At 33.4% G+C, this 982,540-nt stretch overlaps 2 protein-coding genes, 1 non-coding gene and 1 pseudogene across 6 annotated transcripts; 3 read left to right on the top strand and 1 right to left on the bottom strand.

Moving 5' to 3' along the window:
- Window positions 1-12,454: 12,454 nt before the first annotated feature.
- Window positions 12,455-965,447, top strand: trc (Serine/threonine-protein kinase tricornered). Of its 4 annotated transcripts, XM_089592302.1 has the most exons (12): window positions 12,455-12,750; window positions 160,357-160,481; window positions 204,853-204,984; window positions 242,907-242,983; window positions 309,889-310,122; window positions 373,656-373,863; window positions 391,576-391,693; window positions 440,993-441,132; window positions 571,623-571,826; window positions 713,881-714,033; window positions 848,066-848,224; window positions 965,203-965,447. In XM_089592302.1, exons 4-12 carry the CDS (start codon window positions 242,918-242,920, stop codon window positions 965,316-965,318), a joined length of 1,398 nt encoding a protein of 465 aa, XP_089448428.1. In that variant the 5' UTR covers window positions 12,455-12,750; window positions 160,357-160,481; window positions 204,853-204,984; window positions 242,907-242,917; the 3' UTR covers window positions 965,319-965,447. The 4 variants fall into 4 exon arrangements, with proteins under 4 accessions (XP_089448428.1, XP_089448427.1, XP_089448426.1 ...); XM_089592301.1 differs by lacking the exon at window positions 204,853-204,984; XM_089592300.1 differs by lacking the exons at window positions 12,455-12,750; window positions 204,853-204,984 and adding an exon at window positions 141,666-141,695.
- On the top strand, window positions 102,157-102,229 carry TRNAT-AGU (transfer RNA threonine (anticodon AGU)). The gene has a single exon. It is a non-coding gene; the product is annotated as a tRNA-Thr (tRNA).
- LOC149374672 (uncharacterized) lies at window positions 421,870-422,446 on the top strand (annotated as a pseudogene).
- Window positions 913,228-918,013, bottom strand: LOC149374671 (uncharacterized). Its single transcript, XM_089592388.1, has 3 exons — window positions 917,902-918,013; window positions 916,868-917,127; window positions 913,228-913,395 (listed from the first exon to the last, which is right to left on the bottom strand). The coding sequence occupies exons 1-3, from the start codon at window positions 918,011-918,013 to the stop codon at window positions 913,228-913,230; spliced, it is 540 nt and encodes a 179-aa protein (XP_089448514.1).
- Window positions 965,448-982,540: the final 17,093 nt, after the last annotated feature.

The following is a 982,540-nucleotide window of genomic DNA, read 5'->3' as shown; positions in this document are numbered from 1 at the left end:
TGTCCTCCATAGCCCGCGTCCTTTCGGCCTGGAAGTCCTGCCAGGTCACCTTGGACTTCGTGGGTGGCCTCGGGTCCGCTCTAGATCGGGAGTCCCGGTTAAACTTACTCCAGTTTCTAGCTGTCCGGAAGTCCTCTTGTTCCGACTCCTCCCCAGACAAATCCCTGGGATATTGCTCCCTGAGTTTGGGGCGCGAGTCCCTCAGTCCGGTGTCCATCTTCCGGCGTGGCATAGGAGTAGGTCTATTTGGTTCGTCCTTAGAGATCCGCGCACTTGTCCCTCCCACGGGTACGTCCGGAACTCCTTTTGGCGGGGCACGCGGATCCAACAGAAAGGCCGCACTTCCAGCATATACCGATGTCTGGGCCTTGAACTGGGAGCCCACCAATCCAGGGATCCCAGTGTTCTGCATCACGGTGTTTAGGTGCTGCATTGAATAATATTCCATCCGGGGAGGGACCAGGAACTGGTCTCCGATCACCCGAGGTTTGGGGTACGGTGTAGAGTGAGTGTCCGGGGGTTTGAAAAGGTCTCCGAACGAGCCTATCTGCTGTCCTCCTTGAGACGGAGTTGTGACTGGCCTGGTCATAGTGTATGTCGTCGTCGTGGCGGTAGACGTCGCGCACGAGGTTATGATCCCTGTCGGGGGGTACTCCCCTCGGACGTGGTGTTGGCCCTGCAGCTCCCTCACGCTTGTTTCTTCGCGTAGGCCCTGTCCCCGGGGGGGCTCTTCCCATCCCGGTAAGCCTAGGCTTGGTGGAAGGCGTCTTGTCCTGGATCCTGAGGGATCCCTTAAACTTCTAGGGGTGCCTCCGCCCAGAGGTACATTCCCCCTTTCGTCCTCCGAACCTATGTCCTCGATCCCTGGGGGAGAGTGTCCGGTATGCTGACTTCTGTTCCTCCGGACCGGACTTTGTAGGCTGGTGTGGCTGGAGTCTTCCTCACGAGATAGGGACTCATGTTCCTCCTCGGTGTTGCCATCTAGCTGTTGCGACATCATGAGGTCTCCGAAGTAGATCGGGATTTCCTCGCTGTGTGGGTACAACTCGAATAGCCGGTGCCTCAGTAGGCGATCTCGCACGGCGTCCTCGTCCCCACGGCCCGTGAGTCTTCGTGCACGCAGTTCGCGTTGAACCTCCAGGATAGACATATTCTGAATCGTGCGCCTTATAAACCGGCCCTCCCTAGATCTTCTCACAAATTCGTCCATGCCTTGACCTTGTGTCGCCATCTAGCGTCCTTCCGTCTAATAATTACCGGCCTTACGGAGACTCGGTGGACCAGCTGCGATAGCACAGTCGAACGGCTCACGTAAGTCCGTGTACGGAGAACTCGGGGATCCGCGATTCCTCCGCGAGATCAACCCGGCTCACGTACGTCCTGTTCCCTTCTCACTAGTCCGGGGATGTCACAACACTAAGGATAGTTTGGGTGTCCGCAATAGTGTCCACTATCAGCTTCTCACTTGGGAGCTACAAGGTCGTTCGCGACTCTATCGCGTTATCTACCGAGCTCACCGTCACGATTGTGCAGCTGCCCACACTAATGCGCAACTACGCGATTATTACTACTAGTCCGTATATTATTATTATTATATATATATATAAGTATAAATATAGTTACTACTTACTAGGGTCGCACTGTCGCTTAATTATTTTTATTGAAAATTGTAGGGCTCGCTCACCGTTGCCTGTGACACCTAGTCCACTAGCACACTTTTCTATCTACGTCCTGCACTACGCTCCCGCTATATCACTCACTCGCGCCACCTGCCGCACGCTTGGGGGAAGCACTTCCTATAGGGAGAAATCACCAAGTCCCGCACCGGTCCCCACACTGGGATGCCATTTTGTCACACTGCCTTTGTACCTGGAAATAAAAAAAGGGGGGGGGTACGCAAGAAGTGGATTGCCTCGTCTCGTACGTCCTCCGGGTCCCTCGTCTTCTTGGATTCTGCTCCTGAAAAGGGGAGTTTGTACGGGATTCTCCTCTCGTTCTACCGAGAGGAAATAATCTTGAGAAATGCTACCGTGTCAAGTAAGGAAATTGTTTATTGCACTCTCCACACGACTCTACACAACTCCTCGACGGCACTACAGCGATTCCGCCTCGCCGCGTTAACCGCGAGCGCACGTTCGGGGTCCTGAGACCAGGAGGGGCCGCTGCCCTAACGCTCACAGCCACGTCACGCACGCCTACACACGCGCACCCTCACACGTAACCTATCGTCCCTGTCCTTTCCCCCCCGCCCACTACACACCTGCTCGCTACTATCGCGCCCGTTTCTTCTCGTCCCTTGGCAACCTTTCTCACCCTGTCTTTCCCTCTCTCTCTCACACTATCACTGTCCCTTGTTAACCTGCTCCTTATCCCCCTCAGTCCCTAGTCCTGGTCCTCTCTCTCTCTCTCTCTCTCTCTCTCTCTCTCGTCCTTTCTGCACACCTAGAGCGGAAAACGCGCGAACACCCCCAAGATTCGGCACTCCCGAGCATGCACCCGCGACTTCCCGTAACCTGGCTCTCTCTTTCTCTCTCTCTCTCTCTCTCTCTCAGTCCTCTGTATACTCCGGGTCTTAGTCCCGGAGGTCTACCGGCGCTCGCGAGCCCTAGCACGACGCACAAAAAGAATGGAGGAAACACACGCTACCTTTCGGCTCTCTGACTCGCGACAACGGCGTATGGCGTCCGGCTGGGCCTCGGGCTGCCGGTGAGTCTGTGAAGCTGATGGTGGCGGTCCTACTCCCTCTATCTCGTCCTATAGCCGCTCTGCTTCTCGTCCTGCAGTCGCTCTGCTTCTTGTCCTGGGTCTTCTCCTCGCGGTGATGATCTCCGACGACGGGGACACAGCAGCTTCCTCTTCTCTCTCTCTATCTCTTGATCTGCCACAACTTTCTCTCGCACTTTCTCTCTCTCTCTCTCTCTCTCTCTCTCTCTCGCTCACAATCTGGCTAATCCGCACGCGAAGGCTCTCGACTCGAGACTAACTCTCCGTTCCCTTGCAACTGCAGCCCGTACCTCTCGACTCTTACTTTCCTTCTTTCTCTCTCTCATACCCGAGGGCCGCCGCCGCGACCCGAACAGTCGTGCGCGCGCTCACGTGTACTCTTCTCGCCGCTGTTGCTACTGTGTCCCGTCGTCGCATCGTCCTCTTCTTCTTCTTTTCCGGGAGCCAAAACAAAAGAAGAATTCCGGGAAGGTAAGTCTTTGCCGGTGATGTCATACGCGTTGCGGCAGCGAGAGCGACATGAGCCGGGAGGCTCAATTTGCCTCGTTACATATTTTTATAGATCAATTATATGTATACACACATAAATGTAGTACCAACTTAAAATCGGAGAAATAAAAATTAAAGGCTCTTTCTTATAATCAGTTTGAAAAGGCTCTTTTACGCCTATTACTCTGAGAAGACTCTTCATTATGCTAACGTGATAAATTATTTAGAATCAGGAATTGTGAGAACTAAAAAAATTTTTTAACTACAAATTTCTATATTAGTAAAAACTGAGTCTGGGTCTATTTCTGCTAGCAAAAACTTCGATTAAGTTACTGGGGATGTTGTGATATTTCATTGTTTTAAAAAATTTCTAAAAAAATTTGTATAGGTATGTTTCAGTATCATAAATAACATATTAAAATTTCAAAGAGCCTAGATACACCATTTTTGAGAAATAAAATCGCGAAGTTGGCCGCTTATACACATGCTTTTAGATGGACTTGTCGGAAAATGCACGTTTTCACTCATAACTTTTGAGATTTTCTTAAGAATCTTTTAAAAAATTAAATTGTTAGGGTTTATTATAGTTGAAATAAGTAAACTAAAATTGGGGAAGCCTAGCTTCACCGTTTTTTGATGGTTTATCTTATCAACTACAAACAATCGAATAAATTTATGCGAATCATAGTGTGTTGCATACGATGTAAAATTAATTGATCAATTGCGATAGTTAAAAGAGCAATTTCAATTGTGAAATTTTAATATTTTGTAAAGTTATTCATCTATTTAAATATATATAGTGCCACCTTCCAAACAAAGAAAAAAAATTTTTGTTAACTGTATATGATTTACGCACTGTCAAAAATTTTGGTAACTATTTCTGAAAAATTACAATTACAATTGATTATACGTAAAAAAAATAATTGTTTACACAGAATACAGATTTTTTTTTTAAACCATACTCTATACAACCATACAAGTGGTTGAAACTAGTATGTGTTGAATAAAAAAAGCTTTGTTCAGTCTCTGTATGACTCTTTAATTTAAAATACGCACTATTTATAAAACTAAAGAATCTACTTTCATGTTTGTACATATATATGTAGTACGAATTTTGTCAACGCAATAACCACAAGGTATTGATAAGGAATGTAAATATAAGCACAAAAATATAATATATGTACGTAGTTAAATATTCACGTATAATTGGATGTAAGTTGAACTTTTCTGATAATGATCATATTTGATATAATCGTAGTAAAAGTATGAGTTTTCTTCTGCCTTCGGCTTTTTTTTTGTCGTAAATAGGATGTTCACAATTTCTTTTAGGAGTTTTAGAATACACAAATTATGTTAAAATCCTTAAAAGTTATTTTAGTATTATAAAATTATAGAATTGCCTTGTATCAAAGTAACAATATTAATTTAATTTTTTTTGATGTATCCGAAAAAGAATGTTGACTACATATATATAAATTTATATTTTTAACGAAACATAAATAAAAGAAATGAAGACAAAATGATACATTGAATAAAAAAATAAAAAAAAAATAAAAATATCTACCATGAAGTGGATTTGAACCCTTAAGTGCGAAACAACCTACAAAGGGGCATAAGCCTTAATCATCTTACCTATCCGAAGAACGGAAGGTGATTCTTTCAAAGTCACATATGTTCATGGATACCCTCCGGAGCTTGTCCTACAGTTTACAGCAGTTAGGATGTGTGAAATTAATAAATTAGTGATAAATTTTTTGAAAACATAAATGGATTTGGGAATTTGAAGAGTACGGGAAAGTTAAAAAATAATGTTTTGAAATCAAAATTCTGTGTATATAATTAATGAGCATTTAGTTCCACGATTTAATTAAATAAGATTTATAGATAACATTGAAGCCAGAGCGAGAGCAACCCTACTGATTAAAATCACGTGATTTCTCACGTGATCTTTCACGTGACATCTCACGTGATTTCTCACGTCAAAAAGTCACATGACAAAAAACGTTCAGTCTTCAACGAGTTATAGAACTATAAAGTAACCGAAATCAAAATCCAGTACCACCAAAAATATTACTTGTACGTAATTAAAAACATTATATGTCCAGAAGCCGCAAAAAAATTAAGTGTCAAATTAAAAAAAATAATTTAAAAAAAAATAAATATACATCATTTGGCAATTAAAAGATGTTTCAACAAAGATGGAAAAAAAAATTTTTTTCCAATCAAGTACTCGCAAAAAATATAAGTCCTGCTTTTTGAAAAAAAATACAAGTCCCACGAGCGGAAAAAATTACAAGTCTTAGAATAAAAAAAAAAGTTTTTTCCAATAATTAATATAAGTCATTTAGAGCATTTCATGACGTTTAAACAAGGTTAAAAAAAAATTTTTTTCTATCAAGTACTTGCAAACTATACAAGTCATGCTTTTTGAAAAAAAATACAAGTCCCACCAGCGAAAAAAATTACAAGTCTCAACAAAAAAAAGCTTTTTTTAATATCAAATATTAGTTGCTTAAAGCATTTAGAGATGTAAAAACAAGGATGAAAAAGGACATTTTTTTCAAAATCAAGTACTCACAAAAAATTCAAGTCCTGCTTTTTGAAAAAAAATACAAGTCCCACGAGCGGAAAAAATTAGAAGTCTTAGAAAAAAAAAAGCTTTTTTCAATAATAAATATATGTCATTTAGAGCATTTCATGATGTTTGAACATAGTTAAAAAAAACAATTTTTTCTATTGGGTCCTTGCAAACTATACAAGTCATGCTGGTTGAAAAAAAATACAAGTTCCACGAGCGGAAAAAATTACAAGTCTCAACGAAAAAAAAAGCTTTTTTTAATATCAAATGTAAGTCATTTAAAGCATATAATGACGTTTTAACAAGGTTATTTGAGTTTTAAAAAGTCATTAGAGCAAAAACATTCACAAGTTATAACTCAAAATGTTGGTTTTTTAATAGAGGATAAACGTTTTTTAGGGTGTTATAATTTTGTTACAAGATTTGAAATGAATATCTTTAGAATTACGTTTCTAGAAACAGATACAAGCTCATGATCACGTTTGGAAAAACTTATCAGCTTGGCAAGTTGGAAATATTACAATTATAACCTAAATCCAACGTAATCAGTTAGTAATTAGACTTTTTAATATTATTGTTGGAAATCATAGCATTGTTACATAATATTATAATTACTTCTACATTTTTTAATATAAACAAGGCTTACTAAATGATAAAAAAAAATTTTTCAAATGTTACTTTCATAGAAAATTAATTTATTTAGTGTAATAAATTTTTGTAGGATATCGATTCGAACAAACATTTTTATTATAAACATATATCATTTCTGTTTTCTCAAATACTATTATTAAAACTTTCATTGATTTGTTGTTGCTGCTATCTTGCGTCGTCTCAAATCTCTTATGTAGGAGCTTAACTTTCGGACAGATTTTGTCACCATGTACTGCTTTGTTCTTTTCTCTTTACTTTTGTAACGTTCATCGTTGTTAAGATGTTCATTTATTGTTACTAGAATGATATACATAAATGTTACTGTCATGCTAGTGAACGCTAGGCAAGTATCCCTGCCGGGAAGCTGCTGCGCCAGCTTGTGGATACTAATTTTGATAGCGGGGTAGTCGAAGCTGCAACGATATATCATAATCTTATACAAAGTGCTAGTTTGTTTCAATCTTTGTCTAATTGTGTGCTGTATTTGTAATTGTTGAATCTGGCACTTTATGTTTTGTAACAGAACTTTTTTTCATTAAAGCTGAAATCACGTTACTCAGTCAAAAATGTATAGCTATAATTATAGTTATAAATAATAATTGTAATAACTGCCATAATCGCCTACAATTATAGCTATAATCACCTCCAAAGTAGCTATAAATGTTTACAAATTATATATTAGACTATAGCTACTCTGTAGGTCATTATAGCTATAATTATAGGCGATTATAGCAGTAATTACAGCTATCATTTATAACTATAATGATAGCTATACATTTTTGACTGAGTACTGGCATATATAGTACAATATCCACTTGAGCTCGTGCCAGCGCGAGAGAGAGCGTTGAGCGGCATTGTCCTTTCTCTTGCTCTTACGGGCTCAAATAGGCTCTACTTAGCCAGTCCATTTCATATGATTTCAGTTTCATAAAAAAATTTTCTTTTGAAAATATTGTTGTTTTCAATTTTTAATTACATCACTTCAATTATCAAAACATTTACATTCTTTAGAATCACGTATCATTCGAAAAGAAAAACATTACTTTTGACATGGTTTTACCATACCATTATAGCTTTGAATACCCTACTATTAAAATCTTTTTCCGATAAAGGGCGTTGGCGTTACGCACCTAGCGCCTATGTTATTATTGTAAAAATTCTTCTTAATAATAATATAATATAATTTTACTATCAGAAGATATGGAAGTTTTAGATGAATTTATCATTTACAGTAAGTATCCTTATTTTATATTCGCTTCGTGCAGCAATTTAAAACAACGCCACCTACGGGGGGAAAAATGTCGATACTAACTTACAAGAATACACAGTATCTTATGATCTGTTAGAAGTGTTTATTTCAACACTAATGTATCTTTAACAACTTAAGTACGTTCTTCCAGTCTCAAATATTATTTTAATGGTAAAAAATGCTATTCAAAAAACATTTTTTCAGTGCACTGTTAAATAGATATTTTCAGCTCGAAAGTATACTCAACACTCAAATAACTTACGTTAGTTTTGTAATATATAATATTGTTGAATCAAACGCTTGTAACAGATCATTGTCCATAAGATGCTGTGTATTCTTGTTACTTAGTATCGATATCTTTTCCTCTGCAGGTGGCGTTGTTTCAAGTTGCAGCATAAAGCGAGTACAGAAGAAATAGATATTTATTAAACTTACATAAGAACAGTTCCATTTTCCGGGGACAACACATTTTTATGGGTTTATCCAAATTATTTATTACCTTTGACTTATCAATACAGCTATAAGCTAATTTTCCTTGGAAAATTGTGGTCGCTAATTCCCTTATAAAAATTCCAAACTCCTTTTTTTGTATTAGGTCCCAAGTCTCTAAGTCAACTATCACATTAAGTCCTAGACATATCTAACAGATAGTAAACAATAATATATTTTTTCTCTGTTTTCAATAAATTCAATATGATTGTAGGATCCTACCTTTCCATTAGTTATGCTGTTTTTTACAGGCCATCGTGGATTATCTAAAAATATATAACTTGCATTTATGTTCCTTCCATTTGAAAGCCTAAATAATTCATCATCAAAAAAATCGTTGCTAAATGAGTGGCGTGTGCTTTTATTGTAGGACGTGCGAGCATGCGTGTGTGCAGTAAATGTGAGTGCATATGCATGCGCAAGTTTGTACATGTTAAAGTATATGATAATGTGTGTAAATATGTATTAGATTTCGGTAACAAAAAAATTGATTACAAAAAAAGCATATCTCTGAACCATAAAATATTTTACATAGGCTGTCAGTTGTTTGAGTCTGACGGTAGTGAGGTATAGAAGATGTTTATTGGTATATAAAAAATGGTATATTATGCTACGTGGGAGAAAAGTAGGCTCTCTCTTCTGCGTATGCCATCTAAAGCGAAGCCGATGAGGGTTGCATTTTCGCTGGAGAGGAGGCTTATTTTTATCCTGAGTTGCGTATACGATTTTCTTTTATATTCAGAGGAAAAGACGCACTACGTATTTGAATGATTATTATTTAATTGAAAAAGATTTAAAAAAAATTGCGGTCGCTCTACCGCTCCGTCTACTGGACTACTGCAAACTGCTTAGAGTGCGCATACGCGTCCATTGCATAGGTATGAGGATAAATCATGGACAAGCTTCACCAACAGAGGGCAGCAGGACAAGCTGCTACCATGAGATCATATATAGATAAATTATTTGAATACGGTTTATTTACATTGTTTCATAACATAACCTTTTAGGACTTGTTAACAACTCTTTGTTACTGCTAATAAAATGTAGCGTCTTAAAATGTAAAAATATCGTGAAATTCAAACTTCCAAAAAATGTTTCTACCGTTCTGGAGTAGAAATAATGCACTAGTCTACAGTATTAATACAATATTTCGTTAGGATAACTACTTAAATAAACAAGTTTTCAGCTCATAATATTAAATATAGCATAATCCTAACCTTCCGAGTACCTCAGATTTTCGCACAGATGTTTTGGTACTCTTATTTTCTTTTAGCAGTTTCTAAAATTAACTTATATTTAAAGTACCGCAAAAGTTCTCTTTGGAAAGTTGCTCAATCATTGATTTAAATTTAAAATCTCCCGCTCTCTCACATACAAGTAACAATGAAAGTGTATTGATGAGATGCCATGATAGATTAACCGATAAACCATGTTTAAATAATATATCTATATCTCTAGGTAACAGCTTGTCCTGCTGGTGGTTGAGCTTGCTCATAATTCATAGGCGCCTATGAACTCAGCAAAATACGAAAGATTCCTTTACTAAAAGCACGTTTAATACTGAAGGCCAAGACCATTTGTCATTTTGCACGAACGCAAGTAAAAGAAAATGAAGAATATTGTTTTGTAACACTACGTTAAGTAATATGTTAAAGATATAATGAAATTTTTATGTAAAATTCTCCGTAATTAAATAATACAAATTAGTTAATCTGCAAACACACACTCACATACAGAAGTATATAGATTGTGGCTGTATTTGATAACATTGCCAACATTTGCGGAATGCAGCCTGTATACATGAGTAGTTATTGTATATCTATACTAATATACGAAATTGTTTGGTGCGCATCCTTCAGCGGGTGAAATTGGTTTCTTGTCTCCCGAAAAATAGGGAGAAAAGGCGTCTCTTACTCTAGGGTACGAGAGAAAAAATTTTACTCACCATTACGGATTAGCGCTCCTCGTTTCAAATATTCATTATACAGCCTTCGATGATATTTATAAAGCATTGGAAAATCATTATCCACTTCTGCGTTGTCACTGTCAGTATCTATAAAAATAATACATTGTTATGAAAATCAAAGATAAAGTAAATAGAAAACGCTGCAAAATGCATTGTATAATTCACCTGATGAATCTGAATTTCCATGAACACCTTCAACATGTTGAAGAGGTGATCTGGGTAGGGAAAAAGTCGGAGATGCAGAACGCGATCGAGATCGTGACGGAGATCGTAACGGAGATCGTAACGGAGACCCTGATCGAGATCGTGATTGAGACCGAGATCGAGACCTAGAACGAGACCGAGACCGAGATCGTGACTGAGACCGAGATCCAGACTGTGACTGAGACCGAGATCGAGACCGTGACTGAGACCGAGATCGAGACCGTGACTGAGACCGTGATCAAGACCGTGACTGAGATCTTGACTGAGACCGAGATCGAGACCGTGACTGAGACCGTGATCGAGAGCGTGACGCAGATCTTGACTGAGACCGAGATCGAGACCGTGACTGAGACCGTGATCGAGAGCGTGACGCAGATCTTGACTGAGACCGAGATCGAGATCGTGACTGAGACCGAGATCGAGACCGTGATTGAGTCGGTGACTGAGATGGTAACCAAGATATATTATATTTAACTAGTCAGTTAAATATATTCATAGTACTCGGTTGCAGAGTCAAAAAACTCTCAAAAAAGAAAAACTCGTATCGTCGCTTGCTTTGGCTGTGCGTTCAGATATATACAGCTATATAGCCGACATTTCCACTCCTCTCCTCGTAGGCGCACATTCGGTATACCCCTCTTACGCGTCTCCAAAATGTTCGCCTATATGGACATTTCCACGCGAATCCACTCTTCTCATACCCCTACCGTGCTTCGCAAATAAAAAAAAATGTGCACCTGGTTCGGCCGCTTGGCCGCGGCGGGGCGCTCGAACCACTGGAAAAAAGTGGGCACACTTCGTAGCATGGCAGTCAGCCTTAGCAGTCAGCAATCTCCCTACTAATCTCTGGTTCCCATAAGGACCTGTGTATAAGGTCGTAAGTTTGCTATTTTTTTTTCTCAAAAACTACGTGACTATATAAGGTTTCTGAAATTTTAATATGTTGTTGGAACAATTCAAACGAATATATTTTTATTTTTTTAAGACTTTCGTAAGATTCTTGTGCATCGCTCTAACCCCCTTAAGAACTTTTCTGGGCCTTACTTAAAAAACTGAGCCGTACTCTCGTCACTCATCTGCCTCACTCTACGATTGCTTTCTCCCCACCCCTCTCCCCAACCTGATCCACCGGCATCTTGTCCCTCTTCCATGATGTAAGTAAATATCTACTTACATCATGGTCCCTCCTCATCTGCTCGTCTCTGTCCCTGTCTCTCGTTCGTCAGTCAGTACTACATATCCTCTCTGGCTCTCTGCCGTATCTTCGTCCATACATTTATACCACTTGCCGTTCCATCAAGACTTCAAGACCAGTTTATTCCTTCCTGCCTTTTCCTATCTTCGAAGCTTAAGTCCCTTTCGATAAAAACTCTACAGAGAAGTCCATATATAAGTATACAAAAATAGTATGATATGCGCGCGTGCAACACACATATAAATATATACATACAAACGTATATATGCCATTGTATACATCCAATATCAGTGCAGATGAAAGTGGGCGATTACTGGGCGAAAGTCATGCCAAGTCAGGTCAAGCTTCGCCCAAGTCAGCGCCGTATTACAAACGTACCTGCGGCCAGGCTTGGTTGCTTCATTTGGACCATGCGTTTAAGCTAGGCTACCCACTTTTAATTTCTACTCGGGTATTTGTATACTTATACATATAAACGTCTCTATATTATACTGATCTGCAGAGGAAAGTGGACGATTACTGGGTGAAAGTCAGGCCATGCTGCGCCCAAGTCAGCGGCGTATTACAAACCTACTGGAGGCTAAGTCAGGGGCCAATAAGCTACGGCCAAGGTGGGTGGCGTGGCAGCTAAGCTTGGGCTTAGTTTTAACCTACTTTCAATTTCTTTTTAAGAAATGAAGACTGCTCGTATTTACATGCAGCGCTGAAGCTAAAGCTCAAGTAGAAAGAAACACAACATCGAACTTGGGTAGCTGTCTCTCGCACAATTTCACTTTTAGCAAAGTGCAAAAGAGACAGACACCCACGTTCTATGTTGTGTCTTTTTCTACTCGCGCTTTAGCGCCGTACACAAAAACGAGCAGTCTATATTTCTTATATGTCTATGACGCAATCGCAAACATAAAATCAACCAACCTATAAGTTTTTTGATGTGTACGAATACATTTGTTGTTAATTGTTCATAAAGTGTTAATAGTAACATATGTTTAAATTGTTTGTATTCATCGAAAATTATTATGAATAATATGTAATTATCAATTTGTTATAATTTATCATTGTCATTGTGTTATATTTCTTCAAAAATTATTAATAAAGCATATTTTCTTCTTTGTCGTAATTTGTAACTTTATGTTGAAGCCATGTTCATATTTATGACATCTTGATACATGACGTACCGTAAATATATATTTATTAATTATTACAATGTAAGATGATGATTTTAGTTACATTAATTATTTAATATTTTTTCTGAGTATAGAGAAAATCATTTTTAGATGGGTCAAAAGATATTTTTGTTTATTCACATTCTATCTTCGTGCATCAATAAGTAAAGGTGCAGTGAGCTGGGAATTCTTAGAATTTTATGTAACTGAAAAGTTTTACTTCCTTATACATTATAATAATTTGGATCGAATTAAATTTTAGTGAAAGTAGTAATTTCTGAAGTTATTTTTAACGTTTGTTTAAGTACCCTGAATTCACTCATATTATTATATGCCTAGGTAATAATTTCCATGAAATATAATGATTAACTATTTAAAGTTATTCATGTTGTTCGAGTGACAAAATTTGTTACAATTTATTCCAATTCAACAATTTTGCAGGGAGAATTGATTTTCAATACAAGATCTTTTAGCTAAATCCTAACTTGTCAATTATGCAGTGATAATTGATTTTTAATACAACATTTTTAAGAATTCTCTTTTTTTATTTTTTATTTATAATACCATACAGTTGAAATATATGTTTGTAAGGTGCATGTATCATTTAGCAAAGTACAAGATGTTTATTGTAGACATATGTACGACATATCCCTGGGAAAAGAGATGAATCAGCAGTGTTGGGTCTCATCTAAAAAGTAAATGATTGTGGTGATATATAAAACCATTTTAATTGTAGAAATAAAACTTTAGTACATTTACTCAATTATAACGAATATTAATTACTTGAAGTGTATTATTTTTTTAAGTAGTTCTAACCAGTATTTTTAGCCCCGTTTATGCACATGCTCTTAAAAATTCATATTTTAGCTCAAACTCAAAATCGTGCTTGCAAGACTAACACTTTACCAAATCAACAAAATTTAGTTAGTCCTATCCAAGGAAAGACGTAGAAAAATACGTGTAGTACGTCTCCAAATATGTCATAGAAGACGTCATATCACCAATTACGTGTTACTTAGATCACTCCCATGTAAGTCTTAGTTAATATGAAAACATGGACTATATATACCTTTATTAAACCTAAGCTTTTATATTACGTATTTTTATATTATTCTGCTTAAAACTCGATATTTGCTGTTCTGTTATTCTATGAATCCATGTAAACAATAGCTTTCAGTGCTTCGTGTAGCAGTTCAAGTTCACACGTGCAAATATTCTACATTCATAATACATTCTTGGTCTACATGCTAACAAACCTTCTGTATACTTTTCGCTGCCCCATTCTCTTCCAAGCCCGCTTGGTCATATAATATAGTCAGTCTGTATATGGCTCATCTTGAGAGCGCATCTCTCTTGGCAATACCGTGCTTGGGCAGTGTGCGAGCAACCTCAGTCTTGTCATTACAGTTGTTAATAGATTAAATTTCATTCAGTTAGACACTCAGTTTAATTTATTTGCCGTTTTTGTCTTCCCTATAAATTACCTTCATACAGTCCACTTGTCTTAACATTAAACAGATAAGGTATTTTCACTTCTGACGTCGTCATGTAAAATGGTGAGGGCTGGGGGACAAAGTTTGAATTCATGCAATAAGTTTAATTGCGACTATAAAAATTATTAAGATATTTCAGTTACTCGATTTGATTACAAAAACTTTTCCTTTTCACGACCTATCGAATGGGTATCAAATATACGTCATTTTTCATTTATAAATAAGTGAAATCGATAAGTAAAGTTGTAGCGGTCAAAAAGTAAAGACAAAAAACATTTTTTTTAAGACCTTTACAAGCATCTGATTAAACCTATTTTGCATTATAGCAACAATCGTTATTTAATTATTAATTAAAAAATTTTACTGCATGACATAACATCACGTTAATAGCTTAAAACTCAGCTCAACTGAAGCTTATTTTTTGGTCCTTATTTCTATCCTCAAAAAATGTTGCAAATGGCATTTTAAATTTATTTTTTAGTCAGCTTTTTAAAGGTATGACTTGTAACCCAAAAAAATTTTATTTCTGACCTTATCGGTTATGTAAAAAATTTCTCTTTTCCTTTCTTCTTCATCTCAATGTTCCAATAATTTTCTGGCGTCTTCTTTTAGTTTGCTTCATAATTTATCTCGATACTCTTTGGTATTCACCTTTAAAGCTTTAATCACTCAACTTAAGAATTCCTTTTCTTAGCCTAACCACACTTAAAACTTCTATTTCTTTTGCATCTTGGCTTAGAACTTCTTTTATCTCTTTTCCACTTCTTGTTTTTCCACATATCCTCAGTATGTGTCTATGGTCCTCCTCTTCCTCCTGACACAGTCTACACACCTTTTCTTTTTCTGCTTTCCAGTATTCTTTTCCTATAAACTCCTTTTTTAGGTACTCTGGTTCTTCCTGTGTTTTGATGTATCTATATATCTTGTGTTATCTTGAATTTTCTATGTTTACCATTATTTTTTCTTATTCTTTCTGTTCTTTGCTGGCCATTAATTTTTCTCTTCTTGCTCCTTAAATTCTACTCCTTTCATGTATCTTGTTTTTTTTATATTTTCTTCTTTTAGAATTTTTAGTATCTTTTTTATCCTCTTCCTATATTTATTCTTACCGAGTCTTTGTCTTCTTTTCTTATACCTTCTTTCACTAATCTTACATTTGAGTCCCTGATTTTTTCTTCAAACTTGAGCGCTCTTCTTACTGATTTTATTTTTAATTTTTCTATTTTACACTCCTCTTCCACTATGCGATTTGGGGTGTTACTACCTAATCGTAGTATCCACTTGAGGTATCTTCTTTGCACACTTTCTAGCCTCTCATCTTCTTACCACCCCCATATTTCTGCTCCAAATAGTGCTACACTTTCCACAAGTGCTGTAAAAAGTTTCTTTCTCCTGTTAAAACTGTACTTAAATATTCTCTTACCTATACCCCATGCACTCTTCATACAAATTTTTGTTTTTCTCTTCCTCTCTTCCATGTACCCTTTTTGACTGGTGCTATTCTTCTGTAGAATATATCCAAGATATCTTATTTCGTCTACCTCTAAATCTTTTTCTCCCCACTTCCATAGTCTCTTTTTCTTCTTTCTTTTTTCAAACACACGGATTTCTGTTTTTGTATCACTTACGATCATTTTCTTTTTATCGGTATACTTTCTAAATCTTTTTATCGTTTCCTTCCTTGTCCACTATTAGCACAATGTCATCTGCATACGATAGGCACCACACTTTTTCATTTCCTATACTACATCCTTCTACTTGCCCTTTTCTCAGCTCTTCCTCCAGGTCTACCAAGTATACAGTAAACAAAGTTGGGCTTACGGGACATCCCTGCCTCACTCTTTTTTCAATCTAAAATTCCTTTGATAGTCCTTCATCTACTTTCATCACGTTTCTTGTTTCTTTATAAATATTCATAATTTTACTTTTTAATCTTTTAATAACCTACATCTCAACTAGTCTTTTACCTAGTACATCCCTACACACCCGATCACAAGCTTCTTTAAGATCTATAAAGCATGCAAAAACCTTTCCTTTTGGTTTGCTCAGTCTTTCCTCTACTATATGATTTAACGTGTGAATTGCTTTTAATACTCCTTTCCCTTCTCTAAATCTGAACTGACTCTCTGGTAACTTCTTTTCAATTTCTTTCCTCAACAATCCGTTTAGCATACTAACGCATATTTTATATGCCGTGCAAGTTAGTGTTACTCCTCTGTAATTACCGACTTATTCTTATCTCCTTTCTTATATATTGGACAAATTACTCTAGTTTTCCATTGATCCGGTATTTCTTCTTCTTTCCATACTTTTTTCATCAACTCCGATACGGCTGTCTCTAGCTCTGGTGGCATATATTTCCAGATCTCATTTTCCAACTTATCTTCTCCTGGTGCTTTCCTCAGTTTCAACTTGTTGATCTGTATTCTAAATTCTTCTTGGCTAAATTCTTCTTGCTCTCCTGTGCTTCCACTTGAAGTCCCCTCTTATTTTGTGTTGATTTTTCTAGTACCAACACTCCTTCATTCTTACTATCCAACTTTTCTATAATATGTGATCTCCAATCCTGTATTTTTATGTTCTTATTTATTCTTTCTTTCCTTTTCCTGAATTTTTGTATATACTTCCACACTTCTCCTTCCGATGTTGCTTTCCTCAATTTTTCCTCTTCTCCTCTTTGCAGCGTTATCCTTTTTGCTTCGCACCAATTTCTTTATTTTTTTTTTGCTTATGAAGTATGATCTTTCCACGTTCTGTGTCCTCCGTAGTTGCATTGTCTTTCTTAAATCTTTTTTCTTAGCTTTCCATTACTTGTCATACCATCTCCTTTCTCCCATTTTCTATGTTTTTCTCTGTTTTTTAACTATAGGCACTGGTCTTTCCACCATTTTTTTCCGCTCCACCTTTCATTTATTTCTTTTTCATTTATCTAGCAATTTTCGCATCTTTCTTGGAACTGATCAATAATTTCTTAAGACCATTCTGATAGTGCTTCTTGTTCCTCCTTCTTTTTCTCTTTTGTCGTTTCTAGTTCTTCCATTTAATATACTTCCATCGGTAGGTGATTTGACTCCGTTCTTTGTCCGATTTTCATCAGTTTAATTTGATCAAAAGCCTCTTGATTTCCTATAACATAATTAGTTACCGTTTCGCCTCTGCTGCCAACATGTGTGAACTCTCCTTTTTTCCCTTTTCGTCTGCTTACTTTTCCCCATCTTTCTTTTGTAATTTCTGTAATCAACCTTTTTCCTTCCACATTTATTATTTCATCTTTGGACTTCCTCATTTCTACGTCTTTACTTTCCCTGTCCGTTTCGTTAATCCATCCTCCTTTTCTTCCTGTTCTCGCGTTTTAATCTCCTACTTAAAACACACTTCCAGCATCTTGCTCTTCAATATTCTTATTATTTCTATCGTTTCCGTTACCTTGTGACTGTTTACTTTAATAATTTTCCACTCCTGTTTTCCATATTTAATCTCTTGCATTATTGAATTTTCAATACATACTTCAAATTTCTTGCTTTCCATCTTTTTGTTTAGTCCTGTAATTATTCCTTCTTTTGCTCTCCCTTTTTTATGTTCTATTACCACTGATACGAACTTCCATTCGAACTTTCTCTACATTTTACTTTCTAGATCCGACCATTTATCCTTTTCCAACCACATTTCCACCAACACTAACATGTCTAAGTCATTTAGATAAGTCCTCACCACACTGTCTTTATTTAACATACCTGCTATATTTCAAACACATACACTAATATTACACCTACTCCTTTCCACCACCTGTTTCTCTTCTTGTGCCCATCATTCTTGTGACTTTGTTTTGTTTTCTTTAATCTTTTTCCTATCTTCCGCAAATTCGCCGCTCCAGTCGTTATATCTAAACGATTGCTCGTTGATTATTATTTTTATGTAATCCACTTTTGTGATTTTTCCTTGTTTCTCTCCTTTTTGTATTTATCCAGTATTATTTTCTGAATTTCCCTTTCTCTTCAAGTCAGATGATTTTCAATGCATATCCCTTTTTTCAGCTTCTTTTTGTTTGCCATGACTCTATTTTTTATTTCATTGTTTTCTAGTTCTTCTATAAGCAATTTCTTCTCTCCTCTTCCTTTATTAATAACTATTTCATTAGCCTTCTCTATCTTATCCTTGACGCTTATTTTTTGTGCAATATATTCTTTCACTTGCTTTTCTAAATTGTCTTTATCAATAAATGTCCCTTTAATCACTGTATTCTTTCTTCTTTTTCCTCTTTCACCTTTTTCTTTTTCCCATTCTAATCTACTAACTCTCTCTTCTAGCGATTTCCTCTGTTCCGCCCATTCCTGTTTCTCTTTATCCCATTTGGTTCTCTCTTCTCTCCATTCTTGTTCTCTTCTCTTTAATCTGACTAATACTTCAAGTATGCTTTCTTATCACTTTTCCATTGTGCTCAACCTGTCATCATTCTCTTTTTCTTTACCGTCTTTCGGAAATTTAAGGTAGTCTGTGCGTTACTCCTCGTGTTTAAACTTACTCCCGCCTTTGTTGACATTTTGGGGATTTTCTGTCCTGTCGGTATTACATAAAATCTTTATCGACATCACTGTTGATAAATCATGGCCGTATTTACTGATACCAGTTAATTCAGGTATCTTCCTTATCAACTGTCTACGACAACGAGACCTTGTTTATTAGCTGTATATATTTCTGAGATTATCCCCTTTGTTGTACGTTCCTCTTCACTATCTTTTTATATATGTTCTTAAATTATCCACTGTTGTTCACGTAGAGGTCTTCCTTATTCACTGCTCAGCTTCTTTATCCACCTCTCTTCGCGACGTGACCTCTCTTTTTTTTCTCTCCTTTCGAACCTTTTTTTTTAAATTTTTTACCTGTTCACTGTTTTCTCGGTTCTTTCACTTTCACACTCACTTTTTACTTTTCGACTTCTTTTACTTTTTGCTTCTTACTGAATTGCATCTCTTCAAACACAAATCTTCCTATCTTTCACCGCCTTGCTGCATTCGTTTTCACACATTTTTGTTCTAACTTTCAATTACTAATCTCACTCCATCTATTTACTTTACTTTAACTTCTCTTCAATTTCTTACTTACACTTTTCCTGCTTACTGTTGACAACTCTATGCACCTTTATTTTGTTACTTAACACTTATTTAGTCTTTATTTTTCACTTTTCTTCGCCGCTCTCGAGCGGACACTTCCTGTCTCCTACGCGTACCAAACGGAAGCTCCTAGAACTGTATATATTATGGCACAAAACTTCAATGAGTCATTTATACAAATCTAATAAACAAATAAACGTTAAAATTATTTTTGTTGAATACAATAGTGTTACACAAGTAAAAAAACTTTAATTGTCTTTGAGGAGGTTTGGTCGTTTTTAAGGGGATTTATTCACTCGCTGAAAAAAAGTGTTGTACTTCAACATCTTGGAAGTACGTATAAATTTTTTTCAATATTTTTTATCAGCCGAATTTTCAAGAAAAAAATTCCTGAAATTGCATGATTTAACGATGCTCTCATGGGTGAGAGTGATTATTCAACCTTTGTTCCACAAATTTTGAGGCTAGAGATTAATTCATAATGAGAAAAAAGTTCGAATGGATAACTTAACTCCTAAGGAAGATTCTTGTATCAAAAAAGTGTACCTTATCACGCATTTGGAAAAAATATATTTACAAACGTAAACAAAGTTACGAGCAGGTCCTATGCTAAGTGTATGGGAGAGAACCGAGCATCATCTGCTGTCAGCTGGTCTTTTCACACGGAGTGAGACGTCTTTACAGAATTGCTTTTAGAATTTGTTACTTGAAATCATGATCTAAAACGTCGCCCAGCTTTTCATAAGGCATAAAACTATAATGCTGTGCAAAAAAAGTTTGTTTTTTAAAATTCATAAGACACTTTTGTTGATGGAAGTTGAGTTTCTTCTTATTTTTTAAGGTTATTTTTTATAATGCAAACAACATGTTTTCAAGTTTTTTTACTCAAACTATCGGAAACAAGCTTCTTCAAAGTATGTACCGTAATTAGTTCATAACATTTAATGGTTTAACTTTTGAGCACTGATGAGGTAAACACAGTTTAATTCACCGTGATGCAGTTGGCGGACGTTTTCGTGCACGGTTAGTACAACTCACATTAACACGGTGTCTTATGAGGCCCCCGCACACCTGCTCACCCCCAGGAAAAACGGCTGAACCTCTTTAAATATTACACTAAATTTATGTTTTTAAAAAAGTTTAATGAGTAGGAAGATAAATTTAAAACTATAGGTACAAAGTTTTATAATTATGTACATTTTGATCTTACAATAATTTTATAAACAAAGTCATTCAACAATTAACAACCATACGTAAAAATTAGTAGCATAATAGTCAATTTATAGTGCCCCAGTAAAATCTAAAGTTTCTACTATTGAAGCTCATGATTAAGGAAAAAAGTTAAATAAAATAGTATGATCAAATTAACACTTATAATAGGGACATTTACCTTACTGAATGTTTGCTATACAGATTTCTCTCCGTGTATTTTCCAACAGCTGGAAATTTTTTAAATTTTATTATTATTATTTACATTTTTTTAGCAAACAATGTGTACTTACATATTTGAAAATAAATCCCAGAAGTGTGTCTGTGTGTGTGTTTGCGTGTGCGTAGGTAGGTGGGTAGGTGTGCACGCACATATGTTTTGGCATGTATATGTATGTGTGTATCTACAGACATTATTAGTACAGTTTATGTCGGATACTGTTTCGCTGCCACATATTTGAGGCAGCTTGGCTTCTGTCAGAGGTCCTGAGACTCTTCACGCTTGGTTTTTGTACAAGATTCGTTCAAAGCAAATGTTAGTAGTGAATACATTTAAACTAGTATAAGATGAGGTATCAGTGTTTTCGCCTTAGTATGACTTGTAGAAGTTTTCATTTTAAAGAAATGCATCTCTTTGACGTCTCAAAACAACTGTTGCCGTTGTTATTTTCAAATGATATAAAAATTTCGTTGTACTAGTGAAGACTTGCAATATAAAATGCGCTATGTACGACTGGTTGGGGTGGTGTCATTTTATGGGTTGCCCTGATGCTGAACCACGGCTGAAATAGGATCGGGTAGTAGAAAAAATGGGATTGACTGTTTGTCAGATTTCACTCTCTCTCCTCCTCCTTTTATCCTTTTTTACTGTCTCAGACTTTTCGTTAAGAGAATGGTTACGTGGAAACTGTCAGTTGTTGGGACCGAAAGTCGTAATTTTGTAGAGTATTGCTATTTCATATTGAAACCATATGAAAGTTACACTGCATACCTGAACCTACAACTAGCCCCCGTAAAAAATGAAACATAACTCTATGAAAGAAGTGTCTATGGCTTCCTTTTGAGTCAAAGATATATTTTACGACTTTTCGATCAATCCTTAAAAACTTAAAAATCAAGGGACTGGCTTTACTTGTTATTCAAGTGATTTTTATACTCTCCTCTCTTTGCGTTTTTCTCAAGAGTAGGGTTAAAGAGGAGAAGATGCTGACTTTGTGAGGAACTTGAGACTAAAAGAAAAGTCAGTTTCTATCAGGCACTCGTAACCAAAACGGATTTTTTTAGCCGTTGAAAAGAACTAGCGTGTTCATCATGGATACAGTGATTGAAAAATTGCGCTCTGTGGTATTGCAGTGTGTTATACACGGATTTGCGTTTTATGACGCGATTCAATTGCACTATGCAGCGGATTGTATTAATATAGTGCTACTGAACACATCAGTGCAAGAACTTGAAAATTTAGTGTGGGAGTTATTTGGATTGTATTCTAAAAACGAGAAGAGTATATTGTATGAGATTTGTACAAAACATAGCGACATTGTTGTGGTTGTGGTAGCCGAAAGTTAACTGCTCAGCTCATTAAACAGTGTCTGTTTAAAACCATTATTTGACCACTATGGAAGAATAAGTCGGTAAATTTTAACACTCTAAATCCAAGTAATTTTTACAATTAAATTTTTTACATAGATTTATTGTTACCAATTTCAGTGAATACGAGAGCTGAGCAACCAATTTTTTTTTCTTGCTGTCACCAATAATAAGCCCTGTGACTTTTACACAGAACATTGAAAATAAGAAAAAAGACGCCGAGAACGATGCATAATTAGTGGCAGGTCCATTAGCAATACAAAAAAAAATTTGTTATCTTGGACCAAGCAAAAGTTAATAAATTTTCTAATTTAATCGATCATTATAAGTATAGTTCTTTGTTACAATAAAATGAAAAAGTTTTTTTTTAATCTGTTAGAGTTGACTCATTAGGAGCCATGTGATTCATAACCAGAATATGAAGTAGAATAACAATAACAAAAATAACAACAGCCTCAGCAACAACAAAAACAACACCGACAGCCTCAGCAGAAAAAAACCGCATACGACACCAGAAACAAGTGAAGTGAGTAAAAAAATCAATTGCGGGTGTGACTGTGATTGTGCTCTTGCTCTAAAAGGTGGTGGTGTTACTAACATGCAAGTAAAATAGTTATTTACGTAACAAGTGCGGAAAAGACGATTTCCCGCATGAGTCGTGATTGACTCGCACGAGTGGCCGGAGTTGACGGGAACGAGTGCTAGGTGAGCATACGAGTGCGTAGCACGAGTGTGATCGCACGGCACGAGTTACCGACACCGGCCACGAGTGCGAGTCTATCACACGAGTGCGGGAAATCGTCCCGCACGAGTTGCGTACAAGATTTTTTGCAAGAAGGGTGCGAAAAATAGGTGTTTTCCGCACTGATATTAGTGTGGAAAATTGATCTTTCCACATAGTGTGCAGAAAAGATGTGTGGCAAAAGTTTTTGTCGCACACCTTGTCCGCATACTGTGCGGAAAAACCTTTGCCACACACCTTTTCCGCACACTATGTGGGAAAATCGATTTTTCACCCTCACATCAGTGTAAAAAACACCTATTTTCCGATTTTCCGCACACTATTGCGAAAAAAGTTGTTTTCCGCCCTCGGGTGATTTTGGGAGGCTGGTACTTCCTCGGGCAAAAAAGCAGTTTTCCGATACTCGTTCGAAAAGTCTCCTTTACGAACCTCGTTACGGACCTCGCCTTCGGCTCGGGCCGCAAACCTCTCAGTTCGCAAACAAAGACTTTTCAAACTCGTAGGAAAACTACTATTTGGAGTATCATGGACTGAAAGGTAGAGATTTCATTAATATAATAAGCGATGTAGAGAAATATATTAAGGTGTTTCGATTAACAGGGCATCTGATTGCGTTTAAGATGCTAACACCGAATGAAAATTAATAACGTTGGGTAAATCAAATAGTTGGTCATATTTTATAACTTTTAGATGCAAGCCGAGCTACATGCTATCCTCTTTCAATAAAAAATCATTTATTGTCATAATCAATTATAATTAATAAAAAAAATTTTAAGTTGAAAAACAAATACTTATTAGCTTGAAAGTTTTTACTATCAGCCTCATTATTAGCAGAAAAAATATTTGTAATCACCCAAATAAATATCACATAGTAACCCTATTATGTATATATTGGGGTAATTATTTCTATTATTCCTAACAGTAATAGGGCTGACGGTCAATTATTTTGCGTTATCGAGTATTTTTTCCTTATCCTTAAACTTTTTCGATTGAATATTATTTTTGACGATAAATAGTTTTCAATTTAATTATTTGTTATCATTAGGTTCCGCATAAAAAGTATCTACTACAATATAGTATGTTTGGTAAAAAAATCATGTACAGCAGGAAAACCTAGGTCGTATAAGGTATTTCGAGTCAAGAGAAATCCAAAAAAAATAATATTACTCTTTACTGTCTTCATAAGTAGTTTATATATGAAATATTTTATTTTTAAAGTGTGAAAACTTTAATCACATTCAGTTTATCTTCAAAATAGAAAGGTACAAATAAATTAGACAGTTTAAAAAAAGTGAGTTCTATTATTTTCAAAGAAAAATTAATTTTTAATTTTGAAGAGAAATATTTTTGTCCGTTTTCTGTAGTTCGTTAGATAATGACAGAAAGAAAACAAAGAAAAATACATTCATGAAGTTATTTTTTTCAAGCTTAGAATAATTTTTCTCAAAATTTTTGTACCCACAACATCATAAGACATCTTTGATTGAGATGTAGTATTTTTCATATTGAAAAAATTGTGTACTTATTTATATGGGGCAAAGCAAAATAAAGCTAAACTTTTAATTTTTGGTGGCCATGTTGTATCCACCATCTTCAAATTGAAAATACAAACAAAAAATTCTTGATTAGAGACCTTAAAAGCCCCTAGAAACTGATTTTTGTATAAATATTTTTCGTTTGATCTGTTTCTCTTGTGTTTCCCGATTTTTTGAGGTTATGGTTTTGACTTTTGAGGAAAAATGGCAGTGACACACTAAAGCTTGTTACATAATAAAAGAAATAAGTTCGTAATCAGAGACGAAAAAGATCGTTTGTAGTAATTTATACAAAAAAACGTAAAATAAATCAGAATTTTTAGTTTTTGGCCGCTATTTTGTATCCGCCATTTAAAAACTGTATACACAAACAATAAATTCATGATCAAAGACCTAAAAAAACCCGGAAAACTAATTTTCGCAGAAATTTTTTTTTAAATCTGTTTTTTCTGTATTATCCGATTTTTTGAGGTTAGGGTTCGGACTCTTGAGAAAAAGTGGCAGTAACTCACTAAAGCTTGAAATCCCAGGAGCTTATAAGAGAAAATGGAAGAATTACGTCGAAAATTGTGGTGTCAGCAGATTTTTGAACAAAAAAAAGGCTTTTTTTCACTGTGTGCCGCCTTAGCCAACTCTACCGCTAAATTATTTACAACTATTTTGGCAACATGGCTGGTGCGAAAACAATGATATTCTGCCCGAATGTCAGTCTAAATTCAGTCGCGGAAGATCGTAAGATAATAACATTTTTACACTGCGAGTTAGAATTGGAAAAGAGAGCTATGCTTATCGCCATCCAAACCAAAAGGCAAGCTATATGCATTTATCGACTTTCGCCAAGCTTTTGATTCTGTGGTGTACTTGGCCCTCTGGAGTTTCCTGTACAATGCTGGAGTCAGTGTTAATTACATTAGAGTGCTCAGAAGCTTGTATAATGGAGTCGAGAAGAAAATTAGACTGGACGAAGGAAAATTTTATCCAACAACATCGAGATAACCAAGGTAGTGCTTCAAGGAGACTCTTTCGGCCCTCTTCGCTATCTTATTGCATAATGCACCACATTTTTTCGTGAAAGAGGGGTATACCAAAATCCAGAATTCTATGGATTTACAATTTTTTGCTGATGACCTCACCAATTTGGCGGAAAATCCCCTGGACTTGTAATAAAAATAGGATAATCTGTTGAAATATTGTAAAGAGAAGCAGCTGATAGTCAGCTCTAAGAAATTAGTAGTCCTAATAACAAGCAACACAACATATTAACTTAAAGAAAAAAACTATGAGTCACGGGACCCATGGAAAAAGCGAAGCTTCAATGAGGTTTTTTTTATAAAGAAACTCGTTTTTTAAATTATTTTATTTTTTATTTATTTATTTCATACTCCGTCCCTTACGGGTTTGGAGGGGTTCCGTAACATTTTTGTACATTTAATACATACTTAATCTACACTATATAATATATTCATTTTTAATTCAACTATTCTTAATATTCTACTTTTGTCTTTAGTTAAAATAATATTGAAATAAAACAAACTTAATATTACTACAATTCCAAACATACAAAACTCAATTCTTAAAATTCAAAATTACACACATGTCTATCAAAAATTCAAAAATTTCTAACTTAATTATCAAAATTATCAAAATTTCCCATATTTAACTCAATAAACAAATTTTCTAATACTACTTAACTATCAAAAATTTTAAAAATTAACAACTCTTTTCTCTAAATTGTCCATATATTTTCTTGTATTCTTCATTCTTCTTTGCATTTCTTTTTCTCTCTTCTTTCTTGTCCTACTAATCCTTCTTCTCTCTTTACTACCTTAACTTTCTGCATACTTTCTTTTATCTTTTAGATCTTTTCTGACTCCTTCCTTTTTCTGATTACTTTTCTAAGCACTTCTATCTCTTTTGCATCATGGCTTAGTATTTTTTCCATTTCTTCTTCATTTCTCGTATATCCGCAGATCTTTAGTATGTGTCTAAGATCTTCTTCTTCCTCCTTGCATAATCTACACTTCTTATCCTCCTCTCCTTTCCAGTATTCTCTACTTCTACATTTATTTCCGCATCTAAACCTCGCTACTAACTTTCTATCCTTTAATGGCATATCCTTTTTCAAGTATTCTCGTTCAGCTTCTGTTTTTATACCTTTCTATATTCTGTTGTACCGTGAATTCTCTATCTTTTCCATTCTCCTCTCTTTTTCTTTTCTTTCCTTGTTCATTAATATTTTTTCTCTTACTTCCTCCCTAAATTCTACTCCTTTCATAAATCTTGATTCTTTTACTTTCTCTTCCCGTAGTAATTCAGCTCTCTTTTTTGATTCCTTTCCTATTCTCTCTCTTTCCTTGTCCTTGTCCTTTTCTCTTATGCATTCTTTTACTAACTTTCATACTCATCCTTTCTAATCTACACTCCTCCTCCACTATATAATTTGATGTATTGCTGTCTAATCCTAATATCCATTTCATATGTCTTCTCTGTACACTTTCTAGTCTTTCTTCTTCTTCCCAGCCCCACACTTCCTCACCAAATAGCGCTATACTTTCTACTAGGGCTGTAAATAATTTTATTCTTCTTTTATAGCTATTCTTAAATATTCTTTTTCCTATGCTCCATGCATTTTTCATAGCTATCACTGCTTTCCTTTTCCTTTCTTCTATATGCCTATCGTTTCTCCCATTTTTCTGTAGTATATATCCTAAATATTTTATTTCTTTTACTTCTTCTAATTCCTTACTCTCCCACTTCCACCTTCTATCATTCCTCTTTCTTTTTTCGAACACTCAAATTTTCGTTTTTTTCTCACTTAAAATCATCTTCTTTTTATTTATGTACTTTTTGAATCTTTTTAACATCTCTTTCAATTCTTCTTCTCTATCAGCTATTAATACTATATCACCTGCGTAAGATAGACTCCATACTTTTTCATTACCAACTCTGCATCCTCCCACCTGCCCTTTCTTTAATTCCTGCTCCAGATCCGCTAAGTACACATTAAACAGCGTCGGGCTCAGTGGGCAGCCTTGCCTCACACCTTTCTCCGTCCTAAATTCCTTGGATTCCTCTTCTCCAACTTTAACTACATTTCTCGTTTCTTTATAACTATCCATAATCCTATTTCTTAGCTTTTCACTTACTTCCATTTCTATTAATCTTTCCTATAAAACTTTCATATCCACTCGATCAAATGCTTCCTTTAAATCAATAAAACGTGTAAATAATTTTCCTCTTTCTTTGCTTAATTTTTCATCAACAATGTGTTTCAATGTGTATATAGCTTCTATTACTCCTCTCTTTTCTCTAAAACCAAACTGGCTTTCTGATAATTTACCTTCGATTTCCTTTTTTAACATCTCATTCAACATACTTGCATAAATCTTATATGCTGTACATGTCAATGTAACTCCTCTATAATTTTCTAACATATCTTTATCACCTTTTTTGTGAATCAAACAAATCGTACCTTGCCTTCACTGATCCGGTAATTCTCCTTTTTCCCATACTTTTTTCAGCAATTCCCAAAGAGCTGCATCCACTTCTCTCGGCATGTACTTCCATACTTCATTTTCCAGCTTGTCTTCTCCTGGTGCTTTTCCTACTTTTAATCTGGCTATCTGCCTCTCGAACTCTTCCTTGCTCATTTCTTCCTGATACTCTGCGTTTGTTCTTACCTCTTCCTTTCATATCTCTTCTCTCACAATTCCTTCTTTATTCTTCCCATCTAACTTTTCCTTAAAATACCTTCTCCACTCTTCTACTGTGAACTTTTTAGTTATTTCTCTCCTTCGTTTTTTCCTGTACTTGTTTATATATTTCCACACTTCGCCTTCCGATGTTGCATTTTTTATCTCTTCTTTTTCTAATCTTTCAAACCTTTTCCTTTTTGCCTCACACCAGTTCCTATACTCTCTTTTTTTATCTATGTAATAACTTCTATATATTTTCTTTTTTCTCCACCTTTTTATTATTCTTTTTAAATCCTTCTTCTTCTCCTTCCATTCTTTATCGTGCCACTTTTTATCCCCCATCTTTCACACTTTACACTGTTTTTTCACCTTAGGTACTGCACTTTCTATTTTTTCTTTCAATTTACTCCATCTTTCTTCAACCTCTTTTCCCTTCCGCTCCCAGTCTTTACACCTTCCTCCATACTGATCAATCAATTCTTAAGTCCAATCCCTCCTTGCCTTTGTTCTCTCTTCTTTCTCTACAATTCCCACCTCTACTTTTTTTTCTAGGTATACTTCTAGCGGCATATGATCTGATTCCGTTCTTTGTCCTATCTTCATTTCCTTAATCTGATCTAACTCTTCTTAACATTCTATTGCGTAATCTATTACCGACTCTCCTCTGCTACCAACGTATGTGAATTCTCCTTCTTCTCCTTTTTTCCCATTAACTATACACCATCCTTCTTCTGTTATTTCTTTTATTAGTCTTCTACCTTCCTCATTGATCTTTTCGTCTTTCGACTTTCTTAACCTTACGTCCTTATCGTCACTATCACTCTCACTATCACTTTCATTAATCCAACCTCCTTCTCTCCCAGTTCTTGCATTCCAATCTCCTAGTATAAGTACACATCTACTTTCCTTCGTTTTTACTTTTTCCTTTATAATTTCCATCGTCTCTGCTACATTTTGACTATATACTCCTATGATCTTCTACTTCTGATTTCCGTGTTTGATCTCCTGCATTACTATATTATCGCTCCATACTTCATGATTTCTACCCTCCAATTTTTTGCTTATTCCTAATATTACTCCTTTTTTCGCTTTACCTTTTTATGCTCTCTAGTCGCTGCTATACACTTTCACTCATAACTTTTTGACAACTCACTTTCTACATTAGCCCACTTGTCCTGTTCCAACCATGTCTCTACCAACATTATCACATCAAATTCACTTAAATACTTCCACACTTCACTGTCCTTATTTAGCACTCCCGCAATGTTCCACGCACAAACACTAACATTTCTTCTTCTCACTCCCTCCTCCTCTACATCTTGTTCTCCTCATTCTTGGCTCCTTCTTCATTCCTCTGTAAAATCTCCTTTCCTTTCATCAAATCTAAGCCATTTACCATCGATTAAAATCTTCATATACCCAACTTTTGTATTTTTTCCTTTGTTCCTCTGCTCTTTTGACTTGTTTAAAATGAATCTTTGGATCTCTCTTTCTCTCTCTGTTGGATCGCTTTCTATGTAAGCTCCTCTCTCCAGATGTTTTTATTTCTCATTACTTCTTCTTTTATTTCTTTACTTGCCAGCTTTACTACCACCAACTTTTTCACATTTTGCCCAGCGTTTACACTTATCTCTTTAGCCTTCTCTATCTTGACTTTTACTTTTATCTTTTGTTCATTATATTCTTCGACCTATTTCTCCAGATTCTCTCCTTCAATATTTGCTCCTTTTATAACAATGTTCGGTCTCCTTTTCTCTCTCTCGGCTTTTTCTGTTTCCCATTGCAACTTGCTTATTCTTTCTTCTAACGCCTTCTTTTCTTCTGTCCACTGTTGCCTTTCTTTTATCCACATCTGTTTTTCCTCTTTGCAATCTTCTTGTCTTCTTTCTAGACTAGTAATCATGCTGTCCAACTTCCTTTCCAACCTGCTCATCTTATCGTTTAATTCTTTATTCTCCTGATTTTCTTGAAATTGAGCTATGCAACGAAAAGCAAAATTTTAATGCGGTTGTCATTGTTTAGCCAAGTTTCTGTTAATAACAATAAATGACATTGTTTAGTAACACAATTAATTAGATCTGCTGCATTATCTCAAATACTGACAGCTGTAAGTGCAAATAAATAAGGTCTTATTTCTTAAAAAATCTAAAAAGAAGTTAGATGTGGTCACATGATAAACCTCTCTCACTCTTGTGAGCTTCAATGGTAGTCTGGCAGACTCCCAGGCTCCATATGGATCCACCCTTATAATTTTTCAAACGTTCTACTTAACTAAGAGTATTTCTTTTATAATTTTACTTTCAAATTTTCTCGCCGTTTAGTATAACGTGTCACCCGGTTACATGTATTTTTCGATATTTTATCTTGAAAACTTGTAATAGCATTAATCAAACAAGTAACTTTAATGGAATAATTCAGTGCGCTCTGTTACTTTCATCTTAAATAAATCAAAATTTTCAACAATAAACCAGCTCTTATAATGCAATGACCTAATACGCTCTTGTCTTTTCATCTTAAATGAATTAGATTATAAATTAATAAACAAGTACTTACAACAAATTGACTCTGTACGCTCTAGTATTTTTATCTTAAATGAATTAAAATATTAATTATCAAATAAGCACTTATAACAAAATGATTTAGTCCACTCTAGTACTTTCATCTTAAATAAATTAAAATATCAACGAATATACAATTACCTTTAGCAAAATAATCTAGTGCGCCCAAGTCTTCTTGATTCTAATTTATTATGACATTTATTAATATCAAAGTGCTTGTAACAAAATGAATTAAAATAGCAATCAAAAACAAACACCTTATAATGTTGATTTATGTAAGGCACTTTTGTCTCAATAATGTAGTGTGCTCTAGTCGTTTAATTAGAAATAAGTACTAATACAGGTTAATAAACAGGTGCCTTGACTAATTGATAATTAATAACTGATGGTATGTTTCTAATTACCCAGCAAAAGTGATCGAATAATGCTGTGCGTTTTACTTTTTATTCATTATTAAATTTAATGTTAAATGTGATTTATAACTTCGGTATCAAACAAGTGTTTACACTACATAATACCCTACCCTCCCCCCTCTTTTTTTTTTACATTTTGAAATTTTATTTATAATTCGAAAAGTGCCCTGAACTTTGTAATGCAGTGCACTAAAATCCTTTAATTTGTATGGAAACATCTTTATACAAATATCGTAGTATACTGTCAAAATAACGCTGCACATCTAATTATTTTTGTTGGCAATAATTGCAAAAAATAATTAATAAAAAAATTGTAATTGAAGGATTTTTGTGCACTGCGTTACGTAGTTCTAGGCGCTTTTTTAATTATAAATAATTGTAATAACCAAAAAAAAAAAGTCTTAGACGCAGGACAATGTGTGGTTTAAAACACTTGTTTAGCATCGGAGTTATAAATAATAATCAAGATTAAAGTTAATAACCAGTAGGAAGTTAAATGCACAGAATTTCTCGATAATTTTTTATGGATAGTTAAAAAACATACCATTAGTTAAAAATTTTTATTTAATCTGAGCACCTATATATTAAGCTGCATTATTGCTTATTTCTAACAAAATTACATAAGTACACTACATTATTAGGATGAAAGAACTTTCGTATTAATTAGCATTATTGTTATTTATTAATATCTTATAGTTGAACAATAATTCTTTAATTGTACTTATTTATTTATTTATTGATTATTTGTAATATTTCTTACTGACGAAAAGAATCAAATGCTTCGTGGTATGTGGTCAAAAGCATTTGATTATTCATAAATATTACTAACTCTTTAAAACATAAAAACGTAAATGAATTACGGTATTTAGGTGAGTATTTGTCTATACAACATTAGCATTATTATTTATTACTAACATAAAGACTCCGACGCTTAACAGGATAAAAGTACAAATTAACATTTAATTTATTAAACATAGTAAGACTAAAACGTACTGGGTCATTGTATTATAAGCGCTTTTTTATCAATTAATGTTTTAGTTTGCTGAAGATGAAAAGACTAGAGCGTATTAGGTCATTGCATTATAATCGCTCGTTTATTAACATTTTAGTTTTTTTAAGATGAAAGTACTAGAGCGCACTGGATTACATCGTCGAAGGTACTTCTTATTGCTTGTTAGTGCAAGCTCACTGTGTTATTTGGTTAAAGGCGCTTGTTTGAAATTATTAATGTTAATTAGAAAATTCTGAGTATTGTTAGTTCTTAACTGACATAATGAACTTATCCTTTTTTTTCTTCAGAGTTATCGATTCATAGAACGTAAAGAAAAATTAGTACATTTAAAGTTAATTATCAATACAATTTTTTTAAACATCAATTTATTTAAATAAACATTTTAAAACGGTAACTATAGAAAAAAGAAAAAAAGACTGTAGATGCAAATCAAAGGTATGGCTAGCAAGAACGAAAATTATTCAATCCGATCCGCTATGGAGTATTATCCCATCAGAGGTATGGGGGTAAATGACCCAATTACTGTTCATTAGCCAATTATTTCAATACTGTTCCGTCGGAGCACGTTTTCTTCGCTATCGCTCGTTACCGCTACGCATCATCTATGCTTTTCTTTTTCTCTCTCTCTCTCTTTCCTATTTCCCTCTTGTTCCGTCTCTCTGCTACTATATCTCTCTCTACTATTCTTCCTATACTTTCTCTTTTCACGCACGACACTGTGCCTCTCTTGCAGTATCATCGTCTGCCTTTTTTTTTCATGGTCCTAAGCGTCGGTTGGGCCTAATGACGAGTAGTGGCTAATTGGGTGTCGCAACACCTATAAGGAGACTGGCAAGCGCGTCCGCGCGCGCTCGACACAGTTCAGTAGCTGATCTTGGAGAGTACACACGTTCGAGTGGTCTTTCCTTTGCCTCTGAGTTTCTCGCTTGTCTTGTCGCTTTGTCTCCGGTGCACCGGATATACTAACGTGCTTGTCGCGTTCTTTGCAATTGACCTTCTGTCAATTTTACGCGTGCTTCTTGCACCATCGAGCTGTGCTCGAACTTCGCCGGGTCGCCCCACCAACTCACACATATACACATTCACACATTAAACTCTGTAATCGACTATCGCATTTCATACGAGTTGTCCTTTTTTTCGAATAAATGGTTTTTTTCCTTTTGGTTTTTTTTCCCTGAAATAATAGTTTGTTTTCATTCACCCTAATAATCCTTCACGTCAATATCGATTTAAATTTAGTTCAGAATCAGTTCATTTTACGTGTTATTTGTTCAAATATCTTGAAGCTTGCTGCCTTTAAAAAAAATTAATTTGGACACGAAAATTAAAAAATACGTGGCTGTGCCAAATAGGCAATGTCGCGATAAAAACATCGGTGCCTCCTGTGAGGTTTTTCACCTCATCGCTTTCTTCATCATCTCGATAAATCCAAATATCTAAAGGCGCGCCGTCGTCCACGAGCGCGCACCAACAAGAGTGTAGATTTCTCGGAATACAACTTATGTCTACTACCACAACGCCGACCGCCACTCATCGTTCCCGCTGAAGGAAGTCTCCCGCCTGAGGCCGCCAACAACAGCGCATCTTCGACGTCATCGAAAAGCTTAGTTTTCTGTTTTTTGTGTTCCACAATTTCGTTTGTTGAAATAAAGACATTTTATATTATAACCAATTACATTATAGCCCTCATCAGATTGTCAGGGACTTAATTTTAATTTGTGTATTCTAATTTCCGTATTATTTTCATACTTAAACATTCGTGCATTTTTTCCTAACGTTTCACGAAAGTCGAGAACTCAGCGCGTGTGCTGGTGTTTCCTCGATCGGTCGGTGAAATCCCAAGAATTGTTTTCATAACAAATCCAACAACGTGCACAACTCGTGTTATTTCCGAACGAGACTAATACGTAGCTCATACGTTAGTGAAATTTCTTGACTGCCGCGTAGTTTCGCGCGAATCGCAATTCATTGAGTCTTTTATTTTATCTTAAAATTTGTGTTTTTTCTTTAGTTTTGTCCATAATTCGTTTTTATGGTTCCGAAATGGCGGGTAAAGCAACGCGTATCAATTACATCCTTACAAAGGGAAAGCCTTTAAAGACCAACTGTTGAATTTCGAGGCCGCACTGACAGAGAAGAAGTATAGTGCGAGTCAGGCAGACGTACGTTTAAAGCTGTTAGAAAAAATATTCACTGATTATGAGCGTTACAACGATGAGTTACGACAGGTCGATTCAGGGCATGCCAGGTTAGGCGATTTCTTTGACTTACAAGACCGATACATATTGATAGCTGACAAGGTCAACAGATTACAAGCGCCCCCTACTAGATCATCGGGAGTAGGTTTGAACGAGACATCTTTTCTCGAAAAACAAAAGCAATTGAAGTTGCCGGTAGCAAAGCTGCCTACCTTCGATGGTAGTTATGAAAAGTGGTTTTCCTTTAGTAATTATTTCAAGATTATGATAGATGAGCGTCAAGATATAGACGACCTAGTTAAATTTACACACTTGAAGAACGCCATGGAGGGAGAGGCAGCAGCGAAATTGAGCATTTTTAGTGCTAGCGCTGAGAATTACAAACTAGCTTGGGAATTATTAGTTGAGTCGTACGAAAGGCCGCGCGTTTTAACATCTCGACACATACAAGCTATTTTGCGTATAAAACCCATAGAAAGGGCTTCTTATTTTTCTCTGAATGCTTTACACGATGAAGTCCGACAACATTTGAGCATGCTAAAATCGATTAAGGTAACGCCTGACGATACTACGCTCATAGAGATCCTGTACGACAAGCTGCCCACAGGCACGCGTAGAGAGTGGGATAAAATTTTGAAACCCGACACGCTTCCTCCATTAGACGAGTTTTTTAAATTTCTTCGCAAAAATGCTCATTTGTTGTATTCATTCGTAAAGAATCCTTATCAAAAACCTAGTACGAATGAAAAACGTCAATCAGAGAAGATTACAACACCACCTTAATTTATACGCAATGAAACAGGGACACGCACGTTCGCGACGGGTTTAAATTCGGCTTGTTTGAAATGTAAGGCTAATCATCCTCTTTACGCTCGTTTGGAATTCGAAAAACTTAAAGTGCAACAACGCTGGGATTTTGTTCGCGAAAATAAACTCTGCTGTAATTGCTTGCGCTCTCACCTAAAGTTATACGAAAGCTAACACCGATGCAAAAATCGCAACAAAATGCATCATACAATTTTGCATGCCGATAAAAAATCCGAGTCGTCAAACTTTCACTCGGAATTCGAATCCAACAACTTTCCGAACAACAATAACAAACAGTCATGACTAGGTTATAGATCGCTCAATACTTACGCTACCACACCAAAATCACAACTACTCACCACAGCTATCGTTCGCGTTCAAGATAAGGACGGTAGGTACATCGCAGCTCGGGCATTGTTAGATTCTTGTTCTACTACGCATTCAATTACGGAAAACCTTGCAAATTCATTAAAAATTGCTCAACAAATTTGTTCGATTCCTATAGGTGGTATAAACGATACATGTACATTGTCTCGACATTGTATTAATCTAACTTTTAAATCACATCACAACGAATTTGAGAAAAAATTGAATTTTCTAACAGTGCCCAAAATAGCTGACTTCGTGCCCGACGAAACGTTTCCGCGAGAGTTAACAAACATTCCGAAGAATATTCAATTAGTGTACCCCCAATTTCACGTTCCTCGTCCGGTAGAGTTATTAATCGGCTTGGGTGCCATGCTTTCAATGTTATCTATAGGGCAAATTTATCCAAGCGAGTGCGTAACTGTAGTCTTGTCGAGCTTGGCTCGCTCATTGAAAGATTTTGGAAATTAGAAGACCTCAGCGCCAAGTAAAGTACTTTGTCGGACGCTGATCTCTGCGAGCGTCATTTTTTACAAAACACGACTAGTAATTCGAGCGGCCGATACGTAGTTAGATAACCGTTTCACGATGCAAATGTATTTTTAGGCAGCGCGAAGTCGCAGGCTCTTCGCCGTTTTCACTCATTGCAAAGACGATTGAATTGCGATTCGCATCTTAAGCTCGAATATAATAAAAACATGCAGGAGTATATCGATCTCGGTCACATGTCACGCGTAAGCGACGAGCAAGAAGAAGGCTACTATATGCCGCATCATCCTGTAATCAAGGCTCCAAGTAGTACAACAAGGGTGCGCGTGGTCTTTGATGTCTCCGCAAAGACAAACAACAACCAGTCCCTAAACGACAACTTGCTCGTCGGTCCCACGATACAGCCGACACTTTTTGAACACTTAGTCGGTTTTCGATCGCACGCATATGTTCTAACGGCGGACATCAGTAGAATGTATAGACAAGTGCTGATGCACCCCGACGACCGTAAGTTCCAGCGCATACTTTGGTACGAGGGAGACAAAATCCGAACGTACGAATTAAACACAGTCACTTTCGGTGTCTCGGCTGCCGCCTTCTTAGCTATACGCGCGCTGCATCAGCTGGCAGAGGACGAGAGGAAGAAATTTCCGTTAGCATGCGATATCTTGTTACGACATTTCTACGTTGACGATCTCTTGGTAGGCGCAAACACTCTACAAAAAATATTACAGATCCGAGATCAAATGATTAAGCTTTTAGACTTGGGCGGGTTTGTTATTCGCAAATGGGCGTCTAATCACAAACACGCTCTTGACAATTTAGACGAGAAAATTTTCGAATCCGAATGCGCTACCGAAACAAACTTGGTCTTAAAATCGTTAGGCGTTATTTGGAAGTCGATAGGAGATAAATTAACATACAAAACTCAACCACTAGCAACTTTAATCTCTTGCAGTAAGCGACGAATTTTATCGGAAATAGCGCGAGTTTTTGACCCTCTCGGTTTACTAGGGCCGGTCATTTTGCTTGCGAAGATTTTGATGCAGGATTGCTGGAAAGCAAAGGTTGGTTGGGACGATTCGGTGCCTCAGGATATACATTCTCGGTGGGTTTTATTTACAAAACAACTTCCTTCGATCAATAATCTTTCTATAGACTGATGCATTGTATTAGATAACTCGATTACAATAGACATCCACGTATTCTGCGACGCCAGCCAGAACGGCTACGGAGCCTGCATTTACGTTCGCTCAACCGACGCGTCGGGTAAAACATGCGTTAGACTGTTATGTGCAAAATCGAGAGTCGCACCAGTAAAAACCACAGCCACTATTCCGAAACTTGAACTTTGCGCCGCATTAGCGCTGGCGAGACTCTATAAAGAGATCTATCCGATACTAGCCTTAGAGATTTGTCGTCCTGTTTGCTAGTCCGACTCTACGATTGTACTGCACTGGTTAAAAAAATCGCCATCTTTATTAAAAACTTTCGAAGCGAACAGAGTCGCGGAGATTCAGTCAGTGGGGGGAGCGATAGAGTGGAGACACGTGCGTTCTGAGAGTAACCCGGCCGATACTTTATCCCGCGGCCAGCTTCCGTGTGATTTTTTGAAAAATCAAATTTGGTTCGAGGGTCCTGCGTGGTTGTCCCAGCCCGAGGTGGCTTGGCCGACGGGCATCGAGATTCCTCCGACCGATTTACCCGGATTGAAAAAGGCGACTTGTCTCATAAGTAGGGCTGCTCGCGATATTTTTTCTTGCACGTCTTCTTACAAACTTTTAATCAGAGCAACAGCTCGAATTTTGCGGATGTTTAGATATAAAAATTCTGTCGAGCCAATAAGCGTGCAAGAGAGAATTGAAGCCGAGACGAAGATTCTGCTACTCGTACAGTGAGATAGATTTTCGGTCGAGCTGCGCCGTTTATCCACGCCTCGGACGGTGGAGCCTGATACCGTCACCGTCCTTTATCGCAAAACTACTCGTTTCGACGAGTTAAATCATTTTATTGACGATCAAGGGCTCATTAGAGTAGGAGATAGATTAAGAAATTCTGATTTATCCTTCGGACAAAAACACCCAATTCTCTTGCCGACCAATCATCACGTTACCGATCTCATAATTAGAAAGGTGCATCATGAGACGTATCATGCGGGCATACAGACGACACTGCATACCATCCGTAATAAGTTTTGGATCATAAACGGAAAAGATCAAGTCAGACGTATAGTTAGGCGTTGCGTGGATTGCATTCGGGAGCGCCCGCGATTCTTGCATGGTCAGATGGCCGATTTGCCATCATGTCGAGTAAATAAAACGCCAGCATTTTTTCACGTCGGCACAGACTACTTCGGGCCATTTTTTACAAAAGAAAAAAAAGAGCGCAATCGCAACAGGGTCAAAACATACGGCTGCATTTTTGTTTGCATGGCTACAAAGGCCGTACATTTAGAAATTGTAAGCGATCTGACCACGGCGGGATTCTTGGGCGCGTTTAGTCGTTTCATGTCTAGACGAAGCACCTCGGCGAACGTGTATTCAGACAATGGTACGAATTTTGTCGGTGCAAACAGCCAGTTGCGCGAGCTTTACGCTTAATTGAACTCCGAAAAACACAGAGAGATGGTACATGCGTTTAAGACTGATAGAGAAATTGTCTGGCATTTCAACCCGCCCCTTTCACCACATTTTGGCGGGCTATGGGAAGCGGCGGTCAAGTCCTTCAAGCACCATTTCAAACGTGTGCTAAAAGACCAATTACTTACCTACGAGCAAATAACTACCTTAGTGAGTGAAATCGAGGCAATTTTGAATTCGCGCCCCCTCTGTTCTCTCTCCGCGGATCCAAATGATCCTTTAACTGTAAGTGCTGGACATATTTTAATAGGGAGACCCTTTACCGTACTGCCTGATCATGACCTGACTTTAATTCCAGATAATCGACTAACCACTTGGCGCTTTATCACCAAGGCCAGATAATCTTTTTGGCAAAGATGGCATAAGGAATATTTGAGCGAACTTCAGAAGCGTCAGAACTGGCACGGTTCGAATGGCAAGATCGAAATTGGATCAGTAGTCATTTTAATGGACCCGGATCTTCCTTGCTCACGCTGGCCTCTGGGTGTGGTCATCAAGACATTTCCTGGGAATGATAATGTGGCTCGCGTGGTCTCAGTCAGACCGCAAACGGAATATTCAAAAGAAACATCACGAGATTATGTCCACTTCCAAAAGAATGATTTGAATCATAAATATAAATATACCGATGTAAAAATTTACTACGTATACACATGCAGACACAACACACTTATTGCCTCCGCAATGCCGGGGGGAGTATGTTCCGTCAGAGCACGTTTTCTTCGCTATCGCTCGTTACCGCTACGCATCATCTATGCTTTTCTTTTTCTCTCTCTCTCTCTTTCCTATTTCCCTCTTGTTCCGTCTCTCTGCTACTATATCTCTCTCTACTATTCTTCCTATACTTTCTCTTTTCACGCACGACACTGTGCCTCTCTTGCAGTATCATCGTCTGCCTTTTTTTTTCATGGTCCTAAGCGTCGGTTGGGCCTAATGACGAGTAGTGGCTAATTGGGTGTCGCAACACCTATAAGGAGACTGGCAAGCGCGTCCGCGCGCGCTCGACACAGTTCAGTAGCTGATCTTGGAGAGTACACACGTTCGAGTGGTCTTTCCTTTGCCTCTGAGTTTCTCGCTTGTCTTGTCGCTTTGTCTCCGGTGCACCGGATATACTAACGTGCTTGTCGCGTTCTTTGCAATTGACCTTCTGTCAATTTTACGCGTGCTTCTTGCACCATCGAGCTGTGCTCGAACTTCGCCGGGTCGCCCCACCAACTCACACATATACACATTCACACATTAAACTCTGTAATCGACTATCGCATTTCATACGGGTTGTCCTTTTTTTCGAATAAATGGTTTTTTTCCTTTTGGTTTTTTTTCCCTGAAATAATAGTTTGTTTTCATTCACCCTAATAATCCTTCACGTCAATATCGATTTAAATTCAGTTCAGAATCAGTTCATTTTACGTGTTATTTGTTCAAATATCTTGAAGCTTGCTGCCTTTAAAAAAAATCAATTTGGACACGAAAATTAAAAAATACGTGACTGTGCCAAATAGGCATCGTCGCGATAAAATCAAATACAGTTTCAAGATTAAACATTCATCCTAATACTTAAATTCATTAAATATATATTTTAAAAGTTGTATGAGAATTCACGCTTTTAATCTACAAGAAATTTCGGTAATTTTTCTTTGTTTTTAAATATTAAACAGTTATGTAATATCGTTGTTATAATAAAAAAAAATTTTCAATCAAAACAAATGAGAATCAAGCCAACTGGTGCATTCAGAAAACCGGCTTGCATGATAAAATAACATTAAATTATTCATCAATTCCAATGGCTCCATCCATGCCTGATAACAAAACTTTGTTCGAAAAATACGCACCAACTTGAAACTCCAAGTTAACGTTGCTAATTAAGCAGCAATAAAGCAACAAAAAGCTCTGGCAAAGTAAATCTTTCCGTGCAAAACCAAGGTCAAAACAAAACACTTGTTTTTTTAAACGTGTTATCTGTTCCAAACGTTAGTTGAAACATAATTTCAGCTAGAGTGTGCGCAAAATCTGACTGCCAAGTAAAGTTTGGAAAAAAGAAGTGCTCCGTTTACTGGTCTACTGGTCATCAAATGGTATACATATCTTAGTAACAACTTATACAAGTTTAACGACAAAATTGTGAAGTCCATGAAAAACTCAAATTGCAATCTGCAAGTTAATTTAGCCTACTTGGATATGTATTTATGGCATAAGAGACTTGGGCATTTGAACAGTAAGTATTTAAATAAACTAAAATTTGGTGCTGCAGAAAGCAACTTCAACACCAAAGACAAACTTGAATGGTGTGATTCGTACATACAAGGAAAAACAGTGCGTGATTCATTTCCTTCGAGTGATGGCCACGTCAGCAGAAAATTAGAACTTGTACACAGTGATGTCTGCGCAATACTGAATACTTCTCATGATGTCTTCAAGCACTTTTTTACGTTTGTTAATGAGTACTTGAAACAGTTGTTTGTTGATTAAAAAAAAATAAAATCTGATGTACCCATGTCCTTAGCTCAATTTGTTAGTTTTGTTGAGAATCAATCTGACCATGAAATCAACGCCTTAAGAACTGATAACCGCCGTGAGTTAGTAAACGAACACGTAAGCGAATTGTTGACTGCCAATTGTATACAAGGTCAAACCAGTGTACCTTATACTTCTCAACAAAATAGTGTGTCCGAACGTATCATTAGGATGTTGCTTGAAAAACCAAAAACTATGTTGCTGTGTGCAATAATAAGAATTTTTTGGGTGGACGCCATCTCAACTTACTGCATACATCTGTAACCGCGCTCCTCACTTTAGATTGAATGGCCTCATGCCTTATCAACTGTGGCATAGGCACTCGCCAGATCTTTCGCACATGAGAGTTTTTGGCTGTACTACTTATGCGTTGGTCCTGGATACATTCACAAGTAAAACGAAGCCTAAAACGAGGAAATACATTTTTCTTGGATTTAGTCCCAATCAAAAAGGCTATAGACTTAAGGAGGTTCGGGAGTATCATTCAAAGGGACGAGGAAGGGGGAGTCCCCTCTGCCCACGCAGCTTGGCCCCCTTTACCGCGCACCCTCTCTTGCACCCCACAAACTCAATATTTTCCTTACGTTTAACGTTTGCATTGTTTAAAATGTGGATGTCACTCATGCAACTATATCAAAAACCACTCCAACCAGTACAGTTTTCCACCTTTATCTTCTAAACAAGAAAAACAAATGGATATTGGTCAGTATGATCTACGACTCTTCACCTCTGCTAAACCAAACATTAACACATCCGAGATTGAATCAACCTCAACACCCTTAAGAACAAAAAAGGAGCCACAATATCTGGAAGATTTCAAACTTTACTCTGCAGCTTTGGGTAATCTTAATATTTTAACTTATGGAGATGTCATCAATGGCTTGGAGGCAGAATAATGAAAACGTGCAACGAAAGAAGAAATTGCTTCAATTTACAAGAATGAAGTCTGGAATATATCTAACTTACCATCAAGAAATAAATCACTTAGCATCAAGTGGATATTTAAGAAGAAAATAGGAAAATCTGGCAAACCAGTCTACAAAGCTAAATTGGTCACACAAGATTATGCCCAAATCTAAGGTATAGATTATGATGTAACATATTCTTCAGTTGTTTGAATTATTTTCTCCTCATGTAAGTGGGTTCATTAAAATCGAAAATTCTTGTTTATCATGTGAACAGTAAATCAGCATTCTTGCATGTGATAATTAAAGAAGAGATTTATATCAGACAACCAATGGGTTTCCAGGATTCCGATTGTCCTGATTAGTTCTGTAAGTTAAATAAGGCTCTGTGTGCCTTGGAACAGGAGAGCATGGTCTAGAACCAAAGGCTCCACAATGTGTTTCAGACCATGAACCTTTCCAGATCTAAAAAACCATATCTGCCTGTATTATTTCATCTATATGCCATATCTTATCATTGTAAGAGCCTTCATTAATAATATATTGATTTTTAAAAAGAGTAGCTGCTGTCTTTTAAGAAAATTAAAATTAAAATATTTTTTCTAGTTAAGGTTTTAGGCCCTGTAAACAAGTTTTTAGGGGTAACCATATCAATCGATCCCTCCAACGAAACTGTTCAGCAGGATCAGCTAGATTATATAACGGAGGTTATATTCTATTTGAATATGCATGGTTAAAATCCTGTTGCAACCCCCGTACCTTCAAAATTTAATCAAGACTCTCGAGTTCAGTCCAATGTCACCGATGTCAAGAAGGATAGTGTCAATAATTCTTGGCTATACCATATAAAACTGCCATTGGATGTCTTCTGCACATAAGCTGCTGTACTAGTCTTGATTTGTCTTATGCCGTAAATCTTATGAGTAGATTTAATGATTCACTTACTCAAGAACATTGGAATATAGTCAAGCACATCCTAACATATCCCTGAGGTTCGTGCAACCTAGAGTTAATATACACAGGTAATGATACAACTCGGCTTGAAGCTTACTGCGATATTAGCTGGGCACTAAGTTTACACGACCGCGGATTTGTTCCTAGCTCTATATTCCTTATATATAGTGGACCTGTTAGTTGGAGTATGAAGACCAAAACCATTATTTCTCTTTCAAGTATAAAGGCTTAGTACCACTCCTTGACAGCAGCAACCCAAGGAACTTTGTGGCTGCGAAAGCTTATGTAAAAACTTCAGAAGGGGGATGGAGGCCCCACAGTTATTCATTGTGATAATAAGAAAGCGATCTACCCAGTGAAAAATGCTAATTATAGCCAGTGTATGAAGCAGGTAGATACTCATCACCAATTTTTCCAGGATTTGATCAGCAAAAAAGGTATGAAAGTGGAATCTGTCTTGTCGATTAACAGGTTAGCTGACAGTTTTATTAAAAGTGTTGATGAAGTGGTGTTGAAAAAAATCAATGTAAGAATGGGACTCAAAAGACTCTTCTTTTTTATTACTTCTGTTTATTATTTTTTAAATTCCTGTTGTTTGATCACAGTTCAAAAAAAAATTTCTTGACTTAATGAAAAAATTGATACCTGTTGTATTTCATTTTTTTAATGCGTATGGAAATTCTATTATTTAAATTATTTATGAAGGGATCGTATTGTAATTTATGTTGTATCAAATAAATATATTTAAGTATGTATGAGGATCACAAGAGTAGTGGTAGTAGCTTTGCATCAAGTTAAGGTACCTACTACCTTTATGCTTGGGCAGCTACATCAGCTACATTCTTCGCATAGTTAATCTGTAGTCGTCTGTCGTCTAGTTCAGACGTAAACTGCTTATGTGTCTGTGTTAGTAGATGTACCACACATGCTCGCTCTTTACATAGCAGTCAATATGTAGCTATAATACTGCGTACTTGTACTCATACTGTTTAAAAAAAATTTTTTTTTTCATTTATTTACATCAGTTAAAAGTTACAGCTTTTCAACTTTAAGTTTTCTTTATATCTGCACTACGTGACTCGCTAAAAGCTCTACTGTATTTTTTCTAATATCACTTTTTAATAATCAACTTATTAACAATACTCTCAGCTTTTTACACTTTCAGAGTTATTGTATTACCAATAATAGCTTTGATTAATAATAAAGTAACTGCCAAGCTGCAAAAAGTTGTAATCATTATTATTGAAATAACATTTCATAATTCATTGATTAGAAATGTTTCTATACTTGAGAATTTTCTAAAATAGATATCATTACTTGATCTTAACGTATATACATAGCAATATCATTATTTTCCTTTTTAATAATCACCTTTTTCACGTAAATAAGTGTATAAAATAATAGGAATATGTAATAATAGTGTTTCGTTATGAAAAGTCTCCCTGACAAAGTTTTTTTTAACTCAATTGAGAATGCCACCGCTTAAAAACCTTGTGGATCGAGTTTGAATCCCTGACATGTGCAACAAATTTATTTATATCTATACAGGTGGAATACTCAATCAGTCGTTCTTGTATAATTCAATACATGCTGTGATGGTAAAATAGATTTTAAAATGTAAACAAAAAATTTTTTTGTAATTTTTGGTTCATTTAAAAATATTTACTACTGCTAATTTAATTTTATACGTTTATATCTTTTTTGTTTGTCCAAAAAGTCTTATAGAACTCAATAAGAACTATTCTCTCATAACGGTACTTTCTTCATGGCCAAATAGAAAACAAGAAAATGTTCTATACTCCTGTTGTGTTAAAAAAAAATTACAATTTTTTTTTTTTTTTTTTTTTTTTTTTTTTTCGTTTGAATTCAAAAGGATGAGAGGAGGGGCACTTACGCATTTGGGCGAAGCTCGAAAAATTATAACTATAACTATAACTATATTTATGTGTTATTACTTGTAAAAGTATAAAATTTAGATTTTCGAACAAATTGCAAATCACTTACGCGTTTCAGGTGCAATATCATGATGTCTTTTTTTTTAATATTTCGTACTACAGGTTTTTATATGAGTTTTTAAAATTATACAAAAAAAACAAGATACGGTTTTATAAGACTTCTACTTGTGGCTTGCAAAGTTATAAAGTCGATTGTACAACAAATAAATAAATAACGCAAAAATTTTGGTTGTTCGGCGTGTCATTATCCATTAGCCATGTGTGACTAATTTTTGTTTGCGTGCTTCGTGCGACGTAATCGTGTGTTATCCTCGCACTTTTATTGCCCTGAAGAGGACATTGGTAGGATATCGAAGTATTGACTTTTGTAGATTATTATTAAAATACAGTCACACTGTATTCCCAAAATTCAAGCGTTATTTATTTATTATTTGACAAGATAGCAAGTGTTTGGGAGATTTTAAACTTTAAGATATTCGATTGTACAAGGTCAATTTTTTTACTACTAGTGGGGCTTAAATACAAAAATTTTTGAAAAATTAAAATTTTCCAATGCATTGATTTTACCACGAGTATTTTCTTGAACTAAGCATAACTTTTTCTAATAATCGTGATTAATATAAACAAAAAATAGTTCTTGTACATATTCATAGGTTAATAAGATGAAATGGCTCTCACTAGTTGAAATAAGTATACTGCCAAATATTATGTATCGTGAATCAAATGATATGTATTAGCTTTATTATATACTTATGATTTAACTTGACAGACTCTATTTTATAATTTTGTAGGAAACTAATTCTTTGAACTTTTACATGTGCACAAATTGCAATTGATACCTATGATATTAACATTGCTGCGGACAACTATCGATCACGTAAAAAATTTTTCGTTTATTTAGACAGTTCCTGTGTATGTTCGATAAAAGTGTACTTTTAATTTTATAATATCATTCACATTTGCCTTTAATTTCAGATGGCAATATTTTTTTCATAACCCAACCTACATACACTTCTAAAATTAAAATATTCGTTATAATTGGCCTGTTGGGGTGGGTGGCTTTGAACGCAGGGGAAAGCTGGGGGTAGCGACAATCGTCCTCAGGTGTTGAATCAGCTGTCGAGATTGACCACCTCAACTTCATGATTAGAAACTATTTTTATAACTAATTATTAATTAAATAGTACTGTGGATGGTAACAATCTAACTAGAATATGTTACTTTAAAAAAGCGCATACAAAGATTATCAAGTAGTTAATTTTATTTATCGCTTACATTACCAACACCTTAAAGATATACAATTAATACTCTACTCATTATTCATAACCATTCGGGTACAGCTTTTGAGATTATATTAAAAAATGCGAAGATCTTTTAACACGTGTCTTGCGAAATTTAACATAGAACAACTCTTTTACTGCTTATTCAACAGAGGTATAAAGGTTAAACATAAAATTAAAAAAAATAGAGCCTGGAAAGTTATTTCATGAGTAAATAATAAAGCTACTGCATATCGTTTGATTCACCATATATAATATTAGGCAGTATGCTAATTTTAACTCGTAAGATCGACTTCTTCTTATCTGCCTTTCAATATATACAAATACAGTTTTTTGTGTTGAAAAATAATTAAAGGTTTGCAAGTAATTGTGATTAATATGATGTTAAGTTTAAAAAAAAAATTTTGGTATAATTATTGTATTGGAGAAGTTGAAGTCACTCTAAGACTTTTTTTACATAAAACCCCACTATATTAGAAAAACCTTAACATTGTGTAATCAATTTCATAACGTCCTTGGTCAAAAATTAAAGTCTTATAAAACTGTTTCCTGTTTTTCTTGTATGATATTAATGACTAATACGAAAAGCTATTATAGAAAACAGATTATCGCAATTTTGCATCCTGAATGTGTAAACTATTTGTAATTGATGTAATAATATGAATTTAATATTATAATAAATATTAATACATAAGTAAAGTTGTATTTCTGTTAAAGGCAGCATGTGTACAGAAAGGACAAACGCATGATAAAAGTAACAATCATTTATTTATATATTTTTTTTTTTAATTTGTTTTTTGTTACTTTAACTGAGAAATTACAACGAACTAGAAATTTCTAATTATAGTTATTATTTCAAGTAATGAATTGAAAGTGTTAAACTTGCCTAATTTTCTCCTTTTGTTACGAAGTAAATGTGAGGGGTAAATCATTTTTTAGAAAATAGGATTTTCTTACATTTATTTAATATAGAGAATGAATTTCTCAATAAAAAAAATTTTTATTTCTTATGTATAAAAACATCAGCGCAATTAGATGCCACAAGTGACAAATAAAAAAAAAAGAATTAGTCTCGGAAGTATGGTCTTCTTTTACAAATTTGTGTTAAATAAATTTATTGATTATTTACTTAAACCTCTAAATTTTTAAGGGATCAAAGCAATGATTATTAGTACCTACCGATTTCAAAGAAGGAAATCTTGATTCATCGTGGTTTGCCAATTGTACGGGAAATTCAAATTTTAAATTAACAATTTTGTAATGAATAGCCATTTTAAAATCCCAAGATAAAACTGGATATGCAATTTTGACCACACTAACATTCTTTAAATTTCTAAGTTTCAGCAAATTTTGAGTAATTTAACATGTTTTGCTATATTTTAAATTTTTCGGTTTTTTGGATTTTTTCGCTTACTTAAATAACGAAAATTAATTTTTAAATTTTTCTTAACACTCAATTAATATTCGAATTTATCTTCTAAACATTTTTGGTACTTAAAATTTTCTTAAACAATCATTTTGTTTTAAGTTATTATAGAAAATTCACGAAAAAGCGGAAAAATAATGACGCAAAACCTATGACGCATATTTCGCTGTATGAAGGGACTTTTATGTATTGTCAAAGATTAAAAGGGCAATTGCTGACTGCAATGCTACGAAGTGGGCCCATTTTTTTCCTCTGATTCAAGGGCCCTGTGCCCTGTCGCGGTCCAGCGGCCTAACTGAGCTCACATTTTTGTTATTATTTGAGAAGTATTAAAGGGGTATCCGCATACGAGAAAGCGAGTCGCGCACATTTAGGAGACGTGTGAAAGGGGTGTACCGAATGTGTGCCTACGAGGAGAGTAGTGAAAATGTTGGCTAGAGTTGTATATAGCTTAGAGCATAACAAGAACAAGTGGTGACAATTGCGAAGAGTTTTTCTCGCTACTTATACTTTAACTACATGAGTATAAGTATAATATAGTATTTAACTAATTTACTTGATCTTATAATATAATGTTTTAAAAATTGAAAATAGAATAAAAAGACTTAGCAGATAATTAAAAAACAAATAATATTCTTTCCTTTCAAAATTCTTAAGACATATGAAAATTTAAGAGAGGCTAGCCCCATCATTTTGTTTTAACTTCTTTTACGTACGTTTTAAAATACTAAAATAGATTTAAAGGACATGGATATGATTTTTACGTTTTAAAACTCCTATGGAATAGTTAACATCCCATTTAAGAAAGAAAAAGGCCAAAGACAGAAAAAAATTATACTTTTATTACAATAATATCCAATATGATTATTACCAAAAAAGTACGACGCACGTCTAATTATACGTAAATAAGGTAAAATGGGGTATAGTGGGACAACGCAGAAATTGCAGAGTATAGTGGGACAGGAGGAGAAAATCATAATTGGTAAATTCATTTGTCAAAAAATGTCCTTTAAAAAATTTCCTAATATTCCTTTATCTTTTAGCTAGATAAGACTCCCAAAATTGATTGTGGTAAACGTTCAAGGGAAAATGAAAAAAATATTTTATCAAGCTGTCCAAGCACTCGTTTGATGCATACGTCTTAAACGAGGCATTTTGCCCATTTTAGATGTGACACTAAAGTTGACTATCAGGATAATATACCGAAAATAAAATCTTTTTCGTACGTTCAAATTACTTATACGTAATAATATGACACTAAAGAACAAGTTTTATCAATTATATCTTAAAAATAATTACTTTGTCATAAAATATAGCCTGTCCTAGTATACCCTTATTTTCTGCAAACACCATGTAGAAGTGGGATGAGGCTTATCATTGCCATCACACTACTGCATCCTTTTTTTTTTTAAACTAAGTAGTAGTGGGACAAGTACTTGACAAGACCTAATTCTATTTTTAACGACTGTGATTTCATGTTTTTTACGATAGTTATCGTGCGAGTGTCATCAGTCTAATCTTTAGTAGTAAAATTAAACTTAAATATATTTGTAGGATTAGTAATTAAGTAAATGAGCGCATTATTACCTGGTAAAAATATATTATTATTATTTTGCGGTAAATAGGCATAATCTTATACCTAACCTCAATGCAATCTGTATGAATCCATCCTACTCAAAGTAAAAAAATCAACTTTGTAGAAAATGATACATATTTTCAATAATTAATTTTCATCATACTAATATTGACAAAAAAAAATGAACAAAATCAATACCTCTGAAAATTGTCAACAGAAAAATACAGGTATTAGTTTACTCACATTATATTTTCATTTGGTATTTCAGCTTTTAAAACTTGCTTCTTATCTCCACAGAAGAATTAAATAATTCTCCTTTAAAAAATATATTTTCTGTAACCAATCTTAATTTTAAGATCAAGAAGGAAGCAGCTAAGGAAAATCGACCCGTGGCGGTTGTTATTAATTTGATAAATTACTTGAAAAAAAAAAAAAAAAAAAAAAAAAAAAACATTGAAAAAGCAGTAGATTTTAGTTAATAAACAAGAAAAATAAAAAATAAAAATGCTGTAGAGTACGAAAAAAATTAAAAAAATAAGTTTCAAGAGAGTTAAAAAAACTGTTAGCAACAAAAAAAGAAATTAACTTGAAAATTAAAAATTAAGAAACAATATTTAAATAAGAAAACTGGAATGCGAATAATGGCTCAATAATACAGGAAATGAAAAAAATGTTTATCTAAACTAGAAGACAATGAAAAAGCATTAAGTGCGTGTGAAGTTCATTATTATGGCAGAGCAAAATAAAAAGAAAAAATAAAAATTTTAAGACCTTAAAAACTAATATTATTTCAAACTTGTGTTCACTATTATTATTTTCGTAGTTTGTATTTTTATTAATTATATTATTTAGTTTATGTTGAATTAGACAATATTTGTTCCTTTATTATATTATATTACCGACATAGTAAGTAGGGATTTTGTGATATCGTTGAAAATAATATATATAAAAGAGAAATCCCTAATAATCTATTATTTTTAATATTTACATACTCTCAAAAGTGATGATTCACCTCTTATAAATAAAAAATTGTGTTCTTACATATGCAAATAACATTGTCATTTACTGTCCCACTACTACCACATACAGTGTCCTACTACTGCCGTAATCCTCAAAGAGTATGTCCCACTACTGCAGATTTGACGACTTATTTGAAAAATTATTCAATTAAATAGATAATGATAAGCACAGTCAATAAATATTGTTTTCTTAAGTAAAGACCTATATTCTCAGTTAAAAAAAAAATTTAGGTGAATTAGCATTGGTGGAACTTCAAAAATAAGAAATAAATATTTTTTGCTTAAAAAAGTGTCCCACTTTACCCCATTTTACCTTATTTGTCTACATATAGACATTATATTTTTTGGCTTATCTACATTCCTTAGTGATATTTTGCGGTATTTACATTGACAGCATACTACAAACTTATACAATAATTAACGTAGCTTCTGTAGTTTTTACAAATAGTATCTTTTTCAGATTAAAGAGTCGTACAGAGACTAAATAATGTTGTTTTCATTCAATACATATAAAGGTAAAAGCACCAGTACGTGAACACTTTTTCCATAAAGTCTTTGTTTTCTCATTTTTATTGAATTTCTTATTTGCATAACAACAAAACAGTCATTGCGCCAGTAAGTTTATATTTTTTCCTTAAAAAAAAAAAAAAAAGTTTTTCTAGGTCATGTGTACAATTAATAAATTAATTTTAAAGTTTTTTTACCAATGACCCAGTAGATGAACAGCTTGTTCAGGTATTGGTACCGATACGTATTTTTGACCGAGTACTTGAACATCCCATGTTAATTAAATGGGAGAGAGGTTATGTTAGCTGCCTTCTACTGATTTCTATTTTTATTATGTATTGCAAATAACCAAATCGAAAAATTTCTTTCTAATTTCATCGGTAACATATTATGAAAACTATAACGACTGGCTTGACATACTATTATTATTGATTAACAGTGATTTCAATCTTTTTTATGTGTTCGAGTACTGGGCATAGGTAAAACCTAATGGTACCAGTATCTGAACAGTCTCACAAGCCACCTCATACAAGTTACACGAATAAATAATTTTTTTCTCGTTGAGTATAAAGACTTACTGAAATATAAACTTTCTTTTATCTAAAGAACGATCAAAGGATATCAGAAACATTTTTTTTTATCCACTTAAATTGAAAATAGTTTATTCAAGCTGTTCAATCTACTGGTGCAATTTTAGGAAGTGTTCACGTACTGGTGCTTTTACATTAGTTTCAACCACTTGTTACTCGGAGTATAGATTTAAAAAAAGAAGCTGTATTATGTATGAACGATTAAGTTTTTACCTACAGTACATTATTACTGTAATTTGATAGAAATGTTTACCCAAAACAATAAATTATAAAGAGATAAAAATATATTTCAAAAATTATTGGTAAGCTCAGACATAATTTTCGTTAATTTATAGTATTTTGTTTTTTTCAAGATTATACTGTTTTACATAATAGTGCTTTTATTTAACCGTACAATCATCGTAACCTTCTGATTCAAAAAGACATTCCCGAGTTATAGTACATTATAATTGTGTAAAATACTTATTAACGAAAAACACCGCTCCGAATAAATTAGCATAAAACTTTCCAAACATTTATTTTCTGCCTTTTGTTGTAAAAAGTTTTTTGTTGTAAAAACACTCATTATATTAGTTTAATGAGAAATGTCAATTTTATTGTATATAATAGATGTTAATTGTAGAAATAACTTTTTATTAGTGTATATATTGAAACATAATTGCTTTAAAAGTTAAGCATTAAAAATCTGAACAATAATGAAGAAAAACAAATTGAGATTTATTCTGCGCTACTCAGCTCCACTTCGGAGATTACCTACACTTTTTGTTGGTCCTTATTACTGTCCAGTCATCAGTGACCGCCTACTTCAAATAAGTAAGTATTGAAATTTTGATCAGTAAAAAAATTTGATAAACAAAACAGAAAATAAATAAATAATACTCCAAAGGCTATAGTGGGATTAGATAGTAAAAACTGCACTTTTCTAGGTTTTATACTAGAGTGGACTTTTCAAAAGTACTTTAGTAAAAACCCCTCCAGCTAAATTTTTAGCCCTCTAGGTGCTGATGTAGACCTCCTCACCTAAAAAATGTGTTTTTGCCAAAAAAATCATTCTCGCTCTATCCGCTATTTCAAAAAAAATGGAGAAGTAAAAATATAAATCTTGTACCATTAAATACAAGACTTCAGTGTTTTAAAGGAATGAAAATCATTATTCCCAATGGAAATCGAGCTAGTGCTGAACATTTAATTACAAAATTTTTACAAACATTAATTTGTACATTTTTTATAACGACCTAAAACTCATACAGGTATACTAAATAGTCACACAGTAATGCTAGTTTTTTAACTGTAGATGAAATATGTTTATTTTTAAAGAAATTTACAGATAAAGCTTGAAAAACATTTTTAGATAGAATAAAACTATCAGAGCTTACTGAAAAACAAGTATTCTTTTTTACTAATCTTTCGACTGATCAATTGCAAAAGGCAAGTAAATTATTAGTTTCCATGAGATCATCAACTTTTAGAGATGTCATACAGGCTCTAGTTATTTGCTCATTTAAATTACGAACTGCATCATAGAATAATTTTTTGAAATAGAAGACGCAATACTAGTCTCCGATTTCTGTGAGTCAGTAATTAAGTCATTTAAAAAATATGTTACCGAAGTATATTGGTGTGAAAAGTATAAAAAGAGAGGCTTTTTTTTATGCTACTGATCATTAATGACGTTGAATGATATTTTCAAAATGCAGCAAAAGCAGTTTATACTATTAATTGTTAATTATAATTATGCAAACTTTTAGAAAATTGCGAGTATCAAAAAGAGTTTTGACTACAACTTTATTTATTAACGAAAAAGGAGCATTAATGAATTTTTGTCTGTAATAACTTGCACTAAAAATAAATATTTTGATGAAACTGAATCGAGTCGGTAAAAACTATCCACCAAATTGTCAAATACCAAATTCTCCTTCTTTAACCCCCAAAACTAGACCATGTACCTTTATAGTTAACTAAATTGAGAGGCTCTAGTTTTTTCCAGGTTTAGCTTTTAGGGTACACAATCCGTAATTTGGGTTCGACGTTGAATGGCTTGGATGACGTGGCTAGATTCAGTTTCATAATATTCTAGTGTTGAGGGCAATTTTATTTCATTCACTTTTTGCCTTTAACACTTGTACATTTATTTATAATAATTATCGCTGTTCTTGAAACAAATTTTTCATTTCACTTTTACTAGGATTGAAAATACTATCAAAAATAAAAAAATTGTAGTGTAAAATATTTTGTAATTCATATTTTATTGACACTCAGAATGTAGCTATTGTTAATTATGTTACTGCTTTCTCTGCATTAAAAAAAAATCATTTAATTATTGAATTACTTCGAAAATGAAATTTAATTGTTTAAGTCTTTACACTAGTTTAAAGTTTCTACAATTAACATTTTATAAATAAAATTGAAATTTTTCATTAAACTAATTCCTTTTTTTGTTTATTTTTTTTTTGTTTGAAGGAGTGAAGAGGGAAAAATCTTTATAGATACCCCGACTGTTCTGGTGGTAGTGTCAGATTCACACGGTGTGCCTACCGACTATAAAATAACCTCCCCGCATGGGACAGGTCCGTTGGGACCACTTCCCTAGAAGACAAAAAGGGCATAAGAGAAGAAAGAAAAAAAAACTAACGGAGAATTTCGGAGGCCAGCTTACTCTCAAAGAGATGTGAGGAGGGTCACTTACGCATCTATGCGAAGCTCAAATCTTGGCTTGCGCCGGAATAGTAAACTAATATAATAAATATAGCTGATGTATCCAAAAACTTTTTACAATAAAAAGCAGAAAATAAATGTTTAGGAAGTTTTGTGCTGATTTATTAGGAGCGCTGTTTTTTGTTAATAAGTATTTTACGCGATTATAATGTGTAACTCGAAAATGTCTTTTCAAATCAGAAAGTTGTTAAATAATTAATCGTACTTATTTAACTTTATCATTCGGGTAAAAGTGGATGTTTGTGAGTTTGGGTTACACACTTCCTGACGAGCCGCGGGAGTAGCAGACAGTCTAACTATTTATTTGTATACCGGAGAAAAAGAAGGAAAGTGTTTGGCTTTGTTAAATATGTATGTCAACGTACATTTTTTTTACTAATTTCAATTCTATACAATCCTTCAGCTCTACTTCTTTTGGTATTATTAATTTTTATTTGGTATTAATTAATGAGGTATTCTGCACTATTCCCTAAACTATTTTTTTTATTTATTATTACAATAAATTAAATCAGCTCAGATATAGAACCACACTCGATAAGCGGTGGCAGGCTACTAACTAAAACGCCGCGCGAAGAAATGCATTTTGTGCAGAGCTTTAGTTAAAACTTCTTTGTCTTACATGCTATGGTGACGGTACTACTGACTTTATGTGTTTAGGCTTAGTGGCTCGCTTCGGTTTTCACTGGATGAAGTACACGGTCAGCTTTGTTAGGTGATGATTTTCGTTAAGAGTGTTTTAAGAGTGTTAAAATTTTATTATATAGAAAGGAAATAAATATGAGAGAAAATGGAATAAAATGAAAAATATAATTATTCACTCAAGTTGTCACTTAACAGCCTCATCTTCTTAAAACTATCTCCGTCCCCAGTAAATGTACAAGTATAGTTACTTAACATAATATTGTGGTTTAACCAATTTCGATCTTTAAGCGTTGTACAAAACAAGGTTATGAACTAAATTACAAATATATATTTTTAGTGCTAAAAACTTATTCCTAAACAAGAATTATGATTTGTATTGGGTTGATGAGTTGGGTAATGGATGATGAAATGATTGTATTAGGTTTGATGATAGATATGTGAGTTAAGGTATCTTTATACTTCCGTACAAACGAAAGTTTGATTCTTCTCTTTATTTTCCACTTTTGACGTTTTTATTTTTTTCTTTGATGTGTTTTTCTTTGAATTACCTTTCAACGTTAGTTCGCGTAAACGTTTGAGATCGGTATCATGCCCTATTCTACAACACAGGTCGTGGTGCCTGTTATCATGACGAGGCTGACATTTTTATTGCGAATATTGCATCTTATTTCCATATCAGTTTGGATTGTGCAAAATATGCTATGCAATTGTAAATCGTATTTATATACATGATTTCCAAATGGCGTACGTATTGTTACACCTTGTTCTTGGTTGCTTGTCCATTTATTGTTGGCATACCCAACTCTATGGTTTTGAAGTTCGTTATATGCCCTGATGTTTACTCCTTCGGTGCAATACGTAATAAATGCCATATACAAATTCTTTCCATCATCTCTCTTGGCTTGAAGTTTTATGTAACTAATATCATTGAGTAAGCCAAAAGTCATCAGATATTTGTTACGTAATTTTTGAGTTTACCAATATAGTTTGAATACGTATTACCGTTATGTAATAGTTATGTAATGTTAATGGTAATAGTTAACTAAATATAAATTTGCTCATTGGTTTTATAAAGCTTACAATTAAAATTGTAGAACTAAGTAATGTATTTTTTGATGCAAGATGTACCTAGTTAAATGGTAGGGTTCAATTATTGGGTTTATTTTCTGCTACTATTGATTTTTCTCGTAAATCGATGATTTTGGTAAAGATTGGCTTTGTTTCTGAAATTTGTGTACATCGTTGTCTTCTGCATGTAATGACATGTCTTTGATATGTTATTAACTCGACTTGTTGTTGACATAAAGGGTGAGTCAATTACTTGGTCATTTTGTGTTTTGTACTCGTTTTGATTGGTTCGGCGTATCTCGTACGATATTTGGGTTCATAGTTCTGCAACGCTAGAGTAGTGCTTTCAGAATCCATCTATTTTACATATCCTTGGAATAATCTTCCTCGCCGATCTCTAACAGCATAACAATATTCTAGGGTATTGAATAGAGAAACTGTTAAAGACACCTTTTCCCTTTTCGTTTCTTCTGTATCCCCCGGTAGAAGACACATAAGTCTTTTCGGATCAATGTTTGGTATATCATTGTCACTTTTTGGCGATGTTGGTGAAGAAACATTTTCTGCTTGACAAATAGTGGATTTCATCTCAAAAGTAGAAAGTGTCTGAACTTTTTTTCCTATATTTAGTGTTTTATCAGGTTTCTTACTAAATGAATCACTATTGCAAAATGGCGGTGATCGCTTGATGTGGCAACTATGTAAATCCGGAAGTATGTGCATTTACTTGATGTTTCCTTTACTCTCTAGTTGTTCAATAACTTCATGTAATAGATGATCTATGTTGACTTTAGTTTTTATTATTATTTCATAGTCAGGGTTCATCGTGAAGCCTGAAAGGAAAATAGTATCAAATGACTATTGATTTATAAGTCTATTTCCCAACTTTTGTATGGACTTATAATATTTGTATGGCGTGGGAGCATCAAACTCCGTGTTTTCATTATAGGTCTAGTTTTGGATGATTTAGGTATTTTTTGTTTCTCTTCGATTTTGACATAAAATTCAGTCGATTAGTGTTTTTTTGGTTCTTGTTTTATAGTTTCTCGGGGTTCTGTGTTCAGTGAATTGATGGCGCATTTTATAAATTTTTCCAAGATACTACTTTTCATAGCCTTCTTGTAACAACTTATTGCTTTGCTGATGAGTATTGCTATCATAATAATAGCATTAATGACATTACGTACTAAAATAAAAAGAGAAGTTTGTTTCTCCTCCAACTTTCGTGTTCGTATTTTCTCCATTTGAGTCGATATGTTTTATAAATTTAATTCGTCATCTGTCGATCCTTGTTCATTAATGTTAAGTTCTCCAATCAATTTTATAGAGTCATGGAAGGCACCAGTGTCCTTTAAGGTAGTAGTCGATCAAAAACACTTTTCTTACGATTTTTCTAAAATTTTGTGTGTGCCTTAAGATTGCTATTATTTATCATGAGCCAAAATTTGAAGAGGCTTAGCGGTATAGTTTTAGAGATATTAAAGTTTTAATGTTGAACTTTTAACACAGGAGGTATAGGAAAGCGCTGGATTGGGGGTCGATTTGTGAACGAAATTGCTTATATCTCTAAAACGCTTTTTACAATGTTTCGTAAAAAATAGTATGATATAATTTATATTATAAAGCAACTGTGGTTCCAATCTAAAAGGGCTCAGCGGTATAGTTTTGTTGTTCGAGCTTTGCAAAGTTGATAAATTCAGTGAAATTCGCTCCTACAACGTTGTCATTTTTCGAGATAGTTGTCGAAGCGATATATATAGTATACGCATACGCTACAGCGCATTATGGCACGCACTGTAGAGTGCTCGACTACTACCTTAAGGGTTCATGTAATACAGTTGCGTTTAAGTTTGCTTCTACTTGATAGGTATATTGTATCTGAGGGATGATCTTATTTTTACCAGTTAAGGTTAGTATGTATTTTTACCGTACACCCATCACTCTTTCGTAAAAGACCTATACCTTTTACTCTTTCTTGTTGATCCATTTTATTAGGGCAGATAATGCTTGATTTTTCTTTATTAAGTGTCGAGAATAACCATGAATTATCAGCTGGTAAGTAAATTTATTGACTTTCCTTTTTCGGTGTAAGTATAATTTCACAGTATTGAAATACTTCTGTTCCAGGTCCTAATAACATAAGAATTTTGTAATTGTTCATAGAATAAGGTTCTTTTAACGGTTCCATAGTAGACCATGTATAACCATTTACCGTTTTATTACATTGGTTAAATGTAACTTTGTTTAATTTGCAAATACGAATTATGGTATGTTGCTTCATTCGCCATTTTCATTGCTTTTGTCAATATTTTGCGCTTGTAAAAAACGATAAATTGATTTTAAAATTAGTATTATTTTTTCATCATTTTTAAAAATTTCTTCTTGGTGAACATGAATATTTTAAAATATGAAAATTTTACCAGAATTCAAAATTTTTCCGCGATCTTCCAATTCTGTTTACTCAATTCCTACATGTTAACCTGTTTTCAGTAAAGATCTAATGAAGCTCGCGCACTTGCACAATTATACACAGGTATCCGGAAAGAGACAGAGAGGAGAGAGACAGAGAAAGTAATACACAAACGTACTATTAAACATATATATGTACCTACGTGTCGGTAGGTAGTTTAGATACTCTTTTCCGTGTATTGTTGTTCTTTCTTGTTCTCTTTGTTTATATGTTTATAAATAAAAAATACTCCAACATAATTTTTTATTTGCTTTTTCCTAACCTATAATATTGACTGATAAAAACACATATTCGTTAATGAACTATCTTTACAATATAAAAATATAAAATTAAAATTATTTAGGGTAAAAAAATAAATACTTTTTCATCATAGACAATTGAATATTATCGATATCAATCACGTGTTCATCATCATCATCATCATCATAATCATCATTATCATCATCATCATCATCATCATCATCATCATCATCATCATCATCATCATCATCATCATCATCATCATCATCATCATCATCATCATCATCATCATCATCATCATCATCATCATCATTATCATCTACATTGGTCTGCATCACAAGCTTTTTGTTCAATAGCTTTTTTGTTATCTAAAAGATTCTGATCCGTTTAAATACCCCTATCGCTATTGTATAGTACCTGACAATTTTTATGCAGCATCAGAGACCTGAACCGTCTAAACTTGTAAAATTTTTTGTTCTTCTGCTTTTTATTGAAATCAATCAGCTTGTTCAACGCTTTTGGCTTTACCGTAATTATAGGCCCAGCTTTCATTAATTGGTCGCAAATAAGGCATTTGTGCACTGGCTGCATCGGGTTGCTTGCCTCGCGTAACTCCAGATGCTCCGGGTCTGCCATCGTCCCCTGCTCCGAGTTTGTTGCCTGATGCAGCTCCTCCACCTTTTTACTTTTGTCCGACATGTTTTCAAGCAATCTATGATGAGAAGAGCTATATGTTATTGCAGGAAATGACAAATAGCACAGTCTAACGTGTCACACACTACTGAAGGATATAAAATTGTACTACACTTGACCCCCAACGAGTAATGCCATTAAAAGTCGACACATGCTCAGGAAAAATACATTTTTTAAGGTTAAGCTCATGCAGAAGACGGATTTGTTTAAATATGACAAATAAAGCACCCGCAATCAATAATAAAAAAATCATAAAAGTTATCATAGCAGCAAAAAACAGTATTACAACTTACCTTTATTTCGAAATAAAGCAACAATTGGAACACAATAATAAAGTCAAAACACTAACGGCTTGCTGACCATGTGCTCTCTACACTACACAGTTGAGAAGGGAGCAGAAGCAAAAAGTGGAGTTGCTGAGGACCTTAATGCGCCTTCTCTCCCCCCCCCCTAACCACACACCGGTACTGCCAGCGAAGCAGTGGGTGCCAAGTATGCTTCGCTTGCCATTGAGTTTCCAAATAATAGGGAGTGAATATGTTGTACTTGTATATTATTATCAAAAGTACACATATTAACCTAAAAACTCTAAAAATTTCAGCCCTTAATATGCAAAGGTGCGAGCACTAGATTTTTTCCGAAAAAAATAAACTGTTTCAGCTCCAAAGGAGCGTACATAATAGTTATTTACATAACAAGTGCGGAAAAGACGATTTCCCGCACGAGTAGTGATTGACTCACACGAGTGCCGGAGTTGACGGGAACGAGTGCCAGTTGAGCACACGAGTGCGTAGCACGAGTGTGACCGCAAGGTACGAGTTACCGTCACCGTCCACGAGTGCGGAAAATCGTCTCGCACGAGTTGCGTACAAGTTTTTTCGCAATGTGTGAGGAAAATAGGTACAAAATACGTATGAATTTTGATTACCAGTGTGTAGCAAAAGTTTTTCCGGTGTGGCAAAATCTTTTCCGTACACATTTTCCGCACACTGCGGCAAAAACCTTTGCTGCACACTTTTTCCACACACTATGCGACAAAACCCTTTGCCACACACCTTTTTCCGCACACTGTGCGGAAAAGCCTTTGTCGCACACTATGTCGGAAAATCGATTTTCCATACTAATATCAGTGCGGAAAACACCCATTTTCCGCACACTATTGCGAAAAACAATTTTTTTTTATGAATTTATAAAAAAATACGGGCTATTTAATACTGTTGTCAATAATTCAATAAAAAAAATTTTTTCAAAGAAAAATCATTTTTTAGATTTTTGAAAAAATACCCGATGTCTTAACCGATTCTTTGCCAATTACTGATTAATTAAAAAAGCAAGCAATAATAAACAGCATAACTTCATCATTTTAAGAAAATTTCAAGCTTTATAAGGAGTATAAAAATGCAAGCGTTCATGAGTTATAGAGCTTTTAAAAAAACATTATTTTTTCGAAAAGTTTAAAAAAGGTTTAAATTTTTCGAATATATAGTTTTTGAGTCAGGTAAAAGCTGATTTTTCCCCAAGTTTTGTGAAAAAAAATTTTTTTTTTGCAACGATATGGGCTTTTTCCAAAAACGCTTTTTGTCGGTTTTTTGCGAATTACAAATTAATTTTTTTATTTATTAACACAGGATTTGCACGGACTGGTCCGAAATCGATAGTTCTACAATTTTTGTTTAGAACGTTTTTTTGTTCGACGAGCCTGAAGAGAAACAAAGTGAAAAAATCGTACTTGGCACACTTTAGGCCCTATGTACTGTGGGTTCTCAGTGCACCAGTTGCTTTTATTTTAGTTTTTTAAATTCTACGGGCAATTCTCAATTTTTTCCGTATTTTTTTTTTTACTGTATCTCTGAAGTGAAAATAGACAGACTGCACTATTCATTTAGAGTCATATACTGGTCGTTGTGTATCTTCTCTTGACGATTCTTTAGTATCACTTGAGTCGTATTTGAAAAACACACTTGTCCTTAATTATGCACCAAAGTTAATTATATTTTTGATTAGTAATTGTGTCATCTTTTTATTTTCAAAACTATTAGGTTTTATTCCGGTGATTTCTGTATTCGTATCACTAGCGTGTAGTGCTGAGGCCACTGATTTTGAATACTTCACTTTGAATGAGCTAGAATCTTTTCATGTATTTTTAGTGAAATTTCTTAATACACTCGGTCGAGATGCAGATGATGTCTGTGGTCGTCGAAACGTTTTTATTCAAGTCCTTTGAGCAATCACACCATGATCTAACTTTGGTGGTTCCTTGTTTGTTTTTGAACCAAGGGGTCATCTAGGGCCCCTGGCCAATTAAGGTACATCTGTTCCTGATTCTGTTCTGCTCGTAGGTTTTGTGTTACTTGCACTGTCTCTTTCAAGGTTGTTGACAGTGCTTGAGGTTTGATAATCGTGAAATTAGATTTTCTTTAAATTCTTTTTCTCTGATTTTGTAATTCTATTTTACTCTTTCCCTCTATTTTTTTGCGACCCATCATTATAACTCTTAATAATGGTAATTCTTTATTTAAATTGTTTTCTGTACACAAAAATAGTCCTACTGGATTTTTAGATAATGCATCATCATTGATATTGAGTTTTTCTGGCTTGTATTAAAAAGTGTATTTATAATCGATGTGAACGTCCAGTGCATTAAAACGTTGCCCTATGTCTTTTCTTGTATGCATCTAATTCAATGGCTCATGATCAGCTACAAGAACGATTTTTATTTTTTAATAAGTACGAACGGAAATGATGCATTGCCTATAGTGGAGCTAAGCATTACTTTTCAATCGTGGAATAATTTATTTCTGCTTTATTTAGAGTTTTTGAAAGATAGGTGACAGGATGCGTAAACCCATCTTTTTATCGACCAATAAATACTGCTCCAAAAGCGTAGTCAGATGCATCTGTTGTTAACTTCAATAATTTACTAAAGTCGGAAAATTGTAAAATAGGCTCTTAACATAGACAGTCTTTTAGTATTTAAAAACTCTTTTCTTGCACTTCAGTCTATTCTAATTTTTTTTTTTTTTTTCATAAATCTTGTAATGGCTTATCTATTTTTGAAAAATCTTTAATAAAACGTCTATAGTATCCTGCCAGTCCTAAGAATTATCTAATATTTTTTATAGTTTTTGGTTGAGAAAAGTCTGTAACTGCTTGTATTTTTTTAGGGTCGGATTCAAATCCTTGTTGACTTACTATATGCCCAAGAAATATTACTTCTTTTTGCAAAAATTCAACTTTATCTGGCTGAAGTACCATATTCGCTGATCTTAACCGGTCGAAAAGTGTTTTTACTTTAATGTCAATAAAGCTTCTAATATGAGATCTATTAGTTGTTGGAACGTGGCAGTTTCGTTTTTCAAGCTTTCGGGCATTCGTCTGTATTGGTAATATCTATGGGGTGTCGTCAACACTGTTTTATACTTATCATATTCAGCAATAGAAATTTGTTGGAATCCACTTGCCTAACCAAAAACTGAAAAATATTCAGATCCTCCTAACTGATCCATAATATCCGCGATGTTAGGCAATGGATATGCATAACTAATGGTTTTTTCATTAAGTTCTCGGAAATTAATTACTACCCTCCATCTCGGATTTCCATGGCTATCAAATTTCTTAGCAACAATGCAGAGAGTTGAATTATATGGTGATGACGATGGCTCAATCACTCTATTATTAATTTTTTTGCTACATGGTTTTCTGAACCTTTTATATGTACCGGTGGGTGACGATATTGTTTAGTGTTGATGGGGATATTATTTTCTGTCGGGATTACATGTGCAACGAGATTAGTACAGTCATTAGTGCTTATTGCCATAAAATTACATTGACCTTTCTCATTTCTTACTACTTCTTCTCCTAGATACACATCATCATGTCTTATGTCGACTCGTGGAAAGTATTCTTCAGTTAAATTGGTATAAATCAAATTAACTCTTACTATTTGACGTGCTCAATCCTTGATCGTCTGTTTAGTTGATTTATTAGTGTCTCTTCGTTCCTTACTAAAGTAATGTGATGTTGTTCCACACTAGGAGTATTTTTACTCTGTTTAATGGCATGGGGTTAGAGTGGATCTTGGTCGTCTAATTCATAATTTTTACTGTGTATGCCACTTTCATCAGTTTTATTATCAGTGGGCTTCATAAAATTATCACCCTTCTTTGATAAAATCAATTTTTCATATTCATCTCGAAAACGCATATCAGCTTTTATGTCTCCAAATATTTCGTATTTAGGTTTATTCGAATTTTTGGGCTGGCTTACGATGTATTCGTCATAAAATTTTTGTTGGACAGTTGAGTCTAGGATACTCTGTTTCTTTGTGCGTATGAAGGGTTGTAGCTAAAATTTGATTTTTCTGCTCTTGTCTCTTAATTTTTCCTGCTTTACATTCTCTTTCATCTCTCTTTAATTGCTCTATTTCTTCAAAAGTTTTTAAAAGAGAAATGGAGTTCATAACGTCATCATATAATACTACAGCATCATGATGATACGATAACGTGGCTCGTCATTCTTCACGAAATTTTCGACCTAATAGACCGCCATCTTTGATGGGAAAGTCGTTAGGGATCACATGAAAAATTGGAGGTTTTTCTTGTACAATTATATACGTTGTTTCTCTAGTTACAACTGGGTAGAGTGTGATTCTGGTAAGACTTATAATTTCACTAGTCTCTACAGTTCAATACGGGTGCAACTGGTCTAATTTAATCTGGTGTCTGGTGGCGCCGTTATTGAGCATAAGTGTGATAAAAAGACTTCTCTCTTCTGGGACTGACAACCTTATGCTCGTAAGCTCATCAAACGTTTGGCACGTACCGATGTGGATGGTTTCGATTTTGTTGCTATGTTCATTTCTTGCGCTGAAAGATTCAGTGTAGGGGCTGAATTAAGTATTTGGGGGCTCACTTCTGAACGACGAGTGGGGTGAGCTGTCTAAGAGTTTAAACGATGTGGCAAACGCTCATCTCCTGGTTCGTACTGATTTTGAAACTTTTGATTTTGATAATTAGGTTTGAAACCTTGTGGCTTCTCACAATATTATAATTATTATCTTGGGGGTATCTACTAGAATTCTGATCGATGCCCTCATGTCCTTGATTATTTCTAGAATTACACTTAGCATTTCTTTGAATATAAAAATTTTAAGTGTTCTCATTATTATATCGTCCAAAATAATTCTAATAATAATTAAAATTTCTTGACTGATTTTGCTTCCTTTAATTATATTAAATCACGTTCGAGAGAAAAAAAAATTTACTATTCTATCTTAATTTTGCTTATTTATTTCAGAAAATATTTTATTACGTTTTCGCCGTATATCAGAAAAGACAGAAATTATAGAGAATTAATTAGATACATACACATACAATAAATTACGATACTCATGAATTTTATGTGCTACACATAATTTATTATGAATGGTACGTAAAAACATTTTTCTTTTTGATGCGTGTCAACAATATATATATATATATATATATATATATATATATATATGCCTCTGTGTCTTTCACATGTGCTTTTTCACCACGCAATGCTCCTCGAGGAGGGTTTAGGCGACCTTCTCGCAGCATCATTGCCTAATTCCCCCTACCCCCCTCCTGTAATGGGAGGCCTCCCATCCCTCTTCCCTTCCTTCTCCAAAGTGCTAAGTGCCCATAGTAGTGCCCTTATTAAAAAGGAGCCGGACGTAGAGCACTATAATATAAAAAAAAAAATATATATATATATGTTCCAAATTATATAATGATTTTCGAGAATCATTCGACATAACCCCCCTCCACCCCTCACGCCATCTTGTAGAATTCTAACAGTTTTTACGTTATTTTTATTGGGTTGAATTTTAGGTTTACCCCCTTTCACACCCCTCTTAGCCCACCCGCTCGATTTTGATGAGACCCCTCGTCAGCCCCCTCGTAACAAAGTAAAATTCTATCAGTTTTTAGATTGATTCAATTGGGAAAAATTTTTGTGTAGTGACCCCTTCTAATTTTATAACCCAATAACAGTATATCCCAACAATATGTTTAAAATATCCCTCCTGCCATTCTTCAGCCGCATCTCTGAGATAAAATTATATCGGTTTTTATGCCATTTTTACTTTTTGCATCTCCCCCTTAAGCACTCCTTGCAGTTTTAAGAAAGCTCCTACGTTTCTTTAGAATTTCTAAACACGTTTTCTTATGAACGCTTCAATATTTGTTCTAGCCCTCTTCAGCCACTTTCCACCACTATGTCAATATTTTTTCTATCTATATATTTTTTTTTTTTTTTTTTTCGTATTATAGTGCTCTACATCTGGCTCCTTTAATAAGGGCACTACTATGGGCACTTAGCACTTGGGAAAGGGACAAGAAAAGGGATGGGAGGCCTCCCTTTACTGAGAGGGGGGTAGGGGGAAATTAGGCAATTTTTGCTGCGAGAAGGTCGCCTAAACCCTCCTCGAGGAGCATTGCGTGGTGAAAAAGCACATGTGAGAATCACAGAGGTACTTGCCCGAAAAGTCGCACTGGCCGGGAATCAAATCATGGTCTCCCGCGTGCCAATCCACGACCTAGCCGACCGAGCCACCGCACGCTCTATGCCCTCTATCTATATATCTGTTAGCACATTTTTATACCACTTTTCAGGTAGTGGTATGACGCTCTAGTTTTTTTTTTAGTTCTTAAATAGTTTATCAATTGCATTATTGAATATGTATTGAACATGTATTATATGTTAAATAAATTATTTTGTAAGTTTTTCGTTATTTGCAGTAATCTAAGCAGATATTAAATTATTTACATCTTCAGGAGTGATTATTATATTAACAGAACTTTATATAATCAGTAAATGTGCATGCTGTAGTCTACGTTTTTAGAACTCTATTGAGCAAACATATTCTAACATATTACAAAAAATGTTGTTACGCGATATATCGTCTAAAATTAATTGTGATTTCGTGTAGAATAGCCAAACTATTACATTTGGTACGTAAATCGGCATTGTTTTTTTTTTTAAGTAAGCCAAAACCGTTTTCAATTATTTTGATTCAAGATTGCTCGTTACTGTTATAGATATATCTAGTCTACCGCATTTTTTCATGATAGCCACAGCATCTTAATAGTTTTGTTGCAAATAACGTGGTCCTTGAACATAACATAATGGCAGTATACATACGTTTCCAACTTTCTTTCTATTTTCAAAATTTTTTAATATATTTGACTCTCTACTACTTACTGCATCTGATAAACCATCATAACATTAAATTCCTAATTTTTTGTGAAGATTTCTTTAATAGTTTAGTCTATTATTTTTAATCATAAGGTATACATGTAATAAAACTGTGAAGTTAATCTTACAACATAATATATGATACAGGACTAAAAATTTTTATATTTAGGCTGTACGACAATCTAGATTAATAATATTGTAACATAAAAAGACAATATTTATTATTATTATTATTTTTATTGTTATTTTTATTATTTTGTTATTATTATGATTATTTTTAATATTATTATTACTATTACTATTATCATTATTATTATGATAATTTTTAGTATTGTTATTACTATTATTATTATTATTTATTGTTATTATTATTATTATTATTACTGTCAAAACAACGCTGTAAAAATTAGTACTCCATCCTAAATCCCCTGATGGAAATATCAGTGGGAATACCATTGGATTAACTAAATGGAAGAATTTATTTAGATTATTTCTTTTGGATCGTTTTTTTAAATCTGTAGGATGGGCACACAGATTAAAGTTTTCTGGTGATTCTCAGTCTGAAATAATGATTGCTCCTAATTTGTCAGTAGGTGATTTATTGTAGGTATGGTTTTTTTTACGTTTTCTTAAAAAAACCCATTTTATAATTAAGAATTATTTTTTTTATCAGCAATTTAATTCAAAAATTTATAGTTTTTAGCTATAGGGTTTTTTTTTAATAATAAAAATCAGGATTATAATGTGATGTTTAATCGTATTTTTGTTTTTACTTGAATTCAATCCTTGTTTAATCACTGCTTGATCTTCATATGCATTTAATTAATCATGTTTAAGTGTTTCGCCCTCATCTCATTTAAGAGTACTAGATACAACGTGATAAACGTGTCCTTGAGTTTTTATGTTATAAATAGATTGACCTTTTTTATCTATCTCAATACTTATAAAATATGCAAAACAAAAAATGTAACTGTAATATTGGATAAGTATTTTATCATAAAAAAGATGGTTTTTTAGTTTATTGTCATATTTAATAGAAGGAGTTGAAAAAATCTTGCCATAGTGACAACAACTATACTTCATACGTCTTTTTTCTCCAAAACATGGCCAAACAATACTTACATTTGTAACTTATTAGCAAAAAGTTTCTATTAAGGATTCATTACTATTTGTTTCACTGATACGATTAAAATTCTTATTACGATAATATTTTATTGTGTTCCTTACTTTTTTTTTTTTTTTTTTTTTTTTGATAAACCAAATGTATAATGTCTTACGTTTTCTTTATATTTAAATTTTAAAAAGTCATTACTTAACTCAATTTGAAATGACTACAATAATTACCAAAAAACATAACGTTTTTTAAATCTTCTAATGTAATTTTAATGTACACATAAAACAATTTTTTAAAACATTGAATTTTAATTGCAGTAGCAAAAATTCTACTTTGTGATATAAGATCAAAATAATTATTACTGAATATAATATTTTTAAAGTAATCATTTTCAGGAATATAGTTTTCATAATATTGCCACTTATTGTCAATATGTTTCACTATCATTAATCTTACTTTTATGTGATAATAATCATAATCATACAAGAATATTGAAAAATTTTTTGATAATTTATTTCCATCACTTACAATTACTATTCCATTAAAATGACTTTTAAGACGTTAAGTTCATCGTAATTGTCGTTGAAAGAATCTTTTTTATTTTTTTATTTTTTGATTGGCTTATTATCATATTTAAATTATTGTAAGTATTAGAACGTTGCAACTATAATATGTCGTAATGACCTGAATCAAGGTTTCCTGTGAAAAGTCAAATCAATTCAATGTTATTTTCAAAATTTCCAACCGTATTGATGTTTTTTTTTTTCATTATAAAAGAATACTTTAACATTAACTTCGTAAATTTTAACAAAACTTTTTATTCTGACATTTTGTATTTTTTTAACTTTAAAAGGCAAAGTGAAAAAATAAAGTATTTAACTCATACCCTACAATGTAGAAATTGGCGTGTAGAGTGTACAGAGGCGCGAAGCCCCACTGGTATCCATGTATATATGCTGCCAGTAAAGGCAGCATGACTTCAGACACATATCTCTAATGTAAATATTTGTTCGGTGCATGCATGTATAATGAAATTGCAGTTTTTTTATGGGTGTACGCCTGCCGATAAAACGGTCAGTATACTATGTGTGATGTTCAGAAATTAAAGTAAGAGAGTGCAATTAAGCGCGCATATACGAGTATAGTACTCTCTGCCTTAAACTAAAAAGAGAGTATACATTGCAGGGATTTTTAATACAGCATGTGCAGCTATATATCTAAACTGCTATACGAGCATCGTATAGTGCATAGTGTATGATTGAAGGCTCTTTCTGCACAGAAAGAGAGAGGAAGTATTTGACATTTAAGTTGGCACTTTATCCTTTTTAGATTAGGAGGGAGCGCGATGGTTCACGCTTGAACACTGTATTCACAACTTTCACATATTTGTGTGTTTGTGAGTAATCATCTGCTTATCTGTCTGTACGTTCTTGAGGGCCTTTCGGAAACTACTTGTGTTTTATATTTGTTATTATTTCTTAAAATAGTGTTTGGTTAATAAGAATTATAGTATTGTTGTTATTGGTTATTAATAGAATCTAATTTTTTTTCTAGAAAAATTATCTCAGCTAATAATTCTTGTTAGTAAACTTTTTGCCACTTTTTTTGTGATTAAGGGTGTTTAAAAATAAAAGTTTGACAAAATTTCTTACTAACTGTACAAGTATTATCTACCATTGACCCTCAAATTTTTATCCAACCTCAAAAAATATCTGAAAAACGTAGATTTTTGTAACTAACAATGATTGGGGGCACTTAGAACTAAAAAATTAAACTTGTTTTCATGCAAATTATACCTATATTTAGAATTATAGCTATTAAACTATTGTTGTTTATCATTATGAAACATTGTACCTAAGCTTAAAAATATACTTAATCAGTTTACTATAACCGTAAGTAATTAAAAAAAAAAAACAAAAAAAATGAAACTTTTCTTTTTTGCAGCCTCTTACAGTTATGATTATATCTCTCTTTCTCCATAGCAACTTATACTCAAACTTAGAAATTACTTTAAAAAGCAGTTCCATACAATTTATAACCACTTTTATTATGTTAAAAAACAGTATAACTATCAATCATAGTATGATTTTATTGCCCAACATAAATATGGCCACCCCTTTGGATTGACAGAAAACAAGATGACAGTATGGTTTTAATCTTGCACAAATTCAAAAACTTTGTTCTACATTGTTTTTAGTTAATCAAAATATTGTGACAATTGCAAGTTTAATTATCAACCCATCTTTAGCAATATTTTTTTGTTTAATTAAAAAACTTTGCATCGAAGCAACATCTTTGTACCTTTCAATAAAGGTAATTCAGCATCATTACCTCTTATTTTGTACAAATAGCAATGTCTACTAGTTTTAGCATTTGCTATAATGATTAATGAATTGCTAGGCCAAAGTTTAAGCACTGTAGATTTATTTTTAAGAAATATTTTATTTGACTTCAGATAATTGTATCTAGCATTATTAGAACTCAAAATTAAAAAAAGTATTACTTTTAAAAATGAATGTAGAAGTAACCATAACGTATCAGAATCTTATTTTGAACGACAGTTTTAATGAAGACATAAAGTTTAATTAGGAAACTTATTATTACCTTAAGTGAAAAACAAAATTTCTTTTGTAAACGTTAATGCAGAGGTCATTGGACATGCAATTAAACAAAAATACTTATTTAATAATGTATTACTGTTGAGTTATACAAAATTTTATAGCTCTGCCAAGTAAGAAAGTAACATTTTAAAAGTTAACATTAAATTTCACATCTTTAGATTTTACATTTTATTTAAAAGTAATGGATTCAAAATAAAAAATACGACTACTAGCCCGATCGGAAAGTTAGCAGGGCTCCCAAGCTAGTTAGCTGGGGCCTGTGTGAGTTGCTTAGGTGAGGTAGGAATAGCTGTATAACTGTGTATATTGCAGATTGCATGTGTGTGTTAAAAAGTAGAGCAGTAATTACTCATATTAAGTATTAAATACGAAGATTTAGTCAAGTTTGATTGTGTTGATAAATTACCATGGGTGAAAAAGAATAACATTTATTGTTGTTAAATTTAAAAAGAGTTCGTGAGTACATAGAATTTTGAAGCGTGGGAAAATAAATGAAATGGGAGCATTTAATAATGAGGGTGATTTGCAAATAAATGATGCTCATGAATGTCATTACGAATTAGACTTATATGCGTCGCTTATGTTAATTATTAAATGTTATTTTCAAATCCCTCTTTATTTTTCTAACCCTGTCCTTTATAGGTTAATTGGGATGCTGATATTGGCCCCATATAATCCCCCATTACACTGCGCCATCTACCTCTATGTATTTGCCCTGGTTGGACCTACATAGGTAACTGGGTAACCAATGTAGGCCCAACATGAAGTCCTCTCAAGCTTTATGATCGAGAGAGTACTCTGTACCTTAATGTTTTCTTGTTTACGTAATAATAATTTAGAAGCTGAGAACGAATCCTGGACAAGGTTTTTAGTTCTCAAATGATACCTGAAGTAAACTTAAAAATTTGGTTGTACAGTATTTTAAAATCCATTATTAAATTAAATTAAGATAAATTAATTTTTTCTTGCTCACGTTTAATCAAAATCAATCAAATCAAAAAGAAAGTTATTATAAACATTAATACGTTTTTATTTAGTAGAGGTATACTACATAGTACGTAATAATTCAATGACACAAATTTATTTAAAAAAAAAAGAAAAAAGAAAAATAATGACTCTTTAGCGCCTCTTATAACTACTTATTATAAACTTAAATAAGACATGTCATTTTACCGAAAACAGTCCACTTTGTAGTCTTAGTTGATTACAACGTCGTATAAGGAGATATTAGTCTGAAAACTTTTTTTAATAATTAAGGGGTAATTTCTGATAAAGCTATACAACAACATAAATGAAAACAATATTAAGCAATAAAACAGATCGAATATTCCTCGGTAAAAGTATAACTTGTCATACTCTTAATATAATTTTTGTACTGAATTTTGTATTATATTGTTGCAAGACCTAAATTTAGTCAGCAATCCCCTCCTTCACCCTTTCTTGCTCTCCCTTGACATCCGTCGCCCCCACCAATGTTTTGAATATCCTTAGCCCCTTCTCGAAATATGAAGCACTAAAAGAAATATATGTTTGCATGTGTATATGTATGTAAACATATAGTGTAAATGCTCTTGCGGTTAGTACACTTAAATAAAAAAAAAATATGTATACTTAAATTCAGAATATAAATGTGTCAAATAATGAGTGACTACTGGTATGAGAGTGAGCTAAGTTAGCACCGGAAAATTAAATCTGATTGCGTCCTTTTCTTTTCTTGCTTCGTGCTATGTATATAATTAATTGCTAGGAGAAGAAAGAGTGAGCATTTTTTTTACTGAGCGACGTGTGAATACAAATCAGATAGGAGCCAACTGTTGGTAAAATAGGTATTTTGGCGACCGTGACAATCTTTGTAGTATTTATTTGTTTAGTGATCGATTTTCCTCGGTGCGCAACCTGACTTAAGTTGTTTTTAAGTGATAATTGGCTTGTGATAAGAATATATAATATTTAAATAATTAAAATTTATTTCTTGAAAAGTGTCTATCCCAGTTAATCACTTTTATACTCACAATGCATTTTGACTAATTTTAGAAATTTATATTTGTGCGATACATTAGTGCTAATAAAAAAAAAAAACTTTTGATTACTGGAAATGTGTTTTTTTACTATTTTTATTGATAACATTATATTTTATTCGTGAAAGTAAGATGTTTTGCAAATAAACCTGGCTTACAGCATACTTTAAAGGTATTTATGCGAAAGGGCAAGACTAAAGGAAATGTTCAATTTTACCTTGTACAAAAAGCAATTTTTTCAGTATCAGAGTACTGTGATATTTGACCGGAAAGAAAATATTTTTTCATTTGTTATCTTTAAATAATTTCTTACCTTACTATATTGTCAATGTTTAATTTATTTTCAAAATCATTTTGTTCAACTATACTATTAGAATTCTTACACCTTATAAGCAATTCGCACAGTTTATCGTGAGAAAATACTTTTACAGTGAAATTTTAATTTATCGAAGCTTTAGCTCCGTAATTTATTTATTATTAAAGAAAAAGCTAAAATGAAAGGAAATTGTTTTCTGCATAGTCTAAACAGTAAAGATAAATTGTTACTCGTTTTTAAAGTGATTCTTAGTAAGAAAACTTTTTAGCCTGATTTTTCTCCAGTTATAATTCCTGCTTCAATGAAATATGTAAACGACTAAGTTATTCAAAATCTTGTGTAGTTGTCAAAACTTTCCAGTAAACTTAAGTTTCTTATAAACACAAATATTGCATTTACTCTTAAATTTCCAACATAGGTTAGCCTTTATATACATTACTGAGAATTTCTTCTGGAAATTTTCATAAATATATAAGAAATATAGACTGCTCGTTCTCATGTACAGCGCTAAAGCATAAGTAGAAGGAGACACAACATCGAACGCTGGTATCTATCTCTCGCACATTGCCAAAGGTGGGCAGGCCGCATAACGAAATCAAAACATTAATATTTAGTGAGTTAAGCGTCGAGTACTGATAATTAAAGTATTATTTAGTATTTAAAAATTACCAAGCGACACGTCTTGATCATTGTTAATGTAATTTACTATTACATTATTATGGTCGGTAAGCAACACTTTAATACATTAATCTGTCTCGAATTGCACGAACTTTTTTTTGATTGGTGTATCATTACTTACTTCGCTACAAGTATTTATTCTTGGAAATACGTCTCGTCGAAAAATAAGGATCGCCATAAAAGCTCATGCTGCAATTTCTCAATATTTTTCTGTATGTACTCTAAACACTCGACAAAAAATAGTAACAAAATTCATGCTGATTTCAGACAGTATAATTAATAAAATCTTTGAATTTGTAGGTGTTGTTTAATAACACCTTTTATAAACACCTTTTTTTCGCTCAGAGTATGTTTATGACAGCACGCTCTCTCTGTAGTTTCTCTGGGCTTGAGACTGGTACATTTACTGTGGCCACATTACGCGAGCGGTAATTTATTAAAATTCACGTACAAAATTAAAAAAAAAAAATTAATGAATAAAAATAAAGAAAAGAAGGTCTAGGCAACAAAATTACAAAAATTATTCAACATAAGTTGCAGAGTTAATTTAACGTCAAGGTAGCAACGTTAGAACAAAAACCATTATTCTTTTCGTAAACATTTTTAAACTGGAATTGAAGTTAGTTAACAAAAAAGAAGTTTAAAAAAAGGTCACATACAGGGTACTGTCGCTTACCGCTTACCGCTAAAATAATAAAAAAAGTTTTATTATTGGTTTTATTACAGTTTTTTTGTTGTAGTATTAAATGACAAAATAACTTATGAATTTTTCGATTTTTTGCTTGCATAAACATTTTCCGCGTTAATTAATTGAAAGTGTTGTTGAGACGCTTCAAAATTTAGAGAGTTTATACCTTTTACAGTGAAGTAGTTTCGTTATACAGATTGATATATAAATGTAGTTTAGATTATATGTATTATTCGCGGTAACGTATTCTGCAGATGCGAGACTTCAACGCATACTTGTATACTTTGTTTTCAAGGCTGTGAACTACTGGTCTTGTTTACTTTTTGCGCGTATTTAGCGTGAATCCTTAGCTCGTGGGCTCACGCGCACTTGATTTTTTTTTTAGGTATACAAGACCTATTTTGTTCATTCGTTAAAAACAAGCTGCATTTCTCGTTCATTTGCATCGTTGCTGCAAGCTCGCGCGGGTCTCTGGGCAGAAACTTCCATTAGCAGTAGCAAGATAAGAGTTTGTTGTTGATACATCGCAAAATTCGCACAACAGAACGGGTCGTGTGCGCGAACGTGAAAGTTCCAAGGCATCGCATTCTGAGAAGTGCAAAAAACTGAAGACTTTTAAAGTAGATTGGTTTCGTGATAAAAGATTTTACAATTACTTTTAATCAACTGATACTGATGGTAAAATTAAAGGCTTAGCTTAGAAAGTAGATATTTGTGTCAGTTTTAAAAGTGATTTGTTGAGGCACACTTGCACACAGTGTCATGGCAAAGCAATGTTAAATTTTATTGCACCTGTGATAACTTCTTTATCGAAAAAAGAACATGTGAATAGTCTGAGCTCAGCTTAAGCTTTTTTTTTGCTCACCGTAAGACTAGTATTGACGTTATAAATGACTTGCTTCCTTTAATTAAAAAAATGTCTGAAAATCCTGAAGCCACACAGTCTATGTCAGTTGGTAGTACGAAATGCTTGGGACTTATTGTTAATGTTTTAGCTCGTGATATTGAATTAAAAGTGGTAGAAATTTTGAAAAAAGTACCTTTTTCTTTACTGATAGACGAAAGTATAGATCGCAGCAATAAAAAAATTCTGTGGGTTGCAGTTTATTATTATGATTTTGAATTATATAAAATCGTAGGTCATCGTTTAACTTTCATTGAATTGGACGCAACTTTGGCTTGAGCAGAAAAAATTTTTGAGTCTTTTATAAATAAATTTGAAACGTTCGAAATTCCGTGGGATAATGTTGTTGGGTTAGCATGTGACAATGCAAATGTCATGATCGGTCGTTTTAATTCATTTGCTAGTCTCCTCTAGGCCCACTTTTCCTACTAACGATGAGCGGTTGGTTATCCAGAGAATGACCTGAATACGAGATATTCTTTGGTCAGCGGCGTACCTCCAGTACAGTCTCCGTACACAGAGACTCCAAGGAAATGAGTCAAGCTGGCTCTCCATTACCAAGAACAATAATAAGAAATAACTGGAAATTCCACCACTAGCCCTTTTCAGGGCCATTAGAAGTACTTATGTTCCCTATTTAACCACCAATCTCATCGGTTATTTTAAGGGTCACCTTACCATATAAAACCGGCCACTATTAAACCAAGTCAGTCATTCACTGGCAGAAGTCATGAGCGGAGTTGTTCATTGAAAAGCTGGGAACCCCGATGACCGACGACTCTGTATTACCATCTTGACTTTAAGTATTCAACTAGAAATCACTGATCTTCTCTAAGATCTGCGCTGAAAGAACCTAACGGCTATAAAAGAAAATTAAATTTGAGCCAACGGGGTAGTCTCCAACAAGCAAGCATCACGAACCAATCTCTCCACCTTAAGTCACCAAAACAACTGAGTCTGCAAAAAAAAAGAATGTGTTTTTAACACCAACGTCTTCGACTTCATACCAGAAGACGTCGGGAAAGAGCTCTAAAACTAGCTTCAAAGCTTCAAACATTGTAGTTTTTCTCCTAATTAATGTGATGCTACAATAACAGGCCAGAGAAGATCACCCTAAGGTATAAAGGCAATTACGTTTGCTGGAAACTTTAGTCAAGAATGAGTTTACTTAAGAAGCTGACCGGTCCTTTTCAGGGTTATCGGACGTCAAACTACCTTGCCAACAAATATATTACAACCTAATAAAGTTGAAAGAAATAGCCTTTAGGGCTCACAAAAGTCTTAACTATGCTAAAAGTCGCAAGAAGTCAGATTGGAAAGAAAACTTCATATGCATTGAACGAATACAATTTTAGGCATCAAGAAAATGACGCTAAATATTTATTAAGATTAAAGCAGCATCAAAATCGATTAATTAAGAAATTATTAAGTGAGAGATAAGCTTTCCACTATAACCCTCAGTAATCTCTTGAATCTTTTAGATTTTCAAATAGGTAGAATATGTATTTGTATCTTTGTGGCGATAAAAAGTGTAGAGATTAAGTTCTATGACTTTGTTGCTGTAGTAACAAAGTTGTGAGATAAGAGAAAAAACATTTTCAAATGTATATTTTTCGTGCGTTTTAATTTTTTACAGCTTTAAAAAGTAGCCCTGTTCATAAATTATACGGAAGAAACTGCAAATCAACGTCCTTTTAGGGCCAACGATTATTTTATGGCACAAGGAATGCACGGTACTTTTCTGTATAATTGTATTCTTTCCACTTTTTACAGCTTTTTTGATCTAAGAAGTGTCAGAAATAAATGTAAAATTTTTAACTGAAAACGTTTTACATTACATGTCAACACACTACGGTGTTCCATTTAATGAGTCTCAGGTGAAGCCAAGACGGGGGGCTGCAAGTTTATAGAATATTACAAGATTCAAGATCACACCAGAAATGAACAGGTGCAGGCATCGCATTTTTTTTGCTGGTGATTTTAGGCAGACGTTACTAGTGAATCCCAGAGGAACTACAGCTAAAGTTGTTTCTGCCATTTTATAATAATTATTTCTCTATCATTATGTGGGGTTCTTTTATTTACGTACGTATGTGAGAGCACATTTTGTGGACGAGACACAGAATTGCCAACACAGTTGTTACAATTTGGTAAAGGTACAAACGGAAAAAAACGGTTTTATCCCCATACATCAATAATTTCAGAATTTGTTTACAACTGTCGAAGACTGAGTTTCTAAAGTTTACTTAAATATTAAGAATTCATGCATTAAACCGTACTAATAGTGATGTGAGAGAGCGGTAACCTCACCAAGAATTTCTACAGCAGAGAAAACTAACAACAATAATCTTAAGTAGATTGCAGCTAATTCTCGAGAGAACCTCTCTGTTGATTCATTCGCAACTGAAGATATTGTTAATTATTCTCAGGAATTTTTAAAGCCTCTAACTCCATGAGGATTTCCACTTCATTAGTTGAGTTTGAAAATTGGATCTTCGTTTATGCCACTACGTAATCTTTATCCTTTGAAACTGTGTAATGGAACCAGGCTATAAATTAAAACATTGCAAAATGATTTTATAAAAGCTACTATTTTAACAGGTCCAGCATCAGAACAAATAGCTTTAATTTCTAGAATTTGGATAATACCAACTGATTAACCTTTTCAGTTTAAGAGCTTACAATTTTCTGTTGAAGTTTTTCTTGCTATGCTAATCAATAAGTTTCCAGTACAGACTTATAATTGTTTAGTGTGGATGTATGATCAGACTAATTTCTACATGGACAGTTGTAGGTGGGGTTTTTAAAAAATTTTGAATTACATCATTAGATTGTTTAATTTCTTATAGAAATAAAACAAGAATTGTTACACAGAAAAAAGTTTTGTAGTTGGTAAAATAAGTTAAAATTATATTTTTTATTAGTTTCGTATCCTTACAGTTCTCAAAAGTGAACTTTTCAATATATTTTAATGTGAGAAAGTGCAAATCCACGGCCTTTTTTATGTTGTGACGTAAGAAACGCACGGTACTTTATAGCATCATTATTTTTTCTTACTTTTATGTAGTTTATTACTCGACCAGAACGGCATTGATTCCGAGCAAAATTTTTTTCCATTAGAAATTTTTTATTTTGAGAAATAATTAAAATAGATTTTGATCTAAAAACGTTTGACATTACGTGTCAACACATTACGTTGTTCCACTCAAAAAGTCTCAGACCGCTATTATCCTATGTAAGTCATATCTAATGACTTTGCTACAATTCACTGAATGGTCACGTAACAGCTGAATATTTAAAATGAATATAAAAATATCTATAGTTTGTCAGACATTGATATTTTATTATCAAAGTGAGAGCTTCTTTAAGCGCGCCTTGGTTGGGGACCAAAACGGTAGAAATGTACGTATGTACATACGTACATACATATGTATATACTGCAGCTCGGTGGCGATCGAGTCTCATAGTTCGCCTTTAGATTCCGATATGTATGTGTATATATATATATATATATATATGCGCTCCAAACTACCCCTAAATAGGGTTGGAAGGCTATAGCGCGCCCGCATTAACTCGCGACGTTGCCACATTGTCATTGGACCTTAGTCAGTAATCAGTGAGAACTATATCCATGTGCGCATGCAAGAGCGTCAGCTACTGCTGGTAACTTGAAGGTTGGATGTAAAAAAGTAAATATTGTCTGCTCCTTATGTTGTCAGTTGTTTGTCCGCGCGCTTACTGTCTTTCTCACTCTCATGTTGGACAAAAAGATCTTTAAATTGATGTACTTATAAGTAATGTTACCTCAAATTAAAGTAAAAGACCATATCAGTAGGGATTTTTCCGCTCTACACTATAGTATTTTTGCAAAAATAGTCGACCTCTCGGTCAAACATATTGCTGTTAGGTATGTCTTGCTTGCGTTCCCGGGTATGCCGTCTGTACACGATTTACAACGAGTCCTTTCATAAATTGCAATAATCAAAGTATATTACAGTTGATATTGCTCATAAAAATCATTTATTTATCATCTAAATTTACATGCTTTAAAATAATACGTTTAAAAATGCTCTAAATACTATCTAATTATTTCATCAAAAATTATAGAACATCTATTCAAAAAAATCATAAACTTTACAGTGTATCGAATAATAATTTGAAAAAGTCACAGCGATAAAATGTAAGGTTGATGTACATTTTTATTTAGTTAAAACTTAACTATCAATATAAACTGACATAGTGCGAATACAAAATAGTTTACAATATACAGAATTTAAATTTAATCGAAATAAGAAAGCAACGAAAACAAATTAAATAAAAAACTTTAGTGTCCGAGAAGTACCCGCCCAGTTTACGCTTAGTGCCCGGGAAGTACCCACCAATTACCTGGGAAGTACCCGCCAAGTACCCGCGAAGTGCCCGAAAAGTCCTCGCCAAGTACCCGGTAAGTACCCGCCAAGTGCCCGGGAAGTGCTCGCCCAATGCCCGGGAAGTACCCACAAAGTGCCCGGGAAGTACCCACGAAGTGCCTGGAAAGTCCCCGCCAAGTACCCAGGAAGTACCCGCCAAGTGCCCGGGAAGTACCCGGTGAGTGCCCGGGAAGTACCCGCGAAGTGCCCAGGAAGTCCCTGCCAAGTACTCGCCAAGTGCCCGGAAAGTACCCGCGAAGTGCCCGGGAAGTCCCTGCCAAGTGCCCGGGAAGTACCCACCAAGTGCCCTTGAAGTACCCGCCAAGTGCCCGGGAAGTACCCGCCAAGTGCCCCATCTGTACTGAAAGAAGTGGTGGTGCTTTAGCTCTGTGCATTATTCTGAATTATCGCCAACTGTATGGGTAAAAACTTACTCACAAGAATAACATAGCCTCTTACGGGACATGACGCCTTTAACATTTTTTAAGGCATTAACGGATCTCTTATAACTAAGTTAGTTTTTTTCAGTTTTGTGATCAAGATTTGAGCTAGCAGTAATTTTTTTGCTGCTTTTTTTTTTTAAAAGTGGTCCTATTATGAATTTATGTGCTTTACTGAGTTAGCATGAAAAATTTTTCCCGTTGTTTCTAAGTGTTGCACGGAAAGTATAACACGAGTGCATCATGTATCATGGGCTTTTTTTGCAAATGCTACCAGCAGTTAAGTTACGTAGTTTGTGTTAACGCCGTCAGGCAGCGCTACTGTCAACGTGTACTAACTGTTAGTATGTTCCTCATGTCAACAAACTTCTATTTATGTTTATACTCCAATGCTACATCGATATTTTGGAGTTCGTTCACATGCTGAACCTACCAACAGTTACAGTTAGTACAGGTTGACACTAGCGTCGCCCGATCATGCGGCGTACCACGACCTACGTAACTTAACTGCTGGCAGCATTTGCGGAATACCGCACGGGCTCTAAATTAAATTTGTTTTTGGGTACTGTAAACGCATGTATGTGACACATAAAATAAGATCATTTTAAGTTGAGAATTCGTTTCATTCATTCTAGCATACTTGGGAACGCAAGCAAGACATATCTAACAACAATACTTTTGACCGAGAGGTCGACTATTTTTGCAAAAATACTATCGTGTAGAGCGGAAAAATCCCTACTGATATAGTCTTTTACTTTAATTTGAGGTAACATTACTTATAAGTATATAAATTTAAAGATATTTTTGTCCAACATGAGAGTGAGAAAGACAGTAAGCGCGTGGACAAACAACTGACAACATAAGGAGCAGACAATATTTAGCTTTTTACATCCAACCTTCAAGTTACCAGCAGTAGCTGACGCTCTTGCGTGCGCTCATGGATATAGTTCTCACTGCTTACCGACTAAGCTCCAATAACAATGTGGCAACGTTGCGAGTTCATGCAGGTGCGCTATAGCCTTCCAATTCTATTTAGGGGTAGTTTGGAACGTATTTTCAATCGGCTCCCATTTAAGAGCTATTCGCCCTAAAAAATCAATTCCAACGGGGTATGCGTCAGAAAAGATTGCTCTACACGCGGTTCTCGGGAAATGCCACCGTTACATATCATGCTGTATATATGTATATTCGCTGTGTGCAACTCCTCGGAGGGGGTAAAAAAAGCGATCTAAGAGCCCATGGTAAAAAAAATGTGCAATATTTCAGGACTCTTAAGGACTCATAATATTGTTGACTGCTTGTTATTGAGTTTTTCAATACTTCGAATTACCGGAAGTAAATACAATTATTATCATGATAAACTCATGGTTCGCAGCTTTTTTATTGAAAAGATATTGAATATTACAGTGGAGATGTCACTTACTGTCACTTACGTCATAGCCACGTAACTTTACGGTTGAGATAAGGCTGTTCTGCTTTGATACTACAACTTAAGCTTATGTTACTAGCTTTAGTGGCGTTTTTGTTTTAATAATTCAGATGTCAGTGTAACTTTTTGTTGTTACATTGTACATAACAGACAACTAGGATATTTAGGATTGTTGAAATTATTGTTGCTTTCACGTTTGCTGTTGTGATAAATCTGTAAACTTGTGATATTTGCTATTTGTAATGTATTGAATCCTTTGAAGTCCTGACGTTAAGCACCGTTTTACCATGAGATGGCGCCAATACACTTGCACCCAGTGAATAGTCTGCATGTAGTGTTATGCATATTCCTATTGCCGTACCGTAGTTGTTACTGTGTGCAGTGTCCATGTATACAATGTATAGTGTGTACATGCATGTATGTATGTGTGTGTAACTTGTTCACAGCAACAGAATCATGGATACATCGAAGCAACCATGAAAGTGTGCATGTATGATGAGTGTGTGTGTGTACTTTTTACTTTTACTGTGCAAGTGTGTAACTGTGTACATGTTTACCTGCGCGCATGTTTATAGAATATAGTAGTTAATATTAATACCATATTTACTAGTTAATATTACTATTTTAATGAAGTACATTAACAGATAAGTTTTGCGTGTATGGCAAATCGATGCAGATAGCCAGTATTGATTAAACAGGTTTTTATAATATTGTATAACCTACAAATATTACAAAATACGTCATATTTTTAAAAGGAAACAAGATAGAGCAAAAATAACGAGTTTGACGGGTCTTCTCAAGGCAACAAAAATATCGTAATGCACAAAAAGAAAGGTGTACCTTCATGAAATAAAGAGTAAAAATCATGGGAAAAGTTGTATTACGTTCACTACATAATAAAAATAGTGCAAAATAATTTTCCATGGTCATGCGTGCACATGAACTTCAAATATTAAAAAATACGCCATATCTTTAAGAAAAAGCAAGATATAGCAAAAAAAGAGTTTCATATGATTTTTTAAGAGGAAGAAAACATCGTGGCACCCAAAAAGACAGGTGTTGAGTTATGTGAAGGCATAACCTCAAATTTCAGTATTTCTAATATTTCTCTATAAAATCAAGGTAGAAAATTTTTTGTTAAATTATAAGATATTTGCAAAATTATTAAAAAATATATAGGATATATTTTTCGTTTTCTGGCCCAACAAAAACCTTAAAAATTATTTTAAAAACTCAAAATCGTGGACGGACAGAGAGATGGACCAAACATAACTACTTACATGTTTTCGAAGTTCTCACTGCAGCGGTGCGTCACATGTGACGTAATCCGTTTCTTTTATTATTGTTATTGTTATTCTTATTATTTTTATTATTATTACTATTATTACGATTATTATTGTTATTATTATTACTATTACTATTTTCATTATAGTTATTCTTATTATTATTATTATTATTATTTATTATTATTATTATTATTATTATTATTATTATTATTATTATTATTATTATTATTACTATTACTTACATCAACTTCAATAATGTGTTGGCGCATGGAGTATGCAGGGTATCGATGGCCCACTCATATGCGTGTTCATGTAAAGAGGGCTCTATCTCTCTTGCGCGCTTTTTGTCCAAATTCTTCCTTAGTAAATAATTGAATTACTTTTATGAATTTTTCTATTTTTACATCACTAAGCAATGAAAAATAATATAATTATTCATCAAGCTGTTGTATTCGTTCGCTATTAAACGTAACTTTATATTATTATTTACGACGTATTGTTGTAAAACTATTTACATTTTTAAGTCATTCATAACACTTTGATTGGATGGTGCGTTTTCACAGTACTTGTGATATATTAGTGTTAAGTATTTATTTATTTTTTTAATACAGCTTTTTGCGACTTTTTTTTCTATGATCTGATTTTTGTCCAATCTTATGAGGTACTGTTCATTGTTACTACGAGTTAACGTACAAAACCCCCTGTTTTTACCGCGACGACAGGGCATTGTAGCCTTTAGCTAAAGTTGAATAGAAGGCATAAACTTCACAAGAATTATCTAAGAAAATTATATATGTCTGGCTCTATCTTTTCGACTCTGGCCCACATGACAAAGATTTTTGTACTTTTTAAATTCAATGAAATGTATTCGTTAAGTAGATTATCTTTATTGATTGGATAATATAAAATCATTAGTTTAATTATTTTTCACTCTTTAATTTATTGTATCATTATTAGTTTAATCACTAAAAGTAATTTACCAAGTACCGATATTACCTAAAAATTGTTCTTATGTTGTGAAACGTCAGAAATTTTTAAAATAGACGTAAATGAATGTGAAAATATTCTTCTTAACAAAATCAGATTATTTGTACTAATTGCTTTTTATGAACACTATTCTGGTTTCTTTCCAATTGTATGTTATGGAAAAACATTTTCCTCATTCAAAAATACTGTTTCTATTTTTCCCTATAGTAAGAGTATAGAAGATGATCATTTTATTGTATTGTGTTAGACATTTATTGAATTCTTTCATTGTAATGTTTTTCTGTAATGGTATCAAATGTAATGCTTCTTCTTATTTATCATGATTTGACTTTTATTGCATTTTAAATATTTATTACTACACTAATATGTTTAATTTATTCATAAATTACACTTCAAATTTTTATTAAGTTTTCATCTCTATGAGTCATCAGACAGTATTTTTATTTCAGTATCTTAATAGATTTGGAAAAAAATTTTGTCAAATAATTGAGTTTCCTCTTAAAATGAATAATATTTTTAAATGTATGGAATATTGTCTCTAGAAATTAAATTTTATTGCATATTTTGTGGATATTCCACGTTCACTCATATAATTATAAATATCTTTACTTCTCCTCCATTAAAAATATTTACAATACAAATAATAATAATTTAATTGCTCTTGATGCTTTAGTGGACACAAGGAAACAAAGAACACAGCACTTATACTAACTAACAAACGTTTTTCAGTGACACAAAAATAGTTTAAGTATAAAAACTTTTGATCACACGAATTAAGGAATCTGTAAAGATAAAAGAAAAAAATGAAGTAGTGATCACGATTACCTATAGTTACAGGTGTTCGAGGTGGACTGCGCAACAGCAAGTGGCTCGTACAGAGCGTAAAATAAGATAAGCTGTACTATGAATACGTTGGCGATACGCATAGATGCCTGCGATAGGCTAAGTTTGCAATGCTTTATATCAACTAGGTACGAAGCTAGGATAAGTAGCATAAGTTGCCGACATAAAACTAACGAATGAGCGTATAATTCCAACAATTATCTTTATTTTCGACATATTCCTCGGGTTGATAAATCGAATTTTCTATGCAGATATATCAATTAACACAGTATTTCTAAGTGAGATTAAACCATTTAAGATTTTGCAATAAAAACTTCATTCCCCTTGGTTTGATCGATAACGATTTTAGTTAAACATCAAAGAATCCAGTAAATAATTTAATAACAATGAATAAAGGCAGTAGGGCTATCTAAATTTAACTTAGTATAATAGAGGAAGAATAATCATAATATTAAATGCAAATTGCATATTTACTTACATTTGTTAGTTTAGGTCTTATGTGTCACAGATAAGGTAATTAGCAACAAGATAGAATATTGATGCTCAATGTAAATTCAAAAAAATCTTAATAATTCTTATTTTGTTAACCCTTCCGGAGCCTTTATCGATTAATTCAACAAATATGGAGTATTGTTAGACCTCTTAATGTAAGTTCAATTAACTGATATAAGTTCGTTGACTTGTCTTAAGCTTGGCAACAGTGCGTAGCAATATAAGTTTGCGGATTGGATGAACTGTAAAAGAAGTGGCAGTTTTTTTTCGAGCAATTCTGACTAGGGATTTAGCGTCCTTATAGACATTGACAACTTTGCCTAACGGCATTCTATCCGTAGAGGTGGACTCAGTTTCAATAAGAACCAGATTGCCGATCTCCAAGCTTCTGTGAGAAAGCAACCATTTAGATCAACTCTGCGGAGCAAAAAGATACTCGGAGGACCATTTCTTCTACAAACACTGAAAAACTTAAGAGAATAATGTCCAACGTTTGAGAGGTCAGGTTTTTTCAAACGTAACATTTGGTTTAGGCAGATGATAGGATGTTCGAAAAATCAAGAAGGAAGCCAGTGTTAACGGATTTAGGTCTGAAAGATCAGCATTCAAACGAGACAAGGGGCGAGATATAAGAGAGGATTTAGTTCTGCAGAGCAGAATAGTACATTCAAGAAGTTATGGATTCCGTATTTTTTTTTAAAAGAGAGACGAATTTCAATTTCAATTGAACCTTTAGCGAATATTTCTTCAGAGAATCCGTATTCGAAATCGTTAAGTTAAATTTATTGAGAGTAAAGAATATCTTTGCATAATTGTTCATCAACCACAACTCACAAAATTTGATGTTGCGATGGCTCACAAAAAACTAAAGTAATTGAGAGTAAGTCATGTATTTAAGAAGAATTTTCCGACAAAGCGGTATCTACCAGTTTTTTTTTCTATTAATCATCATTTTTCAATAAACCAAGTGTATGGTAGGAAGCTCTGAAAGTTGTATAAGTAACACTATCAATGATTTTCAAGTACTCAAATGAAGCACTTCAATTGGATGAAATGAATCGTTTAAACTCTACCTGTAACTAAATTTTCTTCCACTTTTGACCAACCTGGAAAATTTTTTTCTTATTTTTTTTTTACGAATTAATTACTGTTTCATTGTTAATAGGCAACAACTTCAGAGTACAAAAGAGTGTAATCAAAATCATCTATTAGGCCAAGTTCAAAAAACGCAGTTAACGTCATTTTTTTGGATTTTTGAGAACTTATTGGATGTTTTGCTGATTCATGTTAAATCTTTGATCATTTTCAAGGTGGAATTCTAAATATAAGACTGTAGGATACCTTGCGTGAATCTCAAAATAAAAAAACGCCAAAATCCTTCAGAGGAACTAATGTAGCATCCATTGGCATATTTTGCAATTTAACAACTGAAAAAGTAGCTCGATTCGTTCTTTTGTTGATGTATTTAAAAGATACTAAAATGCTTTCACTGGATCCAAATTTGACATTTATGTGAGCTTTGAAACATCAAGATGAGATAGGTAAGTATGGTACACCCCAACGAGTGTCGATTGATACATCTTTACCATGAATTGTAACTACAGAATTATCCCCTGCATCTGCAGAATATCTTCTACATTAGGTATGGTAGCCGTTATCTGCAGTTTGAGTTGCTTTCACAAAGTTTCGAGGATACTGTTTTGTACATCTTCCGTTATCCATGCATGATGAAGCCATGTTAAATTAACCGCAAGACTCCATGAATTATAATTTTTGAAATAATATGAAACAGCAACAAATCTTGTTAAGGATCTGGTGATTTAGCTGGAATGATATTGTCGATTTTATCTGACTGAATTTTAGTTGTTAGTCATAAAAGTATGTGCCCGTGAAGTAAGCCTCGTTTGTGCTATTTGACACTAGATTCAAGCATGAATTTTACCGAATATTGCTTTCTAAGTGAGAACGTTTACAGTTTTTTTTTTATTTTTAATGGAAAACCCTTAAAACAATACCATGTCCGACTAAAGGTTTTTGATTTTTATGTAATTAGTTTTTTATTACAGACCATTCAGGAGAAAGGTGATAAAAAAATATGGTTGCCCACACGGACGTACGTACGCTATTTCATCTTGTGGTTGACACTGGTGGGTTTAATGTTACTGCTATTACTTACTGCATCTCGTGAATGTATATAATTTTCGGTTCGCAGTTGGTTTTCATATGCTCGCAAATAAATCAAATGCTGTGTGATAATTTTTGCCATCATATCAACAACAAATTGATTAAGTAAGTTGTTATGATAATAAAGGTAATTTACACTATCCATTCTCAACGTAAACTATAAGGAAACAAGATCGCACTGCAGACAGGAAGAGTAGAATTGCATGATTGCATGCAAAAAATAGCTTTGTTTGGAAGACTGTGAAGTGGTATATCTATAGAATATCTATTTTCTTCGATAACAAATATAAGAGGATATTGCAAGAAGTCGTATAATCGGTAGAGCTCAGAAATTCTCTCCAACTGCCCATGTCAACCACGAAGAACAATGTCCCTGGGATATTTTTCTTTGTCAAAAATTAGTGCAGCAACTTCATTTACCCTGGGCGAATTGTATCGTCCCCGATGCTCACCAACAGGAGTTCAGTCAGCATAAATAATAAATTGCAAATTTATAAGTTTATTTACTGTTCGAGATTCATACTTAGATTGAAGAGCTCTTATCAGGGGATTAAAGTCATGCGTAATTTTGTGTAACGATTTTATCAAAGTTTTTCTAAGAAGATTGTCTGACCAAACAAAAATTGGTGCTGTTTCAGATATGAAATTTGTCATTCTCTGGTAGTAAGATGCCCATTAAGTGGTACACTTGACCTTGAACTTTAAAAGTTGGTATACGGTTTTTTTTTCTAATCCCTTTGACTCCAAATAAAGACATTAAGAATTGAGCAGTACCGCAACGAAGAATGATGTGAGCCCTAGAAGTAATGTCCACGTCGGAAAGAAAAAAAAGGTTAGAAACTCAATGAATTTGAAACAAACTCTAACGATTAGAGATATTAAAGGTCGTATACTCGGTAAACCAGTGCGAGATGATCGAAATTAAAGTTAAACCTCACTCGTGAAGGGCCGTATGGTAGCAGAGGCGAACTTTAACCATCTACTCGACCGTTTGAGGGTAAAAATAAAGACTGTAACCTCGCCTTGTGGAGAACTGAGGTACCAAAAGCGGAGTCTACCGTTTGAGGGGTGACTATTAACTGTCCGTTTTTGGAGCCTCCGAGCCTTTTTATTAGAAGTAGTGGACCTTGGTCACGTAATGGCTCGTAAATGACGCAGGAATACTTGCTGAGAGAAAATCTTGAGAAAATACAATAGCTGAAAATTTAAGGAGGTTTGGGAGTATCATTCAGAGAGGCGAAAAACAGGGTGTCCCCTCGGCCCCCGTAGATGTACCCCCTTTACCGCGCACCTCCTCTTGCACTCTACAAACTTGAATCTCTACGACTGTAAAATGTTATATTTTTGAAAAATACCAGGCAAATCGTGATTTTTTTGTTGAGCATTTTTCTTTCGTACTACGGAATCTATAAAACCGTTTTCTTTTTTTCATTTTAACACATTTATAATAGACCCTAATTTCAATGAAAAGGTAACTTAACCTTACTCTCTCATAAGAGACCGTGTTAAACTGACAATATTTCATAATTTTTATCTTAAAAATTTCCCTGGTGAAAAATCTGAAAAAAATTTATGTACACTCCTGATATGCTCAAATATAGCATACATTTTTTTTGGCACGATTCTACATTATGAACTTTTCTCCCAAACCTCCTTAACTGGCAAGAGCTGCTCTAGTTTAGCCACTCAGAAATTAGCACTCTCTACATCAGGCTTGCTCACCTTTATGTGTCAAGAGAAGGGAAGGTGATTAAGTTACTCAGGCCCTTCTTTTCTCTTTTACTTTTGAATTTTATAGATTTTTCTTGTAACTTAATATTAACGTTAAGATAAAATATTACTAATATTTATCAATGGTAAGCACTGTTCATCGATTTAATCAAACTTATTGCAAAAAGAGTGGTAAAAATCGATCTTCGATTGAATACTTGGGTGAAAAAATAGCTGGTATGTTACAGTATACCAATTAGCATTAATATAGGTGTAACTGAGTTGGTCCAGATGTTTATGTATGTATATGTATAAACATCTGGTCATAACTCAGGTGCACCGGTGGCTAATTAACACTATGCTTGTGTAAAAAAATGCCATGTCTGAGCCTACGGGCGATGATGAATGAAAAAAAAAAAAAAAAAAAAAAAAAAAAAAAAATTAATTAGTAGTGACAGTGGTCGTTGCTATCATACTTATAGTTATAATATTAAAAATAGGAATAGTGACAATAATAATGACAACAATAATAATAGTAATAATGATAACAATGATAATAGTTATAATAATCAAGATAATGATGATAGTAAAAATAATAGTACCGTGTCAGTCACGAAATAACATAATTAGATTAACGGAAAGTTTCGACTGATTATGATGTTGCAAAAGAATGTTTGGTAGACTTTTGGTCAGCTTATTTTTCACTGCTAGTCGTCAGAGAAGACGGTTCATCGTGCGTTAGGGATGCGGAAATTCTGTCATTCGTGTTGGAGGGAGGAGTACGGACTCTCTCTCGACATATCTGAGTCAGGAGAAGGGAAAATGGCTATAATTTTCCTGTTTTCCTTTACATTAAAAAAAGTAACAAAATTTAACCAGATTACAAATTATGCTATTTCTGATGATTCATGAAATCGTTAGTGTGATAAAATGGAATTGCTTGGTAAATCATGAGTCTGCAAAAATAAACGGTATAAATCGGATAATTTCTTGAAAGTTAATAATGTTGCTCTACTAGGTAAACCGTAGTTGACACTTCTGCATGTTATATATTACTGTTGCTTATTGCAAGTGTAGCATGCATATGATTGTTTTTGCATCTTAACTAAATTTTTGTTTTATTTAAGTCTATACGTTTTAATTCTAAATTATTCTAGCATTTAATCTTATTTCTCAATGTAATGGTTCCAGCTAAATTTGTGCATCTATCCGTTTCTGAAGTTTATTTTATTTATTCGTATGAGGTAATATTATTTTTTTTGTTACCAGTTCAGCATAGGTCATCGTGCATATGCGTGAGACATGGTTGGTCGCAGTACCGCAAATACGAGCAAACTCGCAGGTAATTCACCACTTTTCAGATACACGTTGATCTCTGCTTTACATGCTCTCCAAATGAGCATGAGAAATTCTGAAGAAGTGAGCAAAAAAAAATTGTTATTAGTAGTAGTAATTTACTGACATTACAAATGAAATGGGAGTCAATAACGTAATTCTTGCACCTTATAATAGATAGGCACATTTTCAAATAATAGTATATTAATAATGATAACCAGAGGAAGTACAAATTATTACATATCAGATCATGCAACTACAAAGGCAGTTCCTAAGACTGATCATAATATTTATTGAAAATTTTTAAACTAAATATTTAAATTTGATTAAAGAAGGTCTTCCACCTCATGAAGTAAAGCTAAAAGTAAATACCATTTTAATGTTCCTCAGAAAGGGTGCAGTTGGTTAAGATAGGTGAAATACTCTCAATTTTTTCTTTTTCTTTTTTTTTAATAGTGAGAAACTAGATGTTTAGAACTACAAGAAAACTTCAAGGACAAAAAATATTTTTTGGTGCTCTGAACCTAAAAAATCTCGTTTTTAACGTTTTATTTTTTATCGGAGCTTCTTATGAAATAAAAAAGTTTTTTTTCATGTGCATAGTTAATACTACGAGTTTTACCCGAAAATCTGTTTGAAGTCATCAAAGTTTATTATAACCTTAAAAAAATTTATTTGAACTTGAAGTTGTAATTTCGATCATCAGCCAAAGCGTTTGCATTAAAATCAAATCAATAACCGTGTAAAACGAAAAGATATACAGTATTTATGTATTTGTAAAAATACTTTTGCGGTGGTACGCCACGTCCAAAATAAAAAAACCGTTAAATCAGCCATTTTTACTATTTAACCACGCCGTTGTATAAAAGTTCATTATTTTATCTAGTAGAATAAAAAAAAAAAAAAAACATTTTCATGTACTTAAAAAAAATTTTTCAGTTGCGGCGTCACGTCGAAAAAAGAAGAAAAATTCTAAAATCAGTCATTTTTAACACAAAATTATCGTTTTTTACAACTTCTCAATATCAAAGAAATTCTTAAGTAAATATAATGACTCTCACGATTAATTTTCTTCAAGACCATCAAAGGTTATTGCAACCTTTAAACACATTATTTCAACTCTAAATAGAGATTTTGACCATTACTTAATATGTTGCATGAAATTCTATTATATTAACTTCTAGAGGGGAAAAAAACAATTTTTGTGTAATTTTATATATTTTTTCAATTAGTGCATCGATAGATATATTAAAGAAACCACTATTTTGACTCCAAAAGAAATCAGATTTGCAAATGTAAGATTCTATTTTTTTTCAATAAAATATCAAATAACTCATAGATTTGAACTTAAATAAATTGTAAGGTCATTAAAAAGTGGCTGAAAAATGTTGTTACTACAGAAGCAAGTAGGCGATGCTCTTGTTACCCTGTAAAAATTGCTGTGACTCAGCCGCACACTATCTTAGTCAGCCACACACTATCTTAGTCAGCCACACACTATTATATTCAAGGTTATGCGTGTGCCCATCTTATAAGCATCTATCCACTTCTGGCATTTTTTTTTTCATACTTTGAATATCGCTGTACGTAGAATCCTTTCTTAAATTTACACTGAGAAACACTGCACCAATGCGTAGGCTGTTATCAGCTGTTTTTTCATTAGAGATTCAACTTTCTCTCCAATGGCGCTATCTGAGACATGTTAATTCGGTTTGTTTACCTGCCTCTTATCAGTTTCATTAATTGTCACGAGGGCGGAGCTACAGGCGGGTTCACATCGCGAATATGTACGAGTTCATGGTGTACAGTAAAGGCCGTTTAATTCGTTGAGCGGGAAGTATAAAACTGACCAATGACAGAGGTTATATGATCGAATCAGCCAATGGGAATTAAATGTTTGAATTTCCCGCTCAACGAATTAAACGCCCTCCACTGTACGTCACTATCGAATCACGTACTAAGGTACCGAGCTACCGAGGTAACTTTTAACTATGAGTAACTACGTACTATATTAGTAAATAGCTTTTTGCCATGTGTCAATGTGTGTACAGTAAACTGTATACTGTTCATGTTACTACAGTATTTCTGTAAAAGTGTGTAATGTATATCCAATAGTTTCAATTACCGATGCAAGTTCAACTGCGTATAATTTTACACGTGCGCGGCGATTTGTGGTGTATATACGTGACTAGTAAGTCACTACCGTACTCATACGCACAAACATATACATTTGCAATTAGTTGTCGTCACGTCCTCGCTCTTCGTTATTAATTAAATTATGCTTTATAATATCTTACATTATGCTAAAATTATTTTAACCTATAAAGGTATAATTTAATATTTAATTGCGAGTTTAATTACCTTACTCTCTTCCTTATAAAAATTTATGAGTAGTGATTAACCATTATTGTACAAATTATTTAATAGCCTTCTCAGAAAAATCAATTATGTATAAAAAAAAAATCAAAATAACATTTTCTTTTACGTAGGTGTTTAGGGTTCCTGCTGGAAAATCAATTCTATTATTTACAAATTGCATGTCGAGTATTCCACATAAATGTATTAAAAATGATAATAAGCCTACATCGAACGTCAATTATCTATGTTCTTCAATGAATCTTTTCTCACTCCTCAGTATCTGTTGTAATAAAATTTAAAACGAATATTTTCATGACAAATCGCATAATTTTCAGAATTTCCAGCTTAAGGAATATCTGTATTATCCTGTAATAAACTTTATAATTCATTATTTAAAATATGTACAATGAAGAGATATGCATGTTATCAAATGTATTATCACGACCCACATAATTGTATAGATGCCATAATTTTAGATTACTTATTTCAAAAACAGTAAATAATTTGAATAGCTACTAATTTATTCCAGAACTTAAGTAAAAATATAATTCATAGTTTAAGTTTTCACTTCTGTCAGCAGTCCCATGACTGACCACTGGTGTTTTCATATAATTTCCTTAAAACTTACCATGACGGAGTTTTTGCGGTCGCTCATTACAATTCTGAGGTCAGTATTTGTGGACTTGAAATGATCGATCCAATATATCACACGAAAATTGAAAATTTTAAAACAAGCTTAATTCGATTGTTGTAGTTGTCATTCTTTAAGTTTCTTAAAACAAATCCACGTAAAACTTGATTGTAATTTATAAAACTGCCTATTTAATATGTTTGACAGGATCATAAGTTTTTCTAAATTAGAAAAAAAATAAAATTTTTGCATTGGTAGAAGAACGAAATTGGTTATTTTCACATGCTGTTGTCTCCAATCTAAATATATATGTATGGACTGAACTGAGCCTTGCGTAATAATACGATTTTACTAGCATGGTGGCAATTGAAGGACGTTCATTACACTTTAAAGGGAAATGTAGAGAGTGCAGTGAAGGGGGACCAAGCATGCGGCAGCGCTGGCAACTGTTTTGCATATGTTTTTACACCTATATATAGAGGTCTGACGCTGTTTTTTTATTTAATTGTAAAATAACGTGTCAATCTCTTTGAAAATTGAATATAGTACCAGTACTATGATATTGCACCATGGCGTGCCACGCACAAAAAAAATTGGACGAATTCTACCAATCATTTTCTCAGGAATTCCATTTTTATGTGACTCTCCCATAAGGTTACGTGTTGAATTGAAGTTTATTCAACATTTGCTATCTAAACAACGGTATTGTGAAATGGTCTCAAATTTCATATGTTATTTTCTAACATCATTACAAATATCCTGTTGAAATTTCAGGAAGATTCTATCCAAAACGCTACGTGTAATGAACGTCCTTAAGTATATGGGTATGAGAAAAAACTTTTTTTCTATGGTTTTTATTAATGCATATTGATATGTTTTGATGAATGTGCATGAAAAAGTAAAAAAGAAAAAAATTTATATACCCTTATTAAACTAAATAAAACAAACAATTGTAGGAAAAAAAAATTATATTTTCACAATCATGTACTTAAACTTTCACCACGCTAGTAGGATTTTATTCAATCCCAAACTCATAAGCCAGCATACGATGGTAACGCAACTGATCTAAGTAGAGTAAGTAGAATAATTTTAGAGTAAGAATAATTTAGTTTTGCGGTACCATTTCGTCTTGATTGAATATTCTTACAATGAATATCTCATTATTCGCACTAGAAGTAAATCGAACAGTAATAATCAAGTTCTGCAATAACTATTGGTAGGTTACAATTTTCTGAAAATATCTTTAATAAATGATATAGTAACAATATGACCAATTCAGAGACTGAGTATGAATAGTACATCGACTGTTACTAAAATTAAAGTACTACTCACTCCTTCGGTTGTTAAAATATTTATTAAATAATAGATTTAGCTTTATTACTGCAGAGTATTTAATCTGCTTATAGTATGTGTGTGTGTGTGTGTGTGTATACTATTTGTGGGTAAAGTTGATGTTATAAATAGTTTTTTATAAATTTATGAGATAATTTTTTTTTCCTGTTTCTAACCTCAGCAATTTAGCATTTGTAGAAATAATGATTGTTGATGATGAGAATAAAGAAATTTTAGATAAAATTAAAAAGTATGTTAACGGTGACTACTTGAATCCAATGGAAGCTGCCTGCAGATTATAAGAATTTCCAATTTGTGGTAAAACTTATCAAGTATTTAATTTGACAATCTATTGAGACAACGAACAAAAACTTGTTTTGAAGGAAATAAAATTGAAAATATAATAGAAAAATGATAAACACCACTAACAGCATAGTTTAAATTAAACAAAATTTCGTGAAATAAAATATGTAAACATTCCAAACTATTACATTTGTAATAACCACCTTGAAATTCGGCAAGAACGAAAAAGTATACAATTAAATACACCAACAGAGAAATTAAACATAGTTTGTCCTAAAGGTCATGAAAAGTTCTTAAAAATTAATACTTAATCGAGTTAACAGGGCAAAATCATTTAAAGATTTGAAAGCATTCAATAAGATAATATATCCAAAATTTAATGATACTGCTATAGCCATGAGTTTGATGGAACACGGTAGCTAAGTAGATGATATTTTCAAAAAAGTCAGTATTGTTATGTTACCATATCAGTTACGATAATTTTTTGGCTTTATTTTTAATTTAAAAAACCTTCAAAGGAAATCAATTTAGAAAACATGCAAAAATCATTTTATGTAATATTTTATTAACAATAATCACAATCGTGCACTTTTAATAATAAATGAAATTTCACAATTTGAAGACAAATCATGTAAAAAATTGTAATCTACCCACACCAATAAAAATTAATATAAAAAAAAAAAAAAAAAAAACAGTACGGTTAAAGAAATTGTTTTTCGTACATAAATATTTGATTCAATGCAACATACATAAAATAAAGATCAAATTACGATTTTTAAAGTTATATGTGGACAAAAAAATTAAAAATTTTTTATCGATGACCCAGGAGATTTAGAAAAAACACTTATACTTAAAACGTTTATTAGTTTTTTGATTACTTGGAAAAGAAAAAATTTTATAATTTTATCTATGACATGGACTAGTACAAAATCAATATTACTTCCAAAAGAAACGACCTGTTATAAAACATTTCGTTTACCATTAGACTTCAACAATATAGAAAGTTTGTTCTTGGAATTTAAATCTGAAATAAAAATTAAGAAAAGTAGGTTTAATAATGATGGACGAGACTTTTATGATCCAAAAAAAATCTCAGAAATAGTTAAAAAAACATTACGTGATTTGTGTGATTCAAATATCCAGTTGAAAAATAAACTAATTGTTTTAGAAACAGATTCCTCCTGTTTTAAAGAATAGTAATAGTAGCATGACTATACAAAAAAGTATTGAATCATCATATCTTTTGCTATTGTTTCTTATTCAAAAACTTAATATTATTATTTATGCATGTCACAAAAGATTTTAAAAATTATTATTAGATATTAGACAAGGAAAAATTGTATTATAGCAAGGGTCAAATAAATGGAATACAACTATAGTTTGTTCCGATACTTTTAGTAAAGATATTAACTTTTCAATAAGTAACTCTATACCCATAACGAATATACTTACTTTTTAATAATTAAAATCTTAATCATGTAACAGAAGAAATGAACAAATATTACAGCATAGATCATGCTTCGTGCAAGGTACAAGGTTGTTTATAATGATAGTGATATTTACATAAATTTTCCAATTAAATTTCTAAAACAATATTCGAGAAGCCTTACCACCGCCTAAGCTTAATATTAATTGAAACAGTCCACTTTGTGAAGGGTAATTCGTGAAGGAAAGTGGATCGTGGTATAACGGCAGACAGAGGAGCTGAGGAGACACGCAACCAAAAAGAAACGAACTCAAAAATTAATCTTATTTAATTCTTGGTGTTTATTCAAATTTCTCAATTGACAGAAAAAAAAAGTCTTTAATATCAATTAAATAAAATCATAAGAAATTAAAGAACTGAAATCGATTATCTTCCCGGTGCGCGTCCCTTACAAATTCCATTCTCGCGCAGTCCCATTCTTATTTTACCCCCCAACGCTCTAGTGCACACACACACACAAGGTACCCCTATATGTGTACTCTCATAATATTTAATCAATTGTTATGTTGAAACAAAATTTTAAGTACAGTAAATGGTTTATGAGATGGTACAAGATTACAAATAACAAAATTACTAAAATGCCGTGTTGAAGAAAAAATTATAACTAGAGAAAAAATTAGAAAAAGAGTTTGTATACAAAAAATAACTTCAAAAACAGGAAATCATCATCATTGCCTTTTATTTTGTACAGAAAAGAATTTTCTTCAGTCTTAGCATTTTCCATGACTATAAATAAATTTCAAAGTCAAAGTTTTGGTATTATTGGATTATATTTAAAAAAACCCTTTTTTAGCACGGTCAATTATACGTCGCGTTATGAAGATGCAAAAATGATAATGAAATTTATATTTAATTATAATGTGACAATAGTTTGTACATAGATAACATTGTGACGAAAAAAATTTTTGATGCTAACCGATAAAAAGTAGATAAAAAAATAAAATTGTACTGTATTTTTATACGTAAATATCATTCTAACGAAGACTGTTGCGTTTTTATAAATATCTTCAGTTTAAAGATAAAAGAGTTTTTTTTAATACAGATTTATTTTTGAAAACTATATTTTTATTACTTAAACATTAAATTAGAACATGTGAATACACATATGTTAGAGTAATCTACAACAAATTTTAAAATAAGATGAAGTTTATTGCAAATAAATTTTTTGTCGTACGTTTCGCATTATCCAGGTTGAAGATAAAAGGGTAAACTTTATTCAAATATTTAACATATTTAAATGAAGAAAAGAAGATGATTTCCATCTTTTCGTGGTACATAGGGATACAAGCGAAGTCCAAGGTTTAAGTACTCTATAAGGTAATGCTTTGATTTGACATAAAGTATAAAAATATCATGTCATGTTTAAATACATATTCAATAATTTAATTACTAAACTCATTGAGGATTTATAAAAAAAAGAGCGCACCATAGCAGTGCCTCAAGGGTGATGTAGAAAAATTCTAACAAATCGCATAGAAAAAAAAGATTATTAAGGTGGCTCATTATTCTAGTGCTATCCGTTTGTGTGACTTTTGACTATTACATCTGAAAACATTGGATAACAGCCTCAAAAGACCAATGTTTAAATTTCGAATTTCAAATGTATTTTTTTTCGATTTTGGTTGCCAACATGATTTGAAATTTTAACTGTACATCCGTTGAGTGATACTTAACCATACATTTTATTTTGGGTGCAATGGCTTGACTTTTAAAAAGTAGATGAGCCTTTTCAAGGAAGTGGTAGAAAGTGGCTGAAGAGAGTTATAACAAATACTGGAGACTTGCTAGGACAATGTGTTCAGGAATTGTAAGGGGGCTGATAAGAGTTTCTTAAAAAGTGTTAAGAGCTAAGAGGGGGGTGCTAAAAGTAATTTAACTGAAAATGACATAATAGCTGATATAATTTTACCCCATTTAAAGATGCGGCTACAGGGTAGCTGAAAGAAATTCTTTATAATTGTGAGGGGGGCTTATTAAGTTATCCAGTTACTGGTTCATTTAATTGTGAGGGGAACTGAAGGGGGTGGATTGAAGCTACACAAAAGCTTAACCCAAAAAGAATAACGTAAATCGATAAAATTTTATCTTTTTAAGAAAGGTGTGAAGGGGTGGGGGTGGCGGAGGGGTTCAGGGGAGCTTTTAAAAATTGAGCAGGACCCGTGTGTTAGTGGATGGGGATTAATCAAAATTTAAACCCAATAAAAATAACGTAAAACCGATAGAATTATACGTTATTCAGATTTTGGCTAAGGGAGGGGGGGGGTCAGAATGACCTTTTAAAATTTCTATATAGTATAGGAAAAATATGTATATGTCTGTATAATTCGCCATGATAAACTATGTAGAAAAACTTTCTTGATCTTATAATTAAAAAACTCTAATTATTTCCGAGACCTTCTCTACACCCTATTTTTGTCATGTCATACTTAATAATAGATAAGTTACAAGGTTTTATAAAGTTTTACTTCATTGATACAAAAATCTAGTGAGTCTTCAAGTTACCAAGCAAAAGACGAATTTTAAAATGAAGAATTTAAATCTATGGTTATGCCATTTGAAAGAACGGTTACTTAAAAAGCACATTGTTTTTTATGTGGACAAAAACATTATATAATTGACACAAACCTTCAAGCTTGTCTTTAAATTTTCTTAAAAAGACGTTGTGTTAAACGTATAATGAAAGATCGATTCTATGAAAACCTGATACCGACGATGCTTGCTTATTCAACAGAAACTATAGTTGACCTCATGGAAGGTAAAAATTCATTGAAGTACTCTCCAACCAAGTTAATGTGAGACTACACGATGAAATTGGCAACAGTTCTTTGTCAAGGGAACGCGTAAAAGCATCTTAGATCAGAAAATTAAAATCCATAATTAACTACAATTTTAGAAAAATCCGAAAACACTTTCATTCATTTATTTAGTTCTGTCTCAAAGTATTCTAAAGAAGAAATGCTTTGAAAAAGTTTTGGGGTTGAAACTTGTAGCAAAAAAATTTTCTTTTAAGAACAGGCAAAAGCTGCAGGAATGTTTTATAATATTGATGATGCTTAAGTCATTATTTGCGAAAGCACAGATTTACGACTTGGGAAAAGTTCCAACAATGTTTATCAACGAAAATTGGATTATGGCCAAAAAAAAGTTCCAGTATGTAAGCTATTTACCATCTGCATGACGAATGGGTACATAATTGATCTTGCAGGACCATTTAAAGGAATAGCAAATAATGCAAAGATACTTGAATAATTACTACAAGATCCAAATGGACTTATGAGTATTTTAAAAATGATGATATTTTCATGTTAGGCCGCAGATTCAAAGATGCTGTTAGTTTTACAGAGAAAAAGGTTTTAAAGTTTTAATACTTGCTTTAAAAGGGAAAAAGAAACAAATCAACGAGAGGAATCAAACAAATCAAGATACTTTGCAAAATTTCGTTGGGTTGTAGAATCTATACATGGAATTATCGGGCAAAAATATAAACTGTTACATCACCAATTTCAAAATCAAGTTCTTTCAAGTGCTGCAACGTATTTTAGAGTTGCTTGTTTGATTCAAAATATAAGTGGAAATAGAATGAACTCAGACAATAATAAATTTGAATTAATTGTGGAAAGAATAAAGTCACAAAAAATCGTTGTAAGTTATTTAGCTAAAAAAGTAACTGATTTAAATTGCAATCAAAAATATATACCTTTTCAAAGAATATCTTCATCTGATATGCTGAAATTTTCAGAATTAACTTTGGTTGAACTAAAAATTTTTTTCACGAGATCTTATCGATTGAAACAGCCTATTTCGTACTTAGGAAAAATGCTATACGATTTCAATAGTTTGAGTATAAGATTTTTAAAAGCAAGTTTATACATAAAGAGATTTAAAGTGAAATCAAGACACATCCACCGAAGTTATGAATGCTATTAGATGAAAATACCAAAGTTATTTGATAGACTACAGATTTTGTTTTTATCTCAGAAGTGATACATTTAGAATATAAAGTAAAATGTATTCAAGTAAACTTAATGGATTTCTTCGAATTTCTTCCTATAAACGGAATATGAGTTCATTACAAATTTATAAACTCAACAAGTTATGTTCTAATACTAGAATTATAAAATTCATTGAGTATTCTCTAAATAAAAGAAAAAAATGAAATATTTAGAAAAAAATGCAGCCACTGAGTCTTGAACTCGAGCCCTCCAGGTGATAAAGTGCAGCTCTATCACTGAGACATAAAATATTTTGAGTATCCATGAAATCGTGTTCTCCTCAACATAAAACTAAATTTATGGTATCTTATTTCCTATAAAACTTACTAAAAAATTTAATTTTTTATCATAATATAGATTTTTCAAAAGTTATGATTAAATGTGATCCAGCATTATTGCATAATAATTGTTACCCATTGTAGTAAAAAGAGATTATGAAATAACACATACACTAAAAGTGATCTCAAAGTGTATATTAAGAATTTATTTTGTGCTATTGTATTGTCAGATTGTTGCTAGAAAAAATTTGTACTTCTTCAATAAGTTTTTCAATGTAAGTGATTTTGTCCGTATGATAAGAAATAAAACTGTCAAAATAAATTATCAGTTTTAGCGATTAAACAAGTAAGCTTTTATCATAACTGAAGTCAGGTCAAGACATTATCACAAGCACAGGGGTAGGCCAATAAACGTATGTAACCTTGTATTAAAATACTCGAACACTCATAGCACAGCGGTAGGAAGTTTGCTTCCATTTGCATAGTTTGTGGAGTTAATTCTCCGAGTCTTAAATAAAAAAAATTTTTTATTTAACTAGTCAAATCAACAAGTTTAAAATGATTGACTAAATAAGTATATGAGTGTACGCGTTTATTTTTAATCATAAGAAAAACGTTATTCTAGCAAATTTTCCAATTAGCAAGGTTCAAAACTTCATACATCCATCGTACTTTAGTACGAATATATTATAGACTTTTAGAAAACAAGTCGTTTTTAATACTTAACTTGTGTTTTTTGATTTTCGAACTTTATAAAAACTTAAGACTTTTGACCATTAGTATTTATGAATTTTTAAATAATATTAAATAGACAAAATTTATATTAAAATCTTTTCTTATAAATATCAATAATAACACAGGCCCACAAAATGTAAAAAAATGTCTGAACTTTTGACCGGTCGTACATATTTCCATGTATTTTTCGACGCTGAATTCGAATCTATAATAAAAATATAGGGTTTTCCAACGTTTTATCAGAGTTATTTTGAAAAAACCTCATTTTCTACGGTTTTTTTGCGGTTCTTTGAGTCTAGAAAAAACAAATCATGAGATACGGTTAATTGGACTTAAAAATCGAGTTCTACGGAAAAAAATACACGGAAAACCATACCTTCAAATTTTTTTTAACGCGATTCTAGTCCTCTGTATGGGGCTAAAAAGATGAGGAAATCGGTAAAAGTCGAAATTTTGCAAAAAATGGATTTAAACAATATTAAAATTTGAATTCAATACGTCCAATAGGTATACAAGCGAACGTCGATACACTTTAATCATTGCATCAATAGGCGCATATGTATAGATGGCGGTACTCTTCATACAAGCACTCTCTATTACCATCCATACATGCCCTTTCTCAATATATAAGATATAGAAATAATTTGACAATACAAATCCACATAATTTCTTTTTCAAGAAATTTTCCTTTGGAGAAAATAATTCAGAACGAGAAAAAATCCTCCCCGGGTGCGAATCGAACACACAACCTCCTGTTTACTAGACATTTGCTCTACCACTTGAGCTACCGAGGAGCTGTGCATTCACTCGCACCGTAAGTTTAGATTAGTTCTCGTTTTCAATTCTTAAGCTGTCTTTCACCTAAGCTTGATAATGTAGGCATGTGACTCTAATGCTTGTTGGTAAATTAGAATTCAATACGTCCAATAGGTATACAAGCGAACGTCGATACACTTAAATCATTGTATCAATAGGCGCATATGTATAGATGGCGGTACTCTTCATACAAGCACTCTCTATTACCACTTATACATGCCCTTTCTCAATATATAAGATATAGAAAATACTTGACAACACAAATCCACATAATTTCTTTTTCAAGAAATTTTCATTTGGAGAAATAATTAGGAACGAGAAAAAATTACCAACATGCATTAGAGTCACATGCCTACATTATCAAGCTTAGGTGAAAGACAGCTTAAGAATTGAAAACGAGAACTAATCTAAACTTACGGTGCGAGTGAATGCACAGCTCCTCGGTAGCTCAAGTGGTAGAGCAACTGTCTAGTAAACAGGAGGTTGTGTGTTCGATTCGCACCCGGGGAGGATTTTTTCTCGTTCTGAATTATTTTCTACAAAGGAAAATTTCTTGACAAAGAAATTATGTGGATTTGTATTGTCAAATTATTTCTATATCTTATATATTGAGAAAGGGCATGTATGGATGGTAATAGAGAGTGCTTGTATGAAGAGTACCGCCATCTATACATATGCGCCTATTGATGCAACGATTAAAGTGTATCGACGTTCGCTTGTATACCTATTGGACGTATTGAATTCTAATTTACCAACAAGCATTAGAGTCACATGCCTACAATATTAAAATTTAATCATGCATCTTTTGAAGAGTCGATAAACACTGGAAATACTACCCTGGGGGTTTTTCAGATTGCTGATCATGAATTTGAAGTCAGATTGTGTACAAACTTTTTCTAGAGGGCGGTGGCTAGAACTGTATATGGTAAATTTATCGATTTTTTAAAAATTTTACGTCTGAAATACTAATTTTAGAGTCTTTCACAGCATTGACTGTAAATTCAAGGTATTAACGTAGCCTATTGTGTACGTTAAACTTAACATTTTGTTTATGTTCGTCTCTCTCTCTCTCTCTCTCTCTTCCGATGTTTTTTTTAAATTGGCTTACGCTTACGTACACGTTTCTCTTCGAATGACCGATGTAGTGGATTTCTGACACGTTTTTGTCCTTTTTTCGCAGCTGTTTCTCTTTTTATCATCCAGCAGTAATCTGCTAACATGTTGATACCCCAGTTTCCTTGAAATCTACGTTCAAACTCCCTTAAATCTTGGTGAAATCGTTCACCATGCTCTTCACTAAAGTCTCCGTTATTTTCAGGAAACTGATCAACGTGCGAATCAAGAAAATTAAGTTTTAAGTTCATTAGACAACCCAATTTTTCAAAATTACGTACTATTCTTTCCACAATAGCTTTATAATTTGTGTCTTTGGCATTACCCAAAAATTTCGTCGATACCTCTTTAAAACTTAACCATGCTGCCTTTTCAACATCGGTCATGCTTTGTTCAAAGTTTTCGTCTCTAAATAAAGTTCGGATTTCAGGACCATCAAAAATACCTTCATTTAATTGAGCATCAGATTTATGGGGAAATACTTTGCTTATATATTGGAAGCATTGACCGTCCTTATCCAAAGCTTTAACTAATTGCTTTATCAATCCAAGCTTGATATGCAGAGGCGGTATCAAAATTTTCGAAGGATCAACGAGTGGATCTTTTATAACATTCTGTTTTTCAGGTTCAAACGATTCTCTTGATGACCAAATTTTCTTTTTATAGTGTTTTTTTCTATCTCTGCTATCAAACATGCATAAATAACATGGGTACTTCGTAAATCCAGATTGTTGTCCAAGTATCATAGATAAAATCTTTAAATCGCCACATATTTGCCATTTATGTTCTCTATATTTTATTTTCGTTAAAAGTAGTTCAAGATTGGAATACTCTTCTTTAAGTACTGTTGAATGTGCTAATAGTATAGAAGCATATTTATTTGTGATATGGAGGAGTACTGCTTTAAGGCTGCGCTTTGATGAATCAATGAATAGTCGCCAATTTTCAGGTTTGTATATGTTGGGTTTCAATTCATCAATAAGACCTTTCACGTCCGTGCAATAAACCATATTAGAATCATTCTTAAAATAATTTCTAAAGCGCTCTTCTCGATTACGATATGCACATACTTTAGTACCCTTTGTCAACATATTTCGTCTCTTAAACTCTAAAGCCATAAACTCTGATTGTTCCTTAGATAAACCACTCTTTCTAAATAAATTGTTCAGACTTTTCTGATCAAACTTTTCAACAGTTCGTTCTTCACCCTTAGGAATATACTCTTCATCACTATCTAGAGAATGTTCTTCAGGTGAACTTAGATCTTCTTCATTTGGTGTGTTTGTGTCAGAGACAATTTGATCTGTCAATTTTATATTTATACTTATTCTGTTGTAAAACTGGGTACTGTTGTTTAGAAATGAATTCGGTTTCATTTTAAAGCTCCGTTCAGTTAATCACTGTTGTACACTGTTATTGATCTTAAAGCATTGTTTATAAACGAATCGGACTTATGATTTTTTTCCAAAGCTATATATTTATATATCTATATATATATATATCAGTACTCTATAAGGGTAGCTAAAAAAAACCTGCTGCTGCAAAGTATTGGTCACGATGACAACTGCCCTGAAAATGGGATGTGTAGAATGATTCGGTGTACTCAATACTTTGCAGTAACGAACCCAGCGAAGGCGCGCTGTTCTGCAGGGGAGAACTAGGATGTGAGAATGATGCCGTAGTGTGTCCGACGACGAGTTGACATTGTCCTCATCAAAGTCGGAAAGCTCTTATACTTAGGCCTGGGGAGGTATGAGAGTTATCACCCCTAGGACGGCGGACTCACCTGCGATCGGAACAGGATTCTTAGTGTGTGGGGTTTAATTTAACATCATGGCTAATTCAAATTTTCAACCTTTTTTAAACTGCGCTGGTACGTCCAATAACAGTTTTAACCATACGTGTAATAGATCTCAAGATAATTTCTGTTATGTATGTTCAGAATATATTGGACAACTAAACAAAAGAAAAATCACAGATAATTTTAATTTTATCTATCAAAAATGTTTTGACATTGAGATTTCTCAACAGGATAAAAGTTTGGTTCCTTATTATATATGTTCTTCATGTTATGCCATAATGAATCGATACAACACCAGTCAGGGTAGGTCCAAATTAAAATATACTATACCTACAAAGTGGAAGGAACCAAAACATGAAAATGATTGCTATTTTTGTTTAACAAAGATACAAGGTTTAGACAAGATAAAGAAAAAAGGAATAGTATATCCTACTACTTCTTGTATGGAATTACCATCCAAGAATTTTATACATATTTTTGAAAATGAAGATTCGAGAGATAGTTTTACAACAGGCATAGGGAATATAAATGTAGATAAAAACTCGACAGATCAAACAACTGAGAATCTAATTGCCGCAGATGGAAGCTCATCAAATGAAGAAGATCTAAGTTCACCTGAAGAACATTCTCTAGATAGTGATGAAGAGTATATTCCTAAGGGTGAAGAACGAACTGTTGAAAAGTTTGATCAGAAAAGTCTGAACAATTTATTTAGAAAGAGTGGTTTATCTAAGGAACAATCAGAGTTTATGGCTTTAGAGTTTAAGAGACGAAATATGTTGACAAAGGGTACTAAAGTATGTGCATATCGTAATCGAGAAGAGCGCTTTAGAAATTATTTTAAGAATGATTCTAATATGGTTTATTGCACGGACGTGAAAGGTCTTATTGATGAATTGAAACCCAACATATACAAACCTGAAAATTGGCGACTATTCATTGATTCATCAAAGCGCAGCCTTAAAGCAGTACTCCTCCATATCACAAATAAATATGCTTCTATACTATTAGCACATTCAACAGTACTTAAAGAAGAGTATTCCAATCTTGAACTACTTTTAACGAAAATAAAATATAGAGAACATAAATGGCAAATATGTGGCGATTTAAAGATTTTATCTATGATACTTGGACAACAATCTGGATTTACGAAGTACCCATGTTATTTATGCATGTTTGATAGCAGAGATAGAAAAAAACACTATAAAAAGAAAATTTGGTCATCAAGAGAATCGTTTGAACCTGAAAAACAGAATGTTATAAAAGATCCACTCGTTGATCCTTCGAAAATTTTGATACCGCCTCTGCATATCAAGCTTGGATTGATAAAGCAATTAGTTAAAGCTTTGGATAAGGACGGTCAATGCTTCCAATATATAAGCAAAGTATTTCCCCATAAATCTGATGCTCAATTAAATGAAGGTATTTTTGATGGTCCTGAAATCCGAACTTTATTTAGAGACGAAAACTTTGAACAAAGCATGACCGATGTTGAAAAGGCAGCATGGTTAAGTTTTAAAGAGGTATCGACGAAATTTTTGGGTAATGCCAAAGACACAAATTATAAAGCTATTGTGGAAAGAATAGTACGTAATTTTGAAAAATTGGGTTGTCTAATGAACTTAAAACTTAATTTTCTTGATTCGCACGTTGATCAGTTTCCTGAAAATAACGGAGACTTTAGTGAAGAGCATGGTGAACGATTTCACCAAGATTTAAGGGAGTTTGAACGTAGATTTCAAGGAAACTGGGGTATCAACATGTTAGCAGATTACTGCTGGATGATAAAAAGAGAAACAGCTGCGAAAAAAGGACAAAAACGTGTCAGAAATCCACTACATCGGTCATTCGAAGAGAAACGTGTACGTAAGCGTAAGCCAATTTAAAAAAAACATCGGAAGAGAGAGAGAGAGAGAGAGAGACGAACATAAACAAAATGTTAAGTTTAACGTACACAATAGGCTACGTTAATACCTTGAATTTACAGTCAATGCTGTGAAAGACTCTAAAATTAGTATTTCAGACGTAAAATTTTTAAAAAATCGATAAATTTACCATATACAGTTCTAGCCACCGCCCTCTAGAAAAAGTTTGTACACAATCTGACTTCAAATTCATGATCAGCAATCTGAAAAACCCCCAGGGTAGTATTTCCAGTGTTTATCGACTCTTCAAAAGATGCATGATTAAATTTTAATATTGTTTAAATCCATTTTTGGCAAAATTTCGACTTTTACCGATTTCCTCATCTTTTTAGCCCCATACAGAGGACTAGAATCGCGTTAAAAAAAATTTGAAGGTATGGTTTTCCGTGTATTTTTTTCCGTAGAACTCGATTTTTAAGTCCAATTAACCGTATCTCATGATTTGTTTTTTCTAGACTCAAAGAACCGCAAAAAAACCGTAGAAAATGAGGTTTTTTCAAAATAACTCTGTTAAAACGTTGGAAAACCTTATATTTTTATTACAGATTCGAATTCAGCGTCGAAAAATACATGGGAATATGTACGTCTGGTCAAAAGTTCAGACATTTTTTTTCATTTTGTGGGCCTGTGAATCTATTATTGGACAGGGCTTAAATTCTCAATGAAAGTTTCAAAGTGTAGTGCAAAGTTATTGGAGAGCAAGCATTAGTAACGCAGAAGCCAATTGTTTTTAATTGTGTATAGTAGTTGAATAAATTTTGCAGTAGGCAAGTGCCGGTGCTGAACTATTATACATGATACAACAGTAATGACGTTTAAAGTTAAATGTTAAACTCACTCATGCCACACATTTTTTGAGATCAAAATTTTGAAACTCTAGCGCAAAACATGCCTACAGAAGTACAGCTTCAATAATTATAAAACTGAATTAATACAAATTACGAAATGTGATCGTTTAATAGAAAAAAAGTTTGATATAATTTCTCGAAATACGCTTCTATCTCCTACTACACTTGAAACCTTCTATCCTTTCTTGGAATCAACGTTATTGTATAAAATAATAAAGATTAATCCATGTGCTTTCTATGTTTAACGGAATTCAATATAATTAAATTAGCATAGAGTGTAAGAATTTCTTTTGGCTAGGTTATGAACGATAGGTTTTATTGTAAAATCATTTATCGCATGCATTTTTATTGATAGACTTCATTACCAGTGATAAGGTACTATTGTGACGCATTGATTATCTTTTTATTTGCACTCTTTGATATCTTCAGAGAAAATTAATTACAGGTGATTTCTGACATACAACTAACGTAAGCATACAGATTTTGGCTACGAGTTAATGGCCACTCTGTTGGCTTTAACCAATTTTAAGAGTATCATAATACTGATGAGAAATAAATTGTACATAATTAAAAAGTATGCATGCATGGGAGAGCAATAGATGCTTATTAACTAATAAGTGGAGTAACAAGCTTCAAGGAAATAATGAGACAATCGTAAGACAACGATAGGTCCGCTGCCATAAAATTTTTACGGGTTGCATTGAATACTTTACTACACTATTGTTTAAGTAGAAATGGCTGAGTAAGTAGAATCTGCTAAGAAGCTTTTTACAAATATGGTTAAATTCTTTAATTTTTGCAAAATTTCAACCCAATTAAATTTTAGTTGACCCTACTATTTGGTATACATGGCATAAATATTAATAAAAAAAACTTTAGTTACAGGACTTTCAAATAGCTAAGTAAGGATGTACTTATTAATAAGGTCATTAGACATATAATTTTTACCATCATTGGTGCTCCGCGGGCCCACCCCACACTTGAAACTTATAAAAAATAGTTATTTAGTAAAATCAGACACAATAATAATTTTATGTGCACAATTGTTGCTTTTTCCAAATAAGTTTATTAATTCGTAAACAATTTGATACTTTTACTGTTAGTTATTAATATTTATATATAATGATAAGTTGTATAATTTCATATAGGATACAAACTCTTATAAAATTTTTAACATATCTGCTTCAATAAGTAATAACTTCAATTTTTATAAAATAATAATTTAATAATAACTTCTTGCCAAGCTGTAGTTTTAATTGGTAAATAATTTTTTGACTCCATTTGCATATAATTGTTTTGATGTTTTTCACATTTAGACGGGTCATCGGTGGGGATTAATCGAACATACATAATATGAATAAATAATCAGTAGGTTATCTGTAGGAGAAAGTGGGAGTGAAGTAGAGGCTTGTAGGGTGTATGATGGGGAATCTTATTATTATTGCCCAGTTAAAAATACTGTGTCGTTATACATGGACAAATTATTGTTAGTGTTAATTTGGAATTAAAAAATCGTTGTTCTCTCATGGTCACGTAAATGTGAGTGTTTCTCGATGCAAAGATCCAGACAACATATTAATTTTAATAGAATCTAAAAATTATGAAAAGAATTGAAAATATTGTGTGGAAAAAAGCATGTGCTTTTAAATTAATGTTCTAACGTATATTGTAGAATCATAAAAATTAAAAATATAAAAATTATAAGATAGAACTAAATACAATTATTTTATTCTTTTATTTATCACGATTCTATTTTTATGTAAACTCAAAAATAATTATACCTTTACATCATAAGGTACTACTAATCATCATAAGGTAATACTAATATACACAAATTAACTTTATTCTAGAAATTTTTTCAGTTATTGCTGTTTTAAAGATACTCATTATAAAACTATTAGTCGAATGTATCCAATTGACACAATTAAATATTACAAATTTTAATTCGTTAAACTAATTTATAAACGTTACAACTGTACGCGAAGGGTTCAACGAATTTTAAAAACCAAATAATCTGTGGGCTTTTTTGGGTGGCGTAGAAATTAACTTTTTTAATAATTTACCGTTAATAAAATAGTTTCACTTTACAGATATTTTTATTACTTTTTTAATAACACCAACTGGAAGAAACAGTGGGGAAGTGGAATTCATTCTTTGAGAGTCAAAAGTCAAAGCCTGTGAAAAAAAATTTTTACCTTGTTTTGCGGTGGAGTAACCAGATACGCGTGGGGAAGCATGGAGTAGCATAAGGGAGCTCTTAAATGTATAGGTTTATATTTGCTCATTTTTTGATACTTTTTTAAAAACACCAAGTAAAAGAGATGATGGGAAAGCAGAATAAAACTTATTAGGGTTAAGAGAAAAAGCGCACAGTGGTCCCAAACGCTCGCAAAATTATCAAAATTCGTGCTTCCCGCGAGTTTTCAATCAATATAATCAATTTTAGGCTTATTTTACTCTTAAGATCATAACCTACAAGAATCTGTTTCCCTCAGTCCTGTGACGACTTTTTATATGTATGTTTTTTATGTATATATGTAGCGAATTTCGATAGTCACATTACTGTGTTTACATAAAAACGTTGTTAAAGTTAACTAATTTGTTCCAAATTCGGTGTACGGTGGATCTTGAGATCGCTGATCACAAATCTGTAGTTAAATTTGCAAAATTCAAAATGGTGGATACAAGATGATGGACAAAATTTTTAAACGTCAACCGATTTGTACCAAATTTAGTGGTGCAAGGGTCCGATTCCCTCCAAGGTGTCATCCATTATTATATGTATGTAATTAGGGTATGTATATAAAAAATCGTAACAATTCGCATAATTTATTGTTATAAAACAATGAAAAATGTATAAAAATGACCAAACACATGAGTTTCATTATTTATATCGATAAAAACATCCCAAATTACCACTTAGGTGGGCTACATATGAATATGTCTGTAATAATGGACACACACACACACACATCCATATATATGTACACTCATACCTATATATAGGAGCACAGTGCTCTCAAACTGGCAAACTTGCAGGAAATTCAAACTAGCTATATGCAATTTCATACATACTAAATTAATACACTAACTCCAAGCTATTTAAACCAATAACCCAGGGTGCTTACTGGTCACTGTATTAAATAATTAAATGTTGATTAATAACATAAGATACAATCAGCAGACGACCCGGGGCACTTACTGGCTACTCTTCTAAATAATAGAATGTTAATAAATAACATACGCTCCCATAACTAGACGACCCGGGGCGATTACTGGCCACTGTATTAAATAATGAAATGTTAATAAATAACATAAGCTCCAATCACCAGGCAACTTGGAGCGCTTACTGGACACACTTTTCAATAATAAAATGTTAATTAATAACATAAGCTCCTATCACCAGATGACCTGCAGTGCTTCATAACCACTCTTTTAAATAATGGAATGTTAACTAATAACATACGCTCCTACCACCAGACGACCCGGGGCGCTTACTGGCCACTGTATTAAATAATAGAATGTTGATTAATAACATATGCTCCTATGACTAGATGACCCGGGGCGCTTACTGGCCATTGTATTAAAAAAATAAAATGTTCATTATTAACATGAGCTCCTATCACCAGGCGACCAAGAGCGCTTACTGGCCACTCTTTCAAATATTAAAATGTGAATTAATAACATATGCCCCTATTACCAGATGTCCCGGGGCGCTTACCGGCTACTGCAATAAATAATAAAATGTTAATTCATAACATAAATTTCTATCTCTACACGAAATAAAGTGATACAGTAATACAGTGGCTAGTAAGCACCCTAGTTTATTGGTTTGAATAGCTTGGGGTTAATTTATCAATTTATTATGTATGAAATCGATCGTTTGGGACCACTGTGAAGCGTGGGGAAAAAAACTGTCTCTTGTTTCGTGAGGGCAACTAAAAATGCGTGGAAGAGCGTGGAAGAGCGTGGAAGAGAGACAAAAAAGCTTTTTGAAACAAATCACGTTACAATTCAAAAAATTCTTCCTTGGCTAATGGAGAAGTAACTGCTGAGTCATGGAGGGGCGTAAAGATGTGTATTTTCGTGGAGCTTCTTTCCCCACGAGCTTTTTATGCCAATCCTCCTCTATCCCGTTAGTACATTTTAAATAAATTTTGATTCATCTAAGCTATATTAAAAAAAAGAACTACATTTAAAAAAAACTTTATCAACAGAATTTTTAATTATGTAAGTAAGAATGTTTTATGTTAATAATGTAACTTAATAAAATTTAATTTTAATATTTCTCAAATCAATAATATTGCTAACGAAACAATTACTGCTTTGTTTCCTTTTTAAATAGAATTAATTTTTGGGTTATTGTTTTTTTTTTTAAACTGTTTAAAAATATGCAGTACTAATCAAGAACTAATAATTTCTTACACAAGATTTTGTTGATAATTAAAATAAACATGCTCTTTTACATATTCATTAAATTTTAGAATTAGAAACAACATCATGTTGATGGTTTATTTTACCTATGAAAAAAAAAATTAAAGACTTAAAAATATTCATAGTTGAAGAAATGTAACGTAGAAAAAAAAAGTTTGACTTCATAGAAATAAATTTTGACCATGAATCATAGAAAGTAATCTATACTATTTGTGAACAAAACAAAACAATTTTCTCTAAATGTAGTCATGTAAAATTTTTAGTCCAAACTGACGATGTCAAACTGTTTTCCATTGTGAAAAAGGAAGCGAATGTTGTGATAATTGAGAGAGATTACTCTGCCTTGTATACATGTACATACCAAAATCTGTTGTCTGTTAATGATTGCATGTGCTACGTCATATCTTAGCATAGGAGTCCTATGCCCTGCTTTGCCCACTATTTTATTGGCATGAACAACTTACGAGAGTCTACGAAATTTCGGATTTTGACATTATTGTTACATCTTCTTTTACTTTCTTCAATTATACAACATTGATTGTTTCCAAAGTTACTAGAATCCTGGGTTTCATTTGTCGTAGAACAAATGACTTTCACAGATCAGAATCACTGCACCACTTGTGTACTTCAATGGTGCTTTTTATTTTCACGTACATAATAAAACGTATGCATCGGTAATCAAGTGCCATGGTATTTGTAAGCGTTTATCATGAATCAATTTATTATGTAAATGTACGTTTTGGAACTCCTACATCACTTTTTTATCATGATCACAAAAACTTTTACAGGACTCTCAAAACAAATAAGCTTTCTCACTTATACTCATTATTAAAAGGAATGTTTCGTACTCAAAAAAAAGGCTAGAGAATTGATTGAATCCTTTTCATTAAACTTTTTTCTTATACTACAATTCAATCTTCTTGAAACTAAATATGGCTTTCAATCAAGTCCTGACTTAGATTCGAACAATATAGCTAATTGGTCCTTTCAAGTCTTGGTAAAAGCGTAAACTGAACCTTATATAATTATTTTCGTAGCTTGTTGTAAAAGGCAAAAATTTTTTATTTATATCTGTATATAGTTTTACACCATTGTCACATGCTTTTTTTATTTAGTTGCACGCGTCCTTAGGGTTATACACCCACGGAATATGTTTTATTTCTTTCAGAAAGAGCTACGTAGCTCATCTATATAAATGAATAATTAAATAGTCCTGGCAGGTAGGAGAAAACTTACTCGTGTAATATATTCGTTTGTTGGTTTATGTCTGCGTGTAAGAAAATTTTATCAATGGTTTTGTGACTTTAGAGCTCAGCCAGATACCTCTTATTGACTTATTTTCCAATAATTTATGCCTGTGTTATTAGTAAAGCAATCAGAGATCATAAAAAAAAATATAATGTTACTCACCTAGGCAGCCAAAGTAAAAAGTGTCTCTGATTTCATGGACTCGTATATTGTATCCTAAGGCAAAGAAGAGATTAAAGTAACTGCTTTCTTTCTGTAGGTCCAAGAACTCATTTGTTTTGAGAAATGGATGTAAGAGAAGAATAGAGAAAGTTTTGTAGGGAGTCTAACGGTGTCCTGGGTAGAGTGGGCAGTAGTAGAGAGAGCGTGGAATAGCAAACACCTGCTTGAAGTATATATATAATTGTGGGGCTTTGCCTCCTTGCGTGCTCTGCGTGCCAATCTCCCATTAACAAAGTAATAATATAGTATCAGCAGTAAATTGTTTAGTAAGAGGTGCTTGTATTGCCACTTATTTATTTAGAAGTTAATGAACCTATTTGAATTTAGTTAAATTTAGCTGGTTAAAAAAACTTACTTCGTGTGAGCTAAGCAAATTTAAAATCATACGACTATACTTTTTTCACTCTCCTGCGTGCTTAGTGTGCTGACTTTTCATTACCAGATTATAGTTCAGTTCAAAAACATTGTATTTTATACGCTAACGTTTTATTAGCTGAAACCTCAAAGCAATACATAAATGTTAAGAGCTAAATATTTTCACTTATTTATTAAAATAATTATTATACAATAATGTTTTGGAAGCACAAAGAATAAAGAATTAGTTTAAAAACCTACATACTATAATGAAATGAGTTTTGAGTATCAGAACTGTTCAGCAGTGTTTAGGAAAAAAAAAGAAAAAGATCGACTTGTTGTCATAATGGAAAAATTCGTCTGAGTTCCTTAAGTAAATAAGACAAAAATTTTAAAAGACTTCTTACTTTATAATGACAGTTTTAGAATTATTATAAAATATTATGACAATAATTTTAGTTTTGCATCTTTTATGAGTAACGAGCTAGAATGAAAAAAAAAGTCTATTTACAATATTAAAGTTCAAGGCAAAACTTGTCACGTGACTCCTAACACTTTAAAATGAGATCATGGCAAAGAACCACAGCATAGTCAGTTATATATATGTCGATCGATCAGGGATTAAACAAGGAATGATTTTTAGTTAAACAAATTTAAGGTTATTTAAGGAACATATAAAAACTTGTACTTTAACTGAAAAAAATCTTATAGCTAGAAGTTATAAGCATTTCAATTAGTTAACAAACAGTGAAGAGTTTCCAAATTTTTTTTTTTTTTACCGGGTTACCGTAACAGCTCTTAGACCAAGTTACCGAGGCCACCTACTCATCACCTGTGTGTAGGGGTGTATTAGTGCACCCATTTTCCAACCCTTTTACTGATGTTATACCTAATCAACGGGCACAGTGCGAGTATCTCTGGTACAACATCTTGCCAGTTAAGCTGACACTCTACATAATTTCAGGACGTCCACTCCTTGCCCGTTAACCCGGTGATATCTGCCGAAGCATCGGATCCAGACTAATTAGCGTCCCCCGAGAAGCCCCACGTTTCAGGTACCACTCGGTGCATCGGATCCGCTAACCCATACCTATAGCCTTAATACTGTTTCGCATTCACCCAGGCCCGAAGACCTGTGGGGCAAGGAAAAAACCCTGGAATTACTCTAAAGGAAAATTCCACGGAAAAATCCGCCCCTTAACAGCTGGGGTTACATAGGAACTCTTCCCGATGAAAACAGTTTTTTAAAAAATCTGCATTCACCGGGCCGCGAACCCACGACCCCAAGAACAGCATTGTATCAGTGACGAGCACAAGTATAAAATGTTTTTTTACGGAAAAATAATTATCAAAAACACCTATATAATAAACCGTATCGGCAAAATATGGTGCAATTATCGTTTTGGACTCGAGTTGGCCAGAAAACATTGATTTATGCATATATCCTAAAGAGTTACCAGACAATTACTTATCTAAAAGGAGCATATTTTAATTAATTGTCGCATTTCGTTTATCCCATAGTATTTTCTTTAATGTTTACTATAGGAGATTTAGGGTGGAACACTAATCATCCAAAGAATTTCTTAAACAAAAATTAAAAGCTCACTCTTCTGCAATATTATTCATAAAGACCTGAAACACTGAATTTTAATCCCTTGCTGTATGCCAGAAGATTGACACAACAATTTTTAATACATTCTTACATAATTATTAAACACAACTGTATAAATTATTTAAGAAGAAACTAAAAACAATTAGGAATTTAATGCTATGAAGGATTATTGGATGCAATTGTTAATAGTTCTTCGAACACTTAAAAAAATTTTGAAAAAAAAAAAAAAATTGGTAATGTTTTTATCTTACCATTGACATGTATTGGTAGTCATAGGTACATGCAACGGCATTACCGAGATGCACTGGCCATTATGAGAAAATGTGGTAGACCAGACTTGTTTATAACAATTACATGCAATCCAAAATGGAAAGAAGTGAAATTTATTTTATCCAAATTTTTAAAAAATACTACTTCTAATGATATTCCTAACACAACTGTTATGTTATTTCGTACAAAGTTGCATTTGAATTTGAATAACATTACACGAAAAAATCTTTTGAGGTAAGTTATAGCCTATGTTTATACTATAGAATTTTGAAAACGTTGTTTACCACATGTTCATCTTCTCACAACACTACATCCTAACAATAAAATAATTTTACCTTAACAGATTGATAAAATTCCATCAGCGAAAATACCTTCCAATAATAAGAAACTTGCAAAATTGGTTATTAAGCACATGCCTCACGGTCCTTACAATAAACAAAGCCTATGTTTAAATATATCTAATAACAAATGTATCAAAAATTTTCCTAAACCGTTTGCTGACATGAATTTTAAAAAATTAATGGTTAATAAAACGGTTATCCCAGATATATCAGAAAAAAATAATATTTTCGATAATCATGTATATAAGACTAAAAATAAACATAAAATTAAAGTTGACAATTAAATGCTTACACTCTAAAATAAAATTTTGTTCATAAAATATAGATGCCACATAAACGATAAATATTGTGCTTCTATTCAAAGCATAAAATACATATACGACTACATTAATGAAGGTGGTGCTAAAGCTTTCATTGAAATTCAAAGATTATGAAAAATGGCAGACCCATCTGACAGCTTGGCTTAAGTTAGATAAAATTGACAATTTTGCAAAATCTATAAACCATGGTAATATCTCTGAAAACTATATTTTTAATAATCAACTAAAAATTTGGCTAAAAAAAAAAAAAAAAGAAAATACTGCAATAAGTAGATTCAATACACAATCATCAAAAGGCCATGAAAAAATTTTTTTAATATTGATTTTAAATAAAAAAAATGAAGCAACTTTAACTAAAAATTTTAAAACACATTAGGATATAAAATATATAACATTTAAAGATGCTGAAATTGCTATGGTTTTAATCAAGTATAATTAACAGATTCATGATATTTTCTAAGAAGTTAGTACTACTATGCTTCCTTATCGATTAAGAAAATTTTTTGCATGGTTTCTAATATCAGAGCATATACAAGGCGATAAAATTTGTAATACGTATAAAAACTGTTTTTGTAAAGATTCCATTCGTTGGAAACCACAACTTAAAGGTTAATTATGTAAATCATTTAATTTACCTATAATGATTGAAATTAACTTACAAAACAATGATGTCGCAGAGAAAGTTGCATTATGTAAACACATATTCGATTTAATGTATGCTCAGCTAAACAATAAACCAAAAAATATTTTTAGAATTGTACGTAAGAACGTTAAGAAGATTTATTTTATAGATGGTCCTCGAGGATCAAAAAATTTTTTTTTTATAAAACATTAGTTTATTACTAAATATCACTAATAAATAAATTTTTGACAATGGCACGAATTAGCGTTGCGTCAGTACTTCTACCAAAAGGTATGACCAGTCGTATAACTTTTCGCTTACCTTTGAATTCAAATAATATTAAGACTGCATTTTTTGAATTCGAGTTTAAAAAAAGAGAGATTACGTAAAATCGATTTAATAATTTGGGACTAAACTTTGCGTGATATATGCAATATACACATGCATTATGGAAATAATTGAATAATGTTTAAAAATATGTAACAAAAATAAGCAACCTTGATTAAATAGTGTAATTTTAACTTTTTATAATGAATACACTATTTTTTCAAATAACATAATTTGAAATGGAATAAAAGAAAATGTGACAACTTATTACAGCATGAATCATGCCACGTACAAAGGTGTTGATAAATCGGATAATAACATTTCTCTATTTAAATTTTTAACAATATTCGTGAAAGTTTGCCACCGTATGAACTAAATTTAAAAGTTGGAGCAATAGTTATGTTAATAAGAAATTTGTGTATAGTAGACGGTTTGTGCAATGGCAGATAATTAACAAATCTCAAGGAGCGGCGTTGGCTCAGTGGTAAGCGTGCTTGTTACTGATACAACGCAGTTCTAGGGGTCGTGGGTTCGATTCCCGGTGAATGCAGATTTTTTCAAAAACTGTTTTCATCGAGAAAAGTTCCTATGTAACCCCGGCTGTTTGGGGGCGGGTTTTTCCGTGGAATTTTCCTTCAGAGTAATTCCAGGGTTTTTTCCTTCCCCACAGGTTTTCGGGCCTGGGTGAATGCGAAACAGTGTTAGGGCTATAGGTAGGGATTAGCGGACCCGATGCCAGGCGTCGGGCAGGGATCGCCGGCCTTACTGGCGAGGAGTGGCCCCTGAAACATGGGGTTTCTCCGGGGATGCTCATTAGCCTGGATCCGGTGCTTCGGCAGAGAGCGCCAGCTTAACCGGCGAAGAGTGGACGTCCTGGAATAATGGAGTCATCTCCGGGAAAAGGCTACACAGTGGTGAGTGGACCCGATGCACCATCGGTGCAGAGAGTGTCAGCTTAACTGGCAAGGTGTTCCACCGGAGATACTCACACTGTGCCCATGGATTCAGGTAGGATGCGAGGAAAAAAGGTTTAGAGATGGGTGTGGCAACACACCCCCACACATAGGTGGTGAGTGGGTGGACCCTGTGACTAGGTTAAGTAGGCTGTCGTGGTAACCCGGTATAAAAAAAATAAAAAAAAATAAAAAATCTTAAAAGAAAAGTTTCGATAAAGTCGGTATGTACTTGAAAAAGCCTGTATTGTCTCATGGACAACTATACGTATTGTTATCAAGATGGAAAATCAAAAAATCGATATTTATGCAAATTAAATGTGAAAATAATTTAGAATTGGAAAATGTTGTTTAATAAAAAATTTTTTATTAAGAAGAAGTTCACTCTTTTAAAAGAAAAAAATTGACTATTTTAAAGTTATCGCACAAATTAAAACATCATTAAGTAATAGCATATGGCATGATATGATAATGTTTTATTTTGTTACAATTTTGTTAAAACTTATTGGAGATAAAATTTTAATTTCGGATAACTGTTCATAATATTTTACTAAATAAGATTATTCTTTTAATTTTCTTTAGAAAAATTGGTTCAGTTTTGTGATTACTCTGTATTAATATAAAAAAAATAATTTAAAAAAATCAAATTTTAAGATTCTGTTCTAAAAATCTTATCTAATGAAAATTAGAGTTATGTATAGAATATTAACTTTTACATATTATATAGTTGTTTTTTAATTCATATTTATAAAAAGAAATATGTTTGAAGCAGATGGGTTTTCAACGAAAAAATTAATTATGAGCAAATGCGCATAAATATGAATAGACTATTATTCAGTTACTATATCTATTGATAGTTTTATTTTTCTTCAAATCAGGCATCGGTGGGTTCTGTCTCTTCGTGATTTTATAAGGCTACTGGCGATGACTACTACGGTTTCTATAATTTTTTTACTACTTGAGTAATAATAAATATGTAAGGTAATATCATGTCATACAATTATACGTATTAACTTAGTGCTCAAGGTAAGAAAAAAATTAAATTAACAAAAAAAGTTCAACGCGCCTCAGATTTTATACTGATCAATACTTATAAAAAGTAATAACTATATGCTGTGTTTTTTGTGCTTGTTGTTGATAAGTACAAAATCTATTTATTTGCCTTCAGGGTGGTGTAAAAAATAAGATAACTTTAAATAGCTAAGAGATTGTATACTATGAGTTGTAGGAGCTGCCGCTTGCGATTGCTAGCTACAGCTAGTTTCAGCTCATGTTCAGTTTGTACTTACAATAGCCTATCGATGTACTGCAGACTGAGCTGCTACAAGTCTGTGGCATTATATAACAGATTACAAGGGGTACTAAATCGGTAACATATAGTGGGGAGCCGCACAGGGGTGGTGGAGTGGCGGTGGGGGCACTTAAAAATGTGCTTGAGGTGACAGGTGAGCGTGGTAAGGAAGTTACAAAAAATAAAGAAAATTTTTAATGGGTCAAAATAACAGTGACATTAATGTTATTTTCCCTTATTTTCTAGAAGGGCTACGGGGGGTTGTGGGGGAAGGAGTTGTTGGGGTCTTTGAAAATTGTTTGAAGGGGATAGGGTCCAGGGGGCTCAGTAAGTCTTCGACTATTATTTTGTTGGATTAAAATATCATCGACAGTAATCAAATATTTCCTTATTTTGAGATGTGGTGGTTGCGGCAGGGCTGGGGGGAGGGAGGAACGGAACGGTAGTATAAAAAGCCTGACCTCACAACGATATAATATAGGAAAGTATACATGGGTAATTCTGTCGTTACTTGCTCCGATCGACTTACAAAATTGTTCAAAAAGAAGTTGGTTACAAAAAATTTTCTTCATCGTATTTTTTTTGTACACACTATCAGTAACAAGTATCTAAAAGGATGCAACTATAAGATTAACTAGTCACAAGTTATACGAAATTTTATAAAAGTCAGTTTTTATCGATTTATGCATAATTTTATCTCTTTCTAACACGTGTAGCTAAGCTCTTTCAACAGTTTGAGTGTTCTTACTGGGCTTAAATAAAAACTAGGGTCAAGACCTATCGATTAAAAAAAAATTTTGTTCGATTTTCTGCCTCCATTCAAAAGTAACAGCTGTTTTAATTAGAGCGTAAATATCGCTAATAATGTGATTTTTGGTAAAATTCAGTATTTTTTATAAAATTATTATAATTTTTCATTCGGAGCATAAAATTCAGAGATTTGTGTTTTAATCATTACGACTATGTTTTTGCTTTCATTTAAGCCAATATAAAGCCACCTAACAGAGTGCACCACTTGGCTACCAACGTTGGAAGTAGCACCACTGTTTTAGCATATATGTAGCGAAAAGAGGCCCATTAGACAACATCCCGAGATACGTGTCTCGTCTTTTAGCACAACAGTAATGAAAAAAAAGTTTGGCTAGGATTGATTGCTCTAAAATAAAGAAAAACGGCACTTTGAGCTGAGGTACGATCGGAATGGAATTTTCAAAGTTTACAGTGCTCGTACGACTCATAGACGTATTACAATGACTTGTCCACCCATCCTTTATTTACTATCCTCAAATGTAATAAGAAACTGTAGTTTGCGTACCTGCACACGTACATCAAGCGGTTGTTCCATGTGGGGTCGGAATGGAATGAAACGTTTGTACACCCGAAATACGCAAATATATGAGCTTGGCTATTCGAGACGTAACAACTTCTGGTACTGCTGTCGCAAGGATTTGTTAATTTAAGTCTTTTACTTTGAAAAGTGACCATGGGTTAGCATTTCTAATCCAAACAGTTACTGGTTTGAACTGATTTTAGTTAAAACCGTAATTATGATGTTGTTACGTTCAAACAAAAAATGCTTGACGAACGCGGGGATCTTAATATTGATTGTTCGGAAATTACTGAGGATCAATAAACTGTTGAGTGGTAGTAGTTTAAATAGCGTTTATTTATTAGCGTATGTATTTACGATAGTGGTTAGCAGAGCTCAGAGCGCAATTGATATTGGCTCTTTGCTTGTTGAGACGTATCTGATTTATTACAATAATAGCGGAAAGAATAACTGAAGTTAACTATACAAATATACACTGTAGTCGTTATATGAGTCAGAGTAAAAAAAAAGATAAGATAAGAAAACATAAGTTCTGAAATTAAAGTATGTATAAATGTAAAGTGAAAGTTATAAAATTGATACGTGTTACTTTTAGATAATAAAGCAAAGATAAAGCTAATACAATCCCAGGAAATATAAGTATTGCATTTAACGAATTGTGCTAAAGAAAATTAGAAAATGAAGAGAAAAAATTGAAAGTTCACGATTGGCGTGAACATACCGCCCGTCATTTTATTATAAAAAAATAAAATTATGATGCGTCGATGTTCTGGCGAAATTCAATGATAGAGTTGATGGCAGCTTAGATGGCCCGATCGGCCCGGATAGAATCCAACCCAATGCAGTCTGCTGAGCGATGGGTGCATCGGGACGCTGTGGTTGTCGAAGACCTGGTCGTATTATTTGGGCGTACACTGCAGCGCCTAGTAGCAGTTCAATTGGTTCATTAGATGGTGAATCAAAACGGTCGGCAAGCTGCAGGTCGCGTAGATGAGGCCATCCGTCGGTAGGCCGATGCACTCGAGGTTGATATGACGTGACCGCCTTGAGCAGAAGCACATCTACATCGAGAGAGTAGGGAGAACATCGAGACTTGACGGTGATCCTGCTTCGGCCAAAGGCAGCTGTAGGATGAATACCACCTACTCCATCGATCGATACACAAGCAGGGCTGCGTGGGAGCTGCAGTGAGTTGTCTAAGCGTTGCGACAGGAACGAGCACTGTGATCCTTGATCGATCAACGCTCGGACACAATGTTCCTGGCCATCCGCCCGCACCAGACTGACCCATGCTGTGGGTAGCAGTGTTGGCGCAAAAGATGTTGTTTCTCTTACCAAAACTTTGAGAGGCTCGTCGCATCGAATCGGCACAGAAGAATTCGCAGAGATTACAGCTACATGGGTGTTTGTTGAGGCGTCAACGTGTATAGACGTGTGGTGCTTAGTCCCACAAACAAAACAAGTCCTCCCAGAGTGACAGGTTGAAACTTCGTGAGAGCCCAAACAGTTCTTACATAACTGCTTCTCAAGCACTAATTTCCTCCTTTGCATTGGATTCCTGGCTTTGAAGGCTTCGCAAGTCCACAGCTGATGACGCAAGGAGCAGAGAGAACATACTGGCACCTTCGATCTGTATGATGCCTGGTGAGCATGCATGCCTATTGACCACTGCCCTTTTCTGTTGCTCGAGGCTACGCTTGACAGCGTCAGGATGCGTACCTCGAGAAACTCAATCAGCTGTCTGAATGCAGCCGGCTCTCTCGAAGTTTCGAGCGATTTTTTCCAATCGCGACGTGTTACGGCGTCCAGTGTATTTGCAAGGATATAAACTAAGACGTCGTCTGAAATTGTTGGCCGCTTAAGATTTTTAAGGCCTTCGACAAGTTTTTTAGCGGTTAAAAGAATCCGACGAAGGTCTGCCGCATCCTCACCACTGACACACTTCATCAAGAAGAAGCCTTTTAATAGTGCATCAACTTGCACGTGTGGCACCTCAAATGCATCCTTCAGCGCGTCCCAAGTCCATTGAAAATTGTCACCCTTAAGAGATGCCGCGGACGAGCTCAGCTGCGTCTCCGGTCAGACTCGATTTTAAATAAAACAACTTTCCAACGTTGTTTAATAACGAGCTGGAAGAAATGCCAGAAATAAACAAGTCATGAAACTCTGGCCACAACTTGTAGTCACCCGTGAAGGTCGGCAACTTGATCTCGGGTAGTTTGCGCGAAGATGACGAAGGTGCTGACGGAGCTTGTAAAGACGATGCGGCAGTCAGAAGTATCGGCGCAAGATAGGTCTCAAGTAGCGACAGCATAGTGGCAAGGGCAGTCAGATGAAATTCCTCGGTTTTTTCGTAGACATCGTTTTTGATATAATCCTGCTCGCTTAGATTTTCTTGTAGGCTAAGAAGAGTAAGATGATTGTTTTTGAATTTCTTCCAATTCGTATTTAGGCTATTCATACGAACTTTGATAACGGCGTTAGAATAATTTGCTGTGCCCAACTTAGTAAGGTTTGCCAAAGCATTTTTTATAGCGTTTCAAAGGTCTTCCTGGCGTGCGAGTAATGCATCAGCCCAACTTGCCATGCTGCCCGCCGTGCTAGAACGTTACACAAAACCAAAAGTTCACGGCACTGACTGGCACACAAACACGATGGTCACTGCACTTAGCGTATATTGTGTTAGTTTTTTAACAGTCAAATGTCACTCTTGCAATCCCGAATCACGCTCTGCTACAAAAATGTTACGTTCAATCAAAATATGCTTGACGAACGCAGGGATCTTAATATTGATTGTTCGGGAATTACTGAGAATTAATAAACTGTTAGGTGGTAGTAGTTTTAATAGCTTTTATTTAATAGCGTATGTATTTACAATAGCGGTTAGCGGAGCTCAGAGCGCAATTGATGTTGGCTCTTTGCTTGTTGAGACGTATCTGATTTATTACAATAATAGCGGAAAGAATAACTAAAGTGAACTATACAAATATTCACTGTAGTCGTTATATGAGTCATAGTAGAAGAAGAGATAAGATACAAAAATGTAAGTTCTAAAATTAAAGTATGTATAACTGTAAAGTGAAAGTTATAAAACTGATAAGTGTTACTTTTAGATGATAAAGCAAAGATAAAGCTATTACAATTTCAGGAAATATAACTATTGCATTTAACGTATTGTGCTGAAGAAAATTAGAAAATGAAGAGAGAAAATTAAAAGTTCACGATTGGCGTGAACAGATATAAATATGCGGACAAAATGTATGCAGTAAAAACTCACTCGTCTTTGTCAATTTTTGGTGGGGCTATGATTCAAATCCTATCTCTAATAGCTAAAGTATATAATGCTTACACACCCAAGTGGCAGATAAGCCTTATTTTTTACCGGTGAAAGTTTTTATTAGTGAAATTGAGTTGTGGACATGGATTAGAATGGAAAATTTGACTTTAAATAATCGATTATCTCAATGAAGAAATGAATACGTCGATATAAGGAAATATGCATAGTGAAGTTGACAACATTTAACACAAATTAACGTTCTTAAAGTTTTGGATTTCATTATGGCATGCGAGTGCGAGTACTGGACACAATCTGAGCAAGTTCCGACAGAATCACCCATATGTATCTTTCTATATTATATAGTCAACTCAATGATGCATTCCACACAAACCCCCTATCGCCCCCATTTGCCCCCCACCGCCCCCCACCAACCTCCTACAAAATAAAGTAAAAATCCGTTATTTTCTTGCTTATTTTGACATATTGTAGTTTTTCTCAAAACCTTCACAGCCCCTTACCGACCCCCCACACATTTTTTCATGGCCCCCCATCGACCCCCCACAAAATATTATATGAATAGTATAGAAGTATGGTATAAGTCTCTATTCAAGCCAGGGGGTTCAACCACGTATGGCTTCATGGGATAATAACAATGTATGTTTTAATATTTAATCAAATAGTTACAGATTACTGCACAATACTATAATCAGCTAAAATTAAATAAAATCAATTGTATTTCGATTTACTGGATCCGTTGGTTTCTTTGTAAGCATAAAGTTTTTGGTGGGCTGACTTTTTTTGTTAGCATTTTGTAACGTTGCATTTTGCCAGCCCTGTCAATGTGTTAAAGTCTATTACCACATTCCTACCAAATCACATAAAAATATTGTATAGTATTTTCTCTCAAAACATCCCACATTCCCCCACCTACCCCCTATGGCCCTCCCACTGACCCCCACGAATTTTTTCATGGCCCCCACCGCCTCCCCACACCACTTTTTTGGAACCTGACCGTGATCATACCGTCTTTACCTATCTTTGGACAAGACTGTCTTATTGCTATGATTGATTTCATCGTCAAGAAAAAATTAAAAGTCATAAATTAATTCATAGGGGGTTGTTGCGCAAAACATCATTATTTATACAACTAAGTACGTTTTAAAACCAATTTATGTGGAGTTAACAATATTTTAAAACCAAATAATATATACACATATATTAATGCGCATAATTATTATATCATCATCACTTATATAGTTCTTTACTACACAATTCTTCTTTTTACGTACATAAACTCAAGTTAAATTTAGGGTATCATTAATATAATTAATGAAAGTTTCGCATCACTTTATGAGTCATCTTATAAAGCCTAATGAAACCACGAAGACTTACGTCCATTTATATTTTGTTTTAAATTAATGCTGAAATTGGTACAATAGATGAACACGATATACATTTATGATATGTATTATTAATTTATAAATTTTACCTATACATAAAAAAATAATAATTAAATCATGTTATGAATATTAGATACATTATTATATTTAAAAATTTCTTTTCAAACTATATTTTTAATCTCTAAACTGTTTTCTCTATCGACTTGAACAAACATTCCATTTTTATTTTTGCATCTTGATAAAGCCACGTATAATTGACCATGAAAAAATAAAGGTTTTTTTTAAGTATAATTTTACATTATCAAAATTTTGACCTTGAGACTTATTTATAGTCATAGCAAATGCTACAACTAATAGGAATTGTTTTTTATATAAAATAAAAGGTAATGATAAAGTATTTTTAGTATTTAATGTAATTCTTGGAATGAAAACTTTATTACGAATTTTTTCTGCCGTTACTATTTCGCCTTCTACGTTATACTTAAGTAATTTAGTAATTTGCAATCGTGTACCGTTACACAATCCGTCTGATGTACTCATATTTCGAATTAACATTACTATTGTACTTATTTTTAATTTAAGTTCATGAGGTGACAAGCCTTTACGAATGTTGTCTAACATTTCTACGGGAAAATTTATATAAATATTATCATCTGATTTATCAACACCTTTATATGTTGCCCTATCGATGCTGTAATAAGTTTTAGTTTCCCCATGTAATTTACTTAAAATCTTATTGTTAAAAAAAAAAGTATATTTATTATGTGTAGTAAGTATCACGTTATTGTCAAAACAGCTGCTGTAATTACCAAATATTTTGGTACAGACATTATCTGTTATCCAGGATTTAGGAATGTTAAATGTTTCTATGTCTTCTTCTCCAATTCTTAACAATAATTCTTGAAATTCGTTATTACTAGAAAGGATATTATTTTGTAATCGTTAAATTTTGAAGAAGTTCCATAAAAATGATGATTTAATAGTTTCTTCTATTATTATAGTTCTATTACCGACTTTTATAACTGGAAAAATTTGTCGAAAATCTCCTCCTAATACTATTAATTTATCACGAAAGCAAAGTTTTGTATTACACAAGTCTCTCAGTGTTCTATAAACGATTTCTAGAGCTTTTTTCGGAATCATGGAAGCCTCGTCCCATATTATTAAATCAACTTCCCTTAATTTTACTTTCAGTTTCAAATTCTAAAAATACACTTTCGATATTATCTTAGTCTAGAGGTAAATGAAAAGTTCTATGACTGGTCATACGGTCATACCTTTTGGTAGTAATACACATGCAATTCCTGTCCAAGCTATTGACAAAATATTTTTACCTCTAGAAATATAGTAATAAACGATTGTCTTATATAAGTAGGTTTTTCCAGGTCCACCAGGACCATCTATGAAATATACTTTTTCATCTTGTTCACAAATAGTTTTAAAAATTTTTCTTTGATCTTCATTAAAATCTGTGTACATTTTATCGAACATTTTTTTACTGAAAGATATTTCTTTAATATTGCAATTATTTATATAGTTGCTAATGGTTGGTGTCGGTAAACTAAAAGACTCACATGATTTACCTTCCGATACCAAAATTTGATTAATATGTAGAAGAGCACGATTATAATTATCATTATCGAAGTCTTCCGTAAAATATTTTTTATATTTATTCCATATTTTATCTCCTTGAATGTTTTTTGAAATCAAAATCCAAGCAAAAAGTTGTCTTAACTAGTATGGAAACATAATTGTTATGGCTTCTTTAAAAATTTTGTCGATTTCAGAATCATGTTCTATTAAACCCATTGCAATTGCAGTATCCCTGAAATTTTTATATGTTATTTCATTATGTTTTTTAACGTCTTTAAACGATGTAGCCCCATGTAATTTATTTAAAATAAGTTTTAAAAAAAGCGTTCATGATTTTTCGGAGATACTATGTTTAATCTACCTATTGCAATATTTTTCAGTGTAACTTTTCTTTTTTTCCAAATTTTAAGTTTATCGTCAAAAATGTAATGTTCTGGAATGTTAACATATTTTAGCGATTTTGCACAATCATCTACTTAATTTAATTCAAACCAAGCTGTAAGGGGTGTTTGATAATTTTTTATTACATTTTTGATATTAATTTCTTCAAGTATAAGTTTTTGTTTATTTTCAAGATAAACAGCTAGATTTACAACTGTATGACTTCTACCACAAATTGGATATTCTTGAAGTCTCCAAGCTGCTTTCATTGGACTTACATATCTAGCATCTACGTAACTACTAATTGTACTTTGTATTGATACTGCTTTGTATTGATGCACAATATTCGGAAGTTGGGGGGTTGGCGCGCAGTGCGCGCAGAAGGGAGTGAGCTCCACTAGTATATACATATATATATATATATATATACAGTTTGTTAAGGTGGGGCTTATTGGTCTTACATATGTACAGTAGGGCTTTGCCCCCTGCCCGTTCGTTACAATACTCCCGTCACTTTTTTGAATATCAGTTTATTACCTCATTTTTTCGCTTCACCTCGTTAAGTTAAAAAAATACAAAATTTCAGAACAAAAAGTTTGGTTCAAATTTGCGAAATTAACGTACAAGCATTTTTTTTATAATACAAAAAAAAGTTTTTAAACAGTTGACAATTTTATAAAAATCATTAATCGGCTTTTTGCTGGAAACCTTTACCCAGGCCATTATAACATACAAGAGTATCAAAATTCTGATACTATCAATAATTTGAATATTATGATAAGCCAACCATTAAACTGAAATAAAAAAAAAACAGTGATACTTTAAACGACAATTACAATAAAATTGAAAAATTCATTAGTCATTCTGATAAAAGAGTAATTGTGCGTGATGAAAACAAATTATTAAAGGTTTTTTAAATATTTCTGTTCGATAATGATTATTATAACATGAGAGTAAGATTAATGTAAGTAAAACATATTGTCAATGAGTAGGAATATTACGAAAACTGCATTTTTTAATTGATTCCTTAAGAAATGTAATATGCAGTAATAATTATTTTGATTTTTTGTCACAAAGTAGAATTTTTGCCACTGCAATTGAATTTTGATGTTTTGTAAAAATTTCTCATAAGTACATTAAATAAACATTAAACGATTTGCGTAACGTTACATTCATTGGTAATTATTATAGTCATTTGAAATTGATTATATATTTTATTTTTATTTTTTTTTGATACCGGGTTACCACGACAGCCTTCTTGGCCTAGTCGCAGGAGCCACCCACTCACCACCTATGTGTGGAGGTGTATTGCCACACCCATCTCTAAACCTTTTTCCTCGCATCCTACCTGAATCCATGGGCAAAGTGTAAGTATATCCGGTGGAACACCTTGCCAGTTAAGCTGACACTCTCTACACCGATGGTGCATCGGGTCGACTCACCACTGTGTAGCCTTTCCCCGGAGAAGACTCCATTATTCCAGGACGTCCACTTCTCGCCGGTTAAGCTGGCGCTTTCTGCCGAAGCACCGAATCCAGGCTAATTAGCATCCCCGGAGAAGCCCCGTGTTTCAGAGGCCACTCCTCGCCGGTAAGGCCTGCCCGACGCCTGGCATCGGGTTCACTAATCCCTACCTATAGCCCTAACACTGTTTCGCATTCACCTAGGCCCGAAAACCTGTGGGGCAAAGAAAAAACCCTGGAATCACTTTGAAGGAAAATTCCACGGAAAAACCCGCGCCGAAACAGCCGGGGTTACATAGGAACTTTTTCCGATGAAAACAGTTTTTGAAAAAATCTGCATTCACCGGGAATCGAACCCATGACCTCTAGAACTGCGTTGTATCAGTAACAAGCACGCTTATCACTGAGCCAATGCCGCTCCAAAAAAATTGCTCCACGTGAGATTAGAACCCGGAGCTTCAAAACTAAAGTCTTCGCTCATGAGCCATCTGAGCCATCTGAGCTATCAAAGCATACAAAATTGATTGTATTACTTTTTAGTAACATTGATTATGTTATATTTACTTAAGTGACTTTTTAAAGTTGAAGTATAAAAAAAATTTGAGAAGTTATTCATTCGAATTATGGAAAAAAAAAAAAAAAAAGTAAAGAATATTGTAAAATACTATCGTAATAAAAACGGTTATCGTATCAGTCGAACAAATAATAATTAATCCTAAAAAAAACTTTTTTACTGTGGTGAAATACGTTAAAAATAAGAGTATTGTTCCACAATGTTATGGAAAAAAAAACGTAAGAAAAATACTTGTGGTCACAATGGCAAAATTTTCTAATGGCCTCTGTGTAAAGATGACACATAAGACTGAAAAAATTTTTATCCATAATAAAACTTTCAAAACACTTATCCGATAGTACAATAACATCTGTTGTTTTGCATTGTTTAAGAGTAATGCGATAAAACAAAAAAGTAAATATATTCATAATATAAAAATTCAAGGATACATTTGATACGTTGTATCTAGTTCTCTTAAATAAGATGAGCGCAAAATAACAATACATGGTTAATTATATACACATAACGATCAAGTACCGATGGAACAAGGATTGAATTCAAGTAAAAACAATAATCCCATTAAAAATTACATAATAATCGACTTCTATTATAAAAAAAACCTATGGCTATTAACTATGTATATTTCAATTAAATTGCTAATGTACAGAAAAATTCTACGTATAAAATGGTTTTTTTTTAATAAAAAAGTGAGAAAAAAAAAATTTACCTTTAATAAACCATTTACTGCCAAATATGAAGCAACGATTGTTTTAGACTCAGGATTGTCATATAAATAACAATAATAATGATAGTAAAAAGACTAGTAATATAAATAATAATATGACAATGTTACAATATTATTGATTTAGATTATCTTACAGACAAAATCTAAAAAGTTTATGTCTTCTATATATTTGTTTTCTTCAGCCTCCCTTTTAACAAGGTAAAATTTTATTGGTTTCTACCCCATTTTAATTAGGTTAAATTATTGTTGAGCCACCTGCCACCCACCTTAGTCCTTCGTTTAATTTTAAAGAGCCTTCCTCAGCCCCTTGCCACCCCTTATTCTTTCTTTCTCTTAATAAGGTAAAATAATACTTTTTTTATTGAATTTACATTTTGTTTCGTCCCTGATACACCTCTTCCCACCTGCCCCTTAGCCACGACTCACTGTTATTTAACCCTATGAGTGGATAACTTAATAAGCTTCTCTTACCATTTGAAAGAATTTTCTTCAGCCACCCTTCAGCCGCATCTCTAAAGAAGGTAAGAGTATATGGGATATGATCTTATTTTTAGTTAAACTCTATTTTTCCACTTCTCCTCTCAGCTTTTGCTATGCTTTTCAAGAAAACGCCTTAGCCTTTTACAATTGCTAAATTCATTGTCTAAGTAACGCTCTAATATTCATTATAGCCCTCTTCAGACAGTTTCCACCACTTCCATAAAAATTATTTCGTCTACATAATTTGTTAACATATTTTCTCATTACCGGTGAAATAGAGCGATGGTGTGCTTGTTTGGTTTATCTTTCATTTTCAGTAAGCTTGTAGGTTGCATTATTTTATATGAACATAATAATGATTTTAATTTTTAAATGAAGTTTTGGTGGAAATAAGCCTTTATTTATATCATTAAAAAATTCAGTTGAAAATTTATATAAATATCACCATCAGATTTACCATGACTTTTATAAGTAGCATGATCTATACTGTAATGTTCTCATATTTTTCTATACATAATTAAAAATCTTGTGATTTAAAAAGTTAGTATATTTAATATCAAAAGAAAGTATAACGTTTTGTACTGAAAAGTTAATATCCCTGCCAAAAACATCGAAATAAACATTAGGTGCTTCCCATTTTATTGGTACTTGCAATGATTCAATTTCTCCTTCTCTAATGTCTAATAGAAATTTAAAGAAGTGTTTTGTGAATCAAAGGTTTTTCGCTAATTTTTTCATGTATATATTTTTTGTTTTTTTTTTTATTCTTTTGTTAATTGAACTATCTGTAATAAACGATTACTTTCGTTCTTTTCTTAAAATCTTTAACAAAACTTATTTGAATTTTTTTCATTAATTTTTATGTGAATATCTTAAGGACTTAGGAACCACGCAAAAATTTCTCACTTGGCGTGGTAGCATAATGTTACATGCGTCTTCAAAATTGTTATGAATTTAAAAATTGTGCTCTACTTAGTCCAATGCAAGAACATCATCTTTAAATGTACTATGAAGTATTTCGTCAACTGTTCTTAATATGTCAAAAGATTCTGCTCCATTATTACGGTTTAAAATTAGTTACTTCTTTTTAAAGTATGAAATTACGTGACTCATAATTTAAGACTAAAAATAAAGTAGTAATGTTAAATCACCAAACTCTTATTTAAAGATAAAGTATTTATTTTGAGTGAAACCTTTTACTTCTTACTTCACAGCCTATGTGAAAGATCAAAATTCATTAATAGCATAGTCTGAGCAATGCTCCAATATTTTTTATGAAACTCTTTAGACATTTTTCATTACTTTCTTAATAATTATTTAATCTTTATAATTTTTTAATACATTTTCATCCCACTCTTGTGGTAGTGCTGTACCGCGCTGGTTTTTATTTCTGTTAAATTTTTAATACGTTTAATAATTGCTTATTAAATATGTATAGAAGCATGCCATAATATACTTCTACTGAATTAAAAAACAACAAATAATCTTATAGAAATTTAAGCCATAGATCTCGCTGGTAGTCCTATTTACTACGAAAACGTAGAAATCATCTGTTTCTTTTTATGAAAGAATGTAAAATATTTCAATAAAACTTACATTTTCATCTCTAGCTTAGATAATGTACAAAATTTAAAAAAATAGAATTTATGTGCAATAAAAAACCCTATGTAACTAAAAAATTTTTATGTACATATAAATTCAATACATATGTACTCATGTTCTCATTTAATGTTTTAATGTTAAAAATTTGATTTTTCAAAATGAATTAGTCATTTATTTTAAATTTTTTTTAATTAAAGGTGTACAATAAAACAAAACAGTATACGTAAATATTATTTTTACGTATAATTCAGTATAATTTTTCTAATAAGAGTAAGCAGCATAAGACAATTATTAAAACTTACCTTGTTATGTAATAAAACAATACTTAAATAGTGTCATGGATTTTATACATTAATTTATTGCTCAAATAAACTGAGCAATATTATTAGGTACAACCTTATACTTTTGTTAATGTATGAAAATAAAATTTTTTTTTATACCTCAAAATATTTAACGTCAAAAATTTTTTTTCGAACAGTATTTTTTGTTTCCAAACTATTATCTCGTTACATTAAAGTATAAATTCCATTTTCATTTTTGCATCTTGATAACGTTACGTATAATTGGCCATGCGAAAACAGTGGTTTTCTCAAATTTAATTCAATATTATGAAAGCTTTGGCCTTGAGATTCCTTTATAGTCGTGGAAAACGCTTGGACTACAGAAATGTTTTCTGAATAAAATGTAATGATGATGAATTAAAAAATGTTCTACTGATTTAACTAAAATTCATATTAGGTCTTAGAAAACAAAATAATGTTCAAAGATAAAATGATTTCATACTTATTTGTACAATCATGCTTCTATTACTATTTTTCGAAACTGGAAAAATCTGTCTGAAATTCCCTTCTAAGACAATTAGTTTATTACAAAAATCAATATTAGTATTACATCAATCACGTAATGTCCTTTTAACCATTTCTCAGGCTGTTTTGGGATCATAGAAGCCTCGTCCCATATAACTAAATCTACTTCTTTCATTTTTTTTTTCAGATTTGAATTCCAAAAACGAACTTTCTACATTATTTAAGTCTAATGGTAAATGAAATTTTCTATGACTGGTCATTCCTTTTTTAAGTATTATTGATGCTATACTCGTCCATGCCACAGATAAAATTTTTTTCCACGAGAAATGAAATAATAAATTAACGTTTTATACAGAAACGTTTTTCCTGAACCTCTTGGGCCATAAAAAAAATTTATCTGTTTGTTCACATAGAATTTTGAAAATCGTCATTTAATCTTTAATGTATTATACATTGAGTTTAACAGTTAAGTACAGAAAACAATTTTTTTTTTTTGTACTTTTTTCTTTCATATCAAATGTTTAGTGTAAGTTAAGGAAATTACTGCATGATTTGTCTTTTAATTATAACACTTCATTTATATGTAAAAGTGCACGTTTTTTGTATTTATTTAACTTTAAAAGGCATTTTAAAAAGATAAAGTATTTAACTGATATTAAAAAACTGGGAGTCAGCGAATGGAACGCGCACTTGTATACATATATATATATATATATATATATATATATATATATATATATATATATATACACAATACTTTGTATAAGGGGACTTATGAGGACACTACGTGCTTTTAGAATATATACTAATAACATTGAAAAGTTATGAGGACAGTCCGCATAAGTACGATTGTACGAGGCGTATGCGTTAGCACACACTAGGCTCGGATAGGGTGATTGGGAAGACACAATAAAACACAATAAAATTAAACAGCATAAAAATAACAACTGTTAATGTCACTCACAGGCCAAGAAAACACAGTTAATATTCACAAAAATTGTAAAGGTCAAACTTATACCGGAGAAAATAAATACTGTCTATAGTCTTTAAGCAACAAACTATTGAAATATATAAAGGTGAAGAATGCAGAAAGAAAAGGGTCAAGTTGAATAACACAATATGTAAACACGCACTGGCCTTGAGCTCGCAAGAGAGTTTGAAAGTTACATGAAATAAATGTGAAAATGAAAGCACTGATAGAGTATAACTGATTGAAATATTGAATAACTATAAACCACTCTCTGTTGAAAAATACACAATTACTGTCTGTGGAAAAGCACAAAAGTTTCACTGAGTCTTCCTGTTGATAATCACTGGTAGTTCGATGAGATTAACTATTTGAGCTGGTCTGCAAATGATGCAGTGATCAACTTAAACAAAGCACTAAGTGCACTGCACTGCACAACTGAGTTTTGTCCACTGTATAGCGAGAGTTAATCAGAAGATTTACTCTAGCATTTTAGGTGATGTATGCACCTTTGAATGCTAGAGTTTGGCAACGTAAATTAAGAGCGTCTTTCTTCGACGAGAGCTGAGTATAATCTAGCGCTTACAGTGTACAAAGCTTGCCGCGTGAATACGCACACACACACCTGCAGCGCGCCAAGTCGACCAAGCGCACACGCACAGAGCGTTGAGCCGACAGAGACTACAAGTGTACACAATGTATAAAAAAGCCGGGCCTACTGTTGGTCGCTCTTATTTCCAACAACGATTTTGTCCTCATAATAACCTTTTTTTACATAATAATGTCCGTGAAAGTAACTATATATATATATACATATATGTATGTATTTGAAAAAAGACAGTTATGCAGGCAGTAACATATATGAGGGTGGTAAGTATGAGAAACACGTATGTATGTATTTACATCTTAGTATACTATACAATGATTTTTTAAAGTTATTCCGCAGCCCCACCCCTCCTCCGCCCCCGCCATCGCTTCTCGAACCCTCTTAGCCCCTTTGCTAAATAAGGTAGAATTCTTACAGTGTTACTGTTATTTTTATTTGGTTGACTTTTTAGTTAACCCCCCCTCTGACCCCCCGCACAGTTCTCCTGATTTTATAACCCAATATCAGCATTACCCATTCCAATTTTAAAGATTTCCTTCTTTTCACCCTTTAGCCGTTTTTCTGAGGTAAAATTATGTCGGTTTAATCGTCATTTTCGATTATAATACTTTTTGCACCTCCCCCTTTAATACTACTTACAGTTTCAAAAAAGCTCCTAAGTTCCCTTACTATTTTTAACACATTGTCTTAGAATAGCTCCAATATTTGGTCTAGCTTTCTTCAGCCACTTTCCACCACTCTCTTAATAATTTTTTTTGACTGTATATATTTGTTAGCACATTTCTACATTTCCACATTTATATTTTTAGGAGTGATTATTTTATTATCAGAATGTAATGTTGTGATTACATGTGCATGCAGTAGTCCATGTTTTTGGAACCCGACTGAAAAAACATAAGCTAATATATTACCAAAAATGTTGTAAAGCGGTAAATCGTCAGAAATTGATTGTAAGTTTGTGAGGCATAGCCGAACAGCTACATTTGGTGTATAGTTTGGCATTTTTTTTTGGAATGTTAGCCAGAACCGTTTTGAATTCTTTCCATTTAGGACAGAACGTTACTGTTAAAAATATATCTCGTTTACCGCATTTTTCACTAAAGCCACAGCATCTTAATAACATTGTCCTCTAACATGCGTTGATGGCAATATACGTACGTCTGCAATTTTCTCTTTATTTTAAAAATTTTTCAATATATTTGACGCGCTTTTTTTACTGCATCTGATAAGCCTTCATAACGTTTAATTCTTACGTTTTTTTGATTTTTTCTTTAATAGTTTAGTTTATAATACACGACTTAAATTTTTTACTTTTAGTCTGTGCGATAATGTTGATTAATAGAGTTGTAACATTATTATTTTTATAGTTATTCTTATTATTATTGTAGTTATTATTATAATTTTAATTAGTATTATTAATATTATTATTCTTATTGTAATTATTTCTATTATCATTATTATTACTATTATTATTATTATTATTATTATTATTATTATTATTATTATTATTATTACTATTATTACTATCAAATTAATGTTTAGAGTAATAAGTACTCCATCCTAAATTGACTTAGGAAAACATCGATAAAAGAGCTATTAGATGAACAAACTAGGAGGGTTTATAAAATATGTTTCTTTTGGATGGTTTTTTGTTAAATCCTTAGGATAAACACATTGACCAAAAATTTCTCATAATCCTAACTCTAAAACAATAGTTGCTTCACATTCAGCAGATAATTTTTTATTGTAGGGGTGCTTTTTTTTACTTTCTCTAAAAATAAAACCATTTTAGAATGAGGAACTTTTTTCACGTTAGCAATTTGATATAAATATTTGTAGTTTATAGCCATAGAGTTTTTTTTTTATATTAAAAGTCAGGATTTTTATATAATTTTTACGTTGGTTATTATCTTTACTTGAAGTTAATGTTTGTTTAATCACTGCTTAATCGTTACATGTTTATAATTAACCGTGTTTAGGTATTTTGCTCTCGTCTAATTTAAGAGTACTAGATACAACGTGACAAATGTGTCCTTGAATTTTTATGTTGTAAATAGAATAATCTTTTTGTTTTATCTTATGACTTATAAATTTTTCAAAACTAAAAATGATAATGTAATATTTGATTAGTAATCCAAAAGTTTTATCATAAAAAAAGTTTTTTTAGTTTTTTGTTATATTTACTTCGAGGACTTTAAAAAATTCTACCGTTATGGCAACAACTATCTTTTCGACGTTCTTCTTTGTAAAACATTGCTGAACAACACTTACATTTGTTATTCATTTCACCATAGCAAAAAAGTTCTATTAAGGATTTATTATTATTGTTGCCACGGATACAATCACAATTCGCATTATATTAATATTTTATTATATTCCTTACTTTTGTTTCTTTATTTCTTGGATAAATCAAATGTATAATTTCTCTAATTTTATTTATTCTTCGATTTTAAATAGTCATTAAAGCAAATATAACAGTATCAATGTCACCAGAAAATAATGTACGCAATTTTAATTGACTAGAATTATTACCGAAAAATATAACGCTTTTCAAATCATCTGATGTTATTTCAATAAACTCATGAAGTATTTTTACAAACCATTAAGTTTCAATTGCAGAGGCAAAATTTTTACTTTGTGACGTAAGATCAAAATAATTATTACAGAATAAAACATTGTCAACGTAATGATTTTCAAGCATATACGTTTTGTAATATTGCTACTTATTAACAATATGTTTTACTCTTATTTGTTTTACTCTTATGTTATAGTAATTATAATCAAACAAAAATATTGAAAAAAGTTTTTATAATACCTTTCCGTCACTTACAATTACTTTTTTGTCAACAAGACTTATAAATTTATTAATTTTATTGTAATTGTTATTTAAAGTATCACTGTTTTTCTCTTATTTCGATTTGTTGGTTGGTTTATCATCATATTTAAATTATTGTTAGTATTAGAATCTTGATACTCTTATATGTCAAGATGACTTGAATCAAGGTTTTTTTATGAAAAGTAAAGTCAATTTTACATTATTTAAGAAATTTTTAATGCATTAACGGTTTTTTTTCATTATTAAAATATACTTTTACGTTCATTTCTCAAATCTTAACAAAACTTTTTATTTCGATATTTTTTATTATCTTAACTTCTCAAGGCAAAGTAAAAAGTGCAGTATTTAAACGATTTTCAAAAATTGCGTTATTGGATCACTGTATCGTATATATATGTATATATATATACATACATAGCAAATGACGGATTAAATAGACAAACTTTGAGTGTATGAACTTAGTGTAGTTTTTACCCTATAGAAATATCTTCAAACATAACTAAAAAGTTAAGTAGGTTCATAAGTTAAACTAAAGTTTTCCAAGAAATTTTTAAAGCCGTAATGTACGGGTAATGTATAGTATTATTTCAAAAAATATTTTGAGCCTTACAAAAATCTGAAATCAAAATATAAGAACGGTCAATTTTTTTTTTCGCTGCATCGTGCTTTATGTGATGCCCTTGTTGTATGATACTGTCTAGTAATCGTACTTGGAAAAAAATCTAATCAAATATTTTTGACTTTTGAATGGTATTGTGTGTAATCGTTAAATTAATAAGATTTAAATAAATCTCTAACGTATCCATTTACTCACAACATAGCGAGGCATTAAAGTATTTGATGTTAGGTTTGAATATATTACCAGTCGAAAGTCAATATTTCTTAGTTTAATTCTGTTAAAGTACGAATATTAGACAGCTTCATACTACGAGTGCCACACGAACATTATACTGCCCCCCCCCCCCTGAAAAAAACTTGATCATTTTCGTACTTAGATTTTAAAACTTTGCAAAACTAAAGATTTGTTAGGTGAAAACTGTTACCCTTACATTAAGGCTTCTGAAATTTCTAAAAACATATTGATTTGATTCATCAAATTTACTTAACCTTTTAGTTTTGTTAAAAGACATTTTTACGAGAATATCATAATTTTGAAGGGAAGTACTATTTTTTGTATTAATTTCAAAAATTAATTAAATCATGTATCGCTTACATTAGGGAGTACTAGATATGTTCCGTACAACGTAGCTACGGTGATGTAGGATACCCGACTTTATTTCTATTAAAAGTTGCTCTTATAAACATGCTTCAAATATTTTAGTACATGCAGAGTTGATTTATACAAGTACAGTTGTAGAAATTTTAATCTGTAATGCTTTTTTTTCTTATAATGAACTACTTTATCGTACAATTTTATCAAATTTTTCTGTACGCTAGGTACATAATTTTAATTCCTCTTTTCAACAAAATTTTTAGATTAAATACTTAAAAATTAAATGCATCAAAAAACCGAAATGTGACATTTATTCGACCAGCTTTATTCATTATGTATTTTATGTATTTTTATAAAATGACGCAATTCAAACTTTCCTAATGACAGTTACTCAATAACTAAGCAATCCTCACAATTAAAAATCTCATTCATAATTTACGGAAATCGTAAAAGCGATGTACAAGACACCCAAACAATTGTTTTAGTTAAACAATTTCTCATTTCACTACTTCTTAGAAAACTTATTATTAACGTACAGTTATTAACTACCCCAGTCGCTCAATTGAATGAGGCCTCAGTTTATTGTAAGTAGCTGTTTACGGAACAATAAAACAATTGCATAGTTTTAGTGAAAGATGTATTTATTTTAGAAAACAGATATAAGTTTTTTAGATGAAGACACAATTTGTTGTATCTTGAATGTGGTCTTGTTAAAATAAATTAAAACAAATTATTAAAAGAAAAAAGTTTTACCACACACAAAATTTTTTTTTCCTTGAAGGTTACGTAACTAACTAGAGTACTGTGAAGGATTTTAATAAATTCAAGATTGATAAAATGTATCAAAATAAAAATGTAGTGAGTGCTCAAAATTATGTCTTATTCAACATGCATAAGCGAGGAAATTTGCATACACCAGGAAATTTAAAAAATTTGCCTTTCATCTTTTCACCTATTAAATTAGATTTACCTATGGCTTAGACTTTTAACACTCTTTAACTTTTTTTTTCACTAAGCAACATTTAACTTTTAAGATTTTTTTAGAAAGATGATTATATCAACTGGCTTAATATAGTTTTTTTCTTATGTAGTACAAATTTAGACAAAAAAAAATATAATTTTTGGTACCAAATTTAACATTTCTCATAAGACCGATGTGAAAATTTCGCACTTTAGAAAAGTTTTTTCCTTGCTCATCTTAGGAGCATGTCTAAACATTCCAATCATAGTATGTCCAATGTTATTTTACCATGTTTTTTATCCTTAGTGCAATGGCTGAGCTTTTTAAATGCTGATGGGTCTTTTTAATAGTTCAGTCGGTTAAGAGACACAAAATGTAAGAAATTAAAATTTTTAGATGTCTTTTTAGAAGTGTTGTATTATTCGTATTTTTTCCAAACTTGGTCAAACTTTTTATATTAAAACAAGATGAGTACGTCAAGAAAGAAAGTGTATTATACTGAATTATCGTTCGGTCTCTTGCCTAAAAGACGCTCGAGTGCCCCGATTCGTGTCTCGCAGGGCCTTATATAAGCTCGTTTCCCCTATTGGTGTCCTTTACTAGCGTAGGCTTGTAGTTACTAGGGTGAGTCAGTATGATATGCCCAGCATATGGTACGTAACATAAGCTTATAATTCTAGAAGTTACACCCAAAATTTCAGAAATAAGTTTTTTCTACGGAAAGTTGAATAAGAAAATAGACAATCTTGTTCAGATAAAAAAAATTTATTCAGTAATAATAAGAATAATACAAAAAATTTTCAAAATACACAAAAATTATACTGTTCCGTATTTGGTTATTCCTTATCGTCTACTTTTTTAAGAAGTTTCATGACCATTTTGAAAGCCGAGCCATTGCATTTAGGTTGAAATCGATAATGAAATAAGAGTCAACGAATTCAAAATTAGAATATCGAAGCACGTTGCTAATAAATAAAAACTTAGTGAAGTATAAAATTATTACATTTGTCTTATAGAGCATTTTGAATTCTGTACTAGAAGTTTTAGCTTTTTTTAGTCACTTTCACCTGACATGTGACAAAAACTAAAGATACACAGTTGTAATAATTCACTATCGAACATAATCTCCTTATTTCATACGTATAATAAATCTTAAACTAATTTAAATCGACCATTAAACCCCTGTTTGTAACTGCATCATTGTAGTAAGCATCCTGAAAACAAACATGTTTTTATAAGTAAAAATTTCCTCTTTGTTATGATTTGTTTTTACTAACATCATACAGAAATGAATTCAAGGTACACAAAATTTAAATTTACTTTCTAATTTTAATTTCTTTTATGGAGTAAATTAACAGACATTCGATTTAAGTTGCTCGATTTTTTTGCACATGCTAAGATACATTTTTTCTAAATGCATGTTTAGAATTTAAGTATCATTTTTATATTATTTGCCATAAAAAATATGGCTGTGATCTAGTAATCCAAGTGAGATAAAAACTTATTTGTTGTACAAAATAAATTTAAAGGTTTTTTTAGATACGTATAAGCCGAAGGGTTAAATAAGAAACACGGTGGCTTTTATAATAAGATACGTATTATAATATGTGTACGCGTAAATTACTAGATAAAATTTGTTTTAACATTTAACATTAAAAATGTAACTAAAAGAAGGGATATTGGAGTTCTATCTCTTTGTGATTTGATAGGAATCTGTGAGGTGACTTATGAAAATAATCCCCCTTAGATGACCGATACTTCTATGGTTTTTACTATTACATAAAAGCTTATATTTGTTTATAAATGTGTATATTTTCCTCTTTAAATTTATTTTCTTTTGATATATTACACTTATGCACCCTCTTTTTGTGATACTTGAAGCGCTTAAAGAAACTTTTTTCTTATAATTTGATTCAGCTTCTTCTCCTCCGATGATGTCTATATTGTTGCGTAGCGTCGTCCTTTCATGAACCTCATAAGTTTTAGGAACAGGAATAAGTCACAAGGAGACAGATTGGGGAAAGATGCGGAGTACGGTCACTAAAGCGCATTGATTTGCGCGAATTGTGCATGAATTGCAGGTAGTATTTCTTATTAAGTATCCTACTCTTTAGCTAAAACTCATAATGTACCACGCCCCTATAGTCAAATAGTTATGACCTACCAGAGCAAATTTTAGACCAAGTTTTTCTTTGCTAAAACAATGGTAACACGTTGCTGTTGTTGAGCGAAATTGAACAATTTTGGCATGAATTTCGCGGTGACCATGTAACCAGTATCATGCTCAAGTCGTTGGTGAAAATTGAATGACACGAGCCAATCAATATAGGCCCTCTGCAACATCTCTTAGGATAATTAGATGATTGGCTAATAGTATTTCCTTCAATTTATCAATTTTTTTGTCTATTGTTGACGTGCTCGGGATTCCGGCACTCTCTGTGTAGTTTATACTTTTGGACCTCCTGAGAACATTTTGTTCCACCGATTAACCTTGCTTTTGTCCAAGGTACGTTTACTTGTTTTATGCTAAAACTATTCGTTTCAGTTACACGATACGGCCGAATTAATATGTTTAGATACTCAGCCACTTGTATCATGGTGATTTGGTGATTTGCCAATAATACGTACTTTAGTTTATTACTGTTTTTGTCTATTGTTGACGTGCTCAGGTGCCCGTATATTGTATTTGTAGTTATTATATTCTTTCGCAGGATATTTCACACTAATAAATATTGCATTTGTCTAAGATAGCTTCATCATATACAATACACATATGACTAGACAGGATAAGTGATGGATATGAGTATCAACTCAATGCCATAAAACAACTAGATCTTGTGCATGATAGGTGATGATGCAGACAAATTAAAATGGCAAACAGTATTTTGTTAACAACATTGGAACCATCCTAACAGTCAGAGTAATTTTTTAATATTTTATAATTATGTATCTTAAAAGTTTCTAAGGTCTGCAAAAGTTCTCTTATGGTAAGAGTCTGTGGAAGTAGGTTGGGGGTCGGTGGGGGTTCATCAACAATCGTGTGGGGAGTCGTAAGGGGTTGTATGAGATCGGTTGTACGAGTGTAATGTAACTGTGACAGGTCTAAAAAAATGGTCATAAGTCGAAATAATAGAGAAAAACACGGAATTTTCTTTAATTATGTGGTAGTCAGTGTCAAGCTGTAGAGGTTTGTGTGAAATGTCATTTGGAAATAACCATATATATATTAGTTCCTGCAAAATACCAGAGAATGAATTTTTAGCATAATTATTGTGATCATCGTCAGTAGCCTTGCACAACTACAAAAAAATTTCACTTCCTCGTACTCAATTTTATTAAAACAATAAAAATTGACACTAGCAGCAGCACCAATTGTAGCATCACTATTCGTGCAGTAGTTACAGCCATTATTTGACCAGCTACTGACTCTTCCACATGTTGAATGAATCCTGCGACATCTTTAACTTCTTTGGCTTTGAAAACAAATACCTTTTTTTGGTAGCAACAACACTGGACCACAGCTCCTGTTCCTTCAGAGTTGAAGCCAGTTTTCATTGACGTAAGAACCCTGGCAGGGTTTTTCCTTCCCCAACCTGTACCGGGACTTTTGTCATCGTATCAGGGATTTTCTTTTGGGCACTTCTATTACTAGGAGGAACCTCTTTCCTCTTGCCATCGCTTGTTCTCTTTTTTCTAGAGGTCACAGCTCTTTGCCATTTTTCAGAGGTTTCTAAGAAACTTCTTTTTTTTTAGCCTTTGTCATTAACTTCAGGGTTCGTTTAGAGTTTTTTTTTCTGAACACGCCATCATAAATTAACTCTTTTTTTCCCCTGTATTTTAGTGATGCAAAACTCTTCTTCCACTGTAGTACTTTATTTTGATACTTACGTCTTTTCTTATGATAGCTGCTGATTTTAGATGTGTAAAAGCAGCTTTAAGGCCATCTTTAACAACGTTGACAGTGTTCCCATACTTTTCGTTAATTGCTTCGTGCGTCTTTTCAATTTTTCTTATTGCAGATTAAACTTGCTCAATCTTTTGGTTCCACTTTGATCTTAGCTCTATATTTTTACTTATGACAGTCAGCATTGGTAAAAAATCTATCCCTAAAACAATTTATTCGTTTTCAAAATGTATGTTAGTTTTACATAGATTACACAAACTATCATTTACTATTATTAGGCTTTTGTTTGGCACTATAGAAGCCTCCTCTCGAGCTATTGAATTAATTTTTCGTAATCTTCTTTTCGAATTTCATCGCTGAAATTACATTTTCTATAACAAAAACAAAGGGTTCTATGACTGGTCATCACATTTGGAAGTAATATTAATGCAATGCCAGTCCAAGCCATTGGTGTAATTTTTTAACCTTGAAAGAAAAAGTAATTAGTTAATATTTTGCACAAAAAATTTGATCCAGGTCCTCCTGATTATCATTTAACTGAAAATGCATCGAATTAATCATATGGTTGTAGAATGCTAAGTGTTCAGTGTAATAATTTTATTTTAATAATTTTCATTTGTGATGGCTACTTGAATGGATAAGTATGATTTACCTTCAGATTAAAACATTTCAATAATGTGTTAGAGAGTACGGCTCTTTTTATGATAAACTAAATCTTTTGTAGAATAATTTTTCTATGTTTCCCTTCATCATCGCCATGAATGTCCTCTAAAATTAAAAACAACGCAAAAAATTGTCGTGATTACATTAGAAGGACAACAGTGCTAGCCTTATGAGAAGTTTTTTCGATCCAAGCATTGTAAATGATTTAACTTATAGCAATGGTGGCATATTTAAACGCTTCATATTAAATGTTGCTATGTTTCCCTCCACAGTATACGTAAACTTGTCATAGACCGTACTTTGGGACACTTTTGATGGGGCGAAATTAGTATCCTCGGTTTTTTATAAATTATATTACAATAGTATGCACGATAAATTTTAACGGTTAGCGCACATTTTTTTCTATTAATTAAAAAAAAAATTTCATAATGTCCTTTGTAAGTGTTTAAAAATTACATTTAAATGCTGGTGTGGCGTTGCTTGTCTTCCGTGACTGTGGGACTTCTCCAGTGTTGTGAGTGCGTTCTGCTGTGCGATGTCTGTCGGAAACACTCCAGAGAGTGGATCGCCTATTGGTTGGGACGTAAAGCTTGAAGAAGTGGAGATGGACTAGCATGGTAGATCGTACTATATCCCAGGATTATGTGCCCAGTCCGTTGTCATCTCTTACAGATATATGTTGGGGAGGCCGCGTTGGCTGTTATCTGTAGACAGGGAAGATCCCGATGGGTAGGTGTGCATCCTGGGATGAAATTTATTTGTTGCAGAAATGGATATTTAAGTGACAACTACTGAAAGGGAAGATAGAAAAGATAAGTAAGAGTGGACTGACTTCAACATGAAACTACTGATTTCTAGCTTTACTGGAGTTGGCATGCCTGATCGGAGGGCCCAACTTATGGAGAGTGCAGACTTTATATTTAAGACTCTTGTCAAGGCAATGTTGCAACTGTAGAAGCTTGTAACAATGTACAATAACACGGTGAAGACCATGAAGTACAACGTTGGGCTAACAGCAGCTGCGGTAAGCACTGTTCATTGCCACTAGGCGAAGCTTGAGAGAAGGGATGACTTATCTTTGCATCATACTTGAGCAAAGACGATGAAAAAGGCTAAGTAAAAACGGGGGTCCAGGAAGAAACTAACGTCTAGGCTGAAAAACGAGAATGGAAAAAGGTTCAGAAAAGGGAAAAAAGAAAAAAAGCCGAGGAGAACAAACCACTGTAAACGTCGATGGGCCAGGCCCATGGTAATCTTGGTGAAACCAGAAGGGGGCAAAAAGTATGGCAAGATCCCTGAAGAAGAAGATCGTTGTGGCCGGGCTCTGAGCAAGTATAGAATCCATAAGGAAAAGAAAAACAGGAACTTTTCTCGTCGAGTTGAAAAACACTACGTTAGCATCGCGATGTGTTTGCCAAAACATTAAAAAATAGGGGAAGGTTGGGTAGAATGGGCCCCCTTTTTCATTTTTTTATTGTACTGATAAGTTATAGTTTACAGGAGTCACTAAAACGGATTCATACCGATAATTACCCCAATTTTATCGTGTTACACTTTCCCAGCCATTCTTTCCATAAAGATTTCGTTGTAAATTGAAAAATTAGAGCGATCAAAAATGCTCATTGGTGCCTCACTATATTATATGGGTGAGTAAATTATGGGGCACAAGTACGCACGGAGACATTGCATGTATATTTATGACCAAGGTACACAATAAGATTATATGTGGAATACGAATACGACCGAACTAGATTAAATGTAGTAAAGTAAATGAAAATTTATTTTAGTCTTTTTTTTAAATTTTAAAAATTATTGCGTTTGTTTAAACAACATTTTAAATATAACACAAGACTTGTGTACTTAAAAATGGATTAACTATAAAACCTTTTTTTTATTTACATGGGTATAAAGCTTTATTATATAAATATCAATTACATTTAAACTTTTTAATTTTTCATTTTAATTCTAAATCATAATTTCTATCACGTTATCATTTATGTAGGTTCTTTTCATAGGTTAATTAATATTACGAATAGAACCGTAAATTATTTACGTAAAAATTAATATAGGAAGTTAAATATCATTTTCAAATATGATTAGAATATTTTCAACTTGCAGGAGATTTTTTTCAGTGACATTTGCATTTATAACACTTTTAATCTACTATTTAAGTACGTAACATTATATGCAGGTACGAATTAACAGTAACAAAACAATAACCCTAACCTATGATTTTTGACAGCTACAATATACGTAAGACAGCTGATACCTTTGCATATGTTTATAGGCAGTATAGTTATCGACACTACGGTTTTCTCATTTACCGTGCCTATTTGTGCCTCACGTAGGTGCTTATTTGTGCCCTTTGAAGACACATTATTTATTTAATCATAGCTTTCGCAATACAAACGGTACGGACAAAATAAAAAAAAAAAACTAAAGCTGAAAAGCTAAGCTTTTGAATGATGTCAATAGTAATTATAAAGGTAGTATTAAATATAAATTTCTGAGCAGTTAAAAATTTGAATCGGTGGTCATTGTTGTGCACAAATAATTGAATCATCTTATAGACATTTAAAGAGCTTATTTCTTTATGAATTTCTTGCAAGAGGAAAACTATGGATGCAATTGATGCCTATGTAACAAAAATCAGCTTAAAATACATTCTTGTTGTCTGGATATTTACGAGCCCATTTCAGCCGCTGTGTCCATTCAACCCAACCTTCCCCTACTGGGACAGATTCTGGTGGTATTAGGACTCTTGCATGGTGGCAATGGTTATCAATAAAAAAACTTATGTAACGTTGGGCTGCGTTAACTGCTGGATGAGGTTCAAATCTAGAGCTGAGTATTGCCTTAGGTGCCTGGGTTTCGGTTACATTGCTAAAGAGTGTGGTGGACTTGATAGTACTGGGGCGAGCTGTAGGTGTAGATTAAAGGGCCACATCACATGAGACTGCTCCAAAAAAGAAGTGAGTAGCTACCTGTGCAAAAACATGGACACCATTCTAAAGCTGGACACCAGATAACTTGAGAATTCTGAATGTCGAGGGTGCGACTCAGTGAAGATAGCATTGATCCTGCAAATGAACCTTGATAGAACCGTGCTCACGCACCATCTGTTCGATCAGTTTTTATGTGTCCGAAGTGTGGACTTGCTGTTTATAGATGTACCGTTCCCACATTACGGATTGGGGCTGGTACAGTAACAAGACCAGATGGGCGACCATCCTGGTTCGCTATAACAAGTTCCCTATATATTACACCGTAATTGGATATGGGTTCGTGTGAATTAGGTATGGACTTGTGATCTATGTGAGTAGCTAAATATCCCTTAACGTTGCAATTGGCCTCTTTAGAGAACGGCTAGTAAAACTTGTGGACGCTCTCTATGTGTATACGGAGACTGGTGCCATCGCTTGGAAGGAGCCGAGAATCGACTCCAGAAGGTGGTCGTTACTGAGGATGGCTGCAAGGCTAGATCTCATTGTCATGAACCCTAGTAGTTCAGCAAAATTCGGATAGCCCAGCAACTGGGGCACGATTATCAACCTTACGCTGTTGATGTCACAAATAGTGGCATGAGTGTTCGACTGGTAAGTTCTAGAGGACTACACAGCTAGCTATCACCAGTATGTTAGCTTTGTGTTGAACGAAGATCATAGTACAAGCTCACGAGAAGTAATCTAAAGGTGTCAGTGGACCCCAAAAATTGCTCACCTGCTTGGAAAGGCGTAGCATCGGCGCCACTACCATCTTGCACAGCGACACAAAAGTTGTGAAGATCCGGAGGTGGCTGTTGCTGTGTATAAGGAAGCAAAGAAAGCCTTGGTAAAGGTGATCAAAATGAACAAGAGCCAATGCTAGCATGAACTCATCGCTGAGGTGGGGAACCTAGGCTACCAGATCATACTAAAAAGACTTCGTGGCTCGGACTCCAGATGGGTTTTCTCTGTTCTCCCTCTAGTTTCTCCGGCTAGGAAGCTAGGATGGTAATCATTATGCCATCTAAGCTCAACTGTTTAGAATTATTTGAGAAAAAAACAAAGAATCTCATTTTAATCTAGAAATCTTTTATTTGTTTTTTTGAACAAATAAACAAATGAATCTTCTATTGAAATTGTGCGATAGTTTTATACATGGTAAGCTCCCATCACTTCATATAAATATAAAAAGTTTCACAGGCACATTACCAAAACCTAAATACAGCTGAGTATAGCCGAGGTAGCCAAAGTCTAGCTGCAGTCAAGCCCACAAATAGGTGTATATGTACACTTGGCATAAGTGTATCTTACATTTGGTTTTCATACGGTGTATTTCTTATTTTGTTAGTTATTTTGTCAGAAAAAAATTATCCATGCCTTTGACAAAAATTTTCAGAGGCAGAAAAAAATGCTTGTGAGTATATTGAATCGTATATTCAATACTATTCTCTCACAAAATTCGTGCATACCATTGTCAAGAAAATGGTGGCCGTACAGCTGTGCAAATTATTATCTCATAGCCGTTAAAAAAAATTTTGACTTTCTTCCTTTACAAATATCTCGAAAAACTGCCGCACAACCTGTACGTTGCCAAGTGGCATTAGAAAGAAGATGAATTTTTCTACAAGTACCATAAAATGTGTCTGCTCAAATATTTTAATTTTCTTTTGAAAATGCATGCGTACCTTATTTTTAATGCTGCTTCATTAGAGCTTGTGTTAAAAATTGAGACTTGGAGTAAAAGTTTCTTGAGATTTGTGCAGGCTTAAAGTATAAACAAAGATACAATTAGATTGAGTGTATAAAAATGTATTAAATTAAACATATGTCATTATGTAAATTTTTTTAAGGGAGTAACCTATCATGTTTTTTATTATTACATAAGAAAGTATAATTTAAATTTATGCATCTATTAGTAATTTGTCATAAAAATATACGGACACACACATTCACGCGCGCGTGCACGTGTGTGTGTTTATCAAAGGTGCTTCATGTGGACACTTATATGCATGGGGAGTAATTATCAGGACAAATTAGGAGTTATGTTGACGTTTGCACAATTCTACCGTATTATTAACATATATCTTAGAAGCACGTAAAATCTGCATAAGTCACTTTCACTAAACACACACATACATACCAATGGGGCTGCGTCCCCCTGAGTGCTCCGTGCACTGATCTGCCATTAACGTTTTTGTTGATGATCATATTATTTAAATAATTGGTTATATTGTCTTGCTTACATAATCCATCTACTATACTTAAATTTCTGATTAATATCATTACTTCTCTAATTTTTAAATTTAATTTATGAGGTAGAAGATCTCCAAAAACTTTATTTACGACTTTAAAAGAAAAACACATTGAGCAAGACATTTTAGAATTCATAATCAAGATCTTTACAAATTCATTTGTTGTAACTGAAAATTTTTTAAAATTACTTAGACAATTTAAAAGTACGTGATACTTTACATAATTAGTGTGAATATCGTTTTTGTCACATGTACAAGAGATTTTTACGTATGAATTTAATTTAAACAAATAAAAACGATAAAAATTAAAAACATACTTTCTTAGACTAATGAGTTTCAAGTTATACAAAGCTACATAAATAACTTCAAGTACGAATTTCAAAGGAATATTGGAGTTCTCAAGAAACATTTAGATACATATTTTACAATATTAAAACCCGTTTAATTATGTACTTTCAAGTTCCAAGCAATGTATACTGTAATTTAATTGTATTTTTATAAATTAAACTTTTAGTTAGGAAGAACATGGGCTACAAAATACCGTTATAGGTGGTGCGGTGTGTTGAGAGGGTGTAAAACAAAGGTAAAAAAAACTTTTAAAATAAGAAAAAATATGCATAAAATATTTAATAACTCTTAGAAGTTACATAAGGGAACGTGAGGAGGGGCTAGAGGGACGAAGACTGAATCTTAATGAATCTTGACTATATACATAGGAAGATATATACTAGCGGCTCGGTCATGGCCCGCGTTGACACGTAATGTAAAATATTTTCAGTTTAAAATTTTTTTACCTTTTTTTACACTTTTTGGTATCAAAAACTTTTAGGTAAAAAAATTTTCCATTGGAATCTATGAAATGCAGTTTTGATGAAATAATAAAGTGTAAAGATGTAAAAAAAAAAATCACTCGTGAGGGGTCTATGGACCCCCAGTCGGAACGAAGTTCTATTCGCTTTTTTGTGGACGTTGGCTACATACAGTCATAATGTATGGGATAAAACATAAAGTTAATAAAATAAAAAAATTAAAGATAAAATATATTCATCATGTATATGATAAATAACGATAACTTATAGGAAAGTTTGCAAAAAAATAATAACATATTATTAAGAGTGAATCGACTAATAGAATCAGTAATTTGAGTATGTATTAGGTTCGAGTACAGTAATAAATTTTTGGGTGTTCGCACATGTTCTACGAAATCAGAAAAAAATAAAAAAATGAATTGTGACTGTGTTAACGCAACAGCACAATTATTCTTATAAACTTACAATTAAGTCTGTAATAACACTTTAAAGTATCACTTTAAGAAATAAATAAAGAAAAACTAATAATTGTTCTCTAATTTTAAAAATAGCTTCTTATTATGCAACGTTATATCTATGTTTTCTCAGGGTTACTTTCAAATTCACATGTTAGTTTTTTTTTTTTACACCAATCAAAAGTTTTTTGGTTGAAACTTTACCGATAATGTGTTAAAATAATGAATTAAATAATGAATTAAACAAATAATTAATTAACAAAGATGTCTATTGTAAAAAAGAAAACTTGATGGCGAAAACATTGGCGGTCGTAAAATTTATCTACAAGCAATAGAAGTAGAAATAAAAGCAAAAATCTAAATGAAAAATTGGCAAGTAATCATAAATTTTCAAGTGAATAAATGAAGTCAACTTCGGATTTGGACAAAACTATTTTTCCCGTAGTCCTGAGAAAATTTTGTAGGGAAATAATGTATTTTTTTTTACTGAAAAACATAAGATTGAATTGTATTTTTTGTTTTTGGGCAATAAACTAAACAGCCACTTTTACAGCCAGTGAAATCCGTGCAGTAGGGTGGGATGCAGGAGCGGGGAGAGACTAATACGTTTTATGTTGAGTCAAGCTATATGTATATACTTACAGTTGACATTGTAAATGTGTATACGTAGTACTGATGGTATGCGGTGCGGGGAGGATGGCCGAGTACAACCGAAAAACAAGAAACAAAAGAGAGCCGTCTAATCCTTCGGTGCGCGCGCATGGAGAGAGAAAGAACTGCCTGCGGCAAGGTATATGGATTTATACACAGCTGTATTACTATAGTGGGGTAAGAAAAAAGTCTTGTTACCTTTTTTTTTGGTCTAGCCCCCATGAGCCCAAAACTCACAATGCAAGAAAAGCAGCTTCGTTCCAAAAAATAATATTAATGATGCTGTATAGTAGAGTGCGTCCCTTGCATTATAAGGAATAAAAAGCGATGAAAAATATACGATTTATAATTTCTTTTTCAATCAGAAAACCTTACGACCAGAGCAACAAAGTCCTAGAGCTTTATCTCTTATTTTTATTAACGCCACAATAAATATAAATACGTATTATTCCACCTATTTGAACAGCTGGAAGATTTTAGTATTCAATGTCGAAGTTTTAATAAAAAGCTAAACTACCACTTAATGATTTACGTATTCGTCGATTTTGACTCTGCTGTTCTAATTTCGATCAATATTCTTAATCAGTCTTTTAACATGTATCCATTAAAAGCATTTAAAGTTTTCCTTCCAATTTGTTCTTTTGCAGCTACCTACATTGTTAAAATCTTTTGTGAGTCTTAAAGGCTTTTTTTTGCCAACTTTGTAAAAGTAGTACATAATGTGACTGCAAAAAAACCCAGAGTGATCTTCTCTGACCTGCTGTTGTAGCACGAAATTAGTCGGGAGAAAACTCACAACGCCCTAAAGCGTTGGATCTAGTTGTAGTGCTCTTCTCCAATGTCTCCTGGTGTTATTCTGGAGGCGTTGGCATCCAAATCACCTTCTTTTTATCGTTATCAAACGTTTTGGTGGTTTAAGAAGGAGATTTTTTCGTGATACTTACTTGTTCAAGACTATTCCATTTGCTCAAGTTCGTTTTTCCTTTATAGCTTCGCTATTAGATTCAACAAATATGTACCTCAAAATAGATTAGTGATACCTGGTTAAAGTTTGGAGTCAATAGGATAATCAGAGTTGTCTGTGGCCAGAGTATCTAGTCTCGCAGTGAAAACGTCACTCGTAACAATAGGCAATGGGCTAGCAATCCATGCTTATTTCTGACCTGGATTACGAAGATGATCAAGTACCATGAAAACAAAGGCATTGTAAACACTGACGTCTCTGACATAACACCATGAGATGTGTGACTAGAGCATAATTTGCTTCAGTTCTCAAAACCACCGTGGCTGTTCTTCCGACCAACCTGGTGCTGCTAAAACACCTTTTGCAACGACAGCAAGCTGAGGAAAGTAACCTTATGGAGTTGGGATAGTCACATATGCTGGAAGTATTATTAGCCTCTGGACTGGAAGTATCACCACTGGACCTTTTCAAAGCCATCATAAATCTTGACGTTTACTAAACGACCAATAATCTTATAGGTCTTTTTTAGGGCCATCTAACGTTAAATTATCTTGCTAACAAATATTTTTTTACATTTATTTCTGAAAAACATTTAAAATATAATTACGACAGCAATTTTTCCACTAATAGAGTACATAAAGCCTGCCACTTTTTATCCAAGTTAGTCATTCTATCAGACATGATAGTGCCGTCGGTAGCCGGGATACCCAGCTGCATGACTAAAAGCTCTGTTTTTTATGTACTGTCAATAAATTATGATGGTAATGCATATTGTGTTGTGGAATATTACAACCAAACTCACTGATTTTGAATCAGTACGCAAAATTTTTATTAAGGTTGGTTGAGTGGTTTTACGGTCTGCGAATACAACGGTTTTTAGGATTTTTCCACTGAAAATAGCATATTTTTAAATTATTTATAACAAATAACCCCTTCAACTAAATATTTTCGAAATAAACGAGAGATGTGTGCTTTGATGCCATTAATAAGTGCCTAGTGACACTAATTAATATAGAAAGAAATTAATTAAGCGAATTTAAGAAATTATAGGGTAATAAGAGAATAGTTTGACACTAATAAAAACAGTTTTGACATTTACTTCAAATACATAAGCTTGGAGTTATACATGTATACATCTTCCTTCACTATACGGTTGTTTGTGAAAAGAATTACACACAAAACCCCTAAGCTCCTCTTAGACCCCCTCTTGACCACCACCAATCGGGCTTCCACTGCCCTAACTGATCGCCCATAACCCTCCACCTTCACCCAACTCAATTTTCCTTGACCCCATACCCCCACTAACAAGTCCTACATGGTTATTGTTTCCTTCTTTTTGACTTCTGCCAATTTGATGTAGAGCCACCACTGCCCTAACTGGTCGCCCAAAGCCCCCCATCTTCATCGAATTCAATTTTTCTTGAACCATTATCGCCCACTAACAAGTGCTACTTATATAGTGGACTCCTTATTTACTTCTGCCAATCTCCACGGACTTTGACATACCTATAAATAGTGTCAGAAAAATATCTGTTTGAGACCCCGTCTGACAAACTCACAGATACTTCAGTAAAAAAAAAAATATTTTCATATAAAAATAATATAGACTTTCGAATAACCGTCTTCAGTAACAGGTAAATTTTTTCAAACATTGTTAAAAAATTTTGTAAAGAAAAAAAAATTGGTTTCTTTTGAATAGTACAAAGAATATAGATCGCACAAAAAATTGGTTTACGAGTAAAATGTAGCTCTTGACAAGATCTACAAAACAAAACAAAATTTATTGCAATCGATAATTTTTTTCACCCACAAAGTTACAAGAATCACTAAAAATAAAATATTTTTTAAGTATTAATACCAAATAGCCCCTTCAACCAAATATTTCCAAAATCAAAAAACCTGTGTATTTTGATTGCATTAATAAATGCTTGAAATTTCAAATTGATGTAATGAATAGTTGTAACAAAAATTCATTTGTTTGTTGCAAAGATGCTTTCGTAAAATTGCTATTTTTTTTTTTTTTTTTTTTTTAAACAAATTACACTGATGATTTTGATTGAATTCTTTTTTGAAGATGTTACTTTATCTATATCATTTCTAACTCTGTTAATTTTATTAGAAAATGTATTTGGAAATTAGGTACGGCTTAACAGTATAAATATATAAAGTAGCCATTATATTTTCACTTGTACAACGTTAAGAGTAGGTGAAAATTGTATAGCTATTTTTCAATAATTAAAAAAAAAGTTGCTCAACTGACTCAGGGGCTAAAATAGTTTATGTTTGTTTTGATTGCATCTCTTCTAAAAATATATTTTTCTTTGAAATTTTTACAGTGTATATATCGATTGCTTATCTTCCTCATAAATAAATTTCATACAAAAATCTCTATGCCATTATTATAAAATGGTATTAAAATAGCAATGATTTTCTAATCGATAACGGAGGATCGTTTTGAGCGACGTTTTTTTTTAAATGTAGGGTAGCATGTAAAAAGAATAACATTTAACTCAATTTTAATTTTTCTTAAATAAGTGCAGAATATTTTTTTGATAGTTAATATTTTTTATTGAACGAAGACATCGTTTTTCTCGCTCTGCATTTATTTTTTTTCAATATGGTTCTGGATTTTTCCTTCTACTGGTCAAATAGAGGTATTAACATAAGGACTGTAGTTGGAAAACCTTGGAATTGTAGAAAACAAATTTAAAAATGAACTGGTGGACAGTAGATTCTTCAATACCTAAGTATGAAGTTGTACTTCTATGAAATTATATGGCAGACAGTATAATTGTGAATGTAAATTTACCTTCTATGAAACAATATTGTGTACGATATTGTGCAGTTATCGTTGAAATGAGTATACCTACGTTAATTGGGCTTAGTTTCAATAAATATTTTGATATTAATTAATAAATGATTATAAACAATATATTATGACACAATACCGTATAAACAATATGTAGGCTAGCCAGTATAAGACTGTGTACTTTAATCGAATCTTCCGATGATTTCAAACAACTTGCTACTACTTATGCTGATTATATCTCTAACGTCACGCTTACATCTGTCACATAAGCTCACGCACTTATTTCAAGTCCATATTGAATACTCCAAATATAATTATATTAAAAAATTAAAAAAACTATCTCGTACCGCTTTCATCAATAGGGTAGTATTACATGCTAGTAAATGTCTTTTCAGGACGTTCAGCACACATACTTTTTTTTATAGATGTTTAAATATTGAGTGCGTATTCGAAATCGCATTGAAAATATCTAGAAGAATCGCAAATCGTTAATGTTCTTTTTTCATATCTTTAATTTTAAAACATCGCCATTTAATATGTAACCTTATGGAAAAATCACTAAAAATTGTATTTATATGATTTGTTGAAGTCTCTTATTTTTTTGTACGAAAGATTACTTTTCGATGCATCTATTTAATTTTTTAATCGATCTACAAGTTGTTTTTTTGAATAACTCACGAATAAAGAAGTCGAGTATGCGTAAAAGCGTGTATGTAAGTACATTCCAGTGAAAAAAAGTATTTTCAGCTTTGTTGCGTTTATTTGCGGTATCCTTACCTCTGCAAAATTTTCTTCCATTAACTGTGATGAACTTCCTTAAGTCTCAAAATTACCTTAATTACAAATGAAAAAATTGTGAGAAAACGAAACGCAAGAAATATCACTTAATGTATTTATAGAATACAATAGAAATGCTTAAAAAATTTTTGAAAATTTTGAAAAAAACTGAGAAAATTGGATGAATAATTATTTATCTATTTATTTATTGTAAAAGTAAAAAAATTAACGATAAGTAAATAAATAATTATTCGTACGTAAGAATGCTTCTCTGCTAAAATATATTAATTTCTAAGTTAAAAAAAAATCATGTAACTACATAAATTAGTTCATTAAATAAACAATTTATTCATTAATCAAACCTGATTAATTAATGAATAGTAAATAAATATTTTAATTAAAAATAAGTTACTAACCATATTATGACGAGAAGTAATCGAGTTTTTAGTTTCAGGATTGCTCATAGGAGAGTGGGTAAGGGCCTCGATTTGGGTGTAGAAGAATTGCGGGTTCAAGTCTCGAGAAAAGTGTTGATTTACTCTTGGGTATAAGGCGCCTATAGAAATATAATTTTGGACATTTTGGAGACTCAAAAATAGAGAAATTAAAGCTAGAAATGAAAGCTAGAAAAATGTTTACCTGCAAATATTCTTTCTCAAAAAAAAAAAAAAAAAAACAAAAAAAAAAAAAAAAAAAAAAAAAAAAAAAAAACATGAATTATTAACTCACGTACGTGTAAATACTATTGCAATAAAACAAAGATAAAAATCTAAATATAAAAAAAGTATTGTGTAGGGGAAGTGCATGATATAAGATCTTTTTTAAAGAACACAGATACAGTGAGATACGCCCATCTTGACAATTAAAAAAAAAAATGGTTAGGTAAGGATCTGCAATAATTTCAAAGTCACATCAAAGCCGCAGATGAACATTGATAAATACCTGATTCCTTGAATTAAAGATGTTCTGGCTCCGTGAAAAGGCCATGTAGTTCAATCTTAGTTAGACTAAACGCAAGCATACCAACACATGAAACTAAATAGATTTAGTGTACGGTATTGCTTTGGCACTAGGTTGGTTTCAACGTGAAATAGAAAAATTTTTATTGGAAATTGAAGGAGTTGGTGTATTTTTGATGACATTCGCGTAGGTGGTCTAAATCAAGATTGATATGATAAGCATTGAAAACAAGTTTTAATGCGATGCAAAAGGGTAAGATTATCTTAAAGCATAAGTTAGTGCGATATATCTGAATCAGAAACGCAGCTCCTAGGATATGGAATTGATTCTAGTGGAATCCATAAGCTTGATTTAAAAATATCAGCAGTCACGCAAATTCTTAGGCCAAATAATGTCACAGAATTATAATCTTTTTTAAGGATGGTAAATTTTTGTTCAAAATTCATTCGTAATCACGTGATGGTTCTCAGTCCACTCTATATGAACGTTGCTGTTGTAAACTCTAGGGCAATTACCTCTACCCGGGATGGTATTGGTGGCTCCTAGACTGAGCGCGAATTTAAACCATTTTACCCTTTGCGCCACCTCTAGAGCGTAACTACCTTTACTCGTTACGGTATTGGTAATCTCTAGGTCGTGGACGGGATAATATTTTGACACGTCGTGCCAGATATTATTGACAAATCAGAGGCGCGCCGCGAACGAGTGCCTCGCACTACGGCTTGACAACCGATTTAACTCGATTAAATTTAGCTACCTTTTAACCCCGCGTCCCACCTACGCGCCCAGTGCGAATCCCGAGTTATTAAGCGCAAGCTTGGACTCGAATAATACGTTGCGCCGACATAACAGGTGATTTAATAGTTCATAGACATAAAGCATCAAAATTGGTTTTGGAAAATGGTTGTTTGCTATGGGGTCATTGGCTAATTGTTCCAGAATCTTTGAGAGAATGCATCCTCAAAGAAGTGCATCAGGTCTATATGGGCATTGTAAAAATGAAAGTGCTGGCCAGATCGTAAGTGTGGGGGCCAAGTATTGATGCTAATATCGAAAGTAGTGTAATTGAATGTGAACTTTGTGTGCGTCACGGTCATGATCCACCTAGTACTCCATGTATGGGACTGGCCCAAGGCTCAAAATATTCGTATTCGTGCTGAATTTTTTGGTCCTATTCAAGGCAACATGTTTTTAACTATCACCGATGTGCTTTTTAAATGGTTTGGTGTAAACATAGGGAAAAACATAAATGCGACTTTGATTATTAATGCATTTAGGGATTATTTTGCGACTTAGTACTGACCGGTACAGGTAGAAACAGACAATAGTCCTGATTTCATTTCTGCAGAATCTTGTAATTTAAAAAAAATAGAATACAAACCATCGTTTTAATCCCCTGTATCATCTTGCAAGCAATGGAGCAGCCGAAAATGCAGTAAAACCGTTTAAATCAAAATTTGAGTTGTATGTGTTAGGAAAAATAGATTTGCGTGATGCTCCTGCAAAATATTTTTTTGATTATCGTTCAACGCCTCACGTGACAACAGGAATTTCACAAGCTTAACTGCAAATAGGCAGAAAATTTTCAGTCAGATTAAATTTCCTTAAACTAAATATTTTTAATTTCGTTTACAAGTAGAACGAACACAAGCATTATTATCAAGGAAATATAATGATTGAGCTCAGAAGAGACAATTTGATAATGGCTAAAGATTTCAGAAATAAGGGCTTACATGAATAAAATAATTCAAAGAGGGACCAGAGTTTTCAGGTTATGAGAAGGAACAGTGCTAGGACCATCTAATGAGAACAAGTAGTCCTTCAAATCCCCAACTACCGAACCATTAAATAATAATGAAAATAAACTTGAAGTCACTTTATAAATCACACAGTTCAATTTTTTGTTCTCACTAATCAGATATAACTAGTACGTGCCCTAGGTTCAGCCCTATAAAAAAAGCAGCAGCAGGAACCGCCGGCTAGAGAGACCTGCAGGGCTTGGAGGCGGTGAATGTCAGCAAGGGCCTCTCGATGCCAAGTTCCACTGAAGCCAAACCCGCGTGAGGCCACGCTTAAAGTCGAGGGCACAACGCTGCAATAGCAGACCACTTGGTCCCACCAGAATAACGAAATGGTGGCATTGGTGATGGGTTTACTGGCTTGGCAAGCAATAACGAGTCACAACAACAACAACAGACTATATCAGCCCACAGTGTAGCCAAGTGGCCCACACACAGGCCATGATGGTTAGCAGCAGCAGAATGGAAACGTTGTGACTGCAAATTAAATAAATCTTTAAGTACAGAGCACGAGAGCTTGTTCTGAGAGTGCGTTTTCTTGGTTGTTCTTAAAGAAGCCAATATAGCCAACTTCCTCGTCTACTCGTGGCCTCATTAAGTAATGAAAACTTACTACTCGCACCGTATCCGGCTTGTTTAACTTTTTTCACAATTGTTAAATAAATTATCTCAGATTGACCTAAAGGTGGACTGTAGAATAGTGAGTCAGATGTTAATGAGAAAGAGAGAGAGAGAGAGAGAGAGAGAGAGAAGAGAGAGAGAGAGTAGATGCTCAAGAGGAGAAGTCAGAGTATGAATAATATTTACTAAAACACTTTTACATGTGATAAAGTACAGAGTTATCGTGTTTACTGATACACAATTGAAGATATAACAGCACTTGGTATAACATAAGGCATCAGATTCTGGGTGCTTGAACAAACAAGGAGATATTAAGAAGTGAGCTGGAAGCTCCTTAAAGAAAGAAAAAAGACACTTTAAATATTAATTTTGAGTCACGTGGGAAGCACAATTGAAAAATAAAACGTGCTTTTAATGGCAACAATACGCTCGTTGTTTTAAAGATGCAAAGCTCATACCATGGATCAGCTTGTTTTTTCTCGTGTGATCGGTGCGGACTGACTACAACCGAAGCACAGAGGTTATACCGAGTGAGCTGGAGAGCATCGCGTGCGGTGATGAGTAGTTTTGCAGGGCCTTGGAGTTACGCTATTGGCCGCATAATTCGACATTACGTTTTAGCCTGCGAGTATGTAAAATTTAAAAATCGTCTCGTGCGACTTAGCTTTTTGATGTTATACGTAAATTAAGTTTTTAGTTGTTTCAAATTGTGCTTTTTTTTATATTGTTAAGCACAAATCGTTTTTGAGTGTATGGTTGTGCTTTCATTCCTATATTCTGGTTTTTTTCTTTGTTTTGTTTTAAGGTTTAGTTATAGTGACTGCATCTTCATTTAACTGGTCCAACAAAAACACTCTTGACTATGCTTTTAGTGCAAGTTGAAGATTTTGTCTTATTATTATTTTAATCATAATCTTAGTTACTTAAATATCATTACCACGTATTTCTACATAAGGCGTTTGTTGAAACAAAGTGAGGGGGAAAACAAGGACCACGTACTGATTATATTAGATTTAAGGAACTGAATAAGAAAAGCAGATATCACATTACTACTTTTATGATTTTTTGTATAAAACAAAAACTTATGCTTTCAGGTGCGAAGATTTGATGAACGTAGAAAACAAATTGAATTTGAATATACATACAGTTGAAGTCTCAGAAACTGAAGTATCACACACTTTACGCCCCAATATGACTATTAACAACTCAAATTTTGAAGGTAATGATGAATTTCAATCCATTTTTGAAAAAATTTTATTTATTTTACATTTTTATTACATAAAAATTGTATACTTATAATTTATTTACCTGTTTTATTTTGATACATTATGAAAATAAAATAAATTTCGAAATAATAAGTTACCTGTGTTAAACAAGCCTATGGTCTGCCAATACAATTCGATAAAATGTCATTGACCTTAATCACAGTATTCCACTTTAACTTACTTCTGTCTTAAATATTCTGTTTGAAAAAAAATATTTTTAATTATTAGTTTGTTAAGTAAAAAAACGTATTATTATGCAAATAATTGTTAACATACAAGACAAACAACTAAACAAACCTTGAAAAAGTGTTAAAAAAACGTTTGCTTTATAATTGTACCCAGTAGCACATTAGACTAAGCTTATCTCTACCTCTACATAATGTGTTGGATACTGTATAATTGAGCTTTTCCTCAATTTTTTTTATTTTTATGTTGCTTAATGTAGACGCGACCACAGTAAATACCTTTTCATAGAAAAATTTGATTAGCTCTTGATGCAGCGTCTCTAGAAAACGTTTTATTTTAACTGTTAATTGATGAACGATACGAACTAAATACATTACTAGAATGTTTTTATTCGCTCAAATTTATCAAAAATTCAATATGCATTATAACATTTTAATGAAAAGGAATGCACTAATTTACAAAAGAGATAATCAAAAATAACTTATACTTAATCATAATTAATAATTGACAGATCTTGGAAGTTTGTGGTTAGGTGTTACGATCGAAGATGGGCCGCGAAAACAGCTACTTGCAAACCTGGTATACATTCAGTAACCTGAGCAGCTTACTAAACGCATTGAAAAATAATAAAATGTTAACTTATAACAGAGCTCATATCACTCAATAACCAAAGGCGCCTACTAACTACATTACAAATTAATAAAATATTACCTTATAACACAAGTGCCTATCACCCAATGACCCGGGGCGCTAACTGCCCACTGTATAAATTAATAAAATGTAAATATATAACCCAAGGGACTATCACCAAGTGACTCAGGTTGCTTACTGGACGCATTAAAAAATGATAAAATGTAGCCTTATAACACAAGCTCATATCACTCAATAACCCAAGCCGCTTACAGGCTACATTACAAAATAATAAAATGTAACCTTATAACACAAGTGCCTATAACCCGGTGACCCGGGGCGCTTACTGGCCACATGATAAAATGATAATATGTTAACTCACAACACAAGTGCCTATCATCAAATGACCCGAGCGCTTACTGGTTACTCTATAAATTAATAAAATGATGATCAATAACCCAAGCTCCTATCACTTTATAACCCAAGGCGCTTACCGGCTACATTACAAAATAATAAATTGTTACTTTATAACGCAAGTTCCTATTACCCGGTGACCCAGGGCGCTTACTGGCCACATGATAAAATGATAATATGTTAACTCACAACACAAGTGCCTATCATCAAATGACCCGAGCGCTTACTGGTTACTCTATAAATTAATAAAATGATGATCAATAACCCAAGCTCCTATCACTTTATAACCCAAGGCGCCTACTAACTACATTACAAATTGATAAAATATTACCTTATAACACAAGTGCCTATCACCCAATGACCCGGGGCGCTAACTGCCCACTCTATAAATTAATAAAATGTAAATATATAACCCAAGGGACTATCACCAAGTGACTCAGGTTGCTTACTGGACGCATTAAAAAATGATAAAATGTAGCCTTATAACACAAGCTCATATCACTCAATAACCCAAGCCGCTTACAGGCTACATTACAATATAATAAAATGTAACCTTATAACACAAGTGCCTATAACCCGGTGACCCGTGGCGCTTACTGGCCACATGATAAAATGATAATATGTTAACTCACAACACAAGTGCCTATCATCAAATGACCCGAGCGCTTACTGGTTACTCTATAAATTTATAAAATGGTGAACAATAACCCAAGCTCCTATCACTTAATAACCAAAGGCGCTTACTAGCTACATTACAAATTGATAGAATCTTACCTTATAACACAAGTGCCTATTATCAAATGACCCCGGGCGCTTAGTGACCACATTATAAAATAATAATATGTTAACTCAGAACACTAGTGCCTATCATCAAATAACCTGGGGGGCCTACTAGCCACTCTATAAATTAATATAATATTAATTAATAACCTAAGGGCCTATTACCACGTGACTCAGGTCGCTTACTGGACGCATTAAAAATTAATGAAATGTTGACTAAATAACCCAAGGTGCTTACTGGCTACATTACAAAATGATACAATGTTATCTCATAACACGAGTGCTTATTACCTAATGACCCAAGGAGCTTACTGGACACTCTGTAAATTAATTAAATGTAAATGAATAACCTAAAAGCCTAATACCAAGTAACCTAGGGTGCTTACTAGCAGAGATTAGTAGGGAGATTGCTGACTGCCATGCTACGGAGTGTGCCCACTTTTTTCTAGTGGCTTGAGCGCCCCGCTGCGGTCAAGCGGCCGAACCAGGCGCTCATTTTTTTTTTTTATTTGAGAAGCACGGTAGGGGTATGAGAAGAGTGGATTCGCGTGGAAATGTCCATAAAGACGCACATTTTAGAGACGCGTGGAAGGGGTATACCGAATGTGCGCCTACGAGGAGAGAAGTGAAAAGGTTAGCTATATAGCTGTATATATCTGAACGCACAGCCAAAGCAAGCGACGATACGAGTTTTTCTTTTTTGAGAGCATTTTGACTCTGTAACTGAGTACTATGTATATATTTAACTTACTTGCTCTCGCTCTAGCTTGAATGTTATCCATAAATCTTATTTAATTAAATAGTGGAACTAAATGCTCATTAATTATATACACAGAATTTTGATTTCAATACATTATTTTTTAACTTTCTCGAACTTTTAAAATTCCGAAATCCATTTATGTTTTCAAAAAATTAACCACTAATTTATCAATTTCAGACATCCTAACTGCTGTACACTCCAGAACAAGCTCCAGGGGACATCCGTGAACATATGTGACTTCGAAAGAGTCACCTTCCGCCTTTCGGATAGCTAAGATGGTTAAGGCTTATGCCTCTTGAGAGATTGTTTTGCACTTAAGGGTTCAAATTCACTTTATGGTAGATATTTTTTTTTTTTTTTTTGTTTTATTCAATGTATCATTTTGTCTTCATTTCTTTCATTTATGTTTCGTTAAAAATGTATATTTATATATATGTAGTCAAAATTTTTTTTCGGATACATCAAAACAAATTAAATTATTATTGTTACTTTGATACAAGGCAATTCTATAATTTTATAATACTAAAATAACTTTTAAGGATTTTAACATAATTTGTGTTTTCTAAATCCTCAAGAAATTGTGAACATCCTATTTACGACAAAAAAAAGCCGTCCGTTTACTGCTATTTACTTAATGTTAAAATTTTAATCAGTAAATGAAATTGATGAACACAATACAAAATAGTTGCGTAAATATTTTAAAATTGTTTGCAAATCTTCAATAAGGTGTGCTACTTTTATTTATTTTTGACAGCCAGAAGAACAATAATGAATAAAACAGTTCGATGAATAAGTAATAAAATTTATTCGGCAAGATTCTGAGACTTAACATTTTTTATAAGACCGCAGTATTTTGTTAAAAAAAAAAAAAAAAAAAAATGAATTACCTTTAAGGGTGATGATTGTAATAAACATATTTTTAGGCTGTAGATTATAAAGGAAGTTCAATCATTTATATTGAATGCAGGAAAAGCATCGTCATACTTTTAAGAAAGATACCATCGGGTGAGTGCAAGAAAGAGTTTTTTTAGAGTAAAAGTCAAGAAAGAGTCTGTTTAAATATTTGGGCAGAATAAAGTCCTCCTAAACTAAAAGAAAAAGCCTTTTTATACATAGGTACACTCGCACTGAGGTGTCGGTGTCGATTGGTATAATTAAGCCCAACGAAACGTCGCTCAAGATTATTCTTCGATATTTTTGAGTTCTCATTTGCTCTTCACCCCGCTCTCGGTTGATCTCGTACCCCTGTACGAATCCACACATTTATTCTTTACTGGAGAGCAAAACGAGGAGTTCAACAAACATATATCAATGCCTTTTTAACTAATTTGTTTACTTCTATTTTAAGGTAGTAATGTATATATTTTTATAGATCAATTATATATATACACACATAAATGTAGTACCAACTTAAAATCGGAGGAATAAAAATTAAAGGCTCTTTCTTATATTCAGTTTGAAAAGGCTCTTTTACGCCTATTACTCTGAGAAGACTCTTTATTATGCTAACGTCATAAATCATTTAGAATCAGGAATTGTGAGAACTAAAAAAATTTTTAAACTACAAATTTCTATATTAGTAAAAACTGAGTCTGGGTCTATTTCTGCTAGCAAAAACTTCGATTAAGTTACGGGAAATGTTGTGATATTTCATTGTTTTAAGAAATTTCTAAAAAAATTTGTATAGTTATGTTCCAGTATCATAAATAACATATTAAAATTTCAAAGAGCCTAGATGCACCATTTTTTGAGAAATAAAATCGCGAAGTTGGCTACTTACACACATGTTTTTAGATGGACTTGTCGGAAAATGCACGTTTTTACTTATAACTTTTAAAATTTGATTAAGAATCTTTTCAAAACTTAAATTGTTAGGGCTCATTATAGTTAAAATAACTATACTAAAATTGAGGAAGCCTAGCTTCACCGTTTTCAAAATATAACAGTTTAAAGTCCAGTTACAACGTTACTAGAATGCCTATATAGTGGTACAGTTCGAAGCGAAAGTTAGGTTAATTTGTTGTTTTAACGTTTGTGTTTACTTTCCTGGGCATTTTTCTGTTCCATTCACCTAATTTTTAAATTATTTACCTGTTTTGTTAAGAATAATCACAACAAAGACATTTCTAACACGAAAATTCAATTTTGAAATTGACTGTACCATGACAACCCCCTCAAAATAGTATCAATATATACATTTGTAGTGCAAAATCTTTAATAAATCTACAGTTTTCTGAAAAATCGACCAATTATTTATTCTAGTTTTCCAGTTTATTCTTAAAATCGTGAAGTATTCTAACTATTATTGTTTACTGTATTTGAGTGCATACTTCTTTACGATAAATTAATTCAGCTATGATTCTCAATAATACGTAGATTTATGAAAAAGGCATTTTAAAGATTTTAACGTTAAGCTACTCGTCGTGAAAGTTTCGCGAACTTTTTAATAAAAGCAACCTATGTCACGTGAATGAAGATACCGACAATGTGGTTGTTACTATGACTACAAAAAAAAAAAAAAAAATTAGCTGCCTTGCGTTGTGTGGCAAGAGGTGTTTTTTGATGGTTTATCTTATCAACTACAAACAATCAAATAAATTTATGCGAATCATTGTGTGTTGCATACGATGTAAAATTAATTGATCGATTGCAATAGTTAAAAGAGCAATTTTGATTGTGAAATTTTAATATTTTGTAAAGTTATTCATCTATAAAAATATATATAGTGAAACCTTCCAAACAGAGGAAACAAAATTTTTGTTAATAGTATGTGATTTACGCACTGTCGAAAATTTTGGTAACTATTTCTGAAAAATTACATTAACAATTGATTATAGGTAAAAAGATTAATTGTTAACACAAAATACAAATTTTTTTTTTTAACTATACTCTGAGTTACAAGTGGTTGAAACTAGTATGTGTTGAATAGAAAAAGCTTCGTTCAGTCACTGTGAGACTCTTTAATCTGAAATACGCACTATTTATAAAGACTAAAGAATCTACTTTCATGTTTAGACATATACATGAAGTAAGGATTTTGTCAACGCAATAACCACAAGATATTAATAAGGAATGTAAATATAAGCACAAAAATATAGTATATGTACGTAGTTAAATATTCACGTATAATTGAATGTAAATTGAACTTTACTGGTAATGATCATATTTAATATATTCGTAGTAAAAGTATGAGATTTCTTTTGCCTTCGGCTTTTTTTTTTCGTAAATAGGATGTTCACAATTTCTTTTAGGAGTTTTAGAATACACAAATTATGCTAAAATCCTTAAAAGTTATTTTAGTATTATAAAATTATAGAATTGCCTTGTATCAAAGTAACAATATTAATTTAATTTGCTTCAATGTACCGGAGAAAAAATGTTGACTAAATATATATAAATATACATTTTTAACGAAACATGAAGAAAGAAATAAAGACGAAGTGATACATTGAATAAAAAAAAAAAAAAAAAAAATATCTACCATGAAGTGGATTTGAACCCTTCAGTGCCAAACAATCTCTCAAGGGGCATAAGCCTTAACCATATCAGCTATTCGAAAGACGAAAGGTGACTCTTTCGAAGTCACATATGTTCACGGATGTCCTCTGGAGCTTGTCCTGGAGTGTACAGCAGTTAGGATGTCTGAAATTGATAAATTAGTGGTTAATTTTTTGAAAACATAAATGGATTTCGGAATTTTAAGATTACGAAAAAGTTAAAAAATAATGTATTGAAATCAAATTTCTGTGTATATAATTAATAAGCATTTAGTTCCACTATTTAATTAAATAAGATTTATGGATAACATTAAAGCCAGAGCGAGAGCAAGTCAGTTAAATAAATACATAGTACTCGGTTGCAAAGTCAAAAGACTCTCAAAAAAATAAAAACTCATATTGTCGCTTGCTTTGGCTGTGCGTTCAAATATACACGGCTATATAGCCGACATTCCCAATCCTCTCCTCGTAGGCAAACATTCGGTATACCACTTCCACGCGTCTCCAAAATAAGCGCCTATATGGACATTTCCACGCAAATCAACTCTTTTCATACCCCTACCATGCTTCTCAAATAAAAAAAAATGTGCGCCTAGTTCGGCCGCTTGGCCGCGGCAGGGCGCTCAAACCACTAAAAAAAGTGGGCACACTCCGTAGCATGGCAAACTCTCTACTAATCTCTGATTACTAGACGCATAAAAAAAATCATAAAATGGTGACTTGTAACACAAGCTCCTATTTCTAAATAACCTAAGGCGCTTACTATAAATCAACAAAATGTTAATTTAAAATCCAAAGGCCTATCACCAAGTGACCCGGGGTGCTTCCTGGCTACATTACAAAATCATGGAATGTTACCTTATTACACAAGAGCCTATCACCCAATGACATAGGGCACTTACTGGCGACATTATAATATAATAATATGTTAACTCACAACACATCAAATGACCTGCATCGCTAACTGGCCACGCTATTAATTAATAAAGTGTTAATTAATTACCCAAGGGCAAATTACCAAGTGACTTTGGGCGCTTACTGGCTACATTACAAAATGATGAAATGTTACCTTAAAACACAAGTGCCTATCACCCAGTGACCTGGGTCGCTTACTGGCCACATTATAAAATGATGATATGTTGACTCATAACACAAGTGCCTATCGTTAAATAACCATAGGCGCTTACTAGACGCATTAAAAAATGATAAAATGTAGACTTATAACACAAGCTCATATCACTTAATAACCCAAGGCGCTTACTGGCTACATTACAAAATAATAAAATGTTACCTTATAACACAAGTGCCTATAACCCGGTGACCCGGGGCGCTTACTGGCTACATGATAAAATGATAATATGTTATCTCACAACACAAGTGCCTATCATCGAATGACTCGAGCGCTTACTAGTCACTCTATAAAATAATAAAATGTTTACTCATAACAAAAGTGCCTATCATTAAATGACTCGAGGCGCTTATTGGCCACTCTATAAATTGATAAAACGTTAATTACAAACCCAAGGGCCTATTACCAAGTGACCCTGGTTAGTTGCTAAACGCATTAAAAAATAACAAAATGTTAACGTGTAACACAAGCTCATATCACTCAATAACCCAAGGCGCTTACTGGCTACATTACTAAATGATAAATTTTTATCTTATAACACAAGTGCCTATTATCAAGTGACCCAGGACGCTTACAGGCCACTCTCTAAATTAACAGAATGTTAATTAACAACCCAAGAGACTATCACTAAGTGACCCAGGGTGCTTACTAGACGCATTCAAAAATAATAAAATGTTGACTCATAACACAAGCTCTTATCACTTAATAATCCAAGGCGCTTACTGGCTTCATTACAAAATGATGAAATGTTACCTTAGAACACAAGCTTACATCATGAAATGACTCAAGGTGCTTACTGGCCACATTATAAAATAATAATATGTTAACTCACAACACAAGTGCCTATCATCAAATGACCTGGGGCGCTTACTGGCCACTTTATAAATTAATAAAATGGTAATCAATAATCCTAGCTCCTATTACTTCATAACCCAAGGCGCTTACTGGCTACATTACAAAATGATAAATTGTTACACTATTACGCAAGTGTCTATTACCTGGTGACCCATGACGCTTACTGGCCACATTATATAATGATAATATGTTAACTCATAACACAATTGCATATCATCAAATAAACTAGGGCGCTGACTGGCCACTCTATAAATTTATAGAATGGTAAAAAATAACCCAAGCTCCTATCACCTAAAAACTGAAGGCGCTCCCTTGCTACATTACAAATTGATAAAATCTTACCTCATAATAAAAGTGCTTATCATCAAATGACTCTGGGTGCTTACTAGCCACATTATAAAATGATAATGTGTTTACTTATAACACTAGTGCCTATCATCAAATAACCTGGGGGGCTTACTAGCCACTCTATAAATTAATATTATGTTAATTAATAACCCAAGGGCCTATTACTAAGTAACTCAGGTCGCTTACTAGACGCATTAAAAAATAATAAAAAGTTGACTTATAACACAAGCTCATATCACTCAATAATCCAACGGCGCTTACTGACTACATGACAAAATAATAAAATGTTACCTTATAACACAAGTGCACATAACCCGGTGACCCAGGGTGCTTACTGGCCACATGATTAAATGATAATATGTTAACTTACAACACAAGTACCTGTCATCAAATGACCCGAGCGATTACTGGTTACTCTATAAATTAATGAAATGTTAACTTATAACAGAACAATAGAACCTATCATTAAATATTCCAGGGTGCTTACTGGCCACTCTTTAAATTAATAAAATGTTAATTACTAACCCAAAGGCCAGCACCACGGGACTTTGGGTGCTTACTGGACGCATTAAAAAATAATGAAATGTTGACTTATAACACAAGCTTCTATCACTAAATAACCTAAAGTGCTTACTAACTACATTACGAAATGATAAAATGTTACCTTATAACACGAGTGCTTTTCACTTAATTACCCGGGTTGCTTACTGGCCACATTATACAATGATAATATGTTTGCTCACAACACAAGGGCCTGTCATCAAATGACCCAAATCGCATACTAGGCACTCTATAAATTAATGAAATGTTAATAAATAATATCACCAAGGGACCCCGAGTACTTACTAGACGCGTTGAAAATTATATAATGTTGAGTTATAACACAAGCTCCTATCACTAACTAACCGAAGGCGCTTACTAGCTACATTACAAAATGATACAATGTTACCTCATAACACGAGTGCTCATTACCTGAAGACCCAAGGAACTTACTAAACACTCTGTAAATTAATAAAATGTCAATAAATAACCCATAAGCCTAATACCAAGTAACCTAGGATGCTTACTAGGCGCATAAAAAAATCATGTAATGGTGACTTGTAAGACAAGCTCCTTGTACCGAATAACCCAAGGTGCTTACTCTAAATCAACAAAATGTTAATTAAAAATCCAAGTGCTTATCACCCAACGACATAGGGCGCTCACTGCCCACTCTGTAAATTAATAAAGTGTAAATATATAACCCAAGGGACTATCACTAAGTGACTCAGGTTGCTTTCTAAACGCATAAAAAAATGATAAAATGTAGACTTATAACACAAGCTCATATCTTTTAATAACCCAAGGCGCTTACTGGCTACATTACAAAATAATAAAATGTAACCTTATAACACAAGTGCCTATAACCCGGTGACCCAGGGCGCTTACTGGCCATTCTATAAATTAATAAAATGGTAATAAATAACCCAAGGGCCTATAACCAAGTGACCCGGGATGCTTACTGGATGCATTAAAAAATAATAAAATGTTGACTTATAACACAAGCTCTTATTACTTAATAACCCAAGGCACTTACTGGCTACATCACAAAATAATAAAATGTTACCTTATAACACATTACAAGTGCCTATCATTAAATGACCCGAGCGCTTACTGGTGACTCTATAAATTAATAAAATGTTAACTTATAACAAAAGTGCCTATCATTAAATGACTCGGGTTGCATACTGGCCACATTATGAAATGATGATAAGTTAACTCATAACACAAGTACCTATTATCAATTGACCTTAGGGGCTTTTTGGCTTCTCTATAAAATAATAAACTAAAAATTAATAAGCCAAGGGTCTATTACCAAGTGACCTAGAGTGCTTCTTGGCGACATTACAAAATAATAAAATGTTACCTTATAACACGAGTGCTTATAACCTAATAACCCAAGGAGCTTACTGGACACTCTGTAAAAATTGAATGTGAATAAATAACCCAAAAGTCTAAAACCAAGTAAGCTAGGGTGCTTACTAGACGCATAAAAAAATTATTAAATCGTGGCTTGCAACACACTCTCCTATTACTAAATAACCCACGATGCTTACTATAAATTAACAAAATGGTGATTGAAAACCCAAGGGCCTATCACCAAGTGACCCACGGCGCTTCCCGACTACATTACGAAATGATAAAATTTTACCTTAGAACACAAGTTCCTATCACTCATAAACCTGAGACGCTGACTGGCCACATTATAAATCGATAATATGTTGACTCATTACACAAGTGCCTATTATTGAATGACCATAGGCGCTTACTGGACGCAATAAAAAATAACAAATTGTTGACTCATAACACAAGTTTATTTTACTTAGCACCCCAAGGCATTCACTGGCTACATTACAAAATAATAACATGTCACCTTATAACACAAGTGCCTATCGTTAAATAACAATAGGCGCTTACTGGACGCATTACCAATGATAAAATGTTGACTCATGACACAAGCTCCTATTACTCAATAACCCAAGGCACTTACTGGCTACATTACAAAATAATAAATTGTTACCTTATAACACAAGTGCCTACAACCCGGTGACCCGGGGCGCTTACTGGCCACATGCTTAAATGATAATATGTTAACTAACAACACAAGTGTCTGTATCAAATAACCCGAGCGCTTACTGGTTACTCTATGATTTAATAAAATGTGAACTTATAACAAAAATGCCTATCATTAAATGACTCGGGGCGCTTACTGACCACCCTATAAATTGATAAAATGTTAATCATTTACCCAATAGGCTATCACCAAGTGATCCGAGTTGCTTACTAAATGCATAAAAGAATAATATAATGTTAATTTATAACACAAGCTTATATCACTAAATAACCCAAGGCGCTTACTGGCTACATTACCTAATGATAAAATTTTACCTTATAACACAAGTGCCCATTATCAAGTGACCTAGGACGCTTCCAGGCCACTCTATAAATTAATAAAACGTTAATCAGTAACCTAAGATCTTATTTATAAGTTACCCGGAGAGGTTACTGGATGCATTGAAAATAATAAAATTTGGACTCATAACACAAGCTCATATCGCTCAATAACCCAAGGCGCTTACTGGCTCAACTACAAAATAATAAAATGTTACCTTATAACACAAGTTTCTATCATAAAATGACTCAAGGCGCTTTCTGGCCACATTATAAAGTAATAATATGTTAACTTATAACACAAGTGCCTATTATCAAATGATCAGATGCACTTACTGGCCACTATCTCAGTTAATCAAATGTAAATTATTATTCCAAAGGCCTATAACCAAGTGATTGGGGGCGCTTGCTGGCCACATTTCAAAATAGTACTATGTGAATTTATAACACAAGTGCCTATCATCCAGTGACCCGGGTCGCTTACTGGCCACATGATAAAATAATAAGATGTTGACTCATAACACAAGTGCCTATCATAAAATGAACCAGGGTTTTTACTGGCCACTCTATAAACTAACGAAATGTTAATCAATATTCCAAGAGCCTATCATCAAGGGACTTGGAACGCTTACTGAACGCATTAAATAAAAAAATAAATAATGCCTTATAACACAAGCTCCTATCACTAAATAACCTAAGGTACTTACTGGCTACATTACAAAATGATAATATGTTAACTTATAACACAAGTGCCCATTATTAATTGACCCGAGGCGCTTACTAGCTACTCTATAAATTAATAAACTAAAAATTAATAAGCCAAGGGCCTATTACCAAGTGATCTAGAGCGCTTCCTAGCGACGTTAAAACGTAATAAAATGTTACCTCATTACATAAGTGCCTATCACTCGGTTACCTGGGTCACTTACTGACCACATTATAAAATGATAATATGTTGACTTAAAGCGCCTATCAAAAAATGACCCAAGGCGCTTACTGGCCAGTGTATAAATCCATGGAATGTCAACAAATAACTGAAAGACCTATTACCAAAAGACCTGGGACGCCTACTGGCCATTCTATAATTTAATAAAATGTTAACTGATAACACAAGTGCCTATCATTAGATAACCATAGGCGCTTACTGGACGCATTAAAAAATAACAAATTGTTGACTTATAACACAAGTTTATACCGCTTAATAACCTAAGGCGCATACTGGCTACTTTACAAAATGATAAAATGTCACCTTATAACACAAGTGCCTATTACCCGGTGATCCAGGGTGCTTACAAGCTATTCTATAAATTAATAAAATATTAACTAATAACACGAGTGCCTATTATTAAATGACCCCGGGCGCTTTATAGCCACATTATCAAATAATAGTATTTTAACCCATAACACTTGTGCCTATTATCAAATGACCTGGGGCGCTTACTGGCTACATTACAAAATAATAAAATGTTACCTCTTAACAAAAGAGCCTTTCACCCAGTGACCGGGGGCGCTCACTCGCCACATTATAAAATTATGATACGTGAGCTTATAACACAAGTGCCTATCATCAAATGACTCGGGGCGCTTACCGGCCACTCTATCAATTAATAAAGTGTTAATTAACAACTCAAGGGCCTATGACCATGTGATTCGGGTGCTTACTGGACGCAATTAGATATAATAAAATGTTAACTTATGACACAAGCTCATATCACTCAATACCCCAAGGCGCTTACTGGCTACATTACTAGAAGATAAAATTCTACCTTATAACACAAGTGCCTATTATCAAGTGACCCAGGGAGCTTACTGGCCATTTATAAATTGATAAAATGTTACTTAACAACCCAAAAGCCTATTACTAAGTGACTCAGAGTGCTCACTAGACGAATCAAAAAATCATAAAATGTTGACTCATAACACAAGCTCATATCACTTAATAACCCAAGGCGTTTACTGGCCACATTATAAAATAATAATATGTTAAATTATAACACAAGTGCGTATCATCAGAAGACCGGAGGCCCTTACAGGCCACTATCTCAATTAATAAGATGTATTAATAACCCAAAGGCCTATAACCAAGTTATTGGGGGCGCTTGCTGAACAGATTTTAAATTGATAATATGTTGACTTAAAACCCAAGTGCGTGTCATAAAATGACCCGAGGCACTAACTAGCCACCCTATTAATCATTAAAATGGTCATTAACAACCTAAGGGCCTATCACTAAGCGATTCAGGGTGCTGACTGGACACTTTGAGAAATAATAAAAAGTTGACTTATGACACAAGCTAATATCACTCAATAACCCAAGGCGCTTACTAGCTACATTGCTAAACGATAAAATTCTACCTTATAATACAAGTGCCTGTCATCAAATGATTTGAGGCACTTACTGGCCATCCTATAAATAAATAAAATAAAAATTATTATCCCAAGGGCCTGGTACCAAGTGACCAAAGGCGCTTACTGGCCACATTACAAAATAATAAAATGTTACCTCTTAATACTAGAGCCTTTCTCTCGGTGACCTGGGGCGCTCACTCGCCACTTTATAAAATTATGATACGTAAACTTACAACACAAGTGCCTATCATCAAATAACTTGGGTCGCTTACCGGCCACTCTATAAATTAATAAAATGTTAACTCATAACACAAGGTCCTATCATTAAATGACCTGTGGGGCTTACTGGACGAATTAAAAAATAATTAAATGTTGATTTTAAACACAAGCTCGTATTACTTAATAACCCAAGGCGCGTTTTGGCTACATTACAATATGATAAAATGTTACCTTATAACACAAGTGCCTATTATCTAATGACCCCGGGCGCTTAATAGTCACATTATATAATGATAATATTTTAACTAATACCACAAGTGCCTATCATCAGATGACCGGGAACACTTACTGGCCACCATCTCAATTAATAAAATGTTAATTAATAACCCAAAGGCCTATAACTAAGTGATTGGGGGTGCTTGCTAGCCACATTTTAAAATGATAATATGTTAACTTATAACACAAGTGCCCATCACTCAGTGACCTGGGTCGCTTACTGGCCACATTATAAAATAATAATATGTAAACTTATAACACAAGTGCCTTTCATCAAATAACCCTGGGCGCTTACTAGCCACATTATGAAATGATAATATCTTAACTCATAACACTTGTGCCTATTATTAAAAGACCTGGGGCGCTTACTGGCCATTCTATGAATCCATAAAATGTCAACTTATAACACATGTGCCTTTTATTAAATTACCCAGGGAGCTTACTCGCCACTATGTGAATTTATAAAATGTTAATTAACAACCCCAGGGGCCTATTACCAAGCGATACTGGTTGCATACTGGACGCATTAAGGAATAATAAAAAGTTGACTTATGACACAAGCTAATATCACTCAATAACACAAGGCGCTTACTGGCTTCATTACTAAACGATAAAATTTCCCCTTTTAACACAAGTTCCTATTATCAAATGACTCTAGGCGCTTAATAGCCCTATTGTATAATGATAACATTTTAACTCATAACACTTGTGCCTATTATCAAATGAGTCGGGGCGCTTACTGGCCACTCTGAGAATCAATAAACTGTTAACTCATAACTTATGTGCCTGTCATTCAATGTTCCCGGGCTCATACTGGCCAATCTATAAGTTAATAAAATGTTAATAAATATTCTAAGAGCCTATCACCTTGTGACCTAGAGCGCTCACTGGACGCATAAAAAAATTATGACATGTTAACTAATAACACAAGCTTTTATCACTCAATAACCTGTGTCGCTTACTGGCTACATTACAAAATTAAAAAATGTTACCTAAGAACACAAGGGCCTATTACCCAGTGACCCGGGGCGCTTACTGGCCACATTATAAAATAATAAAATGTTACCTTATAACACAAGTGCCTATCATCAAATGACCCAGAGCGCTTACTGGCTACTTTTTTAACTAATAAAATTTTAATTAACAACTCAAGGGCCTATCACCAAGTGACTTGGCCTGCTTCCTGGATGCATAAGGATATAATAAAATGTTTACTTATAACACAAGCTCATGTCACTCAATACCCCAAGGTGCTTACTGGCTACATTACCTAATGATAAGATTTTGCCTTATGACACAAGTGCCTATTATCAAGTGACCCAGGGTGCTTACTGGCCATTTTAAAAATTAATAAAATGTTAATTAACAACCCAAGAGCCTATTACTAAGTGACTTGGAGTGCTTACTTGACGAATAAGAAAATAAAAAAGTGTTAACTCATAACGCAAGCTTATATCACTTATTAACCCAAGGTGTTTACTGTCTTTATTACAAATTGATAAAATGTTACCTTATAACACAAGTGCCTATCACCCGGTGACCCAGAGCGCTTACGGGCTACTTTATAAAATAATAATATGTTAACTCATAACACAATTGCCTGTTATCAAATGACTTAAGGCGCCCACTGGCTACCCTATAAAATAATAAAATAAACATTAAAAACCTAAGGGCCTATTACCGAGTGACCAAGGGCGCTTACTGGCCACATTACGAAATAATAAAACGTTACCTTTTAACACAAGTGCCTATCACCAAGTGACTCGAGAAGCTTACTGGCCACATTTTGAAATGATGAAATAATACCTCATCACATGAGTGCCTGTCACCTGGTGATTCGAGGCGCTTACTGGTCACATTATAGAATGATAATATGTTATTTTACAACACAAGTGCCTATCATTAAATGACCCGGCTCACTTACTGGGCACTCTTTAAATTATCAAAATGTTCACTTATCACACAAGGTTTTATTATTAAATGCTCTAGGGGGCTTTCTGAATGCATTAAAAAATAATAAAATGTTGACTTTTAACACAAGCTCATACTTAACACTCGATAACCCAAGGAGCTTACTGGCTACATTACAAAATGATAAAATGTTACCTTATAACACAAAATCCTATCATTAAATGACCCGTAGTGCTTACTGGATACTCTATGAATTAATTGAATGTTGATTAATAACCCAAGGAACTATCACTATGGGACTTGGGATGCTTACTGGACGCATTAAAAAATAATTAAATGTTGACTAATAACACAAGCTCAGATCACTTAAAAATCCAAGGGGCTTACTGGCTACATCACAAAATGATAAAATGTAATCTTATTTCCCAAGTGCTTATCACTAGGTGTCCCAGAGCGCTTACTGGCCACATTATAAAATGATGATATATAAACTCATAAGACAAGTGCCTATTATCGAATGACTTGAGGCGCTTACTGGCTTCTCTATAAATTAATGAAATGTTAAATTATAACCTAAGGGCCTATTACTAAGTGACCTATAGTGCTTTTTGTACGCATAAAAAAATAATAAAATGTTGACTTGTGACACAAGCTTCGATCACTAAATAACCTAAGGCGCTTTTTGGCTACATTCCAAAATGATTAAAAGTTACCTTATAACACAAGTGCCTATCATCAAATGATTCGGGGCGCTTTCTGGCCACTCTATAAATTAATAAAATAGAAATTAATAACCAAAGGGCCTATTGCCGAGTGACTAAGGGCGCTTACTGGCCACATTACGAAATAATAAAACGTTACCTTATAACACAAGTGCCTATCATCTAATGACTGGGGTAGCATACTGAAAACTCTTTAAATTAATTAAATGTTAATTAATAACCCAAGGGCCTATCACTCGCTTACCTGGGGTACTTACTGGCCACATTATAAAATGATAAAATGTTACCTAATAACTCAAGTGCCTATTACCCGGTCATTCGTGGTGCTCACTGGCCACTTTATAAATTAATAAAATGTTAATAAATAACTCAAGGGCCTTTTTTCAAGTGAACTGGGGTGCTTACTTGACGCATTAAAAAATAATAATATGTTGACTTATAACACAAGCTCCTATCACTTAACAACCCAACGCTCTTACTGGCTACATTACATAATGATAAAATATTATCTTATAACACATGTGCCTATCACCCAGTGACCTGGGACGCGTACTGTCCACATTACAAACGATAATATGTTAACTCACAACACAAGTGCCTATCAACAAGTGAGCCGGGCTGCTCACTGGCCACATAACAAAGTGATAAAATGTTACTTTATATCACAAGTGTTTATCACCGGCTGACCTGGGGTGCTTACAGGCCACATTAGTTAATGATAATATGTTACCTAACAACACAGGTGCCTATCATTAAATGACCCGGGACGCTTACTGGCCTCTTTATAAATTGATAAAAAATTAAAAAGTAACTTGTGTGCTTATTATTCAATGACTTGGAACCTAGGGCGATTATTCGCTTCTAAAAGAAATAATAAAATCTCAAATAATATAAGTGCCTATGATCTGATGGCTTTAATCCCTCACTGGCAGCTCTTATTCTCAGTAAAACCCTGAATAATAACACCTGTAATAATAAGTGCCTGTTATTAAATGACCCTGGGCGTTGATAGGCCACCCTATAAATTGATAAAATGTTCATTAATAACACAAGCGCCAATCGCTCATTGACCTGAAGCGCTTACTGGACACTTAAATAATTAATAAAATCAGAAATAGTACAAGTGCCTATGACCTGATGACTCGGGGCGCTTACTAGTAGTTAAAATAAATAGTAAAATCCTAAATAATATCACAAGTGCGTATCACCTAATGACCTTGGGCGCTTACTGGCCACTAGAATAATTAATAAAATTTTAAATTATTTAAGGACCTATGACTTGATGCCTTAGGGCGCTTACCGGCCACTCTGTTTATTAAAAAACGTCAATGAACAACACACGCGCCTATCACCTGATATTCAAGGGCTCTATTTACAATTTTAAGAAAAAACAATCATAGACGAGTATGTAGTTGAACAAAATAAATAATAATCTAATTATAAGCACGATAGCTCACATTAGTTAATTATATAGGAAGATATTAGTATGGGCGATAGTCCATTATTTATTAATTATGTTAATTATTAGAAATGCAACGACTTATGATGCAACGTATAATAACGATTCAGAAATGTTAAAAAAAATTTGAAATTTATTAGTCATTAATTAATAGGCCTTTATATCACTGGAACAATTATCTGGTACATTTCTTAAAACACTTTTTCTTTGCACTGATATACGGTAATGTAGCGTCCAAAAGGTACTTTTTATAGGGTTGCGATGTCATCAATTAAGTATTTCAATTCATTGTAAAATTTGACAAGGATTTTTAGTAATAGACGCTTGTATTATTAGTTAATTATTTATTATTTAATAGTGTGGCCAGTCAATGCCCCGGGTTATTGGGTGATAAGTGCTAGTGTAATTATTCAGAATTTTACTATTTATTAGAGTTGCCAGTAAGCGCCCTGAGTTTTCGGGTCATAGGCTCTTGTATAATTTAAGATTTTATTAATTATTTTAGTAGCCAGTAAGCGCTTCGGGTCATTTGGTGTTAGGCAGTTGTGTTATGAGGTAACATTTTATTTTTTCGTAATGTGGCCAGTAAGCGCCTTGGGTTATTGAGTGATAGGAGCTTGTGTTATAAGTTACAATTTATTATTTTTTAATGCGACCGGTAAGCGCCCCGGGTCACTTGGTGATAGGCCCTTGGGTTATTAATTAACCTTTTATTAATTTATACCGTGGCAAGAAAGCGCCCTGGCTCATTGGTTGATTGGCGCTTGTGTTATTAATTAATAATATATATCGTTTAATAAAGCGACCAGTGAGTGCCCTAGGTCATTGGGTGATAGGTGCTTGTGTTAATAATTAATATTTTATCATATCATAGTGTAGCCAGTTAGCGCTCCGGGTCATCGGGTAATAGGTACTTGTGTTAATAATTAATACTTTATTATTTAATAGAGAGGCCAGTAAGTGCCCCGGGTCACTAGGTGATAGGCGCTTGTGTTAATAATTAATTTCTTTTTATTGAATAGAGAGGCCAGTTAGCGCCCTGGGTCATTAGGTGATAGGCACTTGTGTTATAATATTACAATTCTTAATTTTCGCGCGTCTTTGGCAATGCTCCTTCACTGATGTGCTGTCTGCTCGACGGAACATTTTCCCTAGATCGTATAGCTATATATACGATCTAGGGAAAAAGTTCCGATATTGAATCCGCCTAACTCAACGCTGGGTCGGTAGCAAAATTTTGACTATCGTGTCCAACGCTGTATTTACTACGAGCACATCATAGATGGCACTGCTAATGCTGGGACTCAGTACCAAATTTGACAGCCTAAATGCATTGCATCTCATGGTAATGTTTTTACTTGAATTAGTTACAATACTGTTTTTTGGGATATTCTATGGAATTAGTACTTTTTACTCGGCATTAGTATACTTTATCAAATTTACATTTTTTTAAAGTGATTACTTTATTCTCTTTGTTGCATAGATTAAATTAATCTCATACTACCCCGGAAAAATTAGTCACCTTATCAGACGTGCCACATGTATAGGTGTAGCCAATACATGCTGTTCCTATTAAGAGCCCTGTTAGTCCCATTAACTTTGTTTTTTTGTTTTTGTGCTGATTTTATTTGTGAGCTAACCCTCATTACCTAAAATTTAAGGCTTAATAGAGCTCCAACTAAAGCAGATTTTTTCTATGTTTATTTGTACTTGACAATTTATGAATGATAATCGCTGTTTTTACAATTAAAACGCTATGGTTATACAAACAAACGCAGTATGTGCATATTAAAAGCTGAATATATCTATTCATTCAATAATAATAATAATGAATAAAAATTAATTTTCAAACAAAATGAATTACAAAGGCAGCGTATAAATATATTTTCTATGAGACGATATTGTGTATGTATAAATGAGGCCCAAATATTGTTGAAATGAATATGCGTACGGTGATTAGGTATAGTTCTCATAAAAATTTTAATGTTTAATCAACGAACAATCATAAACAATATATTACGCAAATGAGAAAAGTTTGAATTGAATCCATGGCATGGCTTGCTACCAGGCTGGCCATTTCGAAACTGAGCACTTTTATTAAATCTTCTGATGATTTTAAAACAATTTTCTACCGCTTATGCTGATAACATTTCCAACGTCACGCTCATGGACGGTCCTTTGTGGACGACCCCATACGCTTACACAACTATTTGTAGTCGATTTTTAATGTCCACAATATATTTATATCTAAAAAGCTAAGAAGATCGTCCTGCAGAACCGCTTTATCTTTAATAGGGTAATATTACATGCCAGTGAATATCACTTTTGGACATTTATCACACATTCATTCTTTTAAATATATTACTCAAACTTTCAACGAATATTCGAAATACCCACAAAATTGCAGATTGCTCAAGGGTGCTTATACATGGGATACCGGCATTCTGCAGACTGAAAGACTCACTTTTATTACAGCCCACTAGAATGAGAGAGAGAGAGAGAGAGAGCTCCGATCACGTGACTACATAATTATAACCTCTCTTGGTCATGTTATTAGATCTCTCTCTCTCTCTCTCTCTCTCACTCTAGTGGGCTGTAAAGGAAGCGAGTCTGCCAGTCTTTAGAATGCAGGTATTTCATGTACAGACACCCCAACTGTACCCTTTTTTTCTATGTTCAACTTTAAAAAATCTAAATTTAACATGTTACCTTACAGAAAAGTTATGTAAAATTGCATTTATAAGAAAACAATTTATAGAAATATTCTAATTTTTATTTGTATTGATCACTTTTAGATACGCCTATTGAATTTTTTAAAGAATCCACAATCTGTTATTTTCATAAAACAAGAAAGAATAGGTTAAGTATGTGGCGGCTTCGACTTCACAGTCGAGCAAGCGCAAGCAGTCTCTCGTTCCGCGCGACATCTTCAGTACTCATCAGATGGCGCCACCCAACGGCTAATCGAGGCTCGGGATATGCCGCTAGTTAAGCTGGCAACTCCTCGACCAGCAAGTCAGTCCGGTTTTGGCTTGCGCGAGTAACACACGCACTTCTGTACTTAATGAATAAAACCCTTACGTTTAACAAAACCAAGTGTGGTCGAGCTTCTTGCACCCCGTGCTACCCTCCTATCCTCGGGTAAGCACGAGCATACCCAGCGGTTCCCAAAAGTATACGTAAAGCGCGTATCAGTATACTTACATGAGAAAAATAATTGCCATCTCTGCGGCATATTTGCGCTCCTCTCACCTCTTTCAACTATCATCCTGATAATTGTGATAAACGTTGCTTAAGTCAAAAAATTACAGTCAATGTGTGTTCTGAAATACATTATTTGTTCCGAAACAGACAAGTGAAACTAAGTGTGGCAACGCCACATGAGCAGAAAACCCTCTGTACACCTATATACAGACGTATACGTATAAGTATAGATACGTTCGGAGGTTATATTGTACGTCAACATTGAGTTGATGGTGAAATCTCCGTTGTAACATCTTCACGGGTCTTTAAATACACACTTTTAATTTGTTATAACTAAACAACGGTGAAGCTATGGGTGCTGTTCTTAAAATATGTTGTTTAAAACATAATATTTTACATTTTATTTCAATTTCAGCAAAGTCTGAAATTTTTTTAAATCGCAATCTGTAAAATACTCTTTTTATGATGAGAGTACGTGTTAAATAGATAATTTATTTCTCAAAAATGGTGACGCTAGGGTGTCTGAAATTTTAATATGTTATTTGACGTATAATTATTAGCTTCTACAAATATTTTTTCTTGGCGTTCTGAAATTTTTTTATTTTGTGACACTATCGCCTTAATAAAACCTTGTATAAATAAACGATACAAAACAAAGATAGTTTAATAATTTTAAAACTGTTGGAAAATTTGTTTTATTTAAAAAAAATGAAAAAATTCTATAAACGATTTTTTAGTTATTGGTAAGTTAACAACTTTATGATGAATAAACTAATATTTATTAATACTTGAAGAAGTTGCTGCTAAAATATATCATTTTCTAACTTAAGAAAAATCTATTTAAAAAAAAGAAACAACCTTATTAAATGGATATTTTATTGATTAATATGATTTGTAATCTAACAAAATTATTTAATAAACACTTAATAAATATTTTAATTAAAAATGAGTTACAGGCCACACTATAATAAGAAGTAACCTAATGTTTAGTTTTAGATTGGGATATAAAGAATTGGGACCGGTCCAAGTAGAGTAGGTACCTGTGCGAGAGATTGCTTGTTTAATCCTGAGGAAAGTGTTTTTCTTTTTTTTTTTCTTCCTTTTTTTTGAAAGCATAATAAAGAAAATCTAAAAAAATTCTAAATGCTTGTCGTGATATATGATGTGGTGGTGCGGCGCACAGTGTGCCAAACGGCTCTTTTTTCCATACATAAAATATCTCAAGAATGAAACATGGTAACGCAAAAGGTTATTTTTCTGCATCTAAGAGCTTGTAGATTATAGGAAAAATGGCCTAAAAATTGGCCCTGACTGCATAAAAATACAAAATACTCCGAAACTTATCTAAAAATGCAACTTTTTTGCTAAAAGCTGCATAACCTTCTATTCTTTGGATAAAATTCGATGTTAATTGGTGTATAAACTAGTCAGGTAATGCCTAACATGATTCTATGCCTGAAACTTCAAAAAACGGAATGGTGGATCCAATTTGGTGGCTAAGTTATCGAAAACATCAAATTTTTTAAATAAAAAAAATATCGTCGTACTTTGTACTAAATTCTAAATAAAAAGTGTGTTTCTTGTAAAATTTCGATAGAAATGATTATTTTTGAGAAAAAGTTTATAAATATATTATTATTTTTTTCAACTAGAAAAAAATATCATTTTTTTTACGTATAAAGGAAACATGTATCATACTAATAACGTTATTGAAACTTTGAGTCTTTCTGGGTTAATGACTACGAACCTATAGTTGGATTTTTAGAAATTCAACAGAGTGATTCCTATATAATGGCCAACTTTTAGAAAAGTTATTGTACTTGTAATTAAGAAAATGCAATTCTATTAACACTTAATTTTAAGTTAATAATGTGACATAAATATTTATGAAATTTTGAAACAGTGTTTATAACCTGGTGGCCACTTTCTCAAAAGTTAATTGAATATGAAATTTAGAAAATACTGTTAATTGCGTACTTAATTCTTATTGAAAAATGACTGTTTAATGTTGTCGTTAAAATAATTAAAAAAAAAAAAAAAAAAAAAAAAAAAAAAAAAAAAAAAAAAAAAAAAAAATGTATATTATTGTCAAAACTTGATGAATTTTTTGATACTCATATACTTATGAAAGCAGGAGATTATCAAAAAATAATTTATTTACTGTCTCAATAGTCTTAGCATATTAGTTATCAAAGAAATAAACACTTATAGCATACTATGTAGAAATAAAACCATCATTGTTTACAGTAAAGTATGGAGCATAAAAAGAAGTAAGTAAAATTTTTTTTCGTTATATGGTGTGTTGAAATTAATTGGACAGAAAGACAGGGTATACTTGTGCTTTAATTTTTACAAGGCTTCATTGCTATTTACGTATGGTAAATGTGATGGACCAGTAATGCTTGAAATTAGTTGAAACAATATTTAACTACACACACTGTTAGGCATTTTTGTTTGTGCGTAAAAAAAGTAAATTTTTTTAAAGTTAAGGAAAATAATGATATACTCGTAATTTTTTTCTCGAAAACAATCAGTTCTATCGAAATTTCACAAGAAACACACTTTTTACTTAGAATTTAGTGCAAAGTACGATACATTTTTTATTTGAAAAATTTGATGTTTTCGATAACTCAGCCACCATGTTGGATTTTGTTTTTGGAAGTTTCAAGCATAGAATTATGTAAGGCATTACCTGACTAGTTTATAAACTAATTAACATAGAATTTAATCTAAAGAATAGAAGGTTATACAGCCTTTAGCAAAAAAGTTGCATTTTTAGGTTAGTTTCGGTGTATTTTGTACTTTTATGCTGCCAGAGCTAATGTTAAGACCATTTTTTCTATAATCTATGAGCTCTTAGCTGCAAAATTACAAAAAAAAAAAAAAAAAAAACAAGCGTGAGTGGTCTCACGACCCCTGACAGAAGCGAAGCTGCCTTAGACATGTGGCAGCAAAACATTACCCGACATTAGTTGTGCTAATAATGTCTGTAGATACACACATATATATACATATCAAAGCATACGTGCGTGCCCACATACCCACCTACCCATACACTTATGCACACAGATATTTCTAAGACAAATATCCAACAATTTATTGTCAAATGTATAAGTATACATTGTTTGCTGAAAAAAAGTAAATAATAATAAAATTTAAAAAAATGTAGAGCTGATAGGAGATACAAGGAGAAAAATCTATGTTCAATAAGTATGTGCAGTGAGGAGTAACCGCTGTATGTATATATATAATAGTTTAGCTTAATCGAGCTTTGTCTGCTCCCGTGCGGTCAAGCAGACGCTGTACGGTGACACATACTATTCTATAGGTACTACGGATTCTTTTACGTGTGATTGTTCATGTATGCATGCGTTTGACGACACAGCGACCCATTAGGATATTTTGTTTCAGTATTTACCTAATTCTGTTATGAATTCTTCTCCGTGTAGGTATAGACTTGTTACCAGTAAAAATAAGCAATAGCTGTAGTAGCTGTTGCTGCATGCATATGTGTATATGTATGCACGCGTCACCGTCAGCTGAATTATGAACGTGAGTGTATTACATACATATAGTATAGAGGCCAGCTCGGCGAGCTGCTAGCCCGCCAGCCAGCAGAAGCAGCACTATACTGTCTATGCATAGGTTAAATTCACTGCGACTAGAGGCAGGAGAAAGAGACCACAAGATCATTTCTCAAAATTATTTCAGTTTTTAGACAGTCACTCCCCAAGCCGAGATCCCGAACGTCACATACAAAGCTTCGCTTTAATAACCTATCACGATCCCATGTTTCATTCTTGAGATATTTTATTTACAGAAAAAAATTGCCGTTTGGCACGCAGTGTGGCGTGGCGTGGTGTGTTGTGGCGGAGATCGATGCTGGGCATGGGGGAAGTAACATGCAAAATTCACTTTCGTTACATATTTTCTCAAGGTCACGAGATTGTAATCGTTGGTTTTCTTTGTAGTGCAGAATGCGTCTATATAAGTACAACTTTAAAAAACATGGCAGACGTACTTTGCAGGTTGGTTTAAACAAAATGTAATGATTAATTTTGCAGAAGCTGTTAAGTACGTCCATATGCCAGAAAACTATACTTTTAATAAACAACTGTTTGGCTAAACAAAATTTGTGTAAACAAAACAAGCATCGAGAAAAATACTGCAACAGGTCGATGAAATATAGTTCTACCAAAAAGACATGAACGATTTTTTTTAGAATGAATATCCATTAAAAAACCAAATCTTTTTGTTTGAAGACTCAAAAATACAAAAAGCAATAAAATATTGAAAATTTTATGGTAGGGCAATCGCTATGAGTTTAAGCAAATATGATTCACAAGTTGACAATATTTTCCAAGAAACAACTACTGTCATGCTTTCTTGTTAAGTAAGACAATTTTTCGCGTAGTTTCCAATACAAGAAAATATACATGGCAATGAGAGCTTTGATGGCTTAGGGGTTAGCATGCTATCTCTCTGGCTGGAGAAACTCGAGGGATTGTGGGTTGAAATTTCATAAAAGATCTTAGACTTTTTCGATGGGATGAGTACCCAGATAGCCCAAATACCAGTTATCCGAAAAAAAAAACAAAACAAAGATGATAGAGATAAGGGACATAGGATACGTAAAAGCCCTGCATGGAGTACGTGGAATCTTGATGCTACTACTCCTATACATGGCAATAAAATTTCGATAGACTATTACTTTTAATTACTTTTAAGGTTATATGTTACAACATTTAAAAAATTTATTTTATGTAACGTCCTGAAGGATGAGGAAAAACATTTATTTATTACTCCAAGAGTTATAACTAGTAATATTGATACATTTATCATCGTATCAATTGGTGCATATTAAGGTAGTGGTACTTTTTATAGAAGCACTCTTTACAACCATCCATGCCCTTTTTGATGATAAATAAATTCAAGAATTAAAATTAAAATTTTTAATATTTTCTATTTTTCAAGGAAATTTATTAAAAATTAAGTAAGAATGAGAAAAATATCCTCCCGGGGTGCAGATCGAAAACACAACCACCTGTACTTTTATAACTTAAGTTTAAGTATGATTGTATTATGCTTTACAACCGCACGTTATTATTTAAAACTTAAAATATGAAAGAAATGATAGAAACTAAAAAGAATGGTCCATGCAACTTAGATTTTATACTTATTGTAATGTATATGAAGCAATTAGTATACTTTATGTTTTTTTGAAATTCTCAAAACCCATACAGAGTTAAGAAAAAGTAACTAAGGAATAACTTTATTAAATTGAAATAACTGACATATCTATTCAATTTTTCTCATACTGCGGGAAAGTCGAGAATGGTAGCATATGTTTTAAAAATAGTGTGGTCTAGTATATGGTTACTGGGGAAAATAAAAATTAAAACATTGGTTTTGTAGAAGTGCAGAAGGGTGAGGAAAGAAAAAAAAATAATTATTTTAATGGAATAGCAGACAAATCTACGTAACTTTTTTTTTTTTATTCTGAAAACTTTATAATGAATGGAAGATGCACATAAAAATGTACATACATAAATATATCTTTTTTTTTTATATTATAGTGCTCTACGTCCGGCTCTTTTAATAAGGGCACTACTATGGGCACTTAGCACTTTGGAGAAGGAAGGGAAGAAGGATGGGAGGCCTCCCATTACTGGGAGGGGGTAGGGGAAAATTAGGCAATCATGCTGCGAGGAGGTCGCCTAAACCCTCCTCGAGGAGCATTGCGTGGTGAAAAAGCACATGTGAAAAATCACAGAGGTACTTGCCCGAAAATGTCGCACTAGCCGGGAATCGAACCACGGTCTCCCGCGTGCCAATCCACGACCTAGCCGACTGAGTCACCGCGCGCTCCATAAATATATCTATTTAAAATAGTTGTTTGACACAAGTATTTCCATGATGTAGAAATACAAGGTGTGGTGTTCCGAAGTCTCAATTTCGTATCTTTCTTCACCTTCCATCGCGACGTCATATTTAAGGGAAATGTATCTACTACAGTGCCGAAGTGCCTGTACAATTAAACGAAATGGCCAAAGTTGAAACTCAAACCTATCCCTCGCATCCACCTTAAAGTGAGACAAATATATATATATTCATTGATACAGACACACATATACGTCAATTGATGAATGTTTACCTATTTAATCAGTTATTTGTATGTAAATATTCACGAATTGTACGTTTGATCACTGAAACAACTGGAATGAAAATATCGAAATAAAAAATATACATTGTTGCACGAGTTTCTTGATGTTGATATACTTTACATTTTTAAAGCTTTTGAAATTCGCAGACAGACATGGCGGCGCGATGGAATCATACCTGATTGGTCAATCAAAAGGGATGCGCAACGCCACTCCTTGTATTTTTTCATCATGGGTATTTCAAACCACCCCACCCCCACCACCACCCCCACAAAATAAGGTAAAATTTCGTCGTTATCTCTTTTATTCTAGGTTAGCTAAATTTTTGTCTAGACCACCCACGGCTTCTACAAACTCCCTGCAACCTCAAACGTTTTCCCCTACATACCCCCTACAGCCCCCGCAGAATTTTTCTTCACCCCCCACACAATTTTTGTAAAATCTGACTGACACCCTACTAATCTTTACGGACCCCGACGCTTACCCACCCACGTACATGTAAAAATTTTAGAAATGAACTAATACATACATGTTTATATGTTAGTGGACATTTTTTGCTGCTAACATAAATATTAATATTACGGTTAATGTATGCAGAAGTTATTTCCGTTATTCTGACTGATATTATTTTTTATCAAGATACCCCATTGCCCTTCACTGTCCTCATATATATACTTAAGTATTTACTTTCAAATACATATTTTCATATATTTTTCAACACCACCCAAGACGCAAATGAATGAATCTTATACATACAAATAATCAAACATTCAGTTATTTCTACAACTAAGAGTAGGATGATAACTGATTCTACATCAATTATATTTCAATTTATTACTTCCTGAAATAAGAAAAAAATCAGAATATTTCTCCATTACATTAATTTAATAAAAAATATTTTACAAAAAGTATCCTCTCTTTCCCCCTCTTGACCTCCCTTATATTTTTAAAATGCCTTTTTTCTGTGCTTTCCTCAGCTGAGATAACATAATAAAAATACCAAATAACACAGAAGTATCATGAAGTATCATTATATTTACAGTAGTTACTTTTATTAACATGATACGTTTTTGCTAATTACAAAAAATAACATTTGTGCTACACATTTGGGCTAGCTTTAGAAAAGTTAACTGTGCTGATGAGTTGAATTGTATTTTTCTAATTATTTTCATAAATAATATATTCTATGCATGAAAGTCAGATATTTAATGAATAAACTTGGTGTACAGTATACTTTGAAGGGATTTATGTAAAAACGTAAGACAAAACGAAATGTTCGATTCTACAAGATGGAGTTTACGGGAAAATATGAAGATTTTAGTAGGTTTGTGTTGATATCATACAAAACAATAAAATTTTGTCAATGGCATGGACTGGCAATGCTCCAGTACTACTACCAAAAGGTAAGACCAGTCATAGAACTTTTTGCTTTTCTTTGGATTTAAATAAAATTGAGCCCGCATTTTTTGAAATCGAATCTGAAAAAAAAAATTTACTTAAAATTCATTTGATGATTTGGGATAAGGCTTCTATGATTTCGAAAAAAGCTTTAGGGAAAGTAGACATAACTTTGCGTGATTTATGCAATACACACATACATTTTGAAAATAAATAAATAATTTCAGGAGGAGATTTTCGCCAATTACTTCCTGTTATAAAAATGGTTATGCAAGAAATGATTAAGTCATCATTTTTTGATTTTTTTTTTATATTTTAAAATGAAATACAAACATTCGTTCGATTGATATAAATTTTTAGAATTACTTTTAGAAATTGGAGAGGGAAATATAAAATCACTGATCATTCCTGAAAAATGGAAAGTCAATGATGTATTGATACATATTTAGTAAAATCTACCAATCTTTATTGAATAATGTTATTCTGACTTCTCAAAATAAATATACTATTTTTTAAATATCAAAATTTTGAATCTAATGAAAGGAAATACGACAATTTATTATAGCATGGATCATACCACGTACAAAGATGTCTATGAATTATATGATAACATTAACATAAATTTCTCTATTAGAATATTAAACAATATTTGTGAAGGTTTGTCACTGCATGAACTAAATTTGAAAGTTAGAGCAATAGTTACGTTAATAAGAAATTTGTGTATAGCAGATGGTTTGTGCAACGGCACTCAAGTAAAGATTGCAAAATTATTTAAGTCTAATATTAAAGCTAAAATTATCACAGGAGAAAAATTTGGAAGTAGAGTATTTATACCGAAAATCACTTTAAAAACAGGTAACAACCTCGTTGTTACCTTTCATACTTGACAGAAAGCAATTTTCCTTAGTCTTGGCATTAGCTATGACAATTAACAAATCCGATGGAAACAGTTTTCATGAAGTCGGTATGTATTAAGAAAAGCCTGTATTTTTTATAGACAACTATACTTATCGTTATTAAGATGCAATAACTAAAAAAGGGATATTTATGCAGATTTACCGTAAAATCAATTTGGAATCAGAAAATGTTGTTTGGGAAAAAATTTTCGTCTAAGAAGGAATACACTTTTTGAGAAGAAAAAAAAATTAACGAATTCAAAGTTTTATTACGTAAAATAAAACAACATTATGTAGTTGTAGCATATGACATGAAAGGTTAATATTTTTTTACTTTACAATTTTGTTAGAAGTCATTGAAATTCAAATTTTTATTCAGAATAACTATTTATAATATTTTTCTAAATAAGATCCTTCCTTAAATGTTCTTTATCAAAATTGGTTTAGTTTTGTAATTACTTCGTGTACATCTTGGAAAACAATAATTTAAAAGAATCAAATTTTAAGATTTTGTACTAAAAATCTTATCTTATAAAAATCAGAGTTATGTATGAAATAATAACTTTCACGTATTAAACATTTTTTTTAAATTCGTGTACATAGAAAGTAGTAGGCTTAAAACAGACGGGTTTTTGGAGAAAAAAAAAATCATGAGTAAATGCATAGAAGTATGAATAACATATTATTTAATTTCTATATCTATTAATGGTAACTTTTTACCCTTTAACTCGAACGTCGGGGAGTTCTGTCTCTTCATTGTTGTATGAAGCTACTGCTACATAAAGTTGATTCTGGAAAAACAAAAGTTTCTTGAAGTAAAAACTATTATTATCAAAACTTTGACCTTGAGTTTTATTGATAGTCATAGCAAAAGTTTAAAAAAATAAAGGAAATTGTGTTGTGTACAAAATAAACGGCAGTAAAAAAGTATCTTCAGTATTAAGAGTATTCTTGAAATAAAAACTTTTTTTCCATTATTTTCTTAAGTTGTTATTTCACCTTCTATGTTATATAATTCACATACTTCATAGTTCATACTTATATAATTCAGTTATTCACAAGCATATACCGTTGCATAAATAATCTAATATACTTAAGTTTCCTAGTAACACTCCTACACTTCTAATTTCTATATTTAGTTCGTAAGGTGGTAAGCTAATTCGGACGTTATTTAGCATTTCTACAGAAAAGTTTATATAAATATTCTCGTCTGATTTATAATCACCTTTAAAAGTTGCTTGATCTATACTATAATACAATTGAGACTTCTTCTTTTCATCTTTTAAAAATTTTATTGTGCAACATGACTATACAAAAAAATTATTTCGTACGCCACGTAAAAGAGCTTACGCAAGGTAACATCATATGTTATTTCATCTGTAACTTACAATTTATAAGAGCAATATATTTACAGCATCATTTACACACACGCACATGCGCACGCACACACACACACACACATAAAAAAAATATATGTATATATCTCACGAAGCACAATGAGATTTTTAAACACTGTGGAAAAAAATTTTCAAGCAAAAATGAATTAAAAAGGTATAACAATAAAGTTCATAAAAAAGTAAATTAGGAGTTTTCATACCATGTGATTATTTATTAACCACTATAGTAATGTTTGACATGTAATTTTCTTACTCTTTTCAGGATACAGATTAAACTATTTTGAACGGAAGATCAAATGTCAATGTGTACCCATTATTATATTGAAATATTTATGTAACTTCAAAAGAAAAGAAATAAAAAATAAAACTACTGAACAAAATATTTATTGTGGAAACATCTCAAGTATGCTGGAATTTTTTTCTTATTAAGTTAAATAATCATATTATATTGACTTCTATTGTTAACCGTGCTCTATTGTTTACCATGGACCAATTGAAGCTGATTTTTTTATAAAAATTATCCCTAACTAATGTGAACGGCATCTTTTGATGTATTTATTTTTATTGTTTTTACTAATACAATTCGTGTTTTTGAACGAAACAAAAGAAATTTTTTTCGTATTTTAAATCTTTTGCTTCTTACCTCTAATTCTGTGTGAAGAATTATTATTAATTGGGCGGGGGTTGGCACGTGAAGCATGCAGAGGGAGCAAAGCTTAACTAATATATTTATGTATATATGTATGTATTTTAGCACCCCCCTGAGCGCTTTGCGTGCCAACTTTCCATAAATAGATGGTAACTAGCGATGATCCTATTATATTGTTTTGATTACTATTGTTATTATAAATAAAACATTGCAAAATCCTCATAAAAAATTATACTTTATTTTTTTATTTAACTTCTTTAAATAAAACTTTACCACTTTATATCCGTTTCATTCTTCTAAAAATATTTTATAGCAATTGAATCATTGTGTACAGCTTATCTTTAAATTAACATTTTTACTTGGTTGAAAATTTTATGATAATATAAAACTAACTAGCAATATTCGTTCAAAGGATATTAATCTTTTTAAATCCTCATTAAAGATTGAAAAAAAGAAAATTTAGAAGTTTAAAATTTCCAGACATTGGGAGACTTATAAGATATCTTAAAAATATATTATGTGAGTAATGAGTAATTGATTAATAAAGTCATACTGATTTCTGATATTGGAAACACTTATTTTCTTAATAATAAAATTGTGAATCAACTGAACGGAAATAAACAAACTCACTACAGCATGGATCATGCAACTTACAAAATTGAAAAGATTAATTAATCTGATAGTAAAATTAATAAAAATTTAGCGATTAAATTTTTAAATAGTATTCGTGAATGTCTTCCATCCCATAACTTAATTTAAAAGTTAGAGCAATAGTTATGTCGATAAGAAACTGAAGTATATACAACGGTTTGTGCAATGGTTCATAGTTGAAAATTACAAAGTTATTTAAATATAATATTAAAGCAAAAATAATGACTGGAGAAAAGTTGGGATATAGACTTTTTTTACCAAAAATAATTTTAAATACATGTAATACTGTATCGTTACCTTATACACTATACGGAAGTAATTTCCTTTAGTTTTAGCACTTGCCATGATAATTAATAAATCGCTAGGGCATAGTTTTGACATTGTTAATTTATATTTGAAAAAACCTTTTTTTGCCCACAGATAATTGTATATAGCTTTATCACAATGCAAAACAAAAAATGGTATATTTATACAAATTTAAGGTGATCAAAATTATTAAATAGACAATAATGTGTGGAAAGATGTTTTTAGGTATAACGCAAATTAAAAAATATTTATAATTCATTGATGTTTAATAGACAAATAGAAAAACGTTTTTATTGGCAAAAAAAATATAAGTTTTTATTGTTTTATTAGAATTTTGGTACACAGAAGTTAAATGTATTGGTGGATTGCAGGGCTACTGGCCATGACTATCATGTTAATTATTATTTTATCAAAATGTGAAAATTATCACATTACGAGATGTTATAAGGTGTATCACATGTTATGTAAGACATTATTTTATAAATTTCTATTTTTTATACAAAGTAATAATAATACTAAAAAAAAAAATAATAAAAGAGACAACGAACGAATAACTTTATAGTTAGAAATAGCGTAAAAACTAATTCCCAAAAAAAATTAACATGATTGGTAAACTCTATTTATTTGTTTATAAAAAGAAAGTTTTTCAACATTATCCACAACTATTAAGTTGATCTTTCTGCTTTACGGGCAATGTGGAACTAATAGATATTGTATAGTTACAATAATTTATAAAAATTTTAAACACTATAAACTTTATAACTTAAAACAGTTTAAAATTAATTGACTAACTAATATAGGGGACTATTCTTGCGGGGGGAGGGGCCGTTGATCTACGAATAACATTAATACAAAACGGTTAAGGCCATACTTCAAACAAGTCTGGTCATAACATCGGTGACAGTAACTGCTCTCTCAAAAATTTTATTCATTTAAGAATCGTGCTTCATTATACTTATGTTTATAGCAGTTTCTTTAAAATTTATATTACAATTTTTTACATGTAATGTTCAGGAATATTAACATGTTTTACTTTTTGTTTAACCGCCAATTTCAGGTATTTAAAACAGAGCTAGTAAAGTAGTGTCCTACTCATTCATAGATTCTCTTAATTAAGTTACTACAGAAACAATTTTTTGCTGTTCTTGAAATAAACTATTAGATTAGTTATTCCATGACTTCTACTATAGACTGGAAATACTTGTCTCTATATGGCTTTTATATAACTTAAATATTCACCGTCGATGTATTTGGTTAATTTATTATTAATATCCTAACGTTTGAAACACTTGATCACTTCCTTTATAAATATAATTAAAAATGTATTTTATACTTTGCACTGATACACAGCACTCAAGATTTATATAGCACATATGTTTTGTGAATAAAAAATGATACAATACAACCATTAGGATATTTACTTAAGATTTTTTCTTAAAATCTTAATTTTGTACGTAATATCATCTGAGACTTAATTTTTTTTTTTGTATTTATGACAACTATTTTTTTTGTCTATTCAAAATGTAATGTGTGTTTTGAAACTTGATTTTTTTACTTTTCATTGTTATAAGGTACTCTGGAAGATATAATCGCATCAACATTGTCAAAAGTTAATAATTTTTGATCAGTATTTAATTGTAAACCTATTTTTTAAAACTCTTTAGTGAGCATACGTAGTCAATGTAATGTCTTAGTCAATTACAACGTCATCTTAAGATATACCGATATGAAAACTTTTTTAAATAATCAAGGTATGTTTTCTGTTAAAGATACAAGAGAATTTAGATCAGAAGAAAGTGTTTGCTTCATTATAAATGCAAAAAAGGGCAAAATTAACGTTATGGAATCATGTTTCACTCTAAAACTTGCAGTTTGAATGACGCAACACCTAGAAGCAAAATGCATGATTTTTATCTCTTCTACAGCATAAGATATTAAAGTAATTAACATAAAGAATATTATCATGCATTTCAGAGAACTAAGAAAAAATTTTATTCAACACTTGAATGCTCTTTCAGTTAAGAACAAGCTCTCACAAATATAAGCGAAGAATTTTCCCCGATTTTTTTGTCCGATAAGCTAGTGCTACAGTTTTGTGAATTAGTAAATTCAGTCTCCGAAAAATAAATCCTAAGAGCCTGTAACCCTTAAGAACATTACATAACTTTGCAAGGAGTTGTATTATCAACTTGAAAGGTGACGAAGAAAATATATCTGTTTCAAATATAATATGAAAGCAATAACCAAGTTTGATTTTTTGGTTATCAACTCGGAATGTAATGGGTTGTTGGTAAGATATTTTTATTTCATATATTATAAGAGTATAGAGGTAGAGTTAAATTTTTATTCGGTGCACCGCAACATGGATTTATGAATGATGCTATAGTAGAATATAACGCTTCTTTTTTTACAAAGAGACCGTAACGCTGTCTCGTAACGCTTTTTATCTTCATTTACTGTTAGATTATAAACTTAACAAGTGGCTTTTACAAATGTTAATTGTTAGTACATGAACTAGTTTTCATACTGCATTCCGTAATTGCAAATTATTCATTTTACTTTATCAGTATATTACTGTTATTTTTCTACTAGGTTACCACGACAGCCTACTGGCCTAGTCGCAGGGGCTACCCACTCACAAACCTATTTCCTCATATCCTACCTGAATTAATGGGCACAGTGTGAGGATTTCTGGTGGAACACCTTGCTAGTTAAGCTGACACTCTCTGAACCAAACAATGCATCGGATCCACTCGCCTCTATGTAGCCTTTCCCCGGAGAAGACTCTATTTTTCCAGGACGTCCACTCCTCGCCGGTTAAGCCGGCGCTCTCTGTCGAAGCATCAGATCCAGACTAATTAGCATCCCCGGAGGAGCCCCATGTTCCAGGGACCACTCCTCGCCGGTAAGACCGGCGATCCCTGCCCAACTCCTAGCATCAGGTCCGCTAATCCCTACCTATAGCCCTAACACTGTTTCGCATTCACCCAGGCCCAAAAACCTGTGGGGCAAGGAAAAAACCGAACTTGTTTGAAGTATGGCCTTAACCGTTTTGTTTTAATGTTATTCGTAGATCAACGGCCCCTCCCCCTGCAAGAATAGTCCCCTATATTAGTTAGTCAATTAATTTTAAACTGTTTTAAGTTATAAAGTTTATAGTGTTTAAAATTTTTATAAATTATTGTAACTATACAATATCTATTAGTTCCACATTGCCCGTAAAGCAGAAAGATCAACTTAATAGTTGTGGATAATGTTAAAAAACTTTCTTTTTATAAACAAATATACAGAGTTTACCAATCATGTTAATTTTTTTTGGGAATTAGTTTTTATGCTATTTCGAACTATAAACTTATTAGTGCGTTGTCTCTTTTATTATTTTTTTTTTTTAGTATTATTATTACTTTGTATAAAAAGTAGAAATTTATAAAATAATGTCTTACATAACATGTGATACACCTTATAACATCTCGTAATGTGATAATTTTCACATTTTGATAAAATAATTATAAACGTGATAGTCATGGCCAGTAGCCCTGCAAACCACTAATACATTTAACTTCTGTGTACCAAAATTCTAATAAAACAATAAAAACTTATATTTTTTTTTGCCAATAAAAACGTTTTTCTATTTGTCTATTAAACATCAATGAATAATATATATTTTTTAATTTGTGTTATACTTAAAAACGTCTTTCCACACATTATTGTCTATTTAATAATTTTGATCACCTTAAATTGTATAAATATACCATTTTTTGTTTTGCATTGTGATAACGCTACATACAATCACCTGTGGGCAAAAAAAGGTTTTTTCAATATAAATTAACACTGTCAAAACTTTGCCCTTGCGATTTAATAATTATCATGGCAAGTGCTAAAACTAAAGAAAATTACTTCCGTATAGTGTAAAAGGTAACGATACAGTATTACACGTATTTAAAGTTATTTTTGGTAAAAAAAATCTATTTCCCAACTTTTCTCCAGTCATTATTTTTGCTTTAATATTATATTTAAATAACTTTGCAATTTTCAACTATGAACCATTGCACAAACCGTTGTATATACTTAAATTTCTTATCGACATAACTATTGCTCTAACTTTTAAATTAAGTTTATGGAATGGAAGACATTCACAAATACTATTAAAAAATTCAATCGTTAAATTTGTATTAATTTTACTATCAGATTTATTAATCTTTTGTACTTCCGTGCAAGCCACTGGAATTTCGACTGAGTGGCTCCGGTATAGCTCGACACTTTTTTGTTAGTGCCTAACTATGTAACTTATATGCATGTGTGCGTATAAGTTAAATGGATAAATTAGCATTTATGATTAAAAAAGCATTAATAAATGTGTTGGAAATGAGAGCGACCGACAGTAGGCCCGGCTTTTGTGTACATTGTGTACACTTGTAGTCTCTGTCGGCCCAACGCTCTGTGCGTGTGCGCTTGGTCGACTTGGCGCGCTGCAGGTGTGTGTGTGCGTATTCACGCGGCAAGCCTTGTATACTGTAAGCGCCAGATTATTTTCAGCTCTCGTCGAAGATAGACTTTCTTAATTTACGTTGCCAAACTCTAGCATTCAAAGGTGCATACATCACCTTAAATGCTAGCGTAAATCTTCTGATTAACTCTCGCAATACAGTGGACAAAACTCAGTTGTGCAGTGCAGTGCACTTAGTGCTTTGTTTAAGTTGATCACTGCATCATTTGCAGACCAGCTCAAATAGTTAATCTCATCGAACTACCAGTGATTATCAACAGCTAGACTCAGTGAAACTCTTGTGCATTTCCACAGACAGTAATTGTGCATTTCTACAGACAGTGGTTTTCAGTTAATCAATATTTCAATCAGTTATACTATATCAGTGCTTTCATTTTCACATTTATTTCGTGTAACTTTCAAACTCTCTTGCGAGCTCAAGGCCAGTGCGTGTTTACATATTGTGTTATTTAACTTGACTCTTTTCTTTCTACATTCTTTGCCTTTATACAGGGCGTTCTGATTTTGAGCCCGGAAAACTATACCACGAGATAAAGCTCATCAAAAGCTCTCGAAAAGCTTTTTACAAAATTTGGATTCGATGGATAATTAACGAGATATTGTTGATTTAATAATCGATCAATTCCTCCAATCACAGAGCACTTAGCCTCAGGAGGCGGGGCCTAAGCATTGTGGAGGGGCGACTACGCACAGCTAAACTCTTTTACGGAGAAGGTGGTAATAGGTATGCCAGGAGACAAGGTTACCGACTGCAGAGATTTGATCAGTTACCGTACCAGCGCAAAATTCAAATAGCAAGGCCGAAGTATTTTAACCGGAGATCTGATTTTTGAGAAATGATTACGCACGTCCACTACGCTTATTCAGTGCATATTTTTTTCTCAGTAAATTTCACAGAGGAACAATTCAATTCAAATTTTTTTGAACATGCATCGCCTGATAAAAAAACCAGAATGTGAGAGGGTCTCATGCGTTGAGCTCGAATACTCAGTAAAACTCTTAATCTTTTAACGTTGAACTACTTGGAGATAAAATTTTAATTTTTTGTATACTGTAGAAGAAGCTCATTTCACGCATTAACTTGGTCAAATTTTTTTATTTCATCAAACTTTTTAGTCTGATTTGCGAAAATAAAAAAAATAAAAAAATAATAAATGAAATTACGATTAAGCAAGACATGTGCGTTCATGGGGCACACCTCTCTAACGTGTAAGATGTTACTAAAAAAGGATCAGTATTTAATCCATACGAAGCTTTATCGTCTGAGAAATAACAGCTACATCTAGAAACTAGAGAAAATCTCACGCTTTCAGCGCGATGGCTCAGCGCGAATCAGAATGCTTATTTTTTTATCTACGTGTCGATAGGTCTTGAACCTTTTGGTCCCTGGAGTACAACATGACTATTTGAAAAATTTCATTTGGATTTAATTATTTAGATTCAATAAATTAGGATTCAAATCTTAAATCACAAAAAAAAATTAATTTAATTAAATAACCTTTTAAGCAATCAAGCATCGGCGATGAGAAACCCAATAGTTTATCAGTATATTTAATAACAATGTCTGCCTTGGTGAGTAAGCAGCGGTGATTCAACCCCAACTGTTTTTTTGGAAATGAGATATTAAAATAATCTTTAAGGTGAGTAAGCATCCGCGATTAGAAGCCCAACTGTTTATTTGAGAATTAAATAAAAAAATAATTTTTGAGGCTAGTAGGCATCGGTGATTGGAAACCCAACCATTTTTCACTGGATTTATTAATAAAATAATCTTTTAACCGAGTAAGTATTGGCGATTAAAAACCCAACTTTTTTTCACTGGATTTATTAATAAAATAATCTTTTAAACGAGTAAGCATCGGCGATTAGAAACCCAACTGTTTATTTGGGAATTTACTTTTTTTTAATCTTTCAGGCGAGTAGGCATTGGCGATTAGAACGTCAACTGTTTATTTGGGAATTAAATTAAAATATAATTCTTGAGGCGAGTAGGAATTGGTGATTAGAAACCCAACCATTTTTCACTGGACTTTTTAATAAAATAATCTTTTAACCGAGTAAGTATGGGCGATTAAAAACCCAACTTTTTTTTACTGGATTTATTAATAAAATAATCTTTTAAAAGAGTTAGCATCGCCGATTAGAACATTGACTGTTTTTCACTGCAGGTTTTATTATTAAATTAATTATTTAACCGAGTAAGCATCGGCGATTAGAAACCCAAGTGATTTTCATTGGATTTATAAATAAAATAATCTTTCGAACGAGTAAGCATCGGCGATTAGAAACCCAACTGTTTATTTGGTAATATTTTTTTTTTTTTAATCTTTCAGGCGAGTAGGCATCAGCAATTAGAACGTCAACTGTTTATTTGGGAATTAAATTAAAAAATAATCTTTGAGGTGAGTAGGCTTTAGGGATTAGAAACCTAACTGGTTTTTAGGAAATTTATTTACATAATTAATCTCTTTGAAGATTTATGAATAAATATACTAAACAACTGTATGATTTCTTTTCACCGATGCTCACTAGCGTAAAAGCTTATTTTACTAATAAATTCATAAAAAATATGTTGGGCTCCGTATCACTACCGCTTACTCGCCCAAAGGCAGATATTGTTAATAAATCCACTGGAAACCCATTAAGTTTCTTATCCCTGATGCTCAATTGCTTAAAAGATTATTTTATTGATAAATCCACTAAAAACTACTAGGATTTTAATCGCCGATGCTCACTCGCCAAAGAGATTATTTTATTAATATAATCACTCAAAATCTGTTGGGTTTCGTATCACCGATGCTTACTCGCTAAAAAATTATTGTAATAATAAATCCACTAATAAATTGTTGAGTTTCTATTTACCGATGCTTACTTGCCTAAGGCATTATTTTATTGATAAATCCACGAAAAATCTCTTAGGATTCTAATCGCCGATGGTTACTCGTCAAAGAGATTATTTTATCAATAAAATCACCCAAAATCTGTTGGGTTTCCATCACTGATGCTTACTCGCCTGAAGGCAGATATTACTGACAAATCTACTGAAAACCTGTTGGGCTCCAATAATCAAACGTGCTTACTCGCCCAAGAGATTATTTTTTTAATAAATCCAGTAAAAAATAGTTGGTATTCTATTCACCAATGCTTATTTGCTTAAAAAGTTATTTAAATAATAAATTCACTAGTAAATTGTTGAGTTTCTATTTACCGATGCTTACTTGCCTAAGACATTATTTTATTGATAAATGTACTCAAGAACTGTTAGGATTCTAATCGCCGATGGTTACTCGTCAAAGAGATTATTTTATTTAAAAAATCATTCAAAATCTGTTGGGTTTTTTCTTATCGTCGATGCTTATCTGCCTAAAGGCATATATTATTGATAAATCTACTGAATACCTATTTAATTTTTTAATGCCAATGCTTACTTGCTTGTAAGATTATTTTATTGATGAATCTACTAATAAACAGTTGGATTTTTAGTCGCCAATACTTACTGGCAGAAAGAGATATTTTATCGATAGAGCTTTGTATGGAATAAATACTAATCCTTTTTTAGACGATAAAGTTTGACAAAATCCATAAAATTTGACCAACTGAAAGTGTGAAATGGGCTTCTTCTTTTTTTACACTTTTTTTATCTTAAAGTAGTTTCAAAGTTTTGTAAATTTTTTTCCATAGACAAAAAAAAAAAAAGGAAACAAAAATAAAAAATGTGGCTTCTGCTAGTCAATTACTCTCACCATGTTGGACCTTTCCGCCTACTTGAACTTTTAGTGCTTATGATGTTGGAGGGCATAAGAATAGTTATGTTTTGAAATTAGATAATGTAAGCTCTAGATTTAGAAGATTTTTGATAAATGAACTAGCTCGATGTGCGGAATTTTCTTGCCTTTTTTCTAATAGTCATGTTGTACTCCAGGGACCAAAAGGTTCAAGACCTATCGACACGTAGATGAAAAAATAAGCATTCTGATTCGCGCTGAGCCATCGCGCTGAAAGCGTGAGATTTTCTCTAGTTTCTAGATGTAGCTGTTATTTCTCAGACGATAAAGCTTCGTATGGATTAAATACTGATCCTTTTTTAGTAACATCTTACACGTTAGAGAGGTGTGCCCCATGAACGCACATGTCTTGCTTAATCGTAATTTCATTTATTATTTTTTTATTTTTTTTATTTTCGCAAATCAGACTAAAAAGTTTGATGAAATAAAAAAATTTGACCAAGTTAATGCGTGAAATGAGCTTCTTCTACAGTATACAAAAAATTAAAATTTTATCTCCAAGTAGTTCAACGTTAAAAGATTAAGAGTTTTACTGAGTATTCGAGCTCAACGCATGAGACCCTCTCACATTCTGGTTTTTTTATCAGGCGATGCATGTTCAAAAAAATTTGAATTGAATTGTTCCTCTGTGAAATTTACTGAGAAAAAAATATGCACTGAATAAGCGTAGTGGACGTGCGTAATCATTTCTCAAAAATCAGATCTCCGGTTAAAATACTTCGGCCTTGCTATTTGAATTTTGCGCTGGTACGGTAACTGATCAAATCTCTGCAGTCGGTAACCTTGTCTCCTGGCATACCTATTACCACCTTCTCCGTAAAAGAGTTTAGCTGTGCGTAGTCGCCCCTCCACAATGCTTAGGCCCCGCCTCCTGAGGCTAAGTGCTCTGTGATTGGAGGAATTGATCGATTATTAAATCAACAATATCTCGTTAATTATCCATCGAATCCAAATTTTGTAAAAAGCTTTTCGAGAGCTTTTGATGAGCTTTATCTCGTGGTATAGTTTTCCGGGCTCAAAATCAGAACGCCCTGTATATTTCAATAGTTCATTGCGTTAAGACTATAGATAGTATTCATTTTCTCCTGTATAATTTTGATCTTTACTATTTTTGTGAATATTAACTGTGATTTCTTGGCCTTTGAGTGATCTTAAACGTTGTTATTTAATGTTGTTTAATTTTATTGTGTTTTATTGTGTCTTCCCAATCACTCTATCTGAGCCTTGTGTGTGCTAACGCATACGCCTCGAACATTTTTGGTCCTTCGAACTGGATCGGGATGATTGGGGAGTGATCCGGTGGCAGTGCGCGATGGCAGAGGCTGTTAAAAGGGCCGATGCAGCGGCCGCGGCTGCGAGTGACGATGTCGCTGCGGCTACCATGAGTGATATTAAACGTTGTTATTTAATGTTGTTTAATTTTATTGTGTTTTATTGTGTCTTACCAATCACCCTGTCCGAGCCTAGTGTGTGCTATTGCATACGCCTCGAACAAAATAAGTGTTGAACCATACTGGAGCCGCTCAGTTGAAGTTTCAGTGGCTTGCACGGGAAAAGAGCGTGCATCTGCAGCTCGAAATCACGTTCGCATTCTCACCGTTTTTTTGCTATCTGCGCACGTTGTTTTGTGCTTCCATAACGCATGCTTTTTTCGCCCATAGCACTGCACCGCCTGTATTTGTGACTGAATTTCTCTGTGTATAAGTCTTCTAAAGTAACATAAAAGTTTCCATGTAAAATTAAGCTTTTTTTCAACTAATGAAAAAATAAATAGAACAGATTTTGTAACAAAGTTACAAGTGATGAAGTTTCATTCTGATCGGCCAAGTAGTTTTGTAATCTGTAGGGAACATACATACACACAGACATTTACTTTCGTATACTTTAATGCTTTTGAAAGTATATATTTGTATCATTTGGAATATTTTTCGGTAAATCATTTTAGTAAATATGAATATCAAATTTTACGATCGCTATACTGTTTAATACCTTTATTGTGCCGCATTCAGTTGTTATTTGCTTATTTTATATAGATTATATTTATTTTTTTTGGGCATAGAAAATACATTTTGTAGCTTGGTAATTTATTATACGCTCGTGATTCAACATAAATGTTTATAATTTGTAGATATTAGATTTTACTTTATAATTTCTGTAGAAATTTTAACGTAATTTGTAACTAACATTTTGTTAAAATTTTATTAACTTTTTGATGTCTGGATATCAAGAATATTTATAATCTATAGTATCACAATAATTTAATTCACAAGGACCAAAAACAGTTGTATCATCATGATATTTTTTCTCTAAACTTCATTATCCAAATAGAAGATTTTTTTCATTTTTTTACATATTACTTGGCTGAAAAAATTCTTCAGTTGTTCAAGTAAAACATGTACTTGTTTCGACTGATACGAGTTTATATGTTATACAACATACACTTTAATATAACATAATATAATTTACTATTTCAAGATACGTTTTATTATCTTTTTTTAGATTTCAAGCAATTTAGATAGTCACACAATTGTATTTTTATGAATTTAACTGGGTTATGCGGGAGGAGAAGTGGAAAAGGTAAACAATTTTTTAGAATGATCAAAAACGTTTATGAAATATTAAAAATTTTTATGAAGCTTTATTGAGGGGGGGGGGAAAGGAGCAAGGAGGTGCTATAGTGGGGACTTTATGACCTTGTATACTATATATATATACATATATATTTATCCATATAGTATGAAGTAGTTTTGAAGGGTCATTCTGCACATCCCTCCTACTCTCTTCACTCTTTCTCGATCCCCCTTAAAATTGTGTAAAGTTCTTTTATTTTTGCAATTTCATGCCCTTTTCGATAACAAATATACTAAAGATTCATAATCACAATTTATATATTTTCTATTTCAAGAAAATTTCTTAAGAAATAAGTAAGAATCAGAATAATATCCTTCCTGGGTGCGGATTGAACACTCAACTTCCTGTATACTAGACAGTTGCTCTACCAGTTGACATATCGAGAAGCCGTATATTCACTCACACCGTAAGTTTAAATACTTTCTCATTCTTAATTTTTGAGCTGTTTCATATTGACAAAATGTTTATACAGTGGACTTTGCCAGTATCCTTGTTTACCACTTAAAGACAAAACCCTTTTTTTACAATATGAAGGTTCTTTTAATTAAATTCGGCTTTTTGTTTTCAACCTACAATTTGTCAATAGTCATGGAAAATACTAAGACTAAAGAAACTTGCTTTTTGTGTAAAACAAGAGGTAATGAGAATGCATATTCTGAATTTATAGTCATTTGAAATTAAATAACGTTTATTCCAATTTTAAAAATTTTTTTATACTATTTGAATAATTTGAAAAAAATTTGTGATAAGTAAAAATCTTTCAATAAAATATACGAAATGAAATTTTTTTTAGCAGAAGTTTTATATGACTTCTTCACTGGTACAACAAGCAATATTTGTGATGCGTATGTATCATTTAATTTGTAGACTCATACATGGATGTATATACTGTTTCAAGTGCTTTTAGTCCATCATGTTCTCTTATGATGACAAATCATTTTACAATTAAATTTTGAAAAGTCAAAAATCATAAGTTTAAAGAAATTTCAAACTATTTGCATGAATGAAGAAAATCTTTTCTGGGTATGGATCGAACACACAACCTCATGGTATTTTTTTTGGTAAAGAGAATTGTTTATTTTAGTATTTTAATAACTGATTATATAGTCTTAGCTTGTCTCAAAGGTTGCAGTTTGAAATTGTTTGAGTAATGAAGTATCTTAGTAAATATCCAATCACTTTGGTATTAAATGCTGCAAATTCTTTTTGTCAATCGTGACTTACGATGATACCATATTCATCACAACATTTATAAAATAAATCAATTAATAGATTAAGTGTCTTTAAATGAAAAATATTTAAAAATATTTATAATAGTAAAAACGTTAATAGTTATATACTTAAATAAGTACTTATACAGTACAAGAAAATATGCAGTAAAATTCGACTTTTTAATACAATTATCTATAGATTGTAGTATTTGGTTTATTTTAAAAAGAATGATAAATGGTATGAACATTTTTTTTAAAGTATTTTTTCTTTCAAATGTTAATATTGTTTTATGACTTGAAATTTACAAAAAACACATTATAATAAATATTTTTAATACAACAAATGTCAGAAAATGATAAAAATAAAAGGCATTACATTTTTAAGAAAAACAAAAAAAATGAAAAAACGTTTGTATCGAGGAAAACTTTAATTGTCAATCATTTTGTGCATGATCATTTCTATGAAATAATAATTAAAAAACTTAATGAAAAAAATATCTCCTTACCATGTAAACTAATTTTTTTTAAAACAATTACCGGCAATGCACAACGTTAGAAGAACTCGAGGCAGTTTGAGAAATAAGCATATTTATTATAAGTCGCAAATATAGTGGTATTAGTTTAGGAAGAATCAGTTTTAAATATTTTTACCTAAGTATCGTTCGTTTTCTAATGTTCTGGGGCATTGAATATTTTCATTTTTCTATCCTTAATTTTGAACACCAACGCCACCCTAGCCCGAGAAAAATTAAATATTCAATAAACAAATTAATGGAATCGACGTATTAAAAACTGCTCTTTTCAGACATGCAATTAGTAAAAACTGCTCCTTTTTATTTATTTAATTAATGCAAATTACAGTGCCCGGTAACAGGCAATATTTCGCGAGTCACTATAAAGCTAATAATCAACATTTAAAAGAAATTTTTACTAGAAAAAACTGCTCTTAGGGCGCTTCAAATTGCTCTATGATTTAATTGCAGATTCAAAGTAATTAATATCAATAAAGTATGAAATAACAAATAGCTTGGGTGAACCAATGGTAGATAGGAGTTTTTGTTGCTGTGAGTTGGCTACACTTGGTTACTTCATGCATGCGCGGAACGCGTCGTCTGCCAAGCTGGCACCAGCCACCAGTGGCTCTCATGATCGCGACGTTCATACATATGAAAATAAAATTGTAATTGTAAAAAAAATATGTTGAAAAAGTTAATTCATAAATTTTTTTACTATCATGTAACGATAAAAAAACACGTGGCACAAAAGGGTTCTGCTGGGTTGTTGACATGGTATTTGATCGACTTCAGTCTCCGGTAGTGGAATGCATTATGCATTGGTGGAACGTTTGTTGTTGTTGGTTAAATGACTGACAGAACTCTGGAACGAAGCGCCGTTACAGTTTACTAATGCGTAAATAAAAGGAATTAGTATACAAAAAAATTGCATACTTTTACTTGTACACAATTTATCATTATTTTTTTTACTACACATTCACTTAGCCTGTACATGAATTATAACTATTTTTATTGCAGGTAAGTTCGTATCTCCTAACATAACACACTTGTCTCGTAAGCCATCTCTTTTCCTCCATGTACCATTTAAAGAGTTATTGTATGCAATGTAGTGCCCGGGTTGATACTCAATAACACCACCTAATACGTAAGTATGCGTTTCCTCTAATAATGTTTCGTAAGTGTTGCTTACCCAGCACGTTATTTTGATAACTTTTGGAATGTCTGATAAACAAGTTATAACATTTTTTTTTTCAGCAAAATAAGCAGCTTCTGCATCAATGAAGAGGTATGGTCCAGGCTTATAAACTACATCCATGCTTTGAACACAACAGTTTTGACAATAGAAGGGGTCTTTTGTAAAATATTTATTCAAATATTGCTCAAGACTGCTGTATTTATCCGTCCAAACAATTGCATCATGTGGTAATGGTATAATTAGAACCTTTTTACTTTCTTCTACATCACAAACGATGCACTTCGTGTTTTCTATCGTACTACCATAATCTTGCATAAGATACGAGAACATTTTGCCCAGACTCCAATAACAATCGACTGTTCCATTTTGAGGTTTAAATTTTGCTAATAGTAGGTTAAAACGGTTTGTGTAATCTGATTTAGTGACACCATTCATGTAATGATTGATTAAGCTACTGGAATGACATTTGTTTTGTTTTTTCTTCTTGTAACATACACACTTGTGCATGAAATCTAAGAAACTTTGTACAGAACAACAATTTGACAAAATTTCGATAGCATCGTAGCTGCATGTATTTTTTAATAATATGGATTGACCTTTTCTAACAATAGGTTTTTTTAGATTTCCATTTTGGATATTGTTTGTCCATTGCTTTTTCCCACTTTTAGTGCCAGATGATCTTTGTAAAAGGATTTCTATATTAGGCTCAGAACTTACATGTACTCCTCTTTTTTTCTTAACTACCACATTAAATGTATTATTCATACTATTCTCTTGTATACTTTCTTGTCTATTTGTTTCAACAGACGTATTAATATCAGCTTAATTGATTTCTTTTGTGGCAGAAGAGCAAATAATATCGATTTCTGATTTAAAATTCTCTTGAAAAGTGAAAGACATTAAATTCTGACTAATATCTAAACTTTTTTCAGAATTTTGTACCTGATCAAGTGGATGATACAACGAGTTTGATGACCAAGTATACGAGTGATCTAAAGAAATTGATGCATCAAGCTGTTTTATGGTGAGTCCAGCTGCATCTTGCTCTTTACTAGTATTAATACTTAAACTACCATTAGCACTAAGTTTAATAGAATCGTCAGCCTGAATCTTTATAAACTTCTTTCTCCATCTTTCTATTTCATGCAAATGTGAATTTTGATTTGATTTTTTTGATTTGGGCATTTTATTTTTGTTTGGCACTATATTTATAAATTTAGCCCTAGCAATTTTCATGTCTGCATCTATAGAATCCGTGTGTCTATTTAAAAATTTGTCTGCTCTTCCACATTTACCATCTTGTTTTAACTCATCTTTTATTTGACCAAAATACGTTTCAGCTCGTGCTGATGTCGCAACAACTTGAGGGTCTTCAAAATGAATGTTCATGACTTGGCTCCAGCTTGGAAATTCATGACACAATTTCATAACTCTTTGAGCAAAATCTGGTAAATAGTAATCGTTGTTTTGAGAAAAAACAGTATTGCTTGAGTTTTTTATGACGTCCACAACTTTGGATTTTGACATTTCAATATAGGTACTCATAATACTTTCGTTTTCTGCACAAATTTCTACAATTTCATTTTTTTTTTCATCATTGCCATCGATAGGGCTCAAAATGTCATCATCAAGCTTAAAAGTTTTAATACACAAAATAATGAATTCATAAGCCTTCTTTGTAACTGCAGAGTAATTTTCGCTTAGAGCTAGCACCAGTACATTTTCAAGACACTTGTCAAAACTTTTAAAATTAGATACTGTTGACATAAATCCTACAACTTTCTTGAATAGTAGCTTAACTTTATTATCTGCATTTACACTAAAACAAGGCCACTTTGATACAGCTTTCATCAAGTGAGCAATATCTGTCCTTATCTGGGTATTAAGTTTAATATTTTTGTCTTCGCCCATCAGTATTTTTAAACAGCTGTCGTTGTATGTAATAAATGTCATATTATTAAAGCATAAGGAAACTGAATTTTGAATGGCGCCACCCATGTCTATATTAACGTATTTGGGAAAAGCAGCTCCATTTTTTACCCATGTATTTAACCAATACAAAAAGGTATTAGTGTCATTTATTTCAGATAACATTTGAGCCACAGGAACTATATTGGTATCAATATATGTGCTCATTACTGATAGATAAATATCTGGAGAAACAATACCTTTACCTCTTTGCATTTTTAGTGTAACTGAGCCTGTAGCATCTAGAGTCATTGGGTTATTTAAGTAATTCACAATATCATTGTGCAATGCAGTTTGTTCAGGAGAAAAATAAAAAACATGGAATTTATCGTAGCTAATATCTTGTATGAACTTACTGTATTCAGTTTTTGCCTTGATGGATAACGACTCAAAAACAGTAGACCCCTTTAGCACACCTAATTCTTCATTTCTTGCTTCTTGTCTTGCCTTTCGAAGAGAAGGTAAATTACTCATATCAGGAGGCTCAGGGTCTCCATATTGTTAGCTGCTTCTTTTTTCCTCCATTGCTTTGGTTTTAAATACAAAAGTTCATTTTTTACCTGTGCCCTCTTTGCACCAGTCAGTCGTATTTTCTTACTGTGTCTTATTTCTTTTGTGTCAATAGTGTTTACAGTTAAAATAACATCCTCTTGACTAGATGGTTTATCATGACACACAATTTTTATAGGGGCACCACATTCTTTGCATTCTCCTTCAGCTTTTAAATAATAATCAATTTCATTCACCAAATGACGTTTAAATGAGTAAGGGCATTTAATTTTGTGCTGGCTGTAAACTGCATAAACAAGCTCATTGGTCCAGCCCAACTGCAATCGTTCGGTTTCTTTTCCATCTTTGTTGACAATAGTGACAGGTGCTATATTTTTTCAAGATTCTTGTGAAATACTAATCTCAAATTGAATTTTCTTGTTAATTTTTCGTTTTTTTTGTGGTGGTTCTGAATCACTGAAACTTTCGCAATCAAGATTGCCATCTCTTATAACTATTTCAGTGCTGATTTCATTAAAAATTCCTGTTAAGCCTCTATGATTCAAATATTCTGTTTTCAAGTTATTGCGATCTTGTCGTACAGAAAAATATAAATTTTCGGGTGAAATCAGTTTGTTCAAAGAATCACAGATATCTGACCATACTTGATTTCCTTTTTTTTCAAGTTGTCACCATCAATAATGTCAAATTGAATCAATTTATCTAAAATTTAAAGTGTCGATATAGATGGTTTTGGCCCTTTTTTCCCATTTTTATGCCCTCAGCTAACAACAAAATTCATTAAATCTCATACATTGAAAAAAGTATCACTAGTAATGCACTCGGATTCAAATAAATGAGCTTAATATTAGAATATTTTTCTGCACACTTCTCATGAAAAAAATTAACAAATTTCTGACAGGCACAGACTTGTTCCTCAAAATCTCGTGCCAACATGCAGCTTTGTAATTCTCCTTTTTTCTTGCTTTCCAGTTTATGTATTGCTTTTTGTATGATGCCACAATTTGTTCAATTTCCATATTTTTACATTGTTTAAGAATTGACTAGATGAAAGCATTGTAATATGTACAGAGAAAGTTCCTCATAATTTTTAAAATGAGTATACATTATTGCAAAGTACAATACACTAGTAAATTCAAATTTCGCGGGTCACAGCTTTGGCGGGCGATTTAATTCAAACTGACAAATATACTGAATACTTATGAGATTTGTTTTGAACAGCAAAATAGATAATATATCTTATTCGTAATAAAATTGTTATGCGCGATTATATTATTGTTAAGTCATTTAGACACCACACTTAGAAAATCTCATTCTTTACAATTATTTTTGAAAACATCTTTTTATCGATTATACTTTAACGAGAAATCTTTTACTTTTAAAAGCTAATTGTTGTTCTAATGTTATAATGCAATTACACCTTATAGTTGTACGACAAATAAGGTGTCTATTTCGTTGTTTAAAACAAAATTTATTAGTGTTAAGTATATGTTAGTTTGAGTTGAATCGCCCACCGAAGCTTTAGTAGTCGCAGTCTGAAGATTGCAAGACGCACATCAAGTGTTTTTAAGATTTTTTAAATAATAAAAATTACATTTTTGTACTTTGTCTGTCTTATTTGTTATTTAAATGTAATGATAACTATATACTTTTATTATTTAAGCTAACCCAGGCAATTTTTGTATACGGTTTTCTTCTACTTTGAAATTGTACGGAGGAGATCTTGGCGAATCTGTATCACAAAGCCTTCTGGATCGTCATTAACGCTTACTTCAATGAGAAAGGTTTCGCAACTTGACAGCTTCGATGAGTTTATACAGACTTCGGTACAGAGGATCGTTAAGGACTCCCTGTAGATCGAGCTCCGGGTCGAGGTACAGCATACGACGAGACACATCGATAAGGCATCTCGTGAAGTTCGAGCAGATATGTCTGTCAAAGCTTTTAAGTGATTAATATTATTAGACTTTCATCAAGCAACCTCATATTTTTCTGTAACTTTATCCAATTTTTGTTTATTTTAGTCAGACGCACTGGGAGAAAAATAGAGCACTGTCCCTCTTGATGCCCAATGAAACTAAACTGAGAAACCTTACAAGCATGAGTTGAACGAGGGGCCATTAAACCCAAGAGATTATTTCATCATCAATGGATTAGAAAAGATACAAGTAGTCTTGCATGAACATTAATGGGAAAGAGTGGAGCAGTAAATCATAAACTTCAGCTTTGTATTTGCGATGGTGAGCTGGCCAAGCCCCGTTGCTGCACAACACACTCTGGAGGTACGTTATGTACTGCGGAGACCCTTTGGTCACTTTATTATGTGTATTCTGGGCAAAAAATTATAAACATCTGCAGGCACTAGTATCAGTGGACACAAAAGAAGGAAGACTTGAATGAATTATTCATTTTGTATTTCAAAGAATTATTTGAGCCCTAAAAAATATCACAATAACATATACTAAATAATTTATTTTTAACGTACCAACTATCATTTATTTTTCTTAAAACTTTTCAATTCTAAAGTTTGTATTGATACATAAAGAGATTAGTGTATTAAACGAAGTATTTATGTATGTGCCAGTGTATTATACTCATATTAGATTAGAATTATTATTATTGGGATTATCAGGAATTCAAAACCATAATTTCGTATGTACAAGAATCCAAGAGGTATTTTGAGCAATTGTTAGAATGAAGTATCTGAAAAAATTGAATCAAAATACATTGTTCTGCTAAGAAGACAAATTATCTAAAAATCTCTGGACGAGCTGCTATGGAAAGAGATGCATTGTACTAAACTACTAAACAAAACAACAAAAACTAAATAAAACAAAACAATATTTATTTACCAGACATAAATTTTCTTGCTTTGCTTGATAAACTTATTTTTCAAAATGTTGTATTGAAGTTTTTTAATCATGTTCAGATAACGATATTTATCTGTTATAAAAATAATCGACAGAGAAACAGGTTACTCAGCTAAAATTAACTTATATTGTATTTTGTTTATTCATAAATAAATGTATTTTCCAAACAAAGAATGAGAAATAAATATACAATTAATAATTTAGTAAACGAACATTTTATTTGCATGTCTAAAATACCATTTTCATGTACAAACTAATCAATATTTGAAGTTTATCGCTATTTTTAATTTGCCCAAGTAATATCATTTAATGCATTTTGTACGATATAACAAATATTTGCATGAAGAAGAAATCCAGCAGGGGTAAAAATACTTTGATGGGACACTATGTCACAAGTAGTGTGGACACACTAAGTTCTAAGATAAAATAAATGTAGGTATTTGTTTCCATCTTCCTTAATAAAACTTTATAGTAATTAATTTTTAATGTAAATACATTTGTATGATTCATGAAATGTTATCGTCAGAGTCCATATGTATTTGAACAGTTGCAATTATACTTGCTGTACATTGTGTAACGTATGCATTCATACATGATTATAAAATAATAATTATAGAATTGCACAAGGCTCATTATCCTTCGTTTTCATTTACCTACGGATGTTAAAGAAAGAATTCTACTTAGGAATCATAATCGTTTTAAGTGGATTAGAAAATTTTTTTGTTAGGTATTATTTTTCCTCACTGTTTGACTTTAAATACTTTTTAGTTCATTGGAAAAGAGCGAATGTTTTTGCAACAAAAATGTGCAAAGTTTAAAAAAAACTAAAAGTATACTTATGCCTTAAAAAATATGAATTTTATAAGATATAATACGTAATTCATTAAATGAGAGCCACTGGTGGCTGGTGCCAGTTTGGCAGACGACGCGTTCCGCGCATGCATGAAGTAACCAAGTGTAGCCACCTCACAGCAAGAAAAACTTCTATCTACCATTGGTTCACCCAAGCTATTTGTTATTTCATATTTTATTGATATTAATTACTTTGAATCTGTAATTAAATCATTGAGCAATTTGAAGCGCCCTAAGAGCAGTTTTTTCTAATAAAATAAAAATTTCTTTTAAATATTGATTATTAGCTTTATAGTGACTCGCGAAGTATTGCCTGTTACCGGGCACTTTAATTTGCATTAATTAAATAAATAAAAAGGAGCAGTTTTTACTAATTGCATTTCTGAAAAGAGCAGTTTTTAATACGTCGATTCCATTAATTTGTTTATTGAATAGTTAATTTTCCTCGGGCTAGGGTGGCGTTGGTATTTTGAACAATTGTTTAGAGATTTCTTTGCTTTTAAGTTATACAAGTATGTTGATATTTAATTTTTGTAATAATAAATCAGATAGTTTTGTTTTACATTTTCAAAGCTTTTGTCTGGAATCGTAGAAGACTTATTCGATTCAATCGAATCTAATTTTTCCTATTTTTTTTTCCTTATTCCAATTCTTATAAAACAGTTTATCTATTTTTTAGATCTAAAACGCGATAATAAAAATTTTTGTGTTGCTTTTTAACACTTAAACAAATGCAATGCCAGTCCTGACAAAGGCTACAAGATTTTGTCCTTGAAAAATGAATCAATAAGTTTTTGTTTTGTGTAAAAAAATTTTTTTGCCTTATCATCCAGGACATCTTTGGTTAAAGTTGTGTCATGCTAAATACATACTTTTTCTTGTTAAGCTTGTTCAATTAGTTTTTCAAAGTAAAACAATTTAGTGAGACTTGAAAAAGATAGTTGAAAAATTTTGTTCAAATGTATAGGATGTAAAAAAAAGTTTAAGACATCGTCTTATTTTAAAAGACTTATACAATCTACAAAGAACGTGAAAAAAAAAATTATGAGGAATATTGTAAGAGTTTTGAGAGATCTGATAGGCTGAAACGGTACATGAAGTGTCACAACGTTAAAAAAATAGATTATATTGTTGTTCAAAAAGTTTTATTTTCATCTATTAGATTATACCATTGTTTAATTTCTGTAAGGTCCTCGGTGAATCAAAAATTCTATCGTTACTCTGTAGATCATATTTTAATAATTCGAATGGACACCGCACCAATCGAATAGAATTGTGCTTCTCAATAAAGGGATTATCTAAGTCGCCGGTTGTACAAAGGATAGTTTGGCAGACAATTCAGTACAGTCAATTAATGTAGTTTGCTCAATGTGCTGACATATAATTGAAGAAGGCTATGTCAAGTGCATTTACCATTCTTGATTATCAATGTGCACAATTCAGCATTATTTTACTATGGAAGAGTAGCTCTCTGAACTCTTTACTGTAATTATGAAGATGAATAATTGTTGAATTGTTGGACGATTAATAGTTAAGTAGATCACAAGTAATATATTTTAGCCTCTAGTATAAAATAGCACATCTCAAACGAGTGATTCTACAATTTTCATCGATGTATATGAGTTAAAACTATTTGTCGTATGAAGATTTCAAGTAACCTAAAGCTCAAACGTTTTTTGCGAAAATTTTTGAGAAGACGATAAAATAATACTTAATCAATAAAAAAGTATGCAACATTTTTTTTCCTAATGAAATTTAGTTTAAACATACATTTTTTTGAAAATCAAAGTGGTTAAGAACAAAACTTTTTTATTAATAGTCAAAAAAGATCTAGTAGGATATTTTTGTACAAAACATTAATGAATTGTTTCATAATTAGAAGTAAGGAAGTTTTGTTCAAGGCATAAATGGGCACTGCCTCTATCTTACTTCCTAAAGAAATAACAAGTTATAGGACTTTTAAATAATCTCTTAATTTAAGAGTAGTTAAAAGTATGGTATTAGAATTATAGTCCCACAAAATAAAATAAAGCATCAGTACTAATCAATAAAGGTTTGATTATTTGTTGGTGTGGCTGTACGTGATTCATCTAATATAATTAGTATACCATTTCGAAATAGCTAAAAAATTCTGAGTAAAGATTGATGTTAAATTGTTCCATTTACAATTGAATTTTAAATGTATATTTGTCATTCACACAAGGTGTTTATAATCGCTGTTAATAATTTAAGAAGATAAAATCAGTTTTGTTCTTTATTTAACAAAAACAAAAAGCTTATGTAAATTATACCAAAATTTTCGATGGAGTCATTAATTTTCTAGATAACATGTCATTTTAAAGTCACGCAATGAATTTTGATATTTTTTAATTATAAAATTTTAATTGTTTGGATTTTACATCAGCAACAAAACACTACTGAGTTTGCTTGAGTAAAAATTTTTATTCATGTAGGTCAATAATTAATAAAGTTACCAAAAAACAACCAAGTGGAAGTTCTGAAGGAGGCATATTGTCTAATAAAATTTTACGTTTAATGACTTCATAAACTAATTGTAAGTCAGCGTAGATCATGCACCGTATAAAAATATTGCTAAGACTGACAATATATGGAATAAAGGAGTTTTGTTACAAAATATTTAATCACCATTCCAGAAGGACTTCCATCTCAAGATGCTTGAAAGTAAATGATATTGTATAGTCTTTTATCATCTTATGTATTTTAGACGAATTATTTAACAGAACACGGCATTAAATAACGGAGTTATTCGAGTATCATATTAAAGCGGAAATTTTTGCTGTTTAAAAGTAGAAAACAAAGTAGTCATCCAATAAAAAACTTTTAAAAACTGTCACTTAATCATCTCTACCTTCCATTTTATATCATATACTTTACATTTTTTTTAATTGTTATCACAAAAATAAAAATAAAACTTTGGTTGATAATTTAATGACTGTATAATATAAAAAATTTGTTTCAAGAAAATATGCATATCACCTAATTGTTAAATTTTGTGCATCCATACAAATCATTTAATACATGTACGACTACATTCATAAAGGAGGTAATAGAGCATTCGTTAACATGTTTAGAGTTAGTAGTTCTAAAAATTGAATTATAGACCGAATTAAATAGTTTTTTAGCTATATGACTCTAATGCTTGTGGATAAGTTGAAAATTTAAAATGGCTCTAATGGGTACACAAGCAATATTGATACATTTATCATCGTATAAATAGGTGCGTATATATATACCGGCAGTTTTATATAAGCACTCTTGAAATCATCCATACATACCCTTTCTCGATATGAAATATACGAAAGATTCATAATACAAATTCACATGTTTTCTTTTTCAAGAAATTTTCTTAAGAAATAAATAAGAATGAGAAAAATATTCTCCCCGGGTGCGGATCGATCACACAACCTCTTGTTTACTAGATAAGTTTTCATTCTTAATTTTTTTGCTGGTTTTTCACCTCAAGCTCGATATAATAGGTATATAACTCTAATGCTTGTGGATAAGTTAGAAATTTAATATGACTCTAATAGGCATACAAGTAATATTGATACAAGCAACTTATCTACAAGCATTAGAGTCATATACCTGTTATATCGAGCTTGAAGGAAAAAAAAACAAATCAAAAATTAAGAATGAGAACTTATCTAAACGTACGGTGCGAGTGAATGTACGGCTTTTCGGTAGCTCAAGTGAACTAGCAGACAGGAGGTTCTGTGTTCGATCTGCTCCTGGGAAGATAGTTTACTTATTTATTTCTTGAGAAAATTTCCTGAAAAAGAAAATATGTGAATTTGTATTATGAATCTTCAGTATCTTTAATATCGAGAAAGTGTATTTTATGTGGATGATTTTAAGAAAGCTTACAAAAAAGTGCCACCATTGACATATACGAGCCCATTGATACGATGATAAATGTAACAATATTGCTTGTGTACCTATTAGAGCTATTTTAAATGTCTAAAAAGTATTCTGATGGTAGAAATTTGAGTTTTATGTAAGCAGCATAGAGATTCCAAGAGTTGTCAATTTGTAGTAGAAGTCAAAAAGTTATCAATTTAACAACACGTTTTAAATATAAGCAAAAATTACTATTCTGTAAAAGCAGAACTGAAAACATAATAACAAAATGCTATACTTATAACACTTGGTTTGAGTTAAATAAAATCAATAATTTGAAAAATCGTGAGAGTACAAGTATGTCAATGTTTTAGAACACTTTATTTTTTGTAAGAACCTTAAGGTTTAAAAAAAGGAAAAAACTGCAATAAGTAGATTGAATGTAGTATCTCGTAAAATGATGAGCGATTAAAAAAAAAATTATGAAACAAAAATCATGGAGCATTGAGAATTCAAAATACACATAACAAGATTAAATACCAAACCTTTAAGGAAACGGCAATCACTATGGGTTTAATTGATGATGATACTAAAATTGATAAAATTTGAAAAGAAATTCGAATAATTGAGCTTTATTCTAATTTTAAAGTGTCTCTTCATCACCTCTTCACACCTTCTGCGATGACGAATCTCAATGCCCATTGTATTAGTTACCATTAGCCGTCTCCTTAAGTAACTTTTTTCATCCAAACTTAACTCAGCATTTTCCCTAAGTCCCTTGTTCTTCTCTATTGTATTTTGTTGAGGGAGCTTATATCATTCTAAGAGTCAGAATAATCGTGTCATATTGATTAATGTATAATTATTAATTCATTTCATGACACAAAGTAGAAAAAAGGTTAACTTTATTCCGTTTTTTATGAGATACAGACAACAAAATCATCATAATATCCTATTGATCCTCAGAATAACAGTTAAAGGACTTCCTCTTTTTCTTTACGTCCTTATATTCGTATTTAAAATTTTTTTTTTCGAATTCCTTAAATATATTTTATATTTCCTTTTAAGTCTAAAATAACTTCTTTCAGTTGTATAACAGTCCCAATTTTTTTACATTTTTCCAGTTCGCTCTGGAGACAAATAGACATACTGTAAAATGAATTTAGAAAACAGCAATACAGTATTTCAATTGTGTAGTAATCAGCCATTAATAAAGAATTGTTCACACCATAATACTTTAATTTATGTTTTTTGTTAATAAGATTGTTTAATGGTAAAAGTACTGAACATTCACCAGCAATAAACATTTTCTTCCTTCGCGTCTTCCTACACCTTTTACCACCATTATTATCATCTCTTATTGATGTATGTACAGCATTTTTACTTTTGCATAGAAATAATGCACACAATTATCTGTCGAAAAATAAATATGAACCAACATTGTCAAAATTTTTATGTGACAGCTGGTTCAATGGTACACGATTACAAATCACAAAATTGTTTTATTTTAATATGATATCAAAACAGATACAATGACTTTTATTAAAACTGCGAATTAGAATTTTTATTCTAAAAGTAACTTCTTCTTTCCCTAATCTCTTGTGATAATTTAGCAAAATTTGTGTTCATCGGACGAGTATGTATACGAGATAGATATTTTTGAAGCATACGAAAATTTCTTATAAAAATAATGATTTTATAGTCCTGCATAATATCATACTTTTACTATCTTTTTTCTGACAGGCAGCATTCGGTGAAAATTTCCTTCTCACACAACTTGTTTATCTCTAAAATGGACGATAGTGTTACACCGATCATGCAAAGTTCTGTATACTATTTCTGATGACTTTCATAAAATCCTGAAGGCCTTACCCAAATTTTTTAATCAACTTTGCGTTATAGTTTTTTTGAATTTTATCTTAAGATATACACTTTTTATATTGTACACATTTAAAGGTAAACGAGAAGTTTTACGACTGGATACGAAAATCCCACCTACAACGTCTTCTTCAGATGGAAATCACACTCTCACAGCTCTCTAATGTGGAAACAATGAATATACTGATTGATCTGTAAAATAGCTGCAAAAATCAAATTAAATGCAATGAAATCTTATCAATCTTTAAATGGCTTGTGGAAAAGTTATTGGAATTTTAGTGCCACACAACCAGTACAACACAAAAATTAATTTTACGCCTGTTAGAATATCCCCTGTCACAGAAGCTTACTGCTGTGTGTACTTAGCAACTCATCTACTACTTCAATGAGAAGTTACTCCTGCACTTGTAAAAACGTCCAGACATATTAACGAAGAACACGAAATGACAATAGTTTTATCCAACTGCCTGAGTGTTTGTTGCAAGAAACTTCGGTAATGCGCCAACAGTAAGACTGATACAAAACATCCTTCAACTAATAGTTTGCAAAGAGCTAATCCTACTTACCTCTTTCTGTATTGGAATTATGATGTATCATCTAAACTAATAATTACAACGGGAACAACAGGAAATCATAAATCAGAGCCAAACATAGTAAATTTTCAGAATTTGTAAACTTCATTTCACGTTTCACTAGACTATTCCAAAGATTCTAAAAATTCATAGAAAAGTATCGCTCCTCTATAAGATTAAAATCACTTATAAAACACTCCAAAGCTGCATCTTCGGCAATATTGAGCAATGTCGATACTGTATTGAGAGAGCCTAATGTTTTTAATATTGCACAAAATAATCGTGAAAAAGCCAAAGAGAAAAAAAGAGCACAGTGTATTATACTAGATAAAACTTTTCGTTCATATTTTAACCAGCGAGACAAGTACATAAAACATCATTATATTCTGAAGTAACATGACACTGCTTACAGTATCTACAGGCCATACTCGAAATCTGTTATAACAACTGTGGACTAATGAACGCGATGACCTAATTACTTGTAAAGAAAGCACTATAATTATACTATGGCTAAGAACAGGAACGGATTACCTTGAAATATTAAGTATGCAATAATGTTTAACATACACAAATCATCAGACATCATAGCAACGTTTCTTACGGCTGGGTTAACACTAAATTGTGTTAACAATACATTAGTATTAGAATATTATATTTTAAACTATAAAATAAATAAAACTTATCCACTAGTAGGCATTTACTAGTATGTATTTAGCAGGATTATCCAAATTATAAGTAATACATCATCCTATATTATATAGTTAAATGTATGGAGCATTCCACATAACCTCCACTGCCCCTCGACCGCCCCTCCACTGCCTCCCACAACTTAAGGTTAATTTCGTCCTAACTCTACGTTATTTTGACCCAACGAATATTGGATCAAGCCCCCCCCCACTGTACCCACTGCCTCTCCACAAAATTTTTCTTGCCCCCCCCTCCCCCACCTTCAGCCCCTTCTGCCGCCCACACGATTTTTCTACTGTTTCATTGCACTTCCATTGTTAGCGTAGAATGGATGAAAAGAATGAATAGTAAACAAGCCTGTACTAAACATATGTACTGAAGACAGTTTCAGTAACAACACAAAAGTGGTCTCTGTAAATAGATTGATGAGTGAATATGTTTTCTTATAATCAAGCAAAAAAAATTCAAAATTTCAGCTATTTATTTATTAATTTCAGGTTGATGAGCTAATTTAAGTGTGAATGTTGACCACATGTTTTTGAAACTACGGAAAAATTAAAAATTCATTAAAAAAAACATAACAACAAATTTTTTAAATGTAGTGTATGCAATATAGTTATAAAAAAAGTATTAAATACTCCACGTGAGAGAGAAAATACGTACGGTCAAGTTATACGATAGCTTGTCTGTGACCAAAAATTTAAAAGAGCAATACATTCATGGCGTCGTTAACATGTACATAAATCGAAGCACAATAAAATTTGTAAATATTGCGAAAAAAAATTTTAAAGAAAAATGCTTTAAAAAGGCATTACAATAAAGTTTATGAAAAAAAATGAAGAATTACAATAGCATGTTGAAAAATATCAACCATTGTAGTAATATTTAATGTATAATTATCTTTATTTTTTCAGAACACAGATTAAACTATTTCGAAAAGAAGATTTAATGTCAATGTGTACCTATCAATATATTAAAGTATTTATGTAAAATAAAAAAAAATATATATAACACAAAAAATTGATAAAAAACAATTTCTCATTATAAAAATATCTCAAGTATTATGCTAAAACTTTTTTTATTTAGTTAAATAATTATATTTCACTACCTTCTATTGTAAACCGTTTTCAATTGTTTACTGCAGAACAACTCAATCTGATTTTTTTGTAAAAACCATACTTAACTTAGGTGAGAGGTACTTATTATATGCTAGTTATTATCATTACTTATACAATTCATGTTTTTCAATTAAAAAAATACTTTTTTTATTTAATACTTTTCCCCTCCGACCTCTAGGCCTATGTCAACGATTAAAATGCATTAAGGGGGTTGGTCCGCCAAGCGCGCAGGGGGCGGTGCTTTATACTAGTAGGGCTCCGTGCGCCAACTCCTCAATTTCTGAATTAGTTACATACTTCATTTTTCCAGTTTGCTTTTTGAAGTTAAAAAAATAAAAAATTCTGTGTAAAATAGATAAAGAGTCGAAACAAAAGAAGCGTTAGTTTAATAAATACTTTTTTATAAACTTGTAAGACAATTTTTTGCGTCGTTTCCAATCGCAAAAAATATCCTAGAAGATAAAATTTAAAATACATTTTTAACCACTTTGTTAATTATACACTGTTTCCGAAAAAAAGATCTAATAGGTTCTTTTTAGTTGACTTTAACATGCTAATATTCTAATTAGGCCTAATAATGAGTACATATAAAAATATTCAAAAAAGTAACAAAAATGAAATAATGGTGGTTATAATCTCTGGCCGCAATGAACCTCTCTGATCGTAAATCACCATTTTCAAAATTATATGTAAATAAACAGATACAATTTTTCTTATTGATGGCCTAGGAGGCTGAGGATAAACATTTCTATTTAAAACAATCATTTATTATTTCATTTCTCGTGGAAAAATTTTTTTACCTATGGCATGGACTAGTAAAGTATCAATATTACTTCCAAAAGAAATGACCAGTCACAAAACATTTCGTTTACCATTAGACTTAAACACTGTAGAAAGTTCGATCTTAGAACTTGAATCTGAAAAAAACAGTTAAAAGAAGTAAATTTAATTATGTGGTCCCAAAAAAGTCTTAGGAATAGTTGAAAGAACAGAACGTGATCTATGTAAAACAAATAAATATTTCGGTAATAAATCAATTGTTTCAAGAGGCGATTTCAGACAAATTCTTTCAGTTTTAAAAAATAGTCATGGAAGCATCATTATACAAGAAATTATTAAATAATCGTATCTTTATCCGTTGTTTCGTATTCTAAAACTTAATATCATCTATATTCGTTCAATTGACAAAACATTTTCAAAATTATTATTAGATATTGAAAAAAGAAAAATTGAATCGTTTCAAGTACCGTATGAATGAAAACAACTGGTATTTGTTCCGATATTTTTGGTGAAGATATTAACTTTTCAATAAATAGCGTTATATTTACTTCTTATAACGAATATACTTACTTTTTAAGTAATAAAATTCGAAATCATGTAAAAGGACAAATGAAAACTATATCATAGATCATGCTACTTAGAATGGTGTTGATAAATCTAATAATGACATTCATGTAAATTTTCCAATTGAATTTCCAAACAATATTCGTGAGCGCTAAAATTAGAGCGCTTGTTATGTTGGTACGAAATTAAAGTATAACTGATGGCTTATGTAACGGTACTAAATTACAAATCACAAGATTACTTCAATACTGTATTAAAACAAAAATTATATTGGGAAAAAAAATTGGTACGAGAGTTTTTATACCAAAAAAAACTTTTAATACAGAAAACACATCATCATTAACTTCTATTTTACACCGAAAACAATTTTCTCTAGTCTTAGTGTATTCGATGACTATCAATAAATTTAAAAATCTAAGTTTTAATATTAATTGAATTATATTTGAAGTTGGCTCAAGTTTTGAATAATATTAGAAGTTGGCTCAAGTTTTTTTCTCCTCCATAGCTATTAAATTCGCCTAGCGCAGACCTTGGAAAGGATCGGTGATTCCTGATTAAATGCTTACAGTCGAGAGGGTAATATAGGGTCGTCGGTCACCGGGGTTCCCAGCCTTGCGACAAACGACTCTGCTCGTCAAGTCTGCCAGTGAATGACTGACTTGGTTTGATAGTGGCCGACTTTACGTAGTCTTTTAGTTGTCATATAATGTTTCCGGAAATGGTAGTAAGAATGTATTTGTTGGCAAGGTAGTTTAAACTTAGGTGGCCATAAAAAGAACCGATGAGATTGAAGGTTAAGTAATGAGCGTAAATACTTATATTGGCCCCGAAAAAGGCTAGTGGTGAAATTTCTAGTTATTCCTTATAATTATTCTTGATGATGGAGAGCCAGCTACGGGTAGCTTAACTCTTACCCTCGGAGTCTCTGTGGACGGAGACCGTACATGAGGGAGGTATGCCACTGATCAAAAAATATCTCGTCTTTAGGTTGTTCCCCGGATCACCAACCGCTCATCATTAGTCGGGGAAATGTGGGGATGCCGTTGGGGACACGACCACTGACAAGGAAGGACTCGGGATTCCTGAAGATTGGTACCCGTTCTCTAGCGCTACAACATTTGATGCTTTCCTATGCTGCTGCCTAAAGGGCAGCCTCAGCATCCCGCGTGGCGGCTTTCTCCCCTCCTTCTTGCGACTGACCACTGACCCGACGTAATCGTCCACCGCCCTCCATCTCTTTCGGTTCGAAGCATCTCAGATACGATATTTTCGGGAGTACGTGTCACGTCGAGCCTGTCCACCAGTTGCTGGTGCTCACAGTGCCATTTCTCGCACACGAAAAACGTGCGTTCGACGGTATCATCCACCGTGGGGTAGCCGGCACATCTGGGGAATGCTTTCACCGCCACCCGGTGGAGATAGGCATCGAACTGACCATGCCCAGAGAGGAACTGGGTGAGGTAATAATCTAATCTTCCGTGCCGTCTCCCCACCCATGGTCGCAGGTTCGGGTTCAACCGGTGCATCCACCTACTAACACTAGCCCGATCCCAATGCTGTTGCCACGGCGTCAACGTTTCCTTCTGTCTGTCACCATCGTTTCCATCACCAGAGTCCAGGAATTTCCTTCACCTCTCCAGTGCAAGCAACACGATAGGAATCGTTTGTGCTATCATCATAACAGCAGCAGTGGAAACCATGCGGTAGGCGCTAGTGATCCGTGGAGATCCGATGCGCTGCACCGAAATAATATGCTCTCGGACGTCCCGTCTCGCAACCGCATCTGCCCAAACCTCCGCGCCGTACAGCAGTATCGAGTTAGTGACCGACGCCAGAAGCCGCCTTTTGGCTTCCCGTGGGCCCCCAACATTCGGCATTAACCGTGTAAGCGTTCCCGCAACTTTGGCGGCTTTGTCGGCTGCTCTCTTTATGTACTCCGAGAAGGTGAGCCGTGATTCGACTTATACCCCCGGGTAGTGCACAACCGGGCTTGCGTAGATTGCCTCACCCGCAATGTCCAGGTGAAAATCCCCCCTGAACCACCATTGCCTAGTAAGGACGACCATCTCCGTCTTGCCAATCGCAAGTTCAAAACCGTGATCCCGCAGCCACTCCGACACTATCACGATCGCCCACCAAATTTTGCGCTCGGCTTCCTCTCGGAATCTCGCTGTGACGTGCAGTGCTATGTCATCAGCAAAACCCGTCAGCTTGACTCCTGGAGTCATTTCAAGGCGCAGAAGTTCATCATAGACTAGGTTCCATAAGTCAGAGCCGAGGGCGGAGCCCTGTGCGACTCCCGACATCAGGCGCCTCCCTCTTGGTCCGTCTTTTGTATCGTACTAGAGTACTTGGTCCTGGAGATATCTGTCCAGGATGTTTCTTAGGTAGACTGATACATTCTAGCGCCCTAATGCCCTTATTATGTCAGACCTTTTTGCCAAGTTGAAGGTAATCTTGACGTTGAGCGTCGCCATAACAAAGGCGCTTCTCGTCTTATGAGAGGGTTTCCATGCCTCCTTAACCGACTCAAGAACCTCTGCCACAGCCATAACCGTCGAAAACCCCTTTCGGAACCCATACTGATTTTCCGAGAGGCTGAATTCTCCTCTTAAGCAAGTTCTTATCAGCCTCAAGCATTTTTCCACAACTGTCCAACATACCTAAGGGTCGGAATGACAACGGGACTAGGGGGGTGGTTTGCCCTCGTCTAAAAGAACGGACCTTCTAACGGATCTTCTAACGCTCGCTGGACAGTCCAGTGCGCAGACACGCATTGAACATGTCCAGCAAAACGTTCGGTTTCTCTACAGCTATGACCTTAAGGACTTCGGACGGCACCCCGTCCGGGCCAGGGGCCTTTTTCCCCGGCGTCTTCAATGCCACCAATCTCAATTTATCAAGGGTAAAGAGAGGCACTTGGCCTGTACTTATGTCCTATCGCCTCTTATCGGGATGCTCGGAAAAGAGGCAGGAGACGACCTACCCCAAGAAAGAAGGTTCCATCGGCGGCGTCGGGTCGGAGCCGTGCAGTCTTTTTATCAAGATGCGGTAGCCAAGACCCCAGGCATCTTTGTCCTCAGCGATGAGTTTGCGCCAGCATCGTTTCTTGCTCACCTTGATCGCCTTCATCAAGGCCTTTTTTGCGTTCCTGTACGCGGCAAGAGCTACCTCAACGTCTTCGCGAGTTCTGTGTCGCTGTGCAAGACGTCGTAGGTGCTGCGCCTCCCCGCGCAAGTTTCCAATTTCTTTGGTCTACCGGTAAAGTCGACCCTTTCTGGCAAACCTTTCAGGCATACACGCATCACACCGTTCCTTAACCCATCTCATAGTGCCGCTCACGAGTGCCTCGACCTCTGCTATATTTGTGATTTTGCTCAAATCAACAGGAGGGGGCGCACAGTGCTGGATTTCGTCATTTTTTGTTTCAAAATCAATAACTTGCGAAAGAAACGAGATAACTCTATTTTTTTTTTTTTTAACTGACGATAATTGAATAGAGAATAGTGGAAAAATATAGAAATTGTGTTAAAAAAATTTTTCTTTTTAGATAAACTCATAAAAACTCGAATTTTTCATAAATCGAGCAATGGGGAAATGCAATATCACAGAAAAACACAACATTTAACAATTAATACTGTCATTATCTGAATTTTCATTTATATTCGGTACTTTTAAGAGGGAAGCAGTCTTCTTTGACGAGAATTATCGACATAACCTCAAAATATTCTCTTACACAACCAAATTTTCTGTTGCTACATCGTAAAATGGATTCTAACTATTGAACTATTATAGCAAACATTTGTTACCTAAATGGCAAACATAGTCAAGAAATAGAAAAACAAGTTTTTAACCTGCAAAATCGCTATGATTAGGTTTCATTTTTATACTACACGGTTAATATCGGAAAAAATTGATAAGCCATGCGTTAATTGCATGACAATCTTTTAGTGACACTAGCAAAAGTGAAATCTATAAAAACTTATGTCAACATAACCTCATTCCACGAAAACAAAATTTTTCATAATCTACAAGCTTTCCGATGTACCTTTCTGTTAATCTATTACTTCTTGACCAATTATATATAACACTTCTACAATAAAATATACACCTAAATTAATTGTCTCAATCTCTGCATTATATAATATTAATGGTCCAAAACTGGGGAAAGAGAGTGTCTAGCCTCAAAATTTTCAAGATTCCGTTTTATTGTTTAGCCGTACACTTGTTTTGAAGAATATTCCTTGCTTTTTGTTCATTGCGTGACGAGCTGTGTTAATAACTGTACCAGATAAATTCAAAAAATTGTTTGTGTTTGTTAACATAACCTTAATGTGGTTTTGAAACATACGCTACATTACTTACAGTCTTTTGTCGAACTATTTAGATAATTTAAACTCAAAAAGGCTACCGAAAGTATTATTAATCAATCATTTTATTGTAAACTATGTTTGTTTTTGCTTTTTTAATGTAGGAGCTTTTTAACCTCAAAGTTTTTTAAGCTGGGTGAAATCTAGAGTTTACTTTAGATTATAGGAATGCATGAATATTATTCTAAGTTTTTCTTAGTCACTGTATCATTACAATAAATCTTCTGTACACTTATTATGATGAATACAAGTTTCTACAATTTTGTTCGATAATGACAAAGTAACTTATTAGACATGAAGTGTTTTTATTTTATTACCATTAGTAGATTATGATTCATGTCTCTATTCATTATTAAAGAACAATACCTACTGGGATGGATATGCATACTTATTACTCTATCGCAGAAGTTAGTAGGTTTAGATTTATTATTTTTTAAAATTGTACTTGGAATAATATTCATGCATTCTTATAATTTAAAGTAACCTCTATAATTAGTTACCCAGTATACCCAGTTTTTAAAACTTTTAGGTTAAAAAGCTCCTACGTCAGATAAGTGAAAACCAACATAGTTTCAAATAAAATAATAGATTAATAATACTTTCGGTAGCATTTTCAAGCTTAAATTATCCACATAGTTTGACAAAAGACTTTAGGTAGTGTAGCGTATATTCCAAAACAATATGAAGATTATATTAACAATCACAAACAACTTTTTAAATTTATCTGGTATAGTTATTAACACAGCTTGTCGCGCAATGAACGAAAAGCAAGGAATATTCTTCAAAACAAGTATACGACTAAATAATAAGACGGAATCGTGAAAATGTTGAGGCTAGACACTCTCTTTTCCCAGTTCTGGACAACAATTATGATATAATGCAGAGATTGAGTCCTAGACAATTAACTTAGGTGTATATTTTATTGTAGACGTCTTATATATAATCGGTCAAGAAGTAATAGATTAACAAAAAGGGATATCCGAAAGTTTGTTGGTTATGAAAAATTTTGTTTTCGTGTGATGAGGTTATGTTGACATAAGTTTTTACACATTTAACTAGTGTTATTGTCACTGAAAGATTGCTATGCAATTAACGCATGGCACATCAATTTTTCCGATATTAACCGTATAGTTTAAAAATGAAACCTAATCATGGCGATTTTGCAGGTTAAAAACTTGTTTTTCTATTTCTCGACCATGTTTGCCATTTACGTAACAAATGTTGACTATAATAGTTCAATAAAATAAAAGACATGTTGTTAGAATCCACTTTACGATGTAGCAACATAAATTTTGGTTATGTAAGAGAATATTTGAGGTTATGGTGATAATTTTTGTCGAAGAAGACGGTTTCTCTCCTAAAAGTACCGAATATAAATGGAAACTCAGATAATGACAGTATTAATTGTTAAATGTTGAGTTCTTCTGTGATATTGCATTACCTTATTGCTTGATTTAAGAAAAATTTGAGTTTTTACGAGTGTATCTAAAAAAATTTTTATTTTTGACGACACCAGCGTAAGATTGATGATCGTGCCCTGGTTACCTGGCTGCCTGAACGTTGCTAAACTACCAGAGTTCATGACGATGAGATCTAACGATCTAACTTTGCGGCCATCTCTAGCACCGCCAGCCTCCTGGATTCGGTTTTCGCCTCCCCCCCCCAAGCGATGGCCTTGGAGTTGAAGTTGCTGGTCAGAAATACGTTACCATTTTCCCCACACATGCGAACAGCATCCTCGAGCTCGGCAAGCTGCCCTCTAAAAACGTCAATCGAAGTGGTAGGGAAAATATAGCAACTCACATGGTACATACTCTCACACTTGATTCCCATGAAACTGTGTCCGCCTCCAGTGTCGGATACGGAGAGCTTGTCTTTTGTTCCACCCCGGAACCTCGGTAGCATTACTTTAAGGTGGAGCCACTAGGGAGAACATCGTATCTCACAGCGTAAGCATGCAAGCTTGCCACCATTTGCTAGAGATGCCAATCTTTCCGAGTCCTGACGAGGACTTAGGGTTCCTGAAGACCGGCACCCTTTCTCTAGCGCTTCTTTAAAGGCTGCAGTTTTTGCAAGCGCCACTAAATGTTTGGTGCTTTCTCATGCTGATAAGTAGTACTACTCAGAGCAGCATGAGTTTGCACGTCATGAGAGGAGCTGGGTGACGTAATAGTTAACCATACCGTGGCCACGCCAGACCCATGGACGCAGGACTGGTATGAGTTGTTGCGTCCACTCGCCCACAGCGTCTTCGTTACACTCCTGTTGCCAGTATCGCACGCTTTACTCCCTTCTGACGTCGTTCGACTCTGTCTCACCTGCTATAAACTTGGCTCTGCGCTCTTGCTCCAAAAGAACGATGGGTACAGTTCTCGTGATCACCATTACCGCGGTCGAAGACACTGTGTGGTACGCACAGGCGACTCGCAAGGCTCCGATCCGCTGTCCAGATGTGAGGTGGTTCCGAAGCCATGCCATCGACAGCGCATACGCCCACACCTCCATACCGTAGAGCATAATGGAGTTCGCCACCGAAGCAAGAAGCCTTCTTTTGGATTCTCGCGGCCCACCGACTAGATGTTTGACATCAGTCGCGACAGAGCCCCTGTTACCTTTAAGGCCTTTTTCGCGGTTCTTCTAATGTATTCCCCCAATGTGAGTCGAGAATCAACCCACACTCCGAGATACCTGACCGCGGGGCTCTCGCAGATTGCCGCACGCTTCGATGTTCACACGAAAATTATCGCTAAACCATCGCTGTCTAGTGAGGACAACCATCTTCGTTTTTTAGCCAACCAGCTCGAAGCCGTAGTCCCCCAGCCATTCCGACACTGGAAGTCGCCCACTGGATCCTTAGCTCAGCTTGGGCCTAGGAGCTTACTAGAACGACCAGGGCAATATCTTCCGCGAAGCCCACTAGCTTTACCCCCTTGGGCATTTTTAAACTTAGGAGCCCATCGGACACGAGTTTCCAGAGATCCGGATCCAGCGCGGAGCCCTGAGCCACCCCCGACGTTAATTTCACTTCTCGTGGTCCCTCTGTTGTATTGTACCAAAGCACATGGTCCTAGAGATAGTTGTCCAGGACCCTTCTCAAGTACGCTGGTACCTCCAGTTTGCACAGTTCCCTTCTTATGTTAGACTATCTTGCCGAGTTAAAGGAATTCTTAACGTCTAGAGTAATTAAGACACAAGCATTCCTTGCCTTTTGAGGAGCTTGCCATACGTATTTCACACTTCAGAACCTTGGTCAACGCGTGGCATGTTGATCTGCCCACCCTGAAATCGTGCTGATTGTTGGCTAAACTTACTACCCCTTGCAGTCGCGTTTGGATCAATCGCTCCAGTACCTTGCCAGAGTGGTCCAGCATGCACAAAGGCCGAAATGACGCTAGGGTCACAAGTGGATCCTTACCCTTGTCCAGAAGAAGGAGGCGTTAGATCTTCCACGGTCCGCCAAATATGCCTGCTTTTAAGCAAGCACTAAACATATCCAAAAGTACATATGGTTTCTCCGCTGCCACGATCTTAAGGATTTCATGAGGTATTCCGTCGGACCTGGGGCCTTTCGTCCCGGCAGTGTCAATAGGACCGCCGACAGTTCTCTTTGCGTAAATAATGGAACCTTGTTGACTACGGCCGTCTCAGTTCATTCTGCTTCCAGATGAAAGCGCCCCGATAACGTCCTGCATGAACGACAGCTACATGAGCCCCACCGATCCAGAGCCACTTAGTAGTTTCGTGACTATGTGGTAGCCCAGGCCCCAAGTGTCCTTGTCGACCTCGGCAACAAGCTCATGCTAACAACGGATTTTACTTTCTTTGATGACCCACACCAGTTTTTTCTTTGCATCCTGGTAAAGTTCCACCGCCTCCTTCACATCTTCTCTTCGCTGAAAGCGCTGGGATGCGCTACGGAGTCTGTGACACTCCCTCCGCATGTCAGGGATTTCCTCGGTCCACCAATAGTTTGGTTTCCGACTTGACCTGGCGGATTTTCGGGGCATACCTGCGTCACACCATTCTTTGATGCGTCACATGGTCATCCTCACGAGTCGCTCTGCTTCCGCTGGCCCTGAGATGGTGTTTAAGTCAGCTGGAGGTGGCGCATTTGCTACGGCTTCGCGAAGCGCTTCTCGATTGAGCCGCGCAATATTCCACCCGTTGGCTCGCATCCTCAGCGCTTCCCGCGACACATTACCACGCAACTCCCCAAGTTCAAATGAAATGAACTATTGATCACTCGCCGAGTAGTCCTCCAAAACCCTCCAGGTAGACACTCACACGGCCATTCCCGGCGTTGCGAGCGTCACATCCATTATCAAACCCCTGGTTCCTATTTGTCTGAACGTTGCCCTGTTCCCAGAGTTTAACACGATGAAGTCTAGGCTCGAGGCCATCTCCAACACCACCCCGCCTTTGGCATCGGTTTGCGTTTCATCCCAAACGGTGACCTTGGAGTTCAGATCGCCGGCAACGACCACATTGCCCATCCCCCCAAATCCACGCACGGCATTCTCTAGAGCAGTGAGCTCTATCCACGTGAAACCAATCTCGGCTCTAGAGTCAGAAACCGGAAATTTGTTTCCGTCGCAGATCATCACGGCTGCCGTACTCGTGAAGTCGCCGTACCAGGACGTTCCTGGGCTGTTACAATACTGCTCACTTATCATGAGCAGTGCCGCTTTTCAGCCCCGGGTGTACTGGTCTAGCATTATTTGCGAAAGCCAGGACCTTTGTAGGCTGCCCTGCAGAATCAGCGCCATTGCTTCCACTTGTCTCTTTCAGCGCTTTAAGGGCCGCACATACTGCAGATCCTGCCACATGGTCAAGATCGGACGTCGGGGTCACCTCTCAGCACAGGTAGCACTCCACTTCTTTAGTGGGGCAGCCACCATCTCGGTGTCCACTGTTATCACACCTCCAACATGCCCCAGTCCTGCTTGTGCCCTTGCAGTTGTCTGCAAGATGTCTGAAGCCTAGGCACCTGAAGCAGCGATCGAGCCTTCTCTTTGCTAGGCCGATCCTGCAGCTCACCCAACCCAAACGTATATGGTCCTTTTGATTAAGGGTCGCAGTGGTCGCTGATGGCACCTTAACATAGGCAATACGGTTCCCCCTAACGCTGCCGTCTGATAGTTGCATGATAAAGTCGGGGCACACTCCTTCGTTAAAGCAGCCCCCAACCGCTGCCATGACGTCCGCCTTCATGACCGTAGGATCGACGTCACGTATTATCCCAAGTCTCCCGTGGGACCAGAGTCTTGACGTCCCCACTTCCCGCTGTGACATCCCACCAGGCTTCTGCAAACTTGTCCCGGTTCTCGGTGGAGGTTTCTCTTAGTTCGACGAGGATGCCTCCAGTCCTTGTCTCTCTAATGGTATTTACCCCCGATCCTATTTTTATGAAAATCTTGCTGAGTATAATCTTAGGCACATCAAGGTTTTCAAGCTTTTGAGAGCATGTCTTAAAGTATCTCCATTATGTACTACACAGAAAGCCTTTTTTGAGTCCTTAATACTGTGCTTTTTTTCTTTGGTAACTACTTTTGTTTTTTTCTCAGATTGACTTTGGTTCTAAACCATTCCTTTTTACTCTTTATTAATGTTTGAATTGCTCCGCCTTTTTGTAACTTCTTACTTCGTTTGTAATTTGTTCTTCTTTTTTTAGCCAGCTTTAAATTTGGGTTCATAATTTCTGAACTGTGAGTGTGTTAAATTCAATTATTCTTCTTATGATTAATAAGAAATTGTTGAAATACTTAATTATTTACTCTTCAACTAACTGAGAAAAAACTTACAATCATACATACTAGGTTAATCGAAGGTTAGACGTCTTTGGGGATACAGATGTATCATTTTACCAATTTGTATTAACTCAGCCACACTTTCATATATACCTGATCAAAACACCAAGTAAAAAAATAATATTGTTATCAATATATACTGAATCCCATGCTGTCAAAATCAACTTAGACTTAAGTACTTGTCTAACCAATGGGTTGAACGTACAATTGTTCACCGCCTGTTCCCAACTGAAAAAAGAGTGACAACACTGAAATAAAATACGTTATTTCGTTTCAGTATTTCATACACATTTTGAAATTGGAATGTATACTGGAACGCGTTTGGATAAATAATCACCTTAGATGATAATTTAATACTTAATTGCAACTAATATTTTTATATTAATGATTGCTAACAATCATTTTTGGACTGGTAAAAATTAAAAAAATTTTTTTATTCTAAAATGCAAGATTAAAATTTGGATTTAAAATAAAAAATATTGACGAATTATTATGTGTTTTTAGGGAAACGTTGTGATATTTTTTTTACAATTTTTGTTTTCTACAAAGTGTTGTTACTTTGGTATTTCATAATAATTGGAATATTAGATTAAGATATTTTTCTAAAAAATCTTAATTAATTGTTTCCATAACTTTGAAAAGTATTTACCTTCAGTAACAAAAATTTATCAGTTTTATTCTAGTACTAATGCCACTTAACATATTCCAGTACTGCTTACTTAACTTTAGTTTTACGAGGTATTTGCCCAGTTGCTTTGACTGACACTAGGGCTTCTTCCCCTGAGTTTTTGTGACTACGCTTTACATTTGAGGTGAGTTTTTTTTATCCCCTATGACATATTAGCTGATTTTTAAAATTTTTACTTGAACATGGACATGTATGACCCTACTAGAGTAACCAAGTTTGATTTTTCAATTTTTACCACCTAGTCTTTAGAGGTTACACCTATTATAAAAATCTGACAACTTTACAAGAGAGTCAACTTTTAAAGTCCTTAGATAATTAAAACAAAATTTTCTTTTTGTTTTCAAAAATTTTTTCTCTTAATTTTTTTTATTTGCACCTTTAAGCAGAACCTAATAAGATATTTTGTTTAGCATCACTAATCTCCTAGCAAAGTAAAAACTATTTGGAGCTTCGCTGCTATTATTTGTGTAAGCTATACTTACATCAATAACCAAACAGACTAAATGGTAATCGCTTAGCTAAAGTATTACTTACTGTAATAGCTCTAAAGTGTAAATAATATTTTAATACTCACTATATTTTAGTACAAAGATATGAAGATATAATCAAATAAATTCTTACATCACGTCTGTGATTCCACTAAAAAAATTATACTTACTTTTTATTTACTTGGTATAATGAATTTTGTTTGTTTAAATAGCAAAACGATTTTCTTTTTGCACGTGTAATAAAAATGAAAATACTGTCATTCCTTTTTAAGACTTACGATTACTGCAGTTCATAAGTGTGTACTTAACGTTATATTTTTCATCTTAATTGTAGTGGAATCGATACACAAGCGCCTTAGATAAGTCTGAATCATAAAACTCAATAGTAACTTATTTTTTTTAAAGCTTTTTATAAAGCGCTTTCATGGTATAAGTTAGAGTAACAGAAGCCTTTGCCTGAATGAGGTCAAAAAATGACAAGTGTAGTTAAGATTTTGTATTAGTGATGTATGTTGCATAATAAATGCAAGTTTTCAGTGTGATTAACATGATTTTAAATTTTGTAACTAGTTTTTTTGAGGAATTTCATAAATCGACTTATAATATGACATAATACTTAGTTGCTTACGATTAAAATGGTGTGGTACATCATTTTCATTACTAAACAATGAACACGCAAGTAAATCTATTTACATAGATATGAGATCTTCGGACTCGTGTAAATGCAGAATAGTGTAAGGGCTTAGGTAGAGATTAGCAGATCCGAGACCATGGACAAAAACTTCCAACCGTACTGGTCAGGAGTTATCCCTGATGCATGGAACTTCTCTGGGGATGCTTATTGGCCTGAATCCGAGGCTTTGCCAAAGGGTGCCAGCCTTATCAGAGAGGAGTAAATATTTAAGATGTAAATATTTAAGTGACAGCTGAATTAACAAGAAATGACTGCATGGTAATGAGTCTCATCGCAGAAACCTTCGAAAATACCCTAATACTCCCTGTCATAAAGGTAGGAATATAACTTCGACACAAACGAGGTTACAAAACATACAGAATCTTACACAGTACAGTTATTTCAAATTTAGAAAAACATATAACGTAAATCTAGTTGACAATTCAATAACTTGTCACTGTTTTTCAGGTTATTAATTTCAATTATTTTTTAAGAGATTTAGCTTTTACTTTTTTGACACTCAAGTAAAATTTTAAGCTCATGATTGAAATCATGAATAAATTATATTAGATGGTGAGCGTAGTTTAAAGTAATTAACTTATTAATACATACTCGTTAATGATATTTTGTATGTAAATCAAATGATCTTCCGGTTTGGCCTGGGTATTCATTATCACACGTGTTCTTCTGCTAACTGTATGTACCTAGTAATTGGTCTTTGTTTAGTTTGGTTTTGTTATTTTTTTAAATATTTTGTTAAGTTCTGTTGGTTCTATAAAATATTTTAATGCCTAACTGTTTTATGTATTTATAGATGGTATTTGATAGTATCCTACCAAAAATAGTTAGAGAAAATACTGTTGACAGCTTTTACAGGCACAGGAAAAAGTTTGGTTCAGTTGGTCATTTAAATTGATACTTCAAATTAACAGTGCACTAGAAATATTATCCTCTACAATAGTTGTATTAAAGAAGGACAATATTTGTGATATGTCGTAATATATTTATAGGATGACTAGTTTTAATTCTTTAGCAGTAAAGTTGGCAACAGAAACAGCAATTAGAAAATGGCTTTGAGAACATAGAAATTTTCAATATTGTAGACATGGCATTCTGAGTGTGAATGAAAAATATATGGCCTATACACTCTAAATAAGCATGTAAGATTGGATTAAATCTAATTTATTTTGAGACAAAACATAAGGAAAATTTATTAATGCAAGAAAAATATATTATTAGAAATATTAAGTTTTTAAAATTGCATCCCATAGAAAAAATTAAAAGCTGATAATTTTACTCCACACTGCGGATTTTTTGACTATTTTATTATTCTAACTTATATTTATTGTATAAACTCCAAAATTTAGTGATTCCTATTAGGTTCTTTATTTACTGTTAATGTTTATAATAAAGCCAAATAAATAAAGTGTTTGGAGTGCTATTTAATTACACTATTATAGATGCAGAGAAACAAGGTAACATCATAAACATTTTATGATTAAATGACTTTAAGTTTTAAGAAAAAAGAAATGACCACAGTATTTATTCGACAGGAGCAGATAAAGGACAAAACTTAATAGCTTAAAATAAAGAAAATTATTCGATGAAAACAGTAACTTTTTCGAATTTAGATAATTTTTAAATTATAGATCAAAGACTGATAGATAAAGTCCAGAAATAAATTAATAACCCTTACAAGAATACTATAATGTTTAATAATCTTATTACTTATTTTATAATAAAAATGAACCCTCAACCTCCTAAGCTCTATTATTTACTGAAATTATACAAAAAAATAGTCTCTTAGACCTGCGGTACTCTTTATTACCTCTCTATCGTACAAAATGTCTGAAAAGCTTAAAAATATCATTTCTGCTAGTATCAAATTTGCTTTCACTTATAGGAAATAAAACTGAATCCAATTGATTAACAACATAAAAAGGTATTTAATTACTTAAGAATTTAATTTTTGTATATTTTGATGTTAAGAACTTGTGTTCAAGTTTGCCAGTAAAGCATGTAATTAAAATAGTTTATGATAAATTAATAGAAAATAAAATTATACCTTCAATAGCCAATAAAACATAACAAGCTCTTTACTTTTTTTTACATCAAAATCACTTTTAACATAATACCACTTTTTATGTAGCTAAAGATAGTTTAATTATAAGTGATCCTCTGAGCCCTCTTTTTACAAAGATAATTATTGCTGAATGACTTGAAAAAAACATTCATTAAAGTCCACTATCTAATTCTTATTATTCTGGTACAGGCACGTTGATGATATATGTGCAGGCTTCACGGAAGAAAAGGGATAACTAGATTTGTTTTCGACATTTACGAAAATCTATACAAACGTAAGTTTTACTATGAAATCAGAATCCAATAACAGTATGAACTTTTTGGACTTGACATTTAAAAAAGCCAACAATAAATACAAACTAAGTATCTTCAATAAACGTTCCCAAACATAAACTATTACCTATAACTCCTATCTTCAAACATATATTCACAAAATATCAACATTTAAAAGCTGAATTTATAAATGTTTAAACGCCTCTTTTACCGGTGTTAAATATAACAAGAAATCGAACTTTATTAAACAACAATGATTTAATAATACTTACGATTTTAAAGAAATAAATTTTTCTTATTAATAAAAGTAAGTATAAAAAAGCTAATAATAAGATTTTTCCTGTGCCTGTGAAAACTGTCAACAGTATTTTTTCTAACTACATTTGGTAAAATATTATCAAATGTTATCTATAAATACATAAAACAGTTAGGCATTAAAATATTTTATAGAACCAACAGAACTTAACAAAATATTCAAAAAAATAACAAAACCAAACTAAACAAAGACCAATTACTAGGTACATACAGTTAGCAGAAGAACACGTGTGATAATGAATACCGAGGCCAAACCGAAAGATCATTTGATTTACGTATTCATCTGATGTGGATTTGATGTGTATTCATCTGTGGACGATACTGAGAAGCGACATTTTGTATCAATTAATTCTCAGGCGCTATAAGTAATTTGCCTGGTTAAAATGCAGTGTATTAAAACAGTTGTTTCGAAGTTAATGAAAAAAATTTTGTTGAAATCAAATGAAACTTAGTTTTAGTTTTACGACCTTATGTATAGCATATATTTTGATTAAGCTTACACCAACATAATCACAAATAATTCTAACTTTATCTACTACTTATGCTGAATTTTTTACATTGAAATCCACGCACTGATGTAGCCGTTTTAATTAGATTTTTAACGTGGCTTTAGTATGCTATCAGTGCTTCTTCGTATTTTTGGTGACATTTATGAGGGTATAGGCATGGGAATAGTCACGTTTGTGACTTTTTACAAAAAATCGAGTATGCTACTCCAAACGGTAAGAAAGATGGTTGCTGGTCTCCTTATATTTACTTGGGGGCAGATCTTATATCGTTTATTCTTAACACGTAGGCCGAAATGTCTAAAGTTTTTTTACTGTGATTGATAGTCTAAAAAAAATCTTGTGGGCATGAATGTAGAATTTCTCCAACTATACGCTAATATAACTGCCTTATTTTCTTTTACTGACTCTGTTTTTGTAGAAAATCTGAAAAAACTTTGCATTAGCGTTAGTTTGTGGTTCAATAGTGTGATCGATTTCATTCAGTTATTGTATGGTGATAACTTATCTTCATGTTGACATTAATTTGTATACTTGTGCAATACTCAAATGTTGTTATAGTTCAACTTTGTACACTGTTTGTATTGTACAATTGTGTATTGTATACTTATTGTTAGTTATGCTACGACGTACCATAATCTTCTTTTAATTATTCTAAGTTAATTATGTACTTTTTTTCTTTTTACCGTATGGTTTATCCATGCTTGCTATAGTTCATCTGAGTAAATAATAAATTTCTCGTTTTCTTGTTGCAGTCTCTGCGTCACTAGCTTGCATAATGTTAACGCCTACAGAAGCAATGTATAGAATAACAAGAAATAAATCACAGGGTATTTTTTATTTAAGAGCTACTTCAACTTATGGAAAAAAATGTTGCTCTATAATCCGTAGAAGCGTAAATATGATATAATTTTTGATTGTAGTTAATTTTAACGGATATACATTAATTTTTGCAGTAGCTGTGAATGAGCTTTTGGTCAGTTGGTGCTTGCCCTATTTTGCCACTACCAGAAATAGCAACATCCGTAGTATTTTCTGTCATACTTTTTTGGCCCTAAAAAACGTTGTGTAAAAATCTTGTCATACTTTTTGTGGAAGTCGTTAACAGAAACATAACTTAATGTTAACTTTTTGCGTTATTCCAATCTGTTCGATTTAAATATCACCAAGAATTATTTGGGCTTAACAGAGTCGTAGAGTAGCCTTATTTTTATAATATTGTTACGTCGGTTTGACGTATCATTTGAATCTAAGCTTGCGCCTAATAACCTAGGACTTACACTGGGTGCGTAGGTGGGATGAGCGGCTAGAAGCAGCTGGGAATACGAGGCAAGGCACCCGAACTAAAAGTCGTAATTACTTAGGGCAACCTGAGCGAAAGAGGGCACTAATACCTTCGAGTGAAGGATGCTGTGCTGAACCGTGATGCACTTACTCACAACGTGCCTAGAGGTTGTCACTACTACCTAGAGCGGTGCATAGAAGGTGTGTTGTTCGCGATCTGAAGGCTGCCACTACTGTCACGAGTAGTGACGATTGCCCTACAGCTTACGCAAGGTGAAAATTGTGTTTTTAGTTCGCAACTGATGTAGAATTTACCGATACTATCATGAGTAGCGGTGATTGCCTAAGAGTTTACGCAAAAAGAGACTGATTATTTCCGAGAAATCTAGAGGCTACCAATACCGTAATGAGTAATGATGTAAGCCCTAGAAGTAAGTTTTGGAACCTTTGGGCCTTTTCATTAGGAGGAGTCGACTTTGGCTACGCACTGGCTAGAAAATAACGCAGGAAAGATGGCTGGGGGAAAATCTTGAGAAAAGATAATAGCCGAAAATCTAATTGGCTAAAGCTTCTCTAGCTTAGCCACTCAGAAATTAGCACTTCTCACATGGGGCTTACTCTCCTACATGCATCAAGAGAAGGAAAAGTAACTCACTCACTCATACCCTTCCTTTCTCTTTTACATCAAAATTTTACTGATTTTTTTATTTTAACTAAATATTAAAATTATGATAAAATATTACTAATATTTAATAATGCTCAGCACTGTTTGTTTATTCAATCAAACTTATATAAAAAGAGCGATGAAAATCGCTTAACATTTTGATTAAATGCTTGGGTAAACAAACGGTCGGTGTGTATCGGTATATCAACTACCACTAATAATTAAATAGTATTAACAGTGGCTTTCCTAATGATAAGTATAGTTATGTATGTAATAAAAAAGATAATGATGATCATAATCGTACTGTACCTGTCGTGAGTTAACATACTTAGATTTACGGACAGTTTCGACTGATTATAATATTGCAAAAATTGTTCAGAATGTTTGGTAGAATGTTGATCAAACTATTTTTCACTGCTAGTCGTCAGAGACGAAGTCGGTTCATCGTTTTTTAAGGATTCAGAAATTTCTTTACGTATGTTAAAGGCGGCAATACAACTCTCTCTTGACGTCAGTGAGCTAGGAAAATGGGAAAGGGCTATGATTTTTATATTTTCCTTTACACTTGAAAAAATAATAAAATTTAACCAGATTACAAATTAGGCTTTAGTTGATGGCTTATGAAACCGTTGGTGTAACAAAAAAGGATTACTTGGTATATCATGCATCTTTAAAATGAACGACAAAAATCGGGTAATATCTGAAAAGATTAAAAATGTTGATCTGATAGTTTTACCATAGTTAACACTTCTGTATGTCATACGTAGCTATTGCTTACTGCAGGTGTAGCATGTATGTTTTCGTTTTCATATCTTACTTGTATTTTCGTTGTATCTTAGTCTACATGTCTTAATTATAAGTTATTCTAGCATTTAATACTGTATTCCAGTGCAGCTGTTCCCAGCTAATCTTTTGCGTCTATTGGTTTTAGAAATGTTGTTAGTTATTAGGATATCAAATAATATTAGTTTCTTATTTCTGGCCAGCATAGGCTAGCGTGCATACCATAAACAATAGTTGATTACAGCTACGAGTAAACTGGCAGTTGATTTGCCCCTTTTTAAATGCACGTTGGCCCCTGCTTAAAATTCTTTCTGAATCGGCATAAGAAGTTCTGAAGGAATGAGCAACAAAAAAATATTATTAGTAATTGCATCAACAACAGTTTACCGACATTACAGTACACAGAAGAATTCTACGTTTCTAATAAAAATAGTTTACATGCACTGAAATTCTAAATGATATTCAATTTGAAATTAAAGATTTATGCAGTCACTTATACTACTTTTATGATTATTAAATTTATGTAAACGAAAAAAGTATTATGTACTTTTTTTATGAATAATTAAATAAGCAGTAGTATTTTTTTTTTAATTATGAAACATATAAACATATATACGCTTGACAGTTTTTGAATTTTGTATATAAAACAATGATTTGATTGCTAACTATTCTTATTTATTTCGTTGATTTTTAATGTGCCTGTAAGTTCTAACAGACAGATATTTTAACATCGAACATGAAAACAAGTAGGAGCTAAAGATTGCTTGATTATATTAGAAATGATTCATTAATAGTTGTATGATTGTAAGTGAATTAAGCTTTTTCAAAACATGTTTTATTACCACAAAAATTTTGTGGTTTTAATAGTTAAGCGAACCACATCAAAATCTGTATTCAACATGCGTCCAGGCATCTTTCATTTAAAAAGAAGGTTTATTTTGTAAAGGTTTTTTATCATAAAGCCATTCTATTTGAAGTACAAGAAATGAGTCTTATCATTACTAGGATAGAACAAGTTTGTCTAAATACTTCTAAGATATTCTTAGTAACTATATGAAAATGTATTAGAGTTGGAAAAAAAATTTTATAAAATGTTAGGTGCTAAATGTGCCTGCTTGAAGTAAGAATTTTTCACTAATAAGTTTGAAATCTCATTACAAGTATTAAAACCACTAATACAATAATTCATTATCTGTAAAACAAAAGAGTTAAAAAGTTTCCATTAAGTGACCAGCCAATAATAAGTTGTCTGTCAACTTTTATAGTTCATAATTCAAATAAAATTCAGTTTTTCTCATACCTTCGCAGAAAGTATGTTTTTGTTTTTTATTCTCAGGGAGCAAACAGCAACATTCATCCCAGGTAAAAAATCGCTTATACTACTCATAGAAAAATTATTTTATATCCTCCGCATGGTGGCCTTCCGTGCCTTTGGCTTGGGAGGCAATTTCCTCGCAGAGGATGACAAAATATTTTTCCTAATAAGCAGTAAATACGTTTTTATCTCAGAGGTTATGTTACAATTTTCTTCCTGAATCCATAGAAAAACGTCATTTTTTCTGAGAAGGTAAAGGAAAAATTGTATACGGGCCTTGGGAAAAAAGTACGGCATAATCTCTCGACAACTCATACCTGGAACGGAACGCCGTACTTTCTTTCCTTAGTGATTACATACATGTACTTGATGTGAAAAATATATGCATCACATACATCAATTTTTCGATTTAAAACAGGTAGTTTAATTTCAAGTTCATGACTGTGGCATTTATTTTACTTCTGAATAAGTTAATAACTTTTTAACGAATAATAATTTTCAGGCATATTGGAAATGTCCATATCTGAAAATTCCATGAGGTTTAGCGGCCATACACTTGATAAAGCAACAAAGGCGAAGGTAAGTGTATTTTAAATCGGCTTATTAAGCCAAGTTAAATACTTAAAACTTTTATTTAATATTTAGTAACAAATTGCAAGTAGTAATACAAGAATGTTGCATCATCTAGAAACAAAAAACGAAGAACTCGTTTCATAGTTTTTCTTAAATTATATTTAAAATTATTCTTCTTGTATACTTTAAACGTTGAATTTTTGCTACATCTTTTTGCTAACATTTGCCACGCTTTTGCTATCGCATAAGTTTGAAAATTTGCCACATGATTTATAAAAATTATTATGCTATTATTAATTAATATCAGGTTCATGAAATCTTGGTAAGCCAAACTTAGAACGTGTAATTGATTAATCACACGTAGATTTAATATGTGATTCTACCATCGTCATTAAATTACAAAGAAAAAATTATATTTTTTTAGATTAAATTTCATAATTCTATAAGTAAAGCGCAAGACTCTACCTAAACTAGAATGCATAAAGCTGTCAGATATTGTTACAAGCTACACCAATTGTTGAATCATTAGAAGAAAGCTTTTAGAAATAAGACTACTAGCAATCTACAACGTGATATTATACAGCAATGTTCAATACCGTTTTGTCTTCGTACTGTTACGTACAATAGCATATAGCTATGCGTGCGTGCACCTCTGCTGCTTAGGCCTGAAAGGTAGGGGAATAGAGAGGAGAAGTGATACAAAAGGGAGAGCGAAGAGACAGAGTAAAGGGAAGATTAGTTGGAGACGCGAGAGCGAAAGGACCAAGTTTGTGAGACTAGAATACACGTGAAACTTCCTTCGAATATAAGAGAATATACTGAAGTATCGGTTAATCACAAGTCGGCCTATTATTTATTCCCGCACCATAAACTCTATGTAACAGTACAACGTAATTTTTTTTCTTACTAAAACCTTACATTTACTCACAGGTATTTAATACTTTACCTGTATCTCTTGTAATGTTGTTAAGCTATTATTATGTTATCGAATAACAAAAATGTAGGTTATTATTACTTTGTTGTCTTATAAATTTTATAGTATTATGTAATTTTAATGTGAAAGCACTTAAAATTTTGTTTTTAGTGTTTCATGAATAATAATAATAATAATAATAATAATAATAATAATAATAATAATAATAATAATAATAATAGTAATAATAATTATAATAATAATGGTAATAATAATATTAATAATAATAATTAAAATAATAATTAAAATGATATTAACGTGATTTGATATATCCTTTAATTGTTTTTGTGTCAACTGTATTAAATGAGCTCGATGAACTGTATTCCTTTTCTTATACAGTTTAAATACTTATATTTAAACAAATTAAATTATTTTAATTCAATATGACAAGAAAAAATATCTTGAATTCATCTTGTATTTTTTAATAGAATTATAATACCTTTGCTTAAGTATCTGTTATATAAAACAGTTGTGTAAGTTCATTAGAGACTGTTTTAACTTCGTAGCCACCAAACTTGACGGTGCGACATGCTGATTACGGTGATAGTTGCGCACTGAAGCAATATCGGGTAGTCAACGCCGAACAGTTATTGTGTATAACGTAACGGATCCGATCGTCGATAGTGACCTGAATGTCGATAATGTAGAAAAAAAACTGTTTTTTCATGCTCACTTGTGTTTATCGCAGATGAAAATTTTTTTTGAAATACCTTACTTAATAATAAATAATTTTTATAATAATAATTTTTTCATTATCATCTCTGGTTTCGTCACTTACGCTTGATTCCCTTAGTGCAGTGCGTAAGGCAATGTGGCTTGTAATTTATGCTTTATTGTTCATTTAATAGAATTTACGAGTGATTACTGTTGGTATTTAAGAAGTAACAATGAGCGAGGAGAAAACAGTAGGAGTGAAAAAAGTTTTTTACACATTAATAAAAGCCATTACCAACATTACGCCATGCTGATGTATAGTTGAACTTTTGTTGATAGCTTATACACATGCTTCAAGCTATTTTTCCGCCAAATTAGTTTGCAAGTTAAATTTTTATTAGAATCAAACAGGATCTAAAAAATAATTATAAACAAACGTAATACTCCGTACAGATATTAATTGTATAATTTTCTTGTAAAGTAACCTAACCTAAAAGTTGAAAGTAGACACTTTTTACTTCCTTTTACTTATTATTTTTCTTGTTCATACAGCTTGGTTACTATGGGAATAATTAATACAAAAATTACTAAATTATTTTATGTAAAGTTAATGAAATCCTAACAATTCACATGATTCTAATTATCTATTGATGTTTGGAACATCATACTACCGGTATACATATTATACAACTTTGATAGAAGTATATTTTTTTAATATTTTTTACTAATTGTAAGTACATAAATATAACATAAAAATAATAAAACAGGGGATATCACTTATATGAATTTATTAAACGTCAGGCTATTTGATCATATTCCAAAGTTATTGACTATCGGGTCCGTTACCTCAAACCGTCTTATAGGGTTTCACGTGCTCGCAATGGAATTATGGTGACTACGCAGGCAACTCTTATTTGCTCACACAAACTCTAGCTTGCATACAAACAAAAATATATATTTATAATTACGTTTGTTTTACATCTTATAATGTTATAGAAAATTCTTAAAAATTTTGATAATGAAATTCGATTTTGCAGTTTTGTTAATGGTCTGTTTTATAGAAGCTTAATCTTTTTACAGAGTATGTGGCAAAGTTTTAGCCAATTATATACTGTTTTACCAACATATTTTATTAAAGTTAATAACTTGTGTTTTTTGCAAAAAAATGATTTTTAAAATACACTTAACTTTTTTTTAGTTGACAGACTTAGCTTATCTGAAGTACTTAAAAATTTTTTTTTAATAGTAACCGTTATAAAATACATTATGTTAAGAAATAGGACGAAAAATAATGTTTACATATGAATAAGAAATCATGTCAGTGCTAGTCAAACTTAGTGTTGTTGAAAGTAAGTGCCAGAAAATCATACATAATGAAAACGTAAATCTTTTCGTTGATGATCTTTAAGGTATGTACCAGTTTTCTGCTTAAATATTGTATTAGAAATATTAAAAGAATACAATTTAAATAGCTAAGCTTCTATTAAAGAATTTTTTGTCACTTTATTTGATTGTTCGTAAAAAGGCTTATTAATACAGAACTATGAATTACAATTCAGATATCTTATTGGTAATAAATCTTGTCATTGCTAACATTCAACTGCTGTAGAAAGTATTCCAGTTGTAAAAATCAATAAACTGATAATAATTTATACACATTTTAATTACTAAAGTTATTTCCTTACTATTTCGTTATCAAAGTAAGTAGGGTTTATTCTTATAATTGATGAAATTTTTAATCGTTTGGACAGAATCAATTTATAATAAACATATAGTTTTAACGAAGGTCACATGTAATTCCGTTAATATTAGATCATTGTATTGACAATGTTCATTAAATAAAATTGAAAACAACTTTTACTTTTGGTGGATGCAGTAAAAGTCAAAGGATGTGGAAAATTAATTTTTCTCAGCGTATTCAAATTGAGGGAAGCCTCATTGAAGAAGTCTTATTTATAACAGCGCTTTACTTTATCTAAATGTTTGACAACTTTTTTTCTATTTTCTGCTTTCAGTGTGATGTTGTTATCATGTTGATTCGTAATGGTGATTTAAAAAAGTCTATTGTAATATTTGTCTAATTTTCCTTTTCAAAGTTCTTTTATTGCGTAAACTTTGATACCAACTTTTAAATTCTAAGGTCTAGTATATTAATCATGGTTCTGTTAACTTTCAAGCTTATATTTTATGAGCTAATCATGAGTTTTTTTGCGCATGTCTCTTCGGAAGTGAATCAAATGATTACCATAACTATTTGAAATGGTATTTAATTTTCGCTTGGAGATATGGATTTTGTGGATTTGTTTTTCTGCCGTACAATAATAATTTATACGGTAAGAATCTAGTCGTTGTGTACAGTGATGTGTTGTATTTATGTATAGCAAACGGCATAGTTCATTCTAATCTTGTTTCGTTATAGCTTTTGTTCCTAAAAAGCTTGCACAACATGGCATGGCTATTTTCTAGTGAACCGTTAGATAGGGGCTGGTAAGGTTTAGTGGTCATAATGTTGAAACCGATAATTTGGGCTAAATTTGTTAGTGTATGATTTCGAAAAGCATTTGCTGATCCTGCTAAATACGAGTAAAAATCTCGATGTATAATTTTATCTCTTATTCTTACTTTGATAACTAAATGGAATACTAAATTATTTTTATAAGTAGTCGTTACAACGGCATCTACTTGTAGTTGTGTTTTATTAAAATATTATTCAAATTTATTAATGGTTAATTCTAAATAGAAATAAGTGTTCAGTCAACCGTAATAAACGTTGCAATGTTGTCTTTTGTGTATGTTCTAACATTTCTAATGTGGCTGTAGGTTGTGTTGACGGTGTTTTGTCACTCTGCTTCAAAGTATAATGCTATTTCCTATACGTGTCTTGCTCATTACCACTTGAATGAGAACGCGTACCTGGTATAACACCATGCGTTTTTTCTTACTCTCTGACTTCTCCACTATGTTCTTCTTCAATAGTAAAAACATTAGGCTCTCTCCATTCAGTATCGATATTGTCTTCTATGACCATAGATGCAGCCTTCGAAAGTCTCATGGGTGATTTTAATGTTATCGGAAAGCTTCTTTTTTCCATTGGAATTTTGGATACTTTAAAATAGTTAAGCGAAACATTAGATGAAGTTTTTGAATTCGAAAAATTTGTTATGTTTAACTCTGGTTTATGATTTCCTATTGTCCTTATTATATTTAACAGTTTAGGTGACGTGTAATAATAATCCCAGCATAGAGGGATCAATAATTTTTGTACTTTGCAAACTATTAATTGGAGGATATTTTCTGTTATTATTTTTATCGTGATTACCTTCCAAGGAAACTGGGATTTGTTGATTTTTTCTACTAACAAACAAGTTTAATTCTTGTTCGTTAGAAACCAGCCATCAGCTCATACTTACAGTATGTTTTCCTTTTTTAACATCGACTCGATATTGTAGTTTTTGTTTTGACCAAGGTATATGCACGAAGTAGTGTTAGTGTGTCATACACTAAACTAACGTTGACTTACTGTATGAATTTCTGTTTTATGTAATGCACTAGTTGCGTATTTTAATTTGTCTTTCAATCTCACGTCCTTGTAAATGTCATTGTAATATGTTAGTTAGTATATTTTTCCTTTGTTTTCAGTTTATTTATTAAAGCTAAAATTATTTTTTGTTGAGTAGCATTTTAAATCATTAAATATTTCAATTCAGAAAAAAATTTTATCAAACGACTTAATTATGTTTTATTCAACCATTTGATAAGCTTAGTAATGCAGGAAGTATTTGAAGCAGTAAGAAAATTAAATGACAATTTTTTGAGTCTCACATTTACAATGTCTTTACAACTTTTAATTTCTTTTAACTCAAGTTACTTGTATGATAGTTTTTAACGCCATAACCCAAATTGACGGTCGTTTTTTTCTTATTCCTCTTTGTTTTTCTTGTAAAGTGAGTCAGCAGTGGCCTAGTGTGCTGAAGCTTTTTTCACACAGCTTAGACACCAGGTAAAGTCTCACATTTGTTAAATGTACACTTTTGATGTTCATCAGACCAGTCAGAGCTCATCCTTATTATTCTTGACTGCCACAAACACAGTTGTGATGCAATAATTATATAGTGATTAATGATTAAAATGGCTGGGATTTTACATTTGGTACAAGATTATATCAAAATTTTTTGCGATATTCGTTGTGGATCGCACGCAGTATTAAATGTTGAAATTATTTATTGTTTATATTCTTGTGTGTATTGGTGCGAGTTTATTATGCAATACAAGTGCTTTATAAAGTTATTTGAAAGTTGCATGCAAAGTGCGAGTTTTGCGACAGTAGCTCATTTGAAAAGAAGTAAGTTTAAGGTCACGCTATCGCAGAAGCAGGTACATCACTCGATGTTCAGAAGTCGCTGAGCAATCGTTTTTCATAATTTTTTAATGAAGCTGAGAGCTTTGAAGTAATAAATTCAAACCACACAACATGGAATGTCACAGGAGATTAACAAGCGATGCATGTAGGGGGTAAAGCCTCACTAGTATATTTACATGTAGGTACCTATATCCATTTTTGTACATTCAAACCTATATACTGTAACTAATAAGTAAGAAATCCTTCGGAGACAGTCAGTACATAAAACCGTGACTGCTTTGGTCTCACCGTTTGTATTAATATTTTAACACACTCACACATACACTCACAAGCACACACACACATTTAAAAAACATGTAAAGTCTTCGTAAGTCACTTTTATTGAACATACACACATATGTTTATAAATATATACATATTTATGTTTATTAATACTAGGAGGACTGCACCTCTCTGTGCGCTCTGCGCTCCTACCCCTCACAATAATTTGTTTTACCATGCTTCTTCAGATGAAAACAAATATATTTATGTAAAAAATTTACTTACTCTTAGTTATAAAAATGAATTAACTCATGAATAAAAAATATTTTTTCCTTCTCATTTACTCTTTTGCGATGAGTACAGAGATAGTAATATAACAAACGAGGTGATTTTTAAATATAACTATTTTTATTGTTTAACAATCAATATTTCGCCATTATTCTAATAGCCTTTTTAGATTTACATATTAATACATATGACGATGTTGGGACAAAAAGCCACTTAGACTGCCGTGCGCTCTTAAAAAGTATACGTAATAAAAGACTTGTAAAATTATAAAAGAGATATTACGAAGAAAAAACATAACGGTCAGTTACAAGTCTTTTATAATGTGTAATTCTTAAGAGCGCAGGACAGTCCAAAAGGCTTGCTGTTCCAACATCATAATGACATTTAATTCTGAAGAGGCCATTAAAATAATGGTGAAATATTGATTGTTAAACAATAAAAATAGTCATGCTCCAAAATCACATAGTGTGTTATGGTATCGTATCTTGATTCATGAGTATTCGTGCACATAAAGTCCATCTATTCAGGTTCTGAGGCATGTAGAAAAATCTATGAAATTTGCATTCAAAAGTGAATATTTATGTATGTATAAGGTCAGTGGAGGACGCTGGGTGTTTTTGATAAAAACTAATATAAGATAGAATAACGTAAGCGATGGGTTTGTACATTCATTATGTTAATAATATGTTTTTAGCTAATAATGTCCACTTACATATATACATGTATGTATTTATGTGCCCTTAACTTATTTTTAGGTGAGCCTCATTTCTGCTAGAGGCTACGTGCTTGGAATAAGTAGTCTAATTCCAAACAGAAGCAAAATCTTTAATGCTTAAAAACAAAGTTTTTTCCAAATTGTATGTATAAAGCTCATTAGTTGTCAACAATTAACTGTCTACTTTGTTAGATTTTTTTTTCGTTTGATTTTACTTTGTCTGAATTGTAATTTGTTAATTTTTTTTTGTCTTACTTGTAGTTTTGATTCAATATTTGTATTTTAGAATAATACTAATAGTAAGTTTTTTAGTTAAAGGTGTTAATGTCTCCATTTACTCGTACTTGATTTCTTGTGGTAATAATAAGCAGAGAAAAATAACGCTTACAGTCCTATAATTATTAATACAGGCTGAGAGTATATTTATATTAGTGGAACCAAGTAACAGTTAATACGTAATAATACCAAAGTCCTTTAACTTGAAAATTTACTGATGGTTTGGTTTTTATATCCTAATAAAACTTTTGGTGGAAATGAACTTAAGAAAAGACTTTGGAGCTCCACAAGTCATAATGTTAGTCGATTTCGATGAGAGTTAGAACTAATATTTTTTCTGTTTTTCTATAACTTTTAAGTCAAAAAACCTACACTTTGTGCAGGTCTTCTACATACCCTTACTTTGCAAGAGTATTGGGAAAAGGACTGACTGGCTATTTGCACAAGTGAGCTTGAGAGCTATGTGCCCCTTCTTATGATAATGAGCAGTCTATCTTTTAAATTTTTATGAACGTTTTTAAAACTTCTATAATAAGTGAGTACGCCTAGTTCTTTTTCATCCACATTATTTTTCATTCAAACAGTCATGATTTTCGGCGTTCTGTTGGTTGAACTATGTTACAACATATTGACGCGACTACAATCTTAATTTATATTATGCGTGGAAATAAAATTTAATAAAGTGCGTCTGTGTATGTATCATTATTAATTTTTATACTGTATCTAACATCATTATTGTTTAAAAATGATAATTAAGGTTTTAATGGTAGTCTGTATATTTTTTCAAGTCTTAGTTGTAGTTACAATTAAATTACTGCAATGTAATATAGTACCAGCAGTAAGTTTCTGAGTTATAGGTGACAGTGTTGTCACATCCTAATGTGAAAATTAATCACTTATATTTTACGTAGGTTAAATTTGATAAGTAAAAAAATGACAGTTACCCTATTTTAGAAGAGCGCTTGCTAACGTCTGAAAATTATACAACTACAAAAGAAACCCCTTAATGTAAAGCCATGTCACAAAAAATAACCCAATTAAGGGGTTAGTAGAGAGGGTTAGAGTTGGGTGGAGCTGGAAGGCAGTTAAGAGGAACGAAGGTTGATCGATTCAGTTTTCATTTTGTTAAATTTCACGAGTAAAATAGAGAAAAAAACATTTAATAAACTTCTTATAGTAGGGGGAGTTAGAGGGAGCTAGTTGTCTTAAAATAAAAAAACTACGTAAAATGAGAATATATGTGTTTGTTTATTATTTCGTCTCCGTATGATTTATTTTATTCCTTTATCTTGCTTGCACTGCTAAATGTCGATACTGTGCTCATTGCTGTTGCATATGATCGCAAATCGTAACGTGGCTGTTATGTGGCTTTAACGAGGACGCTGTTACAGATGCGGTTGGATTTCACATCAAATGCCCACTCCATTGCTGTCTCTCTCTCTGTCTCACTTCCTCTTTCTAATAATATTATGGCAGCATGGACATTTATATTATTGAGATTCAATATATATAAATATGCGTGTGTGTGCATATTAACTGCGAACTAAATAGTTGGGAAATACGACGGCAAGTAGTGCCAGTACTGGTTGTAGCCTCTGCAACACCCTGCAAGAAGTAGTGTGTTTGTATGTATGTATATATATATATGTGCAAACGTATATCTAATCTACAGATTATCCAATATGGAATTGAGTGCGGACCTTTGCTACATAGGACCCGCATTCAGTGGTCACGTGACCTTTTTTAAGTTTAAGAAAATTATATTCTGCGTAAAGATAAAAAATTTAAGTAACAAATTTTATAAGTTGCATGTTAAAAATATTACAATAAACGTGTAAAAGATATAAAAAAGTTTTAATATGATAGTTTAGCGTTGAAAACCACAAAAAAACGTTATATTTTTAAAAGTAAGCAAAAAAAGCTAAAACAAAAATCATTACAGGTTTTTTAGAAATAAATCAAATAATGAAGGAGCACCCATAAAGTAATGTTTAACATCATAAAGTCATAACCTTAAATTTGTTTTGTTTAATTGAAATCCTCATAAATTATAAAAAGGTGTTCATTCTCAATATTCTGGCTCAAAGCTTTTGTCTGTTGTGTAGAATATGGAACGAATCGTAAAACAAAAGTAGACCTTTATAACTGCTGCTTCAAGGTAAAAATTTCCAGCTCATATAATGGCTTGAAAATACAGCTAAAGATTTAGCTGTAATCTAAATATGTAATCTAAGCGTATTTTTAGCTATTTTTTAGGTTAAAATCTTATCTGTAAATCTATGTGCATCTACATGGTCAAAAATTGTGTTTGTGTACACATTAACGTACATAAACTAAGTGGACATGCATATGTCGCTGTACAGATTGCAACATCAAAAATGGGTGAATGAACCCTATCATGTTAATTTGAACAAAACGTAAGAAAATATAGATTCTGAGCTTCACAACAAATATCTATGTGTAAAGTTGCAAAATAAGTGTTAGATTTTGTTAATTAATTATTTAACGTCAAACTTTAAAGTGTTATTACAAACTTCATGGTCAGTTTATCGATGTCTTACTTCGCTAAAAGCATTGTATTTGATGCTTGTAATGATAGAAAATGAACAAAAATTAATTTTTTTGCATTCTGACGTTTTGCCACTGATAATTGAATTTTTCAACTAAAACAATTGCCAAATTATGTAACAGCAAGAGTAAGAGAGTGACGTGGCAATCAGAAGCATTGGTGCAGCGTAGGTCTCCAAAAGCGACTGCATGGTGGCAAGGGTGGTCAGATAAAACTCCTTGGTTTTGTGTAGTCGTCGGCTTTAATAACAGCCTGTTCAGTTAAATCATGCGTTTTACTAATGAATACTTAAAATATAACACGTATGTAAAAATAAAAATAAAACAAGGAAGGTTTTTATCATGCTGTGTTAAAGATGCTGTGTAAAATTTGATAAATAGAGCAGTATTAAACGAAAAGAGGAAAAAAATACGAATATACAAAACAACTATTGAAGTTAAAATAAAAGCAAAAGAAGAAAGTTATAGTTATTACAATAAAACAATGAATATGCATGGAATAGTTCAAAAAATAACACGTATGTGAGTATTAAGTAAGAATAAACGCAATAAATGGTAAATAAATAATTACACATAAAAGTTGAGACCCGCAAAGGCATATTTATAAAGTCATTATGAAGGAGGAAAGAACCTAAACACAAACAATATTTGTAACAACAAATTATAAACTTGCGAGAAACGATGGCTTGACGAACTTGGCGAGAGAATGCCTGTAAATAAATTTTAAATATGCTAATAAATGCGGAATCGTTTGCAACGTTTGCAAAACGTAACAAACAATTCTTGAATTTCGCGTTTTTTTATAATTAAAGAAAAATTTTTTTTTGCGGCGAGAATCATAAAAAATTAGATTTTTTCAGCTTTTACCCATTTTGCAACCATAAAATATACACAGATCGTTTGCAAATATTTTGCTAAGTTAGAAAAAATTTGTGGGAATAGGAAATATACAATATAATTATGTAATAAATATATTTTATTTTTTGCTATTAACTCCAACACTAGTGCCTTATACAGCACGTGCTACTACTGCTACTGACTGCTGCGTTGAGCAGCAATTGCGGCACCAAATTTTTAATTTTCACTATTAAAAAATATAGTTCACGCAACAGTAAATTATATGTTTTATAAATTATGTATGATCTGTAATAAACGTTGTGGAAATAAACATTATGTGTGAGTCAATTCGTTGAGCCTAAAATTCAAAAATTCAAATTTAAAAAAAAATTTGATCACTTCAGAATGTAAAGCGATGCCAACCTCGTAAGCTAGAGAAGATTTATTGTTTACAATCTTTTTAATCAAGTTTAGCACTAATTTAAAGCAAAAGACTGACCAATTGTTTGTTTTATTAAACTACAAGGTATAACAGTAAGAAGTTTATAAACAGAAGTAAAAGATTATTTTAACAAAGATTTTTATAAGTATGTATAGCTACGTACACCAGGGGCTAAGTTGAGTGATAATAAATTTCCAAAGAATGGCTATTCCTGCTCAGTTATAATTTTAAATAAGTATTTTGTTTATATCCAACTTTATTGCCCACGTCACCCTCTTACGCTTGCTGTTACATAATTTTGCCCCTGATTCTTGTAATATTCATGCAATCACAGCTTATGTCTTTAAAACACGACAGCATGAGCAGCAGACAATATTCACCTTGTAACATCCAACCTTAACATTACTAACAGTACAGTAGCAGATGCTCTCGCACGAGCATGGATACACCCATGTATAAAGATCACATTACTTATCGACTTAGCACAGTAACAACGTGTCAACGTCGCGTGTCCAAGCAGGTGCGCCATAGACTTTTAACCCGTATTTTTGGGTTAGTCCATGGCCTGAAAAATTTTTCAATCTTAGGTTTTTGAGTTAAGAAAAAATTGGTCATTACCCTACAAAATTTTTCTAGGATTACGAAAAAAATACTTTTTCCATAAATATAAAAATAAAATTTCTTATAAAACAGATACTTTGACAATCCATTTTTATTGTTTTTAACACGATAATGGCAAAAAAGTTCATAAAAAATTTTTAACACCGAAAAACTTTTAACCGATATAGAAAAAAAACTATCATGTTAATTTGAACATAACCATAAGAAAATGTAGATGTTAAGTTGTATAACAAATAGCTATTTATAAAACTGCAAAATAATTGTTAGAACTATTAGTTAATGATTTAACGTAAATCTTTAGAGTGTTATTACAAACTCTACGGTCAGTTTATCAACGTTTTACTTTGGTAAAAATATTATATTCAATATTAGTAATGATAACAAATGAATAAAAATTGGTTTCTGTGTATTTTGACGTTTTGCCACTAAAAATTGTGTTTTGCAATTTAAACAATTGCAAATATTTCAGGTGATTTTGCATACTTTTGTTCCAAATCAACGTTATTGTAGTTCTTATTAAAAAGATACGAATTAAAAAAAATGCTCTACTTTATTTCGAAGCCCAGATACAAGAAATTGGAGTTTCTTGCAATAAGGGACTGATAATTAAATTTTGTACTGCAATAAAATTTGTGCATCATCTTCATGTCTTTCTGCATCACACTGCAGGAGCACTGTATTGATTGCATCGAAAGAGAAATTTAAAAAAAATCGAAAAAGTCGCATTGTAACAGCTGGGCAGCTCTACGCAATTCGGTTAGAGATTGATGGTAATACAACCTAGTCAGCGCATGGGTGGATGACGTTTATTACATTTTCGATAAATTTTAGTATGCATGTGACGGTCAATCTCAAAAATGATCACGTATACCTAATAACGAAACAACACCCCTGTACACCTCTCTTGCAACGAGGTGACCAACCGGTTGCAGTGCGCATGGGTCAAAACAGGGGCTACGGCTAGCGTTTGAATTTCAATAAGTCGTTCATAATCATACAGTTACAAACACAGTATCAAACGTTAAAAATGCTTAATTAATAAATTGAATGCAAAAAGTGATTGTAATAAGAAATATTTATTTATTCTTATTTTCGTAAAATTTTAATCTTACTTTTATTTGATACATTAAGATTTTGCTTTTATTAATGTTTTAACTTCGCAATAATCATCGCCTATCTATAAACTTTTGCGTTACATCATTATCAGTTTCGTCGTCCATCCACTCTCTTTGGTACTTAGTCCAAGATTGAAGGTATTTTTGATAAATCGTCGTATATCCAGTCTTCTATATGAATCGTAACTTTACGTGCTTGATAGTAAAACAATTTTTCTTAGACAGTATTTACGTATTTATATGCAAGTTGAACTATTTAGGGCTCTATTTGGTCAGAATGAAAGATTTTTTAGCAAAATGTATAAAAAAAATAGCCAACTCTACTATTAAGTGCCTATTACATAGAAGAATAATAGTCTTCATTTTTAGTGTTTCAACTATCTTCCTGTAATACAATGAAGGTATAGTATGTAAAGATTCATTAATTTAGCATGTTCAGTGTTAAATACTATGTTTGTAACTGTAAAATTATGTTCAAAAACTTATTGAAATGCAAACGCTAGCCGTAGTCCATGTTTTGATCCATGCGCACTGTAACTGGTTGATCACCTATTCACAAGAGAGGGGTACAGATTGGAGTGCTGAGCTGCCCCAGCTGTTACATTACAACTTTATTGATTTTGTTTTAGCTTCTTTGTTAATATAATCATTGAAGGGCTCCGGTAGTGTAATGCAGATATACATGAAAAAGATACACAAATTTTTCCGCAATAAAAAATTCAATTATCAGCATGTTTTTGTAAAAAACGCCAATTTCTTGTATTTTAGCTTGTAAGTAAGATAAAGCATTCATATTTTTTTTTAATTCGGATTCTTTTACAAGAAATGCAATGACATTTTTTCGTACAAAATTTTGATAAATTGACTGAGATATTTGCAATTGTTTTAGTTGCAAAATTCAATTATCGGTGGCAAAACGTCAGAATGCACAAAAATTAATTTTTATTTATTTTCTATCATTACAAGCATCAAATACAATGCTTTTACCGAAGTAAAACATCGATGAACTGACCATGAAGTTTGTAATAACACTTTAAAGTTTGACGTTAAATAATTAATTAACAAAATCTAACACTTATTTTGCAACTTTACACATAGATATTTGTTGTGAAGCTCAGAATCTATATTTTCTTACGGTTTTGTTCAAATTAACATGATAGGGTTCATTCACCCATTTTTGATGTTGCAATCTGTACAGCGACATATGCATGTCCACTTAGTTAATGTACGTTTATGTGTACACAAACACAATTTTTGACCATGTCGATGCACATAGATTTACAGATAAGATTTTAACCTAAAAAATAGCTAAAATACACTTACATTACATATTTAGATTACAGCTAAATCTTTAGCTGTATTTTTAAGCTATTATTTGAGCTGAAAATTTTTACCTAAGTTGACAAAATTGAAGCAGCGGTTATGAAGGGTCGTATTTTTGTTTTACGATTCGTTCCATATTCTACACAACAGACAAAAGCTTTGGGCCAGAATATTGAGAATGAACAACAAAGCTTAAAATTTTAGGAGTTTGGCTTAGCTATTCATCGTAGTTGACTCATTTCTATAAAAGTAGAACGTTTTTTTTAAAAGACGGGAGAATCACGTCAACTTCCCCAGCACCACTGCCCATGGCCCGCGTGAGCGTAAAACACGACTTTTTTAACTCGTCATTTCGGTCTCAAAACGTTAATAAAAAAATTATTGGAACACCTACTTTTACGTATTTTTACTTTATTTTCTTAGTGGTGGCATCCGTTTTTAAAAATTTTGATCCATAACCTCGAAAAATGCAAAAGTTCAAAAAACACGTTATATTTTTATGATCTTTAACTTTTAGAATTTTGTGGACTATCTACTTTGAAGAAAGATGAGACGTTTTTACGTAAAAAGTGATATTAAAAAAAGTGAAGGTAAAAAAAAAAGAATGGTTTCTTGTTTTCACGTAGTATTTAAACGACGAACGAAACGGCGCGAGCCGCTGCGGCCGCGATGGCAGCGGGTCCGCCACGCGCTGTCTGCTACTATCTCTCTGACTGGATCTAAACAAACATACCTAACGGTGGTGGTTTGCACATTGCAAAAAACTTTTTGATTGTTGCTTTGTATGACAATATTTATTATGTTTTGAACACAAGATTATGCCATCGTAAGTTTGAAGTTTTTAAAGACTTTGGTACTATTTTTAATTCTAAAAGTAATTTTATTTAAAATTCTTATAACCTATATTAAATGATTATAACAGAGAATTGAAGTGAGCGTTATACTTACGCATTCATTGATAGTTCATTTTAGCAGTGATTTGATTTTTTATAACTCGTTTTCAATAATGAGTACTCAAGATGGTGAAATGTTGTAATTCATTGAATATAGATAATCTTAAAGTCAAGAAGAATCTGAATCAATTTCCTTAATTTTTGACAGAAACCTTTCCTTTTATTCGAGATACTTTTTCGGTTTGTGTAAAGTGCAAGTTTGAGGCTTGTAAGTATGAATATAAAAAAAAATTCAAGATGATAATTATCGTAAAGCAGGCATCGCAGTATTGGAGCCAATTATAGAGAAATTTGCATTATCAAATGATAAGCGAGAAAGAATCACGTTGCTTACTCTCGCCACAAAATTCTGGAACCGAAGAGATCTTATAGAAAAATTTGGTTGCACGGAAAGACAATCTACACAAGCTTTTGATTTAGTTGCTGAATATGGCACACTTACGTCATCCGATAAGAAAAACGTAAATGTTGTATCTACTAACGTTAAGAACTGCATAAAAATTTTTTATGAGAATGACAGTGTAAGTTGTTTAATGCCGGAATTGAAAGATTGTGTTTTAGCCAAACAGGATGATAATACGCGGGTGCATGTTCAAAAATAATCACTACTCAGAAATTCACATGAATTATTTATTTTATTTAAAGAGGAAAATGAGAACGTCAAAGTGGGTCTCACGAAATTTGTACAGCTCAGGCCTCCACACTGTATTTCAGCCGGAAGTAGTGGTACGTGGTACACACAATGTTTGCGTATGCGTGCATCACGAAAACGTGAAATTGATGCTTGATGCAATAAATTTAGAGCAATTTATTAAACCCCACGGACACACCTCTTAAAACTTTCACTGACTGTATAAACGCCATTGTTTGCGATAATGCTTCAGAAAATTGTTTTTTAAGAAATTGTTTAGATTATCTCAATTTCAGAAAACTACGAAGTTTATTATTTGATTCATTACAAGCTAAAGGTGTTTTTGAAGTAAGTTATGAATTATGGGCGCAAACTAATCGGTGTACGATAACATCGAATACAGTGCAAATTCGTGAATATTTGGATTTACTCGGTGAAAAATGAATAAAGTTAGAAACACATGATTATTTTTTTAAAAACAATCTTCATTCGTAAAAAATTTAAAAAATAACTTAATTGACAGTGAATTTATAGTTAGCTTCGATTTCGCGGAGCATTACCTGATCATGGTTTAACATGCCGCCCAGTCATTCCACTGGAATAATAGCGACGATATTTACGAGTGTTCGGTATATAAGTTTGAACCTCGTCCAAACTGTGGAGTAACGTCACCAGCCTGGCCGATTGCCTTTCGGTTGAGCTCGACGAACGCCAGCTAGTCATAGCTGCGTAGTCAAAGCAGAAACATGTACCTACGCGTACATAGCTCATATCTTATGGCTATTGCCGTCAACATTTAAATAAGATAGATAAGCTGTACTTGTTGTTGATTCAGGTATACTTGTAGTTAATTGTTAGTTATTATTATTTCAATACTTATGTAATTATTTATGAATAAACTTACAGTTCTATTAAGCATGAACAGCTGTACTTAATTGGGGAAATTCATTATTACACCTCTTGTGAGGCTGTACCTTATATCAGTCTTATATGTATTATAAGGAAATTAACGAAATTAGGCATAAAAGTTTGGTAGTGATATCTGATAACCTTTCACATGCCACAATTGCCGTATTCGTTTATCAAAAAATCATCGTCGACTAATTAAAAAAAGAATTTAATCCAAAAAAAATATATTACGTGTGATAGTGCATCACACCATTTTAAAAACAAAACTAATTTCTATCTTCTTTTAAATCATGAAAAAGATTTTGGAATTCCAGCAAAGTGGCATTTCCACACTACCACTCGCGGAAAGGGAGCCTGTGATGGGATAGGAGTGAATAAAAAATGCGGCAATAGAAGGACGAGTTTGCAACTCTCTGTAGGCAATCACATTCTAACGACAGAAGATCTTTTTAACTTGACAAAAAATCACTGTAAAGAAACGAAAGTTTTTTTTAGAAGCAAATGTGAATATGAAGAAACTGCCTTAAAACTTGAAAAACACATTTCTAGTGCAAAAACGATTCCAGGAACACTGAATTATAATGGGTTTATCCCCATTAAGGATAACAAATTAATGCTAAAGAAAATGTCTTTGAGTAATCAATATGAAATCTTCCTAAAATTAAAAGGGTGTAAAACAAGTAAAGAGAAGTCAAAAACTGAGTAAAACATCATCGTTATTATTATTGAATACATTTGAAATGTAAATATTAGATATTTTATGGACATTCATTACTATATATTTATTGTTATGAAATTATTAAATATATAAATAGATTTTATCAAAAAATTTATTACTGATCCATTGGAAATCCTCGTTAAATAACAATTGCTTACATTGCCAATACATATATAGCTGAAAGGACCAATCTAGTCGTAGTAGATAGCGTGCGGCCGACCTGCTGCCAGTGTGGCCGCAGCGGCTTGCGCTGTCTCATTCGTCGTTTAAATACTACGTATAAACGAGAAACCCCCCTTTTTTATTGTTGATATCTACGTAAAAAAGTCTCATCTTTTGATGTAGATAGTCCAAAAAATGCCAAAAGTTCAATATCATGAGGAAATAACGTGTTCTTTGAACTGTTGCATTTTTCGAGGTTATGGAGGCAGAATTTTTCAAAACGGATGCCACCGCTAAAAAAATGAGGAAAAAATACCTAAGAGCATGAGTTTTGATAATTTTTTCATTAACGTTTTGAGACCGAAACGACGAGTAGAAAACGTCGTGTTTTACGCTCGCGCGGGCCGTGCGCAGCAGCGCTGAGGCAGTTGATGTGATTCTCCCCAACATTCCTGGACTAATTACTCGCTTTCTCTGCATCTTACAGGCATCGCTTCATCGGATCGACTTTGAGGTGCTTTCCATATTCTCGAAATTTGTAACACTCTGGACCTTCAACAAATTTTTAATCTGATTTCTAGTCATGATTGAATATTTGATCTTCTGTTTGCACCTGGCAGTCTCGTAATTGCCACCAAGCTCACTGAAACGATTATTCTACCTGACCAGCATCACTTACCCAACACATTCTACATCTACTTAGCTTGCAATACTTCTTCAACTAACCCAGCTACGAGTTATAAGGATTTCAAGAACTGTGATTAGTGAATCATTTGTGTGGAACTTGATTAGGTGATTTGGCCACAGCTTGTTATTGAGAGGTCTATTGAGAATTATATTCAGTTATTTTAAAACATTTTATACGGCTTCATCGACAATTTTGTTCCTGTTCAACGTGCCACACAGTTCAAGTTGCCCATATGGTCTTACGCGGGAACTGCTAGAAAAGACGTGCTCATCAGGTTTGGAAGAATACCAATGTAATGACAGACTATTACATTCAAGAGACTTATGGCTAAATGCCTTAGGCTTTCTTGAACATTATATAAATAATTTATAGTGAAATCGAAATTGGGCCTAGGATCTGATATTCGGAAATTCGGCAATCTCTAAGCTTAATCGATTTCCAGATACACTAAGTCTTAACACAGTCCATGCTTCTACTCCTGTAGATAAGTCCATGTTACTTGCCAAACAATTCTCCTCAGTTTATAAGTATCCCTTTTCTATTTCTACTTCAACTATCCAGCGTTCCATAGACGTAGTCTTACTTTTACCCCTTTGAATATTCTTGCTGCTATCTCACAACTAAAGAATTTAAACCAGTCAGGCCTAGACCTAATTCCATACTCTTTTATTATAAATTATTTTTTGAATATCTGTCACCCGTTTACTCTTCTTTTTTCTAAATCTCTGGCTGAAGGCGTCTTCCTAAGTGGTTGGAAACCAGTGTATCTATATTTTCCATCTACAAATCTAGAAACTTACAACTAGCTAATAAGTATAGATCTATAGTTCTGCTAACTGCCATATCAAAACTGCTTGATTACCTAGTACACAAAAGACTTTCTGCTCTTCTTTCACCATATATCTCGGATTTACTGTGGGTCGCTCAACCATCACAAACGTATTATCGCTTAGCCATTTTGTCTTAACTGCATTTGAGCCAGGTGCACAGGTTGAAATTATGTTCCTGAAAATAGCTAAAGATGTTGATAACGTTGCCCATAATATACTTCTTGCTTGAACTAACTCTTTTAGTAATGGTGATACTGTATACAAATGGCTGGCCTCATTTCTAACAGGCAAACATGGAAAAGTTGGCCTTCTTGGTACCTTGTCCGATGAGTTTATAGCTACCTCTGGGGTATCACGAGGCTTGCATATTGGTCCGCTGTTATTTACATTGGTCATGAACCTTTCTTCATCACTCTCCATTGAATCATCTTACCTTATCTACGCAGATGACATAAAATTTTGTAAACGTATCTCTTCACATTCATATTCTCTACTTCTACAGTACGATCGTTTAAATGCGCCCTTGTGGTGCTCCAATAGCGGATTCTTGGTCAATGAAGATGAGTGCAAAAGTTTTATTAGTTAATAAGAGCCAAATCACAGCACACTGTAATTACTTAATTAATGACAACGAATTAAAACGGGTCAATTCACTATCTGATTGGAGTGAAACTCTCGACACCTCGTGATCCTTTAAAGACCGTATCAGTAAAACCGTTTCCAAATGCTACAAGCTTCTGAGTTTTGTACAAAAAACAACGCGATGTTCCTTATTAGCAAAGTCCATTGTACACTTATTTAGGTCTTCAACACTTTCACATTTATCTTATGCATTGATTATCTGGGCCCCATACACTCATCAAAATTGTTCTCAATTTGACAGTATACTTAACCGCACTTTTAAGACTTGCCTCTTACAAAACAGATTCTCCCATAGCAACACTTACTACAATTATTTTCCTTGTATATCTAATCACTTACTCTTCGCCAATAAAAATTTACATATTTACTGCGACGCACTATTTATTTTCCAACCTTATCAAATATAACTTCATCAAATTTTCTAATCTGCTTGCACTCTCCTGTGTCAAAAATACCCATCAGTGACTTTAGAAATCCCCGATACATTACGTAACAAATCTATACTAGAAACTACCTTTTCCACTCCCCTGTACCCCACCTCAGACGTTTATTCAACTTCACCATCGAAAATTTGTCTGAAACAGATAGCATACATGCGTTCAAGAATAACCTCCGTCAAATCTGACTCTCAAAGCAGTAGCTGGTTGATCCACAATTAATTTGAGCATCTTATTTTATCTACAATTAATTTGAGCTTTTACCCTTGTAAACATTAATGTATGTGCTGCGCTTGTTAACACACTTTTGTTATTCAATTTGCAATTGGGCCTGCAGTCTGTTAGTTCTATAAATAAATAAATAAATAAGTTACTTGAATGTTAAAATACAGAGGATCTGTTATAAACAGAACGAGGTTAAAGGTTGGCTGGAATAAAAACTGAACAGAATAATAGAGACTAAATAATATTTTGCTAAAAAATATACTGGGGCAGACAATTAAAGGAAGGGTTTAATAAATAAATCTGATAAAATTGAGACAGAGTAGTGAGAGGAGTTAAAGAAGAAAATTAATGTTGATAAAGTTTTAAGAGTAATAAGGAAAATAAAGAACGGTAGGGTAACAGGTGATGATGAGGTGGTAGCAGATTTTTTTAAGGAGCTCCCATGAGAAAAATAGTGGTTGAAATTTAAAAATTAGGACATAAAAATGACTAATAGATATAAACTGCTACAGTTTCGTTTTTAACAAAAAAATCACTGTCACTAAGCACAAACGTCAATGAAACTGTTAGTTGGATAAGAAAAAATAACACAGTATAGGGTTTATGGTAAAGGGGAAAATTAGAGAACTTGAAAGTAAGGCTATAACTTGTAGATACAATAATTACGGCAGGTTATTTATATGGATGAGAAAATTGGGGGTAGGAAAGATGGGAGCAAATGAAAAAAGTTTAAGAGAGATTTTTGAGAATAGCAATGCGGATAAACGAAAACGCACTAGCATTTGTATGGAAAAAGCAACGGATAGAGAGAGCCTAGAAGTAGAAATAATACGAAAAGCAGGTAATTATTGAAGAAAAATAGAGAGAATTCAAGATAACAGATGCTCGAAAGTTTGTCAGAAAATTGAAATAAAAGAAATTACAAAAAAATAATTATACTCAATGGGATAGAAGTATAATGGAGGTATTAAAATAAACTAGAGATCGAGAGCGAATAACAAGATTTTTGGATTATCAGAGACCGCAGAAATTCTGGTAAATAACGAAAAAGGGGTTATAATTTAAGGTAGACCAAAAAACTCAAACGAATTGGAAGATCACTAATAAGTTAAGTTACTGTTAATATTACAAAGATATTAAAATAGGCCTAGGAACAAAACAGTATTAGGATTATAAAGTGCTGGAAGAAAATACTAAACAACAGCGTGGGTAACAAACGCCACTTAAACGTGAAGTACAGGGTTTATTGTTCAAAACAGAAATACTAGAATATATCTTTGTTTGTAAGACAGAAAAAAATGAAAAAGTAAGGATTGATCACTAGAGATTAAAAATTTAGGATAAATAGACAAGAGGAGAAGGAGTTAAGCAAAAACTTATCAAGATATTGGGAGGGGATCTAATAAAAAAGATGTTTTAATAATACATAGAATTTAAAAAGCTGGTCGTATCAAAAACTAATGAAAAAGAAAAAATTGAATGAAAAAGATTTAGAATACATTGGTAGTTTAGGTTAAAATATAATGTTAATTTAATAGTGAAAAGTTAAAAAAAAAAAAATTATTCATCATCAAGAAGATAAAATACTGAAAATTATAAAGAATATTCTAATATATGCTAAATATTGCATAACATACTGATGGAAATATTTTGTAAACCGTATTGTTAACAGATTAGACGTTGTATGTGGGGAAAAATATGTATAAAGATTTTAAATATGTATACAAAATAAACACTACAATGTGATACTATATTGATGTAGTGAAAGTTGTAGATTATGAAAGCAAACACATTTATCCAAATCCAAAGTTTCATGATCATTGTTATGTATAATCTATATATTCAGATATAAAAAATAGCATTGACAAGTAAATATCGCTTCCTCCATTTTTATAATCGTAATATTTTGTTTTAAATATGATAAAATGATAAAATTATAACAACAATAATATTGTTATCCCAAAAACAGGAATTTAATTTTTCATTGAAGTTTATAAAGAAGTATGCAGGTAGTAGCAGAGACATTGCAGGACCTAATGACGTCGTTTATAGCTCCTCATCTCGTTATTTCAAATTTGGCTTTGTCAGCTGAAGGGCAAGAGGATCATTGCTCGTCTGCTGCTTTGCTGTTGCTGGCTTGCTGGCTGCTGTGCCAACGGCTTGATTAAGCTTTTCGGGTTTCCAGTCTAGCTGATACCACTGCTACTGTGACTACTGCTGCTTTTATCTTAACAGATCTTAGGAAATGCTATTTGCAAGTGGCAGGTGACTTGGTTGGCTTAGATACTTCTGTAAGTGTAACGTGAATAAGATAAAGCATGGATAAAAATTTTAGGTAATTTATCTAACACAATAATAAACAGTTCTTTGATTATCGTGATCAAAGAACTGAACGATTTTACGAGTGGCAGAAAAAATTGCAGCCATGAGAACAGGCACTACGACTTGTATAGAAACTCGCTTTTGAGAAATATATAAAGTAAAGCTATACTTTTACAATCGCGATTGTTATTCAAAGTGTATTTAAGTTAAAATAATTATTTCTTAAAATCTCAATTTAAATTTTGTAAATAAATTTTTTTTTTTTTTAACAACTTGTGCTTCTTTACTGAAAGTGTTTGACGATGACTGCGTTGTTTGTCGTTCATACAAAGGGCTTGACGTACATTGCCCTAATTGTAAGATAAAGGGCATGGCTGAATAAGTAGAATTAAACTGCCTTAACTCTAATAAACTCTAAATTTTTCCAGACTCTAATCGACCAATAGGATTACTACAGGGCCCAACTGATGAATTTTGGTTTTTTTTTTTTAAGTTATCTTTTAAAAAATTTTTGGCGCTAAATTTAAATTTTGTCCAAACATTAAAGAATTGCAAAACATCATATAAAATTGACTATTGGAAACGGAGCTCCAAAAAAAATATGTTATGCAGTTACCTATTTTATACTATCCTGAATTTTTTTCAGATTTGTCGAGCTATGGAATTAGACGAAAAAAAATTAAAACCCATTTTCGTGTCATTTTTCCGTTATTGCTGGCTTCTGCAGAATACTAACACGTAAAAAATATACCTATATACATATGTAAACTAAATTTTTATAAAAAGTAATTGTTTTTGTCTTTTGAGTCATCTTTAATCATAAAGAGTCGTTGAATAACAAAAAATTAGTCTGGGCGATAAAATCAATGAATCAAACAATTTGTTTTAATCTAGTTAGTATTATATTTCATGTTGCTGTTAATTACAATTGGCGTCCAAAATATAATACGTTCGATAAATTTTTACTTGTTGACTGCCATGTTTCTTTAACGTTTGTTGTATTATGCGAAGAATAAATAAAAAAATGTAAGTTTGTTACCTTTTCATAGTTTGAATATTTTTAATTTTTGTTCAGCTTAATTTAAAAAAAAATTCAGTAATTTAATTTGTTTGATTTTTGTTGTTATAATTTTCATATTTTTCAACAAAACAGTTTCTTTTATTATATTTCAAACAAGCGTCCCCCCTCTTGGCTTCGCCTGAGACTTACTAAATGGAACATCGTTGTGTGTTGACATGTTATGTAAAATGTTTTCAGTTAAAGATTTTACATATAGGGGTAAATGACGCAATTACTGCGCACTGAAATTTTTGATTGTACTAAATTTCTCATTTCTCAATGTTTTTCGGTGCAAATTGAACCAGTTTTACTTAATTTTAACTGCAGCATCTTGTGCGTTAAAAACGACAAACATTTTTATGTAAAGTAACTTTTTTTTTTTTTTAATAATTTTTTTAGTGCTGATATCACTGCGCACGGTTATAAAATTAGCACCAGTCGCTGCGCCCTCAATTACTGCGCGAGTATCTCCCATAAGGTTTTTATGCTAAAGCCCTAGACCCAATTGCTGCGCACCAATCACTACGCACGACTACAAAGTTTTGTAGATTAGATTCGCTTAGAGTTACTCAGTTAAACAATTACAAATATCATAATGTAAAGTATGATTTGGGATTGAACGTTATTAATGTCCGTACGTGTTGCAATATGCAGGTTGTGTGTTCGATCCGCACCCGAGGAGGATTTTTTCTCGTTCTGAATTATTTTCTCCAAAGGAAAATTTCTTGAAAAAGAAATTATGTGGATTTGTATTGTCAAGTTATTTCTATATCTTGTATATTGAGAAAGGGCATATATGGATGGTAATAGAGAGTGCTTGTATGAAGAGTACCGCCATCTATACATATGCGCCTATTAATGCAATGATTAAAATGTATCGACGTTCGCTTGTATACCTATTGGACGTATTGAATTCTAATTTACCAACAAGCATTAGAGTCATATGCCTACATTTGAAGTTTTTCTTCCGATTCACTATCTTGTGACTTTTGGCATGCTTAAGACTTGTGACCCCTAAAGGCTGTTTTCTGTCAACTTTTTTAAGTTCTAATATATTTTTTGGCAAGCCTTATATTGATCAGAAAAAAAAATTACAAAGTCCGAAGCTTTGGAGCTAGTTGTAGAGATCTTCCCCAACGTCTCCCAGTATATCGTCGAAGACGTTGGTATCTACAGCACCTTTTTTTGCAGACTCAGTTGTTTTGGGTGATCTAAGATGGGGAGATTGGTTCTTGATGCTTGCCCGTTGGAGACTGTCCCGTTGGCGTAAGTTTTGATTCCCTTTATAGCTATAAGGTTCGCCCAGTGCAGACCTTGGAGAGGATCGGTGATTCCTAATTGAATGCTTAGAGTCGAGAGGGTAATATAGGGTCGTTGGACAGCGGGATTTCCAGCTTTGCAAAAAACAACTCCGCTCGTGATGACTGCCAGTGAATGACTGACTTGGTTTAATAGTGGCCGTCTTTAGTTGATATAGTCATTTAGTCGAAAAATCGCTTCCGGAAATGGTAGTGTATTTGTTCTCAAGGTAGTTTAAACTTAGGTGGTCCTTAAAAGAACCGATGAGATTGATGGTTAAGTAGGGAACGTGAATATTTATAATGGCCCTAAAAAAAGCCAGTGGTGAAACTTCCAGCTATTCCTTATTATTATTTTTGATGATGAAGAGCTGGCTGCGGGTATAGCTTGACTCTTACCCTCGAAGTCTCTATGTATGGAGACTGTAATGGAGGGAGGTACGTCGCTGATCAAAAAATATCTCGTGTTGGAGTCGCTCCCCGGATAACCAATCGCTCATCGTTAGTCGGAAAAAAGTGGGTATGCCGTTGGGGACGTAACGACTAAGAAGGTAGCCGTTGTGGCTGCCCGTGCCCCTCAGAGCTGTTTTCCCTGGCTTACATTTGTAGCCGAAAATTCTCTGACTGCACCTGGCGAGATGGTGGGACTGCCACACAACTCTGAAGAGTTGGTGCAGATTGTGATCTGGCTAGATATGTCTCCTGGTATTATACAAGAGATGGTTGGAATGAATTTTTTTTTTATCGCACTCGTCGAGATCCAGGGTGAATGGAAACCTAGGTCCCCCTTTCCCCTTACAGAAGAGTATCGTCCGTAACCGGGATGTCCAGCTGCAAGACTATCATCAGCGTTCTCTATGCAGCTTGTTGAACTGCCAAAGCACGACTGCATTACTATCGAGACGCTCTGGCGTATTATAACCACACTTATTTAATTCTGTTGCAGGTAGCCTCGATTTTATGTCGACGCCACCTAGCGGATTTTACTGAACTAAAGTGAAAAGCTGGCGTATTTTTGCAAAATTTTGAGCTCATTTATTGCTATTGTTATTAAATTTTTTAAGATAAAAACTATACTAAAACCATCTAGGAAGTATTATAAATCAGAGTGCAAAATTTCAGCAAAATCGGTTCAGTAGTTTTTGCGGTTAGCGATTACAACGGTTTTAGCGACTTTGCTTTACATATCAGTAAGATATAACAATAGTTGTTTTGAAAATACAAACTAGTCTTTATCACTGTCTTTGTTTATCACAGCTATATCTATAGACTCATCGGTCATTCCATTAATATCCTCTTACTCTCGGAATCGTATCAACTACATCAAGCTGCATCTTCAGATTATGCTATAACTGTTACTCTTCTTTTAAAATCTTTTACAAACGTAACTTTATTTCAAACAAATGTTTACCCTAAATATAAAAGAGAAAATAATACTTCCGAACAACATGCTTATAAAATTTGGAGAAAAGATAAAATCTTAGTAGATAATTCAATGGTTGTACCGTACAACAATTTTTTGTTTATGAAATATAAATGTTATATAAACTTTTAATTCTGTGAATCTATTCAAAGTACAAAATATATTTACGACTACATACATAAAGGTAGTGACAGAGCATACATCAAAATTCAAAAATTAAAAGACCAAGACGAAGTAATTCTTGATGAAATCCATAGTTACGTTGATGCTAGATATGTCGGTCCAATATAAGCAGCTTGGAGATTGCAAGACTTTCCAATTTGCGGTAAAAGTCGTACAGTTTTAAATTTAACTGTTCACCTTAAAAATAAACAAAAACTTGTATTCGAAGAAAATAATATTGAAACTATTATAGAAAACTACGAAACACAGTTAACAGCTTGGTTCAAGTTAAATAAACATGAAAAATTTGCAAAATCTATCAAGTATGTGAATATTCCAGAATACTACATTTTCAACAATAAATTTAGAATTTGGGAAAAAAATTTAATAAAAAAAACTGCAGTAGGTAGATTAAACATTGTATCTCCAAGGTTTGTTATCGTTTAAAGATATTAGAACATATCGACGCCCTGGGCGAAGACTAGGCCCTGTTTCGAAGCCTGGACGAAGACTATTCCTTTTTCCGCAGTCCGGACGAAAACTATGCCCTTTTGTCTGTTCCAGACGAAAACTATGACTTTTTAGGATCCTGGACGAAGACTATGCCCTTTTCCGGAGTTCAGACGAAAACTATGCCCTTTTTCCTAATCTGGACGAAAACTATGCCCTTTTGGAGTCCCGGACGAAGACTATGCCCTTTTTCCTAATCTGGACGAAAACTATGCCCTTTTGGAGTCTCGGACGAAGACTATGCCCTTTTCTCGCGCTCAGACGAAAACTATTCCCTTTTCTCGAGTCCGGACGAAAACTTTGCCATTTTTTTCTAGTCTGTGTGAAGACTATTATATTTTTTCCGAGTCTGGACGAAGATATTGACTTTATCTGGAGCCTGGATGAAATACAATTTATTTAAGCTCACCTTACATTTGTGTTTGTAATTAGATATATAATCAAATATACTTATATAGTGGTTGTTGTTTACATTTATATAAATAATTGTAAATAATAATACACCATTACAAAATAATAATACATCTCAGGAATGTTTTTATAAGCATGATAATTTGCAATTAATGAGTATGAAAGGCTCTTCTATGTTTTATTTCCAAATTTGTTATTTTTTCTACATTTTTGTTAATTATAATAAGTAACTAATATAATTATTGTAACTTAAAGTTGAAAAATTAATACAATTTGTACAATTCGTGATATAATATTATATGATATTCGTGAGAAAATTAAGAAAAAAGTAAACTTTTTTTTATTAATTAATGTTTGTAAGACATGCATATTTGGATTACAAAGTATTTTTTAACACATGAATAAATTATCAAGTTTAAATTAATTACAGTTATTGTTACATACAATTTACGGAATCTTAAAAAAAAAAAGCTCAAAAACCCCTTTTTTTCAAACACTTATCAAAACTTCAAATACTTAAGCCGTTAGACCTGCTAAGAATAATCATTACATGTTGTTTTTTTACAAAGGCGTTTGTAGATTCACGTACATGTGAATCTCGATGTGAAGATTTAATTTATATCGATATAAATGTATACACAAGTATCGAGAAATCTGAAAATGTAAAATCATTTTCAGAAGCTTCGTATTCGTGAGCTTCTTCCAGCGAACTAGTAGCTAGTAGACGGGTTAGTAAATAATATTGGGGTGTTTTTTAAGTTAGTTTTCGTCTTGACGCGAGAAAAAGATATGTTTTTAGCCCAGACTCAGAAAAAAGGGCACAGTTTTCGTCCGGGCTTGAGAAAAGGGCATAGTCTTCGCCCGGGCTCGAATAAAACGGGCATAGTCTTCGTCGGGGACCAAAAAAGGGCATAGTTTTCGTCCGAACTAGAAAAAAGGGCATAGTTTTCGTCCGGGCTTAAGAAAAGGGCATAGTCTTCGCCCGGGCTCGAATAAAACGGGCATAGTCTTCGTCGGGGACCAAAACAGGGCATAGTTTTCGTCCAGACTATAAAAAAGGGCATAGTCTTCACCCAGGACGTCGAAAGGGCATAGTTTTCGTCCAGGGCCAATTAGGGCATAGTCTTCGCCCGGGGCGTCGATATAAAGGAATAACGTATGAAACATTCAAAGATACTACAATTGCAATGGGTTTAATAGACAATGATGAAAAAGACAAATGACATTTTTAAAGAAGTAAGTGCTGTTATGTTTCTATATCAATGAAGACAATTTTTTTCTTGGTTTTTAATTTCCGAAAACGTTCAAGGTGATAAAATATGGAATAAATACAAAAAATTTTTACGGAGGATCTGCCTGATAATAAAGATAACATAGCTCTTTCACATATTGATAAAATTTTAGAATCAGAAGATAAATCATGTAAATTTTTTAAATTACCTACACCAAAAGAATGGAGCATAAAAAAGAAGACATAAATAAAGAAACACGTTTTAGTAAAGAAATGTTTAACTTGATGTATAAAAGTTTAAATAATGACCAAAGAAAAATATTTCATATTATTTGCGAACAAAAAAATAATATTTCTTTTTATAGATGGTCCTGAAGGTTTGGGAAGAACTTATTTATACAAAGCGTTAGTTTATTTTTTATTTCTTAAAATAAAATAATTTTGTCAATGGCATCGGCTGGCAAAGCATCAATTTTGTTTGTTTCCAAAGGGGATGAACAGTCATAAAACTTTTAGACTTCCTGTAGATCTCAATAATATAAAAAGTGCCTTTTGAGTATTTGAGTCTGACAAAAAAAAAAAAATGAAAAAGTTGATGTAATTATTTAGGATGTGGCTTTCCAAAAAAGCATTGGAAATAGTCGACAGACTATTGAGAGATTTATGTAATACTGAAAAATATTTTAGAAATAAATTAATAATCTTAAGAGGTGATTTTCGTCAGATTCTTCCAGTGATAAAAAAGGGTTATAGAAAAATTATAATAAAACAAACTATTAAATCTTCATTTATTATGGAACTCATTCCAAGTTTTAAGACTAAAAATCAATATTCGTTCTTACGACGAAGGATTTTAAAAATTATTATTGGAAATTAGGAAAGGGAAAATAAAAACTTTTAACATTCCTAAAAATTGGATATTAAATTATGTAAATGTTTCTAAATATTTTCTAATATTCATAATTTGTTCGATGAATAGTGTTATACTAACATCACAGAACGAGTACACTGGTTATTGAACTGATAAAATATTTAAAAAATTAACTGGAGAAATTAAAATTTACTATAGCATAGATAACGCAACTTCTAGAGGAGTTGATGGATCGAGCGATAATATTTACTTAAATTTTTCGGTGGAAATTTTAAACAAAATTCGTGAAGGATTACCACCTTAAGGTGAAGTATCCTATATTCGGACAAAAGTGTTTTTTGGATCTATATCCGGACAGCAGCGATAACTACATAATTTTTTTACAATTGCTGAATGAAAAAATTTATTTGTAATCTACAGTATCAAATGGATTTAAGATAGTTACAACGTATGTCGAATTCATTTAATAATTCATCAAAAGAAATGTTTTTTCTTGCAAATCGAGGTTTTTTGTGTTTGGCTACTGTCCGGAAATCAGATACTACGGTTCAAACTGTACCCCATATTCGGACACACATAATCCAGCAATTCACTAGCTTACAAGTGCAAGGAAATGGTATACAATGTAGTAAAATACAATAATAACTTGTTTTTTGCATTTGTTTAACAAATTAAAGCCATTAAAGTAAAATGTAACTGTATGTAAAGATCTGCCATAACCTCATTTTCTCAATGTTCACCACTGTCCGGATTATGGTCCCTACGTTGTAACGGGACCTATACTTGGACTATTTAGAAATGCATTGTCCGAATATAGGGGTTTTGAGACTGAATCTTTATAATTATTTTAAACAATGATCACACGGTCACAAAGAACTTTTTTTTTTTTCAAGTGACAGAAATATTACTTCAATATCTATACGTCAACCGTCTTTTTCGCAAAAACAGCTAATTTCTTTGTGAATTCAGAAATAGTGGATTACCTAAAATTATGTGTCCGAATAGAGGGTACTTTACCTTATGAACTAAATCTAAAAATTGGTACAATAGTGATGCTACTTAGAAATTTAAGTATATCAGATAGACTGTGTCATGGAATACATTTACGAATCACGAAATTATTACAGTATAAGATAGAAAGAGAAATAATAACTAGAGAATAATTTAGAATAAGAGTCTTCATTTCAAAAATTGCTTTAGACACAGGAAACATCTCAACATTACCTTTCATTTTGTATCGTAAACAATTTCCAATCGTTGTGGTATTCGCTATGACAATCAACAAATCTCAATGTCAAAGTTTCGATTATGCAGGTTTGTATTTAAAAAAACTCTTTTTTCCTCATGGTCAATTATATGTGGCTTCATCAAGATGCAAAAATAAAAATTATTTATTTATTCAAGTAGAAAGGGAAAACATACAGAATTAGAAAATATTGTTTGGAAACAAATTTTACAGAATTAATTGACTTTACTTGATCATTCTCATAGATGAATAATAATTCTTATCAATCGACAAAATTGATGGCTATAAATGAAAAGTTATTATATTTATCAAAATTTAATCGTTTAACAGTAATATATGACATGATATATTTTTTTTACGATGATACTTAATCGTTAAAAAAATTTAATCTTTGATATTTCAGAATAAAGAATCTGCAATTTTTATAAAAAAATTTGGTATAATATAATAGCTTAGTATACATGTTATGAAAAAATTATTTTTTATCACAATTATCATTAATATGATAAATGTATAAATTGATAATATTTATAAATATTGTCAGCTATTTTTTTAATTTAAAATTGGCCACTGGGAGTTCTGTCTCTTCGTGGTTATGATACAGCTAAATTTAATAGGTTATTCACTCAACCTTTTTAAATACGGCGATACTTCCACTGTTATTATTATTCAATAATTATACAACGTTTTGATTTGTATACGTATTTGTATTATGTCATACATGTACGTATGAGAAATAATGAATATTACATTGTTTTAAAATAATAGTAACATAAAAGAAGTTTAATGCTCCGAGAATTTAACACTTTCTAATGAATGAAAATAATTTTATGATAATTATATTACAATATGTTATTTATTATTATTAATACACAATTAAACATAAGTTCTATGTTACATTAAAATGTATGAAGTCCATCTATTTGCCTCCTTGGTGGTGTGGAAAATAGATGACAGATATTTTTTTTAAAACTTTATTAAGAAAAATGGCGTGGGAAGGCTGTGGGGGGGGGGCGTCTTATAAAAAATGTAAAAATGTCAAATTAACGGTAAACATGGTCGAATCTTAGCTTATAAGTGGAGGAGCTGTGGTGGAACTGTTGTAGGGAGTTGTGGGGGGGGGGGGCTTTTATTAAGAGTTGTGGAGGGCTGTGGGGCGCATATGTAGAATGCCCCAAATAAACAACTATGTAACACACACACATATATACATATATATATTAGTGGGGCTGATGCCCCCAGCGCGCTCCGCGCGCCAACCCCCCACTAACAGATTGTGTAGACAAATTAACGACATTACTCGTGTATTTATCAATGCAGGCTGAAAATTGGTTCACAACAGCAGAATACGTGACTCACAAAGGAGCTGATAAAACATATGATTAATTTAACATAATTAAATTAACATAAATATTAATTTTCCAATAGTATTTTAAAATAATATTAGAGAGGGTCTTCCATTACACGAATTAAAATTAAAAATAAATGCTATAGTAGTGTTAATGAGAACTTAAAGTATATCAGACGGTCTCTGTAGAGGCACAAGATTAAAAATAACAAAATTATTTAAGTATAATATAGAAGCAGAAATAACTATGGGAGAAAAAAAAGAAAAGTTTATATTCCTAGAATAACATTGAATACTGGCATCTTATTATCATTACCTTTTGTCTGCTATAGAAAACAGTTTCCATTTTTATTAGCATGTTCTATATTTGTTAAAAAAATCAGAAAAACAGAGTTTTGATTCTTTATGATTGTATATTAAAAAATCTTTATTCTCTTACGGACAATTATACGTTGCTTTATTAAGATGTAAGAATCCAAAAAGAATTCTTATTCAAATTGCCGAGAATAAATCAGAAATTACAATTGTTGTTTAGCTAGAAATTTTTTAGTAATTCAAAAATATGTAACTTTGAAGATCGTCACATTAAAAAGAGACGTATTTTAATTCATAAAATCCATGAAAAACAAATATGTGAAAAATGTGAAAAGGGTTTTAAAAGAACAGATAGGTTAAAATGACACATAAAATGTCACAACAATAAGCTAACAGAATGAATTATTGTTTTAAAAGCTTAATTGAGTTTGTCTATTTAATTATACCCCTTTCTGAATTCTGTCTTTTACTTAATAAAGTCCTTAAGTAATCAAGAATTTTATATTTGGGTAAAGTAGACATGGACCAGAAACAGATTTGAAATGTAAAATTTCAATCAAGTTAAACAAATAATGGTACTTTAGAGACACATAGTGAGTAAGGGGAAGCGAATAGACAGAGGGACACCTATGATCAGTGACTTAAAAAAACCTTAAAAACGAGGTACGACTTGGGAACTAAATTGAGTATATTTTTTAACATTCATAATGGTAAAACATTAGATAAATAAGTATTTTATTTGAGGGCGGGTGGAGGGGGAGCAAGGAGGAGCTGATGGCGAGCGGGGGGGAGCGCGGGGACCTCACTCAAATATAATTTGATTAAAAATGACGTTAAAACAAGCATATAACTACGTAAATCGAGGCGTTGCTGAGGGGGAGTGGGGGTAGTGGTGGGGCTGATTCTCACTTTTGTCAATACAACTATATAATATAGGGAGATATATATAAACCATCATTAGATATACTAGGTTGATACGAGCACACGCCGAATCCAGCACACGTCCCCCTCTTTGCCCACGTGCGTGAGCGGGCGCGGACAGCCACGACTCTACACGAAGCGCTAGGGGTTGTGTACAGCTTCTTTCTCTCTGGTTAGCCTGTAGGAGAGAGTGTTGTTTTGTATGTATGGATGAGAGTCCCAACCACACACTCATATCTGTGAAGTATGACAAATAAGTGTTACCTTTTCAAGGTAATACCTGTACACATCTACATGTTTATCTACATACATAGATAAATACTTACGTACGATGCGTGTATGTATATATTTTTACAAAGATTTTTAATTTAAAATTTATCATGGGTAGGTAATAGGGTAGGACTAGCGTTAGAGATGTAGCACTGTATCTTTAGATTGAGTGGTCCTTGGTTTCAATTTGACTATGTACAGATTTTTTTATGGGTGGACTGTTTAAGCACAACAGAAATAGAATCAGCAAAATAACAGCAGTAAGAATTATCTTGTTTGTGTATCGACAGGTCCTTGGTTCAAATTTGACTACTGGCCTATGTATAATTTGTTTTATTGGTGTACTGTTGACGCACAGCAGAGATATAATCTGCAAATAGCAGTAGCAGCAGTAAAATCAGCAGTATGAGTTATCTTGTATTATTACCTTTTTACGTATAACTAAGAGATCGAACGATACACTTACCTGTAGGGTACATCAGCAGCCAGAACTATCTTTTATTCATGACCGAAGTATCTCAGCCATACGCTCTTTCGCGTGCAGTACAACCAATACTTATTACTAAGAGAGGGTTTATCTGTATAGATACGAACACGAATGGGACGAGGATGGAATTTTTAAATTATAAGGTAATAAGTTCGGTGAAAAACAAATTCTATTTAACTTTTTTACCATTTATTTTTCAAGTAATAAAAATATTTGTCTTGCAACATTTTAATAAAATTTAATTTGTAAATAATACTTCGACATACTTTTTTTTATATAATTCTTCGACATACTTTTTTTTATATAATACTTCGACATACTTTTTTTTATGTAATACTTCGACATACTTTTTTTTTCTTCTTTTCTCCATTGATGCTACTCTTCTTTTTTTTTTGTTGACGGTTGGTTTTTAAGTCCAACTGGTGGTGGTGGTGGTGGTGGTAACGGCATATTATCCTGCTGACTGGGGTTTTTAGTTGATAAATCCAGAGGCTGCAATACCTTAATATTCGGGCCAACTGTTGGCGACGCAGCCTCGGATATCACCAATTGTTTGACCGGTGACCATGTAAGATCAATTATTGGTGGTAATGCAGGTGGCGGTGACGGTGATGTTGCCCGATGACTAGTATGCTGCTTATCGAACTCCTCCGTAAATAGAGAAGTTGGGCTTTATGGCGGTATCAACGGAAAAAGTGTATTTAGTATGACTAGTGGTATAGGGTCAACATTCGGCAACGTTGCCTGCGATAGTGCTGATTTTTTTACCAGTGACCACGTAAGGTTAATTATGGGCGGCAGTTTAGTCTGACGTCTAGCGATTTCATGCTGCTCATCGAACGCCTCCGTAAATAAAGGAGTAGAACTTATAGGGGTTATCGGTGAAAAGGGTCCATCGACTAATAATGGTGATATTGGGTGAGCGGCCAATCTCTGCCAAAACAAATCATCGTTGTTGCAGTCATCACTTTGCAAATATTCAACTAATTCATCCAGCTCTTCTTCAACTGGCAGCGATGGAAAAAGGCGATCAGCGATGAGTGGCCTTGCATCCTGAGAGTTATGTAGTTGCAGCAGCAATAGATGGTCAGCGAAGACTTGTCCTGCATCCTGAGAGTTGGTGATTGGTGAAAACTCAAACAACTGCTTGCAGACTTCCATTTCCAAACCCTCTGTCAGTGTAAAAGATACTTGGCGAGAATCCATGTCGATGAATGAATGAATTTCTGAGGGACTGACACTTCGTTCAAATAGCCAGTCGAACAGCTACTAACAGCCGAAAAATTGTAGTATTAGAAAAAAATACAATTATGTCTGCTACTATCTCTCTTCATTAAATGCAAATAGCATTATACTTATAGAAATTTATGAGAACGTAAAAACTGTGTCTTGCATCTATTGGACCATCATTGAGCAGAAATCCATAAGTGAGGAAAAATTGTGTTAGAAAAGGATACAATTATGACTGTATCTATCACTCTTCTTCAAATGTAAACAGCATTATACATAGAAAAAGTCATGAGTAGGGAAAATTGCACATCCAAAATACATCCCCCCCAACTAATACATGCATGTGTATGTTCGCAAAATAGTCATGCACTTGATTTTCTTTGAGTGGCAAAATAAATTTGCCCACTTCTATAACAGCATTCAAGAAAGCAACAAGTCTGAAAGAGGAAAACAGCAAATAAGGAGCTCAATTACAGAAGGAAAAGAAATATCAATGGTAGCTGAAACAGAAGTAACAGTAAAGGAAGTTGTCCATAAATTTGACTCAGCAAAAGTAAGAGTGTCTTGATTTAAAAATTTTTTTTCCTTACATAGTTGGCCAAATCTGTATTTCTAAGGTTATTTCTCCTTTTTCCCAAACTCGCTTGACTAGAACTATCTCTCTGAATAACTTTTCTTAGAGAAAATATTTTTCATAATTCTTTTCTGACACTTTACTTGAGCTACTAAAATTTTTTTTTTTCAAACTAAAAATATGTTTTCCTCGCAGTTTATTATATCCATCTACATACGTTCGATATAAGCTGCCTTTCATAAATAATTTTTTCTTTTCTTGTACGCGATTTAACGCAACAAAGGTGAGAGTGCTTCAATTTTAAAATCCCAAAATATTTATCTCTTACAAAGTTAACCAAATCAGTACTTCTAAAATTATTTCTACTTTTTTTCATACTTGCTTGACTAAAACTTTTCTTAGTGAAAATATTTTTTCCTAACAAGTTTTACTGTAGCTTCTAAAATTTTCTTTTTTCAAACTAAAAAAATTTTTTTGTCACAGCTTTTTATATCCATCTACATATGTTTAATACAAACTGCCTTTCATAAATTGTTTTTACTTTTCTTATACGCGATTTGTCTCAGCAAAGGTGAGAGTGCTTCGATTTTAAAATCCTAAAATATATTTCTCTTACAAAGTTAACCAAATCCGTACTTCTAAAATTATTTATACTTTTTTTTATACTCGCTTATATATTTATTATAATATTATATAATATTATATAATATAATATTTTTTTCCGACACATTTAACTGTAGCTACTAAAATTTTTTTTTAAACAAAAAATGTTTTTTCTCATAGTTTATTATATCAATCTGCATACGTTTGATACCAACTGCTTTTCATAAATTATTTTTCACTTTTTCTTATACACGCTCAACTAAAACTATATTTCTAAAAATAAAATTTCCGAGTAAATAGTAGTTTTCCTACGAGTTTGAAAAGTCTTTGTTTGCGAACCGAGAGGTTTGCGGCCCGAGCCGAAGGCGAGGTCTGTAACGAGGTTCGTAAAGGAGACTTTTTGAACGAGTATCGGAAAACTGCTTTTTTGCCCGAGGAAGTACCAGCCTCCCAAAACCACCCGAGGGCGGAAAATTACTTTTTCTTTCACGTAATTTATTACATCTACTACATATGTTCTATTCACACTGCCTTTAAATTTTTTTGTTTATTTTGCAAACTTAAATTATTTTTGTTCGTTTTAGCTTGACACCACTCTTATACCTGCATCAGCATTACGAAGAAAATAACTACGACAATAAGCAGTAGCAAGCAGTGTGCCATGAAGTTCCAAGGACTAAAATACCCTACAAGACCTATCCAGCAGCAGCAAAGTTAGTTATCTGCATTACAATGTTTGCTTTTATTTTCTCTTTCTACGACGTATTGTAAAAGAATGTCTTGACTTCCTACTGCGCTTGTGATCTTCCTACTATAAATTTCAACCATTTCTCAGATAGAAAAAAGTATTTTTGTTTTTTAAATAATACATAATACAGTGTTCATTCACGTACTCCTATTTTTTTACAGCATTACGATGGTTAAGACAACATCGACTTATCATTTAGGACAAAATTCAACATCAAGGTCTAAAGATCGATCAGCAGAAGAAAAAGGAACAAAAAAGATAGAAAAAGGTATCTTTTGATATTTTTTAGTTTTTCCAATTTTACTAGTTTATGATGTAATATCACTTTTAAATTCAAAAATTTTTTTACAGAGCAGATGCCAGTATTATTTGAAGATGTCTTCGACCAAGTGTGAAAAAATTTTATCCCGCTGCCACCACCAGTTTCACCAATTCAATCAGATGGTCCTTTATGGTGGCTCTTTGATGAAGAGGAAGACGATGAATTACCTCATCAAAATCGAACACAATCAGAAGAAAAATTAAAAGTACCAGCAATAAAAGAAGATGTCCCTCTAATGCCACCTACAATAAAAGAAATAGGAGTAAAGGATATACCACTACCATCTCCTATATCATGGAGTGAGTGGATAGAGCTGTACAAGCAGCCACTGCCACCTCCTCCATTATCAACACCACTATTACCACCAGTTCCAACACTACCATCACCATTTATAGAATCACCGCCACTACTATTATCACCAACACTACCACCAACATTATCACATCAGCAGCAGCAGCAGCAGTTACCATTGTTGATTCAACCACTGTCAGAGAATATTGAGGAATGGACAGAAGATGATAAAAAAGAACTGGGTATGAGAGTTCAAATCTTGCTAAAGCAGCAGAAGTTAAAAATAAGGGCAGGTGAAATCATAAAAATGATGAAGGTACGGTTAAAAATAATCGAAAATAATCGAAAAAATAGAAGAAAAAGAGAAGCGTCAAGCTGCCCAGGTAAAAAAAAATCGTTTGAATCGAAAGAAAAGAAAAGAAAAAGAGAAACTTTTAAAAATGAAGGAAAAAATATAAATGTAAAAAAAAGTTATAGTTGAATGATAAACATTATATTTGTAATTTTGTAAGAATATAACTGTATTATTAAATGTCATAAATATTGTTTAATTTTTTTTAATATCAAGTCTTTTATTTTAACATAATGTTGAACTTCTTTTTAGATAAGAAAAAAAACTTTTACAAACATTGTTTCTCTTCTTTTAAAGTTTTACCGCAATTATTAATAAACTTTTTGTTTGATGTTAATACCTTTTTTATATCTATAATATTATCATACCTGTAATACTGACTTCTTGTAAGGTATTTACCACCATTCTAAGTCATCTCTTTCTCTCATTCACACACACGCATACGCACATACATACAGACATGCTTCCCACCCCTATTTAAATATGCTTTTTGCTAAACTCTCAAGGTATTTAAAGGACTTTACGTTGACAGAGCAGTTTATTTTAACCCAGTGACTCGATTACTAAGCTTCCTCCTGCAAGAAGTCATGGCTACTGTACAGAATTTCAAGAATTCGGCTACCTGCCTGTGGCAATTATACCAACAAGTTGTTGAAAGTAAAGTCAATGCTGCTCAAATTCAAAGACTTTTAAATAGTAGTCTTGTAACATCGAAGGATGCTGATACTTTTAGTAAGAATTGCAAGTTAACAACTTCTGAAAAAAAAAAAATTTCAGGCAGCTGAGGCTTTACTCAAAACTATCGTACAATTTCTTTATGACCATTTAAAAATAGTAGAGGCGAAGAGAATATTTATAGATGAACCTCAAGTTTTTGTGGCAGACAGTGAGCAAGAAGTGACAGCAGCAGTCAAGGCATTCGAAAATGAACCTGCAATTTTTATACCAGAAAGTACGGAAGAAGCAGGCCTTGCAATAAGCGTCCAAGGTAAAGGTGTAACAGAAACGGGCCCTACAACGAGCATTCAAGATAAAGGTATGATAGAAGCGACAGAAGCTCCCGTTCTTCAAAATGATAGATCAGTAACTTTAAATGACGTCAATAGTGCACTTGAAAAACGCATTACGACAGCTTTGATCGTAAATTTAAAACGCCTAGATCTGAAAAAGTTCTTAAAAGACGCTAAACATCAGTTTGTAAAATGGATCCATCGATATCTTAGTGAATATGAAGCGTTGAAAGTAAATACAGTGTTGGCAGCTAAATATATAATGGTTAAAGATAATTTTGAAAATGTAGATTTAAAATACTTTAATACAAAATCATAAGCTATATTCCAGACAACAGACTTGAATGAGTATTTTCATGTGAATGTACAACAGCCAATAAAAAAAAAAAAAACGGATGATTTTATTGACAAAGGATCAGGCTGGTCTTTGCTCTTAATTTTGAATTTAGTTGAAAATATTAATAAACTGAATCCTATGCGAGGTAGTTCTTTTATAGATATGTCAGGTTACTTAAAAAACAAAAATGCTTGTGTAAATTTAGTGAACAGAGACGTTCAGTGTTTTAAATGGGCTATTCTGTCAGCAATACATCCAATAAAAGGAAATCCAAATCGGGTCTCGAACTATGTTCAGTACGAAAACGAGTTAAACTTTGATGGAATTGATTTTCCTGTTAACCCAAAGCAAATTAGAAAATTCGAAAACCAAAACAAAGTATCGGTGAATTAAAATTTTTTTAAAAAGAGGAATAATGTATGTAATGTTTTTCCCAGTCACTTAACAATAAATAAAAAAGAAGTCCATGTGAATTTTTTACTTCTTGAAAGCTTCTATGTAGATCATGAAGAAGATGATAATATGAATGAAGGTAATAATCATTTAAACGAAGAATACAAATATCATTACGTTTGGATAAAAAATTCATCCCGCTTAGTATGTAAACAATTATCTAAACATGGACATGCAGAACATATATATGATCGTTGCTTTCACTATTTTTCGTCAAAACAAAAGTTAGAAAAGCATGAAGTCGATTTAAAAATTCTAAATAAGTGTCAAACTATACTGCCCAATAGAAATCAGAAAAAAGATATACTACAATTCAAAAATTTTGCGTGTAAAAACAAAGTACCTCACTTTGTATATGCAGACTTTGAGTGTTTGCTAGAACCTACGATGAGCAGTCGTGCTTATCAAAGTCATCAAGCATTCAGTATTGGTTATTTTGTTAAGTGCTCTTGCAATGATAGCAAATCAAAATGTAAGAGTTATAGAAAAAGTGACGAAAACGATAATGAAACACCTGCTAAGTGGTTTGTTCATTCTCTTTATCTTCTTGCTCTAAAACTAGAAGAATTATACAAAAACCCTATAAAAATGACTAATTTGACACTTTAAAAACAACTTAATATGATAAAGCTTCTTTCTGTCACATATGCAAACAACCATTCAGCTTGGATGACATAAGAGTTATGATATTATGTCATGAAGCGTACAATATTTTTTTTGATTTTAGATATTGTGGTCCCACTCATAACATATGCAATCTTAATTATCAAAACTCGAGAATGATACCCGTAATTTTTCACAACTTGAGCGGATATGATTCGCATTTGTTTGTAAAAGAACTTGCTACATGTTTTTCAAGAAGAATCCAGCTTCTACCACAAACAAAAGAAAAATACATCTCATTTACAAAATATGTAAAAGGGACTGATATCAGACTTCGATTTATTGATTCCTTTAAGTTTATGACTTTATCTCTTGATAAATTGTCATCTTATTTAAAGGAATTAAAAATATTGGGAAAAGTATTTTCAAATGATGATTATTTCACTACAGATCAAATAAATTTATTTAAAAAAAGGTGTCTACCGTTACGATTGTACATCTTCTTTTGAAAAACTTAAGGAACGTAGGCTTCCATCGAAAGAAAGTTTCTACAGCAGCTTAGTCGAAGCCCATATCAGTGATGAAGAATGTGAACATGCTATAAATATTTGGAACACTTTCAACATACAATAACACTTGGGCAGTATTCCGACTTCTATTTAAAGACAGATGTATTGTTACTAGTTGAAATATTTGAAAACTTTAGAAATAATTGTCTTGAGGCATATCATTTAGATCCAGCTCATTATTACACAACGCCTGGCCTAACATGGGACGTGATGTTGAAATTTACGAATGTGAGTAATATGTGCTAAGTATTAAGATCGTTACTGATATATAATTTATACAAATAAAATTATAATTACAGGTGAAATTGAAACTGTTGACTGACATAGATATAGTTATGTTCATCGAGCATGGAATTCGTGGTGGTATAAGCCAATGTTGCAATCGGTATGCCAAGACCAATAATTTCGTACATGAAAAAAGGCTATGAAGCTAATTAAAGTGATAAATATTTGATGTATTATGATGTTGATAATTTGTATGGATGGGCTATGACCAAACCATTGCCTTATGGAGGCTTTAAATGAATTCAAAATGTTAGTCCAGTTGGTATTTTGAACGTGGCAGATGATGAAGAAATAGGTTACATACTTGAAGTGGACCTTGACTATCCCAAGACTCTTCACGATGCCCATAAGGATCTACCTTTCTGTGCTGAGCACATCACTCCTCCAGCGTCCAAGCAAAAAAATTGATAACTACACTATACGGTAAACAACGATATGTGATCCACTATCGCGTGCTCAAACAAGCCGTTAGCCATGGTCTTCGCATGAAAAAAGTTTATAAAGTTTTATAGTTCAATCAAAGTCCGTGGTTAAAGAAATATATAGACTTTAACAGTGAAAAGCGTAAAAATGCAACAAATGACTTTGAGAAAATGTTATATAAATTATTTAATAATGCTGTGTATGGAAAAACGATGGAGAATGGGCGCAAACGTATTGATGTCAAACTTATTAATAAATGGGAAGGGCGTTATGGTGCTGAGAGTTACATCACTCGATCAAATTTCCACAGCTGTGACATATTTGAAAAGCAGTCAGTGGCTATACAATTATTACGCACTGTAATCAGCATTAAGAAGCCAATATATGTTGGATTGAGTGTCTTTGACCTATCTAAGACACTTGTACATCAATTTCATTATGACTTTATGAAAAGTCTAATGGCAGATCAATGCAAACTTTTATACACAGACACCGGTAGTCTTCTGTATGAAATATCAAATTACAATATCTACAATGTGATGTGTGAAAATATCATAGAATTCGCCACGTGGGACTATCCTATCAATAACGATTTTAACATGCCTCCTAGGCATAAAAAAATTGTTGGCCTTATGAAGGATGAGTGCAATGTAAAAGTCATGTTGGAATTTGTAGGTTTGAGGAACAAAATGTATAGTGTAAGGATTCAAGACCAAAAGCCATTGAAGAAAGCCAAGTGTGTCAAGAGCTGAGCAGTAAATGCTATGATAAACTTTAATGATTACATCAAGTGCTTATGCGAAAATACTAGTATGACTTAAAAGCAAAAAAGTATTAGGTCACGAGATCATCAGTTTTTTACTGAAAAAGAAACAAAAATTGTGCTCAGTGCGCATGATGACAAACGCTATTTTCAATCTGGTTCTACTGACACCCTACCATGGGGTCATTACAGCATAGTGAAGAGGAGATTAGTAAACCAAGGTAAAGAGCTAGCAGCGGGTAAGATAGCTAATCTGATCGAAAATGAAGAAGTAGGGATCGAAACAGCAAATCAGAATAAAGTAACAGGAAGAGAGAAGACTGCTCATTTAATCCCATGAAAAATAGAGGGGGAAATTGCAGTAGAGGGGCAAGCCACACTAGAGGGGCTAGCTCCATACAAGAAAGTGTCACAGTCAGCAAAGCTCATCATACTACCAGCCAGAGGTTCAAAAAGGACTGGACTGAAAAGACAACAAGAGCCCCTATTGCCATCAGTAGTCGTTTCTGACAACGTTACACCAAGTACAAAGCCTAGACTTCGCACAAGTTAGCATGATTTTTTTTTTTTTTCAATTTTTTTCTTCAAAAAAAGAAAAAAAAAATTTCAACAGCTAAAATAAAAATTATTCATGAAAAATGTTACAGATGGATCTTGCACAACTCACTAACATCGCTAACAAAGGTTTTCGGCAGAATAAAATTCCGACATGATTCCACGTAAGAAATGTATGGTGACCAAACTGAGGAAGGTCAACACTAGATTTGGGCCAACAGTAGTAGCTGAGTTGGCTGACGATTTTCAAATCTTTTTATCGTATAAAATATGCATAGCTCTGTACGATAATGATGACTTTTAGAACGAACTGCTGGATGCTGTTAATAAGTTTCGATTATTTTTAAAGTACAATGAAAAACATATTGTATTTTCTTATGATTGAGAATAAGTAAATAAAATGACAATTTCTTTTAAATTTCAAGTATTTATATTTCTCGAATACATTTCCTGTTACAATTAGAACGATTTTTTTCTTAATATAGTATTCAATTTAATACATTATTTTGATCAAAATTTCCTTCATATACTTTTTTTTAAATTGAAAAAGTTTCATTTTAATAATTTATTTCATCAATTACATAAAAAATCTTTTTTTACTTATCATGGAAAAAAGATTTTTTCATAATTTACGCGAATCAATAAAACTATTGTAAGTGTTGTTGAAACTCAACCACTTTACAAAAACTTGCTGTTCACGTTTTCAAAAAACTTTTTCCACTAGGTAAGTATCAGAATTTTCTGTTTTTTGCAGTTCCTGCTCATAAAAACTTCCGGAGAAAGGTTGATCTCGATAATCTTTGAGACGATACGTAGTTGGATTTGTTCCGTTCCTGCTACATGAGTGATTGTAAATAATTCTGTCGACCAATTAGAAGTATAGCCTTTTTTAAATACTCGTTTTATTTTGCTCACGCGTACTTCATCACCAACTCTGAATTTTGGTTTTGGTTTGCTGCTACGTTTGCATCTTTTTTTAAATTTTGTCAGTACTTGAATGTCGTTTTCAGTAGTAACCTCTTTTGGTTTTATACCAATTGTTTGATGTTTTCTATTATTGTATAATTCAATCAACGTTTGTAAAACATGAAACCATTTGCAATTTTCTTGTAAGCTAAACTGTTTCCACACAAGGTCTTTTAAAGTACGATTGAATCGTTCGCATATAGATGCTTTGAGGTTGCTGGAGGTTGAGTATAAGTTTATTTTGTATTTTTGCATTAGATTTTGAAACTCAAAATTGTAGAATTCCTTGCCGTGGTCAGTTTGCAAGTTTACTGGCACCCTTCTGTCCTGTAATATAGACTGCATCGCTGTTGACACTATTTCACCTGTTTCTTTCTTTATGGGTACAGCCCATGCATAATTTGAAACAACATCTATTACAGTAAGTACATACCTATAACCTTTGTTTTTACTAGCGTAAGGCTAAATTTCGACAAGGTCCGCTTGCCAAGTCTCATCTAAGCCACGCACGTCAAATTTCTGACAAGAATAATTATGTCTTGCTGCCTTGTGTAGTTCCTCGACAACTCGTTCCATGTGTTGAATGTCTAAATTTATTTTTGTTGAATCAGCTTGAATAAATGGGAATTTTTTTTGTAAACTTTGTATGAAAATTCGAATGCTATGTATTTCTTTTTCAATACTTATAATTTTTTTAGTTAAGTAAGCACGATTTATACCATCTCGAGGTTGTTTCGGTGCTGCAGCATTGCACAATCTTTTATTGTCTAAGTCATACTGTCCATCTGCAGTAAGTTTGTATCCGACACCAGGAGGACCTTGGGTACCGCCTTTACTCCTACCTAGTTTACGACCAAATACATCAACACTCATTGTGATACTGAAACAAAATGACTGCTCACCTTATTATATATACCCTGCCTCACGTAGCTCTTCAATAATTGATATTATTTAATTGTCATGACTTGGATTTTTTGCCGATCTTTAAGCTGTGAGCAATCGTAAACGGTCCACAAGTTCGTTGGGATTGTCCCAGTGCACGTAATCTACATGCTGCGTTTTTCGGGCGATTTTGTATTGTGGTAATAATGATCATCCGGTCTTACTTGGAACGCCATCGAACATAGGAGCAATAATTTTAGTAAACTTATGATTATAATGTTGTCTAATAGGTTTATTTTTTTTAAATCCTTTTCTATGAACACTCGAAATTTTTAAAAGCATATAATATTTTTGCATATCCTCTTCCGTTGTAAGACTTGTATTCGGGTGTTTTTTTATTAGTAGCTCCATTAATCTATCAGTCATTGGAAATTCGAGTTTGTCCATTGTGATTTTATTATTATCAAAATATGTTGGTAAATTTCCAAGTTCATATGTTCTATTTTCTTTTCGTACCCCATACATCAAATCCAATAACTTTTTTTTATCATTATCAAGCATTTGCAAATATGAGTTCCTCGATAAATTTTTATTAATTTGAACATTGTTAGTCATATATTAAAAAGTTTTATTCATTTTATCAGTATCTTCATTCATATTATCATTACTTTTTCTGACAGCAGATTTAAACACCGTACTATTATCATCGTTGAGTGGTTCTTTAGTTTTTGCTTTCGTAATATCTTAATTTTAATCGTTATTTGAGTGATTACAGATTACAAATGAATTTCTTTCATTTTTCCTGGTTGTAGTAACAATTTCCTCTAGAGGATCTGTTATTGGTTTAAAAGTTTCGATTAGGACTTTTTAAACTTTATCTTTTCTAAACTTTCACTGTCTGTACTTTTTTTTACGGCTTCTCTTGCCTTTACTAATTGATTAAGTACGTCTTTTTCTCCTTCAAACATGTTGATGCTTTAATGCCTTTCGTTGGACTACAAATTTTTGCTATGTATCTTTTATATTTAAAGCAAAATTGTCAAAACCTTTTCTATATCGACCATTTTTTATCTGTACATCCTTGTTTATAACAACAAATCCATACCGATCATCAGTCCAACAGCTAGAGCATAACTCTTTAAATTTAGTATATGGCATATCTGAATTTACATGATCATTATACACATGTCTCAAATTAACTTCGTCCTGACGAAATAAAGCTAAAAAATTTACGTTGTCTCTCACAAGATGTTTTGGTACTTGAGCATATGACTGACAAAGATAGAAACAGTCTACATTTTTATGTCTTCCCATGCAGAAAAAGGCTTTAACTTTATCTTGTTTTTCACAAGCTATATCATCAAAAATCATAATAAAATTTCGTAAAGCATCATCTGGTGAGACTACTGCTTCGTATTCACTGAAAGGTAAGTACTTTACACCATCTGTTGGTTCTAATAGCTTTTTTTAAAATTTGTATTTGGGTTGGTTCAATGACTTTAAATATACGTATATATTTCCAAATTTCAGTCCGTTACGATGCACTATTAATGCTAATAAACTATTGATTTTACCACAGTTAGATGGACCAAAAAATACAGCATGAATACTATCTGGAAGGAGCTTACCATGTCGACTTATACGCTTTTATTGTTTTACAATAGCATCAAAGTTTGGAACTTGCAATGTTACAGACTGTTCTCTAAATTTTATGTCTGTGCTGGATGACGTAATAGTTACAACTGAACTGTGAGATAAAATGATACTGCCTTTTATACTCTTGCATTTTTATGTTATACTATAGCTACATTGCAACTGATCTGATGACTGTAAGTATACATTTTTTTTGCAATACTCAGTCACAGCCCAACCTTTAAAGTGAAATAATCATACATTGTAAGCGAGGATATAGTCTTGTAAATAAAATCATAAATTCTTTACCTTTAGAAATTCATTTGCCAGGTTATCAGTACTGTGGTCCAGGTACTAAACTTACGGAACGCCTCGCTAGAGGTGATCTTGGAGTGAATCCTCTGGATGCGGCGTGCAAAGAGCATGATATAGCTTATTCGAAAAATCGATACTATCCTGAGACTAGAAACAAAGTAGAAAAAATTTTAGCTGAGCGAACTTGGCAAAGTGTTAAGGCTTCAGATTCGAGTATTGGTAAAAAAACAGCTACTGTTCTGGTAACAGGTGCAATGAAGCTTAAGAGTAAATTAGGTATGGGTTTGGAACAGAAAAAGAAAAAGAAAAGGGGTTCAAAAAAAAATGCAGTATAAAAAAGAAACTAAAAACTACTATAAACACAGTTATTATGGCTGCTTCGCATCAAATGAATACTAAGAGCAAAAATGCTCGTAAAGTAATCAGTAGTGCTCTAAAAGGTGCTCGCAGTGCAGTTAAAATGTGTGGTGGTAAAAAAAGGATTAAAATTTCTCGTATTTTACGCATTCCCGCTTGAATTAGTGGAGCTTTACCTCTGACTCCTTTATTTGCTGGTTTGAGTGCAACTAGTGCTTTGGCAAATTGTATTGCAGGAGTTATGAAGAGCGTTAATGCGGCTAAGTCTGCCAAAAAACAACTAGAAGAAAATCAAAGACATAATAAAACTGTGGAAGTTATTGCGTTAGGAAAAGGTCTTTATCTAAAACCTCATAAAACTGGATTGGGAGTAGATTTAAAGCCATTTGGTAAAGGTCTGAAAAAAAAGTAAAATTAAAATTAAAAAGTAACTGAAAATGCTGGTCGGCTTGGTACTTCAAATGAACTTAATCTAACAAATAATAATGGCTACTTTGATTTTTTGATTTCTCTAAGTATGATTTTTGGTTTTGCTAAAGACTGTCGTAAAATAGTTGTCAATGTAAAGCATGAACTTGTACTCACAAGATTTAGAAATTATTTGAATGCAGTTTTACACAGTGAAATTCCTGCTGCAGAATCTAATGGAGTGGTAACTTAGGAAGACTTCAAGACATTAATATTAAAACTAGAATGGCTCATGCCTTACGTTGTAATGTCAGATGCACATAAAATTTGTCTACTTAATTATTTTCAAAAAGATAAAGGGAACTTTATGCATATACACTTTTACCTACTACATCAAAACATATATGGACGGTCAAGACGTCCAATCAGTTGGAAAAGCCACGCCACGTTATACTAGCCTTTCAGACAAATCGTAAAAATCAGAGAGGTTTTAATGCCAGCCAGATTGATTATTGTAATACAAGAAATGTAAGACTGTATATAAATTCACAATTTTATCCTTATGGGGATCTCAATATCAATATAACAAACAATCAATTTGCATTGCTATATGACATGTATGCAAACTTTCAGATTTCATATTATGGTAAAGATAGTGCACCTTTGTTAAGCAAATATCAATTTCAACATTCTGTACCTTTAATTGTCCTTGACTGTTCTAAACAAAGTGAGTCGTTAAAAAATGCTCCCGTACATGTGCGATGAGAATTCGAATCTCACGACAATTTTCCTAATAAAACATCAGCTTACTTACTGTTTAATTTTACATGATCGTATTATTCAGTACAGTCCCGTGAGTGGGGATGTCAAAAAACTTATGTGAGGCTATAAAACCCGATGCATGACACCACAAACTTCATTAATCTGTTAGCCACTATGAAAAAAGGTCAGAGCAGTTGGACTAGAGAAAAAGAAGAGAATAGGCGATGGCAAGAAGAGTAGAAAAAATTTTAGAAGAGAGACACTGAGGAATGGAAAGAAAAAGAAGCTAGGTAAAAATCAAAAAATAATAAATGTGGTAAAATCCTTTAAAATAAAAAAATCAACTTACTAAGTCTCATAAGCCAACCGTTAGCAAATTCACTTTTGATGTTAAATATCAAAAACTTTTAACCAAGAATGATGATGATGTCAGAAATAAAAAATCTTGGCTGAAAAATTTAACAGAAAAATTCTCAACTAATAAATCATCATCTTCTAAACATAAAAATTATGAATGATTCAAACAATAATTTAAAGTTTTACATAGAAAAAAGGATAAAATGGAATACACCGTAGACATGCAAGACTTTAAAAAGCCTGGCAATGATTACGTGCTTAAAACATTAGCTATTCCACCGCTCCATCCGAACAATGCTGAAGTATAAATGTATTTCTTCAAAGCACCCTTTGCTTGGCGTAAATTATCACAGAAATATAAAGATCAAAATTCATATCTTAAACGTTACTATCATGGACTAGCCTGGAATTCAGGCAATATAAAGTGCACTGAGATTGGGAACATTCTACGAGAATCTTAAAGATTCCACCAAAATTTTTGTGAATGCAGATCTAAAACACAAGGGGCTTGAAAGATTTGGATTTAAAGTACCTGATATGACAGATTATCCTTTGTTTGAGCTCCCAAAACAGGTTACCAGTTGCCCTCATCATAATGGAGCTTACAAAACCATGTGTGCTCTTCACAATGTCAAACGCATGAAAAAGTGTTACTTATATACAGAATAGGAAGATAAAAGTAATGATAATAAAGAGCTGTATACATAAATATTTAAGAACAATGTAATTCGTACTTTAAAAATTGTAATTCAAAATAAATTTTCTAAAAAATAAGAATAAATGTTTTAAAATTTACTATTATTTTCCTAAAAAAAAGGAATCCACTCCTTGTCTGACCTACTCTCATTATATATTATACATTTTAAATTAAAAATCTTTATAAATATAGATATACATACACGAATCGTACGTAAGTATTTATCTATGTATGTAGATGAACATGTAGATGTGTACATGTATTACCTTGGAAAGGTAACACTTATTTGTCATACCTCTCAGATATGAGCGTGAGGTTGGGACTCTCGTCCATACATACAAAACAACACTCTCTCCTACAGGCTAACCAGAGAGAAGGAAGCTGTGCACAATCCCTAGCGCTTAGTGTAGAGTCGTGGCTGCCCACGCACGCTTTCGCACGTGGGCGGGGAGGGGGACGTGTGCTCGTATCGGCCTAGTTTATCTACTACCATCTTTTAGTATTCCGCAGAAGCCAGCAATAACGGATAAATGACACGAAAATCGGTTTTAATTTTTTCCTGCCTAATTCTACAGTTCAAAAAATCTGCAAGAATTCAGGATAGTATAAAATAAGATACTGAATATCATATTTCCTTTTGGAGCTGCACTCCCCAAAGTTGATTTCAATTCCGTTTTGAAATTCCCGAATATTAGCCAAAATTTAAATTTAGCACTAAAAATTTCGAAAAATTTTTGGCTAAAATGAGTTAAATTTATTCTTATGCTTTATCAGGAATTTTCAGAAGGGTTAAAAAATGGCAGAGATAAATTGAAAAAAATAAGGTTTACCATTTGGGCTCTGTAGTAACCCTATTGGTCGATTGGAGTCTGGAAAAATTTTAGAAAATTTATTTTTCAGTTCACGACGTACTTGAATTTTTTAAGATTTTCCAGAGTTGAGGCAGTTTTATCCTACTTATTGGGCTATGCACTTTATTACATGAATATGTGTTCTAATAAGAGAAAAGTTTCTGATTCGTTAAGGAGATATGTAAGTAGTAAGGGTGAGTAATTTCCAGACACTTCTGACGTCAGCGTCTGGTGCCGTCGTGGGTCGGTCGGGCCCGGGGTGAGTGTTTGATCGTGCTGTTGGAGGAGGGTGAGGAGCGGGGTCCCTAGCTGGGAAATTTTGGGGACTTTAAGGACGGGTGAGTAATTTTCAGACACCTCTGACGTCACCGTCTGGCGCCGGCGGTCGGGCCCGGAGTGAGTGTTTGGTCGTGCTGTTGGAGGAGGGTGAGGAGCGGGGTCCCTAGCTGGGGAATTTCGGGGGTTCGAGGAGTAGCGTGGTTTTTGAAATCTAGTGGGCGTTGGAGGTGGGGTAGAGAGGTGAAAATAATGAAGTCATTTGGAATGGGGTTGACAAAATTTATTCATAGCGAGAAATAAAGTGATGCACATACCAATACAATGTAAAAACTGAAGATAATTGCTAATAGTATAAAATGTATGGCGATATAATATTCATACATATAGGTAAAGTTGTCACTGATAAGTAGTGTTGATAATCTAAGTGGTTATAGTTTTTCACAATGGAAGTGATCAATAGAACGCAAGATGTCTAATTTTTTGTGATGTGTTTCAATGCAGGATGTATATTTTAAAATTAATTAAAGTAAAATATTTCTAGACTTACAATTTTGATTACATGTTAAGAATATAACGCGCTTATTTTCTAGTTTCTTACGTCTAGTAATTTTATTGTACAAAGTTACACTTATTTTATCATTAGTTGATGTAGTTCTTGAAAATATTGAACAAAACGTACCCAAAGTATAATTATGAGACATAAAAAACAAAAATTGATACAGAAATGACCACACACTCGAGAGTCAATACTCTGCAATTGTTGTACGTTCCACTCGTAACTAATACAGTTTTGTCTAAGTCGATCAACATGGTGTGAGACAGCGGGTGGTAACCCATAACTGTCAAAGAGAACTCCGTGTCCGTTGGTATCGACATAGAAGGCAACTCAATGCGCACCAGGTATTAATTTGACATTAACTCTCAGCATTGTGTGAGTGAGGTCCAAATAATCCTCATTCTAAGAGTTTATAACAAACTCTATCGGACTTTCGTTGGTTAATGATGAAACAGGTTTATAATAAACTCACCGACTTGCCTCTAACGCTGTCTGAGTAAGAGGAAGAGAAAATAAATCCAACTCACTCTTGAGACACGGATCAGTGTGGCTATGCAAAAAAAACATTATTAATATTTAACTAAAAATATCGGTCACTTTAGATTTATTTTTTTTCTGCCCTTTTTTACTCTTTTTACAGTTAACACGCTTAATTTTTTCACTATTCTTCTTTTTCCCTCCTGTGGTCTTATTCTTTTTAATAACCCTTTTCTTGCGTTCACGTTTTGTCACTCGAGATGTTTTCTTTTTAGCACGAGTCGTAGGCATGTGATGGGTAGCGCTTCTGCTATGAGTCTACGCTCAACGTTTGTGCGGTAAAGCATTATATCTTGATCCTTCCATTAATCTAACAAGCTTTTCCGTTGTCTTACGTTTCAAGTTTATACCTGATTCGGTTGCATGATTTGTCAATGCATCTTAAAAGGGCAAATCACGTTGACCAATGTGTTCAATTATTTTTACACTATCTTGGAAAGCTTCTTTTCCAACAGCGCGTGCATCTTTTGTTATATATGGCATAGCTGTGCGAAAAAGCCCCGTGAAAAAAGAACCTATGCCATGATCCCTCTGCCCATGCGAGCCAGTAAACACATGCTTAACACCTCTACCTCCACCACCGTACTGAGAATAATACACATCGTAAAAACTCATTTTGTACTACGATTCTAAAAAAACACTTTCCTAAAATGTTACACCACCGTCAGTGCCCCAAACTCGAATGCTATCGGTTTACCGAATTGGTCTCTTATATCTATATCGATTGTATGAAATCTATTATTAACGGGGGGTACGTATGCAACAGGCGTATACCTCTTGACGATTATACTACCAAAATGAACTTCCTTAGCATCCAAGTTAACTATTTGTAACAAAGGTGCAAACGTGTCCTCAACAATACATGGTTCACATATATTAGAGTAAATAAAAAGTTGATCGGGCACTGCTCTTGACATGCTTGCTGGCTGTTTACCGTGAATTAACATTCTGTAATCATCCTTTATTTCTGCACGTTCTTTTTCGATATGAATTATTCCTTCTTCGAATCATAAAATGCGTTGTACTGCGTTTGATAACCAGGGTAATTTTCCACCCTTATCTTTTTTAAAATATTTCATTATAAATTAAAACACTGTTCCTTTGTTTTCTAAGGTGGGTACACCAATAAATACAAATCCGCCGTCCTTGTTATAAATTAACTTACGTTGATATTCTTCATCTTCAGAGATATATTCCATCCATTTGTTATTTATTGCTTCACATAAGCTATTTATCGAGTCGTATGTGCCATGTTGAAAATGACATTCTGTTTTATCCCTAGGTGCAGTGAGTAACGCGTCCTCTCGAGTGACATGTAAAATAGTGCACGGTACGTGAATCTCGGAAATTCCAACCTCCCATTTTCCACTCAGCTCGATTTCTTTTGGTAATTGAGTAGAAAAATTCGTTGTAGTATTATTAGGAAAATATTTTTTACTGCTGTTGCTTGGCAAAGTTATCATAAAATCATTATGAACCATCTCTCAAGTCTCTTTCAAAAATAACAATTACAATACTAACACCAACAATTTTAAATATTTATTCACTCCAGGATTTCACGGCTCTTTTTTCGAATACGTTTTTTTCGCGACTGATACGCACGTAATCACCGACTTTATACTTTGATTAAGCTTGACGATTCTGACAATGTTTTTGCTTTTATGTTCGTGAGTTTACTAAATTTTTTCTCGCAACGTGCGCGATATCTATAGTTTCTGCACTGGGTGCTAGCTTGATTGTGGAGTGGGGTGATTTATTGTACCCATCAATTAAATCTTGTAGTATATCGATGTAGCGGTATGTATTTTTATATGTAAAATATCTGTACATACGTTCCTTGAGTGTTCGTATGAAACGCTCTACTACAGCTGCTTTAACGTCAGGGTTACTCACAATCCGAAATTTAATTCCATTATGCTTCAACAACTGTTGGAACTCAGTTCCTAAAAATTCTTTTCTCTGATCTGTTTGTACTGTTTTTGGAAATTGATAGTTTTTATTATCGAGAATTTTTATTAAAACTGTGGTAACTTTACGGCAAGTTTTATCACGTAATGGTTGAGCCCATACAAATTTACTAAAAACGTATATCACAAGAAGAATGTACGACGTACCACTGTTATAGTTTTTGATGGACGTCAATTGAATGAGATCAGCCTCCCACAAATCGTCCAAAGCGTTGACATCGTAAAAAAGGCGTGGAAACTTACGTCGAATAGTTTTGTGTAACGCGTAAACGTATTGTCCCTTCAATCATTCCTTTATTTTATCTGATGAAACATTTTTATTTAATTTTATTAAGTTTCTAACCTCTGTGAAACCAGCCTCATGACGGGGTGTAAGGTATTGTTTTTCCAACGCGTCCATTTTTTCAAAATCTAAGCCACTGTCCACCTCCCGACTCCTACTCCTCCTCCCTTTTGCAAAGGTGTAGATGTCTTGGATGGACTTTTGATGTTACTTTTAATAATTTTATTCTCTTTAATAGTAGTTTTCCCAAATGATTGATATGCTTTACTGTCGTCTTTACTCGACAATTCATCAGTAATATCGTCATAGTCACGGTCTATCTTCTCTCTAGAGTTGAATAATTTTTTACAAGTCTTTGATAAAGTCTCGACTCGATTGACGTTACGAATCTCCCACAGGTCATCATTTCCTACAAACTCTTGAGGAGTAACGATCTCGCGCAACATATTACCAAATTTTTTTCTACCCACAGATTTGACTGTTTTTCGGCGTCTTGCCGTATCTTAAGTCAATTAAAATTAAGTCAATAATATTAGAACCTTGTATTTTTTTACCATTAATGATCACGACATCCTGACTATTCCAACTTATTATAAGGTTAATCTTTTTTAAATAATTTAAAAGTAATTCAGACTTTTTTTGATATACTTTAGGTATTGTTTTCAGAATCATATCATCACTCATTCGATCATTTGCATCTGTATCATATTTTTCATCGTCCTCTTTTTCCGTTGATACGTATGGAATTCTTTGTTCGTCTATGAAATGAAAGTATCTTTGTAAGACTCTTAAATATTCTTAAGATCTTTCATGTTCGTCGTTGAACGCATTGAAGTCCAGAATTTGTTTCATTTCATCATCCAAACGACTGAGGTTGTTTCCAACAGTTTGTACAGATTGTAAAACTCATTGCGATAAAAAATCGTTAGTAGCAGTAGAAACAGGTATTACAGCTTCATAGAGGGGTTTCAAATTTTCACTGTGTATTCTTTTGAGCTGTTCTTTCGAAATTAAAACCATTTTTTTTGCTTTATCCATACCACTTTAAATCTTTTTATTTTATAAAGCTCTTGTTAATATTTCGCTTGACACCGCTTGAAGTATAAAAGGTAAGAAACCATTACCTTGTTGTACAACAATTTTTCTTTTATTTTCCAAGGATCTTCACTGTCAAAGCCTCCTTCCTTCTCCTTTATCTTCTTTTTCTTCTGAGAAACTACTTTCCTCAACACGTTTTTTAATTTTTAAAGTTTTGACTTTTGTAATTTTTTCAAAGTAACAGCACCTTTTAGTACATTTAGAACACACTTGCAAATACAATGACTTAATTTTTTATCGGCATTTTTTAATACTGTAACACGCTGATCTTTATTTAAATGCTTGAGAGCTCCTAATATTTTTATATGTTCTTTTTCAAACGGTATCTTTGAAGAAAACGATGAATTTGAGGATCTATGACTATTTCGGCGATCAAAGTGTTGACCTGTCATCCGATGTGATGCAGATGCTTCTATCGTTCAAACAAAACTGAAGATACAAACTCACTGACCAGTATTTTAAACAAAATTCTATTTTTTACCTTAGGCGATGTAAGTATAGCTACTGTGTACGTATTTTGGTAAATATACATACTGATACTCATCATCAGGAAATATACACGTACAAAATCTAAATTGGTCCAGTGTATCCTGCTGACAATCGATCATTAAATAACCATGTCCCTTTATCGTTGTATCCTGATAGGCTTCTTGTACAAATTTAGGATCTTCGGGAAAAATTTGTCTTGCCAAGTGTTGTATTTGAGCACGATCACGAGGATTTTTAAACAAAACAATATACGAAGCGTTGAGACTTATATCACGCGAATGAGTAGACTTGTGAAAAATGTTTTGAGTTATAAACATAACACTTGTGTTTTTATGATGACTCCCTTTTGTGAGCAAATCCACAACAACATTGTTTGATGATTCACGCATTCAATCATCGATGATGAGTAATTTCTTACGTTGAGGATCGTTCGAATAATGTTCATGTTATGGTAGTCCTTGGCGAAATTCAATTTGTTGACCATTTGTAAAAAAATTTCACTTTTATAACTATCCTGCCGACTCTGCGTAGTAAAATAAAATTCTATCGAATCGTAAACTTCACAATTCATCGATAAAATTTAAGAATCCTTTGACGAAAACGGTCTTACCACACCCTGTAGGACCACAAATCATACTCGTCCACGGATGCTGCCAGCGCGTATCCATCGCGTCGTTTGAACTAAACTACGCATGTTAGTGTAACCGACTTGATTAAAATTATTAATTTACAAATTATAAAAAAAAAAACCCATTCGTAACAGCGGTATGGCGGAGGCGGCGGGGGTAACGGTATAGCTGATTCACCGCGGGGAGTCGAGCTGATCTAGAAAGCGCGCGCGCGTCTCATGTAGCTAGATCCGCCTAGCTAAGGAGCATTATCTCTCTCCCCATCCCACTCTTTTTTAACTTAACTAAACAGAGGGATCTCTCATTTTACGCTTTTCTCACTAGGTCAATCTAAAACCTGAAAAGCGTGCTATGTGTGTTTTTATCTTCTTCCTCTTTTAAAGATCCTATCCGTACGAGTTTCAAGGGTCGAATTGCTCTCTGAAATAAAATATGACGTCTCCTCGAAACACAAGACAACGTGACAGTAAAAAATTAGTGGGTCTTACAAAAAATGTACGGATCTCATTCTTTTACACACCATCTTTGTTCTACATTCAACTAATTGACGAAGATTCCGATTATAAAATTTTGGATTCGTAAATGCAAGAATATTACGGTGAAAAAAAATCTGACATTATTTGTCAAAAGTCATCAACCTTAAAAAGAGAAACTGACTTACCTTTTTTACAAAAGTTAAGACAAATGGATTTGAAGGCATGTATAATTAATGTAATTTTGTGTACAATATTATTTCAATAATGCAGAAAAATATTGTTTTAACAGCCTCACATGCATACAGCAATAAAAATCAATAATAAATGGAGACGTTGTATGGCAGAAGGTGGGAACAGATGTAAAATGATTAATGTAGGAAAATCTTTTGATACATCGCAATCTGTGATGGAGTGTCATATAGTTATTTATGAGTTGGAACAACGTTTTTTAAGTTTACCGCCTCGAGCAATTTCATGCGGGTTAGAAAATATTTTACCAATATCGTGGTTAAATAGTTCTCGTTGGACCGATCTCCCGTGTATGCTTTTTTGTCGAGCAGTTAAAAATAGAACTTTAAGGACTTTTTTTTATCAACGAAGGATAAATTAATACCAGTTTTTACGTTTTTCTTACCAGTGATACAATAAATGGATTAACCATTCATTTAAACACCATGCTATGTGCATTTGATACGGCAAGAGTTGATTCTACTGGATTTCATCACCCTATTTGGCCTAGTCACTCACCTGTTAGTTTTACTCGTTGAGTTCGTGTTTCATCATCGTCACCTTCTTTTTCTACGAGGAAAAATTTATAAAATAATGATCAAAATCATGAAAAATACTGTAAAAATAATTTATGCGAGAAAATAAAATTTTTTGTACTTATTTGAGTTTTATTACTTATTAATTACAGGAATTTCATATCGATACACATATTTGCACAACAAATTGATCTTTCTAAACACTACTCGATAATTTATAAATAAAGTTAAAATGTTTTAAAAATATTTGTCTGTTGCATCTGATGTATTTCTTTGAAAACATACTTTCATTTTTTTCATTCGATACAGAAATTTATTAGTTGCACAGTAAACGTTAAAGTCGTGTAAGCTTATGAATAGGACAACTCCCAATCAACCAACCTGAAAACTCTTTTGGGTATGTATTAGATATACCAAATTCGATCGACTCAATTTCATTTTCTTCTATGATGTTTATAATATCAGAAACATGTATGTTTAGAAATTTATTAAAATCATGATACCATCCACTCTCCACCTTTTTATTATGACATTATTTTTTCTTATGTAAAACCGTTTTCGGATCAGATTTGCATTTAATATGTACAGCTTCACGCATTTTATCAAAGATAATGACATTTAATAATATATTGCTCTTATATTTTAATCTTCGTACAAATTTTAGCAATGTATAAGACTCATTTATTTTTCTTTTATTTTTTAGTTCTTATAAACTATGAAGCCATGCTGTGCCATGCCAATCCTTCCAAATATTTTTTTAAATCCGGGAAGTGTTTACAATCTGGAGTACAATTTGGTGTAAGCTGACACGGACAAGTATAAACTTCTTTGTTTATTTCTTGCAAGGCATCGTATAAACCTAGGAAAAATAAAAAAAGGTTACGAATAAATACTTAAATCGTTTCTTAAAATTATTTCATTTTCTTGTAACCGAATGGGTAAAACTGTTTTCCATCAATGAAAACACGTTTTTTAAAGACAATTTCACACGTTTTATCCTCGATACGTGTTACGACGTCGTGTGTGTTAGTTTTTCTTATCATAGAGTTTCGTGTAATTATAACGTTATTTTTATTTTCTTTATTCTCATAATCGCTATTATTTTGAGATTTTTTCTCAACCATAGAGACAATCGTATCAAAATTAAGTTTTAACGTATTTTGGTAGTTGATTCGAATACCATTTACTTTACAAATGTCATGCGTCTCACCGGTTGGGCCACGTACACGATAACCGTAAAACTTTGGTCCTCCGAACACAAAAGTTTCTATAAAAGAACCCTCTCCATACTCCTCCAACTCGTCTGTTAGTTGGCCTAATAACGATCCTGTGGGTGGATTATATTCCTCGGGATCTTTAGTGTTAGTTACAAAAATACTCGAATCAGTGTCGTAATATAACACTCCTTCGCCTAAATTTTCTAAATGAGAATACAATTTAAATCGTGCTTGAGCTGTGGTGTAAGCAGCTATAGCTACATTTGTACAGGGGGACGAAAGTGCCGCTTCGTCCTTGTACCTCCATGTGATGTACATGACATTATCGTTTGCCGGAAGACAATGTTCAACGTGAATTTCTTTATCATATAACAGCTTTAATAACGATTTGTAATCATTTACTATGATCGTTCTTCGAAGATTTCCGCATTGACCAAATTTAGCCCAAAAACTATTTAAACACAACTTGGCTACAGATCGCAAGCCGGCATTTTTTGAAATAATATTTTTATCTAGTTTTATTTTTTCTGTGTTTTCGTAATGAATAATTTAATTATTTTTTTCTGTTTCTGTTTTTACATTGGTAGGCCAACCGCTTGCCTCTTGTTTGATTTTAAAAAAAGTATCTATATATTCGGTAAACAGACCACCACTCCGCGAAATAGGGTCATACTGAGCAGTTTCGTACTGCCAAATTACATTAATTCGAATAAGTTTATACCCTAATTTTAAAGCTGTCTTTATTTCATCGGAAACCCAAGTTCCTTTTAAGATCCGATCATTTAAGTCGTGAGAACATTCATCCTCGCATACTTTCTCCATACACGTCTTGCATAGACCAAAAAGTAGTCTCCCATACATTTTTTGGGAAGTACGGAATGAAACAGATTTAACGGTGGTAAGATCGAATATTTGACCAAACCCTCGACGTTATCGTTAAAATTTTCGCAATTATCTCCTGATAGAATAAAACAATCATCCGCATTGTAAATTTTAGGATGTTTTAAAGGAAATTTGCCTGTCTTACATATGTATGGGTATAAGGAACATGCGTCCAAATAATTTATTTTTCTATTTTCTTGAGCGTAATAACGCGTAACAGTATTCTCCGTATGGCTTCCATAAAAAGCGTTTCTTGAGTTTAAGATATTATTTTGAGCTATTGGGTGATTTTTTGACAAAATTAAAAAGTTCTTGATTTTTTTCCAAATATCGGTTGAAATCGCATTCCCACATCTCACTTACAGTGTAGCCATATTCTTTTATTTTCGAGATCATTTTAAGTGTATTTTCATATCGCTCCGAATAGCTTGTGAAGTTTGTAAGTTTCTTCGTTCGCTCATCGGGGTAACAACGCGGACACCCTTGAAAATAACAACCGTGAAATTGAAAAACCGTACCCTTGCAAATTTTTTCTCCGGCTACAGGTTTTAAAAAACCATCAACTCCTTGTCCTTCTAATGGTCGATATTTTAATGAACGTCCTGCATGAATTATTTTGATATTTCTAATTTTTTCCTCACACAATAACCATTTAATCGATTTTTCCGAAAATTGACCCGATCGTGTACAACCGTTTTCTGGAGTAATACCTATTGTATCATTTAAAAAAAAAATTTTTTCTAAATACAACCGAGCAAGCGCTTGCGATCGTCACGCTTTCTACAAAAGGATCAACGTTTCCGACTTTTAGAAAGATTTTTCTAAAAGCTGTACACGGCTGACGCAATATTTTAACATCTTGAACGCAATAATGTACTAAATCCTTCTGCATATTGAATTCTTTTTTTTCCTTGATAATTTGATCATACCAACGTACAAACTCTTGACTTTCTTTTGAACTCATTGAGTCTGGTGAAAAAAATTCAATCGCTGGATACGGTCCTTTGTAATTAAAATTTCTTTGCTCGTAAAAAGATGGGGAAAATACCCTTTTTTTAAATTATCCGTCAAGTTAAAGGTTTTTGGTAATTCTGCTAATTTGATTGGTAAGTAATTAAGGCTATCGATGAATTTGGTTTTTTTAATGCTCATTTGTATGATATTTCATTCGTTTAAAATAACGTTGGGAGTTTTGTTTTAAGAAACAAGATGTTTTAAAATAAATTGAGCGTCAAACGATTTTGCGTTGTGTGCTGTACATATAAAAGAAGAAAACGTTTCACTTTTTTCTCGTACAGCAAAGTCGAGAAACATTTTTAAACATTCCTCACCCCGAAAAATTACTTCTTTTACACCACAAAATTCACAAATGGATGATTCTGAATCTATACAGTCATCACATTGAATCTGAGCTACACATAAAATTGGTACATGTATGCGCATTTTTAACGTATCGTCCACAGTTTCATCCTGACGTGTCTCAAAATCGTAAAAAATAAAGCAATTTTTTTTCTTGTAATGTTTCTCTTTTACAGCTTGAATCATACACAATTCATTTAAATCATGTATGGTTTTACACTGTCCTTAGTATTTTTTTCCACACTCGTGTTTTCCCTTTGCTAGGTTATCAAATTTTGCACAAAAGCTACACATTTTTAAGGTATTGCATACAGATCTTTTGACTGCCCAATACGTTTTTCTTTGTGCATATGACTCTGGACGTTTATGATTTTTGAAACATTCTCTATTATAAAAAGTACGCCCACAGTCATCACATTTCATTTTTTCCATTTCGGAAGTATTATTATTACAATTAGGGTTTGCATTACATGCCATGCAAACGAAAGGACACGAATGATTTACTATTTGTCGATATGTTTTATTACACGGTAAACAGAAAAACACATTTGTTTTGATTGCTAAAAAGTTTATAATTAAATTACAATGTTTAATATTATTTTAATACATTATGTTTATAAATGAACTGTAATTTGATGGCATATCTTTCGACCAGTTATAAATTAAAGCCGTGCTAGTCCCGAAGTGTTTATAGTCAAAAACGCGAATGGCTATGTTTTTTTGTAAAAAATATTTTTGAAACTTTACAATTTTTGAATACCCAAAAGCGTCTGTATCTTTTTTAACTGTATCACTATCCTTTAATAGTCTTAGAGCTTTTTGTTTTTGCTCTTTTTCATTTTTAATACTTTTCCACTGTTTCTTATATTTGATAGTGTCATTTTTATTTGAATAAACCTCGCGGCAAACAAGAGCCCTCGCTAGACATAAATTTTCATTATTTTGAATACTTAATACTCCTTTCTTTTCTATATTTTTCATAATATCTACGGAGGCACTCATCCCTTGAGGCACTTGTACATATGTTACCTCAACAATTATATTTTGTAAAACGTTGAAAATTCTCTTACTCTGTTCGATTCTTCCAAACAGTTTTAGAAAATCTTCGGCCGTGAGTGTGTAAAGAGGTCTATAATATAATCCTACAGCACCATCGGTCAACCCGTCCGATTCTAATGACACTCCTACTAAATAATTATGCTGGGAATAACGGTTTTTAATCATATCTACAAATTCCTCCATCACGGAAGCTAACCAACCATTTATCTTACCCAGCGTTACTAAATTTTCATTTGGGGGTAACATCTTAAACGTGATCAGACGCCCTGTTGATCCGAACGCCTTAATATATTTTTCTACATCTCTTATTATATTAATAAACTCTCTATTTTTTAGTCCACGATTCTCTGGAACAACTTTTTCTATGTGTACGTTCATAACACCACCACCTTTTTGCACAAAATCACAAGCACAGTTACACCCACAATCAATTTTGCTACTCACTTCACTTGTTTCCGGTGTCGTGTATGTCTTTTGCTGCTGCTGTTGTTGATCCTGAGGCTGTTGTTGTTGCTGTTGTTGTTGCTGCTGTTGTTGCTGAGATTGTTGTTGATGCTGCTGCTATTGCTGAGGCTGTTGTTGTTCTATTTCTTTTTGTGGACCACTTGGTTCCGAATCAGTCAGCTCTGTTAAAATAAAAAAGTTTTTTCATTCTATATTCACAATGAACTACACTTACAATGATTTAATAAATGAGAAAATTTATTTACCTTTATCTGCTCCAAAATAACAAATTTCTTTGCCATTCCCGATGGACTAGTCATTAATTCGTCATTGTTCTCGATATTTCTTTTCCTATTTCCACTGACTTGTGTAGAAGTCATTGAACTTAGCGTCTGTGACGACGAGGAAAAAAAATTGTTTTTTTCGGCTATCGTATTCACTGAAATTAGTAACAATAAAATTATATAAAAAATAACGTAAAAATTACTTTGATTTAAAGTGATAAAATGTACTTACTTATTATTTCGTAATGGTCAAACAATGGCTTTAAACAGTTACTGTTCCGTGAGTTGAGTGGTAAACTTTTAGCTACTACAACCACAGTTTTACACAAATATCATACAATAAACTTGTCTCACTGTCAGAAAGAAGCCCTTGAAATAAACTCCACAGCACCTCTTGAAGCTCTTGCACTGGTGCATTCGGTAGCACCTTATTAATATAAACCGCCGGGTATTCTAATTTAATCACGTCATGAAGCGCGAATCCATACATGACACACTGCAATACTACTGCCTGCAATTTTTCAATCACCGAATCCATGATAAACACGCGTACTACTCCTTTTCAACGGTTAAGAGAATATTATTTTGGCTACGAGTACTCGATAGAAACTGACTCTTCCTTTTGGTCTTAAGTTTCTTATCAACTCTGTATCTTCTCTTCTTTTACCCTACTCTAGAGAAAATGCATGGAGCGGGGAGTGTGAAAATCACATTAACAGTGAGTAAAGCCAGTCCCTTGATATTCGTACAGTTTTTAATGACTTTTCAAGAGCTCGTAAAAATTTGACTCTGACTCGACTTGTTTCATAGAGTAATGTTTCACTTTTTATAACCCTAAAGTAAAAACTGATATGTGATTACTATTGATACAATTGGAAGGCTTGTTGTCTGTTTAGGTATACTTTGTAGCTCTCATATGGTTTCTTTACGGAATGGTAACATCCTACGAGTTTTTGACTTTAGGTCCCAACAACTGACAGTTTCCATGCAACCATCCCCTTAAAGAAAAACGCAAGATAGTAAAAGAGGATAGAAGGAGAAAGATATCGAGAGAGAGGGAGAGAGGAGAAGGATAGAGCGTGAGATCTGATAAACAGTCAGTCCCATTTTTTCGCTACCCGATCCTACTTAAGTAGTGTGTCAGCAGTCGAGCAACCGATACGTTGACAGAACCCCCTAGCAATCGTAAATAACGTATTTCATCATCGCAAGTGTTCAGTGCTAAAGTGGTGACTAGTAAAAGAAAATTTTTATAACATTTGAAAATGGCTACGGCGGTCGTTGTTTGGAGACGTAAAAGGGATGCATTTCTTCAAAATGAAAACTCCTATAAGTCCCATGAAGACGACAACACCGATCCCACGTCTTATTCTAGCTTAAATGTACTAACTACTACATATGTTTTAAATAAATCTTGCACAAAAAAGATCTAAGTTGGATTATACTATGATTTTGACAAACAAGTGTTCGAACCTTTGATTCTTTTATCAAGGAATGAAATCACGAAAGGGTTAAATCTTAGTTCAAAAATGTGGAGTGAAATGCAATCATTTTGCAGTTATCTAAGATTATTTCAATAATACGACTGCCCAAGTATTAGATCGAATACATTTTAGTGACATTGAGTTGTTGTTTACCACATCTTATGGAACAAAATCTATTATATTCGATTTTTACCAGAACAACAATAAGCAAGATGGGTGTAAAAAAAAGAAACCTTACGGTACTACAGTAGTGATGCAGAAACCAACCTTTTGTGGACTCGCAGCTGCAAGTGTGGGTGTGGATGAAAGACTTCATCGTATTGAACGTGTTACGATATTAGTAAATAAATGTAAAAATTTCATCACCGAGGAAATGAATCTAATGCTGAAAAATACCGATACAGTAAAAAAATTGATGATTCGGTGACAGAAGGTGCTGTGAAGAAAAATTCTGGTCAAATTAAAGAAACTGTAAAAAAAAAGTTTCAGTCTCCTACCGACAGTGTATTTTTGCAACATTATTTTGAAATTGTTTTCTTAGAGTTAGAAAATATCTGTGTAAAAATATTTGTAAACGAAGTAAGGTATAAGTTGTGGAATGAATAATTTTTATGTACAAGAAGGTATAAATAAATGTACTAAAACTTATAACTTGGATATTTCTCATTTTTACTTTTTCTATTTTACGTCTTTTTCTCAAGACAACTTACTCTGATACAAGCACACAGAACTGCAGCCCATAAACATTAATTTTTATAGCTCCTTTGACTTCCTTTCCCTCCAATCTTTGTTTCTTATCCCCCTCATAATTCGAGCCATACTGCATCACATCACATATGTTTCCCCATCCCTCACCCCCCTTTATACATTAAAATTTTTCTCGTAACTAAGAAATTTCATAGCTCTTTGACTCTCATATCTCCCATAATTCTTCTACCCACTTGACACAGCTTATTTTATTTCTCAACCCTCTTTCTGTCGGTTAGAAAACATATGGCTCTTCCACCCTCACAGCATACTATCACTTAAAAAACAGGTTCTTTCACGAAAACCAAAAAACAATAAAATAGCTCTCTTAATCTTCTGAGATCTTGATTTTCTCTCCCTACAACTAGGTCTGTTGCTAGAAGATAATAACCTCTAGTTAGGAGTATATGACATTTGGTCTGCATTAACACCCCTCACAAATATACCTCTCATACATACTTACTATCCTGATACTTTAGCGCTATTTTTTCTCCTGCATCGATAAACAAAAGAAATACCACATGTCTCGGACATCACCTTTCGCAGACATCAAAGATGCAAGGGAGACAGGGTCACTCCAGAAGTCCTATATTTTTACCTCTCCACCCCACCTCCAACGCCCACCAGATTTCAAAAACCGCGCCACTCCTCGAACCCCCAAAATTTCCCAGCTAGGGACCCCGCTCCTCACCCTCCTCCAACAGCAAGACCGAACACTCACCCCGGGCCCGACCGCCGGCGCCAGACGCTGACGTCAGAGGTGTCTGGTAATTATTCACCCGTTCTCAAAGTCTCCAAAATTTCCCAGCTAGGGACCCCGCTCCTCACCCTCCTCCAACAGCACGACAAAACACTCACCCTGGGCCTGACTAACGGCGCCAGACGCTGACGTTAGAGGTGTCTGGAAATTACTCACCCTTGCTACTTATGTATACACAAATAACAATTTAAGTAACTGTATTTAAGATTTTAGTAGATAAAAGCCTTGGTTCATAATTTATGTTCATAGTCTTAACAAAAAATAAATAAACCAATCAATTAAGTGAGATAAACAATTGTTGGTTTTTGTTATAATGAGGAATACTTAACTAAGTGATGATTGTGCTTGTGACGAATGACAACTTTTTTGACTAAGCGCAGTGTTCGTATATTACAGAATTTCTTTCATTAATACTAAAACTCTGGCAAGTGAACTGTGTTATCGGAGTGATGTTTAAAGTGTTATAAGAACTTATTCTATGTCTAGCTTTTTTAAATTATTGTTACTATTATATACATTTGTATATCGGTAACATAAATATTATGCATTCCGGACGTATAAGTATTGATATATGCATACATATAGCGTTAACACCCGACAAGGCGTAGAAGTTTTAATATATAATGTCAATAATATATAGTGTTATGTTTTTTATTTTTAAATTCGCAAAACCTTTCATAACTAATTACAGAAAGTTTAGTGTTCGTATTGAGTAAAAGTTATTTTGTCATAAATTTTTTCTATTATAGGTCACTTTAGAAAACTACTACAGTAACCTTATTGCACAACACATTGAGAGGAAACAAAGACTGGCAAAATTAGAAGAATCTTTAAAGGATGAAGCTTTGTCGGAACAACAAAAACAGGAAAAAAGATCACAACATGCCCAAAAAGAAACTGAATTTCTTAGATTGAAACGTTCACGGCTAGGAGTTGAAGATTTTGAGCCTTTAAAAGTAATAGGAAGAGGAGCTTTTGGGGAAGTACGTGAACATTAAGTATTACATTTACAATCTTTATTGAATTTTTGTTCTTAAGATATAAAGAAATATCAATTTTTGTTACATCGATGAACTAAACCAATTAGTACTATCTGTATCCAGTTGTTTAGTAACAATTTTAAATTGAAGTATAATTTTGTGGGATCCAACATAACTGGTTCCAGTTTATTTCTAAAAAAATTGGGGTGAATAATTGTACCAACAGAAAAAGAAAAAAGGTTTGATGCTAGAATTACTTTGACTATCGAATATTGGTCATCTTTAAATTTTGTACTATTATATAGAAAGTTGTTAAAAAGGGCATACTGTTTGAGGTTCTGGATTTTTTTTTTAAATATGTAACATTTATTTTTTTGCAGTAATTCGTATGCATGTGTATGTTGATAGATATTGTGCTTGTGCCTTTATGTTCGCCATGCCCCCACCACATTCAACGCGCTCTAAAGTTTTTTTACCAAGATGTTAATAAACATGACATATTTTTATTAAAATAATATCAGTTACAAGGTTTTTTTAATTAAAAAAATTATAGTCTTCAAAATACTCTTACTGTTTGATTGTGTTTTAATCTTAACATTTTTTTCAATGCTTGTAATTAAGAAAAAAATTATTAAAAATTGTTACCATAGTCTTTATACTTGGTGGTGCGTGTCACTAGAGCAAACATTAGATCTAAGGGATCTGTCAAGCAGAGTTCAGGGGATTCCTTGTACTTGCCGTAATTGGAGGCGTACCAGTCGCGAGCACCATTTCTCTTATTGAAGATGCAGCAAATAACCAGATTTACAATATATACTAGAAGTAGGGATGGTGTGTTTCTTGTAAATAATTAGTGCGTGGTAAAAAAGTCAGTATATACTTGCTTTTAAACTTCAAGGCTAATCTTAAAAATATGTTTTCCCAAAATTTTAATGCTTCTATATCTCAGTTATTTTATTATAGTCATTTTAAAAGTGATTTTATATCTACATTTTATTTTTCTTCCACAACATCTAGTCTGAGTACTTATACTAGAAATATTAAGTAGCACTATTGTCTTCTTAAGCATACTTACTTTGCCAAATTACAGTACATCTATCGTCTTTTTATACGGTACATCATTATTATTATTTTTAATGTTATTGTAGTTATTATTGTTATTATTATTTCTTTTATTGTTGTGGTTGTTATTGTTATTATTATTATTATTATTATTATTTTTTTTTTTTTATTATTACGATTATTATCATTACTATCTTTTTTTTTGTTCATTTGACGTCGTCCAGAATTCCTTGACGCACGATAGGAGGGGACACGAACTCCTTTCCTGTGTGAAACTCGCAGACTGTCTGAAAATGATGTTTTCTACTGTGATGTTCTTAGCAATACAGACTAAATACCCACTAAACTAGCAAGACCTATCTCCTGGCACACCCAGCTTGGAATCTGCTTGCCCATTAATGCTTCGAGCCGGAGCTACTTATTGACGTTCCCTTTCATCAGGGTGTCGTCACTGTCGTAATGTTACCGTCTATCTAGTCTGTCTAGTCATTTGCTGTTTTGCGGGAACATTAATTCTCGTTGCTTCGCCTTGTTAATGGCTTGGGTGAGTCAGCACAGCTCAGGTCTGCAATGTTCATGCCGCTTTCGTCCGCTTGGACTTTACTTGCGCCTTGTATGCACTTTATTCTTAGACTCTTGCAGCGCTTTCCTAAATGCTGTGCAGCAACCACTATCTGCTCCGTATTTAGCACCTTCTGTTCTGCAAGCGAAACATTGGGTTTTCTTCTTGAAATCTTCATTGCAGTGATTGTAGCTGCAGCATTAGAAAGTATAGCTTCGACCAGTTCTACTTATCGCAGTTTCAGGCTATGTGTCCGTACCCTAAACACTAGTAGCATCTGATGACTTTAATCCGTCTCCTTACTTTGCAGCTTATAAGGCCTATTAACAACCTCTTCATTTCTTCAATACTTCTGGTGTTGATATCTACAGTTTTATTGGAGCTACTTTTTGCCCTTTTTTTATTCGCTCCTAGTAGCGACACTGTTCTTATCTGTGGCAAGCAATTAGAAATTCTACTGAATTTAAGTTTTACATTGGCTTTCTCGTTAATCCGATCCAGATCCTAGATTTTAAGCGTTATCTCTATATCATTCTATTTTATGAATCCTAGCCCCCTCACAGTCTTAGATATACTGCTAACTAGGTTCCCTTTGCCCTTTACTGCTCTTACTTTAAAAAGAATATCTTTCTTTTCACTTATAGTGACTCCTTTGACTGTGATCTCAGCCTCTTCTGGCTTGAAATCAGTCCTTATCTTCTTTGGGACTTCTTCTTTTTATTATTATTATTATTATTATTATTATTATTATTATAGTTATTATTATTATTATTATTAATAATATCAGTATTATTGTTAGTATTATCATTATAATTTTTATTATTGTTGTTATTATTGCTATAATGATAATTATTATTATTATTGCTATTATTATTTTTTTTTTTTTCCTTTGTGGGACCTGCAGTCAACCTAAGGATGCTTATTTCTCGCTACAGTGGTCTTAGCAATGTTGACTGAATACCCACTAAGCTAGCTCGTATCCCGCTTTCGTATTAATCCTTCGAGCCACAGTCTCTGAGACTTAGCTCTTGGTACGGTCTTCCTCTTGTGGTTTCATAACCGTCGTGTCGTGCAGGTGTGCGTGTTTAGTAGGGCATTCTCTAGCTTCATTTTTCCTAAGCACCTGTCCTTTATTCATGTTAAGAGCAGTATGCCCCTAGTAATTGTATATCCACTGCAAAGTACGTGGAATCTCGACAAAAAAAAGGATTTTTTAAGGAGCCGTTTTACGATCAAATGCTAATACAGGTCTCTTTTTCGCTTATTTCCTTACTTCGCAACTGCACCCAAGTGGTGCCGACCCCCTGCTGGTTTCTATAAGGCCCTCATAACAGCCCCCCCCCCAGACGATACCGCTCACCAGCTGGAGGATGAAAGAGCAAAGTGGTCTTTAGGAGTGAACTCGCACTTAAGCGCTCATGCAGGCTGCCATTCCACCTATTAACCTGTCTCACGCTAGCGCCCGAGGAACCTCTTCCCCACAAGCTCAGTGCCCTAAAAAAAAAAATAAAAGAAAAAAAAACCAGTGAGCAGTGCGTGCTTGGGTACTCAATTAAGAAGTTATACTTCTATACAATTATACGGCTGATATAATTATAAACATAAATATACCTTTCATGAAACGATACCGTGTACAAAGGTGGTGCAATCATCGTTGTAATGAGTATACCTACATAAGTTGGGTGTGGTTTTAATGAATATTTCACTACTTAATAACTTAATAATTATAAACAATATGTTATGGCACAATACAATATAAATAATATTGAGGCTGGCCAGTACAAGATTGTGCGCTTTCATCAAATCTTCCGATGGTTTCAAATCAACTTCCCATACTGCCTACGCTATTCATATCTGTAACATCACACTCAAATTTATCACATACTTATAAGATTTTTCAATAGCATAGTAGTACATGCCAGTGAATGTCCCTTCAGGATGTTCGTCACTCACAGATTTTTTGACAGATATTATTCAAACGTTAAACCTATATTGAAATAGCATGAAAAATTTCAAAAAATGGCAGCTTATTTGACTATACCAGTATTTTATACATGTTACATTTCAAAAAATTGATATTTAAGATTAAACGGCATTTATATGATTTGTAAAAATCTCCTAATTTTTTGGGTACAAAAGATTACTTTTAGATAAACCTATCAAATTTTCAAATAGACCCACAAGTTGGTTTGTAAACGAATTTAGAAAGAGGAAATGAAGTGTGCGTAAAAGCATGTATGTGAGTACATCTACATGAGTTAAACAATTGCTACCTTTACTGCACACATTAGCGTTCCTCTCACTTCTCTGAAGTTTTTTTCCATTAACTATGTGAAGAACGTCCTTAAGTCAAAAATGACTTTAATTACGAAAGTATACCATAAATACCATAAGAAATACCCAAAAAAATTGTAGATCGTTCAACAGAACCCTCTTTCACATGTTTAATTTTAAAAATTCGTAACTCAACATGTTACCTCATGGAATAATCACTTAAAATTGCATTTATAAGATTTGTATACACCCCCTCACTTTTGTTTGTATCAAAAGTTTGTATGGAGATAAGCCTGTTTTATTTTCAAATAGATGTATGTTTTTTTTTTTTTTACACAAGGAAGAACACAAAGAAGAAGGGGTCAAGTATGATTAAAATAAAAATCAGTACATCTATGAACCTATGCAGAACTATAAATATTATTCAGACACAGTAATAAAGATATTCATATAAATGTGAAAATAATACGTGTGTGTGTTTGCGCGTGTGTGTGTATGTAATGTGAAGACATAATAACATAACCCTTTTGGTGAAAATGGAACTATGAACAGTACGATAGTGCTTCTCATATCCAAGATATGACTTTTACGCTTGGGATAGCAAAATTACTTCGCGATCGCGAAAAATTTCGGAAGATTTCGGCTTCGCTGGACATTACTATCTTGACACTTAATTTTAGTATCCGGGAAAACATTTTACGAACTGATTGTAAAATGCCTATGCTGAGCATAGCTCTTTACTTTACCAATGCTGAGCATAGTGGTTTTACTACAGCATTTTTTACAGTGAGCTCTATAATAGGGCCACCAAGTATGAATTTTAACAGAAAGTTGAACTTGCTTGGTATGGAGAAAGCTACGTGTGCATGTGTGGATGCAATACAGTTTGCAAACACACGCGCACGCAAAAAAATAATTCTGCTCAAATCATTGACTTGCATAATGGGGTTGGATTGTTCTTAAAATCTATTTCCGTTACACTTTTTCTTTTTCTCAAGGTTACCAATCAGAAATCGTTGATTTACTCCGTAGGGCAGAGAGCACTTATAGAAGTATAACTTTAAAAACCGTCGCACCGTGATCTTCTCAGAAACAAGGGCCCTGCAGCCCACCGGTCTTCCTTATTCATCCAAGAAACCGTTTTCTTTATTGGCCTGGAGGACTGAGTATATGTATTGGGCTACTGCATTTCATCCTTCCTCGTTTAGTAGCATCTCATTAATCATGTTGTCGGAATTGAACGTTCCGATATTTTTCTGCAGCGCGTTTCGTTCAGGTTACTACTTGGCACGGGCAACGAATGAATGTTCCGTGTCATCCTTTTGAGGTCCACAATATCTACAAGTAGCCGTCTGTGATTACTGCAATCTGTGTAGGTAAGAGCGGAAATAACCGTGTTTTCAGAGGAGTTGGGTGAGATAGAAATCTGCATCTCCGTCTTTTCGCTCAGTCCATTTTTTGACATCTTGTACCAGGCGTGCCGTCCATCAACCTCTAGTTTCCTCTTGTTATTTGTGCTGCCATCTTTCCCAGATCATTTTCCGAGCATTTTGTTTTGCCTCCTTTCTTCCTAGGTCCTGGTCTGTGATATCTTTCAATAGCCATTTCTTTACAAAGAGATCGATGAGGATAAGACCAGCTATAACCATTATCACAGCTTGTAATGCTGTTGGGTAAGCGCAGGTTATACTCGAAGCTTCTATTCTTTGGACTTTTGCAAGCCTTAATTATTTCCTTTCATAGTTCATTTCATCTCCCCATATCTTAGCCCCGTAGCCAGGATAATGGACTGGTCAGTCAACATGAGGAGTCTGCGTTTTGCTGGTTTTGGACCTCTGATTTTTGGCATAATTCGGCTTGAAGCCGGTACCCTTGCCACCCCCTTGTTCGCTTCATGCCTGAGGTGGTTTAAACCTGAGCTCAGTCACTTTACATATTACTGAAGACTCTAGTCTGTTTGAATTTGTACAAAGGTTTAGATCGGTTAACTGGCTGATTTTAAAATCTATGCTTAGTCCTAAGGATTCTGAGTATGAGAATTACTTTACAACTCCTTACTTCAAAGTTTCTAAAAAAAAAAACTCTAAGTCTTACAATGCCTAATATGAGCTTATGTCTAAGTACATAGCTTTAGGGCTCATTAAGAAAATTCCTGAGCCTGATTTTGCCATATGTTTTTTGTCATATTATAGTGTTTAGTATACTAACGGTGAAATTTCGAAGCTACGAGTTGTATTTAATGGTATATTCAAAAATCGATACGAAATTTCTGGAACTCCGTTTTACATTCAAGTTTCAATTGGTAACAAATCTCTTTGAAATTATTTTTAATTGCGGTTTCATAAATTTGCATTCACCACTGACATAAAAAAAAAATGTTCCGGCAGATCGTTCATCCTTATGATCAGATTTTTCAGGCTTTACTGTGTTGTTAAAAATCGTCTGAGCCATTTAATATATTTTTGTCTTTCAACGGTTACTCATGGCTTAGTAAGCTCGCCATACCTCGTCATTCATGCTCTTCATCAGATAACAACTGATAGAATTGAGTCCCGTGCCAGAACTGCTAAAATCATTTTAGAGAAGTTACGTTAATGACTGTTTTTGTGGTGCTCGTTCAATAGTTAAAGTAAGGTAAGAGTACTGAGCTATTAGACTTAGCTGATTTAGTCAGTTTTCCTCTTAGGAAATGGTTTGCGAATTCTTCCAAAATGCTCTCTGTCGTGCCTGATGAATTGAAGTTTGAAAAAACTCGGAAATCCTAAGGTTTTGGGGCAACAGTTTCTGTTTTTGGCTTATTTTGGAACCCTATTAGTGTTCGCGTATGTGTGTATACGCTTATTAAGAGTGAGAGAGAGAGAGAGAGATGAAAGCCTCGTGGCACCGCAAGGTGGGGGGGAGTCTCTCCCAAAAGGGCCCCCCTCCCTTAATTGTCGCCGCGTTGTCCAGTCTCTCTAGACAAATCGCGAGCAAGAGTTAATTGCAATCGAAGAGCGTTAGAACGAGCGTGACTTAAGTCCTTGTCTGCTTCGATCGGCATTTTTTTTTCTCGCACTGACCAAGCGACGCACGCTGCCCCTGGAGAGCTTTCCTCTCTCTCCTTTGTCTGAGCACAGTCCGTAATTTCAATTTGTTTAATTATTAGCATCATTTTCCGGTCTTTTTTCCTGAATCGCCTTTATCTTTATACTTGCTGTAAAAATACAAGTTGTTTCCTATTATCGAAGTGTTCGTGTTGAGCGTTTTATTTTCTCCCTACTCTCTACAGGCATTTGTCAACGATAAAGGGTACGTTCCCCCCCCCCCGCGACCTTGATAACAGTCCATTGCGACCTAGAAGCTCGAAATGAAACAAGTAGTGATGAATTTCAATTCAAACTTGCTGTTGAGACTTGTCTCCAGTTTTGGACAAAGCGATCCTTGTCGACTCAATCAGCCAAGATCATTAATCCCTTAGGTTGGTTCTTACCTATTCTCATTCTTGGTAAAATTTATTTTTAGTTACTGTAGTTGCTTAAAATATCGTGGGATTATCTTTTGCTGCTGTAAGTAGCCTCTAAATGGGACATTCATTAGAGGAGAAGCTTCAGTTCAACAAAATTACTGTACCTCGTTGGAATATTTTCTTACCCGATTTTGAGTTATTTAAAATTCATGGTTTTGATAAAGCATTCAAGTTAGCTCATGCCACTGTTGTTTATATCCGTATTGTAAAAAATAGTAAGGTTAAAGTGTCTATACAACTGGCTTAGTTCAGAGTAAGTAATAAAAATATCAAACCATTAAGTATAACAAACTTACAACTGTTATCTCCACCGAATTTCTTTGAGTGGGTAGTAGGCTTAGTAACTAGTTGCTCGAATCAGACTCGAAACATTCGTTGATCTTCTATGAATTTGATGACATTTTTTGGTTGTTGGTTTATTACTATTACCGTACCATATTGGAAACGAAACATTGGTAGCAGAGCGTGGTTGCCTGAACGAGAGCAGCGGAACTCGACAAACATGAGGAAATCTTCGATAACGGAGCTGTGCAGCTAGCCGGGACAGAAGGGCTTCCTGGTGGCATCGCAACGAGCAGCTTCTGTTGTCTACTCGTCTCATCAGTTTCACCACCAGCTTTTCCGAGAGCCATTCTTCGGCTACAATAAGTAGAGCAAACGGAAAAAGGTCTGTGAGTAGACAATTATCTCATCTTGTTTGGCGAATTTCGTTTTTGAAGACTTCAAGGCCACATTCCGATCGTGCTATATCGAGCGAGTACGCCGATACATCTAGTCGCTTATTTTGAGAGCGTTTGTTTATTAGCGCGCTCCCTTTTCTCTGTTGTTCGCTGTAGTCACGAGGCCTCGCAGTGAGCCGCGACTCACAAGCATACTTCTCGAGTCGTTGTTTTGATCGCGTTAATCACTTACGTCTCTAAGCAGCATGGATAAGCTTTACCGATCCCAGACAAAATTGACGGCGAATATAGCAAATATAGCAAATTTCTACGACAACTCGACCGTCAAGGTCACCGTAGAAAAACAAACTCTGCCACATTTCGAGACGCGGCTAGGTATTCTCGAGAACTATTGGTCAACTTTCATTTCTCGACACGAGGACTTGCTCGAGTACGAAGAGCAGCTAGCTGGCGATAGCTATTTTGAGGACGATACATACTCGCAAGTTGAGCTGGCGTATAGCGACGCAAAAGCGCGCCTCTTGACGCGAATTTCGGAGCTCAGGGGCCCCGCGCCGTTTCCCGGTCAACTTCCCACGCCTATTATCAACGCTAATGCTGCGGAGTTATACGCGTCTTTGCCGCGGATTGCTCTGCCAACGTTCTCGGGTAAACAAGAGGAGTGGGAGGGTTTCAAGCAGCGCTTTTTTTCGCTTGTCGTCTCGAAGGCCACCGTCCCGCCGATAGTAAAATTGCAGCACTTGCTCAATGCTGTGCAGGGCGCGGCCGCGCAACGTCTGAAAGGGTATCGAACTCACAGACGTAAACTTCGAGGTCGCATGGACAAAGCTTACTCGTCGCTATAATAATCCGCGCATATGTTTGTTTAACGGTATCGAGAGCTTGATTTAGCTTCCAGCTGTTAAAGCTCGCAATTTTGCGGATCTTAACGAAACGATGGATCGTATGGAGGAATCAGTTCGCGCGCTAATAGATCTCGGTTGCCCGATCGAGCAAACTAATTATTCTGTTGTTCATTGCGTCATTGCGTCATTCGTAAGCTCGACTTAACTTCTCGCGAGGCGTGGGAAGTTTCGCAGGAACGAATGGTTAGCTTTCCTTCATACGCAGATTTAACCACTTTCCTGGAGCGCCGAATTCACGCACTCGAGCAGGCTCACGTCGGCCCGCAGTCGAGCGACGCCGGAAAAGCTAACTTGGCATAAAAACAAAACAGCGATCGTTCTAAACGCGTCGGGGCGAACGCTGCGCAAACGGACAAGTCCGCTGGGACAACAAAGAGCTGCGTAGCTTGCAAAAGCAACCACTACGTAAATAGGTGCCGCGATTTCAAATCCATGCTGGTATTGCAGCGCTGGGATTTATGCAAACGCGAGAGGCTTTGCGTAAACTGCCTGAGAGCGTCGCATTTTGTGGAAAAATGCCCCTCTCCCAATCGTTGTGTGACTTGCGATGCAAAGCACCACTCGAAGTTGCACTTCGAGAGAATAGCAAAGCCGCGCAACTAGGAGGTTTCCTCGCGCGCTAGCGCCCCTCGCAAGGATGACAATCCTTCGGACGAGCCTGCCGGCCCTCCAGTTGCTGCGCACAATGCATTAGTTGGTCGCACAATTCTTCTTGCGACCGCTGAACTAATCGCTATTGGCCCCAACGGCAAGCGGCTGCGCATTCGCGCTCTCGTTGACCCTGGGGCCGAGAGCTCTTTCATTACGCATCACGAGATCTTAGAGCTGGGACTTCTTTGTAGTTTCGTGTAGCTCAAGGTGGCACCCCGAGGCGAATCCAACGTAACGATCTTGGTCTTGGCGTTAGTGTTGCCTAAGCTCTCTCAGCCTCTGCCTTACAAGCATGCGGTTACCTCGAAATTGCCTCATATCCGAGGGCTCAAGTTAGCCGATCCACAGTTCTTCGAGTCTCGACAGACAGACTGCATCCTTGGTGCCGACGTCTATCCGTCGGTCATTCAAAATGGGACAAAGCGCGGTCCAGCGGGTGCCCCTTTAGCTCAGAACTCCGCTTTCGGATGGCTGCTCACGGCCTCCCTGGCCAGCGCTGACACAAGCAACACAATGCACGTCCGCGCGTTTCACATTCACACTGATAATCTACTTGCAGTAGAATTACAGAAGTTTTGGAAAATCGAGGAGGTGCCACGCAAATCTTTGCTCACGAGCGACGAGAGCAAATGCGAGGAGTCGTTTCATCAGACTTCTTTTTGTAACGCCGATGGTCGTTTCGTGGTTAAGCTGCCTTTCCAAAGCATGCCAAAGTTTTCCGCCTCTCGAGATATCGCCGCTGCTTGCTTCATTCGCTCCGAGAAGCGCAGACATCGCTATAGCGACCTCGCTGAGTCTTACAGTAGCTTCATGTAGGACTACATAGACCAGCGGCACATGGAACCCGTGCCAGCTGACGAGCTCAGCAGGCCATCCTTTTATTTGCCTCATCATGCAGTGAGATGGCCCGAGAATCCGAGTAAGGTGCGCGTAGTCTTCAACGCGTCGCAAAAGGACTCAAACGGCATCTCGCTCAAAGACTTGCTGCTGGCACGTCCCAAGCTTCAAGCGGATATTGCTCAAGTGTTGAAGCTGTGGAGATTCTTTAAGTTTGTATTCACAACGGACGTAGTCCAAATGTTTCGACAGATCCTTGTACACCCGGACGACAGGGACTGGGAACGAGTGCTCGGGCGCGCCTCCGCCGCTGAGCCCATCACGGACAATCGGTGTACGACTGTCACCTACGGAACGGCGTCTGCGCCTTACTTGGTTCTCAAGGTCATGCAAACTCTCGCCACGGACGGCGCCGAGACTCACCCACACGCCGCTGAGACGCTACGCCGTCGACTCTACGTCGACGACCTATTTGCTGGAGCGGACACGCTGGACCAAGCACGCGATCGGCGTGAAGAGACGATTCAGCTACTGTCATCCGCTGGCATGACGCTAGGCAAATGGGCAAGCAACAACTCCTTCATCCTTGAGGGGCTTGAAGCAGTGGTGGCTAAGGCCATTAACCTCAAGCAGGACGACGCCGTGTCAACACTGGGCCTGCAGTGGCTGCCCAGCTTGGACTCCTTCACCTTCAAACCAAAGGGGGTGCTCGCCGGTCATGAAATCACCAAGCGCGTCGTGCTGTCAGAGATTGCGCGACTCTTCGACCCTCTTGGCTGGCTAGCTCCGATAATCGTAAGGCAAAGATTGTTTTACAGGATATTTGGCTCCTCAGCCTCGAGTGGGATGAGCTGCTGCACCACGATCTCCAGTCACGCTGGACGCGTTTTCGGAGTGAGATGCAACAGATCTCGCTCATTAGCCTCCCGCGGTGGCTGGGTGGCCTTGAAGCCGAGGAATAGCACCTGCATCGATTCGCTGACGCCTCGAAGCGAGCTTATGCAGCAGCAGTTTATGCGGTGTACCCGAATCGCTCTGCTCAGCTCCTCTTTGCAAAAACAAAGTTGGCGCCCACCAAAGTTCAGTCGTTGCCTAGACTCGAACTGTGCGGCGCAGTGCTGGCCTTACGGTTGGCCAAGCACGTGTCGAACGCTTCACCAATCAAGCTGAGTCGCATCCACCTCTGGTCAGACTCACGCATGGTGCTGGACTGGCTGAAGACTCATCCGGCCCACTGGCTAACCTTCGTCGCCAAAAGAACGAGCGAGATTCTCTCCGAGTTGCCAGTAGCTACGTGGAGGCACGTCAAATCCGCCGACAACTCCGCAGATTGCGCCACCCGAGGCCTCGCGCCTTCGGCGCTCACTCAATTTCCTCTTCAGTGGTACGGGCCTGTATGGCTCACACAGGAGTAAGAGAACTGACCTACTCAAGCTGCAGACGCCACTCCCAACGACCAGCTGCAGGTATTCGCGGCGCAGGAGGAGAGACCCAAGGACGTATTTGTGCACCAGTGCCTTCCTTAAAAGTTCTCCAGCTTTGACAAGATCGTCTGGATGCTAGCTTACAGCTGCGTTGGCGCGTTCGCCCCATCTTCCAAGAACACCAGCCGATTGATCTCTTTCTTTCAAGCAAAGAGATTCGGCTCGCCACTCTTCTCTGTTTTAGAATTATTCAGATTCATCACTTTGCTAGCGAGCTGGAAAGCTTGAAGCGTGACAGCTCTGTCTCCGCTCGCAGCCCTCTCCGTCGGCTGTCGCTTTTCATCGACGACAACGGAGTCATTCTAGTCGGCGGCCGCCTCGATTTTCAGCGCTTCCGTACAGCAAGAGGCACCCCGTCATCCTGCCAAGCCGTTACACAATCGTCAGGAGACTCGTCGAAGAAACTCACCAGTGGACTCTTCATGGCGGGGTCCAATTGATGCTGTTGCACTTGTGTCGCTCCGTTTGGATTCTACGGGGCCAGCGCCTAGCGGTCGGAGTACTCCACCGCTGTGTTAAGTGCATGCGCCACGCTGCACGGAGCCCTAGCCAACTAATGGGCCAACCGCCGACTGCACGAGTCTCCCCGTCTCATCCGTTCTCGCACACGGGTGTGGACTTTGCGGAACCGATCCCCGTCCTGTTTTAAAGAGGATGAGGTGTCAAAACAACCAAAGGCTACATCGCCGTCTTTATTTGCACTGTCACGCGGGCAGTTCACCTCGAGGTAGCCTCTGACCTTTTAATTCATGCTTTTCTTGCAGTCTATTCTCGTTTCGCTGCGTGCCGTGGAGTTTGCGCTGTGCTGTACTCGGACAACGCCACGAACTTCAAAGGCGCAGCTTCCGAGCTTCAGTGCATGCTGGCCAGCTCTTCATTTGCTTCAAACATCTCCGAGAAGCTGGCAGCTCAAGGGACAGACTGGTCCTTCATCCCCCCTCGAGCTCCTTATTTTGGTGGGCTTTGGGAAGCCGCCGTCCGAAGCGCAAAGCATCACCTCAAGCGCGTGATCGGCGAGACAAGGCTCACCTTCGAGGAACTGTCGACGCTGTGTGCCAAAATTGTGGCCTGCCTCAACTCAAGGCTACTGTGCGCCTTGAGCAATGAAGTTATGGGCGAGCTCGCCCTCACTCCGGCACATTTCCTGGTCGGCTCTGTGCTGCTCTCTCACCCCGAGCCATTTGACAAAGCGCAGAGGTCAATGTCACCTTCCAACCGCTGGAAGCTACTTGTCGACCTTCGTAACTTATTTTGGTCCAGCTGGAGGAAGAAGGTCCTACACCAGCATCTCAAGTGATGCAAGTATCAGACTCCTCGAATGAATTTACAAAAAGGAGACGTCGTTCTCGTGCGTGATGAACTCGCGCCCCCAGCCACCTGGCCCTTAGGTGTGATAATTGCCACGCAGGCCGAGGCGGACAACCTTGTGCGCGTAGCCACGGTAAAGACGGCTGCCTCGACGGTTTCGTGACCAATTGTGAAGCTTGTTAAACTGTTAACTCAACCCGAGCTCGAGAAGTGCTATTCCGAGCAATCAAAATAAACTCAGTGCTAATCAGTAGTTTTGTTCACTTACTAACCCATTAATTAATTTGAGTTTCTGTCTGTATTTTTTTTTTTTTTTTTTTTTATTCTCAATTGCGAAATTTGTAAATCCTTCATGTTCATGTCAGCCCATGGCCAGGGTAAGCTACTAACACTATTGTAAAGTTGCGCTAGCTCTCACCGTAGCAGTAGGCTTAACTCTATCCGCCTACAGGCTCTTTTTCTATCTCGCTTTTTTCAATTCATTTTGACGTGGTTGCATCAAGGTGGGCGGTATGCTCGCGTATGTGTGTATACGCTTATTGAGAGTGAGAGAGAGAGACGAAGGCTTCGTGGCACCGCAACGCGGGGGGGTCTCTCCCAAAAGGGCCCCCCTCCCTTAATTATCGCCGCGTTGTCCAGTCTCTCTAGACAAATCGCGAGCGAGAGTTAGTAATTAGCAAGCGGAAAGTGTGCCCATGGGAGCAAAGTTGTACTTTTCACCGTCGATACAAAAAATGTCGTTGTCACCTTGGGCAGAAACTTATAACAACCGCGTTTTTCAGGCACGCAAGTTGAATTTTCTGCCCTAGGTAAGAAATATACTATTTCCTACCTTTAGCACTTTTGAGGATTGGGTATGCCCTTAGTAGGAAAAATAGTGTTCACACCTGATACGCATCCAACAGGAGCAATCACAAGGAGTACCTCGGGCCTGGTGCTTGCCTTGATGACATGTGCCACCAGGTATAAAAACTACCATTCTATACTGCATGGGAGAAATATAAATGTGATATTTCTTTAAATATTATTTATCATATCGATTGTTTCAAGCGCGTTTATTACCCTCCACAGTCCACTTTATTGTTTTTAGAATTTCTGTGGTCCTCATAACCGCTATACTTTAGTTGTTTGTTGTTGATTTTTTTTTATCAAGGAATGTATTCATCTTCGTTTTTTATAAAAATTTCAAACTTGTTTTTTTTATGCATACTAACTTTTGATTTTTTGATCAAGGGATTTATTTATAGACATTGTTAACCCTAATTTTTAAGAAAATGCTAACTGTATAAAATAAATCAAAAGAGTATTTTGACCAAGCTGCGAAGACAGATTTGTCATAAAAATATACAGTGAAAATCTCTATTTACCATTGCTAGCGTGTACGCAGAGGGCAAACCCTACTGCTCCATAGCTCATTCTACAAAAAAGAAATTTATCTTAAGAGCCAGAATGGGCTAACTCTTGAAATGGGTCTTTTATCACAGAAAAATTTTTTTCGCAATCTGTGACTACAATAAGCTAAAATGTTTTGGACCCTGTAAGATCTGCACAAAAAAATTCTTACCACAACTTTCTTATTTTATCTCAAAAAAGGGGAGCGTTACAGGCTCTTATATAATCTAATATAACCAAGATAACGGCTCTATCAATAAAAGTCGGGTTTTTTCATATTTACATCATACACATACTTACTATCATCGTTTATACAAGTTACCATCAAAGTCGATGATAAATAACGTAAGCATTACGTGCTCATCTGTACAGTGCACATTTATTTTAATTTTTCACCTTCTGAGTGAATAACCTAATGGTTCGAAATGATACATGACACATTTAATCGTTACGGGCTCTTAATTGTTATTTTAGTCAAACTAAATTTAGAAATTTGCGAGCCTGGCTGATCAGAATGAGGTAAAAATCCTTGCATAATGCTCGACCTTTGTAGAACACAAAGCATCGTAATTAAAATGGTACAACTTAGTTTTTTAGTACAACGCAAATTTCCAACAAAGTCTAGAGTTGTCATTGCCAAATTTCTCTTGAGCACTTGACCATCTTTTTTTTGAAATTTTTATTAGAAGATAGAATCATGATGTTATAAAGTTAAAAACAGTTCTATGCAATTTAGAAAGACAAAAGAAATCGTATCTCAGATTTGGATGGTGTTTAAGTTGCGAGACCAAAACGTGATAAATTTAGTGTTTTTACAAAAATCGCTCTCACAAATTTTTGAAGTCTTCATTTGGGTATTTTGTATTCTACAAAAATCGAGCACGCTCCAAGAATTGTCACAGATTTTCTCATTTATATAAGCAAAGATCGCGAAGTTCCAAATTCAGTCCGCCTAAAATAACAACTAACCGCCCGTACTGCTGGAGGATGTCATGTATTTTTTCAAAGCGTTTAGTTCTCGGAAGGTAATGAATTAAAATCAGTTTCTCCTGTATATGATATCAGTGCAAAAACAAAGATTAATTCTCATTTAGTGTGTCACAACATCGTCTTTTTGACGATTCTATGAGAGCTTGTAACGCTCTGTTTTTGCTAAGAGCCCATAACGCTGAGTATCTTTTTTTAATGTTGTCTCGTTGACTTAAGTAGTGACTTGAATAAATGGTTATATTAAGTAATTGCATACTATAAATATAAGAGCAAAGTTGGTCTTTTGTTGACAGCCCCATTACCTTGGTTAAAATAAGATTTTATAAGAGCCCGTAAAGCGTCTGGTTTTCTGAAATAAAATAAAAAAAGGTCGTCGTAAAAATGTTGCCCGAATAGATCCCGCAGGGTCCAAAACATTTTTGCTTATGATAGTCACAGGCAACGGAAAAAAAAGTATTTGTACACTAAAAAATCCATTTCAAGTGTTAGCCCTTTCTATTTTTGATAATAGGATAGTTTTTGTAGAATTACCGATGTTGTCGAAGGCTTTGCCTTCTGCATGCAAACCGACAGTTTGCCTATGTTTGTATTCTATTCCCCAGTTTGTCTTTGCCTTCATATTTGGATAATGTTGCCTTTTCATTTATTACATACAGCAGATCTGTAATCAATAGTGCAGAATTTAAATCATCCACGAGCGAATGAATGTTTGAGTTTGAAGTTATTCAATTATCGTGCTCCTGGCTACATCCCGATTTGATACTTTGATACATGTATAATTTTGGGATAGGGTTTTTGATAAGTTAATCTTTGCTAATTCGTCTTTGATTGTTTAACTAAGCATCTCTTTGTTTACGGTATTAGTATTGAGGGATTTTACTTCAACTGGCATTAATTTATCATTAGATTTCTTTTCTTCATCTCGTTTTTGACCCTTTTAATTTCCTATATTTTCCACACATTAACCTTTTTCAAGTGCTCAGTATAAAGAAACCTCTTCTTTATTGCATTTTCAACTAATTTGTCTACAATTTCTTCTAACTTTTTCCAATTCTTATCATTTTCTTGTCTAATGTCGTCTTTGGTAACGCATTGTTATAACAATTATTTATAAGTTAGAACTTTATTTTTAGCTTCCTTATTTTATCTTCTAATTTTGTATTAAACTTAATTTAGAAAAGTAATTATCATGTAGATATTTATAGTTTGTTTTAATTTACCTTAAATCCCCATTTGCTCTTTAATTTTTAAAAAATCTTCTATTTACTGTTACTTTTTATTTTTGCTAGATTCCAATCAAGCTTTTCTTTTAGATTTTTCCTCTAACCTGGGGACTCATCAGAATTTAGAGAAAATTGGTGTTGGGCTAAAATCTGATCTGTCACTTACCCTTTTTCTAAAATTTTTTTATTATTTTAACTGTTTATTTTCTTTATCGTTTTTTTTCTGCAATCTCTCTAACTACTCCAGCTGTTTCTTCAGTCAATGATTTCATGTCTCAAGAATGTATTAGGTTAATTAACTATATAATGCAGGATGTTATTTTTGGCAACAACTAGCAAAATTTTGATGTTTTTTAATATTTTAGAGAAGCTTCTCTTTTCAGTGGACAATAAATAAGAGAGTAGTACTTTAAAAATTAGGCTGCTACTTTTCGCAAACGACAACTGAAAAGCAGTATTTTTACAAACAGAAGTATGAATATTTTAATATCAAATTATTTCAGAATCCAACAAAAAATGTTATTACTTTAATTTTTACCTATTTCGTATTTTACACTGCCATGCCAGTCACAATTAAAAATAATTCTTCTCTTTCAGATTCTAGAAAAATTTATTCTCCTGGATGTTTTTCAGATATTCTGAACACTTTGTCTTGCGTTCTTTGGTCTATGAAAGAAAATTTTCTGTCGTTAATATCTAGTAGTTTTTAATCGAGTAGACACTTTAAACATACCTCGTGTCTTTGATTTATAAAATATCTTGCTTAGCATTACACGCACTATTCAGGTCTTCCAAACGGTTTCTGCTGGAGCTTATATGCAACTACCTAACACTATCTTTGTATCCTTGTATTCTAGCTCATTTAATCAAAACCTGTATCTTGATTACTTTTAATAATTTATCTTAAAGGGTAAGCTAACTGAAATAAGAAAATGCTCAATAAAACACAACCAACAGGACAGGCAGACGAGAAGTAAATGAAAGAGTAGGGTAAAGATGTCACTGTACTGCTCTTCTTCTTTTTTTGCTCGAGCTTATTGATAGTGGCAGACGCCGTCACTGCCATATGACGTTGATAGAGCAGGCAAACCAGGCCATACTTAACAAATAATTTTACATTAGTCAACGCTAGTATTCAATTATCAAGTTAATTAAGTGACAGGACAGTTGTGTTGAGACTATTTTTCACTGATTTATAAATTCTTTTAATTTCCTTACTTTTAGAATAATTTTTTTTTTTTTCCTTTTGACATAAACTGGCCAAATACCAACTCCATGACTTGCACTATAAATCAAAATTCTTTTGATCTCAGTATGTCTTTTGTAAGACTAAAATATGTCTTATTATTGCGTTTTCCATTTCATTGCAAATGTTTCGACTCGTATTCTCATTCCAAAATTCGCAAAATAATGTATTATTTTTTTTACAAGTGCAAAGAAAAATTTATTAAATACTTAAAATTAATGTACAATACTTAACGCTTATATCGCAACAAAATCAAATAATTAGTAAAATCATTACATAATGTAACCAGAAAACTTTGGTTTGATTTTTTTCTTTATTATTTTTATTTCGTACACCTCATATACTCTTCAATCTTTAAAATAACGATATTCTACAATATTGTTTGTACTGCAAAAAATCAGCTAATCCAAACCCTAAAAAAGACGAAAATTAAGGTTCTATTATTACTTAAAGAAATCTGTAATGAGTTTTAACAGTTGACTCAGTGAAAGGATAGTAGCCCAAGTATTGTGTGTGCACAAAACGTGTATTAAACGTTCTGTTCAAGAACATTTAAATAGTGAACTGCAAATAAATACAATGAATTATTATATAAAACGTAAACAAATTTATGAACAATAGACAGTCGTTAATTCTTTCTCCATACTCAACGTAAAGAGCAGTATTGGCAAGCTTGGTCAGTAATGTGCTTAGTAAGTGATGTGTTTATGATCAGTCTACATTTTCGGTCATCTGAATGTCAATAGCCGATACCAAGTGTGACAAAAAAAAGGTGTTATTTACAATTTGCCTCCTTACTTATGCCAAAACACATACTCATGTAAATCAAGCTGATGATTTATAATAATTTTGACTAGCAAACATACTAACAAAGTGCACAAGCGAGCTCGCAATAAGCTAGCTTATTATTTTAGCCTTAGTCTATTAAAGTCGAATATTTGATTTCTATAATTAACATCATTGTCATTCTTAACATCGTTATTACCATCATCGTCCTCATCATCATCATCATCATCATCATCGTCGTCATCGTCATTGTCATCATTATCGTCGTGATCGTCATTGTCATCATCATCATCATCATCATCATCGTCATCGATACCGTTGCCATGATTGTCTTCATTATCAGCGTTATAGTCATCATCATCATTGTCATCGACCTAATCGCTTATCTTCATCGTCATCATTGTCATCAACATCGTTATCATCATAATTATCATCATCTTCATCATCATCTTCATTTTCGCTATCATCGTTATCGTCATTTTCATCATCATCTTTATCATCATCTTCATCATCATTGTCTTACGCATTATCATCATCGTCTTCGTGATAATCACTACCATCATCGTCATCATGATTATTATTGTCATTGTCATTGTTATCATTTCCATTGCTATCATCGGCATTGTCATTACCATCATCGTTATTATCGTAATTATCATCATCGTTATCATCATCATTGTCTTTATCATCAACGTTTTTATCATCATCATTATTGTCATTGCCACCACAATGTCTCCATTTTCATTATTAAAATCTTTAACTAAATCACATAAGAAAGGTACATTACTGTTTAATTATAAACTTAACTATCAACTTTAAATTAAGGGGACTTGCGACTCACAACGTTATGTATAATATGTCATTTCTAAAAAAAATTTCACACAAATAGATTCTTAGTAAAAATTAAGTAACAATAATAAAAGATTTTTTGTTCTCAAAGGCGTTGCTTTTGTATTCTGGCAAAGTACAGAGGTCTCTAAAATTTTTTTTGTATATTTTATTAATTGTCTCTATGGAAGCCACTAGCACCAATGTGTGTAAGAAGATAATTGAAATGTCTCTCCTTTTTATCGTTCAGATCGTCAGCAATGTCGGGGTACACTAATTAATAATTTTTTAGATGCTGTCAAATCGTCTGTGAGTGAAATACCTTATAATTCTTATCCATTTACTATTTTCAGCATTTGTATAGATAGAAAAATCTGCATGAGAAGATATTCCTGTTCTGTCAACTCCATGTGTTACGTTCAAGCAAAAAATGCTTGACGACCGTGAGGATCTTAATATCGATTGTTCGGGAATTACTGAGGATAAATAAACTGTTGGGTAGTAGTAGTTTAAAATAGCGTTTATTTAATAGCGTATGTATTTCCAATAGCAGTCAGTGGAGCTCAGAGCGCAATTGATGTTGGCTCTTTGCTTGTTGAGACGTATCTGATTTATTAAAATAATAGCGGAGAGAATAACTAAAGTTAACTATACAAATATACACTGTAGTCGTTATATGAGTCATAGTAGAAAAAGATAAAAAAATATAAGTTCTAAAATTAAAGTATGTATAACTGTAAAGTGAAAGTTATAAAACTGATAAGTGTTACTTTTGGATGATAAAGCAAAGATAAAGCTATGACAATTCCAGGAAATATAACTATTGCATTTAACGTATTGTGCTGAAGAAAATTAGAAAATAAAGAGAGAAAATTAAAAGTTCACGATTAGCGTGAACATACCGCCCGCCATTTTATTATGAAAAAACAAAATTATGATGCGTCGATGTACTGGCGAAATTCGATGATAAAGTTGATAGCTGCTTAGATGTCCCGATTGGCCCGGATACAATCCAACCCAATGCAGTCTGCTGAGCGATGGGTGCGTCGGGACGCTGAGGTTGACGAAGACCTGGTCGTATTATTTGGGCGTACATTGCAGCGCCTAGTAGCAGTTCAATTGGTTCACTAGATGGTGAATCCAAACGGTTGGCAAGCTACAGGTCACGTAGATGAGGCCATTTGTCGGTAGGCCGATGCACTCGAGGTCGATATGACGTGACCGCCCCGAGCAGAAGCACATCCACATCAAGAGAGTAGGGAGAACATCGAGACTTGACGGTGATCCTGCTTCGGCCAAGGGCAGCTGAAGGATGAACACCACCTACTCCATCGATCGATACACAAGCAGGGCTGCGTGGAAGCTGCAGTGAGTTGGCCAAGCGTTGCGACAGGAACGAGCATGTGATCCTTGATCGATCAACGCTCGAACACAATGTTCCTGGCCATCCGTCCGCACCAGACTGACCCATGCTGTGGGTAGCAGTGTTGGCGCAAAAGATGTTGTTTCTCTTACCAAAACTTTGAGAGGCTCGTCGCATCGAATCGGCACAGAAGAATTCGCAGAGATTACAGCTACATGGGTGTTTGTTGAGGCGTCAACGTGTATAGACGTGTGGTGCTTAGTCCCACAAACAAAACAAGTCCTCCCAGAGTGACAGGTTGAAACTTCGTGAGAGCCCAAGCAGTTCTCACATAACTGCTTCTCAAGCACGAATTTCCTCCTTTGCATTGGATTTCTGGCTTTGAAGGCTTCACAAGTCCACAGCTGATGACGCAAGGAACAGAGAGAACATACCGGCACCTTCGATCTGTATGATGCCTGGTGTGCATGCATGCCTATTGACCGCTGCTCTTTTCTGTTGCTCGAGGCTACGCTTGACAGCGTCAGGATGCGTCCCTCGAGAAACTCAGTCAGCTGACTGAATGCAGCCGGCTCTCTCGGAGTTCCGAGCAATTTTTCCCAATCGCGACGTGTTACGGCGTCCAGTCTATTTTCAAGGATATAAACTAAGACGTCGTCTGAAATTGTTGGCCGTTTAAGATTTTTAAGGCCTTCGACAAGATTTTTGGCGGTTGAAAGGATCCGACGGAGGTCTGCCGCATCCTCACCACTGACACTTCATCAAGAAGAAGCCTTTTAATAGCGCATCAACTTGCACGCGTGGCACCTCAAATGCATCCTTCAGCGCGTCCCAAGTCCGTTGAAAATTGTCACCCTCGAGAGAGATGCCGCGGACGAGCTCAGCTGCTTCTCTGGACAGACTCGATTTTAAATAAAACAACTTTTCAACGTTGTTTAATAACGAGCTGGAAGAAACGCCAGAAGTAAACAAGTCACGAAACTCTGGCCACAACTTGTAGTCACCCGTGAAGGTCGGCAACTTGATCTCGGGTAGTTTGCGCGAAGATGACGTAGCTTGAGAGGTGCTGACGGAGCTTGTGAAGACGATGCGGCAGTCGGAAGTTTCGGCGCAGGATAGGTCTCGAGAAGCGACAGCATAGTAGCAAGGGCAGTCAGATAAAATTCCTCGGTTTTTGCGTAGACCTCATTTTTGATATAATCCTGCTCGCTTAGATTTTCTTGTAGGCTAAGAAGAGTAAGATGATTGTTTTTGAATTCCTTCCAATTCGTATCCAGGCTATTCATACGAACTTTGATAACGGCGTTAGAATAATTTGCTGTGCCCAACTTAGTAAGGTTTGCCAAAGCATTTTTTATAGCGTTTTGAAGGTTCTCCTGGCGTGCGAGTAATGCATCAGCCGAACTTGCCATGCCGCCCGCCGTGCTAGAACGTTACACAAAATCAAAATTTCACGGCACTGACTGGCACACAAACACGATGTTCACTTCACTTAGCGTATATTGTGTTAGTTTTTTAACAGTCAAATGTCACTCTCGCAATCCCGAACCACGCTCTGCTACCAAAATGTTACATTCAAGCAAAAAATGCTTGACGAATGCGGGGATCTTAATATTGATTGTTCGGGAATTACTGAGGATAAATAAACTGTTGAGTAGTAGTAGTTTAAAATAGCGTTTATTTAATAGCGTATGTATTTCCAATAGCAGTCAGCGGAGCTCAGAGCGCAATTGTTGTTGGCTCTTTGCTTGTTGAGACGTATCTGATTTATTACAATAATAGCGGAGAGAATAACTAAAGTTAACTATACAAATATACCTTGTAGTCGTTATATGAGTGAGAGTAGGAAAAGAGATAAGATAAGAAAATATAAGTTCTGAAATTAAAGTATGTATAAATGTAAAGTGAAAGTTATAAAATTGATAAGTGTTACTTTTAGATGATAAAGCAAAGATAAAGCTATTACAATTCCAGGAAATATAACTATTGCATTTAACGTATTGTGCTAAAGAAAATCAGAAAATGATGAGAGAATTAAAAGTTCACGATTGGCGTCAACACCATGCCTGTCCCTGTAAAATAGAGTAATGAAATACGTAGTTACACTTCAAAATTTTTTTTCAATCTACTGTCTATATCATGTAAATTTATTTTTAAGACTTAAAGTTCATATTGTAATTTTTCTACATATTCAGTTTCACGTTCAAATAAAACGATTTGATCATACATATCTAATTTGCCTTGAATTCATAAAATAATAATAAAAATATTTATCATCATTAAGGGATATTATCAGCTAATAAAAGTAAATAAAGAAAAATCTCGAAATCGCTATCACGCCATTTATCTACATTATTGTGACACGGCATTCGAATGTAAAAAATGTTGTTTAGGTAGTAAAAGTATTTTTTTATGGCTCAACAATTTTAGTTTACCAGTTGGACAACATTCATAATAGACTATATACAAAAAAACTACAACACGGCTATTCTTAAAAATTAGTAGCATACGGCAATAAAAATGTATAACTTACTTTCGTTTATTATATTTTGAAAAAAAAATTAAAAACTCATCGCTAATATAGGGGAAGAGGGAGACAAAAAAAAAAAGCTCTTTTAAATTTTTTTTTGATAGCGCTCTATAATCAGTAATGCTAACTTTTATTTGAATTTCTAATGATTTTGACTAATAACGAATATAATTATAAATACACATAAGCTTCTTCCAAAGCTCTGCTGTATAAAATTTTACCATTGTAAAGAATGTTTTTTTTTTTTTAAACAAACAGTTATATACGGATACATTTATTTCAAATAGTTGTTAACATCTTAGAGAAATGTATGTTAGTCTTAAGATTTTGGAATTATATCATGGGGTTTTCTCTCTTAAGTATCATTTATTACCTAAGATTCAACCATTCATCTTATGATTCATCAATACTATTCTGAATATTATAAATTATATGAATGCAAATATTTTATGTTTTACAGATCTTAACTCATGCACTTTTTTAAATTCAGAAAAAACCAATGTCTAAGAAATTCAAGAATTGGTTATATTTTGTTTCACAGGTATAGTATAAAAAATACTAACCCAATTTCACATGAACTTCAATGTATTAATAAAACAATGGCTTTTTAACTAACTTGAGAAGACTAAGCTAGAATAAAGATATTGAATAAACAAAGTGTGTTACATTGTAATATTGAGATAGCGCGAAGATGGGTTATAACATTTGAAGAGTGAAGTATGGCGTTAAAGCTCGAGATCAAAGACATCGTGAGCTCATAATTTCATTTAAATGTGAAAAAAATAAAAACAAAAAAATAAATATTGTAAATGCATAAAATTAAAATTATTCTCACTATAAATAGATTGATGAATAAAAACAATTTTTCTAAATTTTAAAATTTCTAGTATTAATATTATTTTTTTTTAGTAAACATAATTTTTTTTAATAAATACTCATGAACTGTTATTATAATACGTCATGATTATATATTATTTATTAGAGACTGCACAAATTAAACATAAACCTGCAACTGGCAGCCAGAGTTAGCGGCCAACCAGGATCGAATAGAAGGTGTCAAGGGACCCTATGATTCAACAAAATCACGAATAATGATGCTAACCACAGCTCAGAGCAGTTATTAACAATATGAAATAAGTATTTAAACTAAACTTATGGCCAGTATTTGGCAATAACTAAGTTATAAACAACTTAAACAAAAAAAATATCACTTTACTGTATAAAATAGCTTATAACTCGGCCCAGCATGATCCCAGACACTTGAAATTAAAAAAACATACGTTTTTTAGTAGTAAATTATCGGAACATATTATTGTAAACATAGATGAACAGTGATTAAAAAATTTATAAACAAAGACAACAAGGAAAATATCAATTTTTGGTGAACTGTAACATGGCCCACTATGATCCCAGAAACTGAAAATTGAACACAAATACTCTTTCATTAATAAGCTATTGACATGTGTTACAGCCAATACGGCTAAAGGATTATTGAAAAACTTATAAACAAACTGAATAGGTAAAATATCGATTTTCTGCAAAAAGTCGACTATAACTCGGCCCAGCTAGATCTCAGACACATAAGATTTAACATACCTACTCATGAGCGGCATTGGCTCAGTATTAAGCGTGCTTGTTACTGATACAACGCTGTTCTAAGGGTCGTCGATTCGATTCCCGGTGAATGCAGATTTTTTGAAAAACTGTTTTCATCGAAAAAAGTTCCTATGTAACCCTGGCTGTTTTGGGGCGGGTTTTTTCGTGGAATTTTCCTCCAGAGTAATTCCAGGGGTTTTCCTTGCCCCACAGATCTTTGGGCCGGGGTAAATGCGATACTGTGTTAGGGCTATAGGCAGGGGTTAGCGGATCCGATGCACCAAGCAGGGATCGCCGGCCTTACCGACGAGGAGTGGTCCCTGAAACAGGGAGCTTTTCCGGGGATACAAATTAGCCTGGATCCGGTGCTTTGGCAGAGAGCGCTGGCTTAACTCGCGAGGAAGTAGACGTCCTGAGATATGGAGTCCTGTTTGGGGAAAGGCTACACAGTGGCGAGTGGATCCGATGCACCGTTGGTGCAGAGAGTGTCAGCTTAACTATCAAGGTGTTTCACCGGAGATACTCGCACTGTGCCGATGGATTAGGTACATCATCAGTAAAAGGGTTGGAAAATGGGTGCGGCAATACATCCTCACACATAGGTGGTGGGTGGGTGTGGGTGGCCCCGGTGACTTGACCTGAGAGCTGACGCGATGACCCGGAAAAAAAAACACCTACTCTTTTACTAGTAAACCATTGGCATCTGTCGATATTTATATGGGTTAATGGTTTTGTAAGAAGTTATAAGCAAATTTAAGAGGCGAAATATCGGTTTCTTGTGAAAAATCAACGGTAGCTTAGCCCGAGATGATCCCAGGCTCTTAAAATTATACATGCATACTCTTTTATTGATGAATCATAGAAACATATTATTGTCAACGTAGGTACAAGGTTTTAAAAAATGTTATCAACAAACAGCATATGGATTTTCTATTGAAAATTGACTGTAACTTGGTCTAACATAATATTTATTTGTCACCTATAGAACATTGTAATATCGATAATGTAAATCATTAGTGCAGCTCTTAATTAAAAAAGCTTATTGATAAAAACAGTTTGTTTGGGTTTCACTAATTCATTAATTTGCTGTCTGTTTATCCACGTGTATGCATAAATTTATGTTAAATAACAATATCCACATACTCAAAAATGCCCCAGATTATTCTCAGCCTAGTTATAAGCAAAACTTTTTCAGTAAGCAATGTCTTTCTTTTTAACTTTATAAATATCTTTTGTAAAAACATTTTACCGTAATCATCTGAGAATATACTCTTATTCCGTTTTCGTAACAGTACGTAGGCAAAATTTTAGATTCCTCAGATGAAGTTGAGCAAAATTGTAAAAAATTATACTTTTCTAAAGATAATTCACTCTGGTTTGTTAGAAAAGTTACTTGCGTTAAATAGTTCCTACAAACCATGCTAAGCTGAACCCTAAATAATTTATCTGCAAAAATCAAAATTGTACCAATTTTATTAAGTTAAAACTTTTATAATAAACTTTAACCCGTTTCGAAATTACATTTGCTAATAAATAACTGTTATAAGCGTATGTGGGCTTAATATTCAGCGTCTAAGACCTTCCTGAGACGAGTTAAAGTCTATTTTTCAAAAAAAGTCACCTGTGTTAGCAATAACATATGCCGATGATAAGCCAATAAAAAAATATGCATAATGAACTTTAAGTGTCTAGGATTACGCTGCGTTAAGTTAACTGTTATCTTTATTTAAAGTAATTTAGATAAATTTTGACTCATGTGAGAAATGGGCCGAAAATTGACCATCACAACAGTATCTTTGCTTTATTTAAAGCATCTGAAGTTGGCTCGGCTGAGTTGTAGTCGATTTTTCATAGACAATTGATATTCAGCCTGTTTATTGAATTTATAACTTTTTTAATAACTTTTTATTTATGATAGCAATAATATGTGATACAACTTACCCATTGTTAGGGTCCGAATTATAGTCGATTTTTAACAGAAAATTAATATTTTTCTCACGTAACTTTTTCAATAACTTATCACTATGTTGCTAGAAACATATACAAAGAAGAAAAAACTTTTGAGAAAATGTTTACGTAATTTTAAGGGTCTGAGATCTTGCTAGGCCAAGTCATAGTTGATTTCTATCAGAAAATCGATATTTTATCCATCAAGTATGTTTAGAACCTTTTTAATAGCTTGTCACCCGTATTGACATTATTCTGTACCTATAACTTATCAATAGCAAAGTATGTTCAATTTTAAATGTTTAGTATCATACTGTGCTGAAGTGCAGATGATTTTTCCCTGGCAATTGATATTTGGCCTATTTAAGGTGTTAGTAAATGTTCTAATACATTTTTATCAGTGTTAACTAGAAAATAATTCTAATACTATGTAATAAAAAGTATGTACAGTAAATTTAAAAGGTCTGCAATCATGCTGTGGTGAATTACAATCGATTTTCCACAGAAAAGCATTATTCGTTTATAACTTTTATAATAACTTTTCACAAATGTTGCCAATAATGTATGCTCTTGAAAAGCTCTTGAGAAAGTATGTGCGCCTAATTTTAATTGTCTAGGAGTATGCTGATCCAAGTTGTGGTTAATTTTTAACAAAAATTGATATTTGCCCTATTGAGATTGTCTGTAATTTTTTTTATAAACTTTTAACCTGTATTAGGTACAAGCAGTATCTATAATTTATTAATCACGTAATATGTATGTTCAATTTCGAGTGTCTGGTATCATGTTGCGTCGAGTTAAAGTTAACTTTTCGCAAAAAATTGATAATTGACTATTTTAATTGCCTACAACTTTCTAAGTAACTCGTAACTCGTGTTGAAAATAACATATGCTAAATAACTATTATGAGTACTGAAAGGTATAATACTAATTGTCTGCGATTATGCTAGGCCACTTCATGGTCGAATTTTACAGAAAACTGATATTTGACCTGCTTAATTTGTTTATAAATTTTGTAATAACTCTTTTCTCACGATGCTTATATCACATGCTAAAAATAAACTATTGTTGAAAGATGCATGCTCAATTTAATGTGTCTGGGATTAGCTGGATCAAGTTATATTTGATTTTCAACAGAAAATCAATATTTTGCCTATTTAATTTCTTTATAACCTTTTTCGAGCTTCTTACCTGTGTTGAAAATGTGTTGCTATGACTTATGACAACAGAAGTATGTATAATTTATTTTAAGTGTTCATGATTGTATCGTGTCAAAATACAGTCGATTTTTTACAGAAAATCTATATTTTGCGTATTTAATTTGTGAACAACTTTTTTATAAACTCTTGATTCATGTTGACAATAATACGTTTCTATGACTCATTAATAAGAGAGTATGTATGTTTTATTTTGTGTACTTAGGATCATGGAGGGCCGAGTTAGTATCGATTTTTCACAACGAATCTATAATGTTCTTGTTTGATTTTTTAATAACTTTTTCAATAACTCTTTATTTCTGTTTGCAACAATGTATGTCTATAACTTATCTAAAAAAAATATGTTAATTTAATGTAAGGTGTCTTGAATTATGCCGTGCTGAATTGCAGTCGATTTTTCACAGAAAATTAATACTTTGCCTATTAGAGCTGTGTATAAATTTTGTAATACATTTTCACCTATCTTCACAGTAATATTCATCCATGACTTATAAGTGATAAAGTATGTACAACAAATTTTAAAAGTCTGGAATCATGCTGTGCTAAAGTATAGTCGATTTTTTACAGATAATTAATATTTTGCATGTATCATTCGTTACAATTTGTATAATAACTTTTTACTTATTTTTCCAATAAAAAATGCTCTCAAAAAACTATTGCAAAAGAATGTGTGCCTAATTTAAAGCGTCTGAGATTATGCTGAGTCAAGTAAGAGATGATTTTTTAGAGAACATCGACATTTGGCCTATTTAGTTTGTTTGTAACTACTTTTTACTGACTACTACTTTACTGACTCCTTACCCGTGTCAGCTTTATTACGTGATAAAAACTAATTAATAAAAAAAAATGTGTTTAATTTGAAGTGACTCGGGTCATGTAGGGCTGGGTTACGGCTGATTTTTAACAAAAAAACGACATTTTGCTGTTTACATTTGTTTATATTTTTTTTAGAACTTTCGCCTGCAGTCACAATAAAATGACTACAACTCATCCATACAACAGTATAAGTGTTTAATTGTACGTGTTAAGATTACGCTGGGCCAAGTTATTCTCGGTTTTCCGATATTTTTTCTATGTCATTTGCTCATAACTCTAGTAATAACTTTCCACCCCTGTTGCTACTAATATATGATAATTTTAAACTTTCGTAGAAGTATGTGTGCCAAAATTAATGTGTCTATGAATATGCTGGGCCAAGTTGTAGTTGATTTCTGACAGAGAATCGATATTTTGTCCATTTAGTTTGCTTATAACTTTTTTATAAACTTTTGATATGTGTTGACAATAATATGTTTCTATGAATTATTAATAAAAAACTGTGTATGTTTTATTTTGAGTATCTAGGATCATGGTGGGCCGAATTATAGTCAATTTCTTACTACAAATCAATTGTTTTCTTTTTTAATTTGCTTATACCTTTTTTAATAACTATGACTCAAAGAGCATGTTTTTTTAAATTATAATTTTCTGAGATAAGGTATGGCTAAGTTACAGTCAATTTTTATATAACATTCAGTATTTTTCCTATTTCATTTAGCTATAATTTTCTTAATATTTTTTTACTTGTATTTACTATAAGATGTATTGATGACTTATGAGAAATAAAATGTATTTGTTCTATTTTGAGTGCCAGATGTATGCCAGGCCGAGTTACAGTCGTTTTTTCAAAGAAAAACAAAATTTCACCTCTGTAATTTGTTCATAACTTTTGCAATATTATTTGATTCTTGTCAACAATATTATGTTGTTATAGTCTGTGGCAACAACGTTTCTCCAGTAAAGAGTATGTTAGCCTAATCCGAAGTGTCTGGGATCATGTTAAGCTAAGTTGCAGTTATTTTTCACAGAACATCAATATTGTGCCTATCTAATTTATGCAGTGCTGCTTATAACATATGCTAAATATAAACTATTGTAGGAGAACGTGTGCCTAATTCAAAGTCTTTGGGATCATGCTGGATCGAGGTATAGTTGATATTTAACAGAAAATTCAAGTATTTCCTAATTAATTTGTTGATGACTTATTTATGAGTTTGTTACATGTGTTAGCCATTTTATGTTTCTGTGACTTGTGCCTAAAAGAGTATGTCTATTTAATTTGAATTTTCTGACATTAAGTGGCGCTGAGATACGGACAATTTTTTTCAGTAAATCGAAATTTGGCTTTTTTTATTTATTTGTAATATTTTAAATAGCTTTTAACCTATATTTGCAAAAATATGATTCTCTAACTTGTTAATGTAGAAGTATGTTTCTTGATTTCATATGTCAGAGGTAATAGAGGTACAAGTAATAGTCTATTTTTGAAAGAAAATTGATATGTATCTTATTTTATTTATTCATAACTTCTTTCACAACCTTTTAATTAAATTTAGAATGACATAAGCTTATAAATAACTATTGTTAAAATAAGTAAGCATATTATTAAGCGTATGGAATTATGCTGGGTCAAGTTATACTTGATTTTTGACAGAATGTGGATATATTGCTTATTTAATTTGTTTCGAACTTTTTGACTAGCTTTGTACCTGTATTGGGAATATTTTATTCTTATGACTCGTGACTTGAAGAGTATGTATGTTTATTTTTAGATGTTTAGAATTATACTGATCCAAGTTATAGTCAATTTTACATAATAAATTGATACTTTGCCTACATGATTTGTTCTACAACTTTTGTACTTGTATCTTTTTACATATGTTTTTAGTAACAAATGCTAATGAAATCATATTAAAAAAGTATTTATGTTTAATTTTGAATGTCTTGGATCCTGTTGAGTCAACATACACGTGTTTTTTGGAGAGAAAGTTAATACTTTACCTATTTGACTTGCTTACAATATAACCTTTTAAGTTGCTTCTCACTTGTGTTAGCAATATCATGTTTTTATGATTCCATAATGAAAAAGTATGTATGTTTGAATTTTAGTGCTCAGGATCATGCTGGAATGAGTTATAGTCGATTTTTCATAGAAAATCAACATTTCACCTATTCAATTTGTTTGTTGCTTTTTTAATATTTTTTTACGCATGCTCACAATAATATGTGTCCATGACTTATTAATAAAAAAGATGTATGTTTAATTGTAAGTTTCTAAGATTATAGTAGTCTTAGTTACAGTTAATTTTGGACTAAATATTAATATTGGGCTTCTTTTACTAATTTGTAACTGATTTAATAACTGTTTACTTATGTAAGCTATAACACGTGCTAATGACTTAACAATAAAAACGTGTGTTTGTCTAATTTTAAGTGTTAGGCATCATGCTTAGTTGGCTTACACTTTATTTTTTACAGAAAATTGACATTTGTTGAATTTAATTAATTTATAACTCTTTAAACTACTTGTAATCAGTATTAAAAACAACATTTACAAAAAAAATCTATTGTCAAAGTATTTATACTCAATTTTCCACGTCTTGGCTTGTGTTAGGCCGAGTTGTAAGCGACTTTTATTAGATATTTGGCCTGCTTAATTCATTTATGAATTTTGTTACAAATTTTGACCCATTTTGCTAAAAACAAATGCATATTATTATGCATAGGTAGGGTATGTTTGCCTTATTTAAAGCGTTTTGGATCATACTGAGCCAAGTTTTAGTCGATTTTTCACAGAAAATCAATACTTTGCCTACTTAATTTGTTTATATTTTTTTGAATAACTTTTCTTCTATCTTGCCGATAACATATGCTGTTAAAAACTATTATAGGAGTATGCTCAGATTCTAGTGTTTTGGATTTATCATTCGCGCTAACTCATAGTTCATTTCCTACAGAAATCGATATTTCACTTATTAAGTTTGGCAATAACTTTTTTTTGTAAACTCTTACACTTCTTAGCTATAACGCGTGCGAATAATTAACTTATGAAAAAAAGTGTGTTCAATTTGAAGTGACTTGGAATATGTGGGATTGAGCTACAGTAAACTTTTACAGAAAATCATTTTTTTCTAGTTTTATTGGTTTAAATTTCTTTACTAACTTTCTACTTGTGTTTAAACTAATATTATTTTGTAACTAATAAATATAAGAGTAATTGTGTTAAATTTTATGTGTCTGAAATCATGCTGAGCCAACTTCTAGTTATTTTTTTTACTTATTATCGATATTTTTCCTGCTTAATTTGTTTATCACATTCTTAATAACTTTTTACTTATGTTTGCTACAATATGCGCTAATGATTTCGGGCACAAAAATGTGCATATTCCATTTTTAAATTGTCCTGGGCCAAGTTGCAGTAGATTTTTCACAGAAATTTGATATTTTTCCTATCTAATTTGCTCACAACTTTTTCAATTACTTGATTCTTGTGCTTGCAGTATTGAGCGCTTATGACTTACCAAAAAAAGCGTACATATGTCTAATTTTAAGCTTTTAGTATCATGTTCAGCTGAGTTACAGTTGATTTTTTACTGAGAATTGATATTTTGCATATTTAATTCCCTAACTTTTTAATTAAGTTTTCTTTTCACTTGTGTTGACAGTATCATGCTATTAAACAACTACTGTAAGAGTGCATAAATACGATTTTAGGTACATAGGATTCTGCTGGGTCAAATTACAGTTTATGTTTGACAGAAGCCTGATTTGCTTCTGATGATATTTCGCCTACTTTATTTATTTGTTACCTATAAACTAGATTTTCACCTGTGTTTACAATATTATGTGCCTATAATTGATAACTTAAAGAGTTAAGTGTTTTAATTTAAGTGTTTAGGATCATGTTGGGCGAATAACAGCCGATTTTTTACAGGTAATTGGTATTTTGCCAATTTCATTTGTATGTATCTTTTTTAATAAAGTTTTACTCGTGTTTTTTGAGACATGTGTTGGTTATTTATCGAAAAAACGTATGTTTCATTTGAAGTGTCTGGAATTATGCCAATCCAGGTAACAGTCCATTTTTTACAGAGAGTGGATAATTTTCCTATTCAATTTGGTAATAAATTTTGCAAAAACTTTTTTTCATTTGTTGCAAATAATATTAGCTGAAAAGAAACTATTTTAACAGTATGTGTGCCAAATTAGAAGTGTCTGGAATCATACTTAGCCAAGTCATAGTCGTTTTTTACTGAACATCCATATTTTGGTTACTTTTATTTGCTTATAACTTTTGTAAAATTTTTCACCTCTGTACACAATAGTATCCGTCTATGACTTCTTAATGACAAAGTGTGGCATGATAGGCTGGGTCACTGTCGATTACTAGCAAAAAATCGATATTTTGCTTACTTCACACTTTACGTAGGTTGCTAGTAACATACGCCAACCATAATATTGTCGGAGTATTATTGACTAATCTAAAGTGTCTGAGAATTTTCTGGGTTAAATTAGAGTTGATTTTTAACATAAAATTGTTATTTTGTCTATTAAATTTGTTTGGACCTATTTACTAGCCTTTCACTTGTCTAACCAATATTATAATTCTGTAACTCATGACTAAAAAAATATACGAGTATATGTTTAATTTGAAGTTTTTAAGATCATGCTTTTTCAAGTTCCAGTTAATTTTTTACATGAAGTGGATATTTTGCCTATTTTATTTATTGATTAGTTTTGTAATGTATTTTCACTCGTTTTCACGATAATATGTGTCTACAACTTATCAATAAAAAGAAAGTATAATGAATTTTGAACGTCTGGAATTATGCTTGGACAAATTACGGTCGATTTTCAATAAAAAATAAAATTTTTACCCATTTAATTTGCTTGTCACTGTTTTAATAAGACCTTACCCATGTTGATAAAAACAGGTACCACTTATTTACGTATTAGAGAGTTAGTTTATATAATTTCAAGTGTCCGCTATCATGCTAAGCCAAGTTATAGTCGATTTTTTCAAAAAATCAGTTAATTGCCTATTTAATTTTTTCATATAACTTCTGTAATATAATATATTTTATTGTGCGTTTGCAATGATGTGCGTCTATGACTTATAAATATATAAGCATAATTAAAAAGTTTTTTATGACAAAAATCATGCTGGGCAGTGTTACAGTTAATTTTTTCAGTAAATTGATTGTTTTGTTTGCTTATAAACTTTTTAATAACTTTTCACAAGTATTCGCTCTGACATGTGCCAAAGACTTAATAATAAAAAAGTGTGTATGATCTTTTTTAGTGTCTAGGATGATGCTGGGCTAAGTTACAGTTGACTTTTTACTGAAAATCAGTATTTTGCATGTTTATTTTGCTAATCTTACTAATATATAAAGCAAAGTTGCGAAAATCGTTGTTATCGCTAACCGCGAAATCTACTCAACAGATATTTCTGAAATTTTTCATACTAATTCTTGAGACTTCCTAGATGATTTTAATACAGTTTATATCTTCAAAAAAATTATGAACAATAGCAATTAATGAGCTTAAAGTTTGCAAAAATACGCTAGCTTTTCACTGTAGCTTAGTTAAATCCGCTAGGTGATGTGAAAATAAAATCGAAGCTACTTGCAATACAACTAAGTAAGTCTGGTTGTACTACACCCGAGCAAAGTACCGAACACCACAGTCATTCACTGGCAATGCGTGAAGTATAGAGCTGAGAGTCGTGCAGCTGTGTACCCCGGCTACCGACGACACTCTCTCTAATGAACAAGTGACTAACGTCGAGCTCCATCCCGAACCACCATGATTGGTGAGTTCCACCAATACAAAAGCATTCTATGTGCCAATGTCTCAAGCGTAATACCAGAGGACCTCTAGCTAGAGCACAATCTGCTCTAGCAATTTTTCCAACCGACCTGGTGGTAACAGAGCAGATTTACAAAGCTCTCCTAATGTTAAATTACTTTACCAGCAAATGGATTTGTACTACCATTTCTGGCAACGATTCGTTGACTAGAAGACTACATAAAGCCGGCCTCTGTTAAACCAAGTCAGTCATTCACTGGGAGACGTCACGAGCGAAGTCATCCATCGCAAGACTGGGGAACCCCGGTAACCGACGACTTTACATTACACACTCGACTTCAAGCATTTAACCAGGAATCAACGATCTTCTCCAAGGTCTGTGCTGGGAGAATCTAACAGCTATGAAGGAAAAATAAACTTTAGCAAACGGGAAAGTCTCCAACGGGCAAGCATCACGATCCCGTTTCCGTACCTCAGATCACCAAAACGACTAAGCTCTGCAAAAAAAGAAGGTGTTTCAGACATCAACGTTTCTGGCGTAACTCCAGAAAACGTTGGAAAAAAGCTCCACAATTATCTCCAACGCTTCAGACAAAATTTCTCTTTCAACCAGTCTCGTGCTACAACAGCAGGCCCGAGAAGATCGTCCTGAGGTATTCAGGTAGTTGCATTTGCTAGAAAGTTGAGTCAAAAAAGAGTTTAGCTCATCGGTACTTTTTAGGGCCATCGGACATCAAACTACCTTACCAACAAATATATTACAACTTAACAAAGTTAACAAAAAACAGCCTCTAGGGCTTACAAGAGTCTTAACCATGCCTATAGTTGCAAGAAGGCGAATTGGAAAAAAAACTTGAATTCTTTGAGATTAAAACAGCAGTATCAATGGTGACGAATTTCTGCATTATATTTAAAAGATATTACTAAGCCACTTAAAGAATTACAAAATTTGGCTGAGAACCAACAAATAAATCTGAAAATGCAAGCAAAAACGAGATGTGTTGAAAAATAAAGCATTTAAATGTCAAGCCAAGAGACTATGTATGAATGAAGAAAGAAGTGCGTATCCATAAATTCGATCTCTACTATAAAGAGGGAAAAAAATTTTAGATAGAAACAATGCCCAAAAAACGGAATGGAGAGATCATTAAAAAATACACCATTAAATTAAAACCAATACCACAATAATACTCTTGTGAATGTTATGTTTTACATGCACTTCAGGAAAGAACCAGCCATACAAGATACTAATAAACCGAATAATAAGGCTTAATAAGTAGAAAATTAAAATGAACTATGGAATATTTAAAAATGAACATAAACTTGAACCAGCATGTCATTGCGGGAACGAGACTACGATAATTATTAATAAATTATTACTATCTTGTTCATAAATTTGTTTTTAAATCTCGTGTCTAATTAAAATTTTAAACTTGGCGTTCGATGGTACTGTTAGCCGCTCGTTAAGGTGGCTCCAGCGCCTACTGCCGTATAAAAATGGGGAGACTAAAAATTAATCATTATTTTCTTTAAAATATGGTATAAAATTATCGTAGAGACTGTTGTAAGCCGTATTCTACATTTTATCTGTTACTTTAGTGAGTAAATATAAAAAAACAAAAAAGTTTTACGCTGCCCTAATTGATGAACTGTTACGGTACGCTCCTAAGTTCAAGAATATGGCAACATTGCTCAGCTGTAGTCATACCTATATATATGTACTCTGCAGAATACGGACAGCTGAGAGCTGACTTGCACTCGCAACTGTATACTTAGTCTCCGATTATTTAAAGATTTTGTTCGATAACAAGACACTTTTCTCATGTCATCGAAAACTACGTAATAATATATACAAGATAGTATATTTTTTACACCTTACGGGTTATTTATATAAGTGCAGCAGTAGGTTGTATATCGCGTAAGCTTGCATTTCCTATCCAACCCGTCTTAAAACTACGATTTTGTAAGCATGATTTCTTACAATTTTCATCGTCAACCTTAATTTTTTTTTATACAAATAGAAAGATGGGGATTCAAAGAATATAATTCAATTTTATTAACCTCAGTTGGGTTATTTATAATTTTAACATTGGGGCCACTGGAGCCACCTTAAATGGCGATAACTCACTGTTAAGTCTCAGAATACACAGCAGTGGCTAAAAGAAGGACTAATTCGATAGATATTTTTCTACAATCAAACTACTTCCAAGAAAGAGGAAACGTGGCTCAGTCAACTTGATTTTCCGAAGATTTTTTGAGAGTCCTAGAAAGCTTCTGTCCTATTTCACTTTTGGCAATGCGACTCAACGAACTGAAAAGCATCGTCTAATTGCGTCCTCCACCCCAGGATCCAGAAGTGCCTCTGCAAAGGAGCAACAGCAGGAGTTATTTAAAGCAGATCAGAAAATAAATTTTATATTTTGTATACAGAGCCACGCCTAGGGCTGTTAGAATCGTCCTTTTATCACTATTGAGTCTTAACAGTTGATTCGATACCCCCTTAGATGAACCTCGACTACTATGTTCCAAACCGCTCTTAAGGGTATCTTTTAAGAACTTTGATTCTAGAAAATGTAAGTCGTTTGTGTTATTGATTAACTTCTGAAAATCACTTTGTAACCGTAAATTTTGCCATCTCAAAAAAAAATATGTCACTTAGTATGTTACTTTGCAATCTTGAAGAGAAAGCACAAGGTCAATAAGGAGATTAGAAAGCTTACGATTGAATTAATTTTAAATAACTTTAAAACTTTATCTTTACTGATTTTTGATACTGCAGATTCGTTGTAATGCGTACACCTGATTCAAAGTATTTTGTATAATTGTATCATTTAACAAGATTTTCTTTATTGTATTTGATAATATAGGTTTATGTTTTTTTAATAAGATCCTCAAAAGTGCTAGTAGTATATTTAATATTTGCTCTACTAAAATTTCAGTTATTATATAATTTGCTTGTTACATTTCCTATTTACTCAAATGTTTATTCATTGATATTTTATTACGGAAGAAATTTTTAGTGTTTTCTAATCCCTGAAATAATTATATTTTTACCTTACACATTTATTAGCAGAAATGGTATAGATTGCAAAGACAAAAATTATGAATAACGCTCAACACCTGAATAACATGTTATTATTTTAAAGCAACTCAAAAAGGGATTTAATTGTACAGTGGTTACATTAAATGCACTGAATGTATTTTGCAAAACGTTATAAATTCTTACATGAACTAACTTTAATTTTTTCGTCCATAAACTCATTTTTAGTTTAATAATTTTGGATCATTCACTTATTGAATACTATAATCTATAAGAAACTGTAGAAAGACATACGTATCTTTAAAATACTTCATGCTGAGCATCACTTTTTAAATCCTTATTTAGATCTCGTCTAAAGTCTATTTGATTATAATAAATTGAATGGTTTTAGATTTTTTCTGTTCTAGCTGAGGTATGTCACAGTAATCTTTAGAATGTTTTACAATATTTTCTGTTAAATCTGGCCAATTATTTAGATTGCGCTTTTCGAGTGGGATTTTGTTATACTCACCGTCTGTAAATAGCGTGTGATTCCCAAATATATCATGGAAGTCCGATTCTAGCTGTAAAAAAGTTTGACACTAATAAAAGTAAAACAACATGTAAATATTAGTTAAATGTGTAAGTTATTATCATTAATTATACTAGCTTAGGTCTAAGTTCGATATTTAAGGTACGCATTTCTTCAGAATGTTATAAACATTTCTCTCGTATAAAAACTTCCATGCTTACCAATTATGAGTCTTTCTAAATTCTTGTGACTTCTCGAAATTCAGCCCAAGTGTTTTTATTTAATGACCAATATCAAACGTTCATTTCATACTTACTAAAAGAAAAATTTATTAAATATACTACACAACTAAAAACATTTTTCTATTATTGCATTCATCTTTACTCAACCAGAAACATTCACAATACCTGCGGTATTTTTTTTTGCACAAGCTTCAATTTTACTTTTTCTACTATTTTACCAAATTTTTCTTTAAATATGATGTGTGCTGCGTTTAAATGTTCATTAGGCTGATTTATATTTTTTTACTATTAACGCTTTCGACGTCATATGCAAGTGCATAGTACAGGTCTTTTTCTGTTTCAGATTTAAAAAGATCTAAAATCTCTCGTGTAAGTTCTTCCAATCCTGTACCTTTATTTCATATACATAAAGATAATGTTGTCTTTTGAATCATACCCACATATCACTTTACTTAGGAGTTACTCAGTTATTAATTATAAGTTTTAACAAATCCCTTCTTAATGTAAAAGCTTCTTCTTTATATGTGGATAAGATAATTTTTACCATGAAGCAACTAGAACCTCTTAGTAATTTAAACGAAGACATATTTTTTTGAACTGCGTTCACTTTAAATTAAAAAAAACTGCGTTTTTTTAGATACGTTACAACGTAACAGAAAAAAAAACATTACCGTGACTCAAACATTCTTCTATTCTAACAACTTTTCCATTTTTAGGTTGCATGGCATATCTTCTATTGAAATTATGACTTGGTACTATCAGCTGCAAGATTTTCCATTACCAAATCAGGGCAATTTTAAACATCAATAATTTCTCTAGCACATTGTTCATAGCCTATAAAGAGTTAAATTGAATTGTTTTTACTTTAATTTTATGTAACTTAATGACATTAGGTACTCCACAAACTTGATTTTCAAAATTATGTTTTGATCAAGTGATGTCAAAGAAAACATACTGTTAATTTTTTTTTTAATGTGATAAACATATATAATATGTGATAAATAAACTTGTGCTTATGAGCACGACATACTTTTCAGACCTACAGACCTAAAGTATACTTTTCCACCCAAGAAAGTGAACTGATTTCGTGCTTGCAAAGTAAAAAAAAAAAACATTTTACATTTTACGCAACTTAGGTACAAATGCAAGACAAACCCGCACATTGAGCTCTTATGTTTGTACTTAGTGCCCTAGAAACGTAACAAACTATTTTTTACCATGAGTGCAAAACATGTTAGTCCTTTGATTACTTTGCGCCCGCCGGCACAAAATGATTTGAGGGAGCAAATTTTCCAAGGGTACAAAATGTTGCTTGTGCCCATAGCAAGACAAACGTCGCTCGTGACTTACGTAAGTTTTACTTTGCACTCATGGTACAAAATTTATATGTTTTTTGTAGGATACAAATTTTTAAAAAAATGTAAGCTCCATATACCGTGTTCCAACTGATTACCGCATTCCTTTAAGATCTGGAGAGAAATAAAAACATATTAAGGGTAGTTCAAATAATGTGCAAGTCTGCTTTTTAGATTTGGACATTTCTGCTGAACTCAAATTAAAAGAATTCACAAGAATAATATAGACTTTTACTCTATATGTAAATTGTTTTCCAAGTTTCCACGTACTATACCTAAACTTTTTTTTAGTTCGAAAAAGGTTATAGTAATTATAGTGCGATAATAATTAAATTTCATTGATTTCTAGTAAGTATATGACTCTAATGCTTGTACGTAAACTAGAAATTTGATACGACAAATAGGTAAACGAGCAAATATTAATACATCTTTATCATTGTATCAAGAGGCCCATACGTATAAATGGCGGAACTTTTTATACAAGCACTCTATATTCTCCATACTTTTGAATAACATACGGATTTGTAATACTTAACCATATAATTTATTTTTCAAGAAATTTTCTTAAGAAATAAATCACAATGAAAAAAATTTCCTCCTCGAGTGCGGATCGAACACACAACCTCCTGTTTACTACATAGTTGCTCTACCATTTGAGCTACCGAGCAGCCGTACATTTACTCGCACCGTAAGTTGAGATAAATTCTCATTGTTAATTTTCAAAGCTGTCTACACCGAGCCACCATCTATACATATGCGTCTCTTGATACAATGATAAAGATGTATCAATATTCGCTTGTATAACTGTTGCTCATATTAAATTTCTAGTTTATCTACAATTAGTAAAGCTATAAACCTACTATAACTAGCTTAGGTCAAAGACAGCTTTAAAAAATAAGAATGAGAACTTATCTAAACTTACGGTGCGAGTGAATGTACGGCTCTTCGGTAGCTGAAGTGTTAGAGCAACTGTCTAGTAAACAGGATAATATGAGTTCGATCAGCACCCAGGGAGGATATTTTCCTTATTGTTATTTATTTTTTAAGAATGTTTCTTGAAAAAGAAATTGTGTGGTTCAGTATTATAATTCTTAAGTATATTAGATGTTAAGAAATGGTATGTATGGAAGATATAGAGTACTTGTATTCAAAGTGCCGCCATATATACATGTGTACCTCTTAATACAATGATTAAGATGTATTAATATTCAGTTGTATACTTGTTGGTCGTATTAAATCTTTTTTTCCATTTTTTCTGTGTTACATTTGTTTTTAAGGTATCGAAATTTAGCATACCTGCTAATTGCTGATTATTAGTTACTACTCACCATTTAAAACTAAAGAACAATTTGTACGAGTATAAAAGAAGTACAGTTAAAGTAGTGGAAAATCATATTTTACTTTTAAATTCATAAAAATTAAAATTATAGGACAGGTATGATAAAAGTCATACACTTAAAAGCCACTTACACTGCATAAACTTAATTTTAATTGGTACTCAGATTTTAAAGTAAGAAATACTTTATTCCAAAAATTTAAATTTCTAAGTGAGATTTTAGAATTTTTAAAAAAATTTCTGTACTACAACTTACTGACATTTAGTTCTTTAGTATGAAAAGAGTTAAAATCCATTAGCACTACTTTTTAAGTATATTTTGTTACAAAAGTCTGCAAATAGTTTTTATCAGAATTAAAACATAAAATCTTATAAAAAATGACAATTACAGTGATAAAAAAATTTTATTTTAAACAGGTGCTTAGAACTCATTATAGCAATGACTATATAGGCAATTGTTATCTTATCTATATACTTGTTAGTAGAAGAAAAGCATGTAAAGGAACAATTAACTTCTTTTAGATATGAGATGGTGAATTTTATTAAAATTTATTAAAAGTAAAGCCCTGCTCATACAATAAAAAAAAACTTTGATACAATAATATTTGTTATGTACACACAAACTTTGTAAGTATTGATTTGACGCTGTGCGTACACTTCGTGACAGCGATCTCGAAAGTGATAGAATAACTTGGCGGGACATTCAAATGGGCTATATGGCGCATGACGCAGAAACCCAGATAACACTTTTATGCATAATAAATTAATAAAATAAACCCAAGCTATTCAACCCAATGACCCGGCGCTATTACTAGCAAATATCTCAAATAATAAATTGTTGAATTTATTAACAAAAGCACCTTTCACCCAATGACTAGGGGCGCTTACTGGCAAATGTATTAGATAATTAATTTTTAAATTTAATAACAAAAGCGCCTTTCACCTAACGACCCGGGGCGCTTACTGGCAAATGTCTTAAATAATTAATTGTTGAATTTATTAACAAAAGCGCCTTTCACCCAATGACCTGGGGCGCTTACTGGCAAATGTATTAAATAATTAATTGTTAAATTTAATAACAAAAGCGCCTTTCACCCAACGACCCGGGGCGCTTACTGGCAAATGTCTTAAATAATTAATTGTTAAATTTATTAACAAAAGCGCCTTTCACCCAATGACCTGGGGCGCTTACTGGCAAATGTATTACATAATTAATTGTTAAATTTAATAACAAAAGCGCCTTTCACCCAACGACCCGGGGCGCTTACTGGCAAATGTATTAAATAATTAATTGTTAAATTTATTAACAAAAGCGTCTTTCACCCAATGTCCCGGGGCGCTTACTGGCAAATGGATTAAATAATTAATTGTTAAATTTAAAAACAAAAGCGCCTTTCACCCAATGTCCTGGGGCGCTTACTGGCAAATGTATAAAATAATTAATTTAAAAATTCAATAACACAAGTGCTTGTCACCCAATGACCCGGGATGCTAACTGTCAAATATATTAAATAATAATTTGTAAAATTTAATAACACATGCTCCTATCACCCGATGATCTGGGGTGCTTACTAAAAAATCTGTTAAATAATAAATTATTAATTAATAATACAAGTTTTTAAATTTTACAATTTATTAATTAACAAAGTGGCCAGTAAGCGCCCAAGGTCATTGGGTAAAAGGCGCTTTTGTTAATTAATTTAAAAATTAATAATTAACACTTTTTCCAGTTAGTGCCCCGGGTCATCGGGTGATAGAAGCATGTGTTATTAAATTTCACAAATTTTTATTTAATATATTTGACAGTAAGCATCCCGGGTCATTGGGTTATAAGCTCTTGTATTAGTAAATTTTTTAATTTATTATTTAATACATTTCCCAGTAAGTGCCTCGGGTCATTGGGTGAAAGGCACTTTTGTTATTAAGTTTAACAATTAATTATCTCATACATTTGCCAGTAAGCGCCCCTAGTCATTGGGTGAAAGGTGCTTTTGTTAATAAATTTAACAATTTATTATTTGAGATATTCGCTAGTAATAGCCCCGGGTCATTGGGTTGAATAGCTTGGGTTTATTTTATTCATTTATTATGCATAAAAGTGTTATCTGGGTTTCTGCGTCATGCGCCATATAGCCCATTTGAATTTCCCGCCAAGTTATTCTATCACTCCTGAGATCGATGCTTCGTGATCGTCATTTACATGTGTATGTGCATTTGGACTAGACTGTACTAATTAACTTACATTTCAACACGCCTCCTTAAATTTTAGTCTTTTCCTTTTGTTATTTTACCCAATTGTGCCATTAACTTTCCTTAGTACTCTTTTAATTTTAACATTTTTTTATTATTACTAAATTTTTTTTAACTTAAAGTCTTAGTTAACATATTAGAGATATTATTTTTTGAATCAATATTTACTATACATTCTTATTATATATCCAGTTGTTGATTTTCTGTCGATATTATCACTAGCCCAGTCCGAATCTACCATAAAGTTTAATACTTCATTTTTTTTATTATAATTATGAATTAATCTCATGTCATTTGTCTTTATTATATATTTTGATTGCATACTTCAAGTGAGTTGCATTACAATAATTCTGAAATCTACTAAGATAATTTACACTGTATGTTTCATCTGGTCTCGAATGTGTGCTCATATTTTACAGTTTTCCATTAAATTTTTGTATTTTATTTGTTCCTCGCAACTATCAGATTTTTCAATTTTTAGATTCGTTTCCATAGGAGTATCATGTAATCTTACATTTTCTACATTATATTCTATCGCTAGTGACTTGATATACTTTTGTTGACTCATCTTTATTGTGTTTTTCTCTTTATTGTAATCAATTTTAATTTCAATATAATTTGTAACTCTACCTGTATCTTTCATTATGAGTTGTTTTATTAGTTTCGATTTTATTTCTTCTATTTTATTTAAATCTTTACTGCATATTAACAAATCATCAACAAAAATTAAAATGTATATTGGACTTGATTTTTTACATATAAATAATTATCGTAATTACTTCTAATAAAATTTTGATTGCCTTAAAATTCATGAAATGTATTATACCAAATTCTTGTACTTTCTTTTAATCCATGTAGTGCTCTATTTAGCTTACAAACTTTATTTTTACCAATTTCATAGCCCTTTGGCTGATTAATGTATATTTATGATCTCATTTGGCCATTTAAAAACGCTGTTTCTACATCCATTTGTTCAGTGTATGAGTTATTTTTACTACAATAAGATAACAATATTTTTACTGTATGAATTTTACTAACAGGTGAATATACATTTCCTATGTGCTCAGTTTGTTTAAAACCTCTTACTGCTAGTCTCGCTTTAAATATATTTTTATCTTTTCTTTTATAAATCCATTTTACATCTAAACCTTTCTATCTTTTGGCTTGTTAACTATATTCCACGTTTTATTTTTGGTAAGATTTTTCATTTTAACATTCATGGCTTCTTGCCAATTTTTGCTTTCTTTTCAACTTAACGCTTCCTCAAATTTATTCAGTACATTCGCATTAATGTAACTAATATATAATACTTGCGTAACTGGATTACCATATCTTTCAAGAGGATTCTTTTTCCTTTACGATTTTATAGTATTTAATTTTTGCGATTCATTTTCAATCATAATTTCTTTCTTATTTTCATTTATTTTCTCATTATTTTCATCAACAGTTTCATAATTTTCATTTTCAATACTTTTGTTTTTCATAATTAAATTCAATCTCGCTTGATTGTTCAGACTCTGTTTCTAATTTATCTCTCAAGCATATTACTTTAATTTTATCTTCGATTACTTCAACGTGTCTAGCTACTATTACTTTATTGTTTACTAGTACTCTATAACCATAATCAGCGTATCAAACTAACATCCTAATTCAGCTTTGTCGTCCCATTTATTTGTTCTTTTAACCTCTGGTTTACGAACAAACCCCCTACTTACATGAGTTTTTAAATGTTTTACGTTAGGCTTAATACCAAAAAATATTTGATATGGTGTTTTATTTTCAATTGTGTTTACTATTCTTTGATTTTTTAAATAAGCTACTGTTCTCATTACTTCGGGCTGAAATTTCAAATTTATCTTTGCTTCTTTTATCAAACACCTAACCATATCCATTGCCGATCTGTTAAATCTTTCCGCGATACCGTTTAGTTCATGTACGTAAAGTGGGCATGACAATAGTTCAATACCTTTGAATTTATTAAAGTTAAAAATTTAATCGTTTGAGTACTCTTTTCTACTGTCGCATTATACTCTTTTAACCCTTTTGTTAAATTTATTTTTTACTTTTCCTACATAATCGATGAAACATCCCGCTGTTTCTGACTTATTTCTTGTACAATAGATTTTTACGCATTTGCTGTATTCATCTATAAATGTAAGAAAATATTTTTCTCCAGTATTACCAATCGTATTGTGTGGCCCATTTAAATCAGTATAAATAGCTTCTAAAATTTCTGTGGACTTTTCCTTACAATCTTAGTGGTTTGTTTGTCATTTTACTTTCAATACAGTTTGCGCATTTCATTTCAATATTTTTTAATTTGTCTGGCGCACCATCAACCATTTTGTATTTAATCAATTTATTTTAATATTGAAAATTTATGTGGCCTAATGCCCTGTGCCACTTTTCTTTGTTATTTAATTTATCATCGTTTAATTTAGTATCGTTATTTCTATCAGTACAATTAACATATTTTTTTATTCAAATCATTTAAACAACTTTTTATATAGTATAAGCCATTTTTAAGTTGCGCAATCGCTGTAATCTCATTATTTGATTAATTTGTAATCTCATCATTCATATATATGTTTTCTGTATTATCAGCCACTAAAATTTTTCTAACTTTCGCGATCTTTGACATACTTATAATATTTTTTTTAATTCTTGGTACGTAATAAACATTATTTCAATCAATACATGACTTACGCGAATGGTTTTTAAAATAAACTTTTATTTTTCATATTTTCGTAGCCTTTAATTTTTCTTCGTTTGGCAAACTTACTTCTAACGGTTTGTTTAAATTTACATATTCACTAAAGAGTTTATCTGTGTTAACAATATAGTTGGTACTACCACTGTCTAATAACCAATTTATTTCGTTACCTGTTAAACAGTTATCTATTTCTCTCTTTTCGTACTTAATTTTCACGTTCCATGCTCCTGACGAGTGCTGCTGTTGTTGGTATTTTGGTTGATATTCTTCGCTCGGTGTATTGCTGTGGCCTCTGCCTCTGCTATTTCCTCTTAATGTACCTCTGCCTCTGCTGTTGCTTCTATTTATCTCTCTCCCTCGCTGCGTGTCTCGTGCACCTTGTTAATAATTGGATTGGCCTTGATTACATTCTCTTTCCATATGTCCCAAACTTCCACATTCATAACACTGTCCTTTTATTTTTGTATGGAATGTACTAGATTCATTTTTACTTTTAGTTTCAACATTTTTCTTTGTTAGACTTTTTTCTTTGATTTTCGATTTTCCGAATTCCACATTTCTTTATTCTTCGGGTACTGGATCTATATAGTATTCAATGTAGCTATAGCTTGCTGGCAATGCTCTTAACATATATCTGATTTTTTTAGCTTCGGTTATTTCTCCTCCAGCAGCCTTGAATTAATTTACTGTTCACTCATACTCAGCAAAAAATTCTTCTACTTTTTCAAAGTTTTTTAACTTAACTTGTTCTATTTTTTCTCGTTTAATCATCTGCAGTGCTGTGGATTTAGTCGTATATATTTTTTCAAATTTTTGCATCATCGCATACGCCGTCTTGCTTTCTCTTATGTATTCAAGTTGCCTATTCAACACTGTATTTTTAATAATCGCTCTTACTTTAAGGTCACCTTTATGCCATACGCCTTTTGTGTTTGCGTTTGTTCTTGCACTGGTAGCTTATTGCATACATTCTTGATATTCTAGTAACATCAGCAATGTAAATTTCTAACTGCTGGATTCTTCTCCGTCGAATACAGGAATTACGCCATCGTCAATATTCACTCTGTTGGTTGTTTTGTCTTCTACGTATTTGGTGGACTCTTCTAAAAATTTCTTTATTATAAGTAGTTCTCTTGTTATTTTTACAAAACTTTTTCTCAAATAGTTTATGTCTCAGTCCACACTTAGTTTTCCTCTCGTTCACTTTTCATTACTTATTTCGGTTTTTGTACTTAATTTACATCACTGGATTACTAGTTACCTAATAACATACTTTGTATTTAATTTTGAATTAGTGTTGGATTTACTCTATTTTTTAATTGCATAAGTGTTGGATTGACACTTTCACTTGAACCCGTAGTAGCCGCCGAAGCAACACGTGAAAATCAAAAAATACTACTAACCACGCTCTGCTACCATGTTGGGAATAATAAAAGGCAGTGGTTTAAGGACAATAATATATTGAGAAATGAACTTATTGTCTACTATTGAGATTATGCCTCTTCCACGTGACCTCAGTATATATATGACTAATATAGAGGAGAAATAACACAGGTCTTATGGGAGAAATCTTGTTTTCATTTTTTTTCGCACTTAAAAAGATATTGAGCTTTAAAAGGTTGTTAATTCCATGTAACTGACATTATAAGAGTTACGTAGTTATTTTTTTCCTTTGGTGAATTCGTTTATGAAGGTTGAAACAGTGTTTTGAACGCATACGGAGTGCCGTTTAACCCTACTTTGAGCTGTTTGTTTACCTCTGAGCATCAGCAGCAGTGGCGCAGTAGCAGCAACAGCTGAAACAAACAGCTCAAAGTAGGGTTAACGGCACTCCGTATACGTTCAAAATGCTTTTTCAACTTTCATAAGCGAATTCACCAAAGGAAAAAATTACTACTAAACTCTTATAATGTCAGTAACATGGAATTAACAACCTTTAAAAGCTCAATATCTTTTTCAGTGCGAAAAAAAAATAAAAACAAGATTCCTCCCATAAGACCTGTGTTATTTCTCCTCTATATTAGTCATATTTATACTGAGGTCACATGGTAGAGGCATAATCCCATTACATTTTCACCTTAACGACTAAAGAGAGACCGCTTACGACAAGAGCTAGGGCTTGACTGTATTACTTGGCGCTGCGCGTACACTTCGTGGACGTCATTTACATGTGTATGTGCGTTTGAACTAGACTGTAATAATTTGGTTACATTACAACAGTAAAAATGAAGATGAAAATATGATCATTAAAAAATCTAAAATCTTCATATCTCTGGCCGTTTTACAAACTTTTGAAGTGAGAAACCAATGTATAATAACTTAACAAAAAATTTTCATCACTGTTGTAAAAACTAACTGATGATAGAATAAAATTATTTAAATTTTATAAGAATAGACGACAAACGATGTCTGTTCACAAATTTTTAGGAATGTAAACAATCAAACCGTTATTATTACATCTTATGTGTGTAATTCTAATCTTGAAACTATGAGAAAGATAGTGAAGAGATTATGGAGAACGTGTGGGAATGCAGAATTCACTTGAAAATAAAGAAATTGTGGAGACTCAGTGTGGTGTGAGTGGGGGGGGGGATTGCCTTAAATTCCCACAAAAATAACAACACAGTTTTTCCTTAAACCGTGGTAACTAGAAGGAAATGGGTGGAATGTCTAGAAAGAGAGCGTAAAGTGGTGTGGGAGGTAATGTTCTAGTGGAGGTCCATGGGGCGCATAAGTAGAATTTCACAGTAAAAAAGTCGACGTAAACACATAAACTATTTTTATAATGTGGCAAGACTCAAAGAAATTAAATTAAATGGAGGGAAGTATTAGGCAATTCATTTTACTGTTAAAAATTATACAAAAAAAATTAAAACATCGTCTATTCCTAAAAATTGAGTAACTGATAATGTATGTTCAAAAATATTTAATAAAATCAGAATTACGAAATAAATAATGTGATTTTCACTATAAATGATTAATTGTATTTTTTTTTAATGGAATTTTCAATAGATTAAAAGGATAATCCAAGTTTTATTACATCATCAATCAAGAATCTTATAAAAGTGATGACAATCTAGATGGTAATATTTATGTAAATTTTTCCGTACATGTAAATAACGTTTATGTAAAATGTTTAGATACTGAATAATATATGCGAAGATCTACTTTCTTATGAACTTAGTATGAAAGTAAAAAGTAAAGTTATGTTTGTAATGTTAATTAGAAATTTAAATAAACGATTTGGCTTAAGAATTAAGTTGCTGAGACATCTTGAGAAGTGATTATACCTTTTTTAGTGGTACGATTTTCCATATTGATTATCTTATCCTTTTTCTCATGTCACATCAGCCCGTGGTGTTTTTGATGGCTCACATTTCAAGTGTTTGTACTCTTAAACACTTTGTTGTCATGAAAGCCCAAGTACTTAAGGCTGAGACTAGACTTGGGCTGAATATCTTTTTTTTTACCAAGCTTTTAGTTAAAATATTTAACAAGTACAAATACTGTGATGAGAATTGTAATAAGAACATTGAACTTTAGGCTTTGAAATATCAATTTGATTAATCACCAAAGTGAATAAGAAGCCTTCTTTTTTTGCTCTTCTAATGAGTTTGAGCAGCTGAGATCAATTTAAGTTCAGAAGTATGAAACTCTTAAGTCATAAGTTAGGAGTTAAGACATTCCCGAAATTAAGCTAAGAAAGAATCCTTAGCAGTAACAAAATCCAGTTTATTAGTAACTACATCACTATCAAAGTTCATTAAACGAAGTTCTTGTCGGTTAATAGCTTCCAGTGCAGCAAGAAACCTGGTGGTATCCCTTATCAGATTTTTAAGTTTATATACGGAACTATCTTCCATAGGATTGACATTTAAGATTCAATCGACGTAGTTAATGACTAAACGCCATTTATCATCATAGTACTTGCAAAGAGTATTTCCGGCCTTAACATAGTTACCAGCAGTAAAGAACAACTTTTGATGAGCTTAGTAGCTTCACCAGTAACTTGAGCACGAAGATAGTGATGCTTGATAGCCGGTGAAATTTCAGTTTTATTATGAACTAATGCACGAAAGACGTTTTTAAAATTTTGCTGACTTACATGATCACCGTAAAAATAAGAAAGACATTTGTATGTTAGGCAAGATTGCAACCTTCAGGGGGAGTGGTCTATATCGCGTGTTTTGATCCATGCGCACTGCATTCAGTTGGTCACCTAGTCACAAGAGAGAAGTACTGATGGGAGCACTAAGCTGCCCCAGCTGTTACAAACCGACTTTCTTCATTTTTTTTAGCTTCCCTTTCAGTGAAATTAATAAAGTGGTGTGGCAAGATGATGTAGAAATATATGAAGATGATGCACTAATTTCTTCACTCTAGAAAATTAAAGTATCAGTCCGTTATTGCAAAAAACGCCTCTTTCCTATATCTTGGCTTCAGAGTAAGCTAAAAAATTCATTTCTGTTGAATTCGTGTTTTTTCATGAAAAATGCAATAACGTTTGTTGAAAATAAGTATGCAAAATCGACTGAGATATTTGCAATTGTTTAAGTTGCAAAATATAATTTTGGGTGGAAAAACGTCAGAATATGCAAAAACTAATTTTTTTTTATTTGTTTTAATAAATAAAATGAAATACAATGTTCTCACCAAAGCGAAATATCAATGAACTGACCGTAAATTTGTAATAATACTTCAAAGCTTTACTTTAAGAAAACAAAAAACTAACAATTATTTTGCAATTTTACAAATAGCTATTTGTTGTGCATTTGAATATCTGTAATTTTTTACGATTATGTTTGAATTATTAAATTTTTTTTTATGTCGATTAAAATTTTTTTTATTTAAAAACTTTTTTTTGCATCTTCTTGCTATTAACGTAATATTTATTATAAATAATGCATTTTCAAAAGTATCCATTTTATAGGAAATTTGACAACAAAGGGTTGGTGGTCGAAATAATTTTCTAAGAGCAATAGAAACGGAAATATAAGCAAAAAACTTAATTAAAAATTGGAATTTTTTTATAAATTATCAAATAAATAAATGAAGCCAGCTTTACTTACAATTAGACAAAACTATTTTTCCCGTATTCCTGGGGGAATTCTGTAGGGGAATGATACATTTTATCTCTACTGGAAAATATGAGATTAAATTGTTTTTTTTTTATCTTTAAGCAGTGGACTAACAAAGTAATAGTAGACGTCCGTAAGGGTGCGGGAAAGTGACGAGCAATAAATTACTCTAGTTTTACAAAATGTTGTTCTGCCATCTATTGTATGGTTGTTTTAATTATCCCCATGCTATGACTGTGATTTCTTTGTATTTTTATATACACTGCAACAGAAATGACAAGTTCTCGACCGCTTTGGTTGCCCTTTCCAAGTATCCGTTTTACTTTCCAGTAGGCTTGTGTCAGGCATTGTTGGAAAACCTTGGGAGACCAGTGAAATTGATAGTTTTATTGTTGAATTCTTTAAGTTAATGGTAAACTGTACTATTTTCTACCTTGGGTGTTTTTGAGGGTCGGGTGTGCTATCATTAGGAAAAACAGTATTCGACACATTAGTTCCGTCTGTCTAAGGACCTTGGGTTGAAAAATAGACCTCGAGGCGATGGCACTTTTGTAACAACCATTTTATAGAAGTATGTCTGGAAAAAATCCAGATACCTTCAAGTTAAAATTCTAAGTGCTCTTGAAAATTTTTTGACCTTACTAAAGGGATCATTGTTTAGCTTCTAGTTTTATTATTCAAAGTACTAAGCTCAATATTTTAAGAACTCGTTACTTACATATATCAGTTTTGCTTTTTTATGCTATACGTTAGCTCGTAGTCAAGATAGTGCCATTTGGCTAAATGTACTGTAAATATTTTAGCTTTGTCCATATACCATGCTACTGGTATCTCAGTGACAGTCAAATTAAACAAAGGCATTTACTCTGCTACGGAGATCGGTTGATATTTCCGTTATTAACGTATTTTTTAGCACAGTATCTTTTTCTACTACCACCGATGGAACGAGAAATTAATTAGTGTTGCGTCAACCTCCGCTTTTTAGTGCATCTAGTTATTTAACATTAATTTTTACTGCTGTGCTAGCTTATTTTTGATGTCTTTACTCTATTTTCTGACGAAAAACTAAAACCAAAAACTTAAAAACCTCAATGCGTTTCGATGCATCTCAAAAGACATTGATTAAATAACTTAGGCATGGATAAATGTAGCTTGAAAAACATAAAATTTCTCAAAGATATTCTGATCGAAAAAAAGATAAAAATTTTAACAATCTTGGACAAACTTGCAAGATATCAGCATAGTTTTAATCGCTGCTACTATTATCAGGTCCTTTTCATTTGATAAACCATGAAAGGAGATTTTGAAAAATTATTATTAGTGATTTCAGTTTAGTTTAGTACAAAAAGACCATCTTACTTAATTTGATCGGAAAAACTTCTTAAGGTATGTTTTTTTTAAAGATGCTTTCTGTGAATCTAAAGTGTGATATCAAAAAAGAATTTTTTGTCTCGTTTATAACAAAATAAAACTGTTTTTGCCATACATATATATTTACGTAATACCCAGGTACATATATGTTATAAATTTTTATACATATACCAGTGATGCTTGGCCCCCTGCGCGCTCCGCGTGCCAACCCCCTAATTTTTTAATATCAATTAGGTACTTTATTTTTTTAGTTTGCCTTTTGAAGTTAAATAAATACAAATATCATGAACTTTTACATATAAATAAAAGTTAACAATTAAAAGATAAATTATGTAAAAATATAAATTTACTTACACCAAAAAAAATTGATATAAATGAAAACAGTACTATGAAAAAAATGGTTTTTCATATTTAAATGTTTAATTAAATGTATGATAAATTAAAGATCAAATCACAATTGTTAAAATAACATGTGATTCAAAAGTTGACATTTTTTTTGACGGAAAATCGAATCATTAGTTAAAGTTTTGAATAGAAATGTTTTTCCTGAATCTCTTAGCGCATGAATAAAAAAAATTTTATGTAAGGCATGAAAAGGTATAACATTAACATTATTTTCAAAATGAATGACCAGTTATAGAACGTTTCATTTACCATGAGATTTAAATAATATACAAAATTTTTTCTTGGAATTTGAATCTGGAAATAAAAGATTAATAGAAGTCGATTTGGCCATATTAGATAAGGCTTCTATGATCTCAAAAAAGCTTTGAAAATAGTTCAAAGAGCCTAACGTAATTTATGTAACACTAATATTGATTTTGGTTATACAATAATTGTTGTAGGAGAAGATTTAAGACAGATTTTTCCAGTTTCACAACAAAGTAATAGAAGCATGATTGTAAAAAAAATTATTAAATCATTATATCTTTGAATATTGTTACGTATTCTAAAACGTTATATCAATATTCGTTGAATTGACAGAACATTTTTTAATTAATTATTAATTTAATTTCTACATTTTTCGTGGTAAATAGGGTTACCAGCAAGGTCCACGGTTTCAATATTTCATTAGATTATTTGTTATTTTTTGATTTAGTATGAAAATATCATGTAATGCTTTTCTATACATATTTAGTCATGCGACTATATATCGTATTGAAAATTTAAGATACCAGCATGGTATAGCACTACCTCAAGGGTGCTATGGAAATGTGTTAACAAATTGTATGAATAAAGTAGTTATTAAGAAAGTCGTGAAAAATGTCTAAAAAGGGTTAGAACAAATATTGAAGGTCTGCTCAGACTATGCTATTGATCAATTAAAATCCTTTACATAGATTTTAAAGTAAGAAGTTAAAGGTTTTACTCAAAATTTAATACTCTATTTTAAAATGAGAATTGTGTGATTTAACACAACTACTTTATTTTCAGTCCTAAATTATGAGTCATGTAATTTTATATTTTTAAAAGTAGTAACTAATTTTAAATCGTATCGATGGAGCAGAATCTTTTGAAATATTAAAAACAGTTGACAGAATACTTTATAGTGAATTTAAAGATGCTGTTCTTGATAAGATTAAGTAGAGCATGATTTTTAAATTCATAACATTTTTTAAAAATCATGTAACGTTATACTGCTATGCCAATTGAGAAATTATTTTGCGTGGTTTTTAATGTCTAAAGATATTTAAGGCAAAAATTTATAATAAAAATTCCAATAAGTTTTATTAAAAATTTTAGAAAAGGAAAAGGAAGTAATACTTAAATACAGCTCAATTCAATTTTCAAATTTAAAAAAAAAAACTCCCAAGAAATTATAATAAAAGCCTTTGATTGACAAAACACTTTTTTGAATTTCTATTAAAATTGGCGAAGGAGACATTGAATCATTGCAAGTGCCAAATAAATAGAAAACAACTAATGTTTGTTTCGATATTTTTGGCAAAAATATTAACTCTTCAATACACAACGTTTTACTCACTTCTCATAACATATATAGTTAGTTTTTAAATAGAAAAGTTTTAAACCGTGTCAAAAAATAAATGAGAACATGGTACAGCATAGTTTATGCTCTTTACAAAGGTGATGATAAATCTAATAGTGATACTTATATAAATTTTTAACTGAATTTCTAAACAATATTAGTGAAATCTTGTCTCCACAACAACTTCGTTTAAAAATTAAAACCCTTGTTATGTTGATAGAAAATAATGCAATTTATAAACTTATTAGGAGCAAAAGATAAAACAAACTAGCGTGCCATAGCACTACCTCAAGGGTAGTGTGAAAATGTGTTATCAAATTATATAGACAAAATAATTTCTAAGGAAGTGGTGAAATCTGTCTAAAGAGGGCTAGAACAAATATTGGAGCATCGTTCAGACAACATGTTTAGCAATTGTGAAGAAGCTGAGGTCGTTTTCTTGAAAAGTGTAGAAATATGAAGAGGAAGGATTGAAAAAGTAATTTAACTCAAAATTACATGATAGCATACATACTTTTACCTCGATTAGAGATGTAGCTAAAGGGTGGCTGGTGGTAGTTCTTTAAAATGGTGAGAGAAGCTTTTCAGGTTATCTAGTTATAGAGTTAAGAAATAGTAAGGGGGCGGAAAGGGGCGGATCGGGGGCTGAACAAAAATTTAATTCATTGGAAATAAGGTAAAACTAATGGAATTTTACTTTATTAAGAGGGGTGATAAGGTGGAGAGTGCTGAGGGGGCTCTTTAAAATCAAACAGGGGCAAAGAAGGTTGGAAGGGACTCAATAAAAATTAAACCCAATAGAAACAAGGTAAAAACCAATAGGATTTTACCTTATTTAGAGGGGTTTCCGTGGCAGGCATAGGGCGTCTGAATGATGCGGAGTTGGTAATGTGTGGAAAGACCCTCCAAAATTACTTCATAGTATAGGAATATATATATATATGTGTGTGTGTGTGTGTGTGTGTGTGTGTGTGGCGGCACCAGTCAGCCGAAGCCAAAAACCAGCTTCGGGCCGCAAGCAACAGCTCATCCCGCGAGCGCTGTGGTAGCGCGCTCTAGCAGAAAAGGCCGTCAACAGCTCAAGCCCCAGCTCTCTTTAGCAGCGCTCACCTTTGGGTGGCGCCGAAGAGAGCATAGCTCGTCCTCACTCTCGCCCCGTGTTTTGATCAGCGACAACGTAGGCATGCGCCTCGTTTACGGTCAACGCTTCGAGACATTTCCAAAGTTACTATAATTCGTTCTCTACACAATGATTTTTTTTTGTCAATTGTAAGCTTTAATACGTGATGAGTTCGTTCTTCCACGACCTGGCATTCTACCTCCGGCATCCTTGAGCACCGGAGACAGCCACGCGCGTGGGCCCGCCATTTTCTGTTTGGGTTACTCGAAGATGGCATGTTTCCTCTCCCCCCTAAATGCAACGCGCGCACATGTGTTAGTGCTGTATGTAGTGCGTTCTCTCTCTCTCGCTCTTGCGTGCCGCGGGACCAACGTGTCTCGCCTGTCGTGATACACATCGCAGGTATAGGCACCTTCTCCCTCTCTGCACTGGAGGATTCGAACGAGGAGACGACGACGCACAATGTAGAAAAATGGACAAAAGTCCAGCCACAGTTCAATTTTCGTCCGATTTCAATAAAACGAAATTCAAAATACTCGAAACGGTGCCTATTATCATATGCGACTGCGATATTATGAAATTTCCACTCACACATACCCCTTCTACCCTTGTAAGCTACCCCTATCAACCCCCAAGTGGGCTTATCCACCTAATCCTAGGTAAAAAAATTCAGTCGACTACTTCTCTACCAAAAAATTAATATCTCAACCACAAACAGGCTAATACACATCAACCTTGATGTACCATATCCTAATTTACCTTTGCAACCCTTATAAACTACCCCTAACAACCCCCAAGCAGGTTAACCCACCTAACCCTTGGTAAAGCGAGCTTAATCAAATGTTTCTCTTCATGAAAATGGATACCTTTACCACAAACAGGCTGACTTAACTCTTAATTTTTCATATTTGCGGTATGACAAATCTAAGTCAGAAAACAAACATAATGATTTATTAATCAGTTCAATATCTGGTAAATCAGTTTCTTCGTTGGATACGTGCTTTTTCGAGACATTTTTTATGATACATGATCGCAATTTAATTTTTAAGGCCAGAGATAGTTCTTCTTTGGTGTGTTTGTTTGCAATCTCAAGGGCACATCGATACTGTGTTTTTGAAGATGCCTCTTCAAAAGATAAACGTGGTCTTCTCGTCGTTGTCAAACATTCTGATGTAGACAAAGTATTGCCAGGTGATGTCAATTGATTGGAAGAAAATTCATCATCTCATTTTATAGATATTGTTTTATCAAGAAAATCTGAATGTTTTGTCTTAAACATATCCTTTTTTCGAAAAACAGCATTCCATTTTTGTTTAAATTGCAATACAAATGAATTATTTTCTCACGTTATTTTCATGATTGTCAGACAATGAGTATTTACTTTTCAGACTACTAACAAGCGAATCTATATCAGGTACATGGTTATCCTCCCTGCTCCATAATATATCACATAATTCAGAATATTTCAAATTTAATGACATTTTTGAAAATCAACTAACGCTTGGTAATACTTAGTAGTCTTTTCTAATGTTTTACAACAAGTAAAAAAGAGTGTTTATCAATTATTAAAAACCAAAGCTACATTGAAGTGGAGATTTTTTTGAATAATTATCAAATATCCGTTTTGTTTTTAAATAATTATAAAATAAAAAACACTCTCTATTCATCCACTTTTAATTACACCGCACTTTTATCTTATTTTATACCTATCATTTGAATGATTGACGTGAAAAATTTTTTAAATATTTAATAATATAGCAAAACTGTTATCCTGTAATACTTTTGTGTTACAAAAATATATACAGTGTGCTTGAGATTTTAGGCGCCTGCAGCCTGGGTCGCACAAGCGGAAATCATCCTTGAAGCCATCGGTACCACGGACGATTCGCAACGGTACATCGATCTTGTCAGCGCGCTCTCAGGTCAAGTGGTGTCGGAGCTGTCCGACAGGGGCCGCCAACCTTCCAGTGACGGGCCGGTTCAAGGTGATCAAAGAAGCGATTCTGTCTTGTTTCCAGGACTCAGCCGACGCCCAGCTGCGTAAACTTTTTGGGCAGCTTCAACTAGCAGACTCCAAATCTTTGCAGCTCCTCCGCCAAATGAAGAGTCTCGCTGCCGGCGAGGTCACAGACAAGATCTTAAAGGTTAGATGGCTCGATTTTCTCCCTTTACAGGTCAATGGTATCCTCCGTATCATAAAGACGGCTTCCCTTGATGAGCTTAGCAGCATGGCAGACGAGCTCATAGAATCTCTACCTAACGTCAACGCCGTGGCTACTCCACCAGCTCCTACAATGGGGCCTGTACAGCCAGCCAATTCTGGTCTTGCACAAGAGGTCGCTGAGCTACGCGAGATGCTCAACCAACTGCTCTTGGACAAAAAACAGCCTCGCGGCCGGAACCGATTCAGGTCGCGCTCTAGAGGAAGAGTCAACCAGGCAGCGAACAACGCCGCAAACCCAGACTGGTGCCGGTTCCACCAGTGGTTCGGGGCAGCCGCAAAGAAGTGCTGTCCACCGTGCACCTTCGGTTCGGCTGGTTCGGAAAACCTGTGAGGCCGCCTTTGTCCCAAGTGGCGAAGGCGGGCCAATCCGAATCCTCAGTGAACCGCTTTCATATCTTCGACCAAGAGTTCCGGGTAAATTTCCTGGTCGACTCTGGGTCCGTCATCTCGCTTCTTCCCAGGCACCTCATCAAGGATCGGAAACTGCAACGTCAGCCGTTGATGCTCACGGTTGTTAACGTCTCGCCGATATCCACATACGGCACCCACATCCTGTCAATAGGCTTCTTGACGCATTTCGGGTACCTGGTCGACGTCAAGGGTAAGCGTCTCATTGACTCAACGACCAAGCTTGTCTCCCTGGCTCCTGCATCAGTGCACAGAGTGTCAGTGGCGACGACTCCAGCGCAGGCTCCACCTGGAGACCTGGGACGCCGTTACTCGGACCTCCTCGTAGAGTACGCTGACGTTTGCTCCCCAGAGGCTACTATGGCAGCGCTTCCTGACCTGCCAGTGCACCACACCATCCACACAACAGGCCCGCCGGTCGTTGAACGTCCTCGACGTCTACTAGTGTACTAGTCCGGGTCGTAATCTGGAATTCGTGGGAGAAATTATTTGGATAGGATTTTTTTGCATGATCTTACGCAAAATGATCACCTAAAAATGAATTTGCATGTTGCCAGGCTTCAAAGTTGTAGGAAAAATGTTTAAACAAAATTTTTTAAACAAATTAAAAATATTGTTTACTTTGCCCTGGAAAATTTTTTTTTAGCTTTTTTGGACAATTCTAAACAAAAAGATGTCTTGCAAATTTTCTCTAAAATCAATACTTTTCGAGATATTAATTGTACAAAGTTTAAAAAACCGTGAGAATCGCCACTATCAAGTATGAAAAACAACAATAAAAATTAAAAATTTTAATGTTGCTAAAGTTCTCAAATATTCTTCAAACATCCTTTCACAAAATCCTAAGGCGTTTCCGGATGTTATTTTATTGCAAACCCTTCATCTTTAATTTACAATTAAGCGTGTGCAGGCTTAACTTAAAATAATTTTTTTATTTAAATACATGTATGTTTATATAGCAACAGTTAGGTTAACCTCATTTTTCATTAATATGAAAGATTGTATGATTATTTTTATTCCCACAATTACTATAGAAGAATAATATACTTACCATTAAAATCAAATATGAGCGCCAGTAAATTCCGTGTACTCCTCACGAGTGGGAAAGAGACGGAGCATGAGAGCCGCGGCCAGCAGCGGCCGACCGTAACGATGCACACGCTTGATTGTAAATTAAAAATGAAGGGTTTGCAATAAAATAACATCCGGAAACGCCTTAGGATTTTGTCATGGGATGTTTGAAGAATATTTGAGAACTTTGGCAACATCAAAATTTTTAATTTTTATTGTTGTTTTTCATACTTGAAAGTGGCGATTTTCACGGTTTTTTAAACTTTGTACAATTAATATCTCGAAAAGTATTGATTTTAGAGAAAATTTGCAAGACATCTTTTTGTTTAGAATTGTCCAAAAAAGCTAAAAAAATTTTTTCAGGGCAAAGTAAACAATATTTTTAATTTGTTTAAAAAATTTTGTTTAAACATTTTTCCTACAACTTTGAAGCCTGGCAACATGCAAATTCGTTTTTAGGTGATCATTTTGCGTAAGATCATGCAAAAAAATCCTATCCAAATAATTTCTCCCACAAATTCCAGATTACGACCCGGACTATACTTGGATCGCGTCTGCAGGCAGCCAAGGTGGAGATAGGACGTCTCCTAGAGCAAGGCATCGTTTGCCCCTCATCCAGCCAGTGGGTGAGTCCTCTCCACCTAGTCGAGAAGTCCAGCGGGAGCTGGAGAGTCACTGGAGACTACCGGTGTCTGAACGCCTGTACTACTTCAGACCACTACCCCCTGCTAATCATTGACGATGTGCTGCAGGAGGCATTTGGAAAGGTTTTCTCCGTCATAGACTTGCAAAAGGCCTTCTACCAGATCGCTATTACTTAAGAGGAAATTCCGAAGACGGCCATCACGACTCCATTCAGCCTCTCCGAGTTCACGAGGTCCTGCGACCACGTCCTGCGCGAGCTTTCCTTCGCCAGGTGCTATCTGGACGACATTTTGTGGCCTCTGAGAACCATGAGCAGCATCTCCAGCACCTGCGCCAGCTCTTTGAAGTTTTACGTAATGCGAAGCTCCGCGTAAACCCATAGAAGTGCGTCCTTGGGCAGGACCAGGTCAACTACCTGGGCTATACGGTGTCTGCCGACGGCGTCCGCCCTCCAGCACGCAAAGTCCAGGACATCCAGGACTTCCCAAGACCAAGCAACTTCTCCGAGCTCCGACGCTTTCTAGGCATGGTTAACTTTTACAGGCGTTGTATACCCAAAGCTGCACGTGTCATGGCTCCCCTTAATGACTTATTGAAGGACCTGCCACCTGGGAGTAAAAAGGCTTCGCTCGCCTGGGCACCTGAAGCCGACGCCGCCTTCCAACAGTGCAAGGAGGCACTGGCAAGAGCCGCTACGACAACGTTCCTCAGGCCAAATGCTCCGGTCGCCTTGAGGACCGACGCATCTTACACCGCTATCGGAGCAGCCCTAGAGCAGGAGTACCAGCGTGGCACCTGGAGGCCACTCGGTTTTTTTTCAAGGAAGCTTTCCGAGACCGAGAAGAGATACGCGGCCTACGACAAGGAGCTGCTCGCCATCTACGTCTCAATCAAGGTCTTTGAACGAGTGCTCGAAGGACGCCCATTTACAGTCTACAGGGACCATAAGCCACTCATCTTTGCAGGATGCCAGCGCTCCGACAAAGCCTCAGCGAGACAGGCTCGGCAGCTTGACTATTTCCTGCAACACGAGGTAACTCTTGCTCATGTCAAAAAAGAGGACAAAATGGTGTCCGATGCCCTTTTGCGCATCAACGCTGTATCCATACCCTCAATCCTGGAGCCCCAGGTTGTAGCCAATGCTCAAGCCGAGGATGACGAACTCCATCATCTACTGGAGGACCCTCATCTCGACCTGCAGCCGCTCACCATCGATCATCATCGCATTTTTTGCGACCTCTCCACGGAAAACCTGAGGCCATATTTACCCGAGAGTTCTCGCAAGACAGCGTTCGAGGTTCTTCACAATCCTGCGCATCCCAGCGTCAGAGCAACGGTCCGCCTTATCTCAGAAAAATTCATGTGGTCCAAAATGCGTAAAGCCGCTATTCGCTGGGCCCAGCAGTGCGAGCCCTGTCAGCGTGTCAAGATCAACCGACATAATCGGTCAGCTCTAGACGATTTTAACACGCCAGATGGCCGCTTCGACCATATCCACGTCGACCTGGTGAAGCTTCCTCTCACCAGAGGATTTCAATACTGCCTGAACATTATAGACAGGTTCTCCAGATGGCCAGTTTCCGTATCCATACCGGATCAAGAGGCCCCAACTGTCGCCAAGGCTCTCTACAACGAGTGGATCGCTTGTTTTGGGATGCCGCTCACTATCACCTCTGACCAAGGTGTCCAGATCGAGTCGGCTCTTTTCACCGAACTTGCCAAGATGATTAGTTCGCGCCGCATTAGGGTGACACCCTACCACCCACAATCTAACGGGATGGTAGAGCGCTTTCACAGAACTTTCAAGGCCGGACTGATGTGCAACCCAGACGTCCCTTGGCCAGATGCACTGCCTTCAGTCCTTCTTGGTTTGCGCACCACCTTCAAGGAGGACCTCCAAGCATCACCAGCCCAGATGCTATATGGTACAACGCTGAGAGTGCTGGGCGAGTTCTTCACTGTACAGAGCAATCCAGCTGCTAACCCACCCTCTTTCGTCCAAGGCCTACGCCATAAAACCTGTGCAGGCCTCCAGGCACTTGCCACCACAAAAGTCGTTCGTATTCAGCGATCTACAGAGGTGCTCTCACGTCTTTGGACGCATCGACGCAATCCGGAAGCCCCTGGATCCTCCATACTCCGGGCCGCACACGGTTATCCGTCGCGTCGACGAACGCAATTACACTATCGAGGTGAACGGCCAGCCACACACGGTCTCCACGGACACGCTAAAGCCAGCCTACTTTGAAGCAGCCGATCTTGCAGTCACAGAACCTGACAGCGCTGCTCAATTACAACCTACAGGACCACCGTCTACAGGATTAACCCCTAAAGCACCACTCACAGATGCCAGCCACTCTGGAGAGCACTCTCTACAGCCGATGCCTGCGTCTGGCCCACCATTAACGCCTTCTGAAGCCCCACAGCCCACCCAACCCTTGGCAGAGCCAATTCCGACAACTGCCAAGATCAGAAGAGTATCGTTTTGTTTGCCTCTGGCAAACAACACTAGAGGGGGGAGTCCCTGTGGTGGCACAGCCGAAGCCAAAAACCAGCTTAGCGCCGCAAGCAACAGCTCATCTCGTGAGCGCTGTGGTAGCGCGCTCTAGCAGAAAAGGCCGTCAACAGCTCGAGCCCCCGCTCTCCTCAGCAGCGCCTACCTTTAGGTGGTGACGAAGAGAGCGTAGCTCGTCCTCACTCTCGCCCCGCGTTTCGATCAGCGACAACGTAGGCATGCGCCTCGCTTACGGTCAACGTTTCGAGACATTTCCAATGTTACTATGACTCTTTCTCTACACAATGATTTGTTTTGTATCAATTAATTGTAAGCTTTAATACGTGATGAGTTCTTTCTTCCACGACCTGGCATTCTACCTCCGGCATCCTTGAGTACCGGGAACAGGCTCACTTGTGACTTTCCCAAATACATATATATATATATATATATATATAAAATAAACGTCTGTCACTACTATAATTATTATTTCACAAAAATCATAATTGAACTATTTATGCAAAACTCTAATGAATACGCAATGCATTCTCTCTATATGACAGTATTTTTTTTAGATCTTTAGTTTCATGATATGCTTCTGTGCGTTGAAATAAACATACTTAAAATGCAAGTACTTTTTTTATCATGCTTTTAAAATTTTTTTTTCAATTTTAGGTAAGGCTCGTTCAAAAAAAAGACACTGGACATGTATATGCAATGAAAATACTTCGGAAAGCTGACATGCTTGAAAAAGAGCAAGTTGCTCACGTAAGAGCAGAAAGAGATATCCTTGTTGAAGCTGATCATCAATGGGTTGTTAAAATGTATTACAGCTTTCAAGATCCAATAAATTTATACCTTATTATGGAGTTTTTACCAGGAGGTAAGGAGTTTTTACCATGTTCGTTAATACTTCAAACTTTTTATTTGCTCTGACACTACCTCAAGGTGGTCCCTATTGTTAAACATTTGATTCGCTATGATTATTAAAACTTCATAAGTCATTTTTGATGTTGCCATGACTACATTTGAATGTTTTCACATTTTTGAACGCGTAGTTTATCAGATGTTTTACTTTTAAGTTAAAAATATAACACATGAGATGTCGAAGAAGGACACATTGTTGAGTATTTTCAAAACTTGATTTACCATATTCATGAGAAATAGACCGGCGTGTTGAGGAAAAAGCAAACTTAAAAAAAAAAACTTAGAATGAACAGTAAAAAAGTTAAAATATGACTTAAACTCTGTGCTATTTTTCTCACGTGGTGAGAAGCCGGTCTACTGAATTGCCAATCCATTTTTTCCTGTTGCACCTAAGGATTTGTAAATTAATACACGTACTCGAAAAACATGAAAAAACAATGTTGGATTAGAAAATTTTTTATTTTTAACACATTTTTGCCGTCAAAATATATTAAAGAATGCACTTTTAGGTTACAATTTTTTGTGACCAAACGAAAAATATTTCTAAACCCAGACAGAGTTTATTAAAAACTAGAGCATCCATGGATGTATTCTTGATTATTTTGGCAATACTTTACCTCCGATCCTTTGAGTAATAGCGAGTTTAATGTACGTTAGGTTTTTCATGATAGTTGCGTTCTTGTCTTAACGTAGAAACCACCTGTATATGTCCTAAAATATACGTATTGAATATTTTACCTATAATGCTAAACTATTATTTGATTAAAGTTATAGAGCAAAAGTAATCCAAGTTTTATCAAAACATAGGGAATACGTTCGAACAGTAAATTAAAAATCGTTACTCTCTTAAAATTCATGGAATAGTTTTAATTATAATAAAAATTCTCTCTAATTTACCTTGTTCATTAGTGTGGAAAGTAAAATAGCGAATCTTTTATGTATTCCATCATTAACATGAACTTTAAATATGTTTAAAGCATGGTTCAACAGTTGGAAATGTGCTAATTCCAATTTCTCAAGCATCTTAATAAAATGCATTTTGGGTGTGCTGTATGCTCAAACTCTGAAAGTAAAGGTATGGATATAGGAAGAAGAAATTTATCTTCTGAATGTAAACTTAATCGTTATGAGGGGTTGAAATAAGCCGTTATAATTATTCAATGGCGTGGAACAGAACAGCTTGAGGGAAAATATAATGAGTCACACTTATTTAAAAATAGAATAGCCATTGCTGACTTTATAATGTGAAAATAAAACAAGTACAATAATACTTAAAGTCACAAAATTTCGAGTTGGCAACGAATTGGACACCTCTGAACGTGAAGTACAAAATAAAAAAGAATAAAATTATGTGTCTGAATAAACGATTTCGACATTTTTCTCTGTTAGTTTATTAACACTTTTTCATTCATTCTTAAGATAAATAAGATCAAATATGTTTTAATAAGAATTACTTAATTATGACGCGATATGGCTCATCATCGATCACAAATCCACAAAATGATAATCAATCTTCCAACTCACAACATTATTAATTTGCTTTATATTATATTTTAAAGACAGCAACTTTTAACTGGCAGCTTAACTGATATTAAATACTTGTATGACGTAATAAAATTAAAAAAAAATTAATTATTTATCCCCGACTTATGCTCACAAGAGCATTTAGAGCTAATTATTTCATCTATGAAGTCTTCCTCCCTCATACCACTGGACTTATATCAAAAGTCAAAAATTGCACAGTTAACTATCTTCCAGTAATTTTAGTACAGCATATTAACAAGCGTATCGTATTTGAGTTTAAAAAAAAATTAAATTCAAATTAACCACAAATTAGTGAGAGAAGAACAACATGTCCAGGCAGCAGGAATCATTTGAAATCTACACACGGGCTTGTAATTACTTAAGAACTTGAGAAAATGTTATGTGTGCTCACAAAATGACAGCTAACACACTTTTAAAGACATCACGTAACTAGAATCAATTAAGTTATTCTTGGATTTACCCTACGCACAGTGGGACCAAATCCCAAAAAACTGGCCAAAAATTAAAAAATCAAGTAGTTGATCTGAAATTTCTAACTCGGAGGTTTGTGAGGACGCTGATTACGAATTTAATGTCAGACTTGAAAAATTTTACCCCCTTCATCCCTAGTTCACCACTCTTTTTCATGAAATACCCTATATTTTACATCGTACTTGAGTCATGCATCATTTTCAAAATTTTTGGAATTGCTTATAAAAAATCTATTATAATAATAAAACATATGCACGTCGTCTAAACAGCTACATCGTTTGTACAAAATCATAATATTCGCAATCAATAAACTTTTAGGTTTTTGTTTACTAATAGTCCTCTTAAAGCATTATAAGTTGGTCTTCTGCGTACTGTTAAAGAAAAAAAAAAAAACATAAATGAAATGTTTGGTGATTAAGAATATATTTAAGTGTTACTTTTCAAGTCATAGTGATAATATCTTTGACAATGTAAATTTTTAGGCTCTAGTTAGTAGTAGAAATAAATTTTTTGGTTAATTTTTAAAATGAGCACACATTTTATTAAAGGCTCTAAGTTTTGAATTTATAATAAAAATATGATTCGATGAAACCATTAGGGAAAACAATGGAAGTTTTCGTCAGTTAAGTGCCATCGTATACAGGACTATTTTGCGGCCTGAGAGACCTGTGAAGCAGGGTCTGAGGGACGTAAAATAGCCACAGTGCGATGGCACTTATGTGGTGAATCATATTTTACCTACTGAGGGCACACCAGCCTCTCAAAAACGTCCAAGATGTAAAAAATTTTTTTTCTTACTATGCGTTCAAGGTGCATTTGTCACTTTGCGCCCTTGTAATTACTTTGAGCCCTCTGGCAGAAAAAATTTTTACCCCCAAAGTTGTTTTCTGCTCTACGACCCAAAATAATTTACTGGAAGCAAAGTGTGCCCACAGCCGCAAAATCGCATTTTGCGCCCTAGGTAAAAAAAAAACTTTACACATTACTCGAGCACAAAGATACAACAACCGCGCTCTTCGGGCGCTCATGTTGAAACTTTCTGACCTGGGAAAACATAATGTAAAATTTTTGTACTCTCTGATGTACCATTAGTTATACATTACTAAAAAACAATAAATCGATTCTTCTAAACTGAAAAAATGTCAAGTTAGTAACATCTCCATTTTATACGAACAACTTTATTTAATACTACTAAGTTATTCAAGTTTGGATGTGAAGAGTATTACAGTAAGTGTTCCTCTAATTTAATACAAGTGAAAATTTAATGACAACTGAATCTAAAGGCATTCAGGTCTTTATTTCATGTCCTAATAAGTCTAAATGATATTACCTTAATGTAATTAACCTTAATGTACCTTACATAAATGTAAGGTAAAATGGGCAAAAATTTCTTTTATTCATACGTCATTGATAGGATATTAAATGTAATTATACCTTTAACAAAAGAACTAAAATTCTTTTGAACAAACTTTACCTGAAAGTGTCACAATCAACATTTATGATATCATCAGTGACATGTTATTTTTCCTAGATGATCCAGAAACAAATTAGCTATTCCACGTACTCCCTGCTGCAAAATTAGAATAATAGAGAATTATTGATGAACGAAGTAAAAATACAACAGAAAAAATGTTAAAATTTATCTCAACAAAATATTTAACTAAAAATTTGACAATATCCAAACTGCAACCGGATTCTGAACAAAACGATGTTTAAGGACGAGTTTTTAAAGTTATTGATGAACACGTTACAATGATTGCTCATTGCAATTTGACTAATGAAGTTATAGTATATCAAAACAGTTATGATGAGCAATATAAAACAAATCCATTTGATAATCACAAAAAAAATAAGTTTTTATTTAACCATTATAACCCTACTTACAATAATTTAGATTTTGAGTAGAATTTTTACATAGATTTTGAGTAAACAAAGACCTATAATAGCTTATTGTTTTCAAATCAACGGTGTCTTTATCCATGAATAGATATTGCTGCCGTTAGGCACACTATATGACCATCCCTTTATGGTAAGGATGAAAGGAAATCCTCGGTTAATAACGATGAATTGATCTCAATCTTTTTTAATCTGGCTAAGAGGTTTATTCAGGTGTAAAAAAATTGAAAAAAAAATGCGAGGTCCCGAAAATGTTTTTTTAATCCTCGGAACCCAAATAACCTTATTTTTTGCATTTTTTTCATCTCGGCTTCTAATAAGTAAAAAAAATCTGAAAAAATTAAAGACTATAAAAAATATCATAACTCTTACGTAAAAATTTTTGAAGCGTCATCCAAGATTATTATAACCTTAAAAAACATTATTTTGACTTTAAAATCTGATTTTAAGCATGTTGCCTTTTTGAAACGGTCAACATTATTTAACCATCTTGTAGAGCAGAAAAATACACTCCTATGTATTTTTTCGAATTTTTTTCAGTGGTGCGCTGTGTCGAAAGTTGTGAGAAATCCTTAAATCGGCCGTTTTCAGCATGCAAAAAATGTTTTATAACCAAACGAGCAATTTATGTGCCTATGAACCATGAATGAGGCGAGAAAATTTATACTAATTTTTGAATTGTTAGTAAATTCCCAGAGCTTTTAATTTCTTAAATTTTAAGAGTTCCCTTTTCACGAAAATGATTAAATTGGCATAATGCTTGTTGATTTCTGCTTTAAAATTACTAATTTTATTTTTGATAATCCAGTATCTAAATTGTATAAATTATGGTAATTTTGTATTTGATCATTAATTAATTCCAATCTATTTTCTTGGACACTTTTCTCTTTTACAAGCTCCTTCACAAACAATTTCTTAGTGCTTCTATTATTTTTCTTACTACTCACAAAATTATGTGTCAGGGTTCTTATTAAATATCGTTACATGAAAAAAAAATTGATAAGTTGTGTATTTGTAATTGTAATTATTAGATTATATTAAATCCTTACTCCATCTTTAAGAATTCTTTTTCTACAACTAACAATATTATGAGCAAATTTGTTCGTGTATATGTATTTATTTATTTGTTTATTTTATTTTATTTTTTATAAAGATCGGTTTAAGGAGCAGATCTAGGGTAAAGAGTGTCTGCTATTTCAGCAGTACTAAGGAGATGAACCGCTCTGGTTAGCAGATTCAGGATAGGAATAGAAAGACCGCTCAGCTTAGCAGATCTTGGGTATAGAATGTTCGCTACTCAAGCAGAACTGAAGGGGGAGCCCCTCTGGTTAGCAAATTCAGGATAGGATTAAAAAACCGCTTTGCTTAGCATATCTTGGGTATAGAATGTCTGCTACTTAACCAGAACTAAGGGGATGAACCGCTGTGGTTAGCAGGTTCAGGGTAGGAGTAGTGTATTAGTTTTATCTAGTAAGTATGTATGGGTAAAAGTGGCTAAGTGTATATCTATTTAAGTATCTGTTCATTTAAAATTATACATTTATATGATTTTATTAAGATGTATATTAACAGTCGCGTTTTTTTCATAATTTCATGCAGACACACTGTTCGCGCGTGGCATCATATGATCCGGTGCGCGCGCAAATATATTGAACGTAGAATTAGTTTTAAAGTACGCAAACGTGATTTTGTGTTTGTTTTTTCTTCTTTTTTAAGCGAATAAGCAATCAAGTAGCTAGATACTACAAACCATGCTCTGCTGCTAATTATATAAAATAATTATTACTTTCATTCAACTCTTCCTTCAATTGAAAATTAAAGGTTGTGGAATGTAGTCCTACGCTCCGTCACAGACCGCGGGGCCAGCAGAAAGTCCAACTACTCACCAGGTTATAGGAAAGAAAAGAGAGCAGATGTTATGTATGTGAAATGTATATGTTATAATACCTTTATCTTCATTTTCTTCTTTTGGGTCTCTGTCTTTAATGTCACCAATGACAAAAATCACCTTCTAAGTTTATGATGTAAATTTTTTTTCTTAATCGTAATTTTTTTTATTGGATTTTAATTCTGAAAATTTTTTTTCCAAAAAACTTTTTGTACTTTGTACATCTAGTAATAATCGAAATATTGTATGACTAGTCGTCCCGTTTGGTAGTTATATAGTTCCTGTACGTGCATACTATAAGTTTCTTTTCTTAGAAATAAAATAGGACATCAACAAGGATTATTTAATAGCCATTCTTTAAATATCTCTATTTTCTTAGGTACAACGTTTCTGTTCTGTTTGACTTTGCATTGCTGTATTCTTATATGTATGCTTACGTCCTTGACATCGTAAAAATCGCCTCAAATTTATTGTGACTCAGTCCATTACACAGCAGTAAGGACCGATGTTTTACGTTGCTTTTAAACTACCAGACCACAGCTGGAAATGATAATTTCTATTAAATAATTGCATCTATTTATTAAGATCTACTGCTGTCTCAAGAAGCACTCAACATAAAAAGAGTGTGTCATTGTTTTGCATGAAAAGGTGTCACCTAAAAATTCTGGACCACTAATAAATTTTTTTTTTATTTTTCTTTACATATATTTTAAAAGATAGGTTTTTAATTCCTATTTGATTGTAAATAAGGAGTGTTAAACATTTTTTTCTAAAAATAAATTTCTTCAAATTATCCTTAAATATCACGTGTACAAACTAATATAAACTAGACCAATGTCGGCTTTGGCAGTTAAAAATTTTAGAAATCTTATCTTCTATATAAAAATAAAGTTCAGGTATAAAAGAGCTCCACTTCCTTTATTGCAATTCAAATTCTCCATAAAGAATTTTTCATATTAAGTCCACATTGTACTTCTATCAATATTTTCTGAAAGTTAATAAGTTGAAAAGTCAGAACCAAGTTTAAAATTTGTTAACAGAGTTGTACCTCTTTCTTTATTGTGTGTGTGTGTGTGCGCGCGCATGCGTTTTAAGCTAACTTATTTTTTTTAAACAAATATTGACTTGAGAAAAAAACGTTCGCGATCTTTACGAGGTATTACATTAAATTTTCCTAGTGCAATAAATTTTCTGGAACATTTACCCTGAATCAATTTTTTTCCAACAAGGTAAACCAGCAAGCATCAGGTATTAAATTTTTTTATAGTGGATATACAAACCATACAGCGTCAAATTTTAGATACCATGAACGTGTATGTCGTACATGCAGTGAAATGGGAAATTTAAGTAGTATGTGTAAAGTCGATTGTAACAACGTTTAATGTAGAAGGAACCGTCTGAATTTCAAGGGCAAACAATATTATGTACAGGATCATGCGTCAAGTAAAAGTGAAGATGTTATAAGTGCTAACTTGTATTTAATTTTGAACTATGTTAATTCTTATATGAAATCACTTACAGAGACTTTAAAAGTTAAAAGTGTTATAATTAAATTTAAAATTGATACAGTTTCAGTTAATTAAGCAATATTTGAAAACTTTCATTCGAAAAAATGGCTTACTACTGTAAGCTCAGCTTATCCTTGAGCTGGTTTAAGAGATATACCGGCATGGTGATGCGGCTGTTCCAGTCAGCTTGGATTATACAATATATAAGAGTTTGAAATTTTATTGAAGGAAAATACCACATTGATTTCCAAAAAAACTCACACCATACCATGCGTAGTAAGAGAATTAGTTGAAAAACAATTAGATTGCTTAGAAAACACAATAACATTAGTACCAGTGTAGTCCATCAAAGGGGCTACTTTTATTGTTTCTATTAAGAAAAAAGGCCAAGTAAGAATTTATGGTGATTTTAAAGTCAAACTGAACCTCTTCATGAAAATAGACAGGCACCGGATAACTTGCATTTAAGATGTTCTAGCGACCTTACAAGGTCATGCAGTATAATCAAAATTAGATCTAAAGCAAGCGTATCACCGATTGAGCTTGATGCCATGTCACAAGCGATAACTACCATAACTGCAAATTAGGGTTTATGTCATTATACTTGTTTGGCTTATGGTGTCGCATCGGTACCTTGTTGGTTTCAGAGGATAAAAACGCTTTTGTTGGATATTCCAAGAGTATGTATCTTTTTTGAGAATATTCGTATTAGATGGCGTGACCAAGCAGAACACAACAACAGATTGAGACAGGTTATACTTAAATTGCAAAAGATAGAATTGACGGTAGTGGTAAGACAGTTTGAGCTGACGAAAGGTAAAATTAATTTTTCAGCTTATAGCTTAGATTCTAAGAGTCTTCATGAAGCTGATGAAAAACTAGAGGCAATTTGACAAATTTAAAGACCAAAGAACATTAAAAAATTACACACTTTTTTAGGCATGATAAACGTTTATTCTAAGTTTATAAAAAACTATGCTGTGTTGTTAAGCTCCTTATTTGACTTGCTAAGAAAAGATATAAAATCGTTCTGGTCAACAGATTGTTAAAATGCTTAAAGCAATGCAAAACGTAGATTAGCATCCAACGAAGTGTTAACACATTTCAACCTTAAATTACCTATTAAGGTAACGTGCAATGCATTACCAACAGGTATTCTTGCTGTTCTTTTACATGTAATTCCCCATGGTGTTATATGTGAAAGGCTAGTTGCGTTTAAATCATGTATGCTTACCAAAGTTAATAAAAACTACGCACAAGTAGATCGTGAAGCATTAGCCATTGTATTTGCAGTTCATGAATTCAACCAATTCTTGTTCGGTCTTCTTTTAAGTCTTGAGGTAGATTATAAACCTCTAGTTTTTATTTTTGAGGACAAGCGAAGTATTCAACAAATGTTTGCAAGCCATCTGCAAAGGTGGGCAGTTTTCTTATCAGGCTTAAATTATCAAGTACGACATATTAAGGGGAAAAACAATGAACATGCTGATTGCTTATTAATACTTAGTTTGACCAGTAAAAACATTAAAACTGTTTGTCCAGGCGTAGTCAGTGATGAGTTAAAAATTTTTTAAAACAAAGTGTCTGAACTGTCATTAAAAAATAATTTTAATTTATCGGGCCATAGGTTAATTGTACCGAAATCCTTGCGTGATACTGTTTTATCTAAATTACATAATGGCCATATGGGTGTAGTCAGAATGAAAGCGCTGGTCCGATCCTATGTGTGGTAGCCTAGGATTTACACTGACATTGAAAACGTAACTAAAAGGTGTGAGTTATTGCAAAGTATTTTCTATTATAAAATCTGAGTGTAAAAAATTCATTTCTCATTTAACCCACCTACTGTTTTTGTTGACTTTTAATTGGCAATTCATAATGCAGTAAGTGAAACCCTACCGAAACCACGAATTCGTGGTTGCCTTAAAGTCATTAGTATTGTCTTAAAGGACGCAATTGGACCCCAGCCTACAAAATCGCTAAACTTTTATCTACAACTTTCTTAGTCAATTTTCAGAAATCAACTTCCCTTGGTTATTCAAAAAAGTTTTTTGATAGTAGCTTATAATGTCAACTATTAGCAACTGGGGTACTTGATGAAAATGCTACATAACGCGTAATGTGCTAGCAAACGTTATTTCACAAATTTATATCAAAAATTGAAGAAATTGCTAAATTTTCTTGGTTACGTATAATGGACAAATTTACCCTAGTATAACTATAAGAGGGTGCTTTCGACCTATACTGAGTACACGAGTTACACATGACGATATATGACTACTGGGGCATATTCGGCTTAAGCAGAGTAGTACAAAAAAATGTCTTAGTAGAGCGGAATGAACAGTCAGCTAAGCTTAGGCAAGGTACTCTCAGTTTGCTCGTGCCAAATAAGTTCTTGTATTCGTGCTCGCTTACGCTCCGAATATAACGTTATTCTGTATTCGTACACATTTATCGCTTCCAGTATTGTGAATAAAAAAAAAAATATTAATCTAAAACTTAAACTTTGAAATGTTGAATGAACAATTATGTAGGAATAAATGAGTACAGTCTTATATGGTAGTTGGCATTAAAAAAGTAGTGGTGCTTGGTAATTTTTAGAAGTAACGTTTATTCTTGGACTTCTTGAAAGTGAGGAAGGATTTATTGAAAAAAATTTTACTGGAAATAAAGTCATACTTGATATTTTTTTTAAATACAAAAAATGAGTGACGTTGCGGACTCAGTCGCTGCGTGGTATGAGTGCTGGTTTTTCATAAGGCCACTTAAGGCCGAGACCGATGGGCCCGCACAACTGAAGGAAAAAACAAATTTCTGAAAAAAAATATCAGTCAGTCATCAATACTCTTGATGAATTTTCATAGACCAGAAAGCTTACGTGGGAGGAGTAACAAGGAGAAAAAAAGAGTGTTAAAGGCTGTACGAAGACAAACAATTTTAATGAGAGTATGAAAAAATGAAAAACTTTTTGCGTTGGGTTCAGAGAAATGAGTGGCATATTAAGGACTAGGAAAGCAAAATGGTCTATCACAAGTGGGGAAACAATGTTAAGATGCTTTCTTGGAAATGCGCAGGTATTTTCAGAAGGGACAGGATTTTTTAAATTTTATAAAGGATTTTGACTGCATTAGTTGTGTGAAACGTAGATGTTAAATAAAGTATGAAAAATTGAAAATAATCTTTTAAAAGAGTTTGTGTGGAAATTAGTTCTAGCAGTAAAATTTGAAGAAAAAGATAAGGTTAAAGGTCATTACATAATTAGTAACAGAAAGTCAGTATTAAGCAATGAAAAAATAACTGCGTTTATGTTTAGTTGGCGTACAGCTTTGGAGATTTAAGGTAGATTTTATGAAAAAGAATATAGGTTTTATGAATAAAAATAGGAAGATAGTTTCAATATAAAAATAGGTGAGCTTTAAAGTTTCATTGCATCGGGATTTATTAGGCGGACAAAATGAGGATTGAGTGGTAAAGTTCATCGGGAAACAGATAATGAAGATATAGAAGAATTATGATTTAGTTATGTTAAACGATTGGTGTGAGAAAGACTAGAAAGTGAAATGTACCTTTGCAAGTGAAAAGGGAAATTAAAAAAAAATTTGTCCATAGAGAGTGAATATTTCCACGGTAAACAAGAGATGCTGGCATACACGCTACGCTACACAATGTTCCGTAGTGCATACAACTCTAGCTTCAGAAGTCACCTATAAGAGTTAACTTTTAACTAAATAAATGAATAATAGCCTTCTCTTTGAACTATTTCTGGTCTTTTTTTGCTCTATACTTGCTTTGCGACAATAATACGTTTTATCTTCAGCTATTTAATATGATCTTTTTAGTCAGAATCTCTGGTTGAAGGAGCACCTATAGATAATTAAATTCTGTAACCGTTTACAACTTTTAATCATTCAGTTCCCACTTGGACTCTACTATTTTTAACTTTAATAAAGAACAGTAAGCTTGTTTTTTTTTATTTCAGAGACCTGATATGATTTTATAGGTACTTAAACCAAAAGATTTATAGATAAACCAATATTAGTTTTAACCAAACATTACGCTTCTACGAAAAAAAAAAAAAAAAAAAAAAAAAAAAAAAACAAGCGTGAGAGATCTTGGGACCCCTGATAGAAGCGAAGCTGCCTCGTATATGTGCCAGCAAAACATTATTCGACTAATAAAGTCTGTAGATATACTCATACATAAACATGCCAAAGTATACGCGCGCGACCACATGCCAACCCATCTACACACACATATTTCTAGGCCAAATATCCAACTACTTATTGTCAAATATATGTCCTTATACATTGTTTTCAGAAAAAAAGTTGATAATAAAAAAATTAAAATAATGTACAGCTGATACAAGATACACGGAGAGAAATCTGTACAGCAGACGCTCAGTAGGGTAAATGTCTCTATTATGACCACAAATCTCACCATACTTGTTTCTCTAATTTTTTTCTTAATCTTGAGCTGTAATGCTATAAATTTTAGTTTTTGATGGTGCAAATATGGATTGCCATAAAAGCTCATGCTGCAATTTATCAAAGTTTATCTATGTACATCCTAAAAACACTCGGCAAAAAAAAGTGAAAAAATTCATGCTGATCTCAGAATGTATAGTTAATGAAATCCGTGATATCTCGTGGTTGTTTGGTAAAAAAAAATTTTTTAAAAATTCATCGCTCAGAGAATGTTTATTCAAACACTCTCCCTTTGTAGTTTCTCTAGGCTTGAGACCGGAACATTGACTGGGGCCACATTACGTGCGTGGTTATTTATTTATATTTACGTACAAAATGAGGAAAAAAAAAAAAAGAAAAAAAAAGGTGAAAACAAGTTCTAGGCAACAAAATTCAGAGATTTCTTTAACTTATTACAGAATCAAAACGTTAGTATAATTTTTGCCTGCTGCAAAGATCTAAAAAGGGTTTTCCTTACTATTGTTATTACTATAACAATTATAATTTTTTTTAACCGCTTAAGCCCAAGGACTATCAGGTATATGATCGTAAAAATATACAAAATTAAAACTTGTGAATGATATAACGCTTAGTCACTAGCATGTGTACATTGGTTGGAAGCTGTATGTAAAGAGAGTGAAGATCACTAACGAGTTGAATCCTATGATTATCATACAGATGTTATCGGTATTTGATTCATTTATATGCTTCGTTATACGGATTGATAAATGAAGTACATATTGCATGTAATTTTAACTGTAACGTATTCTGCAGACACAAGACTTCAACTCATATACGTTGTTTTTAAGGCTGTGACTACTAGTCATGTTTACTTTTTGCTCGTATCTAGCGTGAACCCTGAGCTCGTAAACTCAGGTGCACTTGTTTTTTTTTATATAGATATACAAGACCTATTTTCTCGATTCGCCAACAACATACTACATGCATAAGCTGAATTTCTCGTATATTTGCATCGCTGCTGCAAGCTCACGTGGGTCTCTGGACAGATACCTCTATTAGCAATAGCAAGGTGAGAGTTTGTTGATAACTAGCAAAGTTGGCATAACAAAACGGGTCGTATGCTTGAGCGTGGAAGTTCCAAGGCATCGCATTCTGAGAAGTGCAAAAAACTGAAGACTTTTAAAGTAGATTGGTTTCGTGATAAAAGATTTTACAATTACTTTTAATCAACTGATACTGATGGTGAAATTAAAGGCTTAGCTTGGAAAGTAGGTTTTTGTGTCAGCTCTAAAAATGATTTGTGGAAGCACACTTGTACACAGTGTCATGGCAAAGCAATGTTGAATTTTATGGCACCTGCGATAACTTCCTTATCGAAAAAAGAACAATGTGAACAGTCTGAGCTCAGCTTAAGCTTTTTTTTCGCTCACCGTAAGACCAGTATTGACATTATAAATGACTTGCTTCCTTTAATTAAAAATTGTCTGAGAATCCTGAAGCCACGCAGTCTATGTCAGTTGGTAGTACGAAATGCTTGAGACTTATTGTTAATATTTTAGCTCAGAAAATTAAATTGAAAGTGGAAGAAATCTTGAAAAAAGTACCTTCTTCTTTGCTGATAGACGAAAGTATAGATCGCAGCAATAAAAACTTCTTTGTGTTACAGTTCAATATTATTATTTTGAATCGAATGAAATCGTTAGTCTTTATTTAACTTTCATTGAATTAGACACAACTTTGGCTTTTGCAGAAAAATTTTTGAATCTTTTAAAAATAAATTCGAACAGTTAGAAATTTAATGAGAAAATGTTAAATTAGAATGTAACAATGTAAATGGTATGATCGGTCATTTTAATTTTTTTGCTAGTCATTTGAGAAAACTTCCACCTTATTCTATGCTTATGAATTGTATTTGTCATTTATCTGCTTTCATCGTGAAGCACCGTTATGCGTGTATTCCTACAGATGTAGACTTTTTTCATGGAAGATAGCATGTTACTTATCGAAAAGTCTGAAACAATCTTCAGTTTTTAAACAATTTTAGACGGACGCAAAGTTAAAGACAAATCACATAATAAAAATATCTGGAACTAGATGGCTTGAAGTGTTTGAATGTGTCGAACGGGCTGTGGAAAATTGGGTGTGATTGCAGCAGTTTTTAATCGTAAAAGTTTTTGAGTCATCTGAAGAGACTAAGACTGTTGACAAGTTGCTTTTGTTGACGAAGTCTGACACATTTCAATGCATAATATTAGTTTTGTTGTAAGTTTTGCAAGACTTCGATAATTTTTAAAAAAGTTTCAAACGTCGACAGTAGTTTGGCACGTTCTGTCAAATGATTGCAACTGGAAGCTTAAAGAATACGCGTTAAATTTTTTAAAGCCCAAAATTTTTGAAAATCCTCGTTCTGCTAAAAGGTTTCAAAGCCTTTGTTCTCTTAATTTTGTGAAAAATACTTGTTTGCAATATTATCAAAGATTGGTTAAAGAAATTAATAAGCTCTTTTTTATAAACGACGATTTTTTGAGTAAAAGAGATTTTTTAAGGCTGGACAATGCTTTAGATCCTGCAGTTAGAGAAGCGATGCCCGATTTGTGTAATCTTTGCGACAAGTACTTTTAAAACATTAGTAAATTTGTTGCTAGTATTGAATGGAGAAATTTACCGTTACACTTTTCTGACAAAAAAGTCGTAGAATTAAGATCTGTTGAAGTTGATTAATTTTAGAGTCCAATCTTTTGCAAGAAACAGGATGTAGGTAAAATTTTATAGTTTCCTGAGCTTTCAAAATTAGTTTAACTTTGCTGTATTTGAACGCGTTGTCACAGAGAATTTTTTCAATTGTCAATTACATTAAATCTGTAAAGAAATTGACAATGGAAACACCGCCTCTAAACACGTATTGTTAGATCAGAATTTGCTGCACCATTAAAAGTATTAACTCTTTAAATTTTTAAGCTTATCAACAACACTCAATTATTCAGTGTGGAAAATGGTCATACAAGCAAAAAAAATAGTAATAATTACTCTACTTGATACTAGAACAAAACAACAATAATGATACTAACAATAATACTTTTTATGCTTTTAGCGAAAAGTGGCAGTACCACATTTTTTTATTCAAACTATTTTTTTGTTCAGTTAATTCAATTAGTTTTTGAATATTTATAAAGAAATGTCGATTTTTGGTTAATGTTGCTATCTTGACATTAAAATAACTTTGCATCTCGTGTTAAATTGATTTAAGAATTTTGTTGCCTAGAACTTGTTTTCTTAATTTTTTCTTTTTTTTTTTTTTTTTCATTTTGTACGTAAATGTAAATCAATAAACGCGCGCTTAATGTGGCCACAGTAAATGTTCTGGTCTCAAGCCCGAAGAAACTATAGAGAGAGCGTGCTTTAATAAACATACTGTGAGCGATGAACTTTTAAAAAATTTTTTTCATTTAAACGACGATATATTCATAGATTTTATTAATTATGCTATCTAAAATCAGCATAAATTTTTTAACTATTTTTTGTTGAGTGTTTTTAGGATGTACACAGAAAAACATTGAGAAATTGCAGCATCAGCTTTTATGGCAATCCATATTTTTTGACACGTATTTCCAAGAATAAAAACGTTTAGCGAAGTAAGTTATTAATGATACACCAATAAAACAAAAGCTCGTGCAATTTGGAACAGAGTAAGATATTGAATAGTGTTGCTTACCGACCATAATAATTTGATAGTGAATTAAATTAAAAATCATCAAGACGTGTCATTTAGTAATGTTCAAATACTAAATAATACTTTAACTATAAGTATCAATACAGCAATGCGTTGAACTATTTTATTATTTGACGCTCAACTCACTAAATATTACAGTTTAGGTCTTCTTAAGAGTCGACGAATGATTTGATTGTATTTTACTTACCCTATATTGTACAGAGTATTTGTGAAATGTATGTTTTTCTTATACCTCCCCTGAAAGTACGACTTTGTTCCCTATTTTCAGGGAGCAAAGTGCAACATTACTCCCAGGCAAAAGATCGCACGTACTGCTCGTAGGAAAAGTATTTTTATATCCTCTGCATGGTTGCCTTCTTATCCTTCGGCTTAGGAGGCAATTTCCTTGCTTAGGATGCCAAAATACCTTTCCTAATAAGCAGTAAATGCGATTTTTACCTGAGATTTTATGTTGCATTTTTTTTCTGAAATCATGAAAAAACGTCGTATTTTCAGAAAAAAAAAAAAAAAAATTGTATACGGGCCTTGGAAAGAAAGTGTGGCATCATCTCACGAGTATTTGCCACCCTTGCCTTCGGCTCGGGTGGAAATTCACACCTGGGAGGGAATGCCGTACTTTCTGTCGTACTAAAACATTATGCATGTGCTTATGGAGTAACAAAAACGTGGAATTAAATTTTATCGGTAATATACATTTAAACTTTGATTTGAATAAAAAAAAATTATGAGCATTTTAAAAAAAAAAAAGTAATTAATTATTTTGCTTTGTCGAAATTATGCATAGTAACGACTCGTCACATGTGCCAAGCATTTATGTAAAAAAACGTTACAAATCAACAAAATATTTTTTTAATACAAAAAATTATTTTATGCACATTGTGATGATATATAAAAAATTTTTTTTTTTAAATCAGCGAGATTTGAAACCTGGCATGTTTAGCTGGAGGAAGAGACTTAGCTCGCTTAGCTATTGTCAATCGTACTTGTAATGTATAACATGTCATATTTAAGTTGTGTGAAGCAAGTGGGGCTTAAGTTAAAGGTTTGAATGTCCCATAAAAAGATATGCTTCAAAAATCGAAACCTATCAAAAACTATCCATGCACTTCTGAGTGCATACTGAATCGCACCTGATTCCTGGACTACTTGAAATTATTAAGATAGGAACTTACAAACGGTATACATACAGTTTACCCGGAAGAAAAGAAAGAGAGAAAAGAAAAAGAGATAAGGTAAAGGATCCAATACTCGACTAGGCACCAATACTCAACCACAGTATTTATGTCATCTGCACATGTGCAAAAGTAAAATTTTGTCATCTACACATGCGCAAAAATAAAAAATGCACCTCGATTTAGGTGATCAACGTTTGGGGTAAAAAGGTACGTTTATGAATTCTTTAAAGTAATTAAATTTTAGACGGCAATCCTTTTTTATTTGCATTGCTACAAAGTTAAGTAGTTTGTTTATGCTGTCCAACAGTTGCAGTGCTAAATTTTCATAATTATTTTATTTTTTTGCACAATCAACCTTAAAACTGTGTAGAGTGGTCGGGTATCGGATCCTTTACTTTAGAGACAAAGTGACCTTAATTACATAAGAGCAGTCAGAATACGTTCACTGGTGGTCCTTTTATACAGCGAATAATGAGTTTTATTTATAACGTAACAGTACAAACAACATTTGTAACTATATATAGAGTAACATTACAATTGTTATAACCATGATCTAAGCATCCATAAGTAAAACAATGGTTACTTCTGGTGATTGTTTACTTCAAACTAGCTTAAGCATTCAAACTTCTCCGTTCACGTATGTAAGGAATTATTTAATTTTTGAAAATTCTAAGTATCTTTAACGTTTTTGTTAAAGTTACTTGATAAGTGCACGAAATTATTGAAAAAATGTAAGGTGTTTAAAATTGTGAGAAATGATCATTTTTGTGATCAGAAAGTAATTATTTTAAGTTTATCAGGCAATTTTTCTAATAATGAAAAGGATTAATTATTGACGGCATTTTTTCAGTTCTTACTTATTTTTTGCATATTATGAGAATTCTTATTTGATCCTGCAGATATACTTCTAACGTTTTTACAAAATGCAACATTAAAATATTGTAGTATTTAAAAGTGACAGTGCACTAATAAAGGTCTTAAAAACTATGAAAACTGTTCATTCTCGTTGTCAATCGTTATAAAATTTTTAGGTGACATGATGACCCTTTTAATGAAGAAAGATACATTATCAGAAGAATGTACACAGTTTTATATCTCGGAAACTGCACTAGCTATCGATTCCATCCATAAACTGGGTTTTATTCATAGGTAAGCAAGTAGACATTTTCACCTTTACATAGTTATTGACTTATTTCACAAAATTTTTTTTCCAGAGTACACCACTTTAGTCTGTAACACAATTGCACTAAGAGTTCCTATTATAATATAACCATAGCTTACTGCTTCCATCTCTTCTCTAGAATTGTCTAGATATATTTACTGTGCACTCTCTCCTCTACAGGCAACATTAATAGGGAAATTCGACTTGGATAAAATGTATATCTAATTTGTTTTCCATATTAATTACTTGGGTATTCTACGTACACGAAAATTTTTGCTGTTTAAGCTGATATTATTATTTTTGTCCAGTTCTTCATCCTACTGTTAATTCCTTAAAAATAGGCAAAATAAAAGTATTTAAAAGAATTATATTCTGTAAAAGTAAATAAAAGGATTAAGTGATTACCGATGTAAATTGTTTTTAATATGAACGTAATTAAATGCAAGCTTGAATTTCCAAAATGATAAAAACACCCACACACCCTACCACACAAATAATTTTTTAAAATTATACTTCCACAGGCGCGTCTTGCACTAAAGTAAATCAACGGTTTCAGAATTCTGACCTTAAGAAAGTATATGATATTAGACAGGTAAGAGGAGCGCAAGTATGTAGTAACGCTGAAAATTAGTTTGCTCATATGGAGCACTTTGAAAATTTGATTGGTTTATCTAATAGTAATCTATCACACAACAAGATTTAGAAGATTTCTACAGATTATTTCTTAACTGCAATGCAGTTATGATTCTTCCATAAGGATGCATGTTTCGTTAAGATTTTTTTTTTTTCATTTTTTTTCTATATTATAGTTGTTACATATGCAATTCAGTATGAGTAGATGTGAGTGTACGTGAGAGATGCAAGCGTGACGTTATGTATTTTGTTAGCATAGGGAATTGTTTTAAAACCATGAGAAGATTCGATGAAAGCGCACAGTCATATACTGGCCAGCCTGATAACACGTTTTACCGTATCTTTACTTTGCACTAACATCGTAGTATATATTTAAAAATATCGTTTTATAGAAGATATGTTTTTATTCATATATTGTTTAGCACATAAGTATAACTTTATACTTAGTTACCCCAGCACCCACTGATCGCTGATTTTTTTTCCTTAATTAAATAAAAATGTTTGAAATAATATTAATTCTATGTAGAATAACACCTCCACTATTTTTTTAAAGATTTTTTGAGGTATCATTTTCTAAAACGATAATATAGAAAAAGTGTAAGAAATCCATTTTTTTAAACAATTTATTTTTCAAAAACATAACATCTGCATAAAATCAAACCATTAAAAAAAATTAAATTTTTTTTATGCAATAGCAGATATTCTTGTAACAAAATCTTAACTGAGATGCATTGAAATCGGTAAAAGAAACTCTTACAAACAACCGGTTGTATACACCTGCAATCTTACGCTTCACGTACTGTGAGACTTTTTCTATTTCTTAAACATATTGTAAAAAAAAAAGCTTGTCTTGTCCAAGAACTGTTATATGCAGTCGATAAACTAATAATAAGGAAAAAAGGAATCGAATAACTTTCAATTACTTTTATAAAAGTTAATAAGAACGTAAGATGAAAAAAATTAAAAAATTATAGAGAACGGTTAATAGAATTTATAAGTATAACTGTTTATGTATACACGCATTTTTACACTCATAGTGCCAAGTATCTGATACAATTTATTTTGACCACAACGAAGTTTTTGTTATCATATATATTTTTTTTATTTAAAATGCAAATATTTTGAAACACAGTTATATAAGTTTACAAGAAATACTATAATATTCTACTTTATCTTTATAATTAATTTTTTTGAATCGTTGAAATTGGCATGAAAATCACACTGATCATAGAATTACAATCCTTTCAGTAAAAATATGTATCCTTGTGAGTAAAAATATAAGCAAAAATTTTTAAAAAACCTTTATGGGAATCCTTGTACATAATGATTTTTTACGGATATATACACTCGTACACACCAGCATACGTTATTATGTAATCTTGTCTCAATAATGTTTTTATATAATATCATACAATATTTTAGATCTTTCAACGTCAAATATCCTTAGATCTTACATTTAAGTAAAAATATAATGATATAGTAAATTTCCTCCGAGTTTAAAAAGTCTTTGTTTGCGAACCGAGAGGTTTGCGGCCCGAGCCGAAGGCGAGGTCCGTAACGAGGTTCGTAAAGGAGACTTTTCGAACGAGTATCGGAAAACTGCTTTTTCGCCCAAGGAAGTACCAGCCTCCCAAAACCACCCGAGGGCGGAAAAATACTTTTTTCATAAAATTCTTTTTTTTTAATATACCCTATGACATTAAAAAAAAGGAAAAAAACACACATTTTAATAGTAATAGATATCGAATGCAAAAAGAATACGACCAATGTTTATCAAAACTATTAGAGCAAACCTGAGACATTACTATGTATAACCGTGTGCGTGTGAAAACTCTTTTTTCTTAGACAACATTGTTAACAAAAGGGCGAAAAAAAATTCGTTAAGATCCACTTAGAATGTGTAAATAAATATGTAAATATATATGTTTTATATGTATATCGACAGTCTAGAAAAAAAGTTTAGTTTACGAGGCTGCACAAAAAAAAGTTATCTCCTTGCATTTGGACAAAAACTGAGTGTACTTATGATGTTCAGACAAAAAATAGTTGAGCTCACGAAGTTGGACGAAAAATAGCTTAGCTAACAGTGATTAGACAAAGATTGGCTTTGCTCAATGTAGTTGGATGGAAAAAATTTTAAGTTACGAGGTCAAACGAAGAGTATCTTAGGTCATTGAATTCTGTATCTTACCTGAACTGAATTAGCTGTAATTATCTAAAATAGTTGCAGAATTTATATTATTATAAGGTAGAAGCTATAATATTATAACAGTAATTATCACTATTGTAAACATTATTATTATTTGATAATATTTTTACTATTAATAATTATTATTACTTATGTTATGGTTATTTTTCCTGCGAAAAAGTTATATAATTCTTTTTTAATTACCATTTAATTTACTCATATCTAAAGCTTTAATTTTTAGTTTTTGTTTTCATTAGTTGAATTGCCAGAAATTATAACTTACACTTCATACATAGTACCTCTTTCGCACTCCAGTTGAAGCTAACAACAAGGTCCTACTGAGAAAAAGTAATTCTTTAGCCATCTTTTAAATTGGTGCCTCTTTTTATACACCTATTTGTCAATGTATTAATGTTGGTATTTAGCTGAAACTTATTCGTCAAATAGCGACCAGCGACCCCCCCGTCTCGGCTTTGCCCGAGACTAACTACATTGAACACCGTAGTGTGTTAACATGTAATGTGAAACATTTTCAGTTAGAAATTTTACATATAATGCTGACACTTCTCAGAACAAAATACTTCTAATCAAAAACTTATTTGTTTGGAATCCATATAAATTATTTGGTCAAAAAATAAGCTGTGAAAATTAAAAAATAGTCGTTGGCCCTGAAAGGCCGTTGATTTGCCGTTTTTTCCGTATAATTTACGAAAAAGGCTATTTTTCAAAGCTGTAAGGATTGAAAGCTCACAAAAAATATGTAATTGAAGATGTTTTTTCTCTTATCTCACAACTTTATAACCACAGCAACAAAGTCATAAAACTTAATCTCTACACTTTTTATCGCCACAAAAATACAAATACATATTCTACCTAATAAAAATCTGAATTTAGATCTTTAAAGATTTGAGAGATAACTGTGAGGGTACAATGAAAAGATGATCTCTCACGTAATGGATTCTTTATTTATCGATTTTGACGCTGCTGTTCCAATCTCGATAAATTTTCTGCGTCAGTTTCTTGATGCCTGAAATTGTATTTATTAGATACATTTAAAGTTTCTCTTCCAATTTACCCTCTTGCGACTTTTGGCATGCTTAAGACTTTTGTGACCTCTAAAGGCTGTTTTTTGTCAACTTTGTTAAGTTCTAATATATTTGTTGGCAAGGTAGTTTGACGTCCGATCCCCTTAAAAAAGACCGGTGAGCTTTTTAAGTATACTCTTTCTTGACTGAAGTTAACAGCGATTGTGACTGACTGGAAAACCCAGGGTGATCTTCTCTGGCCTGCTGTTCAAGCTGCAGACTGATTGGGAGTAAAATTACAAAGTCTGAAGCTTCGAAGCTAGTTGTAGAGATCTTTCCCAACATCTCCTGGTATAACGTCAAGGACGTTGGTGTCGAAAGCACCTTCTTTCTTTTGCAGACTCAGTTATTTTAGTGATCTAAGATGGGGAGATTGGTTCGTGATGTTCGCCCGTTGGCTCAAGTTTTTTTTCCCTTCACAGTTGTTAGGTTCGCGCAGCACAGACCTTGGGGAAGATCGGTGATTTGTGGTTGAATGCTTAAAGTCGAGAGGGTAATATAGGGTCGTTGGTCACTGTGGTTCCCAGCCTTGCAAAGAAAAACTCTGCTCGTGACGAGTGCCAGTGAATGACTAACTTGGTTTAGTAGTAGCTGTTTTTAATTAAGATAGTCTTTTAGTCGATGAATCGCTTCTAGAAATGGTAGTAAAAATGTATTTGTTGGCAAGGTAGTTTAAACTTAGGTGGCCCTTAAAAGAACTGATGAGATTGATGGTTAAGTAGAGAACGTTAATACTTATAATGGCCCTAAAAAGGGCCAGTAGTGAAACTTCCAGCTATTCCGTATTATTATTCCTGATGATGAAGAGCTGACTGCGGGTAGCTTGACTCTTACCCTCGAAGTCTCTATGTACGGAGACTGTGACGGAGAGAGGTACGTCGCTGACCAAAGAATATTTTGTCCTTGGGTCGTTCCCGGGGTAACCAACCGCTCATCGTTAGTCAGGAAAATGTGGGTATGGTGTTAGGGACACGACCACTGAGAAGGCAGCTGTTGTGGCTGCTCGTGCTCCTCAGGGCTGTCTTCCCCGGCTTGGGGAAGAGTGTCGTCGGTAACCTGGATACCCATCTGCACAACTATCATCTACATTCACGATAAAGCTCGATGAACTGCCAGTAGATGACTGCAGAAATTTTTCGAGACGCTCTGGCGTATTATAACCAAACTTATTTAATTCTGTTGCAGGTAACCTCGATTTTTTGTCGACGCTGCACAGTGGGTTAAAAGTGATTTTGTTGTTTCAAAAAGTAATATCTCAAGAAGGGAAACAGCCAGACAGATGATTTTTTTTTTCATTTCGTAGGTAATTTAATGCAAAATATGATAAAAATATAGACAATGAGATTAGATGATTTTCTAACCTTCAAAAATAGCCCTAAACTTGGAATTTTTACATACAAAAATAGTAAAACTATCTAAGGGAACCGAAAAAATAATTGCCAAGTGTGTAAAAGTAATTTTTACAGTACCTGGATACACAAGCAAGTAATTTATGTACTTAAGAGCATTTACCGTTACCTAACATAACCTCAAAATTCGTTTAAAGACTGAAAAATTGACTTTTCTCATGGACTTGCTTATATGTATTGAATTAAAACTGATAAAGGGATGAATATTTTTCAGATATGAACCTACGTGAATGTGCAACATACCAAAAATGCGTAACATTAGGTATGATGATAGCTAACCTCAAAATATTTAGTACTCGTACATATTTGTCAATACATTGTGTACGAAAAAAACATTCATATAATAATTCTGGTGATTTCGATGTATTTTTTCCCGCTGAATCCGAATATGCAAGTAATTTTGAATAAATAATTGTTTATCAACAATTTTCATAAACAAATTAGTAACAAATTTATTATTTTTGTACAACAAATGTTTTAACGGATTTTCTGGCACATTCTAAGCAATTTTTTCGCGGATCCCTAAGTTTTCGAGTAAAAAAATTACAAATTTCGGGAAACACTTTGATTGGTTCAAAGCATTTGAAAGGTTTATTACCCCATTTTTAACTCAAGAACTTGGGAGGTTTGCGGAAAAAACACAAGAGACCTTTTTTGCTTAAAATAGGCCAAAGAATCTGATACAATTTTTGTTTTGCAAAAATAATTAATTTGTTGCTAATTTGTTTATGAAAATTGTTAATTAACAACTAATTTTGCAACACAACTTTCGTATCCAGATTGGCAACAAGTACTGCATCCCCAGCCTGCTCACCTTTTAAACAAATAAGTTAATAAATTAAATCCTAGACTGGACCAACCCAAAGGCATTTAAACCCACGAACCCTGCCATCTCTTCTTTTTTTTATAAATAAATTAAACCCCAGGCAGGACTAACCCGAAGGAAGTTAAACGCACGTACCCTGCGCGCTCTATTTTTTTTATAAATAAATAAAGAAATAAGTAAATTCTACGCAGGATTAACCCAAAGGCTTTCAAATCCACGTATCCTGCTCTCTCTCTTTTTTGTTTCTAAATAAATAAATACTACGAAGGAACTAACCCAAAGGCTTTTAAATCCACGTACCCTGCTCGGACTTTTTTATAAATAAATAAATATGTAAATAAATAAATGCTTGGCAGGATTAACACAATGGCACGTTAACCCACGTACCCTGCTCGCTTTTTTTTTATAAATAAATACAAAAATCAATAAATACGTTTCCACGTAGGACGAACCTAAAGGCACGGAAACCCAAGTACCCTGTTCCTTCTTTTTGAAGCGAATAAATATACAAACAAATTAAATTCTAGGCAAGGCTAACCAACGTTTCCTTGCTTGCTCTTTATTTAATTTTCAATAAGTAAATTTTAGAGAAGGAACAGTCTATTAAAGGCTAAAATAAATCAGTATTTAATTTGATAATAAGATTAGTATTATAGTTTGTAATTTATACTTGATTTTGTTTTTCAGTTACTCACCTTTATAAGTATGTAAAATAAAAGTCGTTGCGAATCGCTCAGCACAAAGTTCTTGAGTTAAAAATGGGGTAATAAACCTTTTGAATGCTTTGAACCAATCAAAGTGTTTCCCGAAATTTGTAATTTTTTTACTCAAAAACTTGGGGGTTCGCGAAAAAATTCCAAGAGACCTTTTTTTGCTTAGAATGTGCCAGAAAATCCGTTAAAATATTTGTTTCGCAAAAATAATAAATTTGTTACTAATTTGTCTATAAAAATTGTTGATAAAAAATTAATTATTCAAAATTACTTGCATATTCGGATTCAGCGGGAAAAAATACATCGAAATCACCAGAATTATTATATGAATGTTTTTTTCGTACACAATGTATTGACAAATATGTACGAGTACTAAATATTTTGAGGTTAGCTATCATCACGCCTAATGTTACGCATTTTTAGTATGTTGCACATTCACGTAGGTTCATATCTGAAAAATATTTATACCTTTATCAGTTTTAATTCAATACTTATAAGCATGTCCATGAGAAAAGTCGATTTTTCAGTCTTCAAACGATTTTTAAGGTTATGTTAGGTAACGGTAAATGCTCTAAAGTACATAAATTAATTGCTTGTGTATCCAGGTACTGTAAAAATTACTTTTACACACTTGGCAATTATTTTTTCAGTTCCCTTAGATAGTTTTACTATTTTTGTATGTAAAAATTCCAAGTTTAGGGCTATTTTTGAATGTTAGAAAATCATCTAATCTCATTGTCTATATTTTTATCATATTCTGCATTTAATTACCTGCAAAATGAAAAAAAAAATCATCTGTCTGGCTCTTTCCCTTCTTGAGATATTACTTTTTAAAACAACAAAATCACTTTTAGCCCACTGTGCGCTGCCTAGCGGATCCTACTGAACTAATGTAAAAAGCTGGTGTATTTTTGCAAAACTTTGAGCTTATTTATTGCTATTGTTATCAAATTTTTTAACATAAAAACTATTCTAAAATCATCTAGGAAGTGTCAAGAATCAGTGTGCAAAATTTCACCAAAATCGGTTCAGAAGTTTTCGTGGTTAGCAATTACAACGATTTTAGTTACTTTATGCTTTATGTATTAGTAAGGCATCTTACATCTTGTACATAGAAAAGTGTTAAATTACGAATGAAAATCAAAGAAGAGACCACCAGTATATTCACAAAGTATTAAATACTGTCAAATATTGTATATAAAGGTTTAATTATTTTATGAAACAGAAGCTAGCCACTGTGCTAAATGGAAAAGGCCACAAGAACTATTTTCAAGATAAAATGTAAGAGGCTCAAGTATGCTGTAGGCCTTTCTAACAGTATTCCCAATCATTAGCCAAGTAGTATAATAACATTATAGCAGTTCCAAATTAAAATTTATAATAAAAAAGCTTGAAAGACAAATTATTAATGTTTAATTGAACTGCTTAGCTCACTCAAAACTTATTGAAGAAAGTCTCGAGTAGAGAGCGTCAGCTGGATAACGATTGAATTAGTACTGTGGTATGAATGGTTATCCAAAGGGAAGCAATGACGAAATAAGAAGTCGGATGCGTATCTTAAATCAACAAACAACTATAATTCTAGCAAAAGAATTCAACTACGTTTATCCAAAAGAAATACGATTTACATTGCTTTAATATTGTCAAGTTGTGCAAAAGAAAATACATTAATGTTTAAATACAACTAGAAAACGCTGATTTTCGATTTAAAGAGAAAGGGAATGTCTTGAATGTAAAACTAGGCTCACCAAGTCGAGGACGAGAAGAATTACATCCCAAGCAGCAAAAGTAGAGAGGCAGCACATAATTATTGAGTAGCATGATGTGCTTGAAAAACTGTCCCGACTCAGCAGCAGAAAACAGGCTCTCCCGCAGGTGTTACTCGCACACCGGTCAGTAGGCGAAGAGAGCAAGCGCGGGGCCTCGTTGCGTTGAGAAGCCCGAGCGCTCGGGGAGCCGGGGCGGGGATACCCTCGTGAGAGCATGTGTGTTTGGACTGTGGAACTTGGAAATAGAAACTGTAGAAAGCAAACCACTACATTCGTAACACCCACGAGAGCTCCCCACCGCCGCTCCACGGGCGGATGAATGTAATAGCGCCGCTGCTTGGGCTCACCGTCGGCTTGGTGTTACAATCATATTTTCACGTGATCGATTAATACGAATTTATAAAGCAAAATTATTTCTACAGAGCCCTGAAATTATAATAATGAGGTCCTGCAGGGCTTATTTCTTCTTCTTTTAATGCATAATGTTATTAAAATAACTCATTCGTTGCATAATAATTACAAACATTAGTTTAATTATAATAAAGCTGCTGAAATGACGAAAACAAAAGATTTTCTAGAAAAAAATTATTTCAACTAAGCCTTAAATAATAATTGTAACATCTTACAGTGCTTATTGTTTTCTTTTTATTTTGTCACAAATTCATGAGGCTAAAGCTAGCCACTCTGCTATGTAAAAGGGCCTGTTCAAAAGTCAGGTTCGAGATAAGATTTAAGGGGCATTGAAACGGCTTAAGCCTTTCTATTAGTATATTTATCTATAAGTATATTTATCTAGTAAAGTGTACGTTAGTTTTAATTGAAAAAAAATTTTCAGCGGTAATACTGACATGTTTTTGTATTTATCAAAAAACAAGTACAACGTTTTGGCCGTTTAGACAACATCCTGGTTCTCGTCAGGTTCAAAAAGCTCTTAGTCGTATGAAAGGGATGTAAAATCGTAATGTTTATCATTTAGTTTCAACGATTATCCATTTCTTTCGTAAGGGTCAGAGCTTTTTGTACCTGATGAGGGCTGGAACGTAGTCTAAACGGCCGAGACATTGTTTTTGTTTTTTAGTAAATACAATAATACCACAGCACCACTATTGGATGTTGTTTTCAATTATTTACGAACTGTTTTTGATCTTCTTATTTGATTGAGTGAACTTGAATTATTTATTAGTAACCCAATTATTATTTAGTATTTTTTGTCAATAAACTGTGTCCTCAGGCAAGCAAACATCACTGATCAGCATTGAAACTGTTATTTAGTGTAGTAAATGAAAAAAACAATACCCTTAAATAGGCTTGGTTGTTTACTGTCGTATCTATTGAAGGGCCCCTGGGGTACTTATCATACAAAGGAATATTTGTATTATTTTTTTTACAATCATATTGATTATACACATGTGTCAACGAAATAGTAATAATACGCGGAAAAGTCATTGCCGAAATAGATATTTCGACACGCCGTGTGCGGGGAACGAGATTGTGATTAGATTAATCCACATTAGATGGCTTATAGTCTCGTTCCCCGTGCACGATGTGTCAAAAAGTTATATACACCACACGTGCGAGTGGTTAGGTGATTGAGACACGCTTGTTTGCTAACTAACACGCTTGCGTCAATCGCCTTCCTCACGCACTAGTATCATCATGTACTATTAAAAATGTATTAGTTTTCCCAAGGTAACGTGTGTAAAGTTGACGAATTTGCCACTACAAAACTGTCAACAACGCACCTTGTCCGTTCTGCTGTTATACACCTACACTTGTGCTGGACTGGAATTTATCGATTTAGCCAATGACTTTTTAGATAAAAGTGATGTTATGAACCCACATAATGCGTTAAATTATGTTTTAGTTGTACAAAAACTTATTCATAAGATTTGTGTTGATGCATCTGAAATTGTGAAGAATACAAAAAGTATTGAATTCGTATTAAATACAAAAGCTAGTTTACAAAAAATTAAAGAGAATAAGAACTCAATGACAGATTTAACGAACGTACAACCAGCTATAAAAACAAAAATTTCTAAGGCTAGTATTGATCAAACAATGCTCCTCAAAGAAATTGAAACTGGAGGATGAGACAGTTTGACATTTCTATTAGGGAAAAATGTAAACAATAAACCACAAGTTACCACCAACAAAAGAATCATCCAAAATATCTTTGATCAGCTGGATAAAAGAAAAAAGTGTATATATTGTTTGTTACAAATGCTGTAAAACAGTAAATAAATGCTTCTAACAAAGTTAATTGTATTCGATTAGTTATTATTTCGTATCTTTATTATTTTATCTTCAGTTTATTAAAATTATTTTTCAATTACTAGTACAAAGAATGTACCATTACTCGCGTTCACGTATGCCTTCTATTTAAATGGCGCGCCATCTTATTGATGCACTGTTGCAACTTTTATGGCACATGGGCACTCACAGTACCTAAACAAAACAATCCTCACATTAGACGTTTTCCTTGTTACTATTTTAAAATTTAAAATGTTAATCATTTCTTTTTTTTTAAATAACAGATTCTTTATAATCTAAACTACATGTACCAATTTGATGCGTGGGGTCACAGCTTTTTATTGTGGTATGGTAGTCAATTGAATTTCAGGTATCGTAAGGCTACGTGTTGAAATGACGAACTTTCACAAGCGATTTTCTCGAACTGAAACTGTAAAATTGGTGAAAGAATGTGTAAAATGGGTCATGCCATAAGTTCACTCTTAGCAGAGATTTTTATGAAAGACTTAGAAAATAAAATTATGGAACATGGTCTTAGTAAAAATTTGCTCTTTTGGTATCGGTACGTAAATGACGTAATTTGTTGTTGGACTGGTACAAAAAGACAACTAAATTTATTTTTCAAACATATTAATACATTACATAAAAATATTAAATTCACTATGGAACAAGAAAACAACAATAGAATTAATTTTTTGGATTTAAAAATACATAGAATTCACGACCAACTAGAGTATAGTATTTTCCATAAACCTACCCACACAGATTCTACAATACATAAAAATTATATTCATCCGTACTCGCATAAAATGTCTGCATTCAATAGTTATATTCACAGACTCCTTTCCATACCTTTAAACTCTGAGAACTATACTTAAGAATTACAAATAATTGAACAAATAGCTCACAATAATGGTTATGATTCCAACATTATTGACAAATTGATTAAAAATATACAATATAAGAAAGCTATAGGCAAAGTTTTCCCTCAGTCCGCTAGAGAAACTGCACCGTATCATGTAATTACTTACGTAGGCAATTTGTCAGAAAAGAATAAACAGCACTTGAAGAAGTACAATATAAACATAGCTTTTTAATCAAATAAAACTTTACAAACTATCATAAAAAAAAATAAAGATCAGACCGAAAAAGAAGACAAATCAGGCATTTACGAACTTAGTTGTGGTTCTTATGATAAAAAATATAGAGGACAGGCAGGTAGAGCTTTCAAGTTCAGACTCAAGGAACACGATAATGCCTACGAAAAACAACTAAATACTTCTAGTTATGCCAATGACATTCTTAAATGTAATCATATTTACAATAACAATTTTAAGATTTTACACACATGTAACAAAGGATTAAAATTAGATGCATTAGAAGCACTAGAAATCAATACATTAAAAGACTCTAATATCTTATTAAATGACATGTTAAATTTGAATAATTCGCCTCTACTTAATTTAGCTTTGAAATGACCAGTATTATTGACTGTATACGAAATGTATGCATTTTTGTGTGTACGTATGAATGTGTGAATGTATGTATGTGTATAGCCCCTGTTATCTGATTGTCGACCACGGCGCAGCGTGTATGTTCTTGAGTGAACGCTGTATATTATTAAGTCTTGATGTACATCTGTCTGATGAAGGTACTGTGATTCCGAAACAGCTGTATCACGTTGTTAACGAATAAAGTAAAGATCGACAGTACATAATAAGTCTACTTTTTTATTAAATCTCAATAGTTATAAATAATGCTTTTTGTATACTAAAGCTACCGCAAAGAAGAGAAATAAAGATTTTGTCGAAGAAAATCATTTTAACAAAGCTACAAAATACTAATTAAAACGTCCTAAAAATTTTATTTTTTATTTTATACTTCTATAAGCGCGTTTTGCACTACAAAGTTAATCAACGATTTCAGATTGGTGACCTTGAGAAGAAGTGTAACGGAAGCGGATTTTGCTTGATTGTGCCCCTTCGTCCACCTACTGTGACGTGCTCCTAGTCCCCTATACAACACACAACGCCACTGCACCACTAGTTTTAAATTTTACATTTTTTCTTTTTTTTTCTTTTAACCAATCAGAAAAAAAAAAATTTAATAAAATTAACAAAAAATAAAAAACAGTTGCTAGATGGATTTGAACCTGCGACCTCTTACGTACTAGCCGAGGCCCTTACCCATTCCCCTATGAGCGACCCTGATTTAGATTAGTTGATTACTTCTTCTTATCGTGTGGTTTATAACTTTTTTTAATGTAAAGCAATTCGCGTGAGAGCGCAATGAGGTAAGTTCGAGACAGTAGACAATGCCTACGCCCCCGACCACCACCACAGAGAGCAACCCTAGCTGCCCATTGTCACCTCATGTCTTTAGAGGATGCCCCTATCCGCCACCCGGGGAAGCGCCCGGTATGGAGAAACTAGCGGAAACCCCACCTGGGACTGCTACTACTATTACTATTGCTTCTCCCGGGTGGGGTTTTTGCTAGTTTCTCCATACTGGGCGTTTCCCCGGGTGGTGGATAGGGGCATCCTCTTAAAATATGAGGTGACGATGGGCAGCTGGGGTGGCTTTCTGTGGTGGTGGTCAGGGGCGTGAATTGGGAGGCGTGTGTGGCGTTGGCGTGTGTATCTGCGGCGGTGTGGACGGGGGACTAGTGCTCCATGTCTCCATCGGTGTGGATGCATGGGCCGGCTCTGCTTGTGCTCCTTGTTTTTCGCTTTTTGCTACTGCCGTGGGTGGCACTCCATTGTTTGATGCGGGCCAACAAAAACTAGCACCCATCGTGTATAGAAGTAAGCGGTAGTTAAAACATTCTTCTCAGATACATGCATCACACACTCTTACTAAACAAACATAGGGACACTTACGGATTGTTCTGAGTTGCGTGTGGCGGGTCCTTTTCCGGGCTTGCGTTGGAGGCCTGGTGGTGGGTGAAGCCGGACGATGAGGCCCAGGTGAGTCTGGGTTACCACATCTGATATGGCTGTACGCCTCATAAACAAAAAAGACGCGGTGGGCCGACTAATCTAGGCTTACTACCACTGAGAAGGCTATATGGCTGCACCTTAGTGCCTCACGCCAGCCCGTTTTGTTGGGTTGTCTACGCGGTCGTGGGACTGTACACCTACCGCTCGTCTCGCTGGGATGACCGTTGTGTACCAATATATACATACATTACACACAAACACCATTTTTAGACTTGTTACTCAACGCCAGGGCAGTCTCCGCAGGTGGGACTGAGTGAGAGTGGCGACTCCCGGCCGGCCCGAGCAAGTAGCGGCTCTCTCTGGTAACAGAGAGGGCTGCTGCCCTGGTTTTAACCCTTTCCAAATACTTATTTCTAGAAAAAAGGGTAGTGATGGCCTTCGCGGGTCAGTACGACACTCAAAAAGATGCCAAAATAAAAAACGTCGATGCAAAGCTTGTACCCCAGGCGGTAACCTCTCTGAGGGAATCCGCTGGCAGTTCCGATCTGGTGAAAGCACGGGTGACTGTTGCAGGCCCCACGGATTCTGGGGAGGGGGGGCACAAAGACGTGTCTCATGGCCAACAGGGACTGCTAAATGTTCCATGGCCCTTTCTCACGGACTAAGGACGAAGAGGAAGCCTGTCGAGTATAGGCACTAATGACACCGAGGACAGCAACGTGTCGGTATTTAGCAACCAGTCCCAGGAGGAGCTTGCCTTTCTAGAAGAAGAAGGTGATATGCTCAGATTGAAGCGACAGCAAGTGACTGATAAAGTACAATCAACAACAAAAGATTTAACAGAGATGCTACGAGCAATTATTGATAAGTACGCAAACACAGCAAACGCTGTTAAAAATGGGCTCAAAGCCGCCCTCAAACACCTTGAAGAAGCAGAGGTGAAAAGAAAAGGCTTTCTTTTCCAAGAGGAAGTGTTCATAATCTCTTGGAAGGTGCCATTCGAATCCCTGAAGTGCCGGGAATAAAGGCGAGATAATTTCCGACGGCATGTTTAGAAAAAAACCCTGAACACTGCCCTAAAGAAAAAAGAACCAAGTACAAGAAACAGGAGCCCATTGGTCAGCCCTGAAAAACGCCAGCAAACCATGTCTTTGAAAAAAAAGAAAACAGGCAGTGGCAAACAAGAAAAAATTCTTCTGAATGACAAAACAAGCCAGAAGAAAAAAGTGGACGTGACAACAACAGTAGTAGTTAAAATGGCCGAAGGACAGACCTTTGCAAAGGTGCTGAAGACGATGAAGGCGAACTTTGACCCCGATAAAGCTAATGTGGTAGTCTAAAGTGTTGTCACTACAAAAAAAGGAGACATACTTATTAAGGCCAAGGGTGTAGAGAATGCTTCTGCATTCTCACAGCAAATTGAAAAGTCGGTAGCCGGGTAGGGTACTTTAAAAATGAGCAACAGAAAAGTAACATTAGAGGTCCGAGACCTGGATGCCATTGTAGAGGAAGATGAGGTCAAAGAGGCTTTCGCTAGGACTTTTGGACATCAGAGCCAGGAGCCAGAAGTAGCTTTCTTAAAGCCAAATGCCAGAGGATAGAGGCGGGCTTTAATAAAGGTGGACGAAGCATCTGCCAGACATATAGAAAAGGAAGGCAGGTTACGAGTTGGCTTTGTAAGCTGCCTAATTCGAAGAAGAACTGAAGTAACTAGATGTTACAAATGCCTGGGATATGGACACGTCTCAGGCAACTGTAGAGAAGAAAACAGATCAAAGCTTTGCTTTCGGTGTGGGAGCTCAAACCACCGGAAGAAAGAGTGTCCAGGCCCAGCGTGGTGCTTCCTTTGCCCAATGACGGACAACAAGCTTGAAGCAGGCAGTGGAAGCTGCCCTTCATTCAAAAAAGCGCTAGAAGAGGCCAGGGGTAAGGGTCAAGCAGGACGGGAATAAGGTCAAAAAGGCCTTGAGTTGAAAGGCAGGCTAATGTGGACCCACGCCGCGCTGGGTACTTTTTACCTATCACCAAGGGAAAGCATTAAGCTTATAGTGGTGCTGGCTAAGTAGGCGGCCTACTATGAAGCGCTCAACAAGGTGCTGGTCCTCAGGGACCCCGAGTCCTTTTCAGGACTCGAGAGCATCAGCACCTCTAGCAAATGGTGGCGAGTTAGCTCGTTAATGCTGTGAGATGCGATGGTCTCCCCGGTGGCTCCACTCTGATTTAATTCTAACGCGGTTCCGGGGTGGATCAAAAGCCACGTGGCATGGGGGGGGGTTTAGTGGGTACGGGTGATCGAATAAAAAAAAATCCACTGAGTCCCACACTACACTCAGAGAGCTATTCACAACGGAGACGAGTGATGCGCAGTACGCATACAGCAGAGTACTCGAAACCACGTAAGATGGCGTGACGCCAGCTTTTGTATCGTTGCTGCCCCTCTCGTGTGCTGTGATATAGTCTCCCAACGCATAGAGTAGCTGTCCTACCGTATAGCAGTGGAGACATGTTTTTTTAACGGTTCTGTCACTGCTATACGCCGTGACAAGTTATAACTGTGCAGCAAGGTGCTTTGTACTAAGTACTCGAAGTATAATATTTTAACCATCTGCTCTCTCAACGTTGGCGATCCTCTTAAATAACGTGTTCTCAAAAAAAGAAAGCGTTGTTATATTATAATTATACTTAATAGTATACATTTAGTCATTATTAAGTAACTTTCGTCACTATTAAATCACTTTTATGGCCTACCAGACTATTTACATACATGAATATAGCAAATACAGTATTTACCTATGAGAAAATATGGCACAGTTTTTAGAAGTAAAGTAACGTAATGCTCAGTTATATAAAAGTATATTACAATGCAACGAATACAAAAGAAATACGTGCGATATACTTAGTACAAAGCACCTTGCTGCACAGTTATAACTTGTCACAGCGTATAGCAGTGACAGAACCGTTGAAAAAACATGCCTCCACTGCTATACGGTAGGACAGCTACTCTATGCGTTGGGAGACTATATCACAGCATACGAGAGGGGCAGCAACGATACAAAAGCTGGCGTCACGCCATCTTACGTGGTTTCGAGTACTCTGCTGTATGCGTACTGCGCATCACTCTTCTCCGTTGTGAATAGCTCTCTGAGTGTACCGCTGTCCCTGTGGTGTGCCTCAATGCATTTCCTCTCCCTCCACAAAAAAAAAAAAAAAAAAAAAAAAAACTACAATTATTACTACCACTACTACTACTGCTACTACTGCTACTAGTGCTACTACTGCTACTACTGCTACTACTGCTTCTGCTTTCTCAACTACTACTTATAGTAATAATAATAGTTATAATAATAATAATAATAATAATAATAATAATAATAATAATAATAATAACAATAAGAATAATAACAATAATAATAATATCAAATCCAGCCCCTCATTGTAAGCGATGATATTTAATAAAGATATTACTTTATTTACTAATGTATTGGATCATTAACAGTACTTTTATATGCAAAACTTGTGTTGCTTCTAATAACGGTATTTATGCTTGACGTAAAAAAAGGCTTGGATTCTACATTGTTTTGTTTACCTATAACTATAGTCACACGTTTTATGATACTGAAACATTCCGCGTAATTTACGTAGTTTGTAAAAATATTCTCAAACGAATGGATGAATAAACAAATAAAGCTGGGATAAATAAATCTACGTAATGTATTTTTTCTTATCAGATAATCCAACATAAATTAACTAATTTGCAGAAAGTAGGTAACGTTTAAAAATTTTTGATTAAGTGATTTGATTAAGTAACTGCAAAAATATATATATATATGTAATCAATAAATTCATTTGTTTATTACGAAACAACTCCACATCGCACTTGTCTGCAATTTTTTTCTCTATTGATATCTTGTAAGTACTTGTTATTTATCCTAGATATTAATTAAATTATTAATCCTGTAACTGCCTACTCATTCCACTACAGCAACTCATCATTATAAACTTATTTTTCAACATTCTTACTTTTTATTTTAACTCAGAATTTGCGTAAAGAGTAATTGAAGACTCTTGTTGGTTGTAGTTATATAAGAATATTTATTTACTCATGTAATATGTAAAAAATACACTAATGTTTTACAGAACGCACTCAAAAACATAATAATTAATTGTTTCGACCTGTTTGATTTTGATTACATTCTACGTGGTCGATCACTATAATTCCTGAACTAGATAAAATTGAACAATCAATTTTCTGTGACTATGCGAGAGTTTTACATTGTTCTCTTTCTTTATAGTTCTAAAAATATCAGCTCTTGTTTACCTTTATATTAAAGCTTTAATGTTTCTATATAGGTGATTCTGCCATAACAGAGTTGAAATGACTTCGAAAACGGATCTAAAGAAAAATTGTTGACAAAATTGTTTTATACGGTCTTTCAGATACCATCTTTAGTATAAGTATTCAAAGCGATTCTGCATTGAAGTTATTAGGTTAAAAGATAAAAGACATTTTGTAGAAGTCAATTTTAGTCAATTTTTCGAAAAACTGTGACTGTTTCTGGTACTTATAGCTTATAAGGAAGCTACTTGTTGTAGATTTAGAGTGATCCTACCCAGCTTAAATGAAAGCGGTGATCAAACTTTATCGATGGAAGAAAGATTTTGTTTAATATAGTGCGACCAATTAAAAGTTACCACAGTTGAAAGAAGAGCAATGAAAATTACTAAAAATGTGATGTATGGATGTTAGCTGAAAATACGTTATTTCTCTTTAAAATGTTATTACTTTTGATTGGTGGCACTAAATATTACAAACTTTTTTCTTAGTTAATAGGGCTTGATTCCAAATTTTATTTAAGCCAAGTTAGGGCCATCTAAAAAAGTGTATCACTTTGGTACTAACGTTAGAAGTAGTATTACCGTTAATAATAGACGTATACCACGAAAACATGACAAACACTCAAAAAAAGCCTACAAATGCCAAAATAAAAGGTACAATCGCCAAGACATGTGTATGTTTTAGTCCAACAGTAATGGAAAAAAATTTTGGTGGTAATCCTTTACCCTAAAATATGAAAAAGAGATACTTCGATCTCTGAGGTGCACGGAAAGGATATTTCAAGCTTTGCAAAGCTTGTACAGATCTTATGGACACGATTCAGATCTTTTTTCTGCGCATATGACTTTCTGTATCAACAAATGATTTTAAAAAATTCACATTCCGTACTTTTAAAAATTATACGAGTCAAGGAACAAAAGTAAATGGAAAGGACAAAAACTTTTTTTCATCCACGTACAATTAAAAAATTCGAACCCATGGTAACATTACAGTTTCAAACACGGATTGAAAACGGTGCTGCCAATCGTTTACTTGTATAGTGTTGTTTAAGAAATCTGTTTGTACATAGTTTTATTAAACTACTCAGAATTGCATTTACCTTAATGTGCGATATACTACTTTTTACTTAATTTTGGGGCCAAAGTGCTTATTGATTTCTCAGATGGTTAATGTAAGAATATGGTTGCAGTATTGGTGACGACAAATCGATAACACCACAAAGTTATTGACTTGTGTTTACAGTTGGGATATACAAGTTCGTTGTTCATACAGCAAGGGTTGATAGATGCTGAAACTGAAAGTCGACCGTGGACGGAAAAGACAATTTGATGCACTTTTCATAAATTCGACCCCCCCCCCTCGCCTGAACGTCTTTGAGTGCTATTTTGTATGATTGGAACGAATAAAATAATCCCTTATTTATTGTAAAATAGCCGACATCAAATACTTCATGATGATTTTACTCCTATGTGTTTTTTTTTGTAAGGATGAGAAGCAAACTTTGACACAACAAGTGAATTTTGACATGAAAAAGTACTTTTAGTCGATACAAATAGATAATGTTAACGTAAATACTATTCACTTTTTGCAATGGAAATATTTGTAATACGAAAATGTAAATAAAAATGCCGTTTATTAAAGTTCATTAGTAAAACCTTATTTTTAATAAAATGTGGGTTTTTTAACAAACAATATTTATAATGGTTCAATATTAAAATAAGAATACTAATCTTTAACAGTGGCATATTTATACCTTGAATAGAAAAATGATCCTATTTTGAGAAATAAAATAGCTCCATTTAATGGTCGTCACAGATGTTTATGTTTAGTATGCAACACATGAACAGTAGCTCGATTATCTACTGTTTATAAGCACTTTCTTTTAATGTCACATCATGAAAACGGAATATTGCAAGAGGAGAAAGGAAATAGATTTTAGGAGAAAGAGGATGGATAGAGATTGCAAAAAGAGGAAAGACAAAGATTTCCAGAAGAGGAAGAGAGAGATATTTTTGAATGAAAACTTTAATCGACCGAATTGACAAAACGAAGAAAATGAGAAAATATTTCTTGATAACGCTGCCCATGAATGAAAATTATGAACCACCAGTTGTAAGAAGAAGACTTAAGCAAGAAAGAAACAATTTATATGAAGAGGAGCAACACAGTGTCGAGGAAAATAATCACAAGGAAAATGAAGATCAAAATGAATTTTGAACTGTGTATGTGTACAATCCTGCTTGGGAATATGATTTTAATTGGGCTTAACCATTTGTAGGAGACAATTAAGAGACGTTATATAACACATGTAACACAAATATTGAAGTTTCAAGAAGATCACTTATTCAACTTAAAAATACTCATCAACACCATCGAAATACTATGATGGACGCAGGCAATTCGTATAATAAATTTTTACCCTCAAAAACGTTGCCCGATTAGTATTCAAATCAGTTGCTTTTTTTATAGAAAAAAGATTAGCTTGTAAAATTTCCAAAGATTTTAGACGTTTTTTAAAAGGAATGGTACCAGATGACGCTAATATTGTTATAAAATATGTTATGCACAATTGTAATAGTACCTGTTGAAACTGCTCAAGTTTCAAGCATTATCAGATCTTAATCATTTTCTGTTTTGATAGATAAAATGACATATATAACTTTAGAACATGCTGTGAAAATTTTTGTGCAGTATTTTGATGAGGAAAAGCAAGATCTTATTGTGATGCTGTGGGATTCGGTACCAACATTCGAGAAAGTTACATTAGATATTCGAGCAGATGCTGATAACATATTTCGAGTACTACAGCAATCATTTTAAGATAAAAATGTCCCCTTGCATAACATTATTTTTTTTGCTGAGACTCATGTCATGTTATGATGGGAAAGCATAATTCTGTGGTAAGTAGATTAAGATAGTTAATACCGGGTATAATAAAATCGTTAAACGCAAATCCTATTTGGTACATTTAGTTGCTTGAAAAGCAGAAAAACAGATTTCCGTCTAATGTGAGCAGCTTGTGCGCAACACTTATAATCACTTAAAAAACAGTACAGTAGAAATAGAAATGGAGAAAGAAATGCAGAGTAAAAGTAGTACGACAGCAACAAAAAATACAGCAACAGAGTTATATACCTATTATGCAGATCCGGTCATACTAGCTTACAACAAATTTCTTGATGTGTGTCTATTAAATCTTGTTTTATTTAATGTTACTTCACAAAAGCAAGAATCTTTTATCTGGAATATTATGACAGTATTTATGATCTGTTTTTGTTTTTTGTTAATATGTATTTGAAACCAAAGTATATCAACAGTTTTTGCTACAATGTGGACAGCATTAATGCATACAATGAAAAACAAATTTTATCTCTTGATGAAATTAGTTTTGGCATAGAAGTTGACGAATGGATAGACCAAATCATTAAAAATGAAAGTACTATCAAAGAGATAAAATGTTTTTACATAGAATATTTGATTGAAGTTAGTTAACAAATAATTAAGAAATTTGAATTGGATAATACTGATATAGCATTCTTAAGAATACTTGATCCTGAAAACGCTTGATGCAATGAGTTCCACAATCACTTTTCAACCTCCGAAGACTTTGTATGAATTTTTCTGACGCTAATACCAAATGGTGGGAGTGTGGAGGAACTTGATAAAGAATAGGCTGAATTACTTCCACTTAAGAGAAGATTACCTGACGATGTTTTAGACAATATTAATAAGCCGCATGTATTTTGGTCGAATCTAAACTTTTGTGTCAACGAAGATGGCATTCAATGATTTAATTACCTGTGCAAAGTTGCCTTTGCTTCATTCTCTGTGCAAAATTCTAATGCAATGCCTGAAAGAGAGTGGAATGCATACGACCGATGTAAAGATAAAGACGATGTCTTAGACAATATTAATAAGCCACATTTATTTTGGTCGAATCTGAACTCTTGTGTCAACGAAAATGGCATTCAATTATTTAATTACCTGAGCAAAGTTGCCTTTGCTTCATTCTCTGTGCCAAATTCTAATGCAGCGCCTGAAATAGGGTGGAATGCATAAGACTGATCTAAAGACAGAGTATCCTTATAATTAAATACAGTTAAAGGTCTTCTCTTAGCAGAACAACAAATTAAAAATGCTAGAGGAATGAATAATTTTGAGCCTACACGAGAAATGTTCGAACTTTTCAATTACCGCGTGTAGATAGTTGCACGTGTCGAAAATAATGTTGATAATGAAGCTATTGATTTAGAAAATGAAAAGTATGGGATTGATAAGGATTTTATTATGAAATGTCAAGCATTTAATTCTAAATATCAAGAAAAAGTATTAGTAAATGGTATTGAAGAAGAAATAGACAAAGAAAACTGTAATGAAGAGTAATTAGAAAACTGTATTGTCAAATTATATTAAATACCAATATTTATTATATACACTAAGAGAAAAATCATACCGGTTCAGCTATGGAGCACTGCTGAAACGGCAGTGCTGCCACGTGCAGTGTTTGTACAGTTGAAACAGTGTAAGCTCACATGTTCTTTGACAAGTATGATGTCAGAGGTAGTCGAATAAAGAGGCTAAATTTTTTAACCTGATATTACTTATATCTGTGTAATGGCTTATCTAATTTTGTTATAGCATACTCTGTCAATGGACTTGTTTGTCAAAATTAAACTAATTTCACAGAACTTTAACAACTATTTTGAAAGTAAGAAAAATGAGTAATTTAGATGAGATTTTAATGAGTTTTTTATTTATTTATTTATTTTTATTTCCAAGTAAACATCAGTTTGTAGTCTTTTCACTTTTCCAGACATATTTTTAGTCATTTTTCGTCTTTTCATTACTTCTCCCCCTTTATATTCATTTATTTGTTTCTCAGTATGAATCAGTTTTCACAATACTTTTACGTCTTCACCCTACTTGCCGATAATTTTTTTATTCACCACCTTCTTTTCTGTGGTATCTCTCCATAACATTTGCTTCAATTTTTAGAGTACCATCACAACTGTTTCTTTTTTTACTTCTTTTTTGTCTTATTATCCCTAAATATGATCTTCTCTATATATATAATCTTACAAAATTTTTTATTTACATTCCATTTTTCACCCACCGTTTTATGGCTTTTTTATAAAATTGAATTGCCTGTCATTCTACCCCTATCCCGTACTTGAACCTAGGAGTTCTTCGAACTCTCTGCTATAATGGCACATTTTAGCCTTTCTGTTTCCTTTTAATAGTTCTCTTTTCAGTTTAATACTAGTTTATTTCTTTTATCCATTGTTTGCTAGTTTTTCTCCTAGCTACTGCACATGCCCATACATGTTCTAGCTTTTTCTCTTATACTTTGCATAATCTACACATAACTTCTTTGTATTCTTTGTTCCCGCTCTTTCCGATACTCCCACACTTCATCCTTGCCCACTTTTCTTTAAGCTTTGCTTTCGCTTTCTCCTCCAAATGTCTTTCCAGCAGTATATCTTCTTTACTATATTTGTAGTTGTCGCTATATGTCGATTCATCTACTTTCCTCGGATCTTTTGAAATTTCCATCTCTTTTCTCACTACTGTTTTTGTTCGAATTTTTGCTTTAATAGTTTCTACTTCCCTTCTTATATACATCTCTTTTGCTGTTACCCCATACCCTACTTCTTAAGAAGCCTTCAGAAATTTTTTGCCCATTTTGAGCTGTTACTGTTTAGTATTTCTCTGAGTTCTTCGTTTAAGCACATTGATACCCACCTACACTGCTTTTTTAGAATATTGAGTAGAAAGGCTCTTGCTCGTTTTTTTGCCTCTGAATTCTATCTTCTTTGTCTTTATTCTAGTCTCAATTTACAATCTGGAGTATTTACACTTATCCCCATTGCTGTTTTCACATATCTTCTCGGGACCTCTTAAATCCTTTCTCTTTTCTCCTATCCCCAAATCTCTGCCCGATATAAACATGCTGATTTCACTATTCCATCGAACAGGAAAAGTCTTTTATTTGGATTTGCTACACTAGCTTGCTGGTATAGTCCCCACGCCGTGCTTCTTGTTCTTTGGGCTTTTTTAATTACTTCATTAGTGTAGAAATCTAAGTATGTCTTTTATTAAAGCAAAATCCTAAGTATTTATAACTTTGAAATATCTTTAGCTCCTCCCCTATTTATATCTACTTTTTATCCTCGTGCAGTATGCTTCCATTTCTAAAGTCTATAATATATATGTATTTTTTTATTTACTTCTATTCTATTTTTATGCTGAATTTGTCTGTATTTGATCATTCCCTTTTACCCTTCTATACTAGCTGTCTGCCACTGCTACTACGTTGTTTGTAAACTGTAAACAGACAAAATTTGTATGTCCTATTACAACATTCTCTTCGTTTTTTTTCTTCCACTCCTCCTGCGGATCATAATATATACTAAATAAGGGCGGGCTTAGTAAGCAATCTTATCTTGCCCCTTTGTACATTTTAAAACTATTCGTAAGTTCCTCCACTACCATTACCTCATTCTTTATTACCCTTTAAATATTTCTAACTATTCTTAGGATTCTACATTTTATTTTTTTTCGCTCTTATTTTTCCATTAAAATTTCTTTGTCCATTACATCAAATGTTGGTATGAGTAACGCATATACCTTTCCTTTTTTAGTTTTTATTCCCTACTAAGCTATTAAGGATAAATATTTGATCTCTTGTTCCTCTCTTTTCCCTTATTCTGCTTGGCTTTCCCTTATTTTACTTTTTTCCTTGACCCAATTCATGATTCTTTCTGTAATAATATTTGTTAATAACTTATACTTCTCATACAGTAGCGCTACCTCCTGATAACTTTAAACATCTCTATGGCCCCCTGCCTTGCATACGAGAGGTATTATTGCTGTTTCCCATCCTTTAGATATTATTGCTATAATAAGCTTTTCATTAATTATTTCTCCCAGTTCTATTTTATTAACTATTGGTTGTTCTTCTACAAATTCTACTACAGTGTTATCTTCTCCTGCTGTTTTTTTGGTTTTCATTTTTTTAATTGCAATGACTACTTCTAATACTGTTATTGCTTCGTTCAAGTATTCCTTCTCCCCTATTTCTACATTCTCTGCACCTATATTCTTGAATGCTGTGTATATTTTTTGTTGATGAAATGTGTAATAAAATTTTAGATTATTTTTTTACAAAAAATAAGTTTCGATTAAAACAAACGTTATTGTAAAACACTAGTAAAGGATAACTAAATGCTTTCGTGGTTCTAGATCCTTAAACTCATTTTCAAGTCTTCAAACACCAAAACTACCAGAACAAAAGTTGACACTCTCAAATACCCGCTTCTGCAAAAACTTTGTACACGATATTACTTGCTTTGTTCTCTTACCTGTTGTTTCGCTTTATTTATTTTACTTACCTTCAAAATAATTATTACATTGCCTTATGTTTTGTAAAATAAGTGTGTATTTCTCACAATCGAGTCCATTTTTAGAGTTAACTACAACAAATTTTGATAAACAATTACGTGTGTTATACAGATATAAATAACATTAGGTTACAAAAAATGTAGCCTCTTGTTTTCACTGCCTGTAACACCACACCTGCCAAAACTGTGCATGTGTTCGTGGTACTTCAATTGTACAGACACTGCATGAAACAGCACTACCGTTTTAGTAAAACTCCATAGCTAAATAGTATGGTTTTTTCTCAGTGTAGATTGATGTTCACACTTTCTAATATATTATTTATGTATTACATTTTTCAATTATTGTAATAATTACCAGTTTAAAATGATTATAACAAATTCGAGGATATTCTACTTATGGATATCGACACCTTAATTAAAATAATTAATATTTTAATTGATTTAGAATACAGTGGTATTGAATATAGTTTATCGTTCTTTTACTTTGAAATTATATTTAAGCTTGAAGCTGAAGGTATCGATTTTTATCGTGTTTCAATGTTAGATTATTGTCTTATAAAAATGACAACTATATTTTATGATTCAAGATTACAACATTTAGTTTTACTTAAGAATATTGTAAGTTCAAGAATTTTCACATAAATTATTTATTATATGAAACATTTTTCTTTAAACTTATTACAACTGTAACATTAACACAGACGTTTTTTTGTAATAAATAAAATTGCGAGACAATGCTTTTTGGCTGACAATTCTTTAAATACCTTAAAGTCATACGAGTTTTTATTTATGTAGAAAATTTAAATCAGCAGGTAAGTTGGTGGTAAGACAAAAAATGACACATGACAGTATACAATATTTTCTTTAATAAAGCATTTTACTGGGTAGATACAAGTTTTGTAATGGCTAGTTACACACAACAAGCTTAATAGACAAAAAAAAAAAAAAAGAGTAATGAATACATTTTTGTTGGATTGACATTTTAGTGTGACTGTACCAACTCTCACTAACCATCTAAGGTATTCAAGTAACTTTGTTTTGTTTATTTATTTATTTATTTATTTTTTAAGCTTGCTGTGTACACGGGACCAACGCAAAAGTTGTACGTACGCAGTTTTAAAACAACGTAATCAGGTAAAATTAGTTGATTTGTGGTTTAACAAACATAAAATTGCGAACTCCAACTTGAAAATTTTTTTGTTGGATAATAACTATAAAAATAACACATTAAGTTTGAACATCGATCCCAATAGGGTTAGATGGTTTAAAAAATTGGTAAAAATCGTTGAAGTTATTTTTTTGTGACTTTCGAAAAAACTATGCATTTGACAAATAAAGTGTAACAAAACAAAAAATGTGTCATGAAAATACAAATCAGCAGGTTCTTTTAACTCCGATCGATCCAGTGATTTTTTAGTAAATTCCGAAACCCCCTTTTTTAAAACAAAAGTTACAGAATTTCGAATAAATGGCAAAAAGTGGTCTTATGCCTTTACAAAAAAAACTACTGGTTCGATCTAAATTAAAAAAAACTTATTCGGTTCGTATTTTTATTGCACGTTCTTCATTTCACACACTTTATTTGTCAAATGCATAGTTTTGCCATAAATCGCAGAAAAGTGACTTAAAGTTGTATTTGTATTGTTATTTTATAATAAAAAAAATTTTAAAAGTGAAGTTCGCAATTATATGTAATGGATTTGCTATCTGTACACGACGAATGATAAATACTGTCATATGTCATTTTATTTATTTCTAGTCTATGAGAACAAGTTACTGCATAAAATTAGATAAAAATATTTTTAAGTATAGTAATAATTGATAGTGAAATGTAGCAAGAATGTTGCTGCCCTGATGACTGCGTCGATGTGACGAAGTCAACCGATTTTTTAACATAATTTTACAAGGGATTGTGGCACACAAAGAAGAAACTACTGAAATAATAAGAAAAGTTTAACAAAGAAAAATCCTTAATGAAAGTATCGAAACGGAGGAGGGAAGTAAATAGAGTAAAATAAATAAAAAATTACGCTCATTATGAGCCACAAATGGAGATACATTTAGTAGATCAAAAAAGAAGCTCCGAGAAAAAAGACCCAAGAGGAGAAAAAAAATGACTGTGACAAAGCGACTGAGGCTGAACAATATTTGATACGAAATATCCTGAAATTAAAATTGTGTATGTTTGTAGGTGAATACGCTGGGGTCGTATTGCATCTTTTTAGAGAACACACTAATGACTTATGTGGTTGAGTTGTGTCCTAGTTAATTTTATCTAATGTTTAAATTGCGTCCCTATTATTTTTACTTAATGGAAAAAATTTTACGTATAAATACTGGCATGTTTAAAAAAATTGTAATGTTGTTTAGTGGAAAAAATTTTGTTTTAAGATGACGACATCCTAATATTAAACGGTAGCAATCACTTTATTGGCTAAAATTTTTTGGACACTTCCTGATCAACGTACTTGTCTTAAAAATACTACCGAATTGACTTCTGTCGTACGGTTCGTGAAACAGATTTTTTCCGTGCTTAAAAACAGGGTTGCCAGATTATGGAAAATACACCCCACTGCTAGAGGCTGCTGAAACCGCAAAAAATCTTATTAAACCGAATGGAATATGAAATTCATTTGTACTTTATGCCCAAAATTTTAAACCCTATGATTAATACCTGATCACTTAATTATTTGAAATTGTGTAGTTGTAGGAAATGATACTTAACAAATATAGATAGAATAAAAAAAATGAGCACTGGCCGGACATTGATTTGTTAAATGCGCAATTTTAAATTCCTTCGTTATTTTAAGAATTACAACAACCGTAACTACAAAGTAAATTCATAGTCATCTTAACCATGAATCCATTTATTAATGAGTAGAACAATATAAGTTTATTTCAAGGTTATGGTGGAATTTCGTAACATAATTAAAAAATTCAAATTTTGTGCGTAAAGAATCAATCACCAGCCAGTGGACAATATGAATCGATGAGTATCCAACGCCATCTGCATCAAGTTAGGTCAAGCTAAAAAAGCTTGAAAACTCGTTGACAGTGTTGACACTTATTAATTATTAAAGTACCTAGTTCTGTGCCTGCCCCGGCGAGTGTTTGTCGAAATCTAAATTGAATTAAATCCAAGCGGGTAATTATGGCTGCGAAGCGAAAATTTCAAAAGAAATGGCTTAAAGAGCCGTTAACCTTATTTTATTAATTGCACGTTACACTTCGTTCCTTTCTTCGACATTCTTTATTTTATAGACTGGTTAAAAGAATCGTCTGAAGAAGAAATTATGAATGGCCAACAGGAGGCATATTGCTCGTTTTGCAGATGTTTCTTGAGACCACATCATGGTGATCTTGTTGATCATTCAAAAACTATCAAACACAAAGCACTAGCCAATGCTCGCCAATCTATCCAGCAATCGACACTCCTACAACATGGTATTCATCTAAATTTCCTTATTTCTTTAAACTTCAAAGTCTTTCAAATCAATTTTTTAATTTCTAGGAGTAATGAACCAGACTGCAATGAATAATGAAATGAAATCAATGGATATCCACCTAGCTGTATATACAGCAATGCATGCATCGATAAAATCTGTCGCTCACTTAGGAGAGCTTTGGAGGACTTTGGGAAAAGGAAGCCCACTAGAACAGTTACGAATTCACCAAACAAAATGCTCGAAAATCATTACTGCTGTTATTGTGCCAGCTCTTTTATCTTACCTTGTTGAGGATGTAGGAGAGAGTTTCTATGCTATTATAGCTGATGAAGCAACGGATGTATCTGTCACAAAGTTTATGGGGCTGTGTATCAGATATTTTAGTCAATCGCAGGGTGATATGATAACAAATTTTTTGGGCATCATTGAGGTGACCCAATGCACGGGAGAAGTGTTAGCTGAATCTTTAGTCCAACATTTACATAAAATTGGATTAAGCCCTAAAAAAATGTACGCTATTGGTACGGATGGAGCTGCAAATATGTGCGGGTCAAAGAACTCGTTTCAAACGCATCTCTCAAAATGTACCCCACAATTGATTTTGATTTCATGCATATGCCACAGTATTGACAAGTGTGCACAATATGCATTCCAGCAAATGCCTGATCATTTGAATTTTTCATGAAGAGGGATTTATAAGTATTTTGCGCATAGTTCCTTGAAACACAAAGAGTACAAAGCTTTTTACAAGGTTAATGCTTTTTTTTAAAATCATTTTTAATTGGTACAGTATTAACATTCTAATTATTTTGAATTTATTTGTAGAGAAAAAATAGTGACAAAAATCAACAACATCATCGGTACTACTCTCGCAGTAAAATGATTTTTCAAATTTTTTTGCGCAAAAGTCTGAGAAAAATGATTATAAAGCCAAAATTTTGATGGAACTATTCAAAGACCCTTCTAATCGAATGTACCTTACATTTCTTGGATCCATTTTATTGGAGGTGAATGAGGTGAATCTTTCTTTTCAGCAGACAAATGCAGATGTAGCTAAATTATACTCCTGCTTAAGAACATTAGTTTTTTCACTTGCTTCTCGCGTATTGAAAACTAAATGCATAGCTGTTACGACGAGGCCAGGAATCTTACAGTCTGTTGAGCTTCAAATGCTGAAAGGTATGATGTCAGTTCGAGAAAATTTACGTCCATTGGATAGAGTTGACTTCGGGGAATCCTTTGAGAAACTTCGAATGAAATTGGATTGGCCGTTGGAAACTTTAAAAATTGTATGAAGTCGATGTGCCGACTATATACTTTGTTTATGTTCTCAACTATTTACCAGGCTTCCAAGCAACATAGATTCAATTCAAAAAATAAAATATTTCTACCATCCTTGGCTCTCACTCGTATTAGTAGACCTATATTTCGTCAGTTACCACTTGAACTAGTCGGTAAGTAAATTATTCAAAACTTTTAAATAATGAATATTTTACCAAGTGCTAATAGTAATTTACGTCCCTACGGCGCAAAGACTTTGCACCCTAGGTAAGAAAAAAAATGACTTGATGTTCGATTCAAAAATTTTGTATTACTCCTGTCTTATCTCATTTTGCAGATGCAGATTTGGATTAAGAAATATTAGAATACCAGTGGAGATCTTTGGGTACCTTAACTCTTTCTGATATTTGCATACATTCAGATCATAACAGTGACTTTAAGTCGAAAGATAGTGTACATTTTTGAAGTTGTCTTTTGTCAGTAAAAAATGCTGCAGGCAAACAGCAATTCAAGGAACTGGCTATGTTTGCCTTAAAATATCTATCTTTGCCAATCAGCAATGCCATCGTTGAGAGAATATTTAGTTTCATGGCCTCTATAGGAACTAAACAAAGAAACCGCATGCAAATGCAAATGCTATCCGCTTTATTAGTTCTACGAGTGCATTTAAAAGTATATTAACTTATATTTTTTTTGCATTACTCATTTATCCAAAAAAACTCGCAGTAGTAATTTATATACATTTTTCTGTTAATTCAGGTTAAAAATTCATGCTGTAAATCGTTTGTAATCACAGATAAAATGTTGACACGTTTTACATCGTCAATGTATATTCTAGAAAACAATCACCTTTCATCAGATCAAACTAATGAAACTGAAGAATTCAGATTTAACGAGGAAGAATTAGAAGAAGATTTTATTACATTACATGCATTTTTTGGAAAGACCAAAAATGAATGCGATTCTATTTTTTGGCAGCAATTAAATAATTAACATTCATGAATCTAGAATTAAGTACCTTAAAATAAAGATTTAAAAAACAACCAAAGTTGACTGAGATTTACATACTGTCAATAAATAGATTAACGTTATAATGTATAAATACAATGTTTAACTTCCCTGAAATAAAATAAAAGTACATCAATATGTACAAGAGACAAAACTTATACCAATTTATAATCTGATTCCTTCAAATTTTTCTAAAAATGTAAGACCACATGAAATGCGGTAAACCGCATTTCGAAATTTTAACCGCAAACTTGCTCCATAAACCGCACTATTTGCGGTAAACCGCGCAATCTGGCAACCCTACTCAAAAACTCTCAAATCGACAAACGTCACACGGTCCGTGAAACGAACATTAACCGTGCTTTAGCCACTGCACACCAAACTCCTCGAAGAAGATTAACAGACGATGATGATTAGGTAATTAAAGAAACAAGAGAAATCCCATAAAGGTGATACCTCAATTACCGCGTGCGTTTTGAAGACGAAAACAATAAGAAAACCAGTAATGCGAATAAATACTTTACTATGCTAAATGCTCAAGATCGTAGTTAAAAACTTAAGTCAACTCTGTACAGATATATCTGTCTATGCAAAATATAATACAATCATTATAACACTTAATAATATTTCCTACTGGAAGTGAAGTGACTGTCTAAATGTTCTGAAAACGCCCCAAATTTTGTCCTATGGACCTACTTCAAACTGTACTGCATTTAAAAGATGTGTATAACACTGAATATTGCTATTGTTGAATTATATGTTCATTTGAAATTACGCGTGCAGCGCTGCGCGCTGGAGCGCTAGGCCATGATCATGCATAAGAGCTTTCGAGTCGTGTAATTGATATACATTTGATGTCGATACGTATGTTCAGAGAATAGGTAACTGTTGCTGAGGCAAGACACTTCATGTAATACATGGAATATTAATGATAACTAATTCAAGTCTATTATAGAAGATACGTTTTCAACTATTTTTTTTCCTAGGCTCATTTATTTTTAATATGGTAACAGTCCGTGGTTTATGTTGCCTGTTCCGTTCTTGTTTTTCGATTTCTCACGTATGTCTTCGAAGGCACGTGACAGTTACTTGTAAGTTAGACTATCAAATTAAAAATAGGTAAAATATATGTGAAGTATTACAAGTATTAAACGTGTGCAGTTATATATTACACATATGTTATGATGCAAAATATATTGAGATACAAAAGGATTAAAAAGCTTTATGAAAAAGAAAGTTTGGCACGTGTTCACATTCACAACGAGACTATTTTAAAAGAGATATGGTAAAAGTACCAATTATGAAATAAATTTTCGCATTTTTTTTCTCTATTGTCTTAAAAAAAGCGGAAATGCTTTAGTGCTGGTGATTTTGGTTTTTCTAAAATCGCCCCAACTTCAGTAACTTATAATAATTTTTTTGTATTATTTTTATGCAAAATAGACTGTTTTTTCTAATAAAACTAATGAAAAATGCTGGAGCGATGGTTTATATGGAAGAAAAGGTCAATAATTTGGTAAGAACATTAACTTTTGCGTTGAAACATATTGGCTATTTAAAATACGTTTTAAAAGAAGAGAAACGAACTGTTAAATATGTTAAAAATAAGATTAAAATGTACGAGGTAAATGATCAAACATACGAGAATAAATTTAATAGTGGAAATTTATGTGTGTAAAATGGTAGAGAAAAAAAAAAACTGTTGTACGTGTGGTGAACCTGGACATTTTTAAAATCAGTCTTATAATAACTATGATAAACAACACAACATATTATGAGGATCGGAAACTGCTTATTTAAATGTAAGCAGAGAAATAAGTAATCAAAAGCGAGAATGTGGTTAAGGTCAGTTTAGCAACCAACAACAGCAAAAATTTTACAATAGTAACGTAAGCCATGGCAGAGCACAGCATTGTCGTGGTGGATACGGACAGTGGCAGAATCAACACTGGCAAGATAACAGTGCTCATTATAGTAAAAGCAACAGTAAAAATCAAAGAACTAACATATGCTTATTTTGTAAAATTTTAGATGACAATGAAAATTAATAGAAATTAGAAACTGCTGATTATTAAACAAATAATGGCAGTAATTCAATTTCCTGGATTTTGAATAGAAGTTGTACTAATGCTATTATTCATAAATTAAATTCTTTTTCTCGAATATGTGAATCTCTAAAACCGAATCAATGTAAAAAAAGCCGATGAAAAAATTTTAAAATCTAAAAAAAAAATTATGTAAAAACTATTACATTAACAAATTGATATAACTCAAAAAGTCAGTATAACAAACGTGAGCTATGTTTAAAAAATAGATAAAATCTAACGAGTACTAGTAAAATTATATAACATTCTGTATAGACAGATATATCTGTACAGAGTGGTCTTTATTTGTTAACTGCGAACTTGAGTATTTGGCATAGTCAAGTATTTATTCATATTACCGAAATTCTTACTGTTCTAATCATTATCACGCACGTCACGTGGAAATTGAGGTATCAACTTAATGGGATTTCTTATATTTGTTTACTAACCTAACCATCATCGTCATGTTATCTTCTTTGGAGAGTTTGGTGTGCAGTGATTAAAGCAAGGAGAAAATTCGATTCACGGACCGTGCGACGTTTGTCGATTTGAGAGTTTTCGAGCACGGTAAATATCCGCTTCGTGAACCGTACAACGTTAGTCCATTAGGTAGCTTTTTTTAAACACGTACGTTATTTAGGGTGTGTCCAAAAAATTTTAGCAAATAAAGTGATTGCTACCGTTTAATATTAGGAGGTCGTCATCTCAATAAAATTTTTTCCACTAAACAACATTACAATTTTTTTAAACATGCCAGTATTTATACTACCAGTTTAAAACCTGGATAAAGTGTGATAAGAAAATTGTGTTACGACTCATCAGTTCAATAACTGGGACGGGACTCAACCATAAGATAAAATTAATAGGGACGCGACTTGAACATTGGATGAAATCAACTAGGACACAACTCAACCACATAAGTCATTAGTGTGTTCTCCAAAAAGATGCAATACGACCCCAGCGTATATACCTACAAACATGCTTAATTTTAATTTCAGAATATTTCGTATCAAATATTGTTCAACCTCAGTCGCTTTGTCACAGTCATTTTTTTCTCCTCTTGGGTCTTTTTTCTCGGAGTTTCTTCTTTGATCTACTAAATGTATCTCCATTTGTGGCTCATAATAAGCGTAATTTTTTATTTATTTTACTCTATTTACTTCCCTCCTCCGTTTCGATACTTTCATTAAGGATTTCTCTTTGTTGAACTTTTTTTATTATTTCAGTAGTTTCTTCTTTGTGTGCCACAATCCCTTGTAAAATTATGTTAAAAAATCGGTTGACTTCGTCACATCGACGCAGTCAACAGGGCAGCAATATTCTTGCTATATTTCAATATCAATTATTACTATACTTAAAAATATTTCCATCCAATTTTATGCAGTAACTTGTTCTCATGGATAAGGAAACTCGGACGTAATACCAGAATGCGCGAAAAAAGGCAATTGGTCCTAATAGTTTCATATTTTTAAAAACATTGAAATTAGTTGAGTTTGCGTTCTACATTAATTGTTTTCTTGTTGCAGCGACAATAGCAGACAGTACAACAGCTTTATTTTTATATTAGGTGAATAACTATTCTACAAATATTAAGTTAAAAGCACCCACCAATGTTAATAATGTCAAAATCAGGGTTTGTTTGGGCTTATAATGACCAGACTTACTTATTTCTATGACAGGTAGCTTCGATGTCTCTTCTACTTCACCTTATGGATCCTACTGAACTAACGTGCTAAGATAGCGTATTTTTACGAAATTTTAAGCTTATTTATTGCTACTGTTATTAATTTTTAAATGGATGTTTTTTACAGAGCCGAGACTTTAATTTGTGAACATTATTCAAACAACAGAGATATCTTCGATAATCTGGCTTTAACGTGTGATGCATACAATATTACGTTGCTAATAAATTTAATTTTAAAGATAAGTTGATCTTATACTTACTCTGAAGGTACTTTTTTCTCAAAGAAATCGAGTCCATAATGATGTTGGGCCAACAAAATATTTTGTCATTGCAGCTCAGCAACTTCTTTTGGCACTGTTATATCTTTTTATACGTTGATATATCCGCTGCAAGTTCCATTGCGTTGTATAAATGACTAGCAGTCTCCTCGTCTCGGCTTCGCCCGAGAGAGACTTAATGAAACACCGTAGTGTGCTGACATGTAATGTGAAATATTGTCGGTTAAAAATTTCACACCCATTCCTTACGTTCCTTAGAAGAAAAATGTTACGTGTTATATAGTATGCCTGTTTGTTGTCTACTATGCTAATAATCATGTACATATTATTTATTTTATATGCTGATGTAAGCAATTTTTTTTCAAATCAAATATTTTTGCAGTATTATTTTTAACAATAATTTTGTTATGATTTTATTTTGAAGTTTCGTCAACTTTTGTACTGGAATAAAAATTACATAGTCCTAGAACAAAGCTATATTAGTGCCTTGAGCACGGGGATGTGGATATAAACCCATTTGCCGAAGCATATTGTCAGCACGATTTTGCTTACGCTAGGTAGAAGAAAAAGGTCCAACATTAGAAAGCTGATTGAGGCATTAGCTGAATTGGCATCTCCGCGTATGCTTGCTGGAAAACATCACCGCGCCCAATGAGCAAACAGCATGCTATATGTGTAGTAAGATAACATTTGAAGAGTTTTTTCTGTGGCTAAACATAATAAGTTGGCTAGAAAATTAAGATGACTATAATTTACATAAAGCTGTAGAAAATTGTTTTTCTAGAATAAGCCATAGCATGCATAACTATGATGACGTGTGGGTAGTTAATTTAACAGACTCAAGAGCTTGAAAAACTTACAGTGATGTTTATGTTTATGTTCTTGTTGTCATCGATGTCTTTAGTAAACTCGCTTGGACTGAACCGATTGAAGACGAAACGTTAAAGAATGTTTCTCAAGCAATTGAGCATATTTTATGAAAAAGTGGCAATCGTAGACAAATTTTTTAAACAGATAAAGGTAAAGAATTCGTAGGCTCAAAAATGCAAACTATACGAAAAAACAAAATTAAATACAGAATAGAACTTAGCCCACATACAAGAACTGAAATAGCTAAACTTCTTGTCAGAACTATACAACAATAAATATGGCAATACCTTACATAAACAAGCAACTATCGCTTAGTATACATTCTTCCAAGTATAATATAAGCATGCAACCTTACGTAGCATTCGTCGATAAAGATGGCACGAGCTAATGTGACTTTGCTTAATACTGTATAAGCATTCGCAAATACGAAGCAAAGTAATGGTAGGCATATTTTTAATTTCAAAACTTCAAAGTACAGTATTGGAGATTTAGTTTGCATCAGTAAGGTGAGAAGTATCTTGGCCAAAGGTAGTGGAAGTGGTTGGACTTAAGAGTTATTTAGAATTGTACATATCTCTTGCACGTGGAAGCCTCCAGTAAATTTTCTTAGAGATGACTGATATAGTCATTTTTGCGAGATAAATTTGGGCAGAGTGAATCAAGAATTGAACGCGAATTTCTCTGAGGTTGACAAAGTATGGAAAAGTCGAGGTAAAATGCATTCCAAAAAATATTTTGTCAGCTAGAAGAGGTATCCTAAATTATTTTATTGTTAGAACAAGTGTCATTATTCAAAAGGAATAAAATTAAGGATGAATTTTACATTGTGTTACCTAGGAATAGTAGTATGCAGTATAACACTGATAATAGTGCACATTCCGTGACTTGATTACCTCTGAAAACCTGTTTGCAAGGCAAATGGACTATCGGTATAAGGGAGATTTAATTACCCCTGACGTTTCAACATGCAGTAAAAGATAGAGAGAGAAATATTACCCTACGTACTCCTCTAGTGATCTATAATTTATAAAAAAGACACTACGTAGATACCAAGTTTTTCTGTTCCAAACAGTCAATGCGTATATCGGTGAATACTATCCGAAAAATTACATAAGATCTTAGATTTTTAAAGTACAAAAGATATTTTTTTTGAAAATTATAAAATTCAATTTATTTGTCCAATCAATCTCGTCAAAGCTAAACCTTCGATACTAATGATTTATAGTGACATCTGTAAACCTTACATCGTATGAGACAATGAATTTCAATTTTATACATTAATTAAATTAATATAAATATTATTTATTGCCTTAAAATATTAAAACCGATATAAAGGATCCGATTGGCAGACCAATACCGTTTTACTTTGGAACTTTGATGGTAACGCTCCACGTTTAACGCGTTGACTAAAATTGACGGGTCCCTACTAGGACTGCTTGATCGCACAAAGTGGTGGTGTTGTTAAAAGTTTCATCAAAATTCATCACAATAGCAAAGGGAGAGTTGGACGCATATGTGTTTAATCTGTCCATTAACACGGACATGAAGGTATCAGATCGTTTCTTACCGTGGAATTTCGATGAGGTTTACCGCACACTGAACAAGGTACTAGAGCTGTGGGTGAAGAAGCTGTTCAAGCGGTTACGAAAATTATGTGTAACGTTTTCACTTGAAATATACCTTTTAAGCAGACATTTTACACTCACTTGATGAAACTTGGTAATACGCTAAAGAGAAAAGCTTAGGAGAAATAAGACAAACCCCTAAAAGGATTGGGATATAAAGTTGATCGACTTGACGAGCCATTTAGGTTTTAGTTGCTCCGTAAAACTGTGCGGCCAAGGTATGGACGTCGTAAGGGTAGAGGCAAAAAAAAAGATTATGAGAACGCTTAAACAAGACCAAAAAGAAAAGATAACAACAAAATGAAAAAAGAGTGTTGCATCACCAAAAAAGGAAAAAAAGAAGAAAGAGAACTGTTAGAGATACTATTGAAAGTTGAATAAACAAGAAAAATAGCTTTTTTACACAGCCATTTGTGTGAATGCTCGAAATCTCAGTTTTTTTTGTTTAATCCTCTATCACCTCAAAAAACTATCAAGGAGTTAAACTGGATTCAGTACAAACCAAAATCGTTACTCATAGATGATTCACCGATGAAATTTGTACCAGGTAATGGTGACGAATACATTGATGCTGCATACACAATGTTTGGTCTGCGTATCAAACTGAGCGTCAGTAAAGATGAAGAAAAAGGGAATGCTAACGTAGCATCTAAAATCACAAAGGTGGTGCCGATAAATAATGCTACGCATGCGTTGTTCAATCAAGTCGATGTGTCCTTCAATCAGAAATCTGTATTGACTCTGAACAACGCATACACTTACAAAGCGTAACTGGAAACTTCATTGAATTGTGATCCTGCGGCAAAATCATGTCACTTCATGAGTTCATTATGGTGAGACGATACGACAACAAAGCGACGTACGATACTGCCAGTAAAGAAATTAATTGGTCATCTTCATTGCAATGTATGCATTCTTAAAAACTGACTTATCAATAACGTCAAGGTAGAAATGTAGTAAGGTCTCCCGATGCATCTTGTCTCATGGACACCTTGAATTTAGTTTCTGTTCGCAGCAAAGAGACAAACATTATATGTAATAATGCACAGTGGTATTCACGGCGGAACCATAAATAATATAATACTGGGACAATTATTATATTATTACCTGAACGAATCATAGGCTTTGTAAAAAATCAAGCTTTTTATGGTGATTGCACTATAAATCTGTTTAATTTTCATTACTTCCATGTTTCTTTTCTTGATTGATACATTGGTGGCGTTCTAGTTACCTTTAAACAATAGCAGTTTATCTTAAAAATGCATAATTTGTACGTTGATGCTTATCATACACCATTTTTAGGTACCAGTGCTCACTTTCTCGTCAAAGCAAATCACATTTGATCTTGAATCTCATCCCAATCGTTACTGCCTCGTGACTTTTGATTCAATACCAAATTTGTAAATTAATAAATGTTCTCATTTGTACCTGATTAATCATGGCAGTGCTAGATTAGATGTTTAGTTTGCCGATGCCCTAACTTTTACAATAGTGTATGCTGAGTACGAGAATATCCTTGAAATAAATGCGTCACGTCAAATCATGGCCGACTTGAGTGGGCAGATCACGGCACTAACCATATAGACTTACACTCACTGGACTTGTCAGTCGTATCTCGGTTTAGTTTATGTTCGTACGTTCTATCTTATCTTACTAATATATAAAGCAAAGTCGCCTAAATCGTTGTAATCGCTAACCGTAAAAACTATTCAACTGATCTTGCTGAAATTTTGCATACTAATTCTTCACACTTCCTAGATGGTTTTAGTACAGTTTTTATCTTAAATAATGATAGTAGCAGTAGCAATAAATAAGCTCACAATTTTATACAAATACTCTAGCTTTTCCCGTTAGTCCAGTAGGATCCGCTATGTGGCGTAGTAGTCAGTCAATCACCGGCAGTGCATGAAGCATAGATCAGGGAGTCGTGCGCTGTGCATTCCGGCTATCGACAACACTCTTCTCCAATGGACAAGTGACTTTTATCGGATTCTATCTCAAACCACCAAGATTGACAAATGCCATGAATAGAAACGTGTTCTAAATGCTAACGTCTCCGGTGGAATACCAAAAAATGTGTCGAGCCAAAGCACAAGTTGCTCTAGCATTTTGGGGTTTTATAGCCATTTTTTCAACCGTCCTAGGGCTACCAGAGCAAATTTTGCTACAACAGCAAGCCTAAGAAAACAACCCTTGAGGAGTCACAGCAGTCTCCTTCTAAGTGATCCATCCCAACGGCATACACACAGAGAAGGTATTCTCTAGGCCCACTCACCTGACTAACGATGAGCAGTTAGTTATCCAAAAAGTCACCCAAAGATGAGATATTCTTCGGTCAACGTCGTACCTTCCTCCAGTACAATCTCCGTACACAGAGACTCCGAAGGTAAAAGTCAGCTACCCGTAACCAGCCCTCCATTATCAAGAAAAACAATGAGGAATAACTGGGAGATTTACTGACAAAAAACAGCTTTTAGAGCTCACAAAAGTCTTAACCATACCAAAAGTCACAAAAGGGTAAAAGAGAATGAAAACTTCAAGTGCATCTAATGAATACAATTTTAGGCGTGAAGTAACTAACGCAGAACATTCATCGAGATTGGAACAGCAGCGTCAAAATCAATGAACAAATAATCTATTGCCTGAGAAATCAGCTTTTTATTGCACCTTAACAGTGATCTTTTAAATTTTCAAAATTTGTAAATAGGTTAAATATGTATTTGTACTTTTGAGGCGAAAATGAATGTAAAGATTAAGCTCCAGAACTTTGTCCAGAAAGAAAAAATTTAATTATATATTTTTTGTAACTATTAAATATTTACACCTTTCAAATAGCCCTTTTTGTATATTATTCGGGAGAAACTGTAAATCAACAGAAAGTAAGGGCCAACAATTATTTCACAGCATAAGAAACACACGGTTCTTTTCATCATGATAACATTTTTTTCACTTTTTGCAGCTTTTTACTTCACCAAATAAACTGTATGGATTCCGAACAAATATGTTTTGATAAGAAAATATTTGTTCTAAGAAACGTAAGGAATGGATATAAAATTTTTAACCGACAATATTTCACATTACATGTCAGCACACTACGGTGTTTCATTAAGTCTCTCTCGGGCGAAGCCGAGACGAGGAGACTGCTAGTCATTTATACAACGCAATGGAACTTGCAGCGGGTATTTCAACGTATAAAAAGATATAACAGGGCCAAGAGGAGTTGCTGAGCTGCAATGACAAAATATTTTGTTGGCCCAACATCATTATGGACTCGATTTCTTTGAGGAAAAAGTACCTTTAGAGTAAGTATAAGATCAACTAATCTTCAAAATTAAATTTATTAGCAACGTAATATTGTATGCATCACACGTTAAAGCCAGATTATCGAAGATATCTCTGTTGTTTAAATAATGTTCACAAATTAAAGTCTTGGCTCTGTAAAAAACATCCATTTAAAAATTAATAACAGTAGCAATAAATAAGCTTAAAATTTTGTAAAAATACGCTAGCTTATCACGTTAGTTCAGTAGGATCCATAAGGTGGGGTAGAAGAGACATCGAAGCTACCTGTCATAGAAATAAGTAAGTCTGGTCATTATAAGCCCAAACAAACCCTGATTTCGACATTATTAACATTGGTAGGTGCTTTCAACTTAATATTTGTAAAATCGTTATTTACCTAATAAAAAAATAAAGTTGTTGTACTGTCTGCTATTGTCGTTGCAACAAGAAAACAATTAATGTAGAATGCAAACACAACTAATTTAAATGTTTTTAAAAATATGAAACTATTAGGACCAATTGCCTTTTTTCACGCATTCTGGTATTATGTACGAGTTTCCTTATCTGTGAGAACAAGTTACTGCATAAAATTGGATGGAAATATTTTTAAGTATTGTAATAATTGATATTGAAATATAGCAAGAATGTTGCTGCCCTGTTGCCTGCGTCGATGTGACGAAGTCAACCGATTTTTTAACATAATTTTACAAGGGATTGTGGCACACAAAGAAGAAACTACTGAAATAATAAGAAAAGTTTAACAAAGAGAAATCCTTAACGAAAGTATCGAAACGGAGGAGGAAAGTGAATAGAGTAAAATAAATAAAAAATTACGCTCATTATGAGCCACAAATGAAAATACATTTAGTAGATCAAAGAAGAAACTCCGAGAAAAAAGACCCAAGAGGAGAAAAAAATGACTGTGACAAAGCGACTGAGGTTGAACAATATTTGATACGAAATATTCTGAAATTAAAATTGTGCATGTTTGTAGGTATATACGCTGGGGTCGTATTGCATCTTTTTAGAGAACACACTAATGACTTATGTGGTTGAGTTGTGTTCTAGTTGATTTTATCCAATATTCAAGTCGCGTCCCTATTAATTTTATCTTATGGTTGAGTCATGTCCCAGTTATTGAACTGATGAGTCGTTACACAATTTTCTCATCACACTTTATCCAGGTTTTGGACTGGTAGTATAAATACTGGCATGTTTAAAAAAATTGTAATGTTGTTTAGTGAAAAAAATTTTATTGAGATGATGACCTCCTAATATTAAACGGTAGCAATCACTTTATTTGCTAAAATTTTTTGGACACACCCTAAATAACGTACGTGTTAAAAAAAAACTACCTAATGGACTAACGTTGTACGGTTCACGAAGCGGATATTTACCGTGCTCGAAAACTCTCAAATCGACAAACGTCGCACGGTCCGTGAATCGAATTTTCTTCTTGCTGTAACCACTGCACACCAAACTCTCCAAAGAAGATAACATGACGATAATGGTTAGGTTAGTAAACAAATACAAGAAATCCCATTAAGTTGATACCTCAATTCCCACGTGCGTGATAATGATTAGAACAGTAAGAATTTCGGTAATATGAATAAATACCTGACTATGCCAAATACTCAAGTTCGCAGTTAACAAATAAAGACCACTCTATACAGATATATCTGTCTATACAGAATGTTATATAATTTTTCTAGTACTCGTTAGATTTTATCCATTTTTTAAACATAGCTCACGTTTGTTATACTGACTTTTTAAATTATTTTAATCAGATTTAATAATACTTTTTACATAACCTTTTTTTGACCAAACATTATTATGGATTTGTTATTTTTGAGAGTAGAGTATCTTTTAAGTAAGTATAAGATCAACTGATCTATATTGTAAAATTTATTAGTGAAGTAGTATTGTATGCATTATGTATTAAAGCCAGATTATCAAAAATATCAATATGGTTTAAATAATATCTACAAATTGAAGTCTTTGCTCTGTTAACGATATTCTGACAAGAGACCATTAGTTTTTGCATGTAGTTGTTCATCAATAAATGGAGAACATTCTCAGTGATATTTTGATTTTCATATACCACTTATGGTTTACCACAGTGAAGAAGACTGGTGAATGTGCTTTGCCTGGAATCACTAAAGTCAAAAGAACGAAAGATGTGTCAACATCTTAGAATCATATTGACTTTTTTTGATCCACTTAGGCTAAACTATTTTTTATTCAGGAACTCATAAATTTTTTTACTTACACTATAACAGATATTTGATGTTTTAGTATAAAGCTCAAATATTAATAATTTGTTCTTAAAATAGAGTAACGTTTTAAAAATCATGGTGTGTATATTTTTTTTTTCACTTCTAAAATCAAAATTAAAGAAAAAATGGGTTCTTTACTATATCTCGATGTTTTTGAATATTGCGTGATACTTTATAAGAACAATACTAAAATATTTTGAAATTCAATATACAAAAATAAAAATTAAAAAAAAAGATTTATTTCGAGTGTATGCATTTAGGTATACGATTATAATTATCAATATCTTATGACAGCCTCTAAAATCGTTATGTATTAATAGCAAGTAAATTCACAAAATCGTGTTTTTTCCCAGAATACAGAGAAGTACGAATTTTCAGTTTTACCTAGAATGACTATTTAATACACAAGTAGTACAGGGCCTAGAAGTATTTTTTTTAAATCTCGTTCCAGAGAGATTTCTCTCCGTGATAAGTAGAAAAAAACTGTGGGATTTTGGGAAAAATAATTTGGAAAAAATCGGTGTGTAGGAACCTGTTGAAATTTAATTGGAAAGGTGCCAAAAACCACTTTTTTGCACTAAAAGGGCTTTGAAAAAATGTATAAACCAAAAACAAAAAATATTGTCATGTAGAGCTTAAAAAGTTGAAAAAAATCAGTTTGTAACAACCAAAATCGAATAACAAATTTGAATTTAAAAAATGAAAAACAACGAAAAATTTCATTTTATGTATACTGTGAAGTACAACTACGAAATACTACTGGTATGATACATCCGGAAAAAGGTAGATCTACAATTTTAAGTACCATTGGCTGTCTTGAAAAGTGCCACTAACGTAAGCGATTTTTCTATTTCCCAGAAGATTTAAACTCACAAATTGTAACTTTTTAAGTAAACCTTCGTATGTTGGACCGTAAACAGCTGCGTGAGAGGAAATGCGTTACCAAAAAACGTAGCCACCCACCCTGTGGCCCAAGTCCTCTTCTTAATCTTCTTTTTTAGAGACTTCCTCCTGCTCTGTCTCTCTCCTACTGCATCTACCGCTGCGTCTCTCTCTCTCTCTCTTTCTCTCTCTTGCATGTAGGTCGCGCATTCCCTTTTCCTTACGCTGTTATTATTTCTACATATATACATTTTATAGGTATGTTGTACGTATGTTTCTATGCTACGACTTAACCGATGCACTTGCTCAAGCTGAAGTATAGGTATAGAAAAAAAAGAAAGGAAGAGAAAAATAGCTGCACCTAACACCACCTATACTAGAGGAAAAGTCTACGTATGTATACTGTATACATATATACCTGTTGCATGTACCGGTCATTACATACATGCTCACATGTATGTAAAAAAACATGCTTAAAGTATTAAATATGTGTAATACAACAACCTAACCTTTGAAAACAAGAAAAAACTGTGTATCTTGAATGGGAAGCACAATTGGCTAAAAATAACAATTTTTATGGGTCTCCTAAAGGGGAACTACATGGTCAAGGTGCACAAATATAGAGGGGTTGGACTATGCACAAACATTACCTCAATTATTCCCTTTTTGACTGTATCTTGAAAAGAACCAGTAAAAAAAAATTTTCTTTCCATGCTGTGTTTAAAACATTAATATGGACATTTACAAAATCTTTGAAAAATTTTTGTGACGATATAACTTTTCAAAATTTGAAAAACAGTCATATCTCCAAAAAAGGAAGCTAGATAGGCCCAAAATAACTATTTTTACTGGTTGTCTAAAGCGGAACTATGTGATTGACGTGCACCAATAGAAAGGGATTGGACGATGCACAAAGGTAACCTCAAATTTCTCGTTTTTCGACTGTATCTTAAAATGAACAAGTAAAAAAATTTTTTTTTTATATGGCATGCTTGGAAAATTAATACGGATGTTGATAAAATCTTAGAAAAATTTTTGTTACAACATACCTCTTGAAATTAGAAAAACAGTTGTATCCAAGTTGGAAAGGGATGCCAGATAGGCCAAAAATTATTCCACGTATAGAAAATAATTATCGAGGTGCAAAAGTATATGTTAAAATAAGCAATCGTAATAATTTCAAAACAACTAAGTCGTATCTCAAAGGCAAAGCTGTACCCAAAATATTCTAAAATTGATTTATTTCATATTTTTTATCATGTATTATAAGAATAATTGTCCCGTGACTAAAATCTATATTCTTATTATTAAATTTGAGATTAGTTACAAGTAAGGGTAAATTTTAATATTAAATTATAAATAGTCACAGAAAACGAATATAATGTAAAATTACAACTTTAAAATGCAAAATAGCTGTATGTCTATTGTTTTTCTTAATCTTAATCAGATAGAGTGGATTATTTCACTTTTATGGTAGCCATACTTTAAAAAATTTGTACTTGTCGGATACATTGATTCCAACAAGGATTGATTGTACATATATGATGTCATATTAAATGCGTGAATAGTAATTTTGAATAAAAGAAACTTTTGTCCGGTGTAACTGGACAAAAGTACTTTTTTTTGGGGCAGTATGGTAAAAATTTTTGTTCTTTTCTGTATTACATGACCAAAAATTCGTACATGTATCAATACATATATCATAGAGAACATGGAAGTACTTACATAGCACAAATCACGTGTAATATAAGTAGTATGTATAAGTATGTGTGTTTTATGCACGTGGGTGCTCGAATACGTTATAATAATACAATTTTTACTATTTAATTACCGGATTCTTAAAGACCTATTAAAACTAGGTGTGACCTGATTTTTTCAGTTTCTGTTACAACGAGTTTAAATACATTTGAGTTAGAAGTCTTACTTCTGCCGGGGGTTCTGAGACCCACACTTGGTTATTTTAAGAAAATATCATTATATCGTCTTTTCTGGACATTTTTTGTGATAAATACCACATTTTTTGTCCCTTATTTATTTATCTAAAAGATAAGACTTGTTAAAAGCCGTTACGTCTTTTTGTTTACGAAAAAGTAGCATTTTTTTCAATATTTAACGATTCGATAGCAAAAATATTTAGAAGTCTGAAACAATCAGACACCACTGTTTGCAATGCAACGATGATGTGAAAAAGTGCTTTAAATTTGGATCAGGTGAGTTCTTCAGTTTTTGAGTTACAAACTATCGTTTTTCTTTTAATGAAAATTGCGCCTTTTTTTGTAAATATTGTAAACTATTTAAACCAAGCCGAAAAATTCAAAAAACTATTCAAGTTTTTGATTCTGTAAAAATTTCTAAAAAATATCAATTTTGACTTATTTTATAAGGATTTTTTTGCAGTCAAATATTTTTATGTGACGTATTCAAATACATAACTTAATTACTGATTGATCCAGATTAAGTACTTTCCGTATGGTAGCCGTAGTGAGATGGCGCTTATATGGTGAATCGTATTTTTTGAACTGAGGGCACACCAGTCTCTCAAAAATGCCCGAGGTATGAAAAAAAGTTTCTTCTTACCATGAACAGAGTGCTACTGCCGTTTTGGACCGTGATGACTCACTTTGCGCCCTCGTAATCACTTTTACACTTGAAGCGTACACGAAATTTATCGTGTAATTTATTTGTTGCAGTAACCACGTAGGAAAAAAAGTAAATAGCTTGTTTAAGTTTTTGATTGCTTGAAAATACAAATCATACATACATTTTTTTTCACTCTATGACACTCACGCTTGGCAAATACTGCATCAGTTTTGAATATTTTCTACTCTATCTTTCTCTTTTTCCTCAAGAGCTTCAGCCTAACTCGTAGAGTCTCTAGAGTTAAGGAACTTTTATTTTATCACACTGTTGGTAAGTGATTACGTCCAAGTAATACTAGTAAGAAAATTATGTAATAAAACGGTTATTATCTTGTTAATTACTACATACAAGGCACCAGGCGTTAACTGTGCATCTAGCAGATATTTTTTCACCGTTTTGTATATACTTGGCAGCCATCTATGTAAGGTTTGTATTTTTTCTATAAAAATATAGGTATTCAACTGTAATACGACCCAGTTTTAGCCAAATCGGTCAAAAAATAACTACTAGGGAGTTTTTGAGAAAAAAATCACCTGATCTCTGAGAAGTCCAAAAACAATTACTTTTTCTAAATTTTTTTTCGGAATATTTATTTTTCTAAATGTAGGGAAGTATATAGTATTGATTTAAAAATAATGAAGTTGTATAGTTTCATATGCCAGGTGAAAAAATAGGACCCTAAACAATTGTTATAGAATTAATCAATACAAAAATTAAAAAAAATATCCTATTAGTTACAAAATTAGTTAAAATTTAGAATTTTTTGCTTGACTTACATGGTTTTAAATATGTAGAAAAAAATGGCTCAATTTTTAATTCAGGCTTGAAAAAGAAAATAACCATTCACCACCTAAAAAGTTAGAAACCAATCTTAACTGAAATTTGGAGCACTTTTTTATGCTATTATTAACATCATTTATTTAAAGTTTCTGATTTTTAGTCATAGTTTTAATCCTGTTGTATGTCTATAATTTTTCCCCAAAATGGAAAAAGCAGTTATCCAACCAACAGGAATAAGTATAGGTATTTTTTTCAAACAATCACTGTGACTCTGCCCGTAAACAATATGATGCGAAATTACAGCATAGCTAAGTATAAGAGTTACACTTTTTAAGGGCCTTTTATTTGATTGCATGCAACTTATAATTAAATTAATTCAACATAATTTAGTATTCAGTCATTTTATAACATCTGTAAGTTTGCTCGACGTTGGGAGTTGGAAAAAAGTAGACTCGTTAATGGTGGTTCAGCCACTTGCCCAAGTGATCAATCACGCTTTTTAAACACTTCTTTTCAAATCTGAGTTGGTGTAAGATTTCTCAATAAATTGGCTTCTCTTAATCTTTGATTTTTTTTTTAAATTTAGGATGGCTTGCCCACATACGACCCATAATAGTAATTTTTTTATACCATAGTAAGTATTTATCTGCTAGGGGGTCTCAAGGATTCCGTTTCTCGTCTTTTTCATTAATAGAGGGATATTACTTCTGACAGTAGTCTAAAAAATTTACACTGAGATGCTGAAGGGAAGGTCAGAATTAAAAGTAGAGGTACATCAGAAACTTACTGAAGAATAGATAGGATTTGGAAAGGATTGAGCGATAAAGAACGACACATATATATTAAATTATATCATATTAAATTATAAAAAATGTTTATGTAGTTGAAGAAAAGGTTGATGCACTTTTTTCTCAAAACCTTACTTGGAATGCAAGAATGGAACGAAAAAGTGTGAACAGAAGTCTCGAGAAAAGGGTCAAAATCTTTTATGAAGAGACGAGAGTAAAAAATTAGGGCAGCGGAAAAGGTATCCCATGAATTTTACGTAACTAATTTATACATACCTAAATACAAGCATACACTTATATACATGCATGTACATACATCTACCCTTATGGATAAATAAGTCAATAAATATGTGTACATGTCTATGCTGTTCCCCTCGTACTTACACACATGCTTTACTACGTATAAAAATGATGCATGTTTAAAGAAGTATACTCAAAATTAAAGATCAGAATTTTTCAGACTTCCTCAATAAAGAAAAAAGTATATTTTGATTCAAGGTGTTATGAGAACGTAGTGCTTATATTCAGATACTTAATGTAATTAGTGGAAGTTTCGATGTGTAAAGCTTACATCACGATATCGTCTTTTTTAACATCTACTTGTATCCTTCTTTTGTGCTGAGTAAATTGCAGTTGTTAACATTTATCAATTATTAAAACCATAAGGGGATTTTGTTAGTTTATTGGATTTGTTAGATTATCGTACTAAAATTAAGAATTTAAATGAAGACAACGTTCTTTTTACTGTATAATTTTAAAAAATAAAATCAGATGTGTCTTAATGTGTTAGTTATAAATTTTTTATATTTTCCAGAGACATTAAACCAGATAATCTTTTGTTGGATGCAAGGGGGCATATTAAATTATCTGATTTTGGATTGTGTACAGGTTTAAAAAAGTCACACAGAACTGATTTTTATAGGGACCTTAGTCAAGCTAAGCCATCAGACTTTAGTAAGTACTTTCCTTTGTTAAAATGCAAAAGTAATTCTCATCTTTTTACGTGTATAATTTTCATGTAAAAATTGACATATTTTCATAAAAAATAGATATTAAATCAACTTTATCAAAGCTTTAATGGTAGTGTTTATCTGAGCTATAAAATTGTGAAAGTCTGTAAGGAGCAGAATGACAGTATTTCCTAAAACTGTTTTCTGTCTAATTAAGTGTTTTTCATAATTATTTAGATTTTTTATGAATAGGGCTTACGAAGAGTCTAAAACATTTACAGTGCTCTCTAGTTTTATGGTTTTACTGCAAATAATTCTTATAACAACATGTATTTAATCAGTTGCTTAGTTCAAAAACTCTGGTAACGACTGTTTTTTATTCGGAAAACAGCCACAGTTCATTTCAAATAGTTCACTTCGTCTCTAAATTCTCACTGTTTTGGATATTGAAGTAATAAACAGCTGTTACAACTGATATCATTGCAGTAATCTGTCATTGAAGGTAACGTTACCAGGATGAACACTCATAGTTTTACTAATTCAGTGCTCTTCTTTTGATGTTTTAAAAAATCCTTCTCTTAATTTAGTTAATAAACTTTATAATATTGCGTATCAATCGAATGTTTATAAGACTCATTTCTAGATTGTTAAGGGTACACAGAAATGACTTTCAAACAAATTAGGTGTGAATACTGTCAAATATTCTTTGGAATTTTTGTTTAGCATACGCAAGTATCAGTTATAATAAAAACGTTGCTTATCAGACGCTTAAAAGTTATTATAACAGTAGATGGGCTTTCGGTGCAGAGTATCCAACATATTCGTAATGTAATAAAGGAACAGAGCAAGTGTAAGTCAAAATAAGGAGTATTGAGATAAATAGACGCCAAATAAATAATTAAAGGCAAATTTAACATACGCTTATATATAGATAACATATGTACACAAAAAAAAAGTTATCTAAGTTTGAGACAAGACCCATAAACTTGTAGGTTTTTGGGTGCGCTGAATCTAAATCTGAGGTCAGATTTAGTCTATCATTTCAGGTTTTTCTGTAGCTACGGATAAACTCTAAGTAATTGTGTAATCTACATTTACTCTCATGATTTCGGAGAACCAGGTAGTCAGAAGTTGCCTAACTCAAGGGCTTATACTGAGTTCATGTAAACGAGATATAATTATTATTAATAACACGAGAAACATAACCTGAAAACAAAAAAATTCCTAGGATGTCCAAGAATTTATTAATTCTTCAATTCCGGACGCAACCCTAGTCTTCAAGTTTTTGAGAGCGCTGAATCGGAATCTGAGGTTAGATTCAGTCTATCGCCCTCAGATTTATCACTAGGTACAAAAGAACCTTGCCAATAGCATGAATAAATTATTCCCATGACTCTTAGGTTGACTCATTTTTAAATCAAATCTCAGACAATAAGAAGATTCTAGATTTTATTGTAGTGGTCTGATATTATGTGGGGCTGTTGAGTACCTCCATTTGAAGCTTTTTCAGTTTGGAATAGGTATACTTCTCATCAAAAAAAATGAAAATCTGAAAATTTCTGCTACCATGGCATTTTATGGGGACGATGACAACTGCTCCAACGGAGATGTGTAGAACGATTCGCTCCCCAGAATGTTGTAGTAACGAAGCCAGCGAAGGCACGCTACCCTGCAGGGCGACGTTTGGGTGCGAGGATGAAGCCGTAGTGTGTCTGACGACGAGTTGACATTGTCCTCGTCATAGTCGGAAAGCCCTCATGATTAGCCCTGGAGAAGTATGAGGATTATCGTCTCCAGGACGGCGGACTTACCTGTGATTGGGCCAGGATCCCAAACGTGCGGGGCTCTTTACAAATTTATGGCTACTTCAACTCACAAAAACCAACCTTCAAAAACTACAAATCAATCACTCCACAATAGCCCTACTGACTCTAATGTTTTCTGCTATGTCTGTGGAAAATTCAATGCCCATAAAAATCGGTTCCCATCTCAGATGAGATAAGAAAAATCTGTAAAGATTGTTTTGGAAGAAATGTAAGAGACTTGAATCATAGTTGGGTTCCATCATCGATATGTAAGGCTTGTAATAACATGTTTACAGGCTGGAAGACTGCAAAAGAGTAAAGAAAAGAGATTCAACTTAGAACCAAACAACCGACTCGTTGGAAAAAGCCCCAAGATGAAAGGCAATGTTATTTTTGTAGTACAAAAGTATCTGGGTTCAACGTAAAAAATAAAAGTTAAATAGTATACGCGGATGTTACGAGAGCGATTGAATCCGATCCAATTAATAGGAAGCAGAATGAAAATTTACCCTTCCCAGTGAGTCAATCAAAACCTGATGACAGGGGGGATGATTTGAGTAAACAGGATGATAGATGCAACGAATCAGATGGATCTGACAACGAAGATGAACCCGAGGACGAAGTGGAATCTAAAGACAAAGATAGAGACTTAAAAGCATACAATGATAAAAAGAAGCCTATTATATTGTATACACAAAAAGCATTGAATGACTTGAATAGGACTCCCTAAAGACGTGTCAGAATATTTAGCTTCAGATCTGAAGAGGAGGGGTAAGCTGGAACATGGTGTTAAATCAACTATCTATAGAGATAGAGAAAAGGGTTTCCGTGAATACTTCGTTGAAGAGCTGACTAAAAAAGGTTAGCTAGTCTACTGTAACAATAAATGAAAAGACTAATTAAAACACTGAAGCCTGATATATATATAAGTCTGAGGATTGGAGGCTCTTTATCGACTTGTCAACCCGGAACTTAGAAGCAGTGTTTCTGAATAGTAAGAATGTATTGGCACTGGTGCTGATCGTTCACCCCACCCCGTTGAAAAAGAAATACATATTTTTGGAACAAATCAATTATTTAGAGCACAACTGGCTTGTATGTGGTGATCTCAAAATCTTATCCATGATTTTTGGACAACAATCGGGATTCACCAAAACACCCTGCTATCTTTGTTTATGGGATAGTAGGGATCGCAAAAACCACTTTAAAAAATCAAAATTGATATTTCAAACAGGAACACACATCATCGCTAAGCCACTCAGGAGCATTCAAAAATTTTGATTCCCCCACTTCACATCAAGCTTTGACTAATGAATCAATTCATCAAGGCACTTGATAAAAATGGAAATTGCTTCCAATATTTGTGTCAAAAATTCCTTTAAACTTCAGATGCCAAGTTAAAAGAATGGATTTTTGATGGACCTCAGATGCGGAAAATGTTGAGGGATCCTTAATTCGTTACAACAATGCTAGGTCCTGAAAAATCTGCTTGACAGAGTTTCCAACAAGTTGTCGAAAATTTTTGAGGTAATAATAAGAGACATGATTACAAAAAGATAGTTGCGAAACTTATTACAAACAACGGTCAGTTGGGATGTAATGTAAATTACAAACTTCATTTTCTCGATTCTCATTTAGATGAATTTCCAGAGAATCGTGAAGATTTGAGCGAGGAGCAAGAAGAGAGGTTCTATCAGGATATAAGGGAGATTGAGAGAAAACATCAAGGCTGTTGAAATATCAATATGTTAGCTGACTACTGCTGGACCTTGCTGAGAGAGGATCAAAGAAGAAAAAAAAAAGATACGGAATCCCCTTCACAGATTGTTTGAAGACAAGAGAACACGGTATTATGGAAAAATTATAACGTAATCTGTTTTTGAGAACAGATACTTACAATTTTTATTCATCCAAATTTCTGATTTCAGGTCCATATTGATAAGAAAGTCATCATTTTGGATATTGAACAGTGGAGGAAACGAAAAGAAAAAGATGCATGATAGTTGGAATAATATTGACAGGATCCATTGTCATGAAAGATTTTCCTCTTATATCTCGTTTTACATGAACTCAGTATAAGCCCCTGAGTTAGGCAACTTCTGGCTACCGGGTTCTCCGAGATTATGAGAGTAAATGTGGATTACGCAATTATCCAGAGCTTATCCCTAGCTAGGAGAAAAACTTGAGGGTGACGGACTAAATCTGACCTCGGATTTGGATTCAGCTTACCCAAAAATATATAAGTGTATGCGTCTTGTCTCACACTCAGATAACTTTTTTATGTGTGCCTATGTAATTTATTTTTATCTTGAATTATAAGACTACGATAACTGTAAAGAGATAAATTCTTAAGGAATCGGAGACTGTCCATAAGTATGAAAGTTGTCGTAGTAATCAATCAAGGTGATGTAAAGCAGATTTTTCTAGTTCTTCTTTTACCACAAATAGTTATCGATATAAATAAATATAAATTCTTTGTAACCTTAAAAACGTTTTTTATAAAAGAAAGGTAATTTGTAAGAATTAAAAAAATTTTCATAATTTTGGAAATTTAATTTAGTTTGAATGAAGACACCAAATTGCTCAGTATAGACATTATAAAGATTAAATAGTGTAAGAAATCTACGGTTTTGGTGAAAACTCAGATACTTCATCAAAAAAATACTTTTATGTACAAGTAATATAGACTTTTAAGTATCCGTCTTCAACAACAGCTTAATTTTTTTTAAACATTGTGAGAAAAATTTGTTAAGTGAAAAACTTACTGTTATTTGGGCAACCGTAGGTCCTAGAATGACTTTTTTAAAATTTGGGGTAGCTTATGAAAATAATAATATTTAACACAATTTCTTCTTCTCTTTAAATGCATTTAACTACTTAAAGTATTTAAAAAGTTACGGTTTTTTGTTTCATGTTATACCACACATTGTTATTATAACATTAGGTTAAAAAAATTTGTAATTTATTACTAAAATTCACTCCAAGATCACTCTAAAGCTGTGCTGCTGCATTATACAAATTTAAAGCGAGAATAACAATGACTGCGTTCATTAAAAACATTAGTTGTTGAATAAATATTTTGCACTAATTTTTGGAAAGTTAAAATTGTGCTGAATGTTTGCGAGGTACCCCACATTTTAAAAAAAATAGTCGCTCTACGACCTATTGCTCCGAAGATAATACTATTTTTTACAGCTAGTGCGTTTTTGAAGTGGACAGGAAGATATTTGCGCGCCTCTGTAGAGCCAGAGGTGGGCAGTATTTGACAGAGTTAAAATACTCTGAAATACTTTATTTCAGCTTTAATTCAAGTTATCCAAAAACTTAATTACTTTATTTCAGTAAAATATCTAAACATAATACATATGTATGCATATATTTTTATAGTGATATTTAAAAAAGTAATTTAAGTAAAATACTCAAATAAATATTTTATTTCAAATAAAGTATTTCAATCTTTAAAAGTTATTTCAAAGAAAATGTATGACTTTTATTCAAAACATAGTACTTAAACTATATTGTTTCAAATAAGTATATCAAATACGTATGTATTTTAAATAAGTTTGTATTTGAATACCATAAATATGAAATGCAATATTTAAATAGGAAGTAGTTAAAATAAATTATTTCAAACAATATGTACGAAATGCATTATTATTTGAAATAATTTGGTAAAATACATTTGTATTTTACTTCATTATTTAAAATACATTAATAAAATATAAGTGTACTTTGAAATGAACTTGAATATTGTAAATACGAATGTATAAAATCAAAGTGTTTTGGGACCGTTCTAGTATGGGTTGTTCGTGAATGATTGATTTCCCACTTACAACATATTCTCCTCGTGAATGCGTAGTAGCTCCCTATTCTATTTTAACAATGTATGTATGTACAAGCGCTGAGGTTGACAGGGATTTTTTAATCGAACAATGTCTTACCAGGTACTAAAACTTTTTTTACAGAACACAAAAGCTCTAGAACTAGAAGGAGCTCTATCCTATTTTTTACTCAAAAACGGCCTGTAATGGTTTCGAAACAAAAAATTTAATACAAAAATCGAAAATGATCAATATTCATCCTCATGACCTTAAACCCACAATTAATGTATAGATACGAATGTATGTGTTTTAATATTGCATAAGAGATACTACACACCACACACACGACATATATCTTGCTATGAATTTACCTGAGGCTCTTTTACAAAAATTTCATATGGTTGGGTTTGGGTAATACTAATAGACACGATATGATAGTGCTAATTTTTCTTTGAAGTACTATATATTATGTTTAAGTATGGCCATCAAATAAGACAGAAAAAGTAAACTTTGAATTTCATGGTAACGCAATTTGTCGTGGACAACTCTGTCTTTAATTTAAACAGGTAAAAAAATTATACATGTATTTGATTTAATAACTTCAAATTTCTTTATTAAATACAATCGTATTCAGTCGAGTATAAAAATTAAATATTTCAAATAAAATATAGTGATAAAGTATTTCAAATAAAAAATTTTGAATACCACTTAATTTGTAGTAAATTATTTAAAATACGTGTGTATTTCATTAAATAAGTAAAAATACTTTCATCAAAGACATTTGTATTTCAAATACGTAATTTGAAATCCATTGACCAAATAAAATTATATTTCAAGTTTTTTGTATTTAAAACTTTTTTTGAAATACAGCATTTGAAATAAAGTATTAAGAATTTTAGATACTGTAAGTAAAATTTTAAGTGATTGTTACTTAATTTTGAAAAAAATGTTAATTAATTATTAAAGTAGTTGTTTTTTTTATTTTTTTTTAAATAAAATAATATCTTTTTTTTCTAACATTAAATATGTCTTTGCCCAAATCTGGGTAGAATGGTAGTGACATCATCACTTGCAAAACCTCGGTTATTAGTTTAAAAATTATGAATATTCCTAATGCTGTTATGTAATGAGGGCCAACAATTTTTGTACGAAATTTATTTATGAGAAAGATAAGCAATCGATACATGGGACATTCTTTTACAAACCTAACACCTTTCTGACAGACACATTTTTTATTTAGCTGAAACTTTTTTTACGTGTTCTATACAACAACAAAAAATATACGTATTTGAGGAATTTACAAAAATAATTTTTTTTTTGGGAAATAGAAAGGATGGAAATTTTGAAAATTCGTCGATTTTTGGTTTATTGTATTTTGTTAAAAAATGTATAACTTTGGTAATGTTTGAGCTACAGAAATAATTTTTTTTTTTCATTTTAAATGTAAAAGATCGAGCTATAATAAACAAGTACTTGAAAAAAATGATTATTAACAAATTCCAATTATTATAAGCAATTTGAATGTTGAAATCGATTTTTAACAATCACCCCCAAATCTTATCAAGTTTCTTATGTTTTTATCGTGTTCTACGTCAAATTTTCTTTTGAAAACACATTTTTGATTGATGGGTTTACCATTGGTACTATACGAAAAAAATTAATTAATTTAGCGCGGTTTGTCACATCGGCATGAGGATCACATTTTACGGTCTATTTTATTGTCTCGTGTCGTTTTTCTTTCAAATAATAATAATTATAATATTATTTTCATCAAATAATTGTATCTGTTAGCCAAGGAACCTTTATAAAAATTTGAGGATACCAATAAAAAACATTCAAGCGCTCTGTATTGATTAAAGGTACACTGGAAAAAGATCTGAAGGTAGTGGTGACTTGCTTATTGTAAAGCAATACTAAGTGGCACCACTGGTCTATCGATGACGTAGTATCTGTGCTATAACTAACAGTCGAGTTCTTCAAATCAGCTGCGCATTGGTCATTTCTCATTGTGTCAGTGCTCCTCGTCCTATTCAATGTCTTGTATCGATTATTTCTGCTTATTGCAACAGTTTTTGTTATTTTGTGCTTTCTCGTGATTGCGGCCTTCATTTGTGTACGTATTGAAACAAGTTAAAGACAACAAAGTCTTAAAGAAAATAACAAAATAATGCCAAAAAATGTGCCAAAAACGTTACAAGGAACGAGCATTCGTATTGATGGATGTTTTAATCCTTTCAAGAAAAAAAGTCATTCGAATATAAGAGAGTGAAAATTGAGAAAAGTGAATGAAAATCAGTCACGAGCACTTAATTTACCTATAACACCAAAGTCATTAGAACAGAGAATTTGTACTCCCTGTTACCTTCGTATAAAAAATAACAAAAAAAATGGTGACAACATCACCAATGCTGAAGCTGAAATGGTAAACGTATATGAATTTACAAATAAACAATGCAAAAGCACGTGCACAGTATATTTACTTCACCTACTTACATAACTTTAGAATTAAATACTGCAGGGTAACAAATGTAAGATTTTGGCGGCTTGATCACAGCTGATCTTAGAAATAATCTAGGTACAATAAAAGTAACGTGCATTTTGTTTCCAAAAGTAACTAGATATTGGCGCGAAATATATAAAATATTATTTTCTTAGTTTTGGAATGACGGAGATGTAAGTATTACTAAATTGTGTTGCTTGTAAATATTGTGAGTATTTTATTTAACATAAAGCATATGTGAAAGTGATGTTTCACAGTTTTCGAGCCAATTTTTACACTTTAATTGACTTTCCACCTTATCTCCTTTACAATTAGAAGTTTCATGGCACCAAACTCTGACGTACGACTACCTGCGCGCCGTTTCACTCGCGGGAGTTTCAAAAAAAGTCGTAAGACTAATGGCTGCAATTTTTAGTATGTGTCGATTCAAATCTCCAATACCAACTTCTATCAAGTCTATTTATTTTGTAATTATTTTGTGTTTCGATTTTGTTTATAAATATTAATCACAAATTATTTTTTTCTTTACAACCGGAAAATAGGGAGGAGTCATGTAATGAAGAATCAGATGATGAAATTGGTAGTAGAGAAACTTCTGGATTATCGAGTGAAAGTGCGACGTTAATGAATGATCGCATCGAATCGTTACACAAAGGATTGAGTATCTTAGGTTCTTCACTGATTGAAAAAAAAAATTCACGCAAAAAAGATACTCTTAAGAGAAAGTAAAAAAAGATTACAGAAGTGATCAAGAAAATAATTTTGTATATGACTGATGATGGTCCAGATAATCCAGATGATAATAATGATGAAATTACAATTTTGAGAACTTTGCAGGAAAGTTTCAATACTTCAGACGACTGAATGCATAAAATTGAAATTTTAATTATCTTCAGACATTGGTCTTACCAAAAAATATCACTTAATTTTCCTACCGCTACTCGTCATATGACAAGTGTTGCAAAGAATATCGCTCAAGAAAAAGGAATATTAGGTGATCCAACTCCTAAAAGTCATCCATTTTTACAAGCAGATGCCGTTAACTCGATTATTTCCTTCTATCAGTCCGATGATTATACGCAAGTAATGCCAGGCCAAAACGATTATGTCTCCGTAACAGTCTTCGTCTTACGTAGAACACGATAAAAATATAAAAAAACTTCATGAAATTTGGGAGGGATTGTTAAAAATCGATTTAAACATTTAAATTGTTCATAACAGTTATTCATAATTTTTTTTTCAAGTACTTTTTTGTTATAGCTCGTTTTTTTGCCTTTAAAAAAAAAATGAAATCTGTAGCTCAAACATAACCAAAGTTATGAATTTTTTAACAATACACAATAAGCCAAAAATCAACGAATTTTCAAAATTTCAATCCTTTCTATTTCCCAAAAAAAATTGTTTCTGTAAATTCCTCAAATACGTATGTTTTTTTTTTTTTTTGTTGTTGTGTAAAACACGTAAGGAAAGTTTCAGCTAAATTAAAATGTGTCCGTCAAATTTTGACCAAATCTGTACGGTTTGTAAAAAAAATGTCCCATGTACACTGTGAAAATTTTAAAGAAATGGTCTTTTTTTGAAGGGATATAATCAAAGTAAAGAAAAAAAATTACCTCAGCTCCTAAGTTAATTAGAGGAACTTTTTTTCAATTTGTGGAAAAATAGCACCTACAATATTTATCTACTCCCAATGTTGTACGAGTGAGAGTATGAAAGTCATTAGATTTATTTATGGCGTTAAAACGTACGTGTTTTTTGAATACGTTTCTAAATAATATTATTTGCGAAAATTATCAAAATAAGTAATCTAGTTAATTGAAAGGAACGAGTGACTCGGTTGATTTTTTTTAATTTATAGGCTTATCCACATCCTTTCCTACGAACCTTCTATGAAAATAAAGGCCCTTAAACTATCAGAGCTCTGGTTAACTTGACCTTCTGTCAAAGAGATCCATGCTGGCTGGGTCTGTTTATGGCATTTAGTTCAAAGACTCATCTTTCACGACGAAATTTAATCTCTGAGAGGTTCAAACGACGAAAAATCGTTAAATCACCTAGTAAAACTCAACCCCCAGTAAGGCTCTGGAAGGCCACTGTCAAAGCGTGACAGCATAACATTAAGTTTGGAATTGGAATGACGCCCCTTACATACAAAAAGCTTGCTACGCTCATGGTACAGATTAAAGCCTGCTTAAATTCAAGACTACTCGAGTACATAACTCCAACTAGGAAAATCAGGTCATCTTATCCCCTAGACATTTTTCTATAGAAGTTGCTCTCATTTTACCTACGGGATCCTCCCGTACGGAAGAGTTGGATTCAAAAACTTGTCTCAGTTCCCAGTAAAAGATCGTAAAAAAAAATTAAAGACCACTTTTCGCACAGGTAGAGCTGGAAGTACCTTACCCAATATGTAACCCTTAGCTTAGGCACTTTGGTTTTTTTTCTTGCAATCATTGTAAACCGCACTCAAACTTTATCTTTTAAAGTTTGATTTAAGCCTTGCTGCCTCAACTGGGACTTAGCTTTTTAAGTAAAAATGCGCTGTAAGTAATGTTTTGTAAGTGACATGTTACGGCCGTTTCTTGTTTGAAGCTGATGGTCCAATTACTTTCCCATTACGTTTCTACGCTGTTCACTACGCAGTCAAGCTAAGCCAATAGACTACCATTGGATAACTCCCTACCACTGCTTGCTAGCTGCGTAAGCTGCTCCGCTCCTTCCTCACTTTCTTCTAAGTTTGGAAGCTGAACAGTGTGAACGTGCTTCCCACTATCGTAGTCCTATCTTTTAAACATTAAAGTGGTATCAGAAAAAGTTGGTCTTGCATTAAAGTTTCAATTTCAAAAATTACGAAAGCTACCTGTAACTTGTATGAGACTTACGCGTCCCGTTGTCCTGCTGTCTCACTTGCCTGAACCGAGCGGGCTTAGCTCTCTCTATCACTCCTTTATCACCCTTGGTACAACAATGTGCGAAAGGAGTGCACAAAAGTATTTAGAAGGGTCAGATCCAAATTGAAATGGTGTGATTTTAAAAACATATAACAGATGCACATACTGCTTGGATAGAAAAAAATTTGTAAGTTGAATCAAGGAAAGCCTGTCACTTGTTATAGTGTAGATAAATAAATAAATGAAAACAATAATAAATCTAAAGATAACACTTTAGTTACTTTAACAACGGAAGTTTTAAATATTATTCGTAAAGTTTTTCACCTTATTTAGTGAATTTGAAAATAGGAGCAGTACTGATGGTAATAAGGAAAATATTAATCCTACCGATAACTTTATTTGGCAGAAATAAAACATTTAAAAAATCTTTTTCCGCCCTCAGGTGGTTTTGGGAGGCTGGTACTTCCTTGGGCAAAAAAGCAGTTTTCCGGAACTCGTTCGAAAAGTCTCCTTTACGAACCTCGTTACGTCCCTCGCCTTCGGCTCGGCCTGCAAACCTCTCGGTTCGCAAACAGAGACTTTTCAAACTCGTAGAAAAACTACCATTTCTCCCTATCGGGCGCAAAGTGAGGGCCCAAAGTACTTTTCGTGCATGCGTCATGGGCCCAAAGTGGAAGTTTTCTGCCCTAGGGCGCAAAGTACTTTTCTGCCTGCCGGGCGCAAAGTAATCACAATTCTTTTTACACCATAATTCATACTTTTTCTGTACTAGTGTGCATAAAATAAGCTTTTTTCACATTATTTGAAGTGCCAAAAATCAAATTTCCTACACTGTACATGAAAATAGTGTGCAAAACATATAAGTATCAGTTTTTCAAAGTTATATACTAATGTGAAATAGTATAATTTTGAAATATTTTAATTCTATAATGAGTTTTTAAAATTAAATTATCAAATTTGAATGAAATCATATTTATATACAATTTTTGAAGAATGTAAATAGATTTTTTTTTTTTAAGAACGAACAATCTATGTTTTGTAGTCGGGGGGTGAAATTCTATAAGTTTTCGAAATTAAATGGTAAAATTTGGATGAAATCATATTTATATACAATTTTTGAAGAATGGAAATGGATTTTTTTTTTTAAGAACGAACAATTTATGTTTTGTAGTCGGGGGGCTAAATTCTATAAGTTTTTGAAATTAAATGGTAAAATTTGGATGAAATTATATTTATATACAATTTTTGAAGAATAAAAATGGATTTTTTTTTTTTAAGAACGAACAATTTATGTTTTAGAGTCGGGGGGGCTTCGCCCCCCCCGTACCCCCCCAAACAGGGGCTTCGCCCCCTGGACCCCTACCAGGGGCTGCCGCCCCTGGACCCCGCACAACCTGTCTCACGAAACATACCTTTATTATTCTTAGTTAAAAGCAGCAACTTAATGCTACCATCTTTGAAGTCAGCACACTTATATTTGAAAAAAAATGTATGCACATATATCAACTCAATATCGAATATTAGTAACTCTGTTACCGTCGAGACTAAAGACCATTAAATACTACTAGTGCCAGTATACACATACATACCGCTACATTGGCAGGCAGATCGTAAATTTTATACTATGGACTCTAAAAAAAGCATGGTTTTTGGCAATGGACATAACGCAAAGCAGCAATATCGGCAGCCTAGGCTGCGTTCAGACACAACGGCAATATTAATCTGCACGCAATCTATTTGAATGCATGGGTGAGAGAAAGAGGGCGAACGATCCGTCATCTCTTCGCCCTCTCTTTCTCTCGCACTCGTGCATTCAAATGGATTGTAAAAAGTATTGGCGTTGCGTCTGTACGCAGCCTTACAACATATATCTACTGGAGTTAGCATATATACGGCAATGCTTGCATACTAATTTGAGGTTTATAAACTTTAATTAATTTTTTTATTATACATGTAGAGTTGATAACCTCATTTTGCACCCTTAAGGAGAAAAATAATAAAAAACAATACCCTTGGGCGAACTTTGCGCCCTTCGACTACTTTGGGCCCTAGGGTGCAAAGTACTTTTCTGCCCACGGGCCTAAAGTATTCGGCGGGCGCAAAGTTCGCCCGCGGGCGCAAAGTAACCCTTTGCGCTCTAGTGGCGTAATGTACTATTTCCTTTTTTTTCCTTAGAAAAACACAATTTTTGTATGCAAAATGTAAATAATGTTTTCATACATACAGATTTGAAAAATAATTCGTGATTAAAAATTTAGCACAAAAACTTAATTCTATGAAGTTGATTTTTCAAATAAAAAAAAAAATTACTTTTCCGAAAAATCTGTCAAGTGAATAATGTTGCTTTATATTCACAAATTACAGTTGTGTATTTACCAATAAAATGTATTACAGAGTCATCAGCAAAATATTTATTGTTGAAAACTAAGCAAAATTTGATGTTATAACATTTGTAAAGATTCATAAAGTTTCATAAGACATATCGTAATACCAAAAATTCTTGTTACGTATACATAATTATTTGATGTATTGAATAAAATGACTTCAATCTTGGATAAGAGTAGTAGGAATTGGCAAGCAAAGTGTGCAAGAGTGCGATACCCCACTTTTATCTTTTTATAGTACATAGTCCACTTTCCAGGGCTTTCGTCACCCACACCCCTGCTAAGTAGGGTGAAAGACCTTCACAAATACTATCTAAAACTAAGGTTAAAAAATATTTTATTTCTATTACTATCAGTGAAATCATTATCTTTGTAAGTTAAACGATCTCTGTTACAGTTAACTAATACATACATTTTTTTTAGAATTGATTTAGAATTTTCTTATTAAGAAAATAAGTAAATATATTATAAGAAGTAAATATAAAAAATTGATTTTATTTATACTACATATTGTTATTAGTTTGGCAATGTTTAGGAATGTTTAGTATTTTAATTCGTAATTTCCTTATCCTTAACAATATTTTATATGTATTGAACGAATGGTTTAAGATAGTTTTAAAATACGAGAAAATTTTTATGAAAATAATGATTATATAGTCTTAACTATGATTATATATACATTATTATTTTTGATGACAAGCACTATTTTTTGATTTTCTGCTAACAAAATTTATTTGTCTCTAAAGTGTGTAATAGTATTACATTGATTATACAAAGCCCTATCTACTATTTCTAAGGTTTTTCTTAGAATCCTTGAGGCCTCACTCCAAATTATTAAATCAGCTTCGTATAGCTTTTTTTTGGATTCCATCCAATAGAGGAAAATAGATTGACATTTCACATTCTAATAATTCACATAATTCGTTAGTATTAGATGTGTACATATGTATGTGAAATTGTAATTTTTTTAAGCTTTTTTCTATTATTCATGATTTATCTCTAACAATGAAATTAGTCTCGCATTGTTTTTTGAATCCGACTTTCGCTTATGAATTTGACAGATTTTAGTTAGTTTTTACTGTGCCAAGATAAGATAAGATAAGTTTAAAAAATACTGGATACTCTCCTACAGAGTTGCGCTAGAGATGAGCTCAATCTGTATTTAAATTATTTAGATAGCTACACATAAACGTATATTGTATTTTTTTTGTCAGTCTAGCGGTCACTATTTCTTACAATACGTTGTACAACGTTTTTTTTTAACATGCTCATAAATGTAAGAAAAATAAAGTTTGTTTCCATTCTTACTTGTACAATCACTCAGGGGTTATAATTGTTTCATAAGTATACTGGAGAGGCTTTTTCTCCCAGTGGGCTCGACAAGTCAACCAATCAGTACTCTAACTTAATATGAGAGTCTTTCAATTTAATGTATTAAATGAATATGTATATAACATTTGAATTTTTCCTATTACTTTATAAACCGAAATAACTTAATAGTATTAGATCAAATTTGATTTTCAACAATAAAAATAATGTTTAGATATTATAAGTCCATTCATTGTTAACTACAATTATGGAAATAAGATAAATTTTTTTCATAATAGATTTAAATAAGAGCATGTTACATTTTGTTTCAACTCAAAAAATAAAAAAATAAAAAAAGTTCCATACTACATTTTCTACTTGCAAATCATTTTCTGACTCTATCTGTATGAAAACATTATTGGGATACTTTCATCTAGAAAAAATAACATAAAATATTCCACGGGTAAATAAAAGTTTTATGAACAAAAATAAAAACAATAGTAGAGAAGAAAAAAATATCTTTAGCTTAAAGAGATTGTTTGCTAAGTGTCGTAGTGCAATTATGATTGTTTTTCATAGTTCTATGCGTAATGAACAGTAATTTTCAAATGACAGTGGCTAGATTGATTTATTTTCTACATACTGATATACTACTTTGCTCAAGCTTACACTTTTCTTATGTGCTACAGACTTAAACTCGAATCATTATCAGTAATCTAGAGCATCAGTAACATGAAGTTCTCTACGCAGCCCTGACACTCAGCTCACGGCTGATGAACAGAATGCTCATGTATCAGGGCGCAGGCTATAGCTCATATAAATAATAAATTATTTATAACCTTATTTTAGTTAGCTTGTATGTTTATTTCTATCCACTTATCCAATCCTTGCTTCGAATACGGTTATGTCTAGTTGAAATCAAAGACTCTTGCGAAATAGATTAAGATTTTATAATTAGTTTAAATACATTTTTACGTGAGATTAACTTTTTATTCGTAGTTTTTTGGCAGTTATTTATTTTTGCTACAATGTTATGTTATAACAATTCTGCTATTTTTTATTTTTTTCTATTATGTAACCCAGACACTATACTCTTTTGTAATTTGTAATTAAAATCACATCTGCTTAAATTTTAAAAACTAATTTATCAGATAAAAGCTTTTGCAAACAATATTTCCAATTTTTGAAAGAAAATTTTAACGTTATTATTGAATTTCTCGATATCTTTACATATTACTTAATCTACACTATATTATCTGATTACTGTTTTCTTGAGACAAAGAATGATTTTACTGTTCTATTTCTTGTGTTCTAAATAATCAAAAATATTTAGCATTATTTAAACGTAAATTTTAACTTAAATCAAAGAGTTTAAATGATGACCATTAATACAAAATGTTTATTGTTATATGACAGATTTTCTATGATTTGTTTGTTTTCAAAAGCCTTATCATCGCATACATCTAGGAATGTTTCATAAACCATTTCTAAAGCTTTTTTGTGATAATTGACGCTGCATCCTAAATAATTAAATGAAATTCCTGCAAGTTTTCTTTCCAGACTGTAGTGTCAGACTGTAGTTTCAAAGATACACTTTCAATACTGTCTAACTCTAGTGATAATTTAAAAATTATATAATTTTTTCTTTTCCTAGGGAGTAATATTAAGAAAAACCTTTACTTCATTTCAAATTAAATAATAAATAAGTGTCTTACAAACAAACGTATTACCTATACGATCTAGACCATTATTAAAAATAGTTTTGTGTTTTTTCTCTTATATTTGATAAAAAAAATGTTTTCTTACATAGTTTAATGTAGAATATTAATACGTCATATTTGACATTCTTCTCCTATCGGTTACATCATTTATGTCATTTTTTTCTATTATTTAAGATATACGTCGATTACAATTTATACATGTCTTGTTTTCCGACTCCAAAATCTTATTTAACTGAATAAGTGCATTGTATTCTTTATTACTTAAAATTTTTTCATACTAGTTATTTTCATTTTTATTTTTAATTTTATAAACAAGACTATTTTCTAGATGTAAAAGTCACTTAAATAGTTTCGGTCATTAAAATGGTATGATAATAGTCAATACATCGAAAACTTTATTGGAAATCGGGATTTATTAAACCCCTGCTGATAGCATGTAACCTTAAACATTACGTGACTTATGTAGCATACATTAAAACATGGTTCCATTATAGCATTACGGTTTAATAATGTGACTCTTATCAAATTTATCCAGTTATTAAAAACAGAAAAATAAGTGTAATTTATAAAACAAACAATAAAATCATTCGTTTTCTGGACATAACTTTAAACTCTCAAATTAAATGTAAGCATCTATTTATAAATATGTTCTTAAAATAACTGTTAAAAATAGGAGAAAAAAAAATAGAATGTTTAAAAATTCCAATGAAGTAAAGAACCCAGGATTTTTGCTCTAATATTTCGGTAGTTATAAAAATTGTTCGAAAAGTCAGATGTCAGAAACAAAGACTATTTATCACAGTATCCATAGTGCCACTGGTAAAGGAGAAGATAAACCAGACTAAAATATTTTTAGAAACTTTGTTGTAGAAACTTTAAACAGTATTAAAAAAGGTTTTTTACCATATAAGTTCAACTGAATAGTAGTTGCAATACTAATGTTAACAAAAAATTTAAATGTAACTGATGGTTCATGCAATATAAGGTGAACTGAATATAAGGTCAGGTAAAGGGTTTTTACTAAGAATAAGTTCAAATATAGACAATACGTATTTTTTGACACTTATTTAATACAGAAAAAATATCCTCTAGTCTACCATAAAAGGGTCAAAGTTTTGGTAAAGTTGGCTTACATTAAAAAAATCATTGTTCTGTAATAGTTAAGGTAGTTGTTTCCTAAATCAAAAGTATCTAAAAAGATACGAAATTTTCAGCAAAACTAATATAAGCGTCGAGAAATATGTGTAAAAAATTTGAGACCGATTTACCACGTCGTTATTGAAATATTCTGGTCAAAAAATCACTCTTTTAACATTGAAGCAATGGTGCAAACACTACGTAGCCCCATTATTGTAAAAAGTTTAACTTACCCCATATCTATAAATAATTAAAAAACTACTTAAAACTATCTTAGACAGTAAAGAAACACATAAATTTTTTTGAGAATTTTTTACCACATAGTTCTAAAGTAATGGTTATCAAAAAAATGCTGTTCGTTTGATTTTGGAAGATAACAAAGTAAGTATCGTGTATGTGGCAACGTCGCATTGTCACATAAATACAAGTAGATATATGTTTATGTGCGTATAAATGTACGCAAAGGCATTCACATTTCTCTCTGATATTTTAAATACGGGATGATACATGAACATAACCTTCGTATTGTATATCTATATGTACAATTGACCTATATATTGGAAAACAACTACCTTAATTGTATGCATCTTTATCTAGATATAAAGATCCAAATAACCTATTAATTAAAACAGAAAATAAAAATAATGAAAAAATTAAGAATGTTCCGAGAAAAATAATATTGACGTAATTATACATTGTCTTTTGTAATTCGAATAGAATTTAAAGTATTGGCAATTAATCTAAATATAATTATAATTTGCTGAACCCTTACAACATTTTTTCTTTGTTTGGTAAGAGCCATTTAGAGTAAGAATATTTGTTTGACAAAATCAAATACGTCATTATCCAACTTGTAAGGTAAAGAAGGGAAGCGTTGTCAGGGTTACATTAATTTTATTAATCGGCAATATCCATTGGTATTGTCTATTTTTTCGTCATATTTCTTGTGATTAGACCCAAAAATGTTTTATATTATTATTATTCTCTTATGATTTAATTTTCTAATATTCTATTTTAGTATGTACTTGAAAATGAATATAAAATCACATTATAAGATAACATCGTATATATACATTAATTGTTTCTAGCAATTTTTGCAATTATCGTTGCAGTATTAGAGCTATTGCAAATCTATTAATTGGCTATACTCGATAGACGTAATTAAACAAGATAAACATCAATTACTCATACAACTGATTAAATGTCACAACTATAAGAAAAAAAATTTCCAAATTTTAAAAGTCTAATGCACTGTAGCAATACTTTCTAAGTAACATTAAAATTTGCTTTTTACATGAATTTACCTCAAATACATTTGTTTTTCTTTACACAATTTTTATTGCCTTTTAAAAATACCAAGTGGCAGACAGTGAAGAAGCAGTATATATTTAGTGAGTGACAAGAAAGGGAGCGCAAGGAAAAAAACAATCTAATCGAAACAAATCATGTATAAATATAATGAACTTTTCCTTGTTCTACAGGTAAGCCACTAGGGAGTCGTGAAGGAGCGTAGGGAAGCGTGAAAGAGCAAACTGAGTACCTTACACAACACAACTATAAGAAGGATCACCTTATATTTCGGCTGTGAAAATGCATACCTGTCCAAGAAAAAATAGACTAGAGATTTCAACTTTTTTAAACATAAAAACAATTAAATATAATTTACCGATAAATAGGATTTTTTACAATATTTGTTATTTTTTAGGTTCGTTTCTGTACTGACTTCTCTTTGAAATTGGGGTTGCCAAATAAAGAGTCTTATCGAAAGGGGTGAGAAAAAGCATGTGAAATGTAAAAGGGCGTGAGAAGAGAGAAAATAAATAGAATTTAGTCGAATGAAGTCTGCAAATGGTGAGGAGGGTGGGGGTATTCGAAATATAATTGAATTCAGTTCACAGAAAAATAAAGTAAATTTTGCCTAATCTTAAGGGGGTCGAAGAGTAGGCTAAGGTGGGGACAAGGGGAGCAAAAGAAAAATGTGAGGGTTCTTCGAACTTATCTGGGCACCTGACTGAAAAAGGAATGATAATTGTCAGTTTAGAGCCCAAAAAAATTAATAAGGGGAAAGTAGATTTTTTGTGTTTACAGCGAAAACAGCAATTTGAATTAAAAAATGTTTCGTACAAAGAAGATGTGCCATCTAAAGAGGGAGAAAATAATAATTAGGCCCAAATTGGTATAGCCGTTGGCCATGTTAGGCCTTATTTTCTAAATTTGATAATTTGCGTTCCAATTTATATTAAAAGCTGAAACTTGGACTGGAAGTAGGTACTGTAGCCCTTAACATACTCGTCTAGTTTTACTAGGTCAGATGTAAACTATTTGTGAACTGTAGGCAAAACCATAAAGGGCCCTTTCGAAAAATGGCCCTCAACCAGTATGGGACTATGTTGGGCCGTTTTTTAAACGCGATAGTTATCATCGTGAGTTACTCATCGACCTAATAAATTTTTAAAACCCTTATTTGTTTCCAAATATTGAAAACATTGATCAGTTTTGGTGTCATTTTGCAATGCATTGACAGTGGATTAAGGTGTTTTGAGCTGCCTATGGAAACCACTCCCACTTTTTTGCAGTGCGATTCTTTGATTTTAGTAGAATATTTCCAAACTGAGATGAATGTAAGAAATATCGATATTTTTGCACTGAAGGATTAAAAATTGATATCGTTTTTTATACAATTTTAATTTTTTACATATCAATCGCTCCTTAATAATAAATGTAGTCGTCATAAGTAAACAATTGCGGTAGATGAACATCCTACCATTTTATTTCATTCAGCTGTCATACCATGGTGTGTTTATTTTAAGAGTACTGTAATTAAATTTTATATATTAATATTTGGAAAAAATAATTTATGTATTTTCTGTGGCATTTTATAAGTAATAGAATATTATTATTACTGTAGCTATGATTACAGGTAGGGCCAGCTGTATAGTGTTGATCTCAGTCGTTTCTTGTAGGTACTCGTAATCTGCTTTACATAGTAGTACATTTACACATAGTGATGAGTACCAATTAGGTTTGCTTTTGTTTCCAGGCAGTTTATGTATTCTTATCAGTTCATGCAACATCTAATTTGGGTACCGAGTGTGGTTAGTTTACACCAGTAGTTTAATTTTCTTGATGCAATCTGGTTCAGTAACTTTACACTGCCCGTTTCGAGTCTCAATGTGTAGCCTGGAGTGCTTGTGGGTACTTGGAGGTATCTTTTCAGAAAAGTAGTTTGAATTTGTTCTAATTCTTGTACGTATCTAAGTGACCAGACTCCAGCTCCGTATAAAACTGTTGATGCAGCCACTGAAGTGAATAACTTTTTGGCTGAGATTAAGTCGCGATTGCTTCCTGAGCAAAGGATCTGCCAGATGGCACCCAGGGCTGCTCTACCTATGGTTAGTACTCTATCGGCGTTTTGTTTAAATGAGCCTGATGAGCTAAAAGTAGTACCCAGGTCGGTATATTTTTGAACTACCTTTAGTGGAGTGTCTCTGTATTTGATGGTTCTGTAATTTTTAGTGCGTCCAGAGTTTTTGAAGAGGAGCAGGACTGATTTGTCGACATTCAATTCTAGTGCTTTTATCTTGCAATACTTGGATAATGTATCCATCTTGCTCTGGAAATCTACTGGGTCCTTTGAAAGTAGTGTCAGATTATCAGCAAATAGTAATATGTCGATGAATAAACTAATATTTTTATGACCTTCCTCTTCGAAGAACATTATTATGTCATAAATTAGCAGTGCAAATAGTATGGGGGTTACGGAATCTCCTTGAAGGACTCCTTTAGTTATTTCGATAGTTTCAGTTGTCAGTCCACCTCCAAGTCTGACTTTCATAATTGCGCGGTTGTAGAGGCTTTTTATTGTTCTAACTTGACTTAACTTGGCTTTTAAGTCTTTTTACTGCAGACCAGAAAAATTTTGGGTTATTGGCATTATTCAAGTGCCATCTTAGTAGAATGTAGTAATCTTCTTTCTTGGATTTAAAGAGTTTTCTATAATCAGCTCTCGCTTTTACAAGGACGTCTTTAAACTGGGATCCACCCCACTAAGTCCATTTTCTGTAAATGTGTCTCTGTTCGTGGTTAGCTTTTCGACAATCTTTGTCGTACCAGGACTTGTCTTGACTTTTGTTGGCGCAAGAGGGGGATATACAGATAGAACGCTCCATGTTCAGTTCTCTGGCTGCAGTTCTGATTATTTTAATAAGTTTATCGTTTATTAGGGACACCTTTCTGTCCAAGGGGAAGGTGATTTTAGCCATATAGTTCTGGTACTCTAGAGCTAATGAGTCTTCCCATTCGAGTTTAAGTAGCTGCTCGTTTGATTGGAAGGGCTGTGGAAAGCTAAAAACGATCAGTTTGAACATTACCTTATTAGGTAATTGATCGGACTGGCTTATGTTAAGAATCTTAAAGTTGAAGAGTGAGTGGGAACCTGTTAAATTGGTCCAGACCACATCTATGAGACTGGAACCGTTGGGGCCGATGAACGTTGAAGTTCCATGGGGGACGACCTCCTTCTACCATTTAGCAGCGTGAGCCCTAGGTTCCCCATCTCGTTAGAAACAAGCCGACCTAGCTTCGTCGCGGTTGTATCTTTGGAACATCTTGAGATGGAAAAGCTGGAGTCTTGCAGTAGTTTTTCATCGATTTGGTTTAGTAAGCCTAAGCGAGCATTAAAGTCCCTTCCTACTAGTAAGATTCCGCCGAAATTGTTTAGTCTTATCTTCATAAAAGAGGTGAGACTTTCAAGATTTGACTCAAAACTGTCGGAATGGTCTGAATTAAAGTAGACACTAATTATAATACATTTTATGCTCTTAACTATGCACTCAATTGCTATAAATGTTTTGTTGCATGATAATATCGCAGATGTTATTAATTGGTGCTTAGCAAAAGAACGTAGACCCTCCACTTGCCCTACCCAGAGCTTTGACTTTTAGAGCTGGGCAGTGGTAAATAGTGCAGCTGGGTAAGAAACAAGGGCTGATTGAGTTGTTTTCGCATAGCCAGGTTTTTGATATTTTAGCTGTACCATCTACAAAGATCTTTAGGTGCCTAATTTTTACGTCTTTCTCTTTACTTTTTTCCTCTAAGGCACATGCAGTGAGTTTTTTTTCTAATTTTACGTTCCTGCTTAGTAATTTCACTAGATATTAATATTACACTTCCAACTAGTGCTTTTTTTTTGCCAAGATTCGGTGTTTTTCTTCCATTGTAGAAGGTTCAAATATAAAAAAGCTGCCTTTCTTGAACTTGATGTAAGTGACATATGCTACATTTACATGTATGGAGAGTTTTTCAATCAATAAGCTTTGTATTTACTCTTTATAGTTATTGGACATTGCTGAAAATCCTTGTAGGACAAGATTTTGCTTGATCTTGCGTCTACAGTGTGCTTCTTCTGTGTGGGCTGGTTTTTCCCTTGGCGCGTCATGACGTTTGACATAGTGCTCGTTGCGTGCTAGTTATCTGCGTGCCTGGGAATTCTCATGGTCCAGGTAATGAGTTTGTTCGATGGCAGAAAGTAAGGTTAAACTCCTGGCATGCCTTGTAGTTGTAAATGTCGTTATAGTGGCGTATAAAATTTGGGGTTAAAAAACCGCGATGGGCCAGAAAATTGACTGCCACGTAGTTCAGGAGGACAAATTGGCCTTGAAAACTGGTATAGATCCTCCTGGACCCAATAGGCTTATAATCTGAAAAAGATTGGACTCCCCAAGAGTTAATGTTAGCCGTCTGTGGAGTATTTTACAGGAGCACTTTCAAAATGTGGTATACAGCTACTTACCCCAAGCAGAAGTCTTGAATAATAGAATATAATGTTGCACATGTTTTCATAACAATCAATAATTGTGAAACTTATAACAAACATATTCAGTAATAGAAATTTTTTAAAACTTTTTTTTTGTACTTCGTATTTTGTAAATAATTGGAGTACACACATCTGAAATTCTATTTTTCGCATGTTAAATAAGACAACATTCATTTATGCTTATTTATGAATATTCATAAAACATGATTATGGGTTAATGTAATACACACGAACTAACTGTATTGTAAGATGACAAGCCTTGTATTTTCACAATGACTTTTATTAAGTAACTTATGCATAATTTATGTGCTACGTTGTATACTTTAAAGTACAACGTACATAACTTTTCTGCTGACAGTTAAGAAACAGTTTTGATTTTGAACGTGCTGTTTCGCTTTTGTGTACGATCTTATTATTTATACTGTGGGCTTCCTCTGTTTTGTCCAGTATTTCTCCCCGTAATAATGATCCCTTCTCATTTTTATCATTATCTTGGCCTATGTTTTTTTCTTTCCAATCTTGATCGTAAGCTATAGCACTAACATCTTATACAACGTAAACAATTAGCTCAATAATTAGCTCAATGTACCTGCAAGCAGAAGCAAAAATATTTCTTCCACAGCAGTTAAGACAAATCTGTTCTTACTCACGCACACTCCCATATAGGGCTCGGTCCTTATTACAAGTAAAAATATAGTTCATTCGTCCTTGTTTTATGGGGGAGTCCCTGAAAAGTTGTAGAGGAGCATAGGAAAGCGTAATAGAGCAAACTGGTACTAAAAAATATGGTACTATGTGATTCACCATTATAATAAATATACCCAAACATAGTTCATTGAAGTATTGTAGGACAATATGATTCTATTACGTTAAAAAGATGAAATGCAATACAAATATTCCAAAGAAATGTTTAAAATTGTTTGAACAATCATTAAAATTCAATTAAACTAAATGAAAGTTAACGATATATTTGTTATGAATTTTTCAATAAGTAATCAATCGTTTATTTTTGACGACTAAGTTTATTATCATGAGTTTGTTAATGTGTGCAAATTTGATGTTGTTGAAGGCTTTTCCAGATTAAAAAATCAATATCGATTTTCGATTCTCCAAAAAGATTGGTACTTTTAACGTTTATTAAAAGTTTCAAGATATTTTACTGACAACGCCGAGAGCGCGTGGCGAGATAGTGGGCATGGCCTTCATCGACGGCTTGCAACCCCTCAAGTCACTGCTGATACATTGCAAAACGATACCAAAATTGATCTGTGATTTCGGTATTTGGAAACAAGTAAGGGTTTTGAAAATTTATCAGATCGTAGAGTAACTTAGGAAGATAATTATCGCATTTAAAAAATGACCCTTCATAGTCATATACTGGTTAAAGGTTATGTTTCAAAAACGTCCTTTCTGGCTTTGACTGTCGCTCACAAATAGTTATCATTTAATCCAGTTAAAATTTGGTGTGTGTGTGTTTGTTAAGCGCTAAAATATCTGCCTTTGGTCTAAGTTTTATCTCCTAATATTCATGGAACACAAGTTATTAAAGTTAGACAATAAGGCCCAAATTGGCGATTTTTTTGATGTTCGAAGCAACGGTTGTACCAATTTGGGCCCTACGTAGCTCATTTTTTTCCTCTTGAGATGGCGCATCTTTTTTACACAAAGCGTTTTCACTATTTTTTTGTGCCTTAAACTATTAATTTTTTTGTCCTTTATTAGTCAGTTGCTCCGTATAGGCTAAGACACCCTCACATTCCCCTCCCCCCGTTCCTCTTTATTCACCCCTTAGACCTTCTCAAAACAAGGTAAAATTCATTATATTCCCCGTAAAGTGAACCCAAGTAAATTTTAGATATGGTACCTTCCCCTTCACCACACCCACACTCCCTAAAATTAGTCGTGCTCCTCCCACAACCCATTAAAAAAGACTAAATTCTGGTCATTTCTATCTGCCCCCATCGTTCACCCTTACATTTTGCGTTCCCTTCTTGACATGCCTCAAAAAGACTCTCTATTTGCCACCTTCACATTTAAACATAACATATTATAAAATTGGATGTAAAAATTATTAATACTTGAAAAACGCTGTTTATTGTGAAATAATATTAAATTGTTTCTGAGTGTTAATAGACTTTATGTAATTTTCAGCTTATTGAAATAATTATTACACTACTTTTTCTATCCAAGCGAATTTTTAGTTACAAGGAGGTTGGTATGCAGAGTGCGCAGGGGATAGAGATATATTTAACAAGAGACTTCGGACTATAAAAAAATTGCAAGAATCCTTTATATGTTGATAATACTAAAATTATGCTGACTTTCTATTTAATTTTATTTTCTCAAAGAGTTTTATTAATATGTAAGAAATACTACTAGCAGTAAATTTCAGAGTTGAACACGCTAGTAACACTACCTATTAGTTGGGGCTTGATTTTGCTTGTGGAAATGCTCTCTCAGTCCGCATTGACAATTATGGGGAGAATCACGTCAACTGTCCCAGCGCCGCGGTGGACGGCCCGCGCGGTCGTCAAACACAACGTTTTTAACTCGTCGTTTTGGTGTCAAAACTTTAATAAAAAAATTATCTAAAAACATATTCTTACGTATTTTTTCCTCAGCTTTCCAGTGGTAGCATCAGTTTTTTAAAAATATGCTCCCATAACCTCGAAAAATGCACTTGTTTGAAAAACACGTTTTATCTCTATGATCTTCAACTTTTGGCATTTTTTTGATAGTCTAGATCGAAAGATGAGACATTTTTACATAGATATCGACAGTAAAAAAAGAGGGGTTTTTCGTTTTTATAACGTATTTAAACGACGAACGAGATGATGGGAGCCGCGGCGGCCGAGCCATGCGTGGCAGGAGCGTGCCGTCTGCTACCGTCTCTCTGACTGGATGTAAACAAGTACACCTAACCGTGACGGTTTGCACTTCGCAACAAGTTTTAATTGATTAATTAAATATTAGTATTTATTATTTTTATAACTTGAGGTTGTGCTATCGTAAGTCGAAGTTTTCGTAGGTTTTACTGCAAAGAAACGAAGGTTTTTTTAGTAGCAAATCTGACTACGAAGAAACTTCCTTGAGATTAAAAGACGAAATTTCCAGTGCGAAACTGATTTCAGGGACACTGAATTATCATGCGTTTATCCCCATTAAGAATAATAAACTAATGTTGAAGAAAACTTCTTTGAGTAACCAGTATGAAATTTTTCCGAAACTGAAAGAACGTAAAACAAGTGTCACTTCGATTACCATGCCGAAAAATAAAAAGAGAACGAAGTAAAACAAATTTGTTTTTATTTTTTGCTTTATTTATGTAAATATCTAATATTTAATCAATATTAATCATTATTTATTTCTTTATTATAAAATTGTTGTATATATGAATAAATTTTATCAAAACATTTATAATTTATCCATTGTAAACCCTGGTTAACTAATTGTTGTTTACATCGCCACTACCACATTATATATTATATAGCCAAACAGACTCACCATAGCAGACGACACACGGTGGACGCGCTGCTGCCGCGCGTGGCCCAGCCGCCGCGGCTCGCATCGTCTTGTTCGTCGTTTAAATACGTTATAAAAACGAAAAACCCCTCTTTTTTTAATGTCAATATCTACGTAAAAATGTCTCATCTTTCGATCTAGACTATCAAAAAAATACCAAAAGTTAAAGATCATGGAGATAAAACGTGTTTTTCAAACAAGTGCATTTTTCGAGGTTATGGGAGCAAATTTTTAAAAAACTGATGCCACTACTGGAAAGCTGAGGAAAAAATACGTAAGAATATGTTTTTAGATTATTTTTTTATCAAAGTTTTGACACTGAAACGACGACTTGAAAACGTCGAGTTTGACGACCGCGCGGGCCGTCCACCGCGGCGCTGGGACAGTTGACGTGATTCTCCCCTTATACGAATATTACTGTTACTTTTATCTTTTTATTAATATTAGTAAAATGCGGTTGGAATTTGTGAGGGTTCTCACCAGAATTTTTCACTTAAAAACTCACTGCTGGACCTATTTAAAAATCTTAACATTCAAACTACAAGTAAAACAAAAAAAAAAAAAAAATTGAACATATAGTTTAATTAAAACTTTATAGATACATACATATTTAAGTACATTAACGAGGTTCAATGCAATGTAAAAAAAAATAATAATACATAATCATATACGTTTTACTGAATCTTATTCTTATGTACTACATATGATAAGGCAGCATTTACGTAAATATATTGTAACATAAATTGACCTCCTTACAAAACATTTTAGCCTCACAACTCTTTTTTTACTCTTACTCCAATTAACATAGAGAAAAAATTATTATAACTTGGTTTTTTTAACAGGTTAAGTACCTTTTTATGTTTTAAAAATATTGAAACAAAATGTTATTATCACTAATACTACTTTAAGAAAAATATACTTATTTTGTTTTGTTTCGTTTAATTTAACCGTAAAAATTTATCATAATTTTGTTTTCTGTATAAGCCAGAAAATTTTCAAACCAACATTGATGTACTAATATGAAACACTGTTATCATATTTCTTTATACTTAGTTCGGCAATTATGTTACTAAAGATAAATAAGAATATTTAATAATAAAAGTATACTCTTTTAAAAACCAATAAATATATTTACGGAATCTTTATGCAGTGGACCTTGCCAATATCCCTGTTGATCATGTAAAGACGAAAATTCTCTTTCACTTGTTATGAAAATCTGAAGGTAACTTTAATTCAATTAAGCCCTTTGTCTTTACCTTTGGATTTGTGAATTTTTATGGGAATCTGGTAAGACTAAAGTAAATTATTTTCTGTATAAAATAAATGGTAATGAAGATTCATTTCTTCTACGTATTCATATTCATTTACGGTTTATAAGCTTTCGTTTTAGTTTGTTTTTCTGTATATAATTTTTTATAGATTTAAAAAAAATAAAATCCTATAACAAACGTGTAAAAATTTATTTGGATTAGAAAAAAAGGTTATTGTTAATAACGATTTTTAGGTAAACCATACGTAATGATATTTCTGTTTTTTGGTGGAGGTTCGTTTATTTTAATCATTTAATACCTTATTTTATGGTTATAGCTTATCCTAAATATTATAGTTTGTTTTTATTTTTTTCATTTTTAGCAATAATTTATTAAACTACATTGTTTTTAAACAAATACGGAATTTCATTTTCAAAATAAAAAAATAAAACCAACTAAATGGTCATTAAAAAGTTTTTTGATGATTATGATCGGATTACTTCTTCTTGATGAGACTAGTATTGAATATAAAAATCACTTATTTAAACTGTTACGTCGTTTGTTCTATAAATCTTTACATAAATATACCACGTAAAAGTCTTATCTTATACTTTTATAAGGCCAATTGTCTGGTCTTATAGAAGGTAATAATGGTTACCTCGTAAAATACAGCTGTTGATGCTAAATATAACTGATAGTTAATTCACGATTAATTACATAAATAATTAAATACAAGTGCACCTTAATCAACCACAACTACTGCTTATCTACCTTATTTAGATATCGGTGTCAAGGGCCATGAGCCATAAGCTGTAAAAGCGTATTTACATGTTTCTGCCTTGATTTCGCTACTATGACTAGTGAGCATTCGTCGGGCTCAACCGAAGGCGATCGGCCGGGCTGGTGACGTAACTTTGTAGTTTGGACAAGGTACAAACTTATATCCTCCCTCCGAACCTTGTAATAATGTATAATAAATTCAAAATTTTTCCCTCTATCTTGAATGGACCCATCGTGATTGGATCTAATTTCTTTTTATTCAAACGATTACTGTTTTAAATGTAAACAAGGTCACCTACTTTAAAAGTTATAGCTTTTTTATTTTTATCGTATTATATTTTATTAAAATCATGAATTTTTTTTGCGTTTAGAAAAGCTTTATTTCTGTTTATTTGTAAAGTTATTTTTATCAAGTTCCGAAGGAAAAAAAAAGTTGTTGATGCCCGTTGGAAGATAATTAGAAGTATATTTTGTTGTACTATGTATTGTGTTGTTGTCATTCTCTACGCATATTTCGGCAATGACCGCGGTTTGTTTCTATTTTCTCTTACATCTTAATGAATTTACTAGGGTTTTATTCGTTTGTTCATTTTGTTCGTTTGAAAAGGGGTAATCTACTGCGTTAAAAATATATTTTATATTTTCTGATTTCAAGAATTTTTTGAAGTTTTTCGAATTAATACCAGAGTATTGATCGGTTCAAAGAAGCTCTATCTTTTCTTTTTTTTGTATGTTTTTTATTAACTTTACAAAGTCTTTCGAATTTTGAGTTTTCGAACTTAACGTGAAAGCAAACTTTTTAAAGTGGTCAGTTATTAGGTGTAGATATTTTTTTGATGATCTCTCTCATCCAAACCCTCTTATGTATCCAAAGAGATTATTTCAAGAGGCTCTGACGTTGGACCTAACTGTGACAACGGTTGAATGAAATTACCAAAACTTGACTTTTTTCTTACACAAGTGTCGCACGTTTGACATATAAGTTTAATGTGTTTGTGCATATTTTAAAAATAATACCTCGGTGTTAACGTCAGTGTCAACTGCTTTTTTTCAATATGGCTTTAGCTGTGTGTTTTCTTAATGATATTAGTACTTACAATCTGGGAAACCCAGCTTTTCCTCTTATTATTTAAAATTTCATAACAAATGTTATCTTTTATTTCGAGTTGATAATTGTTTTCTTTAATTAAAGTTTTTTGATCGTTCAACAACTTCTCCATCGAAATAAAATTCACCATGTTGATTACAGAATCGTTGTCAGTATTTTGATCCAAAACTGAATCCCGAGACAAACTATCTTCTTCATTTTGTGCACCAAAGTTATATTTTATTTCAAATTCGAAATATGATATGTAGTATAACAGTACTAGTAGTTCGGGATCTGCTCAAACAATACCACTTCTTTTATCGCTAGAACTTCCAGAAAAATAGCACGTTTATTTTTTTGGGGCTTACTTAGTTTTTTCGAAAAATAAACAACTGGTTTTAGAGAATTATCTCTTTGAGGTTGTTTCAAAATAGCCTTTATTCATTTTTTTTATGCATCTGTGAAAATGTATATAGGGAGTTTCGGGTCAAAAATCGCGGAAATCGACTCGGAACTAACATGTTTTTTTGTTTTAGTAAAATTTTCTCCGCACTTTTGTGTCGATTGAAATTTTATATTTTTCCTAAGAAAATTATGTAGTGGTTTGAAGATCAATGAAGCTTTAGGTATGAATTTTAAATAAAATTTGTTTTACCTAATAATTGTCTAACATTTTTCTGATGTCTATGGAAATTTTTTATAGCGATTTAATTATCGTTTAATGGTTTTACTTTATTGCCATTTATTAAATGCCCTAAGTAATCTATCGTTTTTTTGCAAATGCGCATTTTACTTTGTTGAACTTAAAACCTGCATTCTTTATGGCAGCCAGGACTTCTTCTAAATGACGTATGTGATCTGAATACGTTTTTGAGAAAATTAAGATATCGTCTATACACTTTATTGTGAACGCGTCAAGACTATTTTATGCCATTGTATTACTCAGAATTCTCTGGAAAATTGCAGGTGAAGATTTTAGTCAAAACGGTAAGCATTTCCATGGCCAGTGCGCGGTTTTTGTTATAAATGCTAACTTATATCTATTCTTTTCTGTCACTGGAATTTACCAAAAACCTGAATTTATGTCGAGTTTTAAAAAGTAAGTGCAATCGTGCACTCAAAGCAACAAATCATCTACAGTAGGAATAAATGTCATTCTGGTACTATTATTTTGTTTAATTCGCGGAAGTCTATACACAAGCATGACTTCTTCCCCTCCTCCTTAAAAACAAGAGTTACTGGAAAAGCAAAGGGACTGGTAGATGGTTCGAGAAGGGCTATTTTCAAAAGCTAAGTTATTTATAAGTTTATTTCCTCGTTGTCTTTTAATGAACAGTTGTACAGTTTTCGGGCAACGTATTTCCTTTTGGTAAGCTTCACCGTTGCCTCGTAACCTTTCGCATTGCCTACATTAAACTTTTTTTCTGTAAACATGTCTTCGTATTTTTTCACTACATGTTATGAAGGTCTTTCCTTGCTTTAAGTTACATTTACTCTCAAAGAATTTATTTTGACCTCGTCATTCAGTTTATTATCCTTATCGTGTTTTTGAAACATTTTTAAGTTTTCATCCTGACGAAGTGTAAGTTCTTTGATAGCGTCTAATCCTAACAAAATGTCATCTTGGAAACAGCTGCTTATTACAATATAGAAATACATTGTTTTTGAGATATCAAAAATTTTAGTTTGTGAATTAATTGAACCTAGCGTTTCAGTTTAAACGGCAAACGTGTCTAGCTTATTTACCCCCTTTGTTTTTTCTTGTAATCGTAATCTTTCAACCGTGTCATGATTTATCATCGATAAGTTTGCACCTGAATCGTATACTGGAAACTGCCGTTTTATTATGTACACTTATTCTTAGGTTAATGAGAGGGGAAGTCACTCGTTTTTTAACTTATCTGACAATGTGATACTTTTATTCTTTGCTTTTATTTTATTTTAATTTAGCATAAGACAGAATAAAACGGTAATTGCAAATCAAAGTAGATATAATAAATTCATCGCGAAGCTACAGATAACAAAAACAACAACAGGTGTTAGTTAGAATATACTTTTACTTCTGAAGTTGATGCGTCTCTTTTGGTCAGCTAATTGTTGTACAGCAGAGGAAAAAAAAATTGTGTTTGAGCGCAAATTTTTTGAATTGAACTTTATGTTTACAACCATTTTTGTATGAAAAAAAAGTTAGCGATGAAAAACATACAAACCATCAAATGAATCAGCTCAACTTTATTGGCTTACCTATTACAATATTTTTTCAGCTTGCTGCTTTTAATTGACTAATAACTTGACTAATTTTAAATGATCTTATTATTTAACGTAAATTTTAATTTCTGTATGTATATAAATATATATATATATACATATATATATATAAATTAACGATAAGTAATAAGATTACTTAACGTAAATATTAATTTCTGTATATATATATATATATATATATATATATATATATATGTATATATACATACACATAAATTAAAATTTATGTTAAGAAATAAGATCATTTAAAATTAGTCAAGTTTGTTCCTACATAAAAAAGTAATAATTTACTGAAAATGTTACAGTTACAATCTTTACAAAAATATTAAAGTAAATTAAAAAACTTACAAAACAAAATCATAGATTATACAAGTAAGAAGATCGGAAAGAAATAGTCATGTTTTTAACAATACAAATCTTGTGATCCTTAATTAAGATAAGTACTTTGTTAAATAATATTAAAAATTTTATTTTGTTATTATTATAATACTTTAAAAGGACTCAGTTACTTAAAATTGGGTGGAGGGCTAAGGGGAATGGAGGGGGTACCAAAAAATTAAAAATTCTTTTAGCCGTGAAAATCAAGTTTTAATTTTAGGTCAATATATATACATATATCATTTTGAACGTTAGGTTTTCGGTGGCTGCATTGTCTTGTTAGTGTGTAAATATGACATTTTTAACAAAGTGAGAGGCCCAGAAAATTCTCTGCGCTGTTTATTTTAGTGATCGATATCTCACCTTACTCGAGCTCTTATAATTCCATAATACATCCCAAAATCCGTAAGTATTAAGAACTTCGTCGAACTTTGTATAATCTGTTGAAATTACTTCGTCTTATTTATGTAGGTGATGTACTTTTTTCAGACAAAATGCAGTGAATACTTAAAGAAAGACGAACTACACCTTCAGTGAAAAATGACATCAATCTTTATAACTGAGCCAAGAGAAACTGTAAGAATAATATGTGTTTCTATACATCGAACAAGACTATTTGATTGCTCAAGAACATAATTATTTCAAATATTTCTGCCGATTCATAAGGCAGAAAAAAAAATCCATTGTGTACTGATTCTTCTAAGTTACAAAAAAGTGCCTGAAAATCAGCAAAAAAAAATTAAAAATATGTAGTGTCATCTATAAGTTTGTTTGTAAATACAGCTGTAAAAAACGAGGAATAAATATTTTTACAATATTTTTGAGTTTTAAACTTTTTTCATAGAAACTCCAGTAAAAAAAATACCCAATGTAACGTAGTATCCACATGCAGTGCAGCTACTGCGCGGTGCTGGGTGCGAGGTGGCGTTTAACCACACGCACTACGGTCATTGATTGTTTATCACTCGTTTGCCTTTTGCCCTCCCAACTTGATGAAATACTTGCTCTTTCGAATGATTCCAGAAAAAAGCAGTTTTCCGCAGTAACGTTTTGAAATTCAATCAATTTTCTCTATGAAAAAAATTTTTAATCCCAAAACTGACTGCACCATTGAAAAGAGCAGATCAAAATCCATCGATTTACCTATGTTGATATTTTTTTTAGTACCTTATCTTCCTCTGTGAACGAGTTGAACAGAGCGTTCTCCACTAAGAAAATGCGTTACACGCGCCTAGTGGCCAAAACTCAATGAAATTGCTCATACATATATTCTGTGGACTGTTCGCATTAGTATGATTTTGTCCTCATAATATTTCTTAGGATATCTTTCGTCCTAATTATATCCGCATAAGTCCCCTTTGAGAAAAACACTCACACACGTGTGCCTGCGCTTGCGTGTGTGTACGCATGTTGATGCTAAGGTGACTCATGTGGACATACATATGTATGAGAGCATAATTCTAAAGATAGAAAAGAAGTAATGCTAATGTCCGCATATTTCGACCATATTATTAACATGCATGTTAAAAGTGTGATAATTCTGTATGTATATACATATATCTTCGTGTATTATGTAGTGGCTTTAACGGGTCATTCCACAGTTGATTTTTACAGTAAGATTTCATTTTTATCTCAATGGCTAACAAAACTTGCTGCAAGCTGACTGCGCCCTCCTGGAAGTGTTCGTCCAGTTTCAGTAGGTACGAAGTCGAACCAGCTCTGGTTTCTAGCTCTGGAACGGCTTATAATATAATGCGGCACTAGAAGAATTGCATCTCAACACTTACTAGTATACGCATGTGCAGTTTTGTGCCAAAGGCGGACGCTAAGATGTTTGTTTAATGTTTATAGCTATCTCTCTATCGATAAATGTGCATTGTGTGAACCGATTATTGTTGTTTGAATATCATAATACAGAGGTCATAGATACGCTGCACGCATGAACAACGAAAAAAGAAGCGTAGGAGAAACTAAAATGATAAATGCAAGAAGAATGAAAATCATGCACATATATGGAAAGCAACATTTCGAAGAAACCGTGCTTACATGAAACATAAAAAAGTGTATTAGGGGCCTGAAAGAGGTAATGGTAGCAAATGAAATAAAAACAATTGGTATCGTTAGGGACCTAGCGATCCACAATCTCACCCAGTGGGGATACTTTGTCAATAACTTTGAGGAAATATTCAAAGATATTAGACTAGCAGCAGTTTTCTACATGAACACTCTGGTAATCCCACCAGCAGATCAAAGATTTAAAATCATTAGAGAATACCACAAAGCGGCAATAGATGGACATAGGAGAATTAATAAGACATGTAACAGGATCGCCAAAGACTACTACTGGAGAAATATGCGCCGAGACGTGAGACAAGTCATCTTGGTATGCATATCGTGCCAAACGAAAAACTCGTCCGAATTAAAACGAAACAAGCCATGCTTATCACCGACACACCCAGTACGCTTTTATGTAAACGAACATTAAGACAACACAGGAGATCTTTTTTTTGAATGAAAAATAAATATAAATCATGAATAACTTTTTTAAAAATGCTTAAATATCCAGTCTTAATCCATAAATTTGCATTATCAACTATGATGATTATAATCTTGTAATTTGTTTCAATAATTATTGAAACAAATTTAAAAACATCTAATAAAACCATAAAAAAAATTAGTGACCAAAATAATGTAGTAATTTACAGAACTTTCTGTGAATTAAATTCAAAGTGAATAACCTCTTATTAATAATTGTCATTATTACCTTTAATGTCAACAATACTATTTATAATTATAGTGCAGCTGAAATTAGAAATTAAAGTTTGCAAACTGTATGAAAGTTAGTGTTTATAACATAATATCCATTCAAAAAGTATACAATACTAAGTGATAATAATAGTAATAATAATAATAATAATAATAATAATAATAATAATAATAATAACAATAAAAAATAATAATAATAATAATTGATAATAATAACAATAAATAATAATAATAGTAATGCTGTATTTTATCGCACGCAAAATAATTATCGTATTATATACTATTATAATTAAGGCTGTAAGTAACGTATACATATACCCTTGAATGTAATAAATGTGTATACCCATACTTCAGCGCTTTTTTACGCTTCCATACAACATTCATCACTTGGTAAACTTTTGTCCTAGCTCTGGCTTGCATTACACTCTTATATTCAGATTGTTCCCAGAGCTAGTGAGCTGAGAGAAAGTTTTGGTACAGCTCTCGTTTTCTAACACAGTCCTTAATTTCTGAGAAAATTGGAGAAGGTGATGATTCACCGTGTGACAGCTGTGTACTATGCTTAAATGTGATATGATCATAATGTGCTATTTTCCAAACATCATGATTTTTTAAGTCTACATCATACATCACTTGTTGACTCAAGAAACAGTTTTGTACTTGTTAGTTTAGAAACGACTCGTAATTTTATGTATGTTTTCAATAAAGATTCGTTAAGAGTATTTTTCAAAATTTTGCTTTTCAGATTACTTTCCCAAAAAGGATCGTTTTAGCAGTTTCAGCTACTAATTGGCCTAATATTTTTTATCCAATTTATTGAGTCAAACTTTAAAGAGTAAAATTGTGGTTGAGCTGATCTGGTACTATTATTGTAAATAAAGGCATTCCAGAAGTGGTAAGGATACATGAAAGCTCAAACAAATATTCACTAACACCTTCCACAAATCAACAAGGTTTGAAATCAATTATTTTCAAAACACCTACGTATTTCTTTTAAACTCAAAAACGCAGAATTTTGTGATTTGATCATCACTTTATTTTACTCAAAAAATTATGTGTCCTAATATTTTAACATCATTCCAATTTCCTCTTTAATGCTAAAGAATACAAGTGCGAAAATGACAGGCAAACGTTACATGCGCACTGTTTACAGTGCAATAAGATAATATATTACTAGCAAGTGAAAACTCCTTTGCTCACTGTCTTATATTTTTAATGTTTAGTTTCTTTTTTTATGTTTGTTGACTTATTTAAAAACGCAATAATTCAGTTTATTACGCTTTGCACACTACGTATGTAAAGTTTGCCTGTTATCTCCCTACTTGTATTTTTTAACCCTAAAGAGGACGTAAGAATGATATTGAAATATTGGTACTGATAATTTGTTGGATTAAATTAAGGCATACTCGAATTAAAAAATCCAGCGTGGCTAGATTCATTTATTTTACGACAGTTAAATGAGTATAGAAAGGAGATATACACCTTTATAGATGATTTTGTTCTGATAGTATCTTGCCTTTTGACTTAACTAAATGTCTTACTTGTAGTATCTGCAAGGTATGTTGGACCGTCAGTGGATGGAACTGCTAATAAAATCCTTTTTTGGAGCCTAATTTAAAAAGTAGAATTTGAAAAAAAAAAAACACATAACATATCTACGACAGAAACGTAAACTCTCAAATTGTTTGGTAACTTTTATCTGAACTACTTGATTTATTTAATAAGTCATTTACATTGTAGACTTGTCAAGATAGCTCATTAGACATTATTTTAAACAGTACAATTTTTTACGCTTACGTTATAAATGACTTGTTGCCTAAAAAAACAAGAACTGTAATAAACCATTTCTAAACGATTCATGAATCTATGCATGTTTTTATAATAGATTTTGTATAAGTATTTTTACAAGTTTTGCTATTGAGATTTGGCTATCGTGAGGGGTCTTTTTAAAAGCTTTCGCCACAAATAGTCTAACATGTGTATCTGATTTGCAGAGACTACGACCGAAGTAGTGAATTTTGACGAAACTGTTCAATTGGCAAGATATTATACCAAAAAAAAAAAAAAAAAAAAAAAAAAAAAAAAAAAAAAAAAAAAAAAAAAAAACATTTTCCATTAAAGAGATTTGAACCCTCGACCTCCTGCATATAAGGTCCTGTACCTTACCCACTCTGCTACGTGCGCTGCCGGCTATAGTAACCCGGTTTCTTGTACTTATCTTGTGGTTCGTAACTATAATATTTCATTTTTGTATGCATTCACTGATACTACATTCAATTCATGATAAATTATGTATTTGTTTTCTAAATGATACATCTGAAGAAAAAAAAAAAAAAATTAATTAGCACAAATATGGTTATGTAGATTAAATATAATAACGCGCGTTATTACGCATTAAATATTTGTATATAAATACCGACCAATTTTCATTAAACCTAAGGTTTTTTTGGCATTACAGTAATGCTAATAATTACTGTTATACATGAAAAAAAGTAATGAAATTAAATATGAAAGAAAAAGAAACGAAATACGAAAAAATGAAATATGAAAAAAAATAATAATAAAATTAAATAAAATTTGAACAAATAAAATAATATATTATAAAATAATGAAATGAAACATGAAAAAAGAAATGAAATTAAGGAAATACAAAAGAATAATTATAAATAGAAAAATATAAAAAAAAAAAAATAAAGGAAATACAAAAGAATGAAAAAAAAATTAATTCAATTAAATATGAAAAAAAAAGAATGATATATGAAAAAAAAGGGAATGAAAAAAAAAAAAGATTAAATATAAAAATAAGAAAAAAATTAAATAAAGGAAATACAAAAAAATGAAAAAAATTTAATAAAATGAATTATGAAAAAAAATAAAACAAGAAATGAAAAAAAAAAATAAATAAAACAAGAAATAAAGAAAAAAAAAAAAAAACAACAAACCAGGGAGGATGAATGGGTCATGGGACCCACGGTAAGAACGAAGTTCTTTAAACATGACATGAGTGTAAAGCACAATTACTCAGGTAACAAGAGGGTCGCCAGACCCGTAGAAAGAACGAAGCTCTATAAACGTTAGTACTGTATTTATGTAGTTCACTTAACAAAAACTTAAAAAACGAATAAAAAAAAAAAAAATAAAAAAAATAGTTCAGTACTCACGATGGTTGAACTTCGTGAGAACGTCCTGCATAAATACAGTACTCACGAAGTTCAACCATCGTGAGTACTGAACTATTTTTTTTACTTTTTTTTTTATTCGTTTTTTAAGTTTTTGTTAAGTAAACTACATAAATACAGTACTAACGTTTATAGAGCTTCGTTCTTTCTACGGGTCTGGCGACCCTCTTGTTACCTGAGTAATTGTGCTTTACACTCATGTCATGTTTAAAGAACTTCGTTCTTACCGTGGGTCCCATGACCCATTCATCCTCCCTGGTTTGTTGTTTTTTTTTTTTTTTTTTCTTTATTTCTTGTTTTATTCATTTTTTTTTCATTTCTTGTTTTATTTTTTTTCATATTTTATTTTATTACATTTTTTTCATTTTTTTGTACTTCCTTTATTTAATTTCTTTCTTATTTTCATATTTAATCTTTTTTTTTCATTCCCTTTTTTTTTCATATATCATTCTTTTTTTACATATTTAATTTCATTACTTTTTTTTTCATTCTTTTGTATTTCCTTTATTTCTTTTTTTTTATATTTTTCTATTTGTATTCATTCTTTTGTATTTCCTTTATTTCATTTCTTTTTTCATATTTCATTTCAATATTTTTTAATGTATTATTTTATTTGTTTAAATTTCATTTAATTTTATAATTATTTTTTTTCATATTTCATTTTTTCATATTTCGTTTCTTTTTTTTTATGTTAAATTTCATTACTTTTTTTCATTTATAACAGTAATTATTAGCATTACTGTAATGCCAAAAAAACCTCAGGTTTAATAAAAATCGGTCGGTATTTATATACAAATATTTAATGCGTAATAACGCGCCTTATTATATTTAATCTACATAACCATATTCATGCTAATTAATTTTTTTTTTTTTTTCTTCAGATGTATCATTTAGAAAACAAATACATAATTTATCATGAATTAAAGGTAGTATCAGTGAATGCATATAAAAATGGAATATCATAGTTACGAACCACAAGATAAGTACAAGAAACCGGGTTACTATAGCCGGCAGCGCACGTAGCAGAGTGGGTAAGGTACAGGACTCATATGCAGGAGGTCAAGGGTCCAAATCTCTTTAATGGATAATGTTTTTTTTTTTTTTTTTTTTTTTTTTTGGTTTTTTTTTAGAATTGAAAAAGAAAAAAATTGAAAGTTAAAGAAAAATTATTGTGGGAAAATAAAATTAAAATTTGTTAAAAAATTATTTGCTTGGAAGTGTGATGGGGAATGGTGGGTAAAGGTGTGCAGAAGAGTAACACGGCACGGTTGACAGATATACATATATAGTGAGGAGAGGGGAAGTGTGTAGAGAACAGTTGGTGAGGGGGACGGGGTAAGGGGGGAAACAGAAGAGAAAGAGATTTCTGATTCAAAAAAAAAAAACTGTCGGTTTTAAAATTCCAGCCCCTCGAGTAACGTGACATAAAGAACTGCGTTCTAAAAACTTACAATCAATTTACAATAAAAAGATGCCCAGGCTTACAAATTGCTTGGTAACTATGTACTGCAATATTTGTTGAAGTTGATAAGTCATGTATGAAAAAGACTTAGCATTATTAAAAAACAATAATTTAGAAATGCCCTTAATGAGAAGACATGTGGAGCAGACAATGTTATGGTGAACCTAACAGGATGTACGCTTGTGCACGCGTATGAGTCAGGGCTAGCTAACGTTATCTTGCAACTTATTGACTCAACTCAATAATAATGTGACAACGTCGTGCCCTAAATAATTGATTTTAACGGGATTTACCTTGGAAAAAGCCGTAATATATGCTTTTTTCTATAAATTTCACTATTATAGCTTTAAAAGAACTATTACACTTCAAAAGTACCTACTCTGTTGTAATAAAAATAGTGTGATACTTTTTATGTCCATTCAAATAAACTTGGCCTAACTTTGGCAAAACTGTTTTGACCTAATTGCCTCACATAGTGGCTAAGAATTATTTTACACAAAATTTTTTTATTTACTACTTTATAAGATAATTAAATGATCCCAAACATTAACACGCCTGACAATGTACGAACGTTCTTGATTCATTTAAAGTACTGAGTGAAAATTGTGAAAGGGGTATTTTATATATGAAAGAGTAGTGTAGGTGGTAAGGACAGAGGTTCACATACAGTATTACAACAACAAGGAATAAATATTGTTAAAATATGATTTATTATAAAAATACAAAAATAATGGCAACAATGTGTGTTAATCCGCCATTCGGGTAAATCGCTTACAAATATCGACATGAGACGAATAATCAACAAAATTACCGCGCTGGTGAAAAACAAGCAGCATATGGCCGGTAACGCATAATATAGTGTGGTAATAAAAATGTACCTACATGCAAAAGGAAAGAAAAATACGTAGAATGCAAAATATTATAGTCAATACGGCATGGGACTAGTTTTGAGTAAGTCGCATGGCCGAACGCAAAAGAAAATAATAATAACCGTTGGAGGTAAATTCCGAGAATTTAAGTATAACTATTCGCGTATGACAACAACTGTTATGATCTGGCATATACCAAAGTAATACGTACAAGGTCAGCGCCGCACAGTGGGCTAGAATGCCAAAATTTGTCTCAAAATAAGATAACACTTGACAGAAAACTCCGATTTAAAAGTTTTTTTTATTTTTCAGCGTTTGGATAGTAGAATAGAGGAAAATTAGTCTCCAGTCGTACCGTAAGTCTGGGAGGGGGGGGGGCAGTAAGAACCCCCCAAAGTCCCCCAAAACTAAAAATAGAGCCTTTTTTTTTTTAAAAAAACATATTGTTCACTAAAAACGGTTAAAAAATTTTCCATAGTAATCTGATGTCACATAACCTATAGTTCACTATGATTTTGAGCAATTCAAGATGGTGGCAGCAATATGGTGACCAAAATCAACGAAATTTTTTCAAAATTATCATTTTTTTTATAAATTAAGAATAAACTCAAATGTAATAGTTAAAATTTACTTTTAATAAAATAAAGTCGAAATACCCGATGACATTTTGTTTTAAAAATGGCGGCTGGCGCAAAATGGCGGCTAATATATATCTCCAAATTCCCCGTAATATGGGTGTCAAATAAAAGAGCTCTTAAAGTGGTATAAAATAAAGTAGATCTTACCTTCATAAGTTTAAAATGGTAGCCAAGAAAAGATGGCGGCTTGCGCAAAATGGCGTCTGATGTATATCCCTAAAGTTCCCGCAATATGGGTGTCAAATATAAGAGCTTTTCAAGCGGAATAAAATAAAATAGATTTTACCTTTATAAGTTTAAAATGGTAGCCAAGACAAGACGGCGGTTTGCGCAAAATGGTGGCTGATGTATATCTCCAAAGTCCCGGCAATATGGGTGTCAAATAAAAGAGCTCTTAAAGTATAATAAAAAAAATAGATTTTACCTTTATACATTTTAAATGGTGGCCAATACAAGATGGCAGCTTGCGCAAAATGGTGGTTTTTGTATATCTCCAAAGCTCCCGCAACATGGGTATCAAATGAAAGAGCTCTTCAAGTGGAATTAAATAAAATAGATTCTACCTTTATACGTTTTAAATGGTGGCCAGTATAAGATGGCGGCTTGCGCAAAATGGCGGTTTTTGTATATCTCCAAAGCTTCCGCAACATAGGTATCAAATGAAAGAGCTCTCCGAGTAGAATAAAATAAAAAGATTGAACCTTTATTAATTTAATGTGATGGACAATTTATAATGGCAGCTGATGTTCATCTTTAAAGCCTCTGCAATATAGGTTTTCAATTAAAGGGTTCTTTAAATAAAATGATTAAAAGTAGGTTGCACTTTCATCATTTAAAAGTAGAGGACAATATGTATTGGTGGCCGTCAAGAAATTGAGAATTGATCTTTTTTTTCAATCCCTTTGATATGGGTTTCAAATAAAAAATGTTTGACAAGTAGAATACGGCAAGTTGTGTGAGATTATTGGAGTCACATATGGTGGATGATGAAACATTACAAGATCCTAATCAATGCTTATATAGGACATTGATCTATAAAATTTTGTTCAGTTAATCTGTTTTCATTAAAAAATTTACGTTTCGAGATACATTAATAAATTTAAATTTTCAAATTTACTAAGCGATAATTTGTTACGCACATAAAAAAAAACAGTTTTACTCTGTTAGTGGATTGGTTACCTTGTCTTACACTTACTGATTAAATCACAATATAATTATAGTATGATACAAGCTTATATCATGTGCCTCTAGAGCGGATAAAAACTTAGACAATGATATCATAAAAAATAGTTTTTACTTTATGAACATATATTTCTCAAAGTACACAACAATGGAGATTAAATATTTACAACTACTTTAAAAAATTATTGTATAAACATATTCATTAGTTTCCATCCTCAGAATCACTTTCACTACTTTCATTCAACATACTTATAATACTACTATCGTCAAGACTGTCATTCTCATCTATACTTTCATTAGCACTACAATCCTCTCTATCTCTGCCACTGTCATCTCTTGAAACTTCATATTCCTCATGTGCAGTTGCTATTAGCAGATTATTTACGCTATCATCAGCAGCCTCTCTGCAAGATTATTTATTAATTTGTAACTTTGTCTAAAAATTTATTATTAAAAAGAATAATTGTATCCTTGTATATATTAATAAGCAAAGAATATATCGCTTCTTTCGATAGTTTTAATATTTTCATTACCAATTATTAGTTATTTATCAAAATTCTTATTAAAATTTTAGTAAACTACGTAGCCTAAAGGAAATAGCTAAACTAATCTTTTATTTAGCTATACAACAAAGTCTTTAATAAATAACTTATTCATACAGTTTATCTGTACTCTTTTTAGCTTCTTGCATTTATCTCAGAAATATTTATGATGCATAATACAGTTTTTTAAACTAAAAAGTTACAATCAATAATACATCGTTTTATAAAAAAAATTTAAAACTGTATCGAAGAAACACACAAGCATGCTAAATTATCTACGTATAGCCTTTAACATAAGCTAATAAAAAGAGATAGACATGTAATCATCTATTTCATAGCTTATAATGTGAATAAGCTACACTCCAATGTATGATGTACTTAATTATTTCTCTTATAATGTTTAGAATACGTAAAAGTAAAGACTAAAATCGCGCAATTACTAATAACGTAAGCATAGTTTCCATATGGTAAATTATTATCGTTTTTTAAATAACACGCTCTGTTTTCAGGCTAACAAGGTGAAATTTTGCAGATAGTAATGTTTTATTTTTTTACATATTCTATTTATATTAAGTCTTAAATTTTAACAAAATCAATTTTAATAATCCTTGGCTTTTGATACTTCGTCTTTAGGTACTGATCACCCCTAAAAAAAAATTTAGGTTTTATTATTATTACTTTATCTTTAATTTATTAGTTCTCAATAGTAGATTTTTGAACAACGAATTTTGTTTGTCCTTTTGTCAAACAATTTTTCATGTATAATAGCCAGAATAATAATAAGAAGTAGGTGACAAGTGGATAATCTGCAATGTTTCATTGTCCACCATATGTGACTCCAGTAATCTCACACAATCTCATGTATTCTACTTGTCAAACATTTTTATTTGAAACCCATATCAAAGGGATTAAAAAAAAAGATCAATTCTCAATTTTTTGACGGCCACCAATATAAGTTGTCCTCTACTTTTAACTGATGAAAGTGCAACTTACTTTAATCATTTTATTTAAAAAACCCTTTAATTTAAAACCTATATTGCAGAGGCTTTAAAGATCAACATCAGCTGCCATTATGAATTGTCCGTCACATTAAATTAATAAAGGTTCAATCTTTTTATTTTATTCTACTCGGAGAGCTCTTTCATTCGATACCCATGTTGCGGAAGCTTTGAAGATATACAAAAACCGCCATTTTGCGCAAGCCGCCATCTTATATTGGCCACCATTTAAAACGTATAAAGGTGGAATCTATTTTATTTAATTCCACTTGAAGAGCTCTTTTATTTGATACCCATGTTGCGGGAGCTTTGGAGATATACAAAAACCACCATTTTGCGCAAGCTGCCATCTTGTATTGGCCACCATTTAAAATGTATGAAGGTAGAATCTATTAATTTTATTATACTTTAAATGCTCTTTTATTTGACACCCATATTGCGGGGACTTTGGAGATATACATCAGCCACCATTTTGCGCAAACCGCCGTCTTGTCTTGGCTACCATTTTAAACTTATGAAGGTAAAATCTATTTTATTTTATTCCGCTTGAAGAGCTCTTATATTTGACACCCATACTGTGGGAACTTTGAGGATATATATCAGACGCCATTTTGCGCAAGCCGCCATCTTTTCTTGGCTACCATTTTAAACTTATGAAGGTAAGATCTACTTTATTTTATACCACTTTAAAAGCTCTTATTTGACACCCATATTGCGGGGAATTTGAAGATATATATTAGGCACCATTTTGCGCCAGCCGCCATTTTTAAAACAAAATGTCATCGGGTATTTCGACTTTATTTTAATAAAAATAAATCTTAACTATTCCATTTAAGTTTATACTTAATTTATAAAAAAAATGATAATTTTGAAAAATTTCGTTGATTTTAGTCGCCATATTACTACCGCCATCTTGAATTGCTCAAAATCATAGTGAACTATAGGTTATGTGACATCGGATTACTATAGAAAATTTTTTATCCGTTTTTAGTGAACGATATGTTTTTTTTTTAAAAAAAGGCTCTATTTTTGGTTTTAGGGACTTTGGGGGGTTTTCACTGCCCCCCCTCAGACTCACGGTACGACTGGAGACTAATTTTCCTTTATTCTACTATCCAAACGCTGAAAAATAAAAAAAAACGTCTAAATTGGAGTTTTCTGTCAAGAGTTATCTTATTTTGAGACAAATTTTGGCATTCTAGCCCACTGTGCGCCACTGCTCTTGAATCAACCAAAAGAAAATGATGAAAAAGCGCATGACGACGTCTACGTGACACCAAAACAAATAAAAATCAAACCCAACACGCGCTGCATTTACGTTCTTACACATGGGAATTCGATCCTTATAGAATAACCCGGCGCTCTGGCACGTCGGTGCTTTTCATATATTTGTAAACAAACAAAAGGAAGATCACTTAAGGTCTTGACAAAAAATTAAATTCTTGGCCGTTTCGGCGATGCAAAAAAAATATTATAACGCAATTACAAAGCACAGCGGTCCTTGGAATAAAAAAATCGAGCAGACTGGCTAAATTAAGGAATGCACACAAAATATTCGCCAGATCAGAACCACATGGGCGTAGAGACACACAGTTAACGAGCGCGTCGACGAAAAAAAAGACACGGTGCGAGAATTACACGGAAAAAAATGCAGAGAAAAAACAATTGCAAGCTGGTAACTTAAAAAAAAAGAGAACAACAGACAAGACGTGATACAAAAACCAAGGAAAGCTCCGTCGTTCGAGCTAAGCAGATCGAAGGGCACCAGTTGGTTGATCATTAGACAACCATGGGCCAAGGATTACCCCTTCGATCGTTTGAGTGCTGGACTCACCGCCTTGCTTTCTGACGGGTAGCTCCTACTCACTCCTATCCGATGCTCAGCTCCGGATTTTACTTGGTTCCGCTCGGGCGTCCCGTGACTAACTAACTTTTTCCGGCTTCGCCTCGACCCCTTTTCTTTTGCTTCCCCCTTTGCCTCTCTTTTCTTTTCGGCGGTGTACCTGCGGCCAACCTGCGCACTTACAAAATGCGCAATCCCCCTTTCGAAAAGAAAGGAAAAATAGAGCAAGAGGTCCCACGTGACTCAGCCCGTGCGTGTACGCACCTACACCTTGCAATTGATTGTAGTTAAATCAATTCAAAATTGATTGACATAAGTAAAACATTCAATATTTAAGCCCTCAAGTATAACTTGAAGACAACGTCAATCATTAATTGTCATAAAATTCACTTTTAATTAAAAATCTTACCCATAGTCAATACCAACATGGTTTCGATACCAACACATGATACCGTCAAATAATATAATCATACCGTCAAATAATATAATCAATTTATCTCACAAAATGTTTTTTTTGTAAAAAAAAGTATATAACACCACAAGGGAAAAAAGTATGTTATTCTTGCCCCAGGAGTTAATGATGTATTATCGCTCCGTGTAGCGTAAAGAACTTTTCACCTCCCTCCGTCGAAATATGACGTTTTTTCCATAATTTTTGAAGGGAGAGCGCAATGTGATCTCCTAAGTAAAACTCGCATTTTCTGCCTACTAGAAAAGTATTTTGGCGGAATCTGCGTAATAATCGCTTTTTGAGCCGTAGGTAGGTGAGGGTAGTGAGGTACTATATTGAATTTTTAACTAGCATGCATTGTTAGTTTAACATAAAAAGTGTTAAATAAGTGTTAAGCTTAAGCCACAATACTTTTTTTTATGTATGTTATTTTATATCCTATGTAACTCTGTATAATCAATAAATGAATAATTGTAAATGTATCATTCAAAAATTAATGTAATAATAATATAATGCAATGTATAACCATGCAAGTTCTCCAAATGTCAAAACATTTTCTTCTAATATTCCTACAAAACAATATACTTCTGAGTGTTAAAAAGTTTTATAGAAGATTTTGTTAAAATTTGAAGTTATTTCTTGATTCATTTTTTAGCAAATAAAATGTGGTATCAATTTAATCAGATTTTGTACACTTTTTACGGAAATCAAATTGATATTTAAGTTTAAGGTGTAAAAATTGTGATGGAAAGACTTTTTGAATTAGATGTATGTAGTCACAAAAAAACAGTGCTCCCCTGATCCACTTTTCAGGAAAATAACACAATATACACTTATCAGAATGTATGATTGTCATTTTTGAAATTGCCTCTGAAGCTGTAGGTAAGGGTGGCAGTGTAATGACCTTTTGATTAGTATATTTCGGCAGTTGAACATAAAAAAATGAAATAAAATCAAATTATGTTAGGCACACAGATGTTTTCCTTCGAACTTAGAAAGTCCCAGTTTATAAATCTCAAGTATCCCAGAGCGCAATCACTAAGGCGTCATAAACTTTTTAAACTTTTCTCAAAGCTCTCTCGTACTACTAGGGATTAATACATATATTCTAAATATATTTTCCTACTTTATGTAGATAAACGTTTAGGGCATCTCACATACCCATTACTACCCCCTACTACCCCAAAGCACCCCACTGCTCCCTCGCCCTCAAGGCACCTCGCAAATTAAGGAGGAATTTGTCTTATTTATCCATCATTTCAGCTTAATTAAAATTGGGTCAAATCTTTCACTACCACCACCGCCTCTCTACTGATCCCTCAACTTATTTTCTTTCCCTCCACCGTCCCTCCACTGCCCTTTACACAATTTTTTAAAAAGAAGTTTTTAATTAGAGTGTATTATTTGTAGATAATAAATAATTATTTATTAATGTTGCGATACAACAGTATGATTTGAGTAATATTGTTAATACAACATTTACTATTTAATAAAATGTATACAACATAATTAGTTTTTACCTTATATTATTTTAGTTTTGTTTAATTAAATCTATTCAACTAACTATTATAAGAAATTTTCTTCTTTAACTAAGAATAACTGTTAAATTTACATTTAGAATATTAATAATTTTGTATTCTGTTTACACAAAATTAAGTTTTATGTAACTTCTCAAAACACATGTTGCTAAAATATCCTTAAGGTCATCATAAATATAATGTTAAAGTTATTTTAACTTACAAAATAAACATCTAAATTTACTTAATATTAAAAAAAATTTTATAAGGTTTATTCTAAGATACGTAGAAGTTGAAGGTTTAAATAATAGCCAGATTGGCCATGAAATTAGATATATGATATAGACAATATACATCTCAGTTTATTGTACTGATCTGCTGACAAATTTTATATAATGGATCTCATTGTGGAAAGAACAGAGAAGTTTTGTCTTTTCAAGATTTGATAAGGCTTTGTTAAAAGACTTAAAAAAATAAGCCACCTCCATAGGCTGATACGTTTACGGTTTCTGTTGTTCTTCTACTAAGTACAATTTAAATTTATGTATCTATTAGTGGTATGTTGTAGATTTTTTTGCAAAAACATTTAATTTATAATTTTGTTTTAATTTGAAAATAGTTTTCCATGACATAGACTGGTATTTCAAGTAGTCACGGTGGCATAGTAATGCGTAAAGTTGCAGTTCCATCGATCTCCGAGGTTCAGCAGCATTCGGTGTAGACAATACCTGGATGTATGACCGTTTAAATCTCCACATGTGCTGTTGATTTTCGTGGGTAAATTAATTGTTTCTCTTATGCATGGTCAACAAGATTATACGTGTGATTGAGTAGGTCCTGGTGTCTATATGTTTCCACTGATGGCCAAAAAATACTTTATTTGTGTGGAAAAAAAAACTATGTCTCAGCTCGAGGGTGGTAATGAATTCAAACAAAAGGCTGGTATCTTTTTAATCTAACTTTTTAAGAAAATAAGAAATCATCAAATATCTAAGTTATTATCAGAGTTATACAATATTTAAAGTATATACTTCTTATTTCAATTTAGAAATAATAGGTTACGAAAAAAATGATTAAACTACTTGTGATAATACTTTAGTAATCCTACATGAAGCCTCGAAAATAAATAGTTAAATTATAAAAGATTTATGCAACAATTATATTAACCATTTGGAATCATACAAATTGTCTTTAGTCCTGAATCACCAGAAAATATTTTTTGCCATTAAAAAAGGTTACAAAAGTAGAATAACACCAGAAACAATTAAATATTCACCATTCTTGTTATAATTAGAAATATAAAAATTAAAAAATGATTTTCATTGAAACAACTGTTAATAAAAAAAATTATTCTAAAAGTATAAAAAAAAAAAAATTGTACAATGAAGTGAATTTAAATAAAGCAATTCTAACACTTAAAAAATACACAAATTTACTGTGGACAGATAGTGTTACGTGGGGTTTACGGTGCGGGAATAAATAATAGGCCAACTTGTTTTTAACTTGTGCTTTATTGCAATTACTTATATTCAAGGAAAGTTGCGCGTGTCCTAATCTCGCGGGCCTGGTCCTCCCGCTCTCGTGTATCTATCTGATCTCCCTTTTACTCTGTCCCTTCTCTCTCCTTTTCCTATCACTTCTCCTCTCTATTCCCCTTCCTTTCGGGCCCAAGCCAGTGGAGGCGCACGCATGCATAGCTATATGCTATCGTACGTAACACGTCCGAGGCCGCGATGCCGATGTCCATGGCGGCGATTTTCTTCTCTATCTGCATGTTTGTGGTAGAGTAGTGTCTATGTTATGTTGTTTGTGTTGTATAGCATTTTCGGTTAGAGAAAAGAGGGTGGTTTGAAGCGCTCCGTTCCTATTTTCTCTAGTGATTTATTTTGCTGCATTTTATGTGTATACATTTTTGTTTATTGTTTGCGCGTTTCCCTCGTACCAAAAATTTGTCTTAAAATTCTCTTAATTACTTATGTTACATAATCGCTTAACTATGCTTTTCCTGCTCTTATTTATGTACATATGCACTATACAGTGGTTTATGATAACATTTTGTTTTCGCATTAAACAGTAATTAATAGAATTGTCAATTTCATGCCTTTTTTTTTTTTTTTTTTTTTTTTTTTTTTTTTTTTTGTGTTGTTGTCAAGGATGTTGAGGGTCAAGAACTTACTGTTCAACTTATTTCTAGTTGATTGATATTCATTGTGGTCAAGGATGTCCTGGGGTCAAGGACTTACTGTTTAACATATTTTTAATGCTGTTACTATTTTTGCTAATCCTACTATAAACTTTTATCGACGTGATAATTATTTTTAATGTTATTATTATTATTATTATTTTGATCATCGTTTTTTTTATTTTATTTATTATTTTTTTTTTTCATCACTACTTATATTTTATATTATATTTTACGATATATACGCTTCGAAAATGTCTGTGACAGAGTACATTTATTATCATATTTAAATGACAGAAAAAATCCATAATTTCGCTTATTTTCTGCCTATTTGTATTACATACTAATATTAGCAATTTTGACCTACAAATGTTTTATGATTGTTGTCGAGTATGCGCTGGTCGTTGGAAAATTTTTTTCTTTTTTTTTTACTGTTTATACCTATTTATTCATCTCTAAGTATTATATTGTTATTAGCGCTATCCTCCTTTTCCATTATTGCTTTTAATCTTTCCAAATGATCCATAAGTCGCCGAGTGGTGTTGCTCTCCGATGTTGTCTCATCTATTTTTCGCATTCTGTTGTGTTGGTCGTTATCTGCAAACAATCTATAACACGTATCAGTAAAAGGGGCCCCCCTATGGAAAACGGCACATGGATGCAACCGTTGTAATGGAGAAAGAGAAGGTGTGTTGAGTAAATGTACTGAATCTTCGCACGTAACGTACTACGGTAAAATTGATCTGTTAATAACTTATTATGTGAATAGACTTCTTCCATTTGGTAGTTATATCTTGCACCCCTTTAACACGTATATTTTCTTGCCTTATATTAAATCTTACTTTTCTGTAACCACCTGTTTTTTTTTTTTTTTTTTTTGTGTACAAATTGCTTATACTAGTTTTCTTATAAAATATGGCATTGTTTTTTTTTTTTTTTTCATTACTTTTATTAGTGGACTCTGAAGGATGTGTTAATTGCGTACGCAATTCAATCATATAGAAATTGTATATATATTTTTTTTTTCCACCCGATGTCAGTTAAAAATGTTTCTCAGCTATAATAAGTGTTTGGTTCTTTTCTGATTTGGGACTGAGTGCATTGTTGGATGGGGAAATTTATAAGCAATTCGTAGATATTTTTAAGCAAAAGTTTGTTGGTTTTTCTTCTTATTTCTGTATAACACGCAAATACTTTTTTTCTACTGCACACCTACTCTTGTTAGCCAATACTAGGGTTTTTGGCTTCTCTTTACGTCATCATTTATCAAGCTATGTTTTTTTTTTTTTTTTTCTTTTTTTCTAGTGCATATGTTTTCTGCTATTGTAGTATTGATATTTAGAAACAAGTTGAAAGATAATAATATTATTGTAACTCGAGCAGACAAAGGGAATACAGTTATAGCTATAGATAAGCATCACTATGTCTCGAAAACCTTTGAATTTATAAATTCTGGTCATTTTCAAGAACAGAAAAAAAAACCTACACCCAAATTCCAACAAGACGTTATAAGTCTACATAAAAACCTAACCATTCTATCAAATCTTCCGTACTATGCGATTGTCCAGATGAATCCCCAGCCACCAAAACTATACTCTTTAATTAAAACTAAACAAAAACAATATGCCTATTAGACCAGTTGTCTCATTCAATAGTTCTCCATCGTATAAAGTATCCAAAAAGTTAATTAAATAAATAACATATACTACTTAATTCACATCTACCTACAGTATAAAAAATTCCATACAACTTATAGATAATTTAAAAAATCAACAACTACCCGAAAATTCGACTCTGATTTCATTTGATGTAAAAAATCTCTTTCCAAGCGTACCATTATTAGAAGTAAAAAACATTATTAAAAATTTACTTAGTAGATCCACTACTAGCCAATTATTTTCAGAAGAAATTTTACACATTCTTGACGTCTGCTCAAAACAAAACTATTTTACATTCTAAAACTGAATATTTTTAGCTAGAGATGGCCTTACAATGGGTGATCCCATAAGTCCACTCTTAGCAGAGATTTTTAAGAATGACTTAAAAAATAAAATTATGGAACATGGTCTTAGTAAAAGTTTGCTCTTTTGGTATCGGTACGTAGATGACGTAATTTGTTGTTGGACTGGTACGAAAAGGCAACTAAATTTATTTTTCAAATATATTAATACATTACATAAAAATATTGAATTCACTATGGAACAAGAAAACAACAATAGAATTAATTTTTTGGATTTAACAATACATATAATTCATGATCAACTAGAGTTAAGTATTTTTCATTAACCTACCCACACAGATTTCACAATACAAAAAAATTCTATTCATCCGTACTCGCATAAAATGTCTGCATTTAATAGTTATATTCACAGACTCCTTTCCATACCTTAAAACTCTGAGAACTATACTAAAGAATTACAAATAATTAAACGAATAGCTTACAATAATGGCTATGATTCCAACATTGTCGACGAGTTAATTAAAAATATACAGTATAAGAAAGCTATAAACAAAGTTTTCCCTCAGTTCGCAAGAGAAACTGCACCGTATCATGTAATTACTTACGTAGGCCAATTGTCAGAAAAGATTAAACAACACTTGAAGAAGTACAATATAAACATAGCTTTTGAATCAAACAAAACTTTACAAACGTCCGTCAAAATTAATAAAGATCAGACGTAAAAAGAAAACAAATCAGGTATTTACGAACTTAGATGTGGTGCTTGTGATAAGAAATATAGAGGACAGACAGGTAGAGCTTTTAAGTTCAGACTCAAGGAACACGAAAATGCTTACGAAAAACAACTAGCTACTTCTAGTTATGTCAATCACATTCTTAAATGTAATCATATTTATCATAACAATTTTAAGATTTTACACACATGTAACAAAGGATTAAAATTAGATGCATTAGAAGCACTAGAAATAATTAAATTAAAGGACTCTAATATCTTATTGAATGACATGTTAGATTTGAATAATTTGCCTCTACTTAATTTAGCTTTGAAATGACCAGTATTATTGACTATATATGAACTGTATGCATTTATGTGTGTACGTATGAATGTGTGAATGTATGTGTATAGCCCCTGTTATCTGATTGTCGACCACGGCGCAACGTGTTTGTTCTTGAGAGAGCGCTGCATATTATTAAGTCTTGATGTACATCTGTCTGACAAAGGTACTGTGATACCGAAACAACTGTTACACGTTTTTAACGAATAAAGTGAAGATCTACAGTACATAATAATTCTACTTTTTCATTTAATCAGTATTGATATTCACTGATAATACTGTGTGGTGTTTAAGTAGCAGGGTTACTCACTCATTCTGTCAATCTATGTTTTATTCTCACTTCAAATTCTTAAGAATTATATCAGAGGTATCTGCTTAGGATGTTCAGACTTCGTTTATGAGACTGATGACTTGTATTATTTTCTTCAGCAGGGGTTTTCACGTATAAATACACATGTATGTAGGTATACAAAAATTTTTTTTTGATATATATTTCACAGCCATTGTATTTTCTTTTGAGAACTGTGTCTTATAGGCTCTATGATTTCGTGTTACTATGTGTGTATATGCTGTTGTCATTGGCATTGTGAAATGCTGCCTTAGATTTCATTGTGATTTTAATCCGTTCCGTTTTATTGTAGCCTTGTTGTGTTAAACGAAACTCCAAAATTTCTAGTAGTTGTTATTGTCCTCTGATAACTATTCAATCTGAATCTTATGATCAGTTATACAATCATAGTTTTCATCTCTGTGATCTCCAATAGACGATTCTTAAAGTTGAACTGGGGTCCATCTGTTTTGACATTTTGATAGTAGGTAAGGAATATCGGGAGTGACCATGAATAGAGTAATTGACTGATTATAGCTGAGGGCACGTTTGGTAAAAATTTCTTATTGTAGCTGTATTTCTTGGTAATTAGAATCGAAATAATTTGATAATAAGATTTTTTTTCTTGGAGCTTTGCATACCTCACTTCCTTTAAAATCTACTAACTGCACTATTCTAGAGTGTATCACACATAATTGTAAGTGTACTTGAAAATGTTTTGTTATTAAGTCCTTTTTTTTTGTATTGTTAACAATGTTTATCTTTTGATTGTTTTTTTTCCATGTTTTTTTTGTTCTCACAAAAATACAATACTAATAATTATTATATATTCTTTAATTATTATTATTATTATATTTCTTTCTATAGTTCTGAGTGTAAACATATAATTTTTTCATTACAAACAATATCTCTCATTGTTTTTTTATTTTTTTTATTTTGACAATGCCTTTCCTGTTAAGGGTTGCAAAACATAATACATAATCATTTATCTTATTATTTATTTTTTCGTACGTGGGGTGTTGTGCAGCCAGAAAAATTTGACGTACGTGTACTCTTCTCTTCCCTTTTTTTGCTCTTACTTTACGGGTGCGTCCAAGGGCCGCGATGAGGGAAATTTTTTTTTTGTGCGTATTTTATTCCTACTATTTCTTTAGAAAAAGGGGTATTGATTGATCAAATGTCTGTTGGTTACGGGGTTATTTGTTATTTTATATTTTCTTACCTCATAATTCGTTGTTCTCTCGTGGCTCGTCAGAGGGCCGCGAAATAAAAAGAGGTTCCTTTCTAATGACTTCTATACGTACTTGTTGGCGTTGATTTCGTAAGGAGAAGTTCCCGATTTCTAAAAAGTCTAAAACGTATTTTTTCTAGTAAGTCTGTGTATATCTGTCCTTTTTCCAGCTGCTTACAGCTTGACGGAAGTTTTGCACGTTGGCTGAATACGAGCTCGTGTGGCCTACGAGTACCCTGTGCTCTCGTGCTCTGATGTATTGTATGCCAGTGCACACAGTGATAGTACCTCGTCCCATTTTTCAGTTTGGCTAACGTATGCCTTTAAATATTCTGTCAGGACATAGTGCATACGCTTCATCGCACGGTTGCTTTGCGGGTGGTAAGTTGCGCTCCTGATTTTGTTGACTTTAAATAGTTCGGTAAATTCCTTGAGAGTCTTGTTTGGTGTTAGTGTTCAGTGGTGGTGGAGGTTTAAGCGGGGGCATGATAGGCTCTTCATCAGCCTTCTCTCTTTCTTTCTCTCTCTCGCTTTCTTCGTCACTCTCCGTATCCCATACGCCCTGTTCACCATTCTCTCCATCTCTTTTATTTACATATTGTTCGTTGCTGCTTCCTTCAAGATTTTCCTCTGTATTATCTTGAGATTCCTGGTGATTAAGGTCGTCCTCTTGATTTCCATTATTATTTTTAGATGAGGCTTCGCTATTCGCTTCTTCTACAAGGGCTTGGTAGTGTTGGCTTTCAAGATGTATGTGCTTGAATTCTGCGTCTTTCCCCCCATAAAGTGTTGGTATACTGTCTTACCGCGTGCCACTTGTAAGTGTATGCATAGGTTAGCTTCGTACTGTTATGAGAATATAAAAACGCATTCCCCGTCGCCGAATTCATGGTTGTTATTACTCGCGTAGCGCTTTTCTAAGTTCGTCTGTTGATTCTGCCAACCCGTACAGGAGTATTAGGAAATGAAACTGACAGCTCCCATCTCTAGGAACGTCGATCATTCTTAGCCGTTTGTAGGGTTCTGCGCATTGGGTCACTGATATTCGAGTCTTCGCATCTTCTTCGTCGTTCATCACGATTGGTATATCATCGCTTTCTCATACGTCGATTCTCATGCCTTTTTTTCCCCTCATATACTTCTGTTCAACGTCGATTGAGACCTTTGCTTGAAATCGATTTGTTGATTTGTTAAGTATTGATTTTAAATTGGTGATTGGACCTCTGTTGTTATTATAATTTTTCTTTTCGCCGTCGGGTTTTTGTGCATCTGGCAGTCGTTGGCTCGCATGTTCGTTCGGTGTCATTCGGCTTGGTTCGGTCGTTTCCGTTCCTTGCTCGTCTACCTGCTGTCTACCTTACGCTCTACTCTTCCTCTGCTGATCCTGTACCCCTCTTTTATAATCCGATTTCTCTTTACATTCTTTGTCTCCGTCAGGTGTTGCTGTCATTGCTGATTCCTCTTTTGTCTCCCTAGCTTTCCACTCTCTCTTTCTCTCTCTCTCTCTCTCTTTTTCTGCTCTCTCCGCAGCCTCACTATTCCACGCTAGTTAGAATTCCTAATGTTTTGCCAGCTTGGGTTTCCTCTGGATTTCTGCTGGTGAATCACAATGCCCAATAAAAATCTCTTCCGAGTTGTGCGAATGCTTGACAGTATAATAAAAGTCCGGGATTTTCCTATGAAGTGTATCCAATTGACGTTGATGAGTTCTATGTTGTATTTTTCCTGCAGTACCTTTGTTTACAAATAGTGTGCTCGTTGATGTCACCTCTTGTTCCAAGTTTCTCTCTTTGCGCACCTACGCTAGTTTGTTGTCCACTGGTCCTTGCAACAAAATTTTCTTTTTGTTGCTTATCGTTGTAAGGTTGTCTTTTTTTGTCTTATTTTTTGGTTTTTCCGTCATTTCCTGTTCTAATCCTGTATCTGTATCACTGTGACTACTGGTGCTTGATATGTGCTGGCTTCCTCTAAGTTTTTTAGACTTCTTTTTAATTACTTTCTCCTCTGACTTCTCTGAGTTAGATGTTTTTATTTTGACTTTCTTATTTTTTCGTATTAGATTCCTCTGTCTCTTTGTACGCATTTTATATAGTCGTGCCGGTGGCGCGCTTACGTTTTCGTGATTGTCCCTTTCCTGTTTTTTCGCGAGCTCATAAAGCTTCCGGCGTGGTAGTTCTGGGTTGACCTCCCCTTCTTTTATTATTGGGTTACGAGACAGGGTATCTGGTGCCTTGTCTATTAGTCCAGGTCTGTAAACAACATCAACTCAAAGGTAACTCATATCCTCAAAGTTCTACCTTCAACCTTGTAAATCTTAAGTCTGGCTTCTTTGATGTGTAAAAATGCTTTAGCGGTTCGTGGTTTGTTACGACTGTAAATTTACGACCGATCAAATATGGCCTAAATTGCTCTTTGGCGTATACTATCGCCAACAATTCCTTATCGTAGGTCGGGTATCCTAATTTACTGCTTTTGTAGGATCTGGACGCATATTCACAAGGGTGATCTTTACCTATCTCTCCCTGGCTTAAATTGCTCCGATGGCGTAGTCTGATGCGTCGGTTGTTACGATGAAAGGTTCGTTTATATCTGGGGCTATCAGTACTGGCTCACTGCACAGAGCGTTTTTAAGTTCTATAAACGCATGTTCTTGTTCTTTTTCCCATTTTTATTCTTCTGTTTTTTTTGTAAGCTTAAAGAAAAGTTGGGCTATTTTTGCGTAATTCTTGATAAAGCGTCGATAGTACTCTGCTAGCCCAAGAAATTGTTTCATTTTTCTCGCGTTTGTCGGTTTAGGAAAACTTCTTACTGCTTTAATTTTTTCTGGATTTGTTTCGATCTGGCCATTGCCTAAAATATGACCGAGCACTTTTGCTTCCTTCCTAAGAAATTGGCATTTTCTCGGTTCTATTGTGAGGTTTGCTTCGGCTATCCGTTTTAAGAGCCTTTTGAATCTTATCCCGTGTTGTTCCAAGTTTTCTGTGAATACCATGATGTCGTCAATATATACCTCTATCTCGCGTTCTTGTAGGTGTGCTATTGTTATCGCTCGCATGAATGTACTTGGGGAGTCTATGCATCTCATCGGCATTCGTTTATATTGGTAATATCCGTTTGGTCCTGAGAATGCAGTTTTATGAGCATCCTCCTCGTGAATTTCTACTTGGAAAAACCCGCTCTTCAAATAGACCACGGTTATATATTTTGCAGCTACTAAATTTTCTAAGATTTTATTCTAGAATGGCAGCGGATAACACGTACCGACCGTTATTTTGTTTAATTGCTGAAAATCTGTTACGACCCTCCAGCGTTTTTCTTCGTTTGGTCCCACGCTTTTCGGGGCAATCTACATATTTGAGTTACATTAATATGTCAAGGGTTCAATTATTTGTTGTTGTAGTAGCTTATCTATTTGTATTTGCATTTGCTCCTTTAGTTTCATTGTATAACGTACCCTTTTAGCAACGATTGGTTTCTCTGTTCACGTTGTTATTCTATGTTTGAGTAACTTTCTAGCCTTTAGTGGCTCGCCGTCGAGGCCAAATACGAAATGATTGAACTCTATAAAGTTCCGGATGTGAACTAGTTCATTCATGTTGCAGCCGGATGTATCGACAATTTCCATTGTTTTGTTTATTGAAGCCGCTAAATCCGATTTCTTAATATCTTCGGAATTTTCAATGTCGCTCCTTACATTGTACTTAATTTTACCGCTTATAGCACTTTTTTCTTTAATAACTTTATTATCTTCTTTATTTTTATCCTAATTTTTAGTGTTAAAAATCCCGATCATTGCTTCGTTCAACCCTTCAGCGTCGTCCTCAGCGGTGCTGAATGGTTCCGCCCCTTGTCTTGTTTTATATTCGAAAACATCTACCTGGTACTGGCACGTCAATTTGTTTGTCTATTATGTTTATAATTTTTGCATATATTTCTGAGTTTTGATTTTCTTCTATAAAATTGCCAAATAAGATTTCCTCTTTAATGTTTTTTAGAGGGACCCAGCCGACTTGTTCGTGGCTGCTATCATCTTTTATACGTGCAAATATTATTTTTCTCGACTTTGCGGTGATTTTAAAATATTCTGGTTTTAGTACGGGGATTCTGATGTCTCTTAAATTTAAATAATTTTCTTTATCGCTTATGAGGCCATTATATAACTTAAACGCGTCCCAGCCAATAATGCCTTCCATCCTTATCGGAAAGGTATCTGGGACTACATGCAGATTCATTATGATACCGTTAAGAGATGTTTTAGTGGTCTCTAACGTGCAGCGTGCTCCGTGTGTGACGCCAGTTATTAGGACTTTTTCTCTGCTCTCCATATGCGTGTCTGTAGTGAGACAGAATTATTTTATAATTGATACTTTGGCACCAGTATCCGCGTAAAACTTTGCGCTATATAATTGCAGTTGATTGCTGCTTAATATTACTGATGGTGGTGTGCTTCTAGTACTCGTAATATTAACCCTGCGGATAGGTACGTTCGTGTTTTCCTTGATGTTTTCTACGTCAGCTAAAGGGCTACTAGTCATAGGTTCTATTTCAACTCTTTTTTCTTTGTTAATATTTTCAGCCATTCGAGAAGCCTGCTCAGGGTCTGTTTCCTCGATGTGTATTTTGTCTGATTCTGTTGGCCCCTTCTCTTCCTTGGCTGCCTCTGTCTCATTCTTACGCTCTATCTCTCTTCCTATTCTCTGGGCTCGCTCGTTGCTTAGGAAGCACGACGAGCGTCCTGCGAGTTTAAATGTTCCATACTATGCGTAAATATTTTTCCATCAGGTACATCATTTGTTGTATTCGGAGGTCCTCTGTTGTTATAGTTTTCGTCTCTATTATAATTTTTGTTATAGTTATAATTGCCTCCATGATTATTTTAGTTACCGTACTGGTTATTGTAATTGTTGTTTTTATTTCTTGGGTAATCAACGTTCCTGTTGTAGTTGTTATATCTGTTGTAACCCGCATTATTATAGGGGTTCCTTCTATAATCGTTGATATAGTTTTAGTTATACGTATTAAAGGGGTAATTATAATTATTTCGGTAGTTGAAATTTTCTTCCGTATTTTCCTTGTTGTTGTTGTTGAATTGTTCGCGTCCGTTGCTCCGATTTATTCTCCCACTCTCTGCATCTCTCACTAGTGTACGACATTTGCTTGTATCGTGCCCCCTGCGTTTGCAGTAAGCGCAGTTTTTAACTCTTACATTTTGTTTATCTTGCGCTGTCTGCATTGGTGGGTCATTTGCTTTATGTCCGGGTTTTAAATTTTCTTATTCGTCGAGTCTGCTAACAGTTTCATACATAATTTTGTAGCATGCTCCCCGTATTTATTGCAATACGAGCAATATTGATGATCCCCGGGTGTTTTACCTTTTTCTGTTATTTCGCATGCTTCTGCTTGCTCTTGGTTACGCACACGATCGTCTGTATCTCTTGTTTCTATTCTCGCTAGGCATATTTGAGCCTCGATTTGTGCTGGAATTATCTCACGTAAGCTAAGGTCGCTTTCCGTTTTCAGCGCGTCTACTACAGCTTTGCCCAATGTTTTTGGACTAAGGCATGTTACCCGGAGTTATAAGACAATTGTATCCCGTACGTGTATTGCTTTACGGCTTTTTTTTCAGCGCTCTCTTTCAATGCCTGTCGTTGACCACACGGAAGATTGCTGTTACCAGAAAAACAGGTTCTATATGTTAGTACAAGTATTTTTGATACTCTGTACAAGAAAAATGTGTACTGGTACAGGTATATTTGGTACAGTAGTATACTTGAAAGTATCTTAGTGAGTATAGATAAACCTTATACTTAGTACGTCAAAATCCGATACGTGGTACGGGTTTTTCCTGTACCAGTATAGAAAGTTAGTCGGCCAGTGGGAACATTTAGAATGTCAGTATATATATACATACAAAGCTGTAAAAGTTCAAGAGGTTAGGATTTCAGTATATCCACCACAACACAATATAAAGTTCAATACATTGATACGAATCCAACAAGATTTAATGATAAGTGCAGTAGGCACTTGTAGTCACTTTCCTGTAGCGTATAATAATTGGTTTTCACTCGCAAAGAACAATTTACATATTGAGCCAAAATAACAATGACAATCCCATACATGTATGCAAGTATGCATATATATATATATATATACATATCTCCACTGTATATTATAAGCGCACGTACTATGCGCGGTAGACGGTACAGTAGAAAGCCATGCGCAGTATACAAATTTAATAGACTATCCATGGTACAGAAAAATCCTGTACCAAAGCTATTGAAAAACTTGTACTAGTATAGTTATGAAACCGACTAGTCACAGGTTTTTCGGTGATCCAGATAAGTATGTCAAAATGTGAGACTGGTTGCAGAAATCTTAAGACCTGTACGTTATTTTTCTATGCTCATCACTTTTGGTATAGCTTATTCTGGTAACAACAATCTTCCGTGTAGGGAGTAGTGTCGTGTCCGAGCCGTAAAGTGTTATTATTCTATCATATGTTTTCTGTACGCGGCTGCTATAGTCTTCTACGAGTTCGCCTCTGTATTTCTTTATGGCTTTTAATGTTGCCAATAACGTATCGACGCTCCCGATGGTACTGTCTCTGTTTTTCAGTTCTACAAAAATTGGTCTACAGAAAAGAACTGTGCTAGCCGTGGTATACATTTAACTGCCTTCTCCTTAATTTATTTGCTAGTGAGCCAATACAAAACTTTTTGTATTAAGGGCTTACAGTCCATTATACCATTTTTACCATTTGCTCGAATAGAGGCAACTTAACGGGATCGCCGTGAAATGTTGGCACGTTTGTTGCTAAGTGGCTTAATGATGACATCGTGTTCTGAATTTGGCGTTCGTAATTTAAATTTTCTGTATAATGTGGACGTACCGTCAATTGGTTTGGAGCATTTAAGTAATTTGTATTTGTACAATTTGATTTGAATCCCTCTGCAGGATGGGGTTGTGTCGTTGTATTTTGTCTATAGTTATTATTGTTGTAGATCATATCGTGAGCAGCCCCCTCGATCCCAATTACTTGCTCCTCTTGAACTACTGGGATTCGCATTTGTGTTTGACGCTGTGTGGTTTTTTCATGGGTTTGTTGTAATAATGGATGTTTTGATTGTGTAGATATTTGGTTTGTACATTGTTGCACTGCCCTGTGCATCAGCTTCTCTTATTATATCGTGTATATTTGTGTTGTGTCCAGCTTGCGCTTTATCGCTAGGTTGATTAGTGAAGGGTTGGCTCCTGTAAGTTGTCGCATTTTCACGCTCAGCGTAGGGATTTAATTTTTCTAATAAGCGGGACTTATGTGTTTCAGTATGGGATGGCGCATCGGCTTCGGTATCGCTTATGTCTTGCCTATGAGATAACCGCCCGCGTCTTGGTTTGGCGTTAATTTCTTTAACATTTTAATCATAAAAAGCTTATTTTTTTTGCTGGCTTTCTGCTAATCTTCCCATAATTCTGGATCATCTTCTAAGTCAATCCGTATCATCTCGTCATCTGTGTTAATCGGTCCCACTGTGTGTGCATCTGTGCATCTCTCAACTTCCTGTACTTCTCCTCCCAGTGAATCATTTGTTTCTACGTCGCTCATAATTTTGATCTCTAGTATTATTTGAAGTTTGTCTTTTGTATTCGTATATATAAATATGTACTGTTTAATCGTAAGGCACTGTCATTGTTGTGTATTTTGTGTCAGCCTGATATATACGAGGTGTGATCAAAAAGTAAGGTGACTTTTCATTTTTATAAAAAATTATTTATTTATTCGTCTAAAACTATGTTATCCCCTTCAAAATAATTCCCCTCAGATACAATGCACTTATGCCAACGCTTTTTCCAGTCGTCAAAACACTTCTGAAATGCTATTTTGGGTATTGCTTTGAGCTCCTCCAGCGATGTAGCCTTAATCTCCTCAATCGTGGCAAATCTTAGTCCTTTTATGGGCTTTTTCAATTTTGGGAAGAGGAAAAAGTCGCTGGGGGCCAAGTCTGGTGAAAATGGTGGCTGAGGCATGATGGAAGTACTGTTTTTAGCCAAAAAACTACTAACTAATAATGACTTGTGCGCAGGTGCATTATCATGGTGTTCGTGGATACACGTCTCATACCCAAAACATCCGTCAAAATTGATTGGCATGAGCCAAACGATACGTCAAGATCATCAGCTATTTTTCTAATCGTGATTAGACGATCTTTTAGCACCATTTCTTTCACTTTCTGAAGATTTTCGTGGGTGTTTGACTTGCTGGGTTGCCCAGAGCGAGGTTCATTATTAACATTTTCTCGGCTCTCTTGGAATAACTTATACCACTTAAAAACATTTTTTTTTGCTCATAGTTGGCTCACCATAAGCCACTGTCAACATTTCAAGAGTTTTTGAGCACTTAATACCATTTTTTACCCTAAAATTAATACAAACTCTTTGCTCCATTATTTTCAACAACAAGAAATCGCCGAGTACGCAAACACGAGTCTCACCTTTAAGTCTCTCACATAAAAGCCACACATGCCATATAGTCAAAACTGTGAACATATGATCGTGACTAGTGTACCAACATGATAAAAAAAAAATTTTTAACGTAGAGTGTAAAGAGCGCACGCAATTCAAAAAGTCACCTTACTTTTTAATCACACCTCGTACAATTCATTTTTATCTGTGATATACAAAAAATGTTTCATCGTATTTGAGAACTATAATTGCGTGAAAATAGATTAAAAGTATCAAAGGATCACATTTATTATAAAAAACTAAATAAAACTCAATGTATCGTAAGATTCATATAATTTGCGTAGGCTATTAGTTAGCAGAGTGTGACATTCACAAGGTTTTGGAAAAGGATTGCTCATGCATCTTTAAGGAAAATTCAAATCGAATGGCTTATCAAAAGAGGTATATTGCGCGATTATTATGCTAATCTAGACAGACATCTTAATACGCAAAATAAGCTGCCGTAGGTAAACTGCTCGTATTACTTGAATTAATCAGTTAAAATGATACAGGAAAATATAACGACACAACTACTATGCCTTGTTGAATCTCGCTTTCTACTTAACTTCGTGTATTTTTGCGCACTCGCTGAGCCATGCCCAAAGATCGATATGCTCTCTTGATATCATGGTCAAGGAAGCCCTGTTGACTATGCTGGCGATCCAGTTTTTTGTCCTGACCTCCAGTACTAAACCCTGGTACCTCTGAATTCGGATACCAGTGTCTTGAGAGGGTATGGGTGCTGACATTTACCAAATTAGGCAGGCAAGATGTCGGCAAGAAAAACCTTCGTCGAGATATATGTATTTCAGGGGGAGGTTGATCCACCGTACCTCGCGAGCTACAACCGTAATACAGTCCTTTGCTTTAGGCCAAGAAGCTTCAGATAACCAAATGCTTTGGTGGAAGAGCACACGAGGCCATGCCTCCTGTAATGAGACACATCGCTCTTGTATTACCTGACTACCTCAAAATATTCGTATAAATTGATGTAGATTTATAAAGACTAAGGTTTTATAAATAATTGAAAAGTTATTTACAATACTATATAATACACAAAATCACACCACTCTTATTTAATGTTATAAACAATTTTTTTCGTTTCATCCCAAAGCACCGTTATGCTTTCCCTTTTGTCCCCCACCAAACTCAAGTCTACCGTTTCATTCCCACTGTCTTTTCTACATACTCTTCCACTTAGGAATTTTGAAAATAGCATTAAAAAAATGGTGTATAATAAGGCTTGAATATTTAATTTATGAGCTATGTTACGTCCTAACTTCTAAGTAAAGGACGGAGCTCGTACATTCGTTCTATAAACAAATAAATAAAATTTTTGTTCGTCAGGAACCAGCCGTTGGCCAAAAGCCCTTATTTCCCTTTATTTACAGTATACTTTTCTTTCAAATCGTTGACTTGGCGTTGTGGGGTTAGGTTTCACCGAGTGGTATACATGGATAGTTGTTAATGTGTCATATGCTAAGCTAACGTTGACCTAATGATTGAATTTTTACCTTATGTAATGCAGTCCAAGGATATTTTATTCGTTCCTTTATCTCACGTGCTCTTAAAGGTCTTTGTCATACGTTATCTATTTGACTTTTCCTTGGTATTTAATTTTTTTATCAAAGCTACAATTATGTTTTCATCAATTGGAATTTGAAATCTTGGAATATTCGAATTAAATAAATATAATAAACAACCAGGTTACATCTTGTCTGTTGATTTAATAGATTTAGCAAAGCCGAAAATAATCGATTTTTACAAATATTTATAGTTTTTTAAAACGATTTATAGTATTTTAACAATTTATAGTTTTTCTCAACTTAACTTACTTTTATGATCGTTGGTTAGCTGCTGCTTGCTCACTCGCAATCGCAAGATCTTACAAGATTGACTGCAACGATGATTCTAATCCTACCCAACATTTTACAAGACTGACTGTAACGATGATTCTAATGCTACACGAGAGTACTTGTGGCGATGACGAAAAGTAGGTTGCTGTTTTTAACGTCGGAACCCTCAGTTGACGGTTCTTTCTTTCTTGTTCCTCTTTGACTCACTTTTTAGGTCTACAGTGACTCGGTTTGCTCGAGCTTTTTTCAAGCAGCTTAGTCATCGAACTAAATCTTACATTTGCTTGAGCTTCGCAAATTCTAGAGCAAACCTCCTGAATTATTGGATATGTAAATTTATATATATGAGAATGTTAGAAAGATTTTTCGGACCACTTCCTTCATTTTCTCAGCCCCCTTATATTATTTAAGGTAGCTCCCTTGCGAAAACCTGAGAAACAAAGTATGTTTAATTTGATAGATTGAAATCTACTGAATCTAATGGTAATTCTGTTTATACTCCAAATTGGACAAAATCTCGAAAAATTTTAGCTCAGTGTTGAACCGCTTAACACGAGCTCAAATGGAAGAGCATTTAAAAATCAGCTGTACAAGCATTTTCCGACTCAAAATCAAAAACCTGAGCAGACATTTTATAATTTACTTGTAGAAAAATTCCGTTTTTTTTTATTCTGTTTTGGACAATGATGGTAATCGGTCATTTTTAAAAGATGTCTGTCAAGAAAGACGTGAAAATCAGTTTCATGATTATGTGACAGACGGTAGCAGAATACCGATACTTCTGTACTTATATATATGAGTTAAATTCTCCTACTTGACTGGAGCAGTAGACAAGGGAGCTACCTTAAGAATTACTATTAAATATTTTAGGCTAGTTTATTATTTTGAAAGTTTTTTCATCTTTTTGTTCACCTTCTCACTTGATTCTATATAGCTCCCAAGCCCAATCTCACAGTTTGGTTTATAAAAATATAATTTAAAAACTGTATAAATTGCTTAGAATTAAAAAAAAGGTAGTTAGACGTGTCTTGAGTTTGTAGAGTAGAAAAATAAAATGTTTACTGACTACTCCTATACTCCTTTAAAATTTTTGTTTAAAGTTATGTGTCCAGCTTTGGATAACTCAACACTCGTATTATTAACCAAAAAAGTGCGTGTCCTAATTTTTTCATGATATAGATTTTTGTTTCGATTTATTTTATGTAATATTCACTAAACTTGTAGAAAAAAACAACCGTCATACTTAATTACATAATTTTTTTTTGTTTTTTTAAAGTGTCTCTATGATTAAAAACTTTTCTACAGTTACAACAAATGAATTGAAAAAGTTTTTGATCATGAAATTCTAAATGTCCTGCAAAATGCGTTCTTCCTTAAAATTTTTGTTCTGCAGTTTAAAAATTCATATTTTTTGTAAAAATGTTTAGCCTTATGTCTGTTACGATGCCTTTATTGTTTTGTGATACTGATTCCAGTAATAAGATCTTAATGTTTTTTTATCGTTTTCTTTCAAGCTGATTTTGTATCAATATCTTAATCAATAATATTAATAATTATTAACTACAGTCATTTCTACGAAAAATTAGTGTCAACTAAAGTAACTTAGACTAAAAATTTTAAAAATACCATCTAATTATGTATTTCTAATACATGACTCAAAAAATCAAAAAATTACCACCAAATTAAAAACGGTATGTATTTTCTTATGTTATAATCGCTTATGTGAGATGGATCATAATATCCTTTCCACCCCCCCCACCGTTCCCCGATAGAAAAAGCTATTTACAACCCCCCTCCCCCTACAAGGAAGGTGAAAGTCTTTTGCTTTTTACGTTTGTTGACGAAGATTAAAAGTACACTAATCTCACAATTATCCCTCCAACGCCCCCGCACGCCCCTATACATTTTTTCCTGGCCCCCATAGCCCCCCCTCCACATACTTATTACATGTCCACCACCAACTAGGTTTTCTGTCTGTTTTTCCTGTCTGTCCATAAAGCAAATGAAGACTTCACACTTGAAAAATAATTAGTGAGCAATTAATATTTTATAAGTCTAAAGCTTAGGCAACTCTCCTTTTTTTTAATTATGTTATTATATGTACTATATAACTCTCTAGAATCGATACATGAATTATTATAAATGCCTCATCCAAAAATTAACGTAATAACAATTATAATATAAACCGTGGAAGTTCGCCGAATGTCAAAAAATTTTCTACTAAAATTTTCAAAAAATAATATACTTTTAAGTGTTTAAAAGTTTTAAACAAAATTTACTTAACCTTAAAGTTACTTTTAAATTAATTCTTTAGCAAACCATATATATTTTCAATTTCATCAAATTCTGTACACTCTTTACAGAAATCGAATAAATGTTCAAAGATATATACGTAATATTAAAATAAATATTGAAAAAAAAAATAGCAATGATATTGGAAAGTTAAAGTACATATGTGATTCAATGATTCATAAGCACATAAAAAAATGATTATGAACTCAATTCATAATAATTGTTTTCAATACGCAACATAAGAAATCATAGAAAATAAGAATATTTTGATAAATAACTCAATGTATATTTTTTATCCTGAAAGCAAATGACTGAGTCATAATTTACAAACTAAAAATATTTATTTTGATTTACCATCAAAAATTTTTTATTTAAAAAAGAAAGAAAAATTTGCATCATACATTATTTGTTTTTTAATTTCTGAATCCAAAATATGTAGTTTCAGTCAATTTGTTTCTAAACAATGTACTTAAAAAAATTTCATCCTATTCTACATTTTTTATGTCTGAACCATTTTTACATTTTTTTTTATATAATAATAATATTCTTGTTCTTGCATTTCAACAAAGGCACATCTAATTGACCATGAGAAAACAAAGGATTCTTCAAGTATATATGAACAGTATCGAAACTTTGACCTTGGAATTTATTTATAGTCAGAGGAAATACCAAAACTAAAGAAAAGTGCTTTCTGTACAAATTAAAAAGTATCTTGTTATTTTGAATCTTGTATGATTACGTAAGCCATCTAATTAACTTAAATTTTTTACGAACTCAACCATTGCTTCAAGTTTCAAATTTAATTTTTGTTGTGGTAAACCTTAACGAACTTAATTCAAAATTTTTAATCTTTGAAAGAAAGGGGGGACCTCAATTATGTGGGTGGCTAAGAGGCGAGGGGTTAGTCGGAAACTGAATTTTGTCTCACAACTAAATAATATATAAGAAGAATACCAAGATTTGTTAGATATAATTAATACATACAATTGAATTATAGTAGGTAGCCGAAGAAGAAACCAGAATGAGGGCGTTAAAATTATGAGGAGGGCTAAAGAGAGTCGAGGGGAGTCTGAGAAAAGATACGATATTTTTTATTGTGTTCAAATAAGGGAGTAATATCAAGATTTTTAAGGTGGACTCGAAAAACTTTTGAGGGTGATCGTGGGTGGCCAGGAGAGGTGAGAGACTTAATTATAATTGTATTGTATAAGATATAGTAGTGTACCTGCGCGCTTTACCCGAGAACCCCCTATTTCTGATTGCTTATTTTAAAGATTACGTTTCTTTTACGTTTGCGTTTTTATATTACTTTTATTTCGATGATGATGTACTTTACAAGGATTTGACTTAAGGATTTACAAACATATAGTTAATTATACTTGATTTTGTAAGTTACAAGAAGGATTAAGAACAGCTATTGTGACATCTTGATGAAATAATAGCTGTTCTGACATCTTAGATCACCTGAATCGACAATAAGTACCAACACTAAGTATTCACGTAGTATCAGTGGCTTGAGCCATGAGAGTGATTCTGTGAGCTGTTAGGCAGCGCAGTATTCAATGATCGCGTCCACGCAGGTACCACAAGGCTTGACAGGGGACGGGGCCCTGATGAGCCCGAGCACTGCCTAGCTCGCCGTTAGTCTGGCCAAGCCCAGACTCACAAGTTTAACGACATGTCAAAAAAAACGAAGTTTCAATGAATCTAATTTTTAATAAAAAAAGGTATTTCCTGTACATCTGCTAAATTACTTTAATCCATATTAAAAGTAGGAGATAAATCTGCATAAGTGTTTCTCAAGTGTTAACAATAAGCGTTAATCAAGATTCAAGCAAGTCAGTAAAAATTCTAGCCAATCTTTATAGCAAATTTAAGTGAAATAATCTCTTGTGTCGCAAACGTTAGGAATTTAGACTAGTGTCTAAACTGAATTGGTGTCCTTAGCCAGAATTGTAAGCTTTGTAGCAGTAGACTATGGGTGTACTTCCTCTGTTAGAACAGTAGGTGTATTTCGCTGATGCTTCTAGTACTAAGATACCTTGGTCATGGTGACGCCAATGTAAAAGTAAATAAAATATTTGGTGCAAATAATTTTATGGTGAGAAAAGTTTTGTCTACGGCGTGGACAGATTTTCCTAATAACCCAATAAAAAACCAATAATACTCTGCCTTAACTAAAAAGAAGGCTGAGAAGATGTCCTTTAAGATTGTAAAGAGGGACTTCGAGGGAAAAAATAATTTAACTTAATTAATATTATTTAAAAATTGATACATGTGTATATATATGTTCATATTATATTGTTGCATTGAATAAAATAAGTCACAGCTACTTCTGCTCCACAGCACATCCTTGTCTCTTCACACAGTTTTTTGCTCATTTTTTCTTAAGTTTTAAACTAATGATAGTTGAGCTAGCTCCTTTTACTTATACCGCTCCTCCATACCCCTCATAGATAATCCTAACTTTAAACAATGAGCAATCTTTCTGGTACAGAACAATTGTTGATAGGTAGATAGGTATTTTATAGATTTACAATAATTGAAAATACTTTTTAATCATGTTTTCATTAAAGTAACAGATCAATGACGTTACTTTGGCGATTCTATTCTTATAATCCTTAAGTTTCTGGAAAACTATTAATTTGTAAAGGACTTGAAAAAATTTATCAAGTTGCTAAAGTTATGTTAGGGACTGAGCTTTTACATTTAAGGTATGATTGATAAAGTCATTGCCAGAGCAGAAAGTGTGGTTCTAGTATACATCATACATTAATACAATATTGAATACCTAAAGATTATTGTTAATTACTGTTTGTTATTAGATTAATTAACCATAGAAAAAATATAAGCAGACTACTATACTTAATTTCTCAGTAGTATAAATTTTTAATTTTGCAACTAGGAAAGGTTTGATAACGATATTACTAACTGAGCTACAGCGTCGGGTTAGTGCAGGGTTGACTTTCGTTAAGCCATGTACTACCCTGCCTGTCAGTTGTCAGTAACAGCTTACCACTGCCTCCTTGACTTTACAAATTAACATCAAGAGATTTAGTATTGTTTCAGTTATCAAAACAACACTGTTTATTGATGTTAAGTACTAGGGCCCAATTATTTAAGCAAGCCACAAGTTCTTGAGGATGTAAGACATTAAGTTTTTGAAATCATAACCATTAAACTATCATCTTTTTAAATATTTTTTTTATCCATAGGTGCATGGTAAGACAATTTTTTTAGCCATGTACGTAGTTAAATATTGCATTATTTTAAGATGCAGACTTTTTCTCGACCAAGTATGGACCGAAAAATGTAACTTAAAATGTACGTTGAAAAAACTCTTTTTTATTTTCGAAACTTTCACACGGTTGGGCTGTAAAAATTTCACCGTTTCAAGAAATGTGCTCAAATTCGGTCCATCAAGCAATAGATCAAAAAAAAAGCTAAAAATTAAGTTGAAGCAAGCGGTAGGTAGTAGAGTGGAAAAAAAGTTATTAAAAAGAATTTGAGCCCAATCGGTTGCAAACTTTTGATAAGAGTCGATTTACGTGTCCTTGTATTCATATATTTTTGTAAGTTGATGACTCTTACAATTATTATGTTAAATTGTGAAAAAGAAATTACAAGCAAAATTCAAAGTTAATTTTATGCAAAATTCTATAAATTATATCACGTTTTCGCAAAGTTATACGTTCATGATAATACTCAGAAAGTTCTATTTAAAATATTAAATTGCTGCTCTTGAGGCTTATTCCAAGTAGGTAGTCTTGACACTTACAACACTTTTGTAAATGTTTTTGTCTAATACTTTGTCATGAAATATTCATTTTGTATTACATAGAAAAAAAAAATTAAAATATAATGTTTTTTAAATACGGGAGTGGCGTTGGCTCAGTTGTAAGCGTACTTGTTTCTGATACAACGCTGCTCTAGGGGTCGTAGGTCCGATTTCCGGTGAATGCAGATTTTTTCAAAAACTGTTTTTCATCAGAAAAAGTTCCTATGTAATCCCGGCTATCTCGGGACAGGTTTTTCCGTGGAATTTTCCTTCAGAGTAATTCCAGGATTTTTTCCTTGCCCCACAGGTCTTTGGATCTGAGTGAATGCAAAACAGTGTTAGGGCTATAGGTAGGGATTAGCGCCAGGCAGGGATCGCCAACCTTACCCGCGAGGAGTGGTCTCTGAAACATTGGGCTTCTCCGGGGAGGCTAATTAGCCTGGATCCGATGCTTCAGCAGAGAGCGTTGGCTTAACTGGCGAGGAGTGGACGTTCTGAAATATTGAGTCCTCTCCGGGTAAAGGCTACACAGCGACGAGTGGATCCGATGCACATTAGTGCAAAGAGTGTCAGCTTAACTGGCAAGTTGTTTTACTGGAGGTACACTGTGCTCATGGATTAGGTATGAAATAAGTAAAGAGTTTGGAAACTGGTGCGGCAATACACCTTCATACATAGGTGGTGAGTGGGTGGCCCCAACGACTAGGCCAGTAGTAGGCTGTCGTAGTAACCCGGTGAAAAAAAAAAGTACTTTTTAAATATCTTAGCCTTGTTTGATTACCAGGGAATTACCGTAAATTGTAAATTGATGTACTTCATAGAAAAATTTTTTTTACCACTTACAGGTATACAATAAAAGCTCTTATAATCAAATTTTATAATACTTGCTGTTTCCCATTAGAACATAAGAAGACTTTTGTCAGGGCTTATACAAGTGTTTAAAGGTTATATTCTGGTAGGATAAGTATTTTTTTCGATTACATATGTACTTCTTGGACTGCATGGGAGACTATTAGCTGTTATAGTTTGTCATACAATAAATGTCATTAGCAACTAAAATTAACAAATTTTCCACAATTCATTAACGCTTGTCATTTATGTAGGAACGTATTTCTTTTATTCTACCATTTATATAAGTCAAAAAACACTGATTTTACATAAAAAAATATACTTCATTTATCCGGAATGTCCCCTTTCCCGTACATACTTTAGGTTTGTACTATAAACTACGAATACGTGATGTAATAGGGATATGCTGCAGTTCTAGGGAGTCAAACTATTCAAACTTATAAGTGTGACAAATTGAATAGTCTACATCTAATAGGTAGATTCGTTAAATTCATAGAAAACGAATTGGCTTTAAAATACAAAAAATTATCATTGAACAATTTAAAATACGCCAAGACACAGCTAACTGCCCAAAACAGACGTCTATGCTTGCTGCCTCTTGCTACAAGGATTTACAGGAAAATATACTCCTCATAACTTTCACAGAGTTTTCGTAACGTCATATCGCACACGTAAGTGATAATGTTACATTCCGAGTTAATACAAATTATATTATATCTAAAAGCTATCCGTCCGTCACATTCAGATAAGACGTATTGTGAATATAAAGCAAGCTCGTATGACAAGAGGAGCTCATACGTCATTGATATGCGTGTGTGTAATAGCTTTAAGGTGAATGTTCAATAATATGCTGACATATGGTACAGCCAGCCTCTTTGTAAGAATGCACGTATGTATTGAAATTGTATTATACCTATGAATGAATAAATCGTATTGTATGTATGAATGAATAATTTACTTGGAGCATTTATTGTCCACTTCTAATAACACCGATTTGAAAATTTGTAATTAACAAACTATTTCATTGTTTTCAAAATTGATTGTAAAATCCCCAGAAGCATTAATTTAAAAATTTGTAAACTTACTGTCACAATTAAACTTGTATTTGGCGTTCTTATATTGCTAATGCGAGCTTTCATCATCACTGACCCAAAAAAAACTCAATTTGAGTGCAGTTCGAGAGTATCAATAATATCAGACTACGCTAAGGAGCAAGGTACAACGAAAGAAGCCCGCCGAAAGTGGTTCTGGCGATACCAGAGAAGGCAGAAACCGCAACCCCTTATGGGCCACAAACTCATTCGTGTAATATAAGTAGTCACTGGGAACTACTGCACGAAGCATTAGAGAACTCTGAAGTAGCAGTATCAACAGTCAGTGATGGATATAAGTTTTTCATCAGTAATATAATTAATATCAAAATCTATTAAGTGATCTAAATGGACTGTATCTGAAGAAATACTTGTTTTAAGGACGATCTCTAGGACCAGTGGTTCTCAATCAAAATTGATGTAAGTTGAGAATCTCTTTTTCGTTGCATGAGCAGACGATGCGCAGTCACATAAGAAACTTGGCGACACTGCAACATATCGCGACAGATCTTACTATATAAATGTACTCTGGCCGTTAGGGTTAGGTGCCGCGAGGCTAGTATAGAGAATTTCTGCTTGTGTTTACATTTACAATCAGGTTATGTATACGACAACAGAAATGCCGAATACAGTAAGAAATTTAAAAAACGGAAGATTTGTGAAGAAAAAAGTAGCAATTAAAAATACTAAAGCTTATCAAATTATGACAGAAGCGAAGAAAAAGAAAGTCCTAGAGTCGGTTGAAAAAAAAAGTATCTCGATTGTAAAGGCATACGCATGATAGAGTATGACGTGTTAGCAAAAAATCTAAAATGTTCCAAGTGTCAAGATATTTTGGGTTTAGAAAACATCGTTGGAGAGAAGTTCATCGGAGTTAAATCTGTTTTAACAATCGAGTGTCAAAAATGTGAAAACAGCACAACAGTGCACACTGCAAAATTGGATAATAGTATTTCAAACGTAAATACGTCGTTGGTCCTTGGTAATTTTTAAAATTAATTATTGTTCTAAATCAATGTAAAAATCAAATTGGTAGTTAATAGTTATTAACGTATGTCATGATTTTCAAAACATTGGTTTTAGGAGCTGTGCATTCAGGCGTTGGTCAGACAGCTCTACATAAAATTTTGGCTTGTTTAAAATGTCCTAATGTGACAATTATTCATATAAACGTTATGAAAGTATCGTTGGAAAAGCTATAGAAGAAGAAGCTCAAAAAAGCTGTAAAAGAGCAGCAATGCAAGAACGTAAATTGGTAATATCTAAGATCAAGGGGTTGTGTGAAGAATTGTAAGATTTTTTTTGTAAACATTTTTTTTAGTGCTGACTTTTTCAGTATTAATTTTATTTTATTTCATTGAGAAGTGAGGTCGACTAATGAATTTTATCGTCTCATTAATTTTGTTTATCAGATAAGCTGCAATTATGATTCTTATTTCTAATTCGATTATGTAAAATAATTCATTTTTTACATACGATCATGTTTTCGCATTTTAATCCTACAAGTCAAAAATGAAATTGATACAATATACTTGAAATATTTCCAGTTTCAATACAAAAAATGTTGCTTATTATTACAATATCTAAAACAAATCCTTCTCAAATTTTTCAGACCTCCTGAAATTTCTGCTGACATCTATCCAAACATGAACATCCTTGATGCCTCCTTATCTTTAAAGAGTGGGTCAAACCTGAATAGTTCTCCTTTTGATTTAGCTTTATTAAACATAATTAATATCATCGTTTCTTATGACATGGGGTGGAGTAAGCGTGGGACTGGCTGCAGCTCCGATAGCTTAAATGGCTACAGCGTTATCATTGGATTTCTTTCTGGAAAAATACTCGACTATGCCACAAGGAATAGGAAATGCATCAAATGTAAAAAAGGCCACCAAAAAAGTGAGCACGATTGTCGCCTCAATTTTCAAGGTAGTGCCAAAGCCATGGAAGCGGATGCTGGAGTGCAACTAATAAACCACAATAAGATTTTACATGATGCTGGTCAGCAAGTTCGAGTCATCATTGGTGATGAAGACAGCTCGATGATTGCAGCTGTAAAAAAAGACGATCCACATACAACATTCTATAAACTAGCAGACAAAAATCATTTGCCAAGAAATTTCAGTAACGAGTTATACAAAATGTAAAATTCATTTCGTCAATTGAAGAGAAATGGAGCAATTGTGCATATTAAAAAATGTTTTAAATACGCCGTATCCCAGAACAAAGGTAAAAGTAAAAACTTGGCTGAAACGATATAAACATTGCCAGATCATTTATTTGCGAGACACGAGAATTGTGGAATGTGGTGCAAATCAATCAAAAAGCATACCGTTCAGTTTACAGATGAAGCTTTATATAAAGCACTAGTTGATTTTTTTTGCAACATACTTGGCCAATTCGCATAAATTCTCAGTGGCTGCCTCGAGTCAAGCGAATGAAAGCTTTAACAATATAGTTTCACACAAAGCCCACAAAAATAAAGGCTTGAGTAGAAGCGCAGCTTGTGATTTTAGAGTTGCTGATAGCGTGTGCTCAAAAAATGATGGTGAAAGTTGTATTATTAAGTATAAAAAATTGTGAGGCTTGCCAATTGGTGATAATACACCTAATTACGTGAAAAAAGATCATTCAAGAAAATTCAAACGCGCACAGAAAATTAAACAAATGTATTCTTAATTGAGAAGGATAGTTTAAAAAAAAAAAACGAGAAAATTTAAGGAAAAATAAAGAGAAATCAGAAGGTATTATGTACAAAAACGGATGTGGTTTTGCTACTTCTATCGAATCAATCTGTGTCAGTGGAGAAGTCGAAAAATCAATCCGAAACGGTTATGATATTCTCTACTTCGATCTTGAAATGACTGGATTACAAGGCAATGCTTTTATCTTGCAAATTGCTGCAAAAAGCAAAAATAATTTATTTAACGTCTACGTTCAATCGAAAAAAATAATTTCTGTGAGTGTTTCTAAAGCTACTGGCCTTATTCACAGAAACAATAATTTATATTTACGAAATCAACGTCTTGAAACTCTAACAATAACCGAAGCATTGAGTTCGTTTAGAGATTTTTTATTTTCGCAATCTCTAAATAAAAAAGTCTTATTAGTAGCCCACAATGCGAGCTTTGATTCTCCTCGATTGCTAAAAGCTATTTACAACATCAACATGATTGCTGATTTCAAAACGATTCAAGGATTTTCTAACACATTAAAGTTATTAAAAAAAAAATTTCCTGAAAGAAAAGGGACTGGCGAATTCACTTTGGAAAAGTCAGCCAAGGATTTTTTACAAGTCAAAGATGTAGCCAATTTTCACGACGCTACTTGTGATGTTACGATATTGTAAAATCTCATGATTGTTCTTGACATTGAAAACCAGTTGTTTGATAATTTTAAAACAATAGGAATGTGCCAGAACGAATTTTTGGAATCGAATACAATTAATGACAATTTGCAGTACGTATCTGAATTAAGTAATGTGATTTCTACAGTAATGCTCAAAAGACTTGCGCTGCACAGAATTAGTTATCAATCTCTATTACAAATTTATAGAGATAAAGGAGATAAAGGTATAATTAATACTTTTTCTGAAATAAATGACCTTAAAAAAGTAAAAACAACTAAAAATAAAAAAATTATAAAGGCAGTTTGTGAATTTCAAAAAAAATCGATGTAACTAATGTTGACTAGTAAGCTTTTTTTGTATTTATAAAAATGTTTATAATGTAATATTAAATTTCAGTTATTTTAAATGTTTGGATATTTCTGCGTAAGTACAATACTAAGCTTAAACAAATTACATAAGATAATGTTATTCTGTCATTTTTGTTTTTAATAATTTTATTTTAAGATAATTGTAGTCTTCCTTAAATATTTAAAAATTAAAGAATTTCACCGAAATTATTTTGATAATTTTATCATATGCATCCTGTTCTATTAAATCATTTAATTTTTAAAAATAGAGCAAAAATTATCGTATATGCATATTGATTTATCATACAAGTTGAAGACCCGTACAAACAAAATACCAACACGATTTTTTTACCATATAATTTTTTATTTATTAGCATGTATTTATTACTTTATTTATTTACTTATTAAAGCAAGTTTACTAGGGCAAATTTGAGTTGGGCTTTTTTTCGTGACCGTCGTCTGACTGTTCTGTACTCAGTAAGTAACAGGATGTTGCAGTGTTGCCAAGTTGCTTAGGGCGTCTGCTTCTCTCTCAGTGGAGGCCAGATGAGGTGTTGTTAAAGTTATTGTTACTGAATAATAAATATGGAAAGGTCTATAAGGCTTGTACTCATTTTTTTCCTTAGGAATTTGTTTATTACATAACATTTTTTGGGAAAAATACTGCAAAAATTCGTTAATTTATGCTCGAAAGTGTGCGTTTTTTTTCCGCCAAAATTATAGCTATAGGTATACTGCACTGTTAAATCGACAATCTTTAAAACTGAATAGTTCGCAATTTAGTAAGGAAGCACCTGTTGAAATTTTGCACACGTGTGAATAACACTTTCATTCCACACATATTTCAATTTCGGCAACTTCTTACGAAAATTACTGTATCTGGAGATTATCTTTAAATTTTTTTAATAAAAAAACTAAAAATTAAACATTGATTAAAATCATCCACATTAAATTCATATAAAATCCATATAAAATTCCTTCAATTTTTGCACAAATACTGTGTACGAAAAAATGTTAATAAATTACTTTGTGACTGTTGTTTACTAGCTTGTGCACGATATTTTGTGTACAGAAATTTGTGCACAATTCTTAAGTGCACTGGGCATAGTCTGCCCTCGAAGGCAGTTTGGAGGTACCTGTGAACAGCTACACATTTGTTTATTACACCGTTTTTCTTCTAATATGACTCTAAGATCACCACCCACCGGGAGTGGCGATGTGACCACAAATTTCTCACAAACGGACAATTTAAATATTCCTGTCAAAACCGGAAGGGGGGGGGCGTGGCGTAAAAATAATTCAAAGAATAATACCAACAAAATTATTCCACAATCAACGCGCGTCCTTCACTCATCGGAAGAGAATATAGACGAAGCAAATGGGGGCGTGATTTAAATTGACGGTATCTATACCGAATTTCTTTTGCCTGGCGATATGGGTCGTGCTCTTTTGGGGGAGGAATCAAACACGAATATGATTTCTCTAATGTACCCCCGACTCAAATTTTGCTTGGAAAAAATCTTCAGACTTTTGATAATGCACCAGCAACTACACTAGTTCCGTTCGCGAATTAGAAGATATGTGTCGACGGTTAAAAGATGTAAATTTTAACCTTTATCTACGATTAACCTTGCTACAGGTATACGATTCATGGAAAGAGATAGAACGCAGCATACGCTAACACAATGTCACTCAGAAAGATCAAGAAGATGAGAACAAAAAGCGTGCATAAATGCACTACCACTCAGCAGGGCTAGGATGACGAGGACACGGGGTGTGCACGAACGCACTACCATTCGGCAGGATCAGAACGAAAACAAGAAGGTGTGCGCAAACACATTGCCACTTAGTAGAATCAGGAAGATAAAGAGACTGGTGTGCACTAATGCACTGCTGCTTAGCAGTACCAGGACAATGCGGAGATAATAGCATGTGCGAACGCCACCCGCAATTTCATTCACAAATTTCAAAACTCACAACGAGAATAACTGTAAGACATTATATGATACTGCAATATACAGGAGTTTAATTTATAATAAAACCTAAGCTGATAAAATTTTTACAAAAGTTTATCAGTCATGCTTAGTCTTCAACAATGACACTCCTTTGCACGTCTTTTAATTTCAGAAAACATTAATAACCCTAAAACATGAAAAAAAAAATCTATTACAAAAAAATTATTTTAAACCGTACCAATGTTACTAATGATGTTGCATTATGTAAGCACATGTTTATTTTAGAATATTGTCAGCTAAATCATGTGAAAAATGAATATTTTTAAAATTACATGTGAGCAAACTAATAAAATTTGTTGTATTAACTGTACTCAAGCAACAAAAAAACTTTTTTGTCATAAACATTTGCTTACTACACTATTTCTCAAAAGTAAAAAAATGTTACTGATAGCTTAGAGAGAGATTAAAGTACCACTTTTAAAAAGGATGACTAAACGTAGAATCTTTCCTTCCATAACTATTTTAATAATGAAGAGTTAGGCCTCTATCATAAAAAAACTGGAAAAGTAGTAAATAAGGCTTTGCGTGATCTATGCATTATAAACATATATTTAAAAAACGGACTGATTATTTTAGTAGAAGATTTTTGCCGAATTCGTCTTGTTATTTGAAACATTAAATATTACATTACATATTTATCAGATCTTTCTGCCTTTGCTCTTTAGTCTTTAGAGAAGTTGCTGCCAGCACATTTAATGAATTTTACATCGTTATTGTTTCAATTTCGGAAATATAACATAAATTCTAAAATACGTTCAGTAGCACCTGAGTCTGCTACTAACTCCGAAATTCTTTTAACGTAACTTTGAGGCGTTCTTCGTAGTGTGCATGAGTTATTTGTGCGCAGGGGTAGTTTTAACCCATTTATACCTCTGCGCACAAATGGTGATGAGCGACCTTGAAAACAACCTGTGAAACGATTTTGGAGGCAAAATTATGAATTTTTTAATGATTTACTGCAACTGGGGGTGATTTCGGGGGGTTCAAACTACACCTGATTGCAAACAGACCTCCGATTCATGATCAGTGTCCTCAAAAATCCCCATGAGAGGATATTTGAGGTGAAATAATATATTTTCACACCAATTTTTAGTACTGCAATTTACACGGATGCTTTAGATGGGTAAACTCACTCTAAATTATTCATATTAGGGGTAATTAATGTTTTTTTAAGAGAAAATAAGATTTTCTTAAACTCGGTACGATTTAACCAGTTTCCAACATTTTTTAGTTTAGTCTGGCTTTTTCACGTTAGGAAATCAGTATTCAAAATCTTCGGGGGAGTGAAAAACAGTGTCACAAGCCCTAAAATTCTTGCACACACTTTTTTCCTTATTTCTGAGGGTAGATAGAATTATAGAAAAATTGGTTCAAGTGATTGCCTCGAAAAAAAAATTTTTTTTTTTAAACATGTAAATCCAAATTACAAATGGATTTTTTTATATGTTTATGATTTGAGACAAATTAAAAAGATGAGTGCAGAGAGTGGGCTGGACAATATTAACAAAATTCACAGCACTATCTTAAACTATACAAGTATCGAAATAAGGACAAAGTGTTGAAAATAAACAACGAAGTTAACCTCTTTGAAAATTTTTTTGGTTTCTGAAATGTTTTAAAGTAAAGCTTTATGATAGTATAAAGCTGGTGCACACACTTCGTGAATTATATTCACTATTACACCTATTATTACCATTAAACATTAAAACAAGTAATTGAAACACATAGCTTAACAAATCCATCACATACAACCAGTATAATTTTTGTCTTCGTACTACCAGTTATTTCTTATGTCCTTTTTTCTATCTTCGACAATCTTTCATGTAACCCCATGCCATCTTTTCACCAGAGCTCTGACTGTTATCTTAACCATGAATCTCCTTCTCCTTAGGTGTTTCAGTCATCTTGATACCGTCCATCTTACCCCACATTTACAACTGCTGATTTTTGTATAAAAACACACAGCACGGAAAAAACCCAAATTCGGTTGAAAATATGTGTACGTGATGTGAGTGTGGGTTAGTTGTTTTCGATTTGCTTTAGTTATTTTTTTTCGTATACCATCGTGCTTTTGACTGAATCTCTTTCTAACACACACACACACACACCACGTGGTGAAGGTGACCCATAGTCTGTCCGAAGTATGCATGTGTGTAAATGAGCAAATAAAATACATCAGTATCTTGTATTAAACTTACGATATTTATTCAGTTAGGCACTATCTTTTTAGCATTGACTAACCTTTAAAATTTACAAACAAAATGAAGTAAGCTATAAATATAAGGAAAAGCCTTAATATAAAGTGCGTTTGTGCTCATAGACAAACTGGAAAGTACTGACACAGAGATTCAGCTACATAAAGTTCACACTGACTGACAGCATCATCTTAAACTATACAACCATCAAAATAAGTACTGAGTACCAAATAACAATGTTACAATTTCACAACAAACATAACGCGTGAAAATTTTTTTTTTCGTTCTCTAAAATGTGTTTAAGTGAAGCTTCTACTAATTACTCTGAAATATTGTGGCAGATGAAAAGTTAGAGAGCTGTATTATCTTACCAATGTCGTCAAAAGTAAAAATTGTTTAAGAAGACAAGAGCCCTGAACTTTAATTCAACCCTTCTTTTCAGTTTAAAATAGCACTAGCTTCTAATGATCGAATGTTCGTTTGAATTTATGTTGTCCCTTTAGCAAAAAATAACTTTTTATTATTTAAAAAAACTGAATCTACAAAAATAGTGATTTAATAAGCTGAGCCATAAAAAATCTCTTTACTCGTAGAATAACACCTCAATCTTTATTTTGTCCTAACGTTTTTGATAATTTTTATAAATGAATTGTTGTAGCAGGTGGTATAATTTATAACTGTATTTCAGATGAACAAAAAAAATTGTCGATGATTTAAAGAGATGTGAAAAAAAACCTCCGTTTCACTGCTTACGAATCTAATGTCGTACACCTGAGCTACCAATGTACATGAAACTCAAAAAGAAAAAACTTATAACAATCGTACAAGAAGGAAAAAAAATAAAATTCTCTTTGAACGATCTTTGATAACATCATTTTTGAAATCAGTTCTTCGGTAAGACCCATTTAACATGAATATTTATATATTTAATGGGCATTTTTGCAGTCGTTAATAAGCTCAATAACCTATCATAATATTAAATAAAATTGGAAAAAAGTTTGCAAACATGTCCAGTTACTTAAAAATGAAATAAACCTTATAATAATTGTTCAACTATTGAAACAATTACTACACCTTTAAATATTTAATATTCAGAAATGCAATTACAAATACAGTTCCTTATATTGATAAGAAGACACGCTATCTTTATATACACCCAAAAGTTCAAAGAATCCACAAAAATGATTCAAGAAGACGAATGACCAATGCACGGTGGATGAATTGTCAACTGCTTGAAGATCCAAAATTTACCCTAAGAGTGCTTTACGGATGAAAATATAATAACTTAATGATTTGTGTCCATCGTAATTGGGTCACTTAATTCAAAGAATAGTGCCAAATTCGTCCTTATAAGTAGCAGCCAGTTGTTATCAAACAATATTTAAAATTTTCATACAAATAGTGAGCATTTTGACTTGAAATTGTGTGCTTGTATTTTCTTATGCTCATAGCACTTCAGTTTAAAGCAAAACTCAGCAAAACAATGGTTGTAGTTCTTTGTTATCTGAACTTTTAAGTACTCTTTTATGTATAGAGTGACAGGCTGTGGTAGTACAGTAGTGTAGGCTTTGGTTCTTGTAGTTTGGGAGCTCGGTAACGAATATTCACAAGTTGAAGACCTGGTCTTCACTCACTTAGCTTATACCACTTGGAAAATTACATATCTTTAATGTTTTCAATATGCCAACGACAATAGGATATCCATACAGAGTAACACAGAAATGCAGAGCCCTTATACGCACAGTTTCTTAGAATGGTTGTAAAATATTAGAAAAAATATAGAGTGAAATTATTGTTCGGGCTTCCCTTTTTACTTTCAGTTGCCGTGGCATACCGTGGAGGATTGCTTCGTGGACAACATACATTCTGTAATCACTTTCTGAACAAAATTAAAATAAAAGATAGTTCCTACCAATTTTATTAGCAAAATATTCATTGCCTCTATGTAGAAGTTCTACTAGGGCTGTTGAATGACAAACAATTGTAAGTCTCTTCACTCGTACTGGTACATCGCTAGAAAGAAATTATAATACTGTATGATTTAATATGACGCGTATACTTTTTTAAGTATGCCAGTTTTTTATAATATTATGAATTTAACGCCCAGAAATCAGTTCACATTTTTAGACCTGCAATAAAAAATGTAACGAAAAAAATATTATAACGGAGACGATTTCGGTACAAGATATGAAGGAAGGCTTAAATGACGTGGGGACGAATTTAGTCAACGGTAAGAAAACGTCTTACTGATACAGAGATTAATTCAGGATCAAATTAGTAAACCCGTTAATGATCTGAGGACTTGCTGACCTCATAGTACGGTCATCAGAGAGGAAAAGTCGGCAAAGTTAGAAAGAAAAGGATACACTTTATAAGAAAATTTAATAAAGGCAAAATCAGCAATTTAAAATGTTAACGTAATCGTCACATACGTGCTCTACAGCGTGCAGATTAGTCAGCCCTGTCTAGCTACAAGCTCGAGCGTATACACTTATCATAAAGTGGATCGCGTACACAATGTACAAATAGTATATAACGTACGAGTTTGCAAAGGCTTCGATTTACAAACCGAGAGGTTTACGGCACGAGCCGAAGGTGAAAGCTGTAACGAGGTTCATGAAGAATTCTTTTCGAACGAGTTTCGTATACTATTTTTTTGCCGGAGAACCCAAAATCAAGCGGTGAAGGTGCTATTTTGAGGTTAGAAGGTGGAAAACATAGATGTAAAGTACCTCACAGATCACATTTTTTCACCCTTTCCTCAATGAGCTGGCTTTATCAAATTTAATGCAACCAATTATAATAACGAACTTTTAATTGTGAACTTATACATCTTCTCTATTAATAATTTGAACACAAATCATAAAAACTAATTAAACGATTTGAATATTAATCTTGACTAAGAACTCAACCAGATTATTTGATGACATCTATCTCTTCTTGATCAGCCTTAGTTACCTGCACAAACAGAAAAATTGAACTTATATTATACATCAAACAAACGATTCATTAAGTTCGGATGTGAATCAAAGGACAAAGGTTTATTACAAATGTCAGAAAGTTGTAGTTTAGATTAAACCTATACAATGTTTACTAATTTTCGAACCACATATTATTTAACAAAATGTTCTTTAACGTCAGTCATCTATTAAATTGTTAGTTGTAAAGTAGAGGATATTTTTTGTTCAGTCATCACCTCGTGATGCTCCGCTGGTAAGTGCCTCAGACGCCATCCCCTCTCTGGCTCTCCATGGGCATGCGCCGAGCTGAAAAAGCCTCCAGCGAATGCATGTGGTCACCTTCTTCACCGTAGATAGATCTGAGTGTTATACTATTGTGAGGCCGAGTAGCCCTTTACGTATGACACTTGTGACGAGCCAGAATTCGGGGCCGTCGTGAGTCATGCAGTCTATGTGACGCATTGTGTGGGAGGGCGTAGTGGCTGCCGTGTTGCCGTATCACCCATTGGCGAACCTAAGGGGACCTTCATTGTCACTGAGCTGGCTGTTGTGCATACTGTACTTGTGATGCTCTTAAGAATGACCGTCTTGTGATCTGCCTTAATCAATCTCAGGACATTGTCATTGCTACAAAGCTGTCTGCCTCGCATACTGTACATACACTGTAGTCGTGCTGACGTAACCACCACCTTAGCAACGTCGTCACTTGATTTATGGGCGCAGTGTTGAACATCAATGACGACCAATATATTATAAGCCTTTTTGAGGCACAGCTTGAGATGCTCAACGGCTGTCGACAGAATTCTCAATTGAACCGCCAGGACTTTCTAGTGGCTCCAGCTGAAGTTACAACCGCCCGCGCTACCACTAACATGTACGTGACGACGAAAGCCAACTGTATTAAAGCAAGATTATGCATCTATGACGCATTGAGCCGATTTTCTCTGTTGCCAACTAGCAGTGACCTGGACCTGCAGGCTGATCCTGATCAGCGCCAAGGACCATGGTTGCCAACTACTTGAATTCTCTCATAGGGGGAGAGCTTGCTAGTGAGAGAGGCACGATCATGCCATGGCTTTACGCAGCATTAAGCCCACAAAAGAGAAGTTGGCAGAAGGCCTTCAGGCTCTAATGGGTATATTACAATGCCATCGTGACTAACTGCGAGCTCTGGGTTACCTGGTGGACCATTGAAACGTCTGGTTCATTTTATTTGCCATGGCAGGCATAAATACAGCCATATGACGTGATTGGGGATTACGAGGATGAGCTCAAAAAACTCGGAAGAACGAGTAAAACCCTTGACAACGTTACTATATTTGCCACTGTGAAAGCCTTCCTCTGGTGTAAATGCGATGTCTTGTCTTCAATGCAGACTTTCAAGCTGGCATGCCCAGCTATCGCTACCGCTTCGCGCGGGCCTGCTCCATTGGCCACTACACAAAACCTTAGCACTGTGGCCATCCAGGGTGCCCCAATAGTCTGCCTTGCTTGCCGTGGTGCTCACTACTTAGAGCGCTGCAGCAAGTTACAGAGTTTGAGTACAGCCACTAAGAAATACGTTGCATGCAAAACTGTACCTCGACTGATTGAATCAAGGACACTTGGCCAAGGACTGCGTACCTACCACTGCGTGTCATTCAGCAACTTTGCGAGGGTAAGGGATCTAAGTGGCCTGATGCTGTGCTTATTTTCATGAGTAATCGGGACGTGGATTACATTCTCTCTGGAACCTATGACCACAACACAGTGCATCGGCTTTGCGATCAGCTAGTCTCACTCATGCAGGCTGGTAGGTTTCCGCTGAGAAAGTAGGTAACCAACTTCGCTGAGGTTCTGGCTAATCTTCCTGAACATGCTCGCCTTCACCCAACCTGGCAGTAACTTAGGGCTGATGAGCGAGCTTAGAGTAAGCTGGGACCCATCTTCAGACAGTTTTTAGCTCACTCCTCCTTCCAGACTGAAATCCAGGACACCAAACGGAACTTACTCTAAGCTGGTGCTCACCTATTTGACCCCTGTAGTTGGCTCGCACCCGTTATCCTGAAAGCCCAGCTCCTGTTGCAGGATCTCTGACGCGCTGGTCAGGAACGAGGTCATTCCTGCCTCCATGATTTTCTGATAGACGAGTTTTTTCACTGAGAGCCAATCGGTCAGTGAAGTATCGATCCCACGATAGATTAGCTCGTTTTCAAGATCAGATGTACACTCCACGCCTACTCCGATGCCAATGGCTACGCCATGACTACCGTTGTTTACTCTTGGCTCACAGATTCTCTTGGCAAAACTTATTGCCACATTCTGTGCTGACTCATAGCCTCAAGATGAGAACCGCGCTGCAGGGTCGTATTACCATACTTCACTAGAAATTCAGAGCCACATTAATCGCTGCCAAGCTCTTACAGCTGAAATAGGCGTACCTGTGAAAAGGTGCCATGCTTGGAGTAATTCTTAAATCGTTGTATGGCGGCTTCGTTCTGAGAAGTCCACGAACAACAATTTAGTCGACAACTACGCCACCCACATCCAGGAGCTGCTGCCGTTTAGTGTTTTGTAAAACATGCCAACGCTCTTAAATCCAGCCTATATAGCATCTCCTCGCCTACAGACGCCTGTTCTCGTGGCCTCACAAAGTATCGGAGCTGCCTCAAGCAGCGTCTCGGAGTTGTTGTGCCACTCGAACGCTGAACTTCAACTTGCTTCAGAAATTTTTGGGCCTTCAGTTTTTTTTAAATATTTCTTGCTTGCTTGCTGTGCGGACGTTGGGTTCGCCACTGCCTCCGTAAAGGCTCTGTTCACTCCGTCCTTTTTCCATTGATTACAATCGAACGGGTCCATTCTCGCCCACGACCGGTTAAGCCAGAAGTGGACTTTTAATGAAGAGTTGACGCAGCTTTAGAACAGACACCCCTTGGCCAAGCGGCATCCGCTGAGATGGTTTGTTGCCTTCATCGATGCTATTAGGTTCTGCGAGTTGACGGGTGGCTCCATCGTGGGCACAGTGTTAAGCTCTCCATGGTGGTTTTAATTTGATTTTTGTTTTTAATTATTATATTAATATTTTACTTACTTTGTAATCGCAAAATATCATACTAATAATTTTTCGAGTATGGTAACACTATGAACTGATCTTTTTGCCGATAAGATTCTTAATTTTTATCATTACTTGAATGACTATTGTTCGAAAATCTTTTTCTTTTATTATTATATGTATTAATTAATTATATTGGGTAATTCTTCGCCAGCAACAGTTTATACATAATTTCGAAGTTTTTTAAGTGAAAACATTTGTTTGACAACTTTATAATTTTATCAACCATATCTTACTAATATATAAAGCAAGGTCGCTAAAACCGTTGTAATCGCTAACCGCAAAAACTACTCAACCGATCTAGCTGAAATTTCGCATACCGATTCTTGACACTTCCTAGATGGTTTTAGTATAGTTTTTATCTTGGAAAAGTTAATATCAATAGCAATAACTAAGCTCAAAGTTTTGCATAAATACGCCAGCTTTTCACGTTAGTTCAGTAGAATCTGCTAGGTGGCGTCGACGTAAGATCAAAGCTACCTGCAACATAATTAGATAAGTGTGGTTACAAGACGCCAGAGCGTCTCAAAAATTCTGCAGTCACCTACCGGCAGAACATTAGACTGCATCGTGAATGTAAATGTTAGTCGTGCAGCTGGCTACATCCCGGTTACCGATGACGCTCTTCTCAAATAGGCAAGTCACCTCAGTCTACTTCTACCCTAAACCTTCAGGATTGACAAACGCCAAACTATGAGTCAAATGAGTTTTTTTTTGTTTAAAACCTAATAACTTGAGAAGGAAAAAAGATTAATCAAAACTTTTTTTTGGAGCTTCAAGCTGAGATAATAGAGAATAGAGGAAAACTATAGAGAATGTCTCGTCGTTGAAACCTAACCTCAAAATTAATGAGAAAACTCGAAAAAACAGTATTTTTAGCCGAAAAATCACTCAAATCACTTTATAACAACACTGTCACTATTATTCTTGAAACAATTCTAACTTTCATCACTAGAGTTTGAGTTTTACACTTCCAATATAACCTTAAAATTCGAGATTGCAGGTAACAGTGTCAGAAACCTGATATTATGTTAAGAATAAGGAATACTTCGAAAATTCTATTTAGAGCTTTTAAATAAAGTAATAGAGAATAGAGGAGTAGTATGAAAAAATATCATATTGTTAAACCCTAACCTCTTATTTGATTAAAATACAAGAAAAAAATATTCTGAGCCAAAAAATCGTAAAAATGACTTCACTTTTACTTCATAACATTATTACTTTCATGGATAGTAAATACTATTACTAAAATTATATTTTTGTACTCCTAACATAACCTCAAAAGTTGAGATTACAGTTTACAGTGTAAGAAACTTAATATTATAATAAAAATGAGGAATAATTCGAGAACCCCATTTAGAGCTTCAAACTAAAGTAATAGAGAATAGAGGGATAGCATAAATAATATCATATTGTTAAACCCTAACCACTGAATTGATGAGAAAACATAAAAAAAATTTTCTGAGCCGAAAAAACATTGAAATGACTTCATTTCCACTCTATAACATTTCTATTTCACGTGATCCTAACTACTATCACTAGAATTCAATTTTTGTACTTCTAACGTAACTTTAAAATTGGAGATTATAGGCGTGTAGTGTCAGAAATCTGATGTAATGAGAAGGAAAAGGAATAATGGGAGAATTATTTTTTGAGCTCAAAGATGAGATGATAAAGAAAAGAGAAAAAGTATTAAGAATCTTTGATCGTTAAGCACTTACTTAAAAAAAAAAAAATCAAAATAGCGTTCTCACTAAAAAATTTATAAAATGACTTGATCAACTTTTTTTTTTTTTTTCAAACGGTAATAACTATATCCACGGAATTTTTAATTAAATTAACCTAACCTTACCTTATAAGATTTAGGGTTGATATAGATTAATGTTGTGCATCTTTGAAGTCAACAATAATTAACTTGTATGATTAACTACCTTGCTGTAATGAAACATTACACTCATACTGAACATTATATCGTGTAACTATTACCAAAATGATAGTGATTTAATATTGTAAGTTTTTAAGAAATTTTTTCTCTTGTTTAAGTAAACTGTTATTGCTCATAAAAAAGGATTCAACTACGCGAGACTATTCTACTGCACTTAACATTTAACAGTAGTATATACATATACATAGAACGGCAAAAAATGTACATAATGAATGTATTATATAAATACCATATCTCTATATATAACATGCATAAGACAGAGTGATTATTGTAGTTGTTTTTCTCAAAAGTGGCCGCTTGGTACATGTAATCTCAAATGATAGAGATCACGGTTTGGCATTTAAATATAACAGTTTACTTTATAAAAATTACGCCGTAAAAGTTGAAGAATTATATTTGATGCATTACGGATGTCACAGTTATGATAAATTTAAAGAGAGCAATAAAAATATGTTTTTCCCGAATAAACGATGTCAATTATGTTAGTATGTCATACAATCTATCCTCGATTAATAATATCTATCTATTATTTTTATTGGATTACGTTTCATGCATAATTACGTTTCATGCACAGGACCACAAAAAAAAGTTTTGACACACAAAAACGCCACATCATGTACCATGTGTTCTTGGGGTCACTAAACATAAATCTTATGTCCAAATTGCTCCATCATGTCACATTTTTTTTCGAACCTAAAAAATAAGTATAAATTAATGGATGTGAAATACACTGTCCTGTAAACGTAAATAATGTCGATTACTGTGTCAGATTTCCTATAGTTTTGTAAGTTCTCGTCCCAATATTGTATGGTTTTATCATTAGTTTGCATTCCTAACCTCAAAAAAACAACAAAAATAGCCATTTTTCAGTCTGACAAAAATTTAACCAATTTAGACACATGGATCTAACTTTCTTAAGAAGGACAGTTCAAGATTATTTATTTTTTTTTTTTCGACTACATTTTGTTCAATATCTCACCTAAAAAAATACACAATTCCACAGTTTTCCAGTCAATTTTTGAGTTTAATCAATTTATAATTGTCTTATCACATATTTATCCAAACACTAATGTAGATTTTGAAGTTTAATGATTATATTCGTTTAAAGACCTACATCTATGCTCAACCTTGAAGAGAATTTTAAAATTTGCTGGCTAGTGTTTAAGTGTAACTGCAAATGTGATAAATATTAGAAAGAGGAAAATTTTTTAGTACACGGAGAGAACTCTAACACTACGTTAGTATAGGACTCTGCGTACCGCGTTTGTATACAGCAGCGCATACTGTAGTAGGCTTATACTGTACTCATGTTGCATCTTGCCATGCTATGTTTGCTCGGGAGTCATACCAAATTGGTGTCAGAGTGTCAGAGTTCTCTCCGTGTAAGAACGTTATATCGATTTTTTTTAAGGTTAGTACTTAACGATCTGAGATTCTCAATATTTCTTCTCTATTCTTTATCGTCTCATCTCGGAGCTCAAAAAATAATTCTCCAATTATTTTTTTTCCTCCTCATAACGTCAGATTTCTGACACTACAAGCCTGTAATCTCCCATATTAAAGTTATATTAGAAGTACAAAAATTAAAATCTCATGAAAGTAGTTACGATCATTCAAAATAATAATGTTATAAAGTAAAAATCCAGTCATTTTTAATATTTATTAGCTCAGAATATTTTTTTCTTGTATTTTAATCAAATAAGAGGTTGGGGTTTAACAATATAATATTTTTTCATACTACTTCTTTATTCTCTATTACTTTATTTAAAAGCTCTAAATAGAATTTTCGAAGTATTCCTTATTCTTAACATAATATAAGGTTTCTGACACTGTTACCTGCAATCTCGAATTTTAAGGTTATATTGGAAGTATAAAATTCAAACTCTAGTGATAAAAGTTAGAATTGTTTCAAGAATAATAGTGACAGTGTTGTTATAAAGTGATTTGAGTGATTTTTCGGCTAAAAATACTGTTTTTTCGAGTTTTCTCATTAATTTTGAGGTTAGGTTTCAACGACGAGACATTCTCTATAATTTTCCTCTATTCTTTATTATCTCAGCTTGAAGCTCCAAAAAAAATTTTTGATTAATCTTTTTTCCTTCTCAAGTTATTAGGTTTTAAACAAAAAAAAACCATTTGACCCATAGTGCGCCACCAATAAAAGAATTTTGTAACCGTTAACGTCTCAGGCAGAATACCAGGATACGTGTCTAGCCAGAGCACAACCTGCTCCAACTATTCAGAGTGATGTGGCCATTCCACCTTCCAACCTGGTGCCAACAGAGAATTTTTTACTACAAATGGAAGCCAGGAAAAACAGCCCTGAGGAGCACGAGCAGCCACAACGGTTTCCTTCACAGTGTTCATCCCAACGGCATACCCACAGAGAAGGTATTCTCTAGGTCCACTTTCCCGACTGAGGATAAGTGGTTGGTTATCCGGGGAGGGACCCAAAAATGAGATATTCTTTGGACAGCGGCATACCTCCCTCCATTACGGTCTCCGTACACAGAGACTTGAAGGGTAAGAGTCAAGCTACCTGCAGCCAGCTCTTCATCATCAAGATTAATAATAAGGAATAGTTGAAAGTTTCACCACTGGCTCTTTTCAGTGCCATTATAAGTACTTACGATCTCTACTTAACCATCAATCTCATCGGTTCCTTAAAGGGCCACCCAAGTTAAAACTACCTTGACAACAAAAATATTTTTAGTACCATTTCCAGAAGCGATTCGTTGACTAAAAGACTATGTTAACTAAAGACGGCGACTATTACACTAAGTCAGTCATTTACTGGCAGTCGTCACGAGCGGAGTTGTTCTTCGCAAGGCTGGGAACCCTGATCGACGACCCTACATTACTCCCTTGACTCTAAACATTTAACCAGGAATCACCAATCCTGTCCAACGTCTGCGCTAGGCAAACCTAACATTCTGAAGGACAGAAAACTTGAGCCAACGGGACAGCCTCCACTGGACAAGTATCACGAACCAATCTCTGCACCTCAGATCACCAAAACAACTGTGTCTGCAAAAAATAGCAGATGCTTTAGACACCAACGTTTTCGATGTTATACTAGGATACGTTGGGAAAGATCTCTACAACTAGCTTTAAAGCTTCGAACTTTGTAATTTTTCTTCCGATCAGTCTGGGGCTTCAACAGCAGGCCATAAAAGATCACCCTGAGGTATCCAGGCAGTCACGTTTGCTGGAAACTCCAGTCAAGTAAGAGTTTACTGAAGAAGTTCATCGGTCCTTTTTAGAGCCATCGGACGTCGAACTACCTTGACAACAAATATATTAGAACTTAATCAAGTTGACAAAAAACAGCGTTTAGCACTCACAAAAGTGTTAACCATACCAAAAGTCGCAACACGGCGAATTAAAAAAAAAAAAACATTTTGTGCATCTAATTAACACAATTTTAGGCGTCAAGAAACTGACATATAACATTTATCGAGATTGAAACAGCAGCGTTAAAATTGATAAATAAATAATCCATTGCGTGAGAGATCAGCTTTTTAATTAATACCCTCACAGTAATCTCTTAAATCTTCTAGATTTTTGAATAGGTAGAATATGTATTTGTTTTTGTGGCGATAAAAAATGTAGAGATGAATCTCCAGGACTTAGTTGCTCTGACAATAAAGTTGTGAGATAAGAGAAAAAAGATTTTTTTTTAATATATACATATTGATAGTTTTAAATATTAATAGCTTTAAAAAAAAGCCCTTTTCGAAGATTATACGGGATGCCAATCAACGGCCCTTTAAAGCCAACAATTATTTCATGGCATAAGGAACGCACGGTACTTTTCAGCATAATCATATGTTTTTACTTTTTACAGCTTAATATTTGACCAAATAAACTGTATGGATTTCGAACAAATATTTTTTTAGTAAGAAGATTTTTGTTCTGAGAAGTGTCAGGAATCAATGTAAGATTTCTAACTGAAAATGTTTCACATTACATCTCAACACACTACGGTGTTCCATTTAGTAAGTCTCGGGTGAAGCCGAGATGGGGGGCCGCTAGTTATAAATAATACAAACTTTTTGAGAAACCGGACTGTGAGAATTGTAGTTCAAAAACTGGTCACAGTGTGGCAAATTTCTATACCAATTAGTTAGAATACCATTATCAAAACATATACTAACATCTAAGAAATTTATTTTATTAGATTCTTGCATTTCTACAGTAAATTGTATGTAACTATTAGATATTTTAAAAATGACATCAAAATCTTTTTTCTCTTCATACACTAATACATCATTCACATATTTTACAAAAAATACTTCCAAATAAGTAATTTTATTCAATTCATCGAAACAAATTTCTTCTGAGTCACTTCATACCAATTTAGCCAGTACCTGACTTAATGGACTATCCATAGCAACTCCAAAACACTGTCTGTAAGCGTTCCATTTAATCTAAAATAATTCTTCTCAAGAACAAATTCAATCAAACTTAATAGCGAATTAAGACTCAAAATGATTTAATGTCCATATGAGCCATCTTTTTCACATTGATTTATTTATTATTTGTAAATAAGCATTATTGAAAAGTGATTTAACGTTCAAACTGACAAAAATATGACCTTTTTTTATTTTTACGTTGTTAAATCGTTTTTTTAATTCATAACTATTCCTTACTGTATGTTTTAATTTAGGTGAATATATTATTAAAAATTTTTTTAACATTTTTGATTAATTATAAGTTGGAATGCCAACAGCTGAAATAATTATTCTCATTGAATTATATTGTTTATGTAGCTTATCTAATCCATGTATATACTTATGAAACTGGACATACTATAGATCTCGATATAAGTAATGTAAGGATTCTGGATGTCAAAATCAAGAAAAGATTAAGAGATGCATGAGAAATGATACATATTTACTTGAGTAAGAATAATGTGAATATAAAAACAGATACACAGTTCTTACTGACAACAATAAAAGATTTTTTTAATACAAATTTTGCATAAAAAAAATATTTAAATACAACCATTTTACTATCTAAGTTTTATAACTACATACGTAAGAAAAATGTATCAAATACACTGCAGATATGCAGGATGTTCGAATTGCTTTATTGAGTTGACAGTGTTGACACTACATGGAAGTTTTAGTTTTGTTTTCATAATGAGTGTTGGCATATACGAAACAGGCCGTATAATTTTGCTCTTGACAAAATTCGTTCTTGAATAATTGCTGACTAGTTATAATATTGTTATATATTTGCGTAGTTTTAAGTAAAAAGGTTTTATTGTTTAGCGTGCCATTATAGTAGTAATATTGAATTGTATAAAAACATTTGTTATTGCTTGAAAAGGACTCTAAATAGAGTCGTTGCTCATTAAAGAAAACTTAATTAGACTGTATACCGTTAAATTTACTTATTTATTCTATTAATCCTACTGTCGTTTGAGACATGATAGTATTAAATATCAAAATTATTTTAAAAGAAATTTGATAGTTTGGACAAATGCCGTCGATTCTACATGTATCGTATGACTCTGGATAAATATCAAACGTTGTAACCATGAAATTTTGGCCACCCTGAAACAAATTTTTAAATAAAAGGTCCTTCACCATACTCTTCGAACTAATCCATTAGTTCACCTTATAACAATCCTGTGGGTAGTTGATATTCATTAGGATTTCTGTTTCTTTTAAATATTGTAGAATTTAGGTCGTAGTATAGTTACCAACTGGGGTAATATTTTAATAATTATTAATTACTCAAATAATTACAATTCATTAGTTACAATCGTTTAACATAAATTTGATTTGTAAACTTCAACTCCCTACCTAATGGTACCACCAACTACTTACTAGGTGGCGACTTCTATTTTTTGAAGAATACCACAGGTATTAAAACTACTCTCAGTACATAAGAAAGACTGTTCAACGACTCAAAATTATCCACGTTAGTGTCTACTTAAATGCAATAAATGTCAACGTTTGATACCACTAAAAATCTGAGTGTGTTGACTCCCTCTTCTATCTGCTCTCACCAATCATCGTCTTCACTCCTTGACTCTATTGTGTAACGACCGAGAGAATCTGACAACAATTACACTGATTACGGGCTCATGTCAACTGTTGCGAATCACCACTCAACCACCTACCAGCAGCACCAGCTCCAGCGGTGGCTCGAAATTCAATGGAAGCACTACCTGATCATGCCTGGAGTCTCTAGCACAGGGTGCTTACCGTTGGTCGATCTCGACATCCGATTTGACACCCTCGAAAGTAACTCATGCCGTCCCCAACTCCTTCTCGCTGTTCAAAGCCACCCACCCCACAGGCCGGTTGTAACAAACATAGTATAGAACTCTCCTATTTCGTTTTTCTAAGTAGCTGTATAATTTTAACCATGCTTAAGCTGTTGTATCTGCATTAATAGCCAAATTTGTACAAGGTGGTGTTACGTCGGCGCAACGTATTATTTGAGCCTAAGCTTTCGCTTAATAACTCGGGACTCGCACTGGGCGCGTAGGTGGGACGTGGGGCTAAAGGGTAGTTATTTTTCTATTCGAATATTCGAAAGGGAGCGAGGACGGCCATTTTGATTAAATCGACAAGGTTGTCGAGCAATAATGCGATGCAATCGTTCGTGGCGCGCCTCGAATTTATCGAGAATACCTGGTGTGATGTGTCGAACCGTATCCCGTTCGCGATCTAGAGGTTACCAGTACCGTAACGAGCAAAGGTAGTTACACTCTAGAGGTTACGCGAGGGGGCAAAATGGTTTAAGTTCACGACCGGTCTAGGATCCACCAGTACCATCTGGAGTAAATGTGATTGCCCTAGACCTTACGTGAGGACTAATTTGTCTATTTAATCTCATAACGTGGTATTCACCGATACCGAATTTCAAACTCTAACAAAAACACGTCCGCGTTTGAAACCGAGAGAAAAAAAGGAAAAAAAGACTTTCACTTAAGTATTACAATTTGACTTACTTTTATTTCTGGTTTAAAATATACAGCGGAGCAAACCAGCGCGGGGTGTCCGAGATCGAAGATTTGAAACCGCACTCGTGGAGGACCGTGAGATAGCAGAGCCGGACTCTAGCTACCTAGTAAACCGTTTTAGGGTGAAATTAAACTGTGACTGTACCTCTCTTCGCAGTAGACTGGGTTGTAGCAGAGGTGGACTCTTACTACTCAGTCCACTTTGAAGGGCTATCGTCGAGCCAAGTCGAGTCGAGTCGAACTCTGAACTGATTTTCCTCTGGGGCTCCGGGCCTTTTTATTGCGAGTAGCGGACCTCGGTCACGCGCTGGCTCGAAAAATGCAGAAAAACTTACCAGGGGAAAATTTTGAAGAAAAGACATTAGCCGAAAATCTAATTGGCTAGAACTGCTCTAGTGTAACCACTCAGAAATTGGCACATCCCACATCCGGTTTGTTCTCCTCTATGCGTCAAGAAAAGGGAAGGTGATTCACTTACTCATGCCCTTCCTTTCTCTTTTACATCAAAAAGTTACAAGATTTTATCATAACTTAATATTAACGTTAAGACGTGGTATTATCATTATTAACGAATAGTAAACATTGTTCACCCATTCAATCGAGCCCAAGGCAAAAAAAGCGGTGAAAATCGCTTAATATTTAGGTTTGATTGAATAGATGTACTTAAATTTGCCGATAGTTTCCATTCATTGTTATTTGTAAATGTACTTCAAAATGTTAGTAGCATTTGGTCAACTATGGTTTTCTCTGCTTGTCGTAGGAGAGGAAGTCAGTTCAGGGTGCCCTGAGGAATCGGAAATTCCGTTACCCGTGTTGGGGGCAAGAGTGCGAACTCTCTCTCGACATCTCTGTGTCAGGAAAAGGGGAAAGTGCCATGACTTTTCCGTTACATTTGAAACAGTGACAGTTTTTAACAAGATTACAATTTGGGCTGTTGCAGTATGTTTATAAAATTGTTAACGCGATGCAAAAGGGTTGTACAGTAAACCATGAGCCTGCGAACATGAATGGTACAAGTCGGATAATTCTTTGAAAGTCAATAAGATTGCTTTTGTAGGTTTATGTAATAATGTTGCTGGCTAATGGTGTAGCGTGTACAGGTTGTATTAGCCATATGTAATAATTCTAGCATTTGCTAATATTCTCGCTTAGTCTATGGGTCTTAACTCTAAGTTATCCTAGTTTTTAACATTGCGTCTTTCAAACGCAATCTATATATACTAATATATAATATTAAACCTCAGTGCAGCTGTCCCCAGTCAACCTTTTCCATTTGTTAGTTCTTTAAAGTTATTTTATTATTTTACGCTTTGAAAAGTATGTCATTTGATTCCTTTCCGTTCAGCATGGGCCAGCGTGCATGTATGTGAGTCGGGCATGGACGTAGGACCTTAGCTACGAGCAATCTTGTAGGTGATTTACCTCTTTTCAGATGCACATTAGTCCCTGCGTTTAGTGTTCTAAAATCGGCACGGAAAGTTTTGAAGCAAGGGAAAAAAAATGCATGTGGATACACCGATGTTACAGTGGAAATAGTGATGGTTTCTTCTTGTACCGCAACATAACGTACTTGTATTGTCATAGGCAGGGAGACAATGCTTAACAAAAAGTTTTTCATTACATCACAGTTCCGGTGAATTTTTATAATTGTGAACTAACTTTATTGAAGGTAAATTTTCTTTCTAACCAAACTGACCTCAAAATAAATTAAAACATAATTTAGCAACGGATCTGAATCACGATTTTTTTTGAACTTGACTTATATCTAACAGACAACCTTTTTTCTCCTCTTACTGTTTAGTATACATTTTTTTAACCCTCGCTATTTTTACACTGTTTGGTGATCTACTTGTTAATTGTTTATGTAACCGCGCTGCGGATTTCTTATTTTATCAGCTGCCAAACTATCCACCAAAGCTTATGCATTCTCGTCATTGTGAGAGTATTCATTATCATTTTCTGTTTCCATACATAACTCCAAAAAACTAAAAACTAGTCACTTATGCATTGTTATTAGGAAGACAGGGTGAAATAAATTTTAAGGTGGTAAAACCACACACTTTACTACACCTTTAACGTTGTTGACAAAATTTTCAAAACTTTTTCGTCTTAAATTGAAACGGTCATCTGTGCTGTAAATTACAATATGTCTTAAGGAAAATTTTTCTGTCTTATTTATAAAGGGGTACAAGGAGCATACGGGAAAAAGGGCACTGAGGTCAATGCGGATTAGCTAGTCATCTCTGTAAAAATTTAATTTAATTATTAATTTGAAAACTTTAATATTATTTCTCATAGAATCTTCTACATGTATACTTATTACAAAAATGAATGAATCGTTTATGAAATAAAAAGGAAAATGAAATTTTAATAATAAAATGTAGAGCTGGTAAAATGCGATACTTTGTTTGTAACGAATAGAAAAAAAGAAAATAATTATAAGCAGTTTTTCGAATTGGTTCTATTGTAAATTTTAAAGATCGAATTTTAATTTTTCTTTTTTATAATTTCTCTCAGATGAGTGATTTAATAATTATATAAATAACAAAAATGTATCTAAGTGGAGTACAGAACTGTCACCCTGGTAGGGCACAGCAAGCCATGGTGAACACCGAGCTGAGCTGCATTTCAAGAAATTAGCTAACTTTTCTAACTTTGAATTCAGCTGCATCACTTCTGTGATTGCGATGTAGGATAGGTGACGATAGTTTAGAAACCTTACAACTAGGAGTTCCTGGGGCCTGTTGCTTGCCCTAGCGACATGCACCACCAGGTACGAAAACTACCATTCCTTCTATTTAACTTAATTTTTATTGATTATATATTTTGAATGTTCATCCACTGGCTTCACTAAAATATTTACTGATGAGCAAGAAAAAGCACTAAGTGATGAAATTGTTATTATAAGAAGCTACCTACAGGGTCCTACAGCCAAAGAATGAAGAAAAATAACTTGATAATGATGCATTTTTTAAAAGTATTGTTAATAAAATATAACAATTTAATTGTATATGTAACTTGTGTAGTTTAAAGTAGCCTAAAAAATAACTTGATTGGAATTATTTTGTTTTTAAATATTGTAAATGAGATTTTGTATTAAATATTTAGTCTGAATAAGCCATTTATAACAAAATGTGATGAACATTTTGAAAGAAGTATGTTCTAGGAAATAAAAAATTGTTTGAAATGAAGAGAAATCGATAAAAAAATAAGAGGACGTTATGAAAATCAAGACATTCCATACATATTTTTGTTAAAAAAGAAACCACATGGAAAACCTTTTATTTTTTACTGGATAATCACTGTAACTTTTGTATCCCACCAGTACCATACCCGTTTATTTTTATTTTTACGAACCAAACGAGTTAATTTTAAATTTTTAACATAGTGAAGTGTCATTTGTAAATATTGATTGTAAATATACTTATTTTCATCTTTTTTTTCATTAAAATCATTATAAAAATGAGAAAATTTACGTTAAGTTAGGGTGGTACCCATGCTCTCCTTTCTCTTACATCTAAATAAATTAATTTTTCGGAAATTATTTGTATGACCTCCATAAAAATGCGTTTCAAATAATATATCGAGAAATAGGGTGATCTCTTACATTATTATAAAACTCCAAGTTTTCTGCAAATTTATTGTTGAAATCATGCTACTACATCTCGAGTAGATCATATCCATATTTTTTTTTTTAACTTAATTTCAAAGTATTCTCACAATATTCAGTGAAAATTCCATTATTACTCACTTTTTCGTATAGGTCGTTAGGAAAGTAAATAAAAGATCCCTTGAACACTAATGTCTTCTTGTGGTTTTAAGGTACAGTAAACAAGGAAAAACTTTTTTAAACGATATTATTGCAAAAAACCAGCTTGGATGATTTCTGTTTTTCGTAATTTGTCTTTCCACAAAAGCCAATCGACACATGTTTTGAGAAATCTACCCGCATTCTTGGCACTCTCATTCTTGGGGTGATTCCGATGGTTTCTAATTTCAAACAAATTTTTCGGTATAATACAGAAAACGCACTAGCTTTTGAGACGCTTTCCACAAAAGGATCCACTTTTCCGACTAACATTAGGATTGTTTTAGAAGCTGTACAAGTTTGACGAAAAATCGTAACGTCTTGAATACAATAATCGATTAACTATATATTCCATTCAGTTTCTGTGCGTTTTCTTTACCCTTAACTTTCAAGGTCCATTCTAATAATTATTTACGTTTCATAACATTCATTGCGCTTAGCGCGTTACATTCTAAAGAAGTATATTTACCCTTGAAATAAAAACATCTTGTTGTTGTAAACAGATGAGAAAAATATGTCTCTTTTGTATGCTTCCTGCTAAATAGCATGTTTTTTTAAGGATCTGCTTGGCACATAAGTAGTTTGAACTTTCACAAATGTTGTTTCACCTACAGAAATACGTATAATATTTTGGTCATTAGGAATAACATTGGAAGCTACTTTATTGTTGTTATCGAATTAATATTTTCAGATAAAAGATACATGAAGAAAAAGTAACTTTCGAAAATAACCTTAGAATCTCACAAAAAACAAACAACTCTTTTTCACACCCTTCTTCTAAAAAAAAAAACGAATGTTCAACCCTGTAAAACAAACTAAATAATTTTTTATTATCTTATTCGTCATACATCACACTTATGCGTACATCGTATAGTATTTGAATCGCGGAAAGAATCAGTATATGTACGTGGGTAGAAGCGTTGTCGTGTAAAACTTCATCTTGCCTAGTTTCAATATTATAAGGACTTGAACATTTTATTCAAATTTTGTTTTTCTTTAAATATGGTTGCATATTACAAAAAATGTTATACTTGTTAAAAATTGTTTGCAGTTTTTCTTCCCACATTGAAACATGGATCTTTTTCAAACCCTTTCCCGCAGTCGGATAGAAATTTTTGCCACACCAGCACTATTAATACGATTTGGTGACTCCTACTTTGTTATACGTCACACAAAAATATGTTGATACCATTGCTAATAAGTTTTTAATTAAATTATAGTGCCCCATCTCATCGCATTAAATGATATTGATGAATGCTATGCAATATCCTGCTCCATTCTTAGCACTGTCGTAAATAAGAGATATATCACTTTTGCTTAATCAAGATTTTCCTGATAAATAATAAGCAAAAGTCCTTTTTACTTAAATTATGTAATACCTATTCCTGTACACCCCACCCTTGGGAAAATTTCACATATGTAATCTTAACTACTAAGCTTTTTGCAATGCCGATTGATTGTTTGCTGTGCTTCATTTTTTCGCGTAAAGACCGAATTTATATGATTATTAAGTTTGTAATAAATACCCACCAATCATTCAAACAATGCGTCCGAGTGCAAGTATATTTCTACAAGGTAATTACTAGTGGTGTAATTTTTTAAATATTACTATTGAGTTGCCAAACACCATTTTTAAGCCACTCTAAAGTATTGGCTGTATCTGTAGACTTAATAATGTTAAATTTGATTACCTGAAAAATTGTTTAAAAGTTGATAAAATTTTTTATTCGTTACTTGACGAAATCATGTATTTTTCACACATTATTGAGTCTAGCTCCTCCTTCTCCTTAGTCTGCATGACAATGCTTGCAATACCTCTTCCTCGCTGTCACTGTATCTGGATTTCCTGGCTATGCTGTTCATCCTCATGTCGGGTCATAGAAGCATATTCACCTTTACTTTCACAATATGAAAAATAAAAAATTGGATTATAGTTTATACTTAGACTGTAATACAAGGTATATGGAAAATACTAGTATTTTTTTTATTTTATTTTTATTTATTTCATACTCCGTCCCTTACGGGTTTGGAGGGGTTCCGTAACATTTTGTACATTTAATATATACTTAATCTACGCTATATACTGCATTCATTTTTACTTTAACTGTTCTTAATATCTACTTTGTCTTTTTTATAATAAAATTGAAATAAAACAAATTTAATATCACTACAATTCCAATTCTACAAAACTCAATTCTCAAACTTCACAATTAAACACATGCCTATCAAAAATTCAACAATTTACAACTTACATTATCAAAAATTATCAAAATTTCCTATATTTAATTCAGTAAACAAATTTTCTAATACTACTTAACTATCAAAAATTTCAAAAATTAACAACTCTTTTCTTTAAATTGTCCATATATTTTTTGTATTCTTCATTCTTCCTTGCATTTCTTTTTCTCTCTTCTTTCTTGTCCTACTAATCCTTCTTCTCTCTTTACTACCTTAACTTTCTGCATACTTTCTTTTATCTTTTAGATCTTTTCTGCCTCCTTCCTTTTTCTGATTACTTTTCTTAGCACTTCTATCTCTTTTGCATCTTGGCTTAGTATTTTTTCCATTTCTTCTTCATTTCTCGTATCTCCGCAAATATTTAGTATGTGTTTAAGATCTTCTTCCTCCTCGTTGCATAATCTACACTTTTTATCCTCCTCTCCTTTCCAGTATTCTCTACTTCTGCATTCATTTCCGCATCTAAACCTTGCTACTAACTTTCTATCCTTTAATGGCATATCCTTTTTCAAGTATTCTGGTTCCTCTTCTGTTCTTATACCTTTATATGTTCTGTTGTACCGTGAATTCTCTATCTTTTCCATTCTCTTCTCTTTTTCTATTCTTTCCTTGTTCATTAATATTTTTTCTCTTACTTCCTCCCTAAATTCTACTCCTTTCATAAATCTTGTTTCTTTTACTTTCTCTTCCCGTAGTAATTCAGCTCTCTTTTTTGAATCCTTTCCTATTCTCTCTCTTTCCTTGTCCTTGTCCTTTTCTCTTATGCATTCTTTTACTAATTTTATGTCTGACTCCCTAATTTTCTCTTCAAACTTTAACGCTCTTCTTAACGCTTTTATACTCATCCTTACTAATCTGCACTCCTCTTCCACTATATAATTTGGTGTATTGCTGTCTAATCCTAATATCCATTTCATATATCTTCTCTGTATACTTTCTAGTCTTTCTTCTCCTTCCCAGCCCCACACTTCCGCACCAAATAGCGCTATACTTTCTACTAGGGCTGTAAATAATTTTCTTCTTCTTTTGTAGCTATTCTTAAATATTCTTTCTCCTATGCTCCATGCATTTTTCATAGCTATCACTGCTTTTCTTTTCCTTTCTTCTATATGCCTATCGTTTCTCCCATTTTTCTGTAGTATATATCCTAAATATCTTATTTCATTTACTTCTTCTAATTCCTTACTCCCCCACTTCCATCTTCTATCATTCCTCTTTCTTTTTTCGAACACTAAAATTTTCGTTTTTTCCTCACTCAAAATCATCTTCTTTTTATTTGTGTACTTTTTAAATCTTTTTAACATCTCTTTCAATTCTTCTTCTCTATCTGCTATTAATACTATATCATCCGCGTAAGATAGACTCCATACTTTTTCATTACCAACTCTGCATCCTCCCACCTGCCCTTTCTTTAATTCCTGCTCCAGATCCGCTAAGTACACGTTAAACAGCGTCGGGCTCAGTGGGCAGCCTTGCCTCACACCTTTCTCTGTCCAAAATTCCTTGGATTCCTCTTCTCCAACTTTAACTACATTTCTCGTTTCTTTATAAATATCCATAATCCTATTTCTTAGCTTTTCACTCACTTCCATTTCTATTAATCTTTCTTTTAAAACTTTCCTATCCACTCGATCAAATGCTTCCTTTAAATCAATAAAACATGTAAATAATTTTCCTCTTTTTTTGCTTAATTTTTCCTCAACAATGTGTTTCAATGTATATATAGCTTTTATTACTCCTCTCTTTTCTCTAAAACCAAACTGACTTTCTGATAATTTACCTTTGATTTCCTTTTTTAACATCTCATTTAACATACTCGCATAAATCTTATAAGCTGTACATGTCAATGTAACTCCTCTATAATTTTCTAACATATCTTTATCACCTTTTTTGTGAATCAAACAAATCGTACCTTGTCTCCACTGATCCGGTAATTCTCCTTTTTCCCATACTTTTTTCAGCAATTCCCACAGAGCTGCATCCACTTCTCCTGGCATGTACTTCCATACTTCATTTTCCAGTTATCTTCTCCTGGTGCTTTTCCTACTTTTAATCTGGCTATCTGCCTCTCGAACTCTTCCTTGCTCATTTCTTCCTGATCCTCTGCATTTGTTCTTGCCTCATCCTTTCTTGTCTCTTCCCTCACAATTCCTTCTTCATTCTTCCCCTCTAACTTTTCCATAAAATACCTTCTCCACTCTTCTACTGTGAACTTTTTGGATATTTCTCTCCTTCGTTTTTTCCTGTACTTGTTTATATATTTCCACACTTCGCCTTCCGATGTTGCCTTTTTTATCTCTTCTTCTTCTAATCTTTCAAACCTTTTCCTTTTTGCCTCTCACCAGTTCCTATACTCTCTTTTTTTATCTATGTAATAACTTCTTTCTATTTTCTTTTTCCTACACCTTTTCATTATTCTTCTTAAATCCTTCTTCTTCTCCTTCCATTCTTTATCGTGCCATTTTTTATCCCCCATCTTCCACACTCTACACTGTTTTTCCACCTTAGGTACTGCACTATCTATTTTTTCTTTCAATTCACTCCATCTTTCTTCAATCTCTTTTCCCTTTCTCTCCCAGTCTTTACACCGTTCTCCATACTGATCAATCAATTCTTGAGTCCAATCCCTCCTTGCCTTTGTTCTCTCTTCTTTCTCTACAATTCCTACCTCTACTTCCTTTTCTAGGTATACTTCTAGCGGCATATGATCTGATTCCGTTCTTTGTCCTATCTTCATTTCCTTAATCTAATCTAACGCTTCTTGACATCCTATTGCGTAATCTATTACCGACTCTCCTCTGCTACCAACGTATGTGAATTCTCCTTCTTCTCCTTTTTGCCCATTTACTATACACCATCCTTCTTCTGTTATTTCTTTTATTAGTCTTCTACCTTCCTCATTGATCTTTTCGTCTTTCGACTTTCTTAACCTTACGTCCTTGTCGTCACTATCACTCTCACTATCACTTTAATTAATCCAACCTCCTTCTCTCCCAGTTCTTGCATTCCAGTCTCCTAGTATAAGTACGCATCCACTTTCCTTCGTTTTTACTTTTTCCTTTATAATTCCCATCGTCTCTGCTACATTTTGACTATATACTCCTATGATCTTCCAGTTCTGATTTCCGTGTTTAATCTCCTGCATTACTATATTATCGCTCCATACTTCATGATTTCTACTCTCCAATTTTTTGCTTATTCCTAATATTACTCCTCCTTTCGCTCTACCTTTTTTATGCTCTCTAGTCGCTGCTATACACTTTCACTCATAGCTTTTTGGCAACTCACTTTCTACATTAGTCCACTTGTCCTTTTCCAACCATGTCTCTACTAACATTATCACATCAAACTCACTTAAATACTTCCACACTTCACTGTCCTTATTTAGCACTCCCGCAATGTTCCACGCACAAACACTAACATTTCTTCTTCTCACTCCCTCCTCCTCTACATCTTCTTGTTCTCTTCATTCTTGGCTCCTTCTTCTTTCCTCTGTAAAATCTCCTTTCCTTTCATCAAATCTAAGCCATTTACCATCGATCAAAATCTTCATATATCCAACTTTTGTATTTTTTCCTTTGTTCCTCTGCTCTTTTGACTTGTTTAAAATAAATCTTTGGATCTCTCTTTCTCTCTCTGTTAAATCGCTTTCTATGTAAACTCCTCTCTCCAGATGTTTTTTATTTCTCATTACTTCTTCTTTCATTTCTTTACTTGCCAGCCTTACTACCACCAACTTCCTCACATTTTGCCCAGCGTTTACACTTATCACTTTGGCCTTCTCTATCTTGACTTTTATTTTTATCTTTTGTTCAATATACTCTTCGACCTTCTTCTCCAGATTCTCTCCTTCAATATTTGCTCCTTTTATAACAATGTTCGGTCTCCTTTTCTCTCTCTCAGCTTTTTCTGTTTCCCATTCCAACTTGCTTATTCTTTCTTCTAACGCCTTCTTTTCTTTTATCCACTGTTGCCTTTCTTTTATCCACATCTGTTTTTCCTCTTTCCAATCTTCTTCTCTTCTTTCTAGACTACTAATCATGCTGTCCAACTTCCTTTCCAACCTGCTCATCTTCTCGTTTAATTCTTTATTCTCCTGATTTTCTTTTGTAAAATTCAATAGAGTCTGTTCCTTTAATTTTGTACTTGTATTATTTCTTGTATTCATACTTGCTGCAGGCGGCTTTCCTGTCATTTTTAAATTTTGCCGATAATGCAGTTTTCTTCTTTACTGACAACCACTTCTATCTGTCAAAAATTCTAATTACCGGCCTTACTCGACAAAGTAGTGATCTTCCTTACCGACCTCACAATTGTTTTTTTTGTTGTTTTTTTTTCAAGGACCTTCCTTATCTACCTCTCAGATTACCCCTTTTATCGACCTCTTTCTCCAATTGCCGCTTCTTTCTTCCTGTAATATCTTTTCTAACCTCACTTTCTTTCGAACTTCACTGCACTTTTTCTTTTACTATCACCACTTTCACCTGTTTTCCTGTCCTCTTGTCTCTCGTTTTTCCGCTCACTAATACCTTTCTTTATTATCCCCTATTCTTACTACCCACTCCTCACTTGCCTTACACGTGTACTCTTTACCCAGACACTACCACACTAATCTCACTTCATCCTTTCAAACTTTCATAATTATTCACTTTACACTTTTTTCTCTGCTGCTTCTTCACTTTTTACACTTCCTCGTACTTTTATTTCTTTTAATTTTTACTTTCATTACTTTTTAATTACTCTTTCCTACGGAGCGCTCTCTCGACACGTCCGCACTCTCTCGCATGCACAACGGAACTCGAAAATACTAGTATAAAATTTATTAGCTACCTCCATGGATGTCGCGCATCTTAGTTGTTTCCAACAGGCCAGTCAACGGTTTGGCTATCTCTTCCTATTGACACATTTTTTAATTCTGTACATAATATATTATAAATGAACATTGATAAATATAATTTTTCAACTTTTTATATGGCCAATACGTGTATAAAGTTTTTAATTTACCAGATTCTTTGTGCTTTTTATAAGAACTTTACACCCCTGACGCATAGTTGGGCAAAAAGCCCTTTTTTGGTTTAAAAGTTTCTAGAGACCACAATTTTCCATAGATTTTTTTTTTTTATAGCTTCAGGGTGAAATAATTTTTGAAACATCTGTGGAGGCCAAATTTTCATTTTCGATCCCAATTGTTTTGTACCTAACCTCAAAAGTAAAAAAATCGGAATACTTGAAGATTCAAAGATCAATATTATTCATTGTGTGTCCTATTAAGCAATAAAATTGCAGAATATCACGGTTATAGTACATATTTGATACAGTTATGCATTTTAAATATCAAACAGAAACTAATCCAAGATGGCAGATACAATCTGGTGGACCAAATTTCTCAAAGATTTTGAATCCTGTCAAAAATTGTTACTGGGGGATTTTTGGGGTTGCTAATTAATAATTTGTCATTGTCATTTCCAAATTCAAGATGGCCGATCCAACATGGCCGACAAAAATTTAAAAATTCTTCCAATCTTGGCCAATATTTTCATTTAGGGTTTTTTGAGGTTGCTGATCGACAATCTGTCATTACAATTTGTGAATTCCAGATGGCCAATCCAATATGGATGTCAAAAATCGAAGAATTCTTAGTGAAATTGAAAGGTGCTTTTTTGGTTTAAAAGTTTCTTAAGACCACAATTTGTTGCCGATTTAAATTATTTCTTTTTTATTTTCAAGGTAAAAAGATTTGCAAGATATCTGTCAAGCTAATTTCCATTCTCCTCAACTTTAACTGTACCTAACTTCAAAAGTCAAAAATTATACATACCGGCTTGATAAAACACTGTTTTAAACATTAAAACAACGTTACGCAATAAAATCAAGCACAAATATTTTGAAACATATGAATTGTAAGGGGTTTTTATCACTAGAGTCAAAGGACCCAAGGAGCGAGAGGAACAGGCTAGCAAAAGAATAACACCTTGTAGTACAGATCTTTTAACTAAAGGATTTATTATAAGTAGTATGAAGCACAACCTTACAAATTTTAACTGCACGTTGGCTCATAGGCGCGTGCTAGTTTAAACTTAAATGTAAATGTAATCAATTACATGTGGGTTACTGTTTTCCCACAACAAATAAATTAAACAAAGGGAATCAATGCCCAAAGGGTGCCGGGAAGTGCTCGATTGGGGGTCAGGCGTGGCACAAACAAAACAAAAGAAAAAGAAAAAAAAAAAAAAAAAGAAAGTCTTCCGAATAAAGGGATCAGCGCGGAGCCTTAATCACGTCAATTGGGCATGAATAATTCAATACAAAACGAGCGACGATGGATAACAACGGTGCGTGAATTACAGCGTGGGTATTCGCGTTCGGCACAGAGGATACGCGGGGTTCGCACGAGGTCACGCTTAATGATGGCCGTACTACACTTACGACAATGGGTCCGACATGGGGCTTGGCGTATCGGAGGTGAGGAGTAGACTGTTTCCAAAGGTCCTCCCCTGACAGTGAAGGAATCGCAGGCTTGAATCCGTTACTAGCAGCGGATCATTAATCCCGAACACGGCGCTTGAGCTGGTGTTGCAGGTGCGTAGGCCGAGAGCGATGATTGTGAGAGCACGTGGGCTCGCGAGTCCCGGCCGTTCGAGGAAACCCGTGCTTTTCCCCGATAAGCTCCGTTCTTTTACTGCTTACTCGCTGCTCAATTGCTGCTCATCGTTCTCTTAGTCCGCAGAAATCCCTACTCCCACCACCGCCTAGGGGAACGCGGTTTTCCTTCCCCCGTTTAATATCAATTGCCCGCGCTTTGAGGTCTCGGTGCAGCTGATCGTTAGCATAAATAACGGCTTTATCATCGTGGTTGAAGGAAGAGGTGATGATTAAGTAGAGGCACACGTGGCATTTGGACCTCGCAATATCAAGATTATCCATTAGAAGTTTAATAAACTATTAAATAGAATCAAGATGATGAATCTAATATGGTGGACTAAAATAAAACAAAATGCTTCAATTTTGGTAGAAGATTGTATTTGAGGGTTTTTGGGATCACTGATTACTAATTTATGACCTAAATCTGAAAATTCAAGATAGTGAATCTCATATGGCGGATCAAAATCTTACACAGTGTTTCAATCATGAAAAAGCGTTTTACTCGGGGGTTTTTGGTGTCGCTAAATACGAACTTGTGATCGTCGCTAATTAATATTGTACATGAAGACTGTAATATGATCTAGCTTTTAGAAGTTTTAGGTAAAATTAATTGTGCAGTAATGAAAAGTAACAGAAACTGTCATTTTTGTGCGTCATTATTTACTTACAAAAAACTTTTTAAGACTAACTTGCAGTTTGTTTATCAAAGACTTCTCACACTACGAGGAAAACAAGGAAGTTACATTCATTAAATGAATTAAGAACAAGGATAATAATCCGTCTGACAAAGGTGTACTATGCACATCTCTATAAGCATAAAACCTGGCATGAACAAGTTCGCCTAGTGAACAGAGTGCACTACCAGGGACTTTTATTTGCATGGTTATTTACTGTTACTTACCTTGTAATCATAAAGTGACAATTTTTCCTTTGAAGGTTGTAACTAGATAAATTATGTCTCTTATTTTATTATCTTTTATTTATTGATTATAGTACAGGTTATAGCATAGAAGCGATCTACGTACGATATAAATCTAAAAAATGTCATAATACATTTAGATAAAACTTATCGTATCGTCAGCTGCTCCCCGATTTCACGTGGGCTTCATCGTTCCATGTGGATTCCATGTTGAATTGGAACGATTTTTTAAAGACGTTTTGAGATCTTTTTCGATTTAGTAAAAAAATATAAATGTAGGTCACAGAATAATTAGTAATCTTGTAGAAGAAATCAATTGGGATGTACATAAAAAACCAACGTACATCGCGAAAAATTGTTTTTGTAACTGTCTAAAAATTCTTTCGATATTTTTTTTTTTTTTTTTATGTCCCCGAACAGCATCAAACGTTCTTAGAACATTTGAATAACTTTTCAACATAAACTTGAAAACGTTTTTAAAAAAGTCACAAATTATTTTCATAACATTTGTGAGAATTTTTTTGTCCACTTATGCATCAAGTTGTAGTGGTTAAAAACGTTTTTTAAACGAGCGTTAAAAAAAATGTTTTATAAAATATAAAAATTTTTTTGGTGCCTAGTAAATCAGAGTAGCTGATGAAAAAAGAAATATATCTAGACATTCCATTGCACGCAGTAAACCTCAACCAGCCCTAAGAAATATAATAAATATAAGCTTGCAAGGATATTCAACAAGTACCAACCATTTTATTTTGAATAATAGAAGTACTTTCTAGAGGTAAACGGTATAGTTATTGGCACCTTAAGGTAGTAATTGATCCCTGTATAATTTGTAAATTTATATTTAAAGGCTCCATTTAAAAATGCATGTGATGGTCATCACTATCGGTGAGTCAGCAACTGTACCCTTAACCCTTATAATTCATCAAACGAATATTGTGAGTAAACACCATTTATAGCTGCGACTTATTACGCCAAGAATTCTTATGTTAGTGTCGAGTCCACTTTGGCCAAGTGGATAAGACGCTTGGCTCTAAATTTGATGGTTCCGAGTATAAACCCCAGATAGAAGGGTCAAAGTATTAAATTTTTTTTGGTTTCTTTAAATATTATTACTTTTTTCATCAGCTACCCTGATTTTGTATATGAAACAAAAATTCTTACTATTGTAAGAAAATTTTTTTTTAACGTTCTTATACGTTTTGAACGACTTCTGCGTCATGCACAGGCAGACAAAAGAAAGGTCTACAAACGTTATAAAAATGGTTTTTGTACATTTAAAAAAAAGTTATATTGTTTAAATTTAAACGTTCTTGAAACGTTTTTTAAACATTTGGTGCTGTTTGGGTGATACTTTGTGTTTTGTTGAAAATAAAAACAAAATAAAGACTTCTAACTCAGGAGACACGTCAAAAATAAAACAAGTTTTAAACATTATACTTCCCATTATAATAGAAATTTTTCTTAAATAAATTACTACACATTATAAGAGCCTATTATAGTGAACAATTATTTAACAGGTTATTTTATACTATAAAGCTGGATTCGCAATTAAATACTGCAGAAGGTTTAAGTCCACCATCTTAGATTCGTCATTTTCGATTTGTACACTTTAATGACATATTATTAATCAGCAACCCCGAAAGTGAAAGTATTTTTCTATGCCAAAATTAAAGGATTTTTTTAATTTTCGTCGGTCATATTGGATCAGCCATCTTGAATTTGGAAATTCCAATGACAGATTATTATTCAGCGACTCAAAAAATTTCCGAGTACCAATTTTTTGCAGGATTCAAGAACTTTTTTAAAATTTGGTCCACTCTATTGTATCTGCCATCTTGGATTAATTTTTTTTAATATTTGAAATGTATAACAATATTAAATATGTACTATATCTATGATATTTTTTAATTTTGTTGCTTAGTAAATCACCCAATATGATATTTTTGTTTGAATCTGTGAGTGTTACGATTTTTTGACTTTTAAGGTTAGATACAAAGAATTGGAATCGAAAATAAAGATTCGGCCTCCACAGATAATTCATAAATCATCTTACCTTAAAATTAAAAAAAAAATAATTAAAAAATCGGTGAAAAATTATAGTCTCTAGTAACTTTTGAACAAAAAAAGTGCTTTTTGTCCCACTTTGTGACGGTCCAGATATGGCATCGTCCAAGAGTATTTGCTGTTTTCTTTAAAGTTCATGGTCTTGTCATATTTAGACTCGTAAAAAATGTTTTATATGTATTTTTTTTCTTTAAGCACGCAAAATTAAAATTTTGTAGAACTAAATACATATAACTTACACTTCGTACATATTTTTTAGTAACTTATTTCTTACGTTATGCAGCATACACACTACTATCGCTTAAATGGCTATGGTTCTGCGTTTTAGATAAAAAGAGTACAATGCATCCCTGCCAAATAAACGATAAATATCTCATATGATATACTCCTATCAACTCATTCACCAACTATCAAGACGGCACGTCACCCAATTACTTATCAGGGTATAACTACACCCATCATCTGACACAAGAGTAGCGTATTGCGCGGAAGAGTGAACAACCTTTAATAAAACAGCAATTGTTGATGTCTCCATTAATTAAATTTTTTTATGTGCGTAGAGAAAACTGAGAAAAACTTGTGAAGATAGTAAAAGTCTTATACAGCACGACACACTGTTATATCATTTAAGTAAGCTGAAGTAAATTACAGTAGTGCAAAAATACACAGCTTGAAGCTTTAAACTTAATTGAGAAAAAAGCCAACAGACTTTTAAATATAATGTCAGGCGTAAAGCTATTGCTACACATCTGTTAGAGAATAAGCTTCGGTGAAGTGTCGAATAAGGACAATTTTCTTAAAATTTTTATTCTTTTTATATCATTATACGTGGAAAAATTAAGGGGCACACCATATTTAGGATGTCCTTATGAATTATCTATTGATTCAAAAAATTCAAGTGAGAGAGTGAAACTACTCAGTTTTTTCTCGTATAAAATGAGAAATTATGTACTCAACCAGAACGTAAGCCTCGATATTTAATGTGAGTTACCGGTACTTCTCAATAAAATTATTGTTTAGAGAATTTAAATAATTTATGTTGTTTCAGTGACGCAAAAACAAATCAATGTTATAAATAGATATTTACTGTTACGTTACAAAATATGAATTCATTATTAAATATGATGCACATTTTGAATTTGCTACTTCATAACAAATAACTATTCTATGATTGAAATGTCATTCTTCTTCAACACATGAAACTTTTCTGTTTAGAATAAGTAGCCATAAGAACATTGAGTATTATAATAATTTTACTTTCTGCCTACTAAGCATTAACCCAATTACCAATTAAAAAAAAAATGTATTCAATCTTAATCCCTAAAGCCTTTCACTAAAAGTATATCACTTCAAATTATATGAATAACAGCGCATTTTTAGTCAACGTGGCTAAGCACCGTGTCATTTACTTTTACTTTGAGTACTCGTGGGCTCAAATCTCGCGCGACTTAATTTTTTTTTCTATTTGGTATATTTTTTCCTGTAACAGTAAAAAATTATACGTTTAAAAACAGTCTTCAATAATAATGTGTATCTTGCTCACGAATACTTAACTGTTTAAAAATAAACATGCACCCACAATCCCACAATACGTTTACAAGAACCAGAATTCCTTGCCTCACAACTACACATTGCATTAATTTCGATCTTATTATAATTTGTTTTAATATCAGCGATTTCGTAGGGGTAAATATCGAATTGAGACGATTGCAAACACAGAGCAAAGTATTTATCTAATTCTTTTTATGATTTTTTTTAACGACTACATAGTAGAACATAATTTGAATTTAAAATCAAGCTTCCTTTTTCAAAAGGCTTAACTCCACCATTAACATATTTAATAAACTCGAATATTTTCATTATAGGACACGACATTTTAATGAACACCAACAATAATATAATATTAACCTACCAACATTGTAAACAAGTTTGTACTTGCCACTTTGCATCAAGTGATCTTAGTAAAACTTTGAGATCAGCATCAGCACCGTTTAACGGGGCTCGTACTTCTGGATATCGATAATGAAGTTCGTGTTTATGAACATTTCATCTTTGTTTGGGTGGCTAAATAACTACTTAATGACACAGCAGAAAATTAGTAAAAAGTAATTTAATACTACTTACTTATTTCACACCATTATGACAAAGTGGTAAGATTAACACTTTCAAAGAGATTACACCTGTTACAACCTAATTAAAAATTATACAGAATTCAGCTGACAATGAAGTAGCGTATTAGGAATAAAAAAGTTCTTTTAAATAACTTATCACCGAATGAATTTTTTTTTATTTTCAACAGATTTGCAATGTAAAAAATGTTTATTGCCGTGACAAACAACATCTCTTACAGTGTACTTCAAATTTTCAGTTACTAAATTGATTGTGGGATTTGCTTACGCATTCTTACGCATAAAAAAAAACGTTACATGTAACACGGGCATAAACGTACACTAAACATATCCTTGAGATGTCCAAAAATCCAAAAATCCAAAAAAAACCATCAATCAAAAGCATAAGATATATTTCTGACTACACTTAGACAGGTAGTGACAGAGCGCACATTGAAACTAAAAAATTAAAATATGAAAGAATGGAAATATTTAATAAAATAAATAGTTATATTGACGGTAGGTACGTGGGTCTTACAACAGCACACTGAAAAACTTGTACAGCCGTATCGGCAGTACCACACCGAAACGGCAGTGTTGGCCACAGAGATCACTATTTGGCGCCACCCTGTGGGAATCGCAGGAGAGTCCTGCGGTTGTGGCAGTACGTACACAGCTAATCCGTTAAGTTGATACCACCGCTGAAACCGCTGTACTTACTCCTGCGCTATACATGCAATGTATACGTTCTGCACGTTTTATGCAAGCCTTTACGGGTATGCGTATATATCGTATATACACACGTCAGTAGACCGAAGTATATAGATACACACACAAGAGCATATTTGCATTAGCGTATGTGTACAACCATGCGATTTAGTTTTGTCTATTATTTTTATTATGTTTGAAAAAGGATCATTGAATGAAATAAAAATGAACAGATGAGTGTTAAATATCGAATTGTATAAAAATTGTGAAAATTAAATCTACGTAAAAGGTAATAAGGATAGGAAATTTTTTCTACAGGGTTAAAATATTTTAAAAAAATTGAAGAGCCTTACCAAGATGCTAAAGTATATTTATTTCTGCCATACATTTTATACTAAAGTGTCAACAATTTTGTTTCTTATGAAATATATTTAGTTGAAACAAATAAATTGTCGCGTATTTTTTCAGCAACACATGAATGGATATTTGGCAGTTGCATTACGCTTATTAATCTGCACGTTTGATATTCTGTTATACATTATGCAAAAAAAATGTTCATCAAAGTATTTACGCACCAAAGGCCTCATGAGTAAAAATATATCTTCATTTTTTATGTATATGTTAAGAATTTTACCAAAAATTAGTAAGTCATCATTGTCCATTTCTCTTTTTATAACACTCATTCACACTATCCTTATGTACATACTTTTGTTACTTGTTACATATACTTTATACTTACCTCTGCATACTAGCTATATGAGCGCGGGAGTGAGTACAGCGATTTCGGTGGTGGTATCAACTTAACGGATTAGCTGTGTACGTAAAGCCACAATTGCAGGACTCTCCTGCGATAGCCGCAGGGTGGCACCAAACAGTAATCGCTGTGGCCAACACTGCCGTTTCAGTAGTGTAGTACTGCCGATACGGCTGTACAAGTTTTTCAGTGTAGTATTTTAAGTCTTTAACGGAATAATTTTAAAAAAGAGTATTTTAAGCGATATATATGTTAATTATTTAACGGACTGCTGAGATACTACGAATTTTTTTAAATAAACCGTAGAATTTAAAAAAATTAAAAGCTTCCACAGCTTTTTGATTTGTACGTTTCAGTTCTTTTTCTTTGATGTTACATTCATACACTGAAAAAAATTCTCTACGATTTTGGCTGAACACACCACCACCGTTTCAGCGGTTCGGCCAGTGGTAGTTGGCTGCAATACTAAAACAGCAGTGTGCCAGGCCGTTTTGGCTTGGCTCGTCTGCTATAGTTACACTGCCGCCACATACAGTCTGCTACACAGCCGAAAGTGCAGTGTAAACAAGCCATTCAGGAAGTGCATGCATTGCCGTGATATAGCGTGAAATACATGGGATTTATATCATCATTAATCGATAAAATGGAATTATGAACTCTATGAACTATAATTATAAACTATAATTAAACAAAAAAACCTTTAGCTCACTAATTCAAGATATAAATTTACTTCCCAAGCTATCGTCTTCATTAAGTAAATTAAAACCTAACCTAAAACCCAAGTACGCAATATTAATATTATATAGCTTTAGTTTATCTGTATATGTGTAAATACGTAATAAAAATTAATATCGTTTTGATGCTTATACAACTTGCCTGTAGTAAATGAAAATTAAGCCATAAACAATTACTTTTTGTATATTTCTAATATACAATGTTGTTTTGTGTACATACTACGAAATTAAATTTAAAGTAGTTATTTAATACATATATATTTTGTACAGTTCATTGAATGACAAATAAAATTTCATGTAGCATGCACTTCCTGAATGGATTGTTTACACTGCACTTTCGGCTGTGTAGCAGACTGTATGTGGCAGCAGTGTAACTATATAGCAGACCAGCCAAGCCGAAACGGCCTGGCACACTGCTGTTTTAGTATTGCAGCCAACTACCACTGGCCAAACCGCTGAAACGGTGGTGGTGTGTTCAGCCAAAATCGTAGAGAATTTTTTTCAGAGTTTATTACTTATTCAAAAACACACTGAATCCAGTTATAATAATATTCACTCTTAAAGTGTGTTCTGGTCCAGTAATTTTGTTGGACAATGTTTGATATTTATCAAAATATACAACATCTTGATTTTCGATTACAAGTAAAGAAGACATAAAAAAAAAGTAAAGTTCAGTGTTTTCTGGTGTTTTATAAGAAACAAATAAAAGGTTTATCAAATATTCTTGAAAGAATTCTGGAGGTATAATAATTGATTTACATGTACACTTATACATCCGCATTCACCTACATCAATTGTGAGATATTTTGTTTAACAAAACTTTGAGTACAAAACTCAACGTTTCTATGTGATTTTAGTTATCAAGTATGATGCAAAAAAACTGGAAAGAAAAAGCAAAACTTCATTTGTAACGGATTTTTAAAGATTTCAATATGTTAATAAAAATTAAATTTTTTAGCTGTGGCACGTATCCTAAAACTAAAGCAATTAGCTAAGATTACCATAATCGATTACGATAATCCTTATTCTAGATACTACCAACTAGAAAGAAATGTACTTACATAGATAAAGTTACCCACATACTTACATTTTAAAAAAAAGAGAGAGAATTAGTAAAAATTAAATTTTGTCTCTCGATAGAAGTAAATACCTTAAGATAAAAAACTTGAGGATAAGTAAAAGTGATTCAAAAAATATTAAAGTATGAATGATAATATATTAATGTATGCACATGCATACACATACACTTTACAACCACAGATAGACATTTTTGTTAGATAAGAATAAATCAAGTATCAACTTGAAAAAAAAGGTTTAATGACACGTTTCTTCAACAAACAATTTTTTAGTCCATTATAAAGCTTGTTGTATAAAAAAGCAAAATGCAAAAACAACCTAGTAGGAATTAAGGATTTAAATTAAAGTTATTTTTATGTTTTTTACATTAAAATCATTTCAAATCACGTTGATATTTCGTAGCCGTTGTAATCAGATGTAAGATGAATATATTAAGCCCTGTTTTGGTAAATTCAAATAAGCCTAAAACATCCTAATTTATGTATGAATGATTTGCAGAAAAAAAATTACTTTTTTTTCAATGAACAAAAATAGTATAGTAAACCAATAAAATACTTCAAATTAAAAAAGATGCTTTCATTCCATAGAAATATATAGCTCCAATAATACAAAATTTTTTTACAGAAGGAATGTAATAAATTAAATTTTTTTAAGTTAAAAACACTCAATAAAAGCACTTATACAGTATGAAATAAAATTTTTTTTAATACTACTGTAAACATTAAACTAAAATTAAATTAGATGCTGCTAGAACTACAATCAATCGTGAAAATCTCTCAACAAAGCCTGACTAATTTTCTCAAGAAATGCTTTTGATGTAGTAATAGAAACAAAGAATAAAGCAAAGTTGACGAAAATTTGAGCTCTAGAAAAACCAATCCAAACGGTATAAGATGAGAAGACAAAGAAGCAGTTATTTAAAACCAAACAAGTGCCTTTTTTATAAAAACACTACAATTTGTATAAAGGCACGACAAATCTACGAATTACCAAACAAAAATGAGTGTTTAAATGAAAGGCTTTAATTTATATGTAATTTTTTTGTCGCATTGAAATAATTTTTCATTTTAATATTTGTTCTTTGCTTGTAAAATAACAAAAAAAGTTGTATTTCAACAAAACGTACAATTAAAGTGCTAAATAAAGACTTGGATTCCAGTTTTCAGTATTCCAGTCACACAAAAAGTACATGCTATTATTTTTCTGGTGCCGAAGTTTTTTACAGGTAAAAATAAAGCACTTTGTTATTATCTTAAACAGTTTTGTTAGTCTGTGCATGCTGATTCCAGCAAAACTTGGAAAATGTTTAAGGGAGTTCCCTTGGCAAGAAAGACTGATCTTAGAAAAAGACAGAGAACATCAAACTTTTTATGTGTAAGAAGTGTGGCAATGGTGTGCTTGTGAAGCAGACAAGCAATTAGGGTGGGCATCAGCTGTCGTATAGGTTAACGAACTAAACGTCACGTTTTATCATGTGAATTGTTTCCTGTATGTATATGTGAGGGTATTTCAATTAGTATGGAAACTAATTTGTTTAAATTTCCTGTATGCCCTCCAAAGCCGTATTGTTTCTCATTTTCAATTTTCAAATATCGTGCTTAACGTATTTATGTCCTGTTCTTATTCATTATTGTGACGTATTATGGCCTCAGATATTCCAACCTAACGCGATGTTGCCACATGTTCGTAAGTGAGAAAAATATCGACTGCTATCGCATCAAATATTTGACAGTATCAATAAATAATCGTTTATAAAGTTTTGAACCACTCCAAAAAAAAAAAACACAAATGTTCTTGAGCAATTAATGAAAAACATATTTTAATTATTTTAAAAATCTGATGTTTAGAAGGACCGTACAAAAAATGGGAAAGTGTGAGGTTCGGTACGATTTTATGAATTCCCATAAGAGCACGTGTTAAAAGATGTGTTTAAACCTCAGCTCACAGGTTCTGAATCGGTCAGAAACTTTACTAGTTGTTTTGTACGATATTAAATAATTTATTTGTAAAGTTTTATCAAAATCTGATCATTTTGAATTTGGAAGGAAGCTCCCTTGAGGTACTCTGAGTTTATCCGGACTATACTTGGAAATTATTCAAGGCAGTATGTGCATGTAATACCTTAAACTAGTAATATTTTAAATACTTAAGATATTAGCAATAATAATTTTTTAAAAATAATATATGTTATTAGTTCACACACTGCAAAAATATTTGAATAAATTTTAATATTTTCTTTCCTAAACATTTATGTTTTCCATCATTAAAATAAAATTAAAATTTGAAATTCATATTTTTTTAAAAGTATAAAAAATATTTTAAAAACACTTTCCAATTAAATTATTCTACATATAGTCATAATTTTTTTTTTTTTTAATTGCAAAAACTAGGTTTTAATAGAATTTTGATACCACATAAAATAAATTTTTTTTAGTTTTTCAAAATTTTTTCATTTTCCGGATGAAAAGATTGCTGAGTTTTTTTTCGTATCGTTTTTTCGAATCGTATAAAAACGTTAAAAAAAATGTTACTTACCTTATCATTTGATGTATTTTCGTTAAGGAGCGCCGTGACTAAACTGCATACATGATCAGCTCATCGTCCGTTTTAAGCAATTCTTAGCGCACCTGACATGTGTCAGTTTGTATATATTTTTGTGCATATTTATAAATAGTGTTTATATTTATAAATATACGCACGCTTTGTGTGCCAACCCCCACGTACTCTATCTCAAAACAAGAGTTACGTGATTTAATACAACTACTTTATTTTGACTCTTAAATTATGAGTCATGTGATTGAATACTTTAAAAAGTAACGTTTATTTTCGTAACATACTCTATTTTTTTCAACTTCAACTTACATTAGTGGTCCAAGGTATATGCAAAAACATTTTCAAGATGGAGTGGCCATAATGAGAAAATTCAGTAAACCTGATTTATTTATTACTGTTACTTGTAACCACAAATTATTTTTAAAATTACCTTGTTAAGTTTATCATTTATACTATCTTGATATTCATAAATTTTTTTACCTATCCTATTAATTTTTTTTTCCTCAAAAATATTAAATGATGTTATTGCTCCATTTTGAATCTTTCTTAACAATGGAGCAAAGTCTTTATTAATGCAAAGCATGTAATTTTTTAATTTAAAAGTTTTTCCATAATAATAAGTATTTTATAGTATCATTAATTATATTATTAAAGTTTACACCTATACTTAACCACTAGAAGTATTGTCTTGAAACTGCTTCATAAAATAAATAATTAACCACTTAATAGTAGGTAACTTTTATTTAAGTCTTTACTTTTTTTATGATTTCCAAAGAATTTTAATGGATTTACCGATTTAAAATTTTACATCCATTTTGTCAGAGTCAGAGCATTTTGTACCGAATGAGGGCCAGGATGTTGTTTAATCTGCCGAAACGTTTTTTTTTTTTTTTTTTTTTTTTAAATAAACACAAAAATATAAAAGTATCACCAGTAGACGTTGTTTTTTACTTTTTTTGGTTATTATTGAAGCTTTACATCAAATAACAACATCTTCAAGTAATTTTTTTATCAGATTCATATTCTAAAAAGAACTTTCCATTTTAGTTATATCTAATAGTAATCGAAATGTTACATGACTTGTCATTTATTTGGGTAGTAAAATCTAAGCTCTTCCAGTCCAAGCCATGGAAAAAACTTTTTTTTTATTAACAAAAAAAGTTAATTAATATTGTGTACAAAACTTTTTTCCTGGAGTTTCCTGAGCCATTAATGAAACATAATTTTGTTTCACTGTCAAATATTGCATTGAAAATTTTTTTTTATCACTATTGTGCTTAACGAAGAGATCTTTAAAATGTGTTTTTAATTGTAAAACTGCTTTGTTATTATGCTATTATCTTTGGAAATTATTGATAAATTTGGTGCTTGCTGTCCAAAATCTTTGCACGATTTTCATTCAAATCTGAAAATTTAATTTAGCTGCAATAATGCATTATTTTCTTTGAAATCTTAGATAAAAAATTATAAAAATTTTTTCTGTAAATTTTTGCCCCAAATATCTTCAGACATTAAATACCACGAAAAAAGTCAACTCAATTGGCATGGCAGTATAACGTAACATGCTTTTTTAGAAATATTATAAATTGGAAAATCGTGTTCCACGTAACCTGAAACAATAGCAGCATCTCTAAATATATTATAAAGTATGCTGTCAACTGTTTTTAACATTTTTTGTTACTTAATCAAGTCAATAGTACTCTGATATATGAACGTAAAAAATTTTTCTAGCAAAACTGTTTTTTTTATTCTTGAACCAAGCTGTCAAAGCTGTATCTAAGTTTTCTATAGCTTTGAACGTAACATTTTTTTTATAAGTACTGTTTTTCGTTTATTTGCAACATGAACTAGTAAATTAAATACCAAATGATTCAGCTGACAAAGTGAACATTCCTGCAACCACCATGCTGCTGTTATAGGGCTGAAATAACAACTATCTATATATTCTGATATTTCGTCAAATATTTCTACATCACTTTTATTAGCAGTTATATCTTTTTTTGTTATTTAACAAAATTTTTCCTTTTTCTTTATGAATATAATCGGAAGTATACTTTACAATGGAATAAATGAGCAATATTTAACATTAGTATGAAAGTTATATTTGTACAACAAAATCTTATTATAAGGTACCGCCACAGAATTGTCAACTGGAATTTTTTCGTTAGTACTCTTCATCTTTAAGTTTTACATCTATTCTCATTTCTTCTGTACTCTAAATAACGTTTTTTGTTGAATATAGTGCATTTAATAAGTAGCTTTTAAAAAAGTTTCTTGTACAAACATTTTGATGGCTAAAAAGTCAAACATATGTTTGATAACTAATTTTTTCATGTATGAATAAAGTAGAATTTCTGCCGTAATATAGTTTATTGTCTGTAGTAGTAAATAATGTATTATTAGGTTGCAATCCAACAATAATATGAGCATGGGACAGTCCTTTTTTTTAAATTTAATTGTATGATCGTAAGAAATAACTTTTTCGAAAATCTTTTGTTTCCTTACATCATCTCATATGGATTTCAGTTTTGTACGATATAATCTGACAGTAATATTTAGTATGTCAATAAGAGTGATGTCTTTAGGAAACTTTTTCAACACTTGCTTCATTTCTTTTCATTTTGGCTTACATATAACAGTAATAAGTAAATTAGGTTTTCTGAATTTTCTTATTATTTCCATTGTATCTTAATATTTTTTCATATACCTTGGAAAACCAATACATGTTACAGGTAAAATTAAAATAATAAGAAAATATGTGGCGTCTCACATCTCTCGCGCTCCAGGCTCTACTCGCTAGGTGGCCAAGCCCCTAATAATTCTCTTCCGTCAAGCGGCGAAATTCGAGCACGGTTACTATATAAGCGCGATCGAGTCAATCTGACACCACACCTCTCCGGTGTCTAAGGTAGGGAGCACGTCATCAGCCTTACTGATGAGTCCTGGCGTGCTCTCGGGACGAAACACCTTTTCCACTCTCAAGTAGGCGATAACTATCGCTACATTGGTGACCCCGACAAAGAACAAATAACGCAATCTTTTGGATACTCTCACGCATCTCCGCATCCTCCACGCCAGGTACACGCAAAACGCAGCTAATCCCACACACTTCGCTCAACGACGCACACATTCCGCACATCGCACAACTCGTGCACGCACGGCAACATGCCCCGCATCTCTCGCAACGGATCGTGGAAGACCTGGAGATTCAATGAAACTACTTCTTAACATCTTTCTCCCTCTCATGCCTTTACACCCTCGACACTCATATCATTACTTCCTCCCGTCGTCACTGGGTGGGGAGTGATGTGGCGTCTCACATCTCTCGCGCTTCAGGCTCTACGTGCTAGGTGGCCAAGCCCCTAATAATTATCTCCCGTCAAGCGGCGAAATTCTCGCACGGTTACTATGTAAGCGCGATCAAGTCAATCTGAGCCCACACCTTTTCGGTGTCTAAGGCAGGGAGCACGTCATCAGCCTTACTGATGAGTCCTGGTGTGCTCTCGGGACGACACACCTTTTTCACTCTCAAGTAGGTGATAACTGTCGCTACAAATATACTTTACGTTTTGAAGTATGAAATTACATGACCTACAATTTAAGATTAAGAACAAAGTAGTTATATTAAATGATCTAACTCTTATTTTAAGATGAAGTATTGGAGAGTTAGTGCCTAAAGTTAGCAGGGGGCAAAGCCATGCTAATATTGATACAAACTGACGTTTATGTACTAAATTTCTATTTTTTTTGGTTTTAATTGTTTAGTACAATAAAACATCCAGCACAATAAATAATCCCTCAATAAGCGTTATTGTAATTAAACACGTCAGGTGCACTAAGGATTTCTTAAAGTGGACGGTGAGTTAATAATAAATTCAGTTCACGGTGACCCGTAACGAAAATGAATAAAATGATAAGGTAACTAAAAATTTTTTGTCGGATCTCTTTTATATTATTTCACTATCGAAATGAAAAACTTCTAAAAATTAAAAAAAATTAATTTTATCTGGTATCAAAAGCCTATTAACACGCATAGTTTTAAGAATTTTTTTTTTGTTTTTAAAATAAAGTAAGACAAGCATATCTGTATGTAAAACAATTTAACTTTAAAAGTATTTTTTCGAATATTATTGATACATTTTAAAAATATTAAGTTTGAATTTTAACTTTCTTTAAATCATAAAAAAAACCTACAGATGCAAAATAAAATATTAAAACTTATTTTAACAGTCTTACGGTGTGTAAGCTAATAAAATATACTATTTAAAACATAATAGTAGCAATTATCTTGAATACTCAAAATATTACTAGTTTAAGGGACTATATGCACATACAGACCGAAATAATTTCTAAGTGTAGTCTGGATAAACTCAGAGTACCTTCAACCTTCCCAGCTTTTGCTGACATTATCATGCACAAACTCACAAGACTGTTCACGATAATATTGATGTGCTTTATTTTCACTGGTGCAAAACTCCGGAACCTAAAAAAAATAGCATGTACTTTTGGTACGACTTGTATACTTGAAATTTAAATCTAATTGCATCGGAAAACATTCTGAGAAAAACATTTTAATTACTTTTAAGTGTATCTACTTACTTAGCATATTGAAGATTCTTCATCATATCTAATTCATTAATATTGTCCAGCAGGATTTCTTAAGTACTGCCAGGGAATGTTGGTGATCCATACATACACTGTTGTTCGACATTACAAGTCTTTGCTCAAGTTGATGCTTCAATTTCATTTTCGGACATAAAATTTTAAAACACTGTATTTACTGGACCAAATAATAAGTGTCATTTAGGCGAAGATATAAAATCCAATTCTTTTTTATTAGACACTATTGTAAATAAGGGTAGATTTATGCAGTTTTTAAAATGTTTGGCATTTTTCAGATTTTTCGTCCGAAGACTAGTTTTCAAAGTTACGAAAACTATTATTAGTATTTCATGAAACACCGTAGCTATTCGAATCTATATGAAAAAAGTCACACTATAAACAAGGATATGCACTACTATGTCACATCAAATCTGTGATAATGTTGGCAAGATTTAAACTAGTAGCCATTTTTAATAAACTTATTTTCTTCTGTTGAAAAGGCTCATAAAATTATGAAAATTTGGTGTACTTCCGTGTCTTTGTATTTGTCACTATAATTTCTTTTTGATTTTTCATTTGCACTTTGTTGAATCATAAGTTCATGTCAAATTTTGACAGATAGAGTCATCCTAAGAAACTACCACACAGTGTGCTGCAAGGTACGAACTATAGACAAAAATACAGCTTCCACTTAATTTTGGAGATAAATTGATGTTTCAAAGCGCAATTGGCTTTTAAAGTTATGTGTCAACGAATGTGCTACCCATAATTTTAAGAAAAATTTTTCAAAGTTATGTCTGCGTAGCTTTAAAACTGAAATAACAAAAAAAGCAGTTAACTTAACCTTAGTGATAATAACAATTTAAGCGTATGTAGAAAAATTGGACTCGATTTTACGGTTTTCGAGGTCGCTGATCACAACTTCAGGGTCACATTTGCAAATTCTGACTTCCCACACCCACCAAAAATTTTCGTATTCATCATATAATATCGAAGTTGGATGTCATATCCATAATTTTTGAGGTTGCTAATCACAAATTCAAAGTCATATTTGCAAATTTTGACTTCCCGACCCCCCCCCCCATTCAACCACCCACCAAATCAAAAGATTTTCGATTTCTCATATAATATCAAAGTTGAATGTCATTTTCATGGTTTTTAAGGTCACTGATTACAAATCCAAAGTTACATTTACAAATTAAGGCCACCCCCATCTCCCGCACCCACCCACACAATTGACTTTAACTTGCTAAATTTGGGAGGAAGAGAAGCGACTTCGTTCTTTATCGATTCATCAACTTGAAGATTGCAAGCCACACACATTTTATTAGGGAATCCATCGTCAGGAAAATCATATTGCACTAACACTTTTTACTCTTTTAATAGTGTTTTATCCTAGGCAACATTTTCTTACTCTTTTTTAAGCACAATAAACATATTTTACATCAATTTTCATCGTGATTTTCAAATATTTTATGAAGGAAATAACATGATCGTAAACACACGAAACATAAATAAAATTCGATAAAGTTGATAGCTCTAAAGATAGTGCAAAGTTTCATTCACTTCATTGGCCGGGTGCAAGTAAGTTGCTACCCTCACCTGGGTCTCTAAGCCCACGTAAATTCTTATGGAGGAAAAATTAGTTTAGTGGCCGCCACCGGTGAACTAGGGTTCCCGTTTCCATAAAACTGCGTGTTAAAATAACTAGTGGCTCCAACCCTTACGTCCAACGACTTGCACCCGGCCAATAAATAAAATTTTAAGGAAACAGGAGCTTACACGGATTTTAGAAACTACACTCGTTGGAAAGCTTTTCTAAGAATTCGAAGAAAAATATCTAAAAAGCTTGTAAGCAGAGAAAGTTTCGAGTGGTATAGTTTAACATCATGTGTTAAAGTATGTGGTTGAAATAAAATAATATAAAATACATGAGAGTCATCATTGTTTCATTTTATTAGAAAAAAGATGAAATAAAATAAACCAGTAGGAGAACTACACTTTTGAATATATCTTTAATACCAAATTAAATCGGTTGTTTTTAATTTTTCAAAGTTTCTTGATTTTTCTTCAAATAGCTTTAAGTATTTTAAAGCTATAATACGTTTTATAATAGCATGGTAATGTCATATCCAAGTGAAATATACTGCTGAAGAATTGTCTATATTCCAGAACGATAATCGTAGAAAATCCTTAGTTATGTACTTAAAATTAAATGAACAATGTCTATATAACCATAGATTAAAAATACAATATCTAAAGATAAATAAGAAAATGAAGATATCAATGGCTCGATCAAAGACAAAGCCAATTCAGATACTTAGAGAAAAAGGAGCCAACTCCAAATTTGGGTTGAAAAAGCAGTCAACTCAGATTTGGTTTGAAAAAGGAGCCAACTCAGGGTCGAGTTGAAGAAGCAGCCAACTCAGGGTCGTTTTTTTCATTAAGTTTTGTCGTGGTAGCACTGATATTTACAATAAAGGTCAACCTACATAAACGAACAAAGATTTTTCAATAATCCAATGTTTCAGAAGAACAATTTTTTATTGCAATAGCGCGTATTGTACTTATTAAATTATGTGCTTCAAAATTTTGCTGTAATCATAGGAGGCAGAGAAAATGTTAAATAAATATGACTATAATGTTGTATACGAACCTACATACAAACAAATATAGTTTCAAAAATGTAAATTTTCGTGTATGATACCTTATCACTTTGTACAAGAATATCGCAGTTTTCATAAAAATATTATAAAATAATACACTACGTTAACATATAATTTATGCGTTTGATACTTAGGAAAACATTAAAGAATATAATAACTATTTTTACTAAGTTAAAAAAAAATTATCATTTGTAGTTAAAATAAGTCGTTTTTTCAAGACGATGTCTCAAAAAAAAAAAATTGGTTCAAAGTTTTTTAGAGAACATTCAAAATGAGTAACGTCTACAGTCTGATCATTGAATTACGTCTAACCACACGAAACTTTTGAAGCACATGATTGAATAAGTATAATGTGCTCTATAACAATGACAAATTATTCTCCTGGATCATTGTTTTATTGAAAAATCTTTGTTTGCTTACCTTTATTGTAAATGTCAGTGCTACCACGACAAAACTTGATGAAAAAAAATTACTCCCGAGTTGGCTGCTTCTTTAACCAGACCCTGAGTTGACTCCTTTTTCAAGCCAAATCTGAGTTGACTGCTTTTTCAACCCAAATTTCGAGTTGGCCCCTTTTTCACCAAGTATCTGAGTTAGCTCTGTCTTTTACTAAGCCGTCGATGTATATATATGTTAAAATTGACTCGTGTAGACTAAAAAATTGGGTTGTTGTCATTAAATGGACCACTGACTCATCAGTTTCTTATTGAGTTAGTTTTAAAACATTACAGTTCTTGCGTTATACTTGATCCACGTCTCAGATGTTGCTATTTGTTTTAAATAAACTTTATCTCGGAGTCGGATTTCGACATTTGTTTTGATTGGATACCTATGTGTGTGTATATATATACATATATGTATATTAAATGTGTAAATAAAGGTGATTTCGTATAATTTAGGGTGCGAATGTTTCTTATCAGTCGTCGACTTGGTCTATACACTTTGTGTAAATTATCCTAAACTGTACAAAATCCTATGGTACATAGTCATGCACATATTGACGAAGCTTCGATGAACAAATGGCTTGTAAGTAATTTTCTAAAACGAAAAACGGTTGACAAAAATAAATCTAAAATAACTCAGTTAGTATGTAAGAGGGTTACGAAAAAAAGTAGTGTATATAAACTAAATCAATTAAAAACTCATGAGTCAGAAGTCCATTTAATGACCAGGGCCTAACTCGGCAGTCTGATAAAATGCCAGGAACCCAATTTGGCTATAAAATGACGTCATAAATTTTGGGCATGATTTTCATCTTCACTATGCCGTTCAACAAAATTTTTACCTGCATCACAACAGCAAATAAAAAAGCGATTCATGATGGGTGTTACAAAAACATTTTTACAATTTATGACGAAATTTACGAAAACACAAACACATTTTTAAACACGCCAGTATGTTTTCTATACTGCCAGTCTGAAGACTGGATAAAGTATAACGACAAAAGAAGTGTTTATAAGTTGGATCTATGATTTTTCCACATCAACAAAAATTTATGTAAAAGAATATAACAATTTTTTTTATTTGGAAATTCTAAGTGATCAGTGATCCGTTGGGGGCGAAGTGTAAGAAAATAATTCCTTAAAAATAATTTCTTACACTTCGCCCCCAACGGATCACTGATCACTTAAAATTTCCAAATTCACCGGAGGGCACTGATATATACTAGCAAATCAATTTTTTTTATTGTACTAGGAAAAAATTTGTCCTTTGGATGGACAGGTATTTCTTCTATTGTAGTTCTCCAATGACCGAATAAAAATAACACGAAAATTGATAGAATTTTACCTTAGCTAGAGGGGGGCTGCGGTGGGATTTTTTAATTATGAGGGAGGTGTAATGGGGCTAAAATAGGCAAACAAACGTTAAATCTCATAAAAGGACGGCTAAACTGATAGAATTATACCTTATTCAGAGTGTGTTTTGGGAAAGGGTGGGGAGAGGATGTATAGATTGATATTCAGAAATTATTACATAATACATGAGTGTACATTTATACATGAACCTCTATTAAAAAGTCATTTTGGTTGAGCAGGTGACAAACCTCCTACCAATTAATCTCACCACCCTTTTAAATATAGAAATTAAAAACTAATTATTCTATTCAATATCCTTAATATTCTGTAATAGAACAACTTAGAAATGGTAATAGTAATGATCATGGTAGTTATCAAGAGCCCTACATATCCATAGCAATATGTATAGATAGATATATATAGATTTATGTATTTACGAAACTAACGTAATTTGAAAATTTTGGTAATTTGTGTATTTTAAACAGTTATCAAATTGTTTCCAATAAATTCTGACATAATATAAAAATTGTATCCAATAACTAAAAAAATAATAACTGAAATGAGAAACCATTTTTCGCTTTGGCATATTGCTCTCAATAACTATATTTTGTTTTAACTATATATATAAATACTATAAATGTAAATTTATATTAATTTCTAAAACATATAGCATGAGAAAAAATTTAAATTTAACTTACATTGCTATTTTATGTATTGAATATCTTTTGTTTTAAGTTAGAGTAGTGGCGAGGGGGTTTGGTGCGTGAAGTGCGCAGAGGAAAGATCTCCTTATATTCATATATATATGGGATTCTAACCCTCTGCTCCCTTCTCGCACAAACCCCTACAGATATTTATTATTTATGACTTTGCAGGTATTAAAAAATATATTCACATAGACAATCTACTTGTGCAATATGAGAACGTTTTGGCTGGGTTTATCGTACAGTAGTAAGGAACTGTTTGCTTGTATCTCCCATTTCTATAACCTTATGAGATCCTTATATTTATTACGGCATTGCCATCAGACATTCTCCCACATTAAATGATATGCCCTGTATAAAAAACTTTCTCCTCCTCAATAAAATTTCTACTCGATGGAGATCAGGAAATAGATTTTAAATGAATCTACTTCTTTGTGCTTTATAAACATGTTTTCATTTTTTTAACTATAAAAGACAACACTATTTAAATTTCATCATACTCTGCTTGAAGTAAAAATACGGAGAGCGAGCGCTGACAAACTTGTCGTGTCTTTCACTTTGCTGTATTAGATGTATTATAAAATGGCAACATTCGAGAATGTAATAAAACATAAAATATGTAAGTTATAAAATATGCAGAGCAGAGTTTAAGTTCCTCACACTGGTTTCTTAAAACTGACGTGCGTAGGCGTGTGCATTATCAAAAGTTGTGTAACTATTTTGAGTGCTAATAAATTAATTTTTTTTTAGAGCGTAGCAAAATGGACCAGGTAAAGATAGTTCTACTTATTAGTTAACAGTATTTATTTATAATTGTATATAGTATGTAAACATATTCAAAAGTTTATTGTGAAGAAAAAATGAGAAATTTTATTGTAAGCTGTTTGTCAGTAAACAACACATTATGATTCTTTTTAATTTATTTATGACAAAACTACTATCCAAAAAAAAACTGCAATTTTATATTATTTAACTAATTTTCATTACAATTTTTAGTGACTTCTTATGGTGGTGGTGGAAGTGGCAGTGCTATAGATAGTAAGAGGAGAGCTGAAAGTTGGAAGCGAAATAGAAGGGCTTTAGCTTATAGTACAGTTGGCACACCTGATTATATAGCTCCTGAAGTATTTTTACAAACAGGTTATGGACCAGCTTGCGACTGTTGGTCCTTAGGAGTCATAATGTATGAAATGCTTATAGGTAAGAATAATTTTTATTTTAAGTTTCGTAAAAAATAAATTCAAGTATGTCCTTAACGTTAAAAAATATGATTTAATAAATTCAATTAAAAAATTAAAAATAAAGTTAAATTGTCAGTTGACTGCTTTTTTCGTGAAAAATAAAATTATGTTAATTTTCCACTAAAAAATGTTCCTAATTTTTCCTGACTTTACGATTTATCCTTAAATTATACTAAAAATAAAAATTGATTTGGAAAACGCGTTATTTAATATTGCTGTACCTCATAGTTACATTTTAAGATAAAAACTTCCGAAAAAAACAGTCGCTTGTGATAATTTTTTTTTGCTGTTTTTATCTCGTAGAGGCAAAGAGAAAAACCGAGTACTTAAGGTGGCTCCAGCGCTTAGTGCCGTATCAAAATGGGGAGACTAAAAATTAATCATTATTTTCTTTAAAATATGGTATAAAATTATCGTAGAGACTGTTGTAAGCCGTATTCTACATCTTATCTGTTACTTTAGTGAGTAAATATAAAAAAACAAAAAAGTTTTATGCTGCCCTAATTGATAAACTGTTACGGTACGCTCCTAAGTTCAAGAATGTGGCAACATTGCTCAGCTGTAGTCATACCTATATATATGTACTCTGCAGAATGCAGACAGCTGAGAGCTGACTTTCACTCGCAACTGTATACTTAGTCTTCGATTATTTAAAGATTTTGTTCGATAACGAGACACTTTTCTCATATCATCGAAAACTACGGAATAATATATACAAAATAGTATATTTTTTACACCTTACGGGTTATTTATATAAGTGCAGCAGTAGGTTGTATATCGCGTAAGCTTGCATTTCCTATCGAACCCGTCTTAAAACTACGATTTTGAAAGCATGATTTCTTACAATTTTCATCGTCAACCTTAATTTTTATTTATACTAATAGAAAGATGGGAATTCAAAGAATATAATTCAATTTTATTAACCTCGGTTGGATTATTTAAAATTTTAACATTGAGGCCACTGGAGCCACCTTAAGGCGATTTGAAAGTATCATTCAAAGAGGTGAGGAACGGGAGGTCCCCCCTACCCGCGCAGATATGCCCCCCTTACCACGCACCTCTCTTGCAATCTACATACTTTATACTGTACGACTGTAACCTTACTAATATATAAAGAAAAGTTGCTAAAACTGTTGTAAACGCTAACCGCAAAAACTACTAAACCGATTTTGCTGAAATTTTGCATACTGATTCTTGATCATTCCGAGATGGTTTTCTCATAGTTTTTTTCTTGAAAAAGTGAATAATAATAGCGATAAACAAGCTGAAAGTTTTGCTGAAATAACCTAGCTTTGAGGTTTAGTTCAGTAGAATCTGCTAGGTGGCATTGAGATAGAATTGAAGCCACCTGCAATCAAAGATAGTGAAGAGTGGTTGTAAGATGACCCATTGAGATAACGATTATCGTAGTCGATCATCGGCACTAGGCCAAGAACAGAGTAGTGCGTCTAACAGCTGGGCATTCCGGCTACCGGTGACACTCTTCATTCATGGACAAGCGAAATAAATCGGGTTTAACCCCGGATTACCAAAATAACCGAGTGTCACAGAGAAATAGGCGTTTGAAACGTCAACGTCTTCGGTGGAATACCAGGAGACGTGTCTAGCCAGAGTACAACCTGCTCCAGCACTTCAGAGTCCTGAGCTTTATGGCCTTTCACCATCCAGCCTGGAGCTGTCATAGGAATTTTGACCACAAACGTAATCCAGAAAGAACAGCCCTGAGGAGCACGGGTAGCCAGTACGGCTTCCTTCTTAGTGGTTGTCCCAACGGCATACCTACAGAGAAGGTATTCTCTAGGCCCACTTTCCCTACTAACGATGAGCGGTTGGTTATCCAGAGAACGATCTGAAGACGAGATATTTTTTTGTCAGCGGCGTACCTCCAGTATGGTCTCCGTACACAAAGACTCCAAGGAAATGAGTCAAGCTCACTCTCCATCACCAAGAACAATGATAAGAAGTAACTGGAAGTTTCACCACTAGCCCTTTTCAGGGCCATTAAAAGTATATAAGTTCCCTACTTAACCACCAATCTCATCGGTTATTTTACGGGCCACCTAAGTTTGAACTACCTTGCCAACAAATACATGTTTACTACTATTTCGAGAAACGATTTGTCGACTGAAAGACTATATAAAGCTGGCCAAGTAGGTAAACCATGGCGGTTCTGGCACCCCCCCAGCTCCCCCCCTGAGGTAGTGGTGGGGGGAGAGGCTCTAGCTATAACTGTGGGTGAAGAAGAGGCGGTGGAGGAGAGGCGGTGGTGGGGGGATAGGCTGATCGGGCGGTAGAGGAGAGGCGGTGGTGGGGGGAGAGGCTGATCGGGCGGTAGAGGAGAGGCGGTGGTGGGGGAGAGGCTGATCGGGCGGTGGGAGGAAGGGCACGAGCGGTAGGGGCGGTGGGTGGTGCGGACTACTCGGATGGTAACGTCAAAGGAAGAGGGCCTCTTCCGGATGCTGTGATGTCGGATGCTATTGACAGCTCCCTTCCTTTCCGACCGCGAATCAAGCTCCAACGTCATCAGGATGGGTCCGAAAGGTGTAGGTGTGACAAGCCCAACGTATAGCGCGAGAGGAAGATGATCAAGCATGAACGTGTATCAGTGGATGTAGCGGACCGCGTATCCCGTTCAGCTGCGACCAACGTTGGCTTACTCAACGCAGTACCTTGCCAAGTAATGGAGCTATTATTTCTTATCGATACGGATGTGTTAGCCATGGCCGATGACTTTTCGCTTCTTATTTATAGGCGTAGAATGGTCCAGTGTAATATTTTTTTCTTAGCAAGAGCGGGTGCAACGAGTCATGCTAGGATACACGTATGTGTAAGCCGTGGCCGATAACTCTTCGCTTCTTATTTAGGCGTATAATGTACCAGCATTATATTTTTTTCTCAAGAGCGGGCGTATCGAGTGATGCGTGTTGCCAGAGAACATGTATACCATTTCATAACCGAAAGCGTATCCCAACATTGTTTGGCTTACTCCTCTTCACCGCAGTACCTCGCCAACGAATAGAGTCAGTTAATACGATAAAGTAATTTTAAAAGGCGCAGTATTAAGGAGGCGTAAATGAAAAAAATTGACATAGATTCATGAAGAACTCATTTATTGCATAAGTATTGTGTATCAGGTGTACATTGATTAAAAATATCGTTTTGTCGTTGCTGCTCTTTTAAAATCCATTTTTTTTAAAGCTGTAGCATTCTTCACAGCACAATGAGCTGAATCAAATTAATGATTCATGCATTCGATATCATCCATACTGAATTGTAGCAAGAGTGTTGCTGCCCTGTTGGCTGCGTCTATTTTGACAAAGTCAACTAATTTGTTACTTGAAATTTAGGAGGGATCGTGGCACAAAAAAACTACTCAATTTACAAATGATTAATTAAAATCCTCCTAAAAAAAGACGATTTTGCTAAATTTATCGGAACGGAGGATGGGAATGAACTATAGGTAAAATAAATTACAAATGCACTAATTATGAGCCACGAACGAAGATATACTTCGTGGCTCAAGGGAAAAACTCCGAAGAGAAAAACCCAAGAGAAGAATAATTAATGAAAAATACAAACGAGTGAGGTTGAACAATAAATTTAAGATAAACTTCCTGCAATCAAGAGTGTGTACTTGTGTTTTGCGTGTAGAAAACGTATATGTGCGCGTCCGCACGTGTCTCGAAAAACTCACAAATTGACAAACGTCGCACGGTCCGTGAAGCGGATTTTCGCCGTGCTTTATTCGCAGCACGCCGAGCTTCTCGAAGATGATGCAGATGACGATGATGATAGAAAAAGGAAAGCGTGAGAAAAATTAACCCCAAAAAGGTGACTCCCAGATACACGTGTGCGTGATGATGATGAGGAAAGATGTAGAAACCAGTAGGACGAATATAATACCCAACTATGCCAGATACTCGAGATCGCAGTTGACAACTGTAGACCGCTTTGTACAGACAGATAGTTCGGAACTGACTCAGCGCGCCCACCCAAAGTAGTCGCAAGACCCCCCTTCCCTTTTTAATTCTCCTACCCGCTGCAGTCGTCAGGATCCATCAATCTCTTACACCTTATGTGAAAAGCTGGGAAAAGAGGGAGAGAGAATGATGTAAGCAATTAAGAGAGGGGGAGAGACCTATGACCCGAGGACACTTAATGGGAGCAAAGGAGATGGAGATGTAGATGCATGATAGAGAAGGAAAGAAATGTTTAGCTAATGAAATTATAGAGAGAGACTTAATGAGTTGGCGCGAGAGCGATTAATTGTACCGACTGACACAAAAGGAGAAAAAGGATGAAGGTAAGAAAGAAATTGACCGGCGCTTGCATATGTGAATATGTGATGAATTTTGTGTGAACTCGGTGTGTTGCCACCTGCGGCGTGCTGCGAGGTTGATCCTCCATCGCTCACGAGGCGGTCTACAAATTTTTGTCATTTCGACTAAACATGCTCCCCCCGTTGCGAGAGGAGGCGAGCAAATCGAAAACATCATATGTGTAGCGTATTCGAAAAAGTGCTTACTGTGCGAATCGTACGATGGTGTGAGAGTGTAGTGGTGTGTAAGTGTGTTTACAATTCGAGCGATGTTTACACAAATCGGTTTAATATAGGACAGACAACACGATCGAAAATTTAGTCTTCTTGTGACGATGAGATCGGAAGTGGACACAACGATGTGACGTTGCGTTTGAAGCTCCCTTGCTCAGTTTTAACGGTGACGACTCGTACGATGCCATCAGCGCCCGGGTGGATCTCGATGACAACCCCCAGCCGCCATCGCATGCAGGGTTGATTTCTATCGATGAGGAGGACGACGGAATCGATACCGATCTCGTGATTGGACTTGCTTCACTTTTGTCAACGTTGAAGTTCGTGCAAATATTCCAGGTGCCATCGCTTCCAAAAATCTTGTCGTGCTCTCGTGATGAAACGCCATGCTGACAATCGGTTACCTGGAGCACAAGAAAGGTTAGCTTCCGGAAAAAAATTCAACGGTCTTCCGATTAATAAATGTGCCGGCGTGATGGCCGCTATATCATTAGGATCACTCGATGTACTATAAAGTGGTATAGAATTAAGAATAGCTTCGATTTCGATAACGAGGGTATTAAGTACTTCAAAGGTTGAGAGTTGTTCGCTGATCACTCGCTTAAGATGGTGTTTAAACGATTTTACTGCCGACTCCCAAATCCCACCAAAGTGTGGTGAAAGCGGCGGATTGAAATGTCAGATGATGTTTCTCTGGACTGCGAAATGATCAACATCGTCACAAAACTGGTCGGAGTTAAACAGAGCAAAAGTTTCTTGTAATTCATGACTTGCTCCGACAAAATTCGTGCCGTTGTCCGAAAACACGTGTTTGGAAATGCCGCGTCGGCCGCAAAAACGCTTAAACGCGCCTAAAAATTCTTCGGTGGTTAAATCGCTCACTATTTCGACATGCACTGCTTTCGATGCCATACATACAAACACACAACCATAAACCTTGACCCAATTACGATTCCGCAGTTTCTTCTCTTTGATGTACATTGGCCCAAAAAAATCCATTCCCACGTGAGTGAACGCGCCTGACTCGGTAACGCGTGCTGATGGCAAATTTCCCATTTTACTGTAAATCGGATTAGAGCGATAACGCACGCAATCTACGCATTTTCGTACGATTTTTCGAACTTGTTGTTTTCCGTCGAACAACCAAAAATGCTGTCTTATAGTGTGTAATGTAGTTTGGATTCCCGCATGCAAAGTACGATAGTGCGCATCTCGGATTATCAAATCAGATACATGATGGTGCGATGGTAATAAAATTTGATACCTTTGATCGAAGGAAATTTTCGCGTTTTTTAAGCGTCCGCCAACTCGTAAAATACCATGCTCATCAACAAATAGATCGAACGCTGCTAACCGTGCACTTTTTACCTTTTTAGATGCAGATACACCCGCAATTTCTTCAGCCAATTGCTCTGCTTGAATTAATTTTAACACCCGACGCTCCGCTTCAAGATTTTCTTCAACGCTGATTGATTTCCCTTTGAACTTATTTAAACGACGCATACGAAGACAATACGCAATCACGTTAACTAACTTAGAATATGAGGAAAATCGCGAAAAAATTTCTACCCCTGAATTTACTAAAAGACACGTTTTGCTCTTAAGACCTGGTAATTCACTCGGTGACGTTAACGCCATTCTCGGCCACTCGCTTTCGAATTTTTTCAACCACTCAGGTTCATTCAGCCACATTCGATTTTTTTTAAACTCGATAGATAATTGACCTCGGGACAGTGCATCAGCCGGATTATCTTTCGTTCGCACATGCATCCATTCGTGAACGACGTCCAGCGCTTGAATTTTGCTAACTCTGTTTGCTTCGAAAACTTTAAGAGTTTCCGGTGATTTTCTACGCCAATGCAATACGATCGTTGAATCCGACCAGAGTACTACTTTATGAATTTCAAATTCTAGAGATGGACGCATTTCACTGTACAATCCCACGAGGAGCAGGGCACCGCATAGTTCCAGTTGCGGGATCGTTTTCGACTTTACCAGAGCTACTCGAGACTTCGCACATACCAGACCCACAACGCAATTTCCATACCGATCTACTGAACGCAAATAAAAACATGCACCATAACCTAATAGACTCGCATCGCAAAATCCATGTAACTCGATTTTCGTAGGCCTATCGATAAGGATTTTCCGGTATACTGCAAAATTGCAGATGAGAGACAGCTGGTTCGCAAACTCCACCCATCGCGAATACAACTCCTGCGGTACCGATTCGTCCCAATCACACTTTTGTTTCCAACACTCCTGAATAATTAATTTCGCGTACAGAACTACCGGCCCCAATAAACCCAGTGGATCAAAAATCTTTGCAATCTCGGAAAGTACATGGCGCTTCGTGATTTTATTTGGAATTGTAATTTCTTTGACGGTATTAATAAACGTATCCGCTCGCGAATCCCAAGTTACCCCGAGTGTTTTCGAAACTGCTTCCGTCTTTACCGCACAATCACTCTCAAAAATTTTCCGATCTAGCGTATCAAACGCGTATTTATCGTTGGATGCCCATTGGCGAATATTAAATTTTCCGCGCCCCAAGATACCGATAATTTTGTCGCGAAGTATCGCAAGTTCTTCGATCGAATTTGCACCTGTTAACAGGTCATCAACGTATAAGTCGCGTTTCAAAATTTTTGCTGCTCGCAGAAAATCGTGCCCCTCATCGTCCGCAAACTAGTGAAGCGTTCGTATCGTGAGATAGGGAGCAGAGGCGACTCCGAACGTAACCGTGTTCAGCTCGTATACCGCGATCTCTTTCCCATGATTCCAAAAAATACGCTGATATTGCCTGTCGTCGGGATGCACTAGGACCTGCCGATACATTTTTTTTTGTCTGCGGTTAAGACGAATGCATAAGATCGAAATCGCATTAAATGTTCGAAAAGTTTCGGTTGAATGGTGGGGCGTACAAGTAGTTTTTGATTCAACGAGACGCCTCTGTCAGTTTTCGCGGACGCGTCGAATACTACACGCACCTTTGTCGTACTGCTCGACGATTTTACGACCGCATGATGTGGCATGTAGTATCCGTCTGGTGTTTCGTTTTGCAACAACGTCATACGTCCGAGTGCTATGTATTCGTCAAGTACCTTCGTATATTAACGATTGAGTTCATCGTCTGCTTGCACTTTCCGGCGCATCGCATGAAACCGACGAAGGGCTTGCGCGCGAGAGTTTCCTAAATCCGCTACTTAGTCGTTAAATGGAAGACGCACAATATACCGCCCGGTTCGATCGCGTGTTGTACTTTTAACATAATGCCGTTTGCATAGAGACTCTGGATCTGATACGCCCACTACGTTTTTAACCTCTTCGATTTCCCAAAATTTCGCTAACTGTTCGGTTAAAGCACTTAAGTTACACGTCACTGCTGATTTTTCGAGGTTGTCATTCGCAATACCGCCCGCAATCACCCAACCTAATTATGTTTTTTGCAACGTTAAATCGCTCCCGTTCGAAACGCGTATTTGACCGACTGATAGAAGTGATAACGTGGCTCCGTAGCCGATAAGCATATCTACTGGACTCGGAATATGAAAACGGGGATCGGCAAGTTTCAAATTTGGTGGGATCGCTATTGACGACCGCGGAAAAGGCTCATCGGGTACGAAATTGGCTATTTTAGGGATGGTGAGAAAAGTTAAAGTTTTCGCGAAATCGCTTGTACGTGACCGGAAATTAGTCTCGACCTGATACTTTGTAGTCGTTTTTAATGCGTTAATCGCGCCCACGGGGATAAAACACGCATTTAACGGAAGTTTTAATTCACGCGCGAATTTTTCGGTTATAAAATGGGCCGTAGCACATGTGTCAAGAAGCGCGCGTGCGTCGACGAAATTACCCTGCGCATTTTTGACTTGAATAACTGCGCTTATCATTAGCTGTGACTGTGCGGCTCGGGTGATCGTCTCTAGCTTGCCCACTCCAAGTCACGCGCTTGGTTTCGCATTCTTCGAGTCGCAATGGAGAGACGTGTGATGCCGCTCGTCGCATGTTTTACAGGACCCTGCTTTACAGTGCTCTGAGTGTACTCCTTCGCAATTTTGGCACAATTTTTTCAGTTGAATAACTTTTCATCGCTCTTCGATGCTCAACTTGTTGTATTCCGGGCAAGAGTAGATGCGGTGTACCGCTCCGCAGCTCGAACATTTAAATGCATTCGTATTAGTGACCATCGCAGTCGCCTGTCTCGTGCTCTTCACCCTTTTCACAGCTGTCTCGAATTCTCGGTCCTCTTGACGCTTCGCCCCCTTTTCCTGATTCACCCACCTGATTTCGTCCTCCATCGTAGACAAATGGAAAGTTGTCGTATGGATAAATTTGAAAAACTGGTCAAGCGTTGGAAGAACATTTAAATTCAACGACTCGTCCCATTTGTGTCTGATGGGGATTGGAATGGACCGCTTCAAAAATCGTACGATCATCGATCTATCCGGTTTTATGCCTAACGAATGCAAAACATTCAGATGCTGACGTGTGTCATCGACTTATCTTGACAACGCCTGTGCGTTGGCAACCCCTAACGGTTTGATGATAACATTTATCAGAGCATCTAAATGTTTCGATGTGAAAACCTTCTTCTGATTGTATGAATCAACGAGAACCTTCCACGAATTTTTGTAATTTTCTGCGGTCGCGTCGAAAATTGAAATTTTGCTTAAAGCCTCTTCCTGTAATGGGTTTCGTGAATAGAAAAATTTAACCAGGACATAGATATTCGTACGCGCGTCGACCATGCTTCCAAACGCGTTTTTAAACGTGATCCATTTTTCGTGCTGACCGTCAAACTTGGGGAGTTCGGCGACTGGAAGTTTTAGAAGCTTTTGCTTCTCGAAAAAAAAAAAAATAAACTTGTTACAAAAAAAAAAAAAAAAATTGACTATTCGTTAAATTTTCTAAATATTGTATTGAAGTGAACAAAAAAACTATGGAAGAAATTATTTGATTAAACTAATTTCTGAAATTAACTGGACTGGAAATTAAATATACTAAGATAGTAAACAAATATAACTAAAAACCGAATTGAGTATCCTTGACGAATCAATTGTAGTTAATGCTACCCGAATAATAGTCTGAACTGTTATGGAATTGAAAGGTTAAAATGCTAAAAAATCCCGTGCGACCAGATATTTAAAAACCACGCGACCGCAGCCCTTGGCGTGCAAGATCAAGCGCGCCTTACCGCCACCCTTGTTATTGTCAGACTCTCGATTCTCATCTTCTAGGCCTAGCTTTCCCGTGCGCGCGCGTTCCCACTTATTAACGACGCGTGATCACGTCTCTCAACGAATCTTTATTTGTCTAAAAATTCTCAAAATTCGAATTGGATGTTCGCACTAAATTTCTCGCTTGCACAAATTGACACTCGCGGGCCATTCCAATCCCCATCAGACACAAACGGGACGAGTCGTTGGATTTAAATGTTCTTCCAACGCTTGACCAGTTTTTCAAATTTATCCATACGACAACTTTCCATTTGTCTACGATGGAGGACGAAATCAGGTGGGTGAATCAGGAAAAGGGGGCGAAGCGTCAAGAGGACCGAGAATTCGAGACAGCTGTGAAAAGGGTGAAGAGCACGAGACAGGCGACTGCGATGGTCACTAATACGAATGCATTTAAATGTTCGAGCTGCGGAGCGGTACACCGCATCTACTCTTGCCCGGAATACAACAAGTTGAGCATCGAAGAGCGATGAAAAGTTATTCAACTGAAAAAATTGTGCCAAAATTGCGAAGGAGTACACTCAGAGCACTGTAAAGCAGGGTCCTGTAAAACATGCGACGAGCGGCATCACACGTCTCTCCATTGCGACTCGAAGAATGCGAAACCAAGCGCGTGACTTGGAGTGGGCAAGCTAGAGACGATCACCCGAGCCGCACAGTCACAGCTAATGATAAGCGCAGTTATTCAAGTCAAAAATGCGCAGGGTAATTTCGTCGACGCACGCGCGCTTCTTGACACATGTGCTACGGCCCATTTTATAACCGAAAAATTCGCGCGTGAATTAAAACTTCCGTTAAATGCGTGTTTTATCCCCGTGGGCGCGATTAACGCATTAAAAACGACTACAAAGTATCAGGTCGAGACTAATTTCCGGTCACGTACAAGCGATTTCGCGAAAACTTTAACTTTTCTCACCATCCCTAAAATAGCCAATTTCGTACCCGATGAGCCTTTTCCGCGGTCGTCAATAGCGATCCCACCAAATTTGAAACTTGCCGATCCCCGTTTTCATATTCCGAGTCCAGTAGATATGCTTATCGGCTACGGAGCCACGTTATCACTTCTATCAGTCGGTCAAATACGCGTTTCGAACGGGAGCGATTTAACGTTGCAAAAAACATAATTAGGTTGGGTGATTGCGGGCGGTATTGCGAATGACAACCTCGAAAAATCAGCAGTGACGTGTAACTTAAGTGCTTTAACCGAACAGTTAGCGAAATTTTGGGAAATCGAAGAGGTTAAAAACGTAGTGGGCGTATCAGATCCAGAGTCTCTATGCAAACGGCATTATGTTAAAAGTACAACACGCGATCGAACCGGGCGGTATATTGTGCGTCTTCCATTTAACGACTAAGTAGCGGATTTAGGAAACTCTCGCGCGCAAGCCCTTCGTCGGTTTCATGCGATGCGCCGGAAAGTGCAAGCAGACGATGAACTCAATCGTTAATATACGAAGGTACTTGACGAATACATAGCACTCGGACGTATGACGTTGTTGCAAAACGAAACACCAGACGGATACTACATGCCACATCATGCGGTCGTAAAATCGTCGAGCAGTACGACAAAGGTGCGTGTAGTATTCGACGCGTCCGCGAAAACTGACAGAGGCGTCTCGTTGAATCAAAAACTACTTGTACGCCCCACCATTCAACCGAAACTTTTCGAACATTTAATGCGATTTCGATCTTATGCATTCGTCTTAACCGCAGACATAAAAAAATGTATCGGCAGGTCCTAGTGCATCCCGACGACAGGCAATATCAGCGTATTTTTTGGAATCATGGGAAAGAGATCGCGGTATACGAGCTGAACACGGTTACGTTCGGAGTCGCCTCTGCTCCCTATCTCACGATACGAACGCTTCACTAGTTTGCGGACGATGAGGGGCACGATTTTCTGCGAGCAGCAAAAATTTTGAAACGCGACTTATACGTTGATGACCTGTTAACAGGTGCAAATTCGATCGAAGAACTTGCGATACTTCGCGACAAAATTATCGGTATCTTGGGGCGCGGAAAATTTAATATTCGCCAATGGGCATCCAACGATAAATACGCGTTTGATGCGCTAGATCGGAAAATTTTTGAGAGTGATTGTGCGGTAAAGACGGAAGCAGTTTCGAAAACACTCGGGGTAACTTGGGATTCGCGAGCGGATACGTTTATTAATACCGTCAAAGAAATTACAATTCCAAATAAAATCACGAAGCGCCATGTACTTTCCGAGATTGCAAAGATTTTTGATCCACTGGGTTTATTGGGGCCGGTAGTTCTGTACGCGAAATTAATTATTCAGGAGTGTTGGAAACAAAAGTGTGATTGGGACGAATCGGTACCGCAGGAGTTGTATTCGCGATGGGTGGAGTTTGCGAACCAGCTGTCTCTCATCTGCAATTTTGCAGTATACCGGAAAATCCTTATCGATAGGCCTACGAAAATCGAGTTACATGGATTTTGCGATGCGAGTCTATTAGGTTATGGTGCATGTTTTTATTTGCGTTCAGTAGATCGGTATGGAAATTGCGTTGTGGGTCTGGTATGTGCGAAGTCTCGAGTAGCTCTGGTAAAGTCGAAAACGATCCCGCAACTGGAACTATGCGGTGCCCTGCTCCTCGTGGGATTGTACAGTGAAATGCGTCCATCTCTAGAATTTGAAATTCATAAAGTAGTACTCTGGTCGGATTCAACGATCGTATTGCATTGGCGTAGAAAATCACCGGAAACTCTTAAAGTTTTCGAAGCAAACAGAGTTAGCAAAATTCAAGCGCTGGACGTCGTTCACGAATGGATGCATGTGCGAACGAAAGATAATCCGGCTGATGCACTGTCCCGAGGTCAATTATCTATCGAGTTTAAAAAAAATCGAATGTGGCTGAATGAACCTGAGTGGTTGAAAAAATTCGAAAGCGAGTGGCCGAGAATGGCGTTAACGTCACCGAGTGAATTACCAGGTCTTAAGAGCAAAACGTGTCTTTTAGTAAATTCAGGGGTAGAAATTTTTTCGCGATTTTCCTCATATTCTAAGTTAGTTAACGTGATTGCGTATTGTCTTTGTATGCGTCGTTCAAATAAGTTCAAAGGAAAATCAATCAGCGTTGAAGAAAATCTTGAAGCGGAGCGTCGGGTGTTAAAATTAATTCAAGCAGAGCAATTGGCTGAAGAAATTGCGAAAAATTTTAAGTTATATATTTTTTGTGAGCTTTGAATTTTTACAGCTTTTAAAAATAGCCCTGTTCATAGATTATACGGAAGAGACTGCAAATCAACGGCCTTTGAAGGCCAACGATTATTTTATGGCATAAGGAATGCATGGTACTTTTCAGCATAATTATATTTTTCACAGCTTTTTGCTTGACCAAGTAAACTGTACGCATTCCGAACAAATAAGTTTTTAATAAGATAATTTTTATTCTGAGAAGTGTTAAAAATAGATGTACAATTTTTAACTGAAAACGTTTCACATTACATGTCAACACCTATGGTGTTCCATTGAGTGAGTCTTGGGCGAAGCCGAGACAGGGGGACGGCTAGTTGATTATATTTTTTAAAAATGCCTGGTGAGTCGTGATTTTTTTTTTGTTGAGCATCTTCCTTTTGTACTAAAGCATCTCTGGAAACGTTTTTTTAAATCTAATACATTTACAATTTGCGTTAATTTGTAATTAAAAGGCAACTTAATCTTGTTCTCTCACAAGAGACCATGTTGAACTGTCAATATTTAAAAATTATTTTTTCGAGAATTTCCCTGGGTAAGAAATTTGAAAACATTAATAAGCAGTCCAAATATGCTAAAATATAGCATACATTTTTTTTGGTACGATTCTACATTTTAAACTTTTCTCCTAAACCTTCTTAACTTTCAACTGTATGGATGTACAAAAACAAACGTTTTGATTGACTACCCCTCCCCTGAAGAGACTACGCGACTACTTGTCTACTTGTCATAATATAAAAACTTTTATTTTTTATGATATTGATGGTAACAGATAATTTATTAGTAGGAAAAAATTCCACTTGATATATCTAAAAAAAAAAAAAAATAAAAACAAATACTTCAAAGCGCTAAGTGACTGTTTTATAAAATTAAAATAGATCATTTGGGTAGCACTGTCAATACCTAAATGGCTGATTTGCTTATTATTAAAATTAAATTACGAATATGAACTTAAACTTCAAACTAGTTTGACGTATGCTGTGGGCTTAGATTATCTGGAAGAAAAATCATAGAGTCCTTTAAAATTACACCGTAAACTTGAGATCTTACACAAGGTCTCGCAGTACCATGATTGAATAACAACTGTTGTTCAGAATTGTACAGAAATAACTTAAGCGACAAACAGACACATGTGAACACACACATACACATGCACACACACGTATATAGGTATGCTAGTTAGACTGCGCTCTCTGTGCACACTTGGTGCCAACCCGCAAAATTATTTGACGTTCTTTGCTTTTTCAGGTAATATAAGGTTCGTTGCGAGTTCTTGCTGACAATAGGTTAGATGACCCTATCGTTGAGCCTGTTTTATTATCGAAAATCTAAGCTATAATTACAGATATTATAATAATAGGCTTATGTATATGCATAAACTGCTTTTTTTCTATTAATTTAATATATAATGTAGCTTACAAAACTCTAAAACTATAAATATCTGACACTTTAATCTAATTAACACGTAAAAAGTGAGGTTGCATTATTAAAGTACAGTATTCGTATAATCTTTCACTAATAATTACAAGAAAATGCATAATTCACTATTTTATAAAAAATCCACTGCCGCAAAAGAAAAAAAAAAGAAACCGAACACAAACTAAAACCTACGGTTACATTTTCATTTGCATGCCTGCTAAGGTCGTTCATATCGAAGTAGTTGAAGAATAATAAAGACATAGGGCCTTTTTTTCATTTTTGTAATTAACGTATTAACCTGGCGATCAAAAGAAACCTAATTACGCAGTTCGACCACGGGGAAGGGTTTTTTCGATACACCAAATGTCTATTTATGATGTTCTTCACACAGGTTTTTTTGACAGATATTATTTAAATGTCAAATGTATATTTGAAATAGCATAAAAAATACCCACAAAAATTGCAGACTGTTTAACTATACCGTTTTTTCATATGTTTAATAAACAAAAAAAAACGTAATTTAACATGTAAGCTAATAAAAAAATCACGTAAAATTGCATTTACATGATCAGTAGAAATCTCCCAATTTTTGTTTGTATGAAAGATTACTTTTAGATAAGCTTATTAAATATTTAAATAAATTAACAAGTTGTGTGTGAGTTTTTTTTTTTTTTTTTTCATAATACAAGAAAAAAGAGTCAAGTATGCGTAAGATCGTGTATGTAAAGACATCCATATAAGAAAAATAATTGCCACCGTTGCTGCATACATACGCTCCTTTCACTTCTCTTTACTTTTTCCCCTCTTACTTTGTGATGAACGTCTTTAAAGTAAAAAATCACCCTAATCATGAATGGAAAAATCGTGAAAGAAGAAAAAGCAATAAAAATTAATATTTGTTTTCGTACAGTTCAAAAGTTCTTTTGATTTTTGTAAATTTTGAAAAAATGATAAAATTGCATCAATCACTATTTATTTATTGTAAGAGTAACAATTAACGATAAGTAAATAAATATTTCTCAATCTATAAGAAAGCTACTCTGCTGAAATATACTAATTTCTAAGTTTTTGAAAAAAACAAATAACAGAAAAAATTGGCTTATCAAATGAATTATTGATTTATTAGTGTTATTTATAATTAAATCTTATTAGTCAATGATAAATAAATCAAAATTTATATGAAGAATAGGTTATAAAGTATATCCTAACAAGAAATAATCGAATTCCTTATATCGAGACCCCTCATAGCACAGTGGGTAAGGGCCTTCACTAGTGTGCAGGAGGTTGGACTTTAAAATCTATTAGGAAACAATTTTTTTTTTTTTCTAAGAATTGGTGGAAAAAAAAAAACCAATAATTACATAAAATTTAAAAACTGTGCCGTGGTGTGGCGTTGTGTGGAGTCGTATTTAAAAGTTTGAGTATATCAGACGACATAGTTTTTTATTTTTTCCATTACAAATAGGAAAAAAAATGAACCTTATTTTTTTTTTTTCTACAACATGTAAAACTTAATACATTACTATAATATGCAATTGATACTTATGATAGCACTTTAAGAAGTATCTCTTTTTCTCCACGTTCTTCACCTTATGTCTAGTATTTCTAAATGTTTATTTATATCACTTAAATATATTTAATGTCTTTTTTTGATTCTTGAATAATTCCCTTTAGTTGTATAAAAATATAAAGTTTATCTTTATTTTCACGCCACTCTTGAGGTAAGTAGAATAACTATTAACTTTTGAATTTAGAATAGAATAATATAGTATTTTTGTATTGTTTTAATCAGTCCTTTCAACAAATTTTTTAATAACATAATACTTTGAATAATGTTTTTTGTAAATAAATTTGTTGCATGCTTTAGTTATTTAACATTTACTAACAATTTATATTTTTTATTAATATTTTTATTTAAAGTGTCTATCTCCACAACACTTTTCATAACATAATTATTATCACCTTTAATTTATGTACATATTTTATTTTTAGTTTTGCGTAGTAATGACTCTTAATCGAATTATCCATTGGTGAATAAATATTTTTGAAAATATTTACGAGAAGTTTGTCCTTGTAATTAACTTAGTAAATGCCGTTTCTATAACAAATCTCTTTCTTTATGGTATAAAAGGTAAAGATAATGAGTCACCTTTACATAAAATTATTTTTGATATAAGAACTTTTTTCCAATAGTTTTTATTTAGTTATTGTTCCTGCTTCAATATTATACTAAAATAGATTTGTGATTTGCAATCGTGCACCATTACACAAAATGTCACATATACTTAATTTTTTATTTACATTACTAATGCTCCAACTTTTAAATGAAGCTTCTAGGGTAGAAGGAGATTTTCTCAAATACTGTCTGAAATTTTAGTAGGAAAATTTTTATGAATATTACTGTTATATTTCTAAATTTTACGATGTATACCATGGTTATTTAATACATTTTATTGTTTAGTTAACTTAAAATTCTGTTATCGACGAAATAAGTATATTTTCAATGAGAATCTGTTATCACATTATTAATGATAAATAGAGTCATTAGTTTTCAATGTCCAAGAAGTTTCAAGGTTTTAATTTTTACTATATAAATCTATAACAATCATGTGATAAAATCTACATCTATTGGACAAATATTTACAGAGAGTTTTGAAGTATAAAAAAATGTTTAGAAAAAAATGATATCATCGTCTCAGATATGACCATACTTTTATTGTTGTTATTTTTTTTTTTTTTTAAAAAACAGGTATCATTTGACAAAGATGTTCTTCTACAACAATTTGCCTTTAAATTGTATGTTTGTATTACATAGATCACACCAAGTCCTGTCTACTATTTCTAAGGCATTTTTTATAATCCTCGAGGACTCATGCTGAATTATTAAATTAACTTTGTTTAATACTGTTTCTAAAATAACTATTCAAAAAATTTATTTTCTATAATGTTTAAGTCTAAAGGTAAATAAGAACTCTAATAACTGGTCATTTTATCTGAAAGCAATACAATACCAGTCCTAGCTATGGATAACATTTTTCTACCTCGAGCAATAATTTAAGTAGTTCATGTTTTGTGCTGAAAAGTTATTCCTATTCTTTCTAATTATCGTTTAAATGAAGATACATTGATTTTTTTATTTTTCTATTTTTTTTTTCTATTTACCGGGTTACCGCGACAGCTCTTAGCCCAAGTCGCCGGGGCTACCCACTCACCACCTATATGTTGGGGTGTATTGCCGGACCCATTTTTTAACCCTTTTACTGATGTTATACCTAATCCATCAGTACAGTTCGAGTATCTCCAGTGAAACATCTTGCAAGTTAAGCTGACACTCTCAGCACCAAGGGTGCATCAGGTCCTCTCGCCACTGTGTAGCCTTTCCCTGGAGAGGACTTCATACTTCAGGAAGTCCACTCCTCGCCAGTTAAGCCGGCGCTCTCTACCAAAGCATCAGATCCAGGCTAATTAGCATCCCTGGAGAAGCCCCATCTTTTCAGGAACCACTCCTTGCCGATAAGAACGGCGATCTCTGCCTGGCATCAGATCCGCTGATCTCTGTAGCCCTAACACTATTTTGTATTTACTCAGGCCCGAAGACCTGTGGGGCAAGAAAAAAACCCTGGAATTACTTTGAAAGAAAATTCCACGGAAAAACCCGCCCTGAAACAGCCGGGGTTACATAGTAACTTTTCCTGATGAAAACACTTTTTAAAAAAATCTGCATTCACAGAAAATCAAACCCACAACCCCGAGAATAGCGTTGTATCAGTAACAAGCAGGCTTTCTATTGAGCCAACGCCACTGAAGAAACATTTAATTAATCGTATGCTTACAGAATGCAAATTCTTTAGTTTTTAAGCACTTAATATTTACTATTAAAATGTATTTTTTTTATTTTTAATGGTGTTATTCTTTATTTATTTATGCTTGAGTCTTAAGAACAACTCTCATATTTTTTCGCATACTAATCTAAAGGTGACTTATGTGACATTATTAGGAAACAGAGGATTATTACGAGGACAAAATCATACTTTTGTGGACAGTCCGCATAATTTTTTAATGTTATGTGTATGTATTCCAAAAAATGGGATGTGTGTGAGTCACTTTACATAATAGTGTATGCGTGTGTGTACTATTATTTAAGGTGACTTATGCAGACCCCAAGCTTTTGGAATGTTTACAAATAACATATATATATATATATATATATATATATATATATATATATATATATATATATATATATATATTACTATATTATTTAGTAATTTTAGATAGTTTCACACAACGCCCCGCTCTACCCCCATAGCCCCCCATAATTTTATAACCCAATAACCGTTTAACCGCATAAGCCTCCCTTATTACATAAAAAACTCCCTTCAGCCTTACATCAGCAACATTTCTAAATGAATCAAAATTGTATCAGTAATGCATGTCATTTTTAGTTTAATTACTTATTGCACCCCTACTCTCACCTTTCCTTACACTTTTTAAGAAAACTTTTCAGCCCTCTCACAATTTCTAACTAACCACTGCTCACCACTCTTTTGCTCCACGTTATTATTTCTTATTCGAATGTGATGATTATTTCAGCTGTATAATTTGTTAGCACATTTTTTTACTGTCAATTTTAACCTAATTTTGATGGGGTTAAATTTTTGTTTAGTCCCTTTAACCCCCCTCACAACTTTATAACTCAATAACCAGATAATCCAACACAATGGACCCTGCACAAACCCTTAGGATATTCTCTGTTGGTTAAATTGGCTGACAAATTTTATTTATTACAGATTAGGTTATCCTGAATAAGATGCAACTATTTTTTTTCCTAACAAATGGCTAGTTTTTTAGAAAAAAACTGTCGAGGATGGCGATTTGTCATTAGGTTAGTTTGACAGGTGGCATGAACCATTACAACCTTATAATGTATATACATACACATATTTATGTATATTGATTGTTTTTGACTCTTGATCGCCGTTTGCACCTGCTGGAGAAGAGTGCGTAATAAATTCTTAATGAAGCAAGAGTCGACGGAGGAGTTAGGCTAAGAGAGGAGTGAATAACCCCAATGAAATTATGGGCTTTTTTGTAGATTTGTTGTTTGTAATTACTAAACAAATGTTGACATTATATTCAAGTCTTTTCAAAAGAATTTTAGAGTTTCATCCAGACATGAGACAAAAGTCGAAGCCACACTTTTAGCCAGACTTCGTAAAAGACATTTAGCCAGACTTCAAGCCATACTTTCTGCCAGACATTCAACAAGACTTAGAGCCAGACTTCTAGCCAGACATTCAGCCAAACTTTCTGACAGACTTTGAGCCAGACTTCGAGTCAGAATTTAACAGTTCCAGGACCAACTCGCTCACGGCGGGATTTCTGGCGTACAGGATTATGTAACTATGAGCCACTGTGAGCAGGTCCTATAAATCCGTGAGCTAGAGTCTGCATGACGAAGTCAAGGCGTGGCAGCAGGAACGTGCCCACCGCAACTAACTTTAGCCAAGGGGCGAGCAAAGAGTTGCCGATCTTGTTGACACCGGAGTTTGTCGGACCTGGTACTCTGTGGGTATATACCCAGATGGTTGTAGGCATAGGTGATATCGAGCGTGGGCAATGGCATGCCCTGCAGCTCGAATGTGGTCGGCCGCACAGTACCCCCTCTCCCACCAGTTTTAAGATTTACTTACGTCAAGAACCATTCCACCGAAGGCAAGAGCCCACGGTTTCATGGACCAACTTGGAGACATGCATATTTTTTGACGTAAACTACTATCTCACTTTCTCTATCATTTTAAGTTTTTGTGGTTGAATTTTGTAAATAGCAGAATTAATAAACATGTGAATTTGACGTTAACATTTAAAATGATGCTGAAATTATTTATTGTATAGTTTTAAAAAATTAAAATCCTTCTAAACTCATGGAAAATGATTCATTTCGTATGATTGAAATTTTTCACTGCCGTTTATCGAAATAAAATTGAGAATAATGTCTAATGCTTCAGGGCACGTAAATTATTTTTTAAAGTTATAATTTGACAGTGACGTGAATGAATAGTGTACTACTAGTAATAACTGCATGCTGTATCTTTGCTATTTAAAAAAAAAATATCTCTTGAAAAAATCAAATTGAGATATGTAAAATATGATGAAAGTCTGGCAGAAAAACTGGCTCAATGTCTGGCTGAAAGTCTGTCTGGAAGTCTGGCTCACTGTCTGGCAAAAAATATGGTGAATGTCTGACTGGAAGTTTGGCTTAATGTCTGGCAGTAAGTATGGCTGGATATCTCACTTGATGTTTTAATCAATGTCTGGCAGATAGAATGACCAAATGTATGTCTGGAAGTCTGGCTTAATGTCTGGCTGTGTGTCTGGCTATATGTCTGGCTGAAAGTCTGGCAAAAAATGTGGCTGAATGTCTAGCTGGAAGTCTGGCTAATAGTCTGGCTGAAAGTCTGGCAGAAAGTCTTGCTGTATGTCTGGCTGAAGGTCTGGCTAGAAGTCTGCCTCAATTTCTGGCAGAAAAAGTTGCTGAATGTCTGACTAGATATTTGGATTAATGTCTGGCAGTAAGTATATCTGGAATTCTGACTTGATGTTTTGCTTAATGTCTGACTGAAAGTCTGGCTGTATGTCTGGCTCAAAGTCTGGGTCAAAGTCTAGCTGTATGTCTGGCTGAAAGTCTGGCAGAAAGTCTGGCTGAAAGTCTGGTTCAAAGTCTGGCTGGAAGTCTGGCTCCAAATCTGGCTAGAAGTTTGGCTCAATGTCTGGCAGAAAAACTTGCTAAATGTCTAACTGGAAGTTTAGCTGTATGTCTGGCTGGAAGTCTGGCTGAATGTCTGGATTAAAGTCTAGCTGTATGTCTGGCTGGAAGTCTGGCAGAAAAACTGGATAAATGTCTAACAGTGAGTCTGGCTTTAAGTCTGGTTTAATGTCTGGCAGGAAGTCTAGCTGTATGTATGGCTGGAAGTCTGGCTCAAAAATTGGCCTAATGTCTGGCTGTATGTCTGGCCGAAAATCTGGGTCAAAGTCTAGCTATATGTCTGGCTGAAAGTCTGGCTCAAAGTCTGTCTGGAAGTCTGGCTTAATGTCCGGCTGTAAGTCTGGCTGTATGTCTGGCTGAAAGTCTGGCAGAAAATGTGGCTGAATGTCCGGCTGGAAGTCTGGCTGGAAGTCTGGCTGGAAGTCTGACTCAAAGTCTGGCAGATAGAATGACTGAATGTATGTCTGGAAGTCTGGCTTAATGTCTGGCTGTAAGTCTGGCTGTATGTCTGGCTGAAAGTCTGGCAGAAAATCTGGCTGAATGACTGGCTGGAAGTCTGGCTCAAAGTCTGGCAGAAAGTCTGGCTCAAAGTCTGGCTGAATGTCTGGCTGATAGTCTGGCTCAAAGTCTGTCTGGAAGTCTGGCTTAATGTCCGGCTGTAAGTCATGCTGTATGTCTGGCTGAAAGTCTGGCAGAAAATGTGGCTGAATGTCCGGCTGGAAGTCTGGCTGGAAGTCTGGCTGGAAGTCTGACTCAAAGTCTGGCAGATAGAATGACTGAATGTATGTCTGGAAGTCTGGCTTAATGTCTGGCTGTAAGTCTGGCTGTATGTCTGGCTGAAAGTCTGGCAGAAAATCTGGCTGAATGACTGGCTGGAAGTCTGGCTCAAAGTCTGGCAGAAAGTCTGGCTCAAAGTCTGGCTGAATGTCTGGCTGGAAGTCTGACTCTAAGTCTTGTTGATGGCTCGCAGAAAGTATGGCTTAAAGTCTGGCTTAATGTCTTTTACGAAGTCTGACTATAAGTGTGGCTTTGATTTTGGTCTTATGTCTAGATAAAACTCTAAAATTCTATAAAAAAACTTGAACATATGTCAACATTTGTTTAGTAATTACAAACTACAAATCTACAAAAAAGCCCATAATTTTATTGGGACCCAAAACAAATAGCGTTTTCAAAAAGATCTTGATTGATGTCTCTGAGCTAGTTACAAATACATCTAGAAAACATTCTCATTATTGATATTACAATGTATTGGAACAAGTAATATGTGTTGAACATTTTGTGACAGCAGTATTCAAATAGTTCTTAAAAAATTATTTTAGTTACTTTAAAAACTGGTCGGATATTAGGTCTTATATCTTGTCTCAAATCTGGTAGTTAGATAATTTCTAAATATCATAAAAATAGTGATCTGAAAATGGATTTTAATGTTTCTTTTATGGTTTGCCTTCAATTTGGTTTCATGATACGTCTCAAAGAAGGTCTCAAAAATTTTCTTGGAACTGGTCATGTAAACGATTTCAAAGAGAGTCAAACACTTTATCTTAATTCTGGTCTTATTTTACGTCCTATAACGTATTTTTTTTTAAATCTCAAGGTTTGCATTAACGTACGTTTCAAATTGGTCGCATGTATCAAAAAGTATGCATTAAATCTGGTAATTATAAAGGTACTGAGATCAGTGAAGCAACAGATATTTGAATAGATCTCAATACTCGTCTTTCAACTTGTTTCGAAAAACAAGAGTCCAAACAGTTCTCAATGCTAATCGGATCCTAATGTTCGTCACAAAAATAATTGCTTAAAAGAAAGTATTAGAGTATCAAAAAAAGTTTTATTCTAGTTCTTCACTTCAACAAGAGACAGAGCACGATCGTTAACGGCCCTGCAGTTGTTAGCAAATAGGTCGGATTAAAGGTGACGGCTTCTCATCAAAGCCAGCTGCCAGGCAAGGAATAGGAGTTGGTACTGGTGTATCTAATAAAAATATTGAAACAAAGTAACGCGTTACTATTACGATTATTTATACATTAATCATTCATTGAACTTATCTGAATATTTAATAGGAAGGATTACAACTCAAGGACATCAAACGCTGCTAAGTTTAGGGCTTGGATCGGACCAACGGTGAATAGCATTAGAGAGGGATTGTAGTAACGGTAACCCAGGTAAGAGGAAGAGCACGGCCGCTCGTGACACTGCTGTTGTTGATAAATAGGTCGGATCAGTGGTGACGGCTTCTCAGCAGAGACAGCTACGAGATTGGGAGTGGGGGGGGGGGTGCAGGTTCATCTAATAATAATACAAAGTAAAAGTATATTGTACTTACTATAATAATTATTTAAGAGTAATATATAGAAACTTATCAGAGAAGGGGATTATTAATAATATATTTTTAAATTAATTAAGAACAATAAAATGGGCACTTAGTACTCGGGGACTCTTATTAAATAAAAAATATATTCTGGGCTTGTATTAGACCCTTAGACTACATTAAAGAGCAGAAGCAGAAAGGAACTTTATTAGTGCCTTAAATGAAATAGGAAAAATATCACATGTAAGAATAATTGTATTACATGTCAAAGTTGAATTTAAAAAAAAATAATAATAGAGTTTTCATGGTGAATAAGACAGTAAGAAATTTTAAAATATTATAAATGGTTTTAACAAGCTTATTCAATTGAAAATGTGCGCATGCATAATGAACGTCCCTTGCACAGTTGATTATGCCTATCCGACCGTTCAAACCACATCGTTAAGGTTATGGGATTATTCACTCCTCTCTTAGCCTAACCCCTCCGTCGATTCTTGCTTCATTAAGAATTTATTACGCGCTCTTCTCTAGCAGGTGCAAACGGCGATCAAGAGTCCAAAACAATAAATATACATATATATGTGTGTATATATACATTATAAGGTTGTAATGGTTCATGCCGCCTGTCAAACTAACCTAATGACAAATCGCCATCCTCAACAGTTTTTTTCTAAAAAACGAGCCATTTGATTGGAAAAAAAAATAGTTGCATCTTCTTCAGGACAACTTAATCTGTAATAAATAAAATTTTTAGCCAAATTAACCGAGAGAGAATATGCTAAGGGTTTGTGCGGGGTCCCTTAAAGAACTCACTTCGGTCACCCTTTTAGCTGCATCTTAAGATCAGGTAAGCTTACATTGGTTTTCATATCATTTCTAGTTATATGACTATTTGCACCTCCTGTCTTAACTCTCCTTACAGTTTTATAAAAGCCCCTGATTTCTAGCATATAAGCACATTTTTTTACTACCTTTGAGATAGTGCTATGGTGCGCTGATTTTTTTTCCAAAACTTTATAAACAATATTTCGTTGTTTAAACAACATTGTTTAAGTCACATAATAAACGTTATGTTCTATGACTGGTCATTCCTTTTGAAAGTAATACTGATGCTATACTTGTCCATGCCATAGATAAAATTCTTTTCCACGAGAAATAAAATAAGTAACTATTGATTTGTATAGAAATGTGTGTCTTTTACCTCCTGGGCTATCAATAACAAAAATTTTATCTGTTTGTTCACAAATAGTTTTGAAAATTGTGATTTGATCTTCATTTAAATTCTCATACGTAGAATTAAACATTTGAGTACAAAAACAATTTTTTCTATCGTACCGTTTTGTTTTACATCAATTTTTGTTGGTGAGGGTAAATACAAATTTTCACATGATTTGTCTTTTTTTGTAAAACTTTATTTAGTGTAAAAGTGTACGGTTTCGATTATTGTCCATTAAACCTTTCATAAAACATACAGTTTTGGTTAAAATTGTCTTATAAATTTATAAAAAAGTATTTATTAAATTTACGCTACTTTTGTTTTGACTCTTAAACTACTTTACAAACATTTTTTAATTTTTTTAACATCAAAAAGCAAACTAAAAAACGAAGTATTTAACTGTTGAAAAATTAGGAGATCGGCGTTCAAAGTACTAGCGTGTATAAATATTCCTATACTATAAAGTTGTAAGAGCTGGGCTTTACACACTCCCTACCCTCCCACAGCTTTATCGCCACCCCCCCCCCCGCAAAGTAAAAGAAAATTCGATTACTGTCAACAATATTTTAACCTAACAAAATAATAGCTAAACACCCACTGAGCCCACCCCTAGCCCCCCCCCACACAATTTTTAAAGCACCGCCACGACCCCCTTCCCCAGCCCTTCACAAAGAAGATAAAATTTCATTAATTTCACCTTTACTTTAACCCATTAAAAATTTCCCTTATTATTTTGTAAGCCCCCGCCCCCCTACTATCCCTCTGCACATTTTTCAAAAAACGTCGAATATAGTTATTACTTCATATAATATTGATAAGTACAAAATCTAAAGCGTGTTAACTTTTTTTTTGTTTGTATTATTTCTTTCTTACACTGAGTTTTTAATAAATACGTGTAATCGTATTACATAATATGGCCACACATATTGCTTAAAACTCAAATAGTAAAAAAATAATAGAAACTGTGGTAGTCATCGCCAGTAGCCTTATGAAACCACGAAGAGACAGAACTCACCGATGCCTGATTTGAAGAAAAAAAAACTATCAATAGATATAGTAACTTAATAATAGTTTATTCATATTTATGCGCATTTGCTCATAATTTATTTTTTCTTTAAAAATTTGTCTGACTCAAACTTATTCCTATTTATGCATATGAATTGAAAAACAACTATATAATATGTAAAAGTTAATATTCTATACATAACTCTAATTTTCATAAGATAAGATTTTTAGAACAGAATCTTAAAATTTGGTTCCTTTAAATTATTATTTTTTCATACGTATACGAAGTTATCACAAAACTAAACCAATTTTGCTAAAAAAAAATTAAAACAATAAACCTATGTAGGATAATAAAATGTTATAAATAGTTTTCCTGAATCAAGATTTTGACTTCAATGATTTTTAACAAAGGTGTTACACAATAAAATATTAAAAAATCATTATGTCATATGCAACTATTAGATAATGATGTTTTAAATCATGTTATAACTTTTAATTCGTTAATTTTTTTCTTTTCAAATAGTGTATTTCCTCTTAATTAAAAATTTCATCCTAAACATTTTCGATTATCGAATTATTTACACGTTTCATTTGTATAAATATTCCTTCTTTAGTTTTGTACCTTTATAATGATACGTATAATTGTCCATAAGAAAATAAAGAATTTTTTAAGTATATACTGACCCTATCGAAACTTTACCCTTGAGATTTGTTGATTGTCATAGCGAATGCTAAGACTACAGGAAATTGCTTTTTGTAAAATATGAAAGAAAATGACGAGGTATCACATGTATCTAAAGTGATTTTCGGTATAAATACTCTATTTCCAAGTTTTCCTCCTGTTATAATTTCAGCTTCAATATTATGCTTTAATAATTTACTAATATTTATTTGTGTGCTGTTGCACAAACCGTCTGCTATACCCAAATTTCTTATTAACATAACTTTTGCTCTAACTTTCAAATTTAGTTCATGCAGTGACAAAACTTCACGAATATTGTTTAAAATTCCAATAGGGAAATGTATGTTAATGTTATCATCTAATTTATAGACAATTTTGTACGTGGCATGATTCATGCTAAAAAAATTGCCATATTTCCTCTCATTAGATTTAAAATTTTCTAATTAAAAAAAGGAGTGTATTTATTTTGAGAAGTCAGAATAACATTATTTAATGAAGATTGGCAGATTTTACTAAATATTTATCAATACATCATTGACTTTCCATTTTTGAGGAATAATCAATGATTTCATTTTTGTCTTTCCGATTTCTACAACTAATTTAGAAAAATTTTCATCAATCTAACGAAAGTTTGTATTTATTTTAAAAATATTAAAAGAACTTCAAAGGAGTTCTGACTTATTCGTTTCGGATATAACCATAATTCTATTACCATTTTTAATAACAGGACATGTTTGATGGAAATCTCCTACCAAAATTATTAAATTATTTCCAAAATGTGTGTATTGCATATATCGCGCAAAATTCAAGTACTATCTCTAAAGCTTTTTTCGGAATCATAGAAGCTTAATCCAAAATTATCAAATCGATTTTACCTAATTTTTTTTTTTTAGTTTCAAATTTAAAAAATGCAGTCTCAATATTATTTGAATTCAAAGGTAAGCTAAAAGTTGTGTGACTAGTCATACCTTTTGATAACAGTATTGACGCAATGCCTGTTCATGTCATTGACAATATTTTTCTTCTTTGTGAAATAAAGTAATAAATTGATGTCTTATTTTAGAAGGTTTTTCTTGATCCTTAACAATCATCTATAAAATAAATCTTTCGAACTCTTTTACATAAAAATATCTTTTTGTTCATTGTTTTGCTGAGCATACATCGAATTGAACATATATTTACAGAATAAAACTTCTTTTGCGTCATTATTGTTTTGTAAGTCAATTTCAATCTGTACAGGTAAATTATATGATTTACATGATTTATCTTCAAGTTTAAAAATTTCGTTGATGTGCAGAAGAGCACAAATTTTTTTTATTAAGAATGAAATCTTCACAAAATTAGTTTTATACTTATTCTAAATTTTATCATCTTGTATATTCTCTGATATTAAAAACCATGCAAAAAATTTTCTTAATTGATGAGGAAACATAACAATACTAGCTTCTTGGAAAATATGAATATGTGAATAATACTTGATTAAACTCATGGTAATTGCAGTGTCCTTAAATGTTTTATACTTTATATCTTTATATGATTAAATCTTCAAATAAAGTTGCCTAATTTTTTTTATTTATTATTAATTATAAAAAGAATCCTTTATAATCTTCTGGTGATACTGTATTCAATTGACTTATTGCAGTATTTTTGATTTTTCTTGTACTTTTTACCCAAGTTTTTAGTTGATTATTAAAAATATAGTCACCTAGGATATTTTTTATACTATAAAGATTTTGCAAAATTATCAGTTTCATTCAACTCAAATCAAGCTGTTAGATGCGTCTGCCATTTATTAATTATATCCTCAATTTCATTTTTTTCGAAAATTTATTTTTGTTTATTCTCAAGGTGCATAGAAAGATTAGCAACCTTGTAACTCCTACCAGATATTGGATATTCTTGTAATCTCCATGCTGCTTCCATAGGACTTAAGGTGGCTCCTCACTAAATCAAAACACTGGAGTATTAAATAATATTTTAAAGGATGATTCTTGAAGGTGCAAGGAGTCTTTTCCCAAAATTTTAGACCTCGTCACCACCAAAATTGTTGAAAAAAACTAACTGGAAAATAGACTCTGTAACATAGCCTCTTATGGAGGGTCGTCAAAGTGGTGGCGCAGGTTGTATAATATCTCAGCAAAGATACTTTAGTTCTTAATAGAAAACTATGTAGCAGATAGATAGAAGAAATCAGAATCTTTCCAACGACATTCAGGTACTTGGACATTACCATGGGTTTTATAGGATATTTTGTGAAAATAGTAGATAACTGTGCGAGTCACGGAACAGATGAAAAATGTGAGGCGTCTGCTACACCGAAGAGCGGTAGCCCGCGTAGTTTGAATTGGTCAGAAAGTTGTACGTAAAATGAATAGGAGTTGTTGGGAATCGTAATTATAATAAAAATAAATGAGACGCTAAACTAAGAAAATAATTTAGTGCGGGGCTGACTTATGTACTTTTTGTATACATACATCTGCTCGGGTCACTGTATTGTACGATATAGGTCAACGGTGTAGATGTGACTAAACTTTTTTTGAAGGGACTATAGGTACCTATCCATTTTTAGTCAAGAACCTCCACAGCAAATGAAAAGCTGTGTTGCAGTATGCTTAGTCTTCTTGTGGGATTTATAGTGAGGAGCCACCTTGAATACCTACCGTCAGCATTGTTTTTTATTTCATTTAGAATTTTATCATCAGAATTACATAATCTTTTCGTTTCAATAAAAGCTCTATTATCACCTTTATTAATGTAGTCATATATGTATTTTATGCTTCGAATAGATGCACAATATTCATCGTTTCTGTGGCATCTTTGTTTTTTTTTTTAATTTTATCATACGGTACAACCATTGAACTGTCAACTGTAATTTTAAGTTTATTTTTAGTCTTGTATACAAGATTATCAAAAATATTATTTCTTCCTGATATATTTGGGATTACCATTTTTATTAGCGCTGTTATATCAGCAAATGGTTAAGGAAAATTTTCGATACATTTGTTATTGTATGTATTTAAACATAGTCTTTGTTTAATGTGAGGACCATGAAGTATGTATTTAATAACCAGTTTGAAAGTTTCTTATGATTAGAAAGTATTTCAGCTGATATAATTTTATCAATCTGTTCAGGTAAAATTATTTTATTGTTAAGATGTACTGTTATGAGAAGATGTGCAAATGGTAAACCACGTTTTTGAAATTCTATAGTATAAACATAGACTATTACTTTTTCAAAGAGATTTTTTCGTGTAATGTCAAAATTGAATGCAACTTGGTATACAATAATCCAACAGTAATGTTAGGCATATCATCAGGAGTAGTATTTTTTGAAAATGTAGATGAAAAGTTTTTCTTTTTTACCATTTGAATTTAACTAAATTAAAATAGGTCGATTAAACTTTAAATAAATTAATAGCAACACTAGCACCCTAAACAAAGCAATTTACTGCTGATTCTATATTATTAATACTCTATTAATGGGGGGAGGGGGGTTGGCGCACAGAGCGTGCAGGAGGGTGAAACTCCACTAGTAAAAACATATACTCTTTACCAAAAAAATTGTTGACTACAAAAGTGTTTTAATTGTAACGCATTGGTGGGTGATCGTTGCGGTCGGCGGGGGATAGGAGGGGGATACATTGAGAATGCATGGGTAATTGAGGGGGATAGAGGAAAATGGAGAGGGATGGAGGAAAATTTATTGAAATTTAAAGAACAGCAAAGAAAACAAACGGATAACTAGGTATTTTGAGAGAAATGTATGGGATATTTGTGGACGGTGGAAGAGATGGAGGGGGTCAGAGGATGAATGAACGTCACAGACACTTTGGTATAATGAACATGTTCAAAGTGGCTCAATAATATAACCAAATAAAAATTTATAATTTAATTGATAAAATATTCTCATCATTAGTTTTTTAGCTTAGAAAACTGTACAATTATAGTAAATTTGGTAAATTATTGGAATCAACTCAAATGACAGTCACATGGTTAAGTATAATTTTAATAGCTTATATGTTTCTTGAAAGTGTTTCCAACACTGCGAATAGTAGGGCCATCTACCCTTCTGAGTTATAATAAAGAACTGTTTGCATGTCCCTTTCATTTTTATACAGGTTTCAGATTCTCATACTTCTTTCGTGGTTGTATACGAAGCAATCTTTCATCTCATTTATTTCCCACATTAAACAGTTTTTAATTTTAAGAATTTTTTTATTCTACCACCGCTAATGTGCTGGATTTATTTTTTCAGAAACATAAAAATCAAATCTGACTATTTTAGAAGGATATAATTAGTCATAGAAGCATTTTGTAACAGTAAACGTCTCATCGTTTTCGCTAACATTTTGTTCTAGATGCATTTGAAATGGTGGAATTTCTCACTGTTCTCCACCATCGATATCCATGTGTTCTTTAGGCACATCTACTTCACGTGATCTTTCTTAATTTTGGTCTGACTGTACTGGATAGTCTGCTGTATAATCCCTTTTACACAGTTGAGGAATTTTTGGAGGTGCTCGTTGTACAGCATCAGGTTCAATTGATCACCAATCAATGGGCACGGCGTTGGCCATACATTCAAGAGCTGTTGTAAACCATTTGAATTTTTTATTTAACAAGATTAAAATGGCACTTAGGACGCCTATAATAAAAGTGTGATAATTGTTCTTATAAAAATTATTAACTGTAGTAAAAACCAATATATGCAAATGTATTTTCACAAAAATGCGTGAAGTACTTGACTCATTAGTAGCTAGAGCACTCAAAGAGTATAGAAATGTAAGCAAGAAACTATAATAAATAGGTTATATTTGTGTTTTTTTTTTTACGATCGTGCAATTTTAAAAATGCAGATTTTATTTTTAGTTATTTTGAAAAAAAGTACATTAAATAATAACTTTTTTAAAAGAGTAAGTCGTCAAATTTACTTATGTCAAATTAGAAAAAATCGGTATTTGAATTTTTAAAAGTAGTAAATATACTTCTTTGGCAGTAGTGAAATGTTAAAACTCTTAACGCCAGGCCCCTTAAATTAATCGATCAAAAAGTGTAAAGATCATAGTTAATTATTTTATAAAGAGTCAATTATTTATTAGATGTACACTGTCTTTCCCTAATTTTTATAATGTTGACTGTAGTCTACAAAATTTAAACATTTACACCTTTATTGCATTTATAACGTATCACAATACATAAAATAGTTTTAATTGCAATATGAAAAATGAAAATATAAGAGCTTTTACAAACATATATTGATGTTACAGAATAAAATATTTTTAAAATAACCAGACGTATACGCAATTATAATTTATGCTTTCCATATTTTTATCACATGATTTACTATGACAATTAATATTCTAATTAACGTTATGAAAACAACTGAAGTACCAAATCTTTTACATCGTTAAAAAATCTGAATGTTTTTCAGGATAAGCTTTTTATGGTTATTAGTGTTAACGTTTTTTTTAACTTCTGCTCTACGTTTTTGATTTTTATCTCTGGTAGTTTTAAATAATTTTAATCTCAAAAAAAATTTTTAACTGTAACCTGATGTCCATAACACATATTATTTTTATCAAACACTCAAGTAAATATTGACTTGTAATTTTCTTTACTACGTCACTTAAAGAAACAATTTTTTTTTATGCCAAAGACTCGTATGATATTGTTGAAATCCTTGTAACTAAGAAGAAATAATTTTTGAAAAAAGTTCTGTAGATCTTGCTAAATACGTTCTGTCTGATACTGATTAATCAGTATGTTATACATTTTTTATAAAGTTCGTCATCCGTTACTTGTTGATCTTGATTTTTCTTAAAAACTCTCACAATCGCGACATTTGCTCTTTCGTAAAGCACTTTAAGCCGTGTAACCATTAAAGCAAGTAATGGCAATCTTTTATACAAGCCTTTGTTTTTAAATCCCGCTGTTTCCCCTGAATTTATAGGTAAAAATGTTCCCATCATTTCATCTGCCTGCATAAGCTCTTCTGTTTCTTGTATTTCCGTTAATTCAAATATATCAGGTGAATTGTTTGCAGTAGCAGCCAATGAATCTGCATCTTTATTATGTGTGTCATTCTTATTCGAATTGACTAAGAAATGGGCTTCTTTTATTTTGTCGTTACCTCGTTGAGGCGTATCAATAAAATCATCAGAAATAATGTGTCTGAAAGTAAGACGGTACATACGACAATGTTAGAGGTTCTGTAGGCATAAGAGAAAGAGAGAAGCAAAGAGTAGGATGGGGGGGAGGGTAAGGCAGTAGGTAGAAGAGAGGCAACTTAGGCGGAGAGAGCGGATAAGGCGAAAAGGCAGATTAATTCTGACCTCGCTAGGAGGCAAAGCTTCCCATCGCGATTGCATTTTTAGTACTCGAGCGGCTATCATGGTATCTTTGTCCAGTTGCCACGTAAAAGAAAGAGTGAGAGTGGTGATCGTGAATTAGAAGCTGACCTCCTCGGGTATCCAGGAGCTGCCCTCCTAAGAACGGGCTCTGATGTGCCGAAAGCTGATCCCTTTGTCGTGTATCGAGAGCTCATCTTTTTGGTTTTTGAGGGAGATGCCCTCCCCGAGAACTTCGCGATGCATAAATCGGCTGGGCTGAAGGAGATACTCTCCAATTGTCTCCAAACTCCCCGAAAGCCATTAACGTGAATGTCAACAATGTATTTGTATCAGCGTCACTCTCTTTTTGCAAATCTGATGCCACATTGGCAAGTGCGCCAAAAGCTAGTCACGCATTCTGTCACGAGGCACTGCTGCTCTCGAACTAGCTTGGAGCTCTTCGTTTGCATAGAGCATATGTACATTTTTGCCTTTGCAAGCATTTCATTATACCTAACTCCTGCTTGACAGGGGCTGCTCGTTTAAAAACCACGTTGTCAATTTCCATTATATGCGCATCTATTACTATAAAATGAGAATGATATGTTGTTTTTTGCGTCCACCGCTGTTCATTAAAATATAGAATAGTGTGATTCGCCGTATGTTAACTGTATTAATAAATCTTGTGTAATTTTCAGTATTCAAATATTGTATCAAATTTAAAACCCTGTAAATTTTAACCAATTCCAGTTTCCAACATTAACTCAACCCGCATTGTGAACAGACAAGTTAGATTTAAATTAAAGTCACCCCTTCCTAGTGATCTCGAATTACTATGCTCGACACTATCTTGGTTGCAAAGACCAGTGGCTAATTTGAAGTCTGGATCATTTAATTCTTTTTAATATTAGAAAGCAGTTGTAATAAACAATTAGCAGATTCACCAACCAGCCATTTTAATAGTGGTAGCCATTCTCCTACTAGAAAGTTGGTAAGCTAAACTTACTTTCATATATTTAAAGTTATTCGGAGCAAAGTGAGTATCGCTAAAAAAGTTCATAAATTTAATGTATATTAGTATATTTACTTGATAAGCTTGTAATAAGGCACCGTAAAACATTATTATTTTGTTGTATACCAAAATATATGTTTGCGTTTTTAACTAATAAAACAATCGATTGATGAGATGAGGCCAATCAGAAGCGGCAAAAAGTTATTTCCGTCACATTCAAGAAATAGACTGTCATTGTTTAGTTTTAAAATTTAATTACATAATGTCTAATGATTAGATCATTGATCGCAAACAATAAATAATTTTAACAGTAGTCGCAATTTTTAATGAAGTGGTTAAAATTTTACTTAAAAGTTGATGCAATTATTCTGCACCAGCTCCATTTCCGTTAAATCCAAAGCAAAGAAGTGGATGCCAGGGATTTTTGTCATTAATCCTATCTAAAGAGAATAAAAAATCATATTTTGCAATATTAAAATTCCTAAAATTATCACACATATCTTCAAGACCTTCAATTTCATCATATTTCGTAGAGTATTCTTCCATACTCTTGATGCTCATTTCATCCAATTTAAGAGAGCATATACGCTAATTCTTAGAAAGTAAAACGGAATTTTGTCCATTTTTTTCGAACATCATCATTCAATCCTGGTTTGATATCTAATTAGGCTATTCAACTTCAAACAGTAAACTTTCCAGCTAATCTAATCCCTAATTTGGTTTATTGATTACATTATACTTCACAGCTAAATGGTAATACAGAATTAGACATAAATTTTTCTTGTCAAGTGTGGACTTTTGCCTATTCTTTGATTTGAAATGCATTGATATTAAAGTTTTTCCCGATTCACTGAAATCCGTGTCTTTCATTAAATTTGTAATAATTTCTGTTAACTTGGCCTTTTTAGAAACAATACGTTGTTTTAATCTAAAATTTTTCTGTCTGATATTATGTCTCTCAAGTTATTATTTTGATTTTGATAAATAAACTTCATTAGTTTTAACTTTGTCAATATTAAAAAAAAATTTCTTTTCCAGAAGGATATAATTAGTTATAGAAGCGTTTTGTAACAATAAACATCTCATCGTTTTCGCTAACATTTTGTTCTAGATGCATTTGAAATGGTAGAATTTCTCGCTGTTCTCCACCATTGATTTCTATGTGTTCTTTAGGCACATCTACTTCACGTGATCTCTCTTGATTTTGGTCTGACTGTACTGGATAGTCTGCTACATAATCCCTTTTACACAGTTAAGCGTAATTTTCCATTGGTTGATTTTGTTACATCACCATTGACCAAATGTTTTTCACAGAGACTGGCAGTGCGTATCGAAAATACCGTCCATAGTTGAAGATTGATATTGACTACACACAAAAACGTTTTTCAATAAACCTCATATTTTAAGAACAAGTGATAAGCAAAGAATCTATATTATTTGATGCTTTATGTAGATATTTAATAAAATATAATTACTTCATGACACATTTTACGAGTTCAGTCCAATATAACGTACCAAGTGTTGCAATTTAAAAAACTGATTACAATGTATAACCGTATTGTCTAATATAACAATTAACAGTGAAATCGATGAATAAGATACATCATTTTTTTACATTGGCAAAAAAAAAAAATAACCATTTCTCGTTTACTTCATAATTCCTTTTAATTATTGCAAAGAGACCATGAAATACCAGAAATTCAATTTTTACATTTCACAATACCGAAAATTCTGTAATTCTCACTCAAAATTTTCCGTACTTATAAACTGGTATTACATCATGTGTAATTTATAATTGTTTAACACTAAGGACCGAGATATCAAACCTGAACGAAATTGCGCATGTATTTATATAAGAATTAATTTAATTAAATGTATTGAATTTTATTGGTTTTTATCAATGACTATTTAAATAACAGAGGTTCGTTTTTTTCTGTGGGATGGAGCAGGTGTACGTAGACTTATATAACATACTACTACTGTGCTGAATAAAACAAAGTTATACTGACTGTACCTAAAAGTATTCGCCCGCTGTATTACCAAAAGTTTAGCTAAATGTAACCATTAAAAAATTTGATTGGCAAATTGACAAATATTTTTTTAAGTGAATAAAGACATCTTAAAAATCGTAAGCTTATTCAAGTTATGAACAAAGTATTTGCCATACTATAATAATTAATGTATTAAGAAAATTTTTATATATTATTATTAAAGTAACTGTTACTTCCATCTAACATTAAGTATTATCAGTCTCTATTACCAGCACCAAAAGAGTGCTAGTACTAAGACTTGACGTAGACTAAGTACAATCGCGACTCTTTGTTTCATTTAATTCCAGTACGGTTGTTAAAACTCGTACAGAAATTAATATTACTAAAAATACGTCTACTAAATACAAAACAAAGGAACAATTACCAAGAAAAAGCCAGGTTGTTGCCAAGTGCACTGTATCACGCACTAAAATTAGTGTATTTTTTAATCTAAAATGTTCTGCATCAGAATAGAATATTTAAACATTTTTATTTGTTAAAAATAAAAAAATTAATCAATGTAAACACACCCCTGAAGGTGAGGAGATAATTATTTCAATAAAGGCATTCCTCCATTCATCCTATCACTTTATAATTGAATTTAGGTGTAGCCGAGTGTGTAATCCATACATCATGACGTTTTTTTGTGTTTTCTCATCCGGAAATCAGAAAAGCTGAGCTCCAGGCAGCTTTAATTTTGTACAGCCTCAGTACTGACAGAAATCATAAGTCCTTGTCATTGCCATTTGTATTTGTAGGCATATAAAAGTCATATACACGCATAGCATATTAGACAATTAAATTTGACAATTCTTATGAAAATAAACCCAACTTTCTAGCTTTTGACGAATATGATCTTAACTGACCACGTTCAGACAATTATCTGTTTTTTTTTTTTAATATGAATTACCTAGTAGAAGTATAGTTAATAATCATTATTTCTTAATTACACACTATTATTATTTTTAAAACATAATATTTTAATTATACAACTAGTTAAGTTGCCATGTCACCCTGTTAATTATTAAACTATTAAGTAATACACACTTTTTACCAAATTACCCAGTGCAATCAATTTCTAATTTATTAATGATAAAAAAATAACAAAATGAAAATCATGAGATAGTTTAATGTTTTTATAGACTACTTTGCTTACAAATAGAGCAATAATTAATTATTTAAGCACTTTTCACTGTTTCTCGCGAAATCTACCACTGAAACTTTTTTTTCGAAAAATTGTAAAGAAATGTTTCTAAATGATATCGATTTTCCAACAAAAAATTTTTTATTCATTAAGCTATAATACATTGAATAATTTTTATTATTTTATTCATAATTTTATGCAATTAATATTTCTAATTATTTGGAGTTATTTGACTCCTTAAAACGACATCTATAAAATTATTTATCTAATATTTGAGTTTAATTTTGTTTTTCAAACGATAGACTTTGAATTATTTTATAAATTTGAGTAAAGAAAATAGTTTCCTGTAAATTTATAAAAGTGAATAAAATAAATAAAAAAGTAATTAAGGTAAGTGCCCCTATAACCGAACAGTACCAATAACTAGACACTCAAGAAATATTAGCCGATTACATTTGATACAACATATGAACACTAAACTTTTAATAATAGGTAAGTTCGTGAGAATTCCTTCTAAGAGAGAAAAAATTTGTGGACTGATAAAATCATACTTGAAACAATTAGTTGTACTTTAAACATCGTTGCCTAATAATAAAATGATTTCTATGGGCTTGCTTAAGCCGTCTGCTAACAAAGATTCATAAGGACTAAGGCTGTGATGAATTTTTTTAAAAGTCAAGGCATTCCACGTATATTTTTCCAGTTGCTCAGTTAGTTTCCAGTAAACATATTAATAATGAAAATTATAATTATATAAGAAGTTTTAGTGTGACTTTATCACTGGTATAATGAACAAGGTATGAATCATCAAATTTATAGGCTTATATATATATGGAGGTACTGTTCCAAGCACTCTTAGCCCATTTATTTCCTTTTATGATGGTGAAGAATTTTTCAACTAAATCTTAAAAAGTCAAAGATATAAGTTTGACGAAATTTCGAACTATTTACATAAATGCAAAAAATCTTTCCCCAGGTGTTGATCGAACACACAACCTTCTGCATTCTAGACAGTTGCTCTACAAACTTGAGCTACCGAAGAGTCGGGCACTCCCACATACTGTAAAATCTGATAGATTTCATTCTTGGCTTTAAGCTGTTTAAACTATAGCTCAAAATTCTTATGGCTCATTGATAGTTGGAGGTACTGTTCCAAGCACTTTTAGCCCATCCATATTCTTTTGTAATAATTAATAATTTTTCAATTAAATCTTAAAAGATCAAAAGATATAAGTTTAATGAAATTTCAAACAATTTGCAAGAATAAAACCAGTGGACAGTGGGTGCTTGTATGAATTTATGCTTCTATTTAATTTTATGGCAAACAATATAATTTTGAGTATAAAAATACCTTGTATGAAAAAATTTTGTGTACAAAGGTGGTGCAATTATCGTGGGAATTAGTATACCTTCGTTAATTGGGTATAATTTTAATTAATATTTAATGAGTTAATGATTAAAAATAATGTATTACGGCACAATACAATAAAAATAATATATAGGCTGGCCAGTACAAAACTGTGCGCTTCCATCGAATCTTCCGGTGATTTCAGACAACTTCCCAAGTACTGCCTACGCTGATTACATCTGTAACATTACGCTCACATTTATCACATACGATTTCACACTTATTTTTAGTCCATATTCAATACCCAAAATATAACTGTACATAAAAAATTTTAAAAAACCATCCCGTAGTATAGCTTTCTTCAACAGGGTAATATTACATGCCAGTGAATGTCCCTTCAGGACGTTCATCACATCTACGTTTTTTTGACAGATATCATTTAAATGTCAAACGTATATTAAAATAGCATAAAAAATTCCACAAAAATTGCAGTTCATTTGACTATACCAGTATTTTATACATGCTATTTTTAAAAAATTGGATATTTAACATTAAATGGCATTTATATGATTTCTAGAAATCTCCCAATTTTTTGGGTACAAAAGATTACCTTTAGACAAACCTATCGAATTTTCAAATAGACCACAAGTTGGTTTTTGAACGAATTTAGAAAGACGAAATGAAGTGTGCGTAATATCATGTATGTAAGTACATCCACCTTTACTGCACACATTAGCGTTCCTCGCACTTCTCTGAAGTTTTTTTCCATTATTTATGTGAAGAACGTCCTTAAAGCAAAAAATCACATTAATTACGAATAAGAAAATTGTAAAAAAATACACGCAATAAAAATTAATTTTTGTGTTTGTGCAGTACAGAAAAAATTTTTTTTTATTTTTGAAAATTTTGAAAAAATATAAATAATTGTGTAAGCAATTCTTTATTTACTGTAAGAAAAACAAATTGAATGTACAGGAATAAGTATTTAATAATACATGGGAAAGGTGCTCTGCTGAAATATACTGATTTCCAAGTTTTCTAAGAAAAAATTAAAAAAAAAAAAATTATTGTATTAAGTAAATTATTTATTTATTTAATTTATAATTAAGCTAAATAAATAAATATACATTAAATAAGAATTAACATAAAGAGTAACTAATGAACTACACTAATATGCAGAAATTGAATTCCTTATATTGGGACTGCTCGTAGCAGAGAAGGTAAGGGCCTCGACCAATGTGCAGTCAATCTGGGGTTCAAATCTCTTTGGAAACTATTTTTTTATTTTTTTAAATTTTTTTTTTAGAATTGGTTAAAAAAAAAAGAAACAAAATTCATAGAATTTACATTGTGTGGCGTGATATGGTGTCATGTATTGTAGAGAAAATTGGAAGTACGTCACAGGGGACGAGGGGGGAAAATCAAGCGAAATCCACTTCCTCCTTTTCCTCAAGGTTAAAATCTGAAATCGTTGATTTACCCTCGTGCATAACGTACCTACAGAAGTATTATTTATATACTTAAAATTATATAGGTAATACAGGTTTTGTGTTCTCCCTGGGTAGGGAGAACACACAACCTCCCGTTTTCTAAAGAGATTTGAGCCTATAAATTTAATGATACAGACGTATCACAAATATTGCTTGCTGTACGAGTGATAAAGTCACGCTAAGACTTCTAATATCTAAATTTATTTACGATTAGGAAAATCATTTTCCTTATTAAGATCAGAATTTTGTGCTATGGTCAAAACAGCTTAAAACCAAGAATGAAATCTATCAGAACCTACAGTGTGTGAGAGTACACGACTCCTCGGTAGCTCAAGTGGTAGAGCGACTGTCTGAATACAGGAGTTTGAGTGTACGATTCATACCCGGGTAAATTGTTTTTTTTTAATTTTTACTAATAGTTTCAAATTTTATCAAACTTATATCTTTCGACTTTTCAAGATTTAATTGAAAAATTATTTACCATCAGAAAAGGTCATGGATGGGCTAAGAGTGCTTGGAACATTATCTGTATCTATATATGAGCCTACAAATTTGATGATACAGACGTATCACAAATGTTGCTTGTTGTACTAAAAGTAAGATCTATCAGAACCTAGAGTGAGTGAGAGTGCGCAACTTCTGGGTAGCTCAAGTGGTAAAGCAATTGTCTAGAGTACAGGAGGTAGTGTGTTCGATCTACACTCAGAGAAATTTTTTTTTCATTTTTGCACATAGCTAAAAACTTAGTCAACCTTATATCTTTAGACTTTTCAAGATTCAACTGAAAAAGTATTTACCATCATAAAAGGACATTAGTAGACAAAGAGTGCTTGGGAGAGTACCTCCATGTTTATATGAGCCTATAAATTTGTTGATACAGACGTATCACAAATATTGCTTGTTGTACTAGTGATAAAGTCAGACTAAAACTTCTTAAATCTTAATTTATCTTGTGAATAAGTCATTTTCCAATCATACCTTATCAAGATCGTAATAATCCTTCTGAAAATAGCTTTGAACATAACTTAAATGTTAGATAAGTTTGATGTGTTGAGTTCCTTCTTTATTTTTATACCAGGTTACCGCGACAGCCTATTGGCCCAGTCACCGGGGCCATCTACTCACTACCTATGTGTGGGGATTTATTACTGCACCCATTTACCAATCCCTTAAGGGCAGTCCAGAGATAGTTAAAATTTCATACATTATCGTTAAGGTTACTGGGATTGCATAGCTTTATAACATTATTTATTGGGCAGCTAGCTATTTTATCGAAAAAATAAGAGTAGACGCACATTCTTAACACATCAAAGAACAAATCAAGCCCACACTTGGCAAAATTGACTGAGAATTCAAGGCAAAAAGTTAAAAATCAGATGTTGGATTGATAAGATGTATCTGATTTTTCACTTTTTGCCTTGAATTCTCAGTCAATTTTGCCAAGTGTGGGCTTGATTTGTTCTTTGATGTGTTAAGAATGTGCGTCTACTCTTATTTTTTCGATAAAATAGCTAGCTGCCCAATAAATAATGTTATAAAGCTATGCAATCCCAGTAACCTTACCGATAATGTAGGAAATTTTAACTATCTCTAGACTGCCCTTAATTGGTACCATACGTTTGTCATACAATAGGCACAGTGGGTTATCTCAGTTGGAACACCATGCCAGTTAAGCTGACACTCTCTGCACCAATGGTGCACCGAATCTACTCGCCACGTGTAGCCTTTTCCCGGAGAAGACTCCGCGTATTAAGCAGGTGCTCTCGAAGCATCGTATCCAGAATAGTTGGCATCCCCGGAGAAGCCCCATCTTTTCAGGGATCACTCCTTGCTGGTAAGAACCGCAATCTCTGCCTGGCATCGGATCCACTAATCTCTATAGCCCTAAAACTGTTTTGTATTCACCTAGGCCTAAAGACCTGTGGTGCAAGAAACAGACTCTAGAATTACTCCGAAGAAAAATTCCACGGAGAAATCCGCCCCGAAACAGTTGGGGTTGCATAGGAACTTTTTCCGGTGATAACAGTTTTTGAAAAAATCTGTATTCACTGGGAATCAAACCTTTACCCCTAGAACGACGTTGTATTAGTAATAAGCGTGCTTACTTCTGAGCCATTGCTGCTCTTCAACGTGTTAAGTTTTTATTTTGCAAGGAATTTCTGAAGCCTTAATGCACTATCAAGAAAAAGTATTCTTCCTAATGAATCGGTAGCCTTAAAAAGTTCTGAAATCAAAGTATAAAATTTGTCAGCAAAGTGCCCCAAAAAAATGGTAAAAGTGCCAAAATGACCTAAATCGCGAACAAATCGAAAACAGTAATAGATGAAAAAAAAAGTTAAATACAAAAAAGATGCGCCTTTCCAAGCCACACAAAAGAAGCCTTGTTGAAAAAAAAATCATTAAATTTTTTTTTTAGCAAATTGCAAAAAACCGCAAATTTGGCCTTTTTTTTAAAAATTCATAACTCAGTCCCATTTGAATATAAAGAGCTAAAATTTTATACAATGTTCCTTTCGTAGTCCTTAACATATGCTCCAAATTTCAAGATCATACAATTCATAGTTTTTGCAAACCGTCGTATTAAAGAAAAAATGGTCGAAAAATGGCTCTAAAAAAGTTTTGAGACCACTTACGACCATTTTTCAAACGCGCTGCTCTTCGTCAAGAGTTAGTGTTCAACATGCTGAAATTTCATAATCCCATGTTGTTTAGAAGTACTGTTAAAATTGCATCGAAAAATAGTGATTTTCGCAGGAGGCCGTCGGCGGCGCGTGGTGGGGCGAGCTGCCGAATCAGGCCATGCCCACTTTTTCGCTGAGCACTCGGCGCACTTTCAAGCGTGTAGGTTTAAATTGACTACGCGTTGTCAAACCAACGATATCTCTGGAACTAAGCATTAGAAATTGATGTTTTTTTTAAATCTGGGGTAGCTTTCAATAATATTGAGATTACGCGTATCGACATATTAATAAAAATAATAATAGTCATGGAAAAACGATACTTCTGAAAATTATTCTACTAGTTGTTGCAAATTTTAGTACTTTTGTAATATATATTACATATTTTCATTTCCTGACTGTATGTATGTCATAATTATTGTCGGCATTGCAATAAATAATAACTATAATAATGATAATAATAATAATAAAAACAATTACTGTTATTTTTTTAAATAATTTTCAGAAGTACCGTTTTTTCATGAATATTATTATTATTATTAATATGTCGATACGCGCAATCTCAATATTATTGAAAGCTACCCCAGATTTAAAAAAAACATCAATTTCTGATGCTAAGTTCCAGAGATATCGTTGGTTTGACAACGCGTAGTCATTTTAAACCTACACGCTTGAAAGTGCGCCGAGTGCTCAGCGAAAAAGTGGGCATGGCCTGATTCGGCAGCTCGCCCCACCACGCGCCGCCGATGGCCTCCTGCGAAAATGACTGTTTTTCTATGCAATTTTAACAGCACTTATAAAGAAGATGGGATTATGAAATTTAAGCATGTTGAACACTTACTCTCAACGAAGAGCAGCGCGTTTGAAAAATGGCCGTAAGTGGTCTCAAAACTTTTTTAGAGCCATTTTTTGAAGGAACCATTTTTTCTTTAACACGACGCACAGTGGGCTAAAACGGGTTTTTTGCTCCAAAATTGTAGAACTCGCTAACGGAAATAGATAAATTGATAATTTTTCTTTGATGTTGTAGTTTACTTAATACAGAATATAGGAAAATTATAGGGGAGTATAATATACATTGTTCTAACCTCAAAAAAAAGTCCGATTCTTGATTATTTTCCAGAAAAATCAAGAAACAGGCTCAAAAAAAAAAGTAACAACTGAAAAACATGTGGAAGTATATACATTGATGCCATTATACCTGAATAGTTATAAATACTAATTTTATTTCTTATACTGACTCAACATAACCTCAATACACGCATGAAATGAAAATATGCTACTTTGTTCAAAAAATCATTGTAAATCGTCCTAAAAAAATTAACATATAAATTATTTTTCCAGATACAAACATAAATTCCAGAACAAACCACTGTAGAATCGGAATATATATTATTTTTCTGTTTTATGACCTCAAAAATTATTAAAAAACAGGTTTTTGATTATCTTATCATCCAGCGTTTCTATTATATACACACTTCATTATCACTCTCATCACACTCGTTAAATGATTTTAATTTATCGACGTCACTTTCACTATTGTTGTAGATACAGTTCTTTTCTTTGCTGCATAAATAGGTATTGTTAAACACAAATTTTTTTACAGTAAGGCAATATTTTTAAATATAGAAGAAAATTTCCTTTTTTTCCTATCATAAGTTTTAATAATTTTTGAGGGGATAAAACAGAAAAATAATATAAATTCCGATTCTACAGTGGTTTGTTCTGGGATGTATGCTTGTATCTGGAAAAATAATTTATATGTTAATTTTTTCAGGACGATTTACAATGATTTTTGAAACAAAGTAGCATATTTTTATTTTATGCGTGAATTGAGATTATGTTGAGTCAGTATAAGAAACAAAATCAGTATAAAATTAATATTTGGGTATAATGGCATCAATGTATTTACTTTCACATGTTTTTCAATTGTTATTTTTTTTGAGCCTGTTTCTTGATTTTTCTGGAAAATAACCAAGAGTCGGACTTTTTTTTGAGGTTAGAACAATGTGTGTTATACTCCCCTATAACTTTCCTATATTCTGCATTAAGTGAACTACAACATCCAAAAAGAATTGTCAATCTATCTATTTCTGTTCGCGAGTTCTACGATTTTGGAACGAAAAAACCCGTTTTGGCCCACTGTGCGACAGTTCGCAAAAACTATTAATTGTATCATCTTAAAATTTGGAGCATATGTTAAGGACTACGAAAGGAACATTGTATAAAATTTTCAGCTCTCAATATCCAAATGGGACTGAGTTATTAATTTTTCAAAAAACGGCCAAATTTGGGGTTTTTTGCAATTTGCAAAAAAAATATTTAATGAAATTATTTTTAACAAGGCTACTTTTGTGTGGCTTGGAAAGGCGCATCTTTTTTGTCTTTGACTTTTTTTTTCATCTATTACTGTTTTCGATTTATTTGCGATTTAGGTGATTTTGGCACTTTTACCATTTTTTTTGGGCACTTTGCTGACAAATTCAGAGGTTCGTTTTTGGTTGCAGCAATTTCTACCACTTCCATCTCGCTAATCGAATTTTTTATTCCCTTATAGGAATTAATTTTTTGAAAAATCTTATTCTATCAATCTATTACAAATTTTAATTTAGACACTGAAATCACTGTGTTCACATTTTAAGGTCACGAAATTCTGGGTTAGGGTAATAGGATATTAATGTATTCTAGATATTTAAATTTTTATTTATATTAAAATTTGCCGCCGAGTAAGTATCCTTTGCTAGCAACGCCACGTCTTATCTGTCGTTGTTTAAAATGGTTGCGTACATAAGTACATACATGCATGTATGACTTTTATTTAACACATACATTTTATTTTTCGTATTATTGATTGTATATGGGACGATTTCACAATGAGAGAATCGTCTACCCCCCCCCCCCTTTTCTCAGGCATCGATGTTCTTTAGTATTATCTGCAGATCTGTATGTCATGGCAAAGGCATTATACCAGTTGCCTACTTATATCATATTCTAGCGATTGGGTCATACAAAAAACACCACTGAGTTACCCGAGAGGAAGTGATGAAGCGGAGTCTTGAACCCAAGCAATTCCAGGTGGGAAGCAAGCGCTATACCATCTTAAGCTCCAATGCTGCGTTCTATCCACTGTGAAATGAGGAAGTACCTGTATGTGATATCACACTGTTGGTAGCTCTTTCTAATTTTAAGAACATGCCTATTCTAACTATATGCAGGAAAAACTTGGCTTGTAGCTAACTTAACGATAAGATCACTTTTTGTAAAGGCTGAGTCAGGAAAAATTTTGGAGCATTTTGAGATACACATGCCTTGTTTTTGTTGTTATAAGGACTTTCTGACTTATATTTTTCGATAAAGCTGTGAAGTAGGATTAAGGATAATAAATTAATCCAAAATATATCAGACATACCAGCAAAAATACATTTTTTTCGATACTTGAGAATTCAAGTATGCAAATCTGAAGTGAATCGTAGCGTAGTTACCGAGGTTTTATCCGCTTTCACAAAATTACCTCGTCGCATTCGCGCTTGACTTGATTATAAAATTATAGTTATAACAATTGTAATATTAATAATAACAGCAACAATACGAATAATGAAAATAAAAATATTGAAAAAGTGGTAATAATAACAGTTATAACTACAATTGTTCGGTGAGCGAGACCACTTTTTATTGTTTGATAATAATTTTAATTTCAGGTGTTAGATAAATCGACTTTCGGATGTGTTTTAACCTTAGTTTTTCAATGAAATCATTAAAATTAATAAAAAGAGTAATATAACCTCAAAAAATGTATATTATGTTATTTTCTGGAAAAGTGTCTCGAAGTTTTTTTACCATTTAAAACGAAAGAAGAGCTCTTTTTATGTTGGTATGGTAATTTTCAGAGTTTTCACTACTATATTATTTGAGAAATGTCTATACTCTCGTGCTGCCACGACAAACTGTCTTGTGGTGCGGTGTGGCGTAGCGTGCTTGCCATACATGGCAGTGCGTGACTTGCCGAAACGGGAAGTCTGATTCTTCAGCCGATCATTAAAAGTTGATAAAAATACAGTGTTATTTTTCACAACAATTATTTAGTCACATCATTAACAACTGTAAATGTCAGGCTCGCTGTTGTTCTCATCCTCTGAGCTCATTTACAGCCACAGTATTTTATTATTATTCTTTTAATTATGATAACGATTACAGCAGTCTGCAATTCTAGTTTTTTTGATTAAATGGTGTACTTTGTGTATTAACTATTTATTTTAAAGTGGATTAAATTTTATAAAAATTTGGTAAGTATGACTCAAGGTACAGGAACTATCGTTTTAATAAAAAGTCACTTATTTATTTTGTAGGTTACTTTGCTTGTTTACATTATAATCTATTAAAATAAATTTAGTTTTTAAGTCTCAGTGCATCAATCCTTCAAATTTAGGCAAACACACAAGACAGTTGGTTAAATTTCCATCAACTAAACGATCTAAGTACTCAGCGATCCCAGAATCAGCAAGAATCAATTGTTGTTGTACATTCAAATTTATAAACGTAAGTTAACAAACGTTGTCATTTCCCTGGCCGATGATAATGTCAATGAGATACATCATGATCAATGGGACTATTATAAAGTGGGCATCGCAGTCCTTAACAACATGAAAGAAAAAATTTTTTTAATAGTAATGTACAAAAATAATAGAAGTTTTTATAAGAAACTTTATAGAAAAAATAAACAGTGTACTTTAATATTACATATAAAAATGAATTTTTACGAAGGGTGTACAGAGTATTTATAAATAAACAACTTCTGAGTATGAACTATTCGAAATACATAATAAAAATTGATATCAACAATAAATTTTTAAAAAGAGTATACAGTAAAAATGGCTTCTGCCATTAAAAGATGCTGCTGTTTTATGTTTTTCTAACGTGCTAGCAAACAAAATTTTCACTTGGATTGAACTGATCAGAGCAGACGGATTTCTGTGCGATACTTTTTAACATGTAATTTTTTAAAGGCTTGCTTCTCAGCTGTATTATTAAAGTACAATAAAGATAAGGTACAATTGTTATTTTCTTTTAGTTACCTGTTTTTTCTTTATCTTGGACTTTGACCTTATTCAGATATAAAAATTTTATAACATTAAACCCCTACCAAATCAAGAACCAATTTCATACTGTAAAATTACAGTTAATTCGTAATTTATGAAAAATCAAAAGAAATTTTTACACGTTTGTAGATGGTAAAGTTACTGTGCTCAATACATTTTTATTATAGTCCTGTATCTTTACTTTTAATTTATAAAGAATCGGAAATTCCATCCAAAATTACATTTCCGATTTCTAAATTATTTTTACGTTTAATTTGTACACAAATTTTATCTTTAGTTTTCATTTGGAGAATACAATACACAGATAACTATGTTGTACACAGATAATCATGCGAGATTTAAGGTTTCATCAAGTATAAAACGTTGTATAAGCTTTTGACTTTGTGATTTATAAATAGTCATTGAAAATATTAGAACTACAGGAAATTATTTTCTGAATACATCTTACGGTAGTGACGATGCATTTTCTGTATTTATAATGATTTCTTCTTCAAAGATGTATTTTTATAATGTAAATATTTTCATTCGTGTACCATTACATAAACCATCAGTTATACTTAAATTTCTTATAAACATAGTGTTGCTCCAATTTCAAAATGCCATTTAAAGACTGAAAGGCCTCCATAATCCCCTTCAAAATTCCAATAGAAAATCTTATATAAATCTTTTCATCAGACCTATTAACATTCTTATGTGTTGCATCATCTATGCTGCAATAAATTTTTACATCTACTTTTAGATAAATTAAAATTTTATTATTTTATAAGTAAATGTATTCATCGTTATTAGTTAATATTTTGGTATTTGTTAAGAAATTATTATCTCTACTAAAAATTTGTTTACGAACATCTTCTGTTTTCCACGTTTAAGGGACTTGACGTATTTTTAATTTCGCTTCTCTAACTTTTTACCAAAATTTTAAATATTTTTTGTCGTCCAAACGAATATAAAATGATACGTTAAAAGTATGGAAATCAGACCAACTAAATTATTTCATTGCTTTCGCAATTATCAATCTTCTATTACTATTTTCTGAGACTGGAATAATTTGACGAAAATCATCTCAAACTATTTGTTTGTTGCAAAAACAGATATTCGTATATATTACATGGATCACGCAACGTCCCATCTGCATTATCTAAAGCTTATTTTTGGTTCATGAAAGCTTTATCCCAAATAATATAATCTACGCCTCTGAAGTTTTTTTTTCCTAATGCCGTTTTTCTGAAACAAAAAACATTTACAATGCTGTTTACATCTAAAGATTAAAGAAACGTTTCATGAATGCTGATTCCTTTTAAAAGTAATGCAGATACGATACTGGTTTAAGCCATTGATATTATTGATCTACCTTAAGAAATAAGATAATGATTGAATGTTTTGTGTAGAGAGATTTTTTCAGAATCCATGGGCCTATCTATAAAGAAAATTTCATTATTCTGTTCACATAGTGTTGAAGCGAAGCTTCTTGTGTAGGGCTCTTATTTTACCAAAATAGGGAACACTGACTGAAGAAAAAGAACTTATTGAAAAACTCTCCAACCAAGTTGATGTAAGAATACATGATAAAACTAGTGACTGCTTTTATTAGAAGAAAGCGTGGTAGCATTCGCTGATCATTCCTGTAATGAAATTTAAAAACTTGAGGATATAATAACGTTAATGAGACAATCTTATAACAGAAATATTACTTGAGTGTTAATGATATGTATATTTAAACTTAAATCAGATAGATTAAGTGCATTAAAAGCTGCAATTTAAGAAAAATCGTAAAATACCGTCAACGATTCAATTAGTTTTGTCTTCAAGTAATTTACAGAAGAAGTGCTTTGAAAGAGTTTTGGGGTTGCAGCTCATAGTAGAAAGTTTTTTCTTCAAGAACAGGCAAAAGCTGCAATCATGTTGTATGATATTGATAATACTTTAGTCATTATATGTGATAGTATATATTTACGACACGAAAAAACTTCCAACAATGTTTATCTATGAAAATCGCATTCTGGCCATAAAAAATCCACTATGTAAGCCATTTACTATCTGCACGCCAAACGGCTACATAATTGATCTTGCAGGATTATTTGAAGGAACAGTTAATGATGCAAAGATACTTAAACGCTTACTTTAGGATCACAATGGATTTATGAGTTTATAAGGAAAAAGAAGATATTTTAATTTAGACCGCAGATTTAGAGGTGCTGTAAGTTTTTAAGAAAAAAAAAGGTTTCAAAGCTTTAGTGCTTGCTTTAAAAGGAAGAAGAAATGAACTCAGCATGTTGGAATCAAACGAGTAAACCGTGTTGGGTTGTAGAAGCTATATACAGAGTTATCGGAAAAAAATATAAACTATTACGTCACTAGTTTCAAAATCATCCTCTTTCAAGTGCTAGAGCGTATGGTAGAGTTGCTTGTTTGATTCAAAATTACGGGAAGAAGACAAAATTAAGACTGCAGTAAATTGGAATTAAGTGCAATAAAACAAAGTCACAAAAAAACGTGGTAAATTATTTAGTTGAATGAGTAGCTGATTCTAATTTCAATAAAAAATATGTATCCTTTTAAAAAACATCTACATCTGATATACGTGACTTCCCAGAATTGACTTAAGATGAACTAAAAAATTTTTTCACGGAATTTAATCAATTGATACAGACTACTGCATATTTTAGAGGAATTCTAGATGTTCACAATATTATAAGTGTAAGTTTTTTTAACAGCAATTTCTGGCATAGTGAGATTTAAAGTTAAATCAAAACATCAGCCGAAAGACCCATAAATGTCATATTCATTATCATCCGAACGGTGAAAGTAGAGATGCTATAAGAACAATTGGATGTTGCTCACACGTTCTTGTGCTTCTACATCATTTATCACATATCATATTACATACTTATTAGTTGAAGTTAGTATGAAATGAAAATATGTAATATCTATTACAAAAGTACTAAAATTTGCAACAACTAGTAGAATAATTTTCAGAAGTACCGTTTTTCCATGACTAATAATATTTTTATCAATTTGTTGATACGCATAATCTCAGTATTATTGAAAGCCACCCCAGTTGAAAAAAAAAATCAATTTCTGATGCTTAGTTCCAGAGATATCGTTGATTTTACAACGCGTAGTCATTTGAAACCAACACGCTTGAAAGTGCGCCGAGTGCTCAGCGAAAAAGTGGGCGTGGCCTGATTCAGCGGCTCGCCCCACCACGCGCTGCCGACGGCCTCCTGCGAAAATCACTGTTTTTCGATGCAATTTTAACAGTACTTCTAAACAAGATGGGATTATGAAATTTCAGCATGTTGAACACTAACTCTTGACGAAGAGCAGCGCGTTTGAAAAATGGCCGGAAAAGGTCTCTAAACTTTTTTAGAGCCATTTTTCGAAGGGACCATTTTTTCTTCAACATGACGGTTTGCAAAAACTATGAATTGTATCATCTTGAAATTCAGAGCATATTTTAAGGACTACGAAAGGAACATTGTGTAAAATTTTTAGCTCTTCATATTCAAATGGGACTGAGTTATGAATTTTTCAAAAGACGGCCAAATTTGCGGTTTTTTGCAATTTGCAAAAAAACATTTAATGAAATTATTTTTAACAAGGCTACTTTTGTGCGGCTTGGAAAGGCGCATCTTTTTCGTATTTAACTTTTTTTTTCATATATTACTGTTTTTGATTCATTCGCGATTTAGGTGATTTTGGCACTTTTACCATTTTTTTTGGGCACTTCGCTGACAAATTTAGAGGTTCGTTTTTGGTTACAGCAATTTTTACCACTTTTATCTCGCTAATTCAATTTTTTATTTGCTTATAGGAATTATTTTTTTTTTTTAATGGTGTGAAATCTAATTCTATCAGTCTACAGTGACTAATGCTGATTTTGTAACCGTGCACAGGAATACAAGCAAGTGATATTAGCACTAGAATAAATCTTTAAAAAAATAAATTAAGTAACATAACAGAAAAAAGTTCGTCTTTTTAATAGCATTAGATGCTGCAGATAAAAATACATCAAAACTGCTTTAATTTACATCGAAAAACATCGAGAACTGAGGAATTTAGCGCAGTCGAAAATTTCTATGTGCAGTAACTGGGTTATTTACCTTTATGTGCATAGTGACACATTAATGCAGAGCCTACTGGGCATTGTTCTCAGAAATCACTGTAAAATATTAAAAAAAATAGTATATATGTAAAGGGAGAGTTGCTATATGTATTCTATTGATGCAGCGAGAACAAAGGTGCTGTGACGTAGTGGACTCATCACTGAAGATTTTTTTGACAAATGGAGATCCCGGATTCAAATCTTGGACAATGTACTAGAAATTTTTTTTAGGGTAACCAATGTTATCGATTCTTAATCATTTGTAGATGGTAATAGTAGTAGTGGTAGTATTTATTTAATGGCAGGGGGTGTGCATGGACTCCGCTATGCCACAATGCAGGCTTATATAGTGCAAGACTTTGCACTGTAAAGTAAAGAGAAGCTAAGAAAGTTTGTCTCATTTGCTGATAATTCTGATGTTAATGAGATGAATATATAGATGCTTGGTGAGTGGTGCCATTGTATGTTGGTAAAGAAGATAATTTCTTTAGGTGGTGATTTGAATTGAGAGTTGTGAAATTATTTGTTTATATTAGATGTATAGTTCACAGCTTTTCAAAAAGTCTGTAAAGAATTTTACTATTGGGGAAGAAGGGTATTTTAAGTAGATAGATGAGTCTTTGGTTATGTTAGCGATATTGGTTTTTTGGAATATAGATATTTTTAGTAATAGTGTTTTGCGTTGGATTGTGAAATCGAGACAGTCCCATAGAATGTGATCTAGGTCCTGATTAGGATTACCACATTGGCAAGAGGGTGAAGTGATATAGTTCTTTCGATGAAGACTTGCAGCTAAATTATAGTGGTTGGATCTAAGTCTATTTAATGTGACTAAATGAAATCTTGGAAATTGTAGTTTGGAGAACCAAGGTCTTTTATTAGAATTGTTGTAATGAGAGAAATAATGGTTTCCTTTGAAGTGTGATTGGTCTGATAGTAGTTGTAAGAATTCTTTCTTGTGTTTTTCCTTGATTTGTTCAAGGAAGTCTGTGTAATGTAAAAGGATGATTACATTGGTGCCATGAATTGTGGCCTCTTTTGCTAATTTATCAACTGTTCCGTTGTGTGAGATGTTTAGGTGGGCTGGTACCCATGTTAGTGAGATTGTGGTACCTGTGTTGAATGCTTTAGCTAGAGAGGATTTGATTTTTAAAATTAGATGTGATGGTTGTTTAGATGTCATGGGTGAATAGTTTTTATTAGCCAATAGGACACTAAGAGAGTCAGAAAAGATTAAGGCCTTCTTTATATTATTAGTTATGATATGTTCAATGGCAACAAGGATTGTGATGGCTTCTGATGTGAAGATAGATGAGAGCGAGGTGATTTTGAATAAACTTTTAAAGTTGATTGTCGGGGAGTAGATTGCTGCCCCATTATGAGGAGTGGATTTGTTTTCTGAGGCATCAGTAAAAATAGTGTATTCATTGCTTAATATTTGGGAAAATCTATTGCTGAATTCTTTTTTGGGGTCTTTGGATTCTTTTATAAATTTGCCAGAGTAGGTGTCAATAGGATGAGTGAATAGTAAATTTTGTAACTATATCCAAAAGGAAGGGTGGTGTCGTGGAGTTGAGTGTAGGTGTTTGTTATATTTGTTATATTTTCAAGCGTTTTAGTAATTAGGAATTCTGTAAGTGAGTTGAGGCCTTTGGAGTTGGTAAGTAGTTTATTCAGGTTGGTGAGTTTGTTGAGAATTGTGGAGTTGTGGTAGGGTATGATTTTTAGGATGAAATTGTTAGCTAATAGTGAATATCTAAATTTGAGATGAGGTATTTTGGCTTCGGCATAAAGAACATTTATTGGGGTTGAGTTTCTATAACTCGAGGCAATGCGAATGGCGTCGTTCTGAATAATTTGCATTTTGTTTCTAAGTTTGTTATCTTTTATATGTAACAAGAAGGAACCATATTCTAAGACACTTCGTATCAGTGTAGTATATATTTTGAGAAGAATGGACGGGTGTCCTCCCCACCAGGTGCCTCTCAGCATTTTGAAAATATTTAAGAGCTTGTAGGCTTTGAAGGTCAAGATTTTGGCGTATTCATTCCCGTTTAACTGGAAGTCTAGCATTAGGCCAAAATATTTTACTTTTTTTAATGGTTTGAATGTGATATTATTAAAAGTGATGAAATGGTTTTCGATGGTTGAAAAGTGATCTTTAGTAAAAATTATAAATTTTGTTTTGTTTAGTTCTATAAAGAGTTTCAGTTTATTAGAGTAGTCATTTATAGGTGTGAAGGCTAGTTGTAAAGTTGAGATGGTTTTTGGGGTATTTGATTCTGAGGTATAAAGAATTGTGTCATCTGCATATTGTATTATGTTTATATTCGGTGGGAGAATGTTGTTAGTTTTGTGTACGTGTAACATCGGTGTATCCACATTATTTTTTTTTCCTCTTGCTTCAAATCTTTCCGTGCCGATTTTAAAATACCAAACGCAGGGGCCAATGTGCATCTGCAAAGAGGTGAATCACCTACAAGAATGCTCGTAGCTAAGGTACTACGACCATGCATGACTCACTTACATGAACGCTGGCCCACGCTGACCGGAAATGCAAAATAAAATATTTTTCTACAACCATAGATACAAAAGTTTGACTGGGAACAGTTAAACTGAAATATTAAATGCAGATATAATGTTAGATAAACATAAGGTTAAACATTAGGATAGCTTAGCATTAATGCATACAAATTAGCGAAAATATTATTACAAGCCAGAATCATCACAAACAACCAGTACGTACTACACCACTAGCAAACAACTACATTACATATTAACTATAACAAATTTGGTACACAACTTTAGTAACCTTCAAAGAACTATCCGATTTTTACCATTCAAGTTAGCAAACTCATAATTTACAGAGTAACCATTTTTTCGTCAAATTAATAATTTCATAAACATACTGCAATAGTCAAATTTGTAATCTAGTTGATTGCTAACACCTTTTCCCGAATGGAAAGGAAAAACGGAAAATAACCCTTCCCTTTTTCTTGACTCGGAGAGAGAGTCCGTATGCCTGCCTCCAATAGGGGTAACAGAGTCCTGATTCCCCAGGGTACAACGAGACGACTCCCTCTCCAACTACTAGCAGCAGCAAAACATGTTTACCAAAATTATACCAAAATTCCGCATTATTTTCGCAACATTATAAACATTCAAACTACCGGTAAAACAAACTATGTTAACTCAAAACAAGCAAAGCACTAGTATTCTAACAACTGCTATTCTTATTATCATTGTTATTATTATTATTGTTATTATTATTATTATTATTATTGTTACTACTATTATTATGAATACCACCGCTAATTATAAGTTAGTACGGCCGCAGCCACCGTTTTGGCGCTTAAGTAGTAGTATTAACTAACAACTCACCAATCGTTTGTTCACCCTAGCATCAACCGAATTGTTAAGCGATTTTCACCGCTCTTTTTGCAATGAACTTAGCGGAACGAACAACCAATGTGTAGCATTAGTAAATATTAACAATACCTGGTCGTAATGTTAAGATTAAAATATATTGAAATTCTGTCAACTTTTGATGTAAAAGAGAAAGAAAGGGCATGAGTAAGTGAATCACCTTCCCTTCTCTTGACGCACAGAGGAGAACAAGCCGGATTTGGGATGTGCCAATTTCTGAGTGGCTCAACTAGAGCAGTTCTAGCCAATTAGATTTTCGGCTATTATCTTTTATCCAAAATTTTCCCCCGGCAAGTTTTCCTGCGTTTTTTGAGCCAGCGCGTGACCGAGGTCCGCTTCTCACAATAAAAAGGCCCGTAGGCCCAGAGGAAAATCAGTTTGCAGTTCGTAGTTCAGAGTTTGACTCGACTCGACTCGGCCCGAAGATAGCCCTTCAAAGTGGACTGAGTAGTAAGAGTCCGCCTCTGCTACAACCCAGTCTACTGCGAAGCGAGGTAAAGCAATTCAGTTCGGCACGCGAAATTCGACGATACCCTTCGAAGTAGACTGAGTAGTGAGAGCCCGACTCTGCTACAACCCAGTCTTCTGCGAAGCGAGGACACAGTCGAATTTCGCTACCACCCTCGAACGATCAACTGGTTGCCAGAGTCCGTCTCTACTACCACTTGATCTTCTTCGAGAGTGACTTACATTCACGCTGGTTCAACGTCTGTATAGCAACTTTTACGTTTAAATAAAAGTAAGTGACAACATATCATATTCTTTCTTTTGACCAAGTGTTTTCTTTTGCGCGAATTCCATTACTCGCCCTAGTATTGGTACCCGTGGATCACCGGGAAGTGTAAAGTGTTTTCGTTTGCGCGAACGCCATATTAATACCCGCGGATCACCGGGAAGTATAAAGTGTTTTTCTCGAACGCCACTACTCGCCACAGTATTGGCACCCTTCGGTCACCGGTAATAACAAATTAATCTCCAGTAAAAAGTGTTCTTCGCGAACGCCATTACTCGCCACAGTATTGGCATCCTTCGGTCACCGGTAATAGCAAATTAGCCACGGACAATCCGTTGCCCTCCGTGGTAATAATACTATTAGAATAACAACGAACGATCGAGTTAAGGCAAATGCCTACCGTGATATTAGTGTGTCAAGGTCAAATTACATACGATATTCTTACTCGTGACGGTGTTAACTGTTTTTAGATCGTGAACGAGGTATACACCGCTCTTGACAAAAGAAAACCGCGAGCAAGTGCATCGGAATATTGCACAGCAGTCAGTCTTAGTCGCGTGAAAGCAATTGTACCCCTTTTTGAGTAACGCGTCTTTAAGCTGAATTACCCTTTTAACCCCTTGTCCCACCTACGCGCCCAGTGTGAATCCCAAGCTATTGAGCGAAAGCTTAGGCTCAAATAATACGTTGCGCCGACGTAACATACGTATATATTGTATAGTGTTGGGCTGAGTACGCATCCTTGAGGTACACCTGTGCTTTTGGTGTATGGGTTGGTTAAGTTATTTGCAATTTTGAAGTATAATTTTCTATCTTTAATTAGATTGTATATAAATTTTCTGGTGTTAACGGGAAAGTTCAGTTCTAGGAGGATATTGTTTAGTATGTCTGGACATATGTTGTCAAAGGCTGATTTGATGTCTATTAGTATCGCACAGGTGGTTTGGTTTTTATTGAATGAGGTGTGGATATGTGTTAGTAAATGTGTTAGAGCATGATGGTATGACTTTGCTTTTCGAAATCCATATTGACTTTCAGGGATTAGATGATTGTGTTCAATAAAGTGTTGTATTCTGGAATTGAGCATTCTTTCAACGACTTTTAGAGTGCATGGAGCAAGTGCAATCGGTCTGAATTTGGTATTTGATGCGTCCTTAGGTATAAGAGTTATGAGGAAGTTCTTCCAAGATCAGTGGAAGCTGTGTGTAGCGAAGAATTTTTTAATACAGCCGAGGAGAAGTCCTAGGAAGGATATTGGGAGATGTTTTAGCATTTGGTTATTAATTTGGTCAAGCCCTAGTGAAGAGTTTGAATTTAATGCTCTTATGGCCATGTTGAGTTTGTTCATAGAGAAGGGTTCATCAAGGTAATTTGTTGTTGGGGTATTGAGGTTATCTTTGTTTTGGTTTTTTTCTGAGGGTTAATATTGTTTGTTCATAGTTGTGTTGGTTGTTTGTATGGTGGGCGGGCAAAAATCGTTGATGAATTTGCAGGAGTTGTTTATGAGTGTGATGTCATTTTGTGAATGTTGTTGTTTCTTGTTGTTAATATTTTTGAAGATATTTATTGTGTTCCACCCCGGATTTTACATCTGTGTTTAGAGAGATATTGTGTGTAATAAATTGTTTAAATTTCTCTTTTTTAATAATCTTTAGTTTATTTTTAGTATAGTTTTGGATTTTAGTTAGATTTTGTAGGTTTTCAAGTGTCGGGTTAGTCAATAGATTTTTTGCAGCTTGTCTTCTTTGATTACATAGGGTGGAACATTCGTTATTCCACCAGGGCGCTTTGTAAGGTCGGGAGTTTAAGTTCTTTTTGATATCGTTATTGATTGGGGTGTCTTTTAATTTGTCAATGTTGATAGTTTTATAAGCGTACTCTTTAGTGTTTGTGGCTGTGTTGTGTTTATCCGGTTTCATAGAGTGTATTAAAGATGGAATGAGGTTTATTAGTGCATTGTATTTCTTTTCTGCTGATAGTGAGTTGATATATTGTTTGTTGGTGTTTATAAAGTGATCTATCTGTGTGTGATATGTTCTCCAGTTAATTTCTTTACAGTTTAGTTTATGGGTGCTAGTAAAGGGGATTTTTTTTGGTTTAATTTGGAGGGTGCATATAATTGGGAAGTGATCACTATGCATGTTATCTGAGTGTACTCTCCAGGAGTAGTCTGTGAGAGAATTAATCGAAAGTAAGGTAAGATCTATTACCGAGATTTTTTGAGGAGAGTTTGGGTTGTTTATGATGTGGGTAGGAGTACCATTATTTAATATGGTGTAAGGGTAGTCGGTCAAGCAGTTTATTAAGTTTTCTGCTGACGGGCAGGTTTTGTGTGATCCCCAAAGGTAATGGTGAGAGTTATAGTCACCACCGATCATTACCATCTTATAGTTTTTGCATGGGTCTAAGAAGTTTTCCCATTCTGGCTGTGTTGTCGGTAAAGGAGGGACTCTGTATAGAGATACCAGTAGTAGAGATTCATTTTTATTGTTGTGGTCGTTGGAAAAGGGGATGGAAATAGCAAGTGTCTCTAGTTTATTTTCGTTATGGTAGATGGTTTTATCTATTTGAAATAGAATATTGTTTTTTACTATAATCGCAAGGCCACCGTGATCTTTGTTGATTCTTTCTTTACGTATCGTATTGTAGTTAGGAAATTTAAGATATGCTGTTTCGGTAAGCCAGGTTTCTGTGAGTAAGATTACGTCAAAACTATCTATGATGTTTTTAAGGAGATTTATTTTGTTGGTTATACTTTGACAGTTCCATTGTAGGATTTTTAGGTTTTGATTAGATGTAGTTACAATCGGTTGAGTCATTTTTTTTTTCTATTAAGAGAGTTGAGATAAATTGAATTCTTGATAATCTTTAGATGTCGCGTATACTTTTAATTGATTATTGTTTGGGGATATTTCAGTTATATTTGAATTTTGGATTAGGTATTCTATTAGAGTTTCATTTGGTATGAGAAGGCCATTGGCTGTAATGCCTTCTTTGTCTATGGAGGTGTCATATTTTTTTGATGTCCAAATGGGATGTTTTGGGCTCATTTCAGCGGGATTCGCTTCGGGGTTGGCGTTTTGGGTTTTATGATTGTGTTGGGGAAATGGCGGGGAAGGAATGGAATTTGTGTATTCAAATTGGTAGCGGCCATTTGGGGCAGTCAGTAATTTTTGGTGTTCTTGTCTTAGTAGGTTTAAGGAAGCTAGGGTAGTATGGGAGGCTTTATTAGGTTTTTTGGTATTGTAGTTGGTTGGGCTATGTAGAGGATTTTGGAGGACATCGGAGAAAAGCTTTTTTGGTGGGTCGTTTTGGATTTCTAGGTCCTCTGGGGAGATATTGTTTGACAGCTCAGGGAATTCTGAAAAACGAAACCTCTTTTTGTTTGTGGTATAATTTTTGTATTCAAGTTTGGTCTCTTGAATCGTGATGGATTTTTCGACAGATAAGGTTAGAGCTGCTTGTTCCATTTCTCTAGTTTTACAGTTTCTGTCAGTGGGGAGGTGTTTTTCTTTGCAATTGATGCATCTTGGTTCTTGTTCTTTGTAGGGACAGATATCGCTGTTATGCTTGTTCAATCCACATTTAATGCATCTAGTTTTTGATTTGCAGGCTGATTTGACATGTCCATGTCGGAAGCATTTAGTGCACAATTTCACTCTCGGTATATATGTGTCAACGGGGTGTTTTACTCTATAAATAAAAGCTGAATCAGGTATACTTTGGCCAGGATATGTTATTAGAATTGTTGTAGATGGGACGTAAATATTTTCGTTTTGTTCGTTAGTAGTTCTGCGATTAAATCTTAGAATGTTTTCTATTTTTGGTGCGTAATTTGAGAAGGGAAAGGAGAGTTCGAGATTTTTATAGATTTCTGTTTCAGTTAGAGTTATAGGGTCATTTTTTATTATTACTTTTTTATATATTAAAGAGTTTGGGATGAATACGTTATAGTTATTTAATATGTCTAGTTTGAGGATAGTATTTGCTGTTATTCGACTATGTGTAATGATAGAGAATTTGTCTATACCTGAGGATTTGATTTCTTCTATTTTCTTTTTGGGAAAGAGAGGGATTAGTATTTTGGCAATGGTTATTGGGTGAAGTTTGGTGGGTTGTCTTTCTGGGAAGGGTTTGTTCTGAATAATGACTTTATATGGGCCATGGATAAAATTAGGGTATTGTGTCAGTTTTGGAACTTGTGAATTTTTTTGTGTGGATGAGTTTAGAGAGAGTTATTCTTGTAAGGCGGTTTGTGTGCTTTCTGGATGTTGGTTTTCAAATTGAGTTTGAGTTATGTGTGTATTTTCCCTTTCTGGGTCTGTGAATGCAGGTTTTTTGTGCCTTCTTGGAGAACTTGGTTGCGAGGATATTCTTTTGTGGTTGAGTGGAGGATCAACATGCATATTCTCTGTTAAGGAGTTTTGACCTGTGTCTCTCGGGTTCAGGGCCATAGGGTAAGGTTGTGGAGAGCAGCCTCAAGGGCTGGCTCTACCACGTATTTTAGGTTATGTGTTATGAGTTTTGGTGAGGAGTATACAGGTTGGATGAAATTAAACAATATAAGTGGGGAGAAATTTTGGTTAGTGAGCTAGAGTTGAGTGAAAATTATCAGTAAATGAGATTGTAGATAATTCATACCTTTTTGGTCTGCAAAATAATGTTGTTCAGAAGAAGATAAGAAACATGACCATACGCACCGGCCTTGTGACTCTGTCCGCCGTAGATGGTAATACGTGATTTATATTAAAAAAGCATTAAAAAAAACATTATTTTAAATCGAGTGACGTCACTGAACGGGCGCAAAAATTTGAGAGTGAAATAAGACTCAAAAAACTCTAAAATGAAACGGATTAAGAAAAAACTTTCGAGATAAAATATCTAAAAATGTATGTTACTGTGTGACACGTTACCAAACGGCACAAAAATTTGGACTGTTAAAAAATTTACACATTTAAAATGTAACAAGTGCTATTGTTGGTGAGAGTTCAATAGCAAAAATATGTCAATGTAAATGTCTTGTGCAAAAAGACAAGAAGATAATTATTGTAGCTATTTATACATCATTTAGTACTTCTGTTAACAAAATAATTAAATTTATTCACGAACAACCTTTAATGTACACAGACGAGGGTTCTGCAATATTTGAAAAAGATTATAATAAGATTTCTATAGTAGTAGGCACTGTACCGTTAATTCAATTTTTCAAAGAATTCTTTTAACTTAAATATGATTAATAACCCATTGCAATCAACCACTACATATAAAAGAATCATCGATGCCTTCTTTGCTTGTTATTTAGGTAAAGTTGAATCATTAATTTATATTTAACATTTTTTGTACCAGAACCCCATAATCACTAATATTGAAAGCCAAAATAAGTTTTTCGTGTCAATAACAAAATGTAATGATAAATGAGCATTAATAAATTTTTACTTAGAAAAAACATAATTTAGATAAACAATTACCAAAAAATTATATAATTCAAAGAACAAGTTTCTTAAAAAAAAACCTTAATGAGACTTCGCTTCTTCAATGGTTCCCACGACCCATAGTGTTTTTTATTCATTGCAGCTTACGGTATGGACACCACTTTGATTTTAATACCTACTTCAAAACCAAATTTAATGATTTTCGCTTGCTTTTCCAGTACTATTTCTAATTAATTTACAAAAATCGAACTTTTTATTGAAAAAAATGTTTAAATTATCCGAATGATGAAATCCTGAGATTACAATTGATCATTCGTAATCATCAACAGTGTTATAACGCTTAAGGTAAAGATTTACTGAATTTTTTGTATCTTGCAGAAATATAATCGTTTAATCTACCACTAAGAATGATCTGAAGATGTACACATGCGTGCTGAACTGTAACGATGTTTTTACGCAGAAAATGATTGACTTTCCGTTTTTTTTTTCATTTTATAACTGTACGCACTAATCGTAAAAATACTGAAAAACATACAGAAATTGTGATCTTTGCTCTAGAAGTTAATAAAACAAAACTTCATGCAAAATCCTTAGGTGGATGGTCAAAATCTCAATTTAGAATTAAACTAATGCATTGAAAGGTCTCAACGACCTTCGACAATATTAAAAAAAAATTGTAAGTGATATAAGTCATATTAACAAAACGAAATTTTTCAGGTTTTTCTTGGTATCCAGAAATCGAGAAAAAAAGTAAAACTATGTTTTCGTAGTAAAAATGACTGATGTTAGGATTTGTCTTTATTTATCGACATGACGCCCCACAGAAAAATGTTTTTGAAAAACATAAAAATGTATTTTTTTTGTTCTTTATGACAAAATAAAAAAGTTTTATGCAATAGCTTAGGTAGATAGTAAGAATGACTGATTTAATAGTTTTTTTTATATTTTTCAACACGTTGCCCAACCTGAAAAGTCTTTTAAATAATACAGTTTAAATGTTTTTTGTTTTCGTTCTAGAAAAAATTTAATTTCAACGCAACTGCTTAGTTGGATTATCAAAATTGCATTTTAAAGTTTAAATAATTTTGCTACAGTCAAAATAACCTTGGATGACTTTCAAAAAATTTCCACAATAAAATAATAGTATTAACTATGCTTGCGAATTAAAAAAAAAAATCTTAATAACCAGAAGCTGAGGTAAGAAATTAAACGTTAAAAACAAAGTTTCTTTGAGCCCAGAGTCCCAAAAAAAATTTTTTGGGTCCTTGGAAGTATTTTTGTGATTTTTTTTGTCTCAAACAATTTCTCATTATTGAAAAAAAAACTGAGGGTATTTTGTCTATCTTAACCAACCTTTCTCTCTATTTTTTAAAGTTGTGAAGAAAAAAAATTTTTTTATCTTCGATATTATAACCTTCTTATAAATTTATCGTAGTAGTTTTTACATTTATATAAAAATTGTGTATAAAGGGTAACATTATTTATAACACATAACATCACATCTTGCAAAACCTTTGAGGAAACGATATTAACGTAGGTTTAATAAAATTTATTCTCGGTCTTACAATATTTTCGAAAAGGCTAGTGCCATACTGATATATTTTCGGTTCAAATAATTTTTTATCCGTTTTTAATTACTAAAATTTAAAAAACCGTTTTACAAAAGATTTTGATGTAAATAACTAAAGCCGATTATTTATTTCTGTAAATAAGGTTCTCAAATTTAAAGATAATTATTTTCACTCATTTAACGTATCAATATTTAAAATACATGCTTTATAACTACACAAAAACACCATAAAAATGGCTTTATAGGGATTAACTTTATATGTCATGTTTATTTTACGGAACAGTTACTAAAATATACTCTTCAAATCATATGTTTACAGAATGACAAAACTTTTATCATTTACCTATATTATAAAAATATAAAATTGTTACTTTATTGAAAAAAAAAAAAAAACTATCCGTGGCCTTACCTAGCGTTACATCATTTTAACTTTACAAAAGTATAACTGCAATAGTACTTTCTATTGAGCTTCAGTCTTAATAAATAGCGATACCGTTTCAAAAGCGTCACAATAGACAAAAAAGTTCAAGACGAAGTGGATTCAATTTTATGGATAAGCTTTGAAAATAAATTACAAGTCTTGACGTGATCTACTTATGTAATATTTTCATAAGAAACAACTTACGAGTTAGAGGGAGAGATTGTTCTATAATATTTTACGTTTTACTAGAAAGTTACTGAAGCATAATCATGAAAGGAACACGTTAATAACAATTTTTTTAGTTTTATTTTTTATATTTAAGAATTAAATTTTATTGTTTACTTTAAAAACAACATTATTTTAATAATTGTTTTTCTTAATCAGATATATTGAGTAAACTACAAGTTTTGATATAAGATTCAACTATGAAGTAAGGTCATAAATTACTTGAATAAACTAAACTCTACAAAAAAAATAATTATAAACATTTCACCACTAGATTCTTACGAACCACAATTTTTTCTTAAGCCCCCGATAATTTTTACTCTTTGATTATTTTTATTTTTTCTATTAAATTTATGAAAAAACCATAAATACAGAGAAAATTATTTTAAAAAATTTTAAAACATAAGAGATTATATATACAAAAAATGCATCTTCATTATCGTTCATTTTATACAGAAAATAATTTTTTCTAGTCCTTATCTTTTACATTACAATAAACAAATACAAACTCGAAGACAAAAGATTTAACTTGATCGAAGTCACCTTGATACTTTAATAAAAAAAGAAAAGAGGATTTCTGTAGGGATACTTACAAGATCAAATGTGTGAAGATTTCGTAAGCCTACTTATCGTACTTTAATGAGTTTAATTTTACCATATAGTATTTTTTTATGTTAAGAGTGCAATTAATTTACAAATTAAGAATGAAACAGATATTATTGCTTCCTAGATTTAGAAACAGATTCTTTACACTTACCAGTACAGTTTTTATTATTCTCATGGAATACAAGATGTTGATTTAAATAGGTTTGCCTTTTAAACGATGTTTAAGAAATTCATCGCATTCCTTAACTTAAACTAGGGTTATAACATTTTATTTCACTTTTTAAACATTTATAAAATTAGTGTGAATTTATATTAACACAAATTATCTGAGATAAAATATTATTGTTTGTTTAAACAGTAATGGTGGAATTGGGATTTTGATGTAATGAAACTGCAAGAGTATGGAATAATGAAGTTTTATTTTGCTATTTAAACGTATCGTGAATGTCAGTGTCAATCAAATTTAATACATTATGAGTGCCTGAGATGAACTTTTCTCATTCGATTCGGGGGCAATGGAGTTACGGCGTCTTGGGGTTATACTATGAAGTCATAATTTAAAAGTGTAATGGGATTGTTGTGATATGAATTTAAGAGGATTAAGAGGTTTCATATGAATGGTGTATTGTTATACAGCTTAAAAAAGGGTAAACATGGTTTGACCCCGAAACCTAAAAGTTTCTTGTTCTGTGGCTGAATATTATATCTGAAAACTGGTTCATCAAATTATTTACTTTCGTTTGTAACTGAACAGTATGAAAAAATACATACACCATTATCTCATTAAAACGACTTTAACAGCATTTTTTTATGAATTGTACAAATAATTATTTAATAAAACACGTATTAACTTTTTTTCATCACAAATATTCTTTGATATTTTTTTTAAATCGGACTTGATCTTTTAGTTGACTTATCAAATAAGTCTCATGATGCAGGTGGTACTAGCATGATTCAGCTAGTTTTCAGTCATAATCGTCAATTTTTGAAGTTCTAAAATAAACAATTCCCCTTAAAAAAATACCAACAATTTGATATACATTTTACCTAAAAATTTTTCCAACCACAAATTTTCTTTCAAAATCCAAATTATTTTTACTTTTGGATTACACAATTTTTATATTTGTTGATATTCAGTAAAAGTTACATACCAAGGAAAAATTAAAACAAAAGTTCTTATGTTATATATAACTTCGAATATAGTAAATGTGTGTTAAATACCTTTTATATAATTGTCTCAGCGTTTTCCATGACTATTTAGAAATCTTAAGGTTTAGGGCAGTCCAGAGATAAGTGAAGTTTACTTCCTTGTTGATACGGTTACTTTTATTGCTCTTTTATCGAAAGAATAAAATTAATTGCACATTTTTGACACGTTATAAAATAAATGCAGCCCAAACTGGGTAATGTTAATTAAAAATTAAAGGTGATTAGTGCAATATTCGATATTGGAATCATCAGATGTGATCTCATGTTTAACTTTTTTTATATTTTAATGAATCTCTCCAAAATCAAGCTATACTTATTTCTTGTGAGCTTAGTAATGTGCGTCAACTTTTTTTCCAATACATAAATATTCCAAATGAATATATTATTGTAAAATAAACGAAATAACTGTTTAACGGTAAAGTAAGATACTAATTGGGCCTTACTCTGATAGAAGATGTTATTTGCGTCAGTAGTTTAATCTACATAGTTTAAAAAAAAACAACAAAAGAAGATGCGCGTTTTTATTTTAAAAAGGAATGAATACAGCTTTGATTTATCGAGTTCCCACTATCGATCTTGTTTAAGGTAAAAAATTCGTGGATCGAATTAATGAAACGAGTGAAGTACGTCATTTACTGTATTGAGATAGTCTTATAAGTTATGGCCGTATGCTTTTGTAACGGGAAAAATATTTATCCATAATCTGATTTTTACTTAGTTCCGTCACACAATAATTTAGAAGGACTCAAATGAAGAACAAATTTCAATGATTCGTTCAGTATTTTTCATAAAAATAATTTAATTTGTTACGTATCTCTTTAAAGCTGTTATTGTTGATACCATATTGCAGCCCATGTTAAAAAACATAATTTAAACTCAAATATCTTCAAAACTTGTACCGATACATTACCTTAAAAAAATTTTTCATAACATAAAAAAACTTAATATGTAACATATGTAAAATTCAAGAAATGTTTGATTTGTTAGTGGTGATGGATTTTCTACCTTAAGCTTAATATTAACTTACTTAAACTATTTGTACGTAATATACACATTTGTGCTTATATACATACAAATTAATGAGTTTTCTTTTAAGTTAATATAAATATCAATTTATCGCATCAAAAATAAATCCACACGAAAATTCATCAAGAAAGAGATCAACGTGAGATACGCTGCTAAGTATCGCTAATCAAAGGTATAAATTTTAGAGGCACGATACAAATAGTTAACGTATTATTGACTCTGTTGTGATTGAAAAAAAAAAAAAAAAAAAAATTTGTTATCGCGTACTAAAAAGTATTACGATATTACTGTTACGTTAATACGATATATGTAATCAATGCATGAAATTTTCATGACATAGTAAAATATGCATTTTATCATAATTATTGTTAAGAGACTGATACATCCCGAGTTGATACGAATTATATTATAACTAAAAGCTATCCATCCGTCAAATTCAGATAAGACGTATTGTGATTATGTGGGATGTATTGTTCTGTACAGCCAAAGCTGTGCTTCTACAAGAAAAGGAGCACGAGGGAAAATAAGCACACGCGACAGATTTTATTATAAGAATACAAAATGTCTTTTATTCGTTATGTACAGTAGGACTTTTTCCTCTGCTTACGTCGAGAGCTATAAGTAGAAGAATAAGTGTATAGCGCCGCGCGACTCTTTTCCCTCAGTTGTAGCGCACCGGCAGTGTGTGCGTGAGTTGGCTCGCGCGTGCGCAGGAAAAGATGTTCCTTGGGACGATGGTCTGCTTTCGTCTTGAGCACGAAGCTGGTCGCTGTGGCTGAGACGCCACATCCAGTCCCTCCCCAGTGACCGGCGTAAGAGCCGGGAACGAGACATGGCGAGTTGCTGAAGACTGGGCGGCTTGGGCAGTTGGGGTACACGTGAGTTGCAGCGAGGGCTGATCAGCGGCGCTGGGCGCTTCCAACTGAGCAGCGGTGTTGGGTGCAGGTGGCAGAGGTTGCGGTGGCGGCTGAGCAGCTGTGCTTGGCGCTGTGGGCTGTTCGAAGACGGAGTCAGCTTGCTCTATGTATGCCGGCTTAAGCGTGTCCGTGGACACCACCTCTTCTTTGCCGTTGATGTTGAGGACGTAGTTGCGCTCATTGAGATGGCGAACAACGCGATGCGGGCCGGTATAGGGTGGTTCCAGCGACTTTCGGGTTCTGTCGACACGCTTGAAGACATGCGAGCAGGTTGACAGATCTTTGAAGCAGAACGGGTGCTGGGCTGAATGATTTGAGGCAGGCACTGGTCTGATAGCTCTGAGGAGTTGTCGCAAGCTCTGCGCGAACGTAGATCGGTTGGCCTGGACTGACTCGGTGGTGAAGAACCTCCCTGGGATTCTGGGTGAGAATCCGAGGAGCATTTCCGCTGGAGAGGCTTGCAGGTCCTCTTTGTATGCTGTGCGGAGTCCCATGAGCACAGTCGGGAGGCGGTCTAGCCAAGACTTCGAGCAGCAGCGCAGGGCTGCTTTGAGGGTCCTGTGGAACCTCTCCACCATGCCATTGGACTGCGGATGATACGAGGTTGTGTGGCACAGCTTTGTGCCGATTATCTGGGCCAGTTCCTTGAAGAGGCTCGACTCAAATTGGGCACCACGGTCTGAGGTGATGAGAAGCGGGGTTCCGAAGAAACTGATCCAGTGATCGAAAAAGGCTTTGGCGATTGTGGGTGCCTGGATGTTGGACAGCAGGATCGCTTGTGGCCAGCGAGTAAACCGATCAATGATCGTAAGGCAGTACTGCATGCCTGCGACTAGATGCATCTTTATGATGTCAATGTGGACATGTTCCAGGTGGTTGTCGGGCTCGGTGAATCTGCCTAGCGCTGATCGGTTGTGGCGACTAATTTTGGAGCGCTGGCAGGCTTGGCAAGTTTTAGCCCAGGCTATAAGGCGTTTTTGCGCACTCCTGGCCAGACAAACTTCTGACTCAGGGTGCAGGCCATGGCTTTGCCGCTGGGGTGTGAGAGAGCATGCACAACGTCGAAGGCTGTGCGCCGGAGAGACGCCGGTAGGTACGGCCGCACCACGCCTTGCATGATGTCTCCGTAGACGTAGTGGCCCTCAATGTTGAGCTGCTGGAGTACCAGGTTGTTCGTTGGGTTGCCTAGCAGGTCGAGGAGCTCTGCATCGTGCGCCTGCTCTTGGGCGATGACGGCTGGGCTGAGGATCGAGGGCATTGCGACGGTGGCGACTGGTGTCTGCAGCTGAGTCGTTGGGGCGACGTTGGTGGTCGCTACTTCGATTGGTTTCGCAGCTGGTGTTGAAGCTTCGGGGGGCGGTGTCTTGGGGTCGTCTTGCGGCTGGGAGAGAGCATCAGCCACGACATTGTCTTCACCTTTAGCGTAGACCAGGCGTGAGTTGAACCTGAGAAAATATTCAAGGTAGCGCGCTTGTCTAGGCGAAGCCTTGGTTGCTGGTTGAAAGGCAGCGAAGGTGATAGGCCGGTGATCCGTGGAGATGGTGAATGGACGGCCCTCTAGTATCCTCTCGAAATGCTTAACAGAGGCGTAGATTGCTAGGAGCTCTCTGCTGTACGTGCTGTACCCATAGAGATATTATAGATAGAGTAGGCAAGCCACCGATTCTTCTGTAAGTGGCAGCGTTAACACGATAAAAAGAGATGCAACATTGAGCTACCTTTCTATCTCTCTCTGTGCTTGCTGCTGATTGGCTACAGATGTTTTACATATATGTGGCCATAGGCAATTAGTAGTGACCACAGAGAGAGATGGAAAGGTAGCTCGATGTTGCATCTCTTTTTAACGTGTCAACGCTTGCACTTCCAGGCTTGCCTACTCTATCTATAATATCTGTATGGCTGTACCTGGCCTGCGTGGGGTCTAGCTTGTGTGAGAAGAATCCTAGAGGGCGCCACGACTCATCCGGTTGAAGCTGCTCTAAAGCCGCGCCGATGGCTGTGCTCGAGGCGTCCGTGCCGAGCGCCAAGGGGGCGTCTGGGGCCAGGAACGTTGTGCAAGCGGCGTCAATGACGCTAACCTTACATTTGTCGAACACCTGGGATGCTGGTGTGGTCCACTTAAGCTTAGCTTTATTGGGCAGGCCCTTGAGCAGCTCGTTGAGAGGCGCCTGCAGTTCCGCGGCGTGGGGGACACACCTGTGGTAGTAATTTATTATCCCCTGGGACTGTCGAAGTTCGGGCGCTGTGGTTGGCTTGGGAAAAACTTTGATGGCTTCTACCTTTACTGTTGGTGGCCGGCAACCTTCTGACGAAACCTGGAAGCCCAGATAGATGACCTGAGGTATGCCGAATGTGCGTTTCGCCAGGTTTACCTTGAAGCCTGCCTGCTTCAAGACGGTAAACAGCTGGCGGAGGTGCTGAAGGTGCTCCTCGTGCGTCTGTGACGCGACGAAGATGTCGTCGATGTAGGCCTTAACGAAGAGAAGCTTGCATAGCAGCTGGTCCATCGTGCGCTGCATGGATCTTGGCTCTCTTTTAGCATGTCCTCGATGATCGGGAGGGGGTACCTGTCTGGTCCTCTTATGCTGTTGAGGCGGCGATAGTCACCGGTGATGCGCCAGGAGTTGTTGGCCTTGGGCACGAGGTGCAGTGGACTAGCCCACTGGCTGCTGGACGGCTTGACGACCCCTTGGTCTTGGAGCTCGGCGATAGCAGCTTTGGCCGCTGCTAGTCACTCACCTATGAGGCGTCGGGGGCGCTCGAAGACTGGTTGGCCGCAGGTGATGATCCGATGTTGGACTTGAAGGCAGTTGACAACCACTGGTGCGCTGTTGCACGCAAAGACGTCGGCAAATTCGTGCAGCAAAGACGAGTAGAGGCTGGCGATGTCAGGGTCGTCTGGTCCCAGTTGCTCGATTGTCGCAATCGAGTGCAGGTTGGTGTCGCACAGGATGCCCTGGACAGCCAAACCTGTGAGCGGGTCGATGAGCCACTTGTGTTTGAGCCACCGTGTTCTGCCAGGAAGTCGGCTCCAATGATAGCCTGGGCAACGACGGCGATGATAAACTCCCATTGGAAGTCTCGACGAAAGGCCCAGGTTGAGGTTGATCTTCCAGCTGCCGTAGGTGTGTATGGGCGAGTGGTTGGCCGCATACAGGGTCAATGCCTCTCGTTGGGCCTGGCTGAAATTTGGCGGCCAGGGCAGGATTGACATCACGGATCCGGAGTCGAGTAGGAAGTCGACCTTGAGGTGGTGGTCCCTGATTAGCAGACGGGTTTCCCCTGATGGAAGGGTGACCTCCACTGTCTGCGTTGAGGCAGCCCTAGGTGTTTCCCATTGGTTGGGTGATTTATACCACGAAGGTGCAGGCCTTCTTGCAGGAGTAGGGGTTGACGCCGAACTTCCTGTGAAAATAGCACCAGGCGTGAGCACCTGTGGACTGGTTCCGTCCTTTAATGCGCGACCTGTCCCGGCCTCTGGCACCTCCGTTGCCCTTGTTGTTTTTGAGCAGTTCGAGCAGTTGTTTGTTGGTTGTAGAGAGCTGCGTGATCATCGCCTTGAGCGCGGCGATTTCCTGGAGCAGTATCTCGTTGTGCAGTTGGTGTGGCAGGACAGGCGAGGCGTATCCTGAGGAGACAGGTGAGACACCTGCGAAGGTGTGATTTGTTCGCAAGAACGAAGAGTTGCAGATGAGTTTATCTGCGGCCTGTACTAGCTCGTCAAGTGACGTGGATTTAAAGATGCGCAAGAAAGGTTGCGCCTCTGCAGGTAGCAGGTCCAGCTACTTGACCCTCAAGCTGTCGTCTGTGAGGCTCTTGCCAGCGAGGCTTTTCATCTCGCGGTACAGCTGTGAGGGCTTCTTGTTGCCCAGTGACAGTCCGCAGAACAGCTTGTGCAGCTGTTGGTCCTAGGAGTCAGAGAACCTCGCAAGGACGTGTTTCTTAAGGTCTTCGTACCTGTTTTCTGCTGGTGGTGCTGCGAGGATGTCCAACAGCCCATCGACGATGATTGGCCGACGACGGTGTTGTTGTTCGCGAAGATGAGCTCGGCCTGCGTGAACCATGTGGCAGGGTGTTTAGGCCAAAACGGAAGTAGTTCCTTGAAGGCCATGAGTCCAGCGCTGGAGTTGGCACGGGAGTCTGAAAGGACCGGGCTGGGCGCGGGCGGGTCACGGTGTGTAATGTTGTCGTTAGCCGGAACGTGGTCAACGGCAACGGCTGCTGCGTGGCACTTTTCGTCTCTGTGTACGTCCGGGGATGACTCGGGAGAGTCGCTTGACCTGTCAGCCGCCGCGGCAACGAGAGCAACGGCAGCGTACGCGTCCGGGTAGAGATCGGCGAAAAGCCTTCTTCGCAGCACGTCTCGTGGCTCACGCGCGTCAGCCGGGCGCGTTGGAGTGGTGTCTGCTAGCGCTTGCCTGGAGCGGGGGACTGGCAGCAGGTTAAAACCTTGTAAGGCGGTGCTCTCGTTGGCAGGAACGGGCTGCAGGTGAAACCCCAGCAGCAGTGGATCGCCAGGAGACGTCTGCTCGACTGTCGCTTCCGTGTCCTGCCACGTATATTTCGTTGTTAATGGAGTGCGAGGTTGGATGCCACCCAACTCTTGTAATGGCGGCGAGGCGGGCACAGAGGGACACACCTGGGCACGTGACGTTGTAGCCCGTGTAACGACGTTGGGCTTTGCGCGTGGTCGTAACTCGGCTCCAGGGTGGGGCCGTCCCTTTTGCACTGGCCCTGCTACCCGAGACGTTGGCACTGGCGAGCGCTGGTCTTTCGACGGTGGGACGTAGCCTTTTGGCGACGACGTCTTGCCCACGTGGCGAGCGGGAGAGCGTTAAAAGATGTCGGTACGTGAAGAGTTTATCCTCGTCTTGGCTCAACTTTTCATCGTGAACTTGCACTCACGATAAATAAAACAGTTCGAGGGATCACCACTTGTGGGATGTATTGTTCTGCACAGCCGAAGCTGTGCTTCCACAAGAAAAGGAGCACAAGGAAAAATAAGCACACGTGACAGATTTTATTATAAGAATACTAAATGTCTTCTATTCGTTATGTACAGTAGGACTTTTTGCTCTGCTTACGTCGAGAGCTATAAGTAGAAGAATAAGTGTATAGCACCGCACGACTCTTTTCCCTCAGCTGTAGCGCACCGGCAGTGTGTGCGTGAGTTGGCTCGCGCGTGCGCAGGAAAAGATGTTCCTCGGGACGATGGTCTGCTTTCGTCTTGAGCACGAAGCTGGTCGCTGTGGCTGAGACGCCACAAATATAAAGCAAGCTCATATGACAAGAGAAGCTCGTATGTCGCTTATATGTGTGCGTGTGTGTATTAGCTTTAAGGCAAATGCTTCATAATATGCTGATATAGAATACGGCCAGCCTCGTTGTAAGAATGCATGTATGTATGAATGAATAAATCGTATTGTATGTGTGAATGAATAGTTACTTGCTCATTACTTGTTCAATTCTGACAATGTATAATAATTTATAATTTGTAGTTCACAAATTACTTTATTACATTCAAAATTGATTGGAAAATCCCCAGAAGGATTAATTTCGAAATTTGTAATTTTACTGTCACAATTAAACTTGTATTAGGCGTTCTTATATTGCTGATGCGAGCTTTTATCATCACTGGCCAAAAAAAAACTCAATCGCACTTGTCAGAAAAATGCGATTAGTACTGTTGTATTGTTATTTCCTAATATGTAAAATCATAACATGTAACATCATCGTGCAACTGTCAGCTTAGTCTGCAAGAACATCGCTCACTGGTTGACCTAATTTGACCAAAGGACTCTTTTACTCACTCTGATGCTATAAAAACGCACCATGAAGAGGAAAAATCACTCTCTTTACGTCTGTCAACCATCCTCTAAAGTTTTAGTCTACTTTTGACTCCCGCGACTTGTAAGTACTTTATACACGTAAGGCATAACGTGTTGGCTGAGGCAACTCGAATGCGTATCGAGAATATCAATAGTATCGGACTACGCTAAGGAACGAGGTTCAGCAAAGAAGGCCCGCCAAAAGTGGTTTCAGCCATAGTAGAGAAAGCAGAAATCGCAACATCCTACTGATCACGAACTCATTCGTGTGTTTTAACGAAACACTGAAGGTTATTGCACGAAGCATTAAGGAACTCTGAAGCAGCAGTAACAACAATCAGCGATAGATGTAAGTGATTCATCAGTAATTAAATTAACGCTTAACCTTGTTAAAGTGACCCAATTAAATTGTATTTAAAAGAACAAATTAGTATTAAACTGTTTTATGAAAGAAATACATTAATTGAAGTGACCATTTTATTTAGATAAAGATTATTATTCAATACAAAAAGAGCACACAAATCTCACGAGCTGAATCCTTTGAGATCCACGAATGACACTTAAACAAAACAGTTGAAATCACACTCCAAACAAGTCCGGTTACAACAAGATCACACAAACACTGTAGTTTAATAGTACAACATTACTTTGTATGGGTCATTTACATAAAAGTGTCAGTAATTCCAGCTCTCGTAGGCTTTATTATGTATTAAATTAAACGAATAAAAAATCGATTTATGCGTTAACATTAACCTCTTATTATTATTTGTGTAATTGTAGCTCAGACCTTCGATAATTTGAATATACCTAATAATAGGATGATCTTTTTTATACGGAGCAAGAACTGTATAATCTTTCAAAAATATATTTTTATGTTAATATATTTTCTATTACCTAAAAAAGCATAAAATAACAACAAATTGTGGAGGTTTGCCCATGAAGCAAGGAGGTTGGGCTTTACCCGTGTGTGCGTGCGCGCGCTCGCGTGAGTGTATGTGTGTGTGTTCATAAAAGGTGACTCACGCTGACAATTGCATGTTTGGAGAAAAGGGGGGGGTAGTTATTCAGATAAATAAGGAGTTACACGGATGTTCGCATGTAGACGTTATCAGCTATATCTGAACCATACGTAAGCGCGAGTGCGTCTGCTACGACTGCTATAAGCTGTATGTTAGATGATGCAATAATTAGGCCACGGTCACATGGAGTGCGGAATCCGAGTACAGAACCCCGTTGATCCCATGAAAGTTAGAGAGAGGTGCACGAAAGGAGTATGGAAAAAACCTCTCTTTCTCTCTCTCTCTCTCTCTCTCTCTCTCTCTCTCTTTCACACTCATGAGCTTAAGTGGTACCGTATTGCATATCGCGAAGAGGCTCATGGAAGTAACATGGAAGAGACCTCTCTCGCACTCTAATGGGCTTAAACGATTTCGTATGCAGATTCCGCACATTGTATGCTCCACATGCTGTCATCTGATGAAGGGCCTTTGTACATGATTCGTTTTAGATGACGTCCATTAGTCATGACTTTTGTAAGTTCACATTATAATTAGTATGAATTACTTGTAGACCGATACAACAGATATTGCAGTAAATAGCACCAAACAATTTGTAATGTCTCTTTTTATTACGGCTTTGTTGTAAGTAATTAAAAAAAAAATCAACGTTTCACACACACACAGACACACACATACATACATATATAAACCATCCATCTGATCTTTGCTGAAATTAAGTGTGGTCATTAAAGATTACTAATGCTCTTAATGCAAAAGAATATTGGCTCGAAAAACGACGTTTTTTTCTCTTTTGCGAGGAAACCATGTAGGAAACTATATATAGCGGCTTTATACATATATATACTTATATATATATATATATATATATATATATATATATATATATGTAATGTGTGGGTGTGGGTGTGTGTGTTTATAAAAGTTACTTCTAGAATAGATATCAATAACATAGTAGAATTATGCGGATATCTGCATATTTTTTGTCCTCATAATTCCCCTAACACATATGTGATTGTCTGCATAAGTACCCTCTGGATATATATATATATATATATATATATATTTATGTATATATATATGAGTTTGTGTGTACGTGTCTGTGCGTGTGTGTAAGTACGCGTTGCGAAAAAACAAAATAACGAACAAAATAAGCTTTAGTCGCTCCCCATTAGTCCAGTGGCTTCCCCGCAAAATTGAAAAAACGTTATTCTTCGAGCCCGTATTCAAAAATTAATAACTCTCTTTTACATAAACATGGATAGCATTAGTAATCTTTATTGATCACACCAAATTTCAGTAATATTGAATGGATAGTTCTTGTAAACTGCAGTTAAACACAAAAAAAGTATTTTAGCAAAATGGCCTGAAAAAAGGTGCTTACAACGTTAGATGTAATTTTTTTGCAGGATCATGTACTATAATACTTACTCAACAACTTACAAAAGTATCAAATTTTTTTCTAGTGTGGAAATGGGTTATTCGTTCTCGAGATACCGTTATTTTTAACAGTGCTTGCCGTTTGAACGTACTTGGTTGATAACGTTGGAGTCGAGCTTCAGAGAGTGGGCGTGGCGTACGTATCGTCAGCTGCGATGGCTCATCGCCTCTTATGTACCGTACCACCATGCGCAAAAAATACCCGCTCGCCCTTGGCCACACATCGTCGGCGACGAAGCGCGCCGAACCGTGCCAGCTTTCAGCTCGTTGACGGCCATCTTTGTCTGCGCCTCCGGTGCACACGTGCTCGCAGCCGCACCCGCCGCTGCTGCTGTGCTCTCCTGCGTGCTCCCGTACGCGGTGCGGTGGTCGTCGTCGCCGCGCCCGCCCTATACACGGAGCTGCAGGCCGTTGCCACACGCCGAGGTTGCCGAGCTACCCGCTCGCCCTTGGCCACACATCGTTGGCTGCCGAAGCACGCCGAGCCGTGCGAACTTCCAGCTCGTTGACGGCCATCTTTGTCTGCGCCTCCGGTGCACACGTGCTCGCAGCCGCACCCGCCGCTGCTGCTGTGCTCTCCTGCGTGCTCCCGTACGCGGTGCGGTGGTCGTCGTCGCCACGCCCGCCCTATACACGGAGCTGCAGGCCGTTGCCACACGCCGAGGTTGCCGAGCTACCCGCTCGCCCTTGGCCACACATTGTTGGCTGCCGAAGCGCGCCGAGCCTTGCGAACCTCCAGCTCGCTGACGGCCATCATCGCTTGCGCTTCCGGCGCATGTGTGATCGTCACAGCCACGCCTGCCGCTGCTGCCGCGGCCATCTTTGTTTGATTACAGGTGGCCAGCCTGCCTGAGAGCGTCGTCGTTTGGCGACGTGTCACATCAGCGTTGTTGCTGCTGCGCTTCTGTGCGCGCACGTCCTTTTGAAGAGCTGCCACTGCTGCTTGCTCCTGCTCCTTTACAGGCTACGGATCAGCTACGTGGGACGACGCTACGCACCACTACTTGCTGCCGACGTCGCTCACTACTGCTTGCTGTTGACACGGGCCGTACGCATGTTGATTGCTGCTGCTGCGAGCTTTCCGAGCTCCGTGATTCTACTCAACGAGCTTCACTAAACAGCTGATCGTCAATCAGGTTCATTTACATAATTGCGTTTGTGTTAGCGTTCTTAAAATTTTATCAACTATTAAGTACTATTAAATTCTTCGCTATTGTTAATCGAATTAAATTCAACCGGCTCTAACACTTGCGGCCTGATTATTATTCGCGAGTTACATGCTAGGATTGTTTTCGTGGTACTGTATTGTCGGTATTGATTGAAACGAGAAGCGCTGTCACGTGGAGCACTAATTTGCGTTTGTTCGCGTCACCCGTGTTTGTTCGTGCTTCCTGATTCAATCTCGGAAACGCTGTTTTTACTCAATTTCCTTTGAAATGGCTGATTTAGAAACCCTTTACGCACAGCAGCTAGCGCTCTACAACAAAATAAAAAATGCCTTCGCTAATTTCCGAAAGTTAGGAGAAGCGAAAATGACTCGGGGTCAATGCAAGACTCGGAGTAAGGTGGTTAAGGATTCGTACGATCAAATGTTAATGATTCATGATTAAATTTTAAATCTTGATAAGGACTCCAGTAGACATTAATACATTAAGAAAAAGTTGATTGATTTATTTGAAGAGACCTATTGCTCAGTCGCAGGTGACTTCGAGGATTATGTGTCTAGGTTCGACCCTCCGACCTCGCCGACCGCGATCCCCGGCTCAGCTTCCACCTTAGCTCTACATAGTCTGTCTTCGTTACCCTCTGTTAATATTCCTACGTTTTCAGGCAATTTTGAGGCATGTGAAAGCTTTCGCGACGTTTTTAAGGCTTTAGTTCACCAAAAAACCGAGCTCCCTACTATTATTAAGTACCAGCACCTACGAACCCATGTGACCGAAGAAGCAGCCGACCTGATAAAAAATATTCCCCTCTCGGGTGAAAACTACGCACAGGCCTGGGACGCTCTTGTCAGGTATTATGACAATAAGCGGCGCTTGGTTACTACCTACACGGATACGATTCTTAGTTGCTCAAATATGAAATCCAACTCCTGTGCGGAAATGAAGCGCTTAGCTAAGGAAATGTTAGATCCCCTAGATTCTCTCGTCGCTTTGGGTAGAGAAAACGGAAGTGAAGACGTTCTCATCGCTCTCATCGTTAGTAGGTTTGATAATTTTGCCAATAGAGATTGGCAGAAGCATCTAGGTAGTAGCAATGAACCTCTGACTCTTGATCGTTTGCGTGAGTTCATCGCTGCACAAATCATTACATTAGAGACGTTAGAGTCGACTAAACGGAAGCCTAACCCAGGCCAACAACCTGATTCTTTGAAATCCAAACAGAAATCTTCATTTGTACATCAGAGCACTGCATCTCCTGATGAGTCAGGATCTCCTAGCTGCTTTCTTTGTGGTACGTCCCATCGCTTGCACTCTTGTCAGTTTTTTCGTATTAAATCGCTCGATGAAAGGAGGCAGATCATTAACCATAGACAACTTTGTCTCAACTGTGTTGGGCAACATTTTGTTGGGCAGTGCAAAAGTAAGTGCTCCTGTTCAGTTTGCCACCGGAAGCACTACACCATGTTGCACAAGGAAGAGGTTAAGTCTACTCCCGCGAAAGGTCCAAACTTGTCAGGCAAATCTACAGATAGTAAAGAGGGAGATTCTGACAAGCATCAAGGGTCTCAGTCCGACCAAAGCCTTTGCGCTACCGCTAGCCTGTGCCTTACCCCTAGTTTCCCCTCGGGACCCAAAGTTCTGTTAGCTACCGCTCGAACTGGTGTAGGTAATTCTTCTACGACCTTTGTTCGGAAGAGAACCTACATAACTTTCCAACCTCACTTCGAATCGAGTTTTAAGTGTGATACCGAGGTCCTAGTAGTTCCGAAAATTTCTTCTTATAAGCCTCCAATTTCAAGGAGCTTACTAACACTACCTTACATTCAAGGACTCCAACTTGCAGATCCTGACCTATACGCTTTAGATAAAATAGACGTTCTGCTCGGAGCCTCGGTCCATGCTCATGTTATTCAAAACTCGGTTCAACGGGGCCCTGAAAATCAACCTATAGCCTCCGCATCCAGCATCAGATGGTTACTGTCCTGACCTGTGCCACATCTACCGGAAAAGGTCCCTTCTGCGAAGCGGGAAAATCACATGATAACTGCCCGACCCGAAGAGGTTACCGTAATGCACATCTCTAAAGACCTTGATCTAATTGAAATAGTGCAACGATTTTGGTTAGTCGAAGAACCCCTCTTCATACCAGAGCTCAAGGGAGAGGATCTTCATTGCGAGGAACATTTTGTTCACACGCACTCGCGATCCTCGGACGGTCGATTTGTGGTCAGACTTCCGTTTAATGGTCAAATCGCCGACGCTCTTTCCCTTCGGGAAAGCTCTTATAACACGGCGCTCTCCATGTTTCGCCAACAACAGAAAAGGTTTAGGAATAACCCTCACCTGCTCGAGTCATACAAGACCTTTATGGCTGAGTACCTAGCTCTTGGTCACATGCGCGAAGTATCGAATTCGAGCCTAGCGAAGTGTTTTCTTCCTCATCATGGAGTTTTGAAGACCAATACGCCAACTCCTAAGCTGCGAGTTGTCTTTAATGGCTCTGCTAGGAACAGAGGTGGTCTGTCTTTGAACTCCTTACTCCACACAGGTCCAAGTCTCCTTTTAACTCTTTTCGAGCTGATTCTCAGGTGGCGGTTTTATAAGTTTGTCTTTACCACCGACGTAGAAAAGATGTTCCGGCATTTTCCAGTTCATCCAGACGATCAAACTTTTCAAGCGATCCTTTGGAGACCTGACGTCTCTTCTCCGATCAAAACTTACTTCCTCACTACCGTCACTTATTGCCTCGCGTGTTCTCTGTTCCTGGCGACTCGTGTCTTACGCCAACTTGCCTCTGAGCATGCTGAATCGCATCCTAGAGCTTCCAGGATTTTTCGCGAAGAATTCTACGTAGATGACTGTTCGTCAGGCGGTCATTCGTCGGAGGAGGCCTCAATAAAATGTGAGGAACTCACGGAACTGGCGCGGTTAGGTGTATTTCCTCTTCGCAAATGGTCCTCTAACTCGCCACAGGCTTTAGCTAGCATCCCTCTTGACCATCGAGTCAACCAGCCAAAGGCTTTGCAAGAAAATCCAGAAGCCATTTCAGTCCTTGGATTGTCATGGGACCCCCAAACTGATGAATTTGCTTTCAAATTCACGGTTGATGAGTTTCCTAATCTCTGGACCAAGAAAACCTTTTTCACCCAGACTGCCCGGTTCTTCGATCCTTTGGGTTGGTTCTCATTGGTGATAATAGTTCCAAAGATGTTGCTACAATCACTGTGATTGCTTAAAATTTCGTGGGACACGCCCCTTCCAGACTCAGTTGTTGAACCTTGGGTCAGGTGGTTGAGTGAGATTCCTCAACTCAATCAAGTGAGGATTCCCCGTAGGAATTTTTATTCCCCTGGTATCTGGTTAGAGATCCATGGATTCGCTGATGCGTCTAAGTCAGCCTACGCCGCTGTCGTCTACACCCGCGTGGTTGTAGAAAATGTTGTTCACGTGTCGCTCCAAATAGCCAAGACCCGAGTTGCCCCCCTTAAGGTGCTGAGCATTCCTCGGCTTGAGTTGTGCGGTGCACATCTACTGGCTAAAGTCGTAAGACACTTTACTGATAGCTGTCCTTGTGATGGAGTTCCCATCCACCTGTGGACGGATTCTCTTAATGTCTTCCACTGGCTTAACGCTCTGCCGTCAAAGTGGCCGGTCTTCGTAGCCAACAGATGTTCAGACATCCACCACTTGATGCCGAGCGTTAAATGACATCACATCTCCTCAAAACAGAACCCAGCTGATCTGGCTTCTAGAGGCATTCTCCCTAGTCAGCTAATTGCCAAGCTGTATGACATCAAATGCTTGATGTCATTTGTGTGCGTGTATGTGTGTCAAAAGTGTTTTCAGCCGAGTGCTCCACGCGTGTGCTCTGAGTGAAAAGCGCATGCGCCGCGCTAGAAAGAGACGGTAAGACTGAGCTCCGTGCTCTCACCGGCTTAACATCGCTCCACCAAGTCAGTCGGCAACTGCTCTGCATCACAAAAGGGAGTAAGAGCCAGTCACGCTGCACTGCGTCTCTTCTCCCTCCTAAGTAAGAAAGTCAATGTACGCGAGTGTTAAGTTCCGAACGAAAATTAAAGCTGACTCAATAAAAGGAAGTCGAAGTTTTTATTTACCCGCGTACACTACAATTCCCAAAAGTTCTCGTCATCTCTTGTCCGTCCTTCCGATCCGGCGCAGCAACAGTGCAGGAGCACTGCCTCCCGGGCCCAATCCTGTACAAATACTTATGCGACTTATCACTTTTTAAGTAACTTTGATATAGCAATAAAATTTTATACTTTAGTAAGTTGTAGAGTAAGTAATAAAGAATATTATTCTGAAAAAAATTTAACGTTGTAAACAACTTTTATTTAGCCATTTTGCCAAAGTACCTTATTTTTCATTTAGCTGTGGTTTGCAAAAACTGTTTATCTGATCTTGCTGAAATTTAGTGTGGTCATTTAAGATTATTCATGCTATAACTTAGCAAAATTTACACTCCTAATGGTAATGCAAAAGAGAGTTTTTAATTTTTGGATATTTACTTAAAAAACGAGGTTTTTTTCATTTTGCGGGGAAACCACTGGACCAATCAGAATTAATTAAAGCTTTTTTTTTTTTGTCTTTTTGCCATGCATACTTACATATATTTTTTTTAAGGCTTGCTATACGTTTCCGACGCTGGAAACTATTTTTGCCATTACTTTTGAAGCCGTAGCGAACAATATTTTAAGTTCGATTTTATTACAACCGATTGGCAGTACTTAATTCTTTACAACAAATTTTTTTTTGAGCTATTCTGAATTTTCATGACTGAAAACTTAGTTTGGTCCCACTAATCATGATATTTTTTTTGCTGTAGTATCTTGTCATTTACAGAATTTTTGTCACAAACTAACTCGCTGTCCTTGGAATTTAGATGGAGATGTTAGTAGATGCCAGTGTGGAATTGATGTCATGATCCCTTGTGTAGTCGTGTAGCTAGTTGTCCCAGTTACCGATAACACTGTTTTCTACTGCACAAGTGACTTACGTTGAACTCCATTCCGAACCACTAAGGTTGATGAGAGCCACCAATAAAAAGGTTTTCTAAATGCTAACACAGAAAAGAAATCTGAATAGCAAAGTTTGTAAGAATGGTAACAAAAAATCTACAATAGAAAAAATATAGACTACCAAGTTGTTTGGTAACTATTCACTGCAAAACTTGTCGTTTTAGTCAACAAGCCATTACTTAAAAAATTATGAAGCTTCAAGTAATGTACTTTATGCTATTTTAATAAGTCTTCATTATTGATGACTTGTCATATAAAACAAGTATTCCAGTAAATAGTTCTCATCCAATTTGTGATAATTACATTGTAGATTTGTTATAAGCGTTTTTTAATATTTTCCTTTTCAGATTTGACTCCCAAAAAACATTATGTTAGCAGTCCAAGCTATGACAGTGCATATTATTATAATAATCTAACATCCCTTGCAGAGACCACAACCAAGGCATCGAATTTCACTAAATGACAAGACACTGTAGGAAAAACTAACATTATTAATTCATTAAAAAGTAATTTAGAACCTTCTTGACTTAGAGTCATTCGGGGTAAGTGTGCGCACTTGCTTTATCTTAGAGGGGGAGGGAGAAGAGGAAATTTTCGGGTGCAAGTTACCTACTATTACGGAAAATTAGTTTATGTAAGAAAAACCAGATCTCTGGGTGTCACTGCCTTTTTTCATGAAAAGAAGAAAATCAGAGGTTTTATCGATAATTTTTTGAGTCACGGAAAAGCGTGTCACTTTTTTTCAGCTGTGCTATCCAGGTAAATAAAATTATTTCATATTCACAATGAATTTGAGTTTAACGTTCAACAAAAATTTTGAGGTTAGATTAATTTTTCGAAAAGTTATAAGCATTTCTTCAAAAAAAGACCTCGGGGGGTAAGTGCACACACATACCATGTAGTTACCTTTTGTTAAGAGTTAATGAATTTGTTGTAAAGAACTCAATCGACGGCAGTTTATTAATGGTGTCTGTGTTCTTTCAGCTTTTATTCACAATGCCATGAAATTACGTTAGAAAAAACCTGATCACATGCCTTTTACTGAACAAGAAATTGCTCAAGCTAAGCAACTGATGATGCATTGAAAGAGTAAAAAAGGTGCTGCAAATGCACGAGGTATTAGCGAGTCTTGCCTGGAGAAGAGGCTTAAACTTGGTTCAGCTGCAGAATCAATGGGTTAATAGATCCCAACTTACATGAAGAACAAGAAGCAGAATTTGTAGATCACTGCAAGGATATGGATAAAAGATTTTTTGGATTGACTACAACAAATCTGTGACGCCTGGCTGATGCGTGCGCTGCAGTCAAAAAAATTGCAAATTGCTTCGATGACAACTGTAAAATGGCAGGTCAAAACTGGGTAAATTGTTTTTTGAAGCTCCACCCACAGCAAACTCTTCGCCAATCGACAAGAACTAGTTTAGCTCGAGCTATCGGCTTCAACAAAGTTCAGGTTGAACGTTTTTTAAGAATGTTTGAACAATTTGAAAGAAGTATATGAAAAGTACAATTTTTTACCAAATCGCATATATAATATGGATGAAACTGGAATGAGCATTGTTCCTAAGAAAACACCCAAGGTTGTTACAATGAAAGGTAAGAAAGTTGTGGGAAAATTGTATCTGCAGAACAAGGCATGACGATAATAGTGGTTTGCTGCATGATTACCTCTGGCCATTTTATCCCACCAGCTTTCATCTATCCTAGAAAAAGAAATAGTGATGAGCTACTAGATGGTGCTCTCCTTCAAAGTATTAATTTGGTATCTGATAGTGGTATTATCAATGCAACTCTGTTCATCAGTTGGCTGGAATATTTCACATCATTTACTCATCCTACAGCAGAAGATCCAGTATTACTACTTTTTGACAACCACTCTTTCCACATTATTTTGGAGGTAGTAAAGTATTCTCACCAAAATATTATCATTGTGATGACACAAGCACTGTGTGAGGTGAAATAGCTGCTCCTGCTGAGATCTGGGATGTCGCTGGAACTGGTGGGTGACTGACCAGTGACATGTGGCGTACGAAATGAGTTGTCCACCAGCATAGTGGACGCTTAATTCTCTCGTTTGTTATATGATTGTGTAAGTAGGTTAGAGCAAATAAGAGAGTCAACACACTGAAAGCTTAAGTATTGATAAATTATGGTTTATTGCATATATTGATTGTCCTTGCCACCAACAAAGCATAGGTCTCATCGAGAGAGTGAGTGAGAGCCCAGCATAGGCTTAGATCGGGTGATTTAGGTAGATGCTTTCGAGAAGTCGTGCAGCCCTTTTTATACACTATAAGCTATTTTATTACTTGCGATGTTTACCAGAAACTAGTAGTTGACACCTAGCAAGCGGTAGGTGATACTATCAAGCGTAAAGTTTGAAATTGGAACTGCTCGCAATATTTAAAAAATTAAATTTATGTAAACCGATTGAAATTAATGAAAGATGATTATTTTAATAGTTAATAATTAATCAAATAATACTACGGGCACTAAAAGTATCAAAGGTTGAATACAATACTTATAACATATCTTAAAACATCATATTTTTATTAGTAATGTGAGAAAACTAAAAGACAAATGTGTTTACATCAAAGGATGTCAAAGTTAATGGACATAAAACTATAATTACATGTAGGAAATGTTGGTACGAAGCAAGGATTCTAGGAATAAGTGGCAAGTTATATTTTGCTCTGTCTTGATACTTGAGCTGTATCAAATGCATCGTGTTATAAATTGACCGCGCGAGTAAGATTAGCTGCAGATAAAAGCCTGCATTTTTTATTAAACACAGAAGCGCTATAATACGGAAGCCCGTAAATGGATCGCTTGACACTGCATGTCGCAACACGTTCACTGTGCTTCAAATTCAGTGAGCAGCAATTTCTTCAACTGCTAAGAGTATGAGAGATTGGTGAGCAGTTAGCAGCAGTACTTTAAGTTACTACTGCAAATTCGGCAAGTGGCATTTTTTTTTGCTGCTCAATGAAAACATAGCAATGAAAGAAAGTACTGCTTTTGACTGCTCATCAAACTCTGACGCAGTAGTAAAAAAGAGCGCTGTTTACCAAATTTTAAGTACACAGTACGCACAAAGATAATCAGTCCTACTGCGGCAACAGCCAAGTGACCCATACAGGCATCTGTACCTTATAACATACGAAAGCTTGTACGAAACCCTGTTGACATCATCTTACATAATCTTTTAAAAAAAACTTGAAACTGTCTGAACCAGGTATTTGCACAAGCAACTTGTTATGCATTCTTATATAATTTAGTGATGTCGTTTCTGTAATAGTCTATCAGATTTTTTAAGAATGTATCAGAAAACACATATTTTCCAAGTAAATAGTTCTGATAAACTATACATTTTACAATAATGTACAAGATATTTTTTTCATTTACGAAAACATGTGTCTAGTTTCTTCCTTTTATCATTTTTAGTAAGCTCAATTCATTTTTTTTACCAAGATTATATCAGTTATTTTTATTTTTTTTAACGTTTGTTACAGAACCACGAAGGTTTAAAATATACCATCTAATTCCCATTTCCCTTAATAACGCTTCCTTTTGGACTTGTTCAGATATTTTTCTATTTTTTTGTTTTTTAACATCTCATCTGCGCTCCTGAGGTAAACGCAACCTTGATAACTAGCTGGATGGTTCTCACTGCAGTTAGCACATTTGATCTTGTTTTTATTTAATGTTTTATCAAGAGAGAGAGTAAATTTGCCTGGACCGTGCAGTTCACTGCATTTTACACACCCATGTGGTAGAAAACAGTTCCTGCTAGAATGTCCAACACGCTGACAACTAGAGCATCAAAATGCACTGTTTTTTTAAATAATTTTGCCATACAACTGTTTGATGAGAAATCAGCTTAATTTTAAATAAATCATTTTATCTCTGTTCTTGATTATGTTTGTTAAAAGGGTGTTATTTTTGTTTTTAATTTTACGACTTTCAAAATTTCTACATTAGTGAGATTCAGACTCTTTAATTCATTATGTACTTCTTTTTTAGAAGAAAACATCATTAATACCTTTTTGAACCACTAACTTATTTTTTCCCCGGAGTGTAAGTATAAAAATTCAGCATGTTATCTTTCAAAACGGCTTTTATTTTTTCAAAAGTACTTATACTATTAGAGCGAACGAGTTGCTTCCCATTTCGATAGTGGGATATACCGAAATCCTTGACTTGATTTTCAACTAATAGATTAATTATTTTCTTAGGATTATCATTGTATGCGTACATGGGCGATATTTCATAACGCTTTGTGTTATTTTTGTTTGACGCATTCATACTATTAGTATTTTTACCTTGTTCGATGAGGTCCTCATCATTGAAATCCGAGTGTGACTGCGAGTCGGTATTGATTATGTCCTTGAATTGTTCGTTGTTACGCATGAAGTCGAATTTGTTCAAGCTAAGCAGGATTTCTGTTGGCACTTTTCTAGAGTCTAACATGGTGACTGTAATCTGCTTTGCATGTTTGCGAGGGAATTCCCAGCATGCTTTTTCTCGGGTAGGTTTCCCATCTCTGAGATCCCTTTCCTTCTCTGTCTCGCTCTCACTCATAGGGAGATGTTGCTGGCCGTTTGTTTTGTCACCATTTTGAATGCTTACTTTTATTGGCTGATGCTCGGGTATTATAGCGTTCCCTGATGTTTTGTTGTTTTTCTTGATAATTGCAGTTAAAATGTTTGGAATAAAGTTAAATCTTGGATTCTGACTTTTGAGGAACTTTTGTTTATTTATCTTATCTATAGTTGTTATTGAGGGTTTTGGTGTTAACTGCGATGGGGCCTCCTTATTGGGCTTTTTGCCCTGTTTTTCGATGTCGGTTTCTTGCAGGCTTCTGTTATCCATTTTTCTCTTGTTTCTCTTAGATGTTCCTGACATATGCGGGGAGGTCATCAGTGCTTAGCCTTGATTTTTCTCTTAAGTGGGTGTGTACCATTATAAATCACTCACTATGCACATCACTAAGCTACAGGTTTTTTATTTCACAGTGGTAGGCAATTATAACCCTTATTTCTTATTTTAATTGGTGTGCTGAGATGTAATTTGCACTATACATGTTTTGTCGAATTCCAGACGTTCCGCGTGATCAGGAGGCCTGGAGTATTAAAAAAACTATTAACATCTGTCGATAAACACGCTGCCGACTTTACCTCTTCCTCTCTTAGTTATCATCGGCAGGGTTCTAATGACTCACACGATAAAGATTGTAAACCATGGAAGATTTATGCATAAGTAAATTTATTCAGTTGCTAATAACAGTCCTTACAAATTATTGCACATGATTGAGCGAGAAATCATGTTAACTTGTGCAATCACTATATTTCACACTTCGATCAAGTATATTATATGTAGTCACAGCTAAGCAAATTAAGACTGTGAAGATAAATTCGGCTCGAACGACAAACGCCTCTGTACCCCCTTTTTTTGAACATGCGTTTTTTGTATCCCTTGAAGCATGATAGAACCAACACTTACGTTACGAGACCATGGAACTGTAGATTGTGTACTCTCACACTGCTACGTACGGTTATGTTGACTCACGCCCGACACGAACGCAACTTGCCGACCGCGTGGCGTTCTGCACGATTTCCAAATAGCTGATCGTGGTTTAGGTATCGTGGAGGACCCTGTAAAAAGGCATGGTTTAGAGCTCGTGTTATATGACGCGTGAAATTTTCCTTATTCTGATTGAGTAGCGGGTGAGCTACCATCACATAAATCGCGTTGTACAGTTATGAAGCGCGCATCGATGAATCCGACGATTCGTGTACAGAAATTGTTCGTGCTTTATACATATCCCTTTGTTTGAGATGGATGATTTTGTTGTCAGATTGTTTCATCGACTCAATCTCACAACGATCATACCACCACTCTTCATTCACTCATGACATTCACCCGCTCACCACGAGAAAACAGCGTTTATAACCTATGAACACGTACCTTTTCTCTCAACGCCCTTACACCTCAACAAATCGTTTCATGGATTCACATGATGAACCTTACTGGAGAATGATGCGTCAGCCAAAAAATTTAAGACGGTGCTCATCAGGCACATCTTCGTCGAGCTAAGGACCCCGACGCTGCGTAACTCCCAACGCGTCGCTCAGGTAGCCGTTGAATTCCAGTTGTATTCACAGAAGCGTATCGATAGCTGACTGTATCGCATGCTCTTTTTCGTAGCTTGCAGCCCAGACTGATCTCACACCCCTGCGCGTGCGCAAGCCACTGCCGTTTTTTTTTCACCGCGCCACTATTCCGTCCCCCTCTTTGCTTGCTCACACACACACACACACTGCATGCAAGTCTCACTCTCCCTCCTTTCTACTTATCGCTAGGTCCCGACGGAACAATACACATAGAGGCTGTAAATTGCCTTAACCACTTTCATCGTTGAATAGTTTTCACTAGGTAATTTATTATGGCCCGTGTAGCGAGACCAGCAAGCGCAGCTGCTCTGACCGACAACCTCACTCTCCCGATGCTCCTGCGGCACTCTGCATAAGCGTTCACCAACTAAGCTATCAACGCATTCGACATGCGAAGACTAAAAGTTACTTCTTTTCATCGTAAAGTTCCGAAACTTAAGATTCAATTCAAGCCTTATCGTATTCTTGCAGTAAAGCTATTTATTAAAGGTTAACAAATATAAATTAAAAAAAAAAAAAAAAAAAAAAAAAAAGAAGACTTTAGCACCCTCGATCGTTTGTGTCGAAGCGTTTATATATAAGTAAGTGATATGACAAAAAAAAACTTGAGCGCAGTGTGTCGTTGTGGTAAATGCATTTATTTATTATTTAATAATTTCACTTATCATAAAAGTGAAGAATTATTAAGCACACTGTGTCATTGGGGTAAGGGCGTTTTGTTTATTAATAATAAAAGTAGTTTTGAGCTCGTCATTTCTTGAAAAAAAGACTTTTTTTTAATACACAACGATGGAGCACGAATTTTTCATCATTTTTTGAAATGTAAGTTACAATTTTTTTTTCAAAATTCCACAAAAGTCCTCTGATCAAGACGCTAGGGCCACCTTCTCACTACATTTGTGTGGGCGTGTATTGCCGCATCCATTTGCCATATTTTTAATTCATTTCAGACCTATTGTACTATGATTACAGTGTATGTCCAGTGAAACACCTTGCCAGTGAAGCTGGCACTTTCTGCACTAGTGGTGCATCACGTCCACTCACAACTGTGTAGCCTTATTCCGGAGAAGACTCAGTAATTCAGGACATCCACTCTCCACCGGTTAAGCCAGTGGTCTCTGCCAAAACATCGGATTCAGGCTGATTAGCATCTAAAAGAAGCCCTATGTTTCAGGGACTACTTTTTGCCACAAAGCCGGTGATCTCTGCCTGTGCCTGGCATCGGATCCGCTTATCCCTACCTGTAGCTCTAACACTGTTATCCATTCACCTAAGCTTGAAGATCTGTGGGGTAAGGAAAAAACCATGGAATCTAAAAAAAAATCCACCGAAGAACCAAACCCAAAACAGCTGAACTTTCATAGGAAGTTGTTCCGGTGAAAATAGTTTTTGAAAAAATCTGCAGTTACTGGGAATCGAGCCCGCGACCCCTAGAACGGCGTTATATCAGTTATAAGAATGCTTATTACTGAGTTACCGCCACTCCTGAGATTTATGATATTTATGATATTAAAAATAAATAAATAAGCAATATGATTATCATCATCATACTTACAGCCATCACATGTAATAAAAGAAAGTTGTATCTGTCAAATTATTACAAAAAATTTATCACAAAACTTTAAATAAAAATTTAAGTCTATAGCTCTTTAATATGTTTATGTACTACGTACATATTCATTTGTAGGGAAAGTTTGAACTCATGAAAACATGTTTATTCTCTCAGAAGGAGTATACGAAGTACAAAGGGTCAAGGCACAGTGTAGCAGATGCGGAAAGTTCTCCTTACTGGCTCTGCCATATTCAGGACCAACACACACATAACCCTAATTAACCAATCACTAGCCCGGAATCTCATGTCTGTAAGCTTCACAAGTTGAGTGACAGAAATTAATATGTGTGAGCAATGTACATAGATATACAGTTTTAAATAAAGTCCTGAATATGGCGGCTCATCTGCCACACTGCCCCTTGACCCTCTGTAATGCGAGGTTTCCATAGTAAGAAGGGGCACTGTTTGGAATTTTTACAAATTAAAAATTAATGATATGTATAAAAATAAGTGTGCAGTAAGTTAACATAATAAACAACATAAATCAAAATTAATTTTTTTTTTCGTTACTTTGATTTACAACATTTTTTATTAAGACAACCTACTGCCTTTTATTAAACTTAAATATACTTGGATATTTTACTTTTACTATTTACTTTCAAATGCTCATTTTCATTTAATCATTCCAAACCGTTAAGGAGGAAAAGAGATGGATTTTATAGATACGAATAATTAATAATTTTTGCATTGATACAAATAAGAGTAGACATTTATTTAAATCAATCGTGTTTTTATTTATTTGTAAGCCTAAAGTTTTTGGTGCACTAATGTTTTTTTACCTAAGAAACAAATGGATTGACTTCGTGTGAATAAAAAATTAATATTTATCGCTTTTATGTTTGTAAAAGTTAGAGTGTAAGTCATCTTTTATTAATTTTATTTTAATCTATATTTAAGTATAAAGTTTTTGGTGCGCTAAGCCTTTTTTCTTCAATGTTAGTAATAAACTGAAAAAAGTTTTAATTTTTTACATACACATGGATTCAAATAACACTTAGTTATGCAGTAATACAAACCACGGAAGTATCACTCTATTATTATGTAAGTTAACTTACAGAAGAGAAAATTATTCATTCGAGGTATATCATAAAAAGTTGGAGGTTTATAAAAGGTTGGAGTTGAAAGAATGGCAATAGATTGTTTAATATTTTATCATTACATTTACAAATACGATTTGAACATAACTACGAGTTATACTAATTCAACTAATATTAAAAATAAAAAGGTTAAAAATGGGAGCACTAAAACATTTTGTATGGGAACATGTTTTTTACTACATAAAAAATTAGGAAACTAATAAATTAATTTATCATGATTTTATTGAAAATGTTGTAGAAATACTAAACAAAGTCTTTAGTAACCTTATCACTAAACAGGTTAGCCCACTCTATATCAGCCTATGCACTTTATGTGTCAGGATAATTAACTTATTTAAAGTTTCCATATTCTATTATGTTTACTCGTTTACATACACCAACGTTAGGCATAAAAAAGGCACTATATGTGTAATGTTGGACTGACAGTAAAATTATTTCTGGTGTATTGGCAATGACTATTGGTTGAAAAGAAGCAAACAGCAAATCTAGAATGTAATAACATTTGGTGGTACGTCTGATCACTTGTTGTAGATCGGGGATGTTGCGAGTATGGAGTAGATGGGTTGCAGCTCAACAAGTCAGGGGTAGTGTGTCCTATTGTATCTAGTTGAAGTGAAACATTAGACCAGAAAAAGTTGGTAGTAAATATATAGTTACTACTCTATAACTAAACTCAGTTAATCTGATGTGCACTGCTACTTATTCTAAAGTACGATCAATGGGTATTCTGGTTGATGTAAGACGTTTGTTGACCGTTACAAGAATACCTCCACCACGTCGATCAGATGACTTAAGTACTTGCCTATCTTGTCTGTCAGTAGAGAAGTTGCAGAGTAGTAGTTTAGAGTCGAGAATGAGATTTATTCCATGTTTCAGAAAAAGTTATTACTTTAGGTACATCGGTAAGGTACGGGCGTCTAGTTTTAGGTGTAGTAAGTTTACTGTAAGGAAAATGGACGTTTTAATAGTATACATAAATATGTTGTAGATTTTTGATGTTCATATTCTGTCTAAGAATGAAATAGCTGGAGCTGGGGATCGTCAACAATAGTAGGTACTCTGTGTGCGTATCTGACTCTTTTCTTTGATAAAGGATAAAAAGCATTATGTTGTTCAACTTGGTTGATAAGCTTAGCAAGACGTGTAGGTTAGACATTTTTTTCGTCAGTAGTTCCATGCCATAAAATATTATCAACTATAGTAACGTTAAGTTTGGTAACATATCCTTTACTAATGTTAAATTAGTCATTAAATCAGATATAAATTTAGCAACATTGTATAAATACACATTAAAGGACCAAGGTCACCTTACTTGAATTTGAATAATAAGCTTGTCAGTAGATTAAACATTCGGAGCAGTAGAATTTTCTTTTGTAGTGAGCCTGTCATAAAACTCATTGAGGCACTGAGCTATTGGCTGAATAGTCTCTAATATACGAAGTCTTCTGCTGATATCTTGAATTGAGCTGAATATTATCTTAATGGTTCTTATGGTTTATTCAAAGCTTTGATTGCGGTAGTCAAAGTTAAGGTCTGAGATTTCAGTATATCCCACTATTAAAATGGGAAGCAACTCATTCGCTCTAATAGTATAAGTACTTTTAAAAAAATAAAAGCCGTTTTGAAAGATAACATGCTAAATTTTTATACTTACACTCCGGGGAAAAAATAAGTTAGTGGTTCTAAAAGGTATTAATGATGTTTTCTTCTAAAAAAGAAGTACATAATGAATTAAAGAGTCTGAATCTCACTAATGTAGATATTTTGAAAGTCGTAAAATTAAAAACAAAAATAACACCCTTTTAACAAACATAATCAAGAACAGAGATAAAAACGAATTATTTAAAATTAAGCTGATTTCTCATCAAACAGTTGTATGGCAAAATTATTAAAAAAAACCATGCATTTTGATGCTCTAGTTGTCAGCGTGTTGGACATTCTAGCAGGAACTGTTTTCTACCACATGGGTGTGTAAAATGCAGTGAACAGCACGGTCCAGGCAAATTTACTTCCTCTTGATAAAATATTAAATAAAAACAAGATCAAATGTGCTAACTGCAGTGAGAACCATCCAGCTAGTTATTGAGGTTGCGTTTACCTCAGGAGCGCAGATGAGATGTTAAAAAACAAAAAAATAGAAAAATATCTGAACAAGTCCAAAAGGGAGCGTTATTAAGGGAAATGCCTGATTTAAAAAAAACATATGCTTAGATACTAAATAAAATAGAAATAGGTGTCATTCGTTCACCTGGGATGGATGCAGCCCGACAAGCATACATGTCAAGAGGTGACACACCAACAAAACTAAAAAAGAGAAAAGATGACAATGATCTGAACACTGTAAAGTCATTATTAAAGTTATGCAGAAAGACATAAGCGATTCACTATCTGGTCATTTCAACAAATTTAATGAAAAAGTCACAGTTTTCGGTAATAGACTTTCAGTACAGTAAGCAAAACTTGAGTATACATCCAAACAGCTCAACATACGATGGGTTCACAAATAAATAACCTAAAAATAATAGCAGTCAATGTTAACTATCTCATTTCAAACGAAAAGAGTAGTATATTACTAAAATTTGTAAATATACACCAACCAGACATATTATTGTTAAGCGGAACAAAATTGCATGAGAGGCATTAAATGATGTTTAAAGATTATAACCCAATAACTAGAGATCGACCAAATTTCACCCAAGGTCGAGGCACAGATATTCTGATTAGGAAGTGATACCATATGACGTAGCTCCAGTAACTCAACTTGAAAATTTTAACTTCCTAGAATATTGTGTAATCAGAATAAATATGTACAATAACAAAAACCTTATAAGAATTAGTGCTTATGCACATAGTCACAACAGGAATAATTTCATTACTAAATTGCACCACGTTTACACACAACTTAACTCATCTCATCAGAACAACTGCTGCATCTTAGTGGGCGACTTAAATGCCAGACACAAAGACTGGGGTGATCACTATACTAACCCTAGGGGTACATTTTTGAATACTTGTAACATGATTAATGCAATTAATAATAAAATCTCGCTATATCCTCCTCTAAAAGCAACGTTTGATAGAGGCTAGTCCAGATCTATGAATAGCTGATTCTCGCCTTGTGATACAAGCTATACATGAAAAATTACCGGTAGTTGTGTATGAGAGTGATCATCAGGCACTTGAAATAAAACTTGACCTAAAGAGTATAAAAAACTGTATCTCACATGCTAATTCTGTAAATTTTAAAAACTATGAACAAAAAAAATGGAGTAAGTTCTCGAAAGAACTTGATAACAATAAAATAATAGCACCAAATAATACAAATCTTATAAACAATAAGATATGAAATTACTTGCAGACTATTAGCTTACAAATTACAAAAGCAACAGAAAAAATTGTACCTAATTTTGAACCCAATAATAGTTTGCAAAAATATATTACTCATTTGATAAAGGAGTTGCTGGAAAAAAAATACTAGTATCTCACGTCAAAAAATTATAAAAAAATACTAATGCAAGTAACTATCTAATTTTCAACAAAATAAAAATAACAAAAAAATCTAGTAACTTAATTATTAAGCTGCAAAATTAAAAAACAATACTCTTTTGCTTTTAACAAATTTTGGGCTAACAAGACCAAACTTATTAATTATAAAGACTCGGGCTCGTTTTTCCCGCAGATAAATAAAATGCTTAGAAACAATAATGTTAACAAAATTGAAACCTTACACGTAAATAATAAAGAAATCCAACATATATTTAGATCTCTCTGAGATGTAAATAATCTAGAAAAAACAAACGATAGTAATTATATATTAAAGAACGAAACAGACATACTAAACGCACTAGCGAGCAACTATCAACAAGTAAGAAAAAAAAACAGAAATTTTAAATGATAGACTTACTTAAATTGTTAATTATAAATACACAAAAACTAAAAATTAAATTAAAAAAGTATACTAAGACAATGATTCACAAATAAATAACATTCATCTGAAGAATTTATTATGTTTTTTAGATTCCTGAAGAGGTCGACTTTGGTTTCGACGAAACGTCAAATATTTTGTTTAATAAAAATGTGCTCTCTTTTACCAAGTTTTTATATTTACTTGTACCTTATGAATTTTATATTGTAGCAAGATGAAGAGGATGATTGCATTAATCATCGTGGACTTACTAATTCAGTAATAAAATTTAGTGATACTAATTTAGCGAACTATCCAAATAACATTAACCAGAAAATCTTTTTTAACGTTACAGAAACCCACTTCATTATAAAAAAATCTGCATAACAAAACATCCTTTGGAATTGACAGAATTCCTAATATAGTTCTAAAACATGTAAATAAAAAAACAATAAGAAGCTACACAACCATATTCAACATCATTAACAATTCGTATTATTCAGGCTCATGGACAACCGCGAGAATAGTGCCGGTACTTAAAAAAGATAAGAATCCAAAGGAAGCAAAAAGTTATAGACCCATATACCTCTTGTCTAGCATCAGAAAAATTTATGAATCCTTATTAAACCAACAGATCCAAGATCATTGTAGATCCGAGCGAATAAATCTGGACGAACAATTTGGATTTAAATATAATCACTCAGTAAAAATTTCTAGATCACTTAATAAAAATGTTGTACAGCTCTTTTCAAAAAAGAAATCTTTTCACCATAACCATGAATAATAAAAAATCACAAGTGTTACAATTATTCAAGGGCTTTCAACAAGGCACGGTGAATGACCCGATCTTTTTCAATATATACATTAGCAGGCTAGCTAAACTATTTGAACTGAATCAAAATCACGACAAATATGCAACTTTTTTTGCCGACGATCTTATTCTATATATAAGTGCTAAAAATCCATCTGCTGCCAAAAAAGAAGTTAGAACCCCTAGCTAATTATGTTAATTATTACTATGGAAAATGGTTTCTAAAAAATAAATGCAACAAAGTGCTAGACAATTTAGATAAGATTCGACCGCAGCAGGCTTAGTAAATCTGAAAAGTGAAACTGAAAGGAATTTAAAATACAAATAAAAGAAGACAACTAGCAAAAAACAGATATACCGCATAAAAAATTGGTAAAATATCCAGGAGTTTGAAAAGATTACCTTTTACGTTCACACGAACACCCAATTACACAATTATACAAAGCAAATTAAACATTCCAATCTCTAGGAAACCTGTTTTACAATAAATATCTGAGCAAAAAAGCTAAGGTCATATGCCATTGCTTATTAATCAGGACAATCATCACTTATGCAGTACCAGTATGGTTTAATCAAAGTGCCACTGCAATGGAAAGAATCAGGAAATTCGAAAGGAAAAGTTTGAGAGCTTGCTTAAATACTTACAGGAACCCATTGGATGACTATCAAAAATTTCATAAAAATAAAACTTTTCATAATAAATCAGGAATCCCACAAACAGACATACACATATCAAAGCTATGTAGAAACTATCATGTGAATGCAAAAAAATTTATGAACAATAATATAATTTTGGAAACATTAGTAAATATAGATAAAGTCTATGTTAAAAAATGGAAAGACAGCAGCATAGTTACGCCAGAAACTTTTTACTATTAGATATGCAAAAACTAATTTAAAATAATAACAACGTTTCAATAATACACCATCGGTCTAGACACTAAAGAAACAAAAAGATTCCGAGGGATACTGAACTTATACCTCCAATCAAGTAAAGCACTGCTCCATCTGACGTGGATTGTAATGAAAAAATATTAAAAAATGGGAACTATTGGTGGCTACATAACCAAAACATATGAATAAATAAACAGAAGTTCACATAGGATGGTGCCCTCTTGACTGAGAGAAATTTTTGTAAATATATGTATACAATTAAATGGAAAAAAAAATTCTCCCTCTCTTCCTAACTTAAAGAGTATGCCTCTAGCATATTAATGAAAAGACAGTTTTTCTTGTAAAACTAAATATTTTGACTCTCACAAAACCGAACAATTAAATAAATATAGATGAATAAATTCATAACATGTAATGGCCGAAGAGTTAATATGAACCAATATAAGGAATACTTGTAGTGCATATATTCATGCCAATTCTTGTAAAAGAAGCAATATTGTAAGGCGCTTTTTTGTACGTATTAAACAAGCTTATGATACTCATTAATGTATTTGTTTTGAATACAACGTTCTTTTAAAGAGGTTCGGTAATGTAAGCGGGGGGAAATCTTAGAGAGGCAAGGGGAGGGAGAGCGTCTGGCAACGTTGTGAATTTTTTCGGCTGCTGGCACGTCGTCTACTGTTGTTGTCGTCTACTGCTGTTGTCGTCGTCTACTGATGACAGTGTACTTATTTATTCGGTTGAATTTTTTATAATTAAATTCTGAATTACAAAAGGAGTTTTTACTATTCATTACATTTCAAAGCGCGCGCCAAAAGCAGCGTTGCCAAGTCGTCTGCTGCGAGCACATTTTTTGCTGTTTTTTAATAGAAATTTGTGGTAGGGCTCTCTCAAACTTCGACAAAATATTATTTTGACAATATTCTTTCATTTTTAAAAAAGAAAAGCAAGTTCATTTAGCCGTTTTTTTTTTAATGTGAAATTTAAGTGATTTCTCCATAAGCCTACATGTTAAAATGTTGTTTTTTCAGGTCAATATATCTTGAAAACGGTGTGGTTAAACCCTTAAAAAATTTAGCTTTAATTTGATACTATTATCCCAAACAACATATCGAAATTTCAAAAATTTTCATCAAAAAATTATCACTACCGAACCTCCTTAAAAAAAAAGGCAAGCGCTTATATACTCCCTTCTTTTTTGCGGTACCAGGTTCGAATCTTACTCCAAGCAATTTTTTTTTTTTACATATTTAGTACAACATTTCATTAAAAGTTTTGTGCTTTTTTTACAATTACTTACGCATAAAGTTTCACATGTGACCAAAACCATTTTTTTAATTTTTACAATATAAGTATACAAAAAAGATAACCAATTAAAAATTTAAAAATTTTAAAGCATTAGTGAGCCCTATCTGTTTCTTATATTATCTATAAAATTATTAAAAATTTTTTGTTTTTAAACCGCTTCTGCTTTCGTGACCTGAGGATGCGAGCGAAATGAGCAGAAATTTTTTTTTAATGCCTGAAAATTAAAAGAACATTTATAATTTTCTCGCTGGATTATCTTGCTCCAGTTCCGAGAAATCTCTTATTATTTGCACGGGAGTGACAGGAGATTAAAAAACTAGACTTGATTTGAAACAATAGAAAATCTGTATTTAACAAAATTCTGCACAAAGATATTGGACCAAGAGTTCGCTACGAGAAAACATGACTCTCAGAATGTAATGTAAAGGGACTAAGCTCGAGACGACGACGAAGCGAGTCGTTCGAGTTGGCCTTGGTTGGGGTATCGCAAACAAGCTAACTATGAAAGGACCCAGCTCGAGACGACGACGAAGCTAGTCGCTTGAGTTGGCCTTGAATGATAACATCAACAAGTTAACTATGAAAGAATGCAGCTCGAGACGATGATAAAGCAAGTCGTTCAAGCTGGCCTCAAAGCAGCAGGCTGATCAAATTACCTCTTTTCTTTTTTCAATAAAATCACCTCAAAGAGGTCGTTCGCTATACCTTACATATGACAATTTAGCGGCGTTGAGAAGGCTGCCCTGGTCATGACACCATGCGTTGCATTCTTAGCCAGAAAAAGTGTTGTAGTGACTTTGACTATCAGGATCGACTACGTAGGAGCGAACTGTTACTTTAAAGGTCCGCTAACAAAAAAAAGGAGCTTAGCCGAACGTGCTAGCTTGCCAACAAATATATTCGGCACTTGAAGCCAGAGAGGGAGCACCCACACTTAACGAAATAAGTGTTTATAAAGATTGGAGTTAGCAACCAAGTGTGTGTGCTCCCACTACACCAGGCACCCCTTTCTCTAAAGCCAACGTTAAAAGGCGCGTTATGCCGACCACGACAGCCTTCTTTTACTATATTCACTCTTAAGTGAACAATTATCAAATCATCATTTTAACAGCTTCAATTATTTATGTTATTCCAGCAAAGAAAAAAAAAAAAAAAACATTCACGTGATTAATAAATATGTACTGTTACGTTATAAAATATGAGCTCATTAATAATTATCTTACTCGTTAAAAATTTTCCAATAACCTTTTATTCTTACCTTTATTCGATAAAGGATGACTTTTCTGGAATTTACATGGTATTTTTCAACACATGTAACTTTTCTTACAAGAATAAGTAATTTTGAAAATCTTCAGAAAAATAATAATTCGACTTGTTATTCCGTCAAGCTTTAACACAATCACCAATATTAAAAAATGTCATACTCAAACTTAAACCCTGTAGCTTCACCATAAACATATTTAACTTGAAATGCCGAAGTATTCAGTACCTCTGTGGTCGAGGCAGCTAAGCACCGCTCTATGATTCTTTGTTTTGAACACTCTCAGGCTTAAATCTCGCCCACGGCAGATTCTTTTTTCATTCGGTATCTTTTTTTTCGAAAGTAGTATACAATTTTCTTTAATAATAATATAAAATTTTTTTCTGTACAATGCAACACAAATACTCTTTGTAAACTTAACACTTTTTAAACAGATCACACCTTTCACTATACATCCTAATTGATAGTTATATGAAATTTAGCTTAATAATGAATTAAACTATTAAGACCCGTAGAATTATTTTAAAGCACTTTTTACCCAATGATTTCATAATCAACAAATTAAAAAGTTGAATATCGCAACCCAAGCTTTAATGAAGAGCAGTGTTTTGCTGTATTCCTTATTTAAGAAACAATACCACTACCTAAGAAAAAATATGTATTTGCAACACCTCTTGAAATTCTCAACATTTAAGTATTATAAAAAATGTTATTGCCGTGAAAAACGGTATCTTACTATATCGTATTGTAAATTTTCAGTTCAATATTCATTGAAATATTTGTTTATGCATTCTCAGGTTGTAGGCAAGTATTTAACATTGGAAAATCTGAATTCATTGCATTACAAAATTTAATTGTTTGAAGCATTCATTCCAGGCCTAATGTTCTTTGTCACGTTAAGGCGTAAGTAAATGATACGCAAAAAATGGGAATACGTATAAAAAGCAGCATTTTACGCCCTTGGTATGAAAAGATATCGTGTGCAACACGGACACAAAAATACATAAAACGCGCCCTCAGTATGTCTCGAGCGTAAAAATGTTTAGTTTAATTCTACAAAGAAATATTTGAAAAAAAATGTAACAAATAAGAGTTTGCAGCAGTGTTTACAATATATCATTTACCTGACAGCTGAGATACTACATGGATACTACTGATTTTTAAAATAAATTAGAGTATTTCTTAAAAAAAACCTTATCCAAATAGGTGGCCCACAGCATTTTATGTATTCTTTTAATTTTTTTATTCATTTTTTTATGTTGCACTGACATAAGTCATACTAGTCATACTACTCAATCTAGTCTTGTACTTCCTGTTGGATAATATTTTATTAAAATTAAACATCAACACAACATTATGATTTTTAATTTGAAATAAAAAAAGACATTGAAAAAGGTGATGTTCAGCAGTCTTAGGTACCTGATTAAAAATAAATTGAAAGCTTGCCAAGTATTATAAAAAGAATCTTGAAATATTATCATTAATGCACATGTATATTCATACACATACACCGAAACTTACGTATGTAAATTTTTATTATTATTATTTTTATTTTAATGAAGCACTTAGTAAAAAACTCAACGTTCCATTGCAACTTCAATCATAAGATGTAGCAAAAAAGTAATTAAAAACGAAAAGTGAAATGTTTTTTTTTTATTTCGTTGATATCTAAAGGTTTAAATGTTTTAACATCCTCAAGTTCTTTTCGGTTTTATGTACATTCTGCAAAATCACATTCGATAAACTTTTTAATCGACATTGCTGGAATCGTAGAAACTTTTCGACAATGCTTGTCTAAATTTTATCCTTTAATCTAACTTTACCAGATTTCAACCATCAGATTATACATCTAACCCGAAGCTATAATCAACAAAATTTCAGTCCATTCAGATCATTACTACTTAAGTTAGTCTTAACACTTATCGATAACACATGTGTACTATTAATTAATAATCGTGCCCAAAAAGTGCAATATTAACTTGAATAAAATATGAAGTTATTTGTGTTGTCAACTGCCGTGTATATAAAAATAATTGTTTGTTTTAAATTATTAAACTTGATCCAAGATTCTGCACAATGTAAGTAATTACAAACACACAAATACTTTTACAGGTAGGGACATTTTACTAAATTATGTATTTTCAATAAGATGTTGCGTAGTATTCTATGGTCTTGGTTTGCTCACGAAGTGAATAGTCGAGGAACTAGTATCAATGTTTTTATTTATGCAAAACGAGAGAAGAGCACGTCGCGTGTGTAAGACTTTAGTCCTTGCTGGTTCCAGCCAGACAGCCCGCTCCTTTCAGTATCCTATCTGAATATCCTTCTACTCTCTCCCACTTCAATCGTCTTTAGAAGGCCCCAAAAAACAAAAGTGCACGTACGTGTAGCTATAATATCGTACCTGAAAAAGACACTAAAAGAAAAATATCTGACAAATTAGAAAAAAAAAAAAAAAAAAAAAAAAATTATTTCTATCAATACGATGGCAAAATTTGTGTTGTTCAACAAGTAAAAGTTTTGCAAGTACTGAATACCTAAAACCTTGTCTTTTACTTTGGTTAGTACAAATTTCTGTACTTTTCTTGATGTCAAGCAATGCCATACTTTACTCTTTAGTCAACTGAGCCTTGTATAGGTGAACTTGTGTTTAATGTGGAATGGCACTATAAACTTATGAAAAAATTTTATCAATGAACTAACAAACACTTCAAATTTTTTTTGTTTTTCGAAAATTTTATGAAACAAAATTACACTCGTTACCAAAAAAAGTTTCTTACTATTACAGCGATAAATTCAAACAATTAAATTTTGTAATGCAATGAATTTAGATTTTCTAATATTATATACTTGCCTACAACCTAAAAATGCGTAAACAAATATTTCAATAAATATTGAACTAAAAATTCACAATTCGATATATTAACATGCCGTTTTTCATGGCAATAACATTTTTTATAATGCAGGTGTGATCTGTTTAAAAAATGTTGAGTTTACAAAGATTACTTGTTTCGCGTCGTATACATAATAATTTTATATTATTATTGAAAAAATTGTACAATACTATCAAAAACAAAGATATCAAATTAAATTTAAAAAAAAGTCTGCCATGGGCAAGATTTAAACCTGGAAGTGTTCAAAACAAAGAATCATAGAGCGGTGCTTAGCTGCCTCGACCACAGAGGTACTGAATACTTCGGCATTTCAAGTTAAATATGTTTATGGTGAAGCTACAGGGTTTAAGTTTGAGTATGACATTTTTTTGTATTGGTGATTGTGTTAAAGCTTGATGGAGTAACAAGTCGAATTATTATTTTTCTTAAGATTTTTAAAACTACTTATTCTTGTAAGAAAAGTTACATGTGTTGAAGAATGATATGTTAATTCCAGAAAAGTTATCCTTTATTAAATAAAGGTAAGAATAAAACAGAAGACTGTTTATATTATTGGAAAATTCTTAATGGGTTAGACAATTATTAATGAGCTCATATTTTTTAACATAACAGAACATATTTATTAATCACGTAAAGGTTTTTTTTTTTTTCGTTGCGGTAATAATATAAATAATTCAAGTTGTAAAAATAATAATTTCATAGATAATGTAAGAAATCGATTAGGGCTTACTAGTGCTTTAAAATTTTTAAATCTTTAATTGGTTATCTTTTTCGTATACTTATACTGTAAAAATTAAAAAAATGGTTTTTAGTCACATATAAAACTTAATACGTAAGTAATTATAAAAAAGAAGCGTGAAACAATGAATGCAATGCTGTACTAAATATATAAAAAAAAAACTTGCTACAAGTAAGATTTGAAACTTGTACCCCAAAAGAAAGAGGAGTGCATAAGCGCTTGCCAACTGAGCTATCAACGCACGGGACATGGGAAAACTTTAAATTACTTTTGTTTATCGTAAAGTTGCGAAGATTTAATTCAAGCCTCATCATATTATTGCAGTTAAGCTATGTATGAAAATGTAACAAATAAAATACATTAAAAAAAAAAAGTAGACTTCAGTACCCTGGTTCGTTTGTGTCAAGGTGTTTATATATAAGTAAATAAAATAACTTATCACAAAAAAGAAAGATTTGAGCGCAATGTGTCTTTGTGGTGAATGCATTCATTCATTATTCATTAATGTTTCTAATCACTAAAGTCAAGAATTATTGAGCGCATAGGGTCATGGGGGTATGAGTGTTTGTTTATTAATAATAAAAGTAGTAAGTTATTGGTGTTGAGCTCGTAATTTAAAAAAAAAAAAGTAGAAAAAACTTTAATAATTAAACAATTATATTTTTTTTTATGGTTGAATGATCAACTGCATTTAGTAAGCTTACCTTATTTCCAGGAAGAAAAAGCGAGAGAAGTAATACACTTAGCTTTTTTTCATGCGTATGAGTATACAACTAAAGCTATAGACATATAGCCAGCAGTTGCATGCATATACGTATAGATCAGCTTCCCTTGTCCATCACCAATACAAATATTTTGATTTCTCATTTCTCACTCTCTTATCTTCCCTCAGATCTCCTGCAAGCTGAGCCTTAGAGCCACCAAGCAATAGAACACGTGTGCATAGTCACTTTGCTGGCCACGATGAGTTGGCCCTCAAATCAGCGCCGAAACATCGGCACACTTTTTAGCGTAGGCACTTGCCAGTCTCACTACTTATCTCTGCTTTGAGACATGCGTTTAACAACCTTGGCCTCAGTGTAAATTAAAGTTTTTTTGCATAGAAATTTCCAAAGTCGTACTATTACTCACACTAAGTTAAGACCATTGCAAATACAATTTTAGAAAATTTTATTTCTATAACATTAAATATGTAGAAAAATTAGGAAGTCCTGGACTACACAAAAGCTCTTATTCAAGCAATAATTCAACTAACAAAACACATTTTACCGTATTTATTTAATTATAAAATTCATCAACAAAAACAACGATTTAAGAAGTGACTAAGAACTACAACACAATAATTACAGAAAAGTCATAAATAAACTGTGTTAAAGGTTACAAAATCCAAAAGAAACATATAAAAGTTTTCAAAAATTCAGACCATCAGAGTACTTTATGAATGTATACAGTTATCTAATTAACAAAATGCTCGAAACAAACTAGATTATGCAACCGCTGTAATATTCAATACTCACTTGAAAAACAAATCGATATTAAGAAATAACAAAAATCAATGAAAATAAATAAATTTGGGACCAGCACGAGTTCCACTTAAACTCTGTATCAGTATATGCAACCACTTAAGGACCAAAAAATTCCCACTCTAATTCTAATCAAGTATCGCTGAGGTCCTGATTACGTTCCACACAAGTCTCGCTCAAAACCTACACAACTAACGGACAAGTCCCGCACAAGTAACGCTCAAGTCCCCCGCAAGTACCGCTCAAACCCCGTACGAATGCCACTGACCTCACGCAAGTCCTGCTCTAGTCCCGCACAAGCTCGACTCATATCCCATGCAAGTACCACTCAAGTGCAACGCAAGATGCACGCAAGTACCATTGAAAACTTGTGCAAGTACCGTTCAAGTACTGCTTAAGTTCCGCATAACTCCAAAAAATGCTCTCTTTCTTTTTCTTTCACACTAACGAGTTTAAATAATTTTATATTGCAGATTGCAAAGAAAAGAAAAGGAGTAGCGTAAAAGAAACCTCTCTATCACTTTTATGGACTCAATCAGTTTTGTATTAGTGCTTCGAAAAATGGCATCCAAAGTGGCGCAAACTCTAAATTGTCTATATAGAGCAAAGACGTGAAAACACAGACAACTCGACAAAATGTCATAAAAAAAAAATATCAAAATATCAAATTAACCCCAAGCTATTTCACCCAATAACCAAACGCAACGGCCTACTAACCTAGTCGACGGGGCCACCCACTCACCACCTGTATGTAGGGGTGTATTGCCGCACTCATATCCAACTCTTTTTACTGATATCATGACTAATTCATGGACACAGTGTAAGTATCTCCGATAAAACACCTTTCCAGTTAAGCTGACACTCTTGGTACTAGACACTTTATTTATACTTGAAATAAATATAATAATAACACAAACGCCAACCAACACACATCCTAAAGCGCTTGGTGGTCATTTTATTTATGATCAAAATATATAAAATAATAACGCAAAAGCCAATCTTCCCACAACCCTAAGTGCGTACAGGTCATTTTCTAAATTAATGAAAAACATTAAAAGATCAGGCAAGTGTCAATCACCACTCAACCCAGTAAAATTCCTAGTCGCTTTCTAAATTATTCAAAAGCAAAAAATAAATAATAATGCTAGCGCCAATCGCCACACAACCCAGCGTAATTACTAGTCACTTTATTCATTAATAAAATAAATAAAATTATACGGCAGGTGGCAATCACTACGCACTTTGGCATGCTTACAGGTCGCCTTATTTATTAATAAAATATATAACATAAAGCAAGCGCCAATCACCACAAACAGAGGGTGCTTATTAGGGGCTTTATTTACCAACATAATTTAATAAATTACGCAAACGCCAGATTACTTTACAATCCAAAGCTCTTACTAGTCGATTTATTCAATCATAATAAAATGAAAATAATGATGCAAGTGCCAATTAGAACACAACACTACTCGTAGTTCTATTTATTAATAGAATGAATACAATAATAATGCAAGCGCTAACAATCACACAACCCAGAAAGCTTACTGGTCACTTTCTGAATTTATAAAGAGTATTATAGATTATGCAAGTGCTCATTACCACACAACCCAGAGTAATGACTGAATGCTTTATTTTTCAATAAAATTAATAAAGTAATAAGGCAATTACCACACAACTCGGGGTGCTTACTGGTCGCTTTTTTTGTTAAAAAAATTTATATTATAACACAAGTGCCAACTACCATACAACCAAGAGTGCTTACTGACGGCTTTATTTATTAATAAAATATATAGGATATCGCAAGCGCTAATTACTTCATGACCTAACGTACCAACTGGTTGCTTTATTTATTGATAATAAAATAAAAATAGTAAAACAAGTGCTAACGACCACTCAACCCGAAGAGCGTACTAGTGGCTTTATTTATTAATAAAATAAACAAAATAATAGTGCGAACACCAACCACAACAAAGCCTGGGACTCTTACTGGTCACTTCACTTATAACTGAAATAAATAAAATAATAACGCAAGCACCGATCGACATACAATCTAGGGCACTAACTTGTTAAATTGTTTATTGATAAAGTCTATAGAATGATAACGCAAATGCTAATTAACACACACTTTCAGGAGCTTACTGGTCGTTTTCTGATCTAATAAAAAGCACTTTATCATAAGGTAAGCGCCAATCACCACTCAAACCGGGAAGCTTACTGGGCGCTTTATTTATTAGTAAAATAAATAAAATAATAACGCAAGCGCCAATTACCCCATGCCTCGAAGCGATTACTTGTTAATTTACTTATTCATAAAAAAAATAAAATAATAATGCAAGTGCCAATAACCACAAGACTCAAAGTGCTTACTAGTCTCTTTTATTATTAATAAAATAAATGAAACAATATCGCAAGCGTTAACAACTAAACAACCTGGAGTGCTGGCTGGTTAATTTATTTATCAACAAAATAAATATAATGATTACGTGATAGATAGTTATCACACAACCAAGGATGCTTAGTAGACAACTTATTTATTAATAAAGTATATAAAATCGTAACGCAAGCACCAATTAACAAACAACCGGAAGTGCTTATTGGTTGATTTGCTTATTAATAAAACAAATGAGGTAATACTGCAAGTTCTAGTTACCGCACAACCTAAAGCGCTAAAGGGTCTATTCCATTATTTATAAAAAAATGAAGCAATAACGCAAGCGCTGAACACCTTACAATCAGAAACACTTACTATTCAATTGATGTATTCATACACTATATGAAATAATAACGCTACTGCCAATCACCACACAACTTGAGGTGCGAACTGGTCTCTTTTATTATTGATAAAATAAGTAGAATAATATTGCAAAAACTTATTACTACACAACCTGGAGCGCTCACTGGTTGCTTTATTTATCTATAAAATAAATAAAGTGGTAACGCTAGTGCCGTTTATCACACAGCCTACGGCACTTTCTGGTCGCTTTTTAAATTATTAAAAATAATGTTATAATAAGGCAAGCGTCAATCACCAGAAATCTCATAATGCTTACTAGTTGCTTTACTTAATTTTATAATATACGAAATATCGCAAGCACTAATACCAACGCAACCCAGGGTGCTTTCTAATGACTTTATTTATCATAAAAATAAATATGAAATAAAGCAAGTGCTAATTGCTTCACAACCCAAAGCCCTGACTAGTCGGTTTTGATGTTCATAATAAAATAAAAATTATGACGCAAGCAAAAATAATCACGCAACCAGAAGTGCTTACTAGTGGCTTGAGTAATTAAGAAATAAAATGATACAATATCGTCAGCACGAATCATAATACAATCTGTAGCGCTTAGTACTCAATTTGTTTATCAACAAAATATATATAATAATAACTTAAACGCCCATCACTCCACGACTCGAAGTGCTTACTGATCATTTTATTTGTTAATAAGATAAGTAAAATAATAGTGCAAGCGCCAATAATCACAAAACTCAAAGTGCTAACTAGTCTCTTTTATTATTAATAAAATGAATAAAATAGAACCACAAGTACTAATTACTACACATTTTGAAGCGCTTACTGGTCTCTTTTATTATTTATAGAACAAATAAAATAATAACGCAAGCGCTAATTACCACACAATCCAAAAAGCTTACTTGTTTATTTACTTATTAATAAACTTTAAGAAATAATAACGCTAACGCCAATCCATACACAACCCAGGGAGCTTACTGGTCGCTTTATTCATAAACTAAATATGTTCAATAGTTAAGCTAGCACCCATCACCACGCAACTTGTGGCCTACTGGTCATTTTATTTATTAATAAAAAAAACAATACAATAACGTTAGCGCTAATCACAACACGACGTGGGCCGCTAACTGGTCTTTTTAATTTTTAATGAATCAAATAGAATCGTAACGCAAGAGCTTGCTATCACACAACACGGAGTGCTCATTGGTCGCTTTTTTTATACAAGAATAAGTTAAATAATGACACTAGCGCCACTGAGCACACAACCTTGTGCGCTTACTGGTCACTTTATTGATAAATAAAAAGCACTGAATGATAAGGCAAGTGCTAATTACCACACAACGCAAGATGCTCGTAAGTCGTTTCCTAAATAAATGAAAAGTATACGCTATTTGCCACGAAACCCAAGACGCATGCTGGTTAATTTATTTATTGATAAAATGTTTAAAATAATGACGCAAGCGCTAATTACCACACAATCCAGAGCGATAACTGGTCGCTTTACTATCAAATAAAATTAATAAAATAAGAAGGCAAGCGCCATCCATCAAACAACCTGGGGTGCTTACTAATGGCTATATTTATCATAAAAACATGAAAAATAACGCAAGCGTTGATAGCTTTACAACCTGATGCGCTTACTGGTCACTTTTGATATTGATATTTAAATGAAATTTATAATGCAAGCAACGATTACCACACAAATTAGAGCACATGCTGATTGCTGTATTTATTAAAATAATATGTAAAATAATAACCGAAGTAAAAATCACCCTACAACCTGGGGCGCTTACTGGTCGCTTTCTAAATTTATAAAAAGCATAAAATGAATAAAACAATAACGTAAACGCCAATAACCACACAAACCAAAGCGCTTATTAGTCCATTTAATTATTTATAAAATAACTAAAATACTACCATCAGTGCTTATCATTACACAACCTGAAGTTCGTACTGGCCTATGTCTTTGTTAATAAAATCAATAAAATAACAATGCAAGCGCTGATCACTAGACAATCCAAAGCGCTTATTTGTAAATTTATTCATTAAAAAATTATGTAAAATGTTGATGCCAGCGCCAATGACCACCTAACCCTGAGCGCTTACTGGTCCATTTATTTATCAATAAAATATGTGAAATAACGATGCAATCGCCAATCACTTGACAATCTAGGAAGCTCACTGGTAAATTTTCTCATTAACAACAAAAAATAAGTTAGAACATTAGCGTCAATCACCACACAACCTGGGGCACTAGCTGAACTTTTTAAATATTAATTAAATAAATACACTAAGAACGCAAACGCTTATCACCACACAACCTGAAGCGCTTACTGATTACTTTATTTATTAATAAAACAAATAAAATAATAATGGTAGTGCCAGTCACCACACAAACTGGGGCACTAACTGATCTTTTTAATTATTATTTAAATGAAGAGGTTAATAACACAAGCGCACATCATTACACAACCCGTATCGATTACCAGTCGCTTAATAAAATGAATAAAATATTAAGGTTATTGTAACGTTGGAGACGCTTAGTTGAATTCTAGTTAATCGTGCAACGACCAAAATTTCAAGATCAGTAAAAATTAAACGTTGACTACGTAGCTCCGCAAACTATGTACGAACACAATATTTAGGCGATTGTTAAGATAGACGGCGCACTCCAATTATTTGTCCCTAACAGCATAACTAAAAATTGATAGCTGCCAAGTACTAAATAATGAAGAAAAAATACTTCGCATGCCGTAAACAATACTGAGGTGCCATGCAGTTTGCACTACAAGTTGTAAAACTACTCATCCTTCTCAAACTGTGACACCAACGAATGGGAACGTATACACATGTATGTACATATAACGCAATACGAATTTATAAGGAACTGTGGAATCACCTGATATGAGCCAATCAAGCTGGTGTAGTCAGATTTTATATGATTCTCTATTTTCAGCAGCTTGATTTGCCTAAACTGGTTGTACAAATCATTTTATCTTCAGATTTACAAATTAGAGTATAAAAATTGTACGTACTTACACTTGGTATGGAAAAGCTGAACGCGATAAGATATGAAAAGAAAATGCTATACTTCCTAACAATGCAAGTGAAGTAGGAGAACTCAAAAAAGTCTTGATAGGAGAACTAGTCATGAACAATCTCCTGCCAAACTGCACTGCCCAAGGTGTTGGAACCATATAAAAGGCCAAGCGTTTGGGCAATAATCAGAGCTCTCGTCTGGAAGACAAACCTGGAGACAACTCTATCACTTGGACGTTTACATCGGAGGACGACCCCGATACGTTATACTCAGTGACTGTCGTCAGCAAGTGTTGATTGAGCGACCTGAAATCTCTCAAGACGTATACTCGACCTTAAGACTTACCCGCGCACGTTAAGCTGTCCTACCATATTTTTTTTAAGACCTAAACTTAATTAAAGAGTAATTTACATTCAAATCCTCTTACTCTCTACTTTTTATTTTTCCGAGACCTTTCCATTCACAAAATTCAGGCGTGACTTAGTAATCTTACAATACGTATTGTAAGATAACTCGCACTAGCGAACTAAAGTAACGGTCAAGAGAATCCTGTTCTCGAAGTTTATTTTCCAAAATATGTACAACTAAACTCCGAGGCTACCTAACCCCAACTGACGGCAATCCAGTGGGAAGATCAGACGCACATATATAACAGGCATAAGAAAAAAGGAGCTCAACTCCTTACCTTCTACGACTGTTCTAAGGTTATCAGCGTCCTCATACATGCATCATTGCTGAGGCAAAGCAAAAAACCAGACGGTGTATATGTGACAGATGCAGTATAGCCGGAACACACTCTTCTAATTAAATGTAATTGCCGGCCATATCCACTTTCGCCCGATTTCACTCGCACTCTTCAAGTCCAATCAATTTCCCAGGATATTGAGAGCAAGCTTAGGCCTATAATTGATAATACTCTAATGACGTCCCTCCAACGTAACACAAGCTTCATTCACTGTACAACACGGGGTGCTCACTAGTGGCTTTACTTATTCTTAAAATATACAAAATAACGCAAGAGCCAATCACCACACAACCCAGAGTGCTGACTAGTGGCTTTAGTAATTATAAAAATTTATAAAATAACGGAAGCCCTAATACTTTAAAACCCAAAGCACTTACTGGTCGCTTAATAAAAAAACCAAGATAATAACGAAAAAGTCAATTACCATACAACTTCAAGCGCTTACTGGTCGCTGTATATTTTAACAAAACAAATTAAATAATAACGCGAGCTCAAATCACCACACAGCCCGAAGGGCTTACTAGTTGCTTTATCTTACTAATATATAAACCAAAAAAGCTAAAACCGTTGTAATCGCTAACAGCGAAAACTACTGAACCGATTTTACTGAAATTTTGCATACTGATTTTCGACACTTTCTAGATGGTTTTAGTATAGTTTTTATCTTAAAAAACTTAATAACACTAGCAGTAAATAAGCTCAAAGTTTTGCAAAGATACGCCAGCTTTTCACGTTAGATCAGTAGGATCCACTAGGTGGCGTCGACATAAAATCAAAGCTACCTGCAACATAATTAAATAAGTGTTTTTATAATAGGCCGAAGTGTCTTAAAAATTTCTGCCGTCGTTTACTGGTAGGTCGCCGTGCTGCATCGAAAATGTAGATGATAGTCGTGCAGCTGGGTATCCCGGTTACCGACGCCGCTCTTCTCCACTGGGCAAGTGACCTAGGTCTACTTTCACCCTAAACCTCCCTAAACCTCCAGAGTTGATGAGTGCCACCAATAAAAAATTTATTCTAGCCGATAACGTCTCCGGTAAAATACCAGGAGAGGTGTTTAGCCAGAACACAACCTGCTCCAACACTTCAGAGTTATGTGGCCATACCACAATCTGGACTGGTGCCGTCAAAGAATTTTTACCACAAATGTAAGCCAGGGAAGACAGCCCTAAAGAGTACGAGCAGCCTCAACGGTCAACTTCTTAGTGGTCGTTCCAACGGCATACCTACAGAGAAGGTTTTCTCCAGGCTCACTCTCTCGACTGACGACGTTGAGCGGTTGGTTATCCAGGGAACAACCTGAAGACAAAACATTCTTTAGTCAGCGGCGTATTTTTCTCATGTACGGTCTCCATACACAGAGACTCCAAGGGTAAAAGTCAAGCTACCCGCATCTGGCTCTCCATCATCAATAATAATAATAATAATAATAAGGAATAACTGGAAATTCCACCACTGGCCCTTTACAGGGTCAAAATAAGTATTTACGTTCCCTATTTTACCATCAATCTTATCGGTTCTTTTAAGGGCCACCTAAATTTTAACTACCTTGCCTACAAATATATTTTTACTACCATTTCTGGAGACGTCAACTAAAAGACTATGTAAAGCCGGCCACTGTTAAACAAACTCAGTCATTCACTGGCAGACGTCATAAGCGGAGTTGTTCGTTGCAACGCTGAGAACCCCAGTGACGACCCTATATTACCCTCTTGACTCTAAGCATTCAATCAGGAATCACCAATCCTCTTCAAGGTCTGCGCTGGGAAAACCTAACAGCTATGAAGGAAAAAAAAGAACTTGAGCCAACGGGACGGTCTCCAACGGGTAAGCATCACGAACCAATCTCCGCACCTTAGTCACCAAAACAACTGAGTCTAAAAAAAAGGTGCTTTAGACACCAACGTCTTCGATGTTATACCAGGAAACGTTGAGAAAAATCTCTACAACTAGATCAAAAGCTTTGGACTATGTAATTTTTCTCCCGATCAGTCTGGGGCTTCAACAGCAGGCCAGAGAAGATAACCCTGAGGTATTCAGGCAGTCACAATTGCTGTAAACTTCAGTTAAGAAAGAGTTCACTTAAAAAGCTCACCAGTCTTTTTTAGGGTAATCGGACGTCGAACTAACTTGCCAACAAATATATTAGAACTTAAAAAAGTTGACAGAAAACAGCCTTTAGGAGTCACAAAAGTCTTGAGCATGCCAAAAGTCGCAAGGGGTTAAATTGGAAGAAAAACTTTAAATTTATCTAATAAATACAATTTCAGGTGTCAAGAAACTGACGAAAAAAATTTATAGAGATTGGAACAGCAGCGTAACAATTGACAAATAAAGAATCCATTGCTTAGGAGGTCAGCTTTTCGTTGTACCCTCACAGTAATCTCTTAAATCTTTAAAGATCTAAATTCAGATTTTTAAATAAGTAGAAAATGTATTTGCATTTTTGTGGCAATAAAAAACGTAAAGATTAAGCTCCAGGACTTTGTTGTCTGGTTATACAGTTGTGGGATTAAAGAAAAAAAATTTCTTTTAATACATATTTTTTAGGCGTTTAAAATCTTAACAGCTTTAAAAAATAGCCCTTTTCCGTAAATTATATGAGAAAAATTGCAAATCAACAGCTCCTTATAGCCAACGATTATTTTATGGCATAAGGAACTCACGGTACATTTCAGCATAAATGTATTTATTTTTTATTTTTACAGCTCATTATTTGACCAAATAAACTGTATGGATTGCAAACAAATACGTTAATAACAAGAAAATTTTTGTTTGAGAAGTGTCAGGAATAGATGTAAAATCTCTAACTGAAAACGTTTCACATAACAAGTCAACACACTATGGTGTTCCATTTAGTAAGTCTCGGGCGAAGCCGAAACAGGGGGCCACTAGTTTATAAATAAATTTAAAAAAAATGATAGGGCTGGCACCAATCACCACACCTTCTGTAGTGCTTTGTAAATAGTTTATTTATTATTGAAATATATAAAATAATAACGCAAGCGCCAAATCACACCACGACTCGAAGCTTTGACTACTACTTTTACTAATTAGTTTATTAATAAAATAAGTAATACAACAACGCAAGTACTAGTACACACACAACCCAAAGCGCTTACTATCCGACTAACTTATTAATAAAATAAATATAATAATAATGCCAGCGATATCTACCACACTAGCTAAAGCGCTTACTGGCCGCTTTATTTATGAAAATAATAAATAAAATAGTAACGTAAGTGCAAACACCATATAACCTAGGGCGCTTAGTAGATAATATATTCATCACGTAAGTATATGGAATCATAACTCAAGCCCCAATCAACACACAACCTGGAACGCTTACTAGTCGTTTTATTTATTCATGAAAGAAAGAAAATATTATGTACCACCATATAATAATACCACCATATACCATATAATAATAATACCACAAGCGCTAACTACCACCCAACTTGAAGAGCTTACTGGACTATTTAATTATTTAAAAAATCAAGAAAGTAATAATGCAAGCGCTAATCATTACACAGTCCGAAGCGCTTAATGGTCTTTTTACTTATTAGTAAAATACATAAAATAATGACGCAAGCACCAACAATCGAACAACCCAAAAAACATACTAGTCTATTAGAATATTAATGTAATAGATTAAATAAAAACGCAAGCACTTATTACCACACAACCTGGGGTGCGTTTTGGTTACTTTATTTTCTAAGAAAGTAAATGAAATAGTATTGCCAGCGTCAATTACCACACATTCTGTAGCACTTGGTGCTGGTATAATGTTTTAATAAAATTGAAAGAATTATAACGTATGTACAAATTACCACATAACCTATGGCCTTTAATAAGCTATTTATTTATCATCAATAAAGTATATGAATAAATGACGCAATTACCAAACAATACACAACTAAACGTGCTTACTGGTTAGTTATTTTCCAATTAAATAAATGAAAAGAATACCGCAAGCTCTAATTACCATACAACTTAAAGGGCTTCTTCTTATTTATTTAAAATAAATTAACTAATAACGCAAGCGCTAATCACCGCTTAATCCAAAGCGTTTACTAGTCAATTTATTAATTAATAAATTATAATAAATAATAACTTCAGAGCCATTTACTAGACAACCTAGAGCGCCTACGGGTAGCTTTCTTTACTAATAAAATATGTAAAATAATTATGTTAGCGCCAATTACAACACAACCTTGGGCGCTCACTGGTATTTTTAACTATTAATAAAATAAATAGAATAATGATGCAAGCATTTATCACCACAAAACCTAAAGTGCTTACTGGTTGCTTTATTTATTAATGAGATAAACAAAGTAATAACGCAAGCGCAAATTACCACACAATCGAAAGTGCTTGCTTGTCGCTTTATTAATAATAAAAATAAGTAAATTAATAACGTAAGCGCTAATCACTACACAATCTAGGTGGCTTACTGGTCAATTTAATACTTGGCAAAATAAATAATATTAGAACGTAAGCGCCGATTGGCCCATGTTCTTGAATGCTTGGTGCTTTATTTATTTATTTATTAAATTCATAAGACAATATCGTAAGTGCCAATCAGCACACAAGCAAAGGCGCCTACTGGTTATTTTGTTTATTTATAAAATAGTATAAGCAATACCGTAAGCGTCGATCAGCACACAACCTAAGACGCTTACAGGTTGCTTCTTAAATTAATTAAAAGCATTAAATAGTAATGCAACGGTCTTATTACCACAGTATCTTGAATGCCTACTGGTTGCTTTAATAATTAAATATATAAGTACAATAATATCGCCAGCGCCCAATGCCAAACATCTCGCAATGCTTTGTTCTCAACTTATTTATTAATGAAATAGATACAATTATTATGCAACTGCCAATCACCTCATAACTTGAAATGCTAACTGGCCAATTTACTTATCAATAAAATGAATACAATAATAACGCTAGCGCCAACCACGACACAACCTAAAGCACTTACTAGTCAATTTATTTGTTAGTAAACTATATAAAATACTTACGCTTACGCGAAATACCACACAACCTCGAGCGCTTTCTGGTCATTTGGTTTATTCATAATGTAAAATAAACAACGATGTATGCATCGATCAGCACACAACCTGGGGCCCTTACTGATTTTTTTTTTTACATTAATTTAAAGCATTCAATAATAACGCAAGTGTTAATTACCTCCAAATCTTTGGCGCCTATTAGTTGCTTTAATTATTGATAGTATAAGTACAATAGTATAGCCAGCGCCCAATACAAAACATGTTGCAGTGCTTAGTGCTCAATTTACTTAATAATAAAATATATAAAATTATATTACAAGCGCTAATAACCTTACAACTTAAAGTGCTTACTGGTCAATTCACTCATTAATAGAATAAATAAAATAAATGACGGAAGCGCAAACAACCGAACAGCCCAAAGAATTCGATAGTCTCTTAGAATTTTCATAAAGTAAATCGAATAATCTCACAAGCACTAATTACCACACAAACCGAGGCCCTTATTGGTTGCTTTATCTATTATTAAATTGAAAAAAATAATATCGCTAGCGCCAATCACCACTTATTTTGAAGCACTTTGGTGCTTAATCAATTCATTATTATTTTAATAAAAATAATAACGTTATTTCCAATTACTACATAACCTAGGGCCCTGAATTGACTATTCATTTATCAATAAAGTATATAAATGAATTACGCAAGCGCTATACAACACACGACCCAAACCGCTTGCTGGTTCGTTATTTTTAATAAAATAACTGAAATAATCCCGCAAGTGCTATGGACCACACAACTCAAAGCGCCTACTGATCTTTTTAGTTATTTAAAATAAATAAAATGATAACGCAAGGGCTAATGACTACTTAATCTGGAACGCTTACTAGTCAATTAATTTATTAATAAACTGTATGAAATAATAACGCTAGAGTCAATCACCAGACAACCTGGGGCACTTACTGGTCGCTTTATTTACTAGTGAAATATGTAAAATTATAATGCTAGTAACAATCATAACACAACGTTGGACACTGCCTGGTTTCTTTAACAATCAATAAAATAAATAAAATAATAACTTTATTTATTTATAAGATGAATAAAGTAATAACGCAAGCGAAAATTACCACACAACCCGAAGTGCTCCCTTTTTCCTTTATTTGTTATTACAACGAATAAAACAATGACGTGCTAATTATCACTAAGTCTAGGGGGCTTACTGGTTAATTTATTACTTAGCAAAATAAATAATATGGTAACTTAAGTGCCGGTTGGCACAAGTCCTGGAGCGCTTGGTGCTTAATTTATTCATTTATAAAACACATAAGATAATATTGTAAGTGCCAATCAGCAAACAACGAGAGGTGCTCACTGGTAATTATATTTATTCTTAAAATAAAGTATACAATACTGTGAGGATCGATTAGCACACAACCTGGGGCGCTTACTGGTTGCTTTTTTAATTAATTGTAAGCATTAAATAATAATGCAAGCGCTAATTATTACAGAATCTGGGGCGCTTACTTGTTCCTTTAATTATTGATAATACATGTTTAATCAGAACTTCGAACTTCCTTGTATGACCGAGGTAATGGGAGAAGACAGCCATTTCATTTTTCGAGACAATTTCCACGAGTCTCGCTTGTTGCCTTGTCAGATCTTTGCAGCATTTCGCTCAAAATCACTCCGTACAAGATAAGTACTATTGTTTTTCAATTTGCTTCACTCAATTCTATTAGTTTTCTTTCGTTTATTTTTGTTGGTTAGAAGCTTTTTTGGTTTTGTTGAATTCATAAGAATCCAAACAGCAATAGTTTAATATCCGTTTCAAATCAAATTCATATTACATTTCTTACGATTAATTCTGCCAAATTAATTACTAGTTATTGTATCGTTTTAAAGAAAGTTAATAATTATTAAGCATGTCAAAAATTTTTTTTAAATTTCCTCAACGATCGAATGATATACTAATATTTTATTGATTGTGTCGTATTTTACTCAAGGCTCTCCTTTTGTTTATAAAAGGATCGAGCAAGTAAACGACATAAATATCCAATGGTAGCAGAGCCGAGGTTAAAATTTTCTGGAAAACAAATTCGGCAGTGATTAAGGCTGAGTGACACATCGCGCGATTGCTGAGCCACGTCGAGGAGAGAGAGGAGAGAAAGCAACAAAGACGCAAAACGACTGGTAATCGGCTTTTTACATGCTTCATTTGCCACAAAGAGTAAGGCCGACTCACTGTTTTGTCTCTTTTTAAACTTGTAGAGTGTGATACTACGTTAGAAGAAAAACCTTATTTCAAAGAAAATAATTTTTTTTAAATAGAGAATATATACACTGAAACTAAGGTGCGTTTACTTGATCATATTTCTGCATTGAAACCTCCAAACCCAGCAACCGACTCAAACTACTCAAATAGTTAAGCAGGAAAGTGACTCATTTCCAAAGCTGTCTTTACCAATCTTTTCGGGTACTCGAAGTGCATGGGAAAGTTTTAAGTAGCACTTTTCCGCGCTCGTTAAAGATTAGGAATCTGTTGCGCTGGTAGTCAAATTACAACATTTTTTAAATGCCGCTCAAGGTGATGCCGCGCAAGGTCTTCAAGGCATTGACATTACAGATGCGAACTTTGAAGTGGCCTGAAACAAGCTAGCTTGTCGTTTTGATAACAAAAGAATTCGTTTAGGCCAGTGTCTTGAAACGTTAATGCCACTGTCTGAGGTGCATGCAAAAAGTATTCAGAAACTTAATCAGTTAATATATTGCGTTAAAGAATTAGTTCGAGTACTTGACAATCTTTAATGTCGAATAGCACAGACAAATTACTTTGCCGTTCATTACATCCTTAGAAAGCTCGATTTAAACACACGTAAAGCATGGGAGATCTTACTATAGGATATACAGGGCTTTTCCAAATATAATGATTTAATGGAATTTCTTAAGCGCCGTATCCAATCATAAGAACAAGCCCGTGAGTCAGGTGATCCTTCTCATGAATGCAGTTGGTCTGTTAAAATTCAAAACGGAGTAAACAAATTAAAGCGCGTGTTAGCGAACGCTGTGCAAGCTCTTGACGGTCCTGTCGCTTCGCCAAATTGCATACTATGCAAAGGCAACCACGCGTTGCATCGGTGCAATAAATTTAAAGCAACGCAAGTTGCGCAGCGCGTGGACCTCAGTAAATGGAAAAAACTGTGCATCAATTGTTTAAGTAAATCTCATTTTCTTAATAACTGCCCATTTGAAGTTGCTTTACTTGCAAAAAGTAACATTAATCCAAGCTTCATTTTGATCAGAAAGCTCCAAACAATTACATAAGCAGTAAAAAGCCTGCTCTCAATGAGGTCTCTGTCGAATCGATGATTAAAACCAATGAAAGCAAACACGCTATTACAAATGCAAATAGCACGATAGTGGTTCAGTCAGTTTTATTAACAACTGCGCTTATTATCGTGTCAGATTTGACAGGAAGAATACTTGAGATTTGCGCTCTGATCGATCCCGCTGCCGAAAGATCCTGTGGTTTCCCAGTTGAATTTTAATTCTTCAAAAGTAAATGTCTCAGTAGTCGGGAATGGTGCTAAATCTGCATCACGAGCTTGACAAGAAGTAGTTGTGTCCTTTCTTTCAACTCGATTAGCTTCCTTTTGGCAAAACACATTTGCTCTCGTTCTGTCCGAGCTCACACACCTTTTGCCGAGCCAACAAATTGAATTCTCAAGCTGGCATCATATACAGGGCTTTGAGTTTGTAGATCCATTCTTTACTTGGCCTGAAAAAGTAGACTGTATCCTTGGCGCTGATGTCAATCCTTAAATTATACGCGCTGGCCTTATCAAAGGCCTGAAAGGAACCCCTATAGCTCAGGAATCTGTGTTTGGTTGGCTTCTCACGGGGCCTGTTGTTTCTGAGAGTTGCAATTGCAATTACGTGCAAGTTCAAGTGTTTTATACATATACTGAGGTTGATATCTCTGAAAATCTTCAAAAATTCTGAAATATTAAAGAAGTTTCTTGTTAAAAAATCTTGCCGGAAGAAGAGCAGGCGTGCGAAAATTATTTTCTTCAGACTTATTCTTGTGATGATGAGGGCAGATTCGCAGTTCGCTTGCCATTTAAATCCAAAGGTTCATTCGCAAACTCAAAAAAAAATCGCAAAACCTTGCCTTCTTTGCTCTGAAAAGCGCCTGCAACGTTATCCAGAGCTTGCAGATGCTTATAAGGCTTTATGCAAGAATATCTCTACTTTCATCATATAGAGCCTGCCTCTAATGCTCAACTTAATCGTCCAAATTATTATATGCCTCATTATGTGGTTGTTCGTCCCAAAAATTCTAAGAAGATTCGTGTGGTGTTTAATGCATCGCAAAAATCTTTGCACGGTCAATCCTTAAATGATACGCTGATGACTGGTCCGAAACTCCAAGCTGATATTTTGCTGATCGTTATTCGTTAGAGATTTTTTGAAATTGTGTTTCCTACTGATGTCATAAAAATGTAGGGAGCACGATCTACGAAGCAGATCCAAGACTTCAGATGCAACACAATCACCTACGGAACTACTTCTGCTCCGTACTTGGCTATTTGAGTTGTGAAGCAGCTGATAGAGGATGAAGCAGAGACGTATCCAGAGGCTTTGAAGATTCTTTCGCATTAGCTTTACGAGGACGTTTTTTTTTGGTGGTGTTGATACCACTGAGAATGTGGTCCAACGTCAGGATCAGCTCGTTCGACTTTTATCTTCAGCTTGTATGTCACTGGGTAAATGGGCTGCAAACGACCCTCGTTTGCTTCAAAATTTCACGAAGTCGCTACTGGAGGAAATAGGAGTCTAGTTAAATGAGGTTGTATCAACATTAGGCCTCTAATGGCTCCCAAAAGCAGATGTATTTCTTTTTGAAGTGGGAGAAACAAATAAATTTTCAGTTCTCACTAAAAGAAAAGTTTTTTCAGAGATCGTGCGTTTAATTTATTCTTTAGGATGGCTAGTGCCGATCGTATTTACCACAAAAATCATGTTGCAGAATTTGTGGCTCGCAAGTCTCGGTCGGAACGACTTTCTGCCCAATCGTCTGGATCGTCGGTGGCGGCAGTTCAAAGATGAGTTGCACGACGTATCTCTTCTCAGAATACCTCGCTGGACTGGAATTCAAGCGACTTGTGAGTGGCACCTTCACGGCTTTGCAAATGCCTCAACTAGAGCTTATGCTACTGCTGTCTTCGTAGTTCGTCCAGGCCAGCTGGTGACGCTTCTCATGGCTAAATCAAAAGTTGCACCCATGAAAGTGCAATCTCTCCCTTGGCTTGAACTTTGTGGAGCTGCACTGCTGGTTTGTCTGATTAAACATTTTGTAAACAACTTCAGCCACCAGCTTGTGACTCTTAACTGCTGGTCGGACTCTAACGTCGTACTGACGTGGCTGAGAGGACACCGATCGCGCTGAAAAACTTGCGTCAGTAATAGAGTCAGTGAGGTCACAATGTCGCTTCCAACGACGCGTTGGTGTAACGTTCGCTCTGAAGAAAACCCAGCAGACTGTTCTACACGCGGCCTTTCGCCTAAAGTTCTTTCTGCTTATAAGCTTTAGTGGATGGGGCCACATTGGATTTCACGGCCAGAGTTGACGTGGCCTTCGGATATATGCGAAAACGAGCAGCCAACTAAGGAAAAAACTGCGTTGGTTTGTTAAGAAGAAGAAAGAAACATCAAACAGGAGCCAGAAGTGCCATTGGTACTGTCGACATTACATGAGTATTCTAGTTATTGTAAAATACTATGCGTATTGGCATATTATGCTCGTTGGCGCCTCAGGGTTCCTCAAAAGTGTACCAATAATCAACTTGCAGTATTAACCATCGAAGAGTTACGATTATCTTGTTTATTTCTGTTTAGGTACATTCAAATATATCACTTTTCAGCTGAACGTCAACTGCTGCTCGAGAAAAAGGAACATGAAGCTCGTTACGGTCTAATCAAGCTATCTCAGTTTGTTTGCGATAAGGGCCTGACTCGTGTGGGAGGCTGATTGCAACAATCTTTACTGTCATACAACGAGAAGCATCCAATTGTGCTTCCAGGATCTTGTGTGATAGTGAAGTGACTGGTCGAGGAAACTCATGCGCTCACTCTACATCGCGGCATTCAGCTCATGTTTGCTGCTCTTTGGCAGTTTGAATGGATTGCTGGTGGCCCACGGCTCATTGCAAGCGTCAATCACAGGTGCATCACATGCACCAAATACTCCGCCAAAACTGTGAATCAACAAATGGGCTCACTGCCAACAAAAGGTTATGTAGTGATATTCATTTGTATGGTAACTCGCTCGATTCACATCAAAATTGTATCAGATTTAACTGCGGACGCGTTTCTTGTAGTTTACGCCCGTTTTTGTGTGCGACGAGGCGTCAGCTCAATTTTGTACTCCGATAATGCTACGAACTTCAAAGCAGCCGCCAAAGAACTTCAAGATTTATTTAACAAGTCGTCTGATTTTATTAAAACCGTTGCCGAGAGCTTGGCTTTTAAAGGAAGCCAGTGGTCCTTCATTCTACCATGAGCCCCTCATTTTTGCGGACTATGAAAGGCGGCGGTCAAAAATTTCAAGTATCATTTTCGTCGAATCATAGAAGGCTTGACCTTCACATCCGAGAAGCTTTCAACTGAAACAGCGAAAATTGAGGCCTGCTTAAATTTCAGACCACTGTATCCTCATAGTTCTGCAAACAACCATGAGTTTGTGTTGACGCCGGCTCATTTCTTCGTGAACTCACCGATCCTTGCGTATCCAGAGCCCTACGATGAGCAACAATCGATTGTGTGCCTAATTAATCATTGGAGGCAACTCACGGAGTTGCGCAACTCCTTTTGGTCCTGTTAAAAAAAGAAGGTGCTTCATGAGTATCAGCAGCGAAATAAATGGCTGAAACTCCAACCAAACTTTCAGCTCAATGACATAGTCTTGTTAAAGGACGAGACTACACCTCATACTAGATTGCCACTGGGTCGTTTGATCGATGTTCATCCAAGCTTCGATGGCTTGATAAGCATAGCTACAGTGAAGACCTCCAATTCAAGTTTGAAGCAACTGATAGTAAAGCTTATGAAATTGCCAACAGAGTCTGAACTAGAAAAATGCCATCAAGATTTAAATAAAGTTAAAGTTTGCAAATTCTTTAGTCTTTGCAGCGGAAAGTTTAGTCTCATGTTCCTAAGTTGAATTTAAGTAAATTTTGTTGAATAGAACTATTTATTTTCATAAAAGGAATTTTTTTATTAATTTACAGTTACCAAGCGTTGGAAGAGTACAAACAAAGTTTGTTAAAACATGGACTTTAAGATTGTTGTCAAGAACATTAATTTTTTATTATAAAATTGCAAATGATATCAACTCATTTACTTCTTTTCGAACTAAATAGAATTATAATAAATACATCGTCATAGCTAGTCAAGTTTAAATAACTTAGCTTCAAAATTTGTAATGTAGTTATCAAATGATAGTTCCCTTTTAAAATTAATTTTTTTTAACGATTTAGATCGTCAAGGCGGGTGGTATGTTCAATCAGTACCGCGAACTTCTTGTGAGACTAAAGTAATGCGAGAAGACAGATCGTTGCATAAAATTTTCCATGACTCCGCAGGTGGAAAAGCTCATGCGCACAACACAAGAAATCAGACTATTTGTCTTCGTTAGCTTTTCCACATTTATAATATGTGATTAAGAATTGATTATTGTGTGCGTCGGTCCTCCTACGAGACTCCTTGCATTCGTTCGCGGCCGGAGCCATCTAGATTAGAGCGATTTGTCAGAGTCGTCGTTCGCCCTTGCTACTGGCAGCAGCTTTTTGCAGCTTTTGATAAGCTCCTTGCGTCTCTTTGATCGCAGTCTAGGCAGCTCAGCAGCCATTTCATTTTTCAAGACAATTTCCACGACTCTCACTTGTCGCCTTGTCAGATCTTCCCAACATTTTGCTAAATATCACTTTGTATGAGATAAGTACTACTGTTTTTAAATTTGCATCGATTCGTTTCGTTAGTTTTCTTTCGTTGACTTTTGTTAATTAAATGCTCAGTTGGTTTTATTAAACTTAAAAAAATTTAAAGAGCAATAGTTAGATACCTGTTTTAAATCAAATTCATACTGTATTTCTTATATTCAATTCTGCCAAATTATTTACTGGTCATTGTATAAATATGAAAAATATAATAATTATCACAGATATCGAAAATTCTTTTTAAATTTCTCCAACCATCGAATGATGTACTAATATTTTATTGATTGTGTCGAATTTCACTTAAAGCTGTCCTTTTGTTAATAAAGGGATCGAGCAAATAAACGACATAAGTATTCAATATTAGTACAATAATATTGCCATCGCCCAATACCAAACATTTTGCAGTGCTAAGTGCTTAATTTCTCTATTAAAAAAATAAATAAAATTATAATGCAAGCGTCAATTACCGTACGACTTGAAGTGTGTACTGGTTGATTTGCTTATCAAGAAAGCAAACACAATCAGAACGCAAGCGCTAATCATCACGTTATCCGAAGCGCTTACTAGTAAATTTATTTATTATTAAACTATGTGAAATACTAACGCCAGTGCCAAACACTACACAACCTGGGGCGCTTACAGGTCACTTTATTGATTCGAAAAGTATGTAAAATAATTACGACAGCGCCAATCACCACACAGCCTGAGGAGCCTAAAGGTCAATAAATTTATCAATAAAAAAAATTAAAATGACAATGTTAGCGCCAATCACAACACCACCTGGTACGTTAACTAGTTTTTTTAATAATTAATAAATTAATGAGAATAATAACGTAAGCGCTTAGTATCTCACAACCTAAAGCGCTTACTAGATTATTTTAATATTAATAAAATAAATTAAATAATAATGCAAGCGCTTATTACTACCCATACCGGGGTGCTTACTGGTTGCTATCTTTATTATTAAATTGAATAAAATAATATCGCCAGTGCCAATCACCACATATTTTGTAGCGCTTGGTACTCAATTAATTTGTTAACAAAATAAATAGAATAATAACGTAAGTGCCAATCACCCAAAAACTTAGGGCCCTTAATCGACTTTTTATTTATCAATAAAGTAAATAAATAAAGTCTGCTAGCGCGAAACATAACACAACCCAAAGTGCTTACAGGTTGGTTCTTTTTTAATAAACTACATAAAATGATATTGGAAGCGCTAATTACCACACAACCGGAAGCGCTTACTGGTCTACTTAATTATTTAAAATAAATAAAATAATAATGCAATCGCTCATTACCAATTAATCTGAAGCGCTTACTAGTCAACTTAGTTATAATTTATCTGTATACAATTATAATGCAAGCGCCAATCTTTTTATGACTTAAAGCTTCTACTGGTCAATTATTTATTAATTAAACAAATAAAATAACGACGCAATCGCCAATAATCGATTAACAGAAAGCGCTTACTAGTCTATTCAAATCTTTTTAATAATCAACAAATTAATGAGAGTAATAACGCAAGTGCTCATTACCTCACAACTCAAAGCACTAACTAGTTTACTTAAATGTTAATATAGTAAATTAAATAATAATGCAAGCGCTAATTATCAAACTAACTAGGGCGCTCACTGGTTGCTTTATTCATTATTAAATAAAATAAAATCACCTGCGCCAATAACCACACATTATGTAGTGATTGGTGCTCAATTAATTTATTGATAAAATAAATAAACTATTAACGTAAGTACCAGTTACCATATAACCTAGGGCCCTTATAGAACTAGTTATTTATCAATAAAGTATATGAATAAATTACGCAAGCGCCAAACAACACATAACCCAAAGCGCTTACTGGTCGGTTATTTTTAATGAACTGAATGAAATGAGACTGCAAGTGCTAATAACCATTTAATTTAAAGCAATTACTAGTCAATTTATTTATTAATAAACTATACGAAATAATAACGCCAGAGCCAATCACCAGACAACCTGGGGCGCTTACTGGTCGCTTTATTTAGTAATAAAATACGTTGAATAATAATGTCAGTGCCAATCACAACACAACCTTGGGCACTTACTGCTCTTTTAAATTATTAATAAAATGAATAAATAATAATGCAAGCCACAATCAGCACACAATCTGAAGCGCTTACTTATCGGTTTATTTATAATTAAATTTAATAAAATAATAACGCAAGCACTAATCACAGCACAATCTAGGCCACTTACTGGTAAATTCATTATAGTATTTGTTTACAAAACAAAATAAACAATAAGGTAAGCGTCGATCAGCACACAACTTAGGCACTTACTGGCTGCTTTAAAAATTAATTAAAAGCATTAAATAATAATGCAAGTGCCAATTACTACAGAATCCGGGGTGCTTACTCGTCGCTTAATTTATTGATAATATAAGTAAAATAATATCGCCAGCGCCCAATACCACACATTTGGCAGTATTTAGTGCTGAATTTGTAACTAATAAATAAAGTGACCAGTGGTTTCTGCGGATTGTGGGTGGTTGGCGCTTGCCTCATTGTTTTATGCTTGTCATTAATTATGAAACTTACCTGTTAGCATTTGAGACTTCTGATGAGTGTGTTGAGTTATTGGGTTTAATAGCTTAGGGTGCATCTATTAATTCATTACATTTAAAATATTGTCGAGTTATCTGTGTTTTTTTCTGTTGCTCCATATAGCCAATTTGAATTTTGTGACACATCAGATGCCACTTTCGAGGGTACTGTTTTGTATGCTGATTCCGCACTCTATGGTAACGTTGCCTTACAGTATAAAATTGTATGCTCTACATGCTGTTGTCTAATGAGAAGCCTTTGTACATAATCCATTTTAAATGAAATAATTTGTGATGAATTTTCTTATGTTAGGTTTATTGTAAGTAGTTTCAAAAAATTCAGCTTTCCAGATTTGTCTTCTAAAACAAATCTTACTATCAGTTATAGCCGCTAATGGTCTTTCATCCTTCTCTGGTTTGCAGAGATAACAACTGAAGTATTTAATTTTAAGATAGCTATTCTGGTACTAGTGTCATTAATAGAGGAATTTTAAAAGCAGTTAAGGTAAACTGAAGCTCAAGCAAAGAGCCAATGCGAATTTTTTTTTTTAATCAATATGGTTTTGACTAACTTTTTATTATGTTATAACATTAATATTCTTACTATGTTAATAATCTTTTTTTTTCTGTAGTTTGTCGTCATTACAGTTTTTTTTTTACAATTCAATGCTCTGTGAAGTCTTTGTAACTTAGATATGGATGTTAGACCACTAGTTGCTAGAATTGATGTAAAAATTCTTTACAAAAGAAAATCTGTATAGAAGAATTTGTAAAAATGGTGGCAAAAAATCTACAATAGAAAAAAATATAGACTCACAAGTTGTTTGTGTAACTGTTCATTGCAATACTTGTCATTCTAGTTGATAAGGCATTTATACTTTTACTTGTAAAATTATAAAGCTTTAATTAATATTATTATTGTTGTTTGAATGTGCCTACAGTGTTAAGGACTCGTCAAATAAAACAAGTAGTGCAGTAAATAGTTACCGTCCAATTTATAATGATTATGTCATAGTTTTTTGAGGATTGATCTATCCTTACCACTTTTTGAATGCGTTTATTAATTAAACTAGTATTTGAACAGCTTTGCCACAACTAAAAACTGTGATCGTTTTTTCTGGTAAACAAATGAGGACATAATTCTCTTTGGGAGCAAAATGCAAAAAGCAAAATGTTTATTTGGTCGAGAATTTATCAACATGAGATCATCCCGCAGTTAATGTTTTTTTACGTTTGTATATTAAGTTAATGAGTTACGCTGAGAGTAGACTATTTTGTGTTTACACAACACTGTTTATTAAACAATTGAATCAACACTAATTACAAGAGGTGTTTGTTACAGGATCTGTTTATTATACGTGAATAACGTTGACTTATTGATTCGAAGCTAACCTTAAAAAAAACGATTTACATTTTCAAACGTAGCGCATGTACTTATTTAACAGATATATCTCGCAACAAGTGCAGATCGTCTGCACGTGAGGGGCCCCGAGTAAGTATACGAATTTACAGAAAAAAGAACCTCTTGCTACTTAAGATACAATAAAATTCCAAAGCCACGACGCCATGATGGCCGAGAGAAAGGATCTAAAAGTTCGCTTGAACGAACTGAGTAGCTTCGAACTTCACGGGTACCGTCGTATCACCATGCACGACCAATCATGTGAGACCATGCACTGCCTCTCCTGCGCGGCGTCTGGTGCGCAGCCGCTTAGATACGTACGATCAAACCAGCCCTGAGTGTGTATATATACTTATTCCCTACGTTGTGTTGTGCTGAGGTACTAATAGCTTTAACAATGTTTACAAGTACTCTAAATCAAAATTCTTCAATAAAAAGATACAATAAATAACATTTTTTTAAATAATATATTATTAAAGTACTTTTTGTTTTAGTTAATAGTTCATTTATTATCTTAATGCAGTCATTTATGACAACAGCCTATAGCATACTTCCATAGATACACAGCTTATTTTCCACGCACTCTTTGTCGCACTTACTCTCATTTTGAAAACAAACACTTTTATTAAATTATCCTAAAATTTAGTGCTACTCCGGATAAAATTATAAAAGATGAAATTGGTTAGAAAATTTTTCACCCTACACGATGGTGATGGTGTTTTCGTTTTTATTCAACCTCTTACTGTTTAAAAGACAGAATCGAAAAAATTCTTTTATTCTATTTTGACGATGCTTAAGAAAGAGCCTAATCAATAAGCTATTTTTGAAATGTTAAAGTTAAGACGATCGACTAGCTGGCTCTGAAGTTTAAAGACTCTATTCGTCTATATTTTTGTTTAAATTGACAATTTTTAACAGATAAGGAACCATTATACAAGGATAGAAAATTATTTATTTAAATGTTTTTGAACATGTGTTAAAAGTAACTTATGAGAACTTATGGAATAAATAATATAGTGAGTATTGTTTTTGTAATTTCTCTTGAGTAAGTTTAAATATACATTCCTATCTGAGCTATTCTTGGCGAACGATATCTTAAGAAGTTAGTATGAAAAGTTTACTTGGGTATGATTGAATTTTTTTTTTATATATTTTAATGTAGCATAGTTTTTTATATGTTAGGAGTACTTTCAGCATGCAAATTACCATAATATTTATTTATATATGGCATATAACTATTTCATTGTGATTCAAATCAACATTAATAGTTGACCGAATTACTATTAGTGTATATTTTTCTGCATAGTACAACTAGTTAAGTATGAATTTCACTTATTCATTTTTTATCGGGTAAATGATCTTTGCGTGTTGCGCTTACATCTACCATGTATAATAAAATATTTCATTTCGTAGAGCTTAACATTTTTAAATTATGTGTATTTTTGTGCTAGTCAACTTTAGCCTACCTGATGAGATTTGGGAATCCAAACAAAACGTCGCAGACAAGATGTATTACTTTTAACACTGGCTGTATTTTATTCGTACTCACTATTATTTTTACAACTTTACGGATTTCTTCCGAGGGGGGGGGTCTCATGTGAGACTCTTAAAATAGTATAGCTGGACATAACTCTATTGACTTAAATTATCAGATACAGCCATTAAATTTTTTATTTTTTTTGATCGATCAGCAGAGGATGTGAGGGGTAGTCTAGAAAGCCCAATCTCAGCAACTATACCAATTATCAAAGTATGTACATGTGTGTATGCTTGTAAATACTCGTAAGACTACCTCTCTGCATATTCTAAGTGCAAAACAATAATCATTATCTTAGGATCAACAAAATATTAGTAAACAAATTATTTTCTCAATTTTATGGCAGATATAAAGGCTTTAAGTTAATTATGCATGAATTGGCTGAGATGCGCTCAAGTTTTTACGTAGTATTAGTTGTAAAAGTGTGTCTTATCGTACAGATGATACGTAATATGTCTTCTGCATGTTTTGTTTCTAGTTTTGTCTTAAGCAGAAACTACCCATATACTTGTGGAAATGTCATTTAAAGCGTCTGAATAACAGTAATTATTTTATGCATGGTAAAAGTTTTCTAAAGTTGCACCAGTTATCAAGATAATATAAATATTAAAACATAAATAAAAAAATTAAAAACTGAGTCAACTTTTCGTTTATAGATGTTGCAAAAAAATTTGTTATACAATTATTGTTTCTGTAACAGGAAAGAGGTTGAGATAGTTGTTTCCTCACATATAGGTCAATCTTATATATGGATATACAATATACATATATCATCCCGTATTCAAAATATCAGAGTAAAATGTGAATGCCTTTCTGTATACTTATGCATACATAAACATACACATCTATCTACTTATATTTATGTGATAATGCGACGTTGCCACATACACGATACTTACTTGGTTATCTTCCAAAATCGAGCGAAGAGCACTTTTTTGATTACTATTACTTTAAAACTATGAGGTAAAAAAATTCTCAAAAGTATGTATGTGTTTCTTTACTGTCTAAGGTAGTTTTCAGTAGTTTTTCAATCATTTATAGATATGGGGTAAGTTACACTTTTTGAAATAATGGGCTTTGTTGTGTTTGCACCATTGCTTTAATGTTAAAAGAGTAATTTTTTGACGAGGATATTTCAATAACGATGTGGTATATCGGTCTAAAATTTTTTATACATATTTCTTGACGCTTATATTCGTTTTGCTGAAAATTTTGTACCTTTTTAGATACTTTTGATTGAGGAAACAACTACCTTTAGGCCAGACTCTGAATTGCAAAGTTCTAATAAACCAATGTGGAGACTAAGGCAAAGCTGAAGGGTATCGGGGGAAGGTGGTCTAAATTTTATGGGGATAAGAGTCACAAAAAACTGAACAATACACTCATGATTTGAATGAGGGATCTGAGGAGGAGTGAAGGGTGGTAAGTGACTAAATGTTCTAATACAACTACACAATATTGGTAGATAAATATTGGGTGTTTACTTCATTTTGTGGGTGGTGTACGATGTGGAAAACCATAAGAGTTTTTTTGTAAGGAGGCTGTGAAAGAGAATTTCAGTAGGATAGTAATGTCACAAATACCTATAACTATTCTTTTTGTTTAATCACTTAACACTAATATACAGTATCTCCTTACACTATACACGACACCACGTTTAACATCGTCCTCTGGACTGCGCTGCAGCGACTCTGCCTCGGACCACGTGAGTCGCGAGCGCACGCCCACTATGTCCTGGTCGTCCTGAACCAGGAGGGGCTTCGACTCGTCTTGGTCCCATGCTACTATGCACACACTCAAACTTCGTCCTTAATCTCACACACTACTATATTATCTCTCTCTCTTTCTCTCTCTCTCTCTCTCTCTCTCTGCCCTGCTCTCTCTTTCTCTCCATACTCACACACTCTCTCTCTCTCTTTCTCTAGTCTACTCGAAAAAGCTATTCTTTCTCTCTCTGACTCTCTCTCTACCAACTCTGCTATTTGTCCTCAAACATGATAAAACGCACGAACAATGGCGGCACTCCAAAACGTTCACCTCGCTATCTCTCGTACACCTCGCCTCGTCAACCCATGCACTACTTCTCTCTCTCTCTCTCTCTCCTTCTCACTGTCTACGCTAGACTATCTCTCTCTAGCCTCACCTCCTGGTCAAACATCCGCGAGTCCAACCCAATGTAATAACGTCCGGGATCCTTGAGTGGGTCGTTCGTCCTGCGACTTCACTCTTTCTCTTCTCTTTCTCTCTCTTACCCTCTTTTTTTTGTCTCAGCAGCTTCCGTAGTCTTCGACCTGGAGACCTCGTCGTCCTGGCAGAACACAGCAGCTGCTAGAGTCACCTCTTTTTTCTCAACAAATCTCTCTCTTTCTCTTTCTCTCTCAAATTTCGCCACGGAAACCTGCACAAATCATCCAAACTCTCGCTGCTCGTACTTAGGCGTACAGCTCAAGACTCTTCTTGAGACCGATCGCGATCCCTCGCTTGAGTAATGACTACTGCCGCTGCTGCTGCCACGTATCTCCCTTGCAGTCACTCTCGACATAGCAGCTACTGTGTGTCCCGGTACTTCTGGTAGTCGCGTTTGCATTCTTCTTGTCCTTTCTCGCTGACGCTGCTCCGTCTCTGCAGCTCAGCTGGTTGTCCATTGGCGTCCTCTTCTCCTTCTCTCAACGTATATACAGCTCCCGAAAAACAAACGAATTCGGAAAAGTTTCAAATGAATGCTCTCTGTATTTACGTTGCATCAGTGAGAGCATTCTGGAACGTGGAGGCCATTTTTTCATCTTTACACCTCTTGTACGCTCTATGCACCAACCTATTTTGCAAAAATAATGTAATCAAGTATGGAGTGAGAAAAAGGATGTCAATGTGATCATTCTATAAAAAATTGGCAATGAGAAAGGATTTGAAAAATTTAGACATACTTTATAGAAAACGTATTGTTACGATACTAACTAAATGAATTTTTCAAGTTTAATTTCATTTAGCTAATTTAATGTGTTAAAAATATTCAATGTGATATTCCTACTCTTACGCTTCGAACGACGCGAGTGGTAGAATGGTAGAAAGCAGATTTCTTCTTTATATTTACAATAGCCTTGCACTCTTTATTCGCTTTAATTTGTTAACAAAACATTTCTGTAAAATCATTAACTCAAATACCATTTTAAAAGAAATCGTAACAGTAAGGGTACATTTCATATTTATAGATTAGCACTCAAAGTTGTCAGGAATCAAACAAGTTGATACATTGAAAATTAAGTATTAATCTTAGAAGTGATTCACGGATATCTAATATTTTTGAGGTTTCGTTTCAATCCATATTTAAATTAATTATTGAGCATTTTTTAATATTGTTTGATATTTTACGATCATACATTTTTTAACCGCTCTCTTTCCTCTAGATATTCTTCAAGTTATTCGGTGCTGAATATTTTTATCTCATTAAAAAAAGAGCTTGAAAACTTTCAGTTTTACTCTGCTTACATTTAACTTTTCAATTTAAATGTTTACTTTAAATTTATGGTCATTTAAACTGCGTCAATTAACATTATTTTTTTACACTTTTTCGCATTATGTTTCTGTGTGAAATTTTTTTTAACAAAAGTAAAAATAATTATACTTTAGCAAGTACATATATGTGTATGCATGTATATGTACTCATAAATACACTTACACACACTCGTATGCTAGGGGGCTTCGTCCTCCTGCGGGCCTTGCATGCCAACCCCCTAAGGATTATTTTATATCTACGAAACTTAATAATATAATATCTACAAAATAATGGACTTTTTAGCTATATCATTGAGTATAACTAACAAGTGTTACTCAGTTTCTTCTACTTCTTTTGGTGATGCTGTAAATTTCACAATAAACTTAAAATACACGTACAGCATATAAATTTCTATACCATTATTTTATTATACACTCAACAAAATATGTACATAAAATTTAATTATTCAGAGATGGAAATTTTATTATAAAAACATTTTTTGTGATAGAAAAATGTACGAATGTGTACAAGAATATAAATTAAAATGTTTTTTTAAACAAAACTTTATTTAAACTAAGATCCACTAATATCATATAATAAAAATCATACGTTTTACACAAATGACTGTTGATGAAATAAAGTCTCAAGTTATTTTTACAAGGATAGAAACAATTTCATAGCAGCAATAAGGCTGTCGTATTCTTAAAATTTTGTAAGATCAATTTTTTTACCAAAAGGTAAAGGTCAAAGTTATAACATACATTAAAAATTTTGTAATGTTGGTATTTATATTTTTTTTAATGTAAAAACTCCAAAATACAGTATCACAATAAATAAGTAATTTTTTTGTGTTTCTACTAGTTAAAAGTCTAACTTTTAAGATGCATTTTATATATTTCAAAACTAAAATTCTCGGAGAAAAAAATAAATGTTATAAGGAATAAACATTACCAAAAAAAATAAATTCATTAGTGGTTAAAAATTTTTTGACGTACAATATTTTCATTGCTTCCAAATCGTTTTGTATTAATATATTTTCAGAATTTTAACATCTTGATACCAATACGTACAGTTGACTATAAAAAAACAAAGATTTTTTGTAGTAAAATCCTAATTTATTAAAACTTTGACTTTGTAATTTATTGATTTCCATGGAAAAAGCTTAAACTAATGGAAGCTGTTTTCTGTATATAATAAACGGTAAAGATAAATTATTACTTAAAGTAATTCTTCATGTAAAAACCTTGTTCCTAGGTTCTTTACCAAATATTATTTCTGCTTCTGAATTATATTCAAATAATTTTGCTATCGTAGTCTAGTGACTTTGCACAAGTCATTAAATATATAAAAGGTTTTTATCAACATGACAATAGCATCTACTTTTTAATTTATAACGTGTGGTGGTAATTTTGCATGTTCATTAGAGCTTCTATTGGAAAATTTTACGCTCACATTATTATTAGTTCAATCACTAGCTTTATATTTTGCGTAATCTATACTGTAACAAGTATGTTTCAACGTTTTAATAAAATCTGAAATTTTATTGTTTGAAATGTACAAAAGTCCGTTATGAGTTGTTAGAATTACTTTATTTACTTTATTTAGGCACCTACTTATACTATCCCCATAAATTTGATTAAAAATTTTATCCGTTTCATATCCCTGGGGAATTTCTAAAGGCTATATGGATCCATGTCCAATGCCTATTAACAATAATGAAAATTGTAAATTTCTACACTGCATATTATTTCTTCATTTGTAAATTTTTCAGTGTTCCTATAGAAATAAATATTTTACAGACTTACAACCTACAGAACTCTTACACCCGTATCTCATTACTGGAAGAATTTGTCTAAAACCACCTCCGAAAATGAATAATTTTCTACCAAATAAAAAATTATTATCAGATAAATCTTTTAAAATTTCATTCCCTATTCGCAAACCCTTTTAAGGATCATTGAAGCTTCGTTTCAAAAAATCATATTTACGTCTCGTAATTTTTTTTATTAGTTTTGTATTCTAAAAAAAACTTTTAATATTTTTCAAATCTCATGGACATCAAAATGTTTTGTAACTTGTCATCCCTTGAGGTACTAAAACTGAAGATATTCCCGTCCAAGGTATAGAGATATTTCTTTTCTTTCTGAACAAAAAATACAAAATTAATGTTTTGTACAAAAATGAATTTTCAGAAACTCCTGGACGATTAATAAAAGGTAATTTTTTATTACTATTAAAAATTTTATTAAAAATTTATTTTAAATCACTTTCCAGCTTAACAAATCGATCCTTGGAATTTTTTTGAAACCAATGACAGTTTTATTTTTCTTTATATCTTTAAATGTTCTTGTTTTATTTGATTCTGGTAATCTATAATCTTGACATGATTTTTTTTAGAGCTTCGATAACTTAGTGATTAGTGTGCTAGCCTCCTAGCTGGAGATAATCAAGAGGCCGTGGGTTCGATGAGGTGTTGATAAATGACGTCAACGACGATTCGTGTTTGCTCAAAAGGGTCATAACTGGTAATAAAACGTAAGTGTGTGGTTACGATGTCAAATTCACCGCCCAATCATCCCAATGCAATCAGACACGTGAACGAAGTCCGAAAAAATCACGCCAAGTCCGATCAAATGCGAAGGTTTTGCTTACTATTTGCAACGTAATTAATACAATTGAATTCTAGTCCGCTGTCAGAAGAGGGACGAGAGGTGGAACTTGAAAATTATAAAAAGGATATTTTTATTAGGATGCAATAAGAGAGAAATATTCAAATTTTTACCTTATTTTGAGAGTAGACTAAGAGAAAAGTTCAAAGATTTGGGGAGGAGAAAGGGCGGTTAGTGACTAAATTTGGTTTTACAATTATATGTATATATATATATATATATATATATATATATATATATATATATATTATAATACAGTTCAGATCCATAAGATTCGTTAAAATGAGGGTGCTGTCTCATGGAGCACGTAATCCACAATACGAAACCACTTAATCCCATGAGAGTGAAAGAGAGGCCCATGGAAGTAGCACGAAAGAGATCTCTCTCTCTCACACATAGGCTCAAGTTGTTCCGTATTGCAGATTGCGGGCTCCATGTGACTATGGCCTTAATATCTCCCAGTCAACTTTTTGTGTTATTTTCAAGATGTAAGAATCTCTATAATACATTCATACAAAATGATTCTGACAATAAATTAAGTAAGAAAAATATTGTATTGTAAAAAATTTTTGTAATTAAAAATTTTTTTTTAATTTTCATTGTAGTAAACAGTCACATACAACTCTTATACGAATGAAATTTCTTTCTACACACGATAAAATGTAATATTTGCTCTTCTTTTTCTTTTTCACATTACTCTCTTCAGAGTATCCTTTACACCAAGTTTATTCATTACATATCTCACTTTTGTATGGAATATGTCGTTATTTACAAAAATAGTAAAACAACTATTAACACCAATGTAAATTTCTAGAATTAACACAAATACATCATGTTGAAAAAGAAATCACTTGAATAATAATTTTACTGTGAATTGTTAGGTATTTTGATAATGTAGTCCTAAATTATGAATAATAATTCGATTTTAACAACTATCATGAAGGGTATCGGGGGCTTAAGGGGGGGACAATTAAAATGTGTAGGAGCCCTGGAGCTAGAGGTTTTTATACTGAAGAGTTTTTTATTGGGAAGCTCCTTATGCCAACTTAAAAAATAGTGCATTACGTCATTAGGGCACAAAGTACCAACATTAGCACCTGAAGAGTGTGGTTATTGTATGTTTGTGCTGAGTTGCACATATTGTTTTTCTTACCAAAGGCACAAAGTACAATTTGGTGACTGTGGGCACATTCTGTGCCCAGTAAATGACTTACTTCCCGTGTGCCTAAAGTGATTACAAAGGTGCGAAGTGTGGTCCGCGAGCTCAAAGTGGCAGTTGTCCTTCGAGCCTATGACAGAAAAAATACATAAAGTCTTCTATTTCAATCTTCTAACTATATCACCTATCTATGCACTAAAGATAAATGATATGAGAAAGATGCCCTTGCGTGAAGTTTAACCAATTCAGAATAGAATACTTTGACCAGTTAAATAAAAATTTTGGTATGACGTAAATATAAATAAATAAGAACATTAAAAAAATTGCAAATAACATATGAAATTCGGTTTAACTTAAATATCAGGAAAAAATTCATTTAAAACTGATTATGAATAAAATTAAAGAATAAACACCTTTTAATGAGTGAAAATTTTTTTAATGATGTAAAATGCAATTCTTTTAATCTGCCCTTGACATGAGCCTTGTTGATCACGATTCTCAAATTAGGTATTAGTAAAAGCTTGTACTCTCATGTTCACATTTTGGTTGAGAGAATTTTTGCTTGGTTTCTGTTATCCTCCAACACCAAAGGTTATATCACTCAAAATAATTTGAAAACATATTTTATTAAAATTTTTAGTGAGCACAGTAATAATAAAGCTTTTATATAGTTAAGTTAAATTTTCTTATTCTAAGGTATTTCAAGTAAAGATTTGAAATTATCTGAATCTGAAAAATCAGAAAAAAATTAATAAAAAATCATTATGACGCAATAATAATAAAAGTTGTCCTTAAACACATTTTTAGTTTATTATTATATTTAATAAAAAAAAAATTATATTCATAGCATGTATGCTTTGCTTCGATTTTGCCTTACAGAGGAAGAGGTCACTGCCATTTTAGATTTAAGTACAATTAAAAGTTCATGTATGAAACAAAAGCAGAAACAAAATATACGTGAATTTTATATTATTTTTAAGACAAGGAATACGTGATTTCTAAAAAAGCCTTAAAAGTAATCGTTGATCAAAGCTTACGAGCTTTCTACAATACAGGTGTTGCTTTTGATAACAAATGAAAAATTTTAGACGGAAATTTTCGTCAAATTTTACCAAGAAAAAAAAACTGTATTAAAAATAAAATAATAGAAAAAATAAGTGAAAAAATAATTCTTATTTTTACCATTAGAAATTGGTAAAGGTAAACTAAAATCATTGAATATCTCAGAAAAATTGAAAAAAATCACGTTTGTTTAAAAACTTCTTTACAGAATATTTGAATTCTATACAGAACATTCTTTGATCATGTAAATCTATTATGTTACCTTGCGATTGTAATATTGTTGAGAAATTTATGTATTACCAATCACGTTACGGAACTAGACTTATAATAAAAAAATTGTGTAAATATAATGCTGGAATCAAAATTATTATTGGTAAAATAATTGTAAATAGAGATTTCATGCAACAAATTACGTTAAATACAAGTATTGTTCTTAATGCACCTTTAAGAATGTAAGCACAGATTTTTATTTAACAAATAAGTATGTATATCATATTTTATGGTCGTCAGCTTTGTATTTGATTTTTTTACTTCTCAAAAGAACAAAAAATAATAATAGGTTTGTAACCAGTAACCTGAAATACCTATGAACACTGACTTTTGTAAAAAAAAGTTTGACCACAGTTTTTTGCTTTATTGTAATATATATATATATATATATATATATATATATGTATATAAATGTATATACATGTATACATATTTTTTTCTTCACAAAATGTTGTTTTTTTTTCAAAATTTTCTAGTAGTACAAGTAAGCTTGATCTTTCACAAATCATGAAAAAATTCCTTAGGACGACTTGGGAATTAAAGCGTTGGCAGATTTTCAAGCAAAAATAGGGAATCCTCGTTTAATTATATATATGAGGCAGTCTCTGGCTAATTAATCACCCCCTGTGCACTTTTCTGTTTAAGATAAACCATTTCTATTAGGAATAACATTTTTGCTATCCACTCTAGTTCCTTAGACTGTATGGTGATTTTTGATTCTTTTAAATGTCGAACCTTTTATTACTTATCAAAAGAATAGAGATATTTCTAACAAATGAGAAAAATAGTAGGGTCTTATAGAAGTAAAACTGTCCGCTCAAGCAGGAAGAAAGGAGGGATAGAAAAAGAGAAAGAGTGAGAAAATATATGGCGGTAATGGGACATTTCTTTCTTTGTCCTGTTTGTGAATTGCTATTTGTGCGTGGGATATCAACCACATTACAATCTTCAAATTAAATCATAGCAATTAGAAGAGGAAGATGCACAGGTACTGCGATCTTTTCTCTCTATCTCTCCTCGAGCAGACACAATTAATAATAGATTCCTTACTCTACTTATAATATAAATACAGTTAATAAATGGTAAATGTACAATTTGTTTGCCTAATTCGAAAGTTACTTTAAAAATAACGTAGTTTTTATTATTACTCAAGACTTAATACATGCCTTTGGAATCTCTAACTTCAAAAACTTGCTAAGATGGTGACTTGATCCGGCATTCTTAGAAATCTACATTATTTTACTACTTATAGCAGGTGTTAGTTATAAGCATTAAAATTTTCGAGATGACAAATTACGAATAGCCCATTAATTTCTTAAAATTTTAAGATAGCAAATCTAAAATAGCAGCTGGAAACTAGACTGACAATAGATTTATATTAAATTTATAGGTACTTTTACGTAATTATGACACATGTAGAATATAACAATATTTTAACGTAACAAATCCATGACAACAATTGGAAATAATCAAAAAATTTTTCTGGTAACATACAATACTTCTTTTTTTCATCATCACTAGAAAAATACTTTACTGCGCCCATTAAAAAAATACAAACCCTGGGCAACATGGCTTTATTTTGTGTGTATGCGGTGGTTTTAATACAAGCTAGCATCTAAAAGCCAGTTTAACAAAATAGCGCTTGCTCCTTTATTGTATGTCATACTATTCATTTACAGAAAACTGGTACTTTCAAACGCATTTGAATAGAGTTATATGTAATTAGCAAGCTTGGGGGAAAAAACTTGATTTCATTTCTGAATACACTTTTTAAAATGGTAGTAATTTTAATAAATCTACTTATGTTCGACACAAAAAAACCGTAAATACAATCTTTATCTATCTATGAATATGTAGTATATATAACATTATACCTGTCTTTAGTCTTACATACGAATAGCTAGCTCACTACTATAATGGCACTATCTGTTTCATTATTAATTTATGATTAACATTGCTAGTATAAAACTTGAAAAGGTTAAATGGAGGAAGTACTTTTCAAAGATTCAGTATATTTTTCGAATTTGAAAAATGATGTCTTTTCATGCTATTTCTGTTAACAAAGCTCAATTTTTAAACTTCCAAATTATATATATATATACATATACTTTTGAATATATTATTTTACAATCATTTTATAAAAAAAATAACAAAAGACTTTTTTTTTTCAAAGGCAGAGTAACCTGGAAAATTGAATTCCGTACTAAAACTTTAAAGTTAAGAGTTTTGTCTACACCGTTGCTTTTTCAAACAAATAGTAATTCTCTTGGATATTTCTCAGTGATAAAATCGATTTTGATGAAAAAAATACATAAGAAACTACTACGTTTATCCATCGACCCTTTTTTGTACATACAATAGCTATCCTCTAGAGTGTTTGATTGAGTCTTCGTGCTTTTTGTCATCTTTGCTCCATGATACTACTATTGACGCTCAAATGTGCGTAGTTTGAAATTTGATGGAAACAGTATTTCAGATGCTGAATTATTGCTTTATCTACGTATTTGTGCGTATAATTCACACACAGTTGTTACTGTCAGTTCAGATATCCGTAGATGACTCTTATACCATAACAGCTTATTCTTTACACTTATAAGATTGTACATATAATACAGGAGGGATCTGGAGCCCTGTATTACTAACAAAAATTATCCTAAAGTTGTATACGTATCCAAAGTATACGTCCTGATTAGAAATAATACTTTAGCTAGCAATGTTATTAGCCAAAATAACGTTGTTATTTAGTTTGTATTTTGAAAGTGGTACTTGAAGTATTTTTATAGCAATATAATTTTTTAAAATATTGTAATTAACAGGAAATTTGACTAAAATTTTTTTTTTTATTAATTTCAGAGCCAGTAAACAGCTTTGCAAATATTTATTTCATAATTAATTTTAATAAACAATTAAAGTTTCAGCGTTAATTTTTTTTTGACGCCAAGGAAATATTCAAAATAAGCTATAATTTGAAATGTCCGGTATTTGTGTCTTTTAAAAAACGGACGAGTATTAAATGGGGTTTTTACTCTGTTTTCTTGTCAGAGCCCTTAGGCATGTGCTATAAAAATAAGCTATTTATTCATTAATCTATAACTTAAAACGTAGTTTTCTTATATTTAAAAGTGTGCTATTCCGATGTTTGTTGCCTTAACCTTTATGTTTTTTTAAACTGATTGTATTTGAGTTCATCGTAGGAAGTAAACGAAATTTTTAAAGTTTATTATGTTTTACAAAAAATTACGTTCCGTTCATTATTAGTGTATCTTTTCGTTTACACGCTTTAATTACCCATGTTTGGTCCAAAAAGTTTAATTGCCATACTGAAAAATTTTATTGACTGTATTAAAATCAGTTGTAGTGGCAGTAATATAAGACAATAATAAAGTGAAAAATATACATACTTTTTTTGTAGAGTATATAATTTTTTTTTTTATCATAGTGTTATACTTCTGGGTACATAAACGTCCACTACATAGGGCACTTAAAACTTTGGAAAAGAATAAGGAAAGGGATGAGAGGTTACCCATTACAAGAAGGGGGTACGGGGAAAATAGAAAGTTTTGGCTGTGAGAAGTTCGCTTATTTCTTTCACGAAGACCATTGCGCAGTGAGATAGCACATGTAAAAGTTCATAGAAGTACTTGTTTAAAAAAAATTTCACTGGCCAGGAATCGAACCGCGGTCTTCTGCATTCCAACTAATCTGACTGAGTCACCGTTCTCAAATAGCAAGTATACAAGACAGCTTTAACTAGATGTGGTATGTAAGAATATTAGACTTTACTTTTATTTATCGATGGATAAGTATTAAATGCGACAATGTTTCTACAAACTGTAGTTTTGACTGAAAAATTCGAACTGCCTTGGCAATTATGTGTTGGACGGGAAATGTCGATAAATTTAATTACTCGCATTTAATACTTACCCATCGATAAATTAGAGTCAATTTTAATATTCTCACATATCATATGAGCAAGGTGTTGGACTAAAAAATCGCTGAAAAAGTATAAATTGTAGCATTTGAGAAGAGGAGTCGCCGAGACCTCGATGGCGAAATTGGTGACGCACTTTCCCGGCAAGAAAAGAGTTCGAGGTTCAAGTCCTGGTCAAGGTGACACTTTTTTTCAATTGCTACGTATGACAATGTGTCTACAAACTGTAGTTTTAACTGAAAAATACGAGTTGCCTTGGCAATCGTGTGTTGGATGGGAAATGTCGATAAATTCAATTACTCGCAGTTATAACTAGAGTTAAGCCTAATTATTTCTTTCAAATTAAAAAAACTTTAACAACTGTATTTGAATACCACAAAACTTTAATAAATAACTTGAGCTCAGACTACTGCCGTAAAAAACTTATGTATAACTCAAGTAATTACAACGTTTCAGGTTATCCACCGTTTTGTAGCGAGAATCCTCAAGAAACTTATAGAAAAGTCATGAATTGGAGGGAAACACTTATTTTTCCACCAGAAGTTCCGATTAGTGAAGAAGCGAAAGACACAATTATTAAATTATGCTGTGAAGCTGATAGACGACTAGGTAAGATTATGTCAATTTTCACACAAAAAATTTAGGTGTCTTACATAATAATTTAAAAGTAGTTGAATTTCAATTTGAATCTAAATTCAAAACTAACCTTGAATCTGAAAGGTCTAAGTGCTTTATATAGAAGACTTTTAAACACATACGATTAACGTCTGCTAGCATCATCTATGAAATCTTATTTTTAAAGTATAGAATACAGCTATAGCATAATATTTTATTTTTAGCTTCTTTTTTTGCACAAACTAAAACATAAAAAAAATGAATGTTAGGGCTAAACCACCTGAGTTAATAGGTAAGGTACAATCAACATCGTATATTTATCCAGGAAAAAAATCCAGACAGAAAAGAAGAACGTTTTTTATCTTTTTTTAGATTCCAATTAATTTTCAAAGTTAAATGGTGACATTTCTTTCCTAAAACTACACACTTACACACACATTGAGCGAGAGAGAGAGAGAGAGAGATATACTAGTGAAGCTCTGCCTCCCTGCGCGCTCCGTGAGCCAACCTCCACTTATAAATGATGTTACTATAATCTTTTCTCAACCAAATTTGAATTTTTATGTTACCAAGCCTTAGAAAATTATGCTATTGATTGTTTAGCAGGCAAAAAAATGTTTAGCTGAATCTAACCAAATTTGAAAAACTACGGTATTTCTGAGAAATACTCGGGAAAAAATGGTCTGCGATGAGGGTTAAGCAAAGTTTACAATGCTGCTTTTAGGTGCATATGAAGGATAGTCTGCTTACTCCAAATACAAGTGGTAAAGCTGACGTAGAAAAATAGCTGCCCTCTGCCTCGTTTTACTTTTAGATAAGCCTGCTTAAAATTAACAGTCTATGCTTTATATGCCTATGGACATTTCTAAAATTTATTTGTTCACTTAGTATACCTTATTTTTTTTAACTTTGTCATACGTTGTGGCGGTGAATCAAATCATGTTACAATATATTCACGTAAATAGTGCCTAACTATGAGTAGAATATAGGAATAAAATTAAGTAGAAGGTGCTGTTCATGTTGTTAAGGAAAGCTTTATTGTTTGAGACTGCTTAAATAAAAATAAAAATAGAAATCCAGACTATTAGAGGTGAAATAATATATCTTTAAAAAATATCGATAGAACAGCAATTAAATTTCAAATTTCTATGATTAATTTAATAGTTATATCATGTAACACATTTCTTTAAAAAAATTATGTGTGTCATTTAGACGTACGCCTTAAGAAAATACAATATTGGTGGGTGGGAGCTGGTGCGGATACAAACATAAATTTTCTTATTTTGTGGGGGAGACATGTGAACTATTGTTTGGAGGTGGTAGAGGAATTTATCGTCTACCCTACTTAAATCTCTGTATGAAACAGATGGATGTACATACAATAGTGGTCTCTGCTTTCTGTGCGCTTATTTGTAAATATCTATTCATAATTTAATAGTGAGTTATTTTATGATCATAAAGTGCTATTAAATAATTCAATTGACTACAAGTCTTATGCTCTTGTGTGTCATCATAAAACTCATACTTCTTAAAGTGTATAACGATACTGACAAGTTATGTGGATTTGGTGCTACCAGTTTCCTTTATAGCTTCCAACTTTTGCCACGAGCTAGGGTGGTACATCATTGTCGATCCTGATGTAAACAAAAAAATTCAGTTATCCCTGAAAACTGTGCGTATAACGGCTTTGTATTGCCATGCTGCTCTCTATGTATATGCTATTATCATTCGTATATTAAAAAATTGTGTCAGATTTATTATTAATGAATCACGTATAAAACAATCGAGACATCTTACTTAACATGGCTTCAAAACCATGAGACTATAGTTAGGCATACGCCTAATTATAAGTTATTTTCTCAATATCAAATGAAAAATGAATTTTTGTTTTACATTTGTCATTCTAAAACGTTTTTTATACTATTATTAACAGCATTAAGGGTATTTTATTTTGACTAATATATAAAGCTAAGTCGCTAGAACCGTTGTAATCACTAACCACGAAAACTACTTGACCGGTCTGACTAAAATTTTGCGTACTGATTATTGACACTTCCTAGATGGTTTTAGTATAGTTTTTATCTGAAAAAAATTAATAAGAATAGCAATAAATAGGCTCAAAGTTTTGCGAAAATACGCTAGCTTTTGACGTTAGTTTAGTAGGATCCGCTAGATGGCGTAGACGTAAAATCGAAGCTACCCGCAATAGAAGTAATTAAGTGTAGTTATAATACCCCCGAGCGTCTAAACAATCGCCATAGTCGTCAGCTGGCAGTACATCAAGAAAATAATTGTTGGTCGTGCAACTGAGTATACTGACTACCGACGACACTCTCCCCCAATAGGCAAGCAAATTACGTCTAATTTGACCCTGAACCGCCAGAATTGACAAGTACCACCAATAAAAAAACGCTCTTAATGATAACGTCTCTGGCGGAATACCAAGAGACGCGCCTAGTCAGAGAGTACAACCTGCACCATCACTTCAGAGTGTTGTGGCCCTTGAACCATCCGACCTGGTACCGTCAAAGAATTTTAACTACAAATGCAAGCCAAGGAAGACAGCCCTAAGGAGTACGGGCAGCCACAATGGCTTTTTTCTTAGTGGTCATCCCAACGGCATACCTACAGAGAAGGTATTCTCCAGGCTCACTTTCCTGACTAACGATGAGTGGTTGGTGATTCGGGGAACGATCCGAAGACGAGATATATACAATAATAAGGAATAGCTGGAAGTTTCACCACTGGCCCGTTTCAGGGCCACTGTAAGTATTTAAGTTCCTTACTCAACCATCAATCTCATTGGTTCTTTTAAGGGCTACCTAAGTTTAAACTACCTTACCAACAAATAAATTTTTACTACCATTTCCGGAAACGATTCGTTGACTAAAAGACTATAGAAAACCGGCCACTATTAAACTAAGTTAGTTTTTCACTGGCAGACGTCATGAGCGGAGTTATTCGTCGCAAGGCTGGGAACCCCAGTGACCAACGATCCTACATTACTCTCTCAATTCTTAGGATTCCAGCAGAAATTATCGATCCGCTTCAAGGTATGTACTGGGAGAAACTAACAGCTATGAAGAAATAAACTTGAGCAAAGGGAACAGCCTCCGAATCGCAAACCAATCTCCCCACCTTCAATCACAAAAATAACTCAGTCTGCAAAAAAAAAGGTGCTTTAGACACCAACGTCTTCGGCGTATTACCAGGAGACGTTAGAAAAGAGCTCTACGACTAGCTCCAAAGCTTAAAATGTTGTAATTTTTCTTATGATCAGTGTAGTCCAATAATAACAGGCCAGAGAAGATCACCCTGAGGTATAGAGGCAATCATGTTTGCTGAAAACTTCAGCCAAGAAAGAGTTTATTTAAGAAGCTTACTGGTCCTTTTTAGGGCCATCAGATGTTAAATTACCTTGCTGACAAATATATTAAAACTGAACAAAGTTGAAAAAAACAGCCTTCATAGCTCACAAAAAACTTATTCATACCAAAAGTCGCAAGAGAGCGAATTGGAAGGAAAACTTCAAATGCATCCAATGAATAAAATTTCAGGCGTCAAGAAACTGACGCAGAACATGTACCCAAATTAAAATAGCAGCGTTAAAATCGATTAATAAAGAATCTATTGCGTGAGAGATCAGCTTTTCATTGTACCCTCACAGCGATCTCTCGAATTTTACAGATTTGTAAAAAGGCAGAATATCCATTTGTATTTTTTTAGCGATAAAAAATGTAGAGATTAAACTCCAGGACTTTTTTGCTTTGGCAATAAAGTTGTAAGAGAAAAGAAAACTTTTTTTTTTCAACTATACATTTTTTTGTGAGTTTCAAAACATTACAGCTAAAAAAACAGCCTTTTTGTAGCTTTTGCGGGAGAAACTCCAAATCAACGACCCTTAAGGGCCAACGATTATTTCATGTTATAAGGAATGCACGGTACTTTTCAGCATAATTATATTTTCGTTACTTTTACAGCTTAGTATTTGACCAAATAAACTGCATGAGTTCCGAACAAATATGTTTTGAATAGAGAGATTTTTGTTCTGAGAAGTGTCAGGGATAGATGGGGGGGGGAGGCTGCTAGTATGCTAGTATATATAATTTATGGGGAAAATTAAAACAATTTTTTTTAAAGGTTTTTAAAAAGAAAGAAATTATGCATCATTACGCTTCATTCAATTTTCAAATGGGAATAAAACCCTAAAAAGTTTTCAAAAAGCTTTGAAAGTAGTTGAAATTATATAACGTAAAGAACTAAATTTTAAAACAATATTTGTAAGGGCTTATGCTCACATGAGCTTAATTTAAACATAAGAACAGTTGTTATGTTGATACGAAATAATGTAACTTTTAAACTTATTTAAAATCAGAGTAGAGAGGGCTGGATCAAATATTGGAACGTTGCTCAGACAATGTGTTTAGAAATTGTGAAGAAGCCAGGGTGGATTTCTTGAGAAGTGTGAGGAAACCTTAGAGGGTGGTGCAAAATTTATTTAACTAAAAATGACTTGATATCCCACCTGATTTTACTTTATTTAGAGATGCAGTTGAGGGGTAGAAAAAAGGAGTTCTTCAGAATTGTAATAGTGGTTTATTGGATTGTTAGGTTAAAAGGTTAAATAAATGTGAGAGAGTCTAATGGGTCAGGGCGGAGGGAGGGATGAAAAAAAATTCAACCTAATCAAAGTGAGTTAAAAATCGATAGAGTTTCGCCCATTTAAAAAGAGGAGGGGGGGGTTGGCAGAGGAGATATAGGGGGCTCTTTAGAACCTGGCATGCTGTGGAAAAGTTTGTATGAGGAGCTGAGAAAAAATTCAACCCAATAAAAATATGTGTGAATTTCGAACAATTAGTTTTTTTTAATTAGAAGATTTTTTGATTCTATAAGTGTCAGAAATAGATGTAATATTTATAATTGACAACAATTTACATCACATGTTAACACTCTACGGTATTTCATTTAGTTAATCTCGGATGAAGCCAAGACGGGGTGCTGCTAGTCATACAATTATATCTTCCTGTATAATATACTTATTTTTTTTTTTCATTTTACTAACCTGATTTTTTTCTAAAACTCCCCATAGCCCTCTCAGCCACCTACACCATTTTTCTTCTTCCCTCATAGCCTCCAGCTTTCCACATACTAAGTATTAATTATTCCTTTTTTCAATATATTAGTTGACTCTTAATTACTAATACTAATAAATAACATACTTCAAATCATAACTGATTAATTATTAAATTTTTATAATTTGTTAATAAGTATCAACTCTGCATCTAACTTCTTATTTATTTATTTTTTATATATTTAGTCACCACATAATATACATAGAAATCTGGAATTTACAGCTTTTCAAGATTTCTTTCTTTAACGAATCTATAATGGTATGTTAATATAAAACTAAAACGAAATATATTTCAGCAAGAAGGCATTGGATATGCATGTATACTGGAGTGGCGATCTTAAAACTTATGAAAAAAACTTATCTTTAACAAACAAAAGGAAGTTAGAAGAGAGACAATGCAGTCACTTTTTTTTTACAAAAAAATTTACGAAGCAACGAAGTACGACCGATGGTTTTCTAAATGTAGTCATCTTGTTTATAATCTTACTTGTAATCTTTTACACCGTTTTTTTAGAATTTTTTTGTTTATTTTTTTTTTTAACATTCTTCAAAACTTTTAGTTCATGCTGTAGTTTATTAAATAATGTAATGGCCTTGTACTTGTAACGGCATTTTTCACTGTTTTAATTACATTTTGAATACTTGATGCTGTTATTTATAGTTTTACTTGAAGCAGTCAAGTATATGTTCCATAGAGCCTCATATTTCCAGACTAAACAGTTAAAATGATATGCTTAATGAACTTTAAGTGGTATTGTTTTAAGTTTTATCTGTTTATATTTACTGTCAAAAATGATTTTAATTGTTCTCTTTTGTAAAGATTGTAATAGACTCAAAACGTTTTGATACGCTGATCCCCAAGCTAAGCTGTTATAAGTCGCTGTACTATGAAATAAAGTGTAGTATACAGTAAGTAACTGACTGATTCTCAGTACAAATTCAAGCCTATAAAAGACAATTAATAAGTATTAAAGTTCTTCTAACAATACTATTGACGTGACTAACCCATCGAAACTTATTATCCAAGGTCACTCCTAGACACTTGGCCTCACTTTTCATATTAATTTTATGATCATTTACAATTATGTAAAAATTACGTAATATTGAATCATTATATTTGCCAAAAGTCATACGGGATGTTTTATCAATATAAGTAGCTAGTGAATTAATGTAAGACCAATAAATTATAATATTTAATTTAATTTCATTTATCTGTATACTTCTTTTAAATGAGCCTAAGAGTCTGAACTAGAAAACACAGCTGTGTCATCAGCAAAGGAAGTGACTCCCTCAATGTGTATGAGCAATAAGTTAATGTATACAAGAAATAACACTAGAACAAGTATAGTATCCTGTGGGACACCTATATTAATGATATCATAATGGCTAGTAGTATTATCAACAATTATTCTCATAAGTCTATCATATAGACGGCTTTTAAAGAGTTTCAGCGTTGTTTCCCGTACTCCATAGTTTTCAAGTTTACTTAAAAGCAGTTCATGATCATCGTAATAAAAAGCTTTACATGTATCCATATATGAGATCAAAGATAGTGACCTGTAATTGGTAGACTCATGCCTATTACCTCCTTTCAAAATCGGTATAACATCTGTTTTTTTTTTTTTTTTTATATCTTGACCAATATCTTCTTTCAATACATTTATTAAACATGTAACTGAGTGGTAGGATGAGGTAAACGCTTAACGATTTCATGACATCATTATGCAACCTATCTACACCACTTTTCTCATTCTTAAACGTTGTTATTACATACAATATCTCACTTACAGTACAGGGGTTCATGAAGAGTGAAAATGCACACCATGTTTCTCGCTTTAAATTAATTTTTGGTTTTTGAATACTCATAGTTGTTTTAAATGCAGCTGTACTAAAATATCTATTAAGCTCTTCAGCTATTAAAAGTTTATTATTAATGTGATTACCATCAGCATTCTTTGTGTAATCAATATTCTCTACTTTGGTTTTGTTATTCCTAATCTTATTTTTAACAAATAACTGTAAGTTTTTGCTATTACATTTTGCTAACATTTAACATTCATACATATTTTTTGCTCTCATTAAAAGTTTTTTCAAGGTGTTGTTCTATTTTTTGTAAGCTTCAAATTCTAAGTTACTATATATATATATATATACATATTTTTTTTTTCTCCAAATTTTGTACATATTTTCTTTAGTTTTACATGACTTTTTGAGCCCCTGAATACTCCAGGATTTTCTATTTGTTAGGTTTTTTGACATAAGTAGCGATTGTTCAACACAGTTATTGACCTTTGTTATTATATTCTCTAGGATGATGTCTATATCATGATCATCACTTAAATTATCAATAACTGACCATTCTTCTTGATTTGCTACAGTAATAAGTTTGTTATGATAAATAACTTAAGTTCTAGTCTTATTTTCATGTATAAAATCAAAATTGCATATCAGTGGGTAGTAGTCCGTTATTCTTACTTTAAATATGCATACCTTATAATCTAAGTTAGTTTATATTGAAGTATGACTCCAACGGCAATGCTGTCCAATGGTCTTTATTTATTTATTAAAGCAACGTTTCGGCCACTTTAGAATGAGGCCCTTTTCAAGCACTATAAATTTCATACAAATCATGACAAAATTAATAAAAAGGTAAACAATTATACAATCGCTCGTAGTTTAAAACACTAAAACTTACAATTATATCACAGTATACAGGCTTTACGTGATCGCTTACATTTGTCGAGATCTTAGTTAATTGACTGTAGCCTGTAAGCGACTCGAACATACTAACGAAAATTAATTTCTATACCGAGGACAGGTATCTATGAGGCAGGACCAATACCAATACATACATGTGCAAGAGTTAAAATGGTTAATGTATGTATTAGAGAAGGCGTGACCTATATGAAATGATATTTTTGAATAAAATTTATTTAGTTATTATGCTGTTGTCTGCGACTAGTGTAAATTACTTTTGATAAATTCTTTAAAAATTGGTAATAAATTTTGTGTATCAAATTGTCTATTCAAGTTGTGGATATTTCTACTTATGTGTATCATTTCTGATACCTCACGCCTACTCCTTACATTTTCAACATCTAAAATCTGTACATTACTATATTCAAAATCTATATTGTGTCCTGAATCTTTCACATGGTAATACAATGCAGATCTGTCATCTTTTTTCTTAACATCTCTCATGTGTTCACCAACTCGTGTTTGCAGAGTTCTACTTGATTGACCTATATAATACCGATGACAATCTAGACAATTAATTTTATACACTATATTTGGTTTGTAACACGGTTCTATTTTGTCTTTACCTAATTGATTATTTATGTTAATCTTATTAATGTTTTTAAAAATGACGTTAATATTGTACTTTTTTGAAATCTTCTTTATCTCATATTCATAGTCTTTTGAAAACGGTAAGACAATATAGTCATTATATGGGGTTATACTATGACTTTTATAACTATCTTTTTTATTTAATATGTTTAGTCTTTTTTTAGAACATGTATGAATAAATTTTAATGGATAGTTATTATTTCTTAATAATTTTTCAATAACCTCAAAATTTTCTTTATGGAACTTATTATTAGAAAGTTTTAGTGTTTTAAACTACGAGCGATTGTATAATTGTTTACCTTTTTATTAATTTTGTCATGATTTGTATGAAATTTATAGTGCTTGAAAAGGGCCTCATTCTAAAGTGGCCGAAACGTTGCTTTAATAAATAAATAAAGACCATTGGATAGCATTGCCGTTGGAGTCATACTTTAATATTGCAATATCCTGCTGTCGTCAGATTCATAGTATTACAAATAAGTTAGTTTATATCTATACATATGATCCATACATGTTCCTTCCTCTTCGTTATTATAATTTAGCCTTGTTATGCTATGTATTCTTGGGATGAAGCCCTTTTTTTAGGCGTATAGGTGGAACGCAGGGCTAACAGGTAGCTTAATCTCTTGACAGGGCATCCTGAAGGGGGTAAGTCCGACTGTCCTAATTGAATTGAAGCGGTTGTCACTCGTTCGCGGCACCCCTCTGATTCGTCAGGAATACCCGACGCGATGGTATCAAACTAGTGTCCCGTCCGCGATCTAGAGTTTAGGGGTAGTTACGCCCTAGAGGTTACGCCAGCGGAAAAATAGTTTGAGTTCGTGGTCGATCTGTAAGCCACCAATACTATCCAGAGTAAAAGGTGATTGCCTTAGATTTACGTGAAAAACGAGTTTTAAGTTTGCGATTGATCTATGATCCACCAATACCATCCTGAGTGAAAGGTGATTGCCCCAGATTTACGCGACGTATGAGTTTAAGTTCGCGATCAATCTATGAGCCACCAATACCATCCGGAGGAAATGTGATTACTCTAGATTCACGGAAAACACTCGATTACTTATTCTCGCGGTTTTAGAACTTATCGATGCCGTAATGGACAATTATGCTGACTTCGTGACAAAAGAGAAAAACACTGTTAACTATTTTAATACTTTGAAAAAACTTACTTTTATTTTAAGTATTAAAATGTACACGCGGAGAACCAGCGCGAAGTAGTTGAGGTTAAAACTTTTGAAACCGCACTCGTGGAGGATCGTGGGATAGCAGAGATGGGCTCTAACTATCCAGCCAACCGTTCGAGGGTAAAATCTGAACTGTAATCTGCCTCGCTAGTAAATAAAAACTGTACATAATTATTAAATAATATAAATCATGAAAATATCGCTCAATTTAAATAAGTTTTGTAAATAACGTATTTCATACAGCTATATTGTGACCACGAAGAGATAGAACTCTCCATTCCCAAATCATATTATTTCCTATTTTAATTGAAAGAAACCGTCTGCCTCTTACCTTTTCCCTTAACGTATACATGTTAGCGAATAATTATCAATGTATATTAATTTTGTAAATAATTCAATCAACATTTAATTTTACAACTGCAGTCTAAAATGATACTGGTAACAAGGTTATAAAAACAATGCTATAATAATTTTCTTATAACATGCAAACCGGCTATTATATTAAAAATATATTTTACTAATAAAATAAGATTTCTTACTCTGAAAAATTCAAGATAAAATTTCTTCAACAAAACTGTATCATTATGAAAGAGTAATTTATCTTTAAATTTATTGTCTTTAATAATGTCATGCAAATCAATGTGATAACTTTCAATTTATTGCCGCAAAATTTTGTTGATAAAAACTATTAAGTAAAGTCAATTTACTACGTAAATTTTTTTTTCTCCAAAAAATATTTTCAATTTCCCTATTTTTGCTTCTTTCAACTTGAATAAATAAATTATTTTTATTTTTGTTTTATGATAAATTCACGTACAACTAACCGTAAGAAAATAAATGTTTTCTTGAATTTGAACCTACATAATCGGAACTCATGCCTTGAAATTTGATGATTACCTTAGCAATTGCCACAACAGTTAAAAATTGTTGACATTACAAAATGAAAGGTGATGTTAAGGTCCTTTATGTACTTAAAGTTATTCTTGAAATAAAGACTCTGCTTCGAGTTTTTTCTTTCGTTATTATTTTTTATTCTACATTACACTTTAATAATTTTATGATTCTTAGTTGTGTTCCATTACACAGTTTATCTGATTTACTTCAATTTGGAAGCAACATTACAATAGTACTAATTTTAAGGTTTAGTTCATGTGGTGGTCATCCCTCACGAATATTGTTCCCAATTTTCACCGGAAAATGGATATAAAAACTATCGTCTAATTTATTAACTCCTTCATTAGTTGTGTTATTTATACTACAGTTAGTTTTTATTTCTCTAGTTAATTTTCTAAGATCTTTATCATTCAAATAAAAAGTTTACTCGTTATGCAATGTTATCATAACACTATTTACCAAATAATTATTAAAATCAGAAAATATTTAAGATTCTACATCATTTGATATCCAATGTTACCAGATACTGAAAGTTTCTGTTTTTTCTTTTCCAATCTACACTAAAGTTTTTAAAAATCGTTTATTGTTAAAACAAATATTGATTTCTAATTTTGGAAGTTGGAATAACTCCATAAAAAAAAAATTAAATAGTTTGTTCGATTATGATTCTTCATTTACAGTTTTTTAACATTAGAAGTATTAGAAAAAAATGGCCTGGTAAAATAGTTAATTTATTTCTAGAATATTTTTTAATACAACATAAATTTCTTTATGTTCAGTCTACTATTTTCAATGCTTTTTTGAAATCTTGGAAGCTACATCCCAAATAATAAAATCACCTCCTCTTACTTTTTTTTTCTGATTCAAATTCTAAAAAGGTATACCCTGCACTACTAGAATCTAAAGAAAGTTTAAAAGTTCTATGATTTGTCATCCCCTTACAAGCAAAGTTAATCGTATGCCAGTTTATGCCATTGACGAGATTCTTTTACTTTAAGAAATAAAGCAATAAATTAACGTTTCACACGAGTAAGTTTCTCTTGACTCTCCCAGACCGTCTATGAAGAGAAAGACTTTTTTTTATTCGAGAATAATATCAAACATTTTTTTCTGGTCATTGTCTACACTTATATACATTAAACTAAACATTTATATACTAAAATATATTTTTTCATCTAAATTATTTTTTTATTCTCCATTCTTTTTGATGTAGGTGAGTTAAAGCATTTACATGATTCATTTTTCCGATTGTGAAATTTAGTCAATATGTAAAGAACTAAATTATCTTATTCGAAAAATCCTTGATAAAATATTCCTTACATTCATTCCGTACATAATTACCTTAAATATTTTTTGAAATTCAGAACCAAGCAAAGAATTTTCTTAATTAATGTGGAATTATAACAAAAATAGCTTCTGTAAAGATGTCATCTATTTTTGCATGGCTATCTATTATACCCATTGCAATTGTAGTATCTTTGAACGTTTCATATCTCATTTGTAAATGCGCTCTGATGTTCTTAAATTATTTTGAACCAGTCATTTTATTTAATGCAAGTAAAAAAAATTTTTTATGACGTTTTGGAGGTACAGTGTTTAATCTACCTATTTAAGTATTTTTCATTACTTTTTTTCTTATTTCTTGAATTTTCAATTTATTAATTAAAATGTTATATTCTGGAGTGCTTATATACTTTATAGATTTTTCTAATTCATCATGTTTGTTCAAGTCAAATGAAACTGTTAACTGTGATTCGTAGTTTTTTATAGAATTTTTAAAACTATCTTCTTCGAGTATAATATTTGTTTTTAAGGTAAACAGCTAATCTTACAACTATACGATTTCTACTACGAATCGGAGGTTGTTGCAATTTCCAAGCTGCTTCCATTGGACCTACATATCTAGCATTAATGTAACTCTTAATTTCATCAAGTATTTCTTCGTCTTGTTCTTTTGATTCTCGAATTTTTATGTCACCTTTGTCACTACCTTTATGTATGTAGTCTTAACTATTTTCTATGCCTTGAATGGATGCACAGAATTGGAAGTTAATATGACGTTTATGTTTCATCAACAAGTTTTATTATGTGGTGTAACCATTAAATTATCTATTGAAATTCAATATTTCCTTCAAAGTTTATAAGTGTATTGTACACGACAGTTACTTTAAAAATGTTTCCTTAGGATAATTATCTGGTAATTCTTATGAGTATGTAAAAAGATCGAAACTTTTCAGAAGTTTAGAGTTTGAGACTATAATATCACTAAATTCTGCAGTTCATTTAATAGTGGTTTATTGTAGCTTTGTTTTCGCTGGCCAGTTTTTCAAAAATCATTTTTAGTTTTTCTCAATTGTGATTTGATATAAATGTTTTCACTTTTTTGCTATTAGAATTTTCTTCATAATTTTTTGCCAAAGTGTCGATATGCTGTTTACGAATCTTACCATTATTTACAGATTTGAACATTAGTCCCATAGAAATTTCATAATCATCATATTTGGGTAATTCTGCCGTAAGTGACCAATTTTGTTTCCAGTACTGATGCTACTACAGAAAACTAAAATCGAATATTCCAATTGCGTGAAGTTACGTTAAAAGTGTAAATTTTCTTGAAAAAGTTTTTAAGCTGATACATTGACTTCTCAATAAGATAGTTAAGGAAATAGAGGTAAATTGTCACTACCGTACCCTGTCCCAATCTCAATTTCTTACCCTAAAGCTCCTACTTAGGAATACAATAAGCTTTTCTGCCATGTCCTTGCACATACATTGCTAAGTATAGACGTCGTATGTTATCATTTTGAAAATCACACTGTTGTTTAATTTTCGTGTGTACTAAAATTTTTGTCACTTTTATCCCCTCTAGACCTGTCACTTTTTTACTAATAGAGGTGAGGAAATTTTTTTTCTTGCACTATTTATTGGCCACCGACTTTTTTTAGCAAAAAGCCGTTTCTGCTAAGTCTACGAGCCGCAACAGTACTCAAAACGAAGCTTGAAATGTCACTTCTGTACTTCTAAATGGCAAAAGTGTTTCTTTTTCTAGTTTTCCTGCATCAAAACTTAATGAAGCTTTTTCTTTAGTACTGTGGGAATAAAGTATGAGAAACTTGTCTCCACGTTTGATCTAATTGGCTTTTTTTTGCGAGATACATCGATAAATATAATTTCCACGTTCAACACTAGTAGTGAAAGAGTACAATATTTTAAGTGATGCAAAATAGGCTCAAATAGCTGTTAAAACGAAGCTCTATCAATTGAAAAAAAAATTTGTTGAATTTAGTGCCACCAATCAAAGTTTGTATGGATTTTATATAAATTATTAATTTTCGGCAAAAATCTACGAAATCTTCTATTTACCGATTTTTGTTGCTCCTCTTTAAACAGCTTTAATTTTCTACTATACCAGCAGCTTAGCTATACACATTAAAAGCAGACGTATTTTTTTGGAAACTAACTAAAATTGACTTATACAAAATACTATGTATCTTTTGACCCAAAAACTTCATAGTAGAATCGCTTCAGATATTTGTTAAGGGTGATATTTAAGGTACAACTAAGGGATAGTTGGGCATGACGGGCATCCATTATTCATTACACTCTTACAATTTTTTTCCACCTTAAATAAAATTTTTCAGCTGAGCATCTTTAAGAACGTGAAATATAGAAGAAAACTACCTGAAATAAAAAATATATAAATCAATAAATAATTAGTTATCGTATGATAAAATATACTTATTAAAAATGGTCATTCTGCCCCCCCGCCAGTGAACGTAGCTAAAGGGTACGATGAGCGTGGGATAATTGAAATAATTCAGTCGTAGGTCAACAACAATATTTATATTAGTTAATTTTTAAAGATATTTAACAAAAATAAAAAATTTACGAAAGAAACATGAAACATTTATTTGTTAAATCATTGTACATTAAATGTAATATCAAACGTTACAGTACAATCTATTGAATAAGTCATTTAAATACCAAAAACATGTTGCCTTTATCTTATAAGTTTTGTGTTTAGTATAAATAATTTTATGCCAATATCGCAGCAATGTTACACTCTAATATTATAGAAATGAAGCTTAATTAAAATAAAATATATACGTAAAAAACGTCTTCAGTCTCAACAGTTTAAGGTTGTAGGAAAAAAGAACTAAAATTTATAGGATTTATTGCAACTGAACAAAAGAATCATTTAGTGTAATAAGTATTTTGAATAAAATTTCATTAATGATTCTCTCTCGATAATATTGCAAGACTTCCACATCGCTATAGGATTAACGTTGGCGATTCTTCTATTCTTTGGCTCCTTTTTAATTTCAGTTTTTGGAACTGCCTTCTTTGGATCTTTTAAAATTTTTTCGTCTGGACTAGTACGTGATTCTGCAACGTATTTATCACTGGTAACAACAACAGCTGTACCCCGATTTCTCCGTTTAACAGGAGGCTTGGGATCATGCATTTGTGTTGCCTTTTGATGTACTTAATATGCAAATCAATATTGAAATTTAGCTGACAAAATATATACGTATACTTACTAGAATTTTCATGATACTTCGGGCTTGGGAAAGAGGTATTTGGATTGTAGGCTCAGAAGCTGAAGCACTGTTTTGAGCTTGAGAAAAAAGCGATGAAATAGATGTTGTGTATTCAGGCACTGAGGTTCCTGAAAGAGTATGACTTACATCGGATGATACCAAGGGGCTTATGATTGAGTGTGATGCACTACCAACACCATTATTTATAGCTGTCACAGATGAACTCGATGTAGACTCAACTGCACTGATCCCTGAGTTCTGCGTAATATTATCAAGTGTCTCTCTATAGAATGAGCGGTTGACAGATTCTGTCAAAACAAAAGTTATCATTTATCACAATGTAATCATTTGTCAATAAAAATAATTTTTTTACACATTTCAAAACATTAATCTGAATCTGCATCTGTTGTGGAAGAGGATGCCAGCTCCTCTTTGGCAAAATAAGGATCAAAGACTGATGAATTCAGAGGATATAGACCAGTTGTTTTAAATAAATTCACAGCTGCGTCCATTTTTGCTGCTGTCTGCCACGCTTTACCAAATAGACTGTAAACATCTTTTATCTGAACATTAGTACCAGTGCGCTAAAATTTATTTACCTCTTCTAAGTAGTAAGTGTTCACTGGCTTCATAAAACCAACGTTGAGAGTCTGCATGCGATGAGTGCAATGCGGAGGAAAGTACAAAATTACAACACCATGTTTTTTGTCCAATTCAGCTACTTTCAAATTTTTAACATGGGTATAATGGCCATCTAATAATAAAAGCACCAGATTATCTGATGAAGCTCTTGAGAACTTGATAAACTCAAGTAACCAATCTGTAAATAAATCAGTCTCCATCCAGACACTTTTTCTGAAAACAGCCCAAGAACTCCCTGGCTTCCCTTGCAAATTTGATTCATTGGTCTTGACGCGAGGAAAAATAAGCATAGGTGGCATATAATTTCCTCTCGATAAAAAGCACAGCTCAACGCTAATCGTCTCTCCTCTCTCTGCAGCTATTTTTTCTGCTACTTGTCGCCTATCTTTTGCAGCAATAACTCTTGAACTTGATTTAGGTACGACAGATATGCCTGTTTCATCAACATTATAAATGTTGAAAGACTGAAAGTTGTATTTTCTCTGTACTTCAAGCAGGAGCTGAAAAAACTTGTCAACACTCTGACGATTAAACCCATCTGAACGAACAGCTGATGGAGGCTCAGCCTTTCGATTCGCAAGGTCATGGCGTTGCATAAAACTTTGCAGTCAGTCTCTTCCAGCAAGACCTGTAAAAAATGTGATGAACAATATGCCCAGAAAAATAGTGCAGTATAAGTATAGAGTACTGTTAACTAGTTTCATCGTTGAAAGGGTGTGAAACACCCAACTGTACGGCAAAGTCATAGGCCAACTTATTGAGATCTGTAGTTGAAAGTCCCATGAGTCTTCTCTCCATATCAATCACGTAGTCATATAGGGCATTTTCTTGTTCCAACAAAAATAACTTTTGGAAACCGGGATCAAATTTTTATTGTTAGGTTAATTTTTCATAGAAATAAATCATACACAGCTTTTTTATTATTTTGCAATTGCTCACCAGCATTCATTGAGTTCGGATTAGCGATTTTTCTTTGTAGTGTCGCGCGAGGAATACCGTATTAACTGGCACTGCCTTTGATGGTTTTTCCACATTTCACTGAGTCAATAGCCATTAATAAATTGGTCTCAGACTACTTTTTTCTCTCCATCTTCTTTTTGTATCGTCGTACCATTCTTATTTTTAGTCAAGTCACGATCCACAGTTAAACTTACTTACTTATAAAATAAGACAGACTAAAGAAATTCGAAGCTAAGACTAAGGTTAAGTTAATCAGCTTTGTTCTGATTCGAACATAATGACAGCGTCTGATGCAGACGCAGAGTTTTCAGGCTCATTGTGCCTCAAGCGTGGTGCCCATCACGTCTCCTAGAAGCTAGGTTTTGAAATAATCATAACTTTAAAAGAAAGATAAAAATTTCTTTTCGACGGATCTTAAAAGTAAATCAAACAGACTGTCGAAGAAACTTCACGAGATAATTACTGGATATCACTTTTATCGTAAAAAGAAGCCGTGAAGCTATCATCCACAGAATTATTTATCAAAATTTTTTCATAAATTTTTACAAATTATTTAATTACTTTTTGTCATGACACTCTTTGAAAAAAATAGTGTTGATATATAACAATGTAATAAAATTTATTTAAGAGAAAAACATTAATTTTTTTTTTGAGTACATGAGGTGCCCGAGTGATCCTACAAACTCACGTGGCCTCACTATCCCTTACTACGGAAAAATATTTTTTCGACAACTTTTTTTTAACGATTCTTCAAAGCATTTTGATGGAAACTGGATCATGAATTTGTGTTGCCTTTTGATGTATTAAATATGCAAATCAATGTTGAAATTTAGCTGACAAAATATATACATATACTAGAGCTACTTACGGCAGAATCATCCACGTATACAATTGAATATTTTTTAGTTTCTCAGTAAGATCAGAATTAAATGTATTTGGTGCAACATAAGTAATTTGACCTTAAATTTGAATATTCAATATACCTATACTTTTTTGTTTTATTTTTCTATTTATTAAATTTGCAAAATAAAACAAATTATTCAAGTACCAGATAAGTATTACAATATAATACAATTTTCACTATGAGTAAAAGTTTTTTTCAATTCTTTATTATATTTACTCAATGGACTAAGACGAACTTTTCTCATATGACTACACGATGATTTTTATCTTTTTTCTGACCAAAACACTGCTAACAATGATAAAGTCAATTTTTCTTATCGGTCGTGTCGGCTTTCATTGTGCACGTATATTTGGTGTGAGAAAGTTCTTCGAAGATATATATCTGGTCAGTGTGGCCATAACATTTACTGAATAAATGTGTGAGTTAAAGTTAGGATGTGGATTGCGCATTTTAGGGAGTACTTAAGGCTACCTACTCAAGCGAGGCTGTTAATACATCCTGAAAAGGTCTCCTTGACAGGCAAAACGTCGACAGTCTTTTATTGAAATAAAAATATTTTCTCCACACGTGGCTTTTTATTTGTTTCATAAATTAAATAAAGTAAGAAACTAAATAAGTAAGTAAATGTTGAAAGTTTATCAAATACTAATGGATACTATGATTTTGTATATTGTTTTATTTATGTCAGAATTGGAATGAAATGGTTTTTTGAACAAAACAAACACTATGAGAAAATGTGTCAATGAAAGTACGTACTTAAACATTAGCTGTGAAAATTTCATACGTGCTCATTATACCAAAAATTTTTTATATATTTTTTACATTGAATGTTAAAATTATTTAAATTTGTTTTCATACTTAGTAAGAAGTGTTAGAGTATATTAAACTTTAACGTTTACTTTTTTTGATATCTCAAAACAGTGCAGAAAAGTTAAACAAACCATGTTACAGTAATTTAAGATACATAAAGTGAAAAGGAATAACAATTTTTTAACACTTTAAAATACGGGTAAGTACGTAAAGCGCGCAGAGTTGGCAATTCCACTGTTACAATTATATATGTATATATACTAGTAGGGCTCCGCCCCCCTGCGCGCTCCGCGCGCCAACCCCCCCTTTTATTGTGTAATTTTTTTAAAATAAGGTTTGTATTAATATTTTTTAAGGCCTTAAGGAATGATAAAATTAATTGTTAGTATAAAAATAATATGTTGAAGTATATTTTACAGAATTCGAAAGACTATGGCATTTTTCGAAAACACTCGGGAATAAATTTTCTACGCTGGGGTATGATTACTGGTCTATTTTTAAAGAAACATAAAGAACAAGCTGCTAATTTCAAATAAAAAAGGTAAAGTTTATATAGACAGAGAGATGTGCCCTTGAATTTTTGTTGGTGAGCTTTAGTATTTCTTCTAGTGGCTCCCTTTTTTAAATGAGCTGTCTATCCTGTATGTGTCAATAGATATTTCTTAGCTCTTATGACTATATATGCCCCTTGCGCGCTCTGCGCACCAACCCCCGTAATTGCAAATTAGATTTATGAAGTATGGAAAAATACCCGAATTATATTAATTGTTACTTAAAATTTATATATGTAATAAATGTATATTGATCATTATTAATTACATGAATTTTCAACCATCACTTTTTTATTTCCCTCACTAATATCAGATAATCCTATGGGATTAGTAGAACACGATTTTAAAAACAATGTGATTTTTGAAGAAGCATGTAACGTTATGCTGACTTTTCAACTACGAAAATTTTTCGCATGGTTTATAATGCCTAAAAATTTTTTTGGTAATATTATTTAAAACAAATACAAAAAATTTTTCATTGAAAATTGTAAAGATAACTTGAATAAAGCTCTTTTACATTCAAACGAAATTTTTAATTCTGAAAATATGTCTTGTAAAGATTTCAGTTTACCAGAACCAACAGAAGCGATGAAAAAAAAAATTGATACTGACAATAATAAAAGAATATTTGGTAAACATAAATTCCATGAAATGTTTTTACAACTCAATCATGATGAATGTCGAATTTTTCAAGAAATAATAGAATTAAAAAAAAATTTTTTTTTTATCGATGGTCCTGGTGGATCTGGAAAAACTTTTCTATACAAAAGATTGATTTATTATTTCATATCAATTGAAAAAAAATTCTTACAATGGCTTTATTGCTTCTATTCTGCTTCCAAAGGGAATGACCACTTACAGAACTTTCAGACTTCCTTTGGAATTAAGCACTATAGAAAGTGCATTCTTCCAGTTTGAGGCAGATAAACAAAAATTACGTAATGTAAAAGTAATTATTTTGGATAAAGCTTCTATGGTACCAAAAAAAGCGTTAAAAGTTGCTGATAGGGCTCAAAAAGATTTATCTAGTGGTAATAAACCTTTTGGAAATAAAATAATAACTATAGGTGAAGACTTTTGTCAAATTCTCCCAGTAGTAAAAAACGGAAGCAAAATTACTATTGTTCAAGAAACCATAAAATTTTCCAATTTTTTGCCTTTATTTAATATTTTCTATTTAAAAAATAATATACGTTCAATTGATAAAAAATTATCTTTATTGCTACTGGATATAGGAGAAGGCAAAATCAAAACTTGTATAATTCCTTAGACATTGAAAACAAATGATATGTGTTCTTCGATTTTTAATAATGATGATTCTTTTATAAGTAAAGCTATATTAACATCTTACAATAAATACACTTACTTTTTGAACAAAATAATTTAAAATAATATGGTAGGAATATTAGTAACGTACTACAGTATTGATAAAGCAAATTACAGAGGAGTAGATAAATTAGACAATAATATTTATACTAAGTTCTCTACAGAATATTCAAATAGTAGTAAAGAAAGTCTTTTTTCACACGAATTAGATTTAAAAATCAACGCTATTGTTATGTTAATACGAAACTTAAACATATCTGAAGGACTTTGCAATGGTACAACATTATGAATTACAAAATTATTTACATACAACATCAAAGCTGGAATAATCTCAGGTAAAAAGTAAATAAAGTCTTTAGTCTTAGTATAACACTCAATACAAACAATTCTTCTTCACTACCATTTATATTGTACAGAAAACGATTTCCATTTATCTTAACTCTTCCTATGGCTATCAATAATTCTTAAGGTCAAAGTTTTGATGCCTAAGGGTCGTACTTTAGAAAACCATTATTTTCTAATGGGCAATTATATGTTGCACTGTCTAGATGTTGAAACCAAAAAAAAATCCTTATTCCAATCGATTTAGAAAACAAATTTGAAATCAAAAATATTGTTTGGAATGAAATTTTAGAGTAACAAAAAAACTAGTCTATAGTTCATTACTATTTTTATACTCTCTTACAAATTCTATCTTTTATCAAAAAAGCAAATTTCAGTACCGTCTAGTACCCAGATTTATATAATCATAAACAATCCGTTTTTTGTTACATGTTTTCAGATACACCATCATGGATGCAAAATTTTATCAGTGTGATAAATGTAACTCAAAATTTTTAAATCAAGAGTGTTATTCATCGCACGAATAAATTCACAAAAAAAAATTTTTTGTATGTGATCTGTGTAGCATTATAATATTAAACAAGAAAAACTATTTTCGTTTCACAAAGGAATGCCAAAACATTGAAAAAATTATTAAGAGTATTAAATGCGAAAAAAGTTTAAAAAGAAATCATCACTTACAGAGACATTTAAAAAGTAATGAAAAAAACGTTCAAAAAAATATTTGTCAAAATTGTGAAAAAGGTTATGTAGGGTTAACTTAGTTTTTTATTTTTATTGTAAAATGATTTTAACAAGCTCTAACACCTCAAAAAAATTTCGGTGCTCTCTTGAGATCCTGAACAACAATTTAAAATTTACTGAGTTAATATTTAGTATCAAACTGTCTTACAATTATGGTAACAAAATGAAGTGAATTTACGGGTGTACGGTAGATGGTGCGTTTACCCTTAAAAGCAGAGCACCTAAAAAGACATTTTAGAGTATGCAATCAAAATAAACATCGTAAGTAAGGTAACTGTAACAAAATTTGTTGTTATGGTCAAATAAAATTACGTATGAAAATTAGACCACTTGTAACGGTTAATATACAAGGCTTTACTAATATATTCACATTATACATGGGGAAAATGGAGGAGAGCTGAGGGGGAGCTAAGGGGGAGCGGGGGGGAGCGGGGTGGGAGCTATCAAAAAAGTAGGATCACTCGAAAAATGCAAGAAAATGAAAGAATAACTACCTTATTTGGGGGGAGCTGGAGGGGAGCTGGGGGGGAGTGGGGGGGAGGTGGGGGAAGCAAAACCTCGCTCTCACTCTTACGACTATATAATATAGGAATATATTTATATATATATATATATATGTATATATGTATGTATATATATGGTACGGAAGAAAAGAAATTAAGATTGTAAGGCAAAAGTACGTTTAAAATAATTTTTAAATTTGTTTGTTCCCCAAAAATGTTTTATGTCTGCCTTTGAAAGAATGAGCTTTTAAAGGGCTTTAAAGCCTCACGGGTCAACGGACCTTTATGTTTGTCATATAGGCTCAAAGATCTTTTTAGACTTTGGGGTCGTTTGGCAAGTATTTTAGGGTAATAAGTTGTATTTTTATTAAAATTGCAATAGTGCATGTTCCAAATGTACTTTCGCTCGTATCTTGTTTTTCTTAAAAAAAAAAAATGCGACCGCGTTATAAAACATTATAGTAGTTGGCATGGTTACCAAGTTTTGTTTCTGTAAAAAAAAATAATAAGGACCCTTGTTAGTTCGATTTACGGATGTTGATCGAAAAGGTACACTTTAATTTAATTTCAAGTTTTTGTTCCTAAAATAAATAAAGTTAAATTATCCATATTTCATTTGTCTTTCCGAATCTTTTTTATGTCCCGGCTTTTACAATATATATATATATTCCCACATAACAAAGTGGTATTTCAAGGGATGATAATTCCATACAACCCCCCATAGTCTTCCTCAACCTTTTTGAAAAAAATAAAATTCTTGTGGTTCTTACCATATTTTTGTTGGGTTGAATTTTTGCTCAGCTCCTCCTATAATTTTCTCCACCCCATGCCTGGTTCTAAAGAGTCCCCTATATCTTCTTCGCCAACCCCCCTCCCTCTTTTAGAATGGGCAAAACTCTATCGATTTTTACCTTACATTTATTAGGTTAAATTTTTGTATCTCCCCCTCCGCCCTGACCCCTCAGCCCCACTCACATTTATTTACCCTTTTAACCTAATAACTCAATAAATCACTCTTACAATTGTGAAGAACTCTCTTCTTCTACCCCTCAGCTGTATCTGTAAATAAAGTAAAATTTAGTGGGATATCAAGTCATTTTTAGTTCAATAAATTCAGCACCGCTCTCTTAGGTTTCCTCACACTTCTTACAAAATCCACCCTGGCTTCTTTACAATTTCTAAACACATTGTCTGAGCAACGCTTCAATATTTTAACTAGCCCTCTCTTCTCTAATCTTAAATAAGTGTAAAAATTACATTATTTGGTATCAACAGTACAACTGTTTTTATTTTTCAATTAAGCTCATGTGGGCATAAGCCCTTAAAAATATTGTCTTAAAATTTAGTTGTATAACTTATATTAATATTACCATCAGATTTATCAACACTTGAGTAAGTAGCATGCTGTAGGTTGAAAAATGATAGCATTTTTTTTAAACATAATTTAGAACTTCAGTATTCCAAGAGTACGTACAACGTTCTTTATTAAAAAGTTTACAAGCTAACTGAAAATATAAGAACAAACGTCAGTAGTTTTTCATTGATTCAGCACTTGTAATGATTAAAATTTCTCTTTTTCAGTAAATAATAATAAATGTAAAAATCTTTTGTCACCAGAACAAATATTGATATTAGGTTTTAGAATACGAAGCAATGACTAAAAATGTGACGATTCAATACTTGTTAAATACTTTCTTGTATAATCATACTTCTATTTAAATTTTTTAAATCTGGAAGAATCTGTCTAAAATCTTTATCTTAAACAATTGATTTACTATGAAAATAGATGTTCGTACCACATAAATCACGTAATATTCTTTCAACTATCTTTGCAGCTTTTTGAGAATTCTTTAGAGTCTTATTCCAATTTGAAAATTGAATGTAGCTGTAATGAAGCATTATTTTTTTCTTTTCAAGAACCTTAAAAAAAATTGTTTTAATTTTTCCCATAAATTATATGTATAAACTAGCATACTAGCAGCCCCCCTCCCCGCATCTCGGCTTCACCTAAGACTCACTAAATGGAGTACCGTAGTGTGTTGACATGTAATATAAAACATTTTCATCTATAAATTTTACATCTATTTCTGACACTTCTCAGAACAAAAAATCTTCTTATTAAAAAACATATTTGTTTAATATTCTCACAGTTTATCTGTAAAAGTAACAAAAATATAATCATACTGAAAATTACCGTGCGTTCCTTATGCCATAAAATATGGTCGGCCTTACAGGGCCGTTAATTTGCAGTTTCTCTCGCACAATCTACCAAAAGGGCTTTTTTTGTAAGCTGTAAAGATCTTAAACTCACGACAAATACATAATTAAAATGTTTTTTTTTTATTCTTACAACTTTATTAGCAGAGCTACAAAGTCTGGGGGCTTAATCCATGCATTTTTTATCGCCACAAAAATACAAATACATGTTCTACCTTCTTAACAATCTGGAAGATTTTAGAAATTACTGCGAGGGTTATAATAAAAAGATGATCTCTTAATTAACAAATTCTTTATATTGTCAACTTTGTTAAGTTCTAATATATTAGTTGGCCAGGTAGTTTGATGTATGATAGCCGTAAAAACAACAGGTGAGCTAAACTCTTTATTTACTAAAGTTTTCGGCCAATGTGACTGCCTGAAAACATTAGGGTAATCTTTTCTGTCTTGCTTCTATTGTAGCAATAGACTGATCGGGAAAAAAACCACAACGCCTAAAGCGTTGGAGCTATTTTATTTTTCCTTCATAGCTGTTAGGTTCGCCCAGTGCAGACCTCAAAAAGGATCAGTAATTTCTAGCTCAATGCTTAGAGTCAAGAGGGTAATGTGGGGTCGTCGGTTGCCGGGGTTTCCAGCCTTACGACGAACAACTCCGCTCGTGACGTCTGTCAGTGAACGACTAACTTGATTTAATAGTGGCCGACTTTATTTAGTCTTTTAGTTGACGAATCGTTGATGGAAATGATAGTAAAAATACATTTGTCAGCTGGATAGTTTAACCTTAGATGGCTCTTAAAAAAACCGATGTGGTTGATAGTTAAGTGAGGACGTATTTACGTATTTACATAGAGTTGTGGTTCTGCCTCAGTGATCATTTGTGTCACTACCAATATTTTTCATACGCGCGTGATCTGTCTCTTATATCTTGATTAGGAGTTGCTTTGTTATATTTTAGTGGTGGAATAGTATTGATATTAAAAGGTAGTTTGTATTCCTTTGATTTCTTAACCAATGGTAGATAATTTAAACATTTTAGGAGTTTTTAATAAAACTTTGCTTATCTGTAACAATATGAATGTTTCAGGTAGGGAAAAACCACTACTTTTACAATCATTTAAGTAATTACGATCTTTATTTACAGTACATGCTCGTATCAGTGGATTATGTAGATTTTATCATAAAGTTATCAATACGCGGAATATTTGCTTTATCATACAAATTTTTATTAGATATAAATTTTTGATAACCGTTTCGCGGATTTCTATACATGTTGAGATATGCTCTTAAGCACTTTCTTTCAAATACTCTGTAACGCACAAGGGTGAAGGTGCTTTAGTGGAACCATACTGGCGTAAAATATGTTAAAATAGGTCTAATCAAGAGGCAGTAGCAAACCACCTTCGATCTGTGATTAAGATGTTTATTGTAGAAGAGTCTCCCCTAGGCTTTGAAAGGCTTGTTTAACTTTCTTAAGTTGTAGTAGAGGGTGTTCATGCAGTCTAAGAAGATAGTCTAATTTCGGTAAGATAGACGAACAAGAAGTATACTGTGACAAAAAAAAAGACACATACAACTATCTTTATTTTTTAATGTAATTTTAACAACATACTTTGTAAAGAATACATCGGTCTTACAGATTTTTTTACATCCAATTACATAAGATTAAAAATACAAGCCAAAAATCTCTACTCAAGAAAATTCCTTTTCCAAAGTGAATAAAAAAACCTAATTGTGGAATAAAAATCGATTCCATGATGGTGATGGATAAATAATAAAAAATGAAGACAGGTCAATCGAAATTTTTTAGGAGAATCTTGAGGTATGACGTATTACACATCTACAACATGGATATACCCTTTCACCAGCATACTATACTTTGATTTAAAACTTAATAGGACACATAAGTATTGTATGATATTTTTCTGTCACAAACATCTTTCTGTAAAATAGTAAAATGACAAGTATACAAATGAAAAATGAAATAAAGAATTATAAAAATCTGTGCAAAGAATTTGAAGATGTAACCATTTAACTATACGCTTATACATGCTATCCACTCATCTGCATTTACTGTACATTTTAGAATTGAAATGCATTTTTTTGTTTCCCCACTCTCACTTTTGGGGTGAAACAATTCTTATACTTCGTTCTTATTTTACACATTTTAGAAATAGTTATTAAATTTACTATTGGAAATATTACTTTTGAATCAAGCAAAGTATTCTGATAATTTTGAAATCTATATTTTCAATTAATTTAAGCAACGCTCTAAGTGTGTATGAAATAAATTACTGGAAATGCTCCATACTTTAATGAAAACTAGCACTCTTACTGAAAAAAAGAATACAACAAAGTAAAATACCATATTTTTTAACAGGTACAAGCCACTTAATCCAAAATTAAAATATTCATAAGAAAGAGAAAAACATAATAAAAGCTTGAAAACTGTATACATATTAGTACAAAAACAATATGAACAAAGTATCTATAAATTTCAAATATTTGTCTATCCTAAATGATAAAATCAAATCATGGTGTTGGTTTTTCATAAAAATTCTCAAATTATATGACAGTTAATAAATCGTTACTTAGATAAGATGATTCTATGTACAAATATTATCTTACAGTAGGGAGTTAGCATGAAATGCACAGGGGGTCAAACCCCCACTAGTATGTGTATATGTATACACAAGTAAATAGCTCCCTGCATTATATAGATGTATGAACAAAAATCATCCGTGGCTCCCTCACACTCTGTTTTCCCCACTTCTCCATTCATAACTATTTGATCATTTTTACGACATTTTTAATCCAATCACATTTGAGCAGGCTTTCTCCTACTTTCCAAACGTTCTCTCTTGCTTCCAAGCACCTTCCCTTTTACCTCCTCCAATTCACCTCATTCTTTTTATTTCTAGAAAATCAAGTAAGTAGTCATTTATTTAATGTGATCTATCATAATCATCTCTAGCGATCTCTTCCTTATCGTTCTCTACTCTTTCAAAAAAGTTTATAATTCATTAAGGATTCAACAGAAACAAGGAAGTTGTCAAATATAATTAAGTCAGTAAACAAATGAAAATGAGAAGTTAATACTATTATTACTGCTTTATATATATTTATGTCCATATACATACTAGTGAGAACTCGCCCTGTTGGGCGCCTTATGCCCCAACAACCCAATACTTTATCTTGAAATAAGAGCTGTGTGATTTAATATAACTACTTTATTTTAAGTCTTAAACTATGAGACACGTAATTTCGTACTTTAAAAAGTAACGGATATTTTATACAAATATTTTCATGACAAGAAATAGAAATAAAAAACAGAAGTTAAATTAAAAAGTTTTGTTCAAATTACATTTTCGTAACAATTAATATGAAAATCAAATTTTACTCAGAGTATATGAAATAAATCAAGTAACGTAAATTTTACACTGTTTTTTCGTGATAAAGACAGCGAGAATTATGACTTATTACAACATAATAATGTCAGAATTTTAGAAAAACAAAAGAAAATCATGAACAGAAATTTTTATGATAAAAGAAAAAAATTTGCAAGATTATTATAAGAAATTTTAAGAAGAAATATTAAAATTAATATTAAATTAAATTATGTACATAATTTTTAATAAGAAACAAAAATTTTTAGTGTCACAAATAGTCAATCAAAGAAAAAAAATATATGGGGAATTAGAATGTGTCAAACAATAGAATAGATACAAATAAATATGTTAAATACAAAAAAAAAAAAAAAAAAAAAAATGGCAAAAGTGATCTGTTTGGGTGAACGGTTTTGTATAGAAGTAAAGACATATATGTATAAATATATTTTTTTTTTTTTTTTTTTTTTTTTTTTAATTCATCATCGCCCCTTAAGGGCTCAGACATGGCTATTTTGACACTATAAAAGTGTATTTAGCCATACGTTGGGTTTAATATATGTGAATATATATATATATATATATATACACATATAACTAACAAAAAATGGTTATAAGAATTGTTTATAAAAAATTTAGGTGTCACGGAAAAAACTTAACCTTAAATTTTTTAATTACAAGTAGCTTTTTTCTTCACTTACGACATTGGCACTTAAGCATGCAAAAAAGAAAAGATTATTGTAATACTGAACAAGAAATCTAAAATCATTGTCGTTTTAATAGTTACCATAATTTATTATATTACAGAGTTAAAGTTAGTAAAAATAGTTTTACACACTTACAACCAGTAATTTTTTGTTTTTCAATTTCCCAAAATTTCGCACAACAAAATTCATTATGTTAATTTTCTAGGATACGACTATTCTAATTTAGTAACAAAAACTTAAGTAAAGTGGAAAAGAGTTCAAAATAATTCAACAATGAGTCACCTTAACATAGTGTCTCTTAAGGACTCCGAGTGTTTTTTTTTTAAACTTATATTATATCGCATTAATGGAACATAATCTTTTGAAATGTTCAGAACAGTTGACGGATTATTTTATAAATCATCTAAAGATGCTGCTATTGCTCAAGGTTTCGTGTAACACGATTCCCAAGTAAAATATTTTAAAAATAGCACGTATATTGTTATGCTGCCAAGCCGACTAAAAAAAACTTTTTGACTAAATTCTAATGCCTGAAGATATTTAAGGCTATAAATAAATAAATAAATATACATATATATAATTCTATAAATATCTTCCTAATATATAAAACAAAGTCGCTAAAATCCTTGTAATTGCTAACCACAAAAACTACTCAACTGATCTTGCTGAAATTTTTAAATTAATTCTTGATACTTCCTAAATTGTTTTAGTATAGTTTTGATCTTGAAAAAAACCAGGTGTGGGTTTCGGGACCCACGACAGATGTGAAACATTAAAGAATATGTTATTGAACTTGGTAGTATTTCATTGTGTATGATGAAAATAGTAGTCTTGGTCAGGTAAATGCCATCGTCTCCAGAGCTATTTTGCGGTTCGAGAGACCTACAAAACAGGTCCCAAGGGACGTAAGGCAGCCACGAAGCAATGTTGCTTGTGTGGCGAATCCTATTTTTTTTTACTAAGCGCAAACCATTCTCTCAAAAACGCATGAGGTAGGAAAAGTATTTATATTTCCGACTCTAAATAATCATCATTTTATGTTTTTATATTAAAAAGACAGTTTATTTATAAATATACATTTTTATCAGTGAACATTATAGATTAGAAAAAAGCAAATTATGTTTGTATTATTTTTGTTTATTAACATAAAAACAACGAGAACGAGAAAGAACAATAATACACGGCGAGGAGTATTTATACTACTTACCTACACAATGGTACATATATTAGTTAAACAAACGTTCGTGTGTATTACTTTCTCTATCTCTTTTCGGATTTGGGTACTGTTTACTGTGCGTAGTTGCGGACGTGCGTTAATTTCGTTGAGTTGGCTTTTTACTAAAGACGAGTTAAAAAGGAGTTTGAAAAAACACAATTGGAAGAACCTGGGAAAAATTCTTCTTATGGTCAAATATTGATATTTTTAAATAATCCTGTTCACCGAGAAGAAATTTTGAAAAATCATGAAAAATGATACTAATTTTAATATTAATTAGGCATATTCTACAAGCACAAAATATTCAAAAAAAACAATGAAAAAGGTCTACCTGTAGTCCTGTATGAGTACAATAGAGAGAACAAAAGTGAGCACGAGAGCAGACAATCAATGGCTCTCTATATCTTACTTACTTTTACAGGTACTGCCCAAATGCCTTTTTAGTTTTTTTTCAACATTTTGCGCTAATTGAAACAAAATTTATAGTGGTTATTTATTTGTTTTGTGTATCAAACTGTTAAAAGACATAAAAAACAAACTTTAAAACAGAAATTTACATGGTTTTGAAATTATCAAACCACTTAAAAATGATCATGACTATTTCTTTTGAAATCAGCGGGCTCAAATATATATAGTATAAAAAAAGCCCAATTATAGATCAATTTTTTTAGTTCGGAAGTTTCTCGGTTGGCATCCATCAATGATAAGAACAAAGATTAAATTGGCTTGCTGCGTAGCACAATCGAAAACGCTCCGGAGCGCTTGAGCGAGTCGGACGTGCATGGCGGCCTGTGGCACGGAGCCCCGAACGCGTATACCACCAAAATCCAGATACATGGTATCAATAACCGAGTGAACTTTCGTTTGTCGTTTATTGATCAGCTGTGGTTTCTTGCGATTAAATATTTACATAAATAGTATTGGTGAAAATTGTGGTGCTTCGTAAGTACGGAAAACATCTAACTCGACAGAGAGAAAAAATGGTAGCAAGTAGTGTCTAAAAGTATATATTCATGACACCGCCACACGCCTCAGGCTCGCGCATCAGCAGCCAAAAAAAAGCCTCAAACTTGAGTCCCTGGGAAGATTAACCAGCCGTCACAAAAGTCCAGATCATACAAGAGCTCTCCCAACACTCCTTTTACCACCAAGATGGAAAAGGAAGTGCTCGAAAACCTGAAGAATGTTAACCCGCGTTTTTCTTTAAGGCCCAACATAAGATTACCAAGAAAAATGAACCCACTAACATAACGCCCAACGACATTAACGGAAAAAATTAATTTTCTATCAAGTCGTAACTACACACACGTTTACACAGACGTGTCAAGTACATCAGCAAGTGTGAGTAAATCTGACAAAGAAGACACTATGTCGCACACTTCCTCAAATGAGGACTGGAAAATCCCGCATAAACGAAAATCTCTATCAGTATCAGCAGCAAAGTGACATCGTCCATCAATGGGGCACCATCTTGTAAAGGCACCGTTGCCAACTTTATCACCAGCCCAAACAAGTTTGATATACTTGATAACAGTGCAGAGCTCAGCAGTCAAGGACAAAATTTCCAGAAGAAGCAGATTGTAAACAAAGACCACACACCGACTATACAGCAAGGTAAAGGAAGCAGTGACACATCTAAAAGTAAGCAACTGGATGTATCCCCCATATACTATCAAACTGTGGATACTAAGCACTTAGTAAGTCTTCTATCTGCATATTCGTGGAAAGAAATTTTAAATGAATTAAAATCAATAATTCCTGAAAATTTAAATATAACCGAACTCAAAAGACTGAAAACAAACGGAAAAACTAAGAATAACATTTTATTACTACGAATTTTGAGCAACAGTAATGTAAATGAGATTTACAATTCAAATTCATTGCATATCAGAAAATTTAATGACAACCTTTTAGAAAGCGTGAAGCTTTCCAGTGTTATAATTGTCAAAGAGTTGGCCACTTAAGCCACAACTGCAAGCTTCCGTTCAGATGCGTTAAGTGCGATGAGCATCACGCTCGCGGCGCTTGTAAAGTCAACAAAGATGAAAACCCATATTCTGTCAAAATCAAGCGTGTCAACTATGGTAAACAGCACCTGGCAAATTATAGAGGTTGTGAGTATCTCAAACTTGCACAAAACTACATAAGAAAAAAAAAAAGAACATGGATCTTAATAATAAAATTGAAAAAAGTAACTTTTTACGAATCACAATAATTTGAAAACTTATGCGTAAGCTGTCCCTCAAAAAACAAATGCTAACTTGGTTAAGATGCCCATAATCTTATTTGAGAAACAAAATAAATCCACGTGCCATGATACGGTATTAAAATCGATAGAAAAGATGATGAATAAGTTCGAAAAAAAATTAGTAATGTGATTTGCGAACAAGCAGCCCAATCGAGGCTAGCTCATGAAAAATTACAAGAAACGATTGCTACACACGATGAAAAGATTAACTTTATATGCAACTATCTGAATCTTAAACGAATTTGAGAACAGAAAAAATGAAAATAATAGCCATTGATGTAAACTCGTTGATAACGAACGAAAAAAGAAATATTTTACTTAATTTCACAAAAACACACGAGCCTGATATTATGCTTCTGAGTGAAACAAAACTAAATAAAAATCATATTATGTTGTTTAAAAAATATAGGCTTATTAGAGACGATAGGCATAACTCTATTCAAGGGGGAGGTGTTGCCGTACTTATAAGTAACAAAATTCCATATGAAAGAGTCCTAGTAGCACATCACCCTCTACATACCTCTATTCAATACTGCATCATAAAAATTCCACTCTCCAATGAAAAAAATGTAATCATAATTACTACATACGCCAGTAGTCACACTAGGAAAACCTGTATAGATTAACTGGATCATATCTTCACTCAGGCGAATCTTAAAAACCCCAATAACTTTTACATACTAGCGGGAGATCTCAATACCATACATAGAGAATGGGAAGACACGTACACAAACTCAAGAGGGAATTTTTTGAAGAATTGGATTGAAAACTAGAGCATAGAAAATAAACTTTTACACTACCCGCCAGCTGAACCCACATTCAGCCGGGGTAACTCTTAACCTGATTTATGCTTAGCAGACTCTAGGCTGCACATCATTACACTTAATGGCAAACTACCAGTACTAGATTGTACCAGCAATGATTAAGCTTTATTAATTGATATTGAACTCAAATTATTAAATGCAAATATTCTATTAGAAAATCAAGTCCATCCAAAAAAATTTAAACACGCAAAATGGAAAAATTTTTAACACGCTTTAAATAACAAACAAATAAACATACCTAACAACAAAAATTTATTAAATAAAGAAATAGAAGAATACTTAGAGTCCATGGAAAATTCAATACTTGATGCAATAGAAAAAACGGTCTCATCTTTATAAACTAAATAATAGTACGGCTCAATATACGACTCATAATATTAATAAACTGACAAAAAAAAGAAGTCGCTAACATCATATCTTAAAAAACTACAAACAAAATATAATTCAAACAATTTTATAATTAAAAATAAAATTAAAAGTACCCAACATTTTATCAACCAAGTAAGCTATGATATAAAAAAACAATACGCTATATCGTGCAACAAATTCTGGGCTGACAAAATAAAATTAATTAATCTTAGAAGAACAGATTGCTTTTTTCCAGAGATAAATAAAATATTCAGAAATAAAACATACGAAAATATAGATAAGTTATGAATCGATGCAAACAATGATAACCTAATTAATAATATAAAACTTGATACCAATAAATTATATTTAATAAACAACAAATATCTACTTACTAATGAATCAAGTATACTGAATGCAATAGTCTGGAATTCTCAAAATTTATCCATACCAAAATGCGAAAACTTACACGACAGGCTAGCCCAACTAGTTTACAATAAGTATAGGTCCCTAGAAGATAACATAAACAATATACAGGCAAATAATATAACAATGACACAATTGAACAATCAGAATTTGTCTAGCCATCCAACAGATACAGTCGGGCAAGCTATTTTCTTTAAAGCAGTTGACACGTTATCAACATTAAATAATTTAAATAAAAAATTTTCTTCTGGCCCAGATAAAATACCCAACAAAATCTTTAAAAATCTAACGGTTAATTATATTACTAACTATAATATCTTATTAAACAATATAATCAATAATACTTACTTTCTAAAAAAATGGAAAATAGCAAAAATTATTCTACTACTAAAAAAACAAAGACCTACTTGACGCTAAAAGCTATCGTCCTATTTATTTGGTTCCCGGGATCAGTAAAATTTTTGAGTGTGGCCTCAAGAATCAGTTAAATTATTTCTGCACATTAAACAACGTTATACTTAACAAACAATTTGGTTTTAGGTACAAGCATTCAACTACCTACGCACTCAATAAAGTAATAAGTGATACATGTCGACATAATAACAAAATTGAACTGGTATCGGCATGCCTTATTGATCTTGAGAAAGCTTTCAATAACGTGTGGGTAAAAGGGCTCTTGTTTAAGCTATCTCAAAAAAAATTTCCACCTCACACAATAAATTTGTTACTTAATTCTTTTCTAGATAGAGAACTAAATAATACTAATTTTGACAACAAAAATCAGATAAATTTTGAATTTATGAAAGTCTCCAACAAGGGACGGTGAATGCCCCGATACTTTTCAGTATATTTAACAGCGGTTTAGCAAAATTATTTAATCTTAATCAAAATAAAGGCTCATGTGCTACTTTCTTCGCCAATGATCTAATTGTGTACACATCTGCAAAAACAGCAAATCTGGCTAGAACAAAACTCGAAGACCTCTCGAACAAACCAAATAACTATTATAATAAATGGTTCTTGAAAATAAGTGTAGGCAAACGTGAGACCATTCTAATCCACCCAGATAACAATAAATTAAGCAAAAATAAAAAAGCTTACTGGAAAGATTTCAAAATTCAATTAAAGGTAGAAGAGAGTAATAAAATTGACATTCCTTATCTCTTATCTGTCTAGTACTAGAATTTTCTTAAATTAAACTATTGAGTAAGCCTACCCAGGTGTGACAGCTAAATCACATAAAACTTGATATTAGAGAAGAATATTGAAAAATATTAGACACAAGTTTTTTAGCGGCCCTAGCTCTTTTTTCAGAATTGAAACTATCCTGATAAAAACACTTCTACAGAGCTACAGGATAACTCACCAAACCTAGTTATAAGAAAAGGAATATTTAAACAATGTAAATAAATAAATTTCTAACATATTGATATTTCTAAAAACTTGCACACAAGGAGTAAAAAGATTATTTCATTACATATTTGTTGAGTCTTGTAAGGCGGCACTTCTATTTATAGTATACGCCTTACATTTATATTTAGATTCTTCTATACATTATATTTATCCTTGAAATAGAAAATTCAAGAGTACACATTTTTTTGTACGTATGTTTCATTTCTATTTGAAACACGAAAATTCAAATTTCAAACGCCGTAGTACGTTAAGAAAACGCTAGAGCACGTTCACCCAAAGAAGGAAAAGTCTGCTACTCAAAAGGAAACAAAATTAGCATAAAAGGCACCAGCGCGCAGTGTAAAGGCAATCCTTCTCCAGCGAGCCTGGGACGCGGAAAATCCGCTGCTCACCCAGACCTGGAATTTTCCCGTGCAGCGGTACATTACCGCGACGAGCACAAGGGGAGAGAAAGAGACCAAGTACGAAGGCCGAGAGCTTAAAAGTAAGTTTGTACTCCACCTACAGGTAACACTTCCACTAACCGGTTCTTACTTGGACTTTCGGTGCTCGACCGCTTTAAGCGTGGAGACGACGCATCCCCAAGTTGTCAAGACACTAGGGTTAGCGACCACGTTCTTAGGCGAAGTTCCTGGATCGACGACTTGAGCAGTGCTCAAGACACCCAAGGGCCCTGAGAACGACCTAACCCTACGTGACTTGGTAGGATAGGTAGTTACCTAACATTAACCTTCCGTGGTTGTACTAAAAATTCGTACTAGTCCAACCTAACGTGTCTAAGCGGAGATATTAAGGAGGGAAAATTCAAATTGTTATTTATGTAAAATTTTCTATTAAACAAAGATGGATAAATTTTATGTAAATTCTAAACTATCAAGTATATTATATATTTCCTTTTTCCATTATTAACGTAAATAATCGCGATTACTTAAATATAATTAATACATGTAGAAATTGAAGATACAATTTCCTTAGAATCATATGGTTGAATAAATATAAGATAGTTAAAAATAAATTGATTGTACTTATTTAAGCAAATCTTCCCTTCCACGTATGATTGCGAGTTCCTTTTTTATAGTTTAAGATAAAAACTAGACTAATAGCTGTTAAGATATTTATGAAATTGTTTATATGAACTGAGAATATTGTCTGTACCCAAGAAAGGGCAGGAATTAAAAAAAGATATTAGATTTAGAAATATATTGAATAAGTTAAAAAAGACATTCAATTAATTAACTTAAGGGAATATTCAGGGAACGATGAGAATTCCATAAAGTAATAATCAAAAAACAATTGCTATATATTGTGCAGGAATTAATTGATTATTTAACAGATAAATTTTAAAACTTGATAATAATTATTTTGAATATTTTATATAATCGGCAATCTGAGCAACTTCGCTCTTTCACACAGGGCAACGAACCCGCCCTCCGACATATAAACTGTAACATTGTTTGTGTGTTGGACCCTAATCTTAGCGTTTCCTTGGCACAGATAATATTCTTAGCCGATTGTTACCACCACCAATTAACTGGGGTTATACTCAAAAAAAGGGAAGTCGTAGTCTATGATCTAGTTGCAGCTTATTTTAACATTGCTGAAATATTCCTTCTCTTATAATTTCTCTAAACACTGTATTAATCTTGCAGACGCATGATAAGTAAGCGTGTATAGAGAAAGGTTCGATCGTGTTCGTCTACGGCTAGTAGTTCAGTCATGGATAGTGTACCATATGTTAAAGTTTTGTTAATTTGTACTTTGTTAAACTAATAAATTTTTAACATCTTTACATTTAAAAGAAAAAAAGGACTTTTAACCGGTAGTTCTTGCAAAATCTCACATTAAATATATTAATGCCTTGCCATACTGTAAGTATATAAAAATGTAAACGCATTGGGAGTTATTTTTATCTACATAATGTAAGGCTTAAGTACATTTTGTACAAAACCGTTCAAAAGTTAATACTTCCTAATTTAATTTTGTTAAGTATATGTAATAGACAGTATTATACTACGACTGTCAAACAAAGAGTATGCTGTGCCAAAAAAAGCCTTGACTGTTTTATAATACAATTTCAGAACTTTGCAAAGCTCAAAATTCAATAGAAATAATATGATTTAATACCAGTGTATAAAGGCTTTAGAAATTCTTTCAAAAATTTCAATTCAACCCACCAAACTTCCCTTTCTTTTTTGTTTTGTTAAAAGGTCTTTTCATGAGTATATCACCACTTTTGAGGAAAATAACATTTTTTACATTTATTTTCATAATGTTAATTAAGTAAAATATTGCTCACATTAGGAAATACCAAATGTAATCAAAATCTGTTCAACATAAGAACGGTGATCTACAATAGCCCCACTAGTAATTGTTGCTCATGTAATAATGTTCAGAATGTTTAAATCTATGCACCCTTAATGTATAACAAATAGCTATTGATTGTGTTGAGCTATTAATTTCAGATTGGTGGCCTTGAGAAAGAGTGTAACAGAAGGGGATTTTGCTTGATTCTCCCCCCTTTACCCCACCTCCTGTAACGCTCGGCTGGTCCCTTCTACACTACACCATACATTCTGTATTTTGTAAGTGACACTTTTTTTTTTTTAAACAATAAAAAAAAAAAAAAAAAAAAGTTTCCAAAGAGATTTTAACCCACGACCTCCTGCATACTAGTCGAGACCCTTAGCCACTTTGCTATGAGCGGTCCCGAAATAAGAAATTTAATTACATTTTCTTATGGTGTGGTTCGTAACTTTTTTGAAGTATGCTTCTTTGTTTACTATTAAATAATTTATTTGGCTTCATTACAAATAACAGTGATAAACAAATAATTTATTTAATGAAAAAAATTTTTAGTTTAACATTTTTTTTGAAAACTTAGAAGTTGGTATATTTTAGCAGAGCTACTTTCGTATGTATTGGAAAACATTTCTTAACTTAATGTTAATTTGTTTCTTTTAAAATAAATAAATAAGTATTTATACAATTTTCTCATAATTTTTTAAGATGTTAAAACAGTTGTCCCTCTTCCTACAGCAGCTATACCAAATTACAATTAGTCTGCTATCTCTGACTACTAGGATAGCAGGTCACTCAGTTGGGACAGCATACGTACAAGCCCAAGTATAGTAGCGTTACCTATGGTGTGGTTCGACGTATGTACCATAGGTCAGGTGCACCGCATATACAACTCTTGTGCAGCTACCGTTTCAACTGATATTGCTGACGCACTAAACTTCCGAACTAGCACTGTACTACGGTGGTACTCTGACGGCGCCAAATATTTCTCAGCGTACTTACCTCTTTTTTCTTGTGTTATTAAAGACAAAAAAAAAAGAACAATTACAGATTTCTTTGAAAATAAAATAGGTTGATCTAAAAGTAATCTTTTATACAAACAAAAACAAGGAGGCTTATACAGATATTTTAAATACAATTTTAAGTGATTTTTCCATAAGGTTTTATGTTAAATTTCAATTTTTTAAATTTAACATGTGAAAAAGGTTACAGTTAAAAAATTTGCAATTTTTTGTGTGTATTTCTTATGCTATTTCTAATATACTTTTGCAGCTTAAATAGTATCTGTCAAAAAAACCTGTGTATGATGAACGTCCTAAAGGGACATTCACTGGCATGTACTACTATGCTATTAAAAAGCAGTACTACAGTAGTTTGTCTTAGTTTTTGAGATACAATTATATTTTGGGTATTAAATATGGAGTAGGAATGAGTGTGTGAGCATGACGTTACAGATGTTATCAGCGTAGGTGGTATGAAGTTGTTTTTAAATCACCAGAAAATTCGATGAAACTGCACCGTCATATACTGACCAGCCCGTACGTTGTTTATATTGTAGTGTGCCGTAATATATTATTTATAATTGTTCAGTTATAAGATACTCAAATATTTATTAAAACCACATCCAATTAACGTGGGTATACTTATTTCAACAATAATTGTATTACTTTTGTACACAATATCGTTTCATAGAAGGTATATTTATATTTATAAGTGTGTTATCTGCCACATAATTTTATAGAAGTATATCTTCCTACTTGGTTACCCGAGCATCCACTGTCAACTGGTATTTTATTGAATTATTTTGTTGTATAATTCTCAGGAATTTCTTATTGAAGCTGATCATATGAATTAAATGACTCTTTGTATCATTAAATTTTCGGATAAAATACTGTTCAACTAAACGCATAAAAAGTCCAAATGTGTCATTTATTTTATTAACTTTCATAATAAAGTATGTTTTTTTATAAATAGACGACACTGAAACATTCCAAATGACACTTAAGTAATGCTCACAATTGATAATTTTATTTATTACGTGTAAAAACAGAAAGAAATAGTGGTACAAGTTGCTTAAGCAATTGTTTTTGATAAGCCATTCCTTATCTTACTACTACTTAAAAAATTTATTAGTAATGTATAATTAATAATTACCAAAGTCGCTGAGCTAAGTAAGGCGTGATTTATAGCTTGTTACCAAGGGCTCTTTAGGAAATAGTTTGAGTTTTCTATTTCATAAATCCGATTATTTTGATACGATTATAGCTGTACTTCATGATTTTCTGTAAGTAGCTGTTGTATTGAACAATTCGTAAATTATTTATTAAATATATAAAATATAGACTTTCTTTATGGTGTCTCTGACTCACGGCTCGTGTCACACTGCCAGAAGAATAAAAAAGAAGATTATGTTTTGATCGTTTATTATTTTATTTTCCTACTGGACCTCTAAATCATGTCACTAAATGTAGGCTTAATGATTTAATAGAAATGGTTTAACTAAGTGGCAGTTTCCCTTTTTTTTATAAAATACCTATTCTTTTAAGAATTGAATAAATTAGCTAAATAATTCAAAAGATTTTATTGTTAAAGTAAGAAATCCTTTTTTTTTTTAGGATTAGTAATAATTAATTATCTGTAGCTTATATTCATCATAAAAATAATTGACTTTTTATGGTGCAATTATTTGGAGACCGATGGGACGTCCTCCATTATTTGCTCTTTTAGTTTACATAAATAACAAAAGACTTATTTCAATTGTTTAATTTTATTAAAAGTAATTTCATAATGGTAAGTTGAATATCAGATCCATTCTACTCGGGTATTTTTCAATGATTAGCTCTAATCTGTATCAAAAATCCGTCTACTTCATTTGGAACTATATTTTCTTTCAGTAGTTCGAATATTTCTTGTTAATTGTCTCTTCTATTTTTTGTTTGCTTTTAATCTGAACTTGGGCCTAAATATTTTTACGTAGTTAACATCATGACTCATGTCATTGAGCATAATCAATAATCACTTATGTATCTTAGATATTGATTGATAATAAGCAGTTGTTTTATTAACATCACTATCTGTTATAGTACTCGCATTTGGACTGGTTGATGGTGAAATAGATGAAGAGGTTCTAGAAATTTAAAAAAAATATGAGTGAAGAGCAATCACCATACCATATGACATCGATTTCAGGAGTAAATACTTACGACATGGGATCCACAGATTCATTTAGCTAAGACATTATATCATGCCATTTGAATTTATTTTGTATTTTCTTGATCGAAGTTACAGCATTACCCGCTGAACCACCAGGCTTGTGGGTGTTAGTAGTCCTTTCATAGTTCATGTACTTATTTCTCAAATTCTCCCATTTTTTTTGACATTATATAGATCATGCAAATTTTTTTCCTCAAAAACTTTTATCCAAAGAAGATTCTTTATGGACACTGTTTTTTCCTTAGAAGAAATGTAGACTGCATTGTATAGTGGAGGCGTAGTTTTGACATAATGAATAACTAGTTCATTAATTTCATGTTACGTTAAGTTAGTATTATTTCAATTAAATTCCAAGTCCTCTGACACCTCAGCATTGGTATGTTTTAATCTGTAAGTGCAAGACTGTTCGGAGGTAATAAAGTTAGATTTAAACTAGTTATTAAGAATACATTTGGTCTCAAAACACTTTTTAAGTTTAACACACCAGTAAATAATCTGTATTGATTATTAGTTATAACGCTATACGTCAAGGTATTTACATCTAAGAAACATTCCCTAACTTCCTCTGTCAAAACTGCATAAGAATAGTTCTGGCAGGTAAACTTCAGACAAGTCTAGAGATCAAAAAAGTTTAATAGGTTAATTAATAATCATCAGCTATACTCTCTATAAACAATCTCACATTTGGCATATTTGGGGTTATATTTACATTCCCTTACTATCCATCTCATGGTATTTATAATAATTTTTAAAAAAGTAGTACAAACATGCAACGTGGGCGTTTTAGATGAATGTCATATAAATGTTATAAGTATTTCAAATCAAAACAACTGCGTTTGGTTTGACCAAACTCGTGGGACGTCCTATCCGCCACTATGTTATCACACCCTAATAGTTCATTTATATTTACTAACTATGTAGACCATATAAACAGTACACGTAATTTAACACTGTAACTAAATAATTATTTATTTATTGCCGGTAACAAATTAACTCAAACAGAATTCCAACTGTGATACTGAACTATGGTATTCATTTTCAATGCTGACAGAATTTAGGTTTAGGATAATCATGTATTTAAGTTACTTAAATTTTATTGCATATTTAAAATTTGCCGCCGAGTAGGTACCTAACAGCAATGCTACGTCTTGTCTATATTTGTTTAATAGCTATGGGGATACATACGTTACCTCAATTTTTTACATACTTCATTATTTGTATTACTGATTATTTACGGGGCTACTTGACTATAAGAGTTGTTGTTTTTTACTATTAGCATGGCATGGGATACATAAACAAATTTTATATATTTGTATATGTATATATGCAACTGTGTATATGGGTTATATGCATACAAATAACACTATTAATTGTACATTATTTATGAAATTCAGCATTTTGGAAAGTTTGAAATAAATCGTCATAAATGAAGAATAATTAGTAATGGCAATTTTTGTATACTGTTAACACATCTAGTAAAAGTGTGAAGTACTATGTTAAAGTATGTAAGAGTCACTTATTTACAACTTTGAACCATCGTGTATGTATTCTATATTCTATACATTCTATATTTAACAATTAATTTTTCAAAATTGCCATTCAGGAGCTTTAGTTTAAGTATTGTGTATTATTACATCATTATTATCATTGCTTCTTTCATTTGAAAAAGTTAAGACATAAAAAAAATTTGAGTTGAAATTTTTCCGAATTCTCACGTCAACTGCATTTCAAGTTCAGTGGCCTTCCACCACTGGACCACAGAAGCTTCTATTTTTTAAATAAATTTTTTTTAAATTTTCGCTGAGTTTCGTATGAAGGTATTGCAGACTGTTGTAGAGCAACTCTCGATTAACAAAAGCAAGTTTGAAAAATTGGTCTAGGTTGGCCCAAAACTTTTTTATGGCCGCTTTTAGACCTTTTTTCTGGCTGAAATTTGGTATGCATATTAAAACTTGTGAAACACACATTTTTTTTAAAGTCTTAAGTCTTTACAGTTAGTAAAAAGCGGTTTTTTAAACTTAGTAAAATACGATTAGACTGGTCGAACTTTTAAAAATTCTTATTTGATTCTTATTTTACTTGCGCATTTATAATTTTATTATATTTTACTTGTCAAATGCAGATTGTTTGTAAATCGCACAAAAAAATGGATTTTGATAATTTTTACTACTTTCTTAAACCATTGGGCCCTACTAGGGTCGGTGTTTAAACTCAACATGTTGTGAGTATTGTTGTTATCCAGCAAAAAATTTCAAAGTCAAAGTTCACAGTTAAATGTTCTCTCAGGCCACGAATCAGCTCACTCTATCCGATTATAACGCACTCACCTATTGAATATGAGTACTTTTTAGGTGCGCATCCAATGCTAGAGCTTCGTTCCCAATTTACCAGGGGGAAATTATTGGACCTTATAGAAACAGTTTTATTTTAATTAACTACAATAATTTTTTTATGCATACAATCATTGTAACTACATTCATCAATATTAATGAATCAGGAATTAATAACCTAAATCTTACATCTCATAACGGATATACTTATTATTATTATTCATTTATTATTGATCTTACAAACATATTTATTAATAACAGTGAACGAAGATTGATTAAAAAAAAAAAAAAATTAATAAGACAGTAAAAACACAGGAGATACACGATACAGCTTAGTTTGAAAAAAAAGAAGTTCGTACTGTTGCAAAATCTTTGAACCATATCAATGTTACAGACGACAATATTTTTATATGACCAACTTAAAACTTAAAACTTTTAACTGTAAAAATATTATGGTGACGAAAAAATACTGCAATATGTAGATTATAAACAGTTGTATTAAAAGATTATAAAAGATTCGTTTTAAAATTAATATTTAAAAACAATGGCGAAACGTTATCTCAAGATTAAAAAATATTCAAAGTGATGAAATGTGAAACATTAAAAGATTCTTTAATCGCTATGGATTTTATCAGATACATTGCATAACTCAATGATATTTCTTAAAAAGCTAGCACTGTTATTCTTTATTACATGTTTCTTTCTCAAATAAGAAAATTGTTTTCAAGGTTTTTTAATCAGAAAGTACAGAAGGTGATAAAATTTAGAAGAAGTAAAAAAATGCTTTACAAAAGATTTAATTCACAATAAAGAAAGCCTTGCTCTTCTGCACATTAACAAAATTTTTAAGCTTTAAGATAAATCGTGTAAATAACTTTATTTATCTTAATAAGGGATAAACAAAAACTATTTCAAATACTATATGTCAAAACGTTAATAAAGTTTATTCTATAGATGGTCCTGGATGATCATGAAAAATATTTTTATAAAAAACACTTAATTATTACCTTACATCACAAAACAATTTCATCAGCTTGTTAGTACTACTATCGAATGGAATAACTAGTCATAAAACTTTTTACTTACCATTGTACTAAAAAAAATTTGAGGGTCCATTTTGTGAATTTAAATCTGAAAAAAATTTATGTCAAGTCACCTTGATAATTTGGAATGATACTTCTATAATATCGGAAAAACCGTAGAAATATAAGACAGGATTTTGTATGACCTATGTTATACTAAAATGCATTTTGAAAGTGAATTGATGATCTCAGAACAAGAATCTCGTCAAACACTACCAATAACAAGAATCAGTAATAGAGTATGGTTACATCACAAACTATCAAGTAATTAATTCTTTGAAGATCTTTTTACATTGTCCATTAAATACAAACACTTGTTTGCTTGGAAAAATTTTCCTAAATTACTGTTAGAATTCGGAGAGAATCAATAAAAATTACTGAATATTCGTGAAAAATAATTAGTCAGTAATATACGTATGTTATTCAACATTTCATAATAAATACCCTTCTATAATAACAAAATTGTACATCTTATGAAAGAAAATACAACAGCTTATCATAGCTGTATACAAACGTATTGATAAATCAGATAACATTAATATCGATTTTTTTATTAAAATATTAATTTATATTCATAAAGGTTTGCCACCCCATGAACTTAATTTAAAAGTTGGAGCAACAGTAATAATTAGAAAGAATTTTAAAATAATTTATGCAACAGCATGTGATTGAAGACTACAAAGTATACCAGTCAAATAATGTAGATACATGATATTAAAGCTAAAATAATAATTACAGAAAACTTTTAAATAAAGTCTTTGTACCAAAAATCTATTTAGGTACAGGTTAAACATTGTCATTATCTTTAGTACTTTATAAAAAGCAGTTCACTTTATTTTTAGCTCTTGTACTTATAATTAACGAATCCCAAGCGCAAACTCTTTATAAAGTAGGTTCATACGAAGAAAAGCCTTCATTTCCTCATCGATACGTTTTCTAACAAGATGCAAAACTAAAGAAAAGAATTCAAATTAAACGTCAAAATAATTTAGGAGTATAAAATGATCATCAAAAAATTTTTTAATTCAAAAAATCATAAGTTCTAAAAGAAGAAAATAACAAAATGAAATTAATTATATAATTTCAACTCATATTTTACATTCCTATATGACATAATGTGTTTTATGCTGTTACAGTTGTAATAAAACTTATTAAGGCTAAAATTTTCAAGTTACACTACTTATAAAAATATTTATTTTGATAAAATATTTTTTTGATTTTTTTTTCCTTGGCAAACATAGTTTATTTTTGTGGTTACTTCGTATACGTAATAAAAAACAATTTGAAAATAGCAAATGTAAAGAAAATAGTATCCCACCCCGTCTTGGCTCCACCCAAGACATACTAAATAGAACACCGTAGTATGTTGACATGTTATGTGAAACGTTTAAAGTTAAAAATTTTATATTTGTTTCTGACACTTCTCAGAATAAAAAAGACATATTATTATGCCATAAAATAATCGTTGAACTTAAGGAGCCATTGATTTGCAGTTTATCCTGTATGATAACTAAAAAAGGGCTATTTTTTGAAGCTGTAAAGATCTAAAATCCACTAAAATATATAATTAAAAAAAAAACTTCTCTTATCCCACAACTTTATTACCAGAGCAACAAAGTCGTGGAGCTTAATCTCTACGCTTTTTATCGCCACAAAAATACAAATACATATTTTACCTATTTACAAATCTGAAAAATTTAAGAGATTATTGTAAGGGTACACTGAAAGCTGATCTCTCACGCAATAGATTTTTTATAAATCAATTTTGACGCTGCTGTTTCAATCTTGATAAATGTTCTGCGTCAGTTTCTTGACGCTTAACATTGTGATCATCAGATGCATTTGAAGTTTTCCTTCCAATTCGCCCTCTTGCAACTTTTGGCATGGTTAAGACTTTTGTAAACCCTAAAGGCTGTTTTTTGTCGACTTTGTTAAGTTCTAATATATTCGTTGGCAAGGTAGTTCGACGCCCAATGGTCCTAAAAAGGACCAATAAGCTTCTTAAGTAAACTATTTTTTGGCTGAAGTTTTCAGCAAACGTGATTGCCTCTTTACCTAAGGGTGATCTTCTCTAGCCTGTTATTGTAGCACCAGACTGATCGGGAGGACAACTACAACGTCTGAAGTGTTGGAGTTAGTTGTATAGCTCTTTTTCAACGTCTCTTGGTATTATGCTAAAGACGTTGGTGTCTGAAGCACCTTTTTTTTGCAGATTCAGTTATTTTGGTGATATAAGGTGGGGAGATTGGTTCGTGATGATTGCCCGTTGGAGATTGCCCCGTCTGCTCAAGTTTATTTTTCTTTCACAGCTGTAAGGTTCTCCCAGCGTGGACCTTGGACAGGTCTTGGATTTGAGAGAGTTATTTAGGGTCGTCGGTCACTAGGTTTTCCAGCCTCTCGACAAACAACTCTACTTGTGACGTCTTCAAGCAAATGACTGACTTGATTTAATAGTGGCTGGCTTTATATAGTCTTTTAGTCGACGAATCGCTTCCAGAAATGAAAGTAAAAATGTATTTGTTGGCATGGTAGTTTAAATTTAGGTGGCCCTCAAAAGAACCGATGAGATTAGTGTTAAATAGGAAACGTAAGTACTTATAACGACCCTAAAAGGGAGCAGTGATGAAACTTCCAGCTATTCATTGTTATTATTCTTGCTTCTGGCTGCGGATAGCTTAACTCTTACCCTGGGAGTCTCTCTCTACGGAGACTGTGCTGGAAGAAGGTATGCCGCTGGTCGAAGAATATTTCGTTTTTGGTTCGATCCCTGGATAACGAACCGCTCATCGTTAGTCGAGAAAGTGAGCCTGGAGAATACTTTTTCTGTGGGTATGCCGTTGGGATGACCACTGGGAAGGAGGCCTTTGTGGATGCCCGTATTTATTAGAGCTGTCTTTCCTGACTTGCATTTGTAGAAAAAATATCTTCGATGGCAACAGGCCAGATGGTTGAACGGCCACAAAACTAAACTGTTGGAGCAGGTTGCGCACTAGACTGATAGAATTAGATTTCACAACATTGAAAAAAAAATTAATTCCTATAAGCAAATACAAAATTGCATTAGTGAGATAGAAATAATAGAAATTGCTGCAACCGAAAACGAACCTCTAAATTTGTCAGCAAAGTGCCCAAAAAAAATCGTAAAAGTGCCAAAGTCACCTAAATCGCGAATAAATCGAAAACAGTGATAGATGGAAAAAAAAATTGAATACAAAAAAGATGCGCCTTTCCAAGCCACTAAAAAGTAGCCTTGTTGAAATTAATTTTATTAAATAGTTTTTTTGCAAATTGCAAAAAACCGCAAATTTGGCCGTTTTTTGAAAAATTCATAACTCAGTCCCATTTGGATATGACGAGCTGATTTAATACAATGTTCCTTTCGTAGTTCTTAACATATGCTCCAAATTTCAAGATGATACAATTAATAGTTTTTACAAACCGTCGTGTTGAAGAAAAATGGTCCCTTCAAAAAATGGCTCTAAAAAAAATTTGAGACCACTTAAGGCCATTTTTCAAATGCGCTGCTCTTCGTCAAGAGTTAGTGTTCAACATGCTGAAATTTTATAATCCCATCTTGTTTAGAAGTACTGTTAAAATTGCATCGAAAAACAGTGATTTTCGCAGGAGGCCATCGGTGGCGCGTGGTGGGGCGAGCCGCTGAATTAGGCCACGCCCACCTCCTCGCTGAGCGCTCGGCGCACTTTCGAGCGTGTAGGTTTTAAAATGACTACGCGTTGTAAAATTAACGATGTCTCCAAAACTAAGCATCAGAAATTGATGTTTTTTTTTTTTAATCTAGGGTAGCTTTCAATAATATTGAGATTTCAGTAAAATACGATTCGAGATAAAAAGTATTAGTGTCAGATGTTATGTTATTATTTCATTAACCCTTTGGCGAAATATTTCAATTTCATCACATGTCTTTTTAACATTTAACGAAACATTAGTCATTATAAGTGGGAAGCTATTAACGTACGTGTCTAAAAACGCATTATGAAACTTATTTCCTGTATGTAGAAATTAATATTTTTATAATTATTATAATACTGATAATAATAATAATGATAATTATTGTTATTTATTGCAATGCCGACAGTAATTATGACATATATACAGTCAGAAAATGAAAATATGTAATATCTATTACAAAAGTACTAAAATTTGCAACAACTAATAGAATAATTTTTAGAAGTACCGTTTTTCCATGACCATTTTTATTTTTATTAATATGTCGATACGCGCAATCTCAATATTATTGAAAGCTACCCCAGATTGAAAAAAAAAACATCAATTTCTGATGCTTAGTTCCAGAGATATCGTTAATTTTACAACGCGTAGTCATTTTAAAACCTACACGCTCGAAAGTGCGCCGAGCGCTCAGCGAGGAGGTGGGCATGGCCTAATTCAGCGGCTCGCCCCACCACGCGCCACCGATGGCCTCTTGCGAAAATCACTGATTTTCGATGCAATTTTAACAGTACTTTTAAACAAGATGGGATTATAAAATTTCAGCATGTTGAACACTAACTCTTGACGAAGAGCAGCGCGTTTGAAAAATGGCCTTAAGTGGTCTCAAATTTTTTTTAGAGCCATTTTTTGAAGGGACCATTTTTCTTCAACACGACGGTTTGTAAAAACTATTAATTGTATTATCTTGAAATTTAGAGCATATGTTAAGGACTACGAAAGAAACATTGTATTAGATTTTCAGCTCTTTATATCCAAATGGGACTGAGTTATGAATTTTTCAAGAAACAGCCAAATTGGCGGTTTTTTGCAATTTGCAAAAAAACTATTCAATGAAATTAATTTTAACAATGCTACTTTTGTGGGGTTGGAAAGGCGCATCTTTTTTGTATCTAACTTTTTTTTCTATTCATTACTGTTTTCGATTTATTCGCGATTTAGGTTATTTTGGCACTTTTACCATTTTTTTCGGGCACTTTGCTGACAAATTCAGAGGTTTATTTTTGGTTGCAGCAATTTCTACTACTTTTATCTCGCTTATCCAATTTTTCATTCGCTTACAGGAACTAATTTTTTGAAAAGTCTAATTCTATCAGTCTACACTGGCTAGACACGTATCTTGGTATTTCGCTGGAGTTTTTATCGCTTAGAACATTTTTTTATTGGTAGCACTCGTCAATCCTGGTGATTTGGAGCGAAATTAGACGTGGGTTGCTTGCTCATTGGATGGGAGTGTCGTCGATAGCCGGAATATCCAGCTGCACGACTTACAGCTTTATTCTGAACGTGCTGCTGGCAAATGACTGTGTAAATTGCTGAGAAGCTTAGGCCTACTATAAACCCTACTTAATTCTATCATAGGTAGCTTCGATTTTAGTTATGCTTCACCTAGCAGATTACTTAACTAAGGTCAAAAGCTAGCGTATTTGTGAAAAACTCTGAGTTTATTCATTGCTATTGTTATTAATTTTTTTAAGATAAAAACTATACTAAAACTATCTAGAAAGTATTAATAGTCACTATGTAATATTTCAGCCAAATCGGTTAAGTTTTTTCGCGGTTAGCAATTACAACAGTTTTAGCAACTTTGCTGTACATATTAGTATTTTAATGAACTACGATAACTGACAAAAAAACTATAATAAGTGTACAGATTACTGCAATTTTTTAATTTTTTTTTTTTTTTCATCGGGTACAGGGGTATTGTATCCCTCTTTGGTTTTTTAGGTGACAACTACTTTAGATTACATGTTGTTATCTTAAAGCTGAAGTATAAAAGAAATACTGAAAACAAAATAAAGGTTAATGAACCTTAGATGTTATACTCATTCAATTCATACATTGTGATAACCATATATAATGTTTAATGTTCTTGTTACTTATACATTACTTATATGTATTAACTATACTACTAGCATTTTTGGTCATGTGGAAAATAAAGATAACTATGCATGAGCTAGGAACAATAATGATTTTTAATATGTTACGGAGGGTGGGGAAAGAAGAAGTATACAATAATTTTATTCAAATAAAGTAGTGGACATATTTATTAAATTTTGTCTGATACGGCGCTGGAATGGTGAATTGTGTTCTAAATGTAGTGCAGTAGGGTCGTAAAGTAAGTTGCAGGTAGCACTTAAAGTTGTGTGTATGGAGCATGAGAAATATAACGGAAAATTTGATTGGGTTAGAATAATGGAAAAATTAATAGAATCGTGCCGTTATTTAATGGGTGGCATCAGGTAGGTTAGGGGCTCTCAAAACTATGTGGTAAGTAAGAGGACTTCGCGAGTTTCAGATATTATTTTATAGGTAAAAATAACAGAGAATAGAATCTAGTTAACGTTTATTTAGCAGGAGTCGTAATAAGGTGGTGGGGAAAGTTTGAAGTCTCTTTTAACTGTTCCATAATACGAAAGTAATTATACTAGTAGGGCTCCACCCCCTAGATGCTTAGTTTGTCAACCCTTGAAAACAGTTTTGGCTTTGACTAAAAAAAACTCTTAAAAATTAAAGCTTTTTAATTTTATGAATTGACAGGTATTACATTGCAAAAAATTATTTGCGCTGTGATTCAATATTTTAAGTATAAAACGGGTAACGGAATTTAATGCAAAATTGTGTGGTGCAGAAGAACTGTTTCAAGCGTTTGAAACATTTTTAACAAAACATGGAATTCCTTTCAGTAATATAGCAAGTTTGGTATGTGACAATGCTAGAATTATGACCGACTCAAAAAATTATTTTTTTACCTTTTCAAGAAATAAAGTTTCTCTTATCGCTTTTTTGTATTTGTCATGCTTTAGTTGCGAAAAAAAGTTGCGCCAAAATTCTAATTTATTGCTGGACTTTGCTACAATCTATTGCTAAATACTTCTACAATAGTGTTAATAGCTTAGAGAACTAGAAAAATTTTAAATTTTTGAACACAGATTTGAAAACAGATCGTTTTTAACAGCTTTAGATGTAATACCCTTTTTTTTTAGATTGTTGCCTTTTGCAGCTAGAAATCGAATGTACAAACTACATTATAGTTAAGAAATAATGTATAGGTGTCAAACTGTTAATTAGGATGCGTGCGTTAGGTACTAATCATGTTGTATATTTTTCTTTTTACTTCTTTTTGTTACTTTAATGTTAAAAAATCTAAACTCATTCTGTGGTTAAGAACTTGTTTTTAGTATTTTGTGAAAAGGAATAAAAAAAAACCAGGTGTGAGTCTCGGGACCTCCGGCAGAAAAGAAAGTTACATCTCAAATATTTTTAAATTTGGTATAACAGAAACTGAGAAATTTAGATCACACCTAATTTTAATAGGTTTTTAAGGTGGCTCCAGCGCCTAGTGCCGTATCAAAATGGGGAGACTAAAAATTAATCATTATTTTCTTTAAAATATGGTATAAAATTATCGTAGAGACTGTTGTAAGCCACATTCTACATTTTATCTGTTACATTAGTAAGTCATTATAAAAAAATAAAAAAGTTTTATAGTGCCCTAATTAATGAAATGTTACGGTACGCTAAGTTCAAGAGCAGTTATACCTATATATATGTACTCTGCAGAATGCAGACAGCTGAGAGCTGACTTGCACTCGCAACTGTATACTAAGTCTCCGATTATTTAAAGACTTTGTTCGATAACAAGACACTTTTCTCATGTCATCAAAAACTGCGCAATAATGTATACAAGATAGTATATTTTTTACACCTTACGGATTATTTATATAAGTGTAGTAGTAGGTTGTATATCGCGTAAGCTTGCATTTCCTATCAAACCCGTCTTAAAACTACGATTTTGTAAGCATGATTTCTTACAATTTTCATCGTCAACCTTAATTTTTTTTTATACGAATAGAAAGATGGAAATTCAAAAAATATAATTTAATTTTATTAACCTCAGTTGGGTTATTTATAATTTTAACATTGAGGCCACTGGAGCCACCTTCAGAATCCGATACTGAAAATTTTATTGTTAGGTATTCGAGCACACATGTGCATAAAATACATATACTTATGTTACATGTGATTCGCGAATTCGCCGTTTTTCCATGTTTGCTATTATATATGTATCTAACTAATATATAAAGCAAATTCGCTAAAACCGTTGTAATCGCTAACCGCGAAAACTACTGAACCGATTTTGCTGAAATTTTTCACATTGACTGATGATACTTTCTAGATGGTTTTAGTATAGTTTTTATCTTGAAAAATTAAATAACAATAGCAATAAATGAGCTCAAATTTTTGCAAAAATACGCCAGCTTTTCTTTTAGTTCAGTAAAATCCGCTAGGTGGCGTCGACATGAGATCAAGGCTACCTGCAACAGAATTAAATAAGTGTGGTTATAATAGACTGGAGCGTCTCGGTAACTGATGCAGTCGTGCTTCGGCAGTTAAATGAGCTGCATAGACAATGGAGATTATAAACCTGCAGCTGGATATCCCGGTTACGGACGACACTCTTCTCTAAGGGAAAAGGGACCTACGTTTCTATTCACCCTGAATCTTGACGAGTGCGATCGAAAAAAAAGTCATTCCAACCGATGACGACTCCGGCATAATACCAGGAGACATATCTAGCCAGAGCACAATCTGCACCAACTCTTCAGAGTTGTGTGGCAGTCCCACCATTCCGCCTGGTACAGTCAGAGAATTTTTGGCTAAAAATGTAAGCCAAGGAAAACAGCTCTGAGAAGCACGGGCAGCCACAACGTTTACCTTCTTAGTCGTCGCGTCCCCAACGCGCTTACCCACATGTTCCCGTCTAACGATGAGCGGTTGGTTATTCGGGGAACGACTCGAAGACGAGATATTCTTGAACAGCAGCGTACCTCCCTCCATCACAGTCTCCGTACATAGAAACTCCCAGGGTAAGAATCAAGCTACCCGTAGCCGGCTCTTTATCATCAGGAATAATAATAAAAAATAGCCTGGAAGTTTCACCACTGGCGTTTTTTAGGGCCATTATATGTATTTACGTTCCCTACTAAACCATCAATTTCATCGGTTCTTTTTAGGGGCCACCTAAGTGTAAACTACCTTGCCAACAAATACATTTTTACTACCATTTCCGGAAGCAATTCGTCGACTAAAAGGCTATATTATTTAAAGACAGGCACTATTAATCCAAGTCAGCCATTCACTGGCAGACGTCACCTGCGGAGTTGTTCTTTGCAAGGATGGAAAACCTGGTGACCGACGATCCTGTATTACCCTCTCGACTCTAAGCATTCAACTAGGAATCACTGATACTCTACAAGGTTTGCGCTGGGCAAACCTATAACAGCTATGAAGGAAAAAAAACTTGATCCAACGGGACAGCCTCCACTGGACAAGTATCACTAACCAATCTCCCTATCTAAGATTACCAAAACAACTGAATCTGCAAATGAAAAAGGTGCTTTAGACACCAACGTCTTTGACGTTATACCGGAAGACGTTGGGAAAGAGCACTACAACTACCTTCAAAGCTTTGGACTTTGTAATTTTTCTCCCAATCAGTCTGGGTCTTCAACAGCAGGCCAGAGAAGATCACCCTGAGGTATCCAGGCAGTCACAATTGCTGTTAACTGCAGTCAAAAAAGAGTTGACTTAAGAAGCTCACCGGTCTCTTTTAGGGCCATCGGACGTCAAACTACCTTGCCAACAAATATATTAGAATATAACAAAGTTGACAGAAAACAGCCTTTAGGGGTCACAAAAATTTTAAGCATACCAAAAGTCGCAAGAAGGTGGATTGGAAAAAAAACTTCAAATGTATCTAATAAATACAATTTTACTTAGGCGTCAAGAAATTTACGCAGAAAATTTATCGTGATTGGAACAGCAGCGTCAAAATAAGTAAATAAAGAATCCATTACGTGAGAAATCAGCTTTTCATTGTACCCTTACAGCAATCTCTGAAATCTTCAAAGATCCTACTTCAGATTTTTAAATAAGTAGAAAATGTTTTTGTCTTTTTGTAGCAATAAAAAACGTAGGGCTTAAGGTCTAGGCCTTTGTAGCTTTGGTTATAAAGTTGTGAGACAAGAGAAAAAAAAATTTTTTTTAATAGAAATTTTTTGGGAGTTTAAAATTTTAACAGTTTCAAAAACTAGCCCTTTTCGTGAATTACACGGGAGAAACTGTAAATCAATGGCTCCTGTTTGCCATTGATTATTTTATAGCATAAAGAACGCATGGTACTTTTCAGCATAATTATTGTTTTAAGTTTTTACACCTTATTATTTGACCAAATAAACTATATGGATTCCGAAAAAATATATTTTTAAGAAGAAGATTTTTGTTCTGAGATGTGTCAGGAATATGTGTGAAATTTCTACTTTAAAACGTTTCACATTACATGTCAACACACTACGGTGTTTTATTTAGCAAGTCTCGGGCGAAGCCGAGACGAGGGGCTACTAGTTTATATATATATGAATTGTTGGTCATGTAATGCAGAACGAAACAAAAACTTTTTCCATAACGGCCCAAAAGGGTACTTTGTCCAGTTACGTGGGACAGAAATTCCTTTTATTTAAAATTACTATTCATGTATTTAACATGACATCCTGTGTGTACAATACATTCTTGTTTGAATCATTCTATCTGACAAATAAATTTTTTCTTTTAATTTTGGCAACCATAAAACTAAAATTATTCACTCTTCCTGATTGAGATTGATGAAAAAAATATACATATAGCTATTTTCTTTTCTTCAAAGGTAAGATAGTCATATTTTACATATTTAATATTTTATGCACATTTTTTTATACATGTATACGTATGAACATGTATGTCATGACTGGGACGTGCAACACGTATATATGTATACGAAATACATACGTATACTTTGTCTCTAGTATAGGTACAGCTGTTATTTTTTCTTCTTTTTTCTTTTCTCCATACCTATACCTCAGCTTGAGCAAGCTCATTGGTTTAGTGTTTACTTAGAAACATACAAACTAACATTTCTATAATATGTGTATACATATATAGATATAGTAGCAGCGTGAAGGAAAGGGAGCAAGCGGCTTACATGCAAGAGAAAGAGAGACGGAACGGTAGACAGTAGAGTGGCATGTGATGCAAAAGAGAGAGACGGAATGGGACGGAGTGTATAAAAGAGAGGAGATTGAGGAGAGGGCTTGGGCCGCAGGGTGGGTGACTACGTTTTTTCGTAACGCATTTTCCTTACGTGGCTGTTCACGACCCAACATAAGAAGTTTTACTTCAAAAAAACTTTTGATCATACTGCAGAACTATGGTTCGTACACTACTGTAGGAAAATAAAAGAACAACATTTGTGAATTTTATTGATTTTGACGACTGACGATGCTTATTGTCAATTGTACAAGCTATGTATGGAGGTATGTAAGGCAAAGAGACATTGATTGTAATTATTCAACTTCAATGTATTATAATCGATGATTGGCTTAATGCATTCTTACTGGCAACATAATACAGACTCTTTTACACCCTAAGTGGTCGATAAATCTGCATAGATGTTATCTTTATACAATTAATTTACTTCTATAAGAAATTTGCTTTGTTTGCAACATCAAGTATACTGCATAAAAAATACAAAGTAACATATTATTTAAGATTCCTACGTTAAATTTGTCATATAGCTTTTATACACTTTATTGAAACAATTATATAAAATATAGACAATTTACCAAACTCTACAATAAATTTTATATAAAAATATGACAAAAAATACATGTACAATAAGCCAATGATAGCTCAGTGTGTTGCTGTAATAGTTTTAAGCCGTGAAATGGTTTATCATTCATATATTTGTATTTATCAAAAAAGGTTCACCGAACGATACTTCCAATTTCTACTACTTAAATATGTTTTTACGTGGAAAAGAGATCATCAAGAAAGTGCGTCGCGCGAATGATTAACTTTTGTTACTTTATAGAATTTTATTTAAAATATCGCTCTCATCAGGTTAAGTTGCGTGTGTGGCTATATTTAAGTCTCGTCTTGTACTCCCCTAAAAGCCTTTTACCTTGATCCCCCTTTCCCTCTTCTGGACTTCAGGCCCCTTGTTACGAGATGCAAGGAGAGAGAATCTAGAGTATCATCTATACTTTTTTACGTTACATGTCTAAGGCTGTAACGTCGTCACCCTCGACGAGTCTGGCTCTTAATTTTATACAGTGTGAAGTTTGTATACCTGCTTGCTTTTGTTCGTGTGAGTGTGTGTGCTGTGCTGTGTTGTGTTGTTTGTGTAACGTATTATACACTCATTCTACGATTCTATTGTAGGAAACTGCTGTTCTCTTTGCACGAACTTTTTTACCCTTTTAATCATTCACTCTTCTCTGTTATTGCGTCTGATGACACCATGGCATGATTAGTTATGCATGCACTTTTCCTTGTCCTACACTTATGTACGAAATTTCCATAAATTGGACATTTGTTAAATACTTGTATATATTTAGTATTGTTTACATACAACTTAATACATTTAGAATTTTGTATGTTTATTTGTTCATGTAATTATATAATTTTTTTTTCTTTATAAAAATTTCTCACAATCGTTCATTACAGAAGAAATAAAATTGTTTCTTGTTTTCATCCTATGGACTGCACCCCTTAATACAGTTTAGCGACTTCCCGCGCTCATAGCTACTTGTTTTTATATTGATGTTTATCATATATTGTGATTTACTGTAATTTTATCTGATACAACATGCTTGTAATTTTATAAGCTTAATGTTTATTTTTCCATTCTTGGTACGATAGTAACTTCTTACAAACTTATTACAATGTTTTCAAACAAAAAGAAATTTTTTTTCTCATCCCGGTCCTACGAAATGCACCCCCTGATACAGTCGAGTCACTTCCCGCGTTGATACCTACTTTTTTTTGTTATTGATTTAGTTCACATATTTTGACCAACGATAACTCTATCCAATACAATCTCCTCGTAATTTTACATGTGTTAGGTGTTTGTTTATCTATCCGTCATTTTAATAATTATTAGATTACTATTAATAACTTTTCTTTTTCTAATATATACATAAACTCAACAAAAACTTCTCGTCACCATGTACTTGCGGAAAAAATTCTTTCTTATTTCCATCCTATGGACTGTGCCCTGTAATACAGTTGAGTGACTCCCGACGCTTATACTCGCTTCCGTATGAATTTGAATCATGTGTCATGACTATTGGCGCAGTTTAAACTGCCACGAACTCTCGAGTATCTCCTGGACTTTTTTATTTTCGTGCAATCATTCTGTAACACACTAATAGTGCATCCTCCGATAGAGAAAGTTCTTATGTGAAAAAAAAGTCTCATTCCAGCAACTAATAATCCTGCTAATAGATCTACAAGCCATTTAAAATTTGTTATTTCTTTGAACGTCTGTTATACTTAAGAGTGCGTGGGCTTTTTCATTAATTTTCTCGAAGGGTGTTCCATTAACTGATGGATAAATTTTATAGCGTCCTTGCCTACTAATCAACTCAAATTCTCTGTGTAATAAGAGTGTGTTGACATCAATGGTGATCTCCTTGTCTTTGAATGTCCTGTCTAACACTTCTAAGCTTTTATTGATATTTGTTCTATATTTTTCCTTTTTTATTTTCTGTTCAGCGTTGAGCTACGAGTATGGCTTCTTTTCATTTAACGTACATAATAGTATGCCTGTCTTGTAATTCGCTTGCCCCTTTCTTTCTGTTTTGTTACTATTATTATAATTATTATTATTAGTATGATTATTACTATTGTTGTTATTTTTTTGAAATTATTATTATTAATTTAAGTATTACTATTAAAGTTATAATAATAATTATTACTAATATTATTGTTACTGTATTTATTATTATTATTATTATTATTATTATTATAATTATTATTATTATTGATATCATTATTATTATTTATATCTTTTTATGTTTTTGATATTATGTGCCTTATCTCGCCTAGCTATTTACGTATGGGGCTATATAACTTGCTCTGAGAATACGGTGAAGCCAAGTAATTTGACGATCGGTCACAACCTTGTCCTTTCCTTATTTTTTGGTCGAAGCGAGATTGATGGTATAAATTATTAACAGGCAGTGAGTTGCGCATTTATGTTTTGATCCGGTGATGCTTCATTTATCTAGTGCTGTTTATCCCCACTTTCTTCCTACTTCACCTTCTCTCTCTTCCCTCATGTAATAAGGCAAAGGAAAGAAATTATATGGGTATTGTCCTGGTTGCTTCCACTCTTAAAACCGTAGATACACCAGTGTATTTACTGATTTTGTTTAATAATCATCGCTATTTTTCCTTCAAAAACAACAAAAAATCAGCGTGTGAAACTTGGAGCCCTGTGGTAAGAACGAAGTTATCGCATGTACGTAGAATCACATGTATACTGTAAAATACAAGGTTCGTAAATACATGTGAGTTCAATATGTATTTGTTTTTGTGGATTACGGTGGTATATTTATGTCTCTCCTGTACATTTCTCATATATGAAAGGCTCCACAACTTTTTAAAACAATTGTAAGGTTACTGTTGGGCGAAAAACGAGAAATATTAAAAATATTTCAATCTAAGGTTATGTCTTCACAAAACTCAACACCTTTTTTTTGTGTGCCACAATGTTTGTTTTACTGTTAGGAAACCTGTAAAACTTGTTAATTTTGATCTATCTTGCTTACTTTTAAAGATATCACGTATTTTGTTATATTTTGAGGTTATAAAATATTACAAAAACCTGTTTAATCAATACTGGTTATCTGCATCGATTAGCCATACATGCAAAAATTATTTGTTGATGCTCTCTATTCAAATAATAATATCACTTAGTGTGTAATATAGTATTAATATTAACTACTTTATTCTTTCCACATGCGCGCAGGCAAACATGTACACACCTGCACAGTAATAGTAGAAAGTAGACACACACACCACAGACATACTTATCATACATACACACTTTTATGGTTTCATTAATAATTCTGTAAACAAGTTACAAACACGTACATACGTACATGTATGCATTGTATATGTGGACACTGCTGATTGCAAACAGTAACACACTACGACACGTCAATAGGTATATGTATAATACTACATGCTGACTATACACATATGTATCGGAATCCGAAGGCAAATGATGAGACTCGAATGCCACCAAGCTGCAGTATATATATATATATATATATATATATATATATATATATATATATATATATATGTCTGTACTTACGTACGTACGTACGTTTCTACCGTTTTCGTCCCCAATCAAAGCGTGCATAAAGAAGTTTTTACTCCAAAAACTTGATCATTTTTGAAAACGAACAAGTTGCGTATTGTGTGTGGGTGAAACTTGAAATCGTTAACGAAAATCAATTCCCTGGCTTGTTCCTCTACCAGCGTGTGCGCTGAAGTATATGCAGAAATATATATGAAAGTATACGTGGAAGTATATATGGAAGTATATGTTTACGCAGCAAAGTGAGGGTGCTGACACACATACTCACATTCAATTTTCTTAAATAGCTTTTTGTGAGTTGCTTGGTATGCGCGTACACGCTTGATCTCTCTACTTATTTTATCAATTTAAATATTAAAATTTGCTACTAATTTCCTACTGGTTATGTAATTGTGGCGCCTCAGCTTAGATGGATGTGAAAGTCGTGTGTATGCATGTTGACCAAAAAGTGCTATCTTTTCATATAACGTCGATTCGCAAAAATTGTTTTTACATTCTATTCGTAATCAAATCCTTTATATAGATGGATCCCTGTGCAGGCTGGCTGTCTCTCTCTCCCTCTGTTTCTCTGTATCGCCACTGCTACTCTGTCTCATCCCCCCCCCCCCTAAAAGTGCACGCTTTTTTCTTACACTTTCTGGCTAATGGGTCTCAAGCATATATCCCATCATAACCTACGATAAAGAATTTCATTCAAAAAATCCCTTTACGTCATCTGTAGTTAGTGTGGTTTCCGATGGTTTCGCGTGGTGGTGTGAACTTTTAAAGCTGAGCTTTGATATACTTATGACAACGCGTATCTAATTTTTTTGGGTTAGTATATATTTGCCCATTGTCTACAACGTGATCCAGCACTTTTGCTTTTTTTTCAAAAACACAGGACCATAAAAAAATTTTACCGCACAAAGTTTTTGGGGTCGCAATAAAGTTTTTGGGATCGCTAAACATAAATCCAATGTCGAGATTTCTCCATCACGTCACATTATTTTCCAACCTAAAAAATAATTATAAATCAGTGGATGTAAAATACACTATTTGCAAACGTAAGTAACGTTGATCTCAGAGATACACGTTACCGTGTAAGATTTCCTGTGGTTTTGTATGTTCTCATCTCAATATTATATGGTTTTATCATAGATTTACATTCCTCACCTCAAAAAGACTACGAAAATAGCAATTTTTTAGTCTAACAAAAATTTAACCAATTCAGACATTTATAAGCATGTATCTCACTTTCTCAAGAGGGATAAGTCAAGATTATTTATTTTTCTTTTTTTAACTACATTTTGTTATATACTGAAAGGGGTTTTTTTTGTATATCAAAAAGTAGTGTGGGTGGTAAGGACAGAGGTTTATAATATAATAAATTTATTCACTCGACCTCATGGGAGGTTTAAACTCACATTATGAAAATGAATCTCTCAGCCGAGTAAAATGTAACGGCCGCGATGCGCCGGGTCCCCAGCGAGGAAATTTCCACGTGCTTAACCGTTCGGGGGGGCGTCCCAAAAATAATCGCGGGCAATTTAACAACAATAACGGTCCCGCCGCGGGTACCCCGCGCAATCGGAATGTCAATCCCCCGGGGGAAAGAGAAAATTGGCGTTCGCGGCCACAGATTTCCGAAATAGAGATCCAGGAGTCGGAAAACTAGATCTGGTTGCAAATCTGTGGTCCCCGCGTTTTGCAACTCATCCGGAGGGGAATCCAATAAAAAACGCCCCATTTATAAAACGCCTCGATCGTGATGAAGAAATACAAACTTCTCGTTCGGAACTTGACCCTTTCAACGTCAGTTCTTTTCTCGTTTCATCTCACGATGAGCTACTAAACGGAAAATACTATACTTCACAACCAGATATCATTGCAAAAAACGAGTCGCCATGTCCAGAGATATTGGTATTAATTTAAAATGTTGAAACGACGGCCCTCATCGACACAGGGAGCCGAATCACGTGCGTTTCGCAAAATTTCTACGAGGCGAATAAGCAGGAATTTATTGATTGCGTTTCATTTCCGGTAACCGGTGTACACGTGACTGGTTTTATCGGGGAGAAATTGACGCGAATTAAGAGACAATTCCTAAGCCCTGTTCGAATCGGAAAAGGAATTTTCGAACTCGATTTTCTGGTGATCCCAAATCTTTTGCGCGATTGTATCATCGGGATCGATACCCTAAGAAGAGTCGGTATTATAATTGATTTGGCAACAGATGCTATTTCTTTCCAATGGGGGGATCAACGTGAAGTAGTTCTGTATCGATCACTAATGAAAGAGAAAGCTCTCACGGTCAGCGCTATGGGAACGCAATTAGAGATTGATCCTTTCTAACTGACCAACAGATCGACAAAAAAGGTGAATAAAATTATAGATATCTCGCTCGAGCAGAAAAACGCACTGAAATCTCTAATCGGTAAATATCGGCATATTTTCAGCGATATCCCTGGCTGTTTTAACAGCTACCGATATCGGCTCGTTTTGCAAGACCGAGAGCCCTTTTTTGTGAAAAACTATCCGGTCCCAGTCCATTTCAGGGAAGCTGTTGCGAAAGAGATCGATAAAATGCTCAGCATCGATATCATAGAACGATCTAATAGCCCCTATATTAACCCCATTCGTCCGGTTATAAAAGAAAACGGATCGGTTCGATTGTGTCTTGACGCCCGGGAAATCAATAAAAGACTGTGTCCAGATCATGACGGATCCTTAGACATCGACGATCTTTTCCTACGGTGCAAGAAGATCAATTTTATGACCAGTTTGGATCTGACGACAAGTTTTTGGCAGGTTAAGCTCGACTCTGAGTCGCAAAAATATACTGCTTTTCTACACCAGGGACGCACGTATCATCATAAGCGCGTACCTTTCGGTCTTAAAATGAGCGGAGCAGCTTTGGCTCGAGCTAGCGAAAAAATTTTAAATGTTGTGTCGGATTTTGTTCTTGACTTTGTCGATGACTGGCTGTGTATTTCCGAGGATTTCGATGAGCATTTATGCCATCTAAGTAAATTGTTCGATGAATCATCCAAAGAAAAGGTTATAATTAAATTTAATAAGTTGTTTTTTTGCAGGCAAGAGATGAAATTCCGCGGTCATATATTAACTAAAGACGGGATTAAAATTGACCCGGATAAGGTGAAAGCGATCGAAGAATTTCCCCCACCCAGAAACGTTAAACAGTTGCAAGCTTTCAATGGTCTCGTGAATTTTTGTGCTAAATTTTCAGCAGATATAACCGAGCGCACGCAACCGTTGCTAGAATTATTGAAAGCAGGGGTCAAATGGCGTTGGGAAGAATCGCACAATCGAGTTTTTACCGAAATCAAACAAATTTTCTCACATGAAATGATGTTGTCTCATCCACAACTGGATCAACCTTTCCGCCTGTATTCTGATGCTAGCATCACGGGTCTCGAGGCGATTTTATGTCAGGAAAATGAGGGACAAGAACGAGTCATTTATATGGCCAGCCGAACCCTGCGGGAAGCAGAAAAGAATTATTTTACCTCTGAGTTGGAACTTTTGGCGATTGTTTGGGCTCTCCAAAAATTCCGGTCTTTCCTCTTAGGCACTAAAGTAGTAATTATGTCAGATCATCGTGCTTTAACTTATTTAATGACCTGTCCTACTTTAACGGGAAGACTCGAAAGATGGATGTTAGCAATCCAAAGTTACGATCTCGAGATAGTACTCATTAAAGGGTCCGAAAATAAAGCCGCCGACGCCCTCAGCCGTCAATTCTCGACGATGAAACGCGATCCTCCAGATAAATTTTTAATTCACACTTTGTTGGCTAAAACTCTTGACGCCGAGGTTATACGGGATCTAAAAAACATCGCGTGTGTACAAGAAAGGGACGAGAAAATCGCGAAATTAAAGGTTGAAACCCTAGATAAATATAATCCAGGATACAAAATCGCGGATAAAATTTTGTATAAGATCTTAGGAAATGACCAGAAGATTCTTGTACCAAGGGAATTCATGAAGAGATTAGCTCGCGAGACACATGAGGCCTATGGTCATGTTGGCGTTAAAAAATGTGTTTCCATAATCCGAGAAATTTTTTACTCCCCGAACCTTAAGTCGACTATTACTAGGGAAATCTGGACGTGCGAGTCTTGCCAAAAAGTTAAGGTGTTTACTCAATCTACCTGTTTTGAGACGCGTCCGATTATTCTGGAGGGACCTAACGACTTGTTGTCGCTAGATTTTTACGGCCCATTGCCACCTTCTAAAGGTGGGGTCCGATATGTGTTGGTCATGGTTGACGTCTTTACCAAGTTAGTTGCCCTTTACCCGATACAGAAGGCTACAACGTCCATTACCCTCAACAGGCAACGGTGACCCTCGCTCACCGACCCGGTCACCATCGCCAGTAAGGTGAAACATTGCAACGCAGACCAGGATCCACGTGTATAATCCACCAAATGATCTGAGTGTCCAAGCGAACGCCAAACTCATCTTGTCTCCGTCTGAAGAAATTGCACCCACGTCTTCCTCGGATTCATCGCAGAGCGACGAAACAAGTTTCTCTACCCCATCTAATTGCGAGTCCGAGTTCCCACATTTCTCGGATGTAGAGGAGATTTATCTGGATAAGATCAGTTGGGACGGTTTTTGGCCATAACGTTTTTAAAATCGTATAAATTTTTCGTTTTGGGTAATACAAAAAATTAGGGGAGGCGATGCAAGGTGTAGGTGCGTACACGCACGGGCTGAGTCACGTGGGAGATCTTGCTCTATTTTTCCTTTCTTTTCAAAAAAGGGAATTGCGCATTTTGTAAGTGCGCAGGTTGGCCGCAGGTACACCGCCGAAAAAAAAAGAGAGGCAAAGGGGGAAGCAAAAGAAAAGGGGTCGAGGCGGAGCCGGAAAAAGTTAGTTAGTCACGCGACCCCCGAGCGGAACCAAGTAGAATCAGGAGCCGAGCATCGGATAGGAGTGAGTACGAGCTACTCGTCAGAGAGCAAGGCAGTGAGTCCAGCACTCACACGATTGAAGGGGTAATCCTTAGCCCATGGTTGTCTAATGATTAACCAAGTGGTGCCCTTCGATCTGCTTAGCTCGAACGACGGAGCCTTCCTTGGTTTTTGCATCATGTCTTGTCTGTTGTTTTCTTTGTTAAAATTACGGGTTTGCAATTGTTTCTTTCTCTGCGTTCTTTCCGTGCGATTCTTGCCCCGTGTCTAGTTTTTCGTCGACGCGCTCGTTAACTGAGTGTCTCTACGCCCGTGTAGTTCCGATCTGGCGATTACTTTGTGTGCGTTCCTTAATTTAGCTAGTCTACTCGATTTTTTTTATTCTAAGGGCCACCCTGCTTTGTAACTGTGTTATAACACTTTTTTTTTTTTTGCATTGCCGAAATGGCCAAGAATTTAATTTTTTGTTAAGACCTTATAGACAACCATGGGCCGAGGATTACCCCTTTGATCGTGTGAGTGCTGGACTCACTGCCTCGATCTCCGACGGGTAGCTCCTACTCACTCCTATCTGATACTCGGCTCCCGATTTTACTTGGTTCCGCTCGGGGGTCCCGTGACTAACTAACTTTTTCTGGCTCCGCCTCGACCCCTTTTCTTTTGCTTCCCCCTTTGCCTCTCTTTTCTTTTCGGCGGTGTACCTGCGGCCAACCTGCGCACTTACAAAATGCGCAATTCCCCTTTTTGGAAAGAAAGGAAAAATAGAGCAAGAGGTCCCACGTGACTCAGCCCGTGCGTGTACGCACCTACACCTTGCAATACCTAACCTAAAAAAAACAATTTCACAGTTTTGCAGTCAATTTTTCTGTTTTATCAGTTTGTAATTGTCATAACATATGATTATCTCAACGCTAATTCAGATTTTTAAGTTTAACGATTTTTTTTGTTTAAAGACCTATATACATGCCTAACCTTTAAGAGAATGAAAAAATTTATAGGCTAGTGTTTAAGTGTAACTGCAAATGTGATAAATATTAGAAAGAGGAAATTTTTTTTTCAATGCTCATGAATACTATATTGAATGTATTTAGTAATTTTATAAAACGAGTACATAAAAAGGAAAGTTGGATTAAACTTTTTAATCGTATACAAAACACTGACACATGTTGTATGGACTGGTGCATGTTGTACTTCAATTATTTTACTACTTCTGCTTTGACGGTTTCATTTCGGCACCTATTTTTGAATCGGCAGTAGGTCTGGGTTAGAACCGTGTAGTATCGTCAGCCTATTGTACAGATGTTATGTTCTTCCACCGTAGTCTTCTATTGATTCATTATTTTGTAGTATAGTCATATTTAGTTGCACCATTAATTCGTCTGAGTTACTTATACTTCCATACCTGTTTGAAAGTTCTTGACGAAAACCCATCGATTGTACTGAACTGAACTAATCTGGGCGTGAAATACTCAGCCTCTTTTTCTTTTAGTCTGCTAATGCATCTGCTGTAATGGTTCCAAGAAAAAGTAACTGGTTTTCTAGGCCCACCATTTGTGCAATTATTTTCAACATTCTTTCAAATAGTGGCAGATGGATTAGGTCACCGTCACAAAATGTTATAATGCGACCTTCGCATGTACTCTTCGTCGTGCCACACGTAAGTTTCCCTTTTATATGGCAGTGAGTTTATAAATTTATTCTTCCTCTGACTTTGCTTGAGTGGTTCTGAGTGAGTACAAATCGACGAGTCTTTATAGGTGGGATAAGCTGCTGCTGCAAATACTGCCTTCTTTATTTACTCTAGTTCTTTGCTTATTTCTTTGATTCTGCTTTCCAGATAACGTATTTTATTATTTTTTGCTACCATGCTCTTCATGCCTCTTCATGTATTATGTAAGGCTGGTGAGATAGGCCACCCAAAAACATCTGCATTTTCAATGTTCTTTATGAATCTATTTCTGTCCCTGAGCCACGAACATTTCTGTCGTTTTCTAATTTTTATCTGTTTATTCAATTTCCTATTACCTTGTTCCTCTGTCTCTGCCTAGTCTACTTCCTTTCTTGTCATTCAGTTTATCCTATTTTTGTTTGTCGTTGCACCGGCTTCTTCTATGATTGTAGTTGGTTTTCCTGGTAAATTAACTGTTTCTTTGCTGTGGTTATTTTTTAACTTCACCTTTATTATATTTTTCTAGTTTCTTCATTTTATGCGTCTTATTCTTTGCACCCACTTGTTTATATTCTTAATTTCAGGATTTGCTACTTTTTATCTTCTACTTGCTCTTCCCAGTTAAATTAGTCGCATACCTCTGCCCTATCGTCATTTATTTTGTCTCTGCTATTCGCAACGTTATAGTTAGTATCCTTGAGGAGAGGCATGTTTGCCGTGTCTGTAATTTGGATTTCCTCACATGTCTTTCTTTTGTTCACACCACACACTAGGCTCCTATTTGAAAAATTCAGCACGTCCGGAATCAGTATAGCTGTAATGCCTTACGCTTGCATTTATTATATATCAGGAGATAATGCTTCAAGTCTCCCTTTTTTGTGTTTACTTCGCTAGATGTTACGCCCAGGTCCTAAAATTTGGTTTTTTTTCGCCTAGCTGTGGCAGTGAAGAGATAACAGAGGGTCGAGAATTTTTTTGCTTTTTGTACCTACTGTAGTTTATGAAATTCTATTTATTCAAACACTGTTCTTTCTTTCCTCAGGTTTTTGCTGTTTTTGTCCAACTCGTGGAATTCTTGTGCCATGAGTCATTTTTTTACGGCCTTAGAATTATTTCATTGATTGAGTCGTTCCTCCACAAAAAAATTTTTTTTTTAGTCCAGTGAGTATTTAAGTCCATTTTTCTTGTACGATGTTTTTTTTGGTTTTTAAAAAAAAACACAAAAAGAGAGAGTGCACGAAATAATAAAAAAAAAATTTCCTTAATGTTATCGGCACCTCATAAGTGTAACAAAGTATGCACACCAGCAGAAATAATATGTTAAAGAACATTTCTTTTTAGTGGTCGCATCGTTTTTCTGCTTTGATACTATGTTGTCTAGTAATAAGTACCCTAGTCCTGTTCGCTTCTAGGCTGTTTTCGTCATTATTGGATGATTAGGATCGGCAATGTCGTCCTTGATTAATGCCTCGGGCTCTCAATTTTAAATCGTTGTATTCTTAAGGCTTAAGCTTTTAACTCAAGTGCACCTGGAGAGGTTTTTCATTTTTATCTCGAACACGCTCTATGTTATGTGTACGTGCTCAAAACATTGAGATCTCAGACACTGCGAGACCATACTTAAAGCAGGTGGCATTGAGGACGTTAATCACAATTGCTTATGAGAGTGCACCTGAACCTACCTTTTTTAATTTTATTGTTAAAATAACTTGTCGATTCTTCTGAAAATTTAATGTTACATTAGTCTTATGGTTTTTCGTCATGCAAAAGAAAAATGGGACAAATTCTACAGATCATTGTCTTATCAATTCCATTTGAGTGTAACTCCTCCATAAAGTTACGAGTAAAATTAAAGTTTTTTCAATATTTTATATTAAAAAGCAGTATTATCGAACGGTTTCCAACCTTACAAGTGGCGTTATAGCATCATTACGAACATCTTGTTAAAATTTCAGGAAGATTCTACAAAAAACGCTTAGTGTGATTAACGTCCTTAATATACATTTACTGCCGATAGTTTGTAATACACTCAGATTGCATATCAACCTTAGTAAAGCTGCATAATATTTATGTCCTCACTCTTCATCAAAGAATATTATGTACAACATTAGCATAGATACTCAGTTTGCTTTTGAAAGTGACAAATACTACGTTATATAAGTACAATTTCATGCACCGGTTAGATGTTGAATGACAGAGAAAATAGTAATTGGCTCGCCATTGATTGAAGAAAAAGTCCACACTATCTCTGAAATGATAATTTTTACTATTAAATAATGTATAACTGTTTATCAGAAGCTTTATATGAGACTTAATCAACATTTCAAGGATTAGCGTTGAAAAATGAAAACTCCAAAAAATTGCAACTCTCAGCGTAAAGTTAAAGTTACTTTCTATCTCTGTTTACTATTCCTTTTTAAAACGTCAAAAACGGAAACATGGTGTACATTTTTAGATGATAAAGAGTAGTATGAATATTGTTGGCTTAGTTCTCAATGATAAAAGGTACTTCCCTTTTGATCACAGTTCATGTGTTTTAATCAGGGGAATGACTAACTCTCTTTTCACGGTTTGAGATTGGTCACCACCAACTCACTACAGACAGGGATTTATGGTTAAACTACATTTCTCTGTAAGATTTAACACATAAAGTTAAAGACGAAGAGGTCGTCACCGTAGGAGTGCATAGAGAATACTTTTAAGCTGATATTCAATTTTTATGATTAGCAAGTGTACCCTTATTCCGTGTTTAAAAAAAAAAAGTCATTTTAGTTATGATCAACGAAAGTAGTACTAATTGCAGCAGTGGCTCCGTTAATAAACTCTCTCCACAAAAACAAAACATTTAGGAGTTTAGTTAATATGAAGATTTATATCAAGATATTTATAATACTTTCTACTGTGAAAAGTAAATCTGAATGTATTAAGTTCCTTGGCTATTTAGAACATTGTATTGACTTCGAACAGTAAATTTACATCGGGCACTTACTGAAACAGGAAAGTTATAAATAATGTCTTTCTTGGTAGTATAATTTATTATTACTACCAAAACTGTTATCATTGAAAATGAGCATTAAAATTTATTGTGTAAGAACTATACATGTTTATAAACTCTAAAGTCGTGTAAACCTAATATTCTATAAAAAATTTAAGCAAAATTATTTGTAAACTTTGTAAAAAATTTATAAATATGTACAAAATATCATTTGAAAAATTTTAATAAAAATAAATAACAATATATAGCCAAATTATTATTGAAAAAAATTTTTTGGTCAACATATTCTGTACAAACTTTCGAGCATAATTTTATTGGTCCCAATATAAGTGTAAATAAATGCATTGGAAAAAAATCTGAGACCTATCGATGGTATTTTAAGTCTAGTGATATAACCATCTTCCGAGCGTGACATATCATTGTTAGTATTTTCCTAAGTCGACCAAGCATCATTTTTAACTTTCTTCGGTCGTAATTTTAGGGAAGCGAGCTTTAAACAAAATTTATTTTTGACAGCTTCAGGAACTTAAAAGACACTGATAAAAATAAGCTTGAATATTGATTCAGCAAAGTTTCACATTTTTAAGAGGTTATTAATATTTGATGATACATCCAAAAAACTAAATTTTTTAAAATTTTACCTGATATAACAAAAAAAATAGATAAGCTCAATAGCAGACAATTTCAGCAGTAAATTCTATTTCATGATACTAATACTGGAAACGTCTTCTAGCATTAAATTTAATTTTATGCATGTTAACGAATAGTAAATAAAACAACACTATTTAGTAGGTACACCATAGGAGTTCTGGTACACCCCCCAGCTCCTGAAGGTGTTAGTGAAGGAAAGGCTGATTGAGTTGTGAGTGGCCAGCACTGGTAGGGAAAAAGTTTTAAGCTATAGCATGAACAGGTCTCGGGTGGGGAAAAGGTGATGGGTAGGGCAGGATTGGGCCACTTGTTGGTGGGAGAGATTGGCCTATCGGGCGGTGCGTAGTAAGGTGCAAGGGGGCACTTCTATTACCTAGAATTTATAATACACGCTTACCATTTATATTTATATTCTTTTATTTATTATATTTTCTTGTAATAAAAAATCCGTCTAATAGACAATTCAATAGTACACATTTTTCTATGTATACATATATTTCATTTTATAAAAAATTCCTATTTGAAAATTCAAATTTGAACGCCGCGCGCGGGTAATGTGCGTCTAGTACGTTAAGAAAACGCTAGAGCGCGTTCACCCAAAGAAAGGGAAGTCGTAAATGGTACCCCTGGTAGAACTCGCAATTGTAAGAGGGAGTGTTTGAATGGGTGCAAAAAAAATTTATATTAGTTTCCCCGCAATATGTTGTAGATGCCAAAATCCAAGGCGAATAATAAGCCAACTGCGTACTCTGGGCTCCATTATCAGGCAATAGTGCGACGAATTGAGGAGCTCGAGAGAGAAAACGCTACACAAAAACAACAACTACTAGAACTCGAAGCACAAATCACACACATATATTCCCTAGAGCCAGTCATAGATACTATTAACAGAAAAATAAATAAATTAAAATTAGTCCGACAAAAAGACCTTACTCAAATAGCCAACGAACTCAACAAATTTTATTTAACGGATTGTAATTTTAACAGATACTTTACCTTCCTTGATTCGGAAATTACACATATTTATAAAAAACTCCCGAATTATCGAGCACTACGGGATTTTCCAAACGAATTTGAATCGATAGAGAATTTGAAAAGTGATCATAAAGTCACAGAAAAGTTTAGTACCACTTTGGCTTGTATTATATTATAAATAAACACATTATTAAATTTTATTAAAAGTTTTATATTATTCGTTTGCCTTAAAAATGGTTAAAACACGACGAGGGGGCAATAATGAAGAAACACAACAAGTAACGGCTCAGATCCACGGGGAAAACGAAGATAACTTAAGTGGAATTTTTCCATTAGAGGAGTCACCTCAGCCAAATACAGTGGGTGGAAATGATGGAAATATTTTCGAGGTTATAGGGGTCCAAAAGCAGCTAATGGCTGAAATCCTACCTCTCAACCCCGAGAATAATTCGGAACAAATTATTGACAAAGTAAATAAAGTCATCACACAAACGAACACACTGAAAGAACAATCGATGCGACTTACACTTACGTACGATGCACTGGAGACCCATATAGAACGACTCACACAAACTCAAAATCAAATACGTACTAAAAACGCACAACGTCAGGCAGAACTTATTAGACAATCAGAAATACTCGATAACTTAAACAAACAATTCGATCAACTCGCACTAAACATAGGGAAAACAACACAAACATTCCAAAAACTCAATCAAACAGTCACGGCACAAACACAAGCCATAGTCAATTTAGAACAGGAAGATGATCGCATATACGAGGCTATCGCCCAACACAAAAAAGACGTGGAATCGATCATCACCCGAAAATTAAATAACGTACAAGGCAGAGGAGTTTCTCAATTGAAAGTAGATTTACCCACTTTTAGTGCAGCTGCAAGTGATCGACCAATCAAATTCCTTAAAGCCTTAAAAACTTACATTGAAATAACTTCCATAGAAACTGACACGATTAATTTAGTATTATCTCAAGCATTAAAAGGCCCGGCACTTGATTGGTTTGAGCACATCGAAGAAAGAATAAATTCCATGAATGATTTTGAAACTTTATTTTTGAATAAATATTGGAACACGACGGTACAAGCTAAAGTTCGTCGAGCGCTCGAATGGAATGCATACGAAGCCACAAATAATATGAGCCGTAGTGAATACGTGTTAAATTTGTATAGTTACGTGAAGATGTTATCAGCACCACCCACTGAAGCGGAGGCCGTTGAGAAATTCGCAAATCATTTTGACGAAGTCATACAGCAGTCTATAATTCTTCGGGGAATTAACAAAATTGACGATCTCATAAAACTCTTAGATTCTATGGATGCAGTAGGCGCATTAAATAGCTCAATTTCGATTCGAGAAAATTCATACATAGATTCCGGGAGACAAATAAACTCAAGCCCTACGCGGAATCATAGCAACTTCCGAGCCTCAACACCAAACCCTCCCAATAGCAATTGGCGTGACCGCGGTAACAATACAAATAATACCACTATAAACCGAAATACGAACTCAGGTCAACAAACTAATAACAACAATGATAATTCCAATCGACCATACGTAGAAAGACCACAAAGTAGCTCATACAATCGAGGGACCCAGGGAACTCAAATAAATTTAATTGAAGAGATCCCAAATCAGGAAAACGAATAGACGTTGTATCCCAAACCCCTAAAGATTATCAAACCTATACTTCATGGGATACAACGATCAGAGGGGGCATTACAAAGACAAGTATATTAAAAAATTATGAATCCAAGCCCGAACAAAAAAATAACATAAACACCTTACACACTACCACGCTACCACATGGAAATAAAAATTTAAAAATAATGTCGAAAATTAACAATAATCAAGGGAATCTACTTATCAAGGTTCAAGAATGTTTGATACCTCGTACATATACAGTTTTGGTTCCATTTGATAACCAGCTTGAAAAAAAAGTGACTGAGGAGAATAAGTCTAATATTGTAACAAATGCATGCCATTCCTACTCAATTTGCCATAAAAATCAAATAAAAAGTTGTTCAGTAGTCAAACCAGAAATACATACAGTATTCGAAGATTTAAGACAGACACTACTAGAAGAACCACACAGCGAAAATCTGTTGACCAATAAAGCTCTTGTATGCCCGGAAATAAATTTTGAAATTAAAAGGGTTAAGCTGGAGGCATTAATAGATACGGGAAGTAAATTACCAAGTACATTTGAATACATTTATGAGAAATATAACGACGCACGGAAAATTTTCCCTACTCTTCCGGTAATTAAGTTTCCAACATGTAGATTTATTGGTAAAATTTTTCTTGAAGCTAAGAAACAATCCAAGGCTGAAGTAAAAATAAATACTAGTAAAATCGCACTCAGAGCCATCTCATGCGATGGTAATGAAAGAGGAATATACGTTGCAAATAGATCAATACAGGGGGCAGAGAAAAATTATTCTACCACAGAGATCAAAGTATTAGCAATCGTTTCGATATTACACCAATTTCCTTCGTATATATTGGATTACAGTTTTAAAACATCATCAATCAAGAGGAGTAAAACCGTGGTAGCCATTTCGTTAAACCGACACATCAATCAAAAGGACCAAAGAAGTACCGAGGATTTCAATACATTAAAAATATTGGCAAGAAAACCAAACGATAATATACCTGAACAATCAAAATCGACATCTAACGTACGATCAAACGATGAAAAATGGCACATAACCAAACAAAACATAATAAATGGACAGGAATATAATCGGTATAAACTAAAAGGGACAATCCTGTATAAATTATGTAACCATCGAAAGAAAATTCTTTTGCAAACGTGCCTCGGAAAGGAGCCCATTACCTCTAAAGAAAAAGTTCCTGCTGGTTAAAAAAATGAGACATCTAAAAGGAAATGATGTTAATAATAACTAACGAAACTTATTCCTCAAACCTAATTTGTTCAAAGAAAAATATTTTTTTATTTTCACAAATTAGAGGGGGCAGATGCAAGGGGGCACTTCTATTACCTAGAATTTATAATACACGCTTACCATTTATATTTATATTCTTTTATTTATTATATTTTCTTGTAATAAAAAATCCGTCTAATAGACAATTCAATAGTACACATTTTTCTATGTATACATATATTTCATTTTATAAAAAATTCCTATTTGAAAATTCAAATTTGAACGCCGCGCGCGGGGAATGTGCGTCTAGTACGTTAAGAAAACGCTAGAGCGCGTTCACCCAAAGAAAGGGAAGTCGTAAAGGATTACTCAGGCGAAAAAGTTGGGGGCCTTGTGATCCGGATGCTAATAGCTGTAGCGTTGGATTGTACTGACGACTGCCTTCGTTTCTGGCTGCACATCGAGCTTTTTGAGCAAAACGAGTATTTCTTATCAGCGGATGTTTTTTCTACTACTCCTCATTTCGGTATTTCAGCTTATTCTTTGTTTTTCTTCTCAAAAGCGGGTGTATCGAGTTGTTGGAACAAAATGTATACTCTCTCATTATAAAAAGTGGACCGCTTATTCCTCCCCTCAAATGACCAACACTGTATCACTCGATGCAGTACCTTGCCAAGTAATGGAGCTATTATTTCTTATCTACATGAATGCGTTAGCCATTTCACTCCTTATTCAGACGTACAATAAATCAGCGTAATATCTTATATTCTCCAGAGCATGCGTATTAACTGATGTAAGATGTCAGAGAGAACATGTTTACTATTTTATTACCAAAGCAGATCGCGTATCCCTTTCAATCGTTTAACGCTTGCTCACTTATTTTTGACTCAGTATCTTGCCAACGAATGTAGCTATTATTTCTCATCTACATGCACGCATCAGCTGTGACTGATGGTTCACTGCTTCTAACCTAAGCGTATATAGTACCATCTTAATATTTTTTCTTTTCGAGAGCAGGCGCTTCGAGTGATGTGGCTTAGCAGTGAAAATATGTATAGTATATTATTATCGAAAGTGTATTCCAACTTTGGCTGTGAAAAACGTTCCAACAACGTGTGTCAAACTATATACAATACCAAAACAGTTACAATAATTTTAAGGGATCATCTTTCCAGTTCAGTCTTAGCATATGCAAAATTTAAAAAACAGAATGATGTGTCTATTAACGCACATTTTTTGGAAGAATTTTCTGCTTGTACATAATTATTGTACTGATTAGTACAGTGAGAGAAAATCAAAAAAGCAAAAAAATATTGACGAAGAACGTGATAATTTTCTTAATGCTAAAGCAATGAGTGAAGATAAATAAAAGAAGATAGAGAAGGTTTCGTTAACAATGAGGCAATAAACAAAGATAAGGAAGAAGAAAATGGAAAAACAATCAAGATTGCGATAATAGTCCTAATAGTTATAATGAAACCAAATGTCACTACGTATGGATTAAACATGTATCTAGGTTGCTAAGCAGTTCTTTAATATCAAAATAAAATAGTTAATAACACATACAGTGGAGTGCGTTAAAGTAAATAAGTGTAAAATATGCTTGCCGAGGTATGATCATTGATATTCAAAATTTGAAAATCACATAACTAATGGATTACGACTGACAAAAACTTATCGAGCCTCAAAATTCACGCTAAGTACATAACTTAAACGATGTTTGATCTTAATGGCACTGAAAAAGAAAAGCTCAAGAAATCATAGCAGACCAGCTGCAAATGACCAGCAGCCGATGCAGCTGATATAGAGAGAGAGATTTCTCCAGTAGTTGGGGCAAACCTATATCTTGAGCAGCATTAACCAGCAGAGCTCAGTCAGAATGGTAGTGAGCAGCTGAAACTATCGACTACTTCATCAATTAACGCAGGCAGCTCAGGTCAACAACAAGCTCTCAAAAGAACAGGTTTGGAGTTGGAAAATTTCTACAGAAATAAGCAGATCTGTTTGAGATAACAAAGCTCAGATATGTAAGTTCGTGAAGAGTTTTTTTCGTATATATTTTTATTATTTTGAAAATTCTTATAATTTTCTTATGTTTTGGATGTCTGATTTCGCAGCACCTAATCGACTGGTCTGTTGGAAATTCCTTTCATTAAAGGAGATCAACGAAATGATCAAGGGGTAAAGGCACAAGGTGATGGAGCTGAGAAAAGCGAACATTAAATTTGGCACGAAAGGTATCGCTCAACTAAACGACCACTTCCAGATATTTTTACCTAATCAAGTATTAAAGTATCTTGTGAGTGATGAACTATAATTTAATAGTTTGTTGCAATCTATTAATAGAAAGATTCTGTAGGTTCGCTACAATGCTGATAGGTATGTATACTTTTTTAAATATATGCTTAGTATTACTTATTCGCATTTTATGTCATTCTTTAAATTTTGGTTGTTTTCTCATTCCCATAGTTCTTGATAAGGATTTTTTCAAAATTTCATTTTTATCAGCAGCTGATACATCCTCCAGTTTTATAGCTAGTCGTCTGATGCTTTTAATTATTAAAAGCTGTCAGTAATTTAGGTAAAATTTCAATCTAATTATACCTGCCCCACAAGTTGAAATTTTTCCATTTATTATGCTTTAGTGTATGATTAAATCGCTCTCATATAGACTGTAACAACTTTAAGCTTATTGTACGTCAAGTACAACTTAATTTTATTATTTTTAATGATAATTTAAAAATTTGCATGGTAAAACTCTTTGCCACGATTTGTTTTGAAAATTAGTTGGTACTGTTCCTTCTGTAAATATCGACTTCATAGCTCCAGTCCCATTTTCACTGGTTTTACTTTTCACGGACACAGACTGCATACTTAGAGAATACATTAATGACTGAAAAAACAAATATTTATAACCTAATTTTTCACGAGCATAAAGTATCTCCACGAAATCAGCTTGCTATGTTTTATCTAAGCCTTGAACATCAAACTTTTGGAGGAGATAGTTGCGTTTCGCAGATTTATAAAGCTCTCACACTATTGCTTCCTTCTCTCCTAATTATTCTCTGGAGTCATATTAGATATGTATGCAACAATCTTTTTAACTGTATTATTTTACTTCGCAAATTTAGTACTGTTTCTGAGAATACATGACTTAAATTGCTTAGTAGAACATTTATTTTCTCCTGTTCATCCGAATGACCTTTTTTTCTTTTCGCAAAGAAATAAGACTTACAGCATTGTGAGATTGAAAAGCTGATGCAACATTGCACAATCTTTTATTTTCTAAGTCAAATTGACCATCTGTGGTGAGCTTGTATTCGATTCCTCAACGATCTTGACTGCCACCTTTCGACTTAGCTGATCCACAGAATCCGCTGAATACGTCGATGCTTATTTTGACACTCAAGTTAAATTGATAACAAAGCTGAATATATAATATTAACTCCACAGAGCTCCTTAAGGGTTGAATTTACTTAATTCAAATCACTAAGATTACCGGCTGATTTTTCTGCTACTAGTAATCTTAGCCGATTCTCCAGTTCGTTAGGGCCATCCTAAGAAACGTGGTTGATTTGCGCGTTGAGCCAAGCAATTTTAAATGAAGGTATGGACCCGCTTTTTTTTATTTATGTGAGATTAACTTATGGGGTACCAACATTATTAAATTTATTACTATTGTATTGACCAATCGTCTGATTCTTGTCAAATCTTTTTTATGCGCTTTTAAAGTTTTCAAGATTTGTTTGTAATTAACTCAATCATCTGGTCTAATAGAGCTTTGATGGCTTAGTGATTAGCATGCTTGCCTCTCAGCTAGAGGTACTCAAGGGGTCGTAGATTCGAATACTGTCAAAAATTATCGAGATATTTTTCTCGCGATTTTTTGATTGGGTACTCAGGATGCTGAAAAATCACTCATCTAATTTTTATAAGTTATACACAACTGTTCTGGTAATGTCTGGGCCTCCAGGGGTTACCTTTTTAAAGAAATGCTAAAACCTGGCTAGTTTATTGGTCAAAAGTCACTGTTAAATTTGATGATAAAAAAGGTTTGCTTGAGACAATCACTTCTGTAAATAGTCCCCAGTGGGATGGATGACCAAGTCGTCTGAGGGGAACTCTGCAAGGGGCCCCCACGAAAGACTCGCCCATCATGCGGTTAGGGTAAAAAATTTAAAGCAAATAAGGTCTCAGATAAGGCAAAAGCTGAAAAGAGTCCTAGAGATTAAAATCCCTTTCCAAATTATCTGGTGTAATGTAATTGTCATCAGGATGCTTTTTTTATAAGTAACTCCATGAATCCACCGGACATTGGATATCTTACAAGGAGGGGTTCCCAGGTGTGTCTCACCAATTTTGATGAAATTTAGATATGTTATAGAGAAGAAAAAAAATAAGAGACACGTGTTTTTTATCTCATAATAAAGGTTTTAAGGGGGTGTCATCCACTCTTAAAGTTGACCCCTAAAAACAGTTTTTCGAGGGTGACTGTCGTTCTACGAAATATTTTGGAACAAGAAAAAATGGAAAATTTATGTTTTATCAATATGTAAATTTTAAAAGCATTTCGAATCCATGGGGTTTCAACCCCTATTTTTTGAGGGATGAAGATGGTTGTTTTTTAAAGATTTTTTTGATGTGAGAAATCGCGAACCAATCTAAAAAAATTCTATAAGGTGTACTTATACTGTCAATTAAAAAAGAAAGTTGACGTGTTTTCTAGTTTTAGTAAAAAAAAGCTGTATAAGGGGGTAAAAACCCCTAGCACTTATAAAAGACGTCCTTTAGTTTATCTTACTGATTTTCATAAAAGTTGGATATATTGTAGAAAATGGAAAAATAAGCGACACGTTCTTTTTTATCTGCTAATAAACGTTTTAAGGGGATGTAATCCAACCTTAAAAACCGTTTTTCAAAGGTAACTCACGTTCTACGAATTATTTTAGAACTAGAAAAATTGGAAAATGCATGTTTCAAGAATATATAAGTTATGAAAGCATTTTGACCTCATTGAATTGCAACCCCTATTTTTTAAAGGATAAAAATGGATTTTTTTTTGTATAAAAAATCACGAATTAATTTTACAAAATTTTAAAAGATAAAATTATAAAAATTGTTTACGGTGACTCCACTTCACATTAACTAAGAAATACGAGCCATGTTGAATTAAAATTCGATAAAGAGATTAGAGATAAATAGAAGTTATGAAGGTATTTTTATTGTTGATAATACTTCATGTGCTTTATAAAAAAATTTTAAAAATTTTTTCACGTACAAAAACTGATCCCTATTGTTGCAGCAATCATTTGAAGGCTTTTAGATGATGCAACTTGCTTTATGATTAATCCAAAATATGGCCCTAGTTTGCTGTACAACCACCTTAAGGAGAAAAATATCTTACTTTTCAGTCAACTGAGCAGCCAATCTGAAAATCCATGGTCAACCTGCTATTACACTAGAAGTTACGAGAGTACCGTTTTCGAAAAACCCGAGATTACTTTTTACAATGTCTTGCCTTTAAAACTTTACATAAATTGTAAGAATCGGAAAATTGTTCAGTTTATTTGAAAAAAGTTTTTACCTCCTCTCAGATACTCCAACCAATGAAAAGTTATCAAAAATCATCAAGAATTATAATTTATTCAATATAATATTAATTGCATACCAATTGTGAATGTTTGTTATTTACATGCATCTTGAGTAGTAAGGGTACTATTTTTCCAGACACTCTCATAGATATATGTCATACGGCTGGCGGCGAGAGCGGGGGCGTGGCCGGGGTCCTATTTTGGCAGGCCACGTGATCCTGCGTGGGTAGCCAGTATGCGCGGAAGAGGGCGCGCGGTGGCCCCGCGTAATTTGAATATTATTACCGACGCTGCCTGGTCGGTAACTTTTTTTTTTTTTTTTAATATTTTTTTTTTTTTTTTTTTTTTTTTTTTTTATTTATTTATTTATTTATTTTTTTTTTTATTTTTTTTTTTTTTTTATTTTTTTTTTTTTTTTTATTTATTTATTTATTTATTTATTTTTTTTTTTTTTTTTTTTTTTTTTGGAGGGGGAAAAATTAAGGCGTCCAAGTTCCAACTGTGCCGATTGGTAAGCGTGACAGAATTTGAAAAAATTCAAAAATTTGTTCTAATTCTTGACCGCTCTTCGTAAGGGTTAGTTTAAGGAGCGGGTGGTGGGTGGGGTTTTTTAAATAAATTAAAAAATACATTTCATACATATATTATATTACAATGATACAACATTATTAATCCTATTTAATTTAATATTTATGTCATTTAAAAAAATCTCTAGACAATACGTTGTTAACTCTAAAAATACCATGTCGAAATTATTTTCTAAAAAGAAATTATCAACCGTAGAATAAAGATTTCCTTTGACATTTTTTCGTAAATATGAAAAGTGTTCCTTTATCAGCTTTTCCAAATTTGATACAGTGGTTTTATTCGTTTCAGTCATACTTTTTAATAAAACAATTAACTCGTTCACTATAAATTCCTTACACTTAGTAACTAACGTTGCTACACTCTCGATTTGGCGAAGTCTTTCATCCACACATATGACAGATTGAGCGAGTCCTAAAAATGTACAGTGCTGCATAACAATAGTTGAATCGCACGTTTTTTTTTTTTTCCTATCAGCATCTTCTCCGTCACTGAATTCATTTTTATCAAAAATAACTGATTTCTTTCCGTAAGATGATGTGAATACCAACTCGATATTCCCTATTTGTATACGATCCATCTGACGGGTGTTTTTATCAGTAAAGTAATCATTTATAAAAGCAAAATGATCTTTAAGTTCGCTCCATACATATGCATTTATAATTACACCTCCTGTAAACTGACATTTTGAAAACTGCAACAAGGGCTCGAAACACTGACGATGTGTATTATAGTGAAGCCCAACGACGATTTTTTTCGTAGCCGTCTTGTTGAGTGGATACGAATGCAGTAATACCTTTGCAGTTGATATGATAGCGCTTTGACTGTCTCTTGTATTTTCATCAAAATTTATGAAACCGGATCCTGGATTGTCACTATCACGCGTTAAAAAATATTTTTGTTTCTGTTTGAATAGATCCATTTTACAGATCGATGTAACGCAGTAAAATTTGAATCACTCGTGTTGTTTTACTTCACTTAAAAATTTTAAGAAATACACGTTTGCGAACAGGGTGAACGTTACCTATGCAACCGTCGTTATCGATACCGTGAAGATGACTGACAGTCTAATAGAAAAGTGATACTTTAATGCTAAAAATTTTTATTTCTGCTGCACTCTCCCTCTCAAATTTTTTTTCGATACATGATTCATAAGGATGTCCTATAGATAGTACACCATTTATGTTCATCACGTACACTGCTACGGAAAAACCTGCTAAAACATGCTTGAACGCGAGCTCAAACCTATATTTTGTCTTTCTTTTAGTCATTTGAGAAGTATTCGCGAACAAATGTAGGGTTTTTCCTCACTCTTTTTCAAAATATAAAAGAGAGGAAGTGACGACGGTGGAAAATATGCAATTGTCCCTCAGTTGCAACATATTTATTGTCCCTCAGCTGCAATAATTTTAATCTTTTTCAAAACATGAAGAACTATAAGAAACAGCGGTGAAAGTGCGCGATTGCCCCCCCGGTAGTAATATTTGACGTCATACCTGTAGAGTTTCCCAGGCTATGACTTGAGTGATGGACCTATCTGACTGTGTATACCTTTTACTTTTATCATAATCTCGCTAAAATTTCCACCAAAGGGGGAAAAGTATAGAAGGAGCTAAGGAAGAGAAGAAAACGTAAAAGAAAATCAGTCCTTATCCGACACTCTTAGCCGAATCACATCTTGCTGATACGTTACAATAACTTTCCGAGTTACAATTCGTTCGAGGTCTTCCTCAATTTACTTGAAAGTTAAATACAGTGTATTTCTTGCATTTATTTAAACTTGTTTAAATTTTTGTAACAGTGTGTTTTTACTGTGGCGTTGCTTTAGTTTTTTTGGTTAGCTACAGAAATTTTTCTTAGTTTTTTTGCGTTGATAAAAAAGTAAAAAAAAAAAAAAAAATGGAAGCATCTATGGTCAGTGCTTTATTCGAGGTTGTCCGTTCGTGTGCGCGATACGCGACCATCGTGTCGGAAGATGCGCGTAAGGTGTACACCGACAAGTGGTTTAGTAACGTGCTACCTACATACTCCGTTAACGAATTAATAGGAGTATTACAGGAGCTTTTTACCATTTACCTGGCGGGGGTGCACGCGGTTGCGTTGTACCCTCTGTATCTAATTCGCAGTCCCATAGCCATCCAAGCGGTGGTAGAGTGTCTACCGTCTAACGCTAGGAACAGCGGGATGTTGAAGGAAATGTATAAGGCGTACGATAAACTTGGTAAGTAATGTATTGTATTGTATTTTTTCAAAGTTTTTTATACTTACAAATTTTGCATGATCAGTAAAATTAAACGAAATCCTGTTTTAGTTACCAACATATGTTTTGAAGATTCCGAAAATCTTTCAAACGTTGGTGGTGCACTTAAGAGAAAGCAGGAGGATCCTTTGGATGATGGTATGCCTGGACCGTCAGGGGCGGGCCTCTCTTACAAGAAGATAAAAATATCTTCAGGTAAATTAAAATCTTTACGTACACGTCTTTTTTCTATCATCCATTTTAACTTTCAAAATTATATTCATTTCAAAATATTACGTAGAGAGCGAAACTGACCGCTAACAGGAGGAGGTATCCGAACCGATGCCCGGTCCGTCGGGGTTAACTATGATGCGTTACACCCCTGCAGGTAACTAATAAATTTAATATTCGAGTTTCTCAAACACAATGTATAACATTTTAATTATAATTGTAACATATTTTTATTTTACAGATAGAGTTGATGGGATTGATAGTGCTTATATCGAACAACAGCAGGAGCAACCCCCTTATCATCAACAAGGAAGAGGTGTTGCAAGCGTCGCCGTGCAAACAGAGGATGAACCGGACACGTCAATAGGTACAAAATATATTACTTTGGAAAGCGATAAAAAAAAATTTGTAAAATCTTTTAAAACCACTTGTCGCGCGATAAAATTTAAAATTACCAACCCTTCCGATGCAGCGAATACTTTAGATTGGATCAAGAACGCTTTTCAAGAACTTATAACTGTTATTAAAAAAAATTACTCTAGTAATTATCTTGTAGGGATAGATTTGCACTCAGACGCGTTGACTGAGGGATCGGCGGGTATCTATTACAAACTTATTGATCAAATAAATTTTCAAGACATCTGGGGTCTATGCGAAAAAATTGAACAAAGCAAACGAATAATCGACATCGCGAAAACTTTAGTAGTTGAGGTTACATACGTCAAACTCCCTCAAGGGTGGGGTGCACAGGAAGATATTATAAATAGTTTGAGTAAAAAAGGCGTCTTAGTGATAAATAATAGAGATAATCTATGTTTAGCTAGGGCTCTTGTTTGTGGTAAAGTTTTGACTGCGAAAAATTGTTCGTCAGATTGGTCCCAACAATGGAAAAAAATTAAAACCGAAAATGAACAAAAGTCGGAAGCTATTAAATTAATGCAAGAGTGTGACATTAAAATAAATAACGAACAAGGGTATGGATATGTAGAGTTTTCGAAATTTCAGCGATATTTTGAACAACATAATATATGTATTCGGATATTTGAATATGAGTCTTTTGGTGATGACACAGCTCTTATATACGATGGTGCTAATGACGGAGCAGTATATTGCACATCATTTATAAACATCATGTATTATGAGGACATAGGACATTATAATTTAATTAAAAATTTATTAACCGTAAGATCAATGTATTTTTGTGCAACATGCAATAAAAATTACAAGCGTGTGGGTGAGCATGTTTGTAAATCGGTTTGCCCTGCATGCAATGGGTCGCCAAATTGTAATAACACCTACGATACGTTAAAAAAATCTTGCACTGATTGTAGGAGGAAATTTTACGGAGATCAATGTTATAATAATCATAAGATAAAAGGGTCATTTGCGCGTACAAAAAATCACAAAAGAGCGACAAGAAGCATATGCGATGTAGTTAAAATTTGTAATTCATGTGACAAGCTCATAAACTTAGCTAAAGGTAAGCATGAATGCGGAAAAAAATATTGCAAAGAGTGTAAAAGCGTTCATAAGTTTAACACGCTTTGTAGTATGCAACCTATTACGTTAAAGAATAATTTGAATGCTAAAAAAAATTGTTTCATTTTTTACGACTTTGAAACGCGACAAGATAAAGAATTACATGATACAGCCAACACGTGTGTACACATACCGATCCTTTGCGTGCTGCAAGTACGATGCGATGCGTGTATAGACGAGATAGAAGAAAATCCCCACGCGATTTGTCCCTTCTGCGGTATTAAACAGATTATTTTCGAGGGTGAAGAGTGTCTAAAAAATTTTGTTGATTTTGCAGTAAGATTTGAAAGTAAAACTTTCGCTTCATTTATCTGTATAGCTCATAACTCTAAGGCTTTTGATGGTCAATTTATATTAAAATATATTGTAGACAATAAAAAAGGTACTCCCGAGATTATTCTTAATGGGCGTAATATTATTCTTATGTCGTTAGGAAAAACTAAGTTTATAGATAGTTTAAATTACTTACCCATGAAATTGGCTGATTTACCCAAAACGTTTAGTCTTGCAGAAAATATAAAAAAAGGGTATTTTCCACATTTATTCGTTACGAGCGATAAAAATTATAAAGGTCCTTATCCAGATTCTCGCTCCTATGCGCCAGATTCTATGAACACCCGCGATCGCGCAAAGTTTTTAGAATGGTACCATAAAGTAACTTCAGACGTAAACGCGCAGTTTGACTTTAAAAAAGAACTTGTTGAGTATTGTGTGCAAGATGTTAAAATATTACGTGAAGCTTGCACGGCTTTTCGAAAAATTTTTATACAAGTCGGAAAAGTAGACCCCTTTGTTGAAAGCGTGACAATAGCAAGTGCGTGTTCCGTACTATACAGAAAAAACTTTTTAAAAAAAGATACAATTGGGATTATTCCAGCAACTGGGTATACACATGCAGGACAGTTTTCTAAAAAATGCATCCACTGGCTTTTGTGGGAAGAAAAAGTAAGGAATGTAGAGATCATCCATGCAGGTAGATCGCGAGAATATCGTTTAATAGAAGGTCTTCTCGTTGATGGTTATTTAAAACCTCAAGTAGAAACAATGAATCCGAAAGGAACCGTGTTTCAGTTTCATGGGTGTTATTTTCATGGTTGTATTCGCTGTTTTCCTAACGATCGATATAAAAAATTGAACAATAATGAAACTTTCACCGAACGATATGAAAATACTATGAAAACAAGTTTTAAAATAAAAGAATACGGTTACGAAGTGATTGAGATGTGGGAGCATGATTTTGACAAATTTATAAAAAATAATAACGAGTATTTAGACTATATAAAAAATCACCCAATTGCGGAAATCTGCACTATAAACCCTCGAGATGCTTTTTACGGTGGTCGTACAGGGAATATTGTCACACATTATACGATTAAAAATAATGAAAGGATAAAATATTTGGACGTTTGCTCACTATACCCTTACATTTGTAAGACAGGCACGTTTCCACTTAAACATCCGAAAATTTATACCGGGAATGACTGTTTAGAATTATCAGGAAAAAACTTTGAAAATTTTCAAGAAAAAGTCGAAGGTTTAGTAAAATGCACAATTTTACCGCCGCGAAATTTATTTCACCCTATACTTCCAACAAAAATGAATAGTCGTTTACTTTTTGGATTGTGTCGCACGTGTATGGTAACATCCTCTCAGGAAGAATGTAAACACGATTCAGTGTCAGATAGGGCTTTATCCGGTACATGGGTATCCATCGAAATAAAGAAAGCTCTAGAACTAGGGTATAAATTATTAAAAATTAATGTCATTTGGCAATATGAAGTTGCTAAATACGATCAGACTTTTCAAAGTGGTGGTTTATTTACAGAGTATATAGACACTTTTTTAAAAATTAAGCAAGAAGCAAGTGGGTGGCCCAGTACGGTTAAGACGGAAGAAGATAAATTAGAATATATCAATAATTATGAACATAAAGAAGGTATTAAATTAGACATCTGTAACATTAAAAAAAATTCGGGTCTGCGTTCTGTAGCAAAATTATGTTTAAATTCGTTTTGGGGGAAATTCGGTCAAAGGGGAAATTTACCTCAAACTAGTATAGTTAATGATTATAAAGAGTTACTAAAGATATTATGCGATAGTGAGAAGTATGTAGAAAATTGTCTACCGGCGAATGATAGTGTTATGTATGTAACGTGGCGATATAAAGAGGAAGTGGCGCTTTCCTCTCCATGTACAAACGTTGCTGTAGCTGCATATACGACAGCTCAAGCACGTTTAAAACTTTACTCATACTTGGAAAAACTCGATAGAAGAGTTTTGTATTATGATACAGACTCAGTAATATTTACAAGTAATAATGAAAATGTCAGTGAATATCAACCACCTACCGGTTCGTTATTAGGACAGTTAACAGATGAATTAGAGGTGTATGGTGAGGGATCGTATATAGAGACCTTTGTTTCAGGAGGTCCTAAATTTTATGCGTACCGTGTCCGTACAGCTGCTGGGGGGTTTCATGATGTATGCAAAGTCAAGGGTATTAAATTAAATTACGAAAATTCATTAAAAATAAATTTCGATTCTATTGTAACTATGGTTGATCGATGGAATGAAAATAATGTCGAATCAGATAACACAATAAAAATTAAAAATACGATGATTAGAAAGTCCGACATACATGAAGTGGTAACGCGTAGTGAAGAAAAAACATGCGCGATAGTATTAAAAAAGCGGCGGTTTATTTCGGAAACCTTATCGTATCCTTTTGGTTATCAGAAAAAATAAAATAAAATGAATAAATTATTTTTGTTATAGATACAGTACGCGCAATCAAAAAAGTCTGTGCTGACGGAAATTGTGATTGCCATCGGTACTGTTGTCGTGTGCCAACGTGCAAGTATTATCCACCCTATAAATCCTCTTTAAAAGGATTAGCATGGCACTCCCTTTTACATACGCTTGTTAAACTCAAAGCAGATGGAGAAGTTAAAGCGTATCACGCAATGTACGAAAATCTATTGAAGCTTGATTTTATTGAGATGACCTTTGAATATGTAAGAGTGTTGGGGTATTTTAACGAGTCAAGCGTCATATGGAGGCTTCAAAAACCCGTTGAAAATTTGGAACCCAACGATCAGTTAAATACTGTACCGTACAATAGACTATTAGATGCGCATATTTTTTTAAATATTAGAACAGCAGAACTCTTACATCTAATCGATACAAATCGAATTATAAGAATTCATTTTCATAAAGTTAGACGTTTGGATGAAGAGCAACGTGATGACGGTGTGATTTATAAATGTTGCAACGGTCATTTGATAAAAAGAACATATTATAACCGATGGATTGACGTAGTTAAACATAGACGTAGACTAAGATTATTGGAAAATGAATTCTAAAAAATTGTTTCTATGTATACGAAAATTACTTGATTAAACTAATTTGATACTTTGATTTGTTTGTTATAGATCTCATGCGTACTATTCAAACATACTGCTCTTCATCGAAATGTTCATGTTTTGAAAATGTTTGCAAATTTCCTGAATGTATTCGTTTTCCAACTTTTCGTCAGACGTTGCAAGGCTTATCGTGGCACTCATTATTCCATACGTTGATAGAATTAAAAAATAAAAAGCATATATCCGCTTATAGACAATTGTATCAAAAAATGTACATCATGAAAACAGTTTCGGATATCATTTTTCATGTAAAATTTATAGGTTATTTTCAAACATCGAGTATTATAAATTATCATGGCTCTACAGAATATAACGACAATATTCAAGAATTTGAGAATATTAAAATTTCTGAAATTTTATTTATAATAAATACAAATAAAATAACAGATATTTATTCAAAGAGTGGCTGCAAAAACATGATGCTTATACTTTACATAAATCTATTCGGCGAAAGTTTCCACGGTTGTTTTACGATGTTAATGCTAGAGATGAATTGTGGGAAGCAGATCTCATTCAACTGACGTCATTAAAAAACTACAACGACGGAGTGTCTTTTATTTTAATTGTAATTGATGTATTAAGCAAATTTGTATGGGTGCAACCTTTAAAAGATAAAAGTTGCCGTAATGTAACAGCAGGTTTTAAAAAAATTCTTGAAAATAGTCAATCTCGCTCGCCCTTTATGTTACAAACGGATCGCGGGACTGAATTTTTAGGCAGTGAATTTCAACGCTTTTTGAAAGACAATGCTATAAAATTTCGAGTTGCCAAAAACCCTGATGTTAAAGCGGCCGTAGTAGAGCGCGTCATTCGAACGTTTAAAGAGCGTATGTACAGATATTTTACATACAAAAATACATACCGTTACGTAGACGTTTTACAAGATTTAATTAGTGGTTACAATAATACCCCCCACTCTACAACAAAGTTAGCGCCAAGCAGTGTAACAATATATAACGCACATATAGCACGACAAAATTTAGTCAATTCGAGACAACCTCGAACAAAACAACGGCACAGTCAAAGTAAATATAATTATAAAGTAGGTGATTATGTACGCATAAGTCGTGATAAAAATGTGTTTGAGAAAGGTGCAGTAAAATCATGGAGTGAAGAGATATTTAAAATTACTCGAATTTTGAAAAGACAAAATTTACATGTATATGAGCTCAGTGATTTAGATGATGAAAAAATTGAAGGATTTTTTTACTCTCAAGAACTTAACCCTGTTCGCAAAGAGCGTGTCTCGGAGCAAGACCATAAAATTGACAAGATCTTGAAAACAAGAGGAAAAGGGAAAAACAAACAACACTTTGTTAGTTGGGCAGGATACCCTGAAAAATTTAACTCGTGGATAAATTCAAGCGATTTAAAAAACAATGCATCATAACGAGTTTACTGTAACTCTACCTAGCAATAGTAGTATGATATATTTTCCGAACAATACTACAACAAATTTTTCCACTCAGTTACCGAAAGAGATCGAGCTTAGTGGTAAATGGGAGGTAGGAATTTCCGAGATTCACGTACCGTACACTATTTTGCATGTACGACGAGAAGAGGCAGTAATAAGCGATCCTGGTGAAGAAAAAAAGTGTTTTATTCAGCACGGCACCTACGACTCTGTACATAGTTTATGCGAGGAAATAAATAGAAAATGGTTGGAATACTATCATAAAGATAAGAAATGTCAGCAGCTAATTTATGATCATCGAGGCGGATTTGTATTTATTGGATTTCCAATAATAGGACCAGGACGTACAAGAACATGCGGAAAAATTCCGGCTGTATCAGCTGTAGTAAAACGCGTTATTGGGTTTGAGGAAGGACTAACCGAGATTGAGCGTGACCGTGCCGAAATAAGAGGGGATTACAGGCTATTGTTTCACGGTAAACAACCAGCAAGCTTATCAAGAGCGGTACCCGATCAACTTTTTATCTATTCTAATATATGTGAATCAAGTATAGTTGGTGATACATTTGCACCCCTGCTGAAAATAGTAAATTTAGCCGCTCAAGAAATTAATTTCGGAAGCACAATTGTCAAGAGATATACTCCACCAGCCTACGTACCCCTCCTCAATAATAGATTTCATACAATTGATATAGATATAAGAGATCAATTTGGTAAACCAATATCATTTGAGTTTGGGACACTGACCGTGGTGTTACATTTTAGGAAAGTTTTCTTTTAAGCGAATCGTTACAAAATGGTTTTTTACGAGGGGTATCACACACAGCACGGGGGTGGAAGAGGAGTCAAGCATGTGTTTGCGGGGTCATATAGACAGAGAGGACATGGATTAGGCTCTTTTTTCACTGGACTATTTCGGAGTGCTATGCCCTACATAGTTAGAGGTGCTCGTGCCGTTGGAAAAGAAGCTTTACGAGCGGGAGTGAATATAATTGACGATATAGGGGAAAGCAATATTCCATTTAAACACGCATTCAAGAATCGGATAAACGAATCTGGTAAAAATTTAAAACGTAAAGCTACAGAAAAAATTGTGAAGCTGATGGAAGGATCGGGATATAATGCTTTACCATATAAGAAAAGAGCACAGTCTCGGCGTAGAAGCGGTGGTGTAAACAACTCGTTAAACACTGCAGAAAAAAAGAAAAAAAGTCGTTCGAGAAAAGTCAAGCGAAAAATAGGTACGCGTAAGAAAAATAAAAAAAATAGTAAGAAAAAAAAATCAGACAGAAAGGTAAAAAAAAGAGTTGTTCGCAAAACTAAGAGAAAGGCAGTAAAAAATAAAAAATCAAAACCAGTAGATATTTTTGGATAATCATGTCTTTCCTGCATAGTCACACAGACCCTTGCTTGAAGAGCGAATTGGATTTATTTTCCGTTCCTCTCACGCAGACGGCATTAGAAGCTAACCGATGGGTGCATTACAAACCTGTTTCGTCGTTAAGCGACGAGAGTCCAATAGAGTTCGTTATCAGTTCTCAAAACGAGGATTACATCGACTTGGCCCATACGATGCTCAGAGTGAATGTCAAATTGACACCTTACGACAAGGATGGGGATGCGCTTGTAGCTCCAGTAAACAATTTTTTACACTCGATATTCAACCAAGTTGACGTATATTTTAATCAAAAACTCGTGACTCCCCCAAATAATGCTTACCCTTACAGAGCATACATTGAAACGCTTTTAAATTACGGCCCTGCAGCAAAATCATCGCATTTGTCAACAAATCTTTGGGAAACAGATGTCGCTGGTGAAATGGACGAATTACCCGGCTCGACAAAAAATTCAGCTCTTATTAAACGTCAAGAATATTTAAAAGACGGAAAGACCATAGACTTAATGGGTCATTTACACTGCGACGTATTTAATCAGGATAAATTATTATTAAACGGCGTCGAAGTTCGTTTACGTCTAATACGCTCAAAAGATGCTTTTTGTCTCATGGATGCTTCAACGAAAAATTATTCTATCAGCATTACCGAGGCTACGCTTCTCGTTCGACGAGTGAAAGTTAGCCCTACAGTTTTGATCGCACACGCAAAAACTTTGGCTAACACTACGGCAAAGTATCCAATTACGCGCGTCGAAGTCAAATCTTTTACCTTACATAGCGGTATAAGCGGTGACTGTTTGGATAACGTTATCCTTGGACAACTTCCGAAAAGAATCATTTTAGGTTTTGTTGACAACAAAGCCTTCAACGGAGATCGAAAGATGAATCCATTCAACTTTCAAAATTATTCTATAAATTTTTTGTCGTTATACGTTGATGGTGTACAAGTCCCTAGTAAACCGCTGCAACCGACTTTTACAGGTAACACACCTATGTACGTGGAAGCATACCATACTTTATTTTCGGGTACCGGGATCTACTACATGAACGAGGGAAACAGTATTCACAGAAAAAACTATCCCCATGGGTATTGCCTGTTTGCATTCGATCTTACACCTGATCTCTCATCACATTTTGCAGGTCATTGGAATTTAGTGAAAAATGGTACAGTACGAATAGAGGTGCGTTTCGAGACAGCTCTCACGAAAACTATAAATTGCATTTTGTATGCTGAATTTGACAACATATTGGAAATAGATTCAAATCGTCAAGTAGTTGTAGATTTCAACTCATAAGAATTCATACATCTGTTATTATGGACTCGTTGCAACTGCGTAGAGCTCTTTGCAATATACCTGCAGCGACGGTCGGCGTATTCCCTGCTGACCAGTTACCTTTTGTTTGGACGAGACCGTGCGCTCTCATAGTTAATACCGACGAAAGTTCCAAACCTGGCTCGCATTGGGTAGCTATATATGTTGATATTAAAGGTGATGGAGTGTACTTTGACAGCTATGGTCTTCCACCCTCGATCTCTCATCATATTGATAGACTCAAAAGAAACTGCATTACTTACCATTGGAATGTACAACAGCTTCAAAATATTAATTCCACCGTTTGCGGAAATTACTGTATTGATTTTTTATTTTTCATGTGTAACAACTATTCTTTAGGCATCTTTTGTTCATTTTTTTCAACAAATACTCTTATAAATGATAAAATAGCTGTAACTTTTTTTAATCGTATAACTAGACGTAGAAATTATGGAAATAATCGTATTGTAAGCAATACATGTACTCAAACTAGTAAATCTTAGTGCAACCATAGAAAAGTACATTATTAAAATTTATATGTAAGCTTAATTCGATAATGTGAGTTTCTTAAAAAATACATGTATATGATACATTTTAAGATGGTTTTTTTTTTAAAACCCGCCTAACCACCCACTCCTAATAATTGTTTTACGATGTACTTTGATGAAAATGAATAACTTAGAATTATATTTTTAATTTTTAAAATTTTCACACAAAATGTTATTGAGAAACGTAAGCATCAAGTAGACTTCCTTGACTTTAACCGATGTTCGACTTTAAGCCGATGCATTTTTCCAATCCCTGTAGACTCATGAGTAATAAATATTTGCTCCAAATGTATAAGTATTCCATAGCTCTTAGATTTCTCTGACCCTACTTACTCTACACTATAGGTTTTAGTCTACTTTCAAAACTATCAGCCAGTGGTCGAACAATCGGTCAAAATGTTTTTCGATTTGGTGTTACTTTACATTACGTTTGGTGCAAAAATCGTGTTCTATTGTCATGAGACAATAGATTATGCTATATATTCAATACACCATGATTTTAATTGGATGTTGATTAATATAGCTAAATATTTCGAAGAAAAATTAAAGGAATATTTAGAGTTTAAAGACGTTCAAGATTATGGTCGCCGCCTGGAAATGTCGGATGAAGAGATCGAAAGGAAAACAAAGTGGAACAATTTTGTTTCCAAGTGGCTCCAGTTCAAGATAAAGAGGTGTGATGTGAGCGTAAGTTTTCCTTATAAAGATCGATATGGTAATTATCTATTTTGTAATAACTTAAGTTATGGACCGGAAGCAATATGCTCGAAACATAAGAACATAAGAAGATCACTATGTGCAGCATATCACCTCACAACAAAAGCTGTAGAAGCCAACGTACCTGCGGATCATATGGGTATGGTGGCATTTTTTGAGCTGTTGCTACGTAAGCAATACGCTTACAAATTTAACTTAAAATCGGACGTAGGTCATCAAACATGGGAACTCGAATTAAAGAAACGGAGTCGCCACTTCCGTCTTCATGACGGATTTATTCAGGAAATTAATTGCGACGACAAGAAATGTGAAGAAAGGTGTCGTGAGATACAGGGACGATTTTACAAACCTCGTAAGCTCGTCATATATCGTAGAAATCGTCTTTTTTAAATGACATAAATATTAAATTAAATAGGATTAATAATATTGTAAAACATTTAAACATTCTGTTTATTTTAATATAATATATGTATGAAATATATTTTTTAATTTATTTAAAAAACCCCACCCACCACCCGCTCCTTAAACTAACCCTTACGAAGAGCGGTCAAGAATTTGAAAAAATTCAAAAATTTGTTCTAATTCTTGACCGCTCTTCGTAAGGGTTAGTTTAAGGAGCGGGTGGTGGGTGGGGTTTTTTAAATAAATTAAAAAATACATTTCATACATATATTATATTACAATGATACAACATTATTAATCCTATTTAATTTAATATTTATGTCATTTAAAAAAATCTCTAGACAATACGTTGTTAACTCTAAAAATACCATGTCGAAATTATTTTCTAAAAAGAAATTATCAACCGTAGAATAAAGACTTCGCCAAATCGAGAGTGTAGCAACGTTAGTTACTAAGTGTAAGGAATTTATAGTGAACGAGTTAATTGTTTTATTAGAAAGTATGACTGAAACGAATAAAACCACTGTATCAAATTTGGAAAAGCTGATAAAGGAACACTTTTCATATTTACGAAAAAATGTCAAAGGAAATCTTTATTCTGCGGTTGATAATTTCTTTTTAGAAAATAATTTCGACATGGTATTTTTAGAGTTAACAACGTATTGTCTAGAGATTTTTTTAAATGACATAAATATTAAATTAAATAGGATTAATAATGTTGTATCATTGTAATATAATATACGTATGAAATGTATTTTTTAATTTATTTAAAAGACCCCACCCACCACCCGCTCCTTAAACTAACCCTTACGAAGAGCGGTCAAGAATTAGAACAAATTTTTGAATTTTTTCAAATTCTGTCACGCTTACCAATCGGCACAGTTGGAACTTGGACGCCTTAATTTTTCCCCCTCCAAAAAAAAAAAAAAAAAAAAAAAAAAAAAAAAAAATATATATAAAAAACAAAAAAAAATGAATAAATAAATAAATAAATAAATAAATAAATAAAAAAAAAAAAATAAAAAAAAAATATAAAAAAAAAAAAAAAAAAAAAAATAAACAAAAAAAAAAAATATAAAAAAAAAAAAAAAAGTTACCGACCAGGCAGCGTCGGTAATAATATTCAAATTACGCGGGGCCACCGCGCGCCCTCTTCCGCGCATACTGGCTACCCACGCAGGATCACGTGGCCTGCCAAAGTAGGACCCCGGCCACGCCCCCGCTCTCGCCGTCAGCCGTATGACATATATCTATGAGAGTGTCTGGAAAAATAGTACCCTTACTACTATCTTGTATTTGCCGCTAAAGTATTTGTTGACATTTAATTAACATCTTTTAAAATTGTTCAGTGATTCACATTATTTGAAGTGCTAATTAGTTTATAATGTGAATTTTCTTGGATTAGTATTTTGTTCATGCAATAGGTCTTTAAATGAATTTTTTTTCACAAGAATACGAAGTAATACCGCTTTTCATAGAAACAAGTGTAATGATGTTCAACTTTGTCTTTTTGTATGTCGAAAAATCCTTCAATACAAAATTTTCACAGTAAACCTTGATAGTCTGATAAATCATAAATATTAGTTATTTCTTTGTTACTCACAATCAATAAAAGGTACTAATATCTTTAGTCACGAGACTACAGCGTCCCAGATACACTAAATTCCTGAAAGTTCAGGAAGTTTGGTAGGATACTGGTCTTCTGTATTTAATAAGTCATATTCATTTTAAAAAAGGATAATTGTAATAAAAAACTTGATTGATTTACCTTGTGATAATTATTTTTTGTTAACATAATTTAACATGTCACAGAACACCTTATGTTTCTCTCATTTTATGAGAAATGATACATTTTTACTATCCTTTTTAAGTAATATTGTTATAATCATCATTATCATGGTCACTTACTGTTAAAGTGTAATTGTTGTCATTATTTTCTGTACTAATTCATGTTAACATTTTTTTGGTGCTATTAATTTGCAGCAGTTCTTTATGTGTCCAGTATCGACAACAATGTTACCACTCTAATTGAAAATTATTAATTTTTAGTCCAAAAAAATTTGAGTTGAGAATTGAGTGTAGTCTAGGTTAGTTTTTGGTGTAGTTTTACAGTATAAAACTATTTTCAATTAAAATTTTTTGTTCCTGGAAAGTCCCTCAACTTCAATTTTATATGTTGTGCAGCATGTATTTACGTAAACATGTATTTCGAAAGTCTAAAAAATTTTTGACCCGTTTTCTGTAAGACTTGTTAGAAATTATTATTTTTATAACGTTTGAATAAGATTTTGTTTTTATTACTTTGTGTTAGTAAAAGTGGTAATTTCACTGCCCCAAATCTTAAGAACTGCTGAAAACAAATGATTTGGAACTGATTTTTACGGTACGAGTTCTTTTCATATTGAAGGTCCACGTAGAGCTGGAAAGAGGTAGAGATTGGAAAAAAATATTTACATCTCTTATCTACTCATAACTTGACCGAAGTATAATCTCAACTGCGTAGCTCTACCTACGATTATCAATAGTCATTCTTCGTTCGTGATACCGCAAAGTTCAAAAATATTTCTCGTAGTCATTGTGTGTTACATAAAAATTTATTGCATCAACATTTTATCCATAACTAGATAAAAGTATTTGAAACAAAAAAGGTTTCACGTATTTATTAACAATAAGAGAATCTTGGCTTTTTTTCTCCGGACACGTAAGGTTTTTATCGACTATGTAAAATCTTTTTTCTGCTTATAACTTCTATATCAACTAATAAACACACATTTTTTTTCCAATTTGTTCTTGAAACCGCTTTATAAGTACAATTTTTTAATGGGTCTTTCAGTGTCGGTAAATATGTGTTTGTTTGCGTATATTCTGCACTGTAAGAATTGTATAAAATGAGTTAATTTAATGAATCCATCGACAGCAGGATTTTTAATTAAATAAATAATAAATCTATTGGCATGCTGTCCACTTTGTTTTGTTTAGAATTAACGCAATGTTTTGGCCACTCATCTTTCATTTTCGTATCAACATCTCTCATGTGTTCGTTAGTACGAGTCAAATGGTAACTTTGTTAAGATATACAATTTTTAAATGAAAAAGAACGAAACTAATAAAAGACATGCTTTTAAAAAATTTCTATGTGTTTCAACTACCGCGGCCTGGTTCTGGTTACCGTAACTTAAGGTGGTTCGAGCATGAAACGGTTATGAATAGAATCGTATAAAACTTACAGTAAATGTTTATTATTACACAATTAACGCTCCCTCAAAATTTAAGATCATGTTTACGAGGAAAAATGCGAGAAAAAGTTTCTTAAAAATTGGAAATGTAACATGGGTTCTGATGGCAGTTAAGTATTTTTCTACTGAAAGTTGAGGGATGTATTTTTCTTTACTAAGCAGATATTTTCATGAGGTCAGTTATAAAACTGATGTTGAAAAATATGGTACAAAAATACCTTAATAATATAAATCAATATTCTCTTGATTCTTTATCCGTTAACGGATCAGAGGAATATTGTTTCTAGTGGTTTCAAATCCAATAAAATTTTGTAATAAGTACTCATTATTTGATTTATTTATTTTAGATTAAAAATAAAAGTCAATCCTTTAAATATCATAATTTTATTACTATCGTATTTCTAAATGCTTGAAATACCAGATAGCGTAGGGAATCATAATGAAGTACAGTTGGCGGGAAAGATTAAACCCATTTTAATAGATGCATCTAAAACATTTCATGACATAGAAAGTATTGATGACAAAACTTTAGATTTTCAAGAAGAGTATAAGGAACATGTTGCTAGAACAACTGAAGACAAAGATGAATATCGTTATTTTAATTCTGACGAAGCACCGACAAATCAGTGTATAGAAGATAATAAGGATCTAACTTTTAAATACAAACAAAAAACTGTCGAATCTGGAAGAAGTAGAAAAAAACAAAATTTCAATTTTGAAACTGTAAAGAATAGATTTAGAAGAGTCTCATCTGTAACTCAATTACGTCGTTGGGCTCATACAATAAACAAAGGTGGCACTTATAAGGAAAAAATTGCCCGAATTTTTCAGTATGCACTAGATAATCTGAAAGCTTCTCATGACAGTGGTGTAATGATTCATGACCGCGATATAAGGCAATGGGCGTTACGAGCTTAAAAAGATGTTGGTTTTGAAGAATTTAGATTCAAGACTTCTAAAAAATGGTTAATAAATTTCAAGTAGGCGCGTAGAATAGTATCTAAAAAAATAAATAAGTTTGTTACAAAAAAAAACAATGGAAAGTACTTCAGAACCTGTGGCTAAACCAGATGCATTCATAGCTGACATTAACTTATGTATACCAGGGATTGGATACGAAAATTCATATAATTCAGATCAGTGGTTTCCAGTAAGAAATGGATTATGGAAGGACATTGGCAGTTGAAGGAGAACAACAAGTTCAGCGTGTAGTACAACAAATTTCAGCAACAACGCACAGTAATACCATACAATCACTTATTTCATCTGATAGTCAACTACTCTCACCGCTTTTGTTAGTTTTAAAAGAACCAAGTTGTGGATTCGGCCCTATAGTAGAAAAAACGTTATTTAAACCAGAAAACGTATATTTAGAAGCATCAAATTCTGGTAAATTAGGAACAGGTAAGCCCATTCCAGTGATATTTTGTTATAATATCAATTAGTTTAGTTTTTCGTCATTTAATAGCAGAACACAAAAAATTTAGTTGCGAAAAATATATTATCCGGAAATTTTCTGATGACGTAGTTTTAAGGGAATATGATTTAAAATTACATGTTAGAAACAATATACTTAAACATTAATCATTAGTCCACAACCAAATGTCTTCACCAAGATATAAAAATCTTTTTATACATTCCTGGCACAAATGCAGTTATATTTGTGAAAGACCAGATAAATTTAATAATTCTGTAGATTTTAGCTTCGGAGAATCTTGTCAAACGCACTGTGAAGTTGAATGATATGCTAACATTGCAGTAATGCGTTGTGGTTGGTGTAAAAAATCTTTGTGATTTAAAAACTTTTACGAGGACTACCATTATTGTGAGAATTTCGTAGAATAATACATTATATGGTATAATTATAAAGAAAAAGTACAAATAAGTATATTTTATACAACAAACCTTGCTAGAATGCAAATACAAAAAATCTTATGATGTATTTAGCATAAGCATAATTGTTAATGGACGAGCTTGAAAAAGTCAAATTTTTTCAATATTTCCACGCGCTATCGTTGATCTGTTATCATAAATTTGGTACCTCTGTTTGCAGATTTGTAATCAGCGACCCTAAAAATGTTTTTTTTTATACAATTTTGACGTGTTCGCACTTATGTAATCACAAGGGTTGCTTCACTACTTGGGGATGATATTTCAGAGAATGCTGGAATGCATTGAGTTCTCGTTTTGATATTTGTGTTAAAAACTTATCTCAATTTTTTAAAATTGCTATTGATTCTTAAATCAGTAAAATTATAGGTAGAAATATGTTTTTAACCCTTAAAAAACAGGAAATGCAACTTATGGTACCAATTTATGTAGATCACCTATTAGAATACAATTAAAATTTGAAGAAATTATTGCTACTTTCTTTTTTTTTTTTTAATTTAATTTTAAAGCCGAGATATTGAGCAAAACAGATTGTAGGGGTAAAATTTGTTGATAGATTAATTTAAAACCATTTACTAGCCAAAAAAAAACACGTGTCTCTTATTTTTTCATTCTCTCCAACATATCGACGCCCTGGGCGAAGACTATGCCCTGCTTCGAAGCCTGGACGAAGACTATGCCTTTTTCCGCAGTTCGAACGAAAACTATGCCCTTTTGTCTGTTCCAGACGAAAACTATGCCCTTATAGGATCCCGGTCATAATCACAGTATCTTAGAACTTACAAGGACTAAGTTAACTTGTAGCTTAATTATAATCAGGTACCGCTGGGAGATTTACAAACTACTTTAGACTATAAACAAGAGAAAATGAATTTTTTAATGCCTTTTTGATTGGTATTCTTCTTAGGTTGATAAGTTTTTAAAATCGGAATAGGCCTTGGAGGCTGGATATAAGAAACTAACAGACCGAGTCTTGGAGAGGCTAAGTCATCCAGCAGAAAATAAGCTGGTTTGAGCAACTCGATTGAAACGACTTTAGGTACTCCGTTAACGTCAATCTTGAAATCAAGATCGGAAACGCACTCAATTACCTTGTGTGGACCAGTGTAAGGACGTTCGAGCGATTTGTGAGCCGGAGTTCGACGGAAGACATGCAAACAAGAGTGCAGATTTTTGAAGAAGAAGGGACGAGGTTTGTGGCGGTGAGCCACAGGAACTGGTCTCAGTTCACGCATGTGCTTTCTATAGTCCTCAATAAATATTTGAGGATTGGCGAAGAAATTATACGGGATAAAAAATTTACCTGAAATATGGAGAGTAGTTCCGAGCGAAAATTTAGCTGGGAAAGCGCCAGTGTCAACAGCAGTCCGAAGGCCCAGGAGGACTGTGGACAGTGATTTGACCCAGTTAGCATCGTTGTGACAAATTGAGAGATAAAACTGAGCTGTTGAAGTTGACGAGGTAAAGCCTTATCTGCTTTTTGTTTAAAAGCGTTAATAAGAGGCTTGTGATCAGTGATAACCTTGAACTCTCGGCCCTCCAAAAAGTACTTGAAGTACTTGAGAGATTCAAAAATAGCTGTAAGTTCTCTATTATAAGCACTGTAATTGCGCTGAGCTGAAGAGAATTTGCGAGAGAAGAAAGCCTGAGGTTTCCAAGCATCATCAACAAACTGCTCAAGCACTGCACCCATTGAAAAATCTGAGGCGTCCGTTACCAATCTGGTTGGAGCCTCTGATGACGGATGAGTGAGTTGGCAAGCCTCGACTAAGTCAGATTTGATTTTGAGAAGAGCTTGGATGGCCTCCGGAGACCAATCAATGATTCGTTGGTCATTTTTCTTGAAATTGTGAGTGTATGCGTAGAGTAGAGCTTGTACAGAAGCAGCGTGAGGAAGGCTTCGACGATAAAAATTAACCAGGCCTAAGAATCTACGCAACTGAGCCACAGTTACAGGCTGAGGAAAGTCTGAGACCGCTTGAACTTTCTAGAGACTGAGTCTAGAGCCATTTTCATCGATTAGATAACCAAGAAAGACAAGCTCTGCCTTACCAAATTCACATTTGGAAATATTTAACCGAAGACAGTGTTGCTTTAAACGGCCAAGAACTATACGAAGATGCTTTTCATGCTCTTAAATAGATGATAAAAAAATTAGAATGTCATCTAAATAGACAAAAATAAACTCGAAATCTCCAATAGCGCGGGAGATTTATCTCTGAAATGATTGAGATGCATTCCTGAGGCCAAAAGGCATGAATACATACTCAATAAGACCAAACGGCGTCGTCACAGCAGTTTTGAGAACATCTGCTGGTGCTACTAGAATTTGGTAGTAGGCTTTGAGTAAGTCAAGTTTGGAGAAAACTTTTTTACCTGATAGGAGCATAGAGTAATCATGCAGATAAGGTATCGGAAACTTGTCAGGGACCGTGCAGGCATTGAGACGACGATAGTCGACACAAATACGCCAAGTGCCATCTGACTTCCTTATCATGTGAATAGGGCTGGCCCAAGGACTTTTGGAGTACCTACAAGTGCCATATCTAACCAAATTTTTAAATTTCTCTCTGGCCGCTTTAAACTTAATGGGATCAAGACCCCTAGTGCGTTCAGTGATCGGAGGACTTAATGTTTCAATGAAGTGGAAAATATTCTTGATTGCTATTGGCTGAGGGGGTTTTTCGCCTGTGACTTTAGGGAAGTCAGCAAGAATTTCTAAATAGTGAGAGGCAGGATTTACAATGCTCAGCGACGAGGGGCAATTAGATAATCTAAAACACCCGATGATCCTACGTTTGCGTATGTCTATAATGAGACCGAAGAAATTCAGGAAGTCAGCGCCAATAATTGGGCTCGGAACATCTGCCGTACGAAATTTCCAAGGAAACAGACGCCTGAGGCGAAGGTTAAGACAGAGTTCAACTTCCCCATAGGTGTTAATCACCGAGTCATTTGCCGCAAACAGTTTGAAACTAGATGGTTTAGCCCCAGCATTGGTATTAGGCAATAACGAGATTTCCGCCCTGGTGTCAACTAAAAAAATTTTCCCTGTTTTAAGGTCACGGACATGGAAGCGTTTGATTTCAGAAGAAACCTCACTCGAAGCCTCTACTTGAGGAGGAGAGATTAGTTTTCTGAAAAGGGCGACTTCCAGGAGTAATTACCCTGGCAGTAATAAGCTTTGTTGCCGTATCTAGCATGTACTGAAGTTAAGTGTAACATCACTACTGAAGCCTACATAAACGGAGAAGAATGTCACAACATTCACGAATTTCTTCCTACTGTACCACTGGGATACAAAATTGTTGAAGTTCTATTGCGAATAATGTATGTACCTTGTGGCTGTTTAAAATAAAGATTAACTGAGTGCGCATTATTGATCACGAAGGTAACGTGGTTAAATCTTGTGGAGAAGTTATAAATATACGGCTACACTTGAAACAACTAAACTTAATAGGGCAGAATGTACAACAATATAAAAGTTACACGAGGCTATGAAAAAAAATTATCGAAGGTGAGGAAGATTACTCACCCACGAGATGACAAAATTGAACAAAACTATAAGAATAAACCCAAATGGATGAGATGAATCAGTTGTCAACAGATGCGTGAAACGTTAACACATCAAAACGTGCATTTTTTGAAAAAATTAGGCCCAAAAGTAAGAGCTCTTGGTGGCAATTGACTTGTGTTTCATTGTACTGCCTGCAAATGAAAAAAAGTCGTGATGGAAAAGATTCTTGGGATTCAGTCAGATTGTGTACTTAATGAGTTGGTTGCACACAACAAAATCCATGCTCATTGATCCCACATTGCATTAGCATTTAATATAAGTGATGAAATTCGTATCTTAGTTAAACATTACAATTTATATCCCTCCCCCTCTCCAAGTTTCCTACGTATTTCTGGACGTATAGCAACTGAAGATGATGGTTTTCTTAAGAGAACAAAGCTAGTTAATAATGCTATTTGCCTTTTGTTTAAAAAAATACGGCATGAATCAAATGGTATAAGAATTAACAAGTGTAAAAATGTTGGATCGACAATTTTAATAGATGAAATGGATATTTTTCTCTGCAAGTAAGAGTTTAATGCTTAAAATAGCTGGTTAGATTGACATTGACGAGAAAAACTCCGTTACTATCGATCATTTTCATTGTAAAGGGTCAATACCTTCGAGTATGATATTTGGTTTCACTAAGAAATATCGCAAAGTTGTAATGGAGTACGTGGTGGACATCCAGGTTTTTAAGAAGCCTGGCAAACATTATGTGCTAAAAGAGTTGGCAATTATTTCACTCCACGAAAACGATGAGCCTCAAGTATTTCTTTTTGAGCTGCCATTTTTTTGGCACAAACTCAATGATAAATAGAAACGAGAAAATTTATGGCTTGAGTAATCATGTCATGGAATAGATTGGCAATCAGATGATCTTGACTACACTGAAATTAGTAATGTTCTTCAGGAAAATCTTTATGATGATATTAAGATTTATATAATTAGATATTTGAAGAAAAAGTGGCTGAAAAAATTTAATTTGAACATTAATAATGTGGTTAATTGTCCAGATTTTAGATTCCAAACATTAGCTACGAAATGTCCTTACTATGACGGTATCTATACATCGATGTGTGACACCCACGATGTTAAACAAAGAAAAAAATTCTACTTACAAATAGAATGTAAAGATGTAGTTGATTCTGAAGAAAATGTATGGTACAAAAATTAATAAGACTGTATTTTTGAAGTTATGACATAAATAAATGTATTAAATTATATTATTTTTATCATTGATATAGCCATTCCCTTAAAACTATCTTAAGATTAAAGTATTAGGAATTAATGATTCATTTTAATAATACACACACGCGCGCGCGTGCGCACGCACTCACACACACATACACACACACTCACACTAGCACTGTGTATGGTGTATGTTCACCTTAGAAGTGGCAAGTGCTAGTATTCTGACGAGGCGAGCGCTATCATATTTTTTTTTATGTGCTTGGAGGGAAATCTACACACTTACATTAATTTCTTTGTGTCTCAAAGCAAAGGCTAATAAATGTGTAGCCCTTTGAGTGTCAGTTTCCCCCACTGCCTACTTTTCCACCAAGCTTAAGCCTACGAGCCGAGTGCTCTGCTCGAGCTCGGCCTACTCCTTGCTCGGCCGCGAACTAGTACGTAACTCTTCGCAGCACCAATTCCACGACGCGTCGACGTCGACAAGTAGCACATCTCAAGGCCCTTTCGCCATTTTCTTTTCGCCTCGTCAAAGCCCACCTGCGACTTCTGTTTCTTCAACAGTCAGGTTTTACTTTTTTATTAGTTTCATTTAATTTAAATTCTTTTCCTCTTTTTTTGACAATCATTATTCAGTTTAGTAGTCAGATCCAAAGTTTATAATTTTATATCCTTTTAAAGCAATTCTTAAAAAGTTTTATTCGCACATTACATATCGTTCATGTGTTTTTACTTTCCTCGTTTAAATATTAAACTCTGCATTACTGTTATTTTATCGTTTTATTTAATAAATACTCAAGTCTGTTTAAGCACTACTATTAATAGTTTTGTTTTAATTAATTAACATCAAGAAATTGTTTATCAAATTTTATTGTTTTTATGCATGCGCAATTATTTATTATTTGTTATATGACTAATTTGGCATTCTAAACATCATACAATTTTATATCCACGTAATAGGACTTGGTTAGCAGCCGCGTTGGTGTGCAGTCGCGAGCGTTCTCGTCTCTATCTTTTCTGGGCATATCGCGTGAATTAGTAAGTGAGCGAGTTGAATCTTGGTGTATTATTGTGAACTGAAGGTAGAGATATCGAGTGAGTTACAAATTTTTTGCGGTGTAAAGTGTACTTGTTTGTAAGAGGTGATGGAAAGGCGAGCGGTGAAGGAGTGAGGTTAGGTTGTTTGCAGGTGGGGGCATTGCACGTGATACGTGCATGTACGTTGGCTACTGAAATTGTGTGTGTGGATAATTATGTCGGGAAAAATGAGCGAAAGGAGCGATAGAAAAGATGTGGGGTCGGGAAACAAGAGAAAAATCAGAGAGTGATAGCCGGAGGAAGCGGGGGAGTAAATACGAGAGGAACGTTGGCGACAAAAGGGGCAACGGGTACAACGGCTGGGAAGGGACAAAATGGTGCAGGGAACTTGCAGCTTAGAATTGAAGATAGTTTTCAAAAGGTAGTGAAAATATATGATAAAGAAAACATTGTAGAGTGCTCGGGCTGTGTTACTTTAAAGGAGAGGTTGCGCGAGGCTGTGGAGGGGTGGGATGATGAAAGAAGGGCATCACGAGAGGAAATCAACAGGTTGAAAAATGTCATCGAAGCGGATCTCAAAAAAATAAGGACAGAGAATGTAAAGTATGAGAAAAATAAAGTCGAGGTAAAAGCCGTAGAAACAGAGTTGAGGGAAAAGATTGAGTCAATGGAAAGAGATGTAACGGAGTTTTTTAATAAAGTTAACGACAAGTTAGGACAGTTCGCAGTGGCGGTTGATAAGGAAGGAAACACAGGTATGTTATCGGCAGACGCGAGTGTAGGAAGCGTTACAAACAGTAACACGGAGACGGGTATATATGCGCATAGTGGGGCTTTTTCATCGGAAAGTAGAAGTTGTTTTTCGGTCCAGGAGGTAAGTTTTTTAAAAAAGATAGTGAAGCAGCAAGAGGAGAAGGATAGTCAGGAAAATATTGTAATTAGGGGGGTCACGTTATACGGGGATTTACGCGTGGGAGCGGAAAAGTTCTTGTGGGAACAGCTCGGTGTGTGTGTGACGATTATGAATGTGAGGCGTAGCAGAAGTGTTTTTGTTTTGAAAATGGGTAGCTGAGAAGATAGAAACGCCGTACTGAGCAATAAATTTAAGTTAAAGGGAACCAAATATTTTGTTAAAAGCGATTTGAGTTTTGATGACAGAAAGAGACAGGAAAAAATTAACGCGTGGGTCAAAAAAAAGCGAATGAGCGATACGAGTATAAAAGGTGGATTCGGTGGTTTTTGGATAGATGGTAGGTGGTACAAGTGGATAGGTGTTGCGGAAACAGAAGGTATTCTAAACAGATGCTCGAGGAGAGTTGAAAATATTGTCAATAGAAGCACGGCCCCGGTCGCAGCAGCGGCCACAGCCTGGAGAACACAAGGGAAGGATAAACAAAAAGAGAAGGAAGGGAACGACGCAGCAGGAAATGTTGACAGTGGCAGCTCCAGTGAAAATATGAAGGAGTTTTTTGCGTAGGGCCCAGAAGAGGTAGTCACGGTGGTGGAAGGCGCGATATGAAGGAAAGAACGGTATCGGATGAGGTAAAGCGTACAACCTGTAAATTGCTGAATCGTATTAAGTTTTCTTCTTTCTTTGGTAAATCTTTTGGAACTGTGCCGGGATTTTCAATAAAGATAGGGACTTTTGGGACTTTGTTGAAAAGTTTGATTGCGTCAGTTTATGTTAAACATGGTTGGAACAAAGTCAATGGCTAAAGTTTAAAGGTAAGCTCTCAAATGACTTTGTGTGGAAATCTGTGGCAGCGGTAAGACTGAATAGAAAAGGTAGGGCTATGGGGGGTTTCCTGATTGGTATCAGGAGAGCGGTTTTAGGCGAGGATGAAGATTTTAATTTATGCGTTAGAAATAATATTGTAATGTATGAAATGAAATGTAATAAAAACTTTGTAAATACATGGTCGGTGTACAATTCCGTTGACTCAAAGGAGGTTTTGAATTTTGTTGAAAATTTAGATGTTAACGAAGAAGAGAAGGTGATAATCGGGGGTGATTTTAATATAAGAGTAGGTGAACTAGGCAACTTTGTGGAGGGTGAGTCGGGAAAAGTAAAGGGTAGAAAAAGCAAAGACATCAGAGTTAGTAATGAAGGTAAACAAATGATAGAAATGGTCGAGAGTAAAGGTTTGATTATGCTGAACGGTTGGTGGGATGGGGATGAAGAAGGGGAGTTTACAGATGTAGGGGCAAGAGGGTCCTCGGTAATTGATTATGTATTAGTTAATGATGCTTTGCTGGGATGGGTTAATTACTTCCAGATTATAGGTAGGACGGACTCGGATCACATGCCCTTAGGCTTAGCAATAGATCTACAGGACGGGTTTAAAAAGTTTGATAAGAGAAAAGGCAACGTGGTGGTTAAATCTGTGTGTAAGTGGTCTGAGGAGGACATTGCGAACTTCAGACAGACTGAAGAAGACCTGTGTAAACTGATAAGTATGAAGTGTTATGAATCAACGGAGAAGTTGTGGGCAGCGATAAAGGACACGGTGAATAAAGCAGTGGTTAGAAAAGAGATTAAGATAAAGGGATGGAAGATTGGTGAGAGGAAATGGTATGATAAAGAATGTAGGGCAAGGAAGAGAAAAGTGATGGCAGCATATTACAGATGGAGGAATGGTAAAGTGGACAAGCTTTGTTATATAAAAGAAAGAAGAGAGTGGAGAAATTTTTGTAACGAAAAGCTGGAGAACTTTAAGGCTATGGAAGAGGCCACGTTAAGAAGCATAAAAAATGAGAGCGAGGTGTGGAAGTTTCTCGGAACGAAGAGAAGAGGTGCACCAGCAGATAAAAGTAATATTCCTATAAAAGAATGGGAGGAGTACTTTAGGTCGCTTATTGACGGTAATTGCGTGAGGACTGTGGGTGAAAAGAGAGTGGGGCAAAATGATGAGGACAGTTCAATTCTGTTGGAGGATGTAGAGGTAGAGATGGCCATTCAATCGTTGAAAAAAAAGAAGGCGGCTGGTGAGGACGATATCCCAAATGAAGTGTGGAAGTGGTGTGGTGAAGAGTTGTTCAATAAACTGGTAGATCTGTTCAAAAAAGTGTGGAATGGTGAGGGTGTTCCAGAGGATTGGAGTGTGGCAATTGTCGTGCCATTATACAAGAAGGGAGAGCCTAATTTAGTTGGGAATTACAGAGGTATTTATGCTATGCTCCCAACGTCGTATAAGGTATATACAGAAGTTTTGAGATCAAGGCTGGCCTATGAAGTGGAGAAGAAAAATATTTTGCCAGATGTTCAAGCTGGATTTAGGAAACGCAGATCTACGTTGGACAATATCTACTTCCTGGATCATATAGTGCAGACGGCAAAATGTAAGAAAAACAAAGTGTACGCGTGTTTCGTGGACCTGACTGCTGCTTTTGATGCGGTGAATAGAGTAAAGTTGTGGAAGTATATAGCAAAGGAAGGGATCAGTGTTTATTCGGATCATGGAACTGTATGAGGAAACTATAGTGCTGGTGAAAGTGAACAATGAGAGATTGGACAGGTTCTGGAGTTCGAAAGGACTGAGGCAGGGTTGTGTTTTGAGTCCGATTCTATTTTGTATCTATACTTTGGCTTTAGAGAAGGAGTTTGGCACGAGAACAGTAGGTGGGGTTGTTGTAGGAGGGTCAAGGATTTGGTCACTAGCTTATGCTGACGACCTGGTTTTGCTGGCGTTAAATAGGAAGGCGTTGCTAGATATGCTGGGGACTTTAGGAAAGTTTCTGAATGGTAGGAATTGAATATTAAGTGATAAAAAAACAAAGGTGATGGTGTTTAATAAAGGCAAGGCTGGTAAAAAAGATAAATGGGAATTTAATGGTAAAGAATTGGAGGAGGTTGTATCTTTTAAATATTTAGGCTTTAACTTTAACAGGGAGGCAAATTATAAGGAACATATAAGGGAGCTTAGGTTAAAAGGGATGATTGCGGCTAAGAGAGTGTGGGGATTAGAGGAAAGAAGGTGCAAAAATGATTTTAAAAGGAGAAAGATGCTTTTTAACTATCTAGTTAGAAGCACAATGTCGTATGGGGCGGAGATATGGGGGTGGGAGGAAAAAACTGAACTTGAAAAAATGCAACTAGACTATTATAGATGGGTTTTGAAGCTGGAATTCTGTACACCGAGGTACATCGTTTATAGTGAGACCAAAGTAGATAAATTGTGTACTACGTGGTGAATGCGTGCGTTAAATTTTGAGAAAAAGATAAGTCAAATGGAGGATGATAGATTAGTAAAAAAGTGCTGGAAAGAAAAGGAAATGTTGGGTAACCGCGATTTATACAGTGTGGAAAGAGAAAAATTCTTTCATTTAATTGGTTTAAGCGCGTTAGCTGTAAACCATAGTATAGGTACTGAGGTCGATGTAAATAGAGATATTAAGCAGAGAATGTGTGATATAGAATTACAGAGGTTGGATGTCTGTGTTAAAAACTCAAGGTATAATAAAAGGTATGAGGGTATAAGAACTGAAAAATTGCCAAAATATTTATGTAAATTTCGTAAGGATTCTAATATTAGTACTATCGTGAGAGTAAGATGTGGTAATGTAGAATTAAAGTATAGGTATTGGTGGATAGCGGAAAAAAGGTTATGTGTATTATGCGGTAAGGATTCTAGCACTATCGAGCATGTAATAAATAATTGTGGGGTAAGCTTTGAGTGGAAAGAAAATAAAACGGAATATCAGAGGGTTCTTAAATTGTATGCGAGGAGTGAATTAGGAGTAAGTGAGGTAGTTAAACTATTTAAGAGGTATGAGATTGAGTGCAAGAAAAAGTGTGAAGTAGGGAAATAAAATATTTAAAAAAAAAAAAAAAGTATTTATTTTAGATTTAAGCAGTAGTAGCGTGAGAGAGAGATGAGACTCGGGTGTGGGTATGGAGAGTATGAGTGTGGACGGTGTGTTCGTATGGTATGTGTCTAGTTCGGATAAGATATCAATCATTATTTGTAAACCAAGTCCTTTATCTGGGCCTGCTGGCTGAAAATAAAGATATATACAGGGATATTCTTAAGTACTTGAGGAGCGGGGACCAGCGTGTGGATCAGCTTCCCCTGAGTCAAAATCCGTTTACAGAATAATTTTTTAACAATTATTCATTAAGTAAATGGATTTACAAAAGTGCTCAATTTCAGCGTGTTTAGAACGCAAATTTCAATGGCGCGGGCTGCCATGAAGTTCAGTGTCATGGATCGCAACAACATAGCAACAAACCTCTAGGTCGGTAAACAAAGTCTGAATAGATCCCCTAGCGGGCAGGAGATGGCGCTCAAATGTGATTAAAACAGTAAAAACGTGCAGCTATAAAATTATTAGAAAGAGATGAAGGGCTGAGTATCAGAAACGTAAAAACAAATAAATAAGCGTACGAAAAGGTTATTTAGTTAACCAGAGATATCATTATAAGATCATTCTACATACGATGAAATTGACAGTGACGATGAAGATGATGATGATAATGATGAAGATAATAAACATGATAATTAATGTAATAAAAAAAAGAAGATACAATTGTAAACAACATTAAAAATAATAATAAAGAAAATGTTTAGCTTGAGCGGTTATCAGGTAAGACTTGGGCCGCACTTGGGTAGTACTTAAGCAGTGGCGCTTGGGCGGTACTTTGGCAGCACTTGGGCCGTACTTTGGCGGTACTTGGGCCGTACTTTGGCAGAATGTGAAAAGCGGCACTTAGGCTGTACTTGGGCAGAATTTGAGCAGCGGCACTTGGGCGGTACTTGGGCAGCACTTGGGTGGTACTTGGGCCGTACTTTGGCGGTACTTGAGCAGAATGTAAAAGCGGCACTTGGACGGCACTTGGGTGGTACTTGGGCGGCACTTGGGCCGTACTTTGGCGGTACTTGGGCAGAATGTAAAAGCGGCACTTGTGCGGTACTTGGGCGGCACTTGGGCCGTACTTTGGCGGTACTTGGGCAAAATGTAAAAGCGGCACTTGTGCGGTACTTGGGTGGCACTTGGGCCGTACTTTGGCGGTACTTGAGCAGAATGTAAAAGCGGCACTTGGGCGGCACTTGGGTGGTACTTGGGCGGCACTTGGGCCGTACTTTGGCGGTACTTGGGCAGAATGTAAAAGCGGCACTTGGACGGCACTTGGGTGGTACTTGGGCGGCACTTGGGCCGTACTTTGGCGGTACTTGGGCAGAATGTAAAAGCGGCACTTGTGCGGTACTTGGGCGGCACTTGGGCCGTACTTTGGCGGTACTTGGGCAAAATGTAAAAGCGGCACTTGTGCGGTACTTGGGCGGCACTTGGGCCGTACTTTGGCGGTACTTGGGCAAAATGTAAAAGCGGCACTTGTGCGGTACTTGGGTGGCACTTGGGCCGTACTTTGGCGGTACTTGAGCAGAATGTAAAAGCGGCACTTGGGCGGCACTTGGGTGGTACTTGGGCGGCACTTGGGCCGTACTTTGGCGGTACTTGGGCAGAATGTAAAAGCGGCACTTGTGCGGTACTTGGGCGGCACTTGGGCCGTACTTTGGCGGTACTTGGGCAAAATGTAAAAGCGGCACTTGTGCGGTACTTGGGCGGCACTTGGGCCGTACTTTGGCGGTACTTGGGCAAAATGTAAGAGCGGCACTTGTGCTGTACTTGGGCGGCACTTGCCGCTTTTCACATTGTGCCCAAGTACCGCCAAAGTACGGCCCAAGTACCGCCCAAGTACCGCCAAAGTGCCGCTGCTTAAATTCTACCCAAGTACCGCCCAAGTGCCGCTTTTACACACTGACACACTGCCCAAGTACCGCCCAAGTGCCACTTTTTACATTCTGCCCAAGTGCCGCCAAAGTACGGCCAAAGTGCTGCCCAAGTACCGCCTAAGTGCCGCTGCTCAAATTCTGCCCAAGTACCGCCCAAGTGCCACTTTTCACATTCTGCCCAAGTACCGCCAAAGTACGGCCCAAGTGCTGCCAAAGTACCGCCCAAGTGCCGCTTTTCACATTCTGCTCAAGTGCCGCCAAAGTGCCGTCCAAGTGCCGCCCAAGCGCCACTGCTCAAGTACTACCCAAGTGCGGCCCAAGTCTTACCTGATAACCGCTCAAGCTAAACATTTTCTTTATTATTATTATTAATGTTGTTTACAATTGTATCTTCTTTTGTTTATTACATTAATTATGATGTTTATTATCTTAAGCATTATCATCATCATCTTTATCGTCACTGTCAATTTCATCGTATGTAGAATGATCTCATAATAATATCTCTGGTTAACTAAATAACCTTTTTGTACGCTTATTTATTTGTTTTTACGTTTCTGATACTCAGCTCTTCATCTCTTTCTAATAATTTTATAGCTGCACGTTTTTACTGTTTTAATCACATTTGAGCGCCATCTCCTGACCGCTAGGGGATCTATTCAGACTTTGTTTACCGACCTAGAGGTTTGTTGCTATGTTGTTGTGATCCATGACACTGCACTTCATGGCAGCCCGCGCCATTGAAATTTGCGTTCTAAACACGCTGAAATTGAGCACTTTTGTAAATCCATTTACTTAATGAATAATTGTTAAAAAATTATTCTGTAAACGGATTTTGACTTAGGGGAAGCTGATCCACACGCTGGTCCCCGCTCCTCAAGTACTTAAGAATATCCCTGTATATATATATATATATATATATATCCACGTAATAACATAAGTTTTATTTTTTTGTTGAAACTCTACGTAAACTCGAGGCTCGAAATTAAAAAATAATTACAATTTTCGGAGCGAGTTAACTAGAAATATTTATTGGTAGCAGAGCGTGGTTAGAAAGCCAAGAGGTCGTTGAAAGGGCAACGTGTCATTCGTGACGTCACTCTCAGCGATTGCCGAACAGCATTGAGGAAGGGAGAAAGATAATCGCCGAGCAAGGAAGCTACCAGTCTCTTCTCTGTGCAGTGCTTCGCAACAAGGAGCTGAGCCATAGACTGGGCCCTTCTTCTCCTTCTTCGCCCTGCGGAACTCGTAACACAAGCCATTGTCTTCGGCTATACATACATCGAGTGCGGGGGGAGAGACAGGTATTCTCTGATCTACTGGTAAGCTAACATCCATTACTCTCTCTTTTTTCCTCACATTTGCTTACGAGCTCGCTGGGTGATGCGCACGTTGATAGCCGTTTCGTTAGTTTTGTTGCGCATTTGTATAGTAATTGATTTTATACTTGGGTCTTCTTTTTTTTCTTTTCTTTGAATTTATTGATATTTGTATCCATTTCGCATCCACATAATTTAAATATTCCAATATGGATAATTCACTGAAATCTCAGATTAAATTATCACAAATGGTAACAAATATTTATATTAATTCCACCGATAAGGTTAATGCAGAAAGTCAAACATTATTACAGTTTAAGACGAGATTAGAGTTACTCGAACAATATTGGAAATCTTTTAACCAACGTCATGAGGAGTTGCTTGAATTTGAGGACGATTTAAAGAAATATGATTACTTTAAGAACGATGCTTATACAAGAATTGAGGCTGAGTATGTTAAAACAAAGGTGCTTATCATAACAAGAATTCGAACTTTACAAGGCCCGGCCACACCTCCCCGCGATGATCCGCGTCCCATACCTATTATTCAAGATATCCAAGCTTCTCTTTCCCATTTGTCATTGCCAACATTTTCGGGCAAACAGGACGAGTGGGAGAGCTTTAAACAGCATTTCACTTCGCTTATAATAAATAAGCCTTTGATTCCCTGTATCACAAAAATGCAGCATTTATTGAGTGCAGTTCAAGGTGTTGCAGCACAACGGCTACAAGGTTTAGAATTAAGGGAGGATAATTTTGATGTCACGTGGGATAAGTTGGTAAGACGTTATGATAATAAAAGGATAAGATTAAACAATTCTTTAGATAACCTTTTAAATCTTCTGGTAGTTTGCGCTCGCAACGTACAAGACATTAATGATATGCTTCATCGCGCTGAAGCTTCAGTCCGCACACTTGAAGATCATGAATGCCCCATTGATCAAACTAATTATCTTATAGTTTTTCACGTTGAACGTAAGCTCGATGCAGCTACTCGGGAAGCTTGGGAGATTGCAGAAAAAAATATGGAGGGATTTTCTACGTATAAAAATTTAGTTAGATTTCTTGAGCGTCACATACACTCTTTACAGCAAGCGCGAACGTCGGGAGATTCGAGTGACCATCGCTTAAAACCTCAATCGATCCAAAATTCATGCGTAAATACTAAAGTAGTTTCAGTTAATACTCAATCCAGTTGCGACCTAATATCTCCAATTAGTTGCATAATTTGCAACGGTAAGCATCCACTTAACCGTTTCTATACATTTAAAAGGATGAGCCAAGCTCAATGTTGGGAGTTATGTAAGCGTGAAAAGATCTGCGTGAATTGCCTAAAAAATACACATTTTGCAGATAAATGCCCTTCGACTAATCGATGTTTTACGTGTCAAGGTAAATACCATACACGTTTACACTATGATAGTGCTTGACCTAAAACTCCTCAAAATAATTCAACTAAGCCACAATTGATCCTAGACGCTAATGTTGATTCAGCTGTCAGTAGTCATTCGCAAACTCATCCTCAGGAGATAATACATTCACACTGTGCTTAGGTAGGCTCTTCAATCTTATTAGCGACAGCTTTGATTAAAATATATAACGATCATGGTGATTCTCTGATTTTAAGAGCCTTAATCAATCTAGCTTTAAAGAGATCGTTTATACCTCAACGCGTCGTATCACAGTTGAGTCTCGTTACAAGGAGGGTTGATTTATTGGTCACGGGAGTAGGAGGTGCAGTAGGATCGAAGGCTCGTAGCGAGGCTAGTTTCATTATTGGGTCGAATGAACTAGATAACTTTCAACATGCAATTTCCGCTTTGATTTTATCGGAGCTTAGCCAATTTTTGCCGAAAAATAAAGTTACCAATACTAATTGGCCCCATATAAAAGATATTGATTTGGTTGATCCTCGCTTCTCTGAGCCAACACAAGTAGATTGCATATTGGAGGCTGATGTGTATTCTTTGATCATACTCAGTAGATTAATTAATGGCCCAGCCGGCACTCTGTTAGCACAACACTCAGTTTTCGGTTGGTTGTTGACAGGCCCTATTGCAGTTACTCAATGTTCCAATAGTAATTTTATTCAAACTTTCTATACTTATACTGAACATTCGGTCGAGGATCCTTTATTGAAATTTTGGGAAGTTGAGAAAGTGCCCCGCAAGTCTTTTTTTAATCAAGATGGGCAATTTTGCGAGGATCACTTTCGTCAAACACACTCTCGAAACTCAGAAGGCAGATTCGTTATTCGTTTATCTATGAAAGATAACCCAAATTTTAAAAACACTCGTGAAATATCTGCTGCTTGCTTATTGCGCTCTGAGAGAAGGCTAAAACGCAACCCGGACCTTGCAGCAGCTTATGATAATTTTATGCGAGAATATGTTGATTTAGGTCATATGCAACTTGTACCTTCTGATCAGTTACATCGATCTGCATATTATATGCCGCATCATGCTGTCACGATACCCGATAATCCTAGAAAGGTGCGCGTAGTCTTCAACGCGTCGCAAAGGGACTCTAAAGATATTTCTTTGAATGATTTGCTGTTGCCAGGACCCAAACTACATTTTGATATTCTGATGGTCTTGACTAGGTAGCGATTTAATTAATATATATTTACCACAGATGTGAAAAAAATGTTTAGACAGATGCTTGTAAGCCTTGAAGACTGTGACTGGCAGAGGATAATATGGCGCTACAGTGACGATCAACCAATCATGAATTACAAGTGCCTTACCGTGACCTACGGTACAGCAGCTGCTCCTTTCCTGGCGCTTCGTGTTATGCAACAGCTGGCAACAGACGGCGCGGCCTCATATCCACTTGCTGCAGAGATAGTAAATAATCAGCTTTATGTTGATGATTTTTTTCTCTGGAGAGGATACCATCGAGCTCGCCTTGGAGCACCAAAATCAGCTGATCGGCCTGCTAGCTACAGCTAGAATGTCACTGGGAAAGTTAGCAGCTAACGCGACCGAGCTATTGGAATAGCAATTAGAAAAGGTGTAGAGCTGTCGGGTTCCGATGAGTTTGAATTAAGATTAAACGAGGTAGTATTAACTCCAGGCATCAAGTGGCTCTCTGCTGACGATATATTTATTTTTAAGATTTTAAATAAAGAGTCAGAAATTGACTATACAAAAAGATTAGTCCTTTCAGAAATTGCTCGGTTGTTTGACCCGCTCGGCTGGATTGTCCCTGTCATTATTACTGCGAAAATTATATTACAGGACATCTGGCTTCTCGACTTGGGTTGGGACTCAACGTTACCAACTGAGCTGTCACAAAGCTGGTCGCAGTTTCGACATGATATGAAAGATATCTCGATACTTCAAATTCCAAAGTGGATTGGCTTCAAAGAGCATGATGATTGGTACCTGCACGGTTTCTCTGACGCCTCAAAAAGGGCATACGCTGCGGCTGACTACGTGGTGAAACCAGGTACCTCAGTGTCTCTTATATTGTCCAAATCGAAACTCTCTCCGATGAAAGTGCAAACACTACCCAGACTGGAGCTTTGTGGCGCAACATTATTGGTTCGATTAATTAAACACGTCGTCGAGAGCATAGGACACCAACCTGCCATGATCAACTGCTGGACTGACTCCAACGTGGTGCATGAATGGCTAAAAAATCATCCATCGCGATGGCAAACTTTCATTGCCAATCGGACGAGTGAGATCATGTCTACAGTTCCTATGGCAAAGAGGCGACATGTTCAATCCGCTGATAATTCAGCTGACTGCGAGGGAATTTTCACCGTCGGATCTGTCTAAACATGACCTGTGGTGGCAAGGACCTCCCTGGTTGATGTTAGAAGAGCAAAATTGGCCTTTAAATTCTTTGCTCAAATTCACCGAGGAGCAACAAGTACAAGCCTTTGTCTGTCAGGAGGAGCGAGCATCAATTGGCAAGGATAAGGCGTCTCCGAAATAATTCTCCGAATATTGGGTAACTAATATCGGTAGCGTTTATTAGTTACAAAAAGGATCATGGAAAGACAAGGTAATTCTTTAAATATTCTAGAATGGAGGATAACGCAAATTGTATGTTTTAGAGCAATTCAGAGTTAACATTTTGCAGTGGAAATGAAGAACTTGGTTGATGGCAGGGCTTTACAAGCTTGCAGTCCACTTAAGCGTCTCAGCCCGTTCATTGACGATCAGGTACTTTTACGTGTGGGTGGTAGACTAGAGCACTCATACCTGTCATCTAACGAACGTCATCCAATAATCCTCGCCGGTCGCTGCATATTCGTTAAACGTTTATTGAAATAAACGCACAAGCTTATGATGCACGGAGGAGTGCAGCTCATGCTTTCGCACCTACGTCGATATGCTTGGATTATATGGGAACAAAGAGTAGCTTCATGTGTCTTTCATCGCTGCGTAACTTGTCAGAGATTGAATTCAAAGAGTTCAACTCAGTTGATGGGACAGCTGCCAGCTATCAGGTTAAATCCAACTCGTCCTTTTACGCATACAGGTCTGAACTACGCTGGCCCTGTACCTATTTTATTTTCAAAGGATCGTGGTGCAAAAATACAAAAGGATATATAGTTATATTTGTTTGTATGGTCATTAAAGCCGTACATATTGAAATTGCGTCAGATTTAAGTACCGAAGTTTTTTTAGGCTGCTTTTGCTCGATTTTCAGCTCGACGGGGAGTGCCTGCCGTAATGTATTCTCATAACGCGACTAACATCAAAGGCGCCACCACTGAGTTGAAAGGGCTGTTCAATCAAACATATAAATCCGCAGAAACCATCGCTGACACTATTGCTATGCAGGGAGTAGAATGGTCATTTATTCCCCCGCAAGCCCCTCACTTTAGAGGGCTCTGGGAGTGAGCTGTTCGTTGCTTTAAATATCATTTTTACAGAGTCATTGGACAGGCTAAGCTCACCTACGAGGAAATGTCAACTCTCGCAGCAAAGATTGAGGTGTGTCTAAACTCTAGACCTTTTTGCCCTATCACCAATGAGGCGAGTGAAGACTTGGTGTTGACACCAGCACACTTTCTGGTGGGATCGTCGTTATTAACGCATCCTGAAGCGTACGACGCAACCAAGCAGACGGTTAACTTAAGCAACCGCTGGAGGCTACTCACAGGTCTATGCAACTCTTTCTGGTCCAGGTGGAGAAAAGAAGTCCTACACCATCATTTACAACTCAATAAATTGTTAAAGTCTCAATCAAATTCACAAAAGGGTGACGTAGTTTTGCTGAAGTACGAAGCAACTCCGCCAGCTACCTGGCCTCTCAGATTAATCGTTGACACGCATCCGGGTTCCGATGGGCTGGTAAGAGTTGTGTCCGTCAAGACTGCCACCTCCACATTTAAGAGACCCATTGTAAAGGTCATTAAGTTGCTCACTGAACCCGAGCTCGAATAGTGTTACAAGAATCAGTGTAAAAAGGACTCGAATCTATCTGATATAATAGTGAAAAGCAATTAGTGGTTTGACATTTATTTTTTTGCAAATTTTATCTTTTTCTTATTTAATTTTATTGTTCTAAGCTTATTAATTATTATTTTACTAATTAAAGACATTATACTTACATTAAGATTGCGGCTTAGAAACTGCGAGTAAGAAGAAAAAAAAAAAAAATTTAAAACAGGATAGAATTAGTTTGCTTGTAAAAGGATACGCAATCCTTCTAGATTATAAGTGTCATACAGTATCAAGTTAAAGAACTGTAAGGATAGACTCTAATCAAAGTTAGGCTTTCCTATCTTTTGAGTTTGATGCCGTTGCATCAAAGTGGGCGGTATGATCACCTTAAAAGTGGCAGGTGCTAGTATTCTGACGAGGCAAGCGCTATCATTTTGAATATTTCTAGTTAACTCGCTCAGAAAATTGTAATTATTTTTTAATTTCGAGCCTCAAGTTTACGTAGAGTTTAAACAAAAAAATAAAACGTGTATTATTACGTGGATATAAAGTTGTATGATGTTTGGAATGCCAAATTAGTCATATAACAAATAATAAATTGTTGCCCATGCATGAAGACAATAAAATTTGATGAACGATTTCTTAGAGTTAATTAATTAAAACAAAACTATTGATAATAGTGCTCAAACAGACTTAAGTTTTTATTAAATAAAACGGTAAAATAACAGTAATGCAGAGCTTAATATTCAAACGAGGAAAGTAAAAACACGTGAACAATATGTAATGTACGAATAAAACTATTAAAGAATTGCTTTGAAAGGATATAAAATTATAAACTTTGAATCTGACTACTAAACTGAATAATTATTGTCAAAAAAAAAGAAAAGAATTAAAATTAAATGAAACTAATGCAAAAGTAAAACCTGACTGTTGAAGAAACAGAAGTCGCAGGTTGGCTTTGACGAGGCGAAAAGAAAATGTCGAAAGGGCCTTGAGATGTGCTACTTGTTGACGTCGACGCGTCGTGAAATTGGTGCTGCGAAGAGCTACGTATTAGTTCGCGGCCGAGCAAGGAGTAGGCCGAGCTCGAGCAGAGCACTCGGCTCGTAGGCTTAAGCTTGGTGGAAAAGTAGGCAGTGGGGGAAACTGACATTTAAAGGGCTACACATTTATTAGCCGTTTCTTTGAGACACAAAGAAACAAATTAATGTAAGTGTGTAGCTTCCCCTCCAGCATTTAAAAAAAAATTTGATAGCGCTCGCCTCGTCAGAATACTAGCACCTGCCACTTTTAAGGTGATCATACCGCCCACTTTGATGCAACGGCATTAAACTCAAAAGATAGGAAAGCCTAACTTTGATTAGAGTCTATTCTTACAGTTCTTTAACTTGATACTGTATGACACTTATAATCTAGAAGGATTGCGTATCCTTTAACAAACAAACTAATTCTATCCTGTTTTTAATTTCTTTTTTTTTTCTTCTTACTCGCAGTTTCTAAGCCGCAATCTTAATGTAAGTATAACGTCTTTAATTAGTAAAATAATAATTAATAAACTTAGAACAATAAAATTAAATAAGAAAAAGATAAAATTTGCAAAAAAATAAATGTCAAACCACTAATTGCTTTTCACTATTATATCAGACAGATTCGAGTCCTTTTTACACTGATTCTTGTAACACTGTTCGAGCTCGGGTTCAGTGAGCAACTTAATGACCTTTACAATGGGTCTCTTAAATGTGGAGGTGGCAGTCTTGACGGACACAACTCTTACCAGCCCATCGGAACCCGGATGCGTGTCAACGATTAATCTGAGAGGTCAGGTAGCTGGCGGAGTTGCTTCGTACTTCAGCAAAACTACGTCACCCTTTTGTGAATTTGATTGAGACTTTAACAATTTATTGAGTTGTAAATGATGGTGTAGGACTTCTTTTCTCCACCTGGACCAGAAAGAGTTGCGTAGACCTGTGAGTAGCCTCCAGCGGTTGCTTAAGTTACCCGTCTGCTTGGTTGCGTCGTACGCTTCAGGATGCGTTAATAACGACGATCCCACCAGAAAGTGCGCTGGTGTCAACACCAAGTCTTCACTCGCCTCATTGGTGATAGGGCAAAGAGGTCTAGAGTTTAGACACACCTCAATCTTTGCTGCGAGAGTTGACATTTCCTCGTAGGTGAGCTTAGCCTGTCCAATGACTCTGTAAAAATGATATTTAAAGCAACGAACAGCTCACTCCCAGAGCCCTCTAAAGTGAGGGGCTTGCGGGGAAATAAATGACCATTCTACTCCCTGCATAGCAATAGTGTCAGCGATGGTTTCTGCGGATTTATATGTTTGATTGAACAGCCCTTTTAACTCAGTGGCGGTTCACAGTAAGGTATTTTTTTTTTTTTTTTTTTTCAAAATGAAATACTTGAAGAGCGGATTAAGACAGAACGATAACTTTTGTTGGAGCATACTCGTAAGTTGATGTGGAATACGAGAAAAACGTTAATAAGAGAATTTTTTTTTAACCGTCAAATTTTACAAAAAACACGATTTTTTTCAGAAAAACGTATAAAACTGTTTTAAATTTGACCAACTTCTCACTTCAGTCTGCATAAAGCTATTTGATATGAGACCATAGGATGTAACTTTTCAATTAACATTCAAATTTTACTAATGTCTGAAAAACTCTCTAAATTTACATTTCGGAAATGGCTGGAACTTATTCCATTATGTAGCTTATAACAAATATAAACGTTTCAAGTTAGTCCATGAATATGTTTTTAAAAATTGATAATAATTAATGTACGTCACTATAGTTTCATGACTTCAGGACCACACATTAAAATTTTTTAAAATAATAGTACTGACTGTGGTAACCAAGAAAAAAAATAAGTGGATTTGAAATAAAATCATTGCATTACCGAGAGCATCCTTACCTGTTCATACAATACGTGGACGTTTATTAACTAACTTTCATTGAAATGTTTAAGAAATTTAATACTTAGCTTCCTGTAATGTAGCCCTGACGCTAAAGGGGGTTCTTTGATCTATGTGCAAGCTTTACTTAATCAATATGTGACTCTAACTTGATTAATATGTTACATGTTTATCAGATATATGGTAATGTCTCTCAAAAGTGAAAAATTTAAGAAAAATATTAGGAAATCACGGGATGGAAAGAAATTGTATTACAATTGTTTAACAAGCGATTGAATTTTTTGTAAAAGGTAGTATTTCAAATTTCGTGAATATATAACAGAAGAACTGTAGGTTTTCCAAAACAAAAATAAATCTGTCCAGCTTCTATTAAAACATTTATAAAATTCTCACTAGATTTATAATTATTAGTTATTTCGTTTAAATAACTACATGAAACAAATAATTCGGCTTGGAACCCAAATATTTCAGATCATACACACAACATTACATAAAATAAGGTTAAGTTTCCTTTTTAAGTGCCCAATGGCTACAAAGACCTCTTCAGCATCAGGACTAATTACGCAACAAAAAAATGTCCCTACACACCTAATAACAATATTTGTCTCGTAAATGTATACCCGCGTAGGGTACGACTGAGCTAAACGAATATATTTTTGATGCATATTGAAAATGAAAATGATACCTAAGTCGACAAGGTGCATATCTTCCCAATTCAATGCTACGGCTTCGCACAAGCGCTCAGCTATTTTACTAAGAAGATCCTGAAGACAGACTTTTACGTTAATTTCGGATATTATGTAATTCATAGGCTTACAATCCATTTTTGCGGTTAAAATCTCCTTGTAGTTAGGATATTTACGACTATTTCGTGCGTGACTGTCGGAAACGAGTTTACTATAAGAATCTTTGGAATAGTCTCCATCCAAATAGAAAGCTAAGGCTGATTTTTTTGTGTGACGTATTTCGGACTGATCGTCAGTTTTTATTTCACTTGGATTATTTCCGTTGTTGAGATTCTTCTTTTTTGTCAATCGAGCAGCAATTTCTATTACTTCTGCATCATTACTTGCATCATTTAAAATCTCTAAAGCACGACGATATTTTGTACTATAGGACGCTTTATCAACATCAATACTTTTTCTTCCAAAATTATGAAGACCTCTCGCTACCTTTTTTTGACGGCCTTGTAGTCTTTTCTTATGTTTATTACTATTTGGCATTTAAGATTGAATTTAAAAATCTATCAAAATACAAACACGTATGAATATAAGGAATTCAAAAAGTTTACGTTATTTTAAAATGAAAATAAAACTTTTCAGTGTACTTTAGTCCGATTGCCGATTAAATGAATACAATAAAAGTTAATTATAACAGTTAATTATAAACCTTTATAAAAGTAATACTACATAAATAAATTAATCAAAGTTTTAGTAGAGTTTTATAGTAGATTTTAGAATACATTATAAATGTAATAAACAACTATTTCAGTGAGACATACATACCTTAATTAATTGGTGAGTTTTAACATTACTTGGTTGATTAATTTACAATAATTTTTGTCCTCAGTTGCTTAAATTCTTACGAAGTTACAATCTTTCTCAACTGATGTAACTATGTATACAAGTATAATCATATGGGTTTGAAATTAAATTGAACGCTATTAGCGTGGTGTCAGTTTACGTATATGGTTCAAAACTTTTTCTTACTTATAATTTTATATACACGTTTTATTAAAGTACTAAATAAACGTAATATTATATAATATTAGTATTTTATGGACTTGAAAAAAAAAGTTTTTTAATTAAATACTTAGTAAATAATACCTATTCATCTGCGATTAGTTTTTATGTAAGATTTTAAATACATTAAGTTTTTATTGCTCTGTCATAAAAAATAATACTTTTTATAATCGTATTTTTTTTTAATATTTGGAGGTTAAAAAAAAAAATCATTTATAAATGTTTTTCTCGTATTCCACATCAACTTACGAGTATGCTTCAAAAAAAATTATCATTCTATCTTAATCCGTTCTTCGGATATTTGATTTTGAAAAAAAACCGAAATACATCGCTCTTTGCTGTTTTGAGGTTATGTTGAACATTTAAAGATAGTTATATTTAGATAATATAGCCACTTACATCCTATGGTCTCATATCAGCAGCAGCTAAAGCATATCGACGTAGGTGCGAAAGCATGAGCTGCACTCCTCCGTGCATCATAAGCTTGTGCGTTTCTTCCAATAAACGTTAAACGAATATGCAGTGACCGGGGAGGATTATTGGATGACGTTCGTTAGATGACAGGTATGAGTGCTCTAGTCTACCACCCACACGTAAAAGTACCTGATCGTCAATGAACGGGCTGAGACGCTTAAGTGGACTGCAAGCTTGTAAAGCCCTGCCATCCACCAAGTTCTTCATTTCCACCGCAAAATGATAACTCTGAATTGCTCTAAAACATACAATTCGCGACATTCTCCATTCTAGAATATTTAACGAATTACCTTGTCTTTCCATGGTCCTTTCTCTAATAAATAAACGCCACCGATAACAGTAACCCAATATTCGGAGAATTTTAGCGTAACTTAAATGTTTTTCTAGAGCTGGAAGGCAACTAGATCGAGACGCCTTATCCTTGCCAATTGATGCTCGCTCCTCCTGACAGACAAAGGCTTGTACTTGTTCCTCCTCGGTGGATTTGAGCAAAGAATTTGAAGGCCAATTTTGTTTTGCTACCAATGAATATTTCTAGTTAACTTGCTCAGAAAATTGTAATTATTTTTTAATTTCGAGCCTCGAGTTTACGTAGAGTTTCAACAAAAAAATAAAACTTATATTATTACGTGGATATAAATTTGTATGATGTTTAGAATGCCAAATTAGTCATATAATAAATAATAAATTGTTGCCCATGCATGAAGACAATAAAATTTGATGAACGATTTCTTGGAGTTAATTAATTAAAACAAAACTATTGATAATAGTGCTTGAACAGACTTGAGTATTTATTAAATAAAACGGTAAAATAACAGTAATGCAGAGCTTAATATTCAAACGAGGAAAGTAAAAACACGTGAACAATATGTTATGTGCAAATAAAACTATTGAAGAATTGCTTTGAAAGGATATAAAATTATAAACTGCAATATATATAAGCAAATTTCAGTGAGAAAGCTGCTTAGTTTATCATGCAGCATCGAACGTGATAGATACACGTTTATGTTATAGCCAGTACGTTGTTTTTAAAGTACAAAATATTAAATAGATTTATACACAAAATATGTTATAGACATTGAAGGTTTTACTGATGCCTCTCGACAGTTTTTTGGAAAAGAAATGGCTGTTGTGTCTCTTCCCTGTTGTTGCGGTCCAATAAAAACCAATAAAATTTTACAATGGGATTTTTCTATTAGTTTCTTATCGGTATTTGCACCTGTTAATCCCAATAAAATCCGAAATGGTTAAAAATAGATTTTCTATATCATTTATTATAATTAGGACATGATTGAACAAAAATAAATCGACAAATTCATGTCATACCATCCGGATGGTAACATCAAAACGGGGGGATTAGAGTATTTTATATGTAAATTGAAAGAAAAGTTAGTTATTAATTTTTATTAGAATTTTGTAAAAAATACTTTAGTCCCCCCGTTTTGGTGGTACCATCCGGATGGTATGACATAAATTTGTCAATTTATTTTTGTTCAATCATGTCCTAGTTATAATAAATGATATTGAAAATCTATTTTTGACCATTTCAGATTTTATTTGGATTTACGGGTGCAAATACCGATAACAAACCAATAGAAAAATCCTATGGTAAAATCAATGAATTTTTTATTGGTTTTTATTGGACCGCAACAATAGGATTAAAACACCAGCAATCTATTATTGGATTGTGTGGTCCCCGTGCTACTTTTCTACCTTTTCTATGAGTGTGCGCCAAAATAACAATCATCAGTTGGAAAAAGTGCATGGACTTCGCTGATTCGAAGGTGATTGTTCCATTAGAAAATTATAGCAACACTTGCACGCTGTCGCCAAAAATGCACACGAAGTTAACGTTTATGAAGATAACTTAGCCGCGTATTCTAAGTCTCCTATAGAGTGTGCTGTGATTAATATTTATTAGTATACGATGCCATCACATTACATTCTTAATACGGGATATTTAACAAAGGCGTTATTAGTTGTATAGACGCAATTAATAATTATACGATAAAAATTTTTGAAATTCTTCCCAGTAGGCATATCGGGGATGGACCTTATATAGCGACTCTGAAACTGATAATCATGTTAATGCAAAAAACGATGACCGTGTATAGGCAAAGAAGAAAAAAGAAAGCATTAAATTTATGATTAAAAAATATAAAAGTACATTTTTCAGCGTAGTACAAAAAAATTAGTGCCTTCTTGTAAGCTAATAAGAGTTTGCGTATAGTTTCAGTGATCCTTTGATGATGAAGGGAAAAGTCTAGGAAAATTATCATTCGGAAAATAATCACTCTCATCTAAGATAAAATAGATATGATGTATTCAAAAAACAATCATTGATTAATCCTTGAAATGACTTTAAACAATATTTTTGTATTTTTTAAAGCTTCTACATAAATATATATACATATATATATATATATATATATATATATATATATATATATATACATATATTTGCATATATTAAATTTTGATTTTTGTTATCATTTAAACCCATTTGCGTACTGTCCTAACAAACACAAACCTAAATTCGTTAGCTGGCTGTATTCCTTGGTATGATACTGCGTCGAGCAAGCCAGCGTTGTCAGATGAAAGGGGAGATACAAGGTCTGCTTTTCGTAATGAAAGAGTATAAATTTTTTCCCCAACAACTCAATGTGCCTGCTCTCGAAATAAAAAAAAAAGATTCCACTGATACGCTTAAATGAGGAGTAGAAGAAAAAACATCCGCTGATAAGAAGCACACGTTCATGCTTGATCATCTTTTTTTCACAAGACGCTGAGCTTGTTACTAGTCAACACCTCCCAAAACATCCTGATGCCAGAGCCTGATTTACAGCCGGAAATTTCCTCCATGTAGTTATTGCTCCACGTATGTGTAAAAATAGTAGTACAGTCAATCAAAAAAAATTGAATAGGAAAAAAACATTGTGTTAAAATGTTACAATACTAAGAATTCTAATAAATGGATTTTTAATATAAACTTTCTAAACCTTATTTATGTAAGTATTTTTACATTCAAACCAATATAATAACAGCTTTTTTGCATAAATCATTCTATTTTCTATAAAAAAATTAAATTATTCTTATCTTACAAGATATGCTACAAAAAATCTTATTTGCTATGTGCAAGTGTATTGGCGTCATCTGAGGGTAAAACGGTGCATAGTTTTAGGACTCTAGAGGATTTAATACGTTATAAATAGCAAATATCACAAGTTTACAGATTTATTACAACATCAAACCTGAAAGAAACAATAATTTCAACAATTTTGAGTATCCTAGTTATCTGTTATGTACAATGTTAAAGCAAAGAGTTGCACCGTCATCCGAATTATTAAAACCAAAACGTCATTCATCTAGACTATAAAGTTACGCGTGACAGTAAGTGTCATCTTCATTTGCTTTATTTTTTTAATTACCATTCGTATGATTGAAGATCACATTCAATATCTCTTCAATAAAAAAGCTGTGAACCATGAGTTTATCATAATGATAATTACATTAACCTTCAGTAATTCAAAATTTTAAAAAGCTTAATAACAGGCAATCAACAATATTATGAGCCCTGAAGAATCCTGAAATTTTGTACATTTCTCTCGCCATAAGCTCTTAGATCGCTTTTCACCTCCTCCAAGGACTTGCACACAGCGAATAAGATACCATGTAAGATATTTTACACGATTGTCTAAATAATATGAAACAAGATTTTCTGCAACTGGAAAAAAGTATATTATGCAATCCTTATATAAAAAAATTTTTTTTCATGAATGTGTTAGAATACTAATATAAATAGTGAAAAACAAAGCAATGCTTTACCTCTTCTAAGGGGATTTAAACCTGGTCTGAGAAGATCCTTTGTCAAGTATTTTACCCACTTGATTACAGTGGATTTGACATACGAGTAAGAACTTACGTCTTTATGAGGTGCATCTAAACGAATGTTGATTGCCTTATTTCGCGTATAAGATTTACCGCTTTGGTAGTCTAATTATTGTGTTATCAATATTTTATGCACAAACATTTAACATCGTTTATTGTCTATAAACAATAAATCTAGTAATTACTATTATAACTACTTCCAATCCACGAATTTTATCGGAACTTCACATGTAATTTTTATTCTAAAGAAAAAATAATCTCTTCTAAAAAGTAATCAATTTATTGTAACTGCTACAAAAAAGTTGCAGATAAACTTTTTCTCTTTAATCCTTGAATGTGGGTATCGAATACAAGCAGGAAAAATTTTTTTTTCCCAATTCATACAGTACTCAGGTAAGTTATATAAAGGTTTGAAACATAATTTTATACATTAAAAATAATTTTCTTTGAACTTGTTGATTTAAATAAAACTGTAAAAACGCTCACGTAAGAGTATGATTGTAATGTTTATTGGGAAGCAGTTCAAATAACTAAAGTCATAGTTATAAAAATGTAAAAATAAACAGGATGGCACTATTAGATCAGCGAGTTACAAACATATATGTATCGATCAGAGGCACACAGCTAACTGAAGGAAATGTTAACTGCCTACTCTTATAGCTAGAACCCATATATTCTTACATCTTACAAATCGTAGCGACTCACTCATACACTACAACTTCTCCTCTTTTAAAACTCTCACCTTTTAACTGGCCTATGATGTTTAATGAACTTCTATTCTTGATCTGCTCTGCGCGGTAACACTTCTATATTCTTGTCGTCGTGATAATCATTTTCTAGATTGACTACATTTAAGCCCTCGCTCACTTTAATAATTTAATAAACGTGTCGTTTTTTAAACACATAAGGCGTAATTTCAATTTCATATAGTACAGTCGAGAGTTTTGTACAATCTTAGCTTTCACTCTAAATCGCTTGTTGTTTTTAAAGTCATCCACTATTACTACCTTCCCTTCATGAAAATAAAAATTCTGTTTAGCTTGGTATTTTTTTATCTGACTCAACTGCTTATCATTTACAGTCAACGCTGCATCAGACTTAAGCAAACTAAACCTTGTACGAATTTCTCGTTTGTATGTCAGGTACGCTAATTTCGCATTTTTACATAAAGTTCTAATTCGTCACTGCGAAGTTAAGAACCATTATCAGTTACTAGAAAATGAGAGCTCGTGACGAGCGAACAACTCCTTGAATTTGGTAATCACCTTATCTGCTTTGGTAATACTACCCATATCAAAAATTTCCAGCCTTTTTGCATGCGCATCGATTACGATTAAATACATTTTAACGAAAAAAGGACCTAAAAAATTACTCTGTATACGCCACCAAAATTTATCTGGCCAAAGCCAAGGCATCGAAAATACTTGAGCTGGAAGTTTTTTTAAACTTATGCATTTCTTACAGATACCACTTATTTCCTCACTTTCTCGATCTAAAGACGGCCACCAAATGTATGATATTGCTAGCATCTTCATTTTTACTATACCAAAATGTGATGCGTGTAATTCGAGCAAAACCTCTACTCGTAAACTTTGCGGTATAATTACTGTATACCCCATTAAATACATCCTTTTTTAAGACTAAGCTCGTACTCTTTTTTTCAAATACAGTTTTTCCTGGTCAGACATCTGCTGCTCGCTCCGCCACCCATTCATTGGAAGTCGCATTATTTAATATAAAATTGTATCCTTATGTATTAATCATTATGCCAGCTTTAATGGTCGTCGCATTCAATACATTAAATTGGTCTGCAATATAATTAAGATTTGAAAATTCAGAATCGAAAACTGATGTAGTGTCGTCCACTGACAGCCGCGATAGCCCATCACAATTGCTATTATGTAATGACTTTATATACTCAATTTCATAATCAAAATGAGATACAAAATATGCCCACCTTTGTAGACGACTAGCTATTGTAAGAGGCAATTCTTATTTCGGGCCAAAAATATACATAAGTGGCGTATGATCAGTCCGTAACGTTACTTTTCCATCAAGTACATAGTTATAATATATTTTAAATCCAAAAGTAATAGCAGTGGCGTCTTTATTAATCGTTGCTCTGTAAAGCTCGTTTTCTAGAATAATTTTTGATACGTATGCAATCGGCTTTTCAGTTCTGTCGCTGTATTGATGAGACAAAATCGCAAAAATTCCATAGGAGGATGCGCCACATGCTAATATTAGTTTCTCATTCTGATTATAGTGCGCTAGCACTGCCGGTTTCACTAGCTAATCTTCGGCCCACTCGAAGGCTTCCTGACATACTTTCGACCACAAAAATTTTACCGATTTTGATGCGTTGTACGGAGGTCTTAATTGTTTCGCTTGGCTTATTAAAAACCTATCGTAATAGACGATTGACTCCAAAAAAGACAAAAGTTGTTTCGAATTTTTTGGGTAGGAGCTTTTATAATCGCTTTTACCTTTTCTTCTGATTTATGTAACCCTTATTGATCTAGCAGGAAAAATAAGATTTCAATCTGTTCTTTAAAAAATTCGAGTTTAGTGATATTTATTTTGAATCCAAATTTTTCTAATCTAGTAAGAACTTTATGTAATGTATTTAAGTGTTCTTTGAAAATTGGCGCCGTGCAATAAATATTGTCTAAATATACTTGTACATTTTGTATACCTTGTAAAACATTTTCCATTATTTGCTGAAAATCAGCCGGACCCATCGATACACCCTTTGGTAACTTTGTATAGAGGAACAGACCTTCATGAGTGATAATTGTTAAGCACTTTCTCGAACTTTCGCTTACTGGTATCTGCATATACGCGTGTGTCAAATTTATCTGAGATTATTGAACTCCATTAGTCAATGCCGACATAACGTCATTTATCAATGGTAAAGCAAGATGATTTACAATTAGATTTGGTTTTACCGTTAGTTTAATATTTCCGCAAATACTAACTAAACCGTCAGACTGAAATATTGGTACTATGGGCGTGGCCCATTCACTGCTCGACACTCTTTCCAAATGCCCTACCTTGAGTAATCGATTGTATCTCTTCATTCACTTTACTACGTCATGCGAAAGGCACTGGTCTCACTCTTAATGCAGCAGGTCTAGTTTCTTTTTCAAATTTTAGTTCTAAAATTCTTCTGTTGAATAATTCTGGATCAAGACCAAAAAGTTTCGTGTATTGCTGCTCGAATTTTTTTTTCGTCTATCAATGTATCTTTGCAATTGGCAAAATTAATTAAATCTTGCCGTTTTCTATTTGTGTCTTGTATAAGTAGTCACAAACCAAATGTGGCTAACCAGCATCTGCCGAGCAAGGTTGGTCCTGCTTCAGGCATTATGAATAGATCTAATTCAATTTTTTTATATTATAAAGTACTTCAACATTTTTTAGAACTCCTCACGGATACAGCAGTATATTTTCGTACGCCTTTATTTTCATATCAGCCTTACTTAATTTACAATGAATTAACAATTTATTTGCTTTTTCTTTTAAAAGCACTGATATAAATGCATCCGTATCTACTTGCATACTTAAATCTTTTCCGTTTACTTATACATTTAAATATATTGGTTGAGCGTTCATGTATTTAAAACTCAAAACATTCACCGCTTCTCTCGTCTGCTGGAAATTTAAGGTCGACTTGATGATGAAAAAATTATCTGCCTCTGCATAGCTTATTGTTGATGAATCTAAACTATAATTCACATCTCGCTTACTGCTTTTGCTTGCATTTTATCATATCTACCATAATTTTAAGGCCTTTTATTTTGTTTATTGCCTGGTCTAACATTGCTGAGATTTCGACCTTCATTTTAACCTTCTTGTTTACAGAAATGCTGCTTGTTGGATTTAGTCACTGATATAGCGTTCGGATCGTTTTTACATTGCAATGTTAATACTATATCTGTAATTGCTGCATTTTTTCTGCTAGCTCATGTGCTGTAGTCTTATCTTACTAATATATCCAGTAAAGTCGATGAAACCGTTATAATCGCTAACCTCGAAAACTACTTAACCGATCTTGCTGAAATTTTGCATATTGATTCTTGACACTTCCTAGATGGTTTTAGTATAGTTTTTATCTTGAAAAAATTGATAACAATAGCAATAAATAGGCTCAAAGTTTTGGGAAAACACGCCAGCTTTTCACGTTAGTTCAGTAGGATAGTTGTGCAGCTGGGTATCCTGGTTACCGACGGCACTCTTCTCTAATGGGCAAGTGACCTAAGTCGACATCCACCCTGACAACTCCAGGATTGATGAGTGCCACCAATAAGAAATTATTCTAACCGATAACGTCTCCGGCAAAGTACAAGAAGACGTATCTAGACAAAGCTCAATCTGCTTCAACACTTCAGAGTTGTGTGGCCGTTCCACCATCCCGCCTAGTGCCGTAAGAGAAATTTTGGGTACAATTGTAAGCTAAGTAAGGAAGACAGCCCTGAAGCGCACGGGAACCACTTCCGAAAACGATTCGTCGACTAAAAGGCTATGTTAACTAAAGACGGCCACTATTAAACCAAGTCAGTCATTCACTGGTAGTCGTCATTAGCGGAGTTGTTCTTCGCAAGGCTGGGGACCCCGGTGATCGAAGACCTTACATTACCCTCTTGACTCTAAGCATTCAACCAGGAATCACCGATCCTTTCCAAGGCCTGCGGTGGGTGTACCTAACAGATATACAGGGAAAAAGAACTTGAGCTAACGGAACAGTCTCCAACGGGCAAGCATCACGAACCAATCTCCCCATCTTAGATCACCAAAACAACTGAGTCTGCAAAAAAGGTGCTTTAGACACCAACGTCCTTGACGTTATACCAGGAAACGTTGAGAAAAATCTCTACAACTAAATCAAAAGCTTCGGACTTTGTAATTTTTCTCCCGATCAGTCTGGGGCTTCAACAGCAGGCCAGAGAAGATCACCCTGAGGTATCTAGGCAGTCACAATTGCTGTAAACTTCAGTCAATAAAGAGTTTACTAAAGAAGCTCACTATTCTTTTTGGGGCCATCGGACGTCAAACTACCTTGCCAACAAATATATTAGAACTTAACAAAGTTGACAGAAAACAGCCTTTAGGGGTCACAAAAGTCTTAAGCATGCCAAAAGTCGCAAGGGGGTGAATTGGAAGAAAAACTTCAAGTGTATCTAATAAACATAATTTCAGGCATCAAGAAACTGATGCAGAAAATTTATCGAGATTGGAACAGCAGCGTCATATTTGACAAATAAATAATCTATTACGTGAGTGATCAGCTTTTCATTGTACCCTAACAGTAATCTCTCAAATCTTTAATGATCTAAATTCAGATTTTTAAATAAGTAGAAAATGTTTTTATGTTTTTGTGGCAATAAAAAATGTAGAGTTGAAGCTCCAGGACTTTGTTGCTCTGGTAATAAAGTTGTAGGATAAGAGGAAAAAAATTTTTTTTAACACATGTTTTCTGGGAGTTTAAAACTTTAAAAGCTTTCAAAAATAGCCCTTTTCGTCAATTACACGGAAAAAACTGCAAATCAACGGCTCCTGATGGCCAACGATTATTTTATGGCACAAGAAACGAACGGTACTTTCAGCATAATTATATTTATTGTTTTTTTTACAGCTTATTATTTGACCAAATAAACTGTATGAATTCCAAACAAATATGTTTTTAATAAGAAGACTTTTGTTCTGACAAGTGTCAGGAATATATGTACAATTTCTAACTGAAAACGTTTCACATTACATGTCAACAACTACGGTGTTCCATGTAGTAAGTCTCGGGTGAAGCCGAGACGGGTGGCGGCTAGTTATTTTATATGCCTGAATGTATGTTAATTTTTCTTCTTTGAAAAACAAAGTCTTTGTACCGTGATCAGCTATCCACATACTAACTGATCCCTCAATTTGTTTTCGATGTCTGTAAAATTACAGTATAGTGCTGGTAACTTGAGCCGAGCAACCAAGTCTGCTACGCTTTTAGTTGCCGTTTGTCGTGCCTGATGAAATTTATCTATCTCTTTTTGAATGTAATAATCTTAAGATTCTTTAATACTATACTACAAAGTTACTACATCTACACGATTATTGAACAATCTTAGAAGTCCTTTTTCATTCAAGAATCATGACAGTGACAATAACACTTTCCAAGAGACATCAGAGACTTAGTTTTGGTTTTCAATTTCAAGTTTTGTAAATTGCTTTTACTATAACAGTTATAAATTACATGCTTTACCACTTTATTTAAGGACGTTTATCGCAGTTAGAGGGGAAATGTAGAGAGTGCAGTGAGGGGGGAGCGAATATGCGGTAGCGCCGGCAACTGTTTTGCATACATTTGTATACCTGTATACAGGCGTCTGACACTGTTTTTTTACTTAATTTCAAAAAAAATTTGTCGATTTCTCTAAAAATTTATTATAATACCAGTTTTATGGCATTGCGTCATGCAAAAAAAAAGTTGTAAAAATTCTACATACTGTTTTCTAATTAATTGCATTTGTACATTACTCCTCCATCAGATGACGTATTAAATTAAAGTTTTTTCAACATTCGACATCTAAAAAACTGTGTTGTGAAATGGTCTCAAATTTTACATGTGACTTTCTAATATCATTGCGAGCATCCTGATAAAGTTTCAGGAAGACTGTACCCAAAACGCTATGAGTGATAAACGTCCTTAAGGTCATTCTGAGTTTCTACTTTACTGATACCATACTTTGATTGATTTTTAATAATTATTAGTTTCATGCTTATTTTAATATAAGGCAATCAGAAAATGCTAAGAACTAATACCTTGAGAGATAAATCAATCCCAAACTTATAAATATTAGCTGACAATTAATGAAAAAAAGTTGCACCTCAGGGTATAAAAGTGTATCACCGTGTTAGTGTAAATGTAAAATGTCCATAATCAGTTTGAAAAAATTCAGTGTATCGTATGGGGTTTTTACTTTACAGGCTTCTCCATTTCAATAAATTGGCTTTTTTATTTATTTCACAGCTATTTTTACGAAAAATAATTAATTGTCGCACAAAGCTTGTAAGTTGACATATTCATGAAGCCCTAAGATATTGTAAATAAAAGTGAATTGAAAGAGAAAATTTTATTTTGCGATTATTGTTCAGAGTACATGACAATAATTATCACGTAATACAACCTTTTTTTATCAACTTGTAGTTAATAACAATAAGTTTTGGCTTAATTTATTTCTCAGAGCATTAGCTTGGTGGATTTTGTCATAGTTTTTCGTTCACATAAGCATAAAATTAATGATTGTTAAAAGTTACTTAAAGTAAGGTTGTCGCAAAAGTAGAAACTCCCAATGATATACTGAATGCCCTTAAATATACCTACATGAGTACTTATATGTATGTGTTAAAACATTGATTTTAACAACGGAAACGCTGAATACTCTTGAAAAGCATGTCTTAGTATCTTGTAGGATATCTTGCACAACAGCTCGCAATTTTTTTTTACTGGGTATGAAGAAATAAACCAGTTTGAATACTTGTATAAAGTTGTTACGTCAAAGATGGCGTAACAGTAAATTTTTTATCCAAGCCTAAGCTTTCACTCAATAGCTTGGGGACATGAATGGAAGGGTTGGAAACGGTGCACTAAGGTTGAGACAGAGTTGATAATTGTAGGGGAAGCTAGCTAGCTACTTGGCTATTGACATTTGCACCAATGGCACATAATCCGCTATTTATAAAGGACTTGTAGGTTGTTTCCCTTTTAAACTAAGCTAGTCCTTTGACCACCAGCATTTTTCACTAGTGGCACACAACGTGGGTTTTAAATAGAAGCTAGTTGCCTGATCGTTAGCATTTACATCAACTGGCATACAACATAGCGTTAAAACTTGATTTTTTCTAATAGGAGCTAGTTGCTTGGCCGTCGGTCTTTACACCAACTGACACACAACATAGCGTTAAAACTTATTAAAAATAATATACGTTTGTATAGGTATACCTATCCTGTAAATGACAGTGCTGCCACGACAAAACTTGATGAAAAAAATTACTCTTCAGTTGGCTGCTTCTTGAACCCGAATCTGAATTGGCTCCTTTATCTAGCTAAATCTGAGTTGACTGCTTTTTCAACCCAGATTTGAGTTGGCTCCTTTTTTATCAATCATCTGAGTTGGCTCTGTTGACATACTGCTTGTCCCCTCCTTAGTGAATGATTCTTCGCTCTGTGCACGTGTGAACATATCTAGTTATTTACAAAAAATATTTAATTATAAAACAGAAAAAAGTATTTTTCTTTAAAGCTCATGACTCTGTTTGCACGTATTTTTGAGTCTGACATCTAGTTCTTCATATCGTTAAATTGCTAAAAATCTGTTTTAGGATCTCAAAGAGGAATAGACGAGATAAAGTTAGTCAATTTCTTTCGTGGAGTTGACTGGGACCATATTAGAGAAAGACCAGCGGCAATTCCAGTAGAAGTCCGATCCATTGATGACACTTCAAATTTTGATGACTTTCCAGATGTTAAACTTGAAATAAGTATGTTCTATTTTAAAGATCTTATATGTTTGACTAAAACGATTTTAAATCACTTAAAAATTTACCTTATTTTATATTTGCTACACTGTGAAACATAAAAGTAATATATAACTTACTTTCCAAGTTTTTTACGATCTTCTATATGACCTAGTAAAACATATGGGAACCAAACACAAACTCAAATTATGCTTAAGGTAACGCTATTGTTGCTCAATGTGTTATTTAAATAATAAAATGCAGAAAATAAGTTTGGAAACTGTATGGTTATTAAATTTCATGTGCTTATAAATCCATTCAAAACTTTTTCTATTTTCTTTACAAAATTTACTACAAAATTCTTCGTTAATTAGCACGTCAAAAAGTTCATGACTCATTTGTTACTGTACGTAAACAACGATGGCAGTTTAAGGGAAAAAGGAACTGAAGGAGAGCTGAAGGCAAAAACTATGACTTTTAAGGTAGTGAGAATGGGTGGTGAGGTTTGTCTTCATTACAAAGTTTGATAAAAGTATTATGAATGAAAACAAAAATTACAAATGTTTATTCTTGGTCATCAGAAGTGATTCCATTGGTTAATAAAACAACTTTATTATGAACTTAATTTGTTTAGTCTATTGACGTTAAAATATGTCTGTTGGGGGAAAAAAAGAATAAGCAAATTGATACTATTTTAATTATTGAATTTTTTTATCAATTTAATATTGTGTGAACTTAATAGATTCGATATTATTTACATTTATTTAATGCTTGTATACTCCCTACAGCCTTAAATAACTTTGTTAAGAAGTACAATATGATATTATGTATGTAAATTCTTACACTTATTAGTTGTTTTGATAGATCTTACGTTAACTGTCATAATGTATTATTTAAAGATGTTGAAATTACTTTTTTTTGAATTTTTTGTTGCACATAAATTAAATAATACATACCAACAGTTTCTGGTTTTTCACTTCTGTCTATATTTTGATGTAGATGTGATAGTATTCAGGGTTTAACTAACAACTGTTATAAACTTTAAAAATGTGTGAATGTAAAATCAACTAAAAGAAAAGTTCGTCAACATAACAAAAGATGGATATCACTAAATATCGTTCTTTAACTGTATCTTTGTAAAGTCGAAGTAAGATTTTTAAAAACTTATGACCTTAAAAAATTGTTGTATTACTTAATAAAAAAATATAAAAATATCTCTTTATTTGTGTGCCAAAATCTTACTTTTTTTCAGAAAACCTGTATAAATTATTATTTGCGGCTTTAACGGCTTTCTTTTCAAGGTTTGGCGTTGTCCAAAATTTTTGAAGACTATATTTGAACTTTGAATCTTCTATTATTAATTTTATTTTCTTTTCACGATAATTGTAGCTTTGCCTTATAATTGAAAATTATTACTTCTTAGTTTGAATAATAGCCAATAGATATATTTCAAGTAATTCTGAATCCAATAAGAATTGCTTGTTTTTTTATTTTTATTTACTGATCAGTTTGACCGTCTTCTGCTAGTCTTTGACTGTCAGGAATTACTACATTTGTATGTGAAAATAACCATCGGAAAATTTTCTGACCAGTCATTGGCCACAAGTTGAAAAAAATTTTAAAGATAATTAACTTAAATTATTTAAGACTTTTTATAAATTAGTCTTTTATTAAAACTATTTGCATGTACAGAAACAATTTTCACAATTTAATGACTTAGTCATGATACTTTTTTGTTGTAAAATATAACTTTTTATTATAAAATATGTGAAGTTTTTAATTTTCTTTAGATTCACTACCTGATTCAAGTAAATCAAGTTTGCCATTAACAATATTATTATTTTTATCGCTGTCAGCCTCAGAATCATAATAATATTGATTTTGGTCTTGATTTTCGTCATTATGTACAAAATTTTATTTCAATGTACGCTAATAATGGGCAGTATATGTTAATTACCCAGCCCGTCCAGTGTTCAAACAATTTTTTTCGGAACTTAAGATTTATACGTACGTTGGAAGCAAACGTTCAGTTGTGGAAGAAAAGCAGGGTTAATTTAATATTTTGTTTGCAATTTTACTTATTGATGTAATTCTATAATCGCTTTGCCCCCACGAGTTTGTAAGGAGTGGTTTTAAAAAATCTTGTACTGCCTCGTTATCCCAAAATCCTGAGTTAGTTTTGAATTCTGCCAGTTCGCGCACTACAGTAGTGCTTAGGAATGGGGCAAATCAAAAGGATTTGCGATCAATTATCGAGAAATAAGACACTAAAATTATGTGCTCTTGAAAATTACAATTTTCTTTATTCTAATACAATTCAATTTACTTTTTTTCAACACAGTCACTATTTTAGAATTTATTATTATCTCGATTAATTACAAACAATAGTTAGAAATTACTTAATGCTTGAATGTGGAAGCGACTTACAGTATATTATTATGAGGTGGCGAGACTCAAGTTACTACGATAGAACGCTCGATTAAGATGTGCGGAGGAAATCGACGATTGGAGGGGGACTGGGCTCGCTCGCGTCGTTCTCGCAGAGAGCAGCTGTTCTCTTTACAAATTGTGATGATTGATTAAAACAGCGACGCTCGTCGTACTCGAATAGGTACATGCGCTGACCAATAAAAATTCAGAAGTAAGCGCCAAATTTTAACTTCAATACCAAACAAGTAGAAATATCTAAATCTAATTTTCCTGCTACTTATTAAATTAAAGCTTAATCGTTTAAATATTTCTTTTAACTTGAACTTTTGCCTTTGAAATTTGTATAGAGCAAATAAGCAGCGAAATATAAAAGTCTTAATGCTATTTTAGAAGGCTTCTTCAAATTTTTAGTTATATAAGTTATTACTTGTCCACACAGAAGTGCAAATGTCACTTCAGTGCTTTGTTTTTTAAAGTTAACTTCAAGCTCATAAAAAGTGTAAGCAACTTCACTTAATTTTGACTAATCAAATTCCACTTGCATGATGTAAATAACTATTAGATTTAAAAATTTTTTGAACTTATCTATTGCTCTCCAGAATGATTTATCAAAAATTAAAGATTTTGTTATGAGTTTCAAAACAACTCTCAATTCTAAAAACAGTATTTTAAAAGTTTGTTTATTAAAATCAAGACTTTTTAAACAATCTGAAGACGAACCTCACCACGTTTTGCTGGAAAATCTTGAAGTAAATTCAGAATATTTGCCACTTTTTAGGTTTGTTTTGTTGTGTATTTGAGTTTTTTTCAATCAGTCAGTATAAACATGAAATTTTTTTAGCTCTTTTACTATTTATACAGACGTTTTAATAATTTTTTTAGCATTTGGCTGTTGAAGTAAATTGATGACTAAAGCAACATGTAGAATGGGTAAAAAATAGCTAAATAAGAAGATTTATTCTCAGTCGTTTTAATCTTTTAAAAAAAGACAGACTCCAAAATAGTAACAACAAAATTTATAGTGTGGTATAAATTTGATCAACTTTCTGTTTGCTATCTAACTGTCGAAGCCTTTCAGATATTTTGTTAATATCAGTTTTAATTTTACCGTGGATAGTATCAAGTAGAGAATGATGTAATTTTTATTGCGATGGATGGTTAAATAAAAGGCTGAGCTTCGCAAATTACTCTGGCCAATACATATTTTCCGTGAGTTGAAGCAGGACCCTAAACGCATATATTGCCTGAGCAAGTAATTATAGATATGCTTACGTAATCGGGTGACATACAATCAAAATATTTTTGGATACCTGATGAAGAGCGGGCTACAACTTCTAGTTGATTTAACTTGCTATATGTGAAAAAATATCACTTATAACTACTGATGGCGTTGAGCTAGCTGACATCTTGGATTTGTGAGTTTTTAATTAAAACGTTAAAACGTGCATGGAATAATATAAATAAATAATCAAGTAACGCTATCTTTATCATATAAGTGATTTGATTAAAAAATTAAAGAAATATTCCTTCTCAGGTTAACTCTGACTCTCTGGTTTCGCTGTAAATCTTGCTTCACATTCAGCCAGCATTTCTTGAAACTTTCCGTGAGGTGCTTCTCCACTCCCATGACATGTTCAGCATAATACATTCTGCAAAAATTACACGTGTAGGATTGAATTTTGTTGTTTTGTTTACGAGACAAAGCAGTAAATTGTTTTTCAACAACTTTTCAAATCCCTATGATCTGAAAACGTTTTTATTTGATTACATAACATTCTTTCAGAATGTAGGTCATGATTTCTAAATAACCTAGTTTCCCGAGACTTTAAATTGAGACTACTCAGTTGCAGTTTATCGTAACATTAAAATAAGATTGCCTTAATTTAAGTAAGACTGTAGCGTAAAGTTACATGATCATAAGTACAAAGCATGCAAACATCTTGTCATTTGTCAAACCAGCTACGAGACGAAAGCCCGAAAAAGTGAAAGTGTATCCGAGAAAGTGACTGATAAAGTAGATAAAATAACCGTACCTGACTTTTTCAGACAAGTTACATTAGCTCCTTCTTTTTATTAACAAATGTTGGCAAGTGTATCAGTAAAACTTCGGTAGCCAATAGGCTAGGCAAACATAAATTTAAACTTTCACATACAAAAGCAAAATCATTTATCAAAACAAAAAAGAACTAAAAATATATTTTACTTTCTACATAGATGTAGGTTTGATGGTCATGAAAAGATTTAACCGGTCATATGCAATTGTTATTAACTGTCAATTTTTTGTTGCATCAGAGTCATGACCGTCAATTAAAGGGTTAATTGTTCAGTCAACTGACCAGCTCGCATCACTGCTTAGGATGTACTAAAAAATGCATATAAGATGTCATACATGAGAGTTGATGCACTATTAAAAATGTTTTTCTTAATGATGAGTGTCCGTGGTAAGGATGCAGCAGAGCTTCCTTGGATCTTTTCAACTGCGAAAAATTTCATCAAAGGCCTTAATAATCTTAAACGACCAACGTTTCTAACGAAATCCTAGAGTATATTATCACCAATAGACTGCATGAGTAGATATACTGGGAGGGTTCTAGGAGGGAGTCGTAGCGTGAGGGTTCTGGCTCAATGCCGGGGGAGCTGTAGCGCGAGGATATGGGGCTTCCACCTCCGAGTGGGTGGCTGCCGTGGAGGGGGAACGCCGTACGTGCAGTGTGTGTTAGAGGTCGTGAGTCAGCCGTGCTATTATACGAGCTTATCCGCGCTCCCTCCTCCTTTAAAAGCTATCTTTTTTTTTTTTTAGTGTACCACTTATTTTTCATGCTCAAAGTGAATTCGCCGATTTATAGCGAAGCGGTAGTTGACGGCTCCAGATAGTTTAAAAGGAAGCTGATACCTCCACCGATGTAATTTCGTGAACATTGGTCAACTAATGCATTAATATCTGATGATTTTTAAACGATACTACCTTGATGTTCTTATAATATCCTCGATTTACACATCTAAATTGAATTGAACATTATGAAATTTTATATACAAGGCTACGTATAGTGTAAAGATTCAAGACTTAAACTTAATCACCTTCCCAATATAGTGATTTAGCAAGTCGATCATATGTCTCAAGCAATCCAATTTTTTAATTTGAATACTGTAGAAGAATGGGTATTAATAGCTTTAGAGATTAAGAAAATGTTAAAAAACTAATCTTAGTTGATAGCAAAATGAATCCAGTTTTGCTTGAAGTATATAATGTAAATTAACTAAAGAACTGCGCCCCGTGTGTGCTCCTTGACATTCTGTTAAAAATATTTTTATTATTTTATCTCAGCAATTGAAGCCATACAGAAAACTTATGTAAACTGATTGAAATGTTTTTATTTTAATTATTCGTTATGGAAAATAAAGTAACCTCAACTTTGGATTCTCTTCTATTGTAATCTTCATCAACGTACAAATTAAAGCTTCTTTCTATTTATTTAATTAAATATTATTTTTTTAATTCACCTGCACTTGACTAGTTTTAACTAATCACAAAATAAATAAACAGGCTTTATTATGTGACCCAGTTACAAAAACATTTTAATTAATTTAATCTCAATTTAAATAAACAAAACAATTTAAAAAAAATTTTTTTGATACAATACTAATTTTTATACTATTGATTTATATCAATTGTAACAAATTATTTGGGAGAAATTAAAGAGCTGATACAAGGAATCAGTAAGAGAAGAATCAAGCTGCCTAGCAAAGTCAACTAACTCAACGCATTTTGACAAATCCAGCCACAGATTTGAAGTTAAACGGTATTGTGTCCTAATCTATGTACCGTTCTATTACAAATAGTCTCATGCTACTTGTGAAAAAATTGTTTTGGCCATGATTGACGTAAGGGTGTTTTTAACACTATGTAGCCAAAGGACGCCCAGGCAAGAAAGTGCTCCAAAATTCCAAATTGATTAAATTTTTGTAGAAACAATATATTTAATAATACATAAACATTTTTTCAATTCATTTTCATATAAAAGTAATTGAAAATTTTTTTTAAAACGGACCCATGAAATCATTTAGCACGTATATATTTACATTTTCAGATAGTTGATTACAAACACATAGTAATATTAGTTGCAAATCAAAGCCTCTCACACTACCTAATACGGTAAGTATAACAACCAAACTACACCTGTCGAGGTTAATAATAGCTGAGCTATTTAAAAACACCTCTCCCGCAGTACGTTGAGTATTCGATTTCCATTCAGGGATCTTTTTCCGCAATCTTTCTCTATTCATATTCAAGCAGATTGTCGATTTCCAATCATTTTAAATGACAAAAAAGTGGAAAAAAAGTTTCCTTCGTAGGAAAAAAAGTGTTCGACCAAAATGTGCATACGGCCAGGGAGATCCCAACTAAATTGGTCAAGGTTTTATGGTAACTAAATAAAAAGGTGAACATAAAATTCCTTCCATGATTTGATTCTCTTTTATACAATACTCTTGAAACTGAAAAAACGTAGGCTTGAATTATATAAACACTCTATTCTAAGATAATCAGTAATCTTTGTCTTATTAATATAATAATCAATAAGATTAAATTTAATGAAGAGCCAGTCGAAGAAATTAAATTTATTAATAAATGACCAGCAATTACATTGGCTGGTCAACAATCTCTTAAGGTTCCAGAACGAATGATGTTTCTAAGAGATTCAACAATTACTATAAAAGGTATTTAAATATTTGGTGTACCTGAGGTACTAAATAAATAAATATATTTTTAGTTTTCTTAATTCAACCAAATTATACAAATGATTGTCATAATTTTAATGATAAAGATAGTCTTGTACATACATGTCTAGATCTAGTAAAAATATAAGGAAATATTCCTATTAAATTATTTATTAAAATTATCAAAAATAATCTAATTGAAATTAATGAATTTCCTCTTGATCCTAACATATGTTAAGAAAAAAATGTTATATTTACTCCCAAAGATATTAATACGAATTGAACTTTGAATATTACTTAGTTTATTAAGATTCCAAATATTATTGGGTATCAATAAATAAATCTTTCACAAATAGCAAATACTACTCTATAGATAGAACACAATAAAAATGAGCAACTACATAATAAGTATTATAAAGAATAATATCAATAGACGAATTAGAAAGTATAATTACTGTGTTAAACCTTGTGAAGTAAAAAAAAAAAAAAAATTCTAATAATCATAAATTTGTAATATTTAATTTTAATTTTATCACATTGAAATAGGCTAATTATCTAAAAAATTGTATTCCTGTATACAGAGAAAGATTTGGGAGAGGTGCTATCTCATAACAGATGGCTGCTGCACGAACTACGCAGAGCGCAGAGCTCCGTTGGCGTTGACTAGAGGCTCTCCGTTGTGAGAAAGCTACGCTCCCATTTTTGGTACGGTAGCAGCGCCAGCTTAGTGAGAGTGCTTCTGCCATGTAAGGAGTGGTAAAGTAACTCTACTATACGTTATGTGATACATACGCTCTTACTACTGGGAGAGTTGCTCGGTGCATAGATACTTATGTTGTCTATACATATAAATGAACTATAAACTCATGGTGTATACATTTCTCTCTCTTTCTCTCTCTCTTTCTCTACACACACGAGATAGTTCTTTAATTTTTTTTTGTGCAAATTATATTAATGTATGTATGTAAATAATACACGTACACTCAAATTTTAAAGTAGATTTAAAACTTTACTAAATTATTTTTTATGTAGTGCTGGTTCATTTTAAATCATTTTATAAAATCTAAATAATTTTTTTCTTGTATTTATCTACAGCGTATTTTTACAAATATAATTTTGACTCTTGCATACTGTTATACTTGGCCTCCCAGCCAAAAACCACAAAAGTTGACAGTTGTTCAGAATGAATTTTTACTCCAAAAAATTAATTGTACTAGTGAATTGGATGCTCAGGAAAAAAGTTCGGTTTAGGTGGTAATGATCGCATGCTAGAATTTTGAATTTTCAATCCCTGAACTGGTTCAATTTTAATAGATGGTAAATCTTTCTTTCTGTACATGTCACACACTGGCCTTTCGATTTTAAAAGATCATGGTATAGGGTATATAAAGGGTATATGAAGAGAAAAATTTAAGGAAAGTACAAATTAAACTTGTTCAGGGTTTTAAAGCTTAAAACTCTTGCAAACTGTCTGGTACCATCCAAATTTAACTTTTTTTCTGAGCATCCAAGTCACTTGTACATTTTCTTTTTTTGAGTGACAGATTTGAAACTGCTGTTTTCTTTCTTGTTGTATTTGTAAGAAGCTTAGAAAAAAAATTCAAATGGAATTGGAATTTTGATAAATTATGTCAGCAACCTAAAATTTGATTTCTCTTTTGAAAGAGGTTTTGAAGAGTCAACAACACTTCTAATTTCTCACAATACACAAAACCTAAAACATACCTACTCATATACCCATGATAGTTCAAATTTTGCATTTTTATAGAATTTTTCAGTTATAACATGTCTATAACCTATATTTATATTTTTAAGGCAGTCACATGCCATTTCATTTTTATATTCTGTATACAGATATATCCACGTCATAATTGTTGAAAAACATATATTTATACTGCACCCATCATGAATTTAAATATACAGGCTTTTTCCACCTTTTCTAAAGATAACCGATTTCTCATTCATATATCACCAGAATGATTTGTGATTCTGATGTACATTGATAAACTGCTTACATGCACACATAAATAAACACATAAGCTGCTTCTTTCCATCTCCGTCAAAATAATAACCAAAAGTTTTATGCATCAGGTGTTTTTGCACTCAAAGGATCAGCTCTCTCAGTCGATATGAAAGCCTTTGTCTCAGATATTTAGTACAGTAACTGCACCATACGGGGCAACAGCGCTACTGCATGAGTGGGGCAGTAGCTCTCCCACTTTTGAGGGCAGCCACGGTACGCTATGGGAGAGGTGCTCTCCGAAAAGTAGGAAAGCACTGAAACCAATGTGAGAGAACGCTGCTGTATTACCACGCGCATAGCACCTCCACCAACTCTTTCTCCGTGTAGGGATGGAAATAGTTATAGTAGCTGAGGTAAAGTAAGTTCAAGTATGTACTTCAATACCAATAATAAATATATGATGAAGTCAAACAAGAAAACCTAATAAATAAATATAGAAATTATTGTATAAATTATCCCTATAATTACAAATATTTTTTTAAAATTCTTTTATTACAAATTGTGTAAAAAATAAACAAAATCCTGGTAAAATAAAAATGTAAACTTCAGGATGACCAAAAAATCAAAATAAATGTTTGCATAATACTGGATCTCCTCTTCCTACAGGATCAAAAAATAAAGTATTAAGATTTTGATCAATTAAAAGTATAGTAATAGCCCCTGCTAATACAGGTTAAGATAATAATAATGTTGAGACTCCTAATTTAAAAACTTTTGTACTTAAAAAAGTTAAATTAACATTATTTTACCCTATAATTGATGAAGCTCCAGCAATACGTAAGGAAAATAATCGATAAATCTACTGATGGCCCTACATGAGAAAAAATTAGAAGATAAAGGAAAACAAACTGTTTAATCTGTTTCAGTACCTGATCTAATGAACATTCTAGAAATCAATAACATAACTCTTGGAGGTGAAAATCAAAATCTAATATGATTTATTTGGAGGATGGTCATATCAGGAATTTCTATAATTGAAGGAAATGAATAATTTCCAAATCCTTCTATTATTACAGGTATGACGAAAAAAAATTATAGTAAAAGCATGAGCAGTAACTAAAAAGTTATAAATTGGATTATTCTCGATTAAAAAACCTGGATTTTCTAATTCTCATCAAACCAAAATTTCTAATCTTAATCCTAAAAATTCCTCATCATATTCCAAAAACAATATTCAATATACCAATATTTTTATAATTAGTTGAAAATAATAACGTTTCCATTGATTTATATAGTTTCAATTATAAAACATTGTGTTTTTAATATAAAAATAAAAACTAATTTTTATAAACATTAAAAAATGTAAATATTATCATAATACTTTTGTAACTAAATTTAAAAATAAACTATTTAAAATAAAATAATGATTATTAATAAAATAAGTTATCTAACTTATATTACTCAATTTAATATAAATTATTTTATAAATTTCTTAAAATGTGACAATTTAAAAATTTTGATGATTACATTTTTAAAAGTAAAATTAATTAATACTTTATCAGTTAAAAAATAATATTTTTTTATTATTTTAAATACAAGAAAATTTAAATAAGAACTTTAATAATATGAAATATATAGTTTCCGAAAAAAATTGTAAGAAATTAATTCTTACATATTTAAATTTAAATAAATTAAATTTTAAAAATAATAGAATTAAACATAAAATTAAAATTTTATTTTTTTCAAACTTTAATAAGAAAATTTCTTTAATATTGAGAATAGTTATAAGAAAAGAATATACCAAAAAAAATTAAATTCATTATTGAAATAAGTATAGACAAATTTATAATTTTTTTATCATTACAATATAAATAGTTTAAAAATTTAGTTCTATTATTTATCAAATAAGAAATTAATTAATTAAAAGTACCGTAAGTTAGGTTCTTATAATTACTATAAATCATAAAATTAAAAAAAAAATATGTATAAATTTTTTTTTTTTAGTTGAATCTTTAGAATAAAATCCAAAAAAAATGGCATTGCACATAAAAAAAATTAGAGAATAATTTTACTGCAGTTGTTGTTATTAAATTAATCTAATTTTTTTTTAATACGAATATTTTGATGATCATTTATGGAATAAAAAATAATTTCAGAACATACGATATAAATATTATTGATTTAATATTTGCATAAATAACTGAATGAAAATAAGATGAAATACAAAATTGTAGACCATAAATTACTAATAATAGTCCTTATTGACATAAAGTAAAATAAGCAATAAGTTTTTTTGGATCATATTCAAAATTAGCTGATAACCCAGCTATTATTATTGTAATAAATCTTGGAACAACAATATAAAGTAATAATATTTTATTTCTATACATTTAATTATAAAATCGAATTAAATTGTAAATTCCAGCTGTTACTAAAGTTGATGAATGAACTAATAAAGATATAGGTGTAGGTAGTGCTATAACAGTGTAGGTAGTGTATAGTGTAGGTAGGCAGCAGGTAATTTTAATGAAAAAGGAAGTTGAGCTCTTATAGTAAAAGCTGAAATTATTACTAAAAATAATAATATTCTATTATTACAATTTAAATTAACAAAATTTCATGATCAATAAATTATTATTCTTCTCATTGATAGTATGATGATGGATGATCGTTTGATATTGCATGCTGCAATACTGCCTTCACGTAGGCTCTATCTTTGAAACGGATAGCGGCTTAATTATTTTTGAATTGGTTTGTGTGATTGCCTTCATTGCTTTTTAGTGCTTTAGACTCTCTGTGTTGTTGATAGTGTCACATAAACTGTGTTGGGGCGTTTGTTTTATTTTTGTGCCTTTTATTTATGCTTGCAGTATTGAGGTTACAGCATCAGTGGTATTGCAGAAGGCGAAACGTCTGTGTGTGCTGCTTGCGAGTGTGTATTTGATGCGAGTTGCTTGATAGCTTCCTTCCACTCATGTATCACGCCACTGAAAAATGTGCTGGTGTTTCTGCATCTGAGATAAGGGTGCTAGAACTGAAAAAAAAAAAACTAATGTTGCTGTATCGATGCTCGGAATGTAAGGCGAGTGGAGGTGTAAATCCAACACTAGTGGAGTCAGTCAAGGCATTTCAGATATCGGTGGACTATATAAGTACCACTATTGCTTCTTTGGCTTGTTTGAGGAAAGATGTTAACGATATAAAAAAAGATGTGGAAAAAATAAAAACTGATTTTTCACAAGTTGATTCTATCAGCTCTGATATTACTAAGCTACAAGCTGATATGCTTCTACTGCAGCAGGATGTTCAACATATAAAAAGTACAGGCCAAACTACAGGATCTACTGCCTCTCAGCCGAATAATGCTACTGTTAGAGATATATTCAGGAAGTTACAAGATTTGTCACGTAGGGTCACAATACTATTATTTTTGGTATCTCAGAAGAACTGGCCATGGATAAATCCAAAGAAATTGAGAAGATTAAAGAAGTGTTTACGCCTTTTAAGCTTGAGACTAAGTTAGTGCCTGTAAATGTAAACAGATTGGGTAATAAAGATGCTGATAGGATCAGACCAATTGTTGTTGGTATGTCTAGTAGAAGTGATGTAAATGTTGTTCTTAGTGGCTGGCGTAAATTGCCTGCAGGAGTATCGGTAGCTATGGACTTGACATTTAAACAGAGACAGCAGTATAAGCAGTTAAAACTCCGAGCTAAAATGTTTAATGATGCAAGCTCTAGTGTGAAAAAGTGGTAAAACTTGTGCGTGGCGTCCCTACTCTACAAACAAAGTTATTAAAGAACCTTGGTAATGTTAACTCTGATGATACATCAAAAAACTAAAAGGCTTATCTGTTTCCTTCAACATCTACTGTCAAAATGTCAATGGTGTACGTACAAAACTAGCTTTATTGCGTAATAATATTGGTTTACTTTGCCCTAAACCGTGAGTTATCGTTCTTACTGAGACAAACCTATATGCAGACATAGTAGACTCTGAATTGGGCTTGGAGGGCTACATAGTGTATCGAAAGGATAGATATATTGATGGTTCGGCTGATGGTGGTAGTGGTATTCTTATTGCCATTCATAAGCAGTTGGGTAGTGTCATGATAAAATGCAGTGTTGAAGTTGATCAAGTGTTTATTTTGCTATACTTGCCCAGTGTTACATATGTAATCGGTGCTGTATATTTGCCACCACGTTCACCATTGTCTGACTATCGGTGTTGTATTGATAGTATTAAAATTATTCGTGATAAATATGATACTTGTCCTTTTATCTTATTGGGTGACTTTAATCTGCCCAACAGTGATTGGAATGAGTCTAACGACATTGTACCCATATGTACAGACAAAGTGCATTAGTGCGTGACTGTGCAATGCTAGTCGGTTATCATGCATCGTACTTTGGTTTTTACCAGCTGTTTCCGGATCACCCTACTAAAGGTTATATGCTGGATCTTTTGTTTACCCAGTTACCTGCGACTTCTATACGTAATTATCCACCTTCGGATGTATTAGTGCCTGCAGATTCTCACCATCCTCGAAGTGTTTTTACTATTGCATTACGTGAAGTTCAAAAATCTATGCAAGAGTGTACCTATTATGACCTTAAGCAAGCAAATACTGATTGTTCCATTAAGTACTTAAGGGGTCTGGACTGGGATTTGTTATTGTGTAATAGAAACCTAGATATAAACGTGAAAAATTTCTATGAAGCTTTAAACTCTGCTATTGATAAATTTTTACCGCAGAAATTTTAAAAAATTTTTACCATGGAACTCAAGCGCCTGATAATTAATAAAAAATGTGCCCATAGAGCGTGGCTGCAGTCTGGTCTTATGAATGATCAAATAGAATTTAAATGCCTTAGAGCCAGCTGCCTTTGATTCTCGCGTATTTGCTACTCACGGTGCATTGATAGAGTTCAAACTAGTCCGAAGAATGATATAAATCATTTTGAAAATATCTAAATAATGTTCGTAAAGAAAATATGTTACCACCTACGGTGACATATGGTGATGTATCTGCGTCCATCCCAACTGATCAAGCAAATCTTTTCTCAAGTGACTTTGGTTCGTTTTATAAATATGCTGATTCTCAATATGATACCAATGATTTAAACATTGATAATGCGCTATTAACTAATATTACAGTAACTGAGGCTGATGTTTTTACTGCCATATCCGATTTGAAATTTGATCAGTATATGTAGATTTCACTAAAGCTTTCGATAGTGTAAATCATAAAATTTTACTTAGCAAATTACGCCAGTTTGGTCTAGGGGGGCAGATCCCTAAATGGTTTGCCCCGTATCTATCGGACCGTAATCAAATAGTTAAGTTGGGTACCAGTTGTTCAGCTCCTGTTTTAGTGGGTTCGGGTGTGCCGCAAGGTTCACATCTGGGTCCACTATTATTTTTAGTCTATATTAATGATCTACGTGACTGTATACCTGGATCTAGCATACTGATATTTTCTGATGATGTTAAATTTTTTCGAACGATAGATAAATTATCGGATTGTTCTCTACTGCAATCTGATATTGATGCGCTGGTATGATGGGGTGACGCAAATGAGTTAATTCCGAATATATAAGTGTGGTGTAATTTCTTTTTTTTGTTCAAGGCTAAAAACTATAAACCAATATATTTTTAATCAAAACTTATTAAATAGGGTTGAAGATGTAACTGATCCCGGGGTTATTTTTGAGTCATCGTTTAGTTTTAATAAACATGTTCAAATTATTTCGTCTAAGGCTCATAAGTCTTTGGGATTCATAAAGCGTAGTTGTAGAGACTTCACTGATACTAACACTCTTATTTACTTGTATAAAACGTTAGTTCTTACTCCGCTACTTTATGCATTCCAGATTTGGAGACCTTACACTGCAAATGCCATAAATGAACTTTAAAAGCTTCAAAATAAATTTCTAAGGTTTATTGCGTTTAAAACTAATATGCCCATGTGCTATACAGATCATAATTATTTGCCTATTCAGCAACATTGTAATTTATTGAACACAAAAAAGCTACACATGTACAATGATTATTGTTTGTTTTTAGAATTATTTTAGGCGATTTAAGATGTGAGTCTTTGCATGACCTATTCTTATGTAGAGAAATTGTTTATCTTTTAAAAAGTTACAGAGTATTTATAAAAAAGAATTAAATATTATTAAACAATTAGCTAACAATAACGCATATAATCAAAATTTTATAGATGGAATTATTAATAAAGTAACATATAAAATCGCAATTAAAAATGTTTATCCAATAGTTTGTGTTTGTACGTTTTTCGGAGAAGTATCTAATTTTTTAAAAAAAGGAACTAAAATCTTATGGATTACACATTGCTCTTAGAACACAGAAAAGCTTACAAAAATTAATAAAAAATAATAAAAGTGAGACACTAAAGTCTCAGAAGTCAGGTGTATGTAGTTTGCAATGTGGGTCTTGTGATAAAGTGTACATAGGACAAACTGGCAGGTCTTTTGATAAACGTTTGAAAGAATATAGGAAGGCTTTTGTCGGTGGTACAGAGAAATTAAATTATGCATCTCATCTGTTAGAATTTAATCATGAGTTTAATCATGATTTTAAAGGTTTGCATGTAGCCTCTAAAGGTATATTATTGGATTCTTTAAAAACAGCCGAGATTATTAATTTGAAAAACACTGACCGCTTACTTAATTGTCAGCTAGATTTGAAAGACTCACCTTTATTAAATTCATAATAATAATAACATTCGTTAATTGCTTTGATAGGTGACGTTGTACTAATGTGTATGAATATAATTTGTTGTAGAACCGAATAGAGTTTAGTTTATAAACCTTTGTGTCTGAGGAAGGTACAGTACACCGAAACAATTGTAACACTAACATATGACAATAAATTGTGAAGATTTATTTATAAACTCGTTTTTCATTTGATTTTAATATTTTAAAAGGCAGTGGAATACTCTTCCTAATGAAATCTAAAATTTTGATTCACTAAGTTTGTTTAAGAGTCGCATAAAACTTTATATTGCTTCTGTATAATTTTTATCTGCGCGTGCAATAGCATAGTTAGATTACTTATTAGTTTCATACCTGTAATTCCTTACTGGTATGTAAAGGGTATTTTTGCCCGTTGATTCTCTCAAAATAAATAAATAAATGATAATATCTCGAATTCAATTGTCCTAATCCATACCAACCTAGAACTCAAAGAAATTATATTAGGTCTCATGATTATTAATAATATAAAAATAATAACAAAAAAAACTAAATAGAAAGATCAAATATTATATAAATCATGATTCATATATTTACAAAAGTAAAATAAATTTATTGTTAATATTAAAAATACCGTATATAAAAAAAAAAGAAAATCAATTGAATAAAATTTTCATATTTATTGATAAAAAATTTATAATTATTAAATTTTATTTAATAAATAAATTTAATTCAATAAATATAAATATGTTCCCTGAAATGAATAATAATAGTCCTATTAGAAAAAAATAAATTCCACTTAAATAGCATAAAACAATACTTATTAAAAACAACATTTTTAATTTTGATTCCCTTAAATCAATATTTTTAATTAAATTCCTTAAACTAACAAAAAAAATTAATTTTTGAAATTAAAAATTAAAAGGTGTAAAATAAAAAATTAAGATTTGATATAAGACTATAGTATTAAAATTAAAATTCATTAGTTTATTATTTCACATTCCATAAAAACAATAAGAAAATGAATAATTGTAATAGCATGCCCTAAAAAATATTCTTAAATATAAAATTAATAATATTATTTTTCTTTATCTGAAAATGACCATAGCAATTATTATTTCTCCTAATAAGTTAACAGAAAGGAGGAACCTAATTATTTATACATAATAAAAATCAAAATATTATTAAAGAAGGCATCAAATAAATTACTGCTTTATTCATCATTATGTTTTGTCTTTTAGATCGTAATTAAAAAAGTTAACTAAAACAAATATGTTAGATGAACATTATTCACAAAAAATTATTATTATGAATCTTTCATAATATCCTTAAATTTTTATAGAAAAAAATTCATTTACTGTTATTGTTATACGAACTACAAATAAATGAGCAACAATAATTTTTATATTACAATGACGCAAACATAAAAATCTTAATAATATTACACCAAAAAATATTTAAATTATAATTAAATCATTAAGGATTTTAAAATAATATTTATTATTATTAATAATTGATCGAGTCCATTACAACCTAATTTTAATATAATTTCTGCAAAAATTATTGACCCAATTAGTGGGGCTTCAACATGAGCTTCAGGTTATCAATTATGAAACAAATATATTGGTAATTCAACTAAAAACGCTCTAAGTATTGAAAAATAAAAAACGATTATTTCAAATTCATTTAATATAATTATTTCTCTAAGTATAAAGAAGTTTATAGAGTTAAGAATTCCTTAAAAAATAAATAATATAATCAATAAAGGTTGAAGAAAAAAATATTGTATAAAATAATATGCAAGGGAAAAGGGGGCAGAGCAGGTTTGACGGATAAATTTGTCACTGTGTATAAGAATCAAATAATTAACTTTGAAACAAACAACTTTCAGTGTGTGGAATTTTTTTTTGTAAATCAATAGTACAGCTTAATCCTTAAAAACTTTTTTGACTGAAAAACTAATGATTAATTAATTGGAATTATTAACAAATTGGACTTGAAACATACGTGCCGTCGAAAATTTGTAAGCATTTTTTGGAGGAAAAATAAGTAATTAATGGTTTCAAAATTTATTACAGTAAAAAGTATGATTCAAGAGCTTTTATTAGCTACTAGAATTATTTTCGTACGACATGCAGAATAAAAGTTACATTAAAATTAAAAAGTTACATAAAGAGGGCAGGGCAGACATCAACGGGAAGGGAAGGATGAGCACGACAAGTGGCGACTATAGTGTCAAGCCGACTGCTTATGTCTTCCTAACCCAACTTTTCGTTTTCCAAGGCTGTGTTTTTTTGCAACTTGTGATAGTATTTTAATAAGTAAGATGGCTTATAATTACAAAAGAAGAAGTGAGAGAAGAGGGTGGATTGATGGTCAGTTGCAATTGGCTATCGATTCCGTACACAGTGGTAAATCTATAAAAAGTTCCACTACTAAGTTAGGGGTACCTAGAACAACCCTTAGAGGAACATTAAAAAACCCAAGTATAAAAACTGTTGGTTAGTCAGTGCTTAGATTGAAATATTTAAAGAAATTGTGCACGTTTATAATATAAATTTCAATATTATTTAGTGTTTCAAAAAGTATTTTCTCATGAGCAAGAACAAGCTCTATGTGACTATGTGCTTGAATAAGATAGAACTGACACAATTGGCTTGTGGTTTTGCCATTAAATTTGGTGTAACAGATCCTTTTAAATAAAAAACTGGTACTGTATCTATTGAAAAATTAATAATTAAGGAAAAGACTGGCTGCACAGTTTTATGAAAAGGCATGAGCTTTTCAATAGAAAAGCTCAGCTAACATCTACAGCTAGGCCTAATGGATTTAATAGATACAGTGTTGAGTTTTTCTTACTTCTAAAAGAAGTTTTAGAAAAGTATGATATCAGTGCTTTTAACTTTTAGAATGTCGATAAGACTGGTATTTCAATTGAGCTAAAGTCTGATACGAGTGTCATTGGTAAAAAAGAAAGACGTCAGGTTGGAGGAAAAATGTCTGCTGAACGAGGTAGGACTGTCACTATAGAGTTATGTATATCTGCAGCAGGTGCCTTCATGTCTCCGATGCTTATTTTTCCTTGGGTTAAGAAAAACGACTTGTTTTTGAATGATAAGCCAGAAGGATCTTCGGCTGTTCTCCGAAAAAGTGGTTGGATAGAAACAGATGTTTTCAATCAATGGTTCATTAAATTTATTAAATTTTTAAAAGCATCCCCAGAGAATACAGTGTTGTTGCTTTTGGAAGGACACTGCTCTCATGTCAAAAATCTTGAAGTTAAAGAGTTAGGTAAAGAGGAAAGTGTCATTGTTCTGGGCTTTCCACCACATTGCACTCATCGAATGCAACCACTTGAGGTGAATTTCATAAAGCCATTGAATCATTATTATGCAGAGGAGGTGAACAAGTTTCAGTGGAGTTGTTCCCAAGTCCAGATGAAAGATGTGTTTGGAATATTTGGCAAAGCTTGACAAAAAGCAGGTAAAATAGACACGGCCATCAATGCGGTATTTGGACGTACAATGATTCAGCTTTTCAATCCTTCTTTTCTGATACTCTAGAATCCACTCATAGTTCGGGTAAATATTTTGATAAAATAAAGAATTTTTTTTTTTTAAATGGATGGTATTTTTTAATTATAGATTCCTGCATTGCACAAATTGACCCTTAACTGTTGATATGAATACAATAAATGTGCATCAAGTATCATCAACTGTTACTCAGCCTATATTGGAGACTTGTTCGCCAGTAGAGCCAACGGTGGAAGTTCCTCTTTCTCATATCAAAAATATTATATAATTTCTTGTAAGTATTGTTGTATTTTATAACATAGTGTTTGATGGGCTACTTAAATAAACATTATTTTATCAAACATCTGTTGATAAACAGAAAAGTCAAGATAAGTCAACTACAGCTCAAAATAAAAGTGTAAGCGACAAACCTAACAAAAATCCTATTTTTTTCTTACAGCATTGAAAATCAGCCGACAAAGACTCTTGCGCGTAGAAAGCGAGGAGTTGCAGCGATTGTCACAAACGATGCTTATATTGAGGAGTTGAACATGAATATAAGTAAAAAATTAAAATAGAAACAAAAAAATCAGTAAAAAAAGTTAGGAAAAAGAAAGAGCCCAAGGAAGTTAAGGTAGACACAAAAAAACCGGTAAAGAAAGTTAAAAATAAAAAAGAGCCCGAGAAAAAGAAGGAAGACAAAGTAACAATTAAGTCTAATGTATAGTTAGAAAAACTTGTAGAGTTGCACGGATAATCATTTTAAAAGATGCCTGCTGATGATCTATTGCACAGGCAGCCATTAATTACTGTCAATCAAAAAGCACTCGAAATATTATTTCACGTTATTTGATTGTTAACGATTCCTTTCCCTTGGGCACTTTTAAGGTGCAATCTGAAACCGGTGAGCTTGACAAAGCACTCGATGAACCTTTTGAAAATTTTAATTTATTTTAGTTTTTTTTACCTTTAAGTGTTGAAAAATATTTATTTACAGATGATGAATATTATAAATAAAAGCTTGTTACAGATAGAGTGTCCGTACCACCCCTTCCCCATATAAAGATGCTTTTAATCGTTCAGGTTAATAACCTTAACCTATAATTTATCAAAATGTAGAAATCAATATGAATTCAAACATAAAATAACATATTAATTAACTCATAAATATATATCTTAATAGTAAAAGTAGTATTATCATAATTAATAGGAATAAATAAATTAGAAAGTTATTTTTTTTAATTACCATAATCACTTAAATATATAGCGATAAAAGTTAACATAAGTATTATTTCTCATAACTAATTTCATGAATTTGAAAAAATTGGAATTTGGAAAATTTGAATATAAGTTGCTATTAAATAATTATTATTAAATACTAAATTAAATAATAAATTATAGATAAATAAAGATTAAAAAGTTAAAATTTTCTAAAAACAAATTTAAATTAATACTGAAAGAAATAAATAAGAATTAAGATAATTAAATGAATCAAAAGTTCTATCATAAATTTATTAATATAAATTGAAAAATAATCTTTTCCCTTATTTTAAATTAGTAATTATAATAAAGTTAATACTTAATCTATTTTACAAACAACAAAAATTAAATAAAATGGTAATTAAATTAAATAAACTTATTGTATTAACTATAAATAGTTAAAATATTGATAATTATTCTTAATAACTTTAATATTAATCTTAATATTAAAAATTCTAAGGTTATTCAATTTAATATTAAATTTTTGTATAAACATGAATATAAAAATAATGGAATGATACATATGAAAATGTATACATAATAATTTAGAAAAATTAAAAAAAAAATCATGTTTATCATTAATCACTGAAATTAATATTTGAGTGGTATTCGCAAAAGGGGGCTACAACTATTTCACCCGACAAGAATCGACTGCCGTGCAATATTCCGATGCACTTGCTCGCGGCTCGTCTAAGGTTGGTCGATTTTATCCCGGCGTACCGAAGGGTATCCCGTCCGCGATCTAGATACTACCGGCACTGTTACGGGTAAAGGTATCGTTTCTAGAGGTTACGTAGGGGTAGATGGTAATTTGACTCGCGACCTGACTCGGATGTACTAATACCGTTGCGAGTACTGGGTTCCGCATTAGTCCGATTAGTTGTTGCTCTGATGGTACCACTACCGTGGCGGATAATGGTGTGCGCGTAAAAGAACAAAACTTAGTAATTCCCGGTGACTTACGGGTACCAATACCTGGTGGATGATGGTGTGTGCGTAAAAGAAACAAAACTTAGTAATTCCTGGTGATACAGCGCTGGCTTAACTGGCGAAGAGTGGACGTCCTGATATATGGAGACCTCTTCGGGGAAACGGTATACAGTGGCGAGTGGATCTGATGCACCATTGGTGCAGATAGTCTAAGCTTATTTGGAAAAATGATGATAAAAAAAAGGGTTGGAAATAGGTGCGGCAATACACCCCCACACATAGGTGGTGAGTGGGTGACCTCGGCAACTAGGCCTAAGAGCTGTCGTGGTAACCCGGAAAAAAAAAAATTATTACTTTTATCTACATTTTATTTGTCTTAAAATTAATTGTAAAATCAAATATTTTGAATAAATTTACTCCATGTAAAATAAATTAATGAAAAAATCTTCTTTTAAATCTTATGAATTACTAAAAATTATTCATTCTATAATTGTAATTTTACTCACACCATTAAATATTTTAATTACATGAAGTTTTTGTTTATTGTTAGAAATTTGTTTATCATTTTGATTATAAATAGGTTTATTATTATGTTTTTCTTATTGTCTAAATACTGATTCAGCATTGGATAGAATTGCTCATATTATCAAGACGTTAGTTATGGATGATTTTTTCGATTACGTCAAATGGTGCTTTAATATATTTTATTCGTTTATTTATTTATATTGGACAATGAATTTATTGTAATAATTTTTTTTTTATAAAACCTAAAATTTTGAAATTTTCATTTCATTTATTACAATAAGAACTTTTTTTTAAGGATACATTTTATCTAGTGGTCGAATATCTTTGTGAGAGGCAACAGTTATTACGAGTTTATTATTAGCAATTCCTTTTATTGGAAATCCCGTAGCTTTATAATTATTCGTGGGATTTTTAATTAATAACGCTACATTAACTCGATTATATTGTTTTTATTTTGATCTGTTATTTTAGCTTTAGTAATTCTATATTTAATATTTTTACATGAAACTGTATCTTCTAATCCTTTAGAATTTGATAAAAATTATCATTAAATCTCTCCTAATTCCTATTTTTTAGTTATAGAAATTTTACTTCTTATTTTACTTTTTATAATTTCATTATTTATTTGCTTATCAATACCTAAAAATTTATCTAATTCAAAAAATTATAATACAGCTAACCTTATAACTACTCCCGTTAAATATTTAACCAGAATATTATTTTTCATTTGCTTAGGCAATTTTACGATCTATTCCAAAAAATTAGAAGAAATGATTTAATTATTGTCAATTTTAATTTTATTAATTATACGTTTTGATTTTTGAATAAATAATAAAATCTTTTAAATTTTATTTTTTTAATACAATTTGATTTTAATATTTTATTGGTTTATTTATTATTTCAATATCAATTGGAGCTTGTCCAGCTCAAGATCCTAGTTTTTTTTGGACAATTATCATTGAATTTTTTTTAAAAGTATTTTTATGTTTGCAAAAAATCTGATTTATAATAAAATACATAATTATATAGTTTTCAAAACTATATGTTTTAAATACATAAATAGAAATTAATGCTTTTCAAAATTCAAAATTTCATTTCATGAAACAAATATCAAACAATTTTATCTTTATCATATTGAAATCGAGGAGTAGTCTTATGAACTCAATTGACGAAAAATAAAATTATTAAATAAATCAAATAAAATTTTAGTTTAAATATATTTTCTCCTATAAATATAAGTACAAACATCATCATAAACATAATTGTTTTCTATTCTGCGAAAAAAATTAATGCCAATCTCCCTTTTATAAAATTAATATTAAATCCTGAGACTAATTCTGATTTTTCTTCAGAAAATTAAAAAGGAGCTTAATTTATTTCTGCTTATAATCTAACTGTAAGAACTATTATTAACGCAGGATTAAATTATAAAAATTGTGAATATTTTCGTATATTTATTGAATAAAGTCATTGAATTATTTTTCTTTAAATTAGAATACATAAAATTAGTAAAATTATTCTACCTTCATAAGAAAAAGTTTGAGCGATTCTTCGTGACTATCCTAATTGTAAATAAATTCTATTTAATGACCAACCACCAATTATTAAAGAATAGAGTCTTGAACATACAAAATATAAAATCAATATTAAATTTTTGTAACCTAAAATGATTATATTTAAATGAAAAATTAAATTTATTCAAGTCAATATGAAAAATATTCACATTAATAGGCTCATATAATAAAATAAATGATTGGATTAAAGAAATACAGAAATTTTTGTACTAAATAATCCTATTCCATTTTTATTTTGTCCTTTACGAATTAGAATACATCCTGAAACTTTTCGTTGCAATAAAGTAATGAAGGCAACTTTAATCAAAATCATTAAATTTATTTCTAATCTGCTTTTTAAAAAATGCAAATATGTACATACATACATAATTACTATGTTAAAGAAACAATTTTTATTCATAAATCCGAAATTAATCACTCTTATGTGTAAAAATAATTACATTTAAATCTATATATTAATTGACTATTAAAAAAATAAAGTGTTGTTGTATAAATATTTGTTAAATTCATAAAAATAAAACCCAATTGAGTTTACACCGGCTTAAACTTAAATCATGTAAGATTTTAAAAGTCAAACGGACTAACCTAATTAATTTCTTTATAAATAACATTTATCTTTATCCAACATCGAGGTTGCAATCTTTCTTAGCAATACGATCTTCTATAAAAAATAACGCTGTTATCACCAAGGTAACTTATTTTAATTATTATAACTAAATTTTCAGATGTAATTTATTTATAATGCAGTAAGAAGAAATGCAATAAAATTGTTTTATACCCCAAATATAACAAATGTGAATTATAAAAATTGTTATTTGATACTTAAAAAATTAAAACTATAAAATTTTATAGGATATTCGTGTCTTTCATAAATATTTGAGATTTTTCACTTATACATGAAGTTAAATTATAAAATTTTTAAGGTTCTCATGTTATTTATTCTTCCATTCTAGACTTTACAACAAAACTTAATGACTATGCTACCTTAGTAAAAAAATGCAGCTATTCAAAAATATTTAAAAAATTTTTTAATTTTATTATTTAATTTTAACCAACTTCATCATTATTATTTTAATTTTATTATGAAATTATACAATTACATAAGTTTTAAAACTTTTATTTAAATAATACTGTTTCAATTAATTTATTATTATGTATTATAGAAAAGCAAGATTTTTTGATTCTATTTTTAAAACTAATCTAATAATTTATATATTAAAATGAATTTATAGCTTATCGCTAAAATTTTTATTCAAAAAAACTTTGAAAAATTTTTTAATTAATTTTCATATTAGCCATAAGTTAAATTAAACCAAATTATAACATAATCAGATAACAATAAATATTAATAACATATAGTTTTAATAAAAATATTTAAAACAATTATCGACAAAGAATTTTACATTTATTCAATTAAATTATTCTCGAAGAAATAAAATTGTTGACTTATGATGGATCCTGATACAAAAAGTAATACTTAATGAATTTTTAATTTATATACTTAGTATTTCTGTTTATCAATATTTTTAATATGTAATTGTTGAATTTTATTAAATAAATTAATTATAACATTATTGTTAGTTTAAAAATTTTAATTTTTAAAACTTTAATTATTATTTAATTTTTTATTTAAAAATAGTAGATTAAAATAATTTTACTAACAACAGTTAATGTTATAAATGTAGCTACAGTTTTAAAAACAAAATACATTTTTTAGTAAATTTACTTTGTTTCGATTTATTCTCAATAAATTTTAAGATAGTAGTTCAGTGAAAGGACTAAACGATAAATTTTTCTAAAATTTTGCGTGTAGTTTAAGTTTACTATAGTTCATCATGAGTTCAAATTTAAAGATGCCTAGCCGTGTAGTTTCGAAAATATTAAAGTTTTATTGTTGATCTTTTAACATGTGAGAGATAGGAAAGCGCCTGGTTTGGGGTAGGAATCGAAACGAAATCATTCATAACTCCTTAACAAAACGATTAATCCATTAAAAAAAAACGATATGTTATAATTCATATTATAAGTAAACTAAATACCAAGTCTCAAGAACCCTAGCCGTACGGTTTTTGTATTTCAGCTTTCCAAAGTTAAAAACTATCGTGTAGTTGCGTGGAAGAGACAATAACAGCTGTACAGTCAAGACTGCATAACCTATGCATACTTTATAGTGCAGCATGCTACACGATGTACCTAACTGAACTACTACCTTAAAAGTGCCATGCAATTCGTACATATTTTAAATTAAATTCGAAAAAGTAAATTTTTTTCTGTTCAAATCCAATGTGAAAATAATAATTTTATTATTTTAAATTGAACTAAAATTTGAAACCAAAATAGAAGTGTATCTTACCCTAGTTTTTCTGACATTTTTTTAAACATCTTTGTTTAGTTTGTGAAAATTATTTTTGATAAAATTATATATAATTTTATCTTTGAATTTTTATTTAAATTATTTTTAATAATTAACACCCATAAATTTATTCATATCAATTCATTTATTTATGTGCTCAGTATAACCGCAAGTGCATGCACGGAGTAATTTGATATAAATTATACATTTTTTAATAAAATTATAATAATTTAACATGTTAAATTTAGAAAATTTATGTTCATTTGTTAAATTTTGGGATTTTGTACATACACATTAAAAATAATTAATTTATAACTAAATTACAATTTATAAGTGGTTCCAGTCGACCAATACCCAATACAGACGGATTGATCGCGTACCTTGGGAGAGGTAATTAATGGATTTACTAATTCTATTAATAATAATTATATTCAAATATTTGAAGTTCATTAATTACTAAAATAATGAATATTTGAGATTTTTTAAGGTTAATCGATAAAATGTAATTTTAATTTTTTAATTAATATTTTTAAATGTATGTTTTGATACATTTTATATTTTTAATAAATTTACTAATCAAATTCATTTATTAAAATCTGGTTTTGTATATTTACACAAAATTATATACGTACATAAACTTGTTATAAAAAAATATATGCTTATTGAAAATAAATATATAGGTAAATATTAAAATTGTATAAATTTTAATTAAAAATAATTGAACATTTATTTGTTTTATAAAAAGTATTTTGTATGAAATATTTATAATATCTAAAACATTAAGATTTTTAAAATGAGCAACGAATTGGACATCTAAATAAATATTAAATATTAATTTATATATATATATATATATATATATATATATATATATGTCCAAAATTTATAAATAAAAATTTAAAATTATCTCTACCCTTATTTCTATTAAATAATAATACTAAAGTTAATCCTAAGACTTTTTTACAAACAACGAAAATTCAATAAGATGATTTCAGATTTAATAAAATTATTATGTTAACTAGTGATATTTAAAAAATTTTTAATTTTAATATAAAAATTTTTAAATTTATTAAATTCAATTCTAAATTTTTGTCTGACCATAAATACAAAAATAATTAAATAATAAATATTAAGATATATTAATACTAAATTTTAAGAAATTGCAAAAGAAAAAATTTAAACTTACACCAAATACTTCAATATTTTCAATGCTAATTGTTAAATCTTTTAGAAATATTACTTATTTAAGAAATTAAAGAGTTCGTTTATCAGCCAATATAATTGCTGGTCACTTATTATTTACTTGAATTTTTCCGGCTGGCTCTTTATTAGATTCAATTTTATCACTATTATATTAATAAGACGTAATTATTGATTACATAGGACCACAGAAAAAATTTCAGGGTACCAATAAGTGAATACATGTATGTTATGTATTTTGTGATGCTAAATTAAGATTTGGAGTCGAAATTACTCAAATACGTCATCATTTCAACCTTATTGTAGAAAACACAAAAAATGATCATAAAATTCGCCAATTTTAAGCTTTCAATGAAAAGTAACACCACGAGGATTTACAATTTATCATAATACTTTGTATAGTACGAGTACGTAAGACAACGTTCAAGTTACATGTGCAAAATTGTAAAAAAAATTTTGACCTCAAAAAACCAACAAATCTTTACCCACAATAATAAAGTTATAAGATTAATTTGTCAGTGTGGATTAAACAGTCCGAGAGGTAGTTTTCTACGTATTTTTACGTAAAAAATGGGAATTTCTCTTATAAATGGCTCTATATCATCATAATTTCAACCCAACTTCAAAAAACACCAAAAATATCCTAAAGAATCGCCAATTCCAAGCTTTGAATACAAAGTAAAAGTCCACGATGATCTCAAAATTTATAATAATACTAGTTATAGTGCAAGTACTAAAAACAACGTCCAAGATACATGTGCGACATTATCAAAAAATTAATAACCTCAAAAAACTAAATAATCCTTACAAAAAAAAAAAGTTACGTTTGTAACTGTAAAATGAAGTATCTTAGATGTTGTTTACTATGTTTTTTAGAATTTGAAATGAGTGCCATGTCTTTGAATTGCATTATTACGTTTTGAATTTTCTCCACTACGCGAAAAATTTAATTAAAAAACGGTGTCATACAGGCTCTTGAGACACAGATATAGACTGACAAATTTTTTTTTACTTATTTGAATATGTATAATGGTAGTTGACAATGCACAAATCGCGATCAAGGAATATCTATTGAGATATCATGAATTTTTAAAAGTATGTAAACTAAACTCCTCAATGAACTCAGAAAACGCTTGCTATAAGTTTCACATAGAGTCAGTCTCTAAAGTAGTGTTAAACAATTTGCTTAGTATCAAAGAAAAACTTACGTTCCAAATTTCTTAATCTGAATATAGCTAAATTCGTTTTAAGAACATATGACTAATTACCATGATAGTTTTCAAAAATACTAGTATATGAAGGAATTGTTTGGTAAAATATAATAAAAATTAATATATTAATGTATATTGTACAATATTTACACAGAAAATCAGTCCCTCTAGCGTGCGTAGCGAGATTTTTTTGTTTTTAAAAGATCTTTTAATGAACTTTCTTTTGTGTTCCATATTTGTGTCCCTCTTCATAGTCCAACAATAGTCGCTAACATTTTTTCATCCTAAACACCTTGATATCTCTTTTCAAAGTTTTTCAGATTCTGATGAAACCTCTCCTCCTGCTCTTCGCTAAAATCACCTAAGTTTTCAAGAAAATATTATCAATAAAAGTCCAAGAAGTATATTGTCGAACTTATGAGGCAACCTAATTTATGAAAACTGTTGATCAGCTTCTAAACGATAACTTTATTCGCTATGCGCTAATGTCAGATGGTGCCGTCGAGTGAGAGAAATTGTCCCTCGCTAAAATCACCAAAATGCCTGGAGCCTTATAGGAAAATTTTTAAATAAATTTGAAAAAAGGTTATTAAGAGTGAATTGACCAAATAAATCAGTGATTTGAGTGTGTATTATGTTAGTACACAGTAATAAATTTTGTTTGGTGTTGTCATGTGTACTACAAGATTGGAAAAAATAAAAACATAGATTGTACCTATGATAACATAGCATATTTGAGTATATATATATATATATGTTCACACTTGTGTGAAGCTTAAACGACACAAGTCATCCACGGAAACGTAATATAAATGTGTAAAAGTTAACCTAACCTGTTATTAATATTTACTTTTATTAAACACTGTAATGTGAGAAATAGATAAATGTACGCTGTACTTGTGTTCCTCAAGCTCCATATAAGTGCAAGCATGTGTATATACTTATACATGTTGTGTTAGTACAGTCGTAATCCATTTTTTGTTTTTTTCAATCTTGCAGTACATATGACAACACTAAACAAAATTTATTACTGGACATTAACATAATACACACTTAAATCGCTGATTCATTTGGTCAATTCACTCTTAATAAACTTTTTTTAAATTTATTAAAAAGTTTTCCTATAAGGCTCCAGGCATTTTGGTGATTTTAGCGAGGGACAATTTCTCTCACTCGACGGCGCCACCTGACATAGGCGCATAGCGAACACTGTGGATCTTTTCTGTTACCTACTAAGCCATGGGTAACGTCTCTAAAATCTTTCCATGCCACTTTTTTGTTTTTGGTCATTTAATTTTTAAAATCTTTATCGTTTAATAAAGATCTGACTTGCGGATCATCAAAAACTCCTTCACTGCTTTTGGCTTCTGATAACCTAGGAAATTTAAATAGTATGTATTGAAAAGCCTCACTATCTCTTCTTTTCGTTGCTTTTACTAACTGTTTCATAAGTCCTAGTTTTATGTGCAAAGGTGGTAGTGGGACATTCTTAACAGGTACTAAAGAAGATTTTTTTGAACTGATGTCATATGTTCTCTGTGTGGCCATGTTTTCTTAACGTAATGTTGATATCTTGGCTGTCCCATTCACATAAAAAACAAGGGAACTGAGTAAATCCACTTTATTGTCCAAGTAAGATTGTAAAAATTTTCAGATCAACACGTAGTTGCCAATTCTGCGCATTATATTTTAATTTTTCCAAATTAAAATGCTAATTTTTCTACTTTTCTTGCAATAATACAGAATGAGCAACTGGTATTGGTGCATAAACATAACCATTGTGTAACAGTACATCTTTCAGACTTCTTGTTGAAGAGTCTGAAAAAAGACGCCACTCATTTGAATCGTATATATAATGCAGTCAAATCCATTAACTAGACCGGTCACACCTGTGCAGTACACTAAACTCTCTTCTTTTCCGAAAAACTGCCTAAATTGACTCTCTCTGTTGCGGTAAAAACTTACCTCAGTTTTTGGCGTCAGACAACGTTTTTTTTTTAATCTAGAGGCTAACAATTCAGCATTTTCTTTAGATAGTCCTAGATCTCTAAATAAGCCACTGAGTTCCTTTTTATTAAAATTTTTTTTTTACAAGATTTTCATCTGAATATTTACATTCACTTATGAATTACTTTTCAGCCTCTGACATAATGCTCAATTCATCTCATTAGTATGTAAACTTTATGAATTTATATTATAACTTATAAACATAAATGTTACTTTCTTCTGACACTTACATTTTAAAGTCATAGTTCTCAGAGTAATTAGACTTTGACGAGCTCAAGTAAGACGGATCTTTAGTAATCTATCCTGGGTAAGTAATTAAATTACATTTAATACAAATGACATGGCGAGTCCAATGATTACTGATATCTAGTTCTATACCAAAACAGAATCTATATATTTCTTTACATGCATCTGTCACATTTTTCTAGTTTTACTTGGTAAATCATGTCCACAAACGACACAAAATTTGGCTTTACTGTTACACACTGTCATTTAAGAGAGGCTTATACTTACAGAAAATGTTTTTCAAGCAGTAAGAAATTAATGAATAAAAGAGGAACAGCATAAATGAACTCTTATCTGTAATTTAACAAAGATTAAACATAGCTATATATGGTAAATTTCATTACACATAAGGCAAAGTACATACATAATACCTATAAATACTCACAAATACAGTAAAATATATTATAATAAATCCATGTAAGTAATTATGTAGACATGTAGGCGTATTTTTTAAAAGGCTTGTTGGTAAAATGGACTGCTATATTTCAATCAGAGACTTAGAATTCACTTGACTAGCGTGGTGTCAGTTAAGGTATATGATTTTTGATAAAAGAAAACTTTTTTTATTCCACTTTATTATTGTCATTTTTATTTATCTCCATTTTTAATTTTGTAATATTTATACACTAAATGAAAATTAAAAGATCTTGTCAAGAGTCTCGCACGTGATGAATTCTAGTTTAAAACAGAACGTCTATATAATATATGTCACATTTGTTACGAGAACTATAAAACAAATGCCTACTGCTTTAAGGTTATGGTAAAACCATGATGTACCAGAGACAGCTTCAATCAACTAGTTCTCAATGTTTAAATATGATTTTCTATTCTAGAATAAATTTAAGTATTTTTAAAGGTTTAAAAATACGAGTCACTGGAAAGATAAGATTAACATCAGAGATTTATTTATGTTTTATTTAAATTTATAAATAATGTTACAAACACTTTTTTTCCTATACGTTAAAATAAATATATTTTGAATACTGATTCTATTAAATAATTTAGTAAGTTGGCACATGTGGTTTGCAAGGCCATTTCATCATTTTGTAATAACAATAAAATTTTTTAGAATATAAGTATAACTCTTACATTTTAAAACTCCCAAGTAAATCATAAACATCAAAACATCTAATGTAAGAGAAAAATAATCTAAAGGCACAAGAAAACTTACTTTTATTACAATAATATCAAACATGATGACTAGTAGCAAAGTATAACGTACATGCAATTAAACATAAATATTTGTCTGCATACATCTTACTAATATATTAAGAAAAGTTGCTAAAACCGTTGTAATCGCTAACCGCGAAAACTACTGAACCGATTTTGCTGAAATTTTGCATACCGATTCTTGACGCTTCCTAGATGGTTTTAGTACAGTTTTTATCTTAAAAAAGTTAATAACTATAAGGTAAATGTCCCGATTGTGAGACAGGGTTAAGCGAACTTATTAGTGAAATAAGCTATTCGAAGCTGAAAAATACATGTAACCAGAAAATTTTTCGTATTATAATGAAAAATTATGTATTCTCTCAAAAAAAAATTTATTTTAATGTATAAATAAGATCGCAATAATAACTTAATTTAAAATAATGGAGAAAAATATAAGGTCCCAATTAATGGCACATCAAAAAACAGCATGGCCCAGTTATCCCACTCAGTCAGTCCCGGTTTATGGGACATACAAAAACTGTTAGATTGAACCTACTGCGATAAAAAAAAATTATTTGGTAGCTCGTAAAAATTAATAATAAGTATAATAATATAAAAAAAGTTTACCCCACAAAATCCCAATTTTGTAAAATAGCAAAATAAGCTCAAATGAGGATAAAAATAGAGATTTAAAAAAATTGTCGCAGATAATAATAATTGCTATTTATGTTTCAACTTAATGTATTCTATAATTTGCATTCTAATTTAAATAAATAAATAATTAGTATTATGCAAGACAATAAACTTCAAATTTTAAAAAACAACAAAATATTAAGAGAACAAAATCTATTAATCTTGTTATATCTACTATTCTTGTTTAATTTGTTTTTTAATATCTTTAATTTGTTCTTGTAATTTTTTCTTAGCCTCTTCTATTTTCTTTTTTTTCTCTTGTAATTGTTTTTTTTAAAATTTTTTCTTCTTTCTTTTTTTGGTGCTCTTCCTCTTTTTTCAATTGCTGCTTTTTTACACCTTTAGAGGCTATTTTTCTGTCAGTCTTTTTTCCCTTTTTTTCTTTCATTTTTTAGCTAAAATCAGTAAATATTGTTAATTAAGTCGGTAATTACAAAATAAAGAGTTCTAGGACTGCTCACTTTTGAGGTTATGTGTACGATTTATTACTGTATGTCAATAATTAACTTACTATGAAGCTGGATATCAATTACAATAACTTCACAATTGGATAAAACACACTGTATTCACTTTTACATAACAGAATACAAGATTTGCAAGTAAAAACAACAACTTTGCTGTGTCTCATTTATCAGGCCAAAGGCATAAATATAAAGTGTACGTAAATACGGTACATGCATTATGCTGTACCATTAACTGAGACCTTCAAATTTTAGATGTACGTATATTGAGACATGGTTATGAGTAAAAAATCTGCGTTAAAAATACTGATATTTGTTTTTTAATATATTTAGGAATACTTAAGTTCACGAAAAAAAAAACATTTCTTGACAGAAAATTCAATTTGATTAAGAAAAAACTCAGTAAAGTGAAAGTCACAATAGGCGCAGATTCGTATGTCCCATAGTACTGCAATGGCAGAGTTGCAATAAACATTTTTTTGTAATATTCTTTACGTACTATGGCCTTGAAAAAAATATATATTATAAATGTTTCCACGTATAAGTTGACAAAATTTATTTACGTTTCTATATATTCTCCACTATTTAAATACTAGCAGCCCCCCGTCTCGGCTTCGATCGAGACTTACTAAATAAAACACCGTAGTGTGTTGACATGTAATGTGAAACATTTTCAGTTTAAAATTTTACACAATATTCCTGATACATCTCAGAACAAAAATCTTCTTATTAAAAACATACTTTTTTGGAATCTATATAGTTTATTTCGTTAAATAATAAGGTGTAAAAATTTAAAAAAATAATGAAGCTGAAAAGTACCGTGCGTTCTCTATGCCATAAAATAGTCGGTGGCCATGAAAAGCCGTTGATTTACAGTTTCTCTCGTGTAATTCACGAAAAGGGCTATTTTTTAAAGCTGTTAAGATTTTAAACCCCCAAAAAATATATATTAAAAAAAAAATTCTTTTCTCTTATCTCACAACTTCAATACCAGAGCAACAAAGTCCTGGACCTTGAACCCTACATTTTTATTGCCGCAAAAACAAAAATACATTTTCTACTCATTAAAAAATCTGAAGTAGGATCTTTAAAGATTTCAGAGATTGCTGTGAGGGTACAATGAAAAGCTGATCTCTCACGTAATGGACTCTTTAGTTGTCGATTTTGACGCTGCTGTTTTAATCTCGATAAATTTTCTGCGTCAGTTTCTTGACGCCTGAGTAAAATTGTATTTATTAAGGGGGCTTGGGTGTTTGGTGTCGTATCTATTGAGGGGCCCCTGTGGGGTATTTGTCATACAAATGATCCTTTGTAATATTTTTTTTATAATTATTTTGATTATACACATGTGTTAACAAAATAGCAATAATACGCGGAAAAGTCATTGGAAAAATCGATATTAAAAAATTTATCAGTTTTTCCGAGGTACCTTGTGTAAAGATGACGGCCCTGCCACGACAAAGCTGACAGCACTGTACTCTCTTGCTCCCATCTGCTATTATATACCTATACTTGTGTTAGACTCAAATTTTCATGCTTGTATGTTTATGAATGTACAGCGCATGCGTACTTAAAGTACCTGAACAAAACAATTCTCATGTTCGATGTTTTCCTCGCTATTTTCTCAAAATTTAACGTGTTGATCCTATTCTTTTTTTTAAATAATAGATTCTTTATACTTTCAAGTACATGTACCAATTTAATGTGTGGGCCCACAGCTTTTTATTGCGGTAAGGTAGTCTATTGAATTTCGGGTTCCGTTAGGTTGCGTGTTAAAATGACGAATTTTCACAAGCGATTTTCTCGAAAATAAATGTGTTGACCTACCTATTTTGTTTTTCTAAAAAAATCTAGCAAACTTTATCTGTATAATCTCTGAATTTCAGACCTAGCCAGCATTTAATTCAGAATCGCCCAAGCCTCCTTAAATACACTTGAAGTTTTTCTTCCAATTCACCCTCTTGCGACTTTTGGCATGCTTAAAATTTTTGTGACCCTTGAAAGCTGTTTTCTGTCAACTTTGTTAAGTTCTAACATATTTTTTGGCAAGATAGTTCAACGTCCAATGGCCCTAAAAAGGACCGGTCAATTTCCAAAGTAAACTCTTTCTTGACTGCAGTTAACAGCAATTGTGACTGCCTGGATACCTCAGGGAGATTTTTTCTGGCCTCCTGTTGAAGCACCAGACTGATCGGTAAAAAAATTACAAAGTCCGAAGCTTTGGAGCTAGTTGTAGAGACCTTTTTCAACGGTTCCTGGTATAACATCGAAGACGCTGGTGTCTAAAACACTTTTATTTTTTTTGAGACTCAGTTGTTTTGGTGACTAAGGTGGAGAGATTGGTTTGTAATGCTTGCTCGTTGGAGACTGTCCTGTTGGCTCTAGTTTTTTTTCTCTGCATAGCTGTAAGGTTTGCCCAGCGCAGTCTTTGGATAGGATTAGTGATTCCTGGTTGAATGCTTAGAGTCGAGAGGGTAGTATAGTGTTACGTCGGCGCAACATATTATTTGAGCCTAAGCTTTCGCTCAATAGCTCGGGATTCACACTGGGCGCGTAGGTGGGACGCGGGGTTAAAAGGGTAATTCAGCTTAAAGACGCGTTACTCAAAAAGGGGTACAATTGCTTTCACGCGACTAAGACTGACTGCTGTGCAATATTCCGATGCACTTGCTCGCGGTTTTCTTTTGTCAAGAGCGGTGTATACCTCGTTCACGATCTAAAAACAGTTAACACCGTCACGAGTAAGAATATCGTATGTAATTTGACCTTGACACACTAATATCACGGTAGGCATTTGCCTTAACTCGATCGTTCGTTGTTATTCTAATAGTATTATTACCACGGAGGGCAACGGATTGTCCGTGGCTAATTTGCTATTACCGGTGACCGAAGGATGCCAATACTGTGGCGAGTAATGGCGTTCGCGAAGAACACTTTATACTGGAGATTTATTTGTTATTACCGGTGACCGAAGGGTGCCAATACTGTGGCGAGTAGTGGCGTTCGCGGAAAACACTTTATACTTCCCGGTCATCCACGGGTATTAATATGGCATTCGCGCAAGCAAACACTTTATAGTTCCCGGTGATCCGCGGGTATTAATATGGCATTCGCGCAAACAAAACACTTTATACTTCCCGGTGATCCACGGGTGCCAATACTATGGCGAGTAATGGCGTTCGCGCAAACAAAGACACTTTATACTTCCCGGTGATCCGCGGGTATTAATATGGCGTTCGCGCAAACGAAAACACTTTACACTTCCCGGTGATCCACGGGTACCAATACTAGGGCGAGTAATGGTATTCGTGCAAAAGGAAACACTTGGTCAAAAGAAAGAATATGATATGTGGTCACTTACTTTAATTTAAACGTGAAAGTTGCTATACAGACGTTGAACCAGCGTGGATGTAAGTCGCTCTCGAAGAAGATCAAGTGGCAGTAGAGACGGACTCTGGCAACCAGTTGATCATTCGAGGGTGGTAGCGAAATTCGACTGTGTCCTCGCTTCGCAGAAGACTGGGTTGTAGCAGAGTTGGGCTCTCACTACTCAGTCTACTTCGAAGGGTATCGTCGAATTTCGCGTGCCGAATGGAATTGCTTTACCTCGCTTCGCAGTAGACTGGGTTGTAGCAGAGGCGGACGCGGCCGTACTAACTTATAATTATCGGTGGTATTTATAATAATAGTAGTAATAATAATAATAATAATAATAATAATAATAATAATAACAACAATAATAATAACAATGATAATAAGAATAGCAGTTGTTAGAATACTTGTGCTTTGCTTGTTGTGAGTTAACATAATTTGTTTAACCGGTAGTTTGAATGTTTATAATGTTACGAAAATAATGCGAAATTTTGGTATAATTTTGGTAAACATGTTTTTCTGCTGCTAGTAGTTGGAGAGGGAGTCGTCTCGTGGTACCCTGGGGAATCAGGACTCTGTTACCCCTATTGGAGGCTGGCACACGGACTCTCTCTCCGAGTTAAGAAAAAGGGAAGGGTTATTTTCCGTTTTTCCTTTACATTCGGGAAAAGGTGTTAGCAATCAACTAGATTACAAATTAGACTATTGCAGTATGTTTATGAAATTATTAATTCGATGAAAAAATGGTTACTCTGTAAATTATGAGTTTGCTAACTTGAATGGTAAAAATGGGATAGTTCTTTGAAGGTTACTAAAGTTGTGTACCAAATTTGTTATAGCTAATATGTAATGTAGTTGTTTGCTAGTGGTGTAGTACGTACTGGTTGTTTGTGATGATTCTGGATTGTAATAATATTTTCGCTTATTTCTATGCATTAATTCTAAGCTATCCTTATGTTCAACCTTATGTTTATCTAACATTATATCTGAATTTAATATTTCAGTTTAACTGTTCCCAGTCAAACTTTTGTATCTATGGTTGTAGAAAAATATTTTATTTTGCATTTCCGGTCAGCGTGGGCCAGCGTGCATGTAAGTGAGTCATGCATGGTCGTAGTACCTTAGCTACGAGCATTCTTGTAGGTGATTCACCTCTTCGCAGATGCACATTGGCCCCTGCGTTTTGTATTTTAAAATTGGCACGGAAAGATTTGAAGCAAGAGGAAAAAAATTTAATGTGGATACACCGATGTTACAATAGGGTCGTCGGTCACCGCGTTTTTCAGCCTTGCGAAGAATAACTCCGCAGGTGACGTCTGCTATTGAATGGCTGACTTTGTTTAATAGTGCCCGTCTTCAATTAATATAGTCTTTTAGTCGACGAATCGCTTCTGGAAATGGTAGTAAAAATGTATTTGTTGGCAAGGTAGTTTACACTTAGGTGGCTTCTAAAAAGAACCGATGGAATTGATGGTTAAGTAGAAAACGTAAATACTTATAAATGGCCTTAAAAAGCGCCAGTGGTGAGACTTCCAGGCTATTCTTTATTAGCATTCCTGATGATGAAGAGTTGGCTACGGGTTACTTGATTTTTACCCTGGGAGTCTCGATGTACGGAGACTGTGATGGAGGGAGGTACGCCGCTGACCAAAGAATATCTCGTCTTTGGGTCGTTCCCTGGATAACCAACCGCTTATCGTTGGATGGGAACATGTGGGTAAGCGCGTTGGGGACGTGACGACCAAGAAGGTAGCTGTTGTGGCTGTCCGTGCCCCTCAGAGCTGTTTTCCCTGGCTTACATTCGTAGTCAAAAATTCTCTAAGTGGGATGGTGGGACTACCACACAACTCTGAAGAGTTGGTGCAGATTGTGCTCTGGCTAGATATGTCTCCTGGTATAATAACAAAGACGTCATCGGTTGGAATTAATTTTTTTTTTTTTATTGCACTCGTCGAGATTCAGGGTGAATGGACACTTAGTTTCCTTCCCCCTTACAGAAGAGTGTCGTCCGTAACCGGGATACCCAGCTGCAAGACTATCATCAGCATGCCCTGAACAGTTCGTTAAACTGCCAGAGTACAACTGCATGGATTTCGAGACGCTCCGGCTTATTATAACCACACTTATTTAATTCTGTTGCAGGTAGCCTTGATTTTATGTTGACGCCACCTAGCGGATTTTATGAACTAAAGTGAAAAGCTGGCGTATTTTCGCAAAACTTTTAGCTTATTTATTGCTATTGTTATTAAATTTTTAATGATAAAAAACTAAAGCCATCTTGAAAGTATCATGAATCAGTGTGCAAAATTTCAGCAAAATTGGTTCAGTAGTTTTCGCGGTTAGCGATTACAACGGTTTTAGCGACTTTGCTTTATATATTAGTAAGATTAATTAATTTCAAAACATCTCATTAATTTGGACGTTGTCTCATAATCGGAACATTTACCTTAGCAATAAATAAGCTTAAAGTTTTGCAAAAATACGCCAGTTTTTCACGTTAGCCCAGTAGGATCTGCTAGATGGCGTGGACATGAAATCGGACCTTCTGCAACAGAAATAAACGTATGTGGTTATAATATGCCAGAGCATCCCGAAAAGTTTCGCAGTCGACAACTGGTAGTACATCGAGCTGCATCAAGAAGGATGATGTTAATCGTGCAGCTGGATATCCCGGATACCGACAACACTTCTCTAATTGACAAGTAATTTAGGTCTACTTCCCCCCTGAACCCCCAGGATTGGTGAGTGCCACCAACACAAAAACATTCTAACCGATACCGTATTCGGTGGAATACCAGGAGACGTACCTAGACAGAGCATAACTTGCTCTAACACTTCAGAATTCTGTGGCCATTCCACCATCTGGCCTGGTGCCGTCAGAAAATTTTATACTTTAAATGCAAGCCAGGGAAGACCCACTTTTCCGACTAACGATGGGCGGTTGGTTATCTACGGAACGACTTAAAGACGAAATATTCTTTGGTCAGTGGTGTACTTCCCTCTATCACGGTCTCCGTACATAGAGATTTCAAGAGTAAGAGTTAAGCTACCTGCAGCCAGCTCTTTATCATCAAGAATAATAATAAGGAATAGGTGGAATATTTACCACTGGCCTTTTTTAGGGCTATCATTATAAGTACTTACGTTCCCTACTTAACCATTAATCTCATTGGTTTTTTTAAGGTGCACTTAAGTTTAAACTACCTTGCCAACAAATACATTTTTACTACCACTTCCGAAAACGATTCGTCGACTAAAGGACTATGTTAACTAAAGACGGCCACTATTAAACTAAGTCAGTCATTCACTGGCAGTCGTCACGAGCGCAGTTATTCGTCGCAAAGCTGGGAACCCTGGTAACTGATGAACCTATGTTACCCTCTTGACTCTAAGCATTTAACCAGGAATCACCGATTCTCTCCAAGGTCTGCGCAGGGCGAACCTTACAGCTATGCAGAGAAAAAAAACTTAAGCCAACAGGACAGTCTCCAACGAGCAAGCATTACGAACCAATCTCCCCACCTTAGTCACCAAAACAACTGAGTCTCAAAAAAAATGAAGGTGTTTTAGACACCAACGTCTTCGATGTTATACCAGAAACCGTTGAAAAAGATCTCTACAACTAGCTCCAAAGCTTCGGACTTTGTAATTTTTCTCCCGATCAGTCTGGTGCTTCAACAGGAGGCCAGAAAAAATCTCCCTGAGGTATCCAGGCAGTCACAATTGCTGTTAACTGCAGTCAAGAAAGAGTTTACTTTTGAAACTCACCGGTCCTTTTTAGGGCCATCAAACGTCTAACTACCTTGACTACAATACATTAGACTTAATCAAAGTTTAAAAAAAACAGCCTTTAGGTTTCACAAAAGTCTTAACCATACCAAAAGTTGTATGAGAGCGAATAAAAAGAAAAACGTTATATGCATCTAATGAATACAATTTTAGGCGTCAAGAAACTGACGCAGAACATTTATCGAGTTTGAAGCAGCAGGGTCTAAATTGACTAAAAAAGAATCCACTGCGTGAAAGATCAGCTTTTCAATCAGTATCCTCACAGTAATCTCTTAAGTCTTCCAGATTCTTGAATAAGTAGAATATGTATTTGTATTTTTGTGGCGATGAAAAATGTAGAAATAAGGCTCCAGGACTTTGTTGCTCTGATAATGAAGTTGTGAGATAAGAGAAAATAATTTTTTTTTTATTATGTACATTCTGGGGGTTTTAAATCTTCAACAGCTTTACAAATTGCCCTTTTCGTAAATTATACGGGAAAAACTGCAAATTAACGGCCCCTTAGGGCCAACGGTTATTTTATGGCATAAGGAATGCACGGTACTTTTTAGCATAATCAAATTTTTTTGTAATTTTTAAAACTTATTATTTGAATAAATAAACTGTATGGATTTTAAAAAAATATGTTTTTAGTAAGAAGATTTTCGGTCTGAGAAGTGTCAGGAACAGATGTAAAATTTCTAACTGAAAACGTTTCGCATTACATGTTAACACACGATGGTGTTCCATTTAGTAAGTCTCGGGCGAAGCCGAGACGGGGGGCCACTAGTATATTATATTTGCTGACTTGTATTTACGTTCCTTATAATTTATACCTTGCGGTCACAACCACTTGTAACTTGCAGTATGGATTGAAAAAAAATATATGTTTGAAGCTTATACATAATGTTCATTAATTTGTTGGGTGGGTGTGTTTTCGTTTGATGTTTTTTTAGTGATAAAGCTGTTCTAATCAATATTTTTATTTGACTACACAATAATTGAAATCTTGAAGATCTAAGGATTATAAGAAAACTCCAGAGTTATCCATTTAAATTGTTTAAAATACGTACTAACGAAACACATCCCTGTTAACGCCTTAGTTTTAAAAATAAAATCCTTATTATTTTGCATTACCCTGGTAAGTTATAGTTTAATTTTCTAACCTTAAAGAATACTTGGTATTTACTAGTAAATATTGCTGCACTTAGTGATCCGTAATCCTATTCATTAAAGAAAAATCATTGTATGAGCCTATTTTGCTTAGTAACATAATTCAAAAAAGGAAAAAAATTTAGAAAAAAACTTTTCAGATTTACTTTTCAGATTTTTTTAAGGCTTTAATGAAAAAAATCAATTATAGTAGCAATTTCTCGACTCACTATGCATAAGTTTATGCAAAAAAAACGACTATTAACATTTTTTCCGACGGATGCGAGGTTATTCCACCCTCTAGTATGTACAACATAAGCATTATATATGTATTGCATACATGTTACATACGTAATTTATGTTTGTATGTGCTGAAACGCATGAATTTAGTAAGCTCAACTAAATAACTCGCTTGTGAATCTATACATTAATCTCAAGCTGTTTAACCCAGTGATATTAGAAAATTTGAGTTTTAAGTAAAATTTGTAGGTTATGTAATAATTTTTTTACCTTCTCGATATTTCTTCTTAATTCTGTATTAAAAATCAAAAAATTAAAAAAAAAAAAAAAACCTTTTATATGTTTTTGTTCTCGTTATAATAGGTTTTGAGTAAAAATCTGGAAAATAGTCGACTGTGCAGCGGGTCGCCCTGATCAGTGCCAAAAAGTCATCTCGCGTCATAGTATTGGCATTAGCAAATCTCTCTACTAATCTCTGATTAACATACTATAATCAATATTATTGTTCTTATATATATATATATATATATTGGTGGGGCTAATGCCCTCCTGCGCGTTCCGCACGCCAACCCTCCACGAACAGATTGAGTAGACAAAATAACGACATTACTCGGGTATTTATCAATGCAGGCTGAAAATTAGTTCACAACAGCAGAATAAGTGACTCACAAAGGAGTTGATGAAACATATGATTAACTTAACATAATTAAATGAACATAAATAATGATTTTCCAAAAGAATTTTTGAATAATATTAGAGAAGGTCTTCCACCACACGAATTAAAATTAAAAATAAATGCTATAGTAGTGTTCATAAGAACTTGAAGTGTATCAGACGGTCTCTCTAGAGGCACAAGATAAATAATAACAAAATAATTCAAGTATAATATTGAAGCAGAAGTAATAACAGGAGGAAAAAAAAATCAAAGCTTATGTTCCTAGAATAACATTGAATACTGACACCTAATCATCATTACCATTTGTCTTCTATAGGAAACAGTTTCCCTTTGTATTACCATGTTCTATGTTTATCAACAAATCACAAGAACAGAGTTTTGATTCCTTAGGATTGTATATTAAAAAACCTTTATTCTCTTACAGATAATTATACGTTGCTTTATTGAGATGTAAGAATTCAAAAAGAATTTTTATTCAAATTGAATCCGAGAATAAATCAGAAACTAAAAATATTGTTTAGCAAGAAATTTTTCAGTAATTCAAAAATATGTAACTTTGAAGATCGTCACATTGAAACAAACGTATGTTAATTCATAAGAACCATGAAAAAAAAATATGTGAAAAATGTGGAAAGGGTTTTAAAAGAACAGATGGGTTAAAACGACACATGAAATGTCACAACATTAATTTAACAGAATGAATTATCGTTTCAAAAGCTTAATTGTGTTTCTCTATTTAATTAAACCTTCTCTTGAATTCTGTCTTTTTGTAAATAAAGTCCTCAGTTAAGCAAGAATTTTATATTTGGGTAAAGTAAACATGAACCAGAAAGAGATTTACATTGTAAAAGTTCAATCAAGTTAGACAAATAATGGTATTTCAGAGACATATAGTGAGTAAGGGGGAGCAAATAGACAGAGGGAGACCTAAGGTCAGTGACTTAAAAAATCCCAAAAACGAGGTATGACTTGGGTACTAAATTACATATATTTTTTAAGATTTATGATGATAAAACATTCTATAAATAAGTATTTTTTGGGGGGAGGTTGTGAGGGAGCTGAGGGGAAGCGGGGGAGTGGGGGGAGCTTACTTAAATATAATTTGATTAAAAATGACGTAAAAACTAGCAAATAACTACGTAAATCGTGGGGGAGCTTAGGGGGAGCTGAGGGCGAGCAGGGGGAGTGGGGGGGCTGAGACTCACTTTTGTCAATACAACTACATAATATAGGGAGATACATATGATTCTAATTTTGTAATCACAAATGCATAGACACTTTTATAATGTATATCTATCTTTGGTTGTTCACAGCTCTGTTTTAATATTTTTTTGAGTTTGGTTAGAATAATAACATCGTTCAGCAATTTTAACTGAAGATAGTGACCAACCACGCAAATATACATGAAAAGGAATATAGTACGACACTATTAAAAAAAATATTATTTGCATACGTAGAGTTTTGGGTCTTATGCAATCATTTGATGATTTAGAATATTAGAAAACTATTTTAAAGTGCCTCCTTGACATTTTTATAAGAACTGTAATGATTAAGAACATAAATTGTTTCTTTTATGACTGTTGTAACAATAAGCTTTATGCTTTATATCTATGTTAAGCCATTTTTGTGTTTACTTTCAGAGTTTTTTGAGATGAGATTAAAATTTTAAAAATATTAAGCAAATTACAAGACAAATTTTCATTTTAAATGTAAAGATACGTAAAAAACTACCCCTCGGTCTATTAAATTTACAATTACCAACGAACCTCTTTTTTTTTCTTAGGATTGAATGGTTTTTTGAGGTCGTAAATTTTTTGACAATGTTGCACACGTATCTTGGACGTTATTTTTGGTACTTACACTATACCTAGTATTATTATATATTTTGAAATCATCGTGGTGTGTTACCTTGTATCCAAAGTTAGTAATTATTAATTTTATGATTATTTTTGGTATTTTTTGGGGTTAGGTTGAAATATTGCTGTCATAGATAAATTTAAAGCTCAAATCTTGATTCAACACCTTAAAATACATAAGATACATGTATTCACTTATTGGTACCCCGACATTTTTTTTGTGGTCCTGTGTTATCTGACAATTAAGTGTTTCTATAATTCAGGCCAGTGTTTTTATAGTCGAGTTTTATATAGAAAAGAATCAAATTATGAATAAAATTTTATTTCAACCTCTTTATTTAGTTACTATTATTTGGACCGCGCAACGATTTGAAAGAATGCCACCACTGGTGATAGTCGTAGTCTTTGGACCGGAAATTATGTACGGAAGTAACTGACAATTTCTCTTTATTAATTTAATCTTATAAATCTGTCGAGTTGGAATACGTTTATACAAGTAATAATGAATTTTCCATTATATCTTATTCATTGTTTTTTTCCATATGCTTTAAGTTTATATATTTTTTGTGCTGTTTGCTTGCAGACAAATGAATAAGGTTATTGCAGACAGTTTAAAATTTATTATTACTTGTATAAACGTCTTCTAACTCTATAAATATAATAGGAGAGGCTTAGGTGATTAGTAGAGTAGGGAGCTGTTCTACTCCTGCTGATTAGAGAGAGGGAACGAGAGTTATTTGCTACTTTGAGAAATCTGGCGAAGTTGAACAGTTAGATTTGCGACTAATATTACTATGTTATATGTAATCAACCACCCAAAAATATATGTATGGTCCTATATGATTTTATAGGTAACTCTGTTTTTAAAAAAATATTTAAGTAATTTTATATGAAAATAAATTGAACAAACATTCATGTATCATTAAATATATTGTTTATACAAAAAATTTGATTAATTTGGAACTTTGGAGCACTTCCTTGCCTGGGCATCCTTTGGCTACATGGTATTGCTAACAGCCCTACGTCAATTATGGCTAAAAAAAATTTTTCACAAATAGCATGAGATTCTTCGTAATAGAAAGATACATAGATCAGTACACAATACCGTTTAACTCCAAATCTGTGGCTGGATTGGGCCAAACACGTTGAGTTAGTTGATTTGGCTTGGCAGCTTGATTCTTCTCTAACTGATTCCTTGTGCTAACTCTTTGACTGAGACCTTTCCTTTGTTTAAAGAATGTCCCAAAAAATTTGTTACAATTGATTTAAATCAATAGTATAAAAATTTGTGTTGTATTAAAAAAATTTTTTTTCAAATTGTTTCGTTTATTGAAAGCGAGATAAAATGTATTAAAATGTTTTTGTAAGTGAGTCACGTGATAAAGCTCGTTTAATTATTTTGTGATTAGTTAAAACTAGTGAAGTGCAGGTAAATTTGAGAAATAATATATAATTGAATAAATAAAAAGTAATTCTACTTAGATCGTTGATGAAGATAATAATAGAACGTGATACAAAGTAACTTTATTTTTCAAAAAAAATAATAAAAATTTTTATAAGTTTTCTGTATTACTTCATGTGCTGAAATTAAATAATGAAAATATTTTTAACTAAATGTCAGGGAGCACACACAGGGTGAAGTCCTTTAATCAATATTCATATTACGTTTCAAGCAAAACTCGATTTATTTTGCTATTAACAAAGGTTGATTCTTAACATTTTCTTAATCTCTAAAATTAATGACATCCATTTTTCTATAGTATTCAAGCTCAAAAATGGATTGCTTGAGACATATGATCGACTTCCTAAATGACTATATTGGAAAGGTGAATAATTTAAAATCTTGATACTATACCACAGTTTATACAGTTACGACACTCAATGCAAAAGAAGCGTACACCAGAATCACCGGACGCCATGTTGTTGGTAGGATAACTCGGTCACTTCCCGGGAACATTTAAAACACAATAGACTTTTGAGTCATTGCAAAATACTTATTACAGAAAATCTACATAAAGCTCGTTAGTCATTTTGTATTCTTGAAACTAAAAATTTTCAAAATTCGCAACAAACGCTTACTTCCTTTTCAACGCCACAATATAATCAATCAAAACATTTAAATGTTGATATTGCGGGCGTAGCAGCCTTGTTCTTGGTAGGATGTAATTATGTATATATATATACAGAGTCGAAAACTTGGTACGCTTTTTCAGGCCAAGTATTGCAACTGTATAATACATAGCATCGTATACATTAAAAAACTTTCATCTCGTACAGACACCTAAATTAAAAAAAAAATATTTTTAAAAAATTATACGAAAATTAGTGTTATTTTAAAGAGTTTCTCATAAAAGTTCTCTGACTGAGCAAGTTTTATTTTCAGAAAATCTGTGTCAGTAACTGAAAAATATTTAATTCGTTACAGATACGGTGAGAACCATGATTTAAATTAGATACAGGTTTATCTTTTAAACTCAATCGAAGTAAAATGTGCTGAAAAATTCAAGTTTTAGAGGGCTTCAAAAAACAAAGTAGCAAGTAAGGGCTTAACTAAAATTTTCTTTATCAATCAAACAATTTAAGTAGAATATATGTATTACTGAAAAATTAATCGCAACAAAATGAATTATTATCATTCTTACACTTAATAATATATTTTAGTTCTTAACTCAACTGATTCAAATTTGAATTATCTCCTGAATAAAAATATGACGTTAAAAGTGTATGTGTAATCTAATTAACTTTGCCAAAAGCATGAGAAGAATTTTTATTGTGTTCAATTTAATCTAGATGTGTAAATTGAGAATACTACAAAAAATATCAAGGTTTTATGATTTAAAAATAATAAGATGATAAATAAAAAAAAAAAAATAAATAAATGCATTAGTTTACCTATGTTCACGAACTTATGTCGGTGGAGGTTTAAACTTCCTTTCAAACGATCTAGAGCCGTCAACTATGGCTTGACTATAAATCAGCAAATTTACTTTTAGCATGGCAAGTAAGCGATAAATTAGAGGAAAAATATATAACTTTTGAAGACGAAATATTATAATTATGTTTTAAATACGTTGTCTAACGCAACGCAACTAAGACTGATTAGTTTATAGCATGATTTGATTTTGGTATATCATCCAAAAAGTCAGCATGCCCGAACTTTGATTGTAAATGTGCTAGTTTGGTATTAAGCTATCACGCAACCGATTTCTCTCCTTCTGAGTGCAGTGAAAAAAATCGGCAGTTAGCTAACAGTTTAGCGGCAAATTAGCGGTAAATTAGCGGAAAATCATTCCGTTAGAACTATGTCTCTAAGTTGTGAGGAAGCTGAGATAACAACAATAGTACCGATATCTTGACATCTAGCTGACACGCAACCGATTTTCTACCTTCTGGGTGCTGCGGTTAAATTTTCAGTTAGCTAACAGTTTAGTGACTAATTAGCAGCAAATTATTCCGTTAGAATTATGTCCCTTAGTTGTAAGGAAGCCGAGATAACGATAACGTCACCAATTAGCGGCAAATTATAAATCAAGTACCGTTGTGGCGTGCTGTCTTGGTTGTGCTAGCTTGATATAGATGATTTAAATGTATGATTTGTACATGTTACGTGAGTCATGTTAAATTGTTTAGATGACAAACATTCTTCAAAGTTGTGAATGAACCTAAGAGGGGGAAAATAGTCTTTTAGTTTTTATTTATTATCTTTTACTTACTATACATACGGTTTTATGAATCATTTACCTATTGAGAAGCACTTGACGAAGCCAATTTTTTTTTTTAAGTCTTTTAACATAAATTACACCATCCTTTTTAATAATACATTGAAAAGTGACGATTAAATCTACACAGGGCACTTCTCCAGAGTCCCAAAGGAAATCATGATAGTTACATTATAACCATCGATCTTTACTTTTATTTTCAGGCTTTAGCTGACCCCAGGGCTGAGGGGGCTTGAAAAGAAATACTGTTGGTGTAGAATCTTTTTCCTTTAAAGGTAGAATTGCGACTGCTTTAAAAACGAATTCGTTAAATATAATCGTAAAGCCTTGAATATCAATCGCGTATTTAGCCATCTTTAAAATAGTAAAACTAACAGCCAACTAATATTAATGTTTACTTACGACCTTTTTTCATACCCTATACGTGAATCATAGTTTTTTAGTGCAGCGCTATGAGGTAGCGCTTCAATCTACGTTACCAAAAATTTTAAAACACATGTCAAAGCCCCGTAGAAATAATTTGAGGACGTTAGCTATCAGTGTCCACATTATGAAGCGACTTTCTGATATTTCTGCTGATGCTGACTGTGTAGAAAATTTTCTGATTTCTTGTGAAATAGTGCTAGTAGAACATCAACGACTGTTAAATGGTGAAAATATAACAAAAATTTAAGATATATTTGATAAAAGTGTATTAGTGCTTGAAAGCATTAAAAATATCAACAATCTGTGAAATTGTCATCGCACATTAAACAAAAATTATTAAATATTGAGTGTCCCATAACAACTTTTTTAGAAACATTTTTTTAAAAATTGGAAATTCGAGGATATGGTCTTTCTACTATATCAAGCCATAATGACGATGATGCTGCTGTGGTGTGGAAAGAACTTGATAGTGCGTTTCAGAATCGTATAAGAACTGTCATTATTATGAATAGCAAGCACTTGGATGTGGTAAAATTTCTGAACTCTGCGGAAAAAGAGGGTTTTAAAAGTGCAAAAAATTCTAAATCATCAGCATGCTTTAAAAATTAATCAGTTTTAGCAGCAGAATTTGTCTTAGTGAAAGATAATACAGAGACTACTGAAGTTAAGTCCTTTAGCAATAAGTTGGAATCTATTTTCCATGCATCTGATTTGTATGAATGGTTCAAAAATAATATTCAGAAACCTATTGCTACTGACATTGATGAATTCCAAGAACGAGACTCTGGGTGGACGCTGCGCTCTATTTTAAATTTAGTCATAAATACAAATAAATATCAGGCTATGAATGGTAGTTTTTACATACAACTACCCAGTTCTATTATAAAAAAAGCTTTCATTAATGTTGAGAATGTCGATCACCAATGTTTCAAATCGGCCATTGTATCAGCACTTCATCCTGCAAGTAAAAGTGCGTATTGTGTCTCAAACTATTAAAAATATGAAAATTATTGTGATTTTACTGGAATAACATTCTCAGTGCAACCCTATAAAGTACCGAAATTTGGAAAACAAAATAATATTTCATTTAATGCATATTTCTTAGAAAGAAAAAGAATACTTTTAAAACTGTTCCCCTTTATTTTACAGCTAAAAAAAAGGCTAAACATGTAAATTTATTACTCATAGAAAATAAGTTTGTAGAAATGGATGATAAGGGAAAAGTTAACAAAAAAACAAAAAAAATTTAACAGTGAAGATTATGATGGTTGTTGAAATATTCTAAAATGATGAGAGAGGTAGAAAAAGATGATGCAGATGAAGATAATAGAAAATAATGAGGAGAAAAATTTTGATCTTTACCGTGCTTATAATAGCAGTATAGAAAAGCTATATGAAGAAGAGGCATACGGAGAAGAAGATGCCGAGTTAGAGGATAGCTTGGAGAGCAAGGTTAGTCGTACGGATAATGATGAATACCTTTGCCATTATAAGTGTGTTAAAGATTTATCTCGGCTTGTTAGAAGCTCTCGTAATAAATATAAACGTAAAATACACATTTGCGATCGTTGCCTGCAGTACTTCAATCTAATAAAAAACTTATAATACACACAGTGGAGCGCGTTAAAGTCAATAAATGTAAAGTTAGCTTGACAAAATGTGGTAATAATATTTTGAAATTTGAAAATTATAAGAATAAAAATCAAGTGCTATTTATAGTATATGCAGACTTGAAGTATTTAATGAAACCTGTACACGATACTGAGAGAGCAATACAACACCACGAAGCATTGAGTGTTGGATACTACGTAAAGTGCAGTTTTAATGACAATAAATCATGATGCGGTTCCTATAAAAAAGAGACTAAAAGCTGTAAAAATTCAGCTATCTGGTTTGTTAAAAAAATGCGAGATCTCATAATAAATTTGCAAAGTATGTATAATGACCAGTACTAATGAGATTATTAACTGAAGAAGAGAATTTTGATTTTTTTTTACCGCTGACTAATATCATATATGCGAGATAAATATTAAAAATGATGATGAAATTCATGAACATTGCCATTTTACTGAAGAGTAAATATTTTTTATTAGATTTCTTTAATAAATATTATTTTCTCCTCTAACTTATTTATAAATTTTGTTTTTAATTTCAGATATCGAGGCCCTGCACATATTGAACGTTATCTGAAATACCATACTTACGAATAATACCCATAGTTTTCCACAACCTAAGTAATTATGATGCGCGTTTACTTATACGAGAATCTGTTACTTGTTTTCCTCGAAGAGTAGATGTAATACCTCAGACGAAAGAAAAATATATTTCTTTCACAAAATATATTGAAGGGACGAGAATCAACTTACGTTTTATTGACTCTTATCGATTTTAACCTTCATCGCTTGATAAGTTGGCATCCTACTTGGAACAGCATAATATTTTAGAGACTACTTTTAGTCAAGACGATGCATACGCCTTAGATCAAATCAAATTGCTTGAAAAAAAAGCTGTGTTTCCATATGATTATATAATATTATTTGAAAAACTCCAAGAAACTGTGCTTTCATCGCAAAATGATTCTTATAGCAAATTATATGATGCACATATAAGTACTAAGGATTATACACATGCTCAAACAATATGAAAAATACTTACTACAGCAAATCTTGGACAGTATTCAGATTTATACCTCAAGACAGATGTGCTTCTATTAGTAGAAGTTTTTGAAAACTTTAGGTATACAAATTAGATGCTGCTCACTATATTACCAACACCAGGCTGCAGTTGGGATGCTATGTTAAAACAAAACCAAAGAAAATTTAAACATATAGTCAAAGAGTTTCACTAGAACATTATAAAATAGATATATAACTTTTTTTTACAGATTTCACTAGAACTCATTATTGACATTGATATGTTTATTTTCATTAAAAAAGACGTAAGAGGAGGCATTAGTCAGTGTTGCAACAGATATGCCGAAGCAAATAACCACTATATGGATGTACAGAAAAAATGATTTTGAAAAATATGTAATCTGATTGGATGTGGACAATTTACATGGGGTTATTGGGGATATGTCCTTATGATGGATTGGAGTGGGTCGAAAATGTTCACAAATAATCTCGCGATTTTTATAAAATTAGCTATGAAAGCGACCATGGATATATTTTAGAAGTAGATTTGGAATACTCAAAGCTGCTCCATGATTCTTATAAAGACTTACCGTTCTGCTCTGAACAGATTTCAGCTCCAAATTCATAACAGAAAAAATTAATAACTGCGTTACACAATAATCATACTTACGTACTTCATTATCAAGCTTTCAAGCAAGCTAAAAATCATGAATCAAGAAGAATTAATCGGGCTTTACAGTTTCAGCAAAGTAAATGGCTCAAGGAGTATATGGACTTAAATAGTAATAGAAGAAAAAAAGTTAAAAATGAGTTTGAAAAATGTTTTTCAAACTTTTTAATAACACTATTTTTGGAATGACAATGGAGAATGAAAGAAAGCGAATCAATGTTAAGCTTTTAGACCACTAAGATGGGTATTACAGCGCAGATGTATATATTGATAAACCCAACTTTCATAGCTGTGATATTTTTGATGAAAATTTTGTAGGGATTCAATTACAACGATTGAAAATAATGATGAGAAATCGCATGTATACTGGGCTTAGCGTATTGGGCTTGTCTTAAACGCTTGCATACCGCTTTCATTATGATTATATGATTTCTAAACTGAAAAATGATTTTAAACTGTTGTAAGCTGTTGTACATCTAACTATCCTGAAGATAATAAGTATAAAAAGCCGCTTAAAAATGAGAAAATCGTGGGACTTAGGAAGGATGAGTTTAATCGTAATATTATAACAAAATTTTTTGGTCTTAAAAGTAAAATGTACAGCATTCTTGTTCAGAATCAAGACATAATATAAAAAGCAAAGGGTGTCAAGACCAATTTTGTTAAAGCCACCATTGATTTCAATAATTATATTGATTGCCTACGCAATTAAAATATAAACATAAGTCGAAAGTAAATTAATATTAGATCTTGTCTGCACAAGATATATACTGAAAAACAAAAAAAAAATAGCTATTAGTTTTTGTGATGATAAATGATGCATTTTTTTTTAAACAAATCAAAAACGAAGAAAAGGAGTGGCAGAAGTAGAGAAAGCTAGGGAGGATGAAGAAAATGTAACAGCTCTTAGAAATGAAAGTCATGCTGATATACTACCGAGAGACTGTAAAATAATAAATAGAGAACTGAGATTCACAACAGATAGAGACGAGGAAAAAAAAATAATGACGAGGAAAGACGGGAAACAGCTTGTATAGGAGAGGATTCAAGAAGGGATCAACTTAGTGATATAACGAAAAGAAATAGAGGAACCCTTACATATGGATCAACTGCAAAATAATCGAACACATGATCAAATGCAAAACAATGAGCAAAATATGTTATCTTTTAGTTTTCATGATAGCGAGCAATGTAACGTTACCTCCATGACTGACTCATCTTCCAGTGAGAATGATGAAAAGAATAAAGAACGTAACAGAGAAGAACGAGAGGGTGACGACAACGGGCAAGAAGTAACTTGTTAAAAAGAAATGAGTGGGAGGAATATTACTATAGTAGAGCTACCTTATGTGGTAGTAGAAACCTCATATAAAAAACTGCACCAATAAGAGTTGCCAGACAGTGACATCAAGTCATCGATCATTTAGTATTTAAAGCAAGGGTTATCGACTAACAACAACCTCACAAGAGAACAAGTGTGGAGACGAACAGTTTTGGAGAACTCCGATTGAGAAAAAGAGCAATTTTGAGATGAATATAAGTTTGTTTTCTTCATACTAATATTTTTTTACCTATTTTTTCTTTTTTTCTTTAAGTAAATCCGCCTCTGAAACTTCCTTCCATGCAAAAAAATCACCGAGATGACAGTAAATCACAGCTGTATGGTTACCAAATTAAAGAAAGTTAACACTAAGTACGGAATGAAGGTGGTTGTGGAACTCAATAATGAGTTTCAAATATTTTAACCAAGTGCAGTGTCAAAGAAAATAGATTATAATGAAGTGCTGCATAATAATTTATTAGATTCCATACAGAAAATGGAGCTCTTTATAACTTATGATTATTGTCATATTAAATTTTTTAGTGTATAGGTTAAATAGTTTTTATGAAAATAACAAAAATAAGACCATGTATTGTATTTTTACAAGAAAACCAGACGTGTGGCACTTGGGGACTGCCGCGGTAAAGCTATTGCATAGGAATTCTTATCAACTTAGGCCATTATAATTATTTATATATTTTTTGTTTATGCAGTATTTTTTTTCTCTGATATTAATTTAAGTTTCTTCTTTAATATTAATTCCAGTTACACTTCTTGAGTGTGGTGACCGATAGGAAAAGTTTTCACAGCTCGTGAAACAATCAAATATAGTCAATTTCAACCACCAGAGATAATTTTCGCTTTATATTTGACACGTGAATACTACAAGAATAAAAAAATTGCAAAATCTAATATCATTTAAAATTTATTGTAAAAAACATGATTAAATCTTTCAAATCTTTTCTTGTTGCCTTACCAGTAACATCTTAATCGAATAGTTACACAAATTTAAGATGCCACACTTGTACGTAGCTTAGAATTAAAAAAAAAATAATAATAATAAGTTAGTTAATTTTACAAAAAATTACTGCAGATTATTACACTGATAATTTCGAAAATTAACCCAAAATATAAGTATACTCACCTGTATATTTTTAATAGTTACTTTTTTAAAGTATACTTAATTTTTTGCATATTCTGTTTTTGCCATGTATATCAGTAGACCATGCAATTTAATTTTTTTTTAGCGGAGGAATATTATTAAGCCACAAGGAAATTTAGATAAAATAGTTCTTACTCACTGTGTTATGAAAACTTAAAGCAAATTAATGTTCACAAAGATATAAAAATGTTTTTCAATTAATGATTTATAACATTCAAACGGAATATTAATTACCAATTGATTAATTAATTTATTATCAGCTTGAATATTAACATTCCAATTGATCAGGTTACGGGATTTCAAAATTTCTCTACACGATGAGTATTAGGATATTTGGTTTTCTGCAGTTTTTGCTCGTAAAAGCCACCAGAGATTAGCTGCTGCTAACAATCCTCCAAATGGTAAGTGAATTGCTTTGTTAGAGCTCCTCGGGTAACAGTAAAAATTTCTGTCAACCAGTTAGGCGTTTATCCTTTTTCAAAGATTTGTTTAGTATTACTCACACGTACTGTATCACCAACTTTCAATTTTAATTTTGTTCTTTTTCTCGAATTTATGAATTTTTGTGAAATATTTTTTTTATTAACTACTAAAACATCTTTTGGCTTCACCCCAATCGTACAGTATTTTCGATTATTGTAAGATGTTATCAGCTGTTGTAAAATATTGAGCCACTTCCACATAGCATGCTTTAGGGCACGACTAAATCGTTCACATATACAGGCCTTAAGGTTATTGTACGTGGAGTATAAATTCATTTTATAATTTTTCATAAGACCTTGAAAGTTTGCATGCGTACTTGGAGAATGTATCTATAACTGTAAGCAAATATCTGTAACCTTTATTTCCACGAGCATAAGGTATCATTCCCACAAAATCAGCATGCCATGTTTTATCCAAGCCCTGAACATCAAACTTTCAGTCTCGCAGGTTTATGAAGCTCTTCCACTACTGCTTCCAACTCCTGTTTATTTTCTGAAGTTACATTAAATATGTGTGCTACAATCTCTTTAACTGTTTTTATTTTACTCCGCAAATTTATTATTGTTTCTGAAAATATAGCACTTAAATTTCACAAACGACATAAATACCTTAATTACAAACAGTAAAGGGAAAGATTTAACGTAACGATGCTCGTTCGCACGCAACTCAAGTTGACAAAAGCAGAGATAAGTAGAGTGATTGCTAACGCCAATGCTACGATGCGAGACGACTTTTTGGCACTGATCGGAGCGCCCCGCCGCAGAGTGGGTGGATTCGTTTTTTTTGTTCAAAACCTAATATCTCAAGAACGAAGGCAGCTAGAAGTATAAATTTTTTTCGTTTTCTTTTGTATTGAACCGGGACTTGAGAAAAAATACTGTCAAAGCCTAAAAATTAAAACCTCATCTCAAAGTTAGCATCAAACACCAATTTTTTCTTTATCGCACCAGTGCAAAAAGATGTAAGGAAATTTTTTTTTGTTTAATGACATAACAATTTATGGCAATACAACATAACTCTTAATTAGGCTTATTAATCAAAACGTAACGAAACTTGACCTCAAAATTTTGTTTTACCGTCAATTTTAAGATTATATTGAAAACGAAATTACATAGAAACAAAATTTTTTTTCTCCATTTATTTCCCTCATGAATTATTACGAGAACATACTGAGTGGGTCAAAACATCAGAACCTAACCTAAAAATGCGCGTTAAATCGCTCCTTGTTTTATGTCTTGCGATCAGAATGAAGCAGAGTGCTAAACATTCCTCATGATCCTCCAGATCTATTCTCTTTATGTATAAATAGTGAATAAAGGCATTATAACTCGAGTGTATTGATGAGTTGAAAGGTCTAAAAGCTTAGAAGTCAAAACTTAACCATATATAACCTCAAAAAGTCTTTTATAAACGTCAATTTTACGAATATCTTGGAAATAAAATTACATAAGATCGGCATTTTACTCGCCTTATTTATTTTCCTCGTAAATCATTACAAAATTATACTAAAAAAATTAGAATATTAAATATTTATCCATAACTGTTGATTAAACTGAAATTTTAACCAAAATTTTTAGGTTATTTTTAGCTTTAGAAAAATTTTTTAACTCTTTAATTTGCTGTCATTAATAAAGAGAATTATTAAAAAAAAAAAAAAAAAAAAAAAAACAAGTTTTTAAGATACTTGCGCTGGCATTATATGAAAAAGAGAAATCATCAAAAATTAGTGTATGGACATTGGATTACCAGTCCTTTTATACATTTTATTTCAAAGTCTGTACTAAATAATGACAAAATTAAGAAAAACTACACTGATATCAAATATCATTTTCAATATTTTCATGTAACTATTAGTTAATTGACATTTTCCAGTAGAATCTCACTTCTGCCTTTCACTTTATTTTTTCCAACTTCCTTCGTGGATAAGGGATCTTAAAAGAATGTACTTTTTGTGTGTTTGCAGTAGTCAGATTAAAGAAAAAATAGTAATAATATGGATTTTTAGTCTTTGTTGCAGTTTCTAGTATCCGAAGAATTTTCTCTTCGTTGTATTTGTAAGCATAGAAAAAGAAAAAACAGGGTATGCTATCATCTGATTACCATTGCAATATGTTACTAAAGTTTAAATTTTGAATAGATTGGAAGGTAAAGTCTTAACAACTGGATCCTTCTAAAAGTATTTCACAGTTAGGTAATAAATCTGCAATGAAATAAAAAAAATTTGGCTCTTTTTCTACTTGTGCTGGTAAGACATGAAAGGAGGCAAGATTTAATGCTTATTTTTAGGTTCATTTTCAGGATTTTTATCTTTTTAGTAATTTTTTGTAATTACATACAAGGGAAATAAATAAAGCAAAGAAATGCGTTCTTATGTAATTACTTTTCCAAGATAATCTTAAAATTAACGATTATAAAATAATTATGGAAGTTATAGTTGGTTTAGATGTGACTTCTAAGTTTTTTGACTTGTCAGCTTATCAGTACACTAAAGTTTAAATGCCTTTATCTAATATTTCCACATTAATGTAATAGATCTAAAAAATGAAAAAAATTTTCAGCCCTTGATCCCTTTATGGAGGCAAGAGTTGATGCTGATTTTTAGGGTATGTTCCAATTTTCACATCTTTTTAGTATTTTTTATGTAATTATATACGAGGAACATAAATAAAGCCCAAACAATTATGCTTCTATTTAATTCCATTTTCAAGATATTTGTAAAATTGACACTCAGTATGTTTTCGTAATAATTCACAAGGGAAATAAATGGAGAAAACAAATTTTGTTTCCCTGTAATTTCGTTTTCAATATAATCTTTAAATTGATGGTAAAACAAATTTTGAAGGATAGGTTCTGTTAGGTTTTAATTAATAAGCCTAATTAAGAGTTATGTTGTAATGGCATCAATTGTTATGTAATTAAAAGAAAAAATTTGAATTGTATCTTTTTGTGCTGGTGAGATGAAGAAAAAATTGGTGTTTGATGCTAACTTTGAGGTTAGGTTTTAATTTTTAGGCTTCGACAGTATTTTTACTTAAGTCCAGATTCAATAACAAAGAAAATAAAAAAAAATTGTAATTCTTGTTGCCTTCGTTCTTGAAATATCAGGTTTTGAACAAAAAAACAAATCCGCCTACTGTGCGCCGCTGCCAGCCGTCGAACCGGGCGCACATCTTACTACTTGTATCGAACAGCGTGCGCCTACGAGAAGAGGAGTGGATTCGCGTGGAAATGGTTATATAGGTGCACATTTTGAAGAGACGTAGAAGGGGTATACTGAATGTGTGTCTACGAGGAGAGAAGTGGAAATGTTGACTATAGCTGTATATCTGAGAGCACAGCCAAAGCAAGCGACAACACGAGTTTTTCTCTTTTGATTGCAACCGAATATATCGTATATATATTAAACTGATTTTTGCTCCCTCTTTTTTTTCTTTGTCCACTACTTTTAATACTTATTTTGAAATTCGGTATTATTTTGAAAAAAGACTTCAGCTATTTTTTTAAGAATGGCAGTTCAGTTACAATACTTAATTTATTATTTTTCCTCATAAAAGTTATGAACTGTAGGACAAGCTTCGAAGGTTTTTTTTAGTGCAGTTCATCGTTTTGGTTAAATTTCTTTCAGTTATGTTTTATTTGAATTTATAAATAATGTTGCCAATTTTTTTTTTTTTTTTTTTTGACACTTTGAAATAAACACATTTTTTATTCTAAATCCATTCAATAATTTAGTAAGTTGATACTTCTCGTTGGCAAGGCCATTTCGCAATCTTATAATAATAAAATAAATTTCTTAAGATGTAATAATACGTATGATTCATACATTTTCAAATTCACAAGAAATTATAAACATCTAAAATATTAAGAGAGAAAAAATCCGAAGGCACAAAAAAACTTATACAACTCTGCTTAAATATTGTGATTTGCGTCTTTTGTTGTAAAATGTAAAAAATTTTATCAGTGCCCATCTACTGCAATTACTGCAGGTTAAAATTTTAAGTAGTAAAAACATGCAATTAAAAAATGAGAGAACAAATCCGGAGGCACAAGAAAACTCACTCCTATTACTATAGCATCAAAAATGATTATTACCAGCAAAAATTTAACGTTCCTCACAAATTATACCTTGTGGTAACGACTACTTGTTATTGATTTAATTAATTTATTATGTGTGTGTGTTTTTCCAAGGAAATAATTAAGCTGTTCCGATCAATAATATTTTATAGGATAATTAATTATTCATGAAAATCGTTTAAAATACGTGATAACAAAAAAACACCACTCTTAACGCTTCAGTTTGAAAATAAAATCTTTATCTTCTATTATTCTGCATCACCCTGATAAGTTATAATTTTTTTTTTTTATTAACACATTACTAATATAATTTGAAAAATTCGTTATGCCTTAAAAACATGCCACATTTTTTTTTTAATTATTCATTATTAACTCTTACATTAGATGTTTATAATTTTTTGTACTCACATCTTAAGAAATTTATTTTATTATTATAAAATTGCGAAATGGCCTCGCCAACGAAAAGTATCCACTTACTAAATTATTGAATAGATTTAGTATAAAAATTATGTTTATTTCAACGTATCAAAAAAAAGGAACAAAAAAAAGTTGGCAACATTATTTCTTAATTTAAATAAAACATAAATAAAAGAAATTTAACCAAAACGATTAACTGCATTTGAAAAAAGAAATCTGCATAAACTTGGAATCGATCCCGTGATAGCAAAACAATTCGAGCGGCGACACAAGCATCAATCAACTTAGTCATCGAAACTTCGATCCTCAGTCATCTGAAAGCCACTTATATTCATTTATAACTTTCGAAGCTTGTCCTACAGTTCATAACAATTACGAGAAAAAATAATAAATTAGGGATTATAATTGAACTGCTATCCTTAAAAAAATAGCTGAAGTTTTTTTCAAAATAATACTGAATTTTAAAATAAGTATTAAAAGTAGTGGAAAAAAAGAGGGGGAGCAAAAATCAGTTTAATACACATACGATGTACTCGGTAGCAATCAAAAGAGAAAAACTCGTGTCGTCGCTTGCTTTGGCTGTGCGCTCAGATATATAGCTATAGTCAACATTTCCACTCCTCTTCTCGTAGACACACATTCGGTATACCCCTTCTACGTCTCTCCAAAATGTGCGCCTATATAACCATTTCCACAGGAATCCGCTCCTCTTCTCGTAGGCACACGCTGTTCGACACGAGTAGTGAGATGTACGTCCAGTTCGATGGCTGGCCGCGGCGGGGCGCTCTGATCAGTGTCAAAAAGTTGTCTCGCATCGTAGCATTGGCGTTAGCAATCTCTTTACTTATCCTTGGCAAAAGCGTCCACATTTCGCAAAGTTGTCAATTTATTGTAGAGCACACATATTTACAGAGATATATCATAAGGTCAATGTATCGAACTGATACACATGGTCAGCAACGTATATTTTCGAAAAAACTTTTATTAATATGACTCAAAGTGTATAGGTCCTCTTTCTTATTTATATTGTTGTCGTCTAACACTATATGGAGCATTTTAGAAATCAGTCGTTTCCTATAATTTGGCTCCTTGTCTATTGTTTTGATGTCGTCCCATTTAAAACTATGATTATCGGAAATTTGATGTACAGATACCACAGATTCAGTTTTACAATTAATTTTGTGTTCTCTTCTCCTCTCTTTTAGTGTTCTCTTTGTTTCACCTATGTATTTTGTGGGACAGTCATTGCACAAAATTTCAAATACCACGTTGGTATTTTCTAACTTTTTCATTTTGTCTTTACCTAATTGCACAATGTGATTTAATTTTTTCGTTATTTTTGGGATAGTACTTATTTGAAATTTTTTTAAAGATAATTTTGTTATTTCAAAAATGTTAGGGAAATACGGTAAACTAATAAAAATACCTGTTATCACGTGTTATACGTGTATAATTTAGCGATTCTGTATTATTGATTTTCATAGGTTTTTTTCTTATATATTTGTTGATAAAATGTGTAGGATAGTCATTTTCGTGCAGCGTCTGTCTTATAAGCTCGATATTATTACTATGGAACGAACATTCTGACAGTTTTATGACCCTATCTACTGAGTTATATGTGATATAACGTTATTGTCGTCCCAAGTCCCAATGTTTTTGGGGTAAAACATTACTTATAGATAAATAAACCTATCAAATTTTAAAATAGATTCACAAGTTGATTTTTTAATAAGTTTAAAAAGAGGGGATCAAGTATGATTAGAAGCATGTATGTGAGTATATTAACATTAGAAAAACAATTGCCAGCTTTGCTGCACATATTTGTACTCCTCTCACTTCTCTGAACTTCTCCCCCGGTAACTGAGTGAACGTCCTTAAATGAAAAAATGACTTCAATCACGAATGAAAAAATTGTGAAAGAATAAAACACAATAAAAAGTAGTTGTTGTACTGGTACAGTACAAAAGATTTTTTTTTAATTTTTAAAAATTTTGAAAAATATGAAAAAGTTGTATAAACAATTATTTGTTAATTGTAAAAGTAAAAAATTATTGATGAGTAAATAAATATTAATAATACATAGAAAAATTTCTCTGCTAAAGTAAACAGATGCACGATTTCAAGACAAAAAAGCCACGTTTGGTATAAATAGGTGGATCCGTTTTTTTACAAATTTCAAGAAAATCACCATTTTATGACTTATTTTCGTAATTCAATAACTTGCATTCAAATTAATATTGAGAGCTAAAATTTAGACCAAAGGTAGGTATTGTAGTTAATAAAATACGTATCAAATTCAGCTCGATCAGATGTAATTTTTTGTGAACCGTCGGCAAAAGTAAAAAAAGCCCTTTTAGTACAATAAGTGTTGGCGCATCTTTAAAAACAAGCATAATTTCTGCAAACACCTTAATATTCCAAATTGAATTTATGATGACATTGTTCTACAACTTGGTATACAATTTAATTAATATATAATAAATCATCTGTTAAATTTTTGTGAGGCTGGGGCTTCTGGCGAGTAAAATATTTTTTTGTTCATTTTTTGTTCTTTATAAGTAAAAAATGCTCTCTGTATATACTTTTAAATGCTTGCAAATAAATAGAAGGTGATTTAAGCGAACTACTGAGGTGTTCGTGACATGTGAAAATAAAATGGCCTTGTTTTCAATACAAGAGGAGCCTATGGCGTATTTAGGTATTTCGGTTTAAAGCTTCTTCATAATTTGTATCCTAATGTGTAGGAATTATGATGTTATGGTGGGTAGCCTTCGACATGTTGCGTTTGCATGCTCAGACTGTCTACTGTAGCTCGTCTCACAGAAGGTGCGCATTTAATGCATTCATATGTGCGTTCTATTAGTATTTTTTCTGAGATATAGCTTATGTTCGATGAAATGGTTAAGACATTTTTTTTACTAATATGATCTGGCTCATTTTTTTATATGCTGGACTTGTTCAACTTGATCGTCGAAAGTGGTATAACAATTTGACTTATTCCTAAAAAATAGTTAGACACTTCAAATAAAGGCCCTATAGATAGAAAGATAGATTTAATTAATATCTAATCTAAAGAAAACAAATTGAAACCTTTGAGAAATAAAAATGATGGTCTTCATAACAAGATAGATCGTTCACATAAAAAAATGGTGCATGGCAATAATAATCTTAATATAGGACTAACAAAAAGAACTTTAAAAAACAGTTGAAACCACCATTTGATAAGCGCCTGAAACAAATTTACTACATTTTCAAAGAAAGATCTTGAGGCAATACAGGAATCGATCAATTACAAGAGAATCCATCACGGCTACTGGCTTACTAGCTGTCGATGGAGAAGCAATAAAATAAATACTAAATAGAAGTGTAAGTGTGACTCATAATTTTACAAATTTTGCTATTAATTCTTTTGGAAATTTTACAACAAATTTGAAATATAATGAAACAATTTGTTAGTTACACTTTTTAAAACAGGTGCATCTTATTAGAAATTGATAAAATCAACGCGTAAATAATCTATTTATTTATACATACAACACAATTTATAAATACATTCATACATATAACGTAAAATACACATGTATGTATACATAACGTAAAAATACACATATATACATAACATAACGTATAAGCTCCTCTTGTCATATAAGCTTGTGTACGTAAATATTACACCTTGTATGAATTTGACGAATGAAGTTCGTTTGTGCTCTTAGTATGATGCTCATGGAGTTATATGCGCCGAGGTTCTCACTGGTAACTTTCTATCGCTTCGACTGATTGCTTATAGAGGTATAAATATCCTTTTCAAATAACACAAAGATAACCTCATTTAATCTTCTCTTCAATAAGACTTTTGTGTCCAGTGTATAAAAAAATTTTTATTGGATAGTGAAACTAGTATAAGATAGTCATAGCACAAGTAACAGTAAAAAATTTAAGAAAGTTTTGGATTGTTTGATGATAGAAAATACCTCTGCAAAAAACACAGAGAAGGTTCAAGTCAATACTGATGATAATAAGGGTTGTTCTGGAATCCCAAACAACACATTTGAAAGAGCTTGTTTAAATACCACTCAGCAAAATGAGTTTGAGAAAACTATGAAAGATAGTAAAATTTATGATAGCACAAAATTTATGATTAGTGAGATTTTAGTGTCTCAAAGTCCTTTTTATAAGAAGTATAAGATATTTAAAAGGAAGAACAGAGCCTTGCCCTAACACATAAAATTTGGATATGTATCGGCGGAATATCTCATGGCGTTGCAAAAGAAATATCTTGACAATCAATATTTGATTAAGTGTTCAATAATTCCATTGCAACATGCAAAGTGTGCCAAATTGCTAAAATAAAAAGATTGCCTTTTAGAAGTAGGACTGAGAGGGCAACCAATCTACTTGAGATAGTTCATGCCAACACAATGAGCTCTATCAGTAAAGTTACTCATTCAAAAGGATACAAATTTATAATCGTATACATGGCTGACTATGTATGATTGACGATGGTATACTCTGTAAAAGTAGAAAGGAAAGCAGGATTTTGTGTGGACAATTTAGTGACTAGTGCACAAAACTTGCTGAGCATAATGCTAAAATTTGCTATTTGCGAGCTGACCAGAGCACAGTGTTTACAGAAATTCAAACGGTAAAAATTCTAGAGAGGTTAAAAGCTGAGCTTCAACTGACATTTTCAGACACACAGTGTAGATGGTTTTTCCAGGTATATTTTATGGCTAGAAGTTGCCTCAACAAATGATGATCCTGTAGTTACTGCTTATTATTATCTTAATGCTAGTAAATCATTAGAACTTACGGCCACCATAATCCATGCAGATAAAGGTTCTGAAAATACTTTGATAGTACAAATGCAAATAGCTTTGTGAAGTAGTCATGGAGATAAATTATCTAATTAGAAGAGTTTTATTAAAAGTAGAAATGTCAGGAATCAATGGATCAACTTTTACTGGGGTAGGCTGAGGCAACACACAGATAATTTTTATATTCAACTTTTCAAAAGCTTACATGAAAGGAACCCTTTCGATGGGAGCAAGCTGCATATCAAAATTCTCCAGTATTATTTTGGAGGCATAATTCAGAAATATCTGCTTCTAGCGGAAGATTTATGAAATAATCACCTCAACAGAAAGCATAATGATAGAATCGGTATTGGTGAAAAGCCATTAACTTTATTTAATTTACCGGAAAAATTAAATAAAAAGAATTATAAGAAAAAAATACCAGTTCAAAGTATAGATAAACTTTTTTACCGATTTAAAATCAAACTGATACTAATAGATCCTGCTATTAAGGAGCTGATAAGTATCTTTAAATCAGATTTTTTATCAGTAAACGCACCTGAACAAGCTCTATCTTTGTACGTTGATATTTTGAACTTGATAAGTGTATATAATAACAATTAATTTATGTTTAAGTATATACATTTTTTTTTATTAAGTTAACAACAAAAACTTTCAATCTCTTATTCGGTCGTGAATATTAATTTGTTTATAACGATTTCTGTACCTCCATGTAGTAACATTCATATTAAGTTACGTAACACTTTTTTAAAGCAACAATTCTCTGTAACAATTTTCAATATTAGTCACTATATTATAAATCCATACGAATGTTTAACCAACTTTAAAAAAATATTTTTGGTCTTGTTGTTTGAGACAATATATAATCGTTAACTATGTAAAAAGTAAGTTTGCAATACATACAGTTTCGTTATGTAGAAATTATAATAACGATTTTACGTAATGACTGAGATTGTTGAACTGATTCGTAGGATTTGATAAGCATAAAATTGAAAAAATAACTTAAGTACTAAGGAACAAGTAATTGCGACTAAAAAATTACTGAATGAGTAAAAATTACTAAATGTAAACTATGAAAAATCTAAATGCAAGGTTTTTATGATATCTAATAACGTGCTGACTTTGGACTTTTTTAAGAGGATCAGGTTCAATGCACTGACTTAACATAAACTGTAAATTCGTAGAGATGAATCACGTTTTTATGAAAAACAAACAATTTTATTCAAACGTTCCATGAAAAAGCCACTTCCGATATTCTATATTTTTGCCCCAGAATATATCTCAGTAAGAACACACCATAGTAACCCTACATCTGATTTGAGAGTTCCTGCTTTGTTTTGTAAAAGGATCTCTGGAGTCATATAAATAGGCGTGCCATGAAAATTTGATCCGACGCCACAGTGGGCAGAAAAGCCCAAAAAATGCTCAAAATTCGTGCTTCCAATGGGTATTCACTCAAATCAAACGATTGTTTCATTCGTGAGATGATATCCTGCAATGATCCGAGTCCCTCAGACGTGTAACGACTTTTTACATATATGTTTTTTAGGTATATATACGGCAAATTTTGATAGTCGAAATACTCTGGATGTATAAAACGTTGTTAAAGTAGACCAATTTGTACAAATATGGGTATACAGAGGTTTACAGGTTCGCTGATCACGAATCTGATGTCAGAATGGCCAATTTCGATACGGCGGATCCAAGATGGCGGCGAAAATTATCAAAAATCAACCGATTTGTACCAAATTTGGTAGTCAGGAGCTTTTCGGGTCGCTGATTACGAATTCGGGGTCAAGTTTAGTTTAGAAGGTGATTATGGATCGCTGATTATGAACCCATGGTCCAATTAGCCAAGTTCGAAACATTGGATCCAAGATGGCGGTGAATATCATAAAAAATAAACCAATTGGTACAAATTGCAGTAAGATTCAATTCACTTTATTTCAGAAAGCCCAAAAACAGCTCAAGTTCCTGCTTTTTACGAATCCTCACTCCATCCACCTAACTTTGGGCTTATTTTGTTCCTTAGATCTTGTTGTTCTTGTTGTTTTTGTTGTTGTTGTTTGGGCTTGTTTTGTTCTTATACTACAAGGATCCAACTCTCAGGGTTAAAAAAATCTGTTCAGTACATGCAAATGAGGTGTATGTACATATATATAATTATGGTGAATTCGAAGAATCAACTGGCTTTCTATCGATAAAGACAGAATGTAATTCGAGTACATCCATATCTTGGCCTTTTTTTGTTAAATTTTACTTATAAAAGCACTTCTTATTTTTTTAGCTGTCAAAAACCTGGAAAAACGTTGTATTTTGGTATTTGGAGCATTCCTCTCCATTTATTGGACAGCAAATAAAATTCATTAAAACCTATAGTCTATTTGATTATAAGAAAAACGTATCAGACTAAAGCACATATCTTATATTTCCTTTCGCTAAATCGATAAATAATTTTTGTTTAGTATCTTACAGATCGCCCCTCCTCTCCCTTTAGAAAGTTTTGATTGTTTTTTGGACAGATGAATTTAAAAGTCTTTTAAGATCTTGTTTATATAGCCTTTAACATTAAAAGCACGATACATCTACTTCAATGACAACTTTATACTTTTCCATATATTGATGCAAACCTGTATATGCACTATATGCACTATACTTTTGTGTATTATTCTACATACAACTACTAACTTATCCATGTTAAATCAAAACAGGTTTTTATCATTCACATTAGAGATTTAAAAATAGTGAAGAATTATTCAATGAATTCTGGCGATTGATATTAGTGTTTGGACTCCGTATTTCTAATCTCTTCTTTTCATTCTATTTGGTTCAAGATAGATTTCATAGAATCGGATTGGAGTTTTAATTTTTTATTCGGCATTAGGCAATACTGACTTTCAAACCCTAATCTGAATTGTCTATATGTTTGTATTAATATACATTTATTTAATTCAGTACAAATATATACGGTAGAAGGTGTAACGCATTTATTTGAACTCTTATCAGTTGATTTTTTCATTAAAAAAAGAAGCGATTCTCGTGCATTTCAGTTGTTAATTTATTTTTATACATTCTAAGATCTTATATTACAAACTTCGTTCATCACTATCATCATTCTTATCATCACAATTATCATCATTATGAGTATTATCACTATCAGTATACATTTGATCTCCACTTCATGCATAATTCATCGTCGTGTCATCTCTACATTCATCATCCATCGACGAACTATCAATTTCTTTGACCAGAGACAGGTTTTCTCCTGTTGTGTTTTTAGATTTTAATAATGATAGCATTTCTTCTGTCAGGATCTGTTTTGTTCCTTGAAATTTAGCTCGAGACATAGAAAATAATGGATCGGAATATATCATCAGCCTTCGAAATATGTCTGTATTCGTCGCAATCCTAATATCAAATTGATTGTATGTTTAACACATGTACATTACATCAATCTTATTATTGTAATTATTAAAATACAGAAAAACTATTCAATAATTTAACGCTTCTGACATATAAAAAAAAAAGAGCTGTTAATAATTGTAAAACCGTTCCCTCTATTTTCATAAATTTTATTTGCTGTCCGATAAATGGAGAGAAATGCTCCAAATACCGAAATACAATGTTTTTTCAGGTTTTTGACGGCTAAAAAAATAAGAAGTGCTTTTATAAGTAAAATTCAACAGAAAAAAGCCAAAATATGGATGTACTCAAATTACATTCTGTCTTTATCGATAGAAGGCCAGCTGATTTTCCGAATTCACCATAATTATGTATATATATGTACATACACCTCATTTGCGTGTACTGAACAAATTTTATTCACCCCGAGAGTTGGATCCTTGTAGTCTATTATCCAAGGAACGAAATGAGCCCAAAATTAGGTGGATGGAGTGAGAATTCGTAAAAAGTATAAATTTTAGCCGTTTTTGGGCTTTCTGGAATGAAGTAAATTGAATCTTACTGCAATTTGTACAAATTAGTTGATTTTTTATAATATTTGCCGCCATCTTGGATCCAACGTTTTGAAATTGGCTAATTGGACCATCGATTCATAATCAGCGATCCATAATCACCTTGTAAACCAAACTTGGCACAAATCAATCGATTTTTGATAAACTTTTCCGCCATCTTGAATTTGGCTAACTTCACCCTGAATTCGTGATCAGCGACCCAAAAAACCCCTGAATACCAGATTTGCTACAAATCGGTTGATTTTTGATAAATTTTGCCACCATCTTGGATCCACCAGCTTTAATTTCGCTAACTTGACCCCAAATTCGTGATCAGCGACCCGAAAAACCCTAGAATACTAAATTTGGTACAAACCAGTTAATTTTTGATAATTTTCACCGCCATCTTGGATCCGCCATGTTGAAATTGGCTATTCTGACATCAAATTTGTGATCAGCGAACCTATAAACCTCTGTATACCCATATTTGTACAAATTGGTCTACTTTAACAACGTTTTATACATCCAGAGTATTTTGACTATCAAAATTTGCTCTATATATACCTAAAAAACATATACATAAAAAGTCGTTGCAAATCTGAGGGACTCGGATCATTGTAGGATATCATCTCACAAATAAAATAAGCCCAAAATCGTTTGATTGAAGTGAATACCCATTGGAAGCACGAATTTTGAGCATTTTTTGGGCTTTTCAGCTCATTGTCACGACGGTTGTTTGTAAGGCTCGTGGCATATCTACTAATCTGCTCAATCCAAAATCGCAGAGCTTTTTCAGAAAGTTTTCATTTACTTTAATATCATCTCTATGGATGATTGGAGGAGGTAAATTATGTAGAAAAGCAGTAACTGTACACACTCATCAAGCTATGACATTTCTCTTATTTTCATTTAACTCATAACCTGCTCTTCCATGAATTAATACACTTCTCGAAGTAATACTATTGAAAAATTCCGTGACTAGGAAAGAATTGACTTTTTCTATTTCTACCGCCATGAACGATATTATGTTTGGATAAAAAATCTTATCCATAATCATTATTTCTCTTAGTATGTATTTATTGTTAAAATTTAATTGCATCAATTTAACAGCAACTTCGGTACCATGCCAAGTACCTTGCAACACTGTACCAAAAGATCCTTTTCCTATTATTTCCACCTCTGCAATTGTTTCTTTTTTAGAACCTATAGAAACGCTCAATTTTAAATATTGTAAAGTTTTAATACTGTCATTAACTGCATCTTCTTTTGGGCACTATAGATATTTTTCCTTCTACTTCATCATCATTCACTGTATACTAAATACTAAGTTTCTTGGAACTCATTACACCAGTATTTTTTCTTTGAGGAGGAGAGGTGAAACTGAAGATTTTTTTCCTGAAAATCATTATCCTCTATAGGCTTAGGAGCCTTTTGTTCTTGGGAAACATAAACTTTTTTAAACTTCAATGAATTAATTGAATCAAAGTTGAAGTTGGGTGGAGTGCTATTGAAGCTGTTAGTATTGGCTACTGGTAAAGCTACTATAACAGATGTGCTGGTACTCGTATCAATTCTTGTATTGATTTTGCTTGTCAAGATATACAGCTAAAGGTTACTATTCACAGATTTTATTGAAAGAGAAAATTTTCAAAAATCCGATTTATAACCGTTAATGTTAATAAATTTTTCAAAAGCTTCTTCTTGAAAATTACTTAAGTTTACTTCAAAATTATCTTTTGTTTCCATTGCATATAAGGACAGTTTTAGAAATTCATTGTAAGTCTTATTTTTATCAAGAGTTACGGTCTTGATTCCTTCAACAGGCTTCCTCATCTGTTCATATTTGGTGTCATGTAGCCCTTTGTGTTTCCAACATATGTGCAGCTTACAACTAGTCTTTTTAGTAAGTAACTAAAAAAAGGGATTCGATCAAGTAATTGAAGATATTCATATTAAACAAGTTTCATAAAATTGTACGTAGAGATAACTTCTTCGGAGAACTGGATTTTCGATAATCATTTTCAAAGCCATCACTTTCAGTTAAAGCATCAAGTATTTCATCGATGATTTGACGTTTTTTGCTTGTCATTCCTATTGGTGGCACTAAAGAAGCTAAGAAAGCTTCTAATAAAAATTAAAACCTTTTGTGTAAAATTATAATAATAAGTCTACACTTTAAAGTTTCTGGACAAAACACTATGTGGTTCAGAACTCCAGGTACAATTTTAATAACGTCTTTATCTAATTCGCAAACACATCTTTCATCATTTACATCGTAGACTAGAGTTGTAGCTTTAAAAAAGACAGCTCTAAGAGTATCGAGTTTCAAACGTTAACCTTGTACTGAAAATTTCGTTGATAACTGGTCAATACTAACACGAACAAGACTCATTTTGATATAATGTGGAGCACTACTTCTTTCAACAAATTATCACTTAAGCATTCACGCTCCTAAAAAAAAAGTCACATGTATACAAAAATCTCGGTTTTGTGTTTTGATTCAAACGAAAAAAATCAGTACTCACGAAAACGAGAACGAATTTTGCTTATCAACAACTAAAAATCGACTATCCTAAGCCGGCATTTGATTCCCTGTTCATTGACACCAATCCATGACAGCTGATTAATTCTTGCGGTTGGCCAGCTGTTTTCAAAAATCAGCAAACATCCTCTGATGGAACAGTAGCCGAGATTAGAAGAAACTTTTGAATGGCGAACTGCAATAGATTATGAATAAAGGATTATCATAAATTGACCGTAACCTCTAAAGTGGTGAATTTTCTGTTCGGTTCACTTACCAAATTGACAATTTGTTGTCAAACCACAAAGTTTAGGCTTTACAACTGTAAAGGATGCAAGTACTTTCACTCTGATTTGGTATCATATAGTGAAAAAAGCATTAAAAAAGTATTGAGGCGGTTTCTCTTTGTTGACGGACCATAACCACTTACGACATGTCACAAGTGGTGCTGCACACTACTTACATATGGAGTGATGGTACATATAGGCTTCAGTATAGAAGTTAATAGGATTACAACACTCTGTTAGTATTATAATATCTTGCGCTCTGCTGCCCGTGGATCTGTTGTGCGAAAATATGGCTGCCAGAGCAAGTACTAAGATAAATGTTAGTAAAAGATTGAAACACATGACTAAAATCATAGATCATTATGTCAAAGAATGTACTATCAGAGAAAAAAGAAGTGTCAAATATATTTTATCCTAGAAGCAATTGGCAGATATTTTTAGAAATCTTCTGCCATTTGAATTGCATGAAAAATCAACACAGAAAATTTTGAGTACGAATCTCATTGCATAAGTGAAATGATTAGATCTAAGATAATAAAGATAATTAATTAAAATGTAAATGGATAGTGACTGTAAGTCTGTGAACCAATTCTGTTTTATGTGTGTTTCAGGTCATCGGTATCTATCGAATGAGTAAAGCCGAACTAGCTTCTACCATCAACTGTCTGCTTATTGAAATACTTTCTAATAAATTTTTATTCTTGTTTTCATAGAGAACGTGTGAAATATGTATTTTGCGCTCGTAGTAAAGTTTGTCTGTATATGTGCAGTACTAAAAATTTTAGATCTAGTGGCGCTGCATAACTGCTTCATGCATGGGTAGCTTTAGTTTATTTCAGTGCAGTTTGTCAATTTATGCAAATAATCTTATTTTCGTACTCTTTAATGCCAAATTCTCACTTTTAATTTCAAAGTTGTTGGTACTTTCATAATAATAGCTTAAAAAAGTTCATCCTAATGATAGAGCAAATCAAGGTATTTTCCATTAAATTAAAGAGTTTTAGTGTTCTATTATCGCGCACCCATCCGCATTTAACTATGTAACACTAATAACTTTTTCTTCTGATTATTATTCGAATTTTTATGCATTAAGCCGTAAAATTTTTTACTGAAAAATATTTTATCAACTGTTAAATTTTTTGCACCTTCAATTCGTTCCATTGTGAGTGAATTAAAGTAATTATGTTATTAATCTTCTGATTCTGAATTTTGGTTACTATGTAAGAAATCACTTTTATTTCTAGGTTTAATTAAATTATCTATAAAAAAATGTTCAAATTTATTCCAAATTTTTTTATCTTGAATATATTCCGAAATAAGAAATCACACCAAAAAATGTTCTAATTAATGAGAAAATATGACAGTTATAGTTTTTTTAATGACATTATCAAATTAATAATCATTCAAATAAAAATATAGTTTACTTTAAAACAATAACAAGTATTCTTACTTAGAAAATTGGAAATTTTGTTTTTATGATGACTTGAGGGTCAGTGCCTAAGCACACGATCAGTAAGAGCTAATTTTGGGAGTACGAATAAAAACTCCAAAAAACTAGGTGTAGTTTTGAGCAACGTTTCGTTGGTGTTAACTCCAACCTCATCAGGTTCACTTTATTAACAAAGAAAACAAAAACAAAAAACACAACAATTTTCGTAAATTACATTGGAGGACCACTGTTTATAAATATTAATAATAGATACTCACGTCTATATCGTTAAGACGATCGTTACAGACTGTTGGTCACCTTAAACGAATAATGTAAATGTCGAACATGTATGTATTTCTATATATACATATAAACAATTAATGTACGTTTCTTGCGAATATAGATAACGTGTGTACATATTTAAAAGAGATTACTTATAAGATCTTTGTATATGTTATTGAGAAACAAGGTATCCTTTTTTTTGAGAAAAATTAAAGTTATGGCTGAATTCTTTCATGTGTGAAATGACAACAAGTTCATCTTTCTTTGCACTTTTGTGTTCGTTTAGCTGTTTTTTCAATGCTCTCTTTGTCTCACCTACGTATGATGCAGGGCAAGAATCGCAAAAAAAATGATACACAACATTGGTTTGATCGAGTTTATCAATTTTGTCCTTTCCAAGAATAATAACACTGTCCAATTTGTTTTGAATAGTAAGGTAAAATTGTATATTTAATTTTTTCAAAGTTTTAGAACGAAATTTGAGAAATAACGGGTTGTAAGGGATAGAAATTTTTATTTTAGCACTTAGATCGTCATTTAGAAAAAAGTTATTATTAGTATTTGTTATTTGGTGAAGTCTTCTTAATGTATTTTTGTATAAAAAGATCAGTATAGTCATTATCGCGTGAAATCCTTTGAGCCAAGAGAATATTCTTCCTGTGGAAGGATTTATCAGATAGAAGAATCAGTAACGATCGTCTTAACGATATAGACGTGAGTATCTATTATTAATATTTACAAACAGTGGTCCTACAATGTAATTTACAAAAATTGTTGTGTTTTTGTTTTTGTTTTCTTTGTTAATAAGGTGAGCCTGATGAGATTGGCGTTAAGACGAACGAAACGTTGCTCAAACTAACACCTGATTTTTTGGAGTTTTCATTCGTACTCCCAAAATTAGCTCTTACTGATCGTGTGCTTAGGCACTGACCCTTAAGTCATCATGGAAACAACTGAGAGGAGAACGACATGTTCAACAAACGACATAATGGAAATTTTGTTAACTGTAAGGGTTTTAATTAATATTTATTTTAATTGCAACCAACATGAATCAATTTTTGTAAATGTATCATTGGGTAATGGCGATATATATATTTTTACATTTAGTACACGGTGATTTTGAAGGGACATTTGACATGTCCCAATCTAGTTATTCTCAGCTTCCCTTAAAATAAAGTGAAATTCTTTCAATTTTTCCCGTGTTTTCTTAAGGTTAAATATTAGATTGATTTCCTTCAATCCCTTTCTACTTTTCTCAGCCCTCTCCTAATTTGTGGTCCTTTCTTAGCCATCCATCGATCTCCTATTATCCCCTCAGCTCCTTCACCGTTTCTAAATCCTCCCTCAGCTCCCTCCCAAGGTCAGGTGAAATTAGTTCAGTTTGTCCCTCATTTTATTGGGTTTGAGTTTTCAAGAAATCCTCTTCACCATATTTGTAGCAACACTTAGCCTGCCCTTAGCCCCCACATTTTTTACAATCTATTTACTCCCCCCCCTTAGGCCTCCCTCATTCATATAATACCTTCTTGGTCTTTTTTATCCCCCCCCCTTCAATATCAGCTTTAACTGTTTAAGTTTGGGCCATTATCTATTTTAAAAAACTATCAATTTATCTCCTGCCACATAATGCCTTCTTAAACCTTTTTAGCCTAGCTACTATTACTATGAGATAAAACTACGACGGTTCATTGGTGGTTCTAATAAGTAAAATTTTCTATTTGGTTGTTGTAGCCTTACAACTCCTTTTTAACGTTTAATTTAATAAATTTAGGAAAAAAAATACTTTCGTTATTGTTTTGTTTGACGAATCAAGTTTTCTGTAAGTGTATGTTAGGCTTGTGAAAATATCAAAACAAAGTATTGTGTTTATTTTAACTACTTTGATAACTAGAGTGGCGTTGCCTCAGTGGTAAGTTGTTACTGATTTAATGCTGTTCTAGGGGTCGTGGGTTCGATTCCCGGTAAATGTAGATTTTTTCAAAAACTGTTTTCATCAGGAAGAGTACCCATGTAACTCCGGCTTTTTTGGGGCGGGTTTTTCCGTGGAATTTTCCTTCATAGTAATTCCAAGGTTTTTTCCTTGCCCCACAGGTCTTTGGGCCTAGGTGAATGCGAAACAGTGTTAGGGCTATGGGTATGGGTTAGCGAATTCGATTTGCCAGGCAGGGATCGCCGGCCTTACCGGCGAGTAGTCGTCCCTGAAACATGGAGCTTCTCCGGGGTATGCTAATTAGCCTGGATCCGATGTTTTGGCAGAGAGCACTGACTTAACTGGCGAGGAGTGGAAATCCTAAAATATAGAGTCCTCTCCGGGGAAAGGCTACACAGTGGCGAGTGGACCCGAAGCACCATTGGTGCAGAGAGTGTCAGCTAAACTGACAAGGTATTTCACTGGAGATGCTTGCACTGTGCCCATGAATTAGGTATAACACCAGTAAAAGGGTTGGAAATGGATGCGGCAATAGACCCCCTTACATAGGTGGTGAGTGGGTGGTCCCGGCCTACTAGGCCAGTACACTGCCATGGTACCCCGGTAAAAAAAAAACTTTGATAATTATGTATCTATTTAAACAATTTGTAATAATTTTAGAGTAAAAACGTACTGTAATCCTTATAAGTTTATTTATGATGTTATAAAACATGTATAAGAACATGATACAGTTTTATCAAATTCAGTCCAAAAATAATAAAGAAGCTTACAAAACGTTTTTACAGTAGTTCTCGTTAGTATATCTATTTACAATATAAAAACAACAACTCTCTTTCATTTTTTTATTGAAAGCCCAATCTTTTGTCTTCAACTTAAGATGTGTTAGTAGTTATGAAAATGCCAGGACTGAAGATAATTGTTTTTCAAATAGAATAATACTTTATGATTAGGCACTTTCTTTATCGAGTGTCATTTATTTTTTTTAATTTAATTTCTAATTTTTTTAATAATTCTAATTTCTTTCGTGTTCATAATTTTTACTGCATTGAAAAAAAAAATTTTTTTAAATAAAAGGTGAAAAACGATTTGGGTTAACAAGAAAAATTTTTGGTTAGAATTACTGTTGAGATGAACCATATGTCATAATATTTTTTAGCTCTTATTTTTTAACAGAGGGCATTGTTCATTTCAGTAAGCTAATAAATTATTCTAACTTATATCAAAAGACGTAATTTTGAACTCTTTGAGAATTGAAGAGAATTATACTCTCTCTCTCTTTCTTTCTCTCTGCCAACTGATACATATTTTAATTATTTTCAATCTTCTCACTTCTGTGGTACGTCACATGTAATATATGCACCATGTTTCTTTTTTTTTTTTATCATACATTTCTTACGAAATGCTATAAAAGATTTTATGTAATTTCCTATGTACTTTTAATGCATGTTATGAAAAAGGATTGTAGGCTGATAAGCAATGTACTAGATTTATATTGATTTGTACGTTAGCCTAAGCTAAAGTATCGTAATATTCATTTTAAAATTATGAAATGATTTAGAATTCGGAATCAATAGTTTTTAAATACTAATTTTTCAAGCTTCCGTTAATCTTAGAGTGTAAAGGAATCTACAATACTAAACAGTTAAAAATCACTTCATCGCTGGTGATCCGATGATTTTTGCAGATCAAAAATTTGTCTTAAATGGTACCTTATCTTAAGATAGAAACGCAAGATTACTTGTAACTTTTCAGTTTGCACTGAGAGCTTTGGTAGATGTCAAAATGCATTTTTCTGACCTGTTGGAGCACTTGAAGCGTTGTGGTCATCTTGATTATTTACACAAAGTCCTAAGCTATATATGGAGAGAATCACGTCAACTGCTCCAGCGCTGCTGTGTACGGCCCGCGCGAGCGTAAAACACAACGTTTTTAACTCGTCGCTTCGGTCTAAAAACGTCAAAAAAAAAATTATCAAAATACGTACTCTTACGTTTTTTTTTCTTAAATTTTTAGTGGTGGCATCCGTTATTTGAAATTCTGCCTATATAACCTCGAAAAATGCAAAAGTTCAAAAAACACGGTATACCTTAATGATCTTTAACCTTTGGCATTTTTTGGAATATCTACATCGAAAGATGAGACTTTTTTACGTAGAGGTTTTTCGTTATTACGTAGTATTTAAACGATGAACGAGGCGGTGTGAGCCGCTGCGTCCGTGCTGGCAGTGGGTCCGCCGTGTGCTGTCTGCTACGATTAGATTAATCTTTCCAGATATATATGTATATATCCAGTAATAAATTTTTGGATGAAATTTATTTATTTATTCAATAATTTTATAACAATGAATAAATAGTAATAAATTTCCATGAAATATTCAATATTAACATTTTAAATGTATTCAATAATAAAAACACGAATGTTTTACTTAGTTTTAGGTTTCTTTTAAGTCACACTCGTTTTACATCTTTTTAATTTTGGAAAGACCCACTTTAACGTTCTCATTCTCCGCTTTATATAAAATAAATAATTTAATTAAATTTTCCAGTAGTAATCGTTTTTTAACATATATCCGTGTACCATCACCCTGTTTCACTGAAACACAATCTTTCAATCCCGGCATTAAACGACTTACACTGTCATTCTCATAAAAAATTTTTATGCAGTTTTTAACGTTAGTAGATAAAACATTTCCCTTTTTTTATCGGGTGATGTAAAAATGCCATGTTCAGCAACTAAATCTAAAGCTTGTCTAGCTTCTCTTTTCGTACAACCAAATTCTTCTGTAAGATCTCTTCGGTACCAAAATTTTGGGGCGAGAGTGAGCAACGTGATTCTTTCTCGCTTATCATTTGATCATAAAAGTTTCTCTATAGTTTTCTCCAATACTGCGATGCCTGTATTAGCATAATCTTGTATTTTAGACGTAATAAATATTATCATACAAAGCAACAATCATAAAGTTTCTTGCGATGTGAAAACCGCCACGGTTAAGTATGTTTGTTTACATCTAGTCAGAGAGATGGTAGCAGACAACGCATGGCGGACCTGCTGCCAGCGCGGCCGCAGCGCCTCACCCTGTCTCCTTCATCGTTTAAATACTTCGTAAAAGTGAAAAACTCCTCTTTTTTATTGTTGATATCTACGTAAAAAAGTATCATCTTTCGATGTAGATAGTCCAAAAAATGCCAAAAGTTGAAGATCATGAAGATTTAACGTGTTTTTTGAACTTTTGAATTTTTCGAGGTTATGGAGGCAGAATTTTAAATAACGGATGCCACCACTAAAAATTTGAGAAAAAAAAACTTAAGAGTACGTATTTTGATAATTTTTTTTTTTAACGTTTTCAGACCGAAACGACGAGTTAAAAATGTAACGTTTTACGCTCGCGTGGGCCATGCGCAGAGGTGCTTGGGCAGTTGACATGATACTCCCCATATTTAAGGTCCACTTTTTAAGTCCAAGGGTACTTGATCCACACCGATAAAGTACATTTTCTTTTTAGGCGAGTTTCATTTAATTTTTATACGTAAAATCATGCTACAGTACCCAATATCAAGAAATTTCTCCATCGCTGGGGATCCAATCATTGCTGTGAATCAAAAACTGGTCTCAAATTTTATCAAGATCCTCAAAGTAAAAAGACAAGATTACTTACAAAATAAGAGATTCTGAGTGCACCTGGTTAGTTTATATTAACGCCTTCAAAAGTTTTTAGTGCAAATTTCTCCCAACCATAATAGTTGCGTATGAGCCAATTTATTCAGATTCATAATTTTTGATTTTTTAAATTCATTTTTTAATTTACACTGTACCTTATGATAAGTTCTGTTATTTTTTTATAAATACACAGTAAGAAATACAAAAATTTTAAGATAGCAGTGGTAAGGATATATATTTAGGAATAAAAATTGATCCTGCAGCACAGTATAACATAAAAAATGACCGAGTTGTGACTTCAAAAAAATAGCCAATACGCAACTATTGAGATAGGGAAAACTACAAAATATTATACTGGGAGCTTTTGCTAGTCTGCGCATAGATTCACCAGGTTCGTTCAAATCTTCTGATTTTAAATGTAATCACCCTTTTATTTTTTTTTTTAAATTTTGTCGCATTTGAGATAATAATTTTTTACCTACAGCAATCATTAGATCCCGAGTGATGAAATTATTTCTTACTGTTTGGTACTGCAGTTTAATTATAGACTTTAAGAACAAATGAAACTTCTTAAAATCAATTGTTTTAAATTAACTAATACTTGTTGAATATACTTACCAAGTCTTTGTAGCTAACGGACAAAACCGGTATTTATGAAAATCTACTAAAATCATGATAGCCCTTAAGTGTAAACATAGACTTATTTTTACAAGAGACATAATGTACGGTATGTTTTAAGGATATTTGTAATGATTAAATGACAGATTGCTACTTAAATAAGACTCAGTAGTGAAAAACAGCTAATACATAAATATTAAATAATTTAGTAAATTTTAAGTACAAAATGTTAAGTGTCAATACCAGTTGTATCAAGAAAAATTTTTTATTTTATACAGTTCCCCATAAAGAATATAAATTTTGTTTTAGAAAAGTCAGGTTCCATGAAAAAAACTACCTTTAAACAAAAATAAAACTTATGCAAGTTTAAGATTATTGTTAGCACAGATATTATATATACAGACTAATTACGTCCAATATTTTTCCAAAAGGCAATAATTCCTGCATCATTTTTCTACCCATGTAATTATGAGTAATCAATAATAACTTTTTTTATTACATGTCTATATCAAATTCTGGCATTGTCAAGAAAAAAGATCAGTAGGTACTATTCAAGTTAGAAATTCAAACAAAATTCAATTTATAAATATGAAAATATCTTCAACATCAGTAAAAAAATAATGTTGAACAATCGATATCTTAATTCAGAACAACTCACACTATGAATAGATAATATTTTTGAAAACCAATCTATGATAGGTGCGATGAGGCTACATGATGATGATGATAATTAATCATAGTGACAGTTAAAATAATAATGACGATAATTGATATTGTGATAACGACAAAAGCGATAATGATGATAATAATGATAATTTTTACTGAAAATATTTGTCACATGGTATATTTTCTACACTTTCAGCGAATGTTTATTTGTATAAATCATAAAACAGAATTAACATCTGGAAGTAAATGGGTCTTAAGAAAATTTTGGAGATTAGTGACTTTAACTGTTTATTAAACAATATATTAAAATCAATAGAATATTGTATGAAAAAATAATTATAAAGTGATAAAAGATAGTCTGATAAATATATTGAGGGGTCCCGTGATAGGGAAAGGATCTGAAAAAGACGTGTAGGGCCACGACCAGGTGCGAAAAAACGCGAGGATGGTTGAAGGCAATTAGCGGTTTTGGCGGGGAATCACGTCCAAATTTCTTGCAATATATAAAGGGCCATACGTAGTAACACGTATCATTAATAACGGCACTTATACTATATCTAATTGTAAGACGAATAAAGAGAGAGGGCTATATCATGGAACCCAATGACGTCCGTTTTTAGAAAAGAATGACGGGGAACCGACGCAAACGACAGCGGTTGAATCGAAAGTTAAAACGCATGCGGCTACAACTAATTGACTAACATTTAACAAAAATCACAAAACCTCATGAAACAACGCAAAGATGCTAATAACCCCGAGGCCCCAACAACTGAAACACCATGTCAAATTGATGATGATGCTATTAGTGTTCATTTCAATGAGCCTTGTGAGGATTTGGATGACCTCGATACAGCCTAGGCTGGGTATCTAAATTTTATCTTACTTGTCTCCAGGAATGGGTCGTCTGGTAAAAGTTCCTTTACGTACTCTTGAACATTTACAACGTGCTCTCAAACAGGTGGAAGTTCTCCAGGCCAAGGACCAACGGCGCACGGAGAGGCGACGTGTACGTAAGAAAAGGCGATTGCGAAAACTTTACTACGGGCAACGCGAACTTCTCTACAACCAACGGGAAATGTTGATGTCAACAGCACATCGGCGAGAAATCTCGACCCAAACCAACGAGCGCGATTTCAAAAACGAAAGTTATAGTCAACAACCAAGGCTTGAGGGTTTGGAAATTCGACTACAAAAGTTTGACCTTCAGCAGTACAATTGGAAGACTGGAGATCTTATTCTTTAATTTATGATTAACATTTTGTACGTTACCAAAGGAAGATGTCTTTTGCATACCCGCTTTCTAGGCAATCGATTATTTGGGTACTACAGAAGATAACGAGAGGCCTCATCGATTGAGAACAAAATGATGTTCAACGACAGAGAGCTGATACCAGCAACGGCAACGTCTCAGATAGTGGTGCACGTCCTCTTGTTCTGATCCAATTGTCATTGACTTAACGGATGATAACGATTGCACACCATTCTCGTCGGAAATTAGTGATTCGAATGTATAATCCCCGGCCCGAGAAGGAATGCACGAATGTCGGCGTACCTTGGGATTTGATTTTCAAGATGTCAAGGAGATACATCTGGATGAGATTCCAATCGAGGGTGTTGATACAGAGGATTCTGCTCGTCAAGTCGTAAAACCCTCTGTAGGAGGCGATGCGGGGTCCCGTGATAGGGAAGGGATCCAAAAAGGACGTGTAGGGCCACGACTAGATGCGAAGAAACGCGCAGATAGTTGAAGGCAATTAGCGGTTTTGGCGGCTTTAAATAATAGAGGAGAATGGTGCGATAAAAGGGCGAGTACGAGGGAAATTAGGAGCTTTTCGTCAACGAGCTCGCCAAGCTCAAGCGGCCGTTCCAGCTTCTGGTAGAACCATCCCAGATCGTCATCGCGTACCTCGTGGGTGATCAAGTTGAGACCATCCCGTTACGTCCTGGCTGGTAACCGTGAGTAAGAGGAATCGTCATCGAATGGTAGAGTGTTGCTCGCGAATCGTTTATTTTCTACTATTCCTCATTGTAGAGGTAGTAAAACCCTTAGTGGTCGCCTCGCAAATGTGCCTCATCTCATACCAGGAGATTTCGATTTAACTTGAATAGTTCTCTTGCCATACCGTGTAGTTTAAATTTCGAGATCCCATTGGACATTACGTTGCGCTCCTATTTTGTTTAGAAAATTATCCACTTGGATTGGATTGTATTCAAAAATCAAATAAACATATATTAAAATTGATGTTACAGTATAAGTGCTGGATTATGCAAAGTTATTAGCCGTTTGTAAAGAAACAAGTTTGTTTAGTTCTAAGATATTATAGGAAAACGATTTATAATTTACACATTGCGTCGTGATCATAAATTCGCTATTAAGTTTATTTTTATTTTCCTACTCATGATTGATGTTCGGGCGATTTCTTGGGATCGCTGGTCATTCCTGAACGAACGGATTTAGAAATGCAAGATTAACTTTGTTTTCTTTTATTGTAGTTTCAACAAGCGCTTATTATCCAATATAATTTGAGCGTCATTTTGTTGTTTTATTTTAAGATATTGGCGAACTAATATAGCAGTGTTAGAAATAATAAAGAAAGATCACGTGAAGAATTGTGTAGTGAGATCCTTTGATTTTTGGCAATAAGGAATATTTTGCTCCCGATGTTTTGTGAATCATTATCGAATTATTAGTAGAGACATTACATAAGATATTTTTGTAATAAATTTATAAGATTTCGCATTAAAATTATTTGTAAATACAAACACAAGTTAATTGACCTATACCTCTCCCTATACAAGAAACACCACACAATATTAAAATTTTTTTCATCCTACGACACTTGGTCTTTTGCTTGATTCACTACGTAAATTTTGTATTGGTGCTGATGTCAATATGGGTCACGTTGGATAAATAAAAATTCGTAGTATTGAATACCAAAGTCATTCAATATTTCGTACTTAACTTTATTACTAAAATAATTTTAAGCCGAAATCTTATAAATATGCAAAATCTAAAACCTAATTATTAAAGTAGTGAAAAAACTTACGAAGAAAAAAAAAAAAAAAAATTTATGTTCAAAGTGACCCCCTTTATTTGCTGGTCAATGAAGGTAGATGCAAATACATATAGTTCAGGTGATAAGAGCTTGTCTTTGTCGGGTAAATGATATCATTTTTTAAATTCTGTTGAATTCTTGACGATTCAAAAATTTCGTTTTTGTCGACAGTAGAGATGGATCAAGAAGCGATTACCAAATGGGAAAATAGTGTAGTGGGCGATAGAGGGGGAGGTGTGGGGGACCATTATGGGAGTGAGGGCAGCATTTTGAGATACAATTCGATTAAAAATCAGGAGAAAATGAGCAAATAATCACATTAATTCAGGAGAAGCTGAGGGGTAACGGAGTAGAGTTGAGTGGAGCTGAGACTCACTTTTGCCTATACAAGCAAAGGTGCCGTATGTGGACATTATTGATAAAAAATGGCTTAAGGGTTATTGTAAGGACAAAACTGGACTCATCCAGATAGTCCATATAACTTTTTAATGTTATTAGTATATATCTTGAAAGCATGTAAAATTCGCAAAAGTCATCTTTTATAAACATAATTTTCTATAGTACATAGTTGTAAGAATTTTGATGGTTTCTAAGCCCTCTATCTACTCCTGGCTTCCCCTGGCTACCCCTATCTGTCCTTGGCCGCCCCTATCTGCCTTATCCGTTCACTGCCACCCCTGGTATGATTATTTTATTTAGCTTAATTTTACTTTCTAAAATTAACATTTTTTTAATCTTTTTTGCCCTTATTATCCGCCCCTATCAGCCACTGGCTACTCCTGGTCAATCTGATAGAATTTTTATAACCTTACTGTAAACTAGAATAAAAAATAATATCATGTTGCTGCATTGTAATTATATCTTCCCAATTCATTTTACTTCCAAGGTACTGCCATCGTGCATTAACTTTTTAAAAAAATTACAATACAATTTTGGACGTCATTGCAACGTTATCTTAGTATAGTATTAAATAATATACAAATTGAACTGTTACGTACAGTATAATGTAAACAAAATTAATTGAATATGCAAAATTTTCTGTATTTTATAGTTGTAAAGATTTTAATGATTATGATTATTAGCGCTTATTAACATTTGATTTGAAAAATTTTTTATTAAATGTTTTTATCAAAACAATATTTTTTTTGTTATTGCAGGGACTGGTACAAATAAAAACTGTTTTTTTAGAGAATAAAAGTTAACGATTAAGAATTTTCTGTATTAAGAGTGTGTCATGGGATAACTACTTCATTAGTGACTTTTTTACCTCTAGTAATTCCTGCTTCAAAGTCGTATTTAAATAATTTAAAAATTTTTAATATTATTTCATTACGCAACTCATCAGATATACTTAAATTTCTGATTCACGTTACTATTGATTTTTAAATGTTGCTTATGTTGTGGAACTCTTTTATTCTTAAAAACTTTTGTAAGAAAATTTAATCAGATTAATTGACGTTCTTATAGTTGCATAGTCCATACTATATAAAATTGTAACATCACCTTTGATATTATTTAAGACTTCAATATTTAATAAAATGATGTTTTTCTTGTATGTTGTTAAAATTATATTATTTCAAGAAGTATCATTTGTTCATTGGTAGTATTGTAAATTTTTGAACGAACATTGTGTGTGAACCGTTCACAGAGAATTGGAATCCTCCAAACTATTTTTCACAATTCTACAATTGTTTCAATGCTCAGTGTACTATTTCTAAAACTTTTTCAGAAATTACACTAGCTCCATCCTGAATTATTACATTTGCTTCTTGAAATACTTTTCAATCAGATGCTTTGTATAAAGGTGCACTTTTTATAATATTCTTATATAATGGCAGCCGAAAAGTACGATGACTAGTGATGCCTTAACGTATTAAAATTGACGCAATACCTGTCCAAGCTATAAATAGAACATTTTTATTCATAGATGTATTGAGTACATCTAAATTTTGTATGGTAATAGTTTACCAGAATCTTCTAATTCGTATGTAAATAAGGCTTAATGTTATTTTTACAAATCGTTTTAAAAATAAGTTATTTATCTTCGTTCAATTTATCGAACGTAGATTTGAAACATTTTTTACTTGAGTTCCTATCTATTTGTAATACTTTATTATTTTGTACTAACATTTTTTTAAATATTGTTTCAAATTAAACAAATTAATGTAAAATTTATTTTATGATTTTAAATATAGTTCTTTTTACGTTACATGTTCTAGCTCAGTGTACAACGGCTTAAATACTTGGTTTTAACCTCGCGATTGCGGCATTGCAAAGGGCTAAAAAGAATTCATGAATGCATAAGATACCTGAATTTTTTCTTCAGCTTTCCAACAGTGGTCTCAGCTTTTTTAAAAATATTCATTTAACATAAAAAAAATGTATAAACTGCAGTTTTTCTTAAAGAAGGGAAATTTTAATATACTTTTAATGCTTTCAATCAAAAGAGTAGGATTTTTTACGTGAGTACAGCAATTTTCAGAATACTGTTCCTTGTTTTTCTTGAAATATGAAGCGATAACGTTGATTACAAGTGGGAGTGTCGTCGGGATGCCCGGCTCGATTCAACCTGACACAGCGCTTATCTTTATTGCATTACTTGCAGATAATTTTTGTTATACATATATTTAACTAAAACAAATTATTTATCTATTTACACCTTTACATATTCGCATTGGCATGGAGCATAACTATTACATTTGATTGTTTACGTTTCTTTGCTTTTGAAGCTTTTTTGCAACTATACCCGAAAGTTTTTATGTACTTACAACTTTTGCTGTCCAGATCCTAGTACCAGAGGAAAGCCGCAGACTTACTTTTCGTACTTCTTGCTTCCAATTTGCACCAATAACGTCACATGCATTCTTACCATGCGAGGTGGAAAAAAATGCCGTTTGGCTTAGATTCCAATGCCTTTTTTGTAAAATAGAAGTGTGAATGAATTTCATGAAAGTATGCCTTACTAATATACAAGCTCTTTTGCTGTAAACGATTTCATTCTGCAAGAAAACTCTTTCATCAAATCATTCCGTAACTTAGAGTCTGGGGCGAGTGTAAGTAAAATAATTATATCTTGTTTCAAATCTGATTGCAAACAATTCTTTTTATTTATTCCTGAACAGCAATCCCAGCTTGGTAGTACTTATCGCTGCATTCTACTTTTACTTTTTTAGATTCGGAAGTAGGAAAAAGATCTGATTTACGTTTATAAATTTAATAACTGCTACACTAACGTACTCGGGCTGCTTCTGGTAGAACTGCTTGGAAGTAGCGCTTAAATAGTTCGTTTTACCAAGAGGGTTTGCGCATCTTAATCAAAAGATTAATTCTATGGTAATTAAAAATAACGCAGAATTAACAATAAATTGTTTTGTACATCGAAACGTATAAAATATCACAAGGTTGTGTAAATACCATAAAGTTAAGGTTTCAGGTGTGGATAAATTGACTTAGGTAATGATGATAACAATAAAAATATTAGATTTAACGATGTCAATAACGATACTCATAACTGCAGTAAACAACACTGCATGGCGTTTTCAAAGACTCGTTACACATTTTATTTTTTTATTCCAAACGACTGATGTAAAAATAGAGTATGCATCTAAAGTCGGGAACAGTTTGTCAACAAACATAAGCGGGCAACGTAAGATTAGGATGGTCTGGGTGCCCCGACGGTGAGGGAGCTGCCACGTGGTATCCACTTCATCACTTTATATCTCAAGAAAAACAATAAACAGTAATGTAAAAATTACTACACTGACCTGAAAAATCCTGCTCTTTCGATTAAAAGCATTAAAAAAGTACTAAAAATGCCCTTCTTTAAGAAAATATGCATTTTATGCTTTTTTTTCTTATGTTAAATTAAAATTTATTCAAAAACTAAGAATACGATCAGAAAGCTGAGAAAAAAGTACACCAATCCTATGTCATAATATTAGGACTCAAACTTGATGACAAAGAAGCCAGTGGAGGAGTTTATGGATATACATAATCAATCCTATGTGTTTATTAATTTTTTATAGTCTTTTATAATGCCGCCATCGCAAGCAGATAACTGAGTTTTTTTTTTGGTTGACCGGCACGCTAGAACATTTGACGTGAAATGCCTCATATGTTATAAGAAATCAATAATGTTTTGCTGTTTTAAATAAAATATTTCGTAAGATACTTCTTGCATTAATTCCAAACAATGTAAGATTGAACGTTATCAGATAAAGAAAAAAAATTTTCTTAATTGTCAACGTAACATAACTTTGCAAGCTTCTTCAAAAATCAGTAAAATTTGTAAATTATGTTTAATCAATCTTGTACTTATAGCTGCTTCTTCATAAGCATTATAATCTTTGTTATGATATCTTAAACTTTTAAATAACATTGGTTTTATTTTAGCTAATAAAATTTGCGAATAGTCGTGTAATCTTCTGGTCTTCTCCATCGAACGCACATTTTTTTTTTTTTTTTTAAATAAAAGTAAAATATTTTTACTGACAGTATAAATGTATGAGAAATAAATATGATATCATCTTACTAATACTTTATAATAATGTTAAACGTTTTTATGTAAGAGTGCTTCATTAAAGTAACGTAAGAGATTTTCATAAAAGTGATAATTTAAAAAGACATCACAAAAATAAACATAGAATAAATGATGAATAATGTAAGCAACACTATTTTTTTAATAAGTGTTATTCAATTATTTTTGTGTGTCGATTTATTTCATGTAATTTTTAGTTTTTTAAATAAGCTTACAAATTTATTTTTGAATGTAAGGGTCTGGTTCAGTTATGAGAGCTTGGCGTACGAAGCGCGCTGAAGATCAGATGTGTATCTATATAACAAGTTACTAATGAAGACAAAAAATTGAAAGTCTTATACTAATAATATTGGAAGCATACTAACATTTAATGTTATTTTATTTCTATGAAGGCTTTCTTAATATTAAAAAAACGCTTCCAGTAGGAAATTTCTTAGTTAAGGCCGCTTGTATTACCACATATTAATTTTGAAGGTTATTATAAGGGCAAAATTATTACGAGGCCATGAAATTATATGACGGTTTCAGAGTTAAAATATGTGTAGAGCTAAGTCATTAAAAATAAAATATTAGATATTGAATAACGATTTTCAGATTTAATTAGACGTTAGTATGTTAAAAAATGATAATTATCACATATATAGTAATTATATGAATGTAATTAGGATAGTCAAGTGATTTTAGTGCAAAGACAACAATTTAGTATACAAAAATATAACACTCTAATGGAGTAAAGTACGGCATTTCCAGGTGTGAGTTGCCACCCTAGCTGAAGGTGTGAAAAGCAAATACTGGGGGGATGACGCTGTACTTTTTTTGCGAGGTTTGTATATGACTTCTTATCATACCTCTAAGAGATTTATGTTATGAGCCAAAGGTGAGGGCCGTAACAAGGCTTGTAAAGAAGCCTTTTCGGATGAGTTTCGTATGCTATTTTTTTGCCTGAGAATCCAAAATTAAGTGGTGAAGGTAAAATTTTGAGGTTAGAAGACATAAAAAGTATTTTAATATCCTTTGCAATACTATGTCTCTCAATCTTATTCGACTTTGGCTACAATTTTCTTGCAGAAAATGAAAAAGTTCTTTTTCTAATAATCAGTCAGTGCGATTTTTAGCTGAGATATTATGTAGCATTTTTCTTTCTAAAGTCACAAAAAAAAAAAAAAAATAAATAACCTCTCAGGAAAAATCGCATTTAAGGTAAAGTCACCTATTACGAAAAATCTCAAAAAGTGGACCCCGTTATGAAATAGCTATTTAAATATTTATTTTATATTCTTAAGAAAACTAACTCTTTATAAAAAAAAAGTTTTGTTCGGTAGTTTATGTTTAAAAATATGTAACTGTATTACATTGTATTATTAATCTAATTATTAGAGATAAAAAAATGTCAAAATAATGCCTTACAAAAAATATAAACGTAATGGTGCAAAATTTTTCAAAATCAGTTAATATTTCAATCTCTTACAAGTCGAATTAAAACTGTAAAAAAAGGTTGCTTGATTATGAAACCTTCTTCGTTAACGTAAAAACATTACTTGTTCGACAGGTACATACATTCTTGTTAAATAAATTTTCTTAAAAGAAAAAAATACATATTTTTTAATAGGTTACTCTTTTACCCAAGGATCCTGTTTAAAAAAAATTGATGTCAAGCATTTCATGATTAAGAGACCATTGTATATTGACGGGATCCTATTTAAAAATAAGAGTGTATGTGTCAAAACAAGATCAAAAACATAATAAAGTTTATCATTTACAAAATCGTTGCACATATACATTTAACGCAAAATATCATAGGTAATAAAAATAAATGTTTGTAAGAACTTCGTACAATTCTATTACCCAAATTTTCGAACTACTTTTTTGCTTTAAGGGTACAAGTATAATTTATTCGAAGTTAAATTTATTTTTTATAATAATCTTTCATTACAAGTGAATATGAAAGCTAAGAGTGCAGAAAAGGATAAAAAAAGTACTGGTACAAAGAAGTTTACAGTTAAGGATCGAAAAAATTGACAAGCAGAATCAAAGGGAGAGTTGTTGTTAAGGCTGATAAAAACTCCAAAAAGTGAAAAAAGTTGTAAATCAAATGGAGATAAGGGAAAAAATTATTCATTTATCTCCCTGGAACAAGCTATAAAACCTGGAACAAAGGTCAAACTATTGTTCACTCAGATCACACTCATGGTATCTCATCTACTTTACTGTGGAGAAAATTTAAAAAATCAGAATCAATTAACAAAAAAAGTGGGTTTCCTACAGTTTTATCAGCTAAAGAAGTAAGTTCTATTGATTTTTGGATAATACACCAAGAAGAAACTAGATCATTAACAACACAAACACAGCTGCTAGATTCTATTAAAAAGTATGTAACTGATAAAAATTTAGAAAATGTATTTTTTTTAAATGACAACAGATCTAGTAAGAAATAGCTAAAAATTTTTAAATCTAGACGTCCAAGTTAAAGTATCATGTATGCACAGAATTCGACTTTATACAGGGATGTTGTTCAAAAAGATTATTTAGAATCATGGTGTGGTGAGGTCCAGGAATTTTGATAAAAAAAGTACTTAATTGTGATTAGACCAACATGCAACTGTTTCCTAGTGCCAGTCAATGGCTTGCGAAAAAAGGAGCAGCTAATGCTTACAAAATTACTGATGCATTAGAAAAGGAGAGTCTTACAACATAAGCAGTGCAGATGGTCCAATTTCACAACCCATGATTTTGCATAAGTATAAAGGAGATCTAACAGATATTACAATAGAGAACTATCCAAGTAGGTGGGCTATTGGGAAATCTGAATCAGGATAGATGACCACTGCAATATTTTTTGCATATGTCTCAAGCCTTACAAGTGCTTTAGTATTAATAGAAAATCTCACTGAGTTAAGAATGCAAATGAAAAGCAGATAGTTGATCATGATCAAAATAATGAGCTATTAAAATCCTGTGAAAAAAGGATTCCCATCATGATTATTTTGTACTCGACTGTTACGTTGACGAGAGTAGTGCAGCAGTTTCAACTACACATGAGGAGAATTTGCTACATGATAGAAAAAGTATTTAACATTAAACTTTTTGTACAAATAACAATATGAAAAAAAGTCGACAATGTATCTCTTTTGTTCTACGTTATTAGATTAAGTAATGCTATCATATTTTTAGTTATTTACTAATTTCAATCTTTTCAAAATATAGAAGATATGATGGTGGTTCTTCTCAAGAAATTATTTTACCAACAAATAATCAACAGTGTTCAGAAACTATGTCATCAGTTAACGATTTTGATTGTTTAAATGAAGTTTTATTAATTGACGTCAGTTCTTCGAAAAATTGATAAACTGAATTAGGATTAGCTACTAGAACCAGTAAAATAAAAATTAATGCGTAAAGTATGTTAAGGATAGACTGTTTCTAAATTAACAAATTATTAGGTCCTTCTATTGAATTTGAAGTGTTCAAAAATCCTTTTAAATCGCCACTTAACTTTTTTCCGAAACCTTATAAACAAAACTTCAAAAAACTGAGGAAAAAACAAGAAGTTCTTGTGGGAACATCTGATAAATAGGTCAAAGTTGTACGTTAAAAGAAAAGGAAAAATTTAGATGAAGTACAAAAAACAGCCAAAGTTCAACAGCTAAGAGATGCCAAAAAAAATCTGGATGAGAAAAAAAATTAGATTTAGAAATAAAGGCCTTACAACCAAAAAAATCAAGAAAGAAAAAATTTAATTTCATTACCTCTTATTGTTTATTTCTATAATTACTTATATACGTTATTTTACATTAAGATTATCTTATGGTGATACAAATTGAATTGAAACTAAGTAAAAAATATTATTTAAAAACGACTTTTTCTCATCACATTGAAAATGAGTGTTATTATTAATTATTTTAAATTTTTACGGTTATACATTAAACTTTCTTAATTATTTTATCAAAAAATTTATCAGACAACGAATTGAGATCAATTAAAAAGCAATCAATAGTATAATTAATTAGTTTTAATAATAGGAATCTAGCTGTATGAAGTAATGTGTGCATCTTCGAAAGTACCAGTTCACAGCAGGAACCCAAAATCCTCTACCTTTTTCAATTCCAGTATTTTTAAATCAATTGAACTCGAATATTTCACTACGAAATTAATAAAGAAGAACTTATTGATTCCAGTGTTATTTACACTTTTATCGTAAGCGTTACCAAATTATTTGTATTGTCATTAAAAAAAAAGTGACTAAAATCCATTTCATAGTAGGTGAATTAACCTCACTGCCTATCAGAAAAAAGATCTAAGAATCCTCTGTGAAGAAATTGCTTTTCAAGCTGAAGGCAAGGGGTATAATCTTGCAGAGAATATATCGAAATAATTTTGATAATAGCCGTACGAGCGATTTTTTACCTGGGAGGAATGATGCACTTTGCTTCGTGAAAACTGGACACAAAGTTTTACTTGTGGTGGGGGTATTAGAAAAAATCTTTCTTGAGAAACTATCAAGAGTAAAGTAAGTGCCACTATCACCGAACAGTACCTATATTTAAACACTCATAAAATATTAGCCGATTACATTTTAAACAACACGTGATCCCTAAACTTGTAAAAATAGGTGCGTTCATGAGAATTATTTCTAAGAGGGAAAAAATTTGTGGACTGATAAAATTATAATTGAAAAAATAAACTGTACTTTGAATATCGTTGCCTAATAATGAAGTGATTTGGACGGACTTGCTTAAGCCGTCTACTAAGAAAGATTTAGAAGTGCTAAGGCTGTTAAAAAATTTTTTATTTTTTATGCTTTTATACAAAAAAAAAAAAAAATACAAGTCATAGCCTGGTATGGTAATAGCCTATAAAATCATTGAAGAAAAGTAATGTTTAAATAGTATTAAGTTTTTTCATCAATATTGTAGGTGTTTATTTAAATGTATACAGTTGATGTGAAGTGCACCTATGGTTGAACGGCTGCGTTCAATTATAATTCCATTGTGTTAAGTTTTTAACTACAACGCACTCCTAACCTATACCTCCTAATCTTTTAGAGGGAACATATTTTTAATTATCTCATGTTAATACAGCTTTGTTAACAATTTTCCTGCAATATTTAATGCACCTTATCAACTTATACGGATTATTTAGTTGTTTTCCTTACATAAATGAAATCCTTTTGCACGCAAAAAAGCCCGTTCAACTCTAAATACATCAAAGTTTGAACATAGGAGCACCTTAATTTCCATACGTTGATGTATAAGTACAAGGTAGGGCACATAAATAATCATTTATTTATCTTTAAACTAAAAAGCTAGTCAACAATTTAGATAGTATATGTAGTGTAACATATAAATGTATGTTTATCTATTAATATATGCTGATAAAAAAAATTTTGTGTTTGATTACCCTAGTCATAACAATAAAAAAGTTGTTTGAACCGTGATTAAAGATTTTCTAATAATTGTAAAAAATTATTAATACATTTATGTTCGAAAAAGCAGTACTCCACTAAAATGTATAGATGCAGTGAACTTTAATTTCTCATATCCAGCATTATCGTATATGATACTTAACTGCCACATTTATATGCAGGAAAAAAATGTATACTCGATTTGAATTTTAGTCGAAATTTCACCAATCCGATAACTCATGGTACTTCTCACCTGGTTTCTTAGGTGAGATCTCACCTGATGTTTTGGCATGAGAATCACCTGAGATCTTGCCTGAGAAAGCAGATACGAAATCACGTAAGATCACAGGTAAGGTTCATTAGCAGGGTAGCTACTTCGAGCAGATTTGGTCTACATTCAGTGCTTCTTGAAATGAATAGTATTTTACTTATTTTTAATACATAAAAAAATGGTATTCTCCTAAAAGGTAATTATATTCCCATAAAACTTACTGTTTAACAAAAATGGAATGGTAGGTAAGTTTGATGTATACAATTTGTATATTTTTAAGAATTTCTGAAGCCTTTATAAAAAGGCAGTAAATTGTGTCCAGGAAATGTGAGCGTTGCAAATTTATGATTCTAAAATCTAAAAACGGTCAAGTTTTGAATCATTTTTTAGTGCAGATTACTTTTTGTGTAACCATCGTAGTATTATGTTGTATCGTACTCGTATATTACAAAAATCAAATTTTGTAATATTCATGTTTAATTGGTGCTCAATGTAAAGTTTACAATAAAACGATGAAAGTAATGACTTGACGTTATAATGTGCTTATGACATAGTCTTGCATTAATTTATGTAATATAAGTTTTTGCATGAAGTACCCATTAAAAGTCAATATTACTCAGTTTGATTTTTATAATGTACGAGTAGAAGATAGTATATTAATACGAGTGTCATACAAAAAGTAAGCTGTACTGAAAAACGGAGCAAAACTTGAACGTTCTTAAAGTTGGATTTTATAAGTTTACAAGGCTAACGATTCACGGATACAATTTGTTGCCCTTGTACAAAGGCTTTAGAAATTCCTGAAAAAAATTTAATTGAAAATATAAAACTTACCCAACCTTTCATTTATGTTAAAAGGTAAATTGATAAGGTTAACCTAATAATTAGAAAATTGCCCTTTTGCAACTTAGAGAAGTAGTACACACATATACCTAATTGCGAATACTTTAGACAGTAATTGGTAACTATATGACACAATCACCTTTATGATTTAATGAATTTTTCTACACTTCCTGCTCTTTCAAACCAAATGCAAATTATTGTCACACATTTTCATCATTAAATTAACAATAACAAAAAGCAAAATATTATTAACAATACCTAAAAATAGTGTAAAGAATAAATAAAATCCTCTTTTCAAAACACATTTTACGAGTATATGCTTAGAGAAGCGCATCCAAAAAAATACATGTATACGCACATGTAAATGACTAACTGGTTACTTTAACATCATGTTATTAGAGGTTTTTAAAAGTTATAAGGATACATTAGCAGGCTTAACCAAAGAGATGGTAGATAAAAAATCTGCCCAGAAAGATGGTGAAGATCAAACTCTCAAAATCCTTGAGAGTACCTGATAAGATTATGAGGTTATTTGCAGCTATAAAACCATAGTCTTAGACCCTAAAAATAATCATTTTTAACTTCGCAAATTAGCAATTATTTTGCACTGTTCTTTTGTCACTGAGACGTACAGAACATCATACGTGGATCATTCTACGAAATCCAGCATATCTGAAGGGTTGTTATTAATGCACACCTAAGATATGTCTTCAATGAATTGAATAATAATTTTGAATTGTCAAAGACCCAAACAAGCTAAAAATTTTTTTGGCCTTGCTGCATCTGCACTAGAAAAATGTTTACGATGAATGTCTTATTTTATTTAAGAAGAATTGGAGCGTAATGGGTTCTTTTAAAATTTCATTATAACCAAAATCAAGGTGCTTATCAGGAAAACTTCATATTACTCTTAAATTAATAATACGTATTTAACATTACAACTGAAACATGTTACGATTCAAGTCGATGATGCAACATTAAACGAAGACACAGCGTTATGGGCTCATAGCAAAAAATGTAATTCCATCTGTCCGCCTTTTACAGATTCAACGCAGAGAGGCTACATCAGGTGTCTGAATACCGGTCACGTTTAATTCCTATCATTGACACAATTGTTTTATATAATTTACTTTTAAGAATTTATCGAGACGATGGTGAGTTACATGTAGAAAGTAATACAAATAAAGTTAATTTTCGTGAACTCCTTCGATATCGTAAAAGAAATGGCAACGCACGACTTGAAAAACAGCTCAAACAAACATCTTCTCAAGCAATGTATGTAAGTAAGACTATGCAAATTTTATTTAGTTTTCAACTCTTGTATTAGCATATCCAGTGATACCTGTAGTATAATGAAGTCAAAAATGTTGAAAGCTGTAGTGATAGTTTAATAACAAACTATTAATGCAGTTCGTACGCCCTGTTACAATCATACTTCAAATTTGTCTTTTTCACAATCTTCAAAAGTACAGGCTGTTAGAAATTCTATTGGTACAATGAAATCTCCCATATCATTTTTTACAGCATCAGTTAAGCAAACAGTAATTGAAAAAGAAAAAAAGTTAGGATGTTTGCTTTCTGGTTTATCTGAAACTTGGTCGGTTAAGCGACATGACGGAGTCTTACAGTTTCGATTACCCCTTGCAAGGATTATGTCTGCTTTTGAAGAAATTTCAAAGTGGAATGATGCTGAAATATCTGAAAAATGTATGTCAGTGTAAAATCTTCATAGCATCTGTTTTTCTATCTAATGTTATAGTTTTAACGTTACCGTTGAGTAAATACTCTCAAACTAGGAATATGGATTTACATTCTGCTCAATCTCTACTTCATGACACTTTAAAAATTCTTCAGCATAAGCGGAAAAATTGTAAAGATAGTTTTAAGCTACCATATAAAAATATATCAAGTTCTGCTGAAAAATCTGATACATGTTTAAAAATGCCCGTATTGTAAAAACTCACAGCTCAGAATACAGAAGAATATTATCGACAATCTACTTATACCCTCATTCTTAAGATTGTTCATGAAGATTTGAAAGCATGATTTTCAGAAGATTCTTTAAATATCTATAATTGATATTTCTGTTTCCGTATTCAAATAAATTTGCTTCTGATAATTGTGAGGCTATAACGTTAATAGCTAAGAAGTATGCCATTTAAAAAAAACTTGCTAATATAGTTGAAAAACAACTTTCAGTAGATCTTACTATGTGGAAAGTAGAATGGGAATATGAACCAAAACTTTTTCGCAGTGCTGTCGATCTTCTAAAAAATTGCGATTCTGATGCGATTGCGATTCAATTTATTTCTGCATTTATTTACTTTCAAAAATTTTGACAACAAAGTCAATATCAATAGCCACTGCAGAAAGATCATTTTCTGCACTCAGAAGAATTAAAACGTGGTGTAGAAAGATGATGATACAAGATTAAATGGCTTAGGGTTGTTACACATGCATCAGGTTGTTGAATAAGATCCAAAAGATATAGTTGTAAAGCGTATTGATAAAAAGAGAAAACACTGCTTAGATTTTGTGGTTTAAAATTTATATAAGATAAAAAAAAAATAATAACATTGGTCTACAATAAAATTATTTTAAATTAATGTACGACTTTTTTTATTGCAAATGAAAATAAAAAAATATTGTTATGAATAATATTATTTATGGATAAAATAATTAAATTGCTTGAACTTGCTTCTATTATAAACTTGTTCTTATTGCATCATTGAGTTTTCAAACATTCAGGTTTTGAAAGCCAAATGTTATACTATCAAAAACTTTTCCGAGTTGAACTTAGGAGGGGGGTGATTGCCCTGTTGCCCCTCCTTGACTCATGTAGTTCCTTTTTTAGCCTTAACGAAAGCAATACTTTATTTTATTTGGATTTTGTTGTGCCTTCAGCAGAAAAAATTTCTTGATTATTTGACAAATTTTTAGATCGAAATCTTCTTACCCGACGTTATTATTGACTAGGAGATTAAGTAGACCGTTTTTGGTTGAATGACCCATGTATGTTAAGATACTTGAATATACACTGTGCCATATGGGTCCTAAGAGGCACAATCCTGCACTGGATAGAGGCTGAAACTTGCAGAGCAAACGCGCAGGGAATAAAAATAAATGCGGATGCACAAAAAGAGCTTGACTTTTACCATTTTAAATTTATTTCCTTAGCATACAAACTTACAGAAAGAGAGAAAATGAAGAGCTCAGTTTGGAACGACTGGCTCTTCTACTTATTGTTGGTGGACAGTACTGCTGCTGCGCGAAGTACGAAGTTCAGCCCCACACTCTCTGACTAGCTCTAGCGTAGCGCATGTACTTCTCACAAACGGTATACACTCTTGGAGCACTCGACTTAAACCGCTTCCAACACACACATACATATACGCACATATGACGTTGAGTGTTTGATGTCATACATGCGTCCCGAGTTGATGTACAGAAACTAAGCCGAGCGAATAGACATTAAGAGAATATGAAAATACAGTCTTAGCATGCGTTCACAAACTTGTTTAGTCACAATACGGCAGTAAACTTGACATAAAAAATAACCATGGAACGCTTTACACTTACAATCAGAAATAAAACAGATGTAAACTTTATTTTGAGATGACAAACAAAAAATGGGTTGGATTTATTATACATTTTTGTTTTTCGTTTGACAAATCAAGTTTTACTATACTTATTGACTAAATAATGAAAGAAGGCGGTGAAGTGAGCGCGCGAATACAAAATTGCACCTCTTTTGTAGTTACAAGAGACTTGAGAGTAATACTAATTTATGGAATCGTCTGGAGCTGTAGAGCTTTGATACATGAACGAAGATTTTAGTTTAGACTTAGAATTAGGCTGGGAGCTGGGAGTTGGTTTCTGTTTCGTCGACTCCAACATATCCAGCGTGATGATTTGAGAGGCGATGGACTCATGCAAATGATCGAGGATGAGAGGTTCATCACTACTACTTGAGTGTTTCTGCCGATCTCTGTTAGTTAAGTGGTCAAACCTATTGACAATGAGGGCGATAAGAATGTCTTTACTCCCTTTATCTCTACCCTAAGTTACGTGAGAATCTAAGGGACTAAGCATCTCTATAGATAGATGTTTCATTTCCATGCAGGAATTTGACTTCATACTAGGGCAACTGAGAATCATGCTAGTCTATTAAGTAACCAGGTACCGTTTATCATCATAAGACTTCACGAGAGCTTCTTAAGCCTTAATATAGTTATTACCCGAAAGGGAAATATTTTTTATAAAATTAGCCGTGTCTCTGGTCACATGAGTTCACAGGTGCCGGTACTTGATCACAGTCGGGAGCTCGATTTTAAGAGGAACTAAGGCCTTAAAGACGTCGCGAAAACTCCTAAAATTTGCCTGAGAACGTTGGAATATTAATTTTTAGTAAAGAAGACAAATTATGTGGAGCTGAAGCTGAAGTAGAGTTAGTGATCGCAGTTGGTGGAATCGTGGGGTTAAGACGAGTTGCAAAGTCTTTAAACTCACCCGTCACCAAGCAATAGGTCTCTTCGAATACATCAATAAGTTCCTTTTTGAAGTACTCATGCTTGCAAAGGTTCTCGTTTCAAAGACTATCCATGTTTGCCATTTAAAGAAATGTAAATAAATAGACACAAGATCGAATCAGATCATCGGCGAATAGCACCATGATGATACATCTATTTATGTTCTACCAGAGAATTCTCGAAGCTGTACACTTCAAGAAATCATAGATTACAATATTGATAATGGGTAAGAAATTAAAAGTTACTGTCATAACTAATATCGATAAAAAAAAATTTTTAAAGTAGATTTAACGATATGTAATAATGTAGTAATGTAAAATTAATGTTTAACAATAAGGCTGTTGAAAGAATTATGAAAATGATCAACTTTAAAATGAATAATACTGTACTGATATGTAGAATAATGATCACAAGTATCATATTCTGAGTGAAGTATTTTATCACGACAGTATATAAAAAAAGTCATTATACAAATATGTTGTATCAACAGAACCAGTGGTTTCATGTCAATAGTACATGTATCGTTAAAAAACAATGGCCAGAAAGTGCTGAAGATCTTGATGTTTTATTTCCAGAGAAAATTAAAAATATATAAGGGAGTTTAATGAAAAAAAAATTAAAATAGAAAATGTATGTAAACAAAACCAGTCTATCATTACGTACAGTGGTATAGAAAATAAAGATAAGTAAGATAAGCATCAAAGTGGTGTCAACCAAGTTTTGTCGTAATGGTCTAGTAAATCTCTTTTGGCACCCTCACTAATTACAGAGGATGGTATAACCGTGTATTTAAGTTTCTGAGACACACCGTACCATAACCAGAATCGAAATTTCTGTCGCAAAACACTACTGGCCTCTAGTACGAAAATATCGCCTAGTTGTTTGCTGTGATTCGTATAGCAGACCACTGGCACAACAGCTCTTTCTCTGCTATTTCCTCAGATAGATAAGTATGCAGGCCCTGTGATACTATTTATTGCACGAAAAAGAACATTTTTCGCCATTTATTATCAAGCGTGAGCCCCCGGAACAATCTTTCAAACTATCACTCATTTGTGTGCCATCGCAAAACAAAACTTAGTACAACCACCCACTAGCTAAAATTTGAATACAATTATTAAAATTTAACGTATTAAAGTATTGTATCTTTTACAGCTATAAAAATACATAAAATCTTATATCCTACAAGATAAAAAACATTTTTTTACAGCAGAGAAGTGAGTTATAGCCTATGAATGGTAATACAGGCAACCCGGCGAACGGTTATGCAAGAGCTCAGCAGATGGCAATGCAGATGCTGGCAGGTAATCCTTGAGATGGCGCTTGATTTCGGTAACAGCAAAATAGTGAGAATACTTAGGAATAATCCTTCAAGAGGATAATTTCAGAATGTACACGTCATGCACTCGTTTGACTGCAAATACACGATTGCTTATCTGGAAAAACCATAACAACCAATCCTCATTTGTTGGACTCAATAGTAAAGTGGACATTTTCATCTTTTAGTAAACAGCAACAGATGCACTTTAAGGTTAAGGTGACAGAAAAATGTCTTAGCACTCTACCCCAGAGAATCGGAAGGCCGGTTGCAGTAGATCAATAGATAAGAGCCTACCTAGGTCCTTAAGAAAGGTATACCTCTAGAGAAAACTCCAACGGAGACATGATAAATGGCACTAAGAGAAATAATCAGAGAACAAAAAACAAATACGTCAGCTATTACGCACTTTTGCAGAGAGAGAGAAAGAGAGAGGGAGCTTAGTTGAACAGATTGATGTTGACAATGGACTTAAGATCCCATAACGCCAAGGCGTAATGATACAGTTAGGCAACAGATGACTAAGCCAGTGCATTTGTATCAGCCTCAAAAAGTTCGCATCACCTCAATGTATATATAATAAAAATCAATAATAATAATAATAATAATAAAAATAGTAATATTAATAACAATAATAAAAATTACAATAATACAATTACATGTAAAATAAACGAGAGTAAAAGAATAAGAAGTATAACAAAAATAGAAAATAAATGAAAAACCAATAATAAAAACGTAATAAAAACGTATGAACCTGTCATTAGCTGATACATACTAAAGCTGAGGAAACTAAACGTTTTCTCAACAAAGTAGATAGTAAGAGGTGCTAGCATGTGGGATCATCAAATCAAACTGGGAACGGCGAAGAGAGCCTTCAGGCTTAAGAGGCCTGCAAGACATTCTGGCTGGCCGGCCATACCACAAGATAAAGGTCATGAGGCATACAGAAAAGTACAGTCACTGCTTAGTAAAAGGCAAAATACGTAATTCCCTGTATGCAGGAGTATTATTTTAAGACCAATCGTCATCTCCAAAGTCACGCGACGGTAGCATAACCTTTTTGAGAGGTCTTAGTGGAAAAAGAGCCCCTAAGTTCAAAGTGATATGACGCTGAGCAGCCTAATGGTGTCACCAACCTCGATGAATTTATCACTAAGATGTGGGGCATGATTAGCACCCCCACAAATTGTATTTATATTTCGTCTGGACGCAAACCGTATGGCAAAGGATTTACCCAAACAATTGTTATCCATCCAACCGGAAACTAGATCCAAATCCGAATTGACAACTTCAATAATTCGGTAAACTTTACCTACAGGGCTAGAGAACTTCAGGTCAAAATCATTAATACACAAATGGCAAGTGAATGGCGCTTACATCAAAGGCAAATCATTATTGTACAATGTGAACCATAGTGGTAAACACAAATTATACCCGAACAACGATCAAGCTAGCCAGAAGTCGAACCACCTTCTAACCTAACCGTCTGTAATCGCCTAGAGAAAAAAGACTTCATTCAGCTGCAAGTAGAATCAGAAAAGCCGAAAGAAAGAAGCCTAATTAGCAAAAGATCGATGTTGAGCTCATCGAAGACACACCGATAGTCTACGTAAAGCGCAAGATTAACCAAGGCAGTATGAGTACTGTGATGCTTACGAAAACGTAATTGTTAGGGGCTCAGTAGATTATTAGACTCAACAAAAGTTGACATTTACCTGAGTCTGACCACCTCGTGAATCTTTGAAAGCGTAAAAATAGAGAACAATCAAATATATTTAGCAGTATTGGTATGATAAAAAGCATGATAAACTTTAAAACTTAAATTGCAAAATAAATAATTCAAGAAACATAAATTATAGTCGGAGAAAGTAGGTATCACTGTGAACTGAACGCGTAACAACATATAATTGGAAAGAATCATGTATATATGCAACAAAAGCATGCCTGCCTAACCTATCATGATGAACAACGGTACAACTCGGGATGTCGAATTGGACAAAATGTTTAGATGGCTTCAGCCAAGCCTTACTGATAGCGAGAACGCAAAAACCATTGTGAAGAATAATCGATCTTATTTACTGCAAGTGAGTTAGAATAAATTGTGCATCATAATGTGCCACTTTTAGTGAGTTAAAATTACGCGGCATAGTTTGTTGAAATAATCTTTCAATCAGTCAATCTCAACAACAGTGGACAAGCCATCCTATCCGAAGCAACATGAGTGAGATATTTTAATTTCAAATTAACACAGTTGACGTAACGATATTTCTGGGTTGTATATAGGGCTCACTCATGATAAGACGCTGCACACCATAACGCTTACAATCAATGTACAGCAATGTGCCTCAATCTCTAACACTTACAGCATTGAGGAAGCTACACCTGATCCTGGGCATGGCAGCTTTAGCGTACGATTACGAATAACTGAAGTGACCTCCACAATAGAAGTCCTACGCTATTTTTAACCTTTAGGGTAGGTGCTTTAACTGCAGCATTTCATTCTCTTCGTGAATTCTGCTTATAAACACATTAAACAATTTAGTTTTTTTCAAGGTCTACGGGTACATCGTTAATGATCAGTTGTTACGCAAGTTTAATAACACAGCCCTCAAGTATAACAAAACACGCTGGACTATTGAACCCAAGTTGAACCAGATTAACTGCACTTATTACCGCCTCTCTAGAAGCTGTAGGACACTTGAACTTGCTTCTTGCTTCCTTTTTTAGGCCAATAACAATACGTTGCATCGAAACAATCTTCATTGGCTTAGTTGGTAGAAATCAAATGCTGTGAGGTGATGTAATTGACGTATTGGATACGATACCACGCGACACTACATCCGCATATGTATGGACTACTGACACATCATTTATAGCACATTATGACTTAAAACTTCTTCCGCAGCACGGAAAACCAACTGACATGCACAATCGAGAGCAGACTTATGTGTGTCAATGCGTCGTCCGCCACAAGCCGTAATACGTATGCACTAGAAATTTGCACAATTGCGTCAGGAAAAGCAATTGCACCGTCAAAAATTGCCTATCTCCTAGTAGAAGCCTTCTTATTACCATAGACAGTAGTTAAGGTAGCACGGTACTTGCTAAAATCTGCCAAAAGCTTATTGACATTATTACTGTTTAGCGTGAAGAAACTTGCAGGCTGGGCATTGGCATCACACTCAGCAAAATTGCCCTCACTATAGTCAGAACAACCTCAGCATAGCACACCACAGCAAACAATCTCACTAACACTATGTACCTGTCACGTAGCTCAGAGGATATCAACAACAACAGGTAAGACAGAAAGCTAACCAACCGATGACAGCTAACAAATCAGTAGATAATGACAAACAGGACCACAAGATAGCGCCACTGGTAAGGAAAAACCGCTGATCCTTAAGGAGACGATGTTATGTCCAGGAGCAAAGGCCATGTACAGCCGCGAGTCAACTCACCCACACTCATCCAGCTACACAGCAACTCTAGCCATCACCCAGAACCAAGCGACACACCAGAGGATTTCGAACACAGCAGCAGAAAAATAAAAGGAGACGATCGAGGTTATGGCACTACGTTAGGGTAAGAGCACTTCCCAGGACACCAAGTGCTAGGTGAAAATCCAACCAGGCTCCGAGGATGGATAAACCTTATGAAAGAAAACTCCAGCAGCGATACAAGTTAGAGGCTAGGTAGAAAAAAGGCTGGAGCTCTAAACTACACGTTTTAATAGATGCAGGGAAAAGTAAAAAAAGAGATAATTCAACTGTGGTATTTGTTAAACAAAACCTTGAGATACAATTCCATCAGGGCCGACAAGTACATACTTCTGTTATGACCGGACTTGTTCAAAGTATGGTCTTAACCGTTTTATTTTAATGTTATTCGTAGATCTCTTAGGATTTAGCTCGTAAGCTTTATTTGTTCTTTTTAGTCAAAGTTCTTTTAAAAATAATTATTTAAATAATATGGCTGATTTAACAAATGTTCAATTTTTAATTATTTTATTAAAACAATCGATATTAACTATATTACTGATGAAAAGCTTACATCTATCACTGACTGTTATTACTGCTGCTTTGGAGTTTCTTTATGCTTCGTGCAGTAATTCCCAGTGATTACTTATACTTCAAGAATGAGTTCATGGCCTATAAGGGGTTGCGTTTTCTGCCTTCTCTGGTATCGCCGGAGCCACTTTCGGCGGGCCTCTTTCGTTGTACCTCGCTCCTTAGCGTAGTCTGATATTATTGATACTCTCGAACTGCACCCGAGTTGCCTCAGCCAACACGTTAGGCCTTACATATAAGGTACTCACGAGTCGCAGGAGTCAGAAGTAGACTAAAACTTTAGAGGACAGGTGACAGACGTAAAAAGATCAATTTTTCCTCTTGACGGTGAGTTTTTATAGCAAGCAAAAGAGGCCTTTGGTTAAATTAGATCAACTAATGAGCGATGTTCTTGCAGATTGCATTGACAGTAAAACAGTAGGCTTGCTCGATGATGTTACATGTTACGATTTCATATATTAGGAAATGACAATACAACAGTACCAATTCCATTTTTCTGACAAGTGCGATTGAGTTTTTTTAGGTCATGATGATGAAAACTCGTATCAGTAATATAAGAACGCCAAATGCAAGTTCAATTGTGACAGTAAGTTTACACATTTCGAAATTAATCCTTCTGGGAATCTTACAATCAATTTTGAATATAATAAAATAGTATGTTGATTAAAAATTTTAAAATCGGTGTTATTAGAAGTGAACAATCAATGTGCAAGTAATTTATTAATTCATACATATAATACGACTTATTTGTTCATACATATAATACGATTTCAGTACATACGTGCATCCTTACAAAGAGGCTGGCTGTACCATATGTCAGCATATTATTAAACATTCACCTTAAAGCTATTACACATACGCACATAAATGATGTATGATCTTCTCTTGTCATATGAGCTTGCTTTATATTCACAATACGTCTTATCTGAATTTGACAGACGGATAGCTTTTAGTTATAATATAATTCGTATCAACTCGGGATGTAACACTCCATGAAATTGATTCCAAGACAAACAGTTTTTCTCATTACGAAATTGCAGGATAAAGAGTATAAATTTCTCAATAAATTAATATTATTTATACAAGAGACCAGTATTTTAGTGAGTTACGGTTTGCCATATAAATTATTAAGCCTACTAGACTAATTTATGTAAGATTCAAATGTTTGTTAACTTATGAAACAAAGTACGATAGTTAAACATTATGCACATTAGCTATGAAATAACAGTTCTGGTACTGGACTCGACTTGTGACTGGGCAAAACATACTCAGTCTTCACAGACCGATCGCAGAAATAATACTGTAGGTTAAGTGCAAGTCATCCAGATTTTGACAAGTGTAAAAACAATTTAAGATTTGTAAGAGAGTTGAGGTTGATGGTACTGAAAAAGTACCGTAGGGTAACAATAAACTAATAGAGATATCAATCGACAGTAATCCTCTCTCTTATGACTTCATCACTCTATTTCGTCAGCTTTAATCATTTAAATCTGCCGTATAATTTGCTTTGAAATATTTGTACGGTTCCCTCATATAATATAAGGTCAAGTGCCAGAGATCCTTCTTATTAATCTTTTTGATGATTTCTAGTCTTTTGCCAGTATGCCTTAAGGTACTGTGAAGCTTGTTTTATTTCTTTAGTCATCTTAATGTCTTTAGCCGTTGAATCTTCTAGTGTAGTAGAATACTAATTGGCAAACATTTTTTTCCCAGTGAAACCGGAGTTTCTAAGTTCTTATCCTCCTGGTCAATCGCTGGTACCAATGGAAATCAACGCGAAAATGTGCGTTTGGGGTAACTAATCCAGATAGTGTGAAAGGATTCTGTGATTGGAACAGGATTTAATAAAAAATTTAAAGTATACGTTAGTATAAATATCAGATACAAGCATACAAAAATATCAACAAAAGGATCATGTTTCTATGAGAAAAACAATTGGATGTTGCTGAAAACAATACAAAAAATTAATTTACAGCAAGTTATTGCCACAACAAGTCCAAAAATAGATCGATTACTAATAAAACTGTAAACTGTCCGTATAGGTAAGTGTAGTTCTTAACAGAACGGTACAGTGTATTAGTATAAGATTTCAGGTATCGGGCCTATGCTTATCTTCTAGCAACGCGCGCCAACATGCTTACAGGAAAAAGTCATGTAATTATGTATCGTGATCAAAAAGGTAAGTCCACATGTTGACATTCCGTGATAAATGAGCACATACTAAGCACTTAAAATAGGCAGCTCTTAACACTACTGTAAAAAACAATAAATCTAACTTCTTCAGACGGCAGAGGGAAAAAGAATATCCCTGGCAAAAATTTTGTGATCGACCCCTGGCTCTATTCATAATCGATGAGCCAGCAGGACTTCTTACCCTTTGCTACAAAATAATTCCACACAAGCAGTGTAAAACTTAAAAATTTCAAGTTATTATGGAGCATTGAAAACACGTCAGCACGTGATTTATCATTCAGTTGAAAAAGAGAAAAAGAAAGATTAAGAACTTCGGCTGTTGAGATTTCTATAAAGTAAAAAAAAAATTTATTGTATTTTTGTGTTTGAGCCTTCCAGATCACTCATTGTGTGTTTTTAATTTTAATTTTGTAGCCTGATGAGGCTGACGCATATTGTCAGCGAAACGTTGCGCATCAATAAATCAACGCAGAAAATTTAAATACACTTTTATTGTATTTATTTATTTTCTTACATTTCGCCCCCAACGGATCACTCATCACTTGGAATTTCCAAATTCACCGGAGGGCACTGATATATACTAGCAAATCATTAACATGAGTCTTGGATCAGAGGAAGACTCGGACACCATCCCACACTTCTACCAAAACATCACGGGGAGATTTGGGGCTCATACCTCCAATGCTTTAAAACGCTGGAAGGACCTGCACATACAACTATCAACCAGTATGGCACAACGAAGATTTTTACTCAATTGCAGGTACGCGAGGGTACTTCCTAACCACATAAAAGACCTCTACAATAAGTGTTCAAGTGTCAATGTCCGTTGCAAACCGATACATGCCGATTTCAACAAAAGTACCTTACATTTCTGTCAGAAACTTCTGAATTTCGAAATTAGCGACATTAACACACATATTAGATTTTTGCAAAACTCAATTTCCCGTTTAAAAGATCACATCGCGTCAATAAAATTAGACTACAATATTCGTGAACGACATTATAAATTTGTCAACATCAAACAAAACACCATCTACAGAAGATCTAATCATACGTTACATAAAAAATTTAAAAAAATCTTACCGGAAACAAACACCACAACCAGTAATAATAATTCAATACACAATTCAACGAATATAGCCATTCCTAAAGATGTCGCCGAAATTGCATCTCTTGGACCGAATTTCAATCTCCCATCATCTTTTCGTGAACGCGATTTTTTATGTATTATCAAAAACCTAGAAGTTGGTCTCTCACACCTCGATACGAACGATCGAGTAAAGACCGAAATCCGTGACAAATTATCTCAATATTTAGTTAATGCTTGTAAACAAAAGCCAGCTATTTCTAGAAAGGACCGCCAATATGCAAAAAATTTAAAATCAACAAAAAATTTCGAAACAAAAATCCCGATATATTTTTCACCTCTGCTGACAAAGGCAACGTTACGGTTTGTCTCAAAAAACGTGACTATACGGAAAGAATGCATAATTTACTGTCTGATAAATCGACGTATAAAATTATTTCAAAAAACCCATTAAACTCTCTACAAAAGAGAACCTCTAACATTTTAAAGAATCTCAACTCTAACGGCTTCCTTTCTAGAACATACCATCCCAACGCTTTGTCGCTCACAGATACAACTCTAGCTAAATGTTATGGCTTGCCGAAAATTCACAAGGTCGATGCCCCTTTACGTCCTCTAGCAAAAGTAATTTACGATGAACTCAAGAAGTCAGTCAACGTTCCAATATCACACATTAATAATAGCTTTGAATTGAAAAACAAACTAAAAAATATTAATCCCACTACTAATTATAGACTAATGTCTTTAGATGTCAGCTCCCTATTTACTAATATTCCTCTAGAGTTGGTACTACGGAGCATCGATCGACGTATTGTGACCATAATGAATAAATGTCGAATCCCGGTTGATGAAATTCGACAATGTACAGAATTTTTGTTCAATAATACTTTTTTTAATTTTGACAACATTTTTTATTAACAAATTTTCGGCACGCCAATGGGTTCTCCTATTTCACCTTTGTTTGCTGACCTTGTAATGGACGACCTGGAAAATGATTGTCTCTCCATCTTAAAAAATAACTATAATATTATTCTATCTTTTTATTTTCGTTACGTGGATGATGTATTACTTTTTATTAATGTTGACCATATTGACCAAATCTTAAATATTTTTAATTCATATCATCCCAAGCTACAATTTACATATGAAATGGAGATTGACAAGAAACTCAACTTTTTAGACTTGACGATAATAAGAAATTCTAATTATTTTAATTTTGACTGGTTTGAAAAACCTACTTCTTCCGGACGAATCTTAAATTATTTTTCTGGTCATCCAGTTAGCTATAAGAGAAATATTGTTTTTAATTTGGTTGATAGGGCGATCTTACTTGCCAGTACACGTTTTCACGGTGTGAATATTGCTAGGGTGAAAAACCTGTTGATAAAAAACAATTACCCTTTTAACTTTATTAATAAAAACATAAAGGTCAGATTAAAAAGACACAAATATAGTAATCACAACAGAAGCACTACAAACACCTACCCTCTCTGCAAAATTGGCATACCATATATTGACAATAATTTTGAAAAAATTTCAACCATGTTAAAACCCTAAATATTCACACTTACCCTCTTATGAACAATAAACTGCAGCATATCGTCCGCTTAGGAAAAGATACAACGAATATACATAAACAGACAAATGTAGTATATAAGTTTTATTGTAAGAATTGTCCTGCGTCATATGTGGGTGAAACAAAGCGAGCGGCGGAGGTCCGCATCAGTGAACATATGAAAAGTAAAAACTCCGATTCCGTTGTTTGTGCACACCAAATCAATTTTGACCATGAATTCGATTGGGATAACTTTAAAATCCTTGACAAAGAATCCAATTATAAAAAAAGAATTATTTCCGAAATGCTTTATATAAAACTCGACAAACACAACATCAATAGAAAGGAGAATGTGCTTTCCTTTAATAGAGCATACCTTCCTTTACTACGAAAGTTTAAATGTCCCGATCGAGTTCATCGCCCTTTACCGTCTACCTTTGCGGCTCCGCCTATATAAGCGCTGGCTTGTGGTTGTGATTTATTGTCAGTCGACAGCACGACAGGTGACGAGTAAGTCAACCAAACTTACGAATTCTCGCGTACCTGCGGTAACAATTTACAAAAAAAATTTATTGTATTTTTGTGTTTGAGCCTTCCAGATCACTCATTGTGTGTTTTTAATTTTAATTTTGTAGCCTGATGAGGCTGACGCATATTGTCAGCGAAACGTTGCGCATCAATAAATCAACGCAGAAAATTTAAATACACTTTTCTTGTATTTATTTATTTTCTTACATTTCGCCCCCAACGGATCACTGATCACTTTGAATTTCTATAAAGTACTTCAATGTCTACATGAGCTTCGCTGAAGAGTAATTTAAAATATTGTGTGTCTTCTATTTTACTACTACATCGAGTCTTCTGATTGACTGCTAAAAAAATGTTTACGATGCTCTCTTATCTACTGCACTTAGTCATTTCTTTTTAAATGAACATTGTAAAAGACACACCAAGTAACTAACTTTACAATGTTCTATATCAGCAAAACTTCTTTATAAATGGTTACTCTATATTTTGTTTTTCATTTTTGAGACCTCTTTACCAACTACGTTATTTGTCTATGCGTAAGGATTTTGCGTGAGAATAAAAGTCTTGAAGAAGTATCAAAATGGGAGACAAAATGTTGATGAATAATAACTTCGATAATATACAACAAACGAAAGTTAAGTTTAGTGTATAACATACTTCTGACTCTTACGAAAAAAATGTAAAATCTTAATTTAGTCAGAAATTAGCTGCTTTTATATTCTGCACATATACAGATGACATAAGTACACTTATGCAGTACAATCAAATTTGAATCACAAGCAGCTCCTAGTGAGAAACATATAAACAGTCTGTGTGTTCTTAACACTACGAATAAGAGGGACCTGCCTAATCTTATAGATCAATTAAGTCCTCTTTTCTAATTAACTTAACAAGGAACTAACAACAATTTTTCAAATTCTCTGTATCCTGTTGTCTATTGATATTATTATTTAAGTAATGTGTATTTAACATGTTAGAAAAAAAGGGTTTTGTGTAATTTTGTTTTGTGTCTAAAATTTACCTTATTAAAATTAAAGGTTTGTGAAGATTCAATAATATGTTATGATTGTACAGATCTATGCTTTTTGTTTTTTATGTCTCTTTTGTGTTCTGCCATTCTTAATTTTAGAGCTCTCGATGTTTGACTGACATAATAGCAGTTGCAGCTCGCACATAGTATAGGGTAAACGACGATTCTCTTATCGAGTGGCTCAGTTATATTCTTTTTCAAGAGGGAAGATCGAATTCAACTTATTATTGAAACTGTATACAAGACCAATGCGAAGCTTTTTACAATAACACTTAATGTGACTGTGCAAGTGGGGAATATACGGTAATGATACCATGAGTTTCTTATTATTATAATTTCTGTTACGATTGTAACTTATAGTTATGTTTTGTAAGGCATTTATTCTTTTATTCACAAATTTATCAATTAATTTTTGAGGAAAGTAGTTAGTAAGTAAAAATTTGTAAACCAATGTCAAATTATCATCATAAAATTTGGTGTTTGCTAATTTAATAGAAAACTTTAACTTTAATAAGGTAAATTTTAGACTCAAAACAAAATTACACAAAACTCCTTTTCCCAAAGTGTTAAATATCTTTCCTCGTGGAAAGGATATAACTGAGCCACTCGATAAAAAACCTCGTTTACCATACAACATGTGCGAATCGCAACTGCTGTTATGTTAGTCTATCATCGAGAGTTCTAAAATTAGGAATGGCAGAACACAAAAGAGACATAAAAAACAAAGAGCACAGATCCGTACATTATAACATATTATTTAATTTGCGCAAAACTTCAATTTTAGTAAAGTAAACCTTAGACATAAAACAAGATTACACAAAACCCCTTTTTCCCAAGCGTTAACTATGTACTACTGCAATAATAATATTAATGGACAATATGATACATAGAATTGAAAAATTTGTTATATGTCTCTTATTAAGTCAATTAGGAAAGAGGACTAACTTGATCAACATGATTTTACGGACCTCTCTCATTCATAGTATTAGAAACACATGTACTTTTTATATGCTTGTCACTAGAAACTATTTGTCATTCGAATTTAATTGTATTTCGTACGTGTACTTATATAATTTGTGTATTTGCAAAGTATAAAAGCAGCTAAACATGAAACTCTGTCTACATTCGGATTTTATATACCTTTGTCAAGAGTTAGAGGTATGTTCTACACTTATTTTAACTTTTGTTCATTGTATATTATCGAAATTTGTACTGTAAAAAATATTTTTTTTTACCCATTGCTTTTCTTACTTGATGAGGGTTATTGTTCCAACGGCTGAAACATTATTTTTGTTATTCAATAAATACAAAAATATGCCAGTACCACCATTGGATATTTTTTTTCGTTAATATATAAAGAAGTTTTGCTGAGTAAGAACTCTGCGAAGTTATTTATTTGATGTTTTTGTTACAAAATACAAAAAAAATAGTTTAAGGAATCTTTGTGTACTATTTTCTATTGTACGTTTCCTTTGGAAAGTCTTTTTCAACGTGATTTCTCTTGCTTCATCTATACTTAAGATTTAAAAATTTTTGAAGAAAATTACTCCAATTTTCGACTTCACAAGATGACAAAGCTTAAAAGACAAATAAGAGAGAGAGAAAAAATTAATAATTGTTTAAAAAAAAAAAAAGGAGAGAGATAACAGTTATTGTTTGCCATATACGAAGTTTGATTAACTATTTCATGCTTTGACATGTTTTTCTGGCACTGTGAAAAAATCTGCATTTTTGAAATAATCAGAGCGTGACATTGATGTTTTCAATAAAAATAAAAAGCAAATATCTCTGTAAATTTTCACATGTGCTTTTTTACTATGCAATGCTCACCATGAAGGGGAAAAGGCAACTTTTCCGCAGCAAAATTGTCTATCACTTACAATTATATCCTTTGCTCTTGAGATGGTATATGTGAGATCACACCGCACCAGCGAATTGAAATCTGTATCCAATACTGTAGAATGTGTAATCAGTAATGTTATATGTAATCAATATTGTCCAAATGAGCTTTACGGAAAAAGGGCTATATGTACTAGTTTAAAGTTAAGCCTAAAAATAAATACACTCCGTTAGTATTAAAAAAAAAAAAACATATTTACTGTTTTTAACTTACGGAGCAAACATTGAACGATACTATTCGCTCCAAGCCAACATAGAGATAGCGCCCACTGCAGCAGATATTTTACAAATGTTCTGCAGTGTAAATAGACGACGTAGCTGAGCCTTATCAGAAAAATGCAATACGTTCATGCGTTTAGTAAATTTCTGTTTGAGGTCTGTTGAGTTTGTAATTTTCTCTTCAAATAAAATTAGAATAACCATTGACATGGATGTTGTTGTGCAAACTTGTTTTGCTCCTATTACGCATAACATAAATTTTAACCCTCAAAAACTTGTAAAAGAAAAGTTATCTCTTTCACACATCCAAAGAGTTGAAGGAATTAAAAGACTAGGTGATAGCAGGGTGATAAGATACAGTGTTATTAGAATAGCAAACGTCAGTGAGTACTTCTACTAAGTAAACTTGGATGTAAAAAATCTTGTATTTTCTGAATGAAGGTTGACTATGTTTTAAAAAAATAAATGACAGGAAGATTTGTATTTTTTTACAGCTAGACGTCAAAAAGTGTGTCACACATGCATTATGTTCATGTGTGACAGCTGAGCCACATAAATGTAAACACATTTTTCCCTTATTTATTATGTTAATAGTAATCGAAGTGTATCAATGACATCAATAGAACAAGAATGGGGTAAGCCTACGGATGCTCAACTTGGAAAAGATTTTTATGCCAAGCCGCTTGTTGTGTCACACGTTTTTTAAAAAAAATACACTCTTAATAATAATATTGAAGCATACGAGTTGAAAGTAGCTGATGTAGTAAATACAAACTGCTCGTTGCATAAGATATTAAAAGTGGAAAATAAAAGTAAAGAATTTATGATTGCTCAATCAGTTGCTTGTGCTAATTGTTTTGTAAGTTTGTCTGTAAGTAGCACCTTTGACTTGTCCAAGGTTATAATTATCAAGCCAGAATTAAAAGATTGTTTTAATCTTTACGTAGCCATGAAAGAAGAAAAAATTATAAAAAATTATTCAAACTGAGTGTCTAAAATAGCTTGACGTTAGGAAATAAAAAATAAGTAAGAGTCCAAAGGCACATCAAATAAAATGTAGAACAAGAAAAAATTAAACTGAACTTGCTCAAAATTGTATAAATTATATTATTAATAGGAAAATCAAAGTTTTTAAATATGGGTTAATACATGAAAGACAAACAGTTTGCAAGTATGCAAAAAGATACAATCAAGATGTTAAGTGTATTGAAGTTTTTGAAGTACCACTCCAGCCATGGTTGTGCGTTAGTCCTGATGGAGTGGTTGTGCACGAAGGATGTAAAATTAAGATTTTAGGGATCAAATGCCCAGCAACTTGTTAAAATAAGCCAATATTTGCCGTTACAAAAGTCAAACGTTTATTGTACCTTATGTTTTTTTATTCAACAATTTCATTCATCCAAAATCTTCACACAAATATTACACCCAGTTCCAGGTGCTGATGTAGTACAGGGGTGTAAGTGAATTCGACTTGTATCTCTAGTCTCCCAAAGGAATCTGCTTAGTGAATGTATACAGAGATGATTTTTTTTAAAAAGGCTTATCCCATAGTTAAAATGTTTCTATTAAATACTTACTGCCAGAATTATTTCATTCACATAAAAAAAAAACCACAGATAAAGATTAAAGTAGTAACTTATTTCTCATAAAGAATAAAACTGTTGTTATATGAAGATTGATATTAATGATAATGTGATCAAAAAACAAGACAAACAAGTAACTGTCAGTATTAGTAGTGAATGTTTGTAAAGTAAAACGCAATGGTTAATGGATTGTTAGTTAATATTTCCAAAATTTTTTATATATATCATCAATATATTTATTAAACATTTTTTATTTATAATAGGCGCTTACAACTTTACTACAAGACAACACATAAAGATAATGTTGTCAGCATCAGCAAGAATTTTGATAGTGAACCTATCCACAATTTGGAAAATTGTCATCCTTTTCATTATCCTTTTAATATGTATTCGGACTTTAGTCACTTTATACGTTTCTTCAACCTCCTCTGATAAAAAATGATAACAACAAGAATATTTCGACCAGAATTGTCCAACAAGGTTTTAATTCGAGGGAACTCCTTGTCAAAAAGTACTAGATCACTAGGCTTCAGTAACTTCAGAAGACCATATGACACAGTGATTTAGGAGTCACTGGCGTGGCCAACATGGCACTTACTAATTATAAACATAAATCCAGATGAGGTATATTCAATTAGTACTTGGATGCTGTATCCTTTTTTTAATGAAAATAAAACTGCACACGTTGATCAATGTAGCTGGCTGCTTAACTTTAATTTTTGTGCAGTCAATAATGACTCTACAATTACTATACTCAAGACTGAAATGATGTTGGCATAGTTGCTTGCACTGCTTGTTTGGATGGCCAAAAAATAAAACTTTCACATTTTTTAACCAAGATCTCCAAGGTACACAAAAATATTTTTGAGGCTGTAGTTCTATGCACTAAAAATAGTACTCCAATAGCTAAAAATGTCAGACCATATTTCATTTTAAATAAGAAGAGTAGAAGACAGACTTCAATACTAATTTGTTTCTTAAGACAGTTTGGCATGATTTCTTGTCTTTTATCATTTTTTTAGTGCTCTGAGATAAGGTTGACTCTACAGTTTTTTTTTTATTGGGAGATTATCAACAGCTGCTTCAGTACTTTCTGTTCGTTTAAATTCCTTGTACGTGTTGACAGCTTTGCTCATATCTTTTTTATTGAATTAGGAAAAAAAACTGGATCGTAACTAGGGCTGCGAAAATCATCTGATTTTTTGTTTTCCACAAAATGTTAGGCACATACTCGAGAGATCTCATTCGGTTCTCAAGAAAAAGCGTCAGCATACTTTTGCCCTATCGCCTTTAGCCGTTGTAAACATTTATCTTCGCTGTATTGAAAAATATCATTTTTACTTGGTAAAGAGTGAAACTCTAAATCAGGTGGATTTTTAATTGTATTTCTACAATCTATAATGCAGCACTGCATGAGCAGAGCTAGATTGGCTACTGCAAGGGCCAGTGAAAATAAATTAGTTATCTTTGTTAAGCTTACATTCCAAGAATCAATGAAAACTAGACTAAGTTATTTATTGAAACTCAAATGTCAGACAAATTGAAAAAAAAACAGTACGAATCATTATAATAACACTTATAAAATTTATTATTCTTTATCATTTAATAACTAATTTATGCATTTTTATTTGGCTTACACTGCAAGGGCCAGTGAAAATAAATTAGTTATCTTTGTTAAGCTTACATTCCAAGAATCAATGAAAACTAGACTAAGTTATTAATTGAAACTCAAATGTCAGACAAATTGAAAAAAAACAGTACGAATCATTATAATAACACTTATAAAATTTGTTATTCTTTATCATTTGATAACTGATTTATGCATTTTTATTTGGCTTACATCTCGATTACACTTGATTCTGTACTCTTAATAACAGGTTTTAATCCTTACTCAATGACTACTAAAAATGAAGTGAAAAATGTAATAGTTAAAAAAGTAAATTCATATGCGCTAAACACATGAACTAAAGAAATAAAGAACGAAAGTAAAATAAATTTTTACGTAAGACGAGTTTTTAGAAATAACACAAAAATTCAACATTAGAATCTGTTAAACTATACATTCATTGTTTGAAAAAACAGTTTTGACAGTGTGGCGACCAGTGCGCCTGTCTTGTGATAGCAAGAGAGCTGCTCAGTTGGCAAAGGCACGAATGGAGACGTATTTTGGATTAAGGTCACGAAATTGAACTCCTAGTAAAAGTACCTGAGACGCCATCATTAAAAATGTTAAACGATGCTGAATTTCAAGGAAAAGAGAGACAAAGAAATAGCTGATAGCAATTAAGTCTCGAATTGAGTACGATCATTTTTTTGTGAAGCATTAACTCTTTTATACACATTGCACCATTAATATCATTGCGTAACTAGCACGGGTATTAACGATATTGAACTACTTTTTGTGTAGATCATGTTTTTTTACAGCAAATATGTAATTAAGCATGTGAGTGGACATTCTAAGTGGAAATTAAAATCAAGGAGTGGTCAAGCCCAAGTTTAGCTGCCAAGTCTTCAGTATTGGTTCAAACTTAGCAGTGAAACAGTGCGCTGGTAAAGGCACGACTTGGCCTGACTTGGCTTAACTGCTCCCAAGCCACCAACAATCTTCATGTATGCAGGCCCGCATCTTTATAATATGTATAGGTATGCTCAGCAAAATTCTTGCGAGGCATGCGCAGACACTGTTTTCGACGTCTTGTGCTGCATACCTATACATATTACAAACACGCGTGGACGAAAATTGACAATGTCTTAGGAGCAGTCAGGTGATGTTACGCCCTGATCAGCATGCTATTTCACTGCCAAGCTTGGCCCAATATTGGTTAGCTACATTGGGCCCAGCGATTGAGCTTGGCAGCTTGATTTTGTTTTCAATCAGGATAAAGTTTTCATGCAAACGTATGGCATTTTTATTTGCGCGTGCGTGCGCACGCGCGTGTGTGTATCTGTGTGTGTATATGGAAATTGGAGCTTAAGAATATTGTGCCAAGTTAAAAGAAAATATGAATGTTCCCCGTTTAACAGCAAGTGTATAATGCTTATCAAAATATGTCTTTTTTAAGACTTTTATGGAGAGGTAGTGATTACAAATTAATAGTGATCCTTTCATAGGCTAAGGCTCATGCGTCTTAGCACAGTAAAGATGTGGCTCTAATGAAGTGTGGAGTCCAATTATTATAAAATCAACTTCAAAGAAATTTTTTAAACATTTTTCAGGCTAAGATTTATTTTCAAGCTTTGCAGCTAATTCTGCAGTACACGATGACCCAGAAATAGACTTCATAATGACTCACATTATGTATGAAACTAATTGGTAATGATAGGGTACAGTAAAATTAGAATGTAACAAGGGGTAAAAATTAGGAATTAGCTGAGGAAGTTTCAAGAGTTGTTATGGGTTTATTAGATAAGTAAAGAAAGATGAAAGTAAGGGCTATGTGCAGTAGATGTGATCAATGTTCTTTATGCAAAGAAAGATTAGTGTCCGTATCAAAAATCGCTCAAGTGATGTATGCATACGTAAATAGATATTGCACTGTAAGCAATGTACCCTAATATTTTTTTTTTTCAATATTTGTTTTTTTTTTATAAAATGCAAGTGCATGGATACACGGGTCAATATAGATTTAAAAGTTATTTGTACATCTATTAATAATTAAGATACTTTGTAAACTTCTTTATTTAATTGTGTACCATTAAATTGTTCCGTAATCTAATATAGAAGAATATTTTATATACTAGATTTAATCTAATAAACAACTTTTCTTTTCAGCATCTGCTCCTACATCACAAGATGGAGAAGTTATTTACAAAGATTGGGTGTTTATAAATTACACATTTAAAAGATTTGAGGGCCTCACGCAGCGGGGCACACAAACGAAAAAATAGTTGACACTACAATAACCATGTTGAACAAAAAATGTGAAAAAACTCTTAGTAGTAAACATCTACATATGTATGAAACTTTCTGAACCGTTAAATTGTTGTTAAAAATTCATTTGTAAATATTAATTGAAACTGAACAGTTTTAAAGATAAAAATAATAAATGAAATAAATTTTTTTTACTAAAAGTACCATAGAATAATGTTGTTCACTTGATTTAATATAGTATAAAATTACACATTTAATTTACTTTATCGAATAAGAATACTCCATGGGACTTATGATTTCATAAGATATATATTAATAAGATATAATAAAATATTAGTTAAGTTAGATATAAATTTATGTATATACTCTACCACATAACAGACACAAGTAAAAATGATTTATTAAAACTGTTAAAAGTGTTTTGGGTGTCTTTTGTGTCTTTTTTGTGAAAAAAAAGTTTGGCGTTAAAATGCTGTTTATTTATAAACATAGTTTTAATGAAATTTTTACTCAAGATGTTTTGTTATAAATTATGCTCTACCTTTCAGTAAAAAATAAATTAGTGAATAATTAGTGATAAGCGATAAAAACTGATGATAACAATAAATACAATTCCAATTTGAGACTGAAAACAGACTTTAATAACTATAATAATTAGTTCTTTTACTCTTATATTTTTTTTCATTTTTATTACAAACGCCAGTTCGAAAGGATTAAAAATTATAACTAACTGAAAATAATAGTTTGTGATACGCATTTTTTAACAATATTTTCAAGTTTTTGAACTGATGAGATTTTTTCCCAATTATGAGGAATTTTTCATGAAAATTATTTGCTGCTATGATAAGGGAATGCAATTGAATTTTACAGTCTAATTTTTACAAATAGTTAAGAGAACGATGAAAACTGATTGTCATTTTAAAAGATAAATATTCTGATATTCTTAAATCTAGACTTTATTATTTCTCACTATTACTTTTTTTTTTTTTTTTTTTTTTTGCATGAATGAGATAATGTAATAAAACGCCCAATGATACTTAATAAAGGTAAGTAATTAAAATAACGTCCAATAGTGGTACTGTCAAATAGTATAGTATGTCATATGTGTATGTGCAGGGTATAAAAGTAACTAAGCTTGAAACTCTGACTACATCATGATTTCACATTCCTTCCATAAGAGTCAGAGGTATATTATACACTTTACTAAATTTGCGTTTATTGTACTTACCAAAATTTGTATTGTAAAGAATTTTTCATTACCCATAGATTTTTGTACCTGATGAGGGCTGGGACATTGTCCAAACGGCCGAAACGTCGTTTTGTTTTTTAATAAACACAAATTTGACAGTACCATTATTGGCCGTTATTTTAATCAATAAAATAAATCAATAATATGTGCTTTTGCTTAAGAGTAGATTACAAATTCATAATTTTTTAAACATTTATTTCATTTCTTACTTCTTACATTATCTTTTGTTAATGTCATTGTTTTTTTGTAATTGTTAAGTAATACTTTGCTAGAGGTATATTTAAATTCTCTTCTAGTGTCAGGGTTTCTTAATACGACGAGACATAAGCTTTATAAAAATAATATTACTTGTTTTGCATGAACAAATGTTCGTTTAACACTTCATTTTTTCGCCATTTTACAAATTATCCTTCAATTATGTATTCGTTTCAAGTTTCTCAAGTTTTAGTATATATAATCATATCTTAAGTAAATAATCAATGCCTTTGATCTTTTCACTACATATCTTATACTGTGCCTTGCACAGTAAATCATGTGTTCATACGAATCAGACTTTTTAAAAAAATTTTTTTCATTTGTGTGTACTGCTAGAAGGTTGTCTGGGGTTGTTCTATATCAAGAATCTCGTGAGAAAATCAGATCTTACCATAAACGACTGCCTCTTTCCTCACACTCTCTTGTCAGGTAACAACAACTTTCAGTTTTTAAATTTTTCAAGACAGTAAAAGCGATATCTCGAAGTTAAAAAGGTTTAGCTACCAAAATGCATGATTAAAACAGCGTCTTAAAAAACGATAAGTGGAAGCATTTATAATGTCTGTGTGTGTGTGCGTGTTTTTGTGTACACAGATTTAAAAATACATATGAAACGTTCTTTGACAAACTCGACGGATTTTGACAAAAATTGATCTTCACATCGTTGATTCGGCTTGAATTTTTTTTACATGTTCTAAATCGAAAAAAAGGGATGCATGTCGTTATTTTATTTTGAATCAAATTTATTAAAAGATTTCATGATTTTTGGCTTAGAGACTTAATTTAAAAAATTGATAACTCTAGTTCAATTCAAGCTAGAATTTTTTTCTTATTTTAAAGGTAGAAAATGAGCTTGAATAAAAAAATGTTTTACAAATAATTATAAATAAATTCGTATTGTTGTGACATCCCATGTCTTATACTTATTATGTGTCACTTCGAAACACAGAGATTCGTTTTAAAATTAAAAGAAGCATAAGTTCAGCGATCTTCAACATCGACCGGTACACCTGCTTCTGCAAACATGTAACGTGTAACTCACTTCTTTTGAAACAAGCTATCGTCGCAAAACTTGAACTACGCGTGCAACCTCCAAAAAATCTTATACAGCCCTCATCTTACAACATAAATTTGCACTATTACATCCGAGAATGTGAATAATCAATATTTCCAACTTTCTTTACTGCGAATTCTACAAAAAATATCATACACAATTTTGAAAGCAACCTGTACTTAATGTAAGATCTAAGAGATTAGCAGTTTTAACCATAAATTACTGTATAATTATTGCACCACGACTGTGCTTGTGTCTATTAAGAGTAATTAGGTTAAGCTCTGATGGGTCCTTCAGATCCCCAACCTGACGTGACCTCCTTGAATACAAGATTATAAAAACTCCTTGCACTTAACAATATTCGCCTTTTTTCTTTCATCAAGTGCTCCAAAGTAACTATAGAGGTTGGAGGGTGAGATTAGTTGCGTCTTTTAAGCGAATGTAAGACAATTTGGTGACTGAGCTTAGTGTTAGAAACGTGCATTTCAAGCAAATGTCTGACTCAGTTTGGTGACTAAGTTGTGTTAGAAATGCTCGAGCTAACCAGGCCACTGTAGACTTACCGAAAAAGTGAATTAATGAGGAACAAGACAGAAAGGACCGTTGACTTGGGTTTCAACACTGAAAGCAGTAGCCTCATTATTATCATCGCCACGAAGACTCTCGTGTAGGATTAAGATCATCGTTGCGGTCAACCTTTAAAGATCTTTACGACTGCGTGCGCGCAAGCAGCGGTTACCCAACGATCATAGAAGTAAGTGAAGTTAACTTCAAATTGTATTGTAAATGCGAATGAAACCTTATGATTTATATTATTTGTAAAATTAACTATTTCCGGCTTTTGTAATATTATTAAATCATCAGATAAGACATATCATGGTTGTTGATTAGATTTTTCTTCCTTATTAAAATATTTCAGTTACTAAATTACATGAAATATTCCAAGATTAAGAATTCTCATTGATAGACCCATAATTTTTACTTTAATTAATAAATTGAATATCAAGGAAATTTTAAGAAGATAACGTATGATAAAGACTTTTATAAGGACGTGTGATAAAAAGATGAATAAGATTCGTTACTACTGCATTACATAAGATATAAATTCAAACAGTAGGTCAATTCCAGTTTATGCATGACACACCAACACCACTGCACACATACCATTTGGTGAAACGTAAAACCACAACGCTGAGATAACGATGTAAAAGAAAAGTATACTGTTAGTAAGAGCAAATAAGGACTTTGGGCCGATGGCTGATTTCTGATGAACAAAAATGAAATTAATTTGTTTGTAGGATAAATCTATAAGTCTTACCCTTCACTTATAGAAATTCGAATAAAACACTGTTATGTCAATTAAAATATTTATTTGAATCGATTAAAATTGCAAAACAATTTAAATTGATTTTTAACAATATCCCTACCTTCAACGCTAGTTTTTAATGTTACTATCGTATTCTACGTCAAATTACCTATTAAAAACGTATTTTTTCTTTAGTGGAAAAGTTATTATTACGATCGAAAATGAATCAACTAATGTTGTGTGGTACGTCTTATCAGTGCGCATATTCTATTGCACGCCTTATTTTCTTTCTCCATATCTCTTTTTTTTGTCACCGTACTGATCCCTTTTTCATAACTAATCAAGCCCACATTTGGTGACATAGTTTGGAGTTTGAGAAAAAAATGACAGACAATTAAAATATAACCTCATTTTTTATTTTTTTTAACCGTGTGACATAAGTCAAGGATGAAATCAAGGAATTAACTGATTTACGTCTCATTCAATAGAAGAATTACTTACAATTATTAGACGGTCACCCCTCCGAACCGCTCGAGAGAGAGAGGATTATAGAGAATGGCTCTTTATAATCAGGACCTCCCTCTAAAACACTGAAATGTGTTTTTGTTCTACGGAAAGTGATTTCTCGTCCGTAGTAGTTGTTGACAGAGTCAGCTGTGCAAGGTAGGCAGAGAAGGATTCCTTAGCTTGGCTGCTGGGTGGATCCTCGGGGGAGGCGTCATATCCCACTTCATCCGATAATTGGTACTCGTCGGTCATAGACAGGTCCAGCTCGTTGGTGAGTGACTGGACGGTGTAACCCTTCCTCCTTAGCAACGGGGTCCGAAATTAGTTTGATGAACTCGATGCTGATGGAATTGTGATGTCCGAGATGATTTGGGGCTTCGTATGAAGCTTGGCCGGCTTCGTAGGCTTCCAGATTGTAGGATTGTCACGAAGACGAGCCTGGGCAATCCGTCGGGCGTCGGCAGCTTTTCATCTAGCGGATTTTTGCACAGTCTTCTCCCATCCCGGTAATCCTGCGATATCGGTCTGGTAACTTGCCTCAGCACACGTAACTGTACTTGTATCCATCTGGGTCCCTCGATCTCCATGCCAAGGCATGGTTGTCCCTGACAATGGCTGTTGTACAGGCTGTTGCTTGAGAAGCCCCTCTCAGCTGCTTGGATGCCTGGCGAGGTTGTAGCTCTTGGATTATTCTTCGTTAGTATCGGGAGAGGGATTTTGCAAAGAAAACACTCTACCAAGGGTATTGGTTGTATAGCTGGTTTATTGAGGCTTCTGATGCTCTCGATCGCTTACTATCTACTGACTCATAGGCCTACGGACCTTTCTTATAATGCCTACGGCGCGCTGATTGAGTAGTGAGTAGAGATTTTTCTATGTGGTACCGCCTAGCGGTAGATTAAGTTACTAAACTTAAAGTTGCGTGGGAGTTTTAAAGTTGATGTAGAATCACTTTGCGTGGTTAGTGATATTATTTACGCGCAGCCGATATCACAATAAATGGTGTAATACGGCTATAACAGCATCAATATAATCTGATCGATAAGATAGTATACTCTTACTATTTCTTGGAGTTTTCTGAATAACAAGCTGTCAACCTAAGCCTCATTTAACTCAGCAATTTGGTTAGTCACTGATCGTACATAAATAATTAATTTTTTAAGTTGTAGTAAAGTAGGAAATCGCTTGATAAAAACAGTTGTTTAAATAACTTAAACATCGCTTTTACGATTTTCGTACTTATTCGTGTGATAAATTATCGTTTATTGTGAGAGTTATTTAGCCATTGAATAACTGCATTTTATAATGTTGAGATTTCATCGATACACAACAATGACATATAATGATAAAAGCTAGTTTGATAAATTACACATTTGGGATTTTTGATGCTTTGATGTACAAAGTATTTTATTAAAAATTTTTTTTGGAAAGAGTAATTCAATTTATATTATTGACTCTAAGAAGAAATCGCGAGAATCGAGAATCGAGAATTATGTAATAAAGTCGTTCAATAAGAAAAAAAAAAAGCATCATAGATTAGAAACCCTGATGCAACTCTTTATGCAGTCCCCGTCTAATTTCCACCATTCTTAGCTAACTTTCAGTCCGTACAAAGCTCGCTTGAGTTTGCATACTTCCGTTTATCGATCAGTCTCTGAGTGTGTTACTCCATCTAAAATTTTCTCAAAATTAATTCCATTAAGAAAGGCTGTTTTAACGTCCAGTTGACACGTGACCAAATCATGCTTATTTAACCAAGCCAGCATTGCTCCAGTTAAGGCTTATCTCAAAACTGGTGCGTATGTCTCTTGTAGATCATAGGAGTTCTTATTCTTGAATTCTCTGATCACTTATCTCGCTTCATGTTTCACAGTCCCTGCGCTGTCTCATTTTCTTTTGAAAACCCAACGAGAATCAATCATGTTAGGCTTCCTTCCTGTCTCATCTCGAGTTGGTCGATCTACGATCTTCCATACTTCATTTTTGTTCATTGAATTGAGTTGTTAAATAGTGAATTTACAGTCACTCTTCTCACCCAAATTCATATTTTCCTTGAAACTAGTCGGATTCTTTTGAATTTTAGCCAGCAAGACATGAAACATTTCATCGTAAACTCTAGCGACATTACTGTACTTTTCTCTAGATTTATAGGTCCAAATGCAATCTACTTGCTTAAATCAGTTACAACTTGCATTCCAGAAAAACTAGAATCGAGTACAGGTAAACTGTTTTTGGCAGTCCCTTCACTTGATGCAGTCTCAATGATGTCCTTGACTTTACGAGCTTTTCCTCTTCTCCTTTTGATTTGTTTTTCTCCCTCTGTTCTCTTGAGTTTTCATAATTTTCTTCAGCAAATTTTATCAACCACTCATCTTGGTTGATTGATTCAAAAACATTTTGCCAGTCTTTAATACCATTCTTTTTGTATATGTCTTTATATACCAGTCCCTCGTTGAATCTTATATCTTTGCTTTCATAGAAGTTGCCAGTCTCTGGTTTCAGAACAGTATATCTTGTGATCATGTAACCTACAAGTATTGTTCGTCATCTAGTAAATCTAAATTTCGATCCCGTTTTTCTTTGCACTGTCACACAAGCCATACAGCAGAATCTCTTTAATAATCCCATTTCGAAATTTCGTTTAGGAGAAAACTTTAAAGTGTAACCTCCATGTCAACAGACACGTACGGGGTTTTGTTGAAAGCATATACTGCAGCTGTCAAATCCAAATCCCACATATTTTTGGGTAAACCAGAGTCATATATAAATGCTCTAGTTTTCTTTTGAATGGTTTGATTCAGTCTCTCGGGCTTACCATTCAACTATGGCATATCTGGGCTGAAAGCTTGCAATTCAGCTCCTAAATCACGCAGAATTTGTTGAGTGTGACCTCCGGTAAATTCTGTTCCTTGTTCTGTTCTCAAATAGCACACCTTGGCGTCATATCCTAGAAAATTTCAAGCTGTTCTCACAAACCTCTCTAAGCATGAGCCAGTGTCGCTTTTGGATTTTATGGGGTAGGCAAAAGTCAGTCTCGAGTAGTCATTTATAAGAACTACTATAAATTTATACTCTTTGGGGTGAGCTAGTAGGCTTATCAGATCCATAAGATCGGAATTAATGATTTCCAGCGGTCTCTCAGATCTCGTTTTTGCGTTTTAAAAGGGAAGCCTTTTGATTTTTAAGATTAGGCAGATCTCACAACTGAAGATAGGGTCATCAAGTTTAATATTCTTAACGTTGTTAAGATCTGAAATTTCTTTTGAAAATCTCTTAGGTATTTCAGCAAGCATGGCCTAGTATCACGTAGCATAACATAGCTTTGTCTTATTTCTCAAACTTTTCGTAATTACTTATAAAGGGGCTCTCACTTATCAGAAGATCCGAATGCTCAAGTTCATTCGTGTCATGAAATTCTCTATCATAAACTGATCATTCGAAGTCTATTTTAGTTCTGTCACTGTCAATCACATTTTTATGTGTTACACCAGTCACTTCACTAGTTAAACTGCTATTTTTCTTTATGTCATTTTTGGAATTATTTTCAATCACTATATTTTCAGAGTTTGTGTTAGTTCGTACTATCACGCTGCGCGTCTAATATCCAGGCTTTTTGCTCTTATTTGTCACAAAATGAGCCAGTTTTCTTGTATTTCCTAGATTTTTTTCGGAGCGTTTTAGTACAAATAACATTGTTCAGTTTCACAACTCTATTATTGTTAGTTCCTGTAATTCAACCTTCTCCCTCCGTTCTGAAGTCTGCTTCTGGGTCCATTTGCACATTTAATAACAGCCGAATCAGTCTGTTTGAATTTGTTTAAATAAAGTTTGGATTTAACCAAATGCTCGGTTGCACTAGAATCAGCTATAAAATTGATTGAATTCTTAGGGCCAGAGTTTGAAGTTTAATTGACTCTAGCAAGACGATAGAACAGAGATGAAGCAGTCACATCTTCAGACTAAGACTTCCCTTTGTTTTTATTTGTTGTATTCAGAGATTTGTACTCTTTGGGTGCCTCTTTACTATCATTATTGTCAGTTTTTACATCTTTGACTTATTTTCTTTGTCGGAGTCGTTCTTACGCTTATCATTATAATGAGATCTGGAGTTGGGACTGTCTCTTACATCGCTTCCATCACCACCACGTTAAAGTCCTAGTTTCGGTTGTCATTGTTATTCTTCTTTTTATTTTTTGATTTACCTTCGCAAGTAATCTTGTGCTCCCATCATCTTGGCAAACAGATCTAAGCAGTGGTGACATTGATTCTTTCCGTAGTTCTTTATGCAATCGTAGGAGTAGTGTCTAACAGCATCACAATAAAAGCAACAGTCACTGTCTCGTGGCCTTGCCTTAGCTCGATGGGCAGTCACTGGGCTCTCATTCGGTCTCTGGACGACTCGTCGATTTTCAGCGACTAGAAAGAACTTTTAAAAATCGTTGTAACTCAGCTCTCCTTTTTGATTTTTTTCTTTTACGAAATTTACTATATGCAGATCCCGAACGATCCTACAACAGCATTATAAAAGGCATCACATTTTTCGTCTTTAGACAGAGCTTCACTTTTCACGTTCCTGTTAAATTGTCTCACTAAGTACTCAAATACGTCGTAAAACTGAGAGTCAGTCTCTTTGCTTGTGTTGTACTGTATTGTATATAACTTTTTTCTGCTCGCATTAGTAGTTAGGTTGGGCTCGCTCCGTTTTAACTCTTTAACTCTTGTTAACAGTTCAACAGGATTTTGTCTGTAAATGGTCTTTACGTGAAAGTCTTTGCTAATTCTATTAGTTAAGATATTTAACACAAGAATTTTACGTTTTTTGGTCACGTCATCTGTCACGTATGAGAGTGGTTTGAGTGTTTCATCAATTATGTATGCTAAATCTTTAGCTAACAATTCGGATATTAACTTATCGAGAAATAATTCAAGTCAGATTTTTTATCCTAATTTATAATCACACTGAATGGTCAAGTCATTTATTGGTTTTTCCAATTGTATTTTCTCTCGAGCTGAATCAGAGAGAAAATCGATCACGTTTTCACTTGTTTGATTAATTAAATTTTTTAAATTCAGATTGGAAGCATCTTTGTATAAATATTGGTCACTCGACTGTCGCAACTTTGAAGTTTAACTAAATAGGTTAGGTGAAGTTCTTACCTGGTTACTTTTCTGTCCCATGCTGTTCTTTTTAGAAGTAATTTCATCAATTCTGGCAAGTACTTGGTAGAGCGTCTGATTTTGCTCGGCAAGTTTCTCTGTCACGTTTTCCTTAAGAACTTTGAACTCGTAAGCGGTCTTTTTTTTTGTATTTTTGGAGGCCATGCCTCAGTTCATAAGAGCTTCCAGCCAGGATGTCTACACAATGAACAATAGAAGTGATCTTCTCATTTATCACTGGAACGTTGTTGAAATTGCTTTGTTTAACTAGATTGTTCTTTTTCTTGTTGCAATTGCTGATGATAGTAAATCTCGAAGCGTAGCTATTTTTATCAGGATCATAATTTATTTGCACAAAAGGGTAAGAAATTTAATCTGTTGTTATGCGCAGGGGTATGTTTTCTGAAAATTTTGAAAAATGCATACCTTTGAACTGTTCACTTGACTTATATAGTTTCAGCTTTACTTTTAGTTTAGTCAGGGTCTCTTTTTGTATCATTTTTTGTTTTATTTTCTGTGCAGCAGTCTATTTAGACTCCGAAATCCTGGCCTTGACTGTCTCAGAATTCCTAGTCTCTGAAACCACAGTCTCAGTGACCGCCGCAATCTTCTTATCATCCACAGCAACTGACTTTGAAAAAGTCAACTCCAGTGCACTAATATATGAAACCACTAGTAAATCGGAACTAAATTCGATTCCCCCAGACTTGGTGAGAGGGTCGACTGCCCTTTCGTATTTATTGGGCTCAAGTAAATCCTTTCCTAAAATTATATCACGAGATTTATATTCAATTATCAGGCTCCGCTCGAAACGACCGAACACAAGTAAAAATCGAACGGAGCGAGACAATAGTTTGCAAAACCGAATACAAGTTTTGCACAAAGCTCTGACCCCGCTCAATGTGTTGATCAGGCACGACGGCCAGATAAAAGAAGAAAAAAAAGAACCCACCAGTCCTATGGAGGACTTGTTAATTCCTCCAAAGAAAATAAAGCCGTCTCTCAGTCGTGCCGTGACCCCTTCTGGACTGTTCCACATTGCAAGCTAGTACCTTCGTACATAATTTTAGTATTATATCGAACTACTCCTCGTCATTTCTTCTCGTCAAAGTTTGTCACCTAGAATATACACACGCATATGCTTTATAGTGAGTAAGAGCAGCGGTGACATGATCGATATAAATGGGCAAGCATCTACATAAATATCCGTACATACCTATTCATACTTATATATACACACGCACACATCACAGCAGGCAATACTAAGCATGTGCCTACACTTGCTTAGCCAAACACGAACTTAGAATAGCGCACATACATACCCAGCCCTGCAAGAGAGAGAAAGAGAGAAAAGCCAGCGTCCACATGACAGCAGCTCTAGCCACAAGCTGCGCCATGCGAACACAAATTGAGACGTCTCCCTCTTTACACACGCACGCATAACGATAGCCACGATCGGCCCACCAACAGCCAGCAAAAACGCACCTAACCCCGTCCCCTTTTTCTCTGCCGTGATATCCCTAGACGCGTCTCGGCCACCTCCCAACGGGTGGTATCGCCACGTGTGCCAACTATAGCCAAATTTCAGGAACGCTCTTCCGCTAAATAGAAATTTAAGATAGCGGTCTTGACGAGAACTACAAAAAATATGTCGATGACTTACAAATCCTCTCTCACCTCGCCACCAGCATCCTCGCTGTCCAAGCTCCCAGCCCGCAAATCTGTGTCGAGCCCATCCCTGTTACCAAGCTCTTGGAGCTCACTCTAGATGCCTCCGTCGCTCATCTTCTTACAACAGTCCCTGTTCAGAGCAGAAACTTTCTTAACTTCAGAGCAGAAACACGGCACAGCACAACGAAAAAAGATGAAAAAAGGAAAACCAAGTCACGTCAACGAGAACACAAAGCTTTTTACTACCCGCGTAGTGGAAGCATAGGTGGGACCATAACCTGTTAGCTTATGCAGTTGTAGAGCAGGGCAGTAATAATTGTAAGCGAGGACTTATACTACAAAGTACTGTATAGAGTCACGGTTGCCTTCGGATAAATGTGCACAAGGCAGTTTGTAGTGCTGTACTGACTGTCTCTACGGATGAATATAGCAAGGCGCGAAGTGCCACCTAGCCTATTCATGAAAGAGCGGGCACGCAATACAAATATAGTTATATTTCTGTGATTCATAAGCTTTCTATTGATATAAGGTATTCATGCAATAGTTCTTTTATTTTGAACTTTTTTATGTGTTCAGTTTTATAACTATTAAATACAATACATGGTACATGATTTACAGTTTTGAGGGGTTGGATTAGATTTTTGTAAGTTTTTGCGCATAATTTTACATCTTTTAATACTGCATGAGATTTAATATAATGAATAATGTCTGCAGAAAATATCGATTTTTTTAGACTGTAGTAGATGATAAGCTTAGAAAAGTTGATAACCTTTGTTTTGCTGATGGAAATAACAATGTGAAATATGATTTATTTGTTGCCCAAAAATTTAAACGTAACATTATGCAGACGAATTAAGTATTGGTTACAGCCGAATTCATACTAAAAATACATTAAACTATTATGGTACCTCAATTTTATAAAAAATAAGGTTTTGGTAATTACGTTTTTAGATTGGTTGACAATTTTTTCAAGTGATACCTGTACAGGCGCATTATGCGCGAGAGTAAATTAACAATCTAAAAATTCTGACCTTGAGAAAATATGGAACAGAAGTAAATTTTTTGTGTTTCTCGCACTTTGCCCCGCCTTCCTCGCCGTACCACCATGTGCTGGTCGTTTCCATGCGATACCACGCCACGCCTCACCGCATAGCGCAGCACACATTTTAAATTTCAATAAATTTTATTTCTTATTCTTTAACAAATCCTTGAACATCCTGCACTTAGGCCAAGTACCTAACCTACTCTGCTACAAGTGATCCCAATCCATGGAAGCCAGTTACTTTTTGTTGTGCTATAATTCGTAGCTTATTTTAAATTTGAATATTCATTGATTGTTTATCAATTCGTTTTTTTTTAATTGTTAGTTGTACTAATTATTAAGTTATTTTAACAATAATTAATATATTTATATTCTTATAGTTAAATAGTTCTTTTCAAAACTGAAAAAAAACATTTTTTAGAAGCCAATTTTTTCATATATTATTGAGTTTTTACAAAAGTTACACTTCTGTAGGCACGTTATGAATGAGGGTACATTAACAATTTCAGAATTCTGACTTAGAGAAAATATGTAACGGAAGTAGGTTTTGCATGTTACACCCACCTCCCTCGCCATGCAGCCCCGCACTAACCTCCTCTGCACTACGCCACTACAGCACATCACATGGTTTGAATTCTCTTAAATGTTATTTCTTATTCTAAAATCAATTTCCAAAGAAAAAGAAAAAAAATACTTTCCTTAACACTTGACCTCGCGATCTCCTTGACACAAATCGAGGATCTCACTCACTTTACTATAAGCGATAGCGATATCTAATAACCCGATTACCACTTATGTTATGATTCGTAACTTATTTTTAATGTCAGAATTCATATTCATACTACTTATGAATTAATTTGGTTTCATTTATTAATAAAATATTAGTTTAATAAACTAATTTTCTTAGTTAAATAATTTTTTTTCAAGCCTTAAAATTAATATACTTAAGCAAAGCAGTTTTTCAATGTATTAATAAATGTTTATTTATTCATCATTAATTTGTTACATCTACAGTGAATAAATAATGATCCATACAATTTTTTCACGTTTTTCGAAATTTTTAAAAATTTGGTGAAAAAAAATGATGAAACTTATTTTTTTTACTCATATGCACTTACGTGCACGATTCTACGCATAATGGACCCCTTTTTTCTTGTGTTGTTAAAAAAAACAACTTTTGGATCCGTTTGAAAATTGAATAGTTTTATCTAAAAGTAATCTTTGATACAAAAAAATTTCTTTCTACAGATCATATAAATACAGTTTTACGTGACTTTTCCATAAGGTTACATGTTAAATTGCGATTTTTTAAAATGAAACATATGAAAAAAGGTACAGTTAAACGACCAGCCATTTTTTGAGTACTTTTATTTCATTTTGAATACGTTTGATATGAATAATACCTGTCCGAAAACCTATGTGTAATGAACGTCTTCAAGGAACATTAACTGGCATGTAATAACTATACTATTAAAGGAAGCGGTACGACGGGATGGTTGTTCTTAATTTTGTAGATATAATGATAATTTTGATATTCAATCTGGACTAGGAATAAGTGTGTTAGCGTATCTGACAGATGTAAGCGTGATGTTAGATATATAATCAGCATAGGCAGTAGGAAGTTGTTTTGAAATCATCGGAAGATTTAACATATTATTCATACTGTATTGTACTGTAATAAATCGTTACAATCGTTCATTTATTGAGTATTTAAGCATTTATTGAAATCCCACCCAATTAACATTGGCATACTCATTTAAACGATTATTGCAACAGCTTCGTACACAGTATCGTTTAACGTAAGGTATACATATGTGTATAACAAATATTAATAAAACAAAAATTTTTTAAACTGGAATAACATGTCAATATACTACGTTGCCCGATTCAGTGAATCTCGGCTGAAGCCACAGGGGCCCCTAGTAATATAGAATTTTTTTTTATTTTTTCAATTTTTTCTTAACCTTTATTTAAAAAACAAGACCCTTTGTTAGTTGAATACTTATCGACAAAGTTTTTTAGCCCGGAATTCTTGTTTCTATTATCATTATTTTTAATCAAAAGTTTTTGATACTTAACATTAGTTGTGTGTCAAATTGCTTGTGCTCGGCTTATGCGATACATTAATTAATGTTTTATTCAAAAATAAATTTTACAAAATGTTACAGTCTTCATCTTTTGATTTCCCAACAAATTTTTTTTTCCAACGTTTATATGTTTCTTTTCGTTTCTCTTCTTTAATTTCTTTAACCCTCCTCGTCTCCGCTTATTTTCTGCTTCTTCTTTACTTTAACTGTTGCTCTGGCCTTTATCCATGATGGATGATGGTTGAGAATAAACTAATGCTAGCAGAGCCATGATTCGGCCTTATATAGCTTCACCCGAGTTTTTTGACATGTTAACTCATTGGGCGATACTGAATGATACGATCATGTGAAATCAAGTAATAAGTTCATGTATTGGCAGGGAAATCGTATTGTAACTCAAATTATAACCTTACGTCTACAAAATCATTTTTTAATAACTCGTTTTTTTTAGAACGGTCAAGAACGATTAAAGGTATTTAATTAAGAAAGTGATGTTTGGCTAATGAAGGTACACAATCTTTGCCATTATATAAATTTGAAGAATTAACTCATACATTATATAATAATGCATACTGATTACACGATATATCAAGATTCATATTACCGTAAGAATAATATTGAGAATTTAAACAGAGTTTCACATTTCTGATATTGTAATAACAAAACATACTAGCGCTTACATCTTTCTAGTTTTTACAGTTAATTGAAGGGCTAAAATAAACTACCCTGGATTTTCAAACTAGTAAGATGTCTTAATTGACTTGAGAAACACTTTTCAAGTACTTTTATAAATAATTGGTTAATCATAACTACTCAAGTTGTGAAAAATTGTATGTATCAATCTTGAGTCTTCATAGCTTATATTGCACTTATTGTCGGAAGAACCGCGATATCTGAAAACAAAATAACAAATCTATATGACTAGCTTAAAATTCTTATCATAATAAATTATATTTACGTTCCAGTAATATGACAACGATCTCAAACTTCTATATTGTTTAAGCTAAAGGGTTGGTCACGTACATTAGCCAAAGATGTCCTAATTAGTTTGTTCTTTAAGAATCAAATCAATCATTTTAAGTAGATTTTCATGTGGTTCTTATAGTTTCAAAGCAAAAAAATTAAGAGCTCAAACAAACCACTGAGCAGATATTTCATCATATTTTTTACTTTTTTTATAACTTTTATATTCGAATTAACTATTGTCACAAGAATAGTTGATAAAATAACCAATACTCAATGATTTGTGACATTGATAGTCTCAGTTATAAGTATCAATAAGTAATCTTATAAGTATCAATTGACTGAAACATTGTTTTGCTTTTCAAATTGAAAGATATTTGTAGGTCTTATCGGAAACTAAATATCATTTGAATGTCAAATTTTTTTACATTGAATGTAGTTTGAGACACGATTTATATTTTTATTAAAGGGTATATTGTTGCCAAGAGAGCCCATTTAAAGTATTGATCATTATTAGAGTTCATTAAATTTACGCATGCTTTTTTTTTAATATAATCTGGTAAGTCAGTAAAACAGCTACCACATAGAGGGTTCAAATTATTTATCTTTATAAGTAAATTTGAAATTAATCGTAATGCCTAGCCAGATCGATTATCTTGAAGATCATAATACTGTTCTTAATTGGTACATGTAAATTTATATTAAACCAATCAATCAGGTCTGTTGATAATTAGCCTATAACTTCGTGTTAAAGTATTTTATTTCTTTATGTTTAGCACTATTTTGACGCATTAAAAACTCAGCTGTCAGCACTGTGCTAACTTTTAATGCTTTATGTTTGCTTGGTATTTCAAATTAAGTATCAAAGCCATACTAATTTGGTTTTGAAACGCACTGTTTATATCATGCAGACTGATGGATGTAACATTCTCGACAACTAGTCCTACTGCTACATTTTCACCTTGAACACATGATGCGGGATTGTTTTCAAAAACTCTATTACTGTCATTGTTTGATCGATTTCTGGTGTGAAATATTGTAGTTTATTTTCAAATTCTACAACTGCTGTTACAATTTCTTGATTACTGTTTAATACAAAAACTTCAGTTTCATTTGCAAATAGTTTTACCGCCTCTACGACTTCCAAACGATTGTAAAATAGCTGTATGATAAAAACTTAAAATACCATAGTAAATTGAAGTTTATATTTTTCTGACATAAATAAGTCATGTCTTTAATGAAAAATATTAACCTCCTAAGCAATTCAAAGGCTATTGTTTAATAATCTTAGAATACGAGGAGTAGTAACTTCACTGTTAATGACGTGTTGATACGATTCCTACAGCCAGTGAGCCCTCATCTTTAAAACATTACGCAGTAGCTATAGTTTAACCGTGAAAAAGGAAGTCTGTCAGTTAGAGAGTGGTGTAAAAGTAAGCCGTTCGAGTAAAATGCTCTCACTTAAATAATCTACAAAAAAAAAATTAGATGTTTAATTTGGAGGGCAACGATAGGAGAAGAGGTGGGGAAGAAGGGTCTTAACTATATGGGTACATAATGTAGCTTGTTGTACTATACAATTCATAATTTAAACTATCCTCAACTTGAAAGCATTCATTTTTCTTTTTAGAGATCGAACATATTGTAAATATTCAGAGTCTTAAGACATGCGGTAAAAGTTTTATTTTCAAAGAAATTTTACAAATTCTATGCGAACTATAATTGTGCTCAAGACACCTTTTGGATACAGGAACTTAACAAATAAGGACAAAAGACAGAATTGATGGCTGATAGCTAAGCTAGATGCTATAAGCTGAAATTGTGGCAATGTTAATTATGAAGGAGGAATTAATGTTTTCGAAAATGAACTAGTTGAAATCAAAAAAGTTTATTTCAAGGGCCTCAATAAAAAAATGTTTACAAGAGACACTACCATAGAAATGTGTAT

Source organism: Copidosoma floridanum, unplaced genomic scaffold (assembly GCF_036245765.1).
Source record: "Copidosoma floridanum isolate Cflo_tuat_1 unplaced genomic scaffold, Cflo_Japanese_pri ptg000016l, whole genome shotgun sequence".
Taxonomy (NCBI): Eukaryota; Metazoa; Arthropoda; class Insecta; order Hymenoptera; family Encyrtidae; genus Copidosoma; species Copidosoma floridanum.
Note: the sequence above shows the minus strand (reverse complement) of the source record. Positions and strands in the feature narration are given on the sequence as shown.

Excerpts from the sequence above, each read along its gene's own strand:
- trc (XM_089592300.1), top strand. Across the intron at positions 571,827-713,880 it reads AATGTATGAAATGCTTATAG|GTTATCCACCGTTTTGTAGC; the intron begins GTAAGAATAATT and ends ACAACGTTTCAG. Across the intron at positions 714,034-848,065 it reads TGAAGCTGATAGACGACTAG|GATCTCAAAGAGGAATAGAC; the intron begins GTAAGATTATGT and ends AATCTGTTTTAG.
- LOC149374671 (XM_089592388.1), bottom strand. The coding sequence starts at position 918,013 with ATGACAAGCAAAAAACGTCAAATCATCGATGAAATACTTGATGCTTTA. Across the intron at positions 917,128-917,901 it reads TCCGAAGAAGTTATCTCTAC|GTTCTAAAAAAGAAACAATT; the intron begins GTACAATTTTAT and ends GCGTTTCTATAG. Across the intron at positions 913,396-916,867 it reads ATAGTATTACTTCGAGAAGT|CATTTTTTGGGCTTTTCTGC; the intron begins GTATTAATTCAT and ends ACGAATTTTGAG.